Source organism: Pipistrellus hanaki, assembly GCF_964339955.1.
Source record: "Pipistrellus hanaki genome assembly, chromosome: 1".
In the NCBI taxonomy this organism is placed as follows: domain Eukaryota; kingdom Metazoa; phylum Chordata; class Mammalia; order Chiroptera; family Vespertilionidae; genus Pipistrellus; species Pipistrellus hanaki.
This window is the reverse complement of record NC_140503.1, coordinates 133,385,546-134,496,197: the sequence shown is the minus strand read 5'-3', so window position 1 is coordinate 134,496,197 and position 1,110,652 is coordinate 133,385,546. Positions and strand designations below refer to the sequence as shown.

At 40.9% G+C, this 1,110,652-nt stretch overlaps 2 protein-coding genes across 35 annotated transcripts; one reads left to right on the top strand and one right to left on the bottom strand.

The window, feature by feature from the left end:
- The first annotated feature begins 98,524 nt into the window (after positions 1-98,524).
- On the top strand, positions 98,525-272,514 carry USP6NL (USP6 N-terminal like). The gene is made up of 15 exons (XM_084888480.1): positions 98,525-98,723; positions 117,845-117,931; positions 195,038-195,105; positions 199,197-199,279; positions 210,067-210,106; positions 219,149-219,229; positions 229,972-230,079; positions 236,969-237,078; positions 239,364-239,412; positions 241,618-241,738; positions 244,712-244,806; positions 245,682-245,747; positions 245,839-245,938; positions 249,000-249,152; positions 269,136-272,514. The coding sequence occupies exons 2-15, from the start codon at positions 117,928-117,930 to the stop codon at positions 270,533-270,535; spliced, it is 2,478 nt and encodes an 825-aa protein (XP_084744606.1). The 5' UTR covers positions 98,525-98,723; positions 117,845-117,927; the 3' UTR covers positions 270,536-272,514.
- A 92,355-nt stretch (positions 272,515-364,869) lies between these two features.
- CELF2 (CUGBP Elav-like family member 2) lies at positions 364,870-891,085 on the bottom strand. Of its 34 annotated transcripts, none has more exons than XM_084888508.1 (16): positions 891,017-891,080; positions 770,599-770,634; positions 526,164-526,360; positions 474,193-474,275; positions 441,652-441,700; positions 433,440-433,574; positions 424,919-424,998; positions 420,735-420,893; positions 416,988-417,051; positions 407,409-407,543; positions 385,656-385,787; positions 384,151-384,186; positions 378,640-378,819; positions 373,763-373,906; positions 370,381-370,552; positions 364,870-369,006 (listed from the first exon to the last, which is right to left on the bottom strand). In XM_084888508.1, the coding sequence occupies exons 3-15, from the start codon at positions 526,339-526,341 to the stop codon at positions 370,425-370,427; spliced, it is 1,503 nt and encodes a 500-aa protein (XP_084744634.1). In that variant the 5' UTR covers positions 526,342-526,360; positions 770,599-770,634; positions 891,017-891,080; the 3' UTR covers positions 364,870-369,006; positions 370,381-370,424. The 34 variants fall into 34 exon arrangements, with proteins under 34 accessions (XP_084744634.1, XP_084744625.1, XP_084744624.1 ...); XM_084888499.1 differs by lacking the exon at positions 891,017-891,080 and adding an exon at positions 889,279-889,346; XM_084888498.1 differs by lacking the exon at positions 384,151-384,186 and having other exon boundaries at positions 385,668-385,787; positions 891,017-891,085.
- Positions 891,086-1,110,652: the final 219,567 nt, after the last annotated feature.

The following is a 1,110,652-nucleotide window of genomic DNA, read 5'->3' as shown; positions in this document are numbered from 1 at the left end:
TCTTTTATCTATTTGATTTTCTAAATAAATGTTCTCTTATAGTTTGAATCTTGGCTCTGAATTATTTCCTAGCCAGAACTCAAGAATCAAGGTTACTGAACCCAGGTCAGTTCTCACCCCATTAGTCTAACACAGTGGTGAGCAAACTCATGAATCAACAGAGCCAAATATCACAGTACAATGATTGAAATTTCTTTTGAGAGCCAAATTTTTTAAACTTAAACTTCTTCTAACACCACTTCTTCAAAATAGACTCACCCAGGCCGTGGTATTTTGTGGAAGAGCCACACTCAAGGGGCCAAAGAGCTGAATGTAGCTCCTGAGCCTCAGTTTGCCGACCGTAGGTCTAACACTGGGTGCCTTTCTCACTGACCCCACAGATTGACAAGTTGAAGACAAGGTGGGAATGAGGACATTTTGGACGGTTACCATTACCTGTAGATAGACTAGAATATGGTGAGGTAACAAAAACAACAAAACAAGCCTAGGTGGCTCAATAACAAAGCCTCATTTCTCATTCGCACTACAGGTCTACTGCAGATCAGCTGAAATCTCTGAGCTAGGTCAGTGCTGTCCTCACCTAGAGATCTATTAGAATAAACTCTGTCTGGAAAGTTGGCAAAGGAATCCTATATAATAAAGAGGTAATATGCAAATTGACCATCACTCCAACACAAAAGATGGCTGCTACAGGATGGCCTTCAGGGGAGGGCAATTGTGGGGACCAGGCCTGCAGGGGAGGGCAGTTAGGATTGACTGGGCCATTAGGGGATGGTAGTTAGGGGTAACCAGGCTAGCAGGGGAGAGCAGTTAGGGGTGACTGGGCCAGCTGGGGAAGGCAGTTGGGGGTGACCAAGCCTGCAGGGGAAGGCAGTTGGGAGAACCAGACCTGCAGGGGAAGGCAGTTGGGAGGGAGAAGGCCTGTAGGGAAGGACAATTGGGGGGGACCAATCCTGCAGAGGAGGGCAGTTGGGAGGGGGGGAAGGCTTGCAGGGGAGGGCAGTTAGGGGCAATCGGGCTGCCAGGGGAGCAGTTATGCATGGATCAGACTGGCAGGGGAGTGGTTAAGGGGTGATCGGGCTGGCAGGAGAAGCAGTTAGAGGCAATCAGGCAAGCAGGCAAGCAGTTGGGAGGCAGCCATCCTGGATTGTGAGAGGGATCCAGATTGGAGAGGATGCAGGCTGGGCTGAGGGACACACAAACACCTCCCTCTGTGTATGAAGTTTGGCATTGGGCTTCTAGTAAAAAATAAAGATAAAGAAAGAAAGAATGGGAAGAAGTATGGACTGACACTTAAAGCTTCCTTCTGGAAATTCCACTTGCTTGCACATCTCATTTGCCAAAGAAAGTCATGTGGCCACACTTCAGGTGTGTGGGGAATTATAAGCCTCCTATATATTTGGAAGAAGAGAGCTGGAATCTTTTTTAGTAGTGACTACCTAATGACTAGCACAACCACCCAAGCACAGAGCCTTGGTGTTCTAAACTAACTCATACTTATTCAGGGGTCGGGAATAGAACTCCAAATTGGCTTAGGTGAAGTTTCTGCCACCAGGCAGAATGAGAGTTTGAAATATAAGTTAAGCTCATAAATAAAATGAAGTTAAGTTTCTAGAACACCTGAGATTTATATCTGTCCTCTTAGTCATGTCATGTGCCGCCAAAGAGGCAGAGCATACTACCTGAGACTGCAGGTCATGCAGGATCAAAAAATCTGATCAGAATGATCACCGTCATGGTCCAGAGTCCAGCAGCAGTACATTTCTCACCTTCGTACTAAGGTTAGTACAAAGTACTGATAGTACCGTCTCGTGAGCTCAGTGGGATGTGCTCATTTCCCCCACGCGAACAACGGAGAGCAGTGGAGTCCAAACAGGGATGTTGCCCAGGGGTGGCTTGAGCATGGGCTCTGTAGCAGATCTGACAAGCAAAGGCTATTTACAGTTCTGAGAGACTAATATTTGTGCTTTAAAAAAGACACACCGCGGGTTTTCTCTTTTGGCTTTTCAACGTCTTTGATGAGTGCAATTGTCTGTGACAATTTCAGCGAACAATCTATGACAGTCAATGAAAATTGAAAGCTCCTGATTCTAATAAGGTTTTTGGTATATCCAGTTGATCCTTCAACCTCTGGTGCTCATGGCAGTCTGTAGAGGGGAATAATTTTATTGTTTGGGCAGCTGCTGTTGGAATGCTCATTTATTTCGAGTGGAAGCTTTCAGGATGGTCTGGAATCACATCATTGAAGTCATTCATCAAAGTCACCTGCTTTTCTGGGATTCTGGTCTGGATAGGCTCAAACTTGCATGTTAGATATTGCTATTGCTGGCAAGGGTAGGGGCTGGATGTTCATGGAGTTTTCTAACATTAATCTTTGCTTGTTTGTGTTTGCCTTTGTTAAATTAGTACTAGATAAGTATTAAATTAAAAAAAAATTATGGGAGGTGGGGAGAGGAAGAGACTGCTTCATCCCAACACAGGACTTGGAGTAGAGTACCTAACAGGAATATTGGGTTTTGAGTTTCACATTTCCTTCAAAGACCCATAGATGCTTGGCAGAACTGTTTTGGAGACAACATCCACCGGCTTTTAATTTTTATTTAATAATAGAAACAGCTGCTCTTTAAGAAACGGCCCTCTGTGCCATTGCCTGCACATGGTGCTTCCCTGATGCCACCTGAGGATAACTTGCGAGGCAGGTGTCATTCATTATCCCAGCTCAGAGAAGTTACCGCGGAGGGACTGCGCTCTGGAGGTGACCTAAAAGATGGTGCTGGGCTGCAGGTTTCCACACTCACCTAAATTCCTACCCCTGCTCTCCCACCCCTTTCATGTCTCCTTCCTCCCTTCATCTCTTCCAGAGTCCGCAGCTCCGGTTTGAGAGTGATGAAATGGCAATGGACAGAGAAGCACTATCCAGGCGGGAGTTGATGTCACTTGCTGGAATGCTTGTCCATCCTTCAGCAGTGTAAGAGTCTTTTCATGCAGGCTCTTTCTCCAGGCCCCCTCTGCCTCTCATTAATTTTGGACTGGGCAGCTTGTCTTTCTTCTCTCTTGCTCAGTGCCCTTCTAATCTATTTTTTCCATGTGGGCCTTCTCCCTGACACAATTTAGTTCCAGATTGCCAGCAGGCTTCTCTCTGCCTTTGATTTATGTGCTCCTTCCCTGTGCCACATGTCTTAGCCATACAGATGTGTCTTTGCTACGTTTCACATTTCCTTTCAAGACCCACAGATGCCTGGCGGAACGTTGCAGACAGAATGCAGAACAAAAGGCAGTTCTGGGGAACCTGCTGTCTCAGGCTTGCTGAGGGAATGAAGGAAGTATCAGAATTATTCAGGGTGCAGAGAAAGAAAAGCAAAGGGCAGATTTTTCAGCTGCACATGGAGTGGTTTTTGAACTTTCTTTTTTATTAACTTCAGGCCCGTCTAAGACAGGCATGTAATGACACGGTTCAGAGGTGCCCTGTGGGAGCTTAGTTCCAGCTGAGATCCCTCTGGCATCCAGCTGGCTCACCAGTGCTAGCTTTCACCCTCATTCTCCTCATATCTGCCCCCAGATCCCTCCCAAAAAAGTCACAGGAGAGTCACTCACCCATAAACCAGAAATGTTTAGATCTTTCATTATTTCACACAACTGTGGGTGCTTTGCAGTGCCCCGGTTTTATTTCATATTTTATTTATAATCCACCAGTCATTTTCCAAACGCCTTTTGCAAACCTAAAATTTCTTCTCAAAGACCCATGCTTTAAGTTGGTTGAACATTTACAAATTAAAAGGGAAGAAGGGTGAGTGCATGATTGAAATTAACTTCCTTTTACCCCCACTTAGTGAATATTCTTGAGTTTGCTCAGATGCCAACCAAACAAACCCAATAATTTTAGGTAAAGGATATGGAAAAGTGATATAAACTGATGAAGAGGTGTGTGCTTCATGTGTCGTGGCTATAGATAACACTTTAAATGAGCTTGAGAAAGTTAAAGGATCCTAACAGTGGCATTGATGGAAACTTTCTGGAGGCAAGGAGTCATTTGGGAGATGAATGTTGAACATTTGACCCATTAAATGGTGCTAAAAAAAAAAAAGTCAGCCATGTGGAGGCCGCAGAGCTGTGCAACTCAATACTCACAATCCCCTGATGAGGAAGGGACAGCAGACCACAGAGCCTGTTTGCCTGAGAAAAACTAGTGCCAGGGCCTCGGCAGGGGCAGGAACCTACTGGTCCCAGTCTTTCACACCTCCCCCATCTACACCACAACTCCCAGTAATTACAATTCCAGCCCTCGAAGAAAAGGTTAGATTATGTTTCAATAACTCTAAGAGGAAAGGAAAATAGTGGGAATCCTACCATCAAACAGGTTAACCTTTAGGCAGATGGAAAATTCCTCTGTGAATGTGAAGTGATCTATTGCTCCAATATCCCAGAGAGCCTCGGCAGAGAGCTGTGGTCGTGGTGGGTGGTGGTGGTGGCAGTGATGGTGTGGTGGTGGTATTGGTGGTGATGATGGGGACTGAGGGGGAGGGGAGAGAAGGAGGGAGTTTGCTTGACTGGAAGGGGGACAATTTTCTACTTGGCTTCTAGGAGGGAGGGATGGAGCAGTTTAGTTCTTGGTACTTAGTAGCTTACTCGTTTTTTGACCTGGCAAGCTATTTCTGAGCCTGTGCTAAGGACTTCAGAGCTTGCAAAAGCTAGAGCTGACTTATCTGTGATTCTTGAGGAGAGCTTTGGGCACTTTACAGAGTGAAAAACATTAAGAGAGAAGGTGTGAACCAATTCCCCATGGTGTGTCAGCCTTCTAAGTCTGTGTGCATCTGTGCAGAGCTGAATAGCTCTGAAGTTCAAGGTTTTTATGTTGTTGTTTTTAGATGTAATTGACATATAACATATTCATTTCAGGTGTATAACATAATTTGATAATTGTCTATATTGTGAAATGACCACCACTGTAAGTCTAATTAGCATCCATTGCCATACATAGTTTCAAATTATTTTTCTTAGTAACTTTACTCTTAATAACTTTAAATCCTATCTAACAAAGAGGGAATATGCTAATTGACCCTCACACCATTGCAAAGATGACAGCACCCATAGCCAATAAAGAGGGAATATGCTATTGATTGCCCCGCCCTCAAAGTTGGCAGTGCCCAGAGTCACAAGATTGCAGCACCAAGTCCCCTCAGCCCTGCCTCCAGAGTCCCTTAGTCCCTTTAGCCCCCCAGCCACCCGGGGCTGGCCCAAAGCACAGGAAAGCCTCAGATGGTGGCTGCCCAGCTATCCAGGGCTGCCTGAGGCTCAGGTAACCAGGGCTGGCCGAGGCTTGCGCTGCTGGCAGTGGCAGCAGCAGAGGTGTGATGGGCCGTTGCCTTCCCCTGATCACCTGGTTGCCTCCTGCCCCTGAAAGCTCCTGGACTATGAGAGGGGGCATGCCAGGCTGAGGGGTCCCCCCTCCAGTGCATGAGCCTCTAGTTAAAGATAAATGTGATTAACCATAGTCACTATGCTGTTTAACCATAGTCACTATTACATCCCAAGAACTTATTCTATAGGTGGAAGTTTGTGCCTTTTGACCACTTTCACCAATTTTGCCGACCTCTCACCCCTGCCTCTGGCAACCACCAATCTGTTCTCTGTATTTATAATTTCAGTTGTGTATTTTGGTTTGTTTGTTTTTTAGATTCTACTTGTGAGAGCATATTGTCTTTGTGTGTTTGTCTGACTTATTTCACACACCATAATGCCCAGGAGGCCCATCCGTGTTGTTAAAAAATGGCAGTATTGCCTTCTTTTTTTTTTGCTGTATACCCATACTATGTTATCTATTCCTCCATTGATGAACATGTAGGTTGTTTTCATGTCTTGGCTATCCTATATAATAAAAGTTTAATATGCAAATTGACCAAATGGCGGAACTACTGGTGGAACCACTGGTTGCTATGATGCTCACTGACCACCAAGGGGCAAATGCTCAAGCCAGGAGCTGCCCCCAGCCTGCAGGCCCCAGCCCAGCCAAGGTGGGTGCCAGGCCCTACCAGGCACCCCACAGAGGGAGGTAATCGGCAGGGTTGGGTGGCACCAGGCCAGCCAAGGCAGGTGCCATTGGACCCTCTACCCCCTCCCCATTGCCCAGACAGTCTCCCCACAGATTATCCCTGATGGTTAGCCAGGCCTAGGGACCTACCTATGCACGAATTCCATGCATCGGGCCTCTAGTTGTAAATAATGCTGCAATGAACATGGTGGTGTAGATATCTTTTTGAGTTAGTGTTTTTGTTTCTCTCTGATGAATATCAGACATGGAATTTCTGGATAATATGCTAGTTCTGTTTTTAATTTTGAGGAACTTTCTTTTTTTAATTGAACTTATTAAGTGACACTGATTAATAAATTATATAGGTTTCAGGTATACAATTCTACAATACATCATCTGTATATTGTATTGTGTGTTTACCACCCCAATCAAATCTCCTTTCATCCCTACTTATCACCTCTTTACCCTCTTCACTCTGGCAATCACCATACTGTTGTCTGTGTCCAAGAGTCTTTCTTTTTTTCTTCTTCTTTGCTTAATCCCTTCATCCAGCTCCCAACCCCCTCCCCTCTGACAGCTGTCAATTTGTTTCCTAAATCCATGAGTCTGCTTCCACTTTGTTAGTTTATTCTGTTCATTAGGTTCTATTTATATATAAGTGAGATCAGTGGTAGGTTTTCTTTTCATTTTGCTGACAGTTTCCCTTGCTGTACAGAAACTTTTTAGTTTGGTGTAGGCCTGTTTATTTATTTTGTTCTTGTTGCCTTTCCTTTGGATGCCAACTCCAAAAAATTGTTGCCAAGACCAACATCAAGGAGTTTACCACCTATATTTTCTTTTTATGGTTTTAGGTCTAATGTTCATGTTTTTATTCTTTCTGAGCTGCTATGATTTTTACATGGCATAATGTAATACAATTCAAAATAGGTGGGAGTTAGTTTTAGTAACTTCCATCTGAATTGTTTGGAACTGCCTTGAGCTCTAGGTGCCTTTATGTTATCTTTCTCTTTTAATCCCCCTCTTACCACCCCACAGTGATACCATCATATTACTTCCACTGCACCCTAGCTCCAGCACCATTCCCTTAGGCATATATTCTTCCCACCCCCCAAAGTGAAACTTAGCTTGTTAGAGAAACACAATCTAGTTAAACCACTGTTTCTGGCCTTATTTCCCACTCCTATCAGGATACCTAATCACGTATTGTCCTTGTTCCCCAAAGCTAAGAGGTCCCAATCCAAACCCGTCCTCTGCCCTCACTTGATTACCCATCTTCTTTTTATTCCTACACAGGATCAAAGCTTTCATGTCTCCTCGAATGTCATTCCTACACTTTCTCTCTAGACTTGGAGCTTGGGGGTTCCTCACCCTCAGAGTTTGAATGAGGCTGGTTCAAATTACATACTCACCTCCCTAGGAGCCTCTTGTGTCTCACTCCCATGCCCCATTAAGACAATTGCAGTGGCCTCTGAGTATGGCCCCCTCACCTCTAGCCTATCCCTTGTAATCTGTACTGTGGCCAGGTAAGCCTCCTTGGAGCCCTTCTCCCCATCCCCATTGACAGTGGCCTTGGTGCAGCGACCACTGTCTCACCTGGCAACCACAGAGGCCTCATTACTGGTGTCCCAGAGCTGCCCATGTCTCATTCTTCACACTGTGCCAGAGAGATGTTTACATATTGTAGACAAAGTCAAATTGCTCCCCGGTTTCATGTGGCACTTAACATCCAGGCTCATTGCCATGACATGTAAGGTCAGCCTTTCCCTCCGTGCCACCTCTTGCCACCCCCTCTTTTGTTCCTGCCCTCCACTCACATCAGCATTTTTCCAGTCTCTTGAGGTCAGGAAACTTCTTTCTTCTTCAGGCCTGTATGAAAGTGTTAAAGGTTCATTTCTCAGATCTCTACCTGGCCATTGTGGGTCCTTCAGAATGTCATTTTCTAAAAGAAGACTTCCCTGACCCTCAATTTCAATTAAGATTCCAACCCCACCAAAACTGGTTTGGCTCAGTGAATAGAGCATCAGCCTGCGGACTGAAAGGTCCCAGGTTTGATTCCGGTCAAGGGCATGTACCTTGGTTGTGGGCACATCCCCAGTAGGGGGTGTGCAAGAGGCAGCTGATAGATGATTCTCTCTCATCGATGTTTCTAACTCTCTATCTCTTTCTCTTCCTCTCTGTAAAAATCAATAAAATAAAAAATAAAAAAAAAGATTCCAACTCCTCAGGATTCTTTTACAGGTTCTTGTTTTCATTGTCTGCCTTATCATAATCTTTAATCAGGTATTTATTTGTATGAATACTTCGTTATAATCTCTCCCTGCTATAAGCTCTGTGATACCAGGGCCCATGTGTGTTTTCCTCAATACTCAGTACCTAAAACCTTGTGCCTCCCACTGGTAGGCACACTAATATACATGGAATAAATCAAAGAGTAAGTGATCTTTTCTCTGCTCAAGTGCCTTCCCTGGATCTCACTTTGTCACCCAGAGAACTTCAAGTTTGATAATTTTTTAATTTTTAAAACTTATTTTATATTTTAAGTGTTATTCTGTTTTATTTTTCAATAATGGTTGACATCAAGTTTTTTTTATCTTAATTTAAATTATTACCCTTCACAAATTTATGCTCCCATAACACAAAATTCCTTGTTATCATCTCCATAACTCCTTCATTTTTCTGCTCGAGTGACTTCATTTTACCATTAGTTAAAAGAATTCATGAGTGAACCAATTAATGATTTGCCCTCCATGAGATCCAGTCTACAAGGTCCATTTCAAATACAGTATCTACCATGAAATTCATTTTGTCTTCTTCTGGCCTTCCATTGCAGTTTCTCCGGAGCAATTAAAAGTATTTGTTGCACCTGGCCAGCGTGGCTTAGTTGTTGAGCATGGACTCATGAACCAGGACATCACAGTTCCATTCCTGGTCAGGGCACATGCCCAGGTTGTGGGTTCAATCCCCAGTGTGGGACATGCATGAGGCAGCCAATCAATGACTCTCTCTCATCACTGATGTTTCTATCTCTCTCTCTTTCTCCCTTTCTGTCTGAAATCAATAAAAATACATATTTCTTAAAGTATTTGTTGTTTTCTGCCTCTCTCTTCTAATTTCTTTCTACATATTTTATCTTCTTTGTTAAATTGTGAGCTTCTTAGGGGCAAGATTTACATTCTAATCATCTTTATATCTGCCACCATGATGCTTCAGCTACAGCAGGTGCTCAGTGAAGGCAAACATTATGGATAATTGATTCAAAGTGGTTATGATTTTTCAAATAACTTAAATGGTAGTTCCCTTTAGAAACACATGAGGGTGCCCTAACCAAGCAAAAGTATAGAGCGGCACTTCTTGAATTATTTCTAAGCTATTTTAAAGATGATGGGGCTCCTTTTGAGTTCTGCCTCACTGGTCATATTGACCATCTATGGGTGACAGAAATGTAAGGGACAAGTTAATGGGCAAAGTAAGAGGGTTATTAAATCAAATTCAAAGATCACAGCTGGCCAGAGAGACAAGGCAAGATACCACACCTGCTTTCTCTGAATGAGGGGCCCTATCTATGATTGCAGACTATGGATGTAGCCTTGATATCATGGGTCTCCAAATGAAGAAGGGCTGGGAGTTGGGCTATGGACTGAGCTATACCCCATCGAAATTCCTATGTTGAATCCCTAACCCAAAGTATGGTGGCATTTGGAGATTGGGCCTTTACGAGGTAAATAGGTTTAGATGAACTCAAGAGAGAGGGGACTCCATGGTGGGATTCATATCCTTATACGAAGAGAAAGAGAACAGAGCTCTCTCTCTCTCCCTCTCTGTCATGTGAGGATGCAGTGAGAAGGCAGCTGTCTGCAAACTTAGGACAGGGTTCTCATCAAGAACTTGACCATCCAGCACCCTGATCTCCAACATGCAGCTTCCAGACCAGTAAGGAAATGCACCTCTGTTGTGTAAGCCCCCGAATCTGTGGTACTTTGTTATGGCAGCCCAGGCAGACGAGGGCAGGCTGAGTGCTGGGCTGGGCTGCCTTTCAAGCTATTTTCCCTTTCCCGGGGAAACTGAAATTTAGATAACAAAATGTTGAGACATAAATTGGGAGCAGACAATGGGATTTTAATCCCCTATCAAATCCTCTGATTTTGCTTTCTTAAAATGTAAGTGGTGCTTGGAAGACCTACCTTACATGCATTAAAAAAGCATCACTAGCCTCCTCTTTTATAACAAGTATGTTGGTGGCAAATCTCTTCCATTAGTTTGTTTGGATCAGAATCCTATTTCTATTTTTGAATGAATTCCTTTCCATTTTAAATGTCGGGACCTAATGTGGGAAATAAGCTCTGAGAACTCTGTCATCTGGGATAAATGGATTTTTTTTCCCCCACTATTGGTCTAAATGTGCAAAGCATTCATTAGAATTAATCCAGGGATGTCTCCACAAAAGCAACATGCATTGCTACCTGGGGCACTTGAATACCTGGATTTACATCTGTCAAACCAGTGCTTTCCTGATCCCTGTCATTATACAGCACTTTTTTTCATTTAAAAAATTTACATGTTTATTTGGATAAACTGAATTTGAATAAGCTGAATTCACTGGCAGAATTTGAAGGTGCAATCTAAAGTGGTTTATAAGCTGAAATAGAAATTCTTCCTTTCTTATCTTCCACCTTTCCACCCTTCCCTCCACCCTCTCAGGTGTTTTGTGCTATTGTGTGTGTGTATCAGTATGGGTGGGTGTCTGCACATAATCGTATTCTATATAAATTAAAGATGGGCCTGAGCTTTACAACTGGGTCAACATGGTGTAGCCATAATAACATAGGTGTCTTCCTCTCACCCTGCTATTTAGAAATGTTAGGAATCTCAGGGAAGGCTTTGAGCTTCCACGATCCATGGAATTGGTGAAAAGGAATGGAACCAATTATCATTAGAGCTTGAGAAGTAGAGAGGTGTCAGTTTACATCTAAGTTATATATTTTCTTAAGGTATATATTTTATAACATATGATATAAACTTGGAATAAGACAGTGCAATGTTTTATAGCCTGCTTTTTCTTGTTAATCCTATATAATAAAAGGCTAATATGCAAATTGTCCCCTCAACCGAAAGTTCAGCTGAGATTTTGACCAGGGGGTGGGGCCAACTGACCAACTACCCAAGGCCCTTCCCCCTGACCTCACCGCTCCCTCATGATCTCCCTCTTTCTCCCCCTGTCCCCCAATTGGGGCAAGCTGTCCAGACCCCACCCATGCATGAATTCATGTACCAGGCCTCTAGTAAATTATAAATACTTGCATGACACTAAATATTCTCCTACAAATAATTTTAATAGTAGCATGTTATTGTATTATACAACTCTAGTATAATTTATTTAATCAATCTTTCTTGACAGACATTTAAATTGTTTCTAATTTTTATATTATAAATAATGCCACAGTGAATAGCCTCTTTTTTTTATAGATATATAGATTTCTCTGTACAAATATGATATTTCTCTAGGATGACTTCCTGGAAGCAAAGTTGCTGGATCAAAGGATGTGAACATAGTTGGCCTCTGGTACCTGTTGCCAGACTGTCCTCCAGTAACATTGTTTTTCTGCTTTCAGGTCTTTGAAAGAAAAAGGGTTTGAATTTTGATGAAATTTAGAAAGAAATTATTGATATGGTTGAATTTGTTCCACAAAGATTGAAATTCTCACTGAATGCCTTATATTGTACATGTACATACAGATTTGTAAAACTGACAGTTTTTCGGGTATGTTGAAGACTTCTTTTACATTCATACCAGCAAGGGGACACATGGCAGAAATGGGGGTGGGCAGAGTGGGACAGGAAAATAGAGAATCACTACACCTTTATTGGTTAACCATCCCAGATAGTTCACAGATTGATTAGTAAAAACTCCAGAGAAGGACCCAAATATTATAACTTTGAAATTAGCCTATCATGAACTTAAGAAACAGCATTTTACAAAATGCCTATTTCAGTTTGTAGGCAATCTCAGTAATCTCTGCCCTTTTGTAACACGGAGATGTGTCTTCTCACTCTCGGGACCAAAACAGATTGTGGCATCATCTCCTCTTGATATTGGAAAGGGGTTTCTTTCCTTTTGTCTGCATTCTTTTTTATACACGAAGGAACTGACCTCCTTCAGTAAGATATGTCCCCTTGGTTTTTTGAAAATGTTGCTTATATCCATCTTTTTGTTCCATCTGTCTTCCCTCTGCCTTTCTGCTGTGACTCTCTGCCATTGCCACTAACATTACACCCTTATCCATGGCTTCCACCATTCTCAGTGTGGTGAAGGGGGACATGACCTGGGCCTGGAATCAAGACATCCAGGTTCTAGGAACTTCACCTGTCAAAACTTGTCTGCTCATCTATCAAATGAGAGAGTTAAGCTAATTGGGACTATTAAAGAAAAATCAGAGCTCGACAGTAATCATAGTGGTAAATGCACCTTTTATTCAGGACTATTGCAATAGGAGAAAAGAGATCCCAGCATAGAACTGCTCTCAACTCCAATAAAGCATAAGCAGGTGGGAGTTTATAGTCCAGCAGCAGGTAGGGGCTGGTGAATGGAAGATGACTAAGAAGAAACACCAGGGGTGGGGGGATTTGGGCTAAACCGTCTTAATAGGATTCTTACTAAAGGCTGGCCAGGTGATCAGATATCACCTGGGAGATGGTTGAAGTTAAGGAACCCGATCAGATATTGAGGCTGATGAGATATGGAGGGTGATCAGATATGGAGGATGGAGACTGTAGCTAACCCAACTTAGCAGGATTCTTGCTAAAATTGGACAATGCAGAGATTAACACAGAAGTCCAAAAATGGAGGCCTGGAGACACCTGATTGGTGGTGTTGGTCTTATATCAGTCAGGGGCAAAGCAGATGTACAGTCCTTAGTTCATCCTAGCTTGATGCCTGTGTTGGTGGCCAAAGCTGGTTCATGCATGAGGCACATAAAAAAAAAAAAAAAAAAAAAGGAGGCCTGGTTGAAAAAGAGTTAAGAGGGGCTGTTGTAGGGTTTGGTCAAGGAGAAAGTCTTTGTCAGGATCTTCTCAACCTGGGTCATCAGAGCAACACTGGGGGCTCTGAGGAGGTATCATTGGACTGTGGACTGCAGGAGGGTGGTGCTGAGGGGCCAAGTGCAGCCCCAGCCTCAGTGTCAGCCTGAACAGCTCCACTCTTACTTGAGGGTGTCTGTGTGCTGAATTGGTCTTACCCAAAACTCCTTTGTTTGGCTCACATCAGTAGAACCTTTTCTTCAAACTTTGAAGACCATGCAACCAGAAAATGTGTGAAGATCCTTTTAAATACACCACGTTAGGATTCTGAGTCCACTTAAAGCAAGTAAAGGGCTTAATTTTCTTCCTTACAGACACCCCCGGGAACTTGACATTAATGGAAAGAGGCTTCTCATGCATCACAAAAACTGGCTGTGCTCTGTGCTCTTTCTGCATATTATATATATATGACTTTTTTATAGAGAGGAAGGGAGAAGGATAGAGAGTAAGAAACATTGATGGGAGAGAAACATTGATCAGCTGCCTCTTGCACACCTCCTACTGGGTATGTGCCCGCAACTAAGGTACATGCCCCCTTAACCAGAATTGAACCTGGGACCCTTCAGTCTGCAGGCCGATGCTCTTTCTTTTTATTTTATTTTATTTTTTTATTAATTTTACACAGAGAGGAATTGAGAGGAACAGAGAGTTAGAAACGTCGATGAGAGAGAAACACCGACCAGCTGCCTCTTGCACACCCCCTTCCGGGGATGTGCCTGCAACCAATGTACATGCCCTTGACCGGAATCGAACCCGGGACCTTTCAGTTCGCAGGCCGACGCTCTATCCACTGAGACAAACCAGTCAGGGCCTGCCCGTTCCTTTTGTTAGAAACACGTCCTTCAAGGACAGTCCCTTTCTTTAAGAGGATTGCCACAGCCAATACTGAAACTACGGTTTGAGCACATCTCCCCCTCTCCCAGTGATAAGTATTCATCATTGCTTCTGAGTTCACATTTCTCAGCATCCATCTTCTGTGGAAGGCCAGATTACTCATCCATTTCCACAACACATGCTGTAGTATGATTAGTGCCTGTTCTGCACAAGAGGAAACTGGGACACAGAAAGGATGAGCAACTGACCTCAAATAGCACACGTTGTCTATCAGGGGTGTGAATCAGGACTACAGCTTCCTAAAAACAGTTCCCTCCCTGCTAAGTGCTGCTCTGCCAGTGGAGAGACTTATTTCTCTTTTCTCATCTCTTGATGACATGGGGAGTGCTTCTCTCTTTTATTTTCTTCTGGGAAACCAGCCCATCAAGATTGGCTGCAGTGCCCAAGGAGGCAGCCTCTGAACTTGGAAGGGCGAGGCCAGAGAGTCAAGAGTGCTCTGGGAGGGTGACGACACCTTTCCTGTGGGGCCTGAGCAAAGGAGGAGACAAAGAGGAGTGCCCTTGTTGCCTGCTCCTGCCTCTTAGAGTCTGCGTCTACCTACTTGTGCTGCAGCAAAGGGGCATCACAGAGTAACACAGAGACAACCAACCAGTGGGCTGAGTCTCAAATCATATTTAAACTCATGTCTTTGGTTATGACATAAAACCCCAGGTCCATTTCATGTGCAAGAGCTGGGTCATTTTTGAAAGAGAAAGCATTTTAGAGTTAACTTTGAATGCTAAGAGGCAAGACCCAAAGTCAGCAAACAAAGGTTATACCATTAGGCAGGGCTTCCCAACCTTTCCCATTTTGTGGCACACACAGAAAACAGGAATGTGTACTATATTTGTGGAGCATACTGGGCAATGCCACTGGCCACCCACCCAGGGCCTCACCTGTCCACCTATAGCAGTGCTCGGCAAACCATGGCTCGCGAGCCACATGCAGCTCTTTGGCCCCTTGAGTGTTCTAAAGCCACTTCTTTAAATTAGACTCACCCAGGCCACTGCACATGGGCCACGAAGTTTCAATCGCACTGCATGTGCGCGTCTGCACGTGGTATTTTGTGAAAGAGCCACACTCAAGGGGCCAAACCGTCGCATGTGGCTGCGAGCCTCGGTTTACTGACCCCTAACCTAAGGGATCAACATCTTATCCCACCCATTCTGGCTGCTGCCAAACATCAGGAAGTTCTGTCAAATGAACAAAAGTTGGAAGGAATCACAATGACGTGAGAATAGTGTTTCCCATGAAAAAAAAATAAAGGACATAAAAATGACATCTAAACAGGAAAGACTAGAGTGAGACTCATGTGGATGCCCTGATCAGGTCATCGTGAGGGGACACATGTCATAAGATCTACCCTCATGGCAATTATGAGTACTCTCCAGGACTTACTCATCTTGCATAACTGAAAATCTGTGTCCTCTGACCAACATCTCCTCATTTCCCCTCTCCCAGCCCCTGCCAACTGCCAGTCCACTCTCTGCTTCTGCGTTTGACTCTTAGATTCCACATATACTGAGTGGCCAGATTATTATGATCTCTGAATAATAATCTGGCCAGTCAGTGTATATATGTGTATATATACAGTATAAGCAGCATTGTGTAGTATTTGGCCTTCAGTGCCTATTTGTCCTTTGGTTTCTTTCACTTAGCATATTAGTCAGCTTTAAATGAAGGAAATCCTGCATTTTGCAACAACATGAGTGACCCCATACACAGGTTTTATACCACCAAACCAAAAAGTCAACTTCCAGTGAGCAACATCCTGTTCAGGTTATCTCATAGCATCAGCAGCTGTGAGAACAGGAGACATGCAGTAATTAGCTTTGCACTGTTCACGCTGGGTGTCTAGGGTGACTTTTTTTAAGCAAGGAAAACCTTGCTGGGAGGTGAATTCCAGTATCTGCCACAAGGTTTTCCATGACAGCTTAGCCCCGCTCCCAACCCTCTTACCCCCTGTGTCCTGATGGCTATTCCAATGGCCACTTTCCTTCCCTGCTGAGAGAGCTAGGGCCCCCATCCTGGACCCTGCTGTTTGCCCTTGACTGACTGCCTTATCCCCAAGCCCCTGCTGGGCCTCAGGTCAGCTCAACTCAGCTGCCCATACTTAATTTTGTCTTTGACCCTCTACCTTCTCTACTTGGACTTCTCTCACCTGTGATGGGACCTTCAGACTATTTCCTCTGCAATTAACCCTCCTCTAGGTTTCAGCTGTTTCTTGTTTTGGCTCAGATATCAGCAGTTCACCTTTTTAAAGCTGGGCGACACACACTTCTCTCTCCAGTCACCATTTGTTGTTTCCAACCACCTGATTTCCAAATCAGCTGGAGAAAGAAAAGTTATTCTTAGTATGTTTTCCCTCATGTCTATTCCTTCCTGCCTCCTCTCTCCCTCTTCCTCTCTGTCTCTCTGCACTTACCAGGCAGAGGCCTGCACTCATTTTTCCTGGCAAGATGGACCGGGCATTCTGCTGTGAGGGTAGTCGGGTCAAGGCCCTGGACAGTCGTGGTCTTTTTTGTTTTGGGGTTTTCTTTTTTGCTCCCAGTTTCTGTTGGTCTCTGCTTTGGCTGGGGTGGGATGGGGCCCTGTGGGGAGGCCTGACACAAAGGCGGCCCCTCAGACTGCTTGATGGTGGTACCTGCACCACAGCAGGCCCTCCTAGTTCCCTGTGCCCGCTGGGCCTTGGTCCTCTCCCTGCCAGCCAGCTCCCTTTATGAAAGGACAGTTCTTTTTTTTTCTTTTTTTTATAATATATATTTTATTAGTTTTTTACAGAGAGAAAGGGAGAAGAATAGAGAGTTAGAAACATCAATGAGAGAGAAACTTCGATCGGCTGCCTCTTGCACATCCCCTACTGGGAATGTGCCCGCAACCAAAGTACATGTTTTTGATCAGAATCGAACCTGGGACCCTTCAGCCCACAGGCCGATGCTCTATCCACTGAGCCAAGCCAAACCGGTTAGGGCAAGGAGAGTTCTTTATTTGGGGCCAAATGCAGCTTCCACTCCACCGTCCTCAGAGGTGTTTCTTGGTCTAGGGCAGTGGTTGGCAAACCGCAGTTCGAAAGCCACATGCGGCTCTTTGGCCCCTTAGTGTTCTAACGCCACTTCTTAAAAATAGACTCCCTAGACTGAAAACCGACTTCTGCGCATGGGCCATGAAGTTTCAATCGCACTGTATATGCATGCCCACATGTTGTATTTTGTGTAAGAGCCACACTAAAGGGGCCAAAGAGCTACATGTGGCTCGCGAGCCGCGGTTTGCCGACCACTGTTCTAAGACATGTCTATGATGCAAAGGCTCATTCCTGTGGGTTTGAGTGAACTTTTCCTTTTTTAAAAAATTTTCTATTGATTAAGGTATTATATATATATGTCCTCATCCCTCCATTAAGCCCCCAACCCCCCTTCCCTCATGCTCTCACCCCCCTGGTGTTCATGTCCACTGGTTAGGCTTATATTCATGCATACAACATTTGGTTGATCTCTCCTCCTTTCCTCCACCCTCTCCTATCTTTCCTCTGAGGTTTGGCAGTCTGATCGATGCTTCTCTGTCTCTGGATCTGTCCCTGTTCATCAGTTTATGTTGTTCATTGTATTCCATAAATGAGTGAGATCATGTAGTATTTATCTTCCTCTGGTTGCCTTATTTCGCTTAGCATAATGCTCTCCAGTTCCATCCATGCTGTTGCAAATGGTAAGAACTCCCTTTTTTACTGCAGCGTAGTATTACATTGTGTAGATGTACCACAGTTTTTTAACCCACTCATCTGCTGATGGGCACTTAGGCTGTTTCCAAATCTTAGCTATGGTAAATTGTGCTGGTATGAACATATTGGTGCATACATCCTTTCTGATTGCTGTTTCTATATTCTTGGGATATATTCCTAGAAGTGGGATCACTGAGTCAAATGGAAGTTGCATTTTTAGTTTTTTGAGGAAACACCATACTGTTCTTCACAGTGGCTGCAACAGTCTGCATTCCCACAAGCAGTGCACTAGAGTTCCTTTTTCTCCGCAACCTCGCCAACACTTGTCATATTTGTTGATTTGTTGATGATAGCCATTCTGACAGGTATGAGATGATACCACATTGTTGTTTTGATTTGCATCTCTTGGATAATTAGTGACTTTTAACATGTTTTCATGTCTCTTGGTCTTCCTTCTGTCCTCCTTAGAAAAATGTCTATTTAGGTACTTTGCCCATTTTTTTATTAGGTAGTTTATCTTCCTTTTGTTAAGTTGTATGAGTTCCCTGTAAATGTTGGAGATTAAACCCTTATCAGTGATGACATTAGCAAATATGTTCTCCCATGCAGTGGGCTTTCTTGTTTTGTTGATGTTTTCTTTTGCTGTGCAAAAGCTTTTTATTTTGATGTAGTCCCATTTGTTTATTTTCTCTTTATCAATAGTTTCAATTACCGTAGGAGCTGTATTGGTAAAGAAGTTTCTTCGGCATATGTCAGAGATTTTTCTGCCTCTAGATTCCTCTAGTATTTTTATAGTTTGCCATCTTATGTTTAAATCCTGTATCCATTTTGAGTTTATTTTTGTGTATGGTGTAAGTTGGTGGTCTAGTTTCATTTTTTTTGCATGTATCTATCCAATTTTTCCAACACCATTTGTTGAAGAGACTGTCTTGACTCCATTTTATGTTCATGCCTCCTTTGTCAAATATTAATTGAGCATAGTGGTTTGGGTCAATTTTTGGTTTCTTTATTCTAGTATTCCATTGGTCTATATGTCTGTTCTTGTGCCAGTACCAGGCTATTTTAAGAATAGTGGCTTTGTAATACAGCTTAATATCTGGTATTGAGATCCCACCTACTTTCTCAGGATTGCTGCAGCTATTTTGGGTCTTTTTCTTTTATTCCAGATGAATTTTTGGAAGTTTGTTGTAGGCCTGTGAAATATGCCGTTGGTTTTTTAATAGGGATTGCATTGAATTTGTAGATTGCTTTGGGTAGTATGGACATTTTAATTATGTTGATTCTAACAATCCATGAAAACGGTATGTTCTTCCATCTGTTTATGTCTTCCTCTATCTCTTTTTTTCAGTGTCCTATAGTTTTTCACATATAGGTCTTTTACCTCCTTAGTTAAGTTTCGAGTGAATTTTAAGGCAACTTTGTATAGACGGTAGGGGATGGAGCCAGGTTTCTGGTTAGATTTTGCTCTTGATTCCTACTCAGTGCCTGGAGTTGGTGTAGGTCTAGGGCTGGCCTTGTACCCCTCTGTGTGGGACACCCAAGAAGGTTTCCCGGACTTTCTGTTGTTAGGTCACACATTATGTCAGAGGAAAATATCGGCATGTACCATTCAGATACTGAGACACAGGCCCCTGTTGTAGAATTACTTTTACTTCCTCCCTCTTAAGCTGCCCCCTCGAAACCTAGCAGGAATTTTTCCAACCAGGCTCTTAAAGTCTTTCAAAAGCATCCATAAATTCCTTCTCCACCGCCTCCAGTAGCAGATGTGTAATGTGTTCTGTGACTCTTAGGAATGTTCCGAGTGACGGCAAAGAAGGTCCAGGAAGGTTGAGGGACAGACGTGGGGTGCTCAGGCCTTAGCCCACATGAACCCCGATTATCATCCTCTCCGTGTAACTGTCAGGCTGCCTTTCCTCAGGCGTGGTTGTAGTCTGACAGATTCTTTGCAGCGAGGGTGTGGATTCGTAAATTGTTAGAAATGTGTAAATGCGTGGGCGGCTGTTATCCGGATTGCCATACCTACCCAGGCTTTCCTTTCGCTAGTGTTTGCACACTCAGATGGGTAGGCGTTTCAACGAATTCCCTCCTTGCTTAAACTTCATGCGAATTCCACGCCTGCTGGGGGTGATTTCATACAATGTGTGCATACTCTGGCCCATTGCACCCTGAATTCTGGAAACACAGACACCTTCATGCAGCACACTTCTCAGAGGTGCTGCTGAGGGGGAACCAGAACAGCTGGGGATGTCCGACATAACAGACTGTTCTCACAGTAAACACATATAGCAAGGATTTTGTGATTTTTATCAGGAAAGGAAACATAAGGTGATGTTTATAATGTTTTGATGCCAGAGATGCTGCATGTAGATGGAAAAATATACCCACACATCTTGGAACGATGCCAAGGTGGGGGGGGGGGTGCAGGCCGAGGAGTAGCCGAGGGAGGGCCTGAAGGTGCGGACTAAATAAGTGCTTCCCTTCGAGGGGGGAGCCTCATGTGCTGGTTATTCTGCTTGAGCTGTGCTGGTGCCCAGAACTTGACCGGCTGCCAAGAAGGGGTCTGGATGCAAAGAAGGCGGGGGACTCTGGATTCTAATTATGTTCTGAGATCTTCCTCTGAGGTTCCCGAGGTCTTTCCAGGTACAGCATGTTGATGCAGCCCAGCCACCCAGAACTGGCATTCGTCTGCTAAGCAGCCCCCTCTGCCAGCACCTGCCTTTCTTTCTTGGGATCTCAGGTTCCATCCTACTAATTCTGCAGAAAAGGTGGTGGGAGAAGTTGTGATGGCAAGATTCAAAAGGGCCTCTGTTTGGAACCAGCTTTACTTCTGACACCTAGTTATATGGGGAATGTGTGTTTCAGGTGGCACAGATTTGGGTGATCCAGGAGTCCTATTTCTGAAAGTCCTATACCTGTTCATCAGGTGAGGTCCTGCTGCTCTTTCCCCACTCCCTGGAATGTCCTTTCTTATCTCTATATGAAGAAAATAAGAAGAGTGATAATAAAGCTTCTTCACTCAATGAATATTACTGAGCACCTGCTGTAGCAGGCATGGTTCTCAGATTGGAGAATAGGCCTGTCATAAAGCCTTACATGTGTATAGTTTGATTCGCAGTGTGCAAAAACACTTTAAGTTCCACTGATCTTTTTTAAAAAATTATTTTTATTGATTTCAGAGAGGAAGGGAGAGGGAAGAGAGAAAAACATCAATAATGAGAGAGAATCACTGATCGCTGCCTCTGCACACCCCACACTGGGGATTGAGCCCACAACCCGGGCATGTGCCCTAACCAAGAATTGAAATCATGACCTCCTGGTTCATAGGTCGATGCTCAACCACTGAGCCACATCAGATGGGCATGCTTCTTTATGCATGTCCTTATTGTGGTGAAAGACACATTAAATTGATCATCTTAGCCATTTTGTACAGTTCAGTAGTGTTAAGTATTTTCACATTGTTGTGAGACAGATCTCTAGATCTTTAGAATGTGTTCATCTTGCAAAAGTAGAACTCTGCACCCATTAAATAAAAGCTCGCCTTTGGTCCTCCGTCTAGCCCCTGGCAACCACCATTCCACTTTCTGTCTCTGAAGTTGATGGCTGTAGATAGTTCATGCAAGTGGAATCATACAGTACTTGCCTTTTTGCGACTGGCTGATTTCACTGAGCACGTGTCCTCAAGGACCACCCATGCTGTAGCCTGTGTCAGACATGTTCTCCCTGGGACAGCACTACAGGGAGCATCAGAAGGCTTTCATTTGGGACAGTCTGTGTGCAGTGTCACAGTAGCCCCAAAGTGTATCCTTGTCACATGGACAGGTCTAGTTCCTCAGATTGTTATTGTTCCATGCTCCAATAGGTCTGGGAAATGCTAAATGAAAACAAAATAATATAGGCTGCTTTATTGCAGGATTTCTCACCCATCAAATCAACATACATCTATACACTGCCTGTTGAGGGTATGGTATTGCTTGAGGTGCTGGGAACACCGGAGGAGAAAGATGTGGCTCTTGTCCTTGGGAGGTTTAGATGCTAGCAGAAGACAGACCTTACACAACAGACTGCCCACTAGGAATGCAACTGTAATGACAAGTGAGTGCTGTGGGAGAAAGGGCAGTGGAGAGAGCCTTTGCCTCGGGTGCTAAAGGATCTGTGGAATCAGGAAAGGCTTTGGGGGGAAAATGAAGTTCAAGAAAGATCTGAAAAGGGAAAGATGTGGACAAGGTGATAAGGAGACTGTAAAAAGGTAAAGAGCATTTTAGGCAGGAGGACAAATCTATGCTCAAGTCCTGAGCAGAAAAGGGTTGGGCGACTCTACAGTGTTTTGAAAACAAACCTGATCAGGGAACTCCTCCTCCACACCCTTCCCACCCTCTAGTGCCTCATGGGACTGGAATTTGTGTTATAAAAAGCTCCCTGGGAGCCCTAGCTAGTTTGGCTCAGAGCATTGGCCTATGGACTGAAGGGCCTGTACCTGGGTTGAAGGCTCAATCCCTGGCCCATAGGTGTCTCTCAGTCTCTCATCCTTCCTTCCACTCTCTCTAAAGATGAATGGAAAAATATCCTCGGGTGAGGATTAACAGCAACAAATCCCTGGGAGAGGTTTGGGAGACTGGGTTGGGCTAGCCATGCTGTCATTAATGGTCTTAGATACAATGCCCTTAACTTCTTTGAGTTTTTCTATCAATAGAATTAGGGCAGACACCAAGATTCTGAAAGCCCCCTCCAGCCACAGCATGCTATGGATGCATCTCAATGTCTTAGGATCGAGAGAGAAGGGACGTCAAGCTCATTGCAAACGGGAATTTTTAGGCTGGAAGGGAAAGAAGTCAGTGTTGAGGAAGATGAGATAGAACGAAGTAGAGAGGTGGGCATCCTAAACCCTGAGGGGACTCAGTCAGAAGCTGTGTACTCCCTGAGGCCTCTCCTCAACAAGTATGTATTGACCAGCTGCCATGGGGGTTACAGGCTTCACCCTGATTCCCAAGGGAGATCTGGGGTTCCCCTATCTTCACCCCATTTGCCCTTTTCTTGCAAAGACACAATTTCCAGGGAAATGAAGCCTGAAGGACTCTAGAGGGGACAAAGGGCTGATGGACATTGGACCCCCATTCCCGGAACACAGAGACCCTGGAGTGGGAATAGCGGACTGGATCCAGGAGAATCCAGCAGATGCCCCTGCAAAAGACTCTTTTAGAGAGTCATTTATTTTATAAAGTAACATGCTTGCAAAACACCAACAGAGTCCTATTTTTCAAACTCTTGCAGGTTGAGCAAAGACCCTTCCTCCCCCTGTGGAATAAGCTTGGAAATTAAGAATAAATAGTGAATAAAAACTGTTATCTCCCAGGATCCCTGCTTCTCTCACTCTTCCTCCCATTTTTTTAGCTCACTAGGACAGATCTTTTTGTTCTGTCTCTCCCTCCCTGCCCCAGAAAACAGACACTGTTTTTCTGCTGCTCTCAGATTACTTCACTGGGACGACATGGAGTGAGAAGCTCCTCCTGCTCCAAGGAAAATGGAATGCTATTCCTATCTTTGAGTTCAGAATATTCTGAGCGACCCCACTCTAGCTCCACAGTAGATATATGTGTTGCAAAGGTCCCTCTGTCTCTCTGTGCAGCCATTGTATTCATTTGCCAGGGCCTCTGTAACAAAATACCACAAACCGGGTGGCTTCATTTGTTGTCTCTCAGTTCTGGAGGCTGAAATTCCAAGATCAAGGGTAGGTTCCTGCTGAGGGCAGGGTCCCAGGCTTCTCTCCTTGGCTTGCAGACAGCCGTCTTCTATTTGTGTTTCTTCATGTTGTTTTCTCTCTGTGCACATCTTTGTGTCCAAATTTCTTCTTCTTATAAGGACACCCATTGTGCCCAACTGATGTGGCTCAGCGGTTGAGCATTGACCTATGAACCAGGAAGTCATGGTTCGATTCCCAATCAGGGCACATGCCTGGTTGTGGACTCGATCTCCGATAGGGGCTGTGCAAGGGGCAGCCAATCAATGATTCTCTCTCATCGTTGATGTTTCTATCTCTCTCCATCTTCCTTTCTCTCTGAAATCAAATATATATATATATATATATATATATATATATATATATATATATATATATATAAAAGACACCAGTCATGTTGGATTAGGGCTCACTCCAATGACCTCATTTAAAAATCCTACCGCCAAATAAGGTCCTATTCTGAGGTTGTGGGAGTTAGAACTCAAATGTATGAATTTTGGGGAAAGGCAGTTCAACCCATAACAGCCAGTAGGTGTTAAATTTCACTGTACTTATGGCTTACCTGGGAGCTGGTTAGAAATGGAGATGTCAGTGATACCCCCACAGTTTTGAATTTGATAGATCTGGGTGTGTGCGCCTCCCTCATGAATCCCGCCCCCCACCCCCCACCCCCAGACTTCATGCTGTGAACCCAGCACTTTGCTTACCAAAGGCCTATAATAGTATTGTGCCAAACACCTCATGCTGCAAATAGCATTCTTTGTGTCTAGCTTTTCCTTAGTCCCCACTGTAGAGCCAGGCTCTGCTCACCTGTCACCACACACTGTCTTTAATTTTCCTGTGAGGGTCCTGTCATATCTGGAAGCTTCCAGGACCACTTTGACGGTCATTGCCCTCTCTAACTGGCAGACCCCGGGGTGTGATGGCTCAGGCTTTGGATTTGGGGCCTAGTTGTTCTGCTTAATGGCTGGTTGACCTTGGACAGATTGCCAGGCCTCTCTGAGCCTGAGTGTATTCACCTCTACATTTAGAGCCATCCTGATCCATCTCAAAAGGCTACCACAGTAACTGAACAAAATCACACAGTGCCTGGTACATAGAGAGGGCAGAGTAGATGTTAGTTACTACTGTTACCCTCCTCTTACATAGGATGGCAACTCAAATTTAATTCACTTCTGCAGCCTACTAATAAATGTGCTAAAGGGCCCTAGGAGAAACTCCATTTCAAGGGCCTCAGGGGCTGTCTGTTTTGGAGATGAAGAGTAAGCCTCACCTTCGAATGGAGCATCCAGTGTTGGCACGTGAGATCTGTAAGGCATGCTCTGGAAACATGTGTTAGATGGTCCCTCCCCAGATGATTTCTCACCTCAAAGAAACCTGCCCACTCCAATGCAGAGTTGGGAAATTAGGCTGTTGCTGAGTCCACAACTCTCCCCCCCCCCCCCACCTCCCACCTAGGATGGTACAATGGCTATGGGCACAGGGTATGGAGCCAGACTTCCTGGTTTTGAGAGCTCAGCACATCAGCTCTTGGATGTGCCATCTTTTGCAGGACACTTAACTTCTCTGTGCCATGTTTTCTTCATTTGTAAAACAGGAAATAATAGTGCTATGAGGATTAATTTAATGTCAGGCTCCTCTCCTTGGCTTGCACATGGACATATTGACTCTGTCAGAAGCTGTGTACTCCCTGGGGCCTCTCTGTGGAATGCCCAAGGGATGCCCAGATTGCTGGTAAGACATTATTTCTGGGTGTGTCTGTGAGAGTGGTTCTGAAGACATTAGCATTGGAATCAGTAGATTGAGTGAAGAAGATTGCCCTCCCCAGTGTGTGTGGGCCTGAACCAGTCTGCTGAGGGCTGAATAGATCTGTGAAGCAAAGAAGGGTGAATTTTCTCTCTCTGTTTGAACAGGGACATCCAATTTTCCTGCCCTCAGACATAGTGTTCCTGGTTCATGGGTCTTCGGTCTTGAACCAGGACATATACCATCAGTTCCCTGATTCTCAGGCATCTGGGTTTGGACTGAAACTACACCACTGGCTTTCCTGGGCCTCCAGCTTTCAGACAGCAGATTGTGAGACTTCTCAGTGTCCATAATCACATGAGCCAATTTCTCATAGCAAATCTCTATATGGCTTTGTATATAGTATTGATTCTCTTTCTCTGGAGAATCCTGACTAATACACTCACCTACCTCACTATATTCATAGCTTTTTCTTGATGCATAATAAATGACCACAATTGTAGTGGCTTTAGACAACCCACATTCCTAATTCTGTAGGTCAGAAGTCCAGCATGGCTGGACACTCTGTTTAGTCTCCTAAGGCAAAATCAAGACTCTTACCTGGAGGCACTGGGACAGAATCTCCAGCCAGGCTCACACTGATTGTTGGCAGAATTCGGTGCCCTGCCACTATGGGACTAAAGTGTTCCTCCTCAGCTTACTGTCAGCCAAGAGCTGCTCCAGAGCACCTAGAGGCATCCACATTCCTTCTCATTTGGCCTCCTCCATATTCAAGCTAGTAATGTTGCATCAAATCCTTCTTGTGCTTTACACTCTCTGATTACCTCATCTGCCTGCTTTTAAGGGCCCATGTGATTATATTGGGCCCATGCAGGATGACCTCTATTCCAAGGTCAGCTGATTATATCTGCAAAGTCTCTTTTGCCATGTATAATATTTGTGGATGCGATAGCATATTTCTAGTCTCAGGAATTAGGGATAGACTCACCTTGGGGACCATCATTCTGCCAGTGAGAGTACTCCTGAAAGACTTTGCCCCTGGATCATAGGGCAAGGCATATTTTATCTACATACAATTTTCCCTCGTGCTGTAATTATGTTTTGTTTTCTTCAGCACACCCTAGCAACTTGTGTAGTGGATGTAAATCTATCACCCAACCATCTGTGTGAGCCTCCCTTTGTGGCCCAATCCTTGTGGTTGGGTGGGATGGATATTTTACCACCACCTTCCAGCTCCAGAAATGGGTCCTTGCTTTTCTAACAATGGGTCCCTGAGGCACACTGACAAGTTCAGAGATGGGCATGTGACCCACAGTGGTCCATATCAGAATGATGCTCAGGACTTCTGATCCAGATGGGGAAGGCTATTTCCTTGCTCTGTGGGACTGAGGCAGGTTATTTTAGGAGCTTATCTTATGCCAACTGGTAGCCAAAGATGAGAGAGAGAGCCTTGGCATGAAACCAGTACCAGGAAAACAAACAGAGACAAAACATGGAAATAAAGTATATTCTTTGCAATACACAATAATGAATTATTATGTTGTTAATATAAAATTGTATATTAATTACACTGCAGTTTTTTAAAAGTGTGTTCTTGGTGGCATTGTTGAACTGCTAGGTCAACCCTTACCTAATCTCCACACCATTTTGGGCTTTTCATTTCTGTGGGCCAATAAGTTTCTTTTATGTTTGAAACTGCCTTGAGTTAGGTTTGATATTGTCATCAAAAGCATCCCAACAGGCAGAACTTGTTTAATTAACCATATGGTGATTTTACAGAGTGGAGTAGTGGATGGGGCCACAAAGAGGTGTGATCTGTCCAGTGTTCACCTCCCCCTCTGCAAAGGCTTCTAAAAAGTAGCCATGTTGCTCCATTGTAGTAGACAATACACACAGTGACTGCAGCCCTCAGGTTCCTGGATTGTGGTCAATAGTGGGGTGAGGAGAGGCCCTGGCAGAGCAGGGAGGAGCACTGGTCAGAAGTGGTCAGAAAGGAGTGCTGGACATCGTGGGGAGAGCCATCTCTTTTTGCCATCACCTCTTCTCAAGTACACAGAGAGAGGCAACACCTAAGAGGAAGGAAGGTTGTTCTCTGACTAATGTGTGGAGTCCTGGACAGTGCCTGGCACAAGGTGGCCTCAGAAAAGAGCTGCACAGCCTGGGTCCTGTGGGGTGGACTGGGCACTAGAGTTGGGGATGATTCACCTGAGAACAAATTTGTTCTTTTCCTCCTCTTCAGCAGGGTCTGTGCATAAAACCACCTCATTGTTACAGACTGAATTCTAGTCCCTTAGAATTTATGTGTTGAAGCCCTAATCTCTGGTAACTCAAAATGTGACTATATTTAGAGATAAAGTCTTTGCATAAGTAATTAAGGTTAAATGCAGTCATTGGGGTGGTTTTTAATCCAATGTGGATGGTGTTCTTATAAGAAGAGGCCATTAGGACTCAGTTACACAGGGAGGGAAGACCATGTGAGGACACAGGGAGAAGATGGCATCTAAGGCCAGGGAGAGAGGCCTCTGAAGACATCTCTTCCCCACCCATTTTCCTCTCCCCCTCCCACTCACACATCTTAATCTTGGACTTCCAGCCTCCAGAACTCTGAGAAAATATCTGCACACACCCCTACCCCAAGCCTGTCTGTGGTATTTTGTTATGGAAGCCATTGCAAACTAATATATCTGGATTGAATGGTGTTCTCCTCAAAGACGTGTCCACCAGGACTTGTGAATATTTCCTTATTTGGAGAATTGTCTTTGCAGATATAATTAAATTAAGGGTATCCTGATGAAAATATTTGGGATTCACCAGGTGGGCCCTAAATCCAATGACAGGTGTCTGTATAAGACACAGGAGATGAGAAACAGAGAGAAGGCAATGTGAAAGGAGGCAGAGATCAACATGATGCAGATTCAAGCCAGGGAATGTGGAGGATGCAGCACAGGAGACAGATGAGGGACAGATTCTCTCTCAGAGCCTTCCGAAGGACCTACCGTGATTTCACACTTCTGACCTTTTGTGAGAGGATACATTTCTGTTCTTTTCAGCCATCCAGTGTGTGCTCATTTGTTCTGGCAGCCCCATGAAACAAGTCCAGCTGAGAGCTTACCTTTGGAGCACTCCAGGCTAGAGTTAGTCCTGGGGCTGTGGTTATCCTGCCCCCAAAAACCCAAGCAACGTGTGTGCACAACTCTGTCTGGGAGGTGGACAGAGATTGCCAGTGGGGTTGAGTAGAGCCAGTTTCTAGCTGCAGACTCCAGAGTATTCTCTGCGCAGATGGTGTGGGCCTCTTGGGTTTAGGAGGGGAAGGGAGAGCCCCATAAAAAAGATACATGGGCTTCCTGTTCACTAGACAGGGCCTGAGAGACAAAGGGTTAAAATAAAAGGGAAGTGACCCTGTGGGCACGGTAATGGGAGCACTTCCTGCAGCTCGCACAGAGCTGGACCTTCCCCAGGAGGGTCTGTTCTGGGAGCCTCTGTTTATCTCTGCGATCACTTCTCAGGTAAATGTAATCTGAGGGCAGGAATCCCACCCAGTGCTTGAAGTAAAAGTTATTATCATTTAAGCCAGAGGTGGGGGGTGGGAATAGTTCTGTGTCCCTGCCTCTCCTCTGAGCTGACACCCACCACCTGTTGACTCCATGGATCCTTTGAACTATACGGCGGCGCAGAGACAGATGGCTTCCGCACTGCCAGGGGGAGGAGTCACCTCTTGTTAGGCTTGTTACGGAGCATCTGTGGCCAGGAATCAGGTGAGGAGTTTCTAATGTCTCTGGCAGACATACTGGTGGGTTTGCCAAGTAGTGGCTGCAGATTCTACCCCCCACCCCACCCCCCCACCCCACCCCCCCACCCCACCCCCCCCCCCCCCCCCCCCCCCCCCCCCCCCCCCCGGCTCCAAGATTATGCAGCACTTGGCTCCTGATGTCTCGCTGTTTAGCAGATTCTCCCTTGGTTTTCCCTGTGCCCATGTCCACTTCATACACTGTGTGGATGTAAGTTAAGGGGGTAATCTGGTTCCTGGAGGGGCTGGAACTGACCTAAGGACCTATAAGTTACCCAGGAACCTTCCTTGGACAATGTGAGGCCCAAATCAGGGCAGGGAGGCCATGCTTTGCCACAGAACTGCTAAGTTTTAAGTGTGCAGTTGATTTTGAAATAATGATATGAAAAGATCGTACAAAGTTGTAAGCCGGTAACTCCTAAGGAATTGCCCTATCATGTTCCTCCCTTCTCACATGCCCACCCCAAGTGCTGCTCACTGGCTGAAGTGGCCAGGTAAGTCCTGTCCCTGTGTCACCTACCGTGGGTATCAGGGTGCACAGAGGGTAGTTTGCCTGTGCAGGGGCCACTCTCCCCTCACTGTGCTAACTAAGCTTGTTCCATTGGCTTGAGACCACTTGTCATATTTCCAGCCTCAAATGCCCAAATTTCTAGTTACTGTACATGGAGACTCCTATTCACTTGGAGAAAGATTGGGCAGAGGAATCAGGACATGTGGGTTCTTTACAAGGTCCTGCAAGAGTGGCAGCCAGCAAGGTCACCTCTAAGGGTCGAATGTGAGTATAGAGGTTAGTTTTGAGTGAGGGTGGAGGCTTCTAACAGAAATGAAAGGATTTACTTTTCTCAGACTTCAGTTCAGTTGAAAGCAGGTCCCTGTTTCCTTGGTTCTGCTTGAGGCTAAGAGGAAGTCTGTCTCCAGGTGAGGGACTGAAGACTGGCGGAGGTGTGATGTGGAGGAGACTGGGGCCAGTGTTTCAGAGCTAGGAGGTGACCCCACGGCTTGGTGTCCTGTTCTTTTCTCTGCTGCCCACACCCTGCTTGGTGAATGCTGGTTTCTAACTCCATAGACCTGCATTTTTCTAAAAATAAATAAAGCCAGACCACAAGTTTCCTTCTCCCCAAAGCCTAATGAAATCAACAGCAAAAACCTCACTGTTGGTGATCAAGGGTGGAAAAGAATATAATCACACACTGCAAACTTTGAAAAGTAGTTGCCAAGGAAAGACACATGATTCCCAAGGTAGCTCCTACCTCCATTCTCACCCATCTCTGCCCCCCAAAAAAGGACATAAAAAGGAATCAGGATTACCAGATACAGAGAAGTGGCTATGTCTGCAAGAACCTTGTGACCACACTGTGGCTTGGAAGAGTGGACACAAAAGTGATCAGATTGGAGGTAAGTAGGCCACAGAGAAGTCAACCACACACTAAGAGAGAAATAGAAAGTTGGGGCAGAAAACATGCAAAACTAATAAAGGAAAAAAGGAACATCTATGCAAATTGATGGGTGAAGAAACTTGTCCAGAAAAAGATTGAATCAAAGGAACAGAAGTAAATTCTAATGCCCTAAGTCTGTGGTCCACAAACTGTGGCTCTAGAGCCACATGCGGCTCTTTGACCCCTTGTCTTAAAGTGTACCACTGCCTGGGCAAGTCTATTTTGAAGAAGTGGCATTAGAAGAGGTTTAAGTTTTAAAAAATTGGCTCTCCAAAGAAATTTCAATCATTGTACTGTTGATATTTGGCTCTGTTGACTAATGAGTTTGCTGGCCACTGTCCTAAATGTTTCAGGTTGTGGTAGACACAAGTGGTTCCCAGGATAGTCTACGTTGGTCGCTAACAGCAGGTAGCTCTCCCCTTCATTCAGGATGCCATGCAACCTCCACTGTCCATGGGGCAGCTGGAAGATTTTGACTGTCTGAAGACAAAAGGCTGACCCCTTGTCTTAAAGTGGGCACTTCCCTGTGGTGTGGTTCAGGCTCTATCCAGAGGGCTAACTGTGGGGCCCACAACTTTATGAATGACTTTGTGGGCAATACTAGGGGCTCATGGGGAAGAGATGGAGCATGGGGAAGAGATGGTCCATAGCAATTGGGAGTCATGGGGCATCTATTTCTCCACTAGCACAGAAAATCTTCTTTCCTTACCCAAGAAGAACTATTTCTTGGTGTGGCTGTGAAGGGAGGCATGTCTGCCCAGACACTGAGACTCACAGAGGCTTTTCCGGGCCTAGCATCTGTGCCTAGTATCAGCAGACTGTGGGTGGTAGTGAGCAGGCATAACTGGTTCTTTGGGCAAGGATGGTAATGAGGTCACTAGCGACCCATTCCTCCTGTTTGTTTAAATGACAAAGCCTGGTATAGCTGCATTTCTTCCAGATGACAATTAGAGGACACACCTGGGGACAGTGTGACTCCTGCTGATGCCATTTTCTGTCCCCAGATACTTCCTTCAAACTGTGTATGAAGCCCCTTAGTGGCGAATGTCTTCTCTTCTGGAGTCAGAGCACCTGTCCTTCAGCATAGAGCCCCACTGAGGCCACACCAGACAGAGCTGGCAAAGTTGGTCACCCTTGCCTCCTGGTTAAGTAGATGATCAAAGGTGGTTAAGGAGAAATACCTGAGACATTGTGCAGTGGTTTCTCCTGAATAACTGGTCTACCCATACATAGTGCCTGGCTTGGTCTTGTGTGTGGTTCACCTGGAAGTCACTTCCTCAGTGTGACCTCAGGGCTTCTCTGTGGAGCTCCTCCCCACCCAAACCTCCCCCCAAACCTCTTCCTTCTGACATCAGAAATTCTGGTTAGACCATATGTTTTTTGTATTATCTAGAGCAGTGGTCGGCAAACTCATTAGTCAACAGAGCCAAATATCAACAGTACAACGATTGAAATTTCTTTGGAGAGCCAAATTTTTTAAACTTAAACTTCTTCTAACACCACTTCTTCAAAATAGATTCGCCCAGGTCGTGGTATTTTGTGGAAGAAGCACACTCAAGGGGCCAAAGAGCCGCATGTGGCTCACAAGGCACAGTTTGCACACCCCAGTTCCAGAGAAACAAAACCAATAGGATATACAGAGATAGATTTGTGATGAAGCCTGAGAAGTCCCATAGATTTTCCATCTGTAAGGTGGAGGCCCAGGAAGGCCAGTGGTATAATTCTAACCCAAACCCTAAGGTCTGTGAACCAGGATTGCTGATGTCCAAGGTCAGGAGAAGGTGGATGTCCCAGTTCACAGAGAGCAAATCACCTTTCCTCTGCCTTTTTGTTCTATCCAAGCCCTCACAGATGGGATAACGCCCACCCACACTGGGGAGGGCAATCTTCTTTACTCAGTCCAGTGATTCAAATGCTAATCTCTTCTGGAAACACATTCACAGACACACCCAGAAATAATCTTTTACCAGCTATCGGGGCATCCCTTGGCCCAGTCAAATTGACACATAAAATTAACCATCAATCTTTTCCTCAAGGTTTTGCCAAGAATGCAGGTGCTGCTCAGAGGTAACAGCACAGCTGTCAAAGATAAGCTATTTGACTTCTTTTTAAAAAAAATATATTTTATTGATTTTTTTTACAGAGAGGCAGAGAGAGGGATAGAGAGTTAGAAACATCGATGAGAGAGAAACATAGATCAGTTGCTTCCTGCACACCTCCTACTAGAGTTGTGCCGAAACCAAGGTACATGCCTTTGACCAAAATCAAACCTAGCACCCTTCAGTCTGCAGGCCAACGCTCTATCCACTGAGCCAAACTGATTCAATCAGAGAAGGGGCCAAAATCTAAAATCCAGCCTAAATCGCGGGCCGAATGGTTTACTGAACAGTCGTAAACTGACAATGTCATAAACTGACAGCGGAGTGCAGTGATGACAGCATGGTGCAGGCCACATTGCAAGGCCTGGCGGGCTGGATTTGGCCCGCGGGCCTTGTGTTTGACATATGTGGATTAGGGCATACTTGACTTCTTGATGAATGACCATCACACTTTCCCTTAATGAAGGTTGGGGAACGTCCAGCCTGAGGGCTGTATGAGACCCCAGAAATCATTTGGTCTGGCCCTGCCAAGGTAACCACAGGAGGGACTCAAAATTCAATGAATCTAGGAGCTCTTTTCATAGCAACATAACTTTATGTTAATGAGTTATATGAAGCGAATGATGTTATAAATATCCAAATGGTCCTTGGCAGAAAAAAGGTCCCCAACCCCTGCCTTAAAGTCTAAGCTTTAGGAGAATATAGGATGGAGCTGGGGCCTGCAGGAAGGATGGAAGGAGTGACACAGACACTTGGGTGGGCAGGAAGAAGAAGGCTCGCTCTATCTACTTTGCAGGTCCAGCTTTGGGCCAGATGTGGATAAGAGGGCCACTGGAAATCAGGATCCAGGAGGGTCCCAGGCCCAGGCCAACTTCACCCTGTATTAAAAATAAGATCAAGGCGAGCTCTGGGGACAGTGGAGGAACCGAGCCCTGCCTGCCTCTTCAGCAGGTCCAGTTAGGGAGGAGGAAGAGCCTGGGTGTAAGGCTCCATTGGCCTCATGCTGGTGGGGCCTGGCTGACCACTGAAGATCCCTCCTGTGAGATGCTTTGTTAGCAGGTTTGGCTCCTGGATGGTATTGTTTGCTTTCCTTTTTAAAATATTTGAAGTCCTTTGATGAGCTGGTGTTTACATTGCATGTTCTTTCATGTCAAATGAGCACTTGTTATTATGTAGAATTACAAAAGCTTTTCTAGGCAGATAGCTTCACAATCCAAGACTACCTTGCTTTCCCCAATGGGGGTGGGGGCAGGGGAGAAGTCCAAAACAGTTGTATGTTTATTGAATTTCTGACAATTTAGTGATATTTAAAATTCACTAGACCAGTGGTCGGCAAACTCATTCGTCAACAGAGCCAAATATCAACAGCACAACGATTGAAATTTCTTTTGAGAGCCAAATTTTTTAAACTTAAACTATATAGGTAGGTACATTGCTATTAACTTAATTAGGGTACTCCTAAGCTGGCCTTTGCTAAAAACTCAAGGGGCCAAAGAGCAGCACGTGGCTCACGAGCCGCAGTTTGCCGACCACTGCGCTAGAGAAGTGACCCAAAGGAAGCTTCTGATGGATATTTTGGGGTCAAAATAAAATAATTCACATTCTGTAATGATATAATAGCCTCCATACTAGACAATTGAAATGTGGTTAAATTGAGATTTTGGGTTGGCTTTTTTTAGAGTAAAGCATGCCTGAGACATAAATGCTCACTTGTCTTGTACCCTCTACGTAGTCTCCTGCTTTCCCTTCCACTCTTTATCTTTGGCCACTTTTATTTTAATTGGACTATGACTCATATAACACACAAAGCGCTTTAGAAGCCAGACCAAGACATTCAGGGACAGTCTCAAGAACCCCGGGGTTGGCAGGCACCCCAGCTTGAGGGGAAGCCATCCGTTTCCCTGGCCAGCCCTGCTGGCAAAGGTAATGACAGGTGGGGGTGCCTGCTCAAGCCACTGGCGCAGCGAGGACAGGTTGCACCGCCCCTTTGTTTCCTGCTCAACAAATGAACCAGCGTCTGCTCTTCCCAAGTCCAGAGTCCTCTCGTTCTAGATCCTACCAAGTCCCTAGGGCAGCAGGAGCCCTCGTGACTTGGCAAGGAAGAAGCGATGACTCATAAAGTTAGTTACGATTTGAAGGTGCAAAGCAGCTGGTTCATTTAAATGAAATTTTACCTTCCTTTCTCTCTCCTCCAAGAGCGAGCAGTCGGAGCCCTGGTTTAACGCGGGCCTCGGGTGCCCAGAAGAACAAAGGACACTGGGGCTGCAGATCTGGTTTGGAAGCTGCTTATGCAAGCGGCCAGGCCAGGGCAGGGCCTCCTCCAGGTCTCTCAACCCAGCCCTCCCACAGCCCGCAGTCCCAGGGTGGCCAGCAAGGGTGTGCTCATCTCCATGACCAAGCAGCCATGGCATTTGAAAGGTAGATTCTTTTACCTCTCGTTCCAAACATGTGAGTTTGTGGGTGTGTTTGTTTGTGGGGGTGTGTACAATGGGAAACAGAGAGAGAGAGGCAAAGACAGAGAGGAAAGACCTGAAGAGCATATGGCCTCCATCCCAGGTGCCCCTCTGTTTCGCTGTAGTTTGAATAAGGAAGTACAAGAGGCTTAAGTCCATTGTTATTTCACTAACAAAGAAAGAAGCTTCAACCAAACGTTGAAACAGACTAGTACAGACCTTCGTCATGGGAGGCAGAGATGCTAAAGGAATGTCTTATAAAAGTTGCCCTGTTCTGCTTGGCTCAGTGAGACTGAGCAGAGAGGGAGTGATGCTCACTCAGTAGCTGACTCTGGAAACTGGAGACTGGATGAGGGCGGATTTCATTTTGCAGCTTTGTGACTTTTCAGGAGGTAGAGCTCTATCTCTCAGTGCCTTTCCCGAGAGGCAGGCTGAATATAGTGTCTCAGTTTCCTGGATTGGGCATGGAGCCCAGGCAGCCTTTCTGGGAGAAGTCAAAACAAAAGCCAAGGCCAGGCCAGCCAACAAACAAGGAATGGCAGGGTGGTTTCACCTTGTGAGCCAATGTTAAACCATTGTGAATAGTGCTACCAGGAAAGCAGGTGCACACATGTCTATTTGTGTCCCTGCCTCCAACGCCATTGTGCACACACCTCAGGATGCTGCTCAGAAGGTCTCTGAGGAGACATCCTGTCTTTCAGATTCCAGCAAGGCTGTCATCACCCCCAGAGGTTCTCAGACAGCAGGCTGCCCCTTCATGACAAGGCCCTGTCCATCTTTTCCTCATCCCAGTCACACAGACCTCCGACTCCTGGGACTCGGGGCCCTTTTCTCTCTGAGCACATCCACGTCAGGGCCAGAGGCTGGGGCAGGGCAGGGCCTGGATGGCTGAGCTCCGATCTCCTTCCGGTCAGCTGACAAAGGGCTGTCTGCTAGGTGAGGGGCCTCCTCTCAGGACACCTGGAAGGCTGGGCCAGTTGTTTTGACCATGGCCCTGGGGCAGGGGCTTAGCTAATGCTGTGCACCCTCCTCCCCAAGAGGACCAGGCCCAGAGCTAGAATGGAGGACGATCTCTGGATACCTGGCCAGGTGTGGCTGCTGGTCACCCTGCATGTAGCCAGGGGATTTTGTTTGGAATTAAGCAAATCGAAGCACTTAAAGCAATTAGGGCAGTGCTGGTACATACGAGGTGTTCAATGGATGTTAATTTTCCTTTCTCTCTTTAAAATTTTTTTCAGTAAAATATACATTAAAAATTTACTACTTTAAGCACTTCAAAGTATACTGTTCAGTGGCATTGAGTACATTCATGTTGATGTACAACCATTACCAGCCTCTACTTCCAGAACTTGCTTAGCTTCCCGAATTTAATTTCTATACACATTGAACACTAACTCCCTATTCTCCTCCTCCCCAGCTCCTGGGTCTTCCACCATTCTACTTTCTGTGTCCATGAATTTACTACTCTAAGACTGCTCAGATAACTGAATCATATAATATTTGTTCTTTTTGAATGACTTATTTCATTGAGCATAATGCCTTCAAGTTCACCCATATTGTAGCATGTTTCACAATTTCCTTCCTTCTTAAGACTGCCCTAATATTGGTTTGTAAGGATAGGTCACATTTTGTATATGAGTGGCTTCTGCCTTTGGTTATTGTGTATACACCCAGAAGTGGATCCTTTATCCTCCGAACCAACGTTAGCAGATTTTAATTTCAAGAACATTAATAGATATAATGGAGGTGGGAGTCTGTTTGCTGTTGTCTGTACTCACCTCAGATGGCTACTGTCTTCAGGCCCACAGATGAGAGACCCCAAAGCCCACTCCCTGGGTGGGTCCTCACTCATTCCATGCAAGCCTCTTTTTTTTCTTTTTTTTTTTTTTTGATACGTTTTTATTGATTTCAAAGAGAGGAAAGGAGAGGAAGATAGAGAGAGAGAAAAAAAATCAATGATGAGAGTGAATCATCAATCGGCTGCCTCCTGCATGCCTCCTACTGGGGATCAAGCCTCCTACCTGGGCATGTGCCCTGACTAGGGGTGACCTCCTGGTTCCTGGATTGAACCAGGGCAACCACTGAGCTACACCAGCCGAGCCCAAACAGGCCCTTTTCAGTTTCCTATGCCACTGCCTATCCAGCCTAATCCTCTCACTTTATAAGGCCTCCTTGCAGCACTGGCTGTAGCAACAGCTTTCTAACCCATGTCAGTGCCACCTGTCCTGGGTCCTGCATGTCCAACTTCCCCATTGGCCTCGGATCTTGTCACATAAACTGCAGGATACAGACTGAGTTCTGGCCTGGCTGAAAATCCCGGTCTTTGCAATTTCCACATAGTTGCTCAGTTTTTCTCTTTCAGTGCCTTTGCTCATGTGGTCCCTCCTGAATGCCATCTGCCTGCCACCCCAAACCATCCCTCTAATATTTACCTCATCCAATTTTTGCTTTAAGGGTCTGCTCCTTTTTGTGTGGCCTGGCAGAGTAAGAGCTCAGAAATGTCTGACAAATTACCAAGGGAATGGCATTCCAGGAGAAGTGCAGGCACAGTTTTAATATTGCTTTAGATGTGGGGTCATGCTTATGAAGGCTGCAGACTCGGTTAAGTCCCCCTGGGCGTCCATCCCCTCCTCAATGGGACAGTTATGGAAAGCTGAGGGTAACAGAAACACCAAGACCTCTTTGAAAGTCACTAAAGGACTGCATGGTTGGAGGGTGCCTGTGGAACAGTGTGGGCTGGTGGTTGCTCTTAAGAATTTATTGTACAAATTGACATGCCTAGATGTAAGTGTATGTCTATCTGTGCAGTGTTGGGGCTTTCTCAGTAGCAATGATTAGTGCTACTAGGAACATGTCTACCTGAGTCTGCCTTCAATGCTGCTGTGTATATACCCAGAAGTGGGTCTCTGATTAGTCCTCTCTGATTAGTCCTCTGGCTCACAGGGTCCCCTAGAGTGGGGGCTGGGGCTAAGCTTTCCTCTGTCCTGGGAACAGCCTTGTCTCATCTAGGTTGTGACTCCCATATTAATAACTCTTTCTCCTGCCCTCAATCTGGGAGGTCAGCCTTCCCCCATGGGCTGCTTGCCCTACATGTGAGCGCATTCTTCCTCATTCTCTGCAGCCAATCCGGCTTAAATATTTACCCTTTGCAAAGAAGAACGTCAGTGCTGGAGTGAAACAGCACAGAGTTGGACAGGTTGTGGATCGCAAGTGGTGATTACACCACTTTCTCTGTAACGCCTGCAGAAGGAGGAGCCACGTCCGTGGGGGCGGCTTAAATCTCCTTGGAAGAGACACTTCAAATGCAGCCGGCCTGGTTTTAAAAGACCAGTTCAATGTGTGAGAGCCCATGCTGTCTCTAGGAAGCCAAACCTCTGAGACATGGATGGACCCATTTAACCGCAGGGTCACGGGCAACTTGTGTCTGATGGTCCCTTTTCTTGTCGTACCAATGTTTAAGAAGAAAAGTCTTACCCTGTGTGAGGAGGACAGACTTCCCTGCTCTGTGGAAAGGGGCGTCAGGGCCTGTGCCACCTTCTGGGGGTTTTCATGCTGTTTCTCACTTTGGGGGTGCCAGGAGAGCTGGATGAAGACCCTCAGTCCAGCTCAGGGGAGGGGAGTCAGAGTGAGCAGGGGTGACATTGGGTGGCATTCAGAGCAGCTCAGCAGGGTTTTCTTCCAGGTAGAGGGAGCTTTGCTAGCATAACCCTCTTGTTTCCTCCTGTCACGTCACTTCCTAGAAGGAGAATTGCATTAGGAGAAGGAAACTGGGTTTGCAGATCCTGTCCATCCTTTTCTAGGAGAGCCAGCCTGCCTGCGGCCAGCATGCATCTGCTCTGCCCCCTCCACTCCCCGCTGTAACATTCTAGGGGCAAGACCCCCGGCCCAGTAAGGGTCTGTCCTGTCCCAGCACACCCTAGGTGGGTGGGCGGGTCTGCTTGAACCTAGGTTAGTGTTAGGAAGCCACTGGTTTGCAGGTATTAGAAACCAGATTTTCAAAGATTCATTTTGTCTGTCATAAAAGTGATATTTTTATCTCCATCTGCTTGGCCTCTTTGACTTATTGTATTTCTCAAAGGCTTAGAACTTGGATAGAGAAAAAGGGTGCTATTTGGAGGATCATGTCTAACTCCAATAACAATAGCTCAGCCCCAAACCCTGGAAATGAAAAGAAAAAAGAGGTTGTGCTATATTCAAAGTGGTGGTCTGAGACGTTGTGTGGTGAACTCTGCAGGCACAGGGAACAGGGAACACTGAAGCTCAGAGTGGAAGGAACAAGAGTGTTAAGACCGAAAAGCCCTGGTGGTGTTGGAACATTGTGAGTGAGGAAAAAGTGATTGGCAAAAGGCTTGAGAAATCCCTAGACCAGATCACGCAGGCTTTGTGGGCTAATGGAAAGAGTTTGAATTTTATTCTAAGTGCAATGGGAATTCACTGAAGGATTTAAGCAGGGCAGTGCTATGGTCTTATTTACGCTTTGAGAAAGCATTCTTCATAACTCTGGGGGCTCGGTGATGAATCCCAATTTCTAGAGTGGTGATTGGCTGGATGTGGATGCCATTTACAGAGTTGGTGAAGACTGGGAGGAGGATGGAGAAGCTCATTAAATTTCAGATGTTCCAAACTTCTCAGTGATAATGTTAGGTAAGAAGCTGGATATGGGCTCCAACTTAGAATGTCTTGGGGAACCCTAACATTTAGAGGTGTGTGTAGGCGGACACCCATGCAAAGGAAACAAATCCCTGATTAGTCCTGGGAGTCATTGACTAGAGAATGCTAACAGAACGTCTTTATTGTTTTATTATTATTATTATTATTATTATTGTCATTCAGCAGGGTTTGGGGCTAATACAGACAACTTCCTTTGGAAAATTCTGTAAGGACAATCCTAGCCTTATAAAGAATGATTGCATAATTATATTTAGGGGAGATTTTCATATAACTTTCAGGATTTTTTTGTCCTCTATACAATAACTAATTGTCACTCACTTTTCTTTTCTGAGGGCAAAGAATGCAGGAGTCCTTTTATTCATTACAATTGATGTCTTTTGAAAAAGGACCCCTTAATTAATGTTTATGGGGCACAGAGCTTTTTCAAAGATGCCTGTCCTCTCCTCACACAGGCAGCTGTGTTGTAGAACCTGATTTTTCACCCAGCCAAAGGACCCCACAGGGACCCATTATTCATCTCAACCTCTGCCTCCCCACATCTTTCATAATGGAGCCACTTCCCTGCAAAGCCCCTGCTGGCTGAATCCCATTCATTCCCGTGAAAGGGGCTGCCGATATTTAAAGTTCATTTCAGGAAGGTTTCATAATAAGAACTGGGGAAAATAACATAATCTCATTTGAAAACGTTTCCTTCCTCTGTTCTGCTGGTGGAATCAAACAATTCAGAGACCCATCTGTCCTGTAACAGGTCCAGATTGCATGATGTGGTTTTGAAGTTGTTTCCTTTGTTTCAGCGCACCTCTGGTGGGACTCCCCCGCCCGCCCCCGGTGTATTCAGACTGTGCCATTTGATTCTTGGATTTGCAATTCCAGAAGCCAAATAATGAGCCAGCTTTGTAGGAAAATGTCACTCTGCCCAAGCGATCAGTACCTAGCACCGGGGAGGGAAGTCAGGCTCTATAAGGCAGAATGGATTTTTGTTTAAAGGGACATTTTTCAAAGTTAATATGAAAACACACAAGTACAAATAAAAGAAGACAACCATCCAAATGTGAATCTCTTTGTAACGTGCTGACATGCTCGAAGGTATTTGGGGGACTCTTTTCCCCTCCCCAAGGCTCCGAACAACCAAGGCATTGTATGGTCCTGCCTGCTGCCCCGAGAGGCCCTTCCCTGCTCTCAGTCCTGGATGAAGGTGGGAGGAATGGCCGCCTGCCGCTCTTCCCCACTGTTCCATTCCTGGGTTTCCAACTTGTCCCCCCCTTTCCCTCTGGCTTCTAGTCAAGGGCTAGCAACATTTTTTCCTGTAAAGGGCCATGTCTTATCTGTTCAGGCTGCTATGACAGCCTTTGGGCAGGGACATCAGCTTTTTTCCTGCTTTTGGATTTAAACTAAAACACCAATTCTTCCTGGGTCACAAGTCTGCTGGACTTAAGATGAAATACATCTTCAGCTTCCCTGGGTCTCCGGCTTGCCTACTCACCTACGGATCTTGGGACTTACCTGCCTTCATAAACACATAAACCTGCTCCTTAAAATAAATCTCTCTGTCTATACATCCTATTGGTCTGTTTCTCTGGAAAACCATGACTAATGTAATCCCTTCCCACTGTAATTATCTGAAGCAACCCTGATCCCTTAGTTCCCTGAAAGCACTAAGTGCCTTTCCTCTGTGGGAACCTTCTTTCCTGCTTTGTGTCCTCACTAAAGTCTTTGGGAGATGACCAGGTCATGAGGGTGGAGCCCTCATCAATGGGATTAGTTCCCTTATACAAGAGACTCCAGAGAGTTCCCTCACCTCTTCCAGCATGTAAGCCTCAAGTGTCAGCTTAAGCATGACTTCCTTAAGAAAGCCTGTCCCTTCTGCACGCCCATCCCACTATCTAGGCAAAGTCCCTCTAAACTTCTCTCTAATACTTACCATAACTATCATTTATGTTTGTTTATTAATTTATTTAAAAATATTTATCATTGTAAGTATTACATGTGTCTTGCTTTTTTTCACCATTGACCCCTTCTAGCCCACCCACCCTCTGCCCCAGGCCTTTACTACACTATTGTATCTGTGTCCATGGGTTATGTATTTATCCATATAAATTATTTGGTTAATCTCTTCCCTCTCCTCACCTACTGCACCCATCCACCCTACCTTCCCTCTGAGATTCCACAGTCTGTTCCATGCTCCTGTGTCTCTGGATCTATTTTGTTCATCAGTTTATTTTGTTTATTAGATTCCACATATGAGTGAGATCATGTGATTCTTGTCTTTCTCTGACTGGCTGAGTTTGCTTAGCCTAATACTCTCCAGGTCCCTCCATACTGTCTCAAAGGGTAAGAGATCCTTCTTTTTTATGGCTGCATAGCATTCCATGGTATAAATGCACCACAGCTTTTTATCCACTCATCTACTGATGGGCACTTGGGCTGTTTCCAGATCTTAGCTATTGTAAATTTTTTTACAATACAATGCATACATTCTTTCTGATTAGTGTTTCAGGTTTCTTAGGATATATTCCCAGAAGTGGGATCACTGGGTCAAATGGAAGTTCCATATTTAATTTTTTGAGGAAACTCCATATTGTTTTTCATAATGGAAAAACAGTCTTCATTCCCACCAGCAGTGTATCTAGGGTTCCCTGTCATTTGTTGATGGTAGCCATTCTGACAATTGTGAGATGATATCTCATTGTCGTTTTAATTTTCATCTCTCTGATGATCAGTGACTTTGAGCATTTTTTCACATGTCTTCTGGCCATATGTATATTCCCTTTGGAGAAGTATATATTTAGGTCCTTTGCCCATTTTTTAATTGGATTGTTTGTCTTCTTTTTGTTACTTTGTATGAGTTCTTTATATGTTCATAGCTATAATTTAAACTTAAAAGTTTAAATAATTTGCCCAGTCAGAATGACTCAGTGGTTGAGCATTACCTATGAGCAAGGAGGTCACAGTTCGATTCCCAGTCAGGGCACATGCACGGTTTGTGGGCTCAGTCCCTGGTGTGGGGCATGCAGGAAGCAGTGGATCACTGATTCTCTCTCATCATTGGTGTTTCTATCTCTCTCACCCTATCCCTTCCTCTCTCATATATATATATATATATATATATATATATATATATATATATATATATATATATATATATAATAAAGTTTAAATAATTTAAGTAATTGAAGGTTTACTTGTGATTTTTCCCATTTAATGTCTGTGTCTCTTCCACATGATGAGTCCCCCAGGGGCAGAGACCACATTGTCTTGCTCAGCACTGTGGTACAGGGACAAATGACCCTATGGACCCCTGTGTCTGGGGCTGGTGTTATACCTGGAGCGATTATTCTGCAGAAAACAACAGAAGTGTAAGGGTGAGATAAAGAAATAAATAACCTGCCTGCCTTAATCTGTGTCAAGAAGTGTAACTCCCCAAGAAAGAGGTGGTTTTTAAATTCAAGTTAGAAAAATCACTATTTCTCTGTCATGGCTAAGATAAGATCTGATCTAATTAAGGTGACAAGGTGTTTTCTAGTTGGGTAATTTTGCTTGTTGTGGTTTTTAAAGTGTGTGTATAGCTGGATGATAAACGACTAAACGTCAGGGCAGGTGAAATCCTAATTTTTGTCTCTTTACTTTAATCCAACTCCACTTTCCCTAATGACTTCCATATGAGGATAAACATGATTCATTGCTTGTGTTTTTAAGTTAAAATGTATAAATTATAGCTCTCTGGTTGGTAGGCCTCGTTATTTTCACTATTAAGCCAAGTTGTCCTTGAGCACTGGGGCCTCCCTGGATGCTGGACACATGAGGCTGAACTCACCGCCTGGGTTTCCCAGAGGAAGGCCATGCCTGTGCTTCTGGAAGGCCATTCTCCTATTGTGTCCTAAATTTTATTTACAAGTCTCTAAAGGACCCAACATGAAATCAATTGAAGAAAAGGTTTCCAAAATAATAGTAAACTTTGGAAACATAGGAGGCCATTCATTAACAAATGAATCAGACCATTTATTAACAAATGTGTTTTGAGAGTCTTCTTTGAGATCCTTGCTATTAAATGACTGAGAGTTATAAAAGTATAGTATTATCTGTTTGCTCCCTACTTAATTAATGTTTATTGGATATTTGTCATATATAATGCAGAAGATGGTTGTTGGAACTGAAAAGTCTGACACACCAAAGTGGGGAGTATCAGGAAGGAAGGAAAGAAGGAGGTCAGCTAGGAAACTTGGTGTTTTCTGGTTTGGGGTGCTGAGTGCTTACATCGAGAGCTGACAAAGATTCTATTGGGCTCATTCCTGCTTAGCTTTCTTCCGTGTGGCTGCCTGGAATGCTATTCCCCCAAATATCTTCATTGCCAACTCTTTTACATTCTTTTTACAAATGTCACTTTCTCAATGTGGCCTCCTTATCTGCTAAGTTCTGAATTTTGTTATCTCCCCCAAAATCCATGTATTGATGCCCTAACCACCAAGGTGATTGAAAGACTGAAGTGAGTGGTGTGGGGTCTGGCTAAATAGTCATCTCAGATGGTGATTAAAGAAAATTGAACTTATTTAAGGAAAAGGGGTTGGGAAGTGGAGGTGTCCAAAGGGAAGGGCTACACAGCACTGAGCCAAAGGGTATGGGGTCCATGATGGCAGCAAAAACATATTTAGGACAGTGAAACAAGGAAAAGCATAGAAGAAGCAATAGGAAAGCCTAGGCTGGGCTGCTTTCGCTCACTGAGAAGTCAGAGAAAAGGGGCCCTTGGAGATAGGTTCAGGGGGTTATTAGCCTGGGACGAGCTGCCGTTGCCCATTACTCCCCTGGTTGCAAGTCTTATGGGGTCCTTTAAAGGTTAGGGGGGTCTGTGCCTATGTGGGAAGGGGAGTGGAAAGGGAACAGCAGGGGCATGCTCTTTCTTGCAGATGGAAAAATTAGGGAAGGTCTCAGGGGAGGGGCTTAATAGAATGTTCATCAGCTTTCCAGGTGTGCACTTTCAGGGTGGTAGTCTCCACTGATTGGTCAGTGCCAGGGCAGAGAGTCATTAGTCAATGTAGCTTGTCTTGAAGCAGTCATAGCACCACTTGTCTGGTTTTGCTGCTTTTCTGGGCCTAGAGCTGAAATACAACTGAGGCCTGGATGTTATTTTTAGGGAGGAAATGGTCAGGAGGAAACTGCCTGACCAATGATATGAGGAGTCCAAACCACATGACCAGTGATATGCTCCAGGAGGATAGGTTACCCTGGGGTGAAGTTCTTTTTCCCCCAGTTTAACCCCATGTTAGGTATCCAGGGCTTTCTGCCCTGGTGAGTTTCTGTTCTTGGCCCATTGTCCTTGCTCTGCTCAAATCTAATAGTGATGGTATGTGGAGATTGAGCCTTTGCGAGATGATTGGGTCTTGAGGGTACAGCCCTCCTGAATGGGATTAGTGCTCTTATACAGAGACCCCAGAGAGTTCCCTAGCCTCTTCCACCACGTTAGGACACAGTGAGAAGACTGCCATGTATGAAACAGGAAGTGTCTTCTCACCAGACACCGAATCTTCTGGCACCCTCATTTTGAATTTCCAGCCTCTAAAGCTGAGAAATAAATGGCAGTTGTGTATAAGCCACCCAATTTATGGTATTCTATTATGGCCCCCCATATGGACTAAGACACTCACTATGCTATTTAAAATTGCACATCTGCTGAAACCGGTGTGGCTCAGTGGATAAAGCGTCGGCCTGCAGACTGAAGGGTCCCGGGTTCAATTCCGGTCAAGGGCATGTACCTTGGTTGCGGGCACATCCCCAAGTAGGGGGTGTGCAAGAGGCAGCTGGTCGATGATCCTCTCTCATCGATGTTTCTAACTCTCTATCCTTCTCTCTTCCTCGCTGTAAAAAATCAATAAAATATTATTTTTATAAAAAAAATAATAAAATTGCACATCCATTCCCCACCATGTGCTATCAAGTTTCCTTTATCCTTTCCAACTTTTTATTTTTATTGCACTTGCCATCTTCCAATATACTATATGACACATATTTATTTTATACATTAGTTATGTGTTCTGCTCTTAAAGAATATACACTTAATGAGGGTACACAGTATATTCAATGTTTTAATCATTGATGTATCTTAAGTACCCAGAAAAAATGTCTGCATATAGAAGATACTCAATAATATGTGTTGAATTAAGGCATGGCCCAGTCCTGTGTGTGTGTGTGTATTTCAGAGAGGAAAGAGGGAGAGAGAGAGAGAGAGAGAGAGAGAGAGAGAGAGAGAGAGAGAGAGAGAGAGAGAGAAAGAGAGATAGAGAGAGAGAGAGAGAGAGAGAGAGAGAGAGAGAGAAATATCAATGATGAGAGAGAATCATTGATTGGCTGCCTCTTGCATGCTCCACATTGGGGATAGAACTCGAACCCTGACATGTGCCCTTGACCAAATTAGAAACTGGGATCCTTCAATCCACAGGCCAATGCTTTATCCACTGAGCCAAACCAGCTAGGGCACATATTTTTATTGTTAGCTAATCTACTTTTGTCTACCTTTAGAAGCATCATCATATTGAGATTGATAAATAATTTATCTATAAACATCTGTTAGTTGGTGCTTATTCCTTTTGTTTCCTGCCTTTTAAGTAGCTGATACAGAATCATTAGCAGAAATGCTAAATTTGCATCCAAGTGTGCAGGTGTTAATGGTTCACTCTTCAGGTGCTGAAGACCAGGGAATGAGTGGGGGAAGCAGGATTTAGGATGAGATGCCAGTGCTGAACTTCAGGTAAGTGAAGGTGATAGGAAGCACATTCTGGGCAGGGTGTCCCATGGGCAGAGACACAAGGTTAGTGAGAAGCCCAGCCCAGTCTTCTCCAAGGTAGTGAGTGACATATTTAGCACCAGCATCACCCCATTTGATGTTGGCAGGATCTTACTCCTGGAAAGTGGAGATGGACTTTCCATTAATGACAAGATTCCCATTCTAAGCCTTGACTGTGCCTTTGAACTTGGCATGAATAGAATCATACTGGAACATATAGATCATGTAGTTGAGGCCAATTAATGAGTCACTGATGGCAATAATGTCCACTTTGCCAGAGTTAAAAGCAGCCCTGGATGCCAAGACCGGTTTGGCTCAATGGATAGAGCGTCGGCTTGGGGACTGAAGGGTTCCGGGTTCGATTCCAGTCAAGGGCATGTACCTTGGTTGCGAGCATATCCCCAGTAGGGGGTGTGCAAGAGGCAGCTGATCGATGTCTCTCTCTCATCGATGTTTCTAGCTTTCCATCCCTCTCTCTTCCTCTCTGTAAAAAATTAATAAAATATATTTTAAAAAATAAAATAATAAAATAATAAAATAAAAAAATAAAAGCAGCCCTGGAGTCCAAGCCCCCAATACAGTCAAATCCATTCACTCCGACCTTCATCCTTGTGTCTCAGGTTGCGGCTGACACAGTGCAGGAAGACACTGCTGTCTGTCAAACAGGAGGAGCAAAGAGTCTCCTTTAGAGGAGTCATGTGACTGCTATAGCTAGGCTGAGCTGCAAAATGGAATCAGAGAAAGTCAGAAAAACCTACCAAGTCATTTTCTATAAGCAAGTGAAGGTCTGAACAAGGTGATAGTAAAGGGTATTCTGAGAGATTTTGAAAGAGACAACAGAATTCTCATTATAAAAAAATTCAAGCCTACATAAATTTGTGCAAAACAAAATATTATTATACACATATACATGTGTGTATATTTGTGTGTACTGGTATATATGTATGTATATAATGACCTAGATTTAACAACTGAGACAACAGAATTTAATTGGGTTTTATTTCATCTATCAAGCTCCTACAAATAGTGGGTTACCATAAGCATATTATCTATGTAGAAAAATATTTTTTCAATTAGACCTCAGAATCAACATACGATCATATTTTCTCATTATAATTTCAATAGAGTCAAGACAGTAATACCATTTTTAGTATACTAAGTCCTTGAATATGAACCTCAATAAGAAGTCACAATTCATTAAATTAACGAGGAAGGCAATGTGATGCTATTTGGCTCAGTACATCTGTGATTGTAATCTTTGCCAGCAAAATATTTTTTTTAAATATATTTTATTGATTTTGTACAGAGAGGAAGGGAGAGAGATAGAGAGTTAGAAACATTGATGAGAGAGAGTCATCGATCAGCTGCCTCTTGCACACCCCCTACTGGGGATATGCCCGCAACCAAGGTACATGCCCTTGACCAAAATTGAACCCGGGACCCTTCAGTCCCCAAGCCGATGCTCTATCCATTGAGCCAAACCGGTTTCGGCCAGCAAAATATTTTTTAAATGTTCATGTTAGCTGGGTTGAGATGAAAAATAATGTTTTTGTTCCTCTCTAAAGAAAACAAAGGCTGATATGGTTAATATTTTATGCCAAATATTCTCTGAGGATGAAGGACTCATTCATGCTTCACCATTTTAACCTCCCATGTGAGAAAAAAGAAAAAAGAAAAAAAGCAAGAGTGAAGTATGAAGGTGAAAATACTGTTGAAAATGAAACTACCAGCCTGATGTTTCATTATTTTTTATTTCCAGGTTTCTTTCTTTCCACAGTCCCGTTTTAGATTGTTTTTGTTGCTGTTTCTCTGTTTTTTGTTTTTTGTTTTTTTCAGTCTTTAAGGTCTGACCCAGTGCTACTTTCTATGTCTGTCATTTCTTAGGCTGGAGAGAGGCTGTATTCTTGTCATCCTTGCCACTCACCAATTTTCTTGTGTGTTACTTGTTAAAATGCCAAGTACATTCAAACTGTTCCCGTGACTGTTTCAAAATTGTACTCAGACTCACTAAGATTGAGCTGTGTGGTCATGAATTCATAGTAATGAAGCTCTCTTGAAAGGGTCAAAAGCAATGGCCTGCGGAGCAGCGGCTGCCAGGCTGGGAGCGGCCGGGCCCAGAGTGGTCGGGCCCAGAGCAGCCGGGTCAGGTGCGGCTAGGCCCAGAGCAGCAGCAGCCAAATCCAGAGCAACTAGGTCGGGAGCGGCAGTGGCCAGACCCGGAGCAGCTGGTTGTGGAATGAACCAGAGCAACAGAGGCCAGGCCCGGAACAGCTCGCTCCTCGCCTGCCCCCGCCCCAAGGCTGCCTCTCAGACATGGCTGGAAATTTTTGCAGGAACTTGAGGGTCTGCTGAATCAAGTGATGAAGGCTTAGATCTGGATGTGTTGAGTTAGTATAGCGCTGGGGTGTTGATCTGTGAGTGCCTTGGGTGGGGCCTGGATGAGGTTGGTTGACCTATTTGGAAATGTCTTTTGTGTGAAGTGTATCATTGGGCATGTGGAGGTATTATTGATATGATAAAATGCTAAGTAACTGGAAAGAAAAATAATAAAAATGAAGAAAAAAAAAAAAAAAAGCAATGGCCTGGCAGAGTTTGGGAGCTATAGGCGATCACATAATGTGGGGTCCCTAGCTATTTAGTTCCCACAATTATTATTCCTGGGCATGTGTATTCCTCATTCTAAAGGAGTGGGATACTGGTGTGGGGTACCACATGCTTCAGAATAAATTGCTGGGGCCACCTAGCTAAGAGAGAGACAAGGGACCTGTTTGTCCAACAGTCAACTCCAGAGGTTAAGCACACAAGGGACAGGATGAAGGGTCCTCTTGCTTAGTTCCTTGAGAAATTCCATTCATCACACACACAATTTGTCAGTCAACTCTGTTTATGATTCTGGCTAATGAAGACAGTGCTATGTTCTTTCCCTCCATTCTTTTAAGATTCATTTTTACTTTCACAAGTAACACATGAATACATTCTATTTTCATTGTGGAAGAAAATTCTAAGCATAGAAAGACAAAAATCCCCTTCAGTTCCCCAACCCCTAACCTAGTTCCTCACCCAGAGGTAATTTCAATAAATTTGTCCAGATTTTCCTGTATGTATTTGCATGACCCTATGTCATATGTACATAGAAAAATATATCATTTTGTAGATGTATTTACATAAATAATGCTATGCTTAGTGTTCTGTTGCAGCTTCCAATGAATGACATGTCTTTGAGGTCTTCCCATAAGATTTTCATGTGATCTTTTCCATATAAATCTACTTTTTGTATTTGGCTATTTTAATGTAAATAAAAATTTACATTATTGTATGTTGGCTATATTGTATTTCATGGGTATGCTAAAATCTAACCAGTTTCCCTAATGATGGCTATTTAAGTTGTTTCCCTTTTTTTTCTGTTTTAAATGTTATAATAAACATCCGTTGCTCCTTTGTACACTTGTGTAATGCTCTAGGACAGATGGAAAACAGGACAGACACCTGGAAATGACTTGCAGTTATGGACATTTTATAAAAATAAATACTGCCAAGTTGCTATCACCAATAAAGTGGTATTAATACACCACCAGTGTATAGGAGAGGATCTATTTTTCCACCTAGAAAAATAGGTCCTCTCCTATACACAACCTTGATTTCTTTTTTTTTTTTTTTTTACAACTCTGTCTTGCAAAGACATATCTCACTGTCTATAATTTAAATTTTTCTGAGCATTATTGGAGGTGGAGGAAATTTATTAACTACATGCCACTATCATTTTTCCCCCCATTATGATACATTAGATGTATCTTTTAACAAATATGTGCATGCATAATTACAGAAAGATTGTGTCATTGGATGGGATTGAAATGGAACGCTGTCATCCAGCATCATCCAGCACCTGGCCCCTCTCATGGGAGTGAGATGCAGTATCTGTGTTTGGGGTTTGGACTGTGGTGGGACTGGGGGAGGTGTTGCCACTGATCTAAAATGGTTTATAAAATGGTTTATAAATGCAATGGCTTTTACTGACAGAATTCTCTTTACTTTTGAGGTTTTATGATACTAAGTCAGGTTTTACTACTTGCACCTATCTCCTTTACAAAGTCTGATTCTAAAGGACAGTCAGCTGGCACACTGGAACTTTATGGCTCCTGATTACCCCCTTTTGTGTGGTTGTCATCAGTCAGCAGAAATATCAAGGGCTTTGCTGAGGTCTTCTCATCCTCAAGGGCAGGTCTAAGGATGTCCTTCTCCCAGGTACACCTGATCCTGTCACTTATTAGCATTTCCTCTGAGCAGGACATGTTTTCATGCCCTGACCCCTTGACTTCCAAAATACGTTTTAACTTTTACCTAGACCCTCCGTTTCCCCATGCCCACCAACCACAACGTACTAAAACCACCTTACTCTCTGAGCACAGTGGAAGGCTTGAGAAACCCCTTTGGCCTGGAGCCATGGGTGAGGCTGCCAGCAACAGCTGCTCTTACCCATGGTTGGTTCCCCTTGCCTAGCTCTTCTCAGTAAAGCCATCTCTGCTTCATGGTTCTTTGCTGGCCACACCCCTGCTGCTTGCCCTCTGCCTCCTCCTAATCCACCCCAACCTCCTCCCCATTGTCTGGAATCTAATCCTGAAGCTTTCTCTACCTACTAGGAGGTGGACGTGGTATCTTCTACGAGGCAAGGGTGGTGACTGCCCCTGAGCCCAAGCGGCCCTTAGAAACCAAACAACTACACTCCTCCTATTCACCTTCCTAGCTTCCCACCCAGAAAATGCACTGACTGTGACCAGATGAATGCTTCCGTGACCAGTCACTGGTATGTTTTCAGGTTCCCAATTGTTGTTGTGTCCAGAACCTGTTTGTCCAGGTGAGTGCTGTCTACCTTACATGGTAAGGTCTAAAAACTAGAGAGCGGCAGAGAGACCTGTTTTATGCAAATCCCTTTATGCAGTGCTTAGCCCAGAACCATAAGCAATTAGGTACTTAATAAATACTTCTTGGTGGTATAATACTACAGGAGATTGTTTATTTTTGTGTTTCTTGAACTAGGGAGGAGGTTGGTGGAGCAGGGGCAGAATGGTAGTAATTATTATTAAAAGCTCTTCCCAGGGGTTGAATTTTTAATTTTCACATGAAAGGTTCCTTAGAGGGTCTGATTTGATGTGTAGTTCTGGAAATGTGAATCATGTTTACAAAGCCAGGTCATGGTTCGCCCAGAATGAGTTTCTATGCATGGATCTGAACAAACCTGGGTGAGGTCATCCTGCTCTTGGCGTCGGGTTATTATAGGTGTGCTTTGGAGACTTGTCATCCTGAACCAAATAAAACTGGAAGAGTTCAGAGTCTTTCCCCTTCCTGGGCCCTCACAGACTCATTCAAGTCTTTATATGGACACCTAGCTTTGTGACAAATTTTCCTGCTTAAACAATAAAGTTCTACAATTGAGTATTGTTTAAATTTACACAATTTAAAAGTGTGACACATGTTAGGAAGGAATGTGGATGCATATATCATTTTATTTAAAGACTAGCTAAATGTTTTAAAGGAGGTATATAGAATTTGGAATCAGAAAAGGCTATGGGGTTTTTGTTTTGTTTTTCTAAGCTTCAGATTTCTCACAATAGAAGAGGTGAAATAATATGAAAAAAAGAAATGTGTGAGTAGACTAATATATTGTCTCATGTAGCTTTACGTTCTCTCTCACAAGGCTCTATAAGAGCGTCAGCCTGACAGTAACACTGAGCCTGTTGATAAGACCTGGCTCTGGGGACTGAGGCGTTCTAATTCTGGCCTGACCCAGTGACTCACTTGATGACATGGGGACTGTTGTTTCCCTGTTCAAGTTTCAGAACTGTAAGACGAGAATCATAGCATCTGCAAGGATAATGTGTGTCTCCCTAAGTGACCCATTAGAAAAAGTTGCTGCATAAATACAGAATAGAAAGGATTTGCCCTCCTCCCACCCCAAATGTCACAGCTTAAAAAAGAGCTCAGGACTTCCTGCCTCATGGTCTAGTTAGTGCCCAGGCCAGCTGCTTGGGGAGAGAGGAAGTAGAAGGAACCAGCTCCAAGAAACTGTCTGCTCTTGCAAGTGGCCAATTGGCCTAGCTTCAAGGGGCTTTCCCCGCTACTCTGTGAAGCTGGGTTCTTTCCCCGCTACTCTGTGAAGCTGGCTCATGAGTAGCCTTCTGGTGGGGACCAGGGATGCTGCTGCTCAGGAGCCGGGTGTTGGTGGGAGCTCAGGCCAGCCGTGCCCCGGCTTACTCCCATGTGCTCCCAAGGCCTGCGACTGGCCTGTTGTGAACAGAGCTGGAACAGGGACTCTATTGGAGGAGAGGGAGAGAGTGGGGAAGAGAGGTATGGGTGGTGTGAGTAGAGGGTGTGGGGAGTAAGAAGAAGAAAAAAGAAACAAACCAGGAGAAAGAAAGTAGACTCTTGTCCCATTTAACTTAATTTTTATTTCAATCGCCCCCCCACCCCCCCGCTTGGCTTTGTTCCGGGCTGTCTCTTCCGCTCTGCTTCCTGATGTTCAGACTGTTGGCTTTGGTGCGTCTGATCCTGTTGTTAGCTTTGCCCTTTGTCTGTCTTCCACTTCTGAAGCGTTGACCCAGGTATTTTTCCCCTCCTGCAGTTTCCAGAATACTAGAAGCATCCACAGGCAGCAAAATCTCAGACATATGCCAAAAGAACTTCTTCTTCAGGAACAGCACTTCAAGAATTGAGTGAAAAGCTATCCCCCTCTATTTTTTACAAGAACTTTCTTTTTCCTTTTTTTTTTTTTTTTTAAAGAAAATAGACACACTCTTTTTTTAAAAAAAAAAAAAAAAGATTTTAAAAATTTATATTTCGAGGAAGAGGAAGAGAAGGGGAAAGGGCGGGGGAAAGAGAGAGAGAGAGAGAGAGAGAGAGAGAGAGAGAGAGAGAGGGAGAGAGAGAGAGAGAGAGAGGAGTGAATCGTTGACTGGGGATCTCCTGCAACCTGGACTGAATGGGGAATCTAACCAACAACCCTTTCCTGCACAGGACAACACCCAACCAAGTGTGCCACACCACCATGGCAAAAACCCCACTCATTATCTTCCTCTGGTTTCTTTAAATATCATTGTTCATTTCCTCTAATACCAACTTCTTCCTTTTTCTCCTCTTCCCCTCATTGTAAGTTGTTTTTTTCTTTTTTTTTTTTTTCCATCTCTACAAGTTTTATTTCCTCTTCATTTTCATACTTTTTAAAAAATATATATTGATTTTGTTTTTGACCTCTCCCTTCCTCCCCAGAGTTTTATGTCCATTGGTTGTATTTATATGCATGTATACAAGTCCTTCGGTTGATCTATTATCTCCCCCAGATCTCCCTACCCTACCTGCTGTAATTTGACAGCCTGCTTGTTGCTTTACTGTCTCTATATCTATCTTTTGGTTCATCAGTTTATAATGTTCTTTATTATCCATAAATGAGTGAAGTCATGTGGTGTTTCTCTTTCATTGATTGGCTTATTTCACTCAGCATGATGCTCTCCAATTCCATCCAGGTTGCTGCAAATGATGAGAATTCCTTCTTTTTTATGGCAGCATAGTCTTCCATTGTGTAGATGTACCAAAGTTTTTTGATCCAATCATCTGCTGATGGGCACCTAGGCTGTTTCCAAATTCTAGCTATTGTAGATTGTGCTGCTATGAACATAGGGGTGCATATATCCTTTCTGATTGGTGTTTCTAGTTTCTTGGGATATATTCCTAGGAGTGGGATTACTGGGTCAAATGGGAGTTCCATTTTCAGTTTTTTGAGGAAACTCCACACTGTTCTCCACAGTGGTTGCACCAGTCTGCATTCCCACCAGCAGTGCACGAGGGTTCCTTTTTCTCCACAACCTCACCAACACTTGTTGTTTGTTGATTGTTGATGTTGGCCATTCTGACAGGTGTGAGATGGTACCGCATTGTTGTTTTGATTTGCATCTCTCGGATACTTAGTGACTTTGAGCATGTTTTCATGTGCCTTTTGGCCTTCCTTCTGTCTTCTTTTGAAAATATTCTATTTAGGTCCATTGCCCATTTCTTAATTGGATCATTCATCTTCCTTTTATTTAGTTGTATCAGCTGTCTGTAGATGTTGGAGATTAAACCTTTATCAGTGGTATTATTTGCAAATATGTTCTCCCACACCGTGGGCTTTCTTGTTATTTTGTTGATGGTTTCTTTTGCTGTAAAAAAGCTTTTTATTTTGATGTAGTCCCATTTGTTTATTTTCTCTTTAGCTTCCATTGCCCTAGGGGCAGTATCAGTGAAGAAGTTCTTTTGGCATATATCTGAGATTTTGCTGCCTGTGGATGCTTCTAGTATTTTTATGGTTTCCCGTCTGATGTTTAAGTCCTGTATCCATTTTGAGTTTATTTTTGTGTATGGTGTAAGTTGGTGATCTAGTTTCATTCTTTTGCATGTGTCTGTCCAATTTTCCCAACACCATTTATTGAAGAAACTGTCTTGACTCCATTGTATATTCATGCCTCCTTTGTCAAATATTAATTGAGCATAGTGATTTGGATTGATATCTGTGTTCTCGATTCGATTCCATTGATCTATATGACTGTTCTTGTGCCAGAACCAGGCTGTTTTGAGGACAGTGGCTTTGTAATACAGTTTGAAGTCTGGTATTGAGATCCCTCCTATTTTACCCTTCTTTCTCAGGATTTCTGTGGCTATTCGGGGTCTTTTATTGTTCCAAATGAACTTTTGGAGAGTTCTTTCTAGGTCAGTGAAATATGCCGTTGGTATTTTAATGGGGAGTGCATTGAACCTATAGATTGCTTTAGGAAGTATGGACATTTTGATGATGTTGATTCTACCAATCCATGAACATGGTATGTTCTTCCATCTCTTTACATCTTCCTCTATCTCTTTTTACAGTGTTGTGTAGTTTTCTGCATATAGGTCCTTTACTTCCTTAGTTAAATTTATTCCTTGGTATCTTAATTTTTTTGGTGCGATGGTAAATGGAATTGCTTTTTTAGTCTCTGTTTCTGTAGTTTCACTGTTGGTGTATAGAAATGCCATGGATTTCTTGGCGTTAATTTTGTATCCTGCTACATTGCCAAATTCATTTATTAAATCAATTAGTTTTTTAATGGAGTCTTTTGGGTTTTTGATGTACAATATCATGTCATCTGCAAATAAGGATAACTTTACTTCTTCTTTTCCAATTTGGATGCCTTTTATTTCCTCCTCTTGTCTAATTGCAACTGCTAGTACTTCCAGTACTAGGTCAAACAGGACTGGCGAGAGTGGGCATCCCTGTCTTGTTCCTGTTCTTAGAGGGAATGGTTTTAGTTTTTTCCCATTGAGTATAATGTTGGCTGTGGGTTTATCATATATAGCTTTTATTATGTTGAGGTATGATCCTTGTACTCCCACCTTATTAAGAGTTTTTATCAGGAAAGGGTGTTGGATTTTATCAAATGCTTTTTCTGCATCAATTGATATGACTATATGATTTTTATCTTTCAATTTGTTTATGTGATGTATTACGTTTATTGATTTGCGGATATTGTACCATCCTTGCATTCCGGGAATAATAAGTTGTTTTTTTTCTGATGACAGCTTTACTGAGGTATAATTCACATCCCATACAAATCACAAGTGTACAATTCAGTGATTTGTCGTATATTTACAAAATTGTGTATCTGTGATCAATTTGAGATCATTTTCACATCTCAAATAAAAGCCCAGCCAGTGTGGCTCAGTGGTTGAGTGTAGAATTATGAATTAGGAGGTTATGGTTTCATTCCTGGTCAGGGCACGTACCCAGGTTTGATCCGCAGTGTGGGGCATTCAGGAGGCAGCCAGTCAATGATTCTCTCTCATTATTGATGTTTCTCTCTCTCTGTCTCTCTCTGTCTCTCTCCCTTCCTCTCTAAAATCAATATATATATATATATATATATATATATATATATATATATATATATTTTTTTTTTTTTTTTAAGGGATGCCTGCATCTATTAGTGACTCCCCATCACCTCTCCCCAACTCCTAGTAACTACTATTCTATTATCTTTCTCTGTGGATTTGCCTATTCTGGACATTTCAGATAAATGGAATCTTAGAGAATTTGGTCTTTTGTGACTGGTCTCTTTCACTTAGCACGGTGTTTTCAAGATTCATCCATGTAGAATTTGTCAGAGATTTAGTGTGTCTATGTGGGCACAGATAAGGGTAAGGGCAAGAGTCAAGAGGCCATGAATAAGAAAATACATCACATAGAAAAGAATGCAAAGTAATAGATTATTGAAATACAAGGTGAGCTTTCCAGACCTGATGGAGCATTATGCATCTGCTACAACAAAGACCAAAAGGTTCGGACAAGGAGCCCAAGAGCAGGACCCCTGCCTAAGGCTGTTGGTCAAGCTGCACAGGTTTTGGCCAGAAGAACCAACTCCACCTTCAACCACGGGTGCTGAAGAGGCTGTTCCCGAGTTGCACCAACTGGCCGTATGGGTCCCTTTCCCGCATGATCCGGGAGATGAAGCTTCCCCGCTGGAGGGCCAATCCTCACCCTCTGCAGTGGCTGTGGGACTAGAACCAATGACACTGCGTATCCAGGAGGCGTCCAAACTGAAGTTGTGAGCAGCCGTGATAGAGCCACCTCCTCAAGGCCAGGGCAGATCCTCCCCTGGGACAGCTGGTCCTGGGCCCCAGGGCTGTGGCTCTGTCCTGCTCTCCAGCCCTCGCCAGGGCCCAGAGGTGCCCCGGTCACTAGGGAAGGCCCTGGCCCCTCACAGCCACACAAGTTCCAGTACACAGGAGGCCCACAGGCCAGCAGCAGCTACGAAAACTAACCCCAGATCCTACCTAGTTAATAAGAAGATTTTGGACGCTGGGGAAAAGATAAATACATTGTGAGCCTTTGCTAAAAATAATGATGACATCATATTGAGTAACATTAACTACACCTGCAGGAAATACAACAAAAACTCCCAAATTCAGGAGGGGCCTGGTCCAGAAAATTCTTTCGAGGCAAATCTTAATGCTCCCAAACAACTGCCCCTTGTCCCTTGCTCGCTTCTCCCCTCTGGCCTTTCTGTGGAAAGGAGCAGCATGAGATGTACCACACCTGCATATTTCAGTTCCAGTCTTAGTTAACAAGGAGGGAAGAAGGAAGAAACTGTCATTATTGGGAATCTGGAAGCAACCACAGGAGAAAGCATTAGGCAACAGCTATATTGAGTTGGGTTTTGTAAATAAAAGTATGTTCTCAAGTAGGAGGTGACAAAAACACAAGACGTTGAAGAGACAGTTTCTTCTATATTCATAGCTGCTCTATATACAATAGCTAAGATCTGGAAACAGCCCAAGTGCCCATCAGTAGATGAGTGGATAAAAAAAAGATGTGGTACATTTACATCATGGAATACCAGGCAGCAATACAAATGAAGGATCTCTTACCCTTTGAGACAGTATGGAGGGACCTGGAGAGCATTTTGCTAAGCAAACTAAGCCAGTCAGAGAAAGACAAGAATCATATGATCTCACTCATATGTAGAATCTAATGAACAAAATGAGCTGATAAAATAGATCCAGGGACACAGGAGCATGGAAAAGACTGAAGAATCTCAGAGGGAAAGCAAGGGGGGGTGGGATGGTGGGGAATAGAAGAGATTAACCAAAAAATGCATAACCCATTCACATAAACAATAGTGTGGTGAAGGCCTGGGAGGGGGATGCTGGGTGGAGGGAGTCAATGGGGGCGGGGGGAAGGGAGAAGGGAGGAAGAGAAGAGGGAGGGACATCTGTAATACTTTGAAAAATAAAAAGTAATTTTAAAAAGGAAGCAGAGACAGTTTCCAGACTAACTAGAATTGCAGCCTGAGGCCCTAACAAGACAGAGAACCAATAGGCAAACAGGCTGGGAGTAAATGTTGGCAGGTATGTGTGGTGAGAGAAACAGGAAGTGGCGTCTTGGTTTTCCTTTATCCTGGGAGAGGTCAGAACCCTTCCCAAGAGCCTCCAGTGTAAACCAAGTTACGATATTACAACAGAAACAGTTCGCATGTTTCAAGTCAAGAGTAAAAGCCATTGGCATTAATGTTAAATGAAGAACATCTGAGCAGGATGGGACTATTGCAAAAATACCTCAAGAATTATATTAATATTGTAGTTATAAAACCCATTAAAGTTAAATATAATTAGCTTGATTAATGTGGCTTTGAAACATTAATAATAAAATGAGAAAGATCATTTTAGAGCTCTGGGAGGGCTGACATTAGACTATTTTGAGGTTGGATTTGAAAGAAAAAAAAAGAAGAAAAGTCAGTATGACTGACCATGATCTCTCACCAGGTGATAACACTGCTGTGAATTCTGAAATTCAGAGGTTCACGCTCATCCTGATAGTTGTCATCTACCTGCCATGTTCTCTAGAGGTCCTAATTGATGTTGCTTATGCCCCTGGAGTTTTATAGCGTTCACAGCAACAGTTTTTTTTAACTACAATCCAGTAACCCTATGCATTTCCTGAGCTGGGAGGACCAGGCGATACTAACTACTACCATACTATATTAATAATCACTCTTCATTCAGCTATGGGATGAGCCAGGGAGATTAAGCTGGGTGCTGGGGGCAAAGCTATGAACAAAGTCCCAGCCCTGGCTGTGGGCTAAACGTGCCCCTCCAAATTTATATGTTGAAGTCCTAGCCCTCATTATGGTATTTGAAGGTCGGGACTCCGGGAGATAATTAGGTCATGAGGTCAGAGCCTTCAAGAATGGGATTCGTGTCCTTATAAAAAAGACCCCAAGAAGGTCCCTCACCCCTTCCTGTGAGGACACAAGAGGACAATTGTCTATGAACCAGAAAGCAGGTCCTTTCTAGGCACTGAATCTGTCTGTAAGCTTGATCTTGGACTTCTAGCCTCCAGAACTGTGAGGAATAAATGTTTATTGTTTATAAGCCACCCTATCCATGGTATTTTTGTTATAGGACTCTGAACTAAGAAAGACCTGTTCATGGAGCTTTCAGTGCATGGGGAAACAGGCATTGAATATATATTTGGTTATAATTGCAGGAAGTGCTATCAAGACTGTGAAGGTGTGTTGGAGTGTATTAAGATTCCCAACCTGAATTGGAAACTTGCTCTAACACTCTGATGAGCTAAACAGTGTTTCTGGGTCAGGCTCATGATTCCTGGGTTTTCCTTCTTTCAAATGAATTCTCAGCCCTCTTACAAATGAACTTTTGTCAGGCCATTCCACCATTTGATCAGAACTTACTTAGTTATATTCCATCATAGGCAACAATCATAGTCTGTACTCAAGCAAAGATTCCTATGGTGTGCTTGACAGGAATATTTACAGTTTTCTCTCTTTTTAAAATTGTGGTGAAAAATATACATAATAACATGTATTGTCTTAACCATTTTTATGTATGCAGTGCAGTGCCATTAAGTACATTCATATTGTTGTGCTATTATCACTACCACTCATCTCCAAAATTTTCTCATCTGAAACTTTGTTCCCATTAAACTAAACTCCACATTCCCCCTCCCCCAGACCTGGCTCCATCATTCTACTTTCTATCTCTATAGATTTGACTACTTTGAGGTACCCCAGATGAATAGAATCATACAGTATTTGTTCTTTTGTAACTGGCTTATTTCACTTAACACAGTGTCCTCCTGGTTCATCTATCAATATATTTGTGTGAATATGTGTGTTGTAATAAATTGCAAATAAAACTATTGTCACTATATTGTCAGAGTCCCTGCAGGAAACACATGGTTTGGAATATTGGCATGGATATTGAGCAGAATTTAAAGAAGGGGCTATTTATAAGGATGTGGGCAAGGTTTAAGGAAATCAACAAGGGATGCTTAAGTCCCCCAGAGCTAGCAACAATGGGGAGCTAGTGATAGCTCCCAAGACCTGAAAGGAAAAGAAGGAGTGATTATTAGAAGAACCTGGAGGAAGAATTGTAGTTGGAGATAGGGCCACCAGAGAGAAACTGGATACTTGGGGAAAGGGGAGAATAGACCACCTCCCACCTCCCTCTTCTCTAGACCCCCGATCTTGTGCAGGTGTTTTACACTACCCAAACTAACCAGGAGCCAGAGGACAAGATTGGCCTCCCAGGAACAGAGCTTAGAGGGAGAGGGTGGAGGTTGGACAGGAGGAGCAAACAATGTATTCAACCTCTATGCACTCTACAGGGAACTGTGTGGGGTAAATGGGGGTGCAAGTAGGGAGGCTGAGATCAGGTGGGGGCTGAGTTTCTCTAATAAAAAAAATGGGAGGTATGGGTGATACTGAGAAGGAAAAATAGGTCTGGAAGGAGAGAAGAGGGGGTGCAAACGCTGGGAAGAAACTTAGGAGGAAGAAGAGATGTCTAAAGAAGATTGACTGCGTGAGGAGCTGAAACTCCTCTCTCATTGTCCTCAGGGACCTTTAATGAAAATACACATTATTTTCAAGGCTTTGTAGAATTTTGAGTGTTGTTGGGACATAGGAATAAGAAAGCCCAGTATTACCTGGTGTGGTAGGCAGAATAACAGCGACCAAACATGTCCACATCCTAATCCCCAGAACCCATGAATGTGTCAGGTTAGGGGGAAATGGGAAATTAAGTTTGCAGATGACATTAAGGTTGCTGATGAGCTAACCTTGAAATGAAAAAATCCTCCTGGGTTATCTGTTATCACAAGAATTCTTAACTGGTGAAGAGATAGGCAGAAGCGCTGCAGTCAGAGAGGGCCATGTTCAAAAAACTTGACTGGCCACTTAAAGATGGAAGCAGGCCACAGGCCAGGCAATGCCGCAGCCTCGAGATACTGGAAAAGCACTCTAACACCCGATGTTAGCCCCGTAAGATCCATTTTAGACTTCTAACCTCCAGAACTCTAAAAGAATAAATTTGCACTCTTGTGAGCTGCTGGCTTTATGGTAATTTGTTAAAGCAGCAATAGAAAACTAATACATTAGGTTTTTATGAGTTTGGGGTGAAGTTAGCTAAATTTTGGATGCAAAACATGTAATTGTTTCTAATCACTCTAAATGCTGTGTTTAAAGCTAAATCTGTAAATTTTACTCATGAGATCTTTAATTAAGCTACTCAATTTCCTCATTCTGGCTAAAAAGCTTACTAGTTAAAAAGCAGGGGCCAGGTCCTCATACCTGCTTTCTGTGTGCAGTGCATATATTATTATTATTATTATTATTATTATTATTATTATTTACCTTGGTCCTCGTGGAGCTGCTCTAACCCTAATTACTTGATTGAAGGAGTGTCTGTGACTCTCATTTTATGTTCTCATAGGTTTCCCGAGAGACCAGTGCTTCGGAGCCTCCACGGTCTATATTTAGGGCTCTCCTTAAAGGTGGTTTAATATCTAATTTATCATGAAAGGTTTTGCTGTTCATTGTGGCCTCCTTTTTGCCTAAGTGAACTCTCATTTCAGTCTTGTTGGACACACAAACACAGCAAAATCATGGTTATACAAATTAGATGACTGGCTTTCTGTCAACAAACAACACACACACACAGAATAAACCCTCCAATCTTAGGCATCTGCAACATGTATGTTTCCCTGCGTTAGCATTTCCACATCTGAAAGAGAACTGTTCAGGCATTGCTGGCAAGAGTACAAAGCAGTTCATCTCAGAAGGAGAATTTAGCAGCATTTAATAAGACAACATCAGATGGGTCTCACTGGTCTGAAGTGCCAGCAGGGCTGCATTCCCTTTGATCCAGTAACCTACTTTCAGTGACTCTACTCTACTCTACTCTGAAGAAATACCCCTTGAAATGCAAAACAATGTATGAAAAGGTTATTAATTGTGATGTTACTTACAACAACTAAATGTTGACAGCACTAAGTTCCCATTCATAAGAGACTAGTTGAATCAATTATGGAATAGACAAATAATAGAGTATTATACAGTCACAAAAAATAATAAAGGAATCACTAAAAACTGGAAAAATGCCTAAGCTATATTATTAAGTGAACAAAAAGCAATGTAGAAATAATTTATAAAACATGCTATCATTTGGGTAAGATAAGGGGACAGGGAAGTGTGTGTGTGTGTGTGTGTGTGTGTGTGTGGGTGTGTGTGTGTGTGTCTAGTTTCCACAAGAATCTTTGAAACAAATGAAATGTTCCAGAAACAAATGAAAATAAATGAAATGTTCCAAAAACAAATGAAAACAAAAACCTAAAGGGCAAGGATATAAACAGAGTAGGGATGATAGTGTCAATGACACCTCTAAGTGTATTTTTTTTTCAGTTTTGAATTTTGAATTATGTAAATATTTTTTTATTTTTATTTTTGATGATGTTACTTTAACAAAAAAATCTTTATTTTTCAGATTATTATGATTATTCCTCTTTTTCCGCCCATAGCTCCCCTCCACCCAGTTCCCACTCTACCCTCTGCCCTTACCAACTCTCGCCACTATCCTCATCCATAGGTGTGTGATTTTTGTTCAGTCTCTTCCTGCACCCCCCAAACCCCTTTCATCCCGAGAATTGTCAGTCCACTCCCTTTCTATGTTTCTGATTTTATTATATTCATCAGTTTATTCTGTACATCAGATTTTTAATTCACTTGATTTTTAGATTCACTTGTTGATAGATATGTATTTGTAGTTCATAATTTTTACCTTTATCTTTTTCTTTTTCCTCTTCTTAAAGAATGCCTTTCAGCATCTTACCTAATATAAGAGGAATATGCAAATTAACCATCACTCTGCTACACCACAAGCCATGCCCACCAGCCACACCCACCAGCCAATCAGAGCAAGTATGCAAATAAACCAAGATGACTACAACCACAGAGAATAGGAGGGAGGCTTGGGTTTCCCAGGCAACGGAGGAAGCTAAGCTTTCCGCCTGCCCTTGCTGGCCTAGGCCACCACTCATTGCTATGAAGTTTCAATTATAGAAGGTAAACAAATCCAAATAGAAATGGCTGCCAGCCATGGAGCAAGAAGGAGGCTTCTACAAAATTTCAATTGTAAAAGGTAAATAAATTCCAGATATCAGGGCCTCTGCTTGGGTTGCAAGGGGGCATGGCTGGCCTGAAAACCACCATAGGCCCCTTGCTCAGGCCACCCCATGTCCCAAGGAAACCTCCACCCTGATCCAGGACACCCTTCAGGGCAAACCAACTGGCCCCCACCCGTGTACCAGGCCTCTATCCTATCTAATAAAAGAATAATATGCAGATTGACCATCATTCCAATGCACAACAGCTGCTCCTATATGGACACAAGATGGTCACCACAAGATGGCTAGCAGGGGAGGGCAGTTGGGAGGCACCAGGCCTGCAAGGGAGGACAGTTGAGAGGGACCAGGCCTGCAAGGGAGGGAAGTTGGAGGTGATCAACCCTGCAGGGGAGGGCAGTTAGGGGTGACCAGGCTGGCAGAGGAGGGAAGTTGGGGGCAAACAGGCTGGCAGGGGAAGCAGTTAGACCTCAATCAGGCTGGCATGGGAGTGGTTAGGGGGTGATCAGGGTGGCAGGAAGAAGTGGCTGGGGGCAATCAGGAAGGCAGGCAGGGGAGCAGTTGTGAGCCAGCAGTCCTGGATTGTGAGAGGGATGTCTGACTGCTGGTTTAGGCCTGCTTTGGTGGTGATGAACTACTTTAGCTTTTCTTATCTGTGAAGCTCTTTATCTGACCTTCAATTCTGAATGATAGCTTTGCTGGATAGAGTAATCTTGGTTGTAGCTTCTTGCTATTCGCCATTTTGAATATTTCTTGCCACTCCCTTCTGTCCTGCATAGTTTCCATTGAGAAATCAGCTGACAATCGTATGGGTACTCCCTTGTAGGTAATTAACTGTTTTTCTCTTGTTGCTTTTAATATTCTCTCTTTGTCTTTTGCTCTTGGCATTTTAATTGTGATGTGTCTTCATGTGGTCTCTTTGATTCCTTTTGTTTGGGGTTCTGTGCGTTTCCTAGACTTATAAGTCTATTTTTTTCACCAGTTGGGGAAGTTTTCAGTCATTATTTCTTCAGTATCTTTCTCTCTCTCTTCTTCTGGGACCCCCATAATTCGGATGTTGGTATGCTTGAAGTTGTCCCAGAGGGTCATAATTTGGATTCTTTTTGCTTTTTGCTTTTCTGGTTGGTTGTTTTTTGCTTTCCTCATATTTCAAATCTTTGGTTTGATTCTTGGGGTATGCTTGAAATTGGCCAAGAGATTTCTTACACTATCTTCAAATTTTTGGATTCTTTTTTCTTTTTGCTTTTTTGGTTGAGTGTTTTTTGCTTCTTTGTTTTTCAAATCTTTGACTTGATTCTTGGTATCCTCTACTCTGCTTTTGGATCTCTGTATGTTATTCTTTATTTCACTCAGTGTATGCTTAATTTATAGTTGGTCCATTATCATATTCTTGAGGGTCTCACTAAATTTATTCATGGTTTCTAGAAGATTCTTGAAAAACTTTATAACCGTGGTTTTGAACTCTATATCCAGTAGTTTGCTTTTCTCCATTTTTATCATTTGTGACCCATTTCTTTGTCTCTACATTTTTGCTGCTTCCCTGTGTTGATAGAGTGGCTTTGTGTGCTAGGTGTCCTATAGGGCCCAGTGGCTCAGCCTCCCTAATAACCTGAGGTGGACACTCTTGGTGCACCCCTTTGTGGGCTGTTAGCACAATCTTGTTGTAGTTAAGCCTTGATTGTTGTTAATATCACTGGGAGAAATTGACCTCCAGGCCAATTGGCTGTAAGGATCAGCTTTGTCTATGATGGGAGAATCTCTGTGCTGGAGACACCCTTATAGGGCAAGACTTGCTTCAGTAGGGCTTTGGTGCTCACTGAGTCTGCCCCTTGAGTGTGGCCCTATGGATCTGAGGAGTTGTAATCTGGATGGTCCCACTCTGACCACTGGATAAACTGGCTCTTGGATCTCCAAGGATGTACAAATTTAGCCTCTGCCTGAGGCCACCCAGCAGGAGCTATGGAGAGATCTGCAGATTCCTCATCTTTGTTTGGAATTTGGAGGTGCCCAGATGAGGCCCAGATGTGAAGCAATGCAAGCTGCTGTGGGGCCTTGGGACTTTTTTTTTGGAAGTTCTGGGGCTCTCTGACCCAGCTGCAGTTGGTTAAGTAATTTTAGATTTCAAAGGGCCAGGTCATTCATATGCAAAACCTGTGCACACAGCTTGGGTGGGGTGGGATCTCAGGGAATCAACAGGGTGAAGCAAACAGCTATGACTGATCCTCAACCCTGCCCTAAGTGGCTCTGGGTCTCAGTGTCCTGGGATAATTGCTGCAAGCACCTCTAAGAGAAAGCCCCCCTCGAGTTCTGCCTGATGCCAGACAATCCAGTTTCTCCCCATATGAGTCTGGATCCCCAGAGTCTCACCTGGAACTGGAGTTCAGAGCATTCGAGAGCTTGTGTTTCCCTCCTGATTGAAAAAGACAACCACGTACTCAGTTGCCAGCCCTTTCCTCGCATGCTTCCATACCTCTGTACTTTACTTCTGCAGCTCCTTTGAGTCTCAATGTGCTTTTCTCTTTCCTTCTAGTTGTAGAATTTTCACTCAGTCAGCCTTCCTGTGGTTCTGACTGATGTCCATTTTGTCTTCTAGTTGTAGTTTTGAAGTGGTTGTGTGAGGCAGCAATTTCAGGTGTTTACCTATGCCACCATCTTGGTTTCTCTCTGAATCATGTAAATATTTTAAATATTCAAAAAAATTAAACCAAAGAGGATTTAAAAACACATCTTAATGGGAGTGCAAACAAAGGAATCTAAGTGGTTAGCAAATTGATAGCAAAACAAGAATTACAGAGGTAAGAATTATAGGTAACTTTTGAACCCTGCATTCTGACTAGTGGAATATATTACTGGAGGAAAAAAACCTACAGGAGGCTTATAAATTGGGTTTGTAATTAATAGTAATATCAGTAACATCACACTGAAACTTTTTTGTATATATTGTAGGCCACAGCAAATGAGTAAATATACAGATTGTGTGGGTTGACTTATGGCTCTTGCTGTAGGAGGAGGGAAATAGCAAATGGAGAAATAGTTACTCTTGGATTCAAAGTGGAGATCTCAGTGCGGCCAGGCCCGGAGCAGCGGCTGCCAGGCTGGGAGCGGCCAGGCCCGGAGCAGCAGATGCCAGGCTGGGAGCGGCCAGGCCCGGAGCAGCCGGGTCTGGTGCGGCCAGCCCAGGAGCAGTGGCTGCCAGGCTGGGAGCAGCCAGGCCCGGAGCAGCGGCTGACAGGCTGGGAGCGGCCAGGCCCGGAGCGGCCGGGACCGGAGCAACCAGTCCCAAAGCAGCCGGGTCGGGTGCGGCCAGGCCTGTAGCAGCAACAGCCAAGTCCAGAGCAACTAGGTCGGGAGCGGCAGTGACCAGACCCGGAGCAGCTGGTTGTGGAACGAACCAGAGCAACAGAGGCCAGGCCCGGAGCAGCCAGGCCCGAAACAGCTCGCTCCTCGCCTGTACCTGCCCACGGCTGCCTCTCAGACATGGCTGGAAACTTTTGCGGGAACTTGAGGGTCTGCTGAATCAAGTGATGAAGGCTTAGATCTGGATGTGTTGAGTTAGTATAGCGCTGGGGTGTTGATCTGTGAGTGCCTTGGGTGGGGCCTGGATGAGGCTGGTTGACCTATTTGAAAATGTCTTTTGTGTGAAGTGTATCATTGGGCATGTGGAGGTATTATTGATATGAGAAAATGCTAAGTAACAGATTTACTATCTGAAAAGGGATTTACTATCGGGGAAAGGGAGGGAGGAAGAGACTGAACATAAACTGTGCACCTATGGATGAGGACAATGGGGGATGGAGAGGGGGCAGAGGGTGGGGTGGGAACCTGGTGGAGGAGGGAAGAAATGAGGAACCTTTGTAATAATATGAACAATAAAGATTGATTTAAAAAAATAATAATAATAAAATAAATAAAATAATGATAAAAAATAAATAAATAAATAAATAAATAAAAAATGGGGAAAAAAAAAAAAAACTTTGGATGGAGTAAATTTAAGGAGGATGTTGGTTCAACTCCTAATTTACAATGGAGTATTTCATAATAAACAGAAAAGATTTAAGAAAAGAAAAATGTAAGATAATGATGTATTTTATGCATACTTCTTTGGGTATATATTTTGTAAATTATTTAATGTATTGATAAAAGTGCTTTTTTATTGAGGTATGATTGACATAACATTATATTAGTTTCAGGTGTATAATGTAATGATTCGATATTTGCATATATTGCAAAATGATCTCTACAATAAATCTAGTTAACATCCCTCAAAAAAAAAAAAAAAAACAAAGTGGAGATCTCAGTATGAATTCATGATTTTCCAGATCAATACAGTGTCAGAGACAGAGTAGGATGTTAGTTAAAGCTGTGAAAACAGATATTATTCAGTAACTATTGACAGTAAAGAAAAGGCTGAGAGTAGTGCAGAGGGACTGGGTGTTTCTTGTTTGTTTGTTTGTTTGTTTGTTTGTTTGATTGATTGATTTATATATTTTATTGATTTTTTTTACAGAGAGGAAGGTAGAGGGATAGAGAGCTAGAAACATCTAAGAGAGAGAAACATCAATCAGCTGCCTCCGGCACAACCCCTACCGGGGATGTGCCCACAACCAAGGTACATGCCCTTGAATGGAATCAAACCTGGGACCTTTCAGTCCGCAGGCCGACGCTCTATCCACTGAGCAAACCGGTTTTGGTGGGGACTGGGTGTTTTAAGGGGAGATGAAATGAGTGGGAGAGGAAGAGAGAGGGGCACAAAGAACAATTGGTGTAGGTGTGATTAGGCCACTTGTGCCTGCCAGCTGGAAATGGATGAATGTTAGGAGTCTATCCTCCCATAGAAACAGGAAGACAGAGGCCCTGATGATGACGTTTCAAAAGAATGGCCTTGAAGAAGACCCTTCTGAGCCACAGAAGATACTTGTATATCTTAAATGGATAAAGGAGGAATTCACAATTGGAAGCCCTTTTTAGTAAATGCTCTAAGAAAGTGTTGTCAGGGCTGAAACAAACAGTAAATGCTCCTGGCAGTGTTGAGCTTTCCAGGCAGACATTTAAGGGAGGGCCTAGAGTCATGCTAGAATACTGTGCAGCCTTATGCTGCCTAAAGCCATGCTAGAGTTTGGTTCTTTTAGTTCAGAGATTTAGACTATGATTTAGGTTCTGGGAGTTCTGCTATTCTCACCACTAATAGCACCTTGAAGCAATATCACTCTAGAATCAATGGACCAAAATACTCAGATTTTGGTTTCTAAATACCATTTAGCCCTAAATTCCAGATCAGGGATAGGGAATGTATTTGAAATATATTCTCATGCCAGAAAGCAAGATAGTGCTCAAAGACCAATGGGTGAACCAGTGAAAAATTAGAATGCAGGGCTCCCTATTGAAAATTTAGAAAGAATGTCAGTTCAGCCACAGCAGCACATTGAACCATGCAAGGGTTTTCTAAGAGCAGGGTCTATGTAACTGTAGGGATCATACGTCCAGGAAGCCAACCCTGAAAATGGGAAATGTGTTCAAGTTCAGAAGAGCCAGCTTGAAGGGACTCACACTGGTTAATTGTGGGGCAATTTGAGAGCACTAAAAGGACTAATAATGGTGGTGGATTATAAAACATGAAATTACAAAAGAGTCCATGCATTTATAGTGATACTAAAAAGGTGTGTGCAGGGGAGGGAAATTTTTATGAAGAATGCCATATTATGGATGTAGACAGAATAATAGAATTAGAAAAATTACCATTTTTTTTTCCAGCCACCAATGTAATAATGCTAAAATCATTGAGTTAAAGACTGCTGGGAATAGGATATTTGCACAATTTCTAAAAGTTTCCTTTTATCACCCCACAGGTTACTTATTAACTGAAAATGGGAAAAGATGACTTTAAAATACAGATCTCACAGAAACTATCTTAATCAAGTAATCAACTGAGCATGGCCAATAGTGAGACAGCGTTATCAGACACAATCTTCATGTGAAGCAATGGAAAGTACATCGTGTTATGTTTTGCCCAAAGGGTTCAACTTGCATTTAATCATGAGGAAATAAACAAATATGAATTGTGGGGTATTCTACAAGGCTAGTGGCCTAAACTTTTCAAAAATGTCATGGAAGGAAAAACACACCCACATATGGGGACTTATTCTAGATAAAAGGAGGCTAAGGAGACATGAGAACCAAGTGAATTATATTAGCCTTGATTGCCCTAGAATTAAAGAGTTATGGAAGATATTTAGGGGAAAAACTTGGATAAATAGGGTTTAGACTCCACCCTAGATAATGCTATTGTATCAATGTTACATTTCTTGTGCGTGGTGTGTTATTGGTTATGGTTTTGGTTATGGGTTGTGTAGTACAATGTCTTTGCTCTTATAAGACACATGCAGAGGATTTTAGGGTGAAATGCCCTGATGTCTGGAACTTACTTTCAAACAAAAAGGAGAGAGAGAGATGGAGAAAGAAGGAGAGAAGGAGAAAGGGGAAGGAGAGTGAGGGAGAGAGAGGTATAGAGAAGGAAGGTGAGTAGTGGGCCAAAGGAAGAAGGGGAGAAGGTGAGAGGGCAAATAGGCATAATGATAACAATTGAGTCTGGGTGATGAGTATATAGCTATTCTTATATTATTCTTTCACTTTTCTGTAGGTGAGACTTTTTAAAAAATAAAATGTTAGAGGGAAATGTTTTCTACCTATAGTCGCATGTCAGGGAGGAACACTAGTACATCAAGGGCAGAAAACCTCTCTAGCTGGTTGGCAGTACCCTGCAAGCAGCACACTTGGCACCTGGCACTTCAGCGCCATCCACACATCTGCTGGGTCTGTGTGAACAGCACAGTTGGTCATGGTGAGCAGAGCATCGCTGACAGCCAACAATGGTGCAAGACCAGCACCTGTACCCAATGTTACCTAAGGAGAGCAGCTGAGGCTCAGATTGGTAGATCTGGCCAGGGGCTGAGATTCCTTCTGTGCTGTGAGAGTGCAGGAGTGTCGGGTGCAAGTTCGGGCTTAGACAACTTCTTTGGGCCTTCTGTGAAAATATACCTTCTCTGTTTATGCAATAGAAATCAAATAAGATAATATATGAGACAAAACATTCTTATTTCATAGATTTCCCTTATATTTTACTTTGTAGATTTTTATTCTGGACATGTAGATGGCTTTTTTCACATATTAACTGCTTTCGATATACTTGCTGTTTATAGGGTTTTTGCAATATGTGTCCTATAAATTCAGAATTTATGATCATCCTGTTTTACATGATTCCTGTCCAAAAAAAAAAAAAAAAAAAAAAAAAAGAGGGGGCAGTGCATTTAAAATGATCTTGCTGAATTAGTGAGTACTCTTGCCAGGAGAGGACTTCTTTTCTGCTGAGCTTTAGTGAGAGCCTAATACATATTTTAAACTTGTTTTTCTTCCAGCACCTGTATCCTTTCAGGGCTGGGTGTAGTAGGACACTTGCATATCATATCACAACATACCTTTTTGGTGAATCAGCCTAATGGATAGTAAGAGTAATCCTAGCAGCTATTCTGACACTAGGGTGGCTAGCAATTATCATACACTTAAGTGATTGAACCTCATGGATATGTACCACCAAACCCAGTAAAATGCATTCTAGCTCAACATCCCCTTAGCTGGAATCCAGAATGCAATAGCCATTCTGGATGTCTGTGCAAAGGGAAATATGATGGAGAGAAAATCTAAGAGGAAAGGGACAGTGGCCTTAACCTATTATGGTTAAAATATTATTGTTTTAAAACAAGACAGAGAGCCTTAACTGGTTTGGCTCAGTAGATAGAGTGTCAGCCTGAAGACTGAGGGTCCCAAGGTTCGATTCAGGTCAAGAGTATGTACCTTGGTTGTGGGCACATCCCTAGCAGGGGGAGTGCAGGAAGCAGTTGATCATTGTTTTTCTCTCATTGGGATCTAACTCTCTATCCATTTCCCTTTCTCTCTGTAAAAACTCAAATATATTTATATCAGAGAGAAAGAGACAGAAGTGAGACAGACAGAGAGATAGGGAGAGAGTTTGTCAGTGTCTGTTATATCACTCCGGAGGTAGAGATGTACATCGGGCAAGGGGAAATTTGGGTTTGAAGAGATCATGGATAGTGATGTAGAGATTAAATAGTCACTTCACAATATTAAACTGCATGAGTGGATGAGTTCTCCCAAATCAAAGTGCAGAGAAAGGGAAGGACTGAGGACAGAACTGTGGGTGATGTGTATATTTCCCGTGAAGAGATGGCTAAAAAATATTGAGTCAATACACTGATTAGAGCCAGGAGGGCTGTGAGAGATGAAAACAAACCAGATTGGTTTACATTTTTCTCACAACAGAAAGATTTTTGATGATACATATATTTAATATTTAAATCCAAACAGAATGCTGTATGTATAGCTTTTATACAATGAAAAAAAATCAATGCATATTAAGTACTAGCACAACTACAAAACTCATATAATAGAAACTGACATTTAGTGTGACAGATGGTATTGTTCTGTTAAAATAATTATCACTGCTATTGGCATTAATAGCAAAAAAATCTATTTATATGATTGAGATTTCACTTGTTGGTTTGGTTATTTTGATTTTGAGCATAATGCCCACCAGTTGAGTAATTGTCACGGTCTTTGTTTAGAAAAGTTTATTTTATAGCCTCTATCCATTATTTAAAAGAGATTATATAATAAGGTATCTCAAATATAAGGACAACAATTAAAAACATATATAATTTAACAAAGTTTATTTGTTGATTGTTCACTATATGATCTGGTGGGTATTCTCACATGGAATTCTTACTCCACATCAGTTACACTGTGAATATGGACCTGAATGCTGGGGCACACTCTTTTGAGTTTTGTGTGCTTATATCATCATGTGTATTTTGATTTTTCAATTCTCCCACAATTTTCCTCCAACCAAATTACTTCATGACCCTCATCTCTATAGCATGGTTTCAAATGGCCCACATATTCTTAAAGGTATAAAGAAAAGCATAGAAAAAAAATACAATCAACTAAAATTGAATGATGCAGGTAAATGGAGAAAGGAGAAGTATATAATTCACCATTGCTTATAATAAGGTGTTAATACTGCCCAAGGAATGTATGCACCAACCTTCCCACATCAGAGCCCTTATGGGAGGCAATGTGCTATGTTACAGGAGCTTAAGTTTGGGAGTCAGATAACTCTGACCTGTTCACTAGTTTGACATTGGGAGATTATTTAAATGAATCACTTTGATTTCTTATTTTTTGAGAAGTATTACAATGATTAAGTTAGGTCATGTATCTAAAATGCTGAAAACTGTGTCTAGTACACACTCGGTGTTCAATAGTAATGGTATTGTCAGTTTTAGATAGGAGTAGAATAAATGTGGAACTTAAAATGATGGTAGATTAGGTGAGGCTCAGATGACTAATGGCTGAGGACATAGGGATGCTGTGTCAAAATGGACCAGTGAAGCAAAGGGTGAGAGTTGGCAGTCAGGACTACTCTGATTATTCTCAGTTCTCAAAGTTTGACTTGGAATGTGATGTCTCACTGTATTTGTGTCAAGGTAATATACCTGTACCTTACTGACTGGAAACCCAGTGTTATTTATAATCACATCATTTTGTAAATTTCATTATCAATTTAGGGACAGTCTTAAATATAGTCTATTCCCAGTGATTAAAATAATTAGTTCTTTCATCTTTAAGAATTATAACCCTTTTGGTCTTATTCATAGGTTCTCCTCTTAGCATTTCTTAAAAAATTTACTACTACTCTTTTTTGTTGTTGCAAGTCTGAAGAATTCAGTCATATATATATATATATATATATATATATATATATATATATATATATATATTGATTTTACACAGAGAGGAATTGAGAGGGATAGAGAATTCCTCCCAGTGATACCAACAACAATCAAGACTTAACTACAACAAGGCTGTGCACACAGTTCAGAAAGGGTTGCACCAAGAGTGTCTACCTTAGGTAACAGGGGAGGCCAAACCACTGGGCCATGTAGAACACCTAGCACACAAAGCTACCCTACCAACTCAGGGAAGCAGCGAAAATGTGGACACAAAGAAAGAGATCACAAATGAAAGAAATAGAGAAAAACAAATAACTGGATATAGAGTTCAAAATCACAGTTATAAAAATCTGATGAACAAGAATTTCCTAGAAAAGGTCAATAAATTTAGCAGAAACTATGCAGGCCAGATGGGAGTGGCAAGAAATATTCAAAGTGATGAATAGCAAAAACCTACAACCAAGATTACTCTACCCAGCAAAGCTATCATTCAGAATTGAAGGTCAGATAAATAGCTTCACAGATAAGCTGAAACTGGTTTGGCTCAGAGGATAGATCATCGGCCTGCGGACTGAAAGGTCCCGAGTTCGATTCCAGTCAAAGGCACATCCCCAGTAGGGGGTGTGCAAGAGGCAGCTGATCAAAGATTCTCTCTCATCAATGTTTCTAACTCTCTATCCCTCTCTCTTCCTCTCTGTAAAAAATCAATAAAATATATTTTTTAAAAAAAGAATTTATCACTGCCAAACCAGTATTATATGAAATTCTTTAAGAAGAGGAAGAAGAAAAAGGTAAAGATAAAAATTATGAACTACAAATATGTATCTATCAACAAATGAATCTAAAAATCAAGTGAATTAAAAATCTGATGAACAGAATAAACTGGTGAATATAATATTGAATAGAATCAGGGACAAAGAAAGGGAGTGGACTAACAATTCTCAGGAGGAAAGGGGTGTAGGAGTGTGGAAAGAGACTGGACAAAAATCGTACACCTATGTGGGGGGAGGTAAGGGCAGGGGGTGGGGTGGGAACTGGGTGGAGGGGAGCTATAGGGGAAAAAAAGAGGAATAATTGTAATAATATGAACAATAAATATTTATTAAATATAAAATATAAATAAATAAAACCATGGCCTCATCTTCATCAGTGTCAGTAGGCTTATATCCATTATCACACCCTCCTAACTCCTCTCACCCCAAATTGAAGAGCTCTTTGGAAGATTCGAATTCTTTGGCATATAAAAAAATATTTCATGAATGTTTGGCCAATACTAAAGGTTATAGTACCAGACTGAATCTTGTTCATATTTGAGAAAACTGGAGAGAAGTTTTAAATTGTTAGTTTATCCCATATAAAAAATTCTGAAATTTCTAGGCACAGGGGGGAAAAAATCTGTTAACCTAAATATATGATCATTATAATAATTTTTTTTCTTTCAGCTATTTATCTGACCTTTCATGATTTCCAACTATTATCCACAAATACATTTGCTGAGAGGCAATATGGTGCAGGAGTATTGCCACTAACAAATGTAGAACCTAAGCAAGCCACTGTTCACTCTCTTGCTCCATGAAATAAGTTTCCTCACCATGAAATAAGGTGATATTTTTAACTCAAAATGGAATAGTAGTTGGGAGTATGTGTGGGATATTTCTGTTGTATGCAATGATTGTAGGTATATGGTAGGCAGTTTTCAAAATTCCCTCGATAGTCTCTTCCATATTGTAGGAAAATTGATCTGTGTGACCAATAGAATGTAGCAGAAGTAAAAGTCCACTTCTTCTGAAATAAGGTTAGAAAAGACAAATGGAGCTTCCCCTTTGAACCCTCTGTCTGTCTGTCTGTCAATCTCTTTCTATTTGCTCCTCATGAGCAACCTCACAAAGAGGCCCATGTGGTGATGAGCTAAATCTTGCAAACCAGATTCTTGACCTACAGAAACATGAGATAATAAATTATTAGTGCTTTCAGGGACTAAGTTTGGAGCGATTCATTATGTAGCAATAGATAACTCACACAGGGTGTGATTTGCTTTTAATAAGCAGAGTCTAGGATGCTAAATGGCCTGTAGTCAGTGGGACAGTTCTGCCAATGAAGACTTGCCCCACCCTGCTGTAGACTGTAAAGTTTTGTGTCCTCCTAAATTCATATGTTGAAACCTAATCCCCAAGATGATGGTGTTAGGAGGTAGGGCCTTTGGGGGTGACTAGATCAAGAAGATAGAGGACCCCAGAGAAAGTCTCACCCCTCTGCTGTATGAGGGCATAGCAACAGGACTACAAACCAGGAAGCAGGGCTTCACCAGACAATGAGTCTACCTGTGCCTTGATGTTGGACTTCCCAGCCTCCAGAACGGTGGTAGTTTTATTATAGCAACCAGAACAGACATCCCAGATGCCAAATGCCTCTCCCAACACTAGCATGGTCTCTTCTAGCTTGAAATGTGTGTGATCAAATTTTGTGAGTTAAGAAGAAAGACCAAAAAGAAAAGGTCATCATTAATTGCTGTGTGATTCTAATTTAAACTTAAATGCAGGTTTCCAGTGTCCAATGGGCCTTATTGAATCTACCCTGGAGAAATTCTGGCAGATGTACACAAAATGTGTTCAAGGCTGTCCCTGGCCCCTCTGTTTGCAATACCAGGATGCTGTAAATAATCTAAATGTGCACCAATAGAGGAATAGTCAAATAAATTGTGGTAAATCAAGAATATCATGCATCTCTTAACAAGAATAATGGACATAAATGTAAGACGGGAAGCCATAAAAATCTTAGAAGAATCCACAGGCAGCAAGATCTCAGACATATGCCAAAGCAATATCTTCACTGATACATGCTGGAAACCAATCACTGTCTCACTAATAGAAAATAGAAAGATGTAAAAGGCTGGTCAACCTTGAAGCTCTGAAAGGTCAGAGCCAACCACTCCCTATCTAATTGAAACAACGGTAACTGAGGCAACTTCCCCATCTTGTAATCATGTAAATCCTTACTGATATGATAATTCACTGGTTACCTGCCTAAGGGCTATGGGTGTTTCCCAAACCTGCTTAAGGGTAATGGGTGTATCCCATAGTCTCAAAAAAAGGGATAGCAAGGCCATAGCCTAGCTGTAGTCCTCCCCTTAGAGGTGGACGCCTCCCTGGCCCCCCATTTTTCCCAAATTAACTCTTTTCCAGTCTCTTTTCATTTGTGTGTGGCCTTCTCCAGTAACGGGACTCTGAACAGGAATCCTAAACCATTCAGAACTTGATAAGGGATCCCACAGATACATCTCCTAGGGCAGTGGTTGGCAAACTGCGGCCCTTGAGTCAATGCAGCTCTTTGGCCCCTTGAGTGTAGCTCTTTCACGAAATACCACGTGTGGGCATGCACCTACAATGTAATTGAAACTTCATGGCCCATGCACAGAAGTCGGTTTTTGGCCTGGGCGAGTATATTTTGAAGAAGTGGCATTAGAAGAAGTGGGGCTGTCAGTCACAGGTGGCTCAAGAGCTGCCCTAGAGCAATGGAAACTAAAGAGAAAATAAACAAATGGGACTACATAAAAAGAAAAAGCTTTTGCACAGCAGAGGAAACAAAACAAGAAAGCCCACTGCATGAGAGAACATATTTGTAAATGTTATCACTGATAAAGGTTTAATCTCAAACATCTACAGGGAACTTACACAACTTTTTAAAAATTTTTATTTTTACTACCATTTATTAAACTTTCAATAAAAAAAAAAAATCTTACTAAATGAAAATTAAAAGATGATGGTGGTGTGGAGACTCTTGAAGTCTTCAAGTTGAAATTTTCAGTACTTGAGTTCCTCTCAGTAGATAGGGACAAGCAAGTTGGAACGAGATTACATGTTTTCTTGATCCTTCTTGTGGTTTTAGGAGCTCCCTCTTCTGTAATGCTCTTTTGTTTCATTCTCTTTGAAAATAAAAGGGAAAGATGATATAGCATTCATGTGGAACAACTCAGGCAGAAAGAAGTCACGAGGAGAGAATGATCTCCAAGGCATAACAGCTACAGACCTGCATTGGCTTGTTCTGAGATTTCCGACCTTGACTATAAAAGCTTGTTCCACCCCGTCCAGGTTTCCATCCATAACATCTGCAGTGATGTCTGTAAAATGGGACTTCTTGAAGATTAGCAAAAAATGCATGATGGTACAGTGATACACTGAGCAAAGTGTGCTTCCAGACCACACCCATCAGAATCATTGGGGGGATTCTTGAGATACTGGACTTCACCACAGTCCCACTGTTTCTGAAACACTGAAAGTGTGGCCTAAGTACCCACAATTTTAACAAGATGCCCAGATAACCCCCACTTAATTTCAAAAGTCCCTGGTCTTGTGCTTGGTTTTACAGTCCAGGTTCTGCCTCCTTTTAAAAAAAATTTAATAAATCTTTATTGTTCAGATTATTACAATTGTTCCTCTTTTTTCCCCACATAGCTCTCTTCCACCAGGTTTCTATCCTACCCTCTGCCCTTTTCTCCCCGCCACTGTCCTCATCCATAGGTGTACGCTTTTTGTCCAGTCTCTTCCTGCACCCACCACTCACTCCCCTTTTCCCCCAAGAATTGTCAGTCTACTCCCTTTCTATGCTTCTGATTCTATTATATTCACCAGCTAATACTGTTCATCAGATTTTTTATTCCCTTGGTTTTTAGATTCACTTGTTGATAGATACATATTTGTTCATAATTTTTATCTTTATCTTTTTCTTCTTCTTCCTCTTCTTAAAGAATACCTTTCAGCATTTCATATAATACTGGCTTGGCAGTGATGAACTCCTTTAGCTTTTTCTTATCTGTGAATCTCTTTATTTGCCCTTAAATTCTGAATGATAGCTTTGCTGGGTAGAGCAATCTTCATTGTAGGTTCTTGCTATTCATCACCTTGAATATTTCTTGCCATTCTGTCTGGCCTGGATAGTTTCTGTTGAGAAATCAGCTGACAATCATATGGGTGCTCCCTTGTAAGTAACTAACTGTTTTTCTCTTGCTGCTTTTAATATCCTCTCTTTGTCTTTTGCCCTTGGTATTTTAATTATGATGTGTCTTCTGATTCCTTTTGTGGTCCTCTTTGGATTCCTTTTGTTTGGGGTTTTGTGCGCTTCCTGGACTTGTAAGTCTATTTCTTTCACCAGGTGGAAGAAGTTTTCAGTCACTATTTCTGTGGGTTTTCAGTATCTTGCTTTCTCTCTTCTTCTGGCACCTTCATTATTCTGATGTTGGTATGCTTGAAGTTGTCCCAAAGGTTTCTTACACTATCTTCAACTTTTTGGATTATTTTTTCTTTTTTGCTTTTCCAGTTGTGCTTTTTGCTTTTTTATATTCCAAATCTTTGACTCAGTTCTTGCAATCCTCTAGTCTGCTTTTAGGTTTCTGTATAATATTTTTTATTTCAGTCAGTGTATGTTTAATTTCTAGTTGGTCCTTTTTCATATCCTCAAGGGTCTCATTAAATTACTCTGCCTTTTCTAGGAAATTCTTAAAAAACCTATAACCGTGGTTTTGAACTCAATATCCAGTCATTTACTTTCCTCCATTTCCTTCATTTGTGACCTGCCTCTTTGACTCCACATTTTGGCTGCTTCCCTGTGTTGATGGAGTGGCTTTGGGTGCTAGGTGTCCTAGCAGGGCCCAGCAGCTCAGCCTCCCCAGTTACCTGAGGTGGACACTTTTGGTGTACCCCTTTGTGGACTGTGTGTGCAGTCTTGTTGTAGTTAAGCCTAGATTGTTGTTAGTATTGCTAGGGGGAATTGACCTCCAGGCCAATTGGCTATGAGGATCAGCTGTATCTATGCCAGGAGAACTTCTGTGCTTAGCTTGGATGGGATAGACTCGAGTCTCAGGACTGAGCAGACAGGCTTGATTTCTCGTCAGCCCCTCCCTATGAGTTCCCTGTGTCTCATTGTCCTGTGGCAATGACTGCACGCACCTCTGAGAAAAGGCTGCCCTCGAGTTTCACCCGCTGACAGACAGTCCAATTTCTCCCCAAATGAGTCTGTGTACCCAAAGTCTCATCCGGAACTGAATTTCAGTGCAATTGGGAGGTTTTGTTTCCCTCCTTTACAAGAAAGCTGGCCGTGCACTTGCTGCCCAGCCTCTCCAAGCGCTGCGAGTAAACCAGCTGCATATTCAGCCTCACACCCTTTCCGTGCACACTGGTCTTCAAACCTCTGTCCTTCATAGCTCCTCTAGGTCTCAGTGTCCTTTTATCTTTCATTCTAGTTGTAGAATTTCCACTCAGCCAGCTATCTGGTAGTTCTGGACAATGTCTGCTCTGTCTTCCAGTTGCAGTTTTGAAATTGTTGTAAGATCCGGGACCGGTTTGGCTCAGTGGATTAGAGCGTCGGCCTGTGGACTGAAAGGTCCTGGGTTCAATTCCGGGCAAGGGCATGTATGTTGGTTGTGGGCACATCCCTAGTAAGGGGTGTGCAAGAGGCAGCTGATCGATGATTCTCTCTCATTGATGTTTCTAACTCTCTATCGCTCTCTCTTCCTCTCTGTAAAAAATCAATAAAATATATTAAAAAAAAAAAAGAAAGAAATTGTTGTGAGAGGTATAGGTGTTTATCTATGCCGCAATCTTGTTTTTTCCTCTACAGGGAAGTTATGCAACTTAATAAAAGGAAGATAAATGATCCAATAAAAAAATGGGCAGCAGACCTAAATAGAATCTTTATGAAAGAAGACAGAAAGAAGGCCACGAGGCATATGAAAGCATGCTCAAAGTCACTAATTATCCAAGAGATGCAAATGAAAATGACAATTTGGTACCATCTCACTCCTGTCAGAATGGCAATCATCAACAAATCAATAAATAACAAGTGCTGGCAAGGATGTGGAGAAAAAGGAACATTCGTGCACTGCTGGTGGGAATGCAGACTGGTGCAACCACTGTGAAGAACAGTATGAAGTTTCCTCAAAAAACTAAAAATGGGACTCCCATTTGACCCAGTGATCCCACTTCTAGGAATATAGCCTAAGAAACTCAAAACACCAATCAGAAAGGTTATATGCACCCCTATGTTCATTGCAGCACAATTCACCATAGATAAGATTTGGAATCAGCCTAAATGCCCATCAGTAGATGAGTGGATTAGAAAATTATGGTGCATCTACACAATGGAATACTATGCTGCAGTAAAAACGAAGGAACTCTCCTACCATTTGCAACAGCATGGATGGATCTGGAGAGCATTATGCTAAGTGAAATAAGTAATTGAAGAAAGATAAGTATCACATGATCTCACTCATTTGTGGAACATAATGAACAACATAAACTGATGAACAAAAACAGATCCAGAGAAAGAGAAGTATCAATCAGACCATAAAACCTCAGAGGGAAGGTATAGTAGGGTGGGGGTAAGGGAGAGAGATCAACCAAAGGACTTGTATGCATGCATATAAGCATAACTAATTGACACAGAAATCAGGGAGGCGAGGGTATGAGCAGGGGAGGAATGGATGTGGGCAATGGTGTGATAAGGACATATATGTAATATCTTAATCAATAAAGAAAATTACCCCTAGCTGGTTTGGCTCAGTGGATAGAGTGTCAGCCTGTGGACTGAAGGGTCCCATGTTCTAGCACATGCCTGGGTTGTAGGCTCAATCCTCAGTAGGGGGTGTGTAGGAGGTGGCCAACCCATGATTGTCTCTCATCATTGATGTTTCTATCTCTCTATCCCTCTCTCACTTCCTCTCTGAAATCAATAAAAATATATTTAAAATAAGAATAAGCTTGATCTATATAAAAATTAGCTCTAAATTATATCTTATATAATAAAAGCCTAATATGCAAATTGTTCCCCTCGATTGAGAGTTCGACCTAGAGTTCGACCTATTGCTAAGATATATGCTGACCAACAGGGGCAGTGTGGAACATGTTGGGCATCAGCAATGCAATGCTGGCAGTGGGTGGCAGTGGAGGTGCTGCTGGCCCTGATGGAGTGGGACCATGGTGGGATGGTGTAGCAGGTGAGCAGGTGGTGCCAGGCCAAGGTGAGTGTGAGCCAGGCACTAATTACCCCACTTATTCCCTCGCAGACAGCAACCAGCAGAGGCAGCAGGGGGTGGGGCCACCACCTGGCTCCCAAGTACTGAGGAAGTGGGGTGGGGGGTCCAGCCCCTTCCAATCACCCCACAGACAGTGACCTGTGGTTGGCAGGCCCTGATCTCCAGTTTGGAACCGTGCCCCAGGCTGGGACAGGGAACTGGGGGCGGGGGGGGGGGGGAGGGGGTGGTGGCTGTGACCAACCTCCCGAATTGCCCAGGTGGGGGGCAGGGGTGGCTTCAACCTCTCACAGGCTATCTGGGGGTGGTGACAGGGACAGAAGTGCAGTGAGAATGTGGGGGGTCTGCCAAGCTCACTCTCACTCCCCCTGCTACCCTCCCCCAAGACACCAGGGCTTGCTCACCTGGGGAAGCCCCCACACTCAGGTGCTGGACACTCACAAGGAGCCTGCCCCGCACCCACACGGCCTCTTCTGGTGAGCCTGGCTGCAGCTGCAGGGACCACAGGGGCCAGTCGGGCTCCCTGTGGGTTTGCGCAGGAGCTGGCCAGCAAGGCCAGCTGGGAGAGAGTACACTGCCTCCTTGGCTTTGGTGCAGTGCCTCTGGGCAGCCCAGAGGTCCACACTGTGCCCCAGGCAGCAGCATCCAGCTGGACTCACCACATCTCCACGTGGGGACTTAGGTGCCATGAGGGGGGTGTGTGGGGATTCAGGGACCCAGGTCCTGCCTAGGACCTGTAGATCAGCTGGGACCTGCCCTTTCACACCAGACGCTTGTGCTTTGATCACTGGCCAGGCCTAGGGATCATACCCATGCACAAATTTTGTGCACCAGGCCGCTAGTTGTTAAATGGAAATCTAAATGTCAGAATACTATAAGTGGTATATCATTTCAGGTTTTTAAAATTTTAGGATTTTTTTTTTTTTTTTTTTTTTTTTTGCAATGAAAAGAAAGTAGAATGGAGGGGGAGAAACACAGAGAGAAACATTAATGTGAGAGAGACACATAGATTGGTTGCCCCTGCACTCACCCTGACCAGGGCAGGGGATCAAGCCTGCAACAAAGGTACGTGCCTTTGACAGATATCAAACCTGCAACCCTTCAGTTCGTGGGCCAACACTCTAACCATGGAGAAAAAAATGGCTAGGGCATCATTTAGGCTTTTAAAAACATTATACTGTGTGTTTGTAAATGTATAGAAAGAGATAAGATACGAAATTATTCACCTCAACCTCTTAACATGGAATTCCTACGGGGGAAGAAGCTGTGTGGAGTGGAACTTTGATTTTGTATTCTGCCTACCACTGTATTGTTTGAATTTTTTAAAATAAGCATTACCTTTGTGATGACAAAATGTATTATATTCAATTGCATTAGTAACGTACTGGGTACTTTAGTGTCACTGAGGTACTAAAGTCTAATTTTTCATTTAAAGGTGGAAATAGGTGACTGGTAGCTTATATTTATGGTTTGAGTAAGAAAAGTTATGGAGTGAAGCCGGAATGCCCCTTTCCTGGGCTTTGTTACAAACACTTGTTCAAGATGTGAAGAGCCTAAGACATTCCTTTCTCCCACAATCCACAAACACCTTACTCAGGGCAAGAAATGTACACTCAATGAATGACTATGTCAAAGACACAATCGGAATGGGAAAACCTTTTTTCCCCTTTTGCATGGAATTAAATTCTTGGAAGGAAGCCAAGGAAGTGACACATCTCACCTCCTGTTTCTGGCTGAACAACCCTTACGTCATTGAAATTGTTCATCAAATTGTTTTGGGTCTTAGGTATTATGAGTAGCATAATTTATTTCCCAACTACGTTTATTTTTTTTCATATTTCTAGAAGGAAATGAGGTACACTGATTGCAAATCTATTCTGTTTTTTATTGAATATATAACCTTTGCCCATCCACCTGAGCAGTTGTTTGGATCCTAGTGTGCACAGGCTTGGGCTTATTTTTAATATTTCCTGTGAAATTTCTCTGCAACTGAATCAAGGCAGAGACTAAATCTTTAATTTCCTTCATGGTTTCTGGAATATAGTTGACTTTTCACTTTATCTCCCTGAGTCTCAGTGTGCTCACCTGTAAATTACAAGCCTTTACTACAACAGTCACATATATACTTTGTAGTATGTTCATGTGTATATATGTGAGAGCACTTTGTAATAGTAAAATAATAGAACAATGCTAGCTACTTAGTTCTCAATTTAATTTATGAGGTTGAGTATTTTTTTCATAAATCTAGTATAGAATAAGTTTGTACATATAAGAAACATATCAAACTCAGAAGAGTGAGAAGTGAAGATGTTGAACAACCAATTGAATACATGGTTCTTAGACCCAGGATAGAGGTCTGATCTGAGGAAAAGATTTGGGAGCTAGCAGCCTAACATGGTGGTTGAAGTCAAAGGTGAAATGTTGCAGAAGGGATGTGTAGAACCAGAGGAGATGAGGATGATGTGGGGCTGAACTCAAATTAATATTAGTTATTTAAGGCAGAGGTCTTTAAACTGGGATAAAGTACTGTTAGGGGCATGTGAATACTTTCTAAGGGTTACACAAGCATGAATGTTTTAATGGAATCCATTTCTCAAGCCTCAGCTTCCATTTCTAATCATTCCTTTAACTGCTTAGTCTGAGATGTGCCTGTGATGGGTTGGGGAGTGGACAATGTCTCCTTTCTTATCCTTTTGCAAAAAGAAAGGCACACTCTTCATCGCACCACATTGCATTGTCCTGGGGTTAAACCATCTCCAGGATTCGCAACAAAGGGGCGACTGGAAACACTGGTGCTGGTTCTGAGATAGCAAATGATTCTAGTGTCCAAGCCCCAGACCCTCTGCCAGCCAGTGGTCTCCACTCTCTACATTTGGCAGAATTGAAGTAAAGTTTACTGGGTTGTCAGCTGTTAAACCATCACGAATTGTCTGTGATTCTACATCACTCTATGATTTTTAGCATAACTCAGAAGCAGTTCAAAGATTTGAGAGGCATTTGCTGCAGGAGTCACATGTATACTTTGTGACTCTTGCATAAATGTATACATGACCCTTGCATAAATACATTTTCTTTTCTCCTTCACTTATTTACTGTATGTGAATAGGTTTCTCAGAACTTACATCTCTAGAAATGAAAGATGGGAAGAGAATAGAATTGGTTCTGAACCCTGTCTCCTTTTAGCAGCAAATAATACTTACCAACAGATGACTAAACTATTTATAAATCTCTAGTGCTGTAAACTAAGAGATGCATCTCTGTCTTGGTTCATTCGGATTGCAATAACAAAATGCCACAGACTTGGTGACTTACAAAACAGCAGGCATTTATTTCTGACAGTTCTGGCTGGGAAGTCCAAGATCTTGCATGGAGCTGGCAGATTTAGTGAGGACTTCCAGGTTCATAGATGGCACATGCTCACTGTGTCCTCACATGATGGAAGCGGCTAGGAAGCTCTCTGTTTATAAGAACACTATTCCCAATCTTGAGGGTGGAACACTCCCCAAAGCTCTACCTCCAGATAGCATCGCCTGGGGCATTAGGTTTTCAACATATGAGTTTGGAGGAGACACAAGCATTCAGACCACAGCAATGTCCAATAAAAAATTATTTTAAAGGCAAAATTATAGGGACAGAAAGCAGTTTATCAGTCACTTGGGGCAGGGATAGCATTGGGGATTGCCTGCTAGGAGGCAAGAGGTAACTTTTGGAGTTAAGGAAATGTTTTCTATCTTCTTGGTTTTGATTGTGGTGTTGGTTTTATAACTGAACACAATTGTCAAGCTCATCAAAATGTATACTTTAAATGGGTATTTTTTTTTGTATCGAAATTATACCTCGATAAAGCTACTTTTCTGTTTAATAATTATTTATAAAATTTATAACAATTATGTACCATTAATCATGTAATGTAACTCAATCCAGAAGAGTTTTTTAACATTTAGAGGCTTCTGACTGTGGGAAACACAAACAAATTTAAATTTTTACTTGTTTTCCAGAGAAGTAAGAGAGTGATCAATAAAGGCTATAAAATACAAATATATTACATTAGGTTTAAATTCTGTGAGAAAAGAATTATGATGTCAATGGGAAAAAGAAATTATATAAAATGCCAACTGTTAAATAAGGGATTGTTCAAATATTTTAAAATATGGATGTTGGTGGGTTATAACATATCATTATGTTTTGTAGATTTCATTAGATTTATTTAAAAGAGCATTATAAAAGTTTCATTTCAAAATATTGATAATTATGATGTACTAGAAAATGCATTATTTGCAACTTTATATTTAGGATAAAATTTTAAAATTTCAACTTAAAAATATACAAGGAGCCCCAACCAGTGTGGCTCAGGAGGTCACAGTTCAATTCCCAGTCAGGGCACATGCCCGGGTTGCGGCTCGATCCCCAGTGTGGGCATGCAGGAAGCAGTCGACCAATGATTCTCTCTCATCATTGATGTTTCTATTTCTCTCTCCCTCTCCCTTCCTCTCTTAAATCAATAAAATATACATACATATAGAATGTTTAAAAAAATGTACAGAACGAGTACATAATTTTTCAGAGTACTCTTAGGGATAAAATAGGAGAAAAAGCCTTGACCAGTTTGCTCAGTTGTTAGAGCATCAACCAGAGGACCAAAGGGTCGCAAGGTTCCATTCCTGGTCAAGGGCATGTACCTCGTATCTTGGTTGCAGGTTCTTTTTTTTTTTTTTTTTTTTTTTTAATATATTTTATTGATTTTTTTTACAGAGTGAAAGGGAGAGGGATAGAGAGCTAGAAACATCGACCAGCTGCCTCCTGCACAACCCCCACTGAGGATGTTCCCGCAACCAATGTATATGCCCTTGACCAGAATCGAACCCGGGACCCTCCAGTCTGCAGCCTGAGGCCAAATCGGTTTCGGCTGGTTACAGGTTCTATCCCCAGCCCCTGCTAGAGGGAGGTAACCAATCATTGTTGCCTCTCTCACGTTGATGTTTATCTCTCTACCTCTCCCACTTCCTTTCCACTCTCTCTAAAAAGCAATGGAAAAAACAGCATCATTCCTGGGGGGAGGACTTAAAATAAAAGAGGCCAGGGGGAGGGAAGAAAACCATTTATTAAGGGATAGACAGAGCAAAGAGGACTAAGAGGGAATAACCAGGCAGATGTATAGATGACTCTCTAAATCTCAGTAGCTTAACACAATCACATTTTGTTTCTCATGAAGGTAAAAACCAGTTGGGTATTTTTACTGGGTGGTGGTGTTCTCCAGTAGAGGTGCAGGGACCCACGCTCATTTCATCCATGCCATCGTCCACACTTGACTTCCAAAGTTGCTCTGGAATGGGAGAGGAGCATAGAGAGTTGCCTGTGGGAGGTTTCTATGGGCCATGATGGAAAGTGGTGCACATCTCTCTTGCCCACTTTGAGCAGAACACCGTGACATGACCACACCTGACTGCAGAAAGCCTGGAAATGTGATGAGGCTGTGTGCTACACAAGGATATGGGTCTGGTGAGTGTGCGCTAGACTCTGCCACATTCTTCTACCCACTCATTCCTGTTTCCCCCTTAGCTTATATCTCAGGACCCCACCCTGGGTGTAGAGTGGTATCTTGATTAGAGTACTGCCTAGCTTTCTGTCCTAATCTATTTCCAGCCTGTTACATTTAAGACTCAGAGGTATTTCTGATTTTAAAACAAGATACAAAACACCTCAATTCTTGGTTTGGGAAGTATCAGAGAGTGAGGGAGGTGTTGGGGGTTTGGAGATGTGACAAGGAAGAAGGATCAAACAATGTCCCATGAGAAACATGGGCATTTCCCTCTTCCCTTTGGGTTCTCTGCTGTGATGACCACTATCACCACCATGGTTACAGGGACTTTCTCCATGAATATCCTACCTGCAATGTAAACAAACCTGGCTTCACACAGCTGAGAAAGAATAGCATTATCCGAAAGACTGTACTCAATTTTAAGGGAGGACAAATGGAAGCGAACAGGGTATTGTGTGTAAACCAGAGGCTGGTAGCTTATACAGTAGCCACATAATGACTCCCTGCTCACACCCTCTTTTAAGTGCTGCTCCTTATGCCAGCATGACTTCTCAGTGTGGACTATAGGTATGGCCTACCTCTAAACACTACTCTAGACTTTGATATCTGACTCTTGCTTTCAGTATTATAACAGCCTGGCTTACTGATTAACTATCTTGTTAGTTAGTATCCTGTATTACTTTAAAATGCAAATATAAAATATTAACTGGTTTAAACTCTTTTGTCTTCCATTCAGAACACTCTTCTTATGTTGTTAAGAATTTACCTGAGGAGCTTAATAGCAATAAGAAACTTGTTTGGAGAACAAAGGAAATAGAAAAGGGAGTTAAAGGATTTTTAGTGATGTTACACCCAAGCCATGATAGAATTTGACAAATGATCTCTATAAGATTATACAGTATATCTTTTTGTTGTAGATATATTCATTTCTACTAAGTGTAATATTTACTTTTGACGGGGAAGGTTGAATAATGACAAAATATTGCCATTTGATTCTTTTTCAAGATTTCATATAGGTAGACTACTACCTTTATATTTTGTTTCATATTCAGTTTTAACTTAGTTTGAATTGGTTACATTTAATAAAATTGAGATTTTAGTACATACTCTAAATTTCACAGTAATGCTTTGGATAAGTTAATATCTTCAGATAGCTAATCTCATGGAATTACCATATGGCCTCATAATTCCCCTCCTAAGTCTATATCTAAACTAACTATAAAACAGGTACTGAAATAAATGCATATACATACGCATTCATAGTAACAGTGCTCTCAGAAGCCTGAGAATTATCAAAGGTGGAGATGACCCAAAAGTTAATCAATGATTGAATGGGTGAACAAATGTGATATATCCATACTATGGAATATTATCCTAATATATAAAAGCCCAGGGTCTGTAACGACCAACCGAAGGCTCTACTAAACACCAGAAGTCAATCCTGCAGTCAGTGGTGGGTTGCCATGGTGACCCAGCACTGACTGCCGAGGGACCTGCGGATCAGGCCCAATGAGAGGCCTGGGGAGAGAGGCAGGGTCTGATCTGCAGCCTCCATGGTAGCTGTTGATCAGCCATTGCCTCTCTCTTTCTCTCCGGGCTTCACCAGCAGCTCCCCTCTGTTTCTCTCCAGGCCTTTCTGGGGGCTGCTGATCAGCCCTCCCTCTCCAATCAGGCCCAGATATGCTAATTGGAATAGAAATCAACCAATCAGAACTAAACCTGGGTGAACTGTGAGGAGTTAATGGTTGCCTAAAAGGTGGAGCTTCTGACACTGACTGGCATAGAAACTGACTAATCAGAAAACAATTTGGGTGGACTGTGAAGGCAGAACCAAAGTTGGAGGCTGAGGAGGGGTTTTAAGGGCAACAGCTGTTTGGTGTAAGGTGTAAGAAAGAGGCTCAATTTTTTAATGACCAGTTTAGCATTATAGTGCATATGGCTGGCTATCAGTCCAGATGTAGGGATTATGTATTTTTGTTTGCCAAGAGCATCTCCACCTGCTGAAAAGCCCCCTCCCCTCCATTTAAGTAATCCTATCCTATATAATCTCTCTATACTAATAAAAGGGTAATATGCTAATTAGACCAGGTCGACTGGCCATCTTCCAGATATCCAACTTCCTTCCGGACAAAGTCATGGTGGCAGTTGGAGGCGAGATTAGGCCAGAAGGGGAGGGAAGTTAGGGGCAATCAGGCAGGCAGAGGCAGTTAGGGGCAATCGGGTTGGCAGGGGAGGGCAATTGGGGGCAAGATGAGGCCAGCAGGGGAGGGCAGTTAGGGGCGAGATCAGGCTAGCAGAGGAGGGCAGTTGGGGGCAATCAGGCAGACAGGCAAAGAGGTTAGGGACAATCAGGCAAGCAGGCAGAGGCAGTTAGGGGCAATCAGGCAGACAGGCAGGTGACTGGTTAGGAGCTAGCAGTCCCAGATTGCGAGAGGGTGCAGGCTGGGCTGAGGGAACCCCCCCTCCATGCATAAATTTCATGTACTGGGCCTCTAATGCAGCTATAAAAAGGAAGGTAGTACTGGTTCATGCTACAATATGGGTAAATCTTGAAAACATTATGCTAAGCAGACAGGAGATTAGTGTTTTTCGGAGAGGAAATGGAGTAACTGCTTACTGGGTACATAGTTTCTTTTTGGGGTGATGAACATTGAGTGTACAACACTGTGAATGCACTAAGTGCTACTGAATTATTTATTTTAAATATTATTTAAATTGATTTTAGAGAAAGGAAGGAAGAGGGAGAGAGAGAAACATCAATGAAAAAAACATCGATCGGCTGCCTCTCACACACTCCCTACTGGGGATTGAGCTCACACCCAGGCATGTGCCCTGACTGAAAATCAAACCTGGGACCTTTTGGTGCTCAACCAACTGAGCCATTGGGGCCAGGCTAAATTTTTTACTTTAAAATAGTTCATTTTATATTATATGAATTTTATTTCAACAAAAATATATGAATGAGTCAATAGGAGCAAAACATACTGACATGCATTTAATACTCATCTATCAAGAGTTTTAAAAAAATTGAATTACTAAATACTGATTCTCAACTAAACTTTCAAAATGATGTGGCAGAAATCAGTGTTACCCAAAGTGTGGGGTGTGTTTTAATGATGGTAGGTCAGATGGGAAAGGCTTTAAATAACATTGCCTCACATAGTGAGAAATTTAATTTCTTTTCAGAGATTTTTGTCACCTTTCAGTCCCTGTGACTGCATCAGTGAAAGTCTCAATTTTGTGCTAGGATGTTAGCTGTTACTATGTTTAATATCTCTAACACACATGAATCTCCTTTTTCAAAGAAGAGAGATCAGGCTCAGAGCTCTCTGTGGGCAACACTATGAAGGTGGTTTTAATACTATTGTGTCATTTTCAGTGCGTTCATTTTTACTTATATCTTTTATTTATGTTTCAGGACACCCGTTTTCCACTTTAAACGGTGTGCATTATAATTTATAGATTGTGCTGCAAAAAATTTCTTCTTTAACTTGATCTAAGTTGAAATGTGAGCCCACTTAAAGAAAAACATTAGGTATATAATAATGTAAATGGCATGAGGATTTGGGAGTCCAGTAGAACTTAGATGATTAAATAGGACACACTGGCATGAAGAAACACACACAGGGTGGGTGTGGGGACCTGAGTCTCTCTGCTCTACTTGTGCAGCAATGGGCACACCACTGAGCCCCTCTATGCTGCAGTTCCTACCTCACTGTTTTACACATGGAACTTACATTATTAAATTATTTGTGTTGGTTATTTTCTGTGTCACGGGGGTTGCCCTTGCACACGATCCTGGTAAGGTGTAGGTTCTGCCAGTGAGACACACGCATGGGGTTTGGTCAGCATAAGGAGCGTGTCTTTCTTCCTCCAGCACAGCACTTGACATGAGGGTTTAACAGATAACAATTTTTGCAGTGAAGCTGGACTCCCCACAGTGCCCTGGCAGTAACCAGCTTCTAAGCTGCAAGGCAGCTGTGACACTGGCAGTGATTTCTGCCATTTCCTGCGGTTTCTGATACTGGGTGCCACAGCTTCCTGATGTCCTCTCTGACGTGGCACAACCTGAGTCAGTGGTGGTCCCTTTTCAAACTTCACTCATCTTCTCCTTCCAAAGACTTTGCATGCATCGGATTCCCTGTATTAAATACCTTTCTGCTGTTCATACCCGAGTAGTTTCCTCACTGAACCATAACTGAGGTATTAGTTTTATTGAATTCATAAAAGCTTAGATTCTTTTTCATTAAAAAAATATATTTTATTGATTTTTTACAGCTAGGAAGAGAGAGGGACAGAGAGTTAGGAGCATCAATGAGAGAGAAACATTGATCAGCAGCTTCCTGCACACTCCCCACTGGGGATGTGCCCGAAACCAAGGTACTGCCCTTGACTGGAATCGAACCTGGGACCCTGGAGTCCCCAGGCCGACGCTCTATCTACTGAGCAAACCGATTAGGGAAAAACTTAAAAATTTTGTACATTTTAATAATAGTACAAAAGAGTTAACATTTGTTGAGTGTTTATTATTAGTCATTGGACTAAAGATTTGAAACCCATAATTTCATTTAGTTCTCTTAAGAACTCTATAAAGGCTAGCCAGTATGGCTCAGTGGTTGAGCGTCAAGCAATGAACTAGTAGGTCAAGGTGTGATTCCAGGTCAGGGCACATGTCCCAGTTGTGGGCTCCCTGTGTGGAGGCATGTAGGAGGCAGCTGATTGATGATTGTCTCTCATCACTTATGTTTCTATCTCTCCTTTACTCTCTAAAATGAATAAAAATATATTTTTTTAAAAAGAACCCCATAAGGTAGTTTCTATTACCATGCTTATTTTGCAGAGGAAGAAACTGAGGCAGAGGAAGAAACTGAGGCAGAGGGTGACTTACTAACCCAGGTCTCAGAGATGGCAAGCAGCAGAGTGGGAATTTGAATGCAGGCTGTGTGAATACAGAGAGTGTTCGGTGACTCCACACTTACTCCCTTCCCCCTGCACAAAAATGTTTACTTCAGGTCTGCAACAAAGTCTGCTTCAAGTCTGAAACCGGAAGTGTTTTGGAACTCAGAAGTTTTGATTTTTAGAAGGGGGACCCAGCACGTACACTGCATGTTAGTTGTGGGGCAGTTTAAAAGGGATCTGGGACAGAACCTTGTAATCAAACACACTATTAGTTCTGAAATTGGATGAGTGTTAAATAAGGCAAAGACCATAAACAGCTAAAGGACAGTTCCTTTACTACCAAGTGAGGCAGGTGCAAAATGTAGGGGGAAAAAACTTTTGGTTTTTATAGTTTGGTGGATTTCAAAATTGCAGATTAGGAATTGCGGACCTGCAATTATCATGAAGTATTAGCAAATAGAAAAGAGAGACTGAATGGATTTTTAAAAAAATTTTTCTTGTTGCTTTTTATCTTCATTAATCTTTAGTCAGGCTACTTATGACCGCTTTTCCTCTCCTTTTATAGCCAAAGCATGTGGTGAAGACTTATTTTTTTTCTATTTAAGTCAAATGAAATTGCAAGTATATTTACTTTGCAGATGCCTTAAGGTTAAGGCCATCGTGTTCCAGAATGCCCAGCATATCACCTCACCAAAGCAGAACCAGGAAAAATCAGCAACTTAGGAGTGAAAAACAATACCTTAGGATTTCCTAAAGTTTACCTTGTTATTTTTAAGGGAGAATACTTTTGGGGGGCTTAAATATGTTTTTCCAATTACAGTTGACATTCAATATTATATTAGTTTTGGGAGAACAAGACAGTAATTAGACATTTATATATCTCTTGTTTTTTTATAACTTGACTTGCTTATACAGCATTTCTGTTAATATTTATAGTGATTTTTTAAAAAGATTTTAGCCTAGACCGGTTTGACTCAATGGATAGAGCGTCGGCTTGGGGACTGAAGGGTCCCGGGTTCGATTCCGGTCAAGGACATGTACCTTGGTTGCGGGCATATCCCCAGGAGGGGGTGTGTAAGAGGCAGCTGATCGATGACTCTCTCTCATCGATGTTTCTAACTCTCTATCTCTCTCCCTTCCTCTCTGTACAAAATCAATAAAATATATTTAAAAAAAAATTAAAAAAAAAAGATTTTAGCTAAAATGTAGCTAACTATTGCTTTAAGATTTTATTTTTAATAAACTTATTCCCAGTTACCTATAGTTGGATAACAAACCACTCCAAGCTCAGTGGTTTAAAACAGCAACTGATTGCTCTCATGGTTCCATAGTTTGACTGGGCTCACCTGAGACGTTCTCATTTGGGCTTTCTCATGGGGTCACATGGTTGGGGGCTCAAGGCATCTGAAGGCTTGTCTGTGCTGGACACCAAGATAGCTCACCCTCATGGCTTGCCGTCAATGCTGGCTTTTACCAGGGTCTCAGCAAAGGTTCATTGTGGCCTCTCCCTGTGGCTGGGGCTTCTTTCAGTGAGGTGGCTAAGTTCTGAGAGCCTTAGCGTTTTAGAGACCTGGGTGGAAGCTGCAAGACTTCCTACAATCTAGCCTTAGAAATCACTTGGCATCACTCCCACCCTGTTCTTCTGGCCAGAAGTCACAGGGCTGTTCTAGATTTAAGAGGAGGATGATTAAAAAAAAGGTTGTAAATATTGGAGGCATAGTTCTCTGGTGAAGGGAAGGCATCTTTGAAAACTTGCTACCACGCAACTTATATAGATATGTGTGCAAGAGTTTAAAAGCTATTTTAAAATCATCTACAGAGAGGCAAAAGTTTTATTACCCCACAACTGAGATAAAAATGCCTTGAACTTCACATTTTAAAATATCTTAACAATACCTATTAATATACTTCTGCTTGATAAGACAGATTATAAATAGAGGCCCGGTGCACAAAATTTGTGCATGGGTAGGGTCCCTAGGCCTGGCCAGCGATCAGGGCCAAACTGTGGGGCAACTGGTGGGGCGAATGGGGGGGGGGGGTGAAGTACACTGGCACCCGCCTTGGTTTGCCTGGCTCCACTTGCTCGCCAGCCCCACCCCCTGTCGCCACTGGTTAGGGCCTGCAGGCTGGCGGGCAGCTCCTGCCTTGAGCCCATCATAGTGACTGGTCATTCTGCCATTTGGTTGATTTGCAAATATTAGGCTTTTATTTTATAGGATGGAATGGCATCCAAGAAGAGGCCAAATGCAGAGGAGCTCAGCTATAAGTTGAGCAGGCAGAGCTATAAAACTATAAAAACATAAGGAGATACTTTCAAATGATAAGTCATCATTATAGATTTTTGGGAAACCATGATACCCATTTTGGTATGTAATTAGGAGCAGGGTGGTTTGTGAGCAAAAAGGCAGAGGAGATAATGAGAGGCAGCCTTTGTAGTTGAAAACTAGTCATTCCTGCTTTTTTTTTTTTTTTTTTTTTTTTTTTTGAGTCACAGATACTTTTGAGTATATGAGAGAAGTGAGAATTTTTTCCCCTAAAATGGTTATTTGTATTCCTTTGTTTCTTCCTGCATTCTTTCCTCCTTATCTTCCTTTCTTCTCTCTCCCCCCTCTTCCTTCATTCCTTGTACAATTATTTATAGAAGCTGATTCTGTATCAGATATCAATCTGTACCACGGGGTAGATTAGGGAAGAAGATAAGTTTCCCAATTTCATGGCAAATACATTCTTAAGATAAGGAGACTGAGAGAAAAAAAAAAAATCAGAAAAAAATGATACACCAACCTTTGCTGCTTTGGCTCAGTGAACAGAGCATAGACCCTCAGATCAAAGGGTCATGGGTTGATTCCACTTAAGGGAATGTACCTCGGTTGAGGGATCAATCTGGTCCAGATCGGGTGCATGCCAGAGGCAACCAATCGAGGAGTCTCTCTCACATTGATTTTTCTGTCTCCTCGGTCTCTCCCTTACCCTTCAACTCTCTAAAAATTGGTGGAGAAATATCCTTGGGTGAGGATTAACAACAACAACAACAAGATAAAACACCCACAGCCAAAACGGGTTTGGCTCAGTGGATAGAGCCAAACGGACTGAAGGGTCCCAGGTTTGATTCCAGTGAAGGGCATGTACCTTGCTTGCTGGCACATCCCCAGTGGTGGGTGTGAAGGAGGCAGCTGATAGATGTCTCTCTCTCATCGATGTTTCTGACCATCTTTCTCTCTTCCTCTCTGTAAAAAATCAATAAATTAAAAAAAAACACACCCACAAATAAACAAGACAAACTCAGATAGTTATAAGGAACAAACTGCATACACAACATCTTGCATACAATTTTATGGGGTTCACAATCTTCCTATGGACTTGTCCTCCTTGCTCTGCAATTAATAACTTCTCTTTTAAACCAAAGGATGACTTTTTAACATGAACAGTGTGGCTGTGGCTGTTGGTTCTTCATTACTTTTCCAATTAAACTGAGTACACAGATGTTGACTTTTTTTCTTCCTTTTCCAACCATGAAGAACAACTACATGCAGTGTCATTGGAACCGACTTTCCTTACAGATGGAGGAGCATTGGTTCCTTATGAAATTTCAGAAAGCACGGCTGCTTGTGTGGATAAAAATGTGCCCTGCAAGGTTTCCTACAGCTTTATTAAAAAAAAAAAAAAATTCCTTCCTTAGGAAACTATCTGCTTACCCCTCTTAAAAAAATTAAATGGCTCGGATAGCCATGGATTCACATTTCGAAGTCTCAAGTTACAGGAGACGCTAAGGACTTACCCTTTCATCCATATTCTGAAGATGAGAGTGAAAGATGGATGGTTTGCTTTGTAGAATTTTTTGCTCTATGTCCTCTGTCTTTATGTTCTTACCACAAATTGTACTTCTGGCCTTAGTTATTATGACATCCTTGTGGGGGACTCAAACCTATACTTTTACTTTTGGCAACATTTTAAGTTCTTTTCATTTGCATAACATAACTTTTGCAAAAGCGAAATGCAAGTGTCCCTCTACTATTGCACTGGTTGTAGTAATGAACTTTTGGTATTTGGGAAATATTTTAATTGGTAGCACAAACTGTTACTCCATATGTCTCTCTCTCTCTTTCTCTTCCCACCCCCAACCTCCGTACCCCCTCCCCCCCCTTTTCCCCCCACTTTTGGTGCTTTATTGATAGCAAGATTTTAGCCTTTCTTCAGTTAAAGGATATTTTAATATCTAGCATTTAATGTTGTAGTAAATATAATCATGGTGTGAATGCAATTATTTAGGGGTTGGTAATATATTTCTATAGGTACATTTTTAGTGGAACATTGCCACACTCATTCTTTTACATATTATCTATGACTGCTCTTAGGTTTACTATCTTTCCCCTCAGATAAAAATTTTGCCTATTCTGTTTAGACAAATAAGTCTATATTTTCTTTAAAATCATTGACATAAATTTAAAATTTATTAAATGCCACATGTAAAATTGCATGCTTATCACATGTCAAGCACTACCCTGGAGATATCTTAGTAAACAAGAAAGATAAAAATTTGTGTTTATAGTTTAACAATACCTCTAAGAAGCTTAATTAAAATTAAGGTAAGCCCCAGAAGTTATACCTAATAAATCAGGTTTTATGTTGATGTGACATGACTCAGTGATGATTTTTTGACTTGGGAAAAGATGTGAGGATTTCTGAATTGTAATACTATAGCTCTAGCCTGTTTGCCTCAGTGGATAGAGTGTCCGCCTGCAGACTGAAGGGTCCTGGGTTTGATTCTTGTCTGGGGCACAATTCCAAGTTGTGGGTTCTATCTACAGTAGGAGGTTTGCAGGAGACAGCTGATCGATGATTCTCTTTTATCATTAATGTTTCTATCTCCCCCTCTCCCTTCCTCTCTGAAATTAACATTTAAAAAAATACGATAGTGTCAGGCTGTGATTATTGAAGTATAAAATTGAATCAATAGTGCTCATGAAGTTGTCCAAACTAAAATTAAAAAATATTACTTGTATAATTTATGGAAAAAACATATCTGAAATTTCTACTTCATTTTGCAAATTATCCTGTGGCCAGTGTAGATCATCCAAATTCCCATGAACTCATTATTAACTAGTCACTTGGATTCTTGTTTATGATGTTTGCAGGGATGTCCCTTAAGTAACACTTCTTGTGTGACTCAGTGGTTCCCAAGGTCTCCTTAAATGATGAGAGCTGAACCACAACCTGGCAATTTAATTCAATAACCATTTATTGAGGGCCTACCACGTACAAAGAAATCTGTGGGTCCAGTGGGACTACAAAGCTTGTGTGAGTGGGGCCTCTGCTTTTCAGAAGTTCAGTATGGCCCAGTTTTGGTGACAGCTAACCAGAGTATTCCATAAGAAGTGTTTTGTTTTGCTTTTTAAATCTTTTTGTTGAGAGTGTTATAGATGTTCCCCTCTTATCCCTCCATTTGCCCCCCCTCCCCCCCTCCCCCCCCCTCCCCCCCTCCCCCTCCCCCCCGGCCTTCACCACCCTTCACCACCCTATTTGTGTCCATAGGTAATGCATTATTCATATAAGATCTTTGGTGAATCCCCCTCCTCCTGCCCCTTCCAGAAGTGTTTGGATGTTGACAGTGTTTCCCACATCTTCCCAACTCCTGATTTTTTTTTTTTTTTTTTTTTTACCTCAATTCATATATCAAACACTTATTATGCTAACTTTGGATCAGGATCACAAAAATAAACACTAGTCTTCACTAATCTGGCCTAAATGAATGAAAAAAGACCAAAGGGAAGTATAAGTTTGTATTTTCTTAAAAGTGTACAAGTAAGATCACACTTGTGAGCTAGGAGCCTTAGAGACCACCTAAGTCTTAATCTTCTGTATAGTGACCTCCTTCGTCCCTCCTGCCACGTGGCACCCAGCACCCAGTTCTCAGTGTCAGTCTCACCTGCTGGGAGAGAGGGAACCGCCACCACATGCCGAGCGGCCAGCTCGTCATTCAGTTCCTGGAACAAGGACAGGATGCCCTCCAGTTGTTTACACAGCCTCACTTTTCTAGCTCCGATCGAATACATCATTTAACCGCAGCAAAAACAGTGTTGGAAAGTTTACATCATTCAGCTTTTCATGGCACCTCTTAAAGGGAGCTCTGGAGATTCCAACTCCTGACAACTCCCATGGAATTAAAAAGGAAAGCTGACCGAGAGAAAGACCGTACAGGGGAGGAGCATTGGAGAACTTCTAGGTAGCAAAGGGGTTTTGCACAGGAACCTATGGAGAGCCGCGCTGATTTGAACCCTCAGGTGACGGTCCTGGAAACAAAACAAAACAAAACAAAAAAAACGAGAGCAATGCGAATTTTGTCAGAAGCAGTGCCGTTTGCTAAGCGGAGGGTCCCTGGGCTCTGCCTCCCGATGCCTCCGCCCTCCCCGGCGGCGCTGTCAGAGGGAAACCGAGGCACCGACAACGCGAAGCCCGTCCCCTACGCCGGGGCCGCGGCTAAGTGGTGGCGTCGGAAACGAAAGCCCAGGCAACCCGGCCGCGGGGACCCTGCTCTCGGTGACTCCCCTGTGGACCTCCCGCCGGCCCCTCCATCCACCCCGGACCCTCCTCCGGACCCCAGGTGAAGGCTGCCCGTCCCCGCGGCGCCCCCAGCCCCGCCCTCTCCCTTCAGCGCCCGGGTCCGAGCCTCGGCGCGGGACTCCCCTCGGCGGCCGGGGGGTGGGGGGAAGCGGGCGCGCCCCCGGCGGCGGGAACGCGGGGCGGCCGTGGCCACCGGGAAGGGGCCGCCAAGATGGCGGCAGCCGTGGCCGCGGCGGCGGGTCTCTGCGGCGGCGGCCCGTGAGGCGGCCGGGCGGGCGGGGCGGCGGCGCGGAGGCGGGTCCCGGGCCGGCCTGGGGGCGGGGCCGTTTCCATAGCGGCGGCGGCAGGAGGTGTCGCGCCGGGAACTTCCTGGTTCCCGGGCTCGGCTTCGCGGGGATCCTCCTGGAAGGGAAACAATGGGGCGGAGGGCACTGCGGTAGCCGCCGCCGCCGCCGCCGCCGCCGCGCGAGACCTGCTGGGCCGCCGGGCCGCCCTGCTCCGCCCGCGCCGCGGCCTCCGCTGGGACCGTCCGGAGGTAACTCCCCTTCCCCTCGCCCGCCGCCGCCCGCCCGCGGCGGCTCCCGGGCTTCCCTCCGGGGCAGGGACTCCGGCTTGGCCCCGGGGAGCCGGACGCCGCCGCCATTCTCGGACCCGGGGGAGGGGACGCGCCGCGGCTGCCCCTGGGCGCTCCGGGGGGCGGGGGGCCGGGCTCCGGAAACGTTTGTGGGGCCGCCCGTGTCCCCCTCTGGAACCGGGGCTGTGGGGGTCCCGCGGTGTGATTGACAGGCAGGCGGGCGCCGGGGCGGGGGGCGCGGGGCGACCTGCTGCGGGGCCGGGGCGGGGACGGGGTCGGGCGCGCGGAGAGGGAGGGAGAGAGAGAGAGAGACAGAGAGAGAGGGAGGGAGGGAGGGAGGGAGGGAGGGGGAGCCGCTGCCCGCTGCCCCCGGAGCAAGTTTCGGCCCCTGGAGGCGCGTCTCCCTTGCAAGTTTCACTTGCGTCCCTCGGAGCCCCAAGGGGCAGGACGGAGGCAAAAACTTGGCGCATTTCAATGAGCGCCTGGGTGCCGGGAACTTTGTTGCCACCGGGCGGCGGGAGGAGGGGGCGGTGCGGGTTCGCCGGCCGGGAAGCCCGCGCCTCTGCAGAGCTGGCTGGACGGAGTGCGGCCGGCAGCCCCGTGGCGGCGTGGCTGCGGCTGGTGCCGGAGCGTGGTTGCCCGCAGGTGTTTTAATGCCAGAAAATGTGAGGAGTGTGAACCCGCCCGGGAACGTTTTTCTGTTCATGGGAGATGGAACTCCTCTCCCACCCCGTCCCCCTTCCTCTTTTCCAGAGGCTTCCTAGTCCGCAGACTTTCCCAGGAGGTCCTGAGTCTCTTTATATGCGGCTGGGAAAGAGTTTTGAATGATCAATACCCCCAGTCATTGGAGAAATGGGACACACATGAAACAGAAAAGTGGGGGCACGATCTTGACTGTTGGCTGGAATATATTCATTTCTGTGTTAACCCATCTCCGAAGAGAATGAAGTCTTTGGGATCGTTGTAGCTCAGAAAAGTTCCATAGAACTTTAAAGACCACCTTGGTCAACTCATATGTTGAACCTCAGAGAAGTTCTGTTGGAGGGAAGTCAGGGTGCCTTTTTTTTTTTCTTTTCTTTTAGGAAGTCACCTTAATGAGAATTAAAATTAGCCGGCGTCAAGTAAACAATGATTTATTTGCCTTTTTTTTTTTTTTAATCCTCACCCAAGGATATGTTTCCATTGATTTTAGAGGAAGAGGGAGGATGTGAGGGAGAGGGAGGGAGGGAGAAAGGAAAGAGGGAGGGAGAGAGAGGGAGGGAGGGAGGGAGATATAGAGAGATGTGAGAGAGAGAGAGAGAGAGAGAGAGAGAGAGAGAGAGAGAGAGGCAGGTAGAGAGGTGGGTATGGATGGTTCCCTTCCTTAGGCACCCGACCTGCTTCCTGGGTATGTGCCCTGACTGGGATTCGAATCCAGGGACTTTTTGGTGTAGGGGATAATGCTCTAACCGAGTCCCATCGTCCAGGGTGACTTATTTGGTTTTATTTCTTACTCCATCAGACCCGAAAGTTAAGAAAAACATTTGAGTTTGCTTCTCTTTTATAATAAAGTTAGTCAAGATAGACTAGTTTATTACTCAAACTGGATGTTAATCCTTTGTTGTATGCTACATAGGCAATTGAAATATGTCAAAAGAGAAAAATTATACTAATAAAGTAGAAATTAATTTTTGAAGGAAAACCCTAGTCTTTAATTTCAAGTACAGGTCGCCCGAGTGAACAGAAATTCCTTCTAGTTGTCACAAAGGCATTCAAAGAGCGTTGTGTGCCAGACATTAAGTTTTAGTGTTGGTGCCTCCGTACTGGTTTTAACTAGACTGTCAGTCTCTCTTGTAATTTGTTTTTGGTAAGGATATCCCATTACCAGTTTGAACAGTGTTTTGACATGAAATAGCTCCTAGTAAGGACAACTGCCATTGGTTAAACAAGCCAGTAAGTAGAAGTGACAGCTTTGGCACCGTCTGTTAATGGACCGGTCAGCCTCTAGCATCCTAGGGAACCAAGACGACTTTCTGGCATGTGGATCCAGACTGGGCTGGGCCTCCGGTGCCAAGGAGAGGTTGCCCTGGCCTGTCTTTGCCAACATGTGCTTATCTATGTCAAGTTACTGTTACATTTTGTAGCCAGTGGAAATGGGTGAAAAAGAGGCCAGTAAATTCAAGCTAGTGGCAGATTAAAAGCAACATTATTTTGCTTACAAAGTGTTAGGGATGAAAAGACAGTTTGAAGCTGGCAAAAGAGTTAGCAGCAGTACTTTCTCTCTGCCTCAGGTAGAGAGAACGAGACAAGAGATTAACATTTTGTGGTTTATGTTTGCAATTTTACTTTAACCATTGTTATTTTGTTTTAGTGCATTGATATTGTTATAAACAATGCTCAGACTGTTTATTACCTGAAAGTTATAATTTGTCCCTTCAGTGTGATTTTTGGGAGGCATATTGCCTTCTTACGTGTGATTTACTTATATTTAGAGATTCATGTTTTTCCCTTTTAAAAATGGTCTCAATTTTTACAGTGGAAGTCAATACAAAGATAATGTTAATCTGAAAGAATTCTGCCTTCTAGCACACTTCATTATAGTATGTGGGAATAGAGCATGGGAATTAGAGTCGCTAACACTTGGTTTCTCAACTGGTCTGTGCCACTTCCAGGCTATTTTGCTTCATGCAATTAATTTACATTTCAAGTTTGTTTGTTTGTTTTTGGTAAAATTGGGGACATAAATTTAAGTAGGTGTTTCTTTAGTGCCTTTAATATCCCCCAAGACATTGGGTTAGGTACCTTGTTTTAAGCAAGAAGGTGCATAAGTCTTTTGAAATTTTGAAGTAAAGTATAGGGAGTTCTGAAACGTAAGTAGGGAACCTAACTTGTTTGGAGGTGTCAGGACAAGGTATCCCGAGGAAGTGACTTGTAAGACTTGAAGGATGAGGAGGATATGCTAGTTGAAAAGGGGAAATGGGTGGGTGGACCCTTTGAGGATGAGAGAAGGGCATGTACCCACTCCTTGAAGAGACTGTTGAGAAGGTTAGATAAGAATGCGTGTTATATAGTTAGTGCCTCCCAGGGTACGGAAGTAACCACTGTTAGTTGAATAGAGAAGGCTCTTGGCACCATCCTCTAATCATCTTGTTCCATAGCAATTATAGGAAGGCCATCAATCTAGTGGACTCTCACTGTACTAGACCTGGAAATGACTCTCTGCACACTTCGGGTCTACTGTCAACTCTGGCACCGCTACCTGTTAGTTTTTATATCTCCAAAACTGGAATTAGATGTTAAATAAAAGATTCTTTAATATCCTTACAGAGATACTATCATCTGATAACAGTGTATTATATGCTGATGTCAGTATCGTATTTTGATTTAACCTTGATGTCATTTTCCCTTAGAAGAGCTTAGACTACCTTATTTAGAATATTTATTCACAAAATAATACCAATCTACCCTAAAAAAATAAAATTAAAATGAGTAAATGGCAGGAGTTTAATTTGCTTCTAGGAAGATCAAGAGTGACTGGAGTTTCATGTCTTCTTTGCTTAAGTGTTTTTGGTACTAAAGACATTAATTATTCTCTGGTAGATGACGTTGTACCTATGTCTTGCTAGCATTGATGAGTGTAGAAAAAGGTACAATTTTATCCTGGAATTTTCCTTTCACTGAATTATCAAGTGAATTAAAAATATTAGAGTAGCCGAAACTGGTTTGGCTCAGTGGATAGAGCGTCGGTCTGCGGACTGAAAGGTCCCGGCTTCAATTCCGGTAAAGGGCAAGTACATTGGTTGCAGGCATATCCCCGGTTGAGGGTATGCAGGAGGCAGCTGGTGGATGTTTCTAGCTCTGTATCCCTCTCCCTTCCTCTCTGTGGAAAATCAATAAAATATATTCAAAAAAAATTAGAGTAATGTTTTTCATGAAATAAGTGAAAGGATATCATTTTAAAGCTTCTTTATGTGTGAATTTCAGTTAGCAATATTATGTAGGCCAGTAAAGGCAAATTAATATTTTATTATGGAATTAATGCAATATTTATAAGCCAGTTAGTTCTTGGGGCTTTTTATTCCTGTTTCTTTTTTGGACATTTTAATGTTCAATAGCCTTATCTGTGGTAACATAAAAAAGATAAGGTTTTAAAAAGTTAGTCACATTGTAAAAAAATCAAATAGATGAGGAGGTTGAAATTAAGGTTAGGTATTTGTTGTGTATGGGGTAGATATTCCTGTGTATTTTGCCAATGCTTGTTATAAAAATTAATCAAGTGGCATACAATGACTACTGACATTAATGTTTAAAATTAAAAAACATCTGCCCAGCCGTTGTGGTTCAGTGATTGAGCATCGACCTATGAACTAGGAGGTCACAGTTTAATTCCTGGTTAGGGCACATGCCTGGGTTTCAGGCTCGATCCCCAGTGCAGGGTGTGCAGGAGGCAGCTGATCAGTTATTCTCTCTCATTGTTGTTGTTTCTGTCTCACCTCTTCCTTCTTCTCTGATAAATAAAAGTATTAAAAAATATAAATATTAAAAAATAAAAATATTAAAAAATATATATTTGTCACAACCTGTTCCATGTTCTTTTTTTCTCATTATGGTTTTGTTTTGGGTTGATTTTTAAAAAATAATTATTTCACTTCCTCACTTTTTATTAGCTTGGGAATACACACACACACACACACACACACACTACTATTCTTTCAGTGTTTGTCTAAGAAATTCTAATATGTATTCTTGAATTATCACAGTGCAATATCAATAGAAATTTTCATCTTTTTTTCAGATAATGCATTCCTTAATGCAGATAAAAACATTAAAGCCAATTTTCTTTCATTACCTATTTTGTTGTTACCATGTTTTTAAGTGCATATAAGTATACTAGAGGCCCGGTACACGAAATTTGTGCACTCGGGGGTGGGGGGCCTGCGCCCTCTCGCAGTCTGAGACCCCTTGGCCCAGCCGATATTCCTCACAGTTCAGGATCCTTCACTCCTTACCGCCCACTCGCTCTCGGCTCCACAGGGAGCAGCTCTGCTTACTGCTCCTCAGTGCAGCTGCAGAGGTGGGAGAGGCTCCTGCCACTGCCCTCACCAGCCATGAGCCCAGCTTCTGGCTGAGCTGTGCCCTCCCTGTGGGAGCGCACTGACCACCGGGGGGGCAGCTCCTGTGTTGAGCGTCTGCCCCCTGGTGGTCAGTGTGCATCATAGCGACTGGTCATTCTGGTCGTTTCGCTATAATGGACGCCTGGGCTTTTATTCCATAGATATGCATACATACATATTTGTATACTTAACCCCTAAATAAGTTTTTCTATTGTTTTATACTGTTATTCAATTAGATTTACTGTATTTTTTTTTTAAATTCCTTTTTGCATTACTGACCTTTCATTTGGAATAGTTTTTCTTCTGCATGAAGAGTGCTTTTAGTATTTTCTTTAAACAGGATTAGTATTGACAGATTTTCAAACTTTTTGTTTGTCTGAAGATGTTTTTAGTTCACCTACATTCTTGAAAGATACATTTAGCTAGGTATAAAATTCAAATTCGAGCTATATAAATATGTATACTTATGTGTTATTTTTGGAGAAGAAATTATTCTAAAGTGTTTGACTTTATAATTCTATTGAGAAGTCAGCTGCAATTTATTGCTTTCTTGTTTATAATTTGTTTCTTTGTCAGACTGTTTTAAGAATTTTCTTTTTATCTTCTGATTTCAGATGATTTTCCCTATTTTCTTTTCTCTCGGGACAAATACCTTTTGATGCTGTGACCTGATGTATTTCACCAGTTGTTTTATAGTTCTCAATCATCATCTCTTCAAATATTGCTTCTTCCCCAGATCTATCCTTTTAGGGTGTCAATTATATTCAATGTTGAATCTCACTGAATCCTCTATGAATTTCACTTGTCTTCTATATTTTTCATTCTTTTGTTTCTTTTTTGTTGTGGATATTTTATTCTGGCCTATATTCTAGTTTACTAAATTCATCCTATCTTGTCTGATCTGTTCTTACTTATATTGTCTGGGTGGAAATGTAGTCCGGGCCATGCTTTTGGTTATTGTATTTTTCACCCTAAATTTTAATTTGATGTTTTAAAAATCTGCTATACCACTTTAATAGTTTCTAATTTCCTGTCAAAAATTTCAAGCTCTGCCTGGCCTACATGGCTCAGTGGTTTAGCATCAACCTATGAAACAGGAAATCACGGTTTGATTCCCCATCAGGGCACTTATCTAGGTTGCAGGCTTGATCCTCACTGTGGGGCCTGCAGAAGGCAGCCTGTTGATGATTCTCATCATTGATGCTTCTGTCTCTCCCTCTCCCTCTGTGAAATCAATAAAAAATATATTTTAAAAAAAATTTCAAGCTTTGCACATATCTTTTTGGACAGAGTAAGCATGGCATCTCTATCCCAGAATTCTGTAGGTTTTTTTGTTTGTTTGTTTGTTTGTTTGTTTTGTGGTCTGTTATTTCATGAGAAGCTAATCTCCTTATGTGCCTGCTTACTTTATTGTATTTAAAAAAGTATTTCTAAAAGTAATTATAGATTTAATAAGAATTTTGCCAGGCACTTAGGATCACCTTTATCTAAACAGATTTTTTTGGGGGGAGAGTCTATACACGGAGTAGTTTAGTTTTCATATGGGCTGTTCATTCTTCTGGGATTCGGCTTTTTAAGGTCTTATTTTAAAGCAGGGGGTAGCTCCTTTGGTGGATCTTATACTCTGATATTTTGTCTTCTTAGCCTGTAAGTGTGCCGAAGTGCATTTTAGCTTCTCAGACATCTGTTTGCTGTGCTCTGCATTCTGGATTCCTATTATCTCTTTAGCTGATAATTCCTTATTATATTGTTAGGTCTTTGTGTACTCTTTTTTAAATGAAGGTATTTTATACATATAGAAATGTGTACTAATATTAAATGTATACCTTAAAGAATTTTTATAAATGTAAGTATATATAATCATACACACTTCAATATATAGGACATTTTTGCCACCCCAGGAGGCTCTGTCATACTCCTTCCCAATTATACTACCTTCTTCTCCTACCCCAGGTAACAATTATTCAATTTTCTCCCACCAGAGACTAGTTTTGCATTTTCTAGTTTTTCATCAGAATGATAACATACAGTATGTAGTATTTTATATCTGACTTCTTTCATTCAACATTATTTTGTATCAGTGAGATTCAGCTATGTTGTTGCATGTAGCAGTGGTGTTTCTTTTTTATTGCCCTTAACTTGTTCTGGGCACTGTGGGACCGAAAAATGGTCTTGCACCTCAATGACTTTAATGATGAAAACATTTTTACCCTCTAATAAACCTGCAGTTCACCTCTGCTTCATTAGCTTGCTTTCTTTTTTAAAAATTTTAATATATTTCTTTATTGATTTCAGAGAGGAAGGGAGAAGGAGAGAGAGATAGAAACATCAATGATGAGAGAGAATCATTGACCAGCTTTCCTGCACGCCTCCTACTGGGGACTGAGCCCACAACCCAGGCATGTGCCCTGACCAGGAATCTAACCCAGGATCCTTCAGTCCCCAGGCTGATGCTTTATCAACTGAGCCAAGCTGGCTACGGCTGCTTCATTAGCTTTCAAGTAGGGCCGCTTGAAGGCTGAGTCTAGTATTGTTTGAAGGTTTGCTCATATGTCTGGTGGTTGATGACTGAACATTTAAATGTGGCCTGAGCATGTTCACTACGTGGTGGCTAGGTTCCAAGGGGAAGTGTCCAACCCACATGTGATGTGGTGAGAAGGGGAGTGAAGAGCCAGAGAGACAGACGCTAGTTTGGCTTCTATGACTTGGCCTTGACCTCTTCTATGAAGCTTATTCAGTATTATTTCCACTTCAGTCTAATCTTTGAGGCAGTTATGAATTTACCCAGGTTTAAAGAGATTAAAAAAATGGATTCTGCCTCCTTTTAGGGAGAGGCATAGTTCTGGAACAGCATGTGAGACCAGAAATAACACAGTGACCATTGTTGGAAAATACACTCTGCCTTAAAGGTAGCCTAATACATGACTATGTCACAGTTTATTTGTCCATTCTCTTAATAGACTCGTAATTGTTTCCAATTTTTGGCTATTAGAGTAAAGTTGCTAAGAACATTTTTATATATGTATTCCCTCCTTTTGGATATATTCCTAGGAATGGAATTATTGACTAATAGGAAAATGTGAATAAATATATAAATATAAATATAGTTACTAGCAAACAATTTTCCAAAGTGGTTGTACCAATTTATACCCTCTGATATTTTTAGTAATTTAAAAATATACTTAACGAATATATATTTTTTGGTCTAGTTTTCTCCTCAAGCAAGAAGGTTGATCTATAATACCTGATCTATCTTTGTTGGAAATGCACATCCCTTATTTTGTCTTTTATGCAATTTTTCATGTGTTTGTGTTTTACTTTCCCAGTTAGATGCTTAGTTATTAGAACATGAAGACTAGGTAGAAGAGTCTGATTGTGAAGTAATAGACCGAAAAAAGTAATATTTTAGAATATGTACTCAAATACTGCTAAGAATAATACCATTAGCTGACTATCTACATTAATTGCTTAAGAAAATTTTTAAGAAATTGCTTTTTGGGGTGCTTGAACCCCATTCTTCATCAGTTATATCACAGTTTGTTTTGACCCAACTTTTTATACCACTTTGGATTCTAAGCTAGATTTGCTTAGATTTGCTTGGGAAATATTTTTCTATTACAAAAAAGTTTTCCTCCAAAGTTGATGATTTGCTGTCACTGAGGATTGCCAACAGAATGCCCTCTAGCTTCTCCCCTCATACTTAGGGTTACCTTTGATTATTTCACTGTTAATAGTCATTTTGACTCTCTTCTAAGTGTCATTTAAGTCTGGCCCATTAAAAAAAAAATCAACATTTTAGATTAGTTTGTTTTAGTTCATATCTGGTTATGATCAACTGATCCTGTTTATAATGCTAAGGAAGCTAGAATTTTTCTTAGTAACCCAATGAATTAAAATAAGTTTTTAGGTCATAAATATTTCAGTCCTAGAACAAGAACTTACAATTGGATTTCAACTCTTTATTTTATTTTATTTTTTTATTATTATTATTTTTAAATATATTTTTTTTTTATTGATTTTGTTCAGAGAGGAAGGGAGAGAGATAGTTAGAAACATCAATGAGAGAGAGTCATCAATCAGCTTCCTCTTGCACACTCCCCACTGGGGATATGCCCGCAACCAAGGTACATGCCCTTGACCGGAATCGAACCCGGAACCCTTCAGTCCCCAAGCCGACGCTCTATCCATTGAGCCAAACCGGTATCGGCTCAACTCTTTATTTTATACAATAAGACCAAAAATGGATCAGTAGTAATATATGTCAAATATATAAGATATTTAGTTTACCAAAGCATTTTTTATGCATAACCCATTATAATTTTGAATGATAGACAGGTTGGAAATTTTAATTGTAATTTTACAGATAAAGAAACAGGGTCAGAGAAGTGGTGTGACTTGATCTGAATTTCTAGAGCTAGTCCATATGTATCTGGGACTTCCTATATATTGAGTTATTTAATTTTTTTTTTTAATAAGGTCTGTAATCAACTTGCCAAATTTCACGTTTATTGACATTCTATATGAATCTTCCTCTCTTCAACTGTATGTATGTGTATTTTTGGCCTTTGAATGAGCTGCAGCCCTTAACTCCCATCTCACTCTGGTTTCCCTTGGTACTTTTGTCCAGCTCAGGATGGCTGGACCAGGTCTCTCTCTCTCTAATTTTATCCTATCTAATAAAAGAGTAATATGCAAATTAAATTGACCATACCTCTGCTATACCCACAAGCCACACCCAACAGCCAATCAGGAGTGTGTATGCAAGTTAACTCAACCAATGGCTGCAGCCTCAGAGTGAGCAGGAGGCTTGGTTTTCCCCTGGCAATGGAGGAAGCCAAGCTTTCCCCACACCCTGGCCGGCCTAGGCCTCTATTCAAGGTTACAAAGTTTCAATTATAGAAGACAAATAAATCCCAACAAAAATGGCTGTGGCCATGAAGCAAGCAGGAGGCTTGGCTTTGTTCAAGGCTACAAAGTTTCAATTATAGAAGATAAGTAAATCCCAGATATGAAGGCCTCCACTTGGGTTGCTGGGGGACTTGGCAGGCCTGCAAACCACCACAGGACCCTCGCCCAGGCCACCCCACACCCCAAGGGAACCCCCATCCTGGTCTGGGACACCCTTCATGGCAAACCAACTGGACCACCCATGCAGCAGGCCTCTACCCTATCTAATAAAAGAGCAATATGCAAATTGACCATCACTCCAAAACACGAGATGGCTGCCCCCATGTGGACACAAGATGACCACCACAAAATGGCCAGCCAGTGAGGGCAGTTGGGAGGCACCAGGCCTGCAAGGGGGAGCAGTTGTGGGTGATCAGGCCAGCAGGGGAGGGCAGTTGGGAGGGACCAGGCCTGTAAGGGAGGGAGGTTGGGGTGATCAAGCCTGCAGGGGAGAGCAGTTAGGGGCAATCAGACTGGCAGGGAAGCAGGCATCAATCAGGTTGGCAGGGGAATGGTTAGGGGGTGATCAGGCTGGCAGGCAGAAGCGGTTAGGGGCAATCAGGAAGGCAGGCAGGTGAGCAGTTGAGAGCAGCAGTCCTGGATTGTGAGAGGGATATCTGACTGCCTATTTAGGCCTGATCCTATCGGGATAGGCCCAAACAGGCAGTCAAACATACCTCGAGGGGTCCCAGATTGGAGAGAGTGAAGGCTGGGCTGAGGGAAAATCTCCTGTGCCCCTCCGCGCCCCCCCCCCCCCCGCCCCGCATGAATTTCATGCACCGGGCCTCTAGTTGGTTAATAAAAGTATATAGGTTTCAGGTACAATTCTATAATACATCATCTGTATATTGTATTCTGTGGTCACCACCCCAGGGCAAGTTTTCTTTCATCATCATGTGTCCTCCCTTTACCCTCTCCTACCTCCCACCACCCTCTTTTTTCCCCTGGTGATCACGATCACCATACAGTTTTCTCTTGATTGTTGTATCTGCAGACCCTTGATAAGTTTTTGCATTATTGTATGGCTCAATTAGTATATTCTGAATGAATGGATGGATGCAGTCTTGTGTAAAGAATCCAGCTAGAAATGAATTTCTTGAAAATTGAATCAGGTTTACTTTTCTTTATATTTATAATGGTGTCTGGTATAGTGCATACTATTGTAGTTGGCAGTCTGTAATTTTTAACTCACTTTTCAAAGGAGCTCCTGAAATTCAGAGATATTGTATCTTTCATTTTAGCTTTTATCTGTGGAGCTCAGGCATTACGTACAGTTCTAATAGGATATATCAAGAGAATTAGGCAAATGTAACACGTAAACAAGTTCTAAGCCACTTTTGAAAGATGCTGCCTCTAACAGATAAGTAAGGAGGCATTAGATGGGACATTTGTTTTCCTAAATACTTAGAAGTTCAAATGTTGACCAGCCTAAAGCTACTAGAATTTGATAAGTCCTTTTGGAAACCTAACTTAAATTCCACCTGTAGATGGGGAAATTAGACCTCATTCTTATCAGATGCTTCATTAACAAACAAGTGTAAACAAACCGAGGAAACCAAAAGATTTCTCATTTTGCCCATCTCATTCTCTGATCTTAGCAGGAAGTACTTTGTTGATTTAGTAAACAGGATAAATAAACCTCATTTTACTCTAGCAATAATAAATTTGCTTTACTTCTCTTGAGCTGGGAAAATACTTAAAATTGTGGCGATTTATAGCATTATGTTTTAGGGTGTATAAATTGCAGGAAAAAAAGCATTTTTTAATATTAGAAAGCCCAAGAATTGTGAAAGTACAGTGGTGAGACCTTCTATGTCAATTAATAATGACCTTAATATTAACTAAATTTATTTCTTTATCTGGAATGCGAATATATTACCTGGGACTTTGCCCTGACATAATATATTTGAACTACTAAACTGTGCTTCTGAATTAAGAAAGAAAGCTACTAAAATCACTATGATGTAAGTTTCATGGGGAGCAGGTTCTTTACTTTGACATGGCTGTTTTTTCAGAGCCTAGAGTACTGCCTGACCCATAATAGCTGCTCAGCAAATATTTGTGGAATGAATAGTACATTTTTATATTATCTGTCTTTTAAGTTTAAAAACTGAACATTAATCATTTAAGTATTGGCTTATACCCCTTTTGTAAATAAATTTAAATTGGTTGAGGCATAATTTTTTATTACATCTTGCCGGTTATGAGAAAGTTGCATAATGTACATTGCAGAGCATTCATTCATTGTCAGATGTTTTTTTTAAAAAATATATTTTATTGATTTTTTATAGAGAGGAAGGGAGAGAGATAGAGAGCTAGAAATGTCGATGAGAGACAAACATCAACCAGCTGCCTCTTGCACACCCCCTACCGGGGATGTACCCGCAACCAAGGTACATGCCCTTGACCGGAATCGAACCCGGGACCTTTCAGTCCTCAGACCGACGCTCTACCACTGAGCCAAACCGGTTTCGGCACGTCAGATGTTTTTGAGACATTTTAAAATAGTGCATGATAGTCACTGCATGTAAATTAACAACATTCATTTAGTCAATCCCTTATTATTGGACATTTAAATTATTTATAATTTTTTTTGCTATTACAAATAATGCTTCAGTGAAGGGATTTTCCTAAAATTTCTCTTGGAATGGCAGTTCAACAATAGCAATTTAGCAAAACAGGATTTAGGATTTTCTACTAGAAAATGAATTTGGATTACACAATGGCAAAGGTGAGATCAGACATCACAAATGGGACAACTCTTTGGGTAGGTCAGCTGGTTCTACATGTGGATAATGGGTAATCATCAGTCTTTCATAGAAAAGCCATCTTGCAATTTGTAGTAGAACTAGCTGTCACTTGTATTTGTTTAACCCCTTTATGACATTTACATATAATAGGTTACTTTTTAAAAAATATATTCCATTGATTTTTTACAGAGAGGAAGGGAGAGGGATAGAGAGGAACATCAATGAGAGAGAAACATCCATCAGCCACCTCCTGCACACTTCCCATTGGGGATGTGCCCGCAACCAAGGTACATGCCCTTGACCGGAATCGAACCTGGGACCCTTCAGTCCACAGGCCGATGCTCCATCCACTGAGCCAAACCAGCTAGGGCAGGGTTACTTTTATTTATAATGATTTTATTTTTTAATTTTATTGGAAAATTTTCACTTTTTATATTAAAATATTACATTTATCCAAAAATCATATGCAATACGTGTTACACAGTCTAATATACCGATGTCCATACTATCCCCTCCTTCAGCTTCAGTGATATTATCAGTACTTCTTGGATCACATCTCCCCACTACTCCATTTTATTTTCCTGAGGAAACAGTCAGTGCCAACTCTTGCTTTTCTTCGTAGTTATAATTACACGAGACACCCTTCCTTCCCCGTGCTGCTGGCACCGGCTTCCCTCTGGCCTCCAGCACCCGGAACTCGGGACCCGGGTATTTTCTCCGGCTGCCAGCAGGCACCTGGGACCTGGGCTTCCCTTGCAGCCCCAGATTTGTCCTGAAGGTCGTCCTGAAGGACATCTGGTCTAATTACATATTATACTTTTAATATTATAGACTAGAGGCCCGATGCACGAAATTCGTGCAAGGGGCTCAGCCCTTGCAGCCGTAGGGGCTTGCCTCAGCTCTCGTAGTCACTGCTTCATCTGGATTCCAGATTCTGGAAGGTCATCCGGAAGAACATCCAGGAAGTTGTTTGAGTGTCCAGTCTAATTAGCATATTACACTTTTATTATTATATTGATAGATAGGCTTATGTCCCTAAAGAACATATTGCTAATTTTATGTATTTTGGAACTTTTTTTTTTTTTGTATTTTGGAACTTTATATAAATGGCATTATGTGTATGTATGTATATATTCACAAATTTAGTGAGTAAAATATTTTAGTAAAATTAAAACTCACAAATTTATTTGCATTTAAAATGAACATATTTATCCTCTGCATTAGCCATCTTTTGCTGTGTAACAAACAACTGCTAAATTTCAGTGGTGTACCACTATGAGCATTTAATTCTAGCTGACAGGTTTGGCAAGTTCTATTTTCATTTGATTCTTCAAATCTGTTCCCTTTTTTATTCATACGGTAGTTTCAATTTTATATTATATTTGGAAGCTTTTTAAAAATATATTCATTGATTTTTTTTTCCTGGGAGAGGGATAGAGAGTTAGAAACATTGATGAGAGAGAAACATTGATCAGCTTCCACCTGCACACCCCCTACTGGTGATATGCCCCCAACCAAAGTACATGCTCTTGATCGGAATCGAACCTTTGACCCTTCAGTCTGCAGGCGACGCTCTATCCACTGAGCTAAACTGGTCAGGGCAGCATTGCTGTTTTTTTAAAAAAAGTTTTTTTGAGTAGTCTACTTATTTCTGTTGAATTTTACTTATGCATAGTTTTACATTTTGAGCTCATTTTTATTATATCTTCATCTGTGGAAATGCTTATGAGACCTGAGTTAATACCTTTCTCCCATGGGAATTTGCAATTAAGGACACTGTCAACCCAGGGCCACTTAATTTCTAGGCTTAAGATTTTCTCAACGTACAAGTAATTTGAATTTGAACTTGAAGCTTGTGTGAAGGTTGGTTTGGTTATAGATTTCCAGGGAATATTCTCTTTCCCCTCCCCAAATACAAATAAACCTATACTTGGCAGAATTTTCCTTATAGCATCCCTTTAGGGTATTTTTTTTTTTTCATTGTTTATTACTGTTACTGAAGATCTAGTCCTTCAGGTGCAGGCTTTATGTGCTTATCTGTAGTCTGACTTCCCATATTATATAGCATAAAGGTTTGGCTTTATCTTATGCACACTGTTAATTCTGAAAGCCCTTCAGCATTGTCCAGTAGAATTTTTGTAACTGGAAATAGTTTATATTTGTGTTAATATAATAGCTATAGCCATATTTGGAATGTGGCTAGTTTGAGAAAGAAACTATGTAGCATTAATATTCATTTCATTTGTATATTTAAATATAGCACTAATATTAATTTAGGAACTTAAAATGTTACCTAATATTTATTCATTTATTTATTTATTTAAATATATTTTATTGATATATATTTATATTTATATTTTATATTTATATTTATATATTTTTTGCCCCCCTCCCTCCCTCCCTCCCACACATCCCCTCCCTCCCCAGAGTTTTGTGTCCATTGGTTGTACTTATATGCATGTATAAAAGACCTTCGGTTGATCTATTATCTCCCCCAGATCTTTCTCCCCTCCCCGCTGTAATTTGACAGTCTACTTGTTGATATACTGTCTCTATATCTATCTTTTGGTTCATCAGTTTATAATGCTCTTTATTATCCACAAATGAATGAGGTCATGTGGTGTTTCTCTTTCATTGATTGGCTTATTTCACTCAGCATGATGTTCTCCAATTCCATCCAGGTTGCTGCAAATGATGAGAATTCCTTCTTTTTTATGGCAGCATAGTATTCCATTGTGTAGATGTACCATAGTTTTTGGATCCTACCTAACTAATTAATTTAAAATTAAATGGCTACATGTGGCTAGTAGCTATGGTATTGGACAGTGCAGCTTAGTTATGAGAGATTGTCAAATGTTTCTAAGGGCAGTTGCCAGCATCATTGCCTACTCTCTGTGCTCCTATTTATTTATTTTACTTTTGTCTTGGAGTTCCTTGTGAGTTTTGCTGTGCATTTAAAAGGCCAATCCTTATATTTTATCAAGCATTTTTAGGTGCCATCTAATAAGAGGCTGTACAAACCATTTGGGTACAAAAATCTTGGAAACATATTTCTGATATCTTTAGTTTTAGTTGGAAATGTTCTTACCTTGAATGATAAAAATGGAAAAGTTCATAGTTGAGTGCTAAAAGTTTCTGAAGTAGAAACTGATTAGGAAGTTAAAAATTATGAGAAAGAATTATTTTGTCTTCTTATTCTACAAAGAATTTAAGTATATTAAAAGATGAAAATATTAATAAAAACATAGAACTGCCCTGCCCAATCAACAACTGAGCTACACTGGCCAGAGCTGAACTCCCCCCCCCCCCCCCCCCCCCCCGCCCCTGCAATGAATTCCTGGTTGTTTCTATCTCTCCTCCCTTACTCTTTAAAATCAATAAAGAAATATATTAAAATTTTTAAAAAAGAAAGCTAATGAAGCAGAGTTGCACTGCAGGTTTATTAGAGGGTAAAATGCTCTATTTAAAGCATTTCCCTGCATTAGTAATTTCCACAGGTTTTATTGTTTAAAGTATTACATATAATAGTACATATAATATATCCCCCCCCCCCCATAGACCTTCCCCCAGCCTTCCCTACCCCTTTTATTTTGATGTAGTTCCATTGGTTTATTTTCTCTTTAGTTTCCGTTGCCCTAGGAGTGGTATCGGTGAAGAAATTACTTTGGCATATGTCTGAGATTTCTCTGCCTGTGGATTCCTGTAGTATTTTTATGGTTTCCCTCCCGTCATGTTTAAGTCCTGTATCCATTTTGAGTTTATTTATTTTTTAAATATATTTTATTGATTTTGTACAGAGAGGAAGGGAGAGGGATAGAGAGTTAGAAACATCAATGAGAGAGAGTCATCGATCAGCTGCCTCTTGCACAACCCCTACTGAGGATATGCCCGCAACCAAGGTACATGCCCTTGACCGGAATCGAACCCGGGACCCTTCAGTCCCCAAGCCGACGCTCTATCTATTGAGCCAAACCGGTTTCGGCATTGAGTTTATTTTTTTTTATATGGTGTAATTTGGTGGTCTAGTTTTATTTTTTTGCATGTATCTGTCCAATTTTCCCAACACCATTTATTGAAGAGACTGTCTTGACTCCATTGTATGTTTGTGCCTCCTTTGTCAAATATTAATTGAGCATAGTGGTTTGGGTCGATTTCTGGTTTCTCTGTTCTATTACATTGGTCTATATGTCTGTTCTTGTGCCAGTACCAGGCTGTTTTGAGAACAGTGGCTTTGTAGTACAGCTTGAAATATGGTATTGAGATCCAACCTACTTTGTTTTTCTTGAAAAAACTCTTGATATCTCGGGAACTTCAATCCTGGAATAATTATTTATTTGGCAACTTATGATTATGGAATGAAGGAGCACAATGCTTAGTACAAAGTGCTTTATGTTGCCATTTTGGTATTTTTAAGTTTAAGATTAAAAAATCTGATTCAAACATGAATAAAAAGAAAAGTCTCCAGTCAAAGAGATTAGACTGTAAAAGTGTAAGCAATTCCTGGGTCGTCTGTGAACATTTCATTTACTTTGTGTATTTGTAACATGGGATTGCCTTTCTACATCATCATTCAGCATGTCAACCTCATAGTTCCTGGGATGGCAAATAACTCTAATAGACTCAGTGAAATACCATTCATAAAGAGTATTGATAGTGAGTAACTTCCATTGTGTAGTCTAAAAGTAACATGTAGATGATAAGTTTTGAATTTTCATATAACTTCTCATTTCCTTTGTGGTAATTGGATTATCTGGAAATGAAAATCATTTAATAGTAGCCTGTATAGATAAAGAAAAAAGCATATGAGATAGGGGTCAGGCGATTACATGACAGCACTATGATTGTATGCCACTGTTAATTATAGTATAGGAGCCATACTGTTCATATAGATGGTCAGTTTGTAAATTTATACTTCATATATATATATATAAAGTGTATATATGGGGCAAGCATTATTTCTTCAAAGAATGTTATCCTAACTTTAATCTGTTTCAAAAGCTGTTGGGGGCAAGATTAGCCCAGCAAGGGGTAGGCTGTTGGGGGCAAGATCAGCCCTCAGGGAAGGGCAGTTGAGGGCAACTAGGCTGGTAGGGGAGGACAGTTGCGGGTGAGATCAGGCCAGCAAGGGAGGGCAGTTAGGGGTGATCAGGCAGGCAGAGGCAGTGGGTGGTGACATCAGGCCGGCTGGGGAGGGCACTTGGGGGCGTTCAGGCAGGCAGGCAGGCAGGCAGAGGGGTTAGGGGTGATCAGGCAGGCAAGCAGGTGAATGGTTAGGAGCCAGTGGTCCCAGACTGTGAGAGGGGTGTCCGGTGGTTGGACATCCTCTGAGGGGTCCCTGGTTGGATGGGTGCAGGCTGGACTGAGGGAAACCCCCTTCATGTGTGAATTTTGTGCACCGGGCCTCTAGTTTTGTTATATTTAGACTTTTACAGTCTGGGAGCCCTGCAATCAATTGCCTCCACAGAGGGAGGCCCTGCCCACTTGCCACAATGCCGCCTCTGGGTAGCCAGGGTCTCCCTCTTTGGGGCGATTGATCACAGGGCTCCTCCATCAATTGCCCCAAAGAGGTAGGTCCTGCCCACTTAGCTGGGTTCCGCCCTGGATCGCCCCCGCAGAGGGAGGCCCTGCCCACTTGCCTCAGAACACCGGTCGGTGGCCTGGGCCTCCCTCTTTGGGGCAATGGTGGAGTCCCCCAATCGATTGATCACCCTGCTTACTGGTGGCTTGGCTCTCCCTCTGCAGGGCAATCATGGGGTGATGGCTGGGCCCCCAACCAATCGCATCACACTCACCTTGGCTGGCCTGGTGCCAGGGGTTGTCATAGCATGGTTGACTGGAAGGTCATCCCAATGGTTGTTCTGCTGTTCTGTCATTCGGTCAATTTGCATATTGTGCTTTTATTATTATAGATGGCACTAAGGTTCTTTTGGACAAAGAAAATTTTAAACTAAATTATATTCATCTCCATTTAGAAAACTTAATTTAATTTAATTTAATTTAATTTTATTATTTTTTTTAATATATATTTTATTGATTTTGTACAGAGAGGAAGGGAGAGAGATAGAAAGCTAGAAACATCGATGAGAGAGAGTCATCGATCAGCTGCCTTTTGCACACCCCCTACTGGGGATATGCCCGCAACCAAGGTACATGCCCTTGACCGGAATCGAACCCGGGTCCCTTCAGTACCCAAGCCGATGCTCTATCCATTAGGCCAAACCGGTCTCGGCTAGAAAACTTAATTTTAAATACCCTCACAAAATATGCTTATTTCTCTTTGTTTTTTGACCAGGACATGTATTCCTCCGAGAAACCTTGGACAGCAGATTTTGGCTTAATATCTGATTGGGGCAACATACAGAGACATTTCCAGTCATGAGTAAGTGTCCTTCTTTATTCATTTCAGTGGTCTCAGGAGCATTTGCAGTGTTGTACTTAAAAAGAGAAAAAAATTGTTACTGGACAAATTGGAATTATGTGATTTCATCCAAGAGATTGGATAATCTGTTTTGCGCAGGACTGTGCACTTCTCTCTATTTAAACAAGGTGATACTTTTTGTTGTTTGACTTATTCTAAGAAGCTGAATGTGGTAAGGAAATCTGTGTTATTAACTTCTTGGCTGATTTATGGTTCTATTATCTATAATTTTCTATTGACTAGCTATTGAAAAATGACTCATTAGAAATATGAAGGTGGGAAAATTGCAGTTGGCCTTAATCAGCAGATGTTTTATTATGTGAAATGTGATTATTGAGTAACATGGGTTAATATTATGTTCAAATACAAAATCAAATAAAGAAAAGAATAATAAAGTTCTCTTTATCAACATCTTTGAAGGAACAAGGAACCAAGTCTGTTCTATAGACTTACCAAATTTGTGTGGATTTTATCTTCTCAGTTGTATATGTAATATTCTTTGTCATTTTTAGCCACTTCTGCTTGTGAATAGGAGAACTGGATTTTATTGTACTATTTTGTGTTAACTGTTTATTTTTAGAGAGTGAGGACAGAGTTTAGATTTTACCCTCTCATAACCCTATGATAACGTTGATATATGACACTTTTCGATTATGAAAATTTTAGGAAGAAGTGAGCATTTCTTTATTATAATATTAGGGGGTTTAAAGTTCTTTACATATTATTTATATTGATTATGCAGGATAGGACAAAATGAGATTTACAGTTCATATGGAATATAATACAATAATTAAAATAACAATATAAGAATAAACTGTGTTTTGCATACTCACAACTGTAAACCTAGTTTTGCCCCACCCTGTATTTACCTTAATATTGACCAGAGTACCTTTTCTTATCAACAGTTTAAATAATTAGGCAATCCATAATAATAAAAGCATAATATGCTAATTAGACCATACATCCTTCCGGTGTCCTTTCGGACAAAGCCATGGCAGGCACGGGCTGCAGCAGAGGCAGCCACAGGAGGGGCCAATGCCCTTGCCTGCATCAAGTGCATCGGGCCTCTAGTTGATAAATAAAAATGAAGCTGTTGTTATTTTGGTATCTTTGAGGGCTTTCTACTAAGAATAATATTGCAAGAAGTAGTCTTTGATGTTTTAGACTTTCCAGTGTGCACATTTTCACAGTGGTGCACTTTGGATAAACAAGGATAGTTGCTAGATGAGTTCAAATACAGATTAAGAAAGAAGCTGCTTTTGTTATTTCAGCTTTATTCATATGCAGTTTTGTGAGAATGTTTATCTAACGCAATGATTTCCCACTGGTGTGCTGCAAGAATTTTTAAAACATGCAATGCCTGACTATTTAGTCAGGGGCATTGATCTCTTTTTCCTTAGATAGTCAAATAAAAAAAACGATAGCCAACACAAAAATAGCTATTAGGTATAAATGAATCAAAATTATACCTACTTTTTTTTGTCAGATCAGCAAAAAATATAATATTGGTGTGCTGCAGAATTTTAGTAATTAGTTTATATGTGCCATGAGATGAAAAGGTTGAAAATCACTGATTTAATATAAAGTCACATCTCTAATAAAGGTGAAGATATTAGTTTGTGAAAACTTAGAGAGAAATGTCAAGTCTTTTAACTTAAAAAATTCTAACATTTTTGAAATTTAACTAAATTTTGTTTTTCTTTGTAATCTTTCTTTAAAATTTCTTTATTGATTAAGGTATTACATATGTGTCCTCATCTTTCCATTACCTCTCCAACTCATGCCCTCACCCCCCTGTTGTATGTGTCCATTGGTTAGGCTTATATGCATGCATACAAGTCCTTTGGTTGATCTCTCCTCCTGATCCCCACCCTCCCCTACCTTCCCTCTGAGGTTTGACAGTCTGATCGATGCTTCTCTGTCTCTGGTTCTGTTTTTGTTCATCAGTTTATGTTGTTCATTATTCTATATAATAAAAGGCTAATATGCAAATGGACTGAATGGCAGAATGACCTGTTGTTATGATGCGCACTGACCACCAGATGGCAGACGCTCAATGTAGGAGCTGCTCCCTGGTGGTCAGTGCACTCCCACAGGGACAGCACTGCTCAGCCAGAAGCTGGGCTCATGGCTGGCTAGTGCAGAGGTGGTGGTAGGAGCTCCTCCCACCTCCGTGGCGGCACTAAGGATGTCTGACTGACAGCTTAGGCCCATTGCCCACAGGCCTAAGCCGTCAGTTGGTCATCCCCCGAGGGCTCCTGGACTTTGAAAGGGTGCAGGCTGGGCTGAGGGACACCCCCCGACCCCAAGGCAGGAATTTCATGCACTAGACCTATAGTATTACATAAATGAGTGAAATCATGTGATATTTATCTTTCTCTGACTGGCTTATTTCACTTAGCATAATGCTCTCTAGTTCCATCCATGCTGTTGCAAATGGTAAGAATTCCTTCTTTTTTACTGCAGCATAGTATTTCATTATGTAGATGTACCATAGTTATTTAATCCATTCATCTGCTCATGTACATTTAGGCTGTTTCCAAATCTTAGCTATGGTGAATTATGCTGCTATGAACATAGGGGTGCATATATTCTTTCTGATTTCTAGCCTCTTGGAATATATTCCTAGAAGTGTAATCTTAATGTTTTGTTAGTATCACTGTTCCATATGGTGATTTTTTGAAGACAGGTGCCATGTATCTTTACTTTCTGAGTCTCAGTGTCTAACAATGTCTTATACACAGCTGCCCCTAAGAACTCAGAGCCCGTAATTACATGTAAATTACAATGGCTATATTTTATTTGCAAGAATTTTTAGTTTGTTTGTTAATTCTCACCTATGGGTATTTTCCCATTGATTTTAGATAGAGTGGAAGGGAGGAAGGGGGATAGGGAGAGAGAAATATAGATGTGAGAGAGACATCAATTGGTTGCCTCCACACACCCTGGCCAGGGCTGAGAATTGGTGATTGAACCTGTAACCCAGGTACATGCCCTTGATTGGGAATTGAGTTGAACCTGAGACCCTGTGGTGCATGGGACTGAGGCCATAACAAATGTCCCATACTGTCCAGGGCTGTAAGATTTTTTTTAATATCCACTAGTTGTTTTCTCACCTCTGCTTTTTTTTTTTTTTAATTTTCTGATTCTTTTTTTATTCTTTTATCTCATTGTGAGTCCTTTACATGTTTATTTTAAAGTCTTTTTTAGGTCACTGGATTATTTTTAAGTTTTTTTGTCTAGTGAATTTATGTTGTGGTTGTTGATACTGTTGGTGTTTTCTTTATGTTCTGTAGTTTTTCAGGCACATTCTGATGAGAATTCTTTTTCTTTCCCTTTTGTTTCTCTCTCTCCCTCGATCGCTTTTTGTGATTTTTCTCAGCTGGTCTATAGCAGATTTATAGTTGCCTCTTGTCTGGCTTTGGCGTTCCCATATCAGAGCCCTGGCCCATAGTGACGTTGAGGATATCACAGACTTAGTCACCGAGTCAGCTGGCATTAGGTCAGCAGCATCCCAAGCTGTAGCCTCAGTGCAGTTAGCAGAAGTCTTTTTCAGTCTGGTTTCATAATCAGAAGTGGCACCCTGCCCCTGGTTTTAACCTAAGAGCTTGGCTACTACCCTGCTTTACATGGAATCCTTGAATTTACGATTACCCTATAAAATCAACTTCCTGTTGATTTCCTGCTTTGGGGCCTGTAGCCCAGGAGTCCTCCTGGCTTCAGCTTGGCTCACACTTCATGTTCCTGTTAGATTTTTGATCCATCGAGATGTTTAACATGTTTTGGTACGTAGGTATATTGGTGATTTGTTTTTATATTTTGTCTGGAATTTTTCTGTTTGTGCAAAGACAGGGGAACCACAAAGAATGAATAATGCCATTGATATTAAAATAAGCCCCAAAGCCCTGGCCGGTGTGGCTCAGTGGTTAAAGTGTCGAACTGAGAACTGAAGAGTCTTGGGTTTGATTCCTAGTCAAAAGCATGTACCTGGTTTTAGGTTCTCTCCCACCCCCAGGTCGGGACTTTTGCTGGAGGCAACCAGGCGATGTGTCTCCCTCGCATCGATTTTTCTCTCTCTGTCCCTCTTCTTTCTCCTTTATACTCTCTCAGAAAACCAATGGAAGAAATATATTCTCTGATGATAATTATCAAATCAACAAAAAAAGCCCAAAGTCCTCCCTTCACATTTAAGATTAAAAGAAAAAAAAGTTTCTGCTTAGTTCCCTAGTTCCTAGAGTTCCTCTCTGTCTTCTTTGTACCACTCTGCTGGTTAGGTGAGCCCCATTGCTCTTCCTTTCCATAGCACTCTGCTTGCCTCATTCTGGTACCTATCATACTGTATTAAAATCGAGAGAGAGAGAGAGAGAGAGAGAGAGAGAGAGAGAGAGAGAGACCGACCTACCTACCGGATGAAGCATTCCAAGTAGGTGGAGCAGTGTGAGAGATATACGAAGGTTTGACTACTGGTAGTTGTTACCAAGTAGTTGAACATTCTGGAGATTAGAGATAGGAAAGGCCAGGCCACATACATTCCAGGAAGTTTGGAATTTATCTTGTAGGGCTTAAGGAACTATTTAAGGATTTCAATCAGAAAAACACTTAAAGGTTTCATTCTGGAAAAATTACTCTGGCAAGTAGACATTTTTGTTAGATGTAAACTAAAAAGATCAGTTATAAGCAGTTTTTGCCTTTTCCAACTTTTTTGTTAGTTTTCAGTTCTTTTCAGTCTCCCTTTGGAATAGACTTTGGAGTTCTCTTTCTTGTTCTTGCCAAGTTGCTGATTTTGCCTAGTGATAAAAGTCATCCTTGAGTGGACCATTCAGGATGAGGGGATGTTGTGGTGGTTATGTTGTGTTGCAATTTCCAGGGAGTGGGAACTGAATTTATCAGGAACTGTTTTTGAAAAAGAAATATTGGAGAAGATAATTTACATTCCCACCAACAGTTTACAAGTGTTTCCTTTTTCGCCATATCCTCTCCAATCTTTGCTATTTCTTGTCTCTTTGATAATAGCCATTCAGACTGGTGTGAGGTGATATCTCATTGTGGTTTTGTTTTCTTTTACCTGAAGTTATTGATATTGAACATCTTATGTACCTTTGGCCATCTGTATATCTTCTTTGAAAAAATGTCTATTAAGATTCCCTATCCATTTTTAAAAAATATACTTTATTGATTTTCTACAGAGAGGAAGGGAGAGAGAGAGAGAGCTAGAAACCTCGATGAGAGAGAAACATCGACTAGCTGCCTCTTGCACACCCCCTACCGGGGACATGCCCGCAACCAATGTACATGCCCTTGACCAGAATCGAACCTGGGACCTTTCAGTCAGCAGACCGACGCTCTACCACTGAGCCAAACCGGCTTCGGCCCCTATCCATTTTTTAATTGAAAAAATTTTTGTTTGCTATTTGTGTGGGTTCATTAGTTATTTTGAATATTAACTTCTTATTGGATTTATAATTTGCAAATGTTTTCTCCCGTTTGTTGATGGTTTCCTATGCTATACAGAGCTTTTTAGTTTGATGTAGTCCCACTTATTTATATTTACTTTTGTTGCCTTTGCCTTTGGAGTCAATTCTAAAAAATCAATGCCATGAACAATGTCAAGGAGCTTACCACGTATGTTGTCTTTTGGAGTTTTATGGTTTCACATCTTACATACAAATCTGGAAAAGAAAGGAAGACTACATGGTAATCTCTAGATTTCCTTCCCATTAGTTCTTTAACAGAAAAACTTCCCACTTTTTCTTGAATTGAAATAAGATTGAAATCTCTTACATAAGAACAGTATTTATTGTTCAGCTTTTCTTGTTTTTGTTTTGCTTTTATTGCAAAAGCTTGAGAAAAAAATAGCAATGAAATCTAGAATAAGAGATGACTCTGAAAGGAGAAATTTGGCTTTTATCAAGAGAAATTTCTTTTTGTACGATTCCTAATTTGAATTATTTTGACAAAAATCTCAAATGTTGATGAACAAATACTATGAAGGTATAAGGTCTCTAAGTGCAGACCTTCATATGTAAATTGAGATTGCCTCACTAAAGATTAGCCTTTCTCGTGACCTGGTGCCTCTTTGTCTTTGTTCTAGTAAATTTTCTTTAGCTAAAAATAGAAAATTAACATATCAAGATTTTGATTATCATTAGGTTTTAGAAATTTATGAGTTATATTGTATTTTAACTAGAGGCTCAGTGCATGAAATTTGTGCACTCAGAGGCGGGGGGCATCAGCCTGGCTTGCACCCTGTCACAGTGTGGGAGCTTTTGGGGAATTTCCAATTGATATCAGTTTGACATTCTTAGTGCTGCTGCAAAGACGAGAGAGACTTCTGCCACCGCCATTGCGCTCACCAGCGTGTGTCTGGCTTCTGGTTGAGCGGCACTCCCCCTGGGGGAGTGTACTGACCATCAGGGGGCAGATCCTATATTGAGCATTCAGTGCGCATCATAGCAACTGGTTGGCCCACTGTTAGGTTGATTTGCATATTAGCCTTTTATTATTATATAGGATGTAAAATATCAGGATATTTATGATCCATAGTTATGTCTCTTAAAAGTTTAATAATTGCAAGGTATATTGAAAGCTAGAAAATTGATTTGGAATATTATGCAAAGTATAAGAGATTGAATTATTGTTTTATAGACATTCTGAGACACATGATGCTATAAATTAATTTCCTAAAATGTTTTAAGAGTGATATTTGAGTTTGATTTTAACATTTAAAGAAAGAGATTATATGATTTTGAATAAATAATAACTTTTTAAATTCTCACCTGATGATATGTTTCTATTGATTTTAGAGAGAGGAAAGAAAGGGGGAAGAGGATGGGAAAGAGAGAGAAACCATTGATGTGAGAAACATTGAACAGTTGTCTCCTGCCTGCGCCCCAACAGGGGACCTCACCTGCAACTTAGTTTGTGCCATGACCAGGAATCCAACCCGCAATCTTTTTGGTTCCTGGGACAACGCTCCAACCAACTGAGCCACCCAGCAGGGGCTGATTTCATTTTTGTAGATACTTTATGAGCACCTCCACGTATACTTCTGCTGTGTTGGTCTTTGGGGATATAGATAAAAACAAGAGCTGAAACCGGTTTGGCTCAGTGGATAGAGCGTCGGCCTGTGGACTGAAGGGTCCCAGGTTCGATTCCAGTCAAGGGCATGTACCTTGGTTGTGGGCACATCCCCAGTGGGGGGTGTGCAGGAGGCAGCTGATCGATGATTCTCATTGATGTTTCTAGCTCTCTGTCCCTCTCTCTTCCTCTCTGTAAAAAAACAATAAAATATATTAAAAAAACAAAAACAAAAACAAAAAACAGGACAGGTATGGCTCTTGGCCTCATAGAGAACATACTACTATTGGAAAATCTTAATACTGCACAAGTAGCACAGTATTATTAAAACAAAAAGGAAATATAGGGTTTTCAGGAGCAAGGGAGCTGATCTGCAAAGAGGGCAGGAAGGACCACCATTAGGAAATCATTTCAGCCGAGTCCTGGCTGAGTGAAAATGAAGAAGAGAGAGAGGGTTCTAAGCAGGGGAATAATATGTGTGAAGACTGGAGTTAAGAGCTTGAGATTAAGATGAAGAAATTAAGGAAAATTCAGCATTGGTTGAGAAATAGGTGGTTGGAGGAGATTAAGTTTATAATTTTGGTTTAGTTAAACACTCTACTGTTTCCTCCTCTTTATATATAATTTTACCCAACTCATCTAAACTAATCTAATCTCTTCATCTTTCCTAAACTCCTTCTTCTGTTTTAAAAGTATAACCATAATTTTAAAATAAGCACACTTTGATATTGGGGGGAAAACGTCATTGTAACCCCACTATATTAAAGCACCCGTCTGCTTTTTTGCGTATGACCCTCTGTTATCGCTCAAATAGTATATATATTTTATTTAATTGAATTCATAGTGTATATGAAATTTTATATTTAGATTTATAACATTGAATTGTGCTTAGACAATTAGTTTCTTTTTCATAATTAGAATGCATAATTTATTACTTAAAGGTAATGATGTATCATTTCCCTATACTTTGCTTATTTAGGTTGGTTCAATTTTTTAAAAATTATTAAAGTATATTTTTATTGATTTCTAAGAGGAAAAGAGAGGGGAGAGAGAGATAGAAACTTGAGTATGTGCTTTGACCAGGGATCAAACCTTGACCTCCTGGTTCATAGCTCAAAGCATATCTACTGAGCAATGCTGGTTGGGCTAGAGTGGTTCAATTAAAAAAAAATAAAATTGTAGAATGAATATCACTGGTGAATTTGCCCTTTTTTCTTTTATTTATTAATGGGGGTGAAGAGAGAGAGAGAGAGAGAGAGAGAGAGAGAGAGAGAGAGAGAGAGAGAGAGAGAGAGAGAGAGAGAGAGAGAGATAAATATCGATTTGTTGTTTCACTTATTTTTGCATTCATTGGTGATTCTTGTGTGTGCCCTGACCGGGCATCAAACCCACAACCTTGGTAAAATCCTCTTATCAACTGAGTTCCCTGGCCAGGGCTGTCCTTTAAAAAAGTAATAACAAAAAACACAAACAAAACCATAATTAATTCCTTAGGATAGGTTTATAGTATGGAAATGTTTTTGCCCATCTTTCTTTTTTTTTTTCTTCTTTATCTTTAAATATATTTATTGATTTCAGAGAGGAAGGGAGAAAGAGAGAGAGAGAAACGTCAATGATGAGAAAGAATCATTGATTGGCTGCTTCCTGCACAATCCCCACTGGGGATTGAGCCCGCAGCCTAGGCATGTGCCCTTGGCCGGAATCGAACCTGGGACCCCAGGCTGAAGCTCTATCCACTGAGCCAAGCCTGCTAGGGCTTTGCCCATCTTTCTTAAAAGGGTATGAGCATGGGTCCTAGAAGCAATCCCACTCAGATACTGAGGGACAGTTGACTTAATTGGGGAAATAAAAAATTATTTGCAGATTTTCAACTGCTTGAGGATTGACTCTCCTAACCTCCCACATTAAGGTCAACTGTACTATGTATGGCCTTTAATTCACACTAATTTTTCACTTAAGGGTATATTCTCTTGTCATCCTATACTTAATTGGAGGAGTCATCTCAATTGTAATTAGTTAATTAATTTTGTATGTGTTTAATGCCAGTTTCTCATGGTAGAATGGAAGGAGGTTGATCACCCTTGATATAACCTTCAACTGGCATTCTACCTACTAAGCATTGCACATACTAAGTGCTTAATATATTTTGAATGGATGAACCTGATTTCATTGTCTTATCATACTTATGTATTCAATACACTAAGGATTTCTAGATACTGTAAAGATACATTGGGACAATATATTTTTATTTTCCATGTTGTGAAGTATATTTTGCATATATTTATAACAGTTTCCACTGAGCTGCAGAGTTGAGAAGTTTTCTTGCTTGTTTTTTCTAAGCAAAATGAATTACCTTTTGGTAAAGTATTTTTTTTAAAAAACTGGTTTTGAAAGAACTGCTAACTTAATTACATCAATACAGGTACTTTTGTCATAAACACTAACATCTAATATGTTTTGAGATTATGTGAAAGAAGGATAATGTCATCCATAAACACATACTCTGTGGTTCTTTCCACATCTTACAATTTCAGGACATTTAACCTTCATATTTTCTTGTGTTTGGTTTTAGTTTTTATCTATGAAAAAAATTCTATGAAGGTAGTTGATTATCTTTTGACAGTGTTAACTTTTAAATACCACTCTGAATTATTAGGAATTACTGTATAAGCAGCTGAACATTATTGGAACAGAAAATAGTATAGCTTTTAGGTAGAAAGAATGTATAGCATTTTTTTTTTTAGTAACAAACCTATGATGTATTTTATATTGATGAGTTTGTAGAGATTGATTTTCAGAATTCCACAAAAAAGTGATTATATCCCACCCTTACAATTTAAGAAGAATGACAAAGAAATTAAGTATATTAACTGATTTATTAACCCAAGAGGAGACCAGTGAGAAAGAAGTGAGTTTATAGTTTAATATGCAGTAATCTTTTCTATTTTCAGATCAGTTGACATCTGGAATATTTACAGAATATTTGTGTCACAAGAAGTGTGGCCTCTCACATTTTTTCCTTCTCATTTATCTACATGTGTTGAAAAAAGATGACAGCAGTTTTATTCTGAAACATATTTCCAGGAAGTCCAAACAAATTTTCTGACAAGTGGTTAGAAAAAAATCTAAATTGATGCCAAGAATGAGAAGATGTTGGGATGTTATTCATATGTTCAGAAAGTTTTTGTAGATGCAGAGCACAATGCAAGTACCACTGTCTGTGTTGATTGTATAAAAAGATGATGATAAAATATTTTAAAACGTGAAAAATGCATACACTCCAAAAGAGTATGTATCATAATGCTCCATTTTTAAAAAATCAGCAAAAAAAGTACATGGATAAGTCTAAAAGGTTGTTAGAGCCTAAGAGAAATTTTTATTTTCTTTTGAATCAGGGACAATTGAGTTAACTTTGGGGGAAACAAAAGTTGATATATTTTTGGATACTTATTTTCTATAGTAAACATGCATTATTTTGTTATAAGGAAAACTATTAGAGATATATGTTGACAAAAAGAAAAAAATATACTTTTTAGATTAGTTGTATTTCTTTAAGATTCTAGGAAGTTAAGAGTTGGACTGAATTATCTATAACATTTTTTATTATGAATGGTAGTATGATTTTGCTTTAAAATAATACTGATTCTGTTGGCCATTAGACTTAGGGCTAAACAGGATGCTCCAGTGAACTTGTTCATGGTCTTATTAAATAAATGAGAGAAAGAATACAAATGAGATTAAATTTAATCTAGTTCTTTCCTTTCTGTTTTTTTCTCCCCTTCCTCCCTGCCCCTTCCTTTCCCCATCTCCCTCTCTCCTTCCCTCCCTCCTTCCTTCCCTCCTTCTCTCCTTCCCTTTCTCTCTCCCTCCCTCCTTCCCTCTTTCTTTTTTGGAGCATGAGTAATGGTAGGAAAAGATTTTCTTTCTTAATCTAGTTGATTTTCTTCCTTTACTTAGCTCTTTGTTCATATAAGTCCTGTTATTGATCCCTTTTCATCTGAAAGAAGTTCTGTCTGCTTTCTATTTTCATTTGGAGAAAGGAGAATGGTCTAAGTTGGATGTCCAAATAGGTGGACAATAGGGAATGCTTATATTCCTGGCATTTCTCTCTCTGTTGTCTCATTCCTGTTCTCATACAGATATTCTCCCTTGTATTCTACTTTGGGAATGCTGAGTTTGGAAGTCATAGGGACAAAAAGTAAGTCAGCAGTTTTGGGGTTAGCCAAAAGTTAGTGGTTTTCAGGTGGCCATGTGTAATAAAAATACAAATGTAGGAAACAAGATTAAGAATTATCTGTTTAAAAAAAGAATTAGATCCCAAGTATTGTCAGCATCTATGAATCCCTTCCACTTCAGGAAATACTCCACTTTCCCATTCACTACACATCAGGCCAATACTTTTTCACTACAAATTCTTCAGATTCTGCCTCTTCTACTGTTTTACCCTTTCCATTCTGTTTCCCATATTTGCAGTGTAGTTTTATTGGAGGCCATTTTTTATTATAGACTTGAAGAGTTATTATTAACCACCTCCATGCAGCTCCTGGTCCCGTGTCTCCGGTATCTCCCTCATGTGTTTTAATTAGACAAGCAATACTTACATAAAGGTTTCACTCAGTAGACTGTTCCTTTACAAGAGGTTGAAATCCCGGTACTGTATTAACTAAAATGTTATGATCATGGAATGTGTAACACTTTATTTATGGATTCCTAATCAGATCATCAGAGACCTTGGCAATTTAGGGCCTGCTGGAATAAATGGTCAAACAAACTTTTGTAATCTAAGTTCTTGACCTGCATGTTTTCTCTTTATTCCAACTCATTCCTTACATCTAGGTTTAGCCCCAGTATTTGGGTTACTGGTTCAACAGAGCCAGGAAAAACAATAGCTTTGTAATAAACAGAATGTTATCCAACTGTAGATTGTTTACTTTATTGTAAATACTGATAAACAGTGTTCAATAAATAGTTTTATATTTTTAAAAAAGAATTAGACCGCAGCTATTTGCAGGCAGTTCATTGCAAGGACAACTATAACATTTTTTTAATCCACCAAGTCATGTTGGATCTCTTGTATATATAGGCAATTAATGTATTTTTTAAATAAATCTTTATTGTTCATATTATTACAAAAGTTCCTCATTTTTTCCCCCTCCAGCAGGTTCCCACCCCACCCTCTGCCCTTTTCCCACCCCCCATTGTCCTCATCCATAGGTGCACAGTTTATGTTCGGTCTCTTCCCGCACCCCCCTCTCCTCTTTTCCCTGAGAATTGTCTGTCCACTCCCTTTCTGTACCTCTGATTCTATTATATTCAACAGTTAATGTTGTTCATCAGGTGTTTTAATTCCCTTGGTTTTGAGATTCACTTATTGATAGTTACATATTTGTTGTTCATAATTTTTATCTTTATTTTCTTCCTCTTCCTAAAGAAGCCCTTTCAGCAATTCATATAATTCTGGTTTGGCGGTGATGAACTCCTTTAGCTTTTTTTTATTTTTATTTGTGAAGCTCTTTATCTGGCCTTCGATTCTGAGTGATAGCTTTGCTGGGTGGAGTATTTTTGGCTGTAGGTTCTTGTTATTCATCACCTTGAATATTTCTTGCCATTCCTGTCTGGCCTGCATGGTTTCTGTTGAGAAATCAGCTGACAATCGTATGGGTGCTCCTTTATAGATAACTACCTGCTTTGCTCTTGCTGCTTTTAATATTCTCTCTTTGTCTTTTGCTCTTGGAATTTTAATTATGATGTGTCTTGGTGTGGTCCTCTTTGGATTCCTTTTATTTGGGGTTCTGTGCGCTTCCTGGACTTGTAAATCTATTTCTTTCACCAGGTGGGGGAAGTTTTCTGTCACTTTTTCAATATGTTTTCGGTATCTTGCTCTCTGTCATCTTCTGGGATGCTCATAATTCTGATGTTGGTTCGCTTGAAGTTGTCCTAGAGGTTTCTTACACTGTCTTCAACTTTCTGGATTCTCTTGTCTTCTTGCTTCTGCGGAGGAGTGTCCTCTGGCTCTTTGTGTTCCAAGTCTTTGACTTGATTCTTGAGATCTTCCATTCTGTTTTTAGGACTCTGTATAATATTTTTTATTTCAGAGAATGTATTCTTTATTTCTTGTTGATCCCTTATTATTTCTTGTTGATTCCTTATTATTTCTAGTTGATCCTTTATTATTTCTAGTTGATCCCTTTTCATATCTTCATAGGCCTTGTTTATTTTATTGGCCTTTTCTAGGAGATTCTTGAAAAACCTTATAAGCGGGGTTTTGAACTCTAAATCCAGTCGCTTTTTGTCCTCTACTTCTTTCGTTTGTGATCTGTTTCCTTGTCTCAGCATTTTCGCTGCTTCCCTGAGTTTGTAGGGTGGGAGGATCAGCTGTATCTATGCCAAGAGACAGCCTTATTCGACTAGACTTGGAAAACTGCAAGAGCCTCTGTGCTCAGCTTGGATGGGTTGGAGTTTCAGGGTGGAGCCTACAGCCTTGGCTTCCTGTCAGTCCCGCCCTATGAGATTCCTCAGTCTCAGTGTTCCTCAGTGTCCTTTGGTACTCTCTGCAAGCACCTCTGAGAGAAAGGTGCCCTAGAGTTTTGCCCGATACCAGACAGTCTAGTCTCTCCCCCAATGAGCCTGCAACTGGGGTTCAGTGCAGTTGGAAGTGGGATTAAGAGCATTCCGGAGCTTATGTCTCCTTCCCACTAGGGCAGTCCAGCGGCTCAATCAACAGTCTGTCCTCTGTGCGAAATGTGTGCGACTCTGGGGCTCTGCCTTTTGCAGCTCCCCTGAGCTTCCGCCTTACAGCCCAGATTTTCTCTGTATGTGCCTGGGGCCCGAGGCTCTCGCCCAGAACTGGGGTTCAGTGCAGTCAGAACTGGGGCTCAGCACAGTCTGGAGCTTTTATCTCCTTCCCACTCTAGGGAACACTAGCCAGGCACTCAGCCGCCCCTCCTCTCTGGCTCAGTCCTCTCCGCACTCCACGTGTCTCCGTACCTTAGGCTTTTACAGCTCCTCTGCTTTTCCTTCTGGTTTTCTCTTTCTTCTTGTTGTAGAATTTCCAGTCAGTCAACTTTCCTGTAGTTCTGGATAATGTCCGCTTTATATTTTAGTTGTATTTTTTGAAATTGTTGTGTGAGGCTGCAGTTAGGCGGTTACCTATGCCTGCATCTTGGTTCTCTCTGTTGGCAATTAATATTTGTTTTAAGCACTCTCTCTAGTTAAACTCTGTATTTTTTAAGGAAACTCCATAATGTTCTCCACATAAACTCTGTATTTTTTATTTATCTTTTATTATTTCAGATAAAGTCTGAATAGTAGGATATAGATTAAATATATATTATAGAATTCCTTTGTTATTTTTAAAAGACTTTGTTGAGAACAGTTTTACATTTATAGAAAAATGGAGTGGAAAGTACCAAGTGTTCCCTTATTCCCCCAGATAATGCTCTCTATCTTCCCAGGTTCCCCATTACTAGCATTATGCATTAGTGTGGTACATTTACTGCAGTTGATAAACTAATATTGATACATTACTCTTCACTGAAGTCCATAGTATACATTAGGTTTTATTTTCTGGGCTGTACATCCTATGGGTTTTGACAAATATATGATGGACATGTGCCTACCATGACAATATCATAGACTAGTTTCACTGTCCTAAATATTCTCTGTGTTCCACATGCTCATCCTTCTCTCTCTTTTCTCAAGCTCCTGGCAGACACTGGTCATTTTAATGTTTCCATGGCTTTGCCTTTTTCAGAATGTTAAATAGTTGGAATCAGGCAGCATGTATGATTTCAGATTGGCTCCTTTTACTTAGCAATATGTAAAGTTCCTCTGTGTCTTTTTTTGGCTTGATAGCTTATTTGCTTCTATTGCTGAATAATATTCCATTGTCTAGATGTACCAGTTTATTCCATCACCTACTGAAGAACATCTTAGTTGCTGACTAGTTTTGGCAATTATAAACAAAACTTCTGTAAGCATTCATGTACAGGTTTTTGTGTAGATAGAAGTTTTCAGCTCATTTGGGTAAATAACAGGAGGTACAGTTGTTGAATTGTATAGTAAAACTACTTATTTTTGTACAAAGCCACCAAACTTTTCCAAAGTGTGTGTATCACTTAATATTCCCACCAGTGATGAAATAGTTCCTGTTGCTCCACATCCTCAACAGCATTTGGATTTTAACCATTCTAGTAGGTGTGTAGTGGTATCTCATTGTTTGAAATTCCCTAATCACCTTAAGAGGTTGAGCCTCTTTTCATATGCTCAGTTGCCATTTATGTATCTTTTTTGGTGAGGTGATACAGCTTTTTTAAAAAAACAAAATGTAATTTCTTTAAAGAATTAATAAAATTTGTTCTCTGTAGAAAAGTACAGCAAAAAGAAAACAGTAAAAAATAATATATTGTATAATGCCACCTTCCAGAGGAAAACAATCATTGGTAACTTTTTGATATTTTTTTTTTTGTTAATCCTTATCTGAGGTTATTTTTCCATTGATTTTTTAGAGAGAGTGGAAAGGAAGGGGAGAGACACACAGAGAGAAAAACATTGGTGTGAGAGACACATTGATTGATTGCCTCCTACATGTGCCCCAACCAGAGCCAGGGATTGAGCCTGCAACCGAAATTCATGCCCTTGACTGGAATCAAACCTGGTGGGACCCTTTAGTTGGTGGGACAACGTTCTAGTCACTGAGCAAAATGGGCTAGGGCAATGGTCGGCAAACTCATTAGTCAACAGAGCCAAATAGCAACAGTTCAGTGATTGAAATTTCTTTTTGAGAGCCAAATTTTTTAAACTTAAACTTCTAACGCCACTTCTTCAAAATAGACTTGCCCAGGCGGTGGTATTTTGTGGAAGAGCCACACTCAAGGGGCCAAAGAGCCACATGTGGCTGGTGAGCCACAGTTTGCCGACCACAGGGCTAGGGCAAGGGTTAGCCTTCTTATAAAGTTGGAGAAAGGAGATTGTGAAGGGAGATGGGAATGGAGGATCCCTGCTGCAGGCATCTTAAGCAGGTCAGCTTTAGCAATCCTTAATATATGGAAGTTAAGGATCTGGAAATTAATTCTGTTTTTTTAATCCTCACCTGAGTATATTTTTTTTCATTGCTTTTTTAGAGAGAGTGGAAGGAAGGGAGGATGGGCGGGGAAGAGAGAAATAAACATAGGTGTGAGAGAGATGCATTGATTGGTTGCCTCCTGAATGAGTCCAGACCAGGGCCAGGTATCCAACCCTGAGTGGTGCGGGCCAACTCTCTAATCACTATGCAAAACTTGCCAATGCTGGACATGAATTCTTTTAAAATTATCCATGTCACAGTAACCCAGATGTATGTCTGCCTTTGGAATTTTCATTCCAGGAGGGTTCAAAGTGACCTATGGGGTGAAGGAAGCAGATGTGAGAGTGTATATGTGTTTGTACACAGTTAACTGAAACAGCATAAATGCACATGTGTATTCTTTATATTTATCTCATCCTTTAAAATTATTGTTTTATATAATTAAACTTATGTAGATATTAATATATATATCTTTTTTAAACAAGTATACATATTAGAATATATAGTTAGTATTTAACTCTTATTTTGAAATAATTTAAGACTTAGGAAAACATTTCAAGAGTAATACAAATTATCATATATTCTTTTACCTGGATTTCCCAAATGTTAACATTTACCACATTTGTTTTCCTGGATTTCCCAAATGTTAACATTTACCACATTTGTTTTCCTGGATTTCCCAAATGTTAACATTTACCACATTTGTTTTCTCATTCTATATTAATATTCCCCCCCCCCCCAATCATTAAAGAGTAAATTTTATTTAAGTACTGGCCCCTAAATATTTTATACTTCAGGGTATATTTCTTAAAACCCAGAATATTCTGTTATATAACGACCATGTAATGCTCACAGTCAGAAAGTTAACACTGATAATCTATAGATTGTATTTTAATTTTATCAGTTGTTCAAAAATGCCATACATTTTTCCTCTCCCTTTCCTGTCCAATATCTAATCTGGGATCATGTGTTACATTTAGTTATCTTAACTCTGTGCTTTCCACTCTCTTCTAATCTATAATAGTTTCTTAGTCTTTTTTGCCTTCCATGATCTTGACATTTTAGAGCACAGCTTAGAATTTGTGCTCAGATATTTTTACTGATGTACTGTGAGATAAAACTATGAGAATAGAATAAGAGAAGAAAAGCTGTTGTTGCTTAGTTTAGCAGAAGGTAAGGATTGAAACAATGTGTCCAAACTGATTACTGTATGATTTTTATTTTTAAAAAAATATATTTTTTATTGATTTTAGAGAGGAAAGGAGAGGCAAAGAGAGATAGAAGCATCAGTGATGAGAAAGAATTATCAATCAGCTGCCTCCTGCACACCCCCACACCGGGGATCGAGGTCCCCCATTCCCCCCAACCTGGGCATGTGCCCTGACTGGGAATTGAACTGTGACTCTCTGGTTCATAGGTCAACGTTGATGCTCAACCATCGAGCCATGCCAGCCAGGCAATTTTCATTTTCTAAACCAGCATGATATCAGTGAGATAGATGATGATGAGCATTGAAATTTATGGAAACATGAATAAAATATTTTTTTTCTTCACTTATAAAACATGGAGCATAGAGTTGACTGAGAGGGTCATGTCCTCTATATCCCCTTCCTTGAATAAAAAGATAAATATTCTGGGGGAGAGCAATGTTAACACCAAAGTATCTCTCAAAAACATTATTTTTCCCCCAGAAGAGAAGTAATTTCTCAGGAGCTGGAAATGCAAAGAACTGGAAAATAAATGCAGAGATACACAATACATATTTCGTGTTCAGAACTGTCCTAGGAAACAGAACAGGGGATATAAAGAATTAGGGGAACTTGATTTGAGGAGTTTGATTTAAAAAGGTAATTTGTCTATCCCTGGCCAGGTGGCTCAGTTGGTTGGACATCGTCCTGAACACCAAAAGATTGAGGGTTTGATTCCCAGTCAGGGAGTGTGCAGGAGGCAACAGATCAATGTTTTTCTCTCATGTTGATGTTTTTTTCTCTCTCTCTTCCTTCCTCTCTGCCTAAAATAAATAAAAATCATATCCTTGGGTGAGGATAATAAATAAATGTTAATTTGTCCATAGCAAGTCTTCATAGTTATTCGTTAAAGTACACAGTTTTGATTTGAGGTTTAAAACTTGGTCTTTGACCCATCTTAGCTCTTGCTTTTATTTAGTTTGAAAGTGCAAATATGGTCTTTAAAGATAATGTGTAGTTAGGCTAAGTGCCCTATTTTGTCCTCCATTTGCTCAGTATTTGTCCTCCATTTTCTCAGTATTATAGATCTGTAGTACTGATGTCTTAAATTAACACCCATATGGAGAATACATTATGGGTGGATATATATGCACACATTATAGCACCTCTTCTTTGAAGAGCTGGAAACGTCACCCTGTACATTTTTACAGAAGAGGCTTAGTGTCAGAGAAATCAGAGAAGCCTTTGAATTTTGGATCCTATTACTTCCAACCTTGGTTGATTCGCTGTGTGCCTCAGTAGTCCAATTGAAAAGTGGGAAAATAACAAATAAGCCTTCAACTGTGTGGAGGCAAAGGAACTGCATTTGATTTGCTTTGGGAGTCATTATTTTATGATACATTAAGAATATCAAAATAATAAATGAGAAAAAAACCCAGAGAGGGAAGTTTGCAACACAGTATGGAGAAAAAATTACTAATGGAAATTCACTTTAGTAAATCGTAACATCTTATATAATATTCAAATTGACTATCACTCCAACACACAAGATGGCTGCTCCCATGTGGTCAAAGATGGCTGCCATTAGATGGCTGGCAGGGGAAGGCAGTTATGGGCGATCAGGCCAGCGGGGGAGGGCAGTTAGGGGTGACCAAGCTGGTAGAGGAAGGCAGTTGGGGCAACCAGGCCTGCAAGGGAGGACAGTTGGGGGGACCAAGGCCTGCAGGGGAGTGCAATTGGGGGTGAAGAGGCCTGCAGGGGAGGGCAGTTGGGGGTGACCAGGCCTGCAAGGGAGGGCAGTTGGGAGTGACCAGGCTGGCAGGCGAGGAGAGTTAGGGGCAATCAGGCTGGCAGGAGAGCAGTTAGGCATGGATCAGGCTGGCAGGGGAATGGTTAAGAGGTGACCATGTTGGCAGGCAGGCAGAAGCGGTTAGGGGCAATCAGGCAGGCAGGCAGGCAGGCAAGCAGTTGGGAGCCAGCAGTCCTGGATTGTAAGAGGGATGTCCGACTGTCTGTTTAGGCCCACTCCCACCAGGGTCCCAGATGGAAGAGGGTGCAGGGTGGGCTCAGAGCACACCCCCCCTCTTGTGCATGAATTTCATGCACCGTGCCTCTAGTTTAATCATATTAAGCTTACTGTCAGTTTTCTCTTTTAATTAACTCTGTGGATTTATTTTGAAAAGGGCTGCTATGTGAAAAATAGAACCTGTAAAAAAAGGTATTAAATATTAATTGAGCATTGTTGCAACTTGGCTGTTAAAACTCATGGCAGAAATGGTGGTGATACTGGTTTTGAAATTTTTTGGTCTGTGCCTCTAATGGTGAGACCAGTGGATTTACATACCTCTTAGGGAATTTCTAGTGTGCAGTGTGAACCTAGACTTATCTTTATCTACTAGGATGTTAGAGATGTTTGTGTGTGTGTGTGTGTGTGTGTAAGGAGCAAGGAATTTGGAGGATATATTTTGAGATATCATATCTTTTATGCAGTTCTGGGAGCTTAGAGTTAGCAAGATAGAATTTTATTTTTATCTACATTTTATTTTCTGTATTTTAAATATGAGATTTTTGAGAAATAGGAAAAAAGTATTAAGGCTTTGACAGTGCAGGGTATTTTGGTTGACTGCTTCTGAGTGTGCTTTTAAGAACTTGCACATAGCATCTGTGATCCACTATGTGAGAATTTACATCACAACACTTTATTTTTTCTGTCATGACTTTTGTGAGAAAATGTTTTCACTCTGCTTACTGATTTACAGATGAATGCCCATGTTTTGTTTTGTTTATAACTGTTAATGCTTTGCAAAGTCATACCTTTGGGACTTTGAGGATGTTGGTTTTCACATATGCTGAAATCACGTTGAAGCCATCATTTCAAGAAGATACAGCCTATCTTTTTGTTTCTTATTAACTGCTTCAGAGCCTTCAAGGATAGCTAAGCAAAGGATTTATTTCCTGAAGTTGAACTGTGTTTGTTTCGTTCCTGAGCTTCCTGAAAGCAGAAATGCCATGAGCTCTTGCTGATGAAACTTGTTGGATTTCTGGAGGAAACAGCTTGGGTCTTTGGCTTGTTAAGTAACAATGATTCAAGTCTTCCAGATTGTAAAGGAGCTGGTGACACCATTGAAGCAAAAGGCAGCCACAGCAAAGCAAGGTAGGAGCAGTATTAGATTGAACAATTGGAGCACTTTAAGGCACCACTCAGATTTTTATAAACATGGACCTAAGGAACAGATAAAAAAAGGAGTTTTGAGTTATTGTATTATATATGCTTTTGTCCTTCTGATATATTATGGTATCTGAAAGGATCAGGTTATGGCATAAATGTTAACATGCCTTATTATTACTGTTTTTAGACCACACATTAGAAACATATTATTATATTAAAAGGTATGAAGAGTAAGGAGAGGTTCTGACATATCTGCTGCAATAGTATTTTTCACATTGTAAAGATTCTCTTGCATTATGTATTTTAGGGGGAGAAGAATAATTTATATCATTCTCTTTTCTTTTAGTTTTAAAGTATAAGTGTATATGGTAGAAACCAGAAGGGAGCAACCTAGGATTCTGCCGATAGCTAGGCAAAAGAACTGGATGATTCTTATTGTAAATAGCTGGTAAACTAGTAGTTATAAATATGAATTAGATAGTGAATGGTCGATTTTATTGCATTTTCAGTGAATAATTAATTTTTTCTGCTTAGGATTATAGGTTTAATCAATGCTGTTTTTATTCAAATACTCCTGTCTCAATTTGGGATATGCTGAAATACATTTTTAAAATCTTTTTTTAATTGCATGTCTGACTTACAGTTCTTAAAACGAACTATTGCAGACACATCTTAGAAGAAATACTTGTATACTTTGCCTTTTAAACATTTGAAATAGTAATTCTCCAAAGTGGCACTTAAGAATTGATTTTAAAAATATAGGCCAGCAACTAAGTATATAATGCTAGCAATTTCACTAATTGCTTTAAATTCACTAACTGCTTTAAAATCAGTTAATTGATAAACTTACATATATAGCATATATGTAAAATATACTTTTCTGTCTTTATGTATTTGAATAGCATAACTCATATGATATATAAGTTATTTGTATTTTTAAAAGCTTGATATGATGTGTGTTTAAAGGAAAGCTTACGAGAGTCCTTAAGTCCTATGTAAAATGATTTAGAGTGACGGTTTGAAGTAATATAATAAAAGCTTAATATGCAAATTGACTGAATGGCAGTACTACTGGTAGAGCCACTGGTCACTATGACGCACACTGACCACCAGGGGGCAGATGCTCAACTCAGGAGCTGTCCCCAGTCGGTAGGCCCCAGGCCAGCCAAGGTGGGTGCCAGCAGGGGCCCCCGAAGGCTCTGCCAGTTACCCTGCAGAGGGAGACAATTGGCAGCAGTGGGGAACAGAGCTGGTGAGCAGACAGCATTAGACCGGCCAAAGTGAGTGCCACTGGGTCACTCCCCCATCATCCCACTGGTCACCCCACAGACTGGCCCTTATTGCTGGCCAGGCCTAAGGACCCTACCCATGCATGAATTTCGTGCATTGGACCTCTAGTATAGTATAATCAACCAACAGAATATTATAGCTTGAGAGAACATTTAGAAATCTTCCCGTCTATCCTCATTTTATGGGGAAATATGATACATGAACAAAAATACATCTCAAAAGCACAGAAACTATTGTCATTTACCTTTGAAAACGCTTTACAGTTATTTACCTCCTGTTTTCTACTTTATTCCTCCTTCCATTTCCTCCAAAGACTGCATTCCTGCCTCTGAATAGCAGAATTCAAACAATTAGGTATTTTTTGAAAAGCTTACTCCTTTTATTATTTCAGGATAGTATAAATTAGTTAATTTAATCCTAATCTGTTTAAAACGATCAAATTCATAGTTTAATCTTTATGGTCAGAATTTGTTTGTTGGAATATTTTTTTTACTTTATGTTTACAGTCACAATCATGGTTAGTTGGAATATACCCAGAGAAACGAATAATGATATTCTTCTTGTCTTTTATTTTTTAAATATGTTTTTTTTATTAATTTCAGAGAGGAAGGGAGAGGGAGAGAGTGATAGAAACATCAATGATGAGAAAGAATAATCAATTGGCTGCCTTCTACCTGTAGACTGACCCTGAAACCTGGGCATGTGCAGTGACCGGGAATCGAACTGTGACCTCTTGGTTCATGGGTCGACACTCAACCATTGAGCCATATTGGCTGGGTTCTTCTTGCCTTTTATAATGCGTGCGCACACACACGGATAGCGCATTCACATTTGGGAAATGCCATATGAATATAGAAAAATAATACTAAACGGTACTGTATACTAAAGCAGTAGAACAGCTTTAAGACACTTGTTTTTCAAACCTATTCTAATAGTATTTTTAATCATTTAGGTAAGATATTTGCCATTTTATCCTTTTTTTAAAATATTGTTACATTTTACCAGTTTTTATTTTTATTTATTTATTTATTTTTAAAAAATATATATTTTATTGATTTTGTACAGAGAGGAAGGGAGAGAGATAGAGAGTTAGAAACATCGATGAGAGAGAGTCATCGATCAGCTGCCTCTTGCACACCCCCTACTGGGGATGTGCCCGCAACCAAGGTACATGCCCTTGACCGGAATCGAACCCGGGACCCTTCAGTCCCCAAGCCGACGCTCTATCCATTGAGCCAAACCGGTCCCGGCAACATTTTACCAGTTTTTAATATTAATAAATGGCAAAAGTCCTACAGATATATAAAACAACGACTTATACAAAGAGTTTTTGACTCAGTTCTTGAAAATATAGTATACATTTGGTTAATATAGAGAGCAGCATTTTAATGTATTGTATTCACATTTAATATTAGACTATTAATAAATAGTATGGAAAATTGATTTGTGAAGGAAAGTATCAAAGTTGGGAATGAAATAATTATACATTTTTAAAAAAAGTTTTATTAATTAGTTTTTGTTGGTATGAGGTATAAACAAAACTTGATATACTGTATTATAAGTAGGACCCAAGGTATAGTTAAGAATTATTTTGGGGAAGGAGGGAAATTAAGGAATATTTTCACTAAAATGTTCAAAACATCTGCTAAATCACTGCTTTGTCATTTAGTTGAAGTATCCCAACCTACTCAGCACTTAGTGAAATCCAGTGCTAAGAGTTCATGTTAATGCTCTTTAAGAAACTTAGAATTTTGCAACAGTTATCATGGTAAGAAAGGGAGAGAACTAATATTGTTTGAAGGGTAATTTTAGTGGACTCACATTCTTTATTCTAATGATGCAGTCGGGAACTGATGGAAATGATTGACATTTGTAAGATAGTTGAAACGGATTGGAATGGATGTTTTGTAATACAATTTTGGACAAAATAAAGAAAAACTAGGCACAGGATAACTGGTCTTGGAAAAGTATCCTTGCCTTATAAGAGACAGGGTCAAATGTGCAAAAATATATACATTTAGGTGTTCAATTTTTGCTAGTGACTGGGGATAGAAAATAAGATACGATCCCTGTTCATGCCTGGAACACTCAGTTATTTATGAAAGGGAGGGAGGGAGGATGGGAGGAAAGAAGGAAAAAACAAAGGCAGGTAAATGTGTTAAGATAGTCTAGTCCAGTGGTTGGCAAACCACGGCTTGCGAGCCACATGCGGCTCTTTGGCCCCCTTAGTGTGGCTCTTCCACAAAATACCATGTGTGGGCATGCACGTACAGTGGGATTGAAACTTCGTGGCCCATGCGCAGAAGTCGGTTTTCGGCCTGGGCGAGTCTATTTTGAAGAAGTGGTTCTAACACCGAGCCACACTCAAGGGGTTAAAGAGCCACACGTAGCTCTCGAGCTGTGGTTTGCCGACCACTGGTCTAGTCTAAGAGGTATTATACTCAGGGCAGAATAGTGGGTTGTATCTTCTGCCATGAGGTCATCATGGCAGAGTTAAAGCAATTTAATCTCGTGAACCAGGGAAAGGAATGGGATCAGTGATTCTATGCCAAATGGAAAAATAAGCTGTCATAGTTTTCCTCTGGAATGTCCTAGTTAGCCTGCATCTCGAGGGCCCAGCTTGACAAGGTTAGGAAGGGAAAACACCTTTTTAAAACCATACAATCTATTCAGATGTACATTAGGCACAAATGTAATCGTAGCTGTGTATTATCTAAGAGCCTGGTTTTCTCCTTAAAAGCCTCATATTAAAAAAGAAAATAAAAGCCTCATGTTTATTTGGATGAAACCTCCACCTCCCCAACAAGCCCTCCCATGGTGCCCCCTGTAGTTCGCCCCCCACCTTGTGCTCCCTTTCCTTTGTCTCCTGCTCCTGGACTCCAGTGAGTTCATGTGACACACCCCATCCCTGTTAGCCCCCCTCTACACTCATTCCTGCTATGTGCTCCATTCCCTCCCCTCCCCCTCCTAATTTGCTATAGGCTTCTTAGCCACCACCCTCCTCTGGGCCTGGGCATCCACACATCCCACTTCTTCCTGCCCATCCCATCCCCCAGCCCCTTGTGGATGAGGCTGGCACCTTGACCAGAGCTTGTTTATAAACCTTCTGATGCCTCAGCTGCTGCAACACCTACCCCCTATCCCATCTACTGTGCGCTCTCTGGCCAGCCCCCCTCACTTTTTGCATCGGCACCTGGGTCCCCTGCGCATTCAAGGGACATCTGCTTCATGCAGGGGCAGCTCTCCCTAGTGAAGGGTTGAGAGCCTGACCGGCAGCTGGGCTTGGAGCTGACAAGGGCCAGGATGGACTTGGAGTGTGCTGGCCACTCTGAATATCCTTATCCACCGGGAGAGTGGGCTGGGCAAGTCTAGCCTGCTCTTGAGGTTCACAGATGATACTTTTGACCCAGAACTTGCAGCAACAATAGGTATTGACTTTAAGGGAAAACAATTATAGTGAATGAAAATAAAGCTAAAGTTGCAACATGGCAGAGAGGCAGTGTGGGAGACCACTAGGATCCAAGCAAAAGACCTTGGTGTTCTTCCTGGAGATGGAGAAGGGACAAGAATGGTCAATGGTGTGGAATGGCCCTGCACAAAGCCTCGTTTAGCCTTGGCTGGGCTCCTGATTGGGGTGTACTGCTCCTCAAGGTCCTCGTCTTCATCTCTGGGCTGGTAAATCAAGCCACTGCCCAGTGACTGTCAGCAGTATGGGAGCCAGCAGGAAGACCCAGGGATGCCAGCCCACCTCCCATCCCAGCCATTGGAAGGCCCAGGAGAGTGGAGCCTCTAGGCAGTTGGTGTAGTAGCAGCACAATCAGACACTTCAATTAATGACTGTGATTCCGGCAGAGGTGGCACCCACCTCTCCAACACCAGGTGAGAATGTGACTCCTGCTCAGTCACTCCTAGTGGCTCTGGGTGCTGTCCTGAAGCCCAGCTCACCTCAGGTTCCTGTTGTTGACTTGATACCAAGAACAGCTCCTACATGACCCTCAGGTTATTGCGAGAATTTGGCTTGTTCACAGGGGCATGTACACACACACACACACACACACACACACACACACAGTATACAATGGTACAGATACTACTTGTGTCTCACATATAGTATACAATGGCACAGATACTACATGTATTCTGAGTGGCAGTTTTTACCTTTCTGGTCATCATTCAGTAGCACAGTTCCCAAGTAAGGCTTTTGTGAACCTGGTTTCACTTAGTTTAGTTACTATTTTTCTAATTGACTTTATTGAGATTGGCATTGGTTAAAAATAGGTTTTGGTTGTACAATTCTATAATACACTAGAGACCTGGGGCACAAAATTTGTGCATGGGGGGACGGGGGAGGCGGGGGGTGGAAGGGGAGGTAATGGGGCCTCAGCTCAGCTCAGCCTGCACCCTCTCCAATCTGGGACCCCTCGAGGGATGTCTGCCTGTTGAGGCTCTATCCTGGTGGGCAGTCGAACATCGCTCTCACAATCCAGTTGCTGGCTCCCAACTGCTCGCCTGTCTGCCTTCCTGATTGCCCTTAATCGCTTCTGCCTGCCAGCCTGATCACCCTTTAACCACTCCCCTGCCAGCCTGATTGATGCCTAACTGTTCCCCTGCCAGCCTCTTTGCCCCTAACTGCCCTCCTCTGCAGGCTTGATCACCCCTAACTGACCTCCCCTGCAGTCTTGGTCATCCCTAACTGCCCTTCCCCTGTGCAGCAGGTCGGGCCTGGGGGAGAGGCATGCAGCCATGGGTGCCCCGCCCCGCCTGCCACAGTGGGAGAGGTGGCGGTGGTGAGAGGGAAGCCCGTTGGAAGTCTTGCAGGAATATTCCTGCAACAGGTCGCTAGTATCCAAATATATCCTTTTCATAAATGTTTTCTTATTTATATATGCAAATTATATTATTCACCTAACTAGAGGCCTGATGCACGAAATTCGTGCAGGGGGAGGGGATCCCTTTCAGCCCAGCCTGCGCCCTCTTGCAATTCAAGGATCCCTCTCACAATCTGGGATCCCTCGCTCCTAACTGCCTGCCTGTTTGTTCCTAACTGCTTACCTGCTCACTCCTAACCGCCTGCCTGCTTGCTCCTTACCGCTTGGCTAGCCGCTCCTTAGTGCTGCTGTGGAGGTGGGAGTGGCTCTCGCCACCACCACTGTGCTCTCCAACCGTGAGCCTGGCTTCTGGCTGAGCAGTACTCCTAATGTGGGAGTGCACTGGCCACCAGGGGGCAGCTCCTGCATTGAGTGTCTGCCCCCTGGTGGTCAGTGTGTGTCATGTGATCGGTTGTTCTGGTCCTTCTGCTGTAACGGTTACTGGGCTTTTCTATATTTAGATATGTCAGAGGATCCTAATGTAGGTATGTGTAGATTTATCTTATTCATTTGAAATGCTCTATAATTTTCTAATGTATGGGTGAAACATATATTAGTTTTAACCTTACTGATAGGTTTGTGGGTTGTTTAGTCTTTTGCTATTATAAACAGTTCTAAGTGAATGAATGTCCCTTATTTAGAGTACAGAACTATGTCTGCAAGATAACTTTATAAGTGGATTTACTGGTCCAAAGGATAACCCCTTTAAAATTTTTAGAGTTATTGATAATTAATATCCATAAAATTGTATCAGTTTACACCTCACAAGGTGTATGAGGTTCTGTTTTGCTACAGTTTGTCACAGAATGCCAGAAAAGTGTTTGATGTGTGCAAAAAAAAAGCCTCGTGTTTATTTTGGAAATTGTGCAATTTTCTCTATCTTGTTAAGTTGATCCATGCTCACTGTAACTTAATTTTCTCTTAATAATTCAGGTTCTTTATTAAAAAATATATTTTTTTGTAGGCTATAAAACCTAATGAGTATTTAAAACTATTTTTAAAATGAGAATAGATTTAAGGTTTCTCCTATAAATAAACATATGAGCTTTGGTATCTGCCCTTAACTTTTTATTTCCCACTTTCATGTATTTGCACCTTATTCTAAATTATTAAAATAGCTTCCTCGTACATTGTATTTGATAAACTTGCACTGAACATTTATTACATCTTAGATGCAAGGGTACAGAGATGTATCCTCAAGGAGCTCATATGCAAGTGGTAAGAGACAGAAGTCAGTAATTAATATGGTGTGATTGGTGTTGGTGTAGACAGGATGTTGTGGGAACCCCACAGGAAACTGGTCTTGGTTTGGTAATTAGGAAAGTGAAGGGATTCTGCTCTTTGGTGAATTGACATATGCTCTCATAGGATGAATAAAAGCTAGTTAGCTAGTGGCAAAAAAGAGTGTATTTACTAAGTGTACTGGTTAATAATGGCGGATTTTGTAACTAAAGAAAACACAATAATTTCAAGAGAAACATGAAAAGTCCTTTATTCAAAGTAATGTCCATTGGTAGCTTCACATTTCTCCCATCTTTAGGTAATTTGTGGATACTGCCTGATAAAACTTTTCTTGTTTTGTCGAAACCGGTTTGGCTCAGTGGTAGAGCCTCGGTCTGCGGACCGGAAGGTCCCAGGTTCGATTCCCGTCAAGGGCATGTACCTTGGTTGTGGGCACACCCCAGGTAGGGGGTGTGCAAGAGGCAACTGGTCGATGTTTCTTTCTCATCGACGTTTCTGGCTCTCTATCTCTCTCCCTTCCTCTCTGTTAAAAATCAATAAAATATATTTAAAAAACAAACAAAAAAAACTTCTTGTTTTGAGGCAAACCATTCAGAAACCCAGTTTTCCACTTCTTCGTACTTTTTGAAGTGCTGCTCAGAAAGTGCGTGTGCCATCAATCAGAACAAGTGATAATCTGAAAGAGCAAGGTCTGGTGAATATGGCTGGTGGGTTAATACTTCCCAGGCAAGATCTTTTTAATGTGTCTTTAACTGGTTTTGAAGTGTTTCATGCTGCATTATCATGAAGCAAAATTACTTTGCTGTGTCTTCTGGCACATTCTGGTCGTTTCACGATCAAAGTGTGGTTCAAATTGATGATTTGTTGTTGGTAGCGATCAATGTTAACAGTTTCACCTGGTTTAAGAAACCCTTAATACACCACACCTTCCTGATTCCACCAAATGCAGAGCATTATCTTCTTTCCAAATCGATTGGCCTTGCAGTTGACGTTAATGGTTGACTTGGATCAACCCATGAGTTTGTGCATTTGGGATTCTCAAAATAAATCCACTTTTCATCACCAGTCATAATTCGATGCAAAAAAGACTTTCTTTCGTGCCCTCCGAGGCAACATTTTACTGATGACTTTTCAGTTTTCCATTTGTCTTTTGTTTAGTTGATGAGGCACCCATTTCCCTTCCTTTAAAATCTTACCTATTGCTTGTAAACAATCGGAAACTGTTTGCTGAGCAGCGTTTAATATTTTTGCAAGTTGTTTTTGAGTTTGACATGCATCTTCATCCAATACTTTGTTCTTTGTCTTCCACATAGAAATAATCACTTTTAAAGCATTTAAGCCAGCGTTCACAAGTATCTTGAGATGGAGCATGTTCACCATAAGCTTCCCGAAGTATACGATAACTTTTTCTTCAAAATAAAGTAATGAATTAAAACTACCTGCAAATGCTCCCTTTTTTGGGGGGAGGGGAAAGGGGGCATGAAATTCGACATAAAATCTCTGTGATGTTAACACACCTTCAGCAAATTTGACAAATTTGAAGCTTGCTGTCAATACAACAAAATAGCATATATACATATCAAATCACATATACTGTATCAACATATGTATAACTCCTTCTATTGAAAAAAATCCACATTGTTAACTGGTGCACCTAGTAAGCATTCCAATCAGAATAAATAGTGGAAGAAATTCAGTTGCCCAAATGTGAAGAGACTTCAATTCCATGTGAGAAGTTTGGAAATATTCTTAAAGAGATAGTGGAAAAAGGAAAGAAGGCTGTTCATGTTGTAGTTGGTCATTTAACTCTGTATTCCATCCTTCCATACTATGAGATAGCTTTTTGAAACAATGTTATTAAACCTGAATTTGGATTTCACCTGTATTTTTAGCTGTATCACTAGATTTCTCCATGCAATGACTGTGCCAGCTAAACAGAATGCTTGCTATTGTATTAAACAGACATGCTGCTCCATCAGGACTGTAAGTCCTTCTCCCTTTATCAGATCCATACAGATCTGCCTACAAGGTTCAAATGCCACCTCCACCAAAGTGCTTCTCTGAACTTTATCTCCTATCACCCCTGTAGGTCAGTGATTTTAACCCATGTGTCACAAGAATTTTTAAGATATGCAATACCTGACCATTGAGTCAGGGACACTGACTCAGGTATTATCGAATATAAAAATGATAATAGCCAACACAACAATAGCCATCTGGTGTGAGTGCCCTGTCTTGAACCATAAATATTTAGGTCATATAATAGAGTTGCATGTTGGTCATGTTGCATAATAAAGTTGCATCTGATTTGATAATTCTTGGTATCATTCCTTATATATAAATACTAGAGGCCCAATGCATGAAATTCAGGGAAAGGGGGCAGAGATCCCTCAGTCCAGCCTGCACCCTTTTGCAATCTGGGATCCCTTGGGGGATGTTCGACTGCCAGATTAGGCCTGATCCTGTAGGGACTGCTGGCTCCTAACCGCTCACCTGCCTGCTTGCCTGATTGCCCCTAACCACTCTGCCTGCCTGCCTGATCGCCCCTAACTGCTCGCCTGCCTGCCTACCTACCTGATTGCCTCAACTGCTTGCCTGCCTGCCCACCCACCCATTGCCCCTAACTGCCTCTCTTGTCTGCTTGAATGCCCCTAACTTCTTGCCTGCCTGATCGCCCCTAACAACTCTGCCTGCCTGCCTGATGACTCCTAACTGCTTGTTTGCCCCTACCCATGTCTGCCTTGGCCCACACTGCCATGACTTTGTCCTGAAGGATATTGGAAATGATGTCTGGAATTTCAATTGGCTGTCTGGTCTAATTAGCATATTTTATTTTTAAAAAAGTACTTTTGAAGCAAAAAAGGGCAGGTAATTACTGTTATTATCATTTTTGTAAACCAGTCAAAATTATACCTGTTTTTGGTCAGGTCAGCAAAAATACACTTTTTTTTGTCAGATATGAGTATTGCTACTCCAGCTTTTTTCATTTGCATGGAAAATTTTTTCCACTTCTCACTCACATCCTGTGTGTGTCTTTTGTTCTGAGGTGGTCTCTTGTAGACAGCATATACTTGGATCATGTTTTTGTATTCGTTCAGCTACCTTATGACTTTTGATTGGAGCATTTAATCCATTTACATTTAAAGTTATTGATAGGTACTTATTTATTGCCATTTTAATTCTGTATGCCTAGGTTTCTCTCTCTATTTCTTCTTCTCATTACAGCAGTACCTTTAGCATTTCTTGTAATGCAGGCTTGGTGGAGATGTACATCTTTAGCCTTTTTTTTTTTTTTTTTTTTTTGGTTTGGGAAGCTCTTTATTTGACCATCTATTTTGAATGATAGCCTTGTGGTTGTTTTTTGACTCATCGTTTTGGCTGCCTGTTTGGGTTTGTGACTCTGTATTAGGTAGGTCTGCCAAGCATCTCATTCTTTGGATATAGTAATCTTGGTTTGAGATCCTTGTTTTCCATTACCTTAAGTACTTCATGCCTTTCCCTTCTGGCCTGTAGAGTTTTTGATGAGAAATCAGGTGTCAGCCTAATTGGAGCTTCTTTGTAGGTAATAGTTTTCTCTTGCTGCCTTTAAGATTCTTTCTTTGTCTTTAATTTTTAGCATTTTAATTATGATGTGTCTGAGTGTGGGCCTGTTTGGGTTCTTCTTGCTTGGGGTTCTCTGTGCCTCCTGGATTTGTGTGACTTTTTCCTTTATCAGGTTACGGAAGTTCTTTGCCATTATTTCTTCAACCATGTTCTCTGTCCTTTTCCCCTTTCTATCCTTTCTGACATACCTGCTATTTGAATATTATTATGTTTCACATTGTCTCACAGCTCCCTTAGCTGTCCTCCTGTTTTAAAATTATTTTTTTTTTAATTCTCTGATTGTTTTTTTCAAGCCTGTCTTCTAATCCACTGTTTCAATCCTCAGCTTTCGCTAATCTGCTGTGTATTCCTTTCAGTATGTTCTTTATTTGTGCTATGTTATTCTTTCTTTCTTTCTTTTTTTTTTACTTACTATATCTTTTCTCATGCTGTTGAGCATTTTTAATGCCATTATTCTGAACTCTATATCAGATAAATTTCTTATCTCCATTTCTTTTATCTCTTCTTCTGGGGAGTTCTCTTGTTCTTTCATTACAGTGTTGTTTTTTGACTCCTCATTTTGGCTGCCTGTTGGGGTTTATGACTCTGTATTAGAAAGGTCTGCCAAGCATCTCTATCTCTAGTGCAGGACAGTGTCAATGCTGTTTCTGACTAATTAGATCAGGCAAAGATTCAAAGCCTCCAGAGACCACTTCTGTCTACAACTGATAGGATTTTATCTTGAATTGCCCTCAGGCAATTGTCCATAGGTGTGGCAAGAGCTTTTTTCAACAGGTTGGGGCAATTGCTTCTGCCTGGAGGTTAATTGCTCTTTTCAGTCTCTTAATGGGCCTGCTGGGAGGGACTTGGCGTTTTTGAATAGGATGGATCAGCTGTCTTATCCCCAGGCAAGGTGGCCTATGTAGCAAAAGTCTGGGTGAGAAAGATGACCTTTTGCAGTGTGAGGAAATGATTCAGCAAAGGAAATGAGGGTGTCTGCCTTCTGAGCTCTCACCCCAGAACCTGGCTTCTTTTTTTTTTTTTTTTGATCCTGGCTTCTGCTCACACAGTTCTAATTCACTCTGCCCTCCCTCTGTCAGAGCACTGGGTGGGTGGCTCCACAGGGAATTTTGTGTGTTGGCTCTATCACACAAAATTTTGTGTGCCTGAATTTCAGCTCTCTCTCCCTGGCAGGCAGCAACCCTGCCGTTTTTTTACAGCCAGATGTTATGTGGTACGCTTCTGAGTTCTGGTGCTCTCTGCTGGGCGGCCCAGCTTGGAGATTAGACCCCAGAGTTCTTAGTGCTTAACCCCTCATAGTTCAGATATCTCTCTGAAACTTCAGTTGCTGGGAGCCCGTGAGCCCTTGAGCCCTTGAGCCCTTTAGCCCTTTCCCACCTCTGCCCCATTAGTCTCTATGCAGTCTCTCCTTTCCTCTCCTTTCTGTCTTTGGTTATCAGGGATCTCTCCAGCAAGCCTTCTATTAACTGTTCAGGAAGTTTTTCTGTTTTTAGTTGTAATTCCAGTTTGGTCTTGAGAGCATGCCTATGCAGCATCCACTTAATCCATTGCCATTTTTAATCTCCAAAAATATATTTTTTGGTATGCCACATAATTTTAGTAATTAATTTATGGGTGCCATAAGATGAAAAAGAGTGAAATATCACTACTATAGATCTGAGTTAATAATTCCATTCTTTGTATTCTTAGCATCTTACTTTTATCTCTAATCCTATACCTTTAAAAATTGTATTATAAATTATGATTATATTTATTAAATTGGCAATTAATATTAATTTAAATAAATGTTTTGACTTATTGGCTATTTTTGCTTCCAGTCTGTTTTTAGCTGTGTTTTAGATGATTAAAAGTGTCATAAACTGATCTTTAAGTAAGAAGTATTATAGCTAATAATAAACAATGGACAGGGAAATGTTTGATTGCCCTTTGGAGATATTTTGTAATGGTCTAATAAGATAATAGCTTTCAGCTTATATTTAAAATATATCCATATTTTGCTATACATGTTGACTATTTAAGCTTCAGAAACTGAAGTCATAGTATCTAGTATATTTTAGTTGTTTGAAGCTCTGATACATAAAAATTTTAATGGTCTTGACCAGAAAAAGAAGATACTATGATATGAATTATTTACTGAGAAGTTGAGAAGTGGCTTCTTGTGGTAAACAAACACTGTCATTGCCCATCCAATATCCATTCTCCCTTAATTTTTTTACTAGGAACAAAATAACATTGATTTTGTTTGGGGTGCTACTGTGCTCAGTTTAAAAACAAATCAACAAAGTCTATTTCCTGAGTTGTAAGCAAACCTTGCTAGGGATTTCTGGGCAAGTTTTTCTGTCAGATTCCTGGAGTAGTAGCAGCAATGATGTTACCTCGAGTCAGTATTTGTAAAGTGCTCAGAATAGCACCTGGCACACAGTGTTTGCTAAGTAAACAAATGTGCATATTGTTGAGATTTACATTGCTCTATAACTTATTAACGTCTAGTGATTACCTTTTTATCATTTGTGTAACTTTATTGTCCTTTTGAGAGAAAAAATTATATATATCAACCTGCTTGAATGATTTTTTATTTTTATATTAGGCCACAATTTAGAATAATGTTTTCATTATGCACTCTACCTTAAAAAAATTAATTGTGAGCGTATACTGCTTTCAGGGTGAAGGCAGTCTCCTGTGTCAGGCATTTGGGAGTTCAAGGCAGCCCTTCCCAATTCATTTTTCATTCTGCCATCAATTCTAGTCCTTTATTCCATTGTTAGTTAATCAGTAACTTTGTTGTTAAAAATATTTAATGGTGGTTTCATCTCCTCAAAGGGTATATGAACTCTTCCAGGATGTGTATTATTTTTATCTGTACGTTTAGTAAATGCCTAATGTATGCTTGTTGAATAAAAGAATCTCCAGTTTTTGAAATTTTTATTATCAAAACTGGTTTGTTCAAATAATCTTTGCAATAAAAGAAATTTAAAACCCATTCTACCATCTGTGTTGTAAGTATCAGAATTGTGCTGCTTCTTTCAAGGCCCTACATGTTTGCATGTTTGCTTCATTGGGTAGGGGTCTGGATAAGAGTTCTCACCACTGTAGGGCACAACCCCCATAACATGGTGACATACAAATCACCATTTGGTGATTTTCTGGATAACACATATTTAAAGGATGCCAATTGAAGATTTTGTTTTACTTCTTTAAATTATCTTCCATATTCTTTGCTTTACTGTTCATTGCTTCTCTGTGTGTGTTTTATTTTTTCTGACTATACTCAAATTTTCATCATATAACAAAGGGAAACAAGTCAATCAAAAGGAAAAAAATACCATCCAAATATAACAATCAAGACTTATTTTTTATGTTTCTATAATAATGACATCTACTTATAATTTAGGTCTTTTTTTTTTTTTTTTTTTACTTTAAATAGACTTATCTCCTCCATATGAAGAAAAAGTGTAAAAACTTTAATGTAAACTTCTGTAGAACAGTGTATGCTTGTGGTGTAATAAGACCATACAGAATCCTTATTTGTTATAAGTTGCTAAATCTATACTAATAAAAGAGAAATATGCAAATTGACCATCACTCCATTACGCCCACCAGCCTATCAGAGCGAGTATGCAAATTAACCCAACAAAGATGATGGTTATTTTGCATATGCAGGCTTGGAGTGAAGACTGAAGAAAACATAGAAGGAAGAGAGAGGGAAAGTGGGGGGTGGCGACAGAGGTGGTGGAAGCCAAGGCAGGCTTCCCTCCATCCTCTGCTTCGCTCAGGCCTCAGGAATCCCTATTCTTGCAGGAATCTTCCTGCAACGGGCCTCTAGTAGATAATTATATCAATGGCAAAGTCATAAATATCTATGGGTGGCTGCATTTTGAATTGCACATACTGTCACAAGTATATCTTGTGGAAGTTATCTTGTTATTATATTGATGGAGAAGAATGGATAAGACCAGTAATGTGAATCAAATTTATGCATCGTCTTGCAGAGTAATCAGAGATACTCAGACATCCTCTCTGAGACATTGAGTCAATATCCTGTGTTGCTTCCATAGGGTTTTTAGAGGTGGCAGGGAGGATAGTTGGAAACTGGTAGGACAAAGATACCAGCTTCTATTTAATGATGAGTTAGAGTAGCCCTTTGCATGTATCTCTATTTATTACCTTATAACATATATACTTATGGTTCCTTTTTAAAGTTCTGTGTATTAAGCTGTGAGCTTCTTGAGGGCAAGGGCCATAATTCATTCACCATTTTGAAGAAAAATTAGTTCTGGCCCTGGCTGATTTGGATCAGTGGATAGAGCATCGGTCTGCAGACTGAAGGGTCCCAGGTTTGATTCTGGTCAAGGATTCCCCAGTAAGGGGGTATGCAAGAGGCAACGGATCAGTGATTCTCATCATTGATGTTTCTCTCCCTTTCTAAAATTAATAAAAATATATTTTTAAAAATGTTCTAAAGAATGCGGTGGTTGATAAGCTTGCCTGGTATTTGTTTTTCTATAGCTTATCATCAAAGTGATGAATGCACATGTGGATAAGAGATAATTGTTCTATTTAATCAGTTACCTAATTAATGAGGAGATTGTTTGTACTCTGTTATTTTATTACTGAAACAGACTGCTCAGTAGATGCTATAAACGTTCTCTAGAGAACAATTAGGTTTGCCATGAGTTATTTTATTCTTGGAATGAAATGCTTGTTTGTACCACTATCTTGATAGAATTTAAATATAATTTGAAAGTTCTGCATTGTCTTTGTTCAGATAACTTGTTACCCTTTAAAGATAGGCTACTGGAATATTTTTTCTCTCTTATTTAGCCGACACCAGATACAGTGAGTCATAAAGTTCATTATGCTACTTAGTCATGAAGAGCTTTTAGTGACTATTAACCTGAATATCTGTTAGTTTCATCACTAAAGTTACCAAAAACATTCAACACAATATAGATGCTCTTCCTGGAAAATCTGATTTAGGCTTATCTAGTTATTATTTAAGAACATTTTAATATTCCTTTAAGTAATTGTGGGAAAGCCCTTATCTTTCTGTAGAGTGAGCAATTAAAAATGCCAGTAAAAAACTTTCGGGATGGTTATAATTTAATTCGTGCATGGGTGGGTCTGGCCCACCTGCCCCAGTAGGGAAGAGGGGCTGCTGGTGGTTGGCCAGCTGGCCCTGCCCCCAGTTGGGGTGTTGAGGGCTAATCAGGGCCCAGATCAGGCTGGTTGGCTGCTGCAGTGCGCGTCATAGCCTCTGGTTGGTCTGGTTATTCTGCCATTCTGGCCACTGGGCTTTTATATATATAGAAATTCGTGCACAGGGTAGGGGGGTCTCAGCCTAGTCTGCACCCTCTCCAATCGGGTCCCTCTCACAATCCAGAACCAGCGGCTCCTAAGCTCTCAGCTACCTGCCTGATGCCCCTAACTGCTCTTCTCTTGCCTGATGCCCCTAACTGCTCTCCCCTCCTGGCCTGATCTCCCTAACTGCCTAACTGTTCTCCCCTGCTGGCCTGATCCCCCTAACTGCTCTTTCTTCCTTGTTTGATCCCCCTAACTATCTGCTCTCCCCCCATGTTCTAAACCCCCTAACTGCCTATGTGCTCTCCCTTCTTCTCCATGCCTTCAGATCCCGGTGCAGGAGTGCTGAAAGCTCTCTGCCGAGGCCCCGCCCCCGTGCTGACACCCCACTCTGGGCCGGGCGGTGCCATGGGCCTGTGTGCGCGCTTCTCCTGGGGGTGCTGCCGAGGCCCATCCTGACGGGCCTGTGCGTGCCTCCATCAGGGGGCCACCACCTGCAGCAACCTCATGTCCCAATCCTGCCCATCAGCTTCTGTGCGCACTCAGCCTGGTCGTGACTGTGACACCATTAGGACCAATTAGTGTATTGCCTCTTTATTATATAGACTAGAGGCCGGATGAGCGAAGATTCATGCAAGAATAGGCCCCCCTTCCCTCTGCTGCCAGCATCATCTTCCCTCTGGCACCCAGGACCCAGGCTGCTTTACTCTGATCGCTGCCTGGCGCTTAGGACCTGAGCTGTAATACTTCGCTCTGGCTGCTGCCGCCACCCACCGGACCCAGGCTGAGGTGGTCAGTGCCATCTCATGGCACCTGGTCCTTTGGTTGTGTTGGTCGTCATGCCTCTTGGCCTTTTATTATGATTCTGATGTCCCTTGGGCTGAATTCTCAGTGTCTAGGATTTGTCTGTGTGCAAAGTTGGGTGGTAAAAGCAGTGACTTTCTCATGTATTCTGGTTATCATGTGAAACCTTGCCTGGAATTGTAGGGTTTGGAGTGGAGGTGAAAGGAAGAAAAAAGTTTACCCAGATTTTGTTGGGAGAAAGTTGAAAACTGGGAAAGGGTATATTGATTATGGTGTTTTCAAAAATAGAATCAAAGTATTATTTTTAAAAAATTAATTATATTGCTCACTGTGGCAGCACACACACTGAAATTGAAATAATTATAGGTTCACAGGAAGTTTCAAAGCACAGTACGAAGAGGTCCCATGTACTTTCCCCCCAGTTTTCTCCAGTGGTTATTGAAAAGGCTTTCCTCCTTGCCTAGTTGAAATCAATTTTCTCCAGAATCAGTTTATAGTAATTTGTGTTTTAAGCTATTGATCAAGGTTTAGCTTGTACATTGTAATTGTTTTAGAAAGCAAACTAGGTTTGGGTTTAGTATGTTGTTTTTCCATGTATTTTTATAGTTTAATGTTACTTAGATGATATGCAGGTTTTGAGACCCATTAATGTTAAATTGTATGGTTGAAGCCAAAGTGAAGTTTTGTACTAATATTCTCTAAACTATAGAGTCTTATTAAACAGTGTTTGGGGATGCATTATGTGTTCACTTAGATGTTGAATTACTGAGTAATTTGGAAAATTATTTTTTAAAGTAAATATTTGCTTATTGATTGATGTGAGAGAGAAAAAGAGGGAGGAGAGGGAGAGGGAGAGGGAGAGGGAGAGGGAGAGGGAGAGGGAGAGGGAGAGGGAGAGGGAGAGAGAGAGAGAGGGAGAGAGAGAGAGAGAGAGAGGGAGAGAGAGATCTGTTGTTCCACCTATTTATGCATTCATTGTTTGTTCCTTGTATGTGTCCTGACTGGATAGTGAACCCACAGCATTGGCATATTGGGACAGTGCTCTAAACAACTGAGCTACCAGGCCAGGGCTATAAAATTACTTTAAAATTGCTCTTTTATTGCACTAAAAATGACTAAGTTAATTCTTATTTTTGTAATCGTTTTTGAAATTTTCTAATTTTCCTGTTCATGTGTCTTTAAGAAGTAGAAATTGTTATTTGGGTCAGTGAATATTGCCTTTAATTTAAACATACTAAAGCATTTACACATCTATATATATAAAAGCTAAGTGATCAAAATGGCAGAACGACCAGAATGACCAAAATGACCCATCACTATGATGCGCATTGCTGCACCAACTGGCCTGATCAGGACCCTGATTGGCCCTCTGCAACCAATCCTGGCCAGCCCGGGCCCTGATCAGCCCCTTCCTCAATCAGGAGTGGGGCCGGCCAGCCAACTGCCCATGGCCCCTCCCCGCTGCTGGCCCAGTCTGATGGGCCCCCATTAGGGTCAGCCAGCTGCCGTACCCATGTACAAATACATGCACTGGGCCTCTAGTTTATTTATAACCTTCAGAAACACACACACACACACCTGTTTCCTTAATTGCTTTATTACACTTGAACCTTTATCTTAGGGAATTGGGCAGTTTCTTATTTCCTGTATTTTGAAAGTTACACTGTCATGATTATAGAAGTATGTAACCAGCTTGACTGAATGGCTTGAATTGTGGGTTTTTTGTGTGTTTTTTTTAAAAAAATATATTTTATTGATTTTTTACAGAGAGGAAGAGAGAGGGATAGAGAGTTACAAAATCATCGATGAGAGAGAATCATTGATCAGCTGCCTCTTGCACACTCCCTACTGGGGATGTGCCCGCAACCAAGGTACATGCCCTTGACCGGAATCGAACCCAGGACCTTTCAGTCTGCAGGCTGACGCTCTATCCACTGAGCCAAACCGGTTTCGGCTGTTGTTGTTTTTAAAATTTTATTTATTAAATGTATTGAGGTGACTTTGGTTTACATGAACTTATAGATTTCAGGTATTGGTTTCTATGTTACAAGATCTGTATATTGCACCATGTGCCCACCACCCATCTATATTGCTTTTTTTATGATTTTTTTCAGAAGTAGTATTTTAAAAACGTTAGTTTATCTGAATGTATCATTTAGGCAATTATAAAGCATGTACTAGATTATTATGCTAAGTAAAATAAACCAGTCAGAGGAAGACTAATATCACATGATCTCACTTATATGTGAAATCTAATGAACAAAATAAATTGACGAACAAAACAGAACCAGAGTCATGGATGCATGGAACGGACAGAGATTTCAGAGGAGAAAGGGGTGTGGATGACTGGGAGAGGTTAGCCAAAGAACATATATGCCTAGCCCATGGACAACAAAGTGTCAAAAGCACAGGTGTGGTGGGGGTAGGGGAGCAGGGGCTGGGTGGAGGGAGGTAGAGTGGGGCAGTGGGGATATGGGGGGCATCTGTAATAAGGTCAACAACAATAAAAAGAGAAGTTAGCCCTGTCTGGTGTGACTTAGTTTGGCATTGTCTAGTACACTGATAGGTTGAGGGCTGGATCCCCAGTAGGGCAGTACAGAAGGCAGCTGATGGATGTTTAGCTTTCATATACATCAATGTTTCTCTCTTCTTCCCTTCCTCCCTTCCTTTCCTAAAAATCAACAAACTATTAAAAAGCAGAAATTAAAAAAACATCCTATAGCTTCATATACATCAATGTTTCTCTTTTCCTCCCTTCCTTTCCTAAAAATCAACAAACTATTAAAAAGCAGAAATTAAAAAAACATAAAAATCTAATATGCAAATTGACCAAACTGTGGAACAACCAGTTTTTATGATGTGCACTGACTGACCACAAGGGGCAGACGCTTAATGCAGGAGCTGCCCCCTGGTGGTCAGTGCGCTATCAATGCTCATTTAGAAGCCCTGAGCAGCGGTGGTGGTGGGAGTCTTTCCCACTTCCATGGCAGCGCTAAGGATGTCAGACTGCTGGCTTAAGGATGTCGGACTGTTGGACTGTCAGTTGGACATCCTCTGAGGGCTCATGCGCTGTGAGAGGGTACAGGCCGGGCTGAAGGACTTCTCCTCCGCCCGAGTGCGTGAATTTCTTACACCAAGCTTCTATTATACTAATATTACACAAAATAAGTTATGGTTAACTTTAGACATTATACTTTGAACTAGAGGCCCGGTGCATGAAATTTGTGCACGGGGGTGGGGGAATGTCCCTCAGCCCAGCCTGCACCCTCTCCAATCTGGGACCCCTTGAAGGATGTCCAACTCACAATCCAGGACTGCTGGCTCCCAACTGCTCGCCTGCCTGCCTTCCTGATTGCCCCTAACTGCTTCTGCCTGCCAGCCTGATCACCCTTAACCACTTCCCTGCCAGCCTGATTGATGTCTAACTGCTCCCCTGCCAGCCTGTTTGCCCCCAACTTCCCTCCTCTGCCAGCCTGGTCACCCTAACTGCCCTCTCCTACAGGCTTGATTGCCCCCCAACTGCCCTTCCTTGCAGGCCTGGTTCCCCCCATCTGCCCTCCCCTGCTGGCCATCTTGTGTCTACATGGGGCCAGGATCTTTGTCCACATGGGGGCAGCCACCTTGTGTGTTGGAGTGATGGTCAATCTGCATATTACTTTTTTATTAGATAGGGTAGAGGCCTGGTGCATGGGTGGGGGCCAGCTGGTTTGCCCTGAAGGGTGTCCCAGATAAGAGTGGGGGTTCCCTTGGGGATTGGGGTGGCCTGGGCAAGGGACCTGTGGTGGTTTGCAGGCCAGCCATGCTCTCTGGTGACCCAAGTGGAGGCCCTGGTATCTGGAATTTATTTACCTCTACAATTGAAACTTTGTAGCCTGTAGTGGAGCCAAGCCTCCTGCTTGCTCTGTGGCAGCAGCCATTTCTGTTTGGATTTGTTTACTTTCTATAATTGAAACTTTGTTGCCTTTAGTGGAAGCTTTGGCCAGCAAGAGCAGGCGGAAAGCTTGGCTTCCTCCATTGCCAGGGAAACGCCTCCCTCCTGCTCTCTGTGGCTGTAGCCATCTTGGTTGGGTTTATTTGCATACTTGCTCTGATTGGCTGGTGGGTGTGGCTGGTGGGCATGGTTCGTGAGTGTAGCAAAGTGATGGTTAATTTGCATATTACTTTTTTATTAGGTAGGATTGAAGCATTGTCAAAAACATTCCAGAAAAAATTCACTGTACTTGCTATATATTTGTAGCAGTTAAGGGATAAATCTGTTTGAGTACTTTACATATTTATATATAACTTCAATATGATGTAACTTGAAATTTGATTAAGATTATGGGGATACTAGAGGACCAGTGCATGAATTTGTGCACAGGTGGAGTCCAGTTGGCCTGGCCCCAGTAGGGGCAGATCAAGGCTGGACCTGTCAGGAGGAGATGGAGGGAGATTAGCCAGCTGGCCCACTCCAATCTGGGCCTGATCAAGGGGAAGGACCATGGGCGATTGGCCAGTGGGCCTCACCTCCAATTGGGGTTGGGAGCCTAATCGGGGTAGGGCAGGCCATGGGGAGAACCTATGGGTGGTGAGCCAGCTGCCTGCCCCTAAATAGGGGGGGATGCCAACATGGGACCATTGGCCTGGGGGAGGAGCCATGGGTGGTTGGCTAGCTGGCCCTGCCCCTGATCAGTGTGGGGAGCCAATCTTGAGTGAAGGGAGGGGCTGTGTGCCAATTAGGGTGGTGGGGGCCCACTGGGGTGAGGCCTGCCAGGGTGAGGGGGCTGCAGGTGGTTGGCCATCCATCCACACCACTTATTGGAATGGGGTTGATCAGGAGCGGGGCCAGCCAGGGGGAGGGACTTTGGGCTGATCATGGTGGTGGGGTCCCATCGGGGGTGGGGCTGGACAGGGGAGGGGCTGCCGGAGGTTGGCCAGCCAGCCCTGCCCCCTATGGGAGGGAAGGGGCTTTGGGCCTGTGGTAGTGAGGCAGGCCAATCAAGGGAGGCTGGTCAGTGGTGGGGGCCACAGGAGTTTGGCCAGCTGGCCCCACTCCCTGATCAGGACAGTTTGCTGGCCACAGTGGGCATCTTAGCAACCAGTTATCGGTCATTCCAATGGTTACTGATGCTGGCTTTATATATATAGTTTATATAAATTTTTTATATAGTTTTTATAAATTTTTTATATAAACTATATATAGTTTATATAAATTTTAAAAAATTTTTTAAAAATAAATCTTTATTCCTATTATTACAAATGCTCCTCATTTTTTTCCCCTCCACCAGGTTCCCACTCCACCCTCTGCCCTTTCCCCATCCCCCATTGTCTTCATCCATAGGTGCACAGTTTATGTTCAGTCTCTTCCCGCACCCCCCACACCTCTTTTCCCCGAGAATCGTCAGTTCACTCCTCTTCCATACCTCTGATTCTATTATATTCACTAGTTAATATTATTTATCAGATTTTTTAAAATTCCCTTGGGTTTTAGATTCACTTGTTGATAGTTACGTATTTGTTGTTCATAATTTTTTAAAAAAATATATTTTATTGATTTTTTACAGAGAGGAAGGGAGAGGGACAGAGAGCTAGAAACATCGATGAGAGAGAAACATCGACCAACTGCCTCCTGCACACCCCCAACCGGGGATGTGCCCGCAACCAATGTACATGCCCTTGACCGGAATGGAATCTGGGACCTTTCAGTCCGCAGACTGACGCTCTACCACTGAGCCAAACAGGTTTCGGCTGTTGTTCATAATTTTTATCTTTATTTTCTTCCTCTTCCTAAAGAACCCCTTTCAGCAATTCATATAATTCTGGTTTGGCAGTGATGAACTCCTTTAGCTTTTTTTTATTTGTGAAGCTCTTTATCTGGCCTTCGATTCTGAGTGATAGCTTTGCTGGGTAGAGTATTTTTGGCTGTAGGTTCTTGTTATTCATCACCTTGAATATTTCTTGCCATTCCTGTCTGGCCTGCATGGTTTCTGTTGAGAAATCAGCTGACAATCGTATGGGTGCTCCTTTATAGATAACTACCTGCTTTGCTCTTGCTGCTTTTAATATTCTCTCTTTGTCTTTTGCTCTTGAAATTTTAATTATGATGTGTCTTGGTGTGGTCCTCTTTGGATTCCTTTTATTTGGAGTTCTGTGTGCTTCCTGGACTTGTAAGTCTAATTCTTTCACTAGGTGGGGGAAGTTTTCTGTCACTATTTCTTTCAGTATGTTTTCGATATCTTGCTCTCTCTCATCTTCTGGGACCCCCATAATTCTGATGTTGGTTCGCTTGAAGTTGTCCCAGAGGTTTCTTACATTATCTTCAACTTTTTGGATTCTCTTGCCTTCTTGTTTCTGCTGAGGAGTGTCTTCTGGCTCTTTATGTTCCAAATCTTTGACTTGATTCTTGCGATCTTCCATTCTGTTTTTAGGATTCTGCATATTATTTTTTTATTTCAGACAATGTATTCTTTATTTCTTGTTGATCCCTTATTATTTCTTGTTGATCCCTTTTCATATCCTCATAGGTCTCGTTTATTTTATCAGCCTTTTCTAGGAAATTCTTGAAAAACCTTATAAGTGTGGTTTTGAACTCTATATCCAGTTGCTTTATGTCCTCCATTTCTTTCATTTGTGATCTGTTTCCTTGTCTCGGCATTTTCGCTGCTTCCCTGAGTTGGTAGGGTGCTTTTGTGTGCTAAGGTGTCCTATATGGTTCAGTGGGTCACCCTCCCAGTTACCTGAGGTGGACACTCTTGGAGCACCCCTTTGTGGACTGTGTGTACAGCTTTGTTGTGATTAAGTCTTGATTGTTGTTGGTATCACTGAGAGGAACTGACCTCCAGGCCAATTGGCCTTGAGGATCAGCTGTGTCTATTCCGGGGGACAGCCTTATTCGACTAGACTTGGAAATTTGCAAAAGCCTCTGTGCTCAGCTTGGATGGGGCAGAGTTTCAGGGTGGAGCCTACAGCCTTGGCTTCCTGTCAGTCCCGCCCTATGAGATTCCTGAGTCTCAGTGTTCCTCAATGTCCTTTGGTACTTGCTGCAAGCATCTCTGAGAGAAAGGTGCCTTTGAAATTTGCCCGCTACCAGACAGTCTAGTCTCTCCCCCAACGAGCCTGGAACTGGGGTTTAGTGCAGTTGGAAATGGGGTTCAGAGCCGTCCGGAGCTTTTGTCTCCTTCCCGCTAGGGCAATCCAGCGGCATAGTCAACAGTTTGTCCTCTGTGCGAAATGTGTGCACCTCCGGGACTGCCTTTTGCAGCTCCCCTGGGTTTCCGCCTTACAGTCCAGATTCCCTCTGTATGAGCCTGGGTCCCCAGGGTCTGGTCTAGAACTGGGGTTCAGTGCAGTCGGTACTGGGGCTTAGCACAGTCCGGAGCGTTTGTTTCCTTCCCGCTAGGGCAATCTAGCAACAGAGTCAACAGTCTGTCCTCTGTGCGCAATGTGCGCGCCTCCAGGACTGCCTTTTGCCGCTCTGCATTACAGCCTAGATTCCCTCTGTATGAGTCTGGGTCCCCAGGGTCTCGCCCAGAACTGGGGTTCATTGCAGTCAGAACTGGGGTTCAGCACAGTCCAGAGCTTTTATCTCCTTCCTGCTAGGGAATGCCAGCCAGGCACTCAGCCGCCCCCTCCTCTCTGGCTTTGTCCTCTTTGTGCACCGTGTCTCCGTACTTTAGGTTTTCACAGCTCCTCTGATTTTCCTTCTGGTTTTCTCATTCCTTCTCGTTGTAGAATTTCCAGTTAGTCAACTTTTCTATAGTTCTGGATAATGTCCACTTTATATTTTAGTTTTATTTTTTGAAATTGTTGTGTGAGTCTGCAGTTAGTGTTTACCTATGCCGCCATCTTGGTTTCTCTCTCCAGTTTATATAAAATTAATTTGGTAATTAAATGTGGCTCTCAGTAGAGGTATGCAGTAGTTATAGAGTTGGGTTTGTTTGGGGAAGAAGTACAGTGATTATGGTTCTGAGGATGGGGAGTAGTAGGAGATGTTTGGAATTTCACAACCTGAGACAGGGACCAGATTATCAAGGGTTATTTCAGAAACATTGGGATTTATCCTCAAGAAAGATGTAGATATCCAGAAAGCCGCAGAATATGAGTTCAGCATCCAGGTGGAGCAACGTAGATAGAGGTTTCATCATTTTGGGAATGGATGTAACCACTTATGGAGAACTTCGTGAAGACAGGGATAGACGAGAAGCAGAGAACCCAAGGGAATGCTGTTAGAAAAGGAGACAGATCCCTGTGATGTTGGTGTTCTTTTGTACATGGCATTAATGCCTGTATTTGTTGGAGTGGAATTTAGTTGGGCGTGGGGGGTGGGTAGAGGCCAAGATCTCATAATCTTTTTGTTATCTGTATTGACCTCTTACCTCCCAACAGGCTCTTGCTAACTTTATACCCGTTTTATTGTACATATGCAGCCTGATGTTTGTACCCAAGAATAAACCACAAGCTTTTGACTAGTTTTTTAAATTCATGATCTTGATCTTCAGTTGGACTTTACTGTTGCCTGGAAGTCATACTACATTATCTTACTTAATTCACGAAAGTAATTATCTGAGATTCCCCCTTTTTTCTCACACCTTCAACATCTCTTCTCCATATCCAGTTCTCAGCTGATAATCTCGCTTCCTTCTTTGCTGAGAAACTTGAAGCTAATTGCTTCAGTGGACTAGTAGTGTCAATTACCTACATCATATTAACTAACCTCATGTAGTCTGCCTGTTCTTACTGTAGATGATCTCTCTTTGCGCCTATGTAATGCTAGCTCCTTTCCTTGTGCACTAAATTCTCTGTCCTCTCACCTTCCCCAAAACATTGTTCACTCAGTTCTCTATTCTTTCTCTCGTGTCATCAGTTTTCCTCTTCTGTTGGCTCATACCCATCATTAATCAAATGAAACAATACTAATTTGATTCTACTCACTTTGCCAGTAACTGTTTCATTTCTTTGTTCCCCTCTGTAGTTGTCTGTACTCACTGTCTTTAATTTCTCTGCTTCCATTTTCTTTTAAAAGCACGCAAGTCAGATTTTCAGCCCATCACTTTAATTTAACATGGGTGATAATCCACTTTAAAGTTTGCTTTTAAAAAGTAATAAATCTTATTTGAATTAGAATATGTAATTGACACCACTTTAAATTCTTATGCCAAGCAGAGGAATGTGTACACGTTACCACCCATCTTTAGTTGCTTTGGTTGTATTATAAAAAAGATGCTAAAATGGTAACACATTTTAATTGCTCTGTTAAATATAGGGCATCATACTTGTTGGCTTTGTGGTATTGGTCTCCATATGTCTTTTTGTGTGACTTTCCTATGACTAAGAAATTGTCTAGTTTTTATTAAGCAGATGGTTGCAAGTTTCTCTCTAATGTGTTGAATGAAGTTGTGAATGAAAAACAGCTGAGTGAACATGAAAACAATTAACAGGCAGGAAATTTACTATAGAAAGAAAACATATATAGCAAAGTTAATCTGATATGTAGTTAACGATAGCCATTATTCATAATGAGTTGTATACCTTAGCTTTTATTAATCTCTTAAAAATTCAACTGAGGACATGGAATTCCCTAGAATTCATTTAAAATCCTCTAGTTATGACCCGAAAGGAAGTAATCAATGGACTTTTTTTCTTTCATGCAAGAAATATAAAAAAAAATCAAAGTTCTTGAATGAAATTGAGAGCTACATCGATAGGCTCAAAAGTATTGAATGCGATTGATTTGTTGTTAAAGAGAGGTTTAGAGATACTCTTCCTGATACCTCTCTATCTTAAATTCTCCCACTGTGATTTTGTCTATTTTTCTTTTGAATTCTGCCAATTTTTGCTTTATATATTTTGAAATTATGTTATTAGGTTTATATTTATGTCTTCGTTATGGATTGATTCTTTTGTTGCTATGAAATATGTTATTTTTTTTATTTCTAGTAGTTATTCTTGCCTAAATCTATTTTGTCTAATATGAATACAATTATGTCAACTTCTTTTTTTTTTTTTAAATATATTTTTATTGATTTTGTACAGAGAAGAAGGGAGAGAGATAGAGAGCTAGAAACATCGATGAGAGAGAGTCATCGATCAGCTGCCTCTTGCACACCCCCTACTGGTGATATGCCCGCAACCAAGGTACATGCCTTTGTCCGGAATCGAACCCGGGTCTCTTCAGTCCCCAAGCCGACGCTCTATCCATTGAGCCAAACCGGTCTCGGCTATGTCAACTTCTTTATATTCATGTATGCATGGTAAATTTGTTCTTATTCTTTTCCTTTTTAAACTTTCTATGTTGATATATTTCAGATGTTTCTATATGTGTTTACATTTAATTTGATAAGTTTTTCTTTTAATTGGAGTGTTCAGTTTATTATTATATGTACTACTGTTATCTATAGGTCTAATAAATCTGACTTCCTGTTTATATCTTCCCCCAGGTTTTAAATGATTTTTCTGTCATTTCTTGTCACATTTTAGATTATTCAAAAGATTTTATTATCTATTCTGAGATCTATTAGTTAGTTATAAATTCTTTTGCTATTCTTTATTTTACTCTAGATTGCATTATTCATTCTTGCCCTATTAGAAAATAGAAGTTAGTGCAGTTACCTATTTATCAGAAAAATCTAAGGATCTTCACATGCTTTAACTTTATCTATATCCCTTCTGCATTTAGGAATTGTTTTTGTATATTTTAATTCTACATATATTTTAAACCCTATATATTTAATATCCATATATTTACCTTTTTAAATATATTTTATTAATTTTTACAGAGAGAAAGAGAGAGGGTTAGAGTTAGAATCATTGATGAGAGAAAAACATCGATCAGCTGCCTATTGCACACTCCCTACTGGGTATGTACCTGCAACCAAGGTACATGCCCTTGACCAGAATCGAATATGGGACCCTTGAGTCCACAGGCCAATATTCTATCCACTGAGCCAAATCGGCTAGGGCTACCTTTTTTCATTCCTTTTTATTTCTTCCTTCATGTATGTTCTTCTACCAGTGCTCATTTTTTTCTGCTTGAAGAACTCCCTTTTATAATATATTAGTGTATGTGTGCTGACCATTAAATATCTCAGATATTGTTTGTCTGGAAATTCTGTATTATTTTAATTTAATTTGAAGGATGTATTTTACATTTCTTAAAATTCTAAGTTGCTGACTATTTTCATCATGCATGTTAAAAGTATTAATTGATTGCCTTCCAACTATTGGGTCGGCAACTAAGTAATTGCGGGTTTCACACATATATGGCTTCAGTTGAATTTTTAGGTTTGCAGACGTAGTACAAATGTAAAACACATTTTGTATTTGATAGTTGGCTATTCAGCTGTTAATCAGTAAAAAAAGTTTTTTGATCTGTTTTGTAGTTTTTGTTTGGCGTTCGTTGAAAAATGGAAAATCAAAAGGAACATTTTCGTCATATTTTGCTTTTTTATTTCCGCAAGGGAAAAACGCATCACAAGCTCATAAAAAGTTATGTGCTGTTTATGGTGACGAAGCCTTAAAAGAACGGCAGTGTCAAAATTGGTTTGCCAAATTTCGTTCTGGTGATTTTTCACTCAAAGATGAAAGACGCTCTGGTCGTCCAGTTGAAGTTGATGATGCCCTAATCAAAGCAATAATCAATTCGGACTGTCACAGTACAACACGTGAGATTGCAGAGAAGCTTCATGTATCACATACATGCATTGAAAATCACTTAAAACAACTTGGCTATGTTCAAAAACTCGATACATGGGTTCCTCACGAACTGAAAGAATCACAGTTAACGCAACGCATTAGCAGCTGCGATTTGCTAAAGAAACGTAATGAAAATGATCCATTTTTAAAACGACTGATAACTGGCGATGAAAAATGGGTTGTTTACAACAATATCAAGCGGAAAAGATCGTGGAGCAGGCCAGGTGAACCAACTCAAACAACATCAAAAGCTGAGATTCATCAAAAGAAGGTTTTGTTATCAGTTTGGTGGGATTACAAAGGAATTGTCTACTTTGAACTCTTACCACCCAACCGAACGATCAATTCTGATGTCTACATTGAACAACTAATGAAATTAAACAATGCAGTTGAAGAAAAGTGGCCCGAATTGACAAATAGAAAAGGTGTTGTATTCCATCATGACAATGCAAGGCCACACACATCTTTGGTCACTCGGCAAAAATTAATGGAGCTTGGTTGGGATGTTTTGCCACATCCACCATATAGTCCTGACCTTGCACCATCTGATTACTTTTTGTTTCGATCTTTACAAAACTCCTTGAATGGTAAAAATTTCAATAATGATGATGATGTCAAATCGTACCTGATTCAGTTTTTTGCTAATAAAAAACAGAAGTTTTTTGAACGTGGGATTATGATGCTGCCTGAAAGATGGCAAAAGGTCATTGATCAAAATGGGCAATACATTAAAGAATAAAGTTATTTAGTTCCATGAAAAAATTGTCTTTGATTTTCTTTAAAAAATCCGCAATTACTTAGCTGCCGACCCAATATAATAATTTCTGTTTAGAAAATTGTTCTTTTGAAGGTTATATATCTTTTTCTCTGGCTGTTTTGAAAATTTCTGTGTCTTCAAATTTCAGAACTTTTTACTCTTATGTGCCCTGGAGGTTTTTTTCTTTGTATATATCCTGCCTAAGGTTTATTTTGCCTTTTGAATCTGTGAATTAGCATTCTTGATTATTAGAACTTTAAAACTGCTTCCACACCATTATAGCTATCTTCCCTTACTGTGACTTCAATTATAATGTGTGTCAGGCCATTTCCTTGTGACTCAAATATCTCCTATGTTCTTTCATGTCTTTTCTATCCTTCCCCCCCCCCCCCCCCACACACACACCCTTGTTTCAGTCTAGAGATTTTCTAGTAATTAATTTTCTCTTTAACTGTGTCTAATCTGTTAAGGCTATCTGTTGAGTTTTTAATTTCAGTGATTGCATTTTTCAATTCTATGTCCACTCTACATTTTAGTTGTATTCCCTTGAAATTGTTGTGAGCTGCTGCGGCTAGGTGTATACCCGAGCAGCCATCTTGGATCCTCTCGCATTTTTCAATTCTAGAATTTATATATTCTTAAAAAAAGATTCTAAATCTTTGGTGAGATTCTACATTGTGTCATCAGTTTTCTTAAACATGTTAATTATAAAATTTAAAAGAAATTCTATGTCGGATACTGCAATATGTATCTTAGCTTGTGGGTCTTTTTCTTTTCTTTACGTTTGATATGATTTCTTCATAAGCCTAGAAACTTTTCATTGGATGGCAATTATTATACATGAAAAATTTGTAGAGGTTTTGAATAAATTTTCAGCTGTTGGCAGGCAGTTAGATAACAGACAGAGCAACTTTGTTCATTATGTTTGAGCTGTTGCAAGTCTGAATTTTAGTATTTATAAGGCTTTGTTTATTTCTAGTTCTCCATTAATCCTAGGGTATAGTCATTCAGGGATCTCAGCTGAAAATCTGGGGTGCCTACCAGGAGCATGCCTCTTTCATGGGTCTTGAACTCCAATTTTTATCTCCCAGGACTGCCAGAAATTCTGTTTAGCTCTTTAACTGCTATTGCTCGTCTCTACTTGGCTTCCTGAAGTCTGTGCTGCTTATGAATTGGCAAATACGTTATGGAGTTAAGCAATGAGATTTTAGATTGACTTCTCTTTGTTTTCTTTTCTCTGGGGATCTTGGTCTTCAGGCCCTGCCTGACTTAAGTGCCCTGAGTGCCAGTATTTGTATTCCCAGCCCTGGAGACAGTGAAAATTGTTGAGTTTTCTTCCTCTTAGCAGTTTTTATCTGAGCTGGGCAGTGTTGGCACTCTTTCCCTCTTACACTCTTGCTACCCATCTTCCTTCATTCTTGCTGTATGTAATACAAATGTAATGGCTGGAGATCCAACAGCCAATCTTTGGACCATGAATTGACTTGAGGGTGGAAGCCTTAAAGAGGGTTCTAGAGAAGAAAGATGGAAGAGCCTGGGATCCTATTGATTCTAGAGTCCTCATATCAGACCTATAAGACTTAGATCTGGATTTCCTAGATATCAGGAGGTAAATCAACATCATCTCTTGTTTTAGCCTTGCAACTTTAAGTTTTGTGCTTATCCAGTCAAATCTAATGCTAATTAATTGAGCAAATTTACATATGCGTACATTCAACATTATTATATTAAAGGTCATTGGTTTTTAATATTTTATATAGTTGTGACATAGATAATAACTGCCATTCACTGAATGAATGGTTTCATTGACAGGTTTGTGTATTATATCTCCCATACTTGCCTAAATGCCATCACTTTAATTTCCTCACAAGAAAACATGGAAATCCAAGTTAGTGAGAGGAATGTTACTATAGAGAAATACTTGAATACAGGTGATTTTAGTTATTATTATTGGCAAATTATTTATGACATACCTACCAAATGATTCCAATAGACCATACTTGGGAAATACTATAGACTGTCTTGAACCAACACTCTTTTTTCCATTCCACAAATATTCTGTGGGCAAAATGTGATTGAAGACCAATGTAAAGGGAGAAATAAAAAAAAGTAAGGGATGATTGAAAAACATGTTCAGAAATTAGTGAGAAATTACATATAGAGAGTTGAAAGAAAAAGAAAATGTTAAAAATAACAGTAAGCCTTTGAATTGAAGGTCTGTCATGATGATGCTATTGGTTGTAAAAGGCAAATTGAGAAAGGATTTCTTGTAAGAAAAATCAATGTCTCATTACTTAAAGTTGAAAACATGTTTAGTTGGCATGCTTCCTTTTTGATATGTATTCTTTGCATAATGTAAATTGTATAACATTAATATAAAAGGATTTTTTTTACCTTTTCCCACTTTAAAGGATGTTATAGAACTTTTCCAAGCCGTTGGTTGCAGCTGTACCCTTATATATTCTATAGCTGCCCCTATCTCTAGTCAGTATGTCGGAGACTGGTCTTAAAATATAATCCTTAAGTTTGTGGCAAAACTATGACCCATTGAAAACAGTAATTCAACATAAAGCAGCATTATTTCCTTATTTTGACACAGATTATAATTAGCATTTTAGGGTTTATGGTAGTATCTGTTCACATTTTTGAGGAATACACTTGAAAATGACTCACTATCCTGACTCACTTGTTGAAGTTCACTGTCATTCAAAAGCTCTTTTATTCTGCCTTTCTTTTCCTGGCTTTATTTTTTTTTCTCCCAATGAATAGAATTGCTATAATAAGTCTCACATTGCTGAATAACCTTTGTTTTTTTCTTAATTGGTGTGTATATGCCACGCCTCAAGGCATATTCAAAGCTTTTACTTATGATGGCTGGCATTTTTTTTTGTTTAGTCTTGGCAGGAAGTATAATATAGTGAGAGTTAGTAGTATCTAAGAGTGGGAAGACAACAAGCTCTTTGTTAATAAGATGAATGTATAAATACTACATAATTTACTTTAGTGGAAACATGCATCTGTTGTTTAGAAATGTACTATAAATTTTGTTGTACCCAATTAAAGCCATCAGGCCTAGTAAATATTTTTGCTTAACAATTGAGCTGGCCCAGTTATTTCCAAGAATATTTGATCAAGCAAAATTCCAGGAAATATCTTAAATAGTCCTCATTAAAATTACATGAGTTTTACTGCACTCTGTTTGTTATCAGAGAAAAGCTTGGCTGGTCTTTCTTCATTGCTGGTAGGAGTAAGGTCCGTGGGGCACCTCTGGAATAAGATTTCTAGAGGCCCCCTGGAAGGATGAGATGTGGTAGAAAGCTTTATTTTCGTGGAATTACATCCCTTGGTTTCTAAAGTCTCATTTCCCTTAATCCTGGAAGAGGTGCATCTGGGGATTCAGCAGAGCTAGAAGCAAAGCCAATGTCCAGAGGTGCTCACTCCGCGGTAGAGTTGGGTCGGGTACAGCATCAGGCTAGTTGCAGTCCATTAGTCCATTGTGTGAGCTCCATATAACTGTGGGCCATGTGGGTAAGTGCAGGAGTATGTTAATGTCTATGTGACATGGTTGTAATCGACCTAGATATTACTAACAGGAAAGGAGCAAAGGAAAGGCCAGATATTGTAGGTATGTGATTTATGTAGCTTTGTCAGGAAGCTGCAGTTTAACATTGCCCAGGGGGCCGCCGGTGTGTTCCCCTCAGAGCCCTGGGGGAAGAGACAGGACAGGGAAGGAACAGACACATGCCCAGTAAAGTTTGGGTGATACATGCACGGAAGGTTCGAGCCTGTCAGTTGCTCTGCAAGCCAGGAGTCAACTGTGTGAGCAAACAAAAAAGTGATCTCATTTGTTTAGGAGATTAAATATTCCAATCTTCCCACGCTTTCAGTGGCTATCCCTACTCTGGCCAATGACCTGTTCCCAGATACGACTGAGGGCAGTTGGGGGTGATCAGGCTGGCAGAGGGGGGAACGGGCAGTTGGGGCGAGCAGGCTGGCAGGGGGCGGGGGGAGACGGTTGGTGGTGAGCAGACCTGCAGAAGGGGCAGTTAAGGGTGATCAGGCCAGCAGGGGAGGCAGTTGGGGGAAAGCAGCCTGACAGGTGAGGCAGTTGGGGGCAATCAGGCTGGCAGCGGGGGGGGGGGGGGGGGGGGGGGGGGGTAATTGGTGAGCAGGCTGATGGGGGGGTAGTTGGGGGTGAGCAGGCCAGCAAGGGGTGGGGGGCAGTTGGGGGTGAGAAGGCTGGTGGAGGGTGGGCAGTTGGGGGCAAGCAGACTGGCAGGCAGAGTGGTTAGGAGTGATCAGACAGGCAGGCAGGTGAGCAGTTAGAAGTCAGCGGTCCCAGATTGCAAGAGGGATGTCTGACTGCCAGTTTAGGCCCCATCCCACCAGGCAGTTGGGGGCGATCAGGCCAGCAGGAGGGGGCAGTTGGGGGCAAGCAGGTCAGCGGGGGGTGGGGGACAGTTGTTATTAGGAACTAAAAGGAGGCCTGTCTGGTAGCAGTGCTGCTTCAAATTGTGAAGAATGGGATAAATAGCTATTCATGATCTGTGTGGTGTTTGATTCAAGGAGTATGATTAATGTTAGTTGGTATCATTGTTATTATTATAATGATCCCTTATTTATTTATATGTTATAGTTACTTCTAGGGTTGTCACTTAAAACCTTGAAGGAAGCAAATAGTTTGCAAAGTAGATGCCAAAGTCAGTGTATTAAAATCTAAGTGTGCTGTTTAGAGAGGACTTTGGGTTCTCACTCAGCTTGTTGCTAATTATTTTTCATACTGTTCATGTGAATTTTGTTACTTGATTTTTTTAATAACAGCCTAGAAGTGGCAAATTGGGTCATGAAATTAGAGATTTTCTAAAAGCGGCAAGTATAATAAAATATACAATGATTGATTATTAAAAATGTGAGATGATGAATTTTTTTTTCCAGATTTATTGAGGTATATATTTACCTACTGTGAATTCATTCAAAGCACAAAGCTTGATGATTTTTGTAATTACATCATAATGCTTCCACCTCATGATGCAGAAAAGTTCCAACAAAAATCCTAAAAGTTGTTTTTAAAAGATTTTTAATTGATTTTTTTTAGAGGGAAAGGAAGGAAGGGAGAGAGAGAGAGACGAGAGGAGAGGGGAAGGGAGAAAAGGGGAGGGGAAGGGAGAAGAGGGGAGGGGAGGAGAGGAGAGGAGAGGAGAGGAGAGGAGAGGAGAGGGCACATAGATGTGAGAACAAAACATTGCCTATCAGGGATTGAACCCACAGGAATTGAACTGACAATTTTCAGTTCAGTGCACAGAATGACACCCACACTGGCCAAGGTGGAAATGTTGGAGATAGGTTTTATTTAGATGTTAGAAAGGTATTTGATAAATTTCTGTGATGCCACCATAGATGAGAAGTGCAGGTCATTTAAGGATTTTATAATTTGTTGATGGACCATATTTACATTTATGTCAGAGTGAAGGTCTTTGTTAGGGTGTCTTAGTGTCTTAGCTTATTCAACAGTTTTTCAGTGGCTAGAATGAAAATTCGGTTATGATAATTGGATTTATGAAGGAAGAGGGAGGATCCAAAGTTGACAGAGATAGCTTGAGAAAGGTTTTGAAATTCAGACTTAGAAAAGCTTTACAGGCTTGGATAACGAAGCAAAATGAAAAAGAGTTTTAATTTAAAATGATAAAACGCTAAATTCTACCCTGAGATTGAGACAGCTCTTAAGAGAGAGTATTGAGAGATTGCCAGTGCAATATATGCTAATTATGAGCCCGTTAATGGACTTATCAGTCAGAAAAGAAAAGTGAATGATTTGGTTGCAGATAAAGGGAGGTAATAGAGGTGTTCTCTTAACATCAGATTTTTTCTGGGGTATCATGTTGCATTAGAGTATCAGATTTCAGAGGGGACTTGAATAAAATGTCATGTGTTGAGCAGTATATCTCAGTGATTGTTATTTATAGGGTTGTCATGTGAAAGCCTAATTTTGTTTAGAACTAACGGAAAACATTTCTAATAATAATTAGAACATTTCAAGATAGAATGGGATGACTTGTGAGATTTTTATCTCTGGAAGCATTAAATTAAGTGACCACTTACTAAGGATGTGATATGAAAGATGTTATCATTTGTGGGAGGTTGAGCTAGATACAATTTAAGATTCCTTCCAATTCCTTTAACTTTTAAAAAACTTTTTACTTCTTAGATACCTTACAATTAATATTATTATTTTGTCCCTGAAACTTTATTAAAATAAATTCTTTCTCTAACCAACCGGTTTGGCTCAGTGGATAGAGCGGCGGCATGCGGACTGAAGGGTCCCAGGTTCAATTCCAGTCAAGGACATGCACCTTGGTTGCGGGCACATCCCCAGTAGGGGGTGTGAAGGAGGCAGCTGATCGATGATTCTTTCTCATAGATGTTTCTAACTCTCTATCCCTCTTCTTTCCTCTCTGTAAAAAAAATCAATAAAATATATTTAAAAAATAAATATCTTATGTTTATATAGTACTTAAAGGTTTTAAAATGCTTTTATGAGGCCCAATTAAATGTTATGGTCACAAGAATTCTACAAGTTGGTCAGAAAATGTTTTACAATTTTATGTTTTTATTGATTTTTAGAGAGAGAGGAGGGGAGAGGGATAGAAAGATGGAAACGTTGATGATGAGAGACATCATTGATCTGCTGCCCCCTCACACTCCCCACAGGGAACTGAGTCTGCAACCCTGGGCATACCATATGTCCTAACCAGGAATCAAACTGGTGACTTCTTGGTTCCTGGGTCAACGTTGAGCTCTACCGGCTGAACTTACAATTTTTAGACAGTTGCATTTTAAAAAATTTTAAATTATTTATTGTTGAAAGTATTATATGTCTCCTTTTTCCCCCATTGACCTCTCCCTGGTAGCTCTCACCCCCTAGCACATGCCCTCACCCTCCTACTGTCTGGGTTCATTGGCTATGCTTATATGCATACATACAAGTCCTCTAGTTTGTTTTACAGCCCCTCCCCGCCCTCCATCGCCTGCTTTCCCTCTGAGGTTTGATGGTCTGTTCCAAGCTTCTATTCTATGTCTCTGGATCTACTTTTGTTCATTAGTTTATGTTGTGAATTGTATTCCACAAATGAGTAAGATCATGTCATATTTATCTTTCTCTGAGTGGCTAATTTCCCCTAGCATAATGCTCTCCAGGTCCATCCATGCTGTTGCAAATGGTAAGAGTTCTTTGTTTTTTATAGCAGCATAGTATTTCATTGTGTAGAAGTACCACAGTTTTCTAATCCACTTACCTGAGGATGGGCACTTAAGCTGTTTCCAAATCTTAGCTATTATACATTGTGCTGCTATGAACATAGGGGTGCATATATTCTTTCTGATTGGTGTTTCTGATTTCTTGGGATATATTCCTATAAGTGGGATTACTGGATCAAATGGGAGCTCCATTTTTTAAGTTTTGAGGAAACCCCATACTGTTTTCTACAGTGGCTACACCAGTCTGCATTCCCATCAGTAGTGTACAAACAGCAGTGTTCCTTTTTCCATATTCTTGGCATTTGTTGACTTGTTGATGGTGTGAGATGATACCTCATTTTTATTTTGATATGCCTTTCTCAGATGATTTGTGACTAACAGTTGCATCTTAATGACTTAGAGTATGGGTTGGTTCTGGGTTCCAAACCATCTGGGCTCTGAATGCCTTCCTTTCCTCATCTGTAATTTGGTGATAATAGCGACTGTGCCTTATGGTTGTTGGGTTTACGTATGATAATAGGTTTGAGAATATATGCTTAGAGCAGTATAATATGCTTAGAACAATACCTGACACATAGTAGACAGTAAATGTTAGCTAATGTTGTTGTCATCATTATATTTCTCTTTTACAGGTAAGGAGACAACCTAATACAGGTTGAGACTTGTCCAAGTTTCTATCAGTAATTAGTGGTAGAGCAGTTATTGAGAATTCTGTTGAATTAGATGAAAATGGAGTACAAATAAAAAAATGGAGTACAATTACTGGCATATGGACTAATATTTTGTGAAATAGTATTGATGTCATTTAATTTGTTAAATTAATCCATCAGACTGCTGTGAAACAACTAGATTTTGGGAAAGCTCTAGTTTGCATGTGTTTACATGTACATTTACATGTACACACACATTCCAGATATAATTCAGTAGGAAAGCCTCTTCTGAAGCATATTATAAATGAAGATATCCACATTTTCCAAAAGATTTATGGTGCCTGATAGTGTTTAAAACGAAGTAGATAATTAACTTGAGTTCTATTGGCATTCTAGTGTACTTACCAAGCAATTTGACCTTCTGATTTCTAGATGTGCTTAGATTTCTAGAGGAAAACTAAAGGCATCTCCCAGAAGAAAAATCCAAATATGCTGTCATTTATAATTTAAAAACCCAAAAATGATCTCACTAAAATTCTCTTCTGTCTTCAGATAGTCATTTGTTATAATTAATTCATGAACTGTTCTATAGTTTTCTAGTCATGTGGGAAACAGTTTGTGTTGTACAGTAAAGTAGGAATCCCCAGTAGATTGTGTGGTGTGCTTCAAGGATTGTTTTTGAATTTTCTCACTGCTATTTAGTTTCTGGGGTGAACATAGTAGTATTTCTTATAGTAAGGATTCTTTATATTTCTTAAAAAAACAAACCCATTTTTATTTTATTTTTTATTTCAGAGAGAGGAAGGGGGAGGGAGAGAGAGAAACATCAATGATGAGAGAGAATCATTGATGGGCTGCCTCCTGTACACCTCCTCCCAAGGATCAAACCCACAACCTGGGCATGTGCCTGACCTGGAATCAAACTCTAATCTCCTGTTTCATGAGTGAATACTCAACCACTGAGCACACCAGCCAAGCAAGGATTTTTTTTATTTCTTTACAAAGTTGTAAACATCTGGAAGGCAGATACGGTTTTAATAATCTATTGTTCTCAATATATACTTGTAAAGAGCCCTGCACATAGTGAGTTTGTGAAATTATCAATGCATTATTATGCTTTATTAGAAACCATTGAACCAACTAAATTGGCTATATTAAGAATGCTCAGCTAAATTAACTTACCTTTCACAATGATAGTAATGTAATCTATTTGTCAACAAGTATATTAAAGTATGTTCTTGAAAAGGATTAATGTTGGAACAACTACATTTGGTAAAATCAATGTCTTATAGAAAATATGACTTAAAGGGGAAAAAAATACCTTCGAAAAGACTTTAAAGGCATTTCAAAAACACTTTAATTCAGCGGTCGCCAACCTTTCAGACCTCACAGACCACCAGCAGTCTGCGGACCACCAGTTGGCAACAGCTGCTTTAAATCAAAGTCCTGTAAGAAATCCATTTTAAAACAACCCAGATTTATTGTAGTAAGTGAATTCATCAGGAAAGTTGCAGTGATCTGCTGAGGCAGATTCTCCTGTAACTTTCGTTATTTGGCTTGAACTTATTTTTAAAGTATTTGAACCAGCCCTTAATAGCATAAAATGTAATGACTTTAGCATTTGTATTATTATTTTTTAAAATTTTTATTATTATTATTTTTATTGATTTCAGAGAGGAAAGGAGAAGGGAAGATAGAAACATCAATGATGAGAGAGAATCATTGATCAGCTGTCTCCTGCATGCCCCCTAGTGGGGATTGAGCCCACAACCCAGGCATGTGCCCTTGACTGGAATTGAACTTGGGACCCTTCAGTCCACAGGCTGATGCTCTATCCACCCAACCAAACTAGCTAGGGCCATTTGTATTATTCTTTAATTTTTTGCAGTTTTCAATAAAGTGCTAACCATTTTGAAAATTATTGCAGTGAGTAAGGATATGCTTTTCTGGGCCTGGTTTTTTATTCATATGTTAAGAATGTAGAATATAGACACTTAATTTCTTCTTTCTGCACCACACTGCTCCCCAGACTACATGACCTACTGGATGGAAGAGAAAGTATTAGCTGGTTTTCTTTTGGTCACAAGAGAAGTAGTTATGCATGTGGCCATAGTTTCCATCTCTTTGAATTTGTGTTCTTCCCTCCTATCTTTTAGAGCAGTAAAGAAAACTAAAAAGCTGAAGGCATTCTATCAGAAAAAGGTTGAGGTGACTTATTATTATTTTTTTTTAATTTGGTATACTTTTTAAAATATTTTTTATTGATTTTTAGAGAGATCGAAACATCATCAATTGGCTGCCTCTAGGGATGGAGCCCACCTGGGCATGTGCCCCGACCAGGAATCGAACCAGTGACTTCTTGGTTCATGGGTTGATGCTCAACCACTGAGCCACATAGGCTGAGGTGACTTATTCTTGACCCTTCTTATGTTTCTGATTTCTGGGGATGTAAAGAAGGGTGTGGTAGAGAAGGGAACCATTTGCTTGTGTAGAAGTAGATATGTTGGAGTAGTATTGAATCTTCAACTTTTCCCTGTAGAGGGATTTTTCTCCTAACATCAGTTATCTTTACAGTTGTTTAAATGATTTTTATATTTTGACTAGGTAGAACATATATGTATACATGGTAAAATTTGAAGGTCTACTAAAGGTATCCAGTGAAAAATGCATAATTTCATTCAGTTATCTACTTTTGATCTCCCCCAGGATAACCACCATGAACTTTGTGTATTTATGTGCATTCCTAATCCCCAACTGTGTGTTGTATGACTATTTTGAACCTTGCTTTTCTTTCCTATTTACAGTATATTGGAAATCGTTTAAATCAGTACATAATTTTTCTTCATGATTTTTAATAGCTGAACTGGTGCACTTATGTTGTTTGCAGTCTTTGTTGCTGCACTGTGAAGTTGGCCTTGCTTAAAAAGAAGGAATTGGTGTTGCTATTATAAATACCTTCTATAATTCCAGATGGTTTACTCAGTGAGTTTAAACAGTGCTTTGTAAGAAATGTTTAACACAGTGAGAAAGATGGCAGTTCTTTTATGTAAAATGTGTTTTTATTTATAGTCAGTCATCTTGGAATAAGGTAAGATTTCATGCAGAAATTGGCACAACTCATCAAATACTAGTACATAATTCTGGAAGAGGCTTGCTTTTCTTCTTAATGATTTTTTAAAAGAGTCTTACTCTACTGTGTAAAATATGGATTTAGAAAATGATTGAACCTGTGTATAAATTTTTGGCTCAATAATTGAGGGTGAGAGATTGGGATGGGGATGTAATGGATAGATTACTGTAAAGAATCCTAAATGTGAACCTGGAGCCCAGTGGCAGCACTTTCCTCTCCTTTCATGTATCAGGTCATGTAAGATTATTACTTTTATTATTTTTATTTTATTTATTGATTTTGATAGAGAGAGAAAGAAACATCAATTTGTTGTTCCACTTATTTATGCATTTATTGTTCAATTCTTGTATCCTTGACTGGGAATTGAAACTTCTAGCTTTTAGTGTACTGGACAATGCTCCAACCAACTTAGCCACACTAGGGAGGGCTAAAACATATATGTTTATAGTAAAACTAGAGGCCTTATGCGCGAAGATTCATGCAAGAATGGGCCTTCCTTCCCCTGGCTGCTGGCACTGCCTTTGCTGCTGCCCAAAGGTGCCTTTCCACCTTCCCATGCTGCCCAGAGGCCCGGAGCGGCTGGGGCGGTGCAGAATGCTGGCAGGTGCAGAATGCCTGGCAACGTCCAACCTGGCCCCTGACTGCTGGCGGCTGTGCATTTAAATTAAGCTGCCATATTTGTTGGGTTAATTTGCAAACTCACTTCTGATTGGTTGGTGGGTGTCAGGAAGGTACAGTCAATTTGCATCTTTCTCTTTTATTAGTGTAGATTAATATATGTGTTTTATTGATCATTCAGAAAAAAATACAAAAGTCTAAGAGGAAAATAAAATTACTCATATTTCTTTCTTTTGGAAGTTAAACTGTTAACATTTTGGTGTTTTTCATTCCAGTCTTCTTTTTGTTGTTGTTGTTTATGGTCTTTTTTATTTTGCATAATACTTGATTTATTGTTTGGTGTTGGAGTAATTCTAGATGTTGGATGGCACAGTTGTGGTGATATCTATCATTTAAGATCTCTGTAGATCATATCTCGAAGGCTTATGTTGTGTTTTTACTGGCATGGGGGTTCTTGGGTTCCTCAGTTAGAAATCAAGAGGAAACCCAGATAAATTTTCAGAGTTTATTAAGCTTATGCTCGAGCACAGGGGAGGCAACAGAGAGAAAAGGAAGGGTCCTCTGAATTGACCATGGGGCTGGCTCTGCTTGGCTGCTTTTATAAGCTGAAGACAAAGCAGACTTGCTTAAAAAAGTGAGACTTTTGAAAAAGGTGGGTTTGTGGAATTTTCCATGTCTGGGTAGGAGAAACAAGTGGTTAGAAGAGAGATAAAATTTTGCATTTTTTGAGCAGAGAATAGAGGGGTGGTGACATTCTTGTGGGTAGCCTATCTGGTGTTTTTTTCTGGCCATCTGGTGTCCTTGGGATCTCAGGCCCAGGTCCATATACTGTCTCTGTTATCTTAGTAAATCCCTCAATTCAGAACTACTTAGAAAATATTACTTGTTTTCTTTTTGAGGCCATTACATTTTATGTTTTCCTTTGTTTTGTTTCACTCCAACCATGGGATTTAGTGTGTTTGTGATAATGAGCAGAGAAAAAAACAAAGCTACTTTGATAAGCTCCAGCAAGGTAGCATAGGCTCACTCACTGGTCAAGAGACCTGCTTTCATACTGACAATCCTTGAATCAAATTCATGCTTCAGGAAGATTGCCAATTGTTACATGTCATGGCCTTCAGGAGTTGCTCCAATGTTGAAATTTTCAAGTGCCAAGGATGAGATGAGAACCACTCTCAGCATATCCTAGGGAACCTCATATTTCAAGAATAAGCAGAAGGGAAGGAATCAACACAGAACATCGAGGGAAAAAATAGCAAGGATAGGAGAACTGAGGGAAAGTTGTACAATTTAGGCAGTGAATTTCAAGACTAAGAAAATATTTTATATTGTCAAATACAGCTGAGATGTCAAATTATAGGCCACCTTTCTCAAGTCTTTCCAGACTCCCCCAGCCAGAGTCCAATTCTCCCTCTGTTATGTTCTCACAGCACACTGCATGTATGTTTCTTGAAGCCTTTATCACAGTGTGGTGTTTGGAGTCCCCAGTTATCTTGGGCAGGCTCCCTGATGGTCCCCTCCACTGCAGGGTCCAGAGCACATGGCTGGCTCTCCATCAACACTTCTGAATAAACAGATGACTGCAAAAATGGTGGCTAATTATATAATCAGTTTTCAAATGTCTCATTATAAGCTAAGGGAACTTTATTGCTTTACCTGCTCTTGACCAACAAAATCCCAAAAGTGAAGAGGAATTGTTCATTGGACCTAAACAGTTACTTATTGAATATATTACAATATTAATGTGCTGCACTACTGATTTTGCTCTAATTCAGATAGAAAATTCTTTCACTTATATTTTGGTATAAGTTAAAAGCTAATTTAAATTATGCACACTTATGTTCCAAGATGATATTCAAATTAAATTGACACAATAATTTTACTAAGTGCACTGTGTGAAACAGCAATACTGCTTCCATTGAGGCAATGATGCAATACATTTACTCCCTATTCCTTAGCTTTTGTGAACAATATTAATTTTGTTAAGACCTCTTTGTCAGGAAAATACTAAAGTTTTTGTACAATATTATATGTTAACAAATTGCCAGTAGTAGTATTGGAAATACTGTTTTGTTAAAGTTTGATATACAATACTTTAGGGTTGATGAATCATTACTTTGAAAAACATTTTCCTTTATTTATATAAAGAAGAAAAATAAAGATTCAGTTTTAATGGGTTTGAAAAAAATAAGAGTGGGACTGAATAGAGAGTATAAGCCAAAGACTGAAATTTATTGGCCAGGAACTCACATTTCCCTGTTTTCTGCCCAGGGCCTGCAGTTGATAACTAGTACAGGATAAAAAACTAAGCTTAATTGTACCAAGTCGTATATGAAAGCAATATATAGTTGTCGCAGTTTAACATTTGGAAATATTTGCTTGTGTTCATAATAATCAGATACTATTGAAATCTATTTTATATCCTTAAAACTCTGTGGCAGCTTTATAGTATCAGTGGAGTAAAACCTTGGGAACTTGGCTAACTGGAAAGGTATGGGAATTAGTAATTTTGAAAGTCATCATTGGCAGATCTGAGAAGGTTTCTCTTTGTACTGGATCAGGAGGGAGTAGGGTATTACTGAGGAAGTACACCAGTACATGGAGGCTTTAGCACTGAACTCCACGCACCTGCTTCCTGGTTCCTGTGCACTAGCTGGTAGCTTGTACTTTATTAATTTAGAGGTTCACAGACACATTTCTCTCCCTTTTTCTCTCTCTCTCTGCTCTTAGCATAGTGAGCAAGAGGACAGACTTTGGAGCCTTCTGGATGTTGGTTTGAATTGAAGCTCCCACACTAATATAGACTTGGGCAAGTTGCTTGACTTATAAGTTTTATTTAAAATGTAAAGGACAGTAGGGCTATTTGAATATTAAATAAGTTATATACCTAGCACAGTGCCTGTCGTATAACAGTTAAACAAACGTGATATATTAATAAACAAACTATTTTTCCTGGTAGCCTTCATTCCCCCCCCACCCCCCCCAACAGAAACACCTCTTTTGTCCTCCTGTTGACTGGTGGACACTTCCCTGGCCTGTTTCCCTTATTTGCTTTGAGGATCCCTGTTGACAGATTCTCTTGATAAACCTTCATTCATTTGCTTGCCATTTTATTTTTTTCAAAGGCTGTGTGGAGTGATTAAGAGCACTCTGGAGACTTTTTGCCTTTTTCCAGATGCCCTTTCTAAACTCCAAAGCTATGTGATCTTTGCCAGTTATTTAACTTAACAATTTCTTATCTGCTAAATGACAATACTGATATCTATCTCAGTTTTGATACGAAGGCATTAAATGAATAAACACAAAACACTTATATCATGCAAAATAAATGCTACCTATGATTTAGGAGCCCAGCTTCCTAGTTGGTACTTAATTCATCTAGACCTTTGGTCGGCAAATTGCGGCTCGCGAGCCACATGTGGCTCTTTGGCCCCTTGAATGTGGCTCTTCCACAAAATACCACGGACTGGGCGAGTCTATATTGAAGAAGTAGCATTAGAAGAAGTTTAGGTTTAAAAAATTTGGCTCTCAAAAGAAACTTTAATCGTTCTGTTGATATGTGGCTCTGTTGACTAATAAGTTTGCTGACCACTGATCTAGACCACCATATATGTGTTGCACTTTTGATGTTTGTTAATGTAAAATAAATCTTACTTATCAAAGTTTCCCTAACACAACATTATTAGCACAATAACAGTAACAGAATGTAAAGAATACTTATATTAAACACATATACCTGAGAGATACTATAATGTTCTTATGATTTGTTCAGTGAGATGTGTTGACTGCAGCTGCATGTGAGAATTATGTGGTGTGATATGAGCATTTGTATTGATTATGTCCTAAATTGCCAGTTTTTGGTGGCCTTCTGATCCAATTTGAACCTAAGGGAATTCAGGGACTTGCTTATACATCAATACAAGTCTTCCTGTGTGCTACTAAGTTGTTCTGGTGGACAAGTGTGAATTCTTTCTTATCCCTTTTGTCTTATATTGGTCTATAAAAATGTGCTGAATTTGTATCATTTTTTCAACCCCTTGGGCTGACTTCAACACAAATTTTTATTGCAATGAATATAACTGATAATGCTTACAATTGTGAATCAGCTGAAATAAATATGAAAGTTAAGTAAATTATGTGACTTCAACAGAATTGTTTCTATAATCATAGAAATTAATCATGAAGACCTTTGATTTTATCAAGTAAAAGTATATTTTAGTAAAGTTAATATCAATATCCACTGGTTAATATTCTGTCAATTTTTTTATTGTTTCTCAATTATTTATTGTTGTTTTCCTAAAACACATAACTTAAAATGTAACAGAGCCATTTGCATATGGTTACAAAAAATATTTCATATTAATGGCTGTTGGATCCTCTACAATACTACTGGTCTCCATTTTGCACAAATAATTGACAATTTAGTGTGATAAGATTGGAAAGCTACTGGAACCTATAAAACTCAACTATTAAGAATTCATAAGTGTTTCTAAGAAAAGAAACAGCAGAAGTTAGAAGAAGTATAGAAGTATCCTTCACTTAAACTTCAGCAAAATGGCTTGGTGGTAAGAAATAGGGCTTTGAAATTAGGAAGCCTAATTTTTAAGTCCCGCTCTGCCATTTACTTACCATAGGTTCAGAATGACATAACCTTTCTACTCCTCAGGCTTCTCATATGTAAACTGGGGATAGTATTAAGCTAACAGAGTAGGTGGTTCACTGTGAGGATTATGAGATTATGTATAGTAAATGCCCAGCACGGCGTCTGGCAGCAGTAAATTCTGACTAAACAGGTTATAAAGCATCCACAAACCAGTTGTTACAAACCAGTCTTGTGTCATCTAGTAAAAGGATGACACTTGGCGGAATTGCAGCTAAGGTATAATCTTGAGTTTGCCAGCAAGTGTAGGCGGGTTTACGTGAGTAAAATGACTCATATGCTTGTCTTGGTTCTAAGTATCTATTGTTGGCAATTTTATCGTCATTCAACCCTGCCCCCCAAATGAGAATTGCACTCATATTCAACAACCAGTAATTATGTTTTTCATCAGTAGTAATGGTATTTATTTAAATAATATTATATCACTTCATATCCTTTTCCTATGTGAATCATTTTACACATAAACATAGGAGTCACTTGTCTGATTGGGAGTTCTAGGGAACCAGTAGTGATAATTATTCTCTTTGAGAGCTAAAACATAGGAGAATGACAGATGAAGATCAGAATGACTCCTCTTGGCTGATTGCAGGACACATGACATTAGATCTGAAGTGAAGTGAAATTTAGTTCGCCTTGACTTAGACAGGCTCACCCTCAGGATAAGCAACCCCAGGCCTCCCCTCAGGACAGATGCCTTCCTATCTGGAGAGCAGAGCAGAGCAGAGGGCCTGCACCCAGGGACAGGGTGGCTGAGAGAGAAAGGCTGAGCTTGGCCTCAGCCTTGCTCAGGTGCTCCTTTCAGATTCCTTGACCCCCCAAACTCCTGCCCCATGAGAGGAGTAAGGGAAGAGTGGGGAGAGAGTTCAGAGTTACTTGAAGCGTGATGGAAACACATAGGCAAGTCAACATGACCTTCTAGAAAGAGAGACTGTGAAATTCCGTGAGTAGATTGGAAACTAGGTAAAAGGAAAGCACACAGAGAAGAGTAGATTGGAATATAGACATAACAAGTTTCTGGTTTTCTGCATCTTTTAAGAGCCCCTGACATACATACGTTCATTCTTTCTCCATCTGTTTGTCCCTGTTTGTTCATTTATCCATTCATTCATTCCTTAATGGATATGAAGGACTAGTAAATAATCAGAAGTGTTAGAAATAGATTGTGACTTCTTATAGCTGAATTTTAGACTCAATAGAATCTTAAATGCTATCTTGAAATAGAATTTTAAAAACCAATAAAAGATATGAGAAAGCTAAGAATCTTTGGCAAAGGTGTACTTTTTGCAGTGTAGAGATATATATACATACATATATATTTCTTATCCATTAAAAGGATAAGAAAAATTATTCAAAATTAATTATTAATGTGAATTAATCAGTTAAGTACTTAATATATCAATTTGTTTTTAAAATTGGATTTATAGGCTATTTTTTCAGATATACCTTCACTGCAGAAAGTATACCTTTGCCAAAGATTCTTAGCTTTTTCATATCTTTTATTGTTTTTTAAAATTCTATTTCAAGATAGCATTTTTGAGGATTGTTGGGTTTATGGCATTGGTTCTTTCATGTATTTAACTTTCAGTCTTGGGCTTTCCCTCCTTGATCATGATTATTTATACTGTTTTTATAATGGCAGCTATGATCAGAATCTTTTGTTGTGTGTGTGTGTGTGTGTGTGTGTGTGTGTCCCAAATGAGCATGAGAAAGAGGGAAGGAAGCCAGATGAGTTTTCTAAGATTATTACACTGTGGGGGAGGAAGGAGATAAGTGGGTTTTTGAGGTTGTGCATTTTTTGATAAGAAATTCGTTTAACATAGAGTTAATTGAGTTATGAGAAATAGAAGTGGGATTGCGCTGGCGTGCAAAGGAGTACTGGATTATAGACACCTCCACCTCCAAACAAAGGAGGGGATAAAGGAACAGGACATTTTGGATCAGTTCTTCTCACAGGGCCACAGATGGTGCTTTTGGCTTAGGCTACTTCAGTGTCCCGGGATGCTATTTAAGAATAAGCTTTCTTGGGGAGGGGATCAGATATATGTAACTTTTAGGTGCCTATAATTTAATTTTATCTTGCACAAAACGGCCTGTTAAAATAAGCAATATTTCAGGTTATCTTATGATGACTGCAGCACCTTCCTTTATTTTTTTTGGTTTTAGTTGTATTTTGTAGTTGATCTGTTTAATTCTGCTTATTTCTCCTCTGAGCATTCCTTTCGCCTGGATCTATAGCACAGCAAAATAAATGTTGACGTGTTAGTAGTGGTGCCTACTAAGATTTTACAATTTAAAGATTCTTTATTGTTGATATATCTTAGTATTATATTGAGGAAGTAATCCAAATAACTGAAATTGTTGCTTAGGTACTGTTGATTCATAGACCCTCTTTTGGTTGAAAGATGAGATGGAATTAAGGAAAAGACATGAATAACTTATTCAGATTACTTCAGGAAAAAAGTATGTGCCATGTGAATACATTGAACTTGAAATGAAAGCTACCAGGAACTGAGGCATGAAGCAGCTTCAGGGCTGGGCTGGCTCTTTTTGAGGCAAAAAGGTTTCTTTGGTGATGACTCCGCTTTGCTCTGCAGATCAGGTACTGTTTTCCTTTCTGCAACAGCTGCTTTTTCTCAGGTAACTGGTCAATTCTGCTTTCTCTCTCTTTTTTTTTTTTTTCCAGCTGTCTTGGTCACTATTGACTATTGTGCTCTTTGCCTCCTGATGTTTCATTTAACTCCCTTTGTAAATGGACTCTCTCAGTTTATACTACTTCAAATTCCTAAAAGAGGATTGGTTGAATAAATTCGTTAATGTGTCAGGAAACTTGACAACTATCAAGAAGGTTGAGGTAGATGCACTGATGTGTTGGAGCCAGCCTGAACTTTCTGTTCAGTGACGTCACCCTGGCAGCTTGGTATTGGCCACCTTAGTGGGAATACCACACATGGAAGTTGGCAGATGCCACGAACCCAAGCTCACGGCCTCTACTTCTTGCCTCCAAAAATGGTTGCTAAACCTTTATTGGCAGTGCACAATCTCCAAGATGTACTGTTAAACAAGAGAGACTAAGGTGTTAGATTACTTATAAGACGATTCTAGTGTTTGAATGGAAGAGAGACATTTATATATGTGTGTGTGCGCCTGCACACATGCAGATTCTTGTGTGGTGTGGAGAGTACTTTTGGTAGGTAACAGTGGCTGCTTCTAGGATGGAGGATTAGGTTTGGAGTGGGGTGTGTGTATTTGTGCAGATTAGAGATCAATAATCATATTAACAATATTGTAATAATATAATAATGTTAATATCATTTATCTCAACTTCAGCTATTAAGGAAATATAATCCTAATATTGAAAAATGAACTCACTTTTTCCATATACCATCAGATTCACAGCCATGCCCCTATGTACTTCATATTTGATTGACTTGACACTCTGCTTTGCTTGTTATGAGATTTCTAATAGTCCCCTCATCTTTTTCTTTTTAAGTGTCTTTTATATGTATCATTAATAATATCCATGTTGTCTGGAATGCCCATTTTTATTGAGAAACTTTGTATTCCTATTCTAATGTAGACTAGTTATTCTCTGGACAATTACACAGTTGGCATCTGGAAATATCTAATTTTAGCTTCCTGAATTTTATGGATCCTGTATCTGCCCCTCTTTTTGATCTGTTAAAGAAAAAATTATTATGACACTTGTTAACAGTAAAAAAACTACTCAGCAGTATTGCTTCAGGTATCAAAACTATCATAACAGGGGAGAGAGAGTGGGGTCAACTTCAAATACAATATAAACAAGTGGGGATTTATAGCCAACAAACAAAGTGAAGAATTTGGTGGATGCACAGTTACTAAGAGGAGACATCAGGGATAGGGAGATTCTTCCTAAGTCAATATAACAGGATTACTGATAAAGGCAGGCCGGGGTCATCAGATATTAAAGGTGGTGAGTGAGGAATCTGACCAGATATCAAGAGTGATCAATAATCTTATTAACAATATTGTAATAATATAATAATGTTAATATCATTTATCTCAACTTCAGATATTAAGGAAATGTAATCCTAATATTAAAAAATGAACTCACTTTTTCCATATACCATCAGATTCACAGCCATGCCCCTTTGTACATTACTTCATTTTTGATTGACTTGGCACTCTGCTTTGTTGACCAGATATCTGACACTCTGACCAGATATCAAAGGTGATCAGATATCAAGGGTTGTGGGGGTGGGGGGGCAACTCTCACTCAACTGACTTAGCAGGATTGTTGCTAAAATTGGGCTAGGCAGTTGGAATACAGAACCGGAGACCAAGATTGGGGCCTACTTGAGAGGAGGGCTCTGTGAGCCTGGTTGATGTGTGCACAAGGAGACAGTTTTTGTCAATTCTTTTGGTTGATGTTATTTTGTTTTTCTGTAGTATATCCTCAAAGGCTTTTAAAGAGAAACATTGCAAGGCAGTAAACTTTGAATTATTGTATTAGTTTCTTATTGCTGCTGTAACAAATTATCACAAACTTGGCGACTTAAACTATAAATTTATTTTCTTAGAGTTCTGGAGGCCAGTTTTACTGGGCTAAAGTCAAGGTGTCATCAGGGCTGGTTCCTTTTGGAGCCACTAAAAGAGAATTTGTTTCATGGCTCCTCCCTTCCTCACATCATTGCAACCTCTTGCTTCCATACTCACATCTCCTACTTCCTCCTTTGACCTTCTTGTTTCCCTTTTACAAGGAGCTTTATGATGACATTGGGTCCACATGCATGATCCAGGATAATTCCCCCATCTCAAGATCCTTATTTAACTATATCTACAGATTCCTTTTGCTATATGAGGTACATTCACAGGTTCCAGAAATTCGGATGTGGACATTTGTTGGGGGCGGGGGGGGGGGTGTCATTCTTCTACTTACATGTCTTGTAATATCTAAAAACTAGAGGCCTGGTGGAAGAAATTCATGCACAGGGGGAGAGTCCCTCAGCCTGGCCTATACTTCTCCAATTTGGGACCCCTTGGGGGATGTCCAACTGCTGGTTTAGGCTCCATCCTGCATCAGGAGTCAGACATCCCTCTCACAATCTGGGACTGCTGGGTCCTAACCACTTGCCTGCCTACCAGCTGATCGCCACCTAACCGCTCCCCTGCTAGCCTCATGGCCCCCAACTGCCCTCCCCTGCCAGCTTCATGGCCCCCCAGTTGCCCTCCCTTGCTAGCCTGATGGTCCCTAACTGCCTCTGCCTGGGCCCTGACCACTGTGGCTTTGTCTGGAAGGAAGTCAGACTGCATTGGAAGATGTCTGGTATCCCGGTCTAATTAGCATATTACCCTTTTATTAGTATAGACTAGAGGCTTGGTGCACGAAATTCATGCATGGAGGGGGTGTGTCCCTCAGCCCAGCCTGCACCCTCTCCAATCTGGACATCCCTCTCACAATCCAGGACTGCTGGCTTCCAACCACTTGCCTGCCTGCCTGCCTGATCACCTAATTGCCCTCCCCTGCTGGCCTGATTGCCCCTAACTGCCTTCCCCTGCTGGCCTGGTCCCGTCTCATTGCCCTCCCCTGCTGGCCCAGTCACCCCTAACTGCCCTTCCTGCCAGCCTGGTCACCCCTAACTGTCCTTCATTGCTGGCCTGGTCACCCACAATTGCCTTCTCCTGCAGGCCTGATCACCTCTAACTGTTCTCCCCTGCAGGCCTGGTTGCCCCCAACTACCCTCCCCTGCAGGCCTGGTCTCCCCCAATTGCCCTTTTCTGCAGGCCTCATCCCCCCAACTGTCCTCCCCTACAGGCTTGAGTCCCCCCAACTATCTTCCCCTGCGGGCCTGCATCCTCCCGCAACAGTCCTCTCCCGCAGGCCTGGATCCCCCCAACTGTCCTCGCCTGCAGGCCTGATCACCCCTAACTGCCCTCCCTTGCAAGTCTGGTCCCTCCCACCTGCCCTCCCCTGCTGGCCATCTTGTGACGGCCATCTTTGACCACATGGGGGTGGCCATCTTGTGTGTTGGAGTGGTGGTAAGTTTGTATATTAACTCTTTTTTTTTATATAGTATGGTGTTATTTTTTTCTCATGCTTAATTGATAGTTTGACTTATTATAGAATTCTAAGTTCATGATCATTTTGTCTCAGAACTTTGAAAAATAGTGCTTCATTATCTTCTTGCTGATAAGAAGTTTGCTGCCAACCTGATTCTTATGCCATGGTATATGGCTTGACATTTTCCCCTCTCTAAACTTCTGAGATAGTTTTTCTGAGATGGTTTTTTTCTTTTTCTTCATATGTTGAATGTTACAACTGACTTAAGATGAGCATCAACTTAATTAGTGTCCAGTTCAGTGTAATTAAGTTCATAAGCATGCCTCTAATGTGGCTGTTCCTTTACTTCTCAAATTGTAGGTCCCTACCCTTTTAAAAGAAAGCAAGGAAGAAGGAAGCAATGGAGAGAAAAGAACAAATAGATTATAAAATTTCACAGTGCTATCTGCAGTAGTTATACATATTGTTAGATAAAACATTTGTTTCATTTGTATACGCGTGGTATGTTAAAAAGTACAAAACATTCCAAAATTTAGCATATATTTTCTCAGTGCCTGAAACAGCAGTTTTCAAAATGATAATTTAAAAATTATCATTAAGATTATGTTTAAATATAAAATATATATGAGTATGAGAGCATTTCTACTTAGCTTTAATGTTTTAAATAAAAATTTTCTTTGTTTCTCCATGGCAAACTTTATTAAAATTAATAAGATTGTGGCTGATTTTGAATTACAAGAGTAAGGAATATCCTGACACTGCTTGTTTAAAGCCCTTGTTTGTTATTAGATGGAATGCTGGGTGTAGGCTGGTGTGGTTCGTACTTGGGATCTAGCCTGAAAGACATGTTTTACTCTCAACAAATATCATCTTTGTTTGAATATCTATGGACTGTGTAACCACAGCAAGGTCTTTTTTCTCTCTCTTAGAATGTATCTGAAATGTCTTCTTTCTTGTGCTTGTTTCAACCAGTAAAGTAGAGCTGCCTTCCATTTTTCTGTTTTAGTTTGTTGCGGAATGTGTGGGGCACCACCTAACACTCTTGGTGTGCTTTAGAATTGTAAACTAATAATGAAAGCTTGGAATAGATAACTTTACTCTATGAGGACTGAAGCTGTTGTTAATTCCCAAGGCGAGACTGGGTATCTAACAAATGGTAAAGTAATTTTTATATTAAAATTGTAGATTTTTATATGTTTAATGTTCATCTTTCAAAATATACACCAAGAAAATGATGTACTGTCCATTTGTTTTATGGGTTTGAATTTGAAACTTGGCAGCTTTGAATGACTTGTTTATTTGAATTTGGAGTTGAGTTGTACTGAGTGACAATGCATGCTTTTTAAAAAATGTAATTCAGGAGGATACTTGATTTATTTTTTTTTAAAAAACAGTTTTTGTGTTTAAGTGAAGTAATAGTCTTCTTAAAATGTTATAAAACACTTCTTAAAATTCTGTAGTTGTCATTTTCTTTCATAAATTTCTGGGCTCAGAAATGTTTTCTTGAATCATTGAGTATTATTTAATCCAAACCTTTTATCCTTTTAAAAATTTGCCTCTTAAACTGAAACATTTTTATATTAAATGTACAATCAATAAGAATTAAATTTGATTTAATTTGGCTTGAATAATGTAATAGATTTTTTGAATTGGAGAATGATATATGATGTAAGTACTGAGTGACACAGCTGTCATGTTTAAGAGGTGCCTGGAACTTTGTATACACTTACACACAGACACAAGACAGCTGTTGATATCCCAGTGGTCAGGGTTTTAGGGCAAACTCTTGTTCTTGCAATGCAATTTCTAAGTAAGCAAGCAGAATGAAACCAAAGGAAGTATTTTGAGTATAATTCTTAATAACTTCTTAACAATAGATTAGATAGTATGAAACACAATTTAACTGTAGCAGGCTTAAGTTTAAGGATGCTATTTCTAACTCTAAAGCTGACTGTTTCACAGTGCAAATTATTAAATAACTAGAGGCCCGATGCAGGGCATTCGTGCACTGGTGGGAGGAGTGGCTTGCAGGGATTGGCCCGCTGTGGGAGCTCCACTCATCCCGGTCAGCTGAGCAGTTCTCCCACTTTGGGAGCACACTGACCACCAGGGGGCAGCTCCTCTGTTGAGCATCTGCCCTCTGGTCGTCAGTGCATGTCATAGTAACTGAAGAATTGGCCATTCTGGTCATTCTGCCATTTGGTCACTAGGTTTTTATTATATAAGACTGAGGTGTGTGTGTGGGTCCCCTCAGCCCAGCCTGCCCCCTCTCACAGCCTGACCACCCCCTACCCACTTCCCTGCCAGCCTGATCAATGCCTAAATGCTCCCTGCTGACCGGATTGCCCCTAACTGCCCTCTCCTGCTGACTTGTTCACCCCTAACTGCCCTCCTCTGCTGGCCTGGTCAACCCTAACTGCCCTCCCTTTCTGGCCTGGTCCACACCAACTGCCCCCCCCCCCCCTGCAGGCTTGCCCCCCTCTACTCCCCTCCCCTGCAGGTCTGTGTCTGTCCCCTTCTCCCAACTGCCCTTCCCTGCAGGCCTGGTCCCCCCCTAACTTCCCTCCCCTGATGCCCCGGTTACCCCTAATAGCCCTCCCCTGTAGGCCTGGTTGCCCCAGTCACTCCCAACTGCCCTCCTCTGCAGGCCATCTTGTGGTGGCCATCTTGTATCCACATAGGGGCAGCCATGTTTGACCACATGGGGGCAGGCAGCCATCTTGTGTGTTGGAGTGATGGTCAATTTGAATATTACCTCTTTATTATATAGGATTGTGCTCATTTGATGATCTTTTTGACATAAATCCCTAAAGGTGGAATTGTTGGGTAAAGGATATGTCTGCTTTTAAGATTTTTGATACATAATATCAAACTGCTTTTGGAAAGATTTATAATTTATAACTCTACCCCCAGTGTAAGGTACTTCAGATTTTCCCACACTTTTGTCAGCTTTGAGCAATACCGTTGCATTTTTTTATTAGTCTGAGGTAGGTGCAAAGGGATATTTTAAAACTTGTATATTTTTAGCTTTTAATGAGTTTGATTTCTCCTCCCCCATCACATGTCTTGGCTTTTAAAGTTAGATTTTATTTTTGTCAGAGCTATAGTTGGTTTAAAGATTCAGCAGCCTGTAAGACTTGTTTTGAAAAATAGCTGACTCCATTCTCTGCCCTCCTCACTGCTTACTCCCCTAGCTGATTCCTTTTGTGTTTGCTTCCATAGTGCAAGATAACACATGTCTATTGCCATTTCCTGCTTCTGCAGCTTTAGGCATCATCTATTGGTTTCATGCTTTGGATGGAGGGTGAGGGTCTGTGCTCCCAACCTCTGAACATATATGCACATCCCTTCAACTCTCAGGGAGTTGATACATTTAACTCCACCCTTTGTTCTCCTCAGGAATTATCATTTGCTAAGTCTTTGAGGGAAGGGCTTTAAAGAATTCCTCCATTGTCATTTCAGTTCTGTTTTAGGAGGAATGGATATATGTGTTCCACCTGCCATCTTTAATTGGAAGTTCTTTTTCTTTCTTTAGTCATCCCTGTTATAATGTAAATGCTTATATGGAATCAAGACTGTCTGGATTTGAATCGTAGCTTTTCTGTTAACTAGCATTGAGACCTTAGACAAGTTGGTTCAAATCTCTAAATGTCATCTTTTCATCTGTGTAATAGGATTAATAGAATACCTATCTTAGAGTGTTATAAAGTGCTCTTCATAGTAGTATCTGCTGTCTAGCCGTTTCTTAACTCTCTCCTAAGCACAGTAAGAGTGCAAATATAGTTGTTCCTCCTATTGTTACTCTTGTGAATTTCTTGCTCATGACCTTGACCCAGTCTTCTATTGGAATGCTTGTCTTTTTCTTATTGATCAGTGGTACCATTTTATGTAGTCTGTCATTGGTCTTTTATTTTTATTCATGATACTTGGTATGTATAGTCATATTCATACTATTTTATGTTATGATCTCTACTTTTTATCAGATTTGTGTTTTTGAAAGATAACTGAGGGTAGCAAAGAAAGGTGTGTGGTGAGTGGTGTGTGGTGTGTGTGTGTGTGTGTGTGTGTGTGTGTGTGTGTATTTTCGGGGAGGAGGGTAAAACTGAAGATTATTATAGTATTTGGGACATTGATATAGTATTATAGTATTTGGGACATTAACCTCAGAGGTTAAATGAAGAAATGATTATTTTCATCATGTAAGAGAAATACGTCTTTAAAAAAAACACTCCTAAAGTATAACTTGCTTTAGTTTTCTTTGTGGATGAGTTCCACTAATTTTTAAGAGCCTTCTTGAGTGCTCTTTTCATCATCTACCCAAGTGGCTTCATCTGAAAACTTAAAGCTTTTACTTTCAGTTTCTCGTTTAATACTAATTTCTCTGAAATTAGAACAAAATTGATTCTTGAGGGATAAGATTTATCATAATCCCTAAGTTAATGCTATGTTAACAAAGTTGCTTTTTTTCAATATTATACATAATATTGAAATGATATATATATGTTGATATTTTAAGGTTGTAATTACAGATACTTAACTCATCCTTTTAAGTTTAATTGATTTTTGCTGGTTTGTCATCTTAGGCAGTATGGATTTATTCTATTTGTATCTGTTTTGTCAGTTTTATAATTAATTAACTTTATTATTCTTTAAATAATAGCTCATCTAAATTTGATCTCTCCACAGGTTCAGACCAGGATGTAGTACTCAAACTTGCCCAGGAGCGAGCTGATATAGTTGCTAAATATGACAGAGTAAGTATTTATATTTTCTCTTTGAGTTATATTTATTAGTAAAAACAACATATAAATAGAAATGGATTTGCTTTTTGGAACACTTAAATTACCGAACCAGTTTGTTTACTTCATGTGACCATTGAGGTCATCCTTTTTCTCTGACTTCATCTCCAAATGTTCTCTCCTTCCTTTCCTCTGCACTAACCTTTCCAAATTCTTGCTGCTTTCTAACACACCATGCTTGCTTCTCGCTCTGGGCCTTTGAATTGGCCATTTCTTCTGCCGAGAAAGACCATGCTCATTCCCTTACCTCTTTCAGATCTCACCCAGATACTACCTTAGTGAAATCACTGAGCACATTGTTTAATACTCCCCCTACCTACCCTCTGTATTCTGTATCCCCTTTTCTTATTTACTTTTTACCATAGCACTTACGATATTAACATACTATATATTATACTTACTTTTTTTGTTGTGTGCTGTCATTTCTAAATGTAAGAATTTCTTTTGATATACTTTTTTTTTTTAATAAAAATAATGTTTTATTGGTTTTAGAGAGGAAGGGAGAGAGAGATAGGAACATTAATGATGAAAGATAATCATTGGTTGGCTTCTTTCTGAGGACCCCATACTGAGGATCACGCTCACAACCTGGGCATGTGCCTTGACTGAGAATCGAACCTTGTGTGACCTTCTGGTTCATAAGCCGATGCTCAACCACTGAGCCACACCAGCTGGGCTTGATTTACTCTTGTGTTTTAAATACGTATAATAGTTCCTGGCTCATACTAGGTTCTCAATAAATACCCATTTTAGTCATAATTTATGGGTGCTATTAAAAATTGAACCTGGATCTGAAAATTTAAATTACACATTATATATAATCTCCATTAGCATTAAATTAGTTATGGAATCTGTTTTTTGAGTTCAGGAAATCACAATTATTGATGATTTAATGTCTCATTATTTCCTTATCTCTTGAGATCTTTGGGTTGAAGCAATGATTTATAAGTGTCATGTTTCATATTTTATCACTTGCATGTAATTTTATGTTACTAGAGGCCCAGTGCATGAAGTTGGGGGGTTGTCCCTCAGCCCAGCCTGCACACTCTCCAATCTGGGACATCCCTCTAACAATCTAGGACTGCTGGCTCCCAACTGCTCGCCTGCCTGTCTTTCTGATTGCCCCTGTCCGCTTCTGCCTGCTAGCCCGATCACCCTCTAAATGCTCCCCTGCCAGCCTGATCATCCCTAATTGCCCTCCCTTGCCAGCCTGGTTTCCCACAACTGCCCTCCCTTGCCAGCCTGGTTGCCCCTAACTGCTTCTCGCTGCTGGCCTGGTCACCCCAACTGCTCTCCCCAGCTGGCCATTTTGTGGCAGCCATATTTGACCACATGGGGCGGCCATCTTGTGTGTTGGAGTGACAGTCAATTTGCATATCACTTCATTATTATAGGATTTTTGTTTTTTGGGGAGAATAACGGGCATAGAATTAGAGGAAGCCATCTGGACTCTGCCCTGATTTCAGAGAGGCATATGGGCAGGTCTCAACTCAGTGGTGATATACTCAGAGTTTGTTTTAAGTTGGTCATTTGGAGCAGTAAAACTACTACTCATGGATGCTTGCATGCATTGTCTTTTTTCCCCCATGCAACTAATATTTACCAGGCTTGGCATTGTGCTGGTCCTAGGGATTCACATTACAGACATGAGTTAGAGTAGCCTTTGCCCATAAGATGCTCACAGCTTACTTGGAAGAGAACCCAGGAGCAGACAATTATAAAGTACTATAGGCCCAGTGCATGAAATTCGTGCGGGTGTGTGTGTGTGTGTGTGTGTGTGTGTGTTAATCCCTCAGCCCATCCTGCACCCTCTCTAATTTGGGATGCCTTGAAGGATGGCCCACTGCACTAAAAGGGCAGTATGATATTCCTCTCACAATCCAGGACTGCTGGCTCCTTACTGCTCACCTTCCTGCCTTCCTGATTATCCCTAACTGCTTCTGCCTGCCAGACTGATCACCCCCTAACCACTTCCCTGCCAGCCTGATTGATGTCTAACTGCTCCCCTGCCAGCCTGTTTGCCTCCAACTTCCCTCCTCTGCTGGCCTGGTCACCCCTTACTACCCTCCCCTGCAGGGTTGATCACCCCCAACTGCCCTCCCTTGCAGGCCTGGTCCCTCCCAACAGCCCTCTCCTGCTGGCCATCTTGTGGTGGCCATCTTGTGTCCACATGGGGGCAGTCATCTTTGACCACATGGGGGCAGCTATTGTGTGTTGGAGTGATCTTGAACCTGCATATTACTCTTTTGTTAGGTAGGATAGAGGCCTGGTGCATGGGTGGGGGGCCAGCTGGTTTGCCCTAAAGGGTGTCCCGGATCAGGGTGGGGGTTCCCTTGGAGTGTGGGGCAGCATGGGCAAGGGGCCTGAGGTGGTTTGCAGGCCGGCTATGCCCCCCCCCCCCCCCCCCCTCGGCGACCCAAGCGGAGGCCCTGGTATCTGGGATTTATTTATCTTCTACAATTGAAACTTTGTAGCCTGGAGCTGAGCCAAGCCTTCTGTTCTCTCAGTGGTGGCAGATGTTTCTGTTGGAGTTTATTCACCTTCTATAATTGAAACTTTGTAGCCTGGAGTAGAGGCCTAGGCTGGACATGGCAGGTGGAAAGCTTTATTTCCTCCATTGCCTGGGGCAACCCTTGCCTGTTCTCTCCAGCTCTGTGGCTGCTGCCATTTTTCTTGGGATTTATCTTCTATAATTGAAACTTTGTATCCTTGAGTAGAGGCCTGGGCGGGCTAGGGTGCCTGGAAAGCTTGGCTTCCTCCATTGCTGGGGAAAACCAAGCCTCCCTCCTGCTCTCTGTGGCAGCAGCCATCTTGGTTGGGGTTAATTTTCATACTTGCTCTGATTGGCTAGTGGGAATGGCTTGTGGGTATAACAGAGTGATGGTTAATTTGCATAATACTCTTTTATTAGGTAGGATACTCAGCTGCACAGGCTCACAAGATAGTTTGGTATTGAGTCTGAAATTTGAGGGAAGCTATATTTGGGGTTCCTGTACCAACAGTGCTAGGTAACAGCTTTAAGAATGAGAGAACAGTGACTGAGGACAGAGTTATGGCCACATCAACAGAGATACTGTGAAAGAGCCACCAAAAAAGAGTTGGAAAGGCATGAGGAGAACCAGGAGAGGTGGTGCCATGGAGGTTGAGGAATAAGGAGTGAGCAACAATGCAGACTGCTTTGAAAAACTCCATTAGAAGAGTTTTTCTTCGTTTTTCACCGGTTTTAACAGTGGGAGATTACTTATGACTCTGGCAGGAATAGCTTCTGGGCTGATGTATCTGTAAGTAAAGAAGTAGAGAGACAAGGTGGATAGCCCACTCTAATGAGAAGTTAGGATGAAAAGACAAGAAATACTTTTTTTCCTAAGACAGGCTCACTCTAAAAGTTTAAAGTTTGATGGCTCATTCTTGAGTTTCTTTCTTATCCTCTGCTGTTTCCTCCTTTGTCGGTATTTACAGGAACCCAAGTCTGATCAAAACTTAGTAACATGTGCCCTGGCCAGTGTGTTCAGTGGTTAGAGCATTGGCCTGTGCACTGAAGAGTTCCCAGTCAAGGTCATGTACCTTGGTCGCAAGTTCAATCCTTGGCCCCTGACGGGGCATGTACAGGAGGCGGCCAATCGATGTCTATCTCTCTCTCTCTCTCTCTCTCCCCCCCTCCCCTCCCCCTCCATCTCTCCCACCACTTTTTCTAAAAAGCAATGGAAAAATATCCTCAGTTAAGATTAACAAAAAAACAAAATAATCAACCAACCAACCAAACAAACAAAAAAACAATAAGAAAAGCTTAGTTACATGTTAGCTGTTGCTGACATACAGTATCTTCCAAAGTTTGTAATTAGAAAACGGTGATTATATTGCCAAATATATAAACATATAAATATAAATATATATATAAAGTTAAGGTGGATAGTGCCTTATTTTCAGCTCTTACTGTTAATACATAAAAAAAAAAAAAAAGAATTCTTTGTTTTTGGCCTTTTTATTTGAAAAATTACTCAGTTTTATAGATTTCTAATAACACCCTTCTTTGTTCACTATTATAGGGACGAGAAGGTGCAGAGATTGAACCTTGGGAAGATGCTGATTACCTTGTTTACAAAGTCACGGATAGATTTGGCTTTTTACAGTAAGTTGCATAGATTGAAAACTAACTTTTATTATGATGCTTTTGCAGACACCTGTTATATTGATTTTACTTATCTTTACTAGCACTGTTGTGAATAATAATCTAAGACTGGTGCGGCAACATGTTTTTTGTTATTGAATTCCCTGCATTTTTATCCTCTATCATCGAAATTCAACTATTTTGTAAGAATGCAATCTTTAACAGTATTTGTTACATTTTAGTAAGAACATTTAGTGCAATAAATGAGTTGGATTAATACTTTGTCAGAATTAAATGGAAATTAATTTAAAAATTTATTTAAAAAATAATTATAAAACATTTTATTTTATATAAACTCATTTTTAAAATAATGAGCTATTAGAACTTTAGTGTTATGTAGCCTGAAATTGAGCAATGAAAAAAAAATGCCATTGATCTTCCTTATAATTGTATTCATGTTAATATGTTCATGTTATAAAAAAATTTTTTTTTAATATATTTTTTGTTGATTTCAGAGAGAGGAAGGAAGAGAGATAGAGAGATGGAAACATCAATTTTGAGAATCATTGATCAGCTGCCTCCTGCACACCCCCTATTGGGGATCGAGCCCACAATCTGGGCATGTGCCCTTACCTGGAATTGAACCTTGACCTCCTGGTTCATAGGTCAACATTGAGCCACACCAGGTAGGATTTGTTCTCAAAATTAATTCCATTCATCCTGAATATATTATATAAAGAGTTGACAGATGTCTATACTGTTACAAAATAGAGTGGTTAAAAGGATTTTGACTTTTAGAAACATCCTGCTAATGATGTGAATTTGCCTGTTCTGATTCTAGCATTGTCTAGTCAGGTTCCCATAGAATGGATACTTCTCTGCATTTCTGTGGTGTGTTTGGTTCCATATAGTTCAGTGATTAAGTTCTCATTCAAATGTATTTTTTAACTCTTGTCTACACTAATAAAAGAGAAAGATGCAAATTGACCATACCTCCATGATGCCTACCAGCCAATCAGGAGTGAGCATGCAAATTAACCCTACAAATATGGTGGGTTAATTTGCATATACAGGTGCCAAGTGGCTGAGGGATGGTCGCCTAGCCTGAAGCCTCCGAGGACCATTGCCGCCCAGGGAGGCGAAAGTGGTGGTGCCAAGCCCTGCCCACAGGATCCCAGGACCATCACAGGCATGGGGTTGCTGAGACACAGGCCAGGCCTCTGACCACAGATCTAAAGCTTTGTGGAGACTAACTCTACCAGGCTGCCCGGAGGCCATGTGACTGGGCCACAGGGTGCCCATTCTAAAAATGACACAGAGAGGAGGTGCAGGAGGAAATCCAGAGTATGGGATGCGGGGGTTCAAGACTCATTTCCTTCGGGTTTTGTCCTTTAGTCCTTTTCTTTTGGGCCTGGAGTGCAAGCACTGCAGGAGAGAGAGATGGATGAAGGCCAAATGTGGAAGAAAAGAGGTGACCCAGGTGAGGGTGGAGACCTAGCAGAGGTGCAAATCCTGACTGTCGGGCTGCCTGAGAGGGGTGAGCGCCATGGCTTTAGGGAAGTGGCTGGCTTTAGGGGTGTTCCAAGGGGTGCAGAGCAGTGCCACACCGTCCCTCTATGAGGACACCCCACACAGGCGCTGCCTTCGCCAGCAGGCTCTGGGCGACATCTGCAAATGCTACTGCAACCTCTAACATTCCGGGCAAAGAACTGACCCTGTGCCCCTCACGGTACCAGGCTTGCTAGGAGTGTGCTGTTACCAATGCCATAGATCAAAGGCAAAAACCTGGAGAGGCAGGGTGCTCCCAAGGGGCAAGAGGGGCAAGAGGAGCAGGGAGCCAGCGGGCAGGAATCTGCCTCGCCTGCAGAGAGAGAGGTTCTGCAGTGGCCCCAAGATGCGGGTAGGTCTGTTCGAGGATCAAGGGGCATGGAAGAATGCCTGGGCGGAGAGGCATGGACCCGCAGCCCTGAGTGGAGGTTGAGGGGCGGCGCCACCTCAGTGGAGGGGTGCTGCACTGCAAGGGTACCTGACTGACTGATGTGATTCAGAGAAGCGCCCAGCCCTAACCTGCTAACTGGGCCTTGCCCAGGCGGCCTTTGCACTTCAGAAGCAGTGACTCCTGCTCCCTCGTTGGCCCAAAAGCAGGCCCGCACCCACCCTGCACAGTGAGTGCAAAGCCTACCACCAGCTCTGGAGAAGTGGGGGCAGTAAAGAATGAGGAGGGGGACCTGGGAGAGGAAAGAATGTGGAGTGTCTACAATGAAAAGGTGCTTGAGAAAGAGGCTCAGAAGCCTGACAGGAAGGTTTGTTCTGTTTGCCCGGCAGCTGCCCCTGAGGAAGGGCAGAGAGCTTGGCTCTGAGGGCACCCTCCATGCTGATTTAAGTTCCGCAGACAACTGGAATTGGCCTCAGTTTCCTGGTTTGTAAAATGGATTAAGCATGTCCCAGTGCCTTTGCTGAGCTTTGATGGCCAATTGAGATACTATATAAGGAAGATGAGTGTAGAAGTGAGAAAGAAAAGGAAAGGCGAACAACACAAAAGAAAGACTGGAGGGAACCTGTAAACCCATTGTTACTTAAATAGGGAATATAGTCAATAGTGTTGTAATGATGGTATGATGCCAGGTGGGCACTGGAAATATCGGGTAACACTTTGTAAAGTATATAATTGTATAACCACTATTCTGTAACTAATATAAAACCTGAAACTAATATAAAATAATATTAAATGTAAAGAAATTAAAATGGGAGTGAAATTTTTATGAATTTCAAAGTTGTAAAGGAAGGAAAGGGAAGAATAAAAAGTGTTTTTCATTTTATTACTGTCTTTTCAGTACATGAAAAAGACAGTTGTCTTTATATGGTGCTTTTATACTTTTCTAAGTCATTATCTTAAAGACAAGATAATTATTCCCTTTACTCTTATAGAAAGGAAATCTTGGTGTCTGGCCCCAATGAATCAATCGTCAAACCCTTATTGTAAAGCAGGGTTAGTAAAATTTTCTGTGCAGGGTCATATCTATACTAATAAAAGCCTTGGGGGTAATCAGGCAAGCAGGGAGGGTAGTTGGGGGCAATCAGGCTGGTAGAGGAGCAGTTAGGTGTCAATGAGGCCAGCAAGGGAGCAGTTAGAGGGCAATCAGGCAGGCGGTTAGGAGCCAGCAGTCTCGGATTGTGAGAGTTATGTCCACAGGGATCGGGCCTAAACCAGCAGTCAGACATCCACTAGGGGTCCCCAGATTAGAGAGGGTGTAGACCAGGCTGAGGGACCCCTCCTCCCAGCATGCACGAATTTCATGCACTGGGCCACTAGTTTATTATAAATAGGAAGAAGCCAGAGATTTTTATTTTATGATATATGATTAAATATTGAAGGAAAAATACAGTTTTTTTGTATGGTAATTCATAGCAGTAAAATAATACTCAGAACTTATTCTCTCCTTCTGTTTAGTCTTCTTGAATTTAGACAGTATTTGGTTGTCTAATGCTTTTCTCAGGATAAAATAGATAAACAGAAACAGTTCTGAAAGTTAAGAGAATATATGCTTTTCTTGTGTCTTCACTGGCTCAGTTAACCATTTCATGCCTCATGTAAAACTACTCTGCATACTAACAGTGTCGTGGAAGCTTTGAAGACACAAAATGATAGAAGACTCCATAAAGATCTGGACAAATAGAAGGTGTTATTATTATACCTAAAGGCATGACATAAGCACACCCAAAATGTTCTCCTGAGTAGTTATAACTAGAAGACTTTGAATTTCAGCAGAGCAATAGAGTGGAATTTAACTATGATGAAAATACTGTTCTTAAACTAACCCTCCACTTCCACTTTTTTTTTTTTTTAATTAAGTAAATCATTGTTGGCCACCAATATGACAGGAAATGATTATACATTTGTGTGGGTTAACAGGCAGATCTGAGGTATGTGAGGGAGTTTTGAAGGAAAAATTGATCATTTAGCCTGGTCAAGATCAGTGGGTCCCAAACTTGCCTGCACATTAGAGTCATCTGGGAACTATTTATGTTTTTAAATAGATTTCTGGGGTCTATCCCATATTTTGATTCAGCAAGTGGAATACAACTCAGCTGATTTTGACCTCTGATGGGAGTGAACCACTCTAAGAGATGTTTTAATCATAAAATGATCTAATATAGTACAAGATACATATGAAAAACCTGTGAATTCCCAAAAAGGGTCTAGGAATTATTATACCTAAATTCTCTTTTATCATTGCTGTGAACATCTTGAGTGAGTTTCTGGCCTGTACTTGGCAGTCTAAAAATCCCACTCAGTTATTTTTATTTTTTATTTTTTTTATATCTGTGTTGAGGTCCATTTGGCACTAGTGGGGAAAAGTCAGTCAATAATAATAATATTAGTTAATATTTATTGAGCCCTTACTGTGGGACAGGTACTGTTTTATGCTCTTTTCATGGATTTGCTAATTTATTCTCTCAAAAAAAACTCTGAGATAGGTACTCTTTTTTTTTTTAATCATTTTTTCCCCCAGATGAAAACGAAGCACAAAGAGGTCATGCAGCTTGCCCAAGTTGTGCTGACAGTGTCAGATATGGGTTGTGGACCTTGGCAGTCCTACAGCAAAGCCTGTGTTCTGAACTTCGGCAGTGCACTCTCTTTTTTGCTCTCCTGCGTTTTTAATAAGAGAAACCTAGTAGAAGGCTTTGAAACGCCTAGAAACAAAACAAAAAAAGGGTGCTTAAGAGAGGCATACTGTTTGAACTGATCACATGTACTGAGGTATGTTCAGATAGCTAAGCTCATCACTTCTTTAAAAACGAAGCCAATTGATACGAGTCCTCATACTGACACAGTAATTTTTTTAAAAATTTACTTCAGGATGAGTTCCAAAGCAGACAGCAGAAATGAAAATAATGAAGCATAGAAATGGATTTTAATGTAATGTTAGACTTTATTAAATTTCACTGAAGTCATTGATTTTTGTTACAATGTCTAATTTCAGTAAAATGATTTCTATAGAGGTCTCTGCTGGTGGCTTTTATTGCTTGTCACTATAGACTGGAGTTTTTTGAGTTCTATTGAATAAAGTCACATGGCCTAAGCATTTAGATATTGTTTCCTATCATATCTTGATCAAAAGAGCATTTCTTTCTGCTGTCTTAGTTCTTTGAGATTTTTTGATTGGTTCTTCAATGAATTGGGTTAAGTGTCAATGTCAGTACAATGCAATAGCAAAAACTAACTTTGTCGCCTTCTCTGAAGGCTGCTGACTTCATATCTAATTATAGTTTTAGTAAGTTAAATGACTTGTTATGATATGTGGGGAAGGATGACGATAATTAGCAAATGCAGTACAGGAATAACTTGGTTTTATAACAGATTTCACAATAAATATGAAAATTGTTGCCAAACCAGCTTGGCTTGATGCTGGAACAGGAATATCTTTGTTAAGTACTCAGAAATGGGGCGCTATCCCCAATCCATATGCTGTGATTGCATTGTATCTGAGAGTAGAGAAATTGAGCTTATTTAAAAAGTTAGAGAACTTTCATTTCTATCAAAAATAGCCAGTGCTGCTCTGCTCACAAAGAATGCTTGGTATTTGGATAATGATAGATAATGTTTTTAGGTCACAAGTTATTAATAGAAGGATTAAAAGGAAAATATACAAAAAATAAAGATAAAATTAATACCAAGTTTCAGGTTTTCAACTAGTTATTAAAATGTATACGTTTATAACATTTAACTGATTGTAGTTTATGATGTCTATATAAATACTGGAAAGTCAGAATAAAGGTGTTTTTGTTTTTAAAATGTGTCTCTTTTGATGACAAGGGCTTGAGAACTTTCTACACAACTAATAATTTTGACTGGAACAAGTCTACTACAAAAATAGAAAAAAAACATTTAGTAAGTATATTCAGCTTAACTGATTTTAACAAGTTAAATTTTAAGTTTCTAAATGAAACTTAAGTTATAGAAATGCTCTGAGCTATTGAAAAATTATAGACACATTTAGTCTAATTAGTAATTCTATATTTAATAGAAAAAATAGATACAATTAAGGTTTTTCTCTTTCCAAGATGACTATGTTGCTGCTGTTTTGCTTACTGTGTTTCTGTGAGGCATAGCTTCTTACTGTCAGCTTGGTGTTTTCTTTGAGCAGCTTCTAGGTGCTTCTTTGCCTTAGCATAAGCCCTTGTTTTCTAAAGCAGGGGAAGGCAATCCTTTAATGTAAAGAGCCAGGTCTGAAATAGTTTTGGCTCTATGGACCCTTTGTCACAGTTTTCAACTCTACCATTGTAGCATGAAAACAACCACAGACAATACATAAATGAGTGAGCGTGGCAGTGTTCCATTAAGCCTTCATTTACAAAAACAGGCAGTGGGTCGGATTTGATCCATGGCTGTAGTTTGCTGACCTAAAGGAACACTCCACTCACCCAGATTTTGGTCTCTTTTATTTTTTCCCTTCTACTTGAAGGATATTTAATGACAAGGTAAATATGCTCATGTGCATGCAGGCATGCATTCATCTTTCTCATCATATATTCATTCAGCAATATTCGTGTGTTCCTTCAATATGTCAGCACCTGTGCTTGAGGTTGGTGCAGTGCTTTACATGTGTATCTAGACATTGTGGGTAGCTGTTGGGAAGGCAGTATTCCCCTGCTGTCTTCTTGGAAGGCTGTGGAAATCAGTGTATGCCACCACAGAGATTTGAGGAGGAATTGGTTTTTTTGGAGATGAGTGTTATACACAAAACAGATTTTGTATAAAAAGTTTTAAGTGTGGAGCAATAATGCATGAAAATCCATGTGGGAAACCTTAATCAAGTTCTTGAGGTCTATCATCCATCTATGAAGTCTAAAGGCTTACTACAAAATTCAATATTCATGAAAAAAATTCTCAAAATGGACAGAGGGGACTGTATCTCAAAATAATAAAGGCCATACATGACAAATCCATAGCTGAGATCATTCTCAGTGGGGAAAAACCGAAAGCTTTTCCTCTTAAGATCAAATGCCCACTCTCGCCACTTTTTTTTCAATATATAGGACTGGAAGTCCTAGCCACAGCAAAAAGGCAAGAGAGGGAGGGAAAAAAGGGCATCCACATCAGAAGGGAAAAAATAAAACTGTCTCTATTTGCAGATAATATGATCTTATATATAGAAAAGCCTAAAGACTCCACCAAAAAAATCTGTTAGAACTAATAAGCAAATTCAGTAAAGTTGCAGGATACAAATTCAAAATACAAAAATATTAGTTGTGTTCTATTGTATATACCAGTAACTATTAGAAACAGAAATTAAGGGAACGATTCTATTTACAGTTACATAAAAAAGAATAAAATATCTAGGAATCAATTTAACCAAGGAGGTAATAGATCTGTACTTTGAAAACTATAAGATATAGATGAAAGAAATGGAAGAAGATACAAATGAGTGCAATGATATTCTATACTCATGGATTAGAAGAATTAACATTGTTAAAATGTCCATTCTACCTAAAGCAATGTACTGTCCCTATCAAAATTCCAATGGCTTATCTTACAGAAACAGAATAAATAATTCTAAAATTTTTATATAATCACAAAAGACCCCAAAATACCAAAGCAATTTTGCACAAGAACAAGGCTGTAGGCATTACAATTCCTGATTTCAAACTATATTACAAAGTTATAATAATCAAAACAGAATGGTATTGGTATAAAAACAGACACATAGATCAATTGACAGAATAGAGTGCCCAGAAATAAACCCACATATTAATTTATGACAAAGAAGACAAGAATATGCAATGGGGAAAGAATGTCTCTTTAGTAAATGATGTTGGGGCCCTGGCTGGTGTAGCGCAGGTGGTTGGGTATCATCCCAGGCACCAGGAGGTTGCAGATTTGATTCCTGGTCAAGGGCATATGTCTGAGGGCTAGGGGTAATGGGGTGAAGGTGTTCAATAAATATAAACTTTTAGTACTGAGGATGTAATGTACAGCATAGTGACAATAGTTAATAATACTGTATTGTATATTGTAGATCTTAAAAGTTCTCATCATAAGGAAAAAAAATATGTAAGCATGTTTGCTGATGGATGTTAACTAAACCTAATATAATCATTTGCAGTATATATACATACATCAAATCCTTATAGCCTAAAAGAAATACATTTTTATATGTCAATTGTTTCTTAATTTTTAAATAAATAAAATTTAAAATGAACATTAAAAAATGCTTGGATAGTAGGAGTTCAGTAACTGGGTATCATGATATGGGGACTGGATTGGCAATCAGATCCTGGTGGGGTTGCTCCTGGGTGACTATGTGAAATATTGGGTTGATTGGAAATCTAAGACCAGGTTTGTGTACTCTTAGATTTTTGCCTAGGGCTGACTGTGGTTATATGTATAATAGAGGCTCAAAGCATGAATTTCGTGCACGGGGGCAGGGGGTAGACCCTCAACTCAGCCTGCGCCCTCTCGCAATGTGGGACCCCTCAGGGAATGACCAACTGCTGGTTTATGAGCCTAAACTGGCAGTCGGATATCCCTCTCGTTATCCAGGATGCTGCATGCACCAGTGACCATATTTTTCGTACAGGTGAAAGGCATCTTGCTATTGTATGGGTAGCTGCATTTTTTGTCCTGATTATGAGAAGTAGTACATAACATGATCCTTCTGAAGCGGCAGTGCCATTCTCCTCATCTTATAGGTGAAAAAAAAAACTGAAGCAGAGAGAAGTTAAGTAATTGGCTTTGTCACACAGCTATAAGTGTCAGAATCAGGTCTGACAAAATGTGCAAGCCAGAGTCCATGCATGTCATCACTGCATCATCCCGTTTTTTCAGTGTTAGAGTAGCCTTGCCAGGTTCTAATTTTTTAAATCTAAGATACTGTTCCCAATATATAGGGTAGGGTCCCTAGGCCTGGCTGGTGATCAGGGCCAATCTATGGGACATTGAGCTGGGTGATTGGGGTTCCCCCGCTGGCACCCGCTTTGGCTGGTAGCCTGGTGCCGCCCGCTGGCCGACCCTGCCTTCTGCCACCACCACTGGTCATCTCTCTGCCTGCTGGCACCTGCCTTGGCTGGCCTGACGCCACCTGCTCGCTGGCCCTGCCCCCCAACCATTCTGCTGTTAGGTCTATTTGCATATTAGGATTTTATATAGATAGATTCTGCCCCCAGAATTACAATAGCATGATTTGAGGTTAACGTGCAGTGGGGTGCTATGCGAAGTCTTGTCTCATCTTGAATTTCACAAAGCAGTTAGATTTTAGGACCTGCCCAACACAGGCCATGCGGCCTGAGCAGATACATGATCAGCATCATTCCACAGCCAAGTGCAAAACTTGGGTTGAGAATAGGTCTGTCAGTCTTGTTTAGTAAATAGGAGAACACCAAAAAAGTTCACCCAGCAACTTCAAAAAACTTCTCCTGTTATAGGCAGCCATAGGTTCAGAATGTTCAAATAAATAGTTGTCAGAATCAGCTCAAATCAGCTGTATAAAAGGTTGGTCTTGTCGAGAGCAGTCCACTTATCCCAGAAATACTATTCAAGGTGTCGCTGCTGACCTAATTACATAGGATGTACATTCCAGTGGTGTCAACAAGTCCTCTCCTATCAGTAAAAGAATGCATAGGTACACTTTTAAACCAGAAGTTATATCTTAATTTGAATGGGTTAGATAATCCTGAACATCTCTACATTAGGCGAAGTGTGACTAAGTGAAAATGTTAGTTTCCATATCTGTGAAATGAGGATTTGGACTATCACTTTACTCAACTGTTACACCTTTTTGTCAGTTCCATGGCTGTAACTTCATGGTTCACCTAAGGACTCCAGTCATCAGGATAGCAAAACTCTGCTACTCTTAAATACTGGACTCTTTTTTTTGTAAATATATTTTATTAATTTTTTACAGAGAGGAAGAGAGAAGGAGGGATAGAGAGTTAGAAACATCAATGAGAGAGAATCATCGACCAGCTGCCTCTTGCACACCCCCTACTGGGGATGTGCCCGCAACCAAGGTACATGCCCTTGACCGGAATTGAACCCGGGACCTTTCAGTCTGCAGGACGACGCTCTATCCACTGAGCCAAACCGGTTTTGGCAAATACTGGACTCTTAAATACGAATGTATTACACTCTTCAAAGTGGTATTATGTGATCTCAAGAGAAACTGAGGCAAGAATGTGTACATATCATTGCCAAAACATAAATTATTTTGAGATAGCAACTTGAAGCATATAACTTTGTTTATGGATAGCAAATTGTTTTTATGTTACTGACAGTGATGTAAGAATCTCAGAATATTTTATATTAAAGATGATAGCACAAAAATTACTGTCAGAAAAGTGAAACTTATCTGTTATTGTATATTAAAAATTGATGTTTTCACAAATGAAGATTTCCTTAATTATCGAATAAAAGGTGAAATTTCCATTTTAATTCATAAATTTGTTGGAGGCAGTTTTATTTCCTTATACTAATTTTTTAAGCAATCATTTACATATTATAGACATGGTTTGAGCCAGAGAATGAAGGTTGGTGAACTAAGTAATAATTTAATTTTAATTCACATTTAAAATTAAATAGCCACATGTGCCTAGAGATTACTTTATTAGACAATGCAGGTCTAGAAATGTGAAGATAAGGGACAGTGTGGTTACATATAGCTACTTGTTTTATAAGGAATTAGGTCGAATGGGAGCTATTTAATGTTTATAATCAGAAATGATGGTTGTACATCTTGTATACCTATTGGTTTATAATTTTTTCAAAGTTTGCTAAAACTGTTTGACATGTACTGTTTTTTTCTCTGCAGTGAGGAGGAGCTCCCATATCATAATGCAGCAGTGGAACGGGTAAGGCCAGCTCTGCATTTACTGACTGTAACTGGTGAATTGGGTTTACCAGAGGAATAAAATCTATTCCTGATTCTGAATGCCATCTACACTAATAAAAGAGGAATATGCAAATTGAGCACCACTCCACTATACCCACCAGCCAATCAGAGCAAGTATGCAAATTAACCCCACCAAGATGATGGTGGCCACAGAGCTAGAGTGAGCAGAAGGCTTGGGTTGCCCCCAGCAATGGATAAAGCCAAGCTTCCCACCTGCCCTGGCTGGCCCTGGCCTCTGCTGAAGGCTACAAAGTTGCAGTTATAGAAGATAAATAAATCCCAATAAAAATGGCGAAGCGACGGAGCTGGAGAGAGCAAGAGACTTGGGTTGCCGCTGGCAGTGGAGGAGGGCAGTTGGGGGCAATCAAGCCTGCAAGGGAGGGCAGTTAGGGGTGTCCAGGCCAGCAGAGGAGGGAAGTTGGGGTCAACCAGGCCTACAGGGAAGGGAAGTTGGGGGGGTGACCCATGCCTGCAGGGGAGAGCAGTTGTGGTGGACCAGGCCTGCAGGGGCGGGCAGTTGGGGGGGGGGAGGACCAGGCCTGCAGGGAAGGACAGTTAAGGGGGACCAGACCTGCAGGGGAGGGAAGTTAGGGGTGACCAAGATGGAAGGGAAGGGCAGTTAGGGGCAATCAGGCTGGCAGGGGAGCAGTTAGGCATCAATCAGGCTGGCAGAGGAATGGTTAGGGGGCAATCAGGCTGCCAGGCAGAGGTGGTTAAGGGCAATCAGGCAGGCAGGTGAGTGGTTAGGAGCCAGTGGCCCCGGATTATGAGGGATGTCCCAGATTGGAGAGGGTGCAGGCGGGACTGAGGGACCTCCTCCACTCCCCCATGCACGAATTTCATGCACTGGGCCTCTAGTTTCTCATAAGGAATCAGAAGCAATCCAAAGAGAACTTCCCTGGGCTTCCACAACCACACCTACCCACCTGTCATCATTTGTGCCTAAATCTCTAGTTCCTGTGCATGTGTATGTTTATTATTCAGGAACATCATTTGAGGTATTCTTCCCTCTCTCTTCTGAATTCATTCTTTTTTTACTTAATTGTCTCCATTAGAGTAAAATATATTATTACTACCATTAAAAAATAAATTCACAAAAACACCAATCTTCTTTTGATCTTATTTCATCCTCAGCTACTGCTCTGATTCCTACAGCATTTTCTGTTGCTCTTCTCTTGAAAGTGGTTCCTATATTCTTTCCTGCAGTTCTTCTTTATACCCATTCCAATTAGATTTTAACTCCTACCCCCCACCCCATTGCTATTATCGGGGTCTCTAATTACCTTTCTACTGGTACATCCGGTAGTCAATTCCCAGACTTCCTCTTGACCTAGCAGCAGCATTTGACATGGTTGATTACTATCTATTCTGACATACTCTCTTTGCTTGGACTTCAGAACTTACATATTCTTTTTTCCTCACTGACTGCTCTTTCTCAGTTTGCCCTGCTTGCTTTTCCTCTCCTCCTTTATCTACACTTCAGGGTGCCTCCTGGCTCAACCTTGAACTTCTTTTTCCCATCTGTGTTTCTTCTATGGTAATTTCATCTAGCTTTTGGTTTTAAATGCCAACTGTATGTTGATGACATGTATATTTTTGCATATACATTTCAGTGTCTAGGCTTAGATATCTGACTGACTATATACATCTAGGTGTCTGATAAATATTCAAACTGGGGTTTCTGTTATTCTCTTCAAATTCTTTCTATTTATAAACTTCATTATCTCAGTAAATGGGAACTCCATTCTTCTAGTTAGTGTAAAAATTTATGAGTTAGCTTTGACTTTTTCTTACTGCTCTTTTCATCTCTTAGCCTTCAAAAAGTATTCAGAATCTGATCACCAGCTTCACTTCTGCCACCTGGTCCACTGCAGCATCTCTTTTGGAGCTTCCAACTTCCTACTTCTGCCACCTTTCCTCTTCCCCCTCCTCGCGCCCGCGGCCCCTCCCCCGCCCCTCGGCCGTATCTCTCCGTTAACCAGAAAGCCAGAATGATCCTCTTAAAATAAGTACTATCATGTCATTCTCTAATTGAAACACAGAAAGAGGGGAAGTTGGAAGTTATAATGGCCTGCAAAACCCTGTATGCCCTGGCTTGTGTGAAGTCTCATATGGTCTCCTAACGCCTTCCCTTGCTCACTCACTGGCATCCTTAGTGCTTCCTGAGCATGCCCATTACAGTCCTTCCATCAGGCCTTCTGCACTGGCTGCTTCCTTTTCAGGATGCTCTTCCCCTTGATAGTGACAAGTCTCGGTCCCTCGTTACTTTCCGTCTCAAATGTCACCTTCAGAAAAATACCTTCCTTCGCCATCATTTCTAAATTGGGAACTGTCCCCCACAATACTCATTATTTTCTTCTCTCCTTTATTTTTCTCTTTATCAATTATTATTTCAAATAGTAAATATGTTACTTATTTTTTCAATTTATGAGTTTCCCACTAGAATGTAATCTCTGTAGGTGTTTTTTTAAACCTCTTTGTTCACTGTTGTATCCCCAGAACCTAGAGTATTGCACAGAGTATGTTAGTATTTGTGCACTAAGTAGAAGCTGAGTGAATGACCAGATGAAGGGTATAACTGCTTTATAAAGAAATATGTTGATTTAAACACTGCCAAGATTGTCCCTTCGAATGTTAAATACCCTTTATATGAGACATCATGGAGAGAAGAGTTGGAAGATATCTTGGAACAGAATATACCCGAAGTGTGCAAAATAGAAATCTGGCAACTCATTATTGACTTCTCTCTGTAATGCTTATCTCCTTCCCTTTTAAAAATAAATTCCTGGTCCAGGAAATCCAAAAGTCTTGGATCCAGCGATTTAGATTGCAGAAATGTAACAGTAAAGAAAAGAAGAAAGATAACACAAAAGCTGTATTTTAGATGATGAATACTTTAGGTAGACTTTTAAAAAATACCTTATTATTCTTAAATTAAAAAAATTTTTGAACATTATTGCAGGAGTCCCTTTTAATATATATATGCCTGCAAAATTGGTTGTTTAATCTCAAGAGTTTAATATAACAGGAAATCATTTAAAAAATTACCTATGCATTCCTTAATAATTTAACAAAAATTTAATTTTATATTTGTCAGTCTTTTTTTTTTTTTTAAATATATATTTTATTGATTTTTCACAGAGGAAGAGAGAGGGATAGAGAGCTAGAAACATCGATGAGAGAGAATCATCGATCAGTTGCCTCCTGCACACCCCCTACTGGGGATGTGCCCACAACCAAGGCACATGCCCTTGACCGGAATCGAACCCGGGACCCTTCAGTCCGCAGGCCGACGCTCTATCCACTGAGCCAAACCAGTCCTGGCTGTTTGTCAGTCTTATATTGAGAGAAGGGCAGAATTCTGAGGCTGCTGATTGAATTCCATTGTGCCTTTATATATTAACTGCTCTCATATTGCATGACCTGCCTTTTATAATTTTGGGGGAACTTTAGACATGGGCAGAGCAATATAAGGCTGCAAACTTTTTAGTTTATCAGGATTTCCTCCAATTTTTCTGGTCTAACTTCAGTTTATGTATTCTTCATGACTGCCCACTCCTCATGGCCAAGCTCTGCCATTTCGAGGAAACTAATAGAAAATTCTACATATATGACTTTGTTAAATAAAATCAATGGAAATGATAGCCTTGCTGATGTCTAAGATGTTTATTAATCGTTACAAAGCATATACTTGAAGCATGCACTTATTGTCACTTAGAAAGCCTGTACGCTAACACACAGTCAAGTAATCATAGCTTTAGTTTCAAGTTTGCCAATATAGTATTGTATGGAAGGCAGTTCTCTTTTTAAAATAAGGATATTTTGTTTAAAATAAGGATAGCCCATTGTACAAGGATTAGTGTTGATATTTATAAAATGCTTTGGATTCCTCCAAATAGGCAATTAAACAAATATACAAACACACTTATTTCGTTTACTGTACAGAGAACAATATTATTAATGAGTTATATTGTTTCTTTGAGCTTATTAATGGTTTTCATAAGTAGAAAAGGATATGTAAAAACTATGTCTTTGTGGGTTCATCTATTCCTTTATGAGTGCAATATTTTGCATGGCTTACAAAATATGGGAGTCTATTCCTACCTTTTGAAACTACATTTTAATTTTATGTGGTTTGAAATCTTAAAATACACGATGGATAACATCTCAACGTTATTCTGTCAAAACTCAAAGCTTTCCTTCTTCTTGTCCTCTCCTGACCTCTGCTGGTGAGGTGTAGATGTTCGTGTCTCTGGTCAACTTGATCCTGTCAGGCTTCCTAATGCAGGAGAGACAAAAAAAGTACCTGAAGATGTAAACTTCATTAAAGTTCTAAGATTTCTTATTCTGGAAGAGAAGCTATTTAATACCCATTCATGCATGTGTGTGTGTGTGTGTGTGTGTGTGTGTTTAGTCTTTACCATCTGGATTATTCATCAAGTTAATAGTGGGAGGAGCCTTGGACCAGATAGAAGAGAAACTAATACGTGGGTAATCAACAGTTGTTAAGTGCTTACTGGCCCTGCATATGGTCAAAAATATATGGAAGCTGAGAGGTAACAAACGAGATACTGCTCTAGTTTTAGTCTTTACACCATCCCTGCTCAAATAGGAGAGGGGCAGTTATGACTCCTAGGGGCAGCAATTTAAGATAATTGAATGTACACTTCAAATGTAAGTTTAATCCTTTGCTGCAAATAACCCTTGGTGATGGAGAGGGGAGTACACAACAATGTACCATTTTTGTAGTCAGTGGAGGTAATGGAAAGATATAGAGAATGTAGGATGGAGACTAAGACCTCGGATCATTTTCCTTTTGATACATGTTGTTGTCATATCCTTAGGGGAGCAGAAGTTTCTTATACCCGGGTATATGGTTTTAAAAATTGCAATGATGAGCATATATAGTACCCAGATCTTAATTTTTGAGGATCATTCCCCATTAAAAAGAACTGTTTCTTAAAGAAATGGCTGTTGTAAGTCTAGGTAGAAAGTGTATAAAGTGAGCCTGAATTATTTTGTGCCAGATAGAATATGTCTAAAGGACCCACTTGAAGAGAGAAATCTCCATCCAAATAAGAGGGGTCAGCTAAATTTGGGACAATTGGAACTTTAAAAAGAACAATTATAGTAGATTACAATATATTGATAAAACAACTCCTTGTATCATAGTGCTTTTTAAAAGTGTGGAGGAGCAAGGAAGGCAGTCCTTTTTAATAGAAAAAAATGTCGGTTAATCATACAGAAGAAATCATAGGATTAGAAAAAACAAACATACATCATTTACCACTATCAGAATCAGAATTGATTCAGACAGGGATTATCAATGTATGGTGAGACCACTGAGTAGAGTTGTTAAGGAACACATCCAATTAATAGCATTATGTGTTAATCACAAATAGTTCAAGATGACAAATCATAAAAGTAGCAAGAAGGTGAGTTGGGGCCATATTGTGAAGACCCATCCATGTGGAACATTTTTGTAGATGATTAATGGGTGGCCATTAAATGATTTTAAACTGGGACACCTTTTAAAAATTGTGGTGGCAGTATAGAGGCTTTTTTTTTTAAAGATAATCAGGGTTACCGTTGAGGAGTTAATGCTTTCATCTAGGAATTGGGATCATCTGAATTAGAGCAGAAGACATGGAAACATGAGACATGGATGGGACCAGCAGAGTGTAGTATGGATGTGGGAAGGAAGGTAAAATGAAGATTGAGAACAACTTAAGATTTTAATTTGACTTAGTGAGTAGTGACGCTGTTAATTTATGATAGGAAAGAGGAGAGAAATAGCAGCATGGTGAGGGAAATGGTTTTGGATGTGTTGAATTTCAAGTACTTGCTGAACGTGTAGGTTGAAATTCTAACTTGCTGTTATATTCTTGTTTGTGTTGGTGTTAATTTTGTTCATGGCAAGATGCTGTTCCTCAGCCTGTTTTTCTAGAGCACTTGAGTTCACATTTGTCACATGGTTTTCAATTAATTTTGGAATAGTCAGCTGTAGCATGTTTGGTGATAAAGTAGTATATTTTATCCATGAATTATAGATTCATGAGCTGAGGGTGGGGAAAGACATTCACATGCTTTCAAGTCTTGTGTAGCTGAACTGATGGTATCATGGAGTTAACATTTAAACCAGATTCAACTACTGATACATAATTTTAAAATCCTATGGCCTGGGAGCTTTTCCCAAGGTGTAACATTTTTGTTTTTTGCTTCAGGGGAAAGAAAATCACACTTCATGGTTCTTAAAAGTGTGTGTGTGTGTGTGTGTGTTGTCTCTGCATGTGAGAATTTATAGTATTTAAAATTATCTATATATATATGATAAGCATTAAAATACCAGAGAGCCATTACGAAAGAGAATGCTTCTTAATGTGATTAATTGATAACTCATAGTCATAAAAATGAAAGATAGCAAGAGACAGGCTAGATCTCAGCAGGGTTGTTCCTGGCAAAGTGTGTTATTGTACTCTGGGTTGGCTTGAATTATTTCATGCTTTCCTGTTGGTGGAGAAGAGGATATGCTTTGAATAAGTCAGGGAAGGAAGTGCAAAAAAACCCAAATGGCAGCATAGATCAATCTTAATTTTTCATAGCTTCGCCTTCTCTAAAGTCACATCGAGCAGAAACATTAATTAGATTTCAGTGCCCCACTGAGTTTTAAAATTAAACATATTTCTAGGACCATCTGCAACATTTTATCACTAATAATATAATGAAGAATACGCTATCTTTTGAAAAATGGAATTTATAACAATACCTTTTGCTCACAAGTGATCATCTTTTATTATGAAAAACCCATCAAAATTTATAAAGAGTTAAGAAGTAATTAAAGAGTTTTTAAAATATGCCTAACTGTAAAATTCTAGAAAATATTCTTATTGGTGATAATCTTTTTCTAAATTCAGGGTGGATTTTGGTGAAGCATATATTAAGTATATGGTGCACTGTTCTTCTTTGGGGTTTTATGCCCATAAAACCTTTTAAGTCTGAAAATATTGATGGTGTGCATGTGCCACCTGCCTTGCCTGTTTGAGGCTGGAATATAGACAGTCAGTAGGAGCTACTGCCTTCATCCAGGAGTGCCATTGCCTGAGCTAGAGCAGGGCCACGATGGAAGCAAGAGATAGGTGCGGAGTTAAAAGTGCAGGTCCTGAAGCCAAGCTGCCCAACCTCAAACCCCCTTCAAACTTGAACTTACTAAATGGGGGAATTTGGACAGTCACTTAACTCTCTTGTACTTCTGTTTCCTGTGAGGAAAATATAGGGATTGAGAAAAATGAACAAAATAGCAGAATCTCGCTCAGTTATAAGAGAAAATTATGCTAGGTTTTGTTTTCATGAAAATGAAAAATTAAGTGCCTACTCTGTGCCCAGCACGGACCTGGGCAGTGGGGAAACAGCAAACATCCCAGCAGCTTTCCTAGGGAAGAGCGTGGGTTAGATGTGCAGGTGTTCTGACCCCTAAAGGGAGACAGACTTGCTCGCCTGGTCATAGGCTAAGGTCACCACAGACTTTTTGGCTAAGGAGGGTGTTTTTTCTTGCCTGAAAGGAGGGAAAACAAATATGTTTTCTGAGAGTTATAGGGACTGAGGGCTGTACGCCCAGTTCTTTTTCTAAACTTACTAATCACAGTCACTCTACCACCTTAGGAGTGAGTAGGAGATTGGACAACAAGCCCAGTTCCTTGGGAAAACAATATACCTCTTCTGGCAGCCAAAGAAGTGAGGAAGAAGCACTTTCTGTGCCACCTGCCCCATTCCCCAGCTTTGCTCTAGGTCTCAATTTAGTGTGACCTACAAGACTGTTTCCATTCAGCCTCATCTAATGCTGATTATCTCAGAACTCCATCCACTCATGCTTCCCCACATTGCACTTGATGAAAATCTTGATAATCCTTCCATACCTTATGAAAGGCTCATCTCCTGCCATCCATCGGGCGGGTTTGATGACTCCCTCCACCATAACCTCACTCTCACCCTTCCTGACACTGTGTGACAGACCCTGTCATAGCATGTTTCCATACCAGTCACCCTGAGCAAATGGCAAACTTTCTTTTTCAGCAGCAAGTGTTACTTTTGTATAATTTTTCAGTAGCATAGTGATAATTAAATACTATTCACTCCACGAATCAAGAAATACCCAATTCTTTAAAAAACCAATTCTGTCACTGAAAACATTACGATGCTAGAACTCAGTAAAATGTGTGGGGTGGGGGGAAAGGGAAGAAAATGAAATTTTGAAGTTGTGTTTTTGTTGTTAAAAGATAGTTCAAAATATTTTAAAATTTCCTTTTGGTTTAAATTTGTAGAATAGAGCATATTGGAAAATTTCAACAATTCCTTTCTCATTGCCTACCCCAGTGAAATACCTCCTGTGTATCTTTAATTTTCGCTAAGGAATTCTGTGCTTTGCCAGCACAGCCAAGGGTTGCCAGCACAGCCAAGGATTCGGCGAGCCTGAGGGAGGCTGGTGAAGGATGAAGAAAAAGACAAGAGTATAAGATGGGTCTAGGTTCTAGGTGGATCTTCTGTGCCTTGCTGAGGCCACAGAACAGATTCAGACTGGAAAGCTGATGCTTTATTTATAGTCAAGGGAAAGCAAGATAATTTACAATGTTCTTGTAAGTTTCACTTGTTTTGGCAGCACTTGCTGCCCCTCCCACAGCCCACTAGCTACCCAGGAAAGACTTAGGGAGCAGTCACAAGATCAAGCTTAATTATGCTTAGAGGGCTGTACCCTCCAAACTGGGACTTGTTTGTGACTTTGCCAGCAGGTCAGTTGAAGGCTTAACCCTATAACTGCTTCCTACAGAATTCCATTGATACAACTGTAAAATTATTAATACAACTTAATAATAGAATATTTGCTATTTAATATAGCATAATTCTTTTAGCAGTCATTTTTAGCAGTATTTTCTTTGACATTGTTTTGAAATTTGTAACTAAAGAAGCCTTGAACAAATAGTAACAATAAATTTTGATTTTATTTTAGCAAAAGCACCTGGAAATTGAAAGAACTACTAAGTGGTTGAAAATGCTAAAAGGATGGGAAAAATACAAGAACTCTGAAAAGGTAATTTAAAATAATGTTACTTTCTGGTGAAACTATACAAGTTCAGTGTGGATTTTCCCAGGACAAGTTTCTGTTTAATTATAAGACTATAACATTTATATTCTTAAAAAACTTTTTTAGTTTAATTGGATTTTATTGAAATGCCTCAAAATAGAATTCTTTTTGTAAAAATGTTAAGATTCTGTTTAGTAATAAACAACATATAAAGTTATAAGACAGATCACAGACTGAAAAATTTTTAAACATACAAATTATGGATTAGTATACATGACATATATGCATATGTATGTATGATATATATGTATATCTATCATATATATGTATTTCCTATAACTCACTTATTTTTATTTATTTTTATGTTTTAATATTTTAAGAAAGATGATCTTAAATAGAATAATGTCACATGCAATAAACCTTAATATCTCAAGAAAAATGATTTTAAATATAATGGTACATGCAATAAACATCAATTATTTAAGAAAAATTATCTTAAATATAATAATATTACATGCAATACAAAATAGGATTCTTTATGTTGTAACAGAGTGCCCAGTTTAGATTGTTTTTCCAGTTAAGAGGCTGTATTGGGTAGGCTGGGTTTCAGGAGTGATTTAATCCAGCTGCTCAGTTACATTGCCAGTCACGTAATTTCTTTCCACTTGTCTTCTGCCTTCTGCAGTGTCAGCTTCACCATGAGGTTGGCTTCCCTTTGGGATCATAATTATTGCAGTAGTTTCAGGCTGCATATCCACATGCTGCACTGCTCAGAAAGGGAGGACTGGCTTCTGACCTCTTTCCTGAAACAGGAACAATCTCTTTTTCTAGAAGCTTCTAGCAAACCTCTTCTTTATTTTATTTTATTATTTTATTTTATTTCATTATTTTATTTATTTCATTATTTTATTTTATTTTATTTATTTTTGCCCTGCACTGAACTTGTACTTAGTTTTAAACCAATTAAAAAAATACATACCTATTAATATCACCACCAACCTCATCAAGAAATTTTTAAATATTGGTGAATTTTGAAGTTAATGGGATAGAAATTTTATAAAATTCTAATTTTGCTTGAAAGGTCAAATGTTATCAGTGGTACCAAATATTATCAGATATTTTCCTTAAAGTGATAGGCTTCATTTGTTTTTGAGAAAATGTTAAATACTCAAATCTGAATAACTTAGTTGGATTGCTCAGCAATTTTTTTCAAGTAATAGGATATTTCATGAAAAAAGCTGTTGATTCAGGTCATGAGTCAAACAATTTTGTAAGTGCTTTTTCTTGAGTCCATCATTGTACTTGGATGTGCAGAAAGGTGCTCAGTGTGTATTTCCCATGCCATCACTAAGAATATTAATACAATGTGTATTCACGAGTTGAGATTAAAATTAATTCTACTGCTTCATCTGAAGTAAAACAAACCTGTTTTAAACTGTGAGTGGAGAATACAAGTGACCACTAGTGCAGTGCTGCTAGTGTGCGCTTTGTGTGAAGGTGCCCGTAGTTTTATGACCATTGCTTGTCTGCTACCGTGTAAAAAGCTGTTATAGTGAAAAAGGCAACTAACATTTTAGTATTTTTAGGAGAACAGCTTTGGTCTCATGGACTGTGCTTTGAGAACAGCTAACATTTGTATTGACTTCCTCATAGTAAAATGGAGATAATCATACCCATTTCAAAGGGATGGAAAGTGAGCAATTAATGCATATATACACTCAGTACATACCTTGCAGAGTGTAAGCATTCAGTAAATATTCATTACTGCTGTTAGTTTTTTTGGAGGAAGTTTGGACAAAAAAAGAGGAAAATACAACTGAATTAACTATTAGGATTTCTATTTCCTCACATTTTTTTTTTCTGTTATTTTTTTTCCTTTTTGCATTGATATAAATCATGTGTCAATATTTGTTAATAAGAATTCCAGGGAAAGAAATCAGTTTCTTAGATTCTAATGAATATTATATAGAAACATTATTGCCTAATGGTTAGTAATAGACTCTGAAGCCAGGCCATCCCAGGTTCAAATCCCAGGTCCAACACTTCTCTAGCTGTGCGACCTCGGGGAAGATATTTTACCTTTTTCTGACTTAGTTTGCCCATCGTAAGATGGAGATAATAATAGCATTTACCTCTGAGTTGTTTTGAGGATTAAATGTTAATTCCTATAAAGCATCCTTAGTATGCAATCAGTAAGTGTTGCTTATTATTGCACTAAAAAAAAGGCTCTATGGCTAAATAAAGTAGAGAAAATCAGAGCTAAACATAGTTAAGCAGTGTTTCTTTACTATAGGACTATTGAGAGTCTTTAATACTATAAGTTGTGGTGGGAATTTTTAAGAGGGACCTGAACTTGTACAAAACTTATTTAACCATTAAAATCTTTTTTGTCCTGCGGTATATCACAATGCTCATGTCACTTTAAAAATTTTTTTTAAGTATTCTTATTTGTAGTTTAAGACTCTTATTTTATTTTCATCAGAAATGAGTACCTTGCTGATTTTATTTTCTGTGTGTTTTAGCATTATGTGTTGGAAGTCATGATGTTTTTAAGAGAATCAGTTCCAAGTTGAATGTTAGTTACAATGCCTGTGCTCTTGTTTAATATTTTGCTGAGTCTCTCAAATTGGCCTAAAATTGACAATTATACTTTACCTTTTGTCTTTGTGGAATGATTGCTCAAGTGGTAATTATAGGATAAATTTTGGTGCATTATACCTATGCTTTAATCTCATATTCAGTCTAATAAGGTATTTGTAGAGTTGTATGGCTTTATTTTCTTGCCTAGTATATATAGATATAGGTATAGGTATAGACATAGACATAGACATAGATATAGATATATAGATATATAGATATATTTATGATGGTATATAAGCCTCTGTAAAATGGGCAATTCTCTAGGCTATCATTCTGCACAACAACTCTGGTTAATTTAGTTCCCAGTAAGAGAGATTTTAACAGAACTATTTCTTTGATGTATAATTTTTAAAACACTTTCCCACAACCATAATGGTAGAATTATTGGATGACATATATGGTCCATTTTAGTGTGAACAGAATGCACCTTCTAAAATAATCACTGCTTTCAAATCATATCTAGTTTTAAATTGCGTTGAAGTAAAAAAGCAGCATGTATTTTTCTTCTCTTCTAAGAGGAGCAGGTATAAGTTTTCTTTCCACAGATTACTTATTTACAACGTAGTAAACAAAGATTCGTAGAAATATATACATATATACATATATACACGTATATATGTATATATACATATGTGTACACACACACACACACACACACATATATGCTATAGAGGCACAGTGCACAAGATTCATGCACTCAAAGGGGGTGTCCGTCAGCCTGGCCTGCGTCCTCTCACAGTCCAGGAGCGCTCAGGAGATGTCCGACTGACAGCTTAGGCCCAGTCCTCAAAGGGAGAGGGCCTCAGCTGTCAGTTGGACATCCTTAAGGCTTTCTCAGAGGTGGGAGAGGCTCTCGTCACCACTGCTGCACTCGCCAGCTGTGAGCCGTGAGCCCGGCTTCTGGCTGAGCAGCTTTCCCCTATGGGAGGGCACTCATCATAGGGGCAGCTCCTGCATTGAGCATCTGCCTCCTGATGATCAGTGCGCATCATAGCAACCAGTCGTTAGGTCAGTTTGCATATTACTCTTTTATTATAGAGGACCAGTATACAGGGATCAGGCCTGAACCTGCAGTCAGATATCTCTTTCATAATCTAAGACTGCTGTCTCCTAACTGCTCATCTGCCTGCCTGCCTGCCTGCCTGATTGCCCCTAACCACTCTGCCTGCCGGGCTGCTCGCCCCCAACTGCCCTTCCCCGTCAGCCTGATCGCCCCCATGCTGGCCTGCTCGCCCACACCTTCTCTCCCCATTGGACTGCTCGCCCCCAACTGCCCCCCGGTAGCCTGCTCACTCCAAACTGCCCCCCTCCACTGACCTGATCACCTCCAACTGACCCCCACTGACAGCCTGCTCATCCCCAACTGGCCCCCCTGCTGGTCTGCTTACCTCCAACGGCCCCCCCTCCACCAGTCTGATCACCCACAACTGTCCTCCCCGCTTGGCCTCTTAACGGCCTCTATCTTGGCCCCGCCACCATAGGTTTATCCAGAAGAATGTCCCGAAGATCTCCTGGAAGGTCTCCCAGTCTAATTGGCATATTACCCTTTTATTAGTATATATAGAGGCCTGGTGCACTGATGGAGGCCGGCTGGTTTGCCCTGAAGGGTGTCCCGGATCAGGGTGGAGGTCCTGCTGGGATGCCTGGATAGCCTGGGTGAGGGGCTGAGGGCTGTTTTCAGACTGGCCATGTCCTCCAGCAACCCAAGCTCCCAGCCCCTCCTTTTTTTTTTTCCTTTCTTTTTTTTTTCAGCACCTCCTTGAGTGGAGGCCAGGGCTGACTGGAAGCAGGTAACTGGGATTTATTTATCTTCTATAATTGAAACTTTGTAGCCTTGAACAGAGGCCAGAGCCAGCAAGGGCAAGCTTGGCTTCCTCCATTGCTGGGGGCAACCCAATCCTCCTGCTCACTCAAGCTCTATGGTAACTGCATATTTGCTCTGATTGGCTGGTGGGCATAGCAGAGATACAGTCAATTTGCATGTTTCTCTTTTATTAGATAGGATTTTAATCCTCATCTGAGGATATTTTACATTGATTTTTAGAGAGAGTGGAAGAGAAAGGGAGAGAGAGAAATAGCAATATGAAACACATTGATTGGTTGCCTCCAACATGAGCCCTGACTAGGCCCAGGGCAGGGAGGAACCTGCAACCAAGGTATGTGCTCTTGACCAGAATCTAACCCAGCACCCTTCAGTCTGAAGGCCAATGCTTATCCGCTAAGCCAAACCAACTAGGGCCATAGAAATATCTTGAAATAAAAATATAGCCCTCATAGAGAATATTTGGGTTTTTAAGATATAAGCATTGATGAAAATGTTTCCAGTAAGGCTGTTTGTGTTGCCTGTGTATTCTCACAGTGACTGATCCCTATGTACAATAGTATGTATTTTTTAACTATAGTCTATTAAAGGAAGTAATCTCTGTTACGTGGAGCTCATTATGATTTAACCAGTCATGATGTAAGGTGTTTTAAGTCACAGCAAGGTACCTACTACAGATACATATATTTTTCTCTTGATCAAATAACTGAATGGATCTTTGTTGGTCAAATAATTAATGGACTCATATTAGCCAACATTTTATTTTACTGATGTAAAATGAAGGCACCACTAAGCAAGAGGTCCTATGGCCAGATTTTGGGGCTCGTTCATTGAATCATCTTTTCCACTAGCTTTTCCTTTTGTTGTTTTTCAATAAGAGGTCAGAAGGGAATAGAAGGCAATTATAAAATGCAGGAGGGCCTGTGGATGGTTTTAAACTTTTTCAGATACAATTGTGGAGCCTCGTGCCTATTTGGAGGCAGAGATCAAGGAGGCAGTGGAGCAAGGATGATTACAGGAAATGGGGAGGCAGTGAGGAGCATCAGCAGCTCTGAGGATGAACTTGTGTTTCATGGTGTACACTGCAGTTTTGAAAGTCCTATAAAATTGAGTTAAACTTGCTGGGCTGACAGATTTGCTCTCTGGCAGCCATGATGACGTGGACCGGCACACTTATTACTGTTTCAGAATCACTCAGGTTTGAAATAGGTATTGAAAACATCAGGCGAGTTAATGGAATTGTTTTTTTTTTAGTTGATGGATTTTTTAATGTATCTGTCTGACTAAGGTAGACTGCTTGATTTTATTGACAAGTAAACAGATATGCTGAAAACAAAAGTAGATTTCAGACAACCTTACTTATTTTTTCCTTAAAGATTTTATATAATATATATTTGTAAAATTATAACAGAATTTTAATGATAGTACTTTTCAATTAGAATATTAAAATACATTGTTAAACTATATGTGGTAGTTCTATATCATGGTTGTTAAGACTATGGCCTCTAAAGTAATACTGAATTTCAGTTCTTCCCAATTTATTAGAATGACTTTGAGCTAGTTATTTAACCTTTCCACATCTTAATGTTCTCACCCTTAAAATTGGAATGATAATAATAGTACCTACCTCTTTAGGAGTGTAATAATATTACACGGAATAAATTGATCTAGAATAGTGATTTTTAACTGGTGTGCCACAAGAATTTTAAAAACATGCATACCTGACTAGTCAGGGCACTGACCTCTTTCCCTTAGATTGTCAAATAAAAAAAATGACAACAACTAATACGTACAATAGCCATCTGGTGTGATTACCTTATCTTGAACCATAAATGTATAGGCCATATAATAGAGTTGTATTTTATTGATCACATAATGTAATAAGGTTGTGTCTGATTGGTTAAGTCTTGGTACCAGAAATCCTATCTATAAGTATAGGCACTTGATTTTAAAAAAAATCAAGACACTTTGAAACAAAAAAGGATAGGTAATTACTACTACTATTTTTTTTTTAAATCAATCAAAAGTAAATCTATTTTTCTCACATTGGTGAAGAATACAATATATTTTTTGGTGTACTGCAGAATTGTAGTAATTAGTTTATGGGTGGCATGAGATAAAAAAAGGTTGAAAATTTCTGATCTAGAAACAAATATGTTGTCTCCTAATAAATCATCTGAAAATGTTAGTGTAATTGTTATTAACATTGTTATTACTGTTAGATTCATCATTATTCTCACCCTCATCCCCACCTTCATTTTCTCTTCTTGGCAAATCCCTATGTTTCCTTCAGTATTGGGTTTATTGCCATCTTGTCTGAAAGAAACTTTTCCTAACAAGAATTCATCCCTTCCCTCCTCCCTGCATTATAGTACCTCTAATGCAGTCTCAGGATGAGAGGCACTGTGTTGGACCAAGAAAAGTGACCATCACGGGAGATTTACTGACCTCACTCCCAACACTTTTATCTGTAAACTTTTTCTGTTTTCCCCTTGGAATCTCACTATCCTACATAAGGACTAACTGTCCCCTGGTGTTATTTCTGCAGATCTACAGGTAATGCTTACCATTCTCCTTTTACCAACCTTGCCTACTTCTGGGGGAGTCTGTACTCATCACAACTTCTTCTGACAGAGTGGGATGTTCAGCTCTGACAGCAACTTGTGTATGTGGCTTTATTATATTATGTTAAAATTATCTGCTTACATACTTCTCTTTCCCAGCACACTATGAGCTGCACAGAACTTTTTCATGTTTGTAGCCCTAGTACCTTGTAAGTGTTGGCCACAAGCAGGCAGTCATTACAGTTTCTTTTTTGAATGAATGAATGAATGAATTTATAAATTGGGACAGTCAGCTATCACCTAACAAATTTTGCAACTTTAATAAAGCTGTAATCTCTAGGAGGTGGTGCAGAAGTACCTTGAAGTAGGAATAAGAAGATAATTCTCTAACCTAGGCGAACCACTTCTCTGTCCCTTGATTTCCTGAGTTATTCTAGAAAATATGAGACATTACATTGTCCATTGAAAGATTCTTAACAAATGTAAACTGGACTATTGTTCTGGAGAATAAACAAATTTTATTACAACTGCTGTGCTTTGACGTAATTTCTACTGTTTTATAAAATGTTTATGATAGTTGAAAATTTGTGATGAAAGATATATAACTGTAAGTCAGCCTGTTATATAAATATTTTAAACATAATAAACATAATTAAAAATTCTTATTTTGGGATCTCATAATTTATTTTCTTTTTTTAATTTTGCATTTATTGGAGTGGCATTGGTTAACAAAAGTGTATAGGTTTCAGGTGTACAATTCTATAATACATCATCTGTATATTGTAGTATGTGTTCACCACCCAGAGTCAAGTCTCCTTCGTCACCATTTATCCCCCTTTTCCCTCTTCCACTTCCTTCACCCTCCTTTCCCTCTGGTAATTACCATACTGTTGTCTGTGTCTAAGTGTTTTTTGTTTGTTTGTTTTTGCTTAATTCCTTCACTTTTTTTCACCCAGCCCTTCTACCCCCTCCACTCTAACTGCTATCAGTCTGTTCTCTATCTGTATTTTTTTTTTTCTGTCTATATATGACTTTTGTACATGCTTCATTTCATTACCCCTCACAGCTTAAATTCAGATTTATATTTTATTTTACTTTTAAGTTTTAGGTACAATTTTATTACCATTATTTTGATAGTTTTTGATCTTGGACTTCCTTAATACATGTTCCTTGTATTTTAGTAAATAAGAACAGTTGAGCAGAATAATGGATACTATATGTGGTCTTGAAAGATAGTCTTTGTTTTTTATAAAATGTAAAATCAGTATTTTTTACTAATTGGTAAGTCTTATGTGTCCTGTTTGACAAGCCATTCTACCTCTTTGTGATTTACTTTCAATATCTATAAAATTGGGATAATAATTCTTATAGAGTTGTCAATATGATTAAATGAGATAAATATCTGTAAATAACTTTTAAAAGTTTTCTCATTAAAAGTTTACTTTAATTGTCACTGTTGATGATGATAGTGATAATGTACCAGCATTTCTTTTTCAACCTTTTCCATATGTGACTAATTGTTTTATTTGAGCCCTGTAGTAACACTGGACCATTAATTTTTTATTGCTATCTGATATTTCTCTATTATTTCTTCCCAATTTATCATAGAATTTGTTGGGTTTTCTCCTAAATTTCTATGAAACTTTAAGATAAGTAATAGACAGCAATTTATATACGATTGTTGAATGCAGAATTGAGTGACAACAATCAAATGTCAAAAAGCTTTTTAAGTAAAATATAGTTTAAGAAGTACATGTCAGAGCTCTTATTTTACTCTTTGAAAAACATCTGCTTAATGGAGATTCAAGTCTATCAAAGTTAATCTACTTACCTGCCATTATATTCTACTTGGCTATTAAAATTCCACATTTTACATTTGTAATAATTTCCATACTTTCTGATATTTATATCAGACCAGAGGCCCAGTGCACAGGTGGGGTCCCTTGGGTGGCCTGCGGGGATCACACCCAAGCTTGCTCCCCCAGACTCACAGCCCCACTTGGCCTGGCACCGCCCCCTCACCTGCTACACCATCTTACCTGCAGAGCAATTGATCAAGCGCCTGGGAGCCTGGCGGTGGCCCCGCCCCCTGCCACCACTGCCTCCGGTGGCAACTGGACCCCCATTCGCACCTCCTTGGCCTGGCGCCATCTGCTCATCTGCTCAACCATCCCACCACAGCCCCACTCATGGGCTGGCAGCGCCTCCCCTGCTGCCCACTGCCAGCGCCGTGTCACTGATGCCTGTCATTTTCCAGGCCACCCCCTGGTGGTCAGTGCACATCATAGCAAGTGGTCAAATTCCCGGTCTCCAAACGACCGCCTGAGGGGACAATTTGCGTATTAGGCTTTTATTATATAGTTTGCTTATAGTGTAGCACCTTCACTGTAGAAATTTAGGAGATAATTTGAAGTAACTTTTAGTGGATGATATATCTTTAAAAAGTATATTATGATTTTGATGTGAATATAGATGACAGACTTTCTTTAAGAAAATAAATCATTTGCTTTTTTACCACATTCAGTTTGTAGCTAATGGTGGTAAATGTTTAATACATAGGAAATGTTACAAGTAGTAGAGTCTAGTTTATCTAATTGAATCAATTTCACAATATTCACTGTTCCATAGTAAAAGTTGCTCTATAGTGTCACTCCTTTTAAACCATTTAATCAAAGTTTCTTAAAGCTTTAGTTTATAAAAATGTAAGTAGTATAGTGGTGGATGTTGAACTCTGTTTATTCATAATTCACCAACATTTCATTTATTAAAATTTGCATCTTATTTTCTTAGCCATACTTTTAAATACATTATTTTAATCATAAGGATATAAGTTTCCAAGTTTTATTATTCAAACTTTATAATGACCATAATAGGTTTGTATGTTATGTTGAGTAATTAGCCTTGAGGAAAAACATATAATTACAAGAATGGAGAATTGAGTGATTCTTAGAAGATTAGCAATATACTTTCAAGGAACCAAAGAATTGATGACACTGATGTTGTATGGATAATTTCATTCAAAAGTGATGGTATTCCTTCCTGATGGGGATTTATTAATATTTTTGTCTGATCAGATAGGATCTGTGTCACTAAGAAAAGGAAAAAGATTTTCCTGAATAAATTATTAATAATTGAAAAGAGAAGAGGAAAGGGTGGGGGAGGAGAGGGTAATGAAGGTTGTGGGTGGAATTAACTAAGATTATAAGATGTAGGGGCCTGCTTTGTTCTAAAGAGCCCAGGGAGAAGATGATAAGATTGTGGGAAAGAGAGTAGGGGTTAATAGCACTGTCTATACTCTATGAAGACTTCTGGCAATAGGAAACCTTTTTGCTGTTTGGATCCTTTTAGGTATATGGATTAAAAGGAAGAAAGTATGTAATCAGTTGATTACACATCAATAGGGAATGTGTAAAATAGATGTTCACAACTTTAAAAAAGCATTGATTATGCTTTCATGCTACTTAGGGAGCACCTTTGTTATGAATGGCATGGAAATACTAATGTAGTATGCATATTTAACATTTTATTACTTTCTGCATTTATGTCTCTATTAAAATCTGAAAAATAGAGATGATAATATCCAAATGTGCCATGTTAAAAATGTGTAATTAATTATTATGGATACTATGAAAATAAAAGACTAACAAATATTAATTTTATTTAAGGGACCAGTCTAAGCTTTTGTCAGTTGGTAATTTCAATTTATGTTTCCTTTCAATAAGTTTCATAGGAGAATTTACAAAGGGATCCCACTTCAGCTCCGAGGTGAAGTCTGGGCTCTACTTCTTGAGATCCCAAAAATGAAAGAAGAAACAAGAGACCTTTATAATGTGAGTATCTGACATCAAGCTGTTATTTTGAAATTCAAAAGTAAAATCCTTTTTTTTTTTTTTTTTTTTAGCATTCATGGTGATGTAAGGTATTCGTATCATTATTTGAAATTATATTAAAACTAGAGGCCTAGTGCACAGATTCATGCACCAGAGGATTCCCTCTGCCTGTCCTGAGCCCTCTTGCAATCCAGGTGCGGGTGAAGCAGATTCAGGGCAACAGTGCCCCAGCAGCAACCTAACCCACAGCTGATTCTGTGGGGAATTGGGCTCCCTCCTCCCTTCTCTCTGTGTCCGGGTTGCAGATGAAGCAGATTCAGGACCAGTGCCCCAGCAGCAACCTAATCTATGGCCAATTCTGCGACTAATCGCACTCCCTTCCTTATTGGATGACGCATCTGCCCCCTGGTGGTCATTGCACATCATAGCTACCAGGCACATGGTGGGACAGTCCCTTAGCCATAGATAGATAGATAGATAGATAGATAGATAGATAGATAGATAGACAGACAGACAGACAGACAGACACTAGAGGCCAGGTGCATGCAATTCGTGGGGGAAAGGGGGTGTCCCTTAGCCCAGCCTGCACCCTCTCCAATCTGAGATTCCTAAAGGGATGTCCGACTGCCTGTTTAGGCCCAATCCAAGTGGGATCGGGCCTAAACAGGCAGTTGTACACCCCTCTCACAATCCAGAACTGATGGCTCTCAACAGCTTGCTTGCCTGCCTGCCTGCCTGCCTGCCTGCCTGCCTGCCTGCCTGATTGCCGCTAAATGCTTCTGCCTCCCAGCCTGATCACCCCTAATCACTCCCCTGCCAGCCTGATCGACACCTAACTGATCCTCTGTCAGCCCGATTGCCTCTAACTGCCCTCCTCTGCCAGCCTGGTCACCCTAACTGTCCCCTCTTGCAAGCCTGGTCACTCCCAACTACCCTCCCCTGCCAGCCTGGTCGCCCCCAACAGCCCTCCCCTGCAGGCCTGATTGCTCCTAACTGCCCTCCCCTGTAGGCCCTAATTGTCCTCTGCTGTCCAAGTCACCCCTAACTTCCCTCCCTTGCTAGCCTGGTTGCCCTTAACTGCCCTCCTCTGCCAGCCTGGTTGCCCCTAACTGTCCTCCCCTGCAGCCTGGTCACCCCCAACTGCCTTACCCTGCCGGCCCAGTCGCCCCTAACTGCCCTCCCTTGCCAGTTTGGTTGCTCCTAACTGCCCTCCCTTCCAGGCCTGGTCACCCCAACTGCCCTACCCTGCAGGCCTGGTCGCTCCCAACTGTCCTCCTCTACAGACCTGGGTCTCCCCCAACTGCCCTCCCCTGCTGGCCTGATCGCCCACAATTGCACTCCCCTACTGGCTATCTTGTGGTGGCCATCTTGTGTCCACATGGGGCAGCTATCTTGTGTTAGAGTGATGGTCAATTTGCATATTACTCTTTTATTAGATAGGATGTTACTAAATTGGGTTTAATAGGGCTATTATCTGTTTTCTTGGCAGTTTTATTTATTGCACTCTACTTCCTAAATTTTAAACAGATACTTCAGTGAAAATGTTATTTTCTGGATCAGTCAGTAAGTTATCAAGTGCTTTTCAAATACTTGAAATGATCAGTCAGTGTTGGGCCATATTCATAAGAAAAATTGACTAAGTCCTAATTGTAGCTGCTTGTTTTCAAGGTAGTATTGATATAGAGATTTACAGTGCCACTTTTATTTATGGGAAAATAATAGAGTTTAGTTTTTCCAGCAACTGCCTGCATATGATTGACTGTTTTCTTATAAATGTGAGAAAGAAGAATTTTTTTTTTAATAATTATTAGGCTAACTCTAGGTTTTATTATTTATTAATGAAAAGTGAAACTGTGACTCAATGATCAATCATGTGTTCCTTAAATTACCTAATGCATAAAATTTACTTTTTTGTCATCTCAGCTATTTCCCTTTGAAACCTAAATTTTATATCCGTCTTTGAAAGGAGTAAAACACTTATATCTAAAAATCAGTTTGGAATATATTCCTCAGAAAATGTATATAAATAGAATAAATTAGAATAAATGGAAAAATGATAAACACAGTTTCAATTATATAAAGGAGGCTTTGAAATGCTCTTTTGGTATTTTCTTTTTAATATAGGTAAAATTTCATCAAAATGGAGGTAAAAAAAATACTGGCTTAATTTAAAGAATTGCTCATTTTGTACAAAAATTTAAAAATTAGCTGATTGGATCCTACGCAGACTATAAGTTTATATGTCTCAAGATTTTTAATATACATATTTAATATTTTTATTGATTTCAGAGAAGAAGGGATAGAGAAAGATAGAAACCATTAATGATGACAGAGAATAATTTATTGGCTGCCTCCTGCATTCCCCCTGCTAGGGATCAAGCCCATAGCCCTGGCAAGTGCCCTAACTGGAAATTGAACTGTGATCTTTGGTTCATAGGTCAATGCTCAACCACTGAGCTACACAAGGAATATGTATCATGATTTTTGAGTTTTAAATTATTATTTTGTACTGTTGATTAAGTATTTGCTTTTAGTGTCGTAGTGCATCAGTGTTGAAAATTGTGTCTGAAAGAACATATATGAAATCTAATCCCAGCACCTCCTAAGTGTGTCTGGCATGTGGTATGTGCTCAGTAAATATTTGTTTAATAAAATAAGTAAATTATTTTTTGTTTATTTGTTAATTCTTACCCAGAGATATTTTTTCCATTGATATTTAGAGAGAGAGGAAGGGAGGGAGGGAGGGAGGGAGGGAGGGAGGGAAGGAGGGAGGGAGGGAGATATCTAGAGTGAACCATTGATGTGAGAGAGACACATCAATTGGTTGCCTCTTGCATGCATCCTGGACCAGGACCAGGGATAGAGCCTGCAACCAAGGTGCATGCTCTTGACCAGAATTGAACCCCCAGACCCTTCAGTCTGAAGGCTGAAGCTCTATCCACTGAGCCAAACCGGTTCGGGCAAGAAGTAAATTACTTTTATTCAGCATACCGTATTCATTTCCTAGGGCTGAAATAACAAAGTATCACAATCTGAGTGGCTTAACACAATGGAAACTTATTCTCCTACAATTGTGGAGAAGACAGTCTGAAATCACATGATACTTGACTTTCTCTGACTGGCTTATTTTACTTAGCAAAATGTTCTCCAGGATTTAGAAGCAGCCTAACTGTCCATCACTAGATGAGTGGATTTAAAAAAAAAAAAAAAGCTGTGGTACATTTACATAATAGAATACTGCCCTGCCATAAAAAGGAAGAAACTTTTACTCTTTTGCAGCAGCATGAATGAACCTGGAGAACATTATGTCTCATCATTATTTGTCTCTCTGGGGCCTAGTGAAATATCCTACAGATGGTAGAGGTTCAGTCTATTGTGGTTAACAACCTCATCTACAGCCTTAGTGGGGCTTAATAATCTTGTAAGCCAAACCCACAGTGCTAGTTCTTCATCTAAATGCATTCCACACAACTTCTGTCTTCAGTTTTGTAGGTTCATTAGAATCTATTTCTTTTAAATAAGATGTTTCTTATACTAGAGGTCCAGTGCACGAATTCATACACCGGTGGGGTCCTTCAGCTTAGCCTGTGGGGATTGGGCAGAAACTGGCAGTCTGCTGACGCCACTCCCACTCATCCCAGCCCCGCTGTGCCTGTTGCTCCACTGCAGTCTCCCAGCAGGCTCATGCCCAGGCAGTTCCCATGCCGGTGCCTATCCTGGTCCCAGTCCACACAGGGAAGGGGTGTGCAGGGGGTATGTCTTTGGAAGAGGCTTGCGCCACCACAGTGGTGCTCTATAGCTGTGAGCTGCCCATTGGGCAGCTGAGTGGCACTCCCATTGTGGGAGCACACTGACTACCAGGGGCAGCTCCTGCATTGAGTGTCTGCCCCCTGGTGGTCATAGCGAACGGTCGAATGATCGCCAACCTCCTTTCATTAGGCTGCCCTAGCTGGTTTGGCTCAGTGGATAGAGTGTTGGCCTGCAGACTGAAAGGTCCCAGGTTGATTCCAGTCAAAGGCTCATGCCTGGGTTATGGTATCGATCCCCAATAGGGGGCGGGCAGGAGGCAGCCGATCAGTGATTCTCTCTTACCATTGTTGTTTCTATCTCTCTCTCCCTTCCTTTCTGATATCAATAATACACACACACACACAGATGTGTTACTTCCTTTTCAACTAAATTTTATGTGAATTCTATTTTATCATGTCTTATCAAACATTTTCTTTCTTTGTTTTGATAGCTTTTACCAGGAGGCCTAGAGGACAACAATTGAACCTCTTTACTTACCCATTACCTTTTCCCCAGATATTTAAAGAGCAAATATGTAAAGATTATTTTTAAAGCTAAATTTTTGTAATGTTTTCTGGACCAACTTACATCATATAGAGCACATAATAATGTATTAGTGGTCATATGATTCCAGTACAACACTCCTAAGTTATCTTCCTCTGTCCTTGGAACTCTGAAGGCACCATGGTTAGTTGGAATGTTTTAGAAACTACAGAGCTGCTCTTCTCTGAGCTCCACCTCAAAACACAAAACTACATCTACACTCACATCCAATATCTCTTTTTTTTCACGTTTAGCTTAAGTCGGGAATTAACAATTATATTTTATGTATATTTTTGGAATAGATTTTAGCAGAAATATATTACCAGTTTACAGTCAATGGGTCAATATAACATATGTGTATAGATGGCTTAATGAGACTTAATCATGGGTAAGTATAAATTATATAAGTCTTAATCTCCCATCTGATTAAACATGGGTGAAATGCCACTAAATTGACAGGAGAGGGTGTTTTAAAAGACAAACCCACAAGGAAGAAAAAAATAGGAGAAGAGATAACAGCTGCCAATTTTTGAAAACTAGAATTCAAACAAATATTTTGTAGTCTTAGCAAACCTGAGAAAACTAATCATAAGCTAGTAGTGAGAAATTGGAGAAACACTTAATTTATATTTCAGAATCTCCACAAGTCTTGATAATTACCAATTCCAGGTGCCTCTGGAAGTGGAAGTGAAGCTAAACACAGTGGTTAAAAGTCCGTTGCAGAAGCATTTAGAGCCCTTAAGTCTCCTTCCCCAACCCAAGCAGAAGATTGGAGGTTCACCATTTGGGCCTTTGGACTGGAGAACACAGCCATTGCTGAGTGTGGGCTGCTGTAACGCATGCACAGAGGAATTGAATATCCTGAATTTGGGGCATTGCAGTCTTTCCTTCCACTCAGCTCCTAGAACATCGACTGCTGGGTGCCTGTCTTTTTGGCAGATCAGAAGAGCCTTTTCTGGAAAATCTGACCACCTTAAGAAAATTAACCCAAAGATACTGACTTCAGGGGGACCCCAGTGAAACTACCCAACCACTGAAGACAATTGTGAATCCCCACCTCTGCACAGAAAGCTTTCCACCAGCTGTTCGTCTGCTACTTTTAAATATACGAGACAACGAAGTGTCGCTGTTCATTTAAGGAAAGGAGCTAATATGAAAGATAAATGAGGACAAATGAAAAAAAGGAACTTGCAAAAAACAAACTACGGTAGAAGAAAACAAAACAACTATCAGTATCTTCAGAAGGATAAAAATAGATATTGCATCCATAAAATAAGTATAGAATGCTCTTAAAGGGAACATTTGAGAACAGCAAAGGGTTTGTTATTATAAAAATGATAATAGAAATGAAAGATTCTAGAGGAGGGCTGAAAATAACAATTGAAGAATTTTCTCAGAAAGTGGATTATGATGTCAAAGAGATGGAAATAATAGAGAAAAAATAAGAAAATTAAATGACAGCCCAGGAGATCCAACACTGTAATATTAAGAGTTCCAAAAAGAGAAAATGGGAACGTGGGAGGGGAGGCTGGGGAAATCAACAAAGAAATTATTGAAGAAAATTGTTCAGAACTGAGAGATGTATGAGTTTTTAAGATTGAAAAGATCCATCAAATGCCCAATCATGTGGATAAAAATAGATCCAAACCAAGCACAAAAAATGTGTTTCAGACCTAGAGAGAGAAACTCCTATAAGCTTCTAGAGAGAAAAAAACAGACTTTATATAATGAAGCATGAATTAGAATGGAAACAATGGAAGTTAGAAGACAATGAAGGCAATGCCTTTTGAGCAAAAATATTTTCCAATTTAGAACTCAAAATGGCCAAATATTTAAGAAAGGGGGTAGCTATCAGACATTCAAAGTTTCAAAAAATACAGCCTTTCACAGGAGCTATTGGAGGATGTGGTCCTCCGGAACAAGGAAATAAACCAGGAAAGATGATGTGAAATGCAGGAAACGGGACCCAAGCAAGGAGAGGCCTAGCAGATGGTGAAGGGAGACCCAAGACACCTGTGCAGTAGCCCAAACTAGAGCAGGTCAAAAGGCTCTGGGAGCAATGTCTGCAAACAGTTGAAATTGGGAAAATACCCCTTCTATTTGAGCATCACCAGAAGAAATTTATGCAACTTAAAGTGAGTTTGGGATTGAGTTAGTGACAGCTATGTAGAAGACAAACAGATCAAGAAATAATGCAATGATCAAGAAAAACAAGAATATTTGGAAAGAAAAAAAGAAATCATAGTAGACTAGATGGCTTAGCTATGAAGAGCTTTTACATTGCAATGCAAACACCAAAAAGTTCTCTGTCCAAAATTAGCATCTACCTCTATTGATAGGACAGGAGGGGAAAGGGGATGGGAAAAGAGGGAATGGGAATAGTAGAGATGGGGGTGAATAGGAGAGAAACTTTTCATTGTGTATCTTTTTATGTTTTTTCATGTTTGAACAATGGGAATGATTTCCCTAAACCAAAAGAACTTTTAAAATGAAAATTATTTTACTACTTGTCAAAATATGCTTTCTCCCCCCCCCCCCTTTTTTTTTTCCTCTTCAGAAATTAAAACACAAAGCACGTAGTTGTTCACCTGATATCAGACAAATAGACCTTGATGTCAACCGCACATTTAGGGACCATATTATGTTTAGAGACAGATACGGTGTCAAGTAAGTAAAGTTTAATATTATGCTTTGTAAATAGTCTGAATCAAAATTTTTATTAACTTAAATATTTTAGTGTTTAGACTGTCTCCTAAAGACTAATAATTTTCATTCAGGTCCCGAAGTTTTATGCTTTGCAAATCATTTGGTTCATGTGTGAAACTTAGGTTCAAAGTTAACTTAAACTTTAAAATTTTTTACATAGTTGGTGCTACAAAATTGTTAAAAGAATCATGATATTTGAATTCTTAAAAATATGACACTTTTATTAAACATCTTGGAAAAGAAATGAGAGATTGTGTTGCTTTTTGAAAATTGTGTCAATGATAAATATATCCCTGTAACCATCACCTCATATGTAGATGAAACTAAAAAAAAAAACCTTTAGTGAAATGAATGAATGAATTGACTATGACTGAAAAGTATAGTTATGAATAAAAAGTATAGTTTTGCTGACCTCTATATTGGTTAGGGTTCAACTAGACAAACAGAAACCAATAAATATATACAGGTTGCCCCCAAAATGTATATACACTTTAATAGCTGATGGCTCAATTTTAAAAATGAAATGTATTTTAATAAACACTGCCTTTATAATTATTCAAAGCTGTGTATAAATTTGGGGCAGGGGGGACCACACACACTATATATTAAAGAAAATTTTTGTGAGGAATTGGCTTACACAGTTTTAGGGGCTGACTAGGCAGGTCTGAGGTCCAAAGGAATTCTTGGGCATGAGCTGAAGCTGTTGACACAGGAGGAATTTCCTCTTCAGAGAAGCCACAGATCTGCTCTTACAGCCTTTAAACTGATTGGATCAGGCCCACCCAGACTATCTAGGGTGATCTGCTCTACTTAAAGTCAACCAATTATGGATTTTAATCACGTGCAAAATACCTTCTTTGTAGCAGCACTTACTGTAGTCTTGCCAAGTTGACAATATTTCCCCATCACAGTCAACCCTTATCAATTTAATTTCCAAATAAAACAATAACAAAGTTATACCTTGCCCTGACTGCTTATGACTGAATATGTTAACCCTTTCCCCACAAAGGATGTCTGTTTACTGTTCTGCTTTAATATTCTATTAACTAATTACTATGATATAAAGTTAACTATTGTTGCTATATCTCATAAAGTGACAAGGAAAAAGAGAAGGAAGGAACGTATTTTAACATAGACAAACATATACCAAAAATAAGGATGAAATACTAATTTATAGTCTTCATTTCTGATTGGGCATGTGGTCAGAGCTAGTTTATAACTCCCTATCCAGTCCCTAATTCCTTTTCCCTCGGCAAGTACTCCCACTGGCTGTGGTCATATACCTGGTGAGGTGACCTAAACTTTTATTCCTAAAGGGTCTCGACCATTAATAATCCAGCTTGAATTGGATTGTTGTAGTTTTCTATCGACTTGAATCACAAGTTTTGGTAATGCTAACACCCTAAATGTTCTCCTATATTTTAGATATACCCTTCCTTATGCCCATTATGTAGTAGCAACTCAATTTTCCCTCAATAATTAGGATCAGTCATCTCAGCCACTTTTTTGCCTTTTGATTTAAAGGCAAGAGGAACCAAAAGTGTGGGTGGCAGTCTCCAATTTCAGTTCAGTGGAATCATTGTGTTTCCTGGTGGAAGCCCTCTAAAGACCTCCAGACTGCCAGAGAGCCTAAGGTTGATGGGAAGGGAAATTAACATTTTGCTAGTAGAATACTAGAGATAATTGTGGGTGGAACCCTTCCCACTTCCACCCCTTCAGGCTCAGACCTCTGGGTCCTGGCTATGGGAGAGACAGCACCATATATTGCAGGCTGATTTAAAGCATGTACAACCTCTTGGAAGACATTGCCTCAGCCTTACAGGTATTGTACACCTAGCTGGCTGGCATGTAACTCAGGCCATTCGATGGTTCTGTCAGGCCAGTTGTTTCCATAGGGATGATTTTATAGTGAGAATAGTTCAGTGAAAGAAGGCAACAAATGTAGTAATTGTGAAGTCTATTATGTTTTTTGGCATAAATTCTTTCTATCAAAATGAGTGTTATCTAACCTCAAATTTAGGTATAAATTTGAAATTGTTAATTTCAAATAACAATATAGAAATAAAATAAAATTAAAATAAAATATAATAACATAGAAATTGTTAAAATTTGAGCTTGGGTTCATTTCTTTATTAGTAATTTTATGTGGATTATCTATTTTCAGTCAACATATTTTTTAAGCTTATAATTTTTAAAATGTGTGAAATAACTAGATTGTGTTCAATATGAATTTTTCCCCCTTCTAGGCAACAGTCCCTGTTCCATGTTCTTGCTGCATATTCTATTTATAATACGGTAAGTTGGAACATGCCTGCCTGTAGCTCTTGGGGGAGCATTCTGAGGAACAGGAGGAATCTTTTAGCACTCCCTTCCTAACAAGGCCCTTTGGGCTGAGTTTCTTCATCTCAGGACTAGATGGTCCCCCAGTCTTTGATCTCTGCGGATCTCTTCAGGGCTCCTTACAGTGACCCTGAATCTAGAGCAAAGCTGGTTTGGAAGTGGGAAAACTCACAGCATATCAGTAAACCTCACTTTTCCCCTCTTTCTGCAGCCTGTTTGCTTATTACTTTTGTGTTGTTGTTTGTTTTATTTTTAAATAAAATGGGAATGACCAGCAGTAGAAAGACAGGAAGTTGGTAGCTAAATTAATTTTTACTTTGTGCTTGATCCATTCAGTGAGGTTCAACTAGGGTACTGCCTGTGTCTACTTGCTATTCCAAAGAGCAGACTAAGGCTAACCTTTCTGGTAATGGAACACGTTGTTCTTAAAATATTTATCATTCTGGGGGAGATGGTAATTTTAGGGAAGATCAATTAGGGTTGAACCTAATTTGGGTGTTAAATTAATGCTTGCTGACTAGGTTTCAGGAAGGACAGCCTTGAACCTTGAGATAAGTCATTTTTATTATAATGGAACCTTTAAGTTACAAGGGATAGAAATCCCAAACTAGGGCAAATTAAAAAGGAGTATACTAAAGGAACTTCTCATAGAAATGAAGCAGTATTTGGGCCTCCTGGGAGTTGAAGGTAGTGCAAAGCCTTCCAGGAGAAAGAGCTACACTTTTTCTCCCTTCCTCTTGAGCTGACTCTGATTATCTATATAAACTGTTTATTCCAATATTTCTCTCTCTAGTTGCTTTCTTTGCCTACTTACCAGTTTTTCCATGGCTAAAATTGCAACCACAGACTCACCGTGACCACTCTGTTCAAGGACACATTACCATCTGGTACAATCTCTGAGGCTTTATTCAGATTTCCTGGAAAGAGTTTGTGATTAGCTAGTGCAGCCAATTTGTCGATCACCTGGGGTCAAGTGTCCTCTTCTGCTCCATCAGCTTTGGTTCATTTACACCTAAGGCCACTCGATGAGCAGGAGACATGGGGAGAGTGGGCAGTTCTCAGAGTAGGGGCACAGGCTGCGAATGTGTATACATAAGGTCCAGAAGTCTAGAGAAGGACAGACAGTGAACTGGGACCTGTAGGAGGAGAGAGATTTGCCAGCATCTGAACAAAGAAGAGGACTATGGAGCTGAGAATCTATACTAATAAAAGGGTAATATGCTAATTGGACCAGGCGTCCTTCCTGGCAAAGCTGGGGAATTTGGCCAGCCGGCAAACCTCCAGTGGTCCCTCGCCCAGCCCGGCCCCACCCCCAGTGAGAGCCCCCCACCCTGATCGGGGGTGTGCCTAGCCTGCAAACCACCCTCAGCTCTTCACCCAGGCTGGGCCTGCCCCGACTTGGGACCCCCACACCAATCGGCAGTGTAGCCGGGCACCACCACCCAGCAGGGACCCCCACTCTGATCGAGGGTGTGGCCAGCCTGCAAACTGCTTGTGGTCCCTCGCCCAGACTATCCCCATCCCAGCAGGGACCCCCACCCCAATCTGGGACTCCCTTCAGGGCAGGCCAGCCAGACCCCACCCGTGCATCAAGCCTCTATCCTATATAATAAAAGGGTAATATGCAGATTGACCCTACTGGCAGAATGACCAAAACGACTGCCAGATCAGTCACTATGAGGTGCACTGACCACCTGTTGGTCCCTTTCCCCAGCCAGCAGGCTCCCATCCCCTGATGGACACCAGTTGTGGGGTTAGGGCTGGCGAGCTGGCAGGAACAGCCGACCACTCAGTCCCTTCCCCCAGCCTTCAGGCACTGATCACCTGATGGCGAATGGGGATGGGGGGAGGCATTGGGGAGCAAGGCCAGCTGCAGACAGCTGGGGAAGATGGCCTTGATTGCAGGCCAAGCCGAGGGACTGTACCCATGCACAAATTTCGTGTACCAGGCATATATATATACTGTTAGTACCCTTTTAGAACAGTATTGAATAGTATTACTCCAGAGTATATTGTTGGTATTTAAAATTTTTTGTGGAATTGCTCATTCAAGAATGTATTTAGGCATTTTCTGATTATTTTATAGGTCAGTTTTATATGTGCACATGCATATAATTTGATCTTAAAACCTCCAGTTCTTTGTTCTCATTTGTTCTTCAGGAAGTTGGATACTGTCAGGGGATGAGCCAGATCACAGCTTTACTCCTTATGTATATGAATGAAGAAGATGCCTTCTGGGCCCTGGTCAAACTCTTCTCAGGCCCCAAACATGCCATGCATGGTAAGAAAGCCTCAAAGTTATCTTACATAATAAGCAAGGGAGGGTGAAGGAAGGTAAATTAAAGAACAACTATGGAAGATGGTTGGCAGAGTTAAGAACAAAAACTTCCTGCTGGGGCTCATTCAGTTAATTAGTATTTGTTACTTATTTTTATTTCATTCTTTTTTATTGAACTCTTCTAAATTTTTCTGTTCACATTTATATTCCTTTGTGTTTACCCCAGAGTATATTGTTGGCATTTAAAAATTCTTTTTTTAATTGCCCCTCCAATCAGAATAAACTAATTTAGGTTTGGAGGAATTTAGAAAAGCTAAAGAACTTACATTAATCATTCTTGGAGTGATTGGTGTTAGATTTTTGCTTTTATTTGGTATTATCACATAAATGGCACTGGAAAAATAACTTTTCCCAGTGCCATTTAAATGAATATTTAAACCTATGTTGTAGGGAACCTGCCACATGTTTAAAGTAACATCACTTTCCATAGTTTACAGTTTATTAAATTTCACATGACCTTTCATAGTTTAAATCTCACATTCTTACTATGTGGGTTGGGGGGTATTTTGTATGTGTGTGGTCTGTATGTGTATGCGCACATGACCACTCATGTGTGTTAGCATTTGGCTATTTTCCTTAGTGTTCCTTGTGAATTTAAAAAAAAAAAAATCTATCTTTATGGCAACTGTTTATGAACATTTTGCACCCCTTGAATTGACTCCAAAAGTCTGACATATTACATTGAACTGCCACCCAATGGACAGCATCTTTTAAAAAGCATCTTGAAAGAAAAATAACTCTGCCTTGCATCAGTTTTTATTTTGCTTTACCATGGGATAGTATTGCTGATATATGTTGAAGTACAGTGGAATGTTATAATTTAAGTATACATAAATATGTTAGAAGACTTCACTATTTTGAAAAGTTATTTTTTTTTGCATTTCATATATTTAAGTATCACTTATAAATGTATACAATAAAGTGAGGGCTGAAGAAAATGAGATTTAAAATATCAAGTCTAGGATATCACTGAAAAGTGAAGAAAAATTAAGAATTTTAGCTAGTACTTGTTATTGAAGAACATTACTTTTAAAATCAGACTCTTGAGATTCTTCCAGTTTCCATCCCTATCAAATTGACCATGAAAGTGGCACAGACAGAGATATGGATTTTTTTTTAATGAAATCGTTTCACTGGAAAACATTACTAGGGGAGGAATAGAATGTCTGTGGAAATTTTTACACACACCTTAGAAAACAGAATTAGTTATGAACTAGCCCTTCCCCAAAATATATAAAGCAGTAGTTCCCAAAAGTGTGTGAGGAACAGAGTTTTACTTTGGGAAACAAAGTTTTATGGGGTAAAAGTGGTCTTCAGGATCAAGTAAGTCTGGAAGACTGAATTAAACAAAGAAAAATGTTTCTTTAGTCTATAAAACAACTGAGAAACTTTAATACGAATATGGAAAAATTGTAAACCCATTAAATATATATCCTTTTTAATAGAATGTGTAGAATATCGGAAAGAAAACTTGTGAATAAAAATAGCTGTAAGATTCCATGAATTAAGTACACAAAATTAATACTGACTTACTACTTACAATTAGTTGCCATCTAGAAATCTTATACTTTACTAGAGACCCAACCAGTGCAAAAAACTCATGCACTGGTAGGGTCCCTAGTGGCTGACAGCAGCCAGCTGTGGCCTCTCTACCTTTCCTCATCCGGCCCTGCCCCCTGGTCAAACTCCTGGGTTGTAGAATTGCAAACTACACTTTTATTATATAGGATATTATATAATCAGGTGGAGTAAAATTCCATTTTTGATATAACATTGATCACATAGTGCCAATGTATTTTATCTGCTGTTAAATATCACTTATAGAAAGATTAAAAGTGATAGAAACTTTGGAAGAATACTAATTAAATTGTTAAGAGTAAATCTTGAAAAAGTTGTGAAATGTTTATTATGTAATATATTAACAGTAAAACAAAATGATAAGAAATCAGAGTTAGAATAACCTATAAAAATTTGCACATTTAAGATATGACCCAATACTTTAAGAGAACAGGTAATTCTATCTAATAAAAGGGTAATATGCAAATTGACCATCACTCCAACACACAAGATGGCACCCCCATGTGGACACAAGATGGCTGCCACAATATGGCCAGAAGGGGAGGGCAGGTGGGAGCAACCAGGTCTGCGGGGGAGGGCAGTTAGGGGTGACCAGGCCAGCAGAGGAGGGCAGTTGGGATAAACCAAACCTTCAGGGGAGGGCAGTTAGGAGCAACCAGGCCTGGAGGGGAGGGCAATTAGGAGCAATAGGGCCGGCTGGGGACCAGTTAGGTGTTGATCAGGCAGTCAGGGAAGTAGTTAGGTGGTTAGGGGGTGATCTGGCTGGCAGGCAGAAGCAGTTAGGGGCAATCAGGCAGGCAGGCAGGCAGGCAGGCAAGCAGTTGGGAGCCAGCAGTCCTGGATTGTGAGAGGGATGTCCAACTGTTTAGATTTGAACCTACCAGCATCGGGCCTAAACAGGCAGTTGGACATCCCTTCAGAGGTCCCAGATTGGAGAGGGTGCAGGCTGGGCTGAGGGACACATGTACCTACCCCTTCCCCCCCTCGCCCCCTCACCTCCTGCACGAATTTCGCCTCTAGTCTAATCCTGATTAGTGACTTCAGTTTTCATATTTTCTTAGCCTCTTTGTTTTCCTTTTAATTCAGAAATGTTCTGTCCTCTTTTATATTTTCATAAGGTTATAGGAGATCTTTAAAAAATAAATACTATGCTACAAGGTTTTATTAAAGCTCATACACAATTATTTTCTGGGTGGGGAGGAAAATATTTTGCTAACTACTGTATTTACTTTTTGTTGTTGTTGACAGTTAAAAATGAAAAAAAAAAAGATTGTATTTTAAAATGGGAATTTTTGTTGGTCTTATTTAAGAAATATTATTTTTATGTTTGTATCCTAGGCTTTTTTGTCCATGGTTTTCCTAAACTTTTGAGGTTTCAAGAACATCATGAAAAAATACTGAATAAATTCCTGTCCAAGCTTAAGCAACACTTGGTAGGTAGATGCTACAATGACTTAAACCCACTTACACCAAGAATAAAGCTAGCAGAATTAAGTGCAGCATTTGGTCCCAATTACCTTATCAATTTATATTGCTGTCCATTTCATTTAGTATAGTTATAATTCCCAGTTGTTTAAAGAACATTGAGTTTGTGAAATTTAATATTGATTGATCAACTATCACAGCCCTAAATCAAACTTCTTTGAAGCTGATATATACAGCTTTTAAAGATATATGATATTTCAGTAATTTTGAAGGTATTTTTTTAAAAGATTTTTATTGATATTTTAGAGAGAAAGAAAGGGAAAGGGAGAGAAAAAGGCATCAATGTGAGAGTGTGAGACATTGATTGGCTGCCTCCTGCAAGCCCCCTAGAAGGAATTAAAATGGCAACCTGAGCATATGCCTTGACCGGGAATCACACCAGTACGTAATCTTTCAGTAAACAGGTTGATACCCAACCAACTAAGCCACACTGGCTAGGGTTTGAAGGTGTTTTTATTGCACAAAAAGTTTTTTAAAGGTCATATAAACTTGTCCTTAATGAACCATATATATGATCTATGATAAAACACAGTAGTTTAGTAAAGCAAAGATACACTTCACTATAAACTATATTAAAGTGAATCAAAATGTTGTATTACAATCCTGTCATAAGAAGGATTTGATTTTCAAAAGTAAAAAATGATAGAGGAAACAAAAAGGAAAAAAAAATAGAAATCTTACAGCAACATGAAAAAAGATTCGTAATGAAATGGTTTTATGTGTAGCTTTGACAGCTACCTCCCACAGCTTTCGTAAATTTTAGTGTTATATGTCATGTTTTGTTTGCTACAATCCAGAAATTATGAAGTCTTTGTTTTTTCAGGATTCTCAAGAAATTTACACAAGTTTTTATACAATGAAATGGTTTTTCCAATGTTTCCTTGATCGTGTGAGTATTTATTAACAAAACCCAATTGTGAAATTACAAGTATCAGACTGGGCAAACTATTAATCTTATTTCTGTCTGTTTTTAATTACAGACTCCCTTTACGCTAAACCTCAGAATATGGGATATCTACATCTTTGAAGGAGAACGAGTTCTTACTGCTATGTCTTATACAATCTTAAAATTACACAGAAGTAAGAAAATGTTTAACTATAAAAATTTCATGAAAATCTAGTCATGTTTTAACTCTGAGTTTTCATTTCCCACTCAACTTCATTTTCTTTTAGTAGTGAGTTTAAAAAAAAATTCTGAAAAACAATGAACAAATTATCTTCAGTTGATAATTTACTTTCATTGGTTTTTAGGATAAAGTTTACTTCATTGCAAAGGTCTTTGATTCTTTTCTTTATATCAGTAGAATGCATTGTGCTGGTTTTGCTAATAATACTGATCTTATTAAGTACTAGAGGGCTAATGCATAAAGATTCCTGCAAAAATGGGCCTTCCTTCCCCTGGCTGCCAGCACTACCTTTGCTCTGGCTGGAGCCGCCTTTCTGCCTTCACTCTGGCCCAGAACTGCCTTTCTGCCTTCCCGCCTTTCCACGCTGCCCAGAAACCCAGAGCAGCTTAGGTGGTGCAGAACCATGGCGACGACACAAGCATCCAATCCTCAGCCAATCAACACCTGTATATGCGAACTAACCTGACATCTTTTTTTTATTAATTTGCATACTCACTCCTGATTGGCTGGTGACCATCATGAGTGTATGGTCAATTTGCATCTTTTTCTTTCTTCCTTTCTTTCTTTCTTTCTTTCTTTCTTTCTTTCTTTCTTTCTTTCTTTCTTTCTTTCTTTCTCTTTTATTAATGTAGATTTGTTTCCACTGGGACCCTGTTCTTTTCATTAGTCTGAATCTCAGCTTTGTAATAGAAGAGGGAGACCAAAGAAACCAAGCACCTTAGTCTACAGGTCTAGAGAGGATATTTTCCATTACTGTTTTCTTTATCTAGGGTAAAAAAACATCCGACTCCTAGGTATAGACATGAGATGGGGACCCTCCAGCTCATCTCTCTGCTTGGCTGCATTGTGGCCTCTGGGGCAAGTGCCGTTCATGTCTATAGTTGCCTACTGTAAATGCAACAAGGCTTTAAAAAGTCTGCAGTTGTAATATTTATGGAGCTCAGTAAATTTGATGTGCTATGCCTTGTTTAAAATCAAGAAATGAGAGATTTTCTTTATAAAGTGAAGAATCTTATTCATCTTAATGTCTCAATTCAACCTTAAAAATTATGACTACTGTTGTAACTTGGGTAAGGTGACCAGATGTCCTGCTTTTGGCAGGACAGTCCTGATTTTGAACAATTTGTCCTGCGGCCTGCGGTGTTTTAAAAAAGTCCCGATTTTTGGAAAGATTCTTTCCAAATTTTTGGACTTTTTTAAAATGCTGCGGGACGAGGGACAAATCGTTAAAAATCAGGACTGTCCCGCCAAAAGCGGGACATCTGGTCACCTTAAACTTAGGGGGAAAAGAGAATCACTGAAAGCTTTAGAACTGCATGTGGACTTCTAATTAGGTCACACAACATAGTTTTACGTTCATTGTATTCACTCTCATAGATTCTCAAATGATTCATCTGTTTAGCTTCCCAACTAAATTATAATCTAATTGAGTACTTGAGGTCATATTTTGTAGTTTTTCCCCTGCTGTGCTTAGCATTGTTCTAAGCACACATTAGATACTTTAATATAAGATTGTTTGATTGCTTACCTGAAAAGAGTGGACTTCATGAGCACCAGATTATCCAAACTTTAGACAGGAATGAAAATCCCCTTTAAAATCATATTTGTATTGTTTGCTCTGAAAGGATTCAGAAGTGTTGTGATTTGTTTCTCTTACACCCAGAACCTTACTTCCCCAACACACAAACCACAGCACCAACCAAAACAATTGACAATGAATTGTCTCCAAGACTGTCCTATAACCACAGGAAATCACTCTCCCTCAGTTTCTCTCAATCTCTCCTCCCCTTTCCTCTTTCTGTATTATAAATTGACCAAGATGTAAAACAAAAGTAAACTTTGTATTAAGATTTTTACTTATTAATGTTCCCTAAACATTAAACTAATAAGTAAAAATATGAAGTTCTATTTCTTAAAGTATTTTTACTTATATGTCTCTCCCTCTTAAAGTATTTTTACTTATATGTCTCTAGATTAATTTTGATAAGTACGTAAAAAGTTTCTTCACCCTTTGTAAATAAAGTGTAACAATTACATACTATATTATCATTTCAGTAGTCTAAAGCTGTGGAAAAAAAGTCTGTGTGCTACTGTGTATTTTTTCTTAGGAAGAGAAAGCTCAAAGACTTACAGGAAGTTCATTCACTGCCATATGAAGCTTCAAAAACTGTGTCTGAGCCCTTAACCAATAGTTAGTTGAAGCTCCCAAGATTTTCTCTAGGTTATTTCCCAATTACCTTAACACTATTGAAACATTGTTCTTGCAGCTTCACCACACAATGGGTTTAACAGTAAAAAATGAAGGGAAGGTGGAAGGGAGGGAGGAACTAGGTGTTCTATATTAAAAATTATAACAAATGAACACAGTTATTAAAAATGATGGTGTACAAGTATACTTGTTGAAATAAGGGATATCTGTGATATAGGTTATTGAGTGGGTGTATTTACTTTTGCACTAAGGTGGCATTATTTACTTTTTAGGTTGATATACATGTATATACATCTTATAGGGCAGTTACTATGGGATCTTAGCTCATTTTTACTTTGTTTTATAGCTATAATTTTAGTTTTTCCTATAAAAGTAATTTCATAAGTAGAAATATAAGTAAAATTAGTAATCCATATTTTTTTGAAATTCTGAAACAGTAAAAATATAGACCTAAAAGTGAGTTTTGAGCTCCATGTTAATAAACAGAAAGATCTCATGTCATCTTAAATGGTCTATGTCTGTTGTATCTAAGTAGCTGTTGCTCTGGATTAATATGAATGCTAGGTATGATTATTACTAAACCAATGAGAAGGTATTTAGTAGTATTCAGTTCCTCATCCCCACACTAAGAGTCCCTGCTTTTTTCTGTGACTGTTTTGTCTTACTGAATTTCAATGATATTCGCAATACCATATTTAATTTGTTTCTTGTGTCCCTTTAAAACAATGCTACTTCAGAATAGAATACATTATCTTCTCAACCTAAACTAGCTGTTGACATAGCATTTTATTTTGTCCTTTCTCAGAACATTTAATGAAATTGTCTATGGAAGAACTCGTAGAATTTCTTCAGGAGACCTTGGCAAAGAACTTTTTCTTTGAAGATGACTTTGTAATAGAGCAACTTCAGATTTCTATGGCAGAACTAAAGCGGGCAAAATTAGACCTTCCAGAACCTGGTAAGAAATATCCAAACACTTTATCTAACTCATAGTTGTAACTGGAAAATGTGGCACAATTAACATGGGCCATTCCTATTTCAAACATAAATATTATACATGCTTGTGATGACATAATGTAAATCAGTGTTTTACCAGCTGTTTATAACTTTATTTTATTTTTTTAAAGAAGCAAGTAAATGTATTCATTAAATCTGCCTTTCCTAAAAGAATAACTGTACTATCCCTACTTAAATTTAACAAGTTTGGTTCACAAGTAATAATGTTCAACAGAAGTAACCATATAGCTTTAAACTAGCATAACAATAAGCTCTTTTTACTTTCATCATTTCAATTTATGAAACCATATGTAATAACAGAGCAAGTAAGGGTCCCACTTTATAGAAGAGGAAACTGATATTAAAATGCTTAAATATGAAGCTACAGGACCAGCATAGAGCATTATTGACAATACAGTCCAGGTTTTCTGACTATTAATCCAGGGCTCTTTACAGTGTATTGCACTATAAGATGATTTATTTTATTTACTTACTAGAGGCCCAGTGCACAAAATTTGTGCACAGGGGGTCCCCCCAGCCCAACCTGTACTCTTCCCAATCTGGGACCACTGGCTCCTAACTGCTCACCTGCCTGCCTGGTCACCCCCAACTACCCCCGCCCCCGCCAACCTGGTTGCCCCCAACTGCCCCCCCCCCCCAGTCTGGTCTCCCCCAACTTTCCCCCTCCCCCGTGCCCCCTGTGGGTCTGGTAGCCCCACTCAGCCTGCTGCTTAGTCGTTTGGTTGCCCCTCACACCCCTGCTGGCCTGGTCACTCCAAACAGCCTGCTGCTCAGTCATTTGGTCGCCCCTCGCTGTCTGTCCCCTCCACCCCCCGCCGTTGGCCTGATTGCTCCTAACTGCCCCCCCCGTGGGCCTGGCCACCCCACACAGCCTGCTGTTCAGTCATTTGGTTGCTCCTCATTAACTCTCCTGCCAGCCTGGTTACCCCACACAGCCTGCTGCTCGGTTGTTTAGTCGCCCCTCACTAACTTTCCTGCCGTCCTGGTCACCCCACGCAACCTGCTCCTCAGTCATTTGGTCATGCCTCACTAACCCGCCTTCCAGCCTGGTTGCCCCACACAGCCTGTTCAATTGTTTATTCCGTTGTTTCACATGCAATGGTCATTTAGTCTTTTATATAAATAGACTAGAGGCCTGACACATGAAATTCATGCAAGGGGCTCCACCCCCACCGTTATGGTGACTGCCTCTGCCTTGGCCTCTGCTGCTGCAGCTTTGTCCAGAACAGCGGTCAGCAAACTCATTAGTCAATAGAGCCAAATATCAACAGTACAACGATTGAAATTTCTTTTGAGAGCCAATTTTTTTTTAAACTTCTTTTAATGCCACTTCTTCAAAATAGACTCACCCAGGCTGTGATATTTTGTGGAAGAGCCACACTGAAGGGGCCAAAGAGCCGTGGTTTGCCGACCACAATCCAGAAAGTCTTCTGGTCTAATTAGCATATTGCATTTTTATTATTATAGATTTCAAGACATCTTCTAGTACCTCCTATTGAGTTTTCTGCTAGGTGCTATGAGGGATAAACAACTGAAAAGAAAGACATGCTTCTTGCTTTCAGGGTGCACACAGGGAAAGATTGGATTTACACAAAGATAAATAGATTGTGAAGGGGTAATAATAGATCTAGATAAATATAGGATACAGGGGGAAGGACCTTGGATCCTAAAGGGAGTAGAGGATTAGAGGGAAGAAAAAAGGAAATGTAGAACTATCACAGTAGGAATAACTTTTAATTAAGAGTTTTGACTAGATATTACTTGACATTAAATTAGTCTGCCCTTTCCTTTTCTTACCTTTGTTGCATGGATGGGTGTGGGAAGGAAGTCGGGAGGTGGAAGACCATGGTGATAGATGAAAAGTAAATGTGGTCAGTTATGTAAGACCTCAGGTGCAGTTGGATTTAATGTTTCCAGTCAATGTGACCCATACTTTGATGTCTCCTTGGATGTATGTGTACAGAAAAAGCAGAAATATATTAATGTATAAGCATACCTTTCCTCCTTTGATGAAAACCAAGATGCTCTGCTTTTAGTTATTTCAGGGGTCTAATTGATAGTGTTTCTCAGAAGTTTGTCTGGGTCATCAGGGTTCAGTGGGGAAAAAAAAACATTACAGCAATAATTGAGTGTGGGAACAGAAAGCATCACCTTTTCTAAGTGAGGTCAATTCTCTCTTGTTCAATATGATAATGTCCAATTTCTACTAATTCTTCCTTGTAGCAGGACTGCATTTGGAACACAATTACAAACTACACCCTTACTACTTTAACATTCATTTTTAAGTATCTTGCCTACCTTTTAAAAAGAGTTTGAAACAAGTTTTACTAAAAGTAATATAGAGAAAGATGCATAGAATAAAACTGTCTAAACATGGGAATAAAATATCAAAACCTATGCAATTCAGCATTTAACTAGCAGCTCATCTTTATTGAATACTTACTCTGTTCCACCTACCACATGCACTATCTCAATTATTCCCTAAACATAACTTAAAAGGTAGTATTTGTCCTCATTTCACACATGAGGAATCTTGTAGTTTTTTCTAAGATCTCCTTACTAGGAAATGGTAGAATTGGGGTAGAGAATGGGACAGGGGGATAAGGGAGAGAGATTCTATATAATAAAAGGGTAATATGCAAATAGACCTAGTGACAGAACAACTGAACAACCAATCAAAGCATAATATGCTAATGATATGCTAAGGCTGCTCAACTGCTCATTATGACATGCAATGACCCAGGGGGCAGATGCTCCGACAGGTAGGTTAGCTTGCTGCTGGGGTTCCAACCAATCCTTTTGCAATCTGGACTGAGGGACTCTCCCCAAGTGCTTGAATTTCGTGCACTGGGCCTCTAGTCTATCCTACCTGATAAAAAAGCAGTATGCAAATTAACCACTCCACTACACCCACAAACCACACCCATACCCACCAGCTAATCAGAGAGAGTATGCAAATTAACCCCAACCAAGATGGCTACAGCCGTAGAGGGCAGGAGGGAGGCTTGGGTTTCTGAGGCAATGAAAGAAGACAAGTTTTCCGCTTGCCCTTGCCGGCCTAAGCCTCCACTCAAGGCTACAAAGTTTCAATTATAGAAAGTAAACAAATCCAAACAGAAATGGCTGCCAGCCACGGAGCAAGCAGGAAGCTTGGCTCCCCTCTAGGCTACAAAGTTTTGATTTTAGAAGGTAAATAAATCCCAGATACCAGGGCCTCCGCTTGGGTAGTCTGGGCATGGCTGGCCTGCAAACCACCACAGGCCTCTTGGTCAGCTGCCCCACACCCCAAGGGCACCCCTACCCTGATCCGGGACACCCTTCAGGGCAAACCAGCTGGCCCCCACCCATGCACCAGGCCTCTATCTAATAAAAGAGTAATATGCAGATTGACCATCATTCCAACACACAAGATGGCTGCCTCCATGTGGTCAAAGTTCCTGCCTCCATGTGCACACAAGATGGCCACCACAATCTGGCCAGCAGGGGAGGGCAGTTGAGAGGAATGAGGCCTGCAAGGGAGGGCAGTTGGGGATGATCAACCCTTGTTGCAGAATTTGAGGCTATTTCTACTACATTATCTACCGCTGCTTCCATCATTAGTATTGTAGTCAGAAATTTCAAGGGATGTTTACAAGGAAGTGATTACAGAATACAATTCAGTCAGAATTGGCTCTCAAACTTTGTAGAAGGGGATGGTAGTTAGGGGTGACCAGGCCAGCAGAGGAGGGAAGTTGGGGGCAAACGGGCTGGCAGGGGAGCAGTTAGACATCAATTAGGCTGGCATGGAAGTGGTTAGGGGTGATCAGGCTGGCAGGCAGAAGCAGTTAGGGGCAATCAGGAAGGCAGGCAGGCAGGTGAGCAGTTGGGAGCCAGCAGTCCTGGATTGTGAGAGGGATGTCCAACTGCCCCTTTAGGCTCAATCCCTCTGCTGCCCACTCTGTCATCGAGGGCTTTCCCTCCCACCGGGATCGGGCCTAAACAGGCAGTCGGACATCCCTCGAGTAATCCCAGATTGGAGAAGGTGCAGGCTGGGCTGAGGAATAACACCACCCCCTCCACTAGCACCCTGTGCATGAATTTCATGCGCCGGGCCTCTAGTATATATATATAAAAGCCCAGTGACCCAATCAGCAGAACAACCGAAATGATCTGTCACTGTGACAGGCACTGCAGTGGCCAACCATCCTGATCTGGGCCCCAATTGGCCCCCTCCAACTACTCCAGCCCTTTTCCCCAGCTGCCTCTACCCCAACTGACTCCCCCCAATGGGGTGGGTGGTGGCCAACTGCCACGCGCCGCCCGCCCCCTCCCCTCCCAGGCCCTGATGGGAGAGCAACTGGCCAACCTCCCGTGGTCCTTCCCACCGGCCAGCTGGCTTCCTGATAGGGCTCGATCGCTGGCCAGGCTGAGGGACCTCACCTATGCACGAATTCATGCACTGGGCCTCCAGTAGATAAATAAGACCAGAAACATTGGCTCTGTTTTGCTCTGATCATTCTGGCAGTTAAGGTTGAACATGGTCAGGTGACTGCACTTTGTATTACAACAATCTGTCTTTCACCTATACTTCTACATTTCCTTTTGGACTTTTTGCCCTGAAGCTTGCCTATTGTTTTCCTCTTTACATTTTTGTAAGCTGAAAATGGAACATTAAAATAATTAGACCAACATTATAACAAGAAATTTTAGTATCACATATATAGGGTTTTGTTTTTTGTGTGTTTTTTTCTAATCTTTTACTGTTTAAAGTATTACATATTCTTTTTTTTTTTTCCCCATTGACCTCTCCCTGGCCATTCCCACCCCCCAGCAGTGACCTCTTCCCATGCCCTCACCCCCATAGTGTCTGTGTACATTGGTTATGCTTATATGCATGCATACAAGTCCTTTGGTTGATCTCTTACCCCTCTCTCTCCCCTGCCTTCCCTCTGAAGTTTGATGGTCTGTTCGAAGCTTCTGTCTTTGGATCTATATATATATTCTGTGTGTGTGTGAGTATGTGTGTGTGTGTGTGTGTATGTGTGTGTGTTAATTGTTATTTTTTTGTCGTATAAAAGTTAAAAGCCTGGTTTTAGAAATTAACAAAAACAATTTAAACAGTTTAAAAACATCAAAAATTTCTCAAAAGTCTGTGTTTTAAAGTTGACATGATTACAAAAGTAAGACACAGTTGTTATAATAAAAATAAAATCCAAGCCATGCCAAATATGCAGGGTAAAACATCCTTGTTGTTCTCCAATTGCCAATGCAACTTTTCATCATCAGTAACTTGGTAGGTATCTGACCACATTCTTTTCTGTGTTGTCATATAAAGGCATCACACATCAAACTTCTTAGTTTCATTATACTTACTTGAAAATGGTTAAAATGAAATGTTGCATAAGGTAAGATTTCATTGCTTACTCTTATTCTGACTGAATTGTATTCTGTAATCACTTCCTTGTAAACATCCCTTGAAATTTCTGACTACAATACCAATGATGGAAGCAGCGGTAGATAATGTAGTAGAAATAGCCTCAAATTCTGCAACAAAAATTCCAGATTATGGAATTTACTAGCTTCACAGTGGTGTGACTGAGTAAATAATTTTCTTTTATTTCATAGATTTTTTTATTTTTGTGATTCTGTAATTCTCTTAACCAAAAAATATATATATATAACTTTCCTTTAGAAAATAATTGAGCACTTTATAAATAACCAAGAATGCAAAATTCAAAAAAAATTTTAGCTAAAGGAATCATATGGCAAAAATAAATGTGAGTAATTTCTAATCGGAAAAAGAGTTTAATATTGACTATAGCTTTAAATTATGGTATAATGTTACCAAGAGTTATTTTACTATGATCTTTTTTTTTACTTTTTTTTCTGTATTGATTAAATTATTACATATGTGTCCTTAACTATCACATACCCCCCTAACCTCCCAGCTCATGCCTTTGGTGTCAGTGTCCATTGGTTATGCTTATATGCATGCATGCCAGTACTCTAATTGACCCCCCCCTTCCCCTACCTTCTCTCTGAGGTTTGATGGTCTGATCAATGCTTCTCTGTCTCTGGATCTGTTTTTGTTCATCAGTTCATGTTGTCCATTATATTCCACAAGTGAGTGAGATCACGTGATATTTATCTTTCTCTGACTGGCATATTTCACTTAGCGTAATGCTCTCCAGGTCTATCCATGCTGTTTCAAATGTTAAGAATTCCTTCTTTTTTACAACAGCATAGTATTCCATTGTATAGATGCACCACAGTTTTTAATCCATTCATCTGCTGGTGGCACTTAGGCTGTTTCCAAATCTTAGCTATTCTGAATTGTGCTGCTGTGAACATAGGGGTGCATATATCCTTTCTGATTGGTGTTTCTGATTTCTTGGGATATATTCCTTGAAGTGGGATTACTGGGTCAAATGGGAGTTCCATTCTTAATTTTTTGAGGAAATTTCATACTGTTCACAGTGGCTGAACATGTCTGCATTCCCACCAGCAGAGCATGAGCGTTCCTTTTTCTCCACATCCTTGCCAGCACTTGTCGTTTGTCGATTTGTTGATGATAGTCATTCTGACACGTGTGAGATAGTATCACATTGTCATTTTGATTTGTATCGCTCAGATGATTAGTGACTTTGAGCATGTTTTCATATATCTCTTAGCCTTCTATATGTCCACTTTCAAATTGTCTATTTAAATCCTTTGCTCATTTTTTATTGGATTGTTTAACTTCCTTTTGTTAAGATGTATTAGTTCCCCAGATTAGGATATAACATTGGCCCATGCAGTGGGCTTTCTTGTTTTGTTGATGGTTTTTTGCTGTGCAGAAGCTTTTTATTTTGATGTAGTCCCATTTGCTTATTTTCTCCCTAGTTTCCATTGCCCTAGAAGCTATATTGGTAAAGATATTGCTACAACATATATCTGATATTTTGCTGCCTATGGATTCTTATGGTTTTCTATCTTACATTTTTATGGTTTTCTATCTTACATTTAAGTCCTTTTTTTCCATTTTGAGTTTATTTTTGAGTATGGTGTAATTTGGTGGTCTAGTTTCAATTTTTTGCAGGTATCTGTTCAACTTTCCCAGCAGCATTTATTGAAGATGCTGTCTTGACTCCATTGTATGTTCTTGCCTCCTATGTCAAATATTAATTGAGCATAATGGCTTGGGTCAATTTCTGGGTTCTCTGTTCCATTGGTCAATATGTCTGTTCTTGTACCACATGTATAGTTTTAAAAACCTCTGTGAGCATGTTATTTCTGTTTGGCTCCTTGTGTACTGCACCAGTAGAACTCTCAGCAGTAATGTGTTGGGGCCTGTTTAGACCCACACAAACACATGGTAGCACTATTAAAGTTTTAACTTTTTTGCTGGTTGGACAGAGTATTGCATTGTTGTTTTGATTTGCATTTTTTTCATTTTTATCAAGTATCTTTCTTAATAGTATGTATTAATTGGTCATTTTATTTCTCTTCTGTAAACTTCCCTCTTTATCTTCTGCCCATTCTTTTATTGTCCTTTTTATATAAGTTGTTGATTATATAACTTTTTATATAAGTTAAAGGAGATTAGCTAATTTAATATATGCATTGCAGATGCTTTTCATATAGAATTTAAAAAATTTTAACCAGTGTTTTTCTTTATGGCATCTCACTTTTGTGTCTTACTAGTATGTAAAGGAATTTCTACATGGTGAATGAAAACTTTTTTTACTTACCCTTATTCTATCTTATAGTGTTTATGTTTTTATTTTTTTATGCTTGATTTCTTTTTTAAAAAAATTGAAAACTTTATTTTTTAATAAAGATACCCCTAGACCAAAGTAACTATGTTTTAAAAAATTTTGGCCAAAACATTTACAAAAACCTTTTCATTTCAACCAAATAAAAGTGATATCTAGAAAATGTTATTAAAACATTTAAAAGTTCAGATTCTAACGCATTTATAAGGCACAGTTTCTGTAAGACGAATGTGCTTCTGCTGGCATCTCGGGGTGGGTGAACATCCCTGACTGGTTCCCAGTGAGCCTGGCGGGCACCTTCCGCCTGGACACTGTGGTGAGAGTCAAACATAGGCCCCTAGGGCTGCGTGGAACTCCAAGAGACAGTCCGGATCCACGGCCTAGCAACAAGCCATCACAGCAAATAGTTCATCAGGACAGTTGATAGGCTGGGCTATTTGTAATTGTCTTTAAGGTACACCGCCTTCTCAAAGGGGTCGATGTCCACTTAGGGCATTTGGCCCAAAGTCATGAGCTCCCACTGAAGGCCCACACATCTCTAGCGCTGGAGAACTCATTATTAACCAGATTTTCCAGAACTATCCACCGAACTGGCCTGTTTTCATTGTCCCCCAGATAGTGATAGTCCGTGGGGAACAAGTCTCTAGAGAGGGCATTGTCTGTGATCTTAACTTGAAGTGTGTCATCAATGACACTGTTCCTAGCAGCCAGGTCTTTGCTTGATTCTTTAACCATGTAGAATTACTTTTTGTTTAAAGAAGGATATCAAGATTTGGCTTTGCTTGTATTTATATATAATTAGCCATGTAGCTCAACAGCCTCTTGCAATTTGAGAGGCCATCATTGTCATGTGATAAAGTACCAAAAATGTCTATCTTAGCATTTTATTCTGTTCCATCGATCTCAACTTTTCTAATTACAAACAATTTTAATATATATTGGGGCTAATTTTTCCTCATTGCTTTGTATTATTTTGTTAAGTTACAAAAAAAGAACCACTGGTATTTTAATTAAGATTGCATTAAATTTAAAGATTATTGAGAGAAAATTGATATTTAAAAGATAATATTTTTAAAAATGCAAGCTTTTAAGCTGTTCAGTTTACTTTACTCTCAGTCAAGTTTGTTTTTTCCGTATGACCGTTACACATTTCTTATCTACCCACCCAAACCCTTACTCTTGTAGGTGATTTATCTTTCTTGTTGCTATTATAAGGTAAATTTTCCATTTTATCTGGGGATTTTTATTGTGGTAAAATACACATAACATAAAATTTACCATCTTAACCATTTTTAAGTTATAGTTAGGTGGTATGAAACACATTCATAATGTTGTACAACCATCACCACTCTCTGTCTATTTAACTCTTTTTCCTGTAAATCTGAAACTATACACATTAATCAAGACCTTGCTGTTCCCCCTCTCCTCCCATCCCCTGGAAAGCACCATTCTACTTTCTGTCTGTGACTTTGACTATTCTAAGTAGCTTATGTAAGTGGAATAATACAGTATTTGTCTTTTGAAGATTGGCTAATTTCATTGAGCATAATGTCCTCACTGCTCATCCATGTTATAGCCTGTGTCAGAATTTTTTCCTTTTTAAGGCTAAATAGTTTTCCACTATATGCATAAACTGCATTTTGGTTATCCATTCAAAATGGACACTTTAGTTGCTTTTACGTTTTATCTGTTATAAAAAATGATAAGAGTTGGTTTTTTTTTTTTTTTTTTTTTTTTTATAGCAGCATAGTATTCCATTGTGTAGATGTGCCACAATTTTTTAATACACTCATCTGCTGATAGGCACTTAGGCTGTTTCCAAATCTTAGCTGTTGTAGATTGCACTGCTATCAACAGAATAGTGCATATATTCTTTCTGATTGGTGTTTCTGGTTTCTTGAGATATTCCTGCTCCTAGCCACTTTTAATATAACAACAAATTTTTGAGTCTTATAATAGACTCCTTCCAAAATGTTTTCTTTAGATACACATTTCAGTTAGTTTTTTCAGCAGCCCTTTGCAATAAGGTATTGTCAATTTAAGTTTGTTCGTTTTTTAATTCCCCAAGGATAATTTTCCATACACATTATATAATTTTATAAAATTAGTATTTTGCTTACTGATGTTCTTTAAATTTATTAATTTAGCTTACAAACATTTTCTCATATGTTGCAAAGTTTTTTACTACCATTTCAAAAATAAAATGTATAGGACAGAAGGCATTACTGAAGTTTTTTGAAGTGATGGAATTGTTTTGTATCCTGATTGAATACACACGCACAGAGATAAGTCAATTTTATTGTAAGTTTATAAAGGAGAAACCTCTGTCCCGCTTTTTGAGTGTTTGAGTGTGTTTTCACGTTTAGTTGTTTATAAAATGGGAACCAGTGTTAGTCACATATGTCCAACAATTTTTATGTATGTGTATGTGAATTGAAATGATAGGAAACACAAAGCGCAGATTTTTAAAATAATTTTTTCACAAAAATCTACTGAATTTATGTGGTATTAAGCAGGTGTATAAATGATTAATATGTTTAAATAATTGTCTTCTTTCTGTTTCCCTTATATTTTAGATTTAATATGATGGAGTGGGGGGAGTACAGTCCATAAGCCTAATAACTACAATGTTTTTTTAATTTTTAAAATAACCTAGCAATAATTTAGAAAGCAGACTGTACTCTTTTGATCACCAGTTATTAGGCTATAATAGTGTTTGAATTGTATATTCTTTTGGCTGATGGCATATTAAAAGGAATTTTGTGCCAGTAATTTAAAACTGAGTTGGACTTTATATTTGATCTGGAAGGGAATGAGATGCCTCTCTCAGGATAATTTTTCTGACAGTGACCCCCACCATTTCTTAGTGAATACTGTTAGAATAGTCGGAATATATATATATATATATATATATATATATATATATATATAGTGTCCTATTGTTGAAATTTAAAGGTAAAATGTTGCTCACAAGAAAGAGCACTTAGAGCACTTTCCTGTAATCCTATGTCTCATTGGGTGCAAAAACCTGTTAATGCCTTCTGAGGCAATTAATCTTCAAGGCTTGTAGTTGAGTGTGCTGTCCACTAGATGGTGACAGAGACTGAATAAAATCAAAGATGGACCAGCCTGGAGGGACTCTTTCCCTTACATTTTTAAGGATGGTTAGAGTATTTTTTTTTTTTTTAAAGTTCTTTTTTATTTTCTTAAGTATATTTTATTGATTTTTTACAGAGAGGAAGAGAGAGGGATAGAGAGTTAGAAACATCATCACCGACCAGCTGCCTCTTGCACACCCCCTACTGGGAATGTGCCTGCAACCAAGGTACATGCCCTTGACTGGACTCAAACCCGGGACCTTTCAGTCCACAGTCCGACACTCTATCCATTGAGCCAAACCGGCTAGAGTATTCTTTTTGTTGGCCTAAAAAACCTACTAAATATTATTGCCTTTATTCTTAAATATATCATATATCTCCCTTTTTTAGTAGAATATCATAATTATTGACACTGGCATAAAAATATCACTTATATGATGACAACAACAGTGAAAAATATCATTAATGTGATATTTTCACAAAAAAATCCCTTGTTTTATCTGATGAGAATTGCGGTGCTTTCCTACCCTTTAAGGAATAGGGCAGTAATTCTTCCTTTAAATGCCCATGGTTTGGGAGGAAGAAGGAAAGAATAAAATTTTAGGCATGGAGCTATGCTGGGGTGAACAAAACAATACTATACCTATTGAAAAGAAGTCTAGAATGAAACTATTGATAATAAATATTAATACTTATTGCCTATTTTTAGTCATCTGTTTTGACATCAGTTATTCTTCAGTCTTTCATTGTACTCCATTGCTTAGGGATGAAAGGAGAGTTAACACAAAGGCCAAATGTAGCAGTGTGTGTGTGTGTAGGTTATGATGGATCTAAGAAGAGGCTATACAATAATGTTTAATGCTTATTTAGATCTACGTTGGGGGAGGGGAGAGAGGCAGAGAACATTTACTAGCATATGAAAATATTGCTGGTGATGGAATTTGTCCTCACAGGATCTATGCCATATATCTTCAGCTCAGTGAAAGTTAAATAGTTAATCTCCAAAAAGAATTGCCTTTATAACAAAGCCAAGTAGATTGTCTTCCTAATTTCATATTTACAAAGGTCAGATTGCCCAGGCACAGAGGCCTCGCATTTGGTACTGCTATTGGAGTTCGGAGGCCTCTGGCCCGCCCAGTGTAACATGAGCAAGTCCACACTCAGACTTGGGAGTTACAACCTGCTCTCAGACTGGAGAAGCTTCCTCATAGGTTCCCTATGGCCATTTCCACTTTCTGCCTTCCCGATCCCGTTGCCATCTGCTTTCCTTTCAGTCATTCCCATTATTCACCTACCACAATCGCCCACTCTTGTCCTCTTTCTTCCCCTGTTTTCTTCTCTGGTCACTTCTTTCCACCACTTTTCATTCCTTCTCGTCTTTTGAGAGACACAGTTCTCCACAAATGAGGTTGTCCTGAGGGTCCCTCAGGGCCTTTGCTGAAGTGCCAACAATGTATGTAGAATTTGCACTGTTCAGAGTGTTGGGACAGTTATCAGAGTAACTTGTACATGGCATAACCCAACAGTGTTATCAGTCCACAAATATTTATGGAAGATAGATGTCTATATGGGATCATGAGCCATGAATTAGTTTCTCTTGTTAGTCTGTAGTCTGCTCCCTGGTCACAAATCATTATAGAAAGTAGATGTCACCTGATACTTTGAAATTAAGCAAATCCCAGCACATTATTCTGACCCTCACCCCTATCACGTAATACCGCCTACCCTAACTGGTGTTACTATCTTTAAAAGGGGGAGGAATTGTATGGTTTGTGTTTTTTTTTTCATGTTTTTATTGATTTTTTTTTTTTAAGAGAAAGAGGAAGGGAGAGGGATAGAGAAATAGAAACATTGATGAGAGAGTGGAACATCTGTCAGCTGCTTCTTGCACACCCTTTACTGGGGACTGAGTCCTCAGCCTGGGCATGTGTCCTGTCTGGGACCTCTTGGTTCATGAGTTCATGCTTATCCACTGTTTTTAAGCACTTATATTTTAGGAGGCTCTTTCTTACATTGTTGTCAACTGCCTCTTTTCAAATTGCTTTATCTTCTTCTGTGCTTATTGAAAATCTTCATGGGGGCAAAGGACCATACTCTTTAAATGTCTTTATACATTTGAGGTATTCACCATGTACCTCTTAGAGAGTTCTAGTTCCTAACAAGAGATTGACATTTAGAAAGTAATTAGATTCAGTTTCTTTTTGTTTGCACTGAACTTTTTCCCCCTCCAAATTCTGCTATACCTAGTTTCTTGGCTATGCAGATCTTGGGTATTTGTAACCATTCTGTTTGTGTAATGTATGTATGAACAGTGTGTCGTTACTATAATGCATGTTTACTATATGCCAATGGGCATTTTGTCAACATCTTACACACAATTCTGTTATTATTTTAGATATTATAGGAAAGAGTACAAAAAGTCACTTTTAAGTAGGTTTTTGTCTACTGGGAAAGGGAAATGTATTGCATGAAATAACTTTAAGATGATTTTAGAACAGTGGCAGATTTCCCCCCCCCCAATGTGGATTTTGGCCTCTTGCCTATTCAGTAAATGGAACATGTTAAATTTTTCTTATTATTCTAATATGATGTGAAGATGCATAGAATATTAATGTGTCTTTCTTAGAGAAATTTTTCTATTGACTTGAATATAAAGTAATGTTAAGTATAAGGTAAATAATTTTTTAGCATTTATATTGAAAAATTAAATCTCCCACTTGGGTATGATTGCATACCTTTCCATTTTGTTTTATACATGAAATTACCACCCCAGTCTCTCCATTACTTCCTCCTCAATTTTTCTATTGCTTGGCCTGAGAAATACACGCATATCCTACATTTTACTATGTGTCCTGTTAGTTTTTATCGATTGTGCCTTTTACGTATCTGAAGTATTTCAGAATGAAAAGCCTGTGGATATTAGAACAAGAACAGTATGTGAAATGGTATTATTTTTCTCAAAGATGTTCAGTTTTCTCCCTTAGTCCTCTTTCTTTCCCCACTTTCTTCCTTCGTCTTTTCAAAACCTCTTTCACTCATTGGCTCCTTTTTACACCCTATTTTATTCTGCTTCAGTTAGACCAAACCTAGAATATTGCTTAATTTCTGGGTATCACATTTACAAGGATGCCTTTTTATCTTCATCAGTGTCAATAAGTAGCTAGAGCTGATGTCTATGAAAAATGCTTATGGAAGCCAACCCCAAACTGACTGTTTTAGCAATAAGTTGATGACTAGAAAATAACGTAGAGGAATCTGCAAAGTAATGGAACTCTAGTTACCCTTGTAGATGTGGTAACACTTACATCCACCTCCCACATTTGTTCTGTTCAGTTGTCTCTTTGATGTGATATGTAAAATAAGTTTTAATTACTATAGTTGTGGACATTGAAAAAAAGGTGCTAGGACTGTAAAAGCAGATGATCGTAAATAATAAAACATTCAGCATGTTACTAACAGAAAAAAAAGCAATCCATAAAATGTGTGCTTAATAAAGCAAGTCAGCTTTCAAATCTAGGATGCAGACCTAAGGCTCATGTCTTAGTCAGTTCAGGCTGCTATAACAAAATGCCACAGACTGGGTGGCTTAAACAATGGAAATGGATTCTCTCACAATTCTGGAGGCTTGGAAGTCCAAGATGAAAGTGTTGGTAGGGTTGGATTCTTCTCTCTTTTGCTTTAAATGGCCATCTTCACATGGTTGTCTCTGTATATTTCTGTGTCCTAATGACCTCTTCTTATAAGGACACGAATCATATTGGATCCACAGCCCACTCCGGTGACTTCATTTAACCTTATTTATCTCAGGAAAGGCCTTACTTCCAAATGCAGTCACATTCTGAGTTACCTGTGTCATACGAATTCGGAGGGCACAGAATTCAGCCTGTAACAATGAGGTGGTTTTAGGCACAGACCCTGCTGAAGAAGGGGAAAAACACAAATTTGTTCTCAGGTGACTCATCACCAACTCTAGTGCCAATCCATGCCATGGAACCCAGGCTGAGGCCACCCTGTGCCAGGCACTGTCCAGGACTCCACACATTAGTCCCGGAACAGCCTTCCTTCCTGTTAGGTGTCGCCTCTCTCTGTGTACTTGAGAAGGGTGATGGCGAAAGAGATGGCTGTCCCCACGAGGTCCAGCGCTCCCTTTCTGCCAACTTCTCCAACTGGGTGCTCCTCCCTGCTCTGCCAGGGCCTCTCCTCACCCCACTATTGACCACAATCCAGGAACCTGAGGGCTGCAGTCCCTGGGATGCAACATGGCTACTTTCTAGAAGCCTTTGCAGTGGGGGAGGTGAACACTGGGCAGATCACACCTCTCTTTGAGCCCCTATCTGCACTCCACTCAGAGTGTGTTGGTATATTAATTCCATCAGGAGGTCTCTGCCCTTGTGACCCAATTGCCTTCTAAAACCCCTCCTACAAATGCCATTACATTACATAAGTAGAATTACAATGTATGAATTTGGGGGTGGAGGTGGGCCACAGACATTTAGTCTACAGCAGTTAGCTAGTCTTTGAAAAATCCATTTCCAAGTGGATTTGGTTTCGTGAGTTGTGAATTGACACAGGTGGGAAAACAGTCTCTGAGTAGCCACAGTCTGGACTAAGAAAAGCTTTCACTAGCCGCCTAAGTTCTAGGGAGTACACAGGCAAGTTGCAACAGCAGTTCTTTTATTTTTTTCTTAACAATACTGCTATGGAGAATTAAAAAAACAAAACAAAACAAAAAAAAACATTTGAAATTATTTTCTATGCACGAGGCTCTCTCTGCAGGCTGCTACAGTAAGGTGACCAGACGTCCTGCTCTTGGCGGGACAGTCCTGATTTTTAACAGTTTGTCCCGCGTCCCACGGCATTTTAAAATGCCGCAGGACACGAGACAAATTGTTAAAAATCGGGACGTCTGGTCACCTTATACAGGCCACTGAGTGCTGGAGAAGCAGGGCGGCTACAGGGCCCGGCCTGAAGTTTGTCCCTGGAACAGCGCCTCTGCAGGCACGAATTGACCGCTCTCTGGGTGCCACCGTCTTCCTTTTCTTTTTAATGTTAGTTTTTCATCAGATTCCCACACACAAACCTGAAAGGGTGCTTTGTTGATTGACTGATATTATTATCTGAAGGAATATCAGCCAGCCATCGATGCAGCCAGTCACATAACTGAGTTGCATGCCCTTAGAAAATGATCAGAGTCAGGACTAAACGAAATTTCATAGATTCAGTTTTTCTATTACATGGGTCTTTATATCTTCTTGATAATTTGTGTTTGTTGGGGTCAGTTGCCTGTAGGGAGGAAGGAATTTTATTTGGAACTAATGAATCATTATTTGTTGAGCTGATAAAAACATTTTGGGGACACTAAATAGATTTAATTTTTATTGTTAGTTTTTAACCAAAGAGACTGAATAACTTCTTGTAAAAGTTCTTGACTTGGCTGCCTTTGAGTCAACTCTCTTGCCCTGATTCCAGTATTTCCTCTGAGACTAGTCAGAGCTGAACTGAAATTCTTTGGGTTATTTTACATGCAGCATTCATGAACAAAGGAAACTTTTCCCAGTGACAAGGATTTTAAAATTCAAGCTATCACTTGTAATCATTTGTCATGTGTCATAAAATGTCTTCATTATGAAAAGACACAGAACAATTTGGTATGCCTACTGTTTCTGAGTAGTACCTGTCTGTTGTTGCTGTCTTTTTTCTTTTCTTTCTTTCTTTTTCTTTCTTTCTTTCTTTCCTTTTTTTTTTTTTTTTTTTTTTTTTTTTTTTTTTTAATATATTTTATAGATTCAGAGAGAAAGGGAGAGGAAAAGAGAGAAACATCAATGATGAGAGAGAATCATTGATTGGCTGCCTCCTGCACGCCCCCTGTAGGGATTGAGCCTGCGTGTGCCCTCACCTCCTGGTTTATAGGTAGATGTTCACCCACTGAGCCACACCGACCGAGCTATTAACTGTCTTTAAATCAGGCACCATACCTCACCCCACTCATCACTCACGGGTCACACAGACCAAGTGTCTGTGCTCTGCCTTAAAGCATATCCTAGCGCGACCTCACCTCACTGTCTCCCTCACACTTAGTGTAAAGAGAGGAGGCTCTGGAATCAGCTCTGGGTTTGAATTCTCCATCTGTCACTAGCAAGCTATGAGCCCTTGGGCAAGGTCACGCTGCCTCAGTTTTCTCATCTACAAAATGAGAACAGCAGTAGTGAGCTATGTTATATGCCTATGGCTGATACTGCATGTATAGCTTTTGAGCAGTGTTGATATATAAGGGCTCAATGAGTGTTAGCTATTAATGTTATTGTCATTAATTATTATACAATCTAAATCCAACTCACCTTTCAAAGTGAACTTTATAAGATTGACATCAGATCATGTTACTCGCCTGCTGAAAAGCCTTCAGTAGTTTATAGTAAACTCAGAAAAAGAAAAAAGAAAAAATCCAGAGTTCTTTCTGTGGTCTTCAAAGCCCTGTGTGATGTGACTCTTCCATTCCTCCGACCTTGTCCCCAGCCATTTGCCACCTGGCACAGGGCACCTGCCAGGACTCCTCCCTGCTCTGCCCCGCCACACCCAAATCTCTGTGCTCACCTTGTCCTGGTGCTGCTCTCACAGCCCTGCACAACTAGCTCAGCAGCTCCGCAGGACAGGGCTTCACCCTGTTGTTTTGTTTGTGCATCACCAGCAACCAGTGTGCCTGGCCCATAGTAGTTGCTCTATAGCTATTCGTTGAATGAGTGAATGAATGAAACAAACCATTCCCGATTCTAATACTTTGTGCGCTTTCACATGCATAAAATAAAGAGCTTGCACAAATATTGTGAAAGTAAAGTTAAATTTGGTTAAAACCATTCCAAAGTTTCTCTGGAATTTCATGAACATGGCAGTGTGGGAGAAAACACTGACCCGGAATGAGAATGCTGGGTCCTGGTTCTCATTCTGTTCCTGCCACTAAGGATCCCTTGGCTTCTCTGAGACTGCTTTCCTGTCTATAAAACGCAGGCAGGGTGGAAATCTCTGAGAAGCTGCCCCGCTGAGGGAAGTGGGAAAGAGGGTGAGGGGAGGCGCCTGAGCCCCTCCACTCCAACTGGAGCAGTGTTACTTATATTTCCTTTAAATGCTGGGGTTTCATATGAAGTTTGGTTTGAAAAAAGTCTGTTTCTTAAAAACCACTAAATTAGAAGAGCACAAAGATTATTTTTAGCTTAATTGATTCTGTCAGCTTTTCTATTTAAAGGATATTGTTTCTTCACATTCTCTGTACCCCCCACCCCCTCCCAAAGGAAAGATCATTGAATTTTTTTTTTCAAATGTCTTAAAGAAAATTAAGATATGTGGCTAAATAACAAAATTGTTCTCATCAAGAAATGAACTACATGAAAACAAAGACTGGATCTGTCTGCTCACTACTAATCTATCCATTGCTTAGGACAATCCCAAAGCAGAGCTAACTCAATAAATATTTGTTAGATGGATGGACAACAAGTGGATATTTGAAGTGAGCAGCAACTTGTTTTCAAGGGAAAATATATTTTGCAATAATTGGTGAAAAACTTATCTTAAATCATGGAATTTTTACAAGTGGTTTTTTTCAAGATGATACTTATTGAATGTTGATATTGTAATAGATCATGTTTACATCGTGTCTGCTAAATGGCAAGTTTATTGCACCTTCCTTTAATTCCTCATTCATTTCTAATGTTAGTTATTTAAAACATAAAACTCTCAATGCAAGATGGTGGCAGAGTAGATGGAAGCTACACTCATCTTCTTCCAGGATCAAACTGGAAGTAAAATTGAAATATAGAGCAATCATCCTGAATAATCAACTGAAGACTAGCGGAAGAGAGATCTTATAACCAAGGGTTTACAGAAGAGGTCACAGCGAGACTGGGATAAGCACAGAACTAATCAACTCCTAAAATAGCAGCAGGAAAGAATAGACAAAGAGTTTGCTAGAGTCCAACAAAGGCTACCAAGAAACCTTAAGAAGTTGCAGGTGACTTTGAGAAGTTCCTACATAAATTCAACCTGAAGCTCAAGTTGATGGAGAATTTCTGGCATCACTGTCATCATCAGCAACACAGAAGGCTGCAGCTTTGAGGAAGGAGAGCACTGAGAGAAACCAGAACTGGGTTTAAGAATATTATCTACAAAATAAAATCCTATATAATAAAAGGATAATATGCAAATCGACCAAACGGGAACAACCAGTCACTCTGTTGTGCACTGACCACCAAGGGGCAGACACTCAACACTCAATGCAGGAGCTGCCCCCTGGTGGCCAGTTCACTCCCACAGCGGGAGCACTGCTCAGCCAGAAGCCCTGAGCCAGGCTCAGAGCTGGCAAGCACAGGGGAGCGAGTGGGAGCCTCCCCTGCCTGTGCCGCAGCGCTAAGGACGTCCAAATGCCGGCTTCCTCCCGGACTGCAAGAGGGTGTGGGCCAGGCTGAGGGACCTAGTAAAATATAAAACTAAAAGTACCCAACGTGATTTCCTCCTTTTCCCCCCCTATAAAATAGGATCCTCTTAGAATATTAGCTTTAAAATAGAGAGTACTATTTCTTTTTTGCAGTAATATGGTGAAAGGTGCTTAATAATAAACTGTGGACAACTTTAGATCACAATTGGCTGTTAAATTTGGCAGATCTGCTTGAAGTTAATAAGAAAAGTTTTACTGAGATTTCAAACCTATATTAAGTTGAGGTAAGTTAAAGTGAAGGTGATGGTAAGACACTGAACAGCAGGATTGTTTTAAGAATAGAAATGAGACTATCAGCCTTGCATTCTTAAAAAAAAAAAAAAAAAAAGCATGTAACAGTAGGTCTTAACAAAATATAAGAATCATGTGTTACACATAAGGTTATAAAATATTCCCACCTGCACATTGCCTAATCTTACTACAATAGATTTTGAATTTTGGTGTGTTTTACGATCAGTCTCTCTAAAAAGTGCATCTCTTGTAACTATAATTCTGTGTGTATGTGTATGAGTGCACATATGAAAAGTATACAGTTATTCATAGCATGGTTCTTATATTTGGTACTGTTTACTCATGTATTAATGTTACTCATAAATATATCTTTCTTTTAGGTAAAGAGGATGAATTTCCAAAGAAACCTTTGGGACAACTTCCACCTGAACCTCAGTCTACTGGCATTAGTCTCCTGAGCAATGGACAAAGTGTTGGCAGATCAAGTCCCCATAAGATCAGAAGAGAGAGTGGCTCATCACCTCACAAAAAGCCCGAGCAGTCCCCTCACCAGCAAGGCAGAATTGGTACACCAGAAAGAGCGAGGCAGCCAAGCCGGGCATCAGTGGAGGAGGACAGTAAAAAGCTTAAAGATGAAGCAGACTTTCAAAGAAAACCTTCATCGGGTCCACAAGACAGTGTTAGGCAATATGACCATGCATCTGCTAACCAAAATAGCAATGCTCTTTCAAATATGAGGAAGGAATTTGTGCCCAAATGGAATAAACCATCAGATGTTTCAGCTATTGAAAGAACTGCCAGATACACCACCGAAGGCAAAAGTCGATTCGCACACCCCACCCTTACAGTCACCATCCCGAGTTCTGCTGACCCTCGGGTGTCAAATGCAAGGCAGAAGATGAAGGTCTGGGATGCTGATGAAGGGAAACGGGGCTCGACTGCGTCACAGTATGATAATGTACCTGAAAACGAAAATGGCCCGTCTGTTGAAGAGGCACTAGAAAGGGCTTATTCTCAGAGTCCAAGGAATATTGTTTACACGCACAGTCCGAGAAAGCATCCTGAGCCAACTTCTAGTCCATCAAAAGTACCAAACAAGTTTACTTTTAAAATGCAGCCTCTAAGTTATGCAAAATATCCAGCTCAGCTAGATGGAGAAGATCGGGGGCCCGTGCACCCCCCATCTTACAGCAATCCCCCTATTTACCACGGAAATTCTCCAAAGCACGTCCCCACCACTAACAGCAGCTTTGTGTCTCCACAGTTTGGCCACGGGGCTCAAATGAATCCTTCCAGGAGGCCTCATGATCCCACTCTTTCCATCCATGTTTCTCCAGAGAAATCTCACAGCCGTCCAGCTCCTCTTGTCCTACCATCTAGTCGCATAGAAGTTCTTCCCATTGATATTGGTGCTGGGAGATATTCAGGGTCACCAAAGAATGGAAAATTCATCATTCCTCCAGTGGATTATTTGCCAGATAACAGAAAATGGTCCGAAGTCAGTTACACATTCAGACCTGAGATGCCTGAGCAGTCATGGACTCGGGAAGCTAACCGTAGGCACTTGAGCAATTTAGCAAAATATTCTGCCTTTCAGCATGTACCCTTTCAGGACCAGAGCCTCCCCCCAGTTTCCGTGGACGGGCCAGTGCGGCATAGAACTTCCCCGGCTTTAGAAGACACCGGCTCCTCTGGGTATCAGTATTCAGGGCCCTCGGCTCCAGCGTATCACTACAAAAACCGGGATGGACTTTCTATTCAAGAATCGGTATTGCTGTGAGAATTCATCTATACTTGCTGAAGATGAGAATAGAAATCTCCCAGAATCTATATTGCTATGTTTGTAATTGCCAAAGCAGTATTTTATACCATTGTAAACAATTCGCACAATTTCTCATGTATGTTAGTAATAAGAATAGATGGGAGTGTTTTCATCCCCACGTAGATGCTGCTTAAGATGAGCATTTTAATTGCATCATCACTGAATCTATTAATTTACCGTGGAAACATAGCAATAGCATTTAGGGATGCATACAAAATAAATTTATTACTCAGTTCCATTTATAACTTCTCAAAACCTAAACACTTTTACCCTATTAGTCCATTTTACTTTGAGTAATGTTACAAAGCACTGAAAAGCTGTCTATGAATACTAGACATTTTTAAGGCTCTAGAGTATGTGTCTTTAAGTAGACATAGACATCTATACATACACACTTCAACACAGAACTAATGAAACATTAAAAAACCTGCTTTAACCTAGATCCATGGAATAATTTATTTTCCTTTCTTTCTTTAACAGGTCTTTTAGTCAAATTCCCCCACCCCCTCATATTTTTAACACAGATCCTAAATTGACTTAAGGGTTTGCAATGAGGTGATTAATTCAGTTCTCACAGGATACTCATTTTGTGTTGCCATTTTCTTTCAACCTGAAAATTAAAGACATTGGAGAGAAAGTCTAACCACTTAATGGTGCTTAAAATTTGTGGCAGTGAAAGTAAGTTGAAGGCCACAGGTGCAGGTATCCATGTGTCCAGAGGTGCAGGCTCAGTGTATCCCTGGGCACCGAGACCTGTTACTGCCTCTGTGCCCTTGGCCTGGCCTTTTTGCAAAGAGTAGAGCAGAATGTTCCTGCCAGATATGAAGGCAATGCTGTGGCCCAGGCTGCAGCTCCTGTGGGTGCCAGACGGAGAGGAGGCAAGTTCCCCTGGGGCAGCAGAACGCACTCCCAGAAATTCCTTTGAAAGCAGGATTAGCAAGATGGTTGCTTCTGCCCCTCATATCCTGCAGGGCCTCACTGCAAAGGGCTGGGTGGTTCTTTACATGATCTTTGTCCTGGCACTCTTCTTTCAAGAACGTAGTCAATGGATTTTGCCACGGCCACTTAGGCCATTAAATTACCAGCATGTAAAATTGTAAAAATGATCTGAATTATTCCCTTTTCTTTTTTTAATAGTGTGATTTTCATAATTTCAAAAATACTTTTCAGGGACAAAAATTTAGGTCTATGTTAAAAAAAAAAAAAAAATTAGCAGTGTCTTTTAAAATATTCTATTTACACTACAGTTACCAAAACACTGACCAAGTTTGGAGCATGCCAAGAAAATAGGACTTTGTGTTTAATTGGAGAGCTTGTTTTCAACATTATTTGGCTTGCATTTGAACAATAGAGTGGAAAACCTAACATTGAGGGTTCTTCTCGTTGTAAGTTGTAAGTTGTGGCTTTAAGCTTTCAAGGTACAGAAGTATGTCTTTTAAAATGAAAGTAACATTTGTTTAGCTAGTGAATGTAACAATTTTTATGTATATAATGAGTCTAATGTAACTTTAATTGCTTTGGTAATAATGTTATTAAATGACTAAATAAATGCAGTGTATTAGCAGGTGAGCACTACACAGAAGCTCAGACGAACTCCTGACATTACTGGGCTCTCGATTCAGATTATGTGAAGCTTAGACATAAATGTATATAAAAATGTAGCAAAAGACATTAATTCTAATTTTTAAACCATGATTCTGTGACTTGTAATAAATCAAGCTGTACAATTTAGTTCATGATAACAGCATTTGAGCTCCAAAATCTATATATCAACAGTGGTAAATAACTGTAGATTTATATATATATATGTATGTATGCAAAATATGTATACACACACTATTTTCTTATGTCATCTATGACATTTTTTATCTGTATACTTTTTTTGATGTGATTGTTTTTAACATGCTAAAAGTAATACATATATTTTGTTTTGTGTCTTTTATGTGCTTTTTTTCATATGGCAGAAGTGCTGCATCCCTGAGCCTTCTAAAGCTAACTCTCTTCTAATTGAGTAGACACTGCCAATGTTTGCAGACATGGCTTTGCATACTCAAGTTCAATGTTATATGCATATTAATTTCCAGTAGTACTGTGTTTAGAATTACAGAATCTTTCCTTTATGTATTCTGTCATTATTAATAGCAATAAGGTATTATTTCTAGTCTTCCCCATTATAATGTATAGCTATGGTAGCTTTTTAAGTAGGAAAATTTAATTTGAAGCTGTCTTGCCACCATACAATTTCACGCTTTCAGATTTATCTTTCACTAAACATAAATAATGAAGTAATGATAAAATGTGAAATAATATTGGTAAAGTGGGTTAAAATATATTTATGAAAAGCATATTTGGTAAGAATTTTTATGGTGTCGAGGCTGATTTTACTCTGTTACTGCATGTACTTGGTGTAAATGTTTTGCTAAAGTCTTCATAGTAGTTTTGACTAAAACACTAAGCACTTTGGGATAGTTTTTATTTTCTTAATATTTAGTTTGAAAGGTTAAAGAAACTAGACCCTGAGTCTCAGAGGGTTGTTAAACTTTGACTCTTTCCAATGCTTATATTTTTTAATAGTTTTTTTTAAGTTGGGAAATATATGTAAAATTAGATATCAATTGTAGGGTAGGAAAAGAATATTTTTCTGCCTACCTTTCTAGGTTCTCTGGCCAGGCCCTGTTAATTGGGCTGGCAAAAGACAGGTGAACAAGAGAAAAACAAGTTTATTGACATCTGCATCCTGCACTAAAATGGGAGGATCCAGGGATGAGTTTCTAAGAAGGGCAGGTGTGGGTCTAGGTACCTCACTTAGCGGAGAAGGGAAAGGGAGGAAGGCACTCGTGGAAAAGTAAATGACTTTTGGGAAAATAAATAGACCTTTTGGAAATAAACAAGAGATATGATAGTTTGTGACAAGTCTGGGTGGGGTGCCAGAGGGATGAGAATTGCCCAGGGAGGGGATTTATGACTGTTGAGTTCTTTGGGGAGGTTTCTGCTATAGGTAGATAAGGGATTTCGGGATCTCAAATGCCTTCAGCTCAAAACCTTTCTCGTGCCAAAGTGGCATATTTTGGGGTAGCATGTCCTGGATATTTACAAAAGGGTTGCTTTAACATTTTTCATTTTAAGAAGATTTTATGTCATACTTAGTATAACTTTAAAATTGAGTTTCATGCCTACAGTTATCTGAAGATCTCTCTCTCAGGACATATTTTAATTCAGGCACAAAAACAATACCTCCTCAATACTTTGCTGAGATCTCTTTTATTTTCATGATTAGAGCAAAATATGCCATGTCCAGAAATAGGGACTTATTTACAGCAGACCCAACCTTAATTTTATGGAAATATTAGTGCTCTCAATTATCTTTTATACTCGCAGTTTATTTTAGTATGCACTTAAGTGTGGGCTAAGACTATGGTTTTGAAATCTGGTTTTGTTTTAATTGTCCTTTAATGGATTGTAAATGTCCATTTCTAATATGGATATTAATGCTTATGGACAAGGTGATTTTAATAAGTCAAACTTTACTTTTATAATCAAGGGATTGTGATTAGGAAGAAGGATTCTATTTAAAATGTATTTATGATTTGTACCTTCAGAAAGAGTTTCAATTAACCATAAATCTAAGGATAGGTGTCACCATTGTATAGATAAAAACACTGAGAAAGGAGCAAATTTTAGATTTCATCAGAGTGGGTCTTGACCCCTGTTGCTCTTTAGAATTTTCAGGGGAACTTTTAAAAAATCTCCTTGGTTCCTACCCTCCGCCCCTTAAACCAGAATAGCTGGGGTGGATCCCCGGTATCTGGTAATTATATTTTCCTCCCTTCTGTCAGTTAAGCTATTTCCAAAAATCCCACTAACGTTGATCGTCTTATATTCTCACTAGGAGTTGTCTCAAAATTTTTTTTAACAAGTCGGTTTGAGTAAGTTAGCAAAAATTCCACTGGGAAGATGAACATTATCAGGAATCTGTAAGTTTTGATGAACTGACAGTGGTGGAAGGTATGAATGTCTTCCGATGGAAAGTAGCATGACTGTAATGTCTCTCACCAGGGCTGGCAACCATTGTACAAAATAGCTAGTGCCTTGTTAAGATTTCCATTTCCCTAGACAACCTCTCGTTTTTGTTAAGTGACATGCTAAAACAAAGGTCAACGTTGTCTGGAAGCCTGCATGCATTTCTCTATGTGAGGGGCTGAGAAAATGCTTCTTAGTCACTTTACCAGTCAACACTTCATTGAGCACAGTGGACTAGCTGTCCTAAGGACTCATATTTCAATATCAGAGACGTGTTTTATAATCCGTGTCTCCAGTCAGTGTTGGAGACCCGCACAGGTGATTCTTACAGGCACAGAAGGCCACCCACCAAAAGGATTGGGGAAGCTTGTGGGGGAGTTGCCTCAGCTGAGCCTGAGAGGATTCTTGAGAGGACAGGAAACAGCGAGGGAAGGCGGCATTTTTCCCCAGGGTAGCATGAGCACCTGCAGGGTCTGTGGGGGAAAGTTTGCCACTTCGATGTGTGGGTGTGGGGTTCCACAGAAAGAACAGATTTTGGACGGCCTTTGTCATTGAACTTGGTCCTGGAGGCAGCTTTTTCCCTAGCATGTTTGCATTACCTGGGTGGCCCCTAGAAGTCGCTGGAGGCTAGCTGGGAGGGAACAAGCCTAGAGGAACTAAAGGTGGTAGGAGCTGAAGGCCAAGGAAGAAGTTCCAAAAAAAAGGTGATTAACTTGGGAACTAATTACTAAGTAAAATGGGCAAAACTTGATAACTGCTTGAAATGTCGTCATCATAATCATAAGAAAAGTAGCTAGTGATATTGAATACTTACTACGTGTCTGGTCCTTGCTTAAGCATTTTACCCATATTAACTCATTTAATTCTTCCAACAACTCTATGGCGTATGTGCTGCTGTAATTCACAGTGAGCAGATGAGAAAACTAAGACACAAATGAGTTGAAGTAACTTAGTGACACAGTGGTAGGTAACAGCCAGAACTTGAATCCAAGTGATCTGAATCTAGAGCCTGGCATCCGTCCCCTCCTAACACTCCTCCCACACACACCTCCCTATAAAGATTATAGGAGGCATAACGTTTTACCCATTTAAGTGTACATGTCAATGACTTTTTAGTAAATTTACAGAGTTGTGCCCAATTTTAGAACATTTCCATCCCCTCAAAAAGATACTTCAGGCCCATTTGCACTCCGGCTCCATTTCTGTCCCCAGCCTCAGGCAACCACCAATCCACTTTATCTTTCAGATTCACTTTTTCTGGACATTTCATAAACATGGAATCAGATAATGTGCGGTTTATTTTTGCATCTTTCATATTTACAAATGTTTTTAAGGCTTGTCCATGTGTAGCATGTATCAGTGCTTTCCTTTTTTGTTGAATCGTATTCCATTGTGTGGCTGTATCACAATGTGCGTGTTCACTCACCAGCTGGTAGACATGTGGACTGTCGGCACGCTGTGACCATTTGTGTTCAAGTCTTTTTATCTGTATTTTTTTTATTATAGCCATCCCAGTAAGTATAAAATGATATATCATTGTGGCTTTAATGTGTATTTCTCTAATAACTAATGATCTCAACCAATCCTTTCACATGCTCATGGGCTATTTATATATCTTTGGTGAAATGTCTGTTCAAATCTTTTGCTCACTTAAAATTGTGTTTTTTCTTATGTCATAGTAAGAATTTTTACTGTATTCTGAATACAAGTCCTTTCTAAGTCATGATTTGCAAATATTTTCTGCTAATCTGTGACTTGTATTTTCAATTTCTTAATGGTGCCTTTTAAGGCACAAATGTTTTTAATTTTAATGAAGTCAAATTTTTCAATTTTTTACTTTATGGATCATGCTTTTAGTGTTGTTTCTCTCCTAACCCAAGGACCCAAAGGATTTTTTCTGTTTTATTATGGAACTTTTATACAGTTAGCTCTTACATTTCAGCCTATGAGATTAATTTTTGTATATGGTGGGAGGTAAGGGTCTAAATTCATGTGGGTATCAGTCATCTCAGCATCCTGTGTTAAAAGACTACACTTTCCCTTAAAGTACATATCCTCCAACTTATTTTTTTTCCCCAAATTGTTTTGGCTATTGGGTTCTTTGCATTTTTATGTAAATTTTAGAATCTGCGTATCAATTTCTGGGGGGAAATGCTGAGATTTCGATAGGTATTGACTTAAATCTACAGATCAGTTTTGGAAAAATTGTCATCTTAAAAAATACGAGTCTTTCGGTCCATAAGTATATCTTTCCATGTATTTTTATTTAATTTATCTCAGCAGTGTTTTGTAGTTCTAGTATATGTCTTGCACATCTTGTTGAAATTATTTCTGAGTATTTTATTTTCCTTGCTCTGTGAATGGAATTGTTTTCTTTGGAGCCAGTGTGCTCAAACATTAATCTGTACTGTTGAGGGGAGAGGAAGGGTCCAGGTTGATTTGTACGATTCTCACGTTGGGTTGCCATAGGGTCACCCTCTGGAATTCAGGGGAAGGAGCAGGTGTAGGTTTAGTGAGGAGATGACACGTTTTGACATGTAGAATTTGAGGACTAGGTTATTGACAGAAGTTGTCTGTCTGACAGGCAGCTGGAAACTCCAGAAAGGTTTGCCAGCATGTAGGAGGCAAAGCCATGAGAGAGTACTTGTTGAGGGAGAAGAGGAGCGAGCTGAAGAAGGGAAAGCTTAGGGGAGCTCCGGCATTTAAGAGGTGCCAGAGGGAAAGGAGTGCATGAAGAACTCGGGGGAGCAGTCATGGGCTGGTTCCACAATATGTAAATGTCCAGTGATAGAGGACAGCTCTGGAGTCAGACTCCTGTTTGAACGTTGCATTGATGGGCCAGCCTCTATCTTTGGTCCTGGTGAAATTGAGATGTAAAGGGACAGCAAAATCCCTGTCGTCAAGGAGCTTACGTTTTGATCCCTTTCCTCCACTATAAAAGGGAGACAGACGGTAGTATTTTTATTTCAGAAAGTTGTGAAGATTAAATGAATTAATTTGTGTGAAGTGTTCAAGGCAGCATCAGCACACAGTAATGCTTTGGAATATTGACTAGACTTACATTCCCCCACTGGTGAGCAGGAGGGCATGGACCGTGACTCCTGGTGAGGAATACATGGCAGGTGAGAGGGAAGGCACATAGGGCGGCTGGAGGAGGAGGAGTTCCAAGAAGAAGGAAGTGATCAGCAGGGTAAAACGCAACAGGAAAGGCCCAGCCACTACGTCTGAAAAGACGGTTTGGATTTGACAATTTGGAGCTCATTGCTGTCCTTAGAGCATAGTGGTGGGCACAGGCCCCAGTGGGAGGTGGTCAGCTCTCCAGCCGTGTGGATGAGACGGGCTGGACAGTTACTGACTACTAGCTGGAAGGTAGGGTGGATGAGGACAGGAGTGGGGGAGCAGATATATTTACATGGAGAAAGTAATGCTAATTAGAAATCAGCTTTGACCATTCAAACACGCTCAAATCCTTCTGCAGTTCAGCCCTTGGTTTTATTCCAGTCTGTTACTTTATGTATTGATGAGTATTAAAACACCCATTATTAAACTTTCTGCATTTCAGATTTCTCACTTTATTTGGAGGAAAATCAGCATCAAAGAAACTATTAATGCCGTGCCTGTTCATCACTGACATTGATGAGCATGTATTTAAGTTTTGACTCGTGTGATATACACTAACGAAGTGTGTTTCAGAAGTAGCATATGTGGAGAGGCTGGCTTTTCTCTAAGCCCAGTGTGAATCACCAACAAACTGCCCCCTAAAACGCTAACTCAGTGTTCACACATTCCCTGTGTGACTTTGGGCAGGTCCCTGGGCCTCTGGGACACATTTTCTGATTGGTAAACTCTGGAGGTAGATGGCAACTTTGTAAGGGCTTCTGGCCCAAATTCTAAGGGGAGGGTTTCGAAACCCAAGGCCTGTTTGTCTTTGTGCTTTGTACTGTGACACGTGTTAGGAAAGCAGAGGTGAGCAAAGGCCAGGCGGCCCCTGGCCTCCTGGAGGGGGCAGTCTGTGGAGAAGGCTGATGTTAATTATGTGGTTTCCAACACACATGACCACGTCCTGGCCAGGACCAGGAGGAGAATCCAGTGCTCTAGCACCTATGCTAGTGGCACAAGCAAGGTGATGCTGCTCATTAGAAAGATGTGAGTCTTGATAAGGGGCAAAGGAAACCACCCACAGACGGGGGTAGGGGTGGGGTGGGGGGGGTAACAGCAACTCTCAGTGCAGCCTGGGAGCAAAGAAAGCAGAGAAGCAAATATTGACACAAAGAGCTGGAGTCACTAACATGAAGACAGTTTTAAGTTCTCAACCGGGTCTGAATAGTACCGTTAGCTGAGTTGCCTTTGAAAAGGAAGGGCAGCCATGGCCCTCCCTGGACATTGGCCCTTCAGTAGAGTGGACTGGAAGCCATCAGACCTGCACGGCAGGCTGCATTTGCTGGTCATCAGCTGGGTGACCTTGGGCAGGGCACATTCCCTCTCTGGGCCTCGCTTTCCTCAGCTGTGAAATGTAGGCATCAGAGCTGGAAAGTGTCGTAGAAATGACCTAAAACTGGGTCCCCACCATGGCTGTGAATAAGAATCACTTGAGGAGATGCCAAAATATTATGCCCACACCAATTAAGATAGAATCTCCTGGGGTGGGCCAGGAATTAGGATTTGCACTTTTTAATAAATATATAATTTTTAAAAAATCAATTTCAGAGAGGAAAGGAGAATGAGAGCGAGAGAGAGAAGAGAAACATCAATGATGAGAATCATTGATCAGCTGCCTCCTGCACGCCCCCTGCTGGTGATCAAGTCCACAACCTGGGCATGTGCCCTTGACCAGAATCAAACCTGGGACCCTTCAGTCCACAGGCCAGTGCTCTATCCGCTGAGCTTAAACCAGGGAGGGCAGGGTTTGTACTTTTTACTAATAAGTTAAATACTTACACAGGGCAACATTTCATGGTTCTGAAATCTGTCCCTTAGAACCTAACCATGGAAAGCAATTGTAAAGGAATATCCTACAAGAAATCAGAGCCTTGGCCTTGAAACCTTTGAAAACCATGAATGGCCTGCCACTGTTAACAAGTGTTTTGACAATATAGAAAAAAAGAGAAACATCATTCTCTCCACCTCTATTTCTTTAAAAAAAAATACTTTTATTGATTTTTAGGGGGAGGAAGAAAGAGACAGGAACATTGATGTGAGAGTGAAATGTTGATCTAGCTCCTACCAGAGATCGAGCCTGCAGCCTGGGGAATGTACCCTGACCAGGAATCAAATTGGCAACCCTTCAGTGCACAGGATGATGCCCAAACAACTGAACCAAACCGGCCTTAGCATTATTCTTTATGATGCCCAATCAATGGAGCTAGACCTTTTTTTTTTTTTTTTTTTTTTAATATTTTATTGATTTTTTTACAGAGAGGAAGGGAGAGAGATAGAGAGCTAGAAAGGTTGATGAGAGAGAAACATCGACCAGCTGCCTCCTGCACACCCCCTACCGGGGATGTGCCCGCAACCAATGTTCATGCCCTTGACCAGAATCAAACCTGGGACCCTTCAGTCCACAGACAGACGCTCTAACACTGAGCCAAACCGGTTTCGGCTAGACCTCTTTCTTTATTCTTCTAGTTTCCATATCATCTACTGCTATCAGGAAACCACGCTAACCTCCTATTAGAGGATTTCTATTTAGAGGTTTTGAATGTTATAATGTAAAGAATATAGGCTTGAAAACAAATTTGAAGATGTCTCAGCTTTTCCACCTGACTTGCTGGACATCAATCTCATGACTACAACAAAGAAAATAAGATCTCCCTTGCAAGTTTGTTCTGAAGATTAATTCAGATAATGTGCATGTGATACAGTGCCTGGAACACAGAGCTCTCCTAATGTTAAGTGATGAATGTAAGTGTTTCCTAGAGAAAGGACTGATACTCCTATTTAAAGAGCTTTTTTCTCTTTAGACTTATTAAGTACCCCCAAATGGAACATGGGCAAAGAATATTAAAAGAAAAGGTACAGATAAAGAAGTGCAACACTATTAAACATATTGTACAAACCCATCAACTAGAGAAATTGAAATTTAAACAGTGATTGACAAAGACAGTTTGTGAAAAGAATGGTGGTGCCCTGTCAGTGAGAGGGATATTGTGTTCCACAAATACGCCCAGCGGTTATTGCACTCTTTGGTCCAGAAATACCACCTCTATGAACAGAAATACAAGTGGAAAAGATACGTACAAGAGGATAACCTGATGCCCATCAATAGAGGGTCAGTTAAAATATGATACAACTGTACAAAGCATGCTGCTGACTCCTGGCCGAGTGCCTCGGTTGAGCGCTGTCCTGTGCACAGAAAGGATGCCAGTTCCATTCCTGGTCAGGGCACATCCTAGGTGGCTGGTTCAATCCCCAATTGGGGGGCATACAGAAGGCAACCTATCAATTTTTTCTCCCTCAGATGGATGTTTCTCTCCCTCTCTCTAAAATCAATAAACATATCCTCTGGTGAAGGTTAAAAAAAGAAAAAAAGAATCCTGTTCACCCTTTAAAATGCACCCATGTGATTGACATGGAAAGATGTCTCTGACTTATTTTTAAACGAAAAAGCTGCCCTGGCTTCCCCTCATACCAGCCTTGCAGCTTGAGTCAGCAATGTGGTGGGGAAGGACATGGCTGGGTGGGGGATGGGGTTGCTGACCATGGGTTTAGGAACCTCGGGCCGTCAAAGAGCCCATGGAAGTTCTGTTTGCATGAAGGTTTTGCAGCCTGTTAGACAGTGAAGAATGTTTTAGAACTGCTGTGCAGGCATCGGACACGTAAGGATCACCATTAAACAGGGAAGTGAGGAGGAACAAGGACCCCTGAGGTGAGGGTAGGGCGTGTCCCAGGTGGAAGGACTAGGAGGCAGGAGCAAAGCAAACATACACTCCCCACTTGGGTCCCGTTCAGACTTTAACCAAGAACCAGCATGACAGGGCTTTGCCGGACCTCAGTGGACAGACTCAAACCACCGCCGTTCCCTCCTCTTGAACTGCCTTTTTTATTTCCTTCCAGTGCTATCAATCGGGAGGGAGGAAGGAGCGTAAGAAATCAGAAAGGTTCCTGGGACAGCCTTCAAAGGCAGCAGCTGGTCACAGGCTGGTCGCCGAAACCAGGGGCCTTGAGTAGCAGGCATGCCCTGGTTGCCGCGCTGGGGCGGCCTGGGAGGAGAGGGTGCAGTCCTACTTTACCAGTGAAGCTGAGGGCCCATAATGCCCAATGAGTAAATGTTAGCAATGAATTGTTTTTATCCTCACCTGAGGATATGTTTATTGATTTTAGAGTGAAAGGAAGGAGAAAAGAGAGAGAGAGAGAGAGAGAGAGAGAGAGAGAGAGAGAGAGAGAGAGAGAGAGAGGGAGAGAGAGATCTATTGGTTGCCTCCTATACAACCCCTGACTGGGAATCAAACCCACCACCTTTTGGTGTGCAGGATGATGTTCCAACCAACTGTGCCACCCGGTCAGGGCAGCAATAATTCCTTTTGAAAATTATTTAGAAATATGAAGACCAGGGACTGCGGGGAGGGGTGGGGTAGGGGGTCAGACGCCTCATATTCTCTTCCTGCTGACTAGGTCAATGTTAGACCTAGTCTTCTGTGGTTGAGCCTGTCTGGGACGCCCACCTTTTATCCCTGGCCGGCCCTGACCAGAACCAGTGGCAGGTGTTTATTGATACCAAAAAGGGGTAGAGCAGGTTTTAAATCTGGCCTTGTCCAGTCTTTTAAAAATCACTGGGTGCTCCATTAGGCCTGGATAGCCTATTTCTTTGGGTTTCATGGATGAGTAAAATATCCTTTAAAATATGAGGCACTGTCATAGAGTTGTCCATTTTTATTTTGTCAAATACATTTATTAAAAGAAAAATATGTTAAAGACTCGTAGTATATATGAAAAGAGGAAGAAGCATCAACTCAGAAAAATGGACAGCCTTTAAATTGAATAGAGTTACCATTTTAAAAAATCCACTAGATTGACCTTTTAATTTTTAATTTTTATTTTGTAAACACCTCATGGCAGACTGGTGAAAACTCTGCTTGGCTCAGCCCTGGTGCACACATCAGCATTTAAAAGCCATTGGATTAGTGTTTGTTTCAATACCAGATGATATTATTAGATTGTGTGGTTTGTAGAAAATTAAACTCTTTAGCCAAACCAGATGCTAACCTTCTGGCCAGAATCAATAAACTATTAAAAGTCCTGGAAACTAATAAACATACCATAACTATTAATTTATGGGTAGATTGTTGGCAAATAACCTCAGAGAAGGACTCCATGCTTGCAACAGCTTTTGAAATGCCAGATGGAGAGTGTGAGTTTAATCAGAGTCCCGAGATGGAATGTGTGCAATGTGTTTTAAAAACCCACTGTGATCTCTGGGTTACGTATGAGATAAGCTGAGTGAATTATAGGAAAGTAGGACCTGACTGAAGCTGATACAAGGAGTTATGACACATGCAAAGAAGACCAGATGTTCTTTTACGGTGAAGTGTGTTGATGAGAACCAGGGACAACTCTACCTACCCAGAATCCGGTCACCTGGCAGCTTTGCCTGAGGACGAGAAGCCACCATGGACCTGGCCTCACATGTGGACATCCCACACTCAGGGCCACAGAACCCAAATGCTGTGCCTGCCGGGGAACCCCTCCGGATGACAGACCACACCTCAGTGCAGCAGGTTGTGTCTCCAGTGGACCGAGCCGGGCAGTTTCTAAAATTCTCCCTGTTTCCTGATGGGAAGCGCATAGATAAAGAGCCCAGAATCGTCCAGTGACTTGGCCTTGAGCAGAGGACCAGCCCTCACCGTTCTCCACGGCTGCATGCCAAGCAGACTGCACAGCAGCCGGCAGCCCTCAGCCGGAGAGGGAGGGAAAGTGATTCAAAACCTCGTGACATAGAAAAGCCACCAACCACCAGCTACAGATATTCAGGAAATGGTATTTCAGTCCAGTTAATACAGATGAAAAGAGCCCAACAAAATGTAAGGTTTAACTGCATTATAGATGGGTCTGTGTTATGATGTCACATTCATTCACTCAATCTGGTGTCACTGAATGTCTGTGATGGACCATAAGCCTCTGCCAGAATAATGTTACATTTGTTCACTTCAACCCCAATTAAAAAACCAAAAATCCTCATTAAAGTCTTCAGTAACACTTGCCTGGACTATTGCCATAACTTTCTACTCCACTGCACAATCTCAGATCACACCTTTAATGCCCAACGTGGGTGATGTCCTTTTCCTGCTCAAACAGCTCGGCAGCTGCTCCGGCTACTCAGCCGGCTTTCAAAGCTGTTCGTGACATCAGCGCCCTCCTCGCAGGGTTTCCTGTCTCTGCTTCCAGTGGCCCAGGGCCTCCCTGGAAATGACTCGGACAGTGGTGGGTGTGGGAGTAGCAAAGCTGGATGTTTGTGTGACAGTAACAGGGGTTTTGCTGGCGTAAGAGATCCACAAAGAGGTGCTGCTGGTCTCTCAGTTCTGTGGGTTGTAGGTCTTAGTAGCGTCCAGTGCCCACCCTGCTGGTGGCAGAATTACAAAGCCTTCAGTGTCCCACTCCCTTCCTGTATGCTCTATCCCCTGAACACACCTCCCGTATCTAATTCAGACCCACCTGGCTATCACATCACATTTATATTTAAAGAAGGGTGAGGCATCTCGGTCACGGGCCTCTATCCAGTGGCCTATGGTTTTCATAGAACTTGCTCTTCTTATAGTTTCAAGTTACACAGAATTTTTTAAGGAAAGGGTTTGTTTTACCTAGAAGTTGGACTGTACTATCTAGTTTTCCAGGTGACCCATTCTTAAATTTTAATGTGCCTAGAAATCACCTAGGAAATCTTGCTAAAAATGCAGGCTTGACCCCATCAGCTTGTGATTCATTCAGAGATTCTCTAGTCCTTATATGCTCCCCAGTGATGCTGATGTTATTAGGACAGGTCCACGCTACATCAAAGACCAGGGCCAGGCTTCCTTGAAAAGAACCAAAAGGAAGTTCAAGACCCACCACGCCCATGCTAGAGGGCCACCCAGCCACCCCGTGTGGCTCCTGAGGCATGTAGCAGTTTGCCTACCCAGAGCTGTGGACACAAATGAAATGGCTCTATGTCTTCTTCCTCCATGTCTTGGCAGACCACTTATTTCACAGGCCTGGACCATGTGAGAACGTTCGTCTGGGGATTGCAGATGATGTTTCTCATCTTCATTCAGCAAGTTCTTATGGGAAAAGGGTAAATCACTGCCCTTGGGGTTTCCTGGAGCAGCTTCCGGCCGGTGGAGGAAGTGACTCTGGATGTTTCCCCCCTTGCACGTTGTTTTTCTTCCTTTTGATCCACGCTGGTAGCCAACCCAGGTCAGCAACGGTGATGACACCCACTCCTCATTCACTTCTGTGTGTGTGTTTCTATGGGAAAGGAAGATCATAAAATTTCCTTAAACCAAGCTGCAGGTTGGAAGTTATAGTCTCCCTAATTCCTTAATTAAGCTATCAATTAAGGCTGTGTCTAGGCCACCTGCTATGCCTGGGCCTTGTGCCATGTCGTAGATGCCAACTCTGACAAAGCCATCCCTACAGAACCACAGCTCCTGACACATTTGTTTCCAGTAAACCTTTAGTCATTGCTCTCCTGCATCACCCATTGCTTTCTTCTCAAGTATTTTCTGAAGTCCACATTGAGACAGGCTGCTCAACCCCTTTTTCACACCTGTGGGGTTGCAGAATGTTGGGATCTGCCAGCAGATATCAGCCGGCCTTGGGAAGGCTATAACTCCTGCAAAAAGGACATTTGTGTTGACCACCTGGCACAGGAACTAACCACCTTTCTTGCTTTTGAGGCCTTGAGCTTCACCCTAAGAGCCTAAGGTATATAGCTCAGAGAGAAAGAAAAAAAAAAAATGAGGCTGAGACACAGAGAGGAAATACCCATCGCCAGTTTACTTCTGTAGCCTAGATGGATGTTCAGCGTTTGTTGAATGAATAAGTGAGTGAAACAAGAAAAGCACGAAGGAGAAAGCTATTGTACCTGAAGCAGATGTCACCACAAAATGCTCTGGTTGTTTTCCCGCCGCTGATGGAAAATGCTGGTGTCCTAAACACGCCTGGGGCTGCAGAGCTGGAGGTGCTCTGAGCCTGCTGAGCAGGTAGACAGCAACGCATTTCCCGGTAGGCTCCTCAGCCGTAGAGTGGTCTCCTTTGGGTTGTCAATAGCAGAGCCTGGGCTAAAACTCATATCCTATGACCACTCCCCCCACACCAGCTTAACATGACCTTTGACTGTCAATGAAATGTTCATGCCCATGTGTACCCCACTGCAGGCCAGCAGCACGGAATAAATGGAAACCTGCCACTGACCACACCGAAGAGCCTCCCTAACAACTGCATCCCAGAAAGACTTGACCTCCAGCTGTGCCCCTGGCTGGCCCTTAATCATGGGAGGGAAACCGGACTCTGCCCTTCCCTGGGAGGCGAGTCCAAGAAGCTGTGACACAGTCTGGGGGCCTCCTATCTATACCCTGTGTCAATAGCGAGTCTTAGGGTACCTGCAGTGGCTGGCAGTTCCTGTCGGACTTGGTGTAACATGCGGACAAGTAGCTACATTTTTTGACTACATGCCATATCTCTGAGGTCACCAGGAAAACCCCCAGGCCTGGGTCATTTTTTCCTGTGACTCAGGCCAACTGTAAAGTGAGATATAAAATAGCATTAGGAAGACAGGGGCCAGTGAGGAGATTGGGGAGTGGAAAAGAGTGTGGCTTGAACTTTGGTGTGCCTTTGATGTGTGATACAAGAGCAGGAAACCCTAGATATTTGAAAGGCAGGTGTATTCTAGACTGACAGGAGTAGCCAGTTGCCTCTGAGACTGTTAGACCAATGGCAAGTCGAGTCCTGGTACAACCGGACCTCTCCTTCCACTGCCCCAGTGTGAACAGCACGTGGGACTCTGTGTGCAGAAACTGGAACTGTTTGGTTGGAGGGGAATCAGGAGGCTTGGTGACTCTAATGTCCTCCCCAGCAGTATTCCAGGGCCTGCTATAAGGACGTGCATTGCACCACAGGATGTGTGCCTGATGCCAACTAATTAGGAAAACGCATTCTGGGTCTCGCCCAGGGAAGGCTAAATGGCATCACCCTAGCTGGTGCCTGGAGCCCCCAGGGTAGCTCAGCATCTCCTTCCAGTTGATTGAGTTTATTCCGTGCAGCAGACGTCTGCTAAGGCCGCCATGTCTCAGCATGCGAGGCATTGCCACAGTGCAGCAGTACTAACAGCTGGGATTCTTATCTGCTGCAGCTAAACAATTAAAGAGGAATCTGATCCTTTCAAATGAACCTGGTGCATATTGTTCTTACGGGACTATTTCAGTGGTGTAAATAATAAATACCTTTTCTAAAGAAGAAGAAGAAGAAGAAGAAGAAGAAGAAGAAGAAGAAGAAGAAGAAGAAGAAGAAGAAGAAGAAGGGGAGGAGGAAAAGAAGGGGCACCTGAGTGTCCCAGGAAGCAATTCCTTGGGTCAATTGGCAGGGTCTACAGATGAGTACAGTATCACCATCGCAGGCAGAGGCTCACTGATGGGGGGACTGTCCACTCTGGGGTCCAGCACTGCTGACTGACTTCTCCCAGGGGTGCCAAGTCCTGGGCACGGAGGAGGGTAGGAGAAGGGGAGGCAGACCCCTGGCAAGCATTGCTTACCATCTATTGGTGGAATGTAGTTGAGAAAATGTTGCAAAAAGAAATTAATAAGAAACAAATACAATTGAAAAGGAGCGAGAGAGCCAATAAATTTGTAAAACTTTAATGAGTTCAATAAAAGTGTCATTTTTTGCTTTGTTTCAATACAGAACATCTCATAGCCTTTATCGTGCTTGTGAATGTTCAAAAGGATCTGTAGCTTTTTGCAAACCCTATTTGACCACCAGAACTATTTTCTTGTGGTCACCTTGGTAACTTAGTCATTCTAATGCCAACTTTGGGATATGCTGGTATAGACCAGAGATGCTTAAAGTGTGGACTGGTGGTCTGCATAGACGCAAGTACAGAAGCTCAGAGTAAGCTTTTCATAACTTTGTAGCTAATTAGAGCTAAACAATTAAATTTACTGGACAGAGAAATTTTTATTGCCTGTTGAGCCTACTAGCAAAGTCATGGGACTTATCTAATCTAATAAAAGAGTAATATGCAAATTAACCATCACTCTGTCACAAAATGGAGGTGCCCATAGTGGCTGGGGCAGGATTCTGACGGCATCGTCCCAGCAACAAGGCCAGCATCCTGCACCTTGGCTGCAGAGGGCTGGAGCAGAGAGACAGCACACAGGGGCACCTGCTCCACTGTGTGGCTTGGAGCATGTCCCCACCTCAGCAGACACAAGGCAGGGCTGGGGGCATGCTCCAGGTGGCTGCCACGAGGTTCAAAGTATGCCCCACCCCAGCAGACCAGCGCAAGGGGGGCCTCTACATGTGAGCTGCAGAGGAAACACCTTTTCTGACCACTCATTGGCTAAACTCCCTGAATGCTGCCACTTGCAGTGTTCTTGGTAACTTGGGTAAAAAGAATGCAAGAAGATGATCTAGGGTTTTCCACCATACTCCTGGAGGAAAAAATGAAGATCTGCTGCTGGAGGGGCTAAGAAATGTCATATCCTGCCCTAGCCTGTTTGGCTCAGTGGATAGAGACTCGGTCTGCTGACTGCAAGGTCTGGGTTCGATTCTGATCAAGGGCATGTACCTAGGTTTTAGGCTCCACCCTGGCTGGGGCCCAGGTAAGGGCTCATGCAGGAGGCAACCAATCATAGTGTCCCTCTCACATTGATAGTTCTCTCTGCCTTTCCCTCTCTCTTCCAAGCTCTCTAAAAAATCAATGGAAACATATTCCAGGTGAGGATTAAAAAAAAGAAAGGAAGAAATGTCATATCCTATGAAAGACACATCTTGAAAATGCCTAAAGAAATTTGTCATCTTCTCATGGTGAAGGGACTGGAGTCTGTGTTGATGAAAACACCTTGGCAGATGCAGTGGCCGGCAGTGGCAGGAGCAGTGGGATGATGGGGCTGTTGCCTTCCCCTGATCAGCCTGGTCACCTCCTGCAGAGGGAGGCCAGACTGTGGCTTAGGGAGGAGGCCAAAGCCATCAATAGGACATCCCTGAGGGTTCCCAGTCTGTGAGAGCAGGCAGGCAGGGCTGAGGGACCGCCCTCCCCCCAACCAGTGCACAAATTTCAGCCTCTAGAATTTCATAATTCTTTATAAACTTCATGTCTTTAGTAATTAATTTTTAGGGTACTATCCACAGCACACTGGAAAAATTTTACCAACAGTCCGTCCCCTCATAATTTGAAAGCATCTCCACCAACATCAACTCACGATCTGGTCTTTCCAGCATCCAGCAGAGAGCACACAAGTTTTATGCAGACTTGGGACCACCTCCTGTGCCCCCACCCCCGCAGGGCAGCTGGCCCTGCCTGCTACCATTTCTTCTGCAATTTTCTGGACTGAGTGTGCAGTCTCAGACCCGGCTCCTCGCTGTGGTCCATCCTCCCCTTGTTCCACCGTGAAGAGCCGCAGGATGCCACCGCGCCTGCTCTAAGTTCAGAAGGAGAAGCAGGTGACAGCCGTCGCCCTGCCACGAGCAGCAGCGCTCACGTGGTGTCCCCCTGCCTCCCCGGAGCAGTGCTGACAGCTCTTTGGAAGCTGAAAGTCTGACAAGCTTTCAGCAGTGATGCCTTCCCACCACGGGAGGATTAAGCAGCCCCGTTGAAACAATGGTTGGCTTTTGTTCTCCTTCATCATGCCGGTCATGTGAGGTTCCCCCCAGCTGCCTGAAGTGTTCTCCAATACAAGACTTCAGTCTTTTAAAAACAGTAATTTCTGTAACAATGGTAATTACTGTAATTGGAGTTCTTTAAAAGGTAGATCCTTCTCGCCCACCTCCTAAGACGTGAATCACGCTCTGATCTGTTGCATTGTTCTAAATCAATGCGGTGTTATTTCCTCTTCACATCCATTAATGGGCGTTGTAGGAGGGGAATCAAAAAACTTCCAGAAGTCACTACTTCTCAGCCTAGAGTAATTACAAATAATTTTTCTTTGTTTTCAGGTCATGGTGGGTAATCAGCTTTAAGCACAGACAAATAGGGACATGGTGTGTGGCTGGGCTCCCAGCGAGGCTTTCACAGAGGATTAGAACTCCCACGTCCCACGGGGCTCCATCTCGTCTCCTGCTCCCACAGAACCAATCTGGCTGTCACGTGTCAGGGAGCCCCGGGCTGGGATCCATTGACAGTGGTCAGTCCTGAGTGGGGTCTTGACCCCCCAGTCAATCACATTCTTTAGAATAGTGGTTGAGCTGCTTGACACACCCTAGAAAGGAGGCAAAACATCCCAACCTTCACCCGGTGTACAGCCAACCGAGGGAAAAGGAGCCAGTCGAGGCAGCCACATGGCTGAGGGTGGGGAGCTCAAGGTGACATCCCGAGAACCAGCCTTTGCCCAGGCCCCTCAGGACAACTTCCTTTTCTTCCATTTTTTCCATGTGATGTGGAGGCAGTCGTGGGCACTTTTTGGTCCTTGGAGTTCTATTCCATGCTGTCTGACCTCCTGGTCGGGGTTGGGTGAAATGGCTGCGATAAACCATAACAGTATCTGTACAGGGAAACTGGGGGCCACTGAACCTGGCCTCCAAACTCCGCCTGGGGGGGGGGGGGGGAAGAGCCAAGAAAGTAAGTTGCATTCTGGGTTCTCATTCACTTAGGTTTTCATGACCTTTCTTTGCCCCTTGTCCACATTTTAAAAATATAATAAAATAGCCGAAACCGGTTTGGCTCAATGGATAGAGCGTCGGCTTGGGGACTGAGAGGACCCGGGTTCGATTCCGGTCAAGGGCATGTACCTTGGTTGCGGGCATATCCCCAGTAGGGGGTGTGCAAGAGGCAGCTGATTGATGACTCTCTCTCATCGATGTTTCTAACTCTCTATCTCTCTCCCTTCCTCTCTGTACAAAATCAATAAAATATATTTAAAAAAATATATATATATAATAAAATAAATGTGTCCTCCACAACATTCTTTCTCTCTTTCTCTCTCCCTTTCTCCCTTTCTCCCTTTCTCTCTCTTCCTCTCTCTCTCTCTCTCTTTCTCTCTCTCTCTCTCTCTCTCTCTCCTTAACACACACACACACACACACTCTCTTTCTTTCTCTGCATCTTCTATCTAACATCTGTCTATCTGTCTATCCATCCATCCATCCATCCATCCATTGTAAGGGAGGAAAATTCCCTTTCCCCTTTTTGGGTCTCAGCTGGGCAGAAGAATTAAATGGATGTAAGGCAGATTAACAGGAGAAATTCTGAGATGCTTGTTAATTTGTGAGCTTGGGTGCCCTACCTGCCCCAATTCCAGTTTCTCTGGGACCTCCCAGGGGTCTGGGTTGGGGGTGGGGATGACTCACACACGCTCTGTACTTGAGTCAGGCCGCCACCCCTCCCTCAGGCTCCCGTCCTGACCTACATGCTGGTGTTCCAAGGCATAGAGCAGGCTTTTCCCTAAACTCTCCCACAGCAACAGCAACAGACTGTGCTGAGGAGCTGCGGGGAAGGAAGGGCGAGGACGTGCGGCTCGGGCACCTGAGAGCCGACTGGATGTGGCTCCCCCCGGAGTCCTCCGCAGGGCTCCTCACCCGGCCTCCATCCAGGTGGCCTCCTGGAAGGCCTTGGGCATGGCCTTGACCAGGGGCCTACCCAGCTGCTGGGAGGCCCAGCTCGAGGCTACCTCCTTCCCCACCCCCAGCTTTGCCTCCTGACTGGAGACCAGCCCTACAGAAGGACTGGAACAGAATACCCCCGTGTTGGAGAGTTACCCCCTCAGCCTCAGGAGTGCTCCCTGGCCTTCTGGTCCCTGTGAGGCTGGTCCATCCGACCATGACTGTCCAGCATGAGCACTCACCAGACTTCAGCCTGAAGCAACAAGCCGGAAGCCACAGCATCCCCACCGCGAAGCCCCCTCCAGGGCCCTGCTCTGGCTCCCCCTCCTCCTGTGGGGTGTCGATCTCCTGCACAGCCTGGCCTGCTGCAGACACCACCCCCAGCTGCCGGGACAGCTACTGCCAGCCCATTCCTGAGCCTCTGGCCACCAACTAATTTGTTTTCAGAAACAGTTCTGATTCTGCCATTTACCTGGCACAGGCTGTGGAGCTCCTCAGCCTCATACGTCGGCACTGGGGCCACCAGACTCCACACGAACCATGTGAGTATGGGTTTCATATTTAGCATTTATTCCCTTGGTGGTTCTTCCCAAAACAAAGAATCTGCCCCAAAGGTGAATTCGAATTTCTTCTTTTGATTAGATAAATACTTCTTGCACATTTAAAATGATTTTTAAAAAGCAACAAAACAAACAAAACCCTCACAATCTTAGTTAGGGCCTCGGGTTTCTCTCCTTCCCTGACCACCTGTGCTTCCGGCCCACCTTGTTACCATCTAACAACCCATCGTCCCACCAGCTGCTTTGTGACAAGTCCTTACAGGCTGTCATGCTGTTTGCCCTGGGACTGCTCTGACCCCATGGGCTACTCCAGCCACGTCTGCCGCCTCTTCATCACTCGTTTCTATCCTCTCTGAGCGGAGGTGAGGGAGGTCATGCCTGGGTGTAGCCCAGGGGGCAGAGGTTGTCAGGACCCTCCTCTTTGGAAAGTAAGTCAGCCACGTAGGAGGCAATTCCCTTTCTCGGTTTCTGGGTCATATGCTTGTTAAGATAAAAAATGAGGGAAAGGGTGATTGGCATGTCATTTTAATATCAAAGGGGCATCCTTTGATAGGTCTGCCCAAGGGTTATTTAATTACCTAAGACAGTGGTTCACAATCCTGGGGCCCTCGGGGACATTTGCAATGTCTGGAGACATTTTTGATGGTCGTGACTGGTGGGGAGGAGGGGGTGCTACTGACCACTAGTGGACAAAGGCCTGCGATGCTGCCAAACCTGCCCCAAAGCACAGAGCAGCCCCTCACAGCACAGAATCATTCCACTCCCGGCGCTGTTGGCTAGAGGTCCTAGAAGTTCTGTGCGAACTTAGATTTTTGACTGATGGAGATGAATATACTTTCTATCTGGGAGAGAAGATAACCCAAAAGTTGCAGTTTATTACCCTGTAGGACAATAACCAATTTTTATTATTTTATATTAACCTAACACTAAACTCTAACAGTTATTTATCAACTTGCCAACAAATGTAAAGTTCCTCAAAAGGCAGGGCCCCCCTATCACCCCGCCAGTTGCCCTGCAGAGGGAGGCAACTGGCGGCAGTGGGGAGCAGGGCCAGCAAGTGGGCAGCACCAGGCCAGTTAAGGTGGGTGCCATAGGGGGCCCCCCAACCCGCCGGTTGCCCCACAGATTGTCCCTTATCTCCAGCCAGGCCTAGGGACCCTACCCGTGCACAAATTTTGTGCACCAGGCCTCTAGTAGAACTATATTTCGATTTCCATCATTAATTAATGAATTGAGTGACATTTTTGACATGCGCTCATTCTAATCCTATCATTGTTATCTATTACTAGGTAACAAATTACCCCCAAATTTGGTGGCTTAAACCAACAATAAACATTTGTTGTTTTACCGTTTCTGTTGGTCAGGAATTTAAGAGCATTTTACTGGGATGATCTAGCTTGGGTGCTCTCATGAGGTTACAAACAATAGGTCTGCCAGGGCTGCAGCCCCTGAAGGAGGCTGGAGGGTCTGCTTCACAATGGGCCCTCACAGGACTGTGAGCAGGAGGCCCCTCTCCTCACAGGTGGGCCTCCCCACAGGCCTGCTTGAGTATCCTCATGACAGGTCTCCCAGACCGAGTCTCCCGAGGGAGAACATGAGGAAGCCACAATACCTTAGAAGTCACATCCTTCTGCTCTTCAGCATCCTATTGGTTCCATGGGCCAATTCCGTTCTGTGTGGGAAGGATGGCACAAAGGAGCGAATAGCAGAAGGTGGGGGTCCCTAGGGGAAATCTTGGAAACTGGCTACCACAGTCCTCCGTCTGTTCCCCAGGGACGCACGTCCTTCCCACACACAGCATGGGCTCAGCCTCTCCCAGAGCCCCCAAAGGTCTCACCCCAAGAGAGTGTCAGTGTGAAGTCCAGAAACTCATTATCCAAACCTGGTCCATGTGTTATTGCTGAAGCTCCCTGGGTGTGGCTCTTTGACTCCTCAAATCCAGCTCTTTTTATCGGAAATATGTGAACTAGAGAGACAAGTTATCTGCCCCCTCCCTCCCAACAACATACAATCATAGGACAAGCATAGGATATTTACTGTAGACCCTCCTGCTGAACAAGGGTGGAAATTAGGGATGCGCTGGTCACTAGTTCATAGCAATTCTGAAATCCAGTGGAGTACAAATTGATGGTCCTTCAGAATATTTTTCATGGTTCTTGGCTTCTCCATGGACTTTGGTTTCCACCCTTTGAGCTATCCTTCCTTTTCCTGTGTTTGTGTCGTTTTCTCAGCCTGCTTCCTGTCTATAGAAGTTTCTGACTCCAAAAGCATCTTTTCAATTTGCGTTGTCAGTCCCTTTCACCGCAAGCTGGCAATGTTTCTTCCAGTATAACGTTCTTAAACACTTTGGACTCACTCCATTAGGAAGAGAGCTTCAGCTGTAAGTGTCTTCAATATAAGCCCTGCAGAGGAGAGCGTGGTTTAAGCCATGCAGCCTGTGGCATTTGTGACTTGTTATGAAGGTCCAAGCAGATGAAGGCCTAGTGGCACCCTTGGGTTCTTATTTAGAACGGGTTTTTCTGACAGTGCCCTGTACTGGACTTTTGCCTGGAAGCCCTTTCTTAATTTCAATATCATTTGCCATCTGGAGAGGTTAAGAATTTAACAGTCCTTCCTTAACTGTCTCTCTTTTCTCACCTTTAACAGCAGCAGCAAGAAGAAATCAGATGGCACCTTCAGTACTCTGCTTGGACACTCTCCTTAGCCAAATCTCCTTTTGCATAAGGTACTCTTTTTACTTTCCATTTTTTTCTTTTTTGTTTAAGCCTTTACCTGAGGTCTCCTCAATGACAGTCATCCTTTATAATAAAAGGCTAATATGCAAATCGACCAAATGGCAGAATGACCACCAGGGGGACAACGTTCAATGCAGGAGCTGCCCCCTAGTGGGCTCATGACTGGTGAGCACAGAGGCAGGGCCAGAGCCTCTCCTGCCTCCACAGCAGCTCTAAAGATATCTGACTGACGGCTCCCAGACTGTGAGAGGGTGCAGGCTGGGCTGAGGAACTCCCCCTAACCCCAGTGCATGAATTTCATGCATTGGGCCTCTAGTGTCTCTACAAACAGGTTAAAATGTAACAACTTCCAGTTATGAAATAAATAAATCCTGAGATGTCATATACAACATCGTGACTATAGTTAGCAGTACTATGCTGTATATGAGAAAGCTGCTAAGAGAGTAGGTCTTAAAAGTTCCCACTGCAAGAAAAATAATTGTAACATGCATGGTGACAGATCTTAGCTAGACTTATTGTAGTGATCATTTTGCAATATATACAAGTATTTAATTATTACGTTGTACACCTGAAACTAATATGTTATATGTCATCTATACCTCAAAGGAAAAAGTAGTTCTTTCCAAGGCTCTTCAGTTTTCACAGAGACTTCCTCACAGTCCTCCCAGCTTCTGCTCACTGCCGGGTTCCAAAGCCGCCGAGAGGCTCTCCCCTCAGGCCCCAAACTGCTCTATCTGGGAACTTCCCTACAGAACGCCCTCCCATTCTCTCATTTCCTGGCAACGCTCTTCTTTCCCCTCTCTCTTTCCATGGAGAGGCACATGATTTTTTTTTTTTTTTTTTTTTTTGTCAGTTGTGCATTTGTCTTCTTGTTTTACAAGTCACAACCCTTAAACTCTTGGCCTCGAATTGAAGCACTGAAGGTCCATGTCTAATGTGGACGTGGTGCGGGGGGGGAGGGAGGGACCCTGCCTCAGGGGAGTGTGGGAACACATCATACCACCTGCCATTCTAGGTGCTATGCCATCTCATCCCGTCAGAGCCTCATGCAGGAAAGGCATGCAATTTTCTCAAGGTCACACATCTTGTGGCACAGCCAAGATTTGAAGACAAGTCTTTCTTGGAAGCCCGTAACATTTCTACTTCACCAACAGCAGGTTGTCTAAAGGGGACCCCTCAGTGTCTGATGAGTGAATGAATGGATTCCTCTAAGTCGGCTCTGCCACCAGGTTTCAGGGCAGAAACAGCAGGGGATTCTGGTAGAGAAGTATAAACATGCATTGCTGTCGCTTGTGATGGAGGTCAGCTCAACACCAGCATACCCTGGGGGAGGTGCACAGGGATCGACTCGGGTATCCCATCTGCATTCCTATGGGAACACGAGTCTGGCATTCACACGGAGCTGGTGACTCCCCAGACACAGTGGCTGCCATCCCTCCACTCCGTCTCCGGGCCCCTTGGAGGCTCACAGTCGGGGCCACCTTTGAGTATGGCCATCGGAGGGGGCCATTGCAGCCCCACCGTGGCCCCTGCTGCCAAATCGTCCCACCCTCCCGTGTGCAGCAGGAATCACTTGCTCCGGGCCGGTCTTAGAGGGCAGCCTTGCCAGAGAAAACCAGTGAGTTGAGTGTATTTATCTGCTCCACGTGTCCCTGCGGCTGTGGAAGGAGACGTGGCAGCCTGCTCGTTGCAGCAAATGAATCTAAGAGAGTTTTGCTGAGACTGAAAGGGGAACTCATCTGCTTCGGCCTTGACTAGACCATAGCTAGTCCATGGCCGTCTGTGAGACTTTCAGCGGGTGGTTTAGCCTCCATATCCTCACCTACAAAATGGGAGGCCAGGCTCGCAGGAGTGCTGTGAGGGTTACATATATAGCATTTGGTGCCTTGAGACGTTAAAACAAGAAAGTGGAATTATTTTGGAATAAGGAAGAAGGTTTTTATTTGGGAAAAGGGGGAGTTTTTCATGAGTGTGAGAAAAAAATCTGATGTCTTGTTTCTAGCAGCAGATGTCAAAAAAGATATCATGGGACCCCCAACCTTCTCTGACTCCCCGCAAAAAACAATAGCCTCTCCTGTCTTCATCAGCTGATCCTTAGAATACGTTGCTTATTTGGTTCGTGATTTGGGCTGAATGTTTTTGTCTTCCCAAAATTCATATGTTGAAATCCTGATTCCCAGTGTGATGGTTTGGAAATGAGGCATTCGGGAGGTGAATAGGTCATGAGGGTGGAGATCTCATGAATGGGATTAGTGCCCTTATGAAAGAGGCTCCAGAGAGCCCCCTCCCCGGGGCCACCCTGTGAGGACAAGCGAAAGTGTCCATCTGCAAACAGGAAGTCGGCCCTCAGCAGACAGGGAACCTGCTGGCCACCCAGCCTGTGGTATTTGTGTTATAGCAGCCTGATTGGTCTAAGAAAGTCCACATGGCTCATTTGCACCCAGATAAAATCAGGGGTTTCCTGACACAATAGTCCTGTGATTTAGAAGCAGTCACAGGCTGCATTATTATTTTTGGAAAGACTTCATTGAATTTATTGTCTCTGTGCACCCGTTTCCTCACCCAGAAGGTGAAGGATTAGGCCTGTCCTCAAACGCACCCCTCTGAGGAGGCCAGTCCATCATCCCAGGGGCACAACTGCCTCCCAGCGCCTTCTGTCTTTTTTCCCCTCTGCTCCGGAATTGCTGTGTCTCCATCACCCAGCGTGGCACCGGCACATAAAAAGTGCTCAGGGGACCAAGAACAACTATCTAATAGGTTCATTTCTCATGCTGCCTTATTCCCACTTGCCACACTCTGCCTCCTTCCAGGGGCTTAATGGAGTCTCTGTCTAGCCTCTTCCAAGTCCTGGTTTTTGTGCATTTTTCAGCCCTGATACATGTGTTTGAGCACCGGACTGAGAAAGTGTGCTTGCAGTGGGAAGAAGATGAGGAAAAGAAAGACACCCCACCTCCACTCCCAGGAAAACACTAATTCCACTACAACTTATCCCCGAAGCCGGACAGAGCTCACAGCCGTGGCATGCGGTCCAGGGAAAGGAGCAGCATGGATGCTGTCTGGGCGTCGAGTGCCCAGCGAGAGCCAGCAGGAGAAGCGAGTCAGATGAATTCTGTCCGATCCCAGGGCCTCGTTGTCATCCTTTCCAGTCACTGCTCAGAGGTCCACAGGGGAAAAACTTTTTAAATCGAGGATGAAAGCCTGGTGCCAGCAGGCTGCAGGGTCTTCGTAGCGGCTCTCAGAGGAGAAACCCGCATTTAATGTCAGCCTTTCCCCGTGGAGAGCCTTCCCACGGGCACCATGGAATGTGGGGCCTGACACGCGGGCCTCTCTGCCCTGAGCACTTAGTTGGGAGGCTGGATGTGAACTTGAACTTGGTAACTCAGGTTGAGGTGTGTCTGCCTCCTTAGGCACAGATGGCTGTTCTCTCCCTGACCAGAGCAGAGTGTCTGCAAGCCTGTGAGTCATCCAATGAGGTCTCTTCGGCCACCAAAAATGGGCATCGATTTTGTATTGCAGCGCATCCGCCCTGTCCAGTTGGACAGAAGCCGCCCACGTGGCTCAGGGCTTGGGGGGACCCGGTGCCTGGCGGGCAGCTGCCCCCGGCTCCTGTAAAATGCTGTCAGGCGGAGAGGCCTGCGTTTCTTTCCTCTAAGAGTCTGTTGATCCGTGTCCTTACGGACACAGCCACGACTCGGCAGCAGCTTTGTATTTTTATTTATTCATGTATGCGTTCTCAGAGCCCGTGCCGTTGCCAAAAAGGTTTACGGCCTCTTAAAGTTTTTGAGCCTTTGCTTTTATGGCCACTGTTTGTTGAAGAGAAGTGCTGTCTGGGGAGAAGATCGGTTTGCCTTCCGCCTGGATGATGGATGGAGGCTTAGCAGCTCCTCTCTTTTTCAGAGCTCCAGCAGCCTGGGCGCACGCTGGGCAGCTCCCCCCGGGTCCCCGAATGCTCATTCCTCTCTACGTCCACCTTGCTCTCCACAGGGTCTCCTCTCTGCAAGTCCGGGGCCAGGCGTGGGCTAATATCAGGCTGCAGCCTGTGTCTCGGAAGTTCTGATGCAACTGCAGTGCGAACGTATGTCCTCCAAGCACAGGGCACGCGCTCTGGAGCCCGGCCTCAGAAGGAGGGTCAGACTGAGCCGGTCAGTGGACGGCAGCTGCCATAAGCGTCAGGGTGACCACTGTCGGGGGAAGGGAGCTCGGGGACGGTCCATCCTGGCCAATATTTTCAAGTTTCATCCACCTTGTAGCATGTCAGTGCTTCATTCCTTTTTACAGATGAACTAGAGGCCTGGTGCACAAAATTCATGCACTTGGGGGTGGGAGCAATCCCTCAGGCTGGCCTCTGCCCTCTCACAGTGCCAGAGCTCCTTGATCCATTGCCCCAAAGAGGTAGGGCCAGAGCTGGGAGTACCACCTCCATGCTGCTTGGAGCCTTGGGACCCCCAGGCCTTGCTGCACAAAGCCGTGGGCCCCGCCTCTGCACTGTGCATGCAGCATCAGGCCCCCACCCACCCGCGAGTGCACACAGCCCCGCCCACCCACGTGTGCCTGCTGCTCACGCAGCCTCCTGGTGATCGCTCAGGTGGCATGAGGGCATCATGGTGTGAGGGCGTAACAACCACATAGGCTTTTATTAATTATAGATGAATCATATCCATTATATGTATATACCACATTTTGTTTATTCATTCATCTGTTGACAGGCACTTGGGTTGTTTTCACTTTTTATCAGTAATGCTGCTGTGAACATGGGTGTACATGTATTTGTTTTTAACTATTTTTGGTAACATGCCTAGGAGTGGAACTCCTAGGTCATGTGGAAACTCTGATTTGAACTCTTTGAGGAATTCCCATACTGTTTTCCACAGTGGAGTTGGATTTTCATAGCTTTAAATCAAAGAGTACCTACAAAAGCAGCATATGGTGTGCTTTGGTCTGTGTGTCTGAGTCCATGGGGGCTGCTGTAACAAAATGCCAGAGACCGGGTGGCTTACTAGTATTTCTCACAGCTCTGAAGGCTGAAAGTCCAAGATCAAGGTGCCAACATGGTTGGGTGAGGACTCTCTTCCAAGTCACAGACTTCTTGCTGTGTCCTCACGTGGTGGAAGGGATGAGAGAGCTTCTGTACGGGCACTAATCCATGCAACTGGGCTCCAACCTCATGACTAATCACCTCCCAAAGGCCCCACCTCCTAAGTAGCATCACCTTGGGGGTTAGAATTTCATAATTATGAATTTGGGGGGACACATTCACACCATTGCCACCTGAGGGCCATGGACCGCTTGAGGATTTTAAGTAGCGGAGTGATGAGATCAGATTTATGCTGTGAACCATGACTCTGGCCACAGGGAGGCCAGGGTAGCCAGACTCTGAGTGAGCGAGACAGAGTGTGTCCACTTACCCCATGTCTGTGCTGGGGGAGTACAGCCCTCAGATGCTGGACCTGAAGCTGCTCTGCTGTGAGGTCTCACAGGGTGGCCATTAAAATGGGCAGGCCCTGTCTTTGGCCAGGGGTGCACCACAGCCCAGTGACATTAGGTCTTTGTTGGTGTAGCTGTTAATTAAGGGTAAGAGGATAACCTGCCCGCATACAAATGAGGGAATGTATGTGAAGTACTCAGCACAATGTGGAAGGCAGGAGGGCCTCGCCCCAAAGCTGTCCATATTCTAACCCCTGGAACCTACTGTACAATGGTGTTATATTACAAGGCCAAAGAGAATTTGCAGATATAGTTAATATTATAGACTTTAAAATGGGGACATTATCCTGGATGACGTGGGTGGGGCCAATGTAACCACATGAGTCCTATTCTGGGCTGAATTGTGTCCCCTCAAAATTCACGTGTTGAAGTCCTAACCCCTCAGAATGTGGCTGTATTTGGAGCCAGGGTCTTTAAGATGCACTTAAGGTTAAATGAAGTCAGTAGGATAGGCCCTAATCCAGTACCCCTTTCTGAGAAGGGGAGGTTAGGGCACAGACACACACGGAGGGAAGACCATGTGAAGACAGAAGGAGAAGACGGCCTTCTAGCCTTAGGAGAGTTCAACCTTGACTACACCGTCATCTCAGACTGCCAGCCCCCAGAGCACTGGGAAAGTGAATGTTTGTGGTTTAAACCACCCCGTGCCCATTTGGTATGGCAGCGCTAGAGACTAATTCACCCCCAGTTCTCTCCTCTATTTAAAAAAAAAAAAAAAAAGACCACAATCAACATTGCCCATGGACCTCCCTGCGCTGGCGTTCCTTGCTTTCATTATCTCAGCAGCTGTGCGAAGGGGACAGTAGGCCATGGCCCCACATGTGGAAGCCAGAAGAGCTCTGCCCTTCAGACAGGGCCTCCTGCAGCCCCTGTGGGTCGTGCTTTCTTCTCACACACACACCGCACACCAGAATCAGAGTCAAAAATGCCTTTGCGAGGGGCCCCTGCGGACCCCAGAAAGGATCACTCTTCCACCCAGGACAGCTCCCACCAGCTCAGTTTGACCTCACTAAGCAGGTCCCAGTAGAGTTCTGAACTCAAGGCCCTGGCCAGTGCCATGGCCTGCCCTGTCCATACGGTACAGATTCCACAGGCTGGTGCCTGTGCCAACACTCCTCTGCCTGCAAAAGCATCTTAGACAGAGACACCACACATCAGATCTTGTCACTCAGAGGAAGTGGTGTGGCTTGGGAGAAGGCAGCATGTGGGAGAAGGATCAGGGAAAGGACGCCACACACCCTAAACCAGCCATCCTGGCCCTGGCCAGCCTGGCCCAGTCCGTGTCCTGGAATCTGGCCGCTCTAGTGGTGGCAGTGAGTGCACTGGGATGCCAGCAAACAGACGGACACGGGCGCCTTCCTGGTCAAGAGACACCGATGAAGCTCATTGGCCAAAAGTCAGTTAGTGGGATTAATAATAACAAGGCTGTCCTTACCGGAGGTTATGTTATCAGAAACCATAATAGGCGGGTATGATTTGCTACATAAATTCCAGGTCTTTTTTTTTTTTACCCGTTTTTCCTTAAAGCTCTGAAATTGGTGCTAAATAAGCTGCTGGGACCAGGTGATGTTGAGGATTTCTTCAAAATAACGCACTCAGGCCCATTCAAACGTATTCTCCTTGTAGAGAGCATCTGCTGGCCCGTGGTGCTGCCGCAGGGGCCGCTGGGTGGCCACTGCCACCTGGTCGGGAGTAGAACCAGCCATGCCTATCCCTTTAATGGGAAAAGTAAACATTTGGTATTCTGAACCTACTTTCATTTAGGACTCATTGGCCAAAAGTGGGTCATAGGCCACCGTTAGTTGCAAGAGAAGCTGGGAAATAAAAAATAAAAAAAAAAGGACTGTTGTGTGGTGGTTCATTATCTGGTGCTGGGCACATGGTAAAGAGGAAGAAAATGGAGAATGGATGCTGTAGCTTTGTTGGAATCTATTTTTGAGAATCCCATCTCCATGCAGAGTATTTTAGATTAAGATTAGCTTGTGATATCATCTTTAGAGCAGACAGGCCCTTTCACCAGCTGTCTTCTGTAGACAAAATCGTTTCCACAAGTGATAACACTAACATCCCAGCCCAGCAGCCCTGCGGGGTGACCTCGCTGTGGAATCATTTATATTCCACAGCTGGTCTGTATAAAATGCCGGCGTGTTTGAAAAGGAAAGAAAGCAGATTGGTCTGAGGTGTCAGGACAGAGCTGAAGGTATGAAGGAGGGAGGTCCTTCTTTAACAAAGAAAATCTTCTCAATCTCAGAGTAGTGTTTGAGGCAAGGCCTGAGAGAGGGAGGGACAAGTGGTGGTTGCCCGTGGTAACCAAGGGGAACCTTATTCCTGATTGGGTAGCTAATCATGAGGAGGGCATTGCACCTGGCTGCTTCCATGTAGGTTTTATTTCTAATTACACAAATGGAGAGCCATCAAGGGGCAGGGGACAAGAGCCCACGGCAAGAGGGGCTGTTGGTTTTCTCTCAGGAAAGGGACTTTGAGAGCCTCCAGCAAAGTTCTGCTAATTATTATTTAAGGAGACCTCTTTCCTGTGAGGCTAATAGGGAGTGCACATTGCTCCTGATATTTCTAACTCTAAAATAATTTGGGAAGATTTCAACCCCAAATAAAGGGAGGTGGTGGTTTTTAGGTAGAGTTTTAAGTGAGTGGATACCACATTGTTCTTATAAGTATAACCTATGGTAAGTTTAAAGTTATATATGTTTATTTATTTATAGCGGAAAAAACAAAACAAAAAAAACCACTAGTTCCTGGGTTTACTGGTTCAGCTTTTCTGGGGGAGACCCCACCCGCCCCCTAGTGGCCGCCGCATAAATCACGGTGTCCCAGGGAAATAGGGTGCCCCTCCTCCCCGCCCCCCAGGCTGCCCCCGCCCCCCAGGCTGTCCCGGACAAGTCCGGCTCTCTTCTGGTACTATTGTAGAAAGACACGTGGCTGATTCACGCCTGGGGCTCTGAGTTTTGTTTTTCTGGCTCCATCCTTCCAACTCTAGCAGACGTTGACCTGCGCCCTCCTTCACTTAGCGGGCGGAGTGCAGGGCTCTCCCTGCGGCCGCCGGGCAGCCTGCAGCGCCGCGAAGCTCCGCTCGGGAACACCAGGGGGCGCCATGGGACTGCGGGGCGGGAAAAACCCAGGAGCTTCAGAGGGCGGATTGTAAAATGCTTTGGGGGAACGAGTCACACCCCACCATCCTACCCCCCACCCCCAGCGCAGAGGGCGGGGGAGAATCCTCCCTCCTTCCCCGAAAGCGCCGGGGCGAGGTCACACGCAGGCATTTGGGGCCAGAGGAGCTGGTCCCGCGGGCGGTGCAGCTCGAGGTGGCGGCGCTGTGGGTTCGGAGCCCGCGCTGGTCCTGTTTTGTGGAGACCGCACCTTCCTGCCGGTTCTGTGGACCGGGCTGGACCCGGGGGGTGGCCTCCCGGTGGCAGGACGCAGCCTGTGCCCAGGGTCGCCCGTTGTTCTGCCGGCGCCGCGGGCACTTGGCTGTGCGATCCAGTGTGTGCCGACCCCTCCCGATAGAGGATCTGTGCGTAAATAAATAGATTTATATATACAATGCACTTGTCTGTGTGAGAAGGAATGAGAAACCAAACATGGCAGATGCAGAGGACAAAGGAGAAGCGGGGTTTCTATCTCTGTGGGGGCCGCCTGGCCAGCCTTCCCGCTGGGCGAGGAGACCCAGGGCCGCGTACCCTCGAGCTGACAGCGCCCTGCTTCCCGGGTCACCCCGAGCCCACGCGGAGGGCCCATCTCTCCGCCCCTCGTGGGGTGGGAATTGGAGAAGGGGAAGCGGAGGGGGAGGAGGGCAGGCTCTCCCACGCCCCTGTGTTCCATGGGGGAGCTCTCAGGAGCCCAGGATTCTACATTGGAATCTCAGGGCCAGGTCCATGGGAAGCAGGGCTTGTCTAAGGGCAGGCTAGGACCTGCTCTATCTAAGAGTTTGCTGGCTTTTATAACTTTAAAATACAGGTATAAGTGGGGCATGTGCCCCTGTCTGTAACCTGGTCCTAGGTCCCACAACTGCTTAGGGCAGTCCACTAAATGGACCTGGTTTTGTATATTGGACTTTAGAACCGGGTTGTGAACTGTTAACGAAAAAAAACATTGAAACCTGTAAAGATTTTTTTTTTTTTTTTGAGTTTATTTGAGCCTTACTGTCGACATATGCCGGGAAGCAGAACCTCAACGGATTGAGATAATGCTCCGAAGAATGGCGGGTTACATTTCTCTGTTTATACACTGAAATCAAAGGAGGGACATAGGTGGGTTACATGAAATTCATTGGTGATGGAGTAAGGAGGTGGGAGAAAGCAAAGCGGTTGGAATCTCCTGGGATTGGATAAAAAGTAAAATGATGGACGTGTACTCAGGTGAGTGCAGGAACAATTAACATGATAACTAAGGAATTTGAGGCATCTGTCCTGGCGCCCACCACATTTGGTTGTGCCCCAGGGGCTCCGGAAAAAGGGAAGCCACAAGTTACCCAGACATCTCACAGATATGTTATCTTAGAGGCAAAAAGGCAAACGGGCTCAGTAAAAAGATCAAAGTTGATCTTTGTTTGGGAAAATATCTGGGACATGACTACCTACTATAACCTGTTAGATATTTAATTTTCAAACCATCTTTTGTGGTTTTCTTAGGTCTCTGGGTTTGCAAGACTGCTACGCAGGCCTTCCCTGAGCTTGTCAGGTTAGCATGTGGCTCTCTTCTTTCACAGAACTAAATTTAAAGAAGTAGATGCTGTTGAAAACAAAGTGAAACAAGTGGACTGAACTGGGTATTGAGCCAGTATCTAACTATCCAGAGAGATACTATGTCCAGTGACTATAAAATGCAGTTATTTAACTTGACATCTTGAGTTATGGGGCATTCTGAGGTCAGGAAGAATTGTAAAAAAAAAAAAAAAAAAAAAAAAAAAAATTAAGACTGTACTCACTAATACTATTGTTTGTGGTGGCATCAGGCATTTTTGTGTGTTTGTTAATTCTCACTTGAGGATATTTTTTCCATTGCTCTTTTTAAAAAGAGAGAATAGAAGGAAGGGAGGGGAAGAGACAGGATGAGAGAGAGAGAGAAAGAGAGAGAGAGAGAGAGAGAGAGAGAGAGAGAGAGAGAGAGAGAGGGAGAAACATTGATGTGAGAGAGACCATTAATGGTTTCTTTCCACATGTACCCCAACTGGGGCCAACAATTGAACCTGCAACCCAGGTATGTGCCCTTGACCAGAAATCGAACCCTCGACCCTTCAGTATGCAGGCCAACGCTCTAACCGCTGAGCTTCACCAGCCAGGGCAAGCATTTTTATTCTAAAACTATTGTGTGTGCATTGTGGAATGAAGCCAGTGAGTTCTTTTGTTGGTGTCACGGAGGGCTGTAACCCGGCACATGGAGGGAAGGAAGTACAGATGTTAAATAAAACCTTACAGTTCTGGATATGAGTTGGAGGTTTTAGTAGGAACGCTTGTATTTTATCTTTAAAAGAAAAGTACTTATGGTTTTGTCCAATTAAGAGGCTTAGAGACAGTGAACACTCCCAACCCCCAAACAGCATGTCTAAATATCTGAAACTGTTTCCCTCCAGAGGAGCAGAGCTCTTCCCAGTTTGGGATGGGATGTGTTCAGGCTGGTACCACAGAGCAGGCGGTTCCTAAGGTGCTGACGTCATGCCAAAGGGCCGCAGTGAAGGATCCCCCTGCTGCGGGCTGGGCCTCTGAGGGCTACTTCAGGGAATGAATGACAGGAAATTGACTTCACCTCTCTGAGCCCCAGTTTCCTTGCCTATAAAAGGTGACGCGGAGAGAGGCCCCTCACAGGCTGCTGTGAGAACTAAAGGAATTATACCTGCCGTGGGCCCATCAGCCCTGGGTGGCTGTGGTGTGTGCGCGTGTCTTTAAGACCAGAAATGTCTCCTCGAGGACATGTGGCTAAACGTTCCTTCCCTAGACATTAGATCTGAAGAGCTTGATTTGGAGGACAGAGTAAAACAAAGCTGTGGCTCTTAGCCCTATACTAATAACATCCATCCGTGGGAGAGGTGTGGATTCTCTGTCAGGGTGAGTTCCCTGTCCCCCGCCCCCACCCCCAACCTCAATCTTTCAGTCTGCTTCTGGTTCATTCCATGGTGTATTGTAGAGTCTACTCAAAAATCTCCTGGACACAGTCCTTCAGCCTGCCCTGGAACTTTTTTTTTTTTTTTTTTTTTTTTAAATATATTTTTATTGATTTCAGAGAGGAAGGGAGAGGGAGAGAGAGATAGAAACATCAATGATGAGAGAGAATCGTTGATTGGCTGCCTCTTACATGTTCCTGCTGGCATCAAGCCTGCAACCCAGGCATGTACCCTTGACCAGAATTGAACCTGGGACCCTTCAGACTGCGGGCCAATGCTCTACCCACTGAGCAAAACCAGCTAGGGCAAGGTCTTCTCTTGTGTAACCGTTCCCATTGCCAAGGCCTCTTCTCATGTTCACAGTGACATTCCTAACACATCGGAAATGTTAAATGTGAGTGGAAGGCAACGCCGTTCCCCTGACTGCTGCTCGCAGGCTGGAGGCCGTGGCCCAGCCACGCAGGCTGTCGGCAGCCTTTGGGCAGGGCCCTGAGCTCGCAAGGCACGCTGCCACTGGGCCCGAGGCAGCTGGCTTTGCCACTTGCTTGGTCCATTTCAATGGCAGGCACAGGCAGAGTGGCCTGCCCTCGCCAGAGCTAGCCTCCCGGCTCTGCTTGCAAACTTCCTTTGCTAAATGCACCCAGGAACAGCCAAACGCAACAGTGTTGTGAATGTTTTGGAATTATTTTTGCTAGAACACTGTGTCGTACCAGAAAGCATTGAGTTCATAGGAAGATTTCAGCCAAGGATCCTCTGAAATGATTGACAGCAAGCCGTTCGCTGCAAGGAAGGGAAGCTTACACAGATGCAGGAGTAGTTTTGGACTGAAATATATGAAAATTATTAGAGGGGGAAAACCACAGTCGCAAAACTTTTATTGCAGTATATTGCCATAATTGTTTATTATAAGTTATTATTCATCTCTTATGTGCTTAATTTATAAATTAAACTTTCTCAAAGATATGTATGCAGAAAAAACTTCATAGTATAGGGTTTGGTGCTATCCTGGATTCCTTTTTTTTTTTTTTTTTTTTTTTTTAAATATATTTTATTGATTTTGTACAGAGAGGAAGGGAGAGAGATAGAGAGTTAGAAACATCGATGAGAGAGAGTCATCGATCAGCTGCCTCTTGCACACCCCCTACTGGGGATATGCCTGCAACCAAGGTACATGCCCTTGACCAGAATCAAACCGGGGATCCTTCAGTCCCCAAGCCGAGTTCTATCCATTGAGCCAAACCGGTTTCGGCGCTATCCTGGATTTCAAGCATCCCCTGGGGCAGTGCTTGGCAAACCGCGGCTCATGAGCCACATGCGGCTCTTTGGCCCCTTGAGTGTTCTAACGCCACTTCTTCAAAATAGACTCGTCCAGGCTGAAAACCGACTTTTGTGCATGGGCCACGAAGCTTCAATCACACTGTACGTGAGCACCTGCACGTGGTATTTTGTGAAAGAGCCACATTCAAGGGGCCAAAGGGCCACACATGGCTCTCGAGCCGCAGTTTGCCGACCACTGCCCTGGGGGGGTCTTGGAATGTATGCCCTGCAGATAAAGGGGAATGGTTATATATTCATACCCATACACATACACATGTATACATACATACACATATACACGCACACACATGCATATACATATACATACACGTGCATACATATATGCCTCAGACACACATAGGCATTGACAAAGACTGGAGGATTCTGCATTACAGTGGCAACAAGTCTCATTTAATCTTTTAGGGATGAAATTATAGACGACTTACTCAATCTGTCCACTTTTTCTGTAATCTCCAAGTGTCTATGATTATTTATTGCTTTTGTATTATGGTAATAATAACCATGAAATGCCTTCCATTGTGTTTTTATGATGACATTTAAAACCATCTGCTCAGCGCCACTCTGCGGAGGGCTCAGCACAGGCCCGCGGAGGTGGCGGCGCGGAGGACGCCTCGCAGGTCAGGTTTCCTGACGCGGCAGCGCCGTTGCGTGTCAGCAGGGAAGGTCCTCTGACCCGCTAATGGGCCGCGGCCGGCGTGGCAGGGCCTGCTCTCCTTTCCAGGGTCACACTGGTGTTCTCTCCGCGGTGCGGCCCTGACCCTCTCTGACAATTATTATTCCATGTCAAAAGGCCATCACGCTGAACTGTGCAAATCTGACAGGAGAAGGTAGAGGGGCCCCCATCAAACTCTGGGCCATGAGGCTCCAGTGGAGGGTTGAAGGTTCTGGAGTTTTCTGTGTAGACATAGCAACCTCTTTCCCATGCTCCCTCCAGCTCTCACCAGCCCACAGTCCACAGTGTTGGGGCAGAGGCCTCAGATAATGGCACCATCTTGAGGTCTAAATGGTGACAAGAAAGATGGCCCTGGGCTGCTGGCTCCCCCTCTTCAGGACAAGTAATCTGAACCTCCTAGGGTATGTTCCAGGAGGAAGTGCAAAGGGCTTCTCTCCCCCAGCTTTTCTTCAGGCATAGCACCTGGGGATCAAACAGGGCTGTGGTTTCATGCCTCAGACGCTTCATTCCCTGTTTTCAGGAGTACTGACAGCCCTGACCAGTGGCTTGTTTGGAGCATCGTCCCTGCAATAAAAGGTTGTGGGTTTGATTCTCTGTCAGGGCACGTACCTAGGTTGAAGGTTCATCCCCCTTTGGGGCTCATACAGGAGGCAACTGATCAATGTTTCTCTCTCACGTCGATGTTTCTATTTCTCTCTCCCCTAATCCTTCTCTCTAAATAAATCGAAAACATATCCTTAGGTAAGGGTTAACAGAGAGAGAGAGAGAGAGAGAGAGAGAGAGAGAGAGGGAGAGGGAGAGGGAGAGGGAGAGGGAGAGGGAGAGGGAGAGGGAGAGGGAGAGGGAGAGGGAGAGGGAGAGGGAGAGGGAGAGGGAGAGGGAGAGGGAGAGGGAGAGGGAGAGGGAGAAAGAGAGAGCATGCTCTGTGCTGCACTGGGCCTTCTGGAAAGGGTAGCTCATCTCTGAGGGAAGCAGGGGCCCCTGAGGAAGATGGGAGGGGACAGAAGGCAGTGACCAGGGGCTCCCACCAGAGTGTGTATCTAGAAAAATGTTGCCAATGTGGCAGGGACCAGCCTGGCTCCAGGAAGCGCCTCCCCAGGCAGAAGTTGGTAGAACTTGTGGTTAACTTGAGATCAAAAGCATTAGCGACGTTTCACTCCAACTTGTGGCTTCTGCTGCCTCACTCAGTGTGTGCACATGGGGCAGTGAGGAAATGGAGCCACTTCCTGGCAGTGCTAAGATCTGCTCTCTTTCATGTGTTATATTCATACAGATGAGTTTAGGATAAAGATGGCAGTTCACAACAATGGCTAATACTTTCAAAAAGCTTACTATGTGCCCAAAAGAAGTACTTTAATGAATTATTTCATGCAAATCATTCTTTCAACGCACATTTAAACAGCTCTTATATGCCAGCAAGTTTCTATATGTTGCAGTACAGCAGTGGACAGAGAGACAAAGTCCCATAAGGAAACAAAATGTGGCCTGTACAAAAATGGAATAGTATCCTACCATAATAAAATAGTAATACGCAAATTAACCATCACTCCACTACACCCACAAGCCTCACCCACCAGCCAATCAGAGTGAGTATGCAAATTAACCCCAACCAAGATGGCTGCGGCCACAGAGAGCAGAAGGGAGGCTTGAGTTTCTCCGGCAATAGAGGAAGCCAAGCTTCTGCAGCCCTGGCCAGCCTAGGCCTCCACTCAATGCTACAACGGTTCGATTATAAAAGGTAAACAAATCCAAACAGAAATGGCAGCAGCCACAGAGCAAGCAGGAGGCTTGGCTTCACTCAAGGCTACAAAGTTTCAATTGTAGAAGGTAAATAAATTCCAGATACCAGGGCCTCCACTTGGGTTACGCAGGGATTGGGGGCGTGGCCGGCCTGCAAACCACCACAAGCCCTTTGCCCAGGCCGCCCCACGCTTCAAGGGAACACCCACCCTGATCTGGGACACCCTTCAGGGCAAACCAGCTGGCCCCCACCCATGTACCAGGCCTCTATCCTATTTAATAAAAGAGTAATATGCAGATTGACCATTACTCCAACATACAAGATGGCTGCCCCCATATGATCAAAGATCCTGTCCCCATGTGGACACAAGATGGCCAGCAGGGGAGGGCAGTTTAGAGGTACCAGGCCTGCAAAGGAAGGCAGTTGAGAGGGATCAGGTCTGCAGGGGAGGGCAGATAGGGGTGGCCAGGCCGGCAGAGGAGGGAAGTTGGAGGCAAACAGGCTGGCAGGGGAGCAGTTAGACATCAATCAGGCTGACATGGGAGTGGTTAGGGGGTGATCAGGCTGGCAGGCAGAAGTGGTTAGGGGCAATCAGGAAGGCAGGCAGGTGAGCAGTTGGCAGCCAGCAGCCCTGTATTGTGAGAGGGATGTTCCAGATTAGACAGGATGCAGGCTGGGCTGAGGGATTACCTCCCCCCCCCCCCCCCACACACACACACACCACCATCACCATCAACCCCGTGCATGAATTTCATGCACTGGGCCTCTGGTATAGCCATAAAAAAGAATGAAATTCTGACTCATATCGTAACATGGATAAACCTTGAGGACATTATGTTAAGTTAAATAAACCCTCGCAAAAAGACAAACATTGTATGAATCCACTTATATGAGGACCCTACAGTACTGAAATCCATAGAGTTGGAAAGCAGAATGGAAGTGTCGGGGCTGGAGGGAGGGGGAATGGGGAGTGATTGTTTAATGGGTGCAGAGTTTCAGTTTACGAAGATGAGAAAGTTCTATGCTGGGTGGTGTTGATGATTATACAACAATGTGAATGTACTGAATGCCACTGCACTGTACTCTTAAAAATCGTCAGGATGGTAAATTTTATCTTCTGTGTATTTTACCATGCTTTGCAAAAAGGAAAAGAAAAAGTCCCTCTTCAGGACCGTTCTCTCTAGCAGAGGGCATTCACTTTAGAATCCAGAGATGTGATCTAATGCTCACTGTGGCCCCAGTCATGGCTGAGGTCCCACACAGACTGGTGCTATATGTGCCCAAGTTCACACTGGGCCTGACTCCCACTTTGGCTTTCTCTGGCACAGGCCATGCCCAGAGGCCCTTGTCTCCTTGAGGGTGGTGTGAACTGAGTCTCCTCTGCAAAACTTCCCAAGATCTTTCCATATATATATATATATATATATATATACACATACACACACACACACACACACACACACACACTAGAGGCCCAGTGCATGAAAATTCATGCATTGGAGGGGGGGTTCCTCAGCCCGGCCTGCCCCCTTCCCTCCAGTCCTCGGGGACATTCCGGTTGTATTGCTTGGATCACTGTTGCTGTTTTATGCTGAGCTTTGAGCCTGGCTTGGCCAAAGCCCTTTTAGCTGGGAAGGAGCAGGGGCTTCATTTACACACAAAGACCCAAGGAAGCCCAGGGAGGGCTATTTTCGGAAACCCGGGACCACCCACCCTGAGCGCCTTTTGCATCTCACTGGAGCAGCATTTCTTCCTTCGGCGCAGCAGTGACCGGGCTCTGCCTGTGGGCTCCATCCTGAGCCAGGCCCTGGGGGTCAGGCAGGGTCATGGGTGGACATCACGGGCATGGTTGCCTCCCTGGATTCTGTGGTGCCTTGGGGCCACTTTGTCAAGTCGGGGGTGGGCTGTCCTGTCTCAGGGGGCAGAGACCATCCTGCTGAGTGTCGTCACTCCTCGCATCCCTCTGGACGGCTCTTCCATGGAAAGGTTCTGTACCGAGTTCATCTTTAGCTTCAGACCTGGCTGCCACATCTGGACTGGGAAGCTTTCCCTAGGGAACGACCATCAATTAGGGCTCTTCTCGTTCCAGATGGGGCCACATCTGGTCAAGAAAACTGAGCCCCCTCCCTGTCCCCCAGGTCTCTGTAAAGACCAAGTTCCAGGGTCCTCCCACATCCTGGCTGAGGTTTTGGGGGGGGTGGGGGGGGGTCAGGGCCACCAGGACTCTGTGATTCAGAGCTCGAGGGGCAGGAAGCCCCATCAGGCTTCACGGGATGGGAAGAAACTGAGGGCTGAAGGGGTGGGGGAAACAGAGGCTCTGAGCTCGGTTTTCCCACAGAGGTAGGATTTGAATAAATAGAAGGCCGTGGGGCATGTGGGGGCAGGGTAAATGGAGGACGGTGAGGGAGTTAGTAGATCAGGTGAGAGCAGGCTGGTGGGACCAGCTTGGCAGGCAGGTGGGGAGAACAGGCACAGAAATAGGATTGGTGGATAAAGTGGTCAGACTAGAGGGGGCTAGAAAGTTTGGGCAATAGGGAGGGCACTAGGATGCTTCTAGAAAAGAACACGAAGAAAAAGAACGGATATTGACAGGCACTCATTTTTGCCAGATTCTAAGCGAGGTTCTTTACATTTCATCGTTACCCTCATCTTTAAAGAAAGCTTTTACCATTTTGGCAGTGGAGGCCCAGAGAGAGGACAGAACCAGCCCAGGGGTGCCCAGCTTGTCACTGGCATGAGCCGTTTTAAATTCAGCTCTCCCAAGTTCCGAAGCTCACGTTTGCTCCCTGTCTCACCCTGCTCCCAAGAAGAGAAAGGGAGCCAACATTAATTTAAGGAAAGATCAATCTGGCTGCTGTGAAGGCAGACAGATGGGAGGCGGGGTCAGGGGGCCTGCTATTGAAATAAACAAGAGGGAGATGAATGTGCAAGATGAGCTGGAGCCTGCTGTCACACCTGAAAGCGAGGCCGCTGCCAGAGTGGACACGGGCAACGTGGCTCCTGCGAGCCAAAGACAAGGCGACTCGAACATCCGTTAGGATAACAGCTGCAAGGGCCTGACGCAATGGATGAAAGCACGTCATGAAAGACATCCATGCCTTTATAACAATGCAAAAACACAGCTCTCGTTGGTCACTCGTGGAGAATGGAAGAAATGAAGCAATTCATTCTTTGGGAAACTGGTAGAAGGAGGGAAAGAATCGAGCATTTGTTCTTCTCCCCTATGAAGGTTCTCTTTTCTGAAAGCATTCTAGCTGATACATGAAAGAGTTCCAGAATGAGGACATCACCAAGTGGCCGCTCTGAAGGCTGGCTGGCTCTGGCAGGGGTCATCAGAGCCGTGCTGAAGTCACAGGAAGAGCAGCCAGGCTCCGTGTGCCTCCGTGGAGGTGGAAGGAACTCGGCCACCTTTGATGTTTCTTGCCAGGAATAATCGTACTGACCCAGATTAAGTTTTTAGATCTAAATATCTCTCTATAGGAAATTCAAAGGATAGGGAGCAGAGTCAGTGTTATCTCGGAGATGCATTCAGCAACACCCAGGCTGGCTGGATATTGGATAATGTTCAGAAATTGATAACACTTTTAAAGGAAGGACGCTGATACTGTGGATGTGTGTTAGGAAAACGCTGATCTGTTTGAGATACCTCCTGAAGTATTTACGCATGAAATATGATGTCTGGGTAGAGGCGGGGGAAGCAGCAGGGGGTATAGACAAAATAAGACCGACTCGAAAAATTATTGAACTTAGGTGATAACAGGGGTGCATTAAATTCTCTACCTGTGTACATGCTTTAAAATGTGCTTCAAGTGGAGCAGGGCATGGATGAGGCGTTTTAGGAGGGGAAGATGGCTGAATCAGAGCTGGATCCCGGCACCAGGGGGAGGGCGGGGCACGGGGGAGGGCAAGCTCACGAACGCCCGTCAGCATGCTGCCAGGGGTGCGGCCTGGCCTGACCCCGGCTCCAGGGAGCCAGGTCCGGACTGAGAACAAGCTCCTCTGCCTCGTGGGGGCTGAAAACTGTACCTAGCCCACTTGGGACAACTATCTGCCATTTCTTATAAATATATATATATTTTAAATTGATTTCAGAGAGAAAGGGAAAGATAGAAAGAAAAATGCTAATGAATCCAGCTGCCTTCTGCACACACACACACACACACACACACACACCCATTGGAGATGGAGCCCACAGCCCAGGCATGTGATCTGACCAGGAATCCAACTGTGACCTCCTGGTTCATGGGTCGATGCTCCACCACTGAGCCACATTGGCTGGGCTGCCGTTTCTTAATGTTATCTGCTCCATATTCCCAGCTCCAAGGTCACCTCCTTCGTGAAATCTCCCGGAGCCCCCTGGGCAGAGCGATCGTGTTCTTCAGGCTCCTCCATCGGAGATCTTGTCTGACCTGCTTGTCGGTAGGTGGTGGTCAGTCCATTGTCCCCACTGCCAAGGGTCTCCCAGGGCAGGTTCCATCCTGGAGCCAAGAGCTCTCCACGTGGGGGGCATTCAAACCTGCCACCTGGTTATGAAGCAGACTGCCGCATCTTGTTCCCTGGGCAGGTGAGGACAGTCAGACCATAAACTGAAAGCGGAGGGCAGAGAGCTGGACAAGAAGGGACAGCCTTGTCCTTCATGAGGTGCGACGTTGCCTCTTCACCATGGCCAGGAGACTCAGCCGGAATCCAGACCCCCGCTCTTTCCATGGTCGTGTGCTGCTTCCTCTGAAACCCTTTTTCAAAGTCAAGTGCATTGAGGACCTAGCACCCAAATGCTCCCAGAGGTCCTTCCCACTGGGTCAGGCTTGGGTTCAGGTATGCTATATGCCCCAACTCTGCTCTGGGGGTGCAGAGGTGAGTGCATCCAGGGCAGCTGGTGGGGGCCGTATGCTTTCCCCCTCCCTGCTCAGATTTTGGGGAGCTGGGCTGCTGGTAGCACCACCCTGTGCTGCTTCTGAGGTCCTGCGGCCTCCCTGGGAGCTGAGGTCTTGGACTCACTCCAAGCTGATAATTGCATTCCTCCGGTTTAGCTCCCTCTGCAGCCTCCACAGGACAATGTTGTCATCAGATCTGCTTTTTTGAATCAGCTTTCCAAGGGACGTCTGCAGACAGCATGGCCCTAGAAGCTATCTCATAAGGCAGAGACAGAGCAGAACCCCAGCCTAGCCGAGTTGCCTTCAAGAGCCCCTGGCCCTGTCCCCACTAGCCGGGGCTAGGACTCCTTGGGGACAGCTGTTGGGGTGGGGTGAGGAGGGGATGGGGGCCTCCCTGTCCACTTGTCCCACTCAGCTCAGGGCAGAGTGGCTCACGAGGGTCACAGCAAGCAGGACTGTGGTTCTGAGGGACAGACACAGGGTGTGGGGCCACCTGGGGTCCAGCCTGGCCATGCGCAGGCCACCTGTGTCACTTTGGGCAGCGAGCCTGGAAAAGGAACAGATAAAAGATGAAAGAATGAAGCAAGAGGTTGATTGAATCCCCTTTCATCCTTCTGAATTAGCGATGGGGGCAAGAGGTGGTTACGGGGGAGCGATTCCAGAGCAGTTCTCTCTCAAAGTGAGTCTCCATGTAGGCGCCCTTCGAGGTAGTGATTAAGGCTTGGGGCTAAGCATTGTCTTCTTCCTAAGTGTCTAAGTTTTGTTCTCAAGTGCTCCTGGGAGCTACACTGAAGGGAAAGGGTAAGAGTAAAAGCTCAGAGGCCAGATGGCTTGGGTTTAACATACTGGCAAGCTGCTTCGCTGCTCTGAACCTCCGTTTCCTCATCTATACAATGGGAATAAGCACAGAGCCAAGTCACTGGGGTTTCCTTGAGCATGAAGTGATCTGCGTGGGCTAACAGAGTGTCTGGTGCAAAGATGGTTCTCAGCAAACACTAGCGTTCTCATATTGTCCTAAACATTGTATATTAACCGCTAACTTTCCTCATGTTGCGTGATGGGGCCTCCAGAGGTCCTTAGGACTTTGGAGAGGTGTGTGTGTGTGGGGGGGGTGCGGGGGGGGGGTAGGAGGATGGGTGGTGGGGACCAGGGGACAGGAGGTAAAAAGCCTTTGCTGAGTCTCCCCTCAGTGTCTTCCCCTCCCCCCCTTCCCCCGCCTGGTGGCCGTAAGGGGATTCATAAGAGCGACACAGTAGGAGACCTCTGTGTCACAGGGCTCACCAAGGCCATAGGTTATGAAATTCGCGTGTCCCACTTGCGACCCCACACCCCACACATCCCCTGTCCTCCAATGGCAGACTGTGGGCATTTTTGGCAGTGCCTTTGCCGTTTCTGGTGGAAGGCAGCTGAGAGGGAGGGCCTAGCTGGTCCCAAAGAGCCACCCCTATCTTCGAATGGCAATAAGCAGCAGACCAGAGATTGCAGTGATATTTGGTTGAGTCCCAATCCTCTTTTCCTGATGTCACTCGCCTTCTGGAAACGATTTCCAGACTGGAGGGTTAGGGAGGCCTGGATCCATGTCTGTTTCCATTCGTTTCAGTGATTCTAATGGGCCAGCTAGAAATAGCTCACCTGTGCACGTGAAGCCTTCACCATTCTCTGTGGTGATGACCATTCATTCTGCTCTTGTCCTTTAAGGAAAGTTTATCTGGTCCGCATGCAATCAGGGGCTGCTCTAGCTTTCTTGTGGCTGGGACCCCCAGACCCAATTTCCTTTGCGTTATTAACTATCGTGCTTCTCTCTCTCCCTCTCTCTCTCTCTCTCTCTCTCTCTCTCTCTCTCTTTAAATATATTTTATTGATTTTTTTACAGAGAGTAAGAGAGAGGGATAGAGAGAAACATCGATGAGAGAGGATCATCGATCAGCTGCCTCCTGCATACCTCCTACTGGGGACGTGCCCGCAACCAAGGTACATGCCCCTGACCGGAATCGAACCCGGGACTCTTCAGTTCTCAGGCCGATGCTCTAACCACTGAGCCAAACCGGTTTTGGCGCTATCAGGCTTCTTAAGTCAGCTGATTTCTAGACAAGCAAACATGGCTGGAGGCGGGCAAGGGCACCGGGTAGGACAGGTGGGCGACAGGAGCACGGCCTTTCCCCACGGCCCCGGGCATGGTCCCTGCAGAGGCACCGGTGGGGCCCTGGCCGGGAAGTGCTCCTAGACCAGGAGAACGCGGCCTGTTTGCCAGCAGCTGCTCACCTGTGGGGCCAGGGCTGCCCACGTGGCTAGGCGCCCAGTGCATCCTGGTGAACCTCTGTATCCCACCTGCCCGGGGAAACTGCCCCCTGCCCCGGAGAGGGGGCCCTTGTCCAGGGGGGAGAAGTCAACACGAACCAGGCAGCTCCTAGGGGACCTGACTTTTCTCTGCGTGCCACCCCCACAGCTCCCAAAGGCCTCTTCCGGCCCGAGGGATCTCCCAAGCCCCCTGCCCACCCGTGAGACAGGCACGGAAGCCTCTGGAATGACAAGTTCCAGAACCCTGAGCTTCGGTCACTCGGCAGCACGGAGGATGTCTGTGCTGTGTGTAACCAGCACAGTGCGGGAACTTTTCTTCACGCTCCAGATCTCTCCTGGGCAGGAGGAAGTTCTCCCGAAGCGCTGAAAACTTTGGGGCTGTAGCCGGTGACCTTTTCCTCCCGCCTCCTCTCTAGTGCGGGAGCCGAGGGGCTGGCTCTCTCTCTTCCTCCCTCGCTCACGGGCCATTAGCGGGAGGAGGTGTTCCATTATCTGAGCTCTAATGAGCCCAGTAACAGGAGGAGGAGGCCTGTGGGGGCGATTTAATCTGAAATTCAATGGCCCAGTTATTCTAGTGGGTCTTACGTGGGACCCCAGGGCCCACAAGGGGGGCAGTCCTGTGGCAGTGGGTACCTGCAGTGGCGGGGAGGGGAGGAGGCAGGAAGAGAGGAAGGAGGGAGGGAGGGAGGGAGGGAGGGAGGGAGGGGGAGGAACCCTGTGCAGAGGAACCACGCCAGCTGTTTTTGCTCATCACAATGGCCCTTAAAATAGTCAGGCCCAGGCATCAGTCCATGCCTGCTCTCTGGTTTGCAGCTTTAGGGGCTTAAATCACACCCCTGCAGCTTTTACAGCTAATTCAAAACGTCCTGAAGAAAATATTTGGCCAGCCTGTGGGCAGCTGGATGGCCTATTTCCATGTGGTGATGGGAAGGTCCTGTCTGCTAGTCTAGATACCAAATGGCCACCGGGCCCAGGCAGCAATCTGGGGACAAATCTTATACAAAAATAGCAGGCCTGCTCTGCATGTCTAGTTGCCAAACGTGTTGGGTATTCACTCATGAGTTCAGTTTTTAGTAACTCATCCATTCCCTCTACACTCATGATCTACATGGCACATCCCTCCTCTGCAAGCGTGCCCCGCACACAGCCCTTGGCTGGGGCTCCATCGCTTTGATTATAGGCTCTGATGGCTCTTCGTTTCCTGTGTCCTTTGTGATGAAATGGAAGAATTGTCTCTTCTCTTTCTTGCCTCCTCCAGACCCCGTGCCTTTCTCTATTAGCTTTTTTCCAACATCATTGACACCTTTTCCCTCTTAAAAAGTTCCTTTGGGATCCCTAACCTCCCCAGTTGGGACTCCTCCCCCTGCTCCCCATCCCAGCTCACATGTGCCAGGATTGTCCCCCACCCCCCACCCCCTGCGCCTACCTCTTCCTACAGAGGTTCGGCTGCCAGCCCTCCACTCCCCAGAAACTGCTCTTGTGACCTCCAGATAGATAAACCCAAGAGCCATTCTCTACCCATCCTTGTTCCCTGAAGATTCCGTAAGCCCCTGTCCCAGAACTCTCCAGAGGAGTCCCGCCTGTGTGCATGTCCAAGAGGTGCCCACTCTGTTTTCAGAGCCCACCCCTTTTTCTCTCACGCTGGCTGACCTGGCTTCTCTAACCTGGGACCAGAGGCTCCTTGCAACCTTCCCCTCCTCTCCTTCCCCTTTCTTTTTTTCCCCTCTGCCTGCCTCTCTCTTCCTCTCTTCCTCCTCTTCTTACTCTTTTTCTCCTCCCTCCCTTCCTTTCCGGTCCTTGGGCTGAGGGAGGTGGAGTGCTGGGAGCAGGTGCTCCAGGCTGCAGCAATCAGCATCCTTCCTCAGGGTTTCCTCTTCAGCCCTGGGTTCAGTTCCTCTCAGGTCAGCGGCTGGGAGAGGGGCCTCCAGAGCCTTCTCTCTGCCCCCCCTAAGACATGCTCCCTCCTGCAGAACTGCCTCTTGGAGCTAATAAATGTACTTCTCTTGTGTTCCCAAGTTCAAATCCACCCTCTGGGCAATGGAATAAGCACTTGTTTTTACATTCTTATATCTAGGACCATTTTCATTTATATTTTTGTACCTATGGTTTTCCCCCAGCAGATCCTAAAGCTACATCAGCTCCTATAGAGGGTCCTATTGTCCGTATGAGGTCCGTATGACACACGGCAGCATGCATGTCTATACCTCCCTCTGTGACGTACAGAATAGAACCGCAGTAGTGCAATTTTAATGAAAGAAGAAAGAAACAAAACCATTTAAAACACTTTTGCTTGATCAAAATTTCTAGGCCCCATACTTTAGATTTGCTAATCCTCCTAGAAGAAGAAAAGTATTATAGTACAGTGATGAAGCCTGCTGAGTTTAGTCTCTCTTTATCGGACATGTTTTCTTCTTCTTCTTCTTCTTCTTCTTCTTCTTCTTCTTCTTCTTCTTCTTCTTCTTCTTCTTCTTCTTCTTCTTTTTTTTTTTTTTTTTCAGAGTTTAATTTGAGCAGCAGCAGCAGCAGCAGCAGCAGCAGCCTTGTTTTAATTAGTCTTCATTTCTGTGGCCAGCTGTATGAAGCTCGAGAGAGCCATAGTGGCCGCTGGGTCCAAGCAGGGGCAGCCTTCTGTCCGGAGGAGGATTTCAATTGCTTTTATCTGTGTTTTTTTTTTTTCTTTTTTCTTTTTCTCTCTCTTTTAGTAAACGTACACTTAAAATAGGGCCGGAACAATTGGATTCTCAGAGCAGTGCTTGTTGTAAAAGCCCGCCTTTATTTTTTCCACGACAAAGCTTCCTGTGAGCCCTTGTGGCATTGGCTTCCTGCCCTCCCCATGCCCCTGCTCTGGCCTATTGACTTAGGAGAATCAAAGATTTTGGCACAAAAGGAGAAAACAGGGCACAGGCAGGTCCACATGCCTTTGGGGTTCCATCAGCTGCCGCCCACGGGCACCTGTCCACCACGGTCTTCATATCCGCCGTCCTGCCTCTCCCAGCCCCGTGTCCTCCTGAGGACGTCTTCAGGTTACACCCAGCGCACCGACTCCATGGTCCATCCACTCGGGCCAGATGTCAGCTGTCCCTCGTCCTCTGGCCTGGGCAGTGCCTGTATTTCTATCCTGTGCCAACGAGGGAGCAGACTGAGGAGGGAAGCCTTGGCACCATCGCAGCAGTGAGAGGGGAGGACTGAGAGAAGCTCCCACTGGGAGGCAGACACAGGGGTTTACATCACAGCCACCTACGTCAAGATCCATTTTACCTGTTCGCTTCTCTAGAATCTCCTGCTAGTTTTTCTACCTCCGACCCCCACACAGTGCCTGACTTGGGTCCTTTCCTCGTTCATGCATAGCAAAGTGGCTTTGCCCAGCTTTTAGTCCCCAACTTGCACCAAAACCTACAGAACACCGTGAAGCAAAGGGTTATGGGCTTTACCACTTTCCGTAAAAGACAGCTTTACAGTCAACTCTGATAATTACATCACTCACATAAGTGACTTACCAAAAATAGTTACTTCAAAGTGATTTCTCCAAGAAAAGTAAATAAGTTATTTTTTATTACCGAATTTTTAATTTTGGTTGTAAATGTTGTGTCACATTTAACACTCATTATAGACTCCCCAACTTGGGTTCCTGGGAACGTCACCCCGTCTGTTTATGTGTTCGGGGAATTCCTTTTAATACCAAGCAGGAGTCTGGAAAGCTGGCTGGGCATGAGTTTGGGAAGAACAAGTGGAACAAGGCCATGTGGAGGGGGTAAGGTGCTGCTCTCCATCCCCAATCCTGACGTAGCCATCTTGTACCTTTGTTTCATCCGAGAGGGCGTCTTCTTGGCTCAGACCTTTGGGGTGACCCCAAATGGATGTCCCCTTGGTCAGCACGTGGTATCCTCTCTGCTTCACTAGCTATTTCTTTCCTTTCCACACTGTGTTTCTGTGCTTTTAACTCCTTCCACTTCCCCCAAGACTCCCTCTCCACACCCCACCCCCACCCTGCACCAGAATTTAAGAAGTTTCAAGTTTCTTCCACTGTCAATCAGTTTGTTCTCTTTATCAATGGTTTTGTTTTTATTTTATTTTTCCAAGTCCACATATAAGTGACTTATTTCACTTAGTGTAATAGCCACCAAATCCACCCATGTTGTCACAGATGACAATATTTTCTTCTTTTTAATTGTTGAATACTCCATTACTATATATATATATATATATATATATATATATATATATATATATATATATATATATATATATTTACCACCTCTTCTTTATCCATTCATCTACTGATGGGCATCTAGGTTACTTTTATAGCTTGGCTATTGCTAGTAATGCTGCAATGATCATAGGGGTGCATATGTCTTTTTGAATTAGTGTGTGTGTCTTTTTCTTCAGATAAATATCCAGAAGTGGAATACCTAAATCTCATGGAATCTCTATTTTTAATTTTTTGAGAAATCTCCATAGTTTTCTGTAGGACTTACCCCAATTTATAATCCTACCAACCGTGCACAAGTGATGCTTTCCTCACATCCTTGCCAGCATTCCTTATTTTTTAATTTATTGATGATGGCCATTCTGACAGGTAACAGGTGATATTTCATTGTGGTTTTAATTTGTATTTCCCAGATAGTGATGTTGAGTATTTTTTCATGTCTATTGGCCATCTGTATTTCCTTTTTGGAGAATTTTCTATTCAGGTCTTCTGCCCATTTTTAAATTGGATTGTTTGAGTTTTGGTGTTAAGTTGTATGGATTCTTTATATATTTTGGGTATCAACCCTTTATCAGATGTATTATTTGAGAATACCTTCTATACAGTAGGCTGTCTTTTGGTTTTATTTTTAAATATATTTTATTGATTTTTTTACAGAGAAGGAGGGAGAAGGATAGAGAGTTAGAAACAATGATGAGAGAGAAATGTCAATCAGCTGCTTCCTGCACACCCCCTACTGGGGATGTGCCAGGAATTGAACCTGGGACCCTTCAGTTCTCAGGCCAACGCTCTATCCACTGAGCCAAACCAGTTAGGGCTATCTTTTGGTTTTATTGATGGTTTCCTTTAGTGTGCAAAAATTTTTTAGTTTGATTTAGTTCTATTTGTTTATTTTTTCTTTTGTTTCCTTTGCTAGAAAAGATATAGCCAAAAAGATATTGCTAAGAACAATGTCAAAAGCTTATATTTTCTTCTAGTAGTTTTATGGTTTCAGGTGTAACATTTAAGTCTTTAGCTCATTTTGAATTTATTTTTGCATATGGTGTAAAAAGTGGTACAATTTCATTATTTTGGATGTATTTGTCCAGTTTTGCCAGCTCCACTTATAATTGAAGATTTATTTCTGGGATCTCTATTTTATTCTATTGACTTATATATCTGTTTTTATGCCAATTCCATACTGTTTTGATTATTGTAGCTTTGTAGTATAGTTTTATTTCAGGGAGCATGATACTTTCCACTTTGTTCTTTCTCAAGTGTTCTTTGGCTACTTGGGGTGGTTTTTGGTTGCATATAAATTTTAGGATAAATTATTCAGAGAGGCACGCTTTGGGGGCTAGTCAGCACCAGATACTTCAAATGAGGTGAACTTGTCTTTTGACACCCTATCAGTAGTACCTGGCCTCCTCTGACATTTTTGTGGGGAACATACCATCTCCAGAGGCACCCCACACACCTATGTTAACATGACCTTCCTTTATAGCAGGGTTGGGGAACCCTTTTCTGCCAAGAACCACTTGGGTATTTATAACATCATTCTCAAACCATACTTAAAATTAGCCACTATATTTGATCAGACATTTAATTAACTAACCACTAATGCTTTGGCAGGGCCAGATCAAATGATTTTACAGGCCTTATAAGGCCATAGGCCTGATGTCCCCCACCCCTGCTTTACAGAAATGAAATTTGTCTTTCTGTTGCTTCCACCAAGATGCTCTGGCTCCACCTCTCAGTGTCAATACAGAGTCATTTTAAAATATATATATTTTATTGATTTTGTACAGAGAGGAAGGGAGAGAGATAGAGAGTTAGAAACATCGATGAGAGAGAGTCATCGATCAGCTGCCTCTTGCACACCCCCTACTGGGGATATGCCCGCAACCAAGGTACATGCCCTTGACTGGAATCGAACCCGGGACTCTTCAGTCCCCAAGCCGAGCTCTATCCATTGAGCCAAACCGGTTTCAGCTATACAGAATCATTTTGATCCCTCCTACCTTGCCAACAGTTCTCATGGGAAGCTGAAGGATCTGACACCAATTTCGTTGTGTTTTTCCTCCAACACCACCAAGCAATTAACTCTATTCTGATACTGTCTACCTGAAGATAACATCGTCTCACAGGTTAAGGATTCACTGGGCCCCACACAACTACTTCCTCATGCCCCCTCTCCCGTCTCCCTCCCCCTCCATACCCACGCCCCCCCCACACACTTCAGATGTCAGTAGAAAGCCTGCTTTCTGACCAATCGGCTTTAGATGGGAGGTTCCCATGGCCCTCTCCTCAGGTTCCGTTAATTTGCTAGAGCAGCTTACAGAACTCAGGAAAGCAGCATACTTACCAGATGACCAGTGCATTATGAAGGAATGGAACGCAGGACCATGAGATGGAAAAGATGCCCAGGGCAGGGCATGGGAAGGCGCAGAGCTTCATGCTTCTCCAGGTGCCCCGCTTTCCCCAAACCTCGAGTGCTCAAGAGCCTGGAAATTCTCCAAACCATATACTTTTAGTGTTTATGGACACTTCAGTACTAAGGCATGAGTGATGAAATCATTGGCCACTGATGATTGAACTAAATCGCCAGCCCTCTGGTGGGACAGGAAGTCCCAATCATCTAGCCACTGGTTCCTCAGGCAACAGCCCCCACCTTGGGGTTACCTAGGAGTTTCCAAAAGCCACCTCATAAACACAACAAAGAGACCTTTATGACTTCCTCACTTAGAAAATTCCTAGCCTTCCAGAGCTCTGTGCCTCCCGGAGGGAGGGAGAGGAGCAAATTTGTATTCCTTATTCTAAATCCAGTCCTCTGTGGTGGCAGCCTCGCCCTAAGGTTCTCCTCCCCTATCCTTCCCGAGCAGAGGTCGCATGTTGTCTGACGGCTCCGAGTAGCCAGGATCACGAGTCCCCTGGTGGCCACCCCGTGCTGCCCTCTCCTCAGACCACCCACGTGCAGGGGAGGAGGTCACTGCTGGGGGGCCCAGTGCCCAAGCTGTCACCACCTGCCAGCCCAGCTTCCCAAGCTGTTCCTCTGCTCTGCGCTGCCAGGAGCGGAGCCAGCCACGGAAGAAAGCAGGAGCCAGCCCGAGATCCAGATGCCACTGCTGGAAGCAGCACAGGAGCGGCAGCGGTGCCCGGCTCTGGGGCAGCAGCTCAGAGCCAGGCTTCCGGGAGGAGCACGGGAGGTCCAGCAAGGAGCACTCTTGTGCGTGTGGCAATTAACAGGCAGAGGTGGCACCGGATGGATATTTCAATCGCGCGGCTGGGACACTTCGCCACCCAGGGCTCTGGCTCCAGCGATGGCCAGCAGCCCGGTTCCGAGAAAGGCTGAGCAGTTGGCATTTCTGGCTGAAGAGCCAGTTTTTGAACAGTCATTTCTGGGCTCCTCTAATGAAGGCGAAGCAGAGGTTTCAGGGCGACCGAGAGAGCTCCCTCTGCCGGGCGCACATTCTGCGCTCCCTTGTGCCTTTGTTTTTCATGCCTTTAGGTCTAAAAAAATAACAAGAATAATAAGCTTCAGGCAGTTTCCAATTTTCAAATTTAATGGGAATGAATAGGGCTGGCTGGAGGGCGTCCACGAGGACTCTAGCCCCCCTCCCTTGCCTTTTGGCAAGGGCTGAGCCTGGATCCTTCCTCCCGGGTTTTCTTCTGCCGTCATCCTGAAGTGGGCGGGAGGGTGTCGCTGCCTTCAGAAATCCAGTCCCCAGTTTCCCAAGGAGTAGAATCGAAGTGCCCACACTGGTATCCTCAGTCCTCTGTGGTTCCCGTGCTTCTAGCCCCAAATAAGCCCGGTTTCTAAAGGAACATTTCCCAGGGGTCCTGATGTTCTAGTCTTCACACCCCCTGGAGGCCGGGTGGGGGCCCCCGTTTCTGTCCTTGCACTGGAGTCCAGAGCCGAACCTGCCAGCGGTGGCCCTGCTCCCTCCTGAGCACTCGGCTCTCCTGTCATGGCCTCAGAGTGACAGTGTGTCAGAGCGTGGTCTGACCTGGTCACCATAAATGGGGTCCTGCCAGGGCTGACCAGCAGACCCTGAGCGACGGGTGAGTGGATTACTCTGACACGTTGGCTGGGAAAGAGAGGGCTAAGAGCTGGCCTGGCCCAAGGGACCAGGCAGCCCCGGAGGCCTGCCTCGATAGGCTTTTATTGCAGTTTTATCTTCAGATACAATCAATAGGGTGAGTAATCTTGGGAGGACACCCGTGTTTGCATTGTCCTCGAGGCAAGGGCATCCAGGGATTAAACATAAGGATTCCCTTAAACACCCAGGAGTCTACCTGTGCACAGACTTGTTTGGAAAGGTCAAGGAATAATTAGGGGCGTCGCCTTCGACACTCCCCTAAGTCTCCCCTAAGTTGGAATTCCAATAAACAGGGCAGGAGGCCTTCCCCACACTTCCCTTTTCTCAGAATGTCCCCCTCACAGACTTTCCAGCCACATCGCCTGTGCTCCCAACAAGGTCCAGAAAGAGGGCAAGGGGTCACGCAGTCAGTTAACTGGCTGAGCAAAGACTTCACAATAGGGGCCAAGCCCCACTCCCGCCTCATGAATTCTCCTCCCCCGTGTTGGGAACATAGGGGTTCCTCTCCTAAGTGTCCCTTGCTTGCTTGCTTTGCCCCTGGCTGCTTTCCTCATGTCAGGGAAATGAATTCAGCACGAGCAAGCCTAACTGGAAGAGAGGCCAATGGGGAATGGGAGAGGCTTTTACTCTCCAATTCCCCAGGTGGCCTCTGCCCCATTGTCCTCCTCCCTGCCTCCAGAGATGGTCCCATCAGGGTCGTCCCGAGGCCTGGCTGGGCTGGCCTCCAGCTGTGACTCAGACCGCTATTCCTGGTGCTCCTCAGTGATTATCTCCCCATAAAGGTGACGGGTGGTGCCTTATCAAACTGTAAATCCAAAGCTAAGCAGTCTGCTGGGTTGCAAATCAGCTCTTCCTTGCGCAGTGGCCCCGGGGAGAGATCTCATGGGGGCTGAGCTAGTGTGAGTGGTGACGCCGCCACTGTTCCCAGGATTCATAACTTTAATTAAACTCTTCTTCCAGGGGCCGGTGCCTTGTGGAGGCTGCAGGGCCGGTGGGTTCCTTCTCCCGCTTCACATGCTCACCCCCCAGGACTTCCAATAAGAAGCTGACTTTCCAGGCTCGTTATAAGCAGCACATTAGCGTGCACAGGGCCTGCGGGAGAGTCCACAGACCTGGGTTCCTGGAGCATTTGTGGAAAGCCCTGGGCTGAGAGGGGGCTCCAGGTCTGTGTTCCAGGCCCAGACCTGTACCCGGCTTGCTGTGTGATCTTGGGCCAGTCATCTGCCTCTCTTGAGTCTTAGCTTTCTCCTTTGTTGGTTTATTGTGGTTGTTTTTAAGATTGTAAAGACAATACATGTTCATTGGGAACAAGCGCAGGAGAAGGAAAACTGGCCATTGGAGAAATCAAGTGACTTCTGTTATAGGGTGGGCAGAGGTGGTGGTACTGTTCTTTAGGGCACACAGCCCCGCCACTGTGCCTCAGGGGGCCAGGGCCAGTTTTGTGGACCGCAGTCTCTGCGTCTCCTGCAGCCGCTGCAGCTCCTGATAGGTCTGCTTCACTGGGTCTCACTCAGCTAGGACCTGCCCCGCATCCTTTTGGCCAAACCCTTCCTTTTCAGTCCACTGCCTTTGACGTTTTCTGGCTGAATTAGTGTGTCAGTGTCCTCTTCCAGGATATTCATAAAACTGCTCACTGTGGCTTTTACTCTCCTGTCGAGTTTGCTTACAAAGCCCTGGCCAGGGACCTGCAGGCTGCAGGGAAGCTCCTCATTCATTTCTTCCAGGTGCTCAGCGATCTTCTCCACACTTCTCCAAACCTCTCAGCTTCCTCACTTGGACCTCTCCCTCCGGACTGCTCTTTTCCCCAATTAACCCCATGGACAACCAGTTTGCATTCCAAGGGCAGACAATGGCTTCTCCATTTCCTTCAGAGTTTCCCTTGCATGAGAGTTTCTGAAAAGGTAGCAGGACCCCGGTGGCCTCTTCAGCAACCGGGGCCTGTATTCTGGACAGCTGGTTCGCGACAGCCTTGCAGGAGGGAGCTTAAGGCCTGCTCCGCAGGGCCAGGGACGCTGAGTCTGGCTGCCCGGGTCCTCACTCCGGGCCACCTCTTTGCCGCTCCTTCTTTTCCACCCATGGCCTGCGAGCGCTCCTGGTGGACCTATGGTTGCTAAGAGGGAGGGGACCATGCTCTGCCCACAGGGTTCAGCTGCTCTGGTGGCCCCTCGGTCTCCCCACCACACTCCAGCCCTGTGCTTGTTGCCCGCCCAGCATTGAGAGCTGAGCCTCAGCGTTCTCCTTTGCAAATCATCTGTGCACCTTCCTGTCTGCTCAGGAGCTGACAGAGATTGAGGAGCACTTCATCATCATGCATCTTCTATTTTGAGTGCTCCCAATGGGCCAGACTCTTGCTGGTTCACAATACCCTTATTGTTTCCCACCTAACAAACGAGGAACCTCGAAGCTCAGAGAGAGTCAGTGATCTGCCCGACCACACAGCTGGTGAGTGCAGAGTCAGCACTGATGGTCTGAGTACATGGCCGAGGTTCTTAGCCATTGGACTGTGTTGCCTCCTAGAACCTAAACTTTCAGCTCCTCAGTTTCCCAGGTCAATGAAATGGGTCCGTGATGCCAGGCCCCTCCCCATGTGGCTGGGTGGTCTGAATCCAGTGGGACTATAAGGCTCTTTGGGAAAAAATTAGGAATATCCTTACTTTTACCAGCCCCTGTCTGCCTGGCGGGGATGGAGCAGGGCGCAGGGTGAAGGGCAGGGGCCTGGGAGGCCTGCCTGGCCCTGGGTCATCCCTGCACAGCCTTGTGCTAACAGACACATTCCTCAGTCTCCAGTGCTGGGTTCCTCACCAATACCATCAGGACCTCTTAGGCTTTGTGGATGTGCAGGCGCACCCACCCCAGACCAATGTGCTTGGCCTGTGAGGCTGGCATCACCTGTCCACAGCCCCGCAGGCAATTCTAATGTGCACAGCGGCTGGGAACCACTGGCCCCATAGCCTCCAGAGTCCTATCCAGCTTCAAATTTCTTTGTTTTTTAAATATATTTTATTGATTTTTTTTTTTTTTTTTTTTTTTTTACAGAGAGCAAGAGAGAGGGATAGAGAGAAACTTAGATGAGAAAGAAATACCGATCAGCTGCCTCCTGCACACCCCCTAGTGGGGATGTGCCTGCAACCAAGGTACATGCCCTTGACCAGAATCAAACCTGGGAGCTTTCAGTCCACAGGCCAACGCTCTATCCACTGAACCAAACCTATTAGGGCTCCAGCTCCAAATTTCTGTTTTTTAATTTACTTAGTATCTATTATCATTTCAGAGTCAAATTAATTTGATGTATAATCTACCCTGAAATGGAATAAAAGCCAACACAGAGTGAGAGAACGGGCGTGGTGACCGCATAGTGAGGCCCTGGACTCAGCGGTTCCTGGCTCCTGGTTCCTGGTGAAGCCAGGTGGGGAGGACAATCTGAGAGATGAGATGCTGCCCCCGGGGCAGCCAGACCTCCTGGGGGTCCATGCCAGGGCTTGTCATTTTCTCCCAAAGGCGATGGTAAGCCCCTGAATGCCGGGCAAGAAGCCATGGCATCAGATCAGCCTTTTTAAAAAGACCATTGCACAGCATGTGCAGAATGATGGACATGGGGCAGTGGAGGCTGAGACAGCAGCCTCGATGGAGAGGAAGAGAAGTGGGGGCCAGTGAGAGAGTTTCAGAGGCGACCTCACACCGGGGTCAGGGTGGATTTGAAGTGCCTCATGGTAGGATGGGTGAGGTTTCACTCACAGACCCCGTGTGCACCTCACCCAGCACAGAATGGACACCCAGTCCCCCCTCCTGGCACTGCTCCAGCCTCACCTGCACTCAACGTCTTCCTTTTGCTGCCCCCAGCCCTCCAAGCCCCGGGTCTGCGGGCTGCACCAGCCCAGCTCCCTCCAGGACTGTTCTCTCTGTTTGCAAAGACTGCAGATGTCACTGGTTGACCGCACAAGCTCCGTGACTCTCTAACTCCACATAATGTGTAATTATAGCAACACAAACATCAAATTACCAAGGACAAGTAGCTGCAGAGTAATTATACGATGCTTTGTTACTGGGAGGGGTTTGGGGTTTTGCCCCTTTAAAAGCACCAGTTTGGTGGGTGGGTGGGGAAAGCAGGTGGCAGATGGGCCGGAGGATGCGAGAGCGAGGAGCCAGTTCAGCAGTGCCAGCGCTGCAAGTCGCAGAAGCGGTCCGGGCCAGACAACAGAGGTCTGAGCATCCTCCCCGCCCCCACTCCTCCCGTCAGCCCTCCCCTGGGCCCCTTAGCCAGGGCATCCCCCCGCCCTCCTGGAGAGGGAGAGGAGGGTTGCCCAGCGTGGACTGGTGGAGTCAGGTGAGGTCAGGGAGATGGGTAGAAGTTGGGGAGGAGGCGAGAGGGGGTGGTTTTCCTGGGATGCTCTGGGGCCACCATGAAGTGGTGCCACCCAGTGGTGCTCACACCATGTCCTTAACAAGCACCCACCCAGCCCCTCTGAGCAACCATCATGCTCTTCTCATGGCCAGAGCCTCAGGCTGACGTGCAAAAGGGACCGTGGTATTGTCACCCATTCTCAACAACAGGCGGGAGGTGCTCGGTACCTGCTGGGACCCCTCCACCCCGCGACCTGACCTGACGGTGGTTAGAGAGCGTTCTATGGACAGCCTCCTAAAGCCTTCTGGAGCCAGCTCTCCTATCCACGGCTCAGCTACTGGTTGTGTTTGTGTTGTGGGTGGGGGGTTCCTCCCAAGCGCTCTGGATTGGCAGCTGCCCTGCCAGTGACAGTGCCCCCCCATGGCCCCTGCCCATACCACAGGGCACTGGCACCAAGCTCACATCTGCCCAGCTTGGGGCTGTGCACACGGTCACAGAGGGCCAATAAATGTGGAGTGGCTGGGGTTTGGGTGGATGTGGGACTTGGCTCTAAATCTAAGAGGCAGGAAACCCAGTGGGATAGGACTCAGGGATCCTCTTCGTTCTCAAGGGGTTGGCGGGTTGCGAGCTGTTAGCCAGAAGCTGGCCTTATCTCTGAGATGCCACGCAGGGACCAATGCGTATGAGTCTGGTGCTTCTCCCGCAGGCCTTGGCGCCACCATCGAAATGCAACTGCCCCACGCCTCCTGTCCACTTCTTTTTTTTTTTTTTTTAAATATATATTTTATTGATTTTTCACAGAGAGGAAGAGAGAGGGACAGATAGTTAGAAACATTAATGAGAGAGAAACATAGATCAGCTGCCCCCCGCATACCCCCTACTGGGGTCGCACCTGCAACCCATATACATGCCCTTGACCAAAATCTAACCTGGGACCCTTTAGTCCGCAGGCCGATGCTCTATCCACTGAGCCAAACTGGTTTCAGCTGTTTCTTCTCCTTCTTCTTCTTCTCCTTCTCCTTCTCCTTCTCCTTCTCCTTCTCCTTCTCCTTCTCCTTCTCCTTCTCCTTCTCCTTCTCCTTCTCCTTCTCCTTCTCCTTCTCCTTCTCCTTCTCCTTCTCCTCCTTCTCCTTCTCCTTCTCGTTCTTCTTCTCCTTCTCCTTCTCCTTCTCCTTCTCTTTCTTCTTTTTATTGATTTTTTACAGAGAGGAAGGGAGCGGGGGTGAGAGTTAGAAACATCTAAGAGAGAGAAACATCGATCAGCTGCCTCCTGCACACCCGCTACTGGGGATGTGCCCACAACCAAGGTACATGCCCTTGACTGGAATTGAACCTGGGACCTTTCAGTCTGCAAGCTGACGCTCTATCCACTGAGCCAAACCGGTTTTGGCTGTGTACCACTTCTGATGGGCACTCACTGGCGGAATGCCTCTGAAGGGTTTGGCCAGCTCCCTGCACAGTGTGCGCAGGGGTCCTTCCTCCTCGGTGGGGCCTTGTACTGCTCTCCCCACCATGGGACCCCACGTGCCCACCCGGCGCTCTGTTCCCAGGGAGCTGCCTCTGCGAACATCCTCAGGCATGCAGCACAGCCACTGTGGAAAACTCCTCCCTCACTCCCATTACGGTTTAGATGACAGCAATTATCCCTCCGAGCAGCTGTGCAATTCACAGGTCACACCCATTCACCCCGCTAATGGTGTTAGGCAGACCCGCACCTGTCAGAGCCCAGAAAGCAGGAAACGGGCCCTTCTGGGTGCTGAGGAGAAGCCATGGAAAAGTTCCTGACTCAGAAGCCCAGGTCTGTGGAGAGGAGAGAGTGCTGGGGTCCAAGGAAATCTCCCCTGCCCCCTCCCCAGACTTCATGGGCAGCATGTCAGCTGGATTTGGGGTGCCATAAAACTAGCTCTGAATGACCCAATTGTTTAATGGATTGGGGTGCAAGAACTCCCTTCCTAGGTCTGTGGGGTCAGCAGCAGTGACGCCATCAGCATGGAGGTTTCGATGGGCGCCCCATCCACGCAGCCTTCCGTCTGTCTCTGTGCTAGGAGGTTGTTCGGGTTGTTTGGAATTTTGGAGTTAAGGACATCCAGCGGATGGTCTCCCAAAGCATCTAACTCATCTGTTCAAGCTTAGAGTGTCTAGAAGTTAATTACCCCAATGAAAGAAGCAAAACAATACTGTGCTTCTTCTTCTTCTTTTTTTTTTTTTAAGAAGATATTTATTTATTTTTAATATATTTTATTGGTTTTCCACAGAGAGGAAGGAAGAGGGATAGAGAGCTAGAAACATCTATGAGAGAGAAACATTGACCAGCTGCCTCCTGCCCCCCCCCCCCCCCCCCCCGGCCCCTGCAACGGGGATGTGCCCACAACCAATGTATATGCCCTTGACTGGAATCGAACCTGGGACCTTTCAGTCCGCAGACCGATGCTCTATCCCAGGTGTCAGCAACCTACGGCTCCAGAGCCGCATGTGGCTCTTTTGAAGCTTTACTGCGGCTCCGACAACTTGCAAGCCTGTGTGAAAATGAAGGTAACGTCTTACAGCCCTGATGTGCTGACACTGTGCACTGAGGTTCAGGAGCAAAAATCCCATTAACCAGGTAAATTAAATATTTTAATTAGCTATTAATTTGCAAAAATATATTTTACATTGTTAAGTGAAAAAGTCCTTTTTTTCTTCAGATTGACAGCTAACTGCACGATCTGGTATATAGCATTAAGGTAAGAAACAATATATGCAGTGTTATATTTGTTTTAAATGTCGCAATGGTTTTGCGGCTCCCAGGTTTTTTTTTTCTTTCAGAAACGGGTCCAAGTGGCTCTTTATGTCTTAAAGGTTGCAGATCCCTGCTCTATACACTGAGCCAAACCGGTTTTGGCAACACTGTGCTTCTTATTTCCCCACAGAAGCAGAGTGAAGAGCATAAGTCCCCTTTCACCTCAAGCCTAACCCTACTCTCCTACAACCCCAGGGATAGTCGTTGTTAACAGTTGATATATGTACTTCTCTTATCTATACTTTCATAGAGAGATGGATAAATAGATACATGCACACATAACTTTATTTTATTTATTTTTTTAAAATAAATTTTTATTGTTCATATTATTACAAATGTTCCATCCCCACCCTCCCCTCCATTGCTCTCTGGGGGGTGGGGCCTGGGTCCCCGGGGCCTGGCCTAGAACTGGGGTTCAGAGCAGTCGGAACTGGGGCCCAGCACAGTCGGAGCTTTTATCTCCTTCCTGCTAGGGAATGCCAGCCAGGCACTCAGCTGCCCCTCCTCTCCGGCTCCGTCCTCTCCGAGCCCGCCGTGTGTCTCCGTACCTTAGGCTTTTACAGCTCCTCCGCGCTTCCTTCTGGTTTTCTTCTTGCTTCTCGTTGTAGAATTTCCAGTCAGTCAACTTTCCTGTAGTTCTGGGTAATGTCCATTTTATATTTTAGTTGTATTTTATTGAAATTGTTGTGTGCGGCTGCAGCTAGGTGTTTACCTGTGCAGCCATCTTGGATTCTCTCCAGATATGTGAACACATAATTTAAAAAAAAAACACATAAAAGGATCAATACCACATATTCTGTTGATTTATTTTACTTGACACTATAGAATAGAGATCTTTCCACGTCTTTGTACATGTGTGGGTTTATGCCTTCCTTGTTAACTACTATATAGGATTCCATGGTGTAGATAGCTCATAATTTGTGTTACCACTCCCATTTAAATTGTTTCCATTTTATGATATTACAGATGATCCTCCAGTGTCTGGGGATGCATTTTCCAGCATGTAATCCTATATAACAAAAGACTAATATGCAAATTGTCCCCTTTACCGGGAGTTCAACCAGGGGGCAGGGTTGGCTGGCCAATGGCCTCTGGCCACTCCCCCTGTCCAGCCTGGCCCAATTGGCCCTAATTGGGGCAGGCCAGCCAGACCCCACCCATTCACAAATTTGTGTACCAGGCCTCTAGTAGATTATAAAGCAATATAAACATGATTATAATGGCTTATACAAGATTCTTCCCTCCTTCTTGTTTCTTCTCTCTTTCTTTCCTTTTCTTAAATGTCATGGGAAGTCTAGAGGTGGGCAATCCAGGGCTATTCAAAGTTTTTCTGCTCTTTCACCTAGGACATGACCTTGGTCCTCCTGGTGAAAAGTGACTGCTGAAGCTCCAGGCCTGCTCCTACATCCCAGTTAGGAAGGAAACGAGTGAAGAGGAAAAGCCAAAGGCAATCTGCTTTTGAGAGTTTGCTTTTGTGTGAGTGTAGGATGAAGGGTGGAGGTCATGGAAGGGAAATTCTCAGGGACAACCTCCAGGTAAACGGCCACTGTGTCACAAGGCGAATCACCATCGGCCCTAAAGGAGGCTGGAAATGAATTTACTTTTTAGGCTCAATTGTAGAGCAAGGCAGGGAGGAAGGTGGCTGGAATGGTGTGGGGGCCATCCTCAGAGTTCATCTGCCGCAGCCTATGAGTGAGAGCTGGAGGCGAGATTCCTAGGGATGGTTTTATCTTTTTTAACTTCAGCTGTTTGACTTGGTATCTCCTACCTGTCTCTCTGGATCAGCACACCCAGTTTCCCAACTTCTGACCACTGGACTGCCACCTGCCCTGCTGGCACCCTGCCTTGCACCCCTCTTCTTGGATCCCAGCCTGCTCTGAGGTTCGGTTCTCTCTCACATCCTCCCCGAGGCATCCGCTGGCCAACTCAGCTGGGCAAAGCATTTTTATTCCCAAATGAAGAGTCTGTATGATTTGTTCTGTCTCCCTCTCCTCCTCATCTTTCCTTAGAATTATTCTCAGGGGTCTGTTTGGTAGAGGAGCTAAGGAGGAGAAAATACACAGAGAAGAGAGGACCATGGCCCCAGGCTCGATTCAGGTCAAAGTAGGCTGCTTTGGAGACAGGTGGGATCTATTTTTAATTAACATCTCAGGAATTTGTGCCCAAATTCTGGAGTAGAAAGTGGGGAAGCAATTCTTCTGAGTCTCTTGGTGGTGGTGGTGGGGGTGGCAGGGAGTGATCTGGTCCATGTGGATTCACTGCTGGAGGCCTGGGAGCCGCAGGGGGTGGAGTGAGGTAGGGAAGGAAATCACCTGCGAGAGCCTGTGGTTCCCAGCACCTGGGGGACGACACGTGGGAGTCAGTGAGCCAAACATCAGAGCCTTTGGTGGCAGCTGGGGCTGGACTGGGAGAGGTGGGAAACTCCCAGGCCCTGTGAGCTCATGTGGGAGGGCCGGGAAGGGTGGGGTGCTGGGGTTTCTAAGGCCCTGGGATAGTGGGTGGGGTGCAGCCAGAGAAATCCTGTGTTATAACTGCCATGTTGATTCTTAAATGGGAGGCTCAAATTACATATGCAGATGTCTTCATGTCTAGAAATGGCATCCCCATGAGGTCAGGCTCTCTCGCTGACCTACCAGCCGCTTCCTTGTGGGGGCACTGCCTTCATTACTGCAGCTCCATTTTGCAGGGAGGTGATGCTGGAGAAGACATCAGCAAGCACAGCAGCCCCACGCAGGCCAGTCTATGAGAGCTTGGTTTGGATCCTCTGGAAGCGTCTTTTGAGTAGATGTGCCTACAACGTTTCAAGGCTGACATGGCTGTGTCCCTGCTCTCTGGAGTGGAACTTTGGAGTTTCTGTGGGGTATTAGATTCCACATTATTTTCTAATAATTGACCTTTCTTTCCTCCTGCTAATTTTTCTTCCCTCTTGCCTTCTGCCTTGCCATCTCCCTTCTACAGATATTTGCAGGAAAGGTGTCAGACCAAATCCAACCCTGGCTTCAGCACTGGCCAGCTGGCAGTGTTGGATGAATTACTTGCCTTCTCTGTCCCTCAATTGTCTCATTGACTAAGTGAGAACTAACAGTAATATCTATCTTGTGGGATGTTGGCAGAATTAAATTGTTTTCCACATGCAAAATGCTTCCTGTGTTTGGCACATAGTAAGAGTTAAATAACAACACTGGCTCTAATTATTTGGCGTAGCAGGTGTGGGGGTTAGTGCTAAGTGGATGTACTTGGTGCAATCCCCGCCTTCACAGGCTTACTGTCTTGTGCTACAGGTGCCCTCAGCTCACCATCTCAGCTGGCTGGGACAACACACGACTCCTGCTTCACTGGGTCCATCAGGTGGATGAGTCCTAGGAATGTGATTGTGAATTGATCATCATCTAATACGTTTCAATGTGGCTGAGACATTACATTTTTAGACCAATTTTTATTTTATCCAAGTAAAGCATGCACATAGTCAAACAAATTAAATGATGGTAAAAATTAAATCAGAAAAAGGAGTCCTCTGGCCCCTATTCCCACCCTATCCTCCTCCTTAAAGCATACTTTTTATTGTCTTTATAGTTTCTTCTAGTATTTAATGCCACATTCCTAAATAATGTAAGTGTTCTGAGCTATGATTCATCAGTTTTGTAAAAGATGAGGGTTTTTACTTTCTTCTCCTTTCCTACCCTCCCACCCTGGTGAAATCACATTTTTTATTAGATCTGTATTTCATATTTTCTACTGTGACTCTGAATAGTGTTCACTGCTGTGTCGAGTAATGTACCATGACAATATTTTATTTCTTGTTCAACTTTTATTTTTCTTGGAGTTAATAACTGCATTATTCTGTAGTCTGCTTAGGTTTTTCCTTATCCAGCTGAGGATATTATTTATAGGCATGTCCCCCTAAGTTTTATTCTATTCCTTGACATTTCTGTTTGCCTGGCGCTGGTTTTTCAGTTTGTTTTGGGATCTCCCTTTCACATTGAGGACAGTGCTGCAGTGCCGGGTGATCTTTCATGTTCATTCATGTTTTGGGGTGCAGTGTAGAAAACTGATTGGAGCAGCCCTGTGTGTCCCTGCAGGGCATATTGTCTTTTTTTTTTTTTTTTTTTTTTTTTTTTTTTAATAAATCTTTATAGCTCTGATTATTACAATTGTTTCTCTCCCCCCCCCCCCCCATAGCTCCCTTCCACCTGGCTCCCGCCCCAACTTCTGCCCTTACCACCCCCCACCATTGTCCTCATCCATAGGTGTACGATTTTAATCCAGTCTCTTCCTGCATCCCCACATCCCTTTCCCCCAATAATTATCAATCCACTCCCTTTCTTTGCCCCTGATTCTATTGTATTCACCAGTTTATTCTGTTCATCAGATTTTTAATTCACTTGATTTTTAGATTCACTTGTTGATATATATGTATTTGTTGATCATAATTTTTATCTTTTTTCTTCTTCTTCCTCTTCTTTCAGCATTTCATATAATACTGGTTTGGTGGTGATGAACTCCTTTAGCTTTTTCTTATCTGTGAAGCTCTTTATCTGCCCTTCAATTTTGAGTACAGTAATCTTGTTTGTAAGTTTTCCCTATTCATCACTTTGAATATTTCTTGCCACTCCCTTCTGGCCTGCATAGTTTCTGTTGAGAAATCAGCTTACAGTTGTATGGGTGCTCCCTTATAGGTAACCAACTGCTTTTCTCTTGCCGCTTGTAAGATTCTCTCTTTGTCTTTTGCCCTTGGCATTTTAATTATGATGTGTCTTGATGTGGTCCTCTTTGGATTCCTCTTGTTTGGGGTTCTGTGTGCTTACTGTACTTGTAAGTCTATTTCTTTTACCAGGTAGGGTAAGTTTTCTGACATTATTTCTTCAAATAGGTTTTCAGTATCTTGCACTTTCTCTTCTTCTGGCACCCCCATAATTCTGAAGTTGTCCCAGAGGCTCCTTATACTACCCTGTTTCCCCGAAAATAAGACAGTGTCTTATATTAATTTTTTCTCCCAAAGTTGCGCTAGGTCTTATTTCCGGAGGATGTCTTATTTTTGGGGAAACACAGTATCTTCAACTTTCTGGATTCTCTTTTCTTCCTGCTTCTCCAGAGGAGTGTCCTTTGCCCCTTTGTATTCCAAATCTTTGACTTGATTTTTGCGTTCCTCCAGTCTGCTGTTGGGTCTCTGTATAATAATTTTTATTTCAGTCAGTGTATGTTTATTTATTTATTTATTTAATTTTTTTACTAAATCTTTATGTTCATATTATTAGAAATGTTCCTCTCCCCCCTCCCCCATTGCTCCCCTCCACCAGGTTCCCACCCCACCCTCTGCCCTTTCCCCACTCCTCATTGTCCTCATCCATAGGTGCACAGTTTATGTTCAGTCTCTTCCCACAACCCCCTCTCCCCTTTTCCCCGAGAATCATCAGTTCACTCCCCTTCCATACCTCTGATTCTATTATATTCAACAGTTAATATTGTTCATCAGATTTAAAAAAAATTTTTTTTGGTTTTTAGATTCACTTGTTGATAGTTATGTATTTGTTGTTCATAGTTTTTATCTTTATTTACTTTCTCTTCCAAAAGAACCCCCTTCAGCAATTCATATAATTCTGGTTTGGTGGTGATGAACTCCTTGAGTTTTTTTTTTTTTTTTTTTTATTGGTGAAGCTCTTTATCTGGCCTTCGATCCTGAGTGATAGCTTTGCTGGGTAGATTTTTTTTGGCTATAGGTTCTAACTATTCATCACCTTGAATATTTCTTGCCATTCCCGTCTGGCCTGCATGGTTTCTTTTTTTTTTAAAATATATTTTTTATTGATTTTTCACAGAGAGGAAGAGAGAGGGATAGAGAGTTAGAAACATCGATGAGAGAGAATCATCGATCAGCTGCCTCTTGCACAGCCCCCACTGGGGACGTGCCCACAACCAAGGTACATGCCCTTGCCTGAAATCGAACCCGGGACCTTTCAGTCCGCAGGCCGACGCTCTATCCACTGAGCCAAACCGGTCCCGGCCTGCATGGTTTCTGTTGAGAAATCAGCTGACAATCGTATAGGTGCTCTTTTATAGGTAACTACCTGCTTTGCTCTTGCTGCTTTTAATATTCTCTCTTTGTCTTTTGCTCTTGAAATTTTAATTATGATTTGTCTTGTTGTGGTCTTTTTTGGATTCCTTTTGTTTGGAGTTCTGTGCACTTCCTGGACTTGTAAGTCTAATTCTTTCACCAGGTGGGGGAAGTTTTCTGTCACTATTTCTTTCAGTATGTTTTTGATATCTTGCTCTCTCTCATCTTCTGGGACCCCCATAATTATGATGTTGGTTCGTTTGAAGTTGTCCCAGAGGTTTCTTAGATTATCTTCAACTTTCTGGATTCTCTTGCCTTCTTGTTTCTGCTGAGGAGTGTCTTCTGGCTCTTTATGTTCCAAATCTTTGACTTGATTCTTGCGATCTTCCATTTTGTTTTTAGGATTCTGTATATTATTTTTTTTATTTCAGACAATGTATTCTTTATTTCTTGTTGATCCCTTATTATTTCTTGTTGATCCCTTATTTCTTGTTGATCCCTTATTATTTCTAGTTGATCCCTTTTCATATCCTCATAGGTCTCGTTTATTTTATCAGCCTTTTCTAGGAGATTCTTGAACAACCTTATAAGTGTGGTTTTGAACTCTATATCCAGTCACTTTTGGTCCTCCATTTCTTTCGTTTGTGATCTATTTTCTTGTCTCGGCATTTTCGCAGCTTCCCTGATGGGGCGGAGTTTCAGGGTGGAGCCTACAGTCTTGGCTTCCCTCAGCCCCACCCTATGCGGCTCCTGAGTCTCAGTATTCCTCAGGGTCTTTCAGTACTCACTGCAAGCACCTCTGAGAGTGAGGTGCCCTCGAGTTTCGCCTGCTACCAAACAGTCTAGGCTCTCCCGCAACTGGGGTTCAGTTCAGTTGGAAATGGGGTTGGAAGTGCGGTTCAGACCAGTCTAGAGCTTGTCTCCTTCCCGGCAGGGCAATCCCATGGCACAGCCAACCGTCCCTTCTCTGCGTGCAATGTGTGCCTCCAGGGGCTCTGCCTTTCGCTGCTCCCCTGGCATTTTGCCTTACAGCCCAGTCTCCCTCTGGATGAGCCTGGGTCCCCAGGGTCTGGCCTAGAACTGGGGTTCAGAGCAGTCGGAACTGGGGCTCAGCACAGTCCGGAGCTTTTGTCTCCTTCCTGCTAGGGCAATCTAGCAGCAGTCAACAATCAGTCCTCTGTGCGCAATGTGCGCGCCTCCAGGGCTCTGCCTTTTGCCGCTCCCCGGGTTTCCACCTTACAGCCCAGCTCCCTCTGAGCCTGGGTCCCCAGGGTCTGGCCTAGAACTGGGGTTCAATGCTGTCGGGTCTGGGGTTCAGCACAGTCCAGAGCTTTATCTCCATTCTGCTAGGGAAGCCAGCCAGGCACTCAGCCTCCCCCTTCTCTCCGGCTCTGTCCTCTCCGCGCGCACCGCGTGTCTCCGTCCCTTAGGCTTTTACAGCTCCTCCGTTCTTCCTTCTGGTTTTCTCCTTGCTTCTCATTGTAGAATTTCCAGTCAGTCAACTTTCCTGTAGTTCTGGGTAATGTCCATTTTATATTTTAGTTGTATTTTATTGAAATTGTTGTGTGTGGCTGCAGTTAGGTGTTTACCTGTGCAGCCATCTTGGATCCTCCCGCAAAATCCCCCATTCATTCCCAGTCAGTGTATGTTTAATTTCTAGTTGTTCCTTTTTCATATCCTCGAGGGTCTCATTAAATTTATCAACCTTTTCTAGGAAATTCTTGAAAAACCTTATAACCGTGGTTTTGAACTCTATATCCAGTCTTTTGTTCTCCTCCATCTCTTTCATTTGAGATCTGTTTCTTTGTCTCAGCATTTTTGCTACTTCCCTGAGTTGGTAGGGTGGCTTTGTGTGCTTGGTGTCCTATATGGGCTGGTGCATCAGCCTCCCAAGTTACCTGAGGTAGACACTCTTGGTGCTCCCCTTTTCAGACTGCGTGTGCAGACTTGTTGTAATTAATTCTTGATTGTTGTTGGTATCACTGGGAAGAATTGACCTCCAGGTCAATTGGATGTGAGTATCAGCTGTGTCTACTCTGGGATACCTTCTATTTTGAAGACAGTCTTATAGGATCAGACTTGCAAAATTGCAAAAGCCTCTTTGCTCAGCTTGGATGGGGTGGAGTCTCAGGGCTGAGCCGATGATCTTGGCTTCCCGTAAGCCCTGCCTTTGTGTGTGCGCCTCAGACCTCTGCCTTCCGCAGCTCCCCTGAGTTTCCCCCTGACCGTCCCAGATTTCCTGTGCAAGAGTGTTGGTGCCCCAGGGGCTCACCCGGAATTGGGTTGGGTCTCTGTAGTTTGTAGCTTCTGATTCCTTCCACTATGGAGAGGCGAGGCAACCTCCGCGGTCAGACCTCTCTGCATGCACTCACCCATGCACGACTGTAGACCCTGCCCTCTACAGTTCCCAGCTCCTCCAAGTCTCCCAGTTTCTGAGTCTCTGGGTGCCTTTCTCTACAGCCCAGACTCCATCTGTATGAGCATGGGTCCACTGGGTTTCGGACAGGCTTGGGGTTCAGTGCAGCCAGGGGCTTCCTTTTGCCTCCTGCCAACCAGGCACTTGTCCGCCCTTCCTCTCTGCTCATGAGTGTCTCCCTACCTCAGCGCTGTGCGGCTCCCAATCCAATCCAAGAGCCTCTCTCCTTCTCTCTAGTTGTAGATTTTCCACTCTGACAGCTTTCCTGTGGTTTTGGATGATGTCCATTCTGTCTTTTAGTTGTTGTTTTGAAATTGTTGTGCTAGGCAGCAGGCTTAGGTGCTTACCTAGGCTGCCATCTTGGTTTCTCTCTCGGCATATTGTCTTGGGGCTATGGTAGAGCAGGGATGGGTGGTCAGCAGGCTTTTCCCTTGGAGATACCTCTGTGTCAATATCTGTGGGTCTTTCTTTTCTTGGGAGAGCATCCTCCAGTCCCCTGGCTGGGGACAAAAGAGTTCTGGAGTTGGGAGGGAGTAGAGGGCTGCTTGTCTCTCCTGTCAGTGTGCACACCTTCACTGAATTCCCCTCTGTGCATCCTGGCCCTCCCACTGCCACTTGCCCCAATGGCCTTGAGTTGGTTCAAGGTCTTAGCATTCCCAGGGGTTGGGGTGAATTGTTAGACTGGCTGGGGTTAGAGCCTGGGAGTCTAGATTACTTCCTATATACTTTCAAACAATCTTCCTGCCTTCACTTCTTCACTTTCCCTACCTTCTGCTGTACCCAAGCCTTTAGTTCCAGAGTCTTCTCCATCCCACTGTACAGTACTAGTTTTGGAAGCCAACCATTTTGAGATTCAGAGCCCAGAAATTCCAAAGCTTTGTCAGCTATGGATTTTACCATATTCTACATGTTGGTTTTACAATTCTATTCCCCTTCCCTGGACATCAATTCTTTGCCTATATATCCAATCTAGGTATCCTAGATAACTAAAGCTTAATATGCAAAGTGTCCAGGCATCCATTAGTCCATTCAACCAACCAAAGCATAATATGCTAATGATATGCTAAGGTCACTCAATCGCTTGCTATGATGTGCACTGACAACCAAGTGGCAGACAGCCAACCAGTTGACCAGTTTATGATGTGTACTGACCATCAGGGGGCAGATGCTCCGACTGATAGATTAGCTTGCTGCTGGGGTCCAGCCAATTGGGACTGAGTAAGACAGGCTGGACACACCCTGGAGCTCTCCTGTGGTCTCTCCCTGGTTGGCCAACCTTCTGCATCCCTCCCAGGCTCTGATCATGCACTGGTGGGGTCCTTTGGCCTGGCCTGCACCCTCTCACCATCTGGGATCCCTTGGGGGATGTCGGAGAGGTGGTCTTGGCTCAATGGCAGAACAACTGGTCACTATGACACACACTGACCACTAGGGGGCAGATGCTTAATGCAGGAGCTGCCCCTTGGTGGGCAGTGCACTCCCACAAGGGAGTGCCACTCAGTCAGAAGCTGGGTTCACGGCTGTTGAGCTGGACTCATGGCTGTTGAGCACAGCAATGGTGACAGGAACCTCTCCTGCCTCTGCAGCAGCCAGACATCCCCCAAGGGCTCCAAGACTGCTAGAGGGCACAGACCAGGCTGAGGGACCCTCCTGAGTGCACAAATTTTGTGCACTGGGCCTCTAGTGTATCTATATATATATAAAAGCCCAGCAACCGTTATGGTGGAATGACCAGAACAAATAGAGAGACTGGTCACTATGACGCGCACTGACCACCAGGGGGCAGACACTCAATGCAGGAGCTTCCCCCTGCTGGTCAGTGCACTCCCACAGTGGGAACACCACTCAGCCAGAAGCCAGGCTCATGGCTAGCGAGTGCAGTGGCGGTGGCGGGAGCCTCTCCCACCTTCGTGGCAGCGCTAAAGAGTGGTGAGCCAAGCAGTAAGGAGTGAGCAGGCGGGCAGTTAGGAGCGAGCAGGTGGGCAGTTAGGAGCAAGGGATCCCAGATTGCGAGAGGGCGCAGGTAGGGCTGAGAATCACCCTCCACCCTTGCACGAATTTTGTGCATCGGGCCTCTAGTATGAAGCAAGCACCATGGTGGGTCCTGCAGAAAAGTGGAGGAAGGTGGCCAAAAGGTATGAACTTCCAGTTATAAGAGCAATAAGAACTAGTACTAGGAATGTAATGCACAACATGATAACTATAGTTAACACTGCTGTGTGACATTTAGGAAAACTGTTAAGAGAGTAGATCCTAAGAGTTCTCAATTACAAGGATTATTTATTTATTACTTTTTTTTATTTTTTATTGTATCTGAGATGATGGGTGTTAACTAAACATATTTTGGTAATCATTTCACAATATATACAAATGAAACTACCATGTTGTATACTTTAAACTTATATAGATATATATATATAAATTATTTCTTATATAGAAATAATAACTTATATAGAAATTATTTCTCAATAAAACCAAGAGAGAGAGAGAGAGAGAGAGAAAACAAACACAGGAAGGCAAACATACTCTGATCTATCCAACCAGTAGGCATTCACTAACTCCTATCAGTGTGAACGACACTAAAATACATGGCAATACAAAATGCCACTTTTGTTATGAAAAAGAATAGCTTGAAATTCCATTTTCAGAGAACTCCTGTGCCCATCAGACTGCTTTTCCCCAAACAAAGCGAGGCTCTTCTCAGGCAGCCCAGGGAGAGAAAGGGCCTCAGGCCTCTATATCATGGGCCATGGATGGGGCAATTCATCCTGTGAGGCCAGTAAAAGTAGCAGTTTGCCCAATATTCCTCGTGGTTCTGTTGCTATTTTTTCATCTAAGGGATGTTCCTATTGCTTTTCTATTGTCTGATGTGAACAGTGTTTGGAGTGCAGATGGGGTGAACCTCAGATTTGTTATTCAACTACATTTTTTTTTTTTAATCCTCACCCAAGGAGTGAGGATACCATTTATTTTTAAAAAATATATATTTTATTGTTTTTTACAGAGAGGAAGGGAGAAGGATAGAGAGTTAGAAACATCAACCAGCTGCCTCCTGCACCACTGGGGATGCATCCGCAACCAAGGTACATGTCCTGCCGAAGCCGGTTTGGCTCAGTGGTAGAGCGTCGGACTGCAGACTGAAAGGTCCCAGGTTCGATTCCGGTCAAGGGCATGTACATTGGTTGCGGGCACATCCCCGGTAGGGGGTGTGCAAGAGGCAGCTGGTCGATGTTTCTCTCTCATTGACGTTTCTAGCTCTCTATCTCTCTCCCTTCCTCCTCTCTGTGAAATATCAATAAAATATATTAAAAAAAAAAAAAAAAAAAGGTACATGTCCTTCAGTCCTATAATGTCATCCAACAGTGTTGTATAAATGCAATCATATCGTATGTAACCTTTTGGGATTGGCTTTCCCCCCCCCCCCCCCCACTGTGCATAATCTCCTAAAGTTTTATCTAATAACTGTGTTAATAGTTTGCTTTTTAAATTTATTGCTGACTGAGTCATCTTTCTCAAGTATGCACATTGGATCACATTGTTCCATGGCTTACATCTCTCTAGTAGCATATGGAACAATATGCACACTCCTTGCCTAACCCCTAAGACCTGCTAGGATTTGACCCCTGCCTCATTCTCCAACCTCAATGCCATCCACTCTGTACCATGCCTCACTCACTAGTCACATGGGCTTCTTGCTCATATATGAATACATAAAGCTTTCCTGCCCCTCCTTTCTCCTCCTCACCCTGCCTTTGAGTTTACTGTTTCCTCCATCAGGAATATAAGTAATAGTGATCACTCATATATTCATTGCCCTGTGCCAGTGTTCTAATTTTTTTTATACACGTCAATATATTTAATTCTCACCACAGCCCTATGGGGTAAATACTCTTATTGTGTTGTTTTATATATGAGGAGGCTGAGGCACAGAAAGGTCATATAACTTGCTCAGGGTCACAGAGTGGTTAAATAGCAGACAGAGCAGGACTTGATTCCAGGCTATGCAGAACTCTCTGCTCCTGCCCTGTCTCAGCATCCAGCCCTTTCCTGTCACTCCAGCATAATTTCCTCAGAGAGCCTTCTCTAACCATCAAATATAAACCAGCATGACCTCTCATTGTTGCCCTATTTTCTTTCATCTGAGTTTTTATACATTACTACATATTTGAGGATTCATATAAATAATGTGATTCTGGCTTTTTTCAAGTTTTTAAGCTTTATGCAAATGATATACTGTAAGTATCATTCTGAGCTTGGTTTTTTGCTCAACAATGTTTTTGAAATTTGTATATGTTGAAGATGTGGTTCTAGTTAATTTATTTTAAATAACTGAAGAGTAATTCATTTTATGAATATACTAGAAGCCCAGTGCACAAATTCATGCACCAGTGGGGTCCCTTGGCCTGGCCTGTGCCCTCTCGGAATCCGGGATGCCTTTTGGGGGATGTCGGAGAGCCGGTTTCGGCCTGATCCCCTCAGGTCAGGCTGAGGGACCACACCAGTGCTTGAACCTGTGCATCAGGCCTCTAGTATGCATATAAGATCTTTGGTTAATCTCTTTCCACCCTCCCCTCTCCCCTTCCCTCTGAGATTCATCAGTATGTTCCATGTTTCCATGCCTGTGGTTGATGCTCCTGGTTGAACATCTGCCCCCTGGTGGTCAGTGCACATCATAGCTACCGGCCACTCACTTAGGCTTTTATATATATCGATATTGTTCTGAATTTTTTTTTTTGTTATAAACAATGTTGGAATTAACTGTCTTGCACATGTATACTTAGAGACATGGGCAAAAGTGTTTATACCCAAAATTTCTTTACTCAAGAAGGGAATTGTTACTGGGTCATAGGCTACAAGAATATTCAACTTTACTAGATATTGCCAAGTTTCTATCCAAGGAAGATTCTACCAGTTTATTCTCCCACGAGAGTTCCTTTTTCTCCACATAAGAAAATCATATTTTTGTTTTGAAAATATCACTGTGATAGCAAACTAAAAAGGTAGGTGGGTGGGTGGTGGGGAGTGGTACAATGGGGGTCCAGGCACGTGGAGACTGAAGAGCCGGCCTGGTAAGTTTCTTCAGCTCAGAAGTTGCAGTGGAGAGCTTTCCATGCATGCTCTGCTGCCCTCACTCTCCGTTGTCTCATCGGGCTGGGAACAATGGAATTATCTGCTTCTCAAGTGTTATCAGTCACTTAGCAAATTGTGTGGGCGACTCAACTGCTATGCTTTGTAGAAAATTATTATTTATTTTTTATTTAACAAAACTCAAGGCTGAGAGGGTGCTCCATTGTGCCCTTGTGTGGTTTTAATGTTTTCTCTGCTTTGGCTCAGCCTGGGTTGTTTACTATGCATGAGCTGTATTGCAAATGTGGAACAAATGAAGCCCAGATATCAAATTAATACTGTGATCTGTTTTTCTGTTTTGTTGCCATAACAATCTGTGGCTCTTGAAGCAAAGAGAAAATTAGAATTGTATTAAAGGTGTTTACACCATGTACACTCCATCCTGCATTATTATTTATTGCGATAATAAGTGTATTTAACATTTGCTTCAGGAGAGTTCACTGCTACTGCTTTTTTGCCTTGTGATTTTTCTGCTCATCATTCCAACCTGATTTTGCTTTTTGACCATGACTTTTCCTATAGTTCTGAGCAGGAAGGAAGAGGGAGGTTTGGTCAGATGCTTCACCATCTCTTGACTACTCATATTTGTCCCTCCCTTTTATGCCCCAACCTTTGTAGTTCTTTGATGTCAAAAATGTTGGTTAGAAGCAAAGCAGGGCCTGGAGAAAGTTTCCCTCCTTTCTTTGCTCCATTTATGCCCTCCAAACCTGAACAAGGAGGCCCAGCATCCTTTGGGAGAGATGAAGAAGAGCTGAGGGGTGGAAGAAAGGAAAAGTAGAAGAATTTACATCTTAAAGGAAGTGGAGTGGAAATAAATATGGCAAATGGGGAATTAGTTTGCTGGTCCCTAAGATCTACTTCCATACTACTCTATTTTCAAGGTCAAGTACTCACCTTCTCAGACCTGAGGTCATTCTTTGAGGTCCTTGCTGCCCCAATAATCACAGATGGGCCTCGAGGTGGCTGAAAGGGTGGAGCTGGTGTGGCAGAGGCCCCCTCACTAGGTAGACTTACCCATGTGGATCCCTGCTTTGGACGGTCTAAAGTTTAAGCTCTTTTAGGCAGATGCTATTCCTATAATTCCTAGAATAATGCTGGGCACACATGAGGAACTCGAGAACTTCACTCACTGCTTATTCAGGTCATTGTAGTGGAGCTAAAGATAGTTTCCTTCCTGGTAGCAAGGGAAGGTGTGTTTAAAAATGGACACGTCTTTCTTGGTGAGTTATGCCCCTTTTTGGCTGTCTGTGTCTCCAGAGACAATAGAATGAAAAGGAATATTTCTGACCCTTCTGAGAAGAGGCCTCCAGGTGATCTGTCTTTATTTTCTTCTTCATGAGAGAAGAACGTGTGCAAAGGAGGTCTGAGGGGAAACATCACTTAGTGGCTCTCTATGCAAAAAGGTCACAGCCACAAAGGCTCTAAGAGATGATAGATTTTTTAAAATGTGCTGCTGTTGTCCTTTACTCCCCAGGGGACCTTGAGTCAAGTCACAAGCCCAGGGCAAGATGGAGGCCCTTTTTTTTTAAGCCTCCTTTTGAGCACGACAGAATCAGATCTAGGATGCTCCCTGGTTATGTCAGTGATATTAAAAAAAAAAAAAAAAAAAAAAAAAAAAAGGCAATTGGTGCTAAGAAAAGTCAATCTTTCTCTCAAGGCCAAAGTTATTTTATTTCTCAAATTCCTGCATATGTGTGTGCAGTCAGTTTGTGAGTGGTCATAATATTATCACACAGGAGGCAGCTGTTTGTGACTATGGCAACTTTGATCCCAGAGTGAAGCGTGAAATGGCAGGAATATGAATCAGGAGGGAAGTTGCTGGGGGTGGGAGGGAGGATGGGAGTAGCAGGAAGGCCCAAGACAGTTGGGTAAGGATGGATCTGGGTGCATCTTTGGAAAAAACACATAATATCTAGTGGGTCTGCCATGTCTTGCTGCAGAGACCCTCTTTTCTTCCCAGATGGCTCTCCCAAGTCCTAGGGCAGTGGTCCCTAGGGATGTGCTGGGCAACACAGACATGACACAGGTTCAGTCACCCCCAAAGACCAATTTTTTGCTTTTATGAATAACCTGTTAGCAGTGTTCAAACTTAGCCACATTCTCTCTCACACATGTTTCAGGAAGCTGAGTAACCACAGTTAATTCCTTTGTCTCAGTGGATCTAAATTGCTTATAAAGTATCACATCTACTACTTCAGTCGCTAATTCTAGTTAGGAGATGTTTATTTTGTGCCAGGCCCTTTCCTTGGGGTTGGAGATGTGAAGTAACTTATCCAAGTTCATGCCAAGAGCACTTTGCAATTCTGCTTGCTTAGGCAAGCATCAGTATGTATGTGTGTGTGAAAAGGCACCACCGGAGCTTTGCTGAATTCTATTCGGTTGAATTCCCTTGTGTCTGCCGGGTCTGAATGTCAGGGACTAAAACAGTTACCAGAGAGCAGGTGGCAGTAAACTGTACTTTGCAGGAACATGTGCTTCCTACCTTACATCATACATGACACTTTTATTTGTTCCAAATAAATTCCTGGGGATATCCAACTCTATGGATTCTGCAGATAAATGCCCCTATCGTGCTTCCTTTAAAAACGTTCATGAAATGTGTGCATTTCTGTGTGGGAAGATGATATATTGTGAAATAGCAACGTAACCTCCCACCTCACAAGGCCACACAGACTCCTTTTACCCCAGGCCCTGCCCTGACTGAGAGTACCCCAACAGGGGCCCCCACTTTCCCAAGCAGGGCTGCCTGAGCCAATAAATAGATGGTGTGTGTGTGTGTGTGTGTGTGTGTGTGTGTGTGTATGTGTGTGTGTGTGCCTGGTTCAATTAAACAACAACTACTTGTTAGTATACGTGGGACATGCTTATACTAAGAATAAGGTAACCAGATGTCCCACTTTTGGCGGGACAGTCCCGATTTTTAACAATTTGTTCTGCGTCCCGCAGCATTTTAAAAAAGTCCCGATTTTTGGAAAGAATTTTAAAACGCTGCGGGACAACTTGTTAAAAATTGGGACTGTCCCGCCAAAAGCGGGATGTATGGTCACCTTAACTAAGAAGTGATCTGACACTTACCTGGAATTCAGATGTCACTGGGTGTCTCGTATTTTCCCTGGCAACCCTCCCCCAGGGCAGAGTGAAATAAAAGAAAGTTCTGTTCCCTGGTTTAGTTTTTAAACTTAAAAGCTAACACATGTAGTATAAAATGGGAATGCTAAGAAGACTCCTGCTGAGTTGTTTTTATTTTTCTGCATAAGAAGAAAACAACAAACCTCTGGCTCTGGGGTCCTAGGAGCCGTCAGGACCAGGGAACCGGCTGGCCAAGGCCAAGGCCGCCGAGGCCCCGCCCACTCCCCACCGACCCTTCCCACTGTGCCGCAAGGGAACCAGATATCCCAGGGTTCCTCGCGCAGCTCAGATCCACAGGCGGAGGACGTGCTCCCGGTGTCCTGGGGGCCCTGAGGCCGGAGGACCAACTTGGCCTCTGCCGGGGTCAGGGGTCAGAGGCAATGTCAAGGGCCGAGGGAAGCAGCCTCGCAGGACTCGCGGACAGCCTGGGCAGAGGGCATGGCGCAGAGCTCACTCCTGGTAAGGCAACCCCAACTTGTGGAGCCTGATACAGCAGGGCACACAAAACCTCATCTCCCCATTTGCCCGGAAAACCTGAAACGGACTAGATTTAAGGTGAAAACGAGAGGCCCAAGGAGAGACAGTGAGTGGAAACAATAATCAGGTTCTTGCGCACCTGACCTCTTGGTCGGGGACAGGTGACCTGCCTCACTGGGCAGGGGTCGCTGAGGAGGCCAGGGCACCAGGCTCTGGGGCCCAGGAGTGGTCAGGGCCCGGAACCGGCTGGCCAAGGCCAAGGCCAAGGAGGCCCACCCACTCCTCACTGCCCTTGCTTGAGGGAGGCCCTTGGAGGCCAGGGTTGGCGGGGACACGGTTGTGGCCATCAGGGCTCATCAACGGGCAGAGGGGATGAACCACACCTGTCCTGATCCGGGCTTTTATCACCTGTGCATCAGGATGGTATCAGAAACCAGGGAACAGAGCTGTCGGCGCCCAGTACTGGCTGTTTGGTGGTAGACAGTTACCATCTGAACCTCAGTTTGCTTACCTATTAAATGGAAACATGCCCCTTTCATCGGGATAATGTATATCGGGCCAATATAGTGCAATACCTGGCACATAGGAAAGGTGCCATAAGTCAGCTTTATTAAAGGGCAGCAGCAATTTGTCTTTGGGCAGCCCCTGACCACATCCTCTCTCTGTTGAGAAGTCTTTTTGTGCCATTTATTCTATTATATTAAAACTAGGGGCCCAGTGCATGAATTCATGCACCTTAAAAGGAACTGTGGGCCATGAGGCTATGGTGGGCACAGGGGCGGGTCTCAGTTCAAACTCTGCACCCATGCCTGACTCCTCCAGCTGTGGCCCCCAGTCCCCTGTCTGCCAGCAGCCCCATTCTCACACGCTGATGGCACCAGCCCTGCTAGCACAGCGATTGGGGCTGGTTCCAGCACCTGGTGTGAGTGGCAGCTGTTGCCCTGATTTGCCCCTCAGGAACAGGGGAAAGAAGCCCTCTGGGACCATCAGAGTCCACAGTTGCCATTTGCACCCACTGACAGTGCTGAAGGATTGGAACCAGCGCCAGGCAATGGCAGTGGGTGTGAGCAGTGGCTCCGGCGCCAGCTGCGGGTACAAGTGGGGCTGTCTCTAGCAGTGGGTTCGAGAGGCAGCTGCTGGCCCCAATCACCCCTCAGGAGCAGGGGGAAGTGGAGTAACCTTGAGGGGTAATTGGGGCTGGCAGCTGCCTTTCCGACCTGCTGACATAGCTGAGCGATCAGAGCTGGTGCTGGGTGCGACTATGACACATGGGAGCAAAGAATTTTCAGTAACCATCAGAGACTAGCCCCAATAACAGCAATCAGTGCCCCGCCTTGGTCTGGCACCCATGTTCACCCACTCCACCATCCCGCTGCAGCTGATGCCTGCCACGTTCCATGCTCTGCCGCCTGCTGCCAATGCCTGCCATGTTTCCTACGCATCTCCTGGTGGTCAGCACATGTCATAGTGACTGTTGTTCTGCCGTTTGGTTTATAAGCATATTAGGGTTTTATATATATATATATAGACTAGAGGCCCAGTGCATGAAAATCATGCATGGGAGGGAGGGTCCCCTCAGCACAGCCTTCACCCTCTCCAATCTGGGACATCCCTCTCACAATCTGGAACAGCTGGCTCCTACCTGCTCACTTGCCTACCTGCCTGAGTGCCCCAAACAGTCCCCTCCACCTGCTCACCCCCAACTGTTCCCCCCCTCCCCACTTGCTGACCTGCTTATTCCTAACAGCCTCTGTCTTGGCCCTGCCACCATGATTTTGCCCAGAAGGATGTCTAGTCTCCTGGTCTAATTAGCATATTACCCTTTTATTAGTATAGATCAGTGATCGGCAAACTCATTAGTCAACAGAGCCAAATATCAACTACATTGATTGAAATTTCTTTTGAGAGCCAAATTTTTTAAACTGAAACTTCTTCTAATACCACTTCTTCAAAATAGACTCGCCCAGGCTGTGGTATTTTGTGGAAGAGCAGTTGGGGGGTAGTTGGGAGGCCAAAGAACCGCATATGGCTCTGAGCGGCTGCAGTTTGCCGACCACGGGTATAGATGATCTCACAAAGGGCTGGCTGTTCAAGCTTCCAGGTGGAACCTTTGTTATTTAACTTCTGCCAGAATCATTGCCTTTTGCCTTTTATCTAATTGTGGAATGCAGGGCTTTAGTTTCTAAGTGAAGCTTGTTATGGAGGAATTGCATGGAGCAGAGCACCCTTCCCCACTGTGGGGAATCATAGCAGATGGCAGCTGTAGCCTGAGAGGAGAGAGGTGGCACGATGCTAGGCACAGGTCTGGGCCCTGCTCCTGGCACAGGGCGATGCTCTAGTGCTGCCAGCAGTTAGCTGGGAGATACCTGGGTGCTGGGAGCTGGCAGGCACAGCTCCAAACTGTGACCCTGGGGACTTTCAGGGACACGCTGCAGAGATGTCTATTCTTGGCTGGGGCAATTATCCTCAAAATGGAAAGTCAGCAGGAAGTGAGCAGGGCCTGCACTCCGGGAGGGACATGACTGATGTACATTTGGTGTAGTTTTCAGCTGCAGGAGAGGGAGGGCAGCTAATTAGATGAGCAAATATTACCTGGAGATTTCAGCTGATCCAGGTGGGGATAGAAAGAATGATGAACAAGGTAGGAAATTTTATTGTGGTTTTTGAGGCAGCCATTTTGACACAGGTGTGGCAAAAAAGAAAAGAAAAGAAAAAAAGATTTCTTTTTTTTATTACCAAGTAATGTGTATATCAGACATTACTGACCATTAACTCATCCTGAACTTCATCCTTACCCCTGAATGAAACATTATTTTCTGGTGTCGAGTAGCCATTTCAAACAGAGTTTTGTGGAGGGGCATGGAGCTTGGCATTCCCCTGGCCAGCATGAAGAGAGGGGAAAGTGTATTCAACTGATAGAAATCTCAGGCATCTGTCAATAGTGGGGAGAGGAGGAAGGCCTCTGGGGAAAAATGATCTTTTGAATGGAACATTCAGCCTAAAATGTTACCTCCCAGCTTCTCAGAGTACCCATTCTGATTCTTTTTTGGGGAGGGAAGAAATAAAGCTCCATCCTGCTTCTTATCCTATACTAGAGGCCCAGCATGCACGAAATCATACGTGGTTAGAGGCCTAGAATGGCCTCTGTCATTGGCCTCTGCCGCTCTATGATGCTACGTGAAGCTTCCCGCCCCAGGATGCTCAGTGATGCTTGCAGCCCCTTGATTGTTCCGTGAGGCTCCCCTGACCCTGCCACTACTCTGTGGGGCTCCCCACACCCCTTGACTGCTCTGAGAAACTCGCTGCCGCCCAGTGACTGTTCCACTAAGCTCGCTGCTGCCCAGCGATGCAGCCTGCTGCCCCAGCCGCCGTCATGCAACAGTCCCCAGACCTGTCCCCCGCCACCCCCCACCTCATGGCAAATGGCTTGAGGGCAGGGGGAAGAGGAGGGACCCAGAGGTGCTCCATGCACTTCATAGTGATTGGTCGTCCATTTGGTCATATGCAAATTGACCCTAATAGCAGAATGACTGGGAATGACCAATCGCTACCATGTGCACTGATCACCAGGGGGCAGATGTTCAATGCAAGAGCTGCCCCCTTGTGGTTTAGTGCGCTTCCACAGGGGGAGCACTGCTCAGCCAGAAGCCAGCTCATAGCTGGCCATTGCAGCAGCAGTGGCGGGAGCTTCTTCTGCCTCTGTGGTAGCACTAAGGATGTCTGATTAACTGCTTAGACCCACAGTGGGCCTAAGCCGTTAGTCGGACATCCTCTGAGGGCTCCCGGACTGCTAGAGGGATGTCTGACTGCCAGCCGCAATGTGGACATCCCCTAAGGGCTCCCGCACTGTCAGAGGGCACAGGCCAGGCTGACCCCCCCGCCCTCCTCAGTGCATGAATTTTTATGCACTATGCCTCTAGTTCAGTATAAGCCCTTTTCCTTCCTGTTGACACTCTTGTTTGTGAGTCCAATCACTCTATTCTTTCTGGATCCTTCTCAAGGTTACTTGCTGCCACCCATGGTCTTTTCACACCCCCAGCACCAATCTGCCCTCCAACCTAATTATTATGCTTTTATTTTTGCCATGTCTAAATTTTTTTCTAAATGTCACCCTTGATATTTTGCTAGTTTTAAAAACCTTTAAACCTGTTTTCCCTTCTCTGATCTGTCTGCTCCTTTCTTCTCTGCTATACCTGAACTATTGTACCCTGTTTCCCCAAAAATAAGACAGTGTCTTATATTAATTTTTGCTCTCAAAGATGCACTAGGTTTTATTTTCAGGAGATGTCTTATTTTTCCATAAAAAAGAATATGGTACACATTTATTGTTAAATGAAAATAAAGGAAATTTATTACCTGTATACGGTACGGTAGTACGGTAGTTGTCAACACAAACCAGACAAACAGTATCAAAAATTTACTCATGCCAAAACTGGTTTGGCTCAGTGGATAGAGCGTCGGCCTGCAGACTGAAAGGTCCCAGGTTCGATTCCGGTCAAGGGCATGTACCTTGGTTGCGGGCACATCCCCAGCAGGGGGTGTGCAAGAGGCAGCTGATCGATGATTCTCTCTCATCAATGTTTCTAACTCTCTATCCCTCTCTCTTCCTCTCTGTTAAAAAATCAATAAAATATATTTTAAAAAAAGAATTTACTCATTTACTCAATGACAATCGTGTCATCATCTTCTGGAACATCATCATAACAATCCAATTCCTGAATTTCCTGGTGAATTTCTTGTGACTCCATTTCTTTCAGAATCAGTGGACCAAATCTCTCATGTTTAGCCTAGAAGGGGAGTTGGGGGGCTTGTTTCCGGGGGATGCCTTATATTTCACTCAGAAGGAAAACTATAAGTAGGTCTTATTTTCGGAGGATGTCTTATTTTCGGGGAAACACGGTAATACTCTTGCACATAATCTTTTCCTCTCTTCTACTCACTTCCCACATTGATCCTTCTCCGGCTTACTGGTTGTTTTTAATGTCTGTGCTCCTTATTAGAGGGCTCCTAACAATAATCTACTCATTTCTAGTACATCCCTCATCTTCCAACTTAACACTGTACTCTAGTCAAATCAGTCTACTCCCTGGTTAAGTAGTACTGGTTACTACTTAACCAGTAAAGTAGTACTGGTTACTACTTAACTAGTACTATCTTTGGTGATATTCTCTACTCTCTGCTTGCTGAATTTCTACCCGCATTTTAGGATTTCTGTCCCTTTGGCTATGGATCCTTTCCTGAAACCTTACCATTAGAAATATTATTCCTTTTCTTCTCCAGACTACAAAGTCCTTACTTGGCCCTTGTGTAGGACTTAACATACTGTGTTATAAATATACTAGAGGTCCAGTGCATGAGGTTCGTGCACTTGGGAGGGGGGAGTTCCCTTATCCCGGCCTGTGCCCTCTTGCAGTCTTGGAGCTCTTGGGGGATGTCCAACTGAAATCTTAGGCAGTCGGACATCCTTAGTGCTGCCATGGAGATGGGAGAGACTTCTGCCACTGCTGCTGCATTCACCAGCCATGAGCCCGGCTCAGGGCTTCTGGTTGAGTGGCGCTCCCCCTGTGGGAACATACTGACAACCAGGGGGCAGCTCCTGCATTGAGCGTCTGCCTCCTGGTGGTCAGTGCATGTCTTAGTGGCCAGTCGTTCCACGTTCAATTTGCATATTAGCCTTTTATGATATAGGACTAGAGGCCCGGTACACAAAATTCATGCACAGGAAGGGAGGGGAAGTGTCCCTCAGCCTGGTCTGCACCTTTTTCAATTCAGGACCCCTTGGGGGATATCTGATTGCCGGTTTAGGCCTGATCCTGCATCAGCAGTTGGACATCCCTCTTGCAATCCAGGATTGCTGGCTTCTAAATGCTTGCCTGATCATCCCTAACCACTTCTGCCTGCCAGCCTGATGCCCCTAACTGCTCCCCTGCTGGCCTGATCACCCCCTAACTGCTCCCCTGCCAGCTTGATCACCCCCAACTGCCTTCCACTGCCGGCCTGATCAACCTCTAACTGCACTCCCCTGCTAGCCTGATAGCCCCTAACCACCTCTGCCTTGGTCCCTGCCACCGTGGCTGTGTCCGGAAGATGTCTGATCTAATTAGCATATTACCCTTTTATTAGTATAGATACCCTTCTCTCAAACTAGTCTGTAATCTTCTCATGGAGAGATAGGAGACCTATGGGAATGGGCTAGATTCTCTACTAGTGTTTCCCAAAGTGTGTATTGGAATCCTGGTTCTGCTGGATGTTTATCAAATCTTAGCGCTTATGATGTCATAAATACTGTTATAAATATTTTGCATGTAGAACAGGCAGTGTTATGAAGAAACTAATAGCTAATAAATGGCAGTGCCAGTCAGGTTTCAAATGCAGGAAGTATTGTCCGAAATGCCATGGTATTCACCACCATACTATATTGTCCCTTAGGTTAATATTTTTAACCTCTTTCATCTCATGCATGCCATGACTTAATTACTAAAATTCTGAGGCACACCAAAAAATACTGTATTTTTTTGCCCATCTGACAAAAAACAATTTTGATTCATTCGCACTGGATGGTTATTATTGTGTTAGCTGTTGTCATTTTTTTAATTTGACAATCTAAGGCACATGTGTCAAACACAAGGCCCGCGGGCCAAATCCAGCCTGCCAGGCCTTGCAATGTGGCCCGCACCGCGCTGTCATCACTGCACTCCGCTGTCAGTTTATGACATTGTCAGTTTATGACTGTTCAGTAAACCATTCGGCCCGCGATTTAGGCTGGATTTTAGATTTTGGCCCCTTCTCTGATTCAGTTCGACACCCCTAAAAGGGAAAAGAGATCAGTGCCCCTGACTAAATTGTCAAGTGTTGCATGTTTTAAAAATTGCTGTGGCACACCAGTGTACCTGTCATAGCACACTGGTTGAAATTGCTGGGTTAATAGATATTATATGATATAAAATTTTAATAACAAATGCCTACTTTAATAAGTTAGAACAAAATTATATTTTTGCTGCAGGGGGTGCAGAGACTTCTCATACGTTAATGCACATTATGAATTTCCAAAAGGAGGATATAGTTAAATATAGTTAACAGCATTTTAAAAATATATATTATTATTGATTTCAGAGAGAAAGGAGAGAGAAAGAGAGATAGAAACAACAGTGATGAGAGAGAATCATCAATTGGCTGCATCCTGCATGCCCCACACTGAGGGATTGAGTCCCCAACCCGGGCATGTGCCCTGACCTGGAATCGAACCAGGATATCCTGGTTCATAAGTATATGCTCAACCACTGAGCCACGATAGCCAGGCTGGGCCATAGTTTTTAAAGAGGTGTAGCATTCTGTAGACAGGTAAGAATGTGCTATGTGTAGCTGACTAGTTGGGAGACATGACTAAAGTACAGAGGGCCACTTTACTCAGCGCTGCCCTTGGAGAGACATTGGCATTGAGAAAGCCTCAGAAGCAGCTCCCCTGCTCTCGTTACCCATTATACCAGTATTTAACTAGAGGCCCGATGCACAAAATTTGTTCAAGGGCCTTGGCCCTGGCCCTGGCCCCCTCCCACTGTCGCCATGGCTGGGGGGCCTTTGCTGCCTCTGCCTCAGCCCCCGCCTGCTGTGGCTTTGTCCGTAAGGAATGATGTCCTGAAGGATGCCCAGTCTAATTAGCATATTATGCTTTTATTATTATAGACTAGAGGCCCAGTACACAAAATTTGTGCATGGGGCAGGGGTGTCTCTCAGCCTGGCCTGCACCCTCTCCAATCTGGGACCCTTTAGGGAATGTCTGACTGCTGGTCTAGGCCCAATCCTGCAGTAGGACATTCCTCTCACAATCCAGGACCACTGGCTCCTAACTGCTCACCTCCCTGCCTGCCTGCCTGATTACCCCTAACTGCTTTTGCCTGCCAGCATGATTGCCCTCTAACTGTTCCCCTGCCAGCCTGATTGACATCTAACTGCCTCCCTCCCCTGTCAGCCCACAACTGCTCTCCCTGCTGCCACCTGCCTCCTCTGTACGAGGCGGCAGAGACACCAGGATCAGTCTCCTCCTCACCACGTGGAGCCACAGGCCTCATCGCATGATGTTGCCACCAGGCCCTGCCTCCACTGTGCGTGTGGCCATCTTGTGATGATTCTCCCCTTAGAAAGACCTTTAAGCTCTAGCTAGAGAGACACTGTGTCTGAGTAGCACTGAGCTCAGCTAAGGACTAAAAAGTCTGAAAGAGTTTCCATCTCTTTGTGAATCTTTAGTATATAATCTTGTGTGGGCACCATGGTGATATAGTGCTCACTGTGGGGAGAGAGGGGTTGTTCTGGATCATCCACTTTTAGAAGTTTGAAGGGTTTCTTCTTACTCGGCAATACATGCTACTTATGGCAAACTCCTGGAGGCAGGATCATGTTCTACTTTTTGTACTCTCAGTTTCTACAGAGTGCCTTGCATGGCATGCTGTTTAATACCTGTCTTTTGAACAAATGAATGATGAGTAGATTATGCATTGTCCCTACAGTAATTACTGACAAATTGGGACATTTCTTGGAGATTTGGAGCAAGGCTGTTCTAAAGACTTGGTTATGTTTTTCTGTTTGTGGGATGGTCTGGGTCCCATCCTGCTCCAGGTACTAATGTGGCAGGATAAATACCGTGTTTCCCCGAAAATAAGACATCCTCCGAAAATAAGACATACAGGTTTCCTTCTGAGTGAAATATAAGGCATCCCCCTGAAAATAAGGCCCCCCGTAGGCTAAACATGAGAGATTTGGCCCACTGATTCTGAAAGAAATGGAGTCACAAGAAATTCACCAGAAAATTCAGGAATTGGATTGTTATGATGATGTTCCAGAAGATGACGACATGATTGTCATTGAATAAATGAGTAAATTCTTGATACTGTAGGATTCACAGTTTGTCTGGTTTGTGTTGACAACTACCGTACTACCGTACTGTATACAGGTAATAAATTTTCTTTATTTTCATTTAGCAATAAATGTGTACCATATTCTTCTTCATAAAAAAATAAGACTTCCCCTGAAAATAAGACCTAGCGCATCTTTGGGAGCAAAAATTAATATAAGACACTGTCTTATTTTTGGGGAAACAGTGTAGCTGCAGCTGGAAGTGAAGGTTAAAGGGAATTGCCTGCTTCTCAGAAATGCCTTAGAATCAGATGCCTTTATTCATAATTTTCTACTGATTTGTATTAGTTATGTGGCTTTTCTGGCCTCTTAGATGTTACACATCCATCTAGGGACATTCCCTACCTCTAAAATGTTGCCGAGAAGGTAAAAAATGTAGCTAAAAATAAAAATGACAATACATCTAGGGTAACAGGAATATTCTTCCATTTGGGACCCAGCAGGTGATTAGCTCTGTAGCAACAAGTCAAAAGCTGGATTTTGGGGACGCATAAACAGAATAATGTTGTTCCTCATCTCTATCTGTGTCCAGGCCTCCTATAGTGGCTCTGACTTTTGCCTCTTATTTTTACCATCTTCATCCCATACCATAATCAGTCCTCTCTCTGAGGTATTTTCTGAGTTGTCCATTTAATAAGGCATGTTTTTCTTGAGCCCCAGTAAGATCACCTGCTATATTCACTCATCCATCCATTCATCCATCCACCCATCCATCCATCTATCCACCCATCCAATATTTTGAACACTGACTATATGACAGGCATTGTGTGGCACAGGGGATACGGTGATGAATGAGACACAATCACTTTCTTCAGAGCTCACAGTTAGGCTTGGGAGACAGACATAAGGAAGATGTAAACAGTGAACAATTAAGAGTGAATGTTATGATGCATTGCAGACAAAGAACTATGGGAATATAGCAGGGATAGAGAAACAAGAGCAGGAGAGGATGACCAAGATAATAAATATTTATCACAAAGCTTAGGTAATGGTGAGCTTCTCTCACAAACCCTCTTCTGAAAGTAGTGGTTTTTAATCTTTGTGCGTTTAGTAGCAAAATTGTCTTTTTAAATTCTACATGAACCACCAATAAGTAAAATAAGGAGAGTGCCTTTGGCTAAATTGGGGGTGGCAAAGATGGGGGTGGTGGCAGCAGTCGCCAACCTTTTGGACCAGTGGTCCATGGACCACTGCTTGGCGACCGCTGGTCTAGAGAGCTCACTGCTTGGCTACATCCAGGCTTCTGAGCCCTGATCACTTCTCTTCCCAAGATGATCAAGGATGTATCAGTTCAGGTTGCTGCTGAGGACACAGCTTTGCCTCGGGAGGGCATAGGACCCACAGGCTTGTTACAGGCAAACCTCCAGGTGATTTTGCCATTTCCATTTAGGATACAAATGGATAGATAAGCTTTTCTTTTGGGAAAGAGATGCCACAGTGTAATCCTTAGATGTAGGAAGCAGGGATGGATTAGAGTGGGTAATCAGTTTCCCTTTCTGAGAATGGAGTTAGTTGTTAGGCCTCATGACCGTGGGTGTGCCGGCCTGTAAGGCGGGTATGTCTTCAGCGTATAATGTCTCTTGAGGGGAAAAGCCTGTTCTGGAACTTGTTAGTGCAGAGATCTCTGCTGGGGGAGCTGTGCTTTCTGGTTCATCCTTGTCCGTAGTTATCCAAGGAACCGAGGGAGAGCCATGGGGCTCCCTGGGGATGGCTGAGAAGACAAAAGGAGACCAGGCCAGCAGAGGGGAGCTTAGTTGACCATGTCAGTGGATGTGAAGATTACTACCCACTGGTTGAATGTACTGAGGACTTACAATGTGAGGGTCCTGGTCTGTTTTCTATATCTAGGCTTAGTTACTCCTTATAACAACCCCATGCAATAGGCATTAGGTATTATTTTTAACCCCCATTTTGCCAGTGAGGAAATGAAGGCACAGAGAGGCTACACGGGTATCAGTGGCAGCGTTGGCATTTAAACAGGCAGTGTGACTCACCAGAAATGCTCTTAAGTGCTTTGTATGTTTTTAAGACCAGCTTTGTGATGGAAGCGTAATCCAGTGTCTCAAAATTGCAGGGTCTCTTCTGGGACTTTAACTGTAATTGACCAGTTGAAGAACACAATATGTCCTTTATATTTATATATTTAATATATAACATTAAATATATATTATTAATATATTTGTATATTAATATATTTGTATATTTAATATATAACATGATGTATATTAATATATTTATTTTCTAATTAAAAATGCTCAGGATGTGGCAGGTAGAGGGTACCCGGCTGTTTTGCTGCCCTGTAGAGAGAGGTTAAAAGAAACGTATTTACCCCAAAGTGGCTCCCACCTGACAGGCCCTCAGGCTGTCCCTCTGAGCTGGGTCTGCAGACTGTAAGGGGAATTTGTGGGTTTCATTCTTTGTTCCCTGACCTAGGCTTCGTGCTCTCCTACACATTATCGCCTGGGATGTGTTCTGTTTAAAAAAAGAGGATGCTTTCTAACTGTGTGACTGGTGCTCAAGGCAAAGAAGAGAGTATTTCTAGGGCACCTCCATGCAGCCAGCTCTGCAACCCTGGAGCTCTACCCATGTAGACCAGCGGCTTTCAGAAGGCTACACTTTTGTTTTAAACCTCTCCCCGACCTCAAACCGCCTGGCTCCAGCAATGCAGTCTTTCTAGACCTTTTGATTTTGCTACCCTTTGCTCTTTTTCTGATCACTCAGTTTCACTAGCCTTTGCTTTTGTCGACAAATTTGTAAGTAGGAAGTTTGGGGTGCGAAGAGGTAGAGACTGAAAGATTTTCTGTGGATTTCCATTAATCATATTCTCTCTGTCCCTCATTATCGGGGATAACTAAGATTTGTTTTGTAAAGGATTAGGATGCCTGTGCCATTTTCCAAGTAGAAGTTTAGGATTTGTTTTTCTTAGAATCAAACATTAAGCAAGAAAAACAAATCTAATATTAAAACCCACAGCTAAATAAATCCAACATAAAATGCCTTTCTGTGCCAACTTATGGCCTGTAGGAAAAATTTCAAAAATATTCCTTCAAAGGGCCAAGCAGCAGGCTTCCCATTTAAGCTTTGCAACTGTTTCAGGATGTCTCTCTCATATCACTTTGAAATTTTATCCTTCTTATCCTGCATGATCAAACATCTTCTCTTGCTTTCCCTCGCCCTGCATCCTGAATAGACCCGCCATTGCTCCCCAGCAGGGGCTAGTTTCAGTGTCAGTCATTTTGGAAAAGCATTGATGCGAACCAGCATTATTCTCGGATATGTCTTTCTTTTTTCTTTCTTTGGAGCCTAAAGAGATAATAGTCTGAAAGGCAGTTGGTTTTCTGGGTTAGGGCAGATTCTGGATGCTTTCAGAGGTCTCTGGGAGGAAGGATTGCTCCGTTCTGCCACCCACTGCGCCGTGGGTAGAGACTTGCCATGGACACCTGGAAGGGGTGGTTTCCCAGATGCCTCTTGCTAAAGTGCACTCGGAAGAACTCCCCCCACTCCATTTTGATTCCAAAGTCAATTTATTGAATATTAAGTCATAAAGCCAGTGATATAATTTTAATGAAAAATATCGTGTATCACTCAAGACTCAAAAGGACAAAAATACCCCTTAGAAACACTGCTTTGAAAAATAATTACATTAACATTACACACAACAGAATCCTTTCTTAAGCTTTATTTAAGAAATCGAGTACTATATAGTTCAATATATATAAGACACATCCAGTATTGTGTTCCTGATAGCAAGTGCATAGATTTTGTTAAGATATCATTTTCACTCGATAGAAACGCTTTATGGTCATATGAAGATAATACTCTCAGTGATTTTGCCCAAGCATGAGAGGAGAAAACAGAACACAGCAAATATAGTGAACTACAACAGAGATGAAAAACAGAAACAGCGCATCAGCAGAACAGTCGATTCCTGATAAGTGAATAAGCTGATTGTTTGGTTACAATGTTTTATTCACTTATCAGGAACGATTCACAGAACATTCACATTCACTGTGTTTCCTAGCCTGCCAGCTAAGAGTCCTAGACCACGGGCTGCTCACAACTGCCGTGGGCCGGGCAGACACATGGCTTCCACCAGCAAAGGAAACGGTGACAGTTCTGTAATTTCCCAAGATGGGCCGTGCGTACACCTTGCTAACACTGCAGCTGTGTTTTACAGAATCAAATAAGTATGAATTTAAGCAGTAGTCATTAGTGCTTAAGGAAACTAGCATTTTTGCCCCTTTTGGAGAATTATTGTTTTTGTTGTTTTTTTCAGAACAACAGAAAAGTGGCTTTGCTTTCCCTTCTTTTACTTAGCATGAGTATTTTGCCTTGTGCTAAATGGTATATATATATATATATATATATATATATATATATATATATATATATAACATATTTAAAAATATGTATTACATATTTAAAAATATGTAATTACATATTTAAAAAATAAATGTGCTCACCCTCTTTATCTAACTCCCTTTCTCCCCTCCTCCACACCCTCACCCTATCCCCCCCAAAAAAGGAGAAAAAAAAGAACCACCACACCTTAGCCTTTTTTTTTTTTTTTTTTTTTTACCACTAATGTAAGCTGTGGATTTTCAGAGGCAAACTGAGGAAGGCTAAGATGAGATTTACAACAGAAGTAGTGGCAGGAAGTCAGCTCCCATCTATGCAGGTTTGGAGCTGCTGGAAGTCACTGAGGGTCTGGCCTATGGAGGAGAGACTGTTTTTTTCACCATCACCAGCCCCTCGGGTGTTGAGTCAACTAGAAAAGACAATCTAGGGCTCAAGGGCTGCCGGAACCAGGGGAAAGGCCAGAGCACCTGCTCGGAGAATCTGATTGGCAGCCAAAAGGAAGGCTGCCTGGTGCTGGGGGCCAGAGTCAGACAGAGCTTGTGCGTCTGAGAAGTTGGAGAGCTAAGACAGGGAGCACACATCAATGGAATCTTTTAAGAGCACTTGGAGAGCAATCAGATTCCTGAGCATGAGAGGTGGGCAGAACAGGGAAGAGGGCCTGTGGCTTCAGTTAGAGGGCATACAAGGACTGGTTTGTTCTTTAGTTCTCTTTCTGATAACTGTGGTTGGGGTGATAGTGAGGGGACAAAGCTTTTTAAAAAACATTCCTTCGTTCAGCAGGGAGTGTGCAGGTGCACAGGACTAGGCTTTTGTTTGGAAATGGGCCCTCGATTATAAAGACTGAAGCTTAAGGAACTTGACCCCCTCCCCCTCCCACCCGCCCACTGAACAGAGCTTGCATTTGAGCACTGAGATACATTTCTTCCCTTATCAGTTTTAATGATTAAAGTTGCTCCTGGATTCAATTAACTCTTAAAAATACATAATTTAAATTACTTTTTAAAAAATCTCTCTCAGTTGACACAACACACAGACTTAACTATTTTCACATCTTCTATTCACCAAGTAAGTTTATTTTTTTCTGCCCTTGAGAGCGCAGCTCTTTTAAAAATATGATTAGTTTCTAAGATGCATATGGCTGTAATATTATGCCTTTGGACCTGTGGGTAGGTAGAAGTTCTACTGCCTCTCTTCTGAAGTTTCTTAAGGTTACGCAACAAAGCAACAGCAGTTTGAAATGAATGTTAAAAACTGCATACACCCTGGACAGCGTGGCTCAGTGGTTGAGCGTCGACTATGAACTAGGAGGTCACAGTTCGATTCCTGGTCAGGGCACATGCCTGGGTTGCAGGCTCAATCCCCAGTAGGGGGTGTGCAGGAGGCAGCCAATAAATGGTTCCCTCTCATCATTGTTTCTCTCTCTCTCTCTCTCTCTCTCCTACTCCTTTCCTCTCCCTGAAAAACAACAACAAAAACTGCATACATACACCTGTGATAGAGGGAGAGAGGAATGAAAAGAGGAGAGAGGTCAGAAGAGTACAGAGGAGGTGAAATTTCCCAGTGTGGTCAGAATACCATAAAAGGTCTTGGCAAATGTGTAGGCAGTTATGTGAATCACAGAAATAAGTGTAAGTCTTGGAAGCAGTGGTTAAAATGGGCCATTGGACATAACTCAGAGGTGGCTGGTATGCAGTTTCTCCTTCCCCCAAATCAGATATTCACTTAGGTGGAATCGACTGTATCTTTTTACACAACAGAGAGAAAAAAACAGATACGTGAAACAGTGAGGTGTGTAGATGTATCACCAACATATAAGACTACCAACAATACAACACGCAGAGAGAGAAACAAGTATTAGGAAAATGGTTTAATATTGGAGACAGAAGCAAAAAACTGCATCACACAATAACATACGTTACAAAAATAAGTTTGTTTCAACTACACGGTTATGTTCACAATGAGGACAGAAGAATCAGAAAAAACTTTGATCTAAATAGCAAAAAGCAAACCCCTAAAGTTTTAACTAATACATTTATCCACTTAAAGTGACTGAGTACTTCTAAATCTATTTACCTTATTGTGTAACTGCACAATACAGAATAAAAAGTGAAACTTACCGCTGTATTTTAAGACAAAATTCTCATTCTAGATATAAGCAAAGGGAAAAAAGAAATCAAGCCAAAGTTTTTAATTCTCAAAAGAAAACCAACTTTCTATCAACCAGAAATCAAACTTGAAATCAGTCATTGTCAGGGGCCCACTAGAGTAAGCCACAAAATTTTCCATTTTTTTAATCTCCAGTATAAAAGTTCCACTGGTACAAAATGCATAATAAGTACAATCAATTGTAGAAATAGGAAAGCCTGCAATTTTTTTTTTTTTTTGGCTCAAATTCCATCAAACAACAAAATCCAAATGCATCAATAAAACAAACAATACTCAATGGTCTTACAGTTTCCACTAGGTTGCATTAACTTTGGCTTTTCTCAGACAATATTTAAAAACTATTTTGTAATTCTAAACAAAATATTAATCTACAAACAATTCTCACAGCACAAAAAAACACAAATACATTTTTTTGTATGACATTATTCAAAAAGGTAATGAAACTACAGGTTTTTTTTAAAATTTTATTTCTTCTTGTTAATTAGCACTTAATAATAAAAACAACAGTAAAATGAGTCCAGAGTAGCACAAGCCAAAGAACTAGAACCCCTATGGTGAAAGAAAGATGAACTTGTTCCGCCTTAAGAATTGCCATTTGATGACGATTCTCTAATTTAGTTTAAAAATGACTATTCTCTACACTTGATTTTTAAAAAAAAGCAGTTTCGCTGTGTGTTTTCCTCCTGGCACAGGCCCTTGCACCCTTGCAGCTTCTTCCTTTTGTTATTAAAAGATAAAGTGACTAAAAGAACAACTTGTCTCTGAGGAGGGTTATCTTCTTAACAATGAAACATGCCAAAAATACCCCCAATAACCCAGGAAGAAAGAATAGACTTTCCCACTCCGTGTGTCTTGGTTGCCTGCAAAATAAGAAACACTCAACTTAAAGTGCCCACCCTGAACCTCTTGTCAGCTGCACTCAGTTCCTCTGGGGGCGGTGCAGGTGGGAGAAAGGAGAGGCGGGCAGGGGGAGGGCAGTTTGCTTCAGTGAAGAAATGGGAAAAAACTGTTTTGAGATCTCTGTAGAGATTGGTAAATGAAGAGATTCAGAACGAATCTAAGAAGTTCAGATGGTGTTCTCTTGTGTTCCTGTGCATGTATCTACACACCACCATATATTACACGTGAGAGAGGCGTGTGTGATAACTCTTGTTTCAGCTGATTGCTGCAGGAAGTACAAAATAGCCCTCAAAGGATGAAGGAAGGCCCCAGCAGTAGTAAACACGTGAGGATAATACAAATCATGTCATTATAAGTGCACGTGCCCTAAGAAGGAAACTTTTTTTTTTTTTTTTTTGCATCATTAGAGGCTAGTCCTTTCCATCCCTGGGCTATCATCACATCCACACACAGACTAAACCCAGTGGGGTGGTGAGGAAGGACAGGGAGCCAGCCGTTTCTGAACTCCATTAGAGACAAAGAAGCTTCCAGGGCCTGCTTTCAGGAAAGCAGGGGTTTGTACTGGGGCTGCTGGGAGAACACTGGGATTTGTCAGGACAGCAAGGAGATCTGTTTATGTGAAGTCAAAGTCAAAGTAATATGGCACTTTAAAAAGTGGCAGCAGGAACTGATGCTACCCTGTTTCCTCGAAAATAAGACAGTGTCTTATATTAATTTTTGCTCCCAAAGATGCGCTAGGTCTTATTTTCAGGGGATGTCTTATCTTTCCATGCGCTAGGTCTTATTTTCGGAGGATGTCTTATTTTCTGGGAAACACGGTAGGTATTTGGTTAGTAACTGGGATAAAGAACTAAGTTTTACTTAAATGGCCAGTATATGCATTCAATTAAAAATTAGACATGTGTGAAGGGGAAAGGACTCTCAGCTAACTCCAGACACCTTGCTTATTCAGAGGCATCCACAGTCAGAGAAATCCCCAGCACAATGGCTGATTAGAAATATTAATTAGGAATATTTAGGAAAGAAAAGCAAAAATACCTCAAAAAAACTACCCGATTACCATGTCATTTATCTGGAAGGTATATGAAAATATTCTTACTTGGGATGTCCCACTACATCTGATCTCAATAGCATACAGAACTGAAGGTTTAGTTAGGTGCTGAAGCTACCCACCGTCTCTCTCAGGATTACCTAATAAACTGTGTTTAAGCAGAAGGAATTCTAGCGGCACATAAGAATTCTTCTTAATAAAATGACCAGAAACATTCAGATTAAAAAAAATATGGTGAAGGGAAAAAAGGAGAGAGGGTTAAAAATACATATATATTTTTCCTGCAGATTTGCCTTATGGAGTTTTTTTTCTTTTGGATCTCAACCAAAGGATAAAAAAGTAGTAAAAACAAAACAACTCAGAGAAGATAAATGTAGGGGGGGAAAAAATCCAAATTAGAATCACCCCAAAACAAACTAAATGACAGTATAAAAGTTATCAACATTCCAGATAGCTCTGGGTAGAAAGGGTTAAAAGTTCAAAACTTTCTCACCTTAGAGGTTTCCATATATTATGAAGAAAATACATTGTGAGGTTGCCATCACAGCATTGATGTGCAGAGTGGTTAAAAAAGTGAGACATGGGCACTTATACAATGTCTTACAAAAAACATCATAGAGAAATAACAAACATTAACAATTTCAGGCAACAAGACCACAGGATAGCAAGTTAACAAACTTTTTAACCTCTTTTTTTTTCTGTTTTTTGTTTTTTAAATATTAGGGATTTATACAAAACACATAATAAAATACCCATGTTATCAAATTACTTCTCACAAGAAACACACTGAAGCTCTAGGAAGGAAGTACCTTTGGAATTTGGCACTATATATTTTCACTTTTTTCTTTAAAAGAAAAAAAAAATCACATTTTGCTGAACACAAACACATCTAAATAGTCCACAATAATAATAAAAAAAATGACATCAATGCTTTACAAGCCAACACAAACTTATTCTGGAATAGTTTTTTCCCCCCCCTCACATGAAATTTTATTTTTTTAAGCAAACAACTTTTTTTTTTTTGAAATTCTTTTTTAAGTAAATCAGTTCTAAACTTGTCTTATCAACAAAGAACATTAAGACCGTAAGACTCATGATGAAACCACAACTTAATTCACAGAAGCACCAACGCAACACAGTTTACAGTAACCTTTCTCCTGTACATTGAAACAGTATAAAATATAGGTAATTTCATGTGCATTAAACCATGGATTGTCTAACTGTGAGTCAGTTCAGCAAAAGGTGACACAAATAGGTAGCATTTGCCCCAAAACAGGGTAAATATTTTTCTTATACTAATCTACAAAAAGTGGTTCTATATATATATCTTAATGAGAAAGTGAGCCACCTAAAATGGCCTTATCAAAAAACTTTACACTGCCTGAAAAATGTAAAAACTATTACAGACCTCTAGAGACTTAAAATCAGACAGTTTTTTTTCTCAAACTGTTTTTGGAAGTAGTCTGTTAGAAACCAACATTCTGTGTCCCTGGACACATATTGCTATTGTTACCAGTGACCGGGAAGAATGCCAATCCCTGTATAATACTTTCAAGTCTGTTTTATGAAAAGAAAAGAAAAATAAGAAAAACATTTTGCCACAGGTTTTTTTCTATAATTATTTTTTCTAATAATAAATTTCAGTCTTGCATGAATGCAGCAATGTTTTTCACATTGACTTCCCAGAATTCATAGCTAGATGAGGTCACATGCAAATTTCAAAGGTCAAACTAGATCAAAGGTCAGTAGGAGAACCAAATATGATGTGAGGTCAGAAAGACATCAGAAACAATGACGGGACGATGAAACTTTTTTTTTGAGACGCCACAGGGACATGCTAGGCAAACGGTGAACTAACAGGCATGAAGATGTCTAGGGAGAAAACAAGGGAGAGGAAAAAGTTACACAGAATCTACGCAGCAGCAACAAAATCACTCTAAGGGTGCAGGAGAAAAACTAATGCAAATCTTAGGTCATTAGAGAGTCTACTAGCCATCCACATAATTTGCATTTCTTACAATCTTTATCACAGCACAATGGAACCCCAAGAGAATCCATCTGGAGAGGGAGAGGGGATGGATTCTGAGTATTTTGGGGTGAGGGGCTGGCAAGGGACGGGGAGGATCCAGTTTCAACAAATGTAACATAAGGGGAAAGTCAGACAACTGAACTGTAAACTAGATAATGGAAGTTACAAACAAAATAATCAGACAGATACAAACAACAAGAGGATAAAGCATGAACTTAGGCCTAGGGTTCAACGGTGAGAAAAAGCCCATTCCTAGAAGGATTCCTTTAAAGACTACTTCAAAAGGATCTAACCAGCACAGAGAACTGCTCTTTAGGTACCCAATAAGTTAACAATAGGCAATAAATAACTTCCATTATTTCTGAGGCAGTAAAAATTTTGTACAAAAATAGAAATGCTTTTTTTACAAATAAAATTTACAGGCCTGTGGCTTTCTTTTTTATTTATGTATTATTTATGTATTATTTATTAAATTTATCTTTCAAGAAACATCAAGTATTTTCATTCATTGTTATTTTGTTTTTAAACCCTGTAGCTTTAAGAAACAGATCTCTAAATCTTTTTTACATTAATCCTTTCTAAAACGAAAATAAAACAATAACAAAATAGACAACCAGTGTAATAACCTGACCAATAAATGTCATATTTCTTTGAACCCTAAAATAAATTCCTACTTGTTAAAACAAACCAAATGTAGTGGAAAGACGTTTGTATTGTTTTAAGTGCTTCTCCTGGCTTTTCTCTTGCTCTAGGCCACCACCTTGACCTCTAAACAGCTGGTGCCCTCCCAGGGATAACGGGCAGAGGGGGTGGATTCTCCAGGCAGTGCTCTCAGGGCACCAGGGGGTCTCCGAGTTAGAACTGCACATCAGCCTTTGTTTGCCTTTTAAATGATCGAGATGTGATTTATTTGTGTATGTATGTTTTCCTTCGAAAAAGCAAAACAACAACAACAAAAAAAACAAACAAACCCCAAAAATCTAAAAAATAAAAAAAGAGGAGATTCAAATTGCAAAACAAAGGAGAATACAGTGGCACAACTGGAGGAGTTTACTCATAGAAACAAGGTAGCCCAAGTTTAAATATGGCGAATGGGGTTGGGGTGGGAGGGGGAGGTGGAGGCCTTATTGTAAAAATAACCATCTCTCTTGGTAAAAGTTGGCAATGTGGTCCTCCTCTGCCTTTCCTGTGAGAACAGGCTGGCTCGTGGGACTTACCCTAAGAAAGCTAAAATAAGAGCAGGGAGCCTCTGGGGTTAGGATCAGTAAGGTTTGCTGTCATTTTTGGAGCGCTTCAGCTGGACCTTCAAGCGTTTCATGCCAATCTGAAAGCCATTCATAGCCTGGATAGCAGCTTGCGCAGACACCGGATTGTCGTAGCTAACAAAACCTGGAAAACAGAAGGGGAAGGAAGGCAGAAATCAAGATGGAGAGGCGGTGCTTAGAGAAGGGGGTCAGGGCCCCCTGGACAGTGTCACTGCCATTGGTGAGTTACATGGGCGAATCCCATGGTGAGCAGGGCATGTTTTAAAGGCAACATTGGAAACTGCCACTGAAAAGCAGTGGAAAAATGGAGCTGGATGGGTAATTGGGTTTGATGAGAAAACCCCTCTGCAGAAAGCTAATCTCCACCTCAGATGTTTGAGTAAATTTAGTCTCTTTGCTTACTGATTTCAGCAAAACCACTTGTGTTTAAAGTCCCTTGGAATCCTTCTGCAAGAACCCCAGGAATGTGAGTAAGTGCTGCTCAGATAAGAGGTGGGTGCATAGGGCCCAACCAGGTAAGCCTAAGAGGCAGGATAATTTATGGAAAGGCCGCCAACAGGATGTGCTGTCAGACACCACGGCCAGCTTTCATTCTAGTTCATCCATGTCACAGGGCTTACACTTGTTTGGCTATTGGATGGGTTCAGTGAATTAACCCTAGAATAACTTATACTCGATTTTCAACATTGTGGGATTATTACTGAGAGGCACCTAGGCAACCAGGGGAAATGCTGGGCCTTTCTTCTTGTCTTAACTTCCATTTTCAAAGCTCCATTGAATTCAACAGAATGGAAATTGCTGCCCTTGTATTCCCAGGAGTCGCGGAGAATAAACAGTCTAAACAGCTCAGGGCTTAACAACTATCCTAACAGAGTTCCCAGTATCCTCTGTTTCAACACTCACCGCCAAAAAAAGAGGAAGGGCATGCTTTTGAAAAACTGATGATGCTCTGTGAAAATTAAGAGACAATTCTGATCATACAGTTTGTCCTAGCACCAGGGGGTGGGAGAGGGCAGGCGTGGCAGTGCCCCAAAGGTTTCTTTAGTTAATGCCTATGCAAAAGTGGTGAGCCTGTATAGTCCCTACTTACTTTTGGTAGTGAAAGGAAGCTCTCATACTAATTGCATTTCGGTTCTGAACATCAGCTGTTCAGACGGTTCTACATTAAGCTTCTCTATATACCTACTATTAAAGTTCAAAGTTGAAGAGAAAATTCCTTCACAGACTAGAGGAGGAAGAAAAAGACATAAATATATCTTGAGCAGAGTTCTTAGCTGACAAACATGAGTAGGTTTTTCATAGGCAGTCTATGTTGTAAAATGATGCTTTACACTTTTTGAAATCAAATTCCCAATAAATGTAATCTTGAATCTAAGACAATTGCTCAGACTTTCTCCTTGAGTTTTCACCCAGAAGTAGCAAGATGATTAAAGAATGGGAATGGGTCAAGGGTGAAATGGGTAATAAAACGTGGCCAAGAGGTTAGAATGAAAAATAGGGTCCTACCTTATGACTAGCAAACCTGGTTCCTCAAGAAATAAAACTGACCCACTGAGAAACCTCGATATGGGATGCCATGTCTTTTAATAAAAATTGAAAACTATTATACTAACACAATTGTCCATTATACTAATACAATTGTCTGCTGATACTTATAGCTATAACTTGCATTATTATGAACACTAAGTAGCTGTGGGCTGTGATATAAGCTCTTTTAAAAGCAGTAAGTATTTTCTCAAAATCAAACCACGAAGCTCCATCCCTTTCCAATCTCCAGACAAACCCAGGATGTTGTTTGGCGAGGAGGAATCTAAAAGTCTGGCTCAAACCTGTGCAGGGAAGCTCCCAGAGGTAAGCTCACTCTGAAACTCAGCCTTTGTAACAACTCACTTCCATTTCGCGGCCTCCTGAACCATTGCAGGGTTCACACACTTGCACGGCAGCAGTGGTGCTAATGGGTTCAGGCTGACAGCCTCCACTTGGGTAAAAACTGACTTAAGTGCTTGACATACTAATTCCCCTAACAACAAAGCTTCAGACCTTTCTGGGCAGTAGCACAGAGATGAGAAAGATGTTATGATAATGGGGATTTAGAAGCCAAAGCATTCTGGTGGCCCATTATTAGTTAGCCAGATACTAAGTTTGAGTTTTGGCTGTCTGAGAACCCCCGACCTTTGAAGTTTTTCTTTTTACTATACCATTTTATTTGTATTTCCTCTGGCCCAAAGGTATTCTACTTTATTTTATGTTCCTGTTAATACCTACTTCCAGCATGAATTAGTCAATTGGAGAGGTGACTCAAGCTAATGTTCTTTCTCAAACTGGGCTAGAACTTCTCACGTGAGTAATACAGACTTTGAACATTCTGGCCTCTAACTACTCTGGGGACTACAAGGATTTGAAAAAAAGAAAACAAGCAATAATGTAATGAGTGCTCTCCTCCTGGTGTAAAACATTAGTGCCTTCCTCTCTCGGGGTAAAAACCGCCTGGGGAGGCAAAGCAGGCTGCCTGCGGAAGGAGGACATGACAGCCAGCCGCCCAGGAGCTGAGTCTCCCCATGTCCTCAATGCCCAATGCCCACACCTTCATGCTCTGCACCCCCCAGGCAGTGCCTGCAGATCCCAGCATCCCGGCTTCTGGCTCCAGAACCCCAGCACAACACGGTGCTCTCCGTGACCGCGAGCCACCCCTGTGCTGCTGGAGCCGCACGTGGCGGGCGGCTGGAGCACGCGCCTCCTGGGACGAGGTGTGTACTTGTGTGCAGTGTACTGAGGAGGCCCCAGTACAGTGTCACCTGCATCCACAGTGGCTCAGTTACATCGCACCCGGCAGTGTAAGGAACTACTAGTAAAGTGGCCATGGCGCCATTCTGTACCAGGACAGCCTAAACTGCAAGTCACTGACGTATTCCCACTGGGCAGAGTTTGTGGTTCAGTATATGAGGTTTAAAGAAACTGCTGTTGCTCTACAATGACCAACCAGTAGACATATGTAGCAAGATACATCCATAGTATAGTATACAACATTACCTATGGTATGGGCATTTGGTTTAATTTACTAGATCCTTATTCTACAGTGCACGCTCGCTCTCGCGCTCTCTCTCTCTCTCTCTCTCTCTCTCTCTCTCTCTCTCTCTCTCTCTCTCTCTCTCTCTCTCTTTCTCTCTCATGAACCAACTTTTCCAACTCTGCTTTACATGGATCCAGAGACCCAGAAACCACCACCACAAGGCCCTGTCCTGACTTCTACAATATTTGCCATTTACACCTTCCTTCCCATGACTCCTCACTTGGGGCTGTGCTGTAATAGTCTAGCTTGGCTTCTTTTGCATACCAAAGCACTTGCTCAGATTGGTCTGTTTGTCAATGAAGACTTTAGCAGAGATAACATTTCCAAAAGGCATGAACATCTGCAGAATGTCCTGGTCTCCAAACTCCTGTGGAAGGTGGTAAATAAAGAGGTTTGCACCCTCTGGACCTAAAGAGGAAACAAAAATCAGAGTAAGGTATTCTTCGCCTCTTAGTTCCCACAGCCTCCTCTCAGGAGTGCCTCAGTAACAGGCAGGCTAAGCATTCGCTTTCCCTCGTACTGAAGGATGGAATGGATGGGTCAAATAGCACGTGCTGATGTGCCTTTTAGGAAAGCAGACATCCTCCAGCTTTTCATCATTTCCTCAGAAGTGTTGATTACCAAATAGCTTCTTTTTCACTGGTAATCTTCTGTGGGTCACATGTGCTTACTGCACATGAGCAATATTTCAATCCCTTCACAGGGTGAAGGTGGCAGACATGGGTAGAGTGGGGGAGGAGAAGGCAGGCGCGGGTTTTGCCTGGGTGGCCGTGTTGGCTTTATGTATATTGTGCCTCTCAGGGGAGAGAGTGTCCTGTGCATTCTAAGCAAATTGCAGCAATTGAGAATAATGGATATAGCAGTAATGCTGCTTGGATTTCTCAATCATTTACCTAATTATCCATCCAGTTTTGATTTGCCAAATCTCTTAACACACAGTCTAATAATCATCTTTATTAGAAATGACTGGCAATGAGTCAAGGCAGGGAAAAATAGGTAGCTAGAGTTTCACAACTGTGATAGGAATTATAGCACTGGGAATCAGCCTTGGAAATGAATGCATGAATTGCAGCAGTGAGTCAAAGACTAAGCTAAGCCAGGCCCTTCCCTCTCAACTATCACTTCCTAGAAATTCAAGAAACAAGGGCATTGTGAGGAAGACGTGAGCTGTACTGGCTGAAGAGGTAAGCTCTCCCAAGTTCTTTCCATTTCATTCTCCCACCTCTCTAGCTGCCTACAGAAAAACTATCTGAAGGCTAAAAGAAAAAAAGGAGAAGAGAGAATCCAAATGACCTGATGGAAGGTGATTATCTTCTAATATATAACAGGCAAGAATGCTTTCCAACTCAGAGGATGCGGGGGCTAGTTGCACATTCCTTCCCAAAGGGTCTGGGGAGGCCCCAAGTGGGATGCCTCTGGTCATGGTGTCTGGGAGGGAAGGGAGTTCATAAAATTGGTTAAGTAACCTCTGCAGTTGGTTCATGGAACCCTAACTGGCATTCCCAGGAGCGGACCCAGGACTGCTGGCCCCACTGAGAAGCCCAGGGGATAAGCTGCAGTGGGGGAGGGAGTCCATGGGAATAAGTCTAAGAAATATTATAACTGTGGTAAAAGAACTTTGTACAAATAAAAGGAATGAATATCTTTGCAAAGAAAAGTTAAACCAGTTTCTTCCTACAAAAAAATTCATAAAGAAGGTATTCTAACAAATGGGGTTTTTATTGGAAAACTTCTTGAAGCAAATTTCTGAAGCTGGACACAAGAATTTCTTCCTTCCTTAAGTGTCAGTGTGACCAGTTTACCTTGCTACCTCACTCACATTTCCAGGGACATATCCCATCAAGTGCAAAGGAGGCAGTCTGGGTTTAAAGGGACACAGTTGCAGGCTTTGATCCCCAAATGTTTCCTGGGTTAAGAAAACTCCTAAAAATGCAAACTGTAAATAGATATAAAACCAAAACACTGGGAAAGGATGTTCTGAATGTATTATGCCACAGCCATCCTTTGTAGTGTACAGATGGGCAAATCTGAATGTTCCTTTCCAACAGAAGACCCAAACTCACAAATGAGGATTAATGGTACCTAATCTGAATTGTGAGGTCATCTCACTTCCTGAAGCTTGGGGAGAAAAGTGCAAATTTACTGTTTATGCCTGGATAATCCTGGCATGCAAGGCTGCACTATAGTCTCAATGTGTGCCTTCCTGCCAGATAGGGGCCCAAGAAAAAAATGAAGACAGGTCAACCCAAGGAGGCTTGTCCTCTTAGTCATCACTTTCTCAAAAGTGCCACCATAGACACCCCTCCCCATTTCTCCCCACCAATACTGTTAACACTAAAATTGGGGAAAAAAAAAAAGTGACTAAAAGGAAAACCTCTCTTGTGTGCAAGAAAGGTGGCTACTGCCATAGATGCTAATGGTAAATAACAAGCGATTTTTTTTGAGTGTTTCACCACTTCTTCACTTCTCCCTTAGTAAAGCCAGCTGACAAATCCCACAGTCCTCAGATTTCTCCTAGAACTCGTTATTTTAACTTGTTAGAGATCTCTGTGTTATACAATGCTCTCAGCTGGTTGTTATTCATGTTTGTGGTTCTCACAGAGCACTTATATGAAGCACTGGAGGTTTCTATCAGACCACTGGCCTCCTGTTGGGTGTTAGAAGCTCTTTCCACTCATGTGTATCGTGTGTGTGTGTGTGTGTGTGTGTGTGTGTGTGTGTGTGTATGTGATTTGCCTCCTACAAGCTTGGGAAGGTGTGAAAGAGGCCAGAGGGAGAGGGTATTTAGGTGGGAAAAGTGGTCAGCTTTGCTGGATTTAGATCGAGAGGGATGCCATAACGCTTCGGAAGATTTTAAACCATATGCTGTACATATGCTGTACATGTGTTCCCGTGGGCCAACATGCACCAGGGCACACACGACTAAACATCAAGCTGACTTTCAACTCTCCCGAAAAAAGGACAGAACCATGTAGTAGCAAATCTAAATCTCTACATAATGATATTTTTTTACTTCCCATTATAACTTGCCTTTTCATTATATTTAATTAAACTAATATTAAAATGGTTTATATTTCTTGAGCTCACGTTAGCTAGGAGAGGATGATTAGAACGTATGAAAAGATGAGACGTGATTAAAAATAACTGTACAGAAAACACCATCAACAACAACAACAAATAGAAAACCCTACACCATGCCACTGGTAGCCTAAATACCTAAATATATGTAATCTGCATTTGGCAATCATAATTTTAAACTATTTTACATTAATCCCAGAGGGTTTGTTCCTGTACAAGCAATCCTGACAACTCAAGGTAGGGACTAAATTTAGGGCAGGGCGGGGGCAAAGCAGTGAGGAGATGTTATTTCAGGGCCCAGACTTTATCCCTAACCCACGATGTTTCGAGTCTTCTGGTGACATTTCCCCAGCAACGTGGTCTCTACAATTTACTGAGAGACACTGCTGGGTAATGGAGGGGTAACTGCAAAGCCAGTGGGGGGACTGGCTTTCACTGTCTCTTCTGAGGAAGTCATTATCTTATAGGACCTCCTGCTGCCCTTACTTGTCACCATTGTATAGTCAGAATCTAGACAAGGGACCTCAAAACGAGCTTTTCTCTGTGAGGTTGTGTATTTATGACATAGCATCTCCATACACCTGGGGACATAGTTATCTGAACAGCTGTGTGTGTGTTAAAAAATCTACAACAGCCACAACTAGGAGTGAAGAGAAAGTTGAAGTAATGAAAAGTAACTTAGATTTTCACAAATCTTTTATTTTAAACAATCTGTTATTTATAATAAACAGAACTTTCCACTTTTTTTTTTTACATGAGTATCTTTAAAGCTGTGTCCCCTTTAAAATTCATAACTTTATAAAGTAAAACTAGTCTATTTCTTTATAATAGAATGCCACGTTTAAAGTTGAAGTAATTAAGACAAAACCAGTTTGGAATTATGGGGTGAGGGTAAAGGAGAAGGGAAAGAAACTTTAAAAACTTCAACAATATTTTCCTATTCTAGCTTCTTATTCTATACTCGAGGCCTGGTACGCGAAATTGGTGCACTAGAGGAGGGGGTTCCTCAGCCTGGCCTGTGCGTTCTCACAGTCCAGGAACCCTCACTCATTACCGACTGCCTGCTCTTGCTCCTTACCGCTTGGTTCACTGCTCCTTAGCGCTGCTGCAGAGGCGGGAGAGACTCCAGCCACTGCCAGCTGTGAGCCCAGTTTCTGACTGAGCTGAAGTTCCCCTGTGGGAACACACTGACCAACAGGGGGAAGCTCCTGTGTTGAGCGTCTGCCCCCTGGTGGCCAGTGCGCATCATAGCGACCAGTCATTCTGGTCCTTCTGCTGTTTGGTTGATTTGCATATTAGGGTTTTATTTTATAGGATTCTTAACAAGTCAGAAAGTGAATAAATGAAATGTTGAAGATTCTGCTTTTAAAGCAACTTCAATTATGGAAGAAGAAACCAAAAAGAAGGAAGAGACAAGCTCTTACTATTTTTCAACCAGCTCATTAACTATTTTATAATTAGCCTTAATTTATTCTGAACTTTAGCTTCCTGGTATTCATTTTGCTTTATTGGCAGGGAAGCAAGGTAATCAATCACTTTTTTGCTTTCCCAGAAGATCCCCAATTAAAGACAGAGTCAATCCCATAGTGGATTTATCGTTAACCTGAAACCACCACCTATAGAGCATGTGTGGTTGAGAACCTGGGACCGGCTGGTCAGCACTCCGTCCACAGGACTGGAACGCTTCACCCCGCCCACTGAGGGAGAGTTTCGTGTAAGGGGGATTTGGGAGAGGGGGTTCCTGGCAATTTTTGATGGCAGCAACTACTAAGTAATTATGTATAAACACACAGTGGGTGAGAAATCCATCTTAAGGAGTAGATGAGAAGTTAAATCAAAAGATAAAAGAAATATAAGACTGAACATGAAGAAGATCAAAACAAATGGTTTAGGCTTGTCAGGTTTCTTGAAGAAAAAAAAAGACACAAATAGCTGAAATAAAACAATTGCTTTCTCTATGATACTGGCTCAGTCTAGTGTCTTTGCAAACATGCTGTGAAGGTGAATGCTGCCCACTGGGCTGGCCACACCAGGCCAAGCCCTGGGCCGAGGGCGACACGTACCTTCCTTCTGGCTGCCCGCTGCGCTCTGCTGCTGCAGCAAGCTCTGGCTGTACAGAGTGGGCAGTGCCGCGGCTGCGTACTGCTGAATCCCTGAGTAGGCCTGGGTGAGGGCGTCCATGGTGCCCGCTGTGCCATTCGTCAAGCCCGTGGCGCCAAGTCCTCCATTCAGAGCCGCCATACCTGAGAGCATTTGAGCAACTTTACAAAAAACCCAACAATAGAGAAGAGAAATAGCACTTTTCATTAGTGCTTTCCAAAGGAAGGTAGAGAATCATTTGACACAAGTACAACAGTAAGTGCATGCAGCTAGCACACCAACGAAACCAACATGAAATTAAAATGAAACTATGAAGTCATAGCTCACAATAACGGTAAAAACACAAACAAACAGCAACAGGAAATGAAAAAAACCCCCTGAGCAATGATGCCCCTCTCTGCCTAGGCCGGTGATCAACGTTCACCGAGTACTGCAGTGACACAGCACATCTTAATTCCATGCAGGGTGCTATTGGCAAGTACTGGGGTTATCTTTTTGAAATAAAACCTCTACTTCTTAGAGCTTAGAAGCAGGTAAAAAATTGTTTCTGACAGAGACCTGAAACATCGGTACGCTTAAATCCATTTACTGTGCTCTTTGAGGACCAGGAGGTTGAGGAGGAAAGGAAGAAATACAACGTTTCTCCTGTAAGCTGTCTGGTAAGAAAGCGGCCCAGAAGACAAGCTCTGTACTCAGTAAACTAGTGGGTTGGCACTTCCGTTAACTGACTTCCCTGAACTGCAGGAGAGACTGGTCAGGGATAGGAGCATAGGAATGGCCTGGCTGATAAAAAATGAAGGCACAGGAAAGAGTGTGCACCCTCCCCTAACTGCAGAAGTGGAAGTTGCTTATTCCAGTATGAGAGGCGAGACATGGAATGGGGCGGTTTGTTTTTAGCAGCACATAGACGGACAGACAGACATATGCACACACAAATATGAGTCAATGCCCATGTAACTGGGGCTTCTGCCAAGGAAAAGAGCTTCTGTGTCACTTTTTTCAGTCAACTGAAGTGGCCCTGTGTCCGCAGGCTGGGTCTTGGCTAGTCACTGATGGGAACTGGAGGTTGGCCAGCACACTTTTTCATTTTTTTTCTCCTTGTATCCTGGCTGCTCTTTTGCTCTATTATGGTTGCTGACTGTGCCATATTTTCCCTGAATACTGAGTCAAAACAAGCAGGACTTTATAGAGTGTTAACTTTCATATGAACTTAGGAAATGGAAGAGGTGACATCATAACTGCCTTTAGTTTCTTTTATGATTAATACTTAAAAAAAAATTTTTTTTAAAGGATCTATTTCTGGGAAGAACTCACTGAAAACAATGAACACCTTAAAGGAATTAGGGATATTGATTAAGGCTATGAATCAGCAAAGATGACTATGAAAAAAGTTGGTAAGAAGTCCAGTGAGAAAGGAGAACTACAATGAGGATGCTTAGAAATTATAGAGAGAGATCCAAGGCCAGCATCACCTCGACACTCCCGTCAGAGGTTTTCCCTGCCACCCCCGGAAATGTTCTCCTTACTCTACACGAGTTGGTTATTTTTTCAACTTCGTATCTTCAATGAAAGCACTACATGGAAGATATGAATCAGACCATCGCTTTACAGCAGAGGAATCTCATAGTGCCTCAGGTCTGGTATTCTTTCTGAAGGCTTGTGGAGACAGAATTGGGGGCCCTGGGTGATATCACCAAGTACAAACAGGCCTGGGGTGGGTGGAGTGGCCAGGACAGCCCCAAAGAAATGAGAATGGAACAAGCCTACTGAAAAGGAAATCAAGCAGATCTGGAATGTAGACAAAGCTAAAAAGGTGTGGCCAGAAGAGGTTCTGCTCACTCTGCTTTAAATTTCTTCTTATGAAGGAGTTTATTATTTTTTTTTCTTTTTTTTCTTTTTTTCTTTTTTGGTCATGAAAATGAGTGCTATGAGCTTGGAAAGAATTTGTCCTCTAATTAAACAGTCCCTCAGACAACAACTAATCACATGCATCTCACTGCTTCTTGTCTTCTCTATCCCTGTTATTCCTATGGCTGCTCAAGGGCTTGGAAGTAATTTCTCGTTTCCTCTTTGGTCTTATTTCATCCTCACCTGCCAATCTTTGTGTGAATGCAAAGAAACATCAGTGTTGCTTTTCTGGGAGGTGAGAGGAAGCTGTAAAATAATTTGAGCAGAGCCTAAGACAGCTGGTAAGTGCTGCTGGTTCCATTTTTGTCAGGCTGCAAATTGGTGGATACAGATGGCCTGTCATGGGCTAAGCCCTCCAGGAAGCCAAGCTCCCATGTAGGTGGGAGGAAATTCTAGGAGGAGGAAACAGTCACTTGCCACTCCACTTACACCCAAGGTGTACGGTTCTAGGTGAGCATCGTGGCCTAAGAGCTGGGCGGAACACAGCGGTCTGACAGATAGGGGCTGCAGACAGAAGCTCCATTATAAAGAATGTCTCCGAATTCCCCTGATGTGTATGGAGTGGTTGAAACACTACACGTCCATGGTGCCCTGCCTACTCAGGGGCCCAGGGCTCTCAGGCCTCCCATGTATCACTGTGTAGGAGAGTCTTCCCGTGCATAATTTGCAGTCTTTGCAACATGGCTTCTAGACACACAGGTGGGATTTAACTGACAGTCACTGGTGCCCCTGCCTCCCTTCCTGTCTGGGACATGCCCCTGTTGCTGTCCAGGTCAGATGAGTTATCTTCTACCTCTTTCCTTCTTTTGCCATTTCCCCCTCTGAAACACAGAAGCGGCATGCACTTCATGCTCCTGAAAGACTGACGGGGCAGTGCTTCAGGACTAGAGTCCTTGTGTGGCTTGTGGCTCCAGCCAGTGACCTTTCAGCCACCCCCTCACACTCTGCCTGCCCACACTCCACAGTGGCTGGCTGTGTTTCTAGACTTGACCTCAGGGCAGATTTGCTTTCTGAGGGTTTCTGCTTACTTCAGCCGATGCCATGTGTTTGGGAGACAGTGAGGGCTGGCCTCCCATGCCTGGGGCGGGGAGGGAGGTAGCAGAAGAGGCACAAGTAAAAGGGGTGTTGATGCCAAAGAGAGGACTAGTCAGGGCCTCTCTAGCTTCCCTCCATGGTACAACTATTCTTTGGAACAAAAAATAGGGATAAAAATTCTAACAAATACAAATGCATTGAGAATATTTAAAATAAAACCTGGGAAATTCTATTGTATTTGCCAAAACCCAGGGCAGAATAGGTAACTGATTCCCCAGTAGAATTTGAAGGACCATCAAAGGAAGATTTCAACCTCTCAGAATTGTTCCTATGAGTTATCTAATGTTATTTTATATTAAGTAGTCATATCAAAGATAACACTGGCAATTCAGCTGCTGGGAGTTGATTATATCTAAAAACTTGGACAGCAAAAACAGGTTGGAAGAAGGTTAAGTTGGATAAAATGCTTTTATCCATGAAGAATAGGGCTTTTCTTTGAAAAGGCCAAATGGATCGGTCATTTCATCCCATTTAATCTGGTTCCCAAGAAAGGCACTTGGATGCGAAGGCTGGGACAGAATGACAGGCGTGGCAAGGTCCACTAAGGAAAGGCTTTGCAAATGGTCTGTCAGTAAAGTTAGTGTGTACCTTGACTACTAAGTACTTTAAACTTAATTGCTCTCCAAGGTTCTCACCTGATGGGGACCTAAGGAATGGTGAGATGACTGAGAAAATATGTGAAAATGAAAGAGGACCCACCATAAATAGGAGCATGAACATTTTTTGTGGTCGCTATGAAGGTGGCTCTGAAATGGAGGATCAGAAGCAGAGCACCATAAGTGAACCATGGCTATTTTCAAGCCACTCTGACAAGTTTTATACCAAATAAAAATAGAGCAAAAGTGAGGGATGTGTTAACATAGACCTGAAGTCTGTTTACTGAGGTAAGCCTCCTAGGGGTAGCTGAAGCATAGCCTTGTAAGCTGCGAACTGGTAATGAGAACTCAAGTATAAGGTATCTAAAACCAGGGTAGATGACTGTGAATATACACAGTTAGGGGCACTCATATGTATGCTTGTGTTAATATGGTCACAAGTGTGTGTGAGGTTGTATGTGCTTAGGTATGTACCTAACTACACATACCTTTGTATATTCCAATGATATGGATTAAAAGTCATTTCACAATGCAAATTCAAGTGACAAGCCACAATAATAATATGCCCAAAACATCTTCTCTTTCCTCTCCTTTAAAAATAAATACTTCCATAAACACTATTCATTAGACATTTGTGGCTGGTTATATCAGACCATCATAATTTTAAGCACTATATGGATAAGCCATTTGGAAGGCTTAATGCCATTTAAACAAAGGAAACATACATTTTAAAACACAAAACCAGATACAGATTCTTGGGTGGACATATATGCAAAAAGATTTTCATCTTAGTTTAAATATGAATATGCAAAACATGCTTGGAGAAGCCTCAAATAATACACAAGTGAGCCCAGTTAGCGAATCACCCACTCTCCTCACTTCTGATCTGGACAATTTTGGCTCGTAGCTTTACTGTACTGTACTATTTTCCCACCCTTCCATTCATGAATGCATAAAGGAAGGAAAAGGAGATTAAACTCAGTTCAATTTAGCTACTTGCTTACTAACCAAGACTTTATGTAAGGGGGAGGTGAAAGGCCTCTGGCAGGGAAGAGGGAAAAATTTACACTAAGATGAGTTTGGGAACTAACTGTGGATTCCATCTACCCTCTTCTTGGCTCCTTTGTCCATGGAAAAGAGTTGGCTCTTTGACAGAGAAGCTGAGGCCAACTGTTTTAGAAGTTGCCTCTGTCCAGGTAGCCGTTTCTTGACCACCTGCTTTGGGAATTACTCAGTAGGATAGGCGGCATCACACTATCTGTCAAGGGAGAATGGTCTGAAAGGGGACACTCTGTGTATATTAGAAGATTTTCTCTTTGTATTTGAGACGAGAAGTAAATACTAGCTCCCAGCCATTGTTGTGATTGTTCAATAGTCCTGCACCAGTAGCATCCCCCGAATCAGAAAGAACGTATTTTTGTTTTATCATGGTTTTTGGTTTAAACATTCTCCTGGTTCATCCTTTCTGGTAGACATTCTTCATTTTCCATGAACTGCACACACTGATGTTAACCCAATGGCAAATAATTAAAAAACAACTGAAGCCTGTTGTCCTTGCCAGAAGCAAAATTTGTACCACACAGACCCCACACAAGACCTGGTCATAGATTCTCTGCCATTCGACAGAGTCCCTCTCTAGCCCCTGATAACGATGGGGAATCAGCAGGTACAACACAACAGGATGGAGAGAGACAGACGCACGGATGGGAGGACGACACAGTATCATGAGCACGTGCTGAGGAGGACAGCCACTCCCACTGGCCTGTTACTTTGCAGACCAAGGACAGGCAGGCGATCAAATCAAAGTCCTTGTTTTAGGGGAACTAGGTCCTGGGGCAAGAGAAGCAGCATGAAGGGCTGTGTGCAAACACACACCTGCAACCGAGGGCAAGGACAAGTGGGCTGGAGCGTCTGCAGAACAAGGTCAGAAACAGGAGTCAAGGCAATGAGGGATCCTGACGGGGCGCCGGAGGCAGCGTTACTGGAATAAAATGTTGTGCTGTCGCACGGTTACCACTTTGTACACTATTTGCTCATCGAGAGCCATCCTATCTGGAAGGAAACAGGTTTCTCATTTCTTCTATTTTTGGCCTCTGGTCAGATAAAACTCAGTTCATGTTTATTTGTCTTTCCCAGAGCATCTGAGTAAAATGATTTCATAAAACCTGAATATTTCCTACCTCTAAATATATGATTAATTTTCTTATCAGGATTATAACAGCCTTCATTTGGATGAATTCTGGGTTCTGCCAAATAAACTGCAGGGTATTCTTTTTGAGCTTTGAAAGTCTAGACTTACTGGGATTCCTATTTTTTGCCTTTTTAATAAAATTGCACTGCCCAATCACCCTTTAAAAAGTTTACTTATTGAATCATGACTTAAAACAGGGCAACTTTCTGCTTGGGCTGCATGGTGGGTAACTAGACCCCCAAATCAGGATCTTTGGGCTCTCATGGAGCTGCTGGGCGTGGCTGCTCTCAGGCACCCAGGGGGGACCAGGCTGAGGGAAAGACAAACATGACGCCCCTCTGTGGGCTCAGGGCTGTTCCCCAGTGCAGGAGCCAAGGCCAAGCATGGGCCTGCAATGTGTTTATCTGTTGGCTGGGTACTGTGCTTCCAGGTCTAAAGTGCCAGAGTGGATAAGCCACGTAGCAGACTAGCGATCTTGGGTGAGTCTCTATGTTTCAGAACTGTGATTCTGTAAGAGTCTGACCCAACCTGTGGGGGAAGAACAGCAGCCCTTCAGAGCTGCACTGCTCAGTAACCCTGCCTGTGAGGCTTAATAAAGACTCCAGACCACGTTCGTATGCAGCGGCTCCTCTCTGCTCAGCTGGACTTTCTTCGTTCCAAGGCCCTGCTTCCCCTCTATTTAACTGGCATGAATCTTTGGGTGTTAGAGCTAGAGGGCACTTTTACGGTCACCTGATCCAGAACTTTCAATTGTCAAATGGGAAAATGAAGCTCAGAGCAGGGCAGTGATTTGCCTAAGATCCTACAAGTAATTGAGACCAGATTCGGAGCGGGACCCGTGCGTCCTGATTTCTGGCCCATCAATTTTTCTATTCTTAGCACACTGCCTCTCAGAAGAACAGAACAAATCCCAAACCCAACCAAACCCTCAAAACCTACAAATGTCTGCCAACCCCAGAGACGTATGGATGGATATGCACACCCTGCATATTAGAGGAGACTGGGGGTGGGGATGGGTTGGGTGCTTTGAGGCAAAATGAACCTAGACAGCGTCTGCCTATCAAAGCATGCGCTCCTCCATCCCAAGTATTAGTTCTCCCTGTTACGTATCCTTTTTAGGTCACTCTGGCTGAGCGTTTTCTGTGGAGAATTTGGGGGAAGGCTGTCCACCAGAGCAGCAAATACTCACTGTTTATGGTACCTGCGAGTGCATTAATATTATTCAATCCAACTGTGGCTCCCGCCAGTCCTTGCAGAGTCCCGAGAGAGGTCAAAGAGTTCATGGCCGCACCAGCAGTGGAGTTGGGTGTTGAAGCAGCCACTGAAAAACAAGAGGAGGATGGGAGAAAGGGGAGAGAAAGCACAAGATGAGTGAGAGCCAACTGGTCCAGTAAAGCCAGCTGTCAGTGCAGCGGGGGAAGCCAGGGAGTCGTGCTAGTATATTGGGTGGGAAAGACACGAGGGATTGATTGTACTTGTCGCACTTTTGACCATTAGATTTGGTGATTAATAAAAAATGATCATAGTGCTACTAGTATTTGGCCGATGCAGTGAACACCCTCATTGCTGGTTGAGAAAAATTCAAGAAGGGGGGAATGGGGGGGGGGGGGCGGCTGAGAGCTAGGTAGCCCTCTTGTGTCCTGATTTCCAGTCCATCAAGTTTTAAAGGCCCCAGTCCTCTAAGCCGCCTCCTCCAGGTTAACACATTAAGGAGTGGAGAAGTACAATGGTAATGCTTGGCTTCCTTATTGTTTCTGCTGCAGAGTTGGCACTTTCTCAATGAAGTTTTGAAAAAGAAAAAATCACATCTTCCTGAGTATGACAGGAGACGCCAGGACCCTGGTGTCAGTGGTAATAGACAGGGTGGAGTATAGGGGAGAAAACCATTTTGCTCCAGACTCTCCTTCCCCTGTCTCCCTCATCCCCCCTCCCCCCACACACACCTCTTTTTATTTTTATTTATTTATTTTTAAAATTGATTTTAGAGAGAAGAGAGGGAGGAAGGGAAATAAGGAAGAAGAAAGAGGAAAGAAAGAGAGCCATAGATTTGTTATTCTACTTATTTATATATATTCACTGGTTGATTCCTGTATGTGCCCTGACCAGGGATTGAACCTACAAATTTGGTATATTGGGATGATGATCTAACCAACTGAGCTACCTGGCCAGGCACCCTCCCTGCCATTTCTTTTAAATGACAGTTTTATTGGGATATAATTCACATTCCATACAATTTACCCCCTTAAAGTATACAGTTCAGTGGTTTTCAGTATATTTATAAAGTGAACAACCAGCATCACTATCTAATTTTAGAACATTTAAAAAACTGATTTTACAGAGAAAGGAGAGGAGTGGAAAAGAGAGAGAAACATCGATGAGAGGGGAAACATCAACTGGCTGCCTCCTGCACACCTACAACCTGGGCTAGGCATGTGATTCGACCAGGAATTGAACTAGCAACCTCTTGGTGCATGGTCCACGCTCAACCACTGAGCACATTGGCTGGCTAGAACATTTTTATTACTCCCAAAAGAAACCCATACCCTTCTAACACTGGAAACCACTGATCTACTTTCTCTATAGATTTGCCTATTAACATTCCATATAAATGGAATCTTAAAATATGTGATCTTTTGTGACTATTTTCACTTATCACAAAGTTTTCAAGGTTCACCCATGTTGTAGCCTGGGTCAATGCTTTCTCTCCCTTTATTGCTAAACTAGAGGCCCAGTGCATGAAATTCATGCATGGGGAGGGGGTGTCCCTGCACCTTCTTCAATCTGGGACCCCTCGAAGGATGTCCTATTGCCCGTTTACAGGGATCGGACCTGAACCAGCAGTTGGAACACTCTCCCGCAATCCGGGACTGCTGGCTCCTAACCGCTTATCTGCTGCCTGATTGCTCCTAACCACTCTGCCTATTGGCCTGCTTGCCCCCAACTTCCCCTTCTCTTCCCTCCCCACTGGCCTGCTCACCCCCACTGTCCCTCCCTACTGGCCTGCTCACCCCCAACTGCTCCCCTGTTGGCCTGCTCACTCCAAATTGCCCCTCCCCGCACTGTCCTGATCACCCCAAACTGACCGCCACTGACAGCCTGCTCACCCCTGACTGGCCCCCCTGTGGTCTGCTCATCCCCAACTACCTCCCCCACTGCCCGCCGGCCTAATCACCCACAACTGCCATCTCAACCTGACCTGATCACCCACAACTGCCCTCCCCTCTTGGCCTCTAACAGCCTCTACCTCTGCCCCACCACCATGGCTTTGTCCAGAAGAATGTTGGGAAGGTCTCCTGGAAGGTCTCCCAGTCTAATTAGTATATTACCATTTTATTAGTATAGATAGAGGCCTGGTGCATGGGTGGGGGCTTGCTGGTTTCCCTGAAGGATGTCCCAGATCGGGGTGGGGGTTCCCTTGGGGCATGAGGAGGCCTGGGCGAAGGGCCTGTGGTGCTTTGCAGGCCAGCCATGCCCCCATGGAGTGAGGGTCCCCGCTGGGGTGTGTGTGGCCAGAGTGGGTGAGAGGCTGAGGTCTGTTTTCAAGTAGACCACACACCCTTCAGGGTGGAGGTTCTCCCTGGGGTGCCTGACCAGCCTAGGTGAGGGGCTGATGGCTGTTTGCAGGCTGGCCATGCCCCCCCCCCCGCAGGGACTCTTATTCCATGGGGGTGTGGCCAGCTTGGGTGTGAATAAGATAGACCTTTATTTGACCTTCTTGTACTGTTCTTAGTTTCACTACCAAATGACTGGGAGAATGTCCTCATTTTTCCATTCTCTGGAAGAGATAGTATAAGACTGAATACATAAGGTGACATATATAAAACTTTAAACAATAAAGAACTTAAAAAAAAAAAAAAAGACTGAATACGTATAATTTAAATGTTTGGTAGAACTTGCCAGTAAAAATGACCTTGACTTGATATTTCATGATGGCATGGCTTTAAAATATTGATTACATTCCTCTAATAAAGAGGATTATTCAAACTTTATTTTTCCTCTTGAATTAGCTTTATTAAGTTACAGCTTTCTAAGAAATTGTGTACTCTAAGATTTTAAATTTATATTGGCATGAAAGCCTAAGGTGCTGCTGAAAACAATAGAAATCTTGGTGGTAAGGCATTAAGAGACTCACAGCTCCATCATAGCATGATAGGCCAGCTGGAGGTTTAACAGAGAGAACCAGAGACAGAGGCAGCTAAGAAGAGTCCTCCTGGGGTCAGATCAAACTTCAAGGAATGGCCTTGAAGAGGCTCCCTGTGCAGGGGTCTGACATGAACTGAATCAGGCTGCAGGTGCACTTTATGCCCAGAGCCAAACAACAGATCAAACAACTAGAAATTAGTGGAGGCTAATGGCTGGATGTGATAACAATAGAAACTGACCCACAGAAGTTTAACAGGGAGTTAAGGCAGAAAGGCAGGCAGAGAGCCATTAGAAAGAGTCATGCCATTTAAAAAAAGGAAATACAAGAATGCGACAACCTAAAGCTGTGTCTCGTGAGGAGTGACAGCAGACTCATTCAGTAGTAGAATAGGTCTCCTTGAACTAGCCTAGCTAAGTCACTAAGCAAATAAACAAACAAGAAAAAATTGGGTCTGGGGGTGGGGAAATAGAGAGAGAAGAATCAGTGTCCAGAATTGTTATAATATATTACTTAAAATGTCCAGTTGTAAATAATTAGGAGACATGTGATCTAGACACAGCAAGAACACAAGTGACAGAGACTGTTTAAGAGGGTTTACATACTGTACTTAAACAAAGACACCAAGGCAACTATTAAAAATATGTTCAAAGAACTAAAGGAAACCATGTTTAAAGAAATAAAAAATTGATCCAGCTGGTGTGGTTCAGTGGTTGAATGTTGACCTATGAACCAGGTGGTCATGGCTCAATTGGCTTGATCCTCAGTGAGGGGAGTGCAGGAGGCAGCCAATCAATGATACTCTCTCATCATTGATGTCTCTATCTCTCCCCTCTCCCTTCATCTCTGAAATCAACAAAAATGTATTTTAAAAAAGAATTAAAAAATGTATGCTGATCATGTTTCATCACATAATAGAGATGGAAATTACTAAAATGAACAAAAAGGACATTCTGGAACTGAAAAGTTAACTACAGAAATGAAAAATTCACTATGGGGCTCACCAGTTGATTTGAGCAGGCAGAAGACTGAGCCTCAGAGATATGGCACACCATTAATCACACTAACATACAAGTAATGGGAGTACCAAAAGAAGAGAAAAGAGCAGAAAAAATATTCAAAGAGACAATGACTAAAAAGTTCCCAATTTTGATAAAACACATTAATTTATACAAATAAGAAAGTCAACAAACTACAAATAAAATAAAGCAAAGAGATCCATCCATAGACATGTGATAGTAAAAATGCTGAAAGCTAAAAATCTTGAATTCAGTAAGAGAGAGAGAAAAAAAAGAAAAGACTCCTTATGTATAAGGGAGTTAAAATAGGAATAATAGCTGATTTCTCAGAACAAACAGTGAACCAAAAGGTGGCAGGAAAGCATATTCCAAGTGCTGAAAAGAAGAATCTATGAAATAAGAATCTTATATCCAGCAAAACTATCTTCCAAAACCAAAGGAGAAACAACAATATTCCTAAATGAACAGAAATAGAGAATTTGTGGCTAGCAGATGTGTCTTACAGAAAACACTAAAGCGAATTCCTCAGGCCCAAAGCAAATGATTCCAGACAGTAATTACAGTACACACATACACACACAAAAAACCCCAACAAAACTCACAAACAAGCCCAAAGAACACTGATGAAGTAATTATGCAATTATAAAAGACAGTATAATTGCATTTTTCCTCTTATCTTCTCTTAACTGATTTAAAAATCAATTGTCTAAAAACAATATGCATATAATTGCATTGGTTGGGCCTGTAGCATATGGAAATGTAATATATTTGACAATAAAAGCACAAAGGCAGTTGTGAGGACAACACTGGAGTAAGGAAATTATGCCGGATGGCAATAAAAAAGAAACAAAGAGAAACAAAAATGATAAACAAGAGGGTTATAAACTCTATTGATCTCTACTTGCTCCCCTTCTTTTAGTTTCTTTAAAATATAGTAGGTTGTATGGAATAATAGTTGTAACAATACATTGCTGGGTTTGGAGCATACAGATGTAATGTGTGTATAAAAAATAGCACAAGGGGAGGAGGAGAGAGTTCTGTGGGAGATTTCTGTATTTTAGCAGCATGGAGTGAGCATAAATCTGAAGTAGGTTCTGTACGTTATGGTGTCTAGGGAAATCACTAAGAAAGTAAAATTTGAAAATATTTAAAAAATCATGGAAGAAATTAAAATACTTTATTAGAAAATATTTACTTAAAAGAAAAATAAAGCCAGAAAGATGAAATAGAGGAACAAAAAGATATGTGACATATAGAAAACAAAAAGTACAAAGGCACATATAAATGCAACCATATCAATAATAACACTAAATGTGAATGAATTAAACATCCACCTAGAAGGCAGGGATTGTCAGATTGGGTTAAAAAAATAAAAACTAGTCCTGGCTAGGTAGCTTGGTTGATTGGAGTGTCATCCATGCACCAAAAGGTTGTGGATTTGATCCCTGGTTGGGGTGTGGATGGGAGGCAACCAATCAATGTTGCTCTCTCTCCCTTTCCTCTCTAAAATCAATAAAAAATGTTTCTTCATGTGAGTATTTAAAAAACAAAAGAAAAACCAAACCCAGCTCTGTCTATGCTGTCTATAGGAGACACACTTCAGATTCAAAGGTACAAAGTCTACAGGAGACACACTTCAGATTCAAAGGTACAAATAAGTTGAAAGTAAAAGGATAGAAATATAAACTCTGCAACCAGCAAGTATGAGAGACTTCATAACAATTTTGGATAAATTGCTTGCATTGCAAAGGACCTTAACATGCCTTCATGAAAATCTATTTTTGTCCTGATGAAATGTAGCTAAAAAAGGACTCCAGTGCAGGTGTACAATGACTGTCAGAAAACCCTTATGTAGTTCAGGCTCTGTTCTTTACCTCTCTGTGTCAGACTCTTCATTTAGGTCCAAGAGAAGGGAAAGGAATGGGAAGAAACCCAGTGAGACGATGAGATACCCCTGCACAGCACAGAACATGAATAGGAAGCAAACGGGGATGAGGTGTGGGAAAGAGCTGATGGGTAGCTGGATGAGGATATTCTGGTACATGTCTGAATATGTTTGTGGGAGCGGCTGCTATTATCAGAAAGGTCCCCAGTCTCGGTCGTCACTAGCACGAATGATGGAGAGGTATGGGTGCCAAAGCACTGAGAGCAATCACCTGGAGAAGTTGCTTATCAGAAAGGGACACCCCACCTTCCTAAAGTCTTATGGTGCTGTAGTTAGGATGATGCTGTGGAGTATTCAATGCGATCGCTAGAAACACAAAACCTGTGACAGGGTCTTACTACCACCTTAGTCTCTGCAGCTTAAATGTTCCAGACCTCAGTAGTCTCTAATCCTCTGCACAGACCCTTGGGTGGGTCGCCCTCCAACTAACCTATGAGGTTGGTTAGCATGGGCATCCCTGAGGACCACAGGAAGAAGTGCCCTAGCTTGGCCCCAGAGATAATGAAAAAAATGAGCCTATAGCTCTAAATAAGTAACAAACATTACAATTTCGTCATCCTCGTCTAAAAACAAAACTGGAGGCAAAATGGGGTTGTAGTGAGAGCTTTGTGAACTCAAATTGTTTCCTGCTCTCCCCAGGCTTCTGTTCCTTCATTTTTAAATGGTGAAAAACACAAACACAAAACCCAACTTAAAAAGGTATGAGGATTAAGTAAAGTAAGCTGTGTAGTGAACGTGGTATTGTATCTGGCACCATTTGGGGATTTTTAGGTCATCACTTATTGGGTTCAGATGGAACTGAGCCTACACAGCATATATTTCATAAAACAACAAAAACTGGACAAGACTTCCTCCACTTTCAGTCTAAACACCTTCAGTTATTGATGAGTTCACAACCAATGGTGTCTTTGTGTTGGATGACCCTCTTCTCTCTCACAGGAAGTTCTAGAGGGGAGCAATGTGCCAACCCATGAGGCCCTCTCTTCCTACAAAGGCCACGGTGGGCACCACTGGACATGAGGCTGCACGGCTCTCTCATCCAGAGAAATCAGAGCAGCCGGGAGCAGACCTATCAGTCACCTACTTCTAGCTGGAGTCTCACTCCATGTTAAGAGGGACAAGGAGCTGGATGACATTAGAGCTGGCTCATCTCAAGCTTCATGGGTGACTTTCACATCCTCCCAGTCTCAGACGGGTCTGAGGAAGAGGTGGTTAAAGTCAGACTCCGTGCAATTCACAATTTTGATGGCAAACCGTGAGTTGAAGAGAGAATTCATCACAGACACATATGTCATAGGAGCCCAGAGGAAGCCTGGGCTTGGAGGTGATGGGAAAGGGGGCGAGGCTAGGCAGTTCACTGCCCATTTTGGGACAGATAATAAAGAAACAGTATGCAGATTACACACAGGTCTCTATGTCTTGGTTTTTTATTTATTTAAAAACTCAGGAAGACCAGTTACAGTGAACCAAGACTGAACAAAAGTTTCCTGCCTTTTTCTTATGCTGTTCTTAGGTAGTCCCCGCAGAAAGATGGGGACTGGGAGAAGAACAGGAAGGAGAGGAATCAAAGGTGAGACTAATAGTTTGCCTTAAAGTGAGAAGATGCCTTGTGTTTCAGACCTTTGGACAGGACTCTGAAAATTTGCCCCAATTTCAGTCTAAGTTGGAAGAAACATCTTGATTGCATATCTAGATGTCTTTCAGAAGCTTTTGATTTTTAACTAAAGTAGTAGTTTATATAAAGCAAAAGAAAAACTCAACTTTGTCATGTGGCCAACCTCCATCAAATACTTCAAAACTAAGTAGTCAACAGACGTACAATAGAGACCCAAGACACAATCGACAGAGACAAGTTAAATGCCACCAACACACACACTTGCCTATTTCTGGGTTGGCAGACTGGCAAGGTGCTGCCTGGGTAATTGCATTCCGCCCACCTAAAATTCCCTCGTCTCCACTGAGAACTGTACCCTTTGCTTTCTCAATTAAACTGCTTACAGAAGGAACATTTCGGAAGAAGGTGGTACATAAATGTAGGATCATAAACGCCCACAGCAATCTCTCCATGGAAGGCCTGCAGAGAAAAGGTTGCACAGCCCAGAGCAGAGCGGTGGGGGAAGCTGAGCCGCCTCACCGCTCACGGGGTGGCAGACTAACTCGTCACATGTCGCGTTCTGTGCCGGTTTCACCACTGGTTAAAACTCCCAACCAGCTGGCTAACCAGGAATAAAATGGTCATGCGATGGCCGGAAGACATGTTTTTATTACCTCACATGGTAACATAGTTCTGTGACTTTTTATGGGGGAAAAAAAAAAGTGTGTGAAGGGCAGTGGGGTGTTAGTGAGGGGAGCTGGCGGGTAAAAGGAACACTGGTGGTGAGGATGTGTCAACTTGGACCTAGTTACAGAATTTCTTTGCTCCTCTGACCAGGTGAGTTCATACTCGGAGGACGGTAGGCTGAGTAGTCTCCAAGCAGCCCCCCCGCTCTAGGGGCTAGGTGTTTCCTCTTCAGGGCTGAGCTGCATCTTAGAGGAACAATGTATCTAGCAGAGTTTTTGGCCCATGTCAAAACTGCACGTCCCGACAGTGCCTAGGTCATCAGTTCCCTGGCTCTGCAAGGGGGAAAGGAATCAGGGGAGGGAGGAAAGCAAAGGAAAAAAAAAAAAAAAGGAAAGAAAGCAAAGCAGAAAGGACAGGAAGGGAAGAAAGAGAACAGTGCTCCCAGGGCCCTCGGGATCAGCGCTGTCTGGTGGGGCGGAGCTGAGAGCTGCACTTGCCCATGTGGCTCCAATGTCTGCTTCTTTTCCTGAATCCCCATCAGTAACAGGACGGTAAGCCTTTTACACGTATTCATTCCAGGGAGGGTCCTCCCTGGCAGCCCGTGACCCAGACAAGGAGTCAGCCTGCTTTGGAGAAGAGGAAGCAGAGGATCGCCCAGTGCGCACGTGTGTGGGAGCAGCCCGGAGCTGGGGGCGGAGCCGGGATGAGGGGCCACACACAGCCTGCCATCCAGACGTGTAACGGTGTGGGGGAGGGATGGCTAAGCGAACTTTCTTAAACCAACCCAAGTAACAAGCAAGCCTACTCTTACCTAACTTTAAAAGAAAGTGTCATTTATTTTCTTCTTAAGTTTATCTGTGCCAGAGATACATGCTTTGGTTTTTCTTCAGCTTTCCAGAGGAAAGGTCCTCACCCCACTTCTCTCTCTGCCCATGGGTAACTGGAGGGCACCCTCCCAGCCCCGATCTCCCTGAGGGAGGGCAGTGACTAACCTGACTGGAGGGGCTGGAAGGACTCAACACCCACAGTGGCCAGGGGACAGGCGACACCAGTGGGTGCCTGACAAGGGCCATCCAGCTCTCTGGTCCCTTTCTGTCCCAACTTCCGCATTGCTGGGCAGGCAGACTACGCTTGTGCGGTACCTGGGGCTGTGCGTGGAGGGGAGGTTAGAGTGCTGCTGTGCTCTCTGCAGTAGACAGGGTAATGATTCCTTCCTTCCAGATGCCCGTGTCCCAGTTCTGGAACCATGACTTAGTTAGGCTGTGTGACCAAGAGGAAGTGAAAAGTGCTGCGTGCTCGAGAGATGGGTGATGACCCTGGATTATCTGGGAGGGCCCGGGTCATCACAGGGTCCTTGTCAGTGGAAGAGGGAGTGGAGAGAGAACCAGAGCAGTAAAAGAAAACTCAGTTGAGTGTAGCTTCTGCTACAGGTACAAAGCTAGTGATCATGGTAACATATTTATTGAGTGCTTAGCATGTGCCTGTCATTGTTTTAAGGATTTTATGAATGTTTGCTCCTTTAATCATTTATAACTATCTTAGGTAATGAGTGGAAGGTCACACAGCTATAAGTGGTATAGCCAGGATCTCACCCAGCTGGCTGGCTCCAAAGAGTTAATATTATGCTGATATTGAACTTAAATTCCTATTTTGCACCTTGCACATATCTTGTGGCTACTGGGGAGATGTACTGGCAGAAACAATGCATTTTTCAGCCACTCAGATTCACCCCCACTTTTCTGCCTTGTCCCTTTCATCTGTAAAACCTGGGGCGTGACTTAGCCAGGGTTAGCAATTATCTGCAAATGGGAATACTGTGACTCAGCTCCGAGAAGTGACATGATAATCAAATAGTCAAATGAGGTGGCATTGATGTCTGATAGCTAGTAGATGATCAATAAGCATTTGTTGGGTCTATATCTGAAGGAAGAGAATCTGGCTATTCTGTCCTCAGAAGGAGGTATTACATTGTTTTCACATCATTTTACAACACTTGAAGGTTCAACATTTCCCCCCTAGCGAGGCTGCTGCATGGATGACAAATTTTGCAGCCTCTCTCATTAGTCTGATCATCAGGAAACTCAGTCTGTGTGCATAAATTTGAGAGTGTCCAGGCCTGAAAGTCAAGTTGAGTGAGAGAGAAACAGTTGATAAAAAGGTACAATTTAGCCTAGAGAGGAAGAATACTAAGGGAAGAAATAGTTTTAGGTCTTAACACCAGAAATATATTTTTTTATAGCTCAAGAGATCAAAATGAGGATCAGTGGGTGATAGCTATAAGGAGGCAGATTCAGTACAAAGAAAGTGTCAACGGATTAGAATTTTTCCAAAGTGAGCCCCACTGCCTCAGAGGCAGGTCCCCTCGTCTGTGAAATATGAAAGCCGGAGCCTCTGATGGTCACGGATGGGGTTCTGAAGGCCCTGAGGCTATGCTTGGTAGCCTTGGAGGGCCAATAAACTCGCTTTTGAAAAGCTCTTATTGTTTCCACCAGTGCCAAACACACTGCCTGCATCTCCTGGCAGGGGAACGGGGTCTGCAAGAAAGCACAATTCTACTGGTTCAAGGCTGAACTTTGCTGAAGATTCCAATTTCCATTGCCCACAGCACAACTGAACAATAAGAAAACCTCAGGTCTAGTTAGAGACTGCAGAGTACACACAAGCCTGATCAGGCTCAATACACAGTGTAGCTTCTGCCTTCTCTTCTCCCAGGAATGCATACAGCAGCTGCCCCACTGAGCACACCCAGCTCAAATATTAAATAACTGAATCGCAGAGAAAATGATCACCGAGAGAAAGGCCAGACTTTGTGGTGTGAACCCCCTGACCCATGGCCCGGGGGCTGAGATGTTCTGTCTGCTGGAGGCAGGGAACACAGTGCGGGCACAGTAACCATACACACATTTAACATCAAAGGTCACTTTTTAAAGAATTAACAGTCTAGGACTTCCGGCAGCAGGAAGTAACCTCAGACCCTCTGAACTGAAATCTCTGGTGGTGGGACCCAGGAACCTGATTTCAACAAGCCCTCTTGGTGTGTCTGGCTCAACACAGTACCATCAAACTCCACCAGGGCTGTGGGTAGAATTTAGTTTGCGGCACGAGGAGAGGAAAGGCTGCAGGGGGAGGTAAGGTTTGATAAGAAAGGGAAACAGGTGCTAGGGGGCAGGAAACCAGGAGCAAATACTATGCAAGAGTAGTAAGTGATGATATAATCTTCTGTGCAAGAAAACCCCGCCAGGAGACAAGCTTATTAGAGAGCAGGAGTTCTTATTTTCTATAACCTACAAGAGTAATTGACATAGTGTGGGCACTAACTTTCTGGTGAGTGAATAGATGAACATTCTACTGGAGACTCCATGTCCAGTTTCTCTTAGGACGAGGCCAATGTGGAGGCCTGAATGGGCTGGATGAAGGGCATCCCACTCCACCTCCCAGCCTCCCAGGGGGTCCTGTGGCACACTGAGCCGTGGCTGAAAGACCCAGCAAACCATTCCTTTCTGCTTTATGCCAGAGAAAGAAGGTGGGCATTTTAAAAAATAGAATCAACGCAGCCAGGAGCGGCCTTGTCACCAGGATGGGGAGAGAGACCCTTCCTGCCTCTGACATAACTCATGTGAGAGAAGCCAGGAGCATGCACAGGGCCAAGTTTAAAGACCAGCCCAAGAACCTGCTTTCTGCTTGAATCAGAATCAGGGACACACAAAGTAAAGGCCAGGTAGAAGGTGGGGCGATGAACATGGTTCCCACTTGGGGGCATGGCTGCCTGCTGACTGCGGGGAGCTCGGAGATCCTCCACCCATCCCCAGATCCACAGAGTTAATTACATGGCCCTTCGGGATTGACCGCTTCTTCATTTCCGTCATCCTTCCTACGTGAGCACTGCCCTCTCCTCCTTGTCTTCCACTGCAGGTCATGCCTATCATCAAGGCCAGCCCAGAAGCGACTGGGCTTTCTAGGAACCAAAAGCATTTATTTCTTTATATTAACTCTCTTTCCATTTCTCCTGGACAGGAGTATTTTTTTTAAGCAACAATGAAACAACATTAACACAGACAGCAAAGAGCCTGCCTTCGGTGCATTCATTAAACACTGTCCACAGAACAATGGCACGGTGAAAGCAATGTTCTTGTGGTTTAGGACATGAAATAGCTGTAAGCACAGAAAACTGCCTGCATCAACCACCCAGACTTCAGGACACCGGAGCCTGTGGTTGTGTTCTGCCTCAGGTGAGCCCGGACGTTGGAGTCCAACAGCGCAGGGAAGGCTGTGAGGACGTAGAATAATTAAGCAGCGACACAGGCACTATCGTTATTAGCTAATCACAACTGTAGGGCAGCAACAGTACAGTTTCTCTTCTCCCATGGGGCCTAATTATCCCACAATAACCACACCTCTTATTTTAGTTCATCTCTAAAAGATTTATCTTTGAGGGCTGGGAGGGTGGGAAGAGGGATGAGACAGGGTAGGAGGAGGTTGTGTGCAGTGCAGATGGTGCCGATAGGTGCTGAGGTGTTGGATCTCACTGCCTGACACCCTGCAAAAGGCATGTCTCCCCCGCATCGCGTGCTTTCATGCCATCACTTCCGAGCCACGCGGAGGCTGGTGAGCAACGTGGTGCTGCATCACAGGGCAGGGCAAGCCAATACTGGTTCTCTAGAAGCGGGTAAGGGGAAATGCACAGAGTTTGAACTTTGAACTACCCTTAAGGCATTATTCTATGATGATAAGCATTTTGGAAGGTGAGAGAGTGCTACAGAAATGGATGTGGACAGCATCACACTCCTCATGTCCAAAGCCATCCCACTGCTTTCTTCACTTTCATTTCCACTTGGTGGAGCACTCACTAGCTGATCTTCTAAGACAAAATCTACTTTATTAGTTGTCACTAAAGCTGGGTACCTCCTTAATTAACCTTATTTTTAGTAACACCTTCCCCTCCCTCCTTCCCAGCCCCAGTCCCATAAAGGGCAGACATGAGTTTGGGCCATGAGTTTGAAAAAGTCAGCTTATATAAAACTCAGTATTTGGATCTAACAAGAATGGGACAAAGGAAAGAGAAGATCAAATCTATTTTTCTCTTCCAATGATATTTTGCTTGTAATTTACCAAAATAAATAAAAGTACAAACCTTTCCTTAGCTGACCTCCGATGCTTGCTTTAACAGATGGTCATGGGCACAGATTGAAGAAAAAAAAAAAAGTTAGTGGTTTCTCATGAGGGTGAGAACATATACGTAAGTGCAAAAATCCAGAGGTATAGTTCCGGTTCCCCGGGAGTTCCTGCTCAAACCTCTCATGATGGTATCCCTGCGCGTCGCCCCATGTGGGTCATGAATGAGGCACCTGGCTAGGTCCTGACAATCCCTCACAACTTAGAACGTGATGCTGTGACCAGGCTCACTCTCTGCAGAGAGAGTGAGAAAGACGCATTTCCGCGGGAGGCACCCAAACCCGTCTGCATCCTGGTGTCAGGAGGTCCTGGAGAAGGGCAGTCCGCCCAGACGGACACACACTCCTCTCTAGGGGGCAGATCTTCCTATGACGCCCAGGCTGGCAAAGGGTCAGGATACTGTGCAGCAAAGCTCTAGACGGGAGAGGCTGTGACCTGCGGGGCAGGCCACGTACGCCGCAGGCCAGCAGGGTGGCCGCCTCCCCACACAGCCCACCTCCCAGCGCCGCCCGGATGCTGCCGGACACAGAGCCAACAGCTCCCTTGGGCTCTGGGCCTGGCTCCCAGTGGCAACTGCCACACAGCAGCCCTGCCTGCCTGTGGTATCTCCTTCGGTTTAATCTAATAGTGCCATTTTCGCCTTTGGTAAGTAGGGTGTGTTGGTCCTATGATCTCAAGTCAAATTTCCCACTGTAAAAGCAAACAACTTCACTTCACAACTGAGAAAACTGAACAAAGATGAAATGATTTGCTCAAAATCATAGTCTTTCAGCTCTTAGCCAAGATGTCCACAGCCTCTAGAAAGATAATAAAACTGTAATTCCTTTCCTACGTTCTTTAGGCTAAGTATTTTCTAAACCTCTGCCCTGGGTATGAACTTTTTTGGTTGGTTGTAGATACTGAAATTCTTTACTTGCATGTGATGTAAATACTTTCTGCCTTAAATTTTTTACATCCTTATCTGACTCGAGGTTCAGATACCCAGGTGCCTGTGGGGTGCACATACATGGAAGGCCTGTTTGAACAATACGTGCAAAATCCAATCAGCTTTCATACAAACCTTCCCTCAGAAGGTTTTGTTTGTCACCCTAGAAGCCGGACGGCCAATACCAAATACAGAACCACTCACTAGAAAGCAGACCACTGCCGATTATGTCAAAAAATGTTTTAAGTGCCTAGAACTTTTGAAATATTTGATTTACACGAGATGCTTCTCTTAAGAATCCACAGAGCAGAGTACCAAGCATGAGTCTTCACTTTTCCCAGCTTTGTGAATTACCAAATGCACCCTAATGGCTAATACTGCCCCCAGAGCTCCTGTTGCATTAACTGTATAGAAAAATGGGACAGTTCACACAGGGGGAAGAAAGTAGTGAGAGAAGGCCCCCTCTTCTGTGGTCTTACAAACATTTTAGCATAAAGTACACAAAAATAATGGTTGTGAAAGGTGTTTGCAAAGGGTGTAAAAGTTATTGTTGATGCTTAAAGGCCAATGGAATCATTTTACTATATTAGGGATTTAGTAAAATAATGCTTTTTAAAAAGCTAATGCAAGAATATAATCTACGCAAGGATAGGGATTTTTGTCAGCTTTGTCCACTGATATGTTTCAAATGTCCTAGACTATTCCAGGTACATAGCAGATGCTCAATAAATATCATTGAGTGAATGAAAAATATATTTGGAAATTATCATCACTGTACTGACACTTTATGGAACATTTTACATAATGTCAAACCTCCATGAACAGTTATGAAAATAAAGAACGAGTTAACATGTGGAAACCTCAAAAAAAAAAAAAAAGCACAAAATGCTGGAACTTTCAGGAAACGAAGGAAGAAGGGGATGTCCGTTCTCTTTCGGTAGCAGTAGGGGTGTAAGCTGTTTGACTGATTTGACTCCACAAATGAATAGCCAGTTTTAACAACAGCCTGAATGAAACAACGAGCCTTCTAGCTAGTGACAGAGAAAACTGTTTTGAGTTTTACTTCTTTTCCATGAAAATAAGCAATGAAACAAGACGGGCCTAAGGAGAACAATGGGAGGTTCAGACAACTAGTCCTGAATTAATAAACACGGAGGCATATGTGACAAACACCTTGAGAAGTTCAATGGGGAGGTACCCCCAGGACCCCGTGGAGTTAGCAAAGCTCTGATAACAAAGGAGACTTTTGGCAGATGAGCTTCCCAAAGCCCACACAGGCGTCCATGATTCTTCCGAAAATAAAATGCCTTTATTTGATACGAGACTCTTCCTTATTCCACATCACATGACCTCAGAACAAAGTGAAAGCCAATCTTCCTAAAATTATTAGAATATAAAACTGTTCAGTTCTAATGTGAATTACTTTTGATTCATTCTTCAGACCTGAATCCTCACTGTGCGGAGTGGCTATTTTCAGGTTACTAAGGACCAAGTCTGGGGATGTCAGGTGGGTCGCTGACCTTGCCGAAGGTCACTGTGACAGACTGGGGTTCCTTCTCGGATATTCACCTGGACTAGAATGAATAAAGGGCTTTTATTTATTTATTTATTTTTAAAATATATTTTATTGATTTTTTACAGAGAGGAGGAGAGAGGGATAGAGAGCTAGAAACGTCGATGAGAGAGAAACATCGACCAGCTGCCTCTTGCACACCCCCTACTGAGGATGTGCCCGCAACCAAGGTACATGACCTTGACTGGAATCGAACCCGGGACCTTTCAGTCCGCAGACTGACGCTCTACCACTGAGCCAAACCGGTTTCGGCGAATAAAGGGCTTTTAAACACTTGTCTGAGAACATCTTCATTTTGCTCATTAATGGAACTGAACACTATTTGAGTGCCTGGGTGCGAGATATTGTTCCAAATGCAAGGGGGATTCAAATAAATAAACGTTCCCTGCTTTGAAAGGCCTTACTCTCTGGATGGCGAGAGACCAGGCGTGTGCTCAAACACTACTCCGCAGCGGGAGTGTGCGGGATGTAGGAGTTGGTAGGAGTACGCGGAACGGACTCTGGTAGCAGGGAAGAGTAGAGCCCCTCTCCCCCACATGCCAACTCAACCTCGCCTCTGTCTCTGCCCTCAAGAGCTCCTAGTGCAGCTGCCAAGGAAGGAGTGTGCCTCTGGCTCAGGTGCAGAATCAGGTGTTTGTTAGAAATGTATGACATGCTTGCCCTGCAAAAGCAGAAGGCTGAGAAACTGTCACATCAATGGATAGACCCCCTCTCTCCATGGTGCGAGAGCGTGCATGGCACCCTGCAGGCACAGTTAAGGGGGACAGAAGCCTCTGGGAACACTGGAAAGTTTGAGGGTAATTTCTGGTGCCTCACTGCTCTTCCAGCCATCCAGCTGGCAGCTTCTCTCCACACAGAAGGGGCCACTCCCTGTAATTCCTGTGTGAGAAGTGTGGGAGAGGCCCCAGTCACAGGAATGCACCCCCCAATCTCTCAACCTCAGTCTCCAGGGAAGCCACACTGTTTCTTGGGACTTTATTGTGTCTGTCACAGCTTTCAAGGAGGCAGGGAACATCTGGTAGATGAGGAAACAACATTGCCTAGAATACCAGGTGAAAACTAGTTGAAAAGTCAACGGTGGGAATGGAAAAATGCTCCCTTAGTATTTTAAAATGCTTTACACTATCGAAAGAAATTTCCTATTATCCCAAAGTGTGCACTTGATTGAGTGCACTTCAAGAGCATTTGGAGAATTTTAAAACATAAAAAAACCAAAACAAACAAAAAGAAACCAAAGGAAGTAGAAGGTCAGTGAAATAATGTGATATAGGAACACAATATTGTATTGTAGACAGAAAATGCCAAAGAAATGTTCACATGTGGTAAATAACAATGCTCTCACCTAAGTTTTCAAAATCACCAAGCAAAACAATGTGTCTACAAATATTATCTTTCTTTAAGACCTAGATGCACGCGTAAAGACAATTTGTCTTGTTATACTAATACAGACATAACAGATTCCTCAAAACAGGTTCAAAATTGGATAAGAAAAAATGACCCAAGAATTAATTAAATAGGAGATTGAAACAAACAAAGGACAAATTATCATATCTATCTATATCTATATCTATATCTATATCTATATCTATATCTATATCTATATCTATATCTATCTCTATCTATCTATCTATCTATCTATCTATCTATCTATCTATCTATCTATCTATATAAAAGACTAATATGCTAAGTGTCCAACTATTTGATCTGTCGCTATGATGTGCACTGACCACCAGGGGGCAGACACTCAACACAGGAGCTGCAGAGCTGCGGTGACTTGGCAGTGGAGGGTCTCAGGTGATGCACTCCAAAACCAGACATGAGGGAGCCCAATTCCACCTCGGGCCGTGGGTTACGTTGCTGCTGGGGTACGGTCAGCCCTGAATCCGGTTTACTGCACACTTGTGTTTGCATTCCACACCCTGTATGACAGCCACTTTGCAGAGTCCCTCTCGCACTCAGGGACCCCTTGGGGGATGTCAGAGAGCCGGTGTCGGCCCGATCCCCACAGACCAGGCCAAGGGACCCAACCTGCTGGAGGGACCCAGCTCCCTCTGCAAACACCGGGGAGGGACCGTGGGAGGTTGGCTCCAGGGTGCAACCAGCCCATCTCGCCCAGTCCCACCCTGCCCAGGGCCACCTTCTAATTAATTTCCTTTCAATGTGCATGAATCCATGCATTGGGTCACTAGTATCAAAATAAAAGATAAGAAACATGATTAAGTTAGGTTTCAAAAGACCTGGGATAAAGTTATAAAAGGGATACTATGCATCTACCTGGTTTTTATTCTTTCATGATTTAATTTCTTATTTTATTCACTACCATCTGATAATTGCATGAAACACTTATTCTAACCATGGGCAATTTAGAACATTTTAATTTTTATTTCAAGGCCACGAGACAAAGGAACCTATTTATTGCCTAAGGGGATTTTTTTTTTTTAAACAAAAATTAAAGCTTAATCTTTCATGTTTTAAAGCATAGATGGGTTAAAATCATTTATAATAATGCTGTAGGGAGACTGTTCCTGGCAAAAATTGAAATGATAAATTTACAATTAAAAGAATTAATAGTTTAGGGGATTGAATGCCCCTTTCCTTTCTAGATAGATTTGTCTGAAGCATAAGAGACATCTTTAAAAACAGGGCAAAGCCAAGGCCTGCACAGGAGTGGTGCACTTCAGTTTGATGGAGTTGCTCATGGAACAATAGTAAGAATCGCTTTTTATTATTTAAAAAAAATAAGCAATGACATTGGCCTTGGCAACCATTTTTTCCCCCCACAGGAAATTGCTCTGATGAAGTGGAGAGCCTTGAATTCTATACTAACCACGTTTTCTGTGACTTTGAAAGAGTCCCTGATGGAAATTAGACAAATAATTTACTTTCACTTAAATGCCAGATTTTTTAGTTACACTTACGAAAAATAATTGAAATATAGATTTAAATCGTTTCTGCTGCTACACTTCAGGATTCTAATGAAATACTTTCAGCTATTATGCAAAGCATTCCTCAGTGGAGGGAGGAAAGCCACGCTCCACGATTCCTGGTTAGCAGAGGCGGTGCAAGGACAGCTCTGAGAGCAAAGGGAAGGACAACTTGCTGGCGGTGGGCAGGAAGGGAGGGGACCCATCTCAGGACACAGGGTCCCTTTCTGTAAGGCCCCAGGAAAAATCTGAAAAGGGTCAAATATATTTAAAGTTCCTTAAATACGTCAGGCATCATCCTAGGCTGCCTAAGTACACTGCATCTTAACAAGGTTACGCCATCCCTGGCCAGTGTGGCTCAGTTGGTTGGACATCATCTTGACCAAGAGACTGCTGGTTTGATTTCCAGCTCTCCCTCTCTTTTTCCTCTCTCTCTCTCTCTCAAAACCAATATATATTTTTTTTTTTAAAGAAGGTTATACCATATTTGTGCTCCTGACCACATTGGAGGAAATGGATGTGGAGCCATGAATGAGACCTCACCTCCATGCCCCTAACCCTCACCCTGCTCAGCACCATAGTCTCCTTGCTAGTGTGTGATCATGCCAAGCTCCCTCCTGCCTCCTACCTGCTTGGTCTTTTGATGCCCTGTCCCTAGATGTCAACATGGCTTCCCCTTCTCTTTACTCAGGTTTCTGCTGCAATGTCACCTTTTCCGAGATAGAAAGCCGCTTCCAACCCCTTTCCTCTCTCCACCTTGCTGCCTGGTCTCTCCTCACACCGTGTGTCCACTGCGTGCAGGGCACACACTCGCTTGCTTCTTGTCCGTTACCCTGATGGGCTGGAAGTGAATAGACAGAAGGGGACAGACTGTCCCTTCTGCTCGCTGCTCTGCCCCAGCTCCCAGGGCAGCGCCTGACACCGTCCGACTGTACCATCTACCACTCACAGTACCATACGGAGTACCTCCCACCCGCTTTTGAGCTCTGATTCTCAAACCAACACGTCCTCTTACAAAGAATGAAATATGTGAATATTAGTTTTGATTCCCTGGAACCAAGGCACTTTCCAGAACAAAATCATGACAGAAGAATATATTTTAATAAAGTCAAATGAACCCTTAACAAGCAAACAACAGGCCACATACCCTTAGCCTGTCAGAATAACAACATAATTTTAATGTAACTACAATAATATATCAAAGTTTAATGTAAGGAACCATGGTCCGAACTGTGGCCTATATGGCTCTTTGTCATACAAGGAAGAGAGTGTTCATAAGAAAAAGAGTTTTCTTCTTTCTACCGTGTTACCAGTGATTTGATCAGTTCCTGCTGGTTATGAAGGTAATTTTTCCAAGGTTGGAAAAATTAGAAAAATTTACTTTAGACAAAATAAAGTTAATATTGTTTTCTCTTAAAAAAAAAAAAAGGTGCAAATCCTCATCATTTTTAAATAAACAAAAAAGTGTTCAGATTTTTGAGTGACTTTTAGTTTCTTTCTCTCCAATAAAATATAGTTAAAAAGGTCAGCTTCTGACTAAAGATACAATAAAATGTGTGATGTTTTAATAAAATAATTTCACAGCCTTCATAGGGGAGATAAAAATTCTTATTTGAGAAAATACTTTACAATCAGATTTATGAAACAAGTCAGAGAGGTTAATTTTAGAAATTGTTTTTAAGAAAAAAAATCCTTATTTTTATAAGTGGTATTTATCATGCCAAAAAAGTTTATTTCTTAAAAAGAGTCACTATATGAATTATTTAAATAACAAACGCATCATTAATTGCATTAGAGCTATAACTTAATTGGTTGGAAGAAATGACGAAGTTGTTTCTCAGGAACACCATTTGTTTCAGGGAACGAGGCCCACCTACAGGAATGGTGCCCTTCTAAAGGCAATTTAGAGAATGGAGCCAATGCTCTATGGGCTGCTGCTATGAGATCACAGCACATTAAGGACAAATCCCCCAGCTCTTCCTAAACATCCCCTGGATTTCTCCCTCCAAACTGCGCTCGGAGGGAAATGTCTCACTGTTTTAGAGACAAACCGAGGGCTATTGCCTTCCTCCCCGATGTCAAAAGCTTTAAGCAAGCTGGTCAGCGGAGTGCTGCAGCTTTCTTTTTTTTCTCAAAGAAAACCAGTGTTGTTACATAAAGCGTTTTCAACACTTAGCTAGTCTTCTGGGCATAGCTGGCAGAGGGTCATGAGGTTTTTAGAGTTAGAGAGAGTTTGGAGATTGTCCAGGCCAACTCCTCCACCCAGCAGAGGAGGAGGTGAGGTCATTTATCAAGGTCTAGAAAATTCCGAGAGGAGGAGAAGCCAGCGCAACATTTCTTAACAAACAAATCATGGTTTCCAAGCAACCCCATTAGGTCTGGCTTGTGTGAAAGAAAAATGGCATCTGCTTTTGAATAAGGTATCAACATACGTGAGGAAAGACTTTGCATGACACAGCCCAGGCATGACCACAGACAGGCAACAAAGGTGGCCCCTCTGGACTGGGCTTTAAAGTCAAACGAGAAGAATGGTGGTGGTGAGAAATGTAACACTGCCATGATTAGGGCTGTTGAGACTGAACAGAGAATTCTTAAATTGCTAAAAAGAGAGAGAGAGAGAGAGAGAGAGAGAGAGAGAAAGAGAGAAGGAGGGAGGGGAGAAAAAGCATGACTAAGAGATTGAAGCACTTCATAATGGTGGAGACCTAGTGAGGATTGAGTGGCAGCATTCTGAAACAAATGAATGTGTGAGAACCACTAGCATGGTGGATTCTCTCAGAGAAAAAAAAATCTTTTTCCGTTGGAAAATAAAACACACATGTTGAAAAGTTTGGTTCTTCAAAAATAAAGAAACAAGTTTCCCCCAATGCCCAGGTAAGCTCGCTGGCTGCCTGGGCATGCCTCCCCTGCCTGTGGCACCGGGTGTGTGCAGACCTGGGTGCCCTTTGTCACGTCCTCTTACCGGGGCTGGTGAGGGCTCCCAGGGCGCTGCTCGTGGTGGACAGAGGGTTTGCGTTGGTGGTGGTGGCTGAGGTCTGGGCTGCGGCTGCAGCGGCCGCCAGCGTGGCCAGATTCTGTAACTGTAAAGCGTTCATGCCTGCCAGAGGAAGAGAAAGGTACCGTTAGCCACAGACCCCCTTTGCCGGGCAGATGACGGCCACAGGGCCCTGGGATGTAAGCCCTGGCGACCTGTGTGTCCCCTAACTTCTCAGCACCGTCATCTCCCTGTGGCGCTGCCTGTCCTACCCCAGGATGCCCTTCGCAGATCGGTTCAGGGCTGAGAGATTATCGGAAAAGACGGGTGGAGATTGCTCTGTGTGCATTGGCCACAGCCAGGCCTTCCACCAGAGAACTGTATAGAAGAGGTGAGGTCTGGGCTTGGACAAGGTGGGGGCCCAAGGGGTAAACTCTCAGTCTCTAAACTTGATAGATGCATGTAGATGATATTAAGAGAGAAAATGAAAACTTACTGGGGAAAAGCTTTTGCTTTGATGGTGAACTGATAGGGCTTCCTGGCTCTGCCCTTTGTACCTGCTGTGTGACTGGGTAAATTACTTAACCTCTCTGTTTCTTGTTCAGGGTGTGGAAGTATTAACTCTATCTTACCTCAAAGGGCTGTTGTGAAGACTATATAAGATGGTGAATGCAAGTCACTCAGCACAGTGACTGGTTCAATGTAAGCCCCCAATGGTATTGACGAGGCGCCAGAGAATGTTCTAGCAACCTACCTGCCAAGGCCCCTCGCCGCAGCTGTGGAGCCTTCAGTCTAAGCAGCCTCTGCCCAGGACTGCCAGGCTCCCCTGCCCTCTGTCCTGACCCCTCAGTCAGGACTTATCTACTCAGAAAAGAATTCTTAATGTCTTTGCTGCAAAATGGATTCTCATTTTGCTCAAATTGATATTCCACCTTCTTCCCAGAGATGCCCAGCTCTACTGGCTCAGGGGGAGAGCCAATGCCCGTTTTCCAAAACCCACCTGGTTCTGGGGATTCTGGGAAGCAGGACCCTCGCAGGTTGGAGTCCTGTGAGTGTAACCTGCTGGCAAGCCCCGCCACGGGACAAGGTGCTGCAGGCCATGCTATGAGGATGTGGAGTGCGGAAAGCACTGTCTTATTTGTCAGGTTTGCTCCAGGAGAACGGAACCGGGGGAGTACAGGAGCCACCTGGCTTCGGTGTAGATCCATCCGGACTGGACCCGGTGAGGGGCGACTCCGGAAGGCTGCATGGACGCACCTCACACTTGTGACAAGAGCGCGGGCCTCCAGTGCCACTGCCAGGAGTGAGGGACATGTGTGTACCCATCTGTCCCCCGTTGGCTCTCCAGCGACAAATGTTCCCTCTGATGTTTTAATCATAGAAACCAGATGACCAGGCTATACTGCTCACAGCTGGCTGCACAGCAAGAGGAGGGTTTAGCACTAAAATGAAAACCTGCAATGCACATCTGGCACCCGTTAATGATATGGAGATACACTGTCGTAGGCCCAGGTTCAGAGTCCTCCGAAGGGACAGCTCCTCTGACCTGCCCCAGGCAAGAGCCACGTGCCCGAGGGCAGAGTTCCCGAGCCTAAAGGAGCTCAGCCCACTCGCCTGGGTCAGAGACTCAGGCCACAGGGCACAGAGCCAACGGTGGCAGAACCTCCCATCCGGGGCAGCCCTGCAGCCACACCTCACACGGGCACGCACTTCCTGTGTGTTCCCTTCAGACTCCCTCATCTCCTTGTTCTTAACTCTGGTGCCACTCATTCACCATCTCTCACTTTGATGCTATTTTTGTGTATTTCTTACCTTTATAGCTAGGTACCAAGCTCCTTGGGGACAAAGATGAAAGATGTTGTCTTAATCATTATCAAGTCCACCTATGCACACATGCATACACACACGTAGACACACATAAGCGCACACGCGCGTGCGCACACTGCTGTCTACGTAGCAGGCGATGGTGACTCCATGTAGGGCGAGTGGACAGAGTAATGAACAGTACTTACTGTCCATAGACCCATCCAAGTGCTTAGCTTTCTCCAGTTTTGTCAGCTCGTCAGTATTGACAATGCATCAAGTATTGACTGTTTCCCTCAATCGTTAGTTAATCCGTTCTACAAATATTTATTAGAGCCGAGTGTACCCTTCATAACTGCAGGCCATGCTATGAGGATAACTAACGCTCCACAGAGGTCCTGGAGTCTGGCCATACCACTCAGCTGCGCTACCCACTGCCCTCTCCACTAGGGAGCCCGGCCAGGCCCTGTGTGCCCCTTGGGGCCCCCTCTGCATTCCTTCCGGTTCTTCCCCACCGGAAGCATGCCAGCTGCTCAGGCTCCCCTGCTTCAGCTAGAAAAGCCAGGCAGGGGATCTTGGCTCTAGAAGAGCACCGCATGGGGGGGAGCAAGGGGGAGGGGAGGCACTCTGCTCAACCCTCGCACGGAAAGGAAGAAAATGCGGGCTGAAGCAGAGATGGTGTGTGGAAAGGAGAGGCTGCAATGATCCCTACCACTGGAGGGATTAGGGCAATGGTTGGCAAACTGCGGCTCGAGAGCCGTATGCGGCTCTTTGGCACCTTGAGTGTTCTAACGCCACTTCTTCAAAATAGACTCGCCCAGGCCGACGAACAACTTCTGCACATGGGCCACGAAATTTCAATCCAATGTGCACGCCTGCATGTGGTATTTTGTGGAAGAGCCACACTCAACGGGCCAAAGAGCCGCATGTGGCTCTCAAGCTGTGGCTTGCTGACAAACTGGATTAGGGGGAGAGAAAGGGAAGGGTTAGATGGAGAGAACCAGCAGAGGGCAGCACATGTATGTGCCTGCCCATCTATATTCCTGTCTGTCCGATCATGTGTCCACCCACTCACCCACCCATCCATCTGCCCATGCATCCATTCACTCATCTGTCCATCCTTTACTGAGTGACCATATGAGCCAGACCCGGGTACCGCACTGAGAATTAAGCAGAAAATGAGACAGTCCCTGCCTGCAAAGAGACACTGCATATTGGAGCAGGGAGGAGCCAGGAGCCGGGGGATAATCCTGCTGTCAGTTTCTGGAACTCAGAAACTCTCTCACTGGTCTCTAGTTTGCCGGGGATGAGGCAGAGCACAGGAAGGCACCGGGCGGGTGAAGCGTTCAAGGGGGAGGGGCCATGCCCATCCTCTATCCTAGTCCTTTCAGGTGAGCCAACCCTGGCAGGATTCAAGGTGCCCCTTCCCCACTCACTCCCAGACAGAAGTGCTCAGCACCCCAGAGGTGGTCAGGGTGGTTCCTGGCCGCCTATGCTGGTGGGCCCCATCTCCAGCCCCGACCCCCACACTTCTCCATCTCAATGCAGAGGCATCTCTTCATCTCCCTGTCCTGAGTTCCTGGGGCCTCGAATGCACAGGCTTCTCTGCCGGTGACAACTGCCACTTACTGGAGGCAGCACGGCTGATGGAGAGGAGTGCAGGTCTCCACCCGGGTTCTGCCTCACCTCCTGCCAACCAACCTCCCTGAGCAAACTGCTTGGCTGTCTGTGCCTCGACTTCTCAGCTGCGAAGTGGGGATAAAATGGAACCAGTGCTGCCTACAGCATGGGTCCTTGGGGACGGTGGCTTTGGCTCTTCCTGCCTCTCACAACGAGCCATGGTGTGGACTTCCCACTTAGGAAGGGGGCTTGGGGGGCCACACTGCTTCCAGAAACTCAGAAAGCAGCTTGGGAAGCCCGTGGGGACCAGCTTGCAGCTCCTCTCTCTGCCTCCGTAACTGCACCAGACTCGCTGGCGCACTGACTGCATCCGTCTCTTCAGGCGACACCCGCCGCAGACCACCTGCTCCCGGCTGGAGTGAGGCCTCTCTCCTTTACCTCTGCGCCAAGCCAACACCGAGGCCCCAGCGCCCCACTGACAGGGGGTTTCTGCTTCTGCTCACTTCGAGTTCACATTTCTGGTTCTTTTCATATTTAATTTTTTTTTTTTTTTTATTGATTTCAGAGAGGCAGGGAGAGGGAGATAGAAACATCAATGATGAGAGAGAATCACTGATCAGCTGCCTCCTACACGCCCCCGACTGGGGATGGAGCCCACAACCCAGGCATGTGCCCTGATGGGGAATCAAACTGTGACCTCCTGATTCAGAGGTTGATGCTCAACCACTGAGCCAGGCCGGCTGGGCTTTTCCATCCTTTTTTTTTCCGGGTGGGGATGTGGGGGGAGTCAGAGCGTATCCTTCCTCTGTCTCAGCTCCTTTCACAGGCACCTCCTGGGTCCTGCCCTCTCCACCCGCCTGCTCCCACTTTCCCCTTCCCGCCGCTCCCGTGCTGCTGCCATAGGATGATCCAGAAAGGGCAGCAGACGAGAGCAGAGGGCAGCATCTGGGGAAAGCCGGTCCGACTGGGCACAGGGCTCGTTTCTAAGAAGAAAGCCACCACTGTGAACCTCATGAAGAGCTCTGCTTGGATGGACACCCTCAAAACAGGGGCGATGATCTGGGTGACTAGAAATGCAATGCATTTGCATAAGTTTTATGAAATCCAATAGTGTGCCATGATCAAGATGGCAGGGAAAAAAAAAAAAAAAAAAGGTTGGGAAGGAATACAGGGATTCCCTGCTTCACTCACACCGGGGAAAAGAAGGTCCTTCTCAAAGGGAAGAAATGGTGTGGAGAACAGATGTGCAAATATGCCCACTCGAAACTTAAGATTTAAAAAGAAATTATAAGGAGAGGGCATGAAAATTTAATTTAATGTTCACCTTAGGTAATTTTGTGTCTTATTGTTCATGGCAATTACCATAAATCTGCATATCAATAAGCGAGAACAGATGTCAGTTGTTACAAGTGCTTGCCAATCAGGTCTGTTAGAAAGTGACAGATGGGTGGTTATAGAAGGTTCTCATAAGGCCCATTAGCACATTTGCAGGAAGTGTCTGTGGTGGAGGGTGGGAGACCGGCCTTGGGGTGTACGGGAATCCTTGTGGGTCCCGGATGGGGATGCACACCTCACACCTGGGCGGGATCTCCAATGTCAGGTTCTCAGCCTCCAGTACAGGTTTTTAAATACCTCTCCTCTTTCCACTCATCACAGATATTCTAAGACAGTCTTCTCTGGGAATGGGCCTCAAACTGATGAAAAGCATCGCCTTGTTGGTGTTTGAAGCAAATGCCTGCACTCTATAACTTTATTGTTACTTTTAAAATGTAGACTAGATATTCTGAAACGGAACAACTAACAGCTTTACTGAGTGTCAGAAATAAAGTGAAAGCTTTCTCTTGTTTATCAAAGGATACTTATTCTTTGCCCTGGCCAGTGGGACTTCATCGGTTGGGCATGGTCCAGTGCACCAAGAGGTCAATGGTTTAATTTCCGGTCAGGTCACACGCCCAGGTTGTAGGCTTGATCCCAGTAGAGGCATGCGGGAGGCTGCTGATGTTTCTCTTTCTTCCTCTCCCTTCCTCTCTCTCTCAAATCAAATCAAATCAATAAAAACAACAAAAAAGACACTCTGCAGCCACTGATTGCTTCAGAATCTCTATAATTTTCTAGTAACAATTCCTCACTCTAGAAAACACATTCTCCTGACAAAAGCAAACCACACTTACACACTTAAAATGTGATTCAGAATGGAGACACTTTTCCTGTCTCTGAATTGCTTCTTTTTTTGAGCAGATTTGGGGCCCTCACTGTATTATTTATCTACAACTTGCCCCTGTGTGTTACTAAGCCTGCTAAACCCTGGGTGTAGGGAGGCCCTGCAGCTGTACCTGTGCAAGCACACCTGCGTTTGCTGAGACGCTGAGCCCTGCTTCCCAACAGAGAGCTCCGGTTTCAGGATCAGGTTGCAATGGATGTCAAATGTGGATCAGCCACTTATTTGCGCAGTAACTTTGGGCAAGTTTCTTCTCCACCACCCTAAGCCTCAGTTGCCCCACCTGTGAAATGGGACACTAGCAGTCCCTACCTCATAAAGTTGTTTGATGCTTGGGGATTCTGTACCCTAGTCCATTTTATGCCCTTTTTGGTGCTATGGCCTCACATAACTTAGTTAACCTCTTCCTACTTCAGTTTCCCCAACTTTAATGTAGTAACAAAGGGTTGCTTTTGCCCTGGGCATGCTGTGAGGATAAAGGGCATGGTTATTTCAAGGAGCTATGTTAAAAACAAAGTTGTAAAATACTACTCTTGTTTTTCTAACAATCCTCTTTTGTTAAAAGGAATTAATGACCTTATGCCACTTTTCCTTTGTTCCTTCTTCTTCACGAAAAATCCAGACTCTGAGCCCAAACTCAGGCCCACGTTTAGATTTCAGAAATTCATGCAACAAATAACTGAGTGGAAAAATGGATACGTTTTTTACTAGAAGTTTTGAGAGGGGAAAATCAACTTCATAGATGCACAAAAAGTACCATAAAAGTATTCAGTTTACTAAGATTCCATCCCAATCTTTCTTCTTTTAAAATTCATATTTAATAAAGATATCCTTTAATAAAATCATGGAACACATTTACAGTTACTTTTAGTCTGATGAAAAAAGTATAACTGATGTCTTATTCACTTTTAATGATTGCAACTATTAGTAACTTCTCTTCTAAAACTTCTTTTTCTGCTTCTTATTTTTAGATTTACTTTATTTTTCTCCTCCAGTGAGTGTTTTACTCATTTAAATGAGACATTCAGACTGTGACAAACCGGAGTCTCCCGAAGGGCAGAGCGCCATGCCTGGGAGTGGTCCACAGCCACATACTACTGGTTTCCGCGATGATACAATATTTCCCTCTCTTTGGTGAGTGTTCCATTCAGGAGTGATTGAACTTTACATGTGGAGTTCATGTAACTCTGAAGACACACAAATGGCATCCGAACTGTGTAGGTGCCCCTGGCACTGTGCCACAATCTCAACCACGCTGCGAGCATTTTAACCTCAGGTGGGGTCTGGGACCCATGACCTCCGTGTGCCTTCATAGCCCTCCTCCCAAGTGTGTTGCAGACCATCTGCACCATAACATGCGTGATGTTGTATGAACTCGCTAATTTCAATCCTCGACGACAATTTACCTGTGAACATACTTTAGTTTATAGAATGTGTTTTTTCTTTTCTTTTTTTTGGAGGGGTCTTAGACGTAAGGCTAACACCAAAGTTCTTAATTAAGAAAGCTTTTAACTTAAGCGCCATTGGGAATGTATCCAAAAAGATAAATTTGAGTTTGCCAGTTTATAAATTTGTTTACTCAAAAATAGTTGTGAGCACCTCTTGGAGGAGTGAGGGCTGAGTCCATCAGCCCGGGCCACGGCCTCTCGGACACTGATGATTCAGGCGTGTCAGAGCGGTGAGGGAGGAAGGGGAGGCAGTCAGGGTCACAAGAGAGAGAGAGGCACCCCTCCCACATCTGGCGAGTTGGGAGGCTTTCTCTAAAGTGGCCTCTATCACAGGTCACTTTATAACACTGGGTGAGATGACTGGCAAAGACAAAAAGGAAGCACTACTTCTGGGAGAAGACGAAAGAGCAGCGGGCCATTGAACTTTACCTTATTTAAAAAAAATACCCTAAACCACAATGCTTCAAAAGATTATGATGATGACACAATTATGCTTATGAATGAAGGACACCCTTTACTGAAAACTCGCCGAGCAGACAGCCTTGACATCTACATCTTTAACACTATTCAAGGCAATGGTCCCCATGGACTGTCAGCATTTGGTTTCCTGGCCTGTGCCGACACAGGGTGCTGAACTTCATATATTGAAGGTCCAAGAATGGGGCATTTGGGGGAGCCCAGGGCATTTACAGAGTGAGTGCCTCAAATTAGCCATCCAATCCATGCACCTTCTAAGGCGACTCACAGATACCTGTTTGTAAATGAGCACGGGAAGCACGTGAACTCCATCCTGACTTGTGGCTGGTGAGCCAAAAAAGCACCCAGCTAACAAGTGAGGGTGCTCTGTCTGCCCGCCCGGGAAGTGCGCTTGGCAGCAGCCTGGGGACCCGGTGACCTTCTCTGCGTAACTCAGCAGTGGGAGAGGGAGAGCCTGAGGCTTCCTCAAAGCCAGGGCCCTAACTGTGAATCTAGATGCAGCCATGCTTTCTGTAAGAAAAACAAACCTAGCATCGGTGGAAAGTGTGACAAATCTTAGCATTTATGTTAGCACTTGCAATCTGGAGGTTTTCTCTTTTTAAAACATAGAACACTTCCTGAGTAGTTTACCTATGCCACTCAAATTCCCTTCACAGAACTAAAAATAAATGAACCATTCGATATGGTTCTTGGCTCCAAGGCCAGCCTCCCAAACTGTATTCATGAAGATACTGATGAATGATTTAACTACTTATCATTTGAACATACATTCCGGCCCCCCCCCCCCCCCCCCAATAATCCAAAAGCTATAATTACAGCAGAACAAGCTGGCAGTGCTAGTAGATTGAGAGCCCAGTGACTGATTCTGCTTTATGTTTACAGTGGGCCAATCTGTCCCATCAGACAAGCTATCATTAGCCCGTGAGGCCGCCATGAAAGGCTGGGCTGGTGATCACAGCACACAGGAGGGGAAACCTGTGTACGCTCATGGAGAGTGTTTCCAGATCCATTCAAAGTGAAACAAGAAAAAAAAAAAAAGGGTTATGTATTTGGAAATAAAAAGAGAGAAAGAGAGAAAAGGAGTTTTCATCTTGGCAGAATAAGAAATCTGGCTTTTATTCTGCACATTTTCTCAGTGTGTCCTTGATTAAAACAAACTGCTTGATTTTAACGGGCCAAAAACCTGTTCTTTTCCTTGCCCTTGCTCCCTACCTCTCTGGAAAGAAATGAGGAAAAAGCGCTCTTGCTGTTCCCTGAGGCAGGTGACCGGCACCTGTGTTCGGATTTCTTGCACAATCGGCCTTCCCCGCCCTGTGGGAAGTTAGGGGACCAGCCTGAAGGTGACACAGCAGGAGCGACCCGGCACTAGTCACCGCACCGCCTCACCACTGACACAGCTCATTAGAAAAAGCAACTCCTTCGCGGGCTGGCTTTCAAATCCAGCCACACTTTGATTTTCCTCAAGAACAGAGATGATGCTTTCACATAAAAGCATCGGATGCCCGATTCTGTCAGCTGGGGGACGACAGTGGAAAAGGCACCCTGTTAATTGTCTGTGGCCGTCAGGGGACCGCAGACCATTACGGAGACAGGCCTGCAGCCCAGGCTTTCATTATGGAGGTCAGACCGTTTTTATGGAGCGCCTATTATTAAAATTTTAGAAGGACGTTCATCATTTTGGCTTGCCCTGGATACAAGAATCTCGCTGGAAATTCCCCAGTAACCAATCCCAATTTTAAAAATAAGACAACGGGCGTACTATGCAGGAACGCTCTGTGCCCCCTCGTTACAACTGCTGGAAATGCCAGGGGCAGGAGGGCAACTCTCCCACCGCTGGTCTAATTTTAACACCCCATCCGGAGAGCGAAGAGGGCTGGTAATTGCTTTTGTTCTTCCTTGTCCCTGCTGCTGCTTTCCTTTGCCCTCTGATCCCCCTCGATTCAGACAACAGCACAGTCAGACAACAGCACAGTCAGAGGGAAGGCATGGTTTGCCACTCACCCGCCATCTGCTGAATGCCGCTGAAGGCGCCCAGGTTGCTGGAGGAGGTGGCCTGCTGCAGGAGCTGCAAACAAACAGAGGGAGACGCAACCGTTAACGAGCACCGAGGTGAGGGCCACGCGCCTCCCAAACTACACCAAACACACCCCGTTCTGTTACGTGTATACAGCTGGTGGCTGCTGTCTCTTAATGGACTGGAGGTTCCCAGAGTCGGGGCTGTGAATCCATAGCACTGCCTGATCTCTATTAAGAAACACAGACGCTGGGGAAATTCAATAACGCTGCTGCCTTAAAACAATTAATCAATTTACTCTTTTTAACAACCAGGTGTTCAATCTATGGAAGCCAATATGGTGGCATGACTAGCCCGCGCTCTCCGTAGCCTGGTTGTCACTGTAAGCCCTGTCAATCGGGGTTCATGCCTTGGTTCCTTCCACGTCCCTTCACAGCTCTGTTCCCTTCATCCGTCATTAGATGCACATGGAACCACTGATTCCTGGGCCGACAGAGAAATCATCATGGTAACTACAGACATGACGTATCTCTTCACAGCCATGACTACATGACCAAGACAGTCCATTTTAACAGGGTCTTCACTGCAGTGAGAAATGTGTTGTCAGAACTTGGAACCATCTGGTGAGGCTGCACTTTGCATTCAACGAAGTCAGTGTCACCTTTTCCTCACGTGGAATCAGTGGCTGCCACAAGGTAAAGGCATGTGGCTGATGCCCTAAAATGCTCTTTTATTGGCCCAATTGACTTGAGTTATAGGTTAACACTCAGGTGCTATACTAATTATTTGACTGAATGTATTGATATTCTCTTTCTGTTAAGATTGATCACTAGAGACACAGTTTGTACACAGGGATAAGCTTCTAGTTACCTTCACTACTCAAAATGTACATGAATACAAAAAAGCAGAGATTTCACACCAAATTTATTATTGAAAAGTTGTTACGAGCTTTGGAGGAAGAGATGGATTCACCATCTAAAAGAGAGTTTTCAGAATTTATTTGGAGCTCTTTGAAACAAAACATAGAAGACCACCATTCCTTTGGTTCAACAGGAACAAAACTCCATGATAAGTATGACTCAAAAATAGGCATGTATCAGTATCAGTTCACTTGAAAGCACTGAGTAGAGTGTTGTATCAGTGGCCAATTAAACCAAAGATTTACTATCAGTGACAATGGTATCACAGGGATTAACTTTAATCGTTACCAGAAAAATGTCTCTATCGTTCTCTCATCCTTCTTGACTCTCATCCTACTTTTGCCTAGAGGTGGGCAAAAATAGGCTCATAGTTGTGAATACACAAAATAGTTTATTCTTGTATTATCATTAATTTATCAATTATTGTATTTATTTGTCTTATCATTATTTTTTATCTTAGTTATGATTTATCTTTTAGGCAATAATGGCTGGTAATCTAGCCTACTTTTGCTCACCCCTGTGTATTACCTAATCATCACAGAAAGAAAGAAAGAGAAACAGACACACACAAAGAGAGAAAGGGAGAAGCCAGGGATCATCCATTTTAATAGAAAAGTCCCTTATTTTTATTTGATTACCGGTACTTGGGGTTTTCATTCTCTTGTGATTGCAACCCCTTACTCCTGCTATTAGGCTTTTTTTTTTTTTTTTAAATAAAGTAAAATTAAATATACTTTAAAGACATTTTGAGGAATTAATAGAGCCTATTGAGGTAAGCAGGCTCAGGCTGGAGTGTCATGAAATCACTGCTGAGGGCTCTTTCCACGAAAACCACTCTCTGGTGAGTCGGGCTCAGAAGCCACCCCTCAACACAGAGGCAGGGAATGCCGCACAGGCCACGGGCCCTTGCAGACATGGACTTGCAATTCAGAGTAGGAGAAAGCATAGTAAGGAGTGTATAGAAACGTGTGTTAGACATGAGAACGGGGCTAATTCTCTTCCAGGGTACAGAAATCACTTGCATTTGTGACTCAAGAAACAGCCAGAGACTTCTGCACACCGTGGGGCATGGAGCTGTGCTGGGGACCAGGCACCTGCACATGTATGTGCCTTGGTTTTTGGAAACAGTGGAGTGGGAAGCTGGATTCTTAGAAACCATGACAAGGTGAGCTGACTTCAATCTCTGATAAAAAAATTCTTGTATATACCACTGAACAGATGGACTGTAAACATCTGAAAAGCACAAGTTTGTGAAAAACTATTAAGTCAGACTCATTTCTTTTTTCATGACATTTCTACACTGATCGGACCAGAAGAATTGGCAGGTCCTGTATAGGATTTTAGCAGGACACCTGGCAAAACCTCCCAGGTGCCTTCCTCGAGCAATGGCCTGAAAATGACTGCAAATTCAGTCAGTGGCTTTCATGAGGACTCATATGAAGACCGGAGAAGCTGGCTTCTCCTTTATTAATCAAACACGCACTAGAAGCTATTATGTGCAGGACCCAGTGGGCACTGGGCAGGAGTTGGGGAATAAAGGCATAGGAGCCAGGTCTCTTCTCTGAGAAGCAACATGGCAAATGGAGAGAACACACAGAGGGAACACACGGAGGGAACACACAGAAGGAACACACGGAGGGAACACACGGAGGGAACTCACGGAGAGAACACATGGAGAGAACACACAGAGGGAGCACACGAAGGGAACACACAGAAGGATGCATCCCTGGGGCCAGCAGCAGCACAATCCTGGGGCAAGTGATGTTACCCGTTTGAGTCTCTCTTTTCTCTCCTCTACAGACAATTGTTCTGACCTGTCAGGGCCCAGGGAGGACTGTTTGGCAGAGCAGTACAGGTTCTGCGATCAAGCCAGTCTAGTGGATGACACAATCTTGAGAGGGACAGTTAGGTCCAATGACAGAGCTAGCACACAGATGAACACACACATACAAACACAATGACAGAGGCTGAGAAAAGGGCCCAATCTCACAACATGAAATTCTATTAATAAACGAGGAGACCAGCCTTTAGGTTCCAAAACAGAAAAATGGAGTAGGGTAACATGGTTTGGCAGCAGTTCAAGCAAAGATAAATAGGCGTATAACTGCCTTCCGTGTTACGACAAATGCCACTCTCGAGCTACATTAAGAGATTTTAGAGTCCATGCTAACAGCCACTGCCCTATGCTATTTAGGTCTCACCAGGGGAATTGTCTTAACTTCTGGTGATGATATTTAACAAAGACACTGACAGAGTGAAATGGGAAAACCAAGAAAGTGAAAGCTTAGAAACAATGAAATGTGAGGGATGACTGAAAGAATTGGGTCGATGTGGCCTGAAATAGAATCTAATTTTTTGGTATCTAATAGATAATGTAAGAAATATTTCGTCTAGTCAACGGGGGAGACCCAGGGTCTCCGAAGGAAAGTTCCACGGGGACTCCAGTTGAGGTCCTGACATGGAACAGAGGAACCTCTGAGGCAGTGAGCACTCCATCCACAGGTGCCTCAGTTTCCTTAACAACAGTCTATCCAGCAGAATTTTATGATGTCTCTGAGTCAGGGATTAGAAATTTAGCCTTGGGGGACTATGCTCAGTCTATATCAGTCAAGAATTAGTCATGTGCTTATGCTAATCCACCTAACATGGAAAAATATCCTGCATCAATGCTGAGTTCAATAATTCCCTGAGATCCAACGTGTCCCCCAAATGAATGCGTTAGCATACTCAGGGGACCAGCAGGCTGTAAGAGGTATAGTGGGCATACTCCCCTCTCTCCTGGGGACCACGCACTGACTGGCCTCCTGCACTTACCGCCAGGTACTGTGGGGTGAGTCCGCCCAGGCCCGTCAGGTTCCCCCAGGTGGCAGTGTTGAGCTGTTGCATCTGCTGCGCCAGCTGCTGTTGGAGGCGTCTTTGCTCTTTGTCCTTCTGAGTGTCAGCGAACTTCACCACGATAGGTGAAGAGCAGCCCTGTGGTCAAACAGCGGAAAGTGAAGAGGGAGTTACGGCCTGGTCCAGTCCTCTCATCAGACTCAGCCCTGGGTCTAGCTTTCTGAACTACCCTGGAGCACATGGAATGGTTTTAAAATGGTTTGATATTCCTTCTTCTTCTCTGGAATAGTACCATCAACAGAAAATTCCAGATACTGTCATGGGTTTCCTTGGGGATCTGGTGGTCGGTGGAGCCATTGGCGCTCTTGCTCAGGTTACTAAACTGCCTTTCCTTCCTTCTTCGTGCGTCTTCCTTTAGCCTTCCCAGAGCCTCCTCAGAGACAACAGACCTTATCTATGTTCTTTAACTAACCAGCACAGTTCACTTGTCTGAGAGATAGACCTGTTTTGTGTGTCTCTCTCTTTTCACATGTGAGCAGGGGTCAAGGAAATTGGAATTTTTTCCAATTTTCAGTTTATGTATTTTTTAACTGTGGGACTGTGGGAATACTACTGATCCAGCAATATAACTGGGAGAAAATTTGTATTAGAAACACGGATGAAGGGAGGAGAGAGTAAGAGAACATGGGCCTTGACCAACATAACTGTTCCTATGTTTTCAGAAAGGTCTCCCTTCCTGTGCCACATCTACGCTATCCAGTCCCTGAACTACTCTGAACCAAAACATTAGCAGTATGGTCCAGTCCGAGGAGATACCGGATAGCAGGAGGCAGCGTCCACTTGGCTTCTTTTTCTAACAAATCTCACCCTTCTAGGTGCTTCTCTGTTTTCATTCCTTTAAAAGGCAAGGAGTAGGGGTAGTAAGCAATGGCTACGGGTTATAAAATAGGACAAGTTCATGTTTGATGCAGATAAAAATCATAGGGAAAGTAACTCCTCGAGGCATGAAGAAGACCTCCATTAGAGACCTCCTTTTAGAAGCCCTGTTAAACATCTGCATTTGGTAAACATCTGCAGAAACATTTCTCCTCCCTCCCCACTCTTCTGTCCTCCTTAGTATAGCTTGTCTACACATCTCATCACAATTAAAGTTATTAAATTTTGCTGAGGTAAAAAGAATTTTCCCCAAGTGTTAGAAAAACAAAAACAAAACTTTACTGAAACTCAGCATGATACCAGATCTCTCTCACTTCTCTCAGAATTTTATTTTCCTACTTAAGTGGAGGTTTCCTTTCTCTTTCCCTGGGGCCACTTTTCTTTCTCCTAGAGAACTCCCTTGCATTTTTTTCTTATCACCTTGGGTAGTTTATTGGGGAGGTAGCTATGACTACATGAGGCTATCATGTCTGTATTACAAAAAAAAAAAAAAAAAAAAAAAAAAAAAAGGGAGAAAAATGAGGTGACTGTTGAATTTCCAGCGTATCAGTCTTTAGCTCTGGTAGCAATAGTTAGTCATAGGACAGAATGTTAAATGTCAGTAAATTGCATAAAAGTAGTATTTCTTATTTTCACCATTAAAAAAAAAACTATGCTTCATTTTTCTTCATTGGCTCCATATTTCAGCACTTAATTCCTTAAAGAGGGCAAAATATTCTGAAGATGAAAATTATATAGACAAAGGGTTTTGCATGGAAAAGGATTATTATTACTTTATCAAATTTGTTCCATAACAAATTATAGCATCTCCTCCTAGAAGTACATTCACTGTTGGTTTTCTTTTTTCTTCCTTAAATACCATAAGAGGATATAAAAGTAGAAAATCAGGCCAATGATTATAGCAAAAAATTACTTGTTTAAACCATGACACCGAAAAATGAGATAGGGAGAGATTGGAGGAAAGTAGAAAAATAGAAGATACAATATTAAAAGATCAATTATTTTTAAAAACATGTTCTTTTAAACTTTGACATTCACGTCGTTTTGAATTCGAATCTCTTAGATGACACATCTTGGTTAAAGATGTGAGCCAGAGCCCTGAAAATAATGTAATCTGTTAAAAAAAGAAAATAAACTTCAGTTGTATGACTCTAATGTAACTGAGTAATGTCTAATTTTCCATTTGAATGCCAATATTTTTTAATTAAATGAGACATTTAAGTGTCTGAGGACCCTCTTCTTTAAGCATGGATGTCCAGATTTCAAACAAGTGCACCAAATTTGGTTTTTTATAATAGATATCCGTAACTAAGGATCAAGGGCTCTTTAAGAATCGGCATCCCCCCTTCTCTATTGCAGAATCTTTTCATTTTGAGAGCCCATGACTTTTGCGCTCGGGCTCATACCCAGTAGTGCTTCCTTTCCTTGTGCTCTCCCTCTGCTGCGACTCTGGGGGAACCAGAGCCCCTGCCAGCCCCTCTGGGGCTTTACCAGGGGGCTCTGAGGGAAGCAGCTGGGGCAGCAATGTTTCCAACAGAGAGGAACAAATTTAGACTAAAAAATGATCTAAGATGAGACCAATTTAGGTACAAATCACTAAACTACAGAAAATAAAAATAATTAAGAATGAAGCACATACATGGAAGGTAATAAATACAGGTAAAGACTTTCTTTTTCCTGATGGTACTTTCATTTTAATCTCCAAACTGACATGAAGCTGGAAACCAGACTGATCCAGAATGATGGAGCAGCCCAAGTGAGAGGGCTGGGTTTACAAAACTGTCACATAGGAAACTGCAGGCTGTAAAGACTGGCTTCTAGGTACTTCAAATCCCGCTAATTATCTCCTACTATCATGGCTGATTTTCACCTGAGCGTGCCTTCAGGTAGGGGGTGTAAGTGTCTTAAAAATGCATTGCACTGAAAGGAAAACACAGTGATTATATAAGATATGTTAGGAATATCAAAGTCAAAATGAAGTTCGAAAAAGACAATAGGCTGTGCAATGCTGATATCAAAACTTAGAAAAGTACAGTAAACACTTAATGACAATGCCATGCACACTCATCCCCCCTCCCTTCCCACCCACCCTTTGGCTCACTGTAAAAATATTGCCACAAAACATGACGCATAATGAGCACTTAGCTCCCAGCATGCTTTGGGAGATGCAGCATTGCAAAAAAACAACAAAAAAACCCCCAAAACAAAACAAACAAAAAATAAACTCCCCAAAAAATGGAGGCCAAAAAAGAAGCTCAAACAATCAATTAATAAATTTTTGCTAATTAAATAAAACTGAAAATATTTTTCCCCCCAAAGATAAAAAACATAACTTCAGATAATGCCACAAGGCCACCTGTGGAAAAGATCACCCATACACAGAGATACAGTTGTACATAATACAGCAGCACATGCACTCCCAAATGATTCTATCAGACAGCACAGAATAAGTAACAGCATATCACTCTTGGAATGCTTTTGTGCAAAATTCTGAAAGGCCATGACCCAAATCACAGACTAGAAGCGGAGAGCCATCTATCTGCATTGGCGGGTAAGCACCCACGCCAGCATCTTTATTTTCCTCGAAAGCCACTATCTCTCATTAGAAGACCAAATTTGAGCCTTGATGCTTCTGGATTATTGGTCATTTTTCAGTAAGGGGCAAAATTTAATTTTTCAGGGGGCTCTCATCCACGAGCGTTTTCACTGGTTAAATGAAGTGGGAGAAGGAGTAACTTTCTCCAACATTCTTGATGCAAAAACACAATTTGTGTAACTAAAGATAACTTGATCCCACATTAAAAAACAACCACAACACACAAAAAGAACCCCGTGAGTTAGCACAGGGCAAATTGCAATTTGGAGTGGGGGTTGTTCATGCTTAATCCGTACCAGCCCTGGGCTGAGGAGCAGATGGGACCCTTTGGGTGTAGAATACTACTTGGCTTCAATTGCGTTGTGACTTCACATGGCAGGCCCTGGGCCACTGCAATAAAAGGCTCAAAAAATAATGGGAGCAGGCTTTCCTAAGTCCATTTCAAGCCATTAGGGGGGAAATTCAGAGAGAGGAGGAGAAGGAGAGAGAAAGAATATGAATGAATGAAAAGAGAGGTGGTGAGAGTTTAAATCTGTGATTGTCATGGGAACAATCCACACAGGAGAGAATTGCGTTACCATTCCCCATCATTTGCACAAAGAAAACAAAGAAAGGGCAGATGATACAGTACCTCCATGGTCTGAGACTGATGCATGGCTTTGATTGCATTCTGTGCCATTGCCCTTGTAGAAAATGTGACAAACGCACAGCCTGTGGGAAACAAGGGGACAGGGAGCAGGAAAGACAAAAAACAACAAGACAAAAGGGTTGGACGCTTGTTAAACCAACACGGTCTACGAGAACTGCCACAGGACGACACTGTTCTCAGTAGTACATAAAATAAACAACTCCTCTCTTTGGTTTTACCATAGTCTGCTCTTTATGCACAGTGCTGACTTGCTAATCTGACCAGAGTAGAAAGTTCTGATTGATTAGTTTATTTTTAAAAAATGGAGATGAGGAGAAGGAAGTCGGGTACCCTTTTTAACCATGGGTTTGAAATGAGCAAGATCTCGTTAACATTTTCTAAAATAAAAAGTTGCTCTTTCACATTTTCTGTCTGGTTGATTACCTTTTCTTAGGCATCCACACATTAGGGCTCTGGATTTCAAATTTTAGCATCGACTTTTAAGCAACAAATAATAAAACTATCACTCCAAGGACAAACTCAAAATGTCAGCAAATAAATATATCTAATTTCTTCTGGATAGTTAAAAAGTATACGTGTAGAAATATACATTGCTGCTATACAAATGCAAACCCATATACCAAATCCTGTGCAAACTAGTATGTATTAATTATGAACTAAAACAAATGCTCTATTACTCTAAGGTTCAACAGTGCATATAAAGCAAACGTTTTAAATTCGCATTGAATTTTTTTTACTGTATAGAATCATCATGGCTTTTGGAAGTTGTGACTTTCTGACATGTATCAGCAACCTGACCTACAATCTAACATTCACAAGACAATGTGCATTTCTCTGAATGTCTCCTGTGAGGCCCATCGAACTTTCCTTGGCTATCTTTTTCTCGTTCTGAAAAATAACTAGAATCTACAGTGCCTGGCCCCGCTCCTTGTCACAGTGTTGGCTAGCATGCAGGCCACCACTCCAACTACACGGCTCATTGCCCTTTGCACTAATAAAAACACTGCCTTCTGAAATTCACATTTTATTCATCTTGTACCCTTGGGCATTTAAGAGAAAAAGACTGTGAAATTAATGCAGATTCAGGCTGATTTTATAACAAAACCACAGCACACTAAGATCTGAGCTAAAGCAAGGCAAACTTAGTTCACTTATGATCTCTAATGACTATAAAAGTGCATTGATTTTAAGCTTGTTTAGCATTGCACAGTTTAAACTTGGGTATCAGAGAATAATTTAGTGTTCCACTCAATTAACTCAAAACTTTGCTATTATTACTACGTAAAAGATTTCCACATGAAGCAGATCTGAGCACTGAGAGGCTAAAGCCCATCGTCATCTCAGAGTGGATCCAAGAAAGAGGAATTCTGGCATCGATAAGGCGGATGGCTGCCCCTTTGCCAGCCGGCCAAATGGAAGGTCCTATGTCTAAACAACCAGTGGATTGTTTGGTTTATGTAAACCCACTGTGAGCCATAAACCATATTTCTTCTTTTGTTCTGCATGTGTACCTGGTGAGATTATCAAGCCAATACTGTACTAGCACCTTTTAATCAAACATCAATGCCTGCCCGTTAACCCCAAAACACAACAACATCCAGTCATAAAATAAGTCAATGCATTTTTTTTTTTTTTGCATTATGCTGTAATTTTTAACACACAACATTCTCAGTGCATGGGAGATTCATCTCACATCCCCCTTCCAGTTGGGTGGGCCTTCTGAAGCCTGAGAGTAGCTCCGTATAAATGCTGAGCTGTTTCATATCGTTCTCTATTTCAACATGCTGCCCATGCCTACACTGGCTGCAGGTTCTGTCATCAATGAAGGCCATTTGGCAACCTCTCTAAGGCACCCGCATGACGGGTGGAATAGCGTGTGAGGCAGATGACAGCACCTGCACTGGCTTTCATATCGAGACTCAGCTCTAAAATAGCAGAGTCCCAAATTTACCATCCATTTCAAAGTCATACCTCTTCAAAAACATTGTCATTATTAATGGAGGAAATAACACGAACAGATTTTTCTTTTCCCATGTTTTCTTTATCCTGAGAGTACAATGGAGGCAAAAGCAAATAATCTAATGGAGGCATCTCTGAAGCCATGCGAAGCCTGGACTAACTGCTCTGAATAGTCAAGAAGACCTGTGTCATTCACTTCATTTGCTCTTATTATCCAGGGACATGTGCCAAACTGACAGTTTCCAAACAGACGAATGCATAAAAAACACATATAAAATGTCAACAAAAATCATAAGGCACAGTTTATGCATTTACTACAATTTCAGAACAAACTGAACTTTTGTAAATAACTTAGAGAGATATAGTAATCATCAGGTCTAAAAAGAAAAGCATTAGCGACAGAACAATAAAATTATACTTCTATAAGCTCAACCCATTGCCCTTTCCTCTGTGAAACGTGCAATTAAAGCTCGACTGGTGCTTCCAATTATATGATCCTCATCCCATCTGAAAAAAAATGACCTGACAAATCTGATGACTTCTTTAACCTTTTTATTCTATTGGCAGTGGTGCAGTAAGGGACAAGTTGTCTCCGTAGGGGCTCTGTCAAGTTTTGTACTGTGCGCTGTGTTCAATTACTCAGGAGAGAAAATTACTGTGTCATTTATAAAGTGAGGGCCTATGTTGAAATATTTCACTCTCTATGCTACTCTGGAGGAAGTTAAGCAACTTCAGAACCAAATGTTTCATGGATTGGTAGCTGTTTAACCTTTGTAATTTCTCTAAAGGAATAGGTCATGGTAGTGCTCTGGTTAGATTTCAATTTTCATTTCCACACCACTGGAAACTTTGCTGTGGCTATTTAGGATTAAGATCTCAACTCTGTGGCTTTTCACTAACAGGAGCTCCTACCACCAAGATTGGCTGTTGGCTCCTTTTCTACAAGGTAACTAGATGCCTTTCCATTGGATAGAAGTAACTTAGGTCATAATTGCCTCCTACTAAATTATCCTCTACTACAAATGGCTTCTGGGTGTGTGTGTGTTTGGGGGGGGGGGGGGATGTGGGTGGGTGGAGGGGTCATGAGATCCAGCTAGGACAATGGCTCTGGTCTTAAAGGGTCTACTCCTTAACTTCTCTAGACTGTTGTATGTGCTGTCCTAGCAGTCAGTTCTCAGGCCATTGAGAACCAAAAAGAGAAAGTAGATTGGAAAGAAAAGATAGAGGTACCCAAACAATGAAGCTACATATTTTTTTTTGGGGGGGGGGTGGGGTGGGAGGGGGGGATTAGATAAGATAGCCTGCATGTTTCTGTCTTAAAGCCTCTAAATACATGACAGCAAAAGAAAAATTTGCATCTGTGAATGCGGCCAATCTTGCAATTATTTATTGTCTCCATTTTCAGAAAGTCAGAGATTGCTAGTAGAAATGAAAGAAGTTGGATTTCTCTTATTTCAGTGAGGTTGCGTTCTTGCTAAAACAGATAAATGATTGACTGAGAAGGTGTCTCAAAGTAATTTCCTCCTACAGACAGGATAAGGAAAGCACGTGACCCTGTCACAGAGGAGATTTTGGGACACATCTATTACACTTGTCATTTCAGCTGAAAGGATATTTGAACTCAGGTGTTCTACCTTTTCTCTTGGCTGCAAGAGAATTTTTGGAGAACTAGATGAATTCTTGCTCCGTACATACAAAAAAAATATATATATATATATATACAGGCGCTTTTTAAAGGCACCTGCAATGCCTGGGCCTCTTTTCGGCTACTTCTTTGAAAGAGATGCAGCAGCCTGCTACATTTCAACAGAAAAAAAAGCATAACTTAAAATAACGTGTGCAGCATGAAGATTACAACCTATGGAAAACTTGTTTATAAATTCCCATCCAGCTGCAAAAAGATGGTTGTGCAGCCAGTTTTCCTCGCTCCATCTTTTTTCAGCAGTGGCAGGGGTCACTAAACACACGTTATCAGTGTAATAACGTTTGGGCACAAAAATTAATAGTTCAGTGAATCATTCCCAATGTTGGGTCCACTTATTTAAAATTGGCACGAAGAGACCAGTCATTTACAGCACCTGAGAGTGACTGCAGACCGGGACTTAATTGGCAAAATCTCATATCTGAGATGAGATTGGAAGATTGTATACAGGGCTAGGTGATATGATATGGTTAATCCAGGGGCATCTGATCAAAGTCCCCACATTTCTGAATGCTTAGGCACTATGTGGGCAAGACTAGAATGGTGTGGTCAAAACCCAGTCCCTCTCTGTGTACATGCTTTAAGAGCCAAAGGCCCTATCCTAACCTCCTGATCAGATATAACAAAAACAAATGAGGATTTAATAGCTGAGTCCAGTCGGTGCTGGCCAACATCCCTGATGATATTGCCAAATCATTTGTCAGGGGGTTGGCAGGAGAATGTTGGAACGCCTTAAACACAGCTGGAATATTCTTAAACAAGCAGAAAGTTACCTTAAATGGCAGTGGAGATTTGACTCTAGTTTTTGGGAAAGAAACATGAAATGAATTCCTTCATTGTCTTTTGAGTTACAAATGTTCAGCTGCTACGGTGCAGAAAACCCTGGAGGTTGTACCCAAATAGTGTATTCTGACTGTGAGGCTCCGGGGGTGAGAACAAACATGTGTATTTTAGGAAATCGACCCACTAAGGAAACACCGTCACGTAAGTGTACTGGCTCAGGCGCCTCAGGCTTTGATTCTGAGAGCTGCGATCTCAGTTGACCTGCCAGGTGTGGGCTCCGGGCACGCTGTCTGCTTTCTCAATGAAGGCTCCCGCAGCAGCCTGGGAGGTCCATCTGCCATCGCAGGAGGAGGTGAGTACCATGAAGGTGCCTGACAGCTGCTCAAACCAAACTTGCCAAATTAGAAAAGATGGCAGAATGGGTTACTGCTCCCCGAGGAGAAACGCATGCTTAGATGTGGGCACACTGCACTAGTTGAGTGTCTTCAGTGTGCTCAGCCGAAGATGGCACAGAGGAGAAATGACATTAGACACAAGAGGGGGAGCATCATCAGCAGGTGCCGGGTGCTGCCTGTGCACAGTCACGACGATTTCGTGGGGCTGGGGCTGGGGCTGGGGGTGAGGGAGTCTGTCCTGTTTCAGGACAGACTAGGGTGCTGGCTGGTAATGATGGGACTTTTAAAATAGTCTTTCTTGCCAATAGGCAGGGCAGGCTCCCTCCCCACCCCCTTTTTTTCTTACAGGCAGAGGTGCTGAGAGTACAGTGGCGCTTGATGGGTACCAAGCTGTGGGCCCTGGCAGCCCACCAGCCCGGTTCAGTGTGGGGAGCCGAGTCAACAAGCCTGGGGACACCCCAGTGGAATTTAAGCCACTGATGTGAGAGAGAAGAAAATGACATTAGACACTTGAGGGGGAGCATCATCATTCTTGTAGCTGAAAAGCAAAAAAAGAAAAATGAACCACCCAATAAACACTTTTTTATTGACTAGTTTATACCCTGGCTTAGTTGTTAGAAGGCAGTTTTCGGAGCAGCCAAGCTTTCTCGTTTCACTTAATATTTATTTATTTTTGAAACAGCTGAGCCAGCAAAAGGCACTGAGACCAGAAGTGCTGAGCGCCCTTTATCTGCCGTGCCACTAATGGGAGGCACATTAATATTTGATTGAAAACTGCAATTATTTAATGAAAGCAGAATAGTAGCATGGAAGAGAATTGTTCCTTTAACAAATACACTGATTCAGGAGTGGTCCCCTGTACCCATGAGTCCCTGGGTCCTGCTAATTGAAAAATCTACCACTGTCTGCCTTTATATTTCAGAACAAATGGTTATAAATGAGCATTTTCTTCTTTGCCATAGGGAATGCTCATCAGTTCATCAGAAATTACTTTTCTGTTCAAGAAAAAAAGGGGGGGGGGGCAGGAAGGATTCTGCTGTTCACATGGAGCCAGCATTCACATGAACCTGTGGTGAGGGTCCTCCCTGACTATTTCAGAAACAGACTGCTTCAGGGTCCAGGCCAGTGTCTGAACTGGCCATCTCTCTGGCCAAGGCCCGTGCACAGCTCTTTCCCATGTGGGTTTGGGCTGCTTTACAATCTAATCTGCAGAAGTAGCTCACGGCTGCTCAGGGAGCTCTAGACACTGCAGGCTCCAAAGCCATTCCTGACTGTCCCCACTGGACATGTGCAAAGGGAGCGGGGTGGGGGCGGGGTGGGGGCTGTCCTTGGACCAACAGGCCCAGCCCTGCAAGAGGGAGAGTGGGAGTCATGCCTTCCTAACTCACGGTCAAGGTCTCCACTTAACCAGGTGGATGGCATGCTTGTACTAAAAACCTCCCACACTGCTCACCCGTGACGCATTATAAGATAACGCAGGGCAGTATTTACAAATGGGGAAACCGAGGCAGAGTGGTGGGAAGATGAAACGACTGTAGTCACATTTCACGTCAGGAGAAGTTCCGAGGTGGGGCCTGGGGGTCCGAGACCTCACCCCTCTGTGATTCCACTGTGAGCACCTGAAGGGCCTGCCTTGCTGTCCTCAGTGCCATGAGCCCTGGCGCATGGGAAAACCCCGTGAAAACCCAGAAGAGTGACTGAGAACCGCAACAGGAGAGAATGGTGGTTCCATGGATGAACGTGGCAGCAGAAAGGGATTGGGAAAACGTGATGGTGTGTCTCCTACACATTCTACCCTGTTTGCCACCCTGCCTTTTCCCCTCGGAATCCTCTCTCCTGGCTTGTCTGCCTGAGGGGTACACGTGTGTTGTAACTGCAGAAGAACCAGTGACTACACATGATTGGAAGCTCTCACAGTGCAAATCTGCCAGGATGGGACGGCACAGAGGGCTAGGAAGGAAACCCTAGAGGCCTTCGGAGGGGAGGCTGTACAGGAGCCGGAGGTTGTGGGCATCACCAGCATGACGCACTACTTTGGGTGACACTGGTTACAGCCGTGGCCGGCAAACTGTGGCTCTCGAGCCACATGCGGCTCTTTGGCTCCTTGAGTGTGGCTCTTCCACAAAATACCACGGCCTGGGCCAGTCTATTTTGAAGAAGTGGCGTTAGAAGAAGTTTAAGTTTGAAAAATTTGGCTCTCCAAAGAAATATCAATCATTGTACTGTTGACATTTGGCTCTGTTGACTAATGAGTTTGCAGACCACTGGGCTATGGAATAGGTGGTGAGCGACAGATTAGATGGAGGTGCTGGGCCTGAGGTTTAGAATAGTCCTCAATACCACGACTTGTTCAGTTTTTAGAGAACCACATCTCATCAGTGAGGGTTTCATAATGAGAGTTTCAGACTTGTTAGAGCATGCCTGTGATCTCCGTGCCTCCTCCCTCCTTCTCTATTTTTTTTTTTTTTTAAACCACCTGCAGAAGAAAATACAGGGATGGCAAGCTCCAGGCGGATCCGCCTCCTCCTAGTTTTGCTCCAGACCCCCTCCTTTTGGGGCCATGGAGGTGGATGTGGGTGGAACGCTTTTGTTCTCTGTGCCTGCCATTCTGACAGCTGACATCCTGAAGCGGTGTGTCTAAAAGTCAGAAGAACAGGCATGCTCCCGCACGTGGTGCTGACTTTAAGTCAACCAGGAAAGCGGGTGAAAATCAGAGCTGTGATACTTGGTGCCCAGCCTTTTCTTCCGCGTGAGGTTGGGGGGGGGGGGGGCAGTGCCGCCCCAGAACCAGAGCCTGGGAAGGAGAAGACAGTTCTAACGAGCTCCACGGAACTTGTGCTGATCACTGCATTAGTGCAATGAAATCCTCTCCGTGTTGCAAAAATACGGATTTCTTAGAAGAAATGTATTCTACGTACTTGCTTTCAGCGGGGCCTCGCTGGGCCGATGGGGAAACTGCCACCAGAAGAGTGTTAACATTCAGTGACAGCCCTTAGGAGTGGGTTAAAAAGTCAGGGGTGAGGGGGAGGGTGTGTGTGGGGAGTGGTCTTGTCACAGGGAACGGCAAACATGGAAAGAGAGTAGTTTTTCCAGCTACACTGCATAACCGTCTGCAAAAACACTGGTTTCAGAGTGCTTGGGCCGCAGCCTTGCTTCCACCACAGCGACCATCTTCTGGGTGGAGTCACTCCCCTGTCACTACATGGGCTCCCTGCGCTCTGGACTCCAGGAGCTTTGACATAAAATCCTGATGCCCCTGGAAGGGCCAGTTCCTCTGAGTGCCTATCTGCTCTGCTCTGCTCTCCGTGGCAGTGTGGGCGGTTTTCCTCGGTTTACATCAGGGCCAAGAGGCCCACACCTTCCACGTTTCTTTCAGGCACAACCAGAAAGCCAGAAACTAAGATGAAAACTAATGGGCAGCCTGCCGGCTTCCCATCTGACAGTGATAACCTGAGCTAATATGTTGGCACCGGGACCTTCCCGACGTGAGAAATCAAAACGTGATCGTCTGAGCTGCGGTGAAAAGTTCAGGCTGGATAACTGTGCCGCGCGGGATGTGCTACAGGGCGACCCTGGCTGCGTGTGGAAGCTGCATCTGCCTCGGCCGTGACACGGAGCTCCAGTGCGCGCCCGAGGAGCGAGACCTGCGCGGCAGCACACTCACCTCGGCTCAGCCCGTCGGGCCCCCGGAGGATCCGGCACTCTTCTATCTGGCCGAACGGAGAGAACATCACCCTGATATCATTCTCGTTGCATTTCTTCGAAACCATTCCTATGAACAATTTTCTGTCTTCCACAGCTAGGAAGGAAAAATAACGCATGAGCAAGGGCCACTCTCACCTTTTTCACTGTCATTGATGCTTCACGACATGCCAGACCGCCTGCCAGCCACGTGAGCCTGCGCGCGGGGCCCAGGGCCGCCTCCGCCGCCCCACCGTGCCCTTCCTGCGCATGTGCTCTGTGAGCTCGCTCTTACTCATGAAGAGCCTCACAGGACGCAGGACGCCAAGAAGTTCTTCCCCCCACACACCTCCCCCCCACACACACCTCCCCCAATATGGAAACTAATGGTAAGGTGTTTACCAAAACGTTGAAGTTCCATGTAGTGGCTAAATGTTACTGTGCCACAGAGATATTTTTGGAGTCAGTCTATGTTTTTGAACGACAGGGAAAGAACAAGGCCAGGAGAGGGAAAGCAAAAGGAAGAGATGTAGTGGAACAGCAAACAAAACTGAACCGAGCATCGGAGGGAAGAAAACATCCTCCTCCGATTCCACGTGGCCGGGTCCCCACAGCTGCAGCGGAGGGAAGGCGTGGAGAGACGCCTGCTTCTCTGGGAACCTCGTCAGGGACCTCTGCCCCGCGCCAGGGCCCCGCAGCCCTAACCAGGGGTCGGTGTGCTTCAAGGAGAGAGAAAGGCGAACCCAGGGGAGAGAACGGGGCTGCAGCTGCTGGAGAATTACGTCAGGGTGGCCCTATCCTGACCCCATGCTCGGGGTGAAGCCTTTACTGAAAAAAGAACAAGGAGGGGTTCTTGTTCTTTTCCTCCCACTCGGAGGCAGGGCCCTTGATGAACAGAAGTGCACTTTGGCTGTCATGACAACATGCAAATTTTAACTTTGGAACCCGATGGGGGTAAAGATGAGGGAAGGTTTGCCTCAGACAACCGGGGAGATTGTCCTCAGAATCGACATGGCTGTGCTCAGGACGACCGGCCCACACTGAGCCTCCAAGGTGCCCTAATGGTTCAGGACAGGGCCCGGAGTCCTTCAGGAGAGAGCGAGAGGCTGTCACAGCACCGCAGGGAGAAGGCTCGCTGCCCCCATGTTCCTTGCGGTTCCATCAGCAGAACGGGAGGGAGGGGCCGTGGCTGCCGCAGCCCCTCGGAGCGGCCTGGCCCAGGAAAAGCCTCCGCCAGACATCACCGTGCAGAAACCTTTTGTGTGCGCTTTATTCTCTTTTCCTCGTGTCTCTCATCCTCTTCCTGGAAAGTAACCATCTCTTTCACCCAACCCACTGTACTCTAGATCTTCTAGGCCAGCTACGTTGGGCGTGTCAGCCGCACTCCGCGGCCTCTGCCGCTGGCCGGGGACAGAGCAGCTGCCTGTGCAGCAGCGATGTGGCTCCGGGCGCCGGTGCCGAGGCTGTCCAGCAGAGCTTGCAGGAAGGGCTAGTTCTAGCGATGTCCCTGCAGGGGCTGGAGCACGTGCGGCTCCTGTGACTGAGGCACTGGATGCTAATGCCATTTGATGTTAGCCGATGCAAATGTTAAAAGCCACCTGTGACTCTCTCTCGGACAGCGCAGCTCCGAGGGGGGTCCAGGTGAGACAGCTAATGGCTCAGGTCACAGAACCCCAGGGTGGGAGGGAGGGAATGCAGAGGTGCGTTGTCTAGCTCTGGGAGAGATTCCGAGGCCTGGCCGGAGGGGGGAGGGATTCGCTCTGGTCATTCAGCAAGTAGGTGGTCTAACCTGGACCACGACCTAGTACCTTACGGCAGTCCAGGCTTTTCCCACTCCCCTGTGTTGCCTGCCAGCCCACAGGCAGCAGATGAGGCCTGAAGGGGAGAGCGATGCTGGAATTGGGAAACTCGGGTCCTCGGTGCAGGGCAGCCATTCAGTTGATGGAGAATGAGCCGACCTCTGCGGACACGTTTTGTCATCTATAAGGAAGGTTTAAACTCTCCACCCTTCCCTCTCCTCTCTCTTTTCTCCCCTCCTTACATACCGGAGAGAAGTGGCCCAGCCACAGCTTCGGTTGACTGAAGCACATGGGGTGGGCGGCATGCTGGAGCCCAGAGGCCCTCTGCTCAGCCTCTCCCTCGCTGTGGTTGCTGTGAAGACCATGCAGAGGAGCACGGGGCTCCCAGGAGCACGGGCTGAAACCACACTCCCACGGGGCTTGTCCAGGGGAACTGTGCCCCGGTTTTTGAGAAAGGCCTGATGGGAGGGACGTGAAGCTGGCTTTCCAGACGCACGGGCAGGGTGCGGACAGACAGGCAGCGGGAGGGGGACAGCATGCTGACGGGGCAGGGGCGGATCCAGGAAGAAGGAAGGCCGCCTATGGGGATGACAGAGGAAAGCAGTCTGGCTTCAGCACGACAGGCACCGGGACTTGCTTTTTCTGTGGAGAGGGGCTCAACGTATAAGGAAGGTAACAGAGGGTCCAAGGCTGCCCTGGGCCCTGGAGGTCACTGCCGATTCCTGGAGGGAGGCCACTGAGGACCTGACTTCTTGGATGTAGACGAAACGTTTCTTAGTTCATCTTTTCCCCCTTCAGAGTAAGTGAACTACCAATGACCTCCTGCGAACCGGTAGAAGCACAGGAAGCCATAGGTGGCGTTGGCACAGCGGTGATCTGAGTGCTAGAAGCACGGGGAGCCTGAGGGAGCAGCGTCCTTCCCATGGGGTGCTGTGAGCTCCAGCACCAGGATGCCCTTCGCTGGGCGGACACGGCCTTGTCCAGGCTGGAACGGAGCGCAGGAACCCACTGACAGGGGCAGTGGGAAGGGAATCACCTCCAGGGGTCGTTCTTACCCTCTGTCCTCCCTCTCATCTCTGGGGCTCTGCCTGGAGGAGGCTGCGACTGCTGCCTTTATGAGAGTAACAATAAATCCCCGTTCTATTTTTTCTAATCCTAAAAACTCTGGTTTTAGTTCTTTTAGACAAAAGCAAATAACACATTCCCAGTCGGTCCTTGGTTTCAAGGGTAAACCTATGATTATTGTATTTAGCTGAAACAATTTGTAGATTTTGAGCTTTAGAGGGATACGATAATAAACAAATAGGCAGCTCCTCAGTACGCTAAAAAAGATTTTTTTTTTAAAACTAAGACGAGTATTAAAACAATGAAAACTATTTAAGAAATTCTGATGTTCTAGTCACCATGAAGGGTCAATTCAGACAGGCAGCAAGATAGGCGATTAACTATCACTTTTTTCAATTACACCTATTAGCTAAAAATAAAAAAAAAATTAAAATCTATACTATCCATGTCCTAGTCAAAATGCTAGAGTGTGTGTGTGTGTGTGTGTGTGTGTGTATGTGTACAGAGTGCACATGCACAAAGGGAGCTGGATGTTTGCAATCTTTTGCTAGTCAAGGTTGCTCTGAGGTTTTAACAGCTGGGCCATGTTTGCTTTGATGGCAAAATGGGGATAATTACACATACCCACCCTCCCTCTTCCTTGAGTTTTCCTGACTTTCCAGTGAAAATTTATTCATACAAACTCTTCCTGGGATTTCCATGCTAAAGATCCTTCTAAACAGGTTTGTCAACATTTTAAATAAATATAATTATCTCCAATTCACTTAACTTTTCCATCAATGTTTGATGAACAGGCAGTAAATATCTTACTTATTTTCTCAATCCACAAGAATGCTGATTGCTTAAATAAACCGACCATGCTCACCATATTCTGCTAAGTGCTTTATGGAAATTAAAAAAAGAAAAAGAAAAAAGAAAAAAAGAAAAAAAGAAAAGGTCTTGGGAAAAAGCTCCTTTTCCTTCAGGACAGCCGGCGGCTGAATGAGGGGGAAGACCAGTGTACACTGTGCTGCTCAGCCGGGTTTCCGCCATCAGTAACAGCATGGCAGGACTGGAAGGGTCTCCAGACCAGGGACCACTCCAAGTTTTCCTTCCACAGTTTAAATAAGAATGGGTTAATAGGATAAGTGGGAACTTCTTTAAGTTTGGGGAAGAGGAACTTAAATTAAAAAAAAAAAAAAAGTCCTAATTGTAAGACTATGCTTACACCCTGGTATACAACCTGTCAAAGTCACACCTGGATTTGGGGTGGCCTAAGTTAATTAACAACTTTTCAATGTGTTAGTACTGACATATGGCATTTAATTACCGCCTCCAAATCCGTGCGTTCCTGCACTTTGAATTTCAGAATTACTTCTTCATCTCCTAGTAAATCAGAAACGGGCTGGATGGGAAGGTCCTGTATAACTGTGCGTATTGGAGCCTTGCTGGTCTTTATCCTCCAGGGAAATACTCGGTTATCTTGACCCATGAGAGCTCTGAACTGGGCGCATGGACACACTGGGGAATTTGGAGAAGGCATTGGGAAGAGAGACAAGGGTCTAGAATGGCATTTCTGGATTTGAGGCTTCAAGGACACTTACAAGCTGTGAGGGCTGAGAGTGAAAGCAGGATGGATCTATGTTCTGAACACAGAGTCAAGGGCAAGCCTCACACCCAGGAGCATGATGCTAGAATGTGCACCAGCTCCGGCCACCAAGGTCCCGAGCACAGAACCAGAGGCAACTCTATGCTTTTCTTATCACTCACTGCTGGACAAACTTCAGATCTAGCAACTGCATTTAATTTTCAATATTGCATTGCTAGTATCTTTTTCTGTATAGTGATGAAGGATTAAAAGTTGGAAAACAGGGCCTCCAATGATAACACGACATTGAAAAGAGTAACTATGTTTGTGCTGGCATATGCTGGTCCCAGAAAGCCACACCTCCTCCAATGCCCTTCCCCTACCATCACTGGACTGTGTGCAATGAAGAAATAATAAAAAAAAAAGTTGGATTCTATTGAAATCTGGGTATTGATTCAGTGTGTCTTTCTTAAAGGATGAAACATTTTATTGCTAATGCCGTGTGTGTGTGTGTGTGTGTGTGTGTGTGTGTGTGTGTGTTTGGGGAAGGGCGGGCGGGGAGAGGCACCTTGCATAGAAGTATGAAGACAGGAGCAAATGAGTGAGTTGGCATAAATGTGCTAGAAACTGCAGCTTAAATCAGAGCTAATGAAAAGGGTGGACTAGAGGAAGCCAGGGAGATTTCAGAAGTCCAGTCAGTAAAATACAGATGTGCAGGGCAGATCGGAGAGCAGTCCAACATTTCTGAGCTCACCACAGAGCCTTTGTCAGAATCGCTGCATGGATGAAGGCTGAAAAAGTGATTGCTTTTCTGGAATTCATTTGTCCATCACTAATTAATCTGTGATGAGCAGCCTGTCTTGCTCAGAAAATACAAAGTTTTATAAGTCAGAACATCCTGCTAATGAAGGCAGTAACTGTCTAACTGTGATGAGTCCTTTGTGTTATCCATAAATGTCAGCAAACTCAATAAAAGTGCAATTAGAGCTCGTTAGACTTCTTTCACAGTTACTGGAGCTATTTCGAGCATCTGAGCCAAAGCAATCTTGGTGCTCTCTGAGCTTTGAAATGATGCTTACCTGTCAAAGCTGCCTTGTGAAATCAGAAAAGGCATGCAGCTCTTATCATTTGCTTTGGAAAAGTATACATTGCCCCTGATTCCTCCACCAGGTCCAAGGAGAATCTTGAACCCTGGTCACGTCTATGCAAGATGGGCTCCACTGGAGCCTCCGCAAAGAAGACCAATTTAAAAGCAGATTTTGGTCTATTTATTTTTTGACTTTTTTTTTTTTAAATTTGAAACTTAGGAAATGAAGGCCAATCTACAAAGCAAAGGGAGCAATGATCCAACAAGAAGATTTTTTTGGGGGAGGGGTAGGGCTCCTTTGTATGTACAAGCCTATGCTTGGTATGAACGACCACAGCTAGAAGTGCCAGCGTCAGTGAGCTGGACTCCCATCGATAACAGCACTGTGAGCATTTACCATGTGCCAGGTTTTATGCTCCGTCTTTTTAGATGGTGACTTATGTACCCCTCAAACTCCTTCGAGAGGCATGTGTTGCCAGAATTCCTACAGATCGCCGCAGCCCCGTTACAGCTGGACACAGGAGGCCAGGGGAGGTTGCAGAACATGAACAAGGACACAGCTAACAAGTGCAGGGCCAGGGGGAAAGCCCAGGCTCCTCAAACTGGTTTCTAATGGCTACTCTAGGTTGCTCTCTGAAAAATGTCCTTATTTTTAGGTATTCTCTCCTCTTAGCAAAAACAATGCCCAGTCCTGCTTGGCTTTTGAGATCATGGCTAACATTACCTCAGCGTGCAGAGTGGTCAGCAAGGGCAACAGGCCATTCTGTGACCCCCTGCAGCTGTTCTATGGAAGTCAGGGGTTGTGCCCCTGGGCATCCGAAAATGCAAAAGAAGAAATCCCTTCATGGCTCTGGGTATTCAGGTCACATGTTTCCTACTCAGTTCACTAATTCATCATGTCTTTATAACTAGGACCTAAGGTTCAGAAATAAGATGATCCCTTTTCTGTAAACTTTCATTCCTTGGTTGCTGTATGGACACAGTTTACAGAGTGATAGGGCCAGAGGACAGGGAGTATCTCTTTGGGCCAGAACTCTAAGAGGACCTTCACTGACAGAATTCATTCCATGAATGCAAGATTCCTTCTCTCCCACAGGGAGCAGAACAGATTGTAAACGTGACTCTGGAGCAAAGGGTTCTGGGAACTGGCATGGGTGCACAGCTTTCAGCATGGGTGGACATGCCCAGGGATAAATCTGATAGCAGCAGTCAATATGTATAGAGGTGCTCCGTCCTTTATAACGCAATGTGACAAACACCATGTCCACGTCTGAAAAAAAGGGCAATCTGTGTGAGGCAGTTGCCATCATTCTTATTCTATGGATGAGGGCATTAAAGTTCAGTCTTTGAGTGACTAGCAGAGATCAGCAGACTGAGTATAAGTTCCATGAGGTCAGACAAGCTTTTGCAGACTGTTCTTCTTTTTAAAATCCATTCTTGAAGTCTCAGCCAGTACTGTGCCTGGCACACAGTACACAATCAGAACTCACTGTCTAATGAAGGAATGAAGCGACTTGAGATTGCTGAATGAGATCGCTGTTGCGGAATGAGATCCCGCAACAAAGCAGTGGCAGGTTTGAGACCTCCAATACTAAGTGCCCTGTTGGTGATGCAGTAGAGGAGGACACGGGGAGGTAACCCTCCAAGAAGGTGTGGCTGAGGAGAAGATCGTGGGCAAAGCACTGAGGTCTGCTCCCCGCCACACAAGCCAGGTGCTAGCAGCCCACAATACATGCGATTCTCTTCAAAACGTTCTAGTCTGGGAAGAAGCCAGAAAATGGGATGCACTACACTTAGCAAATAATACCTTGTGGAGAGACTTAGAGCCCAATCATAATTTACATTCGCACATATGCAGATTTTTGAGTGCATGGCTTCTGCCCTGATTACTAATGAATGAGGTGCAGAACCGCCTGCAGAAGGGAGGATGCCGATTGTGTCAGTCTTGTGGGACGGGCAAGCTCTGAGGTCGAAGAAGGTAGAAGAGTCCTTTAACATGCATTTCAGTAAATTCAAAGAACAAAACAGGGACAGAAGGCTGGTGTCAGTGGAAGCAAAAGCCGGAGAGAGAGAAACGTGGCTATCAACCCTCTTGTGTCTCGGACAGTCTAGTCTCAATGATTCCACCACGGACCTCACCAAATGCATATTTTTGCACCTCATGTATGTTTATTTAATCAGCAGACTGAATTCTGAATGAATTTGGATGCAAATGCATTGGAACAATTTAGAGAATAGTCAATAAGTCAGCCTCCAAGATACAGAAAAATAAATGGAAGAGAGAAAAGAGGTAGCTGGTTCTTCGTGGCCCCTTTCCCGCTCACCTTCTCTGCACAGTGTAAGGTCATTCCTCCCCATCAGGTGTCCTGTGTTGCTCTGTGGGAGCAGATACACAAGAGCTAGAGGCCACAGGGTCACCACCCACAGCAAGCCCACAACAGAGGGACACAAAAAAACCATTTCTAGTAACATCTCCACCGACCTTTACATGCCAGAATAAATGAGGCAAGAGAGTGAAGCTCAAGTTTCCCCAGATGAGCCAGCTACAGGTCAAGTTTCCGGAGCAGTTGTCTCCACCTTGCTGAGAGAAAAGCGCTGGGGCTGGCACCTTCCTCCCCCAGTGGACTCCCTGACTCACAGACACAGACATTAGATGAAACAGTTGGTCACCACTTACCATTTGACTTCTCACTATCCGCAGGTTTCATCTGAATGGGATGATGCATCTAAAATACAAAAGCGAGAAGGTAAAGGCAGATTGAACAACTGTATAACAGACTCAGAAATCCCACACTATTAAACTTGAACTCTGACATTATGATAAGGACACAGCCATAATAACAAGACCTTTCCCAGGTACAAGGAGCCGAATCCAAATGCAAGCCCTTATCTTGTGTTCAGGAATAGAACCTGCTCAAGTCATGTGGACAGTCTAGAAAAGCATGGGCTCCGCAGTCAGACTTGAGTTCAAAACCTGGTTCTGCCACTCAACCTCGTCCCCTCCTGTAACTCAGCAGTGATTCTGGTCCTGCCATTTATGACAGCTATGTGACCTTGGACAAGTATCTTTACTTCTCTGAGACTTAGTTTCCCCATTTGTGAAATGGAGATACCACTGGCACAATAGGGCTGTGGGAATTAAATGAGAAATGCAAGTAATGTGTTTAACCAACTGGGCATAGGATATGCTGGAAAAACACACAATTATTATTGTTATTATTATTAACACATTTTTATTTATTTATTTATTTTTTTTACAGAACAGAAGGGAGAGGGATAGAGAGTTAAAAACATCAATGAGAGAGAAACATTGATCAGCTGCCTCGTGCACACCCCCTAATGGGGATGTGCCCACAACCAAGGTACATGCCCTTGACTGGGATAGAACCCAGGCCCCTTAGTCTGCAGGCCAACACTCTATCCACTGGGCCAAATGGGTTAGGGCCACACTATTATTATTTAGTGTTATTTCAAATTTGAATGCAGATTGTGTTTCTTCTGGCCATTCTGTCTGGATTTGTCTGAGGTCTCAGAGTCAACAGAAATTGAAGGTCTAGCAGCTGACTGATTTAGGTGCCATCATACAATTTTTATTAAACACCAAGTGTGGGATAGAATGGAAGGAGGGAGGAAGAGAAGGGGAGAAGGAGGGAGGCACAGGCTTCAGGGCCATGTCTGTTCAGTACGTATGTGGGAGCAGAAAGAAGCTGAGATGAATTGGGTGGCCTCGGGCCCTTTACGCAATGCCCATCACACCACAGTGTGTGATCCGCAGAGTTTACGCTGAGCGAAGAATGCCGTCACCATTTCCAATTAAAATAAATTCCTCAGTCTACTTTCAAAGGTTCTTTTGCTTCATATTTCATCCTACCCCAAGGAGCATGGGAGCCACAGGGTAGATGGAATCACTGGCGTTGCAAATGCTTTTATTATAATGGGTCCCATTCTCTCTGAACCTTTAATTTCCCCAGTGGACTTCCATCACTTGCAAGCCACAGCTCGGGTTTTATCTAATTTAAATGAAAGGGGAATGGTACTTGGCTCTGGCACTTAAACGCTGGGAAATTATTATCAGGCAGTCAGGACCATGTGCAGCTAATGCCTGCCAGGGTCTTCCAAACACAAGAGGCAGAGGAAAGAGGGAGAAGCACCAGGGGATGAGAGGCTAAGTAATTCAGAGCTGCTTTGTTTATGCTAAAAGGCAAGATGCTCTTATGCATAGAACATAGGCCCTGAGATGTTGGGTCTACGCATATTCCCACTCCATTCATTAGTCTATTCAATTTGTAGAAGAGTCTAGAATGAGAATGAAATGTTTAGGGCTAAGTATATCAGAATTTTACACAAAGACTAGAATATACACCTAAAAAGCAGGCAGAAGCACACTATGATGGCACCTATGATGGCATCTATGTAGGCTAAGGGAAGTGGCCTCCATCCTACAGGTAAGAATGGGGAGAATGGCTCAACCTAAGTGTTGGGGAGGATGGGCCAAGTCTTTGAGTATGCTTTTCTTCCCACAGGCCTTGTTCACTCCTTCAGCAAATGTGTGTGAGGAACCCACTGTGTCCCTGCATCTAGGCTAAGCAGTGAGGAATGAAGGCCCAGAGGGAGAAGTTTAGATGCTCCCGGTGCTCCCTGTGCAGTTGAGGGCACTGGCACGTAAGCAGCCCTGGGCAAGATGGGAAGAGCTATGGCCGATGCAGGAGCGAAATGTGTAGGAGCCCAAGGAGGCAGGCGCTGGTGAGGGAGGGAGGACTTCTCAGCAAAGTGGTATCCGATTGGTGTCCTAAAGGCCGAATTGGACTTGTCAGCACAGGAGGGACAATGGAATAGCCCACACACAGATACAGTGGTAAGAGAGAGCACAGTTTCTCATAGCAAGTCGCCCAAAGTGAGTGGGGAGGGGCATGGAAGCGGCCGCACAGGGAGTGGATATCCAGCTCTCAGAGGACCTTGTGTGCTAAGAAACTAAAATTTTGTCTAAAAGTCAATGTCAGGCACATAAAACTTAAGCAGCCAAGGCAACAAGATCAAATTTGAAGTTTAGAAAAGGCCTTTTTTGGCTACAGAGGACAGATTATAGAGGGGAGACACAGCCGGCAGGGAGAACGGCAAAGAGGCTACTCCAAACATCTGTGTGAAACCGATGAAGGTCTGACCTTCAGGGGAAACTGGATGGATGGAGGGAAGAGGGGGAGAGAGAACCCCAGGCCTGGACAACCAGATAGATTGTGGGATTATCACCCAAATAAAGAAAACACAAGAAAGTTGTTTGGGGGGAGACTGATGAGCATAGGGCTGCACATGACACACTGGATGTGACTGGGATGAGAGAGAAGTTGGGGAAGTGTGTTTAAAGCTGTGCAATTGCTCTGGGAGGTGGCAGCCGAGGTATGGGTGACGCTGTCCACAGGGGGAATGCGAAGTGAAGAGAGCCGAGAGCCAGGGGCAGAACCATGGGGTCTGAGAGCAACAGACCACAGGGCAGTGGGAGAAGTAGGAGCAGGAACAACTCCGGGAGCCATGTGGGGAGAGCTTTAAGAACAAGGTGGCACCGCTAATGAAAATGCCCAAGTGTCCTTTGGATTTGACAATAAAAGGATTTTTTTTGTAGGGAATTAATCAAAAGACGCTCATGAGGGGGATGGGGACAGAATGTGAGTTTGCAGAGAGTCGGGGAGCAGTAGGGAAGATAAGTGGGGAAGAGCCGGGGAGCAGTAGGAAAGATAAGTAGGGAAGAAGATATAGACTTCTATTTCAGGAAGAGTAGCTACAAAAGGGGGAGATATAGGAAGCCGGAGGGAGGCTGGGGTGGAGTCTTTCCTTTCCAGGTAGCAAAGACTTGTGCAGGTTAATGTGAGACCCACAGGTTAAAGAGAGGAAAGAGGAGATACATATACCTACAGTTTGTATGGGGCACAAAATGAAGTGACTAGGACTCCTGCCCTCAGGGAACTGACAATCCATCATGGTAGTTGATATTCACGTAAAGAAGAAAAATGGGGGCCAACGTTAGCGCCAAGAACACTCAATCTGTGACGTGCATGGAGGGCTGGAGGAGGAAATCCGGGAGCTGTAGTTCTGAGGACAGGATCAATCTCCTTTCAAGCTGTTAAGTGCCCTGGCAAGCATTTAGTCTAATGCTCTCGATGTACAGGTCAGAGGGGACTAAGCAACTTCACTGAGGACACACAGCTCATTAAGACTGGGATGGGGTCAGAAATCCAAGCTCCCTGCTCTTACCGATGCTGATCCCCCATCACACTGCTTGGCCAAAGAATGCCCACAGGGGGCTTGGACACGTGGGCCCAGGATGAAGAACTGCAGGCCGCACTCACTGAAGGCGCCAGGCACTCGTTTGAAGGCGCCTGCAAAATCCCCCAATGAAAGTAATCTTCCCTCCACTAAACTCCCCAAACTCTTTATCTCTGAAGCTTTACGACCAGTATTATACTGAGACTTGACTCTTGGTTTCCTTGCAGCTGCTGAGAGAATTAGCTCAGTCTGTGACCTGAGACTACCCAGAAGGCTCAGGAACACGGTAGTGGTGGTACAGTCATGCACACACACAAGTTTTGGTCAACAGATCACATAAACTAGAGTCGTCCCATAAGATTATAATGGAGCTGAACAACTCTTATTGCTTAGTGACCTCATAGCCATCAGAACATCTTGGAGGAATGCATTCCTCGCGTGTTTGGGTGATGCTCATGTAAACAAATCTACTGCGCTGCCAGTCGGATGAAAGTATGTATAGCACATACAAGCATGTGCAGCATGCTACTTGATAATGACAATAAATGACTGTTACTGGTTTATATGTTTATTGTACTATACCTTTTACTATCATGTTAGAGCAAGCATGTCAAACTCAAAGGCTAACAAGGGCCAAATAAATGAGGTATACATATACGGCACACAGGCTGCAAGTTTACATGCTTGTGTTAGAATGTACTCTTTCTACTTATTAAAAAAGTTTACTGTAAACACTATGCCCTGCTATGCTGGCAGCAGCCTCATACATATCCTGTGTACTGTGTCTCTTGATTGCATCTTTGGTCTTGTGCTTCATTTACTCTCATGTTGTTTTGTACTGTAACACGCTGTACAGGCTGGTAGCAATAGGCTATACCATATAGTCTGGGGGTGTGTTGGTCTATATCATTCAGGTTTGTCTGTGATGTTCACACAATCATGAAACTGCCTAACGATGCATTTCGCAGAAAGTATCCTGTTGTTAAGGAACAATGACGATGACAAAGAAGCTACTGCCACTGAGAACTTGAACTTTGTTTTGGCCTTTCCTAGGCCAAGAGGGAGTGAAAGTCAACTTCACAGAGATTGCAACTGTCAGACCCTGGTGAAATCTGAGTGGGTAGTCACCCCTACTTCAGGTATGTTCTTAGGTAATATATGTAAAACACCATGACCTTCTTGGAGAGAGGTATTCAATCAGTACTATATTAAGAATGGCTCATTATCATGAACAGTTCATGTGAGTTATAAATTTCTGACCAGATACAGGATGTAAATGTCAAGGAAGACAAAAAATGGTCTGGAGGAGTCCTTCTCATAATGTTTCCCTTCCTCGGAATCTCATGACTTCAAAGACCGTTGGGAGATTTACTGAATGGAGTACAGAAATTATTGTAAAGGATCAGGCATTCTAGTTTCAAGTTTCCAGTTATAACAGAGGGACATGGTTTCAAAGATTTGATCCGGTGTGACACCAGGACTACTCATCCATTCCCTTATTTCTGCTTTTACCAGACACTGTTAGCTGCTGGGAATACAGCGGAAAAGAGTTTTCCTGACTGAGCCTGTCATGTAGTGGTAGAGAGAGAGATGACAGCCATCACCCCCAGATGATGATTGTTGTGCCAAGACCTACAGTGTGGGAACCCAGTGGAGAGATGCCCAACACAGATGAAGGAAGGACAAGCTGGAGGAGGTGTCTCAGCTGAAGCAATGTTCCAGTTCAATCTTGAAGGAACCCTAATGCTAACCACCACATCAGTGAAGGGCACACTTCAGGAAAGAAACAGCATGTTTGAAGGTACAGCGTAAGAGAAATAGGTCATGTTGTTATTAAAGAACCAGAGGCCCTTCGTGCACTGGTGGGGTCCCTCGGCATGGCTTGTGGGGATCGGGCGGAAACCAGTAGCCCAATGCCGCCTGCTGCTCCTGCCTGCCACTCCCGCTTATCCCACTCATCCAGGTCCCACTGTGCCTGCCGTGGGCCATCGGGAGAGGCTCGCATCACTGGCAGCATGGCTTGCCAGCAGTGAGCCCTGCCTCTGGCGCCCATCAGTCAGCTGAGTGCTGAGCGTCTGCCCCCTGGTGGTCAGTGTGCATCATAGCGACCAGTAGACAGATGGTTTGGTCGCTTAAGTTTTTATATAGAGAGGCTTTCATATATATAGATAGATGATGATAGGACATCTTAACCAACAGAAGAAGCAATAAAGTCTCTAAAGATCATTAAACAAATTCAAAGTACTCAAAGCACAACAAGACTAAGAGTGAGGGATGTATCCATGGTTAGAAATATTTCAAGTGTACAGAGACAACAATGCACATTTACTCAATCCTGAATTAAGACTGCCACAGGAACCATGATTGGCAGCCAGTGGCCACATCCTCACTGCATTCCTCAACAACTAAAGACAAAAGCCTTGGCGTCAGAACTGCTGCTTCTCAGCACTGCTGCTGCAGCTTACTAGGGACACTGGCCTTATCTGCGGCCGGGGCTGATGGAGCGGAGGCTGGTGCTCCATTCTGTGCTCTGCGCTCAGAGGTCCAGTTGACAGCAGCAGACCAGAGGAAGGTCGGAGAACTTGACAGTCATTCTTCCATTCTCCTAATGCCTCACCTGCTGTAAGGGAATTCAGAGTCAGGAGGGAGCCTAGTTCTCTGGGGGGTGGGTGGGTGTCCTTCCTCCTTCTGCAAGTGAACACATGATCTTCAAGAATTTTTGCACGGAGTCTCCTAAGAGACATGGATCAATTAAACCGAGGCTGTGTCTCCATAATCATGCAGGGTTGGCTGTGCCTGAAAAACTCCTGTATCCTTGGAGCACGGTGAGACACAGGAGGGCTCGGGCTGTCCTTACCCACACTCCCTGTTGGCAGAGTGCTTGTGCCAGGGAGATCCCAAGATTGTTTTGGAAATGGGTCCTAGTTTACGGCAATGAATCTGACTTAACACATTTCATCAAGTTTACATTTGAAAAAAGGAAGCCGTCAAAATCCATTCCCTTGAATATTTGACTGCATATGAGTTTCCTTTTCATTTTATCACAGAAGAACATTTTGTCTCAAGTTACACATTAAGGTAATGGTTAGCGTCTTGTTCCCTGTTTAACCCTGTTTGTTTAAGAACCAATGAAGCCTAATGAAAAGGGAAATTTTAAGAGTTCCCTCCCTCCTCTGCTCCTTGTGGGGAGGGTGGAGCCAAGCATGCTCCTTGGAAACGGTTGTTGAATTTTGGTTTTGTCTGTGTATGAAGCGCTGCGCCATGTGCACAGTGAGGGGGGCCTCCGGGGAAGAGCTCTGGTGCTCGGCTGGCTCGGGGAGGGGTCGCCTCGGGTCTGATTAGGCTCTCAGTGAGCTGCTGCTGCCTGAGGACAGGGACTGCATCTCACTGTCCCCTCTGTGCCGAAGCCAAGCGTGGCGATGATGGCCACAGACGCAGGCCCATGACTGTCCCAGGCAGGATGCTGTCTGTGGGTGCTGGGGACACATGCCACCTCCTGAGGCATGAGTAGTATTCGGTCCCTGTTTTATCTCCCCTCTCCTACACTCCCTGCACTCCCCGCACACACACAGAGGGCCCCAGATCTGGTTTCCCTGGCTCTGGTCCGCAGATCTCTGATAGGACTGATGCTCCTCACTCCTGTCTGCATTGACCTTCCATTTGAAGCCAAGAGCCCAGCTGCGGCCCATGAAAATGAAAAGGAGGCTCCATGTGCACAGCAAAGCCATCCCGCCAAGTCTGTGGGGGTGACTTCACGTACAGGGGCTGTAAGTAAGCCCAGAAGCAGCTGTCCCTGCGTACGCTGGGGTCCTGTCCTGAGCGACAGCGCTGAGGCTGGGCCCCGGAGCAGCAGCGCCCACACTCCAGAGTTCCCGTTACATGCAAAGTCCAGTGAGTGTCCCAGCCCCCTGTGCCCTGGTCCTGAATGTGGGAGAGGCTGTGCTCACACAGCCAATGCTGACACGGCCTGTAGAGCCTCAAGACAGAGGGTCTGCGGGAAGGAAAGGGGCTGAGGAGAAGGTGACGGGGCAGACTCCTGACACACAGGAGAACTCGTGTTTAAACTTGTTTAACCCCAGCCTTCGCCAATTGATGAGTGAACCACCTCTAACACGAGATTCAATAAAACATGCCATTTTAAAACGCGAAATGGGTTTTACGGAGTCACTGTTTCGCATCCCATTATCAGACCTGTCCTGACCCCTCGAGAGAGCAGCCGTGGTGGTACATATTATAAGCGTACTGCCCATAAAATATTTAAAGGGAGACAGAGAGGGGAGGGGCAGAGGTGAACTCACAGAAGAGTTCTGCACTACGTGAGAAAAGGAAAAGGTTCCAGCCTTACAGACAAACAGGCATTTTCTTTCACCCCCTGACAACAACGCACGATGCACACGGAACAGTCCGCACCGTGGAGTGCAGCACAGGGGAGCACCCGGAGCGCCTGCACTTTTTGGACTTTCCTTTAAAAAGTTTTCTGAATGGCAAAGCCACTTTCAAAGGAATTTCCACCAACCTGGAGGCACACCGTCCCCCTAATGACCATGCGTATTAAGGGATCTGCTATTACAGGAGGGCGCCCAGAGCCGTGCAGGGTTCCCCAGCTCTCTAGGTATCTTTGCTGTTTCAGGCACTGTTACACCCTGACTCTCTGAGAAAGAGGGGGTGGAACAAAAGCAGCTGTAGGAATGCTGACTTACAGGCATTAGTAAGAACTTCTGAGTTTCTGATTTTTTAAATGGTAATAACAGGGTGGTAATCTTGCTAAGATATCAGGAGTAGAGATATCTCTGCAAGATTACTGATGACAAAAACAATGTGTTTGGTCAGTCAAAACCAGCTTTTATAACCAGGGATATAGCCAGATTCAGAGCTCATAGCTATACCTGTTAAGTATAGAATTCAAGGCAATTTTTGAGAATACTGAGGTAAATTTTCCCTTCACCCTTAATATTTCCCTTCACCCTCAAGGCTCCTTAGGTATGTTAACAATTTAATGCTCACAACAACTCTGAGGCAAGGTGTGTATGAGGAAGCAAGGAAGGAGGAGGGAGGAGCTTAGCCCTCGGAAACATCTGATACCTAAGCTGGTGAGAAGCAAGCTAATCATGAGCAAGATTAGCTAACAATTATTATGTGAGAGGAATATGACAGTTTTGAATTGCTTACATTAACACACTGAGTGGCCAGATTATTATGATCTCTGAACGTGTAATAATCTGGCCACTAAGTGTGTGTGTGTATATATGTATTTGTGTGTGTGTGTGTGTGTGTGTGTGTGTGTGTGTGTATGCGGGCATGCATGCACATATACACATATACATATAATATATATCTATCTATATCTATATTTATATCTATATCTATATCTATATCTATATCAAAGGCCTGGTGCATGAATTCATGCATGGGTGGGGTCTGTGCAGCCTGGCCAAGGGGTGGGGATATGGGTGGTTGGCCAGCCTGCCTGCTGGTTGAACTCCTGGTCAAGGGGGCAATTTGCATATTAGCCTTTTATTATATAGGATATACACTATGTGCGTTCAGAGATCATAATAATCTTGCCACTCAGTGTAGATATTGCATTTTGTGGTTTCTTCACAAACTGATAATGTAAAAAGTACGTTGGAATTTACAGAATGAATCAGTGTGGACCATGCATTGTTGGCTGAGCCACCATTCACATAAGAAGGCCCTGGCATATGGTTGTATGTGAATGGACTGGATTGTACAATGTCCGTTTATTCAAATACTGCTTTGGAAATTCTGGAGAAAACCAAGTGCCTCGCTGTCCTCTGAAGATGCAAATAACTTGGTGGATGCCGAGTGCATGGGATCCAGCCATTCTGGGGGTCACAGTGCTATTCCAAACCACTCTTTTGTACATTCCCATTAGCTGTTTAACATGGTAGGTACGCAGGAAACTTTCAACCGATATTTGCTGACATATTTTTATAAAAGTGACTCAAGCCAAGAATAAAAGGGTATTTAAATGTGATAACAACTAAGTGATGTATGTTATACTTTGTCTTCCTGTGGCAAATCACAACTAGTTGGGGAAAACTATCCTATAAAATAAAAGCATAACACGCTAAGTGTTCAACCTATGACCAGTCGCTATGATGCACACTACCAGGGGGCAGATGCTCCGACTGGTAGGTTAGCTTGCTGCTGGGGTCTGACTGGTTGGGACTGAGAGAGAGGACCAGACACACCCTGGAGCCCTCCCACAGTCCTTCCCTGGCCTACCAGTCCCCATCACCCTGATCAGGACTGGGCGAGACAGCCCTGATCGCCAGCCAGGCCGAGACCCCCCCACCCATGCACGAATTTGTGCACTGAGCCTGTAGTAGTGAAAATAAATGACTGTTTCCTCTTCAAAGACACTGACACAGGTGAAGAGATTATAGCATGAACTGTGTAATAAGTGCTCAATAAAAATCATCATTATTTTACTTAGTGTAAGAGTTTCCCTGAGGGAAAAGGGAAAAGGTCCCATTTGAAAGCTAACAGAATATACTGGAAGGAATGTCCTTTTCTGATCATCTGAGAAGTAAACAGCTAGTATTGCTCAATTCCCAGCTTTCTTCATATAAACTAATCGTTCAGGGGAGAAAAAAACCTATAGGACCCCAATTGATATCAGCTTTTGGCTTATCAGGCACCAAGGATGCCATGTTTTACCTGGAGTTACTCTACCTGTTCCAGTTTCTGTAACAATCATAGGGTACTGAAACCACTTAGACTTGGCAAAGAACAAAATAAAATACAGTAAAATATTACAGGAAAATTAGATTACTCTGGGTAGAATTCCATGAGGGAATTTGGAGTATGTTACAGTGATTAAGTCATCATTTCTGACAGATTACTCTAATCGGCTGTCAAAGAACATTCCACAATCCCATCTGTAACTTGGCATCCTAGTTACTCAGCCTATGTTACCTTCTGTACATAAAACACATACAGACAAGAGGGGTAGGTACAGTCCCGGCATTTATTATACTCATTAGCTATGATTAGGTTCTTTGTTTTCATACTAAATAATAACACAGGCTTCCATTTTGCCTCATTTATGCTTTAAAATGAGAAGAAAAATGAATAGGCTCAACGTAGGAGGCATGGAACGTGAATGAAAAATAATTATTATAACTGAGAACATAATGCTTTTGGAAGCACTGCTGTTCAAGTAGAATGTTAATCCTTCCTTAGTTTAATTTTTCTTGGGATATTATGCCATAGTACATAGAGAGGTAAATGTATGATACTTTTTAACCCTCTAGTCATATTGGGTACTTAATTAGTTGTTACTTCAGTAGATTAAATAATGTTATTGTGTTCAGCAATGTTATTTCAAGTAGAAAGTGGTGTTTTGATAACATTTCAGTTATTCCCCCTCTGCCTATGCATCTTTGGGATATAATAAATAATTTATACAGTCAGTTGAGCGCCCAAATAAATTTGGTGAAAAACAAAGCAAAGCTAGTTAAAACTAAAAGAGTATACATAGGCTTTGTCTAGAATCCTCTGTTTAGAGAGATATGTTCTACTAACAAGAAACTGGAAGGTAAAAAACAATTTTGGAAATGGAAAAGGCGTGTAGGATCATCTCTTTGCTGTAGCAATACTATTATAGCAGCAGCAGACCACCGGAAGGTTTTGTGTGACGGTTGGAAGATCACAATCACTGGTGATTAATGAGCCAAAATGTAGAGAAAGGTAATGATTTTGCCCTTCTCACTAATTGGGGAATATACAGATATCCTCTCTAACCATGATTTCTTTTTGATTGTGGAACTGTCTTCCAAAATCAATGATGAATGCTCCAAGAGTCATTCTTCCAGATGTTACCCAGATGCTAAATCAGACATGCTGCCTCACCGAGCCATGCAAAATCACACTGAAATTATAACGTCTGGCCTGGCCGTCATGGAGTTGTTTAAGGACCCAGTAGTTCATTTCCATTTCCAATGCTATGATCCTACTGGCTACACACTTAGGATAATCTCATATTTTAAGACAAATGAGCCTGGTTTAAAATGAAAATGGTCCTTTTGACATTGGTCTCTTCCCTAATGACTACCACTGGCCTCAGTTCTCACAAGGCCTGAGAATAAAGGAGAACCCAGCCTGCCTGGCTCCTGTGGCTCCTTCCCCAACCCCAGCTGCTGTCGGTCCTTCACCCTGACCCAGTCCTCAGCGCTCAGTGAACTGGGATGAACCAAGCCCTGCATGCTGGTGAGTGGAGACATTGCGCCTCTCTTGTTAACCATCACTGTATGGCAACAACTGTTTTTGTTTAACTGTCCTGCTGAGTGTGTCTTAGCGAAACTGGGAGCATGTCTCCTTCCCTGGGTCTCTCTCCTTCTTCCCAGGGCTTGACTCCATTCCTGATAGGCCCTGGCACAGCTCCCAGGATTCTCTTTAGACTCCTTCAGCCACACCTGTGCCTCACCCCACAGGAAATATCCGTGGGCAGTGAAACATGCCCAGGTTGCACTTGCATTTGGGCACTCTTTGAGCACGTGCGGTGCTAATGGAGCATCATCTCCCGGACAGAGCAGCTGCTGGGGCTGGGTTCCCGGAACTCTCCTGTAACACCCAGGTATGCACCTAGATTTGCTTCCTTTTCTTCCTCTGGGCATTCTCAGTTTGGAGCTATCCCCCTTAACTTGCTTTTTCTTCTATACTTCTATTTCCACCGCTGCTGCCTTCCTGGGCTTGTCATTTCTGCTCACTCAGATTCCTGCAATAGCCTCCTGACCCCTCTGGGCCTTGCCTTTTATACCCTCTGCCTTTTTAAATAGTCTAAATATCAGGTCGAATCATTTCTCTCTGCTACTCAAACACTTGCAATTTTTCTTGCCAAATTAAATTCCAGCTCCTTAGCCTGTCTTTCAAGGAACTCCATGGTTTGGCCCCAAATTACCTTTTCAGGGTCTACATTTCTCTTCTATTTAGTCAAATTGGACAGCTCCCTATTACTGTAACTTCTGCCATTCCTCATGTACAGAAAAGCATAATGATCCTTCTCATGCATATAAACACAATATTTCCTTTGCCAGTATGACAGTTATTTGTTGCTTATACAGAAACACCTGTATGTCAAGATTTTAGGTTGAATCATGTGAAAGTGCCACATCTGCAGATTCAAAGTAGTTGAGGATAGCCATTATGACAGGTGTGAGGTAAGACCTCATTATCGTTTTGATTTGTATCTCTCTGATGATTAGTGACTTTGGGCATTTTTTCATGTCTCTTGGCCATCTGTATGTCCACTTTGGAGAAGTGTCTACTTAGGTTCTTTGCCCCTGATCTCACTCATATGTGGAATATAAGAAAACAAAATAAATGAACAAAATAAGATCCTGAGACATAGAAACATGGAACACAATGATAAGTATCAGAGGGAAGGTGGGGTTGGGTGGGTAGGTGGGAAGAGATTAATCAAAGAACCTATATATACATATATGCACAACACATGGACACAGACAACAGTGTTGTGAAGGCCTGGGGCAGGGGGCAGCTAGAAGGGGTCAATGAAGAAAAACAGGGTATATCTGTATAACTTTCAACAATAGATTTTTTAAAAAGTGGTTGAATAGCAACAATTTCATATGCTTCTACCTCATATCTTTGCAGAGCAATGGAACTGCATTATCTTCTTTTCACTCGACTCAAAAAAAGTTCCCAAAGCTCAATTCATGTAGTTTTTCTCCTTTGTAAGGTTTAGACAACTTTCCAGTAATTCATCTGCACTATTTACAAACTGCACAACTTAAATTAAACATGAACTTGATGACTTAAAACAACATGTCCTCTAAACAAACTGTGTAACACAAGACGCCCTCCATGGGCCTACGGCAACTTCAATGCTCTGTTAAGATCAGTGAGGCTTTACCCAGGAATCTATGGTTTCCTTTCAAATTTAAGGCAAACTAGAGCCACCACCAGAATACTCCTCTAACAAGCAAATCGTTAAAATCTCTGGTTCAAATATAACTTGGAAAACTTAAGCCAACTGTATTTTATCTTGAACCTTCTGACAGGATGTAAGGAGTTTCATCAAATCAACAAAAATGCTCCAGTGAATTTTGTATTCTAATGATCCCTCCATAGCTTAGCTTCTGAGTCTTGGGTTGAGTTGCTTTGCCAGCCACGTTCATTAATTAGTGTCTAACATTTCCATCCCTCTGCAAGTTGCAACCTCTCATAAAATATGCATGATTTGATTGGCTTAGGAATGACAACTTCATTTACAACAGACAAATAAATACCATACCTCACTCAGCAGTCTTTCCCCATTTATTTATTTAACTACCTCTATGGCCTTTGGGATTTGTACTAAGTGAATGAAAGTAGATAACTAGTGTAATATCCTTTTCTTAATCATGTTTAAGCAAAAATGATTAAGTAGCACTCTCTCTTTTTTTTTTTTTTTTTAAACAAATGAGGCTAGCAAAAAAAAAAAAAATAAATAAATAAATAAAAAATCCCAACTAAAAATAGATGGCAAGTTTGAAAAAATGCCTTCAGGGCTATTTCTATTACCCATGTTTAAAATGCAAATCCATTAAACATCTGAGCAAGACATCTGATATTGTTTTTAGCAGCTATATTTATTCATCTCATCTTCCACAGTAGTACTAAACTTTGGTTGATATTTTGCCAAATGAAGATATCTCCTCCAGTGCTGCTAATTCTTTATGAGTTTGATTTTAATTTTACTATCTTATTTTGATTTCCACCTTCTACTCTAATGCAAGAGATCAGTTACCAACTTTGGAGATTATTGCTGGCAGAGCTTAGGGAAATTATGACGGCTCAATTGTCCTATAAATAACATTCTGAAGCTCGGTCTTCTGAAGATCAAATTCAAGGCTTGGGCCTTCAAATATGGCATGGAATCAAGATTTAAATGGCAAAGGTTAACTAAGAAAGTGGATACATGGGCCTGGCCAGTGTGGCTCAGTTGTTTGAGTGCTGTTCCACGCATTCAGAGTTCCCTGGTTCGATGCCCAGTCAGGGCATGCATATGCCCAGGTTTCAGGCTTGATCCCCAGTAGGAGATTGATCTCCATGCAGGAGGCAGTTGATTGATATTTCTATTTCTGTATCTCTCTCCATTCCTCTCTCTGAAATAAATGAAAACACACACACACACACACACACACACACACACACACACACAAAGATATTAAAAAAAAAACTATTTAAAAAAGGAAAGGAGCCCTAGCTGGTTTGGCTCAGTGAATAGAACGTCAGCCTGTGGACTGTAGGGTCCCGGGTTCGATCCAGTCAAGAGCATGTACCTTGGTTGCAGATTCCCTCAGTCTGGTCAGGGTGTGTGCAGGAGGCAACTGATTGATGTGTCTCTCTCACATCAATGTTTCTTTCTGTCTCTCCCTCTCCCTTCCACTCTCTAAAAAATCAATGGGGAAAATCCTGGGGTGAGGATTAACAAACAGACAAACAACAACAATAAAAGGAAAGGTGCTACATGGGCCAAGAAGATGGCAGAAATTTTATATTAAGGAAAGATAGTAAGAACACTTCATTACAGCACTTGATCTACAACAACAAATCTACTTGGATGGTTTCCTACCTCTTTGGGCATGCAGTATTGAATTAGGCTTTAGGAAACTAGAGCTGTTTTATGTTTGTTTTGTATTATAAAGAATATAACAGTTAGAACCAGAAGATCTGGGTTCGGATCTTGGCTTTGTCAACTGCAAGTACCTTCAGTCAGGCCACCATCTATCTGACCTCTTTAAGCCTCAGAAACTCCTACCATTTCTGATAGCAAGGATCATATCAGAAAATGATTATTTTCATAGTTGTCTGGATTGAATCAGATAATAAATGTGAAAGTACACAGTAATCTATAAAGTGAGATATGGCTACAAACTCTTATTTTAATTCATTTAAGGATTACAATTAGAGTGAAAAGTGCCTTGTGACTGACTATACATGTCCACGTCTCACCTGTGCTTCTAGTTTGTAGAGGTCGGGGGGGGGGGGGGGGGGGAGGGGGGGGAGGGGCGGGGCAGGGATGGTGTCTAACTGACCCAAAGGATTTCAATGGGGAATAAAAGTGTTGACACCACCCTCCCAAATCCCATTTCTACTCCACCAGTTTGGAAAGAATCCTTGAGATATTTTTATATTGAGAGGGTGTCTATAAATAAAAGCTACCCTTGAGAGTTCATTTATTCAGCAGGCATTTGTTGAGCAGTACCTATGGTGATTATGCTGGGCTTTCGGAATGTTCTGTCTCCTCAAGGAATTTGGAGCTTAACATGGAAAAGGCTGAGATGTAAACAATCCTGGGGAATAAAACCCAGCAGGTGGCAGGGTGAATTTCAGCACATACTATAGTGGATTATGATAGAACCATCTTCAATTCTACCTGCCTAGACACATAAGCCTGCACTTGTATGATGTCCCATGTCTGGAACACAGCATGGGAGCAAGAATGTTACAGAAGTTGGAGAAAATGGAAGGGGCATGGTATGAAGTTCAGATATCACTCCTTTTTTTTTTTTTTTTTTTTTAAATCCTCATTAGAGAATATGTTTATTGATTCTAGAGGGGGGGAGAGGAGAGAGAACTAGAGAGAAACATCGATGTGAGAAACATTGATCGGCTGCCTCCTATAGGTGCCCTGACTGGGGATCAAACCCACAACCTAGATATGTGCTCTGACCTGGAATGGAATCTGAAACCTTTAGGTGTATAGATGACACTTCAATCCAGCCAGAGCAGATCTCACTCTAAAGACTCAGCAGTTGCATCCCTAACATGCAACACAACAATGCTCACACATGCTGAAGGTGACATATAACTTCCAGTGTCCTGTGATTCCACCTGTCCTCTTCCATTCAAGAAAACATCTGGAGGACTAACAAGTGCAGTTATCACAGGGATAACTTCAAAAGCCCCCTAATCCCTTCTGTGCTTTTATTAGCTGTGATGACAACTGGTAAGTCCCAACTGGTAAAGAGGGCAGCATTCTAGAGATGCTACCATGGTAGAATCCAGGATTTCCTCACTGACGAGAAATGGGCCATGGAGAGGGGAGGTACAGGAAGAGGAAGCGGAAGATGATTTCAGCTTTTGGTTTTGTTGGAACCCCCCATCCAGTCAGATAGGGAACACCTCCCCAGAGCCTGGTTTGTGGGGGAACAGAATTAAGTATTGGAATTTCTTATGAATATCATGTGAATGAAACTTCTCAATAACAGATTATTGGATATCTAGGTTTGGGGCTCAGCAGGAGAGTGTGATTTTAAGATCAACACTTGGGAGCCAGCAGCATATTAGAAGCTGTGAGCTGGTGGAGACCTCAGGGAATCCTACAGCCTGAGAAAGGGTGAATATAGAACCTGTAAGGCATAGGTTTTTGCTTGATACCCATATGAAAAATATCAAATTTCTTTCTATTGGGAGAAAGTACATTTTTAATAATTTCTCTTCACTGTCACAATGAAGGCACTGGGAAGGCACATAGAGTATTCTCTTTTACACTCAGCTCTAATCAGATCCAGTTTCCCCAATGTCCCAAGCTTTAGGCCAGGTCCAGCCTCCCCTTTCATAAGTCAATATTGGGCCTTTCCAGCTGGTGTGTTTACTCCTTCACCATTTAGAATTTTGTTAAAGTCCAACTAAATTTTCCCTTTCCCAGTAAAGCTTTTTCCAGTTACCACTGGAAACATTTAATGTCTGCATTACTATGAACTTAAAGAGCATATCATGTTTAGAGAGGAGAGGCAAGATAAATGCCTCTGAACACACCCAAGAAATCCGAAATACAACATCTGCCCCACCAAATGTGGACAGAGACTGAAGGTCCTGGTTCCTTTGAGACGTTGGGATGCTACTTTGGAAACCGGGCACTTGGCACAACTGACTTTGAGAGACCTGCCTCCCCTGAGATTCCTTGACTTGGATGTAGTGCTCTTGCATTTTCCTTTCCTCAGCCATGAATGTGAGTAGCTACACCTATGAAGCAAGTTACACAGACATATAAGAAGGGTGTGTCCTCAAAGCGCCGTACTTCTACTCAACCAGTGTCATCAAGGCACCTCTCAGGAGGGATGCCCAATGATGGCCACAGGGACAGAAACATCCTTACCATGGCTCTCTCCTTCATTCCGAGTGACAAGGAGACTACGTGGCTCGTCATCGAGGCTGGGAGTCTGGAGCTCATTTTCACTAATGAGCTCAGGTGCCATCTACCACTAGATCCTGTTGCCCTGGAGTTAGTCTTCTAATTCTTTTTAAGACCAGAGGGAGGGGACTTGGCTCATGTGACTCAGAGGCACAGAACACCCATGAGCAACAGAATCTCTCCATCGACAAAATGCATAATTAAGAGGCAGAAGCTACTGTTTTAACCCCGATCCTATTAATTTAGCTCTAATCAGACACTGAGATAGAAAAAAAAAAAAAAAAACAGGTAGAGGAATGTGAGCGTGAAAGGTGTTACCTGCATATGAACTCAGCTGACAGGGATTTTATGACTCAGTCATTTAGTCGTGATAAGCAAAATCAACACAAGGTGTATGTGTGCCGGTGTAAGTCCTGGAAGCATTTTGCTTCCTTTCGATGGCCTCCTTCTGGATCCCTTTTCTGTTCAGGCCTCACACACCATCAGCAGCTGTTACACTGGATTTGCTCTGTGTCTGGGCACAGACTCTCTCTTGCCCTGCCCTGCCATCCCTTCCTTTCCCGTCCAGCTCCTCTGTTCACTCTCTGCTTCTTATTTGGTCAATGAGCTGCAGTCTGTGCTTTGATGCTGGTCTGATAAGCAAAGCTCCCACTCAGGCAAATGCTGGCCATGGTATGTTTTATGTGGCAATAAAGGACTCTGACTGCTACAGAGGATGTTGGTTGTACTTGAGGTGATTAGGAATAACCGCAAAACATGAAAAACGTCTCCAGATCCTCAAGAAGTAAGGATGGGAAACAAGAGCCCATTCAAGGGGATGTCTCAACTATTTGGGGCAGATGACATTCCTTTTAAGCTTCCCAAACTGCAGAAACATACATACATAAAACACTCCTTACTAGGAGATAGTACATTTTACCCTACCATTCATGCAGAGGTTAAATTTTCCTTGTTAGCCCAAGTCTCGCCAGCTGTGTGACAGCAAGAGAAATGGGACAAGCAGTGCTTTGCTTGCTGGGCAGCGACTCCACACGCCTATTGTTTCTGCAAGGTGGGCCCGGGCTGCCAAGTAGTACAGATGAATTCTTCGGGACAGAGAACTGCTCCTCGTGCTTTAGAATAAGCTTATTCTGGCCAGAGAAACTGTGCTTAAAACAACACCAACTCCATCTGTCCTCTTATAGTCTGGGGTGTATTCATTCTACAATAAGTCTCATTCATGTGAGATTTCCCATCAGGTCTTACACTGTTGATGGGATGGACAAATACCGTTGTCCATACAAACATGCTAGCAAACAGTACACCTCCTCATCTGCCCATCTACCTCTCTACCTGCCCCCGAGGGTCAGGTCATCCCAGCGCACCTTCCAGATGTCCCCAGGACACCAGGGGAGGTGCAGCTCTGACCTCTTGAACACTAAGATGAGAGTACATATCGTTTTGACGGTTGCAAGAGGAATGTATGCACATATATTCAATACTGCCTTAGAGGGAACTGTGACAGATTCCCTGGAAAACAGGTGAGGTCTGCGCCTACAGAATAGTGCTTCTCAAATTTTATCGTCTACACCAGTGTTTCCCAAACTTCTCTCATGATGAGAATCACCTGGTGGAGTTGTTAAAACACAGATTCCTGAATCCCAACTAAGAAGTGCTAAACTAGAATTTTTGGGAACATATAGGTAAAATTGTATACCTAACTTAGTGCTCTAAGACAGATGTTATATACAGAGCACTAAGTTAGGTATGCAATTTTACCTATATGTTCCCAAAAATTCTAGTTTAGCACTTCTTAGTTGGGATTCAGGAATCTGTGTTTTAACAACTCCACCAGGTGATTCTCATCATGAGAGAAGTTTGGGAAACACTGGTCTACACGCATCTCCCTGGGATCTAGCTTCAGTGCATTCCTGGATGACACAACACCGCTGGTCCTTCGTCCACGCGTTGAGTAGCTAGGCTTTACTGTGCTTGTGGGCAGGTAAGAGTACTTGGCTATGTCCAAATGAAGAGTGGGAGAAGGAAACAAGGTAATCACCATCTCCTAACCCTGGGGGCTGATGAGTTATTCTCCCAACAGTGGTCCTCAAACCCACCTGACCACTACCACCACTTGGGGAACTTTAAAAATACTGATGCCAGGTTTCTGCCTCAAGATATTCGTATTTCATTTGCCTGAGGTGTGGCCGGGACACATGTACTTACGAAAGCTCCCCAGTGAGACTAGTAGATAGAGCTGGGGATCACCGGCCCAGCTGTAGATACAAATGGGCTTACTGAAATATGAAATCCACTTTTCTTTTTGTCATCCATTCCTTTACAAATTCATCTAGTTCATCCATCATTTTAGTTAAATGGCCAGGATAAATATTCGTATTGTCTTTCAGGGTCTTTCTCAGAAAATGAAAATGAGAAAAGATATCACCTTGTTCCACCGCCCTCACATCACAGACTGTATGCCACGGACAGGCTGGCCTTTGCACTCTGAGTCTCTGATTCTCCAAAACAATGTTGTTATAATCTTGTAGAAAAAATTGTGGGGGCATGATGTGTTGAAAAGAGCAACAGGCTCAGAGTTAGGAGACATGAGGTTTTGTGCCCCCTCCACCATGAAGTGGCTATCACCTAACTTTTCCTGGGTGTCAGTTTCTTCACCTACAAAGGGAGGGGTTGGAGAGTAGCGTTTCTAAAACCACTTTTAGCTTCTACAGTCCCTGATCTATAATAAGATCTGGCCTATTTTCCTCCACGTGCCTTCTCTTCCTTTGCTGACCCAGAGAACAACATTCAAATAAACAGAAACCTACTGAAATTAGCCACAAGACTGCGTCCGCTTGTAACTCTGACTTTCATTTTCCTTACTGATACTGAGTTTGTGTTAATGACCTCCAGGGGCTTTACATTTGGAAATTTAGACTCAGGAGTGATTTAGGGAACTTGGTGATGAGATTCTCTAATAAATGACTCAGAGGTACTTGTGAGATTTTTCTCCCCCCCTAGGAGTTGTGATTAGAGTTAAGGCCTCCATGAGCAATAGAAGAAATTAAGATAGAACTCATCAAAATCTTGGCTAAAGATCCCCTTCCCATTTAAATGATAACTTATAAATATTAGTAAATCATAAACAAGACATTAGCAATGGGTTCGGATGACAGGGTGGAGTTAGTATTAATCAGCTGACAGTTCTCTTTTGCATTACACTTGTGTCTAGATGGAGGAGGCCAATTGTTAGCCATAAGAGGAAGTCACTGATTTGTCAGAGAAATTTTCTCTAGAGTCATAGCGATTTTAACTCTCTTGGGTTTAGAAAGATAAAATTCTAGTTGAAAGGCAGCCAGTATGGGAAAACAAATTATTACTTACTGCTTTATTTCCTAGTATATTAGTATTATTATTTACACGAGGTCAGGGGTATATGAAGCTCTTGGTACCATGTCCAAGACATAGTAAGCACTCAGTAAATGTTAACTATTACTATTATATTTTTAATTGAACATTTATTGTTATTGGTTAAAATTATCAAAATTCTGAAAGCCATTGGGAAATATAGACAAATGTAGACAAAACATTTACAAAACCAAAATGTGCCAGAAACTACTGTTCTGATGCTATACCCAGCATTTAACATGCAACAACAGTAATTCATTCCCTATTTCCTAATCCTTATGACTTCTTGATAATTCATCTACTGTGCCCTGGACCCCAAATACCCACTAATCCAAAGCATCAGGCACAGGTTTCTGGTCTGTATGTAAATATACCCTCTTCTGAAGGAACTCTAATATAGTACATGCTCGGGCCAGTATAATAAAGCACTGCATTTTATCACTAAAATATACTCTGTTGACCCATAGTCACCCAGTTTAATCTTAAACTCCTGTAGGGTGAAGGTGAGTTTCTAGAGAACCTAGACACTCTTACTTGGTCTTCCTGTCCCTGATGCAGGACAAGAATGTAGGAAGTGGTGGCCTGGAGATCACAGAACTGGTCTGACCCATGAGCTAACTAACTAATGGTCACACAGCATCCTAGCTCCTGCTCCACAACTAAGACAATGGCAGAGGGGACCCTCAGCCTCCACAATACATCCACTTGTATACATCCCCATCAACACGGACATCACAACATGATGACCCCACAGGAGTAACTGCAGACCTTGCCGTAGTATCTCAGTCAGTACGTCAGCCTTTGGGAACTTGCTTCTTGACTAAACCAACACCCCTGGCTTCCAATGCCTGGGTCCCACCAGCCCCCGTATTTCAAGGGACCTGCACCAGGAAGCGCTATCAATACATCAACTTGCTTCTTGGCTAAAAGGGAGAACAGAGCAGATGGCTGGATGGGAGCAGAGAGAGAAGGAACACCTGAGCTCCCTGCTACTGCACGGGCCCAATCTCCTTGCTTTAACTTTGCCACTTGATGCGACTGCCGAGAGGACTGTGAACAAATTTGCTGCATATTTCTTAGAGCCTATGCTTGTGGTGGAGAGTTTGATCCCCATTTTCAGAAGCAGAGAATTCAGACCCTGATATGGCCAAACAGATTTCACTATCCAGGCCCTAGAGTCCCTATCAATAAAATAAGGGGTAAGCCCAGTGGTTTTCTGTGAGCCCCAGGTCTCCTCAGCTCAGCAGGGTGTGGTAAGGGAGGGTGGGCTGGAACTCCTGGTTGCTTCCCAATCATAGGCCACATCCACAGACTTCTTGGGGTCTGCTATTTTGTGTTTCAGGTGGCAAGTAATAGGGTTTGTAAGCTCAGCCCCAATCTGCCCTTCCCTAAGGACAAGACCTGGGGTGGGGGGGAGGGAAGTGGCAGGAGGCCAGCTGGAAAGAGCCTGGACATTAGAATGCAGGTTGTGGATTGGGACTGAAAGCCTGTGGATGCAGATAAAGAAAGGCATCCTAATAACATGAATGCTAATGAGATGATGCTGGTAAAGCTATACTCCTCGGAAGAAAGGTGCTGCATTATAATCGCTTTTGCAAAGCAGGCCCTCTTACAGTATGAACAGCCTTTGATTTGGGGCTCCCCCGTAGAGCGCTCGGTGATAGTCACCTTGTACGGAGGGCCTCGCCCACTAGTGTTTTTGGTGGCCTCTGCCTGTGTAGAAAAGCATGGTTGCACATCGAGGGCAAAGCTGCACACCACGGGGCCCGGGCACACGTGCCATCAGGCCTTGCTCTCGGGGGAGGGCACTGACTTCTAGGAAGGTGCACTTAGCAAAGCACCAGGCTGGAGGCCCTGCCCTCGGGAAGCTCACCGGGTGACAGCAGTGTAATAGCTGAGGATGTGGATTTGCTTTAGGACAGCTCCAAAGGCAGCAAACATGGGCATTCTGAGCTTACCAGGGAGCAATGCAAGTCCCCAGGGGGCACGCTTCCTGGTGCCGGTCCCCTGAAACACGGGGGCTGGTGGGATCCAGGCATTGGAAACCAGGGGTGTTGGTTTAACCCCGACTATTTACCAACTCACAGCCACCAGCTGTGTCACCCTGGACAAGTGACTCTTTTCCTTTGCGTTCCTGCTTTCTCCTCAGTAAGGGGGGCTTTATCACACGTGCCTTGTGGAGCTGTGACAATTCCAAGTAATATAGACCTGGGGCCTGCACGTGGTGCCTGATAGGCGGGCAATCGATAAACAGTCACTTTGCCCTGGTTTTTATTGTGCTGTGTTGACCTCCTGAGTCATGCTCTCCACTCCCTACAATGTGGCGAACGTCATGCCAAAATCCACCACCAGGAGGCCAGGCTGTGGGAGAGTGTTAGCAGCTGGGACTTCTAATTCAAGTTCTGTCACAGCGTTGCCAGGGGAGGGCAGAGAAGTTAATTTAATCTGCCGGCACCTCCGTGTCCTCAGTGTAACAAGGTGAATGCTATCAATGTATCACCTGAAATATTTTTAGAAGGGGCAACAAATAAATAGCACCATAAAGCCATCTACAAACACAGGCGGCTCACTTATCCATGGAAACTGGGGGACAGGACTCAAACAGATAAAGAAAGCCACCAATAATCCTGAAACCTCATTAGGTTAAATGCCCTTACTTGTCAAACCAAGGCTGTAAGCGAGGAGCTGGACTGACTTGTTAGAGTCTGTCACCTTCCCTTTCCTTTCTCTGTGCCCTGCTGGAACAGTGATGAGTGCTAAGCTCCCTGTTGGTTCCCAACCAGAGGGGAGAGGAAAGCAGCTGCTCCGAGATTCTCAAAAGAGTCAAACCCTAAATGGTCCAGCTTTATCTATACAAAGGACTCTGAAATGACTAACCAAATACCTAAAGCAAATAAAGTCATGTAAATCAGTCCATCTCTATCCAGCATCTGTCTGCCTGCCTGCCTGCCTGCCTATCTATCTATCTATCTATCTATCTATCTATCTATCTATCTATCTATCGTTTTAAAAATTAAATGTGATATTCCTGTAGGCAGTGCATGGAAGGTGAATAACAGTTTTGTGACACTGGAAAGGACTCTAAGAATCACTTACTTCACCACTTTGTTTTGCAGATGAAGAAACGACAGTCTGTGAAGCATTTTTAAGTACCGATGGAGGAGGAAATGACAGCACAGTATGCGTTTTGAGTACTCGTGGGAGGTAATGACAGTCAGGAACAAGAAAGTACGAGACAACATTTGTCACAGTGTCCCTTTCTGTAATCTCCCTCAGGTACTGTTTATTGCTCATCCTTTCATCTTGTAATTGGTGGGTAGCGAGAGTGTCAAGATTGGCCCTCAAATATGGCTTTATTAGGAAAACAAAGGTAACACTATGTCAATGCTAACGGGACTTCATGAGCACCTGTGCACAAGGACAGTCTGTGGCTAAAACAAGCAAAGGATACATGACACTCTGGTTTGACCCATGAGCTAACTAACTAATGGTCACACAGCATCCTAGGTCTTGTTCCACAACCAAGACAGTGGCGGAGGGGACCCTCAGTCTCCACCATACATCCATTTATCTACATCCTGCCTCTGTCCTTCCCAGTGGCCAGTATGCTTCCCCTTTACTTAAGCAGATGTGGCCAAGGGGTGGGGTCTGGGGCTCATGTTATATATATTAAGTCTTCACTTAATATCATCAACAGGTTCTGTGACTAAGCAAAATGACTTATAATGAAACCAATTTTACCACTGGCTAACTGATATAAATTAAGAGTTAAATTCTGACAGCATCTTATCCTTATAATGAAATGACCTCATCTCAGGACCTGCTATATTTTTTGTGTGGCCTAGAGCTTGAGGCTCTGCACAGGCCAGCCCAGGTCAACTGGACAGTCTCCTGAGCTCAGCCCACATGTGAACAGTGCGAGTTCTTTCCAGCATTAACAGTCATAGTTTTTTTTGGGTGATGAGTTCTCATGGAGACCACATACTCTAGAGGCCAAATGTGGACAATTTTACAGCTTGATTTCCCCCTTTCATTTCACTGTCACAACCAACCCGTTCTTCTGCAATTCCACATAGACCTTTATCATATTCATGAACATTTTTTTCCATCCACAATCTTCTTTTGAAATAGTGTTAACCTCTTAGGAACTGAAGTCTATATAAGTGAACTTAATATCCCCAATTTAAACTTGAGATACAAAGAAATGACGATTACTTCACTTGCCACCGTGCCATGCTACCATGTCCTCACATAACAACACAGCACCAATATCCCTCACACATCGACCCAGCAGTTTTGCACATCTGGCCGGGCACCTGTGCCAGGTCACTTTCACACGTGCTCTCGTAAACCTCACATTAGTCCTACTAATTAGGTATGTAGCAGAGACTATGTTATTTGCACAGTAAAATACTGAGTTGTGTTTCCAAATAGTGGTGTAACTGCTCCCTGTTTTAGCCCTGTTGCTGGCTAGGCTGCTTAGCTCAGCCATTTTCAACTTTTTCACCAGCAAGGACCAGTCTTATTCATTTTCTCCTATAGACTTCCTTGAATTAAGTCATCCCTATTTTAAAAGTAACTAGGTTTTTAATTAGTTAATCAGACACACATAAATAGCTGTCATTCAAAGTTACCGAATTGACTGTCAGCCCAAAGCAAAATCACTCCCTATTCAGGTGGCATGGGAAACTTCATCGTGGGTGAAACAATTTTCAATGGCTTTTTATGAAGCATTAAAATATACTTTCCCAGATCTCTGGGGCCTGGGTCTGAAGACTGGGAAGCACTGGATCAGGCGTTTCTTCATTCATTCATATTCTCTCTCTCTCTCTCCCTCTCTCTCTCCCCCGCCCCCCCCCCCCCCTCATCTCCCCTGAGGAGCTACCTGGCCAGCAATCCTGATTGAGACCCATTTGGGGCTGCTTCTCCACTGGGGCCTTTCTCCTTCACACACCGTGGCTCCCAGAGTGGGGTGGGGTGGGGCAGGGGTTTCGGCACCCCCAGAAGAGCTCCTCGGTAGCCACACTGTGGCACTCCATCACAGCCCTTTAAAAAGTCATCTTAAAGAAAGGCCTTCCTTTTTCTTCAGCTTATTTTTCCTCCGGGACTTAAGTGTTATATTAAAACAACAGAGGCAGCAGAAGAATAGTTGCTTTGGGGCAGTCCTATGAGGCCAAGTATTTCATCCCAGACCAAATTCTGCAAATGCAAATCTGCAGAATGCCCCCCAGATGGATGCTCTGAGTGGTACAGTCCATAGCAACTGCTTTTGTATGTTGGGTTGTTACCGAAGGGGAGTACACATCCACAGAAACAATGTTGTGGGAGCATCTTTCTTCAGGGGCTCAGAAAGCTTGACGTGCATTATCTCAGCCAGCCCCAGCCCTCCTGTGAAGAAGGTGGAGGCAGCATTGCCATTGTTCCAATGGCAGTTCTCAAGAACCTTGGGCAGGTACTAGAATTAGCCTTGATTCTGATTCAGAGCAGAAACAGACGAACAAACAGAAGACATTTCACTGAGACTACAGACAGAAAGATGGCTGCATAGTAATTAAGGGTATGTTGGCAGGCCAAAGAGAAAATGGGTTCTAAGCTATAATCTTCCCGCATTTATATGACTGAACTGATATCCACATGTAGATGTGTGCATTTAGAGTTGCACATAAATAAGTTACAACATTATACATACATGTAATAATAAATCCACATTCATCTTATATTTTGAAGCCTTGGGAATAACTGTGGCCAGAATTACAATTTCTTTGGAATAAAACTTGACTCCTCTGGAAATATTTTATAAAACTAACCAATTCCAGAATTAACTATTCCAGAGCAATTTATTAAACACTAGAGGCCTGGTGCACAAATTCATGTACCAGTGGGGGTCCCTTGACCTGGCCTGGGGATTGGGCCAACACTGGCTCTCTAACATCCCCCGAGAAGTCCTGGAGTGCGAGAGGATGCAGGCCAGGCTGAGGGATCCCACGGGTCATGATCAAGGCCAGAGAGGGATGTGGGAGTTGGCCAGGCAGAGAGGGACCATGGGAAGGCTTCAGGGTGTGTTTAGCCCATCTCACTCAGTTCCAAATAGCCAGACCCCAGCAGCAAGCTAACCTACCAGTCAGAACATCTGCCCGCTGGTGGTCAGTGCATGTCTTAGTGACTGGTTGACCAGATGACTGTCTCATGGTGATCAGTGCACATCATAATGAGCGGTTGAGCCACCTTAGCATATCACTAGCATATTATGTTTTGATTGGTTGAACAGATGACTGGACCATTGGACACTTAGCATATTAGGCTTTTATTATATAGGATGGTTTCTACTATATTCTCTACTCAAACTCAGCAAATATTAGTTGAATGGGTCTATGAATGTCCCAGATGGTCCATGATTTTAAGGACTTAAACCTGTTAGTCCAGAGAAATGTTTTGGCTGTTTTTCATAACAATCTATATTATAAAAAGCCTGTGGCTGTAATGCTGTAACTCCGTAACAAACAAAAAACTGGTCACCAGGAGGTGCATTGATGAGTCCCATCAATGGTGGCGGGAGGGACTCTGGGTCCCACAGTGGTGGCAGCAGCAGGAGGAACTCTGAGATCCTGGGGCAGCAGCGTGGTGGGGCAGTGGGTGGGTGGGCAGGGCACATGTGGTTGGGCGGGGCTGTGAGCATGGCACGGTGTGTTGGTGGGTGGGGCTGCGTGATTTCATGCGCTGGGCTTCTAGTTTTAAATAAAAAGCATCTGAGAAAACACTTTCTCTAGCTTGACCTAGTTAGGCTTTGATTCAAATAGGATGCTTTTGGGGGAAATTTCCATGATAATGATGACATGAGGTTTTAGAGATCTAATGACAGAAATAGAAGACAATGATAATGATAAAATAATACCATCATGACTCTGAGAATAAAGTCGTTAAATACATATTAATAATTAGAAGAGGCGGCTCAAAGTAAGTGACAATGTTAAAATGCATTACTGTAGATACTGACTTTGGTCTCCTGGTGAAAGGATAGTCAAGCCCGTTGAAGGGCACAGGGGACAATTCTATGGGGAGTGGAGTTAAAGCCCTCCTGGGAGGAAAGCGCCCACCCCCACAGGTAAATCATCTCTTCCAGGGCACGCCAGGAAGAGGTTCATTCACTTTGTGTGGATGAATACACTTGTCCCAAGAGGCCGTTTTATTTACAGCTTCTTCCCCTGGATCAGGCTCATTTGTTTTTATACCTCAAATCTATTTTCAGTTGGTGCTCATGTCTCATGTGTTATTATAAAACACCTTTTGGTATGCCACCGCCCAAACGGAGTGCTCCAAACACATGTTCTCCTACAGCAATAACTCCTTAATATAAACTGCATTTAATAAAACTGGTAGTGACTCTAAGAGGAAACGGAGTAAGGCATATTCAGAGAAAATGTCTGGAAGAAATTTGCAATTAATATTTTACAAGACATTTAGATTCCACCAATTCGTTCTTGCCGTTAAAATTTAAGAGCTTTTCCAAAACTGTATTCCTCTCTGTTATTACATCCTTAATTAAATTAATTTATACAGTGAATGCTCTAATGATACTGCTGTAGATTTTCAATCAAAATGCCTTATTGCTAGAGACAATGTGTGTTAGGACCTTGAAAAAGAATGACACAGGCGCAGAGCCGTCCCTGGCACAGGGATATCTGGCCCTGACATCTGATTATTGAAAAGATTGTGGTAGTTGCTCTGCGCTGCAATTAAGGTCTTCATTTTATTTTTTAATTAAGCTAAATTAGGTCAGTGTAAACAAAACGAATTTTGCAAGTTGCCTTTCCAAGGATTTCTCTCTGGGAAATACAATGGCAGATGATGACATTTCTATTGATTGATCCCACTAGTTATGTTGTGCCTACCTGAAACTCTAAACAAAGGAAGCTAGCCCTAAGCCAAAGGCCTATTGTCAAAGCTGAGGCAACTCAACTTGGTCCAAGAACACAAATGGCCCAGCTAAGGAAAGAGTCAGCCTAACAATTTTGCATCAAACTCAATAGCTCATCAAGTAGCCCGGCCTATGGCCTGTGCAGACACAGTTTCACTCTGCTCTGCAGGCTATGGAAGCATGATGCTCAGGGAATTCAAGGGTATGTGTGCATGTGTGTGTGCGCGTGCGCACGTGTGTTTGTGTGCATGAGAGAGAGAGAGATCAGAATAGCTTAGTCCCCTTAGTACACAGTAGGCACTCAATATCATTAATGATTTGTTAATCTGATGAAATGTCAGTCATAAGTAGGACACTACACATCAGATTTGATCTATTGCTCATAGTTCAAGCTGCCATTTCTGAAAGAGAACATGATCCCCAGACTCCCGTTCCTTGTTCTATGGGTTGAGCTACTGAATTTACTCCCTTTATTTTTAATATTGTATTTCTAGGATTCATGTTGAACATTTCAGAAGATGTAAGACTCAGCTTCTCAGCCATAGGATAAAAGACAGGCTTGAGAGATGGGTCCCCAATGGCTTTGCACTGCTGAGTATGGCTCTGACCGGACCATGTGCCCTGCACCCTCCTTGTACAGGGTCTCTATGGCCATGATTGACATGAGGGGAAGGGTGTCTGTATATACAAATCTAAGAGCAGACACAGTCCACTGCATGACACACAGACCCGCTGGCTCTTTTTCACCTCTCCCATAGCAACCAAGGTCTTTGTCTCTCTCTCAGCAAGAAAAGAAAGATGATCCCTAAACACCTAATTTTGGTTGCATGACAGAGGTTCCATATGATACAAAATACCAACTACAAGAGAAAATAGAAAAAAAAATTATAAAACAAAAAACCCTAAACACCTAGCACCCTTTGATCTTGTTTTAAATTGAATGTTTTGGACACTTAAAAAAAAAAAAAAAGGAGGCAGCAAGTGCCTTTTTAATGGATTTTATCCACAGGAAAATGATTACAGCAGGAAAGCTTTAAAGTGTCAGCTGGTAATGCATTTTTCTTTATCCCTTTTATTTTTATTTGGAAAGATATTAAAGGCATATGGCATAGTGCATCATTAATTTCTTATTAATTTCATAATAGGAAGGCAACCAGTAAAAATAGTAGTGGTACAACTTTAAATTACTGAGCTCCTAGGTATTTAATGAGAGACCGAGCACAGCAGGGGTTCTGTTAAATTAAGTTGTGCCTTCACATCGCAGTGGGGAAACAGGTGTGTATTGGTTTAGAATTATGGAAATGTTGACTAATTCCAAGGCTTGTAATCAAACAGCAAGGCATCCTGTAATATTTTTTCCCTAAGAATATGCATTAATCTTTTATGTCTGGTCCCATTTCTTCCTGCCCACCAAAAGCTCACAGCTGAAAAGAAATCACTTTCATGTTTTTCCTGTAGCTGTTAAGGGTGATGTTTATCAGGTAAAGCTATACTAAATGCAAGACCTGGAACTCTGTTCCCATTTACCTAATTGGAAATGGCAAGTGTGGCGGCAGTGTGCGCGCTGCGAAGGCTATGAGCCTACAAATCAGACCCGACATCTCAAAATTTTCATTTAACCCGCCTCAAGTAATTGGGCATACGAAACCGAACAGGATAAAAAGAAAAACCGAAAACAACCCACAAACCATGTTTTCCAACCCCAGAATCATTGTTCTTAATAGTGGTCTCCAAAATCACCATCCCTGACTTCTGCATGCAGTAGTTTCAAGAAAAGAAAAAGAGAGAGACATATGTGACATTCTTTTAAAATACAGAAGATACTATTGGTTTGCTAAGAAAAGGGTCAGAGAGTAAGATGTCCCAAACAGAAGCATGCTCATCGGTCACTTGTGTGTTTTTCAACATGGCTCAGTCACCATATTCACTCTGGGTTTCTTAAGAACCCATTCATACATGAAGAAGGCATGTTGAGAGCTGTGCTTCTACGGAGACAAATGCAAACTAACCAAAGTTTGCGTTGATTTAAAATAGAATGTGATTTGGCATCAATATACCCTAAATGCCAAAGGACCACTCAACATTTCAAGCATTTTTAAAAAACAACAACACATACATAGAAGGGATTTGGTTGCGCTATTATGACATAACACTGCAACCTCCTAGAATTTACATTGGGGAAAAAAGTCCCATATACATGGAAAATGGAAGCTGAAGTACTACTTTCCTTTTTAAGTCACTTAGACCTACTAAGATCCCCCTCATAAGTTTCAGAGAGAAGTAGTTAATTAAAGTGGGAGGGAGAATCCTCAGGCCACACACTCGCTTGCTGGACCTTCTCTTTGATTTGCTCACAAGAAAAGGGTAACAGCAAAGGGGTGCAATTCAAGACCAAGGGTCACAATTTATTATTTTTGGGTGATTAAGGAGCTGATGTTGTGAAAACCTTTTGTTGAGTCTTGCCAGTACAAATATCATAAGCTTTTCAATAGATCTAAGGTGCATTACACAAATGCTCTCTCTTATGGGTGTGATGGGGATAAAATTCGGACGTGTGGTAGGTACATCTACAGAGACAGCTAAGAGACACAAAGGTAGAATTACACCCTGAAAACATTAGGGGCATTCTGGCATTTTTATTACATTTCTTCTATTCTTAGCAAAGCAGGTTTCAATAAAATAATTAGCAATACACTACTTACCACAGGTTCTTCATATAACCAATGCACATCATTATGATATTCAATGAACTCAGCACTGATATTCGAATCAATGGGAGACATATCCAAACAGCATAGGAATAGTCATATTAGCATGCACTATATAAAATTGCCCCCAAACTCCAGAAATCATGTAGTCTCATAAAGCAGTCACATAAATCAGTTCATTTCTAGAGAATTGTACTCATCTCAGATATTATTGGGAAGGTAATGGGGAAAAAAAAGTAAGCTTTGTATTTTCTGTTCTCTATCAACACGAAGCCGCAAACAGGGCATTAAAACATTGACTTTGTTAACCACCATTGACTGCTTAGAAGCCATTATGAGGTTTAATATTATAGCTGTACAGGGTACATTTTGTTCTTTCAAAAGAAAAATCTGAAGACTAAATTTGAAAAGGGGCTCCTGGTGAGTAAAAGCTTTTCCTTTTCCATTTGCTTCTCTTGTGTGAGCTGTTTTTTTTCCCCCTCCCTTTTAAAGTCTTAGCCCACCCAATACCCTTTGGCAGCCGCTGTGACCCAGTGGGGTCACTCTGATTTTCTAACCAGGGGATACATGGTTTGAGAGCTCTTTCCGTCGGCATTAATGCGGGCGCTTCTTTATGGGCCGGCCAGCTGGTTTGGCTGCCGCAGGGGAGCAGAGGGGTCAGCACACACTCCTCAAAAAACCAAAGTCATTTTTGGCACTAACAGCCCATAACTAAGAACCTTCAGTTGAAAGGACCATTTTCAAGCAATAAAGTGATTTTGGTACAAAAGTAAACCGACTCACCCCAGGTAAAGTTTTAATATTGTGCAGTGCATTCTGGGCCTCAAGTGCAGCTTTTCTTGTATAAAACGTTACGAAACAACAACCTACAGAGAGAAATGAAAAGGTTTTTAGAAATTTCTGTGAATGCTTTGCTTAGATATAATGGAGACTGTGGCGAACAAATAATCTACTTAAAAGGATGCACAATTTAAAAATAATAAAGCGCATGAGAACAGTAATAACAACATCCCAAGCATTTACACAGTGCCTTTCATCCTGAATCATATTTATTAGCTTCACCTGTGTTGAGATAAATTCATAGCTCTGTGCACAGCCACCTGGAACACAGCCCTTTGGAAATGAGGGTGTGAGGTGGGGGGTGAGCTGGTACTAGGACCGTACAAAGAAAAGTGTTTAATCACAACAATAGCAGAAATATTAACTATGATTTCCTTAAAGGGTATCCCTAGGACATCACACTTTTAAAACACTTTCTAAACTCAATGGTTTAGACAACTGGATTATAAACCTCTTAAAAGCCTGGATAATGCTCTATTTCAGGGGTCTTCAAACTACGGCCCGCGGGCCACATGCGGCCCGCAGAGGAGTCTGATCCGGCCCGCCAGGTTTTTTGGGCAGTGAGCGCAGCCGAGGTGTTACAGTAGGAATTAGTAGTTCATATAGTCCGGCCCTCCAGCTCTCTGAGGGACCGTGATCTGGCCCCCACTTTAAAAAGTTTGAGGACCCCTGCTATCTCCACCACAGTACATAATGCAAAGTCCCGTACATGACATACTCAATATTTGTTTACCAGAATGATAGACTCTACTTTAACCAGTTAGCAAGTAAGTTCCAATACAGTTGGCCACATGCCCAAACAGGTGTCTGCACACTCTGTCCCACAGATTAAACCTGGCTCTGGCACATCGAGTGGCAACCTCTTGATTCCCTATCTCAGAGCTGATGGGGTCCAGGAGGCATGCCCCTCCGGGAGAGGTGGGCATCCACCCTCCACACAGCCAGCTCCCTCCACCAAAGAAATGGTGTCAGAGCCTTGGACCATTCCTTCTGTGCTGTGAAGGATGGCAGACTCCTCCTTCAATATGTAGCTAAAAAGACTGGGTAACATATCTGGTTAAACCAGATAAAGACTGCAGTTAACAATCTGTTAATCAGCGCACAGTTTTTTAGCACAACCAGGCTTAGACAAAGGATGTGGACAAAAACTAAACATTTAAAGAAATAAGATGTGCCTTTGACGTGGGCTGTCTTTGGGCTGAGGAAAAAAAGATGGAAAGACGCAGTCACCAAGACAGTACGTATTTTACCCCCTTCACTATAGGATCCTAATTCACGGAGCCAGACAGAGACAGCAAGGACAGCAAGCAACAGGAGAGACACATACATGACCCTTAGGCATCAACACTGGTTGTTCTATTTGTGTGTGTGTGTGGGGGGTGATAAAATAAGACCAAGAAGGAAAAAGGCACAGTTGGAGGGCAGGGAGCTGGCACCACTGGCCATCTTTAGAATGCTAAGCTGGCATTCTGATTCTTCAAAACAAACACTCATTCAAAGGCAGAGGGGGAAATAAAAGTACAATACTGTTCAGATAGCATCCCTAAATGCATGAAAGATGCCTCCTCCTCGTTTGGAAAGAGATTTGGAAATCTGTCATATGTTTGATTTCATTGGAATCTATTGAGATTAAATATGCAAAACCTTTTACCTTGAGGACAAAATAGAGTATGAGCATAGCTTCCTGGCATTTAAAAATACAGGCATTGAGAGAAATAAAACCCTTAATATATACCACTGGCATGACAGAAGAAATGGGAAATTAGGAGGTTTCTTTAAAGAATCATAAGTGGACAGACTGACCATATTTATATGAGCTTTCATTTCAGCTATTTGAACTTCTCCAATCAGAGTTCATTTAGCCATGCTGTCTGATGGTGTATTTTTTACTGGACTAATCCATTTAACGAGTGGTTTTAGTTTCTCTGGCATTAGGTAAACCCAAGAAAAGCTATAGGAATGGCTGTAGATCAAGGAATAATAATGCAGCAAAGTCAAGTCCCAGCTTCCAGTACCTATCATAATCTCTCTAAGAAGAAAAACTAGCAGCTATACTTTGCTAGGCTTGGCATAGAAAGAAAAGAAGAGAAAGTCCCACCATTGCCTTCTGAAAGCTTCTAACAACCAGACTCTCATTAAGTTCTCTCCCGGTCCTGGCTTACAGAGTTAGATGCCAGATAAGGATGCAAGAGGGAAGGCTCTGAATTTTCCCTTCAACAATCAAAGCTTCAGAAAGAGGCAGAATCCGATACTTTCAAGCAGGTGGGTTTTGGAAGTGTGAAACTTGAAAAAAAAATTAGGGCTGGGATAGAAGTTGCAGGATAGTTTGCCTGGGAAGGAGAAAGTTAAGGAAGATGAAAAACAAAGCCAGTCTGGCCATGCTCAGAGCTAAGAATGAAGCATTTAGATCGGTCTAAAGAAGTGACAGGAGGTAGAAATGGAGAACTAAACATGATGCTAAGATAAAAGCACAGGAGCAAAGATGATGGAAACTGAAGGAAGCTTGTATGCTTGGCCAACCTGAAGAGCGCTGACCGGTAAGCAGTTAGCTCAGGAATAAAGCAAGCTGGCCTGCCTTAAACACCAAATAGAATGCCGGCCATTTCCCACTGCCCCAAACCCACTGGGAAGAACAGTTCATTTCTTTTTAAGTATTAATAGGGTGCCCTTGAGGGTGGTAATGTTCCACCATTCCTAGCTAATAACATCTTATTATAAATTTGGCTGAAGTGTGTTCCTCTTAAACAAAGTTCTTAGGATGGAAGGTGGTTTTTGAGAAAAGGCATGTTGGAAGCTGAGGTCCGAGCAGTGCAGGATGGGGACTAAGGGGAAAAGGAAATGGAGAGAGGAGCCTAACGCACAGAAGGGGAGATGGGAGGATGCCTCAAATCTCAAACTCTGTCCAGTTTAATCGGGGGCCTTCCCTGCCCGTCTGACTGACAAGGTGAAACCAGGCATTCATGATGTTGGTCCTCTCCAAACTGTGCACAGCTCTTAACTCTCACTCCATGCCCATGTAAACAATGGTTGCTGGTTTTTGTTGTTGTTGTTGTTTTTTTTTAATGCTGCCAAGATCAGCTCTAGTTCTGGTTGCAATGCATTGAAGAAGCCCTGGCATAACATTGGTGATACGCTTCCCTCACTACTCACTGGACCCAACCCAACACCTCAGCACCCAACTAGGCACCTTTGAAGAAGGTGTCCCAGCTCCAGGTGGGCACAGCCCGTGGCCTGGAGAGCAGCGTACAGGCTGAGTTTCTGCTCCGACTTGCAGCCTCCACTGGGCCCCATCATGCAGTGAACAACGTGCAGAAAGGTGAGGATGATGGGGAAGATGACACAATTTGGAGTATCACCCCAAGGCTCTTCCCTTTGGTTTCATACATTTGGATCCTGAGTGACTTGGGAAAATACCTAAATTCCTCTGTACCTTAGCTACTTTAGCTTCATCACTTCCAGGCCAGTGAATAAAAACCAGGTCTGCCTAAAATCCTCCCCAAACTATATGGGCATAAAGGCAAAGTGTTTCATTCAGAACAAATTTTTTAGGTCAAAAGTCAAAAGTTATTTATCTTTCTTGGGCTAAAAATGTCTAGCACTTCATTCAGCATGCAAAGCAATCCACTTGATAAAAACAGTGTTTGATTAAATTATCTTAAAATTTGCAGGGTAAATACAGAATTATAAATTTAAATAGTTCCCTTAAATGCAGCAATCTGTATTTCTCCCCCGATGGAACTTCAGTCTGTATACTTCCAGCATAAAAATGTGTTAAAGACTTGTTTCTGTGAGTACTCTCTAGAAACCAGTCTTTTTATTTTTTATTTTTATCCATATATCACTTGATAAGCTCACTTAAAATTTTCAATTCATTGACTCGAAGAGATTATTTCAACAAAGGAAGGGAGAAATATCATTATTTGCCTTGATATGGTAATTACCATGGAAAAAGTTCAGGGAGCTACTACAGATCCCAGAAGATCCATGAAGGTTCAAGAAGGATGGAATTTTCTTTCTTGCCTACTCTAATCGGAGGTACAGCTGTTAAGGGAACCACCTGTCTTCGAGATTCCCCCACACCAGCTGTAACTCGGGGCTGAAATTCACTGGATGCATTTCCAGGTCAGCTGCAGCACCAGATGGCTCAGCAATCTGATTATGGGGACAGACTCCTCCTCCAGCAGGCCTGCTTCCAGCTTTATCATACGGTGGGTGGTTAAACATCTACAACACCCACAGGTGCTCTTCAGTGGTCAGCAGCTGCCACAGGGACCAGAGGGGACAGCTCCTCAGCTATGGAGGTTCCAGGAACATTCATGAATGTCAAACATGGGAGGGTCACCCTAGGGTCCCTGAGGGATTAGCAGAGGCTAATGCAGTTTGATGAGTCAGGTGCCTCAGCAAGCCTCAAACCTCCTTTTTCTGCTAAATGCTGCTCATTTTGTTGCTTTACATTTTTGGGCTTTGCTCGTTTGACACTAATAAGCACTTGGACCTCACAATTCTCACCACCTTTAGCCACCAATTCAGGAGTTTCTGCCAGTGGCAAGTAGCCAACTTACAAAAGATGAACATGACCTTCCACACCCGTTACTTTATGGCATCCTGCTTTTCCAGTTTCATCGATACGATCCATCTTTCACGTGCCCATTTACCAACCCCAGTCCACTGCTCCTTAGAAGGGCTTTTCAAATTCACAGGTGAGATCGGTCAAGTGAGCCAAACACTGTCTCAGGCCTACATAGAGCTCACATGTCCACTGCTGATGACTCCTCCACTGATCATCAAGAGATGCATGAAGAGTCTGAAACATCATTGGTAACACATTAAAGCACGGTGAACATTGCATCTCCCTGAGACCTCATTTCGCTGCTTGAATTTGTACATCTAGCAGAGCCCCCAGGTAGGCAACGTAGGACAGATCAAGTGTGATGGTCGGTGGAAGAGGCCTGGAAGGGAAGGACCCGGGTTGCAGAGGGCCCTCGGTGAAGGCCGGGTGCAGGGCCTCAGGTGAGCATCTCTGGGTGGCTGCCTGGCACTGAGGGCAGGCAAGAGGTACAGAAAGGCCACTGGTTCCAGAGCCCCTGGTCTGCCACCCCTCTGTCACCTCAGAGCCCAACAAGGGGACTGGGAGCCTTTCACGCCCAGGTTCCCAAAAGTGGACAAGTTTAGCAATCTAGTTGCACATGTGCAGCTTGGAAAGTGAAATGTAATCAGTATTATAATTGTGCAGTAAGATTAGAGCATCCTGTATCAGAAGTTGAGAGTGGCAGTTCCCAGGGAGGCTGGCTGCTACACAGTCCAGACAGGGGAGATGCATCTGACTGTATCTCCTCACTAACAGTTTCTGCTGTTACAAAGTGTTCCCTCAGGTATTCTGCAGGCTTAACTGCTGAATAATTTGGGACACTGTCTTGAGGTTTCTGCTATTTCCAAAGACAAAGCTCTGAACAAGACAGGCGCGTGAGCGCGCGCGCACGCGCACACACACACACACACACACACACACGCACAATGGTAGTATATTTAAAATCATAAAGAAGACACTCAACTTTACTGAAAGACTTTAATTTTAAATGATCAAGTAGATTTATCCTCAAAGAAACCATCTGGATTATCATAAATCTCTTCAAACCACAGCTGTTTCTCTTGAAAATCTCTGCTTGGAAACTCCTGGTAATGCAGAATTTTAAAAAAATTCACTTCATTTGTGGAAACAACCAGTTTACACCATGTTTTGCCCCAAGTGAAATAGCAATTTGTTTATATCGTCCAATGTGGAGGGTGGTGTAGACACAGCCTCAAAGAATGATGCCAGAGACCAGATTTGTAAATTACCTCTGCCCCGAAGTAAACGGACATCCTACTCATCCCAGGGACTTCCTCCGAGGTTTCCAGACCTCACCAAGTTGGGGGGGAAGGGAACAAAGGTCTGAGGCTCTGAAGAGCCTTTGACTCTAAAATATAGACAACAAGGCAGTTTGTATCATATCTGTGTGCTTGTTTTAAGGAATCCAGGTATAAGGAGAAGAGGTCAGTGACTTGAATGGTTTGCAATTATTGAAAGAGTCGCCCATCAGCTGTAGTGTAGACATTTCAGATCACAGGCCAAGGATTCGGCCACAGGAAGCCAGCCCTGCATGGGGCTGATCTAGAGACATTCCTCACACTTCAGCCTGGACTGAGCATGAATTCTCCTGGGAATGGTGCTCTCATAAATGGGAGAAACGGCCTTTTTATTATGTTCCGGCTCTCATGGCAGATTCTCTTTTCTGATGACACTCCAGTAATTTCTTCATATCGAAAACTGTGGGACATTTTCTGAAGTGCATAGAAATAACTGTAAACGAGGATGGAGGAGAGAAGGTGAAAAAATGATTTCCCGCAACTCTGTGGCTAAGCCTCTAAAATAAAATGTATCTCAGGTTTGGAGCTCAGGTGCTGTGCAGGTGGACACCTGTCTCCTCAGATGGACTCTGTCCACTGGATGCAGAGGGGCCTGCCCATGTCTTCAAGGCCATTTAACGTCATCCACATAAGAAATCGATGTTACTTGATAAATCTAAGCAAATAAACACTTGAAAACAGCCACAGAATGATCTTCTGATGGCTGTAGCAGACAAATTCAATTCAAAATACATTTGAATTCTGGATGTCAACAAAGTCATCACATTGTGAACTGAAAACCCCTTTAACGGCTGCGTCTGAATTCTAAGGGGCTGACAGATAAAGTGACAAAGGCCCTGGAAGGCTAACTTAGCCAACCCACTGTGGCTTTTCTCTTTCTGTGAATGAAGATCTATTTTGTGCACATTTGTAAGCAAAGTAGGTGCCCGCATTACACAAGTTGCATTGCAACTAGGATCTTGGCTATTTGTCAAGTCATTCGCATCCAGGCCAGTTGAAGTCAAAAGAGGACACACTCTTTATCCACCCTTGATTCCCCTTGTGATCTATTTCCTCCTTCAATCTTCGCCACTCTATTGAGAATTTAATACTTTTCCCCGAATCCAAAGATTGTTGATCGAAGTGGTGTATTTTGTATTCAAGTGAGTTTCCCACACACCAAGCTCTCCACTGCCAGTCATCAGCCTCACCCCTGCCAGCACCCTGGACTCTCAGCTTCTACAAAGCAGTTAAAAGTTCAAAAACTCCATCAAAAGTCCCCTGAATTGTATATTTAAAGAAAACTTCGTGTTGACCTTAAAAAAAGAAGTAGTTTATCAGTGGTCTGGAAGGTGACCCTCAGCGCCTTGATGCAAAAGACAATGACAAAATGCCATTCTTTACAAGTACACAGATGTGTCCTTTCCTTGGCCCAAGGTCCACCCACCAAGAACCGGTGCAGCCAGAGCAAAACCATGTCAAATGTACTGTATTAACTTGTGCCCTCCATGGTCCTGGGTGTTGATTTTGTTTACTTTGTCCTCAAAACATGAGTCCCAAGTATTGCTACCAACTACCCCAGCCATCACCAACCTTTCGGACCTCACAGACCACCGGTTGGCGACCGCTGAACTACCCGGTTACATGATGATGCAGCTCCCATGCTGCACAGCACAGGCTTGCATTCCTGCTTCCATTTCCTGACTGGGGCACCTCTCACCTTGGCTATTGTACCCAGATGGCTGCAGAGGCGCACGCTGAAAGACGTGAAGGTTAGGAATGAAAAAAGTAGCATCCAAGGCAAAAATAAATTAGCTCTGGGAAAAACATATAAGAAGATGGAGTTTTGTTTTGCAAGCCATTCACAGCCCCTCACACACACAAGTTTTTTGCTTTAAACTCAGAAAAAGAAAATCAGAGGAAGTGAACATGGCATTGCTTTCTCTTGGCTTCTATACCCCTTTCACGGAATCACTGAATTTTACAATTCGTTAACTCAACTACCCTAATAAGAAGCTGATAGAAAAGGCAAAGCCATCCTGACAATTATTCGTTGACAGCACCCTTCAAAGTCAACACCTCTCACCGGGGGCTGTGCCCTGAACCACTCGGCAGTTTCTATCTGAAACTCTTTCAACCTCCCTTCATGTCACCAAAAATGTCCTTTTATAATCAAAACCTCTTTTGTTTGAAACTTTTAACTGTCTCCTAGGACAGTGGTTGGCAAACTGCGGCTCTCGAGCCACATGCGGCTCGCAAGCCACGGTTTGGCGTTCTGTTGACTAATGAGTTTGCCGACCACTGGGACAGGGGCTTAATCACAAGGAACAACAATAACCTGTAATTATTGGAATCGAGAGTCTAGGTCCGTGGACAGCAAACTCATTAGTCAACAGAGCACCAAACTGCGGCTCACGAGCCGCAGTTTGCTGACCACTGTCCTAGGACAAACCTTTCTTCTCTAAAAGTGGGTCTTCCATAGCCAGCATTACAGCTACCCAACACAAATGCCACGTCCTGTAGAAATCACCTTTAATGAAACCATATCCAATTAGCTTAGTTTTATGGAGTTTAATACAATTGGCGCCCTGATGTAGAAAGTATTACCATCTGGCCACTACCTGGGAGGCAGAAAAACAACGCTGCCATTCTGCTCTCAGTGCTTGAATTACGTGGCTGTCATCGTTTGGGTCACCAAGTGCAAAACCCCAGGGAATCCCTAGGGAATTTTACAAAGCAGGAGCTGTACTTCTGGCTGCCAGGCGCAGGGATTCTCTGTTCCTCACAGAGCTCTGACTCAACGTCCCCAGCAGGACCACCGCTCTGCAGCAGATCTGAGCCAACCTATCAGCCAGGGAGAGAACAGTGATCTCACCGGTTCCCTGCAATCCTGCACTCTTCCCTCAGACACTGAGCCTGATGTGCAGTGACCACATGACCACGCTCTAAGTGGCCACAGGCTACACCCAGCCTCCTGCTGCCCTGGGGACTTCTCTCGGAGAAATCACCTCCTGATGCTCCATAGCCTCGTGAGGACAGGCTCACTCTCTAAATCTGCCAGGAAAATTGAGTTTCGTTCTTTCTTTCTTTTTTAACCCTAGATTAAATCTACTGCATTTTCAAACCATTTGGAAAAGCAACTGAGGAGGAATGTGCACAGCTGTGTGTGTGCTGCATACTCCTCACCCACTGTTATGTAAACACAAGGGGAGCAGGACACAAGCAGAAAAAGTATCAAGGACAAAACTGCTGGGATCTGCTTTTTCCCCCTTCACCCTGGGCCTTTGAAATAAAACACTTATGTTGAACCATTACAAATGTCTAATTCCTGTAAAAGTATCTGAAGAATTTTAATGTCACCCTTTTCCCTGGATATGACAATCATTGCATTTAGCCGCTTCCTGGACTCTCCCCCTCTGCTCTAAGCAGGGGACGGTGAGCTTACAGACGATGCACATGCTTATCACGGAGCCTGGGACAGGATAAAGGAAGCAGGCAATCTCCTTTGTTACAGAAAAGGTCATCGGAGCTTTGGAATACAAGGTAATAAGCAAACAGTGAAGTTATCACAATTTTATTTTTAATAATATGTTTGTTTTTTTTATTGATTTTGGAGAGGAAGGATGAGAGAGCGAGAGATGGAAACATCAGTGATGAGAGGGAATCATTGATCAGCTGCCTCCTGCATGCCTCACACTGGGAATAGAGCCCACAACCTGGCCATGTGCCCTGACCAGGGAGTGAACCGTGACCTCCTGTTTCAAAGGCCAATGCTCAACCACTGAGCCACATTCAGCTGGATTATGATTTTATTTTTTAAATACTAATTCTAGAGTAGGAAGAAGGACCATATTTTTTCTCTAAAGGTAAAAAAAAAGGTTAAAAAAAAAAAGTAACCAGGTTCAACTTGACAAGTCAACTAAAAGGCTTATATCACTGAATTTAGTGTGATTGGACAGTATCACTAATCTTGGTGTGACTGGACAGACTCCTTAGGCTGGTGGGTCTCTCAGGAGTCTTGGTGATGAGGCAGAGATGGTACGTACCCCTGAAGATGGCAGCAATGTCTCCTTCTCTAAGGGCCCACGGCTGCAGCAGGCCTACAGGCTGATTTAACCAAGACACCTCCACACAGATAAAGGAAGGCGTCTCAGGGTTAACTGTGGGAGAAGGTACTTCTGCCTTGAATTCAATTAAAAAGGATTTAGTTTCTAAAGTACTGAAGAACCTCATTAAAAGGAAGTTTTTAATATGAGGTTATTTCATAGTATGGATTCTCTTGAGGATAGGTTGGCATTTTAATTAGGAGTGTGGTGGCAGTGGGAAATAGGTCAAAATCATGTCTGTTTTGCTAGGATTCTCAGTTCAGCACACTGGGCTTTTAAACCAATCTGTTGTGTCTCAACTTCATTGTGCTGCTTCGAGGGTATGGTGATCTGTCTGTGGAGACTAGGAATATAGACCCCTTGTGGTGAGTGTAAAGTATGGCTCAGCTCTGTCCCTCTGTGGATATCACTGGTATTCTAGCTTTTTGCCGGCCTGATCTAGGTGGGGCTGAACTCTCCAGAGGCATTTCAATCCAGAGTAGAAGCAAGGTATTTTTTCTGGAACTGGAGAAAGAAATCATATCCACTTCCTGACTCTAGTCTTCACAGCCAAAGTGAAATGTAGAGAGAGGCCAACCCTCTGGCTATAGAAACGGTATGCTGGTGAAAGGAAAGCTCTACACTGATTTTAGCCCGTTTCCTGTGCTGTGACTCCAGAGAGTGGCTAATAAGACCACTGTAACTGCCTCACCCACTCCCACGATGGCTGCGTCATTTTTCATGTGCATGTAGATCAGGGAGGGAAAGACTTTTACGAGTTTCCTGGAACAGCAGGACCCATGTAAAGAAATATACTTATGTAGCCAAGTATTAGTTGATGTTCCAGGAATAAGAAGTCCCAGAGTTCTCATGGCAGAGACCCTGACAGTTTTCAAAGTCACACTGGATTTTCTCTCCTGCTTCATTCATAAAACTTTGCAGTGAGTCAAGTAGTCAGTCACCCCATATTAGAATTTCAGACTGACTGGGGATATGACACAGCTCTTAACCTCTTTAAGCTTCTGTTTCCTTATTTATAAAATCGAGTTAGCAATAATAGTCGTATCATGGGGTTGTCACATTAAACAAAATAATTTGTGAAAATGTATGGGACAGCTCCTGGCATATCCATCAAAGCGCTTAATAAATGCTACATATTATTATCCACCTTAAGTTTGTTATGTTCCTCCATAAAGCCCCAAGGCAGGCAGGACCCATACAGGTTACCTAGGAGGTAGGTGAGGGGCAGGCAGTGTTACCCCAATGTTATAACAGAAGAACCTGAGGGACCGAAAGGCATCGTCAACACGCCTCCCACAGTGCTGTGCTGCTCCCGCTGGCCTCGTGTGGACGGGAGACACACGAGTCCCTCTGTAAATGATGGCCACGAGCCCTTTAATGGGGTTTGAAATTGATTTTGTTGTCTTGCTTTCTGAAGTAATTACTCAGAACCAGCCAAGTTCACCCATTTGCATGGCCTTTGAGGACCCAGCGCATCCATTTATGTGGCCTCTGAACAGGCAATCAATTTTAATGGAATCATTGTGGTGACTTTTCCTGCTCAGAGTACACAATTTTGTCCAACTGTACCCTTGATGGTACTTCCCCAAGAGCCCAGAATTCCCTAAAACAGTTTGTTCTTTGAAATAAAACCTGTTGCTGTCTAATGAGCTCACCCAGGTTTCATTACTAAGAAAGGAGTTGAACCACAGATGTGTGTCCCTTCCCCTTATTTCAGCAACGAAAGAAGGGGGAAAAGCAATGACCTGGGCTTTGCGTGAAGAGGCGGAACCCGAGATGTGTAGGACCCAGAGAGGAAAGGGAGGAGAACCGGGGGTGCCGGTCTCCCCAGGTGAATTCAGGAACTTGCAAATGGGGTTCCACTGGCTGGGTTTCATGTTGAGAGTCACCATCACACAAGGATAAGACACAGGAAATATCACTGACTGCCTGATAGGTTGCTGTCTCCAATGGTAGTTCAGTTCCTGTTTTGCTAGGACCACCGAAGCTCTTTGCCAGCAGAGGCCACGTTGAAAGGTCCCTCGGTCCCCTTAACAAGGCATGGCACAGTGCCAGGTATCAGGTGCTTTTTAAAAAATATATTTTTATTGATTTCAGGGAAGAAGGGAGAGGGAGAGATAGAAACATCAATGATGAAAGAGTCTCACTGATCAGCTGCCTCCTGCACATCCCCCTACTGGGGATTTAGCCTATAACTCAGGCATGTGCCCTGACCGGGAAATCTAATCGTGACCTCCTGGTTCATAGGTTGACACACAACTACTGAGTTGGGCCATCAGGTGCTTTTTAAGTACTTATTGGTTGACTGTCCTCATGGCATTTCCCCATCTGCTCACTCCAGAGCAACTCGGTTTCTTTTACATTTCATGTTCTATGAGCCTTTCTGACGTGGGCTATTCATGGTGGTAAAAATAGCCCATGTGACACTCTTTAGTCCATTTTCTGAGAAACGACTCTGGTATGGCTGACCAATTTCTGCCCTAAGACATGTGTAGTTTGCTGGTTAGGTGAGCCAGAATTTTTTTCAATCCACTTCTTAAAATAATCTGCACACAGTGCCAACCTTGGATTCTGGCAGAGAGAAGTAAAGTTTGGCTTCTTTTCTTCCTTCTACTTGTGATTTAATTTTAAAGATACCATGGAGGCTTCCTCTAAATCTAGGGTGATCAAGTAACTCACCATCCAAGGGGGGGAGGACTCTTTGGAAAGTAGCAGGGAGATTATGAATAGTCATTCTGGGACAACAGAACAAAATGAGGGCTGTCACAAGTGAGCACACAGACCCTTCTCTTTTGTTCTCTCTCTCAACTGCTTTTCTTTCTCCTGTGAGCTTCATCCTTATGGCCAGAAGCTCTGATTTATATTAAAATAAAGACTACTCAAAAGAAACACTATGATCTACTTTTCCAGTGATGTACACTATAGTATAAATAAATCTCCAATGACAAGTTTTGATATAAGTTTATTCAGTGACAAGGCGGGTGCTGAGGCATGAGGTGGTGTCATGAAAGAGGGGAAAAAGACAAAAAACTGGGGTGGCTGCAAGAAGAGAAACTTCACACATATCATAATTTTCACAAGAGCTGGTCCTAACTGACTGTGATCATCTCCCAGAGCTAGACTGAGAGAGTAAAGGGAACTTAGCAACCGTGCAGCTTTAGTCCATTTCCAGTTAAAGAAACTGGGCCATAGCCTGCTCAGCTTGGCTCAGTGGTTGAGCATTGACCTATGAATCAGGAGGTCATGGTTTGATTCCTGATTCTGGGCCAGGGTACATGCCCAGGTTGCAGGCTTGATCCCCAGTAGAGGGCATGCAGAAGGCAGCCAATCAATGATTCTTTCTCATCATTGATGTTTCTATCTCTCTCTTCTTCTCTGAAATGAATGAAAATAATTAAAAAAAAGAAAAGGAAACAGAAACTGGGACATAGATAGGTGGCATCTGGACAGAGCATCAACTCTCTGGGTACTGACAAAGGCTGGGCCTGGATCCAATCAGGTGGGCTTGCTCTTGCCAAAGACAGTCATGCAGCTTGATTGCTCTGAATCCCAACCCAGTTATATGCTGAGCATGGCTTTCCACTTTCCAGGAAATTAAATAAACATAACTGATTATGGGTACAAGAAAAATATAGTCATGGTCCTTGCACTTGATGCGTTTAAAATTTAGCTGCACAGTGAAATGCCCATTCTGCAGCAGGTAGAGAGAAGATTCATCTTCTTTGCCACAGAATCTCTCTCTCTGGAAACCTCAGAGGGAAAGTGAAATATTTCCCTGATTTCCAGGTTACAGAAAGCTCTACACTCTACACACTGATTAGCTGCTATGTGGCTCCACTGGAGGAAGACACCATCTATTAGCCTTCCCCACACCGAAGCAGTATTTGATCTAAAAACTTTCATTTTTCTCAATCATTGTCAACGACACTCTTTCTTCTGTTAAACCTTTAGGAAAGAGAGACAAGAAATATCCTGCAGGCTCCCACTCTGTCCTCAAGATGACTGCATGAAGATGGATTAAAAGTCTTCAGCCCTTTTGGACTTAAGAGCCAGAACTCGGTGGATTTCTCACACACACACACACACACACACACACACACACACACACACACACACGGGGGTGGGGAGAAAGGCGTGTTGGAAAACACTCAACAATGAGTTGAAGGGTTGGAGGAAACAAAGATCACTTATGCAGCAAAGCCTCTGCTATACTCGATTGCTTCCTAATTGTGCAGATAACAAATGACAATAATCCTTCCTTGTAGTCCAAAGAGGTTCTCCTGCCACTGAAGGCCTCTTTATTCTAAAGTTTGTCCTATCACAGGAAGACCAATAACTCAGGCAATCCAAAACAGTAGGCATCCCAATTGTTTTCCCCCCCAGGATGTCCTTGGAATATTTTGAGAGAAAGAATTATTTTCCTAAATAATAACTGTCATAGGCAAACATTAAAGTTGGCTTGAATTCCCTGAGCACACCCCAATTTGTCCAAAGGGTCTTGGTCCGGATCGCTGCTGGGTAGCACAGAGACTAGGGTTCCAATGTGCTGTGAAGAGCATATGAAACAGAAATTTCACACTTCTCCTGGTGTTCTTTTGGCATGTTCAGGAAGGTGAGTGGAACAGCATTCTATTTTCCAGTTTGGGACAGAGATCACCCATAAATAATTCAACCCATTATTTGTCCAATATAGTTACGTTTTTAATTTCCATGACGATAAGCTTCAAAAGGATTCAACATTATGATGGGGGCTCGGGGGCCAGGGAACTCCCAATATTTCATTCCTAGTCAATCTTATACACTGACCTACGTGTTAAAGAGCTGTCAAGGGATGATATGTTCCAAGTATTTGATATGATCCATAAAACAAATGTATGTCAAAATGTCTGCTAACCTCCTTGGTCGGCTGAATGAAGCAATGAGCTAATTCGAAGAAAAATTCAGGTCTGAATGGACATATTAGGGTTACATGGTAGAGACACAATGTAACGCTGCTTCTAAATTCTAAGAACAGAGATAGGTAAAGGGTGTCAGGAACTAGGTTTTGGCCATCTAGTCTTTCACCCTTCCTTACAACATAAGATCCTAAGACTGCAACAAATGTACACTACCCTCCCCAAATTTCATTACATCTTATAGTGCTTCTCAAACTTTCCTAAGACAATCATCTGGAATGTTTGTAAAAACACAGATTCCTAAAACCATCCAGACATATTGGGTCAGGATTTTCAGGGGAAAGGGCCTGGTAATCTGTGTATCAGGGTCCCTAGTTAGTCTCATCCTCAAGGAAGTCTGGGCAATACAACCTGTGGCAGAGACTAGCAGCCATCCACACTGATCTCCTCCTTTCTCCCACAGCGCCAGGACTGAAGAAGAGTGCATGGCAGAACCACATCCGCTAGCTTCTTGTCATGTCACTATGTACAGGACAAGGAAATGTGAATGGAAGTGATATTTGCTGTGTCAGGGCCAGGGCTTGCAATAGAACAGATATTTTCATATTTCCTTTTGGATGGATGCAGATGACAAATAAACAAAAAATATAAACAGGAGGTAAGTGCCACAAGATGAAGAAGAAGGCTGGATCCCTGTAATATCACGTGGAGGAAAGCTATTCATCAAATTGAACACCCAAAAAAAGGATTACTGACATGAGCAAGAAGGCAACTTCTACTAGGTTTTTAGTTAAAATTCAATTTTGGGTCTCTCTGTTGCAGCAATTTAGTCTACCCTGATTACTACTACACCACTAAGGTGATACTTGCAAAGTCTGGATGAATGTGAACATCATTCTCTCTGTTTGACCTCAGGAAATCCAGAAAGCCGTCCACATCTGTCCCTGGAAGATCTGTCCTAAAATAGATTCTCTGGCGCACACCTCCCACGACCCAGTTTTGTGACATTGGTATCGGGGAGGTGCTGGGTGCTCTGGAAAGCTCCTGGGTGAAAAATTCAGGCCAAAAAATCAGGACACATCTAGGTTACCTGAAGCCTGAAGACTCTGATGGGGTTACTCTTCACCACATCCCTGGCTCTTTACTAAGCCTCCCCTCAGCAGTGCTGTAGAGAAGCAATGAGTGTATCTTATAGAGTTAAAAATCCCTCTAAATTTCTAGCCATCAAGGCTAACTTCTTGCCTGTCAGCAGCTTTTAAAATATTGATGGCTTTTTCCTCATAACAGACACGCCAAGTGGAGTCCGGAGGGCCTACTCTTAACTGTGAATAGAAATGGACTCCTTGTAATTAAATATATTTTTCAAGAGAAAGTACACTGAGAAAGGCGGGGGCAACATCCATCAATCCCCCTTTGCAGGCCTCATCTATCTATGCTGGGCCCTAGACAGTGCAGTAATGTGTGGGGCTGCTGGCAAGCTCCACACCCTCTTCTGACACCTCTGGCTGGGGAGTGATGGCAAGCCAGCCCACATATGACACTGGAAGAGTTTGGCTGGAGGGATACGAGTCTGTTTGGAAGTAATTTGCTATATATTCAAGAGGGAAAGAAGAAGGGCCAATAGGATGATTAGTTAACTGAACTGGGGAGAGTAAGAAAACATCACAGAAACAAAGAGAAAACATCTTGTACTGTTTTCTTAACCGAATGGCTTCTCACTGGTCTCCAATGAAGGATGTTGGTGCCAGAGATAATATTCTTGGGTTCTAACAAAACTATCCTTTTATCCCTGATAATCTGTCACCTGTGAAAAATAATCATACTCCTGTACTCCCAGTTTTCCAAATCCCCGGGATCCTTGGTTACCTGATAGGTAAACTGCGCTTGGTCCACAAGATGAGAATAACTTTACCAGACAATTCACTGCATTTCCTCCCTATGAACTGAGAAACACACACTAGACTGAAGGTAGACTTCCAGTTCAAAGACAGGCTGTGTAATCTAATTGGCAGACCTTTCTATACAAGATTTTCTTCTGAGTCTTGGGTCTTCTTTGAAACATCAATAAGTCATATATGGATTGCTGCTAACATCTTTGTAAGCAGGAATAATTATCTCTAGAGGAGACAGAGTCTATGAAAAAAAAAATCTATGATGCTTTTCCTTCAGACGAGCTTTGTAGAAAAGGTGAGGTCTGGAGCAGACCGAACGACCCCTCCCTTTCAGGCCTTCTGTGGTGGCTGGCTATGAAAGAAGAATGTTAAAAAGTGGATACTGACCTAGAATTTTTTTTTTTTTTGTAGTCCACATAACCTTAGATTTTTTATTATTATTATTGTACTCAGAACAAAAGAAAATTCTAAGCACCAGCGTTCTTATTTCTAAGGGATCTATCCAGGTCTAGATGAGTGAAAGTCTAGTCTAATCAAGTTTATCTAAAAACAAAAGATCAAAGGTAGGAAAATACATTGACAGCAGATTAAGCGTTCTGTTTCCCAGGTCTTGATCCTAAGCTTGCAGGCTCCTAGGAGGTCTGACCATCACAACCCATATTTTTCCTCTAAGAAGATAACAAAATACTGGGGAACTACCCCATCCAGGCAGGGACAGGCTGACTGCAGTCTTTATCAGTTACTGCATTCTACTCCCATGTCTTAACCACAGCAGAATAATTAGTTTTGAGATTGTACACTGCTGCACGGAATAAGCTGTAACACTAAGAGATAACTGACTGATTATACAGCCATGTTTAAAACATTTCATCAGTCTTAGAGCAGCAGATAAAACAACTATTTCATGTGTACCAGCAGGTTCCAGATTAACCCTGCGGAGTTAAAAACTGTGAAACCAAATATCAGCTGATTCCAATTTAAAGCAATAAATCACTGGCGAATGTTGACAGAGTTATCTGGGGTCTGGTTACCAGGTGACAGTTACTGTATGTTTTAATCCAACTTCCATATTTTTAAAAAAAGTATTTTGCAACTGCCTCAAAGCTGCCACAACCATATACTTTTAAAAGACTAATAACACCAAAATGTAAAGAGATAGCCTTTAGTAAAACTGTCAGCGTCAAAAAAGATATAGAAGATTCTTCATGAAGATGTGAATTAAAATCAGCAGTAAATACACATCAACACACTAAACATGCAGGAATTGGACAGAGCTTGTGTACAAGCACCTAAATATCAGACATCCGTTTGGGAATAGAGATTTAAGAGCTGCTTCTCCCACAGGTGCTCTGACATTAACCATGGATGTCAAACAGCAGTGAGCTTCTATTCAATGTCCCGCATAGGGCAGCCCGAGGCCAGTCTGTTACTTCCACGGTGCATTGTGGGACAGCAAAGAGGTCGGTCCACTGAGAGGCCACCAATAAACGCTGCTGCTGCTTTCCTTGGGGCATTAGGGCAACCTGGACCCAGAATGGATTCTGCCGAGTACAGACAATGGTTTTGGTTTCCTTTTCCCCTGTGACATTTGGTAAGGGATCCTTTGAGACCCTAGTCTCAGTTTATTTTATGGGAACTGAGACTTGAAATGAAAACGGACCCATCTGAAGCCTTTTTACGTATGAGAGTGGAGAGAAGAGCTGTCTGGCGTCCAGAGGACGGAGCCTGGATCAAACAGTCTGCCCGGTGTAACAAAGGCCACCGGCCTGAGCCTGAGAGGGTGGCCTTAGTCCCAAGTCTCCTGGCTGGGGTCAGTCATGGACATTCAACCCCAGAGTCCTACGTAAAAGCAAGATGCCCGCCCCACCTGCCTATCCCAGGGTCACCACTGGGAATCAGTGAGAGGATGGTGTGAGAATGCACCACAAACAGAAGGAGTCTATATAGATGGAAGTTATTATCAAACGGGGCATCTAGTTTATAAACCTGGGTTGGGGATAGCAGAAACTGAGCAGCTTCTGGCAAATTACTTCCCACGTCTTCTCTCCCTCGGCAAAGAAGCTTACCACACTCATGAATTTCACAGGGTTACCCCGGGTGATTGGTCTAAATGACTCTCAATTACATATTCATGGTTTATATGATACTACAGCTAACCAATGAAAATAGCCTGCTGATGAATTCAAACTGCCCTATGAAAATGTAAAGGACAAAGTCATTTCCAAGGGGCTATTTTTTCCCCCCCACGAGGTGGGCAGAGGAGGTTTAAATGAAGACTCTGTTCTGCTATGTTTAAGGAAGAGCATTAGTATCCTGTGTGACTGCATCTGTGAATGAAGACATTCAAGGAACCATTATGTTTTCAAGGTAGGTTAATAATAAGGCTATTTTTCCACCCACTCGCTGGCACAGCTGTACTGTTCTTGGCCTCAAGTGGGAGGCAACGTGGAACAAGGAGTGGGAAGATGAATGACATAAAGCACGCCAGCGCCAGTTAGTGTAAAATATCACCAGATTAGAAAGGACTGATCATTGTCTTAGTGACTGCGACTCCTTTCCCCCCTTCGTTTCCAGCAAAGGTGGAGTTGTGGCACCCAAGCCTGCCAATGGAGTACCCGGGGAGTGATCAATTAATTTCTGTCCTGTTTCTAAACAGACGCCTGCCAATACTTCCAGCACCATTTATCCCCAGCCCTCTTTTCCTTAGGTGACACTGCTGTATGTGCGCATGGCTGTGGGCTTGGATGGGTTGTGGCAGGTGTAGAACCAAGTTGGATGATGAGGGAGGAGGGAGAGGATACAAAGAAATGATAGCAAAGCATGGCTATGGCTATCAGGACCTGGTGACCGGCACAGGAAAAGCAGAGGGGTTAGGGAATGCCAAACGCTGCTGCTGTTCGGAACCACCCACTCGCTGTACCCTCAGTCTCTTGGTGCGTTTCTGCTCTCTCCAGGTACAGAAAAATGAGCCAAACAGCAGTTAACACTCTCTGAAAGCACTTCGGGGATATTCTAGGAAAAGGACAGTGAAGGCGCCAAGTGTGGCATTACTCTATTGTAGCAGAATGAGAAGTATTATCACACCTGGAGGTGCGATAGGAGGTGATTTGAAGTTCATAGTGGAACACTGACAATAAATATCGCAGATTTATACAGCATCCACAAGGGCACTTTCAAAGCTCCTTCTGAACTATGCACAGGGAAGGCATTACGGGCCCGTTATCCTGGGATGGGACCAGTGCCAGAGATGCCTAAAAGTGCCTATTGAAAGTGATCCTTTAGAGCAGAGGTCACCAGGATCAAAGCTCACTTCCATTCTTCCCTGAGATTATGGCTTGTCTAGCAAAGAGCCACCAGTAGTTTTGTAACCCACGTGGTGCTATAAAACAGGATGGTTTCTTGTTTTCTTGAAATAGACAGCAAATAGAAACTGAGTTGAACTTCTCCATGAAAAGCGATACCTATGGGTGTTTGCATCTTCTGCCAATTTCTTCCAGTCAGAAAATGCTAACCTGTATCTATTAACATTTGACATTATATTCCTAGTAAAAGAGCATATGTTAACATGCCATTGATCTCTGCTAATAATAGCAGGTGGTGGGGGTGTGGTTAGGAAAAGCTTATTTCAAGGATCCAGGCAGTTGGCTATACTTTTGCTCCAGCCCTTCTGTGATCTATATTTGGACTGTGAATGTTTGAGGGTAGCCTCTGCAGAAAAAGGACTCACTGACTCTAAAGCGCTAGATCAATGCAAAGACGTAGACATATCTGGGTTACTGGACAAAGGCTGATGTTCTCATTCCAAAATCTTCAGTTCTCTCAATTCAAAATGAAAACAGTTTTAATGTCTCTACTTTTAAAGCTCAAAGTAAAAGAAGTGAAAACACATAAAACAGAAAAAGCATCAAAAGGAGAATCTTAAGATCATGAAGTCAAGTCTCCAAATGGCCAGATTCCTAGCCAGGTGACCATCATTGAAACTGCGAATCTCAGTTTTCCCACCCACATCTGAGGATGGATGACAGCTCCGCCTCCTTCCCAGGATGACACTGAGAATTAATACTTGATGGACCTGTCCATGTGAAGCACCATATACACACGTGTGCTTTAGCATTTATTGGAAAAGCCATTCCATGGACAAAGTACTACAAATTCATACAGAACCAGACAGTGCCTTAACAGATCATAACCTTAACCAGGCATTACTTTTTCCTTGCAGCAAAAACTGTATTGGGCCCTCAGAGGGTATTCTCCCTTCTGAAAAATACCCACCGTTAGGCAGGCTTGGTTCACACCCTCGCCCAGTCCTCTCTGGAACAGGAGAGCTTTGCTAAGGGTGGGCCAGCCCCAAACAGAACCCGCAGGGCGTTGGCAGATGGCAACGTTAACTAAATTATATTCTATTGCAAGTTCAGGTTCCAGTGAAATTTTCTTCTGTATTCACTGAAATGCAATTACTGCACTTATCTTGTCACTGAAACTTTTGAGTTGTTCTCTTCACGCTCACATAAACCTGTGATTTCCTGCAGACCCCTCGCTGTAAGGCTTTGAGAATCTTACCCATCAAAACTTCTTTCCCCTACCCTTGCCTCACTGAAGAAGCCCGAGGGGATTCCAACCAGAAGGCAATCATTGCCACCTGACGCCAAAGGCCTGGAGGCCGGCCTGGTTCTCCCAGCCCCCAGGAACACCAGGTTCTCCCAGGGAGAGGCTATTATGAAATTCCACGGCAACATCACCGCACGCCCAAGGAGGTTTGTGTTCAGCGAGGTGCACAACAGTGTCTACCCCTCTCTAAAAACGGCCTGGGTGGGTGCTGGAAGCAATGTTAAAAGACAAATCAAACCAGGCCATGAATGATTACAGTATCTTCCCGTTAGCAGGGTTAAAACAGGTAGACATCCCCAAAATGGGTGGGAAATATCAATAGAAAGACTGCAACCACACTACGCTTGTGGAGTGGCTTATGCTTTCTCAGGCATTCTTGCCTAGTCTGCCTCCAGCCCTCTGAACACTGGCTCTGCACCGGAATCACTGGAGCTCCATGAGCTGCTGACCGTGCCCTTCCTCAGAGGAATTCAGAACTCCTGAGGGTGGAGCCCAGGCACTGGCATTTTTGTTTTTCAGTTCCTCTAGGTCAGTGGTCGGTAAACTCATCAGCCAACAGAGCCAAATATCAACAGTACAACGATTGAAATTTCTTTTGAGCCAATTTTTTTTTTAATACTTAAACTTCTTCTAACACCACTTCATCAAAATAGACTCACCCAGGCCAGGTATTTTGTGGAAGAGCCACACTCAAGGGGCCAAAGAGCCGCATGTGGCTCGCGAGCCACAGTTTGCCAGCCACAGACCAATCACTGTACTGTTGCTATTTGGCTCTGTTGACTAATGAATTTGCTGACCACTGCCCTAGGTGATGCTCACCGACAGGGCTGCAAACTACTGTGTCTTGCTTGCATCTCACATCAGCTTTATGAAAAGGGCTCAGAGCGGGTGGGCACCTTACTCCAGGTCACTCAGGAGATAATTCCAAGTCCAAAGTCACAATCAAAGTCCCTGACATCTTTCCAAAATAACTCGGCTCCTTGTAACTGCTGCAACAGACTGTCACAGGGCAGTTGTGATTGGGGGCAGGGGTGAGTTAAAGAGCAGGGTGACTGACTTCCATGGGCTCCTGACTCTCCTGAAATCTAATCTGTTCGTATTAGTGGCTGACAGTCTCCCTTTCAATGGATCAGTCACAGGGCAGCAAGGCCAGGTAGGGCTGTGGCAGCATATTCTATCTTTTTAAAAAATATATATATTTTATTGATTTTTTACAGAGAGGAAGGGAGAGAGATAGAGAGTCAGAAACATCGATGAGAGAGAATCATCTATCAGCTGCCTCTTGCACGCTCCCTAATGGGCATATGCCTGCAACCAAGGTACATGTCCTTGACTGGAATTGAACCTGGGACCCTTCAGTCCACAGGCCAAAGCTCTATCCACGGGAGCCAAACTGGTTTTGGCAGCATATTCTGTCTTGAGATACACAGCGCATGAGCAATGACTTGCTGGAATCAAGGCCAGCTGGTGCCCTGTTACCGCCATGCACTAGCATGAACGAGCAGCATGGCTGGCACTCTGATTATTGCCCGGTTTCCTCTCACCTGCAGCCTTGCTGGGACAAGGCGACCTGATCAGGCGGTGCTTCCCGGGGGCTAGGGCCGGGCCTTCTGGGACCATGCTGGAAGAGCCCCATCTAACCACAACGAACCGCTAGTACCCTGCTTAGAGCCCATGACATCCACAAGATCCCAGCCCGCGGGCCCGTGCATCTGCACACGAGGGACAGATGGCTCCTTAACGCTGATGGACATGCTCACACGAAGGCACATGAGGAGCAGAGGACAATCCCTCACTACTAACTGGCTCTTCCGGGCAAACAGCAGGGACCCATGAAATGACACGGACTCCACACTTCCCCAGGAACATCCCCTGTAGTCCAATTCCAAGAAGCCAAAGTGACCCAGCGCCTGGGACTCTGAGGACAGGGAGGGTGTGCAACAAAAGCCAGAGAAGTGGAATCTGCACACGGACACCCTCCCTTCCTTTTCACTTGAGACTCGCTGCTCTACATGCAGACTCCGGATCATCGCTTTGCTCAGAAATCTGAACGCTAATGAAACAATCACTTTTTGATTTGCAAAAGAAGTCAAGTCTGATGATTTGGAAAAGATCTAAGCTTTGAGAATGAGGACGTTTAGGGAATTATATCCTGGGAGGTCCACACTGAAATGAAATGCAAGAACAGTGTTATCCTGAGCTCTACTTTCTTGCACTCAGTGACTTCAGATTTCAAAGCGTATCCCCATTTTTTCTTTGCCCCTAATGGGTCACTGTCCTGGGACCACCAGGTTGGCAGCTGGTCTCATGGTGGGTCCTGGCCCACAGGTCTCTCCCCACAGCAACATCAGGCGCTGGCACACCTTTGAGTCTCCCTGCCCAGGGACACCTCTGAAGACTACAACCTCACGGTCCTGGTGTGTGTTTCAGCCTCTTGTAACAGGAGGCCAGGCTGAGCTACACCACACACTGCTCTTTCCCAAGCCACCAACCATGCCCCCGCCACTCTCCAACCCTGCACTGGGCAGGGCTTCCGGTAAGAAGACAGCCACTGTAAAGCCAAAAAGGTCGGAACAAGGTGAGGGCCCACTAGGTTACAGGCACTGGGTCAGAAACCGCTAGATACATTAGGCCCCATTGATAGGTGAGAAAACAGACTCAGAGGGGATGCGCAGCTTACCCAATCTCACACAGCAAGCTAGTAAGTACTGGGAACTAGAATTTAAACCCAGATTTACCTATAACCTTTCCCTAAATATGACCAGAACTTCAACACTTTCTTTTCTTTGTTTTTTTTTTTTGTTTGTTTGTTTGTTTTTTGTTTTGTTTTTTATTGTGGTAAAATATATGTAACTTAAACTTCACCACTGTAACCATTTTTAGGTGTTCGGTTCAGTGACAGCAAGTGCATTTACGCTGTGCCAACATCACCACCATTGTCTCCAGAAACCTCTTCATCATTGCAAACTGAAACTCTGTCCCCGCTAAACAGCAACTCCCCACTCCACCTTCTCCCGGTCCCTGGCAACCCCCATGCTATTTCCTCTCTCTCATGACCTGACTACTTCAGGCACCTCGTATAAATGGAATCATGTCAATGGATTTTTAAAGAGCAAAAACCCAGGGAGTCACAGTGTAGTTTTACGCTTTCTCCTTCTTTGAATGCTTTCAGTATTTCAGACAGATTTTGAAAGATAAAAGCTCTCCATACCACATCCATGGGCCACACTACTTTGTGGCTTTTTAAATTTTATTTTAAAAAATAATTCTTTTGAGAGGACCTCTCATTGGGAGTTACTGCTGTGACTAAAGGGCTATTTCTTGAACCAAGTACAATATTGGGTTATGGGAATACAGATTCCCATATAAAAACCTCTGCCTTTACAGTCATTCTTTCAAAGGGACAATGGCAATTCTCACTTGCAAAGCAGGATGGAAGAAAGAAGAGATATATCAGCTAAATTGGGAGTAGCCAAAAACATCCTGTAGACAAATGCCACTTTCCAGTTGCTTTAGCCTAGAATATTCTTTATCAATGGGCTAGAATTTCATTAATACCTAGTTACTATTGATTTCCAATAAATGTGTTTTGAATGTACATGTATGGATTGCTTTAATATGTAGACACTGTACATATTATAAATGCATCAGAATAAGACACAAATTTTGTACTGAAGAGAGTTTTTATAATTAGAAGAACTAAGATATGTAGATAAATGAGTTAGCACATGGTGAAGGTGACAGGATGAATTAAAGAGGCATATGTAAGTCTTTATAAAAGTTTGGAGAAAGATGAGATTATTTTCAATGTGGAGATTTGATAAAACTTTGTAGGAAAAGGTAGGTCTTGAAGAAATGCAGTCTGTTGAGAGAAAGAGAGAGTACGGGAATTCTAGTTTATAAAACATAGATCTGAAGGAATGGAGAATATGAAGTGAATTAGAAAAAAAACAAGAAGGATTATGGAAGATCTGGAAAACATGGCCATGTACTCTAGGCTTTATTTACTAGGCCATATAGTGCCACTAAATGTTCATGTACAAACATCAGTACTGTGATTCTTCTGGATAAATAGGAAGGCATTATGAGAAAAGAATCAGAGATGATAAACATAACCAGAAGAGAAGACCTTTGCTTCCAGTCTAGATGGATAGCCTTACAGCCTGAAAAATGCTGACAACCCTCAAGAGCAAAAAAAGAGGGAAGCCAAGGGAAGCTGGTAAACATCCTGAGTTGACGGTCTGGAGCTGAGAGTCTGGGGAGGTAAGACAATTTGTAGGAAAGACTACTAGAGAGGAGAAAGCTACATGGAGATAGGACCCTAGAGAGATGCATATGGTCCCTCCAGAGTACTCAGTACAGTAATGATCATACATGTGAATAAAGAAACTACCACAGACCAAGGAGAAGTGGGGTGGGGAATTTAAGGAGGAGGACCATCCCAAAGGATTACAGGCTAGGAATGGTGCCATTCACACCAGCCAGACTAAAAAAAATTTATGATTCATAGCATATTGGGTGGAGAACTTGGAAAGCGTAACTTTGGAAGTAGGAAATAATGATCCAGACCTGCCTAATACATAAAAAAAAAAAAAAAAAAAAAGGCAAGACTCAAGAGGATCAAATTGTTTGGAAGTATCTTAACTGCACTGCAGAACAAAGCTCAAAAATTTTTTTTAGAAGAATACAAAACTATCCAACACCCCAAAAGACAGAATTGATAATGTCTGGTATCTCAGTAATCAAAGATTTCTAGGCATGCAAAGAAGCAGAAAAACATGATCCAGAGTGAGGGGAAAAAAAAATCAATGAACTGAAACTGAGCCAGAACAAATTTAGATATTAGAATCAGCAGACAAGGATACTAATATGATTATATAAACCCTGCATTTGGTGTACCCCAAAAGGTAACTGGGACTTAGAAGATAATAAAAAAGATCCAAATGGACTTTTAGAGATTAAAACTATATCTAGATTAAAAATACAACTGATGGGATTAACGGCTGATTAAACATTACAGAAGAAAAGATTAGTGAGCTGTGTTTCAAAATGAAACACAGAGAGAAGCAAACATTTTAAAAGAAGAAACAGACGCAGAAGAGCACATTAATGAGCCATAGGACAACTTCAAGTGGCCAGGTATGCGAGTAACTGGAGTCACTGAAGGAGAGGAGGAAGGGAACAGAAAAAATATCTGGACAAAGTAAGGGCTTAACATTTTCCAACTTTGATGAAAACTATGAAATAACAAATGAAGATGCTCAATGAAGCCCACGTTCCAGAACTATGAGGAAAACTAAATCAAGACCCTTTATAGTCAAATTGCTTAAACACAGTAATAAAGAGACAAATCTTAAAATCAAGGCTGAGGAAAAAAGACATATATGGTGAAACAAAGATAAGGTTGACATAAACTTTCTTAGCAGGAATAATAAAAGTGAGAAGACAGTGGATTTTTGAAATACTTTAAGATACAGAGAACAGATCAGTGGTTGCCAAAGGTAGCTGCAAACTATCAGTTCTAAAATAAATAAGTTCTGGGGATATAATGTACATTATGGTAACAAGTTAAAAATAGTCTACTGTATATGTTGCTAAGAGAATAAATCTTAAAATTTCTTATCACAAGAAAAATTCTGTAACTATGTGGATGATGGATGTTAAACTTATTGTGGCAATCATTTCGCAATATATACATTATCAAATCATGTTGTATATAATACATAAAAATGATTCAATGTTATATGTATATTAAATCTCAATAATGAAAAAAAATAAAACATGGAAAGAAAAAACCTCTGTTACCTAGAGTTCTAATTTCAGTGAAAATATATTTCAAAAACAAAGGTGAAACATACAACAGGTAAAATAATTTAGCAACAAATGACCTACTCTATAAACCATGTTAATAAAAGTTCTTTATCAGAAAAAAAATGATACCAGAAGGTAATAGAGGTCTCCACAAAGGAATGGAGAGTTCCAGAAATAGTAACTACATGGGTAAGATATTTTTCTTATTGTTTAAATCTCTTTAAAATAAATTTAACCATATATACAAAAACAATAACTATGTATTATAGGGTTGATAACATATGTAAGTGAAATATATGACAATAATAGCATAAAGTCTGGCAAGGTGGGGAATGAAAGTTCACTATTATAAGATTAACAGACTATTTTTGAAGTTGTATACTATCATTTGCAGGAAAATAATCTAAGGTAAAGATAAATACTATAAATCCCAAGGCTACACCTAAAATAAAAGAGTTTTATTGCTAATAAGCCAAGAAAGGAGATAAAATGGGAAAAAATAATCTTAAGAAGAAACAGAAGAGAAAAAGAACAGATGAGAGGAATAAAAGAACAAATAGTGAAATGACAGTTTTATACCCAACTTTATCAACAATCAATTAAATATTAATTATATAAATACTTCAATTAGGAGGTAGAACTTTTTACAGTGATTCAAAAAGAACTAAGACCCAACTGTTTGTTATTTACAAGCAATTAACTTCAAATATAAAGATACAAATGGATTAAAAGTGAAAAAATGGAAAAAGATACAACATTGTAACACTAGTTAAAAAAAACCTTTGATTGGTATATTTATTAGTTGAAGTAGATTTCAAAGTAAAAGATACCAGAAATAAGAAAAATTGTTTCAAAATGATAAAGGGGTCGATTCATCAAGAGGACTTAAAAATTCTAAACATCTATACAACAGATAACAAAACTTCAAAATACACAAAGTAAAAACTAATAGAACCACAAGGATAAATAGAAAAAGCAAAAATAATATTTAGAGATATCAATAGTCTTTTACAATAATTGATACTGTGTTTCCCCGAAAATAAAACATCCTCCGAAAATAAGACCTACTTACAGGTTTCCTTCTGAGTGAAATATAAGGCATCTCCCCCCCCCCAAATAAGCCCCCCCCTTCCCCCAGGCTCTGTCTCAGAATGAAAATTAATTTACGGTAAACTGGTTGCTAGGGCCACCCCGACTGGCATCTAGCAACCAGTGATGTTATGCGGAGTCCTGACATCACTGCTGTGTGGAGGCAGAGCGGAGGTCAGAGTGAGCAGTGAGCACCGGGCGGGAGAGAGGAGACTTTCGCAGATGCATGTAGAAGAACAGGAGGATTAGAGGGGACAGGATGCAGTGAAGGTGGTGAGTGCTAGTCTGTCTCTGGTGACACTACCTGATGCTTGCGGCTGCCCTCATGATGACTGAAGGTTCTCAGTCAGTGGCAGACCTTGCTCCAGCCCAGATCCAGGCCCCAGCAAGCCCAGTGACAGTCCTCAGGCAGGCCCCAGAGGGTAAATGTCTGATAAAGGGGTAGGGGGGATGTCTGGTGAAGGTGTTCAGTGGCACAGGGGTGGGCGGAGGGTGATCACTTAAAATGACACAGGAGGATCAGAGGGGGCAATCAAAATGACACAGGAGGATCAAAAGGGGTTACTAAAATGGCAATCCCCCCTCTGATTCTCCTGTGCCATTTTGATTCCCCCTTTTGATCCCCCCTGTGTCATTTTAAGTGATCCCCCTTCCCCCACCTTGATACCCCAATTCCTTTTTTTTACCCCTAGAAATGAGCGCAAAAAGAAAAAGCTACTCCATCCAGTACAAGAAAGGAATCGTGGAAGACTCTTGGGGCCAAAATCTTACTGCTTTCTGCAAAGAGAAGATGCTGAGTATCCGATTGGTCCAAAAATGGCGAGTAGAGTATGGTAACCCCATTGAACAAGTGGACAAGGGAAATGCTAAAAAGCGCAAGTGTGGATCAGGTCGGCAACCATTATTTTCTGAGCTGGAAGACCTAATCTGTGAATGGGTTGTTGACAGGAGAGCAAAGGCTTTGGTTATGAATAGGGCTCAGATTCAAGAATTTGTCCTTGCAATGGCACCACAGTTTGACATAGCCCCCGAAGACTTCAAAGCATCACAACACTGGCTGGATAATTTCCTTCAGCTAAGTGAACTGTCTTTAAGAAGATCTACAACATTGTTTAGGTTGGAAGATAACCAAGTTATTAAGCGAGCACTTGCATTCAAGTCCTTTATTGATGATGCTGACTTCTCTAAATACAATCTTTCCAACATGATTGCTATGGATGAAACTGCAGTGTTTATGGGTCAATCATCTCAAACAACAATTGAACAGCAGGGTGCCTCCTTAGTGTACATTCCCTTCACTGCTTACAAAAGTGCATGTGTTTCCTGTATTTTGGCAATTCATCTGGATGGCACTATAATCCCACCTTTAATCATTTCTAAGGGCAAGAAGGAAAAGATTGAACATGTTTAGGGCGTTTTTATTCTTGAAACTAAAAAAGCCTGGGCCACACAAGCAGTTATAAGGAAGTGGGTCGATTTAATGCTGCTGCTTGTTATGCAAGGGAGCCAAAGAGATCTGTTAGTCTGGGATGCAGCCAGCACTCACCGCGCTAAAGACATGAAGACATTTCTTCACAAAAGAAAAATAGATCAGATAATGATTCCTGCAGGAATGACGGCCTATCTCCAGACTCTTAATATTGCAATAAACAAGCCATCCAAAGACAATTTGCGCATGGAAATTAATGACTACATTGAAAATAGAATGGAGAGAAATCAGCGTGGAAACTTTGTGGAACCTAAACTGCAAGAAGTTGTGATTTGGGTGAAGAATTCATGGGAGAAAATCACTAACGGTTGCATTGCACATGCACTGCGAGCAGGCTACCTTGACAAGAAGTACTCATTTAAAGACAGTGCTATTGCTAAGCATGAGAGATTTGGTCCATTGATTCTGAAGGAAATGGAGTCACAAGAAATTCACCAGAAAATTCAGGAATTGGATTGTTATGATGATGTTCCAGAAGATGATGACATGATTGTCATTGAATAAATGAGAAAATTCTTGATACTGTAGGATTCACAATTTGTCTGGTTTGTGTTGACAACTACCGTACTGCCGTACCGTATACAGGTAATTAATTTCCTTTATTTTCACTTAACAATAAATGTGTGTTCTTTTTCATGGAAAAATAAGACATCCCCTGAAAATAAGACCTAGCACATCTTTAGAAGCAAAAATTAATATAAGACACTGTTTTATTTTCAGGGAAACAGGGTAGAACAATTATAGAAAAAAATCAGTAAGGATACAGAGTACTTGCCTAATACTATCAAGCAAATTTACATTTGCACAACACTCAATCCAAGAACAACAGGATACATCTTCTTTTCAAGTGCACATGGAACTTTTATCAAGACAGAACAAATTATGGGACATCAAGCAATTATCAATAAATTTAAAGTTACATTCACTGACCAAAAAATCAAATTAGAAGTCAGTAACAGAACAATCTCTGAAGAATCCTCAAATATTTAGAAACTAAATGACATATTTTGAATAACCACAGGTCATAGAAGAAATTAAAAGAAAACTTAGAATGAAATTTGAACTACATGAAAATGAAACCATAACATATCAAAATTTGTGGGATGTAGGTACAGCAGTTGTTAGGAGAAATTATATACCATTAATTGTGCTCATTAAAAAAGAAGATTTCAAACCAATGGCCTTAGTGTCTACCTTAAAATCTATAAAAATGAGAGCAAATTAAATCCAATGTAAGCCAAAGAAAAGAATCAACGTAGAAATTAATAGAGAAAACAAAATCAATAGAGCAAACCAATAAAACCAAAGGCTAGTTCTTTAAGCAAAAAAATAAAATTGAGACACTTCTAGCCAGATGAAGGAAAGAGAGAGAGAGGGAGAGAGCGAACACAAATAATCAATATCAGGAATGAGAGAGATGACATCATTACAAATTCTACAGATATTAAAGAGATAAAAGAAAATTATATTAATCTTATGCTAATAAATTTGACAAGTTATGTGAAATAGACATATCCTCTAAAGGAGAGAAACTGAAGAAAAAATATAATCTGAATAGACTTATAGGTACATATAGGTACACATATGTACATAGATTTAGTACATGTAAATCTATATGTACTAAAGGAATTTTAGTACTTGTGCTTAACCTCACAAAGAAAACATGGGTCCCAGATGACTTATGTGATGAACTCTAGCAAATATTTGAGAAAGTAATAATACAATTTAATACAAAATTTTTCCAGGACATTGAAGAAGAGAGAGTACTTTGTAAATCACTCATGAGACTGGGATTACATTCAACCAAAATCAGCCAAAGAAATAAGAAAACAATATAATAACACTCCTGCTGAATACAGATCCATAAAATGTAAGCAAAAGAGAATCCAATAATGTAAGAGTTGTACCTTACGATAAAGTGAGGTTTATTTCCAGCAATGCAAGGCTACTTTAACGCAGAAAACTGATCAATGTGAGTCACCATATTTACAAACCAAAAATGAAAACCATATGATTTCAATCAATGCAGGAAAAGCATTTGACAAAACCCAACATTCATTCCTGACAATAATACTCAGCAAAATAGGAATAGAAGGAAATGTCCTCACTTGAGTAAGGGCATCTGTGAAAACCCATAGCTACATCATACTTAATGCAAAAAACAGTGATTTTCTTCTAAGATACAGAACATGATAATGATGTCCACTCTCACCATGTCTATTCAACTCTGTCCTAAAGGCTTTAGTGTAATCAGGCAAAAAAGAAAAAGGTACCTATATTAGAAAGGAAGTAAACTGTTTTTGTTTGTTTGTTTTATTTTTGCTTGTGACTGTGTTAGGTTTTCTTTGATACAAAACCAACAACTTAAAATTAAAAACATCTTCTTTTTAAAGACACTGTTAAGATAATAAAAAGACAAGACACAACTTGGCAGTAATATTGGTAAAACATGTATCCCATAAAGGACGTGAATATCGAGTATATTGAAAATTCTCAAACTCAACAATAAGGGAACAACCCAGGTAAGAAATTGGCAAAATATTTAATAGACACTTCCTCACAGAAGATGTATGGGTATCAAATAAGCACATGAAAAGGTGCTTAGCATCTTTGGTTGTATGAAAATTAGTGACACACACCACTATACACCTATCAGAATGGTTAAGGTTAGAAATACTGATTATATCAAGTGTTTTTGAGGATGTGGAGGAACTCCTATATTGCTGGAATATAAAATGGTATCCTTAACTTAGAAAATAGTCTGCCAGTTTCTTAGAAAGTTAAATATACATTTACTATTTGATTCGGACATTCCACTCCTAAATGTCTAGCCAAGAGAAACAAAAGCATACTAACACTTGTACATGAATGTTCATAGCAGCATTATTTGTTAATAGTAAAAAACTGGAAATCACCAACTGCATATGAACAGGAGAAATGGTGCACATAACCATTCAAATAACTGCTACTCAGAGATGAAAAGGAATGAACTACCAATATAAATGAACTACTGGTATTGGATTTTGAAATAATTATGTTGAGTGAAACCAGCCTGACCAAAATAAAATAAAAGGCACATCACATGCTCTATGACTGTATTTATATAAAGTTCTAGGAAATGAAAACTTACAGTGACAGCAAGCGGGTGGGGAGGGAAGGAGGATGGGGAAGGGAAGGGTTTGCAAAGGAAAATGAGGAAGTGTTTAGGGGTAATGGATATGTTGTTTTGATTGTGGTGATGGTTTAAGAGGTATAGACATGATAAAACTTACTAAATTCTACAAATTTAGTATGTGAAGCTAAATTATGTATTAATGATGCTTCAATAAATCTGTCATGTAGAAACAACTAATTGAAAGGCTACTTAAATATCCTAAAAATGTGGCAGGAATGGGAAAACATGGCTGTTAAGAATACAAAAGACTCAAACTCACAAGGTTCGGGTGACAGGGCAAGAAAATGTAGGAGTCAGGTATAACCAAGGTTCAGAGACTGGCTGACAGGAAGGCAGGTGGCACCCTTAACAGCAACAGGGGTGACCAAAGGATGAGCAGGAACGTTCATGCTGTGAACACGCTGGGTGCTGGCAGACCATCTCATTCCAAGGGCAGCTTAAAACCTGGGACTAGAAGTGAGAGAGGCAAGAGACAGAGCCTCTGGGGAATTCCTGACTTTCCACTTCACATTCCTCCTGCATTCCCCTTGGGTGGAAACCTTGCCTTCTGGGCTACAATCTGTGCCTCTGAAGGGAGAAAACCCAAGCCTGGAAGAGTTCCATTCAGTTACATGTGACCTTCAGGGAATTTCTAGGATCTAGAGGCAAATCTACCAGGTCCTCATCTTATCGAGTTTCAAAAGTGCACTCAGCCAAGCGGAGCTCTTGTGGCCTCATAGAAAAAGGCTGTGTGTGTTGGCGCCGAGTGAATAAAGTGATGTATGAACACTGGACGGGAAAAGGCGAGGTGCACCACAGGCTATAAGAAACTGGAAATGTAAGGCCTATGAAGTCATTTCTCTGTTCGCTGCCCCACTCCCTGCTACACCGGCCCTGCCAGAATGGCACGGCTCCTGAGAACGGCAGCGCGCTTCTTCACCCCAGAGCCAAAGGAAACATCTGTGAGTCTGGCGGGCTTTCAGGTGAGCATGCTGCTCAGAGGGCTCCAACGACAGAGGGAACTGCTTTTCTCCTTCCTTATTTTATTTTAAATGTCAAACTTTTCACACTACAGTGACACCCTAAAATGATTCTCTTACTTCCGTTGCTTCAGTTGAAACAATATTTTTTCATGCTCCATAGAGTGCCCAGCCGCTGGAGTGCAATGGGGCCCTCTCTTCCAACATGCCACGAAAACAAAAAATAAGGGGGAAGAACGCAAAATAGCTGGTGGGAAAAACACCCCTTTCTCTTGAATGTTCTGTATTCACTCACCTAATCAATGTGTATTATAGTTTTAAGGCACTGTATGAGGTTCTATAAGTTACAGCAATTGACTAAAATAGCCCAATTGCAAGAGGTTTCAAGTTCAAGACCAGTACATACACAACTTCAGTATGACATGGAAAGAATCTGCAGGGTAAAGGGGAGGCATGATGCCGTGGGGATTTCGGTAGAGTGGAATTTAATGGAGTGTCCCAGAAGGAGCCCTTATGAATGAAATGGCATTTTCACTAGACTTTTAAAGGCCAGGATATAAACAATCAGAATTGGAAAGAAGAAATAAGCCTCTAGGTATAGGAAATGGGCAAGACTCAGAGCATGGGAGCCAAGATACAAGGAGTGTTCAGGGAATCCTATATAATAAAAGCCTAATATGCCAAGTATCTGACCATTCGTTTGACCGTTCAACCAGTCATTATGATGTGCACTGACCACCAAGGGGCAGACACTCCGACCAGTAGGTTAGGTTGCTGCTGGGGTCCGGCTGATCGGTACTGGACAAGACGGGCTAGCCACACCCTGGAGCCCTCCCGTGGTCCCTACTGCTGTCCTTCCCTGATCCTGATCGTGCACTGGAGAGGTCCCTCGGTCTGGCCTGCACCCTCTCACATTCCAGGATCCCAGGATGGATGACCAAACACCAGGCCAGGCTGAGGAATCCCACTAGTGCACAGTTTGTGCACCAGGCCTCTAGTAAGTCAATATAATTCAACAAACATTATGAAGCCCCTGTTGGTTACTATATACTGTGCTAAGTGGCAGACATACAGAGATGTCACAGGTAACTCTTACCCCAGAGGTAAGATTTTTGAACTGAAACAGATAATTTCAGTGCAATAACCATAAATATTTAGAACAGAGATACACCCAGAATTTTGTAGGAACTCCAAAGGCAGGGCATTGTAATAATTAGGAACACAGACTCTAAAAACACAACGATTTAGGTTAGAATTCCATGTCTGCCATTCATTTGGATTTATTTGAAATCTAGGTTTCAATTTTCTTGGCTATAAAATGAGTACAATAAATGGTATTTGCCACACAGAATTGTTGTGAGGATATGTTATAACAATATATTGTGTATTAAATTCTTAGTATAGAATCTGGCACATAGCAATTATCCCATATAAACATTAGTTGTTGTTGTTATTGTTGACTAGAGGCCTGGTGCATGAAAATTTTTGCACTCAGGAGAGGGGGTGTCTCTGAGCTCAGCCTGCACGCTCTCTCAATCTGGGACCCCTTTGGTAGGGTCCGCTCCCATCACAGCATGGCTCTGGTTCCCCGGAGCCTGCGGGTGGGGGAAGGGACCCAGAGGCCAGTCCAATGGTAGCATGGCTCTGTTCCCACAGCTCCCTCCTGCCACCATGCCATGGGTGGCCGGGACCAAGGACTGACTTCTGTCACGCCAGCCAGGACCCTAGCCTGGTGTTCAGCCATCCATCCAGTTGTTTATGTCGTGATGGACCCTGGCTCTTTGTATATTAGGATACTACCAAGAACTGATCCTGCTTTTGCTGAAAGGCCAATTTTTCAGGAATGCAGGCTGCACGCTGAGCTGTTGCTGGGGTCAACGTTAGACTATAATGGCTCCACTAACCTCTGTGACCTTCAGTTTTCTCATCTAGAGTAAAGTGGGGGGAAATAGCCTACTATGTGCCAGCCACTTTTCTAAGTGCTGTGTATAAGTGATCTCATTCAATCTGTATAACAACTCTACTCATTTTGCAGATAAGGAAACTGAGGCATGGTGGTGTCAGGTGACACAAAGAAAGCAGGTGGGAGAGGTTGGTCAGACACCTAGGCACTTTGTCTCCAAGACCTGTTTTAGAACACACAGTGTTTAAGCTGGAATTATATCTGATAGGCGGGTGTGAGTGGGGGAGATGCTGACAGCAGTTGCAAGCATGGGGCGGGACCGTGGTACATGGGAACAAAAAATTCTCAGTAATCACCAGAGGCTCGCCCTGATGACAGTGAATGGTGACCCACCTTGGTCTGGTGCCCCGCTCACCTGCTCCACTATCCCACCACGGCCAACACCCGCCATGTTTTGCATTCTGCTGCCTGCTGTTGATGCCTGCCATGTTCCACTGGTGGTCAGCGCACATCATAGCTACCAGTTTTTGGTTATTTTACCGTTTGGTCTATTTGCATATTAGCCTTTTATTATATAGGATTAGCCTATAGTAAAATTGGTTTCGTTATACATTATTTTGCCTATAGTCACAGAACCTACCAACTACGTTAAGTGTGGCCTTACTGTACTTAGCAGAACACTATGCAAGTTGAACAACTCAGATGTTCCTTTCTCCTAGATGTACATTGCTGTTGTTCTTAACCTTTATTGGGTCTGAGAGCTTTCAGGGAAAAAAGGAAGAATATGATAGTTTCCTTCCCCAAACCCCTACTCTCCCCGCCCCCATTGCCTTGGTGTGCCTCACCCTAGTAGGCTCTGAACACCCTGTGGACAAGGGCTACACCTTTTGTCTTTGTATCCTGGTACATTGCTCACTGCCTAGCACATAGGACTCTCCAAACATGTCCTAAGAGTGAATGGAAGCCTCTCTGCTTCTCGGCAGCAACTCTGTAAAAACAGGTAAGCAGTATTTACTTCATTCATTCAATCGGCAGTGAATTTTGAATCTCTGTTGCCCTGCCAGGCACTGAGCTAGGCACAGGAAGTTCATAGATACAAAGCCAAAATTTTCTTTTTTAACAAGCAATTGAAGCTACTCACATGAAAGATACCTATGAAAATAAGTGTTATAAATTCTAAAAGATTTTCAAAGAGTGCCTGGAGCTTTGATTTTTACAGTACAGTGTTTTGTGCCTATTTTTATTTGAATCAATGCCAGCCGAGTAAATGGGAGACTCAGTTGTCTTTTGAACTCCATATACAATATTAAGGCTTAGAGTTAAGGTCATATGGAACTCACATGGTGTAGGTAAAAGAAGTAGAAGCATTATAAAAATTACTTCGAAGGCTGTATTAGATTTTAAGGCTACATCAGCAATTTCCCCAGGTATTCTCAGCCTTGCTCAAACATCACTTAATCTTTGTCTTAGGTTCCTCTTCTTTAAAGTGGGGGCAATTCCTGGGGGTGTGAGGGAAGTGGCCGGAGGGCAAGGGAGGATGTGATAGGGCTTAACAGTTTCCTTGCTCTGAAGTGTTCTAAAAACACAGCGTTTCCACTGCAAACATGTGATGGCATATGTGTCAACACAGCATTTCGTGTTGCTAGGGCAATCTGACCAATAGTTTTACATATCCTCATGCAGCCCTTCAGCTAATGCAGGGGAAAGAAAGCCACCGAGAGGTGGGCCCCTCTCTTATCTCCTGAGCGTTCTCGGCATGGCATCCTGAAGATATGTGGCAGGCCCTCCAACTGTGGATTAGTCTACGGGCAGCAATCAAACTCTGCCATTTGATGCAGGCTCCTTCCTTCTCCTCTTAAACTGTCACAATTTCATTTGCTTTGCAGTGTAATCTGTAGTGTAAAAGCCTGACATGTCCCACTTAAACACTGTGCTCCTAAGTACAGATTAGAGTACAATTAGGTGGAGAGGAAAACCCAAAAGACCTGTTTTTTTAAAAAAACGTGTCTTTAATTTATTCATTACCTTTTCTTAAGTCTTTTTTTCTTCCTTCAAAGAGATTAGAGCAAAGCCTTGGCTCTTGGAAGCGCTGCCCTATGCAGGGACATGGGCTTAGTGGAGGGACCCATCACTTTCCCACCTCTCTAGTGGGACACAGGCCACATTGGACTTGCAAAACAGCTCAGACCCACCACCATCTGGCAGCTGTATGGTGGCCTGCGTAAAATGAACTGGTGGTGGCCATCCAGTTCCCATTAGACAGATGTCCACTTCACAAAGAGAGCATCACACTCAGCAGCCTACTTGGCAAAGAGGAGGCAGGACTGGGCAAAGAAACTGCATGGACTGGTTCTGCCCAAGCAGGTTGCTTACTCAGGCGGACTGAGGCGAGCCGGAGGTATGAGGGCAGGCAGTATGTCAGCAGCTTCTGGAGGAGAACTCTATGTTTACCGATCCATCGGACTCCTTACAGAACACCTCAAAGCACTTCACAGACATTGTCTCATTTATCCTACCACAAAGCCATGTTTTTCCAAGCAAGGCTTTGGCTCACGGAGCCACAGAGCGGTGGCCTTCTAAGATCACCACCAGGGACGGACAGAGCTGCCAAAGACGGACAGAGCCGCCAAGGGCCCTGACACTTTCCCATCAGCTTCCATCTCAGCAATGGGAAAGCTCTTGGGCAGAGAAGGCCAAGAAAGGTCCCCTTTAACCTTTCTTGGGCTACTTTGCATTCTCAACCCAAATGAACAAGTTATTGATGAATCCTGAAAAGAAGGGGCAAGAACAATGGTCCAAACGCCTTATTTACCTGGACACTCATCAGCATCCTATAGAGAATTAAAACAACAAAAGCACTATTCACTGCTTTGCCATTGAAGTATTTGATTCAATCTAGACAGAGAAACCAAGAGGGTCTGTTTCCTCCCTCCCTAACGGAAGTGTGAAAGGAGGGTGTGTCTCTTGAGCAGTGGTGGAGTGTACAAATTAAGCAATGCTCTTTCATTTTCTTAACTCATGCAAACATTTTGATTCTCTTGAATAACCTACCATTATTTTTATAAAATTCACACACATAAACACCCAACTAAACAAACACACCAACCAACCTGACTTAAGAGACTCTTTAAGAAGCAACACAGAAAGTGAAAAGTAAAAACTCTACTGCTTTATTAGATTTCAATAACTATATGTTTAAATAAAACTACTCAGAGTTGGTATCAATTATTGCAATATTCCTTTACTAAACAGACTCTAAGTCCCCTGTAAAGGCTGCTTTCATAATATAACTTTTTTTTTTTTTGAGAGAGAGAGAGAGAGAGAGAGAGAGAGAGAGAGAGAGAGAGAGAGAGATGCTCATATGTACAAAAGCTGATGTTAATGTGCAAAGTTCCTTTTCACATTGTGACTCTTTTAATGATACTGTGTCCAAAATGAGTGACCCCACATAGGCTTCTGAAACCTGAGGTCATTCTGGGTTAGAATCAGGGAAGGGGAGGGTAGGTGCAGGGGAGGGTTAGGAGCTAGCCTGTGTGGAAATGATCTTCATAAGAATGGTTCAAGTTCAGGAGATGGAGAGAGTCCTGCCCTGGCAGTCAGTAGACTTCACTCCCTTCATGGCCACAGAATGCTGCTCTATTTCCAATCGCAAATCTTCAAAACTGAGGGCAGCTGACAGTAAGAGAGGCCACCACGTAAAAGAATGAAAAAAAAAAATGATACCCTTTCAAAAATAACTCAAAAGTAACATTTTGTTGATGGGAGTTTAGTCCACTTGTCTACAATGTCAACTTGAACAAATCAGACAGAAAGCTCTGTGTGCTGAAGATAAAAGCAAACCACACCTGAAAACCCCAAACAGGAAGTCTAGTGCAATATGAACACAGTCCAATGTGCTGTGCACCATCACATGAGGCCTCCCGTGATTATAGAATGTCCATGGAAGTTTGGGCCAAAGCAAGATAACATAACATGTAATTATTCTGAAAGAGTCCACTGTCCTCAGGGCCGGGACACTAGGATAAAAAATTCTGAATAATTACTGAGGTTTGGAATCTCTGGGTGTCTGATTTTGAGTCTTAAATGTTGGTTTTGCCAACTCTGACACTCTTTCCCCGGAGACCACTGTTTTTGTTGTTGTTGTTGTTGTTGTTGTTTTTAATATACTTTATTGATTTTTTTACAGAGAGGAAAAGAGAGAGTTAGAAACATCGATGAAAGAGAGTTACCGATCAGCTGCCTCTTGCACATCCCCTACTGGGGGTGTGCCCGCAACCAAGGTACATGCCCTTGACTGGAATCGAACCCGGGACCCTTCAGTCCACAGGCAGACGCTCTATCCACTGAGCCAAACCGGTTCCGGCCATTGTTTTTCTTGACTGCCGATTCCCCTGCCTTATCCCACCAGGCCTTTCTCTTTCCCCATAGAGTGCTGATTTAAACTGTGTAGGACACAGTAATGTTTTCTAGCAAACTAGCTGAGAAAGAAGCACTAGTAGGTTTCTGTGCACAAACATTTAAAAATAACCCTTCCTAATATACACTTCACAAAATCGAGATACCACTTTGCCTCAGCGAATTCTTCACCTTTGTCTTCCTCTTCTACATCTATCATATATGACTTACTATCCTTTAGTCAGTTCCCACCATCCCCCAGGCACTACATGAGGCAAATTAATGTTTACTATTCTTTAAACGGTTTATTCCTCACAAGTCTGCTATGTGGACACAGCCATTTGAAGAAAAGATGTGCAAAGAAATAAAACGCGGGGTTACCACAAAGTTTGAAAACTATGTATGAGCACATGTACGCAAGTTCCTCCCATGGGGGGTAAGGCTACTGGGGTCAAGTGGATGCTCTATCAGGTGGCAGCTGGACTCTCTTTTCAGGATCCTGCGCCAAACACTGTTTCACAAGAGGAGGGTAGTAAGGGTCAGCTAACGCATTACCAAGATCCCAGTCATGCTAACAGGAGGACTGCAAACTATACATCCTTAGATTTAATGGAGAACCCCAAGAAAGATTTGTTTAGTGAAACTGTATCCTCTTCTTATCCTATACTCCCTAAAACAGGGGTAGGAAACCTTGTTTTTCTGCCAAGGGCCATTTGGATATTTATAACATCACTTGTGGGCCAAACAAAATTATCAACCTAAAAATCAAATAGCTATATTTGGTCAAACATTTTATCAACCCACCCTAATGCCTTGGTAGGGTCAGACTAAATGATCTTGTGGGCCTTTTAGGGCCCACAGGCCAAACGTTACCCATGCCTGCAAAGGGAGGAGAATGAAGGAGGAAAAGTATGTACAGGGCATGTTGCTGAAAGGGAAAGGGGCGGACTCCTACCTCACATGATCTCGGGTTCTCTTAACACTCTCATTTCACCTTTATTGTATGAATAGCACTGGATTCTCTGCCCCTGAGGCCTCTTGAGTATATTTTCCAAAGGAGAACACACATGCACACACACACACACACACACACACACACACACACACACACTCATATCTATATCTATCTATATCTATCTATAATATATCTATCTATATCTATATCTATATCTATATCTATATCTATATCTATATCTATATCTATATCTATATCTATATCTATATCTATCTATCTCAGACTGGCACTGCTAACCCAAAGCTGGCTCTCCATTAGAAAAACACACCAAAAAACGGCAGTCCTGTCTTTCATAGCACCCACTACCTTCTCTCCTTTTGGGGCAAAGAACGTGGTCTGCTCACCTTTCTATGCTCAGCACTAAGAATAATGCCTTCATACACTAGGAGCTGATAAGTATTTACTGCCACATGACTGGTACTTTGGTAAATACTTAACTGTCTAGGTCATCCCTTTCATTTTTTTTCTATTCTACATGAAATTCAATATTAAATGGAACCTAGGGCTTTCATGGCTACCCTAACATCCAAATTCCTCTTATGAAAGAGCTGGGCATTAGGCCTGGGAGAGCTCTGGACAGAGGTCCACTCCTGGGGATCTTTGTTAGCTGCCCCCACCGTCTCCATAACTTTCATCATGTTCTCCAAGTTCACCACCTCTTCTGTGTAAAAGTTTGGTTCAAACTCTGCACTTTGCCTGCCCTTCCAACACTTCAAGTATAAGCAGCAGAATCCTGGGGTTTAGCATTAATTTAAAGAGCTTATCTATATATATATAACCTCACACACTGTACTTTAGCATCTTCAAAACTTCAATCATATTCTCTTCTAACTTTTTTGAAAGCATGATCCTTCCTTTTATGTTTTGCTACAGCTTTTCCCTCTTTTCATTCTTGTGACTCGATGCTCTCAGGCCTTTTAAGTTAACCTTCTGACCTTTCCATCTGGGCTCACCTTCCCAGACCTCAGAGACTCATGCTGCTCTCCCTCAGAACACCTCCAGCTCCTTGATATATCTTCAGTAACGTGTCCTAATATTGGGCACCGTGGCCTACATAGGAGTGAAAAGCACTCGGTGACAAGTGGTGAATTACCAGCTCCTTAACACTTGGTGTCTGGCATCTTCATTTGTAATATTTAGCCTTATGACCATTAACTAGTCTGAGGCCTTGTTTTTTATGACCTTCACTATCCCTAATATTATGTCTCTTTCTCTCTCTACATGTCTAGCTAGGATGCTGGGTGCTGTTCTCATTAAACCATAAGAGTTTGGGAAAGCATTTTTTTTTTTCTTACCTTACTAAAAAGAAGGAAACAAAAGAGCAACATTTCATGGACTCATCTGCCACAACCCTGAGGATGACTATGGGGAGACAGGTCTTGATCCACATACAAGTCAGGCTGCGAACCTGGCCTACCTAGGCCTAATAGATCCCAAAATACTTTAAAATGAATAGATTCTGGGTCATTAATAGACTGTAATAAGTGGATATTCTGTTTCAATCATTTAATTCATTTCTCGAATTCTAATTTCTGATCCTCTAATGGAAACAGAGAAATTCATTCCATTATTCTTCAAACTGATTACTGTCCAGGGCGTATGTCTCCAATTTGGTTTCTCCAATTTGAATTAATGCCAGAACGTGGATACTGGATTAGGGACATCTTTCTCAGTCATTTACATAGAAAGTGAAAAATATTGATCCCAATACCAATTCCTGTGGTGTTTCAATTGCCATTCCCATTCTCCTTGACCCATTAGTTTTAACCATTATAACCTGCCCGTTAGCTAACTAGCTCCCTTTTCCATTTATAGTGAAATCTGTTTTATTTTATTTATTTTTGCTACCTATGTGTCAGTGTGACTCAGCAGAAAGGGGCCATGTGAAATCCAAGTACTTCATAATCCATCATGCCACATGTGCCTTTTTTTTTTTCTCCAGGTTTCTTTCTCCATATATGTGCTCACCAAAACTGATCTGAAAATATCCTTAGATATTTGAAGAACCAGATTCTTTCATACATTTAATTGATCTAATTCACTGCAAATTTCTCTAGTGTGGTACCTAATGTAGCACTGAGATACCTAATGTCTAAATGATTTTCCATTGATTTTCACAGTTTGAGCCAGAACATTTTCAAATCTTTTGACCAATTGTCTTTAAAGCCAAAACATTAGCATTGTTTCTGTTACCAGAGCATATAATCTATACCAATCCTTTTCTAAATCATATTATTTCAGTTTAGTTTTTGCTTTTTCCCATTTGGCCAATTCTCTCTTCATCCCTTTTTAGCTTCCAATGGTGTTGAAGATCATAATGACTGTTCTCCATTTCACGGTGGTACACCCTGACACACATCTTGCTGGAGAGTTGCTTAGTAAGAGGTTTGGGCTAGCCAATATTAGAAAACAAAGCATGAGAATGAAAGGGCTGAGGACCAGTGAAATTTCGACAAGGAACAAGGAACCAGAGACCTCAAGGCGAAATCTCTTTAGCATCTGTCCAGGAATGAATATTCAGATCTTTAAGAATCTATGAACACAAGATAAGAAAATGGTACTAACTGCACTAAGAGCATTGTGCATTTTACTACGGTTGGAATTTTTACAGATAATAAATTTCCTTAAAAGGTATGTGATTTTATTTGTATTTTTAATCCTAGCCTTCTGAACACTTCTAAAATATAACTTAGCTATGGTTCACTTTAAATTTTAATTAGAAGCAAAGTATGAAGAAGGAAGGAAACCTTGCAACCCCTATGCCTGATGATCTGGGGCCTCTGGAGTGGAAGTGAGTGAGAGCAGGTCACGCTAAGCCGATTCCCAGGTGAAGCACATGTGTTCAGAGTGACTAATAGCATTAGCCATTGAAACACTTCTCTTTCAGGGTAGGAAACAGGACCTCTCATTGCAAACGGCTGGTTTCATAATGACCCACAGGATGGCCACCCAGAGTGGTACCATTGTGTAACTGATGGTGAAGCACCTCCAGTGTCCAGCAACCTTGTTGGGTACAAATAAAAGGAGACTAAGACTTCTGAGCAGCCGAAACCGGTTTGGCTCAGTGGATAGAGCGTCAGTCTGCAGACTGAAAGGTCCCAGGCTCGATTCCGGTCAAGGGCATGTACCTTGGTTGCAGGCACATCCCCAGTGAGGGTGTGCAGGAGGCAGCTGACTGATGTTTCTCTCTCATCGATGTTTCTTTCTATCCCTCTCCTTTCCTCTCTGTAAAAAATGAATAAAATATATTTAAAAAAAAAACACACACACAAACTTTTGAGCAAACTGTAAATGCACCAATGAGAAATGCACATGGTGAGATGCCCCAGATGAAGCTCTTTCACTCCACCTATAGTATGTGTTGGAGGAATTCCAACAGTCTGTCCTCCTTTTGTCCAGAGCCATTTTCTTTATTTTTTTTTTTGCTACTTTAATGCCAGAAATGCAGGTCCACTGGGGACAAGAGGACTGGGGACCAGCTGATGTCCTCAAGGCAGAGGAGAAGGAAACAAAATGGTTAGAAGCAGCCTTCAGAAATTTCTTTTTGTCTTTGATTTGGGCTCTTTTGGTGTGTCCTCTTTATCTCCCTGTCCCTTCCCCCTCCCCCACTTCCACTTTTTCTCCACAGAGATGTAAGACTCAAAATGTGCCAAGGAGAGATATTCTGTGGCAGGGTAGAAACTGTTCTTTGATATAAACAACAGACATCCAGCTCTGTGCAGGACAGACATGAACCAGTCTCTAAGCACCGGGTGTGGCTGTATTTAAAGAGATTTGTTCTCACTATAACTTAAAAAAGAGTTATTTAAAATCTTTCTCATTTATCTCAATCAGTTCTATGAGTGCAACCTGTGTTAGTCGAAAGAATCAAAACCTCCATTTTGAAAAAAAATATTAAAAATTTAAAAATAACTATATAATGTAACACATAACTCTATCCCTTCCAAGGATATGATAAGGATCCTGCATGAATACAAAAATTCTGACCGTGTTTCTGTTAACCAGTAGGACCTGGTTCAGCCAACAAAGAAAGGATGTCATAATAAGTTACAGTGATTTCTGTTAACGTAAAATTAATCCAGGATGAAAAGCATCCTTCCTGGAGGCCACGGAGGCAGCACCAACAAAATTGGGACTGTCCCAGAAAATCTAGGGCAGCAACCCTTGTTTTCAAGAAATTCAGGGCAGAAATCCCATCCCTTGCTTGTATGCATTAACATGTAAAATTGGCTCATCTGCCTACATTTTCCATTCTTCCTCAATTACTGATTTCAAGATGACAGTGCCTTTAAAAAACTGGCTTCAAGTCCATTTCTATTACTTAAGGGAAGTTTCTGACAGTGCTTTTTCTTTTCTTCTTTTCTATTTTTTTTTTTTTTTTTAGAAATAAAGGGAAGACATAAAATATGAAAATGAACCTCTCTGCTGCCACTGCACTCCTCCAATATGATTCCCTTAATAAAAAGGTCAAAAATGTTCTTTACAAACCTTTCACATTTTAAAGAATAATAAAGTTTATACGATTATCAACTCCCTTCAGGCTAGCAGCATTTGCATTGTTCTCTCACAGAATATGTCAGACAACTCAGAGGTAGGTATTATTGCTATTGTAAGGATAAAAAAAACACAAACTGAGGCACATTCTCTAAACTAGCTTGTGATAGAACTTGGTAAGCCTCCCAACTTTCCAGGGCCTGCTCTCATTCTACCAGAGCACAGAAAACTCTCCTGCCCAGTTCTGAAATGAGTGAAATTAGGCGTGGGTGCCTTTCAGCCTCCTCCTCTTCCCCTCTCCCTCTTAACTCAGGCCATCTCATCTCATCCTCCAGAGACGCTTCCACTGCACTGAACTGGGAGAGGGTAGGACAAACTCGGATTTTATTAATGAATTCTTGAAGACTGAAGTCAAGCCTTTACGATGGAAAGAAGGGACTCATATTCTGTCACAGTCTGAGCTCAGTGGAGGTGGGGAGAAGCATCAAATTATGGAAGGCGAGCTGCTGTCCAGGCCAGTCCCCTCGTCCCCCTAACTGCTGCCTGACCATCGGGAACAAGAACCGGTAACAGCATCAGAACCACTATAAAAGGTGCTTTTTGGAAATTTAAAGTTAATAACCCTTCCCAGAGGAACCATGAATTTAATCTTTGTTCCACCCAGAAAACTCTGGGCTCCAAGCACTGTAAGGGCTGTAGCCGCAAAACAGTTATGCCATGACCTGAGCACAATTCTAGAAAAAGGGAAGTTTTGTCCTTCAAGCCTGTGGCACGCAGTGAGAGTCCACACAAGCCACTTCCTGTTTCTGGTTCTCTGGCTGAAAAGTCACCAAAGAGAGGGTAAAATGGGATCAACGAAGCAATAGGCAGGGCCGAGGGTCGGTTTCACCTTCCAATCTGAAATGCCAAATGATTTTATTCTAATCACTCAGCACGGGCTCCTAAGTGTTCCTTTCTGCAAAAGGATGAGCAATGCCTAGCCGACTGAGCTTAGACATAGGTAACTAGCAGTCCTTAGAGTAAGCTTTTACAGGGAGCTCTGAAACTGGGTTCCAAATTTGATGAAAATTAAAATATCAAGAGAGTGATGATCCACCACACAGAATGTCCCAACTACTTACAGGTTCTGAGTTTTGTCTCACTGAACACCATCTAGACCTGCCACCTCTTCCACTGTCCCTTATCCACGATCTCCAACTCCTCAACCTCCCCTTCTCCTCCAGACCAAGAGCTGCCTTCTGTCTTCATTAGCTTCCTTACCTTAGACCACAGAGCCCTTCCTGACCTTCTCCACATCTGTCCTGGTCAACTCCAACTCAGGTTCCTATGACGCTGTTTCTCTGCTCCCCCACTGAGGGACAGTCACAGAGCCACACAGCTAGGGCCCACTCCAAATCCACACAACCCAAGGGGAAGTGGGTCCATCCTGTTGCTCTTTCCCCTATCAGATTTTTCCAAAGCTATCATTTTAAACCTTTTCCATTTCCATTCTTCTTCAGTCTTCAACTCCACCTGACCTTCTTAGAAATGTACTATCTCCTGAGAAGACTGAAGGTATTGAGTGTCTATTTCCCGCCCCCATTAGACTGACGATCTCTGTTACTTCCTCCTAACTGCCCGGCTGTCTCAAATGTTGGATCTTTCCGCCCTTTCACATGTGCTCTTCAGCCAACTTCCCCCGTCTCAATAAGGACCCTGATTCCTATCATCCTTACACTTTCACTATCGCTTTTTGCTCTGCCTTCTTATCTTTTGTTTAAAAAACAAGCTGTATCTAAGCTCTCTTTCTTTTATGACCAGACTCCCAGAAAGGGCAGACTCCCACTCACAGGCCTGCACGTAAACCTAGCAATCCTCTCCCAAGCCCGACCTCCACGTTCTCAAGTCCTCTTAACCGCCAAGTCCAATGGCTTTTCCTGGCCTGCGTCCTTCTTGCCTTTCCTGGGGCACCTAAACTCAACACATCAAAACTGAACTGAGTATTCCTCTCTCCCCTGTCCCCACCATTGCTGACTGCTATTCCGTTTTTCCCAGTTACGCCAAAATCTCTTGGTCAACATTGCTTCAATTTAGTTATCAAGTCTCCTTCCTTTCACCCGGTCACATCTGTGCCATTCAATTCCGCCCTCTCTGTTGCCATGACAGATAAACAGCCTCCCTGTTTAACTCCATGTACTTCAGATAACACACTGCACCAATCTCCCAGCCCCTCCCTTTTCACAGACCCGCAATCGTCTAGCAAATAAAATTCAAATGTCTTAGCCTGAGGCTTAAGGCCCTCTAAGAACTGGACCGAGTCTATATTTCTAGACCCCATGACCTTCCCATCTTCCATTTCATTTCATGAATTTCACATTTCCTCTGGACTCTGGGAGAATGCATAGTTCCCAGAAGCCTTCATTTTCTTACCTTTATTCCTGAAACAGGCCAGTTTATCCATGAGCAATGTCCAGCATTGTTTTTACTTATTGAAAAAAATTTTTTTTTTTTTTCCATTCAAGATGTGGTAGAGATGCCATCTTTTCCTATCGTGGTAGTTTTAATTATTCATTTATTCATTCCTCCCCTGAACTTCCAGAGTTCAAATATGCTCATCTCTTTCTTGCTTCCTCTTATTTCATATTCTTTTAGGTTCTAGTTACCTGTGTACTAGCTGGCCTCTTTGTCCCTATTAGATTTCAAGTTCTTGAGAACAGTGATGATGATGATAATAATTGTAATAGTAACCACCACCACCATCACAAGCACCTACCATATTCCAGCTCTATGAAAGCATGTAACTCCATTTCAGCAACCCTCTGAGGACTGTTCCCACTTTCTGGTGTAATTAAGTAATGTGCCCAAGGCCAGCACTCAGGAGTGGTAGAGCCAGGAATTGAAGTTACGCTTGTCTGACTTTAAAAGCCATGCTCTTAACTACTATTGTGGTATTTCTCATACTTGACCAATAATCATGGAATAAGATATCCTCTACATAAGCCCTTATAGGTGGGATAGTTGACTTAGCCAGGTTCCCCTGAGTGGCTGAGCCTACATGGTCAACAAGTACATTTGTAAAGAGAAGAAACAGATAGCTTAGGCTCTAACTCTTAAAGGATGATTTCAAAAATGGAACAAAGTTTTTATGCCTCAAGACTAAACAGATTATCAGATGCAATGTGGTAGAAATATCTGTTTCACCTGGATTAGGGAATACCTTGACCTTGTCTCCTTCCTTGGAATCACTGATATCAGCAAGGCAATGAATCAAGGCCACTCCAAAAGTCCTACTTAGATCATTTAAACTACATTTAGAGAATGCCTTCAAAATTCTAACTTCTGAAACTCTGATATCAGCCATGAGAAAACATGATAATTGTACTGTGCTGGTATAGTCAGGACGAACGTAAATGTGGGGTCCTACTTTACACACACACAGGTAAATGGCATATGACACACACAAGTATCAGTGTAAAGTAAAACGGTGGTTGTTGCTCTCTACACGTAAGCGGCTAAGGCCTGTAATCCTCCAAGAGGAATGTCATTATACAGCTCAAATCCCATCACAACAAATACTGTTACAACAGAGATGTCTGTATAACAAAAACCCTTTCAGGCTTTGGCTGACAGCCCACGTACGTCAAGCAATATTTGATGTGAGCCTTGGAGTTCACAGTAATGGGAATTGACCTATCTTTCCAAAGGTAAGATTTGAATGATTTCATCTGTAACTTGCATCCCATGATACCATAGGTTGGCGTGATGTTCAATCTAAACCCAGGAGCATAAAAACTAAACACAAAGACAGAAACACATCAACCCTGCTCTTAAAGGGCAAAGTTCCATTCTGTTCACCTGGGAACACTGGGGTCAAGGAGAAGGCCTCTCACTTAACCCTGAAATGAAGCAGAACAAAGTTGGTTTGTGGTCTTACCTCAGGAAGAAGCAAGCTGGTATACGGAGCACATGAAGATACAATAGATGGGTTGTCCTCAAATTTCTATTCAACCTCTTTTTAGCTGCATAAACTGGGCTAACATTCCTTAATTTTTCTGAGCCTCCTCTGCAAAATGTGACTAATATCACTACTTTCAGGATTTCAGTAAGAACCAAAGAAGAGAACATATGTAAAACTTCTCACATAGGACTTGGTACAGAGCATGGGCTCCAAAAGCCCTTATCAGGTGACCCTTTTCCTCCAAGACTGTGGGCTCATGCAAACTATTTTAATGAAGTTAGTTACAAAACCCAGTGAAAGAAATTAGGGAAGTGTATAGTCTCAAATATACCCTGATGAAGAGATGCTTAGAGGAACATCAGGAAAAAAGAGAGAATACGGTAGAAGAACTAAGCCATTCACAAGTACTCACTTGACTGAGAAAAAGGTCTTTCTGGCTAAAGTAATACATGTAGAATACAAAGATAAAATGCAAGTAACCAGGCATCATAGCAAGAAATGAGCGTTGAGCATTCTACCAGAGGACATGTTGAAAAATGCGGAACTTGCTAAAATTTGGAGACACATTTTCCTACCCAAGGATGAAGGGTGGCTATTGCTCTGAAGCACTGGTTTCCTGCCTCTGGCCTAGTTTCCTGTGGGTGTCATTCTGCACAGCTGGGGGGGCCCCTCACTTGCTAAGTCCAGTCCAGGGCATTATGCTGTCTTTCCTAAGTAGGAGACTGTAGGGGTTAAGTATCAAAAACCTAATTCTAGTATTTTCCATTCGGGAAACGTGTAGGTAAACAGTGTAGGAATACGACTCAGAAAGGCTCTTTCAATGTTGTCCTAATTTGTGGTGGATTTAATCCTTCTGTTTTATATACCTAATTTCCTATTTCTCAAGTTTAGGGACAACCAAGTATGTGGTGACAAAATTTCATGTATGTTCTTTTGAAAGTATGCTTGGTATTACTATACATGATTATATTTTGAGATAGGAAATGAGAGCCTCATGAACGTAATCAGAAGTTATGTCTGTTCACCTTTATAAAATACGTGTTAGCCTTTTAAATTTCTTAAAAGGTTCTAAAAAAGTCCTGTCAGATCTCTGCAACTATAGGGCACAAGAGATGACCCATTTCTCAGAGTCACGACCATCAGCGTTTTCCTCATTACTCAGTCCCATCCCTTCACCTTGACAGTAAGAAAGAGGCTCAGAGAAAAGCGTGTGCTCATGTTCATGTGCTCACTAATGAGCTTGCAGGAGCTCTTGTGAGAGGCCACACAGAAATAAAATAACAGAGACAGGAAGGACACGGAGAAAAAGGAAATGCGGACCCACAGAAAGACAGAGGAGCCCTGGCAGAAAGACCAAGAGATCAAGAACAGAGAAAGAACAAAATTCCTAAAGCAAGGTTAACCTATCAGCAGAGACCAAGTGGCAGCAGAGGAGTTAAATCCAGTCTGCACAGAGCTTGCAAAGGACGGCTCTCATACACCTAAGCTTCACATACACCGAAGCTTCAACGTGTGCAGAGGCTTCTGGCTTCTCTCTATTTTAACAACTGTCCCCCCCCACCCTCCCAACATCACCCTCATCTTAAAATGGAGGCAGCAGAAACCACCGGATTGTACACGTGAGTCTCAGCCTTGGTAAGGGCGTAGACCACAAGCATTTGGAAGGTGTGCTAACTATCTCAGGCCACTAGGGTATTACTTCCCGCGCCCCCAAAGGCGTACTTCACCTAAAGATGCCCATCTAGACCCCAGTCATTGACATCCCTCCTAAAAGTGTGCCCTCTATTCCTTAGGCCAGTGGGATCACACTAACTGTTTGTAAGGCATGTCAGGATCCCCACAGGCTACGGAAAAGTGAAATGCAATTGTAATTACAGGAGCAATCATGGGAAGGCAGGGGCAGCAAGAGTTACTCCTGAAATGCAAGACTGAGAAACAGGATTCCTTAGAGAGGCAGGCACTCCACCAGGGAGGGGAGAGGAGCCTGTGCTGCCTAGAAAGTGACCTCCTCAGGAGGGAGAGCAATCACATGCCTGGACAGAGGCGCGGCCGCGCCCCTCCCTCCGCTCCTCCTCGCCTGCGTCCCAGGCCAGCGCCGTCCACCTGCCCGGGCGGCGGACGGGGGCGCGGGGAGGAGCCCGGCTGGCCCGGGCTCAGGGGCAGCGGGCGGCTCCCACTCACAGCTCTCCCTCCTCCCTCCCGAGATGCCCAGGACGCCCCGCAAGGCCCCAGACCGCGTGCGCCCCGCAGAGGACGGTACCTTTGCTCTGGGGAGGGTTCTGACTCCGGTCCCGGAGGACGTTGATCTGGTAGACGGCTCCATAAGGCTCAAAAAGTTCTTTCAGCTCCTTTTCCGACCAGGACCTGGGGATCTGCCCGACAAACATCTTAATGGCATCTGGGTCTGGCTGGTCGGAGTGATCCAAAGCGCCGTTCATCTTGTTGGCTGTGCCGTTACTGTCAAAAAAGGGAACCGGGAGCCAGAGTTAGGGCTGCAGGGTGATGAGGGACAGGAAGAAAAAAAATAGGGGGTGGGGTGGGGGCAGGGAGGCGGGGGGGGGGGGGGGGAGGAGGAGGAGGAGGAAGAGGAGCCTGGGGCAAAGTGCCTAATGAGTCGTAGACATTTGATGAACTAAAAACAAAGCACAGGCACCATTGGGCTGTTCCTCGGCAGCAGGCAGGGGCGGGCTCACACTGCAGGCTGCTGCTGCTCAGCACCCAGCCCGAGCCCCGGGCAGCGCCCCGCTGCCGGCTGTCACCCGGGGCGTGGACATCTTGAAACCCAGCTCGGAGGCAGCTGCAAGTTAAGTGCAGGTCTTGTTCTGCAAGGCTGCCATCAATGCATCTGCAGCCTTATCAGCCTCACGCTGGCTCTCTTGTGAAAAGAAAGGCAGGGCTGGGTTTCTGCTGGATTTCTCTCCTTCCCCTCCCCTCTTTGGAAATTTTTTTTTTGGGGGGGAGGGAGGAGAAGAGAGGTGATAATGATAAAGTCACATGAAAAGAAAATGAAACACTTGGCAGTCCGTCAGATGACTAATGCAAGATGCTGAAGGATGAATTTGCAGAGTGCGCGAGGCATCCATGTGTGCATCAAATTAGTACGTTTTTGCTGCTCAGAATGGAAAGTGCTCCAGCAATGCGGCTGGCTGCAGCCGATTGGCTGCTTATGCTGGAGAAGAGGGCCAGGGCGGGGAGGGGGGCTCCCGTTTAAAAAAGCACATTGTTTATGGGACCCAGGCACAAAGGGTTTAATTCAGGGAGGCAAAGGCGATCTCAGAATTGCCTGCTTTGTGCCGGAAAAAAAAATGTAGCCGCAGAAAGTTGAGTTCCCGCTAAAGGACACTGAATATTTCAAATCTTTCACACTCCATAAATTGCTCTCTGTGTGTCTGACTTCCAGATGTTGCACTTGAGTTCTAAACAATCACACGTTTGGAAGAGAGAAGAGGGAAATCTGCCTTTTCTTCTCCTAGCTTCAGTAAATACTTGGGGATGATACAAAAAGCAAGAACATAAGCCTTTGCATATCCATCTTCCTTAAGACTTAAAAAGCCCCCATTTGGAAGAGAGCCTGCAATTCTAGTCACCATCATGAAACATGATAATGATGGTGTTCAGTTTTTAATTGAGATTCCCCCCATTTGACCTTCAGTAAATAATAAAGCAAAATCACATATCCTCTTTGTCTTCCATCTTCTGAATGCTCCCTAAACCCACCTACTCTGCCAAGAGACAGGGCTGACTGCCCTGAGCAGCATTCGTTTGCAGAGCTGCGCTCTTGGTTTATTTAGCATCTCAGCCAGTGAAAATAAAATGCACCTAAATAAGGTCATACCTGGCAGACAAAACACCTACAGAGTCCGGTCCATGATCACCCTGGAGCCCCTAGCCCAAGAGGCAGAAAGGTAAAAAAAGGGCTCACATCAACTAAAACCTTACTGCAACTGGCAGGTGTCATTTCAATGTAGTTTTGGGGTTATAATAATAAGGTATTCAAAATGATGGCAAATACCCTTCACTAGGGCCTGGCTTTAATTTCTACTTCTTCCGTTCACCCTATTTTACCACTCTATTTTTTTTTCCTCCGTGAGATAAACAATCAAACTGTGTAGCTTGAAACATTTTCAGAGGTTTTTCCTCTAATCAACCTTATTGTTATAAACCATGTTCTGCTAAATAAAATATTGAGCACAAAGTCTTCTTGCAACAATTTAAGTGTAACGGTGTAACGTAATGCTTGTTTATATTACAGATCAATCGTTTATCTTCTTGTTCCCGTGCACCTTTACTTCTTTTCAAATCACCCTTCGAGAATTCAATCAACACTTTAACCCCACAGAGCTAACTGTGGTGGGGTGGAGGTGACAGAGTCCTACCCAGCACGGGATGTAGTGTTCACAACTCCGTGAGAGCTGAGACTGTGGCAAGACTTGTTTCTGGGGCAGGAAGGACTTGTGGTTAGTGCTGTTGACAATGAGCCAGAATGAAAAGAGGAAGGCATTGCCACAGGTCTCAGCTAACAGAGAACGGAAGTTCCAAAATGGGGCTGTTGCATTTTGTCTGCACAGAGCAGTTAGTACAACGAAGGAGCTAGGAGAGAGTATACCAGTCCCAGTATCTAAACTTAGAATTCTAGAGCATGCCATTCCGTAATCTCTCTCCAAATGAGAGGGCATTTTTACTTTCTCAAAAAATGCACCCGTAGTGGTGCATATAAAGGAGGAGAAATGGAGGATATCCCTTATGCCTTTAGTCTTTAAGTTGCCGGTCTCCATATTTATAACCCCCTTTCCATTAGCCATACTTCAGAAATGCTTGAAGATTTCTTATCGCCCTGAGGCAGTGGGGTGTTGGAGCTCATGGCATGGGCTCTGAATCATGGCACCACCGCTTCCTAACTGTGTGACTCTGGGCTCAGACCTTTCGTCTGTACAATGGGAATAGGGACTTCATCTCCTGTAGTCATGTGCTTCGTACAGGAAATGGCCCAGAGTAAGTGCCTAGTAAGTGTTAGCTATTTCTATTTTTAATCTCTTCTTTGCAGTTGTGACACACTTGAAATGTCTACTTTTCATTCCAAATTTTCTCATAGAATAGGCTCAAACACAACTCATCTCCTAAATAATAAGTACCTTTTAATGAGCATTTATAAGCTAGATACTTATAATGAGCACTTATAAGCTAGTATGCTAGCTACTTTACATACATTATTTCTAACCCTCATAATAACTGTGGTGAAAGTATTATTTTCAGATGCAAATATCTAAGAAATAAGTTCCTTTCCTAAAATTACCAGCTCATAAATTATAGAAGCAGAATTCAAACCTAGGCCCAAAGCACAAAATATTTCTAATCCATCATGTTGCCAAATATTACATCAGGTCAGCCTTTGACTGAGCGTGTACACCTCACAGCAAGCCTATGAGAAGACAAGGCCAAGAGCAAAACACACTGGGTCCCTGGAACCCCAGTGCCAAATTAAAGGTACCACTGCAAGAAAGACACACCCCTGTCCTCTTTCTATCAGTGAGACACGCTGAACTGAAGGGTCTGTTAGGAGTACTTTACAGCCCACGTTTCCTCACTAATCACATAGCTGTCTCCACCTTCACAGATACCCCTTCCTCTCTATTCCCAGTCACCTCAAAGAGTGCCTCTCATCCACATCTAAATCCCTTCCTAACTACTTGCATTTTGCAAACAACCATCCCAAATATTTGCATCATATTTGCATAACAATGTGTTCCTTAAGTAAATCCAAGGACCTCTAGCTGTTATACAAATTCAACAATGGCTACAACAGTACAATAAATTCAACAATGGCTACAACAGTACAACTTCCTCAAGGAAAGCTTCCCTACAGGACAGCCGGTCCCCCTCCTCTCCCTCCCTATCCATGTGATGCTGAATCCTATCCCCCCCTCCCCCCCCCACACACACACCCCTGTATTGCAATAGCCTAGTTAACTGTTCTAATGCACACAAATTCCTCCTTTGGACTCCCAACTTTCTGCCTGGCTGAGGTTCATTTCTAGCAGAGACTTGACTTCTTTTGTCCTCACGGGGCTGTCAGCACTGACACTTTTAAGTAAGCCAAAAACTGTGTCCCACAATTAAACCTTTGGGGGTACTTGCCAGAGGCCATGAAGAGCCAATGTACTATTCAGAGGAATGACTATGGGAATAAATACCCCAAATTTCTGCAAGACTCTCAGTAAGATTGAGAGGGCAGGGTGGGGTACTAGAATCTGATATCATGCTTAGAAAACTAGACTAGCTCGCTTCTCTGCATTCCCCAGACCTCCTCAGCACCCACTACAGTACTGGAATTAATTCAAATTCAAATAATATTTATTGAGGGCCTACTCTTTTCTAGAAACCTTTGCCAGGTGTTTGACATCCAGTATCAGGACAGCTCCAGGAAGTTGAAATCGTTATCCCCGTTTTGGAAATAAAGTAATTAAGAGCCGCCATGGAGGTAACGTGACTTTTCCTATGTCACCCACCTTGGAAGAGGTGCCTGCAGAATCTGGACAAACGAAGATGTGAAGGCCAACAGTCATGGTTCAATATTCCATAAACTGGGTTCCTCTCGGGCAAACTCATTAGTCAACAGAGCCAAATATCAACAGTACAATGACTGAAATTTCTTTGGAGAGCCAAATTTTTTAAACTTAAACTTCTTTTAATGCCACTTCTTCAAAACAGGCTCGCCCAGGCCGTGGTATTTTGAGGAAGAGCCACACTCAATGGGCCAAAGAGCCGCAGTTTGCCAACCACTGCTCTAGGGGGATGTTTCCTATGGACTCAGTGGCCACGTGCAGGCCCTAGGAACAGGCACATACATCTCTGCTGGCACCAAGCCTACAAACTGCAACAAGATCCCGAGTGCCAATTACACTTATGCTCTTGGCAAAAAGCCAACTATAAGGCTCCTCCCGGACAGATGCCATATGGAACCAGACCACAAGTTAGAGAGCACTAAGCCAGTGGGCACGGGTGATATCATTCTCAGAGCCAAGAGGGAAATATAACGGTGTTTGGGTGGAAAAATGAGAGTGCTTACTTTCTGCTTTCAGCACAGGCATTGACCTACTTCCCTACTCCATCGTGGAGTAAAGAAAAGTAGATCAGCAGAAGATATGCAAAATGCTTGGAGGTTCCTCTAAGCAGTAAAATGTTAAAATTATAATAACTGATTAAAATTAATGCATTATTGTTATTAATTATTATTATTTCCAGGACAGCAAGTTTTTATAAGGCCCAGAGAATTGCACGTTTTCTTTTGGAGAATGAAAACAAAGGAATTGATATTTTTGTTCTTTTTTGAGTTCCTTGGATAGCAACTTTCTCATAACATCTCCTTTATTTACATAAAAGGAAGGACAACAAACTTACAAAAGAGGTATGAGAAATGCCAAGTAGCTATAAATAATTATATTGATGCTGAAAAAATACATAAAATGCCACATCCTGAAGATATTCAAACACAAAACCAACACACAAAGATGCCTTGTCTTGAAAAAATTCTGTAGAAAGATGGCTAATCTCACTGGTACTTAATAGTCTTATTATTCACATGCTTTTTCTTATCCTTTGTACTTTTTGTGTTCTGTAGAATATCCTGCATCAGTTCTGTCCTCTGTGCAATGACAGAAATGTCTTATAATCCATACTGTCAATACAGTAGCTACTGGTTACATGTGGCTTCTAAAGACTTGAAAGTGGCTAATTCACCTGAGAAACTGAATTATTAATTTTATTTCACTTTAAATCTAAATAGCTCTAAATGCAAATATACCTTACAAAAACTAATCAGAGGTGACATTCACTAAAATATTATTTCATCATAAGATTGTTTTGGGAAAATGGGAATGAGGGGCCAGGAAGGTGACATGGAGGCTTGAAGCACAGGACAGCATGTCGGTGGGACCGTGGGACAGTGGGTTGGCAGGCCTAGGCTCTTGTCATGGTTCAGCATTCATTCAACTAACTGTGGAATTCCAAGCAAATCATACAGTCATTCTGTGCCTTGGTTTTCTTACTTATAAAACAAAGAGCAAAATAGTTACCACCTGGCTCATAATTTCAGTAGTTCTACAGTTATGGTTTGGAACCTAGATGATGATATATGGAAAAGATGATTTACGTAACATGACCAGCTGCCTGAAACCTTGGGATGATTCCCTGTCTGTGTCCAATTTAGCTTACAAGTGACTAAGGCATGGGCCGGAGAGCTGACGAGTGTCACCTACACTGTGGAGAGAAGCCTGCAGGCTCAGACAGAGCCACTGGGTGGCTGGTGGCTTGGGGTTGCTGCCAGAGCATCACCTCTCTCAATTTGTGCTAATTCTTCCTAATATCCCAACCGCAGTCCCACCATTTGAGTCAGCTGAGAGGCCGCTCTTTCACGGGGCCCGGGAATTGTTTTCTAATAATCGCCTGTACTTAAGTAAGACCACATGAAGAAGCAGGCTTTGTCTGCTGACCACAGGAAATTGTCCAAGACTGAGCTGAAACGAGGGAAAAGTGGGAAGAAGCTGGTGATGGGCCTGGTGCCTTCTGGTGGACCACAGAATGGGCACAAAATCCAATACTGTGAACCATCTACATTGTCCATGTTGTTATTATTATTTAAGAACAGAATTCTCTCCCGCCTGGCAATGTGGCACCTGGAAACAGCAGCAGCTCTTTCTCAAGCTGCGGAGAATATTCCAGAGACTCGGACTAGGCCTCCTCTGGAGCCTCCTCCCTCTCCTCTCCACTCACCACAGCCTCTCAGCTTAGAAGAAGGAATCAGCTGCCATCCAACTTCCTGCTCTCCCATTCCAGAAAGCCTCATCTGTCTGCCTTTCAACGGAGCGCCTCCTGCCTCTCCCACCATGCTACATCTTAACCCAGTGGGCTCCTGGGTTGCTGAGTGACTGCAAGCTCAACAGAAATCTCTGGACATATTTTCTCACCAGAAAGAAGACCAAACCAATCCCATTCCTGTATTTACCTGGAAGGTATTGTTCTCACTTACCAAGTATAGCAAAGCCTTGTGAGTCATGGCCACTCTGATACAGAATGGGGCCCCAAATCTCTGAGACATCTGTGGATCGGCTGAATTCACAGAGATTCCCTGGCTCAGATGATACCCTAAGTCAGCGATTTTCAATCATTTTCATCTCATGGCACGCATAAACTATGAAAATTCTAAGTGCATCAAAAATGGTATTTTTTTGTGTGGATCTGACCAAAAAAAAATGAAAGGTATCATTTTGACTCATTCACACTGGACAGCTATTGTGTTGGCTGTTGTCAATTTTCATTTGACAATTTAAGGGAAAAGAGGTCAGTGCCTGAGTCATGTATTGCATGTTTTAAAAATTCTTGCAACTTACCTGTGCCTGCCGCGGATACTAGTTGAAAATCACTGCTCTAAGTAGCTGGAGGAAGCAAAGGCTTTCAAATTGTAAATAAATTAATTTGTGCTCCTCTGAAGAAGATGTTCAAGTTTCCTACAAGTACACTTACATGCAATATGTTCATCCCTATGCTTTGCCAAAATTTGAAATAAAATTTCATTAAGAATGTACAGGACATCAATTTCACTCACAGGCAGCTGGGCAAGAATACATATGTAATAGGCATTCTGGTGGACTGCTGGAGTTAAGGTGTCCAAAAGCTATATAGATGCTCCTCAACTTATGATGGGGTTATGTTCCCATAAACCCACTCACTGTAAGTTGAAAATCTCATATGTTGAACATGCATTTACTATACCTGACCTACCTAACATCACAGCTTAGCCTCGCCTACCTTAAACATGCTCAGAACGTTTACATTAACTACAGTTGGGAAAAATCATCTAATGCAAACCCTAATCTATCTATACATATAAAAGGCTAAGTGTCCATCCGTCCAACCGGTAGCTACGATGCACACTGACCACCAGGGGGCAGGCACTCAATGCAGGAGCTGCTGTGACACACAGTGGCCCTGTAAAAAATAAATGGCACTGCCCTAGTCAGTTTGTCTCAATGGACAGAGCATCTGCCTGCGGACTGAAGGATCCCGAGTTCAATTACGGTCAAGGGCACATGCCTTGGTCACGGGCTCAATCTCCATTAGGGGGCTTGCAGGAGGCAGCCAATCAATGATTCTCTCTCATCACTGATGTTCTATCTCTCCATTGCCCTTCCTCTCTGAAATCAATGAAAACATATTTACTAAATAAATGAATAGATAAATAAATGGTATTATGGCCCTGGCACCAACAAACCAACACTCGGCTTCCCCCAAGTGGGACACAGGCTCCACAACCAGCCTGGAGCAACACCCCACCAAATCACAGCCAACGCTGCTAAGAACCCATGGTGCAAATTGTGGCCCATAGGCCAGCCCAGCCCAGAAATGGTTGCTGTGGGCGCTGAGTAATGACATCACATAGCAATGCCTGGCTTCCTTTCCTTAGCGACTAGCTTCCTTGGAGTTTCTTCAGCCCATGAACACAACTTGCTTTATAGCCAGGTACCAACATTATACAGTTTAACAAATGTTTGTTGAAAAAAGCGTTTTCAACGTGCTTCATCTCACTTGAACTTCACAGAAGTCCTGAAGTAGGTAGATAGAAGACTCATTAGAATCCTATTTTCTTTTCATTAGCCATAAAACGGAGATTTCAAAAGCTTAGAAACTTGACCTGACTGGAAAAAAAAAAAAAAAAAAAGAAAGAAAGAAATGGTGGAACTTGCAAATGACTTCAGGTTATCTCACTGCGATGTGCAGAATATAGTCAAACACTGCTATAGTTAAGTATTTTATCCTTTGTTCTCCCTGTGTGATCTACAATAATAATCTGCTTTGTGTTGACATTTACTGCTGTGTTGCTAACCATCACCTGAAAGAGAAACTGGGGTGCTTCACTGGGCTGGAAAAAGTTTAGCTAAATCAGAAAGCAGGTCTAATTAAGCAAGTTTATTCTCTATCTATAAAAGGCTAAGTTCACTTGCGCTTGTGTGATACATATAAAACTCTTGCTGGCGCCAATCACATGCATGTGTTTTGATCTGTCATTGTCTATCGTGAATTTGGTTGACACTTCTATTATAGAGAAAGAGCAAATAATGATATTAAAATATTTCTTCTAATTAATTTCCTTCCAATGTGCACAAATCTGTGCACCAGGACAATAGTTGATAATAACGTGTTAAATATCTCATGTAATTTATTATGCATATTGCTTTCACACCACCAGAAAGGTGAAGAATCTCAAGTTGTACTGTCCTGGATCAGGGGACATCTATACATTTGTTTAACAGATTGAAGCATAACCTTATACTTGAGGAAAGGGCTGCAAAACACAGGCCTTAGGGTTCACCAAGGGAGAGAGAAACCTTATTACCTTACTTCAACTTGACTGCTAGTAAAAGGCATAAAGCTGGAACACCCCCCCCCCCCCCCCCCCCCCCGCCACACACACACACACACACACACACACACAAAGAAGGAACTGTGGAGGCATCCAGGGAGGACCTGGAGTCTGAACACACAGTGACCCTCACTGGGAAGGCAGCGGCCCTGGATAACCCCTGTCTGGGGAACTCATTTCCTTCAGTGATTTATCAGAAATAGTTCAGGGGACTGCAGAGCAGAGCAGAAAGCATTTGTACAGGGAGAGGCTTCTTAGATGAACTTTTAGAAATGGCAATGGGGAAATAATAATCACACAGAAGATTTATATCAGCTTCACATTTTCCAAGTGCTCCTGGAGCGCACATTAATTAATCCTCCCCTCATGGCTGAGGTCAGGATTACTGCCCCAATTTCCCTGATGAGGAAAGGAAGGGAGAGGGGGACCCACCTAGCTCTGGTGCCATGGCTAAATGCTGCACCAGTCACCTGTTTGTCTGGGCAAGCACTTATAGATGGCTCTCTGGATGCGGGAGAAGACACTAGTTTGTCCCAATCAGTTAATCAACTGAAATGTGAATCCTTATGAAACAAGGACACATGTGGAAGAAAACTTCCCAAACTGAATACTGATTTTCACTAAAATTCCAATTCTTATCAGCAAGTGATGAAAATAAGGGATGTACACCGAGAGCCACAAACAAAACAGACATGGTGTGCCAGGTACCCTGGACCTGGGTTTTAGCAACTGTGCTTCTCCGAGCAAAGAATCCCTGCATTCACAGCTGTCTAAAAGAAAACATTTTGCTGGTACTTATTCCTGCAAGAGAAAGCAACCAGAGAGGATTCACAACACTCTCCACCCACTGAAGAAACACAAAATCCACCTAAGTTTTATTCTCACACACATTCCTTTTCCTTAAATCCGTATTATAGTTATTGAGACTTCATGTCAGGCATGGTGCTAGGTTTGAAGGAGAGAGTTGAAAAATAAATAATTAATGCCCTTAAGCTACTCAGCCAATGAGAAGAGATAAAGATGTGCACAACATAAAACCAAAATGCAAAGGGATAAGGCGTAGAACAGAGCAATACAGGGCCTGCAGAAAGCCAGCAACAAGTGACTAATTTGGCTGCGGGCATGGCATCCAGCATTCTAAACCGCACTTCATCCTTGTGGTCACATTTTTAAATGGAATGTGAAAAATTCAGAGGAAACGGATGATAAGCTGTAGTCTTTTGCAGAGTTGACAAGGAGGTTGAAAGAAAGTAACTAAAGGAAAAAGCAGGCTGTGACTTGAGAGAAAGCAGGTGCCTCTCTCCCACAACCATGCACTTGAGACAGGGGACCTGTGCAACAATGGACAGAGTGCCCGCACAGACCCCTGGCTGGACGACCATCCTGTGCTCTGCTGGCCCTCACGCCGGGGGGCACAGCCCAGTCCCTGGCCTATGCTGGCTTGCAATGCCCATACACCGGGAACCTACTGCCATCCATAAAGCCCCACCCGTCTCTAAGCTTTACTCTGAGCTAACTCCTCCAGAGGTGACCATCTCTCCAATGTTCCTGTCACTCACTACCACTCATGTGAAAATCGCTTCTCTGGGCATGTCCATTCAACCGTCCAATCTGAGCTTCTATGGCGACAGCTGATGGGGAGGTCTGGCCCCACCTCAAACTCAGCATATCCAAAAATAATCTTGTCCCCCAATTAGGTTTCATGTCCAACTTCCCTGTTTTTCTTACAGCTCAAACTATACCCCTCCCTACCCCAAGTCTGAGAAGAAGGACAGTGTCTTCCACAGAACACACATTCAACGCTGAGTTATTGCTTGTCTAATCTCGCTTCTTCTCTGACCGCTGAAGCTACAGAAACAATATTACTGAGCTCCTGATCAGTTATGTGGTGAGAGAGTGAAGCTGTGAGGGCAAGGATGTCTTAATCATTAATTCCGTATGTATTTATAACGTGATTCCACAATCCAAGCATTATTTAAGGTGCTAGGGAATACAGCAATAAAATAAGGTAAAATTACCTGTATGGAGCTTATATTCTAGAGGGGGGCATAAAATGAGGGAAATAAGCAAACCTAAGAGATTAGAAAGAAATCATTTCAAAGGAGAAATTTAAAGCAGGAAAGAAAGACAGGGAGTAGTGGGTGTAGGACTGCAATGCTAAATCAGGTGTTCAGAGAACTCATTTGAAAGGTGAGCATGGTGCCTTGGACTCAGGGTATCTTCAGTACATATTTCCTGAATAAATAGATTTAATACAGCAAGAAGTCTTATGAATTGTAAAAATTAAGTCACACATCACGCAAATCGTCACCGTTATTATAAAGAACTGTGTTGTCCCACCTAGTGCTGTTCCATTGAGTCTGAGCGTTAATACCATACACCTAACTGCCAATGAGTCAAGTGCCCATTCTTCTCTAAACTCCCAGTGAGTCCACTTGTTCCAACTCAGCCACTATGGAGATCCCAGCTATCCTGATGCGAAAACCACTGCAAAACTGTTCAGGGAGCACTGCCTCCTACTCTGCACCAAAGGACAGACTTCACTGGGCTTTGTGCTCACCTGGCATTCCAAACTCCATCTACCCCTCCCTTAAATATTGATTATCTGTCCATTCATTACTCATTTTATCATTTGTCAATGGCAGAACTGAATCTCAGGCTGGTCTCCCCTCAAGCTGATTTTTGGCCAACCTTCTTCCGTCATAAATGATGTGTAATCAAGGAATACAATGTAAATCGAACACCGGCGCAAGGGATGCAGCCAGCAGTGTAAGGTTTGATTCAAACGTGTGAGAGATTAGTAAGTCACTGCTTCTTCCAGTGATCTGGAAAATCAAAAGCTGACAGTAAATAGTGCCTAATTACGTCATATTAATGATGTAGCTTAGGTCAGAAAGCAGAATCCATGTGTGAAGAAATGTGATTCTGTAGACTAACCTAATTTATTAGGTTCAGATGTGTGTGTGTGTGTGTGTGTGTGTGTGTGTGTGTGTGTTGTGTTTTTATAATGCCTTCAAGCTCATGTTTGTGAAATGCCAACAACAGAGTTAAGACATAAAGGACTTCAGAGCTGTCAACATGTGTGTCACCAAGTTCCTGTCCTGATGTCATGCCCTTTAAACCCTCTGGGGAACTTCCCAACCCCTTCTTCAGAGATTTCTCCTGTTATACTGTTTTTTCAGCCTCTGTCACCTGCATTTTAAACCCACAGGAGATCAGAAGGAACACAAAGGATGGCTTGTAATAAGAGGCCGGTGGAGTGATGGCCAACACACATGAGAATCTGAATGGGCCCAGCAGGGAAAGCCCCCTCAGAGCTGGACCAACTTACTAGTATATTCCCCAGACCTTCCCAAGGGCAGCATTGTAGCAGAATAATTAATTTGCATAAAAACAATCTTGTCTTAGCTAAAGGGTCACATTGCGCTCAGTACATTCTGTATAAGGAGGCAGGGAAATATATAATTTATTATTAAGAAGAATTCCTTTAAAATGAAACAATAAAGAGAATTGGTGCCATAAAGGATAAGCTTTCATCTCTACTGCAAACTTAGCTAATAAGCCTATTTCATTCCCCAGGGGCTCCAGGTATCTCAGAGTTTACTTTCTCATTCATTCTAACACTCCCCTGAGTATCAAAATTTAAGCTTTGTGCAACATCTAATTTGTTGTCATTAAATGCAGCAACCAATTTTGCCAAGACAGCTTTTGGGAAGTAAATCTCTGCTAAGTATTCTGCTCTATTTTTACCTCCTGTTACCATTGTTCTTGCTGTTGCTTGGCTAGCAGAAGTAAGGGAGGAGAGTGGGGGCCTGAGGAGAAATGAGTTGTTGCTATTGGGGAGTTTGTTTCCCTAAAGTAAATTATGCTTGTTCACAGATCAAGAAGTAAACTTTAATTCATTCTCTTAAAGACATTACAAAAGATGACTTTTGAGGTTTAAAAACTGGAAATGAAAGGCCCATAAGAGATGACTGTGATACGATTCAAGAGACTAATCATGAATTCTCTAGACTCTTTCTGTCCAATATAAGAAAAGGCAATGAGATGTTCTACAATGATTACACTAAATTCCTAGATAGCAATCTAAAAAGTTGCATCTCTGATAGTCTGGTTAAAGAAATTTGCAAAATAACAAAAAGGAATAGTGCCAAGTCTGTAGATTGACTCAGAGAAGACTTCAGAATTCTATGCATGTCAGCTCTGTGTTTGGTTCCCTATGATACAACACACAGTTGTCATGCTACAAAACTACATAGCAAAAGGCAAGGTCCAAATGGCATTCTACTTTGCTAGTTTTGAAATCCTTAAATCACATCTTAAGATGAAATCATTACCAAAACACCACATTTTAATTCATATAGTCCTGCCTCTCCCCCTCGTGAGTATGTCATAAATTTCATTTAGCATCTTAAATCATTAATTAAAATAGGCTTTGACTTTTAATTTGCTTATTTAAAAAATACCCCATCAGATCTAACCCCCTAACAAATAAGAATAAAAATAGGATTATGTGCTACATTATAATGGTTGTTATTCTAAGAGGCATAATATCATTATATCAAAATTCCCATAGCTGATTTTTTAAAAGTAATTTCTTCATTTTTTTTGACACTACATCTGGCACAATGAATATAGATTTGTTTGTATATCTGTCTAACTGCCTTTCCCAAACATAGCCAGATGGAGTCTTTCAAAATCAAATTAATTTCAGATTAATTCACTCTGGACCCACTCCAGTTTCATGACTCTTTGCTTTGAGGTACCAACCAAACTGATGTGAAATCATGAACTTAGAAGAGCACAGGTTCCTCTATATCAAGGGGGGACAATGAGATTGCTCCTCCTGTCCAGAAAGAAATCCATCAGGCACCATGATCCACCAGTTTAAGGTCTGACCAACATTTCATAGTGTCAAAATCATCCAGGAAGAATTTCCTTTGGAATCCAAATAGAATCACAGTTAATTTTACATCCAATATTCATAATGCTTTGAGATGATTCCAGTAAAGATAAGCGACCTAATTACTAACTTGAGAACGAACAGTATTATGGTAAACTTGCCATATACGCAGAGTCAGGTACCACACGTGACATGACGGTTATTTATTTATTTATTTTAATTTCTAAGCACCCAAAGTGTATATTCTCTATCTCTAGCTGTAGCTACTGAAGGAACTACAAACAAATGTAGCCAGGCTTTGCTTGCTGTCAATCTCAGTGGATGCCTTTATTATCCTACTTATTTCAATTGCAATTTGGGTTTCCATGGAGACACAACAGTCAGCTCTAGAAAATTATAAGATAAATGTCAGGCAGTGATAACAGTGTTAATGAAGCTTCGGTGACAAGCAGCTCTGTGCTTCAAATAATAAGCTTATTTCTATTAGCATATGTATAACCTGTCAAAAAACATGGAAGAGAATATTAAAAATTAAGTATCTTTCTATTTATACTTAAGAGAGGGGAGAGACCCCCTCTAGAGTGGCTCAACTTTGGTGGGTCAACCTGAATAAGAAAAAAATGTAATCACTGGTTTCTTGGGAAAATTAGGCACCATCATGGCTCTCAACGATGCTTTAGCTGACATCCAGAAATGCCTTACTTTACCCAGTAACAGACAGAAGTTTTTCTTATAATGTGGTTAAAGTAATCTATTTTGTTTATGGAAACTAAGAGCTCACCTCATTAAGTCTGACCATGGCAGATGGTGAGCTTCAGAGAAATAAATGCTACAACCAACCTCAGCTAACTGGATTGAGTAAGCCACCTCCTCCCCTCTCTATGGTGCTGGATAACTATGATTCAATTGCTAGAATCCAGAATCCAGAACCACCTGAAATATTATACTTTCAGGTAAAAAAAAACAAAACAAAACAAAAAACCCACAAAACTGACAACTATGGCTTTACATAAGTTTGATGCATTTTGAATGCACAGGTTGAGACAGTGGAAATATGAACTACATACAGTTCAAAGTTAGGTTCTACAAAAAGAAAGTGAAAGAAAAATGAGTTTTATTGGGAAATGATAACTTAGTAGAAAAAAAAATGTTTTCTTCAAGAACATCCTTCAGAACCCTGAACAGTTAAAAGGGGGATAATTCTCCAAATCATAGTCTCTCCAGAAATACAAAAGAAAGACCCTATACATATTTACTCCTCATTTATAGTAACTGCTCTTTGACTCTGCCACTGTGTCCATTATGATTTCACTCACTACATATTTTTTCTTTATTATTTTTAAAATATATTTTTATTGATTTTTAAAAATATATTTTTATTGATTATAGGGAGAGGTAGAGAGAGATTGAAGCATCAATGATGAAAGAGAAACACTGATTGGCTGCCACCTGCACACCCCACTACTGGGGATCCAGCCCACAACCTAGGCATGTGCCCTGACCTGGAATCAAACCATGGCCTTCTGGTTCATGGGACGTTACTCATCCAACTGAGCCATACCGGCCAGGGCTTTTCCGTTATTAAAAATCTGTTTATTGAATGCCAGGTAAGATATTGTCACTGTCCTTACATCTCTCATTGTTAATAGCTTGTCCAACCAAATATCCAAGATCTTGAACAAAGTATCATACTGTGTGTGTGTGTGTGTGTGTGTGTGTTTTCTGTCCAAAGTCTGATCCATTTTGAAGTGACTACCTGACTAGGTTTTTCTGGAGTGAGACAACTCTTTCTGCTACAGCTCTGCAAAGGGAACAGCTGGCTGCTCAAATCCACCTCTACCTACCTTGTTTTTCAACTGCTATAACAAAAATACCGTAAGAGTGGGTGGCTTATAAACAACGAGCATTTGCTTCTCACAGTTCTAGAAGCAGGAAGTCTAAGATCAAGGCACAGCAGACTCATGTTGGGTGAGACCCACTTCCTGGTTTACAAACAGCCATCTCCTTGCTGTGTGCTCACATTGGGGGTGGGGTGAGGCAGCTCCTTGGAGTCTCTTTAAAGGGCACTAATCCCTTTATGAGAGTCTTCCTCTCAGGACCCAATCACCTCCCAATTAATAGTATCACTCTGGATGTTAGATTTCAACATGAAATTTGGGGGGGACCCTAACATTCATTCAATCACAGCACACTTGCTACCCCTCTTGATTCCTTTCCCCCTACTCCATTCTTCAGAAGGAAAATGGATGGGGTCAAACCCCAGGCCTGGGATATAACTAGGCTATGGTGTTGGGGTAAGACCTTCCAGTGCAGCATTCAAAGAAGCTCACAAAGGTTCTTACTTCCCCATAAAGTGTTTTTCTCTTTGGACTGCTCCCTTGTAACTCAATATGGCTGCTGGTGCAGCATGTACTAGGGCTACATCCTACTCTGAGAGGTGGGTGCCTCACCCATCCTTGCACATCTAGCATGGCAGAGTGAAACCCAGGGGAGACTGGGGGGAAGTGAATGGCCTCAGCTAGATGCTCTGGTTTGAAGGAGAAAGGCTGTTCTGCTTTTCCTAAAAGGCCTTCCCTACAGTCTTTCCTTTCCGACTGATTTCACCATGAGGTTGTGAAGACCCAAGGATTCAGGTTAGGGTGTGGTGAGAAGAAACAGTCTCAGGCTTAGCTCACAGAGCACAAAGAACCTCAGGTTTTCCTCTGGCCAAGAGGCATGGGTTCCACACCATGGCCCCTGGCCATACACAGTGTCCCCCGAGCATCCATTCTGGTATGTCTGCAAGAGTGGTAAAGCTAATAGAAGGCTCCTGCAGTTCAAAAATGCTACTCACCTCACTCAAATGCAAGGAATTCATATCTCCTTCCCTCCAGGCAAAATGAGAGAACACGCATAAATCAAAGACTATCTATTGTACAACAACAACAGCATCCTACAGTATCTTCATGTATGCGCATGGTATCATTCCTTGTTATCCCAACCATGGAAAACACATGAAAAAAAAATTCAAAAGCACACAAAACTCAAGGCATTAGCAATAGGATTCTTTACTAGGACCTATATGGTCATTGGGATCCAGGGATTCTATAGGAAAAAAATCATGAGGTGTAAATTTCATAACTCAACTTGGACTATGAGAGCCGAGTTTGAAAACTTCTCAGTTGCAAATGAAAGCTCAATACTTTGTTACTAAAAACTGTGCGAGCAAGCAGCTGTGGTCATGGAAACAAAGAGATTATAAACAGCATGCCTTTATCTCATCAGTTAAACATCTTCATCTTTTAAAAACTTTCTTTTGATCAGTACTCCTCACTTACTGCTGCTCCTCTTAAAACTTTTCATGATTGCTCTTGAAAGGTGTTGGGGAATCAAATATAGACACTGAAAAGCCACCTGCAATTATTATTGTTGGTATTTTTAAATCATTGAAATAATTACTGTTATCTTTAATAACAACAACACGAGGCATATTACGACAGTTCTTCAATTTTAAAATGACAGCTCTAAACTGGGGCAACTGAAATTACAATAATAATTTTCCAGAATTGACAATATTTGCTAAATAGTCTCCTTGAAGGGAAGGAGGTTTTACACATGGGAAATAAATCGGAGATTGGAAATTTAAGTGTGGCATAGCTTTAGTAGTGAGTTTAAAAGTGCAAACCAAAAACAAAGTGCTGCCTGGGTTTTTTGTGTTCCTCTTGTTTAATGTTGGGAGATTTGATTAAGTGGAGATGCCTCGGCTTTTGCTGATGGGAAAGCAGAGAATAGTTGCCCACCAGGATTATACCACTTTGAAAGGTGTTACAAATACCTTTCAGACTTTATGTTGGTTATATTTATTTTTACAGAGAATGTTGTTATAAGGACAATCAAATCAAATAAATTGAAGAGAAATTCTCATATCAATGGAGTCCTTAAAATAACTACTATGAAAGAAGTAGTTCCAAAATAATGTAAACTAGATAGTAAGCTGCTCTAAAATTGGGGTGACAGGGTCACATTTATGTATAAAACAGACACACCTACTACAATGGAAACAGTGTCACAAAGTTAGTAACTGCCAAAGCACAAAAAATATAAAACACAAAGAAGTGTGGTTTAGTGCCTTCAGCTCCATGTTTACTTTGAAAAATCATTATGATTGCTTATTTTCTATGAGCCTGATTGAGGGAAAGCAAAACAACTTGGATTATGTCTTTTGTTGTTGTTATGTTGTTAATGCTGAAATCAACAATGAAACAGAAATACTAATGACACTGGAACCTCGCAACTCATCCAGGACAGGAAGACACAGAAATGTTAAAAACAACAAACCAAATAGCTATAAAAATGATTCTAACTCCCCTCCCAGAGTCATATGGCATCAATTTTGGAAACCACATTTCCCCTGGGAAATACAATAGTGGAGGTTTTCTGTGTCCATAGAATTAAGAACGTACTTGGCAGCAGAAAGGGCTGGGACGTTTGGAAATCAGCAGGCTGGAGGATACACATGAGTGAATGAACATCGAGGAACAGAGCACACTGGTCAGGGAGAATCCAAGGTGAGGTGACGTCCTAACAGAGGACCTACAATGCACTCCTTCTTTCAGGCCGGCTTGTTTCTGAAGCTTCCACACAGAGCTTTCATTAGCAGCCCAACACATCCTGATCTCTGCGGACAGCTTGGCCGCGGTCCACCTCAGCTCACAGGACCGGGAGTGCAGTGCGAGCACAGAGAGATCTAGAAATAATAGGAACACCAGATGTGTCCCAAGGCCACGTTCAGAAAGTGCAAAGCCCCGTTGTTTATATCAGACACTGCTTCTGGACATCCCACCTCCGCTGACCATATATCCACGCACTGTATTGATAGAATCTGTTCTTTCAGAATTTTCAGCTAGATGACAACACCATAAAATCTGTGGTTTCAGTGGTGCGGGGAGATCAAATTGCATCAGCGGAGGAAGGCAGGGGATCTCCTTAATATCTGTGCTAATAATTGAGGTGTGGGTGGGAGGGACTGGGCGTAAATCGGTAGAAAGTTCCTCTGGTACATGGGTTACTTGTGATAAATGGGTTCCAGCGCCAAGGCAGTTCACCTGTGAACTTGGAATGATGAGATTTACTGAGGCAATTTTTAATTCACTAACTGGCTATTATTGACAGGCTGCTAGGGGTGTGTGTGTGTGTGTGTGTGTGTGTGTGTGTGTGTGTGTGTGTGTGTGTGTGTGTGTGTGTTTGGCTTTGTTTTTAAGACAACAATCGATAAAAACAAGGGCAACCAGCTTGACTGGCTGGAGGGAGACATTGTACTCTTTCTCTCTTTTTCTCCTTAATTAACAATAACATTCAAAACCCTGACAGAGAATAATGGTGAAATAAATTATGGAACCACTTATGTATGAAACCATACATTATTAAAACTACTCCAAATGGGCCCTTAATCTAAATAAAGATGGTCATTTTAGGAAGCCAAGCATCTAAAGAATTAGAAAGGACACAATAACATGACCCGAGATATAAAAAGTGTGTCATCTTGCCAGCCGGCCAAAGTATCAACTGTCCTTGGATTTTATTAAAATTCATATATGTCTCTACTGCTGGCTGAGTCTCAACTTCAATTATTTACAGCTCTGTATTTCTGCTGGTTAAAGATAGGAGAAAGAAGCATATTGGGCAAAATTCAGGTCTAATATTTACACTTTGCCCGTTTTAACCAGTCAGCAAAAGCTGTTCCATCCGCTCTAAGCCGCGAAAAGGAGCCCAAGGACCACCTCTGGCACTCTCTGGAGGATGCACAATGCGTCACAGCCAGCGAGTCTCTTTGTTGCTTACTGTACTGATTTTCAGTATGCTTGGAATACCTTTTATTTTATTAAGTTTTAACCCAGGGATCTTAAAGAATACCATTAGGAAAAGCATTGGAGCCCCTTCCTTATTAAATCAGGTCCTTGACATACGATTCCCACGTTCACCGCTGCTTAACTTACTCAAATAAACAAGAACATGGTTTTTCTTGGCAGCATCCATGGTGCTAAGTTCTAGTCTGCCTTTGATGTAAAATTTATTTAACCTAATACGTAAATAGTATCCCTGACACCGGCAGGCCAGTCATCATTCTGATGTGTTGCTCTCCACGGGGGAGAGTGACCTCCTTTGCTGCCGCGGTGGCCACCGCCCTGCTGGGAAGAAGGAAATCTCACCACGTGAGAGTCCCGGGCACAGCTCCGCTTGGCAGCTGTACACACTCGTGGTCAGGCGTTCATGAAAATGAATGTTCAAGTGACACAGTAACTTGAAATCTCCACTTTGCACCACGGAGATCTTATAATCAGAGCAATTTCCTCCTCATAAAATTAGCAAACAGTGATTATGTATGTTTCTATAACTTACAGTCCACCCTCCGTGCAAGAGAAATCCACTTGCCTCTCAGCTACTGCCATGCGATTATGAAACACTGAGCTCAATCGTTTTAACAGGCTTACCCTACTTAACAAAGACATCCTGGTTTGCATGCATGGGGGGCCCCCTCAAAAAGGCTTATGGGGACAAGCTTTGCACGAGCATTTTAGTTTTTAATAACTATAGAAGCTCTTGGGGCTCACCATATTAAAAGAACAAAAAAGGCGGGAAGTAGGATTGGTTTTTAATTACTGCTACCTCTGAGGCTAACAGTCTTTAAAACGAAGAGTCCCTTAAACATTCCAACATCAACTAAAATGTGACTTTTCTGACAGTGCCACTACTGCTGGCATGAATTCACAGATCAGGATAAATAAATGGGATATAGTAATCTGTCTCTTAATTCAAGTACTCACCTAACATTCTAATAATTTCTAATCACTTTTGTTATTAAGGCACCGTTCACTCAGAATACCAATTTAAAAAACTACATTTAGCAGTCTGGTTCCATCCTTTTCTTTTAAATGAACACATCCATTCCCATCTAGCTCTGTCTTCTTGTGCCATGGCCTTGGGCTGGCTGCCACACCGCCTTCCTTTCTCACCCAAGAGATATCAGGAGATCAGACAAAGATGTACTATGTGGATAAAGACACTGAGATGTGGCTGTAGGTTGTAAGTGAAAGATGAACTATTGAACGATAAGGAGAGTCAAGGTTGCTCTGGCTTCAGAGGGGAAGAATTCTGAAAAGACCTCTTAGATTATAGGAAAGATTCCATTATTTAGAAATGTGAATAGCAACAAACTCACAGACAGAGTACGAGAGCACGTGGCCACCAGGGAATGATGGAATGTGGTTCAGGGATCCAAAGACATTCTTCCTGAACCCACTGTATGTGTGGTTTCCTTCAGCCAGCTAAGGCTGGATGGTAGGTGCACAGGCCCCTCAAGGAATAATCATAAAGTGAAGGGGGCAAACCAAAGTTTGTTTATATTGTAACAAGAATGTTTCTTCCCCTTTTTATTATGAAAGTTTGATTGTTCAAATCATCACAGTAGGCACCTTAAATTTATACAATGTTATATGTCCTAAAGCTGGAAAGATTTAAATTTTAAAAAGTTTGTTCAAACCTAAAACATACTTCCTTTTCTTTTCTTTCTTTCTTTCTTTCTTTCTTTCTTTCTTTCTTTCTTTTTTTCTTTTTTCTTTTCTTTTTTTTTACAATATGTGTAGAGACAGACATATTCCTGAGGTTTAAAAAATATACCCTGATAAGAAGCTTGTTGAGTCCTTTTGGAAAACTTCATACAAATGCATTTAAAATACTACTAATAAAGTAGTATTATTCAAATCATCCATTTATTCTATATTAACTGAATGTCTATAAAATACTACAAAATATTTCTAGGAAATGTAACGAATAGAAAAGGGGGAAGGTATGATGCCAGCCAGATTCAAGTTCAAACCCAGCACTGCAGCTTTCTTGAGACATAATCCTGGGCAAATTCTTCAGCTAGAGAATAAACACAGTAAGGCTGTTGTAAGGATCAAATAAGATATTTTAAATGTCTAACAACACTTGGAAAGAGTATAACTGCTCTCAAAGTGTTCTCCAGTTTTAAGTAATAACTGAAAAATTTAAAAAATGCACAAATGAGGAATACAATTGTTTCTCATACAAGATAAGCAGCAGCACACATCTGCCAGATTTTAAATGGAAGCCACATGGACTAACACAACCCCAAGCACTCAGAATGCTAAATAAAGCTTAACCAATATTGATCATGATGTTAAAGGAAGAACAATAAATTAAGCAACTTCTTCTATCCTGCCGAGGTCTGGCTGAATTCTCTAAACCCTACTTGGGTTTATCTGTGGTGGAAGGGAGCTCCCTGTTTACAATTCTCTCTCTGTAGTCGCCACGCATCTACCCTCAGCTCACTTCTCCCTCTTCTTCCTGCCTCAGCATCCCCACCTTTCCTCAGAGGCTGATTGGAGAATATAGATCTCCCCGAGCAATTCTAGACTTTAATATCTCCACCCCACCAATTGGTTCTGTGCAAACAATTTTACCTGATTCTCATATTAAATGTAATCACTCACCAGGCACTGTGTTTGCAAACGTGGGAGTCCTGCATACAACCTGCTACGATTTGCCTGGTCAGCACAAAACGCCTCTCGGAGCCGCTTATGAATTCTGATGCCCTGGAAAACCTATGTGAAGCGCAGCCAGCTCTCTCAGAGATACATAAAAGTATCTCTGCCACACAGATGCCTGGGACTCATTTATAGACCAATTACAGGACTGGAGCGGCAGCAATGTTTTACATTTGTTCTGTTTTGTATTTTCAGCCCTGGCGTTTCCCTCTCGTGGATTATGATAAATACAACATTTGCTTCCAGAACTGGGACTTGCTGAGATCATAAAGGAAAGTGCCTAACAAGCAGATTACCTTTGGCTACTGCCTTATAGGGATACAGACAGTTACGCTAAGTGGCTGGATTTAGTCATATTCAAATTCTATTAAGCTGCCTTGCCTTCAACATACAAATAAACAAGAGAGGTTTAGTGTGTAGTGTATTTTTCAATGGCCTGTTCCTCCGTCAGGTCAGCGCGTCCCTGTGAGGGCTTCACCATGGGGGAGGGTCGAGAGGTCTTTAAAAAAATCACCACCACCACCACCACTACAGTCAATGCTTCTGTAAGTTTGTTTCTTAAATTCCTTTCCTTCAGCATTTTGTAATCTGCTTTCCCAACATCGAACCAACAAAAGAGTCAGTAGAACAAAGTAAAGAAACACTCTAATTCACTGGGAAGTACATACTGCCCATCCTGAAGAGCCAAAGAGTAACAATTTTGCATGAGGCACTGCAGCTGCGTCCCTGAGAAGGTGACATTCCTTATGACTCTATATCCCATGGCTAAATCTATTAATACGGCATCAAACTACAATTTGTATATTTTGCCTAATTTCCCACTGCACAAATCATTATGAGCATGAAGGACAGGTTTTTTTTGTGTGTGTTTTTTTCCCCTCTCCTCTTACTGGCAAGCCTGCTGCTTTTCTGACCTTGCCGTAAATTAGTGAGACACTGAGCTATAAATCCAGAGCTGCGAGTGTCTTTCAGAGGCAATTACGGTGAAACTTTGTTCCAGCATTATGAAACGTGGCATTTTCGCTAGATAATGTCCACATTACACGCACCAACCAGAGGCCTCGAGAGTGGATCTGAGAAGGAAAAGAAAAGGTAACGCACGGCCCCACGTTAACTGTGGCGATGCTGCAGGCAGCTCAGTCCGTGCAGCGCTGCCTGGGGTGGAAGGCAGCTGCGGACACAGCATATTACTTAGAGGGCTGTCTCCTGCAGGTCTGTGCATTTTATTTAATAGTTTCCCTCCCCTTCCCCCCCCCCTTTTTTTTTTAAAGGAATACGGTAAAGATGTGTCACCACTCTAAAAAGAATTCTTTTTAAAAAAAGGTCAGGTCTGGCCTTTAAAGAGAAATATCTTTTAATAAAAATGACAATTTTCTTATGTCTTTGTTCAGTGGCTATCTGTAGCCACAGAATATGTGCTACATGAGGAAATGAATTTGTGTATCTTTTGTTACCTTGATATTTTTCCAGCTCCTCGAATTGTGTCTGATATATAGTAAGGTGCCCAATAAATAGTTAAGTGTATGAATGAATAATAATAAAAAAAGATAAAAATGGCAATAAATCTCAAAGATACACCTGGAGACTTGATGTTTGTAGAGCATAAAAGGTTAATGCAGAGCCTAGAGTAGGATGGGTGTCTGGTAGGAATTCTGAAATGGGGAATAAAAACATTTCAGGACATGGTCAACTGTGTGTGGGACTGAAGTAACGAATGTGAGGTATGCAAGAGATTAGAAACCAGGGGAGAGGAAAAAAAATTACATGTTCATCAGAACACCTCCAACTAATGCATCTGGGGTGAAAATCATCCAGAACCTCCGTGTTCTAAGTGCTGATAAAGGTAGGAAGACAGCACTGGGAAGAATTGTCTGACATGAGGGTAAGGAAGCCAATGCCCAATCTAATGTGGAATGAAAGGAAAATCCAGCCCAGCTGGTGTGGCTCAGTGGTTGAGCATCGACCTATGAATCAGGGGTCACAGTTCGATTCCCCGATCAATGATTCTCTCTCATCATTGATGTTTCTATCTCCCTTCCCCTCCTTCCTGAAATCAATTAATATATATATATATATATATATATATATTTTTTTTTTTTTTTTTTTTTTTTTAATTAATTAATTTTTTTTAAAGAAAACCCAGCAGAGTCCCCAGGACCTGGAGAGAAGTGACCACGTTTTTCTGCAAATTTCTAGCATTGCAAGGGTTTGGAGATTTTCAATGTTCTGGAACCACAATTATTAAAGATAAGCAAAACACTTCACTGAGCTGGATTGTCACAGTCAAGCAAAAGTGAAAGAAGAGCCTTAGGAAGTGATGGGCTGAGGGGTGAGTGACAGAGGGATGTGAAGGAGAACAGGAGGGACTGAAGAAGCAGGAGCTTTAAAGCCATTTCTTCTTAACTGGCCAGGCCTCACATCTCACCTGCCCATTCATTCCATGCACCATGGCTGACTTTTTTTTAACCTAATGACTAGAGGCTCAGTGCATCAAATTCATGCACCAGAGTAAGGGGGGTTCCTCAGAATGGCCTACAGCCACGCACAGACCAGGAACCCTGGGAGGATGTCTGACTGACAGCTTAGACCCACTAAGCCACCAGTCAGTCATCCTTGGCATTGTCACAGAAGCAGGAGAGGCTCCCACCACTGCCGCTGTGCTCTCCAGCTGTGAGCCTGGCTTCTGGCTGAGTGGCACTCTCCCTGTGGGAGCACACTGACCACAAGGGGGCAGCTCCTGCATTGAATGTATGCCCCCTGGTGGTCAGCATACATCATAGTGACCAGTCATTCTACCATTTGGTCATTTGCATATTAGCCTTTTATTATGTAGGATACACTGTAGATGAGGTCCCCTAGAACCATAAGAAATGCAAAAAATTCACTGTTAACTCATTCTCAAATTGCCCCCACTTACAATCAAATTGCCCCCCTGTGGGGTGTGTGCTACACTTTGGAAACCACTGGGCTTGACACTTTTCCTCTATGAGCTTCATTTCTGAACACATAGGCACATACCAGGGAATTGTAATCTCTTCTCCACCTACATCACTGAGTTGTCATGAGGAGGTTCTGAGCTAATAAACCTAGAAATGTTTCATTAGTAAGTGATGTCTAAAGGGGAAGGGATTGTTATTTTTAAGCCCATGGGTACCCTCGCAGGTAGCAGGTGCAGATCAGGGGATGAGGGCATGATTGTTTCCTGGGACTGTAGCTATGGAAGCTTTGCAGAGGATTCCACAGGTCTAGGAGGGGCGGGCTCTGGCCAGCAGCCCTGTAGCAGTGGTTGTCCCTGGAGATGCTGGCAGGGGGGGTTGGAGGGCTGTTTAGGAGGGCAGTGAGACCAAAGGGGGAGTAACTGTCAAACCTCCCTGCTTGGCGCCATTCTTTAAATTGTAGGTGGCTGTTTCGCAGCTGTACCTGTTCAGGGCGGGGCTCCAATCTCCTGGAGCAGGGGGTGGGGGCGGGGGCCTAGGTGCGGCCAGAAGGGCTAGGAGGGCGGATTTAGCTGTGGCTCCTGGTGAGGTTCAGTGTGCTTCCACTTCGGAGACAGCTGTGGTGAGGGGTGTCTGACCCTGGGGGGCTATTCGGGTCTGCCTCCACCCAGGTCTGGAGTTGTAGGGAGAAGCGTGCCCGGCCCCAGTGGAGGGGGCCTGGCAGTGATGAGCTGCAGGCCCCGGGTGCTTGGGGGCACTGACAGGCATCAACAGCATGCTATTGTTGTGGGCACCCCTGTTGTGGGGGTGGCAGGGGAAGAGATCGGGAGTTGGAGGTGTGGGCTGTGGCCAACCCCCGAGACTGGGTCTTCTCCCTGTCCAGTCAGCCTCCCCGTTCCCCCAGGGGTGCAGGGACTGGGGTAGGGAGTCTGTGCAGGGGGATTGGAAGAGCCCTGTGGCCACTTCCTCTTCCTTCTTTACAGTTCTGGCTCCTGTCAGACGCTCTCCTCAGACTCCCAAGAACTTAGCTACCTGCCGCCCTGCCCCACTTGGCTCTCCCCGGAGGGAGTCCTGCCCCATTGCCCCACAGCCCCGCCCACCATCCTGTTGAATGCTTGTGAAGGCATCCCGGATAATTTGCATATTCCTCTATTCTTATATAGGATATTTCTATGTAAGAATATAGAATATTTCTGTAGTCTCCAATCTCTTTAGGATGGCCCAAATACTTTTAATCCTAACATTCAAGTTCTTCACATTGGATCCAAATGGTCCTTCTGGTTCTTTCCCTATTTCCCCTACAAGAACCACTGGACACAAGGGTTCCTGCCATCTGCCCATTCCCTTCTCATCCTAGAATCAGTTCCCTACCACATCAAAAAACACACTATAATTCAAGACACAAGAAAGGATCAATTCTTCTCCAAACTCTCCACATACTTATTGCCTATGTAAGCCATGTGATGACTAATCACATTTTATATAATCTCACATATTTTCTTTTTATATACAGCTACCTAGTTATATTATTTAACAAGTGGGAGAGTGTTGCCAATGGCAAGATCTCCTGTCCATGAGTCCAAAGATCATGGTGGGAGCTGCAGCTCCATTTCTTACAAACTGGGCCACAGAACATGGATAGATCTGTGCTGCAATATTCCCTTAATAAAATATCGGGTGTAATAATGTGACATGTCACTGTTGATTTAAAAATCAAAAGAGGTATTGTATGTGAAGTACTCTGTAAACTATCAAAACACGATATACTGTATACGTTTTTACCTTTCTTCCCAACTAGACTCTGATTATCTTAAGGGCAGGGACCAGGATCAACAGTTCTTTGAATCCCCAACTTCGCCTGTCAAGGCAGCATCAGGATCTAAACAAATGCACCAGGAACTAAATGAATGTGCAATGGTTCCGTATTTTGCACTCAATGTCAACAGCAAAGGGACTGAGGAGCCAGGGCCTGTTGCTTTGGGTTTCCCTCACTCTAGGGTTGTCTAGTCTCCATCACACTAATTCATTTTCCACTTGGCTCCCAAGGAATCTTTCAAGAATATAAATCTGCCCCAGTTACTCCATTCCTTAAAAATTGTTTAAAGGTCCTTTAAATAATCTGCAAGCTCTTCTAAGTGACCAAGGCCTTTTTTAGTAATTGGCTTGTGGCTAATTCCATACTATTGCTTTTACCACGCTACCCCTCAAAGTCTCTGCTCCAAACCTGCTGGTCCCAGAATGGACCCAACTCACTCTTCGGGGGGCTGCCTCTCAGTTCCATTCATTTGGCCAAATCCTATTTGGTTTTATGATACCCGTCAGAGAATTCCTCTCTCACTCTAGCCCCTAGCTCTACAACTGGTTTGGAGGCACTGTGCTAAGAGCCACAGCAACACAAATACGACTTCAACAGTAGGCTTCCTAATGAAGGGTCATGGCTTCAGATTTTTATTCCCAGAGGTCAGCACAGGCCTGGCATATGGTGAGTGTTTAAAATGTAGTACTAAATGAACGCCTTTATGGATGAATTAAATAAACAATGATATCAAAATCTATCTTCAATGCAAATAAGCGATGGGTATTATTTCAGAAAATTATTTGGGCTCAACAAGTGCAAAGACATTCAATATCAAAGAACTAAATGTGACAAAACGAAAGAGCTCAGTATTCCATCCGCTTTTTCAACATTTCAAAATATTTTTTCATGATTTAAAGTATGTTCTCATAAAATGACTAGTTCTCATAAAAAGTCTAGTCAAAGCGAATAAAACTACTAAAAAAGTGAGGTGCCTGAGGCTAAAAGGCAGCTGGAACAGAATGGAAGACTATTCTAGGTTTACAGTATTTCCTAGAGAAGCATAACAGATTGCTGGAATGGGCCACTCATCAAAAAAATGAAGTCTAGCCTGGCCAGTGTGGCTCAGTGGTTGAGGGTCAACCCAGGAACCAAGAGATTGCTGGTTTCATTCCTGGTCAGGGCACATGCCTGTGTTGTGGGCTCGATCCCCAGTAGGGGGAGTGTAGGAGGTAGCCGATTGGTGATGTTCCTCTTTCATGGAGGTTTCTATCTCTCTATCCCTCTCCCTTCCTCTTTCTCTAAAATTCAATAAAAACATTTTTTTTAAAAGTATAAAATATAATTTCTGTCCTATTGGGTACCTGTCACTAGGGAACTATCCAAACCTATCAGCTAGATTTCTGTTGAGGGGAGTTCAGTTCCTGTTCAGTAGTTTTCATTAACGAGTGAGCAGTGAGACTGCTTCCCAAAATATGTTGAGCTCATCACCCCGTAAGAAGTAACAGTTTTGACTTTAACTGAAATCCCAAGAAACTGTCTATCTCTAACCTTCTAGAAATAATGATGAGAAATTAAAGGTGATAACAGTGGCCAGGAGGAGAGGGAGGACTGGTATTTGAAGGTGGGAAGTTGTTGAATAAAACATAATGGAATGATGAGGCCTAACTTAGGGTGCTAGGAATGGAATGGGGAATAAGTAAAGAATAGTTTAGCATTTGTAAAGCTAAAATTTATGGGATAAGGCAAGTAACCAAATGTCGTGTGGAGGGGAGAGAGAAAGGGGAAAAGGTAAAGGTCTGATAGGTTTTATAACCTAGAAGACTGTTAGTTCTGTGACAGAATCATGGTGCTGTAGAAAGTTTCCAGTATAACAATAGAAAAAAGTATCCTACCTAATAAAAGAGTAATATGCAAATTGACCGGCACTCCAACACAGAAAATGGCTGCCCTCATGTGGACACAGATGGCCACCACAAGATGGCCAGCAAGGGGGAAGGGGCAGTTGTGGGAAATCAGGCTAGCTGGGAAGGGCAGTTAGGAGGAACAAGGCTTGCAAGGGAGGGCAGTTGGGGGCAATCGGGCTGGCAGGGGAGAAGTTAGGCAGGGGAGTGGTTAGGGGGTGATCAGGCAAGCAGTTTAGGCCCAATCAATGGGCAGTCGGACATCCCTCAAGGGGTCCCAGATTGGGTGCAGGCTGGGCTGAGGGATACATACATACACAAACACACACACACACACACACACACACATGTGCACGAATTTCATGCATCAGGCCTCTAGTCTATATTATAAAAGTCCAGTGGCCGTAATGCTGTTAACGACCCAACAACTGGTCACCAGAAGGTGCATGGAGCACCTCTCAGTCCCTCGCCCCAGCCTGCGAGCCATGTCTTCAGTGGGGCAGGGGACTTGCGTGGTGTAGAGGGGCTCATGTGGGGCTCACGTGGCGTGGAGGGGCTTGTGGCACATGTGGCAAGGTGGGGATCACGGCGGTGAGCTACTCATGCATGGCTGGTCTTGGGTCCCACCAGTGTGGTGGGTCTGGTGTCCTGCGGGCACAGTGGGTCTGGGTCTTGCGCAATTTTGCATGCTGGGCCTCTAGTACTACCCTGTTTCCCCGAAAATAAGACAGTGTCTTATATTAATTTTTTCTCCCAAAGTTGTGGTAGGTCTTATTTTCAAGGGATATCTTATCTTTCCATGCGCTAGGTCTTATTTTCGGAGGATGTCTTATTTTGGGGGAAACACGGTAGTATAACAGTCACACTGAAATAATTCACAAAATTGGGTGATAACTTCTTCCCTGCAGGTTTCACTTTTACATAAAAATCACATAATCGCATAAAGTTTTCATCTCAAAAGGTAACTGAAATATTTATAAGGAAACATTAATATGGCTCCTTTTAGAACATAATGCCATTATATAAATATAAGGTTTTTTTTTGTCATTTAAAAAAGAACAATGATTAAAAAATAATCCTGAATTTTAACAGGATTTCTTTCTTCACGCTTTTAAAACTATTTTAAAGTATATTTCCCAAAGATAAGGCTTCTTAAAATGTAACTTTTATATTTAAAAAAAATAAAGTTACAATTAAAGTGGAAGTTTCATAAAATATGTAAAAGGATTTAAAGGTAACCACAAACTACAACATTCTGGTAATTTTTTTGTTTAAAAATGGTACTGCTATCAGCATAAACTCAGCTTTTATTCACTGCAGTTTCTTTACAAGTAATATTCTCAGAAGCACTAGTATTTCTATAGTTGGCTCTATACATGATGGTTGAAAAACTCTCAATGTGATGATGGTAATTCATTTTCATGACTTAAGTAATTGAGCCCATCTTCAGAGTTATTAATTATAATTACATTATGCTGTATTTCCAGAGGAAAATAGAATAAATAGAATATAATCACTATAACCATACTGTAAAAAACCAGTAATTACATATTAACTCCCATCAGTTCAGTCACATACCATTGCACTTAATGCCTCGAATACGTTCCAGGCTTAAGTTAAATGGAAAGCATTAACTTCCTCTCTTAGACTTGATAAGTTATGGCCTTTTTCAATCACAGCACCCAAGGTTCCATCTTACACCATTACAAATCGCTAAGGAGGGAGAACATGGCTTTGTTTAACACCAACTAAGAGATCGTCTCCTATGGAAACGTGCCATTCACTTTAGTATCCTGGCTTCCTAAAAGAAAACAAGGTTTGATATACTCTGAACAAAGGCAGTTCATGACACCTGCCCAAAATGTATTTCTAAAATAGAAATGTGGGAGCATGTCTTCAGGCTCATTATTTGTTAGACTGTAAGTCCTGTGAAGGTAGCTTTCCTTATGTTAATCCCCACGGCACCCAGCACAATCCTGCACGTGCTACGCTCTCGGAATGTGTGTCTGCTGACTGGATAAAGGAAGAGACACAGGACGAGACCGTGAGAGTTGTGTGGCTTTTACAGTGCTGGTTGCTCAGAAGTCCCCCATGTGTCCCCTGAAAGCTGGGCCTGGACGGTCGAGAGCCAGGGATCAAACACATAGGGAGTGCCATCACCCAGCATGGCTAGGTCCACTCTAAGTCCATAGGCCTGTTAGCCTCAGGACAAAGGTCATTTGATTTTGTGTCTGGGTTTCTTTTTTAGAAATGTTCTAATATTTAATATGTAAGCAGCTCTAAGAAACAATGGCTGCTGGGAAGTGGAAATTCCATCATCATCACTGTCAATATTTCCAGGTCTGTTTTATGGGAACTGTGAGATTCTGCTTCAGGGCCATTTCATATGACGCTAATTTTGTTCAAATGAGTTTTCACCATCCTAAATTGAGCATATACTAGTTGGTATATGCACTATGAGCTACTAAATTACGCGTCTGTAAATTCATACCCTTCTTTGGGTATAGATTACAAAAACGCATTTGAAGTTTGTCTCCATAATTACAAGATTTTGGATAATTGAAAGAATATGGATAATTCTATTTTTAATAAGTATAATCACTTGCTGAAATACATGGAGAATCAGTTGTTGAAAGTCTGATCAGTTATTTTGTAGAACCTAGTTTGTCTTACTTTTAAGGCAAAGGCACGTAAATGATGATACAGTGGGTTCTTCCAACAAATAATAAATAGTGATGTAATAATCAGAGCTCATATTTATTGAGAGCTTAATTTTACCAGGCCTTTGACTACATCCTTAACATCTACTAACTTATTTAATATTTCCTGTATCTCTATTAGTTAAGTACTCTGGTTCAGGCCATCCTATAGTTGGGAAAACTAAGTCTAAGAACGAGGTCCCATGGCCACATAGTGGTCCCATTGCCATGAACAGACAAGTGTCTGATTCTAAACCAAAGCCCTGAGACACAGCTGTACTGATGGGTCTCCACCTTCTGCGATTTACAAGCATCCAACTTAAAGCATTTAAGTGCCTTAAATTCTGACACTTACATTCTAGAGGGCAGACCCCAGGAGATCCCAGGAGGAGAGTCATTGGAGAGTATGACACAGAACATTTCTAACACACTGCTGTCTACTGATCTATTGAAAATTCCTTAGAGAGGATATTCCAGTTTCCTCTACAAAGTCAACCCATAGCAATCTTTAATATTTCATATAACAAAAAAAGTTCTTGTATAATAACTTTTAGGTGAATTAACGTATTCTGGAACTACATATTTCTCAAGCATATCTTCTTTGTCCTTGGATTTTTAATGTGTGTATACACTTAACAAATATATAATTTTATGTTCACACAGGTATATATGTACACACTCATACACATACACTGTGTGCATATAGATATACACACATTCAAACTGGGTGGCATTTTAAGAAAAAATTCCCATTTTATCTAAATACACCTTTATATAACTAGGTAATGAACCTTTGCTTTATGGTTAGACAACATTAAGTCAGCAGAATGATATGGAACAGAGGTTTCAAAAACTCCACATATCCTCTGGTAATATGCACTACTTTAAGAGTGACATTTAATATTATATGTTAAATTTTTTTAAATACTAGAAGTAGGATGGACTCGAGGTGGGAAAAATTCCAAATGGAAGCAGATGCACAGGGAAGAGTAACATCTAAGACACTGACGTTATCATTAGTACTACCACTCGGCAATCAGTCTCGCATCAGATCCTGGTTCTTTTGCATTGTCCTACTGAATGACTTGACTTCCCTCCACTTGTTTAACTTCTCATATACTGTTTTCCCAACCAGATTAGAAAACCCTCAGAGCCCAGGAACATTGGTATATTCTCTGTTATCTCAAGTGCTCAGCACAATGCCTTTCTCCTAGGAACTAAATAAATATGTTAATTGACTGATTGACTGAACATGTCGCCTCCAGGTTTGCATGCATTTCTCTGAACCTCTCCATCTGAGGCTCAGTCACATCTCAAAACAAATGTAAAGCAGCACATTCAGGCTCCACGTCTGTTTTGGAGCATCTCTCTATTCCCAGCATCTACTAGTGAAGTGCCTAGGACATCACCAATCCTAATGAATATTTGCTACATGGCTGCAACTGATCTCAAATGGCCAAGAATCACCTGGGAGCCCAGCAGAAGGGCGAACATCCTGAGCTTCACGCCCCAAGTTTGATTCCGCAGGTCTAGAGAGAGATCCCAGCAACTGCACCAATGTGCCCAGTGACACTGGTACAGACAGATTACCCCTCTGCTGCAAGAATAATGCTGGGGAAGGTCTTTGGCCAGGGCCACCCAAGCTATTGGAGTAAAATGCAGGGGAACAGTAATGATGAATTTTATAAAGCAGCTGAGAGCAGCCCTTTCCTATGACCTTAAGTTTTATGATCTCTTGAGAAGGAAGAAAACATGATTATAGATATTTGGAATATTTCTAAGGCAAGGGTCTTTCTTTTTCTTTAGAAGATTTTTTATCATTGATTTTTAAAGACAGAGAAAGGAAGAGAGAGAGAAAAATCTATGTGAGAGCAAATATCCATTGGCTGCCTCCTGCTTTTCCCCTACTGGGGATCAAGCCCATAACCTGGGCATTTGCCCCAACTGGGAATCAAACCAGCAATCCTTTTTGATGTACAGGATAATGCACAACCAATTGAGCCACATCAGCCAGGGCCAAGGATCTTTCTTAGTGCATATTTCACAGGTGCTGCATATTTTACAGATGAGGAAATCTGTTTGCTAAGTTGTGAACTATAATGAAGACATGTCAGAGAAATGCATGCTTAATAAATGAGAGTTCAAATTCCTTTTTGACCAGGCAAAAGAAACATAATGTACAGGCCATGCACTTGATCCAGGCTCCTGACCTCCACCATGTCAGAGAAGGAAGAAATTGCTAAAAAGAGGTGAGCAAGTTTAATATAGAAACTGCATATAGATTATTTTAAAACAAGAACTGAGACACCAATGGCACTGTGGGAGAAAAATTAGGCAGTATTTTCATTGAGAGGGCACAAAACAATGTCGCAGCACATTACACCAGCACTGGCTGGCGCAGTTAACTGCTTGGGAGAAAAAAGGCACAGGACTCAGGACCAGAGATTCCAGTCTTCCTCTTGGGGTCACCCTTCTTTCAAAGCATCCTATATAATAAAACCCTAATATGCAAATTGATCAAACAGCAGAACGACTGGCCGCTATGATGCTCACTGACTACCAGGGGGAAGATGCTCAATGCAGGAGTTGCCCCCCTGGTGGTCAGTGTGCTCCCGCAGGGGGAGCATCCCTCAGCCAGAAACCAGGCTCCCAGCTGGTGAGTGCAGCAGCGGTGGTAGGAGCCTCTCTTGCCTCTGCTGTGAGCAGTAGTGGGCAGTAAGGAGCAAGGGGTCCTGGGCTGTGAGAGGGCACAGGTCTGGCTGGGGGATCCCTTTCCCCTGCATCGCACTCCCCCTCTCCCCAAATTTCATGCACCGGGCCTCTAGTCAGAACACAAATTTCATGCACTGGGCCTCTAGTCAGTGCTTAACCTTTAAAAATTCTGTGCTGCTGCGGAAATGGGCATTTGAGGATCACATGAGAACCTAAGACTTCCAACAACACTGACATGTGTGATTTGGATGATGCCCTCTCAAACCACCAGCAAGAGCTATTTCAATTACTTAAAAGGAAAGTGTTTCAATTCAAATAACAGTGGCATGCATCTCTGAGGGTCCCAGGTCACCCTACCTCTTCCAGTTGGGAGGGCTCTGCCTGCATGGGTAGAGGCTGTGAGGAAGGCAAGTTACCCAAGAATCCCCATTCTCTCCTCCTGCCCTACTTTTCAGACCCCATAGTCAGCAGAAGCACTAATACTTAGGAAACAAGCATTCATTCATGCAGTCACTGAACAGGTGTTTGCCGAAGGTCTGCAACATAGCGGGTATGCTCTTCCAGGTGCCAGGACGGTGGTGAACGAGGGGCACTGGGTCCTCGCCTTCATGAACACCCCTAGCATGAAGGACTGGCTCAACCAGTGGTAATTTCAAGAAAGGGGAATGCTGAGAGGGAAAAAAAAAAAAGCACATGCTAACTTGGGAGTCTCACAGTGATGCCCATGGCATTCATCAGGTAAGATCTAGTTCTACTTAACTAGTGACCATCCCCAATACCCAAGGGGCTGCACTTCTGAGGCCACATTTAACTATCTGCTCTGTCATCACCAGTGCTTTCAGAGCGCCCAACAGGAAACACACCACACCTTTTCACTATGAATAAGTAGAACCGTGGGATCTAACACAGCCCTGAGAACAGTAACCTTACACTCACAGGAAAACGGAAAAATTCTCTTTATCTGGAACACCTTTGCATCAGGCACGGACACTGGACTTGATGGCAATGCATCCCTCAATCGGGCTGGAGAGAGGGGAGGATAGCAGCACTCACTTCTCTTTAAAAGTGTCCTGTTATCCTTGGTCCAATGTACGCAAGTGCTGCTGTGCTAGTGATTGCACACTTTGTAGAGAATGGCAGATGATACACAATGCTAACCAAAAAGTACACAGAGAACCTATTTGTGCAGAGAAAAAGCAGCTGTGAAACTAGCCCAAAATTTGTTGTGCATGTGTTGAGTTTTTCAGTCTCTGGTTAACACTTGCTAACTTGGGGAGGGGGCATTCTTTAGTGATTTCAAGGTCTTTTCCAGTCCAATCCTAAGGAATGATTCCTCTTCTGAGAGAAAGTCATGTCTTTCATTGAATCTCCACAGAAGAGACTAAGGAGCCAAGAGCAAGAAGTCAGGCAAAAGTGACAGGTGTGACAGGGGCAACAGGTGGGGAATAGTCTCCAGCACAAGTTACTGGGCCCTTCTGAGATTCAGATTTCCTGTACTGGATTGGAATGAGGATTAAATAAGGTGATATGAATATGTTTCAGAGAGCCTAATACACATTTCTCTTTGTTTTTAAGGAATATGCTTGCACTTTTTGTTCAGACATTAACAACATATTCCATAACAACATATTCCAAACACACACACACACACACACACACACACACACACACACACACAAGACTTCCCTTTCACAATTACTATTGTTGTCATAATCAAATGTAGTATCATTGCAGGCCTCTCAATTATGAAACTTGTAAAAACTTCTATTTTTATTGTTCTTCTTGGTCCCACAGCAGAAGCTGTTGGGTCAAAGAATCAGTATATCAATGGAGGGGACAACATTTGAATGGGGGATCAATACTTGAATTAGGGGACACTTAATGGATTTAGCTTCTTAGAGAGTATTTAGTAGGGGTGGGGAACGTCCAGCCCATGTAAGGACTGAGAAATTATTTGGTCTGGCTCTGCCAAGGCATTAGGGATGAGTTAATTAAATGTTTGACCAAATAAAGCAGGCTAATTTTTTAAGTTGATAATTTTGTATGGCTTGTGAATGATTTTATTCTCAAATGGCCCTTGGCAGAAAAAAAAAAAGGTTTCTCAACCCTTGTTAGAGAATTCTGATGTAAGGGCAAGAAGTCTAGGGTTTTTTTTGCTTTGTTTTTTTTTTTTTTATATCTGTCCACTGATAGCTCCAAAACCTGCTATCTGACCTGGCCCCTCTCTACGTAATGGTTCATTATGCATGTAGAATATGTTTAGGAAAAATTAGGGGTGTTTTCCTTCTTTCCTAAACTTTTATGTTTCCTATTTAATAATGGAAAGCTCACTGGTCTTCTAGGGTAGACCACACAGCTAACCCAGCTGTCTTCTTTAACCTCCTTATGGTTTTATACTCTCATGCTTTAATTAATGGCATTTTTTGTCACTCACATTTGGCCCAACAGTTCTGCCATCCCTTTCAAAACACTGTAGCTTTGTTACAGATAACTACTAGTCCAGCCCCTGAGATTATTCAGTCCTTATCTGCTCTGTTGTGGGGCTGGGAAACTCTTCTGGTGCCTAAACATAGCAAATCCCATTGTATGAATGACCAACATTTTGGATGCAGGATGAATGGTGCCTTAAGGGTCCCTTTGGTGGCCATGTTCTCCTGTGTTCTCTGACACCCTTTGGACATGTGATTAGATAACACTGTGCCACTTTTTTCTCTTAGGCGGGCATTTAGCATTGCTCTTCATTTAAGTCTTCTGCCGGTGGAGTGATTTTGCTGCTGTCAGACTGCATTATGGATATTACATCTTGAATGAGCTGTAACTTTCTGCAATAGAAAATTTATAACACAAAGACAATTGCTTTGGGCCCTGTCACTGTTTAATACACAGTCCCTGATTACTCAGGATCCTGTGGGTTTCTAAGGTGCTGCCTCTACTGCCACATGTGCTGAAAGAAGAAGGTGGTTCATTTTCATTCCTTTACTGTGCTCTGGAGCTGATTCAGCTTCACTGTGACCAAAGTATGTTCCTATTTCCTTCCCTTGATGTCCTATCTTCTAATACACTAGGCTTCTGCCCTCCTCAAAGCATGTCCTGCTTGTAACAACTGGTACAAATGAAGAAAAAGGTTAACAATATTTAATATCCACACAGAAGCTCATTTTAAACATTAGATCTTTTGCAAAAAGTAAATTTCTTGCAAGAAGTAACATGGATGATCTTTCCTTTTTCTTCATAGGTCTTGACGACACAATGGTGGACATATCTAATTGGTAGCAAAATTCTTCAAAACAAAGCAGGAGGGAGGATGAAACCAAGAGACATGGATAAAAGAACAGGATAACCTGAGGATAACTAACCTAGACACACATTTGGGTAGAGATATAAACTATACTTTGTGTAAAAAAAGGTTTAAATAATTACTAATCTCCCACTCTTTTTAAATTATAGTTTAATCCATGAAAGCAAGACTTAAAATTTAACATCCACCCAAAATATTAATCAAACTCTGCTATAATTACATCTATGAATTAATAGTGAACCAATTATTTTATTTTTGCTTGATATTTTAAGAGTGCTGGCTTTACCCAGCTGCGAAACTAGATCCCAGAGAAAACCTTTGAAATAATCTCTCTTTCATCACAGATTCCTCTTTTTCCCTGAAGAAATCACCAAATCACCAAGGCCAATTTATTACTGAGCTGCAACTAGCTGCAAAGTATATCCTGTGTACAACATTCCGATGGTAGCCTATGAATGCAGATCATAGACGATGCTGGGGAGGAGGCCTGAGAATGGTAGAAAACCTGTCCAAAGAATCAGAAATATACAAGCCTCTTCAGTAAATTTTCCTGGGAAAATTGGAAAGCCACTTGCAAAAAAATGAAACTATCGATATACTACTGCTTGCCCCTATAAACAAAAATTAACTCAAAATGGATCAAAGACCTAACTCTACAACCAGAAATAATAAATTACATAGAAGAAAACATAGATAATAAACTTATGGACCTTGGTCTTAAGATTTTATGAATTTGATTCCAAAGGCAAGGGAAGTAAAGGCAAAAATAAATGAATGAGACTATGTCAAACTAAAAAGTTCTGCACAACAAAAGAAACCAACAAAACAAAATAGCAACCAAGCTAATGGGAGAAGATATTTGCAAACCATAGCTCTGTCAAAGGATTAACATCCAAAATATATAAAGAACACATACAACTCAACACCAAGAAAAAAAAAATCCAATTTAAAAATGGGCATGGGATCCGAAAAGACACTTTTCCCAAGAGGACAGGGAAATAGCCAACAGATATATGAAAAGATTCTCAAAGCTATTAGGAAAATGCAAATCAAAACTACAATGAGATACCACCTCACACTTATTAGACTGGCTAATGTCAATAAGACAAGTGTTGGAGTGGTTGTTGAGAAAAAGGAACCCTCATTCACTGCTGGTGGGAATGTAAACTGGTACAGCCACTATGGAGAACAGAAAGGCAGTTTCTCAAAGAAAGAAGAATGGAGTTACCATCTGACCTAGCAACCCCTCTTCTATCTACTTTAAAAATTTGAAAACACTTATTTGCAAAGATATATGTATCCCTATGTTCGCTGCGGCATTATTCACGGTGGCCAAGACATGGAAACAACTGAAGTGTCCTTCGTTAGATGACTGGTAATGAAGATGTAGTACATACAGACACTGGAATACTACTGAGCCATACAAAGGTTGAAATACTGCCATTTGCCCTGGCTGTGTGGCTCAGTTGGTCGGGTGTCATCTGTACACTGATAGGTTGCCCGTTTGATTCCTGGCCAGGGTTTGTGCAGGGCTGTGGGCTCAATTCCCTGTGGGGGCCGTGCAGGAGGCGGCCAGTCAGTATTTTGCTGTCACATAGATATCTTTCTTCCTCTCTCTACCTTTCTCTCTAGAAATCAATAAAAAAAATATTTAAAAAAAGAAATATTGTCATTTTTGATAACATGGATAAACCTTGAGAATATCATGCTAAGAGAAGTAAGTCAGACAGAAAAAGTTAAAAACTGTATGATTTCACTCATGTGGGATATAAAGCTAGAAGCAATGAAGCAACATATATAAAAAAGGAAAACAAACAAAATCTCATGGACACAGACAACAGTTTGGTGGTTACCAGAAGGAAAGGGGATGGGGAGTAGGAGTGGGTAAAGGAGGAAAATAGGTAGCGACAGATGATGATTTGGCTTTGGGTGGTGAGCACATAATGTAATATAATATACAGATGATGGATCATAGAAATGTACACTTGAAACCAATGCAATCTTGTTAACCAACATCACCCCAATAAATTCAATAAAAAATTCTTTGTCCACAAAATTTGTGGTGGTTGTTATTTGATATACGTATTTGGACTTTATAAACCAGCTATGAAGGCTGGGGTCGAAATAGGCTTTCAGAGCAGGTCTATTAAGTGCAGGATAAACCCTAGCCACTAACTGAAACCTTTTCTCAGCTGAAATGATGAATCTCAGAGCTTAAAATTGGGCAGCAGAATCCTGTAAAAATGTCACGGCACTTCTTTTGTGACCAAGTGTACCAGGTCCATAATGAGCCCCAGGGGGTCTCATGCTTCTTGGTACAGTGTATCCTTCACGAAACCAAACACAAGACCAGAGCGGCTTCCTATAGGACGCAGTTAAAGGGCACTGTGATCTTTGGAACTCTCTTCTTGTCCTCAGGTTTCAGAGGCAGTGTGTCAACGTTATCCCCAATTCAATTATGGTCCTGCCACCTTTCTAGAAAAATCAAATATTCAAATTTCCAAGCTGTTTTACTGTGAAGCCTTTTCAGTGAAATTGCAATTTGAGGCATTTTAATTTATTTTTTTTGGTTAAGAAACCACAACTAACATGTAACAAAGGACTTAATTTTGAATGGTCAATGAATATCTCTGTTAATAAGCAAATGACTAAAAATGCAGTTTCAGGGGTTCCACAGATTTCTAACAATAAATGGATCGCCTTTTTCTAAGTTTCAACATCTAGTGCAAAGGTAGAGCAGTTGACATTTAGTGAACTAATAACAGACTGGGTTTCAAGTACATCTGTTTAGCACTTACACATATACAAGTACACAGACATATAAACTTAGGAATGTAAAAGATTATGCTAGTAGTGATGTAGGGAATAAAGATAAATCAAACACACTGTACTCTCAAACACATGTAATCTGATTAGAAGAATAAAAAATATATATACTTCAAGACTCAGGCCATTAACACAAATACATATTACAAATAAACATATACATATAAATACATTATGTATTAAGGGCTTTGGAGCATCAGAGTAAGAAAAACCTTCGTAGTGGCAAGTGAAGAGGGAAGAGGGGCCAAGCTCCTCTTGATGGATATGATGGCCATGGCTCCTACCTCCTCACTGGTCTCATGAGACCACTCTGTCCCCCTAATTTTAGTATTAGGGATATTCAAACTATAGCAATGCTGGCATAAGGAGTTTGTTGAATGAATGATTAAAGCATGAATGAGAATGGATGACTGAAGAGCAAGAATGTTCCTTGGGGTGCATAATAAACTATGCAGGCAAACACTCAGGTTATTACAAGGCCATAACAACGATAAAATGCTAGCCACTAATAACATGAAATGTGCCAAACCTCAAAGACTCATTCCGTATCCACAGCTATGACTGCTTTCTTCTACCCTCTTACTAATATATTACATTTTGTGTCTCAACATCATTGCTTTAGCTATGTAAATGATATTAATTAGCCGCAACCAAAGTTAATGAAGGAAAACCAATTTTTTTTAATACATATCACCAATTTCCAATGTTTTCTTCAGAGAATAGTTGTAAAGATCATCACTGTATTCTGATATAGCTACAAATACATAGACACATGTATGTGCATTTCCTTGTATACATAATGCTACCTTGGAAATTCGGGGGGGGGGCGGGGGGGTTTATGTTAAACCCCTCTCTGACACTGCAAGTATACTGGTACATTGCTGATATCTTGAAACATGAGTAGTCTTGTATGAGAGAGGAAAAGCAAGTGCTTAACAGATGCAGGGGTGACATCTGGTTCTGAAAGGATTCAAGATTCCTTGGTTATTATAGAAAAGTCTATGAAAGATAATAGAAATAAATATAGAATGGAGAACTGGAAACTTAGGTACAGATATTACTCTCTTCTAAGATACTGGACATTATCGATGAACTGTCCTTCCATGGCCACCGTTTTCTAGGTGGCATATGTTGGTTACTCAAAGGAGATGAAAAGTGGCTCCGGCCACAGGAGTTGAAGGATTTAATACCTCTGTCAAACGGACAGGAAGATGTTACTCTAAGCAATGGGGGGAAAAATTTGAGGACATAGACTGAAAATTAGAAGCAGGGTGTTGATAGAGGAATGAGATGAATGGTTTATATTGGTAGAAGCCACACAAACCCAAAGGCTGCGATTTTGAAGACACAGGAAATTAGAGCAAGCGCAGAGTATTACTCTGAAAAATCGCAGACATATAAATTAAGTTGCCAAGAAGGACATCAAAAACAAACAGTATAAATGAGTTTTAGGAGACAAGTAGACACTTTAATGGGGACAGCAGGGATTTAAGGCTATAGTGACAAAGTAGGGAGGTAGGACAGCGAAACTGAGAGGTGACAGGCAGTGTGACTAAACGTTACCATCACTATTTTAATAGCATCAACTCCGAGCCACGGTGCCATTTTAGAGTGACTTAAAATGAAGAAGGCGCTTTATTAGATAATAGATCATCAGTTTATTACAAAGGGGAGTGAACAGGGGAACTCAATCCTTTACAGGAGTATTTTCAAAATTTAGTTGTGAAGGTTGAGCCATCTGTCCTGAGCTGTTCAGTTGTTTGTGCAAAACCCTCATCTTTTATCAAGTTACCCATCCTAAGCCTGCCTCTCTTTTCCAATGAATCACATTCAGGGGCTTTTTGCCCTATGGCCGCGCTACAGGTAACAAAGGCCATTGAATAATTCCAATTCCTGGCTCACGGATGTTGAGATTTATGTCCTAGCCAAGTTAGTTTTACATTCAAAAGAAAAATGACTATTCTTTCCCCCTCGGAGCCCTGAGTGTATGCCAGCACTGGAATTTGGCTTGCAGACACCTGTTGTCTAATGGTCTGCACTTGCCTGCGGCCCCAAGGCCCTCACACTCCATTTGTGTAAGTTCCCGGCCATTTCCACCACTGATCAGGTCAATTTCAAGAGAGAGCCCATTGAACCCGAAACCATCATCCTTAATGGTCCAGGTAAGTGGTTCCCATTAGAAAGGAAGTCATGTACAAGGAAGTAACTTGTAAAACAGCGTCATGCATTAGCATGGGAAAATTCTACCTATGCAGATTGGTGACCTTCCTGCTGTGGCAAGGAAGATAATTTCAGTTGGTGTTTTCCTCCTCCACCCTGGCCTATAGGAAACAACCTCATGCTCATCTCTAAAATGAACATCTATGAACCAGAGTGAAATACTGTGCTGACCACACGCTACAGAAATTATTGGAGGAATTTGTGAAAACATATCAAAAGGATTTGAATCTGTTGAACACCTTTTCAAATGTCATATATGATGACAGATTCTAAGCTCCATGAGAGGAGGGACCAAGAATGTGGTGTGAACTATTATAGACCCAGGACTTAGGACAGTGCCTGGAATATAGCGGGTCAACAAATGCCCATTGTATAAACAAATGAGCGATAATGCGTTTGAAATTTCCTATTTACCTGATATAAATGATTACTAAATTTTGGAGAATGTTAAGCACTGTCATTGAATGTTACATTTTAAAATGCTGAGTCCCTTTCTCTGTTAGATATGAGAAACAGAATTGAATTATATGCATATTTATATTGCAATTTATTTTCGACACAGCAACCTTTATCTCAACCCATTTCCACTTTACCAGGGACAAAGAAGCTAAGTGATATGATCCCTTTCTCAAATGGGCACACAGACAGTTAGAGCCAATTTCATTGCACAGGGAAGTCATCGAGAATGACAGGCACGGCTGCACTGAGTGTGTATTGGGAGGTGTGCTCACATAAATGTCGAGCCTTTCAGCATTCAGAGAGGGGGGGCGGGGAAGGGGAGAGAAGAGGGACGGAGGGAGCGGGGAGAGAAGACACATGTTTTCACGTTTCTGTATTTATTAGCTTTATAATTGCTTCCATGTCTTTCTGCTTTGTCAGAGCGAAGCACTTCCAGATTGCGATCTGTCTGTGCCCTCCCTGAAGGAGGCAGCCACTGTGCTGCATGGCAGGAGCAGCTGGTTCTCTTCTCCACGAGCCACTAACTTCCCACACTGTTATGGAATTGGCCCGATGTGGCTCGCAGCACCAGAGACCTTGCCAGCATTACAGGGTATCACCACCAAACTCTGATATCATTGGCCACCCATCAAAACGCTGCCTGTGAAGGGAGATCCCCAAACCATGTATGGTTTTAGAGTCACAGCTGAGTTTTCTCAGGCCCATTGCTCTTAATGCATTCACTTCTGGTGTAGGACGGATTTTATAGTGGATAATGAGAGGAACAATGTCAGAACACTAATCCTAAAGGGCTAATGAGAAATGCTGAAAGATAGGAAGTGTGGTTCAGGAAGCCCTGGCCACTTGGATAATGGTGTGTGGCCTTAGAAACCGCCCCTTTCCTGTACTGGAAGGTGGCCTAGCGGAGTGTGGTTATAGACAGGGACACTTTGGAGACCATGCCCCTTCCCGGGTAAAGGAGATGCCTCCTCCTCTCACATTGAATACTTTCACTCCATGAATCTGCACCTGGGAACTGAAGGCCTGGGGGGGAAATGCCAGAGGTCATACTTATACACCCTTTTCTGCCTTTCTTGTGACTTCAGGGAGACTGGATTTCAAAGTTGTAAGTTTTGGCCCCAGATACTGCAACTGCACCTGCCGGTCTTGGTCAGATGCTCTCCCCGCTCCTCCAATTCTCACCCTACACAGACCAGGAGCCTGCTTCCGGGTCCCAGAGATCAGTTATTAGCTTCTTGCCAGCAATTTCAGATTCTAAAATAACTTCATGTATTTGTGTCCAAAAAAATAAGTTTCCTGAAGACAAAAATTACATTTTGTAAGCCACCGCGCTTGACCATCCTCAGTACTCGATATGCACAAATCAAGCTGTAACTGATCTGCTGTGCAAGACAATGTTTTTTCTCCATGACAGCTTGCTCCTCAGAGGCCCATTCCTCCTGGCTTCCAGTGAGCAAATCCAAGAGGAGGAGGAAAAGGAGGCTCCACTCCCACCTCCAGGTTATGGAGGCAGGAAGATTTTGCAATACTACCTATGGCGGGATTACTTTCTGAAGGCATTTGAATGAGCGTGAAATCAGCGGCTTAGTGCAGTCACTGTTTGGAGGGTACAGCTGGTTGGAAACCGGCACAAAGAGTCAGTTGATTTTACCATTAGGTTTTCTGACTTTGTCTAACAGGCAATTTCTGAACATCATAAAAGCCTTCTTAATTTGGCTCTGTATTGTGAATAGCAGATGTCCTTGGTTACTAAACTGATTAGTAAGTGGTTTATATTATTCTAATGGTTGCCATCGTTATTACAAGAGAGAGGGGGGGGGGAGGGAGGAAGGGAGGGGGGGAGAGAAAAGAGAATAGTTGAGTAAGGCTGCAAAGCAAGCCTTTTTTGCTCAGTACTAGGGACAACAAGATGTCACATTCAGAAAGGACCCATGTATACAGCCTTGGACTGACTGCAAAGATCCATTTTCCAAAAACACTGCTGCTCATGCTCAACAGGGTTGTGCGTTTCAAAAATGGATGTTCCATTCACTGGCTTCTTAACAGCTATGACGGAAGGCAGGACAGAAGCCAGAGGCTGTATCCAGAAATGCCTGAACTGCCAGGAGCATCTCACCTGGATCTGAAGTGCTCCCGGCCTTACAACTCCTCACACTCTGCCGTCCTTCTAGGTTATTGTTATCTGGCAAATACGAACAGAATACCCCAACCCACCGGACCTCCCCACCCCCATCAGTCTGTATGAGCCATTCCTGGCAGAGTCAACTTCCTTAGTAAAAAGCATAATAGTTTCCATGGAAGTCATAAAATCTTTACTCTCCTCTGTTATCAGAGCATTTCTCTTAGGATGCTGGGCGTGATGTGCTCAGATAAGACCTCCCTTAAAAAATCACCTGTAAAAAGCCCAGTGGGGGCAACCCTTCATTTGGAGACAGACACATGGACACATGGCACAGCCATTTCCCTCCAAGTGGAAGGACAGACACTCTCTCACCACTGCACATGTTCCTCACACACTGATCAGAGTCTGTAACTTGTGCTTATTTTCATGATGGTTTGGCTAACATCAGTCTCCTCTACCGGATCATAAGCTATGTGAAACTGTGAACCAGCTTTGTCCAGATCATGAGCTCTATGAGACTGTGAACCAGCTTTGTTTTTGTTGATTATTGTGTGCCAAGCATTACATGGAGCCTGGCACTGTAATAAGGTCTTAAATATTTGTTGAGGAAGGAAGGAGGAAGAAAGAAGAGGAGGAGGAGACTCAGAGAGGAAGGGAATAAGGGAAGAGGTGCTTAATGGTTTGGCATTAGGACAGTTTGCCTAATTTCTTTCATGCAAACAGTCCTGACCTACAAATATTCAGACATTTCACATGACCTAAATATTCACAAGCCCACAGAGTGGCTAGCCTCTGAAAACACTGAGCTAGCTGGGTCTTTAAATTTTTATACCAACCATGTAATTGGACCCATCAAGGGAGAAATTGCTTTTCTATGCCTGGGAATTGGTGGGAATTTTATTATTTCTAAATTTTCAGAATTAGCATTTAGTTGAAAAGTCCCATCGTGCAGACTCACCAACTTTTGAGGCCAGATCAGGGTCTAGGTGGTCCCTTCTGTACCCGACAGAAACATGCCTTAGGGGTCTAAGTCAAGAGGGAAACCGTAGGCACTGAGCTCATTCACAGGCGTCACATCTACCTGCAAGCTTTCGGCACAGGCGCAAAAGGATACGCTTAGAAGCTGTTGATTTGAGAGGCACTGGCTGGCCAAACCAAGCACTGTGTGAACCACACCTGCAGTAATTTTGCACTTGAAGGACTGCAGGCTTGGAGAGGAGCACCAGTAAAGTATTTGTAAGAGGCCGGGTGCTCTCTCCAGTGCTGCTGCAGGGCTCTCGATGGCCCTCTTCCTTCTCTAGATGGTAATTTGGAAATCAAGGGCCCACAGCACCAAGTGGATGGAAGGGCTGGGAGGGCTGGGAGGGCTGGGAGGGCTGGGGAAGGGGTGGGTGGAGGGGGAACCCAGGCCCAGGTGCAGGAAGGGCGAAAGCACAGGCGCCTCAGGGTCTCAGGTCTGAAGGGAGCTCCCAGAGTGAAAGCTGGTGCTTGGAGGGGGGTCTTTGGAAATGCTTGATATTTGAACTTCAAAGATGAATCCCGACTTCAAAGATGATGGGGGTTAGCATGTTTCCAATAACATGAAGTAAGCTTCAAGTCTAACTTGCTCTTGGTAAATATCATCTTATTGAACAATGATGGAAATACCAGAAATGAAGTCATGTTAGAATATGAAGTATCTAGAGCAAAACCCAGAAAAGTTTTTCTTTTTCCTGAAAGTTGCGGGGGAAGGGGTTGGGAGAGGAAAGGGGTAGTATAGGGCAGTGTTTTTCAACCTTTTTTGGGCAAAGGCACACTTGTTTCATGAAAAAAATCACGAGGCACACCACCATTAGAAAATGTTAAAAAATTTAACTCTGTGCTTATATTAACTATATATAAAGTAATTCTCTTGAATAGGAATCAAATAAACACAAAGAAAGTATTTTATAATTACTTTATTATGAAATATTAAGTAAACAAAATAGTGAAAAATTATAAAATTCTTGTCTTGTCTGCACCTACGGCACACCAGGCAACATGTGCCGCGGAACAGCGGTTGAAAAACGCTGGTATAGGGGATGTGGACTATTGGGTCACCTGAAAAATCGATTATTCTGGGAATATGTGCTTCCTGACATTACTAAACTGCTATCCTTTACTTTATCAGTGTGTAATTAGTAACTAAACTAGAGGCCCAATGCACAAAATTTGTGTAAGGGGCTCAGCCCTCACAGCCCTGGCTTCATCTGTTAGGTCGACCGGAATATCACTCAGTTGGCTGGTCTAATGAGCATATTACATTTTTATTATTATAGATATGTCCAACTGCAAGTGCCCATACCTCCTGCTACTGAAACTCCTTGAAGACAGCATTCTCTGCACCTGGCAAAAGTGCCTGACATATGATAGGTTTTCAACAAATATTTGCCGACTTGAATGAGCCCATTCACCTGTAGAATTCGCACTGTGCCTGCATCTAACCAAATTCTGCAGATGTCAGGAAAACTGACTTCTGGGAAACTGAAGCATGAAAAAGAATGAAATGGACTGGGTGGCATTACAAGATTGTACACAATTATCAAAATGCGACAAACTGCACACATAAAATAGCATATATTATACCTTAATAAACAAAAGAGAGGGAAGAAAAACAGCCAAGTAAATATGTGGGTCAGAATTTGAACCCAAATATAGCTATCCTCTTGACCATTAGAATGTTCTAGTCCCTTTGGTCATTATAGAATCAGGATGAAGGTTTTTTGCATATGTATATTAGAATTTTTTTTTCTTTTGAAAAAAGCCTATTTGTATTTCTTATCCATTTCTTTATGGGGCTTTGAATTCTGAAATATAATCTGTAAAATATTTTAAATATCAAAATATATGAACTCTGTCAATAAAAGAACTAAAGATTTATAGTACAAACATAACTTTTCTGAACAAGCATTTTTTTCTGAAATTGATAGAATAAGTTATTAATGTTCAGACTATGTTAGAGGAAACCATAAATTTGATTGGTTGTATAACAAAATTAAAAAAACACACACACCACCACATTTTTAAAACGCTATGAAAGAGTCCATGAAGAGTGCTTGTCACATGCTTTCACAAGAAATTATGTTCGCTCTCCTGAACTACAGGGCATTTCCTAGCTTGCTGTGAGGCAGGTGGCTGACACTGACTGCTCCTTAAGAAAGATGGATGGTAGTAAAGTAAAATCTGACTTTTAGGAAGCATATCCCCTGAATTTCACCAACTTAATGTATTGCTCTAGTTTATCAAACACTCTCAAATTTATCTGTTCAAGTTTACGCAAGATATTTAAGTTCAGGGGAGAAAAAACCCCATATCTTCTAGACAACCATACCTCACTAATGCAAAGAAACAGGTGACAAGGTTATACTGCCCTTTTGATGCATCTTCGTACTGAAAAATTATCAGTCCCCATCTAATGTCAGCCTCATTTGTGTATCTGGTCAACCAGAGGGTGGCTCAGAGGGTGCCTTCAGCAGTCCATTGTCTGAGCCTCTCCTCTCGCCTTTCTTTATGAAGTCACCCCCTGAGACAGGCAGGAGACCAGGGCTCTTCTATCCTCATTTCACAGAGAATGACAGAGAAGTTAAGTGGCTTGTGAAAGGTCAAATAACCAGCCTTTGGTCAGGCCCAAAATAGAATCAAGGTCTACTGACCTCCTTGTCTCCTGCTCAGACAAATCAAGGACAAGAGAAGTGACTCCTGAGCTGTAAAATAACACGACAGGCTCTTGATTTTCTTATCCTTGAACAGGATGAGCTAATGCATCTATCTAGTTGAACATCTATCTGGACACCCAAATGAGAGGCTGTTGAACTGGTGGGGAAAACTGAAGGCCAAGAATCCAAAAGTTAACAACTTCAGTTTTTCCAGAGACCCCCTATAACCTTATGCAAAGACTGAAAGCTGCTGGGTCTCAGTTTTGCTCTCTCTGAAACTGGGGACACTATGAACTCATTGACTATACTGATCTTGTAACAGAAGTAACAGATCCTTGAATATTGTTATTCAAAGCTTTGGGAATGGAAGATATAAATATGGTTTTTGAGCATGCCTCTTACAATGGCAACAAGAATCAAGAGCTGGTGACATCCTGAAAACAGTACACTGTGCCTTGAAGCAGGACCACTGATAACAAGGATGAAGAATAAACACTCACTTAAAACAGGGCTTACTCATCATGCAAGTGGGCAAGGAGCCCTCAGTTTGGCACTGCAAAAATGTATCACCTTTGCTGTGCAAATCAAGCTTGACATCAGGCCTTATTTAATTCACAGACATGCTTATACTTCTGCAAAACTGAGAGCTTTTAATTACTATTTGTAGAGCATCTAAGACAATTAAATGCTTCTGATTACCCTTTTGTTTTTTAAAAACATAGAAGCAGAGTGTAAACACTTCTACACAAGCATTAGAGCAAAATGCCTTTTGAGGCAGAATGCGTTGAATACATTCTGCCTTATAAAAAATGTATAAAAGGATAGCACAGAAAAGGGCTGTGAGGCGTGACATGGCCTATCATGTTGTGCATGCATGAGTTAGCTTCTTACAAGATCAGAACCAGGAGCTAAGATGAATACCGTTCAACCTGAGTCGATGCCTTGGAAGTTCAGTATCACATCACTTGGGGTCAATGGCAGAGCTGCTCAAAGGTACCCTCTCTGGAGAGTCATGCATTTAAAAAATATTTGAGCAAATGTGCTATTTATCACCCAGAATGAAGACTCTGTTCTCCATCGTAATGTGAACAGGGATTGTGTTTATTTCATGATCGTGTCACAGCCTGGTCTTTGTTTTAATCATGAATGTCCAGCTTGTCCTCACATTAGTCCTAGGTCTAGAAGTGGCCTCCTGAGCACCTACAGGGAGTAACAGGAAACCTGGGACCACAGGAAGACAGCAAGGCCCCTCTAGACACTGTCATCACTAGAGAATCACTTTAAAAAGGTAAGTGGTATCCTAGTCAGCTTGGCTCAGTGGATAGAATGTCAGCCTGCAGACTGAAGGGTCCCAGGTTCGATTCCTGCCACGGGCACATGCCAGGGTTGCAGGCTCGATCCCCAGTAGAGGGTATGCGGGAGGCAGCCAATCGATGATTCTCTCTTATCATTGATGTTTCTATCTCCCTCTCCCTCTCCCTTCCTCTCTGTAGTCAATAAAGAAATATATTTTTAAAAAAAGATAAGTGGAGAGATATGCTATAAAGGAGTAAAATGATCTCTATCACTGGTTGTCGTGTGATTTACAAATCATGCATTGTATTACTTAATAGAAAAAGAATACTAATTTAAGCCCAGTCTTGAGCCAGACTGCCCAGATTCAAATCCAAGTTCTGCCATTACCAGTTGTATTATCCTGGCAAGTTTCTTAACCAATTGTGGCCAAGTTTCTTATCTTTAAAATGAGGGCAATAACAAAACCTACCTCATGTGACTCTCATGTGAATTAAATGGGTTAACATCTGTAAAGCATTTAAAATAACATCTGCCATATAATAACTGTTATATAAGCATGGGCTAAGTGAATGAATAAATTACTCTACTATGATATGGAGGATTCTTCTCCAACTGTCATAAACAACTTACAGATAAATTTTTAAGAAACAGCATCTCACTGACATCTTCTTAAAAGTTCCTTTTAAAACTAGTCCTGATACTTTTTCTTACCACATGATCAAAAGGAATACATGCCTCTTTCCTCAATTTTAAAAAGCAAAACATCCACTACAGGACATCGGACTTATTTCCCAGACTCACTAGGGTCTCTCCTCTCTCTGAGGCTTGGAAAACTCTTGATCTCACCAAATAATTACATGGGTTGATCAAAGATAGAAACTCTTTCAGCCAAAGTGGTTACCACCTCCACCAGTGCACTGTGGCTTGAGACCTATAGCCCTGACCACCAGGCTTAGGTAATCACCCCACCTTCTGGGACCTTACACATATAGTATGTATGTGAAAGGGATCTACCATGGATAAGATCTGGCCACTTCCTGCCAGTTACAATTGCATATGGCTTGGTCTTCTGAGGGGATGATCTATAAATATCTGTGGTGAAAAGCATCATTAAAAAGATTTTATCTTCAAAATTACTAATACCATCCCACTGAATGATGGCCATTTAAAAAACTATTTACTATTTTCCTGCATTTATGTTTTGGAAACCAGGATATACTAGTACCATACTGGCTGCTGTCAGAAGACAGCAAAGCCTCTTTGGACACTGTCATGCTATAGGGCTGTGGTTGGCAAACTGCGGCTTGCAAGCCACATGCAACTCTTTGGCCCCTTGAATGTGGCTCTTCCACAAAATACCACGGCCTGGGCGAGTCTATTTTGAAGAAGTGGCATAAGAAGACGTTTAAGTTTAAAAAAATTGGCTCTCAAAAGATATTTCAATTATTGTACTGTTGCTATTTGGCTCTGCTGACTAATGAGTTTGCTGACCACTGCTATAGGGGATAGGTCCTTTGTGCTGTCTTCACACACCAATTGTCAAAGCAGAAACGTCAAGTATCTTTCAAAGGAGGGCGGTGCAAGGTGCAAAAAAAAAAATCAACCTATTTTTCACTCTCTGACAGGGTGAAGAGACACATAAAATCAATCCTTATGAAAATTAGATTTTTTTAATACCACTGACAACTAGCAGCAGCAAATTGGGTTAACAGTAGTGATGAGCTACTTGAATCTACCTATATTTTCATCGCACATTTTAGCATTTTGTTTCTGGGGTCTATTGTTTTTCCTCTGCAGCTCAGTCAAGTGTCAGCTATGACTTTTTGAGGAGCTCTGAGTAATGGGATCAGCTAATGTTCTGTATATGAAGAAATTCCATATCATTCGAGTCTCTAAAAATACAGCTGCCTGCCGCCGGAGCCAATCCACAGTGATGAATAGCTGAAGGGACAAGTAGGTCTCTAAATTTACTTCATATCTGACAGCCCTTCAGCAGATATGGATAATGGATCCCTCTGACTCACAAATTCAGCTCCCTCCTACTACAAGCAAGCCTTTTCTTTTCGATATGAGAAAGGGCAAGGATTCTTAATGACCCAATACATCCGTCCCTTCCGCTTCTCAACCACCCAACAAAAATTTATTAAATGCCTGGAGTGCCAAGTTCTCTGCAGCTGCGCGGCTGGGTGGCTGGATATAAAGACACACATCCTCTTAACCCATGAAAACCCATTAGTATCTGATTTGATGTGACCAATGAAAATGAAGCTAGGAAAAAATGTTCATATATATATATATATATATATATATATATATATACACACACACACACACACACACACACACACACACACACACACATACCACTGCTCTAGCTTCCTAACTAAGCCCCACAGACCCACGTGGTCAATCTGCATATTGAACAATTTGCAACAAGTTTGTCTGCACACATTTATGTAGGAAAAAAATTATATTCTCTGGATGTGTAGCTTGAATTCACTCGTTCAAAAATGTTTACTAAGCCCTTACTATGTGCCAGAAGCTTTATGAGACATGATGGGGGGTAGGGAGAACCCAGTGATGATACAAAATGGACAGAAATACATACAGAAAGTCAATTACGTACTGAACTGATAACCAGAAGTAAACAACATAATTCTGATATACTGGTTGTATGTTTTAGCTAAGCAAAGCTTAAAATGTTTTGCTTTATGCTAAGATTACTGCATGTTCTGCTGTGGGTGTTTAGATAAGGTAATGGGTCTTTCCAGAGTATAAACATCTTTGTGAAGTCTAAGTCTGAAAGTACACTTAAAATGTCTCAACTCTAAAGAATTAAAGAGCTTTTGTCAACCCATTACAACTAGACAATCATTTTCTAAGAATCTTTTCATTGAAAAACCCACCACGATCACCCTCTCACTCAACCTCACATAAAGAGCAGAGCTTGACTGTCCTGAAATTCCATCCATGTGTCTTCAAGTCCCTTTTTGAATTATGCCTCTGAGAGTATAGCTAAGTAAGAGCGTTAGCTGGTTTTAAATAGCCATGAAGTGACGTGTGACTTATCCAAATTTGGTGTGATCAAAAGATTTGATATAACATCTAAAACTGTCAAATTATCTTCAATATGCTATCTATTTACTAATACTTTCAGTGTTTCTTATTAATATCCCTTCACATCTGTTTCCTCCCCCTACCACCACCCTGGCATTTTACATAAATAATATTGGCCTATTATGTTTGTGGATATAAAGAAATTATTTCATATTCAAAACACTTTTAAAAGATTTTTGGGGTCATTATTCACTCTCCTTCGCTATGTTTACTCCCATTATGTTCTGAGAACCAGGCCCTGTGCTATGTACTAGGACTAGAAAGACAAATGAGAAGTAGGGACTTTGTAATTGAGCTATCATATCACATTTAAAAAAATTAAGCAGGAGAAATGCGAGGGACATAATAATCAAAGCACAGAGGCATTTGCCAGAAATGGATTTCTTAGGAGCTGTTTTTGCTCAATTATTACTTTAATTGAACCATCTATAATTCTTTCCACTTATATTTTTAGTCTAGAGGAAGCCAGACACAAGACATTACACATGAAGCCAGAAGCCAGTACACTTTCTGACAGCGGGGACTTCCAAAAGTCTATCAAAATCACTAGGAGAAAGAAAAAAACAAGCAGGGATGGTACTGGAAAATGACAGTCTAATCCAGAACCTTGATTTCATTTCTTATGCTCCTGGGCCGGCTGCACAGAGTGGCCAAGCCAGGGCCCCAACTCAGTCAACTCTACACATGGGCGCCTGCTGGGGCCCAGGTCAAAACAAACTATGGCGTTTAATGAGGGATTCTCAAGAACCCAGCTCCACCAGAAAAGCAGAAGCCCTTTCCAACTCTGACTTAAGGAATATTCCTTCCAAAACAGGACAACTGTTTCATGTAAGACAGCATACCCCTACTTTAATATTCCATGTATATTTACAGATGCAAATATGGAAGGCGGCCTCTCCTGCCACAACTACCTCCACCACTCTCTCTGCAGCATAATTTTAATTAATGAGACAAGTCCATTGAATATTATTACCCCCTTTTTTTCACCCTCTGATACATTTCTTTATTCCCTGATCAGCCAATTAGTGACAGCATACAGGAGAATGACTCTTATAATATTCGGTGCCCCCAATTCCCCATGCACCATCTAGTGGTGATGATAATTATATTAACAGTAATGATGCTGCTGATGATGGGAATCTCGATGAATTTAAAAAACCTAAAAAGGCTGTTTTAACAATGAGTGAAGGATTTTCCTTTTGGAAACATTTCACAGGAAATATAAAGTGCTCATATTACCTTGACTAGGATCACCATAGCCTCCAGGTTAGAATGCAAGCTAAAACCATCTGTATTTTAAAATAAAAAGACACCGATTTACTAAGCAATTGAAAATTGCATTTCCTTGTTCACTGGCTTTCCAAATATTGATAGTCAGCCAATAAAGTAATTGTAAGTTGGGGCACAGGCTTCAGCTATGAGCTACACATTTGGAAATGCAAGGCTTTTACTTATTATGACTCAGTTTCAAAACAATCTTCCATCATAATTTCATTCACACTTGCTCATTTTTTTTTCCTCTCTATAAATCATTTCTGTTGCCCAAACTTCTCTTGCTTCACAGATATCTAACATTAAAATTGATTATTACTACTGCTTTCCCCCAAATAAATATTTGTGTCCATAGTTTACTGCCACTTGAACTCCTCTTTAAACATAAAAGGCATCTCTCCGGCTATCCACACTTGCACTTCCATTTTTTTCTTTCTTTCTTGTGTTTTGTGTGCGTGTGTGTGTGTGTGTGTGTGTGTGTGTGTGTTTATTCTTTGTACTTCTATTAAAATATATATATAATAGTAAACTAACAAGAAAGCCACAAACACAGCTCATTTTGAATCCTTCCTTTCCATGACTAGTTGGAAAATTGATGAATCAGTACTAGCTCAAACATTAACTAGTCTTTCTAATTTGAGTGAGTGAGAGTGTGTGTGTGTGTGATTAGGGCTAGGGAGATATTTATATGTATACTTCACTAGCAATCAGTTTGGCCTCATCTTTCTTCAACTCCTGTAGTAGTTTCAGATTTCACATATCAATTCTTTCCCATATCAATTAACCCATAATCTCATATTTTGTATGTGTCCCTAGTTAATAGTTAATGATCTCTCACTGATGCCTTCCACTTCCTGCATTGCATCTTAAAGAAACTAAAACGCTTACTACAGATGAAGCAGTATATGAAATAGCCCACAAGAGCAAGATTTTCTTGAAAAGATAGTAGAGTCCAATACAAAAGCCGTTATATCAAAAAGAGTCAGCTCAGAATCTGCACTGATACAGAGCATTTATAAAATTCTGCTCTAGGGTTCCATGTATATTTAAATACGCCAATATGGGCCCTTCTCCTTAAAAGCCAAAAATGGATAAAAGAAATAAACAGGTAAGTAGACTTTTAAAAAGTCACTCTGGGGTATTCCTAAAATACTTAGCATGCTAGCTTTTATAAAAACCAGGCCTATCACACAGGTTGCACTGACTCTTTTTGTCAGAGAATTGGCCTCTCCTACCCAAAGTATTTGAATATTACAAGTCAACCCCGTTCACACACTGCACCTTCCACTGCTTTAGTTGAGAAGTCTCTCCCTAAAATGTATTACTGTCTGAGGTATTGATTTGTTCTCCAGTTGCCTGTGGAAACACTGAGCTTCAATACGTGCACCACAAACTCGGAGCATTTTGCCTGTACTACAGACACAGCCCGGGAAGATGCAGTCCTGTGATCTCAATCATTTTTCATCCGTAACCTCCATGACATGAGGGCAAGCTGCTTAGTAAAAGGGAGAAAGCTTTCACATCAGACAGACAAGCATTTGGAATCTTTTCCCACCCATAAACCAGGAACGGTTTCCCATTTAAAGAGAGAGAAAAATAAATCCTCTGTATAATTGAAAATAGCTTTCCTCTACAACTCTGTTAGGCTTTGCTGGGAGGAAAAAAACATTTCCCAGTTTATGAGGCAGATTTCATTGAAGGTGGATCAAAGAGAAACTAAGCTGATTCTTTTTAGGAATCCATCTCCACCACACTGACAAACATTCACCTCGAACAAAAGCCTCAAAATGCAACACCTACTGCTCAGGGCTACCTCCTCCAGGTTTCTCTAGGTGACCTACCTAGCGGAGCAGACGGGTGGTCAATAGTTGTGTTTGGTCATATTTTCCCCTACTTTAACATGAAATTTAAAATAAATAAAATATCCAGCAGAAAAAATGAAGATTAATATTAAGAAGCCCAGAAGGTATTTGAGCCCCTGAGTCAAAAATTATTCCACTAATGCTACATATGATTTCATCAAAGGGGTTCAATTCACTCCCAGATGGCAGCTCCCACTTCAGAGGCAGAAAACAGGACAACATGGCACATCCAAGGCCAGTGGTTCTCAGCCTTTCTAATGCCATGACCCTTTAATAAAGTTCCTCATGTTGTGGTGACCCCAACCATAAAATTATTTGTTGCTACTTCATAACTGCAATTTGCTACTGTTAATGTAATCTAATGTAAATATCTGTGTTTTTTAATTCAGTAATAGAAATAGAGGACCTTTAATAAGGAGTAGTGTCCCACGGCAGAGCAGTAATGTAAATATCTTATTTAATGTAAATATCTGTGTTTTCCAATGGTCTTAGGCTCTACAGCAGTGGTTCTCAACCTGTGGGTTCCGACCCACAGGTTGAGAACCACTAGCAGGGTCGCCTAAGACTATTGGAAAACACAGATATTTACATTATGATTCATTACCAGTAGCAAAATTACAGTTATGAAGCAGCAATGAAAATAAGCTTATGGTTGGAGGTTACCACAACATGAGGAACTGTATTAAAGGGTCACAGCATTAGAAAGGTTGAGAACTACAGTCCCAGCGTGGGGGAGGCTGAACTGATTGTCTTCCAATCTGCCAGCCCCTCTCCCAGCACCTTGCCACACAACCCAGTACTTATGCAGTTCTAAAAATAGGGGTACAAATGTGTGTGGCTGTACTGTATTCTCAGGGGCCTGAGTGGGGGGTGGGAGGATCAAGGAGTTACATGGGGCAGCAGTGAAGGCCAGGCTCAGAGATCTGAGCCATGAGTAAAAAGAGCACCAGATGAGACTCTCCCTCTGGCACACTTTAGTCTATTGTTCGGGAAGAAGTAGCCCTTTGTTGGTGCACTGCTGAGAAGGCAATGACCTCAGAGGACACCATCGAGGTCTCACTGGCAGCCTCTCTGCCTTCCTCCCTCACTAGTCACCAGACAGCAAACAGCAGTCACCGAGCCTCCCTCTTCCCCCTCCTCTCTGACTTCTCCTCCGTGGGGCACTACTCCTTATTAAAGGTCCTCTGTTTCTATTACGTGAATTAATACACTCATGAACCTATCAGTGTTGAGGAAGAGCAAAGAAATAATGAGATGCCCAGGAAGGGTTTGTTCTAGACGTAGGCCGAAGATGGAGTAAAATGCAAGGAGTTGCATGGCTTCTTAAAATTCTTTCTGTTTCATAACAATTTTTTTTTTTCCTGTTCCACTCAATAAGAATGAGAGAGACAGAGACGGAGAGAGAGAGGTATTCACACTGAGAAACCTATCCTCGTAATGCATATAAACACAGTGCATCTAGGAAGTGATGACAGCGCGATGTTTTTTTCTGAGACACACATTAAAATACACAGCACCAAGAGGCTGTTCCCATCACCTTTGCTCTCCAATCTGCCTTGATTCTCAACTGCTGTTTAGACTGGTACCAATAAATTCCCTTTTGCTACAAAAGAAGAAAGGCAGGCAGGATATGAAACATTTGCACCCAGCAGTTAAGGAGAATCACCAGCCTAAATAGAAAATACACTGGTCACTGAAGAAGGTCATTCAACAAAGTCACTGGAAACCCACAGAACTGTGACATGCAGGAGGAGAGAGGGAGGCTGAAAACAGCCTGTTTTGCCCTGGAGAGCAGGGAGGCAGCTAGGGAATTCAGGAGACACTGGGCTGCGCAGGAGGAAACCGATGAAGGTCCTGCATCTGCCATGGGGCTGTGACTCTGAGCACTTTGATCTAAATTTCAGACTCTGTATGTAAAAATGAGAGCATGCTCAGCTAGTGTGGCTCAATGGTTGAATGTTGACCCATGAGCCAAGAAGTCACCAGTTTGATTCCTGGTCAAGCCACGTGCCTGGGTTTAGGACTCGATCCCCAGGAAGGGGCATGCAGGAAGCAGCCTATCAATGTTCTCTCATTGGCATTTCTATCTGTTTATCCCTCTCACTCCCTTCCTCTCTCTCTCTCACTCTCTCTCTCAAAATAATAATAATAAGCCACCAATAAAAAACAATCTTTAAAAAAATGAGAGCATGAAGTAGATTATTTTTAAAGGCCTTTGGGCTTTAAAATTCTAGATAGAAAACTCCTTGAGTACATTCCTCAGATGCCTAAAGTTCTAGGGATTCCAGCGCTAAGATACCTAAGTCTGTATGCTGTCCTAGAAACAGAATCAGGCTCCTAAAATGGATCCATGTACATGTGGCAACTTGTTATACAAAAGAAGTAGCAATATCAATTACAGGGAAACAGACTATTTAAGGCTGTGGTCGGCAAACTGAGGCTCGGGAGCCACATGTGGCTCTTTGGACCCTTGAGTGTGGCTCTTCCACAAAATACCACGGCCTGGGCGAGTCTATTTTGAAGAAGTAGCATTAGAAGTTTAAGTTTAAAAAAATTGGCTCTCAAAAGAAATTTCAATCATTGTACTGTTGCTATTTGGCTCTGTTGACTAATGAGTTTGCAGACCACTGGTTTAGGGGATTGTATTGTAAAAACTAGCTTACTATAGAGAGAAAATGTTGGGTCAATACCTCATCGTCATAAAAACAAAACAAATCCCCAACACCTCCCCTTAAATGTTGTGAAGATGTAGATATGAAATACAACTATGAAGCTAACAGAAACAGCTACTGTAAACATTCTGGATAGCTTGAGATAAAGAAAGATTCCTTAAACATGATTTTTCTAAGTCATAAGGGAATACATTGATGGGTGTGTTTACAACAAAATACGATAGGAAAAAATGGACAGAAGGTATTTATCTCTAAAAATGAACAAAGGAATCATATCCAGACAAAGAGATCAATGAGAAAAAAAGAAACCCAACAGAAAAATGTGCATAAAATATGTACCTGCCATTCAAAGAAGGACAAATTCAAATGGTGGAACAGTATGTGAGAAGTTCAATCCCTCTAGTAATCAGAGAAATGCAAAAATGACAAGGATACAGCTATCTGATCAGGGCTAGAATGTCAAACACTGCCACGTGGTGATGTGGGTACACAGTAAGGCTCATTCTCAGCTGTTGGGAGGATAAACTGGTTTCCTCATTCTGGGGGTATGAAGATAAACTGGTTTCCTCATGCTATAGAAGTACAGCAGTCTGGTACTTAGTGAAATTAAGTGTGCTCATGCCCCCTTATCCTGAGTCTATCCCCCATGGGAACTCACTCCCAAAGCCAGAAGAGGGCATGAGTATTCAGCACAGCACTATTTGGAACCCCTGGCAATTGGAGGCAGCTGAGGGTGACTATTACTAGGGAAATGAATGAAATGTGGAGGATTTATGATGGTGTACCACATAATTGTCAGAAGAAATGAATAAGACTCACATCCAGCAACATAAGTATCTCTAAGAGCAGCACTAACCTCCCCACCCCCCAAAAAAAGAAACAGAATCTATAATACAATTTATGTATATTACAAAATTCAGTCATGCAAACCTGTGTTTTTCAAGGACACACATACATCTGAGGTAACACTGAATGCAAGAGGGGAAACAAAACGAAATGAGGGGGCCCTTGTATGGCCTGATAAGGGGATGTGTCATGTGGAGGAGAATGACTCTATGATCCACCTCTGTGCACCTGACCAGGGTGGGAGAGGGGAGAACCAGCTGAAGAGTGGCCTTGCTTGCTGCCTTTGACACTGAAATGTAGACAGGGTGAAAGGCTAAGAGGCAAAACCATTAAACTAAAAGACTTTAAATAGAGGATACATGAGAGAAGATAGCTTACTTTTCAGAAATATATGTCCAGTTAAAATATAGCATAACATTTGCCCTGGCCGGTTTTGCTCAGTGGATAGAGTGTTGCCTGCAGACTGAAGTGTCCCAGGTTCGATTCTGGTCAAGGGCACATGCTTGGGTTGTAGGCTCGATCCCCAATAGGGGACATGCAGGAAGCAGCCGAGCCATGATTCTCTCTCATCACTGATGTTTCTCTCTCTCTCTCCCTCTCCCTTCCTTTCTGAAATCAATAAAAATATATTTTAAAAAAAGATAGCATGACATTCAATTAATAAGTATTTACCAGATAGCCTGGACAGTGTGGCTCAGTGGCTGAGCATCAACCCATAAACCAGGAGGTCAGGTTTGATTCCTGACCAGGTCACATGCCTGGATTGCAGGATCTCTCATTGATGTTTCTCTCTCCCTCTCCCTTCCTCTCTCTGAAATCAATAAAATCATATATATTTTTTAAAAGACTCAATCATCTTAATAAAAAAAAAGTATTTACCAGATAAATGGTGACAGAAGGAGATTTAACTTGGGGTGGTGAACACACAATGCAGTGTACAGATGATGTGTTGTAGAATTGTGCACCCGAAACCTGTATGATTTTGTTAACCAGTGTTACCCCAAGAAATTTTAAAAAAAGCACTAGGTAAAAAGGCATTAACCCAAAAAGTCCCAATCAGTGCTAAGAATTTGATAAGGCTTTTAATGAAACCAGCAGAAGAGGAAACAAAGACTTTTAGTACAGATTCTTCTAATACATTCTTTTAGTACCTTATTCTTCTAGTTGGGACCTTCTTATTTTTAGTGTTGGAATGTGGATAGATGTAAACAAAACTATGAAGATCACTTTTTCATAAAGCAATTCAGTAAGTTGTTTATCTTGTGGCAATAGGAAATATGTCTTATAAGACAATGAAAAGCAACTGTCTTGATGTTTCTCAAGTGGCTATTATTCTGTTTGTAGATAAAAATTCCCAATTGTTGCATCATATGCTAAATCAAGGTATTTTTATTCACAAGACAAATTTGGACAGTTGTTAGATATCTCAAAAGGTGACTCTTGCCCTGGGTGGTTTAGCTCAGTGGATAGTGTCAGCCTGTGGTCTAAAGGGTCCCAAGTTCAATTCTAGTCAAGGGCACATGCCCAGGGTGCGGGCTCGATCCCCTGAAGGGAACGTGCAGGAGACAGCCAATCAATGATTCTCTCATCATTGATGTTTCTCTCTCCTTCCTCTCTGAAATAAATAAAATATATTTTTATACAAAAAAAAAAGGGTGACTCTTCCGAAGACATTGCATCAAAACATAAAGAATTTGAATAAAATTGTTTCTGAAATGAGAAGTGTTTCTAAATTGACATATTATATAAAATAATTTTACATGATTATATAGCCAAAGTCATATTACCAGTTCAAATAAACATTGGCTATCTTATTAACATTCATTATGTTAATATATTCATGTTGATCAAAAAGCTTTTGGTACCTTTTCATTATGAAAGCAGGATCAGCTCACATTTAGGGCTGCTTTTTCATCAGCATATATAATACTCTTTAATATTAACCATCATTAACTTATTATCCTTGAGTCCAAATCCATGAATAACATAGTCTGGGTTTTTGCTAAATTGATTTTATTTCACTTTGTGTCATGTGAGAGCTAATACTTATTTTTATGGAGTAAATGCATTATCAATATGATTAATCTTTGAGCACAAGCAACCCAATACAGTCCCATGCACTCAAAGATCCATTCAACATAGATTCCAGTTGGTCTAATGAGGACCACTAATAAATGCTAGGATCCTTGGCAGAAAAATTCTCTTTTTGTGTGTGAGGTAGCAAGAGCCCAGACATGGACCATGGATGCACCAAGTCATATCCTGCTATCTGCAAAGCCCAGATCCAATAGACAGTCTTCTGTAGGAAAAAGAACTACAGACCACACAACTGTGCAAACTCAAGTAACACCATAAGCTCTTCTGTGTAGATCTGAAATTTTCTCATGCTAAATTAAATTGTTATGTTTATGCATTTTAATAAATATGTATTGTTTATATCTATTGTAATGAAACTAAAAAATATTTTATTTTTCACTGCAATATTAAAAGAAAAATATGCCTTTCGGCTCATAGGTAGTGGTTATGTCTAATGTTTCATTTGTCCCTCATTTGTATTCTCAAGCTCTAACTAATGAACCATTATTCTACTTGGTTATTCTCCATGGCGCCCTGACTTTTAGGAAGAGCAAATGCTCAACAACTATGTGGACTGACAAAGTAGTTACTTATTTCTAAAAACAAAGGGATGTATGTTTTCTATTGTGGTTAAATGTTGACTTATTAATTGGTTTTCACTAGAAAACTGTGTACATAATAATTTACTATTCAAAATAGATAGGTATCATTATTTCTCTTTCAGATGGAGAATTAAATAGAAGCTGAATGAGAATTATTTTAAAAACAGGCCAGATTAAGATCTCTTGAAAGGAGAAATGCTGGACAAAGGGCACAAAGTTCTAATTATACAGGATCAATCACCTGAGAGATCTACTGTACAGCATAGAGCCTACAGTCAGCAATTCTGTATTGCTAAGAGGTTAGATAGATCTTAAGTGTTCTTTTTTTTAAAAAAAAAATATATTTTATTGATTTTGTACAGAGAGGAAGGGAGAGAGATAGAAAGTTAGAAACATCGATGAGAGAGAGTCATCGATCAGCTGCCTCTTGCACATCCCCTACTGGGGATATGCCCGCAATCAAGGTACATGCCCTTGACTGGAATCGAACCCGGGTCCCTTCAGTCCCCAAGCCGACGCTCTATCCATTGAGCCAAACCGGTTTCGGCAGATCTTAAGTGTTCTTAATACCTGTGTGTGTGTGTGTGTGTGTGTGTGTGTGTGTGTGTGTGACAGAAGAAAACTTTTGGAGGTGATTAATATGTTTTGGCATTGTCTGTGGTGATGATTTCACTTGTATATACTTAGTTCTGAAATCATCAAATTATGTACATTAAATACATACAGATTTATAGATGTCAATTATACCTCAATAAAGAGTGCTTTTAATTGGTAAAAAGAATATACATCAGACACTTGAGATTGTAGTAGGGATAGATGCAAACTAAAACCAGCTCCACTATGGATATGTTGTGACTCCTACAATCTCTGATAGGCTTGCCACCTCAGCTCCCAAATCCATGGAACGCTTGAAAAAGGAAAGACAGCTATTGGTGAACGGGAGAAGATTCCTAGAAGCTCAGAAGTGTGTGTGTGCACGAATATATCTAATGATGTATTTATTCATCTGTCTGTGTGTATGTGTGTGTGTGTGTGTGTGTGCATACATCTAATAATGTACCTATTCATCTATCTATCTGCACATGCACAAATGCACATGTACACTCACATATATTTGCTTATCCCAAATTAACATTCCTTATCCTAGGAGTAGCATGATGACCTGGAATACTTTGTTAGAGTGAACCTTAGACAAAGTGTAACGTCCACTCTCAAAAGCAAAGGTCACAAGTTTAGACCATGTTATTGTACTAGCTGCCAATACTTAGGCTTTACATTAAGTCTAGGTTACTAATTCTCATGGAAAACTGAAAAAGTCTGGTACAATGGCCCACCTATCAGTTCCACCTGGAACTGCTGGAGCTGCCTTCCCACAGCAGGTGTAGCCTCGGATTTGCCGCAGTCCAACCCAGCCCTCTGTCCTGCTTGCACTGCCTGCCAGGCCTTTCTAGACAGCTAAGAGGGGAACACTGCTGTTGTCAGTCACTCACTGCCAGGTGGACAGTGTGCGAGGCTGCCCTGAGCCACAGAAGAAACTGGTCATTGGGCAGAGCAGGCCAATAATGAGAACAATGTAAGTCCCAGCTTAAAACAAGCATGAGTCCAATTCATGAGTCAATTTGGAAGGTTCCAAAGGGCTCAGCTCCCTTTGGAACCGGCAGAGGAAATGGGGCAGGGAAAAGAGAGTCGCTGGTTCACCTGGGGTAGGAAGATACTCAAGCAGGCAAGGATCCAACAACTTGTGTAAAAGAAAGTTTAGAGTAAGCCATACTTGAGAAGATGCCTGTGTCGTTGGGTAGTCATGATCTTGAGGGCAATTACTCCCTTCAAAGTGAATATACCTGTAACTTTGACTCCTGATTTCCTGCTCAGATGTTATCTTCTGCTAAGATGACAAAAACAAGCAATGACTGTCTGCTCCATACAGTATTCATGATTTAATTTACATTAACTACCATATCCTTGCTTAAAACATCTACATCAAATACTCTTGAGGATAACTGTCCTTGTTTTCATTCCATAGTCCTATGGAAATGAGTACTGCTCATGTTCTAAGATTAATATTAAAAGTGCCAAAATGATTTAGTTCTGAGTTTAAATGTTCTTTTTTGCTTAAGCCTGTCTTTAAAGTGGCTAGGACCATCTTAAAATGATCAGGGCATATGTGATAAGGTACATATGAAGGATTGATAAGGACCTTATGTCAATTATTTGAAATATAAAGCCAGAATTTTCTATCAAAACAGGTAAGGCACTACCTTTTATATGCTTTGTTCTAGGTGTTTTTTGACTCCCATGAAAAAGAATCTGTAAGTGAACAACACATACTAGCAGATAACAGTTCAGGTTATAAAATATATATATATGTATGTAGGAGGTAGAATGTGATTGGGGTGCAATACTGTAGAGAGTAGTCAAGAAAGATCTACCATTGTGACAGAAATCTAAACCAAGCTAAGTGTTATGTACCGAAGAGCACTGCAGGCCCAGGGAAGAGCACGTGCAAAGGCCCTGGGGCAAACATGGGCAATAGGTGACTGAAGAAGCACAAGAAGCCCAGTGTGCTGGAGAGTGACTGAACTGACTAAAGAAACATGGGAGAAAGAGGACATCTAGAGTGGACCAAAGGAAAGAGAAAATGAATTAGGTAGAGATATACAGAGCCCAAAAGAAAACAAAACTGTTGACCTGTAGTGGGTAGCTGTAAAACACAACTGGATGTCAAAAAGGGCAGGGGCTGAAGAGGTATCCGGGGGTCGTTGGTATTTTGGAGATAAATGAAGTCATGGTTGATCCACCTTGAAAGGCAATAGAAAATTCACTTCCCACTTCTGATTCTGTGCAGAAGCTACTGCACAGTTTTACAAACACATAATCTCACTTAGTTTCCACTACACCTCTTTGATAAAGGTAATTAACCATTCCATTTTACTGATGATAAAACTGAACCCTAAGAACTGAACTGACTCAAGGTCACAGCTAGAAAGCTGCAAGACCTGAATGGAGCCCACATGGTCTGGCTCGGGAAGCTGTGCCCTACTCACAGCGATAGCCGTTTATGCTTCACCCAGCGGAAACTGGGAGGTGTCTTGATTGCTCTGGACTTAAAGTTTTAGTCCCCAGCCATTAACCCAACTGGATGAGTATTTGATTTACTGTCTTTATTTGGCTAAAATTCATAGGGTTGGAAAAAAGATGCTTGGCCCAACTCCATCTCAGTTGGATCAGGGTTTTCATTCTTTGAATGTGGAACTTCAGAGAAGGTGAACTGGCAGTGGCTCCAATCTCTCTTGTTCCATATTCCTCACCAAGTCACCTGTGCCTGCCTGCCCCACGCTCCAGAACCAATACATATACCAACTACACACACCGATGCCAAGGCGCAGAACATCCCATCATTTCCTCAAAAGATTCTTCTATATATCCACTCCAAAGAACATTATTAGAAAATAAACTGTAACTTGTTTTTAATGATCTTTTTTCTTAGTACATCAAGTGGATTTTTTCCTTAGTTCAAGGTTATTTCTTAGGTCTCACTATTCCTGGCAAATATGTACAGATCATGAGGTAAACCTCATCAGAACATTTTGCATGTCGTTTCCTGGAAATTAAAACCAGATTTTTTTAAAATCTGAAGATTATAGAGTTATAAGGCATCCGACAGAGGATTATTATAGTTTATAGGGCACGACAAAAGGCAAGCAAATAAGTAATACTAGAAGAATTAAACTCTTTCAAAATTGCTTTCCTCTAAATATATGGAATTGTGTAATCTAATTTATGGCATATTAAACATGGTATGATTTGAGTAGCAGTCAACATCAGCAATAATCAGATTAAAGTTGGAGATCAAATCCTAAGAGCCAAAAGGTGAGGTCATTCCACATTTCTTTGTCAAAATATCCCCCAGGCTTTGCTGAATGAAAATAGAGTAAATGAGCATAAAAATCATAATCCAAATTTCTCACATTTCAAGAGGGTAAATTTAGAAATCATTACAGTTTGTTCATCCAATTTTAAAGTACTCAATAATTTTAGCCTTCTGATCCCAATAATATTATCATGCCTTAGAATGGTCCTTTTGTAATCTTTGGGCCTACAAAACTACATTCATATGTGAATTCACTCACTTGTTTTCTATTCAATGAATATTTATTGAGCTTCTATTAAGGACCAGTTATTGGAACCCACAATCTCAAAAGAAAGATAAACGTCACCGCCACTGAAATAAATATGCATCGGGTACAGTATTGGATTTACTGATCCAAGTGCTTTATTCAATTTATCTCAGATAATTATGATCACCCTGTGAGATAGGTATTACTAGAATCTCATTTTACAGATGAGTAAATGAGGTTCAGAGAGGTCAAATGACGAGATTCAGAGCTCATGGTGAAATCAGGTTTCAAACGGATTAAAAATCTTGTGGTTTTTAAAAGGCACCAGGCTATATTGCCTCTTGTAAAATGTTAATTAAATGTATTAACAATGTATTCACTCTGTGCATACACAATATCGTGGAAAAAGATAAAGGGGGAGTTTAGTTCTGAATGTATAGGAAGCCATCAGGGCAACATTCATCAGAGGGGGGATCTTAAATGATGAACAGAAGCTCCAAGATGGAAGCATGGCTGTGGGGTGGACTGACACAAAGTGTGGACTTCTTCAAATACTGACACATGGTTTTGTATAGGTGGGTAAGGAGCATATACAAGTTGCTAACTAAGCAGTTTGAGCCTCACTGGGGAGAACCTGTAGGACATGCTAAGAATTTGAAACTCCATCCAGGAGACAAAGGGAAGGCACTGCAGAATTTCAAATCGGAAGTGATGCGATGGGACCCATATTTTAGAAACATCAGTGACTTCAGTGTGGAGGCAGGGAGTGCAGATTACTGCCAATGTGCAAGGAAGAGGTGGTCTGTCCATGCACAACGAAAAGAAGGGTACTGATTTTTTATAATGTAATTAGGAAGAAATATATATAGGACCACGGGTCTTATGAGCTGTGGGTACTGAGGGAGAGAAAGGACTCTTAGGCATTGCTTGATTTTGTAAAACTTTCCTAGAAGCAAATTAAGAGAGGGAGTTACAAATTCCATTTTACATGAAATATGACAGCTTGTGGGAGATAGATGTAGACATTTCCAGTTGAGAATTACTAAAATTCAAGCAAAAAGTGAGGCTTGCAATTAAGATTTGGAAGGCAGTGCAATATGAGTGATTCTAAAACCACAAGGGTGGCTGAATTTGGGGCCGGGGGATAATAGTGCCCAGTTTCTGGTGAAAATAGCACCCCCTCCTACTCCCGAAAAGTTACAGGCAACCACCTGCTTCTATTGCCAGAAGTCCACGTTTTTTAAAATCTGAAAACTCTTTAGCATTAGCAAAATTCAAGAGTAAGACAGAGTTTAACTTGCTAACAGAATCAATAGCATATGCTTTTGTCCCATCTTCAGCTATAACAGAGATTGTTTACATATGGGAAAAGTAAAGTTACTCATGAACTGACAATTGCTTAGACATCTACTAGTACATTTTTTCTTACCTCATATTCCCCCAAACAAGCAGTTAATGTCTTTTTCTTTTAATCGATGATTTAAAAATGGGCGTGTTGGGGAAGACATCTTGCAATCTACTGAAGTTATATTTTTGTCATGGACTGAAAGCTTCAATAAACAATTGATATTCTCATGAATTTATTTCTACTTATGCAATGGATTCACTGGATTAGTCTGATGAACTGTATCAAACTTTGAAACTTCAATGAGGTAAGTAAATTGAGGGAGGACATTCATTTTCCTCAACCATAATAGCTCTAGTAAGAGTCTTATTAGAATTAGTTCATGAAAGGCCCAATTCTCCCCCCCCCCTCTCTCTCCCTCTCTCTCTCTCTCTCTCTCTCTCTCTCTCTCTCTCTCTCGCACGCGCGCGCACGCACACACACACACACACACACACACACACACACACACATTCTCTGTCCAACACCGCTCTTAAAATATATTTATTAAACTTGGATTCTAACTTTATTGTGGGAGTTTGATACTTTCTCCCAGGAAACTGCTTTAAACCAAGATACCTCAGCAATAATAGTATCTTCCAGTCATTATCTAAATTGTCAGCAAAAGGAAAGATCATTATGATCCCATATAAGATAGGAAGAATGGTGCAATAAACTAGATAGATTTCCCACCGGGTGATATTAAGGCAAAATTATTCCAGGCAAGGGAGAAATGATGCTTGGTATTTAGAGGTTGGAAGGGTTTCTGTTGTGTCATGGTGGTAAAAACATACCAGCCAGCCATGGTGAACCCTTCTGTTTAGAAAGCACAGCTGATTTCCTACAAAGGAGTTTAGATTCTGATGTTGCCAACATATATCTGTGTGTGAATTAAAGGAGAAAGCCTCATATTCCATTGTCTGGGCTGCCAATTCCTCTGGCCTTGAGATATTCTCCTGACTTGGGTTTTGTGACATACCTGTCCTGGAACTGTCCCTACTTCCTGGGCTATTCCTCTACCCTCTGTGCAGGCTCATCATCTCCTTACCAGCTGATGAGTCATTTAGATCTCATTCACACTTTACTGAAATTATTCCTATATATACACAGTCACAAGCTACATCTTCACCCAGGCCTTTTCCTTGTAGTCCAGATCCATACACCCAACTCCTATTGGACATCACCACCGAAATGACTTGATTTATGGCATCTCACTCCTCATACCTGAAACCTAACACTCCTGATCATTCTCGTTCAAACAGGGTTCCCTCCTGGTGACTGACTAGCCTTCTACTTGACTACCACAACCATTCATTCAAGGACACGGAAACCCTCCTTTACTAGCATGCAGCATCATTTATGCCTCCCACTCTCACCTGCCCTATGAAATCCAGTACAAAGTCCTATGGACTTTCCCTTCTAAATCACTTTCAATTAAAAGAGATGTAGGATTCAGCAACAAAATATTTTAGAAACAATCATCAAGCCTCAAAATCTAACAAGCCAGCACCAAGGGTAATTAGTGGAAAGAGTGCCTTCTTTCTCTTTGCCCAGTTTTTCCACCATTTTACCATCTACATTTTCAAAAAATTTATCTTTATTGTTGAAAGTATTGCAAATGTCCCCTTTCCATGCCCCCCCATCTCTGACCACCTCACAGGCCTTCATCGCACTGTTGTCTGTGTCCATATTGCAGGTTTTCACTGAATGAAACAGCCATTTCCTAGAAGAGAAGAAACTCCAACAGCTGGTTTATGAGACCTCCCATCACAGTAAACAAAGAAGAGTTAGCTTTACCCACCTCCCCCAAGGTACCTGCTCACTAGCTTTCAATGTTTATATATGTGTGCCAGAAGCTTTTTCCTTGCTTTAAAAAATATCCCATATTACTAGATGGTATGTGACCTCTTTCTGGGCAGGCACATATTTATTATTATATCCACAGACTTAAATTTAACGTTTAATAGGTAGTGAGAGTGTGAAGAATGAAAGATGGGTGAAGTGTCATATTTTCTTTCAGATATTAGAATGAATTTCAAGGACTTCTAAAAGTTCCTTTTCATTTCCTAGACAGTATAATCTACTTATATTTATTTATTAGGAACTCACATCTGGCTGTGAAAAAAACTCCATGCCACTTATTAACAATATTGTGTTAACATCTTAAGAATGAAACAGGGGAGAGATTTTCTACTTATCACCCTTAGCTGCTATTCTACAGCATTCTCTTGTTGTCTCTGGGCAATTAGGCACTGTAATTATAAGTTCTGTTTTTTAAAAAGTAGGGATGGGTAGGTTCCATTAATAGGGATAACTATGTAAACATAATAAATTCAGTATTCTATCATTAAAAATGGTAGCGACATATCCCTTTATAAAAAAGACTAATTTACACAGCAGTAAATGTAAGCAAAATATTTCTTAAAGAAAAGCCAAATATACAGGCAATAACAGAGCAAGGGACTGAGAAATAATTTTACCTGATCTTGAGTAACAGTGACTATAAAATGTCAGTGAAATTTAAGTGACTACATTGGTGCTAATTCCATCACAACCAAAAAGTGGAAATAGAAGGCAACTGGGAATTCTCTGTCCATGCCCTGGTCCTCTTTTTAATCGGCTCTGAAGTGTTATTTGTCTTAGGCAGAAACCAGTAAAAAGCCAATGAACAGAAAAAAAAAAATTGACCCCAAGATAATTTCAAATGAGAAATAAAATCAGGAGGGAAGCCATGCCAGAATTTATTGAAAAACAGATTTTTCTCCTTCAAAAATGTTATTAAAAAATACGAATGTTTTCGTGACTTATTGCCAAGTATATTTTATAAGCTCTCTGCTACTCAGATGTACCATACCATACTGTACAATGTGATGGATGGGGGCTATTAATCATTTTTACTGAAGAACAGAACAGCCCATGCAACATACTGCTATTAAAAAGGTGAGGGTATTCTGAGAGTACATTCACTTCCTCATAAAGTCACATTTCACATATCCCTTGGTTTTCAAACAGTTTCTTCCTACTGACTAGCATACTCTGCAGGTTGTGAAAAATGGGCTGACTTGTGATAGAGGATTATCACATTGCTCCTGGAAAGTGCCAACTCTATCTCCAAACTTTCACCTGCAGTCATTCCTGTGTTTCATATAGTACAACACTGTATGCACTTCTGTCCATTATCTAGTTTTAAACTCAGCCTAGTTTTATATGTTCTGTTCCTGGACTGTACTCAAATTGAAGGGGTGGGAGAAGCATGAGGAACTTGCAGGCTCTCACCTCTAGGCAACTGCTCAGGTAATATTATCTCCCCAGACAGAGTCTAGCTTCAGTGAAATCAGTTGCTTATTGGTTCAAAGAAATTAACCACACGGATGAGGTAGAGGGAGGCCCAACCCACAGAAAAGAGGTACCAGACAAGTGAATTTCAACTGGTGTGCTGTAAGAATTTTTAAACTATTCAGGGGCACTGACCTCTTTCCCTTAGATGGTTAAATTAAAAAATGACAACACTCAACCCAATAATTGTCTGTTGTGAATGCCCTGCCTTGAACCATAAATATATAGGACATATAATAAAGCTGTATTTTATTGGTCACATCACATAATAAGGTTGTGTCTGATTGGTTAATTCTTGGTACCAGAAATAAGTATAGGCACCTGATTTTGATTTTTTAAAAAGTCACTTTTGAGCAAAAAGAGCAGATAGTTACTATGATTATTATTTTAAATCAGTCAACATCATCCCTTTTTTTTTTTGTCAGATCAGCAAAAAACAAGCAAACAAACATTTTTTGGTGTGCCACTGAATTTAGTAATTAGGTTGTGTGCACCATGGGATAAAAAAAAGGTGAAAATTGCTGAGACAGACTATTTTAGGTAGCATTTTTTTTAAAGAGGATTCTTTAAAAAAAAAAAATTATTATTTACAGAGAGGAAGGGAGAGGGATAGAAAGTTAGAAACATCGATGGAAGAGGGACATTGATGAGCTGCCTCCTGCACATCCCCCACTGGGGATGTGCCTGCAACCAAGGTACATGCCTTTGACTGGATTGAACCCAGGACCCTTCAGTCCGCAGGCCAATGCTCTATCCACTGAGCCAAACCAGTTTTGGCTTAGGTAGCACTTTTATTATTTTCACAGAGAAAACAACATAATTCTTATACACACTGGTATATTATGAGTTATTTGTCTTAAATAGAAAAGTAATGAGAGCCCATCTTATATAATAAAAGCCCAGCGACCATACAGCAGAACAATTAAAACAACTTCTCGAACAGTCACTATGAGGTACACTGACTACCTCTCAGTCCCTTCCCCCTGTCGTCAGGATCCCATTGCTGGATAGGGAAGGAGGAACCCGAGTGGGTGGTGGTGGGGGGTGAGACTGGTGAGCAGGAAGAACAGGCCTACCTCTTGGACCTTCCTCCCAGTCCTTAGGCTCCAATGGCTGTCGATGGCAAATGGGGAACCAGGATGGGTGGTGGGGAATGCAGTGGTGACAAGCCAGTCACCCCACATACAAAGGGCAGCCAGTGGCAGGAGTGGGGCCAGTGAACTGGCGGGAATGGGTGACCTCTTGGTCCCTCTTCCAGCCGCCAGGCTCCCATCAGAATGGGAACAGGGTGGGTCATGGTGGGGGAGGCGGGGGACCACTTACTGGCAGCCCAGGAAGATGGCCCTGATCACAGGCTAGGCCTAGGGACCTTACCCACGTACAATTTTGTACACCAGGCCTCTAGTTATAAATAAAAGTTTCCATTCTAAAGAGATAGACATGTTTTCAGTGTTAATCATCTCCTCTTTTATCCTCTTCCCTATCCATTTTCTTCTCCCTTCTTTCCTATGTCCCATTCCTCTGTACTTCCTCCCCCATTCCTCTCCAGTCCACTGGGGTTTGAGCTAATACCCCGCTGCTCCTGATCCAGGAGTGAATGAGCCAGAGAACATGGTAGCAGTGAACATACACCTTTTCTTGTTACAATTTGTAGACCCCCATCTAAGGCTCCTGGGTGAAGCAGAAACCAAGAGTAAGCAAGATCTTGACCCTTCACAGAAAGAAAATGTGGTGGCTTTGTCCACAGCAAATTCTACTAACCAGCTTCTTTGCCCCCAATCCTAAGAGTTCCAGTCAATCCAAAATACACTTTACCCTTCAAAATGACAAAACTCAAACCTTCACTAATTCTGCCTTTCTTTTAATAATTATCCTGAATTTGCTTTGCTGACTAGTACGTGGGGATGCATATGGTTCACTGACAAGGTCTCCTCACCTCTGGCGAGTGTTCCATGCTTGTCAGACTTTAAGGACTTAAGTGCAACACCCAGCTTCATGTGGCTCACTACGTGAGAGTTTCACGTGGTCAGTGGCAGGCTGGGTGACGCCCTGGGAGGTCAGAATCTGGAGCGAGACCCAGCCTACTGCGATCTGGGAAGGCCCCAATGATAGTGATCCTGGTGGCAGAGTTTTACCAGTCAATGAAAGAGAGACCCATTATTTGAAGGTGTCCTTTTTATGCTGAGCATAATATTAGAAAATGTCATGGAAATTTAGGATTCTAAAAGAAGAAATGGATGAATGGGCTATGCCAGCGTTTTTCAACCGCTGTTCCATGGCACACTAGAGATGTTGCCTGGTGTGCCGTAGGTGCAGACAAGACAAGAATTTTATAATTTTTCACTATTTTGTTTACTTAATATTTCATAATAAAGTAATTATAAAATACTTTCTTTGTGTTTATTTAATTCCTATTCAAGAGAATTACTTTATATATAGTCAATATAGGCACAGAGTTAAATTTTTTAACATTTTCTAATGGTGGTGTGCCTCGTGATTTTTTTCATGAAACAAGTGTGCCTTTGCCCAAAAAAGGTTGAAAAACACTGGGCTATGCTACATGGAACATGTGGGAACCTGTTTAAAAAACAAAACAAAAGAAAAGAAAACAAAAGGAGGCAAAGTCTCAGATTTCTGAATTGAGGAGTAAGGTCCAAGACGGACAGGCAGTAAAGGTGACATGAGACCTAGTTATTAAATCAGAACACTGGACTCCTTCAAATCATAGTTCAGGGTAGAGTGGAATCTTCTAAGAGTGGGGGTGTCAACTGACTCTAAGTAATGAATCATTTGACTAAGCAAGTCCATCTATTAGGTATTTACATTTTCCCAGACCAGACTTCCATCTCCCACCCATCTCTCTTCTCCTATACCCTCCCAGTCAGAAACTTCAAAACTTTCTGATCTTTCTTCAATTATATCAAATAACTTGAAAAGCAAATGGAAACTCTTTTATGGATATGTAGTTAAAATATATAAGCATTTTTTAAGGGCAAGTGTCATATATCAAAGTTTCAATAAAACAATTCTGTTTTCTTAATTTTTATTATGATACCCACAGGCATACCACAAAAAAAATGAATGGAATGATCACCCCTACTTTTATGGAGATTCATATAGGAAATATTATAAATCACCAAATTACACTAGATAAAAAAATATGGAAAGTGTCAATTTAAAACATGATCAGGAGAATTTTGTAGGAACAATAGTATTTCTCAGATGACATTTTTTTAAAAAAAACAAAACATTCACTTTGTTGTTGGCATTAACATCAGAAGATTGGCTTACATTTGAAAACATAGTAGGTAGATCTAAAAAAAAAAAAAAAAAAAAAAAAAAAAAAAAAAAAGGCAAGGAGGAGGAAGATTTGGTTAGTAACCAGCTTGTTTAAGACCTTTTCAGATTAAAGTCAAGTATAATATTCTCATTCGTTTTCAGTTTATTTAAATTAGGGTTACAGTGATTTGAAAGTCATTTCCATCATCCTGGGCTAAGAAGGAAAAGAATGTGTGAGTAGGTCCATAGAGTCAAACAGAAAGGGTACCTGAGGCTTTCTAATTTTCAAAAGATACTTATAACTGTTAAAATCTATGATGGTGGTGTGTTTTGTTTTTGGTTTTTCTTTTACATAATTTTGGATTGATGCCTCAAAAAGGGGTCCCATGGGAAAAAGCTTTGCCAACCCCCAATTTTGCCATCCATCCAAACCCAGTGGACCTTCAATTATTATAGCACATGACACAAACTAGAGAGATGGTAGAACTTTGTCTTTTTGTAACTGCTTTTACTTCCCACTTTAATAAAATTTGTGCATGGGGGGGGGGGGGGGGGGGGCCTCAGCCCAGCCTGCACCCTCTCCAATCCGGGATCCCTTGGGGGATGTCTGAGTGGATTGGGCCTAAACCAGCAGTCAGATATTCCTCTCACAATCCAGGACTGCTGGCTCCTAACTGCTCACCTGCCTGCCTAATCACCCCTAACTGCCCCCTCTGCTGACCTGATTGCCCCTAATCCCTAATGGCCTCTGCCTACCTGCCTGATCACCCCTAACTGTCCCCTCTGCTGACCTGATTGCCCCTAACAGCCTCTGCCTACCTGCCTGATCACCCCTAACTGTCACACACACACACACACACACACACACACACGCACTGGTGTGGTCATCCCCAACTGCCTCCCACTGCCGGCCTGGTTGCCCCAAGCAGCCTGCTGTTCAGTCATTTGGTCACCCCTCACTGCCCCTCCTGCCAGCCTAGTCGCCCCATGCAGCCTGATATTCGGTCATTGTGTGAGAGCGTCCCGACCAATTTGCATATTACCCTTTTATTAGTATAATTTGTTTTTAGTGACTTACTTGGTAATTAGATGTAGCGATTAACTATTAGCAAGCATATTTTCCTTGGCCAAGCAGTTTTCCTTAACAGAAATGAGCTTAAGTCAATATTACAGTTGCAGGGATTAAGTGTAAGGATTTGTGAAGGGGAAGCAGCCAGCTAGGTCCCCTCACTTCTGCTTAACTGATGCAAATTAGAAGACAAAGAAAAGTAATTAGTGGGAGGGAAGCAACAAAATAGATATTTTGAATGTAGAATCCATTCATAACATAACACTTCTCAAGAGAGCTGTTCTAATAGATTACTTGCTGAAATGCATTATGTAAGCCTTATTTGTTTCGAGTTAGAAGTAACTGCATCTACTCTGCATTTGGTGCATAAAGCCATTAGAACAAATGTAGGTCAATATGAGGTTACTGATTTGCCTTTGCAAAATCAGAACTGATTATCAGTACCAAGGCCAGATGCCTTAAAAGGAACTATTAATACCTAAGAATGTGATGTGCAAACATACTTCCAAGATAATATGGAATTAAAATGGCAAAATGTTCAAACCAATTGTGAATACCAAGGGATTTTTTTTTTTTTAATTTAAAAACGGTTTTACTCAACACACCAGCTAAAATAATGTGTCCCGTTCCACTGAAGAGTTTCACAAGCTGTTTCATCACGGGTTTCCTGAGTCTAAGTTATGGTCTCCTATTTTGTAGGAACAGCATCTCCTGTCGTTATGATGGATGCTGAAGCCCGGCTTCTCCCACTGAAGAGTGTCGCACTTCTGCCTCTGACACTCTCCTTTTCTGGTCTCCAGACAAAAATTCTATCACCACCTCTTTCAAGTTGAAAGGCAAGGGGGCCTTTTTGACGCTGAGAAGCTGTTTCCAAGTGACAACCCCCTGTCACTGTGAAAATGTGAGCAAAAGACAGAGAAGTTTCTGGGCCTCTGGTAAACCTCAGCTGCCCCGATTAAAACATCCCTCGGCTGCGGCCTGGTTGCAGGTAAAACCATCACAAGGGAAAGGAGAGAATAAACTGAACACGGGAGGGTTGAAGCATGGGCAACCCCGTGACAGCACACAGATTCCAATCCAAGTGACAGATTCCGGAATTACACAGCAGACAACCAGACAGTTGGGTACTTCCACACGAAACCAAGGAGGGTTCTCATTTTAATTAAGTCACAAGCTCTGCTTAGTGAGCCTGCTTGTGTGAGTGCGTTCGTGTGCGTTTGTGTGCACTAGTATTTTGCTAACAAGCCCAGGAAGAAACCCCATCACGCCAATCCCCTGCACAAAGTCTTGCTGGGCAATGCGTCAGGGCCAGTGCCAATTTCAGTGCAGAATTAAAAAGAAAAAACCGCAAATGAATATAAATGCAATTAAAAAGGATGAATGATTGATAAGAATAATAAATAACTTTCCAGATCAAAAGCACATCGAATCTAGTTATGACTCTTCCAAAAATATCAAAATGTAATTATACTGTTTTCACACATCATTATTTGCCATTTCAGGAAATTAGAACGGACACATTAATTAATGTACAAATGATATTCAATTAAAAACAACTGCCGTGTATCCTTCATGGCTTTGCACTAGAATTCTTGCCAGCGTCCCCTACTCTAGCAGTTTATCCCTAAAAAGTCTCACATGTGTTTATCTGATGTTTAAGGTTTATCTGTCCGAGCCATAGTCTTCCTTGGGAATATTCAGGAACCAAGTGACAGACATCCTGGCATGGACACTGCAGGCAGTCTTTTCCCACAGTGCTTGAAATGCTGCCTTTTTACCTTTCAGAATAAATCAGCAAATGTATTTAACACAGAGGCATGGCTCTTGCTTTCCTTTGGCTTGTTTCCCTTTCCAGAGAAAATGTTTTGAGGAAAAAGCTGGTTGCTATGGAAGCTGTACTGTCAACCACTTCAGTATTAGAAGGCTGGAAAACGTTAACCATTTTGAGTCACCGGATCCACTAAACATTCCCAAGATCATTACAATAAGAATGAGGAAGAGAAGAGACCCACAAGGTGATTTCCAAAAAACAATGCAGCTCTTTGCCCACAAATGGATGCAGAGCTCAGTAACTGGAACCTGCATAAAAGACAGCTGATTCCCACACGCTTTTCTTCCAAAGCTACTCTTACAGATGATGGCATTTTAGAAAAATAAAGACACATTCCCAGATTTCTAAAATTACACACCATTGTTGTCATTGTTGTGTAGTTAGTGTAAAGTTACTACTCTCCATTCAATTCAGTCAGGCAGCTAGGTGTCCAGCAAGTTAATTTGCCAGAAAGATACATTTTCATAAACATGAATGCAAATAAAGCACCGGAATCCAGCAGACGCAGTGTTCCACACGAGCCTGGAAAATGGAACGGCTTCCAGTCTACCACCTGGACGTCCAGTCTCTGAGAACTCCCGTGGGCTGTCCCATGGTCCATAGGATCTCATCCAAATACTATTAGCAGAAATGAACTGTAACCAATCGTAAGTGGCTACTAATTGCCCATGACAATGATGGAAAAGACTGACTCAACCTCAGAAGAGTTAATGCAGTCTGAGTGGTAGAGATACAGTCTGAGGTTATCATAATCACATCGCAAGTTGACCTTATTAATTAGCCATCCTGGGGTTCGAGCCGTAAAACAGATCAAGAAATGAGTGATCACCCTGACAGTCTGGGCCACATTAACAAAACTGACTGGCTGATTCAGCTGGAAAAAGAGGCCTGGATATGCACGTAAGAAAGTTGTTATTCCCTGGTCAATACAAAATTGTCCCATTGTTTTACACATGTGGATTACTAGGAGTATCGGGTTTGTTTAAAAGTTTGCTTGGTGTTTGGAATAGTTCCACTGTGATGCCCAATGTGATTACATTAAGGTAGTGATTCCCTAGAATTATAAGGTTGAGATATGCATTATGGCTGTTGGGTTTTATTTTTAACCTCTCTCATACTTTTCTTCCTCCTCTTCCAGACCTCCCCCCATTCCTAGCTTGTATGGCAGATGTTTTCTTTAAATATTGATATAACTTCAAATGAATATAGCCAGTCACCAAAACAACTCCCTTCTACAACTCTGCCTCCATTCAGAGTCCAGGACTATATTCTCCTGGGTCCACTGCCCTTCCTGGGCTCCTCATCTTGCCTTCTCCCATGGAAGCTGTACTGTCAACTACTTCAGTATTAGAAGGTTGGAAAACGTTAACCATTTTGAGTTGCTTAATCTTGTCACCTTCGAGGCACACACCCTCTTCCTGGACATTCTTGATTATCTCCAGTTTAGAGCATAATTCCTCCATTTTAAATTACTATGCCCTTTCCCCCTCCAAAGTCCTATGGATGCCCCAAACTCAGCCAGTGCAAAATTGAATTAGTCATTTTTGCTGCTGTCAACTGCCAACCTCCACTATGATACACTGTGTTTACCAAAGGTGGCTGCAATTCTCTGAAACATGACCTCCCACCACCCTCGGAAGAGGGAGCCCAGTTCTCCCCCTGGAGCTGGGCTGGCTTTAATGACTCTCTTATAAGTAGCAGAAGTGGCAGAAGGAGCACTGTGACTGGAATCTAGGTCAGAGGAGCCTGAAGCTCTTGCCCAGTTGTTTCTACTAGAAGCCCCGTCCTCCTGCCCAACCTCCCTCCCCCTCCCTCCCCAGAAGCCCTGCTGCATAGAGTGAGCATGCATGTGCTTCAATCGCCAGGTACAGCTGAGCCCAGCTTTTGAGTTATCCCATCCCGGGTGTCAGATGACAAAGATTCTCTCCTGGAGCCAACTCCAGCCAGGCTCCTCTGAACCCTTTCTCCATGAGGCCCTACGTTGGCCTGTGAAGACTTCAACAAGCACTAATAGAGTTTCTAACACCTCCATCCCCAGGATAACTCCTGCCTCTCCTTAAATACCTACTTGGGAAACCTCAAGGATACCAAAAATATGTTTTTGGTTTGTGTGTTGTTGTTTTTTTTTTTCAGAATCTCTATCTCTCAGTCTCAGTGGGAGGAAGGGGGTCTAAATTCCGTAAAAGCCAGTTAACAAACCCAGATGGGTTTTATGTGTACCAAACCCTCATTCCTGCTATTTGTAATTTTCAATTTCCCTGACTCTGTGAGCTGCCTCTCACCTCTTCCCTCTTCCTTCACTCTCGGTTTCAAATGCCCAGTCACCTCTGTACAACAGGAAGCTAAGTTCAGTTCATTTCACACTGGACTCTCTCCGTATTATAATAGTATCTTACTGATTAAAATCTATCCTGACCTCTTTAACCGGCACTATTTATCTTTGACACGGACATGTGAATCTGAAGAAGGCTCCAGATGATCCCAGTCCTCAGCCTTGAGTTGCCACCAGTCATTTGCATTTTCTCAGCAGAGGTCCTAGACCTCAAGGAGCAGAGATAAGCCCCCATGGATACATCCTGTCCAAATTCCTGACCCTCAGATTACATAATGATGTAGTTGTTGTCAGCCACAAAGTTTGAAAAGATTTGTTATGCAGCAAAACCACCAATTCTGCATGTCCCCGGCCAATGCATGTCTTCTATCCATTTTACACAACTGCGCTGAGGCAGGTAATCATTTTACAAGTTTAGGTGAGCACCAATTTGCTCTCCCTCCATTCTGTGTGTTGCTGAATTAATCTTTTTTAAACCACAGGTCTAACCACATCATTTCCCTGCTAAAAACTCTTTAATACAGCGGTCACCAACCTTTCGGACCTCACGAACCACCAGTGGTCCACGGACCACCGGTTGGCGACCACTGCTTTAATAGATCTCCAATGTTTATGGACCACGTCCTCTATAATGGGGCCTAAATTTACCTTCTCTGAGTTACCTTCCATTTTCACTGCTCATTCCAACCCAGCTGGATTAGTTAATCACCCTACTCTCGAGATGTCCAAGATGCTCCCATGGCTTTGCCTTGCTCATGCTGTCCATTCTGCCTGAGTGTCTTTTTCTCTCAGTCAGGGACAACAGCTTACGCCTCCTTCAACACACAGGCCTGCCTCACTGGACTGTTCCCAGCACATAATTACCTTTACTCCTACGTGCCCCATCTTTCCTCCTGTACAAATATTTGTCTTCATATCCCCTCCACTACTGTACTGCTGAGTTCATTAAGAGCACAGCTCATGTCTTGGATATCTCTCTTTCCCCAGCACCTGACACACTGCTGTGCCATTAAAAAAACATTCAGCCTTTCTGTCATTGCTGGGAACATACCGGAAACTCCAACTTCATCAGCAGGAAAAGTGTATCATCACCTGGTCTGGAAGTTCTTCTGCCTTAACACTTAATAAAAGCGAATTACTTAGAAGGCCATGGAATGACCACTTCTACTTCCTCCTTTAAAAGGTTTGAGGAAGTAGTAGTACTTCATTTTAGGTAAAAAGAGGAGTTTATAGTTAAATTTTAACCGTCGGTGCCTGGAGAAGAGGTCTATAAAAGAACAGATATTTGCAATCCAAAGGTGGGTGGGAGGAAGAGACAAAAAGTTCCCAACAACCAGCTCCCATTTGGGGGAAGCAGAATAAAGTGCTATAGCCCCTGTTTTTATTGTTCTTATAGGTCAATTATTTCTGCTGACTGAATAATGAGTCAAATCCCATAAAAAATGTGGCACATCTCATTCCAGGCCCTGCTGCAATTCACTGGCATTTGTTAATAAAGTGATGCAAGGAGCAGCTCACTGTTGAATGATAAAGTCTTTCCTTCTCCATCCAAATGCCTCCAGAAAGTCATAACTGAGGATGGGAAGCTGGTTGCTAACGTCCTTTGTTTGGGCAACTTTAGTTAGCACTCTTTCCAGCACCTAATTTGATATGTGAGTTTGCCCCTTGCCAAAGAGCTGGGAACTCTCAGGTGTAAGATAAAGTAGTCTCCCCTGTTTAAAAAAACATGCTGCTGTCCTCACCCTACCCAAGTGAGTCTCCTATAAGCCCTTTCGAGGTTGTGCATTCTGTTTGGTGGCTGGAATCTGAAGACCACTCCTATGGTAATCTTGTCTACCCTGTGAAGATAAATGAATTCATCAAACCCAGCAAAACTCCTGAAATCCAAGTGCCAACTTTACTGATACAGGATGTCCCTGACATCCCTGCACTTCTTATTGGCTCTTGGAAGTTCTTCTTGAACTCCACCTGGAGGCTGGAACTGCTCAATTCTTTCTCATCCCTTGTCACCCAGCCTCTCAGATCCCCTCTCACACTGATGCAGTGATACACACAGGCTTGGCTGGCATCACTAAGAAAATCAAACATACCTAATTCCTTATAAAAGCCCAATCCCCAAGGATCAATTTCTCTTTTGGTGGTTGCTTCCCCATCTCCCCTGGCCCCTTTAAGAAGGCAGAAGAAAATACCTTTCCCTGGAATTTGCAGAAATATATTTTTAACTGAAATTTTATTTTGGTCTCGCCATGCAGGAAGCTATTATCTGTCCGCTATCTTTATGTGCGTGATTAGGAATAATAGCTGATTTGTGAAGTTATCTATTCCGGGGAATAACCAAGATTAATGAGCCCTGTGGCACTTGCTGAATGCCTCGGAGATTTATTGCTCAGGCTGTGCATTTCTCTCCTTGTGTTGTTGGTGCTGTCAGGAGTTTTTTTTGTTTTTTTTTTACAAATGCAAATGGAGATATGGATTAACTGTGGAAGAGGGGAAAAGCTCTTTCAATGTTATCAAACATTGTGGATTGCTCAGTCCCAACTCTCCCATTTATGTTTTATTCCACATAATAATGTTGGAGTCTAGTCCCTATCCTGCTTGAGACCCAGTTTAGCTCACACCCTCATGGCCCAGGGACCACAAACAAATAATACTGTCCACTTAAGCATCCTCTCCCAAAGTCAAGATTTGGTCTAAATGGAGAGTAAAATATAGACACTATTGCTGCAGATGCCCAGGGAGTTTTTTTTCCAATCACCTGCCCAACCAGGGAGGTGCTGCTCTCTTACTCTGTGGAATTGCTCTGGGGCTGAGAGAGATGTTGTACGGGGCAAAACTGTTGCCACCATGCAGATTTACCCATGTCACAAATTTCTGTATCAACTGAGGACAGTTCTGAACCCTATGCATTTCTGTAAATGGAACAGTGATCCAGGATGCAAAGGAAACCGGAGTAGTATTTCCACTGTATTGTATGAACTATGAAGTGTATAATGAAATTACAAAGCCAGCTTCTGATAAAAGATGGAAGGCACAAAAAGCTCCTAACGACCAGCATCCATTTAGAGGAAGCAGAATAAGGTGCTGGGTGGGGGCAAAGACCCTATTCCCCAATGCCTGCATCCAAGCTATGGGCAACACACCTCACCTCTGGCCACATAAACGCTTTGCACCTCACCATCTGTAAACCTCAGAAAGAGGACCAATGTCACAAGGTCATTGGGATGGGTTAAATGAATTAAAATATGTACCAGTGTTTAGGTAAACTTCATAAATGTTAGCTGTTGTTATTATTTTGAAATAGCCATGTGTCAGTGGAGATGTACTTAAAAATCTCCTGGACTCTTAACCCATATCAATCTATAAAATGCCAGTTCTGTCAATGGACAGAATGAGGGTACAATGGATGAACCCCAAATTCAGAGCTAAAAGGTCTGGCTTCTAGGCCCAGGTCAGTCACTAACCAATGAGGTATGATGTTGATCAAGGCACTCTATATCTTTGGGTCTAGCTTTCCTACCCACAAAATATAGAACTCGAAAATTATCTCAGATGTCTTTAAAGATGGTATCACATAAAAAGTTACACTTATCTTCCTATAAACTTAGGGGGAGGAACAGTATCAAGAGTGATTGAGAACTTAATGCAATCTATCTGAAATGTTATGCATATGAAAGAAAACCCTAACAAAAATACATTTGAATATTTAGAAAATCACAGCATTATCAACTAATAAAGACACAGGGTGTTTACTTGTAGAAATTATAAAAAGTCAAAGACTCTAAAAACATACTTTGCAAAATATAGGAATAGCAAAGCATCCCAATAGGATACTTTTAATGTGCTGGAGCCTGCCATTTCAATAATGATATTAAGAGAATCACTGGGTTTATTTAAGAGCATATATACTGATTACCTTAGCCATTAGATGATAATGAACTTTTTGGTGAAGAGGTTTATACTTCCTAGACCTTAATTTTTCCATTATCTTGGCAGAACTTAGTCACCCCCGCCTTTTATTCTTTTCCCAGACTTGTGCATTAATTATCATGTACAGTCTGAGATTGCTATACCAACAGCAAACTAGTAGTTGTTTTTCAGCAATGTATTTTCCACTTAAAAGCAGAAATTAATGCTTGTGAATTATATCACTTGTGAATTCAAAAGTCTAATTTCTTGATTCCTTTCCCCCAATCCTACCCCTTGACTCTGATCATTAACATACTATCCATTTTGTTAGGCCCAATTCAAATTCCAAATTGTCATCTTCCACCTTTCCAAATGACATTCATTTCCCCTTCTTGGTGCCCCAAAGCCTTCTACACCTCCAATGTCACAGCCTGCACATCACACTGAGTTGTGTGCTGGTGTGCCCCTTCATTCAGCCCAATAAGATCCTAGGCATAGAGGCCATTGCTAATCCACATTTTCTCAGAAATGTAGTCCATTCCTCTATCCAACAAGATAAAAAAAAAAGACAAAAGATGACGCATATGTCTTAATGTTTGTCCCCTCCCTCACCTTTATTCCCATTTTTTTTTATAACAAATATGTAAGGAATTTATGTCTGAAAGGGAGAGTGCGAGGTGCAAAGCAGGTTATACCATCCATTCACAAAGCTGCTGCTCAATATAAGTGATTTAATTATTTCACTCCTTGGGGTTATATCCAATTAGAGAACAAGAACATGGATTCTTCTGGATTCTTCACTGTTCTGGAAAGAAATGAATGATCTAGGTGTCAGTTTCTTTTCTTTAACCCCCAAACTATGTGCTCAGACCACTGATAGCCAGTACACACTAGATCTTCACGATAGGCTGGGAACTGCTCTGAACCCCCAGCACAGAGTTCAGCTCATGGTGGGGATAATGTTAAGTACAGTCTCAAATGACCCAGGTCGTATTTGTTGAGATTGGCAGTGAAAAGCACGGAGTGAAGATGTGGTTACTACAGGACAGGGTCTGCCTCCAAGCCCTCACCATCCATTCCGCTTTAATCCTCCTTGTCACTAAATGAGAAAAGCAATATTCACTCCCCTTTTAAAGATGAAGAAACCGAGGTACCTCGGAGAGAAGTAGCTTGCCCAGATAGAGAACTGAGGGAACTAGGAGTCCATTCAAGTTGTCTGACCGCAGAGCCCTTGCTCTTAAACCACTGGCTGCAGGGTCAAGGGGCAAACGCATTTCTCACCCACTTCAGGAAAAGAGGGGTCGGGCACGGGGGAAGAAGACGGGAAAAGTGGAGGGTTGAGAGAGGGCACACAACAGCACCCTCATAAAAGCTTTCATGTAAAACTCAAGTAGGTTTCAGTCACTCAGGCTAGTTATTTGGCACTTTCTCACTCACATCAATGACAGAAAGAAATACACATGACAGTCATCACACTACCCTTAACACCAGTCTCCACTGGCCTCTCTACCTCTCTGTTATTTAAATTCAATTACGTTTAAGTTCACAGGTTCCTATAAGCCATTCACAAAGTGAATGTGAAATACACATTTGCTTTTTATCATTAGGAATTTACCAGTAGGCACAGTCCCCAATAATGCATATCTGTCAACATGACAATAGTCCTTTTACCAGCTAGTTTTTATTTTCCCAACGGAGTTGTCAGCCGTCAACAGATTCCATGGTACGGACAGAAGGGCCCTCTGACCTCACTGCCAGTCAGGACAGAATAAAAATCACAGCGGAAGGAAATAATGCGTGTTGGGATGGGACCTGGTGTTGGGATCCATCTTTTACAAGTGGCTCTTTCTGTGAGGAGGAACATTATTTTTTTTTCTTGTCTAAATGGAATTCTTTACTTGGCTTCTATTTGGAGACATTAATATAAAGTGAAATCCTGTGCTAAATAATGTGAAGACAAGAGTGATTTCCTAAAAGCTAGTTGTTAGATGCGAAGGGGCTGTTCAACACACACACACACACACACACACACACACACACACACTCCAAAGGACGGCAAGGCTTTGATGCGTTTGCCTGGAGGTCGGGCCTCCTTTGTCGCTACAACAAACACCTGTCACAATGCGACAACCGAGCACAAACCATGCCACCCCTCAGGGCCTGCCACGTGCTTCTTGCCGAGAATGGAGAGAATTTTGTTTTTGGCTTAAATTTGGAAATGTGAGGGAACAGGCTCCAGAGATTGGTGATGGGAAAATCACAGCGCTGTAAGACCAGGAGAGGATCCCAGGGCTCAGCGAAGTACCCCCTTCATTTTACAGGTGAGAGCAGAGAGCCAGGCAGGTCTGACTGACACACAGTGCCTCAGCTGCTCACGTCTAAGTGGAACCTGGAACCCAAGTTTTCCGTCTCCTAGGCGCTGTGTTCTCCACTCTGAAGAGAAACCTAGCACACTGCCTTGACCACATCAGCCACCTAGACTTTGCTGTTGAATATGCAGCTAAGTGATCTGGAAATCTAGAAAACATGGAGGGAATAAGAGTTCAGAGAGTGAGAGACCTGGGCAGGTCATGGGACTCATTGATCTCATTATTTCAACCAAAGATAGTTCACCCATTGCCTGGAAATGGACAGACTTTTCCCTAGGGTCCTCTGCTCCAGAAAGTAAAGGATGGATATCATTTTTGGGGGGAAGTAACTGGGTTTGAACCCTGCTAGAGCACTTGAGGGTTAAGTGGGGGTGGGGAGAGTAAGAGGGTAGACAGGACTAAAGCCCACAATGTGTTACCTTCTTTACTCCTCTCTTCCATAGAACCCTGGCTATGACTAGGGCCCCAGCCCCCAGTTTAATGGTATATTGACCATTTTGTGATAAACTGGCCAAAATTACAGGGAATTTTGAAAGTCCCTTCAGGGAAAGCAAAGTAGGTCAGGGTGGTGTACTATTGGCCCCAGAATAAAGCTTGTTCTGTTTTTCTTCTCTGAGTTAAAAATGTATGAAAGAGAGCACCAGGATAAAGGGAAATTAGAATCCAAGGAAATGCATCAGTAAATGCCTGACGTGCCCTGAAAGCCTTTCTTTTCTAAGAAAAAAGAACAACAAGGATGCCTAGCTGATGCACAATGGAAACCTTTGAACAGTACTTATTTACCAGAGTGGGCAAGAGGATTGTCAGTACTTCAGAGAAAAATAAAACCAAGCAACCCAATACCCTTGTCCACATTTTCATCTATTTCCAAATTAATCATCCATGAGAACCTTTGAGAGGTTCCAATGTGTCAGTTCATTGAATTCTCTTTTTTCCTATCTCAACCTTCCCAGGTTCTGGCTGGTAGTGGGACCCATAGTGCCAAAAGAGTGAAAGAGGGTCTTCAAGTAGAACTTCCGTCTTTCCTGGGAACAAATGCTATAGGGATGTCTGGACATCCGTTACAGTTTTTAAGACTCGAATTGTCTTAGGTGTTTATCAAAGCATCTGACTTTCCATGTTTTTCACATGAGACCATGCCCTACTATATAAAAAATATTGTGTTTAAAAAAAAGATAAATTAGTGATTCTTCTCTTTACTAAAATATTTATTAAAAGTTTGAGTTTGCCCTCCTCCAAAATGAGTATCTTTCTATTTCAAGAATAACTTCTTAAAGTTTAATTTCTATGAAATGGCTGCTGAAACAACATTTCAGGAATTCAACAAATACATGTTTTTCCCCTCAAATAAAGGCTAAACTAACTCATCTAACAGAGCCAACTTAGAAACCAAAAACAAAAGGCGGCTGAAGCAGAGGGCTATTGCCAGCCTCCAGAAATTGGCAGTAAACAGACTTGATTCTAATGACAAAGACCCGCATCAAATCAAGGTTCACACAATTTCCTTTTCACTAAGTGAATATTAGGACTCTGATTCAAATTGAACACTGTCCCAGCGAGGGCCATCCACCACTCCCCGGAACAGCACTTCTCGTGACCCAGATGTTAAGGGAAGCACACAGGTGACCTTCTCTGGACAGCACACGCTGCACACGGTCTTCCATATCTGACTCAGGGCCATGCACAACTTTCCTCCCAAAATGAGTGTTTCACACAGAAGGAGGTAATGGTTAATACCTATGCAATCTTTCCAGGCTAATATTGGCGTTGCCTACAATTTATCAATTTATACATTTCTAGATGCCCATCCAGGCAGTGAATTCATTTTCTGGGTAATCGTGGGTAAACTGCAAACTCTAAGTTCCTTGTCTAATATAGGAAATAACAGCCACATCCACTCAGTCCATGAACATTTATTGAGAAATCAAGATGGACTAGAAATGGGCACAAACTAAGGCATAGTCCTTTAATAATGGCAAAACACTTGTAAATATACAGATTTACTAAACAGAGACAAAAAAAAAAAAGCAAAGTGAACATCAATGGGGCCCCTACTTGGACTTTTTATACTACCCCATTTAATTCTCATAATAAGCTTATCATCTCCATTTTTTTAGATGAAGAAATTAAAGCTGTGAAGAGTTAAATGACTTGCTTAAGGTGATATTTAATAGCAAATCCAGCATTTGAACTAGTGTCTGCCAAAGGCAAAACTCTTTTTATTCTACTTTACTAGCTCTCATAAATGTGGCAAAACATTTACAAATCAAGAAGCAATTGATAATGGTTTATAACCTTTATTATTCAGCCAGGTTTTTTTGTTTTGTTTTGTTTTGTTTTTAGTGTTAGGAGTGATACAAATAATCTAATTTTTATTATGAAATTCTATTGCTCTTTGCACTGCATTGTAATTCTGATCACATACAATGATACAGCCAGGTGATAGCAAAATGCTGACCCAAGAAAGAGGGCTGGGTGACAACTTTTCTTTCTACTTTGAATAGCTAACTTACATTGACCTGTATTTCCCCCATACTTTTGTTTTGTTGACAGCTGTACATCGACCCGTAAAACTGGGTGTATACTAAAACCAAAGTCTGCAGAAATTATTTGGAATAAGAGATCATTTATGTGACAGGACTTTATTTCAATTCGATCCTAAAATATTTTTCAGATGTCCTTCCCTCCCTATCCCTCTGAACAAGTTTAAGAACATTTTAATTTTTACTTCTAGGGCAACAGATGCAAAGAGTACCACAGTGAGGGCACAGAGGCAAAACAGAGGAAGACAGGTGGTTTTATACATTCAGGACATAAGGGATACAAAGCACTATCACACCTCTAATGTACACTCAGAATACAAATAACAGTTGAAAGAAGGCTATCTACTCTAGTGAATTAATCAATTGTAAAACAAATCTCTTTTGGTCCAAAAGTGTTTGCTTACTTAATTCTTTAACCACATCACATTTATACTGAAGATAGGAGCAATATGATTCTCTGAAAGAAATGGACATGCCCAAAAGCATCCTCACTTTCAGATCTTATCTACTGAGCATCCAAAGGTTTACCCTCTTTTCTGCCTAGGTCAAGAACACATAAGAGGTAAGAGAACAAAGAATGGCTGCCTTAGATTATTTTTGTTTTTTGAAGAAAAAAAAAGTGTGTATATATATATATATATATATATATATATATATATATATTATTGATTTTAGAGAGGGAGGAAGAGGGAGAGAGAGAGACTGAAACATCAATGATGAGAGAGAATCACTAATTGACTGCCTCCTGCTCTCCCCACACTGGGGATCGATCCTGCAACCCAGGCATGTGCCCTGAACAGGAATCGGATCATGACCTCCTGGTTCATAGGTTGACATTCAACCACTGAGCCAAACTGGCCGGGTTTGGATTATTTTTCCATTTTCTGTGGGCAGTGCATGAAGAGACAGAACCAGCCACACTTCTGTGATCTGAAAGAACCATTCATTCAACAAGCTTTTCATGGGTATATAACACTGTAGTATCACATTTCTGAGTAGTAAGTTTATAGTGGGTATGGGTAGGTTTTGGAAGACAGAGAACTTCAAAAGGAAGAAGATTCAAAACAAGTGAAACTGGTGACTAGAAAATGGGTCAGGTACTAGCGTGGGGCCAGAAAAATACACAATGAGGGAATTTCTCTCTTCCAGTTATATCTGGTTCAACTCTGGAAAAGCAGTGAGTTCATTCCCTTTGTAATCATTTTCTCTGAGCAAAGCATACATTTATGAAAGGTGAAATTTGTAGCACCCAAGAGAGCAATGCTGTTGAACGCTGTTTCCCACTGCATACATTCCCCACAAACTCCTTCTAGGATAATACGAGAGAAGAGCAATTATGTAGAAATTGGAAGAGGAAATTAAAAGAAAATTTAGCCTAAATGTCTTAAACTCCCAAATACCTCTACCTATTAGACTGTGAAATTGCCCTCCAACTAAGGTATTCAAAACTTAAATGGGTGAAATGTAAAATACGTAAGAGGGAATGACCTTGAACGCGCAGAAAATGGTCTGCTCCAGTCGGCCTAAGCAGGTTATTTCTCAAACACTAATTTGAACTTTTCATTCTCTTTGATATGCTTTCCTCAAGGATTACTTGGGCGCTTTAATTGCAAAACTCCTTATATACTTTCATAAGTATTATTTATGTCTACATCCTAATGTAACAGTTTGAAAATCAGAGTTGTCTATACTTTTCTTCTACTCTCACAAAAACTTCTGGAGCTATGGGACTGGATTCCATACAACTGAAATTAACTTTATGTTTATGTGTACGGTATGGTTGAGATTATGCATGAACTGTTCATAATTCATCTGTCAAGAGGCTTACCCTGTATTTCAATATATCTGAGAGGACAGGAAACTGTTTAACATACTCGGCAATAAATAACTTAGAAACCATGACTTTCTGGGTTCAACTTCAAGTTTTACTAACAGAACTAATAATACATATTTTTTAAAATACAGTTCAGAAGACTTCCCTTATTTTCCAGGAGGGAGAATACATACACACTCCCAAGAACTTAGAAGATAGAAGTTTCTAATGCTGACTAGTTGCCCTAATTATTTTTGGTGTTTTGCTCGCGTTTATAGCTTTGAATCTCTAGTGATACAAAACCTTTTCAGAATACCTTAAAAATGGAACTGAGCAGAACTGACCCACTTAGGATTGTTTAGCATTGTTTTTTTTTACAGTGTAGTATGTCCTTACTGCATCTGAACTTGTCTGTAAGACGAAAGAATATTGGCAATCAGTCATCACAAAACCTTTAATCAAATAAAACCAGGGCAAGAGTAGTCTTTTGCTGTGGCTGTCGGCACATCCACCTCCCATTGTTTCACACATTGTTCCCACAACCATTCTATACACTGAAAATCTGGAATTTATAGAGATAACCCTAGGCATCTATGAACTACATCACCAAGGAGACATTAACACATCACGGAGTTAATGGTTTTTAAAACTGCAAAGGATTTGGGAAATCACCATTTTATAGGTGAATAAATGGAGGCCCAGAAAAATCAAGCGACTTGCCTAAGGTTACGGAGCATTAAATGGTAGAGTGAGAATATAAGGCCAGATGAAATCTACACATTCAATACTTTTTCACAGTCTCTCTTGTTACTACTGTACAACCTTCCCCCCCCCCCCCCCCCCGTAAAACTACATGCTATCAGTAACCAAGTTAGATTTGCAAGGCAAGTTGTCCTCTGGTCAATCCCCTTTAAGCTTGAAATTCTACCACTGACTACCAATGCTTTTGTCTGTGGAGCTCACACCACGCAATTTAAATTTTCCTCAGGTTTAGGAAGCTGAAAACAGATAATGCCCACATCCAAGCAATGCTTGTCTCACAAACTTCTGAATGAATCCACATTTTTTTTTTTATACATACCAACAGAGGTTCAGTATACCATTTCATCTACAGCCAGTGTTCCTGTGAAAGAGAATGCTAGGCACGACGTGTTGCATTGCTAACTCAAACTTGTTATCAATCACTGCCTAACTTAATTCTGGGCTGTAAAACATTCTCATAAGGTTCACCTAAGAAAACAGTCAAGCAGTGGAAAGCAGCTGTGGATCTAGATCTGTTCCTAGATATTAAAGCAGGCAGTGCACAGTGAAAGCCCGCAGGCCATATTTATCCACTTCTTGCTGTATAATACAGCCAGCCTACCTCCTCACAATGCAAATGAACCTCACAGCATCCGCCTATTCTTTTCACTGTGCAGATTAAAAATTCTGTTCTTTTTTGCTTGCTGCTAAATATGGACTCTATCACTTAGGATTCTAAGATAAAGGCCCCATAGAGCATTATCTTTATCCTCCAATATTTTCCTCAGCCAGGAGTCAAGTTTGCTTGAGTTAAGCTTGGTATATCTGTCCTCTAGGTCAAACGCCCTCCATCTATTACAATAAATATTCCATCCACTTTTTAAAAAAAAATCTCTGCTTTTTTATGTCTATCTGAAATCTAACTGGACTTTTTTTTTAAACAAGGGATCATGACTTTTCTTTCTAAATAATTCAAAGGTTTTCTTAAACAAGCTAATTCTGAATTAATCAGTGTTTTCTCACATTAAGAATATGCTACTGCATCACTTTTTAACTAAAACAGGGAGAAAAAGCCCTTTCTGTTTTGCTCATTCTTAGATGTTAATGTGAACAGTAAATTAAATATGTCAGCTAATTGAGATTTCTCTCTAATACTAGTAAAGTTTTTCTTGTCTACAAAATTCCTGACTGGAACTTCATAGTATCTACTTGTCTGGGTCCTTTATAAATGTCATGGTACATGCCCTTGACTGGAATCAAACCTGGGACCCCTCAGTCTTCAGGCCAATGCTCTAGCCACTGAACCAAACTGGTTTCAGCAAGAATTTCTTACTAAGAATTTCTAAGAATTGAACTGAGGGGATGCTAAAAGCTCCAGGTGAAGTGGGCACTATGCTTTCTTCAGCTACTTTGTAAAAGAAATATAAATGTGTTCAGGTGACTTACGAACATCCCTTATAAATGGAGACCAACATGATGGGGGCTCCTCCATGCTTCTGCCACACAGAAGTAGTGGCAAAGGAAGGGGACAGCCATGCCATGCTTGGCAAGGAAAGGAAGATTATTCACTTTTAGGGCAGAATTATTAGAACAGAGGAACATCTTTCCTTAGCAACAGCAGCAAATGAGAATATTATCAAAAATACCTTCTTATTCCCTTCTAAGTCAAAGAGGGTTTTAAAAATAATCCAGCTGGGAACCTGAATGTAAAGCATTTCTACGAGAAATTACGTTCCAAAATTCAAATAAGTGACTTAGACTTTTGACTAACTTGCCCTTTAGAGACCAAACTGTTTTGTTTTGGCTATCTGACCATAGAATGACCCACTGTTCCTATGGCTGGGCAGGATCACAGTGCATTTTCACTGAAGAATTGGGTGTTTTCCTAGGCAGAGGTTCAAATAGAGCTATGCCAATTGGATCATTCCGATCTGTAATGCACAGGTTATGCCTTCTGTGGCATCCAGAACTGCTACTGCATTTGATATATCTTGTACCACATGCTTTGTCTTTGCATACACAGTGTTGCCAATCACATCAGTACACAGAATGAGGGCTCTTTCAGCATGATGCAAAGACTAACAGGTAATTTATTTTATACTTATTAATACTTAGGGAACCAAAGAACAGCAACCAGACACTGGCTGGAAATCTTCCCCTTAAATTCCAAGTTGCTTCTAAGGCAGTGCTAAGATATTTTGAGAACTGGGTTATTCATTTCAATGACAACACTTTACTTAGAAAAAGCCTGTTTACTTTCTAAGAATGGAGAACCAGGTTAGAAACCAAAGTCACTAAGTCATTTCCAATCTTTGGCTATTTTTTAAAAACTCCCTTAAACAGTAATTCCCACCCTTTTTGAATATATATAAAATTTACCCCCTTATGTGATAATAGTTGAACTTTTGGTATCAAATGACTGAAGAAAATACAAAAAGTTATAAAGCTACTTTGAATTGATCATTGTGATTCAAAATTAGTTTTTTATTTTACTAAGTAGTGGCCTGGTGCATGAAATTCAAGCATGGGGCTGGGTGTGTTCCTCAGCCAAGCCCGCACCCTCTCCAATCTGGGACCCCATGAAAGATGTCCTACTGCCAGTTTACTGGGATTGGGCCTAAACTGGCAGTGGGACATCCCTCTCACAATCTGGGACTGCTGGTTCCAGCCGCTCACCTGCCTGCCTGCCTGACTGCCCCTAACCACTCTGCCTATTAGCCTGCTCACCCCCAAATCCCCTCTCCACCAGCCGGCTCATCCCCAACTGCCCCCTTGCTGGCCTGCTCACTCCAAACTGCCCCCTTTCCACTGTCCTGATCACCTCCAATTGAACCTCACTGATGGCCTGCTCATCAACTGGCCCCCCCTGCTGGTCTGCTTACTCCCAACAGCCCCTGCTATCCCATCCTGGCCTGATTACTCCTTTTCTTTTTCTTTTTTTCAGCGCCTCCTTGAGTGGAGGCCAGGGTTGGGTGGAAGTATCTAGGATTTATTTATCTTCTATAATTAAAACTTGGTAGCCTTGAATAGAGGTCAGGGCCAAGGCCGGCCACGGTGGGTGGGCAGCTTGGCTTCCTCCATTGCTGGGGGCAACCCAAACCTCCTGCTTGCTCCAGCTCCGTGGCTGCCACCATTTTTGTTGGGATTTATTTATCTTTTATAATTGAAACTTTATAACCTTGAGTGGAGGCCAGGGCTGGCCAGGAAGCTTAGCTTCCTCCATCACCAGGGACAACCCAAGTCTCCTGCTTGCTCCAGTTCTGTGGCTGCCACCATTTTTGTTGGGATTTATTTATCTTCTATAATTGAAACTTTGTAGCCTTGAGCAAAGGCCACGGCTAAAGAAGCTTGGCTTCTTCCATTTCCGGGGCAACCCAAGCTTCCTGCTTGCTCCAGCTCTGTCCAGCTGCCATTTTGGTTGGGTTAATTTGTATACTCACTCCTGATTGGCTGATGGACATGGCTTGGCGTAGCAGAGTGACGATTAATTTCCATGTTTCTCTTTTATTAGTGTAGATTATTTATTTTACTAATCAAGATAGCAACATAATAGACTGGACAAATGTTATAACAAACATACACTCACATACACTTTCATCTATAGAAAATGCTTAATGTGTTAAGGATTTTAGATCGTGTGGTAATAACTCTGCAGGCTCCTTTGGGGCCTTGGGCTCAGAGGCTGGAAATAATTTCGCTGAAATAATTTTTCAAATCACAAGTTTCCAACTCTATGACATGAAAATTAATTTCTCTCACTTATTTTACATTTGGTTACATTTTAAAAATATTTTCTTAGTTATTTTAAATTTAATTGCCAAAATAATGACTTTAAATAAATTCTGAATTAGATCATAACTTTGCTTCACAAAACCAAGTAAAACACAAAGTACACATGTGGGTTTCCATGTCACTACTCTGTCACCTTCTCTTATCTGCACGGGGGACAGTCCCCCCTCTTCAGCGAGGTGGGTGTGATTATAATCAGAAGGCTGAGGAGAGCAAGACCATTTAATGCCATGATAATCTCTAACCAGAAAACTACAGTGGAGTCAAATATGAACATCTTTTCATTTGAAGCCAAATAGTCTTCATATTAAGTGTGTAGGCACGGTGCCTGATAGAGATTAGGTAGCAAATTTGGCTATTCCTATAACATATCACAGGCTACTAATTCATTAAACTTGGGTAGTGTTGAAAACAAGTTGACAGGCTCAAAATGGAGTTGCTTATGCTAAGCTCCACATCATCAAACCAAGTCTTCATTACATTTTTGGCTTTTCCAAAAATGGAATCTTAAACTTGTCAGTCAGGAATGGCCTGGTGAGGTAACCTGCCTGACAGACCCTACCATCCAACCCGCCCCCCCTCCCCTCTCCCCCCATACACACACACACACACACACACACACACACACACACACACACACATACACACACAGGAAAATGACTCTGCAACAAACAACCGCCTTTTCAGCTCCTGTGGCTTCCTGGCTCCTGCTGCCTTCTGCCTGTAAAAGTCTTTCATCTGGTACAGCTCCTCGGAGCTCCTTTCTAGCTGCTAGACGGAAAGCTGTCTGATTCATGAATCATTGAATAAAGTCTATAAGGTCTTTCAAATTTACTCAGCTGAATTTTGGGATTTTTTTTTAAAGCAATGTATACCAAATGCTAGAAAACCTTCTGTACTGATTTAAGTTGCAGGGATTTCTAAAAGTTCACTGGAATTTTCATTCCTTGTATCTATTTTCATCCCTCGGTTTTAAATAAATGTATCATTATTCCTAGTAAAAGTTATATGAAAAAACAAAATCATGATAATTGGGCGAGAAGACCCCTTCCTTCCCTTTCCTTCAAAGAAAGCCTTCTCAGAGGAAAATGCTACAGGAATTTGAAAGCAAATGGCCACAGTTCTGCTCACAGTGAGAGCACTCTGTGAAACACACTAAAATCACACTGCTGGAGGGCATTATACTACATTCTAACTTTTGAGATTTTAAATGTTGTATAATATCATGGCTATAAATTGTATATTAAGTTATAATAATTATATTAATATTAATTATATTATAAAATGTATAATTATATAATTTGTAACATATAATTTATAATTTGTGTGATATATTTTGTTTAATGCACATACAGGGGTATTATAATTTACATCCTATATAATAAAAGCCTAATATGCTAAGTGTCTAGTAGTCCCTTCAGCCAATCAAAGCATAATATGCTACTGATATGCTAACGCTGCTCAACTGCTCATTATGATGTGCACTGACCACCAGGGGACAGTCAACTGGATGACCAGTTACTATGAAGTGTGCTGACAACCAGGGGTTAGTCGCTCTGACCAGTAGGTTAGCTTCCTGCTGGAGTTTGGCTGATGGGGACTGAACAAGATGGGCTAGGACATTCCCTGGAGCCATTCTGCAGCTGGCTAACCTTCCACTTCCCTCCTTGGCCCCATGCAGGAGCTTCCTCCTGGTGGTCTGTGCATTCTCACAGGGGGAGCACCACTTAGCCAGAAGCCAGGCTCACAGCTGGCTAGCGCAGTGGCAGTGGTAGGAGCCTCTCCTGCTTCGGCTGCACTTTGAGAGCCCTGGACTGAGAGAGGGGTGTCTGTCTGATGGCTTAGGCCCTGAGCTGGCAGGTGGACATCCACCAAGGGGTCCCAGGCTGCAAGAGGGTTCAGGCCGGGCTGAGGGACCCTCACTCCATGCCCTCCCCTCCCCAGTGCATGATTTTTGTGCACCGGGCCTCTAGTAATACATATGCAATATGATGTACACATTTAAACATATTTTAATCTAGTTATTTTAAATGTTATTTTCTTTCATTTTTATGTCTCAAAATGAATTTTATATATTTCAGGGACTTTTGGTTCCACCCCTAGTTAATGTACCTCTGATTTATAATGGGAAACTTAATTCACCTAAAAGGATATCACCCAAATGGATATCAGTCTCATGATATGTACTAGTGCAAGGTGTCTTTTAAACTTAGTTACCATCTGTGAACTTTATGGGGGTAGAAAACTACAGTAGTTCCTCCTTATCCATGTTGTTATTCTCCACAGTTTCAGCTACTCACAGTCAATCACGGCTGGAAAATACTAAATGGAAAATTCCAGAAGTAAACACATAAGTTTTAAGTTCCACGCTGCTCTGAGTAGCGGGATGAAATCTCTCACCGTCCTGCTCCGTCCCGCCTGGAACATGAATCATCACTTTGTCCGGAGTCTCCAACTGTACAAGCTCCTCACCCCTTAGTCACTGAGGAGCCACCTCGGTCACCAGATCGACTGTCCTGGGATCACAGTGCTTGTGTTCAAGCCACCCTTATTTTACCTGAGTATCGGCCCCAAAGCCCAAGAGAACTGATGCTGGGAAGTCAGATATGCCAAAGAGAAGGGTAAAGTGTTTGTTACGTATTTTCAGAAGTCAATAGTAGCCTGACACTACATCACAATGCCTTCATGATTCGCCTCACTTCATCTCATCACACAGGCATTGTATCATCTTATGTCACCATAAGAAGACAGGAGAGTGCAATGCAATGTAATATTTTGAGGGGGGAAAGAGAGACCATATTCACATCACTTTTTTATAGTGCATTGTTACAATGCCCTTTATTATTATTGTTGTTGTTAATCTCTTTCTGTGTATAATTTATAAATTAAACTTTATCATAAGTACACATATACATGTAGTATATGTAGGGCTCAGTACTAGCCACTGCTTTAGGCATCCACTGGGATTCTTGGAACATATCCCCACGGATAAGGGAACTACTGTGCATTTGTGTATCTATGGCAGAGGCTGCCTCATTACAAATCTTTGTTTTAAAATTCAGTCAGAGTAAAGTTCAGATTTAGGAAAGAACATCAACATCATTTTGCCCAAGACCCCAGTCGGAAATACCACCAGGATGGGGGTGGTCGGTGCTCAGACCTGAATATGCGAAGTGAAGCTTATAAAGAACAGAGACACAGAGGCCAGTGTCACGTTCCAGCCTCATAGAATGAGTGCAGGCATCAGAAGTTTCACTCTGACAGTGGTCTGGGCAATGCAAAGAAAACAAATGCCTAAGTCCTAACATCATTTACTGTGACCCCAAAATTTTGCCCGCAAGGCAAAGTAACACCTTATCACATGCAATTTAAAGAGATTCTGTGAGTTACCTTCAGAGAGATGCAGAAAAGGAACAAAACTCTAGGAAAGAAAAAGGCACAATTCCTTCAAAATAGTGCCTTCTATAGGCTGAAAATAGGTATTAAACAGGGACTCTGATCATGAAGAAAACCCTAAAAAAGAACCAAAGCATAGTATGGCTCTACCTCACCTCTATCAACTCTTTCTTCTGATTTACATGGAATTTGTGATCCAGCTATACTTGGGTGGGCCTGATCCCACTGTGAAATCAAAACAATGTAACAAGCAAGGCCATCTCTAAGCCATAGCTGTCTTCATAAACTCAGCATTTCTATTTCAGTGCACTCTGATCAACAAGGAAACAAAATCTGCCTTGATAAATAAAAATAAAAACAAAAACAAGATTAAAATGAGTGCCGAAACCACCCCTTGCTCAAGTAACATTCACTTCCTCCGTCTTCCTTCACACATAACACTCTCCAGGTTTTCCTTTAGGTCACAGGTCCTCCTTCCTCTGCCTCCTCTACAAGCTCATCTTCTCCTCAGGGCCAAAAATAATTGGTCGTCCCAGAGACCGGATCCTGGATCTCCTCTCGCTTCAATTCTCTCCCTTGGCTGATTTCACCCTGATCAAGAAGTTAGTAATTAAAGATTTTCAACTGAACTAACTGTAGATGAACCACACCTTAAAATGTCCAGCCCAGAAACCTCTTGTGAGGACCAGTCTCATATACATGGCTGTCTGCCTGATATCTCATTTTGGATACTTCAAAAATCACCTCAAACGCAGTTTCATTTATTGAAATGGAGATGTGATAAGGTCAGTCTCGGCATAAGACCCTTTGTTGGCTCCTTTGCTCTTCGGATGAAGAGAAAATGCTCACCAGGCCTACAAAGCATGCATCATAAGTCCTCACTCCTTTCTCCAGCCGCACCTCTCTCCTGCTATCCTGCCTTCCCTGCATTCCAGCCACATGGCTTTTGTTTAGTTTTAACTTCTTTTTACTCCTTGAAGTTACATCATCAAAACACAGTATCCTTAACATTCTGGTAGCACATTATCTTTTTAAAAAATATAGTTTTTTTTTTTTGTTTTTTTTTTTTTTACAGAGAGAAAGGCCCAATGGACCCTGATAGGGCTAAAGGCACCTACTCACATTTAAGTTATCAGCATTGTTGCTCTTTTTTTTTTTTTTCAGGGAAGGTTTTCTGAAACTTTCCCCAATTATGTCAAATGTCCTTATTCATTTTTATAACATCATTTTCCTCTTTCACAGCACTAAGCACAGTTACAAGTTGACATTTATTGGTCTCATTAGTGTGTAATCAATGTCTGCTCTCTCACAAACAGTATAGATCATGAGGGCAGGGACTACTTATGATTCTGATTTCCAGTGTATTCTCTGCACCTAGAATCAAGCATGGCACATAGTAGGTTCCCCATGGGGAACTTAGAAAATGGATCCCAACTCACTTGTTTTCTCTCTATACTATGAGAAATGCCTATAATTACCCATTATTATTTGCTAATTTTTCACTTTCATATGATGACATATTTTCATTCTCTCCCTCCCCCAAATCCCACCAACCACATGATCTAAGTATGTACTGGAGTCAGGTGATTTACATGTTTTTAAATTTTCATTATTTTGCAAAGTGAATATTATTTTCATTTCACAGATGAGAAACTGGGATTTAGAAAGCTAAATAATTTGCCCAAGGTCATAGCACCAATAAACAGTAAAACTAGATTCAAATCCATGTCTGATCTGACTCTGACCTGTGATCTCTCCATTCCACCCAAACACACATGGGAAGCATTTCTATCCTATATAATATTATAAAAGGCTAATATGCAAATTGACTGAACGGCAGAACAACTGGTTGCTATGATACACACTAAACACCAGCTGCCTCATGGTGGTCAGTGTGCTCCAACATGGGGATCACTGCTCAGTCAGAAGCCGGCCGGCTCACGGCTGTTGAGTGCTGCAATGGCCAATGGTGGCGGGAGCCTCTCCCACCTCTGCGGCAGCACTAAGGATATCCGGCTGGCCCTGCTCCATCGAGAACAGGCCTAAGCTACCAGCTGGACATCCCCCAAGGGCTCCCAGACTGCGAGAGGATGCAGGTCAGGCTGAGGGACCTCCCCCCACCCCTCAGTGCAAGATTTTTGTGCACCGAGCCTCTAGTTTCTTTTATAACTATTCAGAACACATACTTTCTTGCTTAGGAAACAATGGGTTTTAAGTGGTGTTGTCTAAAGAGCTATGATTTCATTTAAATCAATATTTAGATTTAATTAATCTCTGGGTTTTTTGTTGTTGTTAGTTTCTATATTTCTGCAAAACTTGTACTCTCTGCCTTGTGTGTAGGATCTTATTTAAAACTAAAAGCCTGATGCACAAAGATTCACGCAATAGGCCTTCCCCTGGCTGCTGGCACACAGCAGGTTGGCTCCGGCAGCCTGTGAAGCAGCAGTGGTGGTGGCAAACCCTACGCACTCCGATGCTGCTTCCTCCTCACCCTCCTTCACCAGAGAATTCCTCTGTGCAACTCTGATGCTCCTTGTGAGGCGAGGAAGGGAAAAGGTGGGGGGAGCAAGGCAGGTGGGGAGGCGTGGAGAGGTGAGGTGCACTAGTGCGTTTCATTTGCCCATCCTCTTCCTTCTCCACCTCCTGTCCACCCGCCCTCCCTTCATGCCCATCGCCCCTCCCCTCTTGATTTGGCGAGATAGGGAGGAGGAAGATCTGATAATTTGGGTTACTGTATAGGGGGCCTCTTTCATCTATTCAAAATAAAGCTGAGCCACCTGCCACTGCTGCCTCAGCCACCACCATCGCCCCTTGGCTGGCCCAGGGCTCCCAGGGCACGCTAACTGTGCACCAAGTGAGCTCCCGCATGCATCCATGCCCACAGGGTTGCTTCAATGCTAGGGTTTTGTTTACCAGAGCAGCAGGGCAAGGGTGCGGTAGAGGGAGACACCAGACACTAGGGGCTGTGACCTTAGACACCAGAGGGTTGCCTCTGAGGCTGGGGGCTAGACCACAGGGAGGCTGCAAGGACGTTTGACAGGTGTGGAGTGCAGCAGGGAGGCCCTGAGGAGGCGCACTGCCCAGAGGCCTTGAGCAGCTGGGCTGTCGCCATCTTTGTTGGGTTAATTTGCATACTCACTCCTGATTGGCTGTGGGTGTCAAGAAGTCAATTTATATATTTATCTTTTATTAGATAAGATTGAAATCTATACCACACAGACACTAACCAGCATTTCATTTTCCTTGGTAAACAGGAAGTCAGCTCCAATATATTAATAATAATGTACTTTAGATGCCATATGTTTGTGAAGAAGTTTTCCTTAGCAATTTCAGAAAGCTCCCCAATGAAGGAATTGCCTTTTACCAGCACCTCAAAGATATATTTCCATTGGCTATCATAATGCTTGTTTCCATAAAATATGACAATGGAAAGTAAGCCCAGTGCTTCTAAATCTGCCAAAAATATACCCATTTATGTCTTCTTATAAGAGGTTATAATGGTTCCCCTCCTTAGAACTCATTTCACCACATATATTTCTATTAGATGCTTTGGTTCCTCCTTTCAAGAGAAAACACAATTCATGAGATAAGATCATTAAGGCTCATAAAAAGTGACATTATATGACTAATAACTGGATGTAGGAGGCAACTGGAGAGGAGTGAAAGTTGCAAATTTAACTCCCTCATGATAATGTTACCTGTAGGCAAGAGTGTTCATCATGCCAGATGATGGTTCTTGCAGACCCAAGAAGAGGGTCACCCACGTGTTCTGTTTGCAATCCAGCTACGTCTACACCAGTGGGCTCAATGGAGAGGGCCCCGGCACTACTGAGCTTCTTTACTCACTATATATACATGGATCTCTTCATCTTCCCCTTTCCACATTCTGGCACACAGGAAACTTATACCTGCGAGATTATAACTCAATAAAATCCCATAGATGACTCTGACACAAGCAGTAACAGCTCCCACTTATAACTCCTGGCAAACACAGAGACCCATATGGTATAACTCAGATGCACCCCTAGGTTGGCCTTACCTGGTCCTCCTCCAACCAGGTCTGTGGAGTAGAAAGGCAGGGGTCTGATGAGTCATGAGCTGCTCAACAGCAGGTCTGTGGCTGACTTAGGACAAAGGGGCACAAGTGTTTTACCACTGTGGTTATGCCCCAGACTCTAAGAAAACTGCCGAACTGCTACTTACATCACTCAAGATCCTTAGGTAGGTCACTTATGCTATGTCTCAGTTTCCTTACCTATAAAATGGAGATTATGATAACAGTTGCTTAAACTTGTAAGAGTTACAGGGGTACAATCTGCATATAGTGATTGGCAATTTACCCAACACAGCAAATGTTAGCCATTGTTCTATTTTTTTTTTTTTTTTGAGTCAAAAATAAAGGAATAAGTGTGTGGTTCATAAATGATATGAAATCCTATATAATAAAGCCCTAATATGCAAATCGACTGGACGGCTTAACAACTGGTCGCTATGACACCCACTGACCACCAGGTGGTCTGTGCGCTCCCACAGGGGGTGCGCAGCTCAACCAGAAGCTGGGCTCAAGGCTGGTGAGTGCAGCAGCGTTGGCCGGAGCCTTTCCCACCTCTGCTGCAGGCAGGCAGTAAGGAGCGAGGGGTCCCAGACTGCGAGAGAGTGCAGGCTGGGCTGAGGGACCCTCCGACCTAGTGCACAAATGTTGTGTGCACCAGGCCTCTAGTTTATGAATAAGAAGCAATTACTAAACTGTAATTGCTAAGACACACAGGAATCCCTCTGCTCAAACACTTCCAAAGGCTTTCCTTGTCACTCGTCACTCAGAGCACAGTCAGTATCTTCAACAAGACCCACCAAGCCCTAGTGGTCTGGACCCTTTTAGCTCTGTCACTGATCTGGTTCCCTCTACTCCCTCCAATCTGGCCACACTGACCTCTGGCTCTCCTCCAACCTGCCAGACACACTCTGGGTGTTTCCACTAGCTGTACCTGCTGCCTAGGATGTTTATGACACATGACCATCAGGTTAAATCCCTCATATCTATCTATTTTTGTTCCAACATCTTCTTGATGAAGCCATTCTGACATCTTATTTAAGATTGCAACCCTTCCTCTACCAAATCGGGCATTCTCAATCTCCCTCCTCTGATTTTAGTTCCCAAGTCCCCCATAGAACTGACTGCCTTCTAATATAAATTAGTTATTTTATTTAGAGTCTAGTTTCTATTTTTCCCATTGAATTTTATGCTCCAAAAGGGCAGAGGGACTTGTCTGTTTTGTTCACTGATGCTTCATAAATATCTGTTGAACAAAGAGAGACCCAGCTTACTATTTTATATTTTCTTTAAGTTTTCCATACTGGCTCAAAGAAGAAAATCTCATTCCTGCCCTTTCTTAGTCCTGACATGTATACATCAAAACAATGTCTAAAGTCCTTTATGATTTAAATGACCCAGAAATCCTCTAACCATCACATTACTTTGTTTACCAGGGAGTAAATGAACTTGTGCATTGAATTTATCTCTACCCATCTCTGTTGGAGGGAAAAAAATCTGAGATAGTTTCAATGGTAAGGAATTTCTTTTTAGCAATACACTAGAAGAAACCTAATTGAACAAAAAGATAATTTCCATTTTTGCACAGGGAATCATCATGATTAAGAAACATACACTTGCAAGCACAATACAGAGTACTGGTTTCTAGGACAAGTACAGATGCCCAGGTAATGGCAACCATAGTCAAATTTGTGCCCATCCAAAATTCTCAACATACATGGACCATCTCCAAAAAGGAAACTCTTTCACAGAAGGTGTGTTTCTCTCGTTATAAACAGGAGACTAACCTTAAATATATATAAATTGCTTAATTGCTGAATTCCTTTGACACCAAGGCTCTTCATACTAATAAGGATAAGCTTTAAGGATTACCTGAGATAAATTACATACACATCTTGAGAAAAAAAATATTCCTGAAACTGAGACCAGGCCTACAAAGCTTTTGCAGTATTTTCCTGCCTGATCTAATTTTAGACAATTCTCTGAGCACTGTAGAGTTTGCACTATGCCAGGTTTACCTCAGCTCAAGCAACAGATTTTCGTCTCTATGACTGCAGGACACATTATCTCATGAATGAACTGCTTTTTAGGTCAGCTAAAAGTCTCTGCCTAATTGCATGTGCATTTTATCTCTGGTGTTCATGCTCTATATATCAAGATTGTAGATAGTTTTGGAGGGTAGGGAAGAGAGAAAATACTGGTATCAGATGCAGAAAGAACTATAGTAATACACTTGGTTTGAAGCAGAACAATTAAAAATACCAGAATAATTTAAAGTCTCATTGAAATGATGGGTTTGCTTATACAATGAATCACTATCATTTAACTGATATTACTGGCTTACCTACTACTTATTCTACAGTATTAAACTTTTTTTAAAAAAATACTAAGAACTGCTGTTTGATTTTAACTCTGAAGCTTAGGTTTCTAGAAAAATAAAAGCAATGTACTCTTTCTTTCTCTCTTTACAAACAGGCAAACAAAAATGATTCTTTGGTTAAATGACCACAGAACAGTGTGAGGGACGCACAGCACAGAGCGACTTGCTGGAAAGTGAATTCATCCAAATACTGAATGTAGTTGAGAAGAAACAATATCCTAAAGTCAGAAGTGTCAGCACTATAACTGATTCTGACAACCTAGCCCAGACTTGAGAATGAGGTTAAATCTACCAATGGAACAAGATGATCCTGTGAGTGCAACATTCAGACTTCGAGAAGATTCAATAAATGATCTTTTGCCAGAATCAAAAAATATAACCTCCAGGAGGAGGGCATCAAGTCTTTCCCAGCAGGGGCTGGAGTAGTGTCTGATACACAGTGACCCTTAAGATATTTGTTGGACTGACTCGTGAATAAAGGGTTCCCTGTTGTTCAGTTGAGTGAATACAATGCCATTAGATGGAACACTTTTCTTCAGGAGCAATTATCTCTATGGAATACAAAAGGCACAAGTCCCCCCTCCCTCTGCCCCCCCCCCCCCCAAAATAACAATCTTCAGGTTCCATCTTTCAGATAGCTTAAAACTGGTCAGAGCAGGACCCAAGGAGGAGTGTTTTTAAAGACTTACCTAGGTCATCCTAATACATAGACAAAAATGAAGAACACTGAACTATATAACACTAAATTTGCAAATATAAACATTTTTACATAATGTTTTATCCATATTGATAAGCAAAAGAAAAACCAGGCATTTGCCACACTTATGTAAGAATTAGAGAGGATCTGAATATTTATTTTATTTTTTGAAAATGTATTTTTATTGATTTCAGAATGAGAGAGAGAAAGAGAATGAGAAAGAATCATTGATAGTCTGCCTCCTGCACACCCCACATTGGGCATCGACCCCACAACCCAAGCATGTGCCTTGACCAGAATTGAACCATAACTTGCGGGTTCACAGTTTGGCATTCAACTACTGAGCCACACCAGCTGGGCCAGAATCTGAATATTTAAATTTAAAATCTACAAATATGTTCTAAAACCATTTTATTTCCTATGAAGTCAAGAAATAAACCTTATGTCCATGATGCTTACACTTAAAACGTGATCCCAAATTACTTTGAAGTAGAAATGCTATGCACAGTACCTGACATACAATGGTGCTTTCAAATAAAAATTAATAAAATCCTCCAGTTCATATGTTGATGTTTTCATGTTTCTGCCCAGATTTTATAGATATATCACAAGCGTTATATAGTGGCCTGACCACCTCAAAACAGTATTTCTCATTTAATGATTTCAAATCAGTTCATTATCAAATGGGAAGCAAACATGTAAAAGAGAGCCCTCCTTTACATGTAGTATGTTCTTAAATATTCTATCCAAAATTATATCAAAGAAGGGTGGCACTCAAGAATGGCAAAGGAGAAATGTCAAGGCAGTAGGTCTGAGATTATAAAATGCAGAGAACATTATAACATTAAGAAACCTCAATAAAATACTTCTAAATTACACCTTGCCTATATTCATTTGATTGTAACAACCAAATCTTATATAGGGATAGCTCACCCCTCTGCAGGTGCACAATGCTTTTTGGATCATTAAGATATGGTGGTGGTGGGAAAGTGGATTCTTGGGCTTCCCAATACTGAAAGAGGTGAGTGAGCTTCGTTCAGTACCTATGGGGAGAATTCAATTACAAGGTGTACTCTGTGTTATCACAGACATTAGAAGAAAGTTAAACCACTGGAGGTACCTGAGATCACAGAGCTGTCTAGAGACTTAAGACAACGTGGAATTTGAGTCTTCAAACACTGTGTTCTCCTTCACAGGTGGCCAACAGCCTCCACCCCTGACCTTGACTAGACATCTCTTCCTCTTCCATTTTGAGCACAAGCCTAATTGCGAAGATGTGTTTCAGATAAGATTTTAAAGGAAGAGAATCAGAGAAAATGAACTATGGCCAAGTCAACTATTTCTAAGTATCTATTCTGTGTCGAGCCTCAGTATCTGAAAGCTGAAACTGTACTTAATCAGATAAACTCAGATAAATTCGATGCTAAGGTCTGATGCCCTCACTTAGGCACACTGTCAGAAGATGAAATCGTTTCATGTTTGAGAGATGTCACATACTCAACACAACCAGCTTGGGAGGCCTAGAGTTAAGTTTCCTTACTTTGAGGCCAGGTTTCTTCTGGCTGGCAGAATTCTTGCAGTCTCCCTCTGTCCTGACCGCTGTGAACTTGTGGAGTGTGGCTGCATGCTTATTGTAGATGCACAACTCTTTCTTTGGACTCTGCCTTCATTTCAAGATTTAAAATCCTCAATGCAAGAGAAATGAAGGCCGTCACAGGGGGTGTGTTTCCACCATTACACCTGCATTCTCCTTCAAACAAACAGACTCAGCCTTGAGAAGGACTTGCTATGTAAGCAAAACATTGCCCCCGGCTCTGAGGAAAGGGCCCACTTTCCAGCATGCCTATTCAGGAAGGGCTCTCACTAATTCACTAATTGGTTTTCCACTAAAGTGAAATGGCTCAAGACCCCCCAAATTCCTGTGAGGTAGGCTACACCCTTGAACCCACAGGAAAGACAAACTGAAGCACAAGACCTCCACATAAAATAGACTTTAGATTCACATCAAGTCAAAGTCACGGATTAAGGATCAGAACTCATATCATGTTGGCTGACTCATAAAAACAGCAGCATCACCTGGGGAGACCACATGAAGGAAAAACAGTGGATGAGACTCAGACAACCTAGTATTCCACCAGCCATTCTATTCATTGGTGTCTGAAGCTTCATTTTCTCATGTACTAAATATGGTAAGCCTCACCCAGTTGGCTCGGATGGGTGGTTGACAATAATGCTTTACTCTTTAATATAAAACACTGAAACAGCACTCAAAGCCAGCAGAGGTGAAGTGGGAAGGAAATACAATGTAACCCACTGCAATGAATCCTTTAAAACTTTTCACTGAAGAAACGTACAGCAGAGCCGTAGCAGCTGAGTACATTCCACCTACAGGGCAATCTGCAGACAGTACTTCACACATTATTACACGGCTGAGCTGAGGCGGACCTGGTCTCTGTTTTATTTATCCTCTTTTGCATTGTATTTAAATATTAAACCCTAGCCTGGGCATGCAAATTCTCTGGGGATTTTAAGACTACATTTCAATTCCCCCCGTCCTCCCCGTCCCCCCGATCAGATAATACGTTCCCATTTGGTTGGGAATAAAGTATTTTCATTTGTTTAGCCTCCTTTTTATTGCCAGACAATCTAAGATCTAGACCACATGTGTCAAACACAAGGCCCGCGGGCCAAATCCAGCCCGCCAGGCCTTGCAATGTGGCCTGCACCGCGCTGTCATCACTGCACTCCGCTGTCAGTTTATGACATTGTCAGTTTATGACTGTTCAGTAAGCCATTCGGCCCGGGATTTAGGCTGGATTTTAGATTTTGGCCCCTTCTCTGATTGAGTTCGACACCCCTAATCTAGACAAAAAAAAAAAAGAAAAAGATATTTCAATCTAACATGTCTTGCTAATAGTAAAATGGATCTTTCTGATAATATGGGGTTAAGGGTGTCAGGCTTACTCCCCATGGAGTACTCTGACACTCATCATCCATAGTTAGACACTTATACTTAAAAAACAACTTTAAGGACTTCATCCGAAGCAAAAAAAAAAAGGATAACATTTCAATGCGTTGAGCATATAATTAGTGTTTGTACCTATAAAGTCCAAGCATTCTTGGATTAACCCTTACTCAAATGCACTTCCCACAAGACTGGGGCTTCTTGAGGATATTTTTTCCATTGGTTTTTTAAGAGAGAGTGGAAGGAAGGAATAAAGTCAGAAACATCAACGTGCGAGAGACATATCAATTGTTTGCCTCCCTCACATGCCCCAACCAGTGCTGGGGATCAAGCCTGCAACCAAGGTATGTGCCCTTGGCCAGAACTGAACCCATAACCCTTCAAGTATGAGGGCTGATGCTCTCTAACTGCTGACCCAACTGGCCAGGGCTGTCTGGGGCTTCTTTATAAGGGTTCCATAGTGAGTAGTTGTTTATCATGCCATTAACTTGTTTTTTCTTTTTTTCTCTGTTCTCTCTAGAGATTAACATTTAGCTAGTAAATGAAGATTTCCTCCAGGTAATTGCCTGGCTGTATTTCAAGGCATTCATAAAAAAACACTGTTTCCTCTGGTAAGGGGTTCCTCTCACAGAGCACTGGAATCAGAGCATGGGTTTGGGTGTGGGGGGCGGAGGGAGGTGGCCCTCTGCACCCTCTCCTGCCTGGGCTCATTAGCTCCATCTGCATCTCACCTCGAGGCAGGTCTGGGACCTGCTGCCTCTAGAAAGGGTGTTTTCGGCAGGGAAGATATTTCCCTGTTCTGCAGATTGTTCCAGAGCTTCCTACTAGCAAGGCAGCTTGCTAATCTTAGCACAACGTCCCCTGGGCCCACCCTTCAGGATTCAGTTTAGAGCAGGTGACTGGACGGCTCACACAGCGGTTCGAAATCCTCTCCTTCTCCCAAAGGGGGGCTCCCACCTTAGTGTGTGGTTGGAAGCTTGGACTAGGGACCGGGTTTTCCTCCTCCAAACCTCCCTCTTGACTAGGTAGGAAATCCCCCCAGTCCTGTGACTTCTGAGTTTTTTACTCTAAGTTACAGAGTCATTTCTAATGTCTGTGCCTGGCAGACTTCTAATTTTTTCTTTGAAATGGCCTGATGGATCAAAATAATTCACTCTGGCTCTGGCTGTTAGTGTCCCCTCTGATTCTTCTTCGATGTTTTGTGATGCTCCCATTGAGAAAGACACTAGCACGCTTGGTGAACATTTCATCCTTACTGTCTAACCTTTGACTCCCTTCCTGTACAATTCAAATACTTTCCCTTCCTGAACAAGAGTTCCTCCGAGATCCAGACTCCCTCTCCCACCATCCCTGTCTGTGTGTCTCTAACTATCTTTCCTTCCCTCTTTTCTCAATTTGCATCAGGAGTGCATTTTATGGAATTTTATGCTGACAATAGAATCATACACTTCTCTTTTTCTTGTACAGAGACTGCCACAGTACTGAGAAACTTATACATGTTCAATAAACCATTATTACCTAATTGATTACAAACTACCAGGCATGCTATTAGCCACCTGTTCATTTTAGAAAAGGCAGAAGACCTAACTATTCATATCCTATAGGCACATCAAAGCCCTATTTACATCAAGACCCTAAAAATAACACGGAGTGTGAAAGGGAACATTCTATATGTAGAATGGATGGTCTGCATGATTATAAAGTGCATTTTAATAGATCTATATTATTGAGAAATATAATGCACCATGGTGCATATATATTTCTATCAATAACAAAAATATCCAGTTTCCTTCCAATTTTTAAAATCTGTACAGGAGCTCAGTATTCTCCATTTTCAATGGACAAACATGCTGAAGCAAATTCTGTTTAAAACAAACAAAAAGTCTTTCTAAATGCACTTCTTGAATTTAGGCCACTGTCACAAAAACACTCCTCTTCCACGTGGCTCCTCTGGCTACCTTTAAAGCTTTGTTTTCAAAGACAAAAGCAGGTTTGAGCACTGCTCGCAGTGAGTGCTGGGGATGGATGTAAGTAATACAGCAGTTGGGACTGAAAAGGAACCGTTAGAAATGGCTAGACAGGGGATTCTCCAGATGAGAGAGGGGAAAGGAGGCAAGAGCTTCCAGGTGGGGGCTGGGTTTCTGAATGAGCCATGCCTTCTAAATGCCATCAAGAGTTTGAGTAAGCAAGTAGGATCAAAACAAGGTCATGTTTAGGGGAAAAAAAGAAAAAGAAGTTTTTCCACAGGATATCAGTGTTAAAACAGATCTTTCTTAAAAAAAATTATATATATATATTATTGATTTCAGAGAGGAAGGGAGAGGGAGAAAGAGATAGAAACATCAACAATGAGAGAATGATTGATCATCTGCCTACTGCATGCCCCCTACTGGGGAATGAGCCCACAACCCAGGCATGTGCCCTGACTGGGAATGAAACCATGACCTCCTGGCAGAACAGATCTTACAAAAACATTTAAGACCTGCACACCTATCCCACTCATCCACTGGAGCGCATGAAAAATGAGGGCACATGGATGACTGAGAAAAGGTACTTGCATGAACTTGCATTATCTGTACCTCCGTTAAAGCTATTCCATATAAAATTATATTTTCCCAGTCAAATCATTCCCTTTATTGTTTTTCCCTTAGCTATTCCAATTTAAAAACTCAGTAGAAATAGGAATTTGTCCTATTTATAAAGTACTCTTATTATAATGGAGTACTAAATATAATAGAGTAAGCATGAATATCAACTTGGACTCATAAAGGCACTTTACACATGTCAGGTCTACCTATTTGTTTTGTGTGAATGTGTGTGTATCTGTCTTTACCATATTCACTCTGCACTAGCAAAGTACACAAGGAGAAAACACAGATGAAACATAATATCTTTCCTAGAAATATTTTCTTTTCAGTTATTTTGGGCAACAGGAAATCTGTATAAATGACATATAAACACATGAAATGTAAATTATGACCATTATGGTAATATCCACAATTCAATAGATTTTCACCGTCTACTATAGGTCATGGATTTATTTCTCATACAATAAACCTATGAGTAAATATATAGTAAAGGGAGTATATAGTCTTCCCTGAATAGTATCTTAACTCTCTTGTCTTGACCTTCATTTTATCTTCACGGTTCATCTATGCAGTGCCAGTCCACAGATTCCATGGTTGTGAAATTAGATCATTAAGGATAATGCAGAAGATTTTTCAAAAAACTGAAATTATTTAAGTTAAAAGATAGCCCTACTAATACACACTGAGGTTGCCTCCTTTTAGAAGTTGATAAAAACCTGATGACAGGTTTTTAAAAATGTCCTCCTTCCCGGTCAAAATATAATCTTAGCACCAATGCACACCCCTCCCAGAATAAGAACCACTGCCCCAAGTATCAACTGCCTCCTGCTAATGACACTGAAGTCCATAGGGGAGAGTAAAATACGACAAGGAAAGGCGAACACCGAGAGCACTGGTGAAGGATAGGAGCAATGGAAAGAAAGGAATCCCACCACTTAAATATGCACCAAGTTTGTGGAACTCATCAGAGCCTTTGAGGCCGCCTTCCCAAGTGTCAGGCTCTGTAATGGTTCATGGACATTACCTCCTTACTTCTCAACCTTTTGAGGAGTTGAGTTAAATAATTTGTTGCTTTCTAAAGACAGCCATTATACATCAATGTTAAGATTGTGACTATGTTTGAGCAGTATCAAAATGCAGCATTTATTTTTCTTTCTTTTCCAAATTACCCAAATGTGGTTCCATTACTTATAATAATAATACTAACAAAAACTATAAACAGAACTGCCAAAGTATATTCAAGATGAATATAGACAGAAATCAGAGAATGGCTATGACTACTCAAATAAATTGGCTGTCTTTTTTTTTTTTTTAAACCCTCACCTGAGGATATGTTTTAACTGATGAGAGAGAGAGAGAGAGAGAGAGAGAGAGAGAGAGAGAGAGAGAGAGAGAGAGAGAGAGAGACACACACGCAGGGGAGAGTTGGGGGGAAGAGGAAGAGAGGGAGGGCAGGAGAAAGAGAAACATCAATTGGTTGTCTTCCATATGTGCCTGGCCGGGGAATCAAACCCGAAACCTAGTACCTACTTATGTGTCCTGATCCAGAATCCAACCCACAACCTTTTGGTGTATGGGATGATGCTCCAACCAACTGAGCCACCCAGTCAGGGCTGATTCAGTCTTTTTTAAAATACATTTCTTAGAACAAAAATGACAGAAATTTGTTGATGTAAAAGAAAAAATTCTTTTAGTCTACAAATGGGAGAGAGAAAAAAGAAAACATGAAATGTTTCCTCCTAATCCAGCCACAAAACCTAGTTGAGATTGATTTTGAATATGTCTGAATACATTTTATTTCCTTGGATGTCTCTGGGGTGAAAAAAAGGACCAGTGATGATTTTAGGAAAGGATCTGTGCACTAGAAAATCCTGAACAAGACCAGAGATGAGATGATTTATTGAAGAAAAACTAGCATTTGATCCAAGGAACTAAAGAATGGTCTTGTGTGACATTTTGTTGGGAAAGTGACTGTATTAATAAAAATAATGCTTAATGTCCAGAGGATGTGTCACATAATTACAGTGTTTATGGTTGATAATTTAAAGGCACAGATGGATTGGATTCTTCTAAAGGACTGCTCCAATCTGTGAGAATACAACTTACACTATTATGACCTTGGCTTTCCATAAAAGATAAAGCTTTAAAATAATGAACCCAAATCCACAAGACGATGATGAAAAAGACAACACTGAAAAAATAATAGTTTGGGTTCCAGTCAGGAGAAGAGTTAAATCAGACAAGAAGGAATTTCACACTAAGAAGAGGAACAAGCTCTGAAGGGTTAGGGTAGAGAGGCTGTGTTACATTGTGAGAAAAATACTCTCTTTTGAAATAAGACCTCTGCCACGTGACTTACTAGCTGTAGCACCTAAATCCACTTACTCAATCTTCCTGGGCTCCACTTTCATCCTGCAAATCCCACTGTAATAACAACATTGTCTAATTCACAGGGTTTTTGCTTGGATCAAACAAAACGCTGATGTGAAAGAGCCTTCTTTGTAAGGAATCTCTCTTTGTCAAGGATAGTGTCTAATAATATGGATCCAGAGAGGTGCCAACCAGCAAGATCAATCAATTATGTAAAGTGAATTGTATTTGACATATCTGCAGTTTGCTTTTCATTTTTAAACATAGCAGTGCTTGGCTCTAAACAGCTTTGAAGGCCCCCTCTGCTAAACTCACAGGGCCGCACCCCAGGCCCTCGCAACAATGACCATCTCCTCAGAAAGCGTGGGTATGCACCAGCACTTTCTGGTCTGGTGGTTCCTAGGACCAAAGAATTTGGTTGTAGTATTAAAAAAAACAAATGTCTCTCCTAGGTGCCTGGGTCAAGCAAGACTGGATCAGAGCAACTAAAATCTAGGTTATCTGAACTAAATTTTGCAAGGTCTTTGAAAAAAGGAATTGATTCTACTGGTTAAGTCTTCTACAGGCCTAATTAAGCAAAGCAGAAACTATGAACAACAAACACACACACATGTGCACACAGCACACATGCAATCAGAAATCTTAAAAGTCTAGAAAGCGGTTAGGGCCATTAAGTTGTCTGGCAATCCTATATCATAGGCAACATAGAGCTTTCTTTTCTTTTCTTTTCTTTTTTTTTTTTAATAGGAAGCTTAAACATTTCATCTCTTTCACCAGTTGGGTCACCAATGAAGACAAATCCCTTGTTTATACATCCTAAACTAGTTTATAATTACTTATTTGTGTGAATATTTAAATAGCGGGCTTCCCCTCAAGTGTACTAAGCCTTGCCTGTTGTGAAATTCTAGCATGGAGCCTGTCACACTAGGTGGGTGTTCAATATACACTGAAGGAGAGATATCAGGTTAAGTTTCATAAATGTGCACCATTTAGTTATTATATTTTACCAAAGCCAGCTGAGTTGGAGAGACAAATACAAAAGAATATAGGCTAGAACCCTGCTAGATTTAAATATTTCTCATAAGTAAATGGATATTCAAAAAGAGAACTGTGTATGTTTCAGTTATTTTCAATATTCAAAGTGTAAGAAAGCATTTCATGTGAAATGTGGTAGAGAGGATGTTTTCCACAGAGCATCTGCCTCATTGTACAGCCCCTATTCAACCCAATGCAAGTCTTCTTTTACAAAGGCTGACCATTTTGAGGAGAGTCTTTTGAAGAAAAAACTAGAAAACAAAGATGCCAGAGATGAAGCTCAGAATCTTTACCTCTCCCAGACCTTTCCCCTCCTGCATCTAACAACTGTCCTGTGCTTTACAGAAGACAATGTCAGTCAATCAGTGTCCTCCCTCAGCTGGCTGCTGAAAGGGGACACAACCCTGGGAAACAGGTGAGGTTCTATCATGGTGTGGGGTTTTGCTAAACTCTCCTCTCAAAGGTTGAAGCTTTACCAGAAGGGGTCAGGACGGAGGCCAGAAAGCAAGTGAGAGACATGGTTCCTGGGTTAGTGAGTAAAGAGGTGACGGATAGTGTGCTGAGCTCTGAGTGAGAGGTCAGGGCAACCACTTGTGTTTTGAGAAGAGGCATGGCCCCACCAGACGGCCTTAAGATGGGTGATCTGGCCATGCTGTGTGGAAGGGCTTTGTGGAGATGAGCACAACATTCTGAGGGACAGAGGGATGTGAGGAACGATGGGATACAGGCCTACGGAACCCAGTGTTCAACCCACTACTAAAGAAGACACACAGGCTGGAATAGGAATGTATAAAAGTGTCTGCACACAACTGTGAGTGGGTGAGAACTGGTGCCACAGTAGCTGACTCAGTCCACAAGAACCAGATGAGACCTAAACCCAGGCTCAAGCACGGCCAACTGCCCAAAATACAGCCATCTTCTATAGGACCATTTCTGCTGTAGTGTTGAACATCTCATGCATGACGTAGAAGCACCTGAACCCCAACCCAGCAAGATCATAAAACAAAGTGCTGTAATGATTTTTAAATGTGGCGTTTTCTCTCGCCATTCAAAAGAGATCAACACAAGCAGGGCGGTGTTAAGGTCATTTACACTGGATTTCTCTCTGCAAAATGCAGGGATTAAGAGTTTGAAACACAGACTACATTCTGTTCTCTGAGAGTCACATTTTTTTGTGGCCCATTAACTCCTCCCCTTGCCACGTGGTTCCCTGCTTCCCAGCAGGAGGCCACTTTGTCAGCAAACCCCAAGGGAGGGACTGAGTGTGTGACAGCCAGCTGAGCCTCAGATCCTGAGGAAGCCACTGAGGCACCCGGCACCTCACCCACAGGTGGCACAATGGAGGGACCAGCAAATGTTTCTTACAAGCCACAGAGATCCAGGAAGACATCAGCAGTCCACTAGATTGGTCACGTTCTCATGAGGTTCCCTCTACTCTCCTCCACTGTGCAGAGATATTTGTAAAGGTTATCACATTTAGCATTTTTCTCCCCATAATCCCCAGAGTGTATAGACAACCCATTCAAAGAAAACAAAAAACAACAACAAACAAAACCACCACCAGAAGGCAAGCAAGACATTATGATAAAGAGCGTCTCCATGGAGCTTTCTAAGTCTAAATTCTTGGGAGTCCGAGTGTGTACTGGAAGCATAGAATGGTGCAGAAAAGGAGAAATGCAGAAACAAATGATAAAGTAAATTTTGTTGTTTTTGGAAAAGAAAAAGAATGAAAAGATCAGAACTAAAACAAAGGAGAGGGAGGACCAAAAAATGCCAACCTGTTGGAAAAAAGAAAAGGGAATGAAAAGCACAAAATAAAGGCAGTTTTCTGAGAGAGTCAGGCTCTGGAAAATCAAAGTCTGGGTACAGCGTGTTTTCACAGACCATGCCCTTAACCTTTCCCATCTATTTTTGCCATAAAATGATTAGATATAAGCAAGGGCATCTGGACCAGCACAGCCCGTTGACATCAGATTGCAGCAGTGAAGCAATGATGGAACACTCCGCACATCTGAACACGCTGTAATCTTCCAAATAATTAAAATACTGTTAAAAGTCAAGTTGCTGTGACTCTCAATCCCAGCTCACATCTGTGATCCGACACTTGGAAAGTTGTTGGGTAAAAGCATATGGAGGGATGCAGTCCAAAAACAATGAAAAAGCACACCAACCAGTGCAGTTGTCACAAATAAGGCTGAAATTTGATTTTTTTTTTTTCCAGCAAAGGAAAAGACTTTTTTTTTTTTTTTTAACAGAACAGTCTGTTCACAGTTACATAACACACAGAACACAAGAAGTGATTTCCTTCTTGCCAATTTTTGAGGGCAATAGGTTACACCCAAGATCTCACTCAATTCTGTGAGTATTTTGCAGTTCCTCCAGCTTCTAATACACCAACACAGCACAAAGAGATAAAGAAAGGGCCATAAAAACAGCTAATTGCTGTTTCCCTGACAACTTCAATAACGTTGTGCTCCCTGTCGTTTATTTAAATTGGGTATTTTGTACTCAAGACATTCACATGCAACCCGTTGATGTCTGTGTGCATTTTGTCATTTCTGAGCAAATAATTCATATACCTGCCCGTGTAATTATAGTCATGGAATAAGAACCAGATTGGCTGGGACAGACAATAACAGTGCTCTGTAATACATCACCACGAAGAAAGTTTGGATCGCCCCTCAAGAAGAGAGGAAGGAGACTGTGTTCCTTACGTCTATCTCCGATGTTTTATGGGTATGTTTTCACAGTTCAGTGGCTCTTAACAAGCATAATATTGCTGGCAAATGGGGGTGATCTAACTCCCTCCAGATGCCAGTATTCCTCATGTGAGGGGTGGAAGGGGGGGTTAACAGGGAAAATAAGTGTTGGTGACACTGACACATTCACTGTCACAAATAACTACCCTGAAACGAAAAGTTTGATTGCACAAGATAACTGAGAATGCTCTATGTTCAGAAAGCAAACATCTCTTTATAAAGTGTAGGCTTGGTTTCATCTCTCACCACCTCTATATGCACTACTGAAACAGCTACAAATGCATAGTCATTGCCAATTTAAAAAAAAGAAGAAGAAGAAGAAGAAGAAGAAGAAGAAGAAGAAGAAGAAGAAGAAGCAACAGACGAAATGCAACGAAAAGGCTATGTCAATTTTTCTATTGTCAGTGCTATTAATAACCTACAGCTATAAAACTCCTTTCCTACGACAGCATCCAGAGAGTAATGGCCTCCACCACTCGAACTACATTTCCGTGACATTTTCTGGTGACTGACAAGGGCAATGTGACATGCTGAGCATTGCTAACCAGAACAGAGCCCGAAGGGTGGGTCTGAAGAGGCGGGTATGGAAAAAACAATGAACTTGAAATAGTACAAACACAAAAGCAGCAATTCTTACATTTGGATACATGGTGTCATGGGCTTGTTTAAATTCTGAGTTTCAAATTAATATTAAGTTGAACGTTCCATAATTTTGAAAGCTGATACCTGGGAGAAAAACAAACAAACAAACTCCTGACCTTTCTCCAGTATTTCATCCTGGAGTACTGGAGAAAGTCAGCCAACAGAATGCTGGGTAGATTGGGCAGTGGAATTTTGCCTAAAATATAAAAATATAGAATGTAAATGTCTATCCTTCCAGGAAAATTTAACCCCGAATCAGCATTCAGTAGAAACATGGAGCTCTTAAGGGAATGACAAAAATTATTGACCATCATGATCTCTTTAGTAAATTTTCTTGAAAAATGAAGAAAAAAAAAGAATTGTTTTTATGTTTCAAAAAGGAACCACGATGTTGTTCATCATATCTGATTACACAGAGAAGCGGAGCTAGAATACCTCTGAGGCCTCTTTAGGAATCAGAAATGACGAAACCAGGATAGTGTCATGCGATCTTCACACGTGTTCCCGCAAGTCTGTCAGCACTGCTGCCACGAGAGGCTCTGCCGAAGCTCCCGGCCACAGAGTTCAGGAGGCCCTGCCCTCTCTTCTACCCACAAAGCCCGACGGTCCTGAATTAAAGAGTTCAGGACACCTGCTTAACTTGGTCTAAACCTGTGTTTGTAAGGTTTCCTCATTTTCCGCCACAGAATCTTTTTCATTCATTTAGCACCCTCCTTGTGTTCCATGAAGTTTCTTTGGAAAACACTAATCTAAAGGCTGACTCCATGTGTTTGTTGGCTGAGAGCAAAGAGTGAAATACTCAGAAACCGCGGAAAATATATTTAAAGGCCTTTAGCACGTTTGTAGAAAAGGCTCTCCTGTAAATAATAATGGGTCAGTAAAAACCAACTTACAGAGACTGTTTTGTTTTTTCTTTCTATTTTAACGAAAGGAAACATCACTTTTCTCTAAATTTTGTTGATGCTCCAACAGAAAGCATCCAAAGCATGTGCAAAACAATACCTCCCCCCAGCAAAACCCGCCAAATTCTTTTCTGGTGAAGAAATCTCCACGTGCTCACACTCAGAAAAAATGTGAGTGAAATAAGCGGTGAGTTTGGCAATATCATAATCCCAAACAACCCTTCTTCCACAAGTTCAATCTGTTTTGTATTGCTTCTCTATAAATCTTTCTCTTCTCCCCAGTGACTCCATCAGATGTCAGTGTAGTGGAGGCAATTGCAATAACATTTAACATTTTAGAAAACAAAGCCACAGAGTTTCAGCTCTTTGTGAATAGGGTGGAGAGACAAGAGTGAAATGAGATTAATGATGAGGGACTTCTAAAATCTCTCTGGGAGGAATAAGGATTCTCATTCACGTATTAGTCCTGAGGATTCTGTTCAGTGTAAAATGAGGCAAGAAAGGAAGGGGTCAATGAGGAGAAACGTGGCGTAGATGAAAACAATGGCACATCAGGGACACAGACACCATGAAAATTAGCACTGCGCCCACATGCCCAGGACATAAAAGAAATCAGGACAGTCTTAATGAGAATCAGGCAGTGTGCCTAATGAGAACCTTAATATACTTTATCTTCCCTTTATATTTCATTTCGGTGTCATTAGATGCAGCAAACCAACAAGTATTTACTGAGTGCATACTCCGGGCCCCGCTCTGGGCACAGCGCTCTGGGGGCATCTCAAGTTGCGAGCTGTTGTGTTTTGCCATGTCTGATTTCCTGACCACCAGTAGCAGAATCGTTCAAAACGCAAATTCTCAGTCCTGCCTTGAACTCAGGGCATCAGCACATCTGGGAGTGGACCCTGTATTCAGGCTTTACAACAGCTCCTCCGTAGTGATTCTCGGGCGAGGTCATGTTTGGGAACCCCTGGCAGCCAGGCTAGCCCAGGAAGCATGAAATCATTAAACAGTGCGCATCACAGCACCGCGCCAGAGTTTACAGAGCGCCAGAGTTTACAGAGCCGTCAGTCTCATTTAACGGGCAGACGCTTTCTGATCAGGTGCTGCCTTTGGAAAAAAACAAACCAAGGCACTTTACATTCTATTTTGTTTCTCTCACCTCCATCCCCAGAGGCTTTTGTAAGAAGAGGAAAGAAGGTGAACTTTCATTATAACAACCAAACCAGCACAGAAGCTAATGAGTATTCGGAGCATCTCGACCAAGATTCAGTGCTACAGAAAAACCAATTTTTGTTCTTTAAATAGGCTATAAACATATATGGTACCTTAAGGGGGTCTCTATCTGTGTTATATTTGTTATTTTCAGCCAGCCAGAATGAAATACAGTTCTGGGGAGGAAAAGCAATGGGAATACATTTGCATTTTATTACCCTATTTAAAGCCCTTTTACTACTCTTTACCTGGTAGTCATTCTAGCATCACTTTGCTAAAGAATATTTATTTCTTCACACAGTGTACAAATGTTTTAAGATACCAATAGTAGAAATCATCGTAGTTAACATTGGTTGAACATTTTGTTAAGTGCTAGGTATTTGGTATAAATAATCTCATTTAATTCTCATGCAACCTTACGAAGGAGCTACTCTTATTCATCCCATTTGACAGGTGAGAAAATCGAAGATAAAGGACTTAGGAAGAGTGCACCTCATGACACACAGTGCTTAGTCAGGTTAAGATCCAAGCTTGGGTAACCCTGCTATAGAGAGCAAGGACTCATACATTGCGTCCAATTCTCTTTAATCATTTAGTGTAGTGGGAGGCTCTAGAACATTACTTCCAACAAAGTCAATATTAGCTTCACTTATTTTGGGCAATTTCATGAAATGGAATACACAGACAATCGGAAGGCTAGAAGGCACCTGAACAAGAGAGAGTTGTAGGTAACAATGTGCAGCATAGGCAGAGGAAAGAATAAGACTACGAATATACAACATACATACGGACATATTTTGTTGATATCCCTTGTGCTGTTTTTTGTTTTACACAAGATTCTCAACAGCAGATTCTTACCCCTGGATCTTTATTATAAAACTAGCAGAGCTCTATGTGTGTAAAAGCGAGATTCTTATTAGAACCACGGTAATAACACATTATTACAATATTACATCCTAGGGTATTATAATATAAGGCTATTATCATGTACTTGGCTGATAGGGGCCATACTGTTATAATGTATTAAACCCAGATTGAGTAATAAAAATGACAATAATATAATCATAATCTTCGATACTTTGGGGGAAAACATTTTTCAAATGAGGTCTCGAAGCACCTGCCTTGCATTATTGCAAACGTGTATAGGAAGATACTGTGCTGCAGAAAGGCTTACACATATCTATCTATATATAAAAATCCAGTGACCGCTACAGCTGAATGACCAGGATGACCAGTGGCTATGATAGGCACTGTGGCAACCAACCAAATACCACCAACAATCCGACCAAGGCGGGGACAGCCCGCCAACTGCCTTGGCTGGCAAAAATTTGGGGTCCAGGGACCTTGGAGGTGCCTGGTCTCTGGCAGCTGTGTGGGCAAAGCTCTACATTGGTAGAAGTGGATCAGGGTGCAGGAGTGGGGGGGAAGTGAGGAGGCTTTTCCTGGTGGTCACAGCTGTCCCTGTGGGCCACGCACAGCACTCAGGCAGTGGGCCCCAGTTGGAACGGCAGGAATAGGGGCTGCAGGGTGCAGGGGGTAGCAGCACACAGGAGCCAGGAGGTGTGAGGCCCAACCTGGGCTCTTACCCCACCTGCTGGGCCCAGCAGCACCAGCAGGTGGGCCATGGTGTGCAGCAAGGTGCTGGGCTGCCATCAGAGGGAAAGTGAGCCATGAGGACCAGGCCCAGGGCCAGCCAGAGCCCAGAGCTGTGTGGGTGGGGCTGGAAACCCTGGCAGAGTGGGCAGGGCTGTGGCCCTCTGCCTTTTCAGTCTTCGCCTTGGAATTCTGTAGCAACCAGTGTCCTGGCTATCAGCGCATCAGAGGTCAGCCCCACTTCAAGAGAGAGGATGTGGTAGAAAGTGGAAAGGCCATAGGAGGGATAGAAAATGTTGTGGCCATCTTCAGGAAACACAGCTGCCATATGGTTTTCAGTAACTATGTACAAATAAGCTTTGGTCTCTGTTCTACAGAAGAGGAAGCTGAGACTCAAAGGAGGGAGCCTTCTGCAACACCTCACCCACTTCTCAGACCTGATCCTGTGCAGCATTGTTTTCGTTGAAAGTAGAGGATCCAACATGTTTTCAGATCTTTGCTGTTTTAGGCAGGAAAGAATTTAGCACAGGGAATTGGTGCTTGGGAAATCATCGGAAAGCTGGAGGACTTGGTATTAGGCTATCTCTCCCTCTCCCTCACCCCCCTCCCCAGGAAAGACTCCCTGCCCAGTGGGAGGAGCTGCCCCCACAGCCACACCTGAATTCTAGGTCACTCTGGGACATCTGTGACCCAGGGATCAGGAAAATGCTGTCCCTGCAAGTGTCCCCCAGCTCCCACAAAACAGGTCACTGGGCACTGCCTCTGCCACAACTGCCTGTGCACAGCCTGGATTCCGCTGCAGAAAACCTCCACATCTCTCCAAACATGATCACCAGCAGCAAACATCCCAAACTGTGGGAAGATGCCTCTGCCCCACTTCTGCCTTCAAAATATTGTGCAAGTGCATTCAATCGGCAGAAACGAATTCATATCCAGAAACCTAGCTGCAAAAGAGTTTGGGCAATTTCAGAGTTTCGTCTAGGAGTGAGATCTTGCCAATGCACCTCATGTGCCTGGTATTGATAGAAATGGGGCCTGGTTGGTGGGCTCAGTGGTTGAACATTGATCTATGAACCAGGAGGTCACAATATGATTCCCGGTCAGGTTTTAGGCTTAATCATCAGTAGGAGCATGCAGGAGGCAGCTGATTAATGATTCTCATCATTGATGTTTCTATCTATCTCTCAGTCTCCCTTCTCTGAAATCAATAATTTTTTTAAACAAGATCATGCTGTATATATGTGTAATGAGTTTTTCACTTCACAGTTTACTAATATCTCTCCTGTTAAAACCATATTTATAGAATATTATTTATCATTCATTTAAATTGATCTCAAAGAGAAGAAGGGAGAGAAAGAGAGAGAAACATCGTCCCGTTGTTTTCTGCACTCACTGAACTGGGTGTTGAATCTGCAACCTAGGCATGTGCCCTAACTGGAAATCAATCCACCACTTTCTGGTATATGGGACGATGCTATGGGACCCCAAATTCCAGCCTCCAGACTGTGAGAAATATACATTTCTGTTGTTTAAGCCACACAAATTTATGATATTTTGTTATGGCTGTCTGAGCTGATTAATCCTATATTATAAAATACCACTGACCAAATGGCAGAACAACCAGGACAACCGCAGTCCCTCGTCCCAGCCAGCCCCACCCCCAATTGGCCCCCATTGGCATGGGCCGACTAGACTGGATGTGGAGAATGAGGGAAAGAGAGTTAAAAATCATCCAGTTCATGAATTTGTGCACTGGGCCTATAGTCTACACACACACACACACACACACACACACACACACACACACACGAAAGGATAATGTGTCCCATCAGGAGTTCGACTGGGAGGCCAGGAGTTCAACCGGTTACTATGACATGCACTGACCACCAGGGGGTGGCGCAGAATGAAGGAAGACCATCGGCCATCAGCCAGCAGCCAGCAGCCAGGGAAGGAAGGCCCCAGCCAGCCGCCAGAAGGCCCCATCGGCACTGATTGCTGGCCTGGCCTAGGGACCAGACCCATGCAAAAATTTCATACACTGGGCCTCTAGTTGATACATAAATATATAGAAGTTTGATAAAATGTACGAAAGATTCAAAGCTTACCTAATATAGTTGACAGCAAAGGATCCTGAGTGATGCCAAAAAAGAATAAGATAACCTGTTCATTCCACAGTCACTTCCTGAGTGCCCAAAGTGTGCTAATTAGGTACTTTTCCGGGCAACGAGGACATGGCAGTAAGCCAAATTTGCAGAGGTGCTATCACCTCAGAGCTTACTTCCAAGTAGATCAAACAGAAAATAAACAAATAAGCAACAAAACTTACCACGTATATTATCAAATAGTGAGAACTGTCATGTGAGAATAGAGCAAAAAGTTATTTGTGTGCAATCCAAGAACCAAATGTGCAGGCACCTTCATCTTGAACTTCCCAGCCTCCAGAATGGTGTGAAATAAACATTTGCTATTAAGCTGCTCACAATAAGGCATTTTGTTTTAGCAGCCCGAATATACTGAGACACTATTAGTGACAGAAGGCACCAAGGTGAAATGTTCAAAAGAAGTGAACACACAAAATAGGAGGGAAATACAAATTTATCTTCTTTATAAATGGGGGTACAGCTTTGGGGATGCAGGGTCTTCCCAGCACCAAGATTAGTAACTAGCACACAGGCAGGCATTTCATAAATGTTTGCTGAACCAAAAAATAACAACTAAAATTATTACATTGGAAAAAGGGAGAGACCAACTAGACCAGAACGATAAGTAACCGCAACTACACAGGAAATACAGGACACAATAGCTTTTGCCTAGTGGCTCTGAGTTCTGTTGCTCCATGATTAAAATTCCGTACAAATTATACTGTTAGAGTTTCTATAAATTATTGTTTTACTCTATGATGTAAATTATCAGTGAAAATGTTATTATAGAAAATTAAGATCTTATCAAGCACTAAACCTAAGTTGGAGTGTTTATATAACCGAGAACCTATTTCATTTCTCCTCCAACATTCTGTGTCTAAATCGTATTAGTGCTTCTTTTGAATTATCTCCATCCTGTTGGCGACAAATCACAAGGAGAACATACTAGTGGTGAAGACACATCAAGTACGTGAATACCACCCCTTCCTTCTGTCTCGTACTGGAATGGAAATTCTTTCCCTTTCTCCTGCCCCAGTTCCCTTAGAAGAATCATGTGTTCCCCTTTTCAATAACATGAAGAGTATAAAATGTTTAAAAATTGACCATTTCCCTAGAAGACACTGAACTAACCAGGAAATGATAAGTCTTCTATTAAAAATCAATTGGTAATACAGACTGTCAACATATTTTGTTCTTCTCGGTCCCTTGGATGTTTCTGTAATCCTTTCTGTATAGATGACAGGTGGCATAGTAATATTAGCTTGATGAAAGCATAATAGACACAACAATGCTACTCTCCTCTCCACCTCAGCTCCCAACATAACATATACTACATTCTAAATGTTAAAATATCTCTCTGCATATTTAAAAGGCTTAGGCCCATGGTCTCCTCCAGGAGCGCAGCCATAAAAGTATATAATGTGATATTCACAATTATTCCTTATTTTGTTATAAAACTACCAAAAATTAAAAACAAACCCTGATATGTAAGTTCCTATTTCAATGACCAAAGTTATGAAGCACAGTTAACATCTATTTTCCACTGAGTGGCTTTAAATAAAGCTTTAAAAGTAAGTGTGTGATTCAAAAGGTTTCCTTCAATAATGTGCATTTAGAATCTTATAAAGCTTACATAAGGAATAAAACATGTACGTGGACAAATATGGAACGAGCAGAGCAGTGTCTCTTGAGGTAAATGACTAAGCACTGAAGTTTGGTGTCAGGCACTCCCAGTCCTCAGAGACTGAATTCGAGGATTTCAGTTAAGTACTGATGTCAGTTTCCATGAAACACTTTTTGTCTTTATGTCCTACACCCCAGCATATGATAGATGCTCCATGGGAGTTTGCTCAATTCATTTTAATACTAGCAATGCTAGTTCTTGACTTTCTCCATCCTGCACCTAGGCTGGGCCACGTGCAATGCTCGGTCCTGTGGCTTGGTTTCTGCTTTCAGGGCCCTACAGTGCAATGGGAGAGACTGAACAGAACTAAGAATGCTCCCATATGGGCGTGGCATATGCCATTAAGAGCAGCATGCTTCATGTGTGCGTGCACACACATGTACAGGACACAGTGGGAGCACAGCGCACTCGGCTTAGGGTGGTGGGTGGGAGATGGAAAGAGAAGACAAGGTAGTTGGCTTCCTACAGAAAGCCCTACCTACCTCCATTTCAAATAATTTGTGAAGTTCTCCATTTTTTATTCCCAAATCATGTTTAATAAGTGAGTTTTACTGATGTTCGAAATATTTTATTAAAAATGAACTCAACCTGTACAATTTTAAATAATTAACATGATTTCAAGCCCACACACAGGATTCCAAATTTTAAAATAGTTTTTGTGAGATATTTATACAAAGGGTATAGCACACTTTAAAACGATAATCCTTGAAATGTCTTCTTCCACCTCTTAGTAATTTCTGCATGGTATGTAAATTTATGTGTGTAATATGTATGAAATTGTGCTGCAAAGGATATTGTATGTTTCACTCCATAATGCATTTTTTATAGCTGTGGGCTGCAAAATGTTTGGTTCATCACAGAAATCCTGTCATAATTCTTACTGTACCAGCAGCATAACTACTACTCTTTTAATGCATTCTGGTAGAAGAGTAATCACTTTCTAATAGGACTATCTTCCCGCCTTGCCTGACTCGACAACCATCCATCAATAACTTAATAAGCACTACAGTTTGAAAGACCACTCAATCTCACATACCACATACCTCCACCAGCACAACCCAGCTACATGTAACCTAGTGCATACCACCTCACACAGGTTCTCTCTAGAAGAGATGCATTTTCTCTTAGGGAGACAGGCCAGAGGCTATGCAAGAGAATGCAACAAAGAGGAGCCTGGGTCTGGTGGGAAAAGGGCTGAACTGTTCCTCATGAACCCTGCCTGTGCTCATCCTTGCTAGTGTGGGTTGCTCTTCTCAGAGGCAACCCCCTCCAGGGACAGAGGGACACACAGCATGCCCCATGCAGGCTTTGGCTCCTCTGTCCAACAGAACTCTCAGAGATGGTAGGCTTACAAGTTAACATGGCTACTGACCTGAAGTTCTATGCATTTTTACAAAATCCAACAGCAACCACAAACTCAAGTTACTTTGATTTTGCTTTAAACTTAAACTTCCCAGTAATAACAAGGGTTCAAAAGCTTTTCACTTTGCCACTATCCGTTAATTCAATCTATATCCTGATTCTTGCTCTTTGCACCTTTATGCTGTTGGTTTTTTTTAATTAAAAGTGTTAGCACTATGTAACAGGAGTGCATCACAATACAAAAGCCAAATATCAGCGGATACACTTTAAAGCAAAGATTAAAAGGTCAGGAAGAAAATTAAATAGTCCAAGCTGGGCTGGGAAGTAATTTCATCTTGTGAAATACTGAGTCAAATAAATGAAGAAACAGGTCTTGCTAGTTCTTTCTGTAAATTATAATACCCTTCCTGGGATTCATTATGCACTTAGTAAATTGCTGAAATGGGACTGTGGCCAGCCCAAGGGCACTCAGGAAGTAGCCATCACTGATGGACAGTCTCCATCTACCACCTCCTCCCAGTCTGACTCTGAGCCCAGACTACTGAGGCAGAAACATATCCAGACAGAAATAACATGCAAATGTTGAGGCATAGCTTCCCCTGCCCCTACCCCGATCAGCTATGGTAGGGTAGTTGAGGATATAAGCTTTCTAGAAAGGGGTGGTTGAGAAGTTCAAGCTGAGAGCCAAAGAGTAAGTAACAGAAGGTACCCATAGTCAGGAGGCAGGAAAAACTGGGTGTGGGAGATGAGAGATAAGAAGAAACAGAAATAGAAAAACAACAGCGTAACACAGAGGCCAAGTGAGGAATTTTAAGGAGATGGTCAAAACTGCCAAACATCTAGCACACATGCAACGAATACTTAACGACATAAAAACCACCAGGCCATACTGATGCTTCCCTCTGTCACCAGTGAGGAACAAGGCTAACTTTAAATCCCCAGAGAGGTGGTGGGGTGAAACTAGCAAAGCAACAGGCCCCAGGGATACCCTCTTCCATTGAGAAACTGGTCTAAGGAGGCTAGACGAGATCAAGACAACCACCAGATGGCGACACCGAGCCAAATATGATTCCCAATCATTCGCAGGGATCTCTAACAACATTGGTTCAGAGGAATGGCCAATATATCATTAAAATGTCTACTTTTATGTTTTTTAAAAAAGATCAGATTAGAGAAATAGGAACTGGCCCCCAAAGAAAGGTAAATATTGAGAGTGAAGAAGCCTCTGGTCATTGTACAGAAGGGACCCTCAATTAGTAACCGTACCTTTGCTGCGTAAATGGCAAGGGAAAGTAATTAGCAATTAATAGACCTGCCCTCAATTTAAAGCCTGGAAGGGAAGTAATTAAATTTAGTAGAAGCTGAAGCCTCAAAACAAAGACACCATCACACCAATACAAAAGGAAACACAGATCTGAATAATAAATGCAAATGAGAAACAAGGTTTGAGTGGAGACTGAAGAGGAATGATCCTAAAGTTATTTTCCTTTAGAAATCCTCTGCTCAAGAGACTAGTTTATGAACCTATTTTAATCTAGGCCAAGGTTGGATATGAATCCTGGCTGATGTTTCTTGAGTACAAGCTTGCTGTATTGCATGCAGATCAGATAGCTTCCTGTGGTGTGAATTAGCTGTACAAGTACCTTTCATAACAGTACAGATATACTTGATATACTCAATGTCAACATTGCTACCAGGGAAGAGATCACAAACATTGCTCTGCTTGTTGGTCATGAAACACAATTGCCATGCAGAATTTGTGTAGCTCCGGAGAGTAAATTAATGCAGGCAACTCGATTATCAGCAGTCTAGCCTGCCTCTCTAAGCTTCTAACGGAAACATTTAGGAGCAGAAGCATTACATCTGGCTACAGCTGCACATTACATGGTCCGCTGAGACTCCCATGCTGGTGGCTGCACTGAATAACAAACAGCTGGGTATAAATGTAAAATCAGGAAATCGATTTTGGATGCACACATTTCACCAATCCTCTGAAATTCCAGCACCGGACGATAAAGACCAATGAGCACTGAAGAGAGTGGAAATAGCCAGAGTAAAATTCAAGAACCTAGCTGGGCACCCTGGCGTCCTAACACCGGGCTCTACTGTTACTGCTCCATGAAGGGCAGTGCGAGAACAGACAAAGGCCTCATCACCAGATCATTTTCTGGCCCTGGCCACACTACAGTTAAAGGTTAACAGAAGCAACAGAGCTTCCTCCTATGTGAGCTTTCCAGAATGGAGTCGTTCTTTCATGAATGTAATGGAATGAATGGACAGGCCGCCCGCCCTCAAAGTCTCATCCCAGAGTTCTCCGACACGGAGCCCATGTGCCAGGGAAGAGTGTTCAGACAAAGCTGTCGACGGGAATTTCCAGCACAAGAGATTTAGGTCAGAAAGACATGTAAGTTAATCAGACAGCACGTCCCAAAGTGCCAGGCAGTGTGCCAACAAATTAGAAACACCCACCAGACCTCTGTCACATTTTGAGTAATTTTTCTATTTACAAGGATTTTGGTAAGGGAATGGGTCAGAGAAGGAGAGGCTAGAAATTACATTTCCTGGAAGTTCAAAAGCATGGATAGCCAACCATGTTTATAGAAGAGCTGGGTTAGTCCTATGCATAGTCATTTAAAACCTGGCAAATGCATTTATACAGGGTGGGAGGATGGGGGAGAAAAGTAGGTTTACAGTTGTGAGTACTTGAAACACAGAGTTCATCCCTATATCGTTATTTATTGATTATTGTACAAATCGTGGTGTTATTTTTCATACAAACAACTGTAAACCTACTTTTGCCCCCACCCTGTGTTTAAGAAAGCTAGTGATACAGGTCCAGCATGAGAAGGAACCACATCATGCATTCATTATCACTCACGTTGCAGAGTGAAAGGGGGCCCAGTTAGGATAATGCCAGGACAACTGGTATGAGAAAGTATTACAGAAAACTAGGGCACAGACTCACTGTATCGTGAGTGCCAAGAGCATGAAAAGGCTTGAGAGCATATCTGCAATGCCAATCAAGTAACTGCTATCCATTGGCTTCCCCTCATCCTCCCTACCTACTTGTTCTCAGGATTCTAGATCTAGTATAAATCAAAGAACTCATCAAAAGGGAGTTCAGGAAGCAAAAGATGTCTCTGCTTGCACAATTAAGTCTGTGGATCATACCAGATCCCGTCTGACCTACCGAAGTAGGTAGGGCACTACTTGTCTTGTAGCTTTTTAGGTTGGAAAGAACTGTAATATCTCCAACTTCAATCAATGTTGATTTTTCTCCCGTCTCTACAATCCAAATGGTCAAGATTATAAAGATGTTCATGTACACGCACACCCACCAAAAGACTATTTCCTCTACTGTGTTCTGAAAGAACACATGAAATGTTATTTTTAAGGAATCTAGGAAGGATCTAGAAATGACAAAAAAAAATGGGTGAGGCAATATTGCAATGCTCATTTCATCCAATGTGCAGGTCTTTTTAGAAAGATGGAACGGTTACATTCTTGTTTCAAGAACAAGAAAATCCTTTATTAATATCACCTAGCCCAAACAACACAACAGGACAGATCCTTCATGTTAAACATGTGTTTCCCCAAAAAAGAAACAGTCAATAGTGATAAACTAAAGCTCACAGAGCAACAAATGTCGGACTTAAAGTAAGACTATCTTGTTAAAATGCTGCAACCCCTAGCACAGGCAACAACCTGTACATCATGATACATTCAATATTTGTGTTGAGAATGGAGCTTAATCTAAGCTGCAACTCTTGATCACTGGCAGGCACATAAGAGTGAAAAAAAGGAACCTGACTCTCAGCACAGAAAATGTCTAGGTGGTTTCCACATGACGAAAGAAGAACGAATCGATTCCACCAACTAACAGGTCAGTGTGACTCATAAATCCTCAACTCCTCAGCTGTCCAACTTAATTTTAACTATTGAATCTGTGTTTCAAACTGTACAACTGCCATGTGCTTACACCACAGTGGAATCAATTTGCTATTGGAGAGGCAAACAAGAAACCCCGGGAATTAGATAACCTTAAACGCTAATTTACTTTGGTTCTCGGCTAATTACATTTCTTAAAGTGAGTTGCTGATTGGTTAAGAACCCAAACTATCAAATGCCCAGGCACTTAGAAACATAAGCACATAAACCTGTCAAAAACAGTGCCCTGAACATCGGAGAGAGTAGTCGGTAATTCACAGAGGGAATTCATGAAAGAGACAAATTGGGTTGCCCTCATTTATTTATAACTCACAATTGGGCAATTACATTATGGAGACTGGCTATGTCTGCAGAGGCCTTGTTTCAAAAGCTCCAACAGTTCATTTACTTAAAAAAAAAAAAAAAATCCCACAACAACCCTTGTTGATGTGTGGTATTTACATTGAACCCATTTTACTTGGAACCCAAAGTTATCTAGTCATCTATGAATGTACAAACATTGAATATGGTTGGTAACTTTCACAATACTGTGTAAAGTGGCCTGTCAAAATCCCAACCACGTTTATGTTAGAAAAAGAACTAAAAAGTAACTAGTATGCACCAAAATGGATTTCACCAGTTCACAATTTCATCAGGACCTGCTCTTCTGCGTTGGCTAACATCTTTGTCCCGCCTGTCAGAGCAGGACTCAGCAGGACCTGAGGTGGTTTGTGGGTTTTCTTAGCAACCTTCGACAAGTAAGGTTCTGCTTCTGTTTAGGTCAAACCTTCACTACGACTTTTCTTTGCTTTTTCAGAGTTATAACACTGTGAACCTTCACATGTGACAAATTTAATACCTCGGGAACAGAATAACACTCACAAGGTCATCATCGTTTTTCCCGCACCTGCTTTCCGCCCAAAGCCAAGGAGCATTTTCTATCATGTGGTTCCTTAAGTTTTAAAATGCTAATCAATGATGAGCAAAACACTAAGGCATAACAGCTTAGGCTCTCTCAGTGGTTTAAGCTCTCACTGAAATCAGAAATAAGATCTTATGTAGTGTCCAGAAGAACAAGAATTGTCCAGGATGTTTTTCTTGTCCCACAGCCAGGATTTAAGACCAAGGGAAGAGTCCACATCACAGTAGGTTCCCACAGGAGCAGTCGTTTTGTTGTCCTGGGAGGGGATGGGGGAAGAGGGGGGTGGGGGAGGCGGAGGAAAAGGGGAGGAAGCACCATAAAGACAACGGGCTGTTGCTGAAACCAGATTGGCTCAGTGTTGGAGCGTCGGTCTGCGGACTGAGGGGTCACAGGTTCTATTCCGGTCAAGGGCATGTACATTGGTTGTGGGCACATCCCTGGTAAGGGGTGTGCAAGAGGAGCTGGTCGATGTTTCTCTCTCATTGACGTTTCTAGCTATCTCCCTCCCCTCCTCTCTGTAAAATATCAATAAAATATATATATTTTTTTTAAAAAAGACAACATGTTGTCACCGGGTGCAACAGCACCTGCCCTAAGGCAGCAACAGTGTCTGGATCCCAGCCAACTCTTAGCGTGGCCCATCATGCTTGGGTCTCAGTCAAATGTCCTTTCCTGTTTCACATCCTGAACACAGAGGATTTGTGAGAGGAGGTGCCACTCAAGTGCTGAAAGAGTAATGGCATCTTTCTCCAAGTATACGATCCTCATTGAGAACCCATGGCTTCAACAAAGTGTTCAGACACCAGAGAATGGAGTTGGTATCACGGAGTTGAGAGACATGGTATTGGGCCTTATCAGCTGATTTCTGAAAGCCTTATAACGAGGATGGAGTGGATATACATTCCATTCTTTGGCTGTATTTCTGTTCAACAAAGCCGGCAATTTTCAGTCACTTGAAAATGTAATTATAGATAATGTTTGCATCAGTAGCAAGAATACAATAAGCACACAGGGCATGAGAACACCACTCAAATCACATCCTCTTAGGTTATGACGCTTGTCTCCTGCCAAGGCATTTCGACAAGCTAATATTGGGAATGGCTTGTGGAGGAGGCCAACCCATACATGAATTCTACTCGAACTTTTCCAGTACCCCTTCCTTTACATTGGGTGTCTACACATGAAACAAATATCTATGATTTGCTGGAAGCCCAGAATCCTATGGAGTGTTCAAACATGCACTGACACTTGAAATGGACTGGGTACTAGAACGGAGTGGGTCACAACTGTCCATCACTTAAATCCATTTGTCATCTTGCTCAGAGACTCTACTTACTTTGACCCACTTGTGAGGAAGGGGGTAGAAGTGCATGTAACTCTAGAAAGGATACTGCACCAAGTCACCGATTGAGGGGGACAGAGGAGACCTAACTCCACCTGAAAGCCTGGAGGGCCCCTGAGGGAGGCCAAGTGTTCACCTAAATCAGATGCAAAAATTAAGCCGTGGGAAGTATATGGAGGAAATCCTTAAAAGAAACCTCTTGGTGAAATACACAGTTATCTTAAATGAAGAATGGGGATTCACCTTAACATTCCATGTTAATTGCTTCCTTATCTCAGCAGTCAAGTGAGAGTCTGCCTCAGGCATTAGGAGATCTTGCTGTCACATGGCTAAGGTGCCTCATTCTATTGACATCTCTTACAATCCTCTTGCCTCCTAGACTCAGAAAGTGGTCTGGCTATGAAATTAAAAAACCAAGAACAAGCAATTTATGTGAAAGAGCACAGAAAAAAAAAAAAAAAAAAAAAAAAAGCAGATTATTAGGATGCAGCTACTAAACTCTATTTCACACTCAAATCCTCCCATTCAGCTGCCAATTCACCAACATCTCTACAAATTCAACCTGTTTATGGTCTTAAAAGGACCATAAAGACTTACAAGCAACCTCCAGGGCCAAACTGTGATCTCAGGCTTTGCAAACGGACAGAGACAGACAGACAGACACAGGCTCGAATATTCAGTTCTACCACCTTTTAGAACTGGACTTCCCCACCTGCAAAATAGGAGTGATACAACTTACCTTGCAACATATTTCTGGAAATTATCGATAATTTGTAGCCTAATGGCTGTCCCACAGTATGCTCTAAGTTAAGGACAAGTGATATTATAAAATATTTCAGAACATGAACCCATGGGAAGGCAATGTCCCCTAAGTGCGAGTCATCAGAATTAGGAGAAACATACACGCCAAAAAATATTTGGTTGTCAATAGATTACAGTTTTGTTGATGCGAGAAAACATTTGTTGGCTTCTGGGTCTACATCATTTTTATTGAACAGACAACTAGAAATCAATTTGGATCAAAAGCACTATGTTCTGAATAGGCCTGAAAAACAAGACATAGTTAGAGGCAAGGAAAAAGGCTTCCTTTCACGTGGCCTGTGAGGCTGACAACAGTCCCATTTCAGTCACCTTTTGTAATGGTTGAACACAAAATCTTGGCTCACTGAAAGACTGCCAATAAACTTGGGACTTTTTAGACACTGAAATTTGCTGATTACAAAGGACCAATTAATTTGTAGAGAAACATTTCTAGTATCTGGGTGGCAGACTCCAGTCTCTAAGGTTTTGCCAACTTTCCTAGACTTGGCTAGTGTTCCTCTCCCATCTCAGAAACAGCAGTAATCTCTGATATTGCTCAAGTCCCCACTGCCTTCAGTGCTGGCCCTGGTTCCCCCTAATGCAAAGTGGTCTCTTACGTGAGGCAAGGGATCCTTAAGCTTGGAGGTCACATTCATGGCCTGAGAGTTTCTCAGAGCCAACATCACTCTCTGCTGGAGTAGATGCGGAGTGTTCCCCTGGCCGGCCAGCCAGGCAGGAAGTCCCTCCTCAGCAGTGACCTCAGGTCATGCTTTAAGCTTCCCAACTGAATCTCATCGCATCTGATCTAAAAAATCAAAGGACTTTTACGTGAGAAGCAAATCTTCCCACTAACCATGGTTTCAAGGACCCTAATGGCTATGTCAGCAGAAGTAACGGCCTGCTTGTTAAACCACAAGAACAGAGTAACTGCGATGCATCCTGCAGCTAGGCACCACCTGGATGCATATCCTACACCCCCTGGGCCACCTCTAAAGGCAAAAATCACTGATTCTTCCTCCAAATGGTTTCCTTGCTCAGAGACTCCACTCCTCCTCCTCCTTTGTTCTCCAAGCTTTGTGACCTGAGCTCCCAGTGAGGCCATTCGGAGGCAGGTCTATGAAATTCCCCCTCCACACTCATACCATCAAAACTGTTCTCTTTAATGGCCTAGGAGTTTCTGCCGGGCTGAGTCCCGTTATGTGAGAACCAGCCTTCATATTCTGCGGCTAATTCTCATCCCATAAGAAAATCAAAATTGGGTTCAGCTGGCTAGGGATGGGCTTTCTCAGAACATGCATCAGGGGATAATGGATGGGGAGATATTGCTTTTTGGTTCACCTCATTCCAAAAGGGAAGGTCTGGACCACAAGTTCACAGTTGTTGGCCCACAAACTGCATTTTATTTCTCAATCGCCATGCAGAAAGAGGAGAGAAAAGAAAATCCATCTTCTTAATGTGGTCCTGGGGATGGAGCATTTTCTGAGACTTTATATGGGAACAATACTGCGAGATGGGTTTTCGGCTGAGACTTTATAAAGCACGAATGTTCCAGGGGAGGAAACATTAGCTGGCCAGCTGTAATGAAGTTCCATTGTATTCGATTCTCCCAGGCAATGCAGATGAACTTGTGGTCACTTTTAAGTACCATGAAGCCATAAAATATTTAGGTTGTCATTCCTTTCCCAGTATGCGCTTCACAGTAATACAGTGGGACAGGCAAGAAGCATATCTTATTATCCTTATTTTCTAGATGAGAAATCTTGACAAGTCACCTGAGATTTGAAGGGGGCACGGAACAAGTCAGAACGCAGCCAAGAGAATGCACGAGGCTGCTGCTTGGTGAAGGATGCTCGGCCCTGAAGATCTACCTTCTGACCCAGTGCTGGAGAGACCTTGAGGCGTCTACCTAGGGATTCCATTCTGCTGCACACAAGCAGCTCCCTCCAGAGGGGGGCGTGTGTGTGTGTGTGTGTGTGTGTGTGTGTGTGTGTGTCCCTGCAAGCAGAAACAACCCAAGAGGAAGTGGTTTCTAGCTAAAAGTTAGAATTCACCAACAGCCCATAGACTTTATTTCTGTATGAAGAAAAAAAAAAATGTTTTCCAGATTCTCCCTGAGAGAAAGTAAATTCAATGGCAAGTGTTTCATGAAGAGGGGGGAAAAAATGTTTTCCCTAAACCTCCCCTGCACACAGGGCTTATAAGGCACCTCTAGTAGTCAGAAGTGAAAGCGTGCTCCAGGCCCTGGTCCCACAGAAAAGGAGGGAACACTGCCCGTCACTAGATGTTGGAAGTGACTTTTTGACACCTAAGAGTAAGAGAGGAGGAGGAAAAGAAGAGTCGGGAAAATTGTAGCTTTTTGTGAAAAGGAAGGATGCTGACAGGGAGCATGATGATGTAAAATAAAGATGACTTCCTATGCAGAAATCGCCTGGAGATGGAGCTGCCGTGGTGTTAGCCAGCATTTGGGCTTTCCAAAGGACTTGTGAGTTGCCTTTAAATCCTGACACCGGGGAAGATGGCTGGATGGACAACGGGAGTCACAAGGAAAGATGTTACCAGCATGACGGAAGGGAATGATTGCAGTTGGAGGCCTCCTGGTGACAATTTTGAGAAAGCAAACACAGCTGCAGCAGAGCCAAATATAGCTGGCCACGACAATGACATCCATAAAGTTAATCATTCTGAAATATGCTACCCTTATGCTCAACCAGAAAACTCAACACCCCTTCCACAATGTAGGAAGAAGTCAAAATACAGTTTTATGCGCAGAAACGTGCAGCTGCTCCAGTGGAATTTTTCTCCCAGTGGTGACTGAGCTGCTCAGATACCGCCCCCCTCGCAGGGCTCCCATGCTCAGAACTGTGTGGTGGACAGATGTGGCCCCTTCTCCTGAAATTTGGAAAACTACTCAGAAATGGATAAACTGGTCTCGGAGAAGTCCATTTAATCTTAGAGAAGGGTGAAAAGATACAAAATCAGTAAAATGTTTTTAAAAAGGCAGAAAGAAATCATCAAAAATAGCTATACCCTTCATCACCTAAAGGAATCTAAGCTGGGGCACAAAGACTCGGGGGAGAAGAAGAAAAAGCAACCTAACAAAATGCACATGCATCCTTTATGCCAAAAGTTTTCCTCCTCCTCTATGCTTTTTCATAGCAGCTTTCCCCTTTGTTGTCCCTCTAAGAGTTCTCAAGGGGAAGATGACATGTCAGACCTCAAGCTGTATTTGTTCACTTGGGTGACACCCAATGTCTTTCTCCGGAGATGCAAAGGGAAAAGAGCCGGGTGAGCGTGATCATGCGTGTTTCAGTTGGTTTATGCCAATCTGCCCCCTTGTAGGTCCATCAATCTCCTTTGACTTTAGCCTTTTAAGAGGTTCAGTTTATGTGCTGGCTGCCCATTAGACACAATCACAATTTCAAGGATTCCTTTCAATAGTGACAGGAAGCTATGAGTTAATATAAATGGGTACCATAAAATGCAGCAGCAGCCAGAAATCTGGTCTGGCCAGGGCCAGCTGTGTCTACCCAAGAAAGAATCAATTTTAGGTCTACTGTCCAGATTTTCCTGGGAAGAGTCTTTCTTCTTACTCTAAGCCTAAAAGATCTCAACAGTAGCAACATCTTCATTGTAACTGAGAACTAGAAATGACCCCCAGGTTCAGGGAGTTTGCAGCAAGGATAGACAGGGTCACTACACTGGGTCAGTGTGTCACCCAGTCAGGTGTGACAGTATCAGCAGAGTGAACTACTTTTCACACCTGTAATAGAAGCCACTCTGAGGGTCTAGTCCAGTGGTAAGCAAACTCATTAGCCAAATATCAATAGTACAATGATTGAAATTTCTTTGAGAGCCAATTTTTTTTTTAAACTTAAACTCCTTCTAATGCCACTTCTTCAAAATAGACTCGTCCAGGCCATGGTATTTTGTGGAAGAGCCACACTCAAGGGGCCAAAGGGCCACATGTGGCTCTTGAGCTGCAGTTTGCTGACCACAGGTCTGGGCCGAAGAGTCAAAAAAATCAAGTCCTGAGGCAGATTTACTGCTATATCATTAATTGGAAGCACATCTTTGGTCAAGATGTTAATCCTTCCTGAATCTTTAATTTTTCAGTTACAAATGTAATAATATGTAAACACATATTATGATGGGCAACAGTTTCATAACTTTTATAGCCAAAGGCCATTAAATGTAAGCTATTTCAAGAAAGTAGAACATTATGCCCAATAAAGTAGTTTTTCCATACATTTTCCATATATACATGTGTGTGTACACGTATTTTATGTCCGTTGACCACAGCCAGGTCAATAAAAACATATTTTGTTCTTTTAGCCTACAGGACTGAGTCTGTATCAGATAAATGTGGTACAACTTTCCTGCTTCAGGGGAAGACTAAGAAATAAAGACATAATTCCTGGAAAAGGATATAAAATACCACCTTAAAATTTAATGAGCCTAAGTCAAGCTATGCACTTTCTTTAGAGAAAGCCTGGAAAATAAGCCTTTCAGCATAACATCATAGGATGTTTTACCCTACTATGGAAGCTGAAGAACTATTCACTCCTACGGTACTAAAAAATAAAAAAAAGTTTCAAGCTGTCCAAAGTTATGTCAAAGTGTTAAATAAATCATCTGAAATTAACTGTATTCCCTGTGAGGACTGAGTCAACACCATCACGTGCAAAAGGAGGAAATTGCCAGTCTTATTTGAGCCTATAAATGTCAGACAAAGCAGCTGGTGGGTGGGTTGTGGGAACTTATTTCTGTGGTCGTAACAGAGAGAACCATACGGTTTCATTAGAGAGGAGAAGCTCCTTGATTTCTTTCATTACTAAGGCTTAAAATCAAAACATTCTGCATTCCCCTCCTTTAAAGTTCTATTGGTCAAAGAAATCCTGTGCATAGGTCATCTATCTGTAAGACTCTTAAAGGGAGCACAACTCATTTAAACCGAGGTCTCATCAGAGTAGATTTCCTTATTTAAAATCTGACCTTATGTAAAAAGCCAAATGAGTCTGGTGGAAAAGTCCAGAATAATAAAACTGAAATGGTATTTTAGTCCATATGCAGCCTAAACTTAATTTGCATACATAAGATAGGGGAGAAAAAAAAATGGGTCTAATAATTTGCTGGCAAGTTAGCTTTGAGGCATTCATTCCAAGGAGTAATTAAAATTTAACCAAAAAACAAATTTGTACTCATCTGTCATTTTGAGAGCCATATGATTACATATTTATTAGCATTCCATTTTACATCATCAGCCGATTTGAAAGCATCGCTCTCAGTCTCGGAGCATAATATAAACCTGCACTTGCGAAAACAGACAGTCCATAAAGCTCTGGGTGCCACAGAGAGACCGTGGAAATCTCAGACACGCTCACTGGCATTTCCAGCTGCATAACTGGGATTGCATTTCCATAAAGCTAGTTGGAGTAATCACTTTCTGTTGTGAGTTAGGACAAATGGGAAGAGGGAAGTGGCTCAGTCTCCCCCTTTCTTTTAACAGTCCTTTAAGAGGAGTCTCAGGCTCTCAGTAAATGAAAAAGGAAATCCCGGGAGAGAAGCGAGGTTTCCATCCCTCCCCATCCACATCCAGAGCAGAATATTGGATGGTACAATTAAACAGTGATGACGCTGAAGGGGAATGATTATTTGACAATTACCTGAGAGCGGCACCATTTAGTGAGCTAATTGGTTTTTGTTTCCCTCAAAGGTTTTTTCCCAGGAGTGCACAACTCCATTTCTCTTAGATTGAGCGAGAGCTTTTTCTTAGGGAAAAATAAAAATACATTTTCTGCTCTGCTACACAAGTAGCACAGGGCTGATGGCGGCTTTGTTAGATTGCCGCCCCTCCCCGGTAGTGGCACAGACACGAGGGCATGAGCACGTGCAGGTGCTGAACAACTGGCAATCATTCCAGCCTTCCCAGCTCTCCCTTCTGCCGTTTCCTGGAACACAGACGATAGGGACAAATGGCTGACTCCTTTGTCGAGTCCCGATCTGCGAACAAACAGCAAAACGGGGGACCGTCCCCTGAAAAAAATGGAACCCGCTGGCATTAACACTCTAAACTGGAAATACCTACGAAGTTTGGATGAAGTTCAGCACAGAAGTGCAACACATAAATGACTTAGTAACGCCTCTCCTTGCAACCCCTTGAAAATTATCGAGTTTCCACCGAAATGCAAATACGATAAGGGATGTTCATAGTATTGTTGAGCAGTGGTGAGGTTTGTCTTTCATTCACTACAGTGGCATCAGACCCCTGTTGATATTTGGTCTCCTGAATCTACCCATAAGCCTCCACAAGGAACTCCACCCCAATTTTGGCATAATACCTACACATCATATCTGTGCTGGTTGTCTGACAGTTTATCAGATTATTGTGTGTGCCCAAGCATTACCTCTCTTTTTATAAGAAACGAATGAGTATTTAACTTATAAGAAAACAAACCACAAGTAAGGGATAAAGAGAAAGAAAAGTCTGGGGATTTGTGTTAACAAGAAAAGGCGGGGGAAGGAGAGTAAGAATGCGGTCTTTTATCAGAGGCCGAATATACTGTTATTATTGCTGTTGTTGAGTAGGAAAAACACTGAGGTGAAAAACATTCCAAGAGGTCCCATGAAATCTTAATTACTAGGTTCATATCTGAAAACCCTATATCCTTTTAATCTTGTTTTTGCAAGGTTCTTGTTCCCCCCAGTTCACTGCATCTCCACAGCAGATGCCAAAGTAACCTCAATCCAGCAAATTACAATTAAACAGCAAGACTTAACAAGTAAAGTAATACCTCTTACCCAGATCAAAGCTAACACTGGTGTTCTAAATGCAGATGTGGGGTGAGTTTTGGGTCTCAGGATGCAGCTGATATTAAAATATGCAGTGTCACCTGAGAAATCCCACCTAAAAGAAATGTTTTAGGCATCTTTAAAAAACTATATGCCTAGATCTTTTCTTTGGAGTCTCCTCGTTTTAATTTTCTCTCATGATCATCATGGATCATATGATAAATCTCAGTAATCTCTGTACTTTATGATTTGTAATGGCATTTTCCAAAAACACTTTAAATGCCACCTTAAAAAAATAAAAAAATAAAGACACACAGCTTCTGACTTTCAATTTGCTGGTATTATATAAACAAAAATGTATTTTTAATTAAAATAGATTCTCTTTAGTTAACTGAAATATGAAATAACAGTGCCAATTTGAATCAAATCAGAGAATAAGAAACTCAGTTTAAATAAAATTAGATAGTGAAGTCTGAAAACTTGGTACAGTATGTATTTCCTATAATGCTCACTCATTCCCACGTAGCACCATTTTGTTTTTCTGACCAAAAAAATAAGTCATGTTTAGTTCACTGATCTCTCTTCTCTCGAATTAACATGTGAGCATGCATTTATGTAACACACACACACAGCCAACCACAGCTTTTCCACTTCCGGCCTATGTGGCACAGGCAAGCATGTAACCTCTTTCAGGATAACCTGTATAATGACTGTAATAACCACTCTGCAGATCTACTGTGAAGGTTAGAGACTGTAAACACAGTGTCTTGAGACATAGCAGACATTCCATTAATGACTCCTGCTTTGGGCATATCAGGGGAGAAGGGGGAAGGCAGTGATTGTGTTGCCTTCTTGGACTGGTCGAATTGTCCCTCTAATCATTTCTTAATCTATAAAATAAGGGCCGATGAGACGGTCTCTGACGCCTCTTTCAACTTTAACCATGACATCCCTAGAACCAAGTTTCAGTTCAATTAGACACTGATAAATATTCCTATTTATCCTCACTTGAGAGGATTTAATGAACAGCAGGGAATTCACCAAATGATGAATTTACACTCAGGATAACTTCTATCATTTTCAATAAGGTTACTTACCAATTGAGGGGGTGGGGGGAAATAAAATTTCATTTTAATTTATTGGTAGTTTCTTCTCAGCATGTTATTTTAACATCACAATCTGAACTAAAATTTTTGCAGTTGCATTTATAGATTTTCCCATTTGTAATTTCTCATCTCCAAGATATTATTTCTTACATTTTGTTCAAAATTTAAAAAAAAACAACTTTTAGAAACCCTCATTGAATATATGATCATTCAAAAGTAAGACAAAAAAGGATAACCCCCAACAATAATCCAAAACCAGCTACCCCAGTTTAAAACACATTTTTAAAAAATCAGTTCCTATTTTATTTTCATCTTTGTTATAAATGATACAACAAAACTTTACTAGTTAGGATAATTTAAAGGGTCCATTTCCACTTACAGTTTATTAATGAATATTAAAACCCCAAGACTTAGAAGCATATGTCCTAATAATTCCATAACACTATAGAACCTTCAGTGACCTGGGCTTTTTAAACACTGGATGGCTTATGGGGCCACGAAGCGTAATAATTCATCTCCAAAGCTATTTGTTCATCTGCCTCCAGGACTCAAACAAATTACATCTTATAAACTTATCTAATGTATTCATTCTCCTGAGAAAATGCCATCGAAAATACATCCTGCTGCTTAAAAAAAAAAAATCAGCACAAGTAAAGCCCCTACGTTTTATTTAACTTCCTTATAGAAACTGGCCAATATCTAGCCAACTGAAACTTAATGCAAAGGGCAATATTCTATACATGATAACCAGCCTGGAAAATATTAAAGCCACACAGCTATCACCTCAACTGTGTGAATGTGGCGAAAGCATTTTCCATTGGTCAGTGCCCTCCCACACACCCTTCTAGCCCCCCAAGTCAGTCTCTAATGTGAGTTAATTGCAAACTCTTTCGGAAAACATGGTACAGTATTCTTAGGGCTAAGGAGACCAATAAGATTATCATTTACATATCCTCTACTTTTCCTCTATCTGTAAAAGGTCAATTAAGCAATAGTTGACAAACCCTGAAAACAATTTAAGTTTGATTCCAAAGGACATCATTTGGAAATAACTAACATCTGGGAGAGAAGTGGGGTAGAAGTGACATTAGGATTTGTTTGGGTATTCTGTAGCTAAAATACAAAGGCTCTATTCGGAGCAAATACTTTGAACACGCCACCTTTATCCACCTAAATGAAAAGGACAAATTAAACTTTCATAATTTAACTGACAAGAGACAGCACCTTTCCGAGGCCACTAACACTTTAAATTCACAGAGCATTCATTAGCAAGATATATTATGGCCATAACATAGCAGGTGACCATAAATTCAAAATCATGGTAAGCCAATCCTTCAGTTCAGCCCGACATTCCTCTAGAGAGGAGAAAACACACAAAACTTTCAAAAGCTAATGTGCAAACATCTATTATATAGCTATATAGCATACACATACACATACACATAAACACACACACACACACACACACACACATTTAAGGAGGACAAGACGGAGACCTTTTAAAACAAATATCATGGGAATGTTACTAACCAAGATTAATTTCTCTGAGACAACTGCCAAAAAGAAATTCAATATTTTAATTTATATTATCTGATTATCTTAGTTGAGATAATGAACCTGATCGTGTGTACAAGCAAGTTAATGTTCTTAATATCGAGTGAAAAGACAATTCTCATTTAACAGATAGTATCATCCTCTGCCCCATAAAAATAAAAAAAATAAAAAAATCCTAGGGGCTCAAATAATTGGCCGCTGCGGAGTTTCTCAAGAATCTCTCAACTCATAACATTTAACATACAAGAAAAAGAATCTAGCACCGTAGGGGAAACTTAGTTGCCAGGGAAATGGATCATAAAGCTCGGAATGGCATGAAAATTGCTACGAGTACAGTAATGTGCCAGAAAGAATATGGGTGTTAAGTCTTAACAGTGTGCAGAATAGGGAACATGCTATGTGGACGCTTACCAAGGGCAGCAGTCCTTTTTCCTAGATTAATTGCAGCCTGGATTCGCTACCGAAATCCTTTCCTGATAATTGACAATTTCACATATTCCAGTTCTTGGACACAGACCTTTTAAGACCCACTTCTGGCAATCCCCGAGCTCTCTCTTCGGGTTTTCCTTCCACCACACACGCCTGACACACAGACAGCTCCTGCTGAGGTGATGATCAAAGTTTCTCTTACCAGCTCAGCCACCACCAAGACAAACCCACTAGATAAGCATGAGGCATACTTCCCTTTCTTTCCTCAGGAATCCCAGCTCTCTACTTCTCCCAGTAAAAACTACCCCTAGTTTGACAACACGTAAAACAACCAGAAGCTCATTAATGATTAAATGATAGGGCTGTATACCCAGACAAAACCGCCAGGATTACGTAAAAACTTACCACTCATGTCTGCAAGAGAGCACACCTGGCTATTGTAATGCTTTATAATTAACCGCCCCCTCCCTTTTTTTCTTTTCTTTCCTCTTCTCCCCTCCCACTCTCCCACCACCGGAAAGGAATCTTTGCAAACGGAAAGTCAGAGGAGCAGATAATTTGCTAAGAAGGGATCTCTACATGGGCCACCAGAGCTCCGACAGCCCCGCGATGCCCATGGCAGGAGCGTGCACGCGCGCTCTCCGCCCCGGGACGCCGCGCCCCGCTGGCCGCTCCTCGCCAGCCGGGCTGGCCGGTCCCCCGAACCCCATCCCGGACCCCTGTCCCCGCGCCGCCCAGCCGGTCGGGACACCCTCCCTCCTCCCCAAGCCCGGCGCCCCTGGCTCCGAAGCCCAGCGGAGGCGGCTGAGCCCGAGTCTCCGCTCCCGTCCCCGGGGCAGCGGAGCCGCCGCGCCCGCCTCTCCCGCCCCGGGGCTCCGGGAAGGCGACTTGGCCACGGCCGGCCACCCGGTCGGGGTCGCGAGGAGACCGCCCGCCCGACCACCCGTCCCCCCTGCCCGGGGACCCCACTCACTCACATTCGGTCGGGAACTAGCAGGCGCCCCTCGACCATCATGTCCGGGAGGAAATCCAGCTTGAAGGCAGAAGTCATGCTGGCGGCGCGCGAGGCGCTCGGAGGGCGGGCGGGCGCGCGGGGGGCGGCGGCGGTGCGCGCGTCCGAGCGGCCGCGGCCGGCGAGACGGGCAGGGACAGGTGCGCGCGGCCTCCCTCCCCGCGGCGGCCGCCCGAGCCCGCGGCACCGGTCACATTCTCTCCCGCCCGCGCCGCGGATCCCCTCCGGAGCCGGAGCCGCCAATCCCCGCCGGAGCCGGAGCCCAGGCCGCAGGGTGCGGAGCGCCAGGTGCGGGCAGCGGGGGCGGAGCTCCGCGCTTAACCCCTGCGGGCCCGCCCGGGGGGAGGGACCTGCCCGAGGCGGGCGGCCGGCCGGAACTGCTGAGCTCACCACTGGCTTTAAAAATAGCCCCAGTTTTCCTAGGGTCCCGGAGCATCTAGAAACACTCAAGGCACGGACTCTGCCCAGTTCCTCTTAATGCCCCATTTCCAGTGGCTTACAAGAGGCCCCAGAAGCGACGCTAGGTTCCGTGCCACGGTGTGGCCAAAGCCTAGTTCGGGTGGTGCAGGTCAAAAGCAAATCCCAAAGTCACCAGAGACAGAATCATCCCAAGTGTTTGTGTAAATGCTCTCAGGGTGATAGGCTTGTCTGTGTGTGAACTAACCAAAAGAACTGAAATAGGATTCCTGGTTTAGCCAAAGTCAGTATCTCCTAAATGACCCGAGTGACATTTCGGGACTTATCTCACTCAGAGCTGTAAGGAGAAAGATGAATCAATCGCTGTACAGTTATGATTCCTTTTGTATCATCTTGAAAACACGAAGAATTATAAAAGGAATGGAAATAAGAAACACCGTAATAAATCATGTTTTTTTTTAAAGATAAATCATGAATTTGCCAGTTCCTAGTATTTAAACGAGGATTAAAAAGCAACAGTGACTTAATGGAAGAGTGTTAGATCTGTAATGGCCATGAAGCTTAAATACCTATTGAAGATTTGTGTCTGATTTACTGATAGGAATTGAGAAAAAATGACAACACACTTACAAATAAATAGAAGCAGGTGAGTTTGATTTTCCCAGGTGATTTGTCAAATTCTTGAAAGATAAAGGATTTATATGGTGGCATTCTAATTTAGCATTCTCATTATTTTATTGTTTGGTTATTTGGATGAAACTGAACTTTTCACAAGGTCACAAGTATGTAAAACTACATCATGGTCTAGTTCACATTCTAAAGCAACATCATAAATTGCAGTGTTCACATTAATAGCTTGCCTCTTGCTAATCACAGTAGCCAGGGGGTTAAACAATTCAGTCACGTGTGAATGTACCAAATGTACCGCTTGTAGCTAAATGTATCAGACATCACAATATGGAGGGAAAAATTGTTTTTTCTCACCAATTTCTTGTGTAGTAATGAGACTTGACCATCTCTAGAGGTTTTGAAGGAAAATAAATATGTATATACCAATTTAAATTCACATAGCAATTTAAATCCAGGCTTGATGCATTGAGCAATATAGAGTAACAGGCCTGGAGTATTCAATTAAGGCCAAACATACATAATTCACTCAATTTCCTTCTTCAGCTGAACAGTATAGCTGGCTTTTGACCAAGATCATTCTAATTCCAAGACCATTGAATGTAAGGTTAGGACTAACCTTCATTTGACAGCATTGCCTTTCTGAGGAACCAGGTCTAGATTCATAAGGAATTGAAAAGCAGGTGCAATAAAATGAATTCGCAGATTCAAAAGGCCCAAACTTTTCCTAATAACACTAGGTTACATTTATCCCTCCCTCAGCTACTGCAAACTACCTTAAAATTTTTAAGAATTCTGTTGGTCTTTCAATGATTTTAATAACTAGCTGGATAAATGAGACAAACTTCACAGTTCTTGGCTCTCCACACATTATTTACATATGTCCCAAATGTATATATTTAACAAACTTATTTTAAAATGAAGGAACAGAAGCAGAGCACAACTGCATTAATCAAAAGAAAAAAAATATTTTCAAAACTGCTATGGAATAAAGCTCCATAGATGTCTACATTCCATAAGGTAGAAAAAGCTTCATTAACATGTACACTTCTGAAATATTTATTTTCCCCTTAATTGCATGTGAATTAGTTGGGAGAAGCTGTAGGGAAGCCCTCTTACTGACTTAAGCCTTCTCAGCAGTTTGTTAAATTCTCGCCTCCAATCCCTGGAGGCGATCGTGGATTCAAAGAAGCTTTTAATCATACTATAAGGAGGGTGAAGTAGTGTGTAAGTAGGTCATAGAGAAAGAATTACAAGTGCATAGGTTATTGCCTTATTCAACAGCTAGTGTGCCGGAGTTTTCAAAGCACACTTGCTTTACCATTTAGAGTGAGAAGCAAAACTGGGGTCAAATATAAAAGATCACTCTTATGTGGGATACAGTGATGGCATGAGCCAAGGAAAGCTTATGGGATACGGTTGAGTTTAAATAGTTTGGCAGCCAGATACACAAGTAATGTAGTGAATGGACGTGATGTAGGTGCCAGGGAGAAACAAAACACACACACACACACACACACACACACACACACATATACCCATCCCATAGGGTTTTGCTTCCATGACATCAGTACATGTACACAAATTTCAAAGGTTTGAGCTTAAAACCAAAAACAAAACAAAATCCCAACCAAATAACACCTGATGAAAAGCTTAAATTTTTCATTTCACTGCTTTGACAGGAGATATATATATATATAGATAGATAGATAGATAGATAGATAGATATAGATATAGATATAGATATAGATATTGTATATATATATATATAATGACTCAATGGGGCTCCTTTTAAATTTTTGTTCAGCAATGAGCCATCAGGTATCATTTTTGGCAGTTGGAGTTATTTGGCAGACCACTGGGCGCTGTGGAACACTGGGTTTCAATGAAGCTATTTTACAGCCAAGGATCTCGCTAACAGCCGTGAGAGAGGATGGGGCCCTTAGCAGGCTCCTCTTGAGGACACCACCTGGCTGGTGACACCATGAAGGGCAGAGCTGTTGGGAACCATGACGTTCCTCACAGTTTTAGCTTCGTTGCAGAAAAACCTCAAGCTCTTCCCTGGGCCCATCCCCCTACCTTCCCTAATTGTCTCCTTTTCTTTCTTTTTTTAATCAACTTGCTATTCATTTCCCAAACAAAAGGCAATTCAAGAATTGGAAGCTCTTCAAGGGAAAGTTTCTGAATGACCTCATTTTTACAGGAGGCCTTCCAAGGCAATGGAATGGGGTGCACTGTGCTGTCTCAGCAAACCTCTTTCCCCCTCCTGCCTCATCTCAAACCGAGTTTTGTCCAATGGTCATTGTTTGAGCACTGAATTATCATTGGCATTTTTTTTAAACAACAACAGAACCCTCAATAGAGGCAGAATGCTAATAAATGCATTTGTACATAGAGTGCACACACTGCTTGAAATCAAACAATCCTATTCCTGTCACCTCCTTCAATCAATGAACCAGAATGTAGTCCCTCAACTACAGACCTTTCAGCATTTTTGTACATCTATATACTACAACTTAGAGACTGGTATTTCATCTATAGAATTTTCTTCTCCTGCAAACAACCCTGTATATTTCATGATAAATCTCCCTTTAAAAAACAAACAAAAACAACAACAACAACAAAAAAAAACTATCCCTACACATAACTTTATGCATTGTAATCTCTTTAAAAGCAACCTATCAGCTATGTGACTATAGATGAACCAGCACTGTTTTGTCTACTCAAAAAGCCACCTTCATAAAAGGATTTCTCTCCCCTCTTCCCTCCTTCTGGCTCATCGTTACAAACTAGAATCCAAAACGTTTTTCCCCTGTCCCATTTTCAAATTCAAATTTTATTAACATCGCTATTTGGTTTTTATAAAATAAAAAAGCCCACTGTGCTCAAAGCCATTTGGAGCAGGAAATAGAGGCCCTATAAGGGGATTTCCCATCATTTCCAGCCAATAAATTTGAAATCTGCATGAATTTTAAGTACCTAAGAGAGCATCTGACTTCGTGGCCATGGGATTGTTCTGGGCTTACCCAGTTTTATTAGCTGCTTGGAAACAAACAAACAGATCCTTAAATGAGACATTGTAAATATATATTTTCTTAGCACCATAAGAGTATCATCTAAGAAATAAATACTTACATCACCAATCACAAGTTTAAAATTATCGCCTTATTCTTCCCCCGCCCCCACCTTTGAAAGCTTCTGGAATGGAGATTTTATCACAACCTTAAAACAACTTAAGTGAAATTAAATGCCAATAAAGATGAGATCGTTATTAAATTCATATTTTACATTTTTACGGGAATTTTAAATAGTCACTCTCCCTGGAGAACAGCTGCTACTGGCTTTTTGCAATATTGTGTTTTTCTGAATCTGTTTTTAATAGAGCAAAAATACATGCTGGTGAATTTATCTCCCTTCTGAAGAGGCCCTCAGACTGAAGGCCATTCTTTGCATACATACCTTCTTGCTCTCAAATGCGGTGCCCTTCTAGGGTTTTCAGATGCTTCCATTCCAAGGGGATGAAAGGTTAGCACTGGGGATCTGACAGAGCCAGAGCCCAGCCAGCTCATCACTTCCCTCTCTAACTTGCTTTTCCTTTTTCCTTCTTTCTCCATTATACTGCTGCTGCCTTCTTTGTTTCCCCCACCCTCGGCTTTCTCTTTTTCTCTCTCTCAAATGGAAGCCAGACAATCCCAGAAGCTTCCCTCTACAGCTGGTGCCTGAAGAGGCAGGTGACTACAAAAGTGAAATGAGTTGTTGTTGGCTGCTTATCTGCCAGAAAAATGGAGTTTGCCTTAGCCTTGACCAAGGCTGGTTTCTGACCTAGGAACAGCTGTCTTTGGAGTTGGGCTTCCTTCCAGACAAGGGGTGGGAGGGGGAGGCTGCAAGGCTGTGTCCCACGAAGTAAGTCTCAGATGTGAAAATGGGGAAGGAGAATGGAGAAAGGATGGGAAGATGAACAAGGCTTGTCTGTCCGGCATGGCGATTTGTACACAAAGGCACTGAGAGGAAAAAAAATACTCCGAAGGAATGTTTCAGTGGCCTCTTGAAGATGCCGAGATTTTTCAGACTATACCAGGTACCCTTATCTGGTGCCAGGCTGGCGGCAGGAACAAAATTTATACCTATCAGAATGAGGGTTTTAGTTCTTGGCAATCTGCCCTTCAACACTCCCACCCCCACAAAAGATTTTCCCCTACTGGCCCAAAGTTCTCATCTTACTGTCACGTGTTGTTAAATTTTAAAAGGAGAAACAGTTGCTTGACAGAGGACAACAGCTGAGTGGCAGCAGCTGGGTGGATACAGTAGCAGGCCTGACACTAGGTCCAGAGAGAAAGCAGCAACAGGTGAGGGTGAAAGAAAGCGAAATGGAAGTTTTAGCCGAAGGGTGGGGGCTGCCCTAGACAGCCCTTGACAAGAATCACAATCTCAACTTGAGAGGAAATCTCTGCAGGCATGACAGCCCCATTTGCCTGAATGTCTCTCCTTTTCCTGAACAAATGAATTGGAGTGAGGATTAAGAGAGCAAAAGTCTGGGGTTCTGCAAAAACAAAATACACGAATCTGCTTTATCCACACCGATGACAGAGCCCCATCAAAGAGCTTCTGGTTACGGGGATCAGAAGTCATCTGATATGGTGCATGCAGACTAGACTCTTTGAGGCAAATGCTGCTTTCAAACTGAGTGAAAAAGATTCTATGATTTAAGAACGACACCTGTTGAATTCTGCCACAGAGTTGATGGACGCTGGGAACACCATTTAATTTTCTGATTCCTCGCTAGACCTTTGTCACACGTGTGGCCCTCATTTCCTTGTAGGGATGACTGGCTGGAATATCAACACCCACCATGATCCTCAGATAAGAAGTACAATGTGTTAGCCTAATTATTCCCACCGCAATTATATAACCAAGCTATTAATGTGACATGGAGGTTGAAAATACATTAAGGTTTTGAGCACAGGAAATTTATTTTTTCCCCTATAATATGGTTCAGATCTCTAGCCATTTTTAGCTTATGATAGAGGTTTTCAAAAATCCCAAGTGGCTTTTTATTTAAGCTTGCTTGTGATGCTAATTCCCATGAAGTCCATTAGGAAAAATGATTTTTTTATTTTTGTCCCTTTCTCTTAAAACAACAACTACAACAACAAAAAAAACTACCTAACATCTTCATGGAAAAATGGTGTAGCTAACTACCCAAGCTAAATGGAATGTGTTCTCTCATCTTGTCTCTACTGCTGAGTGTAAACCTTTGTGTTACCCAATCACTTAGTTTCCCCATACTCTCTGGAGGCTAATAGCTACATTTGTCCTATTTCAGAGTAATGTGGCAAGGTTAGAGAGAAGGAGAGATGTGAATGACCTTGAGAATCTGAAAAAGAAAGGTGACGAGGCTGAGGATATTTTTTTCTCTTTTTAATAGAAAGATAAGACCAGGGTGTTCTAAAAACATCTTCCCTCCCCTCCTCACCATTGGTCCTTCAAGGCCTCGTTCAGTGTTTCTCTCCTCTGCATTACACCACTTGGTACCTTCTTACCCACTGCTCTGTTTCATAACTGCTGTGAACTTCTTAATGGCCGAGGCTCTGTCCTATATTGAGCACGATATGTCTTTAATGCCAGATTGGTTATGATCCCAGCATGACATATTTTGGCCATGAATACAGATAAAAAGTCATGTTTCAACTTCATAAAGCTTTAAAGTACTCCATTATTCCTTCCAACATTTGTTCCCATTATACAGATTAAAGCCTGAAAAAAGTGAGGCTTATGATGCTTTAATTCAAAGCCCTCATGAACAAGCAGAGACACAGAGGGGAGTTGTGGTCAGAACTCAGAAGCAAAACACTGCTGATAGTTTTTCACTTTCTATTCCCTTTCTGACTTTTTTATAAAAAAAAAGTTCTTTTTTGTTTAAGGTATCTCATATTTATCCTCATCCCCCCGTTCCCATCCCAAACCCCTTACCACACATGCCCCCATCCCCCTGTTGACCAGTGGTTAGGCTTATATGCATGTACACAAGTCTTTTGGTTGATCTCTCTCCCTTATCCCCACCCTTTCTGACTTTTCAGCTTACTCAGTGGCAAAACCAGGAGGTGTGTACCAATCACCAATCGAAGTCCACCGTGGGAATGCAGCCCCAGAGGAAGACTTGACTTTAATGTGTCAAATATCCGATTGTTATACTTTAAGTTGGCCAAGGAAGGAGTTGTTTGAGCTCTGAGTTAGAATCCCTTCCACTTGAAGCTGAGCCTCTAGGCCTAGCACTTTACCTTTCTCAAGCTCAGTTTCTCCAGCTTTAAAATGGGAATAACAGACCTCTTGGATATATGTAAGAATTACATTATAAAAGATAAAAGAGACCACCTGATATAGTGGGAGGCATAGAGTCGATTGTTACTAAATTTTGATGTTATTTCTTAACTTCAATCATTAACACTCCCACCCTGCAATCTTTGTTTAAACATGGAACTGGCAGGTGGGAAGGAAGAGAAAGCCAGTCTTAATGTTACTGTCCTATAACATTGGAGTTTCCACTGACATTTCTATGTCTGAGACCAGCAGTCTAATCCAGAGGGAAGAGGAAGATTCTGATTTATGGAGAGTAGGTGCTGGGGTGTGGAATGAGGTCTCCATCCCTTTTTACCAAGTCAGTTTCCAAAGAGAAAGCCAAGGAATCCTAACTGCTGCCACCAGGAATTCATGCCAACCACCCCCAACACAGTGCACTTTTCATTTACAGAAGCGCTTCTTAAATCACCTCTGAATGAATGAACAGTGAGCCGTCTCATCTCACAGAACCCAAAAGAGAGCGGGGCCCCAGACCAAGCTATTAACAAAGGAATACCATGACAAAGACAACCACATTGCAGGGCCCTTGAATTACTGAGATGTGCAGCGTCCCGGGAGGGGTGAGAAGCATCTGATCCATGTCTGCATCAGACACAGCTGTGCCCATTCTAGTCCGCTCACACGCCAGCTAGCAGCCAGCAATGCCATCCATAGGTTTCAGCAGAGTTTTACGGACGGCAGCTGCCACCTTTCTCAAGACAGGCATTTAAAAAGCCCTGGACAGCTCTTCTTGGCCAAGACAACAAAGCGGGTTGAACAGAATGATTTTACAGGAAAAGTCTAGTGTTTCTTTTGCTCCGAGGGCATGTTGGCACGTCCTGCTTCATAAACTCCAGTGATTCATCACAGTCCTAAGCAGCCAGTCATGGGCGGGTCAACTTGGAATGGGCTGAGGTGGCAGCTCGAGCTGTCCTGGTAATACCTGTCACTCTGGGCCACTGTCATCCTCTGCCCACAGATGCCAGTTTCCGTTAACTCTGATGGCCTTGACATACAAGGAAATGTGCTTGGGATGAGTCCCACAGTGAGGAGAATGCTATGGAGAAGACAAACATTCCTGTATGTGATAATCCTTAAAGATTTCACGTGAAGCAGAAGACTGTGTACCTCATCACAAGTCAGGGTTAATCTCTCTCTCTCTCTCTCTCTCTCTCTCTCTCTCTCTCTCTCTCTCTCTCTCTCTCTCTCTCCCTTACATGTATGTTTGGCTTCCATCTCAGCCTCATCTCTGTAGATTGGTGTCATGTGATCAGAAAGGTGCTACAGCTCTAGGACACTTCATTTCCAGTCTTAATGGGCTACAACATTAAAGCCTCACATATGCTTTTCTTCCTCTGACACCCTCTTCCCTGTGTCCGTTAAGGAAAATGCCACAGGTTTTAACCCTCTCCAAACCTCTGCTGCCTCATCTTTCCTACAGAAAAAAAAAAAAAGTCACTGTGAGTTCAGAAAATTCCCAAAGCCAATAAACATTACAGAAGCAATCAATAGTTTTATGAAAGGGAAAATCCCCTAGGAATCACCAAACTGTAGGAAGAAATTCAGGAAGGCTAGTAAGGATGATCGAAGGCATTATTGCAACTGAATAGACTTTACTTGTTACTGTTTGAAGAGGTGCAGAAAGATGCTATGGATCTCAGCGAGATGCCACTAAACAAGCGGCAGTTCCAACGACTTTTACGGAAATCTCTACACCAGGACCTAAGTTGGAGATTTCTAATTTCCTCACTACCAGATTAAACCGAATCAAGGTGTGCTTCGCATCTACGAACCCTGACCCCTTGAGAGGGAGCAATCATTCCCACACAGCACTCTTCCTTTCGCATTCTGCCTTTCTTTTCATCAACCTTGGTATTTCCAGGGCTCTGAGCAATGAACTTCCCATCAGCCACATTCTCACCTAATTAACCCCCCTGATTACAATAATTAGTATTGATTCACTCTTGGAATGACTTCCTACCTATTTAAGCACAATCTGTACTTGCTATGAAGTTCCAGATATGAATATTAATCAAATGTTCTTCTTTGTTTTTTATTCCCAGAAGAGTATTTTGCTATTGTATACACTAATGTTAGAAAAATAAAAATAAAATGTTGAGGGTTTATTTTAACAGATAAAGGAAAAGCAATACATCAAGGTTACAGATCTCAGCCTATGGCCTGCTGAGCATGTCTACGTGGGTATTCCGGAGGCTTGTGTGTGAAAGGAGCCATTTTCCCGGTTTGAATCTTTTGCTATTCCTTTTCTGCAAGTGTTGGCTTAGAATTAAAATTTACATTGACATTTCTTTAGGTCACTATGGAGGGGGATCATCACACTGATGGCAAATTACATATCTTGTGACTGTCATGAAAATAAACGTAGACAAGTTTCCCAACTTTAGGCCATTTCCTACCTTCCCCATCAGGCTAAAGGAAAAGAGAATATGTATGAGAAATGCTAAAAAGGGGTGTCTCCAAATTCTGGCTCATAATGGATCAGACCCAGGAGAAGCAAACGAAGTAAGAAGGGATTTCCCTCCTTCTTAAACCCAAGACCACCTAGAAATCCAGGTGAATTGATCTCAGGGAAATAATTGTAATTTAGTAAAAAATTCAACATGGAGGTTCCCAAGTTGTCTCTTTATTTCAGTGTGCTACTGATAGGCAGCTAGGGAGCATAGGGGACTGTTTTTTCCTTCCAAACCACAAAAAAAATTTTGCTTTGCAACCTTTGTTTTGGAATAAAAATTTCCCATGAAAGCAGCATCTAGGTGTGCTGGTAACAGTGGGCCAGCTTCAGTTATAAAGCTTCACCAATTACTACCTTTTATGAGCTCATCCTAAAAGCAATTATTGGCATACCCGATGGAGTGAGCAGTTCAGATCCCACTGGGAGTAAGAGAACATAATAAGTACGCATTTAAAATCCATTCTATTCACAATGGATAACTTAAAAAATATCATTATACTGCAGATACGTTTGGGTCCACCTAGGCTCTGAAAATATTGCCCATAGAAAAATCTATACTTGAGAAGGCAATTTTAAAGCCTATAACATTAATTTAAATTATCCTGAATTGAGTATTTTGTAACATTTCAACTTAAGTTTAATAAATGAAAGTGTAAGTCCAAACTCTAAAAAACAGTTACTATTTCTTAACTGTGTTTTCAAAAATAATACATCTTGTTCCTTTTTTACCAGTATTTTCACTAATTTACACCACAATATAACCTAAAAGGAAATAATTATAACTAAATATTTTTAAATTTTGCCCTTTAAAATGACTCTCCTTCTGTTTTTAAAAAATTAGGTCCTTAATCTCTCTCCATAAATTTACTGATATTTTTCAAAATATTGTTCTGGCACAAGCAGCTAATTAAAACAAAACATTAAAATGTTAGGTAATATATATATATATATATATATATATATATATATATATATATATATATATATATATTCTTTACAGAAACCAACCTCAATGTGATGATTGTCATGTGAATAAATTACCATTTAATAATATTATTTTTTAAATATATTTTTTATTGATTTTAGGGAAGAAGGAAGAGGGAGAGAGATAGAAACATCCATGATGAGAGAGAATCATGGATCAGCTGCTTCCTGCAAGTCTCCCACTGGGGATCAAGCCCACAACCCGGGCATGTGCCCTTGTCCAGAATGGAACCTGAGACCTTTCAGTTCACAGGCCGATGCTCTGTCCACTGAGCAAAACCAGCTAGGGCACCATTTAATATTATAAGGTCCATTCTTTAATATCTAGTATGAGAATAAAAGTGATTTTAATATTATAAGAAGTTCAAAACACATTTTTCCATTTTTCACTTTTTGAAGTCTCACTGTTTTCACATTAGAAATAGATGCTTATGTCATAAAAAGAAAAAAAAATTGAGGATGTGTGAAATGTCTTCCCTGCATGGAAATGCATTTTATGAGCACATAACCATATATCAGAAATCAATATGTTCCACAGAGACCTTTAACTTAACAACTTAACAGGCTATATAATAATAGTTTGTGACCAAAATAATAAGGGCAAAAGTTTTCACTTATCTTTGAATTTCTAAACTATTTCTCTATTTGTATGCCAAAAGAGGTGATAAAGACTAAAAATTATAATTTACTTCAACACAGAAATATTCCTCTTAACTTCTTTCTTGCTTACATTCTGTAAGTCCACCAAACAGACAAATTTTAAATCCCCAGGCATAAATACTGTAGAGGCATGTCTGATAACAAGGTATTTGCCAGAATGATAATGGTATTACAAGCAGTCTCAATCAATACATTTCTTTCTGTAGTTAACAGAGAGGTAAGCAATAAATCTTTAACTTAATCCAACCAACATAGCTGCAAAATGCAAAAAGCTCTACAAACGGCAGATATTAAATTTTTTAAAAGCACAAAACCACAAACAAGCAGTACCAAAAGCTATTCATTTTGTATAGTCTATACAAACAAGATTATAGCAGATAAAAAGGGCGTTGAGAAAGAAAAAGAAAAAAAAAAGAAAAAGAAAAAAAAGGGCCCAGACAAGCATTAAGCTAGTTTGACAGCTCCATTGTTCAACGAGTCCCATTGTCAGACCCAAAGATGTATTCAGTGCTACAATGTCTGCTAGCAAATAAACAAAAGACTACATTTTTCAAAGCAGGATGCCAATTCTCTCATAATTCTTTCTCTGCTTTCCAAAAGGTCAGTAGTGGCTCATTCTTGGTATGCGATAGAACCCTAACACAGATGCAGGAAACAAATATTTGTTTTCAACACACAGGGACCCGGGACGCCATGCATGAACAGAGGTCTTTAAACAGGTACACATTTTGGCAAACAGGATAAAGTGATCCAAACCTGGTAACAGGGAAGGGCTATCTAGGTAGGCTAAGTCCAGATTAGAGCGGAATTTGGAACGCAAGTCTAATATGGGGTCTCTTTAGCTCCTTTTTCGGTCATTACTCCATGCAGAGTGCATAATAAGGAAAGAGGCTTAGGCATTGCAAAGGAAAAGACAAACCAAAAGCCAGATTCAGAGCCGTTAAAATGAGCCACTGGCCACTCACAGATCCCAGCGAGCAAAAACATGATATGCTTTCAAAAGGCAACTCCTGCAAATAGAACTCGCTCGCAGCAGTCCTTGTCCTTTCTCTCGCTTTCTCTCTCTCTCTCTCAGTCTCTTGGTCTGGATTTTTGTTTCCCTCTCTTTCTTTCTCTCTCTCTAGATCATTCCCCCCTCTTCTAAGCTACTTGCTTCAGAGCAGGATTGTTGTTTCAACTAGCTCTGGAAACGAGAAAAAGACACATTAAAACAAAGGCCACCGAACATACCTTAAAAGCAGCTCCTCATTTCTCATAGTAACAGCAGATTTGGGACAGCGCATGCTTTCTGCACTGAGACACTGATAGTCTCAACAAAGCCAGTTCAGAAGTGCGCTCAAACATCAATGCCACAGTAGCTGTTCACTAATGCGCGCGCTCTCTCTCCCTCTCTCCCTCCCTGACTCTCTCTCTCTCTCTCTCTCTCTCTCTCTCTCTCTCTCTCTCTCTCTCTTGCCCCACTCTCTTCTCTAGTCAAATTCTGAATGGTGGAGCAAAGGGGCTCCTGCAGACTCACTAAGTAGAAATAATCCTCTCTGACAAGTTATGTTGTCTAGGCATATTTTTACATTAATACACTGTGCTGCCTACAGGGGTCTTGTTTGTATTCACTCAGGCCTGCCTGGTGCTAGTTCTCCTAATTGCCATCTTAAAAATTTGGAAAGGAAAATAAGGGACTCGTTTACCTTTCTCCTATACATTTAACAGCAAAGCCAATCTCACGTTTTCTTTTTTGCTCTCAGCTACCAGCAAGCATCACGGATGACTAAGAGAAGATTTGGATCAGTTGTTGTGCTGGGAAGGATTTTTGCTTCTTTTTTTCTGGGACACGGAATTCACAGTTGGATTCATCATTTCCTCTGCTCTTGTCCTCGGGAAGAGTGACAAGGTCAAGACCCTCAGCCCCACCCTGGGTCATGGATGCGGAGGACAGGCATTGGAGACCTTGGAAATATTTTAACTCTGTGGGCACCAGCGTTCCTGCAGATTGGAGCTATCCTCGACCTGAAGCATGGCATCTAAAGGAGGCAGGCAATGCAAAGATTGTTGGGTCACACTGATGTCCTGCCTGGCACTGGAGCATCCGCCTCAAAAGACCAACGAGGTGTTCTTTTCCCAAATAAGAAAAACCTGCTTCCCTACTTCATTATGCTCTCTGGGCTTAGCATATTGTTAGCCAGGGAAATACACATTGTACTGCTGTTTATTGGAATTAGAAGAATTCCATGCAGATTAGCCAAGGAAACAGCAAGTTAAACATACACACACACACACACACACACACACACACACACACAAAAAAAAAAAAAAAAAAAACAACAAAAAAAAAACAACAAAAAAAAAACAACGAGATGCTACAGACAGAATAGGCAGTCTTCCAAAAGTGCAGACGAAGGCATCACTCCAGGAGGTGTGAGCTGAGGGGAAGCCAAGAATGCTCTCAGCTCGGATGGAATAATGCAGAACACAGCTCCAAACAGATTGGATCAGAGTCCTGGTGTCCTCACTCCCAGGTGCCACATGCCTCACCTTTTCTTCCTCACCACAATCAGGCTCCTCAGTACTCACCTGGGGGCCTTTCGTGGGAATAATAGTGCGGCAGGGAAATAAGGGTGTGCTCTGTCTCCTTCCTATTTGAAGACCTGAAATACACCCTAACATCTTGCTAGATCTCTGACCTCTGAACTTAGTCTTGACCCACAGCTAGGGATATGGAGTCCCCCTGGAGGGGAATGAAGGTTCTTTTCTCTCCACTGCACAGTAATCTTGCTTAGATTATCCACTGAATTGAGGACAATAAGCCAAGGTGACTGGTAGCAGTCACCACCGCTATTTCTGGAAGGAAGGAAGGAAGATAACATGATGAATAAGCGGGCAAAGGTCAAACAGGGAAATGAAAGTCTTGTCCCTAAAACAGCCATATGCTTACACTTTCTAATTATGGCATATGAAAGTTATGGAGTGAATATATAAATATGAATAAACTTGCCTAGAAAAGGCAGATCTAAAAATCTAAGTTGTTTTTTGGGAGCCAGATAAATGTAAATGAATTTAGGACCAGAGAGACCTTGGAGATAAAGGGTTCGGCTGCTCTGAGGGTGGGTTCTGAGACAGTGGTCCCTTCACCACTCTGTAGCTCTCTTTGTCCCAGCGGTTAAATGGGGGAGACAAAAGCCATTATGTTTGAAAGCACCTGAAGAGCTGGTAATGAAACTGGGTGTGTTCTGTCACCACCAATATTAATAAAAAGCAGAATGAGTGAACTGCCATTGGCCACAGTTTTGTCTGTGATAGAAAGGCAAAAATATTCTGCTCAGACAGAAATCTCTTTTCTTAACATTTCCATCCAATTTCTAGTGTGGCCTGAACTATGAGGCAAGTCCTGAGATAACGATAATGCTCCTACTTTCCCATAAATAGAGTCTTATCCTTAGAAGCCAGTGCTGCAGGACATGAGGCTATTCCTATGATGACATGAATTATGGGTCCATAGTAGTAAGGACAGGAATTGAGCCAAACCATCAAATATTTTCTTTTCTCTCCACTTTCTTTTTAGTCTAGGTACCTAAATAATGAGAGAGCTATTGAGGCAAGAGTGTAATGCTTGTCTAAACTCCGCTATTGACAGATTGGAGGCCTTACCTCCGCCCCCCCCCCACCCCCGTTTTATGTGCTGCACTTGTGCTTATAGAGATGAGTGAATAGAAAGAAGGTATGTCATTTCTTACATTTACATATTGTATTGTAAGTCTTTAATTCCAAATCCACATTCATTAATCTTTGTACTTCTTAATCCACCTGATTGAATAACTTTCCTCTAGCTGGTGCTTAGTAAATATTAATTAAAAAAGAAATGAATTTATTTTTAACTATTGGAACTTCTGGAGAGAGGCTACAGTTAACCCTTGAATAACAGGGGTTTAAACTATCAATACATAGGTCCATTTGTACACAGATTCCTCCACCTCCCCAATAAACACAGTAATGTAAATGCATTTTCTCTTCCTTATGATTTTCTTACCATTTTATTTTCTCTACCTTACTTTATTCTAAGGATACAGTACATAATGCATATAACAGTAGGCTATTAGTAATTAAGGTTTTTTTTTTTTTTGGAGTCAAAAGTTATACATGGATTTTTGACTGTGCCCCTTACTCTCACATTCTTCAAAGGTCAACTGTATTTTATTTTCAAAATTCCTTTTTGTAGTCTTCACAACAGGTATGTGGAAATAAAAAAAGAATCACTTTTTATTCTAATTCAGGCATATAGTTGACACAGCAGACAATACCAAGAATTCCTTTCATGGTGTTATGTTTTAAATTTCAAGACCCTTTCACATTTGTCAGCTCATTTAATCCCCATAACAATGCTGTGGGTTGGGTAGAGCTGTGCTATTACTTCTCAGCTGGAAAAGTTCAAGTTTAGAAAGATGGAGCAACTTGTCCACCAAAGGTGCACCTTGAAAGGAACGGTGGGCCGCTAGGCTGCAGTGGGCACAGGGGCGGATCTTGGTCCATCCTCCACACCCCTTCCTGCTCCCATCTGTCAGCAGTCCTGTTTTCACCACCACAGCTCCCATGCACTAATGGAGCCATCCCTGCTCACACCCGCTGACAGTTCAGAGCGATTGGGACCTATTGGGACCAGCACTAAGAGCAAGTGTGAGTGGGGCTGGAGCCATTAGCAGGAGCCAACAGTAGCTGCTGCCCCAATTACCCCTCAGGAGCAGGGAAGGTGGAGAGGCCCTCAGGGCCGATTGGGGCAGGCAGCCATTGCTCACACCCACTGATGATGCTGAGCCATCGGGTGCTGAGTGATTTTGGTACTGGTGCCGGGTGCCAGCAGTGGGTGGAACAGCGGCTCTGGTGCTGGCTGAGGTGTGAGTGGGGCTGTCACCAGCAGTGGGTGCAAGAAGTGGCTGCTGCCCCAAACGCCCCTCAGGAACAGGGGGAGGTAGAGAAGCCCTGAGGGATGACCGGGGCTGCCAGCCACTGCTCGCACACACTGATGGCCCCAAGTAATCAGGGCCAGAGCCAGGCACCATCAGTGGGTGCGAGTGGGGGCAGGGCCAGCGCCGGGAGCAGGTACAAGTGCCAGGAGGGACCACAGTGCACCAGGAACTCACCTTGGTCTGGCACCCCAGCTCACCTGCTCCACTATCCTGCTGCGGCCAATGCCTGCCATGTTCCATGTGCTCCCTGGTGGTCAGTGAATGTCATAGCGACCAGTTGTTTAGTTCTTTGTTATGAAAATTAGTGCACTTGGCGGGGCAGGGTGGGGGTGGAATGGAGGGGTGGGGGGGGGCATCCCCTCAGCCCAACCTGCACCTTCTCACAATCTGGGACCCCTCGGGTAGATCTTAGGCCTGGCCTGAGATCAGGGCTTATCAGGGGCTTTCTTTCCCATGGCTTCAGGAAGCTGGCCCCACCCCCACCACTGCCACTGCCTGCCATCTGTGCAACGCTGCTCCCCCTCCCCTGCCACCAGTAGCTTCCCTCTGCAGATGGCATGGGGTGCGATTGCTTGGCTGGCCTGGGCCTCCCTCTTCGGGGCAATCGCTGGCTGGCCGCACACCTGCCACAGAGTTGCTGCCTGTGGCCTGGGCCTCCCTCTTTCTTTGCTGGGAGGCACGTCCAGCCCCAGAAGGGGCCATCTGCCTACCTAATCACCCCTAGCCACTCTGCCTGCCTGCCTGATTGCCCCTAACCACTTGCTTGGGGGTGGGGCCAGCCCTGCAAGGGGCATGGTGATTCTGAGCTCTGGTCCTTCCAGTCATTATACTTTTGGTGGCTGGTCTTTTATTATATAGGATCCGTTTCAAAAAGTTATTAAATGAAGGGTGAATTAAAAATAAATAGGCTAAGCACTTTTGGGGACAAATTATTATTCTTTTTAAAAAAATATATTTTATTGATTTTTTAGAGAGGAAGAGAGAGGGATAGAGGGTTAAAAACCTTGATGAGAAAGAAACATTGATCAGCTGCCTCCTGCACACTGGGGATGTGCCTGCAGCCAAGGCACATGCCCTTGACCAGAATCAAACCTGGGACCCTTCAGCCTGCAGACCAACTCTCTATCCACTGAGCCAAACCGGTTTCGACGAAATTATTATTCTTTGGGGCTTATCTACCATAGCATTTAATTTTTAACTATCCTGATTACTAACTTTGTAAGGAAAATTTTTCAAAAAGTATTACAGAGATAATTAGCAAAGGACAACAAAAACTCACCTCAAAGTTCTCTACATACAAAAAGATGTTTTTAACTTTGTAAATAAAATGGTTAGCTATGAATGCAAACTTGGTGAGGGAAAAACTGGAAAAGTGGGGCAGGGGTGAGATGAAATCAGCCAAATTTCTAGTTTTCTAAATCACTTTTTTAATACATTGATTTTTTTACAGAGAGGAAGGGAGAGAGAGAGTTAGAAACATTGATGAGAGAAACATCGATCAGCTGCCTCCCACACACCTCCTACTGGGGATGTGCCCACAACCAAGGTACATACCCTTGACCAGAATTGAACCTGAGACCTTTCAGTCCACAGGCTGATGCTCCATTCACTGAGCCAAACCGGTTTTGGCCTAAAACACTTTTAAAGGTATATTACATGTGCACTCACATGTTATAGGTAATTTCTACAATAAAAAGCTAAATTTCTAAATGCAACAGTAATAATGCCAACTTTTTCTGCCTTGTATACCTATCTCGTCTCAAATTTGGACATTTATATTGCCAACGTAATAGAAAGTACTGTTTCAATTGAAGTCATAACATGAGGTGCGCTGGAGTAAGGTTGAGAAGCACAGATTAGTACTTTGATGGATGGGACACTAAAAAAATCTAGAGTGCCTCTCAGATTCCCATTCCAAAAGAACACTCTTGGAATGTAGCGGTACCGAGGACATTACATCCTCTTAGTTGTTAATTTCATATACTGTCTTAGTCCATTCAGGCTGCTATAACATAATATCACAGACTAGGTGGCTTATAAACAACAAACATTTATATTTCACAATTCTGGAGGCTGGAAGTCCAAGATCAAGGTGCCAGCTGGCACCTTCCTGCTGAGTCTTCACATGACAAAAGGGGCTTGGGAACACTGTGGGGTCTCTTTTATAATATCACTAATCCCATGAATGAGAGCTTTGCCCTCATGATCTAATCACCTCCTAATTCCATTACCTAAGGCCATGATCAGCAAATTGTGGCTCACGAGCCACATGTGGCTCTTTGGCCCCTTGAGTGTGGCTCTTCCACAAAATACCATGCCTGGGGGAGTCTATTTTGAAGAAGTGGCATTAGAAGAGGTTTAAGTTTAAAAAATTTGGCCCTCAAAAGAAATTTTAATTGTTGTACTGTTGGTATTTGGCTTTGCTGAATAATGAGTTTGCCAACCACTGACCTAAGGCATTAGGATTTCAACTTATGAATTTTGGGTGGTCACCACAGATACCAAGAATTGCCACATTAAATTAAGAAAAATGCCCTGTGTTGCTATGAAAGATGGAAAGAATACGTAGAGAATTTGTGAAGTAATATGAAGCAATGACTGAGGTCTACAAGATATGATTCCAGCATACTCAGTACTTGGCACACAGTAGGTGCTCAGTCAAGTTGATAAGTCTGTGTGTCAGTGGATAAATTCCCATCCAGAGCTGGTATCGAGCAGAAGATACAAAGTTCTTCTGACCATCTTTGACAGCCTCTGAGGAAAGGTCTCAAAGGGCAAACTGAGGCAAGGCAGTGGTGTGTGAGCGCAGGGGCAAGCCCAGAGCAACACTCGACAAGAGATGGAATGAATGAAATATGGAGCAATCCTGTTCTTCCAGACTTCAGTGCCCTGTCCCCCCGCCCCCCTGCTTGCCTCGAGGGGAAAACCCTCCAAAGTCAAAAGGATGTAGATATCACAAATCACAACACAAAACATAAAACTGACAGATGGCTTAAAGTGAAACCTCAGCAGCATTAGAGAAGGTTTGATATAATCTGAGGATCTGTGTAACATGAGTTCCTTGCACCTGCCCACTCAAAAAATTACCCCCAAATCACATTTAGAAGCAGGGGCCACTAAATTAGTGACAATTCCATGGGCCCTAAGTTCCAAACAGATATTTCTCCCCTAAGTCGTGGGACTACTTACTCATCTCCAAAATGGTGATGTTTTCTAGAATGAGTGGAGCATGGGAATGAGTAATTAGCAAGAATAATTGTGAAGCCCCTCAAAATTATAAAGTGTCATCTTTATCAATAAGTAGGTGTAAATAATAAGCCATAAAGTACTTAGAGCTCCAAGAAGCTACTTGAAAACAGGCACTAGATAAAATTTAAGAGGTATTATTATAAAGAGTAATAATGACTGCTTGCTACATAAAGGAAAGGAGTTATAAAAACAGAATCCATGAAGTGGGCTTGGAGAACTCTTTCTGTGCATGTAGGGAAAGATTTGTTGAAGACAGAATGAAGAATGTAAAGGATTTCCCATGAAAACAGAACAACATAAATAGCCTAGCTGTTAAAATAACTAATTTTGGTCAGTGAACTCTTACAACTTAGCAAATAACATGTTCACAATTGAGTGATTATCTTTGGCCTAATGCTTTGCCAACAGCCAGCCTCAGGCAAATGGGAAACACTGAGGTTACAGGTGGCTGGCTATACATTAAGTCAGGCATCAGTATTTGCATGGGAGATGGACCAAGTTTATTAGTGCTATTTTTTTAAGAGAAACAAATGCACACACGGTCATCTTTCTTCCTGCTCAAACTGCCATGTCAGAGAGATTCTGTAACTTGACTATTATTCGAGAGGCTTCAATGGACATGGAGAGCTTGGTGCGCATGGGGAATCCCTGTTTCCAGGTGGTTTTGATATTGGGGAGTCCTAAGAAGTCAAGAGCAAAAGTGTGATGAAGGCCGTGGGTGGAGCAGACGAGTTTTCCTTGCAAGGAAGTGGACCAAGATTGGAATTCATGTGCTTTTATGACAGAGATGAAAGAGAAGCCCAGATGGTCTGGGAAAGATGCTTTCAAAACAACCGTAACATGTTCACAGCTCTTACTGAATGTGCAGGTGCTTCAAATGTTATATTTCTGTTTGTATCACTCTCTGAAATTACATTATCTACTTATATACTTGTTTATAATCTCTTTCCTGCATCTGCAGCTAAGTCGCATAAAAACAGGAACTTACTCCATTTTATCACCACTTTAGCATAATGTGTGGCAAATGGTAGACACTTAATAAACATTTGTTCAATGGCTGGATTTCTCTGTGAAGCATTCTTTTTGTTAAGTGACCTAATCTCAGTGGCTTACAGCTATCTATAATAATAAAAGTGTAATATGCAAATCTACCGAACAACAGAACAGCAGAATGACCTCCTGGATGACCATGCTATGTCACACACTGGCGCTAGGCCAGCCAAGGCTTGTGCGATGTGATTGGTTGGGGGGGCTCAGCCATAGCCCCATGATTATCCTGCAGAAGGAGGCCAACGCCACCCTCTGCAGGGTGATCCATGGGGTGGGGGTAGGAGGTGTGGCAGTGGGCATGGGCAGCACAGGGGCGCTAAGGCCTACCTTGCATGAATTTTGTGCATCAGGCTTCTAGTCTTACTAATAAAAGTCCAAGTGGTCTTCACACTGTCACAGGATGGTTACGTGCACAGCAGGAGTGCAAGTGAGTGGGGCTGTGTGGGAGAGGGTGCTGGAGGGAAGTTGACCAGGAGGTGATCGGGGAGTCTCTCATGGCACCAGCTGTGGGGTGAGACTCGGGGAGTCACCCCATGGAGCTGCAGCCCCATGGCTAAACATCAGGGCAAAGGGCACCTCCCCCACACACACACTCTACATCCACCTGGGGAAATGAGATTCAGCTCCAGTGTCCGGATAAACCTGGGATAGCAGGAGCTGCCCACATGCCACGTCCACCCCCAGCCTTGACCTGGGATATGGAAATGACACAAACCCCCCCCCTCCCCCCCCCCCCCGGGTCACTGCCTGGTCCCCTACCCTGAGCTGCTCTACAATGAGAGCAGTGATTTCATTTCCTGACAAGAGCAGTGACCTCACTTCCTGATGATGGAGCCCAACAGAGCGTGGAACCCTGGTAGCCGGGCAACCACATTCTACAACAAAGCCCTAGCTGGCTCCTTGGATGAAGACATCTCTATCGAGACATGTTGTGCTGTTTTTGGTAGTCCCAGTGCTATGATAGACAGAAAGCCAGCCATGGCAGCTCTTTCTACCACTTGGCCTCTGTGCCTCTGTCCTTTTTCACGGGAAAATCAAGAGGTAACCCAGGGAGGCCCAGGGCTGTTTCCATAGAACTAGGCCACTACTCTCATCCCCCTCACCAGCCCCATGTCCCCTGGGGTGCTGGCCCTGCTAGGTTCCAGGACTCGAAGAAGTCCCACAGGCCCACTGGGCTTAGAGGTAACCTGGGGGGCCCAGGGAGATTTGGTTTCCATAGAGCCAGGCTACCACTCGCATCCCACTCACCAGTCCATGGCTGCTGGGGCACTGGCTATGGGGGTGTCCCACAGCCCTACAGGGCACCAGCTTTGATACTGCAACCCCATGGGTGCCGTCACAAACTCTGACAAGATGGAGGAGGGAGCCAGATATCCCCATTGAGAACTTGCAAGTAGTGATAATAAAATATTTCTTCTAATTAATTCCCTTTCAATGTGCAGGAATTCGTGCACCAGGACACTAGTCTACATATATAAAAGCCTAAGCAACCAAACAACTGAACGACGGATCACTATGATGCACACTGACCACCAGGGGGCATACACTAAATGCAAGAGCTGCTCCTGGTGGTCAGTGTGCTCCCACAGCCAACCTCCTGCAGCCCCTCCCCACAGCTGGCTGGTCCCAATCGGCCAGGTGGAGAGACCCCACCTGTGCATGAACTCATGCACCATGCCTCTAGTATAATGTAAAAGGTAAAAATTTTACCTTGCTCAACTATGAGCAGTCATTAGGCTAGAAGGTATGAGGACAGGAAGATCAGGAAGATCTTGTTCCTGACTTTAAGGACTTTATATATTCCTTGGGATGAAATGGTAAGCTTGCCACTTTATCTATCTACAATATCTATCTATCTATCTATCTATCTATCTATCTATCTATCTATCTATCTATCTATCTGTCTATCTATCTATCTTGAACTTTAAAGCACCATTTATATGGGCACAGAGAAAATGAAGTAATAAATTGATATATTTCCCTTATTAATTTCCATAATGCTGAAGTTTGGGAGTTGAAAAACTCTAGGCAGGTAAGATAGGGCACTGAAGACAAGATGAGTGGAAAAATTTCCAGAATTAAGGGTAATGTTAGCTGAAGGGTGATTTTTGTGATATCTTAGAAAAAGCCAGTATACTATGATCAAAGAAAAAGAATCATAAGTTGGTCTAATTTTTGCTTTGCTCATTTTCAGGAGTAGAAATATGCAATGTGTTTAAGTAACTCTTTAGTTAATGGTGCCAGAACTTCAAAAGTTAGTGAGTCACACTCTGGCCAGTGTGGCTCAGTTGGATGATCATCTCTCCCATGCACCAAAATGTAGCTGGTTCAATTCTGGGTCAGGGCACATGCCCAGGTTGCAGGCTTGATCCCTGTATGGGTCGATGTCTCTCTCTTTTTCTCTCTCTCTCTCTCTCTCTCTCTCTCTCTCTCTCTCTCTCTCTCTCTCTCTCTCTCTCTTTCTCTTCCTTCCTCTGTCTCTAAAATCAATAAAAACATATATTTTAAAAAGTTAATGAGTCACTCCCTTTTTCCTAGAGATGCCCTACTTACTCCTCTCTCACCTCACTGGGATCCTCAGGGATCTACAGCAAGTTATCTTCTTATGAGTTCCACCCTTTGCCTGCTATTGAAACCAAAACAAAACAGTAAATACTATTAAATGCTATATTTATTGCCTTAAGTCAGTTCCTAATGAGATGTATCCTCACTCTTAAAAGTGCATTAATTTTATTTTGTTTTACATTACAGGGCTAGACATTAAACATTACTTTGACTTCTAGATTCCTGTTACATATGTATTGTTATGGTATAAATAGAAATGCTTTAAAATATGTGTAAGCAATGATCTCCAAAGGAAAGTTCCTAGAGGCCAAGGGGTGATGGAGATGAGGCAGAAAGTAGCTTGTCGCTGAGGGAGAAAAGACATGGCAATCCACACTAAACACTGACAACAGAGGCCATAAAAGTTAACTAGAAAGTTAACTCTGGTTTCAGATGAAGCATGAATGGAGAACAGAAAAAGTCTGGAATCAGGGAGGCATGAATGGAGAACAGAGAAAGTCATTGGAAAGCCATTGTACACTAGGAGATAGTTTAGCCTGTGAGGTCAGTGCTTGCATTCATGGACCACTGCCTACTTCTTGGCCTTAGTGTTAGACTCTTCATAAATCACCCCATCACCAGACCAATCCAGTAAATCAGTAGTATTGTCCATATTGCACAAGTGAGGACACTGGGGGCCTGGGAGATGACGAAAGAGTCAAGCTGATTTGCAGTAAGAGGCAGAGATGGTTGACAGGCTTAGCTCTCTTTATTGTGCCTCAGAAGTAAGGGGGTAAAAATATAGTTTAGTGGCAGAAACATTATATAGACAACTGAATACATAGAATGGAGAAAACAGATGAGTTGAAGATAATTCTGATGTTTCTAACATGGACAATTTGGCAAATGATGACACACTGATGAGATGAAAAGAAAAAACAAAGAAGTCAAAATAGGGTAGGGGGAAGGTAACTGATTCCATTGGGGACAAACTGAGCTTGAAATGCCTGTAGGCAGGTCTTCCAAGTAGAGTAGGCAGCTGAACTACTTACTGCATGGACCAGATTAGCCAGAAGGAGTGCTGAGGGCGGAAAATGAGAAATAAACCAAGACCAGAACCCCAGGGCAAATCAAAAATTGAGGAGGCAAAGGAAGATGCTCCAGTGAAAGAGGGGTCTGAATACATCAAGGAAGGGCTAAAACTTAGCTAAAGGGAGAAAACATATGCTTATCAACATTTGAGCTACCTTGGTGTATATGGGCTCATGATTTTTTTTTGTTTGTTTGTTTGGATGCTAAATGAAAAAGCAGGGCAGTACAAATGAGAAGCAGGAAAGTTAAGAAAGTTTCAGGAATTGGTCAAGAACTGTGGAGATAACTCTAGAAGGCAGCCTAGTCTGAAAAGGAAGCAGACTACTTCCACACCTGCATCCTCACAGCCAGCCTGCAGAACCGGAAGGCAACAGTGCAGAACAAGCTCATATGCTTCCCAAATTCTGACTGGTTCCAACAGTTCAAGAAGGCAGCAATAAAGGTCTTTTGTTTGATTGTTTTTAAAGTATATTTTTATTGATTTCAGAGAGGAAAGGAGCGAGAGAGAGATTGAAATATCAATGATGAGAGAGAATCATTGATTGGCTGCCTCCTGCATGCCCACACTGGGAATCAAGCCTGCAACTTGGGCACATGCCCCAACAGGGAATGGAACTGTGACCACCTGGCTCAAGGGTTGAAGCTCAACCACTGAGCCACACTGGCTGGGCCAGCAAAGGTAGTTTTTTTTTTAAGGTGTCTGAGAATATTTCCAGGAAAGAATTCTAAAAGTTATCAGGAACTATAAATTCTAGAGTTGGATAACATCTCCTGGGTCAACTGCTTTAAACTTTTTAATGAAGTATCATATACTTAGAGAAAAGTATCCAGAAGTATATTCTCACAGAGAGAACATACCCACCCAGACCAATACAACCTTGAGTCTGCTTTTCATTCCATAATCCAAGCATGACTTGATACATATTCTATATATATAAAAGCCTAAGCAAATAAATGACCTAATGATCAGTCTACTGATCACTAGGATGTGCACTGACCACCAAGGGGCAGATGCTCAATGCAAGTGTTGCCTCCTGTTTGTCAGTGTGTTCCCACAGTCAACCTCCTGCAAGTCCCTCCCCTCGGCCGGCCAGCCCTGATTTGGACTGAGCCAGACAGCTCTGATGGGCCTGGATTGCTGGCCAGGCCGAGGGACCCCATCTGTGCACAAATTTGTGCACAGGCCTCTAGTATATATATATATATATATATATATATATATATATATATATGAACTAGAATGCTTGTGAGTAAGAACTGCCTGAGAGACAAAGAGCCAATTGAGCAATACTTTCTCTAGAACCCACCTACTTTTTGCCATCTATGCTCTCCTGATTCAGGCTCTCAGAGTTATCAAGGAGTCTCTCTCTGTAGTTTCACCAGCTCTGATCCATGCTACACATTTGCATGAGTTATGTCTCTAATATGTTCATAGTTGCCTCCTGCTTAGAACTCATTAGAGCTTTCCCCCTGCCTTGAAGATGAAGTCCAAGCCACATGATTTGGTTCATAAGACCTACCCAATCACCAGTTTTCTCACCTGGCACATTATGCTTTTTCTCCATAAACCTCTTTCGAGTCCTCACCTACCTGATTACTCTTGCCTCTGTGCATTCATTCATGTTGTTTCTTACTCATGCAAAATTCTCCTGGTGTTCGCCCCTCTTTTCCTCACCAGATTTATTTCTGCATATCCTTCAGGATTCAGCTGAAACATCAAGTGCTGAGCACAAAAATACATGCTCAAAAATGCTTGCTGGCTGAATACATGGATAATTTGAGGACATCACCTCAGAAGCACGGAAATACAAAAATGTCAAAATATGGGCTTAGTTTAAAAAATGTGATGAAATAAATCTCCTCCTCCTTCTTTCTTATTAGGGACAATGTTAGTTATCTAAAAGTTGAATTCAAAAGAAGGATTAGTCATGGCCATTTCCCTCAGGAAACAATGATTATGTTAGAAATACAGAATTTATCCATATGAAATAAAGAACAACACAGTGTTTACTACTGCAGTGATTAATGAGCCATAAGAGTTCCAATAAAGGAGAGGTAAGAGTTGGCTGGAGTAACCTAAAAATCTTTCTTGTGGAGTAAGATTTGAGGCAATCTTGAAGAGTATGATTACATTTGGGAGGCCATGGAGGATAATAGATTAGGGCTTGTGCACATGCTAAGGAAGGACAATGAGACACCTCAAGCATGGAAGACCAGACTAAAGATAATTTATGTGGGAGACAGTGAAAAGAAAATATAAATAAAGTAGCACAAGTATTGACAAATGTCAATAAAAGAAATTAGGAAGACAGAGGCCAGACTGTGAATCTTGTAAACTGAGCAAAGGAATCTGGATTCAATATAATAAGCAATAGAAATTCAATATAATTTCTGGATCAGTAAATGAGAATCCTCTCCAAATATGCCAATGAGAAAGTTAGAAACAGCTCTGGCAGCTGGTAGCTGATGGGTAAGACATAATGTTTCCAACATATAAACAACTCTTACAGAACATAGAAATAATCAGATTTTGAGACCCCTGTAGAACAAGATAAAGACAAAGACATTGCAACTACAAAAATAATGAAATATCTCCAACTGCTTATTTCCTAATGATGGCCAGCTCTGCTCTAATCTCTCTAATCTCTAGATAAAACTGCCAAGATGCCTGGATTAGTCAGCTAGGGCTGCAATACCAAAATAGTGTGGACGGGGTGGCTTAACAGGAATTTATTTCCTCACGGTTCTGAGGCTGGAAGCCCAAGATTAAGATGTCATCAGGTTTGGTTTCTCATGAGGACTCTCCTTGACTTGCAGACAGTCACCTTCTCTCTGTGTCCCCACACAGCCTTTCCTCCGCACATGTACATCCCTGGTATGATTTCCTCTTCTTATAAGAACCCAGTCTCATTACCCTTATCGCCTCATTAACATTAATTACCTCCTGAAAGGTCCTATCTTCAGGTACAGTTATAGAATGAGATCCTGGGGGTTAGAACTTTAATATATGAATTTTGTGAGATGGAAGAGACACAATTCAGTCCATAACAATACTCTACGCTTCTTTAAAAACACACAATTGAGAACTAATTCCCACTTCCTTAAACCTTCCTTAGCATGTGCACAAGCCCTAATCTATACTAAGCACATTCCCACTTCCTTGTTCTAAGATGCCCCATCATACCCTTGGTGTGCATGCTCCTTTGCTGGAGCAAGTTAAACATGACATTTACTTGTGGTGTGTTCCTGGTAGCTTTGGCTATTTGGTGTCCACCCCAGAATCTTCCAAATTCCTGAGCATTACCTGTCCCATGCCTTTGCCTGCCTGAATTGCCATTTCTACTTCCTAGTTACCTGCTGCCAATCCTTAAATACTCACTTCAATTCATATACCACCTTCCCTTAAAGCATTTCCTGATCTATTCTTCCTCATACTGAAATTAGATTTCTCTTGTGATGGCTCTGTAATGTGAAAACTTGGCTAGGCTGAGCCACATTTCCCAGAATTCACTTTATTTCTTTATTTTTTTAAATCCTCACCTGAGGATATGTTTTTATTGATTTTACAGAGAGAGGAAAGGAGAGGCGTGGGGTGTGGCTACAATGTTTGGACAGGTCCAAGCCTTGGACTGATGAGAGGGCACAGTCCCCTTATAGCCACGTGCAAGTCCCAGCTTGGAGGACAGAGCCCTCCCAGCACAGTTATAGCCAACAGCTGTAGTTGTAAGCTTGAACCTATGGTCTGAACACATGGTCCCCTGTGCCTACTCAGTGGTCGGCAAACTGTGGCTCAAAAGCCACAGGCACCTCTTTGGCCACTTTAATGTGGCTCTTCCACAAAATAACATAGTCTGGGGGAGTCTGTTTTGAAGAAGTGGCGTTAGAAGAAGTTTAAGTTTCAAAAATTTGGCTCTCAAAAGAAATTTCAATTGTTGTACTGTTGATATTTGGCTCTGTTGACTAATGAGTTTGCCAAACCACTGACCTAGGTGCTATAGGCTGCAAGTAAACAAAGCTTGATTAGGTGCAACACATGGAAACCCATGAGAATGTTGTAAACATCTTGACCACACCTTTACTTTGCCTCATGGCATCTGCTATAAAATAAAGACACAGCTTGTGAGCTTCGGTGCTGTCTCTCAGGGAGCAGCCTCCCACTGAGATCAGTTTTCATTCTCCTGTCTGTCTTTTCTAAACCTTTCAACCACTCCTACTCAGGCTCACTGAACCTGGCTGATCAGGTGTGGCACATAAGGCACCCCTGGGGGCATGCCAGCTCGAAACAGAAAGGGAGAGAGAAATACATCAATTATCTGTAACCCACCTCCCCCTAAACACCCTAACCAAGGATCAAACCTGCAACCTGGGTATGTGCCTTGACTGGGAATCTAACCTACCACCTTTCAGTGTATGGGACACTCTAACCAACAGAGCCACTCCCTCCAGGGCTTTTTTTTTTTTTTTTTTTTTAATGTTTCTGGTGAGAGTATGCCACAAGGAAGATTCTTGGGAAAGGTAAAGAACAGAAGGGAAGCAATTGCCATTATTGCTGATGTGGTGGGCCTGCCATTCCTCAACCCTTCCCTGATCCTTTCTGAGTGTCTCTGATTTCTGGGCCAAATTGTGTGTGTTAACCCCTATCACCAAGGTTCTCAAGGCAAAGGCAATAAAATTGACATGTATTTCAGTCCATCTTTGAGGGATTCTAGATCATGTTTTTGAATCCTAGCCTGCTCTTGACCTCACCACACTTGACTTCCATCTTCTTTTCTTGATTGTTTGGCCTGTGGACATTAATTCCAGCATCAGATGCAGAGGAAAAACTTTACAGAGGCATCCTAACCAACTGCCATCACTGTGTGAAGTCAAATCCCAATAACAACTGCCTATCTAACTTATCTATCTAACTTATCTATCTATCTATCATCTATCTATCTATCTATCTATCTATCTATCTATCTATCTATCATCTATCTACCTATCTATCCTTTACCATCTATCTACCTATCTATCATTCATCCACCCACCCATCATTCATCTATCTATTCTACTGCCCCTGTTTCTCTGGTTGACCCTGACTAATATACTCCTCCTCTTAGATATATCTCTGTGCTTTTTCAAAATCTTAAGTATAATTCTCTTGTACCATTTATCATAATTTATTGTCATAATTTGTGTGGTAGACTAGATTATCCTGCCAATTCTTCATGCCCTGCCTTATCATCTGACCTTGTAGTGCACTAGCATAGGTGAAATATATTTCTCTATTCCATTCACATTAGGTTTGACAATATGACTTGCTTTAGCTGTTGAAAAGTTAGCAGGTATGTTATGGCTGGTTTGGCTCAGTTGATAGAGAAATGACCTCTGGACAGAAGGGTCCCAGGTTTGATTCTGGTCAAGGGCACATACTTGTTTTGCTACCTCAATCCCTGGTGAGGGCCGTTCAGATGGCAGCTGATCAGTGACTCTCATCATTGATGTTTCTATCTCTCTCTCTCTTTCCCTTCCTCGCTGAAATCTATCTTATCATCTATCTATCTATCTATCTATCTATCATCTATCTATCTATCTTTCTATCTCTATTTATATTAAAGTTAGCAGGCATTATATTAAATGTGCTTATGTGGTTTAGTTTGGGTTTTTACACTATGTGACCTTCCATGCGAAAGGCATGCCCCAGGGAAACTGCACCTTCCACCAGGGCCTCAGAACAAACATACGCAGAAAAGATCTGAGCCAACGCACCCTCCAAAGCCAAGCACAGCTGATTCAGCCTGAAAGAGAGCCTTCCAACTTAATCTGCCAAATCACGATTGACCCACAGACTCACAAGTGTAAGAATAAGTGTTGTTGCACAGCATTGTACTGTTGAATAAAATAGTATGCAGCTTTATCACAGCAACTGACTAGTAAATTACTTTTCTTTACTGTGCCCCATTTCCAATGTTGGCTCCTTGAGACCAGGGACCACAGTGATGATTTCCATAGTGGATGTTCAATAAATGCTTATTGCAGCCCTGGTCAGTGTGGTTCAATTGATTGATTTCCTGTCAGTACACATGCCTGGGTTGTGTGTTCAATCCCTGGTGGGGGAGTACAAGAGACAGCTGATCAATGTTTCTCTCTCTCCCCCTTTTCTTTCCTCTCTCTATAAAAAAATCAACAACAAAAAAATCTATGAAACACTAGAGCTTGTTGCATGAAGATTTGTGCAATAGGCCTTTCTTCTCCTGGCTTCTGGCACCAGTTTTCCTCCGGCACCCAGGACCTGGGCCACAGCAGAGGCAAGCCTTCAGCCTTCAGTGGAGCCAAGCCTTCAGCCTTCAGGCTTGGTTCCGACCTCAGCGGAGCCTTGAGTCTTCAGTCTTCATCCTTTGCTCTGTGCCAGCATATGTAAATTAACCCACCATTTTGTTGGGTTAATTTGCATACCCACACCTGATTGGTTGGTGGTGTCACAGAGGTATGGTCAATTTGCATCTTTCTCTTTTATTAGTGTAGGTAGATATTTGTTGCATACTAGAATAAACAAATGACCAGATGATCAAAGGACCACACGGAGGGAGGCATGGCACAAAGGGGTGTTAGGAAGAAGAAACTGACAGAGATGTGCAGGGTGGGAATGAGGGGAGCAAGTCTAGAAGCAAGTATAAGCAGAATGTGGTCCATGTACAATCATACAATAGAAATCTGCCCTTTATTTTCTGATAATCAAATGTTCAAAAGGCCACAGAGTTTCCATGTGACTCTAGTAATCTTGAAAGTTGAAAAACCTGAACCTCCTTCAGAAAATATTAAGAAAACAAAATTCCTGGGAAGTACTAGTAATTCCTATTCTTCCTTCAGGTGATCATGTCTCTGTAATCATCGGATTTGATGTGGTCAGTTTATAGCCCCCTTGACCCACTGATCGTTTTCATTTTTTGTTGTTGAAAGGTTGGTGTGACACTGTATCTGAAGCTTGCAGCCTGGTCACCAAAGATCTATGCATCCTGGGCAAACTCATTTGGGAGATGAAAGCAATTCTCCTCAGCAGCAGTCCTCCCAGCTGAGACCCTTGTCACATTTCCGTGGAGCATGTGTCATGGACCTGCCACGAGAATTGCTCCTTACAAGAAATAGCTTGAAGGATGTCAAATTCATTAGTGTTTGCAGTTGAACTTTTCAAACTTTTGGCTTACACTGAGCAAACAACACAAGAGCATACATGCATGCCCAATACCACAGGCACACACATTCCACTGCGTTTTGGAGAAGAAAAGGAGAGTTTGCATATTGTTTGGTGCCAATCATAACATGAGATTAAAGGTGCTGTTTTGTGCATTTGAAAGCTACACCCACCAAATTCACACTTTCTCTGCCTAAGCTCTGAACTTCAAAAGGAATATTTCATAAGAAAACACATGCGCACACATACCTCAGGAAGATTCTGTAAGCACCTGTTCATTCCAATTTCTATAAATGAGAAGAGCATTTCCCAGGAATCTGTAAATGAAGGCTCAATGGCTGAACATCTGCAAAGCCATTAGGGTTGAACAAAGCCACTGGGAACATAAACCACCCCGAATGATACCCAAACCATGTTGACAGATGTAGAAAAGTGTGCCAGTTGGGGTATTTGTGAGCAATGGAGTGAATCCAATTTCCAGACTGTTTCAGGCTGAAACAAAACTTGTCTTCTAACAATTATTTATCCAAATATTTCTGGAGAATAATTGCCTTGTTTTTAGCCTTTATTTAGCATCTTGCTACAAATAAAACTTATCAATATACTATACTGAATTCCCACTGAGCACATAATATTATATTATTAAACTTTTACTATTAAAATATTCCTAAATTAGTTGCCATTAAGTCAAATTTAGTGAAAATTTGGACACAGCTTGTGATCCTTTTAAAAGTAACATTTTAAAAAACTGATTTCAGAGAGAAAGGGATAGGAAAAGAGAAATAGAAACATCAATGATGAGAGAGAATCATTGTTTGGCTGCCTCCTGCAAGCTCCCTTCTGGGGATTGAGCCTGCAACCCAGGCATGTGCCCTTGACCAGAATGGAATCCAGGACCCTTGAGTCTGCTGTTTGACATTCCATCAATTGAGCAAAATCAGCTAGGGTGTGTTTTTACTGATTATAAAAACAATTCGTATTCACAATTTTGCTAGGAAATGTACCAGTAGATAAGTAAAAAGAAAAATTATTATTACCTAAATCCAAGTGGAAAAAAAAATTCAACTATTGATATATTTCCTTTAGGTAATTTTCAATTAATAAATCTCATCTGTTTATATAAAATTGGGTTTGTATTGATCATATAATTTTTAGGCCCTTTTTAAAAACATCATGAGCTATTTTTCTTCCATAAGTAATTATTTTTGAAAAAAATGTTTTCTAAGGATTACATGTTATTTCATTTAATTGATATATTAAAATTTAATTAACTACTTCCCTAAAATTATATATTAATAGTTTTTCTAAATTTTTTGTTTTTATATATAACATTGAGATGAAAATTCTTTGAATATATATTTTTTCAATTACTGTTTACATGCATTATTATTTTGTATTAGTTTCAGGTCCATGGCATAGTGGTATATAAACTGACCATTAATAAAAACAATAAATGACAGTAAACATTGGAAAAAATATTTATCTTCATTAGGAATAAATGCAAATAAAATAGTGAGGTAACATATTTCATTCTTTACATTTTCTTCTGAGAGAAGAAAATAAGGTGAACTAAGTCTTAACATATATTACTAAACGCTTTGCAGAAGATGGGCAAAGGCTGATACTCTCCCACAGGATAAGAATGTGTGACTTGTTATGCTTTCAAACATATTGACTTTACTTAATTTTATATTTGCAATTGTAAGGAATGAAACCTATTACCTCAAATTTTATTTGCATTTCTTTCTAATGAAGATAAATATTTCCCTCAATGTTTACTGTCATTTGCCTGTCTTCCTTTATGAATGGTCAGTTTATGTGCCTTAGACAATTACTAGTTATTTTTTAATTCAGTTGTAGATGTTCTATATATTTCTTATTTTAATTCTTACAAGAGGATTTATACATTTTTTCATGATTATTATTTACTTTTAATTTAAAACTATTTTTTCTGGTACTGAGTTATAAAATTTCTATGTAACTAAATATTTCAATAATTTCCCCTATAATTTTCCTTTTTACATGAATGAAAGGTCTTGCCTACCTTTGTAACTAGATTAACCTTTACCTTTGTATTTTGTTGCTTTTCATTGTTACTATTTCATCCATCTAAGATTATTTTGGAGAGAAAGCTTTCCCTCTTTCAAAAGTAGGCAGTATTGTTTATTAGGTGATCCATTCCTTTCCCATGGTGTTAGTGTATGACATTTATGTTGAGGCATTAGACTCAATGCTACTGAATCTTTTGTCATTTGTTATGTTGGTACCTCACTGTTTTAAGTAGAAAAACTTGGTAACTGTGTTTTATAACATCTAGTATGGCAAGTTACCCTAATTATTACTCTCCCCTTGCAAAAGGAAATTCAACTTGAAGTTTCAAATAACCTTGTCCATTAAAAAAATTTCTAGCTGTTTTAGGGACTGGTATTTAATTGAACCCTTGGATTTATTTGGGAAATTTTAATATCTTTATAGTATGTATCTTTTTATTTTTTACACACACCTTAAATTTACTGGAATCTTAATTTCTTTATCTTTCTAGGAGGACTTAATGTTTTCTTCAAATAGTTTCTACATCTGTTGCTACTGATTTAAAGGAAAGTGCTCTATCTTTGAATGATGTCAAGGACCAGAGTCAAAACACCATGTTAAACTGAAATCGCAAAGGACTTGCTATTATTTTTTAGTAAAATGTTAAAAAGTAAATTATGTAACTTGAACTTTTAGAAGTTTAAGAAACACAGTTGATATAGCTCAGAGATATTTGCTTTCATTTAACACACTTAATTCGGCTAAGTATTATATGCTTCCCTTAGTTTATTATAATATTTATAAAATAGTTTATATTTGGGAATTTCTCCAGTTTTAGGAAAGACTGCTTTGAATTAGTGAGGTTTTAGTGCTCTATCAGAGATGGGGAAATAAAAATCTCCAAAGACTGGTTATAATGTTTTCACTGCTGACACACCAGATAATTTAAATTGCTCAGCCATTCTGCTGCCTGATGTTTGCAGTCAAATATCTATACACCTTGCCAATCTTCATTAATACCTTGAAGCGTGTTTCAGTAGTAGAAGCAAATTGAGATGGCGAGATTTAAAAATTAAAGATCACCTCTGCCAAGAAGTCTGTCCATGACTGACCTTCAGAAAATCTCTCAGTGACTTTTGGCTTCTTCCCATGAAAGAAACAATTTATCTACCTCTAAAGCATTCTGTTAACATTTTCATCAGTTACCCCATGGCACCTTCCTACTACTGCCGAGAATCCTTAGGACCTTCTCTGAGTGCAGTGTCCCCCCTTTTACTAGTATATGTTCATATTACCAGTTTTATATGGCAATATGTGACCATGCGGTCTCACTGCTCACACTTACTTCACACATTCCTCCCAGAGAGTCTGGCTTCACTGCAGTGAGGTAGACATGGAGGTCTATTGAATTACCCATTATACTTTGTGGTTTGAACTCCTTAAGTTCATTAATTCAATTTAATTTTTTAAAAATCACAGAGTCGATTAGATCCAAAAACTATGGTACATCTATACAATGGAATACTATGCTGCCATAAAAAAGAAGGATTTCTCATCATTTGCAGCATCCTGGATGGAATTGGAGAACATCATGCTGAGTGAAATAAGCCAATCAATGAAAGAGAAACACCACATGACCTCACTCATTTGTGGATAATAAAGAACATTATAAACTGATGAACCATAAGATAGATATAGAGACAGTATATCAAGTAGACTGTCAAGTTACAGCGGGGACGGGAGGAAGATCTGGGGGAGATAATAGATCAACCGAAGGACTTGTATACATGCATATAAGTGCAACCAATGGACACAAAACTCTGGGGAGGGAGGGGATGTGTGGGAGGGAGGGAGGGGGTCAAAAAAAATCAATAAAATATATTAAAAAAAAAAAAAAATCACAGAGTCCAGCTGGTGGTTCAGATGGTTGGAGTGTTGGCCTATATGCCAAAAAGTTTGAGGGTTTGATTCTAGGTCTCAGGACATATACCTAGCGTATATGGGAGGCAGCCAATTGATGTTGTTCTCTCACATTGATGTTTCTCTCTCTCTCTCTCTCTCTCTCTCTCTCTCTCTCTCTCTCTCTCTCTTTCTCTTTCCCCTTCTCTCCCTCTTTCTCTAAAATCAATAAAAACATCCTCACATGAGAATTAAAAAAAATAAAGTCACTGAGTAGCTGTTGTATGCATGGAACTACACTACAGTATAAAATATTAATCTGATTATGCAAAGACTCCTTTCTCCTTTCTAGCTAAATCAAAATTTTAATTTATTCTAATCGGATATAAATATGTAACTAATTTCAACATTTTAAAAACTACTTTAAAATAATCCATTATCCTTTCCACCTTTAATGTGAAGCATTTATTTCACATTAAAAGTCACAAAAATATATACATTAAATAATAGCAGGAAGATATAATAAAGCAGATACATCTTTATAAAAGTAGTCAACCTCACATGAAACTTGACTATGTCCATATTATAAAGTATTTCTTAGATATTAGAGGGAATAAGCCCTATTGGTACTTTGACCTATCTCAGAGTGTAACAAATTATATGGAAATTAATCTTTTTAATTTTTTGTTTTTATAGTTTGAAATATAAATTCTGTGTTATTTAAGGTTTACTCTAAATGGGTAGTTCCATTGTTGTTGCATGGCATAAGGAAATACAGAAAAGTGCAAATTAATCAGTTATCTATTAAATATTTAGAATTTCACCCAAGGAAGAAAACTATATGAATGATTAAAATCCCCTCTCAAATGGAGGTATACTTCTGTATTTTGATCTCAATATAGGCACTATTTTAACAATAATTTATAGATGCTGCATCTACAATCCTAGGACAAAGAAAAAAGTCCAAATTTAACAAGCAAATATAGTCTGCAAGCTTCTTTTCCGGTTCCACAGGATAAGGGCAAGGCCCATTGGCTGCTCAGGAATGAACCACACCCATCAGTGTGGCCACTGTCATGGTAACATTAAGATGTAGCCTCCTTGGTGCACATTCATTGGTCTTTAAAGAGAGGAAGGAAAAGGAGAAGGATAGAGAAAATGAGGAATCTGGGCTTTCAAAGAGTAAGGCTCTAACCATTTTAAGTATCAGACAGAGGCAAAGAGAAAGGTTTAAAGGTGGCTGCTGGTCCTTCCCAATCCCACCAAGGACACTGTTTCTAGGGTGAACCAAACTCCCACACACAGCATCAAAAGCCTTACAAAAGGAAACTTGTAAAAGATGATTACCAAGCACATATACGAAGACAATGTGCTCTTTGTGATCAATTAAAATGCAAGAATAGTCTGCAGTGGGGTGTCTTACAAAGGGGCTCTTTCTTCTCAGCACTTCTTAAAAAGGCAGACCTATCAAACTTATGATAATGCGTTGCCATGCTGATTTAATTGTCAATTTTAAATTACTTAAGTGTACTTTAATGATCTATATAAAGCCTTATTATTATTTTTTTTCACCTCTAATAGCTATTAATGGTTGTTAAAGAAAATGAAACCACTTCATAGAATTGTGATGTGGGGGTCTATTAAGACTAAGTCTCAAAATGATAAAATATTATCATAAAAGTGTGAACCCCTATACATTTTAATATTCCTAAGTAGGTCAATCATCATTCCATTGAAAGAACATTTCCTTCAAATAGCATACAATTACAGTTTAAACACCTTCATGTATAAAATAAAGTTTATCTAATTCCCAGTCAAAGTGCTTCTTCAGAAGTTGGAAAAGAAGTATGGGCAACATATTACATTTCCTCCCAAAGTTTTAGAAGATTTGAAATAACAGATATATTTCCAAAAAGAAGTGTAATTCACATTCATATGCTAAAGTAATATATATATTTTAAAATATATTTTATTGATTTTTTAATTTTTTTAATTTTTAAAATTTTTTAAATTTTAAAATATATTTTTATTGATTTTGTACAGAGAGGAAGGGAGAGAGAGAGAGTTAGAAACATCGATGAGAGAGAGTCATCAATCAGCTGCCTCTTGCACATCCCCTACTGGGAATATGCCCGCAACCAAGGTACATGCTCTTGACCAGAATCGAACCCGGGACCCTTCAGTCCCCAAGCCGACGCTCTATCCATTGATCCAAACCGGTCTTGGCTATTTTATTGATTTTTTACAGAGAGGAAGGGAGAGAGATAGAGAGCCAGAAACTTCGACAAGAGGGAAACATCGACCAGCCGCCTCCTGCACGCCCCCCCCCCCCTCCCAGGGATGTGCCCCCAACCAATGTACATGCCCTTGACGGAAATCGAACCCAGGACCTTTCAGTCCGCAGACTGACGCTCTACCACTGAGCCAACCAGGTTTCGGCTAAAGTAACATTTTAAATATACTAGAGGGTCTAACTAATGAAATGAAATGTGGGGTGAATACCTTTAATAAAGAATAGTGGCCAAGACCAGTTTGGCTCAGTGGATAGAGCGTTGGCCTGGGAACTGAAAGGTCCCGGGTTCAATTCTGGTCAAGGGCATGTACCTTGGTTGCGGGCATGTCCCCTGTAGGGGGTGTGCAAGAGGCAGCTGATCGATGATTCTCTCTCATGGATGTTTCTAACTGTCTATCCCTCTTTCTTCCTCTCTGTGAAAAATCAATAAAATATATTAAAAAAAGAAAAAAAAAAAGAAAGAAAGAATAGTGGTTTTTGTCAGCAAATGATTATTTCCTAGTGTAGGTCTATGAGCCTGACTTTCCTGAAAAGGAGGCACAGCTGTCCAGCTCTAAGAACTAGTGAGCACACACAAATGGAAGCATCCCCTCTAGGACACCAACTACACAAGGAGCTATTATAAACCTAAAATTAGATATAATTAGTCAGAATAAAATTGCATCAGGCCTATGTCCACATAACCTAAAGTAATTTAGGTATTTTATAATGATCTATTTATCTCATAGCTGTAGTCAGTTAAATAAGCCAGAGAGTCAAAGCAAAATAGCTAGTTTAAAGTCTTACTTATTGTATTTGGCCACTTGCACTCATTCTCTTAAACAGGTATCTAATCTTTAATTTTATATTTTATGATTGAATGTGAAATACACCAGAAAGAACAAGTTTTCAGAGTAAATTTGAGTTTGGTGTCAATTTCTGACTCACTGACCCTCTGGGTTTTCTTGAGCAAGTTTCTTCTCTGAATCAATCTCCTCATCTGTAAATTGGAGATAATGCATACCTTACATATATGTTGCAAAGATAGAATAATGGAACAGATGTCAAGAACCTGTCATATAATGGATACTTCATAAGTGTTATTGTTCCTTTGCATATCTCCAATCCCGAGGCCTTAAAAACATCTACAAACGCACATAGTTGAGTTTTCCATTCTTTTTTGTTGTTATTGTTAATCTTCACCCAAGAATATTTTCCCCATTGATTTTTTTTTCTTTTTTACAGAGTATGGGAGGGAAGGTTTGGAGGGGGGAAGAGAGAGAGAGAGAGAGGGAGAGAGAGAGGGAGAGAGAGAGAGAGAGAGAGAGAGAGAGAGAGAGAGAGAGAGAGAGATATCAATTGATCAATTGGTTGCCTCCCAAAAGCTGAGTAATGAACCTGCAACCCAGGATCGTGCCCTTGACTGGAATCCAACCCATGACCCTTCAGTCTGAACACAGGTCGGCACTCTAACCACTTAGCAATGTTGGCCAGGACAAGTTTTCCATTTTTAATGTAATAGCTCAGTAATTGAAGTTGAGATACATGCAAATTGAAATACTGGTCTTATGTCCTTGAGCATAAGAATAAATATCTACATTAACAAAATTTGTATCTATATAGCCCCTACCACAACACAGGGCACTCAGGAAACACTGTAAATTGAATTGGTGGGCCCAATAGAAGACCCATACCATTTATGTGTTTACTCTTTGGTTGTAAAGGCGAATTTCATTTTTTAAGGTGTCTAATCAAGTTAACCAAGTAAATGTTTGGTTAGGAAGGATGCATCCACTTAGGTTCAGGTTACCTACTGAATACCATCTCCCAATCACCCTTAGTTTATTGTACTATGATGTGTACATATACTACATGTGGCATTTAAGTAAAAATGTTTAAAATAAATTGTTCAAACGTATCACTAATTTTATTTAAGAGTTCCATCTTGTACAAGCCCATGTATCTGAAGTTACTTTCTGAAAAAACTGGGACAGATAGTAGGGTAGTGAAGGCCTGGAGTGGGAGGTGGGGATGGGCTATAAGGGGGATCAATGGGAGAAAAAGGGCACATGTAATACTTTCAACAATCTATAATAATAAAAATGTAATATACAAATTGACCAATCAGCCTAGCAGTGGAACGACCATCTGGATGATCTTCCGGATGACCTTCTGGATGAAGCTGGGGCTGTGAGGTCTGGGGCAGCTGCGAGGGCTGAGGCAGCAGCTGGGGCTGCGAAGGCTTACTCTTGCATGAATTTCGTGTATCAGGCCTCTAGTAAAGATTTAAAATAAATTAGTATCTCAGCTAACCTGCTGAATTAAGTGATAGCTCTGAAGTCAATGAAGGGTTAATAACCCCTTTAATGCAGCAAACTGCTGGGGCAAAGGACTTCTTCAGCATAGAATCCTGACAACACACTTTTTGACAATTAAATGAATAAATCTAGAAGTACAGTATTCCCCTAAAATTTTAGGCATGAAAAAAAGTGAGGAAAGCTCTAGCAGATCATAGGAAATGAAATAAACTTCAAAACCAAAATCATTTTAAAAATTGAAGATTTGAGGTAGTTGTGAACAAGAATGAAAAACTGGCAAGTGCTTGATAAATTAATTAGCTTTAAAATAGCTGTGGGAAATGGAACACTCAAGTTGCCTGAATGAATATGCCTCAGGTGGAAAAAAATGAATCTAGTCTGGAGACAGAACCAACTTCTCCCTTCAGATCAAAGCTGAAAGTACAGGGTAATAAGCTGTTATATATTCTTTCTTAACATCCTCTGATCTGATGAGGAGCTCTTTCTGGGACCTCATTCCTGTTTGCTCTGGCCACATCTCCTTATTCTTGAGCTTTGAACCTTGCATGATTGGGTTCCAGTCAAGGACCCATAGTTGCTTGATTAACCTCAACTGTGGCCCCAAGATAGCCAGGTTCAGAAATTTCTGTAGCAGCTAATAATTTCTTTCCCAAGTTATCTTGAAACTGATTTTCTTTTGTCAGTTTAGAAATATAACATGAGGGGCATGCGCGCGCGTGTGCTTGTGCGTGTGTGTGCGTGTGTGTGTGTGTGTGTGTGTGTGTGTAGAGGGAGTGGTTCTAGGTCATAAGACCTCTTACACCTCCATCTGTAATTTCTATGTGACTTTACTTGCCAAAGAATTTTGGTTGCCAGGGTGACAGAAAGTAGAGGTGGTGGTCCACAAAGCAGTTGGAAGCAGAGGCTTAGGAATGTGACAGACCAGCTTGAATCCTGAGTAACCCTGTGGCTTCTCAAAGTCTCAGTTTTCTCATTACTAAGATGAGAATAATATAACTTTACCTGCCTAATAGAGTAGAGAGGATTAATGAGGAAATGTATAAAAAGAGTGTGGACAATGCCTGGCCCATAGAAAGTACGCAAAAATGTTAACTATTTTTATTTCTATAATATGTCAGTGGGAAAGGATTAGTATAGAATATAATAAAATTAGCAAAGTCCTAGAAAGGGGAGTAGCTATGGTGAGCATTGTTTAAAATTACCTACTTTTTATAAGAATTTCACAGACCAGTGTGTGTGTGTGTGTGTGTGTGTGTGTGTGTGTGTGTATCAGATATAGAAACTCAGTATTTTAAAAAATATAGATGTCACCCTGTGAAGCCCTTATTAACTTGTGCAAAATACTGTAAATGCAGATTCTCCAACCTTGAATGTATTATATATTGAATGTACTATATATACCCTACTTCTTCCAGCTATGACTTTTCAGTGCTCTCAAAATGCAGCTTCAGTAGGGTATTGCTGAGAGTGTGGTAAAAGCCAATGAATGTTTTGACAGGTGGGTATAGACTAGAGAGCTCATTCCCCACTCAACCTCTCAAGAAGTCACATCATTTTAACATCTACACTGCCTAAAGAAAAAAGACCTTTCGCCCTGACTAGTTTGGCTTAGTGGATAAAGTGTCGGCCTGTAGACTGAAGGGTCTGTGGTTTGATTCCAGTCAAGGGCATGTACCTTGGTTGCAGGCACATCCCCAGTAGGGGATGCAGGAGGCAGCTGATCAATGTTTCTCCCTCATTGATGTTTCTCTCTATCTCTCTCCCTTCCTCTCTGTAAAAAAATCAATAAAATATATTTAAACAAAAGACCTTTGATTACATATATTCTATGGAAGTGCATATAATAAAGTAAAAGAAGGGAATGAAATAAGTGGGAAACATTCCTTCATATGACAATATTTTTTGTTGGTTTCTAATATATACCAGCTCTGGAAATTCAGTTAATATGAATATGTCACAAGATCTTGGGGGCCCTTATGTGCCACCAACCCAGAGCCCCCATGAGCTGGTAGATTAGGATTCTGATATACACCAATTAATATATGATCTCATAATGGTAATGAATGAGAAGTGGAATTAGGAGAAAAGGAGACGAAGTGATGAGAGGAGTGAGGGTGGGTTAAGGTGGATTATATATGCTGATAAAGGAAGACCTTTGTGAAGGAGTGACTTTACAGCAGATACTTGACTGACAAGTGTGTTGGAGGAGCGTTTGGTATAGGAAGAGCACAGGAGCCATGGGAATAGCATTCCAGTAACAGGGAAGAGCACGTACAGACTCCTGAGGAGGGAACAGGCTGGTGATTTCTGAGAACCAATCAGATGGCCAGCACAGCTGAGCAGAGGCAGCTAGGTAGAGTGTGGGAACTAAGAGACTGGTCCACAGAGAATGCAGACTTTGTAGGACACAGTAAAAATAGAGATATACCTAAGTCTAACATCCAAGAAAGACTTTTAATATAATAATCCTTGTAAAAATGATGGGTCCTATCTTGGGAGGGAAGAGGAAAAATAAACTACCTCCCTCCTTCTTTTAAATAAACAATGACATCTGTAAAAATAAAACTCTATTATATGGAAAGAGAAACTAATGTGCAGCAAAATAGGGCATCAGCACTGGAAAAGGTATAAAATGAAATTCAACCAAGGCTTGATATTGTCCTTCATGCCTACTTTTGCTTTTGTTGCCTGTACTTTTGATGTCATATTCATGAAATTACTGCCAAGACCAATGTCATGAAGCTTTCCCCCAATGCTTTCTTTTAGGACTTTCACTACTTCAGGTCCTATGTTTACTAGTAAGTCTTTAATCCATTTAAATTGACTTCTGTGTGTGCTGTAAAATAAAAAAAGGTCCCAAAACTTCTGCACAGCCAAGGAAACAACCAACAGAGTGAAAAATTACCCTATGGAATGGAAGAAAAATATTTTATAACCATGTATCTGATAAGAAGTTAATTTCCAATAAATATATAAAAGGAACTTCTACTGCTCAATAGCAAAACAAAAAAACAAAAGAAACCCAGAAAAAAAACACCTAATAGGTGGATTAAAAATAGACTATTGACTTGGATAGTCATTTCTCCAAAGGAAACATAGTAATGGTCATTGGGTACATAACAAGATGCTCAACATCAGTAATCATCAGGGAAATGCAAATCAAAACCACAATGAGATATCACCTCCTACCTGTTAGTATGGCTATTATATAAAAAGAACCAAAAGACAACAAGCAGTGGGAAGAATGTGGAGAAACTCTGTAAGCCTTGTTCACTATTGATGGGAATGACAAAAGGCACAGCTGCAATGAAAAACAGTATGGAGGATCCTAAAAAATTAAAAATAGAATTATCATATGATCAATCCAGCAATCTCACTTTTGGGTTTATATATCAAAAAGAATTGATCCCTACCTGGTTTGGCTCAGTGGATAGAGCATCAGCCTGTGGACTGAAAAGTCCCAGGTTTGATTCCAGTCAAGGGCACATATCTCAGTTGCAGGCTCTTCACTGGCCTGGGCCCTGGCTGGGGCTCGTGCAGAAAGCAACCAATTGATATGTTTCTATCACATTGATATTTCTCTCTGTCTTTCCCTCTCTATTACACTCTCTCTAAAAATCAATAGAAAAATGTCCTTGAGTGAGGATTAAAAAAAAAAAATTGAAATTGGGATATCAAAGAGATATTAGCATTCCCATGTTCACAATTCATAATAGTCAAGACATGGAAACAATGTAAATGTCCATTAATGAATTAATGGATAAAGAGAATATATGTACATACATACACACACACACACACACACACACACACACACACACGAATATTATTCAGCCTTAAAATAATAATTCTACAATATGTGACAACATGAATCAGCAACTTTGAGGAAATAAGCCACAAAAGGACAAATTCTGCATAATTCTACTTATATGAGGTATCTAAAATAGTCAAATCATAGAAGGAAAGAGTAGAATGTGGTTGCCAGGCCCTGGGGGAAGAGAAAATGGTGAGTTGCTAATCAGTGGGTATAAAATTTCAGTTATGTAAGATGAATACCTTCTAGTGATCGGCTGTTTGACACTGTGTCTGTAGGTAACCATGCTCTGTTGTACACTTGCAAATCTAAGTGCAATGTTTGATTGCTTCTCTGATGTTATTCTTCTTTGGCAGGTGAAGCTATTACAATTTCTCTTTCTCTTTCCTTGTATTATTCCCCCCCCCCCCCATGTGTTTTTATCAACTTATTAGAAAAAAAGTCAGATATCTTTTAGCTGGCTTATGGGGCCTAGTGTGCTGGCTTGCTGAGTGCTTACTTAATACTGTTTTATTTATCACCTTCTGCTTTGTCTGGGCAAGTGCTGTCAACATTTTCCCTGAATGTTTCTTTTATTTTCTTTTTCTTTTTTTCTTTTTTTTTTCATTTTATTGATTTTGTACAGAGCGGAAGGGAGAGAGATAGAAAGCTAGAAACGTCGATGAAAGAGAAACATCGACCAGCTGCCTCTTCCACACCCCCTACCGGGGATGTGCCCACAACCAAGGTACATGCCCTTGACCGGAATCGAACCCGGGACACTTCAGTCTGCAGACTGACGCTCTACCACTGAGCCAAACCGGTTTCGGCTGAATGTTTCTTAAAACAACCATGCTAAACAAAAAATAACCTATTTTTATAAAAAAAAGGGACAGAAACATAGTTACTAAGATCTTTGCAATCACAGAGTTTTCCTCTCTCAGTTTATTAACAATACTCCATTATCCCCCATTTCAGAAGTTTCAATAGATATGTTCTGATATTCTGTTGCTCTTACTAGCATCATAAAGCTTGATTTGCTTTTTTTAGCTGAAGCACTTTGCAAATTGTAAAATTATAATCCAATGTGGTTTTCATTATAATTGTTATTACCTTAAGGATTATTTAAACAATTCCCATGACTCTCCCCTATCATGCCTTCTTGGGTTGACAATCTGAAGTGTATCAATCAGATCTTATCTGGGGGGTTGGAAGGCACATGCATAGAGCCAAGAGAACAGAGATGTTACCCTCACTTGTGAAAGATGTGGGAGTGCAGGAGAGACTCAAGCACTCTCCATCTCCATCTCCCTGGCTCAAAGGCTACTGTGTTTCAATCACTTTTCTCCTAGAAAATGGTGACCAAACTGGAGCCAGAGAGTAAACAGAAGAACTTCAAAGACAGAAAACTGGTGAAAGTTGGAGCTGGAGTCTAGGTTTCAGGAAATAAGAAGGCTGGAATCCTGGAGATGGGTCATGAGGAAACCATGAACTGATTCAGGGAAGGAGCCAAAACTGTCTAGTATTTAATTTCTCAAAAGACATCAGATATGCTTACATAAGGCTCTTTTTGCTCATGAATGTTTGTGTTATTTTTTTCTCTTATGCATCAGTAATACTGATGCTATTGGACAACGGCTTTTAAAATGGTCCCTTTCTATTTTTATAATTCTTTTTCTTCTCTCTCCATATTCAGTTTCCAGGCTTAGGGTAATAGCCTCCAACATAATTGGAAGTGCTGCGTCATGCCATTTTTTCCTGCCCCCTTCTTCCTAAGCAATTGCTAGATATGGCTTTGGGTATTCCATTCATAAGCTACTATAATATTCCAAATTGTTTTTATTGCATTCTTGGCATGTGTAATACAACTTTTCAGTTCCAATTCAAACAATTATTCTGGACACTGATTCACTTGTAGTTGCCAGTTGCCCATCACCTTTGTGTCTTGAAAATATGCAAAGCACCTCAGAGGCCTAAGGGCTATACAGAATGCTTTAGTCCTTGCCTCTCTAATTAGCCACCAGTCGATGTCATCAATAAAAACATAAATATAATAAAAACATCTTGAGGTAGCTTTTTAAAAAGAAGCAAATCAAGTTTGATTATTGTTTGAATGCTTTTCCCCAACATTTGCATTATCAAGCTACAAGTAGGTTATGAAATGGTTAAACTATGCCAGATGGATTTTGCTAAGTACTGGGTATTTGTTTCCTAAAGAACTGAATATGATATAAAACTGGGTCTCCAGAAGTCTAGAAATGTTTTGAGAGTAGCATTCTGCTTTTTTTTAAGACTTTCAAATCTCATAAATATGGTGATTGCATAGGAACATTTTTGTAAATCTATTATCAACTTCAAAATATCACCTAAAGTTAACTACCTTTCTCTGAAGAAGAAAAAAAATAACGTATACCTTCTTTAGCATATTCACTTCAGAATAATAGCAAAATAGTAGCTAACATTTATTGAGCATTTCCTATACCAGGACACTGGTTTTAACTCCTTGTAGGTAAGACATTTATTGCTCACAACAATTGTAGGGGACGGGGACTGTCAGGATCTCCATTTTACAGAGGCAGAATCTGAGCCCTGAGGATTTAGACATTGTGTTCAAGGCCATATACCTATGAAGCAATGAAGGCAGAATTTGAATCTAATCCATTTCAGGGCATACAACATTGAATTGCCAAGTATGCAATGATGTACCTGAATAAGCCCAGGAAAGTCAATGTACAAAATCCTTCCATTTTCCTCTAAGAAAAATTGCAAAGTTTTCCCCCATAATTTCAGAATGGGATGACATTCAGAAAAATGCATTCTTTCCATTTCTGTGCTTCAGAATATCTAAATCGACTCTCTCCCAATCTTTAAAATTTGTACATTTCGCACCAGGAAAGACAGTCAGAGAAGGGAACATTTTATTCCCAAGTGACATTCTGGGTTTAAATATCCTTTGCAACAGTTTTGTTTTGAAAGATCTCTGTAGTTGCATGTGAACCAGGCAGATGTCAATGATAAGTCTACCATGCACAATATTCACCAGAGACTAAAAATATTCCTCGCTGATACAGTCTTTGGAAATACCACACAAACACCATTGGACCTGCTGCATCACTAAGTGTCTGCGTAAATGCATCTGAAACAACAGATGTTCTGGGCTTTTGATGCTGTTCCCGTTGAATAATAAAATGAATTGTGGGGAGCTAAAGTTCCCCTCAATTTTCCACAACAGTTTCAGAAGAATGGGTGAGTTTGTATCCTCACTTAAACTTATGAAAGGAGCTCTAGACCTTGTGCAGATCCTGGGATCCACCTGTGGCTACAGGCGGGTTTCTGCAGGTGTCTGCCTGTGGGAAGCTGTCAAGAGTTGGTCCAAATCAGGGCAATGCTCCTGACAGAAGGAAATTAACCAGAAGAACTTTTTAGTGTCTTTCCAGGACACAGATCTGTAGGTGGAATCTGCACTCAAAAATAACTCAGGGACGGGGCCAGCAGCAAAGACTATGGCTGAGCAGGGCAAGAAGAATAGTTGCCTGGAAAACTCCCAGTAAATGATGAGAACTGACACATACATGACGGGGCCCAGGGAGAGAAGCAGGGTTGCAAATGAGCAGCGGTTTTAGTTCCCTTGAGGGAAGAGAGGGGAAATTTCTAGAAGCCGGATTATAAAAGGCGAGAGAAAATAACATTCAATAATTACCTTGTTAGTCACAATGCTGATGATCAATACCTTATGTCTACAAGCACTCTGCAATTTCCAAAGTCTCATTAGCTTCATTGTGTCATTGGACCAATTAGGAACCCTGGATTGGAAAGTAGGTCTTGAACCCAGAAAAGGGAATGGGAGAAAAAGGGAGGAAAATTAAAGATGATTTCAAGTTCCCCTTCCTGAAACTAAAGGCATGGAAAAGTGGAAAGGTAATATAGCTTAACATAAAAAGAAACACCAAACCTGACATAAGACATATTCATTTCATGGAGATAAATGCAGACACAGACTCTGTGTGCAATATTATTTTCTAACATGCTTGGAAGAAGCATTAGATTGTACTCAGAAGATCCACATTGTAGACATGTCTCAGTAAGTGACCAACTGTGTAACTGTGGCCATGTCATTTGCCATATGTAAGCCCATGTGTCATTTAGGAGATATGAAAAAAATGTTAGCTTCAAATGATAATCAAATTCCCTTTAATGAATCACCTATACGTGTTTTTCAGTATAACAAATTCAAGCCTAAGATCTCCATGAGTTAGATGTTGTTCCCATTCTACAAGAAAGGCAAATTGAAATTGAGTGGTCGGTCTGTGGACCTGACCTTATAAATTAGATCTTTAAACTTCTGATCCCTGGATCTTTTCACTGGGGAAAACAAATCACTTAAATAATGTCTCCAAAGCCACACAGCTAGAAAGGAGTTGAGAAACAGCATTGTCTATACATTTTACAATCCATGAAAACTGAAAACTAAACCTTGCTGGCTTTCTTCTTCACTCTCAATCCACTGTTAATTACAAGTGACTTTTACTCATTTTCAGATAAATATCTAGTGTTCTGTCAATATGAAAAGATACATTTTTGAGTTGGAACACTTCAAAATAACCATACATTTTGCCTTTATGGTAAAAACAGAAGCTTGACTCTACAGCTTAAACTGATAATTAACTTCCATTTTGGTTCATGGGAATTTCACTAGACAAAACTCAGTGTTTCCTGAAAATGGTATTTGCAGTTTAGTTACCATAGTTGAGAGGTGGGACTAGAGAAATATCACTATAGCAAGCATTCTTCTCTTTTCATGGACATTAACTTTCTATATATAATCACATAGCCAGAGGGCATGGCTTAGTGCACTAAGCTTCAGGGTTGCTATGCCTAGGCTGTTTAAAACCTCAAGTTCAAATCCCAGCAGAGCCTGTATGACTCTTCATCTCCTTGAGTTTGATCAATTACATTTCATAGATTTTTATTATGTGCAAGACTCAAATAAGGCTTTAAAACCCAAATCCGGTTTATCTTATGGAGACTCTAAATACCTTGTACGTTTTCTTTTTATAAGTATTGGATTTCGGGCTTACTGTCTCTAACACCTTCCCAGCACGTAGAGAGGAATTATGTGAAAACTTTTAAATATGATGAGAATATTTTGATGGAATTATGAGCTATATTACTTACATGTGTGATCTGCCACTTCTGGGGAAGGAAGGGATATAGAAAAGATCCAGTCCAGGAAGTGAATCCATACTTAGTGATAAAACCACTAAGTATTGAGTGACCACCATGTGCTTGGCATGTAACGTGAGTTATCTCATTTACCCTCTCTGCTCCCGAGTTTACAGAGAATTCTAAATGCCCTGTCCAAGGTCACATGAGCTGAAGTGGGAGGGCTGGGATGTGTCTGACCCCAAGTCTACGAGGTTCCATTTGTCTACAAGTCCTGTATTCTCTGTACATCTGATGAGAAAATAAAAATGAAGTGTGGAGAAGGAACCAAAAATGGAGTTGTAAGGTGAAAGCCCAAATCAGGATAGCAGTGAAATCCAGGACTTAAAAAGAAAGCTTAGGTCAAGCTGTCATCATTTTATATCAAGCCTGTCTTTAAGGAACTAGTGGCTTATCTTCCCACTCCCACCAGGCTTTATCCACATGGTGAGTAGGCAGGCTTATAAGGATGGTCTCCAGAATAGCCGGGCGTGGGTGGGTGCCAGGCTACAATACCCTTTTAAAATGTCATGGGCTAAATTCTTACACTTAGTGGAATGTACACTCTACTAAGACAGCATGTCAGGGTGAGCTGGGGCCCTTGGAGTCATCCCATCTGGAAACACGCTCTGTTTTCTTCTGCTTTGTCTAATTATCTCTTTAGGTTTCTGAATTCTTTGCCATTAAAGAAACTCTCCATTCTCTCTTCCCATATTCCCAAGTATCTCATGATCACCCTGTAGTGACAATATGGCAGTGTTGACTGAATTGGGAATAAAGCCACAGGAGAAATTAACTGTGCCCACCCTCCAACCCTCACCCTACGTTTTCTGATGAGGGTGACTCTGTGAGTGCCATTAACTGATACTATGTATTCAGGAACAGTGAAAACAGGGAGTGAAAATAGACATATCAGTTGAGACACGTTGAGTGTGAATTGCTTGAGGAGCTTCCAGGTGGAGCTGTATAGTTAGAAAACTGAATATGTGAGTCTGATGACATAGTTTAGGAATTATCAATATTTAGGAAATAATTAAAACCATAGATAATGAATTAGCTCATCCAAGAAGAAAATATATAGAAAGAAGAGTACTAGATCAAAGTAGAATCCTGGGAAGTACCAATAAAAAGAGGAGAATTAGGAGGACAACCAGAGGGTTCAGAGGACCAGGAGAGAAGAGAAATTAAGGAATCAAGTTTGAAGAACTACATTTCCCAAAGGATATTCTTAGTTTTATAATGAGTTTTACAAATTAAAGTAAAATTGGCTTGCTAATTTGTATTGCAAATCTTAAAAGGGGATTATTGTATGCAGAGCTTTCTAAAATTATTTGACAACAGAACTCTTCGATTTACATAAAACCTATTCCTGTCCCTCAAAACTTATGTTCCTTGGAGCACACTTTGGGAAAACATAGCATGAGTTACCCTAAACCAGAAATTGTCTGTGATATTGGTACCACAGAAAGATCCACTCTATGAGCACTCATAAAGGACTGTATTTTGACAATTAGCATATCACTGATTACCTCTAGCAGAGCACTTTTAATGGAGCAGTGAGGACAGGGGTAAGGTGGCACAAGTAAGTAAGTAAAAAGTGAGGATCTGAAAACAGTGCATGTTGATTATTCTTTCAAGAGATGATTTTGAAAGCTACACAGGATAGGAATTAGAGAGGATGTAGCATCAGTAGGACATTCAGGAAGAGAGAGCTTTGTGCAAATTTATAGCCTGAAAAGACAAAAATCAGAGAGAAAGAAAAGCCAAAAATATGAGGGGTGCGAGAGTAGGGTAGAAGGGAGAAGTGCTGGAGCAAAGTCCTGAAGATATGGGAAGGAATCCCACGTTAAGATGGAATATGAGGAGTGTTCACATGAAAATAAAGCATCTATCTGTAAGAATGCAGAGGAGGAGGAGCTCAGAATTGATTGAGAGGGGGAGGCGGGGTAGAGGGTTGTTAAGCCTCCTTGTAAGAGTTAGCCTTTGACTTGCACCGGGAAGAGGAGAGAAGAAATTTAAGAAGGAAATGAAAGCCACTGCAAAGGGAAAGGGACCAGAAGAAAAGGTAGGAAACACTAAAGAAGAGTGTGTCTAAGGAAGGACATTTGGGACTGGAATCCGAGCACTTTTCAGTTTTAGCCAATTATCTTCTCGTTGCACGTAGTTGGTTCCATGGAATGGGATATCTAATTGACTACAGGATCCTTAATACTAATACATCTCATCCATGGGTTCATTTGTAATTTAGGGCTCAGTTTTATTATCTAACTAGTAGCCCTGTGCATGAAGCCATGTGCCAGTAGCTTGCCAGTAGGTTGCTGCTGCCCTCCAGTAGCTCTCTGCCCACTGCTGGGCTCTCCTATAGCTCCCCCACCTCCTGCCCAACCCCCCAATGGCTTGCTGCCCTGCCCCTTCTGTAGCTCTCAGCTGCCTGCTTGTAGCTTGCTGCCCCACTCTACTGCTGATCCATGATCCAGTTGTTACTCAGTTTGGTCTTATGCTTCATGGCATAATGACCATTTGCATATTCCATCTTTATTCTATAGGATTCCCAACATCTAAAGTTTCACAACCCAAATTTTCTAATACAAAGAAAAAAGAAACACAGTTAAATTTTAGTGAATCGAAGAGTATAAGTACACAAGCCAAGCCAAAACAAACCAAAATCTTATGAGTACACGGTGTTCATTTTGTTAATCTTAAACTGAGTTGAGTCAAGCGACTTATGCAAAACCAGAATCTTGAACAGGAAGAGTGGAATAGATTTGAACAAGATGGTGTTTTTCACTTTGTTGAAATCACATCCTTTCCTAGACAAGAAAATGAGAGTTGTTCTACGTGATTACTGTTTACCACTTAAAGATATGAATTAGTCAGTATTTTGGGGGATAGTTTTAAAGACAATTTTTAAAAGTGGTTTTCTTGCCTGTGCAATTCAAAGCAACAATCCACAAGCTACTTACTGTTTTTTGAGAAAGTGTCAATGTTGGGGTTTGGACATATTCAAAAGATATGTCTGCAAAACATCTTGTTCTAAGTGAACTGCATAAACAAAGGCTCCTCAGCTGTTTTTCTCTATAAAATTACACTTCAATTATTTAGCTAAAGTCATTAAAAATAATAACAGAAATGAAAATTATTCCACTTTAAAGATTGTAGTTTTAATCAGGTTTAATCAGAAAGCTGCCCCACTCAGCAGCTTGGTGACCCCTCCTTGTTAGTTTAGACTACAGTTGGAAAAAATTGGTCCCCATCCCAAACAAGTATTTAAATAATTGTTGGGTGGCCAAACAGTATTAGACAACTTCCTATTGAAAACAGGACCATTAAGTGTACATTTCTTTAATTGCCACAGATAATTAAGCATCTTCTATGTGGGAAAAGCTTATGTAAAGCTCATAAAAGCTTATAAATCTCAAGTAACTATGCATTAGTTCAGAGGTATTAATTGTATTTTGTAAGTATTCTGTGACAAAGAGGTATAGAGACCATTTCTTGCTTTAAAATTAAAAAAAATTTCTCACCCAAGGATATGTTTTTACTGATTTTTGGGAGAGGGAGAAGGAAAGGGAGAGGAAGAGGGAGAGGAAGAGAGAGAGGGAGAGGGAAAAGTAGAGGGAGAGGGAGAGGGAGAGGGAGAGGGAAAGGGAGAGACTTCTATGTGAGAGAGAAATATCGATTGGTTGACTCCCTGTACATGCCATGACCAGAGATCAAACCTGGGAATCAAACCCTGGACCCTTTGGTGCACAGGACAATGTGCCAACCAGCTGAGCCATGGTGGCCAGGACCATTCCTTCCTTTTTATACAATAGCTGCATAAATGAGTGTGTGTGCCTCTGAGTGAGAGAGTATGCTTGTCTGCACCAGAGGTAGGGAGACCAGAGAAGGGAATGCTCATTGTTATGTAAATTAAGGGGATATTCTAGTTGATCTAAGGCAATTAATTGCTCTATTTAATGGCTAAATTTCCATTTCACTGAGAAAATGAACCTTCTGCAATACTGGAAGCCCATCCTAGTTCCAGTTCTTCCAGACACCTCACTGCTTCCTGCACCTGGACCCTGAGACCCAGGGGCACTCACTCCCAGCTTTTGGGGTGTGACAAGTCCCACATGTTGAAACTGTCCCTGGATATTTTTGTCATAATAATTATCATTATCTTAGCTGTTCTCCATCTCAGATAAACTAAAGTCTTTGTTAGTCTCATTTGTGTATTAGTAGAACTGGTTAGTGTACTTTCATTCTGAACAAGGAAAAAAAAAAGGGTATTTTATTCTGAGTCATTAATTTTTAACTCCAGTCTTTAGAAGTATATGTATTCTTCTCCCCCCACCCCCAAACAATACTAAACATTAGGCAACTGTCTCACTCTCATGGTTGAATGGCTTTTATCACTTTTTCAGCAAAATTCATGGATATGCTGTCATTTTTGTCCCACCTTATTTTAAGCTAAAAGGAGAGTGAGGGGGGAAAAGAATAGGATGAAGTGTGATACTATTAGAATACAACGCACATGCATCATCATGGGGACCTTCCCATTAGTTAAGCTTTTCAAAAATTATCTCAGAGGAATCCTACTCACCCTGCATCTTCACCTCTTACAAAGAGCATAAAATATACACTACCCATTGGGTTTTGGAAATTATAACTCCTCATTTCTCCATTTCAACATCAGAAGAGACAGAAAAAAAATTATTTACATAATTTAAAATCCAGCAGGATATATGTATATTTCACTTTGGGAACATCGCTAGGTGGCAGCTGGTATTCTAAACATCATTATGCATTCCACCCAGTGGAACGGAACACAGATTATTTATAAAATGAAAAATTAGGTGCTCCATATTTAAAGGCCAAGATTTTTTTTTTCTGGGTCAAAAGAGTGAAAATTTTAGCAATAATTAAAAAAAAGGATGCACTGCTGATTCTTGATTATTAAGCAGCAATTATTAAGTTGGTGCTTTTGCTAGCCCTCCTTACTCCCATGCTAACCTGCTCCCTGCTAACCTCCTTCCTCTTATTTCAAACTCTGTTGCCCTTTCATTAATCACTGAGAGAAAATGGAGGCAAAGCAGTTCATTTTGCTCTTCTTAACCAGCTCTTAATACCAGTCTAGAGATATTAAGATTGGCTTACACTAAAATTTTCAGAATGGTGGCTTGTAATGATCTATGCTCTCTATTTTCTAAGTACTAAGTACTAAAGATAATAAAACATCTTTTTTCCCCTTTAATAATCAGTGGTTTATGATAATCAACTCCTCTGTGGTACTCTCATTGACCCAGCGATGGAAGAAAGGCACCATCAGTCTTCCCATCACTGTCTGGGTGACAAAAAGGGAAGGACAAAAGGAAACAGGGAGTTTGTGGCACTGAGGTGGAGATATCTCCATAATGCTGCATAGTGGGCATCACCTGATGTGGTAAAGAAAACTCAGACTTAGTGTGTCCAAATGGAACTTCCATCTCCTTCCTTTCTGGTCTTCTATCCAGTCCCCTATTTAGTTGCTTGTAATATAAACCTGTAAAACCTACAGTTTCCCCTTAGAAATCCAGGATCAGGAACCATGGTACTATTTTCCTTGGGTAAATTGAATCAGAGAGACATCTGTTACAATTGCTTATCAAAATTCTTCTATTGCAAAACACATTTTGAGTTTCAGACAACAGACTCCCAAAAACCTGTGAAATATGATCTATTCATAAGTTGGGTAATAGCTAATGATGTGGGATACATCCTCATTTAGAAAATTATCATTAATCAGTTGGAATTATTCATTCATAGCCTGATATATCTGAAGCCCAGCTTAATTTCTTTTAGGTCTTTTAACTTGTGGATTTATCAGTAAATTCCTAACTTTTAACTTTCTGGTTTAACTGCATCTGTTTTCATGAATAATGTTGCTGTGCACTATTCAATACCAATTAAAAATTGCTACAAATCTTAAATATCATCAAGTAAAATTTGAAGACCTTAAAAATAAATCTAAAGGAATGATTCTCAAATTGTGGTCTTAGGACCAGTAGCATCAGCATCACCTGGGAACTATTAGAAATGCAAATTATCTGCCCCACTCCATTCTTTCTAAATCAGAATCTTTGACGGTGGGCCCAGAGCTGTGCTTCAACAAGCCCTCTGATCCATGCTCAAGTTTGGGAACCACTGATCTCTTGTATCTACTATCTTTAGGCCAGAAATTGGATCAATCATGGTTCACTTAAAGCTGTTCTAGTTGCCAAAATCCCTATGGTGAGTACAAAAATAACTCCAAGAATGAGTCTTGTCTTTTAAGAGTTTTCCATCAAGTTGGGGGACTCACACACATGAAATTAATAGAAAACTGATATACAATAAATAATTAAAATTGTGGAAATCAAATAGTACCACAGGACATTCAAGAGAAATCCTCATATTCATTGCATTATATCTGTTTGGGTATGATTCAATATTTGCATTACAAATCCTATATAATGAAGAGGTAATATGCAAATTGACTGTCATGCCCTTGCTCAAGATGGCTGCCCCCCATGTGATCACAAGATGGCCAGTAAGGGAGGGCAGTTGTGGGTGATCAGGCCAACATGGGAAGGAAGTAGGGGGTGATCAGGCAGGCCTACAGGGGAGGGCAGTTAGGGGTGACTGGTCCAGCAGGGAAGGGCAGGCCGGCAGGGGAGAGCAGTTATGGGTGACCAGGCCTGCAGAGGAGGGTAGTTAGGGGAGACCAGGCTGGCAGGGGAGGGCAGTTGGGGGGGATCAGGCTTGCAGGGGAGGACAGTTGGAAAAGACCAGGCCAGTAGGGAAGGGCACTTGGGGACAATCGGTTCAGCAGCTAGGCATCGATCAGGCTGGCAGACGAGTGGTTAGGGGTTGATCAGGCTGGCAGGCAGAAGCGTTTAGGGGCAATCAGGCAGGCAGAAAGGTGAGCAGTTGGGAGCCAGCAGTCCTGGATTGTGAGAGGGATGTCCGACTGCTAGTTTAGGCTCATAGAGATCGGGACTAAACCGGCAGTTGTACATCCCTCAAGGGGTCCCAGATTGGAGAGGGTGCAGGCAGGGCTGAGGGACACCCCTTCCCCCCAGTACATGAATTTCGTACACTGGGCTTCTAGTATATAATTAATATTGATCACGTAGGAGAAATTAGGGGGTCCAATTTCCCCAACACTAGTGGAATTCTTGGGGTACTGATTAAATAAGCATTTTCAGAAGCCCCCACAGGAGAAATGTGGTAAAAGACTTTATTTGCATGGAGTTACATCCTTGGGTTGCCAAGTCCCATGCCCTTTAACCCAGCCCTGAAAGATGGGCATCAGGAGTTCTAGTAGAGCCAAAAGCAAGATCAGCGTCCAAAGTTTCCATTCCACGTTGCAGCTGGGTCTAGTTCAGCATCAGTTAATTAAAGTCCACTAGTCCACTGTGTGGAGTCCACAAGGCGATGGGGCATGTGGGAGCAGGGGAGCCAGGAACCCAGTGCTCTTTGTTCAGAAGTTTAAATAGTCACATTTTCATCCTTGCAGTGGCCATCCCTATTCTGGCCACTGACTTGCTCCCAGGTGTGACTAACAGATAAAGACCTTCCTACATCATTCAGACCTCATGGGCATGCATCTAAACTGCCTTTGTCTAGTCCCTTCTCCTACCAATCAGTGGAGAACAGACATGGAGAATGTTAAATTAGCAAAACTGTGTAAATGACATGCTTATATTTTCTAGTCTTATGTTTACTCCTTTTCTGTTCATAACAACTAGATTATTAAAACAGTATCAATGGGAAGGCAAGATGTTCTTATAGTAAATGATAAATAAGAGGTTATTCCATTTTTCTTGGACTCCAAGAATTGGGTTGAGGTAAATTTAATTGTGATTCTGAATGTGCTTTGTTTTTAACATCAAAGACAATGACTCCACAGCCTTTTTCAGGAAACCTGGACACTATTATATCACTGTGAGAGCTACAAGAGTTTTTTTCATGCCTAACTAAAATCTTTCCCCCCCCCCCCCCCCGCCTTTTTTTTTGTTAGTTCTCACTGGATACATTTTTTTGGGGACACATTGCCTTTCCAGAAAGAGAGTGACAGAGAGAGACAGAGAGAAACGCCAATGTGCAGGGAACAAACCTGCAACCCAGGTATGTGCCCTTGACCTGCAATTAAATCAAGACCCTTCCATGCATGAGTCAACTCTCTGACCATAGATTAACACCAGCCAGAGCTAAGCTAAAATCTTTTCTTATTGAGCAGGAAAAGCTCTTCATAGCTAATTCATAATTGACACTGTGAGACAGTGGGCTGTAAAAGCATTTGGTGAGATTTAAAACATTGTATGAAAGAAGATTAGATATGTTATTATTATCATCATTGTTTGGTCTTTCTGCCTGAGAGGCATAATGATTTTGTTGACCAGGAAAAACAATAGGAGAAGGGAACGTTTACCTTCAGTTTAAAATTTTAAAAAAATTTATTTTTTTTTCCTTCTGTAGATTTGTCTGGAAAATGTCCAACAGACAAATCAAAAGCCCCAGGTTTTTTTTGCTCTCAAGATGATATTTTTTTTAAGTTGCTGCAATGACATAAAATCAACCCTCTTTGAAAAGTGAATGGCCTCACATATAATTCTATAAGCCTGATTCTAAAACCGAAAAAGGAATAATGTGCTCAATTTGGGAGGTCATTAATTCTTCTAAGTTACAAAAGTATCGTTAACTGAATTACCATTTCCAAGGTAGCAAATGACATTTTAAAGCTCTGAATGTGTTAAATCACCTTCAAAAAGTGGTCAGTTTATTCCTTAATCACTGATAACATCAGTCCAAATAGCTTCAATTTCTTTAGCACTAGGTTCTGATAAACATAAAGCACTTTTATAGACATTATAAAATTCACCATTAACACTGCATTTAGGATGGGGAGGAGGGAACCCAAATAAAATATTTTAGAATTTCTGTAGCAAGTTAAAGAAACACTTTGACTTTCAAAGGTTTTAATTACAAATTTGTGCAATAATGGGAAAGAATATTACCCAAATGTTGCTATTTTTTTCTACTGACCATGCATTATGATACTAATGAAGACATCTAGTCTAGTATCTCCTTGATTCTAATTTATGCTTTCAGGCTGAATGGGAGCATATGGCATTAGAATTTAGATTTCGGTCTCTATTAGAATTTAGATTTTGGTGTAGAAGAGAATCTTTCTGAATTTTTGGAGACAACTGTGAATGTGGTAGGAACTCAATAACCTTGTTCATGAGGAGTGTCTAGGGGGTAGGTGAGTATGGTTATTTGGAATAGGAAAAACTGAATATTAATTGTTGCATTAAATTGGGATCAACATGAGCAGGTAACAGCTTCAGAAAGCTAAACCCCTCTCTTTACCTTAGATGGGCACCTTTATCTACTTTATCTATATATATGATATATGACATTCACTCTGACTTCAATTCAGCACACTTCTTCAAATTCATAAATTAAGTCTGAGCTCATAAACTACTTTATCATTTTTCCAATAAGCCAATGATTAAAAACTTCCTGAGAGTAATAATTCCCTTCTCTCTCTCTCTCTCTCTCTCTCTCTCTCTCTCTCTCTCTCTCTCTCTCTCTCTCTCTCACACACACACACACACACACACACATACACACACAGACACACACACACACACACACACACACACACACACAGTGTCCCAAAAACATGTATACACACTTTAACAGCTGATAACTGAATTAATGCTTCTTTCTTTTCAGCCAGACTAAGCTTTGAACAAAGGAATTCCTCCTAAATTGCTACTGGAAGTTTGAAAAAGCAGTCGAAGTAAAAACAATGCCTTTATAATTATTCAAAGTGTGTATACATTTTTTGAGGATACACAGATTTAATTGATTTGAAATAATGGGTGAAGTCAGACTAAGCATTGAACAAAAGAAATTCATCCACTAGACCTTTTTATGGGGATAGATAAAAGATAAAGTTTATAGGAGAAAATTGGCAGTGGTTGATGAGTTGGCGAAGAAATACCAAACGAAGTTATTCTTGATGTTTGCAATTCCATTGCTCTGTGTCATCAAAAGTGCCTGGACCAAGATGGTCATCAGTTTGAAAACAGGCATTGCAAAAAAATATTCATTTCTGTAGATTCTTTTAAATTTTGAAAATGAACTATGTATTAATAAACACTGACTTTATAATCATTCAAAGTGTGTATACATGTTTTGGGACACTTTATATACATGATACAATGAACCTATAAATAGATGTCCACACAGAAGAACTATGTAGAGATTTCACACTTTCTGGGAAAAGCTAGCCAGTGTGTGCTCCCCTCCAATTCTTTTTTAAAAAATTCAACTATTGCTATTATTATTTTTAATCCTCATCTGAGGACATGCTTTTCCTATTGATTTTAGAGAGAGAGAAAGGGAGAGGGAGAGGGAGAGAGAAAAACATCGATGTGAAAGTGAAAGATCAGTTGGCCTCCCGCACATGGTCCCCAACCAGTAATCAAACCTACAACTTTTGTATGTGCCCTGACTGGGAATCAAATCTGCAACATTTTGGTATATGGGACAACACTAACCAACAGAGCCACACTAGCCAGGGCTCCCTTCCAATTCTTCACATAAGTTTCTCGTTTTCAGCTTCATGGATTGCTTGTATATACACTTCTGACAAATTTCAAGGAAAAGCTCTAACCCTTGATGGTGACAAATGTTAAAGGCCCCATTAAGCAGACAGGGCTAAAGATGACAACCTTAAGTGTGGAACTGAAGGAAATTCTCCGTGTAAACTAAAACAGAACTTACTTATGGAGAGGATTAATCCATTTGGCGTACTAAGAAGGCATTTCACATTTGATAAGAACATGACACTTGAAACACAGGGTTCAGACACCCATGCAATGGAGCAGAACCTACTCCAGCATTAGCCTAGGGTTTGGCTCACTTTTGGAGGCTTCCTATCCTCCCTCCTCTTCCCTCCATTTTCTCACTCTAGTTGTTGAAAAAGAGATTTCTTGTTACATTCTATTTTCTCTTTTACTTCAAGCAGAAAGCCTCTTATGGCAGAATTGTGGTGTTATCCTATAACAAGTAGTGGCTCCAAGAGCGCTTCAGAGTAGAGCTCTGGGACTGGGGACTGAGCAGGGCTATGGGATAGATACCCACAGCCCATTTTGTTTCATCTGAAATCCCTACCATATCATACCATAAAGCTTGTGGCTTAAAATTGGGGAAAAGAAAGAGGCTTATCTACTTTTTTATTTATTAGATTCTATATTTTATTCATACTTGAATTGGAAAAAAGACCAGGGAGGGGAGGAGGGAGAGGAAAAAGTATATTCAGGAAGACATTAAAGAGGAACTTAAAAAGCCCCAATTAAATGATGTGTAAAAAATTGTAAATATCTTTAAAAAAGAAAACTAAATTAAATCTTCAGTTTTACTGTCATCAATGTTAAATAAGTCAAATGAAAAAATTTACCTGGATGGAAATGTCTGGTTTTAATATGGAACCATTTCACAATTTATTTTTTGTGCTATTTTTTTTTCTCTTCAAGAAGTCAATATTTCAAACTATAAATACACAGTGTAATCTTCTGTCAATAAAATGAGGTCAGTTTTCCTTTGGGTCTCCTTTAAAACTGGAGATCATTATCTCCCTACTCCAAATCCCCTCACCTACTTAAATAACTTACTTTTCTCTGTGTGTGTGTGTGTGGGGGGGCCCTCCCAATTCCAAATTAACTTTTTGGCCTTCCTCAGGCCTAAAAAAATTACTTGCAAGATCATATTGGGATTCAAAGTCCATTGAACATCTGGGGGCTATGGTACAGAAACAGGCAGAGATTGAGCGATGAAAGAGTCCCATCCTTGCTATATGCTCTTGAATTCCATTAGCCAAAGAGAATGCTATACATTGAGAAATTTAGAAGCAAGGAGTCATCTGGCTGGGGGCAAAATTGTTATAATACCTCCATCTAAAATACACCCAGGGTACTTAAATCAGAAAGCTAATGCCCAATTAAAAAGAAAAAGGAGTCAGATTCTAACTCTTACCTATTAGGTTCCCTATAACAAATGAGAATGACCTAACTTTGCCTTGAGCAGTATAACCAGCCATATATAGCAAGATGTCTCTGCTACCCTGCTCTGTTAAGAAGTGAGATGTTAGGTCAAATAAAATATTCTGTTTAATAAGGTACTACCAAAAGTGCTAGGTATGCATTACCAATTTGCAAGGTATGGAATGCAATGAAACACACACAAGACTAAGACAATGCTCAATATATTTGAATCTTTCCCCTATGAAGAAATTTTCTAATGTTTCCTTGCCGTATTATCACCATTATGATCCCCAGTTTTCACTATGTTCAGTGAAGTATGGTTATATCAATTAATACAGGTTTCTATTTTACAGGATATTCCAACAACTGCTTTAACAATATATTGTGTGAATAATTGATAAAACAGGAATACCAATTAGTTGGGTTTTATTCTTTGCATTTGACAGCCCATTGTTTCAGTGCCTCACAGAGTACTGGCTTCAAGTGGTTTGAGTGATATAAAGATTTGAGAAAAGAAGACCCAGTCACTAAAGATGGGTAGGAATGAAGTGAGAAGTAGAGTTGCTTCCCATTCTTCCATCATTGTTCCTGCAACACAAGTAACAGAAAGCCTTCCAGTTGCAAACATCATCTGTTTTTAGACCTCCAGCATCCCCCGGGAGGAGTGTGCGCATGCTGAAAGGTTGTCTAAGAAGCTTATTATCAGGCTACAAAATCCAAAATGCAGTGGTTGGAGAGTTTTGAAGCTGGTAGCAGGAATCCTGACAGCTTCATGTGTATGTAGGTAACCACTGTGTTGGAATAAAAGCGTGTTGATGATAATCCTCTTTCAGTTTGGGTCACACAAGGTGACAGCTACTGGTGCTAATTGAAAAGGAAAACGATAATTCGATTCTGTAATAGTTTGCACCTACCTCATGCTTTTTCATCCAGAAGGCTGAAAACATTTTTTTTTTTTTTTTTACAAAGGAAAATAATCTAAGGTAACTCCCTCTGGGGTGTGGGGTCATCCTCTGTCTCTGAAAAGGCCAGACAATAATGATTCGATGGCACACCTTCTGCAGATGGATCAGAAATATCCAAGGAGGAAAGATGTAATATTTAATCTTAGGAAGACAGTAGAACTGCACTGAACAGCACAGGCTGGGAATGTAAGAACACCCATAGAATCCCAGTGTGGTTCTCCACATTGGACAAAGCATCTAGCTGGAGCCTTATCAGTCTCCCTTGTAAAATGCTTATAACAATTTTTAAAATATTTGTTTTCTTCTGAGCAGAACTAGAAGTATTTCAAAAGTTCTGTAAATATTTGTGAAACATGACCACAGTCTCCCATCTCCCATTAAAAGGGAAATGCCATAAAGGAACTAGAGGGCCACAATAAAATGGATGGCCTTGAAGAGTGATATGCAGAGAGCTACTATTGTGAAGTGCCACAAAAGGGGTTTGTCTTGGTCCATTTGGGTTTCTATAACAAAGTCACCACAGATAGGGTGTTTTAAACCACAGACAGTTATTTCTCAGCGTGCTGGAGGCTGGAAGTCTGCGATCAAGCTGCCAGCAGGGCTAGGTCCTTAGTGAGGGCGTTCTCCCTGGTTTGCAGATAGCTGTCTTTGTACTGTGTCCTTGCGTGGCTAAGAGAGATCATTTCTCACTTGTCTCTTCTTGTAAAAACACTAATCCTATTCAAGGGGGGGCTCTACCCTCATCACCTTCCAGAAGGCCCCACTTCCCAATACCACCATATTGGGGATTAGGACTTCAACAGGTGAATTTGGGGGGGGGGGGTTTGTAAACATTCAGCCCATGGCATATTAACCTGGATCTGAGAGTGCTTGGGACTAGAAAAATGTATTGGCTCAGTTTTTGACATGCCATGGAAGCACAGTACCTACTAGTACATGCACTGTAGTGACATTGTGGCCCTATTCTTTGTTTTATGCATATTTGAAAGACAGAGCAATGAGGAACACTTCGAGCAGAGGGCAGAGCAGCTTGGAATCAGACGCCCTCTGTGGCAGGTTTGCCAGGATGCTCCATGTTCCACGTGCTTGCTCCAGAGAACCTCAGGCCGGGGAACAAAATATCCTAGGCAGATGGCTGGGTTTCTCACTTCTATCTCCCTGGCTCCACTGTTTGTTCTGTGTTCCCCTTTTAAAACGTGGTTCTTTCTAGAAGCAGATGGACTGGTACACAGAGTACCTCTGAGGAGAGGTCCCTGAGAATTCAGCTGCAAAGCCTGGGGAAAGCACTAACTGGGAAGAAGCCAGGAACAGATTTCAGTGAAACATCTTCCTCATGCTTGAACGAGCTTCTCTTTCTTGTTGAAACGTGCTCAATTCCCTATAAACATCCCACTCTCTAGACAGATGGACAAAGAGACAGATACATGCTTATTTTTGTCTAAACATTTCTTTGATGCAGTACAGCTTTCAGCCAGCCTCAATGAATTACTCCTAAAGAATCATTCACATTTAATCTGTCTACTTCATCCCAGCCGGCTGAACACTTCATAAACTTTCCTGAAGTCCCCACACTCCTCTGAAACACATAATGAGCACAGTGACACTAACAATACTTCACAAAATAACTTTCTTTTGAACCATTTGAAGTGATTCTAGTGTTTAGTCTCATCATATCTCCATGCCATGGTGCAAAGTAAATGAAGTAGAAAACTGTGATCCTGATATGATCTTCCAATTAGGAAGTTGAAGAAAACTGAGTTGGTGTGGAAAGGGTTTCTGTCCCACAGCTACAAACTCCTTTGAAGAGTTGTATTGCGTACAGATAAAAGCTGCACAACTTGGTCAATTACCTGTCATTTTACTATGAGGTGGGAGAGCAGAAGTCATCATTTAGAGTAGTCTCCTGGTAAGAGGTAAGGGAGGATAGAGTTTGTATACCTTTTTGGAATATAGATTATTTTAAGATGGCTATTATAAGGTTCTCCCTCCTCCCAACTGGTGGGCTGAGTTATGACATTACTAGCATCTGTCACAGAGACATCTCCAGGATATTGAGCCACCAATCAGTGCATGCCAAAGTGTCCTGGAGCCCACCTCTTCAAGTTCTGCCCTGGGTCCAACCCTCTCCTGTTCCTCCCCTTAAAAGGATCCCCAGACCAGCCACGTGTTGCTGATCCTCCATGTCCAGGAGGCAGCCCGGCTGGGTCCATCTCCCCTCCCAACTCCTTCAATTCTGATTTCTCTACCTCCATAATGAGTCCCGCTCATTACTGGGGAATAAACTTTACTTTAAAATATCTTGGTGGTCAGTTTCCTGCCCCTCAAACCTTACAGCTATTAAAATATTTTTATTGATTTCAGAGAAGAAGAAAGAAGGAGAGGAAGAGGGAGAAGAAAAGAGAGAGAGAGAGAAAGAGAGAGAGAGAGAAACATCATTCATGAGAGAGAATCACCAATAGGCTGCCTCCTGCATGGCCCCCACTGGGGATTAAGCCCACAATCTGGGTATGTGTCCCCCAACCAAAATCAAACCCAGGACCCTTCAGTCCAAAGGCCGATGCTCTATCCACTGAGCCAAATCAGCCAGGACTATGCTGGCTATTTTTAAGAAATAAGACTCAGAAAGACCCTCCCCCGTATTTGTGTAAAGGAATTCAGGTAGAAAAACCAGCTTATAGGAGGGGAGATATCACCCTCCTATAATATGAACTAAGAGGGGCAGACAGGAGAAACCTGCCAAGTCTGTTTGGTAGAGTCCCCTCTGTGTCCCATTGTTTCTGAGTGACCTGGCAAAATTTTGTTTACTGAATGTTTGCTCCTTCTCACCTGCCTGTGAATTGTCTACTGTCCATTAGAAGTCTTAACCACTATCCCCCTTTCTTCTTAGCTCAAGATGGCATATAAGCCTCAATTGCCTGATTTATGTACATATGTAATAAATTTGGTTCATGCCACTCTGATCATTAGACTAGCCAAAAGAACTTAGAAGAGTAGAAGGCAACTTAGTTTTCCTCCTCCACAGAGGTCACTCACTGATCTTGACCTAGGGGGAGAGGGATAGAGAAAATGAGAGGGGAGGAGGGGTGGAGAACAGGCACTCTTCAACAATGCACTAGGCCTGAATGGTTGCTTAAAGCACAACCTGGTTAATCTCAAGGGGTTTCTCAGGCCTTAGCTCACATTGCTTCACAGGTGAATCAATTCATCCTTTTACATTCAAACAAAAGGCATTCTGGGATCATCCTTCAGAGAGTGAATAGCTCCCTAAGGACACATACACACAAAAAGAATGCTAATTCTATCACAGTCCTAAGGTAGCATTACTAGTAATGAACTTCTTTCAATAAATTAACCAGTACCTTAGGCCAAAGCTAAATACATAAACCAGTTTGTGTGAATTAGTGGGGAATTTGGTTAAGTGATAAAGAGACTAATTATCATACACGGAAAAAGTAAAGAACTCCAGAGTGCTGAAGCAAAGAGGTAATTTGAAAAAGATGGTTGCTTTTAAATACTGGGAAAGTGCCCTGTAGAAGATTCCAGACTCAATCCTGAGTGCTCCGAGAGTGGAGCTGGGGCTGATCACTGAGTTTGTGTCATTAGAAGAGGATCTAAAATGTAAGGGGCACCTATACAATGCACAAAATGCTTTGATGGGTGCTTGACAAGTGGTAGACCACTGAACTGCCTGCCTCACAGCCCTGCCCTGTAGATAGTATTTAATACCATGGCAGAGAAGTTTAACAGCTGTGGTTCAGAATGATAGATCCTCCCTTCCCCAACTGATGGATGGAGAGTGATGTAAATTCCTCCTGCAGCAGGGACATTCCTGAGCACCTAATAAGGCACCTTATATGGACTGTACATTGAATCACCAATCAGCACCTGCCAAATACCCTAAGCCCCGGACTCCTAAGTCCCTAAGTGCCTACTCATGTGCCTTATATGAAACCACTAATCAGCGTGTACCGAGTACCCTAAGCCCCATCCCTTCCCTTTCCTCCCCTCAAAAGGCGTGTTCACCCCTGCACATGTGCTATCTTCCTTTGGGAGGCAGCCCAGCATGGTTCCTTCTCCTCTAATAAAGCCTGTGTCCTGGTCTTCCGCCCTCTGTCTCATCTTTCACAGAGAAGTTAAGACAAGTGCTTCAGGTCATACTGCTTAGAAGAGGGAGAAATAGGACTTGTTCCAAGTGTGGACTATTTCCAAGATTGGGCCCATTTAACAGCTACCACCCAGGGGAAAATTACTGCCATAAAAGGGAGAGAAATATGCAAGTACATATGGCGCCCGGAACATTGTGCACCTGTGACAGCAAAGCATTTTCTCCAAAACGAATCTTAAAACCCCAAGATTTTAAGTACAGACCTCTCTCAAAGAAGTAGAGTTGAAAGACCTATGCCTCCACTCCCCTTTCTTTCAATTCTTATTAAGAGCAGTTTTGTGGCAGCCATAAAGTAAAATAACACAGTATCGACGTTTGGTAAGCTCCCAATCAAACACAGAAAAAAAGGGAGAAGGATGTTGCTATAAAAATGTCTGTAAACTGATCCATCCATGGAAGACAACTTTAAACGCCAGGGCAAATAGATTCTCGGTTGCCCTTTCTTTCCCATTTCTTTCTAACAAGTGTAATCTTTCCTAACATTGGGCAGAACAATTCCAAATGATGACTTGATTTGCAGTGATGGACCTGGGAGGAAGCAAAGGGTTCTGCTAAGTGTTTAACTATTGTCACCCTTTGCCTCTCTGAGCCTGGTTTTCTTAGGAGGAACAGGAAGAAACCCCTGGGGTCCCTTTTACCTCAGCCCACACAAACACCAGCATGTCCCTACAACAATATCCCAATGTCTTATCTTATGCAATTACTGTATAGGAGCACAGCATGTGCTTAAGAATATAGTATAATGGATAACAGCCTGGGAAACAGACTCTTTGGCCTTAAGTCTTAGCCGCCATCCCATTACTAGCTGTGTAACCGGGGCTAAATATTTAATCTCTCTCTCTCTCTCTCTCTCTCTCTCTCTCTCTCTCTCTCTCTCTCTCTCTCAATATATATATATAGCTTGTTGCACAAAGATTCCTGCAATAGGCCTTCTTCCCCCTGGCTGCTGGCACCGGTTTTCCTCTGGCACCCAGTGTCCAGGCCTTCGCTCTGGCTGCTGCCTTCAGTCATCACTCTGGCCAGAGCCTTCAGTTTTTGCTCCAGCTGGAGCGCTTCTCCCATAGCTCCTTCCAAATTCTGTCCTCTGCTTCATACCAGGCGCCCTGCCCCACCTGGCCATTCCATGCCTGCATGCATGCTCCCCAGAGGCCCAGAGCTGCTGGGGGACAGGGTCACCACCATCTTTTTTGGGGTGTTAATTTGCATACTCGCTCCTGATTGGCTGGTGGGCACTGCAAAGTGATGGTCAATTTGCATATTTCTCTTTTATTAGTGTAGATATATAATTTTTTAAAATGGCTTCAGAGAGGAAGGGAGAGGGAGTAAGAGATAGAAACATCAATAATGAGAGAGAATCATTGATTGACTGCCTCCTACATGCACTCTATAAGCCTTATAAGTTCAATACCTTATAGTATAAGGTATTGAACTCATAACCCAGGCATGTGCCCTGACCAGGTATCAAACCTGTGACCTCCTGGTTCATAGGTTTATGCTTAACCACTGAGCAACACCAGCTGGGTTAATCTCTCTAAGAGGAGCTACTACACCTACAACAGACAGTAGCTACTTCACATTGTTGTCTGATGAATAAATGATTGAGTGTGACCATGTGCTATTATTAATATTCCTGAATTGCAGTGGTTCTGAACCATGTATCAGGCTTATCCAAGGAGCATGAAAAGCTCACTATAAAGGCTCTATTCTCGCCCCATCAATAGATTTGGGAGAGGGCCTAGGAAGCTGCAATGTCCACCAGCCAGAGGTGAAAACTCCAGTTCCTTAGTGCACAAGGGCCTCTGGAGACAGGCAAGGCATACTTGCTCTGTATGGTTGAGTGAGAGGCACACATGCTTTAGACTCAGACAGACTTAGGTTCAAACACAGGCTTCGCAATTGCTTAGTCATGTGGCCTTGAGCAACTCACTTGTCTTCTCTGAATCTCAGTTTTCTTATCTCTAAAATGGAGATCCTACTATCTTTCTGAAAGCATTGTGAAGCTTAAAGATTGATCTATGAGAACCTTAGCAGCCAATCAACAAATGATGCTTTAATAATGTATAGTTATCCTTATATATGTAGATTCATCAAACCAAGAGGAAAGATAATAGAGGTGGGAGAAATGCTGGCTCTTTAGAGCCTTTGGAACAGGGAGTTAATCTTTTAAGAACTATAAATTACTATTCACCTTTTTATTTTTCTCAAGTATATTTTATTTATTTTTTTACAGAGAGGAAGGGAGAAGGGTTAAGAGTTAGAAACATCTATCAACTGCCTCCTACACAGCTCTTGCTGGGGATGTGCCCACAACCAAGGTACATGCCCTTGACTGGAATCAAACCTGGGACCTTTCAGTCCACAGGCTGATGCTCTTTCCACTGAGCCAAACCAGTTAGGGCTCTATTTACCTTTTTTAAAGACAACAAATACCTGTATGGCATTTTCCCCCCTTTTGAACAAAACATATTTAATTTATGTACTCTTCACTACATATTGCCTTTGGTTGTTGTTGTTTTTTCTTTTTTCTTTTTTATTTTTACTTTACAATGTATCTTGGGAATGTTTTTCCAAATCTGCACATAAAGATCCTCATTTTTATTCTACGGAAACATACTATTGCACTGAATTGATGTCTTATGATTTAACCAGTCCCCATTGAGGGGCACTTAGGTTGTTTTCTAGCATTTTCTTTTACAAACAATGCAGGAATGGGTAACTTTTAAATAAATCTTTTCACACAAGTGTTTCTGTGAGTTATATTCCTAGAAGTGGAATTACTGGATCAGAGGGTTTATACATTCTTTATTTTGTTAGAAATTGCCAAATCGCTCTCCACAGATTTTGTACCAATTTATATTCAGAACAGCAATGAGAGAGCCTGTTTCTCATGCCCCTATCAACACAATCTCTTGTCAAACTTTCTGATCTTTGCCAATCTGATAATCAAAAGTGCTATCTCCATGTAGTTTAATTTGCATTCACCTTATTATGTGAACAATTGTGCATATTTTCATATGTTTTGGAACAATCTGACTACCCTTTCCTGGGAAATGATTATTCATATCCCTTGCCTCCTGCTTCTCTATTGGTTTGTTAGTCTTTGTCACTTTGATTTATAGCAGCTCTTTATATATTTGAGATAGCAGGCTTTGTTCTGTGATATGAATTGCAAATATATTTTTTCTAGCTTGTCATTTATTTCTGACTTTGCTTATTGCTATTTTGTTTGTATTTATTAGTTTGCAGAATTTTCTTTTTTGGAGTTGAATTTTTCTCATATTTTTAAAATGGTTTTGGGTTTTGAATCATGGTTTTAAAAAAGCTTTTCACTCTGAAAAGTTACCCCAGAATTCTTCATGGCTTCTTCTGAAAAATGTATTGTTTTATATTTTGTATTTAAATCTTTGATCCATTGGAAATGGCAGAAGGTATGGATTAAATTCTTTTTTTTAATTGGCTGAATTCTATTTCATATATTTATAGAAGAACAATTTATAAGGAGTTATATGTAGGAAAAAGACATCCTTGAAAATTTTAAGTAAAGAGAAAATGAACAATTATTCTTGTTATATAACTTCAACAGCTGAATGTCTTTCCATTTTCGTAGTGTGAAAGCACACTCAATATTCTTCTCCTTCTTTTCAACAGTTGTCACTCATTTACTAAAAATATTAATCTTCACTGTGAATTGAATTAAAAATTACAGATGGTAACGGCGAGTGGAAATTTCTGAAGATGATATGGGTGATGGGGCATTATTTCCTCTCCTCTCGATTAATTCCGTTTTTGTGGGCATCCTATCTCCTTTATCTCCAACGTTTTAAATGCCTCAGTGCAATAACAATATCATCATAGAAGCTAATTAGTAAAGATTTTGTGTCTTGTTAATGATGTACAATTGATTATGGCTGGAGGACAGAATGAGACTAACCATTCATCCATGATGAGCATTGCATTCTATCTTCCTACAATATGTAGATAATGACATTTTTATTACTGTTTTTCTATTATGTAGACATCTGAAACAGCTCACCAATCTGTTTTCTTTTTTCCTCTAGCACCATCTTTTACCACCACCAAAACCTGGGCCCTGGAAAAGTGTACAGATTATTCTAGATGCATGATTATTGGAAGAATGAGGAAAATTATTACCTGTGGACCAAATGGGGAACAATAATCAGGGCATCACTTCTCCATTCTATCTGCTTAAAATTTAAAACTATACTTTTCTCCCATGAAACCATAGACCATAATTATATTTTACAAATAAATGCCTGATTAAACATAACTTTAAAGTAGCCACTTAAATAACTGTAACCTTTTTTTCTAGCCCATCTCACACCCATTAATTCTTGATAAATAAATAGATGTAGCTAGATAGTGATTAATGTTAAAATATTTCTGTAGAGAAAGGAACAATAAACAGACTCTGGGACTCCCCAGTGAAGATCACTTTCCAGGGGATTCTGCCCCCCACCTTTCCAATTCCTGTCTTTCTTCTTCCCTCTCTGTCTTCCTTCTCTAACAGTTGCCTTCTTCACCTCAAGAGGCTCTAAATTTGAAGTCACGTGCAATTGTAGCTCCTTTATTTGGGGTCTGGCCCAACACCTCATTTTTCAAAGGGATGGGAGTTTGGCTCTTTTCTGAGTTGGTCTGGATTGCACAGCTGTGATGAGAAAAGTATATAATAGGTGCAAAACTCTGACGGGTAAGGATTAAGAGTTTGTTATGACATGGCTCTTTCCTCGGAATGTACAGCTCAGACAGTAATTCGGATGCAGTACTCCTTGTTGCTGTTTCCTGATGTGGGAAAATGTCCACAGATATTCTCCTTGGACTCCCACAGAACAGCTCTGAGTCCTTGGCTCCCATACCTGAGGGCAGCCACATACCTGGAAAACTGCTCTGGTTTGGTGCTGTCCTGACTCTATTTGCTCTCCACTCTGATGGTGGAGCCTGGGACAGTAAGAAAACCCCAGAAACCTGAAGTGTGAAGGATGAAGGGGAATCAGGCATTTTGGAGATTGGTCCCAGACATCTCTGCACACAGCATGCCTTTTCCAAGTGTTTGCTTGGCCATGGCTTCATTACAGCTGGGCTGCCGGGCCAAAAGGGAACAGATGGAGGGTCGGGTGTGGGGGCTGGGGAGAGAGAACAGAAGACAATCTCTTTATTTTCTCTCTTCTCTCTCTAGGCCACTAGAGTGTGATTTCAATGGAAAAGCACAAGCTGCCTTCTTTCATCTGTGCCCAAGGGGAAAAGGGTGGGCTTTATGGGGGAGATACCAGCTCAACTTTAAAGACTGAACAGAAGGAATGGAATTGGAGGGCTGTGGTTTCAACCTTCACAACTCCCATCCTCATAGGAGCACAACAGCATGAAGCTGCGCTCACCACCCAGTCACCCTGCTCCTCAGCGGGTGGCTGTTCACTGAGCAGAAACTCATCTTACAATGAAGGCCTACCTATTGGGAACTATTCAGCTCACTGAAAGTGCTACCAATAGACTTGAAGAATTTCTTCTGATGTTTTGGTAACTGGCTTTTATTTTATTTTTTATTTTTAAAAATATATTTTATTGATTTTTTACAGAGATGAAGAAAGAGAATTATCAATCAGCTGCCTCCTGCACACCCCCTACTGGGGATGTGCCTGCAACCAGGTACGTGCCCTTGACCGGAATTGAACCTGGGACCTTTCAGTCTGCAGGCCGATGCTCCATCCACTGAGCCAAACCGGTTTCGGCTGGCTTTTATTTTTTAATATATTTTTATTTATTTCAGACTAAAGGAATGAAGGAAGGGGTGGGAGAGAGAGAGAGAGAGAGAGAGAGAGAGAGAGAGAGAGAGAGAGAGAGAGAGGATGATGAGAGAGAAACATTGATTGGCTGCCTCTTGCATACCTCTCACTGGGGATCAAGCCCAGGCATGTGCCCTTGGTCGGAATCGAACCTGGGGCCCTTTAGTCCACAGGTTGACCCTCTAGCCACTGAGCCAAACTGGCTAGGGTGGTAACAGGCATTTAGAAGCACCCAAGGTCTAGCTAAATAGCAGATCAGGAATACTGAAGGTCAGCAATGGGACATGAGCTATTTTTACAATTTACCATAATAATATTGTGAGATAATAATTGCTGCTATATACTCATAACACAAAGCTAAAATCTGACTATTCTCAAACTTGACATATGGGGAGTTGTTCACAGAAATTCTACTTTGTTCAGAACAGGCCTACACAGTAGAACGCCATGCGTGACCTCTCTTCATAAAAAGCCTTCTTGTTATGAAGGTAGGTATTTAAATATGTGCTGATAGCAGACAGCAGCTGCATGTTGCTAAAGGATGCCCAGGACCAAACCAGAGACGGGCAGACCTGCATTACCACCATTTGTCCACCAATCAGATCTGAAATATCATGGCTGACATGTACACATAAGGAACTATTTGACATTGAAATTTGGACTTAAAAGAACTGTTGGCCCAGTAAGGAACTCACTACAGACTGATCCATTTGCCTCTCAGCATAACCACTATGGCTTGTTGCAGTTTAGATTCTTACAAGGGTGTTTCTTGGATCACATGATCTCACACATCTAGAGGAAATAATGAACAACATAAACAGACCCAGAGAAAGAGAAGCAGTGATCAGACTCTCAAACCTCAGAGGGAAAGTAAGGGAGGATGGGGGTAAGGGGAAGAGATCAACCAAAGGATTTGTGTGCATACATATGGGCCTAGCCAGTAGCCATGGACAACAGGGAGGTGGGGGCATACGTAGGGAGGGGTTTGGGATGGGAATGGGGGGATAAGGACAATTATGTGAGACCATAATCAATAAAATAAATTAAAAAAATAAAAGCTTCTTAAAAGAAAAAAAAAATGTGCTGATAGCTGATGCTGTTCTGTCTTATATACTTTAACTGAACTTTTATGTTTTGTACTTCTGCCCTGAGGCAATTTAATTACATAAGTTGTAATTTTATACACAAAAATGATAAATACGTAAATGGTATCCAATTTCCAAAAGAGGATGGCATTAGTGGGAAAGCATAGAAACAGTCTCTCTTTATATCTCCCTTGTGAGATCCTTGCAATTCTGCCATACTTTCCTGGAAAGGGCTGTCCCTGGTGGCCTACTAGTATTAAAGAAATCATCCATGCTCCCCACTCCCAAACAAACTGAGCAGAATATTACAAACCACACGCATCTCCCCCTGAGGCTGCTACTGTTTACAAGAACATCACATGGTTCTGCCCTCAGTCCAGGCTCCCATCTGAAATCACTACAGGTTCAATGAAACCTCTTGCCCCAGTGACTTGAATCCACTGTTTGCTGATACAATGGACAGAAACAGATGATCTCACCACACTGTCACCTGCAATATGTTGCCTCTGTGTTCCCTCAGTAATGTCCTCAGAGGCTCTAGCAATTCAAAGATACAGAGTAGTACTCTTACCGTTCAGATCAAGCTCCTTACCCAGCTCAATCTTCCACTCTGTTCAAGAACACAAAATTAAGGCAGAACCTGGGAACAATTAAGATAGACAAGGATGTCCACCAGTCTACCCCTGGTCCTTCCCCAGTCCCTGTTGCTGATGGGGATAAACTCAGGAGTGATGAGGTGGCTCCCTGCACCATCAAGGTAATCAGAGAATCTCTTCTTATAACCCAGAAACAGAAAAAGGAGAAATACTACTTCAGCATAAAAAAGTCCAAGTTCTGCCAACCTGGAGAATGTGAGTCTCTTATGTAGGCAAGAAAAAGTGCTTTCAGCCAGAAGTTGAGCCTTATGGTATGAACAGAGTGAATTTCTAGGTGGGGTTAAAAAAAAAAGAACAGCTGTCTGAACCCTTGAGTGAGATGCTTCCTGCCATCCCCTGTCCACTCCATCCTGTCCTCCACTTTACAGCCAGCGTCCCCTCTTATCCAGAGTGGTGAAACAAGGTTTGGGAGAGCTCCCTAAGAGTCACAGTTCATGTGGAATTGAGAGGTTGTTCCAGAAAATGTAGGGGCTTTGGGAATGGGGCAGAGACTAAAGAAGAGAGAAAGTATTGGAAAGGAGCTGAATTTGGAGAAGGCTGGATGAGGCAGGTTCAGAGAAGGAGAGAACACCTGTATGGAGCACCCTCAAATTCTGGGAGGAGAGCCTTCTCATGCTGCCTTAAGTCTGTTTTGGTCGCTGTGACAAAATGCCACAGGTACTTGTTAGGTGGCTTATAAGCAACAGGAATTTATTTCTCACAGTTCTGAAGACAGGGAAGTCCAAGTTCAAGGTGCCAGCATGCTCATGGTCTCTTAAAGTCTCTCTTTCTGGCTCTTAGATGACGCCTTTACACTGACCTCACATTATGAAGGAGGTGGAGGGTCCCCCTGGAGCCTCTTTTATAAGGGCACTACTCTCATTCATGCAGGCTTCACATTCATGACCTGACCACCTCCCAAAGGCCCCACCCACTAGTATCATCACCTTTGGGGATTAGGATTTCAACACAGAAATTTGGGGTTGGGACACAAATATTCAGGACATAGCACAAGTCAAGTATTTTTCACTCCAAATTTTATTCTCCTCCCTTTGAAGATTGATCCTCCTGCCCCTCTGATTATCTGTGAATAAGTACTGGTTTTTACCTACTATATGCATGTTCATTTAGAGAAACTGAACAGTAGTCTAAGCAGTAGTTGAAATACATAAAGGAGTTGCCCCCCTTTGGTCACCTCCTATTTTAGATAAGTATAGAGGCAACTGAGAACATCTGTAGGAAACCAGAGCCAGCAAGTGCCTGGAACAGAAGGAGTTTCAACAGGGGTCTAATCACATTAAGGACCATGGGGAATTTGAAAGGGTCCATGATTAAGAAGGTAAAACATGAGAGCCTTGTAAAAGGTAGTTTGCTTATCTTGGAAAGGGATAAGACCAGGTATAAAGGAAAGGGGACATGTTCAGAGGTTCAAACATTGGCCACAAAAGTATATGGAGCCAATGGAGAGAATAAGTCCCTAATCTCCAACTGAAGGATGGCTGACTTAGCCTTGGCCTCTAAACATCCTTAAGACACTAAAATTTTCTGAAAACAACTAACTCAGTCAAAGGAAGAAAAGGTTGAAGCCCATAAACATAAAAAGGTTAATAAAACAGCAGGATATCAAGTTTTATGGCCAAGAGAGAAGGTGCCATGTGCCATCACAAGATAGTGTAAGGTTCTGGCAGCAGCCCCAAAGTTTAGGGATCATCTGACTCTTTCCTTCAAGGGAACAGAGATCTAGGCCTAATTTACAGAGCATTCTTCTGAGGCTATTCTGTTTTCTGCTTCAACTTTGAACAGGACATTTAATGGCAAGATGTAAATGCAATCACTTCCTGGTGGTAGAGAAACTGAAAGCAGCATGAGCTCTGCTGGGGAGCAAGTGCTGTTTCAGACCTGCACAAGAATATGTCATTGTAGGACTATGGGCAAACAAAGTGGAGCCAGGTTGTGCTCTGGAAGCGGTTCCCCTAAGTCATTCCATGTGTGTTAACTTGCCCACTTTCTTGTGTTTTTTTGATAACATGCAGAGACTCATCCCCAGTTGTAATTGAGAAAAGTGAGCACCATAGTGGTAGCAGGCCAGAATCTTGGATCTATACTAAGTCCAGTCCCTTCTGATTGTTAGCCTAGTGTGATCAAGTCAGTGATCAACATCAGGCTTACTTCCACTGCATATCCCATGTGCCTTCATCTAGAGCCAGGTGGAGGCTGGGAGCAAAAAGAACTGCCTTCCAGCTTGCCCCTGCTGGTGAGGCCTAGAGCAGTGGCTGTGACCATTGACCACAAACTATATGGAGCCAATGGATCCTAATCTTAGTGCAGAGTCAGGGTCTTCTGCATTATGTTGAGAGATGGGCAGAGAGGCATGAGGAGAAGAGACTAGCACTCTGCATGTGGAATTTTTCCAGTTAGAGAGGATGCCTCAATGGATCCCATGGCCTGTGCCACCTTTCAGCCTCCTGTGGAGAAAATAGTTGGAGGTGTCTGTGTTCTCTAACAAAATATTATATTTAGAGGGACTTTCAGGGAGCATGAGGAATGACACCTTAATCAGGTACTGGATTGTACTACAGGGAAATGTTTGAAACTACCTTTAGATATGTATCAATTTTGTGGCACTTCAGTGAATGATGGAGAACACAGTACATACAAAGGGAATCACAGATCCAGAATCTACTTCTGCCCTATACTCAGGCCCATCCTACCAACCCTGAGAAACAATCTTTTGTATGAGGGCTGAGAGGGTATTGTCAAAGATGATTGCTCACCAGCTCAGTGACATCACCTATGGCATGAGGCAGACCCATGAATGAACAAATGAATGAGAAGGTTCACAGTGGTTCTGGGAAGTACTGGGAACTGAGTCATGGCATTGGGAAGCTAGCGGACCCAATGATCAAAGTACCAGAACAGACTTACTCCAAAGGTATTTTGTATTATACATAGACCATGTTTTGAGAAGGGGGAAGCAGTTCAGTATCTGGAGGACCTTCAGAGAAGGACTTGTATTGCAATGGCTAGTTAGAATCTAATAGCAAAACTCGTACCCAATCCAACTGATTTTGTCAACTTATGAGTTCTATTTTTCCTAAAGCCAATGTCAAGCAAACCAGACACAATACTTGTTGATTATTAATTCAACAAATATTTATTGAGTACTTAGTATATGCCAAGTCCCATTATAGGCCCTGGCAATATGGCCGAGAGATAAAAATTTCTGCCTTAGTTAACATTATAGTGGGAAGAGATAGACCAATGAATAAAATTAAGCTCATAAGTATTTAGTATGCCTGGTGGTGGTAAATGCTATGGAATATAAATGCTAAATACCTCTTCTAGAGAACTTTTGTGTGTCAGACAGTGCTCTAAGCACTTTATATATGTGAACCTATTCTGTTCTCCCTAAATATTATTATAATATTATATCCCCATTTTATGGATGAGAATACTGAGGTCTTGTGAGATAGATGTCACCAACCCAAGATAATGCATCTGGGAAACAGAAGAGCCAAGATTCCCCCCTGTGCAATATAGGCCAGCATCTATACTCTAAGACAGTGTTTCCCAAAGTGTGGTACGCGTACCCCCAAGGGTACAGAAAGAGTTTGGTGGGGCTATGCGTTGCACCGGAGTTTGGTGGGGATATGCCCTGCACTGAGCTTAGCTGCATTTAATTCTACGTTCTGTTCTCATGAGTACAAAGGGTACTCAGCGTTACAAAAATTATAGACGGGGTACACATATGTCAAAAGTTTGGGAAACACTGCGTGTAAGTCATTGCAAGAGGATGTGGAGAGGGATGGGGAGAAAGAAATACTTGGGTAGGTCAGGGTGCCAGTGTGATTTTAAATAGGGGCTTCATGGAATCTATCTGAGCAAAGATCATTCAATTGTAAAAGCCCCAAGGCAGGAAGAATAGAGGAGCAAGGAGGACAGAGGGGCTGGCCAAGCTGGAGTAGGGTGACCAAGGGGAGACCAGCAGGTAATGAGGCAAAGCTTCCTGGCCAGACTGCAGAGGGCTCTGAAATGCTCAGAAGTGCTGTGGCTTTTAGTCTGGTGAGTCTGAGGGGAGGAGTGACTTGGTCTACATTTTTAATAACATCATTATTCTTGTTGCGGTGTTGGGAAGAGACTAAGGAATGCAGGGCAAAGGCAAAGCTAAACCAGTTAGAGGATTGTTGAACTCCAATAACCCAATAACTGCCAATATGGTCCCCAGGGCAGGCCTGACCTCCCACCTAGAGTCATTCTGAAGTCAGTGTGAACATGTATCCTGAAATGATCAGCTCTGCAGACCTACTGGTGAGAATGGGGGTAGATTCTGGTCACCACTGAGGAAATGGGAGTTTCTGCTCTTAGCTGCCTTGTGCTCACAAAATATTAATGACTGCTATTTTTCGTAGCAGTCATTAATGGAAAGACTGACTTGTATACAGTTCATTTTCACATAACCTCACCTCACTTATTTCCCCCCAGGATTGTGATCCATTCTCTCAACTGTTACTTCCATGGAGATGAGATGACCGTGGACTCTGTAACTCTGGCCCATAGCTCTCTAACTTCCAAGAGTGCAAGTTACAATTTCCTATTGCCCATCCACCAAACTCTCCCACTTCTTTCTCTTTCTTTTCGCCACTCTATTTCTTAACCACCGGTTACCCTGGTTCAGACTCTTAGTTGTAGCTCAGTCTTCCTTGGAATTTTGCTCTCAACCAAATAATTTTAATTCCTATAAATTATGCCTCAGAGACTTCTTCCCATTCCCACAGCCACCCTCATCCTTGCAGTTTCCCTTCCTTAGGACAATTCTGATAGCTCCCTAAATGGTCACAATCCCCAGACTTGCCCCTCACTCCAGACTCCTCTGAGCTCCACATGCCAGAGCAAGCTGTGATCCTGGCTTCAAAATCTTTAACTGTTCCTGTTTCCTGGTACACCAGACACAAGGGCCTCAGTTTGTAGTTGCTACACTCTACAATGTGTCAAAACCTGGCCCCAGCTTCATTACTCCCTTGTATAACCTGTTCATTTCTAACTCTCCAACAGAGGATGTGTAAACTTCTGATTACATTCTGAGCCTTCCTGTCTCATGTTCTGTGTCCCAGCTATCCTCTCCCAGCTCTATCCAGTTCTCTCTGTAAGAAGCTTGCTTAGTGCTCCAAACTGGAAGCATTTTCTGTCTCTTCTAACACACCACACTTGTCTTACTCAGTGGTTGATACAGATGCCTATCTCTGTCCTGTCTTAGGCTAGCACATGAAATTTGTGCACAGGTCATGTCCCTAGGCCTGGCCTGCGATCAGAGCTGATCTTCCCCTGCTGCCAGCAGCAGGCTGCCTGTGACCAATGCTGTGTGACCAATACTGGTCGCCCTCTGTGAGTGGGATGACTGGCAGGGTGATTGGGGCCCTGCTAGCTCACACCTGCCTTGGCCTGGCACCACCCACATTTGTTGTCACCCACTACTGGTTTCCCATTTCCCATTTCCCATTGGGTAACCGGAACCTGATGGCCAGGTGGGAGGGACCAAGAGGTTGGTCGGCAGGTGCCTATCAGGTGATTGGGGTCTGCAATCTGGAGGCAGTTCCTGCATTGAGTGTCTGCTCCCTCGTGGTCAGTGCATGTCATAGTGTCCTGTCATCATGCTATCTGGTCGATTTGCATATTATACTTTCATATATATATATATGACCTTGAAAGCATAAAGTTAAAGGTATTCTTAAATCTTTTTAGAAGGGAGGACTCCAATTGCAGGGACTCATATTTTCATTAATTTCTTTACTCCACAACTATTGAAAGTCAGACATTGTTCTAGGCATTGAGGCCACAAATATATTAAGATACAGTTACTTCTTCAATATGCTTGAAATAATTTACACAACATGAAATAATTTACAAATTACAGTAGTGATAATCCAACCATACTCAGTTAACAATTATGTTTTGTGCTACCTTCTAATCCCACCATCATAAGTCAAGGTAATTACTAGGCAATCTGGCTAGGCCTTGTAAGGCGAAAGAGCTGTTCATGTCTTGTGTCAAATGATGAACAGGGAGGGGGAGGAAAAGGGTAAATTACCCTGCTTCCATCTGTGCCCACTCAGCTCTAAATCTCCAGGAATAATATGCTCAAGATGGCCAAAGAGAGATCCTCTCAACTGTGCATATAAAAGTAGAAAGGGAGCTGGCTGTAGTAACTGTGTGAGCATATATGAAACTTTAGATTGATCTCTTATGTTTGAGAGAGAGCATGGGCAATCCTAATGGATTTAAAAGGTTAGTCCACCTCCTCTGACTGTACACAAAGCAAGCAGAGCAGGGCTCTGAAGGTCTCAATGTGACATGTGCTGCACATTTTAAAGACACCCCATGAAATGAAAACACCATGATCTGCTCAAGCTAAAGTGCAAGTCTGGTATCTTACTGATCCCTAATGCAACAATGTCTAACATGCTGAGATTTTAAAATGTGTTTTTACACATTTTAGTTTAAATGACCCTTAAGACTGAAAATGGACAAAATATGTACAGTGCAGCCAGTGTGTTGTAGGGGTTGTGAGCATGGCCTCTGGAGTGAGTCTGCCTGGGCTGAAACCCAACTCCCTGGCTGTGTGACCTTGGACATGTCACTGCAAGTGAAGACAATGACAGTATTTACTTTAAAAGTGTTCTTGTTAGTGTTAAATTAGTTAATATTTATAAAATGATTAGAACAGTGCCTGGTAATAATTAGTATCATATAAGAGTTCATTAAAATAGAAAATAATTTCTTAGGCTTCATTCTTTTTTTTCCTTTTTAAAATTCACCTTTAGAAGAAGAAGAAGAAGAAGAAGAAGAAGAAGAAGAAGAAGAAGAAGAAGAAGAAGGAGAAGAGGAGGAAGAAAAATAGGGCATACAGCCCATCAGTGGCCTCGCCTAGTATGTGAGTCCTTCATGATCTCATCATTATCTGGAGACAACACACACTTTACAGCCAACATGATTTGTCATACACAGTAAATTTTTATACTTGCTACTCTACTAAATGGAAGAAAAACGTCCAAAGAGGAAGAAAATCTTTCCCAATGATAACTGAATAAATCTGAATAAATGAAAGCTCTGTAGGAATGTAAGCCTCTGGACAGCGAGACACAAATGCTACGCCGTTAACGAGTATCACATGCAGTCCTATGGGCAGAGGGATCCCCCCAGTTGGCCCTCTTTATGCCTTGTTTCCTCCTTTATGTGCAATTTCATCATTCTGGGGCCTATATAAATCTCTCTCTGCCTGTATTATCTTCCCATTATGAGCGAGCAGCCATAATGACAGCCACCTGTTTTAATGGCAGAGCCAGGATGTCATCATTTTCAGCGGAGTGTTGTTAATCTAAGTAACCTTTCCCTCCAGGAATGCCACCCCCACCCTCACGAAGTTATAAGCCTTTTCCAGAGCACCTGTTCCCCCTCTAGTTTTAAAAGGTAAATTCCTCCCAAAGGGGCCCCCTGCTCATAACCCAATTCCCCGCTATGCGATCTGTATAAATCTTAGCACGTTTGGTCGCTATGGTTTTCTCAATCAAACCAGCAGGGAGAAAGGGGGGAAGATGGAAACATATTGCTCCAGAATGCACATTAACATACTGTAATAGCCCCATCAGAAATTTGTCAACATAGTGAACTGCCACCTTCCTGGGCTTCTATCCTGGAACAGCTGCTGACGCTGCTGACAGTCCCTTGCTGCCACTAACTCCTGGACATTAGCTATGCAGCATACACAGTGACTGCCATGAACACCATTAGCCACTCCAATGCACACAGAGGTTCACAAAGATCGCACCAACTCCAATGTCACTGGAACGGCATTTCCAGGCTTACCGACACCATTGGGTCAGCGAGGCACAATTTCACCACTATGGAAGCTGTTCAGGTGAGCCCAGCTATGCCCAGGAGACATGGCTCTCAATTTGCCCAAGGTCCTCCAGGCTACACAGGCCTCAGGTGTGAAACTGGCCCCTCCAGTTGCCAGTCAAAAGACCCTAGGCAGAATTTGTCACTTCTCTGACAAAAGGCTCTGGTGAGGACAGGTGACATATGCCAGAGTCTGCCAGGATGCAGTTTTGCAGCATCTGTTACCTGCTTTCCTCCGTTCCCTGAACACCTAAGTCCCGAGTATTTCCAAAGGGCAGAACAAGCCCTACCTCCTCCATGAAGCCTTCTCTGACTTGCCAGCTCTAACTGTTCTCTTCCTGGCCACTCTAGGACACAGTTCCCCTCTTCCTCTCTTCTTGCTTGTGCTCCTATATGCACGTGACCCTATATCCTACTGCTAAAGTGCAGGTGGCAAGATAGGAGGGAGGGGATATGCTGTCCACTATGCACATCTGCTACCCTCTACCTGTTCTTCCTGCCCCAGTGTCAGGCTCATTAGCAGCATCCCCTGCTGCTGGGCAATCTCCCTACTGTTCCAGTCTCCCTTTGCACTGAATGTCTTGGAGAACTATTGATACCACCAGTCTCATAGATTTATCCTGAATTCACACACACACCTTTGCTTCCTTCCATCCTGTTTAAATGGAAGCTCTCCTTCTCTTTTAGGTGAATCCTCTACCTCTTCTCTGTGTTCTATGCCTTCTTATCTTCTTATCTGCTTTTCCTGCTTTCTCTGCTGATTTCTTATATGCATTTTTTTTTCCTGGAGGAATTATTTTTTATTTTTTAAAAATTCCTTGATTGATTAAGGTATTACATATGTGTTCTCATCCCTCCTTAACCCCCCAATTCCCCCACTCATGCCCTCACCCCCCTGGTGTTTGTGTCCAGTGGTTAGGCTTATATTCATGCATACAAGTCCTTTAGTCCTTTAGTTGATCTCTCCTCCTTTCCCTCTACCTTCCCCTCTGAGGTTTGGCAGTCTGATCGATATTTCTCTATCTCTGGATGCTTCTCTATCCCTGTTCATCAGTTTATGTTGTTCATTATATTCCAGAAATGAGTGAGATCATGTGGACATTAGCTATGCAGCATCCATAGTGGAAGTGTTGTAGGGGTTGGAATATGTTGTAGGGGTTGGGAACATTTATCTTTCTCTGGCTGGCTTATTTCACCTAACATAATGCTCTCCAGCTTCATCCATGCTATTGCAAATGGTAGGAGTTCCTTCCTTTTTACATCAGCGTAGTATTCCATTGTGTATATGTACCATAGTTTTCTAATCCACTCATCTGCTGATGGCCACTTAGGCTATTTCTAAATCTTAGCTATTGGAAATTGTGCTACTATGAACATAAGAGTGCATATATCCTTTCTAACTGGTGTTTCTAATTTCTTGGGATATATTCCTAGGAGTGGAATTACTGGGTCAAATGGGAGTTCCATTTTTAGTTTTTTTGAGGAAACTTGACACTGTTCTCCACATTGGCTACATCAATCTGTATTCCCACCAGGAGTATATGAGGGTTCCTTTTTCTCTGTATCCTCGCCAGCACTTGTCATTTGTTGATGACAGCCATTCTGACAGGTGTGAGATGGTACTGCATTGTCATTTTGTATGCATTTAAACATGTGAACATTTATTCTGTCTTTAAGAAACATCCTACCTCAAAGTCACCAGCCACCACTGCTTCTCTCTTGTCCCCTTTGAAGCTGAGCTTCTTTAATGAATCATCTAGACTTGCTCACTTCCAACTCATGTCTGAGTCCACTCCAATCTGGCTATCTTCTTATCACCTCAGTTTGGCTCACTTACTACTCATGTCTTAAGTACCATCCAATCTGGCTACCTTCTTACTTTTCAGGTCAATACTTGTCCTGGATACACCTCTTTACTGCTCTTCAGTGACTGTAATTACTGATCTGCCGAAGTGGTCAAAGGTATCAAATGCTACCAAGAGACTAAGCAATGTATGTACTGACATGTTTATATATGGGATTAGATTTAGCTATACCTTGGCCACTGGCAGCCTCTGTAAAATTTTATTAGTGGGGGAAAGGGGCATATCTCTCATTCAGCAAATCAACTATATACACCCCATAAGGCAAAGTGACTGAAGAGGCTCCAAGTTACACACCTAGGTAAATCCAGTACTAGAAGAGGAACCTTGACCTACCAGTTCAACATGTGCCCAACACATGCTGACAGACAGCTGTTCCATAGTGAGTACAGACTGAGCTTCCCTTCTCCTTTGTGGGAAGAGCACTTCCCTTAAGCCTATCCACAGGGGGTCAAGTTACATAGTCCATTCAGGAGCCATCTTGGGTAGGGAAGAGAACTAGTTCATTGAGAAGAGTGTTTTGCCCAGGGACTGAGGCCCTCAGTCTAATCATTGGTAGAAACTAAATCCTTCCAACAATCATATGTATGAGCTGGAAAGTGGATCCTTCCCCAGTTGAGTTTTCATATGAGACTGCAGTCCCAGCCTAATTCTTGATTCTGCTTTGTGAAAGACCTGGAGAATAAGCCCTCAGCATAGCCATACCCAGATTCCTGAACCAGAGAAACTGAGATAACAAATGTTTGTTGTTTTAAGCTACTAAGTTTTGGGGTAATTTGTTACATAAAAACAGGGTCAAGAGTAGGGAAATATATATCCAAGACAATTTTTCTTTTTTAGTCCTAAATCAAAATGAAAAAAAGAGAATTACACGGCTGTAATTCAAATGTGATTACAAATAATGGTGTTTATGAGGGTCATTTGACTTTTGATTTTCAAGGTTAACAATTAAGAGGAAAATAACACTCATGTTCTTCTATTCCCATCTTCCCAACAGGATAAATGGAGAAGACAATTCATTGCCACTAGCTTGGTGTCACTTGCTTCTTTTATGTAGCTGTTTTGGGCAGATGGAAAGTGAATCTAGCATCTAAGTGCAATGTTAGCCTTAATGAATTCCCCAAATCCCCCCCTTTTTTTTTCTGGGGTAAATTTACTTTATAACCACCACTATCACCAATGAAAAATTAAGTCAATAAATCAGTATGAGTACATTGTCAGGAGGAGCTAGGTGTCTTGCTAAAGAAAGCAAGTGTTTATGGATGAAATCCCACTCACTCTGTGATTGGTCTGCCATCCAGTGCCCAGGCCATAGAGGCCGAGGGAGAGAGACAGCATTAAGCTCCTGGGACATGAAAACACTTCAGTATTTTGGGTCCAAGTTGACCGTAGCATATTTCTCTACTCTTTCAGGAAAAAAGAAAGTCACTGCCAAGCTCTTTCTGCTCATATTTCTAGCAAGGAATATGTATTTCTAACTAATTAACGCTTTGATAGTGTCAAACTCTGTAAAATTGATGCTGCTTTCTCAGGCCCTCTCCCACCTCTGGGGTGATTTCTGTAGAGTATCATTCAGACAATAGAAAAGGGAACAAAAGACCACCCAGACTGTTAAGTTATGAAGTTAACACAGTTGTTGGCTGACAGAAAGCCAATGCTGGCTTTTCCAATTCTATTAGAATTTTGCATTTTTTTCCCCTCCCTTTCTCTCTCCCACCCTCTTTCCACCATTCACCAAATAAATACCAACTAAGCATCTGCTAGGTTCCAGGCATTATACCATTTGCGGGGAATATAATGTAACCACACCCATAAAATAGGTACTATCAATGCCCTGCTTTTATGTCCTGAATTTACCCTGAAGGCCAACTGAAAATCCTTCCCTAAAAGTCTCTGAGTTCTTTCCTCTTTCAGCCTTTTAGAGAGGGCTTTCTCTAGCCCTAGGAGTGACTGGCCTGACCATGAGGACGACAGACTGTCTGAGAACGAACACATCTGGAGCAATGCCAACCACTGAAGGATAAGGCATTATCAAAACTATTGTCCCTCACTGGAGCAGGTCCCAGTGGGCTCCAGTCCCTGTTGCCAGGCAGTAACCTACTCATGAACATATGTTTCCTAGCTGCCCTCCCTTCTTGCCTCACTTCCTCACTCCCTCATGTCCTTGGACTCCAATCCTTATCTCAGAGTCTGCTTTTGGAGAAATGCCTTGAATTTACAAACTCATTGGGGAGATATAGAAAAGTAACTCCAAATTGCCACAAAACTCTAATTTTTTTCCAACTAAGAAAATAGAAGAATGTGAAGATTTAAATCCAGAATCATCTAAACCCAAGTTGCCTGGCCTGTTTGCAATGACATTTTAATATACCCTAAGAGTCACAAACATCCATAAAACATCAATTCAAGGGGAATTTGAAAAATGTAGAAAACACAGGCATATTTTCTGAAAGAATTATGATGCAATGTCTTAAATATCATGCACAAGCATTTTTCATTCTCTAAATGTAAAGATAATCCTTTGTTATTTGGGTCTTTGAATTGGCTGTACTATTCAGTTTTTTTGTTAAACCTAAACAATATTTCCTATTCTGCAAAACAATTTAATAATCTGGATCAAATGAATTCTACTTGGTAAAGTTTACTTGAACGCTATTTTTCATCAATATCACATGCCTATTAGAAAACAAAGAACAGCTGGCTTTTCACTACAGTGATTATTTTTCATTACTCAATTCTGAATATTCAATGTTACCTGTCTTTCTTTCTATCTCTCGAGTCATCCCAAATTAGATTGCTGTAACAAGACACCCCAGTTTACTTTAGTAGAGGGGATAGGATGAGATAAATGGAAATACAGGTGAAAGGAGATAAATAAAATTGCTTCTATAACACTTTTCAGTTTCATACAGAATAAATAAAACAAAGATAATTTTAATATCTGTCTAGTCCATAAATGTCAGTTTCCACAAATCAGCTATATAGCCTGTGAATTGACTATAATTTTGAAGCTGATTTCTGAATATTCATATATATGTATAATATATGTGCATTAATATATACTTATATAATAATATACATTCTAAGTTATATCTATATCTATAATCTATATCTATATCTATATCCATATCTATATCTATATCTATATCTATATATATCTATATCTATCTTCAAACTGTCATACTACCTAGACTTATACTGTCTGCCTAGTCACAGATACAGAATGAGAACAGCTGGAAACTCAATTACTTGACATAAATAAGACTTCATATATGTACAATAAAGCTTCCTAATAGTCAAACTGTGGTGGTCTCTGCTTCAATGATAGCTACTCATCATAAAAACAGAATTGAAAGTCAAACCTTGATTGATACTGTATTCTAAACTTGTACCAACTCAATAACATAATATTGCCTTTATATAGTTCTTTTCAATCCACAGATGTCTACAGAAGGTTTATAGTAACTCAGAGTTTGAAAAGAAATTACTCCTGCAATGGCAGTTTCCAAAATGCTTTGTAGCATCTTCTGAAAAAGTAAATAATAACAATCCAACCAGAAATACCAGCTTGTCCAGCAAGAGCAAATTGTCTAGTTTGAGGACTTGCTTTTGAATCTGTCATGCTCAGTCTAGTCATCTGTAAAACATGATGATACAAACTAAGTTCCATCTAGCTCTAAAATTCAACATACAAAAAAGAAATCCGGGGGTATATATTGGGAGGAGAACACTCACATATGGATATTTGCACAATTCTCATGCAGATTACATTGTGCTCTTCGGCAACTTTTATGTTAAAATGTAATTATTACTTCTCTAAGAGGAACCCTTCCTTCCCCCCTCCCTCCCTCCCTCCCTCCTTTCCTCCCTCTCTCCCCCCTTCCCTTCCTTCCTTCCTTCCTTCCTTCCTTCCTTCCTTCCTTCCTTCCTTCCTTCCTTCCTTCCTTCCTTCCTTCCTTCCTTCCTTCCTTCCTTCCGGAAAAGCACTTACTTATTTAAAAATTATATATTACATTATATTTTTTATTGAGTGAGAGTAACCATTTATTTACCTTTGTTCCTTCTAATGGTCTTATTGCTGCTTTCTACTTTATAAATATCAGCTACAATGTACATTGTATATCAGAGAAGGGAGAGATTCCCATGAGAGAGTAAGAGGAAGAGAGGAGTGAAGCGTATGAGAAATCTTTGCAGAGTTGCTGGTTGTGAGATTTCAAGACAACCACCTTGACTTCATCTTATTCTCCAGGCCTTAGTTCCTTTCACAGGGTCTCATTTTCTAATTCTAAAGTAGTATTGTCCCTTATTCTAGCTAGAAACAGGAGTATAACATTTTCACCATCATAAGCATAACTGTATGATTGTCAACAAAATTTAAAGTATAGATGGCTCAACAACCCTTAAGCTAATATACTATACAAGCTACCAGGTATTGCTTCATGATCTATTTTTCCTTAACTATTACACAGAAAATTGTTCCAAAGCATCCACAAAGTAATCTCTGCTCTTTCATTTATAATATTTAAGCAATACTGGAACTAGCTTACAAACTGAAGAGGTAAAATGTTGAATTCAACTTGGATTTCAATTACCCTGGTATTAAACGGAGACTCTTGCATCATGGAAGTTGAACTTGGATAGGACTTTCTCAACTGAACGCTGTCAGTTGCCAGAGCTTCGGGCAAAAACCCAGAAGACATGAAACTTAGACATGATGGATTAGCCGAGAAGCACCAGGCCAAGATGAGAAAGGCCAAATGAGAGCAGGCAGCAAACACAATTCTGTTGCCAGCAGAGCTCTGCTAACAGAGTCATGTACGCATTTTCATCATGAAAGTCAGGCACAAGATGGCTACTGAGGAGGGCGTCATAGCGACTAGTCGACTGGTTGACTGCCCCCTGGTGGTCAGTGCACATCATAATGAGCAGTTGAGCGGCCTTAGCTTATCATTAGCATATTATTCTTTGTTGGTTGAACAGACTACTGGATGACCGGACACTTATCATTTAGGCTTTTATTATATAAGACATTGTTAATGTCCATAGATTTATTTTGAGGTTTCATTATTTATTATGTCCATATACATCTTCATTATTCATTAAATATTTAAATTAGTTGTGAGCCAGTTGTAGAAGCCTATTTCAATAAAAGTATAATTTGGGAAAGATTTCCTTTTACTTCTGAAGAAGAGCTCTATACACTATAATGAATTGTAAGCCCTTAGGTAACATGCTTACAGATACCAGCCTGAGAACCACAGGTCTGATTCTGGTGAGAGAGGGTCTCAATGCTGTATTATGTTAGCAAACATAATTTTCACTTTTTCACTGGATAACAATGCTCCCAATCTGGATTGCTCTTTATAATTCCTTACATAGCTCAGCAATACTCCTTAAAGTTAAATCTAGTAGGTTAGGGATGAATAGGGACGAACCCATACAAGTAGAGGGCTAAGGATGAATAGTCAGGCTAAATGGTGAATTTATTTTCTCTGTTGGCTGTGCCACTGCTTCAGTTTGGCTTTATAAAGTGCTATGTGAGTTTAATATTGCTTATTTGAAAAATGAAAACAACATAGAATGCTTGAGTGGTTTGGGCCCAAAAGGAAATCTGTATATGTGCCAGAAAGAGGGAAATGGAAATACGTAATAGAAACATTTACAAAACCTAATCTGAAAAGAAAGGTTTACAAGGTATAAAATTAAGTATGCATAAATTAGAATGAATGTTATTAATTTATATGCTCTTGGTAGCTTGACAATTCCAAACACCAATGGAGGCAAATGCAGAAAGCAAACTAACCCTGAACAGGAAGAGGAGCTCTCCCACCTGGTGCTGTCAAAGCTCAGTGGACAGCAAAATCAGAAATCCTTCGAGGAGGCCAGAGAAGCTTTCATATAACCATGTGGTATTAAGTAAACATAAAGTAGCTGTATGTAACACAGAATTTTATGTTGTAAATTTGTTATCAAGTTCTTTGGATCCTTTGTTGTTGAATCTATATGGTTATAGAGGTTAAGGCATTGGGCTGTGGGTTCAGACACACTTGAATCTTGTGTTTGCCATTTCTTAGTAATATGACCATGAGCCTGTTAGTTAATATCTCTGTCTCTATGTTTCATTTGTGAATTTGGAAAAATTGGGATACCCATCTTATAGTGTCACAATGAGAAGATAATCTATATAAAATATTTAGCTCAGAACCTAGCAATCAACAAGCAAATTAATACAAGGTAGCTATTATAGTGGTTCATTCAAAGATAGCTTCATGCTACTTATTTTTATTAACAGTTGGGTAGTGGCTATGTCCAAGACAAGACACCTGAATGCATTATAAGAAACAGCCTAGTGAAGTGGTTCCTCACATGTGCCCTGGAGCCTAATTCCAGCGTGTTCATATCCCAGTTTGGCCACTTAAGTAGTTCTGTGACCTGGATGAGTTTTTTACCTTTATGTGCCTTGTTTCTTCATTTATAAAATGAGGGGTAATATGGGACCAAAAATTCTGAGTATGAAATGAGATATTACATGTAAAGTATTCAAAACACTGCTTACTTTTTTATTTTATTATAAGAAATTCTAGTTGTATATTCATTGAAATTTGAGATAGGCAATGAAGGACTCTCAAGCCATAGGCTATATGAACCTCTAATTCAGATATTAATTATTCAATGGCTACATTTTTGCTTTGCTATGAATGATTTTTTATTTAAAACAAAAATAAACAACATTAAATATAAAATTCCCTTGACCTTGTTATAATACATGAAAATGACGATTGCCAAAGAAAGTATATATGCAAATATTTCCCATCTATAATAGACAGTTCTATCAGGAACACAATTTTCATTAATTCTCCAAATTATCTAAATCAAAACATTTCATTCTTTATTAATGTATGTGAGTCCATATTTAACTGAATTAAATTATACTTGTTTTGTAATATAGTGTTAGGATGTGTAGCAGACTATCAAAGGAATGATCTTTACAAGGAAAACTTTAGAATATTAAGTTACTCACTGCATGACCTATTTAAACTGCTCAGATTCTTCTTGTTGTAGACTGCATAATTAAATTTTAAATGGAACATGATAAAGAAATTATACTGGTGATCTCTAGAGATTTTATTACCCTGTTTGGCTCTTTATAAGAGTATAGCAAAGGCATACTTTAAAATTTAATAAAGGCCTGCCCTAATTTTTATTTTATTTTAGATTTTTCTCATCTGCTCAGTAATCCAAAGCTACACAAGTGCTACCTGAAATAAATGATCAAAACAAAGACACTAAACACATTTATCACAGCATGAGAATTTTACTATTTGTGTGTGAGAGCATTTGTACAGCAGTTAGACTCCTTTAAGATAAAACCTGCCAGTTGTTACTGTATAGAATTGGAGTTTTAGTCATTGTTTGTGGAAGCATTCATATCTTCTGAGTTTCTAGAGCAAGGGAATTAAAGACGGTTTTTGTGGAAGATATGATTTTAGAATTAGAATTTTTTGTTTGCTATGTAAAAGCTGCACCTCTTGAGTGGATGCAAGGGAACACACATACATACACCTGCATGAGCGTGCCCACACAACTTGCAGAAAGCAGAACCAATGGCAGAATAAAGGAGAATTCATGGCTTGAGCATTCCAACAGCCATTACTACAACCTCTTGGGTAATAATCTTTAATCATATAACTTCCTGTCATTCGTTTTCTTTTATATTTAAAGGGGCCCTGGTTAATTGCTTTTAGCCAATAAGATGAGTTTTTTTGGTTGCCAAGAATATAAAGCAGTGAGTAGAGTGCGAAGGGCTATATAAGGCAGAAATCATATATCTGGTCTACCACTGAGTCTTTGGGAGAAAGTTTCTTCAAAGCTTCCTCTCTCTTTCCCTGTTATGGAATGAATGTTTTTGTGCGAACCTCCCTCTACAAAATTCATATGTTGAAGTCCTAACCCCCAATGCCTTTGGGGGAGATTAGGTTTAGATGAGCTGTGAGAGGAGGCCTTCATGATGGGATTAGAGCCCTTATAAGAAGATAGTTTGATTGATGATTACTGCATTGCAACAGAGGAAATGAGGAACCAGTTGGGGAGAATTTTAATAGTTACAATGGGACTTTATGATGGCTTAGAGAGAGATGGGGAAAGTGGACAAATTTGAGATAAATTTTGGAGGTTGAGCCAAAGGCTTTGCTGATGGATAATCTGCTAAGTGTGAGAAAAAGAAAGGCAATATAAATAACTCTAGGTTTCTCATTTGAGCAGTTGAGTGCACGGTGGTAATGTGGGCATGGGTAGGATCCAAAAGTTCTTTTCTGGTCACATCAAGTTTAGGGTATTATATCTAAGTATTGATATTAAATTGATAGCTGGGTATTCAGATTTGATGCTCAAGGAAGAAGTTGGGACTAAAGATATAAAAATGGAAACTATTCATATAAGATGATCTTTAAACCCATGGAACTAGATGAAATCTCTCTCCACAACCTCTCTATCACTAAAGAGAGAAGAGGACAAGGGAAACCTGGTTGCTTTGCCATTTAGAGTCAAGTAGAAGAGGAAGGATGGGCAGAAAAATTGAGAAAGTACAACCACTGGAGAGAGGAAGGAAATGGGAAAGTTTGGTGTCTCAGAAATTAAAGAGGTATTTCATGGAGAAGGAAGAAGTTCCTATCTTGAATGAGAAACCAAACAAGAGAACAGATAAATGGCCTTTGACTTTAGCTAGATGGAGGCTGATACTGACCTTTACCAGGGCTATTTATTATAATCAAAGGGTCAGACATCTGGCTGGAATAGGCTGAGAAGGAAAAGAAACAAGAGAACTGTGGCAGATACCATTCCTCAAGTATGGACAAGCCATTTTCCCCCTACACAGATTCCTACCTTCCTTCTTGATGGCAGAATATACATCTCATTATAACAGCTGTAAATACCAGAAGTCCAATTTTCATTCTCTAAGAGCTTAGTCATGGGCAAGAAATTCTTCCCTAAACTAGCGATACTTGAGAAGAGATTCCTTTCTTCACTATATGTGGTCAGGTCTCCATGTGATAGCTGGAGCTGCTGCAACAATATTGTGAACTTGAAGCACACCATGCCCAACATGCTGAGGATGGCGGAGAAGCACAAGGGAATGTGCCAGGATGCTGAATTAATATTGGGTCTTCTCCAACCTCTTGAACTACAGGTACAAACTCAATTTACATTTTCCAGCTTAATATACCTAGAGTGCCTTTTTGATATATTCAACCTGAGGAAGAAAAAAAAATATATATATGGCAAGGTTCAAGCAGGAAAGAATTCAGTCACTGACTAGGAGTGAAGGATGCATTAGGATGCATTCCATAAGGGTAGGAGGTGGGGGTCTAAGCAGGGTGGAAGAGAGAACACATCTTACCAACTGTGACCATGGCCTCAGAGTCAGTATGCAATATGATGGTTGGGTGCTGGAAGCAGGAAATTGAATAGTGTAAGGTATAAAGATTTGGAAACCAATCACTTAGGTCAGAGGACTTGTATTTTATTGTTAGCCAAGTGGTAAATCTGAAGAGAGAGGGACTCTGAGGACTGTAAGGCTCAGGGGTTCCATGAAGTTTCATATGAAGAACTTCAAGCCTTTTTCTTTCCCAAAATCTATTCTATTGCTTTGCCTAGATTACTGTTCTTAAGGGACAGCTTAGAACATTCCCTGGATGAACAGTATAAAAGAGAATAATAGCTCCTCACACTGGTGTCTAAACCCTTCACATCATCCAATCATCCCCTAAGCTCTTCTTCCTGCTTCTGCACTCCATCCAACAAGATGGTACTACTTCCTCTTCCATACACACATTCCCTGCACAACACCCCTAGGCATTAATGATGACATTTCCTCTGTGCACAGCCCCCTTCTCTGCCACATATTTAAATCTGACACATCTGCTCAGGCCTGCTCAGAAGGTCGAGTCACGATGCTGTCCTCCAATCAGAAGTGGCCCACTTTGTTGCTGAAATCTCTTAGTGCATTTAGTTTTCTTACATGTCTTTCTACTTAGGGCATTAAGCACTTTCCGCCTAGCACTATGATTGTCTGTATCTGTGACACTATCTAGGGAAAGGGCTGTTTGTTTTCTACCACAGAGCCTACAAGCATTCTCAGCATATAGCTAGTGCTCCATGACCATTTGTTGAATTAATGAATAAATGATAAATTCTGTAAATATTGAACCAGAGGGAATTGTTCTTTCTTAGGGATTATAAAGGAGTCAGGAAATGTTCATCTGATCTAGATTATGGTAAGAGATTGGCCTGGAACTAATAATTTTTTTAAAAAAGATTACACATATAAGTTATACCATGCAGTACTTGTCTTTCTCTGTCTGTCTTATTTCACTTAGAATAATGCCCTCAAGGTCCATCCATGTTGTCACAATGGCAGAATTCCTTCTTTCTCAAGGCTAGTACTCCATTGTATATATATATATTTGCCACACCAAATCTTTTTTATCCATTTATCTGCTGATAGACAGGGTTTTTCCCCCCCTCCATATTTTGGCTATTATGAATAATGCTGCCATGAACATGGGAGTGCATCTATCTCTTCCATAACCTATTTTCATTTTCTTTGGGTATATATCCAGAAGCTGGATCCCATAGTACTAGTAGTGTTAAATTTTGAAAAACTTCCATATGGTTTTCCGTAGTGGCGCACCAATTCATTCCTATTGACAGTGCACAACGGTTCCCTTTTCTCCTCATCTTTGCCAACATTTGTTGTCTCTTGTCTTTTATATGATTGTCATTCTAACAGGTGTGAGAGGACATTTCATGTGGTTTTGCTTTGCATTTCCCTGATGATTTGTGATGTTGAACATCTTTTAATGTACCTGTTGGCCATCTGGGATGTCTTCTTTAGACGAATATCTATTAAGCTCCTCTGCTCATTTTTTAATCAGATTGTTTGCTTTTTTTGCTATGGAGCTGTATAACTTCCTCATATATTTTGGATATTAATCCTTTATTAAATATATGATTTGCAAATATTTCTCCCATTCATTAGGACCCTTTTAATTGTGTTGATGGTTTTCTTCACTGAGCAGCAGCTTTTTAGCTTGATGTACTACCACTTGCTTATTTTTGCTTTTGTTGCCTTTGGTTACCAACATTTTTATCTTCTTTAGGTCTTTCAGAAGTCATCACTTCGTATTGAGGACAATGAGATATATGAGATTATGTTAGCTACTGAAGGCCTCTTCAGGAGACTGAATATATAACTTAAAACCCCTCTAGAGCCATAAGTGGTGAGTTGAGCTAGCACAACTTACTTTGATTCTCCTCCTTTTCCTGTTGCTAATACCTGACCCGTCAAACCCACAACTGAGAAATATGGTCAATCAGAAACTTCATTTTGCCCTTCTACTACATGGAGTCTGTTCAGTTTAAATTTTGGATAACAAAGTTCAATGATTTAAGACAAAATCTGCATAAGTGAAATGGCAATGCAATGAATGACTTAGTCTCTGTTAGTCATACAAAGCAAGCAGTTCATATCTTTTTGGTAGATATGAATATGAATATGTCTCAAACAGTAATCCTATGGTGAATAGTGATAGTCTAGGAATTGGGAGTTCTGTTTCTTATACTGAGTACTTGTGTTCCCTCACCTCCTCAAAGAAGGCATAGAAAAAGAGTTCATGTTATTAGATTAAAATACAAGGAAAAAAATTCTAAGTTTTTCCTTCATAACTTTACTTTTTGGCCTCTGCCTCCACTGTTTTATGCTAAAATTTAGTAAAAGGTGACATCTGATTTATACATTTAATTATTTTAAGCTTCATTTAGCGATACGTCATGTTCTTCAAAAATTACCCTAACTTCTCAGTGGTGTGCTTTAAGAACCAGCTTGTGGATCTCTGCTGTAATACTTAAGCTACTTCTATTAAGCCACTTTATTTTCCATACTGTTTAGTTGAGGTTGACAACAGTGGACTATATTAACAAGGAATTAAAATGCTTTCTCTTTTTCAAAAACAGCCACTAATATTGCAGATCACATTAAAACCTCTGTTAGTATTTACCTTGTTTATACCTTTACTCTGCTATCCAAAATAAGTTGTATCTCTGTATAGGCACCGTCTATATTAAAAACCAAGCTCATAATAACTAATTTAATGCCTGGATTCCTTTTGAACAATTGAGATAGTATCACCATTTAATTAAAACACATATACCTAAACTAGACTCCTTATCATTAAAAAACTTCATGGAAGACATGTTTGTAATGGGGAATAAACAACAATAATTGTTCTGATTGCTAAATTGTTCTTTGCCACAGCAGAACAGAAGTGACGAATTACATGTAAGACTGAAAATGGTAATTTTCCCAGTTCAAGAAATGTAACCACACATCCGATTTCTACAATACTTCCCAATAAAGAGAACAGCACGAGTACTACTGCAGCCAGTTTAAATATTTGTTTTAATCATGACAAGATCATTGGTTTTAATATATATAAGTTCAATGCTTAGTGCATGTTGCTCATATAATCTAATTTTCCTGGTGACATATTATGACTATGCTTTAATTTCAGCAATGGCAAGAACTCAGAAACACTTTAGGTTATCATTAGTAATGGAAAACAAACCTGCTACCTGTTCATACACCTTGTGTACATATCTCATTTCAACTTCAAAGATGTTTAACTACCGGACATGATCCACTCGATTTGGACAGTTTCACAGAATATTATCAACCAGTGGCCAGCTACTTTAAATTAAGGATACGTAAAGCAATTAAAGTTGAAATATTCCACCCTTGTGCAATATTTGTAAATGGCCTTTTGGAAAATTTCAAGACAGTCTAAGCTGATGAGAACCAAACCACAAAACTGCTATAAAACGCCATTGTCTTTCTTCCCAGCCTCCTATTACTAGTTAGCAGTTGCCTGAATTGCAATTTTCTGTTTTTCTTAGATGTCACAGCATAAGCATACTTTATGACTAAAAGGATAAAAACCCCAGTGTCATGTTCCACTAATCATTAACTACAAAATAACAAACTGAATAACTACAGGTGCCTTGCTCTTAACAGCCCCAACGTTTACCAGGGCTCATCTGCACTTTCCCAGGGACAGGTTGAAGAAACTGGAAGAAAAAAGGCTGAAAGCTAAATAGCTGATTGCATTCCACAAGAGTGTACAATAAACAAATGCTACCAAACAATGTTCCAAATGCCAAGAGAAGTATTCATCATTAAATAATTGCATTATTTTATGTTAATGTAAGGAAAGGTCATAATTGTGAATGAATATGTCCTAAAGTGCCTGTGGAGAAAGTAAAAAGAATAACCTGAGGTTCCATTAGAAGCCAATTGAGGAATAACTGACATATTCGTCACACCCTTATTGCTATGCCATTACCACGACTGAGAGTTACAACTTGAATGGGATTGTTGTCATGTTTATTTTCAACATGATCTAACATTAGAATAACACAAATTCATGAAAAAAAATAAGTAGGCTCATTACTAAAATATCTCCCACAAAACTCAGGAAGAGAGGGAAATCTCCCTGGAGTAATAAAACAGCTACAAAAGAAGATAGTTTGCAGTGAATATAGGAAATGCCACTTGGTATTCACAATAATAAGCATTGCTACTTAATAGAATTCAGGGTGCACACCAGATTTTTCAGACATCTGAGTAATTTTTATCTGCATGTTACAGCTCTGTGTGGATCTCATCTGAGGGTGGTCCGCTGCTTAGCCATTCTAGAGAAGTTTGAAAATCATTCTTTGTTCCCTTATATGGGGATTAACTTCTTCACCACAAGCATGGGCAAATACACAACTCTCTCTCCCTGAAAATGATGGGATGCTGAAGCCTCTGGAGTGGACCTTCTCCATAGGAAAAGCACAATGACAAACAAACACAGGGGACACATCTGCTTTAACCCTGTAACCAGCACACAGTTAAAATGTTTCTTTGGGACATTATCCAAAGAATTAAGACGTGGAGTAATTTAAATATTTGGATCACAGTAAACAGTTTTTTTTTTGTCAATATTAATCATGATCCTATAAGCAAAGATTTTCTTTACATAAAAAATCAACCAAATGTGCTTATCTCCTGTAACAGATGGTGACTATATATACTGTTCCTATTCCCTGTTCATTATCATAGTCTGTTCACACTTCTTTTTCTTATTCTTAGGATTCTCTTGTTTTTCCACTTCTAATAGTTCCCAATACCCTATGCCCTATTCATTTGTTCACAAATGGTTACTGAACATCTTTAAAGCTAAGGCATGATGTTAGGTACTATATGCAATGCTCAGCAAAATATCTCTTTAAGTATTGCCACTCCCTTCCTTTCCTTTTTCCCCCTCTAATAAATAGTGATAATAATTTTTGATGGAGAGCTCTCTATAATTTGCATTAGGTTAATCATATCTCATTTCATAAAGTGACAAAATATAAAAATTTGTAAAATAGACTGATCAATTTATATATTGATTTCTTTCCTTGGTGAGATACTTTTACTAAGTGTTTAATTCAATGATGATAAGAAATACAAATGTATCTATATTATCATCAAAATTATGATGTAAATGCTTTAGAGGAAGTTTAGGATTATTTTATAAATCTACTAGTGGCCTGGTGCACGAAATTCATGCACGAAGAAGGGGTTCCCTCAGCTCAGCCTGCACCCTCTCCAATCGGGAACTGCTTGGGGGATGTTCGACTGCAGTTGGACATCCCTTTTGCAATCTGGGACCACTGGCTCCTAACCACTCACCTGCCTGTCTGCCTGATCGCCCCTAACTGCCTCTGCCTGCCCCTGATGCCTCTGTCTGCCTGCCTGATTACCCCTAACTGCCTCTGCCAGCCTGATCTTGCCCCTAACTGCCCTCCCCTGCCAGCCAATTTGGTTCTGATTGGTTGGTTTCTATGCCAGTCAGCATCAAAAGCTCCGCCTCTTAGGCAGCCATTGGCTCCTCACAGTTCACCCAGATTTGGTTCTGATTGTTTGGTTTCTATGCCAGTCAAAATCTCCAGGCCTATCTCTAGGCCTGATCAGAGAGTGAGGCTTATTAGCAGTCCTGCAGAGGCCCAGAGAGAAACAGAGGTGCAGCTGCTGGTGAAGCCTGGAGAGAAAAAGAGAGGCATGGGCTGATCAGCAGCAGCATGGAGGCTACAGATCCGACCTTGCCTCTCTCTCGGGGCCTCTCTCTGGGCCTGATCTGCAGGCTCCTCAGCAGTCAGTGCTGGGTCACTGTGCCCACACTAATGGCAGTCCAGTGCTAGGTCTCCATGGCAACCCCGCACTGACTGCAGGACTTACTTCTGATTGGTCTTCGGTTGGTCATTGTGGACCCTGGGTTTTCATATATTAGGATAAATCCTTGAACACAATAACAATAATGGATATACTGAAGGAAAAATCCAATTCCATGAATATAATAAAGGAAAAAGTTTGTTGATAATTTCTGTGAAGAATATAGCTCATCTATGCATCCCAGGTTCAGAATCTATTCTGAAGGAATGGGAATTCTCTAAGTCATATGTGGACATCACCCTCATCACTACTTGGTTATATCACTTCTATGTGACTCATTCACAGTTTTTGGCATTTACATAGTGAAATAGGCAGTCTTAAATCTGATGTGAGGGAGATAAAATGAAGATGTCCTCTCTAAAAGCACACAGCACTTCTTGTTGGGAACATCAGAGATCATGCACAGAATGAGTACATCTACTCACCTTGGTAGGCTTCCAGCTAACTCTGTGGTTGTCTCTCTAGAAGGGAAAAAAGAAGATACGTATGAAAAGCTTATTTTGTTAAATTATAAAAATGTGTTTAATAAAATCATAATATAATGTTCCAAGGCATAACAGTATTATATATGTGCAAAAGATACTATATATGTAGCTGTTCTGGAATTCAATATTGATTAATCACATTTCTGATTAATTCCCATAAATGTTTCAATGGTTATTTTCAAAGGAAATTTTACACACATGCAAAATATATGCCTCTGCTTCCTGGTGGTAGAACTTAATTCAGTTTAAAATAATAAAATTTAAAAATGTACAACATATAGAAGGAAACAGGAGGAAGAAAATCCTAAACTACGTTTTTAGATATTTTTCAGTTAAACAAATCATCTGTTTTCTCTTTCCAAGAATCATTTAGGAACATGTTCTTTTAAGGTTGTGTCTTTGTGTTGATGCTGTCACCTGAGGTTTATGAAAGAATACATACAGCACAAAACCCAATTCTTTTGGTAGCAAATTACTGCTCTTCACGTCTTTGTTCCAATGTCTTACCAGTTGGAATTATTGAAAGCAGATTCTATGATAACTCAAATGGCACAAAAGACAAGTCACTAGACCAGACACAAATTTAAAAACTGAATTTTTCCTAATTGCAATATCTTGTCCTCCTATCAGAGATGTGCTCTTAAGAACAATGTGAAGTTATGATGAGGAGAGCTTGATGTTCAGATATTTTAAAAGTGGAGGGTGGCTCAACTTTAGATGGAGGGATTGAAAGTGTAATTTTCAGGGCTTCTGGATTGAACTTGGAGACTGCTGTGCTTGGAGAGAGCATGGAAGCTTCATATACCTTGTCCTAGGCATCTCTTCCACTGTTTCTGAGTTCTGTCCTTCATAATAAACTAGCAATCTGGTGTGAATCATGTGACATAGTGACAGACAGTGATTTACTGCTTTGGTCGGGCATAGATGTATATGATTAAGGGATGCCTTTCGTCAAGAGACCTCTAGGTAAAACAAAAGGATAAAACTCAGATTTCAAAGGGAAGGATATAACTTTGGCTACTCTCCAGACACTTCTTTTCAAGCAATAGAGTCTAACACTTTTGTTTTGCTTTTTTCAATGAGATTTCTATTAAAAAGGTACAATCATCTGGTGGTGTTACTCTATTTTCATATTCCACGGAGATCTAGATCTTGATTTGGAAGTTTTTTAAAAAATATATATTTTATTGATTTTTTAGAGAGGAAGAGAGAGGGATAGAGAGTCAGAAACATCAATGAGAGAGAATTGCCAATCAGCTGCCTCTTGCACACCCCCCACTGGGGATGTGCCTGCAACCAAGGCACATGCCCTTGACCGGAATTGAAACCGGGACCTTTCAGTCTGTAGGCTGACGCTCCATCCACTGAGCCAAACTGGCTTCGGCTTGATTCAGAAGTTTTTGACAACATGTTCAGTGTATGCCTTATTATCAACATTATCAACGAAGGTCATCCTGGTGTCTTCCCTGATCACCCTTCCCAACTGCCCCAATCCATGAATAGTTATTCTAATTGTCCATTCCACCAGATGTCCTCAAAACTAACAGACAGAAAAGGGAGATAAATGGCTAATGAGTTACCACCACTTTTTGCCCCCTCTCCAGTGATGGGCTGTGCCAGCTTCTACTTCCTGCTCCAGCCCCAAGATTTTCTCTGAAAGTAGGAGTTCAACACATATCATGTTTAATATCATGTTTACCTCCTACATACTGTTTTTTTCATCTCTCTCTCTCTCTCTCTCTCTGTGTGTGTGTGTGTGTGTGTGTGTGTGTGTGTGTGTGTTGAGAGAGAGTTATGTCATATGGTGCTTGAAAACATAATAAAATTACAACTGAAATTGAGTTGTAGTTTTGATACTTTTAAGTTATCTTTGAATAGAGGCTGCTACTCTGAACATGATGCAAAGTACAGAAGAAATCAAAGAAAGAGCTACCATCTTTGAGGACAGTTTTTAAGAGGTACACTTAGACATTATAAAGGAGATATAGGGAGGGAGAGTTGGAAAGAGGAGAAAATGGGAAAGGAGAATAAAGAGAATAAAAGAGAAGAGATAGGCTATATATTCCATGGAGTTAAGGCCTTCTGAAAATATTAAGATTCAAAATAAAGTTGACATTTACTCTTCTTATAAAAATCTTCTTAGAAGAAAACAACAATGAAAGGTCTAAAAGTAATTTTTTGCGAACAATAAAATATGGAAGGAGCAATTCTCTATATCATCTTTATAGTCATACAGAGTCCCAGGGTTTAGAAAGGGAATTTGCTCTCACCTAGGAATTAAAGCTTTAGCACTAGGCAGCTGAGAGTGGGGATTTTCTTCACTTCCCATGGACAGCTCTCTTTAAATATTATTGGCAATTTAATGTTCATATTCATTTTCAATATCCAAATATGATTTTTGAATTATATAGTAATCCATTTTTTTTGGGAAAAATTTGGAAAATAGAGTAAAACCCAAAATAAAAATAACCTGTAGTTATATAAGATAGAAAGAATTTCAGTTTATTATAGTTCAGTATTTATGTGCTTATGTCTATATGTATTTTTATATAAGTGGAATCACACTGTGGACAATTTTGAATTTTTCTTCCTCTAACAAAAAAATAAAAATGATATTTGTATTGTCAAAAAAAGTATAATTCTTAGAAACAATAATATAGCCACTTCTTTGGGTCATTTGATTCCTTTAAAAGTCTCATTAAAAATATAAACACACTAGAGGCCCAGTGCATGAAATTCCTGCATGGGGGGTGTCCCTCAGCCCAGCCTGCACCCTCTCCAATCTGGGACCCCTTGAGGATGTTCTACTGCCCAGTCAAACATCCCTCTCACAATCCAGGACTGCTGGCTCCCAACTGCTCACCTGCCTGTCTTCCTGATTTCCCCTCACCACTTCTGCCTGCCAGCCTGATCACACCCTAACCACTCCCCTGCCAGCCTGATTGATGCCTAACTGCTCCCCTGCCAGCTTGTTTGCCCCTAACTACCCTCCTCTGCAGGCCTGGTCACCCCTAACTTCCCTCCTCTGCAGGCCTGGTCGCTCCCAACTTCCCTCCCCTGCTGGCACTGCTTGTGGTGGCCATCTTGTGTCCACATAGGGGAAGGATCTTTGACCACATGGGGGCAACCATCTTGTGTATTGGAGTGATGGTCAATCTGCATATTTCTTTTATTAGATAGGATTATCTAGGAAAAAAAACCCAACATACCCATTCATAAACACACAAAATGTGGTATACAAATATAGATGGTTTATGAACCTCCCCAAGCAAATATGCCAGCCATGGGTCAGGAATATCAGCTTTAAACTAACATTATCTTTACTAATCTTGTCAATTCAAATAAAGGACCTTCTTTATGAACTGTCTGGGGCCCTCATAGCTTCTAGAACTTTCTCCTACTTTCTGTTTGTGATAGCACCTGGGTATTGTAGGGATGTTCTAGTTCCTGTAGAGTCATCCTACCTTAAATAAATAAGTGATTCTAAGTTCAGCTCCTATAGAAATGTTCCTTCCTAAATGATCATACAATATTAAACCTTCAGCTTTTATTGATATAGAAACTGCCTTTTGAGAGAAAGCATTCATTCAGCAAAAACCACAGTTGAAAGCTTTTTCCACTGCAATGATGGATGTTTCACCTGCATTCATCTCTTCTAAGAATCCAGTGCCTGCTTAAGGCTAGAATTGTGGACACCTGAGCTAAAGAGACACTCCTCCTTTTCGCCTGCCTTTATGAGATTTATCACAACCGAAGTATCTTTTAAATTTCATTAGTTCTCATTTTGTAACTTGAGACCAACATCTATACCAGTGTTTCCCAAACTTCTCTCATGATGAGAATCACCTGGTGGAGTTGTTAAAACACAGATTCCTGAATCCCAACTAAGAAGTGCTAAACTAGAATTTTTGGGAACATATAGGTAAAATTGTATACTTAACTAGTGCTCTAAGACAGATTTTATATACAGAGCACTAAGTTAGGTATGCAATTTTACCTATATGTTCTCAAAAATTCTAGTTTAGCACTTCTTAGTTGGGATTCAGGAATCTGTGTTTTAACAACTCCACCAGGTGATTCTCATCATGAGAGAAGTTTGGGAAACACTGATCTATACTAATAAAAGGGTAATATGCTAATTAGACCAAGAGCTTTTCAGGAGACCTTCAGGACAAAGCCAAGCTGGCAGGGCCAAGGCAGAGGCAGTAAGAAGCAATCAGGCCAGGAGGGGAGGGAAGTTGGGGGTGATCAGGTCAGCAGGGAGGGCCAGCTGGGGGCAAGCAGACTGGCAGGGGACAGTTGGGGACAAGAAGGCTGGCAGCAAAGGGCAGTTGGGGGTGATCAGGCCAGCAGGGGTTGGGGGTGGAAGTTGGGGGTGATCAGACCAGCAGGAGGGTGGTTGGTGTGAGAACCCTAGAAGGCAGAGTTGTTAGAGGTGATCAGGTAGGCAGGCAGGTGAGCAGTTAGGAGCCAGCGGTCCTGCATTGCAATAGGGATGTCCAACTGCTGGTTTGTGAGAGGGATAAATGGGCAGTCGGACATTCCTCGAGGGGTCCCAGATTGGAGAGGGTGCAGGCTGGGATGAGGGACACCACCACCCTCTCCCCCCATGCATGATTTTGTGCACCAGGCCTCTAGTATTTTAATATTATGAGTCTCCTTGGTATCTTTTAAAACTATTTTGGACATGTTATCGTAAGCCCACTTAAATCATTTCTCAACCTCGTACTAGTACTAGACTGACATTTTGGGCCAGATATTCCTTTGTTGTGAGGGGCTGTTTTGTACATTATAGGGTGTTGAGCATCATCCTTGGGCTCTACCTATTAAATGCTAGTAATATCTACTTCCTTCCTTTTCCTTTTGTGACAATCAAAATGTCTCTATACATGGTCACATGTCTCCTAGGGTCAAAACTGCTCTCAATGGAGAACCACAGCAATAATGCAATACAATTTAGGATCCATAATTGACTCTGTTTCAAAGTCTTACCAGATTGACCAACACTTTCCACACCCATGAAAAAACGTAATGACAGCCCTTTCAAGAATGCTATACTCACTGTGGCTCCTGCCACCTACGTCTGCATGCTCACAAGGAGTATGTTGTGTTTGCTCTCCAATCCATTTATGTTAGTGGTTCTCATGCTAATTTTTAAATCTAATTGAACATGATGTAAAAATGAGGAACTATGAATTAGAAAAACTTTGTTTCTTTGAAAACTAAGTTGAACTCTTTGAAAAGATTCTTAAAATCAGTTTAAGAAAAAACTGATGCTGAATTAGGTCTAGAGGCAAGACATCTATAAGTACTGGGAAAGAAAAAAAAAAGATTTTGACCACTGTCTTTTTGGTTTTTGTTCCTCTTCACAAATAAGCTAGAAACTCCTAGATAATGAATTGTGGGTGTGATTTATGCACAAAAGACAGTGCCTAACACCATTCAGCAGATCCACACATGTAAAGAAAAGGTGCTGGCCTGATCTTTATAGCAAAAAAGTTATGTTGTCACATAGTAAGTACTAGCAGAGGAAAATTCTTTCCTACAACTATGTACTCAAAAAGTTACATTAGATCCAGGTTGGTGTGGTTCAGTGGTTCAAGAGCATTGACCCTTGAATCAATAGGTCACAGCTTTGATTCTGGGTCAGAGCACATGCCCATGTTTTGGGCTTGATTCCCAGTACAGAGGCTGAACAGGAGACTGCTAATCAATGATATTCCTCTCTCATTGATGTTCCTATATATATATATATCCTCTTCCTTCCTGTCTCTCTAAAAAATCAATACAAACATTTTTAAAAGTTATATTAGAGTTATAGACATTACTTCATAGGAAAACTAAGTATTGGTTAGCATAAGTGAATGGATGAACACAGTTTAAGTGATAATATGTTACCTAAAAATGTGGTGATCCCATTGGAGCATGTAGCTCCATGCTTTAAAAATTACAAAGAAAGCAGCTAGGATTCACCAACCAACAGGTACTATCAAGATCAGCAAAACATTAAAGCTTTTAAAATGATGAATCCTTCACTTTTACCTGTTTATTCCTACTAACAAATCTGAATTATTCACATTTTTCATAAATTTATATCTTTTGTAGAAAAAAAAATCCCAGAGGAAAGTAAATTTAGCAGCATGTGCTATGCTTCACCTAGACAAAGCTCATTTATAACTCAACTGAGAGAACTTATAGAAGGTGCCATACAGAAAATTGTAGGGCAGTGAAACGACTCTGTGTGACAATGTAATGGTAGATACATGGCATTATACATTTGTCCAAACACACAGACTGAACAACACCAAGAGGGAGCCCTAATGTCAACTGTGGACTTTGGATAAAAATGTGTCAATATAGGATCATCAATTCTAACATTCAATGCTGATGGGGGATGTTGATAGTGGGGGAGGCTGACCACATGTGATGACAGGGGTATGTGGGAAATCTCTCTACCTTCCCTTCAATTTTGCTGTGAACCTTAAAATATTTAAAATATAAAGTCTATTAAAAAGAAGGTTCCGTAAGACTGTGCTTTTTTTCAATGAATTTTTAAAGCCTGCAATGTCCACTATTAACATTGGTTTCTAACCACAAATGATCTTTATCACTAATACTTTTTTATCCAACATACTCACTGAGCCCTCCGAATATGTTCAGCACACACCATGCTTGGTGCTTTGAAGTGAACCAAGATGAATCAGATCCTGACCCTCTTTCCAAGTGTTAATACTCAAATAAAGGGTATTATACAAGGTCTCAAGTGGTGAATACTTCTTATTTTCCCACAACTGAAAGCTCCCCTAACCAAAGACCACATCTTATTTAAATATTTAAATACTCAGTGGCTGGCACACACTAGGTACTCAGTAAATATAAGTGTAATAGAACCATGAAACATTTTCTACTTGAAGGTAATTCCAATCTCTTAAATTTTTTTTAAAGTGCCTGCTGTTATAGCAGTATTCGAGTTTAATTGCACTAATTTACTTTCCTTAGTTATCATTGCCAAGATAATATGATTTCAAGAGGAGAGAAGAATGCCAAAATTTGAGTGAAAACAATAATGAAAAAAATGACCAGGCAAGATTATATGTTCTGAGACACAGAGTTGTCCTAGGGGCTAAGAAACAGACCAAAATGATGGAGGGTGTGCGCTTCTGATAGGCTGAGTATCCTTGGGCAATTCCTTCTGCCTCTCAGATCTCCAAGTCCCAGACTATAATAATAATGCTGTCTTTTGATCTAGAGTGGATGGATCAACCATCAATGGGAACAAAGAGGAAAGTTCTCTGCATATTTGAAGTTGTGCTATAAATTTAATTTTATCAAAGTTAAAAAAGCACACAGTAGAGACAAATGTCTTTCTAAAAGCAGACAAGTGTCCCATGCGTATTACACAGTTTTTTGTAAGTTATTTAGAGCTCCTTAAAAAAAACTTCAATTTTAAACGTGAAGACTGTTTGCCGGTGCGGTGATGTCAGTTTTGATCAGCTGTCTGAAATAGTTTTCTTCCTCCACTGCTCCTTTCCTTGCCATTCCTGAACTATTCAAACAGTTCTTTTTTTAGGAGGTGTTGAAGCAAGGGCACACCATCTATTTCTGTGCAGCTTGCCAGTTTCCAAAATTAGCTGACAAGTATAAAACAGAGGACATGAGCCCCCATGCTAATTGTGTGTCAGCCTGAGAAATATTTTTAAGACCTGGAATGTTTCTCTCTGATGCTACCTTACAGTCTTCCAAAAGTACAAAGGCTTTTAAAAGGTGTTAAGATATGTTGCTTTTTCTTGCCTGTCCTGCAAATGATTTAACATTCTGGTTGTAGAGGACTGAACTTTTCTTTAACTTTGTTAAGGGTCAAGTATTATAATCAAGCAGATTTTTTTCTTTTGTCACCAGGCTTGGGGGAAATTGTGGACTTTTAAAGTTGGGTATATTGCCAAATAATACAAAGGCAAGAAGACTCGCTTAAAGGCAACATTACAAATCCATATGTTAATTTAGGACAGATTATTTCTTATATGGTAAACCTTAGCCCTGGGAAACCCCAAACACCTTAGAGACTGAGGTCCTTTCTGATATGAGGAAAGCCCCAGACACTGCTTCTTCCTCTTGCTCCCACTTTCTTTTCCCCATTTATGAGTCCCTATGTTCTCTTTATTGTGGCTGTTCTTTATTTTTCCCCACTTTTATCCTTCCTCAATTTTCACTCATATGATTATACTATTTGTGTGTGTGCGCGCGCGCATGTGTGTGTGTGTGTGTGTGTGTGTGTGTGTGTGTGTGTGTGTACCTGTGTGTATGTCTGTATATAGATACAAGCAATTACATGGTGGCCTGTACACACACACACACACACACACACACACTTGCTGGGTACTTAATTCCAGCCATTTACATGTGTTCCCTCACTTAATTCTTATAAAAGCCTCATGGAGTTGTCACTATGATTAAAACACAATAGAGATGAGAAAAACACGAAACAAAAATGTTAAATTGCTTCCCAAAGCCACACAGCTAGGGACAGATGGAGCCAGGTTTGAACCCTGGCATTCCGGTCCCAGAGCCCTCACTTTTGCTAACTATTCTACACTGATACTGAGTACATACAAGATATAATGAATGTGTTACACATTCATTCCTTTGTCTGGGTTCTGTGCTAGAGCAGTGAAAAACAGCAAAAAGCCATGGTCCTGCTAATAGGAACTTTCATAATCTGGAAGGGGGAGATAGATGCTACCTTCCACAGTATATGTTAGAAAGAAGAATCGAGCAAGGTGGGGCAAGAATGGAAGAGTGGGGGTTACAGGAGGCTGTTATTTTCTACAGGGTGGTCAGAAAGGGCTCTCTGATTATGAGACTGAGTGAACACGTGACTGCATGAAACACCCAAACTCCTCCCACCTTAAACCTCCTGCTGGTTCTTTCCTTTGCACTATTTCCCTTCGCTCTTCTCTTTAGCAAGTACTCACCCAGTGCACACTGCATGGAGCAGACAGAACTAGGTGTTTGCTGTGGCTTAAAAATGATAGACCTAGATGTGTATAATCAAAACACTGAAAAAACTAAAAGGGGAGACAAGACTCTCAGATAAACTCCCCCAATCTCCTAGAAAACTGTAGGGTTAGACAGATACTTCATATCACTATAGTATAGAGGCTGGCCAGCCTCTCAGATCCACTCCTGTGTGAAAATGAATGAGCTACCAGCCAGGGACATTCACAGATATGATCCTGACTGAGACCAACTTAATAAGAGGGACCCCTCCAGGTTTTCTCTGCCTATCCTTTGTTCACAGGGATCAACCCTTCCACATTCCCTAGCTAAAACATTAAGTCTACAAGGTGATGTTTATCTTTAAACCATGTTTGGTATTTAGTTCAGGCTGAGGGTCACCACTGTGGGGAGATGGGACTTCTGTGTACCAAGTCCCTCAGGAAACAGAAATGTACTGAGCACATGGGGAGGCGGGTGGTTAGACTAGTGACCTACACAAGGCAGCCTTGGATTCGGTAATATTAATTTCACAGAATCACTGACTGTGGCTCATCTCCACACTGAGCTGCCCCTGACCATCCCTAACAAGGTCCACACTAAGGAAACTGCTACTGTTTGCCGGGAGCCTTCAGCCCCAGCAAGCTGGGCTGGGACACGCATGTATCCAGTACCCTTCTGAATAGTCCTTTCAGAGTTCCTTGCTAAGCTTTTACTTGACTTGAGACTTCTTTAGATTATTTGAGTATTCCTTATATAAAACTGCCACTATTATGTGTCCGTGTTCTTGTGTTCAACTGCCTTGAAAATACAATTGTCAAAGGTTTCTCTTAATTCTGCAAAACAGCCCGCTGTCCCTACTGTCATCTCTGAAGGTGGCCACTGTTCAAATAGCACTGCTGTCCCATCATTTCCAGGTGGTGTTCTGTTTTCTTTAAAAAAAATGTCATCTTGCCATTTAGCTCAGAAAGGCACCTGAAGAGGAGACTCTGCTGGTGGCATTAGGAAGAGAGGGGTATGTCTCCATGAACATTTTGAGTTTCCCTATTAGTCACCACGCTCATGCTCTGTGAACCTGCTATGGTTAAAGGATATGATCCAGGAAGGACCTGAGTTTGGCCATTAGGAATAATCCCTGCTCATTAAAATTCATCCATTTAGACCTTAGCAATGGCAAACTAGCCCTGAGGGACAGTTGCAGACCCTAGAAAAGGCACCTTATATCTTATTGACCAACTTGTGCTCTCAGAGACAGAAAAGCAAAGGTAGAATTAACCAAAACACAGACTATGTACACGTGAAGCTGCGTGAGTGTTTTTTAAAAGCACTGTTAACAAAACATCTTCCCCCCCAAATAAAAATAAAGAGGTGTATTTTCTTCAAATACTATGTTTCTGCATGGGGAGGGGTGCCAGGTTAGTAAAAGACCTCTGCATTAAATAAGGCTTCTTTATTGTGCTGGAAACTGTCCTGCAATTCATAAGTGGGCTTTTTAAGGGAACATATTCCAAACATTATTAATCAAATTAAAATTTTTCTTGGATAAATCAGTTTAAAAGGAGGCCCATTTTGCTGTAAAGAGTAATTTTTCTCTATTAGCTCCCAGAGACATAATATCACTAATAAGTTCTTTTAATGAGAGAAAATAATCCCCATTCCAGATAATTTCTGGATCAAAGAGGGATTTGCAAATACCAGCCTGCAATGTAATGTTTGACTAATGGCCTAATCCATCAACTGAGAAGTATTGGTATTGAATTCACTAACATTCATTATTAGCATTTATTTATTCATTTGCCCGATGAATATTTCTATAGCTCCTACTATGTGCCAGTTTCCATGTGTTGAGTATTCAGCAGGGAACAAATAAACACAGACTCCTCTCTCAGGAGGTTGGGCATGTGGTGGGGAAGCCGTCCAGCAAAAGCTCACACAAGTGAATGTCTAATTGTGAGGTAGCAGGATGAGATTTTATCCACCCCATCTAGAATCAATCCCCTAGTAGACTGGTTTTTAATAAAATTGAAATTATTGAAGTCTCTGGACTTTTAATAAAACAAGTCCAGAGACTTCAATAGTGTAATAATACCACAGTCATGACTGATAAAACATAGTTTAGCAAGGGGAAGAATTTTTTTTTCTTATAGAATTTAAAATGCAAAAACTGTCCAGTTTGAAGTAGATGTGAGAACTTCCAGGACCTTCTGCACTTTTCCAGGATGGAGTGTGGCCTGGGGGAGGACAATAGTAGGCCAGGACACATGGAGGACAGAGGGAGAAAAAGGTGGCTTCCGACAGCCACAATCAAACTCCATATGTGATGAGGTGACAATGAAAGAAATGGAGATGGCTTATCCCAGCTCCTGGACTCCTGCTCTGTTTGAGATTAGCTGAGTCTGATTCCTTCTTACCTGTTCACAGAAGCAACCTGCAGACCCTGTAGGACTTTGAGGAACACAAGCTGAAACTTATGACTCTTGTTTATTTTTACCTGATACCCAAAGTAAGGAGCATACATGCTTCTATCTGGGGAATAGTGTAGCCATCACCTCTGCCAAAAAGACATCCCCTCAGAGGGTTCCCCTCTATGTGGTCCCAACTTCCAACCTGTAGCCAGGAATGGGGTTCAGACCAAGGCACTGAGCAGCCCCTCGTCCCGCTTTTAAATTAAGAAATACACCAGAAATTATGTCAAAGTTGACTGGCTATGGGGTTGAAAGCTCATAGCAGTCATCCATGGAATGGATGTAATAAAGATTGTTCTGGTGTGATATGGGGGGATATTATTTATTTGGTTCATTATTTTTCACTTTTCAGAAAAATGGCTATAAACACATCACAAAATGCCTCTTTCTCCTGAAGTTGAAGCAGCTGCTTCTTTTCTACAATAGTGTGTTCACTGTTTTTTTTTTTTTGTTGTTTTTTTTTGTTTTTTTTTACATACACTTCTCAGTTTTCAGTAAAGTACAGAATGGGTACTATCACCCCATTTCACAGAAGAGTTAAGTGTGTTTCCATGAGATTCAAGGATTTTTATTGATTTCATAGAGGCAGGGAGAGGGAGAGAAACAAACATCAATGATGAGAGAGAATCACTGATCCGCTGCCTCCTGCTTGCCCCCCACAGGGGATTGAGCCTGCAACCCGGGCATGAGCCCTGATTGGGAATTGAACAGTGACCTCCTGGTTCACAGGTTGATGCTCAAACACTGAGCAATACCACCGGCTGGGCAAGAGTTTTTGGTAAAACATCAGGGACTCAGGCACAGCCTTTCTCACCATAAAGATAGGCAGGAACATCAGAGGTATGGGCCAAAACACAGCACTCAATTTGAATTCTTAGCACAGGGGAGTCCAATGAAAAAAAACCTCTCCCATTCACAGAAGCCATCACTCTACTTACATTCACCCATTTGAAATACCATGACTCTGAGAGCTATCCACAGAGGGGTAGTTAATGCCATTTTAGATCCTTCATATTTTCCAGGTCACTTGTTGGACCTTGCTGGGTAAATTAAATGTGATATGCATCACTACCTCTCAAAATTCAAATCTGTGTATTCAACCAGAGTGTATCATATCAATAGTGCTCATTTAACAATTGCCAATATGTCATTTTTGTGTCAATGGGAATTTTGAACCAACCCCAGATGAAATCTCCAACCTTTCACACATTCATAGGTGACAACTATATCTCTACAATCACTTAAAAAAATACATAAAACCAACAGAAATGAAATCAACAGTAAAAGAGCTAAATTATAGATAACAGAATATTCAGAAAGCTGCACCTCATCTCATGAACGTGGGTGCACTGCCGGTATGCCAGGATTTCTTGAGCCATTGGTGATATTCAGCATATTGCAATTGAGTGCAATTACGTTAGCTATAATTAAGAACAATTAAGCTTTTATTTCTCTACTTGTTCTTTAAAAGCACATTTGTAACAAAACTTTTTTTAAAAGGTGAAGAATATAATTATACATCCTTATAACATCTCCAATAATTAGTTTGACTAAAGTTTCTTCAGGAACAATTTTCGTTTTAACTGTCAGATCTGCCATTTATAGTCAATGGAACACACTTTAAAAAAATTTCATCATTAACCTTTTTCACCCCATGTAGCTGTATATGAATTATTGGTACAAATTGAAGGCTTCAGTATTTAAATCTCTATGTCTGCTGCAAGCTATGAAATTTCCCCCCTTTTAGTTGTATATGCATGTGTATGTACATACATATGGGTGGTATCTTTTAATAAAAATAATAAATTCTGTAGAGCATGTTTTCTTGCTCAAGATTTTAGGCCAAAAAACAACAAAAACAAAAAACCCCTGCTTGTGTCTCTAGTTCTATAAGAGAGAACACTACGTCTTTGTTTACTTACTATAGATTTATGCAATGCCCAAACTATCAGTACCAAGACTTTAAGAAGTCCCTGGATTGTGACAAATCTCTCATTTAGTAACTGTGCAGTTAATATTAGACTTTTAGGATCAGTGAATTGCTACCGCTTATAATCTAGACTCTGACTTGATGCCCCTTCATCACTGTCTCCCCTGGTAGATTGTAAAGGACCTGAGGGCAGGGATGGCTACTTGTCCACATCCACCACCAGCACCCAGAACAGAAAGCGGCTATTGTAAAATGCTCAGTAAGTTGAGTATGTTGGATTAGTATAGAGGTGTGTGTGTGTGTGTGTGTGTGTGTGTGTGTGTGTGTGTCTGTGTGTGTGTTTTCAGATCTTTCTCACTTACTTTGGTAATAATTGAAAATTAATCACCTGGTTGACTTTGAAGATAGAAGAAAATTGGGTAATACAAGTCTGGAAATTAAAGATATTTTCACCACTTATCTGGTTGAATTAGCTGTCCTGGGAAATTAATTGTTATATAAAGCCTGTGCACCTGGAAATGGAGTGGGAGGTTGGAGCAGATCATCCCCTAAAGTCCTTTACAACCTCGAGATTATTGAATAGCTTAACACACTTAGACCAAATCTTAAAAGCAATAAGCTTGAGCCTAAAAGTACAGGTGTAGTTGTTTGGAGGTGGACAAGTGCAATCCCATTCATTAGTATTAAAGATGCTAATACACTGAGAAATTGTTCCTATGAAAAAACCATTCAAAATACTGAAATAGACTTGGATGTGATTTATATTATAAAAATTTATCATTTATCTCATAACACCCATCAGTTAATAACTACTTCTTATATTTAATCACTTTGCTTAGTACTTTACAGAAATTCTCTTTTATTCTCTACAACTGTTAGATAGTTATAAAGATGCCTATTTTTCAGATAAGGAAACTAAGACAGAGAAATTTTGTATATTTGAATCCAGGCCTGTCCAACTCTAAAAATGAATGCTTAAAACAAGAAAACAAAATAGCACATGGCTAACCATGCTCAAAAGACTCAAAAATAGGATGCTAATCTGTGTGGGTCTCTATAGCACTCTAACAGCCACAATAAGAGGAACAAGGATATAAGAAAACAAATGTCACTGCCCAAGTTTACTTATAGACCTGTAAGCTTTTCTCTTAGTAGTTCTCTGACATAGATACTTTCTATAAAAAAGGTCTGTATGTAGTGGTGGCACTGAGAGCAGAAACGGGGGGTCAAATGGCATTTCTCAGGCTCAAGTCTAAGGTTCAGGGTTATTTTAAACTTCTTCTGGTATTGATCGTAACCCAAATGTACAAGAAGGGATGGCATGGCCATTCATTACAGCGCAGTGTGTAACTGAACACTCTCAATGCCCACAAGTAACGAAATGGGTAAATAAACTGGGCCATATCCACTGTGCAGTATCTATGGGGCAGTTAGGAAGAATGAGGTGGCTGTCTGTGGACATATTCTCAGGCGTGGATAGAACGGATAGAATTCTCAGGCCTGTTGTATGATCAAAAGAATGAGTTCTAGAATAATACGCTGGGTTTATCCGGTTGATGTTTAAAACAATCACAGAACAAGGTGTTCCAGGAGGTCATCTGAGTGAGAAATATCTTGAATCCGGCCTGGAAGGAAATTCAGCCGGTGGGTGAGTAGAGCCTCTGAGGAAAGGCAAGTGGCGGGCATAGGAAATTTCAGTCTTACTTGTATGGTACAATTTTTTAAAGGGCCACCCTGCCAACCTGAGGGCCCAGAGGCTGGAGTGTCACTTCCAGGCAGCAGCAGAGCCCCCAGCACACCAGAGATGAAGTGCCAGGGCTGGCTGTGGTGCACAGCTCATTGCATTCTCTTTGAAGGGCGGCAGGAGCTGTGCAGCCACTCTCTGTCCAGTTTCCCAGGAGTGCGGGGCCTCTGCAGCCTGGGGCCCAAGATGGCACTGGGTCAGCAGGTGCTTTGTTTGCAGCCTCCCTCCCCCTGGTGACAGTCACCTGTGGGGTTGGGGAGAACACACTCACTTCACGCGCAGCCCAGCCAGGTCCAGCCACAGCCCAAAGCCAATCGCTCATCGTGCTGGGGCGTGCAGAGGCCTGCGATCAGCACCACTGGCCAAGGCCACAGTGAGCAGGTCCCTCCCAACAGCTGCGCAGTGGCCTCCTGTCTGCTTGGGGTGCTATGGAAGTCCCCAGAGGCCCTCTTCCACCGGGAGTTGCCAGGCAGAAGTTTATGGGAGATGTAGGCAGGAGACCTATGACCAGCGAGGCCCATTAAAAACAAAATGCAGCTTATTAAAAAATCATTTTACTTGAAAAGTCTGGCTTAAAGAGTATGTAGGTATTGTTTGTAATGGATAAATTTCAAGAGACAACCAGTATTATTATCTATGACAGTTCATTTCTGCCTCTGATATAATATTTTTTAAAATCTGCTTTTATGACTTTTTATTTTAACTCCCTACAACTGTATGGACACCACTTGTCAAAAAAATAACAGCATATCTCTTCCTCTCCCTGCCCCCACCAAAAGAAAAAAAAAAGGATGTAGGTAGTTTATAGTTTCCTGTGAAAATCCATTAAAAATGTATTGAATCAATTTTGGTGGCCTCAAGAAGCTTTCGTATTTAAAGGAGCCTTTGGGGACTGTTTTGGTAATGAATGTTATCAATCTCTTACTTGTTTTATAAATTTATATTTTCATAAATTGGGTTTGCTTATTGGAAATCAATTCTCTACAGTCAGGATTCAACAGAGAGTAAGGTAGTATTTATACTAATAAAATAATACATCCTAAATGTCAATCATGGCCTGGGTTCTAGATGTAATCATTCACTTTTATCTAACAATCTGGAATAGATAAAACGCTGATGATCTACACATATCACAGAAAAGTTGTAAAAAGTACATTTGAATGGAACTATCTGAGCAAACATTCCAGTGGAACCTGTCAGTTTGCTTGTATGAATAGTCAGATTAGGAAATGATGGCAGGGAGCTTCAAGGAAATTCTCCCTTTCCTCTCACCAACCTAGTCTCCCAAACTTCTTCTCTGAGATCTGAAATTTCCCTCCCTCCTTCCCTCCCTCCTCCTCCCCCCTTCCTCTCTTCCTTCAGAAGAGTTCTGATCTGCCCTTTTAATGTATAATTGACATGTAATAACTTGCATATAATTATAGTATGTGATTTGGTCAGATTCAACATATGTAAACACCCATGAAACTATTGCCACAATCAAGTTAATCATCAACCCCCAAAGTTCCTTTTTGCTCCAACTGTAATCTCTTCCAGCCTGCCTCATTCCCCAAGTAATCCCAATCTGCTTTCTCTCACTCTGCACTAGTTTGCATTTTCTAGAATTTGATATAAATAGAACCATACATTACTTTTCTTGGTCTGGCTTCTTTTACTTAGCATAATAATTTTGAGATTCATACATGTTGAGCCTGTATCAATAATAGTACATTCTGTTTTACTGATGAGTAGCATTCCATTGTACTAATATGCCACTGTTTGTTTATCCATTCTCTTTTTGATAGATATGTGGGTTGTTTTAATTATTTCAAATAAAACTGCTATAAACATTCATGTACATATCTTTGTATGAACATTGTATGATTTCCTTCCTCTTGGGTAAACATCTAGGAGTTGAATGGTTGCATCATATGGTAAGTATATTTTAACTTGTTAAGAAACTGCCAAACTGTTTTTTAGTGACTATAACATTTAACATTCTACCATCATTATATGGGAATATATGACTGACAGTTGCTGTACTTCTCCTCTTACCATAATTTGGTATGATCAGTACATTAAATTTTAGCCTTTATAATAGGTTATAGTGATAGTTCATTATAGATTTTATCTGGATTTCCTTAATCTCTCTCTATATAAAAGCCTAAGCAACCATTACAACCAAATGACCAGAATGACCAGAACAACCTGTGGCTATGATGTGCACTGACCACCAGGGGGCAGACACTCAATGCTGGAGCTGCCCCCTGATGATCAGTGTGCTCCCACAGCCAACTTCTCCTGTCCCTCCCCACAGCCGGCCAACCCCGATTGGCTCCAATGGAGGGGGCTGGCAGCCAACCTCCCACAGCCTCTTCCACCTCGATTGGCCTGGCCTCAATGGGACCAATCAATGGCCAGACCAAGAGACCCCACCCGTGCATGAATTCATGCACCAGGCCTCTAGGAACTGATAATGTTGAGAATCTTTTTATGTGTTTATTTGACATCTGTATATCTTCTTTGGAGAAGTTAGTTACCTGTTCAAACCTTTTTCCCAATTTAAAAAATTGGTTTGTTTGCTTCCTTATTGTTAAGTGTCCAGTGTTTTTTCTCAAATTATAATTTAAACAATTTCCCCCTAGTCTTTCCATTCTCTTAATGTTTCTCTCAAAAAGAATATTTTTAACTTACCAGCTTTTGGATCATTCTTTTTAGAATTATATCTAAAAAATCTTTGTCTACCCAAGTCACAAATATTTTCTCCAAAATTTTTTCTTAGAGGTGCTAAAGTTTTAAGTTTTATATTTAAATCCTGTAATAATTTTGAATTAATTATTTTATGTAGTACAAGGATCAAAGTTTATTTCCTTTTTACTTGTGGATGTCTAATTAGTCCAGCACCATATGTTGAAAAACCTATTATTTTCCACAGAATTGCCTTTGCACCTTTGTTGAAAATCAGTTGTTTATATATGTACATATGTCTCTTTTCTTCATCTATTTGTCTATCTTTGTGTCAATTTCATACTGTTTTGGTTACTGAAGTTTATAATAAGTCTTGAAATTGTATAGTGTTAGCCTTCTAACTTTCTTCTTCTTCTTCTTTTTAAAAAAGTTATTTTGGTTATTTTAGGCCTTTTCAATTCCACATGAATTTCAGCCATTTTTTCTACCAAAATATTCTGCTGGGATTTGGTTGGCTTTCCATTAAATTTATAGATTTATTCAGAGAGAGTTGTCACCATAACAATATTGAATCTTCTGATCCATGAATCCATGTTCTCTACATTTATTTAGATTTTTTCTAATTTCTCTTCTCAATTTTTGTGTTTTTTAGTGTATAGATATTTATCTCTCTTGTTGGACTTATTCCCAAATATTTAAAGTTTTGGTGGGATTATAAATGGGGTAGTTCATAGAAATACAATTTATTTTCACATGTGAATCTTATATCCTCCCAAATTATAAGCTTATTTATTAGTTTTAGTAGCTTCTTGTAGATTTATAGACAATCATGTTGCTTTTGAAAAGACAAGTCAGTTCTTCCTTTTCCATACCCATATCCTTTATATTGCCTTTTCATAATATAGCTTTCATTTCTTCTTTTTTCCCCTAAAGTATATTTTTATTGATTTCAGGGAGGAAGAGAGAGAGAGAGAGAGAGAGAGAGAGAGAGAGAGAGAGAGAGAGAGAGAGAGAGAGAGAGAGAAAGTGTGTGTGTGTGTGTGTGTGTGTGTGAGAGAGAGAGAGAGAGAGAGAGAGAGAGAGAGAGAGAGAGAGAGAAAGAGAGAGAGAGAGAGATAAGAGAGATGATGGAGAACCATCAATTGGCTGCTTCCTTCATGCCCCACACTGCGGATCAATCCCACAACCTGGGCATGTGTCCTGTCTAGGAGGTCAAACCATGACCTCCTAGTCCATAGGTTGGTGTTTAACTACTGAGCCAAGTAGTGTTTTCTTGATCGCACTGGCTCAAATCTCCAGTATAATGTGAAATAGAAAGGGAGAGGCAGACATCATTGTCTTGATCCTGACCTTAGATGAAAATCATTGTCTTTCTCTATTAAGTTTGATAATAATGGTCATTTTTGTTTATAAGAGATTGAGGAAGTTTCTATTTCTACTTTGCTGAGATTTTTTTTTTCTTTCTTTCAGGAATAAATGTTGAATTTTGTCAAATAATTTTCTGTACCTATTAGATGATCATATACTTTCTTTTAGTTTGCTAATACAGTGAATTACATCAAATTGCTTTTAAAAATATTTTTATTTCTTTTAATACTCACCTGTAGATATATTTTTCCATTGCTTTTCAGAGAGTGGAAGGGAGGGTTGAGTGGGGTGGGAGACAGAGGAGAGAGAGACACATTGATGTGAGACACTTGCCCTGACCTGCAACACAGGCCCTTGACCTGGAATAGAGCCTGTGACTCTTGGGTGCACAAGCCAACACTCTAACCACTGCAAACACCAGCCAGGGCTACATTAAATTATTTTAGAATTTGCAAGCCTTGCTTAAAATCCACTTGGTCATCATGAGTTTTCCTCTTTATATGTTGTTGGATTCAATATGCTAAAATAATTTTTAGCATTTTTGCATCTATTTCAAGTGGAAATTGATCTTGTTTTTTTTATTTTTTATACTTTTCCTCTGGTTTTGGTACTAGGGTGATGCTGGTCTCATAGAATAAATTGGAGAGTATTCCCTTCTTTCTAATGTTCTGGAAGAATTGTATTGGTTCTTCCTTAAATATATGATAGATTTTTTACTAGTAAAACGTTCTGAGTCTGGAGTTTTTTTTGTGAAAAAGTTTTTAACTACAAATTCAATTCTTATATACAGGGCTATTCAGGTTATTTATTTCTTCTTTTTTGAGTAATGTCTTTCAAGGAGTTAGTCTATTTCATCCAAGTCAGCAGTTGGCTTGTAGCCTGCAAACTAAGAACTTGTTTTTTACATTTTTAAAAATTGAAAAATAAGTGTGTGACATATACCATATGTGGCCTTCAAAGACTAAATTTTTTACTGTCTGGCAATTTTCAGTAAACATTTGCTGGTCCCTAATCTAAATGTTCAATATATTGACTTAAAGTTATTAACAATGTCCCTTATTTTTCTGTTAGGTATCTATAGAAACTTAATTATGTCAGATTTTTCATTTTTATCATTATTAAATTATTTTCCCTTTAATTTGTCTAACTAGAGGCTTAGCAATTTTATTGACCTCAACAAACCAGCATTTGGCTTCAGTGATTTTCTCTGTTGTCTTTCTGTTATCTATTTTACTCTCATCTTTATTGTTTCATTTTTCTATTTATTTTGTGCTTACTTAGCTTTTTAAAAATAGTTTCTTAATCTGGAAAGTCATTGATTGAAGATTTTTTTTTTTGTTTCTAACATAGGCATTTAATCCTAAGAAGTTTTTTATAATACTGTTTTAGAGGCATCCCACAAATTTTGATATGCTGTGTTTTTATTTTTACTCAGTTTAAAATATTTTGTAATTTTCCTTTTGGTTTATTTGACACCTGGATTATTTAGAAGTATGTTGCTTTCATTTCAAATATTTGGAGATTTTTTTTTTGTTATTTCTAATTCAATTTTATTTTGTTAAAGTGTGTATTTTTTTTTTATTTGAATACTTTAACACTCATTGAAAGCTATTTTATGTCCCAGAGAATGGTCTGTTTTGTTAAATGTTCCAGAAACATTTAAAAAGAATATGAATTTGTTGTTTGGTGTAATGATCTATAAATATCAAGTTGGTTCAAGTGTTGTTCACTTCTCTTCTACTGTCACTGATTTCATGTCTATTCTATCCATTTTGAGAGAGGATTGTTAAAATCTCTGGGTAGTATGGACCTATTTCCCCTATCAATTTTTAATTTGTGTACTTTGAATATCTGTTAATTAGATGTATAAAAGTTAAGAATTGGCATTTCTTCTTGATCAATTATGGATTGTCCCCTTTATCATAATCAAATTACCTTCTTTACCTCTGGTAGTATTCATACAAGTGATAGAGCCATTCCAACTTTCCTTTGATTAATGTTATCATGGTGTATTTGTTTTTTAGGTGTGATGTAACAAAATACTAGAAAATTTGTGCTTAAAACAACAGAAATGTATTCTCTCACAGTTATGAAAGCTAGAAGCCCAAAATCAAGATGTCAGCAGGGCCATGATCTCTCTGAAGACACTAGGGGAGAATTCTTCCTTTTAACTTTCTAGTTTCTTGTAGTTGCCAACAATCCTTGGTATACCTTGGCTTTCATCATTCTAGTCTATGCCTCTATTATCACATGTTCATATTTCCTATGTGCTGCCTTTCTTCTTTATTTTTTAATCCTCACTTGAGGATGTTTCATTGATTTTTATAGAGAGGGGAAGGAAGCAGGGGGTGAGGGGAGAGAGAGAGAAAGAGAAACATTGATCAGTTGCCTCTTGTACATGCCCAAACTGGAAATTGAACCCAAAATCTAGGTATGTGCCTAACCAGAAATCTAACCCACAGCATTTTGGTGAACAGGACAATGATCCAATCAACTGAGCTACATGGCAAGAGTGCTTCTCTTCTTTTTATAAGGACACAAAAGTCATATTGGATTTTGGGCCCACACGAATCCAGTGTGATTTTTATCTTAACCAGTTATATCTTCAAATATCCTATTTCCAAATAAGATCACATCCTGAGGTTATTGGTAGATATGATTTTGAGGGGATACTCTTCAATGCAGTATAGTCTGCCCTCTGGACCCCCAAATTTATATCTATAGCACTTGCAAAATATATTCACCTCATTTCAACACCCCAAAAGTTTTAAAACATTCCACCATTAACTTTAAATCTAAAATGTCATCACCTCAAAAAAGTTCTAAATATCATCATATTAATACTATAAATTGGATATAGGTGAGATTCTGGGTATGATCCTTTCTGGGGAGATTCCTGTGCATGTGTGGAACTGCAATACTTGAAAATAAATGAACTGCTTTCAAAATATAATGGTGGACAGGTATAAGATAGTCATTCCCATTATAAAAACAAAAACAAAAACAAAAAAATTAAAAAGAGAGAGAAAATAAATGGAATAACAGAGGCCACTAGTCTTGATAAATTTGCAATCCATTAGGGCAAGTTCCATTAGGCTTTAGGGCCTAAAAATGATTCTCTGAGGCTTAATCCACCTTCTAGGCCTATGAAGGCTGAGCCAGTTCCTGCCTTTGGGCTGTCAGAGATCCCATGAACCTGCCTCTAAGCCCATGGAGGCTCACTGGCCTCTCCTCTGGGTCTGCTGCTCTGCCCTTTGCACAGATAGCTGCATCCTCAGAGTTATTCTTCCATTTTCTGGGAGAATAGAGCATGTTTGTAGTGGAGTAGTTTTATCAGCCCATTTCTTGCTTGTGAGATCAGGGAAGTCTGTGCATCTTCCTCCATTTTATCCTGTCACCTCATTGTTTGCCATTCCTTGAGGATCATTGTCTTGTGCCTTACAAGCTGTTTCTCTTTTTCAAAAATTTATTTAATTTTTTACTATTTTTATGAAATATACTTTGTCCTTTTAAAAATTGTTTCATCAGACAGAAAGGTAAATCCAGTCTGTGCTAATCCAACTTGGTCAGAAGCAGAAATCCTCCTATAAACTTGTCTTTAATTAGAAAATAAGCTTTGAATTTCACAATTACAGTTCAAATTAAAATCTGTAGTGAGGGTAACACTGTCAAATTCACATCAAGATGGACTAATATTTCTTTCTTAGGAAAATAGCTTTATAGGGAAAGCCCATGAGGATGTTAGGAGGAGGCACAATAATGGTCAAGAGTCCAACCACGGTCCTAAACAGATATCTTGGTTTTGTCTCAGCCGTGTTACCTTGGGCAAGTTATCTCCCCTTTCCACCTCAGTGTCCTCACCCATAAAATGTCAGTAAATCTGGAGTATTGTGAGGATCTAAAGTGATATCATGTGTTAATAAACTCAGCACAGTGCTAGGCAGGTAGCAACCATCATTCAATTCTCAATAAATGTTAGCCATTATGATTATTTCTGTGGTATTGCCTAGAGAATACAGGTGTGAGCAATGTAGGAGGAATTCTTTAAAAGTACAACTTTGGGTTTCCCAATGGACAGATATTTTCTAGCTTCTAAAGGGAGAACACAAAATCATGTTAGATTTCCAGTGGGTTGGTCATTAGAGAGGATTCACCAGGGGTAAAACAGGGCATTCACCACAGGGTAGAAGAATAAATGTGGGAATTGACTTAGTATCATTTAACAACATTGTGCCTGACAGGTTGTCCATATTTAATACAGATATTTTTTTCAGGCAGCTAATTTTATATTTCATCAAAGTAGATAACTCTTTTTAGTTAACCACCCCTTTCCTAAGTTCAGACAGGCCTTTATAAACAACTGCCTATCATCTAGACTTCTAGTATAAACCAGTAACTGTGAAGTCCCTACACTAGAGGAATTTTCACATTAACTTTTAAACTGCCCTGAGTATCTGTGGCTTTGATAAAGAGATTCACTTGAGAACAATACCAGCAAAATCAAGTTACTCTTAGACTCTCACTATGTATTCAGGCTACTTACAATATCAAAGCTTAGCCATTTTAGACATTATATTAAAACTATCATGTTGGTGCTATTGACCTGGTCAGATGATTCATCTCAGGAGACCCAGTAACATGCTACCAAGTCATACTCAGACCCCACATTTATTCTATTTGGATCTTTATAATCCATTTTAACGCTCACATTTATGCTCCTTCTTGAGCTGCAAGTTTTGGCCTCTGACCCAAAAAGTTAGTTAAGCTTCCAAGTTTACCTTCAATTGTTTTTGGCCCCAAATGAAAAATCTGTCACTTGAACTTTCTTTGCCCTGTGAGAATCAGGTTAAAAACATATTTTGTTGAAATTATCTTTGGTTCTGACTCATATTTATTATAGTTACTATAGTCATTCTGGTCCAAGAGCTCTGATTCTAGAAACATGAAGGACACTCAGTGCTTACATTCCTAGCTGTGGTTTGCTCTGGGAACCCTGTGTAGTAGACCAAGGCCACAGTTTTATTTAGGTTCTGCAGCTATGGACGAGAATGTAGTGGGGGTTCAGTACCCTTATAAATCTTGCATTCTGGTGGCTCTCATCCTCATGGCAGTTGATATGGCAACTGCTGGGACCACAGAGAACTGTAGGATGCCTCAGAAGTCATAATACTTCTATCATCTTAGGGCTCAACTAATGAAGATCATTCTGTATGTGTAATTGCTTCCTAGCTGCTCAATAACTTGCTGTGTGGCCTTGAGCAAGTAATTTACCCTCTCTTGAATCTCTGTGTGAAATACCCATATCTGGGAAATAAGAATTAGACTGACCTTTGTCATTGGGACTTCAGCTGGATTAATTTGTTACTGTATTTAAAGGGCAGTTAATTCTAATCCTTGCTTCAAGGCACAATGTTAGAATCTTTTGTTCTCCTGCTATCCAGGATGCCCCAAAGGAGTCAGTGTTTGAAAGGAAATAATCAAAATGAAACAGTCATAAGAAAATAAGGACCAGAAAAAATGACAGCCACATTTTAGTTTTTGTGCCTTGCTCTGTTCTTTTAAGATTAATCTTTCCGCCGAAGCCAGTTTGGCTCAGTGGTAGAGCTTCGGTCTGCAGACTGAAAGGTCCCAGGTTCGATTCCGGTCAAGGGCATGTACCTTGGTTGCGGGCACATCCCCGATAGGGGGTGTGCAAGAGGCAGCTGGTCGATGTTTCTCTCTCATCGATGTTTCTAGCTCTCTATCTCTCTCCCTTCCTCTCTGTAAAAAAATCAATAAAATATATTTAAAAAGATTAATCTTTCCACTGAAAAGTAAGGAAGGACTAGACCTAATCCTCCTCTTTAAACACAACATTTCTCTGTGTTTGCCTTATGCGATAACCATTAAAATCACCCTTTTTATATTCTATAATCCTGCACAATGCTTTCCTCTGTGATGGATGGATCTACAGAATTTTGTAGTGTGATTGGCAGTTTTCTTGTGAATTTGGGCAATATGCAGAGTCAAATATTGCATTGTGAGAATGACTAATACAAGTTCATTATGTGTCTCAGACAGTACAAATCACCATGTGAACTTGTTTTGCCATTATTATACAAGGCAAATAACAACAAATTTTAAAAAGAAATATGAATGAAACTGTTTGAAGAATGGAACATTTTGATAATTAGATTTCTATTTCCAGCCTTTGTGGCTGAAAGTGTTTATACAATGAACCAAGTTACCACGAATAAGCACAATCTACAGGAACAGAAACATCTGCCTTCCCATGCGGATGGAGAGGATCTGGACCGCAGTCACTCTGAACATCTGTGTGGGCTTAAAATGAGGCCCAGGAGGTGGGATAGAAATGTGGGGGACATGATAGAAAGTGCACAGGAACCTGGTTTTTAGGCTTAATGGGGGCGAGTGACTGGACATATGTAATCTCTGGGGAACAGCCTGCTCTAACAGTCTCTGATTTTGACCTTAGAAATACTTGAGAAGCTGTTTGGATTTTTAGCAAACCCATACTATTTACTTATTTTCTTACTAATTGTGTCCTTACTCTCAAAAGAGGAGTTCAAGGAAAACAACAACAAAAATGTGTAGATTATTAAGAGTGCCTATTATGTAGGCTCTAATTAAATAAAGATTTTACTGTATATCATTGCTTCTACTCCTTGATAAATGCCCATGTCTTAGAATAATACAAAACCTTTAAGAATATGCATTTTTAAGAATAAATCTTGCAAACAATACCACTCTGAAGGAAGATTCACCAGGAGACCATGCATCTTCTTGTACTCATTGTACATTGCTTCATGTGGCCTTCCCAGTGATCCCATGAGGATTGAAGGCCCAACAATAACAACACTTTACAAATGAAACAACAGGCTTAGAGTGACTAAGAGACTCTTCCAAGACCACAGAGGTAATAAGTGACAGACCTGAGATGTGAAGCCAGAGGTTATTTGACCTTAAGACGTGTAGCTGTGTAAATCCACCCATCCAGCTAGTCTAGCTAATAAACACTGAAACAGCATTCAGTAATGGGTAAACTGAGGCCTGAAGTTGGATCTGGGTTGAAGTCCCAGCTGTGTATCTTCAAAAGCTGTCACATTATATTGATAACACGAAGCTGCTGTTCAATTGAAAAATGGGGAGTATGATACATACCTCTCTGGGTTGTTAGGATGAAATTCCATGAGCTTATATATGTAAGTACCTGGGGCTGCATCTGGCACATAGAAAAAATTTAGTAAAAGTTGCTTGTTTTTTTGTTATTATTATTATCACTATAGGCCCGATGCATGAAATTGGTGCAAGAGTAGGTCTTCCTTCCCCTGGCTGCCAGATGTCTGGTCTAATTAGCAAATTACCATTTTGTTAGTATAGATTGATGATGATGATGAAAGAAAAAGCTTTTAGATTTTGTCTCAGGTGTCAATTTCCCACACTACCAGCTATTTCCAAATCTCTTTGAGAAGAATGAATAGCAATTCTTTCATGAAGTTTGGCAATCAGGGTCAGATGAGTCCTGTTTGCTCCCCATCCAAATGGCCTGCCTGCTTTGGTTAAGGACTTCTATCAGAGAGGGTTACCACCACAGTTAATTCAAAATTGCTCTCCCTAATGACAGAAAAAGCACTATGAATAATCCTAAATAGGCTATCCAAAAATCTGGAAATATTTTTGAACAAAAGAGAAAAATCACTCTGAATCTCAAGCTTCCCCACCATGCTCTTTTCTGTCATCACTTCCTTCTCCCTTTTCTGTGGTGGAAATGAAAGGTGCCTTCTTGCACAATGTTGTGCAGAACAACCAAAAACAGAGCTCTCCTCTCTCAGTAAATATCCCTCCTTCCAAGAAAGAGAGGTAATTAGGTTTCAAAGGTGTTTTCTTTCAACAAATGGGCAAGTAGTACACAAAATCACATTTGTGTTAAACAGATTGGTTGGAAAAATCAGTGCAATGATAAAACTCCATGTTCAAGGATTAGTTATAATTATGAACAATTGAATGCTTTTATATTATGCTTAAAGAGCACTTTTAATATTATGTTCACAAAACACTTTTTCCAAGACATCCTATGGATTTCAGCCAGTCTTGTATATTGCTCTAGCACAATGCAGCTGGTGAGTGGCAGAGGGAACATGCAGTTCTATGCCATCAAACTCCAAATCTGTGGTCCTTCCTCCACACCTCATCCCTATGATGTGGATAATTCTCTTTAAGTATTCCAGATCTTCCAGATCTAGATATAAAGCATGTGGGAATACCACCGATTTCCAGAATTCTGGACAATAGTTGATTGAATACTATTTAATCTTTAATATTACTTTCATTTTGAAACCAGATAGAAAAAAGTCATGAAAATCAATCACATTTATATTTCATTTGCTATTTTTTGGCGGGGGGGGGGGGGGGGGGGGGGAAGGGAGAGAAGAATGAAACAAAGCAAAACCAAACTTTCTTCTCATCATTTTTACCTCATTCTTTACATCTCAGGATCTGTGCTCTTCTGATTTTAGGAGGATTGTTTAATGTTGATCAGCATTTGTGTAGGACACTCCTTGTTGTAACTTCCCCAAATCTATCATGTATAGAAAAGACTCTACATTCTCTAAGTGCTATTGAGGATTCCAGATGGGCTATTTACTTTTGTTATAATCAGGACCAAGTTTGAAATCCTGGTACTTTGGAGGACTCTCTGTGTTATACTCTTCTGCTGCAAATCCAGAGGGGAGGGTGCTTATGCTTTCTTGGCCAGAAAGTATGTAGTTTGAGGTAGCAGAGATTAGTTCTTGATCTCAGAGTTCAAGCTAAGGCTCAATGTGGATATTTGTCCATTACTTATGTTAGGTAGCAAAGGTCAGATTGATATGAGCCTGAAACCAGGGGAGGTCTTTTGAAATATAATTTATTATCTGGATCTTTCATGTTTCTGTTGGTCAAAAATTCTCTAGTTTTGACAGAATGTGTGCAAGACCTCTAATTTTGATGAAGAAACCACTCTCAATAATAGATGCTTGCTTTGGGGATGGCAAAAGAAAAGTAAAGTATTACCAACAGTGATAAGCATCAGCTTATTTATCACTGTTTTGTATTATGCTTCCTAGAAAGGAAAATCCCTGGGGCTTGATCAGGATAGTACAGTATATGATTTCTCTGAAACTTCATTACATGTAGATTAACCCCAGCAAAATGCCTCCATCACATAGAATTAGTGGGAAGAGGTGAAAAAAACAAGAAAGAAAATCCATAGATTTCAGAGTGAAAATCCCCTAGGTTTAGTTCCTTCTCTGTTGGATCTGCCCACATGAACATTTTATATTAGAGGATTTTAAGTTGTACAACCTTTCCTGCTTTCTTCGTCAGGGAAGATTTTATGATAACAGTTTTACATTCTTTGACTAGATAAGAAATGTAAGGAGGTTGATGAGCTATCCCATTGAGAGTCTGGTGTCTTTTCTAAGCACAAATTTATTCTGTTATTAAATAAGCATTCACCAAGAGTCTATGGTTTGCTTGCGCAGGGCAAAAATACAAAGGTGAAGTCACGGGGGTAGGGGTGTCAGTGCCCAGGAAGCTCACAATCTAAGGGGGTAGGGAAATGGGGAACAGATCATCTATTATAATAAAAGTATAATATGCTTATTAGACTGGATGTCTTTCCAGACAACTTTCCAAATGAAGCTGGGGCTTCGAGGGAAGCCCAGGTCCCGGGTGCACGATTGTATGCATTGGGACTCTAGTATTGTAGATAAACGTCAATGAAATTTATAAAAGAAATATGTACAGTGCACTAATGGACTCCAGAAAAGGAATACTCATTAGTTTTAATCAGCTCTTTGTTCTGGGTCTTAAAATATAAATAGATGGTCCAAAGGAATGGTTCTAGCAAAGGCACGGCGGCCTGAAGTTCAAGTGAAGCTCAAGTGTGGGGCATGCAGGGTTTCTAGTGTGGCTTCAGTCATGGGTTAGTGGAACATAGATGAGAGCTGCTGGAGAAGGCCTTTCAAATACAAGGCCCTGCTCTCCATTTGTTATAAACCTCAGAACTCATTTACATAACCGATCCTAATAATTACATGCTGCTCTATAACCAAATGATTTTTAGCTGTGCTTGAAGTTATGGTTCGAGATGGAAACTGCACCTCCAATCCCCCTCCGCCCCCCCCCCCCCAACCCCAACAGACTTCAATTCACTGGAAAGCCTTCTCTGTGCCCTATAATACCTGGTGTGCACAATTAAATTTCCTTCAGAATGTTCCCAGTAAACAAGTCAAGCCTTGAAGGAATTTACTTTATGCTTACATAAATCTGAGGTGATATTTTTCTACCTCTTAAACCTCTTGTCATTTAGAAATTTAATAACCTAAATAATTTTCCATTTCATCTTTAAATCTTATGCACATATTCAACTTGACATGCTAACTGGAGCCTCCCATACACAGCTGGAGCATCACAAGTTGAAACAGAACAACTGCATCTGTCCTTGCTCCTGGGACTTTCCTAGACAATTTTTAACTTTTCAACTCTGGATTCTACCAGAAGCTTTGAAATATTAATAATAGCAGCTAAGAAAAAAAATTAAAAGGATGCCTAGAAAAACCTTTTCAGCATGTATATAATACTCAGGAAATGATTCTAAAAAACCAATGTACCAGCAGCCAAATAGTCTAATGTCTATTGTGTGCATATGGGTTTCATAACAGAAGTACTTTTTAGCTTCCCTGTACAGAAGCTTAGAAAAATCAATGGAACAAGAGGCCTTGTCGATTCAATTGAGTGTTGCAAACTACCACCATGTCATAATATGCACTGAAATGCTTGCCCAAACTGCTTATATAACACAGCTCTTATCATCTGAGATTTATTAGCAGCCACATTTTTCTTTGTAGGCTGGAGCCCCATGAAGTCAATGGTGAGAGAGTCCTATTAATCACAGTTGAACTTCGTGTGCTATCTGTGATACCTTGTAAAAAGGAGGGTGATAAAAAAGATGCATAGTGATACTGACTGTCAGAAATGCTTTCGGGATGATGTGCTCTTATCAGATGCCTTTGCCAGTTGGATTGGCATTCAACATTCCACAGGTGGAGTTTAGAAAAAAATAATATCGCTACAAATCCTGGAAGGAATAGCTCCAGGATGCTGCCAGTTCCCAGTTATTTTAGACTTGGTGACAGGAGTTTAAGGCTTAAGAGAAGCTGCAGAGGCATCCATTCTAAACTGCAAATTCAGGAAGCTGTGACAGCCAGACAAATATCTGTGTCCTGCCACCACCCACAAATCCCACCCTGTCTAGAAATGCAATTCCTGTGACAGCTTCTTGGTTGGCATGCCACAAGCAGATTGTAAATAACAGCAACATGTTCCTCTTTTACTTTTTTTTTTTTTAATGCACAGCAATGTTCGATGCTTGTTTGGTTGTCAGACCATTCTTTGATTATCTATTCGCAACAGTCTTTTCTGTCAAGAAGTGTAAGTATCAGGAGGGCAGCCCCTCTGTCAGCACTTTGCCATGATTCTGGATTTTGAGGTGTTCAGTAAGTGTTCTAACACAATGATGTTCAGACTTGTTTATAGAAGGCTTCTACAAGGAATTTTAAAGTTGGGTGGCATGTGAATCCTAATATCTTTGTCTTGAAGGGACAGCCAAAGGGGAGTTGGCCAAGTGACTTTGGTGGGTACTATTAAAACAGTCCTCAGGAGGGACTCAATAAGGTCTACAGAAAGGGAGCAAAGGGAGGAAGAAAGAAAGGAAAGAAGGGAAATAAGGAAGGAAGGAAGGAAGGAAGGAAGGAAGGAAGGAAGGAAGGAAGGAATGAAGGAAGGAAGGAAAGAGGAAGGAAGGGGAAATGACCTTGAATAGAACATTGATTTGCAAATATAAAAGACCATCTGCCCAACTCATTACAATACCTGGGAAGACTGAGTTCTTTCTGAGGTCCTGAGATGTGGTAGGCAGGATAATGGCCCTCCAAAAATGCCTATGCTCTCATCCTTGGAGCCTATGACTATGTTACTTTATATGTCAAAGGAGACTTCAAGATGTGATTAAATTAAGGATACTGAGAAGGAACTCTATCTGGATTATCCAAGTAAGTTCAGCATTATAACAAGGGAAAGAAGGGGGCAGGAGATTCAGTCAGAGAAAAAGTGAGGCTGGACAGAAAAGGAGATTTGAAGATGCTTCTCTGCTAGCTTTGAAGATGGCGGAAGGGCCATGAGCCAAGGAATGCAAAAGGCCCCTAGAAGCTGGAAAGGGAAAGGAAACTGATTCTCAACTACACAAATTCCTCAACACAATAACATTTCTGTCTTCTACTTGTTTCCTGTCAATCCAAAGCCTAGATTTTAGATTCAGACTGGAACTGTACTTCTGACATTTCTTATGTAATTTTAAAGAACAACTTTGTTTTGCTTCATTTGGTAGTACTCATAGAAAACATTTTTTTAAATATATATATGCTTTAGTGTAAAGCAAACACATATCATCTGTGAAGATCTACTATTTAAGGTTAAAATCACTTACCATGTGCCCTATGCTGTCCTATGAGCAGAGACTGCAACAGTAAATAACCTTTAGGTACATGCATATACATCGATAAAGTACATTCATGATACAACAAAGACCAATGACCAAAAGCAGCATGCACAGTTACTGTGGATAAGTAAAGATAGGACTTCATCTGTATCCTGATTTATTTAGATTTTCTCAATTTCAGGAAAACATTATGAGTAAAGAGTTGTGGTTATTTAAGTACAAAAGCATGTTCTAGAAGTGGCAAGGAGTCAAGAAATGATTAGAGCACTGCTCACACGTGTGTGTGTGTGTGTGTGTGTGTGTGTGTGTGTGTGTGTGTTTTGAGAGTGTGGGATAAGGGTAGGATAAGTTCTGTTCATAGCCTTAAATATCACACTAAAGAAGGTATTATTTGAACATAATAAAATAAAAAAGTAGGGAATTCTGAGAGCGCACTGCCAATTATATTTGTGTGAACTGAGACCTTAGCCTAAAAAAAAAAAAAACAAAACAAAAAACAAAAAAAAAAAAAAACAAAAAACCACTGCAGCATTAGCAATGGACAGTGGTTAAGTTGGGACCTGGGGTGAGAAACATCACTCATCACCATGTAATTGGCCAAACTTCACTGCCAGCAGCAGGCATGCACTGGCACTGCTTTCCCATCAGCCCCTGGGAAACACAGCTCCCGCTCTCAGCAAACTCCCACTTAGTTGTAGTTCTTTTTCACGGAGTCACTGTTACAGACCTGTGAAACCAGAAAAGAGTCCTGTATATGACTACTTATTTTTCAGCCTTTGGCTGTATTTTCACTGTTTGTTTTCAAAATATAATGGAGGGAAAGAAAGAAGTAAAGACTGTGAGGTTCCTTCCTAATTCCTAAATCACATTCCCAAACAGCCATGACAAGAAGAGGAGGAGCAGCATGAGAGGAAGCAAGAGAAAAAAGAAGGTGAGTGGAAGGAGGAGAAGAAGGGAAATCATGATGAGAGAGCCCTAGCGCATGTCATCTCTTTCATACTGGCAGCAGCAGGGACTGTATTAAGTTAAGCCATATGAAATAGTCATCTTTGCAGGTAAAAATGGTCAAATATCATCAATTTGATCTGGTTTAACCTATCCTTCTCCTCCCCTCCTTCCTTCCCACCAAGACAAGACCCCCTTGGATACCTCTGGGCTCAGTGTCATCTCAACTACAGCGACAGGGCATGTGGCAGCACCGAACAGGCCACCTTCCCATCACATATCACAGTAGCCTCCCTTCTCACCCCATCAGGGACTCCTGTGAATGACCCAGCAGGAGGAGCACACAGTTCCTTGCAGATTCGTCTAAAAATGCTCTTCTGGCCGAAACCGGTTTGGCTCAGTGGTAGAGCGTCGGTCTGCGGACTGAAAGGTCCCAGGTTCGATTCCGGTCAAGGGCATGTACCTGGGTTGTGGGCACATCCCCGGTAGGGGGTGTGCAAGAGGCAGCTGGTTGATGTTTCTTTCTCATCAACGTTTCTAGCTCTCTATCCCCTTTCTATAAAAAAAAAAAAAATCAATAAAATATATTTTAAAAAATAAATAAAAAGAATAAAAATGCTCTTCTGGGCAGCAGCCCCTATGACGACTGATGGTAACGGGTTAGAAAGAACAAAGAGTGCCAGCTCATATGCAGAACACACATCTAAAACAGGGTCCTCTTGAACCATCTCAACATCGCCACAGTAAAACATTTTCTCTTCTTTATAAAGCAGAAAATGAAGTTTGTGAAAAGGAAAAATGCAGTACTTCTAAAATTTTACTTATTAATGTCCAATTTCTAGAGGAATTTTGAAACTAAATAGAAATACAATAAACTCTGTTAATAACCAGCCTCAGGTATTGCTTGGCAGTTTATTATTTTTAATATACATTTGCCCCTCTTGTCGGTATTTAAATTTGCAAAGCTTTCTGAAGTAAGTGTCATAGCTATGCATGCTGCCCATGAATGAGTGACTGTATCTGTTACTCTTTAGCAAAATGAGTGTATTGGTGGGTATCTTAAGATGGCCTATTATAATATAAAAATGAAAGCAAGCTACTTTTTACTCCCAGTACCATCTTATCTTAATTAAAAAGTGTGTCAAAAAACAGGGAGAATGACAATAAGCACTTTTGCCATCCTCCAATATCCAGAGTTCATAAACTAGAGGTAAAATGAGCTTCACCATATAGTCACAAGATCATATATCAGAGCCTACTTAGCCTGAGATTATATTGAAGGGCAAGAGAATGGTCCTGAGTTTAGTGTTGTACCTAGAGTGTGATGACTTAAATTTAATGTTTTAAATTTTGGAATAATAAAATGACAAGAGAATAATAGGAATAGAATAATAAAATACACTTTATTTACATATTAAAGGCCCAATTCACAAGAAAGTCTTCAGAGAGAAAATTCACATGGAGGCATCCTTGCCATTAAGAATTATAATTTTTCTCTTTTAGTATATTATAGAGTATTTCTCATCAATTGAAGGAATTGCTTCCTAGAGCAATAAAACCCAATGGAATCATTCAATTTGTTCATGTTAGCAGTGGGATTTTGCAATAATGAATTGAATATTATGAGAAAGAGAGGGCACATTTTCAAAGCTATGAATGAAAATTAAAGTAATATACACTACCTTCCCTGCTCAGGCAAGTAATGCAGTGACAACGGAACACTTGCCTTTTGTGGTCAAGTAATGAGAGTGGAGGCAAAGTTAAGAAGACAACAGTGAGGGAAACTACACTTCCACTACCTATTCAATGGGAGTTTAAGCAATATGAGGGTCACCCACAGATTCTGTGCTTTCCATCTTCTCTCCCCCTTATCCCCATTGAGTGTTCTTTCATTTTCTTGCTCATGGTTTTATTTTATGAGACAAGACTGAAAGTGTGAGAATGATGATGGTGATCTGCTAGCTGTGCCAGGTTCACTTTTTGCCTATTTCTTCTGCAAGTCCTTCAAAGCAAATGAAAAGATGCAAAAGTGCAGCAGCCCTAGAAAAGAAAGCTATTAATTGAAAATATCACAAATCATTAGGATAAATTATTCAAAACTGACAAAAGAGGTAGACCATATTGAAGAAGAAGTAATATCTAGTCATGCCTAGACTTAGGAAACTCAATGAAGTGGGATCATGTTGGATAAATGACTGTAAGGCAGCTAAAATGATGTGTGGCATATACCTAACAATTGGCTATCAAGCTTCAGATCTGGAAAAGGGATTCTAGTAGCACCAAGTAGATTCTGGACTATAAATCTGTCAGCAAACAAACACTGTGTATGGGCACATCTTTCTTTCTTTCAGAATCAGTATACAAAAACAAAATAAATATTTAATGTGCGGGGTCTATGAAAAAAAAAAAGCACTAGCATAGAAAAAAAAAAAAGAATCCATAGTTCTACAGATGCAAAGCATTACACAATGTGGCACTCAAACTATAGGTTCATGGTTAAAAGTGGGGAGTTGGAAGCCAAATTTCTGGTCTCAAATTCTAGCTTTTTCTTTTAGTAGTTATTTAGCTATTTGGATTCAGATTTCTCATCTATGAAATGGAGAGCATATTAGTACCACGTGGTATGAAGATTAAAGGAATTAACACACATAATGCTCTTTACAAAGGAAGTGTCCATTGTTTGCTGTCATTGTCATCATCATCATCATTATGTGAAACTATACATTATGAAACTAAAGGAAGCATGAATTTTATAAAATGAGATTAAAATATTAAAGGGGAGGGATCTGGACAAAGTATGAAAAGGCAACTGAGAAGAAGAAAGGCATGCACAAAAACAAACACACAGACCAGAGTAAATGAAAATATGTATTTAAATGTATTTTTATTGATTTTTTACAGAGAGGAAGGGAGAGAGATAGAGAGCTAGAAACGTCGATGAGAAACATTGACCAGCTGCCTCTTGCACACCCCCTACCAGGGATATGCCCGCAATCAACGTACATGCCCTTGACTGGAATCGAACCTGGGACCTTTCAGTCTGCAGACCGATGCTCTACTGCTGAGCCAAACTGGTTTCGGCTGAAAATATGTATTTAAAGCAATGAACAAACAGAATTGTTTGAGTAGGAAAGCACACTGATGCTGAGAAAAAGAAATACAAATAATTTATAGGAAAGCAACAACTAAGTAAAAATTATCAAATAAAAAACCTGATAATTCTATAAATAGTAATTCCATATATCTAAGAAATATTGTAGAAAGAAAAAAATAGATATGTAATGCCATAGCTTTCTGATGCTAAGATAATTTCCCCTCTTCCACATAGACTTTTTAATAGTTCTTAAAGCAGAGATTATATTCTTATGTGATATATATTTCACATATTATGTGTGTATATACACATAATTCAATTACAAATGATTGAATCAATAACGTATGTATATTACATTTTGTGGCATCTTAAAATGAACCAAAAAATTAACACTTTTTTAAACTAAGAAAAACAAGTCAACAGAAAAATATTCATTTGTGTTCCGGAAAAGAATATTGAGGGGTAAAGGGACATATACCAAAATATTTAAAATGTCAAGACTAGGGCTAGCTGGTTTGGTCATTGCATAGAGCTTCGATCTACAGACTGAAGGGTCCCAGGTTTGATTCTTATAAAAGGCACATGCCTAGATTGTAGGCTTGATCTCCAGTAGGGGGCATGCAGGAAACAGCCAATCAATGATTTTCATTATTGATGTTTCTATATCTCTCTCCCTTTTCCTTCCTTTCTGAAATCAATAAAAATATATTTTTTAAAAAATAGGATGTCAAGACTTATGTATTATATTGCAATAAAATATCAGATTGAAAATTTAGCTAACTCTTTTTAAAAAAATATATTTTATTGATTTTTTACAGAGAGGAAGAGAGAGGGACACAGAGTCAGAAACATTGATGAGAGAGAATCATCAATCAGCTGCCACTTGCACACCCCCACTGGGGATTGACCAAACCAAGGCACATGTCCTTGACTGGAATCGAACCTGGGACCCCCCAGTCCGCAGACTCGAGACAAATCACTGAGACAAATCGGTTTCAGCAAAAATTTAGCTAACTCTTAATAAGATTTTACTTCCTTAAAAAAGAAACAGAACTAAAATATATATGAAAAAAATTTAATTATATTTAATGTGGATGATGTATTTACTTTTGTCTAATTTTACTCATCTTTGGACAGTGGTTTGAAATATTTGTTATTCTAATTAAAGAAAGCCTATTTTGATCAGACTTCTTTTTCTTAAATGTAAATTCCAGGAAAAAATAAAGTAGAACTTTCTTCTGAAGGAAATAAGTGGTTACTCATGAATTGTGTACATAGCCAGATGGCTTTCAGATTTTAAAGTAATAGTAAGTCATCTTGGATATGCAAGGCCTCTGAAAATATATCATCCATGTACCAGTTCTAAAAATTTATGCAAATCTATTCTAGTTATAAGTAAGATGAATCTAAGACAAGAAATTCAGCATGGGAAAGTCAAGGTATGAATAGACTGTGGCCAGCAATTATTTCACTGAAAACACTGAAATAATAGTGATAAAGTTGCAAAATTAAATATGAATGTTAAAAATAAATTTTGAGCCTTGGCCAGCATGGCTTACTTGGTTGGGTGTTGTCCTGTGGACTGAAAGATTGCCAGTTCAATTCCTGGCCAGGGCACATGCCTGGGTTGTGGGCTTGATGCCTCATACAGGATGTACAGGAGGCAGCCAATTGATGTTTTTCTGTCACATCAATGCTTCTCTTGGTCCCTTCCTCTTTTTACCTCCCTTTGTAAAAATAAATGTAAAAATAAAAATTTTTGAAAGAAAAAACATATATAGTAACTATTAACAATTTTGAAATACAAGTTATAAATGAGTAATTATCAGGATCTGGAATTCTATATCCCATAACGATTAGCCAGAAGGTGAGTGAGAAAAAGTAAAAGCACTATAAATTTCTCATTATACATGGGAAGAAATGAAAATAACAGTTCCTAAAGTAGGCCATTATCCTATCTAATAAAGGAATATGCTAATTGATCCTCAAACTATTGCAAAGATAGCAGCATCCACAGCCAATAAGGAGGACATATGCTAATTAACTGCCACACCTTCAAAAATGGCGGAGCCCACAACCACAAGATGGTGATGCGCAGTCCCCCCATCCCCCAGCCACCCAGGGCCAGCCCAAGGCACAGGCAAGCCTCTGATGGCAGCTGCCCAGCCGCCCAGGGCCACCCTCGGCTCAGGTAACCAGGGCTGGCCGAGGATTGCACTGCTGGCAGTGGCAGCAGCAGAAGTGTGATGGGGGCATCATTTTTCCTTGATTGCTGGGTCGCCTTCCACCCTGAGGAATCCTGGACTGTGAGATAAAGCAGGACAGGCTGAGGCATCTCCCTCCAGTGCATGAATTTTCACGCACTGGCCTCTAGTAGTAAATAAAGTTTTTCTACCTTCCATTAATGTATTTTCCTTACTACTGAAAAAAAGAGGAAAAAAAGCAGACAATTATGAAAGAATAAGGCATATAAACATTGAATATATAAAATAACACAATAGAAGTTTGTTTAAACATTTTGCTTAAGACAGAAAAAAAAAGCAATATTTGAGCAAAATCTGAGATCCCCTTTAAAAATGAAGACTCTGAATCTGTTAAAAAAAAAAAAAATCTAAAAACAAAATGCTTTTAAGGGAAGCAAAAGGACAGATAAATGTCTAAAAGACAAAAAAGAAAAGAAAGATAAGCTTATATATACCGGGCAACCACAAATAAAAAGAAGTAGAGGTGAAAATAATAATTCAAGCCAAATCTGAACTGAAGACAAAAGCATTATATAAGAGTTAGCCCAATTTTCATTATTAAAAGTTAAAATCCTCAAAAATTTTTCAAACACACAGATGACAATTTAGGTAGCATCTGAATAAGTGAAAAACTTAGAAATAAGAGAAATGGACAAAAACAAAATTCTGTGAAAATTACATCTATCTCAGTTTTTGTCAAGTGAAAAATAAAAAAGGCAAGGATATATGATTTAAATATTATAAAATAGATAGAATTAAATAAGTACACCTACCCAACTTTATATTATATAAAGCAACCATTACAGAATTGTAGCAAAAACCTTAATCTAATAAATACATTATCAAAAAATTTAAAAAAATTATTTACAAACATTTAAAGGTCATAGATTCTGCCTGTAATGCAATAACATTAGAAAATAATGAAAATTCAAGCAAACATACCAAATCAGTTGGAAATCTAAAACAAAATAAAGCAAAATGTCTCCACTAAATCATTCTTAGATTAAAGATAAAATATTTACAAACTATTGGAGAATAAAAGTGTTAAAAGTGCATATAAAAATTTGCAAACTGGGTAGATTTATTAAATAATGAATTAAAATAAATTAAGCATTACATCTATGAGGATAACAAAAAGATGAAAAAACAGAAATATATAAAAGATTAAAAATTATAAAAGAAAAAACAAAAATTAATTCAGAAATCAATGAATGAATTGACTATATGGGGAAGAAAACAAATCAAAAAAGGCACAAAGGCAACAAAAGCAAAAATAAACAAAGGGAACTACATCAAACTAAAGCTTCTGCATATTAATGAAAACCATTAATAGCCACATGCAAAAGAATGGAACTGGACCCCATCTGACACCAAACACAAAAACCAGTCAAAGTAATTAAAAACTTAAGTTAAAACTGCGAACTGTAAACCTCCTAGAAGGAAACAGGTGGTAAGCTTTTTGGCATTGGGATTGGCAATAATTTTTTAATTTGACACTAAGAGCAAAGGCAACAGGCAAAATGAACACATGGGGTGTCATTAAATTTAAAAGCTTCAACACAGCAAGGGAAACAAAATGAAAGGTAATCTACAAAAGAGGAGAAAATATTTGCAAACCACTTATTTGATAAGGATTTACTATCCAAAATATAAGAGAAACACAATCTGATGGCAAAATAAATACATACATAAATAAAAACAATAAAAAATGAGCAGAGGACCTAAATAAATATGGTTTAAAAAAGAAGAGTTACATATGACCAAAAGGTATATACAAAACTACTCAACATTACTAATCATCAGGAAAATGCTAATCAAAACTACAATGAGATATTGTTCATGCCTGTTGAAATTTTTACTATCAAAAGATGAGATAATATGCTGGCATGGATGTAGAGAAAAGGTATGCTGTTGGTAAGAATGTAAACTGGTATAACCACTATGGAAGACAGTATGGAGGTTCCTAAAAAAATTAAAAATGAAACTATCATATAATCTGGCAATTCCACTTCTTGGTATATATCCAAAGGAAACAAAATCATTATCTTGAAAATAGATCTATACTGTCACATTTATAGCAGCCTTGTTCACAATATCAAAGATATGGAAACACCCTAAGTGTTTGTTGATGGATACATAAATAAGTGTATATATTATATATATACACTTCATACACACACACACACACACACACACACACACACACTCACTAGAGGCCCAGTGCACAAAATTTGTGCATGTGGGGGGTTGTCCCTCAGCCCAGCCTGCACCCTCTCCAATCTGAGACATCCCTCTCACAATCCAGGACTGCTGTCTCCCAACTGCTTGTCTGCCTGCCTTCCTGATTGCCCCTAACCCCTTCTGCCTGCCGGCCTGATCACCCCCTAACCACTCCCATGCCAGCCTGATTGATATCTAACTGCTCCCCTGCCAGCATGTTTGTCTCCAACTTCCTTCCTCTGCTGGTCTGGTCACCCCTAATTGCCCTTCCCTGTAGGGTTGATTGCCCCCTACTGTCCTCCCTTGCAGGCCTGGTGCCTCCCAACTGCCCTCCCCTGCTGGTCTGATCGCTCACAATTGCCCTCCCTTGTAGGCCTGGTCCCTCCCTGTTGGCCATCTTGTGTCCACATAGGGTCAGGATCTTTGACCACATGGGAGCAGTCATCTTGTTGGAGTGATGGTCAATCTGCATATTATTCTTTTATTAGATAGGATAGAGGCCTGGTGCATGGGTGGGGCCAGCTGATTTGCCCTGAAGGGTGTCCTGGATCAGGGTTCCCTTGGGGCATAGGGCAGCCTGGGAGAGGGGCCTGTGGTGGTTTGCAGGCCAGCCACACCCCCTGGTGACCCAAGCAGAGGCCCTGGTATCAGGAATTTATTTATCTTGTACAATTGAAACTTTGTAGCCTGGAGCAGAGCCAAGCCTCCTGCTCACTCCCTGGTGGCAGCCATTTCTGTTGGAATTTATTTACCTTCTATAATGGAAACTTTGTAGCCTTAAGCGGAGGCCAGGGCTGGCCAGGATGTGTGGAAAACTTGGCTTCCTCCATTGCTAGGGAAACCCAAGCCTCCCTCCTGCTCGCTCCATGGCTGCAGCCATCTTAGTTGGGGTTAATTTGCATACTCACTCTGATTGGCTGGTAGGCATGACTTGTCAGTGTAGCAGAGTGATGGTTAATTTGCATATTACTCTTTCATTAGATAGGACAAAGGTATATTATTTAGCATTTAAAAAAAGGAAATAGGTGAAGTGATGGCTGTATTAAATAATTCAATGTGGGGAATCCTTTCACAATATATACATATAACAAATCACCACATTGTACACTTTAAATATCTTGCAATTATATTTGTTAATTTTACATCAGTGGAGCTGAAAAAAGAATGAAACCAAGTAGGAAAAGTAGGAAAGAAGAAGGAAAAATGTCCTTCTTAGGCTCCAATATCAGTTTTACTGGTGAGGTTTTTCTTTCTTCCTTAAACACTCTGACTTTTAACAAAACCAAACTTTGAAGAACCGATGGAATCAAATGAAGAAAATAAGCAAACAAAATAGAAACAGACTCACAGATATAGAGAACAGAATGACAGTTTTCAGAAAGGAGAGGGATGGGTCGGATGAAAAAGATGAAGGGATTAAGCAAAAACAAAACAAAAAACAACATAGCAACCACACAAATTCATAAACACAGACAATAGGATGGTGATTACCAGAGGAAAGGGAGGAGGGGGGAGGTGGAAGAGGGAAAAGAGGCGATAAATGATCATGGAAGGAGACTTAACTTTGGGTAGTGAACACATAATACATAGATGATGTATTATAGAATTCTACACTTGAAACTATATGAATATATTAACCAACATTACTCCAATAAATTCAACACACATTTAAAAAAAAAAGAAACAGTTATTTAAAAAAGAACCAAATCAATCCCTACAATATAATTTGTTCCAAAAATAGAAAAAATGTAACATATAACCTGTTTATTTGGTGAAGTTACCATACTCTACTATCAAAATCTGGAAGAGAAGGGAGGAAATTAAAGACGTTTTCCTTATGAAGATAGATGTAAAACACATTTTAAGTAAAGTCACAGGAAATCACATTTAATATAGAATAAACGAATCATAACTCAAGAAATTCATATAGTTTCCCATTAAGTGGTAAGGATGTTTATATTTGGTAATCTATTAATTCATAGATTCCATAATTAGATCACTTTTGATCCCCTTTAGGTAAAAGGGGATCAAAAGTGATCTCCCTTAACACAATGTAAAAAAAAAAAAAATCTGTCTATAGATCTTAAACCAAAAATCAACACCCAATTTAAGTACAAGCATCAGAAATACTGAGCTTAAACCAGTATTGTGTGAGAATCCTCTGTGGATCCTGAACAGCCAGCCAGCCACACAGCCCTCTCAGGCCCCAAAGACATGCCGCTTTGTCCGCATTGCTTCACTGCAGTCACCCTTTGTTTGGACAGGAGGCGTTATTCAGATTTGCTTTGTGAGGTCAGAAGCAAATGTCATTCCCTCCTCTTCAAGGCATCTGTTCCCTCACAGCGCTCACAGAGACCTATTTCTACTTCTGGCTTTGGCCCGGTTGCAGCTCCTCTGAAGAGTGGTTATGTCAGGGATGTGTAATCTTATAGGTCTTCCTTTATTTCTCCCCAGTCTGCTTTTGATGCTTCAGAAACGGGACCCTCCTGTGCAGGTGTAGGTTAGAATCACAGTTTTGTAAAAGTATGTGGATAAGATGTGCTCTTCTGAATCCTCCTTTATTTGAACATCCTAAGAAATGAGACTCACGAATTTCTAGAGCACATCTATTACCCCAACTATCTCTTTGTTCTGACTATTCAGGCCTAAAATGCAAATGCACCTACTTTTCCACCTACTTGTAAGACAAGACAGGAGGAACCACAATATGTGTCCCATTACCAGTAGGCGTGGGAGAAAATAACTCTTCCCAAACCCAGATCCCATCTTTATCCTCCCTGGTATGCCTGCCCCTAACAGTCTCCATGGACTTATAAGATACTAATCCTTCTTCAATGAACAGAGACCTGCCTTTCCTTGTGCTACTGCTGGACTCATGACCATGTCCTTTTATTTAGCTATTCACAGATTCAAGATTTAAGGTCCTTGAAGATAGGAACCTTATCTCACCCTTCCTGATTCCCATTAGGTTGAGCACATTTTCTTCTACTTAGCAGGCTGAATACATATTTTCCAAATGAATTTAAAAATAAAAATTGAACTGTTAACCTCCTGAGAAATCTGTGTCAGATTTCTTAGGAGGTTAGATGTCAGGTTTTCTAATTATGAAGATGGTCATCTCTGTGGCTAGACAAGAGAGTCCACAAAATGTGTGGGGTGGGCAGGGTGGCAGGTGGGAGGGGGCAGAACAGCTGTTTGAAAACATTGAAAACATTCAACCTGGTGAAGAAAAGGCTTAGGGAAAAAATGATTACATATATTAAGGACAGTTGGAGAAACGTAGCATTTATTTGCATGTAGAAGGCAGAATGGGACATGATATAGCGGGGATTTCGTTTGATTGAAAGGAATTCAGATCAGGCAGAAGGAGAGATTCCTGAACTCAGTATCAATTGATTTAAACAGTTGTCCCATGACCCTTTTCCTAGAGAGCTTTAAAAAACAGAATTGCCATCTACCCATTTAGGATGGTTTCCATGCTGGGCTTCCTGGGAAAGTATTGGTAAATTCAATACCATATTTCATGGACAACGCTGAGAACCTATGATAAGAACCATGTCAAGAAGGAGATTTGCAACAATTCAGCTCTATCCAATTTAATTCCTCTTTTTAAGTGGATAGGCCAAAGTGAAGTTCCAGTTAAGACTGAGTCTGTGTTTAACCAGGTGGCATTAGAAAACATTAGCCAACGTGTAGCACGGCTTCTTCTATAGAAATAAAAAGTGTCTAGGGGAGGGTGCTAAGGGAGAGAGAGGAGCTGCCAGAATAATTTTTCTGTCCCTGACAGATGCATGGAGTTGGGTTTGCCAGCCTCTTTTCAAAATGTCCAGCGGTGTGAGAAAAGTGGCTCAGTGTTTACCTTCCATTATGAGGAAGAACATCCCTGTGCAGGCTTAGAATTAACTGCTTTTCATTTGATTACCTAACGGATATCTACCTGTGGGTACAATTTCCCCAGTTATTCCCCTGGATACAGAGAAACAAGTAATTAATGGCCCCTGGTGCGTCCTTGCAAAAACAAAACGGATGTGGGATAGCCGTGGGAGTTAGGCATGTGAAAAGTAAAGGATAAAAATCTTTGTTTATTTTTCCAGACAATGTGTCTGAGGGACTCAGCGGCAAAGCAGTTGTAGCTCTTCATTTCCCCTGACCCTGATCTTCACCTAGAGTTTGAAAGAGACAAGGGGATGCTGGGACAAAGCTGCTTTCATCTGTGTGTTTGTAGAAAAAGAAATCATGCTTTCTGTCATAAACAATTATGTGATTTCAATTCTAATTGGAAACAGACACGTTCTCCTCCACAAGTGGTTATGTCTTGTTACTCAGAAAGCTCCCCAGTCACCCAGGGTAAGGAAAGTCTGGTCAGCACACACCACTGTCCTTAGAGAATGTGACCAAAATTGAGTACATCTGTACAACCTGCAGAAGGTGCTTTTAGGGCAAGACGCTGGTCTAGGAAGGCCCATTTGGACATTTGCCTGCAAGATCTTCATGTACCATTGACTCAAAGAGGGAACAGAAGCCTGAATCTCAGAATTGTGAAGGTGAGCGGACAGTACTGTAGCACAGAAGTTAGACCCGAGGTTTCATTAAAGGGAACCAGTACACACACAGGAAGCATTTGCTCCGTGTCTTCCTTTCTCTTCATTGGGTGGGCAAAAGTAGGTTTACAGTTGTGAACACATGAAACACAGAGTTTATTCTTGGTTCATTATTTACTAATCATTGTATTATTTAATTGTATTCAATTATAAGCCCATTTTTTTCCCACCCCATATGTTAAGTGTTAGAGATTAAAATGAGCCTCTACAAAAGCCATAGGAAAGAGGTATAAAAATGATCCTTAACCTCACCTTTGCCCAGCTGACACCTGGAAAGCGCAATTGTGTATTAATGATAATACTCTGGTATGGCTCCAGTAAATATAACACCATATGCAAAGCTTTCAGATCTCCACAAATGCCACCAGTACTTATGATCCCTGTGGGTAGGTTTTCTCTTGCTGTGTTCAAGTTTGAAAGGAATATAAATGCACCATTAAATCTGCCCTAGAACTACAGAGAGCGGCTGTCACATAGTTAAGTGAAAAAGGCAGCTTTTATGTGTGATAGAGCTATCATCTTGTAAAGAGCAAATTGGTAGAGAGAGGCTGGTGGGAGAAATGTATGGAGAGTGGCCTCAACAGGATAGGCAGATGGAAGCCTGAGTTCTTTTATAAATTCCTTTAAAATGACACATTTTATTGAGCTTTTAGGAGAAAGATGCAGATTATTTTTGAGGCTTAGAAATAAGACACTATCCCCAACCTCCCACTCTAACACATCAGAACCACTAAGATCACCACCACCATTGCTAGTAAGAAGGGAGAAGAGGAGAAGCAGGAGTCAAAGTCATCTTTCACTACAGTAAACACATTGAGTTTTGCTTGTCACAGTGAATGATGAATGGCCACCTATCACTTTGCCAAGGAGAGAGAAACCAAAGATTGTGTATCAATTTTTATAATTTTAAGGATGAAAGATAATAACTGCAGAAATGGAGCAGATTTTATAAAAATCCCCTCTGAAAATGTGATTACACATAAAAATCCATAAAAATGTACAAAGTGATAGATGAACCAAAACTAAACAAATGCAGTTTTTTTTTTTATCCTTTTGGAACTGAGCAGAAATAGCATATGTAGAAAGAATGGTTTTATTTTGTATTTTTTAAAAGAAATATTTGGAACTTAATTGAATTATACTTCGGGTGGGAATTGAAATTTTCAGATGGGATATCAGGTTTTATTTTAAATTGAATTCTATATTGAAGAAATGAAGAACGGACCAACAGTGAAACATTAGCAATAAAGTTGACACATTTCAATAAACAACTAAGAAAGCTGAGCAAACTGTAAGCTCACACACTTTCTTCGTACATTATCCTAACCCTCCGATGGTCTATATTAACTATTCTTGATCATTTTGATCAGGAAATCATCTTTGATCTATTCTAATTAAATCCAGTTTATATCTTATATTTATTTCTTGAGATTTTTTTTAAAGCAAACAAAAATTAACCCCTTTTTTTGTGGCTTCCCTCATAAATCTACCTTGTCCCTCACATCTTTAATTTCATATTATTAGTGAATTTAGAACATTTATCTAGATTATGTCCCATTTTGCTTACTTCTTAGAAGTTATGAAGTTAATTCCAAATCCTACACACCACATTATAGCAGTATATATTATTCATTCTAAGTTATTTTGTTCACATTGAGCCTTCATGGATTTCATAATGCCCTATCAGGTAGATTTTATATTTAATTGACTAACTGACACTAATTTATAATAATAAAAGTATAATATGCTAATTAGACTGATGTCCTTCTGGAAGTCCTTCCTTCCAGACAGAAGCCACAGTGGCGGGGGCTGCAGCTGGCAGGGGCTGGGGCCAAAGCCTTGCATAAATTTCATGCAATGGGCCTCTAGTGTATAATAATAAAACAGGTCTAAATTTTTTTGCATTTAGAAATTATACCAATAATTTGTGTTTTTCTTTCTTTTTTTAAAAATATATTTTATTGATTTTCCACAGAGAGGAAGGGAGAGGGATAGAGAGCTAGAAACGTCAATAAGAGAGAAACATCGACCAGCTGCCTCTTGCACACCCCCTACTGGAGATATGCCCACAACCAATGTACATGTCCTTGACCGGAATCGAACCCGGGTCCCTTCAGTCTGCAGACTGATGCTCTATCCATTGAACCAAACCGGTTTCGGGACAAACCTGTATTTTGAATGGCCATAAAGAAAAACATTGTACCACCATGTACAATGCTCTAGAACACTGTTTTTTCTACACCCTAAGAAAGAAGGCCAGACTAAGGAGCGAGAGTGTAAAAGTCAACAATTAGGAAAGGAGAACAAGACAGAGACAACAGGTGGGGAAAACGAGTGTCACAATAAGGTAGCGGTGGAGAGATGAATAAGCCTTTGGTTTATTTCTAATTTCTTTAACATATGATGGATCTAAAACCTTGGTTAAAAAACCTACTCATGTTGTATAAACTTCCTCCCCTCAGCTGCCCCCATTTCTTATTAAAACGACCTAATGCGAACAGACATTATGCTATGAGCATGGTGATACCTGTTATAAACACTCTGGACTGCAATTCATCTTTTTAAACACCTTGGCCAGCATCCAGTTTCAGACTCATACAACACCTCAGAATACAAGATGTTATCACTGAAGAAACCCTGTTTGCTTATCAAAGCAAGGCAACCAATTAAGAGTTTTATTACTAATACCGTCACCCCAAGGGCTATAACATTAGATTTATTTATTTATTTTAAGTTCAACCTACTAAATTTCGTGCTAACACACAACAATGTACAGCTCGTATTACAAATGAATAACTTAATTAAAAAACATTGATTTTGCTCATTGACTGCTGCAAATTTTATTAAATATTAATGATAACATTTTGTATTTTTTATACTAGTCATGAAAGTTTTATGTGCTCTCTCCCCTACAGCAGGCTTAGATTTTATGACAAAATCTTAGGCAGCTCAAAGTACAAACATAAATATTGCATTGGCCAGCTTGGTACAATGTATGTGTATACATACAGCAATGTGCATGGATGTGTGAACATTTACACAAATGCACACTGAATTAGGAGAGCTCAAGTGGGAGAGAAATTTAGATGGTTTAAGTTTGTGTTTTATTTTAGCTACCCAAAAGGGTCACCCAGAAATTCTTGGAATAAACTCCCTGTAAGGGAGAACTCAGAGTCCTTCCCAAGTGCATTCTCCCCCAGATTCTGTATGTGCAATACAAAGCACAGATATCATTCCATAAACAATGTAATTTTCCATGCTATAAGTCCTCTCTGGCAAAAGGTTTCACCAAAAGGACAAAATTCTCTCCTTTCCTCACGCCATGTGCCCAGAAAGCCAAAATGCCCACGAGCCTATGGAAGAGCTTTTAAAATGTTGGTAGAATTTTTTTTTTTTTTTTTTTTTGTGGTTGTTGTACTGGTTGTTTCTGTGAGTTTATTTTACATGTTTATAATAGAATCAACACAGCCTTAGACTTTTGTAGATGGAGGAGAAGAATCTCTTATCTCATTCCTCTAAGGTTTTAATGGGAACCATAATATGTTTGTAGTCAGCTGACAGCTGAGCTGTGAGGCATGAACCAGATGACCTTATTTGGAATGATTTTTCATGATTTGGAAAAATGGACTTAAATTTTTGTAAAGCGTTCAACAGAATATCACTACTTTGAACTTCTGCAGTGATTTCCTTTACTCGCTATCTCAGTCATTTTTGAAACAATTGAGAAGTTAATTTGTTGAAGTCACTTCCTCAAATCACTTCAGAGGTCAGAGGGACAGGTCCCAGTTACATAGTTTTTCCAAAACTTAACAAACTTTCTTAAGAATACAGTCATAGCAACCCAGCCTTCCAAAGAAAAGCTTTATATTATTAAGTACTTGTCAAAAAGGCTCCAGTCGTACTCTACATAGTTTGCAAATGCCCTCATAATGAACACTGAGGGAGGGAGGAAGAGTAAAAGGCATACTTTCCAAAAGGAAATACTTCACATAAAAACCATTAACCAGTTTCTAAAGAGAGGAATTTGAAGGCAGGTCAGAGATCTTTAAAATATATGCTTCTTTAAAATGCAAAATATTTTCATAAAACAGATAGAAGGTTAATGTGTAGAAATCAACTCATTCAATTTTGTACTTAATAGTGACCCAAGAATGTTTGGGTGTTTTAGTTGTATATCGTTATTCTTTGTCCCTGACCCTCAGTTAATCTGACCCCCATCTCATTGTCACCAGCCAACTACATTAGAATATATGCATACATTTTTTTTTCTGTGAACAAATGCCATGCAGTTCTATCAGTCTTATTTCCCTTTCTGTTGTAGAATAAAGTTTCTTTCCTTAATGGTGAGCACTCAGGAAAAACAAAACAACAAAACAAAGCAAAATAACCCTCAACCATTCTTGCAATGAAGCCCAGTGCTAGACCTGAGGGCAGGAGCTCTGTAGGTTTGACACATTTTGAAAGAAACTACTGTCCCCAACTGAGCTTGACTGTGAAACGGATCTATATATCCACCTTTAGTCCTCCCAGGGAATAAATTAAATCTGCATCTTGACTGTGTTGCCTGGAAGAGGTCTTTAAATTATTTATGGTGCAATAGCAGGGAGTTGCTCTCCTCTGCAAGCTGGGGGTGGGGCGAAGTGCATTCTGCCTCCTATCTATTATGGGCCACTGCTTTCCGAAGTCCAGTAATGTCTAGAGAAAAACAACAAGGCTGGAGGCAACCAAGATGCATTGACAAAAAAGAGGCAGTAAATCACTTTTCACTCTGTGGAGACTGTTTTCAGGCTGGCAGGCTGCACTTTGCTCTGGTTCTGCCTGGGATGCAGCAGATGTATGCTGATGCCTGGCTGGGCAGATGATGGGTTAAGATGATGAGGATCTAAGGTTGAAGTTTTAAAAATGGAAATAAAAGGAAACAAAGATTTGTAGGAGGGATTTTGCTAATTTGGAAACTTCTGCTTCTGAGCTGTGGCATAAATATATATATATATATATATATATATATATATATATATATATATTCCCAAAAAAGTATACACACTTTATAACTGATAACTCAATTGATATTTCTTTCAGATATAAACCATTGTAATTAATAATTAGTCAAAGTGTGTGTACATTTTTAGGACACCCTGTATATAATACATATACATATGTATATACAAACATATACATAATATATGTACACACATGCACATATACACTGAGTGGCCAGGTTATTATGATCTCTGAATGCATAATAATTTGGCCACTCAGTTCATGCACCTGGCATATACATATATATATATATATATATATATATATATATATATATATATATATATGTGTGTGTGTGTGTGTGTGTGTGTGTGTGTGTGTGTGTGTGTATGTGTATGTGTATGTATAGATATAGGTATTAAGTATAGGTATATATATAGATATAGATATATAGATATAGATATAGATATAGATATAGATATATTATAGATAGATATAGATATAGATATAGATATAGATATAGATATAGATATAGATATAGATATAGATATAGATATAGATATAGATATAAATAGGCCCGGTGCATGAATTTGTGCCTGGGTGGGGTCTGGCAAGCCTGGCCAGGGAGAGGGGACACAGGTGGTTGGCTGGCCTGCCTGCTGGTCAAACTCCTGGTTGAGGGGATAATTTGCATATTAGCCTTTTATTATGTAGGACAGTGGTTGGCAAACTCAGTCAACAGAGCCAAATATCAATAGCACAATGATTGAAATTTCTTTTGAGAGCTGAAAACCGACTTCTGCACATGGGCCACAAAATTTCAATCACACTGTATGTGTGTGCCCACACATGGTATTTTGTGGAATAGCCACACTCAAGGGGCCAAGGAGCTGTATGTGGCTCATGAGCTGTGGATTGCTGACCACTGATATAGGATATACACTGAGTGGCCAGATTATTATGTGTTCAGAGATCATAATAATCTGGCCACTCAGTGTATATATACACATATATACATGTAGGTGGAAACAGCTTTACATTGAGAATCAGAATATCTGAATGGTTCACACAGGATTGGTTCATGCATGAATTCCTTACAGCTTCTCAGTGACTCACTGCTGTTCTATAAACCACTGAAGCAGAGCCACATGGAATGACACATGGAGTTGGTTTAGTCACATCCTAGCAGAGCTCCTAGCCTACAGCCAACATCAATTGCCAGCCATGGAAGGTACCATCTGGAACATCAACTTCATTCAAGACCTTTGATGATTTTAGCCCCAACCAAGATCTGACTTCACTTGCATGAGAGAGCCCATAAGCAATGCCCAGGTGACCTCAGTCAGCCCACAGAACCACAAGAGATAATAAATGATTTTAAAGCCACTAACATTTGGAGTGATATACTAACCAGGAACAGATAACTGGAACCAGTACCAAAGCACAGATGGAAAAATTTGGATTTGACAAGAAGAAGGCAAAAAAGAGACAAGAACAAGTAAGATTATGGATACATTTACAATTGAATGATTGAGATATGAGAAGACAGAATTTGGGAGCAATATTGTTTGATAAGAAAGAGAAAAAGATGGGGTAGTGGATTTTTAAAGGGGATTAATATTTAAAGTATCATATATGTGCAACTGGAGACAGAATCCAGCAAAAGTTCACTGACATATTTGAAAGCCATGGTTATACTGTAAGTTATAAATTGCAAGAAAACCATCTGCCTTGCATTGGGATTTTCCATATCTGTGCTCAGCTATTCCAGTTAGGAAAAGAGAAATCATATGAGTGGACTGATCTTGATTGCAATTTTAAATAGTAGGTGGGAAGGGAAGAGAGCATGAAATAGCTGTGGGTTCTGGTACGTATTAGTTGAAGCAATGGACCATGGATTTTAGCCTGTGTAGGGAAAAGAAATGGAACCAGAAGAGACCTGATAATAAAAGTGAAAGAAAAGGAGGTGTAAAAATTAGAGGTCAAAAGATGAGCTATGTGAGAGAAAGGACTGAGAAAGTCTCTAGGGAGATACAGAAATAGAATATTATTGAATTCTTTCTTATGTTTATATATTTACAATCTTTCTAGAAACATAGTGTCTTACCTATATAATATTTAAAGACTAATAAATTAAAAAATCCAAACCAGTATTTCCATCGGTGAATAATTTTTAAACATCACTGGGTGGGAAGGTAATTCACAATAGAGGTTTAAACTGAAGATCTATTTGTTCAGTGGTGTGCTAGAGCTGGCTTCTCTCCACTTGTGAGAGCTAATTGTGAACATCTCTCTTTTTATCTGGGATCAGTGACATCACCTTGACAGCTTGAAATTGGCCATGGTGGTATAGTCACAGCACAGAAATCTGCAGACACTGCACATCAGGGCTTTTGTTGCCCAGAGAATGGGTTGTTAAACATTTTTCCGCACACCACTTCTCATTCCCCCTCTATGCTCAGTTTACTTCAAGAAAGAGAATTTAACTTTGTTACATATTTTATTAACATATGCCTTATTCTGCAGAGGACATGAGTAGAACATTATTTCACCACACTTTTATTAGCTGCATGAAGCACAACTGTTGGATTCAACATAAATTATTTATTACATGTGAAGATAGACTTTGCCCTCTTTCCTATGCCAGAACATTGCAAGACCAAAGGAAAAAGGAAAGAAAACAAGCTGAAGTAAGCAAAGTTTACTCCATTTAAGATGGAAGTTCTTCAGCAACTATGGAATTGAAAAAGGGATGAACTGTGAGAAGATTATTTTAAGAGGGGAAAACTGGCTGTCTTTGGTCTCTTCTCAGTGGGCTGTGGTGAAGAAGAATTGAATGCCCACCCATGCTCTCCATGCTCCTTGAAAGTCACAGGACCTGAAATTCACCCCCAAATGTCCACATTTTTTCCTCCTTTGCAAACACTATCATATTGGCACTGAAAAGAATGTTAAGTAAATCACTCACTCAAAAAAAGTACTAACCTCCCCTACTTGCCCAATAGTGTAGCTAGTATATTATAGTCTAAGGCCAGACAGGCCCATCCTCCCAGTTCATCTTTTTGCTATTTTTTTTTAAATTCAGTTTTCAAATACCTCCTACATTGTTTTTCTCTCTCATTTTGCTTTAGGATAGTAACACAAATTAATGAGTTATCACAATGAAAGAAAATGTTACTAGGAATATGAATGAAAACATAATCCTCAGAGAATTTCAACCTAGTAGGTTTGAAATAAGACACAAAAATTTTATCTGCCTAGGCAAGGCAAACTTGAGGATTTTGAACTGTTACTTAGTACACTAAACTATATTAATATTTTTTCCATTCATGCACTAAAAACTTATTGAGAATGACTTAGATGTGAACGTAATGGGTAATAAAACTCTTTGAGTCATCTCAGAATTGTTATATAGATTTGGAAGGTTTCATTAAAATTAGAAGCCTTTTATCGTGTTCTGTTTCTATTAAATGGAAACACATAAATGTGTTTTTTAATATTTGGGGGAGAATTAAAAGAGATGAATATTTAATAACTTGGTGTTGGGATCCAGGGTGATATTTTTGAGGCAGAATAAAAGCATGAACAAAACCTCCATACCCCTTGAACTCTGTTTTGTGTCATTCTTTATCAGATGGTTTAGGTGATAATCCCATTAAACATTAGCAGGTGTTATGTTGGTCACAGAATCCTTGCTTCCATATTTTCTTTTGAATACAGTAGGAATTTCCTACTGAGAACAGATAAAAGTGAGGCACATGGTAAATTCTGTTTAATGGTTGCTCTGTCTAGTGAATGAAAATTACCTAATAGGGAAAAATAACTTTCTAATTCTTTCCTTTCAAGGGCACTTATTAAAATGGAATTGTTAAATGAATATGCAATGATACAGAAAATTAAGCTTCCTTATATCAAAACAACACCACACTACATTATTTTTAAAATACCCTAGGTTCTTTTATTTTATATGAGGGGAACCTACCATATTGTGGATATATATTTTTTTCATTACTTTTAGATGATAAAATTTTGTGACAAATATGAGGCTTTAACATTTCAACAAGCTTCTCCTGAGGAACAAATGGCACATGAAGTCCTGTGGACATAAAGATTAAATCTAGTCTGTTATGGAAAGAATGCTTATTTTCTCCCTAAGTCCATACATGCAAATTCTAACCCCCAATGTGATGGTATTTTAAGATGGACCTTTGAGAGGTTATTAAGGTTAGATGAGGCCCTGATGGTGGGGCCCTCATGATGGGATTCGTGTCTCTTCTCAAAAGGAAGAAGACAGAGCTTACTCTTTCTTTCTCTTGAGAACACAATGAGAAGGCAGTCATCCATAAGCCAGGAAGAAAGCTCTCACTAGAAACTGAATCTGAAGGCACCTTTGTCCTATACTTCAAAGCATCCAGGAATATGAGTAACAAACATCTGTTGTGTAAGCCACCCAGGCTGTGGAATTTAGATAAGGTAGCCTGAGCTAATTGATATGTAATTTCTGTCCTCAAATAGCTTAATCTAGAGAGGAAAGGAGTACACACATGATTTCAATAAATGTGGAAGAAGTATGTGTGACTAGACATAAACTGGTTTTTCTCTGATATCTAATAGGCAACTGGGTGAAGAAACTGTGCCCAGATGTTAAAGTGATTTGTCCAGAATAAAAAAGTGGTTGTTGGCAGAACCAGAATAATAGACAACAGTGTGTGTGCATTGTATCTGTGTGTGTGTGTGTGTGTGTTTGTGTGTGGTGTGCATTGATATAAATAAATACTTATTTTCCAATCACTCAGCAAGTTTTTATTGAGTCCTTATTGTGTGCTAACTACTATAATAAATGTTTATAGGAATATCTCTCTTTATCCTCAAAAGCACCCAGGCTCCATTTGACAGATGAGAAAATGGAGGTTGAGAGAGATTTTCAAATTTGCCCAAAGTTACATAGCTAGAAAAATCAGAGCTGGGCTTTAAACCAAGATACCTGAAATATCACTGTTTTGAGAAGGTATTGTCTTTCAAATGGATAGAGAACTACTGCCCAACATATGGGGTGCATTCTCTTTCAGTCTCATACTTTCCTGTTAAGTCAGCTTAAATTCCATGGTCCTGCACCAGCACCATTCTCCTTATTTTTACCTCTTCCCTTCTCCTCTACATGGCCAAAGGAAAAAGTTCCTACATACAGGAGACCTTGCCTAGGCAGTATCAAAAAAGTGCTGTGCTTTATTATAACTGGTTCTAACAGTTAAAGCTGACAACAAATTTTGAGTGACCTAGAATAGCAGACTTTACTAGATCTACTTGAAATCTCTTTCCTGATGAATCTCTCTCTATAAAAACCTAATATGTAAATTGTCCCCTTGGGAGTTTGACCAGAAAACTAGGAGCTTGACTGCTTGCTATGATGTGTGTTGACCACTAGGGGGTGGTGTGGAACATGGTGGGCATCGGTGATATGGTGCTAGCAGCAGGCACTGCTGGACCTGATGGGCTCCAATGAGAGCAGGACCATGGCAGGATGGTGGAGCAGGTGAGCGGGTGGTGCCAGGACAAGGCAGGGTGCCAGGCAGGGCTACAGGACTGCCAGGCTGGGGGTGCAAGCTGGGCTGGTAGGGTGAGACTGGGCTAGACACACCCTAAAGCCCTCCTGTAGTCCCTTTCAGGCAGGCCAATCTCCTGCATTCCTGCCCTTGCTGGCCCACTCAAATTGTTCCTCTGCAGCTGAAAGAAGCTGGTGTCATCACCAGAATAAGTCTGAAGACCAACTATTGACGCAATGTACTTCTGTGGCCAAAAGAAAGTGTCATCGTTGACAGAATATGTCTGAAAAACTGTCATTGACAAGTACTACCAATGCTGGTAGGAACTGCCTTCACAGCGAAAATGAAGTAAATGAGGATGAAATTATTGAACATAATTGTAGTAGAATGATGGTTAGATGTCAATTTTGCCTAGTATTACTAAATTTTTCCACTGAAAAACCATCTGATGGAAAATGTACTTGATCTTGCATCAAAGGTAAAGTTTGTCTAAATGATATAACTTTTCCAGAATACCTGGCATATTTAAAAAAATTAATAATAAACGAAGATTCTGAAGGGTCATTGGTTTGATTCCTGATCAGGTTCAACCCCTGGCGCCAGTCAGAGAGCATGTGAGAGGGAGGCAATCAACCGATGTCTCTCTCCCCTCACCCCTCTACCTTTTAATTTTGCTAAAAAAAAAAAAAATCAATGAAAAATATATCCTTGGTGAGGATTAACAACAGCAAAATAATAATAAAAAGGTAGAGTATACTTCTTTAGCCTTTGACTATGACTTGCTGTGCTAATGAAACATTAGAAAATGGGACACAAGCATAATCTTAAAAAATATCTACAAACACTGGGATTTCCCCTCTCTCTTTACACCTTTATTTAAACAAGCCAGCAGTGTTTCCCAAAATGTGGTACATGTATCCCCAGGGGTACGGGAAGAGTTTGGTGGGGATATGCACTGCACCGTGCTTAGCTGCGCCTAATTCTACATTCTCATGAATACGAGGGGTACTCAGCGTTATGAAAATTATATCGATAGAAGGGGTACTCATATATCAAAAGTTGGGAAACACTGGTCTACTGGATGATGAGAGACCAGGTAGATAGAGGCCTAAAGCAACCCTCCCATCTCTGCTTGTTATTTGTGACATTCTTCGTTTTCTGGGCTTGTTTCAAAATTTTTCACTCATTATTTCACCAACAATTTATTCTACCTTCACTCCACTCTGATTCCAAATTATATTTAAGGCCACTTAGAATTGGTCCATGGCCCAATGGAACTCTGTTCACTTTTTCCCCCAAGTATTTATTCTCTCTGAGTTTCTATCTGATTTTAGATAATTTCTATTTCAATGCCTTTAAATTCATTGATATTTTCTCTGGTAGTTTCCAATCTGCTAGTAAGCCCATTTAGCGATTTTTTTTTTTTTAATTTCCAAATTAGAAAGTTTTTTTTCAAATATAGAAATGCTCCCTGGTTGTGATTAAAATATTCTGTTTTTCTACTTATTACAGTCATGTTTTCCTTTAAATTATTGAATGTATCTTATATTAGCTGTTTTGAAGGCCTTTCCTGTTAATTTATCATCATTGTCTTTCCTGGGTACTTTTCTATTGGCTACCCCGTATTTTCTGGCGTATAAGACGACCCCCTAATTTTACAGTTAAAACATAGGTTTAGGCCTATATTCGCTGTATAAGACTACCCCTCCACTTCAAAGAAAAGACTTAACTTTGCTGTCAAGATCTGCAGGTAATTTTTGTGCAATTTTGGTCTTTTGCCCCCGATTTTCGGTTGACTTTTTTTCATTTCAAATGTCATCTTATATGCCGGAAAATACGGTAATTTTTCTTTTGACTGTGGATTATATTTTTGTGCCTCTTGTTCATTTAGTAACTTTTAATGGAATGTAGGATATTTTTAACATCACACTATTGTCCTTATTTAAAGTATGTTTTGATGGGCAATTATTTGTGGGCCTACTTTATCCTTTGAGATTTGTTAGTTAGCGTTATTAGGGAGAGTCAACAGTAGCTTTTACTCGCAAACTAGTTTGGTTCTAATACTAAGAAGTAGTCCTTTTGGGGTATCTCTTGAATATTTCAGGTGTTCAATAAGATCTCCCCCTTCCATCTGGTTGGAATTCAAACAATTCCAGCCTTCTAAGAACTCTGTAAATTTTTAAACTTATAGGATACCTGTTTTTCTTTTCCCAGCCTTGTGGAAATCCATCCAATACATGAGAAGTTTAGCATTCAGCCAAAGACTCAGGACAATTTTATAAATTATGGGAGCTGCTTCTCGGCAAAGCTCCTTCTTTTCTGTATATTTGTTTGCTTTTGTTTTGTTTTGCTTTGTTTTGTTTTTTCACCTGAAAATGTCAGCTACCTATGTGTCTCCAAACTCAAATCTTTGTCTTCTCAACTCATTGAGACTGCTGTTCCCTGGTTGGGTTCCCCCTTCCTGCATTGCAGTCCACAAAGTGCCTACAGGCAGAAATCTGGGGTGATCATGGGGCTACCTCACTTGATTCCATCCTCTAAGGAATTAGAATCCCGTGATACCACTTTTCCAATATACAAACAAATTTGATTTATGTATTTTGTCCAATTTTCTAACTCTTCATGATGGGAGGCCAAGTCCATTACTAATTTTCCCTTGAGTATGCAAGTGGAAGTCCAGAGATTATTTATTTATTTGAAAATGGAAGATAATATAGTCATGCCATATGCCAATGAGAAAAATCCAATTAAGAAGGGAAATCTGGGGATACTTGAAAGAAATGATATTTTGAAACCAAATCCTTTGAAAATGTAAGAATAGATATAAAGCAGTACATAAGTAGAGGGGTCAGCTTTAATAAAAAGGATGGAAACTATTAACTCAGAATTAAAGGTGCTAATAATTAAGAATAAAAATAAAATATGATTAAAATAATAAAGTAAAATTAATAAAGTAAAAATTAATATATAGTGAAAAATTATTCTTGTTATTTATTCTTTGATCAAATGATTTGACTGAGTGAAACAGCAAATACAGGGTTGGGCAAAAGAACATTTACAGTTGTGAGTATACAAATCAGACTTTTTCCTGGTATTATTATTTATTAATTATTATATTATCTATACTAACAACTGTTAATCTACTTTTGTCCCACCTTTTATAATAAAGCATTTGTTCTTTACCTTCAGTAAAAATGGAGTCATTTTTTTCTTACTCAATTATAAGCCTTTAAATATCTAATCTCTCTGTTTCACTATGCAGAATTTTTTTTATGAGTATTTCTATATCCAGGAGGATCAAATAAAGGGTAAAAAAAAATACTATCTTGAATGACCATGGAGAAATTCTGGGTTTTGATGCTGGTCAACTGATTGCTTTTAAAAATAAAACATTAGCAATCTATTGTTTACTAGTTTGGGAAACCAATGCAATTTTGTATATAAAATGTGATTGACACCACAAATAGGATTAGTGTTAAGATAAAATAAAATATAATTTGTTTGTCAACAATAGCTGTTATTGAAATACCAACTTTCTTCTTTTCTCCTCCCCAGGTGGTGGAAGTCCTGTGTCACATTTGTGTCTTGCATTTATACATTTTAAATTCTCTGGAAAGATTAACTAAGTAGGAAGACATTGGATACCATCCACCAAAGAAGTCTAATGAATTCAGTTCTTTCTTTCCTCCAAATACCCTTACTAGAATTATTCTTAGATTCAGTTTCCCCAAACTGAGATTTCCTTATCATCTTTACTTATTTTTGTCTCTTTTGTTCATTGATGGATCTCCTGAGCTTAGAATAATGCGTGGTACATAATAGGAAAGGAACTCAATAAATATTAAGTTGGAATTAATGCTGAACATTAGTGTCAGTTAATACCTCCAAGGATTCTAGTATTCCATGAAACAGATTTTGGGAACAGTTGTCATGGTAATAAATGAGTTAAAGTCAACCACCTTGATGCTTTTCCTCTCTATTAAAGCCTCTGTAATACAATGAATGGGAAGCTTTCTTTCTTTATATATGTCAGAAACAAGCTGTGTTCAAGTCTGGAAGCTAAACCTTTTAAAGTCACAATATGTGTAGGATTATGTGCCACGGATATTGAAAGGATCAAACCTTTCTATTCTCTGCTAGTCTTTGATCACAGGGCACTATATTTCCAGTTAACAGAGACCCTGGCTGTCTCTCCGGTGCCAATGGATTTAGATGAGCAGACTGCACCTTGCCGTTGTGTATACACATGTCAGCTGCAGGAAGTCCATCCTAGGTGATAGCAATGTCACTTTGGTGTTCCATCCTCTTTTACACCTGATCACACTTGCAGATGGAAAGCCAAAAGAGCACCTTTGAATTACAAGGCTGGAGGAAGTGACTGGGAGAAGAGATGCCAAATGGACATCTTGACGTGCAGAGGGGACTTGAAGATCCTCGAAGTGAGCACTGTGAAAATATATAATGCTTGTGCATCGTGCACAGATTCTCACTGTGACTGGAATCCAGTTGCACTAATTGGTAACAATTCAGAAACCAGACAGAGGCAGGTGAATCTACAATTATGACACAAAGATAAAGTTTCCCATCAAGGGACACAGGTCTGACAAGACTTTTGTCTACTTGGCTGATATTTGACCCTCATTGTGTTGATGATGTGAACTTATTCTTGTCTGCCTGAAAGGAGGACTCTGTTGCTAATATTCCTCACTTGGAATTTACCTTCTGCCACTTAGATATGATTAAATCCTCATGTAGGAGGACCCAAAGTTATTATGAGTGAACAAGGTTCTTCATTCTCTTGTTCCCCAAGTGCCCTTGGCCCTTAAATCAGCTACTGAATTTGGGTGGATGAGGTGAGCAGTAGTGAAAACTGGTTTGCATTTAGATGGTTTTATATATATATATATATATATATATATATATATATATATATATATATATATATATATATATATATAAAAGCCTAAGGGACTGCCCATTCCACTGTTCGATTGGTATCTACAATGCTCAATGAGCACCAGGGGGCAGACACTTAATGCAGGAGCTGCCGAGCTGTGCTGAGGTGACTTGGCAGCTGGGGTTCTTGGGTGATACACCCAGAACCAGAGAGGAGGGAGCCTGATTCCAGGGATGTTGGAGAGCCGGTTTCAGCCTGATCCCCACAGGCCAGCCTGAGGGACCCCAACAATGCGTGCCCTGGGCCTCTAGTCTATATATAAAAAGGGGAAATCAGTTGACATAGAAATGAGAGATGAAAATGGATTTGGATTTGAGAGTTGAAAGTTATAGAAAGAGTGCTCAAGTTTGCTGTGTCATGGAAAAGTAGAGGAGAGAAATGAGGAAAGGGGTTTGGGGAGATGTTGTGGGTTATGAATTGAACACAATTCACTTAATCTTTCTGAGGGAAATGCAAATAAAACTGGAATCATTTTTCCAGTAATTCTTTTTGGTTCTTGGACAGTGTTCCTTTGAATGAGTTATTATGCCAAGAATAGGCTATGTGGACCCTGGAGTTTATTTGGGTAATGTTTGAATCAAATCTATTTCTTACCTGTGGTCTTTTAGCTGACTGGTACTTGTATATTCATTTCTAGAGTAAACGGTCATCCAGAAGGAGCTATTTGTAGGTTTGGCACACTATCGTGTTTGTAGTCATATCGTACTACACAAAGAAGGAATTTGGGGTAGAGAAAAGATGGCTTTTAGCATTCTTTAAATACCACACTCCTTTTATATGCAGGGAGTGGAAAAAGTAGGTTTATAGTGGTAAACTAGGACTTGAAACACAGTTTATTCTTATAGTATTATTTATTATTATATTATTTTCCATAAGAACAACTGTAAACACACTTTTGCCCCACCCTGTATGTGTAAATCTTGTTCTCCCCTTTAAGATCCTTGTTAGTAGGCATTCATTATCACATGGTCAGCCAGCACTCATTTCCCCTTTCTAATTGCCTCCTGATTGTTTTTAGGGAAGCCACCCCGCCCCACCCCACGACTCCTACACAGTATTAAATTCTGGTGCCCACCTCATTAAGAAGACAAAAAGGGCCAGGTCTTTGGTCTCACTGTCTCTATGTGACCAAGAAGAGGGCATGTGATGGAAGTCCTTCAATGGGAAGATTTTTTTGCCACACTTTGACCATGAATAAGTGATGTTCTGACTGAAAATGCGTGGAGTGCATTCTTCCCAGCCATTATGTCACCCAGCCACCTGTTCCTACCATGAAATCACTGTATTTATGAGGTTCTGTTTCCTCAATCTCCAGAACTGCTTTCGTTTCTGCTCAGAATTCCCAAAACTGGTTTTGTTACCTTCCATAGGATTCTCTGAGCTCACCAGATCCTTTAACTAAATAACCTGTTTTGCCTGATAATTTTGCCTGTTCTTATTATTGCAACCAAGAATCTAAGACTGATAAAAATGTTAAAGACAAAGTGAAAATGATGATTGATAGTTGCATTATATATGTACAAACTGCCCTGCATCCAAGTAAAATTAAAATGTTAATCCTATGTTCTAAATAAAGAATACACAAAAATAACTTGTATGTCTCCTGTTCTGCTTTCAATGACAGTTTCTGAAAACTGAAGACCTGTATAAAGGTATTTTAATCTCATGCTGTTGCATATATATATATATATATATATATATATATATATATATAACAATTTTAAATTATTTTTTCATTTTGTAATAATTATAGATTCATATCCAGTTATAAGAATTAATATAGAGATCCTTTCCCCTTTAACCATCCTTGTCCAATGGTAACATTTGCAAAATTTAAGTATGATATTACAGCTCTGATATTGACATCGATATAATCCATGGATCTTATTCAGATTTCCCCAGTTTTTATCATTCATTTATGTGTGTATGTTTAGTTTTATGCAATATTATCACACATGTAAGGGTGTGTATTCATCCAACAGTTTCATCCAACAAGAATTTATCATGTTGTTCTTTATAATCTCACACCTTTCTTGTGCCTCTTCCTGTCCCTAAGTGGCAATCACCAATCTGTTCTCTAATTCTATAATTTTATCATCTCAAAAATTTATATTAATTGAATCATGTAGCATATAACATTTGGAATTGGCTTTTTTTGTTTAGCATAATTTCCTTGAGATCCATTAAAATTTTTGTATAAATAAATAATCTATTTATTTTTGTTTATGAGTAGTAGTATTCCATGGTATGGATGTAGTACAGTTGATATAAACATTTACCTGTTGGAAAAGATCCAAGTTATTTCCAGTTTTGGCTATTACAGATAACGTTGCTATGAACATTCAAGTACATATTTTTGTATGGAAATATAGTTTTTTTTTTTCCTGGTATTAACACTTGGGAGTAGATGATTGCATGAGACGGCAGCTGTATATTTAACTTGTTAAGAAATTGCTGAACTGTTTTCTAACTTATTATATCATTTTGCATTTCCACCAGTGGTGTAAGAACATTTCAGGTCCTTCACATTCTCACCAACACTTGAAATGGTCAGTTATTTAATTGTAGCCTTCTAACAAGAGGCAGGGGTAGTTCATTCTAGTTTTATTTGGCATTTTCTAATGACTAATGATGTTGGGGATAATTTCTTTGGGATGTGCTGGTTAAAATCTTTTGCCTATTTTTAAAAACTGGGTAATTTGTTTTCTTATTGTTGAGTTTTGAGAGTTCTTTATATAATCTGGATACAATTCCTTTATTAAAAATACAATCTGCAAATATTTTCTCCCATCCTGTTGCTTGTCTCTTCCTTCTCATAATAACTTTCAAAAATAAGACTTTTTAAATGTTGTTATGCTTTATTTCAATGAAGTCAAACTTACCAACTTTCAGATTATGATTTTAGAGTCATACCTAAGAAATCTTTGCCTGCATAAAGCCATAAAGATTTTCTCTGATGCCTTTTCCCAGAAGTTTTATTGCTTTAAGTTTCATATTTTAGTCTGTGATCATTTTGAACACATTTTTAAAATTTGGCATGAGGATCATAGATTAGTTTTTGCATATGGATGTCTAATTGTTCTATCATCATTTGATGTTTATGGTAGGAGGAAAGTCTGGTACCAAAAACCTGCTATGAACATTTGTTGTGGGAAGTTAAGTTTTTATCTTCTGGGATAGATGCCCAAGAATGTAATTGCTGAATTTTATGAGAAACTGCCAAACTATTTTGTAGTACATGTTTTCAAAAGGAAGTTGTGAGGCTTAAGAACTTGTATGAATTTGGTTTATGCTTCTTACTTTTTAGTAATTTGGGGCAACATACTAAATATCTCTGTGCCTCAGTTATCTTACTGATAAACTAGGGACAATAATATTGCCACCTCATTGGGTTGCTAATGAGGATTCATTGCATTTAAAAAGCAAAGTATTTCAAAGAATGTCTAGTGTATAAGGCATGATCACTTATGTTAGCTGCATTGTTTGCAATTGGTGTTGCTACTATTATCTTTGTCACTGTTCAACATCTTGAATACTCTTCTTACATGTTGTTGATAATTTCCCACATTATAAGATCATAGGAAGAAGCCAGAAAACTTGAATTCCCATCTCTTCTTAAAGTTTGGATAGTGACTTATGATTTAGCTTTTACCAATCAGGCATAGCCATGAAGGCCTTGAATTTAGAAGTGAATAATAAAAGCAGATGGCCATGTATGAGCAATTCACTCTTCCAAACATATTCTGGGGGTAGCCATAGCAGCATTCTAGAATTCAGTCCTAAGTGCATGGGTGCCAAGCAGTGACGCATTGTTTTTTTCTGTCATTCATTTGGGTTCTTTTCCCTAGTTGTATAGCTTCAGAGTATAACTATCTGGCCTTTTTGGAGATTATCAAACTATCTTATTATCTAATAATTTCCCTTGTCACTTAAATTATCCAATTTTAAAAAGCTGTGTGTGGGGCTTAAAAAGATCAATATCTTTAGACATAAACATATAAACCAATACAGAAATATTTTAGCCACATATAATAGATAAAACACATTTTTAAAAAAATATGAGACATTATTCAGACAACTAGAGAATTTTGAGTAAGGCAGACTATATCATAGAACTGTTTCACGTTAATTTCCAGATTTTTATAATTGTACTATGGTTATATAACAAAATATTCTTGTTGTTAGAAAATATACACTGAACAACTTAGGAGTGAAGGTTTTTGTGTTTGTAACTTATTCTCAAATTATTCAGAAAAATACATGTATGGAAAGAGTGATATAGCAAATATGACAAAATATTAAGAAATAGAAAATCTGGGAGTCATGATATTATTTGTACTAGTCTTATGATTTTTCTACAAGTTTAAAGTTGTTACAAAAAATAAAGGGGAAAAATAGTCCTAATGGATTTTCTTGTTTGCAATTATGAACTCTATTAATACAGAAGAATAACGAGGAGTCTAGGATAGAGACTGTTTTAGTCAGCTCGAGCTACTACAAATGGGCTGGGTGGCTAATAAACAATAGCATTTTACTTCTCACAGTTGTGAGGTCTGGAAGTCCAAGATCGAAGCAACTGCAGATTGGGTGTCTGGTGAGATCCCTCTTCTTCTCAAGGTTCCCTTCTTGCTGTGTCCTCACATAGTAGAGAAGGCACAGAGTTGGTTCTTCCTGTAAAGTTGATAATCATCATGGGGGCACCACCACTCTGACCTCAGCTAATCCTAATTACTTTTCCAAGGCCCCACCTCCAAAAGCCAGCACCTTGGAGATTAGAGCTTCAGCATTTTGAGGAGGGGGTTGCACAGATATTCAGACTATAGCAGACTGGAAGGTTGTTCTGGGCAATCTCTACTGAGACAATGTGAGGGCAGTCAACAGTCATGGACTGGGAAGAAGAGGGAATCCTGAAATATGAGGCTAAGCTGCTACTTGAAACATTGTGGCACCCCCTCTGACTCTCTCTCAAGCTCATTGCTATAATCACCATTTCCGAGATGGTTGACAAATCTTGATAGAGACAAATAAAATGGCCTTTTCAATTTACTTGATTCATAGAGGCAGGAATAGGAACCTGTTCTTTTTTATGTCTCTTTTCTGTCTTCCCCACTAGCCTGGGAGGATGACCCAGGCCACAAGAAGTCCAAAACAAATATTCCCCCTCCTACTCTGAAGGGAAGAGACCAGCGAAACCCCACAACACCATGGGAGCCTCCAGAAGGTGGGAGAAAACACAACTCTTGCCAAAGCTAGCCTTCTGTTATGTGCGGCTCTGAACTGCTCTAATTAAAGACTTCTGTCTTAATCTCATTCATAAATGTAAGCCAAACTTTAATTTCTCATGAAGTGTCTTCTGGTGAAAAACAATATTTCTAATCCTTAGCAATTTTGAGTTTCACATGTCATGTTCTTAAATGTGATACATAAAATAATTCCATCTCAACATTTAAGGCACTGTTGCTAATTTTAAAGCTTGCAATACACAAAGGGGAAAAGAATCAGCATGAATATTAGGTGTATAAAATGGTTCCACTTCCTAACTCAAGGGCATTCAAACTTATTCAGAATCTTACTATTTTTATTGCAATGAAGAGATAGTCAACAGATCAAATAAGAAAAGCTTTTATCTAAAATGCACTTGTTTAAAAGGGCAGTTCCATAGGAAAAAGAAATAAAATTTTATCTAAAAGATTTAATATGAACTGATATGCACAATATAGCAGGAAATCACAATCTCCAGCAATCTGACAGACTTGCCTACCTGTAGGGTAAGGAAAAGTAGAGAAATAATTAAGAGTTAGGGAGGGGTGGAGGAGGAGGAGGAGGAGGAGGAGGAGGAGGAGGAGGAGGAGGAGGAGGAGAGAGAAAGAGAGATATATCATCCTATATAGTATACATATAGTATGTGTTGTGATAGTCTCCTGCTGGTTAAAAGTTGATGCTTACAATATTGACTTGAGTGTAGGCATTTCAATGTAGTCACTTTTCCTCTGGATATGTGTTAAATATTCTATCTTTCATTCAGACATAATTCCACTATGAAATATGGCTGCCCATTAGAATCCCAAAGGAGCTTAAAACTGCATCATACCTGAGTCTTAGTTGAGACCCAGTGACTGAGAATTTCTGGGATGGGGCCAAAGTGATTCTATGAAAAATGAAGGACAAGAACTACTGCTTTAAAATATACATTCTGCTTTCTACAATAGATATGCTCCTGAAAACGGAAATCTTTCAAATTTCACAAGAACTTGATAGTGAAAGTCATTCTATAATGGCTTTTTTCCCCCCTCAACAAGCCACCCTCCCTTTTAGAAACATGACCTAATTTTTTTTTATGTTGTATTTGTTTAAAATCCTGTCAAAGTTTACAGAGAGAGGTGCCTGTCCTGAAATATATGTGCATTTCTTCACACATGTGCACACCAAGGGGGAGTACCATCCAAGCTTCACATTTACATTTTTCATTTGAGCCTATGAAGGTTAGACAGTATCTTCATTATTTTACAGACTGATGAGGGAAAATTGAAATGACATTTAAAAAGTATCTTTATGACAGGATTAGCATAGTTTACTTTGCACCTAATGAAGTGCTTTTTCTTCCCTTTCTCTTTACCTATAAAGATATATAAATATAAATTTATATATAAAATTATTTGTACGTAATAATACTCCTATATAATAATATATGATATATAATATCCTACCTACCTAATAAAAGAGTAATATGCAAAGTAACCATCACTCTGCAAAACCCATAAGCCACACCCACCAGCCACACCCACCAATCAGAGCGGGTATGCAAATAAACACAACTAAGATGGCTACAGCCACAGAGAGCAAGAGGCCTCCCTCCACTCCAGGCTACAAAGTTTCAATTTTAGAAGGTAAATAAATTCCAGATACCAGGTCCTCTGCTTGGGTAACCAGGGGGGTGTGGCTGGCCTGCAAACTACCACAGGCCCCTTGCTCAGGCTGCCCCATCCCCCAAGGGAACCCCCACCCTGATCCTGGACACTCTTCAGGGCAAACAAGCTGGCCCCCACCCATGCACCAGGCCTCTATCCTATATAATAAAAGAATAATATGCAGATTGACCATCACTCCAACATACAAGATGGCTGCCACCATGTGGTCAAAGATCCTGCCCCTATTTGGACACAAGTTGGCCACCACAGATGGCCACCAGGGAAGGGCAGTTGGGAGCACCTGGCCTGTGAGGGAGGGCAGTTGAGAGGGAACAGGCCTATATGGGAGGAGAGTTGAGAGGGACCAGGCCTGCAAGGGAGGGCAGTTGGAGGTGATCAATCCTGCAGGGGAGGGCAGTTAGGGATGACCAGGCCTGCAGAGGAGGGCAGTTACGGACAATCAGGCTGGCAGGGGAGCAGTTAGACATCAATCAGGCTGGCATGGGAGTGGTTAGGTGGTGATCAGGTTGGCAGGCAGAAGTGGTTAGGGGCAATCAGGAAGGCAGGCAGGTGAGCAGTTGGGAGCCAGCAGTCCTGGATTGTGAGAGGAATGTCCAACTAAACGGGCAGTCAGACATCCCTCCAGGGGTCCCAGATTGGAGAGGGTGCAGGCTGCTCTGAGGGACACCCCCCATGTACGAATTTTGTGCATCAGGCCTCTAGTATAATAAACAATATACTATATACTATATACTATATATTATATACTTTTACTATATACTATTTAATATTTAATATTTAATATTTAATATATATCATTATATTTATATACATACTAGAGGCCCGATGCACAAAATTTGTGCATGGGGGTGTGTGTGTCCCTCAACCCAGCCTGCACCCACTCCAATCTGGGATCCCTCTTAAATTTCAGAACTGCTGGTTCACCACTGATAGCCTGCCTGCCTATCTGATTGCCCCTAACCACTCCCCTGTCAGCCTGATAGACATTTAACTGCTCCCCTGCTCGCCCGACTGCTCCTAACTTCCCTCCCCTGCTGGCCTGGTCCCTCCCAAGTGTCCTCCCCTACAGGCCTGATCTCCCCCAACTACTCTCCCTTGCAGGCTTGGTCCCTCCCAACTGTCTTTCCCTGCTGGCCTGATCATCCACAACTGCTGTCCCCTGCTGGCCATCTTTAACTACATGGTGGTAGCCATCTTGTGTGTTGGAATAATGGTCAATTTACATATTACCTCTTTTTTATATAAGATTACAACATATCACATCTTCCACTTTTGTTTATACATATACATACATGTTATAATTATTTATCAATCCTGTAAATAAAATATTAAGGTACTGCTTAGTGTATTTAGACTATCTTCTTCAAGACTAATAATGGACTTAGCTATCAAAATTGTATATAAAATACATAGGCAATGAAAGAAATCACACCAGATATAGCTTTCTTAACCTTACACGAGGAGGCACAATGAAATTGCAAGGGGGAATTACAAAGAGAAAATTGAAAGTTGCCATCACTTAAAAGTGCTCAAATGTTATTTAAACAGCATGGACAACAGTTTGATGCCCAAATTCAATTTTTATTTAGGAAAATATAACTTTTCTTTAGATTGCTTTCTAACCACATTTCAACAAAATAGAGTTTGATCTCAAGATTCATATGCACTGTACTCTGCTTGCAAGTGTGTCCTTCTGCTTTGTGTTAATGTGAAACTCAGCTCTGAAATATCCAGTTCAGATCTGAACCATTCAGGGTTCTACCATGGCTCAGCATGATACAGTCAATTCTGAAGGCTATTATTGCTTTTTCTCACAATTTATGGATCCCTTTTATATCAGGTGATAAAAACATCAAAATAAAGACAAATTCCTGAACAGAAAGTGACAAGGAAACTATCACATTCAGAGTCTTCTGGGATTTTTGGAAAGGTATTTGCTTATCCAAATAGTATTTGCCAAGATGAAAAGACACCAGCAGATTCCTTAGACTCACACTGACCAGGCAGCAGCTGCTGCTCTGTTGATACAGGGAACATCTGTGAAAGACTCTGGGTGGCGAGTGGAAAGATTTCATTGTCAGTCAGGTCCTGAAAAGCACAAAGGAGCTGGGACACAACACTGTAACCTCAGGATATAAGCCGTCTGTACTATATACAGGGCATTCCCCAAAATGTATACACATTTTAACACCTGGTAGCTCAGTTTTGAAAATGAAATGTATTTTAATAAAGACTGTCTTTATAATTGTTCAAAGTGTGTGTATACCTGGTGTTAGCAGAAGAGGAGGTGAGAGCAGATTCCTCATTGTATATTCACAATGTTTGTCAAAGAAATGCCTGCTTCTATGGGAAGATCTGTTCACATCAAAATAAACAAATTTACAGATGGGGAAACTGAGATACATAGACACACTTACATCTTGACTTACTCTATTGAATTAATGAATTGCACATTACTGAATCAAATAGATACATTCAATTTTATCTTCTGCTTTTAGAATCCCTCTTTGACAACGTTTCTCAAGACAGTATTTATTTTGGAAGCTATAGCTCAGAAATGCATGGCAGGTTTTAGCCACTACTGTGTGTGTGTGTGTGTGTGTGTGTGTGTGTAATTTTGTTTTATTATTTTATCTTGTTTTAAAGTTTTAGGGAGTTTCCACAAATAATATCACAATAATACAGTGTTATTTGCAAAACAACTCCCATTTTCTTTGGAGCAATAGCTGAAAGCTAATGGACTCGACACTAGGACTGTTTTTTTTTCTTTTTTTTTTCTTTCTCCTTTTAAGAAAGCTAATTTGCACTTGGACACATGTTTAAAATAGATTTCTCATTTGAGGCCCTTGAAGAATAAGGCTACCCTCTCAGAGTCTCTGGTTATTCAAGCAAGAAAATGGCCAAAGCTATTTCCCATCTATGATGGCAAAAGTCACTCATCATTAAATAAAACATTTAAGCAGTAATTTAAATATTACAGGCTATGAAACTACTTAGGCAGTGAACAGGAACTGGAATTAGAAGACCAGTCCTATCCTTGAGCAAGTAATTAAAACCTTGCTGTTTCTCATTCTTGTCTACAAGAATGGAATGAAAATTCTGGTTATTCATCCATCTAACATGAAGCTCTGAGAACTAATGAGTAAGTTAGAAGGCTCTTTCTCAAAAGGAAGTCTTTGTGGGAGAGGGAGGTGAGCAGTAAATAGCACCTGTACTTTCCTCAGTTTACAAGACAATTCTGATTGTAGATTTTCTTTCCCTTTGTCAGGTCATATATCAGGCTTTGTGCCAAAATTTGATGCTAACCCTAACCAAACTCCTCTTCCTCATGGACATAAGATATAGTTAAATTTTCCTAAAGTCAGAGAATCCCAAGAAAACTTAATGAAGAATACCTTCAGAGGAAAGGCTTAGAGAGTTTTTTTATATTAACGTGTATGACTGATTTGCAGACATTGTAAAAGAGTCATCTGTCAATGTTTCCCCAGGCTTCTTATTTTCTCTGGGGACACAAGTGCAAACAGCAGTAGATCAAGTCTTCTTTGCACGATTTCTCCCCACTTAGCAGAATCTTCGACAGAAAAAGCAACAGTTTTGGCCAGAAGTATTAATAAAGAATCCTTAGTTTTCTCCAACTTTTACAGGCTATCCACTTTGTCTAGCTCACAGGAGGAAATGGCTTACTTTCCCCTTGTTTTGAATGTTTTCAGACAGGCACTCATATACACAAATATTGTTTGTTGGAGTGATGGTCAACTTACATATTTCCTCTTTATTGTATAGATTACAACATATTATTACATTAGTTCTCCCAATAAATGTACTCTTGGATATTGGTCAGAGGTCTCAGATTAGGTTTAATTTAACAGATAACTTCTAATACTGAAGAGAAAAAAATAGAAAGATTGTGAAGCAGGAACAAAAATGAGAACAAAGAAGTAGAAAAGTCAAGTAAAAAATATCACTAAGAGAATCCAGAATCCCAGAGTGAGAGGGATTTTAGGAATTATATAATTCAATTTTGACTTGATTTGTGATTCCCTTTCACAGTATCCTCCACAAATGGATGTTCAACCTATATTTTCATAACAAGGAATTAACTACCATCAGTTGTCAAGGATACTAATTTTTATATTATAATTCATGGAAAGACAACTGAGTGGATCCAAAGAGAAACTGGATCTGCAGTGTTAGGGGAGGGGTGACTTTGTTTCAAATATCAAAACATGGTCATTGATTAATATCCTCTGTCAATAGGTGATAGATCAAGCAAGCAGAAAATCAGTAGAGTTATATAGATGATTGGAACAGTACTATCAATCAACCTGATCTAATTGACATTTATAAAATACTTCATCCAGAAACAACAGAACACACTTCCCAAACTTACATGGAACATTCAGCTAAAATAGATCACATTCTGGGCCTTTACATACACCTTAAATTTAGATGAATAAAAGTCATAGAAAATATGCTATCAGGGAGAAACCAAGATGGCAGTATAGCTAAATCTAAACTGCTGCCTCCCACAATAATTTCAAAACTAAAACTAAAAGACAAAACGAACATCATCCAGAACCACAGGAAAGCTGGCTGAGTGGAAATTCTACAACTAGAAGGAAAGAGGAAAGCACATGGAAAATCAGAGGAGCTACAAAAGGCTGAGATACAGATACACACACACGCAGGAGGCTGAGTGCCTGGCTGGCTTTCTCTAGTGGGAAGAAGCCAAAAGCTCCCGACAGCACTGAACCCCAATTCAGACTGCACTAAACCCCAGTTCTGGGTCAGACCCTGGGGACCCAAGCTTATATGGGGGAATCTGGAATGTTAGGAGGAAACTCAGGTGAGTCACGAAAGGCAGACATCTGGAGGTGCGTACATGAGTGCACAAAGAAAGGACTGACTGCTGAGTGCCGCTGGCTTTCCTGAGTGGGTGGGAAACAGAAGCTCACCACTACGCTGAACTCCAGTTCTGGGTGAGAATCTGGAATCCAGATTTATTGGGGGAGAAACTGGACTATCTGGCAGATAAAAACAGTTAATTACCTATAAGGGAGCACCCATACAATTGTTAGCTGGTTTCTCAACAAAAACTATGCAGGCCAGACATGAGTGTCAAGAAATATTCAGTGATGAATAGCAAGAACCTACAACCAAGATTACTCTACCCAGAAAAGCTATCATTCAGAATTGAAGGTCAGATAAAGAGCTATACAGATAAGAAAAAGCTAAAAGAGTTTGTCAGCACCAAACCAGTATTATATGAAACACTGAAAGATATTCTTGAAGAAGAAGAAGAAGAAGAAGAAGAAGAAGAAGAAGAAGAAGAAGAAGAAGAAGAAGAAGGTGGTAAAGATAAAAATTATGAACAACAAATATATATATATCAACAAGTGAATATAAAAATTAAGTGAATTAAAAATCTGATGAACAGAACAAACTGGGGAATATAATAGAATCAGGTGCATAGAAAGGGAGTGGACTAAAAATTCTCAGAAGGAGGGGGATGTGGGGGGTGTGGGGGGAAGAGACTAGACAAAAATTGTACACCTATGGATGAGAACAGTGAGTGGGAGGTAAGGGGGGAAAAAGAGGAATGATTGTAATAATCTGAACAATAAAGATTTATTAAATTAAAAAAAGAAAATATGTTTGAATTTAACTAAATAGAATTAAACTAAATCAATATCCAAAAGATAGCTATAAAATCTTCAAATATTTGTAAATTAAACAACATACTTCTAAATAGGCCATGGCTTGAATAAGCAGCCTCAATATACTTTAAAGTAATCTCAAATAAATATACAACTTAAAAAATTTCATGGTATGAAGCAAAAGCACTTCTTAAATGGAGATTTATAGTATTAAATGCATATATTAAAAAAAGAAAGATCTGAAAATAATAACTGACTTCACTTTATGAAACCAAAGAAAGAACAATTTAAGATAAAAGAAAGCAAAAGAAAAGAAATACTACAAAATTTACGCTAGAAATTAATTATTGAAAATAGAAAAACAATAAAGAAAATCAATAAAACCAAATCTGTTTATTGTTTTTTTAAATATATTTTTATGGATTTTTTACAGAGAGGAAGGGAGAAGGATAGAGAGTTAAAAACACCGATGAGAAAGAATCATCGATCAGCTGCCTCCTGCACACTCCCCACTGGGGAAGTGCCCATAACCAAGGTAATTGCCCTTGACTGGAATCGAACCCGGGACCCTTCAGGCCACAGGCTGATGCTCTATCCACTGAGCAAAACTGGTTTCGGCTATTTTTTTAAAATAAATAAATAAATTATATCATTTTATCTCTATCTATCTATCTATCTATCTATCTATCTATCTATCTATAATCAAATGTATTAAAAATATACTCCATAACCAAATGGATTTATTTCAAGTGGAACAAAGTAGAATAAAAGAGGACACAAATTGCCAATATCAGAATTAAAAACTGGATCATCATTACTGATCCCATCTACATTAAAAGGTTAATAAAGAAATATTTCAAACAATAGTATGGCTAAAAATAAGAAAACTTAGATAAATGGACCAACTCTTTGAAAGAGTTAAAACTCATATGAAAAACAGATGCCCTAAATAGTTTTATATCTGTTAATGAAATTTATGCAATTATTTATCATATTTTAAAAAAATCAGTTCCATGTGGCTTCATAGGTGAATCATACTAAGCATTTATGAAAGAAATAATACCAATTTTCCAGAAAATAAAAGCAGAGAAAACACTTCATACCTCATTCTGGGAGGTCAGCATTATCCCAATATAAAAGACAGGTAAACACATTATAAAAAAGATAACTATAGATCAATAACTGTCATGAAAAGAAATACAAAAATCTTCAACAAAATATTAACAGATGAAATTCAACAATGTGTTAAAAATATACACCATAACCAAATGGATTCATTTCAATTATTCATGTCTGGTTTAATACAGGAGCTGGGTCACATAGAAGTGAGGAGGGAATTTCTGAGATAGGAATTGATTGTGGGCAGAAGTGGAGAGAAAAGAAAGTAGTAAGAGTAAGTCAGCTTAACCGGAATATAGGAAAGGCAGGTGGAAAATGAGGCTATGCAATGTGGACAATATGTACAGGCAGTAAGTAGGGAGCCATCTCTAGTTTCTCACTCCAGAAGTGACAGAATAGAATTAAATAGAATGTTAAGCAGTGATTTGCCAGTACACACTGTCTCCTCTTTTTTCTCTCCCACTTTAGTCCATTCCAGAATGGCTTCTGCACAGCCACCTCTCCACTGGTAATTATCTACCCCAGTGTTGTCATTTCTAATAAGTCACACTTCTAGTTTTAGTTCCAGTTTCTCAGCAGCATTTAACTCTGATATTGATTGCTCCTCCATGAAACAATGTTTTCTATTAGCTTCTGTAACACCACCCTTTCCTGATTTTCTCCTCATCTGTCCAGCTACTCTTCTTTGATTGATCTTTTTTCTATATCCAATCTTTAGATAATGGAGTTCTTGTCTACCCTCCCAGTTTTCTTCTTTCTATACTCTCTCCTTAGTTGACCTCATTCATTCCCATGGGGTAGTTCATTTCTATATGTTTGATTTTTATGCCACAATTTATATCACTAGGCCAGAATTCTTCTCTGAATTCCATTCTTACAGATACCGCTGCCTACATGACACCTTTGTGTGGATGCCTAGGAGTTATGTAAGAGCTATCTCAAATTTAACACGTCCAGCTTTGTTCTCTTGGTCACCTCCTCTTCAAATTATCTCCCAAACTTCCACATTTTCATAAATACCCTCTTCCTAGTTCTATACAGAAACCTGAGCATCATCCTTTTTTTAATTTTTAAAAATATATTTAATTGTTTTGGGGGGATTGTTCTATTTTCTTTTTTTTTTTTTCATTATGTTCTATTTTTTTTTTTTTTATCATCCTTGATACTGCCTTTTACCTCACTACCCAGACACAGAAGGACAAATCTTCTATGATCCCACTGAAACGTTGAATCTAAAATAGTCAAAAAGTCATAAAACAAAGGGCAGAATGGTACTTAACCAGGGGCTGAGGGTGGGAAAAATGCAGATGTATTGCCAAAAGGTACAAAGTTTCAGTTATGCAGGATGTACAAGTTCTATAGATATATTAAGTACAACATAGATTATAGTTATTAATATTATAGTGTACACTTACAATTTGCTAGAGAGTAGATATTATTTTTTTTACTATAGAAGAAAAAATATTTTTTAAAAGATTAAATAAAAATCTTGTTAAATCAACTTAAATTTGACAACTCTTTTCCATTGCCCTAGTCTAAGCCATTATGTTATCTCTGGCATGAACATCTAAAACAGTCTCTTAACTGGTTTTCTTATACCCTCTTTCTCATTAACCTCAGTTTTTTTCCTCTGCCATAACAAATCTGGTCAAGTCATCTACTATTTAAAATATGTCTGTGGCTTCCTGTGGATCCTAGGATAAAGGTAACAATATTTAATGCACCCTGCCCAGTCTTGTTCCATCATCACTTCTGGCCTCACCTTTCTTCAATTCCCCTTTGCACTTTATATGTCAACCACAGCAGCTTTCTTTCAGAACCTAAAATATCAGTTTCCTCATACAGAAACCCTTACTGTCAATGGCTTCCATCTCACATGGAACAAAACACAAACTCCGACATGAACTACGAGTCCTTGTACAATTGCACTCATGCTCACTTTTTCTATTTCATATCATGATACAATCCCCTTTGTCCATCAATATGCACTCAGACAAGATAATCTCTGTCTTGGATCTTTTCACACACTGTTGTTGCCTTTAATACTTACTCTTGACTTGTTATAAGATCAGCTCCATCAGAGCTAAAATATCACCTCTTCAGAGTTGCCTTCCCAGGCCTCCTTATTTAAATAGGTTTCTCACTGTTCTTTATTCCACATCATATTTATATCCTTTAGATCACAATGGTTATGTAATTATGTATTTGTTTACATGTTTTTTTAATCTTTTTTTTAATAAACCTTTATTGTTCATATTACAAAAGTTCCTCATTTTTCCCCTCCACCAGGTTCCTACCCAACCCTCTGCCCTTTCCCCACCCCCCATTGTCCTCATCCATAGGTGCACAGTTTATGTTCAGTCTCTTCCCGCACCCCAACTCCTCTTTTTCCTGAGAATCATCAGTCCACTCCCTTTCCATACCTTTGATTCTATTATATTCAACAGTTAATATTGTTCATCAGGTTTTTTAACTCCCTTGGTTTTTAGATTCACTTGTTGATAGTTATGTATTTGTTGTTCATAATTTTTATCTTTATTTTCTTTCTCTTCCTAAAGAACCCCCTTCAGCAATTCATATAATTCTGGTTTGGTGGTGATTAACTCCTTTAGATTTTTTTATTAGTGAAGCTCTTTATCTGACCTCGATTCTGAGTGATAGCTTTGCTGGATAGATTATCTTTGTCTGTAGGTTCTTACTATTCATCACCTTGAATATTTCTTGCCATTCCCGTCTGGCCTGCATGGTTTCTATTGAGAAATCAGCTGACAATTGTATATGTGCTCCTTTATAGGTAACTACCTGCTTTTCTCTTCCTGCTTTTAATATTCTCTCTTTGTCTTTTGCTCTTAGAATTTTAATTATGATGTGCCTTGGTGTGGTCCTCTTTGGGTTCCTTTTGTTTGGGGTTCTGTGCACTTCCTGGGCTTGTAGGTCTAATTCTTTCACCAGGTGGGGAAGTTTTCTGTCACTATTTCTTTCAGTATGTTTTCGATATCTTGTTCTCTCTCTTCTTTTGGGACCCCCATAATTCTGATGTTGGTTCGCTTGAAGTTGTCCCAGAGGTTTCTTACATTATCTTCAACTTTCTGGATTCTCTTGTCTTCTTGTCTCTGCGGAGGAGTATCTTCTGGCTTTTTATGTTCCAAATCTTTGACTTGATTCTTGCGATCTTCCATTCTATTTTTAGGACTCTGTGTAATATTTTTTATTTCAGACAATGTATTCTTTATTTCTTGTTGATCCCTTATTATTTCTTGTTGATCTCTTATTAGTTCTAGTTGATCCCTTTTCATATCCTCATAGATCTTATCGACCTTTTCTAGGAAATTCTTGAAAAACCTTATAAGCGTGATTTTGAACTCTATATCCAGTTGCTTTTTGTTCTCCATTTCTTTGGTTTGTGATCTGTTTCCTTGTCTCCGCATTTTCGCAGCTTCCCTGAGTGGTAGCCTTAAAAGTTTCTGTGTTCAGCTTGGATGGGGCAGAGTTTCAGGGTGGAGCCTACATCCTTGGCTTCTGTCAGCCACGCCCTATGAGGCTCCTGAGTCTCAGTATTCCTAAGGGTCCTTTAGTACTCATTGCAAGCACCTCTGAGAGAAAGGCACCCTCGAGTTTCACCTGCTACCAAACAGTCTAGGCTCTCTCCCAATGAGTCAGGAACTGGGGTTCAGTTCAGTTGGAAGTGGGGTTCAGAGCAGTCTGGAGCTTTTGTCTCCTTCCTGCTAGGGCAATCCAGAAGCACAGTCAACCACCCGTTCTCTGCGTGCAATGTGCGTGCCTCTGGGATTTCCTTTCGCTGCTCCCCTGGGATTCCGCCTTACACCCTATGCTCCCTCAGTATGAGCCTGGGTCCCCAGGGTCTGGCCTAGAACTGGGGTTCAGTGCAGTTGGAACTGGGGCTCAGCACAGTCCAGAGCTTTTGTCTCCTTCCCACTAGGGCAATCTAGTAGCAGAGTCAACAGTCCGTCCTCTGCTTGCAATGTGTGTGCCTCCGAGGGCTCTGCCTTTCGCTGCTCCCCTGAGATTCTGCTTAATAGCCCCAGTGCCCTCTGTATGAGCCTGAGTCTCTAGGGTCTGGCCCAGAACTGGGGTTCAGTGCTGTCGGATCTGGGGCTCAGCACAGTCCGGATCTTTTATCTTCTTACCACTAGGGAACACCACCCAGGCACTCAGCCTTCCCCTCCCCTCTGGCTCTGTCCTCTCTGTGCATGTGCATGCAATGTGTCTTCGTACCTTAGGCTTTTACAGCTCCTCTGATTTTCCTTCTGGTTTTCTCTTTCCTTCTCGTTGTAGAATTTCCAGTCAGTTGACTTTCCTGTAGTTCTGGGTAATGTCCATTTTGTATTTTAGTTGTATTTTATTGAAATTGTTGTGTGAGGCTGCAGTTAGGTATTACCTATGCCGCCATCTTGTATTCTCTGCTGTTTACATGTTTTTTGACTCTTTGCCCCAATAGATCATAAACTTCAAAAGGATAGGGCTACTATAACATATAAATTCAAGGGTTTATGTATAGGAAGGACTCAAATATGTAAAAATTAATCTGGCCACAAGGCATAGGTAGTCCAAGATGCAAAGCTAAAATTAGGAGGCTAATACAATAGTCCAATGACTTATATTCCATCCACTAATATAAAGAGCACAAATGTGAGAGATATAAAAAAAGTAAAGCAGACAGAATTTAAGGAAAGCAGAATAAAAACACCCTGAACTGTTTGGCTAATCTGGTAGGGATGATAGGAATAAATCATAAATATATCAGGTTTCATTTTAGGCTGTTAATGAATTCTATAATTTTATTGTATATCACAGAAAACCAAATTTGGCATTTAAGATGTTTGGTGATCTTCCTAGTTCTTATAAAGAAGGAAAGACTTTGGGATCATGTAAAAACTTGGGTATAATTTCTAGATCTGCCACTCCATCGGTACATGCGTCCTTGGCATCATAACTGACCTCTCAAATTCTTGGAATTTCTGTAAAATTAGGTAATATTCATGGTTCAGAAGGGCCATGGACTCTGTGTATTTATAATCCAACTGACTCTTCAGTATTTTTAACTCAGGTCTGTTCCCACACTTCCCATGATCTTAGTGATTCAAAATCCTTGCATATATTTCTACCTAGTTTCAAGGTATAGTGTGAGGACAAATGAGATATGCTATGTGCTCCTAATTACCCATTTTGTAGCTTATTTACTACAAATAGTTTGGCACAATCCTGGCCATAGGAGATATCTTGGCAGCTTCTTTATAGTCAGTTGCTGAGTGCTATGGAGGAGTTCAAACTGAACATCAGTCTAATAAACACAATCGGGAAGGGAAAATACCATGTGCACTCTAGAATCAAGCATAAAAGCCTTTTGAAATTATTTATGGTTTTGAATTATGTCTTCTATTGCTTCATTTACATTAACTAGGTTGATTAGGATGGGCTACCTGCCATAATTCAGAAAAGACAATGATTTTTGGAAAGCAGACAAATCACAAACATAAGGCATTATCATCCATGAAAATGGATCCTAAAAACTCTGAAGGGTAAGAAATAGCTTCACTTTTTCTCTTTGTTCCATTTTTATTCTTCGAAGAACTCATGTTAAAAGTATTTATTTATATACTTCTGTTTTTATATTAGGCTAAAATCTCCAAGATTGGATATATTGTTAATATATCTAGCATGGAGAACTCTAAAATTGTGTCCTAGGATGATTCCTAGATAGTTGAGAGAGCTAGTTGTTATAACCCAGACATCTTATTTTTTTACTATTTTTAAGTAAGAGGCTGAATTTGCATTTCATCTTTTCTCCCCACCAATTCTAGTGCCATGAATACTTGCTTGCAAAAGGAATTTTTTTTTATTGTTGTTTTTCATTTTTTGTTTTTAACAATATTTCCATTTTAAAAACAAGGCATTGGGGAAAAAATAAGTAACTTTGAGGCTATTAGCAAAGACCCTAAGGAGAAGATCTTAAAGTCAAGATGAGTCCATGACCCTGAATTATGGACTAGTAGTCAACTGATCAATTGGCCACCACTGTTTTATTGAACTGATTCACTGCATGTCCATCATGAAGCTATACTCACTCTTAGAAAGGGTTACTCTCCCCTTTATTATATAGTCAGAATGACATTTGTAAAGTAGTTTAGTGCAATGTGACACTGCAAAAGAAGATCTTGGACCTATTTTGTTGCTTTTTAAACATAATTATAATACTGTGCTGCTAGTGATCCCTTTTGTCTCCTTGCCTGGGATATTACAAGAGGCCCTGAGGTAATTTACATGTATCTGTGAGTAGCTGTCTAAAACCCATTTGAGAATTCTTGTCTTGAACCCATTTGTACAAAGTTCCCCAGAGAATTGTACATTTAGAAAACACATCAGACACTGTACTCATTTTCTTGGGGAGATATTGCTATGGGATAGGTCATCTAGGTAGAGGTCAGCTCTAAGTATTTGAGTAGAACATTGCAGGTGCCTAATGTGTTTTTGTGAGTTGGGTCCCTTTGTACAGGGTAGAATAAAGAGTTGTCGGTTCCCCTACACTGTGGACAGGCTAAGTCCAAGGAAACTGAGCTTGTTATCACATTCCCATCTTTCTTCCAGTGCTTTAGAATTTATTGAATCACGTCTTCAGGCCTGGGACCTTGTAAGAAGCTGGGCACATGAAACTGTGCCCACCACATAGTACAGGGAAGACAGAGTGGCTCTGTGAACCCTGTTCCAGAAGTGCCTTTGCTGCCCTTTGTGTTAGCCATGACCCTTAGCCAACCCTGAGGAGGTAAACAGCAGGGAATCTGGGATCATATTCAAGTATCTCAGAATACTCATTACACCATCAGAAGTCAACACTGGAGCAATTTGTTCTACAATAATGCTAACATACTTGAAATTTGCAATTGGGAATTTTAATTCATCTCAGCATATAAGAACATCTATTTCTTTGTTCTACTGGCTTCGGGTCGGGGGAGGGAGGTTCTTTTAGGATACCACCATTGCCCATTTCCAGGTCTTTAGGTTTATTTTGTGCAATTCTCTCATACAGCCTCAGAGAAGCCCAACATGTAAACTACAACAGGGATCAAACAGAAAGTTAAGCAAGGTTGAAGTAATCAGGGATTTGGAATTCGATATGGTGACGTCCATTGTTTTTAACATATTAAAAACAAGTTAGGGGAGTGGATTCTTTGACAGATGGGTACAATTGTGTTGAAAAAAATAGTTTTGCAATATATTTGTGTTCTGCAGCTAGGCAACGAAAAATGACTAACACACAGGAAGTATGTACTTGTGTGGTGCTTTTAGCCAAATAATAGGAATTATAAATCTCTTGATTTCTCTATGCCAATGTTCTTTATATAAAATATAAAAAAATAAAAGAATAAAGCCCCTTGAGTTTAGAAGGCTTGTCTTTGACTTCTCTCCCACAGTCCCTTTATTATTTTTCTTAGTCTTTCTCACAGGGCATCAAGAGTGGGAAGTTATGTAAAAGGAAAAGAAGGGAGTGGATTGTAAGCTATTAATTAAAAACAAAAATCCTACAAGAACTCAAGGAAGAATAACGTAAAACGAGGAATCAATTTTGCTTGGCTTCATTATCGGGTGACACAATATATGAACTATGTTATATTTTTTAAAAGCTTTCAGGAAATAAAATGGAATTGAAGTAAAGACTATTGCTATGAAATAGCCATGATTGCATCCGAACTCAGATACTAACAACCTGCAATAAATACTGTTTGTATTATTATTGTAATTCTACAATACCTTCCTATTGATCTTTTTTTTTTAAATCCATGCCATTGAATAGTTCACAATTTGTATTACCCTTTGGAAACCTTTTCACAGCCTAGGCTAAAAAATTGCTTTTATGTACCCAAGTGGGAAGACTTCTATTACTGTAGATCACCCATGCAGTTTTGAGAAAGGAGTCTTTGAAAATTTCTCAGTGAAAATTGCCATATCTTGACACGTGTCTGGCTATCGTTCAATAGCCTTCCTATGCTGATGCCAGGCAGGCAGAGAAGTAAATATGATAGAAATCATGATGGGGAGAAACATTAGAACTTGGCCAGTGGGTTATGGGTTGCTCTAATTGTATTTTACAAAAGGAAATTGCCCACTAAGACGATATTACATAGTTCCAAAGATTAACCAACCACATGGGAAGTTGAGGAACTCCATTCAAACGTATGCATTACATCCCAGGAAGCCAGCCTCTGCAGGACCAGCAGTCTACCATCTCAGCTCTGCCAGGGCCTCTGTGTGCACCTGTGTTCCAATAATCTCATTTGCTCCCCCTCCACACACACACTTTTTTTTTTAAAACCTCTGGCAATGTTGGCTGCACAAGGCTTAGTAACAAAAGTACATTTTAAAAGATTTCAGTAGAGAGGAGATCCTGAAAAAGATGGCGCTGGCAGGATGGAGCTGAGAGAGAGGAAGTGAGTGAGAGTATGAAAGGAGTGTGTGTGGACGGGCGTGTGGTGCGTGTGAGTAAGGGAAAGTTAAATCACACAGGAGCAGCAGGAGCTGGAAGAAAGCATCTCCTTGACAAGGAGAGATTACCACTGCTGTGGGCACTCCCTGGACGCTGAATTCTGGCACTGAGCCTATGTCATCTTGAAGGGGAGAATGGCCTTTTTTAGGAACTCATCAACACCACCAACAAGACAGGCCTTGGAGCTGCTCCTCGACCCAGCCATTATCCTGCTACCCCAGCTGCAGACTAGCATACCTCCACATACAAAGATACACCGTTCGCAGCAGTTTTAAGTGCAGGTCCTCCTCCCCAACAGCAAAACCCCAGATTCGCACTTTGCGGGCTCTCGCCTGCTCTCATCTGCGACCCAATTTCATAGACAAGGAAGACCACCCCACTCCAGGATTGCGCGCCTCTCCTGGGGCGCTCGCACACTCTCACGCATGCTTGCACATGTAACCCCAACCTCATAGACACTGGGACAGTCCACTCCGGGGCAGTGCATGGGAAATGACAAGAGTGCCCGAGCGTGGATTCTGTACAGATGGGGGCACTCTGCCCTGAAGTGGAAATTCTGAACTCCCTGCCCCTGGAGGCTAGCCCAGCTGCTCAGCTGCGGTGCTGGGACCCCTAGGTGTGCATCAGAGCTCTGCACCCTGAGTGTGCGCATCTGCGGATATGACACTGCATAGACAAGGTTCCAGCAAACCTCTGTAAGCCACTAGTGGGAGCCACTGTGAGCTTGCCTTGGGTGTGATCTTGAACAAGCAGGAGGTACACAACCCTCCAGCAGTAGAAGCTTTGAATTCACTTAGCCTAGATACTGACCCACAGGCACCTCAACTGCACAACTACACTGCCAGGGCCCTTCAGAGTCCTTTAGTGCAACTCACTGGCAAACTAACCTGGGTTTTCCAGTGAACAGCCAATGGGAGTAAGCACCTATCCACCACAGATGCAACAGCAAAAGCTGGGTCTGCCCATCCCATGACTGCATATCTTTGGGCACCTCAGCCATACCTTTCCAAATAGCAGGTCCCCTGAGCCCCAACACCCCAACAGACAGTTCCTGGGGACCACTGCGAGTCCCTGCTAGGCACAAAAGATTACAATTAAGGGAGCAAGACAGCAAAAAGTAAGAAACTCCCCTCCACAGTGGCTGACTTCTAGAAACCACAGTTGTGCCTCCCAAGCTTACAGGCCTACATCAAGAGAACCCAAATAGCTTGAGAAGGGAGCTACACTAGACTAACAAGCCCAGGAGAACTGAGAGATTACACCAGTAGCATCATCCCCAAAGGAACCTGGGCAGCAAGGCAATTGAATCTACAATTAAAACACTAACAGGCCAAAAATGGTTTGGCTCAGTGGTAGAGCATCAGTCTGCAGACTGAAAGATCCCAGGTTTGATTCCGGTCAGGGGCATGTACGTTGGTTGCGGGCACTTCCCCGGTAGGGGGTGTGCAAGAGGCAGCTGGTCGGTGTTCCTCTCTCATCGACTTTTCTAGCTCTCTATCTCTCTCCCTTTCTCTCTGTAAAAAATCAATAAAAATATACTTAAAACACTAACAGGAAAACATGGGAAGACAAAAAGGCAATCCCAAAAGGAAAGAAAAAGAGGAGTTACCAGAAAGGGAATTAAATGAATTTGAAATTAGCAGTTTATCAGAGACAGAATTCAGAGTAATGGTTATAAGGATGTTTAAATGGCTGGAGGACAAATACACACAACTCAATGAGACCTATAAGGGCTGAATGAGAATGTCACCAACATGAAAAAAATACCAAGAGGAGATGAAGAATGACATGGCTGTAATAAAAAGCACAGTGGAAGGCTTAAAAAAAAATAGACTAGAAGAGGCTGAGGACTGCATCAGCAAAGTAGAAGATAAAGTAGAAAAAAAACAAAACACAAACACCTCAGCAACTGTAAAGAAGACTTAAAAAGCAAGAGGAGAGCCTAAAGGAGGTTTAGGACAACACAAAACGAAACAACATTAGAATAATAGGGATACAAGAAGGAGAAGAAGAAAAGCAAGAAATGGAAAATCTCCTGGAAGAAGTAATGACAGAAAACTTCTCTGATATTGGCAAGAAAAAAACTATCCAAGTCCAAGAAGTACAGAGAGTCCCAAACAAGTTGAACCCCCAAAGACCAACACCAAGATACATCATAATTAAATTGACAAACACCAACGACAAAGCAAGAATCATAAAGGCTGCAAGAGAGACAGAAAGTTACATACAAGGGATCTCCTATTAGAATAGCAACTGATTTCTCAACAGAAACACATCAGGCCAGAAGGGAAAGGAATGAAATATACACAGTCATACAAAACAAGGGACTGAATCTAAGAATACTATACCCAGCAAGGCTATCATTCAAAATTGAAGGTGGGATCAGAAGCTTCACAGACAAAAAAGGGCTAAGAGATTTCATCACTACCAAGCCAGCAATGCATGAAATGCTAAAGGGACTGCTGTAAAAAGAAGAAAGTAAAAAAGAAACACAAACACTAAGGAAAAATATGTCAACAAACAGGTACTTATCAATAATAACATTAAATGTAATTGATTATATGCACCAATCAAAATATATAGGGTAGCTGAATGGATAAGAAAACATGACCCATATATCCGCTCTCTATAAGAAACCCACCTTAGAGCAAAGGATTCCCACAGACTGAGAGTGAAGGGATGGGAAAACATTTTTCAGGCAAATGGGAATGAGAAAAAAGCTGGGGCTGTGATACTTCAATCAGATAAAATAGACCTCAAAGTAAAGGCCATAACAAGAGATAAGGAAGGCCACTACATAATACTAAAGAGAGCAAATCAGCAAGAAGATATAACTCTGGTAAACATATATGTACCCAATTCAGGGGTACCCAAATACATAAAAAATCTGGAAGATATCAAGGGAGAGATTTACATCAATAGAATCATAGTAGGGGACTTTAATACACCACTGACATCAATGGATAAATCCTCTGGACAAAAAATCAGCAAAGAGCCGAAACCGGTTTGGCTCAGTGAATAGAGCATCGGTCTGAGGATTGAAAGGTTCCAGGTTTGATTCTGGACAAGGGCATGTGCCTTGGTTGCGGGCACATCCCCAGTGGGGGGTGTGCAGGAGGCAGCTGATCAATGTTTCTAACTCTCTATCCTTCCCTCTCTCTTCCTCGCTGTAAAAAATCAATAAAATATATTTTTTAAAAATCAGCAATGAAACAATTCTAAATGACACACTAGATCAGATGGACCTAATTGACATCTTCAGAGAATTTCACCCCAAAGCCACGGAATATATGTTCTTCTCAAGTGCTCATGGGACATTCTCAAAAATAGGCCACATATTCGGTAACAAGCAAAGTCTCCCCAAATTCAAAAAGATTGAAATCATATCAAGTATTTTCTCAGATCACAATGGCATAATATTAGAAATAAATTACAATAAGAACATTCCAAAAAATTCAAATATTTGAAAGCTAAATAGCATGCTACTAAACAATTATTGGGTTATCAATGAGATTGAAGAAGAAATTAAAAACATCTTGGGGACTAATAACAATAAAAACACAACATTGCAAATCCTATGGGACACAATGAAAGTAGTCCTGAGAGGGAAGTTTATAGCTCTACAGGCCTACCTCAAAAAACAAGAAAAAATGGTGATAAATCATCTAAATGAACAACTCAAAGAATTAGAAAGGGAGCAACAAGAAAAACCCACAGTGAGCAGAAGGAAGGAAATAATAAAAATCAGAGCAGAGGTAAACAGCATAGAAACCAAAGAAACATACAAAAGATCAACAAAACCAAGGGCTGGTTCTTTGAAAGGATAAACAAGATTGATGAACCTCTAGCCAGGCTAACCAAGAAACAAAGAGAGAGGACCCAAATAAACAAAATCAGAAATGAAAGAGGTGAAATAACAATAGATCCCACCGAAATACAAAGAATTGTTACAAAATTCTATGAACAACTCTATTCCAACAAACTGAATAACCTGGAGGAAATGGACATATTCCTAGAAAAATATAACCTTCCAAAACTCAATCAGGAAGAATCTAAAACCAAGAGCTGGTTCTTTGAAAGAATGAACAAGATTGATGAAGCTCTAGCCAGGCTCACCAAGAAGCAAAGAGGACCCAAATAAACAAAATCAGAAATGAAAGTGATGAAATAACAACAGACCTCACAGAAATATAAAGGATTGTTAAAACAAATACTATGAACAACTCTATTCTAACAAACTAAACAACCTGAAGGAAATAGACACATTCCTAGAAAGACACAACCTTCCAAAACTGACACAGGAAGAGTCTAAAAATTTCAATAGGCTGATAACTATGCAAGAAATTGAAACAGTCATCAAAAAGCTTCAAACAAACAAAAGCCTGGGGCCACACGGCTTCACAGGGGAATTTTACAAAACATTCAAGGAAGAACTAAAACTTATCCTCCTCAGACTATTCCAGAAAATTCAGAAGGAAGGAACACTTCCAAGCTCCTTCTATGAAGCCAGCATCACCCTTATAACAAAACCAGAGAAAGACAACACAATGAAAGAGAATTACATGCCAATATCCCTCATGAACATAGATGCCAACATCCTCAACAAAATTCTAGCAAATCGAATCCAATAGTACATCAGAAAGATCATACACCACAACCAAGTATGATTTATCCTGGGGATGAAAGAATGGTACAAAAATCAATAAACATGATATATCACATAAACAAATTGAGAGATAAAAACCATATAGTCATATCAATTGATGCAGAAAAGCATTTGACAAAATCCAACACCCTTTCTTGATAAAAATCCTCAGCAAGGTGGGAATAGAAGGATTTATACCTCAACATAATAAAAGCCATATATGACAAACCCACAGACAACATCATACTCAATGGGCAAAAACTAAAACCATTTCCTCTAAGAACAGGAACAAGACAGGGATACCCACTCTCACCACTCCTGCTCAACATAGTGCTGGAAGTACTAGCCATAGTGATCAGGCAAGAAGAAGAAATAAAAGGCATCCAAATTGGAAAAGAATAAGTAAAACTGTCCTTATTCGCATATGACATGATACTATACATAGAAAACCCTAAAGACTCCATCAAAAATTATTATACTTAATGAACGATTTCAGCAAGGTAGCAGGATACAAAATCAATGCCAAGAAATCTATGGCATTTCTATACACAAATAATGAGCTTACAGGAAGAGAGACTAAAAAAGCAGTCTCATTTACCATAGCACTAAAAAAATTAAGATACCTAGGAATAAACTTAATTGAGGAGATAAAAGACTTATATGCGGAAAACTACACAACACTGAAAAAAGAGATATAGGAAGATGTAAACAGATGGAAGACTATACCATGTACATGGATTGGTAGAATCAACATCATTAAAATGTCCATACTACCCAAAGCAATCTATAAATTCAATGCATTTCCCATTAAAATATCAATGGCATATTTCACAGACCTAGAAAGAACACTCCAAAAATTAATCTGGAATAAAAAAAGACCCCAAATAGCCACAACAATCCTTAGAAAGAAGAATAAAGTAGGGGGATCTCAATACCAGATTTCAAGCTGTATTACAAAGCCACTGTTCTTAAAACAGCCTGGTACTGGCACAAGAACAGACATACAGACCAATGAAATACAGAATCCAGACATCAACCCAAACCACTATGCTCAATTAATATATGACAAAGGAGGCATGAACATACAGTGGAGTCAAGACAGTCTCTTCAACAACTGATGCTGGGAAAATTGAACAGATACATGCAAAAAAATTAAACTAGACCACTAATTTATACCATACACAAAAATAAACACAAAGTGGATACAGGACTTAAACATAAGATGGGAAACCATAAAAATACTAGAGGAATGCACAGGCAGCAAAATATCAGATTATGCCAAAAGAACTTTTCACTGATACTACTCCTAGGGCAATAGAAGCTAAAAAGAAAATAAACAAATGGGATTACATCAAAATAAAAAGTTTTTCACAGCAAAGGGACCATCAATAAAACAACAAGAAACCCCATTGCATGGGAGAACATATTTGCCAACAATATCAACAATAAGGGCTTAATCTCCAACATTTACAGAAAACTCATACAACTTAACAAAAGGAAGATAAACAACCAAATAAAAAATGGACAACTGATCTAAATTGACTTTTTGAAAGAAGCCAGAAGGAAGGCCAAGAGACATATGAAAACCTGCTAAAAATCACTAATCATCAGAGAGATACAAATCAAAACAAGAATGTGGTACCATCTTACACCAGTCAGAATGGCTATCATCAACAAATTAGGAAACGACAAGTGTTGGAGAGGATGCAGAGAAAAGGGAACCCTTTTGCACTGCTGGTGGGAATGCAGACTGGTGCAGTCACTATGGAGAACAGTATGAAGTCTTCTTATAAAACAAAAATGGAACTCCCATTTAACCCAATGATCCCACTTCTAGGAATATATCCCAAGAAGCTAGAAACACAAATCAGAAAGGATATTGCACCCCTATGTACATAGCAGCACAATTCACCATAGCTAAGATTTGGAAACAGCCTAAATGCCCATCAGCAGATGAATGGATTAAAAAACTAGTACATCTACACAGTGGAATAATATGCTGCTGTAAAAAAAGGAGTTCCTACCATTTGCAACAACATGGATGGAGATGGAGAGCATTATGCTAAGTGAAATAAGCCAGGCAGAGAAAGACAAACATCACATCATCTCACTCATTTGTGGAATATAATGAATGGCATAGATTGATGATCAAAACAGACCCAGAGACTGAGTAACATTGATCAGAACCTCAACCCTCAGGGAAGGAGGGTATTGCTGGGAGTAAGGGGGAGAAATCAACCAAAGAACTTATGTGCATACATATGAGCCTCATCAATGGTCACAGTTAACAGGGGGCTGGGATATGAGTGGAAGGGAGGATAATGGGGGGATAAGAACACATATGTAAAATAATAATAATAATATTAAAAAAAAAAGTGTGAGGTAACCAGAACCCCAAGAGCACCTGAGAATGTCTTTACTGCAATGTTAGCAGTAATCAGCTGTATGATAATATAACCGGGGGCTACTGGGGAGGTATTTCTGGACTTATGTTCCTAATCCTTCATGGGTGGGAGCCCTTACATGGGCTGATCCCCCCTCCCCCATGCCCGGCACACTGTAGTCACTGATGATACCAAACACCTCAGTCATCCAGGAGGACCACCAGTAGGGCAAGGAAGTATAATTACATAGGGATCACCACCCCTCTGCCCTTCTGTATGACACAAAATTAAACCACTGATCCTTTGTGTGTAAAATTAAAGAGAGGTTTCTGGCTTGTGAGGACACCAAAGGAAGGGACCATCACTACTTCCTCCTGGGAGAGGTGTAGAAAATGTAACAAAGACCTTGTCTATACAAAAAGAAATTGACAGCCAGTTTGAGATGGAATTGCCATGGCTTAGAGAAAAGAATATCCTTACATGATATTATTCTACAAGGTCATTATAATTTTTCCCAGATTTGGGTTATCCAGATTTGGGTTATCTGGATTCTCTATTCTATTACCTATAATAGTACCTCGCACCCTTGGGTATCAAATAAAACATCATCTTTTTGGTGCTTGGAGACAAAGGTAACACATCTCTAGATATTTTAGAATTACAACAGCATAATGTACAATTATCCCAAACAAACTTACAAACCAATTCTTTGAATGTCTGGCAGCAATTTAAAAATGACATGAAAGGATTTAATCCCTTCCACTATGTAGAGGGCCCCCTGGGAAAGCATCTGAGCATTCTATATTGGCTCCTCTTCTCGTGGTCCAGTTGCCCACATCTGATATTTGAGCTTTCAGTTCATGCTGAGGTTGAAGCATCATGGTAGTTAGTACCATGGATCTCTCTGCCTCCCAGTGGGTTGAGTTGGACCCTCTTTGGAGAAGAAACATGGGTTCCCCAAAATATGAGATCAGTGCCCAGGCCTCACCAGCAGCTGAGGGGATCCCGAGGCAGGTGCTGGGCATGGAGGCCATGGAGGCATAGGCTACCAAGGAGACAACCTCACATCACCATTCCTGGCCCTGAGGATGGCTGGTTAGTCAGAAATGGGTAAGATTCCTCAGGGAAGGAACAACCTAAGACAGGCACAGTCGCAGAGGGGCCATCAGGAGAGAACTTGGGGGTCAACAGAGGTGGGGAAAAGACTTTTACCCTCCCCCCGCAACTTGGCAGGCACCTGAACCTTCATCCTTCTGAGGAAGGTCTCCTGCCCCCAGGGCTGCTTCACTTCCCATGCACAGCTCAAATCAGGACCCAGGTAACAGACAGAGACTTGGCTGACAGCAGCTACTCTCTCACTGCAACAAGACATGTTTGAGAGGACTCATACCCATGGTGTGGGGAAGTGGGTTTTTAATATCCAAGTCCAGCCTAGTAACAGGAATGCTCAGGCCCTTCTCAAGAAGGCAAATAATCCTTTCCACTAATACACACATGGTAAAATAAGATTGTTGTTAGAGTTTTGAACTTGACAGTTGAATAGTAGGCAATTTCTCAGAGGAAATTAAATTGGCTAATGGAAATAAGCGAATATTCTAGAAAAACTGATTGTACAGTACAAAAGGCTGTTCCTAAAGTGTTAACAAAAATTCTTATTGGCAGAGCATCTCATAGTCAAATTGCATAACATGTAATGAACCTAAAGTTTAACACAAATAATTAAAATATAAAAGCTATCAAGACTACATTATAAAATTTCCAATAGCCTCCTATTATTTAATTAAAAAAGGGGGTGAAAGTGGAAAAATATCATGTAAGGAAAAATATCCTGTGGATAAATTACATCTAGAAAATTTGTACTTTAGAAAATTAACCTTCATTCCAAATGCTAACAGCAAGATACATATGAAAGAACACACATGGTGTCAAAACAAGCCAGAGGAAAATCATTTTTTTGGGGGGGGGGGGAGAAAAGAAAAAGGATCTCAAGTCAAATTTATAGAAAATATCCCTTTATTAACTTTTGGTCGAGAATATGTTTGTATATTTTCAGAAAACAACTCTGAGACCATCTGGATTCCTGCAACAGAAAGGAATTGACAGGAGTGCTCCATCCATGAAGACAGAAGAGAAACAGTTCAGAGATGGAAGATGCTGACAACGCCTGGCCATACTAGCAGACAGCAGCTGTGTTGCTGAAGGATGCCCAGGACCAAACCAGAGACGGTTGGACCTATATCAACACCATTTGTCCACCAACCAGATCTGAAATATCATGGCTAACATGTACACATAAGGAACTATCTGACGTTGAAATTAGAACTCAAAAGAATGGTTGGCCCAGAAAGGAACTCACTACAGACTGATTCATTTGCCTCTCAGCATAACCATTATGGCTTGTCTCAGTTTAGGTTCTTACAAGGGTATTTCTTAGATCACATGATCTCACATATCTAGAGGAAATAATGAATAACATAAACTGATGAACAAAAACAGACCCAGAGAAAGAGAAGCAGCGATGAGACTGTCAAACCTCAGAGGGATGGTAGGAGAGGGTGAGGGTAAGGGGAAGAGATCAACCAAAGGACTTGTGTGCATGCATATAAGCCTAACCAGTGGTCATGGACAACAGGGGGGTGGGGGAATATGTAGGGAGAGGTTTGGGATGGGAATGGGGGGATGAGGACGATTATGTGAAACCATAATAAATAAAAAATAAATAAATAAAAGATTTCAGTAGAATGGTAATCAGAAGAAATCCTTGTACCTGACCTCCCCAAGCTTGTTGTACCTATAATTATGACAGGGCAATCCCCTTGGATCAACTTCTGATTAGAAATGAAGATATTAAGTCCAAATTCCAGAAAATGATTAAGGATTTAAAAAATATATCTATATATACCTATATATCTCTATCTCTATCTCTATCTCTATCTCTATCTCTATCTCTATCTCTATCTCTATCTCTATCTCTATCTCTATCTCTATCTATCTCTATCTCTGTCTCTGTCTTTATCTCTATATCTATACCAATCTCTTATGCACAAAGTGCTTAGGAGCAACCAAAATTTCAAATTCATTGGCTAATAGAAAGTCATTTCTGGAAAGAATCTTCTCCAGAAGACATGATGAATCCTAAAATATGTCTCAGTGTGGTGATGGTCAGAGGGAAGGGGGTTTGGGAGCTGGGTGGGCAAAGGTGGAGAAAACGGGGATATCTGTAATACTGTCAGCAATAGAAAGAGTTAAAAAAATAAAATGAGTCTCAGAGAAAATATGTTATATAGGCAAGGTTTACAGCTTGTTAATAATTAGGTAGAGTCAAAGATAAAGGTTTCCTGACTCCTGAATTAGGATCTGATTTTCAATGAAAATGACTTTTAAACAATTCTGTTGTTAATAAACAAATAAAAAATATTTTGTAATCATATAATTATTTTCTTGCTTATTTTATCTTCATAAAAAATGAATCAGCCCTGCTAGTGTTGCTCAGTGGTTGAGCATCAACCTATGAACCAGAAAGAGGTCATGATTTGATTACTGATCAGGGCACATGGCCAGGTTGTGGGCTCAATCCCCAGTAGGGGGTGCGCAGGAGGCAACTGATTGATTTTCTCTCCTCATTGATGTTTCTATCTCTTTTTCCCTCTCCCTTCCTCACTGAAATCAATAAAAATATATTTAAAAAAAATTAAAAGTGGACAGCACAGGCAGGTTAAAAAGTCATTATTCAAGATAAATATTAGTCTGTATATACTGACAACAAAAATAAGAAGATGAGATTGATAATAGTGAACCATTCCTCTCTACAGGAGATAATTTTTATGAGTTAATTCTGAGAATCATAACTTATAAATTCACATTACAATTTCTTTGTTATTTCAATTTTTACTTCCTCTTCTAGACTTGGAGTTTCTGGGAGGCAGGTACTACCTTTAATTTTGTGATTTAGTGGACCCTGATGAAAGGCAAATGCATAGTGATTGCTGAACTTCAACCTCCTTTTCTCCTTATACTTATGATAAACACAGCATCATTTCCAGTGTGTTTTTATTTGTTATTTAGTCCATTCATTTCATTCCACAATTATTTACTAAATGCCCACCACTAAACCTCAAAATATCTGCCTTAGTACTGGACATTCTTGGTGTAGAATATTGTTTGGAACATAATAGACAGATGTTCAATAAATATTGGTTAGTAAATTTATAAATGACCACATTAGACTTATTTATCCACTTACTTATTTGATTAGTTTTAATTATGATGAAATGTACATAACATAAAATTAATTATCCTAACCACTTTTAAATATACAGTTCAGTAGCATTAAGTACATTCCCATTATTGTACAACCAATACCCAGAACTCTTTTCAACTTGGAAAAGTAAAACTCTATGTCCATTAAACAACAACTCTCCATTCTCCTCTCCCTGCATCTCTTGCACCCAAATTTTATGTTTCTATTAAATTGACTATTCTAAGTATTTCATATGTCTTTTTGTGACTGACTTCTTTCACTCAATATAATGCTCTCAAGGTTCACCCATGTATTAAAAATTCCTTTTTTTTCAAGGCTAAATAATATTCTGTTTTATGTATATATTATATTTTGTTTATCCATTCATCTTTTGATGGTTACTTGGGTTGCTTCCAATTTTTAGCTATTGTGAAAAACGTTACTATGAGCATGCTTATAGAAATATCTCTTTCAGTCCCTGCTTTTAATTTTTTTCGGTACATACCAGAGTGGAATTGTTGGATCATTTGGTAATTCTATTTTTAAGTTTTTGATGAATTTCCATACTGTTTTCTATGGTGGCTGCACCATTTTACAGTTCCAATAGCAGTGCACAAGGGTTTGAATTTCTCCACATCCTGGGCAACACTTGCTATATTCTTTTGATAATTCCATCCTAATGGGTGTGAGGTAGTATCCTGTGGTTTTTTTTTTTTTTTTTATATTTCCCTAATCCAAATTAGTTTCCTTTTTGAAGGTGTTCTATTATACTCTGGAGAGACATTTGCACTAGTGACAAGTGATATTTGTAATTCACACTTTTCTACACATGATTTTCATTCTTTGCTTTCATCATTTCATCTTTGTAATAAACACATACATTCATTAAAACACACACATGTTTGTGGGTAACAATATTCTCAGCATAGAGAAAAATAAAATAAATGCTAGATATGACATGTGAATAGTTTTGAAAAATGTTTTAAGAACTATTATTATCAAGCATAATTCAGTCCCACTGTGGTACCCTAGGGACCATAAATGACTTCTTGTCCAGAGGTAGGACTAACATACCCATCTTTGGTAGCTAGGGTGAGGACATGATAAATTAGTAAAAATCTATAGATAAATCCTGTTTAGCTATTTTTTAAACACTTTCTCTTACCTCATGCTTTTCCAGAGTGGTTTGTTCTCAGGGTTGCAAATTATTTAGTTTTGTCAACTTTCCCCCCTATTTTCTGAAAAAGACATTACTGAGAGGTTAGAGTAATAGCTATGAAATAATTCTTAGCATGTTAGTAAAATGAGGAAAGAAGGGCAAAAATATCTGGGTAAATATTATTTTGCTGATATTTAGATATTTAGCTCCTGAAAATTCATGGGTGGGCAGCAGTATCTGTTCATGAAAATACAAAAATATCTGCAAAACGGAGAAAAACTGCCCCTCACTGGCCCAGGGATCTGTGTCGGGATAGTAGAATTCCCTACTTAACTACCTACAAAAACAGTTTGATCTCAGTAACATTTCCAGGAAGCTGTGCTATTATAGTTCTATATGATTAGTCTCATGCCACCTACAACATTCCTTCACTTGCAATTCCCTAAAAGGTTCTAGGGAAGAAAATCAGGTCTTTGTATTTCAGTCCCAACTAGCTTTGACTTTGTGTATAGTGTGTGTCCTCACCTATAAAATAAGGGATCTAAATCTATGGATTTTTGAGGCCACCCACTTCTCAACACTGAAATTCTACAAATATTCTTCTCATGATTATTTTGTACAAACCACCATGGTATCTATGGCAGTACAAATTCTAGATCCCAAAGGCAAAGATCCAAAAGAAGGCCCTACAAGTGTTCTTTATTTTCTAAGGCTACTCAGATGCTCTTGTGAATACTTCCATATTCACTCTATTTATTGTTTCAGGCTCATCATCCAGCTTGCAAACTTTCCAGAAATAGGGCCTCCTCCTGTTCATCACCTGTGCATCTACCAAAGCATGGAGATCAGGTTCCATCTGAGAATTCTGTCATAGATAGGACTGACCAATCAAGACACAGGATGTTCAGTTCGATTTGAAATTCAGATGAATGACAAATATATTTTAGCATAAGCAATGTTTGAGACATAAGTATACTATATATATATATATATATATATATATATATATATATATATATATATATATATATATGTTTATTGCTAATCTGAATATCACATTTAACTGGATGGCCTATATTTTTGTTTGTTTGCTAAATCTCATAACCATGAGAACATGAGTTCTGTAGGAATGAAGCCCTTCCTGGCCACATGTAGATGAGTGACTGAGCAGGATACACAACCTCCAAGCTCCTTGGCTTCCTTAACTGTCCAGTGGGAATAATGATGATCTTTCTCAAAGGAGGACCAGGCTCAAGAAAAATGGGGACCTTGAAAGATTAATGATTTTTTTCCATCTAATTAATATTTGTTGAATATTTACATGAAATATATTCTGTGAAAGTAGGAGTAAACTGTTTAATTTTAATAATAAATTAATGCTCAAACGAGAGGTTTTAATTTATCAGAAACCAAACCTCTTGTGGTTTGGTTACCTTGGCATTTGTTTCATTAAGCCCCTTAATCCGAATCAGTAATGATTAACATTAGAGACTGTACAGAGTACATGCTCATTAGAGGAAGATAATGCTATTGTTATTCTTAAATCATCTCTGTATGGGCAACCTACTGCCTAACCTTAAGATATTCTTTGGAGATGAATTTACAAGCATCATATAATCAGAGCTCCAGATCTGAGAGATGATTTGGTTTAAGTTGATCATTTTACAGATAAAACAGAGACTGGGAAGATAAAAGGATTAATTCCCAGTTTCCAAGCCAGGTAGATGCATAGCTGGTGTCCTAAGGGCTCTTTGCTGTTACATCAAGCAGCCTTGTGGAGAGGTACACTAATGCTCTAGACTAGATATCTAGATAGGTGACATAACTCCTGAAGGATTTATCCCTACACAGTAAAAATATCAGGCATATTTAAACACATGTGCAAGCATTAACTGTACTATTATGAAAGTTTATAGAAACACAGAAATCTTAATATCACGGTTGGAAGCATAAAACATTGGCATCCTTCCCAAAAAAGAACCATTGAAATCATACAGGGAACACCAGGGGGATGGGAGCTAATGATCCTGCTAGAGCCATCTCCAAATAAATGCCATGTTCCAATTGCGAAATAGCTCAAATGAGTCTCCGAGTCTCTTTGGAAACTATTAAAATGCTTGTGCAGATTAAAATTACAAATGCTTATTAAAACAGTATGCCCAAGAAAGCAGCAAAGACAAACAATGACAAACAGAAAGGTCACTGCCTGATGAAATATTTCCATTAGGTGGCTCCGATCCATGCTGTTTTTCTGACTTTCCCCCTTCATCAGAGGTGGGAGTGAGTGCTGGAGAGTTAACTTTCCATGAGAGCTGAAACCTTCAACTTACAATTCATTGTGCTAAACATTTTCTTATGTTTTTTTGGCAGCTTGAACGTGCAGGCACATATCTGAGCTGACCTCCTTTGGCTGAGGTTGGCTAACAAGTCTGCTCTGCAACAGAAAATAAATATTTCTGACATTGCTTAAGCAAATGGTCATTTTAAGTGGCTTTACACTTTATATTCTTCCTAAAAGTATGGCTTTACATTAATATTGTTAATGCTCCAGTAAAAGACTCTGCATAATAATGATCCCAAAGTCATGTGTGGCTATAGAAGTGGGAATATCTGCGATATGAAGGCTCTTTTAACAAGAATTTCACATTCTTAAGTTTAGTTTACTTTTATTCTTTTCTCTCCAGAGTTTTGGTAAAGTATCTCAGGTTCCTTATAGGCATTTGAAATGTTGGGGTATATATGCAAATTAACCACCATCTTTGTTGGGTTAATTTGCTTACTCACTCTGATTGGCTGTGGGCGTAGTGGAGGTATAGATAATTTATATGTTTCTCTGTTATTAGGTAAGATGGCAGGTGATACTATAATTATAAAGGATTGATTATTAATACTATTTTATCCACCATGTTTAGCTTAGTATTTTTAAATGCATAGAATTGTTTTGATGGATTTTATAGACATTTAACACAACCCAGTCAGTCAATCCACTTTTGTCTGTAGGAAAACACACACATAAACATTTGATTTTCAAATCAGAAACACACACACACACACACACACACACACACACACACACACACAGATATACACATACAGCTCAGTTAAAAAAGTCTCTAACTTTATTTCTTTTGCCTACAGTTTAAAATGCATTATGTGTAGAGAAAGAGGGAAATCTTAAATATGGAAGGTCATAGCATGAGATGAATTGTGACTCCTTATTTCTATAACCCAGATGGGGTTCTAGCCCTATAAGCCAATTCTATCCCTGCCAGTACTCTGATTCTTACTCTCCCCTCCTCATCCCATAAGACTGCCAGAAAGGTCTGTGAGTACAGAATTAGTGCAACTAAACTGAGTAAAGGCAGTGCTTAGATAGTGAATTTTGACATAATATGTAATTTCAACTATAGGCTAATTATACATTTCTTTTTAATTAGAACTCTAGAGGGCTTTTTTCTTTATGTTTCCATATACCAAAAATATACTTTAAAAAGCGCTATCTGATTGTGAATTTTTTTCTTCAAGGAAACAACAAGAACAGAATTACATGTGCCATTTTTAAGAGCCTTTTTGTTCCAACTCAAGAAAATATCTTATTTTCAAGAGCCTGCATACATCTAAGATCTTATCAAGTAAGTAAATAATTTCTAAAATTCCATTTTAGATTTATTGGTATCCATCATTGCCTCACAAGTGAAAATCCTAGAAATGAACAAAAATTTTCTTTCTAAGTAGATTCTTCCAAATGCATCAATCCTAGGCAACCAGCTCTTTTCCAATCAAGATAAAATATAAAAATATTTAGTAAGTAAGTAATCTAATTTACTTTATTCCAAATAACTAGGCTTCAAAATATATTTATTATTTAAATATATTTTATTGATTTTTTACAGAGAGGAAGGGAGAGGGAAATATCAATGAGAGAGAAACATCGACCAGCTGCCTCCTGCACACCCCTCACCAGGGATGTGCCCACAACCAATGTACATGTCCTTGACCGGAATCGAACTTGGGACCTTTTGGTCCGCAGACCGACACTCTCTCCACTGAGCCACACTGGTTTTGGCTCAAATTATATTTAAAAATGTTATTTATCTCTATGTGTGTCTTTATCTCTAGTTCTGTCTCTTGCATATGAAAAGAGAATAGAGAAATAACCTAAATTGGGAGAAATAGTAAAATAGTAAATTGGTTCTACACACAAATACAGATAGATAATTACTTTAAAAAAATCTTTCTCCCAATGTTCTTCAAATTGAAGTTTGAACTTTTCCCCACTGAACCCATATACTTTACCTGTGGAATTTAATCTGATGGGGTTTTGAAGGTATTTTATTTTGAGTAAAAATAATGTCATGCCTAAACTAGTAAAGCAGCTTTAACTATTGACTTAAAAATGCATGACTGCAAATGTATTACTGCTATTTCTTGTAAGCATACTTTTACAATTTCCCTCCTTTGAGAGCAGGAAGAGCTCTCAAACTGGCAGCAAAATGTGCCTCTGATGTAATAGTTAAAAGGCCAATAGCTGTTATCTGCGTTTGTACAGAGGAAAATGAAGGCAAAAGCAGATGACAGGATTTTATTTGGTCAAAATCAGAGGGCAGCAGAGTTCAAATTACTGCACACATCTTAGAAGACAAATGCCTTTTTAGGCTTTGCAGATGCAAAGGTGGGCAAAGCCCAATCACCTCTATCAGAGAGCTTGTTGCATTCCAGCTATAGAGGAGATAAAGGCTCTTGAATAAGTAGCTATATTACAATGTGATTCTTGTAGGACAGATATTTAAATAGTGTGCTCCTAGAGCACGGGAAGCCCCAGAAACTTTGATTAGTGAAGAAATAAGATCACTTTAGTCTTTAAAAAGATATATTTTATTGATTCTTCACAGAGAGGAAGGGAAAGGGACAGAGAATCAGAAACATTGATGAGAGAGAAACATTGATCAGCCGCCTCCTGCAGACCTTTTACTGGGGATGTGCCCACAACCAAGGTACATGCCTTTGATCGGAATCGAACCTGGGATCCCTCAGTGTGTAGAAGCAATGCTCTATCCACTGAGCCAAACCGGCCAGTGCCACATTAGTCTTTTAAGAAAATAACTGGGTAGCCATGTTAGAAGGTCTGGGGTCTGAAAGGAAATACCTGTAAGCCCTGTTATAATATAACAGTATTTGAGAGTAATGATGAGGACCTCCACTATGGCAGGGGGAGTAGGAAGATGAGAACCTTAACTTAGGAGGTACTTCCAAGAAAGTGAATTAATAACAATTATTATATGTGGCGAGAGACAGGAACTAAGCCATTGGTGATTGGTATTTTTCAGGCCTCTGTCTTAAGTCCCTTCCCTTTCCATGCCACATATATGCATCCAACTATCACATATGTACTCTATTTTCTCTTCTACACAAATGAATTATAAGTAGATTTCTCCAGCCATCTGCTTAGAACTCCAAATCTATACATCCATCTCACAGCTTGAAATGTCTTCTTAGGTATATTACATGTACCTCAGACTCAGATGTCCAAAATCAACCCCAATTTGATTCTCTTATAGGATTAAATCTCAGTAAAGGTCATTCCCACCATGCCAGAAACCCATGTGGTGTCCTTGGTACTTTCATTTTTTCCTCACCCTCATATCTAATATCACTCAAAATCTTTAGATTTTATTTTCTAAGTATCATTTGAATCTGTCCATTATCTCCAGTCTCCTTGCTATTGTCCCACCCCAAATTACTGTCATCTCTGGCCTTGATATCCACAACAGCCTCCAAAATGCTCCTCCCACATCCATCCATACTCACTCTCCCTACTACTGTGGGAATGAACCTTCAGAAACATCAGTCTCTTCATAGCATCTCTTTCTGTTGAAAATGGTTTGAATGCTTTCCAGTGTTCTTGGGCTGAAATAACAAAATCCTCAATGTGGCCTAGAATGACTCTTAATATTTTCTCCTGCCCTCTGTGCCACATCGTGTTCTGACCTTAACTTTCCATAGGAGTGCCTTTCCTGACATCCCTGACTGGGTTGGAGGCCCATACATAATTCTCATAGCACTATGTAGTCTCTATTTACACCTTAGAACAGGTGCAATTTTGCATTTATTTTTGTATTAGCTCACAAATGTTTTTCTGACTAGATGGTTGTTAGGTTTGATCAAATAATTTAATTGATACCCCCTCACCTAGAAACTGACCTTTAGGCCACTTCACCATGGACATTTCTTTTCGCTTATACCACATTCTACTTGCTAAAACCATTCTCTCTACCCTCTGGACCTTCCCAGGATCTGGACCTGCCAGAGAATTCTCCATCCAGAAATATCCCATCCACAGTCTGTTAAAAAAAAAAAAACTCTGACTCTCCATCTTTGGGTGCTGATGTCATTTTGGGGCTCAGCCCATCTGGTTTGCAATAAATTTATAATCCCTCATCACTTTGGCCTCGTGCATTCCTCCTTCAGCGACCCTAACAATTGTAAATGCTATGATGCAGGGCCAGGTCTTTATGATCATCAATGAATTCTTTAACACACAGCCTGGTACATATTAGGTGCTCAATAAATGATTGAGTAAAAACAGACTAAATGAACAAGTCCATGATTCCTAATGAGGAAGAACAAGAGATGGATGAATTTATTGATCAAAGTTGAGAAGAGAGTTGGACAATGTGAAAAGTTGGGCAGATGAATTCAGTTTGGGTCACGGTTAGACTGTATTTTCAGATACCTATAGAATGCACAGGAAGGTAGTGGTATATAGATACAAAATACTTTTCAGATAGAAGTTGAAACTGGGAGTCATTGTGTACATGTACTTGATACTTTGCAGTGATAAGAGGACAGGTACAGGGAAAAATTGCAAGCTCAAATGCCTCCAGGGACCACCCAGAAAAGGTATGAGTGAAATAATGAAGTAAGAGATGAGTGGCTGTAGGTGTGACCTGGAGGATGTGTGCTCTGCTGTAAGGTATGCAGGATCAGATTAAAACAAAACATTCTAGCAGCAAAACAAAACACTTCTACAAATTCCATTCAGCCTCTGGGAGAGCTGATTGACATTATCTTGAATGAAGGCAAACAAAGTCAAAGAGAAAGCCTAGATATATATAGAGAGGAGCAGTTTGTGAAGGGGAGGAAGTTAGTGAAAGATAATAGAAGAGACTGGTGGAGGGTAATCTCTTAGAAGCCAAGATGATGAACTCTTTAAGGAAAAAGGGGTGAATTAACAGTATTAATGCTTCTGAAGAGTTCAGAACAATGATGATTAAAATTAGGCCACTGGATTTTGCCAGTTAGGATTTAGCAAAAGCAGTTTCATGCTAAACTCAAGCTAAAAATCTAGTTTTCAGCTCTTGAGCCAGGTTGATTTTGGCACTTTTTCTACAAATTCAGTTACTACAAAGCACTGTTTCTGGTCTTATTTTACTTAATTTCCCTTTTGCTAAACATAAATATTTCACATTCTAATTTTTTAAAAAATATATTTTTATTGATTTCAGAGAGGAAAGAAGAGGGAAAGAGAGATAGAAACATCAATGATGAGAGTATCACTGATCTGCTATCTCCAGAGTGCCCTCTACTAAGGATCAAACCTACGACTCAGGCATGTGCCCTTGACTGGAATCAAACCTGGGACCCTTCAGTCTGCAGGCTGATGCTCTATTCACTGAGCCAAACCAGCTATGGCTTCACATTCCCCTTTAATGTTATTCTTAAAATAAAGTTTAAAATACAACTAAAATAAAATCAAAGCAATTGCTATTTTGAATATGCTTCATAATATTATAATTTGAATATCCAATAACCTGGAGTGGTACATGGAATAATTATTATCTCCTTTTTATAGGTAAGAGTAAAAAACTCAGCGCGTTCATGGATTTATCAAGGATCACACAACCAGTTAAATGCTCCAACCACAATTATCATAGCTTCAATCTGGGCTCCTCCCATATTGCTGATCTGGAACCTTCCTGGTTAGTCTACTTGGTGGTATGCTATTACCAATATCAACCAAGCATACCTCTACCAAAGGAAACACCCATCTCCCCTTCCCCCACGTAAACTCTGATGACAGAGCAAGCCCAGCAGACCATTGTTCAGAAGTTCAACTTCCCCCCTGGAAAAAGTCATGCTGCTTGTTGGAGCTTTGAATGTCAGGACCTTCTTCAGACTGGAGATAGGCTGACTGCTTTTTTATTATCTGCCCCTGCAAGTAGTTTCTATGGTTATGTCTCTAATGGAAGCTGAACCTCATCCCTACTGAGAAAGCCCTTCTTTTAGATATATGATTTGAGTGATTGGGAAACGGGATCTGCTTGGTACCTGCTACTTGGAATCCCTATGCCCGAGTCTGCAATTTGGCAATCTCTTTCTGGCAGGTCAGATGTCAGGGTCACTGAATGTGTACCTCAAGATTTTTTATTGACACAAAACTAATGGCATATGATTACCTCTTAACACTTTGTCTGGTAGCCTCAAAATACAGTTTCTGAAAAGATGCTGCCAAAACAATGTTATTTACTCTAAAGTAAACCCCAAGAATATCAGAAGTGCTTGATTTTATGTATAAGTGATATTGATAGCACTACTAGCTTTTTTATTGAGTGAGTGAGTGAGTGAGTGAGTGAGAACAGTGTGCCAGGGGTTTTATAAAGGTCACCTGTGAGTTAACAGCACCCCTTCAAGGTAGGCCACCTCCAATCAATACTTGCCTCAGGTCACAGAGCTGTTAAGTGACTGACTGGATCTGAATTCCAGACCATCGTGCTCTGCAGCTCACTCTCCCTCCACATAGTAGGCTTCAGAGACAAATTAGGATAAGCAAAGCTGAAAAAGGGAGCAGGTTCACTAACATTATTTTACTACAAAATAGTGTCAATGCCCAAAATTCAGGACAAAAAAAAAAAAAAAAAAAAAAAAAAAAGCCAGGCAGTTGTGTCCACATTCTCTGACTCATGAGAAACATCAATTTTCCTCACCAATCTCTGCCTCCACTGCCTGCATGTTTGTTGTGTGCCATCTGGAAACTTCCAGAACCAGTCTCCAAGTCACCTGACTAAATTGCTGACACCACATAACTCTGACCTACAGACTTTAAATTTCTTTTTCCAACTTCCAATTTCCTTTCTTAAGGAAGGGTCAGAGTAGTGCATATTAACATATTTTATCTTTTCCATACTAGAGGTTTTTATGTTGAAAATTCTAGTACAGACGCTGGTTACATGCTGTCTTTTAAAAAGAATATCTGCTTAACTTTAATCTATTACTTAAAATATGGAATATACCAAACCCAATTGTTATATAGAATCACCTAGAGAGAGTTTAATGGAAAAGCAAGGCAGCAAATTAATACCACATGATTAGCTTGACTAATACTAAGTTTGTTTATTCAAGGCCCCTCGGAAGAATGGACTGTGTTTTTAAGATATGACTTGTTTTCAATATCTGTACAGAGACTTGTTGCTACTGAACTGGACATTTAATTTTCCACTTATTCATTTCCCCCATACAGATAGCTCTTTGGCTATTCATTATGTGTATAATGCAGGGGAAAATAATGATAACAAAAGGGATACAGAGAATATCATAATTAAACCTGCATTTGCAAAATACACTCACTATACCCAAAACATCCTGATTGCTATAATTAGGTACATTAAATTTTCTGCAAATATCTTTTTAAACAGAGGTTTATTTAAAGTCATAAGCAGAGAGGCAGCTTTCAGAATCATCTTATAACACAAAATTAACTAAATTTACCTTCGATTAGTTTTTAAATCACATATAAAGTGAAGTCAAAATGTAAAATCAATAGATTTGTGAAACATTAGGGCATATTTTCTGACCTTCTAGGACAGGTTTATTTTTTCCTCATATGAATTCTCAGTAACATAAGCCTATGAGTGTACCACTGGCAAAGGCAGTAACTTACTACCTCAAGAAATGGTTTAAACTTTTATTTTATGGTTGCGAGATTAAAGTTCTGAGCAAATACAGTTATAGGGGTCAATGAAAGTAAAACATTTATGTGAGAGAATGGTGTGACCACAAGTTAAAAAAATTCACTGTTTTTATAAAGAAAAAACATTGGCAAGAGAGTTAGAAATGATGATCAAAAGGGATTTAAAGCCAATTACTGGAGAGAAAAACCCAAGCTATGGAATAGATTTCAGGACTTCAAATCCTCTTACTCTCCCTTTTTCTACATTATGATGTTGGAAGTTTATATGCAAAATATTTCTCTCTGAATCCCATCTAATGGGCTGGTTGAGAGTGGCAACTGCTGATGTACTGAATGGTGACCTGCAAAGAAAAAGCAAAGACAAAGAAACCAATTTCATAGCAGCAAACAAAAAATTTACTAGAGAAGTAAGGCTTACTATAGCTTTCTCCTCTAGAGAGCTCTGCCTGATTGTGGACAGAGCTCAAAACCAGGTTTTAAAAGCATCACAAACTAGTTCCATTTTAAGAGCTCTGCCCAAGATACCTTTAATAAATGGAAAACGCCTTGGGTAATGAGAAGATAGTGATGCAAATACTCCTCCAGGAACTGGGGACACATATTTTACAAAATCCATGTCCTCAAGAGCTGTTCCTCAAACGCAGTCACTCTACTTCCAAAAATGAAAATAAGGATCCTTCCTTTCCTACAGGAATATTAATTGAGAAAACTGCTTTATGTGGCCCTGTTCCATCCTGCCACTTCCTGTCCCATCACCAGTGCCAGTGCCCAGAGATGAAACCCACTCCTGCTAAAGGAGGGGAGCAGGGGCAGGAGGAGGACAGAGGCCACAGCCAAGTGGGGACCTGAGTGGCAACTGGGCCAGGGCAGGTGCTTGAGAGGGTCTTTGCCATTTGGGAGGATAATATCATGAAATTAACATCTTTAAAAAAGAAATTCTGCCTCAAACCACTTTCCTCTCCAGTGATTTTCTTGAAGTCCCTTCTTATATAATTTTAGTTCTTTGACAAAGGACACTGACTCTTTTGATCTAGTAATTTAAGGGTAATTTATTGTAAAGTGGTAATTGATTAAGATTCAGAGTAGATAAAGCTCTCAAACTCAAGCTCGCTCTCTCTCTCTCTCTCTCTCTCTCTCTCTCTCTCTCTCTCTCTCTCGTCACACACACACACACACACACACACACACACACACACACACGGGCGGGGGTGAACTTGGCTCACACCTGAGTATTCCTGACTCAGGCTTTCAAAATAGAATCTATGGGGCTGTGACAGAGGAGTTCTCACCAAACTTCTGATCCCTGTATCTTTCTGTCTTTCTGCTCCCCGCCCTCCCCACTGTACACTAGAAGTTAAGTCTTAAAAAGTAAGTTCCCTGATGTCTAATTATGTTGGTTTAAATTCATAGGGAGCTATAACTGATTGATTGATCTGAAGAACCTTCTAAAGTAGAAGGGAGTTGGAAATGCCATGCTACTTCATTTGGCAAGGGGTGATCCTAAATATATTTTAAAATTCTATTTTTGTTCTGTAGTAATTATGATGAATGACCCATCACCATGGGGGCAGAAAGGTATCTGTTATAAGCAGAAAATGAGGGCTTTTATGAGATGCAAAATCTCTTTGCTTGTTGTGATCATGCATGTTTTCAATCTAGCATGCAATCCAGGAATGAGCTTTCTTTTTGTTTAATAATAAAACAGCTAACCACATCATAAAGAAGAGGTTGATTTGCTGGTAATGAAGATGGCAATTGTGGATACAGACAAAAGGCATGGAAAGTCAAGTTTTATTTCCTCAGAAGTCATGTTCTGGCCCTCCAGGGCATTGGGCAATAAATTATCCCAGCTGCCTTCCTTCCACAACTCCTATAATCCTCTTAGGCCAGGTTTTCTAAGGAACCTGTTTTCTTCCCTCCCTCATTTCAAAATCTGTCCCCTTCCCCAGTGGGATGAGTTCCTGCTATGCCTGAATGAGATTCCAGGTCATTGTCAAGGTCAGATGGGTTAGAAGATTGGCTCTTCCTTAAAAGGCAGTGTGCTCTTGCCTCCACATAGCCAAAGTGAAAGGTGATCCTGGGTCAGAGAAAGTCCAACTATCCCTCCCTCACTCTTTGTACACTCTTTTCTCCCCAAGGGCTAAAGCCTAGTGCAGTTCAGGTCAGATCAGTACATAACACATAGGGAACATTTTCTCTTGCTGCTTTCTCTGGTCCAATTTCCCTCTTGCTGACCTGGCTGTTTGGCTCTGAAAGGTCTAAATCTCAATGGTGCATATATAGTCCATTGGCTAACCTAGTAGTCAGCAAAGTGGCTGATGGGCCAAATCCATACCTTTGCCTGTTTTTTTTAAAGTAGAATTTTATTGGAATCCCATCCTGCCCATTAATTTATATATTGCCTCTGGCTGCTTGTGTGCTACAATGGCAGAGTTAAGTAGTTGTGACAGAGACCATATGGTTTGTCAGCAAAGCCAAACGTATTTACTAACTGGTCCTTCATAGGGAAAATTTGCTAACCCTTGGTTCATATCACTGTAAAATGGACCTAAAATATTCAGTGTTTGGTTACCTACAACTGAAACATTCCTAACTAATAGACTGAGGTTTCAGTATAAAACAGCAGAAATTATCTGGGACAATCTAGATTAGATAAAGGGGGAAATTGGTGTCCTAACAGTCCAGCCCAACTCATTCAATTTATATATATATATATTGGGGTTTTGAACCAATGCACATTTAATTATACACTATGAGAGGCCCAGCATGCATGAAATCATGTGCGAGTAGCTCGTCACCACGAGCCCCACCACGCTGCTGCAAGCTATGAGCCTGGCCCCACTGTCCCACCTAGAGCGGAGGGGGGAGGAGGATAGGGGGAGGGACTGAGAGGTGCTCCATGCACCTCCTGGTGACTGATCATTTGGTTGTTACAGCGTTATGGTCACTGGCTTTTTATAATATAGATTACTTCTCAATTTGCCATTGTTTCTCTCAGGCCATGAGAGTCAGGGTTTGGCAAAACTGGCAGTGGAGGTTGGCTCAGTATTATAGAATGATCCAGTGCCTCCAGAGATTCCCAAACAGTTTTCAGAATCCTCAGTTAAGAAACTGATTCGCGCCATCTTGGTCCCTCTATTCTTAGTCCCTCTGAAAATGTGTACATAAGAAGTCTACCTCAGGACCAAAATATTCTTGGATTCCTAAGCAAAATGCCATCTAATAAATACTATCCAATTTTATTTTTTCCATCTCTGTGTAAAATAATTATATATTTTTATGTTTTGCAAATGTGCACATTTCATAAACACTCTACCACAGTAGGAATTCTAGTGTGGTTTCTGCTTTCGTGGAAGTTACTCTGTAACCCAAAGAAATAGATAAGTAAATAAAAAATACATTCCATTTTGTACTGAAAAGGAAACTATGAACAAGATAAAAAGGGAACTGACTAAATGGAAGAAAGTATTTGAAATCATATATATAATAATATATATCCAAAATATATAAAGAACTCAAAAGCAACAAACAAAAAAACAAAACAAGACAAAACCCCACAAAAACACATACCAAATAATCAAATTTAAAAATGGGCAGATAGCCCATCTAGTGTGGCTCAGTGGTTGAGCATCAACCTATGAACCAGGAGTTCACAGCTCAATTCCCAGTCAGGGTACATGACTAAGTTGTGTGCTCAATCACCAATACCTGTATATATGTGGGAAGGGTGTAGGAGGCAGCTGATCAATGATTCTCTCTTATCATTGATATTTCTGTCTCTTTCTCCCTCTCCCTTTCTCTCTGAAATTAATAAAAATATATATTTAAAAATAAAAAGAAAAATGGGCAGATAATTGGAATAGAGATTTCTCCAAAGAAGACATAAAAAAGGCCGGCAGGTACATGAAAAGGTGCTCACCATCATCAGCCATCAGGGAAATACAAATCAAAACCAGAATGATATATCACCTTGCACCTGTTAGAATGACACTATCAGAAAGAAAAACAAGTGTTGGTAAGGACATGGATAAAATGGAACTCTTGTGCACTCTTGGTGAGATTGAAAATCAGTACAGCCATGGAAAACAGTATGAAGGTTCCTTAAAGAATTAAAAATAGGCCTACCATCCATATAACCCAGCAATTATGTTCTAGGTATTTATCCAAAATAATGACAACACTAAATCAGAAAGGCATATGCACTCCCATTCATTGCGGCATTATTTACAATAGTCCTGGATTCCTCCCTTGCAGCCATGGCAGCAGCCCTGGCTTTGTCCTAAAGGGCATCTGGTCTGGTCTAATTATCATGTTACAATTTTATTATTATAGATTATGTTGTATACCTGAAACTAAGATAATGTAATGTGTTAATTATATCTGAAAAACAAAACAAAACAAAACAAAACACCCAAATCCCAAATAGTTACTTTGCCTACATCTCTGGAGAGTGATAACTAAGTGTTGAGGAAGTTGCAATGAGGCAAGTGGACAATTTGAATAGAATTATTTAGCAGAGTTACACCGAGGATTAGTACAAACCTTTTAAACATGTGTTTTCATGGAGAATAAGGGAAGAATATTCCAGCTTTTGAACACTTATTAATGGCTGTTATGGTCAATAATGAAGATAATGATGGTTGGAAGCCATTTGCAAAGGCTTAGAAGAAGTATGAGGTTCGTTTATAAATGCCAAACTTAAATGAGGACAACAATTTTCCAGTGCATAAAATCTTTCACTTATCCACCAGGAAATATGATAAAATATATAGAATTGCAGTTTCCATGGGCCTTTAACAATTCTTTCTGGCTTAAGTATTTGTGTCTCCATAAGAATGAAAAACGAGTGCAATGAAAAAACAAAATAGAATTCCAAAGCCATGGTTAAGGATAACACCTGCAACCTGGTTAGACTGCAATACTCAGCCCATAGGAATAATTACGTGGCTGCTAATGTCAGTAGGTGTCAGCAGAATGCATCCCTGTAACAGCTGATTTACATTATAGTCCTAGTTCAGAGATAGAACAACTGAAAACAGGTTTATAGTTTAGTCTATCAATTCTACAGAAAGATTTGAAATAAAAGATCTTTGAAGGAAAATGAGGATCAATATAAAGATAATTGCTTGGTTTCCACAAAACTCTACAGTATGGGCAAAGGATGCGTAGTGTGTTTCAGAGGTGGGACTCAGAATCTGTGGGAGAATGTTTCTTTGTTCTATCTCACTGATCATACAATTTATGAATGGAAATCCTTAGATATATAATCTGGTTCAATCTCTCATTTTATAATAAGAAGTGTACTGATGTCTATTTAAGCACTGGCTGGGCAAAATGCAGTGTCTAATAATATGAAGGATGCAAGTAGACACAACAATGAATTGGATATGGACTTTATCTATTTTCAGAGAGTTTACAGCATACTAATGGAACAAAGATATAGATCTACTAGAGGCCCAGTGCATGATATTTGTGCACTCGGTGGGGGGGGGGTGAGGGGGGGGGGTCTCTCAGCCTGGCGTGTGCCCTTTCACAATCTGGGAGACCTAAGATGATGTCTGTCTGACTGATGGCTTAGGCTTGCTCCACTGGGGTACGGGCCTAAGCTGGCAGTCAGACATCCTTAGCACTGCTGTAGAGACGGGAGAGGCTCCCACCACCACCAATCCTTTCGCCAGCCATCAGCCTGGCTTCTGGCTGAGTGGCACTCCCCCTGTGGGAGTGCACTGACCATAGGGAGCAGCTCCTTCATTGAGCGTCTGCCTCCTGGTGGTTAGTGCACATCATAGCAACTGGTCATTCTGTCATTCAGTTGATTTGCATATTTCCCTTTTTTTATATAAAATCTCTCTCTCTCTCTCTCTCTCTCTCTCTCTCTATATATATATATATATATATATATATATATATATACATCTACATTTACATCCTATGTAATAAAGAGGTAATATGCAAATAGACCATCATTCCAACACACAAGATAGTTATCCCCATGTGGATACAAGATGGCCACCACAAGATGGCTGGCAGGGGAGGGCACTTGGGGGCAACCAGACCTGCAGGGGAGGAGAGTTAGGGGTGATCAGGCCTGCAGTGGAGGGTAGTTGGGGGTGACCAGGCCAGCAGGACAGGGCAGTTAGGGGCTACCAGGCTGGCAAAGGAGGGCAGTTAGGGGTGACTGGGCCAGCAGGGGAGGGCAGGCCTATAGCGGAGGGCAGTTGGGGGTGATCAGGCCAGCAGGGGAAGTCAGTTAGTCGCGGGGCCAGGCTGGCAAAGGAGGGCAGTTAGGGGCAACCAGGCCTGAAGGGGAGGGTAGTTGGGGGTGATAGATTGGCAGGGGAGGGTAGTTAGGGGCATTGGGCCATCAGAGGAGCAGTTAGGCATCGATGAGGCTGGCAGGGGAGTGGTTAGGGGGTGATCAGGCAGGCAGGCATGTGAGCAGTTTGGAACCAGCAGTCCTGGATTGTGAGAAGGATATATGACTTCCTATTTAGGCCCCATTCCACCTCTCAAGGGGTCCCAGGCTGGGCTGAGGGACACCCCCGCCTTCCCCCACTCTCGCCCCATGCATGAATTTCGTGCACCAGGCCTCTAGTCTATATATATATTACAAAGGAGAAAATATGCACTTGCATTTGAAGATCTCAGGTTCAGAGTCAGTGCTATAACCATTCAGGGGAAGGACACCTTCCTTCTTTTGGAAGGCGCGATAACAAGAAAGGTTTAGTGAAAAGTTCTCAGCTAAAATTAGGAAGTAAAAATGTGGAATAGGACTAGGCACTGTTGGAGACACAGCAATAAAAAAGACAGTCCATGTCTTCATAAAAAAATAGGGATGTGGAGAATAGAGATTAAAAAAAAATAGAACTGAAGAAAGGAGAGTGGATTAGTTGAGCTCTTGTGTACTTCTTCCTGTTGCATTAAAATACAGAGAGGAGGTAAACAAAGAAGCTCTGCATGAGAACACACAGGAAACCTGAACACAGAGTTCTCTCCTCTAGCACACACTATCTATAGCACATGATTCTAGTATTCTGGGACTTTGAGCCTAAACACATACTTGGATAATGTAGGGAAGCAAGGGGCACATTCTGGTTTTTATTCCCAAATGGTGGAATAAAAGTGTCAGGTGGTTCTCCTCTATTTTGGGAAAATAGCTTTACTGTGGTCTCTGACCTTTGGGAGATGTTTACCAGATTACATGAGGAATTTCTTATTGTGTTTTTTTTTTAACAGAGGATTCAAATGATCTGAATTTGGTGATTTTGTCCTTGATTCTGTGCTGGTTCAGCCCACTAGGGAAACAGACCCAGTCAAGAGGGGGAAAAGTAATCATTATGTGAATATTTTTCTACTGATTATTTGTGTCAATGGAGCAGAAATAACTCATAAAAGCATTTTTTTTTTTTTTAGAATGCTGGAATGAGATGAAAATGCAATGGCATTTTTATATAATCTTATAATAATTTTTGTCATTATTGGTTATGTCATGTGCTACATTAGTTATGCTTTGTGAAAAATAGATTATTCTCTAATATAATATATTATTTAAGACACCTAGATCTCGGATTCACTTTCATAAACATATACAGTAATTCATTCTACCTAGAGAATTATTATAGAATCTTCTCTATATTCTCATAGCCTACTTCCCCCCTGCTCTTGCAAAGTTTTTTTTTTTTTTAATACCCTGTACTAAGTAGGTCATGATTCTTCAGACTTTCCTGTGGGAAAAGGAAGAATAATGTGGTGCAAATTTTTCCCACCTGAGGCATAGTTAAGGCAATATGTTTCCGTCAAATTATCAATGTACCAAGGAAAGATGCAATGCCAGAACAGCATATAGTATCATTTTTAGGTGCTCTGGCTCAGTAAAGACCAACTCCACATTGTGACAAAAGGGAACACCTACTTCATATGGTTGTTGCAAAGATTAAATGACATATTAACTATAAAGCGCTTAGCATAATATCTGGCATATAGAAAGCATTTGTAATTATTATCTCACCCTCTAAGAAGACTAATACCTGAACTTCAGATTGCAGCCTTCCCTCAGTGGACACCAACAAAGCTTCCACATAACCTCCCCTTACTCCAACCGTCTCCAAGTTGTCATCCAATGTGAGCTGAAGAGCATGGCATTCATTCAAAATTACAAGCAAGCTTTCCTCTGTGAATTTGGAATTTATCTTGGAGATATATCATGCATGTGAAAGGGAAATGTCCCTTAAATGAGCTAGAGAAAGCAATGAAAAACAAAGAAAGAAGACCAAACATGTCAGGATCTGGTCTATTTTTTCCATCACCATGTGCTGTTCTCATTAAAGGGAGATTCTCACACACCCAGAAAGGGAACAGCAAAGCGAGTTTTGTTATATAGCATTAAGGCTCATCCAGACATTTCAGGGATGTAGTAAGCCATAAATTTTCTCCAGTCCATAATCATCTTTGGGAGATTAAGTACTCATAACATAAAACATTTTTGACCTTTGAAATATTATCAAGATCTTTAAAATCTTTTCTCCCCCAATAACAAGGCAAATTTATGAAATGTACTTTGTCATGTAAAATTGAAAACTTCTTTCCAATTATACACCAAAAAACACTTCTATTTTCTCATTGGTCAGATTGTTAGCCTAGATAATAGTGAGAGGTAGACAGTGGCACATGGGCCACGTCCAGCCCACTGCCTATTTTTATAAGTAAAGTTTTTTTTTTTTTTTTTTTTGGTTGCACCTAAGTTTAGTTACTTACATATTGTGGCTACTTTCACCTTTAACTGGCAGAACAGGTGAATCGTTGCAATAGAAATTCTGTGGCCACCAAAAACTAAAGTATTTACTATCTTGCCTTTATAGAAGAAGTTTGTCAAGCCCCAATCTAGATCATTCTCTTGTGTAGAAAGAATGAATTCTGCTTGAATAATAGATGCCTATCAGACAATTTAACATTTTTCCATGTTATCAAATTCAGACACTTTACTGATTAGAATGGAAATGAGGACTTGAAGATAGAAATAGTAAGTTGGGAGTTAGGAGTGAGTCATTCATTCATTCATTCATCCATTCCACATAACATACCACCACTACTGTAAATACTGGCATAAGAGTGTGAACAAAATAGGTAAAGCCTTTGGCCTAGGGAGGGTAAAGTTGATGAGAGAGACAAATAGTGAGCACTTCATTAATTCATTTACTCACTCATTCAGTATCTGTTATGCACCAGAAAATATTTTGTTACTGGGTATATCCAATTAACAACACAAACCATATACTCTTTAATGAAATAAATAATAAGCACATGTGAAAATAGAAGGTATTGGTAAGTGCTATGATGAGAATACTAATTAAATCATATGAGACTGAGGTTTTTTGTTTTTTTAAATAAGTCAAAAATGGCGATTGTATATGGTTCAACTTATCAGGGATATATGCTAGAGAGTGGGTTTTCAATGACTTTTAATTGTGGGGTCTGGGACAACTTCATTGAGAAGGTGAATCTGAGCTAAGATTTGTATGACAAGCAGCATCTTGCCCTGCCAATAGCAAAGATTTCAAGGTAGGGAGAGGAGTAGTTTGTGCAAACATTCTAAGTCCAAAATAAGCTTGACTTGTTTGAGGAAGAGAGAGAAGACCAGAGTGGGTCCTGAAAACATGGTCTGTGGGGAGAGAGGGAGGAGATATGGCTGGAGAGGTAGTCAGGGCTAATTCAGATGAATGACACTGGCTTTTATCTGAATAGTAAAGGGTGGCTTTCAAATAGAAAAGTCACACCATATTATTTATGTCTTTTGAATTTTTGTTTTCATTCTTCTTGTGTGGAAAATTGACTGTGAGAGCAAGAACTGAAGCAGTGAGATGTGTTAGGAAGTCGTATAGAGATGATAGCAAGCAAAGGTGGAGAAAGTGAAGAATCTATAGATGTTTAGGAGTTGAAATCAACAGGAGATGGTGACAGTATGGATGTGAATAAGCAAGAAAGTGGGGGCTTATGGAGGATGCCTAGCTTTCCAATTTGAGTATCTGGCTAGATAGCTGTGTGACTCATTAGCTTGCGAGCACCAGAAAGAATCAGGTCTTGGAGGAGATTTATATATATAGTACAGCCTGTTGAGCTCCAATCATCCTTAAGACATACCATTGAGAAGTCTGGGAACTCAGAGGAGAAGCCTGGGTTGAGTTGTATTAAATTATCGGAGGAGAGATGAAAAGGGAAGGTAAAGTGAATAAAATCCCTCAGCCAATATGATGGAGTTCAAGGGAAAGGTATAGCAAAACTTGTTTCATTAACAAATTCTGTGACCTCAACTATTCTGTGCTCAATGCCTTCATCTATTAATGGTAGAGTTAAACTAGACTTGGGGTTTTCTAGACTCTTCCAAAGAGGTGATGCAGGGGCTGGAAGCGTATAGCAAAGGCTAGGTATTCAGATGTTTATCCCCTGCTAACTCTCCCTCATTGTCAACTATTTTCCCCTCAAGTAATACCCATAAACATTCAATCTTGTATTAATCATATTGCCAAGGTGGTTTTTTAAAAATTATTTTAATCTGAGGTCTAAATAGTCATTTCCTGTTTATTCTGTGCATTAAGAATACTTTTATTGATTTAGCTGATTATGAATGTTTTCTTTGAGTGAAACTTTTGTGTTCATCCTTTTTCAATGGTCAAGAGGGGAGTCTTACTGTTGAAAATTATTGGCATATTTTCAGGCGGAAGTTAGATTTCTTTAATATCCCTTAGCATAGACATTACATTAAAACAGCCAATAGCATGATTCACTGCCTTGATTTTTCCATTTGACAAAATATACCTAGAATGATATATGCAGTTCTTGAGAAAGGTTTATGACCTGAACTTGTACTCCAGCAGCAGATCATATCTTAAAACACTAAATTATGGTGTCAGCAGATTTAAAAAGTTGTTCCTTGCGATCACTTTTCAAGAGCAACAGGTTTGGCAGAATTCCAGGCTGCATACCTGGAGGCAACATCGGAAAACATTCCAGGTTTGAAACCTTTCCACTGTCATAAATTAAGCATTCTGCTCATTTATTAATCAGACAAGGGCAGTAACAATGCTCCTTTTCCTGACCGGAATGGGGTCTCTCCCCTCTGGGATGTCTAAAGTATTTTTAAGTCATATCACATACAATCCTATATGGCATCAGCACACATATCTTCATTCTCCTGCTACTTGTCCCATTTATAAGGCCATGTTATATCTTTAATTCTCTCACATATGATGGCAGAGACTTATTGTCAGTGACTGACTGACTAGCCAAAAAAAGTCCTCATTGTAAATAATAAAAGAATATAACATGCAATTCATAAACTTTATAATCCCCTACTTCAGAAAAGCATTACACACAGTTAAAAGGATGATAAAGACATGCTTGCCAAGTAGAGGTGAAGACAATGAGCCTGATGTACCCAAAGTGGTCGATGTAAAAATTTATATCTTTGCCAGGTCTTGCCAATCCAAGTTTGGGAAGCTTTACTTACTGTAGCCATAAAGTAAATTTTACTTATGTTAGGGACACATTAGGGAAAAGGCAACGTTATGACTGATTTTTAAATGGGTTAAGACTTGGGATCATTGTCCAAAAAGGATTTTTAAGGGCCACATAATCAAAAGTTGTATTGTCCCACACATTCTTAAAGCTAGGGTCTACCTTATCCACTTATGCAATAATATTAATAAGGTAATCACCAGAAATGGTTTTTAAAAAGCATTGTTAAGAAATATTTTAATTTTAGAAATAGACTACTAATCCAGTTAAAGAAAAGAAGAATAAAATTCATTTTAATAACAGTATTATAAGGATATTTATAATACTGTTATTAAAATGACTGTTACAAATAAAATTTAAACCTATAAATTGAAAAAACATCACTGAAAGACCCATAAAACTGTGCCATTTCACCTAGAAATCCTTGGAATTATTTAATGAAAGAAAAAATCTATATACATAAAGATGTTCACTGAGTTGTTGTTAATCCAAATCAAGGACTGGAGTCAATCAAAATTTTCAACAAATGATAATTTAGTAAATAATGTACACCAATATTATGGTGCTTTATTTAGCCATTAAAATCATGGTTATGAATGGTAAACAGAAACATGAAAATATGTTTGATATTTACCTGGAAAAACTTTTTTAATCAGATTAAAATATGATATACAACCAATATATACATAAAGTTCTAGAAAGCAAGAAAATCATTAAGATGAATATTGGGTATTTTTTTTCTATTTCTTTTGTATAATATTGTTGCTTTTAAAAATAAAAAAACATACAAACAAAAAGGCAGACTTCATGAGAGGTAAATAAGAAATAGCTAAGTAATATCATAAAAATCTAATATACAAATTGTCCCCTCAGGTGGTCATTTGCCCCTGAGACCTGGAGTTCCACTGCTTGCTATGACGTGTGCTGACCACCAGGGATCAGTGTGGCACATGGTGGGCATCAGGAACATGGTGCTGGCAGTGGGAGGCAGTGGAGGTGCTGCTGGACCCAATGGGGCTTGAGGAGAGCTGGATTGAGGTTGGATGGTGGAGCAGGTGAGTGGGCAGCACCAGGCCAAGCTGTTGCAAAGGGGGTCCCCATTGCTGTATCCATCTGCCCACAGAACATGACCAGTGGCGGCAGTGGGTGGGGCCACTGCCCAGCTACCAGGTGCTGAGAGAGCTGAGTGGGATCTCTGCAGGCTACCCTGAGGGACCCCACCTGTGTACAAATTCATGTACTGGGCCTCTAGTACAAGATTAATGTCAGAAAAAAAAGTGGTCCCAGACAGACACACACTTCTAATTCTATATCTAGTTGCAATGGAACCGTGTTTTGGGGTAGATATTTAGAACAATTTGATATTTTATAGAATCACTTTTAATAAAAACCTTAATTTTATTTTTTATATATTAAAACTTGTTAGAAGTGTTGTTGTTGTTTTTTGCTGGGAAATAACATTTGGTGTTCCGCTAAACCTTTGAATTCATTGTGAACTCTACAAAAAGAGTAGGTTGAGAGAGGGAATATGTGGATTTGCCACTTTGAGTTCCTTGGTTTTAATTTTCCTGGGCCACTGAGTTCACATGCCAAGGTCAGAGTTCACATTTTTAGGAACATTCAGAGAAAGACCTCATTTTATAAATTCTTCTCATTCAGTTTTAAGGTCAGCCGAGTTTTTCTAGCTTTTCCAAATTTGACCTAGGGAGAAGGAGAGGACGTAGGAGGAACATATGTCCACAGATTGTAAAAAGAAGAGCAGGAATAAATAATGCTTTCTGGAAAGAGTTTGCTTTTTTTTTTTTTTTTTTTTTTTTTTTTTAAATCTGAAGTCCCCAAAAGTTTGCTAGTTTGCTGCATCCCATCCAACTCTCATCTCTTCAGGGCCCCATGAAGCACAATAATAAATATAAGAACAGGTTCCCGGGACTGAGCTGGTGTCAGGAATCATTTCAGTTAGACTGCACACACGCTCATTAAAATGCACCGCATTCCTCCCTTGCTCTGAGTGAGACTGAGGACTTCTCACGCCTCGCTTTACACAACTGCTGGGGTTGTGGCCCTGAGGAAAAGGAGTGATCCTCCACGCAGCTCTGTCTGTCCCTGAAAGCCACCACAGGCATTTCGCTTCTCTTCCAGAGCTCTGTAATTGGGGTGGGGGCGGGGAGGAACTTGGCCCTGAACTGAAACGGCGATGGGAGAGAAAGAAAGCAGGCCTACCTTAAAACTTTCCAGTCTTTGAGTGGATCCAAGTCAGAGATTAAGGAAACCATTGTCTAAGAGGCAGCTGAAGGCGAATCCAATCGGAGAGGGGGGGAGAGGGGGTGGGTGCAGGGGAAGAAACCAGCCAGCCTGCTTCTTGGCTCAGGCCAGAGCCATGGGGCGCCCAGCACAGCTCTTCTTACTTCTAGGATTGATAAGCACTTGTCCTGGCTTTTCTCCACCCCCCAAATCAATCTTGTGTTATATTCCTTCCCAGCCCCGGCTCATTTCTCCACACCACCGTTTAAAGCTCTTGTAATCTGCTCCAACTGATCAAATTTGACCTTTTTGTAGCCCACTTTATTCCAAGCACAGCTCTCCGTTAAATCTCTCTTTATTAACACCGTCCTCCTTGGCTTTCTTTTGGAACAAACACAGATCAAGCCTGAAGCCTCCAGACTTTACCCGCAATCATTTACAGATTACTGCAAGCTGCAGCTCTCTCCTCCTTTGGGGCATTGCTGCTGCCTCAGAGATTTTGCTTTCAGATTCCTGTCAGAAGACTGATTAGGTTTCTTTCTTTGTGTGTGTGTGTGTGTGTGCGTGTGCGTGTGTGTGTGTGTGTGGTTCTGGGACACCAACCTTGAGTTAGAGCTTCCCCTCAGAAGCTGTAACTACATGACTCTTAGGATTTGTTTTTTAAAAATTATTTGGAACCGGGCTGCTAACAAGCTAGAATTTACTGTGTTTTCTGGCAGAGATTTTGCAACACTGCGTTTCTCCCCTCCTCTTTTTCTCTGTTTTAAAAATAACATGAAGCGGGGAGGGTGCAGAATCTAAACATTAAGAAAAGAGGGCGTGGCTTTTTCCTCCTTCAACCTGTGTATCTTTTGCCCTTAGTTTAAAACTGAACATCCTTTGGGTAATCATCTGAAACCATTCATAGCAGATATTTTTAAAATATCAGGAGCAGGCCTGTTTGTCTTCAGTGCCTATAGCGACGCCCGCGCTGATGTAGGTCCTTCCTGAGTGTATGGATTTCTTATGGTTTCTCAGGTCAAGATTTTCATTACATGTGCGTGCCGCAGGCGCTGTACTTGGTCTGGCAGTCTGTCTTGGTAACAGATTCCTCTTTTTTCTCACACTTACTTTAAAATTATTTTTTAAGGTTATTACCATACATGGAAAGTCAGCTTCACTGGCCTAACACACCAATTAGGATTTACCTAGGCATACAGACCAGGTAAAGGCACTGATCTTTGCTTCTCTTGGCTAAACAAATTCTAGCGAGTGTTGGGAGTGTTCAGGACACTCTTGTACTAACCAGAACTTTGCCTCAGAGGAAGAGTAAAGATTTGAAGAGAATATGGTGTGATTCAATGTTCTGTAATGACCTTGCTAATTAAAATTGTCAGCTGGGAGGAAGGGTTCCAAGTTTTTGCCTTCAGGCAGAACCTACCAAGTAAGGGAATCTGTTCTTTCCATAGGCAAAGAGGTGGTGACAGCTTTGGGAAACATGCCTCTTGTATTGCCAGGAAGCTCTTCTAGTCAATTCCAAATGCCCCTCACAGCATGTTAAATCCACTCCCTATTTCCCTATTAGCCTTTTCTCTAAGAACCCTATCCTTAAAGTATGCAGCAAATCTTCAGTTTAGATGTTTTCTCTTATACAGCCCTAGGTACTTTCTTTAATGGTCATAAATTACTCTTCAGAAATGAAACTATTTTTATGCTAAAATTAAAGAGAATTTCATACCTTTTACAAAAACCATTGCCTTTCTGGGACTTCTTGCTTCTTTCCCGGCTGTCTTTGCTGTCCCACTGTGGATCTTGGGCCACAGTGTAATAATGTGTAAACATTTACATAACGTGTCTAATCCCCAAGTACTTCACGGAGTGTGGGTGATAATAACAGCATTTGTGCAGAGTGTACCTCCAAAGGGTTCTGAAAGCTTAGATAATGAATAAAATGTTTCTCCCTTTAAAAAGTTCGCAAGAGAAAAACAACAAATTATAATGCAATCATTTCTGTTACTATAATGACATCATCCTTATATCATTATCCACCACACCCCTGAGCCCACATCTGGGAAAGGAAGGGGATATGTCTTTAACCCTTGGAGTTCAGGGTTAATGGATGAAAGGGGGAGGGACTTAGCTTTCAGCCAAAGGACGAAAGGACAAAAGCATGCTCATAAATTATGAAATACTGCTTCGAAGCAGTAGGCCTTCCAAAATCTTTTTAAAGGCAGTAGAAACTTTCCCTTGAATAAAATCTTGTACCAAGTCCAAGAACCGAAACAAATAAAAGTGAAAGTTTATTACCAGGTGCGAGGCACTGTTCTAATTTCTTTGGGTATGTTAACTGTTTCAGTCCTAGTAACTAACTTGTTAATGAGGCGAGTTACCAGGCGCACACACATTTTGTTAACACACATTAGGACCTTTGCACATGTAGAAGAAAGCAATGGTCTGAGCTAGTCATGCACAGGGTGTATGTGGGTCCTAAAAGGTCTGTCTCTGGGACCCCCCTGGAGCTACCACTGCAGAAATATTGAAGCAGAGTGAGTGTGTCTGCTTGGGGGTAAGGCTGGGGTTGGGATCAGGTTAAGGGTGAGTAAAGAGGGATTGCATGAATGTTGTGCTTTCACTCCTTAAGAAGGGCACACTTTGAAATCCACTTCCTAAAAGTACTTGATGTGACAGAGTTAAATGATCTTTTAAAGGCTATATTAAATGGGCTGAATATTTTGCTCTTCTCCTTCTTAATTTATTGTAGAAAATCAAGTGTTTTCTCAACATGATGTAGATTAATTCCATGCTTTATATCTTGCAGATTTCCTTCTCCTGTTCCCCTAAGCATTCCCTGATTCTGAGCAGCCTCAGATCAAAAGGATCCATTTCTTACCAAGAAAAAGACAATCAGAATGATTTACCACTCACCTTCAACTATGAGGGTGATTACTAAAAAAAAAAAAAAAAAAAAAAAAAAAAAAAAAAAAAAAAAAATACTGCCCTGTCCAAAACAGACCAAATATTCATCAGTAACTCAGAAAAAGCAGTAAAAAACTTTCTATACATAAAGTAAAGGTTAGGACTAACCTTCAGAAACTTGGGCTAAAGATGTAAAATTTTCCTTTATGTTGTGATATAAATTACAAGATTTCATTTGTCTTCTTTTTCTTACATTTTGACAAATTTACCCCTTTAAAAATCTATTTTTTTGTTGCTTATTATGGCTCAATAGTTGCCTTTTCTGAATGATCCCAATGTGTTTTAAAAAAAAAATCAATCAACTTAAAGCAACATTCATGATTGTGCTACTATTACCATCAGCAAGACTTATAATTCTCTTTTTCATATAAATAAAATCTGTGATACCCTTCCTTCTCCTCAAATACAGAATCCAAAAGCAAAATCCAAATCCAAACCCAAAGCAACCCCACTGTTTATACCTCTTTCATCCAAACAAACAACACCCCAAGCCTTGAGCCACAAACCATATGAGCCTGTGAATTCCACATGTACTGAGATTACAGTCACCAGGAAGCAAATTGAAATGCAGAATCTCAGTGAGGAGACACCAGCAGGAGCCAAGGCATCTGCATTTCCTAGCAGACCCAGGGGCTTACAGAACACCCTGGGAAATGCTAAGATGGAGCTAGCAAGCAGAAAGTCGACCCTGGTCATGCAGCATCCCAGGTGGGTTTTCATATGGCTGTGAGCAATGTCATTGGAGTTAGAGGTGTGGGTCTGTGGGAACTCATCTTATAGGATACAGAGGAGCAGGAAGCACCTGGAGGTGTGAATTAGCCGAAGAAAAAAAGGAAAACTATTAGATTCTGTTGGACGAACTATTAAATAGAGCTTCAGAAAGAGGTATGATATCTCAGGAAATTTCTCTCCCATAAAATGTCTAACTTTCTGATCATCAGGAATTAAAAAAAAAAAAAAAAGCAACCTTCCTAAGGAAAAATGGAAAACGTTTCTTTATGTCCTATTTTCATTTTCTCTCCCTTCATCTCCAATTTCTGATTCCTAGGAATCTGATTAAGCTAAGTGTTTCATTTTCTTGTCTCAAACTTATCTACGCCCAACTCAGTTACTTCCTGATAAAACTTCCCCTCCTGCTTGTTCCAGATTTTTCTTTTTCTTACTTGCCAGCTTGTAACCTTTTTTTCAAGTGGGTAGGGTCTCTCTCTCCCTTTAAGAAACGGAAATGACTAATTGGAAATGCATTCTACTTCTGTTAAAAGAAGAGTTCCTGGTCTTCTGATGTGCCAGAGTTTTAAAGTTGGCAGATGGAGTGAGCTCAGAAACTCCAGCACTTGTTCTTGAACCTCGAAATAGGATCCAGCTTTGCATGCTTTTCATAGCACACCACAGTGTGGCAAGGATGATAAACAAGGGTTGCCAGATAAAATGCAGCACACCCTGTTAAAGTGGGATTTCAGAAAAACAAGGAGTACATTCTTAGTGTAAGTATGCTCTGAATATTGCATGGGACACATTTACAATAAACAACAACAACTACAAAAAAACACCCAATCATTTGTGTATTATCTGAACTTCAACTTTAACCTCATGTCTTGTGTTTTTACTTGCCAAATCTGGCAACCCCATGCTAGACTGACTTTTAAATAAAAATGACAACATAACTGTGATTATTATTTTTCTTTTATGGATTTTTATAAAGGTGTTCCAATGTCATTAACTAGGCATTAAAATACATTCATTTAAAGGTTCTTAAAGCTTTATAAAAATTGTATTAACTGTGATAAGCCAAACATAAAAAGCCCTACTTCAGGTTGCTTTTTCAACAAAGCAGTGATATGATCAAAGCATGTCTGTCTTCCAATATTGGAAATAAGGAAATGAGACACAGCCCTCTTGTCTTTAGACTGGCCACCTGATTGCATTTTAAGTGTTGATAAGATTGGTGTGTTCAAAAGCACTGAAGCTCATGTTTTATAAATTTCTATATTTATTTTATACAGTGACTTAACAGTTAACTCAGCTGCTGTGTTTTCTTGTTTTTGAACCAAGCATCAGCTCCTACCTTAAGAAATTTCCACCTGAACAGTTAATCATTCATCTTCAGTTACATAGAATGTGTATTGTACATATTTTCACTTTAAGAATGTCTATAGAGACACACTTCCAAAGATGGTGTTTTTCCTCCCTTTAAAAATAAATGCATTCACTTATAACTTTAATGGGATTTCAAGTGCTTTCCTGTTTGACTCACAAGAACTGATAGGATGAAAATGCTATGAGCAAAGGTCTGTGTTTAGGTGCTTTGTCAATGAGTTGAGAATTGCTATTATGGAATACTAAAAAAAAAAATGCTATTATGGAAATTTAAAAGAAAATCTACAGGGTCTCTAAAGAGACAGCTACAAAACCTGCTAAGTGTGGGGAAAGACCAAATGTGTTGTTTTTCAGCGTCTACATATGTATGGAATATTTTCTACCAGGCGAAGGCCCTCCTAACAATTGGGAAGGAATGCATCTTTCATTGAGTCAGTCAGCTGAGCAGGAGGGCAAATGGATTGGAGCTGAGGGAGGGGGAGTGTTGAGTCTTTGCCAGGCGTATTTTAAAAGTGAGAAAGGAAGAGAGGAAAGGAGACTCACACCCAGCCTGCTGCTTTTCATGCCATTCAAAGGAATCACAGGCCAAATTTGGTACATACAGTAAAAAAAAAAAAAAAAAAATAGAGCTTTAACTCCTGTACTGCCAAGGAAGATGAGATTTTTAAAAGCTTTGTAATATCCTTCTTTTAATACCCAGTCTGTTTTTGTTAACACTCCGGCTTACACCAAGAGGGACAAAGGAATGCCCAGAAGGAAGATGCATTGTTCAGGCAGTCCCCATATCCCAGGCCAGGGAATAAAACCTGTAACATTGATTTTATAATCATTTTTTTTCTTTAAATGGCAGTTTCAGATTACTTGGGTGTATGTGTGCCTAAAGACAAGACTCCTCACAGGGTTTTAAGAGGGAACTCTGAGTTTTAAAGCAAAATCAAACAGTGTTGCCAAGTCTCCAGTCAATGCAGCAATGTCAACATCTGCTCATGGGGAAGGACTGACTAAGCACAAATACTGCCCTTGAATCATTAAACGAAATAGATAAGTTTTCCATTGTTACCCTCAAAGAAAAAAACAAAACAAAACTAAGTGGAATTAAAGAGTGCAACAAATTCACTTGAAGAAACAGATTTAAATACTCAATGACTTGCTCATTTAATTCAAAGTGGTAACCACAACAAACAAAAATATTGATTATGGATTGACTGTATAAAGTATTTATTTGGCAATCAAATGCTCCATTAACATGCCAAAAGATTTTCCAATTAGTCTAATAGGTAAAGCAGTGCCTCTCACCTTGGTGAAGGATCAGGCTTCCTTTTCTTTTAGATTTCCAATATATTGCTCATCAATACTTTTGCAAAATACAATAAAATTGAATTACAAATTTATGTGTAATGCCCAATTTTTATTTATTTTTATTATTTTTAAAAATTGATTTTTAGGGAGAGAGGAATAGAGAGAGCAAGAAACATTGATCTCTGCCTCCTACATGTCCCCTATAAGGGATCAAGCCCACAACCCAGGCATGTGACTGGCCAGGAATCTAACCAGCAACATTTTGGTGCATGAGACAATGCCCAACCAAGAAGCCACACCGACCAGGGCCCCATTTTTTACATTATTGGATTAATAGACATAAAATTACTCCATAAAATTTTTATGTGTCTAAACTCTTACTCTTAATTGTTACAAATTTGTTATACATCGAGTGGCTAGATTATTATGGTATCTGAACACATAATTTGGCCACTTAGTGTATATCCTATATAATAAAAGGCTAATATGCAAATTGTCCCCAACATCAGGAAATGGACCAACAGGTAGGCTGGCCAACCGCTCATGTACCCCTTCCTCCCCTCCCTCCCCCCAGCCAGGCTGGCCATGAACGAATTCATGCACCAGGCCTCTAATATATATTTGAGTGGCCTGATTATTATGCATTCAGAGATCATAATAATCTATCCACTCAGTGTAATTTATTATAAACAAATGATTCACAGACCAGCATTGGTCTGCTTTCCACACTCTAAGGAGCACTAATGAAAAGTATCCAACAATAATAAGAAAATAATTTATTGCGACTTTTAAAGAATAGTTTTAGAGCCTGTATTGAACTAAGCCTTATATGAGCCAAGGTGAATAGGAACGATATCCATTTATATTGTTGATAAAAAGAACAAAAACATACTATTTTAGTAAATAATGAAAAATTAAAATCAACGAACTTAAAAGCCACCTAATGTTCAACATTCCTAAAGTCATCATTTAATGTGAAATTTTTAAGTCATTTATTAAATTGGGACCTGAGTTCATTGAAAATGCTTCTTTGTTGACTGGTAAAGTGGTAATTAGTGTGACATAGTTCCAACTGGTTCCTCTCATTTCTATTTTATTTACTGATTCCTATTCTATATTAGAGAAAGGAAAGCAGAACTGCTGTTTGCCACAGTTTAAGATATCTCACTAGGTAAAAGTGCAAATGTATTTCCCCCCCCAAAAAAAAACATTTAGATTACAAAATATTTTGGAGGGCTCCTATTTAATTTTCTCTAGTGTATTTTTCTCAGCATTTTTTTTAGATCACAATCACTAAACAATAGAGACACAGTTGTAAATAGAAGGGCCTAGACATGAAAATAGAGGGAAATTTCACTGATTAAGCAAACACATGGCATTTACTATGTATCAGGAACTGTTTAAAGGCTTTACAAAATTAAACTCACATAATCCTCACAGCCACCTATGACGCATACTCTATTTTATTGTACAGATGAGGAAACTAAAGTAGAAAGAGGGTAAATGATTTTCTTAGTGAGGAGGTGGCATGATCTGAAGCTAAGCAATCTGGCTTTAGAGTCACACGCTCATGCATACACAAGGGGGGGGGGTCTCATGGGCAATCAGAAAGAAGGGGTAAGCATTTTTAATATCATAAATGCAATCCCCCAGGACAATTCAATTAATAAGCATCATAATTTAAATAAAACTTGACCACAAACACATCAAGGCAGAAGGCAAAACCCTGGGTTTATTCTCTTTAGGTCACTGAAAAGGAATTGATCATCCATTCACCTCCCTTTACAACTGTCTTTTCTGAGTTAGGTAACTATAGTAATACTAGGCCCAGTGCATGAATTCATGCACCTTGAAAGGAATTGTGGGCCTCGAGGCTACTGTGGGCATAGGGGCAGGTCTTGGCCCATCCTCTGTCCCCCTCCCTGTCCCTCCCCCTCTGGCCCCCAGTTCTCTGTCTGTCAGAGGCCCAGCTCCTGCTGCCACTGCTCCCACATGTTGATGGCACTGGCCCTGCTCACACCCACTGATGGTGCTGAGCAATTAGTGCTGACACCAGCAGAAGGTGTGAGTGAAGGCTGCTGCCCCGATCATCCCTCAGGAGCAGGGGGAGGTGGAGAAGCTCTCAGGGGTGATTGGGGTTAGCAGCTGCTCACACCCGCTGATAGTGCCAAGTGATTGTGACTGGTGCCAGGAGCTGGCAGTGTGAGTGACCGCTCCTGTGCCAGCTGCAGGTGTGAGCAAGGCTGGTGCTGGCAGTGGGTGTGAGTGTGGCCATAACCAGCAGTGGGTGTGAGCACTGGGCAGGACCACAGCACATGAAAGCAAGGAATTTTCAATAACCACCAGAAGCTCGCCCCAATGACAGTGACCAGTGCCTACCATGTTCCACGCTTTGCCACCCACTGCTGGTGCCTGCCATGTTCCACACACACCCCTTGGTGGTCAGTGCACATCATAGTGATTGGTTATTCCGTTGGTCCAGCATTGGGTCTATTTGCATATTAGCCTTTAATTATATAGAATGATGACTACTCACTTGCCTTCATACTTTCCTTTGTAAACATCCATCCCTAATTGTTCATTTAAAGAAGAAAATAATACCCCCTCTAATACTCATCTCTGTATGATTTATACATACTCTATCAAAGCTTACAAAGGATCAGTCTTTGAGTGTGTTGGCAACAAAAGTCATACAGCTCTTCAGGTGCTCAGAGGGAAATTATTATTCACCATTTAAACTAAAACATCTGTAATACTCTTAACAGTAAAAAATAAATTAAAAACAAACAAAAACTCTATGCATGTAATTACAATTGTGAAGGAGATATTTCCAAGAGGAAAAAAGGAAAGAAGACATACCCAGACAATAATTATCATAGGATTCTATTGGTGCAAAATTAAACATAGTATTTATACTTTTCCATGAATAAAAAAATAATGAAAGGAAACATAACAGAAGAACTAGAATAATGACTAAAATAATATTATTAGAAAAACTGTGGACTCTATATGGAGGTAAAAATATTAGGCTCTCAATTTGTATTAGAAACAAAAAACAAACAAAAATAGTAGATAAATTGAAAAACTAAATGTAAAACTGTAACTATAGAAAATTAGAGGATAATCTACTGGAGGTAAATCTTTGTCTTAATAAATTCTCTGTTTTTTAAGTAAAATAAATTATAAAGACAATTTTTAAATAAGAGAAAATATTAAAAATATGAAGAAAAGTTTTACATTTTACTTCATAAAATTCTGTTTATCAAAACATACATAACATTAAAATATGAAAAACCAGTTCATAAACATATGCATATGTACAATGGAGCAACAGCCTGTGAATGTAATTACTAGAAAAATGTGGGCAAATGCCAACAACAAAATGTATAGAAGGAGAAATTCAAATAAAAACATGTATGCAATATCTCTATAAGAGTCCTAGAAATAAAAGTTTAAAATGAGATATAGTGTCTTACCCCTTGAAGTTAAACACCTTTAGGAGATTATATTTAATGGCAAAATGAGATATGATTAAATGTGTCCATTCATGTATGAATGTTTAATTGCTGCCCAGAAAGCAATTTGATGGTATGTATTTAAAAAGTTTAAATATTTCTTCCATTTGATACTGAAATTATGCTTTTAAAATTCTTGTTTTTAATATTTATATAGAAGACAATTTATTGCAGTACTAATTCCATTACTTAGCTATTAGAGGCAACTTAAAAATCCAACAATTAAAGGTGCATTAAAAATACGTTTATATATAATTGGGATGTTATGAAGCCATGAAAACCATGTTTTGGTGGAATAAGTTTGAAAGATGTTCACAATAAAAATAAGTGGAAAAAAACAGGTCATAACGTGTTATATATGATGCATTATCAATATTTGGCATTGCTACCAGGGCTGTAAACTCAATTGCCAAAAGTTCACATTGGTATCATAGTGAGTAATGCTGGCAGGGAAGATGCCTTTTAAAATCCAATAATCTTCCTTTCTCCATTTTTTCAAGAAACATTCTGTCTTCTTTGTCTACCTTTCCCTTTTAAAATTATCTTTCCTCCCCCCACCACCCAACTTTCCTCTTTACTGTAAGAAAGAATAATCACTGGCAACGAGAATTCAGCATCAGATGAAGGAATAGGATGCCAAGGTAGGAGTGGGGCTTCCTGGAGAAGGAACCCTCTAAGTTCAGGTCCCTTATCTAGTTCTCATCTGTTCTTGCCATGGCCGAGTGAGGCCAAATCTGCACTTGATTCAGAGATGACATAAATCTTATTTTTTTAATGTGAATCTAGTTTTTTATTTTGTTAATCCCCACCTGAGGATGTTTTTGATTTATTTTATTTTATTTTTTAGAAAGAGAGTTGAAGGGAGGGGAGAGACACAGAGAGAGAAACATGGATGTGTGAGAGATGCATGGATTGGTTGCCAACCATATGCACCCTGACCAGGGCCTGAGATCAAGTCTGCAACCTAGGTACCTGCCCTTGACTGGAATCAAACCCAGGACCCTCCAGTTTGAGGGTCAATGCTCTATCCACTGATAAAAACAGGCCACAGTGTAAATTATACTTTTTAATTGTTTACTCAACATTTTATATCTATCTATCTATCTATCTATCTATCTATCTATCTATCTATCATCTATCTATCTATCATCTGTCTATCTGCTATCATCTATCATCACCTTCCTATCTATAATCTATATATAGGGTGTTCCCAAAAATGTATAAATGCACTTAGAATAATCACAAAGGCAGTGTTTATTAAAATACATTTTCATTTTCAAAATTGATCTGTCAGCTGTTAGAGTGTGCATACATTTTTTGGGACACCCTGTACATACTGTGAAAATGAAACAAAGCACCTCAAGGGTCTTCAAATTTGTGACCTCCACCATTCAAGTTTATGTGATTGAATGCAAAAATGACCTCCACCATTCACGTTTCTGTGTATGAATTGCAATGAAAATACAAAAGTAATAATTATTACATAATTTCACTTTCTTTACACTTTTTTTCTATTTTCTTAGGTTCGCTCCATCTATTTCTTTTTATAATCATAAAAGTGTGAATGTCATATTATTTTACCTATTTATTAATCCTTTTAGGAGATATAAAGTTGTTTTTAAAATTATAAAAAGGGTCCTCTTCTGCAGTTTGTCTCTGATCTTATACTTCTAATATGTCCACACTTCTACATAGTTATAGGTCATATTATTATTTATGAAATAATTATTTCTAAGCTGTCAGAAGCTTCTTTGGAAAATCGGGATTTAAACATTTATCTTATTTTTTACTTCCTTGTGACATAATCTAATCATTTTGTCCTAATTTCATCTGCATTTTTCTTTTGTCCTTTAAATCCTATCTACCCTTCCCTATTATAGCAAGGTGATATTTAGCACTGTTTTTATTCTAGTACTAGACTCCGTTGCTGGTACAATTTTAGCAGTTTACTGGGCAAAATGTCTTTTATTATTTAAAATATTAGAACATCCCCTAAGTGTTTGGACAGGCATGGCCTTGAGAGAATAGAAAGCTTTAAGGTTTAATTAGTACTGTCATGCCATCTCTCAGACACAGGCTTCTCTGGATAGACACCCTAAAAAAGGGGATTAAAAAAAAGGAGAAAGGAATGCAGTCACAACTATAATATTAAATCTAGAAAGGAAAGAATGTAATAGGCTCAGCCGATTGAGGGTTATGATAAAATAACTGGCAAAAACTATAAAGCCCTCCCTGTATTAATGTTTTTTACAAAGCTCACAACAAATTAATTACAGAATCACTAGGGCACACATACAATAATCTTTATACACCTCCCCCTCCCGGTGTCTTATGTTTAAAGGGCGAGGCTTCTTAGAAACAAGATGGTTGGACTATTTCTCTTAGTTATAAAGCTGGTTTGTTAGAAAAACTGGAAAAACAGAGAGAACAATCTGGCTTTCATTTTTTAGGTTGCTATTTTTTTTTCTTCTAATTTCTCTATTTTACTGGAAGCATATTGTGTTTTTAAAAGTATTAAGTAAAAAGAAAAAAAATGTTCAAATTAGTACAGCATCAGAACAAGTGTGTTGATGTCATTGGACCAGGACATAGTGTAATTCATTTTCAAAGAAAGGCTTGATATAACCTTTAAAATGAGAAATGTTTTTTTTTTAATGTGTGATATCAAACCTTGAGGGATTTCTTCCTACTGAACCATTCAAAAGTGAGAATTCTGATATCTTGTTGACAATGTTTAAATGAGTATGTCAGTTTATAATTACAAATGCAAGAAGGAACTTTTTATAACTGAATATTTAACACATATTAAAGTTATAACACATACCACATAATGTAATTCTTGTCCCATTTTGCTCATGTTTTCTTTCTACAAAGTATGTATATAAAAATTTCTCACTTTAAAACTTGAAAATAGTTTCCTGACATGATGAGTTTGTTATGAAAATGGGGGTATACTATAGCCTTTCCTTTAATGCATTTTAATAATATAATCTTTACAGGAAAATAAAGATGGAAAGGAAAAGAGGTAAATATTTCCTGAAGCTGCAGAGGGTGCAGAGAGGTTAAATATACTATGTTTATCATTGAAACTTTGTTTAATTATAGATTGCTTCCTACTTCCATTCACCTTTCAGGTGAGATGGCAGACCATCTGATCCGTATGGAAATATCTTCCTCAATCCTCTTCTTACTTCCCTGTGACCTCCTCCAAATAAGGTCAGAAAACAAATGTTTTCTGTTAACTAGATTTCCATTCTCTGAGTTGAATCATAGAGTATAGAAAACTTGTTATAACTGATTGAAAAATATAGCAATGGTTCCAGGGTTTCTATAACTTTCTTTAAAAAAAAAAATTAACCCTTTGTAGGGATTTATTTTTCAGGTAAATCATAAGGTATGGTTGAAGACACAGTCCTTGCCCGGCTAGCATGGCTCAGTGGCTGAGCATTAACCTATGAACCAGGTGGTTTGATTCATGGTCAGGTCTATCCCAACGCAGGCTCTATCCCAAATGTGGGGCATGTAGGAGGCAGCCAATCAATGATTCTTTCTCATCATTGATATATCTATTTCTCTCTCCCTCTCTCTTCCTCTCCGGAAAAAAAAAAAAAAGACATCATCCAGATCTAAGTTTTATGATTGGCCAACTGTGTGCCTTTGTGATATAGTAGCTTAGACTCATTTTTACTGCCTCTCTAAATTCTCAGCATGACCACAAATCCATTTGTAGACAGTTTAAAGGGGGGATGTTTATTCTTGATAACATTTAATATGGGCCAAGAATTTTACATGCATTGCCTCTTTTTATGCTCACATAAGCACTATGAGGTATACATTATTATAGCCCTTGTTTCACATATTAGGGAATGGTAGCAAGCCCAAAATAGCATTAAATAGTAGAGTAGTGATTCAAACTTACCTGTGGCTGACCACAGAACCCACCCTTTACCAGGGGTTCTCAACCTTGGCTCAGAACTTTATCATTCCAATATCAGGACACCCTCCAGATGAAACTGGAATAGAATTTCGGAGGATGGTACCATCCAAGCATTAGCATTTAAAAAAAAACTTCCAGGTAATGCTAATGTGTGGTTGGATTGATAACACTGTGCCAAATGGACTTCAAGAAGTCAAGATGAGAACAGGCTATAATTCACACTAGAGTCAAGGGCACAGGGAAGTTTTATGAATCTAAACTTCATATTTGACAGTAGTGGTTCGTAATGATTTCAGTATTCAAATGCAGTGGAGTTCTACTTGAAAAACTTAAAATTATGTAATTAAACACTTTGAGTTTTGGTTGTGTGTATTCACAGAGCCAAGTCTGCCAATATGACATCTTGCAGAGGCAGTGAGGGTACCAGAAGGCAGGTAAAATGAAATGGGTCTAAGGGTGTGTAGCTAAATATCTTAAGCCATTGAAACCCCAGAGACATGGCCCCAAGGCAACTGGTGTGAGATCATGACCTTCAGTTCCTGTTTTGCTTTGGAATAGCCCTGCTGAAGACTGAAAAGATTGTCACCCAGAACTTCTGCTGCAGGGCCTGTCAGTCTTTTGGAAATTAGCAGGAATTCATTTCCTGAGGCTTTCATAACAAAATACCACAAACTGAGTGGTTAAACAACATAAATGTATCATCTTACATATGGGGACTGTAAGTTTAAGATCAAAGTATAGCAAGGTTGGTTGCTTCTAGGGCTGAGAGAGAGAATCTGTTTCCGGCTCCCCTCCCAGCTTCTGGTAGCCTCTTGCATTTCTAGCTTGTAGATGGCCATCTCCTTTCTTCATGTTTCTCCATCTCTACATTCAAATTTCCCCTTTTATTAGGATGCTGGTATATTAAGGTTCTTCCTAATGATCTTATCTTAATGGAATAACCTACAAAGACATTATGTCCACATGTTTTAGGGGATAGGAGTTTAATATTTTTAAGGGGGACAAATTCAACCAATAACAAATACTTTATGCTGACGGAAAGAAATTATCATAGCCAGAAATTGCAAAAAGCCCTAGATAGAGAAAATTCCTTATTTTTTCTGAAAAAAAGATAACTATATCTTAAATGTGCATATGATTTTAAAGCTTATAACATTCATAGACACTCTACTTCCCAGTCTTCACAGTGGCCCTTTAGATTTTAAATAAATTTTAAATCAGTTTCTTTAAACACTTGCGGCCACAAAACTAATAAAAGATGGGACATCTTTGGTTGAAGTTGAGGCATCCAACTCCACCCATACCTATTGTTCTCCCAAAATAAATTAAGGGCTCAGCCTGACTCATCACAGACCTTGAGAGTAGCATGGCTATAAAACCTCAGATTTACTGAACTGATGTCATAAAAAAATCTGAATGGTCCTCTGACTGCAAGAAGGCAAAGGAAGGTGAATATGTTCTCCCTCACAAAGTGGAATATTTAAGCTGGAATACTGAGGGAAAAGAACAACAACAACAACAAAAATGCTACCATTGCATGTGCTTCTTTCAATACTGTTTACTGGCAAGGGAGAGGACACTGATGGCTAGCTGTTTTGGTATGTGGGTTCTTTTTCTCAAAATGCTTTCATTGACGGAATTACTTGATTTCTTAGTGTTTCTGTGATGACTCAAGAGGAGTAGAATATTTCCTCAACAAGGTGTATTGCTTTTTGAAACCTGCTGAGCCTCAAGTGGAACAGTTATTCAGAGTCTGTAATAAACCCATTGACAAGTTAAACTTGATAAGAGTTGTATTGATGTGTAGGATTCTAGAAAATGGTGTCATGCACCAAAACCCTTGCAAATTCAGCCACAGATATTTGGGATCCTTGGCTTTCCAGGTGTTTCCCTCCATTATCAAACAACTTTCTTAGGTCTGAAGGGACAGATCTCTAGAGTAACTGAGCTGGATTGCTGACCTGGCAACACTGAGAAGCATTGAGTGTCCACTGTCTGACTAAAAATGGCAAGAGCAATATAATGAACACAATAAACTGACAGACAAAATAGGTCCAGAGGCATGTGGGCATGGAACAGACTGACATTTCTCAGGATAGGAAGTGGGGGGGGGTGGAGATTAACCAAATAATTTATATACATATATGTATAACCAATGGACATAGACAATAATGTGGTGAAAGCTTGGGTGGGGTGAGGGCTCAGTGGAGGGGAATACAGGGGGTGGGTGTGGGGGGAGTGATTGGAGGACATCTGTAATACTGTCAACAATTTTTTTTGAATGCCCAGGGGAAGTGCCTCCAAGAATCTTTGATTCTTGCCAGATATTTACATGAACAGAATTTGGGTGAGATTAGGAAGTCCCCCCAAAATGGCTATTTGGCTTTAGACTCTATTGAAACAAACCAAACCAGAGTGTTTAAATCATACCAGATGTCCAAATATATGATTTACAAGACACTTTTTTTCAAAGGAAGTGTTATCCCTCTTGAGAAAAACTGAACAAAGCAAAAGAAAGACATAAAACCTCTATTATAAAAAAATATCAGGACTAATTAAAGGTGAACAGAAAAATAGTCAGAATCCACCCTCTCTCCTTTTCTTCCCATGTTACTTAAAACCAACTTCATCTTCTCATCCTCTCTAACTCCCTACTCTTGAAGAAACTTTTCCTTAGGGAACCATCAATATAGGCCCTTGTATACTGGAAAATTGTATCCTGGAAAGGTGAGAGTTTTTTTAAATATCATTCAGACTGATTTTACAAAAAAAAAAAAAAAAATTAAGGTAGGGAGGAAAAGTCAGGTCAGTGGTTCTTTTTTTTTAAAATGTTATTTTAAAAAAAATATTTTATTGATTTTTTACAGAGAGGAAGAGAGAGGGATAGAGAGTTAGAAACATCCATGAGAGAGAAACATCAATCAGCTGCCTCCTGCACACCCACTACTGGGCATGTGCCCGCAACCAAGGTACATGCCCTTGACCGAAATCGAACCTGGGACTTTTCAGTCTGCAGTCTGATGCTCTATCCACTGAGCCAAACTGGTTCTGGCAGGTCAGTGGTTCTTGACCCTGATTGCACTTCAAAATCTCTTGGAGAAGTATTTATTTATTATCTTTTTAAAATATATATATTTTTTGATATCAGAAGGGAAGGGAGAGGGAGAGAGAGATCGAAACATCAATGATGAGAGAGAATCATTGATTGTTGCCTCCTGCAAACTCATTACTGGGGATCAAGCCTGCAACCTGGGCATGTGCCCTTGACTGGAATCGAACCCAGGATGCTTGAGTCCACAGGCCAATGCTCTATCCACTGAGCCAAACTAGCTAGGAAATCTGGGGACGTATTTAAAAACACCAATGTCTGTGCTTTAGCCCAGAATATTTGAATTTAAAACTCTTGAGGACATGAACATCTGCCCTTCTCCCAGCTTAACCTCCCACCCCCACTCCAATATCCTCAGATGAATGTGATGAAGATTAAGTGTGAGAACCACTGGAATAACTAGTCATGATCATTCAGTTTGTGAATCATTTCACAGCTTGGACCAATGCCTGCTAACAGAAAGCTTCCCCCAGGGGAAAAAATGGGGGGGGGGGTGCAGAGGCTGAATAAAGGACAAGAGGAAGAGAAAGAAGAAAGCAAAACAGAAGGAAAAGGAAGGAAGGAGATAGGAAGATTTGCAAAGGTGGAATGGTAGGGGCCAAAGAATGAAGGAGCTTGCTGCTCCTCAAGTCAGGCTTTGATTTGATTAAGGATTTTACATTTTCAAAGTGCTTGGCCTCATTTTTATTCTTCACACTAACAGGAAAAGAGAAAATAAGGTGAAACTAGCTTAAAAATATTTCTGGCTCCAGAGAATGAAATCTATTCCTTAAACCTTAGCTATATTATATCACATGGGAGGGTAAAAGGAATATAGTTTGTGAAGTGTAGCCCATGATACAAATGTAAGTTATGGAGAGATGACACAGTGTAAGAAGGAGAAAAAAGCTAAAATGAAAGAGTGACTCATACTTGGTCAAATGCAAACCATTCTGTTAGGTTCTTTCTAAATACCTCTTCATGGGGTTTGTACTCTGTGCCTTCCATGGACCATCTTTGTTCTTTTGTTTTTTCACACTGACCCTCAGAGGAGATGGTGTGAATCAAATTATGAACAGGTGATTTCATTACCTAGGCCTGATATGCGATCCAAATGTTTATCAAGACCAAGTTCCAAAGTCATCTCCTCCATGAAGCCTTCCTGGGCTCCTAGCAAGTATTTTAGTTGTTTCCTCCAGTGTTCCCATCACCCCATTTATGCATCTCCACTAGAACACAGTGCTCCAGAGTTACTTGTATCCTGTCTTTCTTGCCAACTGACTGCAGTTCTCAGAATTTTTAACTATGACTAATTTTTGTTCTAAAACCTGTATTCATTCATTTATTCTTTACATGCAGATTTACTGTATTGATCACCCATTATTAGCCAGATTCTATGGTCCAAATAAGGCAGGGATTATAACACCATAAGGCACTTATGGTCTGGTTAGAGGAACAAACAAATAAATAGGTGAGTACTATTCAGAGTGATTCAGTTCATAACTCAGGTATGCAAGAAATATGTTTTTATTTTTCTTTAACTTTTTTTGATCTCCTATTTCACCAGGTCAACTCAGTTAACCTCACTTAAATATCAATTAATGTATAATCTCTCACCCTTTTCCTATACTTTGTCTTAGTTCTGAAAACTTAGAGATTACTGAAGTTTTAGAAATAGGAGAGTCACCTGCTGCTTGAGCTATCTGTCTATGCATGTGTGTGTTTTCATACCCACGCAGAAAGTCACCTACACATTTCATATTTTTGCCTCCCTGGCCTCTCCAGATTTGATAGTTCCTTCTCTCAGTCACTCTATTAGCTTAAAATTCCTGTCCAATTTTCCTTGGGAGCTTGACTTCTACTATAACTATGCCCAAGCATACATTCTCTATGCCCCAATACCCCTTGCTTTCTCTCTAGTCTCAAACACTCAATAATCATTTTGCTATTACAATGTTGACCTCTTTCAAAAAATGGGGTACAATGTTCCTCTCTCTGGACCCAGCTATGTTAATTCAGCTGTGTCAATATCTATTCTCATCAGGAGGCAGATTTGGGTGACCATGGTGTACATGGGAAGGAGGAATGCTCTCTTTTCTCTTTCAAATATTTGGAATATGGTGCTACATCAGGCGGGGAGAAACTAATTTTGGAAGCAGGGGATGAATTTGGAGAATTCTTACAAGGAAGTATCTCTAGGCTGAGACCTAAGGTTGCCAAAGAGAAAAGATATGTGATCCAAAGACTGCTGTGCAGGCAGAGAGAAGAGTTATGAGGGAAGTGAGAGGGAGGAAGTCAAGGGAATGCCAATGGTTACTTATGACTGGGGTGTGGAGTTCAAGGCAGGAGTGATAAGAAATAAATTTGGAGAAAGGAGTATGCAGGGGGCCAGATCATGAAGGGCTATGAAGGCATGTTTTAGTGTTTTGGTTCATTCTTATGACAAAGGGAGTGAGGGTAGGTGAACACTTAAAATTTTTAAAATTTGAGTGCCAAATCGATCTGAATTTTAGAGTCACCACCCTGACTGCAGTTGAGAAATGGACTAAAAGGAAGTGAGGCTTGAAGAAGTCCATTCATGGAGTGTAGGGTTGACAAGGCTAGAGATAAGAGAGGATCAGAATTGAGGCAGTGTGTGAGGAGGAAAGGAGGTTGATTAGAAAGTTTCTATGAAGGTAAGATCAGACTGAACTAAGGAACTCATCAGATGTAAAGGGTGAGGGAAAGAGAGGAGTCAGGTCTGACATATTTAATTCCAGCCTGAGTAACTTGTTAAATTGAGTGGCACTCTTTAGGGAAGTGCAGAAGGAGGCTCTGCAATGAAGAGACACTTTTGAATTCAGATTGTGATATGGGAATTGCAATGCTGGGGACATCCAGGGGAGGATGCAGAGAGACCAATTGTACACACTGGCCCAGAGCCTGGGAAGGAGCTGTGGGCTGAAGCTACTACTCAGTTGTATTTAAAACCTGTGGAATAGAAAATATTTTTTAAAAAATTAAGGAGAAATTAGAGCCCAGGACACAATACTGAGGAATACTAACCATTAAGGGTGACTAAAAAAGAGAACTCCACAAAGCAGACAGAGAAGTCCAACAGTGGATAGAGTAGATGGATTAAATTCTGTAGAGGGTGGTGTTGTGGAAGTCACAGGAGGGAGATTTCAGGACAAAGGGACTGGGACCAAGGCCATGGAGTAGAAGTGAAGAGAATGCTGTAGACTTAGCCTCATTGGATGAAGAATGATGGAACCAGAGCCAGAGGCTAAGGAGTGAATAGAACATAAAGAATCCATCATCTGATCATGTGGGTTCCCTGCTTAAAAGTCCCCCTCCACCCCCCCGCCCGAGCCTCCCAATGCACTTTAATAAAATCAGACATTTTCCTCAGGAGCTAACAGGCCTCATAATCTGTCCCTTGTCTATCTCTATGATGCCATTTTCCTACTTTCTCACTTGACCACCCTGTTGCCACAGGGGACTCCTTTCTGTCCTTCAAACATACCAAGCTCATTCCAGGGTCTTTGCATTTGTTGGTCCTTGGCCTGGAGTGTTTTTCTCTAGATATTTTAGGCCTGTCTCCTACTATTTCAGGTCTTAACTCAAGTCACTTCACCTAACAGTCTTCCCTGAGCAATGTGCAGACACACCACCAAATACAATCCACTGTCACCCTCTTACCACGATACAATTTTAGATTCTTCATAGTGTGCATCAGCCCTCCATATCAGCAGTTCATTTATTTGTCTATATTTATTACACGTTCCTTCATGAAATATAAGCTCCCCTGTGGTGTTTGAAATTACATTTTCAGCACCTAAAACAATGTCAAGTATATGTTCACTGAACATTTCTTTGTTGATTGAAAAATGGAAGCAATACATAAAGATAATTTTTAAAAGTTTCCAGGCAGCATAGAAGGCCCAGTTTATGGGACTGTGACTCACTGGTACATGGATCTCAGCTAATTCTGTCCATGGGAATAGAAAATGATGAGTGTGGGACTGAACTGGAAATGGAGGTTTGCTGTAATTCTTGGGAAGATAGTGATGGAAAAGATGGGCAGTGGGGTCTGGGCCAGGGGGGGAAGGAAGTGAATATAGGAGAGAATTTATTGATAGGAGAGAGGTCAAAGCAAGGATGAAGTATCACAGAATGGCAGCATGGGGGTCTGGGTTTTAAAAAACATTGATGCCTGTGCCCCACTCAATTCTAATACGCAGCCAGGTTTATAAAACCACTGAAGTCAGGAAACAAATGTATCAGATTGACCAAGTTAAAACCCAGCATTCTGCTCAAATAGTGAGTCTTAAATTGTTCTAATGGCTTATATTTACTGATGCAACATGCTAAGTTTTAAATCAAAGGAATAAGCCCATATGGGTAAAAATGCCTATAGGAATTTTCTATGTCATAACTAAACCAAACCAGCAAAAATAATGCTGGAGCCTGAACTACAAAATGAAGCAAAAGGCTTTTAGTTTATGTGTTTAAGTATGAAAAGCTGTAGCAGAATTTCTCACATTCCATTTTCATACCTCTGTTTATGCTTGTAATAATACCTGCAGTGATGGAATCCTTAGAGAGACTTGGTGCTGGCACATGGGACACAATGGGCCGTGTGATTGAGAATAGTCTTAAAAAGTGGGCAAAATAAAAGGTGGAGTTATTTTTCCCTTCTTTGTTTCATATTCTTTTGAAATCTATACCATATTTGTGTTTAATAAGATGTTCTACATATTTTTACAGCAAATTATAGATACTATTATAGTTAGCAAATAAATGCTAAATCAGCAAATGCCAGACAATTTAAACTACCTAATGCTATCTTCCCCATTCAAATCTATACATATAAAACCCTAATACGCAAATAGACCGAACAGTGGAAAAACCGAACGACCAAACAACCGGTCACTATGATGTACTCTGACCACCAGAGGTTGCGCATGGAACATGGTGGGCATCAGCCTTGGCAGGATGGTGATGCAGGTGAGTGGGGGCACCAAATTAAGGCAGGGCGCTGGTCATTGTCATCAGGGTGAGCCTAGTGCAATGGTTCTCAACCTTTTAAATGCCGCGACCCTTTAATATAGTTCCTCACTGCTCTAGAGGTTGCTGAAAAATCCTTTCTCTCATGCGCCATGGTCCCGCCCAGTGCTTGCACCTGCTGCGGGAGCTGGCCCTGCTCGTACCCGCAGCCAGCATCAGAGCTGCCGCTGGCACTTGCTGCCTGCGCCTGGCGCTGGTCCTGATCACATGGTGCCATCAGCAGGTGAGAGCAATGGCTGCTGACCCCAATCACCCCTAAGGGCTTCTCCACTTCCCCTTGCTCCTGAGAGCAATTGGGGCAGCAGCCACTGCTCACAGCAGCCACTGTTGGCACCAGCCTCAACTGCTTCACATCATCAGTGGGTGGAAACAATGGCAATGGGAGTGGGGCTTCTGGCAGACAGGGATTGGGGACCACAGTGCAATGAGGAGGGTGGGGGCATGGAGGATGGGTCAAGACCCACCCCTGTGCCCACCTCAGTCTCCCCACAATTCCTTTCAAGGTGCATGAATTCATGCACTGGGCCCCTAATTTGATAATCTAAATCTTTAAAGGTATACTTTTTTATTTTTTATTGATTTTTTACAGAGAGGAAAGGAGACAGATTGAGAGTTAGGAACATCAATGAGAGAGAAACATTGACCAACTGCTCCTGCACACCCTCTACTGGGGATGTGCCCACAACCAAGGTACATGCCCTTGACCAGAATCGAACCTGGGACCTTTCAGTCCTCAGGCCTACCTTTACCCACTGAGCCAAACCGGTTTTGGCTAAAGGTATACCTTTTAATGAAATGGTATTCATGTACTAATTTTTTCTCTACTGTATATAAATTAAAAGAAACATTTATCTGGCCTAGAGCTAACTTTTCATGACTCCCTGGGTATTCTTTTTTTTTTAATCTTGATTTTTTAAGATGTTTAAATAACTGAGTTGTTTTTTTTTTAGTTTTTTTTTTACTTGACACATTTTCATATATGTTGCCTTGATATTTCACATTTTTTTTACCCATTTGGGAGACTTTCTAGGAAATAAGGATCCGTGTTTAATTATTTCATGGGGACAATTTAAAGGGAAATCCAGATGAACATAGATGCCAAAATTCTCAACAAAATTCTAGCAAATTGAATCCAGCAGTAAAATAGAAAGATCATACACCATGACCAAGTTGGATTTATCCCAGGTATGCAAGGATGGTACAATATCCGCAAATTAATAAACGTGATACCTCACATAAACAAACTGAAGGATAAAACCACATAGTCATATCAATTAATGCAGAAAAAGCATTTGACAAAATCCAACACCCTTTCTTGATAAAAACTCATAGCAAGGTGGGAATAGAAGGACCATACCTCAACATAATAAAAGTCATATATGACAAACCCACAGCCAACATCATATTCAATGGGCAAAAACTAAAATAATTTCCCCTAAGAACAGGAAAAAGATGGAGATGCCCATTATCACCACTCCTGTTTGACATAGTACTAGAAATATCAGCCATTGCAATTAGACAAGAATAAGAAATAAAAGGCATCCAAATTGGAAAAGAAAAAGTAAAACTGTCCTTATATGCAGATGACATGATATTGCACATAAAAAACCTTAAAGACTCCATCAAAAAACTATTAGACTTAATAAATGAATTTGACAATTTAGCAGGATACAAAATTAACGCCAATAAATCTATGGCATTTCTATACACCAATAGTGAACTTACAGAAAAAGACTAAAAAAGCAATCCCATTTACCACCACACCAAAAAAAAAACAAAAAACCAAGATACCTAGGAATAAACTTAACTAAGGAGGTAAAAGACCTATACGTGGAAAACTACAGGACACTGAAAAAAAAAAGATAGATCAAGATGTAAACAGATGGAAGAACATATCATGTTCATGGATTGGTAGAATCAACATCATTAAAATTTCCATACTACCCAAAGCAATCTACATATTCAATGCACTCCCCATTAAAATGCCAATGGCATATTTTACAGACCTAGAAGGAACTCTCCAAAACTCCATCTGGAATAAAAAAAGACCCAGAATAGCCACAGCAATCCTGAGAAAGAAGAATAAAGTAGGTGGGATCTCAATACTAGATTTCAAGCTGTATTACAAAGCCACTGTCTCAAAACAGTCTCATACTGGCACAAAAACAGGCATATAGACCAATGGAATAGAATAGATAACCCAGATATCGATCCAAACCACTATGCTCAATTAATATTTGACCAAGGAGGCATGAGCATACAATGGAGTCAAAACAATCTCTTCAATAAGTTGTGCTGGGAAAATTGGACAGATACATGCAAAAAAAAAAAATGAAACTAGACCACAAACTTACATAATAAACAAAAATAAACTCAAAATGGATTCAGGACTTAAACATAAGACAGGAAACCATAAAAATACTAGAGGAATCCACAGGCAGCAAAATCTTAGACATATACCGAAACAATTTCTTCACCAATACAGCTCCTAATGCAATGGAAACTAAAGAGAAAATAAACAAATCTGACTACATAAGAATATAAAGCTTCTGCACAGCAAAAGAAACCATCAACAAAACAACAAGAAATCCCACTGTATGGGAGAACATATTTGCAAATGTTACTACTGATAAAGGTTTAATTTCCAACATTTAATACAACTTAATAAAAGGAAGATAAATGATCCGATAAAAAAGTGGGCAATGGACCTAAATAGGTACTTTTAAAAAGATAACAGAAGGAAGGCAAAGAGAAACCTGAAAACATGCTCAGCATCAGTAATTATCCGAGAGATGGAAATCAAAATGGCAGTGGGGTACCATCTCATACCTATCAGAATTGCAATCATCAACAAATCAACAAATGACAAGTGCTGGTGAGGATGTGGGAAAAAAGGAACCCTCGTGCCCTAATGTTGGGAATGCAGACTGGTGCAGACACTGTGGCAAACTATATGGAGATTCCTCAAAAAAACTAAAAACGGAACTCCCATTTAACCCAGTATCCCACTTCTATGAATATATCCCAAGAAACTAGAAATACCAATCAGAAAAAATATATGCATCCCTATGTTCATAGCAGCATCACTAAGATTTGGAAACAACCTAAATGCCCATCAGCAGATGAGTGGATCAGAAAACTATGTATTTCTACACAATGGAATACTACCTGCTATAAAAAACAAGGAATTCTTACCATTTGTAGGAGCATGTATGGAACTGGATAGCAGTATGCTAAGTGAAAAAAGCCAGACAATGAAAGAAAAATACCACATGATCTCATTTATGGAAATTAAAGAACATTATAACCTGATGAACAAAAAGATAGATACAGAGGCAGTAAAGCATCAAACAGACTATCAAATTACAGTGGGAAGACTACGGAGTATTGGGGAGAGGGAGGGAGAGATCAACCATAGGACTTGTATGCATGCATATGAGCACAATCAGTGGACACTAGGCACTGTGGGGGTGATGAGGACATGAGACAGGGGGTAGCGGAGGATGGGGGAATGTCAATGGGGAAAAAAGAGATATATGTACTACTCTGTGTAATAGTTTCAACAATAAAATAAATTTTTTAAAAATAACTAGAGATGGAGCAGAGAGTCATCTTTGGTACTGTTTTACTAATACACTACTTCCCTGTCCTAGACTTCATCCTAAGAAATTTTGATTCAGTTGCTCTGCAATCAGAACTAGACATAAGAATTTTCACAAGCACCTAGTAAGTCAATGGAAAAGCAACTGGGGTATAGATGACCCTTTCTTCAAATCCTCAAATCAATAACATGTATATGTAATTGACTTTGGTAGTTACTATTCTTATGTCTTCATGAAGCTTTTCTATGCCCCCTCCTCCAGTTTTTATCTTCTCCTAACCCAACTTGCAGTAGCCTAGGAAACTTTGGTATTGTTTTCTCTGGATACAATGAGACCTACTGACCAGTCAGTCAGGTTTTTTTGTTTATTTGTTTGTTTTTTAGATTCAGAAATAGATTTGGAAGTCATTATTATTATTTACAGTAGTGTTGTTAATCTAGCTAATCTAGTATAAATCTCAGGCTGCTTATGGCCACTTTCCCAGATGTTAGTAGGAGTCTGTCTACAGAAAGAAGCTAAGCAGAGGTAAGCAAAATTACATGAGTCACTAATCCTGGCCCTGGTTATGGTTTTTGAAGTTCTTCCTTTAATCCTATGTGCTGTCCCAATATCCTCCCCAGTTATGAGAGCCAAAAATATCAATTTTAGTCACTTGCAACCAAAAACTCCCTGATTAATACATATAGGTAAGGCAAATCCTTCCTAAGTACATCATTGCCATTCTCTTCTCTGGGTTCATTTATCTGCATGGACAGGAAAACTTTTACAATTACAAATCCTATTAGAGCAGAAAGAGTAGACCCTCATTAATGTGACTAACCAACAAGAATGGAAATTAGGAAAAGTTCTAGATTATAGAGCAGATTTTATGAGAAGTAATATTACATTCAAAAACAAAAACAGCCCTGGCCAGGTATCTCTGTTGGTTAGAGAGTCGCTATGATACCCTATGGCTGCGGGTTCGAATCCTGATCAGAACACATAAAAGAATCAATCAGTTCATACATAAATAAGAGGGACAACAAATTTGTTTCTCTCTATAATATATATATAAATGTGTGCACGTTCTACAGCTGATAGCCCAATTGATGTTTCTCTCTTTTCAGATTTACCCCACTGGGATTACTAATTATTCAAAGTGTGTATACATTTTTTGGAGGACACTCTGTGTGTGTGTGTGTGTATATATATATATATATATATATATATATATATATATATAATAAAACAACTGGAACTAGCGTAAGAGTTTCCTGAGAACCTGTTTTTAGTGGATAAATAGATAGTGTGGCATAACAGTGACTACCCAGAACTACAGGAAAGTTGACTGACTGGAAATTCTACAATGAGAAGCAAGGAGAAAACCAGAAGGAAGAGGGGAGGAGCTGTAAAAGCCTAAGGTACAGAGACACACAGCGTACACGGAGAGGACGAGCCGGAGAGGAGGGGGAGACTGAGTGCCTGGCTGTCGTTCCCTAGCGGGAAGGAGATAAAAGCTCCAACTGTGCTGAACTCCAGACCCGACAGAGCTGAACCCCAGTTCTAGGCCAGACCCTGGGGACCCAGGCTTAAACAGAGGGAGCCTGGGCTGAGAAGCAGAATTCCAGGGGAGCGGGGAAAGGCAGAGCCCCCGGAGGTGCGCACATTGCGAGCAGAGGATGGACTGTTGACTCTGCTGCTAGATTGCCCTAGCGGGAAGGAGACAAAAGCACCGGACTGGGCTGAGCCCCAGTTCAGACTGCTCTGAACCCCAGTTCTAGGCCAGACCCCGGGGACCCAGGCCCATCCAAAGGGAGCTGGGCTGTAAGACGGAATCCTGGGGGAGTGGCAAAAGGCAGAGCCCTAGGAGGAGCGCACATTACGCACAGAGAAGGGATGGTTGGCTGTGCCTTGAGATTGCCCTGGTGGGAAGGAGACAGGGGCTCCAGACTGCACTGAACTCCACCTCCAATCCCACTTCCAACTGAACTGAACCCCAGTTCTGGGTCCATTGGGGGAGAGACTATACTGTTTGGTAGCAGGCGAAACTTGATGGCAACTCACTCTCAGAGGTGCTTGCAGTGAGTACTGAAGGACCCTGAGGAATACTGAGACTCAGGAGCCGCATAGGGTGTGGCTGACGGAAGCCAAGCCTGTAGGCTCCACCCTGAAACTCCGCCCCATCAGGGAAGCTGCGAAAATGCCAAGACAAGGAAATAGATCACAAATGAAAGAAATGGAGGACAAAACGTGACTGGATATAGAGTTCAAAACCACACTTATAAGGTTGTTCAAGAATCTCCTAGAAAAGGCTGATAAAATAAATGAAACCTATGAGGATATGAAAAGGGATCAACTAGAAATAATAAGGGATCAACAAAAATAATAAGGGATAAACAAGAAATAATAAGGGATCAACAAGAAATAAGAAGGGATCAACAAGAAATAAAGAATACATTGTCTGAAATAAAAAATATTATACAGAGTCCTAAAAATAGAATGGAAGATCGCAAGAATCAAGTCAAAGATTTGGAACATAAAGAGCTAGAAGACACTCCTCCGAAGAAGCAAGAAGGCTAGAGAATCCAGAAAGTTGAAGATAATGTAAGAAAACTCTGGGACAACTTCAAGCGAACCAACATCAGAATTATGGGGGCCCCAGAAGATGAGAGAGATCAAGACATCGAAAACATACTGAAAGAAATAGTGACAGAAAACTTCCCCCACCTGGTGAAAGAATTAAACTTACAAGTCTAGGAAGCGCACAGAACTCCAAACAAAAGGAATCCAAAGAAGACCACACCAAGACAAATCATAATTAAAATTCCAAGAGCAAAAAACAAAGAGAGAATATTAAAAGCAGCAAGAGCAAAGCAGGTAGTTACCTATAAAGGAGCACCTATACGATTGTCAGCTGATTTTTCAATAGAAACCATGCAGGCTAGACGGGAATGGCAAGAAATATTCAAGGTGATGAATAGTAAGAACCTACAGCCAAAAATAATCTACCCAGCAAAGCTATCACTCAGAATCGAAGGCCAGATAAAGAGCTTCACTATTAAAAAAAAGCTAAAGGATTTCATCACCACGAAACCAGAATTATATGAATTGTTGAAGGGGGTTCTTTTGGAAGAGAAAGTAAATAAAGATAAAAACTAGGAACAACAAATACATAACTATCAACAAGTGAATCTAAAAACCAAAAAAATTTTTTTGAAATCTGATGAACAATATTAACTGGTGAATATAATAGAATCAGAGGTATAGAAGGGCAGTGAACTATGATTCTCGGGGAAAAGGGAAGATGGGGATGTGGGAAGAGACTGAACATAAACTGTGCACCTATGGATGAGGACAATGATGGATGGGGAAAGGGTAGTGGGTGGGGTGGGAACCTGGTGGAGGGGAGCAACGGGGTGGGGGAGGGAAAAGAGGAACATCTGTAATAATATGAACAATAAAGATTTTAAAAAAATAAAATGTAAATTATGTGAGTTTAGATTTTTAATCAGATTAAACTTATTAAATATAAACTATTGGGTCGGCAGCTAAGTAATTGCGGATTTTTTAAAGAAAATCAAAGACAATTTTTTCATGGAACTAAATAACTTTATTCTGTAATGTATTGCCCATTTTGATCAATGACCTTTTGCCATCTTTCAGGCAGCATCATAATCCCACGTTCAAAAAACTTCTGGTTTTTATTAGCAAAAAACTGAATCAGGTACAATTTGACATCATCATCATTATTGAAATTTTTACCATTCAAGGAGTTTTGTAAAGATCGAAACAAAAAGTAATCAGATGGTGCAAGGTCAGGACTATATGGTGGATGTGGCAAAACATCCCAACCAAGCTCCATTAATTTTTGCTGAGGGACCAAAGATGTGTGTGGCCTTGCATTGTCATGATGGAATACAACACCTTTTCGATTTGTCAATTCGGGCCGCTTTTCTTCAACTGCATTGTTTAATTTCGTTAGTTGTTCAATGTAGACATCAGAATTGATCGTTCGGTTGGGTGGTAAGAGTTCAAAGTAGACAATTCCTTTGTAATCCCACCAAACTGATAACAAAACCTTCTTTTGATGAATATCAGCTTTTGATGTTGTTTGAGTTGGTTCACCTGGCCTGCTCCACGATCTTTTCCGCTTGATATTGTTGTAAACAACCCATTTTTCATCACCAGTTATCAGTCGTTTTAAAAATGGATCATTTTCATTACGTTTCTTTAGCAAATCGCAGCTGCTAATGCGTTGCGTTAACTGTGATTCTTTCAGTTCGTGAGGAACCCATGTATCGAGTTTTTGAACATAGCCAAGTTGTTTTAAGTGATTTTCAATGCATGTATGTGATACATGAAGCTTCTCTGCAATCTCACGTGTTGTACTGTGACAGTCCGAATTGATTATTGCTTTGATTAGGGCGTCATCAACTTCAACTGGACGACCAGAGCGTCTTTCATCTTTGAGTGAAAAATCACCAGAACGAAATTTGGCAAACCAATTTTGACACTGCCGTTCTTTTAAGGCTTCGTCACCATAAACAGCACATAACTTTTTATGAGCTTGCGATGCGTTTTTCCCTTTGAGGAAAATGAAAAAGCAAAATATGACGAAAATGTTCCTTTTGATTTTCCATTTTTCAACGAACACCAAACGAAAACTACAAAACAGATCAAAAAACTTTTTTTACTGATTAACAGCTGAATAGCCAACTATCAAATAACAAAATGTGTTTTACATTTGTACTACGTCTGCAAACCTAAAAATTCAACTGAAGCCATATATGTGTGAAACCCGCAATTACTTAGTTGCCGACCATATATATAAATAGAAACATTAAATAATTTTGTGTTTAAAGTTGCATAAGAGTAGTTTGGTTCTCATTAAGCACTCCCTCTTTTATCTTATTTTTTTAACTTATTCTTTGACTATCCTCACCCAAAACCATTTTTTCCTTTGATTTTTAGAGAGAAACATCAATATGAGAGAGACTTACCTATTTGTTGCCTCCTGAAAGCATTCGGACTTGGCCAGGGATCGAGGAATCAAACTCGGGACCTTTCAGTCCAGGGGCCGAAGCTCTAACCACTGAGCCTAATTGTGTAGGACTCTTTTATCTTTTTATATTTTATTAATTTGCTAAGCAAATGTTTGTGATACTTACACAGTATATGTCAGCCTAGTCCCAAACTGAACATTCACAAATTAGAGTCTGAATCAGCAAGCTTGGGATGTACCCAAGTGAACAGGTGGAATTAGTGCTATCACAGAGGGAACTGCGAGAAATCTTTATCAATGGTCAAAAGCTATAAACTCACCATTGCTTCTTATTTCTCCTTAAGGCAGAGCTATAGAGGAGATGCTCTGGATTTCCCTTTAAATTGTCCCCATGAGATAATTAAACACAGATCCTTATTTCCTAGAAAGTCTCCCTCATGGGTAAAAATGTGAAAGATCAAGGCAACATATGTGAAAATGTGTCAAGTAAAAAGAAAACTCACTTATTTGAATATCTTAAAAAATCAAGATAAAAAAGAGAATACCCAGGGAGTCATGAAAAATTAGCTAGGCCAGATAAATGTTGCTTTTAATTTATATACAGTAGAGAAAAAATTAGCACATGAATACCATTTCATTAAAAGGAATACCTTTAGCCGAAACCAGTTTGGCTCAGTGGATAGAGGTAGGTCTGAGGACTGAAAGGTCCCAGGTTTGATTCCCATCAGTGGCATGTACCTTGGTTGTGGGCACATCCCTAGTAGAGGGTGTGCAGGAGGCAGTTGAAACTTCAACCTACTAGTGCCCTAGTTCAGTAGACCTCAGTCCTCCCTCATTCCCATATTTTGCTTTATTTCATCTGGCTTGTCAGCTGCTGTTCACTGTTGAGGATTTTGTATGAAGACACTCCAAATCATGGTGTATATTATCAGTATATCCTCAAGGCTGCTCACAAACCTTCAGTCATGCTATCATTTTACCCCATTACCATCTGTCTTGTTCTCATGAAGCTACCCACTCAATCCTCATGCCCATCATATCCTTCATTCCCTACTTTACTAAGAAAACTGGGGCCATCCAACCTGCCAATTCTAATATAAAATTTATCTGCATATAAAATTGAATTCCTATTATCTTTCCTGATTCTCAGAGAATTAAGTTTTCCTCCGCTTGTTCATGGCTGGCATCTCTATTTTCTTCAAAACTCTTCCTTGATCTCTCTCTGGTTTAGTTCAGTGGATAGAGCATCAGCCTGCAGACTGAAGGATTTCTGATTTAATTCTGGTCAAGAGCACATGCCTGGATTGTGGGCTATCCCCACTGTGGGGTGTGCAAGAGGCAGCCAATCAATAATTCTCTCTTATCATTGATGTTTCCATCTCTCTCTCCCTCTTCCTTCCTCTCTGAAATCAATAAAAATCAATAAAAATAAGTAAACTCTTCCTTGGGTCCTGTTTTATTTCTCTTCACATTCCCACTCTTTCTATTTGTGGGTAGCTTTTTGCCTATCCACTTTTTGTCACATTGGATCCAATAAAATATATTTATGACCCATTAATTTCCTCCTTTCTGATACTTATTTTGGGTGATCTCAATATTATTACATTTTAACCACCAAATTTATACTAATGGTTCCCAAATATTTCCAGCTTGGCTTGCTGGATATCCCATGAGCATATCAATCTTAACAAATCCAGAACTAATTGCATCTTTTATGCCAAACCTATATCACTTCACTTAGGAACCCAACTCAGAAAGCTTCAAACTACCCAAACTACCTCTGTTCTCCTCAATATCTATACCTAATTGCTTATAAAACTTTGCTGATACTACTATTTCAATGTATCACTAACCTCATTCTTTCTCTCTAACCCTCTATGACCTCATTACTAGTTCTGCCCTTCATCATCCTTTGCTTGGGAAGTTGCATTACCTCTACAATTAGTCCCCCTGCTATAAGTTGATCCTCTACTCCTCAATCAGAGTAATGTATCTAAGGGTTAATTCTGACTTACCCTTTCTGTTTAAAATTTAACAGTGGATTGGCACACTTACTGAATAAATGTATAGTTCCTTATTATGATATGAAAGATCCCTATCTCTCTCCCTTCCTCTCTGTACAAAATCAATAAAATATATTAAAAAAAAGAAAAAATGAAAGATCCCTCATGATCTACTACTCATTAGCCAGTCACTGTATCATATTTTATGTACAAGTAACATATAACTGATTCCAGTTTTTATTCTGACCCTGTGTTAGCCTCTGTGCCTTGGTCAGGTGACCATCTGTTCTTGAAATACATTTTCATTGTTCTTTTCTGGATCAATTACTACTCATCCTATAAGTCACCTTTTCCAGGAAACATTGGTTAGTCCTCCAGGTTAGGAGAAATACTTCACTTTCTCCTCATAGACTGTAAACTGAATAGGACAAGGCCCACATCTTTAATCTCTACATTCTTATTCCACAGTACAAATGCCAAGCTTGTAATAAATTTATATATCTGTTGTACTGAACTATAGACATCTTGGTGAGACAATACCAAAAGAATTTAAAGAACCCAGAAAAATTAAGAAGTGAGAAGACAAAAACTCCCTTTGCTTATTTTATAATTTTGTGTACAGTAGAACATATATTGGGGTGGAAGGAAGGATTGAGGGGAGAGTACAATATTATCACTGTAGATAACAGCGATTTGTAGGGATACAGACTCTATAAGAAATCAGGGTGGGGCTTCGAGGGAATAAAAGTAGGATCTAGAAAAGGGAAATGACAAAGGTAAAAAAAAAATTCCTGTACCAGAGAGTCTTCATTTCCTCTTGACCTTACTGGTTCCCAAGTCTTTGGCCACTTGTGCCTGCCCAGTAGTTGCTTCAGCAAACTCTTTATGAGCTCCAATCAAATTCATGGAGCTTCAATTTGTTAGAACTCTGCCTCATGTTCCAACCACATTACCTCTTATCCTCCACCTTGGGGCTGAAGTATCAGATGATCACATGCATCAAGGACCCATGCATATGCAACCCCAGAGGACTAGAAGCAACTCCTTTAGCAATTGGATATGGGAGCTGGCAGATAAATTCTTAACAGCCTGCATCCCACAGATGGGTTGTATGAAGATGAAACTTATGAGACTGAGAAATCAATCATACTGAACACCAAACAATGGTCTGGTGATTAACACACTCTGGGTAGGCTCTCTCTCTCTCTCTGCTTTACTCCCTCTATCTTGCTTGTATTGTACAATTTATCTTCCTAATAAAGCAGTGTCATATAAGTTTATATTTATTTAATTACTAGAGGCCCAATGCATGAAATTTGTGCATGGAGGGGGGTGTCCCTCAGCCCAGTCTGTACCCTCTCCAATCTAGGATCCCTCTCACATTCCAGGACTGCTGGCTCCCAGCTGCTCATCTGCCTGTATTCCTGATTGCCCCTAATCACTTCTGCCTGCCAACTTGATCACCCCCTAACCATTCCCCTGCCAGCCTGATTAATGCCTAACTGCTCCCCTGGAAGCCTGTTTGCCCCTAACTGCCCTCCCCTTCAGGCCTAGCACCTCTAACTGCCCTCCCCTGCAGGCCTGGTCCACCTCACTGCTCTTCCCTGCAGGTCCCACCCAACTGCCCTTTCCTACAGGCCCAGTGACCCCCAACTTCCCTCCTCTGCCAGCCTGGTCACCCCTAACTGCCTTCCCCTGTGGGCTTGATTGAACCCAACTGCCTTCCCTTCCAGGCTTGGTCCCTCCCAACTGCCCTCCCCTACTGGCCTGATCACTCTGCTGGCCATCTTGTGGTGGCCATCTTGTATCCACATGGAGACAGGATCTTTGACCACATGGGAGCAGCCATCTTGTGTGTTGGAGTGATGGTCAATCTGTATATTACTCTTTTATTAGATAGGATAGAGGCCTGGTGTATGGGTGGGGGCCAGCTGGTTTGCCCTGAAGGGTGTCCCAGATCAGGGTGGGAGTTCCCTTGGGACTTGGGAAGGCCTGTGAGAGGGGCCTGTGGTGGTTTGCAGGCTGGCAACGCCCCCTGGCAACCCAAGCAGAAGCCCTGGTATCTGGAATTTATTTACCTTCTACAATTAAAACTGTGTAGCCTGGAGTGGAGCCAAGCCTCCTGCTTGCTATGTGGTGGCAGCCATTTCTGTTGGGATTTATGTATCTTCTGTAATTGAAACTTTGTAGCCTGGAGTGGAGGCCTAGGCTAGGCCATGGTGTGCAGAAAGCTTGGCTTCCTCCATCACCAGGGGCAATCCTAGCCTCTTGCTCTTCCTGCTCCATGGCTGCTGCCATTTTGGTTTGGATTTGTTTACTTTCTATAATTGAAACTTTGTAGCCTTGAGTGGAGACCTAGGCCAGCTAGCGCAGGTGAAAAGCTTGGCTTCCTCCATTGCTGGGGAAACCCAAGCCTCCCTCCTGCTCTCTGTGGCTGCAGCCATCTTGGTTGGGTTTATTTGCATATTTGCTTCTGATTGGATGGTGGGCATGGCTGGTGGGTGTAGCAGAGGTATGGTCAATTTGCATATTATTCTTTTATTAGATAGGATTATTGCTTTAACCCCAGACTATACTTTCTGGTGGAACCTAAAATGAGATAGTTGGTGCCAGGTGTGGCCCTTAAAAATACTCTCAGGATGGTGTTTTAGAAACTCTAGATTTGGGATAAGGCCTAAGTAGATCCAGAAAACATGAGTTACATGAAGAGGTGGACCATTCTACCTTATCATTTACTTCTGAAGTATTGATACCTGTCGTTCTATGTACACCTCCAGCATTATGGTTGTGGTGATGTTGGTGGGTGCTTATGGTCAGCTAAATGTGTTGAAAGCAAATTTATAGTTTTTTGCTAGGTCATCAGGATATATTAGCAAAAATTATGCTAGTGTTACATTTCAGTGCCAATCAAGCATATCCACAAAACACACTGATGAAGGGAGATACCCTTGCTGTACAGAATTTTATGCACTATACTTAGTTGCTCCTGTTGTACTCATGGAAATGTGGTCTGAGATATGAATATATATGGGCGATTGGGAAAGGCAGATGAATTGATTGAATAGTCAGGGGATTAGAAGGAAAAAGACTGGAGGGTCAGGGACATGTAGTTCTAGGGAACACACATGTGGATGGGCACATATGTGTGTGGGCACAAAATGTGCAGATGTTTATGTCTCATGGTCATGCCCATTGGGGCAGTATCTCAAAAATCGAGGGGACAGGATGACTCCTTATGTGATATCACCCAGCATATGCAAATTTGGCAACCCCAATGAAGATGTAATGGGCCCATGAACAGAGTGGCCATGGTGATAGAAATGAAAATTAAACATGAGTCTAATGGCATGAGGTCCCTTACCAAGACTGACATAGCTATTGATACTGCTGGATACTCAGCCTTCTAGCAACAGAGACTGATGCTGAGCTCTCACATGCACCATTTCTCAAGGAGCCTCATTAGATGGTTGTAAATACATAGCTTCATCTTATAAGAGGAGATAGGAGGGCTACTGCACAATGGGGCAGTTTCTTACACCAGACCCTTCCATTCTGATGAAGATGGCAGTTTGCCCTTCTCAGAACCCATATATTCTCCATATATGGTTCACCATCCCTCTTCTCACGGCCTCAACCTATTAATCAGTCCCATATAAGGTAATCTCAGACACATTTTATGACAAAAGAAATATAGTTATGGACACACAGCAAGATAATTTTTCTGTTATTCTGTGACTCATCAACTCAAAGAGCTGGCCTTATAGGACTGGCCTATCAAAGTCTCAGCCAAGGCATCAGTTTAGGGAATTACCCTACAGGTCAGTGTGTGATCCTATATACATTAGTATACATGCAGTTCATATTAACAGGTGTCACATATATTCTGTTCTCAGTAGTTAGAATATATGTTTCTTGGAACAAAAGTGGTAGAAATAGAATTGGTCTCTCTTATCATTACCCAATCACCAAATTATATATCATTTATGTTTGCTGTCCCTGCTATATTAGCTTCTACCAGGTTAGAAGTTCCTGTTTCCATGATTAGTGGTTGGGACACTTCCATAGGGTACTTGGTTTCTCAGGTCAGTGTGTCAGAGGCCAATATAGCAGTTATTGTAAATTCATAGTTCTATCTTTTAAGAGGATCTAGGAGGGCTGCACAATGAGGCAGGGAAAGTATATCTGAAATCCAAGATTCACTGGAGTATCTCTTGTACTTTGATATTGAGTGATGGTGTTGAAAATGGATAATTGCAGCAACCACAGTCTGACAAGGAAAAGACAGCTGTGTGGGTCAGTCCTCCAGGTAAGCCACATAGAGAAGTCCCAGTGCTCCCTTCCTTGAGCAGAAGGGAAATGTAGAATGGGTGGTGGGGGATGATCAGTCATTGACTCTAGACCAAGTGCAGAAGTAAGGACTAGAGTTCGCTTCACCTACTTTTTAACTTCAGGTCCTCAAAGATTGAAGCTGGTTGCTGCCTTGATTGGTTTCATATATAATCTCAGGGCATCTTGTTCTTGTAGCAGTTAAGCTCAAATTGTAACAGGGAAGTCAACAAAAGGCAAGGGCATGGAAAAATCTATTATGACTCCCTAACACCAAGGCCTAGGTCTCTGGCTTTAACTTACCTACTGTTATATATTCAGCCTTGCTGGGATTCTTGCCAGTTTCATGCAGGAATAACCAAAAAGCACCTTCCATAATTGCACTAAGCATCCTAGCCTCTTGCCCTGGGCCTTTTATTTTTGTAAAAACTGAAGCAAGAGAGTTTTTGAGATTTGCTCAGTGCTACACTTGTGCAAATCAGAAGTATGGGGCGGTTATCCCATGAAGTGAACATTGACCAGTGGGAAGTGAGAGCTGGCAGATAAATGTTTCCTTCCTCCTCCCCCAGACACAGCGTCTGAAGTTACAGTTGTTCATATGACTTCTTGGACAGCAGTCCTATAAAATCAAGCCATCAGTGACACTCAATCCCCAAAGGTGGACAGCTGGGTAATGATCACCTGTCCTTGTATTGAGTCTCACCTTTCCTTGTCACTTCTCTTTTCTATCAATCCTGCCTTCCTGGGATTGTACTCCCAAGTAAAATACTACACATAAGCTTTTTTTTCCTCAGGCTTTCTTCCAAGGTAGAATTGAAGAAATGATTCGGAGATCTGAAACAGATATTTAGTTTGTACAGAAGATCTAGAAGCAGATGACTAACAGGCAGTGAGGGTGAGACAGGCATGACTGAAAAGTGGGAGATGCCTTTTTCTTCCTGACTGCATTTCCCAAATTCAAGACAGTTTAAAGAAGCATTGGCACAATAATTTACAGTATTATAAAAGATCCTTAGAGGGAATGGAAAAGTCAGATAATGAGACATGTGAAACATTTTATATGCATATGTGTTTTTTCTGACATTAACATAAACCCAATGCCTTTTCCAGTAATCTGCAGCCTCCTTCCAGTTCTTAAAGCTTTTGGCCTTGACTCTCCTCAGAAGTCATTTTGTGCAAAGCACAGAGCTCCTCTATTGTTTGGTTAGGTTTTCATGAGCAATTGTGTTGGAGCTCCAAAATATTCTGCTATAAGCATGTTTGTTTATACTTATGATGTAGGTGGAAGCCCAGGTTAGGCCAAAAGAAATGGCTGAGTGTGAAGGCACAGTATGTGTCCAGTGCCAATTTGCCAAATGGATTTTTTTGTGTGTGGAAAGGACACCTCTTAAAACAACTGATTCAAAGCAGCTTTGATTTGAAATTTTCAAAGGATACATGACTTCACTTTCAAATATGAACTATTGTCAATGTACACAATACAGTGAATCATAAACAGCCACACAGCAAAGCATGTTAATCTTCCTGAAGTGTCCCACTGACATCTACTTTCCTTTTCTTTCTTTTTGAATTTTTACATGAGCCTAGAGTTGCTCTGTTACTAATAGGAGTGAATGGCTGAATGAACACTAAAAGCATGGGACGCTGCTAGTCTGTGGGTTACCATTTAAAACTCTCAGCAGCACAGCATGAAATACTAATTCATTACATCTACAATGCCATATCCATTAGTGCTTTCTCATCCTGGAACTTAAATAGTCCAAAGCTCAGAGAGTCACTAAAGAGAGTAATTAATACAATAGCACAATTCTCCACGGTTCAGGTGATATGATGGACTGGCTTACCTGTCACAAATAAATATTAAAGGAGGCAGTTTCCTTCTGTTTTGCATTTTTAATCTTCCTCCTCCTTTCTCCATATTCTAACAGTCTTTTTCCAACTGGATTTTATATGTTCGTCTAGTGAGAATACATTGACCTTCTGTTCCTATGCTTAAGCTTAATTCTATTTAAAGCAGGTCCATAGTTTGAATAACCACACAATTGCAAAAATGACTCAAAAGACAAAAATGCTATATTTCAGTTTAACCTGCCATTATCTTCTTTTTGTCTCCTCTTCTGCTTCCTTTTCTTTAACATTCAGATCAAGTCTACAGAAGAACAAGATTCCTTATAAAAGCACTATTCAGCCCTAAAACCACTGGAGAGGGTTTTCCTGACCTAAGGAGCCTGCCCTTTCCTGACCTGTGTGAGCTGGGGATTCCCTCTCATAATCACAGACTCTTGGACTCTTCAGGGATTTTAATTTTCAGACCCATTATCAAATACATATCTTTCATTAGCAACTTCATAGAGTTCACTACAAGGGAAATAGTTACATTTTTGTATACTAAATGGGGGGGGGGGGGCGGGTAAGAAAGTTTTTAAAAACTGTTGGAACTATTACAATGACTAGTGCACAGGAGAAAAACAGTTGTTCCATTGATACCAATTAGACCAGCATTTTATACTTAACACTATACCTTCTGATACACTATCCATCAGATCCCACAACCTCTGTCTAAGTTTCACAGGGCAAGAATCATTAAGTATATTTTTAACTGAAGCTCAGAGAGGTTAAAAGATTGTATATGAAAAATCTTGGGTTAAAATCTAAGACTTCTAATACAAGTTCTAACTTTTAACATGAAGTTCTAGTATTCAGTAAAAACTACAGCTCTGAAAACATGTTTTTCAATCTGCCTTTGCTTTATCCTTCAGGAATTGTTTGTTTGAGAAGGTAATAGATTTTACTAATATAAAACCCATTGGCATAGATATTGTGTGTGAATCCACTATTCCTGAGACCTGAAAACTTCTGCCAAAAGGTTAGAGGTTATGCTTTTCCAGATATTCTGGAATGTTGTCTCATTTCCTGAGCACTAGTTTGAACTTTATTGATATGTAAAAATCTGTCATATGTGACTCCTTTCCAGGACTCCATAATCCCATAAATCAACTTATTGTAATAAACATCTACATAATAAGAGAGGAATATGCTAATTATCCATTACACCTTGAGGCATAATGACCAACTGCATAACAACCAGATCATAGATCTGCAGAAGGGTGGGGCAGCAAATTAAAAATGGGTGACAAAAAGCTACAGGAGGGGGCAGAGCAGCAAGCTATGAGGGGAGAAAGAGGGGAGGGGGGTGAGGGAGCTATAGGAGGGCAGCAGAGAGCTACTGGCACACAGATTCATGTGCAGGGCCATATATATATATATATATATATATATATATATATATATATATACACACACACACACACTATATATATGGTAAATGGTGCCATTAGAATTGATGAGATAGTCTAACATTGGAAAAGAGGGAAGAGATGCTAGAGCTACAATGTTTTCTCTCTTTTTTTCTTATAATAAATTCTCAGATGATTTTCCTACACAATATCTCTATTCCTCATCTCCAAGTCATGCCTCAAATTACTTTCATTTGACATCTGGTAGCACAGTTCATAATTAGATTCTGTTTCAAGCACTGAGTTTCATAAATCTCAGCTCAACTAACATTAATCTGCTGATCATCTCCTTAAGTTCACTATAATGTATACCATTCACTCCTTCCTTGTAGCATTCTTCCCCTGCATTCCATGATGGCTCAGTCTCCTACTTTGCCTCCTGTCTCTATTTATTTTATTGAATCTCCCTTCTCTACCCAGCTTCTAATGTCAAAATGCCTCAGAGCTCAGTTTTAAGATCTCTTCCCTCTCTTCCAATTTTAGGCTACTTCATCAGTTCCAATGACTCCATTTAACATCTACACTAAGTGGCCAGGTTATTATGATCTGAATGCATAATAATCTGTCCACTCACTGTATATCCTATATAATAAAAGGCCAGATTATTATGAATTCAGAGATCAAAATAATCTGGCCACTCAGTATAGATGCTCAAAATTTTCAAGTTTAAATTCTTATATACATTAAGAGATTTATTATAAGGAATTGGTTTGTGTGATTATAGAGTGTGAGAAATTCCACAATCTGCATTTGGGAACCTGGAGACCCAGGAAAGCCAATGGTATTGTTTCAATCTAAGTCTGAAGGCCTGAAATTCAGTAGAGCCAATGGTGGAAGTTCTAGAGACTCAAGAAGATCTGATTTTCAGTTCAAATCCAAATACCGGAAAAGACTGATGTCCTAGCTCAAGCATTCATACAGTAGGGCTTCCCTCTTTTTTATGTTCTTTTTGCTCTATTCTGACTTTCAACTAATGGGGTGTGGCCCATTTATATTTAGGAGGGAAACTTGCTTTATTTGGTCTACCAAATCACATGGTAATTGCATCCAAAAACATTCTCAATGATGAACCAAGAGTAATGTTTGTCTAAATATCTTGGCTCCCCATGGCCCAGGGAAGTTGACACGTAAAATTAACCATCAAAACTTTCCAGAAGCTTTTATCTCAAATGAACTATTTACCATGTTTACTTTGATTTTATATAAGTACTTCCAATTTAAACTGTCAAAAATCAACATATCATCATTTTCAAATTTATTCCTTATCAAGTATTCCCCCCAATAGCAAAATAATAAAACAACCCATTCAACTACTTATGTTACAACCTGAGAGCCATCTTTTTATATTTCCTTTCCCTACAATCCCCAAATAATCAATTTCAGCCAATTTTAATTCTTAGGGTTTTTTTTTTGCAGCTTTTTACTTCTTTTCATGTATATTCTTACTAAATTCAGGTCATCATAATATTAAAACTCTTTATCAAACTGATTTACAGTCTTTTAATTGTCACCACCAAAGCCCCATACTGCATAAAGCACTAAATGATCTTTTAAAATGCTCATTATATCATACTAGAGGCCTGGTGCCTGAAATTTGTGCACTAGGGGAGGTTCCTCAGCCTAGCCTGTACCCTCTTGCAGTCCAGAAATCCTCAGAGGATGTCTGACTGACTAGGAGGTGGGACAGGCTCCCGCCACTGCTGCTGCACTCACAAGCTGTAAGCCTAGCTCAGGGCTTCTGGTTGAGTAGCAGTTCCCCTCTGGGAGTGTCCTGACCACCAGGGTGCAGCTCCTCTGTTGGTGGTCAGTGCTGCGCATCATAGAAACCTGTCATTCCACCACTTTGTCAATTTGCATATTAGCCTTTTATTATATAAGACTAGTGGCCCCATGGGGGGTGGGGTAGTGTCCTTCAGCTCAGCCGGCAACCTCTCCAATCCTTGAAGGATGTCCTATTGCCGGTTTACAGGGATTGGGCCTAAACCAGAAGTTGGATATCCCCCTTGAAATCCGGGACTGCTGGCTCCTAATTGCTCACCTGCCTGCCTGCTTGATTGCCCCTAACCTCTCTGCCTGCTGGCCTGCTCACCTCCAAATGCCCCCCCACCCACCAACCAGATCACCCCCAACTGCCCCCCTCCCCCCCTGATCACTCCCAATTGCCCTCCTTGTTGGCCTGTTTGCCCCCACTTTTCCTTTTCACTAGCCTGCTCACTCCAAACTTCCCCCAACTACTATCCTGATCACTTCCAACTGACCCCCACTGATGACCTGCTTGCCCTCAACTTGCCCCCTTGTGGTATGCTCACCCCCAACGGACCTCCTATGGTTCCTCCCAGTCCAAACACCCACAACTGCCATCCCATCCTGGCCTGATCACCCATAATTGCCCTACCCTCTTGGCCTCTAATCGCCTCTACCTCAGCCCCACCAACATGGCTTTGTCCAGAAGAAAGTCGGGAAGGTCTCCTGAAAAATCTCCAAGTCTAATTAGCATGTTACCATTTTATTAGTATAAATAGAGGCCTGATGCATGGGTGGGGGCCAGCTGGTTTGCCCTGAAAGGTGTCTTGGATCAGGGTGGGGGTTCCCTTGGGGCATGGGGTGACCTGGGCGAGGGGCCTGTGGTGGTTTGCAGGCTGGCCAAGCCCCCCAGTGGGGACCCTCACCCCATGGGGGTGTGGCTAGTCTGAGTAAGGGGCTGAGGGCCATTTTCAGGTTGGCCATGCTCCATGGCAACCCAGGCCTCCAGCCACTCCTTCAGCAGTGGCCAGGGCGGGTGGGAAGCTTGACTTCCTCTGTCACCTGGGGCAACCCAGACCTTCTGCTTGCTCCCACTCAGGGTCCAGCGCTATCTTTGTTGGGTTAATTTGTATACTTGCTACTGATTGGCTGGTGGGTGTATCAGAGGGATGGTCAATTTGCATGTGTCTCTTTTATTAGTGTAGATTACCACTCAACTTAAAATTCTTCTATGACTTCTTATTGCTCTTAAGATAAATTCAAACTCCTTTAGGAACAGGAGAAAGTCTTGCATGATGTGACCTTTGCCAACATCATTAGCCTTATCTTGTTGATATTTTTCATTCTCTATGCCTGCCTGGAATATTTTTTCTCAGTTCCTCCCACACATTGGGCTCTTTCTCTCCTCAACACTGTTCTTTTTAATATATTTTATTGATTTTTTTGCAGAGAGGAAGGGAGAGGGATAGAGAGTTAGAAACATCAACGAGAAAGAAAGATTGATCAGCTGCCTCCTGCACACCTCTTACTGGGGATGTGCCTGCAACCAAAGTACATGCCCTTGACTGGAATCAAACCTGGGACCCTGCAGTCCACAGTCTGATGCTCTAACCACTTAGCCAAACCAGTTATGGCAGACAATGTTTTTTTCTGATAAATTGCTTTTGGCCTTTTACTGCCTTTGCCTGGAAAAGTTCTATGCAGCTTTCAGGACTCATATGATGTCACTTCCCTTGGGAACTCTTCCTGAGTTCCAGTATTTCCAGACTCACAGCATCCCTGTTTCTCCATTACAGCTCTAATTGTTGGCATTGATAATTTACTGCTTTTGTAATTACATTTAATGCCCTAACACCCTTCGTCCATACGATACCATAAGTTTTATCCATCTAAATTATTTGCATCTATTAAGTTAAGCAGGGCTTATACAAAGTATGTAACATTTACTGTGTTTCCCAGAAAATAAAACATTCTCCGAAAATAAGACCTACTTACAGGTTTCCTTCTGAGAGAAATATAAGGCACCCCCCACCCCCAAAATATGGCTCCCCTAGGCTCTGTCTCAGAATGAATTTACTGTAAACTGGTCGCTAGGGCTGCCCTGACTGGCGTCTAACAACCAGTGATGTTACAAGGCTAAGGTGGTGAGTGATGGTCTGTCTCTGGTGACACTACCTGATGCTTGCAGCTGCCCTCATGATGACTGAAGTTCTCAGTCAGTGGCAGACCCTGCTCCAGCCCAGATCCAGACCCCAACAAGCCCAGTGACAGTCCCCAGGCAAGCCCCAGGGGGTAAATATCTGATAAAGGGGTAGGGGGGATATCTGGTGAAGGTGTTCAGTGGCACAGTGGTGGGGGGAGGGGGATCACTTAAAATGACACAGGGGGATCAGAGGGGGCAATCAAAATGACACAGGAGGATCAAAAGGGGTTACTAAAATGGTAATCCTCCTCTGATTCTCCTGTGCCATTTTGATTCCCCCCCTGATCCCCCCTGTATCATTTTAAGTGATACCCCTCCCCCCACCTTGATACCCAAATTCCTTTTTTTTACCCCTAGAAATGAGCGCAAAAAGAAAAAGCTACTCCGTGGAGTACAAGAAAGGAATCATGAAAGACTCTTGGGACCAAAATCTTACTGTTTTCTGCAAAGAGAAGATGTTGAGTATCCGATTGGTCCGAAAATGGCGAGCAGAGTATGGTAACCTCATTGAACAAGTGGACAAGGGAAATGCTAAAAAGCACAAGTGTGGATCAGGTAGGCAACCATTATTTTTCGAGCTGGAAGACCTGATCTGTGAATGGGTTGTTGACAGGAGAGCAAAGGCTTTGGTTGTGAATAGGGCTCAGATTCAAGAATTTGCCCTTGCAATGGCACCACAGTTTGACATAGCCCCCAAAGACTTCAAAGCATCACAACACTGGCTGGATAATTTCCTTCAGCGAAGTGAACTGTCTTTAAGAAGATCTACAACATTGTTTAGGTTGGAAGATACTCAAGTTATTAAGGGAGCACTTGCATTCAAGTCCTTTATTGATGATGCTGACTTCTCTAAATACAATCTTTCCAACATGATTGCTATGGATGAAACTGCAGTGTTTATGGGCCAATCATCTCAAACAATTGAACAGCGGGGTGCCTCCTCAGTGTACATTCCCTCCACTGCTTACGAAAGTGCACGTGTTTCCTGTATTTTGGCAATTCGTCTGGATGGCACTAAAATCCCACCTTTAATCATTTCTAAGGGCAAAAAGGAAAAGATTGAACGTGTTTTGGGCGTTTTTATTCTTGAAACTGAAAAAGCCTGGGCCACACAAGCAGTTATAAGGAAGAGGGTTGATTTAATGCTGCCACTTGTTATGCAAGGGAGCCAAAGAGGTCTGCTAGTCTGGGATGCAGCCAGCACTCACCGCGCTAAAGACATGAAGACATTTCTTCACGAAAGAAAAATAGATCAGATAATGATTCCGGCAGTAATGACGGCCTATCTCCAGACTCTTGATATTGCAATAAACAAGCCATTCAAAGACAATTTGTGCATGGAAATTAATGACTACATTGAAAATAGAATGGAGAGAAATCAGCATGGAAACTTTGTGAAACCTAAACTGCAAGAAGTTGTGACTTGGGTGAAGTATTCATGGGAGAAAATCACCAACAGTTGCATTGCAAATGCTCTGCGAGCAGGCTACCTTGACAAGAAGTACTCATTTAAAGACAGTGCTATCGCTAAACATGAGAGATTTGGTCCACTGATTCTGAAAGAAATGGAGTCACAAGAAATTCACCAGGAAATTCAGGAATTGGATTATTATGATGATGTTCCAGAAAATAATGACACGATTGTCATTGAATAAATGAGTAAATTCTTGATACTGTAGGATTCACAATATGTCTGGTTTGTGTTGACAACTACTGTACTACCGTACCATATACAGGTAATAAATTTCCTTTATTTTCATTTAACAATAAATGTGTACCGTATTCTTCTTCATGGAAAAATAAGACATCCCCTGAAAATAAGACCTAGTGCATCTTTGGGAGCAAAAATTAATATAAGACACTTTCCTATTATTGGGGAAACAGGGTAGTAAATAAATTAATAATAATTTTGTAAATGAATGAATGAGCAAATTAAATGGCTGGTTCTTTCTGTACAATCAAATACCAAACCAAGTAACAGTAGCAGAATCTCTTCCCCACCCATCAGTCTGGATCATGTGAAGGATCAAAAGGCAATAGGATATAATACCTATAGTCCCATGTTCTCAGGGAGTAGGAGGAGTTCTGATGTGCTAGGTCAGAAAGGGTAAAAGTCAGGCAAACAACAGTAAAGATGATTAAAAACAAACAAACAAACAAACAAACAACAACAAATAACTTGGCTATTTTAGCTACTTTTTCTATTTGAAATAGCACATCTTTTCAAGAATATAATTTGTTTGCTCTGTGTGGTTTCCCAAGAGGCATATATTTAGGAAAAATATGGTATCTCATATTGAATACTCTTACTTTTCATGAAAAAGAAATAAAAAATTGTTATACTTGTAAAATACTGGAAGAATTGTAACCGAAAATGCAGGTTTGGCTGCCTATCACAATGAAAGGCATCTCAGATGCTGATGTTAAAGGAAAGAGGTGTAATCAAGTATTGTGACCTGGGAGAATGGTGGACTCTAGTCTCAAAGACCATCTCTCCTTCTTACTCAAGCCTGAGGTTCTTATAGGAATAGGGAGAAGAGGGTTTGTTGTTGTTGTTGTTGTTGTTGTTTTCTTTTGTTTTTCTATCCAATTATTTTGTTAGCTTTTGGTTCACCAGGACCCATCCATTCATCTCTCTAGCTCTTGGTTCACTGGGGTCCTGTTTTGCTAGCCATTTCCATGCTCAGTGTAATCCCTTCCCCTGCACCATCTTGGCCAGTGGGGGAGACTCCCCAGCCCGCCCCCACTGCCTACAGTAACAGAACCATCTATGATAGTGATAACTCTCCTATGTGCTGCTAAGGCCATGTGACTTCAGTTGGGGCGAAGCCCTGTGTGAACCATGGTGGCTGTAGAGTGTGGTGACTGAGTTTACTCAATACTCACTTATATCTGCTTTCCTGTAGGGGTGTGTGTGTCAGGCTTAGCATTTTTATGTTTTTGTTTCATCTTGGTTTCATTGAATATTATGCCTCTGGGATTTGGCTTTAATGATGAATTTGTATGTTATGCTCAAGCTCAGAGAATCCATGGCAAAACTATGTTATAAAGCAGTGGAATTAGATTAGATTTTCATGTCTGTCACTGTGAACCAAAGATCCATGCCAACTGAGGAGACCTAAGCTTTTGGCAAGGTTATAAACATTCAGAGGGCTGTCTGACACGTAGGGGATAGAGAAAGCTTTCTGAGTAGCTTTGTTCAACAAAGACAATATCAATCAAAAGACAAGAAAAGTTAGAAGGCAAGCTGTATAGATTTTAAGGAAATCGAGTGAGGCATAAGTCAGAACAAGAAATGAATTAAATAAAGGAAGAACTTATTTTGGAGTGGGTAGATTATTTCATTCCACATTATTTAAGTGCACTCAAGTCTGTCAGTTATAGCATATATGCCACATTACAATTCCTTGCTTACAGCCATGCCATGTCTGAACTATCTTTTCCCATTAAGACACCAAGTTCAATGATACAGATAATTAACCAACTAATTTAGCCCATTAATTTTCCCTGAAGTTCTAGCAAGGATCTCACTATCCAGCCCTGAGATCCCCACTCCATGTAGATATTGGGACAAGGGTCAACTCTATAAGGGACATTGCTGAGGTTTTGTCCAGCAACATTGTGTGTCTACTTAAACAATGATGAATGGTATCTTTGTTCCAGGCAGGAAGATGTCATTACACTGGCTCATATCGCTGACCTCCTAGCATTTCTCACTAAGTGTTGCCAAAGGGTTGAGTTGCTGATAATTCCTTCTAGAGCTCTGAAGAGAATAAAGCAGAGAGGCAAACCTGACGAAAGTAGATAAAGAGCCTAAGGTGGATTGAAGCTTAATACACCAATACATGGCTATTTTCTTTTCCCTTCCTCTTGTTTTTCCCTTCCACAACTTTAGTTAGCCATCCAGTTGTTATTTTGCCCTCTCAAAGCATTCTTCAGTCACTTATTTCTAGGCTAGTATTTCACCTATCAATAAAAGGAATTTGAAATCTTTCAACACAGAGATATTATTTCTGCTTCAACTTATTCAGGATGCCACAGTTCAAAATGAAAATCCACAAATTGCTGATAGCTCTGTCAATATCATTCAACTGTTAACAACACTTTATTTGTGATGCCTGTAGGAAGAGTGTAAGCATCTGAACCCATCAATAAATGGAAAGTCCTGGGGCTCAAACAATTTATGGCTACAAGGGGCTGTTTACAAACTTCGCTTCCTAAAAATTTTTTACACATTTTAAACTATATGAAATAAAACCGTCTTATAACAGATTCAATGGCAGGATATCAAGGGCAAAAACTGTGCCTTCTATTTCTCTCTACATTGCTTTCAATTTATAGCAGAAAAGTAATTTGCCATTTTGCATTACTATTGTATGTATTCTATCATGTAGCTTATTTATATAGGATGTTGAATCTGTTTTCATATATTTCTTAATCATTCCTTTTTCTTTTTTATTTGGTTTTATCTCCTCTCATATACATACATACAGAGACAGAGAGACATGCGTATATATATGCAGGTGTGTTTATATGTGTATTTGTTGTTGCCATTGCTGACTTCAATGAATTTATAGTTTTTATTATTATGTATATTGGCATTTTGTCTAGTGAATAACAAAACCTATTGATTCTTTTTAGTCAATCTGATTTATAGGATCTTGATATTCATACTGTTCTAAAATAATGATTTCTAGAAAATTGCAAAAAAAATGAAATTAATTAAAATGATAATTCAAAAAATGAAAAATGATAAAAATAAAAAAATCAATAAAAATATTATCACCAGTTAATTTAATTTGAATCAATATAACCAATCCATTAAAAGTCAACATATCAGAGAGACATATTCACTAGAAATTTACTTCCTGTGAAGTACCTCTGATGTTCACTAAAAATTACTAAACATATATAAAATAAACCTATGTTATATATGTTTTGTAAATCAAGATGTAATATAATATTAATTTAGGAGAAGTGAAAATAAAATCTGTAGTTAAAAATTGTGAGTGTGTTTTTATTTTCAGGAGAAAAAAATTGTACCATAAACATAATAACTCTATTTTAAATATCTAATAATGAAACTATTTGATATTATGAGCTAATGCTTATAAGCACAGGGTTTTTTGGTTTTTTTGTTTTGTTTTGTTTTGTTAATCCTCATCTGAGGATATTCCTCTTCCCTCCTCCCATTTTTCAGAGAAAGTGGAAGCGGGGAGAGACAGAGGGAAAAACATCGACGTGAGAGAGACATATCAATTTCTTGACTCCCACATGTGCCTTGACCCTGGCCTGGGATTAAGCCTGCAACTGAGATACATGCCTTTGACTAGGAATTGAACCTAGGCCCGATAACTTGGTGGGCTGGAGCTCTAACCATTGACCTAACCAACCAGCGTGGTATTTTTTTAATTTTATCCCTTATAAATGAAGAGATGAAAAGGAAATTTCCTTATGAAAAACTATCATGTCAATAGTGAGAGATTACTTTCATCATTAGTAATCAATGAACTAAATGTTCTTAAACACTTTAACACAGGCTGGGCAATTTTGATAGGACTGTTGCATCAAAATAGGAAATGATTTGTAAAGTATAACATTTTTCCAAAAGAAAATACAGATGAATGGGAAGAAACAGCAACAGCATTTTTGCTGAATCACCATATTCCTGGTACTATTTGAGGTATTCTGAATACAGAGGAAATATTATTATTGACTAGAGACCTAGTGCACAACATTCGTGCATGGGGTGGGGGAGTATCCCTCAGCCCAGCCTGCACCCTCTTCAATCTGGGACACCTCCAGGGATGTGAAACAGGCAGTTGGACATCCCTCTCACAATCCAGGACTGCTGGCTCCCAACTCTTCACCTGCCTGTCTTCCTGATTGCCCCTACCCGCTTCTGCTGCCAGCCTGATCACTCCCTAACCACTCCCATGCCAACCTGATTGATGTCTAACTGCTCCCCTGCCAGCCTGTTTGCCCCTAACTTCTCTCTTCTGCCGGCCTGGCCACCCCTAACTGCCATCCCCTACAGGGTTGATCACTGCCAACTGCCCTCTTTTGCAGGCCTGGTTCCTCTCAACTGCCCTCCCTTGCAGGCCTGGTGCCTCAAAACTGCACTCCCCTGCTGGCCATCTTGTGGTGGCCATTTTGTGTCCACATGAGGGCAGGATCTTTGACCACATGGGGATAGCCATCTTGTCTGTTGGAGGGATGGTAAATCTGCATATTACTTTTTTATTAGATAGGATAGAGGACTGGTGCACGGGTAGGGGCCAGCTGGTTTTCCCTGAAGAGGGTCCTGGATCAGGGTGGGGGTTCCCTTGGAGTGTGGGGTGGCCTGGGTGAGAGGCCTGTGGTGGTTTGCAGGCCAGCCAGGCCCCCAGCAACCAAAACAGAGGCCCTGGTATCTGGAATTTATTTACTTCCTACACTTAAAACTTTGTAGCCTGGAATGGAGCCAAGCCTCCTGCTTGCTCTATGGCTGGCAGCCATTTTTATCGGGACTTATGTACCTTCTATAATTGAAACTTTGTATCCTTGAGTGGAGGCCTAGGCCAGACAGGGTATGTGGAAAGCTTGGCTTTCATTGCTGGGGAAACCAAAGCCTCTCTCAACTGCTCCCTGTGGCTGCAGCCATCTTTGTTGGGGTTAATTTACATACTCTCTCTGATTGGCTGGTGGGTGTGGATTGAGCAGAGTGGTGGTTAATTTACATATTACTATTTATAAGGTAGGATATTATATGAAATGGGTTCCTTCAAGATAATTTTTTATTAGTTTTCCCCAAGAATATGTCTGTGAAATTATTGTGAAAAATACAGGAAGCATCTATGTTTAACAAAGCCAACACATACACTGAGAAACAGAGAGATGATCATCAGAATGATGTTTTGGTTTTACTTGGAAAGAAAAGACTTTCTAAAACATTGGAGTAGGGGATTTATTTTGGTTGCCTTTTTAGCATCTTTAGGTCTCAGATAAGATCCCTTAGTTGTAGTTTTGATGTGGTTGAGAAAGGCAGCAAGTACAGGTGTTTACCTATGCTGCCATCTTCCTGTTCTCCTTTTTAGTATCTTTTCATTTCTTTTTTTCAAGAGAACCCAGTTTTGTTACCATATCTTCTTATTTCCCACTCAGCTCAAGTCTCTTAGGTAAATCACGGCCCACTCACAGCTGCAATGTGGGTGTGATTGGTCTGGTTAAGTTCCTAAGAGGTGCCACACGATATAACTTGACACAGTAGCACTGGGATATCACATGCTGGATCATATTAGGAACATTCTACCCTGTTGTTGTGGGAAAGATTATAAAAGTTCTTTTCCCTTTGAACAACTTGTCATATGCAAATATTGGCCATGGAATTATTGCCACTATCTTAAGACCAATCTGAGGGGAATTCACAGACACAGGATGGCAGAACCAAATGAATCACAGGAACATCTACAGCACATGTGTCAAACACAAGGCCCGCGGGCCAAATCCAGCCCGCCAGGCCTTGCAATGTGGCCCGCACCGCGCTGTCATCACTGCACTCCGCTGTCAGTTTATGACATTGTCAGTTTATGACTGTTCAGTAAACCATTCGGCCCGCGATTTAGGCTGGATTTTAGATTTTGGCCCCTTCTCTGATTGAGTTCGACACCCCTAATCTACAGAGTCAGTAGATTAAGGCAAATCGAAACCTGTCCTATTTCTGTATTGTCAGTGCTTTAAGCCAATGAATGCCTTTATTGTTGGCACCAATTTCTATTACTTGCAACCAGAATCATCCTAAATAATTCCTAAATAACTGGAATATTAGTATATGATAAAAAAAAAGGCAATAGAAGATAAGTATGAGAATGGAAGAAACACATATTCTTACTCTAACTCCAAATATCTGGTATACTAGTAAAATGATAAAAGGTTACATTCATTATCTGATAATTATTAATTAGAGGTCTGATGCAGAAATTCATGTACTGAGGGAGAAGGGGGTATCCCTCTGCCCAGCCTGCACCCTCTCCAATCTGGGACCACTTGGAGAATGCCTGAATGTTGGTTTGGGCCCAAGCCCACAGGAATCCATGAAGGATCGGGCCCAAACCTGCAGTCAGTCAAACATCCCTCTCACAATCTGGGACTGTTGGCTCCTAAACACTCACCTGTCTGCCAGCCTGATAGCCCCTTAACTGCTCCCCTGTTAGCCTGATTCATGCCTAACTGCTCACCTGCTGGCATGATCATCTCCAACTGCCCTCCCCTGCCACCCAATTGCCCCCATCTGCCTTCCCTTGAGAGGCTGAGGGGACTGGGGGACTCTGGTTGGATAAGGTGGAGCTCAAGGGACTGGGTTCTTCCATCCTATGGCTTGGATGTCCCCATCTTGTGAGGGTATGACAGTCAATTAGCACATTCCCTTTTTATTGGCTATCAGCATTGCCATCTTATGAGGGTGAGATGGTCAGTTAGCATATCCCCTCTTTATTAGATAGGATTCTCCATATATCCTAATGCGAATATTTTAATGACATGATGAGATTATAAACCCATATTTTATCACTCCTTATGTTTTCTTTGTTTCTCTTTTCAGTTTTCATCCCAGTGTTTATCTTTTTTATACATGAACTTGGAATAAATTTAATGTTATTGATTAGTATTATCTTTGAATTCACTGAAGAGTTAGTATTCTCTTTGCGCTCAATGAAGACAGTGACTGCTCAAAGGAAGCAACTAATCCATTTATGGAAACAAAGTAAGTTTTAAAAAGCAGTAATAACTAACACAATATACAAAGTCTATTCCTATTGTCAATTGATTGAAGTAGATAATTCTTGACTCAGGGATTCAAGAGGATGTTATCACTTAAGCCTTTGATAATCAGCAGAAGCTTGAGAATGGCAGAGAGACTTGGAGCTTCAAAGAACAAATAAGAGGTCAGATCTGCAAGAAGGGCATGGGCTAGAATGTAGCTGGAGACTAAGTTTGACAAAAATGGTTGATGCCTGGAGACAAAGATCTAAAGAACCCAGGAACAGTAAAAAATAGACCTGTGACTAAGAACCTCTTATCTTATCAAATTCTAAGATAGAAGAATTCACTCTAAAGCCATTTATTTATTATCCTGCTTGCTCATGTCCATTACTAGAGACTGGTCTAGTGTCTTTATTTCTCCTCTAGTATCTTAAAGAAGATGAATGATTCTACTTTATAATTTAAATGGTTCATTTAAAATTCTTTTCCAGTCAAATGTTTTTAAAAAACACAATTCTTAAAACAAACTTTATGTGTTATTTACCTATAATAAGAGAAATAAAACATGTCTCAATAAGCAGCAATTTAATTAAATCCATGCATATAATCTGATGAACAGCCTATTTAGAATAAACCCTTACCTATAAGTACTTATTAAACATTCAAATTAAACTTCTATGTTAAACAACAAGGCATGTTTTCTAGATGTCATACATTTTGCCCTGAAATTATGTACATAGCCTTAGGAAGGCCCTATTTCTTTGCATAGTCAATTGCATAACTTTAGTTTTAATTTTGGAAGTCAGGGGCATGTGACTGCCCTCCAATGTAGGGACCTCACGATTTTTTTTTATAGTTTCAATAGTCAACTGCTCATTCTATAAGTTCTTCCAAAATAATTCTGAATGTCTTTATATAAGAAACAGAAATGCTACTTTTGATTAGTTGCCCAGGAATAAAGTGGCAATAAATAAATTAACATGGTGTTGTTTTCCCTTGACCACATTTTTTTTTTTTTTTTTGGGGGGGGTGGCATCACTTTTCTTTTTCTTTTCTTTTTTTTTTTTTAATAAATCTTTATTGTTAAAAGTTACATATCTCTCCTTTTCCCCTACATTGGCCTCTTCCAACTGCTCCCCCTAAGCCTTCACTACCCACTGTCTGTGTCCTTGAGTTATACATATACACATATGAGTTCATTGGTTGATCTCTTCCCCACTCCACCCTCCTCTGCCTTCCTTCTGAGGTTTGACAGCCTGTTCAATGTTTCTATGTCTCTGGGTCTATTTTGTTCATCAGTTTATGATGGTCATTAGATTCTACATATGAATGAGATCATGTGATACTTATCTTTCTCTGACTAGCTTATTCTACTTAGCATAATATTCCCCAGGTCCATCCATGCCTTTGAAAATGGTGAGTTCCTTCTTTTTTATAGCTCCACTAGAGGCCTGGTGCATAAAATTTGTGCACTGGGATATGGCCTAAATGGGCAGTGGGACATCCCTCTCACAATACAGGACTGCTGACTCACAACTGCTCCTCTGCCTGTCTTCCTGATTGCCCCTAATCACTTCTGCCTGCCAGCCCAAACAACCCCTAACCACTCTCTGCCAACCCGATTGATGCCTAACTACTCCCCTGCCAGCCTGTTTGCCCTAACTTACTTCCCTTTCAGGCCTGGTCACCCCTAACTGCCCTCCCCTCCAGGCCTGGTCACCCCTAACTGTCCTCCCCTGCAGGCCTGGTCACCCTAACTGCCATCCCCCCCCCCCCCACACACACACACAACTGCTCTCCCCTGCAGACCTAGGTACCTCCTGACTTCCCTTACCTGCAGGCATTGTCACCTCCAACTTCCCTCCTCTGCCATCCAGGTCACCCCTAACTGCCCTCCCCCTGCAGACCACATCTTGTGTGTTGGAGTGATGGTCAATCTGCATATTACTCTTTTATTAGATTAGGACAGAGGCCTGGTGCATGGGTGGGGGCCAGCTGGTTTGCCCTATAGGGTGTCCCAGATCAGGATGAGGGTTCCCTTGGGGCATGGGGCCCCTGGTGAGGGACTTGTGGTGGTTTGCAGGCTGGCCACACCCAACAGTCACCCAAGTGGAGGCGCTAATATCTGGAGTTTATTTATCTTCTACAATTGAAACTTTGAAGCCTGGAGTGGAGCCAAGCCTTCTGCTCACTCCATGGTGGCAGCCATTTCTGTTGGAATTTATTTAGCTTTTATAATTGAAACTTTGTAGTATTGAGTGGAAGCCTAGGCCAACAAGGGCAGATGGAAAGCTTGGTTTCCTCCATTTCCGAGGAAACCCACGCCTCCCTCCTGCTCTCTGTGGCAGCAGTCATCATGGTTGGGTTTATTTGCATACTTGCTCTTATTGGCTAGTGGGCATGGCTTGTGGGTGTAGTGGAGATGTCTTCAATTTGCATATTACTCTTTTATTAGATAGAATAGTATTCCATTGTATAGATGTATCACGTTTTTTAATCTACTCATTTGCTGATGGGCACTTAGGCTGTTTCCAAATCTTAGCTATTGTAAATTGTGCTGCAATGAACATAGAGGTGCATATATCCTTTCTGATGGGTGTTTCTGAGTTCTTGGGATATATCCCTAGAAGTTGGATCACTGGGTTCAATGGTCGTTCCATTTTTAATTTTTTGAGGAAACTCCAAATTGTTTTCCTCAGTGGCTGTATTAGTCTGCATTGTCACCAGCACTGCACAAGAGTTCCCTTCTTTCCACATATTCACTAGCACTGTCATTTGTTGATTTATTAGTGATAACCATTCTTACAGGTGTGAGGTGGTACCTCATTGTCATGTTGGTTTGCATCTATTGGATGATCAGCAATTTATATTACTTTTTTATATGCCTTTTGGCCTTCTTTATGTCCATTTTGGAGAAGTGTCTATTGAGATTGTTTGCCTATTTTTTAATTGGATTGTTTATCTTTCCTTTGATAAGTTGTATTAGTTCCCTGTAGATTTTGGAGGTTAAACCCTTACCACATGTATCATTGGCAAATATGTTCTCCCATGGAATGAGCACTCTTGTTATTTTTGATTTCTTTTGTTATGCAGATTGGAATGGGTTCACTCTTCATAAGATACTGGTCATCAGCAAATTTCCATAACACTACCAGAGAAGAGGATATTCTGCTATTTCTAAGTAGACAGGACAGAAATGATATGGAGATAACTGGAACTCCATGGTAACATATTTACTTTTTGTTTGACTTTCTATTGCATAATCTCTCTCATACACAGGCATATACGGAGAGATTTGGAAGTTAGAATTCAGTTTTAGTGAGAAAGTTTTAAAGTGTGACTTGTTATTATCAAATAAACATAAATCTCCTATGATAGTGGCTTTAAATTTTATTTCACATTGTGATATAATATACACATGTATCCAATACTTATATATGGAAACAAGCATTTTATTAAGCCATATTTATAATACTTTTATAAAATAAGATGCAATCTGATACATTTTAATTCTATAAATCTATTTAAAAATAAAAAATTAAAAGGTTCAGCTCACAACATTGATTTCACAACTCAGTAATGGATCACATCAATCGTAAAACACTGTTTTTAGGTACATTATATTACATTTTAATGTATATAAACATGTAATGTTGGTTTGTTCATATGAGAACCAAGAGTCTTCTGAATCAGGAATTACCAATAGGATAATTTTGAGAGTCAGTATTTCATTTTCAAAGCCTATCATGGTGGAAATATTTTTATTGTACTACCAGCACTTTTCCCCTCCCTGGGTAACACCAGTAAATTATTTAGCTTGAATTCTTTTAGATCTCCAGAAATATCTTGACACATAAAGAAACTGTGAAGGATCTCATTCTTGCCATGTCCTATTTCTAGAACCACTTTAAACTCCAGCTGTCCCCTCGCTCCTAGTGGCCTCTTAGAGTAGGAGTATTCCACAATGTGAAGGACAGATTAGCAGTGTAGACAGTGACAGATAACATCCAGGGTTATTCATGGGTTGGGTTATGGCCAGTCTCTCCCAAGAGGAAAACAAGTATTTGGATTTGTTATATGCCCTATTGTTGCAGATGCTGATACCAACACTTCCCTGCATCCACTTGAGTGTTTTCAGTTAGAGCACCAGTGGGTTAGGTAACACCTCACCTTTGTCAGTTCAATGACCTAAGGCAGTCATAATTTGTTGTTACTAGCACATATTTTCTCAGTAATGATATTGACATATTTGATTTAGGAATGTATTTCAAACTTTAATAAAAGAAAATGAGGTCAGGAAAGCAACATAAGAACACGCAAGTACTGGAAATAGCACTTGAGTATTTAATTTCTCACTCAATTAAAAAATTCTCTCACAAATTGGAAATATTATTCTTTCACTAACACACCTAATTTGGACTCATTCAAGTAAAATAGTAAGCTAATTTTCTCAAAATCAGTGCAAAATTTTTGCGGATCTATTTTCATTGTATTCCTCTCTGAGCAGGGTATAGAAATTAATAAAGCTTAGTCCTGAAGTTTTAGCTCTGAAAGGGAGGTACTTTGATCAGAACTGACAGTGAGTTCAATGCTTTGCCTCATCATCATGAAGCTCTTCTCAAAGGAGCCATGGGAAGAAAAGGCAGAAGGCACCCTCTGGGAGGAGTTCCAAGATGGCTGATACAGAGGGGCTTTGTCCATGGTGGTCTAGTTTTTCCTTGAGGGAGTTACAATATATTTTAACTAGAGGTCCATTGCATAAAGATTCGTGCAATAGGCCTTCTTTCCCCTGGCTGCCAGCACCAGCTTTCCTTTGGCACTCGGGACCCGGGCCACAGTGGAGCCAAGCCTTCAGCCTTCAGGCTTGGCACAAGCCACAGTGGAGACTTCAGACCTCAGTCTTCAGCCTTCACTTTGTGCCTGTGTATGCAAATTAACCCACTATTTTTTTGGGTTAATTTGCATACTCACTCCTGATTGGCTGTTGGGTGTCATGGAAGTATGGTCAATTTGCATCTTTCTCTTTTATTAGTGTAGATTCTGTTCCTCTCTTTGCAAACTTGATTCCATCTCAGACATGGATTTATATCTGAATTGGAATTATGTTCTTTTAGTTTCTATAGTTTACTTTCTACCTCGAGACTATAGTCAGCAGGCCTTGCTTTAAAGCAAATGTCCTCTGAAAGCACAATCTCTTCATTTGGTGCAATTGTTTGTAAGGCAGTGACATTTTTTGTTTAAATTTATATTTATGGTGGAAAGTATTATAGATGTCTTCCTTTTACTCTCATTGAACCCTTCCCCCCAACTCCTCCTCATTTCCAGGTCTTCACCACACTATTATTTGTGTCCATGGCTAATGTATATATTCATATAAGTTCTTTGGTTAATATCTTCCCAAACCAGGTATTCCTGCCTTCCTCTAAGATTCTGTGGTCTGTTCCATGCTTTCATGACTCTGGATCTATTTTGTTTATCTATTTTGTACATTGGATTACACATATGAGTGAGATCATGTGATCTTGTCTTTCTCTGTCTTAGCATAATACTCTCCAGGTCTCTCCATGCTGTCTCAAAGGGTAAAAGATCCTTCTTTCTTACAGCTTCATAGTATTCTATTGTGTAGATGTACTACAGCTTTTTGATCCATTCATCTACTGATGGGCACATGGTCTGTTGCCAGATCTTAGCTATTGTAAATAGCACTGCTATGAACATATGGGTATATATATTCTTTCTAATTGATGTCAAGGATTCTTAGGTCCTAAATAGACACTCTTGAAAGAAGTCATACCGATGGCCAAGGGTCATATGAAGAAAACATTACTAATCATTACTAATGTTACTAATGAGAGAGATACAAAGTAAAACCACAATGAAGTATTACCTCACACCTGCCAGAATGGCTACCATCAACAAATCAACAAACAAGTGCTGATGAAGATATGGAGAAAAGGGAAACCTAGTTCACTGCTCTGGGAATGCAGGCTTGTGCAGCCATTATGGAAAAAAGTATGGAGTTTCCTCAAAAAATTAAATATGGATATGCCATTTGACCCAGTGATCCCACTTATAGGACACTTATTTTTTAATAAAAGAAGAAAGAGAGGCTCTCAGAAAATCTGATTTATAAATAGACCCCAAAACAGTATTATAAGATTACAGAAAAATTCCCTACAAACTCAGCACACCAGTATTTATTTGTGAAGAAGATATTCCTAGAACAATGGAATCAATAGCCTGCTAGGATCTGTAAAGAGCCAATAAACATTCAGGGATTTCTAGATATTACTGAAATGTTTCTGAAATCTGAAACAATTATTTTGAAAAGTGATGTTTGTTATTTTTGTAGATCTTCATATATGCTTTAACAAAGGGACTTGGATTTTATAAATCTAGTGTTTAAGTTAGAATGAGAATGGGACAAATTTAGAGACTCTAAGGACCTTACTGTCTGCACCCATGGCAACTACACTGGAGCCCTGTCTCACTGTTTCAGTTTCAAGGACATCGTTACCACCTGGGCTTTAATTAATGATAAATCAACAGACATGCAGGTGACAACCATTATATTCTTCCACTTTATCACTGCATTTAGAATTAGTGACAAAATTTTAAATTAAATTTTAACTTTGTCTTAATTAACTTAACATGTAGATGGAATATATATATATATATATATATATATATATATATATATATATAGCATGCATGTATTAGTTTAATAATTAAATTTTTCCAATATTTTTTGTTTGTTTTACATCAGAGCAAGTAAAGAAAAGGAATGGTGTTTAATCCAAATTAATTTAATCCAAATTAATTTAACATTCTTCATTTTTCTTTATTAAATGTAAAATACTTAAAAGAGTGCCTGATACATAATAAGTGCACAATAAATGTTAATTAACAAGAACAATTTCACATGTTATCTTATTTTCCTGCTCTTGTGAAAAATATCTCTCTAACCTCTGGTATAAGTATAAGGCCTCTCTTGTCTATAATATACAGAAGTGCTGATCCCGTTAGTGATATTAGAGGAAATAATAGACCTGTATTTCATAGATCTAGTCTATTAATGTAACTTAAGATAGAGTCATATTGACTTGTTCTTCCTTTTTCCCAAAGTGCCTATCATGGTTCTTTTTTCTCTCAAATAAACACCAACACTTTCCATTTAGAACTGTAGAATAGGTTCATTATAAAACATTTTTGAAAATATTTAACAGCATAGATAAAATATGAAACGCATCTCACTAGCTATTGATAACTATAATTGACATTATTTACTCATTTTCTTCATCTTTTTTCTATGCATATATCACTTTATCTTTAAAGAAAGCTGAAATCACATTATAAATGTGACTTACTAGCCTGCTTTTCATTTATATATTTAAAATATTATTTCATGCTATTAAATATTTTATCTTGTCTCATTAAATATTTTTCCAAACACATTATGAGTGGTTAACATTATTCTACTTATTTAAATATATATATTTATTGATTTCAAAGAGGAAGGGAGAGGAAGAGAGAAACACCAATGATGAGAGAGAATCATTGACTGAGTCTTGCACACCCCAATGGGATCACCCCCTGAAACCAGGCATGTGCCCTGACTGGGAATCAAACTGTGACCTTCTGGTTCATATGTCAACACTGAACCACTGGGCTTAACATTCTTTTATAGGAATTTTAGGGGCCTTGACACCTTGTATTGGTGACAATACTAGGGGCTTTGTCCGCCTTGACAGGCACTGTGGGCCGAGAGGCTGTGGTGGGCACAGGGGCAAGTCTCAGCCCATCTTCCATGCCCCTGCCTAGACCCTCCTCCTATGGCCCTCCTCTCCTAACCCCTGTCTGCTGGTAGCCCCTTTCCCACCACTGTCTCTCCCATGTGCTGACAGTTGCAGCCCCAATCACACCCACTGATGGCACGGAGCGATTAGGGTCAGCACCAGCAGTGGGTGCAAGTGGGTCCAGCACCATCAGTGAGTGCTAGTGGAAGCTGCTGCCCTGATCACCCCTCAGGAGCAGAGGGAGGTGGTGAAGCCCTGTGGGGCGATCAGGGTCAGCAGCTGCCACTTGCACCTGCTGAAGGCACGAGTGAGCGGGGCCGGCGCTGGGTGCCAGAATGGATGTGAGTGGGGCTGGCATTGGCAGCAGGTGCGAGCACCAGGCAGGACTGTGGCATGCAGGAGCAAAGAATTTTCTGGAAACACCAGAGGCTTGCCCCAATTACAGTGACTGGCACCCTACCTTGGTCTGGCACACCCGCTCACATGCTCCACCATCCTGCTGTGGCCTACACCTGCCATGTTCTGCGCTCTGTTGCCTGCTGCTGATACCCACCATGTTCTGTGCATGCCTCCTGGTGGTCAGCGCATGTCATAACTACTTGTTGTTTGGTTGTTCCGCTGTTCAGTCTATTGGCATTTTAGCCTTTTACTATATAGGATACCCTACTCAACCTTTCCTTCTGTGCCCCTACATAGATTTTATTAATATTTTGCTATTATTAATAAGTGATAATATTCTTTGCACATTGAGTAAAAATTGTTGACTGACTCCACTCACTCAGGTGCCATTTAATCCACAGTTTGATGGGTAGTACATAAAACTGTAACTTATCTCCTTCTTCAGGAGTACTTAGTCACTCTTGGCTGGGCATGACAGGTCTCATGTCATAGCTTATTAGAGGGGCAGCTGAAGGTCATGTGCATTTCTAATGAAGCCGGCATTAAGCATTTCTAAATGGATTTTATTTTTTTAATTCTCACCCAAGGATATGTTTTTATTAATTTTTCAGAGAGAGAAAGGGGGAGAGTGAGAAAAATTAATGTCTGAGAGAAACATTGATTGGTTGGCTCCTGAATGTGCCCCAACTTGGCATTGAACCCATAATCAAAGAATGTGTCCTGAGCGGGAATTGAACTGGAAAACCTTTGGTGCACAAGATGATGCTCTAACCAACTGAGTCACACAGGCAGGGCTCAGTTGAGTGTTTAACAAGCCCAAACTTCTCCTACATGCAAAACAATCTTCCTTATAATTGAACATTGAATAATACATAGTTGTTATTAAATAACTATTTGTAAAGTGAATATCCCAGGGTCTATTTGACATTTTACTTGATTATCTTACAGTCATCTCAAGCTTAGCATACCCACATACTGACTTCTTAATAACTGCCATGATATCCCATAAAATAAACAAACAAAAAAAATCACTTGTCTCTCTCTCTTCTCCCCATCTTAGCAAATTGGGCCACAGTTCACACATTTTGTCATAGCAGAATGCTGGGAATCATCCTTAACACTGTTATCTCTATCACTTGGAAGTCCTGATGATTTCTATACAGAATCAATTCAATCCATTCACTTCTCTCATCACTGCAGCTACCCCCTGACCCAAGACACCATCATCAGTTCATTGGTGAGTCCTTCCTTCAGAACTTCCCACCTGCACTATTGGCCTCTTCCAGGGAGAGGCTCATGGCCCTCCTCTTTTAAAGACAATACAATACTGACCTTTGCACTTACCATTTTTAATAAAACATAACCTCAGACTCCTTACCATGGCTTATAAGGCACTACCTAATTTGCACCCAGGCCCTTTAGTATCCTTTTCAGAGCATCACTTACGCTATCCTTTTTGCTCTCCCCCATCACTGTTACCCTTCACAAAGATGATCCTTCTCATATTTCAGGTCTAAGCATATGCCACTTTCTACAACACCCATCACTCTATCAATGAACCTTTTCATTTCCTTCACTGCACTTACCATACTTTGCAAAAATTTATGTATTGATTTACTTGTTTATTCTTTGTCTCCCTTACTTGACTGAAAACTGTAAGGGACCATCCTATCTATTTTATTTATGGCATTTTACCTAATGCCCAGCAGAGTACATGGCATGTAGGAGACCTTTCAATAATATTTGTTGTTAGAGGGATACCTTATAACAAGCCATATATAGGTCCACCTGCTGACAGACACTGAAAGATGGATCTTTTCCTAATTGGACAGAACTAGAAACCATTCCAGTATTTTCTCAAAGTTCCCTAAAATCATTCTCTCCCTGAAAAAAAGTGATTACCATGAATAAATTCATACAGTTTCTAAACACTTTAAGATAGCTGTAGCTTATGGAGATGCTGCACTCTGATGCCACCCAGCTCTCACTTAGAGATTGACACAATAATTTACTTCTCTTACACTTACCTGCTCCATGCATGGTGATACCAGGCAGCAAAGGCTCTATGTGTAAAACTGTTAAGGAGCATGATTCAGTGGTAATATGACAGTTATCTATTTTTCATGTGTGTGAGATCTTTACATTATGATTCTAATACTTGAATAACATAATTACTTTATTTTTATTAAGAACTAGTAGCCCTGTGCACAAATCCCTGCGTGAGTAGCTTGCTGCTGGTTGTTTCAGCTGGCTACCTGCCCACCACCACTGGTAGCTCTCAGCTGCTCTTTGCTCACTGCTGTGCCCCCCTGGAGCTCCCTGCCCACTGCCCCGCCCTCCTGTAGCTCTCTGCCTACTGGTCCACCCTCCTGTAGCTCTCCTGCTGCCACTCGTAGCTCACTGCCCTGTCCTCCTGTAGCTCTCCATCACTTGTAGATTGATCATGATGTTATAGCATAATGGATAATTAGCATATTCCTCTCTTATTATATAGGATAGCAACTCTAAAATCAATATCATCCCAATCCCCAATTTTGAGGTCTAAGAGATTTAGTAACAGGTTTTGAAAATTTTAAAAAAATAAATGCTTCACAGTGATTGTTGCTTTCTATTCAGTTCTGAACAAAGACATCATTAGAAGGATAATAAAAATTCTCTTACAACATGCACTGAAACTTATTTTTCAGGTTTGTTTAAAGTTAAAATAATTCACTTACATTTCTAATTTTTTGAATTAGAAAGCTATATAGGATGGCTAATTAATCACATATCTAGGTCCCTTTTCCGGTTAATTTTTTTTTTAATTGATTCTACAGATAGAGAAAGGGAGAAAGGAACATTGATTTGTTGTTCCACTTATTTATGCATACATTGGTTGCTTCTTGTATGTGCTCTGACTGGGCATTAAACTCACAATTTGGTTTATCAAAACGATGCTCTAACCAACTGAGCTACCTTACCAGGACAGGGCCTTGGCTCAGCTTTTTGACGCAGTGCCTTTCAAAGAGACTGCCAGCACTAGTCATATTCTGGTATTCTTTACATTCAAGCAGAATGATTATCACACATTTTACCAAATGAATGTATAACTGAATATTAATATCTTATTTTTAAAGTCTGCATCATTATTGACCATATTCTCAGTTATCTGGTTTTCTGCAAATTTCCTTGTTATCCTTCAAGAACACAGATTACTCGGTTTTCATAATAACTAATCCTGCTGCAACAAGATTGAAAAGTAAGACAGTGAAAGAAAGCAGCAAAAGGCAAGGCAGCTGATTTGCCTTAGATGAATGGCTAAAATTTAGGTGACACAAGGATTTATGCCCTGGACTGGCCCACTAATTAAAATGAGAAATGGCACAGGCAGATGCTAAGCAGTTTGGGGAATTAATAATCAGGCACTAATGCAAAATAAGGACACTATCTTTAAGAATATTCATTTCCATGTCTATGTCATCCAGTTTGAATGACAAGCAGGAAATAATATCACCATGTTGCAGGCAACATTCAAAAAGGCTTTGCCCTCCTTTAGCACAAAATAGATGGGATGACCGGAATATCCTCCCTGTTCAAGTATAAAAGTATTGGGAAATTACCAAGGGTTGTGAGACTTACCCAAAGACACCTACATCAAGGTCAAAGATAGGAAGCATTGATGTTCAGGGGGCAGTTCCTCTAAAATACTCCTGTTAGAGGAATCTTTCTCCATTTGACAGAGGCCAACAGAAAAAAAATCCATAAACAGTGAAACAGAACCAAGATAGGTGGTCTTTGTGAGGACAAATATATTCACTGGAGGGAAATGAAGCTGGTTTAAAATTTTATTAAGTTTTGGCAAGCAGGCTAGTTAAAAGGAGGTTAAACACACACACACACACACACACACACACACACACACACACAACTAACCACCCACCCCTCCCCCGAGGAAGCATGTTGCTTTGCTGGAAAGAATCTGCCAAGTTCTCTACATCAAAGAGAGCTCAGTAGGGGTGTAGACAAAGAAGAATTTGGATGGACATGTGAAAATGTTTACATGGATCTATTAGCAGGGATTGAACAAATTCACGTGGGCTAGAAATTTGAAAGCTATAAAAAGAAATATGAGTAAAGAAGGGGAAATAATTTAGCAAGAAATCAAGGAAATGAAGCAGCCATTTTGACCAATATAGTGTTATTTTGCACATGAGTTTGAATCCCAGTTCTGTAAATTTTCTGCTCGCTTGCCCAGTAATGATGAAAAAAAAAATCACAAGTAGGCCATATCTGCAAAACAGGCCTCCTTGCAAATGTCTCTTCAGTTTTTATCAGTTTTTTTCCCCCCTATAGCTTTACATGGCATACTTTTGATGGATTTGACAGCAAACACAATCTGCATAACTTTTATGGAGAAGCTTCTCAGACAGGAATAAGCTAATATTCATGTCTCTACACTAGCTTTCCTGAGCCCTGATGCTGGAGATGAGTGGAGGATTTTGAGATCAATGTATGAACCATAAACCAGGAAAGTTGGTGATCTGAAAGCAGGAAAGGTTGCTAATTGGCTTCCAATTTAGGAAGAGGGAGGGTTTAGATAGAAAAAAGATCCCTCCTCTTAACTGAGGTCCTCTCTGGCTTACAAATCACTTGTAAGCCAGAGCATGAGGGACAAAAATTAACAACTGTATTGGCCAGCTAAATGTCAGATTACCAAGTACCTAATTTATAGTAAGTACTCAGTAAGTAGTTGATAAAAAAAAAGGGGGGGATATGGGATAATTTTTACTGGCACAACAGGCACATATATAAATGTAGATTTTGAAGTAAAAAAAAATACAACATCTCATTACATAGGCTTTTGGGAATTGACGTGGAGGGTGATATGCTAGATGGATGGGATGAGATAATCATGCCACCCACAGTGGTATTTAATGGCTAGAGATGGTGGGTATGGATTAGGAAAAATATAATCACTGTGCCAACTTTCCCTTAATTGGGAAAGAGTAAATATCATGGAGAGTTGCTTTGAAAAGTAGTCTTTAAACACTTTGGAAATGCACTAAAATAAATAAGTGCTAAATTGCATATCCGATTACTGCTAATTTATGACCAACAGATTTCTTCATGTCTCTTGCAAATGTGAATAATTATACCTAACGTTTTGAGGCACTGAAATTATATGCATTTGAATGAGTCAGGATGTAAAATAACACTGATATTTTTAACCTCAAAGAGAATAAATGTATTTAGGAGAGAGTGCTGCTTCTAATACTATTTTCAATATGTAGGTGGTAGAGTGAGCTCATAATATCTGTAGGTACTTATATGAGCTTGAGATTTTAGAGTATCTTTGAGTAGCTTTGGGTCATTTTCACTATATCAGATATTTGTAAAACTATCTTATCTGAATTATTTAGAAAAAAAAACAACAACTTACATTTTAAAAACTAGGTAGAACACAATGTGAATAAGGAAAAGGAGTTACTAAGAAAAATTTCACCTCTGTATGTCACACCCTAGGATTATCAGAGCCAACCAACAATACTGAACAGAAGCATTTTACTTATATCAATAGACTTATTATTCCCCAAATTGATTTTCTCTCAAACTTCTCATTAGAATATTTTCATTAAATAATGCCCTTTGGGTTGGGTACCCTGTCTGGAAAGTTCCAACCAAAGTCAATAATCCTTTGTGTATAACATTCTAATAATTTCCATAGTAACTGCTTATGGGTTAAATGTCACAAATAGAATTAAGACTTCAGGTGTGGTATAAACAACAGGAGTAGAACATCATGAAGACAAAGTTACTGCTTGCACATTATACAAATGAGTGGGAAAGAGACAAAATGGAACAATAGTATTTTCCAATTAAAAAATTCACTGCACTTGGAAGTCGCCTGTCAGTGAGGGAATCCTCAAATGAGTTTGGCAGATGGTGTCTTCTCATTAGGGTGATAATGGGCCAACTGTAGTAACCACTTAGAGATTAGAGCTATTCTCAGTTTCTCAAAGGGCAGTCCTCATCTGGCTGCATACTATGGAACACTTTACAAAAAACCATATTATTATATACACCTATAAGTTGTCTTTTTTTTTCCAGAAAAAATAATGCTCCAATTTCTTCCAGTCTAAAGAAGCTTGCTATGCCTCTAACGATTCCAAGGGAGACTGTCAGTACATTCACGCTAATCTCAGTGGGCATCCCTGGGTGATTTCCAAGTTTGGAGAAACTTTTTTGGGGGAGTGAGACTGAGGCTACTAAGAGATCCGAGGAATCCAGGAACTGTGGGAGTCAAGACTGTTTTATTCACCACTTACGTAGAAACTGAAACAATCTTAAATAAAAGTATTTAAATCAAGGCATTAATTAATGTAACAGTAGATTCCATAAGAGCAAAGACAGAAATACCTACTGAATAACTTTCAGAATGTTTCACCAACTTCAGGTCAAAGAACATCAACTTGAATCTCTCCTTTGCATACAGTTGCCACTCTCCTTTTTTGCTAATAGAGATCAGAAGTCTTGTCATAATGTACATTTACAGTGAGGTACAAGACCCTGGGTAGGGGAGAGAAATGGCCCTGCTTTTACAGAAAAGAGGCTGAGAGGCAGGTAAAGACTCAACCATACAGAGTTGCAATAAGCACTGGCTTTGCCTCTAACAATTTCTCTTTTTCTATACCTAATGCAATGCTACATATTTCCCTAATCTGATTTATTCAAAGGTGATTTCACTTGAGTAAAAAATGTCCTTAAGAGATGCTGAAAAAGGGGTGTGTGGCCATACATTGGAATAAACTTTAACTTGAATATGGGTCTAAATGTAAGCATAAAAGATATAGGCATGCTGTTGCAAAAGCTAAGATTCCCTTCTTTTTTACAGGTGTGTAGTATTCCATGGTATAAATGCACTACAGCTTTTTTAGATACTCATCTATTAATGGGCACTTGGGCTACATAAAAATCTTGGCTATCTATATATATAAAAGCCTAAGTAACCATTAGGACTGGATGCCCAGAACAACTGGTCAACCAATCACTGTGATGCGCACTGACCACTAGAGGCCAGATGCTTAATACAGAAGCTTCCCCCTAGTGGTCAGTGTACTCCCACAGCCGGCAATGGTGCGCATGTCCATTTCTTCTGCACTTGGCCCAATGACCATCACCTCCTCTCCCGACCCAGCTGGGGCCTTTAGGCTCTAGGCTGGGACAGGGAACTGGGGGTTGGTGGCTGTGGACATGGCCCCTTTCCTAGGGAAGTCAAGGGCTGGCTCCCTCCTCGGGGCCAGCAGACAACCTCCTGCACCCCATCTCTCCCTGCAGCTGGCAGGCTCCGATTGGCCCACCACCCACCTGGTGCAGTGTAGTGATGAGGGAAGGAGGAGTGCGGGGGAGGCGAGGAACCACGCTGTGGCAGGACACCGGTGTCAGTATCTGCGTCTAGCTTCCATTCTTTCTGCATCCGGCCTGGAGACTATCACCTCCTCTCCTGACCCCACTAGGGTCTTTGGGCCCTGGGCTGGGCTGGGGAACTAGGAGTGGGTGGTGGCAGATCTGGCCCCTTTCCCAGGAGGGTCTTAGGGCACCATGTCCCTCCCCTGCCAAGCAGGCCCTGATCGGCCCACAGTTCCTCCCCCTGTCTCTCCATCCAGCCAGCAGGCTCTGATCAGCCTGGCCCTGATCGGCCCTGATTGCCAGCCAGGCCTAGGAATCCACCAGGTCTCTAGTTGTAAATAATGCTGCAATAAACATGGGATTTGTATTTATCTTTTGACCTGGCAGCCTCACTTTCTAGGTGTTTACTCTGGAGCTATACCTACAACAATATGGAAATATATAGGCCTATGATTATTTCTTATAGAATTGTTCATAATTTCAAAACATTGGAAGCAATCTATATACCCATATATCAGAGAAAAATGAATAAAGTATTGAATAACCACATGATGTAAAACTGTACTATACTAATATAAAACAAAAAGATTTAGGGGGATTTTTCTGAACTGATAGAAAATTTCCAGAATATACTGTTAAGAGAAAAGAGCAAAGTATAAAAGAGAACCTATAGTATATTACCTTCATGTAAAAAAAGAGGGATATATAAGAAAATACACAAGTATCTGCTCTAATGAAAATTACAGGAGAGCTAAATATATTTCCTATGTTTAGAGGTCCTAGAAGCAATGATTTTCCAATATTAATAGCATTATCTTGGGCATAGATTTTGGTTTCTAAATACTATTTTCCAATAAAAGAAACCAGGGTTCCTTGCAGAGGGGGGTGATTTCAGGGTTGGAGCAGAGAAATATAAGAGAATCCTGGAACATCTAGTGGTGCCATAAGTAAGCAATTGTCCAGACCTGGTGGAAGCATATCAAAAGGACAAAGGAGTCAAACCAAAGGAGTTCTTAATGGCAAAGTCTGAAACAATTTGAGCAACAGTATTAAATAATAACCAATAGAATGGCATAAGTTCATACCAATTTAAATATATAAGTAGAGGAAAAGAAATATTTTTTCTAGAAGTAGAGATAGTCAATTTTAAATACAGTTACAGGGATATAGAGTACAACACAGGAAATATAGTCAATAATCTATACTAATAAAAGGGTAATATGATAATTAAAGTGGAGAATGTCCTTCTGGACAAAGCCACAGTGGCTGCCTGATGCTCAGGCAAGCCGCAGATGGCAGCTGCCACTTCCATTGGGCTGGGCTGAGGCTCAGACAAGCTATGGTGGCTGTGAGGGCCAAGGCTCAGGCAGTTGTGGCTGCTCGCAGTGGCAGCAGCAGAGGCATGATTGGGGCATCACCTTTTCCTGATGGGCTGAGGCCAGACTGCAGCTTAGAACTGCTCCCCAGTAGAACATCACTTGAGGACTCCTGGACTGTGAGAGGGGGCACGCTGTCTGAGGACCCTCCCCCCACTAAATGCACAAATTTTCATGCACTGGGCTTCTAGTACTGTAATAACTATTATGGTGTCAGATAAGCACTACTCAGTTTATTGGGATGATCACTTCATAAGGTTTATAGAAGTCTAATCACACTGTTTCACAATTAATATAATATTGTATGTCAATTATAATTAAAATATAAATTATAAAAACAGACCTTAATTTCTAGAAGGGTTTTAGATTTATGGAAAAAATGAGAATATAATACAAAGAATTCTCATATAATCCACACCCAGTTTTCCTACTATTAATATTTTACATTAGTATGATACATTTGTCACACTTAATGAACCAATATTAATACATTATTACTAACTAAAGTCCGTACTTTATTTAGATTTTAAAAATTTAATCTAATTTTCTTTTTCTGTCTCGAGATCCCCTCCAGGATATCAGGTTATATTTACTGATTATGTCTCTTCAGACTCTTCTAGTCTGACAATTTCTCAGACTTTGCTTACTGTTCATGAATTTGACAGCTTTGAGATTTACTAGTCAAGTATTTTGTAGAAAATCCCTCTATTAGAATTTGATATTTTCTCAAGATAAGATTTGAGTAATCTTATCTTGGAGGAAGACCACAGAAGTAAATTGCCATTCTCATAACATATCAAGGGTACATATCCTCAACATGGTTCATGTCAACATATAGGTATTGACATTAATCATCTGGCTGAGATATATTGTTCATCAGGCTTCTTCACTGTAAAAATTACATATTTCCTCATTTTTTCATATAGTACTTTTTGGAAGGAAGTCATATACATATTTCACACTTAGGATACAGTTTAATTTTAATGGTTTCAGAATTATGAGTATATTGCAATTAAGTTAAATAATTTCTTTTTAGGTAGATATGTAGAAGGTTTTAAATTTTTTAATTACTTAAAACACACACACACACAAAAACCTTGCAGTACATTCTAACCTAGAATATTTATGTCTGAATGTATCACTGATTATTTATTTGGGACAAAAAACACACAATAACAACAAGGAATGAATGGTTGATCATAGTATACAAAGAGGGAGGCCTTTGATGCATAGTATAAAGTGGATTTCTAGAGTATCTATGGTAACCCATAGTCTTAGCATCAAGCATGTAACAGTGAGAGCATGACATTTCTCTACACCACTTTTGTGTAGCTGGAGTGATTGAGCATGATATGCATGATGTAAGACAATGTTGGAGTGGAAGGGTAGATGGATAGAGGCCCAATTGTGTAGGGTGTGCAAAGATTTTACCTTTTATTCTCAGTGTAGTGGGAGGCCATTTGAAGCTTGCTAAGAGAGGAGAGAGCCAATCTCCTTACTGTGATATGTGCCATGTCTTCATTTCTTAAAATGGGCTATTAGATTATGGCTGGGTGTTTTTCTTTTAAGCTTGGCTCAATGTCATCAAAATAATAAAAAGGCAACATGCAGATGATATTTCATTCTTTCTTACACCACTCTAACTTGCTATCAAGTGGGAAAATGCAGAATGTAGGACTGGAAAGAGAAAATGAAGTGCTAACATAATTTATTCTGAGAGAGGGCGTTGGGTGATGGGAAGGGAAGGGACAACAAATGGGAAGACCCTCTGTACTGCTGAAGGCTGAATAACTGCTAATGAATTTAACCTTGCCTGCTATACATAGAGTCCCACCTTGAAATGAAGAGCAATGGAGAGATAAAAGTAACAACATTTAGACAGCTGACAGTTTTCTGCTAGTTTTGAATCCTGGCAGAAATACATTACAGAGGATAAGGAGAACATTAAAAAAAAAAAAAGCATCAGAAAGAGCTGTTCAGAGATAATTCTGTGTTAGATACTAGATCTATCTTTTGATGTGACTTAGTAATTCTTCATGCAAAGATATTTATCACACTTGAGGTGACAAAGGACTGATATAAAGTACAAGAAACTCCTAAATCTTCATATATATATGGAGGATTAAAGAGAATTATGTGATTACATGAGCCATTACAGTCTGACCAGAAAATTTTGTCTAGGCAATAGTTAGATGGGACAATTAAATACATTAAAGAACAAAATGCTAAAAATTCTTGCACTTTTTCTCTTTTAAAGGTCTTGGGACATATAAGTACCAAGGTTCTTTGAACATCTCAGGCACAACCAGATGGTCATTCTGTCAGAGGGCCTACTGAGATTTGGAATTAATCTTTAATTACTTATTTATAATTTATAATTACACAGATAGGGGCAGATCATACCACTTGAGTAATTTTCTCTGTGGGATTCAGTTGCGCCATTTGAAAGGCACATTGACTTGTTTTTTATATTTGAAATTTTATTTTGTTTTAAAAATGTTCATTGTGACTCAGTTAATTTTATGTTACATAATGTGAAAAATATTGATATATACATTTTCCTCAGTTGTGTTGGTAGCATGAGTATTACTGCTTGATGATCAAATAAACTAGCTCAACTGCAAAACTGTTACAGGTACGAAAACTTACTTGAAGTGGTAGGTATATATCTGATTTTCATTCTTGTTACTTTCTGATGGCAAAAGTTTTTAAGAGCTCCAGTTATAGTCTGATATAGTGAGACTCTAGTGAGGTTTCCCATGGCTAAGTCATCTGCCATGTTAGAGCTGATAACATGTTTTAGAACCTCCTTGGAATGAATCTTTGACCTCTAGCTCATCCCTGGGAGTCTCATGTCTCACCTGTCGAATGACAATTCAGCTTGTCCTCAATTACCTCCACACTGACTCCTTATATCCCTAGAGTATTAGAAACTTGTATGCCAGTTGCTGCATCAGCCTGCTCAAAATTATTAGTCAGTACTCATATAAAACTACTAAACAGATCGATTTGGGTGGTTTCTTTTTTTTTAAATGATTAAATGATATTATTAACTGAAAAGGCTGAGAACTGTACATCTTAGACTCATATAATTTTATTATCCAATATGGTCCCTATAAATTCAACAAAAAGACTGGGCTTAAGGTTATTTCTCTTCCTTTTCCTCCAAATAGATCATCTCACTCTATAGGTATGACTTTGTGAGCCAAAACAAGCAATCAAGCAAACAAAATTAAAAACCCACTTTCTCTCTCTTAAGTTATTATTTGTTACTATGGAGTATTTTTATCAGGTATTTATTCACAGAATTTCAGATTTTGTCAATTTGACATGATTGATACATCTCTCTAACAAAGGAGTGCAAAACAGGAGATTGGTAAAAGAAAAACAAACTAATTTTAGAGAAAGAAATTCTGAACTATAGAGTGGACTACATTCCCAGCACTTTTATTTTAAAAGAAAGTAGGCTTTAATGACGTACTAGTAAAATAACACAAAAGCCCTGTCAGTACATTGGACTGGGTCCTTTTTTTAAGGTTTTGTATTTTGTTTTGGCTCTCCAGAAAGAATCCAGGACAAAGAATGAAGAAAAAAAAAGATTTTAAAATGGTAGAACTTCAGGAATAGGAAAATATATTTAATAAAATTTAATCTAATTCCTTTATTTAAAAGATGAGAATGATTAAGCCTATTTTGGTTTGGGGACTTATCTAAATACATACATTGAGCTTTTGGCAGGTGTTTGTTGGCTTTACATTTGATATATATCAAGTATTATTGAATTTAAAGCACAGAAAAGAGTGGCAATGAGCCATCATACAGCTTATATTCAGTCTGTCACCCTGCTTCTCTCATAAATATTGAAAATATACGGTATTGTTACATTTAGACTAGGACAGGCAATGGGGCAATAATTGTCCACAGGGTATAAGATGTTCTGAGGAAGTTGTTGACCATCTATTGTCACTGTATGGATGCAAGCAATACAAATGGGCTCATGTTGTAACAGAATAAAGTTTAGTTAAAAATAAGAAACAACTTCCTGGAAGGCATGGTATTAAGCATTGAAATGATCAAGGGCAGTGGTCAGCAAACTCATCAGTCAACAGCTCAGGAGGTCAAAGAGACTGCAGCACTGGGTCTCACAGGATACTTACTACATAATGCTATGCCTTGGGAGGCTTAGCAGTTCTATCAAATACAAAAACAAACACAATGAGATAGTAAAAATGGGGAGACAAAGAAACAATCTCTAAATGAAAGGAAAGGAGGAAGTTCCAGAATAGAGCTAAATAAAATGGAGGCAAGCAATTTATCAGATATAGAGTTCAAAATAATGTTTATAAGAGTGCTCAATTAGCTTATGAGAATTGCAAGGACATTAGTGTGAACTACAAATAATTTTGCATGAAAAATAAAATAGAAACCATGAACAAGAACCAGTAGGGAATAAAGAATAGCTTATCTGACACTAACAATACTCAGGAAGGAAGATTGTATGAAGCAGAAGATCAAATCAGCATATTAGAAGACAAGGCAGAGAAATAACTCAACTAGAGCAGCAAAAAGAAAAAAAGAATTAGAAAATAGGATCACAGTTGAAGGTCACTTTTATAAAACGTGAAATGTAATTACATCCTCATCAAAGGGGTACCAGAATGAGAAGAAAATGAGCAATACATACAGAACCTGTATGATTAAATAATGGCAGAACACTTCTCTAACGTGGTGAAGGAAAATGTCACACAAGTACAGAAAGCACAGAAAGTCTCAATCAAGATGAACCCAATGAGACCTATACCAAAACACATTATAATTAAAATCACAAATGGTAATGACAAAGATAGAATCTTAAGGCAGTAAGAGAGAGACAGAAAGTTACCTATAAGGGAGGTCCCATTAGACTGTCAGCTGGTTTCTCAACAAACACTTCAGGCCAGAAGAGATTAGCATTAAGTATTCAAAGTAATGAAAAGGAAGGACCTAAATCCAAGACAATTCTATCCAGCAAGGCTATCATTTAAACCTGAAGATGAAATAAAGAACTTCCTAGACAAAGAAAGAATAAAGCAGTATATTACCACCAAACTAGCATTGCAAGAAATATTAAAGGGACTGTTTTAAGAAGAAGAAAGAAAGGCATAAAGAAAAGAAATGACAATAAGTAAGTACCTATAAATAATAACCTTAAATTTAATGGACTAAATGCTCCAATCAAAAGACAAAGGGTGGCTGAATGGATAAAAATGCCCATATACATGCTGTGTACAAGAGACTTACCTCAGGACAAAAGATCCACACTTATTGAAAGTGAATGGCTGAAAAAAAATTCATGCAAATGGAAATAACAACATAGCTGGAATAGCCAAAACTCAGATATGACAAAATAGACTTCAAATCAAAGGCTATAAAAAGAGACGAGGTCACTATATAATACTAAAGGAATTGATCCAGCAAGAAAATATAACCCCTCTAAACATATATGCACCCAATATAGGACCATATATATGGGAGAGATTTAAGGGAGAGATTGATAGCAATACAGTCATTGCAGGGGACTTTAATACCCCAATGACTTCACTGGATAGATCTTCCAGACATCATATCAACAAGTAAACAGCAACTTTAAATGACATACTAGATCAGATAAATTCAATTAATATTTACAGAACATTTCATCCCAAAGCGGCAGAAGTGGGGGGAAAAAGTCCCTGCGTCTTATGGTCCAAATATAGCCTACACATATACTGTAAAAAAAAAGTTTTTTTACTTGCCTGGCTCTGTGTGGTCTCTGTGTGCTTGCCCGGCTCTAAAATGGTTCTAAATGCTGCTGTTTACTTTACAGGGTTGATTACATGTGTTTATGACTGTGATGTTGGGTTTTAATGCACATAAAATATTTTAGGACACTATTTGTTTCAGAATCTTTTTTTCTTCATTTCCCTTCTCTAAAAACTGGTGCGTCTTATGGTCCGAAAAATATGGTACATTCTTTTCAAGTGCGCATGGAACATTCTCAAAGACCACATGTTAAGACACAAAATATGTCTTAACAAACCAATTCAATAAAATTGAAATAATAACAAGTATCTTCTCACATCACAATGGCATGAAACTAAAAATCAACTACAATACAAAAGCTTAAGAACATTCCCACACACTGAAGATAAAAAGTATATTATTAAACAATGAATGAATTACCAAAGATATCAAGGAAGAAATAAAAAAAAAACAAAAAAACCTTCCTGGAAACATGAAAGTGAACCCAGCAACCCAAAATCTATGGGACACAGGGAAAGGACTCCTGAGAAGGAGGTTCATAACATTACAGGCCTACCTTAACAAATAATAATAATAATAATAATAATAATAATAATAATAAAACACCCATTAGTAGATGAGTGGATAAAAAAAGCTGTGATATATTTATGCAATGGAATAATATATGACTATAAAAAAAAAGGACTCTTACCCTTTGCAACAGCATGGATGGATCTCAAGATTATTATGCTAAGTGAAATAAGACAAAAAAGGACAAATATCACATGACCTCACTTGGAATCTAGTGAACAAAATAAACTGGTGAACAAAATAGGTCCTGATGTGTGAATGCATAGGACAGAATGACAGATCTCAGAAGGAAAGGGAGTGAAGAGAACGGACGGAGATTAACCAAAGAATATATATGTATAAATGCATAACCCATGGACACAGAAAATAGTGTAGATAAGGCCTGGGTTGGACCAGGGGCTGGGTGGAGGAGTTCAACCGGGGGAGGGGGGGATGCAAGTGGGGGACATTTGTAATACTGTCAACAACAATAAAAATAATTGCCAATAACAATCCCACTTTGTTAAAGATACTGTATATTTATAAATTCTTCTACTCCTCTAAAGAAACATTTTTGTACCTGTTAAAAGAAGAAAATTCAGAAGATATAGTACATTGCCCAAGGTTATACCCTGATAATTGGCAGGATGAGGTTTGGAACCAGAATTAGCTTAACCATGAGGTTAATGAAGATTGAGCTTTTGTCCCCTCACTTGCTCAACTCACCCCACCCCTTAGGCCCTGGGAAGTGTCCTGGAAATGTGTTTACAAAATTGTGTGATCAATTTTTCTTTGCCTGGGACTAAAGTGTTCTGCGGATGCAGGACTTTCAGTAATAAAATTGGGACTGTCCTGGCAAACTGAGATGATTAGCTACCCTATTATATAGGATTTTATAAGTTTGTAAAACTTATATTTTATAAGTTTGTAAAATTTTATTTAAATGAGCCCTTGCCAGTGTGGCTCAGGTGGTTGAATATCCTCTCATTCACTGAATGGTTGCTGGTTTGATTCCCAGTCAGGCCAGATGTGAGAGGTGCAGGTTCAATCCAAGGTCTGAGTACAAGTTCCGTACAACTGATCCATGTTTCTCTCACATCAATGTTTCTGTGCACATATCTCTCTCTCTCTCTCTCTCTCTCTCTCTCTCTCTCTCTCTCTCTCTCTCTCTCTCTCTCCCCCGCCCCCCCCAATAAATAAGTAAATAAATAAATAAGTAAACAAATAAGAAACATTTAAAAACAATTTTTAAAGTGAGATGTTATGGTGACAATGATTAGAGAGTTACCTTTTCCCACTCAGATTTCCTCCCCTTTTGTCTTACTCACTCTTGTGTTGCTGGGATAGCCAGCCCTCTATACTTTTTAGTGAAGGGGAGGCTGAGCTGCAATTAGAGGGATATACTGTATTTATGTGGTTCACAGTTATTTCTGTGGACAGTTACTTTGCCAACAATTCCAGATTAGGAAAGGTTCCCAGGACTGCTCCTATGCCTGCTTGGCCAACCCATCTCACACTGCAACACACTGATACAATGACAGAGGTCCAATCCAGATGTAACTATTTCTTAACAGCACCTTGCACCGGAAGTATGGAGGAAAGATAGGATGTGAAATGTGCAGATCCAGAGACTCTGCTGTAGAAAATTCTTCCAAGTCTCACACCTCATTAGAAAAGAAAAGTGAGGAGGTTCTCCCAAACTTAACTACAATCCTAAACATGTACCTGTTCTTATCAATTACAAGTTGTGAGGCTGGAAGAACTCACACTAGCAATAATAATAATTACCAGTTTCTGTTCAACCACCCTGGAAGATTGGATACCTTTCCATTTTCTTCATAAAAACACACACACAAGATTGTTATCATATCAACGAGTGGCCAAAGACTATGAAGCCAAAAAAATCAGGAGAAATTGGTTTATTTAGATATGTTCAACAGTTATAAATGAATACACTTATGCTACCTTTCTGGGTTTTTAATACTTAAAATTTTAAAATTTTCTATGATTTCTCTTTCTAAATAGATACTTTTAAGTTATTTAATTTTGTCATTTTGTATTATTCTTATAGAGGGTCTATCAATTTTTTAAAATATATTTTATTGATTTTTTTACAGAGAGGAAAGGAGAGGGATAGAGAGTCAGAAACATCAATGAGAGAGAATCATCGACCAGCTGCCTCTTGCACACCCCCTACTGGGGATGTGCCCGCAACCAAGGTACATGCCCTTAATCAGAATAGAACCTGGGACCCTTCAGTCCACAGGCCAACGCTCTATCCACTAAGCCAAACCGGTTTTGGAAGGGTCTATCAATTTTTAAGTTTTAGGCCTCACAACACCTAGAAGCATCCCTGGATGATGTCCCTGGATGACCTAGGTCTCAGGTGAGATGTTTTCCAGGGGCTATGTCTGTTTTCTGTTGCTTTTCTGGGTGCACTTCCTAATTCCTTACATGCTCCAGTTTCTTTGAAGACTGAAGTTGAAACAAAAGTTTGAAGGAAAATATATAAATTATGGATCTGCTACATGAAGATCCAGACAAGAATAGCAAATTTCTTTTTATGGGGGGGGGGGTATTTTATTTATTTTTTTAAAAAAATCTTAATTGTTGAAAGTACTATGTATGTCCCTCTTTTTTCCCTCCATTGATCTCTTCTAACTAGCCTCCACCCTACCCCAGGCCTTTACCACCCTATTGTCTGTGTCCATCGGTTATGCATATATGCTTACAAGTTCTTTGGCTGATCTCGTCCCACCCATCCACCCATCTGCCTTCTCTCTGAGATTTGAGTCTGCTTTATGTGTGCATGTCTCTGTATGTATTTTGTTCATCACTTTGTTTTGTTCATTATATTCCACATGTGAGTGAGATCATGTGATACTTGTCTTTTTCTGACTGGCTTATAAATTGACAGGAAAAATAGGCTTAGATATATACTCCACCTTGGGTAAACAGACACAGGTGCTTAAACATGCCTTAGGCTCTCTCTTTTTCCTGAGAAGAGTGGTCTCCTTCCTTTGGTTAACGGTTATTGAATTGCACTCTGATGCTGTTTGTTGTTGTTGTTTGGTTGGTTTTTTTACAGTGTAAATTTTTTATATTTAGAATTAGTCAATTAGTCTCAGTTTAGATGATTCCATTTTTTTCTGGCAACATCCAAAGCATCATAGTCAGGAGCTAGTCATCCATATGCCTTCTTCTCACTATCAGGCCTGATCAGGGTGTTGACTTTGGCCACATCAATGTCATAGAGCTTCATCACAGCCTGTTTGATCTGGTGCTTGTTGGCCTTGGCATCCACAGTGAACACCAGTGTGTTATTGTCTTCTATCTTCTTCATGGCTGACTCAGTAGTCAGGGGGAATTTGATAATGGCTTAGTGGGCAAAGCTTGTTTCTCCTGGGTGCGCTCTTCTGAGGACATTTTGACACTGCTTTCTTTGCCTTCAAAGCCTTTGCTATGGCTTCGGCTTTGGGAGAGGCAGGGGGTTCCTTCTTAGCTTTTGGTGCCATCTTCATAAAAAAGTTTTTTCTGATGCTGCTTTTGATATTAAAATAATGGTCCTAAAGTTAACTTTTAGGAGATAATTACAGTTGGCCCTTGAACAGCATGGGCTCCAACTGTGAGGGTTCATTTCTATGAGGATTTAAAAAGAAATACATATAGTACTATAAATGCATCTTACATTATGATTTTCTTAGCGTTTTCTTTTCTCTAGCTTATTTTATTGTAAAAATACAGCATACAGTACATGTAACACAAAATAAGTGTTAATTGACTTTGTTATTGGTAAAGCTTCCAGCCAACAGTAAACTATAAGTGGCTAAGTTTTGGGGAAAATAGAAGTTATACACAGATTTTTTACTATGCTGGGGTTTGGTACCCTAATCCCTGTGCTGTTCAAGGGTTATCTGTATTCTATGCTACGTCACGTTCCTCATTGCTGGATGTTTCCTTCTTAATTTCCATTGCTGGTGAAATGACCCCTGCCATGAGTTCTTTCTCTTCAGGGGATTCTGGATATAGACTCCCTGGTCCTGACCTGCCTGCTGAAATATGGCTTCTTTCACACAGTCCGGAGGTTACATATATGTACTGGCACATTCCTTCTTTCACACAGTCCGGAGATTACATATGTGCACTGGTACATTCCTTCTCTGTTCTTTTTTGGTTGTCTTGGGGTGTTAGGTTTATAGTATTGAATGTTGCATGGAAATATGAAATATATCATTTACTGGAAATGCACTATTGGTGGCAGTATTATGAGGGGTAACCTTTTTAGATGGCTTTCTTTTTGGACACATTATTTTGACAAGCAATAATCCTCAAATATGGACTAACCACATTTTATTCTTATTTCACATTTCACACTGCATTTAAAAATATCAATTTCCATATTTCTGTAACAGATGCTAGGAAAAGTTTTCTACCCACAACTTTCAGATGGCAATGTCATTTACTAGTATGTTAAATACTCATTTCTTCCCACTTGTATAATTTTGTCTATTAATTATATTGTGTGAAATATAATGTAGCCATCAATTTCCATTAGTCATGGAAACTCAAGAAAATAGTATCTACCTGAATGACCATGATAATCCCGCTATTTATATCATTATGCTTTTCTATTTTGGCTAAGAAGAGAGTGAATAAAGTTATTTAGGATGTAGTATGTGTCTGTATGTATTAGTATGTGTATTCTTCTGCAGAATCATCCTTACCTCATTAGCATATAGCCCACTTTGGAAAGAGTTTTTCCATGGGACAAAAATCTTCAGGTATGGACTACTGCAATATTTAACATTCAATAAAACCTGCTATTTTGGAAAAAGGATGGGAATTGGGAGTGAGGGTAAGATATTGGCAAAGATGTGGTTTTTAAAAAAATATTTTTTAAATTGAATTCAGAGAGAGGGAGAGAGATACAGAAAAATTGATCAGCTGCCTCCTACATGTACACCCTCTACTGGGGATCCAGCTTGCAACCTGGGTGTGTGCCCACACTGGTAATTGAACTGGTTTCCTTTTGGTGCATGGGACAAGGCTCAACCAGCTAAGCCGCACTGGCCAGGCTCATGTGGCATTTTAATAAGAGAAGCAATGTTTCTTGGGAAATATTTGTGGCCACTTGATCCATTGCCTATTGTATCACCCAGCATAATCTCAGGGACAAAGAGTTATTTCTCACTAATACATTGTGACAAACAGTTATTTCTCACTAATGCACTGTGTCCACCAATATGTTAGCGTGGGCTTAATTGACCCAGGATTCAGGTTGATAGAGCAACTGGCAAGAGCACCAAGAAAGGGAAGAACACTCTGCTGGGCCTCACACCAACAATGAGAGAGCACAGCCTGGAAGTGACTCAGGGCACTTCCCCTTACAACTGATTGGTAGAAGTCCTGCTCATGCAGCTCCAATAAACTATATGGGGGCCAGAATTATAACCCTCCCAAGTGCCTGGGACATGCAAGGCAGAATTCTTTTATAAGCAGGATTCATGGTTTCCACTTGGGAAATATTTTAACCTTATTTCTTCTCTGCTTCTACCCATCTGTAAGCTACTTCAACATGTGTTTATTTAGTTACTACCATGTGAAAGTTACTGTGCTGAGTGCTGGAGAACAAAATCATGAATCTACTATTGCTTCTCAGGATTAGTGGGCATAGTGGAGAAAAATAAAAGCGGAGGGTTTAGAAAAAATTGAAGAAGGCCCTTAATAATTCTCATTGATCTTAAAATATTCTAATACTATTTCTATAATCTCAGTATATGTAATGTTTACCATCTTAATCTATAGGTGATGCTGAATATTTTGTAAAAGCCACCAGCAATGTCGTCTACTGTTTATATTCCGTTACTCTGTCCCAGACTTTAATATTGAGAAAAGTGTGGGTGCACCTATTTTTCCAGCTATGGATGTTATAAATCTGAAACCCAGTAGGAATAATGATTGTAGTTTGAGTATAAAAGGAGATTAATTTTCACTTGTTTTACTATCCAAGTAGAAATACATAGCTTTCATAGTAATGACAATCAGCTTGCCATCAATAACTGTGCTGCTTAATGTTTATATTTATATTTAAGACTTTCATATAATGTCACAGTGCTGCTACTGTTAGAAATAAGTAACCACAATTACAAAAAAAATGTAGGAACCTGTGGCTTTTTGGCATGTTGCATTCTAAGGAGAGAAACACAAGACAAATTCTGCTTGAAGAAGCCTTGTGAGGAAGAACCTAACCTTAATCTAACCTAACCTACTCTTTCAAATGAGAGACATGAACTACATATTTAATTGGCTTTATTCTTTTATCACCGCTAACCTACTTCATTTGGATTTGAAAAAGTTAGGAACTGTCAGAATACCCATCTGTTAAAAAAAAGGCCACAATGAAGGTCTTAGAACATCTGGTCAAAAGACTGAATTTTCCTCTCCCGTGAAGACTGGTATTTTTATCTAGTTTTCTCAGTTTGTCTGCATAATTTTCCCCCATAAATTGGTATTTAAACCTCAAAACCTTTAGCTAACTACATCTGTCAATGATATTTTATTGTTTAATTTTCTTTTTATGGAGCCAAATTACCTCTCTCCCACATACAGCCAGCACTTTACATGTCTAATTTGTCGACATGTTCTATAATGATAATTTCATTGATTTAGAAAGTGACATTATGAGCAACATATGTTCAGTTTAGCAGTAGACCTTGTTATGGCAATCAATTCTTTTCTCCTCCAGAACTCAACTATATTCCACATTTAGAAGCGACAAAATAATTTAACCAGTTCAGTCCCTACAATTTAGAAAAAAGGAGATAAAACCTGCTTATAGTCTGCTTTCCTAAGAGAGTAAATTCTCACTTTGTGCAGTTTGCAATGTGCATATATTATGACTACATATCTGAGGCAGGTGAAAAGAGAGAGCACAGTAAAGGTGCTTAATAAAGTAGAAAAAGACAAAGATTAAATGTTTTAGGAAACTCTTTAACTGTGTCCTACCCTCTCCTATTCACCATGCAACCTTAATCAATACCTCTGCAAAGACCTGCTAAGAATCTCCGGAGCAGCAGGCACTGGGCCAAACCCTGAGCTTCTCTGGGTGTTTTGCTGTCCCTGTGCTCATGCATGCATTTTTTTGTTTGTTTGTTTTGTTTTCTAGTCCTTCACTCATCTGAAACAAAATAAAAATCCTCCTTGTATTTCTAGATCCAGATTAAAGGTCACCTCTACTCTTAGGCTCTCCCAACCCCCTTCTCCCAACCCAGGCCAGCATTAGTCATGCTGTCTTTACCTGGCCTTAGGTGTGTGTGACCTCCTCCTCAGTCCTCTGCGGACAACTTGGGGGAGGATCGTATTCATCTTCCTGTCCCTAGCAGCTCAGTGCCTTGCTTATTGTAGTGCCCCATAAAAATGAATTGGATTAAATAGAAAATATTTTCTATTTGTCAAAGTTATTGTAAACCATAAAGCAACCTTTAAGATTGCACCCTGTTATTGTTTTTATAAAGCAATCAAGGTGTTCTGTGATTTTGCTGATGATATAAAGCCAGCTAGGAGTTTAGTTCAATATTAATATGTGGGAAGGATTGGGAAGGAGGTATAAAATCCTCTAATAATGTTAGAATAAGTGGCTGCATAAAAACAAACAAATGGCATAGGAAAATGCAAGCAAACAGATTTAACTACTGCAGGAAACTATTTTTTGTCTGAAATAAATTTTTAGATTCAACTTATAGTGGGAGCTAATCCCACTGTGACAGCATCTGCAGTTATGATAGACAATATAGCATTATTTGTAATTTTAAAAAGATCAACTTATGCCAAAACCGGTTTGGCTCAGTGGTAGAGCGTCGGTCTGCAGACTGAAAGGTCCTAGGTTAGATTCCGGTCAGGGGCATGTACGTTGGTTGCGGGCACATCCCCAGTAGGGGGTGTGCAAGAGCCAGCTCATCGATGTTTCTCTCTCATCAACGTTTCTAGCTCTCTATCTCTCTCCCTTCCTCTCTATAAAAAATCAATAAAATATATTTAATAAAAAAAGATCAACTTATGTTTTGTATCAGATGCTTATAAAGGTAGAAATCAAGGCAAATGCTTCAGAATTCCCCCCCCCCCCAAAAAAAAAACAACAAAAAATGTCAGAGAAAAGATCTGTTCTCTAGCCAAAAGACCAGGAAAGGGGCAAATTGGCAAAAGAAAAAAAAAAAAAAACACACACACACACAAAAAAAAAACTTGTAGACAATAACCAGCCAATACAATGGAAAAGAGCCACAGCCCCGCTCTCAGTCCTGAATGCCAACTCCTTACTTTCCTCCCTCAGGAACGATCACATGTGGAGTATTCAAATACATACCAGACAACCCAAGTATTGTACATCACTTAATGCTCATAACATCCTACAGAGACAGTCATCACCTCATGTTGCATTTACCCCACAAGGACAATGCTGCTCACAGAGGTTGTATTCGTGGCCAAGTTGATAAGTTCAGAAGTGGAAGAAATGGAGTTAGAGAGCCAGTTCATCTGGCTCGAAGCCTGTGATTGTCTCATTAGAACACACTTTCTTACCACTGCATCCAATGTGGAAATGCAAGCATTTACAGGTGAATCCTGTTACAAGCAAATTGTTGGTTTTTTTATTTTCCTATTTTTCTGGCAGTCTAAGAGGGGCCACCAGCAGTGGATATACATTCCATAAGGCAATAAATAAAGAAACCGTTTTTGTTCTTTACCCTTCAATTTTGTACCGCTGTGGACTATTTAGTAGCTACTACATTTCACCCTAGGAGCTTGAATCCATCACTGTGATCGGGTTTGTTTATCACCCTGTCAAACAGGAGACGGATTCTATCCTCCTTTGATACAAATAATATCCTATATAAATGTAAGCACTTACCAATGTAGTTATTATCATCCCTGTTAGTGGCGGATAATTAGAGTCACTTTTCAATTCATATTCAGAAACAAAAACATTGATTTTTCAGTACTATAAAAAGAAAGCTACCCTTAGGGAAATTACAGTCGATAATTGAGCTAAGGATTGGACTTCTGGTAAAAGCAACAGTACACCCAAGAAAAATTCACAAAAGTTAGTGCTGAGATTGAACATGTTTTCAAAGCAGCACAAAACAGGGGTTGAGAAGTAGTTCTATTAGTCAGGACAAACTGTTTTAAGTAGAGCTGTGCATTTTAGGATTAAACTAAAAATTACACATCTTTCTGAGCTTTCTACATCTATATCAAAATTAATGTCTCATACATATCCCAAAAGACACAGCCATTAAGTCAATTCCATGGGGCCACTGTGTGAGCCACTTATATAGAAACTGCTGAGCTAGAAACATTCACAGGAGGCAAGAATCCTAGAGAGATGGCAGCGGGGTAAAAACGTGTCATGATTACTATGCAGGTGTTTATATCTTTGTTTTTTATTTGTTTTCACGCAAAATAAAAGTAAGATAAATATATATATATATGTATTATATATATATTTTTTTAAAATAAAAGGAGGATATATATATATTTATATATATATCTGTATATATATATGTGTGTGTATATATATATATATCTGTGTATATATATATATATTCAAAATAAAAGGAGGATAAACACACACACACACACGTGTGTGTGTGTGTGTGTGTGTGTGAGTGTGTGTGTATACACATATATATGAGGAGATATGAGGAGACTTACTATGGTTATAAACTTAAACGGCGGGGCTGGATGTTTCTGCAGCCCTAAGTCAGCCATCATAGTCCTTAGCTTGGGACAAAAGTGAGAAGAGCTCAAATTTGCATTTACTGAATATAACAATACATTAATTCTAGGTTGCTTTGACTTAATAGATTGACATATAATGTTACTGGCTCTTTAAAGATCAAGTATCATGCTTGCTTTAAAAGAAAAAAAAGCAAACCCTTGTCTTCATCTTTTTACTATCCTTAAAATGATATTTAGGGCAACTATCTGACCAATAAGTGAAGAATACTGCCAGTGAGATATGGGCTTAATCAAATATAACTAGTCATTTGCAAACACCTTGGCTGTTCTTAAAATATACACTAGTGCTTTTAGTTTTACCTCCTTTAGAATTCACTCTCTCTTTTCCCAGACAGCACACAGGTCCTTTCCAGGGGCTCTCTGTACTTTGTTCACTTTTTCTCCCTAGCATCCCCCATTCTTTTTTTCATATAGATAGTGTGGTTTTGTGCTTTAAAAACAAGGATTGTAGCTGAAACCGGTTTGGCTCAGTGGTAGAGTGTCGGTCTGCAGACTGAAAGGTCCCAGGTTCGATTCCGGTCAGGGGCATGTACTTTGGTTGCGGGCACATCCCCGGTAGGGGGTGTGCAAGAGGCAGCTGGTTGGTGTTTCTCTCTCACCAACATTTCTAGCTCTCTATCTCTCTCCCTTCCTCTCTGTAAAAAATCAATAAAAATATATTTTTTAAAAAAAGAATCAATACTTTAAAACAAAAACAAAAACACAACAACAAGGATTGTATAAGATGTAGGATACTCTAGATCAGTGTTTCCCAACCTTCTCTCATGATGAGAATCACCTGGTGGAGTTGTTAAAACACAGATTCCTGAATCCCAACTAAGAAGTGCTAAACTAGAATTTTTGGGAACATATAGGTAAAATTGTATACTTAACTAGTGCTCTAACACAGATGTTATATACAGAGCACTAAGTTAGGTATGCAATTTTACCTATATGTTCTCAAAAATTCTAGTTTAGCACTTCTTAGTTGGGATTCAGGAATCTGTGTTTTAACAACTCCACCAGGTGATTCTCATCATGAGAGAAGGTTGGGAAACACTGCTCTAGATGGCTTAAACATGTTCCAAAAAACTGATTCACATTTCAAGGTACATGCTATTTGGTGAACAATTTCCAGCAACTCAAACATTATTCAAAAGATAATTAACTAAGAACTGAAAACACATTTGCAAAATGCTGAGGAGTCCTTTAGTCCTTTATAATCTCTGATATAGACTCTATCTCTCTTTCATCAGATCTGTTTGGGTAGCCACTGAGAATTTCCTTTCTAGGATGGAAGGGACATGGCTTAGAACATCTTTTGGACCAAGAGCTCTCTTGTTTCAGGTTCCCAAAAGTCAAGAAATATTGTATCTTTTTTTGAGAGAGCTATACTCACTTTAATATATTCATCATGCAATGCTTCCCATGAAAATAATAACAACTGTCTGGAGGAAAGCATGAACCAGATACAGAGTCATATTAAAAAAGAAAAAAAAAGATCAACCTAGGGCTGTTTTAGTCTTCTCAATTGACAACAACTGGCTCAAAAATATTGTTCCTCTTAGACAACATTTAACTAAAATACAGAGAAAAGGCAAAACACATGACTGTCATAGAACACGAAGATTTATGAGGAAGGAATCAATTGTACAGTACAGTTAAGACTTTAGCTTTTCCTTTTAGAAGAATCAAAATAAGATTAATATCAACACCCAAAATTGAAGAAGAGAAGTATCATTTCTTTGTCAGGACAGAAAGGACCTTGCTTTATTATCTTTTAGTTTGTCCCCAAACCTCACTACTGCTGTCACCTTGTTTAAGCCTAGATAGGGGTATTGTAAAGAAAATGCTAACACTTGCTTCTGGAAATACAGTGAGGACATTTAATTAACTCACAAGTTATTCTTAACTTTTCTGTTCCTCATAGGATGTCTGGTCATGGCAGATCAGGTGTCATGCCTAGACCAGTGTTTCCCAACCTTCTCTCATGATGAGAATCACCTGGTGGAGTTGTTAAAACACAGATTCCTGAATCCCAACTAAGAAGTGCTAAACTAGAATTTTTGGGAACATATAGGTAAAATTGTATACTTAACTAGTGCTCTAACACAGATGTTATATACAGAGCACTAAGTTAGGTATGCAATTTTACCTATATGTTCTCAAAAATTCTAGTTTAGCACTTCTTAGTTGGGATTCAGGAATCTGTGTTTTAACAACTCCACCAGGTGATTCTCATCATGAGAGAAGGTTGGGAAACACTGGCCTAGACTATGCCTTGTTTAATCATTGAAACCACCTGTTCAATCAGCAGGCTGGACTCCATTATCATATAAGGAGGCTCATTAATTCAGCAATCAAACCATGAACCTATAGCATGTGCAAGGTGCTTGGCTGCCCCCAGAGATCATAGCATTCACCTGAAGTAACGCAACGAGAGGCACCAGGAAAGGAGGAATGCTGCTCTCTGTTCTTAGTGGTTTTGAGAAGCAAATGTAGTGAGAAGTGGATATGTTAATCTAGAGTGGATTTTGAAAATGTGATACATCTATTGTCCGGGAGCAATGCAAATTCTTTACAGAAATTAAAAATTAATTCAAGAAAATAATCATTGTGCTCAATTTTCAAAGAATTATGGAAAGCAGCATCAGGAGATAAGGTACTGATAAGTAGAAGTACCATCAGTGAGTGTGGAACACTGATGTATTTTGTTCCAAAACTTCCACTTGGTAAACATTAATCAAACAGAATAAATAGTAGCTGTGCGTTCTACCAATTACTTTCCCTAAACAGACACTAAATATTTGATGGTTGAGTATAGATAGTTGTTAAATTCCAAGTGAGATTTCAGTGCATTTTAACTCTGGGTAAAATATATTAAATAGGATTATATAAATGATTAATATTTCAAATTAGATCTATTCGGCTATTTTTACAGATTGACCTCACCCTGCTCAAAACCTCTGCCAAAACCTAGTATTTGGGTTTCCTTTCCAAATAGCACAGGAATAACTTTTTGTCAAATGCAGTTGTATGTGACATTAAGGCCTTGAATTTGAAATAAGAACTGCTTTTAAAAACTCATAAAATGCAAATGTTTATAGTCTGAGCAGTAATTGCAATCTGTGCTAGAATGCTTTACCCACACTAAATTGACAAAAACATTACCTGTTTAATTATTTTATTAATCTGTCACCAGGAAGAACATTTTGTTTTACATCCAGTGGGGTTTATTTTTTTAATATTATTATTATTTTTAAATATATTTTTATTGATTTCAGAGAGAAAGGGAGAGGGAGAGTGAGAGAGAGAGAAACATCAATGATGAGAGAGAATCACTGATCAGCTGCCTCTAGGATGTCACCTACAGGGGGTTGAGCTCACAGCCCAGTCATGTGCTCTTGACTGGAATCAAACCCAGGACCCTTCAGTCCACAGGCCAATGCTCTATCTGCTCAGCCAAACTGACTAGGGCCATCCAGTAGGGCTTTAAATTATAGTTTTAAAGTTTTCACGCATTTCCCCTCCTCCCAACTAGCTTTCATAAAATTTTATTTTTGCTTATTTTATTGTAGCTTGGCAGCAGTTGCTCATCAAGGTGACTTGGACTCATCACCCTCTGTCTCACAGAGAAGACTGTGGAATAGGGCAAGAGGTTGGGTTTCTGTGCCCATGGTTTGAATACAGGCTCTACCATTCAACCCCTGTGTGAGCTTGAGGCCTATCAAACCTCTCTAAGCCTTGTTTCCTCTTCTATAGACCAGGGACAATATACAATCCCAATTGTGGTTGTGATAGTGGGAAACATGATATGCAAAGAGTTTTTGGAACATGGTTTATAGTAGGCTCTCAATAAATTGTAATTAGTTAAAAAAAAAAAAGATTACTTGAGTACAGATTAAATGATGACTGTACTCAGGATTAACAGGGCTACTTTGGATAAAGATATTTATATTGTGTGATTTGTTATTTATTTATTCAGATGACCAAAATATATGTCTCATGTATATTTTATCTTTGTCCACAATTTCTTGCTCACAGCTTGAAATGTCCTAAGTGCTGAAAGAAATCAAGGGAGTTTGTTATGCTAATTAAGTGAGTTTTGGAAAGTATCTAAGAATTGGGGGCTGGGTGCCAGGAGAACCAACCATGTGATTAGAGGATTGGACCTTTCAGTCCCATCTTCTCACCCCCACCTCCAAGGAGGGGAGAGGGGCTGGAGGTTGAAACTATCACCAGTGGCCAATGAGTTTATCAAATCATGCCTATGTAATGAAACCTCCATAAAACCCAAAAGAAGGGGGTTTGGGCAGATTCTGTATTGGGGAACCAAAACACTTCCATGTGCCACTGTCTGGGGCCCCAAGCTCCCTGAGGACAGAAACTCCTTTGTTTGGGACCTGTCTTATGTACCTATGTATTTCTTCATCTGGATGCTGATTTGTATCCTTTAATATCCTTTGTAATAAATGGTAATTTATTCAGTAAATGAGTTTTAGTGAGTTCTGTGAGCCATTCTGGCAAGTTAATTGAACCCAAGTAGAGGATTGTGCGATCCTTAATTTATAGCCAGAAGCATAGGTAAGAGCCTGCCTGGACTTGCAATCAAAGTCTGACCTGTGCATGTGTGGGTGTGTTGGGGAGGAAGGGATAGTCTTGTAGGACTAAACCCTTACCCTGTGGAAACTGAGTCTATGTTGGGGTAGATAGTGTTAGGGTATAGTTGAATTCTTGCATGCCATGCTGGTATCTGGGGATTGTTTGTAGGTTTGTGGGAAACCACTCCTTCACTCCCTCCTTGGAATTGAATCCAGGAATCAATTTAGAGACCTCAATGGTACTCTTCAGCTTCTTATATTATTTCCAGATTCCTTTATATATATATTTTTAAATCAAGACCACCCAGTCAACACTATATGCTAATCTAATTCTTGGCATTGCCCTGCCTTCTCAAAATCTGTGTGCCCCAGATTCTGTACCATTGTTCCTCCCAAGGAAGGGATACAGATGTAGGTGGACAAGAAAATTAGGGAAGGGATCTAGTATCTGAAGATGCTGTTCTATTATTTGTTAGTTGTTTTATAAAAGTGATCTTATGTAATCATTTGTACTATGGTCTAGTAGGGTTTTCAAGAGTAGTGCTGGCAATGAAGACTATCTCAAGTTATTGGGTGTTGAGGACAGTTTCAAAAACAGGGAGGAAGCAGGCAAATTAGTGGTGGGCAGGCAATATGCTACTAAATAAAGTAACAGTCCTTTATCTTTGTCCAGTATTCTACAGTTAATATGATTATGCAATACAGTTTTGTTTAGTAAACTAAACTTATAAGTAGGATTACCGCTATCCCTGTTCTTAAATGAGTTACTTGCCACATATTCCTCCCAGTGGTTAAGCCAAAGCTAGAGTCCCAGGGCCTCTGACTACCCAAGGCCCATTACTCACCATCACATTTTCCCATCTCATTTAATGAAAAAGACTGACTGTATCACTCCACTGGGCTAAATTGTATCCCCTTAAGATTGAACAAGCTCCCCAAGATGATGAAATTCAGGCAGATGAAGGGGCTAATAATAAGCCCATAACTGTGACTAACTGGATGGCTGTCACTGGACTGCAAATAACTGCTCCTTTTTTTTTTTTTTTTCCAGATTAGGTTATGGATTGTTGTAATGCCCAAAATCAGAATCAATAGCTAACATTTATTGAATGCTTACTGTATGCTGCTTCATGCTATGCTAACAATTTTGCCTCTATACAGCTTTTTAATTACCCTATGGAGTAAGTACTACTTAAACTCCTCCTCTTCAGATTACATGAGACTAAGAGATGTTAAGGCTACACAGCTAGATAACAAAACTATCTGGAAAGGAGCTCAGAAAATTTGGCTCTGTTGCCATAATTCAGTTCATACACTTGAAGGGAGCTCTTGGCGACTGCCATACAAAACAAAAACAATATAAAGATTCCAATAATTCATTATTCTGAAAAGAAGTTAATTAGGCTTCTTTAGAATTAATGGGAATCTACACTAATAAAAGAATATTATGCAAATTGACCGTACTTTCATGACACTCAATCAGTAGTGAGTATGAAAATTAACCCAACAAAGATGGTGAGTTAATGGTGACTATGCAGGTGTTCTGCACCGCTCCCAGCCACTCCAGGCAGCTTGGGAAGGCAGAAAGGCGGCTCCAGGCAGGAGTGAAGGCAGTGACAGTAGCCAGGGTAAGGAAGGCCCATTCTTGCATGAATCTTTGTGCATTGGTCTCTATTATATAAATATTTATTAAATACTTATTTAAATAATTACTTAAGTACTTTTTAAAATTTTAAATTAAAAAAATCTTCAAATATTCAGGCTAAAGAAATCTGGGGAGTTGGTATAGAGGGAAATCTAGTTCACTATCCCAGGGTGACAAGTTAACTGGTATTTATGGGAAACCTGCTGCTCTGGCCCTTTCCCACAGTATGAGGAGGATACAACAAGAGCTGCAGGGTCTGGTCTTTGGTGGCCTAACTTTGGTTGGCTTCTTGGAGGATACTTCCTAGTGTCACCCAGGTTTCAGCCACAGTCTTCAGCAGGAGTATGGTGAGCCTCTCATACAGCTGTTTTTTACAAAATTAAGTGAGTGGAAGGTGGGAAAATGAACCCAACAGCTACCTTGAGCAAGGCACCACTCAGTTCTTTGTGACCATGATTGTGTTTTCAGCAGCATATTGTCTGCACTCCAGCTCTGTTTGCACATTTAACATTGTGTTAATTGTGCAAACACAGCAGAACTGCTCCTACTCCACTTCTGAGGGTCCTGCAAATGCTGCCGGCTGGATTACAGGAGTGTTGCTCCTGTCCTGTCCCCTTGGTTTGGCAGGTCTGAGAGGTGCACCTCATTCTGCAACCAGCCCAGAGGAGGAGGGAGACAGACCAACATGAAGGAAGGTGAAATAAGCAGAACAACTGACCAGGACTGTGATATTGACTAGCACCACACAGTGTAGTGGAGTTTTATGGCAACATCCTCATGATCCATGCTGCTGGGCACTTTAAAGCTTTTCCGATCATATAAAAATGATTGGTAAGACATTCTAGACTCATGGGTAGGATGTCAGGGCAAAAGAGTAGACAGAATATAGGTCTTTAGTTCAAATTTGCTAGTGTTCTCTTGGTTCCTGTTATGAACAAAATAACACCCATCTTTTCGAATATGTCTCTCAGATTTGTTTATTTAAAATTTTAGAAATTAAAAGAAAATTGGATTGGTTTTCAGGCAAGAAAGCATTTAAAAGAGGTTCTGCTCCCAGATTTCATTTTTTATATTCTAGAGTTAACAATTATCCTCTCTTCCTGTCTTTAATAGCAAATATAAAGTCATTATTTAAATAAATTCATCTGGTCACTGAGAGAGAATAATCACAATTTATAAATTTGTCAGTATAGCCTCACTAGGAATCAGGATTCTTCCATTATTTAATTATTTGTAATAATTGGGAGCCTTGGGGTAAGGTCAGGCAGAAGCAAGTTTTCCTAGCAAATTAATATCTGCAAAGACACTAACAGAAACCTGTATAATAGCATTCCCTTTGGAGAGGGTTGGGAATAAACCTTTTGGATAGAACATACTTTGATGGGTCAAATAGAGTATCATATTATTTATGCCCTCTTCCCCCAAATGACCCTAGTTCCTTTGTCTTTGCATTTTCTTGCTTTCATTTAAATGCTCACATAAAATTGTGATTCATTATCTTTGCATTTAACATGTGACTTAAAAGGTAATGAAAGCTCTTAATTTGGGAGGCATGAGGTTAACTATTTTATACATGAACTGGTTCATTCTCATTTACATGAAAGAACTAAATATAAATTTATTTTTCACATAACGGGCTGAAATTTTCTTTCTTGAAGAAAAGTAATGGCTTATAAAGTAGTTTAAAAAGCCCTTTAAGAGGCTGTTTTGATTAGGTGTCTGTGTTTGACTAAGATACATTATTTTCTTAATAAGTTTCATTGCCTTTGGTGACTCCTCTCTCAAAGGGAAGAAAAAAAAACCCACAGTAAATTAAAGGTACATGCTAACACAGTAAAAAAGTTCTAGTGGCAGGACACAAATTATTTTATTACCACACCAACTGAGCCACTGATACTTCACAATTCATGAACAAATTTTCCATTACTATAGAGTCATGCTTTTATTGACTGTTATAAAATCACCATTTGTATTTTTTTTATCCTGCTGTGTTTTTATTTTATTGGAAAAGTCCTGTAACAAGTATAACATCAGCTCAAATTACCAAGAAATCTATAAAATAGCTTCCTGCTACTACCTTTGGTACAGAGTGAAAGACTACATTATGGTCCCACTGAGTCTCTGATAAAAACTGATTCACATGCCCCCATGATTTATTCTTATCTGTAGACATTCAGGCTTTCTCTGCTTTATTAAATTATGGGACCATCTCACTGACATTGATTAGCTATGGTATGCATAATTAAAGCATTTGGGTTGTGAGATTTAGGTATGAACTTTGGGCATGGTAATAAAAGCAAAACAACAACAACAACAAAAACAAAAAACAAACGAACACCCAAACACTGCAGGAACAAGGGAAGTTCCAACAATAGATCTTCTTTGCTAGTGTTTTATCAGGCCCCACGGACCACTTTGATCTGTGACATTCAGTATGGTGACCACCTGGGCTTAAAATAAAAACAGGGAAGAGAACTTGACCTATCTCAATAAAAACAAACAAACAAACAAACAAAAAAAAAAAAAACCTTAGAGAAATTGTTTTTGAAATGATTCCTGTCAATAGGTTTTCAAAATAAAAACTGCATATACTATAAAACTTTCATGAATTATAATCTGCATCTTTTGAACACTAATAGAAAAATATCATTGATCAAAATTGCTCTTAAGTGCTAGTAGTAATAGAATTTCTATCCATGCTCATATCCATGGGCCAGCAAGGAAAATAAACTAAATACCTTCTTATTTCCTTCCATGTGGTTTCTCATGATGTTCAAATAGAATTTTCTAACAAATGAAGAATGGATTTTGTTTTTAAGATACAGAGCAAATCATATTTGGACTGTATTAACTGTAGCTGGTTTCAAAAGAACAAGTCAAGTGGCAGAGATGGTGAGCCATCACCACAAATGAGGACATGCCAGAAGATCAATCTTTTATGGACTCCATGGAAGAACTTTCTAATCACCTGTTGCTTATAAATGTAAATCCAACATCACTGTTAGATATCACTATTTCTCCTAGCTTTATGTATAGCTCTTTATGCTTCCCAGAGAGTTTCCATATAGCTCAGTCCACCTGATTATTATAGTAACTCTATCAGCCAAACTGATAGATGAGGTATTTTACTGCTGAGGAAATGATGGTTATGTAATGGGACTCAAATTCAATCCTGGTCATCAGCTTTTCTATCAGTTTTTGACAGTTGTGTCAGGTGTGTTTGGTTTCATAGAACAGTGCTATAGTGATTTATACCAACTATCTGAATCCACAATTTTATGTAACAAATTAATAAAGGTAACTGGGATTTTGGACTTTTAATTATAAAGGTATTTAATGGTAAATATTGAAAAATATGCTTTGATAAAACAGTGAAAAGTAATCTCTGGCCAAGAATAAAAGTTAGCCTTCGGGAGGGGGTGCATATGGAGTCAAGGAGGTGAAAGATAAATTTTTTAAAAAATATAAGGAGATTATTGAACACTAAGCCAAAGAGTTTTGATATGTGAAAACTTATTTCATACTAGAGGCCTGATGCATGAAATTCATGCACAAGCAGTCCTTCCTTCCACTGATTGCTGCACTGGCTTCCCTCTGGCACCTGGGACCCAGGCTTCCCTCTGGCCCTGACTTCATCTGGAGGGATGTCTGGTCTAATAAGCATACTACCCTTTTATTACTATAGATATTCAGTTTTATTGTCTGGCTTATGTGGTGGAGGCTGGAGTATTTAGAATTCTATGAACATAGTATGAAAAAATATGTTATTTTATTTATTTATTTATTTTTTACCAGTTTCTGAGAGAGTGTCTGTTTTCTCTGCTTCTTGGCTACCAATATCATTTTTTAATATCATATTTTTGTTTTTTAAAATGATCTATCAAGTTTTTAAGATGTTAATTTACTTTCCTATTGACATGTTAATGATTTTTGAGGTTCTTTACTTTTATTTCTGAGAGCTCTTCAATTGGTTATACCTTCTAGAATGTGACCTTTAAATTTCCTCCTTTCTGTCATCTAGGTTCAGTCATAATCTCCAACTGAGCACTTAAAAACACAGGAGAGCTCCTTATAAGTCATCCAGAGATGAATCTTTCACATGGAAGAAATAAAACCCTTTTGTAATGTAGGGGTTTTAGTACAAGTTACCCCAACTTGTGCTTCTGCATTATGGAGACTTGTCTGAGCTAAAGACAAATTTAAACATGTACCCAAGAGAAACTTCTGTGCCCTCACCTTTATCTGCCTAAAAGAATTTGAATTAGATGTTTTGCTCATAGAAGACTTTGAGAAATAACTTTTCCAACCCACTTGTATGGCAGGGCAAACTTTTATGTACTAAACTAGAGTACTGGTGCACAAATTTGTGCATGGGTGGGGCTCTTGGCCTGGCCTATTGGGGGGCCAGCCAACCAACAGGGGGGAGGAACCCCAGGAGGTTGGCTGTGTGGCCCCCTGATTGGGGCCTATCGGAGGGGCCCACTGGCAGGGGGTGGGCATGGGAGGTTGGCTGTGGGAATGCATTGACTACCAGGAGCAGCTCCTGTATTGAGCATTTGTCCCCTGATGGTCAGTGTACATCATAGTGACTGGTTGACCGATAGTTCTGGTCGTTCTGGTCATTTGATTGTAACAGTTGCTTAGGCTTTTATATATATAGAATATAGTCATTTGCTCTTTTTATAATCCTACGGTGATCCTTTGGAGCCTCCAAGGTGCACTACCTCATCTCTAGCTCAGATGTCTTATATACTAGTACCTCCATTCCCTTTTCTGTCTCTGAACCTCTCCTGCATGTGAGGTGTCTGACTCTTTCATGTATCCAGGATTCCCATACATATGTACACATTAAATATGTTGTGTGTTTTTTTGTGTGTGTTGTTGTTAATCTGTCTCATGCCTGTTTGAGTATTAGACCAGCCAGATGAACCTTTTGTGACATTTAAAAATCATTTAAAATCAATTGTTTTTATTACCATACCCAAGAAAGTAGAGAAAAATTTGTTCCTCCGATAGTAACATAAACTATTTTCAATAAGTTAGACTTTTTTGAATCTGTGACTTTTAAAATGTTTTTGATTGTATGGCATGGGGATAAAAGAGAAAGAGCACACTGTAGATCTAAGCTAACATAATTATTTGCCAATTAAAATGTAAGCATGTGGATAAAAAAAGAAATAATTTTAACATACCCACTTTCATATTTTAGAGAAGTTATTTTCCCTATGGTTAAAAGATATCCCTTGTAAGGAACTCATCAAAAATTCCCTTTCCTTCTAGTACTGAAATGATTGTAATTCTGTCAATGTGTCATATGGGCATATAAAACCTTCCTTTATTGTGTCAGCCTACAGGCATCCTTGATCTCAATTGGTGTGAATTTCATTTATTTGCCAAACTGTGGAAAGATCCAAGGAAGATTATTGACCCCCCTCCCCCCCCAGGTTCACACTTTCTTTTCTTCTTGAAATTGAACATGCCTAACCAACAGAGCATCCTAATCTGATGGCTAGTCTTTAATTAGTTATAATTTGGTTAACATCTTATTTTTATATTTCAGGTCAATACTGGCAACTCTGCAACATGCTTTCTTTGTTTTCCCAGTTCAAAAATTTTTTAACAACAATAATGCTGATGATATTGTTAATAACAAAATAATTAGAGACATAATAACATTGATATAAATGCAAAAAACAAGCTTCAATTTAAAGGCTGCTCTTAAAGGAAATTTTATATCTTCTAGTGGTCCAAAATAATTGATATTGGGGGAGAGGGTTTACATTTTTAATCACCATCAAAACATTGTCTGAAAGTAGTCTTATGTAAATCTCCTTGCTCTCAAAGTGTCTATATCCATATTTTCTTTTGGCATTAGTTTGATTCATTTATGATGATTCATCCTTGATCAAATTGCATAAGAGTACTGACATCACTGAGTTTTAGAAGTAAGCAAAATTATGAAAGCAGAATTGCATAACACAACAGCATTTGAAACAAGCTATCTGGAAAAAGGAGTTTACCTGATTAGTTAATATATTGGTCGTAAAATGACTGAAGGGCAATTTAGGATTATCTCCAGGTCTCAATGGGCAAATGTACTCTAGTGGTAGGTAGGTTGTCATGTGTTAGAGCCAAGCAATTGACTTTTTAGACAGCATTTAACTTTTTAGATAGTCAGCCCACAAGTATTTATTTAACCTTTCTATGTGTTAGGCACTGTTATAGGCTATAGGTATATAGCATAAAAGGGGCATGTATTCTACATGAGAGTGTACAATAGACATGGGACCAAATAAAAAGATAATTTCAGGAATACATACTATGAATAAGATAAAAGAGATGAATGTGCCACTTGGATGGAGGTGGGAGCTGCTTTAACAGGTGGTAAGGCCTTTTGAGGAGGGCCCACTGGAGTTGAGATCTTAATAATGAGAGGAGTGCATCTTACAAGGATTTTGGGAATGAGTGTCACAAACATGAGAAATAGCAGGCAAAAGGCTTTGTGATCAAAACCAGATGTGTTGTGTGGCAGAAGTAAAGCCACTGTGACAACGGTGTTGTGAGTGAGAGGAAGGGAGAAATGGGAGGGGTGAGGGCCAGCTTTTGGAGGCCTTGCAGATTTTAGTAAGGGTTGGATTTCATTCCAAGTATAATGGGAAGCACAAAGGATTTAAAGCTTCAGAAATAATCTATTGACAGATCAACAGTTTCAAAGACTATGGCCTTGACCCAGAGGAGAGGTACTAGAGGTTTGCACTGGTGTACAAGAGAGTAGAAGGCCAGCAGTGGTTGGATTAGTATTGTATTTTGGAGAGCTCAATATGAATGTGAAGCAAAAAAGGGACTCGTAGATTTGGGAGAACATTGGAGTGTGAGTGGGATAGAAGATAGTAGTGAATACGAAAAGTTAACAGTTACACCTTGAGCTTGTTATTTTGGAGATGACTGCTAGTTATTTAGATGAAGATGTCACGTAGGAGTTGGATAAATGAGGACAGACCTCAGTGAGTGGTCTAGGCTGGGGAAGTAAATCACTGATATATGGATTGAATTTGAAACCATGGGACTGGATAAGATCACATAGGAGGAGTGGATATAAGGAGAGAAGGCCTGAGGGCAGAGTCCTGCAAACCCTGAAATATTTATAGGTTTTGTAGAAAGAAGGATGCAGTCAAGGAGCTTAGGAGAAAGGGGCCTGTGGTGTAGTAGGAAAACCAGGCAAATGTAAATCATAGAAGTCAAGATAATAAAATTATTAGAGAAGAAGAGTATACTCCCTCAATCATGACAAGTGCTAAAATGTTAAGTAAGAACAGTCCACTATAAAAATTATTGTATCTTGTGAGAATGAAAATCTTATCTAATGGACTATCTAGGTGGATGATCTATAATGTAAGCCTGAGTAGACCACCATCAAAAAAAGCATTACATTTCCCTGTCCTGATATATTCTAGTTCTTTGTGGTTATATTTTACCAATCTCAAAGGAATTTGCTAAACTATGGAGACATGCTAAAATCTTTTGAAATGAAAAAAAAAAATCCAGATAATTTAAGGCCACCAAACTGTTTTATAAACAGGAAAATGAAGGCCTTGAAAAGTCAAGAATTGTTTAACCTCAGTACACCTATCACATTCACTTCCTTGCAAATCCAGAGGTCAACAGATTGTCATCCTCCCATCAGGTAAACCAGCAGTACACTAAAGACATTCATTTTCCCCATTATTTTCATGGTAAAATGGTTAGTCATTATATCTAACCCCAAGGTGTGCAAATTAGAGCAACTGCTCCAGGTTGTCTCTGCTCAGGGTAGGTTAGGGGTGGACCTGGCATCCAAACAGCAGATGCTCCACTGTGACTCAGAAAGGCAACCCTGGGATGAGCACACACACTATCTTTCATCTTTTTCTTTGGAAAAGAAGCCGTGAGTCAGTAACAGTATAAATTCCATAAGTTACAACTCCCTGTCTATGAGATGTCCTGGCTAAACTTACAGCAGCCATGATGTATTGACTTCAATATTTTCTCTTATGGCAATAGCGACTCACACAATTAGACATCAATATACAGCAGATGTTCTTAATGGGGGAATGGATGGTGCTTCCAGAGGATATCTGGCCATGTCTGGAGACAGAGGCAGTTTTGGTTGTCACTGGAGGGACTCCTGGGGTATTTTGAGGGTAGAGGTCAGGATATTGCTAACTCTCCACAACCCACAGGACAGTGCCCCACGCAAATGATTACCTGAAACCAAATGCCAGTAATGTCAAGGTTGAAAACTCTGATATAAAGAGAAGTAAAAATCATACTTAATTTTCAACATTAGTCTTAATTTTAAAATGGATTGCAAATACCACCCTGTTAGCTCATTTTCTCAACTGTAATACCTGTATATAACAATATCAATGCCTCAAATTTATGCTATTGGTTTCACATTTGAAAAAAGAAAATGGGAAAGCTGTTCCATGAGAAGTACACAGAAGTGCCCATAGATTACTATCGATTCCATTAATGCACTTTAGCATTTATTGTGAAGTTTTTGTGTCACTGATATTGCTAATAAAGACAAAATAGATCCAGAGTCATAGAAGCATGCAACAGACTGAGGATCCTCAAAGGGAAGGAGGTAGAGAAGGGAGTGAAGAGATCAACCAAAGGACTTATATACAAATATGCATAACCCATGGACACAGACAATAGTGGGATGAAGGCTGGGGATGGATGGTAATGGGGAAGAGAGGGGAGATCAATAGGGAAAAAAGGGATATCTGTAATATTTTGAACAATAAAGATAAGTAAAAGCAAGCAAGCAAGCAAACAAACAAACAAACAAAAAAATCCTTCTGCTCCTGAGATAAAATTTGACATTTTAAAGTCATTCTAAAAAAGAAACAAGAAAACAACCCATAATGAAATTTTGATTTGAAGCACACCAGGTAGTAGGTATTCAGTGCAATTGATTTTCAACCAAACAGTTCTTTCCTTAATCACATTACAAGATCAAAAACATACTTCTGTTGGACTCGGTTATGCTTATAAGACAATGCTAACATGCAGTATATACTTAGTACATGCTTCTTAAATAAGTGACACTTAGATAAAACTGTTTTTCCTGTTTCCTTGTAATTATTATAATTAAATATGAAATCCTTGTCTTAGAAAATTTTTGCCTGGGACACTAATTATCCCAAGACAATGAAGTCTTTTTCAAATATATTTCTATACCCCACTTTATTATTATAACAACCACAACTTGCTTGAAGATTTTACTTTGAGAAATACATTTTCCCAGCCACTATTCTGTTTCAAATGTACTGTTCCTATGCCCCATACCCTGTAGAGGAAGACTGTTCTCCATTTGCTATTTAAAGTATTCTTTTAGTGTTACAGGAGTCTGAGTCCTTACAAAGGGGCAGGTTGGGCTGTGTGAGTTATCATGACTATATTGTGGAGTCCTCAATCAAAACATTGTTACAGGGTGGTAGAATCCAGCACAGAGTTAGGAGTCATGAGGGAAGCAATGAACAAAGCAAATATTCTCAGCAGTATTATTCACCAAACCCCAAGCCATCAGCTTCCTTTTGGGGAGACTTATTTCCTTAAAGAATCCTGTGATTTGGAGAGGAAATTGAAGACATTCTAAGATATATCAACCATATTTTAAGCTAGTAAAAGCAGTAAGATGTCACAGATTGATATAAACTAATTGAAATCAGAAAAACCTAAGTGTTTGATTTAAAAAATGTTTATTATTACTATTATTTATTTCTTGATGGATGCAGCTGTGTCAGTTGGTTTCTTTTGGACATAAAATTGTCAGCCATATTCTTGTCTTCCCTGTTAAGCAGTGATCGGATATGACAAAAGGCAACTTGTCTCCCCTTGGATTCAGAGGAGCTGGCACAGTAAGTCTTATTTTGAAAATTGAGTATCTCAGAGATATTTCCATACTGTCCTCATCAAGACTCCTTTTATTGCTTGTGGGGCAGTTATAAATGAATAGGCCCAACATTGAGTTACTGGTGCTAAGCTTCATATCAGCAAATTAAGGCTTACCACCTAACCTAATTTCAGTTCCAGACTTTCCCAGTATTGTAACCTTTAACCAGTCAATCTGGTCTGCAGAAGTGAGGTAATGTGCCTGACTGACTCCTACACCCTATAGGAAAGTGACCTAAGCCTGAAACAATCCACTTTTTTTTGTGCTTTTTAGTAGAAAACATCCTTGTTCCTCTCCTCTGTCTTTATAAAAGCCTTTGCTTTTCTACAGCTCTTGGGAGCTCCTTTATATTTGTTAGCTAGGATGCTGCCTGAGTGATGAATCATTGAATAAAGCAATTAGAACTTCAAATTTACTTAGTTGAATTTTTAAACACTTATTTCCTAACTTTTCTCAGAAAAGAAGTAACATTTTTTTTAAAACACAGAATTTCACTGGCTTCATAATTGGGGATAATAGCTGATAAATAGATAAAGCAATGGGAGGAGAGAGATAAAAATTTAAATGAAGAATTTTGAGAGCAAAGAATTATAAGAAATTAGGAAGAGATTTGGAAAGGGACAGAGGAAACTAGATATTTCTTTTCTAAGGCATCCCATTCTCTGGGCCTACATTCTTTCTGAATTTTAATTACAGTCTTTACCTTGGCATTTTGCTCTCATATCAGGGAAGCAATTACTGGCCTAATTCAAATTCATAGCAGCCATTAACAATGAACAAACAGATACATTATTTTAATTCCATTTGCTGCTTTCTTTCTGCTGATGTATTGATCCATGAAGCTTTGACTGGATGTCCTATAATTGGCATTTGGCAAAGGTTATTATCATCATCATCCTTTTCATATATAAGTATTTATTAAACATATATTATATATAACACCTTTCAGGGCAGGCAATTTAAAGACCACAGGACAGAAATAACCTTTACCTTTATAGTTTATGTAATGATGACTTCATTTTTAGATAAAAATTTAGTGTGTATGTGTGTGTGTGTGTGTGTGTGTGTGTGTGTGTGTGTGTGTGTGTAAGCTTCAAGATGAATACTGATATGCTAACGAAATTATTATTTCTTACCCTAAATATCATTTTAACCACTCTCAGGATCTTATTTAAGTCATGTGTGTTAGATTTTATTCTTGGCTGAATAATACCATTTATATAAGATTTCAAGGAATGATCTCACAAAGAGTTAACAAAAAAAGAAAAGCTAGAGAAATAGCTCTAAAATGAAATAATATATAACTCCTTTCCAATGATTTCCTTGTCTTTCTTGAGTCGACAAGTTTTCTTATCATGAAGCTCTATACCATTTTCTTCTTTCTTATGAGTTATGTGCAATGACATGATTTTTGCTATGTTTTAATTTGGAGGTATTTTATGCATGCCAAGTCATTTATTTGTTTTTCCTTCTTCAGAACTACTTAATGCCATTGTCTTATGTCTCAAGACATCAGCCTTTACATAAATTAATTAGTTTGGCTAGAAACAGGTCTCAGTCCCTCAGCTCTATAATAATCCCATGAGATGGTAAGGCAGTCATTCACCTTCTTGAGTCTTAATTTCCTCATCTATAAAGAAAGATTATGGGATTCTGGAGTTTGTTCTACCTATGAGATTCTACCTGTATATTTATCCAGAACATATGTTCATTATAGTACCTAAATATGATCCTGTGTTTCTTGGCTTATGGACCAAGCCAGTGCTATGAAATACTGTGTAACAAGAAATTTTTATTTAACAATACAATGATATTTCCTTTTTATGGCATTTTATTTTGTTCCCTACTTCAAATACTCAAAGCTTTCATGACTTCCTAGATGATCCCAAAAGCATAAAATGTGAACTCATACTTACCTCAATGTTTGTGTGTATGTATCAGTTTGTAAGGATTAGGTCTATGTCCCTGAAACTCTCTCTCTGTACAATGTCTAGCAAAGTACAAATTTAGCTACTTAGGAATGGTTGATTAAACTAATATTCCAAATCTTACTAAAATCAATGGATGAAAGTTAAATTGTATAATGCCTGCTATTAGAAGGGAACAAGTGAAAAGGAGATCATCTTGCTCAATACAACCACCCAATGCAGGAATCCCATTTACACCACCTTGACAGGTGGTCATCCAGTATGCTGCTGCTTCTGCTTCTGCAGTGGCTAGTTGCTCACAGATTCTTATGGCTGGTCATTTATACTGTTGATCAGTTCTTATAAGGAGGGATTGACTTTTCCACATGAACCAAAAATATATCTACCTATATTTCAGCCACCTTTTAAACTAGTTTTGCCTCTACATTAATAAGAAATTTATCTAACATTCTCACCATTCAAGTATTTAATGACATCTATCACTTTGCAATATACAACATTAACCTCATTTGGTTGACCAATTTTCCTATCTTAAATAAAAGAAAGAAATTTATTTTCACCCTATGTGACATAGTCAAATGCCCCAGCTAATATCAGATGTCTAGGATTTTGCTGACATTAAATAAAGTATCAAGACAGAAGATACATATTTCATTGGAGGATTTCTAGATCAAATTATGCACTGATTAGAAAGTCTGGATTATACAATTAGTGCCCTTAAGCAGAGTTATTATTTATATTTCAACCAGAGCATTATAATCAAACAGCCAGCATTTCCAATGATTTTGAATATTTAAACAACATTGATATATCATAGAAGAGTTAATCAACCTAAAAGTCAGAATTCACAATTTTAGTTTTAATTCTAGGATTAAACTTTATTGTAAAACTAGTATGTTTTTGGAAAATTAAAGTCAGACTTGCAGGTCAGTATTGATGAACTAGTTGTTCTCTTGTAAAATTTTGAGGGTTTTTATTTGATATTTTCATCTGCTTTATTGATAATTCTTTCATTAAAATCAGTAGAAGACTGAAGAAATCTTTTTGTGGATGGAAAATCTCTCTGCTTAAAGTTTTGGTGAAACTATAAAGTTTAACATTGTAAAATATAGGCAGTGAAAGGTCATTGGACTATATATCTGGAGACTTGAGTATTATTCTTGGCTGCCACTAACTGCTTCCGTGAGCTTTGACAATTCACTTGAGTTCTTTGGATTTCAGTTTCCTAATATATAATCCAAGAGAATCATCTAGGTAGATATCTTTAAGATTCATTCATACTCAACAGAAATATACTTAAGGAAGAATAATGAACTACTTGAGAATTTTAATGCATATGCTAACTTGATTCCCATTATCAGGAATGACTAAAGGTTTGGTTGCATTTGGTTGGTATCTTGTTAAATAGTGCTTACAATTCAGGTATCTTCCTTCCATACAAAATTGATGTCTATAACTTTGATTACTGTAAAGATAGAAGCTGAAAAAAGAGAGTGTGCTCTAAATGACATGAGTCTAGCTGAAACCGGTTTGGCTCAGTGGATAGAGCATCAGCCTGCAGACCAAAAGGTCGCAGGTTCAATTCCAGTCAAAGGCATGTACCTTGGTTGCAGGCACATCCCCAGTAGAGGGTATGCAAGAGGCAGCTGATCGATGTTTCTCTCTCATTGATGTTTCTAACTCTCTATCTCTCTCCCTTCCTCTCTGTAAAAAAATCAATAAAAATATATTAAAAATAAATAAATAAATGACATGAGTCTAGTATGAGGTGGTGGGTTGATGTTGATGATGGGTTGGCTATGTGACTAACTCTAGCTAATTTTGGGCTTGGTTTTCCTGAAATATATAGCTGGGATAGGAGATTTAGCAAAAGTTCTCTCTTTGATATTTATAAAACTGATTACATTAGAAGTACTTATTTATTTTGGTTGAATTAAACTTAAACAAGTTAAAGGTAGGTCCTGACAAAAAAAGTGTTGTCAGTTGCTACCACTTTCTTCCCAAATGGGCAAACCATTTAGAGAAAGCTAATTTCATCATTTAAAACATTTAATGATGCAAAATTCAACATATGCATAGATAATCAATCAGATTTCTCCATAGATTTTTAAAGTTGTGAGAGTTGACCAAGCTAAATTCAGATAATTGAAGTAGAAAAAATGTATGTGTTGGGTTTGTCATTCTACTAATAAAAGGCTGACCACAAGGGTAAACATTGACTTATATATTTTGAAAAAATAAAATTATTCTTTTACTGCATCATGTTTAGGCAAAATTTGTAAGCAATTTATGCAAATTAGTGCAAATTTGTGTTATAGCCACATAGCCAATCTAAGTTTTTAATACATATTTTCTAATTTGGTCAATTTTTTAAATATCTATAGTTAGTGTCACTAAAGTCACTTGATATCATAATTCCATGGGCTAGTTCCCCTTCTTTTATGCCCCCCACCCCTCCAACCAATATCATTTTTAGTATTTGATTCTGACATCTGGCTCTTTAAAAAACTTGGAGTCCTGCTCCCCATTTTACATAGGGTCCCATGAATTTTACAATAGTCTCCTGTTGGATAGGTTCTTTCTGTTTCTGCACTTGCTTTCCCTTCCCATCCTTGAGTGTTGTGAAGGCCGGAGGCTTCACTTCATAGAAAACACTCTGAGTTAAGATACTGTAAGTGGAGGACATTGATGAAAGGCTCCAGAAGGATGAGAAGGGCTGCAGGGATACCTGGACCAGGGATAGTGGCATGAACAGGGAGAGGAAATCATTCAAACTTTCCCTGCATCACTGTCATCCATCTATTAATTTACCCACTTTCATGCAACAAAAATTTGATGAGTATTATGCTAGGTACTAAGGATAAAGAAGAGCAATCAAATATGGTTCCTGTCCTCAGAGTGTATGGCCCACGTGGAGGATACCATCAAAGCACTATGACCCATCAAGGACCACTGGGAGATGTGCACTAAGAAAGGACCCCAGCCCAGGCTTGGCTTCCTGGAGGAAGAGTATGAAGCCTGATGTGGCCAAAATATTGATGGGGGACAGGAAGAATGGAGGAGCAAACACCTAGATTAATTGCAAAATTAAACAACTAAAACAGTTGAAAGATTTTAGCAGGCGATCAAAACAGGATATCCAAGATACATTGCAGGAAAGTCCTGAGCCAAACTCATAGTCTTTTTCTAAACTCCAAAGTGCTAAGTGAGTATGCAAGAAGTTTGAGGCTCCACGTTAGATTTTTATGTATATAGTTTTACCCTCTCCACCCTGAAGTTCAAATATAGCCATTCATTTCATAGCAGGAATGCAAATGCTTTGGAGAGTTACACAATTGATATGGAAGAGTTTCCTCTAGATATGTGGAGCGATAGAAGAAAGGAGGAGAAAATGCGTTGCACATGCCCACACAGAGAGCATCACAAATTTATTCTGTAACTTTATGTTCACTCATGGAAGAGTCTGGAAGGGAAGTAGGGCTGGGTGGATAAGGCGGGGGGGGGGGAAGAATTGGATTCTTATATAGTTTCTTCATTTCTTCTGGAATGGTCAGGAGGGCATTTTAAAGGGAACATTGGCAATTTTTTTAGCATTAAATGCTATGAACATTGTTGAAACTTCGATTTCATGGTTGAGAGCCTGTGCTGAGACCCAATAGACACAAAGTGCCAGGACATCGGCAGGATGAGGGAGATAGTAGGGTGCCTGCCTGGGAGTTAACTCAGCCCAAATTCTCCATCGCGTTCAGACTACAGATACCTGGGACTGATTATCACCATCTTAACTCTGTAGTAGAAAATATAGTACTCCTTGATGTTTGATTATTAATTATTATATTATAGTTCACAATTTCTGAAAAGTAATAACATGTTTAATAAAATCTGAGGTCTGGTAATGAAAATCATTTAGATAATTTCAAGCATTTCAACCTCCTGAGGACTTCAATTTGATTTCTAAAATATAGTAGAAACTTACTAATTCAGACTAATGACACAAAGCCCCATTGTGAATTATCAAATTTTGAATGGGTAGGCAAACAGACACAAAAAAAATTCAACAAAAGCAAATCGCACAATATACTTTATCCATCTGTTTTTGACAATGGTAGTTCAAACTTAACAGTTTATAATAAAACTTACCTGCACACCAGTAAATGGATTGTTGCTTGTTTCATAAAGATAATGAAGTCTGGGTAATCAGAAATCTCACTATGGAACTCAGGCATTAAATCTTTGTGCAGAGATAGCTTTGGGACTGCAGAGAGTTTAAAATAATTATCTGACTTACAGAATACTGAACTGAGAACCATGAAAGTTCTACTGTAAATGCAGGGTGAGGAAGTAAGAAAAAAAAGATAGTTTAACCCATCTTCTGGTTGTCATTTAGCATTAGCATAGTATTTTTTCTCTGCAATCACAGGTCCTTTGAAGCAGAAGGAACCTCACCATTCCCCATCTGCAGACATTCTGCTATAATTAAAGACTGAGAGCCATTGCAAGATCACTGATAGTTTAAAGGACCAATGAAAAGCTCTGTTTTGGGCTGAAGCTTTAATATTGTAGTCTGAGTCCTTAGTTGGGCCAGAGTAGTGAGGATAAGTGTAGATTCCAGGGCAAGATAGGGGAGAATCTCACTGTTAGGTGTAGGTATAGAGTAGAAGCATGAACCTTGTAATAAGCCTGCTGGGTGTGACTTCTCACTCTATCCCTTACTACGTACTTGTGCTCTGTATTAAAATTTACTTTAATTTCTCATTCAATACTCAGTTTTCTCCATCTGTAAAATTCCCATAATAAAAGTATCTATAGAGTTGTGATGAACTGAGTTAATCTATAGGAAGGGTTCTGTTCTCAGCACTTGGCAAGAACTATAATCTTGTTAGTTGTTATTCAAATGAATCCGAAGGGCAACACAGAGGATGCCAAAGGTAGTGTTTTATAATGTCTGTAGGTTCTGAGAAGATTGGCTGGGCCCCCCAGGAGAGGGCAGAATTGCTGGAGCTCTCTGGAAGAAAAGGGCAGTCCTGAGTAAACACTGACATGGTTTGGAAAGGAGTCAGTTTTAGTAGATCTTTTATTTTGTACATATTTAGGGGAAGAAACTTTATGTTAGAAAATGGACAGGAGAATAAAATTACTCTAATAAATTCTATTCACCACCAAAAGTGGATCTGTAATGGTTTAGAGAAGAATGACTAGTTCTTAAAAATGCTTGCTTATCTGTGGAACTACTACAGAGATGTAATAAGGTTTGTGTAGCTGTCCCCAAAACAGAGTGCTCCATTTGAGCTAGTGAGGATGGGTGTTTACCTTTTAGCAAGGGTCAATTTCAAAGGCATATTGTTGAGAGACACATAAAGGATTCCGTCAAATGACAATGAAACTTCTGGCAAAAATAACAAATTAAACATACCACCACCACTGCTCTCTCTAAACTTAAACTTGTATTTATGGGCAATTTGTAACTTGTTAATTTGATGTATATTTCCCCTTTTAGTGGCAAATTTACATTTTGGGCATCTCCTTATTTCATATCTTTCTGTTTCAAGCAAGGCAGGGCTCAAAAAATAGAATACATATAAGTTTAATACTGGATTAAGCTAAAATTAATTAGGGAAGCAAATCCTCTGCTCACCTCAAAAATCAAACATTGCTGACTGGAATCAAGTCAAAACAACTTTTAAATTGTCTGATATTTGGGGATATCTGTATGCAGTTTCTCCAATTATCAATTCTAATTTGGAGCTGACTGCAAATTTAAGCACATTTAGCAGGAGAAGTTCATGAGTCCTTCAGCCTAAGTCTCATTCATTTGTACAATATTTGTTGGCCAAAGGTGGGTAGCTAGGAATTCTCCTAAGTGTAGAGAAGAGGGAAAATGCAGTCTGAGGGACTTTCTAAGTTCCTTAGTGAGGTGGTGGCAGAAATGGAAGATGGAATGTGGCTCTCTCTCCCATCTCAAACCAGACCTGCCTCCTGGTTTGCCTACCTTGCTTGATAGCAATTGTAACTGCTCCTTGCTCCCCCTTCTTCCTCTCTCTCTCTCTCTCTCTCTCTCTCTCTCTCTCTCTCTCTCTCTCTCTCATTTCAAAAAAAAAGTCTATTTGGCTGGGTGGGTTGAGGGCTAGTTAGAGCAAAGTTTACACATATTATGTCTCTGTGTGTCCCATATCATGCACATTCTGTGCAAACCTGGAGATGCTGGTATCTGGATATAATTGAAAGGGCACATGCTAATTTAGACCCTGTGACAGCACTGTAACCAAGATTCACAGTTGCAAATGGTTGACATCTCAGCTATTGGGTAAAAAGAAGGTGATGGGAATCTGACTTGATGGGATGCCCCTTTCTGACACGTGAACAAAGAAACCTGCATATCTATTTTTAACCAGGCTCTGGAGACTTCCAGTAATTGACATTCGGAGCTGAGACTCGTATGTGTCCCAGTTCCTGGGGACATTTGCATCTTTCTCTCTGTTTAGGTTTTGTCTGTCTAATCCTTCTGAGCAGGTAGGAAGCAGCTCTAGTCTGCTCATGAGGCTCACAAATGCCTCCTCCCTTTTCTATTCCAGGAGAAAGGCAGAGACTAACTAATTTGAGCTTTAATGAGTTGCTATATCTGAGTGCCCCTGATAATTCTTAGCTCAGGTTTCAGAATTGTTATTTATTACGGTAGGAAAAGGAAGAAGCCCAGATTGGATCTTTGAGTTGAGGTACAACAGAAGGAATAATGATGTCAGAACTTGGAATTTGGAAGCTTCTTGCAAGCTTTCCACACACAGGGTGGTGGGTGATCAGAATAAACACTACAGTCTGTGAATTTTGTCTTTGGACCTTCTCATTTTCTTCTTTTCCCTTCTCCAGCTGATACTCATTCCACCCTACCCATCTTTCTTTTTGTATTTTGACTCTTCCTAAACAAAACCTCTTCCCATGGAAAGAGTCAATGATCCTTAATAAAGTATAATTGACAGATGGGGTTTATGTGCTACCTTTTAAAAACTTGATTTCTTTATTTCTAGCATTTTATTTTTTAGGTTACTTTTAAATTAAATCTTTATTGTTGAAAGTATTATATATGTCCCCCTTTTCCCCACCATTTATCCCTTTTAGCCTATCCCCAGGAACAAAGCCTTAAAGCCACAGGAGTAGACCTCTTGTCTGGAATATCAGATATCTAGCAGGGACCATAATTTTAGTTTAAGATATGGTTGAGGTTTTTTTCTGGAATTATTGAAATGTAAACATTTAATTATTTAGATGCCATTTCTATATATTTAAGACTAGTCTCCCCTAAGATGAAGGTAAAAATGTGAAATCTATTATAGAAAAAATTTGAAGATACCATTCTATTCTCCACAATCACTTGCCAGAGCTTCCATTTAGAAAACACAGATCTCTTCACTCCAGATGAAAGCCAGAATCAGTTTATCGTTCCAGTTCATCCACCATGCAACCATTGTGCCTCAAGCAACCATCTTCTCCAAAAGGGGTGCCTAATGCTCCCTCTGCCTGGAAAGGCAGCCCCTCTCCCCCTACTTCCTCCCATCCCAGGCCCATCTTTCCATCTAGATTACTGCAAATCATCCTTCAGATGTTGGAGCAAATGTCACTTCCTCAGGGAATGCTTTGATGATTAGAACCCATTCCCTCGTTATGTGCTCTATTCATATCCATTACAGCTCTGAGACAATTTGGAATTATACATCTACTTGTGCCGTTATTTACTAAACATGTAAATACCCATCTCCACAAGGACAAGGGATGTATATGAATCACTCATCATTGGCATCCCCTTCTCTAGCATACTGCCTGGCTCAGGGGCTTCAATAAAAAGTAGTTATAATATCAACCAACTTATGTATAGGACTGACAAATTATACTGGATGTCTGAAAAGTTTTGTAGAAATTCCCTTTTACTTTGATTGATTATTATTATTATAGTTAATTTACTGATCAGAAAGAAACTTAAACAGAATTGCCTTAAAAACACATAGGATTTTTGGGGTAAGTTTGATATGTATGCATGCATATTATTCACAAAAAATGTGCAGCATAATTGGGATAATATTTAATTTTTCAATGGATATTTTGCAACTTCTATGATATTTTCATAAAAAATCTATGAGGAAAGTAAGGACATTTTATTATGAAGAAATTAAGATGTATATAAATATCTTACAAGAGGTCAAATATGTAACAGCTATTTACTATAGATAATTTATACAGTATAGCAGATACCTATTATAAACTAGGGTTTATAACAGGTATATTATATATGTATATATGATGTAAAGTAGATATATAACATATACTATTTTAGTAGTATATTGTACTTATATGTTAAATATACATTATGTTATATGTATATATTTACCAGCATATTATATATATTTACCTAAAACCACACTGCATGTTAGTTGCAAAGACAGAATTCACTGCTGCATTTTATAATCAAGAGTGATGCTTAAAATGGAGGTAGCTCTATGTGGGTGCTGTTGCAAAGACTGACTTCAGACCAACTGCTTTCTGTGTTGGCGTGTGTGAAAATGGTTCTTTAATTTTAGCACAATCTTTTGCTGTTTTCTTTAATAATAAATAAATTGATGCTTTGAGAAGTCTTTCATTGCTACCTCTTCTATAAAGTAAGATAGAATAAAACAGAAATCAGTCGGGAGCAGTGAGCTCAAAATGCATTTGTGGCACACACATGTTGTTGGACCAGAGCCCCAGACCTGCTGTTTACTGAGAGGGCTGTTACATGGTTTGAATGGGTTATCCTGAGAATTAGTGGGTATGTAATTCTGCAAAAGCATAGGGTTTCTCCTTTTTTTAAGTAGATAGAATGATGAAAAAAACACACATTATTACATGTGTGTATATTTTTTTTGCATGAAGTACTTTTAGGTTTTATCTTTGTTATTTAACTCTCCCCACACCTTGAAAAATGGAGGTACTGTTAATGACATGTTATATTGAAGAAGTCAGTTAATTTGAATGACGTAACAGGTATAGCCTGATTTGCAAAACTGTTCTACCATTCTGAGCTCCATGAATAATTCCACTGGCTTAAGATACTTTCCCAGACATCTTCCAGTTAAAGTGAATGTTACACCATAGATTCACTGTCAGATTAGACAAGTTTCTTGGATCTGTGGAATGAAATGACTGGTAATATGCTGGGGCTTGAGGTTGCCTCACCAACTCTCATAGACAGCTAGAGAGTTTATCTATCTCTACAACTCCCAGCTCTTATACCTACCCTAAGCAGTGCTTGGGAGCACACTTAGTGAGAGATGGGTTTTCTGTGGTCCTCCTTATTTTCAATGAACAGCTGTCATCCAAGAGCTGTTCGGTAGTTTATCACCAATTCTCCATACCTCTGTGCTCTTGGAAACATCCTGCATGAAACCACTACCATGTTGAAGATTCCCAGGCCTTGTTGTTGGTGTTCGGGTCTTGCCATTTATTATGCTCTACAATCAGATGTTGTATTCATCTTCCTCAGAACTCAACAGGATACTTGCTCCAAATTGACAGCTACTTCTTTTGCCATGTTCTAAGGCAGGATATCATAATAACATGTTCCAATGATGATACCAAGCATCTTCAATATACTTTATTATCTAATCCACAAAACCATACTATGAGACAGATTCTCTTGTATTTGCAAAGGAAACTGAGATGAGAAAATAAAAATTTCCCAGGTACACGCAGCTTCAGGGAGGTTGATCTGGGATTTTTGCATTCTGGTATTCCATCACCACTACCAACCAGTATAGGATATACACTGATGGGAGGCTTGATGGGAGCAGTAGACATTCTTGATTTAGTTTGTTACTTTTATTTTGGCAAATCATCATTTTATGTAGGATACTGCTTTGTCATAGACACGAATAGCTCATTAAATAGGATAAATTGACTATTTTAATTATACAGAATTGATAGGCAGGAAACATACTTGTTTTATATAATTTAAGTCTCCAACATAAGGGAATTTGGGACTGGACAACATCAAGACTGACACCAGAAACACAGATATTGTAAGCAAACAGTCCAAAAACAGAAAATTGCAAAGTTCTGGAAATTTTAAATATGAGGTCAGAGGATCTGCTAGAAATACTTACAGACTTGGAAGATAATGAAGAAGAGGAGAGAGTTCAGGTTTGTAGAAATGATACAAAGATAATCCACAGTATTGACCAGAGACTGCAGCACCCAGCAACCTTGTGTGCATGTCACAACTCTGCTACCCAGAACTACTCACTGTTTAAACCTCATTCTCAATTCCTCTACTCTGACTCCTGCCTCTAAAATCTGTCTAGTGCTTAGATTGTTCTCAACTTATACTTGTTGAATGACTCGATATTTTCTATGGGAATTCATATTTTATTTCAGTCAGATTTGATTTGATTTGATTTAAAATTCAATAGAAAAATGTTATATATATATGTTATATAGAATATATGTATTTCAATGAATCTGTAGCATAATGTGGAAACAACTTTCACTTCTGTTTAAAACTGGGTTTTTTTTGTGGAGGTTGGGGTACATACTCAACTATTTGCTAATATGGGTTCTTTGCAAACCTGTGCCATGGTGATTTGCATGCTTTCTTGAATGTTTGCTTAGGAGCAAATTCACTTGCATAAAACCATCTTTGAGTAACTGCTGTTAATATCATTAACCTATGTATTAAAATTTTATAGTAATATTACGTGTGTTCAAATGCTAGTTTTAATTATTCATGTTATGGTTTTATTAAATATACAAAATATTTTTGACCTGATATACTACAAAGGTGACTAAAAAATATGGCACTCAGAAAGGGTATCATTTTGTCCCCCGTTCCAATAAATCATCATAAATTAGCCCTGTTGGTTGGGTGTCATCACGTGTACCAAAAAGTTGCTGGTTCCATTTCTGGTCAGGGCACATGCCCGGGTAGTGAGCTCTATCCCTGGTATGGGGCATACAGGAGGCAGCTGATAGATATTTCTCTCTCTCCTTCTTCCTTCCTCTCTCTCTAAAAATCAATACAAATCTAATTAAAAGTCATCATGGATTAGTCTTAAGGTAATGATTCCATTTTTAGGGAACCTAAATGCTATAAATCTTATAAAGGTGCTATAAACACTTAGTGGTCAGGGAGCAATGCATGGAAGGTCCCATGTTGCATCCAGAACTTTCTCTGACCTAGGCATGCAGCAAATATCCTATTGACTTTGCTCATTGTGGTATAAAGTCACCTTGAATTTGAGAATATAGTTAGCCCCAAACAGGAGGAACTTGGGTAGAATTTGGGCAGCACAGAGAATAGTAATGACAAGCTGTTTGCATCTTTCTTTTGAGTGGTCATGGAAATGGCCTCTGTGAAATCTCACAGCATAGACCTGGTATTCTCTATGTGAAAGAAGCAGTTCAGGTCTGTTTATAAGCAAGCATTTCATCTTCTACCTCACAGGGTTCTGCAAAATGAGGTATCTAGGTAATTCTGAGGACCTACAGCTCTTATCTTGATATAAGAACACGTAGTGCATGTGCTGCCATGTTGAAATAAAAGAAATTCAGCTAAGATCCTAAATTCAAAAATAAAAAAATAAACTCTATAATAAACATAACCAAGCTGGTTCTTAAAACTCAGGTAATCCAAGCTGGTGTTATATATGTAGCAGCTACCACAGCTCTTGCTGGGCATATGTGGTTAGAAAGGACAACAATAAAGGTTTTAGATACTTAAATCACATGTTAGAAGACATGATTTTGCTTTCTTGTTCTTTGAGAGAGCCCATTCCTCCTCCTAGCAGAAATTCCCAGACACTTAGTGGTTCCGATAATTTTTCCCTCTCCTGCCTCAGGTAGTAAATTGACAGTGGACTTGGAAGAGTAAATGTCAGGGCAATAGAAATTATGTAAATGTTGCATTCCCAGAGGACAAATTCTAATCCCTCAAGATCTTTAAAACTGCATTAATTCTAAAAATTGAACAAAAAATTTAACTTTCTCATGCTAATAATGATTTCATAAAGAAAAACTCATTAGTAAAGGTGACAAATATGAAATTCTATTGAACATTTAAATTCAAGAAACTCAGTGAATACCATATGGAGGTATTTACCCAGCTGATGAATCTCCAATGTTATTAAGAAGTAATTTATTTAAGAAAGTTCCCATTCATGAGTTTACATAGGAACAATATCTATTTTACAAAGACGTATATTCTCAGTATAGCACATACCTAATTTACAATGACTTTTGGTTACAATTTTCATTAGGTTGGTTCAATAGTATTTGATAATTTTAATTCAGTTTTATGAGATCCCAGGTTCCCTTTTATAGAAAGAGAAAATGAATGCAGAGAAAATAAATTTTTAAAGAGCAAATTTATCTCTCAAATGAGCTCTTCTAATTTCAGTAGGAAGTCTGAGGTGGAGGCAAGTTAACCTTTAGTATTGCCATGGTAGTCCTTTTGGGCATAGACCGCAGGCATCCTTTAAAAAAAAAAAAAGCTCAGAAGCACAGTATTAGTACTATGTAACTATGCCCATCTGAGCAGTGATTCTACAAGAGACACTTCTGTGAAACACTAAAATGGAAAAAGGGCCCCTGGGCTTAAGCATAGCATGTTTTCACATTGTCCTCAGGTCTGTGAGGACATAAATCAGGCCTAGGAACAGAATCACAGTACATTAGAGGCAAGGGCTAGTTTCCTGAAATAATGGCTGAAATAAGAGTTAAGTAGTACATAATTATAAGAGATCAACAATTTAGGTAGAAGAACTATTATTTAAGGTGTAATCAAGGTAAACTCAGTGTCCCAAATACAGATGAGAAAGCCACATCACAGCACCAGTCACTGGAGGTAGACCAACCTGAATTTGTGATGGGAAGTTTTCCCTGCTTGACTGCAAAAGGGATGAGTGAACAAGAGGTGTGAAACACACACACACACACACACACACACACACACACACACACTTTAGTGTTTTTTTCCCCCCAGCAATTAAATTTCCTGTTAAAGCTACCTGATTTAGACTTCCCTGGTGATAACTTCAAACTCCTTTCCAGATAATCTGCCAATATCATAGGGCTGTGCAAAGCAAAACACTCCTCCATCTTAGCTACAAATTAAAAGAATCTAATACTATGTGCCAACAATGAAGTCCAGCTTCTCACAAAGTTGTCACCATGTTGACAGAGGAATTGTAACTAAGACCCCCTGTCATGCAGCAGGGGCCTAAATATGGAGCTGTGGCTTGTAGAGATGCTGTGACAGCTGTGACTGAGGAAAACCACAAAGGGCAGCCCAGCCCTTGCCCCACCATTACCATTCTGAATTGGCCTCTTTCCTCTGACCCCTCTAGTAAAGGAAGAGGGCTGCTTAGCAATTATTCAGTGAATTTGACCAATGTAGAAAAACAAATTAGATTATGCACCTTCTAAATGTCAGTTTCTATTTCCTGAAGTCTTACTTGTGCTCCCTCTCTTTCCTTAGCTCACACAAGTGCATATTAGAAAACAGACTGCTTCACACCCATATCCTCAACAGTCTTATTTATCAACAGGGGTTCTGGGATATAAGTCAGCCCCAAATTAAGTCCAATTTAAATGAACATCTTCTGACACTTTAGCTCTAGGCCATTGAGATATCATGTAAAACCATTGATACCAAAGTCAAAAGTCCTATGGTCTAGTTGTATACCTACTATATAGTCTGTCTAAAATGCATCGTACTAGTATTAGAAATGAATCTACAAAATACAGTGTGCATGATTGTCTTCTGAAGTTACAGTTCTCTATTTTATAATATACAGTATAATGAAACGCGGTAATAAAAGTGGCACCAAGCTTTGGATTTCAGTGTCTAAATCACTCATTTTATTCATCCTTTGGCAGTTGAATGTTTCTCAAATACTGTGCAAAGTTCTATGATGTAATGTTTGCCTAAACAACTAAAAACAACTGCATTACTTGGTATCGTCAGGTTATGCTTTTTAAAACCATCAAGAGGTAGATGTTTGATCTAGTTTCCTTTGGCCTCCGAAAAGAGAAGGACATTGTTCATGTTTGAGTTGATCCTATATACCTCTGGATGTTCATTCTCAGAGGCTCATCAAGTCCACACCATGCACAGAGAAAATTAAGAGTTTACCTGATTTCCATTCATTGTACTTAACTTGCTCTGACAATCATTGCAAGTTCTTCTTTTCTTCTAAGAAACTGATAATTTGGTCTCTGGTGGTCATTTGTGCTTAAATCTCCTGACTTTGTTAGTTTTGCTGAGAATTCATCATTATGTAGGAATCTTAGCTCACAATGATTAAGGATTCAGTGAAATAGTTTCTAGTGCTGTGACTATTAGGTACTTGCTGGTTCCTTTGAAGTCTGTAGCCTATGAACTTTGTTACTCTGATTTAGGAGCTTCAAAACAGGACATTTTATTATCATGATGGAAGGGGCCTAATCTGACAAAGCTCTTGTTATTTTCCATCTTTATTTGACTGGGTCCTTTGCCAATGGTAAGGGCTTTCCAGCCCTAACCCCATACCTCACTCATGCTAGGTAAGAATGGGTCCAGAGCCCTAACCAGTTTGACTCAGTGAATAGAGCACTGATCTGTGGATCCGGGTTCGATTCTGGTCAAGGGCATTTACCTTGGTTGTGGGCACATCCCCAGAAGAGGGTGTGCAGGAGGCAGCTGATTGATGTTTCTCTCTCATCAATGTTTCTAACTCTCTCTCCCTCTCTCTTCCTCTCTGTAAAAAAATCAATAAAATCTATTTAAAAAAAAAAAGAATAGTTCCATAAAATCAGTGATATCTAGTTTTGCACACTCACTTTGTTTTGACTCTGCCTCCGACAGATAATCTTGGTTAGGCTTCACATGATGAAGCAGCAACCCACTTTGTAGTGAGATCCATGATTTCAGAGGATCCATGGTGGTCCTTGGACTCCCTAGAATATCTGCTAATCTGTTGGCTCCTCCCTTTATCCTAAGGCATAAGTGCCAGACAATATATGAAGGCTGTAATAAAGATAACTCACTAAGACATTAGTAAGCATACCTCAAAATGCAGGAAGTATGTGAGATTTGTGTGTGCGTGTACAGTTGTAGGTGTGTGTGTGTGTGTGTGTGTGTGTGTGTGTGTGTGTGTGGTTCTAAAAATGGATGAAGAAGGGACTGAGAAATAAAAACGATGACAAGAAATTGAAAATGCTCAAATCCTGGAAACACTCTTGCCTCACGGTTTTGCCATTAGCCTGGTTGACACAACTCTATGGTTTTAAAGAATCTAAATTGCTTTTTGTCACCTTGTCAATTAGAGCAGCTAATCCTAATATTGAAGAACACCCTTGAGCAATAAAATGTATAAAATATTGTTCCTTTTATAACCAAGCAGATCATAAAAGAGTGAGATAGCAATTCCTATCCATGCAATGCATATGTATTTTAGGATTAAGTAACTTTTCCTTTCCCATCTGTGCTCTAAATCTGTGCCATATGTCACCTAACAAGGTATTTACCATTATTCTTTTATGCAGTTCACTGCATTTTGTTTCTCTTGTCCCTTGAAAATTAGCCTGTCTATAATCAAAAATCACTTCTACTCACAGTTCAGTGCACCTACTGTAGATATTGCAAATGCTTATTTACTGGGCTGATAATTGGATTAAAAACATTGAAAGAAACAGGAAAATGGGATGTATTGAAAAAATAAAAAGAGCACGTGCATGAAAATCAACAAAACCAAAATTAGTGTAAAAACTCAAATGAATGAAATTGCTATTCATAGGAATCATTTATCAGTAACAATATTCCAGAGTTTGTGGTCCTCAAAATTCAATTTCAAAGACATTTAAAAACCTAAGAGAAAAAAAAAAGATTCTGAAAAGCCTATCTGTGAGGATGACTTAAAATGGTTGATTAGTTTGTGTGCATCTTTTTGGCTGTCTTGAAAAACTGGCCGTGCATAAATCTTTATCAAGTAAAGGTATAGAAATATTACACTGAGGGAAAGTGCCCCTGTATTAAATTATTTAAGAAGAAGAATTAATTATTCCTTTAAATTTGAGTATTGTTATTTTTATATTCAAAAATCACAGAAAAGAAAAACAAAAACATAAAACTATGATCTATTTCCATAGAGTCCTTCTGAGTGTTTGAACAGGCAGTAGGTCACTTGGAGAGTAACTGGGCATAGGTGCCTTTTATCAGTTGAGGACTGATGGAACTGGTATATAGTATATTGCTTCTAACTATACCCATAGACCTAATTTTCCAAACAGTCTTCCAATAACCTTATTTAAAAAATATATTTTTTAAAAGAAGCCAATGTTTTGGATAAACTAAATAAAACAAAAGCATTTGGAATGTGAAATCAAATGGTCATACAGAAATGTAAATATCCACCAATGTGATCCAAAGAGACAGTGAATCAGACTCAACAGTAAACAAAATCCAGAAAAGAAAAACCCAAAGGGAAATATTAGAAATGCTTATTTACCAGAAAGCATAAAGGATAGAAAATTGATCCACATGAGTCAATCACCATCTTTATCTACCTTTTCACAGTAAATCTGCAAAAGAAGCCAACTCCTACCTGCTTGGCTGGACCACTTCTTCTCTAGTTCTGTAGCCCTAAAATTAAAAAAAGTAGAAGTAATTAAACTAAGTTCATTAATTTGAGAAATATATTCTAGGCTAACATGTAATTTTTAAAAATAATTGATTTTTGTTAAAGAAAAAGTAGGAATGAAAGAAATACATAACGATTTAGCAAGTGAGATGAATATTCTTTTATTTGCTCTTGCAAATTACTCATTGACCTAATGTGAAAGCAGGAGTGAAATTTAGTAGTGGGGACTTGTTCTGTCATCAGAGTAAAATGATAAAATGCATTATTGATTTCTGATTGTTGTCACATCATGCCAGTGAGATTTTGACTAGGGTTTGTCTATATTAACTTGGAAATTTTGATACCTGATGTATACCTTTTATTTTATTGATATCAATTGAATTGTGTGAAAGGATGAAAATGAATGCCCTTTTTCTGCCACAAAAATTTTATCTAGGAACTTAATGTCAGAAAACTATATTGAGAATCTGCTTAGTTTATTTTATTTGTGTGGCAAAATCTAGAACACTCACTAGTTGTTCTGGTCCAAAGCTTTACTGTAAAATTGCTTATAAAAAAATATTTTTGCTAAGCAATACAGATTGGGTTCTAAAATGTTTTCAGTGAGTTACAATTAATTTTTGTGGTTGTCATTGGAGTAAGATTGACAAGTTAGAAGTGGTGAGGAATATTCTATTATAAATGGAAATCTTGAACTCCAATCTAGAATCCTGGAATCCATTGGCCTAAGCAGGGGTTGACAAACTATAGTTTGGGGACTATATCCAGTCTGCTACCTCTTTTTATATGACTCAAAGTACGAATAGTTTTTCCCTTATTAAGCAGTTGAAAAAAAAAATCCAAAAGAATAATAATATTTCATAGCATGTGAAAATTACACAAAATTTAAATTTCAGTGTTAATAAATAAAGTTTTATTGGAACATACACATATATGTTGTGTATGATTGTTCTTATCCACAATGGCAGAGGTAAATAGTTATAACACAGAACTTGGCCTTCAAATCTTAAAATATGTACTACTTGGTCTTTTTTTAAAAAATATATTTTATTGATTTTGTTCAGAGAGGAGGGGAGAGAGATACAGAGTTAGAAACATCGATGAGAGAGAGTCATTGATCAGCTGCCTCTTGCACACCCCCTACTGGGGATATGCCTGCAACCAAGGTACATGCCCGTGCCCGGAATCGAACCCGGGACCCTTCAGTCCCCAAGCCGACGCTCTATCCATTGAGCCAAACAGGTTTCGGCACTACTTAGTCTTTTAAGGAAAATGTACTGACCCCTAGCTTAGGCTATAGTTTATTTTTATCTTCCTTGTGTGTATTGGGAGGTAATGTGAGGAGATCCTACTAACTTAAGCTGATCATATAGGCACATGAGTAATAGCTTTTCAAGCCATTAAAAAGGACTGCATTTCATTCTGGAGTCATTTAGATTGCTCACTACAGACCGTAGGGGAACACTAATGAATAAATGGAGTACTTGCCTATTTATGCAGCAGGTTCTAGAGTGGTTTCATTGCTATACTATGGTCAAAGCAAATCTCCTTTTTATTTTATAATAAGACTTCAAGATTCTCTTTAATATTTGATAAGAATGCCTAGAACATTTATTCAACATGGTACAAGAAAAAATCTTGAAAGAAGCATATATATAAGTACGCATGAAATCATTTATATGAAGTCCAAAAGGCTTACACATTTATGTGAAGTATGCATTTAATGCATATAACACTTGAGCATTTATACGAAGATCAAAATCAGGCACAACCCAACCATATTTTTTAGTGAAAAAACTTAACTTTGCTCAAAAGAAGTTCTGGCCTTTGTTCTTGGCTCTTGGAGGATAATTGTTAAACCATTAGAATATTTTGTCTGATAAGAATGTCATTGTTTACCTGGAGATATTGGGCTGTGCCAGATAATATATGCCACCAAAGGGATGTATGATCCCTAGATGGGGCCTTGGAACAAGCAGTATCAACTTGACTGCTGGGGACATTTACAAGGCCCGGGACAAAGTCAGCCCTGTAAATGGCCAACAATGTTTTTGTGACCGAACCTCAGATAAAACTCTGGACACCAAGACTTGGGTAGGCTATGGTTGTCAGTACAAACTGTTTCACATCATTTTTGGGAGAGATAAGCATGATCAACACAATTTCAATGGCAGGGGACCACTAAAAGCTTTGCACTTAGAACCCTCTGGGCCATGCTCCCTGGGACTCTTCCCATGGCTGATTTTAATCTCTGCATTTTCCTTGTAATAAAACATAATTTTGAGCATAACAGCTTTGATAAAATTTGTGAGTTCTTCCAGGAAATTTTAGAAACAGAGGCTGGTTTTAGGGAACTCCTAACTTTCAACTGGTTTGACAAGTTAGGGTAGTCTTGGAGACTTCTGAAAAAAAATTCATTGTATATACATTTCTTATTTGTATCTGCACATATATACATACACACACATCAAAAATATCATGCTAGTGGTTACCAAGGTTGGGTGCTAGGCATAACATGTGATTTCTAGGATGGTAGCAATATTATATTTCTTCATTTGATAGTGGTTAACTAGATATTATATATAATTCTTTTTTAATCTGTACACATGCATTTATGTACAATTGTGAATTTATAATATATCACTATTTAAAAAGATGGAAAAGAACTCTTCACAAAGTACATTACTTTAAATAACCCCACACAAATGCACACACATAGGATCCAGTGTAGCATTGTATTCAGCTACACAAAAGATTGCTATTTTGTCCTTAGTTTCATTGCTCAAGAACTATTACCTTTTTGTGTGTGAAGGAATAAGTGTAGAGTGCCGCCTGAGAAGGCACATGGACATCCTTTAAATTGTCCCTGAGGCTAAGGGTGTATTCAGTTTCTGACTTACCTTTGTCCAGGTGTCAGCAGAGGTAGATCTAGATATGTAAATCCAGTAATGCTAGGGCCTAGTTAAGAATGCAAATAAGCTCCTTTGACCCTATAAAATAAACCTGCTGCATGGCTCGGCTGCTTGCTGCCTCTCTATCAGAGAGGATGGCGCCCACCTAGCATCCAAGCTTGATGAATCTATTTCTGCCTCTTGTCTCTTTCTTTCTTTTATTTCTTAATCCCCAGATCCTCCACTCAGGAACCTGTCCTTATCCCTTTCTGTGTGGGACACGGAAAAAGAAGTACCCCACCACAAATAAGTCACTTAGTTATTCAAAGATTATAATCGCAATTGTCATGATAGTGTGATAAAATATTGATTGCTATCTTCCACAGTATTAGAAATTCTGTTCCATTGCTTATATGTATCCTTTGGAACAGTATATGTGATGTCTCTTTTATGACTAAGTTGCAGCAAAATGAACCCTGGCAGTAAGGTTAGATTCAATGACTTCAAAACCTCCACTACTCAGTAGAGTCACATATGTTTAGAATGGTGACTATAATTTCCTCCACAGTGAGAATTGTGCTTTTTCTCCCCTTTTCAGCACTTCTCTCAGTTCTAGGACTAATGTGTGTTTCAGTAAACAATTTCACATTGATTGACTATAAGGAGGATTTGAACCCATTAAAAATCGGTGCTTTGCACCCAAAGAGATCTTCAGGCTCAGTGTCTGGTCTTTGTGCCATCATTTCACATCTACACAGCACACATACAAAGACCACCATTATCTTTATGTAGGAAGAGCAGCTCAGACAAAGCTTGTTTCCTTACTGCTAGGTCATTGAACTTCTGTAGCAATTTCCATTGCTTAATGTCTGACGGAGCTGAAAGCTCCCAAATAGAGATCTTATAATATGGTCACAGTAATGTGAAATAATTTTAAGTATTCATTTAACTTCTTTAAGGCATCATATATAATTTATTAACCTTTACTGATAACCTACAAGTCAACCCAGTTTGGAGACATCTTTGCTAGATTTAGGGGGAAGGGTATCTCCTATAAAATAATATACTTATAGGTCACAAAGGGAAAGAGATGATAACAATGGCTGGTAACCACCTGAATAGAAGAGTGAAAGTATGCTAACCTTCAGTGGTCCACTCAGACAGATGGGTGGATGGATATGTGTAGACTGAAGACAGAAACTCACTGGGTCATTTTATAGCATGACTGCCTTTTTCAAGTCACCTGGATTGACTGTCACAAGTCAATTCCTGGTTATTGCATTATCTGGCTTCACCTGTTTCCATTGTTCATGTGGCCCTAAATAATCAGGCTGCTCATTGATTACTTGCTTGTTCTGGCCAACTGAACAACTCAGTCAACTCGACCCTGTGACAACTGGTTTCATTGTTTAGCAGATTCCAGGTAGGATTCTCCAAAGCCTGAGCTGGCCACATTTGGGGCATTTAAAGTACTAAACACCAGGCTGCTTCCAAGTCAAGAATATAGTTGTAGAGAACACACCACATGGTGGCACCACCACATACTGTTGCAGACAGAGCTGGAGCAAACAAAGGGCAGTTCTCAAGTTTTATTATGTGTAACAATCATTTAAAATAACTTGTGTAGAAACTCTGATTCTTGGGTTCCACTCCAGAGAGATTGATTTAATATGCTGTGTTAGGGCCCCAAAGATATACATTTTCAGTAAGTACCTAAGTCATTCTGATACAGATGGTCTCCAAGAACCTTAGAGAAACACTAGGTTTCTTTGTGCTGTAGCTCAAACAAAACTGCTTTAGGCTTCTGATAAGGGCTGTTGGTTTCTACTGTCACCATGTAATTCATGTACTTTTTAGGAAGCACACATTCTATCACTCAGTAGAAAAGTTGCACCCAATGGCTCTATCCACAAACTAAGATTCCCTTGGCCATTGTATAAATGGCACCTACTTAGTTTCTATATAATTCTGAAGATATATCGATGGGACTCTCCAAAGTACTTTAGTAACATCATGTAAATGGATACACTAATGTCCCTAGAGAATAATCTTGGCAATCTCCCCCTCCCCCCCCCAGATCATGCATTGCTACAGTTATCATTACCTTACAGCTGTTCAATAAAACCATGAACAGCTGGTCCAAACAGATCTGCTTTTTAATTTTTTTTTTACTATACTAAAATACTTTATATTATTAATAAGTGGAGGCAATCAAAGGTGAAGTATTTAGCTCATCCAGCCCTTAGAATAATGATTAATTACTGGTATGCAGTTTCAATTTAATTCCCCTAATTTAAATTGGCATTCATTGTTATTAAAACTGTAAGAGCTAACCTATAAACAAGCTATTTTATTTTTTTAAATCATTTTTTAATCATAATTTTGTTATTTAGTTTGTTTTTCAATGGTCACAGCTGGGCTGGCCAACAAGTAAGGATGTTAGTACTTTCACTGGAAACTCAATCTGGGATTGAAAGTCAATTTAATTTAATTCAACAAATACATGTGAGTATATGCTATGTAGAAGGCATGCATATAATTCAGTCCTTATTTCCAAGAGGCATGTAATCTTCAATAAGTAGCAATGGTACTATGAAAAAATGTGTAGTTAAGTTTAAATTGTCTAAGGTTCAGCAGGAAATTATATTTTGTAAGGATAAGTGATATCATGGAAGAGGTGGCATTAGTAATGGCAGTTAAGCAAGGTTCTGTTGAGAAAATAGATAATCCAGTTTGGGTGATTTATAGACTGCATTTTTTGAAGTGAGAGCAGATGATACAGCTGTAGACTGTTGTCCTTCCATGAGTTTAGCTCCTGACTCCTACAAAGGCATTGTTAATTTCAAATCAGTATCCACTGTAGTGGTGGGATTCAAGAAGATACCATTCTGTTCTCTGGGTATGTAGTCACTTGTTCTCTCTGTGTTTCTATTTATCTGCCTGTGCAATATAATGCTTAGAATTCCTCTTTATCTCAAAGGAACATTGGCATAATAAAAAATATTATTTGATTAGGATTTTACTCTTCACTAAACATCAACCCCATGTATTATCTATTTTGGTTTGTATAACAAAACTTTCAAGTGTTTGGGATTGACATCTTAATCTCTATTTTGCAGGTGAGGATACTAATGCTCAGAGGAAAAAAATGTACGGTAAATTGTCCAAAGGCCACATTGCTTTCAATGAGAGAGCCGCAATTCATGTCTACTGCCACCAACTCCCTACTAGGCTTCCTCTTTTCACAGTGAGGAGTTAATAGGATGAATATAAAAATCTTTTATAATGGAGGCAACATTAAAACTCCCTTAAGTATAACCCAAATAATATTCACATTCATGTGGCTACATTTGTTTGCATGCAACTTGAAACAAAATATATCCTTAAAAGCAAAGAACAAAAATACAACAACAAATAAAAACTGGTATCAGAGAAAGTAAAATAGAAAAGTTGGGCTTACCAGATATTAAGTGTCTTTGATGTGATGCCTCATGAAATATATATGCTATTTTTAACTCAATGCATAATGTGACTTTATCAGACCTTTAAATATACCTTCCATTTTATAATAAAAGTAAGATATAGAGTAATATACTAATTGTCACCAAGAAGAAGCAACCAGTCCAATCCAGAAGGTGGGGTGTTCCAGCAGGGGTTCTGTTTATAACAGATTAAGTTTATAATTGTAAAACGGGGTTGAGGAATGCAGGGAGTGGTGGGAGGGAAGGATAAAAAAGAAACCCCAAGAGCCCAGCCAATGTGGTTTAGTGGTTGAACGTCAACCTATGAACCATGAGACCACTGTTCAGTTCATGGTTAGCGCATATGTGTGGGTTGTGGACTTAACCCCCAGTTTATGGCATCCAGGAAGCAGCTGATCAATGATTCTCTCTCGTCATTGGTGATTCTATTTCATTCTTCCTCTCTGAAATCAATTAAATGTTTTTAAAAATTTTAAAAGAAACCCTGAGAGAAAGTGCCATATTGTGTTGACTCTGGTCATGGTCTCATGGATATAATAAAATTTACCAAATTGTACATTTTAAGTATGTACAGTTTAATGATTGTTAACTATACTTAAATATAACGTTTAAAATGTGAATGTTGAAAGCAATTTGCAAAACTATAGAAATACTCATTCTCAATCTCCAGGTATCTCAGTTTTTCTTTTTAAGCTGCTGTTTTGCCTGAATGGTCATTTCATCCTTTTGAACAGTAAAGAAAACTGAAGGACTGGCATGCCTGCTTTTGTGAATCTGTGCCCTTTTGAGGGACATAATTTGAGCAGCTAATGTAGTCAAAAAGGTTGTGCTTATGGCAAAGGTGTGCAGAGAATCATGGGGTTAGTTTTAAAGCTAAAAGGCTAAACAGAACTGCTATTCTGAGATGCCCAGAACACTCCTGACTGAAAAATGGTATAAGCTATGCCCTGAGCAAGCGGGAAGGCTCAATTTTATTTCAATCTGACCTTCATCTGGTTCCACCTGTGCACTTATCCCAGGTGTTTCGGCAGATCGGGGGCTAGTGCATGGGCACTCACAGAGGCACCTTTGAAAGATTGATTTGCATAAGCCCACACACTGCCGAGTGCTTAAAAGGTCCATCAATAAGTATAACATTGCTCCTGCAGATAAAAATAAAAAGGCTCCTTGAAATGTGGGGAACATATTCAATAACTCCAGCTTACATGCTCTTTAAGTTATAAGAAATATTTCAACAGCAATTTATAGTTGTGACTAGATTGGTAACTATTCCTGTGGCCTTTTGGGCATCAAAGCATCTCCATTTCAACATGCAGACACCCGATAACATTAGCTCACAGTCACTAACACAGACTTTTCTTTCATTCTCTTGGAAGGAGCTAAATTCAGGAATACATTTTAAATAAGTTCCTACTTCTAAAACAAATGCTTCATCGATCTCCACAAAATCCACTGATACAGGCTGTTACGAAAATAAGAACCTGATCCCTGACATTTTCTTGATTCTATTGCATATTTTTAAGTGAGCTGTTTGAGAAATAGTAACCATAACTGCAACTGCCAGAATGCCAGATAACCAATTCACTTACTCAAATAGCAATGGTGCCTTTCAACCTGTCATCTTAAAAACATCTTCAAATGAAACAGATTCATTTGGATTGCCCAGAATGCATATTCATTTTCCCTTCTATCATTCCCTTCCATACATCCCCATCTAATTTATTTGGAGGGCCCCTGGCTTATAAATGTATGATGGTGGTGGTGGTGGTGGTGGTGGTGGTGGTGTGTATGTGTATGAGTATGTGTGCTAAAAACAAACAAACAATCAAGCAAACACATTCTCAAATAGGGTACAAGGTGAACTAACTTCTTTCTTAATGGCATACAGCTTCCCTCCTCAGGTAGAAATCTTGGCTGTTTCTAAGATAAATAATTTCAAGGCTTCCCTTTCTCTTTATCTGTTACTCCCATTACCATTTGAGATCCATCCTGCTTCCTTCAAATATGCTCAAGGGGCAGGCATGGTGGGGATTGCTGGAGGTCATGGTGGGGATGAAGAGGTTGAAAGCAGAGCTACCACCAGTGCTGGATACCTACCAGTGAACTGCCCTCCCCTGACTCATTTCCCCTGGGAAGACACCAAGCCATTGGAGGTCCTTCCATCAGCAACTGGTTTGGCTAGTGGAATCCACAAATATAACACAGCCAGTCACTGGTGTTTGGCTGGTTCTTTCACCTGGAATAGGCAAATGTTGAAGCTCTGAGGTCCTGAATGAAAAGAATAAACTGGCACTGTCAGGTTGAAGAACAGATTTGGAAACATCGAAAATGACTTTGAGAGAAAAGAAAACTAAGATACCTAGAACCTAGCTAGGGTGGTGACAAAACCAATGGAAGAATATTCTGCCCTTTTCAAGCAGGGAGAGAATGAAACCTGCTGAGAAGGTCCCCAACCATTAGAGTCACTTGGGTCTGGCAGGATAGACCACACTCTTATTTCAAGCACATATTTCAAGATCCATTGGCTTCATTCATGGATCTTCAACTGCTCATAATTATGTGGAATAAATTTGAACAAATAGTCTTTGTAGAACTTATTTTATTTTTCCTTAGAATTTTTCTACAACATGACTGTTTATTGGTGAGCATTGACATTTAGGGATAATTTTCAAGATGTTGATGTACCCAATCCTTTGAGCAATCCTGAATCCTAGTGTTTATTAATAAATGACTTGCAAAATTATAGAATCTCCCCTCTTTTAAAACCAATTTACAATGGATTGACATTTGGATTAAATATAGAATTATATATTCTTTATTATATCAGTATTATGTTTGTTTTTAATTAGATCACGAGATAACAAAATTTTAATGCTTGCTGGTAGATATTTCTATTTGGATTCCAAGAAAAAATAGAAATGTCTTTCTTGATTCTACATATGTTAACATATATCCATAATATATTCTATGCATACTATGTGTTTGTAACACTGAGCTATTGAAATCTGATTTGCAGACAATTTTGCTATTTCAACAAATTTATGGGTATAAGCTCTCTATTTAATTTTGATCACCGTGGTCTTTTCCACAGGCAAGCATATTCTTTGACCCCAGGAACAAGTTTTGACCTTTTCAGCTCCTTTATTCAGTTTGACATTCATTTTTGTTCTTTATTCTTAACTGGTTTTCATTGTACTTAGTGTGTAATACATGGATCCTGGGGATCAAAATAAACCCATCAAATGCCCATGAATTTGAACCAAGGACTGCAGCACTACATGATTAAAAGCTTTAAATTCTCAAAGAGCAATATAATTAATCCAGTACCACAGTGCTGAGTGGCTTCACACTGGCTTCATTTGTTGGTATTGTTGTTTTCAAATTGTTGGGTATATTTGATTTTTTAGAATGATGATGATTTTCACTTATGCAGTTAATATGAATCTCTCCCTGCAATTGCAAAAAAAAATGTCATAACTACTTCAGTAATGTTTTATATGACTCATATCCAACTTTGTGAAGGAAAAAATTCAAGTACAAGATATGTATATGAAGACAGATTCTCCTAAACCACACACTTGGCGCCAGTGCCATGAAGATGAACACAAAACTTCTCTTCAGTTTATTGTATGCTTTGCAGAACTGAAGGCAAGTGCTTCAGAAGGTTTTCTATCCTGGAATGTTTTCTATCTAGCTATTTTTAAAGAACTCTAGGATCCCAAAATTTCCCTTGATAGCCCATCCCAGTGTTAAAATGAAAAAATATATGTAATAATTTCTTAGCCAGTCTGCTTCTGCATTTTTTCTTTGGCTTATTCTTTAGCAAAAAAAAAAAAAGAAAATTCACTGTGTATCTTCTCTGTATTATTGCTTCTAATACCCAATGGTTGCTGTGAGGCTAGTTTTTTAGCTTTACTTTTCCAAGTTAAAACACCTCCATTATCATTAACCTTTAATCACAGAGCATGTCTTATTCCCCTTTGCGTTTATATTTCAATACCCACTTTTTTAAAGCTTGTGCCCCCAAATGGTTGCAAATAAAGAGTGTTACAATGAATATTGAAAGAGAGTAATGGTTCCTCTTCCTGACTCATCTCATTCTGAATATATTCTATTGTTGTCAACATCATTATATCAATATGTGTAACATTTTTAGTTGCTGAAATTTTATCTTTCTATTATGATCTGCTAGGACCATCAAAACTGTGCTTTTGTACTTTTGTCTACCTGTCTTTGATCCAGATTTTGAATGGACTCATAATTATTTTTTAACTGTAGGGAAGTTAATATGCATATATCTTCAATGGTTTTTATTCTTAAACGAATTTTTTTCTGAGAGTTTAAAGTTCTTTGAGATAAGCTTCATAAGGCTAAATAAATGTGAGTTTTCAAAGTCAATATCTCTTTCAAAATGCCACTTATAACAAAATGGATTTCTTTTGTTCCAATAGGTTAACTACTGGTACTAAACTGAAGATGACACACTGAAGAATTTATTTGTGCTATAATTCCATAACATGTCACTACTGTTGAGTTAGAAATATAATATTTCTGCTACATGCTATGATTCATCTCTCAGGGAAGGGATAGATATTCAGGGCCAGGGACATGAGTCTCCGATATCACCAAACACTCATTTCAAACAGTAAGTCAGTCTTAAGAGACTTCTCAATGGGCCAACCATCCGAGGCTTTCTTATCATCTTACCATGTAATTTCCTGTATCTACAAACTGTCTTACACTCTTTTCTAACAACTGGGAATTTATTGAGAAATAATAAACTTTAGGTATATCTTCTTGCCTGTTTTCCCCTTGGTTCAGCTGCTGACATAGACATTCTTTGGGCCACAGTTATCAAATGGTTTGAACAGCTTCAGTAGCCAAAATTAATGTCATAAAAATTTGAGAATGACAAAAATTTAAATAATATGCTTGACTCCCTAAAATCAATTCCTTTGATTCAGTGTGTGAATATCCTACATTTTTTCTATGCTTTTATTCTTTTGGATAAACTGGAAAGAAGTCCCAACTTATGAGACTATTCCACTTAAATGACCCCAAATATTAACTTGTGACTGCTTGCTCTTGAACAACTACAGAGAAGTAACCAAAGATTAATAAATGTTGCTCAATTTCATGGTTGTTGTTCTTAGGCAAGTTCTTCCTCACAGTATTTTGAGTGTACACAGCAGCTGCAAGCTTAAAATGAAAGGTTTTTCAAATTCACCTTTAGCCCCTGTAATATTTCAGCTAGGCCTGCCTGAGGACTTCCTTCTTTTCTTTGATGGAAATAATAAACTATGATGAGTTTTCAATAACAGCTCTTGTTCCTACCACTATCTCATTTCTAAGAAGTGGAACAATAGCTCCTTATATTGCTGTCAGTAAGACCCTCCAGAATAGCAGTGAGACTGAGAAACTGGAATGAGCCTTTCTTCATACAAAGTGCCACAGGGTCATGGAAAGACATCTTGACACTGAGTTACCATGGAAGCATTACGATGCTGTAGTGACATTCCTCTCTTTTTAGCAAGTGCTTAATGTGCACTCCAATTAACACATCAGAAAGCAAAGCTACAGGGTCAAAGATCATCTGGTGGTTTCTAAGTCCCCTTTGCCTATTGATCTCTTTACTATTACAGGTTTGACTAAAAAGAAGATACATTATTTATTTTTGCCATTTTGTGACCTTTTGTTCTTTACTTTTATACCTATTTCTGTCAATTTAGGATTCACATATTCCTCACAGAAAGACACCACTTGCTCCAAAGGCAGGTCTATAGAGGAGGAGTCAGTGTTAACGCAAAATGAAACTTCTTGGGCACATACATTTCTTTCAGGTCACAAGTCATATCCTTCCTCATATGCTTGCCAATCCTGCTAGTCTTACAAATATGCAATACAATATTAAATGGTGACTAAAGTACCAGGATACTAGGAGCTAGGTCAGTGCTAAAAGATGTCAGCCACACCATTCTTAAAGTGTAAAGTTATCAGGCAGCGTTCAAAGGGTGGCAGCCACTGTTGGCTTTTTACTCCTTGAGAAGCCATGCAGTTTTTGAGGTATATAATAAGCTTGGACAGATATCTGTCATCTAGAACGATGTGATCTGGGCCACGGATGTGAGTCTTTCAAATTAAAATCTGAGTGACTTTTTTGTGTGTGATAGTTCTATTCTTAACAAGTGCAGGTAAATTGTGGCATGGAGAGGATTTACGTATTCTAATGACTGACCTGGTAGAATGGATACTGTGATAGCCCCACCTAGATCCCCTTTATCAGGCTGTGTTCCCATTCCCTATTTGTTGTGAGTGTTGGATAGTAGGCCTCACAACTGCTCCCTTCTTCAATGCTCTTGATCACTACAGAAATCACTCAAGCCAAGAGATGCCTGGGAGGTTACTTCCCACAAGCAAATTCTACCCATCTGGAAGGGGCTGTCTTCAACAAACAACCAGCTATCGTGTGAGGTACAAAGCCCAGCTCTCCTACCATAAGATGAGATGCTCGAGAGCTTTCTGTGGGATAAAATTATGGTTGGGCTTCAGCAAAAACTACCTCTTTGCTTAGCTTCTTTCCTCTCCTCCCCTGCTTCCCTTACTTCCTCTCGGTTTTCTCTCACAAGCATTCTCTCAATATATCACCTCCATAACAATCCCAGTCTCTGCCTCCACTGCAAGGGAACAAGACACATGGTAACTAATTATACTATTGCAACACATTAATAGTCATAGGACAATTATATTAATTTACATTGTCCTTGAACTTCTTAAAATGTAGATGTATTTACTCCATCTGGTAAAATACAAATGTATGTTTAAAGTGTAAACCAGCAATTCTCCTAGGTACTTATCCAAGAGGGATGAAAACATATGTCCTGCACAAAAATAGTCACAGCAGATTTATTCATAAAAGCCAAAACCTAGAAACAACCAAGATGCCCATCAACTGAGGAAAGGAAATATAAACTGTGCTGTGTTCCTAAAATGGAATAGAACTCAGCAATAAAGAAAATGACCTATTTACCCACACCAGCATAGGTGAATCTCAAAATTACTATGGTGAGTGAAAGAAGACAGACATAAGAAAGTGCACACCATTTGGTTCAATTTAAATGGATGTCTAAAATAGACAAAACCAATCCTGAGTGACAAAAGTGAGATCAGTGGTTACTTTACAGGAAGACATGGAAGTGACTGGAAAGGGGCAGGTAGGAATTTCTAGGGTAATAGAAATATTTTGCCTTGGTTTGCATTCATTACAATTGGTGGGAGAACACAATGAAGATCTGACCCTTTCACTGTATGTAAATTACCCTTCAATTTAAAAAAGTACATGTGAGAAACATAATTTTCTGAGTTCTATTTTTATCATAAATGTGTATCGAACAGGAACTTTGAGAAAGTTAGCGCAAATATAGACCAAAATGGTTGGTTGCAATATTTTTGCATCCCTATGCATTTATTCTATAGAGTGTTTAGTGTCCCACATGGGTACAAGTTTACTTTAGGTTTACCTTGGTGAGAGAGAGAGAGAGAGAGAGAGAGAGAGAGAGAGAGAGAGAGAGAGAGAGAAAATTGATTCTCTAGATTGCTTTTTAAAAGTAATAGGTTATACCCTTTGATGACAATTTGCAAAAATATAAAAAATTCCATTGTTCATCAGTTTTCTTCTAGCAAACATTTGTGATATATTTACCAGCATTGCAAGTACTGAAAGATGCCAGAAATGTAAAGAAAAATAAGATATTTTTTCAACCTCAAAGGATGTGTTGAAAGAACTGATTGTAACAATTATGGAGATAAAAGACGTGGTAGAAGTAAATACTGTACTGGGCACAGTAGATGCTGAAAGGAGGATAGAAAAATCCATCTGGGGTACTAGGACAAGCTTGCTAAAGGAAGTGATGCTTGTAATAAAACACCCAAGTTGTTAGTAAACCATAAGAGACAGTGTGGTTCTGTTAAAGTATGATGATTCTGGATTTAGGAAACTCAGCACCTTTGCTGCAACATACTCTCACTTTGGCTAATTTTCTTATTCCTCTTCAGCCTCCACATCAGAATTTCTAACTTGGGATAATATCAACCTGGTAGTGTTGCTATAAAATCATCCCTCACTATTATTATTTTCTGGGAAAGGTGATATTCCTAAATCATAATCATCCATTAAAATTATGCTTTATCAGATTAGCAACTCAGAATAATAGCAAAGATTACCGGTAAAGTTTGATTTTGGGTGTCAAAATCAAGTTTGTTTCTTTGTCTTTTACTGTTTCTAGAAGCTGCCTGGACTACTTGTCTTGTAGACCCTTCCTCCATCTTTAGAGGCAGCAGTGCTGTATCTTCAAGTCTTGATCTTTGACCTCTGCTTTCATTTTCACACCACCTACATTTTTCTTTTGTCATCACATAACCTACCCTCAGACTCTCCTGCCTCCTTCTTTAAAAGTTCTGTGATAACATCGAGGACACTCAGATAGTCCAGAAAGATTTCCCCATCTCAAGATCCTTAACTTAATCACTATTGCAAAATTACCATTAACATGTACAGTAATATATTCCAGGATTTGGAGACTTGATGCACATTTCTGGGGAAGGGCATTATACAGCCTACCACAGAATAAAGATGTGAGTTGAGTTCCAAAGTGTGCTTCCCTCTGGCTGACCCACTGCTTTAGCCCAGGGCACTGTGATCACACAAGCAGCAGCAGCATGAGCAGCCCACCCCTGTTGGAGGAGCAGCAGCCCTGTGAGCAGCCCCCATATAAGAAGCAGCAGCCCCCAAAAGCCTTCCCCCATCATTGGAACAGCAGGATCGTGAGCAGCCTTCCCCCATCCAAGGAGCAGCAGCCTTGAGAGCAGCCCACCCCCATCTGAGGAGCAGCAGCCTTATGAGCATCCCACCCCCATCTGAGGAGTGGCAGCCACATTCAGCCCATCCCCATGTAAGGAATAAAGTTGCACAGAGACTGCTCCCATCTGAGGAACAGCAACCAGGTGAGCAGCTCACTCCATCCAAGGAGTTGCAGCTGGGTGAGCAGTGCCCATCAGAGGAGCCACCACCACTGAGGAGCAGCCACTGCCCAAGTAGTCACTGTCATCAAGGAGCAACCTCCAGTAGGACTTGATTCCTAGATCCTTCAGTGAGAGCAAAAATAGGGTAAAAAGATACCCCAAAGGAAAAACCAAAAAATGAGCTAAATGAAAGAGAGGCATACAATAGGTCAGAAAATTAATTCAGAATAATGGTCATACAGTTTATAAAGTGGATTGATGAAAGTATCAACAACTTATGTAAGAATCAAGAAGAAATAAAGAGTGATATAGTTGCAGTAAAAAGCATTATGGAAATTTTCAACATTACAGTAGGAAAAGAGGAGGACCAAATTAGCAGATTACAAAACAAGGAAGCAAAACACTCCCAAACGGAACTGCAATTGGAGAAAATAATAAAAATACAGAAGGAGAGCTTAAGGGAGCTTTGGGACAACATGAAACAAAGCAACATATAAATAATAGGAATGCCAGAATGACAGAAAGAGGAACAAGGGTTTTCTATTTGAAGAATAAAGTCAGAAAACTTCTCTGATTTGGTAAAGAAAAAAATCATACAAGCACAGAGAGTCCAAAACAAGATGAACCTGAAAAGACCCACACCAAAACATGTTGTAATTATAATAACAAACATTTAGAACAAAGAGAATTTTAAAGGCTGCCTGTAAGAGAGAGACAGAAAGTTACATACAAGTGACCTCCCATTAGATTATCAAATGATCTCTCAACAGAAAAATTCTGGGTCAGAAAGGAATGGAAGGAAGTTTCAAAGTGATGCAAATCAAGGGACTGTATCCCAGAATACTCTAGTCAGCAATACTACCATTAAAAATTGAAGGGGAGCCGAAACCGGTTTGGTTCAGTAGATAGAGCGTCAGCCTGGACTGAAATGTCCCAGGTTTGATTCCAGTCAAGGGCATGTGCCTTGGTTGTGGGCACATCCCCAGTAGGGGGTGTGCAAGAGGCAGCTGATTGATGATTCTCTCTCATCGATGTTTCTAACTCTCTATCCCTCTCTCTTCCTCTCTATAAAAAATCAATAAAAAATATATATATATATTTTAAATTGAAGGGGAAATAAGAACTTCACAGACAAAAAAAAAAAGGCTAAAAGGCTAAGGGAGTTCATGACAACATTTCAAGAAATACTAAAGGGACTGGTGTAAAAAGAAGAAATAAATAGGAAGAAGGAGCACAAGCATAAAAAATAAAAAGTGGCTACAAACAAATAACTATCAATAATAACCTTAAATGTAAATGGACTAAATGCTCCAATCAAAAGACATAGAGTGGCTGAATGAATAAGAAAACATGACCCATATATAAGCTATTTATAAGAGACTTAGAACAAGGGACTATAAAGACTGGAAGTGAAGGGATGGAAAAATATCTTTCAGAAAATGGAAATGAAAAAAAAGCTGAGGTAGCTATACTTATATCTGACAAAATAGACTTCAAAGTGAAGGCCATTACAAGAGATAAGGAAGGTCACTTCATAATACTAAAGAGATCACTACAACAAGAGGATATAACCCTGGTAAATATATATTCACCCAATGCAGGAGCACCCAAATAAAAAATAAAAAAAATCTCCTGGAAGATATCAAGGGAGAGAGTGACAACAATACAATCATAGTAGGGAACTTAAATACCCCACTGATATCACTGGATACATCCTCTAGACAAAAAATCAGCATAGAAAAAAGCACTCCTAAATGACCCACTTCATCAGATAGACTTAATTGACATTTTCAGAATATTTCACCACAAAGCCACGGAATATACATTCTTTTCAAGTGCACATGGGGAATTTTAAAAGATAGACCACATCTTGGGTCACAGGTAAAGTCTTTCCAAATTCAAGAAGATTGAAATTATATAAAGCATCTTCTCAGACCACAATGGCATAATATTAGAAATAAACTACAATAAAAACAATCAAAAAGTTCAAACAACTGGAAGCTAAATAGCATGCTATTAAATAATGATTGGGTTACCAAAGAGATCAAAGAAGAAATTACAAACATCCTGAAAATGAATGACAATGAAAACACAACAATCCAAAAAATCTATGGGACACAGTGAAAGCAGTCATGAGAGGAAATTTTATAGCTTTACAGGCCCACCTCAAAAAAAAAAAAAAATGGTAATAAATCATCTAACTCTACAACTTAAAAATTAGAAAGGAGCAACAAGAAAGGCTCAGAGTGAGCAGAAGGAAGGAGATAATAAAGATAAGAGCAAAATAAATGACATAGAGATCATATATATATATATATATATATATACAAAAAATCAATGAACCAAGAGCTGATTCTTTGAAAGGATAAACAAGATTGATGAACCTCTAGTCAGGCTCACCAAAAGCAAAGAGAGAGGACCCAAATAAACAAAATCATAAATGAAAGAGGCAAAATAACAACAAACCCCACAGAAATACAAAGGATTGTAAAAAAAAAAAAATACTATGAACAACACTATTCCATCAAGCTAGACAACCTAGAAGAAATTGACATATTTCTAAAAAAATGCAACCTTCCAAAACTCAAACAGGAAGAACCTAAAATCTTAATAGGCTGATAACAATGGAGGGAATTGAAGCAGTCTCCAAAAAGCTTCCAGCAAACAAAAGCCCAGGGCCAGATGGTTTCACTGGGGAGTTTTATTAAAAATTCAAAGAAGAACTAAAAAATCTCTCCTCCTCAGACTATTCCCAAAAAATTCAAGAGGAAACAACACTTCCAAGCACATGTTATGAACCCAGCATTACTCTGATTTCAAAACCAGATAAACACAACACATAAAAGGAGAATTACAGGCCAATATCCCTTATGAACATAGATGCCAAAGCCTTCAACAAAATTCTAGCAAATCGGATCCAGCATTATATTAGAAAGATCGTAAACCATGACCAAGTAGGATTTATCCTGGGAATGCAATGATGATACAATATCCACAAATCAATTGATGCAGGAAAGCTTGTGACAAAATTCAATTCTTGATAAAAACCCTCAGCAAAGTGGAAATTGATGGATTAGACCTCAACAAAATAAAAGCTTTATACGACAAACCTGTCACTAACATCATACTCAATGGGCAAAAACTAAAACCATTTCACCTATGAACAGGAACAAGACAGGGATGTCCACTCTCATCACTCCTGTTTGACATAGCACTGAAAGTGCTAGCCACAGCAATTAGATAAGAAGAAGAAATAAATGTATCCAAATTAGGAGAAAAACATAAAACTGTCTTTATTCGCATATGACATGATATTGTACTTAGAAAACTCTAAAGACTTCGTCAAAAAATCATTAGAGTTAATAAATGAATTTGAAATTATAGCAGAATGCAAAATTGATGCCAAGAAATCTATGGCATTTTTATAAACCACAAGTTAACTTATAGAAAGAGAGATTTTTTTTAAAAAAAATCTTATTTACCATTGTACCAAAAAAAAAAAAAAAAAAAAAAAGATATCTAGGAATAAACTTAACTAAAGAGATAAAATACCTGTACTAAAAAAACTACAGGACACTTAAAAAAGTGATAGAGGAAGAAGTAAATAGATGGAAGAACATACCATTTTCATGAATTGGTAGAATCAACATCCCAAAGCAATCTATAGATTCAATGAACTCCCCATTAAAATACAGGATATCTCACAGATCTAGAATGAACTCTATAAAAATTCATCTGGAATAAATAAAAACAACACCCCAATTAGCTGCAGCAAACCTGAGAAAGAACAAAGTAGGAGGGATCTTAATACCAGATATCAAGCTGTTTTACAAAGCCACTCTACTCAAAACTGCCTGGTATTAGTACAAGAATAGACATATAGACCAATGAAATAGAATAGGGAACCCAGAAATGACCCAAACCACTATGCTCAATTAATATTTGACGAAAGAGGCAAGAGCATACAATGAAGTCAAGACAGTTTCTTCAATAAATGGCATTGGGAAAATTGGACAGATCATGCAAGAAATGAAACTAGACCACCAAATTATATCATATACAAAAATAAACTTAAAACAGATAAAGTATTTAATCATAAGATGGGAAAGCATAAAAATCTTAGAGGAGTCCCCAAGTAGCAAAATATCAGACATATGCCAAAGCTTAACTGATACAGTTCCTAGAGCAATGGAAACTAAAGAGAAAAATAAACAAATGAATTACATCAAAATAAAAAGTTTCTGCACAGCAAAAGAAACGATTAATAAAACAACAAGAAGGTCCACTGCATGTGAGAACATATTTGCCAATGTTATCTCTGATAAGGGTTTAATCTCTAGCATTTACAGGGAACTCATACAACTTAACAATAGGAAGATAAACAATTTAATCAAAAGATGGTCAAGGGACCTAAATAGATACATTTCAAAAGAGTATATAGACATATAAAGACATATAAAGTATATAGACATATAAAGTATATAGACATATAAAGACATATAAAAACATGCTCAGAGTGACTAATCACCTGAAATATTCAAATCAAAATGACAATGAGGTACCATCTCACACCTATCAGAATGGAAATTATCAACAAATCAACAAAAGACAATTGCTGGCAACAAAGGAACCCTCCTGCACAGCTGGTAGGAATGCAGGCTAGTCTAGCCACTGTGGAGAACAGAATGGAGTTTCCTAAAAAAAATTAAAAGTGGAACTCCAATTTGACCCAGTGATCCCACTTCTAGAAATATATCCCAAAAAAACTAAAAACACCAATCAGAAAGAATAAAAGCATCCCTATGTTCATAGCAGCACAATTTACCATAGCTAAGATTTGGAAACAACCTAAGTGCCCATCAGCAGATGAGTGGATTAGAAAACTCTGGTACATCTACACAGTAGAATACTATGCTGTTTTAAAAAGGAAGGACCTCCTACCATTTGCAACAGCATGGATGGACCTGGAGAGCATTATGCTAAGTGAAATAAGCCAGTCAGAAAAAGATAAATATCACATGATCTCACTCATTTGTGGAATATAATGAACAACATAAACTCATGAACCAAAACAGATTCAGAGATAGAGAAGTATCTATCAGACTGTCAAACCTCAGAGGGAAGGCAGGGGAGGGGAGGGGTAAGGAGGAGAGATCAACCAAAGGACTTTTATGCATGAATATAAGCATAACCAATGGACACAGAGACAAGGGGGTGAGGAAATGAGCAGGGGTGGGGGTGGGAGGCAATGGGGGATAAGAACACATATGTAATTCCTGAATCAATAAAGAAAAAAATATAAAGGCTTGAGTTATCCTTAGACCATTTGGCAGATTCTGAATAATTGCAAGGCAAAGATGGTGGCACTGACCATACAAGAGGCTGGTTGGGCCAGGAAAAAAAAATATTATACTAGGTGTACCACTTAATAATGCAGATTTTTTCAATAAATGGAGTTATACATATGATGATATACATGCAATTTGACAAGCTTCAATACTTCATATGTCAAATTTTCTGAAGGTGTTAACATCATAGATATTTTTATGATGAAAAATGTGAAATTTTGTGTCCCCCAAAAAGAGCATTTGTGGGGAAGTTATAATTCATTACTTTGTTTTAAAGAAAAGTGCTGCTGAATACTTCAGAAAGCTTATGGTGAACATGCTCTATCTCAAGATACTTGTGAACGCTGGTTTAAATGCTTTAAAAGTGATGGTTTCAATGTGAAAGACAACATCCAAGTCAACTGAAAAAGTTTGAAAACCAACAATTACAAGCATTATTGGATAAAGATGCCTGTCAAACTCAAAAACAACTTGCAGAAAGATTAAACGTTGCTAAGCAAACAAGTTCTGGTCATTTACAAGCAATGGGAAATATTTTAAAGGAAGGAAAATGGGTGTCACATCAACTGAAAGAAAGACAAATGGAAAACCAAAAAGTCATCAGTAAAATGTTGCTTCAATGGCATGAAAGAAAATCTTTTTTGCATTGAATTATGACTGGTGATGAAAAGTGGATTTATTTTGAGAATCCCAAATGCAAAAAATCATGGGTTGATCCAGGACAACCATCAACATGGGCTGCAAGGCCAAATTGCTTTGAAAAGAATACAATGCTCTGCATTGGTGGGATCACGAAGGTGTGGTGTGTTATTAACTTCTAAAACCAGGTGAAACCATTAATACGAGTCGCTACAGAAAACAAATAATCTATTTGAACCATGCTTTGATTATAAAACAACCAGAATAGGCCAGAAGACATGGCAAAGTAGTTTTACTTCATGATAACACACCATCACACACTTCAAAACCAGTTAAAGACACATGAAAATATCTTGCCTGAGAAATATTAACCCATCTGCCATATTCACCAGACCTTACTCCTTCAGATCACCTTTGTTCCAATGGATGGCACACGTACTTTCTGAGCAGCACTTAAAAAATTATGAAAAAAGTGGGAAATTTGGTCTCAGAATGGTTTGCCTCAAAACAAGATTGAAATATGGTAGCAATCATACTTGGGTAAAAACTGCTGTTTGAATTTTAACTTTGCTATCTGACTTAGACCTTCGATTACTTGCTTAAACAATAGGGTAGTTACAGGAGATTGACTCCCACTGACTCAGTAGCTTCAGGGGTAGAAACTATAGATAACCTTTAGTTCTGCTTTTGTATTATGGGCAAGATAGGGCCACATTCCAATGTCCAGCAGGGTGTGACTGGGAGCCAACCCTGCAGGCTGTCCCCAGTCTTTAGAATTTAGTCTTTAGGATTTAGGAACAGATATGGAAGGCCAGTTCTTTGTCCTGAGGGGCCAATCAGGGTTAGCCGAGGCAGTGACATCACCACCGACCTGAGTAAAATCCCCGGGCTGGGCGAAATTCACTCTCTTCCGCCATGCTGCCGACGTGAGTGGGACAGCCCATGCTAGCATGGAAAAGGCTCTTTTGTTTATTGCATCAGACTCGGCTCCCTGGTGGTCCTTGGGGATCATGAATTTGTCTGGGATCCCCAGCCAGGACCATGAGGGACCCCAATCCGGAGAGCCTGACTGGCTATGGTAGGTGTGTGTTTGTCTGTGTTTTTGTGTGGGCGCTCTGGAGGGACTGCCCCTCCATCAGGGCTCTTATCTGGGTGTTTGATGGCTGCTGCGTCAGCCACGGTTTGAGCCTGGATTCAAATCTGTAATAAATTCTTGCTGGCTTAATCAAATTGGCTTCGGTGGTCCATCTCTTGGGGACTCGCTCTGTAACAAAGATAAGCTCTATTGGGAGTGTATCCACAAATTACCTGAAAGATGTGGAAATGTGTAGCTAGTGATAGACATTACTTTGAATAAAGCACTTCTGATGTTTCTCTTGAAATTATTGTGTTTTCTTTAATAACAAAATCTGTTATTAAACCATACACCTAGTATACCATTAGAAGGGAACCAGATCCAAAGACAGCAAAGAATCGTCACACTGATAAGCTTAGATCTGTGCTTCAGGGAGCTGATTCTAATTAGGGTGGAGAGTGACTAGGAAGGATCCTGGAGCTGGGGAGGAGGCCATATAACCTTGCAGTCATTGCAATGGACCAGGTGAGCTGGGAACTACAAATTTCACCAGTTTCTTAATCTTGTCAAAGATGAATTTTATCCTTAAACACCATAGTGAGAGAAGAGATTTGAAGAAAAGAAGAGAAGGACAGGGGGAGGGAGAGCATGGATTTCTTTTTTCAGGAGTTTTGACGGAACAGTTAAATCACGAAAGGAAAGTAACTTTTACCGGACTTATTTGTAGTACAATGGCAGTGTGTACTTATTGATGTGCTTGAAGGCCCCGGGCTTCTCACTGTGCCAGATCACAAAAGGTTTCAATTTGTAGCCTGTAACCAGGAAAAAACTATTATCCTGTCCTTAAATGCCTTGAAATCTGGCATTGATTTAGCCTCCTTAAGGATGAAGGTGCTTTCAGGCATCATTTCCAGAAAAGGGAGGTGCCATTCATGTTGAATATTTGCTCTTTCCAGTAATTTTCTTCCACACCAGCTTATCTAGAGATTGCAAAAGTTCTTCAGCTGCCTTCACATTAGCACTCAGCTCACCACTCACTTTCACATTATGTAATGAATAATGACTCTTGAATCTTTAAACCACTCAGAGCTAGCAGTAAATGCAACATTGTAGTTAGGCCTAGTCTTTTATTTTTAAAATGGCAAAAACATTTTTCTTTGGCCGTGATCATCATGGTGCTGAGAAGGATAGCTTCTTTGTCTGGTCTTTAATCCAGATCACTACAAGTTCCTTCATGTCTGATAAAGGCCCATTTTGAATTGATGGCAGTGTCTTTGCCTTCAAGGAAGCAACTTATTTAACAGCTTTCATCACTTTGTTGTTGTTCTTTAAGACCATAGCTATGGTGAACTAGGATGAGCATCCCCACTTCGTAGTCCTTAATCAGTTTAATTTCACTTCCAGGTCAATCACTAATGTGGCCTCTAACTGGCAATGTTAGCAGTGGATTTTATAGACTTAGGGGCTATGATGAACGAAACTACACAAGATTAAATCAAGCAGAGAAAATGATGCAATCAAGAGACATGGTAAAGGAGATGTATGAAGCTGCTGCATGTACAGCATATTGTTTTACAGCAAAATTTTTTAACAAGTAGAGAGAATACATTATAAAATAATGATAAAAAGTGTAGTATAGCCCAAACCAGTTTGGCTCAGTGGATAGAGAGTCAGCCTGAAGACTGAAAGGTCCCAGGTTCAATTCCAGTCAAAGGCATTACCAGGTTATGGGCTCAATCCCCAGTAGGGGGTGTGCAGAAGGCAGCTGATAAATTATCCCCTCTCATCATTGATGTTTCTATCTATCCTTCTCTTTCCCTTCCTCTTTGATATCAATAAAAATATATATTTAAAAAAATAAAAAAATATTACAACACTGAGTGCATTTTAGACTTTAAACATAAATATTTAATTAAAGAGCAAACAATTCATTGACTGACCTGATTGGAAGAAGATTCACTATGAAAACAGTAACAAATTATTTTGTATATAGGGCACAATCTCCTTAATCAGGCTTCTTTCTTTATGAATTGAGGGATTAGATGGGTCAAGAAAATATTAAAGAACAAAAACCCTTATTATCAAGCTCTTAAGGCCATTTTATATTCAATAAAATAATTTGAATAGCCCCTTTTTCAGCAAGAAATTAGAAAGCTTATGCTTGCTTTTTCTATTAATCAGAAGTCAAACAATTTTTAAGCATTTATTTTCTTAGTATCACAAACAGTTATTTATGAGTTCATTTATGACTTCAATATTATCTTTAGGTAAGATGCTATATTCTTCTCAAACTACAGAAAATGCTCCTTCATCTTGCTGGAAGGTTCTACAATTTTCCAAGAGACCTCGACATTTTCTCTGTATTATTCAGGCAAGATGGACAAAGTCCCATGGTCAGTTCCAACCATCAATACTCTGTGAAGAGCAAATTCTACCAGCCCAGTTAAAATGTTAAATTATTGGGAAAGAAACGGAATATGCTCATATATTCAGAAACTGTAACAATATGGAATATATTTTATGTTTAAACTTCCTGAATGTATAGAAAAATTTTTTTAGAAATGCATAATAGGCTTAAAATACCTTAATGATAAAAGCATTCATATAAATTGGCAACCAGGCCAAGATTTGGGTCCTATCAGATGAATGCATAAAGTTGCTTAGACAGTCTGTAGCAGATATGGTTCCAGATCCAGCATGTGCAGAATTTCTTAATAAAAATAAAACATAGTCATTAAATAACTAAAGGATTACACTTCTTATAACAATTTCAGTATTATTCTAGATTCCAGATTTAAAATTAAATATCATTTAAAAGAGTGGAGATCTGGTCTAAAGAAGAATGATTAAGCAATTATTTGACAATCTATTTTGGACCATAAACTTCACCACTCTTAAGGTCAAACAGCAGAAGATTGAGATAAGCAAATGGGGAGGTAGGAGGGGGCACAATGATCCTACTATTATATTTTAAAGGTTTGTATTTGGATTTTAGAAGAGATAATCAAATGTAAAATTATCAGTAACCATATTCAACAGGGAAATAGCAAAAGTAACTTAAAGCCTTGACATTTTATAAGGCAAGTGTGGGGATATATTTCATAATTTCCTCTGAGTTTTATAATGGGACAAGAGGCCCAGTGCATGAAATTCATGCACAGGGGACAGTGTTCCAACAGCCCGGCTTGCACCTTCTCCAATCTGGGAACCCTGGGGATGTATGACTGCCATTTTAGGCCCAATCTCTAGGATGTCCCTCTCACAATCCAGGACCATTGGCTCCTAATTGCTCACCTGCCTGCCTGCCTGATTGCCCCTAACTGGCCCTTGCCAGTCTGATCACCCCTAACCGCCTGCTTCTGCCTACTGACCTGATCGCCGCTAACTGCCCACCCAGCTGGCCTGGTTTCCCCCAACAGCTCCTTTCTTCTGATGTGGTAGACCTTAACTGCCCCCCCCCCCCACCAGCCTGGTCGACCCAACTGCCCCTCTGTTGGCCTGGTTGCCCCTAACTCCCTCCCTGCCAGCCAGTTGCCCCCAACTTCCCCCCTGCCAGCTTGGTTATCCCTCATGCCCCCCGCTTGCTGGCCTAGTCATCCCCAACTGCCCCCTCTGTTGGCTTGGTTGCCCCTCATTGCTCCCCTCCTCCCTTCATTGGTCACCATTCACTGCCCCCCTGCTGGCCTGGTCAACCATGCAGCCTGCTGCTCAGTCGTTTGGTCATCCCTCACTAAAGCCCTTGCTGGTCTGATTTCCCCACACAGCCTGCTGCTCAGTTGTTTGGTCATCCCTTGCTAATCCCCCTGCCGGCCTGTTCAGGTCATCCATTAGGCTGTTTCGATTATGACAGACTCTGGCTGCTTATATATATATATATATATATAGAGAGAGAGAGAGAGAGAGAGAGAGAGAGAGATATTAAAGTTGCAATAAAAAATAATAGGAAAATTAACTTTTCTTTGACTTTATGACTCAAGATAAACCTAAAGGGGGCAGAAAATTAATAATAGGGCAAAGAAGGTTCTAATAAAATACAGCTGCCCTTTCTGGGTAATTTTGCTTATTAGTCATTATTAATATTTCTGTTATAATATTGATTAAAAAATTAAAATGCATAAAGGACACTATAATGAATATCTTGTATCCTCAACCAAACTTAAGAAATAAGATATTACCAGTGGAATTGGAAATCTTGTGTACCAACTCTCTAAGAAAAGCTTCTCTTTCCCCATCCACTTGTCCCTCCTTTTTTACATATGCATATACATATCTAATACTAATGTAGCATTTTTTCGCATCTATCTATATTTTATATAATTACTAGAGGCTGGGTGCATGGATTCGTGCACTGGTGGGGTCCCTCAGCCTGGTCTGCAACCTCTCACAAACCAGGACTCCTCTGGGGATGTCGGACTGCAGGTTTCAGCCTGATTCCTGAAGACCAGGCTGAGGGACTCCACTGGTTTATGAATTTGTGCACCGGGCTGGTTTCAGCCCAATCCTCACAGGCCAGGCTGAGGGACCCTCACCAATGCATGGCTCTGTGCACTTCACCTCTAGTATGCATATAAGATCTTTGATTAATCTCTTCCCACCTTCCTCTCTCCCCTCTGAGATTCATCAGTTTGTTCCATGTTTCCATGTCTGCAACTTAAACACAGGCCCCCTGGTGGTCAATGTGTGTCATAGCTACTGGCTGAACGTTTGAATAGTTGGATGGTCACTTAGGCTTTTATATATATACTAGAGGTCTGGTGCATGAAATTCATGCACTGGGCGTAGGGTGGGCATGTCCCTCAGCCCAGCCTGCACCCTCTCCAATCTTGGATCCCTCTCACAATCCAGGACTGCTGGATCCCAACTGTTCAAATGCCTGCCTTCCTGATTGCCCCTAACAGCTTCTGCTTGCCAAACTGATCACCCCCTAATCACTCCCCTGCCAGCCTGATTGATGCCTGACTATTCCCCTGCCAGCCTGTTTGCCCCTAACTGCCCTCCCCTGCAGGCCTGGTCACCCCTAACTGCCCTCTGCTGCAGGCCTGGTCCTCCCCAACTGCTCTCCCTGGAGCCATCTTGTGTGTTGGAGTGATGGTCAATCTGCATATTACTCTTTTATTAGATAGGATAGAGGCCTGATGCATGATTGGGGGCTGGTTGGTTTGCCCTGAAGGGTGTCCTGGATCAGAGTGGAGTTCCCTTGGGGCATGGGGCTGCAAGGGTGAGGGGCCTGTGGTGATTTGTAGGCCAGCCACGTCCCCTAGGGACCCAAGCAGAGACTGCATTATCTGGGGTTTATTTATCTTCTACAATTGAAACTTTGTAGCCTGGAGCAGAGCCAAGCCTTCTGCTTGCTCTGTGGTGGCAACCATTTGTGTTGGGATTTATGTATCTTCTATAATTGAAAATTTGTAGCCTTAAGCAGAAGCCTGGGCCAGTCAGGGTATGTGGAAAGCTTGGCTTCTTCCATCGCCAAGGGCAACCCTAGCCTCCTGCTCTTTCCATCTCCATGGCTGCCACCATTTCTGTTTGGATTTATGTATCTTCTATCATTGAAACTTTGTAGCCTTGAGTGGAGGCCTAGGCCAGCAAGGACAGGCAGAAAGCTTGGCTTTCTTTGTTGCCAGGGAAACCCAAACCTCCCTCCTGTTCTCTGTAGCCGTAGCCATCTTAGTTGGGTTTATTTGCATATTTTCTCCTGATTGGCTGGTGGGTGTGACTTATGGGCATTGTTTGTTGGTATAGCGGAGTGATGGGTAATTTGCATATTAGTCTTTCATTAGTTAGGATAATTTATCTATACTAATAAAAGCCTAAGTGGTCCTCGTGTTCTCATGCAATGTCCTCATGTCATCACAAGATGGCTTCCACAAGATGGCCTCCAAAAGATGGTCACCACAAGATGGCTGGCAGGGGAGAGCAGTTGTGGGCAAAGCGGCCAGCAGTGGAGGGAAGTTGGGGGTGACCAGGAAGGCAGAGGAAGGAAGTTGGGGGCAAATAGGCTGGCAGGGGAGCAGTTAGGCATCAATCACGCTGGAAGGGGAGTGGTTATGGAGTGATCAGGCTGTCAGGCAGAAGCAGTTAGGGGCAATCAGGAAGGCAGGCAGGCGAGCAGTTGGGATCCAGCAGTTTTGGATTGTGAGAGGGATTTCCGACTGCCTGTTTAGGCCTGATCCTATTGGCATTGGGCCTAAATGGGCAGTTGGACATCCCTGGAGGGGTCCCAGATTGGAGAGGGTGAATACTTGGCTGAGGGACAGACACCGCAGTGCACAAATTTTGTGCACTGGGCCTCTAGTCTATATATAAAATCCTTTACAATGGAAGGAAGGGAATGACTGAAACGACTGGTTGCCCTTTCACTATGATGTGCAGTGACCTCCAGGGGGCAGACACTCATTGCAGGAGTTTTCCCCTAGTGTTCAGTGCATTTCCACAGCTAACCTCCCATGTCCTTTACCTCCCAACCAGCCAATCTGTTCTGGATTCTCCTCCTGGCCAGCCAACCTCCTGAGTCCCCTCCCCACCTCCAGTTGGCCGGCTTCTCCATTGGCTGGCAGCTATAGAAGGGAGGCCCCAGCTGGAAGCCAGAAGGCCCCAATCAGCTGACAGGCCAACCTCCCATGGTCCCTCCACATGGGCCCTGGTCAGAGGGGTCACAGGTCAACCTCCTGCTGTTCCTCCCTGCTGCCGGCCACCCTCCCTGATGGTCTTGATCAGGAAGGGGGCTGGTCGGCCAGTTTCTCCTGGTCCTTCCCCCGTCTGGCCATCCTCTTGCAGTCCCTCTCTGCAGCCAGCTGGCCCCCTGATAGACCTTAATACCTGGTCAAGCCAAGGGACCCCACCTGTGCATGAATTCATGCACTGGGCGTCTAGTTATATTATATGCATTTTTTATTTTTATTACTCAACACTATGTTGTAAGAATTAATCATGTTGATAACATTATTTTCCTTTGTAACATAAAAAATAGCTTCATTGAGATATAATTAATACATCCCACAATTCACCCATTTAAAAAATACAATTCAATTTTTTAAACATATAATCCCATGGATGTGCAACCATCATCCTAATTGAAACTTAGAACATTTCCATTCTTTCCTAAAGTAAATTATTTACCCATTAGCAATCACTCCTCCTCCTCACAAAGTTATGCAAAACAGCTAAGTTAGTTTTTATCTGTGTAGATTTTCATCTTCTGGATATTTCAAATAAATGAACTTATATATAATTTGGCCTCATATGTCTAGTTTCTTTCACATAACATTTTCAAGGTTCATCCAAGTTGCAGCATACATCAGTAATTTATTTCTTTTCATGTCTAATATTCCATTGTATGCTTATACCACTTTTATATATATATTCATCAGTTCATGGATATTTGGATGGTTTCCAATTTTTTCACTATTCTGTATAATGTTGCTATGAGCATTCATGTATAAGTTTTTGAGTGGACATGTTTTTTGTTTGGTATATATCCATGAGTGGAATTGCTGGGTCAGACAGTAACTCTATATTAAACATTTTTTGGAACTCCTAAACTGTTTTTTCTAAAGTGGCTGCACTATTTTCCATACCTATCAACAATATATAAGGATTCCAATTTCTCCACCTCCTTGCCAACATGTATTACTTTCTGCTTTTTTATCATAGCTATCCCAGAGGATGTGAAACAGTATCTTGTGATGCTATTTCATTTTTAAATACTGTATAGTATTTCAACTTGTTTTAATAAAAATCATTCTCCTGTTAAGGGGTACTTAGATTTTTTCTGCTTTTGCTCTCTAAATAATGCTGTATGTATATTTTTATGTAGGCCTCTCTGGGCACCTTTAGGAATATATCAGGATATGCATATCTTCAACTCTTTGAATAATTAGGATAATTAATTTTTAACTATGAATTTGAGTCAAATGATGGATAGCTGATGTGTGAATATGCTCAATGAAAATAATTTGATTCCCTTATTAAGATGTCTTGCTCTTTGTAGACTATTTTTGTAAAAGTGAACACTTTGATGGGATACCCACCATACCCACCAAACAAGGGTTTTTTTTGTTGTTGTGCTTTCTTAGTTTGATTTTTATTTTCAATTACCTTTTATTGCCTCAAAGTGAGGCCTTAATAAAGAACTACTAAGGGACGCTGTACTTTGCATTGCTTTTTATTATTCCTTAGATTCCACATTTGTAGGAACAGTGTGGATGTTCAATAGTGTGGATGTTTTTGGCAGATTGCAGTTCGGGGAGCTAAGCCCACGTTTCTCCATAGAGAACAAGCAGATTATGGCAGAGTGGATATCTTTGTTGGGCAGTCTCAGGAATCGATCTAAATGGCCACTTAAATCATCCTACCTTCTCCCCAGAGACCAATGTGGAGGTGGCCGAAGTGGGCAGGAGGACTACCACAGTCCAGGGGATCTGAGTACTCTCAGGCGACGGAGTATCCCCAAAGCAAGTGAGCCTGGCTAGAGATTTTTACTTTATGTACACTGAAGGCTGGGTCTTTCACATGCTGGCAACTGTGCAGTCAGGACCCAGAGTTTTGGGAGCCAGAGATAGCTGGGGCTATGGGAATCTGGTTGCTTCTTCTAGAATTGTGAATCATTACACATCCAGATTCAGTTTAGAATCTGCTCTGCAGGTCTTTTATTATACACAGGTAATGCCTGTGAGTTAAAACTGCCATCTAAGACAAGCTGTATGGCCTCTGACGCTATTTGCCTCTCTATAGGATGTACCTATATGTGAAACTTATAAAAACCACCTTGGGGATGGGCCAGGTCACCCTCCCTGTCACGTTCCCCACCCCAGAAGAAATTGAACTGAATTATATACAAGAAAATATAAAAGTAAAATATGAAAGAGAAGATGCATTCCCCAACTATTTATAACAATTTCCAACCTTCCCTCTAGAAAAATAGACCTGGTTTTTTATTCTAAGATTGTGAAGGCGAGTATATTCAGAAAATGCAGTTACCTTTGATTTATTAGGTCATTTAGAAAAATGAAAGGCTCACCATTCTTGGCGCTGAAGAGTGTGTAAGTGTGTGTGGGATTATCTGTGAGGATCCATGGTTTCACCAGAGTGAAAATATCAGAGGATAATGGTTTCTTCAGACATAGTACCTCTTTCAAAGTGGAATATATGGGAAATCAGTTTTTGCCTATCAGCTGAAAATCCAGGATTGAAATCTCAAGCCTTGATAAGTTACAATATATCATAAGAAAAGATGAGGGACATGCAACATTTCAATTCCATGGCTCCCCTGGGAAGTGGGAGAGACGGAGAAGCAGAGTAATGGGAAAGAGCCCAGCCTGGAAGCAGCCTGTCCCTCCCTCCTATTTCAGTCATTGGATCAAAGGGAAGGCAGTTATAGGAATATTTTTGAGAAAATCAAATTTCAAATACAATTGTTATGATATTTTGGGATAAATAATCATGATATTTAAGGATGTTTTCCTTCCAGCTGCTGGGTGGTATGGTCAATCATTTTGGATATTAAGAAGCAAAATTACAAAACTGTAAAATATTTTTCACCGGGCAGCAAGAGGAAATTTAGGCTCGTTTAGGCTATAAACCATTAATACTTTAAGAATGCTGTATGCCATTACCTACACTGAGAGGGAAAGCTGTGGCCTGGGTTGGAGTGACACTGTTCTGTGATTCGTTGTTGCAATTATTTTCAGCTTTGGCTTTTGGGGAAATGGTTCATGTTTTTTTAAACCAGCTCCATCTCTCCCTGCCCAGTCTTGGGAAATGAGGAGGCTAACTCATCTACATTAATGAAAGAGAAACATGCAAATTGACTGTACCACTATACCCAACAACCAATCAAGAGAGAGTATGCAAATTAACCCAACAAAGATGGTGCTGCTGGTGTGTCTGGGCCTGTCTGCCCAGCCAGGGGACATGGGGACCAAATGATGAGGCTGGATCTGCTGCTGGAGGGGGCAGATTCAGCCTCACTATTCCACTGTTGCTGCAGTGTCTGGATAGTCTGCCTGGCCAGGGCCCCTGGGGCCTCGCCGCTCCACTGCTGCTGGAGTGTCCAGGCCTGTTGGCCTGACTGGGAGCTGCTGGAGCTGTTCTGCCGCTACTGAGTGTCTGGACCTGTTGGCCTGGCCCAGGGTCACAGGGACCAAGTGGCGAGGCTGGATCCGCCCACTCTGGCGAAGGATCCAGCCTTGCCACTCTGCTGCTGCTAGAGTGTCCGGGCCTGCCAGCACTTCCATCAGGCTGGATGCTGTGTCCAGGGGCACATGCAAATTGTCCCTTCAGGAATTCAACCAGGAGACCAGTTCGATCACTTGCTATGATGTGTGCTGATCACCAGGGGTCAGTGCGGAATGAAGGAAGACCCCAGCCAGCAGTCGGGGAAGAGAGGCCCCAGACAGCAGCTGGCAGTTGTGGAAAGGAGACCCTGGCTGGCAGCCAGAAGGCCCCAATCAGTCCTGATCTCTGGCCAGGCCTAGGGACCCTACCCATGCACAAATTTCATGCACTGGGCCTTCAGTTCATTTGATAAATACAAACAGAAGAGCACTTACGAAAAGCCAGATACTGAGCTGAGTGAGAAATGGCACTAAGATGCAGAAGAGATTATTATTATGACCAAAGACTTTATAGCTTATAAACAAACAAACAAAACACAGATGCATGATAATAATGAGGACAATAAAGTACTCCCAGGAGCTATGCAATGGGAATATACAGAGAGACTGTAGCGCTTCCCCTGGGTTTCTAGTTTGGATGCTGGATATGGCTGCAGAAGGGACCAGGCTGAGAGCTGGGTGTAAGGTTTCCAGTGGAATGAGCCAGAATGAAGATGGGGATAAGTAGTGCCAGGGCAGTGGGCAGTTTCTTTCACTGCTTCTAGGTGGCCAGCGGTAGGTAAAAGACAAACTTTCATATAAGACTAGGGCAGTGGCACTGGAAACTTCTTGAAGGGCAAATGCATTTTTGCAGGAGGTTTGGAGTTTCCACATTTGGGTTTGAATCCTGGCATATCACTAATCTGTCACTCAGGGAAGTGAATCAAACTGGGGATCCATATTTCTCTCCTATAACAAGGAGTTAATAATGAATGTCTTGTCTCTTTTACCGAACAGTGAAAAGGGTCATGTTCAAAGACATTCTAGTTTTTCAATCTGGTATTGTAGACCCATGATATCTTTTTTTTTTAAGACTGGTATTTTTAATTAATGGTGAGTAATCTAAAACATTTAAAAATTAAAAATCAGAAGGTTTATCATGAAAGATAAAATATTCACATGAAGTTTTAAAACAAAGCAAGAGACTTAAAATGTTTTATGTTGTCTGACTTTTCAGTGTGTATCCCCACATCCTAGGGATGTACATCCACTGTGTGAAGGAGGAAATTCTTGAGAAATGCTGGTTATGGAGTCACTGGATAAAAAGCAGGGTCTGTTCAAATGGTGGTCTTGATTTGTGATCATCATTTATTGATAAGTCATTTAAATCTTTACCAAGCAAGAGCTACATATCAGCTACAGAAAAAATGGTTTTGGAATTTGAGGGCAAAATCTGACCCACATTTGTATTTGCATTCAAAAATTATTCTTAAATGGTTAAAAACACACAGAAGAGTGGAGATCAATTTGAAAAACAAAACAAAACAGTGTTTAGGGACAAGTAGTGATATTTGTGCATACCCGCATATGGGGCAATGTGAGAGTGGGTTCAATGGACAGTAAACCTCAGGGACCAGGTTAGCAAGAATATCTTACAGTTGGTGATGGTTTACTCAAGCACTGGATGTGAAGTGAGGGAGGGGACAAGGGATGGGTTGTGCATTATGGAATGGGAACCAGGTCAGATTTCAGGGTTGAATCCAAGATGAAGGGGAAATCAATTATGTCCCCATGGCCATATTTATAAAGTCATGGAGATATCAGATGGCAGGAAATGTGATATATTCTTCCCTTCATCTTTATTCACACCAATGAGGGGGCTTGAAGGCAAATATATTAGGAAGGATGTGTGCAACTGTTTGAAAAGCAGGGTAATTCATTAGTGCAGAGCAAACCACTCAACCTTCTGGGGTCCATTTCTTCATTCTTAGCATTAAAATAGCAGAGCTGATAAGGCAAGTGCAAAGCAAAGTCAGTGTATCAGAGAAGAGCTCTTGCGAACAAATGCCAAATAAGCTCCACCTCAATGACACCTGTTTCTAATCAGAACAGCCTGGTTTAATATTTTATCAGAGCTTGTCATAAATATCCCATGAAACAAAACTCAGGAAGTATTACTGGATTTGGATAATTTTTCTAGCCTTGGAAGTTGTAGCAGTTATTTTAATTTTCGAAGTATCTAATCCATTTCTTAATTATGCATGAACATGGATATGACTACTCTAATATTTAACATTGTCAAGTGCTGGGGCAATGGAAGATATTTGGTTAAATAACGTGGGAACAAGATAAGGGGTAAAATAATGATGTGCCGGAAACCAAACACTCTTAGGGGGTGACTCGTGACAGACCTATGTTTTATGGGAAAATTGTGGAATTAGTATCAGTTAGATATGGCTTTCATTTGCATGGGTTTGTTGGATTTCATGCTTACCAGGAATGTACTCTGCCTTTATTTGTGGGCATTTACTGATGGGTAATTGGGAAACTTCTAAAGTAGGTGAATTTTGGGTTGGGTGATTTTTCTACCTCCCTTTCTTTCCTTACTCAAGACCCCTGATTCTTTGTAGTCCTTTAGCTGCACGTGCTCAGAACACTTAGGTGGTAGAAAAAAATAGGACCAACACAACATAATAAATTGTTAGCAACCTTATGTATTAACCATTTTATTTATTTATTTTTTTGAGAATTTGCATATTTAAATGGATATAAACTGTCAAGCTCCCTGAGGGTATAGGATTAGAACATCTGGGAAGGTTTGAGTTAACACTACTTATCATATGAGAATAAATGAGTCCCCAGGAAGCTAGACCCCTGATATCAGTCCCCAAAGTCGGAAGCTGGACTCAGTCACCCTACATGGCAGTCCCATAGAATGTCAGACTGGAGTTACTTCAATAAGGGAAAGGAAGTTTAGGCAGGAACATCTTTGTATTCAGTCATTAGTCCATTCACAAAGAAATGAATTGAGTGCCTTTTTCCCCCCATCAGGCATCTGTTAGACATAGGAGGTACTCAATGAACAACACTTATCCAGCACTCTGAGAGCTCATCCACTGTCAAGCAAATCATTTCTTCATCATAATTGTGAAGAGTATGAGTCATGAGTGGTGACTGTTCCAAGGAAAGTGAATGACAAGAGGGAATTCAACAGCATTCCGTAAGAGAGGATTCTACCTTGCAAGCCAATTACTTACCATATCCACTCAGCAAGTGAGCTACATGGCATCCTACTGTTCTGAAAGAAATCACTGTGTTTTCAGAAAAGGACAGTATCCCCAGGAGATCATTCACAACCCTAGCAGGATGTTTCCATTTTGGTTTGTTTTCTCAGCTGCTGGAGGAGAAGAGCTCTCTCTTAGTGTGTCAGCTAAATTTACCAACTAGTGGCCTGATGCACAGTTGTCCCATTTCACCTGTCACTACGATTTTCGAAATGGTGTGAAAAAGTTGAATTCCATCTGACATATTAGAAATACTGCTGATTTGTTGACATTCTCCCAGTTGTCCAGGTGGCAACTATGAGACATTCTGAAAAGCTCACTTGTCAAGCGAGCCCAGGGTGTGAGAGTCCAGGACTGAGGAAACCAAGGGGAAGCTTCAGAAAAAGGGCTTTTGTTTAACTTTGAAACAAACTACCTCAGAAAAGAAATCCATGAACATCCCTCAATATGCCAATGGCTTTCTGCTTCCTGTACTTGCTCAGATTGACCCTGTTTCCTATAAAGCTATGAGACCTGATGACAGTGTGCTGACCAGCCAGCCCATCCACTGTGGAAGTGGTCAAGTGGGTGGTCCACTGGTTCCAACTGCGGTGAACACTGGATCTGCGAGACACTACTCCATCCCAAAGCAGAGGCTATGAAGTGAATGCGAGCACACACTACACACACACACTCTCACACACACACACACACACACACACACACACACACACACACACGCACACACACGCACACACACGCACACACGCACACGCACGCATGCACATATACACTATGCAGCTTCCTGATTGAATCTAAAATGTAAGTGCTTTGCTGCTTAAAAGGACCTTGCTATCTTGATAAGAAAAACTAATGAGTTGCCCTTTCCAGAGCTGGTCACACAATAGCTCCAATGACAAGGACCTCTATCAAGAAACAAAGCAGAAGATAAATGAGATTTTTCTAATATCCATTCCACCTATTGTTCACTAGTGTCAAGAAGTACAGAACCTATTTATCATGGGGTGGTAGAGAGAAGACATGATTTTGTGAAGAAAGCGTAACTTGCAACAGCATCTTATTAGCCATGAGGTAAAACCTCTTGGCCCCTGATCAAAAACAAAGCAAACTTGGGGTTTGGGAGACAGAATGGGAGGATGTCCATAATCTTGCATTTTACCTCAGAGCTAAGACAATATCCGAGAAATTATCTTTTGGAAGATGGAAAGTGCTTATTTCTGATTAGGGACTATATGAGTTTACTATTTATAAACCATTGAATTGTAATCACGTCAGATATTCAAAATGCAAATGGAGACTAAGAAATTTCCACTTAAAACTGAAGAATCTAGAATTTCAGAGGGCACATAAAAACAGAAAGTAAATGAGTAACATTCCATTTCAGTTCTAGGAGAAGTCTGGGTAGACTGATGAAAAAGCCCTAGTGTAGCAGGAACAATATTTAGATGTTGGTGCATAGGGTCCATGACAAATAAAAGAGAGTTTGATAGCAGAGTCCAGTATAAACTGAGAAAATATTTAAAACTCTGTGCTCCCACATCTCCAAAACTTATATTTACAATAATTAGATGATTGTCAGAAATATGACCCTACAGAGGTCTCACTGGACTAGGATGAAGAAGCACACATCTCTTCTGCTGGTCCCATCAGCCTCACAGTGACTGTCACCTCATGATGTAAAAACATTTTTTAATATTTTACATTTCAAGAGAACTTTCTTATCCCCAGAACTCAAAGGGCTGTGCCAGCTCCAATACTCACAACTGTTGTTTACCAGAGTGAAGATGAGGAGTGCCCTTGCTCTCTGAGCCTAGGAAGAGGCTGCCAGGATGACTGAGAAGCAACCCATGTAGAGTGACAGCACCAAGGTCAGATGGCCTGCCAGCAGGCCTGCGGATGCCATCAGGCACTCCCACCAATGGCTTCTGGGAAGGGGCCGGCTCTGCTTGCACTCCTGCTGTCCAAGGCCCCATTGGGAAAAGAATGGTTTGAACCAACATTAATTTACTCTTCTGGGTACCTTTACTATATATATAAATATATATATAAATATATATATTGTTGCTAATTTTAGAGGAAGTATATGTTTTTAAAATAAGTATTCTATCCCCAGAATTTATATATTTTCATATTACTAGTTCCCTGTAACACTGTAGAGATAAGCAAGGAAGGGAGAAATACAAATGCTGCTATCTTCTAACAGATTTTCTTTTTGAGAAGCTCTAAGGCACTTGCACAAAGGATTCATTTGCATTTCAATAAACACTTTCTCTCCCTAGTTGTTTCATTTTCCCTTTTGCTCTTTGCTAGAAAGGCATCCTCAGTCTGGCTGTGACATCATTATTAATGCAACAATCATGCAACACTCTAGTCTGTTGGGGAATGTTGGTTTTTAAGGTAATCTGAGTTTGGCTTTGGGACCTTGCAGGAGATGTGATTCAGAGTAGGATAGTTGGTGTGACCTGTCCAAAGTCCCTTTTGCTCCACCACTATTGTGGCAAAATATGGGGCAATAGTGATGTGAGAGGGAGGAAAATTTGCTTCAGATAATTTTTAAAAAGTGGACAATTCTGGAACTCTTGTAAATATCCTTTCCAAGGCAAAGGAAATTATCTGTTTCGGCTCTTTTGTCTTTGTGTAGCAGAATTCCTGTTTTCTGTTTTGATTCTAAGATGATCTTGATTGACTATTAAATAAATGAATGAGTGAATCAATTACTTACTGATCATTACTGTTAGGCCTTTACTAGGCAGTCAGAATCAGAAATAAAAGCAGTGTCCTTCTTCTCAAAGGGTTTTGATCTGTTTTGGAGCTTATTAAAATAAACAGCATAAAAAATGATACAACAGCAGAAAACACATGATATGCTGGGAAAACAAGGAGGGATACCTGATACTGCCTGAGGTTTATTGAGTTTAATATTGATATTTATTTCACCCCATTTCTATCTAAAAATGATAATAGGAAGTTGGGTGAGAAATATGAGACAGTAGAGATAATGAGAAATCTGCTTTAAAATAACCAATGGATGCAAGACAATGGGGAGGGCATGTCTGGGGGGGAAGGGTTGGAGAAGCCAGGGAAGTCAATGGGGAAAAAATGAGAAATATGTAATACTTTAAATAATAAAATAAAATTTAAAAAAACCTCTTTAGCACTTTATCACTAGTGAGAAGAAAAATAATACTTAGCATGTTGTAGACATTTTGCCAAGTATAAACTTATATGTTTACTTCCTAAGAATAATATGACAAAGTATACATTATTACCATTGTACATATGAATATATTAAGGCTAAGTAACTCATTTAAGGTCCTGTTAGGAAGTGAATTTATACTATTTAAAAATTGATCTGCCTGTATACAAAGACTATAATCTGTTATACAACTACCTGCTGCCTTCCAAATAAAAAATATCATTATTGTTGTTAATGAGCTCAGACTATGGGAAATTGGTAAAACTTTGTATTTATCAAGGATTTCTAATAACATATGATTAAGGTTGATGTAGCACAAGTTCTTAATAGTGTGGTTTATAAGTTTATATTCCAGTCATATATTTTTAAAATACATATTTTTATTTATTTTAGAGAGGAATGGAGAGGGAGATAGAAACATCAATGATGAGAGAGAATCATTGATCAGCTACCTCCTGCATCAGCTACTACTTTCAATTCCCCACTGAAGATCAAAGTGGAAACCTGGGCATTTGCCCCGACTGGGAATCAAACCATGGTCTCTTGGTTCTTAGGTCAGTGCTCAACCACTGAGACATATTGGCTGGGCCAGTCAGAGATTTTAAAACATTTTTTTCTTTAAAAAAGGTATTTTGACAGTCTGCTTGTTGCTTTACTCTCTTTATATCTGTCTTTTGGTTCATCAGTTTATAATGTTCTTTAATATCCATAAATGAGTGAGGTCATGTGGTATTTCTCTTTCATTGACAGGCTTATTTCACGCAGCATGATGTTCTCTAGTTCTATCCAGGTTGCTGCAAATGATGAGAATTCCTTATTTTTTATGGCAGCGTCAAATTACAGCTGGGAGGGTAGGGAGATCTGGGGGAGATAATAGATCAATCGAAGGACTTGTATACATGCATATAAGTACAACCAATGGACACAAAACTTTGGGGAGGGAGGGTACATATGGGGGGGCAATGTTAAAATATGTACACAGATAATAATTTAATAAAAAAAATAAAACAAAATCTAAAAAAATAAGAAAGAAGGTATATCATCTGTATATATAAAACCCTAACATGCAAATAGACTGAACAGCAGGACAACCGAACAACCAAACAAGCAGTCCCTATGATGTACACTGACGTCAAGGGGGCTTGCACAGAACATGGTGGGTTTTGGCCGTGGTGGGATTGTGGAGCAAGTGAGTGGGGGCACTAGTCAAGGGGGCAAATGGATCGTTGTCATTGGGGCAAGCCTCTGGTGGTTACTGAAAATTCTTTGCTCTTGCATGTTGCAGTTCCACCCAGTGCTCACACCTGCTGCCAGCACCAACCCTGCTCGCACCTGCTGCTGGCACCAGAGCCGCCACTCACACTTGCTACCAGCACCACCAGCCCTGACCACTGGGTGCTATCAACAGGTGTGAGCAGCGGCTGTCAGCCCCAATGGCTCCTCAGGGTTTCTCCAACTTCCCCTGCTCCTGAGAGGCCATTGGAGCAGCAGCTGTCTCTTGCACCCACTGACAGTGTCAGTCTCCATCCCTTTGTGTGGGCCGAGAAGGTGCTGTCAGCGGGTGGGAGTATGGATGATGGAAGTGGGGCTTATGGCAGAGGAGGGACCAGGGGCCACAGTGGGAGGGGCCAGGCAGAGGCACAGAGGATAGGCTGAAACCTGCCCCTATGCCCACCGCAGCATCGTAACCCACAGTTCCTTTCAAGGCACATGAATTTGTGCACCGGGCCCCTCGTATTCATATAATTGCCTTCTAGCCAGTTAGAATCTTTTTGCTTCTCAAAGCTAAGTAGGTAGAATTAAGTGGTATGGAAAGTATGGAAGAAAACAAAGAAGTCTGTGAGGTGTGCCACTCACTGCCACAACTGGGTCCATCCATCCATTTCATTCTGCAAATATTTATTGAGTGCCTACTATGCTGGGCTTAAAAATTCAGACATACTAGATTCCTGTTCACAAGGAAGACCACTTTTTAAATAAGCCATTATAGAATCAGGTAATTCCTGCCATGATTGAGGAAGACATAGATTTCTATGGAAGTGTAGAAGAAAGACTCAGATCTTTCCTGACTGTTGGTACAGTGGAAAGTAAAAATCTGAGAAGGGGTATGATAATTTGGGAGGTCTTGAGTGAGAGTTGGGCAGAGAAGGGCATAGGGTTTGGGAAAAGGTATCCCAGGCGGAAGGAACAGCAGAATGGACAAAGGTATAAAGCAGAGAAATAATATCTTCACATAATTGCACAAATGATTGAAGCCAAGCATTTACTGAACATCTAATATGTTCAGAACATTGTTAGTGGCACAAAGATACAAAGAGAGAGGATAAGGTTTTTATTTTCAGCATATTAAGATCCCCTTGGAGAAACATCTACACTAATAAAAGAGAAACATGCAAATCGTAGGCTATGCCCACAAGCCATGCCCACAGCCAATCAGGAGCAAGTATGCAAATTAACCCAACCAAGCTGGCTGCAGCCACAGAGGGAGCAGGAGGCTTGTGTTTCCCCAGCAATAAAGGAAGCCAAGCTTCCCACCCGCTCTGGCCGGCCCTGGCCTCCATTCAAGGCTATAAAATTTCAATTATAGAAGATAAATAAATCCAACAAAAATGGCAACAGCCATGGTATTGAAGCAAGCAGGAGGCTTGGGTTGCCCCCAGCAATGGAGGAAGCCAAGCTTCCTAGCTGGCCCTGGCCTCTGCTCAAGGCTTCAAAGATTCAATTATAGAAGATAAATAAATCCCAGATACCAGCGCCTCTGCTTGGTTTGCCATGGGGGCATGGCCATCCTGCAATCCACCTTAGGTCCCTTGCTCTGGCCACTCCACATCCCAAGGAAACCCCCACCCTGATCTAAGACACCCTTCAGGGCAAACCCGCTGGCCCCCACCCATGCACCAGGCCTCTATCCTAATAAAATAGTAATATGCAAATTGACCGCCACTCCAACACACAAAGATGCCTGCCCCCATGTGGACAAAAGATGGCCACCACAAAATAGCCAGCATGGGAGGGCAGTTGGGAAGGACCAGGCCTGCAAGGGAGGGCAGTTAGGGGTGACCAGGCCTGCAGGGGAGGGAAGTTGGGGGCAATTAGGCTGGCATGGGAGAAGTTAGGCATCAATCAAGCTGGCAGAGGAGTGATTAGGGGATTTTCAGGATTGCAGGCAGAAGTGGTTAGGGCAATCAGGAAGGCAGACAGGTAAGCATTTGGTAGCCAGAAGTTCTGGATTGTTAGAGAGATGTCCAACTGCCTGTTTAGGCCCTATGCTACTGGGATCAGGCCTAAACAGGCTGTCTGACATTCCTAGAGGGGTCCCAGATTGGAAAGGGTGCAGGCTATGATGCGGGACACACTCCCCATGCATGAATTTCATGCACTGGGCCTCTAGTATAGCACAAATAAAAGAAAATGAAGGTATAATGAAAACAGTGTTAAATCAGGGTGAAAATAACATACTGAGAGTCTAGAAGAAAGGATAATTAAGTAAGGAATTAGGAAAGTCCTTTGGAGGAGATAACATTTGAAATGGGGCTTGTGTGATGAGCAAGCTTTTGTTAAGCTTGGAAGAAAGTGTTGCAGGTAGAAAGAAGAGTTTGCACAAAGACAGGAAGTTGTGACCTATTCCAGGAATGGAAACTATTCCTATGGTTGGAGCATGGCATACATAGTAGGAATAATAAGAAAGGAGTCTGTTATTGATAGCATCTCCTCCCACAGTCTGACTTTCATTTACTGCCACTAGTGAATCTTATTTGCTTGGTATAAACAACAAGGAAGTCCTTACCTTTAGAATTTAACTCTTGGTAATTATCTGTCCCAACAAGAAACTATATTAAACAAAACACATTGTCAAATGTTGACTGGGGACTGCCTGGAGCTCTTTCATTATTTCAATAGTATTTTTGAAAAAAAATTAAAGATATTGTCAGAAAAATTAAAAAAATCTATTTATTGTGAACTCTTTTTATCAAATATAGTTTAAACAAAATATAAATAAAATAGTAAAAGTAAAAGAATAAACTCATTTGCATCAATGATTTGTGAGAATAGATATGTCCTCCAAACTTTAAAAAACAAACATGCTTTTCATTAAATATTTAATTGAAAAAGAAAGGACATTTTCAAAATGTTACAAGTACTATAAATTGCAACAACTATTACAGTATCTAAAGAGATAATTCTCTCAAAAGATATAGTGCCATTTTTGTTATAGTCTAGATTGGAAAATATTTATTTTGCCATAATTAGAAGATATTATTGGGTCGGCAGCTGAGTAATTGCGGGTTTCACACATATATGGCTTCAGTTGAATTTTTAGGTTTGCAGACGTAGTACAAATGTAAAACACATTTTGTTATTTGATAGTTGGCTATTCAGCTGTTAATCAGTAAAAAAAGTTTTTTGATCTGTTTTGTAGTTTTCGTTTGGTGTTCGTTGAAAAATGGAAAATCAAAAGGAACATTTTCGTCATATTTTGCTTTTTCATTTTCTTCAAAGGGAAAAACGCATCGCAAGCTCATAAAAAGTTATGTGCTGTTTATGGTGACGAAGCCTTAAAAGAACGGCAGTGTCAAAATTGGTTTGCCAAATTTCGTTCTGGTGATTTTTCACTCAAAGATGAAAAACGCTCTGGTCGTCCAGTTGAATCTGGTGATTTTTCACTCAAAGATGAAAAACGCTCTGGTCGTCCATTAGGATGACGCCCTAATCAAAGCAATAATCAATTCGGACTGTCACAGTACAACACGTGAGATTGCAGAGAAGCTTCATGTATCACATACATGCATTGAAAATCACTTAAAACAACTTGGCTATGTTCAAAAACTCGATACATGGGTTCCTCACGAACTGAAAGAATCACAGTTAACGCAACGCATTAGCAGCTGCGATTTGCTAAAGAAACGTAATGAAAATGATCCATTTTTAAAACGACTGATAACTGGCGATAAAAAATGGGTTGTTTACAACAATATCAAGCGGAAAAGATCGTGGAGCAGGCCAGGTGAACCAACTCAAACAACATCAAAAGCTGATATTCATCAAAAGAAGGTTTTGTTATCAGTTTGGTGGGATTTCAAAGGATTGTCTACTTTGAACTCTTACCACCCAACCGAACGATCAATTCTGATGTCTACATTGAACAACTAATGAAATTAAACAATGCAGTTGAAGAAAAGCAGCCCGAATTGACAAATCGAAAAGGTGTTGTATTCCATCATGACAATGCAAGGCCACACACATCTTTGGTCACTCGGCAAAAATTAATGGAGCTTGGTTGGGATGTTTTGCCACATCCACCATATAGTCCTGACCTTGCACCATCTGATTACTTTTTGTTTCGATCTTTACAAAACTCCTTGAATGGTAAAAATTTCAATAATGATAATGATGTCAAATTGTACCTGATTCAGTTTTTTGCTAATAAAAACCAGAAGTTTTTTGAACGTGGGATTATGATGCTGCCTGAAAGATGGCAAAAGGTCATTGATCAAAATGGGCAATACATTACAGAATAAAGTTATTTAGTTCCATGAAAAAATTGTCTTTGATTTTCTTTAAAAAATCCGCAATCACGTAGTTGCCGACCCAATAGTTAACAATAATATTAGCTATTGAAAACACTTACAACACTTAGAGTATTCAATTAATTAGAAAGAATTTCACAATGTCCATGTTAATCATACAATCCAGAACAACTGCACATTTTTCTAGGCTATATCTTAGCTTTTTTCTATGATCATAAAGTGGTAGCCAGGCTGATATTAAAATCTTTTCTTTGGATTTTAGCAAAAACAAACAAAATAAAATCCTAACTTGAAAAGATATTTTCACCTTTCTTAGTTATTTCAGCATTATTTACAATAGCAAAGACATGGACGCAACCTAAGAGTTCCTCCATGGATGAATGGATAAACAAAATGTGGTACATGTATACAGTAGTATTTTATTCAGGTATAAAAGAAAAAAATCCTGCCATTTGTGACAACATCGATGGACCTAGAGGGTATTAATCTAAGTAAAATAAGACAAATATCATGGGATCTCACTTATATGTGGAATAAAAAACAAAACAAAACACAAACAAACAAACACACACACACACACACATACACACCCCTAACTCATAGATACAGATAATGGATTGGTGGTTGCCAGAGGTGGGGTGGGAGTGGTGGTGAAAATGGCCAAAATGTACAAATTTCCCATTATAAAATAAATAAATCCTGGGGATGAAATGTACAGTATAGTGTCTATAATTAATATTATGAATAACTGCAGCAAACTTGAGAAAGAAGAACAAAGTTGCAGGAATCACCATACCAGATCTCAAGTTATATTACAAAGCAACTATACTCAAAACAGCCTGGTATTGGCACAAGAACAGGCATATGGTGCATGGGGAAGATAAAAATCTGAGTGTTCTCAGTGGAACAGAACAGAGAACCCAGAAATTGACCCAAGCCATTATGCTCAATAATATTCAACAAAGAAGGTAAGAGCATACAATGGAGTCAAGACAGTCTCTTCAATAAGTGGTGCTGGGAAAATTGGACAGATACATGCAAAAAACGAAAACAAACAAACAAAAAAAACATAAATGAAACTAGATCACCAACTTACACCATACACAAAAATAAACTCAAAATGAATAAAATATTTAAATGTAAGATGGGAATCCATAAAAAACCTTAGATGAATCCAGAGACAGCAAATATCAGTCATCTCTCAAATAAATATGTTTACTGATATATCTCCTAGGACAATGGAAACTAAGGAGAAAATAAACAAATGGGACTACATCAAAATAGTAAGCTACTGCACAGCAAAAGAAACCATCAACAAAATGAAAAGAGAGGCCACTACATGGAAAAATATATTTGTCAATGATTCACCTTTTATGAGGTTAATATCCAAAATATTTAAGGAACTCATTCAACTTAAAAGGAAGACAAACAATCCAATTAAAAATGGGCAAAGGACCTAAATAGACACTTTTCCAAAATGGACATACAGAGACATGAAAAAATGCTCACTAATCATCAGAGAGATGCAAGTTAAAATGACAAACAGGTATCACCTCATACTTGCCAGAATGGTTGTCATCAATAAATCAACAAATGATAAGTATTGGCAACGATATGGGTTAAAGGGAACCCTAGTAAATCGCTGGTGAGAATGAAGACTGGTGTAGCCACTGTGGAATTCCACAATTCCAGTGTGGAATTTCCTCAAAAAATTAAAAATAGAACCCCCCATTTGACCCAGTAATTTCACTTCTAGGAATATATCTTAAGAAACCCAAAACGCTAATCAGAAAGAACGTATACACCCTTATGTTCATAGCATCACAATTTACAATAGCTAATATTTGGAAACAGCCCAAGTGCCCCTCAGCAGATAAATAGACAAAAAGCTGCAGTACATTTACTCAATGGAATACTATATGGCTGTAAAAAAAGAAAGAGTTCGTACCATTTGCAACACAATGGATGGACCTGGAGAATATTATGCTAAAGGAAATAAGCCAGTCAAAGAAAGGTGAGTATCACATGACCTAATGAACAAAATAAACTGATGGACAAAATAGATCTAGAGACATAGAAGCATGGAACAGACTGACCAATTTCAGAGGGAAGGCAGGGGTGTGGAAAGTGATTAACTGGGGAACTTTTATGCACATATGCACAACCCACGGACACAGACAATAGAAAACAAAAAAAAAAAAATAGAAAACAACAAAAAACAAACAAACAAAGGGTAAATCTGTAATATTTTCAACAATAAAGATAAGGAAGGAGAAAATGTCAGCCAGTAGGCAGTCATGTAGTGCACCTCCTCCTAGGGCCAGGCCAGAAAAACAACTACATCAGAGAATATCCACCATGAATTAAAAAAATTAGACACAGCTGAGGAGACAATTTTCAATAAGGAAGGGTACAGGATGCCTAGAGAATGCTGCTTGCCAGCCATAACCTTTGTGGAACCACCACCATGCCTTTGCAATGAGTGGTGCAGTACTTCCCAGCAGGCTCCCAGACATTTGCAGGAGCACATGCCACCAGAGAGAGCTCTTGCACCAGGCCTCCTCACCAGCCTACTGGAACCTAGCATCCTAGGATCCAACTCCAAGATCTGACAGAGTATAAGCTAGGGGGAACATTGTGTCCCACTACCACCCAAGGCCCCAGAACCTTGCTGCTAGAATGACCTGGAGCCAACCGGCAACCACTCCACCCCAAGCCCCGACACCTGCTGCCATTATTATTTGGAGCAACCCAGAGCATGCCCCACTCTGGGAGAGCTCAGACTGTGAGACCCAGAGCAACTGTTTCCTGACCTACCCTGGCCTCCTAGACAGCCCTACTAGAGTAACCGGGAGCAACCCAGTGCATGCCTCACTCAAGGGAGCTCTGACTATGCATTACTCTGTATTGTAACCTGTGCCTGCTATACCCTGGACACTGGGACAGTCCTGACAGGGCCATCCAGAGCAATCTAATACACAACTCACTCATGATGACAGGAGAGCTTGGACTGAGCAACCCAGGGCAACACACCTTCACTTCACATGAGAAGGGGCAAATTGGAGCAACCCAGCATGCATCTCACCCCAGGAACCTACACCTGCTTCTCCTGGTCCCTGGAACATTCCTGCAGGGTGACTTAGAGCAAGCCAGGGGCCACAGGACCATAATGACAGTGTGCTACCAGAGGTACCTAGGGTGCCACTCTGGCAAGGTTGCCAGAGCCATACAACAAATTATATTCCAGAGGTCTCTGAGTCTTCACAGTAAGTAGCATATCACAGGAACTGTGCACACACTCCCACACACCTTGAGCATCTGAAGCAGACAACCAAGGTACCAGTCCATGGGAGAAGGGAATACAACTCAAAGCAAAGAAAATAAAGGCTTGATTGAGACTTAAGGCAGACCCAGTTTCTGGCCTTATGATTTCTGGAAAATTGCCCTGATAGAGTCTTCAACCTCTCAATTCCCAATCAGGGTGCCCAGGGTCAGAAAGAGACAGCAAAACTGGGGAGAAAAAGAAACAAACCCTCTAGGAAAGAAAAGGAGGAATTGCCAGAAAAGAAATTAAATGAAATGGAGGTGTGTAATATGTTAGAAAAATAATTTATTTAGAGTAAGAGTTATACAATTCATAAACAGGATAGATAAGAAAATCAACAGCTAATATAAGAATCAAGAGGAAATAAAAAGTTATAGAGTTATAATAAAAAACACAATGGAAGATTTCAATAGAAGAAATAGAGGCTGAATTAGTCAGTTAGAAGATAAGGCAGAAAAACACACCCAATCTGAACAGCAATTGCAAAAAAAATTAGAAAGCAGCAAGAAAGCATAAGGGAGCTTTGGGACAATATTAAATCAAGTAACTTATGTATAAGAGGGGAGCAAGAAAGGCAAGGATAGGAGCAAGGATTAGACAAGCTATTTAAAGAAACAATGACTAAAACTTCTCTGATTTGGTGAAGAAAAAAGTCACAAAGCACAGAGAATCCCAAACAAGATGAACCCAAAAAGATCCACACCAAGACATGTCATAATTACAATGGCAGATGTCAATGATAAAGAGATACTCTTAAAAGCTGAAAGACAAAGAAGAATTACCTACAAAGGATCTCCCATTAGATTATCAAATGATTTCTCAACAGAAACACAACAGACCAGAAGGGAATGGAATCTCCCATTAGATTATCAAATGATTTCTCAACAGAAACACAACAGACCAGAAGGGAATGGAATGAAGTAAAGCAAGAGACTGAATCCAAGAATACTCTCTCCAGCAAGGCTATCATTCAAAATTTAAGGGGAAATCAGGAGCTTTGCAGACAAAAAAGGCTAAGGGAGTTTATCACCTCCAATCCAGCAACACAAGAAATGCTAGAGGGACTGTTGTAAAAAGATGAGATAGAAAGGTAAGAAGGGCCACAGGTCCCTTGCCCAGGCCAGCCCATGCCCATAGGGAACTCCCACTCTGATCTGGCAACACTGCTTACAATATTTAAATTACTACACTTTATCCATGTTAGTGCCCTTAATTAAACAAAATATTTCTCAAGATTCTTTTTGATGAACTATTCAACAATTGAACTAAAGGGGAAACCATCAACAATTACCTTATGATTGTTCTTTTTTACAAAAATAAGGATAATTTTTAACTATTATTGAACTTTGTAATTATCATAAGATGCTTCTTTTCAGGACCTCAGAAAGTCTACTTAACCCCTATTCAGGATGTGGAATTTATTGCAGCTGCAACCATGAAGAATTGATGCAAAGGACCAAAAGGGGCCAACAACATTCTATTCAAGTTAATGTGAGCAGAGCAGAGATCCTAGGACAATTTCAAGAGGCCGACTGAAATAGAGGGGGTTTTCTCACAGTTACATTTGATGGGAGTTTCCCGCTTTGCAGTATTGAGATGATGACGCATCAGAGTTCTGAAAACACTATGTTCTCTAACTTTTGAATGATGGCAACCAGGTTCTTCTCTGACCACCTCTTATCAGAGCCAATGCTGATCCGGATTGTTTCCCTGCTCTGAGAAAACCAAGCTCACATGCAATGGCTGTGGGATGTATTATTTCTGCGTGGAAAGGAAGATAATCCAGTGCTGGGGAAACTGCTCTGTTTTGGGATCTGGGAAGATTTCACATGTGTCAAACACAAGGCCCGCGGGCCAAATCCAGCCCGCCAGGCCTTGCAATGTGGCCCGCACCGCGCTGTCATCACTGCACTCCGCTGTCAGTTTATGACATTGTCAGTTTATGACTGTTCAGTAAACCATTCGGCCCGCGATTTAGGCTGGATTTTAGATTTTGGCCCCTTCTCTGATTGAGTTCGACACCCCTAATTCAGGTTTTAGTTCCAATCCTAGTGCTGAAACAAAACAAAAAAATAGATTATCTTCCTGTCACTGGGCCTCACTTTCTGGCACAGTATGTTTTGAGTGGGCACAGTAGATCCGTACAGGCTGCAGATTTCACTCCAATACTTGCAGTTTTCCCTGAATAACTTACCAGGGGTTGTTCACTCATGGGGGGAAAAGTGGGTGTGGGTGGGCCAGACAGGGCAGTGGGCTCTAATTGATGTGCCACTGCCTGCAAAGCTGTGTAGCTATCAGAACTCTCTGAACCCCAGTTCCCTCATTTCCACATTCATCATGATATCACCTCAAAAATTTTTTTGCTTGTATAATTGATGGTGTATTCCAACTATGTATTTTCCCTAGTAAGAAATACATTTTAAAGCATACATCCTAACATGCAAACAACACTTGTTTTTCTTTATCCTTATAATTTCACTGTGGTGCATGCAAGTGTTTCATAAGTCTAGGTTTCTAGGATTTGGTGAGCCACTTCCCATCATAATTTCTTTTATAGATTAACTTCACATGGAAGCTCTTTTTGACAATAGACATACTTAAATTATTGAGCCCAATGATATTAGGGTGGAGATTCTCAAGCAGTGGGCATTTCTAATTTCTACTTCAGAAATTAGACACAAATTGAATATTGAACACTGATCTAATAGATTACTGTTAGTTGGCTTGGATATAACTTCCACATTTGAACCTGGTGACAGCAGGAGAGATTGAGAATGCCATATTTCCATAGCATCTTCTCTACTTAAATTGTCCAGTTCAGTAAACACACTATTGTCATGCTACGCACTGACTTCCTTTGAAATAATATATTCTGCCCTAGAATGGGGCTATTAACATAACAGAAATGTTAATCTCATTTTATTGTTGAACTCAAGGCTACTTTAAAAAGAAGGAAAAAAAATGTTAATATATGCAGCAGAAGGTATTTTAAATAAATATCTGTCATATATAGTTAAACTTGTCCTTCCTTAGTGTTAATTATAGCACAATCAGAAGAGAATAGAGAGGAAAGAATTTATTACAGGTTGAAAAGCCAAATATTAGCTCTGTTCCAAAGGAAGTCAAGTGAAGTAGCAATTATATATTGTTTTGATCATGTAGAGAATTCTTTAAAACAGATATTTCCTTCTGAATATATTATTGATCAGAAGGAAATAATGCAAATATAAACTTTGACTAATTGGCCATTAATATAGTATTTTGGAAGTGTTAAAATTGTATTTCTTTAGGTTCTTTGATATATTGCTTATGTAAAAAATGATTTCTGCCCAATAACCTTTTCTTTAGGATATTTGTCACATATATTTCTGTTTAGATATACCCAAATGGGTATGTCAAAAAAGGATTTTCTCTAATAGATGATAGACATTCTTTAAAAAATGAGTTGTCAGAAATTATATTATGACTAGAGGCCTTATGTACAAAATTCATGCAAGAATAGGCCTTCCTTCCTCTCACTGCCTCCACCAGCTTCCCTCTGGCATCCAGGACCTGGGCTTCTCTCACAGCCCCAGCTTAATCTGGAAGGTCGTTTGGAAGGATATCTTTTATAATTAGCATATTTTGCCTTTATTATTATAGACTAAAGGCCTGATGCATGAAGATTCGTGCAAGAATTGGCCTTCCTTCCCCTGGCTGCAGACACCTCATTCGCTCTGGTTGGAGCTACATTCCACTCCTGCCCAGAGGCTCTTTTCCACCTTCCAGCACTGCCCAGAGCCCTGGGGTGGTTTGGAACACCTGTGATGTCGCCATGATGACAACACAAGTCTTCCCCCACCTCTGCTGCTCAGTGCTTACATATGCAAATTACCTCACCATCTTTGTTGGATTACTTTGCATACTCACTCTGATTGGCTGGTGGGTATCACAAAGTATGGTCAATTGGTATGTTACTCTTTTATTAGTGTAGACAGTCACCATGACGACCACTAAAAAAGAAAAAAAAAAAAGAAAAAGAAAAAAACCTAAAGGCCATACTGATAGTATGTATTTGTCAACCAAGTGAATACTTTGATTTTAGATAGAATTTAAAAAAAATAATGGGCTAAAAATATTTTCATTGGCATGTAATATTACTCTTCTATGCCAAGATTATATATTTTGCTAATCATTTAGAGACACTTGAATATGTTTATTTTTTATTTTGTGGATTTTGAGGAGAGCAGATAGAGAAGGCAAATGTATATTATGTATATACACATACATTCCCTTCCTACACACACACACACACACACACACACACACATTTTATACACAAAAGTTTTATCTAATGCACAGTATTTTAAAGAATAAGATCTCTTTCCTCATTATCCCTACCTCCTGAGGTAGAAAGTTTATCTAGAATTAAAGGGATAAAACATGAAAGAAAAGGTTAAGGAGACAAACCTTATAGTGCGATCAGATTAGAATGTGCGATAGCACCCTGGAAGAAACACAGATGGACTGATACATGGGACCTTCCACACAGAAAGGGAAATGGGCTTGAAATCATTCCTCAGGTACATTTAAACTTTAATAAGAATTCCTTTCAGCAAGATTTGAAGTAAAATTTTGAAACACTTTTTACTTGTAGGATGACAAATACATTAAAGACCTAATTCTGCTGAGGACAACTGGAAAATTTATTATCTTGGACAACAGAATTAAGGGAGAACGGGCCTTGCATTGTAGCCCCATTGTCTCTATTTTCAGGTGTGCAGTAAGATAACCCTTCCCCACCCCTTGGATTTGAGTGTAGCCATGTCACTTGCTTTGAGCAATGAAATGTACTCAGAAGAGATGCATTGCCTACTGGGTTTAACTGCTGATACCCAGCTTGTTGTCCATCTCTTTTGCTGCATAGTCTCCATGGAAATCATGTGCTAATATGAAAGTGCTATAAGGTTCATGCCAACTGGAGTACCAAGCAAACACATAGAGGATTGCTGTCTTGGAGAATTACCTGGACCCACAGCACACTTCCTTTTGACAAGAAATAAACCTGTGCTAAACCTCTAAGAATTTAGGGATGGTAAGAATTGCATCATGACCTAGCATATTCTGATTAATACAATCTAATAACCAAATTAAGAAGAAATATTTACTGTTCATATGTTATTTACTTAACACAGGGAATCATCTGACAAACTACCAAAACAATATGATATTCAATAAAATGGTGAAAAGTTAATATACAGAAATGAATAACCTTAACATATACAACAATAAATAAAAAAGTATGATATAATTAAAATCTCTATTTATAGACATACCTCCAAAGTGAGGATATACCTAGGAATAAAATTAATAAGATGTGCATAATGCATATAAAGAACATTTTTAAAGATTAGTAAAAAGCTCAAAAGATAACTTGAATGAATATAAAAGCATGTCATGTTCTTGGGTTCAAGATATGGCATTGTAAATATTTAAGAATTTTCTACATTAATTTGTAAATTTCACATGGTTTTATTAAAATATCAAGACATAGTTATTCCAGAATGCATACAGTTAAATGAAAAGCAAACTTCCTGGGAAATTATCCAGAGAAATAGGGAGTAGGCTACCTTTAGTATTTACTAAGATATATTATAAAGCTATAAAATAAAAACTGGTGATTTTAGTAGTTGAATAGTCAGACAAGTAACTGGAACAGAGTAGATATTTAGGAATAAGCCCAATACACACACATATAAGGATTTAATATATGATAAAACAGTATTTTAAATCAGTTGTAAAGATGTAACCTTTATTAAATAAAACTCTATACACAAATATACATAGTAGAAAAGTCAAATTCTTAAATATTAAAAAACCTAAAATCATTAAAATATTAATAAAAAGCAATAAGCTCAGAGTAGGAAAGGTAGTTCTAATGTGACACAAAACCCAGAAGAAGTAAAAGGTGAAAATAAAAAAAAATTTAGTTACATAAAAATAAAAACATTTGCTATGTGATCAAAAGTACCAAATACTAAAGGCAAAGTATAAAAAGATAGTTGCAATTCATGTGAGGAAGTTACTATCTACACTAATAAAAAAGAAAGATGCAAATTAACTGTACCTTTGCGATGCCCACCAGCCAACCAAGAGTAAGCATGCAAATTAACCAACAAAGATGGTGGGTTAATTTGCATACACAGGCACCGAGTGACCAGGGGTGGGGCAGGATGCTTGCATCATCGCCATGGTGATAACACAGGAGTTACGCACCACCCCATCAGCTCTGTGTCTCTGGGCAGCATGGGAAGAGGGAAAGGTGGCTCCAGATCAGAACAAAGGCAGAAAGGCAGCTCTGAGCCGGAGCAAATGCGGTGCTGGCTGCCAGGGGAAGGAAGACCCATTCATGCACAAATCTTCGTGCATCAGGCCTCTAGTTTTTAACATAAAAATATAAAAAATATATAAACACTAACAAGCCAATAGAAACATGAGCAAGGGATATAAAATAAAACACATACAAGGGGATAGAAATATACTAAAGAAACCTAGCAAGTAAACGTTACACTGAGAGATTATTTTCATAGATTAGCGAAAATCAAAACAACCTATAAACAATGTTGAAAAGATGTAGGGAAATAGAAATTTTTCTGCATTTATGATGGTATAACTGACGAGGTCTTTGTGGGAGTAATTTGGTAAATATCTACCTTTCTAAAAAAATTCCCATAGTCTTTGAACCACTAGTTTAATTTTTATAAATTTGTCATACAGATATATTCAAGTTTACAATGTGCTAGACACAAATATAGCCCACCAAATGGTTTCTGTAATAATGATGATGATGATGATGATGATGATGATAGAAATGTGACTTTAATACTTATAAATAGAGAAATACGTTAAAGAAAAGCTTGGTGCGTCCATACAATGGAATACTACGCAGCCTTGATAGAGTATGAGACTCTTTCTATGACTAATTTGGTGCAAAATACAAGGTACATTGTCAAGTAAAAAAATGCAAGGTTTAGGTGAAGAACAATGTTTATCTCATGCTAGCACTTATGTTTATACTTGTGCCTTTTTGTGTGCATAATGTTATTCTGAAAAAATATTGTAGAGCCTTGGCAATAATGGTTGCCTTTAGTACAGAGGTAGGAAGAAGACTTCCTTTCTATCTTGTGAATTTCATAGTTATCCTCTACTGAAATAATTAAAATAAATGTTTAAAACAAGCTTGACAGGCACAAATAAACAAAAATAAGGTTTAGAGATTTTATGAAGAGTTCAGGTTTACTAAGTGTTAGCCATTTTAATAGAACTGTAAAAGACAAAGTGCACTTGAGGATTGGTTGTCACAATAATCTGATTCCCAGATGACAGAGCACCTTCACTTTACTCTCATCTTTCCTATATTATTTCCTCTTCCATATATTGGAATCTTGTACTTTTTTTTTTTAACTTTTAGAGGAAATTAGAAAGAAAACTGTGCTTACAGAATATACAATGTGAGGTTTCCACAAGTAGGTGTGAACATCAAAGAAATCACTGGATGAGCCAGGGGATTACTTATAAGGTTGAACAATGAATATGATACCCATTTCATCCCTCACTACACCCCCCTTTGTGTCTATATTTCTAAGAAAAAAGAATGAAACACCTGCCTTGCTCTAGTGTGTAAAGGTATGGGTCAGATTTATGTCTTGAAATAAATCCAGAAATAATGACTTCTCCAGTTTGTTTTTAGTTATGAGACTATAGCCTAAGACATTTTGGCATTTGAAAATAAAGCAGAAAGAGAGAGATGGAATGAGAATGGGTTGGTATGTAGGAGCCAAAGAATGAATAGTTAGGACCACCTGCTGTGTGGTGAGCATTGTGCTAAGCATTTCACATAGATATTTCATTTATTTTTCACAACACTAAGAACTATGTATCATCAACATCATTTGATGTAGTTGGTAAGAGGCAAACCAAGTTCCCAATCCACTTTGCCCTGCATCACAGCTTTGAATATTAGTTGGTATTTTTGTTCAATGCTTTCTCATTTTCTTATCTCACATTTTATAGAATACCATTCTTCCTTCATAAATAGAATTTCACTTATACTGGGGGAAATTTTGATACTAAAAACTCAAAAGAGGAGCAGAACGTCAAATGTGGTGCTCTTACAAGAAAGAAAATGTAAGGTGATTCACTAAAATCTTAACTCATTCACATTTCAGGAATTTGCAGCTTCCCTCATCTTTCCCTAACAAAAAGTAAAATTATGTATTTCTTATTTTTAAGCACCTTAGGTACTTTTATTTTAAAGTTTTAAGTCATTTGTCAACTAGTTTATGTTGAGATGACTGTTCTTTATCCCTGTTTTTTGAGAAACCCTAAATTTTTCTAAAGCTAACATTTATTCAGATTGGCATGACATAGAGACAGATGTGAAGAACATTTCTGGGATGGAGATGGTAAGTTAGTCCCAAGGCTTTTAGGTTACTTTTGTGAACAAACAGAAAAGTATTGGGTCCAAATTACAATTTCCAAGCACGTGTACATGCTTTCAAACTAGCTTTTTTGTTAGCTGCAGTCTAGTTTGTTCAAATTCACCATGACTTTGGCTTTGTTTCTAATGAGGAAAGGTGCCTTTGTTCATTCTAAAGTCTTCCATTTAGAAACAAAGTTCCAAATGCCAGACCGAATCTGGAAGTGATTACTCATCGGAATAAAACACGATAACTACATATTTGAGTGAATGCTCACAGCTGTGTTTTTTATTAAAGAAATTCAGGAAGAAGAGTTTTAATGCTGCATTACAGTTGAGAATCTTAAGGTATATAATATTGGCAATTCCAAATTAGAGTTTCCCTGGCAACTATCACTCTGTGACATCACATTTTTATCAAATGAGGTATTAAAATGTACTCTTTGTGTAGTGGAATTAGAGATAAGAGGAGAGTAGGAGTCATCTCTTTGAAGTCTTAGCTATAATGTTTAATCTATGCAGTTGTTTTATTTGCAATTGTATTTTTTTGCAGTTCTTATAATTTTAGTAATTCAAATGTATTGCATATGCCATAATGCTATAGTGATATCAGTCAATTTCTTTTCATATTTCATTTCTCCCACTCATTAATTTCCCTCCTAACACATAAGATCCTCCAGAGCTGTTAACAGTTTCCATGTTTACTCCTGTTTAAATATCACTTGTTTTACAAACTGTTGGTTGAATGGCTACAATGACAATCTCTACCTAGTGGGTCTGGTTTCCACTAGTCACTAGAGTCCTGCCACATTTATTTTGATTTGGGCTTCTGTCTTTTTATAGCTAGGAAACCAGTCACTATTGAATAAAGATCTGAGTGGTCTCCAATACAAACAGTTAGTATAAGAATTATCTCTCTTCCAAGATGATACACAATCCTTTGCTTAATATTTAGCACAACCCTGACTGAACAAAAGAAAATGGATGAGGATTTCAGACTGTTGGATGGTGTCTACAATTGTTAATTCTGAGTTTCATAAGGATACTGTGTACTCTGAGCACCCTTATATTCAAAATATGAAATGAACAAATGCTAATTCTTCAATCCCTTCTCCCAGACAGAACCATACAGATGGGCTGATTAAAATCATAGGTCTGTGTTAAAGGAAAATTATTGCATTAGAGGAAGCGTTTGGGGAACGTGGGCAATGGATTGGGAAAAAGTAACAAACAAAAGCAGATGGAGTGCCTTGCTTGGCAAGAAATTATTCCATTATTCTTTCATTATCTATCTTCTGAAAGGGGAGCACATAGAAAAATAGTAGGTACAGATTTGTAAGAACTAAAACATCAGGTAAAACTCCTTCAGGGCCAAGACAACTAATAGGCTATTATTTAATAGTTTTATAAAAGATTGATATTTTGTCTTCATTTATGCTTTGTAAAGATTCACTTATACAAAGAGCAACTGCATCGCATGACATGTGTCCAGCTTCTTTAAACAAATATCTCCAATTAGTATTTCAAAATGGAGTACACTGCCACGCCAACATTTTCATTAGAACATATTTCACTGGAAGAGTTTTGCTAACTTTAAGCATACCAGTTCCTTTGTTGGAGAGATTGCTACTCTCAAAGTATGTAGGTAATCCAAAAAGAATGTAGCTCAAGCAATAATGATTTTGAAATTTATGTTACAGAAAGTATGATAGTTAGATGTTTATCTAAGATTAGAGGCCTGGTGTATGAAAATTCATGCACTGGAAGGGGGTCCCTCAGCTTGGCCTGCCCCCTCTCACTGTCCAGGAGTCCTCATGGATGGGAGGCAACCCAGCTATCAGGGGAAGGTGATGCCCCATCACATCTCTGCTGCTGCCATTATAGGAGCACAAGACTTGGTTGGCCTTGGGCGGCTGGGCAATTGACATCTGAGGCTTGCCTATTCCTTGGGCTGGCCCTGGCAGCTGGGGGGCTGAGGGGACTGGAGGAATTTGGAGGCACCTGCTATTCCAGCAGGGCTGAGGGGATTGGGCATTGACATCTTGTGGCTGTGGGTGCCACCATCTTTGAGGGTGGGACAGTCAATTAACATATTTCCTCTTTATTAGATGGGATTATGTAAAGGGAGCATTATTAAACTTAAGGAAATCAAATTCTAAATGAAGGTTAAAAACAGTATGGATATTTTCTAGGGTTTGTAAGGACCCTAACATTAAAAAGCAAATGCACACATTAGTTCAATAAACTGTAAGATGAATTCCAGGAATAGGAGTGCCTTTCACAGTTTTCTTCTAAAACAAAACAAAACAAAACAAAACAAAAAAAGCAGGGGGTGATTATTGACTTGAGACTACTTTCAGAGGATAGGAGAGTGGACCAGAGAGTAAGAGAACGAAGAAGATCAGAACCAAGGAATGTTTTGGTCAGAGGTATAAGGTCAGAATGCTGGAGAAGTTTGGGGCAATTACTGACCAGAGTCCAGAAAGTGGGGCACTGGGCATTAACCACCTCTCTAGAAGGAATGAAATGTCCCGCCTTTACAGGACAGTTAAATAACGCAATTGAATTAAAAATGTGGATCCTCTCTACTCCTTAGAAGCTTTAGGGTTTTAATATTAGAACATGATATTCTTATATATAGTCATGTTCCTTTTATGGGAATCATCTTTTTTATAGACACAAATTTATGGGAAGGCATACTGGTATAGATGCATACATGTTTTATAGTCAAACATGTAAGTATGAGTGTCACCACTTTTAGCCCAGAGACTTGGATAAGCTACTTAATATCATTAACACTTGATTGATTAATTTATAAAATGGAACTTATAGTCCTCACTTCATACACTCTTTGGAAGGATTAGTGGAACACACACACACACACACACACACACACACACACACACACATAGAAAGCATCTAGCAGAGTGGTTGGCATATGGTAGGTGCTCTGTAAATGAGATTCTTTCCTCTCTTCCTCTGCTTTCTTTACTGGAACAGGAACACCTTAATCTACATAATAATGATATACTTGGCTCTATGACCCATGATTTGATAAAAAGTTTGAAATTGCATGTGTGTTATTGATTTTAAGAGGGTTAAATAAGAATTAGGCATCCACAGCATTCAAATATATTAAACACTAGGAATGTAGTGATGAAGAGTTTGTATACACAGGATCCTACTGCTCTGAAGCTTATTTTCAAATAGAAAATAAAAAAGAATACAATTTTTTAGAGGTCCTGTAGAAAGTTTCCTTCAAAGGAAAGGTGCTGAAGTGTTTGAGACCTTTAGAGACCCCAGGAGCCAGGACGAGTACTGTGTCTGCTGGGTTCAGGGTGGGTTCTGAGTTGTATCACATATGCTCCTCCCTTCCTCATGCTGCATGCTACCCAGTGTCACTGTCCACTGAGATTATCAATTGCCTACAGCAGGTGATGAAGCACACATGAGAAAATGTGTGAAAGAGTTTTGGAACATATATCATGCTAGACAGAAAAGAGGCACTTTAATTATTTAGGGCTCTGCCGGCCACTCTCTAGGGAACTCTGACCTCCTATAGTATTTCTTCTTTCTCTGTTCTCAGATATCAACTTCCTGGGCCGAGGGAGGACCTTGGAAGGCAGTACTGAGACCACTCACTTATTTAATATTAGTCAACAAGTAGTGACATTGAAACATAAGTATCTGAATTCTAATCATCCCTAAAGAACTCTCCAAAATCTACATTTTTCCCCTTTCCTTCAAGGGTATATATACATTTATTAAGAGGTTTCACTGGAGCCGAGACCGGTTTGGCTCAATGGATAGAGCGTCGGCTTGGGTACTGAAGGGACCTGGGTTCGATTCCGGTCAAGGGCATGTACCTTGGTTGTGGGCATATCCCCAGTAGGGGGTATGCAAGAGGCAGCTGATCGATGACTCTCTCTCATCGATGTTTCTAACTCTATCTCTCTCCCTTCCTCTCTGTACAAAATCAATAAAATATATTTTAAAAAAAAAGAGAGAGAGAGAGGTTTCACTGGAAACTATGAGGCCCTGAGATATGAAGTCTTATGGATCTAACTTGCAATTCTTGCTCTGAACACCAGTTTGTTCACCTTCTTTCAGGCATAAGACAAGGCTCATTTAGGGAGCTGTGGAGGTCCCATTTACATTTTTATTGGGTGACTCTGACTTGAATTCTACTGACAAGTTCTTTGTTATCAGAGCCACATAGCAGAGGCTCCTTAAATGACAGAGACCTAGAGTTTGGAATGAGAGAGAATCTCCAACAACTTACACTTATTTCACAAAGTTCCATGCTAGGGTTTAAGAAATGCTAAACACAAAAACAAACAAATAAAAAACAAAATAAAAATCAAACCCATCAAATAATCCAAGCCCCCTGAGTCCTGTAATACTTTATAGGAAATTAGTACATCAGTGGTGGTAACAGAAAAAAATACTTAGTATCTTAAAATTCTATTGCAGCCCTGGTTGGTGTGGCTCAGTTAGCAGAGCGTTCTCCCATACACTGCAAGGTCCTTGGTTCAATTCCTGGTCAGGGCATAGGTCCAGGTTTTGGTTTTAATCCCCAATCAGGAGGCAATTGATTGATGTTTCTCTCACACACTTCTCTCTCTCTCTCTCTCTCTCTCTCTCTCTCTCTCTCTCTCTCTCTCCTCTCTCTCTCGTTCTCTCTGTCTCCCTCCACCCCCTCACTCTCCCTCTTCTATCCTCTCTAAAAAAAAAAAAAAAAAAAGCCGAAACCGGTTTGGCTCAGTGGATAGAGCCTTGGCCTGCAGACTCAAGGGTCCCGGGTTCGATTCCGGTCAAGGGCATGTACCTTGGTTGCGGGCACATCCCCAGTAGGGGGTGTGCAAGAGGCGGCTGATCGATGTTTCTCTCTCATCGATGTTTCTAGTTCTCTATCCCTCTCCCTTCCTATCTGTAAAAAATCAATTATATCTATATATTTTAAAAAATTCTATATAATAAAAGCCTAATATGCAACTCAACCAAACAGCAGAGTGACTGCTGGAACAACTGGTTGCTATGATGTGCATTGACCACCAAGGGGCAGATGCTCAATGCAGGAGCTGGCCCCAGCCCACAGGCTCCAAGCCATCCAAGGTGGGTGCCAGCAGGTGCCCCCAGATCGCCCTGCCAGTCACCCCACAGATTGGCACTGATTGCTGGCCAGTCCTAGAGACCCTACCTGTGCAGGAATTTCATGCACCATAATAATTCTATTGCAAACAAGTAATTGATTAAATATTGATTTATTTTATTATTATTATTTTTTTAGGATTTGAGGACTCCACAATTAATATACACAAGAGACAGATATTTTAATAAGCTGTCAATGAAATACCCCAAATAAAAAAATATACTGCTGCCTGCTATTGGAGCTACCAAGTTGAAAAGTCATTCTGTTTCCACTCCATAATATAGGGCACCCTTAAAAGCATTACACATTAAGTTCTAAAATAAGAGAAAAATATAAATAATAAAAATCCACAGCACAAAGATAAAACTCTAGAGATAGAATTCAAGTAAATCTGTTTATTTGTGACCTATTTTTTCCTTTTTCATTCCCTGATGAAAGCTTTGTCAGTAGCTGATGGGTCTCACATGCATGAGGCTGTTAATCACATTTAGGAAATTTACATGCTGTTAACTGCATACGAAACTCACTTAAATCTGGCAGATTTACTACCTTGGATCAGTCTTATTTCATTTAATCCAGACTGATTTCTAATACAAATTCATTTTCAGTTGAATACATAAGTTTTTGCCTTAATAATAACCCCTTACCTTTCAGATAAATGACAACCCTGATGTAATTCCTGAGCAGTTTGGAGAAGGTGTGATTCTGAAGCTCCAAACCTGGAATATACTGTAAATCAATAGAGCAAGCAACATACTTCACAAGTTGGTGCAGGCATGCAAGTACACAAGTTGAATGAAAATAAATTCAAGTCTGCATGAGCTTTTTATTTTGGTTCCAGTTGATAGCAAATACCAAAATGTTCTCTTTCTAGGTGAAAGCATGACTCCCATGGAAGGTGAAACCACATGTAACTGCACTGTCATAGGCTTGACTCCTGTTAGCAGATAACTTGGTATTTTTATAGAAAAAAATACCACATGAGATATGCAATGGCTAGAGCTTTTTCTTTCTTTTTTTTTCCTTTTTTTTTTTAATGAATTCCAAAGAATGAACCAAATGCTGCTGGCTCAGTGACATCTGAACACTTGGATCCTCTGGAGCTCAGGAGGATACTGCCTGTGCCTTGTGCCTATCTCACTTCTTCAAGAGAGAATGGATGAAAAGCCCAAATGGAGAGAGCGAGCTCAGGCTGTGGATTGAAGGGAAGGCTGCAAGGAAGAAAGGAAAGCGCAAGGAAGCTGGCCCTCGAAGGACACTCTAAACCCAGCCTGAGTCACAAATGATCAAGTGGTGGGTTTTCGCTTTGGCCCTTAGGTTATTTCATTATGAGGAAACTGTGCTGTTCAGAGCATCAAGATTTGAAGCTTTGAAATTTTACGCCTTTTCCAGCAGATACAGCAAAGCATGATGCTTTTTGTTCCATGAAAATATAGGATGTCATTATCATGCTTCCAACTTATGCAAAGTTGCCCCCTGTGTAAAATGGGATTGATATTAATATTCCCTAAAGTACCTTAGAAAAGCTTGCCATGAACATTAAATGAATTAATTCACAATGCAGCCTCACATAGTACAAGGTCAATGAACTATAGCTGCTGCTCTTTTGGTTATTATGGCCCCATTTCCATAGAAAGATTGCCCACAGTCATGACACTTACTAGTAGAAGGCAGGCAAATGATAACACAGCAAGTGGATTAAAGGCCAAATGGGAGACATTTTTTTATTTGTCTTTTCTATCAGCATTATACTTACATGATTAGGGAAAATCTCCCACCTTCTTTTGATTCAGTTGCTATAAAATTAAACTGAAAACTGATCATTGAAAACCTTAAAGGAAAAAAGAAGTCACAAAATGACAGTCTGAAGACTGATTTTTTTAGTTACTTTGTTTATTTTATTGTGTATTGTATTTTGCAGGGGGGGGTTGTAAACTCAAATACATATTCTCAACCACTTAGACTTGGTAATGGTGCAGTGGGTAAAAGCCATTAGTCAAGAATATATGTGTCTGTGTGACATCTTTTTTTATTGTTAACAGAAGTGGTAGAACCAGGACCTTTCCTCCTGCCTTCTGCCTCCTTGTGACTCTGCATTAGCACTTTCTTCCTCATTCCCTGGAGGGAGATTATTGTTTGATAGTTATTTCAGGGATGCAGTAATCTCTCAAAAATCTCAGTGCTCAAAATTCAGGAAGACACCTGAGTAGAGTATGTTATTCAGATATTTTTAGATCTATTGGTATTTGAAATTATTTCTAAAGGTTTTCTGCAGTCAACATATGTGATAACATGACTAGGTTTATATGCTGAAACATGGTGCGACATTAATTGGGGTCATTTTTTACAAGCCATTATGCATTGATTGACAAAATTATTTGAGTGTGATGTGAACTGATTAAGGTATTTAGATTTACTAATTGATTGTACTGAAATGACAACCATTTTGATTATGTAAATCAGACCAAATCTTTTAGGTTATTAGAATAATACAATGCATTACAGAGAGATTATATATGTGCAGTAACTTTGTTCCAGTGCATTGCACATGTACTGGAACAAAGGTGAAAGGTTAAAAGTGCTAAAAGGACTTTCTCGTTTAGAAATTGTGACAATGCAGATTTCTGGTATTTGTAGAAATTTGTACACAAGCTCAGATATGAATCATGGCAACAGCCACTGAAATAGTGGAGATGGTGAAAATGAAGCAAAGTCCATGGTTAAAGGGATCTGGGGAACACAGAGACCAAGAGCACATAACACTAGTGCTGCCTAGTATATTCTGTTCTTTCTCATTCCAAGTCAGAGACATATAAAGAAAAAAAAACCAAAAAAACCACTGGATAAATAATCAATGGAAATGGAGAGATAATAGTACAATCCAGAAAGGATCATGTCCAGTTTTATCAGATGGGCTCTATACCTTCTTGTGTGTGGGGTTAAGCACATCACTCTAAAGCCAAATTGCCTGGATTCTGGGTCTATCCACTCAGCCAAACTGGTTAGGGCCCAATCTTACTCATTGGCTGACATTTAACAGTACATTAACTTCCCTGCATCTTAATGTTTTGATCAGTAAATTGGGTATACTTTCTTTTATCCTCATCATCCTCATTATTTCAGGCTACTTTCCCCTTCATTATCTCTGATTCATTTTGGCTCCTCCCACTTCTTATTACTAAGGCTCTGATAGGCTTCCTCTCAGATCCAGGCTGACATGCTGTTTCCAGAGCCCTTCCTTTTGCAGTGGCATTTGGTTACATCCTGACTTGGTAAAATGCAGTGATAGCCAATTCTACCCAAGGGAAAGAGGCTTGATGCCATTAAAATACTGCCAGTATGACATAATTTCCCACTGCTAAAATTAGCATCTTTGCAGAATCAGAATACAGTTTTGGTAGAGATAACTCAGAAGAAATTAAATGATTATTCTACAATCTACTTGCAAGCTACCCTTCTACTTTTATGTAAAACAAAATATGGAGCTATTTCTGATGTGTGTTTATGACACAGATTACCCACATTTGCTGCCTTCTGGAGATAAGAAGAACCCTAGATATTCTCTGCAGACAAGTTTTGGATTAGAGATAGCCATGCTATAATTTATAGAAGCACATTCCACAGGCTCCCAGTTGAATGAAAACATTTCATCAAATTGTTTAAAGCAAGGTTGCTTATGGTCGTAAAGAGGGCTCCAGGCACTATTTTGAAACCAGATACACAAACATACATCCTGCCTGGAGTCCACTTCTTAGCCCAATTACTAATCTTTATCTAAACTTTAAAATGCTCAATTATTTTCCCATTCCATGGCAGCAACCCTAGCATTTTAAAGAATCACTATACCTTTCAGAGGTTTAATCTGAAACCATAACACTCATAGAAGAAAACATAGGCAGTAAACTATTTGACATGGCTTTCAGCAATATTTTATTTTTTGGCTATGTTTCCTCAAGCAAGGGAAAGAAAGAGAAAAAAATAAACAAATGGAACTATATCAAACTAAATTTTTTTTTAACACAGCTAAGGAAAAAATCAACAACAACAAAAAAAACACTCATCTACCAAATGGGAAAAGATACTGATAAGGGGTTAATATCCAAAATATGTAAGGGACTCATACAACTTACCAATAACAAAAGAAACAATCTGCCCAGCTGATGTGGCTCAGTGGTTGAGCATTGACCCATGAAACAGGAGATCAGTGTTTGATTCCCATTCAGGGCACATGCCTAAGTTTCCAGCTCGATTCCAGTAGAATCGAGCTGCAGGATTAATGACTCTCGTATCACGGATGTTCCTATATCTCTTCCTCTCCCTTCCTCTCTCTAAAAGCAATAGAAACATGTTTTTTAAAGAAACAATCTTTTTTTAAAAAATGGGCCAAGAACCTGAATAGATATTTCTTCAGAGGACACATATAGATGGTCAACAGACAAATGAGAAGATGCTCAATATCACTAATTATCAGAGAAATCCAAATTAAAACCAAATTGAGATCACCTTATACCTTTCAGAAAGGCTATCATCAATAAATTAGCAGTGTGGAGGAAAGAGAACCTTGTTTACTGATGATGGGACTGTAAACTGGGGAAGCCACTATGAAAAATAGTATAGATGTTCCCCCCCTCAAAATTAAAAATAGCACTACCATATGACCCAGAAATTCCACTTCTAGGTATTTATCTGAAAATATATATGCACCCCAATGTTTATTGCAGCATAACTGACAATGGCCAAGATATGGAAGTAACCTAAATGTCCATGGATATATGAATTGATAAGGAAGATGTGGTGCATATATACAATGGAATACCACTCAGCTATAAAAGTAATGGTGCCATTCACAACAACATGGATGGACCTAGGGGCATTATACTAAGTAAAATAAGTGATAGAAAGACAAATACCATGTGATTTTATTTATAGTGGAATCTAAATACAAAATAAATTAAGAAACAAAACAGAAACAGACTCATAGATATAGAGAACAAATTGATAGTATCAGATGGGAGGGGGACTGGAGGATGGATTAAAAAAGGTAAAGTACAAATTGTCAGTTATAATAACAGTCATGGAGATGTAAAGTACAGCATGGGAATATAGTCAATAATATTGTAACAACTTTGTATGGTGAATACTAGACTTTTTAGAGTCATTGTTTATAAGTCATGTAAGTATCTATTCACTATGTTGCACATAAAGTAATACAATATTGGATATTAACTATAATTAAATAAATAAATTGAAAAAAATTATATGTTAAAAAAAATTCTCTTACCCAAAAATATATTCATTTGAATCTGTTTCTATAATTTTCTAAATCAGAAAATGAACTTCCTGGCTTACCTAAGAGTTATCCATGGTGATTTTTATCAGGGACTCCTGGGTCTCAGCCCTAGAGATGGTCAATAGGTAGGTACAAGCTTAGGGATGGACACTTTTGGAAAACTTCACATGGTTCACAGTGTAGACAGCCTAGAACCACTCTGCTTTCCATTCTGCCACTCCAAATACTCTGAAGGTTCAATGTGAGAAACTCCTTTGAGAAATTAAGGCTGAGGAAACTTTTTTTTTTCTAGTAATGACTCATCTTTCTTTCTTCTCCTAAGGAGAGAGACTCATAATATACTGTATTTCTTATATCCTGGGTATAAGAAAGTTTAGAGTTGCCAAAACCGGTTTGGCTCAATGGATAGAGTGTCGGTTTGGGGACTGAAGGGACCCGGGTTCGATTCAGGTCAAGGGCATGTACCTTGGTTGTGGGCATATCCCCAGTAGGGGGTGTGCAAGAGGCAACTGATCGATGACTCTCTCTCATCGATGTTTCTAACTCTCTATCTCTCTCCCTTCCTTTCTGTACAAAATCAATAAAATATATTTTTTAAAAAAAGTTTTGAGTCAATTTAAAGTTCAATCACACTGGCTATCTTTGTTCTCATAGCAAATATACTTGAGCACTTCTTTTTGGATTTAATCTTAGTATCTTCATAAATATTTGTGTGATACTGTTGACCCTTTAATATGGGTTTGAACTGCACAATTCCACTTATACATGGTTGTTTTCTAATGGACATTGTAAATATATGTTCTTTTCCTTATGATTTTCTTAATTACATTTTTTTCTGTATCTTACTTTATTGTGAGAATATAGTATATGATATATATATAATACAAAATATGTGTTAATTGATTGCTTATGTTTCTGGTGATTAGTAGTATGTTAGTATTTAAGCTTTAGGGAGGGGAGTCAAAATTTATACAAGGATTTCTGACTGTGTAGAGAGGGGGACTCAGTGCTCCTAACCCCTGCATTGTTCAAGGGACAACTAACAGTATATTTCATTGTGAGTTTTTTCAGATTATTTTTTGGAGTTGCTTCTTGTTTTTGTCCTCCAATTTTCTCAACTTTAAAATAAATGGCTAAATAATAATAATAATAATACTAATAATAATTTCTTCTGTTTTTTTATTTTATTGATTTTTGAGAGTGAGAGAGAGGAAATGGGAGGAGGAGAGACAGAAAGAGAGAGACTGATTTGTTGCCCACTTATTTATGCATTCATTGGTTGATTCTTGTATGTGCCTTGAATGGGGATCAAACCTGCAAAGTAGGCATATTGGAAGATGCTCTAACCAACTAAGCAACTTGGCCAGGGCTCCTGCTGTGTTTTGATTGCCCTTATGCACCAGGCACTGTGCTGAGCATTTACAAATGTAACTCATGTCAGTCATCCTTCTTCCCTCAGGAGCGGGGTGGGTAAGTTTGGATTTAGCACTCCTCCTCTACAATCCTGTATAGCCTACTCCATTCCTGACTGGGAAATCCCTCTCAGGGATTTCTGTGCATTAGGAGCAGAAGTCACACCTTTCATGGCCACATAAAATGTATCCATTTATAAGAATATGCTCCTTTGTCCTGAATGTGAAATTCAACTTTTCTTCAAACTTGCCATACAAAGTCTTATCTATAAAAGCTTCATGTTCAAACTAGTTCTTCCCAAAGAATTAATGAAGCATAGGATGTTTACACTGCACATTCAACTGCACATTGGGCCTTTTTTTAAAAAATATATTTTATTGATTTTGTACAGAGAGAAAGGGAGAGAGATAGAGAGTTAGAAACATCGATGAGAGAGAGTCATAGATCAGCTGCCTCTTGCACACCCCCCACTGGGGATATGACCGCAACCAAGGTACATGCCCTTGACTGGAATCGAACCCGGGTCCTTCAGTCAATCAACTGCACATTGGGCCTTTTTGATTGAAAAGGTTTTGCTTAGCCACTCTAACAAGTGAAGGGTTTGCTTATTGGCTATGTCCCTAGATCAAGGCTCAGCAAATTTCAGTGCAGGGCCAAAGAGGAACTTTTTTAGGCTTTGTGGACCATATGGTCTCTATCACAACCACTCAGACATGCCCTTATAGCAGGAAAGCAGCTGTAGATGATATGCAAACAGATCATGGCTGTGTTCAATGCAGCTTTATTAACATAAACAAAAAACAAATCTGGCTGCCAGGTCAAAAATTGCCAACCTTGCCCTAGAATATTCCTTTTGATATATTGTGGGCTTTTTCTTCCTTCTTTGTTAGTCCTTTTGTCAATCCTATTCCCCATCCCTGTCATCACTAATAACCCTAAATTCTCTTTCTTCCTATACAGAGAAATCCTGTCCTTTCCTCCAGAACCTTGGCATTAGATGGTACCTGAGTCCCTGGGGTCTCAGTTTCTACTCCAAACTCTTGTGAAAATGTTTTTCCAAGCAGAAACAGTTTTCCTATTAAAAGGGATTCTAGCACTAACTGTTTAGAATTCACATGTGTCAAACACAAGGCCCGCGGGCCAATGTGGCCCGCACCGCGCTGTCATCACTGCACTCCGCTGTCAGTTTATGACATTGTCAGTTTATGACTGTTCAGTAAACCATTCGGCCCGCGATTTAGGCTGGATTTTAGATTTTGGCCCCTTCTCTGATTGAGTTCGACACCCCTAGTTTAGATAATACAATGTTCTCCACCTCATTATATTTCTTTCATCTCAAACAATCCTCTAAGTCAGTGGTCAAAAACTATAATGCCTTTAATAATAGGCAGTAGCCAGGAAGATGAGACTATAGGGAGGGGCAAGTGGGATGGGGAATGTGAACTGGAAAAGCATGCTCTCCCTGAGGAATTCATATCAATCTTTAGAAACAAAACCATGTGCATTTGATAAACAAACTGGTAGACTAAAGTTAGCCCAATGATTATCAGTGCAAGATGTTTTATAAAATTTGTGGGCATTAATTTACACATTTGAAACTGATACTCAAAATCCGAGTAGTTTTTCCACAGCTGGTAAGGGGCAGAGTACTTTAACAAATACTTATTGAAATCCTACTTACTATATGCCATGCCTTGTGGTGAGACAGACAAGGGGAAGTTCCTGTCCTCAAGAAATTTGCATTGTGATGGGGATTATTTGGGATGCTTTTTACTCCCATAGTAGAACACTAAACCCAATCAAATAGGAGGCAACTTCCTGGATGATGCTCATTTGACAAATAGACAAATAGAGTTCCATGAGGCAAAATTTATATTGAGCCAGAAAGCCAGGGCCCAGGAATTGCAAAGGACCTGAGGTGATAAGTAGCATACTCCATAGGAAAATATAGGACATTGAACCAAAGTGAAAAAATTTCAGAAGAGATTGGGTAGAAAGAACGGCCCAGTTCATTATGCATTTTGAAATGGGTTTATTTCTAGGGACATTGAATGGTTTTAAGTATCAATGTTATACTTTGAAAACATCCATCAAGCTTGATTTTAGATAATAGGTTGAATATAGTTTTTGACCACTGACTTATAGGATTGTTATAAGATTCAATTGTAGGAACCAGAGTAGGACGTAGCAGTAATCCAGGCCTGAGATGGTGATAGTAAAAAAAAAAAAAAAAAAAAAAAAAAAAAAAAAAAAAAAAAAAAAAAGGTCTGAGGTTCCTAGGCAGAGTCAAGCTGGTTAGAGTTTGTGGAGTTTGTGGGGGAGACTCTGGTCACATTTTCATCAACCAACCAATACATAACCTTGTCTATGTGTTTAAAATTTAAAGACAGCCGTGTTTTTGTTTGAAGACACCCCATTTACTATATAAATATTTTTGATTCATTAACATCAAACCCCTTGCCAACAGCACTATAACTTGTACCTAAATGAAGCTTACCTACCCTAATGGCTGTTTTCTCTGTAAGGCATATTACACACTTCTTGCACTTCAGAACTTTATGCTTGGGGGCCATTTTAAACAGCAAAATTACCAACACAAAGCACAAAATGTAGAAAACATGGCATGCAATAGACCTGGAAGAGTATACTTGTTTACATTATGTGCACTAGGACAAGAAGGCACTGCTTGGAACATGTACATCTGGTAACTCAAGATTTTTTGTTGTTGTTGTTCTATACATGTTAATAAATGACTACAAAAGTATTGACTTGAGGGTTACAAATAATTTTAGTGAGTAGGCCAATTGACAATATAGAATCAATGAAGAATAGGGAACAACTATATTTAGGTACATAGCTTGTCTCCTTAATAACTGCATTAAGTATTTTTATCTCCATTTTATGGTTTTAGAAATTACAACAGAAGGTCTCACGGATAACAAGGACTAGAACTTACTAGACCTCATTTATCGATGGGAAGATGGCTCCTAGGGGCTGGGGAATAGTAGCCATAGTGACTAAATTGAACCCTTATTTATTTATGTCTGTAGATATCACCAAACACTTCAGATCTCCCCTCTTCACCAGTTCCCATCAATTGATCACTCACTACCTACCATTTTATGGGAAAAGCTCTAAGCTCAAGTGCTTTAGTTTTTTCCTTATGTCTGTCTCATAGAAAATAGATTTTTCATTTACGGACTCATCTTTGACTAGGCTAGGCCAATACTCAGAGTGAAAAATCCTGAATTCACTATCCAACTTCCAATCAGTGACTTACAAACCCGGATAACTTGATTTATCTTAATAGTGTGATAGCAACTGACAAGGGCAATGACATGAAGATAAGGCTGGGCTCATATCTCTCCCTGTCAATCTGGCACCCTGTTCATTTTTATTTTTGAATAAGAGACTCAATCAATCCCCCCTTGCTGAGTTCCTTGTGGCAGCCACTGTGAATTGGTGGGGAATGTTAATCACTCACTATCAGTTCTGGAGACAGTGGAATTTTATTACTTTTGTTTTGCTTTGTTTAAATGGAGCTATTTTCCATAAGACAAATCTGCCTTTAACATCACAATAACAACTTATGTGGAGATTGCCTTATGAAAATTGCTACTGGGGGAGGGCCTTATATTTCACATTGGCTTCTGGGTGAGGCCTGTGTACGAGGGATGGGGATAATTGCTTATTTGGAGAGAAATGCATAGGTGGGCTGTGGGGAGTAATTCTTCTGTTACTCTAGTAGTGTAGAAGTGCTAATGGACATCTAACTGGTGCTAAATTCAAGGGCATAATATAATTTGTTAAAATTACCCAAGGAGCAATGGAGAAAAAAGGTAATATCTGTCAGCCTCATCAACCCTAAGGATCAGTTAACCCAGATTCTCAAATCCAAATTACTTTAGAAACACAAGCCCTGTCTTCTTTCCACAGACATTACTATGGGTTATAGCCTACATTCATGAATTCGATATTAGTTGGGGAGAGGTACAAGGCATTTGGTTATGCCCTCATTCTGACTTACCCTTTATTATATATTTGCTGGTGCAAATGATGTCATTAAAAATTATACACATGGAGGCTAATAAAAAAAAATCAGACCCCATTTCCCAAAGATCCAATCACCTAACAGGAAGGAGCAATAAATCTAAAAGACATCAGCAAGATGAATAATCATTTTAGGCAGGTTATAGTGCTCCAAAGCATCAGTTTTATTTTGTACTGTGATTATCTCACCATAATCATACCCCTGTGTTCCATTATTGCTCATAATAAAAGTCCACATATTGGAGAGGAAAAGCTTTTTTTAAAGAGCAGTTTCATGGAGAATCACAAATTATTTTAAATCTGAGCAATAGCAACCCTAACAGGAGACCAACATATCCTTCTACATCGAACAGTTTGAGAGTAGGCTAATAGTAATTAAGAGGGGAAAGTCAGGAATCAGCTACATTCTGCCATCTCCATAATTAAACAATAAAATTACTATTTTATTTCACACAGACATTGTAAATACTAAATTAAGAAGATCCGATGAAATGTCAGAAGCATTTTCTTATGAGTTTATATCAGCCATGTGATTATATTGATTCTGCATGGCAAAGAGATAACATTCCACTGTGTTTATTTTTCTCCAAATTGCCTTCTAGAAAGTAATAAAATTAAATCCAATATAATATTAAATGTAAATATGCATGGATATTATATGTAAACACCCATTTTAAACTCTCTTTGCTTTTTGATATGTTCTGAGCATAATGTTGTCAAGCAACAGTACTATTCCTTTCCCCCACATGGCACACCCTCATTTTCACTACTGAGAGAGAGAGACAGAAACAGAAAGAGAGAGAGAGAGAGAGAGAGAGAGAGAGAGAGAGAGAGAGCACTCTGTCACTTTACTTGACATTTGTTTCATGATTTGTGGAAAAGAAAATACCAAAAAAATCTGCTTTATAAAAGTTAAGACTTTGTTAATTTTTACACTGATACAGGCTTCATTACACTGTTTCACTTCTCATAATATTGTATTTTTCTATAAATCCATCACTTCATGTTAATTAGATAATTAAATCAATTGCTCTTATATGACTGTTGATTGCAGTGTCCAGCTAGGACTGCCCTTGCAACTCCAACATTAACAAGACCTTCCTATTTGTAGAAAACAAGGTTTTTTTTATCAGAATAAAGTTATCAGTCACCTTTTCCAAGTCAAGAAAACCCAATAAATGATTCTGGCTTTGAAAGTTCATGTAAATTGATTAGATATGGTGGCTTCAAATTGGAGTAACCAAGGGTATCATAAGGTTAGCAGACAGAAGGGTATCCCATACAAACCAATTTTTAAAAGTGATGTGTAACTGAGATCTGGAGGAATTAAAAGGCTTGCTCATTATGGCTCACCCTCCTTCTGTCATACTACTAGTATCTTGTGCTGTAGAACTTTTATATCGTTGCAAATAGTGTTCCCCCTGTTCAGGAAGAGTAACTCACTTGCTTCTGTTAATCAGAATTATTTATTTGCCCTTTTCTCTCTCTGGCTTGTATGTCCCTGCATCTAGCAGAGGTCTTAGCACATAGAATTCTTAGTAAAGGTTTGGTGATAGGATGTTTAAGGTCAAGGTCACATAGCTCATTAGGAACAGATCTGATATTAGAACTCACATGTGTTTATGTGAGTGTGTTTTGCCTATTACTTTGTACTTTCTCCTCTTCACTCAACCTATAGAAAAGCTTACCATTTTATTAAAAAAAATTTTTTTTAAAATATATTTTATTGATTTTTTTATAGAGTAAGGGAGAGAGAGAGTTAGAAACGTCGATGAGAGAGAAACATCGACCAGCTGCTTCTTGCACACCCCCTACTGGGGATGTGCCCGCAACCAATGTACATGACCCTGACCGGAATCGAATCTGGGACTTTTCAGTCCGCAGACCGACGCTCTACCACTGAGCCAAACCGGCTTCGGCAAGCTTATCATTTTATTATTTTTTTGGGTAAAGTAACCAAAGAAGATGAAATGTATAACTGGATTTGTTAATCCATAAGGCAAAGGGGCATTTTCCCCTCAATGGGGCCTCCCAAAAGTAGACTTTTCAATGCAGTTTTAAGTTCATAGCAAAATTGAGCAGAAGTACAGAGGTTTGACATATAACTGCACCAGAGTGATGTATTTGTTATAACTGATGAACCTACATTGACACATCTATTCACCCCAAGTCCACAGTTTATCTTTGGGTTTACTCTTGGGTTCATTCTATGGGTTGAGGCAAATGTATAATGACATGTATATCTATGATTATAGTATCATACAAAGTATTTTCACTGCCCTAAAAGTCCTCTGTGCTCCATTCAATTCATCCCTCCCAGCACCCATCCCCTGGCAAACACTTTTTTATTTGCTGTCTCCATAGTTTTGCCTTTTCAAGAATGTAATTTAACTGGAATCTTACAGTTAGTATAATGAGGTCTTTTAAAAGTTATTTATTTTATGGGAATAGCACTGACCATACTTTGGATAGAAGCACTACCATATTTTTATGGGTGGGTCTACCTAGTATTACATCAACTTGAATAGAAGGGACATTTTCATTTTTCTGACTGATTATTTCTGCTACACAATATCATAACAAGTAGACAGGGTGCTTCTTTTCCTCCCTCAAGTTAACATTAGACTGAAATAACAGCTCTCTTTGGAGTCAGGAATTAATGTTTAGATAATGTACAAATAAATACAGAACCCCTGCTTTCTCCCTAGTCCCAGTTATGATGGGCTATACTAAATTCCTGCCTTGTCTTCCTTCTCACAAATAGCTTGCCTTTTTAAGACAGTTGGGTGATAATAAAATAAAATTATAAAAAGAGATTATATATGTATATATAATATTATGTATGTATATATGCATGCACATGCACTCTTGATTATTTGTATATAATTAAAGGGCCTCATGTGTGTCTGACATCATTATCATTAATCGCTAACCAAATGAGGAAATCAAATTAAACATAGACAGAGATATCACTGATTTTCAGGATTTGTTTAAGGAAAGGATGCTACATTGGATTCTTACCAGCAGTAATATCAGTTATCCTAATAAAAGAGTAATATGCAAATTAACAACCACTCCACTACACCCACAAGCCACACCCACAAGCCAATCAGGAGCTAGTATGGGAATTAACCCACCCAAGATGGCTGTGACTACTAAGAGAGCAGGAGGGAGGCTTGGGTATCCCTGGCGATGGAGGAAGCCAAGCTTCTGCAGCCCTGGGTGTCCAAGGCCTCCACTTAAGGCTACAAAGTTTCAATTATAGAAGATAAATAAAACCCAACAGAAATGGCTGCCTCCATAGAGTGAGCAGAAGGGTTGGCTCTGCTGCAGGCCACAAAGTTTCAATTATAGAAGATAAATAAACCCCAGATACCAGGGCCTCCACTTAGGTCTCCAGGTGTGTGGCTGATCTGCAAACCACCACAGGCTCTTCGCTCAGGCCACCCGACTCCCCAAGGGAACCCCCACCCTGATGGATGCCCCCATGTGTTCAAAGGTCCTGTCCCCATGTGGACACAAGAGGGCTGCCACAAGATGGCCAGCAGGAGAGGGCAATTGGGAGGGGCCAGGCCTGCAAAGGAGGGCAGTTGTGGGTGATTAGGCCAGTAGGGAAGGGTAGTTGAAAAGGACCAGGCCTACAAAGGAGTGAGTTGGAGGGAATCAAGCCCACAGGTAGGGCAGATAGGAGTAACCAGGCCAGCAGAGGAGGGAAGTTGGGACAAATAGGCTGGCAGGGGAGCAGTTAGATATCAATCAGGCTGGCAGAGGAGTGGTTAGGGGGTGATCAGGCTGGCAGGCAGAAGCAGTTAGGGGCAATCAGGAAGACAGGCAAGCGAGCAGTTGGGAGCCAGCAGTCCTGGATTGTGAGAGAGATGTCCAACTGCCCATTTAGGCCCAATCTCACCAGGATCAGGTCTAAGTGGGCAGTTGGACATCCCTCAGAGGGTGGGGGTCCCCAGATTGGAGAGGGTGTAGGCTGGGCTGAGGGACAACCTCCCAGCCCACGCATGAATTTTGTGCACCAGGCCTCTAGTGTATGGCTTATTCCAATTGTAACTTCATTTCAAATGTTGGTGATTTTGGGGTTCTAGAAGGCATTACTAATGTATCCATGGTGCCATCTTTTTAAGTGTTTTGCCAAGGTAAATAAACTGGAAGTGGCATCCTTGCATCTCAAAGAAGCACGGTCAAATGAGATGATGCAGAGAAATGCAAAGTTCCCTTAAAAAACTCAGTGAAGGATGTTAGGACAAGTGAATGTGCTTGGTGAGCTATTTCCCAGTGGGACACTATGTCTGACCATGGGACCATCTTTAGAAGGACTCATCAGCTACAGAGATCTCCTAGACTCCATGCAGTAAACTGGGGTGCACAGGCCTCCAGCTGCCTTCTTGGCTCTTTATATCTACACAAGGCCTGTGGCAGTGCCTTCTTCCCCCACACACTTACTCAGGGGGAACAGAGTAATACACCTGACTTCATCACACTTCAAGGTATTTCCAGCCTCTCCTTTGTAACTCACAGCATAGTTGGACTATAGTACAACACAATGGTACATGTGAAAACGCCCCCTCCAAATTCACTACCTTACCTCTACTATTCATCCCTGAGAGACAGAAAGTAATTCAGTCCTAGGATGCTATGTGGTCTTTTTGTTTCTGGCTTTATTTCTTTGTCCCAATATTGACTTTAAAAAATGCCTGCTGGCTCTGTCATCAACTTCCTATTTCTTTTCTTAACCTGTAATTCTACCATTTTCTTTCACCCAGCCACTGTCAGTGGTCTAAATGTGAGACACTGAAAGAGTTACTTGGTCTTCTTTATCTCCAAGTATTTTTTCTTGACCCTTCTGAATCCACTCCACTGTTTACTCTTTTGATATCATGTAGACACAAACCTTTATTAGCACAAAAGAACAATTTTCTGTAAGTTAAGAGGAGTTCAATCAAGGAAAATTTTCTTTCTTTAAACTTCTAAATTCTATCTCAAAAAGTGTATAAGCTTGTCTAAAGAGAAATGTAAGATTTTGAAGTTATCTCACATTAGCAAAAACAACTTGGAGCAATAATCATTTTAAATGAACTGTCAAATAATGTCAACTCTAAAAATATGTTACCATCCACTCACAGAATAAAATACTTTTCACACATGCTCTAAAATTTAGAATGAAAAATCTTGTTTGGCACCATTTTAAGGCAGCATTGAGAGAGGAGGAATGCGAAGATGTATCCTTAGTGGTACAAAAAGAATATTTTCATTTTTAGAAACAATGAATATCTTAAAGATACAGCTCTAATTAATAATGCTGGGTGTAGTGACACATTCAGTCAAGCTCCTAGCATATTCATTGTGATAGATCTTATTTAACTGAACAACACAACAAAAAAAGGTTTATATTCTTGCTGCCTTTTAGTTTTGATCAAAATATTATAGGGTATTTCAGCCTGTACTAGTTATCTTATATGATATAAGATAACTAGTACATTTTGCCCAGCAAAATGTATTGATCCACATGAATTGGTCAAAGATCAATTGTCTTTTAGAAAATAATATTTACCTTTTGAAAGGACCTCAGAAACTCATTGATTCCAAAAGTTAAAACTAATTTTCCCTTCACAATAGTGATTAATTGAGTTCCTTGTACCTTGAGTAGTTTTAAATTAATCCAAAGTCTTTGAGAGGCTTTAAAATGTTGTTCCTCAAAGCATATCTATGATGCAAGTAGGTGCAGAAGATGGTTTTAGCACATTAGCAGATGGAGAGAACTGAGTCACAAGCCAGTTGGGTGATTTGGCAAAAACCACGGCATCTAGAGTGATTACTGCTATCCCAGAATAGAGTTCTCAACTCCTACCTCCCATCTGTTCTTTAAAAAGTCTTTAAGAGCCAATTATCTGTTCTTTTGTCAGAAGAGTCTGTTGATTCTATTAGTAGGGATAGAGCTGGCCCCAGCAAAGTTTGCCTGAACTTCCTCATTCCTGCACTTCTTATTCCTCCAAGCACTCACTCCTCTTAATTACCCTCTTCCCCTACAACCACAATATTCTCATCAGATATTCAAAGCCTTTACTTGTGACACAAAGAGAGTGGTGCAGGTACTCAGGTGACAAAAGGAGATCCTTGATAAAGGACATGTCTATTAACCATTTTATCTGTTCTAAATGCATCTCTGGGTACTTCACACCACTTTCTCATCCCAGCTTCACTACCAATTATTGGTGAGGGCCATATTTCATGACCTACCTGATGGATGCTACATAAACGAATTGCTGATGGCAGTGCCAGTGGTAGCAAAGTAGAATGTGTACTGAATCAGAAACAGAATAACTGGCTTCTGGCTTTGGCTGTTGCCTCTAAATCCGTGTGACCTTGCTTAATACTTCCCCCCCCCCCTCTGGACTTAGTTCCCTCGCCTAGATATAGGCAGAGCAGAGTAGACTATATGAAACTCAGACTGAGCTTCTAAAATTATAGGAGAATGTGATGGAACTTGTTCCATTAAGGTGGGCAAGATCAGTGGCTCTCTCAGTAGAGACCACATTTGCAAGAAGGCTGCTGTTTAGTCCTTACCCATGTAGGCAAATGTTCTCAGCTCATAAATCACAGTCATGCCCCATCCCCAGGGCATTTAAAATTTCTAATGTAAGCCTGCTGATTCAAGGGGCTTCCTGGGTATATATACCTATATTTTTAAAAGATCCTGAGGTGTTTATGATAGGCACTTCTAGATAGTATTTTTAGTTAAGAATTATTGCTATACACTGAGGAATTCCAGAAAGTGGAGAAGATATTTGGCAGAGTGAGAGCTTTTCTGAGACTCCTTAGCTCATGCCATCTCTTTGGTCTCAGTGTGATTCTGGACCTACACACTAGGCAAGTGTTTGGACTGGAGAGAGTTTAGAGACCTGGGAAAGTATTGCTTGTAGGACACGAGTTGAGTGCTGTCTATGAGGTCAGGCCTCATTTGCTTTGATTTCATCCAGATTGTTTTCCCTTGCCTCCGATTCAACCTGGACAGAATTTTAATCTTCCCCTAAAGATCACCCATTAAAGATGATGAAATAGTCTGGCTCCCAGATCCATTCAACCCCTCAAACTCTAAGATGAAATCGCAGAGGCATCACTAGTGTCTAATGTCTTTGGCACTAATTAAGCATCCTGTATGATGTACTAGGTCCAGGATGGTATATTTATATATATATATATATATATGTGTGTGTGTGTGTGTGTGTGTGTGTGTGTGTGTGCTTAAAGTAATGGACAGTTGCTAAGGATGAATGATTTTGGATCTCCAGACCAGTATTAATCAGGTTGTCTGAATATAAATACATAATTCTCTCTCTCATCTAAATCAAGTAGCTACTTTAAGCTGGGAATCCCCAAACCAAATATCTTTTGTGTAATTCTCTGGATTTCCAGGATGAAACCAAAGTTATAACATATGGTTTTCCTTACTCAACTTCTTAAACCTTTCCTTTGTTAGTATCAAAGAAAACAGAATCTGTCACTGAAAAATGCCTGGATTTTCATTTTCAGTGATCTTGGGGAGGGAGTTGAGCCTGATTGAAAATGAGTCACTCACTAGTTTTAAAATTTTATTTCTTCCCTGATATCTTGAATCTGAGAAAAAAATTTACCTAGTGGTCTTGGTTTAAATTGAACAGAGAAACAGTATTTAATTGCCTTTCTTTACAATCATTTATTTTTTAATTATTTTTTAAAATAGATCTTTATTGTTCATATTATTACAAATGTTCCTCATTTTTTCCCCTTCCATTGCTCCCCTCCATCAGGTTCCGACCCCACCCTCTGCCCTTTCCCACCCCCCATTGTCCTCATCCATAGGTGCACAGTTTATGTTCAGTCTCTTCCGGCAGCCCCCCCACTCCTCTTTTCCCCTAGAATCATCAGTTCACTCCCCTTCCATGCCTCTGATTCTATTATATTCAACAGTTAATATTGTTCATCAGATTTTTTTAATTCCCTTGGTTTTTAGATTCACTTATTGATAGTTACATATTTGTTGTTCAATTTTTGTCTTTATTTTCTTCCTCTTCCTAAAGAGCCCCCTTCAGCAATTCATATAATTCTGGTTTGGCGGTGATGAACTCCTCTAGGTTTTTTTAATAGTGAAGCTCTTTATCTGGCCTTCGATTCTGAGTGATAGCTTTGCTGGGTAGATTATTTTTGGCTGTAGGTTCTTGCTATTCATCACCTTGAATATTTCTTGCCATTCCCGTCTGGCCTGCATGGTTTCTGTTGAGAAGTCATCTGACAATAATATAGGTGCTCCTTTATAGGTAACTACCTGCTTTTCTCTTGCTGCTTTTAATATTATCTCTTTGTCTTTTGCTCTTGGAATTTTAATTATGATGTGTCTTGGTGTGGTCCTTTTTGGATTCCTTTTGTTTGGGAAGTTCTGTGCACTTCCTGGACTTGTAAGTTTAATTCTTTCACCAGGTGGGGGAAGTTTTCTGTCACTATTTCTTTCAGTATGTTTTCGTTATTTTGCTCTCTCTCTTCTTCTGGACCCCCATAATTCTGATGTTGGTTCACTTGACTGATACCTTTGTATTTTGGGGGCTCCCAATCAGGATAAGGGGGAAACACCTGCTGCTTTTTCAGGACAAGATTCTACCCATGGTTGGCTTTGTGATCTATCAAAGAAATAACCTGTCATTTCAGTACTTGTAGTTTAAGCCCACCAGTTACAAATGGAAGTCATAATTCCTGTGGCAGACATTTTGTTAGGCTGTCAGATAACTAATTTCACTGCCGTTTCCTATTTTTAACATTCTCTTTACATAAATAAAATGTAACACGGTGTAAAATGAAGCACCTGAACAAAAACACATGATGAGTGTACCAAAGAGTACTTACATTACTCATCTCAAGTGGTTGGTTGATGAGCGAGCTTCACTAAATATTTCAGTGTTAGGAACATAGCTAAGGTTATAAACTGAGTAAGGAAGTAAAATTCCTCTAGGTCAAGGATCTTCCTCCAGCATTAAATAGCTTTTAAATATCTATGGGGAACATAGAATCCCATATGGTGTTTAAAGACAATATCAGTGACATTTTCCCTCCATATCTCCTTTGATTAAAATAATCATGAATTTCAAGTCTAGAAAGAACTTTAGAATTAGATGGGTATAACCTTTCCCCAGTTTACACAGTTGATTCTTAATAGACCCTGTCTAAAATCCTAATCTGTTATCTTTCAGTTTTTTTTTTAAAATATATTTTATTGATTTTTAACAGAGAGGAAGGAAGAGAGATAGAGAGCTAGAAACGTCGATGAGAGAGAAACATCGGCCGCAACCAATGTACATGCCCTTGACCGGAATCGAACCTGGGACCTTCAGTCTGCAGACCGACGCTCTACCACTGAGCCAAACCGGCTTCGGCTGTTATCTTTCAGTTTTGACATCCTCCCACAAAACCAGGTAGCTCTAGATAAATGAGAAATCAGGTGTTTCCAAGTCTTTATCAGAGCTAGCCCATTCAAATTTTATCAAATAAATTATTATTTCAGTATTCTAATTTTACTCTAGCTATTCCAAAGTGATTCAAGGTTCAGCTCAAAAAAGGACCGATATAACTTATTTCATAAAATCTCAGTTGGTTAGAACATGTTACAAGGAACCCAGTTTGTGGATTGAACCCCATACTATACTAATTTTCTGTTTCCTGACCATAATAGACACCTTTAACTTATGAAAATATGTGCCATCAGCCAAAGAGTGGCCATGGTGCCTCTTCTTAATTTATCATTAATAAATCATGTCCAATTGAAATCTCATTCTCAACTAACCATGAATCAGTAGCAATATGTTGATTGATAAATGTAATTGCCTTTAGTTTTAGGACTGGGACTAAAATTCAGGTCTTTAATTATCTGTCCAGGGAATTTTCTATCACAGTCTGAAACCTCCCAAGCACCCCTGAAGGAGTGAAACTGGCCAAGATATCTCGGTGCTACAGATATTCCATTAAATGTGTCATAACTTGCAGAACCCAACACGGCTGGTGAACTGTAGCAGCCCCTTTGTAAATCTCTAAAATCCAAGGCCAGGTCTACTCATTTTAAAGGGGAAAGAAAGATTGGGACAGAAATAATTGGGAAGGGAGTGGGAAAAAGCATTGAGCACAACAGAGCATCAGTGCTTTCCAACTCTCTGAGTCACATGGCGGGTTGTAAAATGACTTATAGCCCTGAAAATATTGGCAGAACATTCAGCATAGATCATGCATTTCAGGCACATGGTGCACAGGCTTTTTTGACTCATGTTTACAGGCTAGCAATTGATGAAGCTCTAGTGACCTTCCAAATAATTCATTGTATTTTCTTTCTGTACTAAGTCCTTTGGACTGATTAAAGCAAAACTTCAGAAAACAAGCCTTCCACTTGCTATATCACCTTTCTCTTCCTCACGTGCCTAATGTGACCCTATGTTCTTGCATGGAATTTTACAGAACATTTTGCAAACCCACACAATCTTTATTTCCTGGACTCTTCTCAAAGTAAGCATGCCTGCCCTGCATGCTCAAATTGGCCTGGGTGTGGTTCAGTCAATGCTCTCAGCTGACTTTAGGTTTGACACTGTGGTAAACCACAGAATCAGCCATGCCCTCTGATTTGACCAATATGCCATCCAAAAGAGTAATCACATTAGGGGTGGTTCAACAGCAAAGGCAGAGGTTTTCTTGATCACATGAAAAATCCAAAACTTCATTCTGTAGTTGGAATTCTGCATTTTTATTTCTAACATTTATTCTTAGAAAGTAATGGAATAGTGACAAAAAATACACATATTTAAAGGATAATCATAAAATATTTCCATTTTTAATACAAGGATAAAGGTATCCTCATCTGTAATTATTAATTTAAATAAAACATGTATTAAGAAAAGAGAAGTTAGATATGCTTATCTGACTATTTTACACATTATCTGTTTATGACTTCTGTGCTGCTAAATGATTGGATGCTGGCTAGGGTAGGTAGGTAATTCTAGTCAAATCTAGTAGAGTAGCTCTTTAGAGAAAGAACAATTTTGTAAATTTTCCTAAGCACTTATGTTTGTTCCCTGGCTTACTTACCATAACTTACATAATGAATCAGTGAATTATTATTATTACTACTATTATGAAGAATCTTAGAGGTCATTTTACTCAGTCCATAGGAGGTAAACCCACTGAATTTAATAATTTCAACAATTCCAATCCTTTTGGACAAGACTTTGTAGCCACCAAACTTCTCCAGAAACTTTGATTTCATTAATTTCTAATTAACCACAAGAAAAATGCTAAATATATAGAGCCTTAAGTTAATTTGTTTTAGTTATGAGTTAGCTTTTATTTTTTTATTTTTAAAATTTATTTATTTTTAAAATGTATTTATCACATAATTGTCCTCATCCCCCCATTCCCATCCCAAACCCCTCCTCAATATTCCCATACCCCCCTGTTGTCTGTGACCACTGGTTAGGCTTACATGAATGCGTACAAGTCCTTTGGTTGATCTCTCCCCCTTCCCCCGCCCTCCCCTAGCTTTTATTTGTAAATCTTCTAAACAACCTCTTAATTTTATCCCTCTCTGAAGTGTTTCAACCTTTATCATTTATATGATGAAATCTATTATTAATTTTAGAAGTAAAGGTTTTATTTGTAAGGCTGATTTGTGTATTTCTGTGTATGAAAATATATAAGACATTGCTTCCTTACTTCGTCTTTAGGCAGTAAGAGATTTAATCACTTTCTATAGAAATATTAAAGGCTTAGAGGTTTATTAGCAGACTATTTGAGAATAAAACATTTATTCTTATTTATTCAGAAAGCATTTTTGTTTTGTTTTTTCAGTAAAATATCCCAAGTTGTTGTTTAAGTTCAGTGTTTAGTTCTGGTGATAAGATTAGCAATGAAATCCACTTTGTGACAATTAGTCTCCTTTCCTCCCCACTCTCTCAAAATAAATAGATAATTTAGATTGAAGTGCATCCTGAGAGACAGAAGACAGTGGGCCCAAGGTAAAAGCAATTTGAGCCTTCATCTCTGGCTTGCTCCCCTAGCTGTTCATTCATTTTGTAGTTTGAATGGAGAGTACATTTCCTAGATTTGCAAAATATATGGAAAATAATTCTACTTCCAGTTCATTGTCCTCTTGGCTATTTTTCTCATTTTGAAGCTACATGGAACTTCCTAGTACACTTAACATTGCTTTAAAACAGATTTAAGTTTCCTTATAAGAATGAAATTCCAATTCCCCGTCCAATAAAGCAGGGCACTATTAGAGATCTACCAGGTGTTTCAATCTGCACATTTATATGACTCTACTTTTAGTTAGAATTAATAAAAAATGGAATTAAAGATTTATGGTTATGGTGTGATGATACAAATGCTGGTGTAAGAGCAGTTTTATGACTACTTGGCAAAGATGCATTTGAGTTCCAAAATATTATTAAATGTAAAGGCATATTCCCTCTTTGTGTTTCTCTTTGATATGCACAGTCTCATGTTTTATTGGCAATTCTAAATCCCCCAAACTATATCAGCCAAGAAAAGGCAGGAAAAGTTATCTGTAAATTATCTGCCTATGCCTTATCCATTTTGTGGCTCATTTGTGACAAATTGACAAAAACAAAACACCAGCTCCCTGGTGCCATCACAGATACTTTTGTGATGCCTGCCTGTGTTTTATAAATGGATGTGTGCTCACCATGTGTCAATCAATAGAAAAACAGCTGAACATCATGTTAGGAAATAAAACTCTCTTATTTTCCTCCAGCTTTGGGGAGGAAAAAATCATTGCCCAAATCAAAACATTTTCATTAATTATGAATTTTGAAAATCTCATTACCAAATCTAAAATTCGGTATACAGTAGACACTCAGTAACATATTTGTGAAATGAAAATGAATTTACCTAAAAATAAAGGATTTTCAAGTCACAGTACCTGCTGATTTTTAATATTACTTTAGGCAATTCAGGTTTTTGCTTTTTTATTATTTCAGAGAAAGGAAGGGAGAAGGACAGAGAGATAGAAATATCAATGATGAGAATGAATAATCAATTGGCTGCCTCCTGCTTGGCCCCTAGTAGGGATGGAACCTGCAACCTGGGTATGTACCCTGACCAGGAATTGAATCCTGGTTCATAGGCTGACTCTCAACCACTGAGCCACACCAGGGAAGCCAGTTCTATTTTTAAAAAAGTAATTGAGTATCAACTTTGTGCATGAACCTATAGTGGCTTTTGAACAGACATGAGAAAGAGTGAGTGTCTGTATTTAAGGAACCCTAGACTTGAAACCAGGTTTCAGTGACTTTGCAAAACTGTGCAAGGTCAGCAAAGCCTTGAGAAATTCAGGGAAAACCCATATACACAGCCTGTCACAGTGGGTTCAGCCGCCACTTCCAGGAAATAAGAAACCAGATGCTTAAGCCAAACTGATATTAAGACAATGCAAATTTAGAAGCTAAGTTTGTTTTTGGTTTGAAAGAGGGAATAGAGCACAGATGGGCCATTCCTTAGATTTATATTGCAGTAAGTTTGACATTTAAAAGGTTAGAGAAAGAATGTTTTGAAGAGAAACCAAGTGCAATTTAAATGATTCTCATTCACTATGTGCTTTCCTGGGCCAAATTTTAAGGAGTAGGGTCTGTTTTCCCCTGACATGTGCTTGTTTTTTGGTGTGCAGTGTGGGTTTGGGCTATCAAAGTTCTTTGTGCTTCCTTATTAAATTCTACCAAGCCGACTGGAGACACACTACACATTTTACAGCACCATCCTCTCATTTCCTCAGTTGTTACTCCCTTTCTCTGCTCTCCCTATCAAAATTACAATTATTTTAAGTGGTTTTCTCTCCATTTCCTTCCATTCCCCCTGGAAACTATTTTTTTTTTTTTTTAAGATTTGGGTTGAACTACTATGGAGAGGCTGGAGACTGGGACTATCTCTCATAGGATTCAGCAAGGAAATTAATATTGAATTTGGTTGTGAACAATAGAGAGATAAGGGAGTTCTAATAGCTAAAATATTGGCTGAAATACTCTTATCTATTTTCCCCATTTATCCTGGTCTGGCTGCTGCTCTGGCCTCTTTAAGACCCATTTCTCCTCCTCCATTAATCTTCCTAGACCTTTCCCACCCTGAGTCAGTCATTCTGGATCCAAATTCTGGATTTACCCCTTAAAGATGGTGTGACTTTGGACAGATTATTTCACTTCTTTGTGCTTCGGTTTGCTTATCTGTAAAATAAGCAAATATAATCAAGCACCTATTTTATAGGGTTGCACATTTAAATAAGTGACTTGATAATGCATGCTTCAAAATGCCACATAATAAGTCCTACCATTTTGTTCTTGTTAGTTTATTTATTGAACTCTGTGTAAAATCTTTTGAGAAGAAGGATCTGTGTCTAAAAAACTATTTGAATATCTCTGTTCAAATGTTGTCCCTTCCTCTGTATTATATGTCAATTAAATATATTGATTTTTCTCTCTCAGACTATTAAGTTTGTCTCCTTTTCCTCCATCCATCATCCGAATGAAGGCTTTTCCCAAAGGTCTGCACCCAGATTGCAATGCTTCCTTTTCTACTTTGGGGTTTTATTTGTTTCCATGGCTACAAATAGCATCACCATGCATGCAACTTCCATTTTTCTGTTTTTATCCAAATCTTTTCTTTAAAAAATACTTTAAGCAAAAGTCCTTTTAATCCTCTCAATAATAAGAATACTAAGGAGAATGACAGCTGGACATGTTCCATGCTGTGGTCATCCAAAGGACTTCAGAGACAGACCAGGCTCCTATTAACAAGTTTTAAAAATAGTTTTTGGTAATTGACTCCCTATGAATGCCAATTGAGAAAATTACCTTTAAATGAAGGCTTACTATGCAGAATCCTAGATCTTCAAACCATAAACCAGCTTTCTCTTTCCTGGAGCCCCCCTCTTGGGATGCATGAATTACTCTGCATTTTCCTGATGATAGAATTGCCGGTGGTGTCCATTAGACCCCATCACATCAACTGATAATAACTGTTAAGAATATAATAGCGCATTTGTGCAGGAGGTCAGCATCAAGGCAGACAAAGAAAGGGGACATAGATTAAACAATTAAGAAAACAGAAAAAAATTTAAAAACCTGTCACAAAGTGGTGGTTTGGCAACAAAGAACATAGTGATAATCTTTTTATTTTTTTATGGCATGCCTTTTATTTTCTCCTTTGCACACCTACAAGCTTCAAAGCCAATGTTTCTTCTACTGTCAACTTCCCATAGTTTTATAGTTCTGATGGGCACACTTAATGATGTCAACTGGAATTCAGAAACAGAATAATATGACTTTATCTACTACCAGTAAATCTCAGAGATCGCTAATATGTATTAAGTACATATTTGGAGCCAAGCACTGTTCTAAGTGCTTTTAGAAAATCATCTCATTTAATCCTCTTAGTAACTCAAGAGGGATTTTACAGGTAAGAAACTTGAATCTCTGAGAAGTTAACACATTGTGAACCAATAGTTTTATTGCTAGCTTTAGCCAGTGGCCAGATAAGTTTCTATTGAATGAGTACAAAAAATGTTTTTACATAAATGTTAAAGGCATGCTTTAAAATTAAATGCCCATTGCATTTTTTTAAAAAAATAAATTTTTATTGTTCAGATTATTACAAAAGTTTCTCATTTCCCCCCCTCCCCCAGGTTCCTATCCCACCCTCTGCCCTTCCCCCCGCATTGTCCTCATCCATAAGTGCACAGTTTATGTTCAGTCTCTTCCCACACCCCCACTCCTCTTTTCCCTAAGAATCATCAGTCCACTCCCCTTCCATACCTCTGACTCTATTATATTCAACAGTTAATATTGTTCATCAGATTTTTTAAATTCCCTTGGTTTTTAGATTCACTTGTTGATAGTTATGTATTTGCTGTTCATAATTTTTATCTTTATTTTCTTTCCCTTCCTAAAGAACCCCCTTTAGCAATTCATATAATTCTGGTTTGGCAGTGATAAACTTCTTTAGCTTTTTTTTAATAGTGAAGCTCTTTATCTTGCCTTCTATTCTGAGTGATAGCTTTGCTGGGTAGATTATTTTTGGCTGTAGGTTCTTGCTATTCATCACCTTGAATATTTCTTGCCATTCCCGTCTGGCCTGCATGGTTTCTGTTAAGAAATCAGCTGACAATCATATGGGTGCGCCTTTATAGGTAACTACCTGTTTTTCTCTTGCTGCTTTTAATATTATCTCTTTGTCTTTTGCTCTTGGAATTTTAATTATGATGTGTCTTGGTGTGGTCCTTTTTGGATTCCTTTTGTTTGGGAAGTTCTGTGCACTTCCTGGACTTATAAGTCTAATTCTTTCACCAGGTGAGGGAAGTTTTCTGTCACTATTTCTTTCAGTATGTTTTCGGTATTTTGCTCTCTCTCTTCTTCTGGGACCCCATAAATCTGATGTTGGTTCACTTGAAGTTCTCCCAGAGGTTTCTTACATTATCTTCAACTTTCTGGCTCTCTTATCTTCTTGCTTCTGCAGAGGAGTATCTTCTAGCTCTTTATGTTACAAATCTTTGACTTGATTCTTGCGATCTTCCATTCTCTTTTTAGGATTCTGTATAATATTTTTTATTTCAGACAATATAGTCTTTATTTCTTGTTGATCCCTTATTATTTCTAGTTGATCCCTTTTCATATCCTCATAGGTATTATCGACCTTTTCTAGGAAATTCTTGAAAAACCTTATAAGCATGGTTTTGAACTCTATATCCAGTCGCTTTTTGTCCTCCATTTCTTTCATTTGTGATCTGTTTCCTTGTCTCAGCATTTTCACAGCTTCCCTGAGTTGGTAGCCTTAAAGGTCTCTGTGTTCAGCTTGGATGGGGTGGAGTTTCAGGGTAGAAATTACAGCCTTGGCTTCAGTCAGCCACACCTTATGAGGCTCCTGAGTCTCAGTATTCCTCAGGGTCCTTCAGTACTCGTTGCAAGCACCTCTGAAAGAAGGGTGCCCTCAAGTTTTGCCTGCTACTAAACAGTCTAGGCTCTCCCCCAATGAGCCCGGAACGGGGGTTCAGTTCAGTTGGAAGTGGGGTTCAGAGCAGTCTGGAGCTTTTGTCTCCTTTCTGCTAGGGCAATCCAGTGGAACAGTCAACCACCACAGTCCGTCCTCTGCGCATAATGTATGTGCCTCCGGAGGCTCTGCCTTTTGCCACTCCCCTGAGATTCCGCCTAACAGCCCAGGCTCCCTCTGTATGAGCCTGGGTCTCCAGGGTCTGGCCTAGAACTGGGGTTCAGTGCTGTCGGATCTGGGGTTCAGCACAGTCCAGAGCTTTTATCTCCTTCCCACTAGGGAATGACAGCCTCCCCCTCCTCTCCAGCTCCGTCCTCTCTGCGCGCACAACGTGTCTCCATACCTTAGGCTTTTACAGCTCCTCTGATTTTCCTTCTGCTTTTCTCTTCCCTTCTTGTTGTAGAATTTTCAATCAGTTGACTTTCCTGTAGTTCTGGGTAATGTCCATTTTGTATTTTAGTTGTATTTTATTGAAATTGTTGTGTGAGGCTGCAGTTAGGTGTTACCTATGCCGCCATCTTGGATTCTTCCCATTGCATTTTGAAGTTATTTGTTACATGTTCTTACAAGCTAATCTCTTTTTAAAGAATTCTCCTGGTTGGCTACAAACCTTAGAACAGAAAACATGAGAAGTCTCATGATCTGTTTAAGAGACTATGATAAGCACATGTCATAGTTTATAAAGGGGCAGTACCAAATTTCAATTAAAATTTCACCCAAAGCCATTGTTCTTAATGACTTCCCTATGCTGTTCTTTTGGCCTATTAGGGTTGCTGTGACTTAATGCCACATACTGTGTGTCTTATGAACAGCACAATTGTAATGCTCACAGTTCTGTGGTCCAAGATCAGGGTGCTGGTCTGGTTGGATTCTGGTGAGAGCCCTCTTCCCAGTACAAGACTGCCAATTCTCACTGTATTCTAACACTGTGGAGGAGGCTAGGCAGGTCTTTTTTTTTTTTTTTTTTTTTTTTTTTTTAAATAAGGGCACTGATTCCATTAATGAGGGCTCTACTCTCCAAGGGGGGCTCCACCCCTACATTCTATCACTTTGGGGTTGAAAATTTCAACATATGAATTTGTGGGATACAAATATCCAGATGTTATAAACTATTCTTCAAATTTTATATTAGTTAATTATTTTCATCCAAAACACGAGTCAGCTTAAAAATTGATCCCAGAAGTGGGCATAGGGAAGGAAAAGAAGCAAAATGCTAAATTGTGCACAATTTAAAAAATCAGCCCTGATTTTCAAAATTTGTCAAAAGTTGACAAAATCGTACAGATTGTTCATCATGCTAAAATCTTTAGCTTCAGTTGAGTTCATCTAAATAGTGTGCTCTGCATATCTGTATACATTCACAACAATTTACACAGATATGAGTACCCTCCCAACCAAATGTGTATGTATTGCCACTCTGTAACTGGGATCAGTGGACCCTGACCAATGTGCTGTCAGGTCAGAGACCCCAGCTGCGTACCACATCACAACTGCATGACACAGGCATTTGCTGCAATGTTTGGGTTTCACATTTCAGTATTGATTATCACAGCTGTCCAACATGAGTCACAGCCATTTTACATACCCATTGCCAAGTCCCAAAAGAACTGCAGTAAAAGTTTAAAAAGCCTCTCTGAAAGGATGATGAGTGACAATCTAAAAAGGATCTTTCATGAGGAGAGACTGAGACCACATGTAATAGATATGTTCATATTTTATTCATGCCTTTCTGAGATTCCAAAAACAGCATCTCTGGGCATATCAGCATCTCACACTAAATATTCAGGTGGAAAATGAGATTTGAAATAAAATGCTGTTGAAGTGTTCCATTCATTAGGACTCCAATCTTCTCAGAACTCAACACTTTTATCAGTTTAAAAGAAAGTATTATTCAAAAAGCTTTTTAGTCCAGGCACCAAGGGGTACCCTTTCACCAGAGAGCATTGTATTGATAAATGATATCCTCTTTGCATAAAAGGTGTCTCCTTAAACTAGGTTCATTAAAATAAAAGGCTCATTTTTAGGTGTCTTTGAGAAGTGACATTTAATTGTTAATCTTAAACATCATTTTCTTTTTTTAAAACACAAGGGATTATTAAAAAGAAAATATTTACTAGGACAACATGTTGCTCAATCTATAGTCAAGTGTGTCTGAGTCATTAAAACAAGCACTTGAGAAAGATTGAAAAACATTGAGCTTTGTGGTAGAAGAGGCCTAGGGATCAGAGCTCTTGAAATGTGGTTTTTGTTAATATAGTGCCACTTAATTGCATTAATTTGTCCAATTTTACCATTAACTTGGAATCAACTATAAGGATTTTTGAAAGGTCTATATATCACACATTAGTCCTTTAAAGTTAATTATAATTACTATGTAATATCAAAAGGTTATTATCCAAAACGTCCTTTTGTTCATTAGAGTTGATTTGTCTATGTCACACTTGTGCCTGCCTGGAAAGGATTTGGAAGTGTGGCTTATTATCATTACTCAACTAGAGGCCCAGTGCATGGATTCATGCACATTGAAAGTAAATTAATTAGAAGGTGGCAGGCGGGGCAGGGCTGGGCAAGATAGGCTGGACACGCCCTGGAGTCAACCTCTCGTGGTCCCTCATTGGCTGGCCAAACCTGGGTCAGCACAGGGGCTCTAAGTGTGTCTGCAAAGAGAGCAGGGTCCCTCTAGCAGGTGGGGTCCCTAGGCCTGGCCTGTGGGGATGGGGCCAAAACTAACAGTCTGACATCCACAGCATGGTCAGGTGTACTGCTTCAGTTTACTTTCTAGGAACTTCTGATATAAGACAAAAAGAAATTATTCCCTCAAGGTTTATTTTTAAATATTCCCATTATTCAGAATGGCATTTGCAGATCCACCATTATTCAGAGTTCTATATGGACAACTACAGTTCACTGCATTTCCACATGCAACTTGTATAACTTATTAGGTCCCTCCTTTTCTTCATCTATCTCCTTTCAACATTTAAGTTACTGGAAGCATGTCTCTTTCTATCCTTGATTAACACACTTAAGAAACTCAGATTTGGTTTGAGGGTAGGAGAGGGATTCAGTTTTATATTCTTCTAACATAAAGAGAGGATGCTCTGGGGTAATCAACAGGTGACCACAACATGAGCAGGCTTTGGACATAGATTTGGTGTTTTGGTAGTAGTGGATGTCTGAGAGGAGTTTGTCCCTTGTGTGAGCTTTGAGGAATGGCTGTATTTCAGTGGGCTGTGATGGAGGAGAAGAATCTGAGAGAAGTCAGAGAGGTAGCTTGGGAAGAGGATATCTCCACTCACAGTGTGGCTGAACACTTATGCCTGTGTCTCGTGCAGCCCTCACACATTTTAAAGCTGCACTTCAGTTTGAAGAGAGGAAAAGACAGGAAATGTTCAACAAGAGGAAGAAAAGACAATGGGATCATGGCTTATATCCCCTTTAAGAACTGGGTAAAGCCCTACCGGATTTGGCTTAGTGGATAGAATGTTGGCCTGTGGGCCAAAGGGTCCTGGGTTTGATTCTGGTCAAGGGCCCATAGCTTGGTTGTAGGCTTATCCCTGGCCCAGACTCTGGTCGGGGGTCATGCAGGAAGCAACCAATCAATGTGTTTCTCTTAGATTGATGTTCCTCTCTTTCTCTCTCTTCTACTCTCCCTAAAAATTAATAGAAAAATATCCTCAGGTGAGGATTAACAAAACAAAACAAAAAAAGACCCGATTAAAGAGTAAAACAACAAATGCACACACACACATGGATGTGCTGAGCAGGAGCCCACACCAGAGAACTTCAAAGTCTTTTTTTAAAACTGGAAGTTGTGACGTATCCCAAGAGTATTTAAACTGTGTCCTCTAGGCTCCCATTTGCTTTGTACACAGAACTGTCTGAAGCTATTGGAACACCTACACTCTGCAGTAGCAACTGGGTCTCCTGCTGCACAGATTGCTGCCCACCCACCACAGCAAAGCAGACTCAAGCCTCATGCACACAATGTTTCCTGGAAGGACACCGAGCCACTTGTGCAAATTTGAGACAAATGCACAGAGTGGGAGGACTACCCTGTAATGATAAACCCTCCCCAAAATAAAAATTAACTTTCTTCCTCTTTCAAAATGAACATTACAATATAGACTTGAATTTGGTATTGCTAACTTTTTTACAGATAGAAGTTGGAATCCTTTCTCAAATTCCAAAAGTCCTTATTTTTTTCACCAAGTTCAATCCCATTAGCTTCAGTATCCATGATACTAAAATGGAGCAGCAATAATAGTTTTCATTAATTACTTTCAGCATATCATTAAATTTCTCAAGTATTCCAGCTATCATCATAGTGAAATTGTTTATTTCTTGCATATCCTTGTCCTGATCTATTCCCTGAAAAACTCTTCCAAATCAGGACTTAGTTATGTGGTGAATTGTGTGCTTCCTCTAACCCCATTTCTATGCCAGGTTGTTAGCTTTTGATTCTCTGATCCTCGGGTTTTTCTTGGACTGCCTTTAAGCGTCTTTTGCAAACACTGAAATTATATGGGTAATTGTGTGTGAATGTGAATTTTTCTTGGTGAGGAGGCCCATGGGTTTTATCAGTTTAAGAACTAATGACCTAGTGTGTCACTATTTCAAGATCCTTTGCCTAATACACCAGCATGTCTGAAAACTATTCTGTCTGACCAATGCCAAAGCCAGAGATACTGGCCACTTCCATTATGCTGTCTGGGGGAAATCTTCAAGATATCAGAAGGCAACTAGTCCACCCTCTGAAATCTCTTCTGCTTAGAAGATTTCATGGCCTCCTCTAGGGAAAGAAATTGATTTCCTCTAGTTGTCCCAGAGTTCTGAGAATAAAGGGTCCAGAGAATTCCTTAAAAAAAAATGACTTGGTACTCAACACTCTTCCAGTAAAAGTTCTACAATTCTTAAGCAAAGCTGTAGCTTTCTTTACTTCCTGCCTCACGACTCTTGCATCTCAAAATTTAATTGGAAATCTGCAGTGCCCTTGTTTTGAGCAGTCTTAAATTGCTGTTCCCTCTTATAGTAGGTAAAATCCTCTCCCTCTTCACCAGGTATCTACTTCCCTTCCCTCATTTTGGTCTAACCTGCTTAACAAAATTTCCCCTAATTTAGCCCCTTCCAATGGAAACCTCTGGTTGGATGACAAGGTAAGCTCTGTCTTATCTTTTAGGGAAACTGCAGTCAGTTAAATAACACTGAACAGCCGAAACCAGTTTGGCTCAGTGGATAGAGCGTCTGCCTGCGGACTGAAAGGTCCCAGGTTCGATTCCGGTCAAGGGCATGTACATTGGTTGTGTGCACATCCCCAGTGGGGGGTGTGCAAGAGGCAGCTGATCGATGATTCTCTCTCATCGATGTTTCTATCTCTCTATCCCTCTCTCTTTCTCTGTAAAGAATCAATAAAATATATTTAAAAAAAAATAACACTGAACAATAAAAGGAATGTAGCCACCTACATTTGCTTATTTTATAAAAAAAAAAAAAAAAAAAAGGTTATATTTTCCTCTAAAAAGATGACCCTTTACCTGTAATGATAGAGTTTAAAGGTAGAGGGTGGTTTTTTTGTTTGTTTGTTTTTTTGTTGCTTTTTTGTTGTTGTTTCGTTTTGTTTTGTTTTGTTTTGTTTTGTTTTCTCTCTCTCTCTCTCTCTCTCTCTCTCTCTCTCTCTCTCTCTCTCTCTTTCTCTCTCTCTCTCTCTCTCCTCTCTCTCTCTCTCTCACTCATATTATATGATTAGGTACATGTAGGCTTGAACCTAAACTCACAGTATCTGTCCAATGGATGCCCATCTGCCTGGACTGCAATAGGCATAACCAACTCACCTCATATACAACTCATCATTTTTCCTATAGAAAATAAGCTTTTCCTCCTATATTAGCTATATCACTTAGTAGCACTTTTCTCAGCAACCTAAACTAGAAAATCTGCAGATTTCTCTTGGGTCTTCCTTCTTTTTAGAGTTCTACATACAATCAATATCCTTCTTATTCCAATGTTAACCCCCAAATATTTCTCAAGCCTATCATCTCTTTTCTGCTTCAACTACTATTGCCAATTTCTGGCTTTTGTCATCTCTAACCTGAAATTGTGTATCTGGGCTCTCATTATTTCTCAAATCAATAATAATCGTATATAATAAAAGGCCATGGGACCATAAGCATAATGACTGGAACAACCAATTGACCAGTCACCATGAGGTGCATTGACCACCTCCTGGTCCCTCCCCTCCAGCCTGTGAGCAGCAGCTCATGGTGGTGGGCAGGGCGGCTTGCAGCTCTCCATGGCAGGCAGCGGGCAAGGTGGCAAGTAGTGGTGAGCCATGTGCACATGATTTTGTGTGCTGGGCCTCTAGTAATAATAATAATAATTACTATTATTATTAATAATAATATATAGTAATGATGGCTAATGTTTAATGGGTGTTTGTCATAAGCTTTAGACTATGCTGAAGTGCTTTATTATGCCTTATCTCTTTTAAAACTCACTAGAACTATACAGGTTAGGTATTTGCTATCATCTCCACTTGACAGATAAAAAAACTGAGGCTTGCAGAGATCAAGGAACTTGCTCAAAGTCACATATTTAGAATGCAGTGACAACAAAATAATAATTAAGGTCAGTCTGTCTTCAGAGAATGAACTTTTATTACAAGTCTATGGTTTCTCTGAAGTCATAGTTTCTTGATTTATTCACTTAAAATATAAATAAAATATAAATATGACAAGCCCATAACTAACATCATACTCACTGATGAAAGCTTTTCCTCTAAGATCAAGAACAAGACAAGGATGGTTACTCTGTCCACTTTTAATCAACATAGTATTGAAAATTCTAGTCAGCACAATTAGACAAGAAAAAGAAAAAAAAGTCATCCAAATCAGAAAGAAAAAACTAAAACTGTCAGGAATTCAAAATGGCATGATATTATATATAGAAAACCCTAAAGACTCTACCACCCCCACAACACAAAAAACTGTTAGAACTAATAAACAAATTTAGTAAAGATGCAGTATACAAAACCAATATACAGAAATGTGTTGCATTTATATTTACTAATAATGTATACGGAATCCTATAAGACATTGTGAAAGAAATTAAAGAAGACACAAATAATTGGATATTCTGTGTTCATGGAACAGAAGAATCAACGGTGATTATGACCAAGCAATCTACAGATTCAAAGCAATCCCTATAAAAATTCCAATAGCATTTTTAACAGGAATTGAAAAATTCTAAAATTTGTATGAAAACACAAGACCCCAAATAATCAAAGCAATCTTGATTAAGAATAACAAAGCTGGAGGCATCATGCTTCCTGATTTCAAACTATATTACAAAGTTATAGGAATCAAAACAATATAGTATTTACATAAAAATAGACACATAGATTAATGAAACATAATGAGAGCCCACATAGAAATACAGATGACTACCAGGTGTACTGGTTACTAATGCGTATTTTTTAATAGATGGAGTTACAAATATGTTGATATATATGCAATTTGATATGTATGCTTCTTTGTTACATTGACAGCAGGCTTCAAAATTTCATAAGTCAGATTTTCTGGAGGGTTAACATCATAGATATTTTCATGATTAAAAATGTCTAATTTTGTAGACATTTTTAAGATGTCCAAAATAAAAAAAGAGAATTTGCAGGACGTTTTAATTCATTACTTTATTTTGAAGAAAGTGCTGCTAAGGGTTATAATATACTTTGAGAAGCTTATGGTGAACATGCACCATCTCAAGATACTTGTGAACACTGGTTTAAATGCTTTAAAAGTGATTATTTCAATGTGAAAGACAAAGAGCATCCAGGTCAACCTGAAAAGTTTGAAGACCAACAATTACATGCATACTGGATAAAGATGCATGTCAAACTCAAAAACATTGCAGAAAGATTAAACATTGCTAAGCAAACAAGTTCTGATCATTTACAAGCAATGGGAACAATTTTTTAAAATATATTTTATTGATTTTTTTTTTTTTTACATAGAGGAAGGGAGAAGGATAGAGAGCTAGAAACATTGATGAGAGAGAAACATCGATGAGAGGGAAACATCAATCAGCTGCTTCCTGCACAGCTTCCACAGGGGATGCGCCCGCAACCAAGGTACACACCCTTGACTGGAATCGAGCCTGGGACCCCTGTCTGCAGGCCAATGCTCTAGCCACTGAGCCAAACCAGTTTTGGCCGGAAATATTTTAAAGGAAGGAAAATGGGTACCACAACAAGTGAACTAAAGACAAATGGAAAACCAAAAGTTCATCAGTAAAATGTTGCTTCAACAACACGAAAGAAAGTCTTTTTTGCATTGAATTGTGACTGACTATGAACAGTGGATTTATTTTGAAATTCCCAAATGCACAAAATCATGGGTTAATTCAGGACAACCATTAACATTGACTGCAAAGCCAAATTGCTTTGGAAAGAAGACAATGTTCTGCTTGTGTTTGTTGGGATCAAGGAGGTTTGGTGTATTACAAACTTCTAAAACCAGATGAAATAATTAATACTGATCACTGCTGACAACAAATAATATATTTGAACCACACTTTGATCATAAAATGACCAGAATGGGCCAGAAGACACGACAAAGTAATTTTGCTTCATGATAATTTACTGTCACATACTTCAAAACCAGTTAAAGACACGTTAAAAAATCTTGCCTGGAAAGTATTAACTCACCTGCCATATTCACCAGACCTTGCTCCTTCAGATTACCACTTGTTCTGATCAATGGCATACAAACTGAGGGGCACTTCAAAACGTACAAAAAAGTAGAAAATTTGATCTCTAAATGGTTTGTCTCAAAACAAGAAAAGTTCTATTGGGACAGTATCTACAAATTACCTGAAAGTTGGGGGAAATGTGTAGATAGCGATGGACATTAGTTTGAATGAATTACTTTTGATCTTTCTCTTGAAATTGTGTTTTCTTTGATTACAAAATCTGCCATTATTAACCAATACCCCTGGATTCTAATAAATTTAATTGTAACAAAGGAGCCAAGAATATACAGTGGGAAAATAAATGATTTTGGCAAACCTGGATGGCTACCTGCAAATGAATAAAACTGGAACACTATCTTGCACCATACACAAAAATTAATTCAAAATGAATTGAAGACTTGAATATCAGACCTGAAAACATTAAACTCCTAGAAGAAAACATAGGTGGCAATTTCCTTGACATTGGTTTTGGTAATGATTTTTGGATTTGACACCAAAAACAAGGGCAACAAAAGCAAAATGAACAAATGGGACTACATAAAGCTAAAAAACTTCTGCACAACAATGAAAACCATTAATAAACTGAAAATTCAACCTACTAAGCAGAAGAAAACATTTGTAATATATATATATATATATATATATATATATATATATATATATATATATGGGTTAACATCAAAAATATATAAAGAACTAATTTAACTCAATAGCAACATAACACAATACACTAAAAAAATGGGCACATGATCTGAATAAATATTTTTTCCAAAAAAGACATACAATGGGAAAGAGGAACATAGAAAGATACTCAATATCGCTATTTATGAAGGAAATGCAAAACAAAACCACAAAGAAATAGCACTTCACACCTGTTAGGATGAATATTATCATAAAGATAAGAAATAGCAACTGTTGGCAAGGATGTAGAGAACAAACAACTCTTGTGCACTCTTGGTAGGAATGAAAATTGGTGCAGCCATTATGAAAAAGAGTATGGAGGTTCCTTGAAAAATAAAAAATAGAATTACCATAAAATCCAGAAATTCCACTTCTAGGTAATTATTCTAAGAAGATGAAAACACTAACTCAAAAAGATATATACACAATCATTTTCATTGAACATTCTTTACAATAGGCGAGTTATGGAAACAACCTACCGTGTTTCCCCGAAAATAAGACATCCTTCGAAAATAAGACCTAGCGCATGGAAAGATAAGACATCCCCTGAAAATAAGACCTAGCGCAACTTTGGGAGAAAAAATTAATATAAGACACTGTCTTATTTTCGGGAAAACAGGCTATCCATTCAATGGATAAATATAGTGTGCCATCATATATATAATTTTGCTAACATGGATGGATCTTGAGGGTATTATGCTAAGTGAAATAAGACAGACAAGTAGAGAGAGACAAATCCTGTCTGATTTCATTTAATGGGGTAAATAAAAATAATAATAAACTGAGCTTACAGATTCAGAGAACCAATCAGTGATACCCAGATGTGGGGAGTGAAGGAGGGCAAAAATGGGTGAAGGGGATCAAAAGGCACAAACTTCTACTTATAAACTAAATAAGTCCTGGGGACATAATCGATAGCACATTGACTATATATATAAAAGTCTAAGCGACATCTGACTGTCCAACCATCTGACCAGTAGTTATAAAGCACACCTACCACCAGGGGGCAGATGCTCAATGCAGAGGTTGTTGAACTGCAGTGACTGGCACCTGTGGTTCTCAGGTAATGCACCTGGAACCAAAGAAGAGGGAGCCTGATTTCGGGGTACATCACCCAAGCACTACCCTCTCACAATCCGGGACCTTTGGGGGAAGTCAGAGAGCCAGTTTCAGCCCAATCCACGCAGGCCAGCCCGAGGTACCCCACCTGCCAGAGGGACCCAGTTCACTCTTCCCCAGGTGCAACTGGCCAGGGAGGGCGTGTCCGGCCCCTCTCACCCTGTCCTGATATTTGAAAGTTTTTAAGAGAGCAGAACTTAAACTTCTCATAAATTTTTTTTTTTAACCATGTGTGGTTATGGGTGTTAATTAGATTTAATGTGACGATCATTTTGCAATATATACAGATATTGAGTCATTATGTTATATAGCTATAGTTTCAATTTTATCTTTTTATATCTTCCTTGACACTTTCTCTTTATCCTACTTTATGTGGTTGTGTTAGCTGGGCACCGCTTCTAACCATTCTCAAAAACTCCCTTCACCGGGCTTCCAAATAGTTTTAGAATGCTCTATTTATGGGTCTACTCCCCTGGTAGACACTGGGGTTTCTGAAGACATAGTCTATACTTTGTTCACTATTTTTTTTCCCCTGCCAACATCTAGCAGAGTGGCTGACACTTAGTAATAGCCAGTAAAACTTGAGTGAATGAATGAATGAAGGAAGGAATGAAGAAGTTCTGAAGGTAGGCTGTAATTACCTGAGAAAGGCCCCCAAATTAGTATATAGTGGTTTGTGTTGACACTCTTTAATTCAACTTCTATATGTTTTTATCTCACCTCAATAAGATATAAACTCAACAAGAAAACATCAATTGAAGTTCAGGCAAAGAGGGCTGTGAGCTAGCATATACAGTATATCTCAGAGATGTTAACCCTTTGGTTTGGATGATGGTGCAGAAGAGTGGAGGGTATT

Excerpts from the sequence above, each read along its gene's own strand:
- CELF2 (XM_084888497.1), bottom strand. The coding sequence starts at position 675,983 with ATGGAGAAAGAAGGAAAAAGGAAAAGCAAGTTAGAGAGGGAAGTGATG. Across the intron at positions 474,276-526,163 it reads GAACCCTCCCCAGAGCAAAG|GTTGTTGTTTCGTAACGTTT; the intron begins GTACCGTCCTCT and ends TTCTCTCTGTAG. Across the intron at positions 407,544-416,987 it reads CGGCATTCAGCAGATGGCGG|GCATGAACGCTTTACAGTTA; the intron begins GTGAGTGGCAAA and ends TTCCTCTGGCAG.
- USP6NL (XM_084888480.1), top strand. Across the intron at positions 195,106-199,196 it reads TAGTTGCTAAATATGACAGA|GGACGAGAAGGTGCAGAGAT; the intron begins GTAAGTATTTAT and ends TCACTATTATAG. Across the intron at positions 239,413-241,617 it reads CATATTCTATTTATAATACG|GAAGTTGGATACTGTCAGGG; the intron begins GTAAGTTGGAAC and ends TTTGTTCTTCAG.